Here is a 1,153,433-nt window from a genome sequence, read left to right on the forward strand (position 1 = left end):
CTGAATTTGAGCCTAGCCTCTGGTGCTTCTTGGTTCAAGGCTGTACCACAAGTACTTATATGTATTGGCATCGCCATCAACCTCCTGTGCCCAGGAAATCACAGACCTGGCGTGGGGCCTGGCCAAAACGAGGACAAAGCCAGACAAGCAAATGAAGTAGCAGAAAAATAAGCTGAAGTGGGAGAAGCAGAAAGGTGTCAGGGAGAGGTCAGGCTGCATGTGCCTGGTGCCCACTGAGGAACTGGACAGATCAGCAACAAATGGCTTCATTTTAGGATCCCCTAGCTGCCCAAAGGCTTTTTGCTTTTATCTTCCCAGGACTAAGTCCAGGGCCTACCACACAGTAGAACACTTAATAAGTGCTTATTGATGGAGTAATAGAATGAATGAATAAATAAATGAGGAAGTATTTATTGAAATCTAATTATGTGAAAATTAGTGGGTTAAGTGCTGGGGATACAAATGGAGGATATTTCCAATTAGAGAAGGCAACATATAATAGCAAAGATGTCAGCTGCAATTCAAAAGGAAAGGCCTCATAGGCCTTTGGGTGCCATGTAATCACCTGTAATAAGTTCATTTTCATCTACAGATAAAATTATATCTTTTTCTGATGTTGAATCACTTGACAGTGCCAGAGACAATGATGGTGAGAATATGGCTGCTGAGGAGGAATGGGCTATGTGCCTATAGAGGAAGACATGCCCATAGGGAGTGCTGCTTTGAATGATGGCAGTGAGGGCCAGGCTGGAAGTAAGGTCTGAGTGGTGTTGCTATTCCCTGGGTTCTTTACCTTACCTGCCTATTGTTGGCATTTGGTAGGTCCCAGTAATAATGAAGATGGTGATACCCCCTTCTCTCTATAAGGGTTGCTTCCCTCTATGATGCACTGCTGTTCTCAGAGCTCTTGGGTTTAGCTATGCATTAGTAGCAATTGGTTAGCAGTTGGTATTACTGGGAGAGGGAAGTGACAAGCTCCTTATCCATGATGGCTGTGGGGCCCAGGCTGGAAGCAGGCGAGATGCTGCTGTTCCAGAGACTTTTGAGCTCGGGTTACTCAAATATGACATACTAGGATCTGAGAGAAGTGGCATTAGTTGTTTAACTCACCTGGTATGTCTTCTTGCCCAGTCATTTTGGAGATGTGCCATTAATCACAAGGGAAACCATGGATCTGACAGATTTATTCACATTGCTTGCAAAAGTATAGGGGTAGATTTTCTTTTGAAAAGTGTTTCTTAGGGGGCAGCCAGGTGGTGTAGTGGAGAGAGCACCAGCCCTGGAGTCAGGAGGACCTGAGTTCAAATCTGGCCTCAGACACTTAATAATTGCCTAGCTGTGTGTCCTTGGGCAAGTCACTTAACCCCATTGCCTTAAATAAATGAAAAAAAAATTTTAAAAGTACAAAAAAAAGTGTTTCTTAGTATGCTTTGTCTATCAGAGAATTCTTTTTTTGATATTAAGATATATATACACACATATATATGTATGTGCATATATACATCCATGTATATATATTATACATACACATCTGCCTATACATCTATATATCTATATCCATATCCATATCCATATCCATATCTATATCTATATCTATCTATCCATATCTATCTTGGATTTATTAGAAATTTTTTTCCAGGCCAACCTCTTCCCTTCTTTTACTATTTGTTGAATTTTGTGCCAGAGCATCTAGGTGGTGCAATAGACAGAGCACCAGCCCAGGAGTCAGGAGGACCTGAGTTCAAATTCAGCCTCAGACACTTAATACTTACTTAGCTTTGTGACCTTGAACAAGCCACTTATCTCCAGTACCTTGCCAAAAATTTTTAAAAAGTTTTCATCTTACCAGTGCTTTTTAATTTTGTGTAATGGAAATAACCTATTTTCTTTCTTCCTCCTTAGTTCTTATTTTGGATGGTTCCTTTTCTGGTTTTCTTCTCATGTTATTACGATAACTGTTTATATTTTGGATTTATTATTATCTAAAGCTCATCCTATTCACTAATTTGCTAATCCACACAAAACAAAATAAATTTGCATCTCATCCCCTTAGAATCTGGCTTCCAACTCCACCTCTCCTCCAAGATGACCAACTGTAATGACCTTAGTTCTCATCTTTTGGGATTTCACTCTAAGTTTTGACCATGGTCACCTTTTCCTCTCCAAAGTTGTTTATTCTCCCAGCCTTTCCATTTCCTCCTCATGTTTTCTCCCTCCTTGAATTTCTTGGTATTCCCTTCTCTGAGAGCACTTGAGAACATATGCTTCCAGCAGAATGTAAGCTTTTTGAGGGTATGCTCCCCTTCCTTCCCAGAGTGTTTGACTCATAGAAACTTAAAAGGCCTTTGAATTAAAGCTCCATCGGATGGTACCTTAAATTGTTATTCTAAGGAATGTGTGTGTGTGTGTGGCTACATTTTTGTGTGCTTATTTGCTCACATCCATCTACATAGCATATAAAAGAGAGTTCCAAGAATAAGATCCTGCCCCTGAGGCCATGCTTAGCATCTTGCCTCTGTGACTCTGCCTCTGGCGTCTGCTTATAGTTCTAGGGTAGGAAGGCCAAGTTGGTGATACTGGCACAGACTCAGCAACCAGGCTCTTGTGCTTGGAGGTGCTGTGTGTGAGTTCTATAGGCAGAAGGCTTGGGGGAAAGGCAGGAGGGATGGAGGCTTGGGTTTGGGTGGCAGACGCCTTCAATAGGCCAGAGTGAGCAATAAAGGGAGTGAGACATAGGGCAGAGCAGGAATGTTGTTATCACAAAGGATTGAGAAGTTTAAGAGAGAATTGTGGTTCAGTCATTAGGTGGAGAATGAGGATGGAGTTTAGTTGAGTGAGTGACTGATGCCCAGCAAGCTCCCCACCTCTAGCCAAACCTTCTTGTTGATTTGTTCTCATTTTTAATATTTCCCTCCCCCACTGATTGACTCTCCTTCCTGTTGCCATCCCTGCCCAAATACTCTTCCTTTGGACACTCTTTGTCTCACCTTTTTCCTTAGGGTCAAGTGAAGCTCAGACACAGACATATATAAAGAGAGACAGCTCAGTGTGGCAGATAGCAGACTGGACATGGGGTCAGGAAGACTTGGACTCAAGGTATTTAGGTGGCATAGTGGGATAAGAATTGTCTTAGGTCCTTACTGACTGTGTGACTCTAGGCAGGTCACTTAACTTCTCTTGGCCTCAATTTTCTCAACTATAAAATGGGGGTGAAAATACAAGCTCTCACCTTGTAAGGATCAAATGAGATGTTTGTAAAGCACTTTGGACAGTGCCTTCTTGCTGTTGATTATTTCCTAGTTACTATACATTAAAGCTTGTTTGTATAATGGTTTTTTTGTATGTTATCTCCTCATTAGACTGGGAACCCCTTGAGGATAGGGCCTGCTTTTTGCTTAGCCCAGGGCCTAGCCCCAGCAAGTGCATAATAAAGTTTTATTGACTGACTGACAGATAAAGAAAGTTTTATCTGATCCACTGTCATTTACTTGAGCTAGGATCTCCCAGGCTTGCTCTCTCCACTCACCTTTACTGAGTGCCCCACATTGTGGTCATCTGGTGTGACTGGAGGTCTGGAAGACTGAAAGAAAAGACAGAGAACAGTATGTTATGGTGTTGGGGTTTGCCTGAGGGTTCTGGGCTTTCATCAGAGTTGAAATGATCACAGTCCGTAGAGCTGCAAGGTACCCAGAGGTCATAGAGAAGGACCAAAGTCTGGCAGTGGAACCAGGGCAGATGACCTTAGGCTTCAGCCAGTCCCTTGAAGCACAGCATCTGGAGGAAAGGAAGGAGGTTCTAGTCCTGTGCTCCAAGTCACAACTAGCTGCATTCAGAGTGCCACATTTTAGGAAGGATAAACTGTTCTGGGTCCAGAAGTTGGTGACCAGGAAGGTGTTGTGTTTTGAGATTTGCCATATGATGTTTTATTGAAATAAATGGAAATGTTTAGCCTTGAGATGAGAAGACCTGGCATGGTCAGCATGTAATCATATGATAAATGGAAGATTTAAAGAATATAGAGGTAGAAAGGACCTCAGAGTCCCTGTAGTACGATCTCCTCTTTTTAGAGAGGAGGAAACTGAGGCACAGGGGAGAGAGTGTCCTGCCCTAGGGTAACATATGTAGTCAGTTGCAGAGCAAGGTTTTGAACCTACCTCCTTGGACCCCAATATCTATGACTTTTCCCATTGTACTATGCTTCCTCCCCCATGGTCACTGTCTTTGAGGATTTGAGGGGGCTGTAATGGAGAAGATGCTAAAGCAGCCCCCAAAGACCATTTTTTGAATGTTCATTCACTTTTTCAATGAACCAATAGTTTATGTATAAAAGCATACAATGACAAAACAGACAGAACTCAGAGATAAGTGCCTAGAAAGGTCAAGGACAAAAGAACCCATAGGTCTGGGGTCACTCTCCCCCATTTCTCTAATCTTGGGGTCCTGAACTGGTAGAATGGTCAGTGAGGGCCAAGGGTCTAGGAGATGGCAGAAGACTACCTCTGGCTCTTGGTGATTTCCTTTTTTTCCCCTCTGTACCATCTGGTTCCTGGCTTTCCCCCATTACCTGCCCTGAGGCTCTCTCTCATTTGGGGACTGAGAGGGACAGGAAGAATGTTGAATATTATACAGATAAGGTTTGTGTCTGGGAAAACATTGAAAAGGAGGTTGGGAATCAAGAAACTTGAATTCCAGTCTTAGCTCAGCCATTTACTTGTTGTATTACTTGGAGCAAACCATTTTGCTTCCCTGAGATGCAGTTTCCTGATTTATAGAATGGGAGTGATATGTTTTCTTCTTGCCTAAGACTTGTGAGAATTACAGGTGAATTATTTAAACTGGATATCGGTGCAAGGGATCTGCAGTCAGAGAAGGTAGGTTCACCCCCTGACTTGGCCATTGCTCCCCAACTGTGATTGAGGGTCCCATCCCCTCTTGGAGCTGTGGTTTTGGACTTTGTAAAAGAAGTGAGGGAGATGGCACTCGATATTCATAAAGGTCCTTTCTCAATCCAAATCCTCTCATTTTATGACACTTAAAAGGTTGTTGTATCACTTGTCTTTTACTGAAAGGTTTCAGCAAATTATCAAGGATTGAGTACTTTTGGTTAAAACATGCAGGTTCTGGGAGCATTGGCTCTTAGTCGCTGAGCTCTTATATATCTTTTGCTCAATCATCTATCTTCCCCTAGTCTCCTACTGGATGACCTGCAAACAGGGAGGTGTTTACAGAATGTTTGAGTTGGATTAAGGCGGAGACAGTGATGTCTCAGTAAAGCCACACTATATAGTTACTATCCCCACCCCCATCCAAGTCCTGACCCTTCCTTCCCACTCTTTGCAGATTACCCTAGGCCTGCCACAGTGGAGGTCCTCACTTATGGGGACCCAATATCAGCTTTTGGAGTCTCCATCCATTGTCCTGGGGAGAGAACTGAGAATCTATAAACAGAGCAACCCCTGTGGCTACCACCCTCCAGCAGGTTTTAAAATATGCAACACGTTTGGGCTTGACAGTTCATGATGTTTACAGACATTCCCCACCTTGACACATGCATACCTTTCAGAGAGAAAAGGTCTGTAGGCCACTGAGTCTTTGTTCCCTCAGACTATAGCTTGAAGTGATGTTCTTTGTAGAATGATGGCACTGAGACGTCCACTAATGTTCACCATCCTTGCAAAGAGACCATTTTATTTTACAAAACATAGCACATCATCTCTCCTCCATTTACTATTTGGAAAGAGACAGACAAGAGACAAACAAGACAGGACAAAATCGAACAGGACAGAAGAGATAGTTCCCCAGGAGTTTGCCTTTGCAAAGGGACATCACAAAGAGAGGGGTACCCGGGAGGTTCTGGGCTTGCACTGCTAAGTCAGTGCACCAACACAAAGAAACACAGCACATAAAGCAAGACACCAGCCAGTAGCCCCAGCAAGGAATTCCCTGACCCAAGGCTTTTCACACTATTGCCTTCTTTGCTTTGCTGGTTCAGAAGTTGCTTGTTCAAAGGGGCTTCATCCACTTCCAGATCATAAGCCAGTTCTGCAAAGATAAAGGAAGGAATCCAGGGTTAGCAGTGGCATCAGATCCAGGGTATGGATTCCAGTCCTGATTTTGAAAAATGCTCATTATTTTCATAAAGGTCTTTCCATTATTTCCTTATATCCCCCATACTTGAGAAATTACATCAACATTCCATAATTTAACTATCCCCCTGATGGTTGGGCATTTATGCCCCCTCCCCAAATAATATATAATGCTGCTATAAAATGTAGAATAAATAACTTCATTTTTTCTTTTTCGTAGGACACTTTCAGAGTATATTCCCAACAATGGAATTGTCATGTCAGTGGGTATGATTATGGTTTGATTTTTTTGCAAGGTTTTGAGTTTTACATTTTTCTTCCTTCCTCCCTTCCTTCCCGCTCCCCCGACAGAAAATAATCTAAGATCTATCTATAACTATGCTAAACATTTTATGTTTTATTTTTTAAAAGATTTTATTTATTTTGAGTTTTACAATTTTTCCCCTAATCTTGCTTCCCTCCTCCCACCCCCCACAGAAGGCAATTTGCCAGTCTTTACTTTGTTTCCATGGTATAGATTGATCCAAATTGAGTGTGATGAGAGAGAATTCATATCCTTAAGGAAGAAACATAAAGTATAAGAGATAGCAAGATCAGACAATAAGATATCAGGGTTTTTTCCTAAATTAAAGATAATAGTCCTTGGTCTTTGTTCAAATTCCCCAGTTCTTTCTCTGGATACAGATGGTATTCTCCATTGCAGATAGCCCCAAATTGTCCTCGATTGTTGCACTGATGGAATGAGTAAGTCCATCAAGGTTGATTATTGCCCCCATGTTGCTGTTAGGGTGTACAATGTTCTTCTAGTTCTACTCATCTCACTCAGCATCAGTTCATGCAAATCCCTCCAGGCTTCCCTGAATTCCCATCCCTCCTGGTTTCTAATAGAACAATAGTGTTCCATGACATACATATACCACAGTTTGTTAAGCCATTCCCCAACTGAAGGACATTTACTTAATTTCCAATTCTTTGCCACCACAAACAGGGCTGCTATGAATATTTGTGTACAAGTGATGCTTTTACCCTTTTTCATCATAACAGAGATCCATATTAATCATGTTGTAAAAGAATATGACTATGTTTTGTAATTTCTTTCTGCATACTGATGGAGAATCTTTTTGAAGAAGAACCTAAGTTTCTAATATCAGGAGCAGTGAATTAGTGTACCCATTTCTCCTAATTTCCCCTAATTTGTTCTTACTTATTTTTGTCAATTTGATGTTTATGATGTTGCCAAAAGTTGTCAGTTCTATTGCCACAACATCTATTTCATCTCTCTCCTTACGCAGTCACTACCCTGATTTAGTCCCTCATTTACCCCTTCCTTACCTTGGTTTCCTTGCTTCCAGTTTCTCTCTTGACCCCTATGACCTCCACAGTTGCCAAAAAGATATTCTTTTTTAAAAAATTAATTCTCTATTAACATTTTATTTTTCCAATTACAGGTTTTGAAAGTTTTCAACATTCATCCACTTGCATATTTATAAGTTACATAATTTTCTTCCATCCTCCCTTCCCTTCCTCCCCCCATCCCCTCAGAGAAATTTTTAAAAAGTTACATAGTATTCATTCAGATTCTGTGGTTTAGTTTTTTTTTGTTTGTTTTTTGGCTGGATATGAATGGCATTGTCCATAACAAGTCTCCTAGGGTTCTCCTAGCTTTCTGAAATGCTGAGAGGAGCTACATCCATCAATGCTGATCAACTCTTAATGTTGTTGTGAATTAATGTGTATAGTGTTCTCTTGCTTCTGCTCCTTTCCCTCAGCATCATTTCCTGTAATTCTTTCTTTAGTCCAACTATTCATGGTTTCTTATAGAACAACAGTACTCCATTACATTCATTATACCATAACTTGTTCAGTCATTTCCTAATTGAGGAGCATCCCTCAATTTCCAATTCTTTGTTACTACAAAACTGCTTCAAATATCTTGGAACATGTGGGACTTTTCACATTTTTTATGATTGCTCTCCAGAATGCTTGGATCAATTCACAACTCTACCAAGAGTTCATTGATATCCCAATCTTCCCATAACCTCTCCAACATTAATCATTTCTCTATTTGTCATCTTAGCCAATCTGATAGGTGAGAGGTGGTACCTCATAGTTTTCATTTGCATTTTTCTAATTAATAATGATTTGGATTATTTTTCATATGATTATATATAGTAGGGCTGTCTAACTTTATTTTTCAAAAGTGTTTATTGAAACAACAGACAATATATTTTGATTTGCCATTTTCATGAGAGCTCTCTGATAGCCTAGCTTCGTTTACCAAAATATTTAGTAAACCCATAGAGGACCTGTATAAAATCACACTATGGGCTGCATTTTAGACAGTTCTGATATAAAGCTTTAATTTCCACATTTGAAAATTGTCTGTTCATATCTTTTTACCATTTATCAATTGGGGAATGATTTGTAACCCTATAAATTTGATTCAATTCTCTATATATTTTAGAAATGAGTCCTTTATCAGAACTCTTATCTATAAAAATTGTTTCCCAGCTTTCTGTTTTTCTTCTAATCTTGGCAGTATTGGTTTTATTGGTACAAAACCTTTTATATTTAATATAGTCAAAATCATTCATTTTGTATTTTATAATGTACTTTATTTCTTGTTTGGCCATAAATTTTTCCCTTTTCCATAGACTCAATAGAGTATTTCTTGATCTGTTAAATGATCTATGGTATTTCCCTTTATGTCTAAATCCTGTACCCATTTTGACTTTATTTTGGTATAGGGTATGAGATGTGAATCTATGCAGTTTTTACTATACTCTTTTTCTGCTTTTCCAACAGTTTTTGTCAAATAAGGAGTTGTTTGTTTTTGTTTTTTTGCAAGGCAGTGGGGTTAAGTGACTTGCCCAAGGTCATACGGCTAGGAAATTATTAAGCGTCTGAGGCTAGATTTGAACTCGGGTCCTCCTAATTCCAGGGCCAGTGCTCTATCTCCTGTACCACCTAGCTGCCCTGAATAGTGAGTTCTTATCCCCAAAGCTAATGTCTTTGGGCAAAAAGATACCCTTAAAAATATCACTTAAAGTATGACTGTGTCTTTCCTCTGCTCCAGCAGTGTCAATGGTTCCCTATTCTCTCTAGAATGAATGCAAACTCTGTTTCAGCCAAACTTATGTACTTGATATTCTTTGAGTACAATATTTTCTCTTCTGAGTCATGGCCTTTGCATAGGCATATCTGAAATACTACATCCCCTCCTATCTTTGCAAAGTATGTTGTATATAATAGGCACTTAGTAAATATAAATATAGTTGTTACATTAAATGGAATTGAATTTATCTTCTGTATTTGCCATAAGTATTGTGTAATTCTTCCAATCGTTTCCTAGTATTTTCTGAGTTGTTGAATTAAAAAAAATTCCTCTCACAATTGAGAAATACTTTTATTCCATGTTGTTTTCTTCTTCTTAGATTTCTCATCTAGTTGGAATTTCTTGGGCTTTTGTGCATAAGATGTGGTTTCTAATTCCTTTCCCACATAACAACAAATCAATTTTTCCATATAGATTTGTTAAATAATGAAACCTTTCCTAGGTTTTTACTTTGTATAGGGTTACTGCTCACAAATTTTTGCTACGTATTTGGTATATCTATTCTGTTTCACTGATCTGTTTATGTTTTGATTTATATCAGATATTTATAATTATTTAATGAGCTATTTAGAAGTCTAGGAATATAAGACCATGTTTATCAACTTTTCTCTTTAGCATATACCTTAATAATCTTGACTGCTTGTTTTTTTTTTCCTAATTCCACAAAGATATTGTTTTTATCAAGCCGGTTGTATTCATTAATTTGGGGAGTATTGTCATTTTTGCTATATTGCATAAAAATTGAATAACCTAGGGCAGTTAGGTGCCTCAGTGGATAGAGTACTGGCCCTGGAGTCAGGAAGGACCTGAGTTCCAATCTAGCCTCAGACGCTTAGTAATTACCTAGCTGTGTGACCTTGGGCAAGTCAGGTTATTTCACAAATATTTAATAGTTTGGGTATTTTCTTTCTTTTAATTACATTTTCTTGTTTTTATTTGAAGTAAATAGGTATGAGGATGGTTAATTTTGAATACTATCACTGTTCTGCACTCATTTTATTTCTCTTCTAATTTCATGCAGTTGAATTTTCTATATTAATTGTTCTCTGCAATAATATCTTGACCTAACTTCCAATATTAATGCCTCCCCTTTTCTTTTTCTTATCTCATTGAGGTGGTAAGAATTTCCAATGTCTTTGTCAAATAAAAGCAGCAAGAGTTTCATGGGTCCTTGCTTTGTGTCTATTTTCAGTAACAATGTTTCTAACATTTCTCCATTTCATATTATACTGGTTCTTGTCTGTTGATTTTTTTTAGTTTTTTATTGTGTTGTTATTTTTAAATTTAATTTCTTTGATGTTGATCAAGCATTTGCATGCTTGATATTGATGCATTGAATTATGAATATAGAAAATTTAATATAGATATTAACATAGATATTTAATTAGAAACAAATGCTGTAATATTTTATGCTGTTAAATTTTGTTAATTGTGGATGGCTGTTTGCTCCTGAGATGTAAACTGACCCCTGTTGATTGTATCCTGTCTCCCCTTGACCCCTGTTGTTTGTATCTTGACTTGCCATGATAGAAAATGCCATGTTAAACTTAGAGATCATGTACCTTGGGACAGGAAGGACCAGTACATTGCTTCCCATTGGAGAATACCTGGTTAGACCACTCCCCAAGAGAAGTGTATTTAAGAGGAAACACTATCCCTTCTTGCTTCTTCTTGACTCTACCACCCTGCAGGATGTTTGCATTTCTCTTTCCTACCAAGGCCACGTGCTCCCATGCTAGGCCCTGGTGGGCGCCCATGCCTTGGGGCCAAGGCGCTCTCTCGCTCTCACTCTCTCTTGCTCTTGCGCGCTCTCTCTCTCTCTCTCTCTCTCTCTCTCTCTCTCTCTCTCTCTCTCATTCTCTCTCTTTCTCACTTTCTCTTGTTCTCTCTCTTGTACTCTCTCTCACACTCTCTCTTTCACACTCTCACTCAAACTTTTCCTAGCCTATCCTCAAAGTGCTCACTGCTTTTCTAGTTTTAACCTGTTTTCTTTGTAATAATTTGTAATAAAATCCTGAGCAGTTTTAAAATGTCAGGGAGCACATGAATTCCTTCATCTTTCAGTATCCCTCAATTTCTATCTTCAATTGGCGATCCCAAATCCTATCGCCAAAAATATAATCCCTGCTCAGTCATGATAATTTATTTAATAAGTTGCTGCATACCACTGGTATGTGTTTTAATTGCTATGTCTGCGTCCATATTTGTTAAGGGAAATTTGGCTCTAATTTTCATTTTCATTGTTGTCTTCAGCCTGCATTAAAGTCAATATATTTTCCACAATGATGTAAACCAGCCCTTTATGTTAATAGTTATTTAATTTTCTATTCTATTTCTGTTTTTTATATTTTAAAACATTAAAGTCTTTTATTTTTCTACTAGTCATTTGCCTTAATGACACTATTATTTGGATCACTTTAATAGCTAATATTCATATAGGGTTTACTATGTATCACAGTGACTGTGCTAAGTGCTTTACAATTAATACCTCATTTGAACCTCACAACAGCCCTAGGAAGAAGGTGTTACTATTATTCCCATTTTACAGAGGAGGAAGCAGATAGAGATTAAGTGACTTGCCCAGGATCACACATGTTAGGGGCTGAATTAGAACTTGGGTCTTTCTTACTCCTGACCTGACACAATCCACTCTACCACCTGGCTGCCTAAGAAAGAAAATAATTTAAGCAAAACCAACTAACACAGCAATCTTATCTCAAGGTATTTACCACATTCTAAAGGCCTTAGACCTCTACAGAAAGGAAGGAGGTTGTTGTTTTTTGTCCTCATTCTTGACTAAGACCATGACATTAGGTGGGTGATGCTATGACAGGCTCATGAATTGGATTTGAGTGAGGTGGGTTGTGCTAAGTCACCAGTCGCACTTTCTCCTCCTGAATCATCTGGATCCAGTGACCAGATAGGAATCAGGACAACTGGATATGGCCCTGGATGCAGTGGGAGAACTTGGCTTTTTAAAGCTGGATCTTTCCCAAGTCAGTTTAACTGAAGCACCACTCAGGGTTTCTGGCCAAAACAGAAACAATTTCCATTTGAATTCAATCTGAACTTTTCTGGGCCCAAACAATGCCCAAGAAGGCTTAGCCTGAGACCCATTGTTGATCAATGAATGAGAGCCAGAATGATTTGGGGCCTGTAAAACCAAGAAATCTTACCAGGTCTTTGGGCAGAGCACCCACAAATAAGAGAAGAAAAGGAGAAAGGAAGGAATAAAGGAAGAAGGTGAAGCCAAGTCAAAATGACAGAACAGCAGGAAGAAGTAAAACAAAACTCTTCCCCACAACTATTCCAAAGAACTATAAAATGAATCAGACGACGTCATAATCAGGAAATCTAAGAAGAAAATCTAATTGTCATATCTCTAGGCCAGTTTGGCAAAGAGAGGTCTGTTGATACTGAGGACTGAGTATAGCCAGGTGCATTCTCTGGGGCTGTGCATCAAAGAAAGAAGAGGTCTCAGGTTTGGCACATAACCTTTTGCAAGGAGCAAGAATAGTTGACAATATAGGCACTTTTGTTAGTACTCAGTGCTGTATCAGAGGAGAGGACCCACACCTAAGAGTGGTGGTACACAGGTTCTAGGCTGTGTATTGATTGTGGAGCAAGCACAGAAGGAAGCAGTAGGTACAGAGTAAGAAAGTAAGGCTGGAAGAATAAGCAAACAAACAAAAGACCCACAATAGTTATTATAGTGACAGACACCCAAGAAACAGAGCAAGAAGAGAATGGCAACAAAACATGTACCAGCAAAGTGTCAAAGGGAAAAAAATAGCTTTGTCACAAATTCAACTAGAATTCCCAGAAGTTCTTCTTTTAGAATAGCTAAAAATGATTTTATAAATGAAAAGAGAAGCCTAATGGAAAGAGCTAGAAAAGAAATGAGGTCTGTGGAGAAAAGAATTGAAAGTAGAATTAAGAGCTTGACATAAGAGGTACAAAAGCTTGACCAAGCAAAACTCTCCCTGAAAATTAGACTGGACTAAATAGAAATAAATAACTTCACAAAATAACAAGATGTAATAAAATAAAGGCAAAATTCTTAAAAGAAGAAAAATAACTCATAGCAAAAACAATTGACCTGGAAAATAGATCAAGAAGAGATAATTTAAAAATCCTTGGATTATCATAAAGCTATGACCAAAACCAAGAGACTTGTCATTTTTCAAGAAATTTTAAAATAAAATTGTCTGGATCTCTTAGAATCAGAGGGCAAAATGAAAATAGAAACAATAGGCTTGATCAACTCCTGAAAGAAATGCCAAATAAAAACTCCCAAGAAAAATACAGCCAAAGTCCAGAGCTTCTAGGTCAAAGGAAAAAATATTACTACAAGACCAAAAAAATCAAGTACTGAGGAGCCACAGTCAGAATCACATAGATCTAGCAGCCACTAATAAAAGGAAAAGAGAAGAAGGAAGTATGTTTCATTGTTGGTTCTTTGAGAAGAATATTGTTCATTAGAATTTCTAATAGCTTTCCCTTTTCTATGATCATTTATGTCATTAGAGTGATGGTATGCATTGCTCTTTCTGGTTCTGCAATTTTGCCTCTATCACTTCAGCTAAGTCTTGAAGGGTTCCTCTAAATTTCTTTTATTTCTTATTTCATTTAACAAAATAACATTCCCAGTGAATGGGCACCCATTTTGTTCTCAGTCTTTTTTTCCTTCCATTGTTAGTGTTTTGTCTGTATTTTTGTCTTTAATGAACCTGTCTTTCTTTGCCCTGGGGATTTATGCCCAGGAGTGGGCCCCCTGGGGGGGGTCAAAGGTTATGAAGAGTAATAGTGACTTTCTCCCTATATAATGGCAAATTGTTTTTTAAAAATGGATGGACCATGCGGGCGGCTAGGTAGCGCAGTGGCTAAAGCACTGGCCCTGAAGTCAGGAGTACCTGAGTTCAAATCTTGTCTTAGACACTTAATAATTACCTAGCTGTGTGGCCTTGGGCAAGCCACTTAACCCCATTTGCCTTGCAAAAAACTAAAAAAAACTAAAAATAAAAAAACGGATGGACCAGTTTCTTTCCACAATCTTTCCAATATTGTCTGCTAAAATTTTGGATCATACTTGTTGATTTGTAAGCTATTTAAATATTTTTATTAAATATGTCTTTTCCCACATAGAGATCCATTCCTTAAAAAATATAAAAGAAGAAAACATATCAATTTAATAAAATTCAACAGAACAAATGAGCCTGACTATGTTCCACACCCATATTCTTCCACCTCTGCAAAGAAGGGAGATATATTCTCATTTTGGGAGGTGAGGAATGTCCAACCTTATTCATTATGATTACCTAGCACTCAGTTTGGCTTTTTGTGTTATTGTCAACAGTTAGTATAGTGGTAGTCATTATGCATATTGTTTTCTTGTTTTTGCTTACTTCTTTTTTGCACAAGTTTATACACCTTCCCATGCTTCTCTGTATTGTTCATATTCATCATTTCATGTGGTGCAATAAAGTTTTATTACATTCATATAACAAAACTTGAGATATTCTTCAGTTTAGGGGCATAGATTTTGTTTCCAATTATTTATTGCAAAATTGCTAGAATTTCATGACTAGTTTGGTGTATCGGACCTTTCTATCTTTGAGTCTCTTGATATATATACCTTGGGATACACTTATTGTGGTGTAGCCTACTTATCAGTGGGATCTCTGGATCAGAAGGTATTGATGTTTTGGTCTCAATGAATTGCTCCATTTCAAATTGCCTTCTAGAATGCTTGGACCAATTTGAAACTCCACTAATAGTATATATTAGCATGTCTTTTTCCACAATTTCCCAAACATATTTGTCTGTTTGCTGAATGTAGAATGAAATCTGAGTTGTTTTGATTTAGAGGTAGCTGGTGACCCAGTGGAGAAGGAGTCTGACCTAGATTCAAAAAGATTTGAGTTCATAGTATTTCTTACAAAGGACTCATTTCTAAAATATATAGAGAACTGAGTCAAATTTATAAAAAACACAAACCATTCCCCAATTGACAAATGGTCAAAGGATATGCAGAGGTAATTTACAGATGAGGTAATCAAAGCAATTCACGTCATATGAAAAATTGTTCTAAATCATTGCTGATTAGAGAAATGCAAATTAAAGCATCTCTGAGGTACCTCACACCTCTCAGACTGACCAATATGACCAGAAAGGACAATGATCAATGTTGGAAGGGATGTGGGAAATCTGGGACACCAATGCATTGTTGGTGGAGCTGTGAACTCATCCAACCTTTCTGAAGAGCAATTTGGAATTACACCCAAAGGGAAATAAAAATGTGCATACCCTTTTCAGCAACACCACTACTGGCTCTATACCCTGAAGAGATGATGAAAAAGGGTAAAAACATCACTTGTACAAAAATATTCATAGCAGCCCTGTTTGTTGTGGCAAAGAATTGGAAATTGAGTGAATGTCCATCAATTGGGGAATAGCTGAGCAAATTGTGGTATTTGTTTGTTATGGAACACTATTGTTCTATTGGAAACCAGGAGGGATGGGAATTCAGAGAAGCTTGGAAGGATTTGTATGAACTGATGCTGAGCAAGATGACCAGAAACAAGAAGATTGTACACCTTAACAGCAACATGAGGGTGATGATCATCCTTGATGGACTTGCTCATTCCATCAGTGCAACAATCAGGGACAATTATAGGGTATCTGTGATCGAGAATACCATCTGTATCCAGAGAAAGAACTGTGGAGTTTAAACAAAGACTCAAGACTTTTAATTAAAAAAAAAGATATCTATTTAATTTTGTTATCTCTTATATTTTATTTTTTTCCTTAAGGCTATGATTTCTCTCTTGACACATCAATTTTGATCAATGTATAGCATGGAAACAATGTAAAGACTATCAGACTGCCTTCTTTGGCGGGGAGAGAGGGGAAATTGGGGGAAAATTTGTAAAATTCAAAGAACAATTAAAAAAGTAAAAAAAAACTATTTGAGTTCAAATTCTTTCTGGGTTACTAATTGTTTGACCTTCTCTGTTTAACTTTCCTTATTTGTAAAATAGGGGTTATAATAACACCTGCCTTCCACAGTGGTTGTGAGGATCCAATGAGATGGCAAAGTCCTTGGCAAGCCCTAAAGATGAATAGAAATGCTGCCTGTCATTGGTGTTAGTTCAGTTTGTGCAATCTTTCACATAGTCTTGGTCTTTAAGACTTCTTTTCCTAACTTTTCAGATGTTTGTGTGAATACCCCATCTACAAAGAAGAAGTAAAAGTCTGCTGGATCATTTACTCCTATTGCAAATATTGGACCCTTAGAGCTATTTTCTGCTAAGGTTTTTTTTTTCAATCAATTCTGATTACTTCTCTCATTTTTTTGGCTAATAATTGTCTTCCCAATGACCATCCCTAGCCAGAGTTATGAAAGGTGCCTCTTCTTATTCTCTTCATTTTTTAAGATGATCTTTAATATTTTTTAAAATTTAAATATTTTATTTGTTTTTTCAACTACATGCAATGGTAGTTTTTACCAATCTTTTTTTGCAAGGTTTTGAGTTTAACAATTTTTCTTCCCTCCCCCTACTGAAAACAATCTGATATAGGCTCTATATTTATAACCATGCAAAACATAGAAATGATCTTTAATATTTAGGAAGCATATACATTTTCAGCTAAATGTTGTATGAGGTGTAAGAGGTTTCCACCATAGAATTAGGATTGTCTACTTCTACCCTATACATTTATGTATGGGAAAACATTGTGTCTCCCTAGTTGTTTACATATTGTTTTTCCATTAGAAAGCACACTCCCTTGGCAGAGGGGCTATCTTTGTGCCTTTTTTTGTTGATTTGAATTTGTTATTATTTTTGCAAGCTCTATATAATATTCATTGTAATACTGAATATGCTCCTTTTCAATCTCCTTTGCTGAATTCCCTTCCAGAGTACACTCTATCTGAAGGTCCCTCAGGGTTCTCTCCTGGGCCCCTCTTCTTTTCTCCCTCCATACTACTTCACTTTATGATTTCATCAGCTCCATGGAATTAATCACCATCTCTATGCTAATGATCGTTAAAACTAAATTTCCTGCTCCAATCTGTCTGCTGACCTCCAGTCTCATATTTTCAAGTGCCTTTTAGACATCTTGAACTGGATGTCCAGTACACATCTAAAACTCAACATATCCAAAACAGAAATTATTAGCTTCCTTTCTAAACTTTCCCCTGCTCTACCTTCTCTATTACTACGGAGAGGTATCCTCTCAGTCCCTCAAGTTCATTTCTTGATTCCTTCCTATCTCATATATCCTATATTCAATCTGTTGACAAAGCAACACATCCTGTTGATGTCACTTGCATCATCTTTCAAACATGCATTTTTCTCCTCTGACATTGTCCCCAGGCTCTCATCACCTCTCACCTGGACTATGACAATATTTTGATGGGTGATTTGCTTCTCTCAGATCTCTCCCCACTCCAATCCACCCTCCATTTAGCCACGGATGTGATTTTCCTATAGTTCAGGTCTGACCATGTCACTTCTCCTATTCAATAAACTCCAGTAACTCTCTATTACCTGTAGGATCAACTATGAAACTGTTCTGCATTCAAAGCCTTTCTTGACATACCCTCCTCCTACTTTTCCAGATTTTTTACACCTTACTCCCTGTCCCCTGCTACTGCTCTCCTGACTTCCACAAAAAAAAACCCAAATCATACTCTTGTCTCTTTGGTTTTGCATATTTTCTCAGGCTGCCCCCCATTTCTGGAATGCTCTCCCTTCTTACCTTCATCAACTGGCTTCTGTAAGTTCCTTTTCTAACTAAAATCCCATCTTTTCAGCAAGCCTTTCCTAACCCCCTCTTAATTATACAACTCTCCTTCTGTTAATTATTTCTTATTTACCATGTATACAGCTTGTTTATTTGTATTCATATTTTTTTTTTAGTTTTTCAAGGCAAATGGGGTTAAGTGGCTTGCCCAAGGCCACTTGGGCCACCTATCTATCCACTGTGCCTCCTAGCTACCCTGTATTCATATTTATTTGCATGCTGTCTCCACTATTAGATTGTGAACTCTTTGATGGCAGAGACTATTTTTAACTCTTTTTGTATCCTCACTACTTAGTACAGTGTCTAGAATATAGCAAGAGCTTAATAAATGTTTTTTTGATTGATTAACAGAGATTACTGATTGATTGGAATCAGAAAGACCTGAGTTTGAATGCTGTCACTAGCTATGTGACCCTAAGGAAGTCACTTCTTTTTGCTTTAATTATCTCAATTGCAAAACTAAAACAGAGATAATAATAAAAAATATTTAATAATTAATTTAATTATTGTGAGCTCCAAATGAGAAAATGCATTCTTTAATGTTCAGTTACTTTTCAGTTGTATTGAATCCATTGTCACCCCATTTGGAGTTTTCTTGGCAGAGACACTGGTGGATTTCTCATTTCCTTCTTCAGCTCATTTTACAGCGCAGAAAACTGAGGCAAGCAGGGTGAAGTGAATTGTCCAGGGTCATACAGCTAAGATGTATTAGGAAGTGTCTGAGGCCAGGTTTGAACTCAGGTCTTACGGACTTAAGATCCAAAGCTCTATCCACTGCAGCACCACCACATAGTCCTCTATAAATGCTAGCTATTTGTAGTCATGTGTGCCTTGATAAATTGACTCCTAGAAGTTTTATGGATTTTGAAGCTATTTCTTTTTTAAAGTTTTGCAAGGCAATGGGGTTAAGTGGCTTGCCCAAGGCCACACAGCTAGGTAATTATTAAGTGTCTGAGGCCGGATTTGAACTCAGGTACTCCTGACTCCAGGGCTGGTGCTCTATCCACTATGCCACCTTCCTGCCCCTTGAAGCTATTTTTAATGTCATTTTCCTTTTTACCATCTCCTTTTGTTATTGCTTGACAGAAAGGTTGATCATTTTTGTGGGTTTGTTTTATATCCTATTACTTTACTGAAGCTAATAACTGACTCCATTAGAAAATCTAAAAAAATCAGCAAATAAACAAGTAAAGCATCATGTCATCAGAAAATAGGGATAGCTTAATCTCTTACATGTTTTTAATATTTTTATTTAACTTCTTTTCCCCCTGTATTAGTGTGGTTATTAGCATTTTTAGAATCATATCAGATATACCACCTGACACGTCTCAGATTGGCCAATATGACCAGAAAGGGCAATGATCAATGTTGGAAAGGATATGGGAAATCTGGGACACTAATACATTGTTGGTGGAGCTGGGAACTCATCCAACCTTTCTGGAGAGCAATTTGGGATTATGCCTAAAGGGCAACAAAAATGTGCATACCCTTTGACCCAGCAACACCACTACTGGCTCTATACCCTGAAGAGATCATGAAAAAGGGTAAAAATATCACTTGTACAAAAATATTCATAGCAGCTCTGTTTGTGGTGGCAAAGAATTGGAAATTGAGTGAATGTCCATCAATTGGGGAATGGCTGAGCAAATTGAGGTATGTGTTTGTTATGGAACACTATTTTTCTATTGGAAACCAGGAGGGATGGGAATTCAGAGAAGTCTGGAAGGATTTGCATGAACTGATGCTGAGCAAGATGACCAGAAACAAGAACATTGTACACCCTAACAGCAACATGAGGGTAATGATCAACCCTTGATGGACTTGCTCATGCCATCAGTGCAACAACCAAGGACAAATCTGGGCTATCTGCAATGGAGCATACCATATGTATGAGAAAGAATTATGGACTTTGTACAAAACCCAAAGTCTATTACCTTCAAATTAGAAAAAAAAGTTATCTTTTTATGCCATTTTACTATCTCATACTTTATTTTTCTTCCTTAAGGATATGATTTCTCTGTCATCACATTCAACTGAGATTAATGTATAACATGGAAACAATGTAAACACTAACAGACTGCCTTCTGTGGGGGGGTGGGAAGCAAGAATGGGGGAAAAATTGTACAACTCAAAATAAGTAAAATCTTTCTAAAAAAAGAAGAATCATATCAGATAACAGAAGGCAAAGGAGGGGGAAGCCCTGCTTTATTTGCGTATTCATTGGAAAACATAATGTTTCTCCTTTTGTATAGAATGCTAGCTTTCAGGTTCAGATTTTTTTAATCATATTAAAAAAATTTCCTTACTATTGCCTATGTTTTATAGGGTTTTTAGTATAAACGAAGGTTGAACTTTTTCAAAAACCTTTTGGCACCTATTGATTTAATCATGTGATTTTGGATGTTTTTTATTTTTTAAGAAGATTAGTGATATTGGTTGTTTTCCTAATGTTCCAACATCCTTGATTCCCTCATATAAATCCCAAGTATAAATTTGATCATAGTGAGTAATTTTTTGGATATATTTCTATAGTGTTTTTGCCAAGATTTTATTTAAAAATTTCAAATCCATATTCATTAGAGATGTTTCATTTGCATTTCTTTTACTATTAGCGATATGGAACATTTTCTTTTTCATTTCTTCATCTAAAAGCTGTTTGTTTATATCTTTTGACCTACTGGAGAATGGTTTTGAGTCTTACATAGAAATCAACACATCTGTGTATATTAATTATACTGATTGTTTACCCAGTGTTCAAACATCCTTGCATCCCTGGTATAAATCCAACTTGATCATGTGAATAATTTTTAGATATATGTGAGTGTGTGTGTGTGTGTGTGTGTGTGTGTGTGTGTGTGTGTGTATAGTGGTTTTGCCAGGATTTTATTTAAACTTTTAAAATCAGTATCCATTACAGTTTTATTTACATTACTCTTACTAATTAGTGATTTAGAACTTTTTTCTATTTCTTCTAAAAGCTATTTTTTAATATCTTTTGAGTTGCTGGGGAATGCCTTTCGGTCTCATATAGAAAACCAAAACAAAACTATCTGTATAAATCCCATGGTTTTCAAACTTCTCTTAAATTTTTGATACCAAAACTTCTCCCAGTTCACAGCTTCTCTTCTTAGTCTAACTGCATTGTCTTTGTGTAAAACCTTTTTGAATGTCACAGGCACAGTGACAAAGAGTATTTTGTAGTTGTGTTTATAAACATCCTCAGTGTGTCTTGCGTTTAGCAATAAGACTTAAGTACTATATATAAGTTTAGATGATTTTTGTGGATTTATTTTATATCTCACTGCTTTCCTCAAAGTATTGTCTTGATTAATAATAATACCTAGCTTGAATATAATGATTAAATTTTGCAAAGTACATTAGAAAGTATCTTATTTTATCCTTACAACCACCTTAGGAGGCATGTACTCTTATTATTCCCATTTTACAGATGTAGAAATTGAGAAAGAAGTTAAGTAAATTTCCTAAAGTCAGACAGCTAGTAAGTGTTTCAGGTTGGATTTGAACTCCAGTCTTCTCAATTATAGGCCCAGCATTGTATCCACACTCTCACCTAATTGCTTGAGAGTTCTTTACTGTAGTAGAAAGATCCCAGGCAGGAACAAGGCCTGGGGTTTGAATCTTTGCTCTTCCACTTGTACCTGGGTTATTTTAGGAAAATTATTTTTACCTCTCTAGGCCTCTGTTTCCTTATCTGTACACTGAAGAGGGTGAACTAAGCAATCCCCAAGGTTCCTTCCAGCTTTAAAGCTATGATCATGTGTCCTATCAAATTTTTATAATTCGATTTTCTAGAACTATATAAAATACTGTGGGGAGAGGAACGGCAGTAATTAGGGCAGCTTCCATTGTTTCACCTTTGCAAATAATACTAGCTTTCATCTTTAAACATATTTTTGTTCATATTAAAAGAAGGGTCGCCTGGGTTATGCTTTTTAGACTTTTTAGCATAGTGAATATTTTATTTTGTCAAAAGTTTTTTTCTTAACTTCTTGAGATTATTAAGTTTTAAAATATTATTAATTATAGACAGTTTTCTTTTTTATTCTATTATTATTTATTATTTTGAATGTTTTTTACAATTTTCTCCCTAATCTTGCTTCCCCGCTGCCCCCCACAGAAGGCAGTCTGTTATGTTAGTCTTTACATTGTTTCAATGATATATATTGATCTAAGTTGAATGCGATGAGAGAGAAATCATATCCTTAAGGAAGAAAAAAAAAAGTATTGTGCCTGATTGTTGCACTAATGGAATGAGCAAGTCCATCAAGTTTGGTAATCACCCCCATGTTGCTGCTAGGGTTCACAATGTTCCTCTGCTTCTGCTCATCTCGCTAAGCATCAATCTATTCAAATCTTTCTGGGCTCCCCTGAATTCCCAACCCTCCTGGCTTCTAATAGAACAATAGTGTTCCATGGCATACATATATCACATTTTGTTAAGCCATTCCCCAATTGAAGGACATTTACTTAATTTCCAATTCTTTGCCACCATGAACAGAGCTGCTATGAATACTTTTGTACAAGTGATGTTTTTATTTTATACATTACTAAAATACTCTTGGTTGAGAGCAAACATAATACCCCCTCCCCCCCAAAAATATAGACCCTCATGAGAAATAAAGGAAAGGAAAGAGAAAAAAAAGTGTGTTTAAGTCTGTGTTCTGATACCATCAGCTTTGTTTTGGGTGGATCACATTCTTTATAATCCATCATAAAAGTTACTTTCATATTTTTCCGCTGTTGCTGATTATAATTATCTCCATCCATTCCTCCCCACTACCATATATTTTATCTCTCCTTTCACTTTGTCCCTCTTTGAAAATGTGCTGTAGGTTGGGAATCAAGTAAATGTCCTTCAATTGGGGAATGGCTTAGCAAACTGTTGTATATGTATGTCATGGAACACTATTGTTCTATTAGAAACCAGGAGGGACGGGGTTTCAGGGAAGCCTGGAGGGATTTGCATGAACTGATGCTGAGTGAGATGAGCAGAACTAGAAAAACACTGTACACCCTAACAGCAACATGGGGGTGATAATCAACCTTGAAGGACTTGCTCATTCCATCAGTGCAACAATCAGGAACAATTTTGGGCTGTCTGCAAAGAAGAGTGCCATCTGTATCCAGATAAGGAGATATGGAATTTGAACAAAGTTCAAGGACTATTCCCTTTAATTTAGAAAAAAAACAGATATCTTATTGTCTGATCTTGTTACCTCTTATACTTCTTGTCTCTTCTTTAAGGATATGATTTCTCTCTCATCATACCCAATTTGGATCAAGGTACAATATGGAAACAAAGTAAAGACTGACAGATTGCTTTCCGTGGGGGGTGGGGGTAGGGGGAGGGAAGTAAAAATGTGGGAAAATTGTAAAACTCAAATAATATCTTTAATAAAAATTAATTTAAAAAAAGGAAAATGTGCTGTAGGGTAGCTGAGTGGCACAGAGGACTGATCACTGGCCATGGGGCCAAGAGGCTCTGAGCCCACATATCATCCCTGAGACATAGCAGCCACCTGGCCCCATGGTCCTGGACAGGCCACCCAATCCCAGCCCCTTGCAAGAAGTAAAAAAGAAAATGTGTTATATCTGACTATTCTCTCCCATGATGTACCCCCCCCCTCTATCACCCACCCCCCCCCTTCCCACTTCTCTCCTTTTTACTCTAGATATCTATACCCTATTGAGTGTGTATGCTGTTTCCTCTTTGAGCCATTTCTGATGAGAGTGAAGGTTCCCTCATTCCCCTTCACCTTCCCCCTTCCATATCATTGAAAAAGCTCATTGTAAAATATATATATATATATATATATATATATATATATATGTATGTATATTTTATACTAAATATCTTAGCCTATTTTACATCTTCTTTCTCTTACTCCCAGTGCATTTTCCTCTTAGTCACTGACTCCATTTTTACAATATATTATATCTTCAAATTCAGCTCTCTCCTCTGCTTCATCTACAAAAGCTCCTTCTACCTGCTCTATTAAATGAGAAGTTTCATATGACTATTATCATTATCATCTTTCCATGCAGGAATACATGCAATTCACCATCATTAAGTCCCCCATATTTTACCCTTCTCCCCCACTCTCTATGCTTCACCTGAGTCCTGTATTTGAAGGTCAAAATTTCTGTTCAGCTCTGGTCATTTCAACAGGAACATTTGAAATTCCCCTGGTTCATTGAATGTCCATCTTTTCCCCTGGAAGATGATGTTCAGTTTTGCTGGGTAGTTGATTCTTGGTTGCATTCCCAGCTCTTTTGCCTTCCAGAACATTATATTCCAAGCCTTATGAGTCCTTAATGTACTTGCTGCTAAGTCCTGTGTGATCCTGACTACAGCTCCCCAATATTTGGATTGTGTCCTTCTGGATGCTTGTAATATTTTCTCTTTGACTTGGGAGTTCTGGAACTTGGCTATAATATTACTGGGGTTGGGTTTTTTTGGGGATCTCATTCCAGGGGAGATCAGTGGATTCTCTCAATTTCGATTTTACCCTCTGCTTCTAGAATATCAGGGCAACTTTCCTGTAGTATTTCTTTAAAAATGAGGTCAAGGTTCTTTTCCTAATCATAAATTTCAAGTATCCCCAAAATTTTTAAATTATCTTTCCTTAGTCTATTTTCCAGATCAGTTGTTTTTTCAGTGAGATGTTTCACATTTTCTTCTAATTTTTCATTCTTTCAGTGTTGAAGTATTGTATCTTGGCTTTTCTAAAGTCATCAGCTTCCTTTAGCTCCATTCTACATCTGAAGGATTTGTTTTCCTCAGAGAGCTTTCTTATCTCCACTTCCATCTGGCCAATTCTGCTTTTTAAAGCATTCTTCTCCCCCCAATAACTTTTTGAACTGTTTTATCCATTTGACTTTTGCTGGATTTTAACATGTTATTTTCTTCAGCATTTTTTTGTATCTCCTTGACTAAGCTGCTGACTTCTTTTTCATGTTTTTCCTGCATCTCTCATTTCTTTTCCCAATTTTTCTTCTATCTCCCTTACTTGATTTTCAAAATCTTTTTTGAGGTCTGTCATAACCTGAGTCCATATTTCTTGGAGTCTTTAGATGCAGGAACATGGACTTCCTCATCTTCAGATTGAGTATTTTGATTCTTCTTGGGATCATAGACAAAACATTTCTCAATCATGTTCCTCTTTTTTCTCTGTTTACTCATTTCTCCAGCCTGTGCCTGGTTTTAGGATGCTTTCTGAGTTTTTGAGTATTATTGGGACACCCACTTTGGGGATTTTTTGGGACACCCTACTGAGACCTCTGGTGACCACAGACACTCCCTTCTGCCCTGAAGCTGTGAGTAGGGGCCCTACCATCTTAGTATGGAAGACAAAATTGCAACTTGGATCTGAGCATGGGCAAAAAGCAGAGTCCTGTCCCAGAGACAGCAGAGAGATTTCCACAGTCTCCCCTGACCCCCTTACCATCTATGGGCTCTGCTCTGGAGGTGCAGGCTGGTTTCCCCAGATTCCCGCTGCAGGTTCTTACCACAGGGCTGCTCTGAGCCTGGTGCTCCTTACTCCACACTCATTCTGGTGCATCAGAGTTCTCTCACCAACCCTTCAAGCTGTTCCTGGTGATCCCTGGTCTGGGCTGGGCTGGTTTTCGCTGAGCTGTTGCTGGGGCTTTATTACAACCCCCAGTCCTGGTGAAACACACCTTTCCTGTGGAACTTCTAAGTCATCTTGGACTGGGAAAATGTATCATTCAGTCTTTCTATGGGTTCTGCCCCTCTAAATTTTGGCTAGAGTCATCATTTGACTGTTTTTGGAGTTTATAGGGGAACGAGTTTCTGGGAAATGCTGCCTTCAAACTGCCATCTTGGCTCTGCCCCCTCAGACATTGTTTTCTTAATAGTGACCATCCTTGCATACATGGTATAATTCTAACTTGGTGAGAGCAAGTAATTTCTTTAATATATTGCTATAGTCTCTTTGATAAGATTTTATTTTAATTTTTTCCTCCATATACAATGGTGAATTTGGTTTATTGTTTCTTTTTACTTGAATTCTTAGTTTGGGTATGAAGACAATATTTGTCTCAAAAAAGCATCTTGTTCCAGTATCTTTGTTCTCGGTTGTTATGAATAATTTTTGCAGTACAAGTATAAATTACTCTTTTTTTAATTTTTGATAGAATTTACTAGTATATTCTATTAGACTTTTCCCTTTGGTACTTCATTTATGACTTATTTTATTTCTTGTTTTGGGTTTGAGTTCTTTAGGATTTCTATTATTTTTTTCACTTGAAGATTTTATAGTTTTGTAGATAAACAGCCATTTATTTTTAGTTCCTCTTTGTGATGAATTTACCTCATTCCTTTTTTTTCTCCTTTTTTGATCTGGTTAGCCAATGGCTTGCTAGTTTTGTTAGAATTAAAAAAAAACTCTTGTCTATTTCTATAATCCTTTTCTTTTGAATTTTTTTCTCTCTCCTCTGATATCCATAAGTTCTTTCTTTTGTGCTTTTTGGAGTGAATTTGTTGGCTTTTCTTTAAAAATTCATGCAAAGTTAATCCTCTTATTTTGTTGATAGGTGTTCAGAGACAGATTTTTTAGGACTATTTCAGTTTTACCTCCAAAGTGTTGGTATGTGGCTTTACATAATTATTTCTATGATTTGTTATTTGACCCAATCTTTATTCAATATATCACTTCATAGTCTCCATTTAGATCTGTATTAATTACCAGTTTTATTGTGTTATGATAAAGAAGATATTTACTTCTTTTTAAATTTATTTATAATTTCTTTGTGTGCCTAGTCTCTTTCACTTCAATTTCTTCTCAGCTGAAGGCTGTTCTCTGCATTTTCTATTCTGGTTTTCCCCCTCATTATTCTTAGTTGGAGGAAGAGGGCCTTGATTAGCATTTCATGACTAATGAAGGGGTCAGGGAAGAGTTAAATGCTTCTGATCTTGTTATCTTACCTGGAATTCTCCTTTTGTTTTTCATTTCCTGTGTAAGTTGGTTCAGAATTATTGTTCCCTTTGCTCAGCCCCATGTAGTTCCTTCTCAATTGTGTCTTCTACTTTACTCAACCAACAAGGACCTTATCACTGACCCATTTTAGCCAGCAAGACAGTATTTCATGAAGGCTAATGGGGATCAAAATTTAGATGAAAAGCTCCTTCGGTAGAGGACAAAGAATACCAGAAGTCCCTGAACCTGAATTATTGTTTTCTGGTATGGGAAGGACAGGTCCTGGTACAATGTGCCTGACCAAGTTTGGGTTAGGTGGCTGGTATGAATAGTAGTCTAAAATAAGAACAAAGTTCAAGACAGTAGGTCAGACATGGACACAGGCCTCTGGTCTACTGAGTCATACAAAACTTCAAGAAGAGGCAGTCTAGGACCCTGGAGAGCTCCAAGAAAAGCCCTCACAGACCTCACTTTGATGAATTTGAGACCCATCCAAGACCTTATAGTTTTAGAGCCCAAGACCTACTTATCCCCATGCCTCCTTGTTCTTGGTAGGACTCTGGTTTTGAAAGGGTACTCAATTATGATAGACTTAGTTACTTGGGATCATGACCATCATGAGAGACAGTGGGATGTAGCAGAGCACTGTACTTCAGGAAAATCATACAATTGCAGTGCTACTTCTGCCACTTCCAAGCTGTGTAAGCATTGGAGTTCTGGGGGGCTTTAGTATCTTCACTAACCCTAACAGCATGTCTAAAGGAAGGATGTTGGTCACCTTCAAGTACTACAGATCGGTGAGATATTGGTATTATCCATGCCAGTTCCAGTTCTGCAAATGCCTTCCATAAGCATACTGCTGTACTAAGTGAAGAGGATGATTTAAAGTTTAGTTAATATTCACGCCATCTCTGACCTCATGGAGCTCACAGAAGAATTACACACCACCTAGATCAATCATTATCCTCTACTTCATGGCATGATAAATGCATCTGAACAGGGCAACTCAAAGTGCTTTGTGAGGTTAGGGGAGGAGGCTGTTTGTTACCCATGGGGCCAGGGTGGGTTAGGGAGGCAAGAGTGGATTCAAATAAGTCTTCCTAAAGGAGGTGACATTTGATTTGGGTTTTAAAGGATGGGGAGGAATTCAGAATGTGATGAGGGGGAAGGAAGGCTTCCCAGACACAGGCTACAGTGGGAGCAAAAATCTCCTGTTGCTAAAATAAAAATAACCACCCTCAGGGTTTTTTTTAGGATTTTGCAAGGCAAATGGGGTTAAGTGGCTTGCCCAAGGCCACACAGCTAGGTAATTATTAAGTGTCTGAGGTGGGATTTGAACTCAGGTACTCCTGACTCCTGGGCAGGTGCTTTATCCATTGCGCCACCTAGCTGCCCCCCCCCTCAGTTTTTAATAGATGGTCTTAGAAGCACACTTGGGATGGGGTAGGAAGGAATGCTTGGTTCTAATTTTAAAAAGATTGCTTGGATTTCTTAATGAGGATTCCCACCTGATACAGAAACTAAAGAAACCTGAATAAAGGTCCTCACTGAAGCACATCAAATGTACAGAGAACTAAAAGAGAGGTCCAGTCACATTTGGTTGATCAGACAAGAACCACTTTACCTCTGATTTTGCTAATTGGGGCTCTGCTTGGGCATCCAGGAGCCCAAGCTCCCATCCAGAAAAGCCCCAGGGAAAACTTCCTGAGAGTAGGATAGAGAGGCAGCATATAGTGACACTGCAGTCACCCTGTAATGTACATAGTAGAGAAATTATGATTCCCATTTTACAGATGAAAAAATTGAGACTCGGAGAGGGGAAGCAACTTTACCTACAATCAGCTAGTGGGAGTTGGAAATTGGACTCTAACCCAGGTACTTCACCAGGAGTTGGAGTTAGAACTCCTGGATTAAAATCCTGGTACCGCTACATGTCACCCCATGACCTTGGACAAGTAGCTTAACCTCTTAGGCCTCAGTTTAAGAGCTCCTCAGTTAAAGATGAGGAAATTTCCTGGTCTAGAGTCCTGCCAATCTTCAATGCAATAATCTTAAGACATCAAGGTCACTGTCCTTTCCCATGGTAGTAGAGCTGCCCTTATATACAAGAGAGTTCCTTATGCATGTACACACAGACATGAGACAATCACTTGGGTTAAGGAGCTGAGTTGCAGTTACCTACCAAGAAGAATATAATAATCCACTTCCCTGTTCCTAATAAATTTATATTCTTCTACAGATCCCTCAGATTCAGAGTCAAAAGCTCTATGAAAACTTACATCCATAACCTTATCCCTGTCCTTCCATTGTACCCTCTGTCACTCCCTTTCTCTTTAGCCCTATTCTCCTCATATGCCTTCTATTCTTATAGTCATGGATATCAGACTGTCTGAATAGACATCCCCCCCAACAAAGGATTGGGTACATGTTCTCTCAGACTACCCAACACACTAAAGTAGGAGGAAGACCAGGTACATTCTTTGTTCTTCCCCATCTCTTCCAGACCCCTTTTAGTGCTCCATCACTTAGCACCCTTTCCTTTTTCAAGATACTGTTATCAGTTATTACAAATCCCCATATCATTCTCTCTCTTTCTTCAAGGAGTTTAGAGAGCACAGACTTTAGAGTCAGGAAGACTTGATTTCTGATCCTGCCTCAGTTTCCTCATTTGGAAACTGAGAATAATAGCACCTACCTCCTAGGGTGGTTGTAAAGATAAAATGAGATAACATTTATAAAGCATTTTGCAAATCTTAAAGTCCTACATAAATGCTATTATTTTTATTTATTTGCTATAGTTTTATATCAATCCTTTGCAATCTGGCATCCAACTCTACCATCTGACTGAGATCAAACTATCTCTGCCCTCCTTTCCCCTACTCTCTCCCCAGTGATTAGTAAAAGTTGCTAAACCCTTTTCTTTGTTCTCATCCTTCTTGACTTCTCTATGGCAATTTCTGCCCTTGACAACACTCTTGCTGTGGCTTCTTTTTTCCCCTGGGTTTTCATGGCTCTGCCCTTTCCTGGTTTTCTACCTTCCTGCTATCTGTCCATCATCTCCCTTGTTAGATTGTTAGATTACCATCCATGCCTTGTCCTCTGACTAATATCAGTCTCTGTCCACTAGTCTCTTTATAAATTCTGTGTACTCTTTCTTTTGGTGATCTCATCAGCTTCCATAGGTTCAAGTATGTTCTCTGTGGAGATGACTCCCAGATCTCTTTTCTAGTCGTCATCTAGTACAGTTGCTTGTTGGATATCACAGAGGCATATTAAATATGGAGCTCACCCCTCTATCCTAATTTTCTGACTTCTGCTGTTGGCCCTACCTCCTTTCATTCACCCAAATTCTTTATTCTTGATTCTCTCACAGCACAGTATCCAATTAGATGCTAATTACAATAACTCTTCTATTCATCAGCTAGGTGGTACAGTGATTAGAGTATGAGGCCTGGAATCAGAAAGACCTACGTTCAAATCCCACCTCATACATTTACTAGCTGTGTGACCCTGGGCAAATCACTTTTAACCTCTGTCTACCTCAGTTTCCTCATCTGTAATATGGGGTTAACAATAACATCTTCCTCCCAGGGTTGTTATGAGGACCAAATGAGATAACTGAAAATAATTTAAATGAGATAATAATTGAAAAGCACTTAGTATAGTAGCTGGTAAACAGTGGTAGAGAAATATTAGCTCTTCTCATTAGGTATTGTTTATCCCTTCTCTTTATGCATAGGACCACTATCCTAGTTCAGGCTCTGTCACTCCCTTAGAGAAGTAGCCTCTTTACTGGTCTTCCTGACCAACTTCCCATTGGTCTTCGATCATTATGTTCTTCAGTCCTTCCACAAACCTGCCAAATTGATATTTCTCAAGCCCAGATATGACCACATCCTGCCCTTTAGAATAATCAAAAAGCATTGATTATATGCTCCTCATATACAAAGGAAATTCAGTTCTTGCCTTCAAGGAGTTCATAGTCTAATGGGGGAGAAAACATGTCAATAACTAGGTATGTACAAGGTACACATAAATGAAATGAGAAGTGGTATCAGAAAAAAGGCACTTATGGGGGGCAAAGGATGAGCTAAGGGGAGGAGGGAACACATTCTAGATATGGTGGGGTAACAGGAATAAAAGGCATGCAGGAGATGGAGAGTCCTGTCTGAGGAAGAATCATCCCTTCTCTGAGCCTCTAGTCTTCAAACCATTCCTGAGACTTATTAATCCTGTTTTCCCATCACAGCAGAAGATAAGGCCAGTACCATAAAGGGTCTAACAAGTGGCTGCCATTCTAGCTCCAAAAGACAGAGAAACCCCATGGTCACTTTTCTTAGAATCTGTGGTTGGAAATTTCCTAAGCATCCAGCTTCTTCCTTACTACACATAGAAATGACTCCAGTGTCTCTTGATTTAAGGTATAATAATAATGAGTTGAATTTCTGTGGTTAAGGTTTGCTAAGTGCTTTCATTATCTCATTGGATCCTCACAATAACCCTGTGAAAGAGGTGCTATTATTATCATGCCCATTTTATGGATGAAGAAACTGAGGATGAATATAATGGAATACTATTATACCCACAATGACAGAAGGGACCAATTCATAGAAAATTGAGATGATTTGTATGAAGTGAGCAGAATCAGAAGAGCTTCTACAATAATTGGAGTCAGGCCCTGGAGTCAGGAGGACCCGAGTTCAAATCCAGCCTCAGACACTTAATAATTATCTAGCTGTGTGACCTTAGGCAAGTCACTTAACCCCATTGCTTTACAAAAACAAGAGGTGCAGAATGAGACATTTACTTTGGGACAAAGGCAGCATTTTGCCTGATTATGCATATTCATTACGAGGGTTTTGTTTTCCCCTTGTTTAAATTTGGACATAGGAGGGAGAGAAAATAGATCTCTGTCAATTGAAAAATAATAAAATTAAATATAAAAAAATAAATTGGACTTGAAGCGATCACTTATCTCTTAAGGATATGAAGCAGGATATGAATTCAGGTCTTTCTGCCTTTAATAAGCTATCCATACAATATAGCCACATAATGTACACATAACACATAGAATATAAATAGAATAAATACAAAGAGTTTTTAAAAGGAGGGAATATCTCCAACAATAACCCTGTGAAGTAGAGGATAAAAGGAAGCAGGATGAACTCCATTTTACAGAGGAGGAAACTGAGGCTCATAGGGTGAAAAGTACTTGTCCCATGTTGCAGAACCAGTTATGGTTGAAACCAGAATTTGAAGCCAGGTTTCCCCATTCTAGTGCCATTCCCACTATGCCACAGTGCTCCTGTGGGTGGAGATGGAAGGGAAGTCAAAGGACAACCATTACTTTGGAGGCAGTGAAGTAATATGGGAGAAAACACATAATGGCCTATTACAGTAGAACCTTGCTAGGGAATTGATTGGTTGGGTGGTAGTATTGGGGCCGAGTACCAAGAATGCCAAACCTAAACATGGGATAATGCAAGATGTAAGCTAAATAGACACACAGAATCATAATCTGGTGTAGCTGAAAGGGACCTTGGAGACCATCTTGTCCAACTCCCCCATTTTGTTGAGGAACTTTAATGAGGCCCAGAGAGTAGTGCTGTCTTGTTCTGGGTCACACAGCAAGCAAGAAGGCTAAACCCTGAAATAGGAATAAAAAAATAATAAAAACCAAACCCTACAACGAAATTAAACACCTCCAACCCTAGACCAAATCACCCTTAACTTATTTTGAGCTCTCAAGATTAGGAGAATCTTTTTAAGCCACCTGCCCTATTTGGGGTTCTTGGTGATTGATTTTCCAGAACATAGCTTTGTTCTATTAAGTGTATATTGTAAAACACAGAAAAAATGTTTCTAACTGTGGGCCCGATTGTCCTGATGAACCCCCAAATCCTTTTCTGTTTATAATCAGTTCCATTCCTCTCAGAGGAGGGATACCCCACCAACCCACACTGATTGCAGAGTCAATATTTAGATGGGCCCTGCTCTTGGCCTCTAGGTTGAATCTTGGTTAATCAGCTACTCATTAAGCCTTGCTGGTGGTTTGGTGGGGGGGAAGTTGCTGATACACATGAAGAGCAGGTGGTTGTGTCCCATTGTCTGAGTGGGGTCTTAGGGGAAGGGCCTCAGCACTAGGAATCAGAAACCCTTGCTTCTGTTCTTGGAATGACCCACCAATAAAGTAGAGTAGACTAGATGTTCTCCAAGGTCCCTTTCTCTGTAGACATTCTAGGATTCTACTTTATTTTTGTTTGTTTCTCTGGTATACACTGATCTAAGTTGAATGTGATGAGAGAAATCATATCCTTAAAGAAGAAAAATAAAGTATAAGATATAGCAAAATTACATAATGAGATAAATTTTTTTTCTGAAATTAAACGTAATAGTCTCTGGTTTTTGTTCAAACTCCACAGTTCTTTCTCTGGATACAGATGGTATTCTCCATTGCAGAAAACCTCAAATTGTTCCTGACTGTTGCACTGATGGAATGAGCAAGTCCATCAAAGTTGATCATCACCATCATATTGCTGTTAGGGTGTACAGTGTTTTTCTGGTTCTGCTGATCTCACTATCAGTTCATGCAAATCCTTCCATGTTTCCCTGAATTGCCATTACTTCTAGTTTCTAATATAACAATAGTGTTCCGTGGATTCTAGCTTTTGGTTTCATTAGCTGAGAGTCAAATTAGCTCATTATTTCTGGCAGAGGATAGTGAGTATGAATCCTGAATTTTTCAGATCAAGAGACTGAGGTCCAGAGAGGTTTGGGGACTTTCCCTAGGCTTTATAAGTAGTGACAGGTGTGAGCTGCACCCACATTCTCTGATTCCACTGTACCAGTGTGCTTTTCTCACTAGACCATAAAAGCAGAGATATTACAGACTTGGGCTCAAGGGACTCAAGTTTTAGCACTGATGCCTCCTCAAATGAAATAAATATGACACTGGCCAAGTCATTTTGTTTTTAGGAATTCTCTTGTTTACACAATGAAGGAGGTTGAAATGCATCCCCTGGAAGGGATAAGAAACTCGAAATCCAGAAAGAACTTAGCTCAACTCCCTCATGTTTACAGATGAAGCAACCAAGGCTCAGAGAAGGCAAAGCACCTGCTCAAGGTCACACAATTAGAAAGTAGCAGAGAGGGAATTTGAACCCAGGTCTCCAGTTTTCTTTTTAACAAATCATAGTTTATGAAGCCCCTAATAGTACTTATAGCATTAGAAAAGGATAGGATTTAAAGCTAGAAGGTACCATATTCTTAACATAATTTTAAGGACAAAGTAAGTGAGTACCAAAGAAGCCTTTTGACTTGCCTAATATCACACAGTTATAAAATGTCAGAATCAGATTTAAAGTCAGGTCTTCTGGTTCCAAATGCAGTGTCCTTCCCCCAACCCTACACTGTCCTCAAGTCTGCCTCTCTCACTATGTGAAAAAAGGACTTTGTCACCCTTCAAGTGATCTCCAAATGGGAACCAATATTTTTTGGTAATGTGTTACCTCCCTGCAAGCCATTGACAGCACCCTCTACACAGAAACCAACATGGTTGCCAGAGTAGAGCTGCCAGTACAATTATCCCTTGGTCATATCCTCCATTAGAGTGGGGGTCTTTCCTCTTCACCATCCCCTTATACCTGAAGCTAGTGCAATCTAGAAGATATAAAACTTGGTAAGAAAGAGATTTGGATTACCCTTTGGATAACCATGCTTGGTATTATAGGAAGGGACTTTAGAGGTCATCTAATTTAACCCCCTCATTTTAGACTGCTCAGGACTTATCATTAAGTGACTTACCTAAGGTCACACAAGTATTATGTGGCAGAGCTTTGAGAGGGCTCTGAAAGAATCCTGGGCTTTTTCTACTTCCCCCACATTCTCATTCTGCATATGAAAAAGTTGATAGTGGAGAAGCTATCTCTCTCCTCCCTTCTTTCCCTCCCCTGCACCCCCAGATTCCAGCAGGCTCAGAGAGTCACCAGGAGGAAAGATCTTAGCCTGGCAGACCACAGGCTTTGGGGCCCTTAAAAGGACACCTGGCTTGCAGGCACATAATAGGAAGCCAAGGCTTCTTGATCAAAGAGGCTAGTGTGGCCTCCCCACACGCCTGCACTGATGGGCCCCCTTCACAGGGCAGCCCAGGAAGCTAAGCTGCAATTGAGATGCCAGTGGGGGAGAGGTGGAGGTGGTGGTGGTAGGGGGGAGCAAGCATCGTGGTTTATTCCTTGCCAAGCCCACACCAGCAGATGGCTTCAATCCGGGCCTTAATATAGTAACAGGATAATACCACCATACGGGGGTTTTCCACGTTGAGATTCCAGTTGGTTCCAAATATGTTAACATGTGAGACCTACAGGGCAATTTTTCATTCTTTCCAAGCTGAAGAGACTGAGTGGCATGCTAGGATGATAGGGTCATAGATTTAGAGGTAAAAGGGTCCTCAGGGGTCACCTAGTCTATTGCCCACATTTTACACTGAGGCTTGGGCTGGGGGTGAGGGAGTCACATGAGTAATAAGAGATGCTGGGCTCTATTTCTGAGGTACCTTTGAGGTTCTACCAAAAGATCTGAAGGACATAAAGGTGATTGGTCAGGGTTAAGGGTGCCTCAAGAGAGCACATTATCAGGGGTGGCTAGGTGATGCAGTGGATAGAGCACCAGCCCTGGAGTCAGGAGTACCTGAGTTCAAATACAGCCTCAGACTCTTAATAATTACCTATCTGCGTGGCCTTGGGCAAGCCACTTAACCCCATTGCCTTGCAAAAACCTTAAGAAAAAGAGTAGATTATCATAACAGCTTCCATTCAGAGAGAGTTTTAAGATTGAACTTGGGGGTAGCTTTCTCTCAATCTACCTAAGCCCCATTATTTTATACCTTTCTACTACCTTCCTCCAGGAGCTAGTTCATCTGTTAGTGCGATTTTATAGCAATCCAAGGCTCAGAAAGAGGAAAGTGATTTGCTCAGGGTCAAGGCAAGACTGGAACCCAGGCCTCTTGACTTCTTTCCCTTGGAGCTCTAACCTATGATCTGAAGAGACCCATGGCTTAAGCAATGCTGCCAATTCCACTTCCTGCCAGATTAGACAGAACAGCACTTGAGACCTAGTTGGCACCTATTCTACCTTCCAAACCTCCCAATTCCTATCTGTGGCTCAAAAGTGCTACTAGTCTTCACCTCAGGAAACCCTCCCTCCCTCCCTCCCTTCCTTCCTTCCCCTCTTCAGCCTGTAGGTAGGAAATACTGGTGTGGGACCCAAAGCAACTTGAAAAATAATCCTTTGGTCATAGACCAGTTTCAATATGACCCCACTGACCCAAATAAGATCCCTCTTTGGTTGGCACATTTGGGAGCAGGCCTAAATGTCAATCAAGCAACAAGAGCACCCACTGAAACAAGTCACCTAGTCCTCCCTTTCAAGGGGACAAGGGCAGGGAGAAGCTTCAGACTTGCTCAGCTCTGGCCCTGTTAAAGTCCAGTCTACAAAAATAGGCACCTGAGCATTCTTCTTGGCAGTATGGTATAAGAGAGGGCCTGCTAGACTTTGAGGCAAAAGCCCTGAGTTTGAGTTCTTGCCTCTCGCTGACCTTGGGCATGGATAACCCTGTTGCTATGTGGAGCCCAGTTTTGGCCTCTGTTAAGTGAGGGGGCTGGACTATAGGACCGCCAAAGTTCCTGCCAGCTGTCAAGGTCTTAGATTCTTCAATTCTGTGACAAACAAGATAGGGCTTCGTCACCAGCCTGTGGGCGTGTTTACATCTCTTAATGTGGGCGACCAAGTTCAACTGTGCTTTTGTGCCTGCCAAAAGAAAACCATGACTAACCAAGGCTTGAACAAACAACTCTGGGAAGCCATTGGCATTGCTCTGCCCTTTGTGCTGCCTCCTTTTCCAATTCTGAGTGCTTTCAGAAGTCTCCTTCCTCTCCCCTCATTCTGGCTTTTGCCATCAATGGAGGCAACTACTCTTTCACGCCATCTTTCATATGCTGGGGAAAGATGTATGACTTTTGTAGAATTTGGTGATGGTCCAGATTGGTATCAGTTGAAATTGGATATGCCATCAGATCAAATCTCAAGGGATTTAGATTTAGGGCTGCAAGGGAACTCTGAGACCATCAGTTTCCACACTTTCTTTTTTCCCAAGGAGGCCGAATGACATGGTCTAGCCCACACAGATAGTCAATTGTAGAGCATAGATTCAAAATGAAATTCAGGTCATTCTTCAGAGTTCAAGCTCTTTCTTCTGCATATCTGTTAAAATTGAGGTACTAGAGTTTAAATGAATGAGCACAAGACTTCTAGTAAGGATCTGAATCCTGACTATACTTTGAATAGTTATTTGGTCTCAGGCAAAGTCTTTAACTTCCCTGGGCCAAAGCCAGTGCCCTTTCCACTGTATCAGCTGCCTTCTGTGAACTTCTTGTATCTAAGGATCTTGACCAACTCTATCAGTGTTCTTCATTTGAGTCCTCACTACCCTCAGTGAGGTGACCTCACTCCTATGGAAAGTAGCTAGCCTAAAAAACACAGGACCAGTGTGCCTGTTCCATAGCCAGTTAGGGAACATTACCATGACCCCTGTGTTATAGGCAGGTTTGTAAAATCAAAGACTTTCGCACTTGACAATTACCTTAGAGATGATCTAGCTCAGACAATATTTGAGCAGGAATCCCAGGCCAGTGATCAATCAGCCTCTCTGCTTGAAAACTGTCAGAGATAGAGAGATCACCTTGGTCCATTTTTACTTTCATTGAGAGCTGCCCAATGACCCTCCAAGGGTACCCAAATAGTCCTTAGAGTCCTGCTGGTTAAGAGCTTCCTTTTTAAGATGGTATGCTACTGTACCTGCTGTTGAATCCTCATTCTACTCCTTTTTAGCTGGATGACCATAAGCAAGTCACTTAGGTACCTGAAGCCTAGCTCCTCCTTAATTTCTCTAAAGGAGGGAGTTGACTAGATAGGCTCATCTATGATCCTCTGATTTTTTGATCAGTGAAATGGATAGTATTGAAGTAGGTGGGCTGCTTAATAGTAATCATGGAGTCATAGGGAGGGGGAAGGGAGGGTGGTAGAAAAATGTGGAACTCATAAACTTGTAAATGGATGAATGCTGAAAACTACCTTTGCATGTAGTTGGAAAATTAAAATTTAAAAAATTCACATTCATGGAAAGCAAAAAGCTATCTATTAAATGACAAACCAGAAATCCTTTGATTACAAATACACATGGCTCAAGGGGCAGAGCCAAGATGGCAACAAGAAAGGATCGTCTTTTAGGCGCTCTCTCATAAAACTTATAAACTAAGGACTCTAAGTAAATTTTCGAGAGACAGAACCCACAGAGGGACCCAGTGAGGCAGTTCTCCTACTCAAAGTAACCTGGAAAAGAGCAGAAAGGCTCTGCTCCCTGGGGTCGGAGGGGCAGCCTGCCAGAGGGGTTGCCCGCCAGAGCAAAAGAACTTCAGCCTCCCGGAAGCAGCCCCAGGGTACTGGGAGCCAGAGTTCACAGCAGCTGGGAAGTTTCCTGACTTATGCCCCAGGGAGCACTGGGCAAAACTTGGGGGAATGGCAGGAGACCTCTGCCAGAGAGAGCACTTGAAGCCCAGCCCTCAGGGCACACAGCGGGCAGCATGGCCAAGGCAGTCCAGATCCTGGAAACAGAAGCAGGTGGAGCCAGTAAGTAGGAGCCCCCAGGGCATGAGCTGAGCCCAGGGAGGGTAGTAAAGAGAAACTGCAGAGCTCTGTCCTCTGTCCCTGGAACAGGACTCTGGGGCTCTGACCACATTCAGATCCTCATAGCAGTCTAGCCCCTCCCCACCTCAGCCCTGTGGCAGAGGGGGGTGCATATAGTCATTCACAGACCAGGAAGGAGGACAGAGACTCACACACTGAGATCCTTATGTGAGTGTCCCAAAAGCTCAGGAAGTACCCCCAAAATAGGCTTAGGCTGGGAAAATGAGCAAGCAGAGAAAAAAGAGGAACACCATTGAGAAATATTTTGCCTGTGATCCCAAGAAGGATCAAAATACTCAGTCTGAAGATGAGGAAGCACATGCTCCTGCATCTAAAGACTCCATGAAAAACAGAAATTGGGCTCAGGCCATGACAGAGCTCAAAAAAGACTTTGAAAATCAAATGAGGGAGATAGAAGAAAAACTGGGAAAAGAAATGAGAGAGATGCAGGCAAAACATGAAAATGAAGTCAGCAGCTTAGTCAAGGAAATCCAAAAAAATGCTGAAGAAAATAACATGCTAAATCCAGCTTAGGTCAAATGGATAAAACAGTTCAAAAAGTTATTGAGGAGAAGAATGCTTTAAAAAGAAGAATTGGCCAAATAGAAAAAGAGATAAGAAAGCTCTCTGAGGAAAACAAATCCTTCAGACAAAGAATAGAACTCAGGGAGATTGATGAATTTACGAGAAATCAGGACTCAATACCTCAAAACCAAAAGAATGAAAAAATAGAAGAAAATGTGAAACATTTCACTGAAAAAAACAACTGATATGGAAACAGATTTAGGAAAGATAATTTAAAAATTGTTGGGATACCTGAAAGTCATGATCAGGAAAACAGCCTTGACATCATTTTCAAAGAATTATTACAAGAAAATTGCCCTGATATCCTAGAAGCAGAGGGCAAAATTGAAATGGAGAGAATCCACCGATCCTCCTGAGAAAGAGATCCAAAAAAACCAACCCCTAGGAATATTATAGCCAAGTTCCAGAACTCCCAAGTCAAAGAGAAAATATTACAAGCAGCCAGAAGGACACAATTCAAATATCATGGAGCTGCAGTGAGGATCACACAGGACGTAGCAGCAAGTACATTAAAAGCTTGTAGGGCTTGGAATATAATATACCAGAAGGCAAAAGAGCTTAGAATGCAACCAAGAAGCAACTACCCAGAAAAACTGAATGTCCTTTTCCAGGGAAAAAGATGGACTTTCAATGAACCAGGGGAATTTCAAACGTTCCTGTTGGAATGGACAGAGCTGAACAGAAGGTTTGATCTTCAAATACAGGACTCAGGTTAAGCATAGAGATTGGAGGAGAAGGGGAAAATATGAGGGACTTAATGATGATGAACTGCATGTATTCCTGTACAGAAAAATGACACTGATAATACTCATATGAACCTTCTCAATTAACAGAGCGGGTAGAAGGAGCTTTTATAGATGAAGCACAGGAGAAAGCTAAATTTGAAGATAAAATGTGGTGTAAAATGGAGTCAATAGAAAAAAGGGAAATATAATGGGAGAAAGAAAAAGGAGAGGGGGAATAGGACAAGATATTTCATATAACAAGATTTTTCTTTATTACAATGAGTTATTGAAATGATATGGAAGGGGGAGGCAAGGGGGAATGAAGGAATCTTCGCTCTCATCAGAGGTGGCTAGGAGAGGAAACAGTATATATACTCAATGGGGTATAGGCATCTAGAGTAAGGGGGGGGGGCGGGGGAAGGGGTGGGGATGTGAATGAAGGAGGAGAGGATGTACCATGGGGGGGAGAGTGGTCAGATATAACACATTTCCTTTTTCACCTCTTGCAAGGGGCTGGGATTGGATGGCCTGTCCAGGACCATAGGGCCAGGTGGATACTGGGCCTAAGGGGTGGTAGGGGGGCTCAGGGCCTCTTGGCTCCAAGGCCAGGGATCTGTCTCCTGTGCCACTCAGCTACCCTACAGCAGAGTCAGAGAGAAAGGAGAGAGAAAACACAGTACATGGTAGTGGAGAAATACGAAAGGAGGGAGTTGCGATCAGCAATGGAAACGATGGAAAAATATGGAAGTAACTTTTGTTATCATAAAGAATGTGATCCACCTGTGACAGAGTTGGTGGTATTGGAACACAGACTGAAACACATTTTTTTATTATTGTTTTTTTGGGGGATTGCAGGGCAAATGGGGCTGGGTGGCATGCCTAGGGTTGCATCATTGGGTGTCTGAGGCCCGATTTGCCCCGGGTGCTCCTGGCTCAAGGGCAAGTGCTCTGTCCTCCACCCAGCTGCCCCTAGTATTATTAATATTTTATTTTATTTTGGGTCTTTTTTTTTCTTTTTTTGGTTTTTGCAGGGCAGTGGGGTTGGGGTGGCTTGCATGTCACACAACTGGGTGATTGTTGGGTGTCTGGGGCCAGATTTGGGCTTGGGTGCTCCTGGCTCCAGGGCTGGTGCACCGTCCACTGTGCCACCTGGCCACACCTACAATTATTACTATTATTTTTTTATTTTAATTTTAATTTTTTTTCTCTCCCCTTTACTTTATTGCTCAAGCAAGTCTATATTTTTTGGGGGGGTATTTTGTTTACTCTTAAACAAGAATATTTTATTAATGTATAAAAACATTATTTGTACAAAATGAGAATAAATATTAAATTAAAAAAAAACAAATACACATAGCTCTGCCCATAGAAGGCAGCTGCACCATATTATAATTTGCTAAGAAGTGGTGTAAGAAACACCATCAAGGGCATGTGTGACTAGACAAGGTTGGTCACAAACCAGTGAAGAACAGTAGATGGGCAGCAGGGAAGCTGCATTGCTGCCCTTGAAATATTAAAAGATGCAGATGAAAGTCTCCTGCACTTTGGGGGCAAATTCTATGAAGGATTTAGAGAAAGTCACAGGATGGAGATGTTGATGGGCTGTTACCTGTATCAGTGGAGAAGAGTCTACACTGAAAAGTTGAGAATAATATGGTGCTGAACTGACATGGAAATATTTAAGGCAGTGACTAATTATAACCTCCATTTGTGCTTCATGCTCCTCTTCTTTTTGCATTTTTAGAAAGATTTTATTTTCTTTAAACATTACTAAAATATTCTTGTTTAAGAGTAAACATAATACTCCTCCCCCACAAAAATATAAAACTTCATGAGAAATAAAGTAAAAGAAAGAGAAAAAATGTGTTTCAGTCTGTGTTCTGATACCATCAGCTCTGTCTTGGGTGGATCACATTCTTTATCATAAGACTATCATAGAAGTTACTTCAGTATTTTTCCACAGTTGCTGTTGTTGATTGTAATTCCCTCCATCCATTCCTCCCCACTAGTATCTATTATATTTTCTTTTTCCTTTCACTCTGTCCCTCTTCAAAAATGTGCTGTGGAGCAACTGAGTAGTGTAGCAGATAGAGCACCGTCCCTGGGGTCAAGACCCCAAGTCCACATCCCACCCCAGAGACCCAGCAACCACCCGACCCTGTGGTCCTGGACAGGCCACCCAATCCCAGCACCTTGCAAAAAGTAAAAAAGAAAATGTTTTACATCTGAATACCCTCTCCTATGATCTACCCTCTCCTCTATCACCCACACTTACCCCTTCCCTGTCCCCCTTCTCTCCTTTTTCCTCTAGATTTCTATACCCTATTGAGGGTGTATGCTGTTTCCTCTCTGAGCCATTTACGATGAGAATGAAGGCTCCCTCATTCCCCCTCGCCTTTTCGCCTTCCATACCATTGCAAAAGCTACATGAAATATCTATTATATGAAATATCTTAGCCTATTCCACCTCTCCTTTCTCTTACTCCCAGGACATTTCCATTTCACCCACTGACTCCATTTTTTACAATATATTATATCTTCAAATTCAGCTCTCTCCTGTGCTTTATCTATAAAAGTTCCTTCTACCTGTTCTATTAAATGAGAAGGTTCATATGAGTATTATCATTATCATCTTTCCATGCAGGAATACATGCAGTTCACCATAATTTACCCTTCTCCTCCACTTTCTGTGCTTCACCTGAGTCCTGTACTTGAAGGTCAAACTTAGTGTTCAGCTCTGGTTGTTTCAAGAGGAACATTTGAAATTCCCTTGTTTCACTGAAAGTTCATCTTTTCCACTGGAAGAGGATGTTCAGTTTTGCTGGGTAGTTGATTCTCGGTTGCATTCCAAGCTCTTTGGCCTTCTGGAATATTATATTCCAAACCCTACGAGCCCTTAATGTAGTTGCTGCTAAGTCCTGTGTGATCCTGACTGCAGCTCCATGATATTTGAATTGTGTCCTTTTTCCTGCTTGTAATAATTTCTCTTTGACTTGGGAGTTCTGGAACTTTGCTATAATATTCCTGGGGGGTTGCATTTTTTTGGATCTCTTTCCGGGGATCTCAGTGGATTCTCTCAATTCCTATTTTACGCTCTGCTTCTAGGACATCAGGGCATTTTTCCTGAGGGAACTCTTTAAAAATGAGGTCAAGGCTCTTTTCCTGATAATGACTTTCAAGTATCCCAATAATTTTTAAATTATCTTTCCTGAATCTCTTTTCTAGATCAGTTGTTTTTTTCAATGAGATATTTCACGTTTTCTTCTAATTTTTCATTCTTTTGGTGTTGAACTATTGTGTCTTGATTTCTTGCAGTCATTAGCTTCCTTTAGTTTCATTCTACATCTGAAGGATTTGTTTTCCTCAGAGAGCTTTTTTTATCTCCTGTTCCATCTGGACAATTCTGTTTTTTAAAGCATTCTTTTCTTTAATAACTTTTGAACTGTTTTATCCATTTGACCTTTGCTGGGTTTTAACATGTTATTTTCTTCAGCATTTTTTTTTGTATCTCCTTGACTAAGCTACTGACTTCTTTTTCATGTTTTTCCTACATCTCTCTCATTTCTTTTCCCAATTTTTCTTCTATCTCCCTTACTTGATTTTCAAAATCTTTTTTGAGGGGCGGCTAGGTGGCACAGTGGATAGAGCACCGGCCCTGGAGTCAGGAGTACCTGAGTTCAAATCCGGCCTCAGACACTTAATAATTACCTAGCTGTGTGGCCTTGGGCAAGCCACTTAACCCCATTTGCCTTGCAAAAACCTAAAAAAAAAAAATCTTTTTTGAGCTCTGTCATCTCCTGAGCCCAACTTCCATATTTCTTGGAGTCTTTAGATGCAGAAACTTGGACTTTCTCATCTTCAGATTGAGTGTTTTGGTCCTCCACGGGACCAAAGTAATTGGCTATGGTCAGGTTCCTTTTTATTGTTTACTAATTTCCTCAGCCTGTGCCTGGTTTGGGGGTGCTTCCTGAGCTTTTGAGTATTATTGGCACACCCCCACAAGGACCTCAGTGTGTGTGAGGCTCTGACTACTCTCCTGGTCTGTGAATGACCACAAGCTCACCCCTTTGCCACGTGGCTGTGCGGTGCAGGGCTGGGGGGGGGGGGTGTATCTGCTCTGTGGGGGGCCTAGACTGTGACCAGGGTCTGAATGTGGTCAGAGCTCCAGAGTCCTGATCCAGGGACAGAGGACAAACTTAGGCAGTCTCCCTCCACTTACTTACCTTCCATGGGCTGAGAACTCAGGGCACAGCTGTCTGGAGGCTTCTGCTGGGAAATAACACGGGCCTGCTTCTGTTTCCTGGATCTGGGCTGCTATGAGTGCCGAGGCCACATTGAAGGCCTGGACTTTGTGCTTGCTCTGGCAGACGTCTCCCTGCTGATATTCCAAGTCATGTTTGGTGCTTCCTGGGGTGCAGGTCAGAAAACTGCTTCTGCTACTGGGAGCTGCAGCTCTCAGGTGCCCTAGGGCTGTTCCCAGGAGGCCCAAGTTCCTTCACTCTAGCACGGCCATCCCTCCAACCCTGTGGAACACAGTTTTTCCACTATTTTTCAGGTTACCTTGGGCTGGAGAATTGCCTTGCTGGATCTTTCTGTGAGTTCTGTCTCTCAAAAATTTAGTTAGAATCATAATTTTAAGGTTTTTGAAATATTTTGGAGAGAGCACCTAAGAAAGGCCCTTCTCCCGCTGCCATCTTGGCTCCGTCCCCTCTTCATGCATCCTCAGTTAATCAAACATTCTTTATATTTCCTGGCCATACTTCCCTCCTGTCTCAGTTCAGTTGTACATTGTCCTCAACTACTAAACCACCATCTTATCTTTCCTAATTTACACAGTCGAACTCCTAAAAATAAAATTTTTATATTCCTTGCCTCTAGTTCCTCTTTCCCACTCACCCCTCAACTCTTTTCATCTGATTTCTGATCTTGCCACTCAAGTGAAACTGCCCTCTCTGGGGCTACCAGCAATTTTGTAATGACCAGCTCCAATGGCCTTTTCTCAACTTTCATGCTTTCAACCTCTTTTGTAGGACTTGTCAATGTTGACCCCATCCTCCACTTTTTCATTAATACTCCCTCCTTCCTGGGTTTTTATGACACTTCACTCCTGATTCTTTTACCTGACTACTCCTTATCTTTTGACTGTATCATCATCCATGCCCTTCCCCATGGGTAGCTGACTGTAGGCCACTGTCTTCAGCTCTCATCTCTTTCTCTCAGTGATCTCATTGGCTCCCCCTACCTCTATAGAACTAGCTGTCAGTGTTTTTTGAGTTAAGAGTCCTGCATCTTTATGTCCTTACTGGATATTTTCACCTTGATGGGCACAGGCATCTGAAGCTCAACATTTCAAAATATAATTCCTTATCTTTTCCCTTAAACCTATCCGCTCCTCTAAACTTCTCTATTTCCACTGAAACACTCAGGTTTGCAAACTTAAAGGCTCCTACTATGCTTCTCTCTCTCCTTCATCCTCCCCATTCAATCAATGATTGTGTTATTAATTCTATCTCAAAAATATCTAACACAGCCATCATCCTGTCTTTGCTTACATAGTCCATATGCTCATCACCTCTGACCCAGACTATTGCCAAAGACTCCTAATTGGATTCTCAGATATTGCTAGTATTTATAGCACTTTGGGGTTTGCAAAGTTTGCATGATGTCTTATTAACTCTCCTAACTACCCTATGAGGTAGATGATATTTTTATCCTCCTTTTAGAGATGTGGTAGAAGTTAAATGACTTGCTCAGGATCATACAACTCATAAATGTCTGATGCAAGTCTTCCTGACTCCACATGCAAAACTCTAGACACTACTCCTCCAAGCTCCCCTGGGAGATTAGCTTCTAGTTCAACAGTTTCCAAAATACTCTTCTTAAAGTGTAAGTCTGAAAATTATACTCCCCTGCTCAAGAAATTTCTGTGTCTCCTTCTTTACTTTAGGTTAAAATACATATGTCTCTCCTTGGTATTTGTAACCTAGCTACTCAAGTTCGCTATGGCTTTTTCCTCTTCATACATTCTATATTCTAGACAGATTTAGGGTTCAAGTTGCAGCTTGTCCACTGAGCCATGGGATCTTAAACCAGTTTTTTTCTTTCTCTGAGCTTCTTTCGTCATCTAGACAGGGTCAGAGGGAGGAAAGTTTAGATCATATGACCTTTAAAGTCCTAGTCCAATTGTGAAAGCCAAACCTTGAGCAAATCAAATTTTCTACCTATGTATGAAAGAGAAATTATGAGAAAATTTGAAATACATAAATTATGGAAAAAGGAATAGATGCCCAGCAATCACCGGGAGACTGGGGGCCAGGGACCATTGCAGGATAAAAGGAAAGTACTCATTTTTCGGAGCAGATGGGCACAGCCTTTCTACATCATTAGAAATTTCTCCTCTCCATTCTTTACATAAGTACAATCTACCCATTCTCTGAAGTTCAACAAAATCTCTCCTTCCCAGTCACGTTTCCCTTTCTCTGCCCCACTATGACAGAATGTCAGTGAATTGAAGTAGAAAGAGCCAGGATATCTTTCTCCAAAAGTACTATCTATGAGATATTGGAAAAGTCACAACCTCTTACTGAGTGTTCATTGCCTCTTTTTTTTTCATTAAGTATAGTGTTTAATTAGACAGATTTTTAATTAGAACTTCTTTGCTAATACATATGACACATAATATTTTATTTCTTCTATTCATCAACTGATATTTGGAATTTTTTCCTAAAAAATCTGATCGAGATAGGGATTAGATCCATTATTAAATATAGGGAAGTCCCTGTCTCTGCATCTTCTCTGTGACATAGAGTTTTAGAGAGTTAAAAAGAACATTGAGAAGTGGTTTGCCCAACATCTTACAATTTAGGGTCTCAGAAGGGAGACATCAATGTTTTGCTGGCTCCAAGGTCAGGTCTCCATATAATCAATTTGAATCTTTTCCCTTCTCAATGAACACAAGGTATTTGGGGGACATAGAAAAATCATTAGTTAAAAATAATCCTATTTTAAAAATTCTTAAATGAATGTTTGTGATTACGATGTTCTCTCTAGGATTCAGCTTTTAGTATATAGTCCTCTGGCAGCAATAAAGAACATTTGGTTTACTTCACTAATAGGTATGTCCTTTAAGGCTGGGACAGCTTTTTCTTGAGATTTCTTCTGTGGCTGATTTTTGGCATAGTTATCTGTGACTGTGTGAATAGAATCCAGTGGAGAAGTATTCACCATATTAATTCCAAATATCAATATGTAAGTAATTACTAAGGTAATCAAGAGATAGACTGGCAAAGCCACTGCCCAGTACTTTTGAGGCCAGTATGTTAGTCCTATGGAGTTTAACCAGGTCTCGGGAATAAATGCCCACACAAGATAGAGTATGAAGCTGCACTGGGAGCTCAGGAAGAGCACGAAGCTGTAGATGGCTCTTTCTGGCAGCGGCGATGGCGAGTTCTCCACCATGGCGGCTCGGGGCACCCACGTGCGGGAGGGCGCCAGGCGCCCACTCACTCCCCCGCCCTCGGGACCGGGCTTGGATGTGGTCTGTTCACTGCCTCTTAAAAAAAAAAAACTAATGATAACACTTATATAGCTTCCTGCACTGAGTTACAGAAAGGAAAGCCTGTGGCATCTTTAAAATGTGATTGGGCATCTAGGTGGCACTGCAGAGGATAGAGTGCCTGGTCTGGATTCAGGAAGACTCATCTTTCTGAGTTCAAATCTGGCCTCAGACACTTACTAGCTGTGTGACCCTGGGCAAGTCACTTCACTCTGCTTGCATGAGTGAAGTGAAGGAAATGGCCAACCACTCCAGGATCTTTGCCAACAAAACCCCAAATGAGGTCACAAAGAGTGGTATACAACTGAAAAAACTGAACAAGAAATTTATTATCATGTTCACACTGTTTCATGGGTTATTCTGATTAATCTACTCGATATATGTATCCCCATTCTCCTCCCAAAGGAGATACAATCTGTTGCTGAAGACTTTACTTGAAGCCTTTTCAGCATGGTAGATCCTAATTTCATTTCTGAAAATAGTCACTTCCACATTGCAATGAAGCATGGGAGAAAGATTTTAATGGAGAGCTGTGTAAGAGAAGCTGCATAAAGGATACTATCAAAGAAATGGATGCCCCCAGAATAAAAGGAACTAGTCATGTAGTAAGATTACTAGCTCCTCTGTGGCCCTGGCAGGGGCTTAAAGGCAAAGTTCTAGAGGAAGACCTCCACAGGAACTTTGCAGGGCTCACCTGGAGCCGATATATGAAAGTATACAAACAAGGAGGTACAAGAAGGTTGAGAAGGCATGGATGGATGGTGCTATTAAAGGGCAGGCTTGTATGGAAAGCACAGATCTGTGTGAGCCTCTTGACCAATGCTTGGCTCAAATGGGATCACAGGTTCATTGAAATATCAAAGGACTACCATCAATCACACTGCATAAAGATCACTTAACTGTAGCCCCAAATCTTTCATCCTTTGCAAAATCAATCCAACTGCCCTTTATTAAGCACCTATTCTGGGCAAGGCTCTGAGCACTGTGGCCATATCAGTCTTGGTCATTAGCTAGATAATAAGGTAGGGATGATACCTGCAGAGACAGCTGTGATGCTAAAAAGAACAGTAGCTTTGGAGGCCGAGGACCTAAGTTGAAGTCCTGGCTCCAGCCCTTACTAAATTTGTTAGTTTGGGCAAGTCATTTAACCTTTCTGGGTCTCAGTTGCCTCCTCCATAAATTATATTTGCACTGCTTATCTCACAAAGCGGTCGAGGGGAGAAAATTTAGCAGACTTGAAAACACTATAGAAATGGCAACTGGTATGATTGGCATCAAGTCCTGGCTGGGGAGAGAAACTTACTAGCCTTGGGCAAATTATTGACCTTTTCGCAACCTCTCCTTTCAAAAGGAGGTGAGAACCCTTTCATTACCCACCTCCCAGGGTTGTTGTGAGGATCAAATGAGAAGATGGACAAAAGCACTTTGTAAACCTTGAAAAACCATGGAGTGGAAGTTTTATTCTGTTCCCCCCCCCCCCCCCCCCCAGCAATGCTTAGCATAGACCTGATCACACAGCACTGGAGGATAAATACTTTTTTTTAGGTTTTTGCAAGGCAATGGGGGTTAAGTGGCTTGCTCAAGGCCACATAGCTAGGTAATTATTAAAGGTCTGAAGTCACATTTGAACTCAGGTCTTCCTGACTCCAGGGCTGGTACTTATCCATTGTGCCACCTAGCCACCCTGATACATATCTTTATTTTAAGATTTTATTTTGAGTTTTACAATTTCCCCCCTAATCTTACTTCCCTCCCCCACCCCCCACAGAAGACAATTTTCCAGTCTTTACATTGTTTCCATGGTATACATTGATCTAAATTGAGTGTGATGAGAGAGAAATCATATCCTTAAAGAAGAAACATAAAGTATAAGAGATAGAAAGATTAGACAATAAGATATCAGGTTTTTTTCCTAAATTAAAGGGAATAGTCCTTGGTCTTTGTTCAAACTCCACAGCTCTTTATCTGGACACAGATGGTATTCTCCATTGCAGACAACCTCAAATTGTCCCTGATTGTTGCACTGATGGAACGAGCAAGTCCATCAAGGTTGATCATCACCTCCATGTTGCTGTTAGGTGTACAGTGTTTTTCTGGTTCTGCTCATCTCACTCAGCATCAGTTCATGCAAATCCCTCCAGGCTTCCCTGAATTCTCATCCCTCCTGGTTTCTAATAGAACAATAGTGTTCCATGACATACATATACCACAGGATAAATACTTTTTGATAGACTGAATATAGTGGATATGGAGGTGAACTGAGTTAGAAATGGGAAACTTTTTTTACAACTTAGAGGTATAGAAGGAACACAGAAGCCACCCCTCTTTTTAAACTGTATTAATGGTTTTTTTTTCCTTAAACATCCTAATTGGAATTTAACAACAGCAATTTTGATTTCCTTTTAAGGCTATTCAAATGGGATTAGAATAATCCTTCCTCTTGTCAGAATTACTCCTCTTTGAGAAGAGCACACACACGGCCCTTGGGGCTGTGCCAAGACCATCCATCCTCTGGGATGGGGGGCGGTATCTGGGAAGCCAGCTCCAGGTAAGGAGGCAATATTAAAATGAGGGCTTTCTGCTAGCTTCCACTAAAAGCTAAGATGATCTCACCTTATATAGAATTCTACTTTGTGGAGGTAAGGCACAAGAAGGTTTCATGACCTATGATCCAGAAATTAGACTCAGTGAAAAGCAAACTGGGATAAGTCTGGGGACAGTGGCATTAAGATGGGCTGCATTCTTCCTTTCCCCTCCCTGTGGGTGCTGACCAGCCTTGATGCTTAAGGATAGATGGCAAATAGTCCTACCCCCTGCTTGTTGCTAATGTCCACAAAAGTTTGCCATATATCATCATAGGCAAATGGGGCTTTGGCATAGTGCCAACATATGAGGCAGGAATTCCCTACTTCTCTCCAGTGACAGCCATCCCTTGACCTCCACCCCAGTTCCCATTGCTGTTGCATCTCTCTTCCAGGACTCTCAGAACAGCCATCCCCTTACCATAACAAAAATAGTTTGTCTTATATACAATTTCAGCTAGTTATAGTTAGGTCTACTGGGAAGGTTTAGGTAAGACACATTTCCTTGCCAGGGATAAGAGGAATTATTATTAACATAGTGTTACAAAGATAAGCACATCAGCTAGGTGCAAAACCAGACCCTATGGTATGAAGGGGAAAGCCATGATCTCCAGGGAGGATCAGGGAGGGCTCTCTTATGGAAGGATAATTTGAGTCAGGCTTTACTGAGAGGTAGGAATTCAGCAGATGTGGGGGGGGGGGGAGAAGAGGGAATAGTGTGAGCAAGAGCTAGCAACATTCATTCATTCATTCAATATTTATCAAGTGCCAGGTGATGGAGATATAAAGACAAACCCAACAATAGTTCTGCTCTCAAGGAGCCATACATATTCCTGAGACAAAACAACACATAACTCTGATAAATAAATCTAGACTGTAAGGGAGAGGGAGAGGATCAGACCTACTCCCCTGACTCATGCAACAGAGAGAGGAAGTCATTTGACTAGTGTCACATTGGGGGGACCCAATGCCCAGCCTGTTCTCTGCTCACCTTCACAGGTTATAGACCAAATCAATACAAAGTCAGTTTATGGATCTGGAAAGGCTTTTGCCATAGGGCTTGGTGCTGGAGCAGAGATCCAAAGGCAGCCAAAGATTCTCAGACACAGTTAGTCAAGCAGTGGGGATGAGCAAGTGTTCTGGTTTGGCTGGAGGATGTGAAGGGGAGCAATGTGAAATCAGTTTAGAAAGACATGTTGGAACCAAAGTATAAAGATTTTTTAAATGCCCAAAGAGGAATTTATATTTGATTCTAAGAGTCAGAGGGAGTTGCTAAAGCTTCTAGAACTGGAGAAGAGAGACCTGTTGGACCTGTGCTTTAGGAAGATCAATTTGGCAGTCATGTGGAGGATGGCATAGAGGAGGGAGAGGGTGGAAGCCTGTGAAACAGTTAGGAGGCTATTGTAGTGGTCCAGGGGAAAGAAGGGCCATGAGGGCCTGATCAAGGATGGCAGCTTTGGGAGTGGAGAGAAGGGGATAAATCCAAAAGATGTTACAGAAGAAGAGTTAACAGAGGCTAAATGTAAAGTTGTGAATGTGGGTGATTGGAAGGATCATAGATTTACCAATGAAGGAGCTTTGAGGTCATCTAATTCATCTTCTTCATATTTTAGAGAAAGAACTGAAGTCCACAGAGGTCAAGTGATTTGTCCAAGGCCCCTCTAAACCACTACCACTACCTAGAAAGTAGTATGACCAGGTTTTGAATCTAATTCCTCTGACTACAAATGCAACACTTTTCATTTCACTATGATGCTTGAAGTTTCCTTTGACAGGAAGAAGGAAAGATTAAGGGGACATATGGAGATGCTTCTGAGACATCCTGGTAAAGCTATCCTTCATGCTCAGGTGATACAGACCTGGAACTCAGCAGAGAGGCTAGGGCTGGATAGATGACTCTGGAAGTCATCAGGACAGAGTTGATATAACTGAATCCATGGGAGCTACGAAAACCATGGGAGAAGGCAGAGGGAGGGAAAAGGGTCTAGGACTAAATTTAGAGGACCATCAAAGTCAGAGGCTAGTATCTGGCAGGAATCCTCTTGCTCCTCAGGTATCTAAGCAGCCTGCTTACTTTTCTAGTCCTTTCTGATGTCTTTTATGTCACTTCTTGCACGAAGTCCTTTTTGGTCATGGAAAAGTTCTTGTGCCAAGGGATCACATATCCTCTGCAGTATAAGCACCCTGGTTGATCTGGGTCCATCTGCACTTCCATCTGATCAAGGCAGGCCTCTTTGAGGGGGCATCTGGAGGAGCTGGGCCATGGGGGCATTTGGATGTGGTGACCTCGCTGGGAGAGGGATGTTAAAATGACTCTGGTGACAAAGTTCCAAAGCAGGTCCACACACACATACCAAGAAAGATTAGCCTTCGGGGATGCCCACTGAATTTATTTCTAGTCCACTAGCTAGCAAACAGTCAGGGAATTTGCAATAAATGCTTGTTGATTGATTGATTGATCGCCCAGGGAGCCGCCATTCCTAAGAGAAGCTGATTGTATTTCTGGCTCCAGCCCCAGGCTGCGGGGCAGAGCACACCATGCTGTGTTTGTTGCCCAAAAGAATGAACATGAATTGGTATTCAAGCCGGACACTGGAATTCCAGATGTGGCCCCTCCACGGGGGGGAGGAGTGGGGAAGGGAGGGCTCCACATTTCCCAAGAGCTGCTGAGAAAGAAGCCGAGGATATCTCTGGAGGATATCGCTGGTGGGATCTTTGGATGATCCCAGGACACTTTTACATTTGCCTTTGTGACCCACCCAGAGAGTCCAAAGCTGAAACCATGTTTAAAACAATCAATGAAAGAATGTTCTCTGTCCTCATAACTTTTTTTATGGAATGGGTTTGGTTCATGGAGCTCTGTTTATAATCTAAAATTCAGGCCTGACGCAGCTGCAGAAGTATGCGGTGTCAGGCTCACAGTGTGCAGGAGAAACACTCTTCCCAGACTAACTAGAAGACTTGAGAGGGATCAGAGGATTGTAGGTCTAGAGTTGAGAGGGACCTGAAGCCAGATAGACCATGCCTTTCCCTGTTGTACAGAGGAGGAAACCGAGGCCCATGACTTCTCCAGGATCGCAAAGGAAGCTGAATCAGAATTTGAACCCAGGCCTATCCCAACAATCATTGCTTCCTAAGGGCACGAGCTCAGGATGGGGATTGATGGGCACTGATCCTTGGTCATTTCTGGACAAGGGGTTGATTTGAAAGTCTCTGGTGTTTAGATGACAAAGGACCAAGTACTGTTACCTTCTTTCAACCCAGTGACCACTGGACCCTTATGACGGATCTTCTCTGTACTAGGCACTGTGAGAGATGCTGGGGACATGTCGGCAGAGAACACAACAATCCTTAACCTTGCTGAACATCTTGCTGCCATCCTGGTAGGAGCCAGCAGGGGGGACTGAGGCTGTGGATCTAGTTAGGGTGAATTGGGTGATGAGCTTTCCCTAAAGAGAAACACCCAAAACTAGCCCCCCAAATGCAGTGATCCTGTATTAGAGAATTCTGAGCCAGAAGGAGCCTGAGAGGTTGTACACTCCAACCCCCTCGTCCTTCAGAGGCAGCAACTGAAGCCCAGAGAAGAGGGACTTTCCGGAGATCACACAGCTCGGATTCCAAGCCAACTTCTCTGGCTCTGAATTCCACCCGCTTTCCACTACACCAGGCGGCTCTCATAAATGTGAACTGAAAAGTCACACTAACCAGTTCCAGCTGAATCAGAAAAAAAGTTAGACATTTCCAGTTCCTTGGACAGAATTGACTGAATTGATGAAAATCAAGCCTTTAAAAAAAATTAGAAATCTCCCTCAGTTTACTTAAAAACATCGACCATCTTTGGACTCTCTCTTATTCATTCTCATCATTTTGGATATTGTTGATTCCCAGCCATCCTGGAACACAGAGGGCTAGAAGTTTCTTTAGTGCATATGTGTTGGTCAGAATGCCTCTGCATACCAATTGGGGTTGGCCGCAGACTTGTAGAGATTAATTACTGTTTGGGTCTTGACAGTAAGGAATGGGAGGAGATGCCCCAGAGTCTAGCTCCTAGCAGCAGCAATGAGAGTTGGGATGTATGCCCCTGTCCATGAACTGAATAAACTAGCCAGTCCCCAGGGTTTAGGTGCCTTTATATGAAGATTTATTCAACCCGAAGATTTCCTTACAGGGTTCTAGATGGAGGCATGGAGGGACCTGAGAGGCCACTGAGTCCAGTCTCTTCATTTTTAACATATGAGGAACCATGATCACACAGACATCTGAGTTTCTCTCCCCCCTCTCCCTCTACCCACGTAAACTTCTTTTGGGAAAAAAGTTCTGTTTTCACTGATTAAGTTTCTTTCTGTCATGGCATGAAGTATATTGCAGGTTCTCAAAGACTTTCCCTGGAAAGACTTGAAACCCAGGCCTGCCTGGAGATTGGTTCTGTTTGTCATCTGGGGACCAGCCTAGCCAAGTGTGGAATAGCTCATCACCAAAGGGGTGGCCACAAGTAGGGTCGGGGAGGGATGAGCAAGTCTTTTGGCTTCAGCCATGAACAACAATGTATTATAGTTAAGGCAGAGCAAGAGCGGGAGGGAGGAGTCAGACCCAGAATTGGATAGTTGGAAGGGATTTAGGAGATTTCTTAGTTTGATCCACACCCAGAAGGTATTCCTACTAGGAGAATACTCCAAAGATGTTTTCCAAAGACCTTTAATGACATAGAACCCATAATGACCCAGAGCCAGGTCATTCCATTGTGGGTCACTTTCATTGCTCAGAAACCTATTTGCAACATAGATCCACTGCTTCTAGTCCTCCCCTGGGGGCAGAAGTGGGGGTCACAAGCAAGCTGTTTCTGGTCAACCCCTCCCATAATCTGAAGACAGAGACCATGTCATTCTTCACTGAGTCTTTTCTTCTTCACTTTCCAAAATGCATGCTCAGATGACATGATTCTGAGACCCTCTCCCAACCTGGCTGTCCTATTCTAAATATTCTCCACATTACCAATGTTGTTGCAAAAAATATGGCTACCAGAACAGCATTAGCTTCTGCAGATATGACTCGAGCTGCCTTGTGGTTGTCATTCAGGCATTTGGTCCTATGATTGTATGCTAGGCTGCAGTTTACTAAAGGCCCAAAACTTTTTCAAAGGAAGCTTCCCTTCATCTTGTATTCATGAATCAGCTTATGAAATTAGAGAAGGAAAAATTTACTCAGAGATTGTCTTTCTACAGCAGACTCTAGCCCACATAACCAAATCTTCAACCTGTTCATCGACTGCAGGAGAAGTGGAAAGCAAAGGGGAGAGATCTGCTTTGGTTCCTTTAAGTGGAGAAGATGCTCAGTGATTAGGAACTGGACCATGTTCTCCAAAGCTTTGGGAAGTCAAGCTCCAGGAACCACATGGAAGGAAGACCAAGATAAAACCAATACCAAAATACCTTCTTTAAAAAAAATGAAACAGGATTTTCAAATGTTTTCTATGTGCTAAGTACATAGCCAAGGATAAAAACCAAACAACCAACCAAACAGAGCACCTGCTTTTAAGGAGCTCATACTCTTATGGTGGGAGAGAACACATAGAAAAGCCATGAGCTGCAGGGTGGATGGCAAGGCCCCAAATCCCAAGGGTGTACCAACAGGGCAGATGGTAAGACCGAGTGGTTCTTCATCTCACTGAGAATCTCAGAGTTGGCAATTCCATAATTATTCTAGTTGTTTATATAACCCCATTCCTCTTTTAGAACCATGGGGTCTAGGCCCAGACAGGAGAGGAAAGAAGGGGAGTCTAAGGGGAATGAGTGGAAGTGGGTACTTCTTTCTGCCCTGTCTGTTGGATGAGGTCTGGTCAGCTCAGCAACTTAGGTTTATTGAGGGATACATGGGGGAGGGGAAGGAAAGGGATTGTGGCAAATAACTTCTAACCCAAATCATTGTTTATTTCTGGCATCTTTGGTTGACTATAGATAGAATAAAAGATTGGGTTTCAATTCTACAGCTTATTCTCTATGTGACCTTGGGCAAGTCAAAGTCCCTTTCTGGGCCTCAATTCCCCCCTCTATCACTTGAGGGGATTGGATTAATTTTTCTCTAAGGGTCTATCAAGTTATAGAATCCTGTTTCTATATAGCTAAAAAGACTTGCAGAAATAAAAAGCATGTTTTCCTCCTTCCCTTTTGTATCTGGAAGCTGATGCTGACCCTAATGTCACTATAAAGTGGTGTTGACTTTTGGACTTGGCTTGAAGTCCTGGCTCTGCTTTCTTCCTACCTGTAGAACCTTGGGCTCCCTTTTCTGAGCCTCAGTTTTCTGCTTTGCACAATGTGTGTGGGGGGGTTATTTCTAAAGTCCCTCTCAGTTCTAAAGCCAGTGATCCTGAATAGGTCTTCTGGGCAGGGAGACTTTTTTCCCACATCCTCGTGGAAATGCTCTTTGTTATAGTCTCACTGCCTGACCCTTGTCCCCTGTCTGCCCCCACCCATCTCAACTAAGAGGTCTCTGGTGATTAAAAAATTAAAAAGTGCCTGCCCAACATCAAAATATCATCTCATTAATGAAGTTATTTGCTCAGCTGTATGAGCACAAGGCAATAATACTTTCATTCCTTCAGCAGCATACACGTGTTGGCATCCCTTCCCCCTCCCAGAGCTCCATGGGATGACTGCCAGGAAAATACAATTATATGCTGGCACAGGAATAAATAAAATTCCTTAAACTAAAAGCTGTGTGTTTTCATTCCCCCTTTTTCCATTTCTTTATTCACTTCTTTCTGTCTTTCCATTCCTCTTTTAACTCATTTCCTGTGTCCAATTATTCTGTTTTCATCTGTCTGGCCTTTTCTCTGTTAAACATTCTCTCCTGTCTCTGCAACTCCCTTTTTTTTTCACATACTTCGAAAAATGGAAAGTTTTCAAGCCCCACTCAGATTAGGAGTCTTCAAGTCCTCTTCCGTCTTTGTGACTTTTCCTTGTCTTTTCCCCCTTAGGTAAATGGTCGACTCAGGGTCTATTTTCTTTAGGTTTCAGTTCCCTAAGAGCTCCCTCCATCTTTCAGCTGTTCTCCTTTACATCCTGCTGTTTCCTCTTATCTGTCATTTTGGAGGAACCTTCAAGGATCCAGAATTGGAAGGGCCCTTAGCAATCATCTATGCATACATTAATCCCTTCATTTCATGAAGGAGGAAACTGATGTTGAGAGAGGGGAAGGGACTTGCCCAGAGTCACAGAGTTAATGAGTGGCAGATTGAGGATTGACCACAGATCCATTTGTTTTTGCCACCTTTCTTTTTCCCCCTTGTCCTCACATGTGTTTTCTGAGACTGATTTATTGATTTCTCTTTCTCTAGGACTCCCTATCTTTCCCATTAATTTTGCTTATTTTTTTTTAATGTCTTATAAGTATCTGAGACCAGATTTTTTTTCCCATCAATTTTGAACAATTGTTTTCTTTTTTCAATCCAGGGAAGGCTGTGGCCTCTTTTCCTTCTAACTTTTAAGGTCAATGATTTTTTTCCCATATATGTTCCCTAACTTAGAGTTGTAGACTCAAAAATGATGAAGTTGAAAGAGCCCTTTGAAACAATCTAGCTCATTCTCTTCCCCTCCCTCCTTGCAGAGGAAGAAACTGAGACCCAAAGAGGGGAGATGAGTTGGCTAAGATTACACATCTATACATAGCAGAGCTAGGACTTGAATCTAGGTTTCCTAATTCTAAATCCAGTCCTCTCTCTGTTATATTTCACTGAGTCAGCATCAGTGAGGATACAAGTTTGAATAGCATCCCAAAGGAACAAAGCTTGAGAAGAAAGCTAAAGACCTCTTTTGATCAACAAAATACAAAAGAGAAGCAGTTTCTCCAAAAATTAGCATTAATGCCATGACTAAGTTCTGAAGCCCCACTTTCTACTGCCCTCTATTAATAACAATTCTTATAATATACATATATAAGATGATATGACATGATTGAAAACTTTCAGGGGTAGTCCATTCAACTGAATATCTAAGTTTGAATAGCAGGCATTTTCATCCACTTGTTTTTTCCTTTGTGGATTGTTATGCCAAATTCTTTTGAATATTTGTGGATCCATTCAGGAGGTTCTGCATCATTCCAGTGCTTGAAATAATCAACACAATACTACCCACCAAGAAGAGCATCTGGAGGGTGGAAAGAATCACTCCTAACATTTGGACTCTTTGCTGGACCTCCTTTGTGATGATGGCAAACACATTTTCCTCCATTTAATGGCTTCCAACAAAAGATATGTTATTGGAGGAACAGTATTTTGTTCTGCAGAATCAAATTTAAAAGAGGAATTTATTAAGGCAATGGGGTTAAGTGGCTTGCCCAAGGTCACATAGCTAGGCAATTATTAAGTGTCTGAGGCTGGATTTGAACTTAGGTCCTCCTGACTCCAGGAATGGTGCTCTATCCATTGTGCCACCTAGCTACCCCAAATGTTTTTTTTTTAAACCCAATCCATTTGATAAGCATAGTAGGATATTGGTTTCTCTGCACCTTTCAGAAGGAAGATGAGATGAGCAGATCAGATTACATTTCAGAAATTGTGCAGTGCTTTTAATGACCATAAGCTTCGCCCTGAAACAGACACCCATCTTTTAAATATCAATATTTTTCTGGTGGTGTATGGCTACAAAACATGGAATGCTAGCATCTCCAGTGAATTAAATTTTGAGTCACCCAAAGGGCAATGGAGATGCACAGGGTGGGCATGAGTAGGCTGCAGCACATTACAAATGAAGAATTGTGCACCAAAAGCAGCATAAAGGTTATCATTGAAAAGATGTATGACTGGAAGGGGTCAGAAGGCCATCATGTAACAAGAGTGAAGGATAAGATAGGGATAGTTCATATGCTCACTTGATATTCACACACTGTCAAATGATCTAGAGGAAAGCCCCCAACATGTTTCCCAAACCTGCTGTGTAGGCTTGAGAGGAAGACATGGGCAAGAATTGAACCCAATGAGATGACTTGGGTTACAGCCTACCCTGTTGGAGGATTGCTCACATTGAAGAGAGTTTGGATGATTGAAGAATCATGATTTAAGACAGTCTAAGTTTTCCAACATATTTTCCATGAGTTAGCTCATTTGATCCCCATCAGTCTTTTAGTGAAGTCAATGCTTCATTTTTATTTGCATAATAAGGAGGTTGGACTAGGTGGTCTCTAAGGTCCTTTCCAATTCTTAATTTGATTCTAAAGTAGTATTATATTAGCATCCCTATCTCAAAAAAACAGAAAACTGAGAGGAAAGGTGGCTTGCCCATAGTCAAGCATCCTTTCTCCCACATTTCTTGAATGTATGTATACTTTTTCATCTTCTTCACCTCATCATACTCAGTCTTACACTTCCCTTGTTCTTCTCCTTCTATCCCCACATGGTTACCACTTTAGATCAGCTCTCACCTAGATTATTCCACGTACTTTCCCCACAAGTAATATTCAAAAGACATAGGTCTGATCAGTCTACTCTCTAGCTCAAAAAAGGTTCCTTGGTTCCTCATTACTACCTCTAGAATAAAATAAGAATAGTCCAGATTGCACTAAGTCCCTCACCTGATTTTTGAAATATTCTACATTACTCATCACAAACTCCAGCAACTATATTTCCTGGAATGTCTGGTATCCTCATTTCTGCCTCTCAGCATCCTTCACAACCTATAACCTTCCTTTCTTTTTCTTGCCTCTGTTTTTCTTGTATTTCTTTCCAGGTTGTACCCCTCCACTGCCTCCCTATAGGACATCAGTTTCTTGAGCTCAATACTTAGTCAGTACTTGTTCATTTAAACTGAATTGAATTTTTGAGTGTTGTTTTATACTCATAACTGACATCACAAAATATTCTGCTCTGCCTTCTTTGTCAGGCACTGAGATTACTTCCCTAGTGTTCTGGCTTCCCTCTTCTTTCTCCAATCCTGGAGCCACTGAAAATCTCCAGGCATTTCTGGAGACTGCTTTGGGACAGCACAGGAGTTGAGTTGGGTATTTGTCACATAGAATCCTTCCCCATTTTCCCATGGCTATTTCAGTTCTAGTAGGTTGCTTAAAAAGAGCCACCTAGAGAAGAGATTAAAATTCCTATTTCATGAAGACAGGATGTGCCACCAAGACACAGGCAAAACTAAGAACTCAATGGTCCAGAGTATTGGATTCACCTTAGCCTGGAAACAGAAGGGCATGACTAAAGTTATTTGCTATTAGGCAGTTATCTGGAGAAATATGATGGGGGGTAGGTTTTTAGTTTAGCCAAAATGGATGGTTCCCATTTTCTGAACACAACCCAAATTCAGCACCATTCATTCTGCCCAAACTGCCCTATCTCCTTCAGAAGTCCTAAATGGCCTCCAAAGTACAGCTTGAACTGGCACCTCTTCAGTGAAAACCTTACTTGCTAGGATCTCCAATTTCGATAAGCTCTAGATAGTTTTAGCACTATAAGGTTTCCAAAGCACACTTCTCTGCCCACATCAACAGCCCTGGAAAGTAAGTAACACAATTATTCATCACCTCCATTTTACAGATGAGAAAACTGAGGCTCAGAATAGTGTATTAGTGCCCAATGTGGTGATTTGGAGCTGGGATTCAAAATCATCTCTCTTCTGCCTTCAGAGCGAGAACGAGCATGTCATCATTTATCAAATGCTCATTTAACAAATCTTTATTCAAAGTGTCCCCTGGGTCACAATGGGTTTGGACACCACTGGGCTAGGTAGTGGGAGAAGCAGGGTACAAAGGTGAGTTAAGACGAGGCCTGAGCCCTGGCCTTGAAACCCACTTGTGTTTCCATTGTCTTCTGTCCCGGGTTTGATCATAAGAAAGGACTTCCCAATGACTGAGCTCATAGGATTGTTCATCTTTATATTCTTGTTAGCATCGAGTAGAGAATAAGGAAATGAAGCTCCTGTTATGGTATGAGGCGTATACATGGTGTTCAAAGGCATACAAAGTTTGAACAAGCTGGGTCTCTGCCCTCAAAAAGCTTAGAACCTAAGGATCCCTCTCCTTTTCTTTTTCCCCCTCCCCTTTTCTATGGAGAAGGTAGTTTCCCCCCAAAACAGTGATCCTCAGAAGAAGGGAGAGATTTCCACAGGGGAGAATGAAGGGTGGGATATGACCATTCCAGGTATGGAGGATGGTGTGGGCAAAGGCTTGATGGTGGGAGAAGGCAGAATGAGTGGTTTAGTTTACCTGGAATGGAGGCAGAGGAGATATATGATAAACATTTGTTGCATTGGTGAACGAGGGAACCTTTCACTCTCACATTCATCTATGCATCCCATCCTTCCCCTTCCCTCAACCTCCTTGCTCCATCTTACTTATTTCCTTTATTTCCCAGGGTTATTTTCAATGCTACCTTTGACTGTTGGCACACTCTGTGTAGAGTTGGGGAGATTGGAGAGGGGGTACACCTGCCATTCCTGGGAAACCTTAAACCCTTCCTAACAATTGTCATCCTTTTTGTATTTGCTCAGTTTGGGAACTGAGTGCTAGCCAGTATTCTGAACATGCCTCCTGGTCCCTGATCTTTCTTGGTATGAGTTGCCAGTCACTCAAAGAGGGGTTTAGTAGTACACTGATAGCAACATCAGGAAGTCCCACTAGAGAACTTGATGCAGCTAGTGATTCTTTCACTTGGGGCAAAAACAAAAAAAAAAACACTTTCCCCCAATCAAAAATATTCTTTCCTGTCCAGGGAATGGGGAAAGGTAAATTATAGAGGAGAGGAGTATGGAAGGTAGGCTCTGAGAGAAGGACACTATCATGATAATGGAACTTTTTTGGGGCCAGACTGAGGTTGGATGAGGAATTGTAGAGAAGACTTGGTGGAACGGAGATGGTAGTCTCTGGATTCCACTCCATCAGTGTCCCCCCTAAATGTTGGTGTCCCGGGAAAAACATTAGTTGTTTCCACCCTAGTTATAGCTCTGGCTTTATGATTTACAAAACATCTCTTTCATAGTCACTCAGTGAGATATCTGGAGGTACAGTTATCCTCTTTTTGTAGAGGAAACAAGTGAGAAATGATTTGACAGAGGAAATGATTTACCTATGCTCACATGACTCAAGGGAATGGCCTTTAAACATGTTCTTGTTTTGTAGTTTTTCAGTCATGTCCAAATCTCCATGATCCCATTTGAAGTTTTCTTGGCAAAGACACTGGAGTGGTTTGCCATTTCCTTATGTAGTTCATTTTACAGATGAAGAAACTGAGGCAAGCAGGATGAAGTGACTTGCCCAAGCTCAAACAGCTAGTAAGTGTCTGAGGCTGGATTTGACCTCTTGAAGAGAAGTCTGCCTGACTCCAGGGAACCTTATCCTTCAAAGAGATGCTTGATTCCTCACGAGGGTTTTCACTACTATGTGAGAAGTTAGCATGATATCTATCATAAACACCTTTCTATAGTCTGAAGGGTTACAAAGTGATTTTAAGAAGAATGAGTTTATAAATCCTCATCTTTTCTATATATGTCTAGCAAGATACAGCAGGAAGAGCTAGAAAGTGAAATCCCATTCAAAGTAACCTCAGACAACGTAAAATTCCTGGGAATCTATTTGCCAAGGCAGACTCAGAAACTTTTTGAAAACAATTATAAAACACTTCTCACACAAATTAAAGCAGATTTAAATAACAGGATAAACATCAACTGCTCATGGATAGGTCAAGCTAATATAATAAAAATGACAGTTCTACCAAAACTAAACTACCTGTTTAGTTCCCTACCAATCAAAATTCCAAAAAATTACTTCAATGAGTTAGAAAAAGTTGCAAGTAAATTTATATGGAGAAATAAAAAGTCAAGAATTTCCAGGAATTTAATGAAAAAAGTACAAAAGAAGGGGGCTTAGCCCTACCTGATCTCAAATTATATCATAAAGCATCAGTCATCAAAACTGTCTGGTATTGGCTAAGAAATACAGTGGTGACCAGTGGAATAGACTAGGTGCAGTAGCAGGAAATGATTATAGTAATCTGCTGTTTGATAAACCCAAATTGTCCAGCTATTGGGATAAAAACTCTCTCTTTGATAAAAACTGCTGGGAAAATTGTAAGTTAGTAGGGAAGAAACTCAGATTATACCAATTTTTCATATGACTATGGATTGCTTTGATCTCTTCATCTGTAAATTGCCTTTGTATATCCTTTGACCATTTGTCAATTGGGGAATGGCTTGGTTTTTTTTTTAATTTGACTCAGTTCTCTGTATATTTTAGAAATGAGTCCTTTGGCAGAATCATTAGTTGTAAAGATTGTTTCCCGGTTTACTACATTTCTTTTGATCTTGGTTACAGTGGTTTTGCCTGTGCAAAAGTTTTTTAATGTAATGTAATGAAAATCATCTAGCTTGTTTTTAGTCATGCTTTCCATCTCTTCCTGGTCATAAACTACTTCCCTTTCCATAGATATGACAGGTAAACTACTCCTTGATCTTCTAATTTGCTTATAGCATTGTTTTTTATGTCTAAATTCTGTATCCATTTGGATCTTATCTTGGTAAAGGGTATGAGGTGTTGGTCTAATCTAAGTTTCTTCCATACTAACTTGAGCAGAACTTCTTACCAACTAGAAAAGAAATTTATTCCCACTGCAAGGAAAATAAAATATGAGCAGTCTCTATTGCTAGTCAAGATGATCACTGAAATGAATACATGGTAATTGATCAATTAAATTAAATCAATTAAAACAAAAAGAGTCAAAGAGAAAGAGACATGGATTTTGAACCAGGAGACTTAGTCATGCAGGCTGGTATAGGAAAAAAGAATGAATTCCAGAGATAGAGGATGAGTTTATTATATTAACCTTTGGGGCTTCATTTTCCTCATCCATAAAATGAAGGAGATTGGATTAGATGACTTCTGAGGTTCTTTCCATTTGTGAATATATGATGTTCTTCCACTTACTTTTTCTACTCTGGCTCTTAATTTATTCCTCTTTAATATGAAAGTATTGGACTATATGATCTCTTAGAAGACTTAGATTATTTTCAGTCCTCACATTATTTGGTCTAAGGTTCTTTCAAGCTCTGGAAGAGAAAGAGTCAGATCTTTGGATGTGGTGGGTACTTTGGTTCGCATAAGCTGCTTTGTTGGCTTTCTACTAGACAGTATCCTAATTGATCAATTATCATGTACTCAATTCAAATGATCCCATTTTGTGTTCCAGCAGCTCTTCTCCCTCTGATATTCTAGGATTCAGATTGTGCAGTTGAATAAAAAAAAGTAAGGAGTGAAAAGTTTGAAGTGGGTGGCTCTAGTTTTGGTTCCTACTTGAAGAGGAAGGGAAAATGAACTTAACTCACTGGTATAGGAAACATCTCACTGATGAAGCAAAGCTCTCTCACTAATTCTTTCAGATTTTCCTCTCTGAAAGGTCTCACAAAGTCAATATCCAAGTCATTATCCCTTTAATACAGACACATAGACACACAGAGACACCCCCCCCACACACACACACACAGCCCTCTCTCTCACTTTAATTGAGAAACATACTGGGATGCTAGTTATGGGAAGGTTTCATTAGGGGTGATTGTCAAATGGAGGCAATCAGCTTAAACAGCTGAAATTCGAAAGCCTAATTTCATGTCACTCTTCAATATCATGCCCATTTGGAATTTCTTAATGGCCTGAGGAAAGAGGGGCTTTATCCAGCCTCCAATCTCAGCCTCATTCTTACCTAAATTCCTTCTCATAGATGTTGTGAATGCCCTGTTTTGTAGCCAACACAAACTTTGTCCAGTAAAATAATGTGAGGAACTCCGAATGAAAGGAGATTAGCTGTTCCCGGCTCCTGTTATTTTAAAGCAGAAATAACTTTGGCTTGGAGTGATTCAGAAACAAAGCTTGAAATGCAAAGCATGCGCAACTCGAGATTCAGCATGAAAAGGACCTTAAAATATGCCCAAGTGCAAGTAATGGACTTATTAAAGGGATGAAAAGAGGCCCTTTTCAAAGAAGCCCCAGCTCTTTAGTCCTGTCATATCAGGAATCTGGCTTCAGAATTCCATCCTATTTACATTTCTTCTCCCTTTAACTATGCACCCGACTTGTGGGGGGAATCAAATATCCCAGCTTGTAAGACATTAATTTCTTTATGTTAATTACGTGGTAGGCATGTCGGGTGCTGGGGAGTGGATCTGTGATAGAGCATGGAGCACTTGAAAACTGTTCAATGGCAATTAACAATCAGGGCGACCATTGAATTGACCACATGGTAATTGATCAACAGGGCTCAGGGTGGGCGGGCGCTGGAGCCGAAGGGCTCACAAAGCAGCTCATGTGAAGCAGGCTCACGGGCGAGTCCAAACAACTGGCTCTGCCACCAGCAACTTGAGTCTTTTTCACTTTGTGTCAAAATCACAAAAGGCAGCATTTGAGGGATTCTGAAAACGGTGTTTTTCAATGGACATAATGGGAAGAGACTGCAAACCACAATACAGAAAGCCGATCTCCCCAGCCACACAAACACATACCCACACACACATACATGTGCTCTTAAGTTCTTTAAGAGAGTCTAGAGAGAAGAAAAGAGTGCCCCAAATGCTGCATCTCGACCTTCTGATATTTCTTTGTAAGCAGTAGATTTTGGGAGCCTTTCACACCAACATCAGAGATGGCTTAGGCCCATCCTGGACAACTGGACTTCATTTTCATCCCAATTCCCCCATTGATTTCAATTCAATTCAACAAATATTTATGAGCCTATTGTGGTCTGGGTCTCGTGCTTGGTCAGCCCACGATAGGCCCCTGCTCTGGAGGAGCTTACTATATCTATTAATGGGAAGGCCAAGTACTCAGTGAGGTCTGATCAAAAGTACAAAATGAGAGGCCCATGAAAAAGGTTGGGAGAAGCTCAAGGAGGGAGAGGTCAATTTCAGCTGGGGGAGTTACAGAAAAGGAAGAGGAAGTGTGCATTAAAACAATACTAATAGCTAACATTGACATAGCATTGGAAAGTTGGTATAATCTGGATTTTCTCCTTTGACCCTCACAACTTTAGAAGGTGTTAGTATCTTTACAGATGAGGAAATTGAAGCAACTAGAGTGAAGTCCCTAGCCCAAGGACACCTGAAGCAAGAGTCAAACTCTGATTTTCCTGACTCCAAGTCCAGTAACTCTATCATTATACATCACCTCATTTTCATTCATCTATGTATGTGCTAAATGTGATGGCAGAGTGGGGTCAGCTGTGGAATGAAATTTGATTTCTTCCAAGATAGAAAGTTACTTATTATCTGCACTTCCATCTTCTTTATCTAAACTAGGGTTAATCTAGTGATGTAGTATGAGGTCTTCAGATCAAAATGACTGCTTCTAAGCTTGGAGAACTCTGATTTATAGAGTTGTGGTTTTCAGAGTTGGACAGGACCTTACTAGTCCCTCATTTTTAGAGACCCAGAAAAGGTAAGGTAGTTGGCCAAGGTCACACCACTGGTAAATCAAAGACTCAGGACCTGAATCTAAGCTTCCATATTCACACTTCAGTGCTCTTTCTACTCCATTATCCTTCAGGGTGTCTACTGTGTTCCCTGGGAAATAACTGTGTGCTAAGGCAAAATGACAGATTGCTTTTGCAAATAGAAAAAGAGATGCTAGCATGGTGTGAGCAACCTTGCACACTGGCTAGCCATTCTCAAACAACTTGGATGAAAGAGTGGTTCTTTCTTTAAAAGGCTGTTTACTTTTCTGTTCTTGGCCTCCTCTGAGTTGGATCTTTAGAATTTTTTCAATCCAGTGTCTTGTAGTCCTAACATAGGTCATGGATTAGAAATCTAGAACTAGAAGAGAACTTGGAGGCCATGTGGGTTACTCCCTCCCCATTTTACTGATGAGGAAACTGAGACTGGAGGAGATGGAGGGACTTGGCCATGGTCATGACAAGGTAGGAAGTGTTAATAGTGAAATTTAAAACTCTGACCTTCTCCCATTGTACTGTGCTGTACTCATGTTAATGTGTTTGTCTCAACAAAATACCCTCCTGGTGTGCCAGCTTAGGACAGGAAGGGGTCTAGCTAAAGATGACCATGACTCTCCATTTCTCTTCCTACTGCCTAACCATATCTTCCCCATCCTGTACCCATGAAATTGAGATTTTGGAACCCAAAGTGAATTTCATCTTATTAGACTGAGTATAGTGTTCCAGCCTATTAGGCTTCTATTGTAATCATTCTTTCTCCCAACTTCGTGTCATCTGCAAATTTGACAAGCATGTCATTATCTAAGTCATTGATAAAAATTTCAACAGTCCAAGGCTAAGCACAGATCCTTTGGATATTCTGCCAAAGACCTCTTGTCAAGTTGACATCATACCAATGATGACAATTTGGAGTCCAGCCAATCAACCAGTCCCAAATCCATCTATATGGTTTATCATCCAATCTACATCTCTCCATGCTCTCCAAAATAATAATATGAAATACTTCAAGGAAGTGTTTTGCTAGACTCTAGGTAAGCTGATATACTGCTTTAATAACCCTGTTTACAACAGAAATAAGGTTAGTCAAGCAAGGAGCCATCTCAACTCCTGTAAATCGTTGCTTCCTTTTCTAAATGCTCATTAACCATCACTAGAATTTTTTCCCCAGGAATTGAAGTGAATTTCATTGGCCCACTCTTTGTAGACTTAATCCTCTTTCCTTTTCCCCCCCTTCCTTCTGAAAATAAAACCACCATTTGTCATTTTCCACTCCTATCAGAGCTCTCCTGTCCTCCATCCTTTTTCCAATTGTGGCCATTCAGGCACATTGGCTGGTGCTAGAGTTCAATCAGACCAGGCAGCTTCAATTCAACAAGGACAGCTAGGTGGTCTTTTACCATCTCCTCACTTCTGCTGGGGAATTACCTTCTTTTAAGGCAGCTTTGTTCTGTCATTTCTACAGAAAAAACCAGAAACACTCATTGTCACTACTCTAATAGGTTACCTTTCCTATAGGAAAAAGCCTTAACCTAGATCAAATGTATGTCTGAATCTACAGGTGATGATTTTCCATACACAGAAGAGATTTGAGAAGGCAGGGATGAATGAGATTAGCTCTGGATAGTGCTACAAAGTAAGCACAAGATCATTTCCCCAACAACCTCTCCCCATGGTCAATATCTCACTTTTTAAAGATTTTTAAAACACAACTATCCTTTGAGGTAGATAACAGAAATATTATTGTCCCCATTTTATAGATGAGGAGAAAGAATGTCTCAGAACTAGGATTCCTGCTGATAAATCCAGTGTGTGTGTGTGTGTGTGTGTGTGTGTGTGTGTGTGTGTATTGGGGAGTGTCAAGCTGGGGTTCACAGGGTAATTAAATCCAAAAGGTACATGCCAGATGGCCAAAGAAGTTTGTAGTAATAGTTCTAGTCAAAATGACTACCCAAAAGATACAGATTGCCTAGGTTCCCACATTCTAACAAGGATGTGAAATTCACACTATAGAAAATAGTGATCAAGTAAGCTAAAGAGAAACTACATTAAATCACTTATTCCACCCAAGAACTGCACAAAAAAATCATCTAGCAGTCCTTGGGCTATAGGAATGGGAACTGTTAGCAAAGCTAGCATCTGGCACAGGCTGCTAGCTTCCCAACCTAACCACAGAAGGGTCAAAGATGCTTGTAGTCTACAGGATGTTTGTAGCTCTCTGTCAGGAAAGAGCAAGGGTGATGGACTCCTGCTAGAAAAATCCAGGTGGCTAGAAATCCATAGTGTGTCTGTGAAGTGGCTCAGACCAGGAGACCCAAGTACTCCTAGGTTTTGAGCATCCTGTCCTGAGACCCCAAGAAGAATCCTGAATATCTAGCACTCACATCAAAGATCTAGAAGGCACCTAATCTAAGGAGAAGAAGTAGGCCAACAGAGGACCTTCAGTGACCCAGAACAGGACCTCTCCCAGAAGTGCAACAGAGATGATTCTTGGCCCTGGCTCAGAGACCCAATTCAGGAACCAAAGGTGGAGAGAAGAGTAAATCAAAAAAGACAATGACCAGCATAAAAAATTATTGCAAATCTAGACATTCCCCAAAAGAACACACCAGTAACTAAAAAATAGCTGCAAGTAGGGACTTGAAGGGGGGGAAATGTCTTTTCTATAGGTGCTATTTGAATACCTAAAAGAAATGAAGCAAGAAGTAAAAATGAGATAAAAAATTCTAGAGGAAAGAATTAGGAGAATAAATGGTTTATAAGGAAAAAACCAAACATTACTTATTGACTCCATGGGACAGGAGAACATATGAAAACAAAAATTTTAAAACTAGGAAAAATAGAAGAAATATAAATATCAGATATTAAAAGCAAATTGACCTGTAAAAAAGGTCCCAGAAAAACACTTTTTTTTAGGTTTTTGCAAGGCAATGGGGTTAAATGGCTTGCCCAAGGCCACATAGCTAGGTAATTACTGCCCAAGGCAGTACATTGAATCTAAAAGCATTTTTTCTCAGGGGCAGCTAGGTGGTGCAGCAGATAGAACACCGGCCCTGGAGTCAGGAGGACCTGAGTTCAAATGAGACCTCACACTTGATATTTACTAGCTGTGTGACCTTGGACAAGTCACTCAACCCCATTGCTTCAGCAAAAAACAAACAAGAGATTCATTATACTTCCTGAAAACCATGAATTGTTTATATAAAAAGCCTGGATGTTAAATTTTAAGAAATCATAAATAAAGACTGCCCAAATCTATCAGAACTAGAGGAAAAAGTAAAGCTAGAAAAATCCATAAGAACCTCCTGAAAAACCAAAAGGAAAAATCTTAGGAATCTCACCATCAAAATCAAGAGCTTCCATATCAAAGAAAAAAATATTGCAAGTACCCCACATAGAAGCAGTTTTTCAAGTACCAAGGAGCTATATAGTAAGGATGACTTAAGACTTAGTAGTATCCTCTGAAAATAGCATATCTTGTAGTGCAGTATTCCAAAAGGCAACAGGTATAGGTTTACAACTAAAAATAATGCTAAAAATGAAATATAATCCTAAAGGGAAATAAATGGACTATTAATACAATAGAGGAATTCTGAGTATTTCTGATGAAAAAATAAGTATAGGAGTCCTGAGAAACTGAAAAATAGCAATTTATTTGAGGGACTGGAAGGAGTTGTATGACAATGAAATGTTAACATTCTAAAAGGAGACCTTAATGTCATCAAAGGATATTGAGGCAGTTAAAGGAAAAAAAAACAGGGAACCTGGAGGAAGAAGAGATTGGTGTTCTGTTCTTAGGACTTTAAGGGGGGGCAAGGAGGAATATAGTGTAAAAAGGAGTAAGAAGGGGGTGGAACTTGCCATTCCTCATCAATGGGGTGTGCCAAAAGATTATACAAACATTGGAGGGAGGAATAGGAGGCAGGAGGATCAGCTGAACCTCATGTATCTGAAATAGACAAAGGATAGTAGAAAACAGTTTTGTTTAGAAATCCAACAAACAGTGAAATAAGTAGGCCTGGGGGTGGGGTAAGTAGAGAGAATAATATGGGGAGGGAATAGTCAAAAGTAAAACAAACTTTGTGACCCAAAGTGGGGATTAAAAGAAAAAAAAAGAAGGAAATAAAAAGCAAAGAGCTGGCATTAGAATCTAAGACAAGTTTTGAAAGTAACCTTTGGAATTTATTATAAACTTAAAAAACCAACAACAAAAACCACATTGTGTGAAATAGATTGATAGTTTCATATATTCTTTTTCAGAACTGCTCGTGTTCATGGAAACACTTTATTTTGGTGTTTAATGTTAAAAAAAACTTTATTAAAAGGCACTTAGAGCACTAGGCCATCAGTATGTGGCATAAGTAGATCAGGGAAACATCAGATCTCATTGAAGTCTTTGTTTAGTCTCCCACAATCTGATGATTTTGTAGTGGTAGAATACATCCTCAGCATCATCTCCTTGCACTGCTGTGAGCACATTACCATTTACCAAAACCCTACAGGGACCTGGACTCAATGATTATCAGTCCTTAACTATGCTGTTGTAGGTTCTGATCAGAACTTGGAGGGAGAATCACTGAGCCCAGGCTCTGCTCTGTTCTCTGGTTTGTGGCTCAGTGTAAAGGGGTCAGAGAGGATCGTGGATAACCCTATAGAAGACCAAAGACTGGGCCACCTAAGGTTTTCGATAATAGATCATAAGATCAAAAATCCATGTGTTCAGGGTACATACATTTAATTCTATAATTAATTACATTTTGCTTCAATTAGAATGACTAATTCAAACAAGCCTGCTAGCCAGACACCTGGCAGAAGTCAGTTATACAACTAGAGTGGTAAGCAGGGGGTGGACCCTACTGGTCTACTAGTTTTAGCTAATTAGGGGAAAAACTGAGTTAAAAATCTCAGACTGGCCAGACTGCATGTTAGAGTCAGGCCCAAGGACCACTGAGCAGATCTGGGGGCCAGCTGTTGGATGTCTAGGACCCATGGCCTCCTACCACCCTTACAAATGTCCCATTTGCCCAAGGCATCTTAAAGACCAAAGAAACCCCCTCCATCATGACTCTGTGGTTCAGGAGACTAAAGTTGTGAAACCCTTTAAGATATAGGATACTGAACCCAGTCACCAGTTTTGTTTCCCTCATACTTAATTTTTCCTAATAAAACAATCAGATCCAAAGTGCCTTGCTTTGAGTAAAGCCAAGCAACAGTCTGCTAGTTTGCCAGCATCTGGCTGAGATCTCCGCCTTAGACCCGCCTCCTGCCACGTGCTTCTCTGGCCTACTGACTGCCTCTGAAGATCACCAGCTGTTTGGGTGACAAGTTGGTTGGCCCATTTGTCTGGGCTGCAGGTGCCAAGCAATGATGGATTGAAAGAGGCTAATACAATATGGCACACCTCTCTCTCTCTCTCAAGTAGGACTAATATAATGATCAAGGTAACTCCTTCCATTTCTATTCTACTTTAAGGTTTACAAAGTGATTCCCTCATAATAATCTTTTGAAAAATATAACTGCAAATACCATACCCATTTTATAGATGAATTAACTGAGGCTCATCATGGTTAAGTGACTTGGTCACACAGCTAATCAATTAAATTCAAGAATAGTGGATAGGACTATGGTTACTCTGATGAACTGGGAATCAGAAAGAGACCTCAGTTAAAATCCCACCTGAGACACTTATAAGTTGTTTTATCCTAGGCAAGTCATTTAATCTTTCTGGGCATTGGATCAGATGGCCTTTGTAATCCCTTCCAGCTTTATGTGGCAGGCCCTGTCCCAGAGACAAATATGAAAACTGCCCCCTGCCTTCAAAGAGCTTACATTCTATTAGGATGGAGCTGGAAGAAACCTCAAAGGTCAGGGAATCCAAACTTCTACTGCCGAGGAAATCGAGGCCTAGAGATCTCATAAGAGACTTGCACAGTGTCACACTCATCATAAGTGGGAAAGCTGGGATTTATCCCAGGACCTTGAAATCTATTACATTAAATACAAACTATATCTTCAGTGATATATGAAATTATTTCCAAAAAGGGAGAGAACAACTGACTGGGAAGATGAGGAAAGCCTCCATTTTCCTCACCTCACATCTGGACTATTGCAGTAGTAGCCTGCTGGTGGGTCTCTCTACCTCAAGTCTCTTCTCACTCCACTTCTTCCTCCTTTTGATTGATCATATCATTCTCCCCGCCCATTCAAAAAACAATATGGTCTCCTTTCTTACCTCTCGGATTAAATTTAAAAAATATTTGGATTTGGTTTTTAAAATCCTTCTGAACTTGGTCACTTCCTATTTCCCTCCATATTGTCGGCTGTCCTACCATGAAACAACTGCAGACATCTTCTCTGCAGTCCCCCAGGCTGAAATGCTTTCCATCCTTGTCCTCACCTTTTAAGATTTTTTTTTAGATTTTTTTCAAGGCAATGGGGTTAAGTGGCTTGCCCAACGCCACACGGCTAGGTAATTATTACGTGTCTGAGGTCGGATTTGAAGCCAGGTACTCCTGACTCCAAGGCTGGTGCTCTATTCAATGTGCCACCTAGCCTCCCCTTGTCCTCACCTTCTGCAGGGGCCTTTCCTTACTGCTAGTGCCTCCCCTCCGAGCTGAATTCAGTTTGACATTTCTCCCCTTAGAATGGGACCTACTGCAGGTCTAGGCTCAGATGTTTGCCAATCTTTGTATTCCCAGCCCTTAGCCCAGGATCTCAAACACCTAAATGCTTAATTAATACTTGTGGCCGGCTACGAGTTTGAGGTTGTTTCTACCCCTGTTGACAGTGAGGCAAATTGCTTCTCTTCCCTGGGCTCCAAATTCTGCAACAGCAGATCTATGAAGCTTTTAATGCCCAGTAATTTGAAGAGCAAGTGAAGAAATCAAGGAAGCCTCCATGGAGGAAGTGGTACTTGAGCTGATTGTAGAGGACGAGGTCTCCAAAGGGGTGGAAGGGCATGTGTTCTAGATAGTAAGTGCCAGAGCCTGATATGAGCCAAGGTAGCATGACCAAGTCTTGGTGCTGTCCATAACTCCAAACTATCAGTGAGTCCCAGAATCAAAATCTCAGAAGTGAAAGGGATGTCCCCTTGATGTTGAGTTTTTCTCAAGATCTTTTAGGAATTAGAAATGGAAGGGACCTCAGTGATCATCTAGTTCCTCCATTTTTACAGACCCAAAGATATTAGATGACTACCCTAATACGGGTAGTAAGGGACAGAGCTGGCTTTCAATCATAGGTCTCCCAATCGACCACCATGGCCTTTCCAATACAAGACCTCAGAGGTCACTCAGTCCAACTGCTGCCAAAAGAATGAATCACCCCCTCTAAAATAGCCTTGACAAGCCTTTGCTTGAAGTCCTCCAATGTTGAGGAACTCCCAACTTCTCAAGGCAGACTACTCCATTGTTGAACGCTCTAATTGTTAGGAAATTATTTAGATTGATCCAAAGTTTGGCTTCCCAGTCATTTCTATGCTTTGGTCAGAGTTGTTTTCCTCTGGGGCCAAACTGAATAAGCCTGCTCTTTCCTTCCTGGAAAGGAGGCACAGGCACCATAGCATCTGTACACAAGAGACTCTGTGAAGAAGCACAGGATCATGAGGCTTGGTTTTGTCTTGTTTAAAAAGGCAAAGCCCTAAACACTATTCACTTACAGGAGAAATGGAAGACGGGCATTTTTTAGTATAGGTTTTTACTCTCCTAAAAGCTAGCTGGGTAGCAGCTGTCGCCTGGGAAACCGATTAGGACCACATGGGTGTCCAATTGTAAGTAACATGAGTGGATGGCCTGCAGGCATCCTATGCTGATGAAATCCCTTGCCACCAGGTTTCAGCTGGGGAGGAGCACCCCCCAAGTGCCAACAGAAATATGGTTCCTCATTCCCAGAGAAAGAATCTTTATTTTCAACATGTATTGATCCATGTTGCTTTTATATCTCTGACATTTCTAGATAGACCCCTCTCCCTACTCATCCCCAGCAAAACTCCACTTGTAACAAGGAAAACCAGGTAAGCAAAACCAACCCACACAGCAGCTGAGCTTGACAGTGTATGCAACATTTCACAACCATAGCCCCCCACCCCATTTGGCCCAAGAAAGGAGAGTTGTTCTTTAGAAACAGCCTTGACTACTGCTATTCCTCTAAAGTAGTTCAAACCCAAGTCCTAAGCAAGGGAAAGAGGTTGGCTCCTACTCAAGAAGGATTTAAAAACAAACAAAAGGCCCAAATGGCTCTACAATTCCTAGCTTCCTGAGGCAAATATGAAGGTAAAAGCAGAGTAATTACAAGTCAGGAATCCTACCTCAAATCCACTTAGCCTAGGTAGGGTTTGTGTCAAGGGTCTCTGTTCTGATGGGATAGATGTGATTAAGAGCTATATGAAGCCTTGGAGATCAGCTAGTTCAACCTCCCTCATATGACAGTGAAGAAATTATGGTATAGCAAGAGGAAGCCACTTGTCAAAGGTCACACTGGTAAGTTCAGAGGAACATAGGACTTAGAATTTTTAGATCTCATTGAAGGAGGGCAACAGAAAGCTAGCTAGCTGGATGACCAAGAATGTCACCTATCCAAAGTGAGGAGAGGGCCTTCCATAGTTTCTCAGGCTATCACTCCTGCTCTGGCATCCTTTCCCCCTTAATCTCCACCCTATAAGTTGACCACTTTGTAAACCTAGACTATCAAATTCTTCCCTGCTCTTGTCCTGTCACTGCTCTACCCGTGCCAGTCTCCCATCCTGGATTTCCTCTGACATTCACCTCCTCTTCTCCTATTCATCTGTTGTTGAATGGAGTTGGAAGAAGTCACATGACCAGGCCAGCTAGGTCCATCATAAATTCATGTTGCCCAACTTCAACTGGACCTTCACCTGTAGCAAAGCACTATTGTTTATTTATCTCTGATTAACTCCCTTTCTCATACATCACAGAAGCTATTTTCTTTTCTCCTCAAGTCTCTCACACCTCTCACTCGCCACTCTTTTCCAGTTGAGGAACTTGCCTAAAAAATCGAGACCATTTGATGTGAGCTTCTTTATTTCTTCCCTTCCCTTATCACAAACTCCCTTAAAATTCCTCATTCCCTGGTCTGTAGACTTTCTCTTTTCTGAATCCAATCCTCTTTTATGGGCCCTTCATCCTCTCAGCTCCTATATTCCCTAGCAGATTGCAACCTCCTCTAGTCTTCAGTTTCTTCTTCCTACTATTTCCTTTTGATTTCTTGTCATTCTATTTCCTTCCCATCCTTAAAAACAAACCTTTTGCCAAAGTCCAAACATTGCTTCAAGCTAACAGAGAGCATAGTTAGGGATTGTAATTGTGATGGGATGACCCAACCCATAGTATGGAAGCAGATAGCAGAATGGATTGGCAACCAGAGACATATTTGGGGCAGAAAGACACACATAAGAGTTGAAGTGAAGGGCTGGAGCAGGGTCTATTATATGTCAGCCAAAGTGAAGAGAGCAGAGGTGGCAATCATGATCTTAAATAAAGAGAGCAAAATTAAACAAAGAACAAAATCAAACAGTATAATCAGGGAAATTATATTTTGTTTAAAAGGTACCATAGGAAATTAAGTAATAGAAAAAATTTTACAATAAGGATTTCTCAAATAAATAGGAAACTGAGTCAAATTTATCAAGATCAAGGATATGAATAAGCAATTTTCAGAAGAAGAAATAAAAGTTATCCATAGTCATATGAAAAAATGCTTTTAAATCACTATTGATTAGAGAAATGCAAATTAAAACCACTCTGAGATACCACCTTATACCTATCAGAAATGACAAATGCTGGGGGGATGAGGGAAAATAAGAGCAGTTATGAATTGTTAGTTGAATAGTGAACAGGTCAACTGTTCTGGAGGACAATCTGGAACTCTTCCCAAAGTGCTATAAAATTGTACATACCCTTTGATTCAGCAATAACACCACCTCCCAGTCTATAACCAAAAGAGATTCAATCAAGTTAATCAAAGATTTCTTATAGAGTAATAGTACTGCATCATATTCATATACCACAATTTGTTCAGCCATTTCCCATTTATTCAGAAGCAACAGCATACTTAAGTAGGTCTCTTTTCTGGTGATGAACCTCCACCTACATTTAAGCTAGACTGGGTTTTGGGAACAGTAAACATATTTTGCTGTTCAGACCAAACATAAACCTTTTATAGCTGGGTAGAACCCATCAAAGTTAAATATAGCTGTTCTGCTTTCTTTACCAGGATCACCACTATGCCATGAGGAGGTATATTAAAGCAATTTTTGGACAGGTAAACTCCAGTGCCTGTGAAAAACTCAGTCAACATGCTGAAGATGGATAATGGTCACATTGACAAGAGTTGCATTTGTTCTCTCATGAATTCCAGTAAATTGGGGCATATGACAAAGCGGCTATTTTGACTTGCCTCTCTTGCAAATGAGAGGACAAGATGGCAAAATGATTCATTCATTCATCTAAAGCATAATGCAGTTTATTTCAGTCCCTCATTTTAACTCTGTAAGTGTCAAATCCTACAGAGAAGTCAAGAAAGGGAAGATCCAAGGATTTAGCAATGGAGAATGGTATTTACTGCTGGTCACACTGTACACAGTAGATTCAATTGAGTGCTGACTATCTCCACTAGATATCCCATAGCTATCTCCAGCTTAACATGTCTCAGACTGAAGCCATCATTCCTATTATAGCTACCTCTCCTATTTGCTTCCCATTTTTTCTTGAGGGAATGACCATTCTTCCAGTCACCTTGGTTTGCAACCTGGGAATCATCCTTAATTCTTCTCTTCTTCCTCACTTGCCCTATGTAACCAGTGGTCAGGACTTGTTTATTCTAACTCTCCTCCTGACTGCTCACATGACCACCACCCAACTCAGGCCATTATCACCTCTTGGTTGGTCCATTGCAGTCATCTCTCTGGTCTCCCTGGATCTAGCGTCTCCCTTCTCCAATCTGTCTGCCAATGTCAATTGTCTGCTGAAGAAGCTTCAGTTGCTCTTGAGTGTCACAAGGATAAAATACAAACTCATCTGTTAGATTTCGAAGTCTTTTACACTGTTTCCCAACTGATGACATATGCCTCTCTCTTGCATGCTTCTTTTTCCATTACAAATCGGCCTATTCTCTGTCAACTTATCAGTTATTCACTCCACCTCTGAGACTTTGGAGAGGCTATTGTCCCCTGGGCCAGCCTTTTTCTTACACCTCCCCTTGAGGCTCAGCTCAAGTGTTACCTCTTTGAAAGCTTTTACTGATTCTTTCCCCTTTAAAGTGACTTTAGATTGGTTTCCCGTAGTTTGATCTAATTAGCAGTGTACAAGTTGTTTTCCCCTTCTCCCCAAATGGAGACTCTTTGAGGGCAGGAACTGTTTCCTTTTTGTCTTTGCTTCCACAACCTTAATAAAGGTTAACTTAAATTGAAACCTTGAGTAAAACAAATTGTCTGGTTTTGTTTTCTAGTAAATTTACTACTTTTATTCATCATGTGGGAGATACTCAGTATTTTCCTTTTCAACTTTGTTTTTCCCTTGATAAAAAGCATATTGCATAAGTAAAACTCAGTTCTAGGCCCTTGTTTGTTTTGCTTGAAAGATTTTGATCCCACTCACAGATGCCATCCCACATACACTGCTGAACCTAAACCCAGATTTCTTTGGATGTTATCCTCTTGCTTACATTGCCCTGGATCATCCTAGGCAAGAGTATGGTTCAGGGGGCAGCTAAGTGGTCTAGTAGATAGAACACCAGCCTTGAAGTCAGGAGGACTTGAGTTCAAATGTGACCTCAGAAACTTAATAATTACCAAGCTGTGTGGCCTTGGGCAAATCACTTAACCAGGGTTAAGGCTGCCTGGCAAAAACCAAAATAAAATAAAAATAAGAGCATGGTTCAGGATACTCTTCCCCAAGCTCACTTTTAGTTAACACTTCTTATGTGGCTAGCCTGTATTTGCTGCTATGTATAGAGAGAGGAAATATACTGGGGGTCCCTGCTCTTACAGATCTTTCACTCTAGTAAAGAGGATGAAAAAAGGACCTATAATATCAAACATTAGCATGTAATTATCATCAGTGACCATACCATTACTCTAGTATCAAACTTTAAAAGTCAACAAGCATTTATTAGGTGCGTATTATGAGCTAGACCAGGGCTGTCCAACCTTAGGTTATCTTAAGGCTGCATTCAAATAAAATAAGTATTCAAAGGCTGCACCCAGAATAAAAAATACAGTATACTAATATTACACTGATATAATAGTTAATTTGTAGTCTTACCTTAGGTTTAGCAAGCGCTATGAAAGTGGGGGAACACGTGTCATCAATATGACAGGCAATGGCGAGAGGTGTAAAAGCAAACACAAAACAACAAAGCAACAACACAACCCTATAAAGGTAGGTGTACACTGACTAGTCTGCATCGTACAAACAGAACGCATCCCACAGATCAATCGAAAATTCCATGCAAATACTGCTTAAAAACACACAAAAAATTTAGCATCAATGAGACTATTTATTAGCGATGGAATTTAAAAATCTAGTACGCATTCCATGCAAATTATTATTTTATTTTTTCACTCATGAAAATTAAAACACACAGGTGGGCCATGTGGCTTGCAGGCCATATTTGGACAGCCCTGTGCTAGACAATGGGAATACAAAGAAACAAACAGATTAAAAAAAGAACTAGGTACTGTGCTCAAGGAACCTACATTCTAATTTAGAGGGAAACCATAAATAACTAGGTACCTACAAGATTCTCTGGAAGAGGATCATGACCAAGGAGGTGACGCCACAAGTATATGAATTGGATTTGAGTGGGGGAATGCTGGGGACCTTGGCGAGGTGAGCCGTCCTTCAAAGTCTAAGTCACCTTCAGACAGTGCTAAGTCAGCCTCCCTCTGCAGTCATCTTCTCCCAGTGGTCAGAAATGGATCAGGACGGCAGAGATAACCCCAAGCTTTGGAGAAGAGGATTGAGCGAATGTGGAAAGTTCTTTTCAAGTTTTAAATTGCTATATGAATGGCATCATCATCAAGAGAATAACAGTTATTAGAGCTAGAGGAGTTAGTGGGAAATAAGGAAGACTTCATGGAGGAGGTACTACCTCAAATGGGCCTTGAAGCATGGGAAGGATTTTTGAATTGTGTCCTCCTCTGAGTTATAGGTTGGTTGTGAGTCTAAATTTGAGCCCTAAATGCCAGCCACCTAGATCAAACTGATTCAGAAAAACAAGGCCTCATTACCCTCCCCAAGGTGAAATGCCAGGGAGAAATGTCTTGCAAATTGCAATGTTTTATCTCCAAAGTTCACCAGAATTATGCTGTCCTTGCACAGTGCTCCTCCAACAGCAAGGACATAGCACAAGCCTGTCCCTTATGATATTAAGGTATTATAATCAGATCCTGCTGTAAAGGCATGAAACCTTGAAATAACAGTGTTCTTTCAATCATCTGGGATAGAAACTGAATGGGGGGGGGGGGCTAGTCCCCTGAACATCAATCTCCTGCTTACTTTTGCTAGATTGTTTACTTCATATGCATAAACACTGTTTCCCTGGAATCAAGGATGAAGGTTAGTAATGTTGCTCATAATATTGTTTCTCAAGTTGAGTTTTTACTGAATTATTGACAATAAATATGGTTTTATAGAAGTGGGGCTGTAAATGGCGCTAAAAATCATCTAACTGAACCCCATCAGTTTACAGAGGTAGATGCTGAGGCCTTGCTTTTGTCACAAATACAACAAGGAATAGTTACAGGATTCAAACCCAGATCCTGCAAAGCCAATGCTTTTCTTACTGGACCCTGATGCTCTTATGAACTGTAATCATTTTCCTAACTCTCAGGGCTGGCTGATTTCTTTTTTCCTTTCATGTGACTTTCACACTTTTGACTAGGTCTCAACACTGGTAGCTTAGAGCTTAGGCATGAAAAGTGATGATGTGGTAGAGTGGAAACCACTTTGGCTTTGGGCTCAAATTCCAGTGCTGCCACCTGACAAGTTGGGTGACTTTACCTGTCTAGGCCTTGTTTTCATCTTCTTTAACATGAGGGGGTCAAACAAAATATTCTCCAAGCTGTCTTCTAGCTATAACATTCTATAATCCTGTATTTTTCTATAATCCTAAGTATTTTTCACTTCTAGATATGGTTTTTACTTTTTTTAGAGGTAAATTTTAAGTGGAAGCAAACTTGAAATTTGTTTTATTCTTCCCACAAATTAGCCGGAGTCCTTCTGGTTCTGAATCTAATGCTCTTTCACACTTTATCACACTTCCTCTTAATGTCCCTAGGTTTTCTAGCTAATACTCATGTCCTAGACCCATCAGCTCAGGCACTGGTATCTCGGAGACAAGGAAGAGGATACATATGAAGATAGTGATATGCCTCCTACAGGTTCAGTGGGATCTCCAATTAAAATGGACTGAGAATGTCCACTACAGCATCCTTCAAACAAGTCATCAGTTCCTTTCAAGGTAAGATTAGTCTGAAGGTTTCCTCGACAAAACAATATTGGGAAAATTAGGGTTTTATTTTAACTGAAGGTACTGCAAGTGCATTTGGGGATCTACATAGTAGATAAATCACAGAAGGGTCCTCAGAGGCAGCCAATCCCCAGCCATACTTGAACAAGAATTTCTACGGCATCCTCAATGATTAATCACCTTGGGTTGATTGCCAATGACCATGGAAGAGGCACTCCACCACCTCTGGGGGCAGCTCTTATTGGGAAGAAATTTTTCCTTGAATCTCTCCAGTTCTTTATCCATTATTCTACATTTACTTCAGAACCAAAGAGAAAAAGTCTAATCCCTCTTGGACATGACAGGTTTCAAATACCTGAAAATAACTCTCATATCCCTTTAAGAATGCTCTCTTCCCTAGGTTAAACCTCCTCACCTTTTTTAGTTGACCTCATATGGCATGTTCTTGATATATTTGCCCTTCCTGACTGCCTTCTTCTTAAGGTTTTCTAGTTTAATCAATGTCCGTCCTAAAGTATGGTGTCTAGAGGTGAACAGAATACTCCAAAAGGGAAAATGAAAAGGTATAAGAAATGATAGAGTACAGTAGGGCTGTCAACCCCCCCCCCCAAGTTCTGTGTACTCCTGTATGCCTCCCTTAATGCAGCTTCTAAGATGATAATAATTTGTTTGGCTGCTGTTTCCCATGATTGATTCATTTTATACTTGTGAAATTGACTTTTTGAACTCAAGTTTAAGATTTGACATTTATTACTGTTAAATTCCATTTTTATTAGCTTTAGCACAAATGACTATCATAGTGGTATTAGCTATCCCTTTCAGCTTTCTGTGCTTAGATCTATACTGTTTATATCCTTTTTATCAATGGCTTAAATAAAAAGTTATGTTGTATACTTTTGACATTCCACCAGAGGTCTCCTTCTGAGATGATTTCAGATTCTTAATGATTACTCTTCAGGTCTGGCCAGTCAACCAGTTTTTGAATCCAGTCAGTCTAGCCCTTGTTGTTGCTGTTGTCGTTCAGTCATTTCAGTCATGTCCAACTCTTTGCGACCCATTTGGGATTTTCTTGGCAAAGAAACTGGAATTTTGCCATTTCCTTCTCCAGTTCAAACACAGTCAAGTGACTTGCCCAAGGCTGCACAATTACTAAGTGTCTGAAGCCAGATTTGAACTCAGGAAGAGGAACCTTCCTGACTCTAGGCTGTGGTACACTGTGCCATGTAGCTGCCCCCCAGTTTGGCACAAGGGTCTGCAAACTATAGCCCATTGTGTTTTTGCATGGCTTGTGATTAAAGAATAGTTTTTATATTCTTAGCTTGTGGGTTATACAAAAAACAGGTGGCAGGCCAGATTTGGCCTGTAGGCTGGAGCTTGCTGACCCTTGACCCAACACACATCTTTCCACTTTTTTACACAAAAATAAAATTAGTATGAGAGACGATATCAAATGCTTCACTGAAACTGAAGTATTCTGCACCATTTTCTTGATCTGCTAGTTAAGTAAATGTCAAATAAAGAAGTGAGGGTAATCTGGCAAGATCTAGAGATCTATCTGTTTATCTCTCTAGACTTATCTATGTATTTAAAGAAGTCAGTCTGGCTTGTGTTAATAACTTCCTTTCTAATCACTCCTTTAGATTCTAGAATTTGGTTCTAAATTTTTACAGACTCTATTTTCTTTCTTTGTTAAAAAAAAAATGGAAAAAACATTTTGCCTTTTTGAGTTCTGTGATACTTTCTCCTGTGATGAAGCTTATCCAGACCTGTGGATGAGCATATCAAAGGGTACCCAAGTTCTGTCTTACTTTCTAATTATTTTGGGTTCTATCCTTTCTAGTCTAAACATTATTGTCCCTGGCAATGAAGAGAAGTGAGCTAAAAGACAACTAGTTCTGCCTTCTCTTCATTGCTAAGTTATTATTAATCCAGCCACCCCATGCATATTCCTCAGTTTTCTTTGGTTCTCCTCTTTTCCCTAATATTGATATTATTTTGTATCCCCCCCCTTTCCTTTGCCAACCTCGGCTTAGGCAGAGCTTTAGCATTCCTGACATTCTTCTTAAAAGAATAATTCCACATTTTAAACTACATCCTCCATTACCATCTGCCACTATTCCATTTTCTGGATATCTTTTTGAAAGTGTAAATTGGACAATGTATGAGACCAAGTACTGTAACCCAATGAATAACTTATCAAAGAATATGAACAGTTTTCAAAAGAAGAATCACAAACTATTCACAATCCCAAATCACTAATAAGAGAAATGCAAATCAAAACCATTTTGAGGTCTCATCTCACGCCTAGAAAATTAGCAAGGATGACCAAAGATGGGAATAGTCAGGATGGAACTATGAAATGATCTAACCATTTTGAAAAGTTATTTGGAATGACTCCAATAAAGTAATTAAAATGTTCATACTTTAACTCAGAGCTTCCACTACTTGACATATAAACCAAGAAAGACATAGGTAGAAAGAAAGTTCCCATATACCATAAACCCATAGGATCTTTTAGGATATTTAGATCTGAAAGGGACCTTAGAGGGCATAGAGTCCAACTCCTTCATTTGATAAGGAAATGGAGGCTGAGAAAGGTCAGGTGACTTGACCATGGTCAAACAGCTAGTGTCTGAGGCAGTATTTACCCCAGATCCATTTTTATCTGTTGAATTATTAAAATATTTCATAGCACCACTTTATGTAGGAACAAAGAACTGGGAACCAAGTCTATGCCCATGGAGTGGGGAATGGCTAAACAAGTTGTGATGCATGTTGTATAATGGAATACTGGACCATGAAAAAAATGAATGTTAAAAATTTGGAGAAGCATAGGAAGATTCTATCAAGTGATGAAAAATGAATTGAGAAGAACTTGGAAAACAATATAAACAGTGACTTAGGACAATGTAAATGGAAACAACAATAGATCTGAAACTAAACACTATGTAATTGTTCTAAGTTGAGTTCTTTACTTTGTTGTCCATATTTTGCCACAGATGGCAGAGGCCATAAATTTAACTGCTGGCTCCTCACTTTATTTGTTTTATGTTTTATTTTGTTTTTTCCCATTTGCTGTAAAATACTATCTCTATTTGTATTCTTCCTACATTGCAGCTACTCTACAACTTGGCCAGTATATACAAATTAACCTTCTGCTTTTTCTTTCTGCTTTTTTTTCCTTTTTTAGGTCCTTTTAATTATATTTGCAAGACTTTAAGTGAATATGTTTTTACCAGTTCATGTTAGATACATTTCATCTCTGGACAAAAACCCCCATCATTCCTCTTTTTATGTTATGCCCTGAAAGCCAACTCACCTGCTCACACATTCTTCTCTACCTTTCTTTAATGAGGTTCTTGCCTTCAATCAGCAGTAGTGAGAAAATACAACTCATTGCCTTCAAGGTTCTGTGTTCGTAATTTTTAATCATTTTAATCAATCGTTTTTAATCCTTCTGGAAATATGCTTTCACAGAATTTCAGAAACAGAAGGATTCCGAAATCATCTAACCTAACATATCTAGAACTAGGCACTACTCTGCAACATACTGACTGTACAGATTTTGTTTGAAAACCTCTGGTGGGTAGGAACCCTCTTCCTCCCAAGGCAGCCCTTCCACTTTGGGTATGTTTGTTAGCAGGTTTTCTTTTTCTAAATTCTAATTATGGCTCTTTTCAACTTTCACCCCTCACTCCAAGTTCATGGATCATAGATTCAGATAATCATAGATAGAGCTAGAAAGGGCTTTAGAGGTCATTTAATTCAGCCCTTTTGTTTTGCAGATTAGTCCCAAAGAGGGTTAGTGACATATCCAATGTTATATAGGAAGTAAATAGCTGGGATCTGAACCAAGACCTTGTGATTCCAAATTCTGCATTCTTTGTACTTTTGCCACAAATTCTGCCCTCTTCTTCTGCTCCTGTGAATCATCAAACATTGTCTGATGGTTTGACAAATCTTGAGAGCTTCTCCTCATCACATTCTGGATTTATGCATGAGGGAGATGGCCAAACTCTCTATGCTTTATGTCAGATTGATAAACAGCTGCCTTGGTATCCCTCAGCACTAAGTCCCTAACCAATACTCATTTCTTCTTCCTCTGACCCTTCCTGGATGACTTCTCTCCCATTGACACCTGTGCATCCATATCATCACTTCTTTGAGTACAAGCAGCTGTTCAGTCCCCAGGGGGGCTAGTTCCCTCCTTTTCAGGAAGAGCCCCATATCTATTACTTAGCTCCAAGTATTCAGGGGTCCTGCTTCTTTTTTTCTTCCTGTGTCATATTCTTCTACTCTCCAACTTCCTGACACAGGTCATGATTCTGCTCTGACTTCTGAGATCATTTTTCTTTTCTTTTTTTTCTCATTGAAATCCTTGTTCCATTTTTATAAAGAATCATTTCATTCTCTGTGATAACCTAATGCATTGAGATGTATTCCTTGCAGCTCTTCCCTTTCTTTTTTAGGAGGGTGACTTGGCTGTACTTTGAGCACAGACTGTGGGCTCTTGGCCATGGCAGAAAGACAAATGTAACCCATTCTCTGCAGGTCACTGCAAAAGCCACCCTGCTCCCCATACTCGAGGCGCCATCCCCATTCTATATAAGGTTATTTTTCCCAGATGTAAGCTGTTTGTAGATTACACAAAGTTTGCTTCCATGGGGAACATCTGCTTTGACACAACTGGACGGAAAGAAAATGTTCTGAAACCAAGGTATCCAACTTGTGTGTGAAATGGACCCAGCAGCTTGGGCCTAGTCCTAAGCCAAAAGAAAAGAAGTCCCTTCAAGTGACCAGGCTCATTGCTCTCTAAGCTTCCTCTAGGTGTGGACTTTGTCTTTTTCTCAGAATGAAGGTCAGTGATTTTCCCAAACTTGATTGCCCCAAAAGAGAAGAAGAGGTACAAGATGAAGGCCAGAGGGGCCTCCAGGGGCCAATGGCTGAAGTGATTCATGAGGCTAGGGCTGCAGCTCAGCCAGTCCCCAGGTCTCCCTGCTACAGGCTTGGGTGCCTGCCTTTTATTATTCACCCCTTTCCTTGGGGAAGGCTCTACTTGGGCTAAGAGCTCCATTAACAGAGTCCAGAACAAGAATCTCATAGGAGAAACTCATTTTTACTGAGTTTGGATCCGAAAACTGAGCTACCGTGAAAGTATGTGACTTTCTTTTTTACTGCACAACATTATAAGCTTAAACATATGTGTGGGGCAGAAGTATCCTAAGAATTTTAGAAGCATGAAAGATGAGATTTTACTTCTTATAGTTTTTTTTAAGTCTGGATTCATCCTGCAACTGTCTTTCTTTGGGGTTGATTTGATTTTCTAAGTCAGGGCTGCCGCTGCCGCTGCCGTTCTTTCACTCAAGTCTGGCTTTGGGTAGCTCTGCACTCCCGATTTAAGCTTCCTCCTGGCACTCACAGAAGTTAAATGGTGTGTCCAGGATCACACCCTCATGTTGAGTCTGAGACCCAGGTTTTTCTGACTCCTAGGATGGCCCTGGAGGAGCTCACAGTCTAATGGGAAAGACAACAGGCAAACAAATATGACCAACCAAGTTATATACAGGGTAAAATGGAAATAATCAACAGAGGGAAGGCCCTAGAATTATGGGGGATTGGGAAAGGCTTCCTGTGGAAGATGGGATTTTAGCCAGCAGAATATGAAGATGAGGAGAGAGAGCATTCCAAGCATGGGGACAGCCTGTGAAAATGCCCAGGATTTAGCAATAGAGGGTTTTGTTTGAGGAACAGGAAGGAGGCCAGTGTCTCTAAATCCTAGAATACCTGGTAGGGAGTAAGGTGAAAGGCTGTAATACCTGGGGGGAGGGAAGGTAGAAAAGGCTTTAAATGTCAAAGAGATGACTTTTCATTTGAGCATGGAGATGATCAGGAGTCACAGTTATTGAGACAGAGAGAGAGAGAGAGAGAGAGAGAGAGAGAGAGATTGATCAATTTCCTCCTACCCAGATGGGGGAGGTTAAAAAACAATGTTAAAGGTGCCCAGGGCCCCAGAAAGCCAGCTCATCTTCAAGACCCTCTGTGGGTTCTTTCTTATCTACCACAAATCATATTTCGTGACCTTGCCCACCAATGTGTTTACTTTTTACTCATCCACCAAAGGACACAGTTTGAAAGCATGTTCTGTTGTCACTCGAGGATCAACCTCCAGGAATGTAAGAGGCTCCTCTCCTCAATATTGGCCCAGCATGTTTTGGGCACTGCAGCTCAGAAAACTGAGGCCTGAAGGGGTTGTGAAATCGGAGATTCTCAGAAAAATGGCAGTGACACAACTAACTACTTTAAAATTTAGCACAGACTTTTTGTATAGCACTGCCCAGGAGGTGAGTAATTTTTCTATCCAATATTCCCTCCCATCAATAGAATTTAGAGCTGAAAGGAACAGAAAATAGCTGACTCAGACCTCTTTTTACAGATTAGGAAACTGAGGACTTAGACCTGAATGACTCTTATCTCCCCCCAGGCATCTGTGATACTTAGTGGAAGAGCCCAAATTACACCTAGGTCCTCTGACTCCACAGCCAATGTTTTTAAATGCTTTTAATAGTTCATTATACCATATATTAGTGGCCTGAGAGAGAGGATGTATCTTGCTCAATCACACTGACTGAAGGCTATGGGAGCAGGGACTCTAATCCAGTCTAGGGTTCTTCTCACTGCCAAGTGGTACCCTTGGATAAATAAGGGAAAGTGCCCCTGAGGGCATAAAAACCCCAGTTTTAATATCCTCTAAGTCTAAGGAGAAGGCAAAAATAGACTTCCCAGAATAACAGAGCAGCAATGCTACAACTATTTTCTTTCCTAAAGGATAGTCTGCTTTCCAAAATGGCATGGATAGTATTAGATAATGTCTAATCCTCAAATTTACAATGAACACATTTTACTTGATGCTTAAGAAATCATAAATACTATGTAAGGGTGTGCCCCATTTAGACTTCAGCAAAGTTGAAGGTCAGGAGGGGCAAAGTCAGAGACAAAGAAATGTGAGGATGAGGCCCTTTCAGGTGTAAATGAAGCATTCCACCCTTGGTAGGGAACTTGAGGCTTTGAATAGCTCAATTGCATATGAAAAGGCCAGCAGAGACAATGAACTTGCCCTCAGGTCACAGACTGCCTCACTACCTTTTTCCCTAGACATTCATTTGCATAGACCCAAAGGGATTTGAGAAATATACTGGGTAGTTACCATAATTTAAGGTGAGATTCTTGGCTGAGACTGTGCAGTTCAGAGTCTGGAAGAATCTTTCAGTGGGAGACGCTATTCTTTTCCCATCCCTTGCCTGAGAAGGAATAAACCTCTAAGGCCTGAAGGAGAACCGAGTGGAAAGGCTTAGGGTCTCTGCTTCCTTTCCAAAAAACCCAGTAGCATACTCTCTGAAAGTACAAATAGTATACCTACCTGAGTCTGGAGTTGGAGGCAGTCAAGACTAGAAAGCCCAGCTAGTGAATCCAAGAGCTAGACCTCTACAGCACAGCTGTAATCAGTGTATCTGACCCATCCCTGCCACCCTTGCTTTACCTTCCCCCCCAACCCAGACCTTCTTGAGAACCCTCAGAGAAAGCATAATGAAGTACTAGTTCCAGAGATGTGTCGCCTTTGCCATATATTCTCTATGGATATACCTCACTACCACTGTAGTCTAAGCTTGTTCTCACTCTCCCATTAGAACTCTGTGTGTCTTTGTGGGAGAATGTGCTTCTTTTTTTTTGGAGGTGAGGGAATGGTTTCTAATTACTGTTCTTTCCTGGATACATACGTGCCTTTTCTTGGAAGTCACTGGTGCTGAATTTCATATTGGCAGTTTATGAATAGTTAACTATTGGGGAGCTAGGTGGTGCTTCAGGGTAGAGTGCTAGGCTTGGAGTCAGGAAGATTCATCTCCCTGAGTTCAAATCTGATCTCAGATACTAGCTGAATGAACCAGGGCAAGTTACTTAACTTCTAATTGCCTTAATCCAATGTTTTCTCACCTATAAAATGATTTGGAAAGGGAAATGGCCAACCACTCCAGTATCTTTGCCAAGAAAATCTCAAATGGGGTCACAAAGAGTTAAATCCTACTGAAATGACTGAATTAACTACTAGCAGGCATCCATCTGGGCACCAACCAGAGAATATAAATTAGGCTTGTGAGGCCAGAGGCAATGCTATATATGTATTATGATGATTACTGATATTTACATAACTTTTTATGGTTTAAAGCGCTTTGCATAAATCCTGCCTTAAATATTCACTAGCCCTTTTATCCTGAGCAAGTCACTTAACCTCTGTTTGCCTTAATCCACTGGAAAAAGAAATGGCAAACCACTCTAGTGATCTCTGCCAAGAAAATCTTAGGGATGATATTGGTGTGCTATGGTCTACAGGGTCATAAAGAATTTGACATGACTGAACTACAACAAATAGGTCTTTTCAGTATCATTTTACAGATAATGCAACTGAGGCCCCAAGAGGTAAAGTCACTTGTTCAGTGTTACATAGTTAGTGTCAAAGGTGGGATTTGAATTCATGTCTTTCTGATTCCCTAGGCCAACACATTCACTATACCACACTGCCTATCCAATTGAGGACCTCATGGTTCTTTTGCAAGGAATATTTATCTTTGGAACTGATTTCTCATAGGATCATCATAGTAGAGATGGAAGATAACTCAGAAATCATTTAATCTAACCTCATTTTTATAGAGGAAGGAACTTGTTGCAATAAAAATCTGTGAAAAAGAGAAACTGAGACACACAGTTCTGAGCATGATCACTTTATTAGCAAAGCTAGCACTCACCAATAAAGTGAACCCCCAAGCCCCTCAGTGGCCTGAGATGTATTAGAAGAGAGCGATCTTTTATAGTTGGTGATGGTGTAGGGTAGGCTTACATTTGGTAAAATCATGCTTGTAAAAGGGTGTTTCTAAAATCCATGGTAACGGAAAATATGTGAGTTAATCAATATCTTCTGGAAAGCCCTTTCTTAAACAACCCCCCCCCCCAATCCCCAGCGCTAGGCTTATGCTGTCCAAGGTCACAGAGCTAGCCAAGATATGAACTAAGTAGAGAGAGAGAAGGAGGGAGGAAGAATTTAAATGGCATCCATTTAAAGGTCAAATATTCCTTTGAGCCTTCACCCTGACTCATAAAGCAAAACTCAGGATAAAGAGAATGAAACGGAGATTATTAAAAGTAAGATGCTTCAAAGTAGCAATCTATTGATGGGTTCCTAGCTGGAGATGAGCTATGGCTTCACTGTGGCTTGTTCTACCTCGACAAAAGGAGCTGAGCTCTTGTAATTCTCTTCCTCCCCAAGGGAGCAAATGCTTAAAGAGCAGGTAAGAGCTGGGAAAAATGGGTCACTGAGTCAACATAACTTTCAATACACTATCCTAATTATTAGCTCATTTGATTCTGGGAGGAAGTTGTACTACTATTATCCTCAATTTACAGATGAGGAAATGGAGGCAGACAGAAGTAAAATGTCTTCACCAGGGTTACAGAGCTAGTAAGTGTCTGAATCTGGTTTTGAACCCAGGATCTTCTTCACTGCACCACCAGTTGCCCAGGTCCTCAGACTTCTGCTATGTTGCCTCTGGCTTTAGAGATGGAAGCACATACTCCAAGTTGATCCTCTTTTTTTTTTTTTTGTAGGATCACTGGATTTAAAGCTGAAAGTGATCTTAGACATCACTGAGTTTGATTCTGTCATTTTATAGAAAAGGAAACTGAGGCCCTAATAGTTAAGGGGTAAATAAACTACTAAGTAATGGAACAGGATATCGAAGGCAACCTTTGACTCTAGATCTCCATTCTCTGACTTGGCCAAGTGTTCATGGTTGCTAAATAGCAGAGTCTGAAGATGAATAGAGGAGAGTAGGCAGTGGAGTGGCTAGAGAGCCCAGAGGGCCCCTCTTCAATCCCCTTCTGCCCTCAACCCTCAGCTTCCTCATTTCTAAGGATGTAAGGATTCTGGCTGCTGCATATTGACTTAGAAAACCACATATTAACATTTCCTCTGTTCAAATGTATATTTGCTTATTTTTTTAACTCTTTCCCACTTACATTTTCATCTAGTTCTGGTGTGTCTAGCCTCTTGCTCCCAAGGTTTGCCACTTCTTGATTAGATTACATCTGGGGGCCTTTCCAGATGGCTGGAGATCTATGACCCCTCTGATCCAGTGATTTTCTGTCCCTTGACACCACACCCCTGCTTATTTTGAAGGCAGATCTACTGTCTCCCCAATGCATGGTACTGTACAAAGGGTCACTGACTCAGTTAACAGAAGATCTGGGTTCAAATCCTACATGATTCTGTTTTTATGAGCAGGGTTACTGAGTCTCAGTTTCCTCATTTGTAAAATGAAGATGTTGGACTAGCTGACTTCTGAGGTTCCTTCTGGCTCTAAATCTAGGAGCCTATGGATTTCTGATTTCTTTGGTTGATCCTAATCAGAAAATGCAGTTTTTATCTTATTATGCAGAAAGGCATAGTCAGAAGTCTACTGTCTCCTTCCCAGACTCAAACTTTCCTAGCCCTACCTTAATATCCTTACAACTTAGTACTCTGTCAGGGGCTAGGAACTAGCTGGGTGGCAAAAAAGGTCAAAGGTCCCAAGTTATAGTAGATAACCTACAAAATGGAAAAGTTCCCTGGTGGATAATTAAGAGCTGACTGTACCTTTTGAAAGGGCAGGAGAATTAAAATAGCTAGGAGACAACTTCCTGTCAGCCTGTTTTCAATTCTGAAATTGAGAGGACTTGTGTAACGCACATCCTCTTCTGAAGGATACTGGGGAGAGAGTATTCTTGGAAAACTCAAAAGTGAAACAGACAGTTGAAGTGGCCCCACAGGACCTCTTAGGCTGCTTCTTTTGGGCCTCAGTTTCTTCTCTGTAAACTAAGAGGGTTGGGTGATCCATTAGGTTCTTTCTAGCTCTCAGTTCTATTATACTAGGACTTTGTCTAAAGTTTAGAATCTCTCTTGAAAATAAAACCTATTTGCCAGCTGCATTCCTTCAAGAGCACTCACAGAGAACTAAAATAAAGGCAGTGTTATGTTATATTGTAAACTCCTTGAGGGCAGGAATCATGCCATTGTCTACCTCTGTATCAATCAAGCAATACAAAGTGAGAAATGAGACATTCTCCTAGGAGACAGAACATATTCACAGATAACAAAGGAGAGAATAAAGTATTTGGTAGAGACTCTGAGATTTCCTCATACTAACTTATATTCTTATGGATGATTCCGTTTCTAAGACTTAGGCTGGCTATGTTACCCCTTAAGGTTCTGGGGCTGACTCTGAGGGGCACCAGAGGGGCTTTCTCTAATGCCATCCACACAACCCCACCCCAGAATCTCTCCCTTCAATATTATCCATTAAGAATCATTTTAGAATTGACAAATGGTCAAAGGATATGCAAAGGTAATTTACAGATGAGGAAATCAAAGTAATTGCTATTCATATGAAAAACTGCTCTAAATCCTTCCAGATTAGAGAAATGCAAATTAAAGCATCTCTGAGGTACCCCCTCACACCTCTCAGACTGGCCAATATGACCAGAAAGGACAATGATCATTGTTGGAAGGGTTGTGGGCAATCTGGAACATTAATACATTGTTGGTAGAGCTGTGAACTCATCCAGCCTTTCTGGAGAGCAGTCTAGAACTCCACCCAAAGGGCAACAAAAATGTGCTTACCCTTTGATCCAGCAATACCACTGAAGAGATGATGAAAAAGGGTAAAAACATTACTTGTACAAAAACATTTGTAGCCCTGTTTGGGGTGGCAAAGAATTGGAAACCAAGTAAATGTCCTTCAATTGGGGAATGGCTTAGCAAACTGTGGTATATGCATGTCATGGAACACTGTAGTTCTATTAGAAACCAGGAGGGATGGGAATTCAGGGAAACCTGGAGGGATTGGCATGAGCTGATGCTGAGTGAGATGAGCAGAACCAGAAAAACATTGTACACCCTAACAGCAACATGGGGGTGATGATCAACTTTGGTGGACTTGCTCGTTCCATCAGTGCAACAATCAGGGACAATTTGGGGCTGTCTGCAATGGAGAATACCATCTGCATCCAGATAAAGACCTGGGGAGTGTGAACAAGGATCAAAGACTATTACCTTCCATTTAGGAACAAAAAACTGTTATCTTATTATGTGATCTTGCTCTCTCTTATATTTTATTTTTCTTCCTTAAGGATATGATTTCTCTCTCATCACACTCAATTTGGATCAATTCATAACCATGGAAACAATGTAAAGACTGACATATTACCTTCTGGGGTGGGGGAGGGAAGTAACATTAGGGGAAAAATTGTAAAAGTCAAAATAAATAAAGTCTTTAAAAAAAAGAATCATTTAGTCAGTCAGTCTTAACTAGCTTTTAGAAAGAGGTATTTATTTACTAAGGTGGTTCAAAACACCTCTGTCCAAAGGCTCATGATGGACCCTCCCATATACAGAGTCCAGGAGGAAGCGGACTTACTCTCAGAGAATACATGTGGCAAGATTACTCCACAACCCCCCACCCTCCCAACCCCAGCCACAAGGTTCCATGAAGTCCTAATCATGTTTCCTAATGATCTAAGGAGACAAATGGGAAGATGGGAAGTTCAATGTACTCTGAACCTTTAGAAGCTAGCAGGGAGAGACTTGAGACTCAGTGATTAATAAGAGATTGATGCAACAGTCCAAGTGAGATGTGATGAAACCTAAAGTGAGAACTAGAACCTTCACTAGATCACTATGTGATCGGAGAGAATGGGACATAGACAAAAGACATTCATGGGACTCTTCACTTTTCATAGTAAGCACTTAATAAAGGTTTGCTACCTATGTGATAGAACATTAAGATTTCACAACAGATTTGCTTTGTGGGGTGAATGAAAACAAGGAGCCAAAGATAACTTAATAATTCAAACTTTGGGACCTGGAAGGATGGTTGTACCCTCCATAGGAAGAGAAGTAGATTTAAGGGGAAAGGATAATGAGTTTTGTTTTAGACTTGTTGAGGTTGAGTCACCTATAGGGCATCCAGTTTAAAATATTCAACAGGCAATTGAGGATGTGGGGATGGGAGCTCAGGACAGACTTGGACCTTCAAAATCAGTTCTAAGAGTCATTTGCATAGAGGTGATAATTAAATACATGACAGATGATGAAGTTACTGGGTAATAGAGGTGGAGAGAAAAGAGAAGAGGGTTGAGGACAGAGCCCTGGGAGACTCTCCTTTAGGAGGCTTGTGATAGGCACAGTGATCTCGCAAAGGAGTGTTCAGACGGTGTCTTTTTTTAATAGTTAAAGAGAAGTTGAGCCGTAGAAGAAGTATATTCAGCAAAGGCAGGAATTGAGGGCACCTTCAGTTGCTTCAACTGAGTGACTCTCCCTTGCCTGAGTTGCCCAACATGATCCTCCTACCCTATATCAGAGAGTAGCTCCTCATGGCTGTTTCATAGTTGTCACTGGTTGACACGGCTGAGCCAAGGCCTAGCTCTAAGGCTAGTGAGTAGCTACTTCAACCCTAAGACCATATTTGTAAAATGATTAGCAACAGTGGCTGACATGTAGTGGGGGCTTCATAAATACTTCTTCCTTTCCCCTGTCACTATTTTTCTAATACACCTGAGACTCAGTAAGGGAAAATGGTCCATGGTTTCATCAACTCATAATAACAGTTATTTCCATTGTTTTTATACTTTAATGTTAATTAAAAAACAAACAAATACCTACATGAGTAATGCGGGGAAAGTTATTATCTCAGGTTTCCTAATGAGGACACCAAGGGCCTACTAACCCTAGCCCAAAACTAACCAAATCAATGGTAGAGCTCGGGCCTGGCGCCTCTGGAACCATATAGGATGTTACATCTTCTTGACTAACAGCCACACAAATCTGTGATTTTAAAATTGACCTTTTCTTTCTGGGCCTGAGGGGAATGGCAGTTCCTTGGAATCTGAATAGCCTCATAATAACTCCATGTATTGGATCCCAGCCATTCCCCCCAGTACCTTGGTGCCTCTCCTTTCCATTATTATTGTTCCTAGAGCTATAACTAGATTTTTTTCCCATGGGTGTGGGAAGTGGAGGTGGGGAACAGTTGGTGGTTGGGGGGGTATTAGTAGAAGAAATTGGAATATGGCAGGATTTAGGAATAGGGCCTAGTCATGGTGTAATATGGGTCCATGCCAAGTGGCAGTCTGCATTTCAGCCTAAGTCAATAAGTCAGTAAACATTTAATCAACACCTACTTATGTGTCAGGTCATATGTTAAGTTTGTGGGATACAAAAAGATAGCTCCTGCCCTCAGGGAGGTAACAATCTAAAAGAAAAGACAAAAGACAAACAAGTACAGACAGGCTATATACACCAATAAATGAGAAACAATTAAACAAGGGAGGTTCCTAGATTTAAGAAGGCTTAGGAAAGCTTTTCTGCAGAAGAGGGGAGGACTTGAAGGGGTCCAGGATGCAGAGAAGAAGAGGGAGAGCATTCTAGGCATAGAAGACAGTCAGAGGAAATATCCAGGACCCAGAGATAGACCATCTTGTTCATCAAACGGCTAGGAGGCCAGTGTCACTGGATTGAAGAGGATGTGGTGGGGTATAAGGTAGAAGACTGGAAAGGTAGGAGGGACCTACTGATGAAGGGTTTTTAATAGAAAAAAGAGGATTTTGTATATGATTCTGGAGGCTATAGGTAATTACTGGAGTTAAGTAGGAGGGACATATGGAGGCTGAATGGAAGAATTGGAGTGCAGAGAAACTCGTTGTAGGCAAACCCACTGGTAGTCTATTGTAATAGTCCAGGTTTTGAGCCAGAGTGAGGGCAGTATCGGAGGAGAGCAAAAAGGCATAGTTGAGAGAAGTTGCAAAGGTAAAATGAGCAGGCCTTGGCAACAGATCGATTGTGTGTGTGTGTGTGTGTGGAAGGAGAACAGTGAGAGAGAATGAGAAGCTGAGGATGCTACTTAAGGTTGTGAGCCCAGGCACGTGGAAAATGTTGGTGCCCTTGACAGTAAAAGGGTAGTTGAGAGGGGGGAAGGTTTGGGGAAAAGACAATGAGTTTAGTTTCAGAGAAGTTGAGTTTATAATGTTTAGCTGTTTAGTAATTTCAATTGTGTACAACTCTTCATGACCTCATTTGGGGTTTTCTTGGCAGAGATACTGGAATGATTTGTCAATTCCTTCTCCAGTTCATTTTTATAGATGAGGAAACTGAGGCAACCAGGGTGAAGTGACTTGCCCAGCATCACACAGCTAGTAAGTGTCTGAGGCCAGATTTGAACTCAGGAAAATGAGTCTTTCTGAGACCAGACTAGGCACTCTACCCACTGCAGCACCACCTAGTTGCCCCTTTAAGATATCAGCTGAACATCTAGTTTGAGCTGTCTGAAAAGCAGTTGCAAGAGATGCAAAATTGGAGGTCAGCTGAGATAGATTTGAGAATCATCAGCAGAAGGATGAGAAGTAAATCCATGGAAGCTGATGTGATCACCAAGTGAAGTAGTACAGAGGTCGAAGAGATGCCATGAGCTGAGAGCCACCTGTAGTTAGGGGACACAATAGGGAGGAGGATTCAGTGAAGGGGACAGAGAAAGCGAGGTCAGATCAAGAGGAAGAGAACCACCAGAGAGAAGTGTTCCAAAAGCTCAGAAAGTATCAAGGAGAAAAGGGTGACCAACAACATCAAAGCCTGCTGAGAGCTCAAGAAAGATGAGCATTGAGAAAAGGCCTTTGAGAGATCATAAGTAATCTAGTAGAGGACAGTTTCAGTGGGATGATGAGACCAGGGAAATTCCCTAAAGACCAAGTGGATTCTAGGGATCCACTGAAGTCCTAGGATTAGAGCCAGTCGGGGTATTTTAGATTAGAGCTGGAAAGGCTCTCTGAAGTTATCTACTCTTATGCCCTCAATATAGAGAAAAGAAAGCAGGTTCATGGAGGTGAGGTAACCTGACTAAAGATGCACAACTGGGACCCCATGTAGGAACAGTACAACCCCACTCTGGTCCCTGTACTTTCCCCAAGTGTAGCTTGTCTTGCCTTATGACAATGCAAGTTCCTCAAGGGCCAGAACTACCTCACTCTTGCCTTTCTTTCCCCAGCATCCAGTCCAGAGCCCAGCACAGAGAGGGTAGTTAGTTGATGCCTTTTCAGTCATTCATTGGTGGACAACAGAAAAATATCAGCCCCTTTCCCTGTAGCCCTTTTACAACTCTAAAACACAGATTTGGTCATGCCATTCCTCAATTTCACCAATCCTCTGTGGCTCCCTATTATCTAGGACAAAAAACAAACTCCTAAGCCTTCAAACCAGGCCACTGTGAACCGAGTCTATGGGTCCCACTTCTAACCTCATTCATAGTTGTCTCCTTCACTTCCTTTACCTCCCAGTCAAGCTGGCTGGCTTCCTGTTCCCTGTCCAGAGCACTCCAACTCCTTCAAAAGCACAGGTTCTGCAAGGTCTTTCCTGCCCCCCCCCCCCCCCCCCCCGTGCACCTTGTGGGTCTTCGCTCTCTTCTTTGGATAGGCATATATATAGGCCTTCAGGACCCTACCTCTCCTGCTTTTCACACCTGTTTGACCACCCTCTTCTCAGTTCCCTTTGCTGGTTCATCATCTCCATCTTCCCTCTTAACAGTGCATCACACAGTTGGAGCACCACTGTCTTCATGAAACCTTTCCTGGTTCCCTCTCCTCTAGCTGCTGGTGTCCTCCCTCCCAAATGACCTCAGTCTAGGCTTTCTGTTTACTTATCTGTACTCTCTATATATGGCATGTACCTAAGAGAATGGGCACTCCTTGAGGGCAGGAGCCATCTTGCTTTTTTTTGTTCTGACTACAGAGCTGTGCATACAGCAGGCACTAAAATGTTTGCTGAATTGGATTGAAAAGCTACGTCCCCTCACTGAGATAGTCACATAGCCCACTAATGTCCTTGTTCAATGCTCCATAACCTCAGTGAGGGATTAATGAGGACAGTAGAAAGCCTAAATGAGGCCACCCATGTGGCTTAAAGTTCTTTGTAAACCTCAGAGCACCAGACAAATGTTAGTTGTTATCAACGAGGAGGTGCAGGAGAGGCCAACTGGGGATTTGAAAGTCCTGTGGTCCTGGCTGATGTGATCCTGACCTGACACAGAGGAGGAGAAAAGCCAGCTGGAGAGTGGAGGTGAGAAAAGTGAGTGACAAGTTTGTCTGCCATTGTGGCAGGCTGCATTTGCAAAGGAGAGGGAAAAAGGATTTGACGGAGCAGCTGTTAGATACAGAATAGCCCCTCATCAATCTTCTCCAGGACCAGAAGGGAATATTGTCCTTCAAGGTCAAGTTATTTTCAGTGACTCATTCCAGTCCAGCTATATCGGTTTCAATCCAGTGAAGACCCTGGTGCTTATCATCTGCAGATTCTTCAGGAGAGCTGCACGTCCATCCAGATCTCATCTTCCTTTGGAGCCAGACCTTGAAGGACTGTGGAGATCATCTAGTCCAAATCCAGATTTTCCCTTTTAGAGAGGAGTCCCAGACACCTAGGGAAGGGGAGGCTGCACAGAGAGTGAGCAGCAGAGTCCCAAAGTAGGCCCAGGCCCTCAGACTCCAAATCTTGTATGCTGCCTGTTTGAGGCTGTCATCATCTGCTTTAGTTGCCATTCATTGGGCCTTGGCACATTGGAGGTTCTATAATGTAGTGCCTTTTGAATTTTACAATTTCAGAAAGGAAGGATGCCAACTAGTCCAACCTCTACCTGAGCAAGGGTCTTTCCTCCCCACTGTGACTCAGGACAAGTTATCATCAAGCATCTGCTGGAAGACTTTCAGTGATGGGGAACTCATTACTGCTCTAGACAGCCCCATTTCATTTTGACAAGTGATTCTAAGGCTGACGTGGAATCATAGATGGGGGCTGATCTAAACTTTATAGTTCATGGAGTAGGAATTGGCTAAAATGATCTGATATGGGTCAGCTGATCTCTGAGGCCTTTTCAGAACTTTAAATCCCAACCTAGTCCTTTCCCTGCACTCACTTCTTGTGCCCTTGCCCCAGCCTTGTCACATAGAGCAATCTGCACTCACCCATTGACAATAACAAGGCTTATGTTCAAATGGACACTTGAGTCGTCCATCTTAGTCTTGCTGCCAGGACTTTCTCTGCTTCTGCTCATATCATACTCTAGAAATGGGAAAGCAAGGCAGGACTAACAAAACACATCCATCCATCTAACAAATATTAAGTACAGCTGCATGCAAAATACTGTGGTAGACAGTGGGAGAGATATAATGTTAAATTAGATCCAATCCCTGCCTTCAAGGAGTTTATAATCTAGTACAAACTAAGACATGAACAATTATTATATACAACATGAGATGGTAAATGCATTAGGTAAGTACAACAAAGAGCCATGTCATAGGGCAAAGGTGATACTGTTGACAGGGGGCATTAGCAAAGATATCCTGGGTGAGTGGAACATCAAATAATGGTTGGGAATTCAAAAGGGGAAGAAGGCAGGCATTCCAGGCAGTAGAATAGCAGGGATAAAGGCAAGGAGGTAGGAGGGCCCAGAGAACAGACTGGTTTAGCTAGACCATATAGTGTGCAGATAGGAATAACACGAACTAAGACGATGAAGATAACATGATGCCAGATTTGAAGATTGGCTAAATTGGACAGGCAATATGCAATCATTGAGGAGTTTTGAGCAAACAATATTATTCTGGAAGCATTATAAAGAATGCATTAGGGGCAGCTAAGTGGCGTAGTGGATAGAGCACCAGCCCTGGAGTCAGGAGTACCTGGGTTCAAATCCGGTCTCAGACACTTAATAATTACCTAGCTGTGTGGCCTTGGGCAAGCCACTTAACCCCATTTACCTTGCAAAAAAAAAAAAAACTAAAAAAAAAAGAATGCATTAAAGGAGGTAAAGGATTTTAATGATCCTAGGATTTAGAGCTGGAAGTGACCTGATTGGTCAGCTAGTTCACATCTCTGCCTGCGCATTTAACAGAAAAGCATACTGAGGCCAAGATACATAAAGCATCAAGTTAACATTGGTGGGAATTCACAGCAACAGGATTCAAAACCAGGTCTTCTGACTCCAAATTCTGTTAGGCTTCCTTCACTAGAAACAAAGGGGTACTTTTATCTGGGTATATCATAGAAAGGTGTTTGGGTTCAGATGGAGATGATCAAAAAGGAAGTAAAGTTTATCCTCAAACTTAGGGCTTATTTTAGACTGTATAAGGACTCACGGTAAAAACAAAGGACACAAGGAGTCAGAGTAGAGGTGAAGTCTGAATAAGCTCACAATGTTGCTCTCTGTCTCATTGTTGGAGTCACAAGTGCCCCAACTTCTCTAGAGAGTTAGCTCAGCTAGTAAAGTTCCATGCTTACTCCAATGATGCAAATCCCATCCATCCATGCATGCCCATGTTTCCATCCACAACTTCCTATTAATTCAACATAGAGAGCCATTCAATGTGCTTGATCCTTCTCTGACATCACCACCACCACCACAACAACAAAAAAGAGCACTACTACTCTCCTGGCTCTCTCTCACTCTCACCAGGTATCTGACCCACTTTTTCAGTCTTATGTTGCTTTTCTGGCATCCTTCACTCTGATTCAGCTTCCACTTGCCAACTTATTCTACACTGCCCTATAAGTGATACTCATTTTCAATTTTTCAGACATGGTAGTGTTCTGTGACTCATAAGAAAGATCCAGGACCTAGTGGCACAGATGCCAACATACCTCCCAGCCTCAGCTGATTTCATATCTGCACCTGCTCTACCTGAACACTACACTTCGCATCACAGACAAGCCAGTTTGATCCTGAGATACTTGTACCCTTTCCATTCGTTCACTCCCCTGAAGATTGCAGCCTAAGCTCTTTACTTATTGCTCCAGCTGTTCCCCACAGCCTCAGAGCACTTGGATCATCCCACTGATCCTCCTGCAGGCTTTAAGAGATGTTGCCTTTGCCCTCTTCGGCCTTCGTGCCCCACAGTGCCCTGCTCTCCCTATGAGACTAACAGGATAAACCCCCTTTGATGTACACACATGCAGTTTGGCAGCAGGGAGTGTCTCCCCAGCTTGTTTTTGTAACACAGAATGAGGAAGGCCCCAAGCCTGGAAACAATCAAGGAGAAATGAAAATGGGGTACTTAGAGTGGCCAAACAAATCCAGAGCCCATGAGTGACAAAGAAAGTTTCAAAGAATGTTCCCTGGAACAAACACTCTTTGACGTTCTTAAGTATCCGTTTCTGAGGGAAAGTTACAAAAATTCATAATTGGGGACATGTGCACCAAAACAAACAACAGGAGAGATCCTTCATTTCTCCCTCCCATGCTATCACTGCCTCCTCTCCAGTGTCTTGGTTTTCTCTTGCTTAGCCTATATGTTACTACTCTTCCATGAGTCTCAGTCACTGGATGAGGGGTCTCATATTTACCTTCAATGGAGTCTAAGCGCTAGCAGCAGAGTCGAGTGGTAACACATGGGACCTCGTATTCCTGTGATGCTTTCCACTTTGCAAAGTCCTTGGCATCTGGAATCTCATGTGATGCCCACCATAAGGCCATGAGTTAGGTGAGATTGTTATCCCTATTGTACAAACTAGGAAACTGGTGGTGCTTAGGGAGCACCAGTGGTGTTACAGAGCTAAGAAATGTTGGAGGAAGAAAGGATCAAGCCCTGACCTAGGGGATGATGAGCTCCTGCCACTCTGTGCCAAAGAATGCCTTGGAGTCACTTAGAGGCAAAAGATTCCTGATTGAGCCCAACCTCTGGCATCTTAATCTTGGGCAGCTCATTGAATGTGAACAGACTTCATTTTCACAGTCTGTAAAATGGTAATTCCTACTTACCTCTGAGCCCTTTCTCATAGGGCTGGTGCAAAGAAAGATTTTTGTAAACTTTAAAATATGACACAAATTGGATTTCTTATTATTACTGTTATCCTACCCAGTATGGAACAGGATTCCAACTGATGCAAGAGGGAAGCACACACCAAAGTTGTGTTTACATGATGCCAAACATCTGGATGGACATGGAACCCTTCCAAATGCCATAGCTGGGTAATAGACAGAATTCCTCAGTTTTAATCCAGATGTTTGGCAACATGTGGCCAGACTCTAAATGTGGCAATTGGGCTGCTTTGCTGCTCTCCCATTGACTGTTTGGGCTAGTCAGAACTCTTGGAATGGCTTCAGTTCCATTTTTCTTTGGTTACTACTGAAGTCCACCAATCATCAGTCTATTAATTGACTGTGTGGATAATTCTCTTTTCAAGCTAATGGCATATTAAACTGATGGCTGCTGTCCACATAAGGGTGGTGTTTCTTAAAAACAGCCAGTTGAAAAGAAAAACATGTAACCTTGGGAACACGCATATTGTGTTTACAACTAACTACTTTGCCTGGCTCAGCAAACTCCTTTTCTCCACATGTGCATGTAGGCTAAAGTGGATTTCCTTGGGAAGAAAACAAAAAACAAACAAACAAAAAGCCAAATTTCTCCCTTCTTCCCCAAATCTGAAATCTATGAGGTACTCTAAGAAAATGCAATTATTATAAATGTTCCTGGATCCTAATGGCCAGGAAAAGGCACTGAACTTGGAGTCAGAAGATCTGAGTTCAAGTCCTGCCTTACTAATTATTAGAACTTTCCTTCTCTGAGACTCAGTTTTCCCCTTTGTAAAATGAGGACAACTACAGGGTGGTTATAAGAGTTGTGAGTATTATACGAGATGATGGATGTAAAAATGCTTTGAATTCTAAGTATATAGGAATGTTAACTATTATTTTTTGTCTTCTCAAAGTAAGAGATAATGCAAAATGAATTAGGAGATATTTTTCAAGAAGCTGGGGTAAAAGAAAATGGATTCTGAGAAGTTTATAGATCCACAGAGATGTGCCAGAAGGAATGATCAAGTGGTTGTCTTAGAACTATGGAACAGTGTTACAAGAGTGAGGGGGCAGATCCCAGGAAGATTCCTCCCAGATTGACAAGGTAGATCCTTCTCTGCATTCTCACCAGGGCAGAAAAGTAGCCCTGGTTTCTTAAGGACTGTGCTGGCAGGTCTCTAAACCTAGGAAGACTTGAGAATAGATGGGTCTGGTGACAGATTTTGTGCCTCTCATCTGAAGAATAGCCAAGTGTCAATAAAAATGTACATACCCTTTGACCCAGCAATACCACTACTGGGTCTATACCCTGAAGAGATCAGGAAAAAGGTAAAAACATCACTTGTACAAAAATATTCATAGCAGCCCTGTTTGTGGTGGCAAAGAATTGGAAAGTGAGTGAATATCCATCAGTTGGGGAATGACTGAACAAATTGTGATATATATATATATATATATATATATATATATATATATATGTATATGTATATATATGTTGTGGCACACTATTGTTTCATTAGAAACCAGGAGGGATGGGAATTCAGGGAAGCCCAGAGGGATTTGCATGAACTGATGCTGAACAAGATGAGTAGAACTAGAAAAACATTGTATACCCTAACAGCAACATGCGGGTGATGATCAACCTTGATGGACTTGCTCATTCCATCAGTGCAACAATCAAGGACAGTTTTGGGCTGTCTGCGATGGAGAATACCATCTGTATCTAGAGAAAGAACTGTGGAGTTTGAACAAAGAACAAAGACCTTTAATTTAGGGGGAAAAGACTGTTATCTTAATATATAATTTTTCTATCTCTTATATTTTGTTTTTTCCTTAAGGATATGATTTCTCTCTCAACACATTCAATTTTGATCAATGTATAGCATGGAAACAATATAAAGACTATCAGACTGCCTTCTGGGGGGTGGGAGGAGGGAAGTGAGATTGGGGGGGAAAGTGTAAATAAAAATAAAGAATTGTAAATAAAATTGTAAAAAAAATTGTAAATACAAAAAGAATAGCCAAGTGTGAAGAAGCTCACTGACCGGGTTGATCACAAGGTTGCAAATCTTTTGGCCTTGGCAGGTCACTATGACTGATGTGAAGAGGAGTTGGTCTCTCGGGTGATGGAGGAACTCATGAGGATATTGCTCTGCTTTGCTTCTGCTCAAGTCATACATCATAAATTTATGATTTGGCCACTTGGGAATTCCCTCTACTGACTCTGAAACAGCAGATGGTTTTGAAGAACTGGTGTAGTCAGTGTGCAAATGAGACTTTGAATTTGGTTGAACTGGACCTTGGGCAGGAGTCATTAAGAGTATGCACTCATCAGCTTTTCTAGGGGAACAGGTCCTGTCAGAGATTGCGATCCTTTGGAAGACTCTCAGGACCCAGGGCCACCTATATAAAATTGGGAAGATGGAGGATTTGCTAGGTTTTGCTTTTCCAGTTTGGCCATCTCTCCAGTAAGGCAATCTTTACAGGAGTCAGTCATTTGGACTGTGAGCATGAAAAAAAACTCATCCAAATAGCATCCATTTAGGTCATTCCTCTATTTCTATGGTGACTAGATGATCCACTGTCATTCATGGGGGAAAAGCTACATTGTTGTGGGAAGGTACCATCCCCATCCTGGAGTCTACAAAAAAATCAAACAGGTTCTATTGTTAGGCATGTAGATTGTAGAAAAGCCATTTCTTTGTGTATTCTGTGAACACCTTAGTGGTGGTGCTCTCCAAGGTCAGGTTCTCCTAGATATACATTGCCAGCACCACCTGCTTGATGTCTAGTTCAAATGTACTGTGACTAGCTGTAGGCTTTGCTTCCTTCGTGCTCCCTTGGAATGTGACTGAGGGTGAAATGAGATGGGCTGTACCTAAAGGACAGAGTTGGAAGAGTCAGTGGTCCTTTTGCTCCTCCAAGAAAACAAAGCTAGTGGCGATGCAGGTGCTCCCACATGTTGTGACTCAGTAGATTTTAATACATCAGGAGGAGCATATTTGCCATTGTTCAAATACTTTCCTGCTTACAAAACATGCTGGGCTAATAACAGGGTAAGGAGTCATTTCAAAAAGCCATCACTCTCAATACCACTTTTGTCCAGCTGTGCTGAAAAATGTTTGTCAGAACACCTGGCCATAAATTTGCATTTTTCTCTCACTAAAATATAGTCGTGTAAAGAAAGGACAAGGGAGTCTGGGGGTTTGGATTCAAGGTCTGGATGCACTATGTTTTACTACTTGACCTTGGTCAGGTCCCTTAATCTCTTTGGACCTTTGTTTGACTCCTCGGTAAAGTTAAGGAAAAGAGGACCAGGCTGGATATCAAACTGGAAGGAAGAAATGGTTCAACAGTAGGAAAACTGTAAACAAAGTCATATTGATCACCAAAAAGGCAAGAAAAGCACACAATAGAACATTCATTGATGTTATTTTAAAAGAATAGTAAAAAAACCCTCAAAAATACTCACTTCCATTCAACACACATATACTAACAGCCTACTGTGTACTGTGGTGACATCTCTGTCATCACAAAATGAAATCTGACCCTGCTTCCCCAGAGTCACTATGTTCCTTAATCAGCAGGATCTGTTCAACTCATCTAGCTTAAACCAAGAGCTAGCCTTATTTGTCCTGGAGAAATGTTAGAGGCCATCAGCCACGATGTGTTTTCCTTAATAGCTCCAGGTGTGCAAGTGTTAGCTATGGCACTGAGACAAGGGTAAGAAACTGATGGCAAAGAGGAGCTCCTACTAGCCCTGTTTTCCGATGACAAGGTGGTTTGTTTAGAGATTCTTTAAGAGCCAATGAAAAGATTAGTTGATACAATAACATGAACCCCTCCAAACTATAGGCCCTTCTGCAGATCAGGTCAATTCTTTAGCACTCACTATTGTTGCAGGCTAAGTACTAAGGATACAAAGAAAGGCAAAAAAAAACCCCCAGTCTCACTCAGACTTATGAGGCAGAAGACATGCAAACCACCATGTACAATTGATATATATATATAATATATATATATATATATATATATATATATATACACACACACACACACACACACACACACACACAAGATAAGTTGGAAGACTTGGAGGAAAGGCATATTGCTAACAAAAAACCAGTGAGAAGTAAGAGGAAAAATCCAAAATAACTATAAAACGCATAAGTATCTGGGAATTAACTGACCAAAACAATACTCATGACATATGAATACAACCACAAAACACTCTTTACAGGAATAAGGACTTCCTTTATAGGAATATATAATCAAAGAGATATTAATTGTTTTTGGTGAGGCTTTTTAAATTGTTGTTTGTCTGTTCTGGTAGAGGACCAATGACATCAGAAAGATGATGTCTTCCCTTGCAAGTGAATTAGATTTAAGTGAGACAGGGATGTGCAAAGTTAGCAGCTTCACTTTCTTCTCCAGAGCCATCTAGGTTCAGGAACAAAACATAGGTCAGGACAACTGGAGATGACCCCAGATGCAGTGTGAGATCATGATCTTTTTTTTCACCAATATCATACAATGACTGCACTATTTAAATTAATTTACAGATTTAGTGTCATATCATGCTACCAAGGGACCACTTGATAGAATTACATAAAATAATAGAAGAATTCTTGTGTAGAGGTCAAGAATCTCAAGGGAAATAATGAAAAAAATAGGAATGATGTGGATCCAGTATTATCAAATTTTGTTATAAGTAATCTTCAAAAGTATTTAATACTGTTTCAAAATAAATTGATTAATAAAATTGATTAAGTGAACAAGATGCTAAAGAAATCATACACAGTACCCAAGTGTTTGAAAATCCTAAAAATACAAACTATTAGGGTAAGGACTACAACAAGAATTAGTTCTGCCAAAAGTAGAAATCAGTTTGGCAGAAATTAGGTTTAACGAAATTCATAGCACATATCATAAGCTCCAAATGGATAGAATTAAATATAAAACCTCATGTCAAAAAAATAGGAAAATGGAAGCAAATGGGGCTATGGAATAGAGGCAGTCTTAATCCAGTCTTTTTTTTCCATTTCTTGTGACTGAGGAATAGTATTGTACGATTCAAGCTATTTTCCCTCAAAATGGGTTGTGAAGCAGCCTTCTGGATGCCCATGAGTCTATGTTGAATACCGAATGAAGTTCTGTAACTTATTCACTATGTATCTGGATGAATTAAATTTAGGGTCCTTTTTAATGGTATACTATCTATTTCTAACATTACTAGGATATTTTCTTAAATGATATCCTGAAGTATGGTATTCATTTTTTTGTTGGTGCTTTTAAAAGTTGCAGACCAATTTTCTTAGATTCTCTCAAAACTTCCTTTGAGATTAATTGCTCTTGCATTTAGAAATCTCCATTTTTGTATCTTTTAACTTTGCCCTAATATTTTATTTTGAATCATTGCATTTTTTGCATTCCCATTTCCACTCTATTTCTCAGTATCTAGTACTTAATTAAAATTCAATACTTTTTTGTTCTAAAACATTGATTTTCTTTTTGAGCTTTTTTTCTCTTTAAGAGCTCTAATTTCATTCTGGGGGCACTGTAAAATTGTTCTAATCTTGTTTCAGGATATCTAGTTGTAGTTATTTCAGCTTTATTTCCTTTTTTCTGAAGGTTACTTTCTCACTTTTTTATAATGCTATAATTTTAGGTTCATCGTAATTTGAGATTATTTTAAAAAATAATACTTAACCTGCTCAATTTCTGGGAGGATTTTTATTGTGAGGATAGCTTCCCCCTCCCCTCTCTTTTTGTTATTCTTCATTTACTTTATTTGACTTATGTTTTGAGGTGATGACATGGCCTCTGGGTTATCTTTCAGGAAGTCCCCCAATTTCCTCATTTGTAATGAGGGGATAGGAATCTTTGCACTTGTACTAGCTTCCTCCCAAATTTGTTTCTTTTTTTTTAAAATAAGGACATTTCTCTGAATGAATGAAATTACAAAGCATTTCTTAAGTACTTACTATATACCAGATTCTTGCTAATATCTGAACAAATACCAAAAAGAGAACGAGTCCTTGCCCTCAAGAAGCTTATATTCTTATAAGGAAAGAAAGCTCATGTAGTTGAGTGGTGGTCAAGGAGGGATATTTTTGTCAGGGGATTTAGTCATAGTGATAACGAAAGGGGTCACAGAGCGAGTAAAAACTTTGGAGGAATGGTGGTGTTGGGTTGATTGCCAAACTGAGAGCTGTTGTATATAGGGGTTGGGTGGGGTGGATGGGAATAGTAGCATGGCATAAAAATGGACAAGGAACAGATGAGTTGAGTCAGGGGAGGGGATGACATGTGGAATGGCCACCCATCAGTAGTCCAAAGTCCTAGGGTGGTTATTGGAATGCTGCTTTGTAAGCCTTCAAAGTACCATTCTTCATGCTGTTATCTGCTATTCTCACTAAGGCAAAACAATCCATTTGTTACCCTGTGGTGTCTACCAGCTTACAATTATTGCAATAATTGTAATAAGCTATTAACCTTTACCTCACTTTTCCTGTGTGCACACAGTTATAGAAAGGAATCAAAAATTACACTCAAATCACAGAAAGAACTTTAGAGACCTCATATTTTATAGATAAGGAAACTGAGGCCCAGAGAGAGGAAGTAACCTATTCAGTATAACACAGTAGTATTTCTAAGGTTTAAATCTATATTGCCCGACTTTATATAATTAAAAGTGAAAATCAAAGTGAGGGATTTTAAAAAATGTTTTCTAATTGTTATTTTTCTTAATTTTGTTTTGTCTCCAGCTTTTAAAACAACTACAGAGAGTGACATCTGGTAGGGAAGATTGCTGAGCCAACAGCTGTTCTCTATTAATGGCTAAAGCCCCTAGTGCTCCATACACGGTAAAGCTGGTGAGCAGCAGAAGCTGAGGTGGTGAAGGTTGGAGGAAGTGCACACTGGTCTCTCAGCAATTGTTTTTTCAAAGGTGGGGGAAGGGGAAAGAGATAGAGGAATGGGTAAGGTCTCTTTTCTTTGCTCTCATACCCACTTCCCCAGGTCAAGACCTCATTACCTCTTGCTTGAACTCTGTAATAGATTCCTAACTAGCTTTCCTGCTCCCAACCTTTTCTATCACCTTTTACACAGCTGTCAAAATAAGCTTCCCTCTGAAGGGACCTCTGAGGTTTTTTTCAACTGGGATTCTTTAATTCTTAGGTTTGACCAGGCCATTTTTCTGTCCAAGAACTGTCAATGGCTCCCCATTGCCTATAGGCTAGAACGCAAAATCTTTAGCATCACATATATGAATATCTACAAGCTGAAGCCAAGATATTTCACTTTACAACACTTTATATAATCTATATCCCAAGCAAATCAGACTATTTCACAATTTCATCCAGTCATGGTACGTTTTCATAGGCTGTTTCCCCCTCCCTCCAGTCATGCCTGGGACATAGTTTCTCCTCTTCTTCACTATCTGAAATCTTTTTTCCTTCCCTTCATCTTTCCCAGATGTTCTCAGGTGAAGGTGATATTTTTCTCTCTTCAAAAATTTTAGACAATGATTTGTCTGAACTGAACCATTTCATGTTCTACTCCACATCATATTTATCTGTTATTGTTAGTCATTTTTCAGTCAGGTTTTCTTGGCAAAGATACTGTTTGTCATTTTCTTCTCTAGCTCATTTTACAGATGTGGTCCCTGAGGCAAACAGGGTGAAGGGACTTGCCCATGGTCACACAGCTAGGAAGTGTGTCTGAGATGAAATTTGAACTCTTAAGGATGAGTCTAACTGACTCTTGCTAGGCCTGGCACTCTCTATAATGTCACACCTATTTGTACATATATCCCCACTATTTGATTCTGCCCCAGCCTTGTGCCAATTAGGTTGCAGTAGAAAGAGTTCTGTCTTTTTTTTAAGGTTTTTTCAAGGCAAACGGGGTTAAGTGGCTTGCCCAAGGCCACACAACTAGGTAATTATTAAGTGTCTGAGACTGGATTTGAACCCAGGTACTCCCGACTCCAGGTCTGGTGCTTTATCCACTACACCACCTAGCCACCCCGAGTTCTGTCTTTTAAGTCAGAAGATGTGGGTTCTAATCCTGCATTTCCTCTAACTCACTATGCTGTCTAGAATGATTGAGAGTCCTTTCACTGCTTCAGACTTCAGTTTCTCTACCCCCAAAAGCAAGAAGATTAAAAACATTCTTAACCCCAACATCTTGATGTCTTTGGTCCTCTTTGAGTATGAAGGATGAACAACAAGGTAGAGAGTAGAGATATTATTTCTCACTGCAGAAAACAGATTCAGTGAGAATAAGTGACTTGGTTAAGTCACATCGGCTCAGAGAAGGAATTCAAATACAGTGAAATTCAACATTCAATCCCCTATGCCACAGCACCATTTCAGCAGGATAGCCCCAGCAACAAACAGAATAACAAGGCTAGACCTATGCGTATATGAAAAAATGGTTTCACCTTTCCCGATAGGATTCTGGGCAATGAGAAAACACTGGGTTCTATTGATAAGGCATTAGTTCTAGTTCTAGAGCTGTGTTCAGAAAGCAGTGAAGATAAAAAACAGAAAGAACCAAGCTCAGAAAGGTCAAGGAGGAATAGGTTAGTGAAGAAGTTTTACTACTTGTCTATGAGACCTATTAGTACAGAGAATGGAGAAGATATAATTCCTTTCTGGGAGTGTGGGCTATGTTTAAATTGTGTCTCCAGCAACATGACGAGGAGGAGGAGGAAGAAAGGACTGTTGCCTAATCATTACCTCTTACCAGGGAGAACTAAGAGCCAGATCAGATCTAACAGTCCAGAAAACAGTTCCAATGGGACAATGGGAACACATGGTTTCCACAGCCAATTAGATAAAACCCAAGGCCTCTGAAATCTCTTAAAAACCCTGACTCTGGAGCTTCTTGCAACTTTCCCTAATTTCAGGGTAGATATTTTGAGTAAGCAGTTATACAACCCACAACTCAAGCCCCCATCTGGTATAATAATATTCTATATTGTCAGGTCATATGAGAGTAACTATTTCATTAAGATACAAATGCAATCTATATAATAAGAGGAAATCAAATAGTAGAACAATCCTCCACTTTCATATGCAAATAGGAGAAATCTCATATACCTTACCAAGTAGCAGGTTAGGTAGAAACTTTGTGGGGAAAATCTAGGTTGAATGGGGAATCTGTCTATCATTCCCACTCTTTCCTCATCATCTTCCAGTGGTCAACCTAGAGCTCCACAAACTGCTAGGGGGCAAGCTCAAATATATGGAAACTCTCAGTCTGGCACATCTTGTGACTCCTTTGTTTGAGGATACCATGACAGTACTGTTCCATGGGTTTTCCTTTTTCTATTCTTCTGTTCCTACCATCTGATGTTATACTTATCTATGTACCTGCCAAATATCTCCAAAGAATTATAAGCTCCTGAAGATGACAACTGTGGTTGCCTTTTTGCATTCCAATACTAAACATAGGATGTGGCACATCCCTAAGTATATGCTCAAAAATGTTGCAGTGAAATGGTGAAAGCCCAGAAGAAATATTCAATCGAGAAGTAAAAGGGAAGGGATGGGATGGAATTATTCCCTAGCAGAACAAAATATAAAGATCTGGGTGGGGGAGGGGGGATGAGGATGTCGACGATGGCCCGATAAGGGAGGATACTGCCAAAATCTATGACAAACAGTTAAAAAAAAAAGAAAAATTGGCTAAAACAATAGCACAGGGTACGAAACCCACCAAATTACCTCTGAAAACTGTGAAAGCCAACGAGTATTTATACAATCTGAAAATGCTGAAGAACTTCTGATCCTGCTAAATCTGCAGAACAGTGAAGGTGGCACAAGAAACTGTGCAAGCCCTCCTGAGGGTTGTCTCCAGGCAGGTAAATGATACATGAAAAGAAATTAAGCAGTGCTAAGAAATCCATAAGACCCAAGAAAAGAAAAATGTGGAAGAAAATATCATGAAGTCCTTAAAAGAGTGTTAAGAGATGTAAAAAAAGAGTAAGAAGAATCAATGTAGAAAATGTAATCTATGATAGAAGGTTTCTAAAATTCCAGAGAAGCAACAAAGAGCAGACTTAACTGCAGTGGAAAATGAAATTGGGTCCAATAAAGAACAACTGGAAATGCTGGCTCTAAAAAAAGTCACTGAATTATCGAAACCATTAGAAAGCCTATAAACCCTATTTGCAGACCTAGAGAAGAGATGAGAGTGGAGTGACCCCGAAGAACTGAAAGAAAACTGGGGCACATGATTTTAGGAAATCACCCAAGAAAATTTTACAGAATTGCTGAAAACACCTGGTAGATTACAAGTAGAAAAAAAAATCTAAAAGATGCCCACAAGCAAGAACCCAAGATCTAACATGCCTAGATGTAATGTAGTTAAACTCAAGGACTACAAAGATAAGGGAAAAAAAGATACTATTAACTGCCAGTTAGGAAGTAAATCATTTACCAAAGAACAATAATTAGTTTGACAGCAAACCTTTCAAGGATGACAAATGAAGATAGCAGAAATTGTAATACAGCATTTACAAAATTATCAAGCGTGAGCTGTGAATGCACAATTATTTCCCCAGTAAAATCCAACTTTCTTTTTTTTATGAAGACAGGAAATGAACATTTGAAAAGCAAACAGATTTTGAAAAGTTTATGGAGAGACATACTTCAAGGAAGTCTTCGGACAGCAAACAGGCCTCCCAGCCTGAATGATAAGCATTTAAAACAGCTAAGATAAGAGTTCCTAACATAATATGAAAACTCTTGTTAGCTTTGTATTAGCTTAATCATTACAGCTTTCAGAAGGGCTTTTCCAAGAAAGCAGCTTGGGAGCTGAGGTAGTGGGCACAAGCAAGGAAGGTGAATAAAAAATAAAGTCATCCAAAAGTGAAACTCATGTCTTTGAAAAAGAAGCAGTCTAAGTTAAAGTAACCTTTACACATAGACTAGAGAGGAAGAATCAGAAATCATTAAATTTGATAAGTCAGTATTCAATAAACCCATAAGCAAATTGGAGGGAGAGATTTCTGTTTGACAAGAATTGTTGGGAAAACTGAAAATTGGTTTGGCAGAAATTAAATTTAGATCCATGGCATATATCAGATACTACAATAAGCATAAAGGAGATCTGGATAATGAAGGACATATCATTTTGAAAAATGGAGAGAACAAGGCACCTTTCATATCCATAACTAGGAGGAAAACTCTTAACCAAACACAGGACAGGAATGATCAAAAAAACAAATGAAATCAGTTCCTTGAAATGGAAAAGATTTTTGCACAAATTGAACACAACCGAAGGGAGGAAATATTTGTACAAAAACAACTTTGATCAAGTTCTGATGTCCAAAATACACAGGGAATCAGCACAAATATCTAAGACCAAAAGCCATTTAGGACATAAACACAGAATTCTATAAAGAACTGAAACTATTAACAAGCATATTAAAGACAACTCCAAATCATGCATAGTAAGAAAAGTATAATCAAAACAACTCTGGGGTTTTACTTCATGCCTAGAAAATTAGCAAAGATAATAACAAGGTGGATACAGTCAATATTAGAGGAACTGTGGAAAGAAAAGCACACTGATGGGGCAGCTAAGTGATGCTATAGTGGATAGAGTGCCAGACCTTTAGTCAGGAAGACTCTTCTTCGTGAATTCTAACCTGGCCTCGGACACTTACTAGCTTTGTGATCCTGGACAAGTCACTTCATCCTGTGTGCCGCAGTTTCCTCATCTGTAAAATGAGCTGGAGGAGGAAATGGTAAACCATTACAGTATCCCTGCCAAGAAAACTCCAAATAGGGTCATGAAGCATCACCCATGATAGAAAAACAATGGAAAGTATACTAATACAGTCTTAGTAGAGCTCTGAATTGGCCCCAATATTATGGAAATATTCTAAGAACATGACTATAAATGCCTATTCTTTTGACCTAGATACCCTACTGTTATGTATATACCTCAAAGAAATCCATGTTAAAAAGAATGCTTACTTTAGAGGCAGTTGCTGGCATGAGAGTTAAAATGCTGGATCTGGAGACAGGAAGACTAGAATTTACTAGGGACCTTTACTAGTAGTGTGATTATAGGCAAGTCATTTAACTTTTCTGTTTGCTTCAATTTTCTCAATTGTAAAATGGGAATAAGAACAGTACCTATCCCCCAAAATTATTGTAGGAATCAAATGAGATAATATTTGTAAAAAATGCTTAGCATAATAGTCACTATATAAATGCTTACTCCCCCACCCCAAATATTTATTAGCAGTATTCGTTAAAACAGCAAAGTTTAGGGGCAGCTAGGTGGCTCAGTGGATAGAGCACTCAGGAGTACCTGAGTTCAAATCCGGCCTCAGACACTTAATAATTACCTAGCTGTGTGACCTTGGGCAAGTCACTTAACCCCATTGCCTTGCAAAAAACCCCCAAAATTAAATTAAATTAAAACGGCAAATTTTGGGGAGTTGAAGAGGGAGCAGATGCCCATTGATTGGGGGGAAAGCTAAATAGATTCTGTAATACATTAATATAATGAAAAATTACTGTGTCATAAAATACAATGAATATGATAACTACAGAGAAGAAGGGGAAGCTTAAATGAGTTCATACAAAATCAAGTAATCATAACTAGTCAGATAATGGACACAGTGACTACAAAATGTAAACGGAAAGACAATACCCAAAACAACTGACATTGAATGATGTAAAAACTGGGAACAATTTCATCCTTGGAGAAGAGAAAGGAGAAGACAATATCCCCCCCCCTTTTTTTTTGGCAGAAGGTAGCATTATGGATATGAGAAGCATATATAATTTTGGATTCAGTTTATGTGTTGATTAGTTTTGCTGGATTTCTCTTCCTTACTCTTTTTCATGAGGGATGATTTTTCTGCAAAAGGGTAGAATATATAGGGAAATGTAGGTGATATAAAAAGCAGGTATCAATAAAATTAAAAATGGAACTAAACTACCTAAGAATATAGTGGGTTTACATTTAAAATGATTCCATTAAATTTGCTTAATAACAGAAATAATAATTTAAAAGTGCATATTCCCTTATGAGAGGAAAAAACTGAATAGTACAACACTAAATATTGTTCATAAAGTATATAAAAATTGTAGGTTGGATTAAAAAGCAGAATCTCATAATACTATGCTTAAAGAAAAAACCACTTAATTCAGATTTATCCAAGAAAATTTAAAATAAAAGGCTTATGCAAATTTCCCATGATACTAATAAATCAGGAAAAGAAGGTATAAGATATTGGACAGAAAGTATTAAAAGAAATAGAGAAGGATACCTTATTATTCCAGGAGGGTTCTATGTAGAATGAAAGTATATGTCTTAAATATACACAAAAATATTCACATATATCTTCTAATAATTCTGTGGTAAAATATAACAAATGGTTTTAAGAAATAGTCAGTGGGAGATTTTAACACCACATTATCATTATATGATAAATTCAACCAAATATAAATAAGAAAGAAATCACAAAGTTACTAAAGATATTTAACCAATTCGAATATGTAAAGAACTTGATGGAATAAGTAAAGAATATGCCTTCTTTTTGAATATTCACTAAACATAAATGTTGAACATGTGTAGGCCACAAAGAAGACAGAGGCACATATAAAAAAGTGAAGATCATGCACAGTACACTTACAAATATATTGGGTTAAAAGTGGTAATAACTAATAATGTAATGAATATTGCCTTAGGATCCTTTAGATATTAAGTATTAAAAACAATAATCAACAAAGTGCATAATAATCCTTTAAGTTTTACAAGTACTTTATGGATATGATTTCATTTGGTCATCAAGAAGACAATCCTCTAAAACTTCATAGACGAGGAATTGAGGCCAAAATGAGTTAAGTGACTTGCCAAGGGTCACACAGCTAATAAGTGGGGCAGGATTTGAACTCGGGTACTCTATGTACTATGCCACCTTTTACCAAGTGCACTAAATAAAACAAGAAACTGTTTCTAAAAATAAATAAATTATATAAAATATATAATGACATTTCAGATATTTCCTATTGAAATCTATGAGATACAAAACAAAACTATGCTGAGGTAAATATCAGGAAAATAATATAATAAATTTATCAACAAGAGAAAAAATAAAGTCTAGATGATATCATCAGATACAAAGCCTTTTCAAATTAAATTAGGGGAAAAAATTTATCACTGCCTGAAAGAGACCTCCAAAAGAAAACTCAAAGGAATGTTATATTAAGTTTCAGAGCTCCCAGGTCAAGAAGAAAACATTATAAGTAACTAGAAGGCAGAGGGCTGGTAGTGCTAAAATCTTATTTTCATCAGAGCTGAGTTAAAGAGGCAATAGCATATACATCTAGAAGGGTATAAAAGTCTTCTTAATTTACAGAGAAATAGGAGGGTGAGGGGATATATATATATATATATATATATATATATATATATATATATATATATACATGCTTACATTGTTCTAAGAAATGATGAACAGGTTGATTTTATTTTTGTTTTGATTTTTGGTTTTTTACAAGGTAATGGGGTTAAAGTGACTTGCCCAAGGTCACACAGCTAGGGCATTATTAAGTGTCTGAGGCTGCATTTGAACTCAGGTCCTCCTGAACCCAGGGCCGGTGCTCTATCCACTATGCCACCTAGCTGTCCCAGCAGGTTGGTTTTAGAAAAACATGGAAAAATTTCATGAAATAAGGAAGAGTGAAATGAACAGAACCAAGAGAACATTGGATATAGTCACAATATTGTTCAAAGAATAACTGAACAACTAATCAATTATAAGTATTACAAATATTCAGACTATAAAGGACAGCTAACAAAGATGTTATCCACCTCTAAAGGGGGAAAAAGCCTGATAAATAGAAATATGCTTAGTTTAATTTTATACACATATATATATATATGCATTAAACACACATATATGTATTAAATAGCAGCCTCTATTTGGGGTGGGCAGGGAGGAAGGGGAGATGGCTTGAAATGTAAAATGTAGCAAAATTTAAAATTTTTTTTATTGTTTTTTGAGTTTTACAATTTACCCCCCAATCTCTCTTCCCTCTCCTCACCCCCCCCCCCCACAGAAGGCAGTCTGATAGTCTTTACATTGTTTCCATGGCATAGACTGATCTAAGCTGAATGTGATGAGAGAGAAATCATATCCTTAAGGAAAAAATACAATATAAGAGACAACAAAATTACATAATAAAAAAGTTAAAGGTAATAGGGGTAGCTAGATGGTGCAATGGATAGAGTACTGGGCCCTGGAGTCAGGAGGACCTGAGTTCAAATCCAGCCTCAGACACTTAATAATTACACAGCCGTGTGACCTTGGGCAAGTCACTTACCCCCATTGCTTGCAAAAACAAAAACAACAAAAAAATTTAAAGGTAATAGTCTTTGGTCCAAAATTTTTTCAAAATAAAATTATATTAAGAAAAAAATTCAATGTTCTTTAATTGGGGAATGGCTTAGCAAACTGTGGTATATGTATGTCATGGAACACTATTGTTCTATTAGAAACCAGGAGGGATGGGAATTCAGGGAAGCCTGGAGGGATTTGCATGAACTGATGCTGAGCAAAATGAACAGAACCAGAAAAACACTGTACACCCTAACAGCAACATGGGGGTGATGATCAAATTTGATGGACTTGCTCATTCCATCCAGTGCAACAATCAGGGACAATTTGGGGCTGTCTGCGATGGAGAATACCATCTGTATCCAGAGAAAGAATTGTGGAGTTTGAACAAAGACCAAAGACTATTACCTTCAATTTCAGAAAAAAAACTTATCTCATTATATAATTTTGCTATTTCTTATACTTTATTTTTCTTCCTTAAGGATATGATTTCTCTCTCATCACACTCAGCTTGGATCAATGTATACCATGGAAACAATGTAAAGACTGCCTTCTGTGGGGGGTTGGGGGGAGGGAAGCAAGAATAGGGGAAAAATTGTAAAACTCAAAATAAAATCTTTCTTAAAAAAAGGGGTAGCTAGGTGGTGCAGTGGGTAGGGCACTGGCCTTGGAGTCAGGAGTACCTGAGTTCAAATCCGGCCTCAGACACTTAATAATTACCTAGCTGTGTGGCCTTGGGCAAGCCACTTAACCCCATTGTCTTGCCAAGAAAACCCATAAAAAAATGAACCTTAAAAAAAAGAAAAAAATTTGCATATAAGACTAGAAGGAACTTTTCATAATATGATTTCTTTCAGAAGTATATCTCTGAAACCATGAACTAATAGTGTATACAGTAGGAAAACACAAAGCAATCCCATTAAAAACAGGTTTTGAAACCGCGATGTCTGTATTCTATACAGTACCTCCCTCACTCACATCCAATCTATGTGCATACCATGGCATCACCAGTTTGATGTCAAGGTCTTCTTTGAGTACAAAGGACAACCAATATCATCATCATCATCATCATCATCATCCTATTTAATATGTTTTTTTTTAAATCTCAGTAATAAAGCCTAAGAAGTAAATAGCTCTATGGACAGACAACATCATTTTATATGTAGAAAACACAAAACAGTCAACAAAAAATTAATAAACTACTTCAGTAAAGTAACAAGACATGACACAAAGTCACAAAAAGTCCTCTGAATTTCCATGTGCCACTAACAAGAACCAAGAGAAACTGATCTGAGACAGTTGATGATACAGCGGATAGAGCACTGGGTCTGGAGTCAGCAAGATCTGGGTTCAACTATGACCACAGTCAGTTACTAGTTGGGTGACCTTGAGCAATCTTTTGCTTTGCTTCCCTCATCTGTAAAATGGGAAAAATAATAATTGATACCTCACAGGGTTGTTGTAAGGCTCAAATGAGATAATATTTGAAAAAGCACTTAGCCTAGTCCCTAGCACATAGTAGGCACTGTTTGAATGCCTATTCCCTCTCCCTCACCACAAAAGAGAAATATTAAACATTTGGATGTTAACTTGTGAAGACATGAAAGAGACACAGACAAAGACGACTTGTGAATCATTTTGACAGAAATAAAGCACTGAACAAATGGAACAATGTGCCCTACTCCTGGTTAGGTTGGGCTGTGCTTTCTAAACTAACTTTCAGTATTAATGCAGCAGTAGTATCCATCAAAATATGAATAGATTATTTCACAGAATTAGATAAGGTCACAAGAAAATTAACATGGGAAAATACTGGACAGGAATATTAAGAACTAAGACAAAGAAGAGCATCAAAACAATCTAGCACTAGCAGGTAATTAGAAAACTGTCTGTGCCTGGAAAAAAGTCCAAGAAATTGATCAACAGCATAGACTAGGGAATTCAGAGATGGAACCCAGGTAATAGAAAAGATTAGTGCTTGATAAGCCCACATTCAAAAACCAGTGGAGAATGGAATCTAATTAGAACTACAAGGAAAAATAAAAACATGAACCTCCCCCCCACCCCCCATCCAAAAAAAAACCCCCAAACCAAAACTCTGATTTTAGATCTAGGTTACTTGCCATACATCACAATGCCATACATCACTGAAGCAGTGATCTCTGCACTTATACATATAGATTTATATTAATATACATTTATAATCATGAAAACCTGGAAGAAAAAGGCACCGATGTATTTATTTTAACCGTGGAGAAGAGGGATGCTTTTTAGTTTGTGTTTTCTTAGGTCTTTGGTGTTTATTCCGATGTATCATGTTGTTTCCTCTCAACAGAGCACAAGTTCCTTACAGCCAAGGATCATTTGCAAATGGTTGACACATAGGCATATTCTGAATAACTATTAAATCGCATGGAATGGATCAAACCAATAAAAGAGATCTTTGGCTGGAGAATGACAGAACCAGCTGTGATTTCTGAACATAAAGGGATGATGTTGTGTCATGTCAAAGAAATCTTAGCAGACTTGTATGAAACGAAGCAGAGCGAGCTGAGTAGAAGGAGGAATGATGTCAGAAAGCTGAGGAGGAAGCCTGGCCCTCACTTCCAGGTACTCAATGGTTTTGATTGACTAGATTGATTTTTTTAAGAGAGGACTTGGTTTTGGAGGGACACAGGGATGGCAATGTGCTAATGGGTAATAAAGTACTGATTACAAGTAAAGAACATTCATAAAAATATTTTAAAGTACAAAGAAAAATAAAGCTCAGAAGGGAACACAAAACATGGCAGTTGGGTTAAATCTAGTATGTACTCTAAAAATGTAGCAGAAGTTTACAAATTTATATACAGTTCCCAAGTTTTTTTCCCATATACTCAAATGTTCATGTATTATTCATAATTATTGTTAAATTCATAATAAAAAGGAAACATTTTTTAAAAGGAAGCATTTTTACAAAGAAATCATTTAATATAAAATCATGATTTTGATTATGTAAAGATTAAAAGGATTTCACACAATAAAAAGCAATCTCCTTAGATTTAGAAGCAAAGAAAAAAATTGCGAAAAATATTTGAAATGAATCTGATGGATACAGATCTGGCATCCAGAATCCATATGGAACTGATACATAATCTGTATGTTTCATAATCCAGAGTCTCTAATGAAGCACAATGCTTAAAAGATGTGAACAGACAGAAATAGATACAAAAGAAATACAAACTGCTAACAACTATATGAAAAGTATAATATTGGAGAAATAACTATTAAGACAACCTAAAGGCAATACTTACACCCACTAGAATGGGGAAAATGCAGGGGAAGATCCAATGATGCCATGGCCGTAAGGAAACAATCTCTCTAATATGTTTTTGGTGGGATTATGAACGAGTGTAAATATTTTGGATAGCAATAAGGTTTACTGAATTTATCATACCTTTTAAGCCAATGACTTAATTGCTAGGGCCTTATTCAGAAAGCATTATAAAGAGAAAAAAAGAACTTTTTTACAAAATTATTCACTGTTGTTATATCAGAGCAAAACATTGGGAGTATTTTCTATTTCCAATAATCAGAGAATTGCTGAATAAATTATGATCTATTTATGTAAGGAAACATCGTGACATAAAAACATAAGGTGTTACAACTATCAATTTGGAAATTGAGACAAACAGCTTTAAAAATTTATTCAAATCAAATAAACTAAATTGATGATAGATAAGAGGCAGACCTTAAGGTACAGAGACTGGGAGAAGAGCAGAAACCCCCAAAACATTAGAGTTTCATCACTGGAAAATTGGTCACCAGATAATGAATTATTTTTCCATTTCTTAATAAATCATAAAACTCTTAACAATTTGATCTGCGTCAAGGAAGGGAAGACCCGCGTCAAGGAAGGGAAGACCCACGCCAAGGAAACAATTGTTCCTTGAAGTATTAATGAAGTTCATTTATTTGATTGTTATTATTTGTCAAGGTCATAGTAAAAGATTTTTAAAAATAAAAATACTTCTAATCAACAAAGGCAGACATCATCAGCTTCTTGGCTTACTGGCTGTAACCAACCACTCAACCTATTCTAAAATTGGCCTGTCCTCCAGTGCCTGTGGCTTTCTCTCTAACACAGAAGTACCCAAGGACTCTGTTGAGGAGAGACAGTCAATTCACCAAAGCTATTTTTCTTGGAGATAGGAAAAGAGAATAAGAAAAGCATAGTTGGGAGGTGAGGGGGTAGAATAGATTTAACCTGGAAGTTTCCTTTTTCTAACCACTGGCTTCAGGATTCTTTCATAAATACACCAATGACTTGTGTATTTGGGGTTGAGGGTGGTGTGAGGTAGTGATAGAAACAGCTCAATTCAATATTTCTGGGTACAGAATTTTTGGTGCTTACCTGCTAAGAAGCGAAGCTGATTTTTCACTCTTAACCCTTCATCACCAGAACCTCGGCCACAGTCATCTTCATCATCACAGTCTCCACTTTCAACCTCTTCCTCACGATTCTTATCTGAGGCCCGTCTCAATGTTGTCATGCTTTTTAGGATCTAAAAGAAAATTACATAGAAGCATTGAATTTCAGAGCTGCAAGACACCTTGGAGACTATATAATCGAATCCATACCTGAAAAAGAAATCTCTTTATATCCAGAGATCCTATTGCCAGGCAGATACCCCAAGAAAGTACAGCAGAAAAAGAAAGATTCCCCACCTCCAACATAAAAATATCCACATTATCTCCTTTAATAGTACTAAAGAGCTGGAAACATGTAGATGCCCAAGGATGAGGAATAGCTCAACAAATTAAAATGAATGTAATGGAGCATCACCCCACTACAGAAACACAAATCTCAAGAATCTAGAGAAGCACAGGAAGATTTAAATGACCAATACACCATAAAGTAGGCAGAACCTGGAAAACAATGAGAAAAATGACTACAACAATGTCAGTGCAAAGAACAGCAACAAAAGGCATCAAAAAATTCAAACTAAATGCTTTGAAATGATAATGGCCAAGCTGGTAGAGGCTGGAAGCATAGGATACTGTAAATGATGTTGAGCTTGATTGGTGTCCTATTTAAGTTTGCAAAACACATTTTTTTCTCCTTTTTTATTTTAAGTAATAGCTCTCTAGGAAAAGCAATGGATGAATTTATTGGGGAATGAAGATGATGGAAAAACCTCATTTTAACAAGGCATTCCCCAGTTGACAAATGATCAAAGGATATGTGGAGGCAATTTACAGATGAGGAAATCTAAGCAATCCATAGTCATATGAAAAATTGCTCTAAATCATTACTCATTAGAGAAATGCAAATTAAAGCATCTCTGAGGTACCACCTCACACCTCTCAGACAGGCCAATATGGCCAGAAAGGACAATGATCATTGTTGGAAGGGATGTGGGAAACCTGGGACACTATTACACTGTTGGTGGAGCTGTGAACTCATCCAACCTTTCTGGAGAGCAATTTGGAATTATGCCCAAAGGGCAATAAAATGTGCATACCCTTTAATCCAGTAATACCACTACTGGGTCTATACCATGATGAGATCATGAAAAAGGGTAAAAACATCATTTTTACAAAAATATTCATAGCAGCCCTGTTTGTGGTGGCAAAGAATTGGAAATTGAGTGAATGTCCATCAATTGGGGAATGGCTGAACGAATTGTGGTATGTGTATGTTATGGAACACTATTGTTCTATTAGAAACCAGGAAGGATGGGAATTCAGAGAATCCTGGAAGGATTTGCATGAACTGATGCTGAGCAAGATGAGCAGAACCAGAAGAACATTGTATACCCTAACAGCAACATGGGGATGATGATCAATCTTTTATTTTTAGGTTTTTGCAAGGCAAATGGGATTAAGTGGCTTGCCCAAGGCCACACAGCTAGGTAATTATTAAGTGTCTGAGGCTGGATTTGAATTCAAGTACTCCTGAGTTCAGGGCCAGTGCTTTATCCACTTCACCACATAGCCGCCCGGGTAATAATCATTCTTAATGGACTTGCTCAGTGCATCAGTGCAACAATCAGGGACAATTTTGGGCTTGGGCTGTCTGTAATGGAGAATACCATCTGTATCCAGAGAAAGAATTGTGGAGTTTGAACAAAGACCAAAGACTATGACCTTTAATTTAAAAAAAAACACATTATCTTATTATTTAATCTTGCTATCTCTTACACATTTTTTCTCTTCCTTAAGGAAATGATTTCTCTCTCATCACATTCAACTTAGATCAATGTATACCATGGCAACAATGTAAAGATTAACAGACTGCCTTCTGGGGGGGGGGGGAGTGGGGGGGGAGAGGGAAGTGAAATTAGGGGGGAAATTGTAAAATCCAAAAATAAATTAAATAAATTATAAAAAAATAATGTTCATTTTAACAAGCTTGTATATAATATAAGTAAATAGTAGTCATGTAGTCACTCAGCCTTTGTTAAGGATAGTTCTGATTTCTAGGAAGTTTTTATTTCAAGCACAGATTTACTTCTCTGTAACTTCCATCCATTGCCTCTACTTCTTGGTCTCTAGGGTCAAGTATACAAAGTCTAATCCATCTTACATGTGACAGTTTTTCAGTTAAATAAAGGCACTTATCATAGGGATCATAAAGCCAGAGCTGGAATAAATCTCAGAGACCATTTAATCCAACCTCATTTTGCAAGTGATGAAACTGAGGTCTAGAGAGGTCAAGTGACTTGTCCCAGGTCACAAAGATAATCATAAGCAGAGATCAGATCGACACACCCCAAGTTGTCTTTTCTTTAGGCTAACCAGTTCCTTCAACACATCCTTGCATGACACAGTATCCTATCCCCTCATCATTCATTTTGCCACCTTCTTCTGGTCAAAATCATCCATTTTGCAATTTATAATGTTCTCTATCTCTTGTTGGTCATAAATTTCTCCCCTCTCCATTGATCCAACAGATAAAGTATTTCTTGCTCTCTTAATTGGGCTATGGTATCAGCCTTTATGTCTAAATCCTGTACTCATTTTGACTATATTTTGATATAGGAAATGAGATGTGAGTCAATGCTTAGTTTTTGCTATACTATTTTCCAGTTTTCTCAGCAGTTTTTTTTATTAAGCAGTGAGTTCTTATCCCAGAAACTGGAGTCTTTGGGTTTATCAAACAGCAGTTTTACTGTAGTCATTTAATTTGTATTTCTCTAAACAACAGTGATTCGGAGCATTTTTTTCATATGGTTATAAATAACTTTCATTTCTTCATCTGAAAAAGGCCTGTTCAAATTCTTTGATCATTTATCAGTTGGGGAATGACTTATAAATTTCACTCAGTTCTCTATATATTTTAGGAATGAGTCCTTTATTAGAAATACTACTTATGAAAATTGTTTCAGCTTTCTGTTTTCCCTCTAATCTTGGCTGCATTGGTTTTTATCTAAGTAAAACCTTTTAAATTTAATATGTTCAAAACTATTAAAATACATCTAGTTAATAGGTCACTTTCCTATGCATTTTTCATAAATTTACTTGATATTTTAAAGTTTTGATGCTCCAGATGAATTTTATTACATTTTTTCTACTTCTATAAAATAATTTTTGGTAGTTTGATTGGTATGGCACTGATTCAATTCACTTTTAATTCAACTGGGATAAGCATTGATTACGCCAGGCCCTATGCTAGATGCTCAATTCAAAAAGACAAAAAACAAAGCAGTCTTTGCCCTCAAAAAGCTTACATTTGACTTGAAGAAAATAATTTTTACACAGGTAATGTAAAATGTAAACCAAGTAATGGGGGGTGGGTTAGGCAAGGGAGGAGTATTAACAATGGGGAAAATCAGGAAGGATCTCCTGTAGGAGGTGATCAAACAGAGTTAGAGATTCCAGGAGACCGAGTAGAAGGAAGGAGGATATTCTAGAAGTGGGAGACAGTCTAGACAAAGGCACAGAAGTGGGAGATGGATTTCCATGTATGAGGAGCAGTTTGATTAGAGCACAGAATGTATGGAATTGTGAAATAATTCTGAAAAGAGAGCTGAAGATCTTGGTGGGATAAGGTTAGAGCTAATTTTTGACTGTTGCAGTCTTGACAATAATGCCCTGGATCTTCCAGAGTCGTTTTAAGAAAGGTTTGCCAAATGACCGAGTTCTCTATATTTCTTCGTTCCTTCCCTTCCCCACCCTGCAGCATGAAATGGACAAGGCTCAAGTCATTGGGAGAAGATGCATAGAGCCTTGGGCCTAGGGACATTCCTTTTTTTTTTAAATAATGGAAACAGGTAGGGCCATGTGATCCACAAACTCTGTGGTCCCCTAGCAAAGTCCTACAAGCAAGAAGTTTAAAGACCAACATCCTATTTCCCTCCCCTTAAAAGATGTCATTAAGGATATCCCTGGGAATAATGTTAAGAGATCATCAGCCAATCAGTACCTCCTAACAATGTGCCTTACCTTGGGAGGTAGGATACCAGTCCTTAAGGAGTAGCAGGTTGGTGTCAATTAAAGAGTGCTTGGCTTAGGGGCTTAAGGAAGTGCCAAGGCAAGTCACTTTCCTTCTTTGACTCAATTTCCTTACTTGGAAAATTAAACTAAGAAAATACCTCCAACCTCATAGAATTTTTATGATAAAAGGGCTTTCTAAGCCTTGAAAGAATATAGAAATGTGAGTTATTGCAGGCTCACGGTCTGGCAGCAGACTAGCCTTGGCATCAGGGAAGATCTAGGTTCCAATCCCACCTCCTGACATATCCTAGCAATGAGATCCTAGGCAAATCAGTTGACAAATTCTCCTCCACAGTGGATGAGGGAGTTACCATACCAGGACCAACCATCACAGATGGAATCACGAGCTCCGGTCTGTCCCACAATGTAATAATAATCATACCATTACAACCCTAAAATGCTTTCAGGTTTGCCAAACCTTCTGCATAGTTTTACCTCCTTTTAGCCTCATAAGCACCCTGTGACAGGGGTGTTATCATTATCCTCATTTTACAGCTGAGAGAAATGAAATGAACTGTCCAGGGTCACATGGCTAATTTCACTTTTTTCACCATCTTCTTCTTGCCTCCCAAGTTGAGTGGATAGGACACATGATAAATCAATTAAGTAGACATGTATTAATCATCTACTATATACAGAATACTATTTATTAGCTACTGGGGAAATAGAAAGATTAGAAACAACCCAGCCCCAGCTCCTAGGGAAATCTCAGTCTAGTTGGGACATAAGATAGTAACAGATAATACACATGGTACAGCATTAAGCGTGAGGTTCTAGGAAAGGTCCTAATCAACAACTCCTTTTACCATTTCTGGGTAAGAGACTGCCAGCTCATCTCCCTTAGTCCAATTTCTATTCCCTCAAATCTATCCTGCATGGTGCCCCTCATATTCTTCTGTTTGAGACACCACTTTCATATTATTCCCGTGCTCCTTAACTGCCAATGGCTCCTTACTCCTCCAAAGTTCTATGTTTGGCTTTGGCTTAACCTTCTTCTCATCTCCCAAAGTATGCCTGCCACTCCAGCCAGATGGGTCATATTTTTTCCATCATCAGTCCTCCCCCCATCTGGAATGATCAGCTCCCCTTTCTCTTGGCTACTCAGCCATCAAAACTAAGCCTTTTCTGAGCCATCAGAGATGACATAATGGGGAGAAAGCTGGAGTGGGAGTCAGAGGACCTGGATTGGAGGATTTTCTGCTGATTTCTATTTGGCACCCGGGCAAATAACTTCCCCCTCTTTTCTTGACCTCAGTTTCCTCATCTGTAACATTAGGGGGAGTTGGAATTGACAATCTCTCAGGACCCTCCTAACACTAAAGCCAAGGTCCATTAGAGGTAGGGTTTTGGGGGGGGAGGGGCTGGGGGTTGTTTTGATTTAGCTGTTCAGCTGCCTTCTTGAATTAAAATCCCTTGCTTAAAAAAATAATGAAGATAAAACAAGATAAACAATCAAATAGGTTTGCAAGCATATTTTAAGGACTTAGTTTGAGCCCATCTAGCTAAGCAATGGCTTGGTTTTTTTAAATGATGTGGAATTTAGGTTCCATTTCAAAGCCATTAAGTTGGGCTTACAACACTGTTTTGGAAATGTTTAGATGCTCAGGTTTATGCAACCTCCAAGGAGTGTTAGCAGGGCCTAGCTTTCCATGTCCATGACAATGTAAACACATACTTCACTGTTTGTATCGAAGTCGTGCAGTCTAATGGAAAACAAATGTTTTGACTTGACTCCATTCAACCTAGCTTTTCACGCCACAATCATTTACAGGGTATATGAATCAGCGAGGGCTTCCACACAAGGGACCTGCCTTTTGGGGATGCTCCCCTGATCCAAAGCACCAAGCTGGAAGCAGGATGAGCCCTTCTAGCTCATCATACTTTTCATGGTGGTAGTATAGAAAGCAGTAGGGTAGAAAGGTGTCACCCATACTTCAAAGAGGAGCAATCACAGGGAAATGTTCTCAGCTGACTAGAAGAAGTTGAGGATTTTCTGGCAGAGCTAGAAGACACCTTAGACATGGATGGTCAAGATGGAGACCCTCAGAATACAGAGGAGGAGTCACTTTCTTAGAGGGGAAGTGTCTTCCTTAAGGTTTCACTGAGAGTTAGAGAAAAGGCAAGTTCCCCTCAGAAAGGGAAGGAATCTTCAGTGTCCCACCCCTATTTGAGAAGGAATACCCTCTATCATCCCAACAAGTGGCCATCTAAGTTTTTGTTGACCATTCATTGGTTTCAGGGAGATAATTACCCCCTCAAGTTTCAGGGAGATAATTACCCCCTCAATTCTACTTTTGGACTCCTCTCATTTCCGTTGTTTTGGCCAGTACCAGAATTTCAGAGGTACAGAAAAATGAACTCCCAATGTCGAAACTCCCTCCACTTATATGGATCAGCAGTTTGCATGGCACCTAAAGTCTTAGAGAATTACTTGGGGCACAGTGTAGTAAAACAAGGTGCCCAAAGTCCCACATCCAGGATGATATGAAGACAAGAATCAAACTGGGGTCCTCCTTTCTTCAAGGTTGCCCTTCTTACTCACTGTGCTGGTCATGAGAATGTTTTTCCCTACATGCAGCTAAGTTTTATCTCTTTCCAATGTCTCCTCTTTTGCTCTAGGTTTTTCCCTTTGGCACTAACTTGAACAAATCTAATCCCTCTTCTATGTGCCAGCCCTTCAAATCCTTGAAGATAACTATAGTATCTTCCCCTGTCCACACACAATCATGTTCTCTGATCCTATAGATGACTTTCCTTTTCCAGGCTAAACATGCTCAATTCTTTTCATTGAGCCTTGGAGGATATGGTCTTCAGGCCCTTTCTCATCCTAGCCACTCTTCTCTGGATACTTTCCAGTATTTCAATGTTTTTTTTTTTCCCTCTGGAATGGGATTGAGGGGGAACAGCCTGAGAACCAGGGTCAAGTACAGACTAGTGATAATTTGCCTTGTACTGGACACCAGTTCAATTCCCAAGACTTTTAGTAAATAATTTCTGTGTTTCAAAGCATTATGCTAGGTACTGGGAATATTAAGACAAAACTTGAGAACAAGTAACTTACATTGTACTGGGGAATATAACAAGAAAGCAGACTGGTTAAGAAAAGAACATGTGACAAGGAAAACAAGGGGATCAAGAAAGACTCCTGAAGATGGCCCTTGAATCCGTCACTGACGGAAGCTAGGAATTCCAAGAGACAGAGGTGAAAAAGAAGGGTGTACCAGTCACAAGGGAAGGCCTGGGCAGTGGTATGATGAAAAGTTTTGGAACTAGCAAGTAGGCCAATTTGGCTAGACTGTGAACAAATATACATTATATCTGGAAAGGGAAGCTGGGGACAGATTCTGAGGGGCTTCAAATGCCACGTTAAGGCATTTATATTTTAGTTTAAGGGTAGTAGGGAGTCACTGAAGCTTCTTTAGGAAGATAATCTTGGCAGCCATGGATGGATTAGATGATGGATTGGAGAATCTGGAAGCAGGAAGACCAGTTAAGGAGGCCATTACAAGAGTGTGGGGAGACACAGGTATCTCTTAATGCAGCCTGAAGTCAGTTTAGCTTCCAGGCTACACACTTGGACAAGGAAACTGTAGGAAGCACATGTATGCGCATGTGTCTGAGGAAATCCTCCTTGCTAGTGAAACCAGGAAGATGGCCTGCCCCCACAAAGACATCTGCTGAGGTATTTACTTATTGTGAGGAAGGGGCCTGGAGAGAGGCTGCATCTCCATATGGTGACAGCAAGAAGGCTGCCTACACCCAACCTTGTTCCCATCTGGCATCACCTTCAGTTACTCCCTTTGATTTACAACACACCCAATTTCTGTTCCCTTTCCTACTTCCCTGACTTATGCTTGATGCCTCTTAATATAGAGTTGAAACATATGAAAAGAAGTGTCTACAAATAAATATCTCTCCCATAAAATACAGTGATGTGAGGGAAGGAAACTTAGAGTGAGAGAGATGAAAGCCATTTTTCCTGAGCGTTCCACTTGATCTGTTACCTTGGATAACTTTTGCCTAATTCACCAAATTCAATCAGTATTAAGGGTCTATTTATGTTCAAAACTCATATCAAGATAGGGAGATATGATCAAGATAGAGAGATATGCCTCCAAGAAGCTTACTACCTAAGGAAATGCATGCACACATGATGAGTAATTGTGAGAAGAAGAGATCACTTTCATGGGGGGGGGGGCAGAAGTGGTATTTGTCAGAAAAGGCCCATCTGAGTTGGACCCTGAAAGAGACTGTTCTGTCAGTAGATGAATCTTGTGCGGTGGGGAGCAGGTCATTCTCGGTACAAGAAACGGTGGGAGGAAAGTGAGAAAAGGGAGTAGAGAGTGGCCCCATTTGGTTTCTAATATATGAAGGGGTTTAAGTACAAGATAAGACTGGCTCCAGATTTTAGAGGGCCTTGAATGCTAGTCAGGAATTTACACTTTAAGCAAGAGAGACACTGAAGGTTTGGACCAGAGGAGCACAATGATCAGAGTGGGGCACTGGGGAGATTATTCAGGGAGAGTTTAGAGGATGGCTCAAGGGGAAGACCAGTTAGGATGCTCCTGCAATAGTCTAGGTGAAAAGTGATGAAATAGGGTGATACCTTCAGAGGTACAAATGATGACACCCCCTCCACACACCCATGCCTTTTCATCTTGTATATTATTCCTGTTCATGACCCTGTGTCCATTTCCTACTTCTCAACATTATCTCTGGCTCCTCACTCTCCCTTATCTCACATAGCTAATCTTTTGTATCTCTGTATCATCTCTTGAATCTGTCCCTTGTCCTCCACCCATACAGCTACTACTCTAGTTCCTGTCCTCATCACTTCCTTACTATTTCCAAAGCTTCTAACTGGTTTCAATGTCTGAAAGTCTCTTCATTCTCCAATCCACCCTTCACATGGCTGTCAGTGACTTTCCTATAGTGTGGCTAGGATGATGTCACTCCTGTGAGCAATAAACTGCAGTGGCTCCTTACCACCTCTAAGCTTGCCCCAAATTATGTTTTCAGCCTCAATGGACATCACTCCTCCTTTCTCATTCTGTGATCCTTGTCTTCTCTCTGTTCCTTACATACAACTCCATCTCCCACCATCATGCCTTTGCACCAGCTGCACTTCATGACTGCAATGCATTCCTTCCTCATGTCTACCTCTACCTTGCCAAATTCAGTTTCCTTCTAAACCACCTCAGCTGCTAACACCATTCCCCTGAACCAACTACTTTGTATTCCTAACTCTGTAGATCTTGGCTCTCCCTAGCCAGATTGTAAGTTCCTTGATGGTAGAAACTATTTCATTTTTATCTTTGTATTGCCAGCACCTGGGACACTGCATTGTGCCCATAGGAAGTACTTGCTTACTGACTGATCCTTTACAGGACCATGTGATGTCTTCACTTTCATCACATAGGTAATCCATGGAGCATGCAGGTTGCTCTTCTGTTATCCCTTGCTTTCCTTCTATGACTAGTGTGTCTTCCTTTGCCAGGCAGCCCTCACTTGGATGATACATATTATGCAATTCTTACAAGCAATTGGTTGGTGCTGATTTTCTGCAGCCTAGTTAGTTATGCCCACCATACATTTTTCCATTGCCCTTTGGGTGACTCACAATTTTGAGTTTTCAGACAATCTGGCACCCTATGATTTACAGGTATCACAGGAAGAATATCGATGTTACAGAGATGAGTATTTGTTTCAGGGAAAAGGCCAAGGTCAGTGAAAGCATTACATTTCCCAAATGGAATCCCACCGACTTTCTTCTAGTCAATTCTGGGATCAGTAGTGTCTGTCATATAAATACATAAGACTGATTTTTTTTGAGGATGTCCATCCAACTGTATATCATTATAATGTGGACAATAGACATTCTTCCTGTGTGGATAGTTAGTCCAAATTTTTTTGAGTGATTATGGATCTCATTTGGGAGGCTCTGCAGCATTCCAGGAATTGATGCAATCAGCATAGTATCATCCGCCAACAGGAGCATCTGGAGGCCTTCACCATCTATAAGGAATGTCTCTTCCATTTGGACCTTGGACTGGAAAATCCTCCATAACAGTGTCAAAAGTTTTTGGTGACTATACCTCTCCCTGTCTTATACTTCCCTTAAAAAGCAGAGTCTTCAAACAAGCTTAAGACTGTTATCCCTTTTGAGGAATTGTGTATGATTTTAAAATATGCATGGGAAACATCTCAGATGAAAGAGTCTTTGAGGCAATATTTTACTCTACCAAATTAATGTTTTTTTTAAAAAAATATAATAAATTAACATGGTAGAATCTAGTTTTCTCTGCACCATTTAGTAGATTTGTGACTCCAAAATGCCATTTATAAAAGCATACCCATTCTATACCCTAAAGAGATCATGAAAAAGGGTAAAAACATTGCTTGTACAAAAATATTCATAGCAGCTCTGTTTATGGTGGCAAAGAATTGGAAACTGAATGAATGTCCATCAGTTGGGGAATGGCTGAACAAATTGTGGTACATGTATGTTTTGGAACACTATTGTTCAATTAGAGACCAGGAGGGATGAGAATTCAGAGAAGCCTGGAAGAATTTGCATGAACTGATGCTGAGCAAGATAAGCAGAACCAGGGGCGGCTAGGTGGTGCAGTGGATAGAGCACTGGCCCTGGAGTCAGGAGTACCTGAGTTCAAATCCAGCCTCAGACACTTGATAATTACCTAGCTGTGTGGTCTTGGGCAAGCCACTTCACCCCATTTTCCTTGCAAAAAAATTTAAAAAAAAGTTTTAAAAAAATGAGAAGAACCAGAAAAACACTGTACACTCTAAAAGCAACATGGGGGTGATGATCAACCTTAATGGACATGCTCATACCAACAGAGCAATAATAGGGCCAATTATAGGGGAACTGTGACAGAGAATATCATCTGTATCTAGAGAAAGAATTTGTGGAGTTTGAACAAAGACCAAAGACTATTACCTTTATTTTTTTAAAAAAAGTTATCAGGCGGCTAGGTGGCACGGTGGATAAAGCACTGGACCTGGAGTCAGGCGTACCTGGGTTCAAATCTGGTCTCAGACACTTAATAATTACCTAGCTGTGTGGCCTTGGGCAAGCCACTTAACCCCATGTGCCTTGTAAAAAAAACAAAAAAACCCCAAACAAAATAAAAAAGTTATCTTATTTATGCAATTTTGCAATCTCTTGTATTTTATTTTTTCTTTAAGGACATGATTTCTCTCTCAATACATTCAATTTTGATCAATGTATAGCATGGAAACAATGGAAAAACTATCAGACTTTTCTTCTGTGGGGGGTAGGGTGAGAGAAGTGAGATTAGGGGGAAAAGTTTCAAAGTGAAAAATAAATAAATACATACACACATACATACATAAATTAAAAGCATACCCATACACATCTCATATTTTCATTAAGGGTGTTTTAAATAAGTATACATTATTCTCAAAGATCTTATGAAGATAAAACAAGCACATGAATGTGTAGTTTTTTAGAAAGGGGTCCCTGAAGAGTCCCATCCTATATTTATTCCCCCACCCCAAGGTGATCAGTTGAGAATCATTTCAATCAGTCAGGCTTGTGTAGTTTTTAGAAAGGGGTATCCACTGGGGTATAAAACATCTCCTTCCCCAGAAGTCACACTCTTCAGCAAGTACACACAGTGTCTCAAGTAAAGGAAATTCTAGCTTAAGGGGCACAAATGGCAAAGGAGATAAGTGAAAATTTCTGGTTGCTGGTGGCTACTGGGTTCCTTGTCAAGCCATGACTATAGAGCATCAGTTCTTAACTGCTAATATAGACACAGACATACGAGAATCTAGGGATCCCTCTAAAATATCAGTGGGAAGATGGCAAGCTCCACATCTTTTAGACTGTTAGAAACTGGTAGGAATATATCCAGGAAAGAGGTAGGGAAGGAAGGAGACTTGGTCAAGGCTAAAGCCAGGCCTAACCAGTTGGACAATTTAGAGAGGACCCTTGGGGCATGGCCAAATTTCCTCAGTTTATCCAAACATGATTCTAGTACAATATTATTCCAGGTCAAATTTTTGTCTATTGTCATCCTTCTAGTTTTATTCTTTATTGTAGGGCAATAGGGTTAAGTGATTTGCCCAAGGTCACACAGCTAGTAAGTAGCAAGTGTCTGAAGCTGATTTGATCTCAGGTTCTCCTGACTCCAGGGCCAGTGCTCTATCTACTACCCACCTAGCTGCCTTGTAGTTTTGTTCTTAAATGGATTTTGAATTATTGGGCCCAAGTAGATCTCACATCAAGCTTTCTATAAACATATTTTTTTATCTCTGCTCATTCATTCTATTTTGTAATGTGATATTTGTTTAAAATTTTTTATCATCCTCTCCTGAAAAGGAGAATTTCATTTACATTCTAGTATAGTATTTCCCTCAGCTGCTTTATCTTTCCACTTGGCAAAGAAACTGAGTATATGCTGGCTGAGGTAGTTTTTAAGCTCTTTGAGTTTCCTTGTGTGAATACTTCACATCAGCTCAATTTTACATAGGTAATGGTAATAGAAGAGGTCAATGTGTGTTCCTTTATCTATTTTTTCACATTGTAATTCATTTATTTAAATAGCTTAGGTTAGCGATGTATTAGTTTTGTGTCATTTCATTTTCACTTTTATTCTAAATTGGTGTTGATTCAGTTCTTTTTTTCTCACAAGTCAGGTATAGCTACCTACAGACAGGATTCAGAAATCAGTCCCACATCTGTAGCTACTCTTTTTTTTGGTCTATTAACATATGGCCAATTTAATTTTTGTGATGTTATTTCATCTTCATCATTCCTAGCATTTTCAAACTCTTTGTGATCAAAATAGTGTGCACATGTATGTGTGTATATGTACATATATCTGTATCTGTGTATGTGTATAAAAATATTAGGTTTCTGTATAAGGTATTAAACATTGGTCCTTTTATCATTGCCTTCTTTGAACCATATTTTTTTGCCATTCTTTCCTCTGTCTACTATTGCATTGAAGTCACAGAGTTAATATGTATATGTTAATTTCATCTGGAATATTTTATTGGGTACTTCATACATTTTCTCTCTTTATCCTCTACAATAGATGGTCATCATGAGTACTACCTTGGGAGGTGATCAAATGTCCCCAAAATAATGTTTCTTGAGGTCTTTGGTTATATGATAAAAAAAATCATTCCATCAACTCTCTATTGGCCTCTTTGGTGAGAATCTTGGAACTATCCTTGCATTTAGCTTTGATGACCTTATACCTTCTTGCCTCATTTTTAGTGAGACCAACAATAGTGAGATGATTCAGTTCTTCCAGAAGTTTGCTAACTCAATCATTGGACAAGGCTCTTGCATTTAGAGCCTTCACTACTAAGTTAATGTTTGTAGATGGCATAAATTCATATGACGTTTAGCACCCTATGCCATTCTTCAACTTACTACCAAATTAGAAGGAGGCCCTTGAGGGGCATTGTTTTTGTCCTATGAATTGCCATGACCAAAGAATTTGTTTACACATTGCTAGCTTTGGGTATGAATAAACAGGTAGGCTAACCCATGAAAAGCAGACCAACCTATTTCTGAGATCATATTCAAAGCCCTTCAAGCATGGAAAAAACTTTCTGAGCTTTTGCTCCTCTGGCATGGCCTTGGTGAATTAGTTACTCCCATGTCAAACTATGGGACATCAGACTAATAGGACTTTGGAAAAGATATTATCAAAGGAAAATTGGTAGACTATGGAAACTGATTTGCTCTGTGTGATAAGGGAGAAGGAAGAATCAAGAGATGGCTGAGGATCTGACCCTGGAACAGTCAAAGAATATTGCTATGATTATCAGAAAGAGAAAAGTTAAGGGAGGAAGCAGGTTTAATGAAAATGATGGAGAGTTTGGTTTTAAACCAAAATTATTTAGTGAGGATCAGTGAACTTTAGAAAAACCTTTAAAAATCATTAGGAAAGGGGTGGCTAGGTGGTGCAGTAGATAGAGCACCGGCCCTGGAGTCAGGAGTACCTGAGTTCAAATCTGGCCTCAGACACTTAATAATTACCTAGCTATGTGACCTTGGGCAAGCCACTTAACCCCACTGCCTTGCAAAAAAATATAAAATCTAAAAAAAATCATTAGGAAAAATCTTTAGAAAGATAAGTAAACTTGAAGTTCAGAAACCCTGCCTGGGTTCCTTCTTACACATCTTTTTCTTTGTTAGACCACTATTTCCTCCTCTATAAAATGAGATATTTAATTAGATGGTCTCTAAGATCAAATGCTAACATCAATGATATCCTGTGATCCTTCCAGCTATCATCATTCCCTATGTAGCTTGGGGTCTTTCTCTTTCTCTGGAACAGAAGTGTTAAGTAAAAGATACAGACAAGAAACTGGCCTTTTTTAAAACACAGAAACTTGTCCCATAAATTGGTGAATGGCTGAACAAATTGGTGAATGGAATACTATTGTGCTGTAACAAAGGACTAGAAGGGTGATTGCAGAAAAGCCTGGGAGACTTTCTTGAACTGATATATAGTGAAGTAAGTAGAACTAGGAGAGTTGTTTATACAATGGCAACAACACTGTAAAGACAAACAACTTGGAAAGACTCCAGAACACTGATTAACAAATGACCAACTACAATTCTAAAGTGCCAGTAATGACTCCTATTCCCCATCTCCTGATAAAGATATAATGAACTCAGGTTCAAGAATGAGATGGATTTTTTTGTCCATGGTCAATGTGGAAATTTGTTTCAGTAGACTAGACATATTTCTTACAAGGGGTTTGCTTTTCTTCCCTTTTTAGGGGAGGGAGGAACAATAGACTTTTCTTAAATGAAAAAAACTTAATTTTACAAAGAAAGATAAAAGCTTGTTGGTGACAAGAACAAAACTAATAAATCTAAGCAGGAGGCAATAAAGCAAAGGTGACTGAATGACTTGCTTAAAAGTCAATGGTTCAATGAGACCATGGAAAAGATGAGGCTTCAGTTTTGCTCAGACTTCAGACTTTGAGTCTGGTATGCCTTTTGCCAATGGGATCTTCAGAAGATTTGCAGACCTGTCTCTTCAACATCTCTTTTCCCCTACTTCTGTGCTCCCCGCCCCCCCCCCCCCCCAATCCTTGTAAACAGAGAACAAACTTTTCATTTTCAGGTTCCAGCCAGCTTGAGCCTATGTCAAGACAGGCCAAGAAGTCAGAGTTTCTACGAAAAACTGGGAAGGGCAAACAGGTCAGACCCTCCCCCTTTAGGTTTTCAGGCAAACGTCCAATGGTTCTCTAAGCTAAGATGTTCCTAGAGGAGCTAGAGCAGAAAGAACCTTGATTTCTTCTTCTGTGAAATACAGATGATAACACTTGTAACAACCAACTCCTGGCCTTGTTGTGAGGAAAGTCCTGGAAATAAAAGTTGTTGCTCTTAAAATGGTGTCATACATAGTGGATGTTGAAGTTTCAAACAAACAATAACACTTTGAGGAAGGCAGTACAAATATTACTATCACTATTTTACAGAAGGGGAAAGTGGAGGTTCAAACAAGTTAAATGACTTGCCCAAGAAAATCATCTATCTGAAATTCTAAGAACAGGTCTTCTGATCCCTAGTCACCTTAGTCTTAGACTGGAGGTTAACCAAGTTGCTACGTTAAGGACAACAAAGTTTATTGTAGAGAGAAATAGCTTCGAATGATCAACAAGCTATTTCCCTTGGCCAAAACCCTTTCTCTTTCTAGGTCTCAAGTTTCTTCCTTTTTAAAAGTCGACAATCAACAAACATTTATTAAGTGCCTATTATATACTCTAAACTGTGCTGAGACAGTGATTGAGTTTGATGATCTCTAAAAACCATTCCTGCTCTGACATTCTAGGATTTTCAGTTTCATGGTCTGTAAAATGGACATAATATTACTTGCACTCTTGTGCAGTCTAGGGGATGATTATTCTTCTAAAGGATTTTTTTCCCAATTAGGCAAGGAGTCTGTACTCTGGAGATGGCATCCTAAGGTAGAATGTGCCTGAACACTACTATTTTTCTTAAACTAAAGTTTGCACCAACTTGATGGGAGCATCTCCTGTTGTCTGAATGTACCAATCTAATTCATTCCAAACAGACAGCTTGTGGTTATGCTTTTGGGAAACAAAGATTCCTGTCTCTAAAAATAATCTCTAAATCTATGAATCACAGAAACCATGTCATCAAGGGAGGCAATTGTGGTCTAGTGGGAAGAGTGCGAGGCTTGGCATCAGAAGGCCTGCTCTTCGAGTCTCAGATTGTCTCCTTATTAAACAGCTGGGAGCACTTCTTTGGGCCCCACATTCTCCAGATGTCAAGTAGGGAAAGAAAAATTGTCCCTACCGCCCTCAAAAGGGGTGTTGTGAGTCTCAATGGACATCACATATAGAAAGTATTTTGAAAACCTTACAACTATATCAACTATCATTATCATCACCACACTCCATCTTCACTCTGGGCATCATCTCTGGCTATCCCCCATGTTCTTCCTTCTGTCCTCCAACTACTGACCTCTCTGACTTCCTTTAAGCCCCAACTAAAATACCATCTTCTACAGGAAGCCTTCCTCAAGCCCTCTTCAATTACAGTATTTTACCTCTTTTAATTAGTTTCTACTTAACCTGCACATAGCTGGCACTGCATGTATTTGTTTGCATATTGCTTCCCTCATTAGACTGTAAGATCCTTGAGAGCAGGGACTGTCTTCTGCCTCTTTTTCTATACCCAGCACTTAGCACAGTGCTGGGGACATAGAATATGCTGAATAAATGTGGATTAAATTCAATTAAATCACCACCATGATTAGACAGAGTCAGTCAGGAGTTACCTTCTTCCAGAGAAACTTTTTGAGAGATTGAAAAGACCTTGGGGGGAGCCAAGATGGCAACAAGAGACGATCCTATCTTAGGTGCTCTCTCATAAAACTTCTAAACTAAGGACTCTAACTAAATTTTCAATAGACAGAACCCACAGAGGGACCCAGTGAGGCAGCTCTCCTACTCAAGGTAACCTGGAAAAGAGCAGAAAGGCTCTGCTCCCCGGGGTTGGAGGGGCGGCCCAGCAGAGGGGTGGCCTTCCAGAGTGAAATAACTTCAGCCTCCCGGAGGCAGTCCCAGGGCACTGGGAGCCACAGCTCCTAGCAGCAGGGGGTGGGGTTCCTGACCTATGCCCGGGGGAGAACCAGGTACAAATTGGGAGAACAGCGAGGGACCTCTGCCAAAGCGAGCACGTGAAGCCCAGGCCTCAGGGCACACAGCGGGCAGCTTGGTCTTCACTGCAGCCCGGATCCAGGAAACAGAAGCAGGCAGAGCTGGTAAGCAGGAGCCCCCAGGGCATGAGCCCATTGAACCTAGGGAGGGGAATGAAGGGAGAGACTGCCGAGCTCTGTCCTCTGCCCCTGGAACAGGGCTCTGAACACATTCAGATCCTGATCGCAGTCTAGGCCCCCCCACAGAGCAGCAGGGTCCCCTGCCTCAGCCCTGTGGCAGAGTGGCACGCATATGGTCATTCACAGACCAGGAGGGAGGACAGAGCCTCACACACTGAGACCCTTGTGGGAGTGTCCTAAAACCTCAGGAAGCACCCCCAAAACAGGCTAAGGCTGGGAAAATGAGCAAGCAGAGAAACAAGAGGAATACCATTGAGAAATATTTTGCCTATGAACCCAAGAAGGATCAAAACACTCAGTCTGAAGATGAGGAAGCAAAAGCTCCTGAATCTAAAGACTCCAAGAAAAACACCAATTAGGCTCAGGCTATGACAGAGCTCAAAAAAGACTTTGAAAATCAAATGAGGGAGTTAGAAGAAAAACTGGGAAAAGAAATGAGAGAGATGCAGGAAAAACATGAAAATGAAGTCAGCAGCTTAGTCAAGGAAATCCAAAAAAATGCTGAAGAAAATAGCATGCTAAAAACCAGCTTAGGTCAAATGGATAAAACAATTAAAAATGTTATTGAGGAGAAGAATGCTCTAAAAAGCAAAATTGGCCAGATGGAAAAAGAGATAAGAAAACTCTCTGAGGAGAATAAATGCTTCAGACAAAGAATAGAACTCAGGGAGATTGCTGAATTAGGAGAAATCAGGACACAATACTTCAAAACCAAAAGAATGAAAAAATTAGAAGAAAATGTGAAACATCTCATTGAAAAAAACAACTGATATGGAAAACAGATTTAGGAAAGATAATTTGAAAATTATTGGGATACCTGAAAGTCATGATCAGGAAGAGAGCCTTGACATCATTTTCAAAGAATTACTACAGGAAAATTGCCCTGATATCCTAGAATCAGAGGGCAAAATAGAAATGGAGAGAATCCACCAATCCCCCTGAGAAAGAGATCCCAAAAAACCAACCCCCAGGAATATTATAGCCAAGTTCTAGAACTCCAAAGTCAAAGAGAAAATATCACAAGCAGCCACAATTCAAATACCATGGAGCTGCAATCAGGATCTCACAGGACTTAGCAGCAACTACATTAAAAGCTTGTAGGGCTTGGAATATAATATACCGGAAGGCAAAAGAGCTCAGAATGCAACCGAGAATCAACTACCCAGCAAAAATAAATGTCCTCTTCCAGGGAAAAAGATGGACTTCCAATGAACCAGGGGAATTTCAAATGTTCCTTTTGAAATGGCCAGAGTTGAACAGAAGGTTTGATCTTCAAATACAGGACTCAGGTGAAGCATAGAGATTGGAGGAGAAGGGGAAAATATGAGGGACTTGATGATGAACTTCATATATTCTTGTATAGAAAAATGACAGATAATACTCATATGAACCTTCTCAATTAACAGAGCAGGTTGAAGGAGCTTTTATAGATAAAGCACAGGAGAAAGCTGAATTTGAAGATAAAATAAGGTGTAAAAATGGAGTCAATAGAAAAAAGGGAAATGTAATTGTAGAAAGAAAAAGGAGAGGGGGGAATAGGTCAAGATATTTCATATAATAAGATTTTTCTTTATTACAATGAGCTGTTGCAATGATATGGAAGGGGGGAAGGCAAGGGGGAATGAGGGAATCTTTGCTTTCATCAGAGGTGGGTAGGAGAGGAAACAACATATATACTCAATGGGGTATAGACATCTGGAGTAAGAAGGGGGGGCCAGGGAGAAGGGGTGGGGATGTGAATGATGGAGGAGAGGATGAACCATGGGGGGACAGTGGTCAGATATAACACATTTTCTTTATTACTTCTTGCAAGGAGCTGGGATTGGATAGCCTGTCCAGGACCATAGGGCCAGGTGGATGCTGGGCCTAAGGGGTGGTATGGGGGCTCAGGGCCTCTTGGCTCCAGGGCCAGGGATCTGTCTGCTGCACCACTCAGCTACCCTACAGTAGAGTCAGTGAAAGGAGAGAGAAAACATAGTACATGGTAGTGGAGAAATACGAAAGGAGGGAGTTGCGATCAGCAATGGCAATGGTGGAAAAATATGGAAGTAACTTTTGTCATGGATTTATCATAAAGAATGTGATCCACCCACGACAGAGTTGGTGGTGTTGGAACACAGAATGAAGTACATTTTTTGTCATTATTATTTTTTTGGGGGGAAATGCTGGGCAAATGGGGCTGGGTGGCCTGCCTGGGCCCGCATAGCAGGGTGATTGTTGGGTGTCTGAGGCTGGATTTGAACCCGGGTGCTCCTGGCTCAAGGGCCAGTGCTCTGTCCACCACCCAGCTTCCCCTACTATTATTAATATTTTATTTTATTTTAGGTCTTTTTTTCTTTTTATGGTTTTTGCAGGGCAGTGTGGTTGAGGTGGCTTGCATGTCACACAGCTAGGTGATTGCTGGGTGTACGGGGCCGGATATGGGTTCGGGTGCTCCTGACTCAAGGACTGGTGCTCCGTCCACTGTGCCTCCTGGCCATACCTACAATTATTACTATAATTATTTAATTTTAATTTTAATTTTTTTCTCTCCCCTTTACTTTATCACTCAAGTGAGTCTATAGATTTTGGGGTTTGGGGGTATTTTGTTTACTCTTAAATAAGAATATTTTATTAATGTATAAAAAAACCATTGTTTGTACAAAAAGAGAATGAATGAATTTTAAAAACAAATAAATAAATAAAAGACCTTGGGACTGGAGCCAGGGAAGTGAAGTTCAAGTCTGAGTTCACTAACTGGATGAATATAGCCAAGTGACTTGCCTCCTTTGGCCTTCTTTTTCCCCATCTATGTAGCATGATAGGATTGAAGTAGAAAAACTTTAAAGGCCATTTTCAATTTGAAATGCCAAGCCTCCCCACCCCCCCGGAATTTTCCCTGTCAGAAGAAGGGCCTATGTTGTATATAAGGTCCCTTCCAAGTGGAACTCATGTGATCACATGACTGAGATTCAAGTGCCAGATGAGGCACTAAGTGGCTATGTAATTCTGGATGACTGTATTCCTTTCTCTAGGTCTTGGGCTCCTTTGCCATCTATAAAATATGGAAGTTGGACAAGATTACCTCTAATATTCTTTTCCACCTCTCAATCCCCTGAAGCTACTTCTGAACTACTAAGGGTCAGTGGAAATCTTATACCTTTCTAAGAAAGGCCCCCTACTGGCACAGACTGAGATTCAGGGCTTTTATAGATGATGATGAGGATGAGGATGAGGATGATGATGATGATGATGTTTGCTCTTCAATATTGAAGAAGACCATGACATCAGGGAGGTGATGTCATGACAAGCACATGAATTGGATTTGAGTGAGGGGAGCTGTGATAAGTCACAAGCCTCACCTTCTTCAGAGCCATCTGGGTCCAGTGGTCAGATATGAGTCAAGATGACTGGAGATGGCCCTGGATGCGAGGCAGGCAACTTGCCCAAGGTCACGTAGCTAGTAAGTGTCAAGTGAAGTGTCCGAGGCTGCATTTGAACTCCCGTCCTTCTGACTCCAAGGTCAGTGCTCTATCCACTCTGTCACTTAGCTGCCCATGAGTTTTAATTAGGATTTAAGAGAGAAGAGTTGCTCTTGGTTATATACAATTTAATACATGACATTGAGAATAGGGGTAGGGATCAAGACTGACCCTGATGAATTACCTAGCTGTGTGGCCTTGGGCAAGCCACTTAACCCCATTTGCTTTGCAAAAAAAAGACTGGCCCTGAGATTTTCCTAATAGAGAGAGCTCTCAGATGAGAAAACTCTCAGTATATTCGGCAGCATCTCCTCAGCATCTTTTGGCTTTTGAGAGCTGCCTAAGGCCCTGAGAGATGAAAGGACAGCCAGGATGTGTTGGACAGAGAACTCAAATTCAGATCCCCTGGCTGCTGTCCCAGCTGCTTCTCTTTTTAAATATGATCCAGATAATAAAGGTTGAAATATATTAATGCATAATAAAGGGTAAAGTATATTAATGCAATAAAGTATAAATAAATAAAATACAGAAACAATACAAGAACTGGCAAGTAATAAAAAAAAATGAAGCCAGTGAACAGATTCTAGTCATGGAAACCTTGGACCTACAGCTTTATGGAATCATAAGAAGTCAAATTTCTTTTTTTATATTTAATATTTATTTATTCTCATTTTGCACAAATAATGATTTTATACATTAATAAAATATCCTTGTTTAAGAGTAAACAAAATACCCCTCCCCTCCAAAATATAGACTTGCTTAAGTGATAAAGTAAAGGGGAGAGAAAAAAATTAAAATTAAAAAAATAGCAATAATTGTAGTTATGGCCAGGTGGCGCAATGGATGGAGCACTAGCCCTGGAGCAGGGAGCACCCGTATACCCAACAATCACCCAGATGTGTGACATGAAAGCCACCCCAACCTCACTGCCCTGCAAAAACCAAAAAACGGAAAAGAAAAGACTGAAAATAAAATACAATAGTAATAATAGTAGGGGCAGCTGGGTGGCGGACAGAGCACTGGCCCTTGAGCAAGGAGCACTCAGGTCCGAATCCGGCCTCAGACACCCAACAATCACCCTGCTATGCGGCCCCAGGCACCCCCCCCCAAAATAATAATAATAAAAAGTGTGCTTCAGTCTCTGTTCCAATACCACCAACTCTGTCGCAGGTGGATCACATTCTTTATGATAAGTCCATCACAAAAGTTACTTCCATAGTTTTCCACCATTGCCATTGCTGATCATAACACCCTCCTTTCGTATTACTCCATTACCATGTACTATATTTTCTTTCTCCTTTCACTCTGACTCGGCTATAGGGTAGCTGAGTGGTGCAGCAGACTGATCCCTGGCCCTGGGGCCAAGTGGCCTCGAGCCCCAATACCACCCCTTAGGCCCAGCATCCACCTGGCCCTATGGTCCCGGACAGGCCATCCAATCCCAGTGCCTTGCAAGAAGTAAAAAAGAAAATGCATTATATCTGACCACCATCTCCCCATGGTCCATTCTCTCCTCCATCATTCACATCCCCACCCCTTCGCCCTGTCCCCTCTTCTTACTCCATATGTCTATACCCCATTGAGTATATATATACTGTTTCCTCTCCTAGCCACCTCTGATGAGAGCGAAGATCCCCTCATTCCTCCTTGCCTTCCCCCTTCCATATTATTGCAATAGTTCATTGGAATAAAGAAAAATCTTATTATATGAAATATCTTGGCCTATTCCCCCTCTCCTTTTTCTTTCTCCCATTACATTTCCCTTTTTTCTATTGACTCCATTTTTATACCATATTTTATCTTCAAATTCAGCTTTCTCCTGTGCTTCATCTATAAAAGCTCCTTCTACCTGCTCTGTTAATTGAGAAGGTTCATATGAGTATTATCAGTGTCACTTTTCTATACAGGAATACATGGCAGTTCATCATCATTAAGTCCTTCATATTTTCCCATTCTCCTCCAATCTCTATGCTTTGCCTGAGTCCTGTATTTGAAGATCAAACCTTCTGTTCAGCTCTGGCCATTGCAACAGGAACATTTCAAATTTCCCTGGTTCATTGAAAGTCCATCTTTTTCCCTGGAAGAGGACATTCAGTTTTGCTGAGTAATTGATTCTCGGTTGCATTCTAAGCTCTTTTGCCTTCCGGTAAATTATATTCCAAGCCTTACGAGCTTTTAATGTAGTTGCTGCTAAGTCCTGTGAGATTCTGATTGCAGCTCCATGGTATTTGAATTGTGTCCTTCTGGCTGCTTGTAATATTTTCTCTTTGACTTGGGAGTTCTGGAACTTGGCTATAATATTCCTAGGGCTTTGTTTTTGGGGATCTCTTTCTCAGGGGGATCGGTGGATTCTCTTCATTTCTATTTTGCCCTCTGCTTCTAGGATATCAGGGCAATTTTCCTATAATAATTCTTTGAAAGTGAAGTCAAGGCTCTTTTCCTGATCATGACTTTCAGGTATTGCAATAATTTTTCAATTATCTTTCCTAAATGTGTTTCCAATATCAGTTGTTTTTTTCAATGAGATGTTTCACATTTTCTTCTAATTTTTCATTTTTTCGGTTTTGAAGTACTGAGTCCTGATTTCTCGTAAATTCATCAATCTCCCTGAGTTCTATTCTTTGTTTGAAGGATTTATTTTCCTCAGAGAGTTTTATCATCTCTTTTTCCATCTGGCCAATTTTGCTTTTTAAAGCTTTCTTCTCCTCAATAACTTTTTAAATTGTTTTATCCATTTGACCTAAGCTGGTTTTTAGCATGCTATTTTCTTCAGCATTTTTTTGGATTTCCTTGACTAGGCTGCTGACTTCATTTTCATGTTTTGCCTGCATCTCTCTCATTTCTTTTCCCAGTTTTTCTTCTATCTCCCTCATTTGATTTTCAAATCTTTTTTGAACTCTGTCATAGCCTGAGCCCAATTTCTGTTTTTCTTGGAGTCTTTAGATGCAGGAGCTTGTGCTTCCTCATCTTCAGACTGAGTATTTTGATCCTTCTTGGGCTCATATGCAAAATATTTCTCAATGGTTTTCCTCTTTTTTCTATGCTTGCTCAATTTTCCAGCCTAAGCCTGTTTTGGGGGTATTTCCTGAGCTTTTTACAAAGACCTCAGTGTGTGAGGCTCTGTCCTCCCTCCTGGTCTTTAATGACCATATGTCTCCCCCCCCTGCCACGGGGCTCAGGTGGGGGGGGGGGCTGCTGTTCTATGAGGAGGGGGCCTAGACTGTGATCAGGATCTGAATGGGGTCAGAGCCCCAGAGTTCTGTTCCAGGGGGCAGAGCTTGGCAGTGTCTCTCTTCACTCCCTTCTTTAGGTTCAATGGGCTCATGCCCTGGGGGCTCCTGCTTACCAGCTCTGCCTGCTTCTCTGTTTCCTGGATCTGGGCTGCAGTGGCCATGCTGCTCCCTGTGTGCCCTAAGGGCTGGGCTTCACATGCTCTCTCTGGCAGAGGTCCCCCTGCTGTTCCCCCAATTTGTGCCTAGTTCTCCCTGGGGAATAGGTCGGGAAACTTTCCCACTGCTGGGAGGCCCAGCTCCCAGCACCCTGGAGCTGCCTCCGGGAGGCTGAAGTTCATTCACTCTGTAAGGCCACCCCTCTGCTGGGCCGCCCCTCCAGCCCCAGGGAGCAGAGCCTTTCTGTTCTTTTCCAGGTTACCTTGATTAGGAGAACTTCCTCACTAGGTCCCTCTGTGGGTTCTGTCTCTCGAAAATTTGGTTAGATTCCTTAGTTTCGAAGATTTATGAAAGAGCACCTAAGACACTGTCCGTTCTTGTCACCATCTTGGCTCCGCTCTCATAAGTCAAATTTCAATAGCAGTTTAAGGTATGTAAGAGGCTCACAAATAGCCCTGATATAGAGGCTTGCAAAGGACTTTCCTCTCAGCTATCTTTTGCCACAAACAGCACAAGAATTAGTGGCAGCATTTTACAGATGAGGAAATTGAGGCTCAAAGAAATCAAGGAACTTATTTGAGCATATAAATCAAGTGACAGAATTAGGACAAAAATTCAGGCCTTTTGAACTTCAGAACTTGAGGTCAGGGATTGATTCATTTTTATTTTTCCTACCTACTATAGTCACCAGCATATAGGATCATAGAATTAGAGATGGAAGGAATCTCAGAAGCATTATAGTCCAATCCCTTCATTTTGTAGAAGAGGAAAGTGGAAGGACTTGCCTAAAGTCACATAGAAAATATGTAACTGTAGCCAGAATTTTAACTCAGGGCTTCTGACTCCATATCCAGGTACTTTTCATTATCTTCACAGTTCTTGGCTATGCATAGAAATGCTAGCTGTTATTATGATTATTGGAATTAGAATAATGATTATTATCATTATTGGAACTTTCATGAATGCTTATTGAATGGAATTGGTGCTGGATTTCAGAGGGTTTTAGGGATCATATATAGTGATCAAAGCTATAACTTGAGTGAAGTGAGCAGGGCTTTGCCTCAGGGGACCCAAATTTAGATATCATTGGCAGCACATATATTCCTTTAGCCTTCCTGCTGCCAGAAAAATTCCACTACATAGGAATTTCCCAGATAGCTTACTTTTTAAAATAATGGTATTTTGTTATTTCCAATTCCATATAGATAATTTTCAGCATTAATTTTTGTAAATTTTCCCTCTCTTTTCTTGTCTCTTCTCTAAGGATATGATTTCTCTCTCATCACACCCAATTTGGATCAAGGTACAACATGGAAACAATGTAAAGACTGTCAGATTGCTTTCTGTGGGACGGTGGGGGTAGGGAAGTAAGATTGCGGGGAAAATTGTAAAACTGAAATAATATCTTTAATAAAAATTAATAAGAATTCAAAAAAAATTTTCCCTCTCTTTCCTTTCCCTCCTCACTCCCCAAGACAGCAAGTAATCTGATATAGGTTACACATGCACAATCATTTCATACATATTTCCACATTAGTCATGTTGTGAAAGAAGAATCAGAACAAAAAGTAAAACCACAAGAAAGAAAAAATAAAAAGCAAATTTTAAAAAGTGAAAATGGTATGCTCTGGTTTGCATTCAGACTTTACAATTCATCCTCTGGATATGGATGGTATTTTCCATCACAAATCTTTTAGAATTATCTTATTTTCCCAAGGTCTCTAACCCAGGTGAAGTCCTGGCCCTCCTGATCGCCATCATTCTCCCTGCACACTGCCAGCTTCCTAGTGTCCAGAGCCCCTCCCACAAATTTTCCCAACAGAATTCAAGGAAAAATATTGATTTGAGGTTGAATTGTGTAAAGATTAACTCAGGTGCCAAATAACTAATTATTACTCTGGAAATGCTAAAACATTCATTTCACAGAGGAGGAAAAGATACTTTCAAGGTGGAAGTAACTTCCCTAAAAACTCACAGCAAATAAATGGAAAGAGTTCAGACAGCATCTCCGGTCTTTGATTCTTTCCAGTGAACTCAATCTATCAGTGTCTACTAATGGTTGGTTCTCCCAAGGCTCTGTCCTGGGCTCTCTTCTTTTTTCTTTCTATACCATCTTACTTGATCTCCTAAGCTCCAAGCTCAACAATAATCTCTTTATAGAGGATTCCTAAATTTGTATAGCCAGCCCTAACCTTACTCCTGAGCTGCATATCATCTGTTGGATATTTTGAATTAGATGTCCTATAGGTAGTATCTTCCCCCTCCCCCCCCGCCACCTTGGGGAAAAAACCCTCTTCTGAACTTGAAATGATAGGAGTTGACATTAGATTAGATATTAGGATCACAGAATAGGAAGCTTTAGAGATGAAAAGATAAGTTCAGGGAGAAGGAAAAATCAGAGATGATTTAAGTGACAACTGATTTAGATGACCAAAAGAATAATGGTATTATTAATAGAAAAAGAAAAGTTAGAAAGTATTCCAATTTAGGGAGAGAAGATAATGTAATTTCAGACAAGATGAGTTTGAGGTGAATTGTAAATATAAAACTGGAAAGCTTGAGAGAGGTTGTGAGGTGGGTATAAAGATTTGGGAATTATTAGAGGATCATAGATTGACACCTGGAAATGACCTCAAAATCATTAAGTCTAATCCCTTCATTTTATCCATGAGAAACTGAGGCATAGAGTGTGAAATAATTTGTCCAGGGTTTCTCTCAGGCAGAATTCAAAGCCACATCTTCCTGACTTCCAAGGCTAGCAATCTCTCTAATCCACAGAGTTGCTTCAGTTTTGGCAAGGCAGCAATTGAAGTCACTGAGGAAAGAGTAGAAAGAGATGAATTCCCTGGATAAAAACTTGGGGTACACCAAAGTTTGGAAGGAGAATAAAGAGATAAAGGAGTATGACTTGGCCAAATTCATGCATTAAGTAAATTGGCAAATCTGACACCTAGGTTTTCCAAGGGCTCCAAGTTTGTTCCCCTGTACCAGAATTCCGAACCAGCAGTCTCCTTAGGGAACATTTGTTGAACCACACAATTTACTGAGAAAGAAATTGATGCCTTAGATGAAAGAGGAGAGCTATGATAGCATAGTGGTAAATAAACTACAGGAAGAGACCATATCAGTCTAGGCTGATCATATGATCATAACAGGGAGAAAGAGGATGTGATTGAAAGAATAATGTCAAGGAAAAGACAGATGAATATCAATGGAGGCTCTAACACTGGCTAGGGTCAGCACTTCCTCAGTGACTCTAAAGAAGGTAAGAAAGGGTGAGGACACAGAAATGATGAGAGTGGAGGGAGTTTATAATGGCATCAGTCTTCTTAGGAAAGTTGCCAATAGCTAAAGTGGCACAGTGGATAGAGCACCAGCCCTGGAGTCAAGAGGACCTGAATTCAAATCTGAACTCAGACATTTAATAATTACCTAGCTGTGTGACCTTGGCCAAGTCACTTAACCCTACTGCCTTGCAAAAAAACCCAAACCCAAATAATAGTACTTACCTCAGAGGGTTGTTTGGAAGCTCAAAAGAAATCATATTGGGAAAGCACTTAGTACAATGTCTGACATACAGTAGGCAGTACAGAAATGCTAGCTATTATTAGGTGAGTTCATTTGCTAGAAGGGAAAGACTAGAGGATTGAGAAGAGAAACTTTGAAAGAGTCCCTGGGAAGAGACCAATGAAAAGGAGAACAGGCAGAAGTAAGGGTTTCATTGACGTTGGACAGTGTATATTTGAGGTGGATAAAGTGAGCAGTTTCAGAATTTCTTCTGAGCAGCGAGGAAGCAGATGGTTAGAATTCCCTAGTACTGCCGAACAGCAATAGAGGAAGGGCAGAGAATCCAGAAGGCAAGAGATTCAAACGTAGAGGAGAATGAAATTCGAAAAGGATTAATAAGGACAAGAGCAGATAACTAAAAAAGGGAAAGACTCAGAACAGAGATGAATGGAGGGATTGAAAGTCCTGACAAGGTTAAAGGAAATGGCAGAAGAGGAAGGATAGGAGATTTAATTTTTTCCATATCAAGGCTTGTGTGACAGAGTTTGTATCCTGGGATACACACACACACACACACACACACACACACACACAGGCTCTTCTTCTGTTGGGGCGACTGGATTTGTGAGAACTTTGCCAGGGGAGTTCAAGCTTGGCACGGTCAGCAATGGTCTTTTGTCCAAGGACTAGTTTTGTTAGATAGGTAGGTAGGCTAATGATGTGTTTCTGGCCAAGACTATTCATAAAGCCTGACTCCTAGAGAGCAGAAGAGTTTCAATCTAATTCAACCTAGATGAAATCAGATCATTGCTAGTACAAAGCAGGAAGAAGTAAAGGTGTGAGCATTCCTAGCAGTGTCTAAAAGTAGGAACCACTTAAAATCAAAGTGGAGAAGCTAAGATACCTGTGAAGAGAAGGGAACTCATATTAGGAGGTCATAGAAAGCTATCTCTAAGGAACTTCAAAGGTTCATCTGGTCCAGTGGTGTTGAACTCAAATAGAAATGGGGCCAATAAACCATCTATAAGGATGCCTGTAACCATCTTTTATAAGGATTCCTGTGGGCTCTATATTGACTTCGAAAACTATATATTAACAATTGTATATGTTCTCTTGTATTTGCATTTCTTGTTTTAAATATTTCCCAATTATATTTTAATTTGATGGAGTGAGAGCATGGTAGGCCCCTGGGGGCATGCTTGCCACTTCCCATCTAGTCCATTCCTCTCATTTTTTAGTCAATGGAACTGGAGCCCAGAGAGAGGAAGTAACTAAGCCAAGGTTACACAGCTAACAAGTCCCAAAGCTACAACCTATACTCGAGTCTCCAGATCCAAAGTTCTTCGGTACTATCTTCCTCACACTGGAGAAGTGAGGAGCACTGATCCTTCTTCTAAAATCTGTGAGATCTTGGAGTTGAACCCATTAATTCCCATCTTCTTCATATTGAACCTCTCCCAGCCATAGGCAGTTAACCCTTACTGAACCCACTCTGGGTGTTACCGACCCCCCCACCCCCAAATGCACCTGTGCATAGTTAACATGTCAATTCTAGAAGAAAAAGGGGGGCTTTTACTCAAGTCCCAATGCCAACTCCCTTGCTCCAACTTTCATTTGGTGGCATGAGGATAATTGATACATCTTGAAATAGCAACTATATTTAAGTGCAACCCTGGCATTTCAGCCATTAACATCGTGTGTTGGCATGTTTTTTGCACGAGGCAGGAAAACGTACAGTGTAACGATGGGGAAAGAAGTGTGCGGGCATTCAGGCTCAGCACAGCCATCTGGAAGCTTCCAGCCTGCCCTTCACCCTCTGAGGCCCACAAAGACAAGTCACTGAAATGGTAGTCATATAGCTCCACACCAAGTCACTCATATAGACTCACATGCTTAGGTCAGAAAAACTGACAGCATGCCTCATGGAGAGCAGCAGGCCAGGCCAAAGGGTAGAAATGTGGATGGAGCAGTTGCAGTTGGCCATCTCTCCCCACCAGACCTGGGGCATGGCTGTGACCCATGGGCCATAGTAGTCCCTGAAGAATTAAAATGAACATAACTCTAAGGGACAGGCAGTGTGTCATTGTGGATAGAGGACGAAGTTTGGCATCACAGAGACCTTGGCTATGTCCTCTTGGGTGACTGCAGACAAGTTCCATGGGGTGGACAGATATGAATGAATTGCATTCCACATTGTCAGAGGTAGTACTCATGCTTATGAGATTCTAGTGTATTTGAGTACAACCTTGGACACAACATATCACCTTCCTGAGCCTCAGTGTCTCATCTCTAAAATAGGTATAATACTCAGCCTACCTGCCTAATGGGGTTGGGTGAGGAAGATATTTTGTAATTCAGTAAGCATTACACCTGAATATTTCCTGGTATCATAATTTGAGGGGTGGGTGGGTGGTAAGGTGAAGCAAGAAGTCAGTCTTTAGGTTTGTTGGAAAGATAGTTCATTTGTTTCTTAGGAAGGCATATTCAGTAACATCCCACTTAACCCTTGGATTCAAGTGAAGAGACACAGCCATGACATGGAATATTAGATAGAGATTTGGCCTTGGACCCAGAAAGATCTGGTTTCAAGTACCTTCTCTGACACATACTTGCTGAATATATGTTGCTGAGCAAGTCAACCATTTAAGTGACTTATAAGCACCTTTTGATGCTCTAGACAATTCTTTAAGACTATAGATTGTCAATATGCATCCGTAGAGGGATTTTTCCATACTGGGGATTCACTCATTCAAAAAAATGAAATAAAATCCCAAACAATCATTATTTTTTTTTTGCAATAGAGAGCACTGTCATGAACTTAGTTCTGTTTGCTTTAAGTCTCAATCATTAAAAGTCACAGGGTGTCCAAGTTGGAAGGAACTTTCGAGGTCATCTAGTCTCAAAAATTCAGAGAGAGAAAAGGAGAATTATAGATTGAGAGTTGGAGGGAACCTTGGTGACCATCTAGCCCAACCCTCTAATCCTCCAGATGAACAAAGTGATCTCTGCTCACTGAACCCTCTTGTCCCAAGTTTCTCTCCATTCTCTACCCAGCTGTCAAACTGATCTTTCTAAAATGCAGGTCTGACCATATAACTTCCCTACTTAGTAAACTCCAGTGGTTGCCCTATTACCTCCAGGATCAAATAAAAAATCCTATCTGTCTTTTAAAGCCCTTTATATCTAGCCCCTTCCTATTTTTCCAATCTTCTTACACCTCACTTATCTCTATGTATTCTGCAATCCTGTGATCATTTCCAACCTGGCTGCTTTCCTGAACTTTATGATTACCAGATACCTGTCATTCTGCAAGATGAAATCAATTCTAAAATTCATGTGTTCTCATTTTATTTCCTGTCCTACTTACAGGTTTTTGGGTACCATTCCTGCCTTTTTAACTGAGGTGGCACAGTGGATAGAGCAATGGACTTGGAATTGGGAAGATTCCTCTTCCTGAGTTCAAGTCTGGCCTCAGACACTTCCTAGCTGCGTGACTCCGGGCAAGTCACTTTACGCTGATTGCCTCAGCTCTTCATCTGGAAAAAATGAGGCAGAAAAATAAATGGCAAAGGACTCCACTATCTTTGCCAAGAAAACTCCAAATGGGATCACAAAGACTGGGACACAATTGCAAAGACTGAAAAGCAAGTTACCTAACTTAAAGAATATCACAAAACTACTACCTTTTCCTTCTCTCCTTAGTATTTCCTGCTTGTCTTCCAATCTCCTCTAGTTAATCCTTACTTTCACCTTCACCTCATTGTCTCTCAATCCCCTCCTCCAGTAAGAAACCAGGTAACTTAACCTTTTCATTCTGTTTTTCATTCTCTCCAAATTGTATATGAACTGGGTATAAGGATCAAAGTTATGGGTTCTTTGAGGTACCACCTCACACCTCTCAGATTGGCCAATATGACCAGAAAGGATAATGATCATTGTTGGAAGGGCTGTGGGAAATCTGGGACACTATTACACTGTTGGTGGAGCTGTGAACTCATCCAACCCTTCTGGAGAGCTATTTGGAACTATGCCCAAAGGGCAACAAAAAATGTGCATACCCTTTGACCCAGCAATACCACTACTGGGTCTATATCCTGAAGAGATGATGAAAAAGGGTAAAAACATCACTTGTACAAAAGTATTCATAGCAGCCCTGTTTGTGGTGGCAAAGAATTGGAAATCAAGTAAATGTCCTTCAATTGGGGAATGGCTTGGCAAACTGTGGTATATGTATGTCATGGGATACTATTGTTCTATTAGAAACCATGAGGGATGGGAATTCAGGGAAGCCTGGAGGGATTTGCATGGACTGATGCTGAGTGAGATGAGCAGAACCAGAAAAACACTGTACACCCTAACAGCAACATGGGAGTGATGATCAACCTTGAAGGACTTGCTCATTCCATCAGTGCAAAAATGAGGGACAATTTGGGGCTGTCTGCAAAGGAGAGTGCCATCTGTATCCAGATAAGGAGCTGTGGAGTTTGAACAAAGTTCAAGGACTATTCCCTTTAATTCAGAATAAAAGCTGGTGTCTTATTGTCTGATCTTGTTACCTCTTAGACTTCTTGTCTCTTCTTTGAGGATATGATTTCTCTCTCATCACACCCAATTTGGATCAAGGTACAACATGGACACAAAGTAAAGACTGACAGAGTGCTTTCCATGGGAGTCGGGGGGAGGGAAGCTAGATTGGGGGGAAAATTGTAAAACTCAAATAATATCTTTAATAAAAATAAATTTAAAAAATTTATGGGTTCTTGACTATCTAGACTCTTAAAGCTGGTTTGTTTTACAATTGCACCCATAACAAAATACATTTTTTTGTTTGGATGATACTTTCATCATTTCAGGTGTAACAGCCCCTCTGCTCTATAAGATTGCAACCTCTGTGAGGGCAGAGACTGTCTTATGCCTTCCTTTGTATCCCCAGTACTTAACTTAGTGCTTGCCACACAGTAGGTGCTTTATAAATGTTTATTAACTTTGCCTCTGATTCAGTAACCTGGCATTGCTGTTTCTTGCTCAAGACACTTCACTTCCCACTCTGGACATTTTCACTGGCTGTCTCCCATGTCTGGAGTTCTCTCCCTCATCTCTACCTGATTGAAACAGTCTGAAGTGTTGTGCTAAGCACTGTGTGGAGTTTAACACGCACAGTCCCAATTTCAGCTCTGCCATTTCCTGGTGTGACCTTGAACTCATTGTTTCAATCAGTCCACTGAATAGCATTTATTAAGCACCTCAGTGCCCCTGGGGTGAAAACAGTCATACTGTCAAGTAGATCTCAGTCTAATGGGGGAGAATGTACAGACAAGTTATATACAAGGTAAATTGTGGGAAGCCACAAAGATTAAGCAGGTCTGGGAAAGGCCTCCTGTAGAAGCCAGGAGGTAAAGATAGGAGGGACTTGATGATGATGAACTGCATGTATTCCTGTATAGAAGAATGACACTGATAATACTCATATGAACCTTCTCAGTTAATAGAGCAGGTAGAAGGAACTTTTATAGATGAAACACAGGGGAAGGCTGAATTTGAAGATAAAATATGGTGTAAAAATGGAGTCAATAGAAAAAATGGAAATGTGATGGGAGAAAGAAAAAGGGGAGGGGGAATAGGCCAAGATATTTCATATAATATGATTTTTCTTTATTCCAATGAGCTATTGCAATGATATGGAAGGGGGGAAGGCAAGGGGGAATGAGGGAATCTTTGCTCTCATCAGAGGTGGTTAGGAGAGGAAACAACATATATACTCAATGGGGTATAGGCATCTGGAGTAAGAAGGAGGGGGGGACAGGGGGAAGGGAGGAGTGATGTGAGTGATGGAGGAGAGGATGGACCACTGGGGGGGGGAGAGTGGTCAGATATAACACATTTTCTTTTTTACTTTGTGCAAGAGGCTGGGATTGGATGGCCTGTCCAGGACCATAGGGGCAGGTGGAAGCTGGGCCTAAGGGGTGGTATGGGGACTCAGGGCCTCTTGGCCCCAAGGCCAGGGATCTGTCTGCTGGGCCACTCAGCTACCCTACAGCAGAGTCAGTGAAAGGAGAGAGAAAATATAGTACATAGTAGTGGAGGGAGTTGCAATCAGCAATGGCAGCAGTAGAAAACTATGGAAGTAACTTTTATGATGGACTTATCATAAAAAATGTGATCTACCTGTGACAGAGTTTGTGGTATTGGAACACAGACCGAAGCACATTTTTCATTATTATTATTTTGGGGGGGGGTGCAGGGAAAATGGGGCTGGGTGGCCTGCCTGGGGCCGCATAGCAGGGTGATCGTTGGGTGTCTGAGGCCAGATTTGGACCTGGGTGCTCCTGGCTCAAGGGCCAGTGCTCTGTCCACCACCCAGCCTCCCCTACTATTATTACTATACTATTTTATTTTATTTTAGGTCTTTTTTTCTTTTTATGGTTTTTGCAGGGCAGTAGGGTTGGGGTGGCTTGCATGTCACACAGCTGGGTGATTGTTGGGTTTATGGGGCCGGATATGGGCTTCTGGCTCCAGGGCTGGTGCTCCGTCCACTGCACCACCTGGCCATACCTACAATTATTACTATTATTTTTTTAATTTTAATTTTTTTTCTCTCCCCTTTACTTCATCGCTCAAGTGAGTCTATATTTTTGGTGGGAAGGGGGTATTTTGTTTACTCTTAAAGAAGAATATTTTATTAATGTATAAAAAACATTGTTTGTACAAAATGAGAATAAATAAATATTAAATTTAGAAATCAGGAGGGATGGGAATTCAGGGAAGCCTGGAATGATTTGCATGAACTGATGCTGAGCGAGATAAGTAGAACCAGAAGAACACTGTATACCCTAACAGCAACATGGGGTTGATGATCAACCTTAATGGACTTGCTCATTCCATCAGTGAAACAATCAGGCACAATTTTAGGATATCTGCAATGGAGAATACCATCTGTATTCAGAGAAAGAACTGTGGAGTCTGAACAAAGACCAAAGACTGTCACTTTTAATTTTTTGAACAAACCTTAAAAAAAACCTTTGCTATCTCTTATACTTTAATTTTTTTTCCTTAAGCATAGGATTTTTCTTATCATTCAATGTAGATCAATGTATACCATGGAAACAATGTAAAGACTAACAGACTGCTTCTGTGGGGAGTGGGGGGAGGGAAACGAGATTGGGGTAAATTGTAAAATTCAAAATAAATAAATAAATTTTTAAAAGAAGAGTTCACTGGAACTCCCAGATCATTTTCTCAAGGAGCATTTTCCTCCTCTTGACCATGGGAAGGTAAGATTTTTTTTTAACCTAAGTGAAGGACTTTACACTTATCCCTTTGTAATTTATTGGGTGATGGTTCTGGGAACACCGGCATGCTAGCAAGGGACCTGAAATGGCACCCAAACCAAGGGGATACCTTTGCTGGTAAGGTCTCTGATTATAGGGAATCTCATTTTGTCACCAATTTCAGCACAGTAACTGGAATATGGTAGATACTTAATGTTTGTTGACTAATTGATGGCAGAATCTCGGTTTTATGGATGGTTCGTATAGGGGAGAGAGAGTATAAGGCACAGACCACTAGACTGGGAGTCAGGGAGCCTGTGTTCTCCTCTAGAGTCTACTACTGGATTAGCTCTTCAAGCTGGGTAAATCCCTTTCCCACTCCTGCGAAATGAGAACATTGGGTTAGCTGATATCTGAAGTTCAGACATTCTCTGATCTGAGGTTCCTTCCTGTTCTTACATTCTACATTCTCTCTTGGGGCATGGGGCCTTTCCTAGTGCCCTTCATATCGCACTGCATGGGGTAGACCTTGTCTTCAAGTTTCACATTCCATACCTCAGATGAGCCGGGCCTTTCTTCCCCTTGAAGGTCAAGCTTTCAAGAGGATGGAAATACGGATCAAAGTAAAAATAAACTTAACTGTGAAACAAATTGTAGGCCAAGGAGGGATATAACCAACATCTCCTGGCCCAAGTCTTCTCCTGGGAGCAGCAGGAAGTTGAAATGTTTCTGGCTTTTTGGTGAGTAGGACTCTCTTTTCCTTTGGTTTTCGTGACCAAAAGCATTTAATAAAAATGTTCCCTGTTCTCTTCAAAAGCAAAACAAAACAAACCCAAAGGATAGCAACCTATGTGAGCAATGTTCTAGGATAAGGCCCAAATGGACCTACCCCGAAACCCAGCAGGGGGAAGGGAAGGAGCCAGATTCCACAGTACAGGCAACACCTAAAGGACCCATGTTGATAAAGAGGAATGACAGAGTGCCAACCTGGCCTTGATTAACCACTTGAATGCTTTGTGAGCACATGAGATCATTAAAATACATCAGTGCAAAGGGATTCCAAGTGCCAAACCCACCAGCAGACTCCCTGGGGTTAAAAGACATTCTGGGCATTTCACAAAGTCCAGTCTTTCACTAGATCTATCCCATTAGAGCGCCACTGAAGTATTCAAGACTTATGATTATTTTGAAAGTAAGTAGCTTATATTTATGTTAAATGCATGGACAACAAAACCAGAATGATTCCTGCCTCTCCACCTGAACTTCTGTGATTAAAGGTAGTAAAATATAATCTCTGTTCCCCTTGATAAAAACCATGGAAATAAGGCAAGATTCTTTTGGTGTCAATGATGAACAAGAAGTAGTTCTCCTCTTGTCTTGAGGGTAAGCTACAAAGTATTCTGTTTGGTTTTTAAATCCCTTCACACCCCAGCTCTAGCCAAGCTTCCCAGGCCTAGACAAACTGGTCTGCTTGCTGCTCCCTGCAGACAATAGCATATCTTCCATCTCTGTGCCTTTGCCTAGGTTGTCCCTGTTCCTGGAATGTATTCCTCCCTCCAACTTGTCTCAAAGAATCCCAAGCTTCCTTCAGACTTAGTTCAAGTGTTTTTTCCTATAGAAAATCTATTTTGATCTACCTAGCTCTCATTGCCTCCCTCTCACAATTTGCTTTGAATATATTTTGGATTTGATCTTCCATGTATATGTTGTTTGCCCCACCACACTTGAATGAAAGCACTTTGAAGTTGGGGACTATTTTCAGTTTTGTCTCTATATCCCCCAGTACCTTTCACAATGCTTAAGCACAGAGTAGGTCACTTAATAAATACTCTTGAATTAAACAGAACTGAAGGTTATGTGAATACATCCTTATATATTAAGATGAATAAAAGAAACAAGTCTGTGACTGGATTTCTTAAAGTCTGCTCAGATTAAGAGGTTCAGATTTTTAAAAGACTTAAAGCCCACCCCATTTTGAGAAAATCTCTCCACTCAACTCCAAGTTGAGTTTTTGCAGGACTTTGGACTTTTTGACAATTTCCAGAAGCCTTGACTTAGAGCTGAAATGGACCTTAGAGGACATCCAGTTCAGTTGTGGTACATCAAAGACTTTTTCCATGTTTAAAGGAAAGTGATGAGGGAGAGAGGGAGGAGCAGAACCAAGATGGCAGAGTAAAGGCAAGAACTTGCCTGAGGTCTCCCCAAACACCTCCAAATACATTTAAATAATGACTCTAAACACATTCTAGAGTGGCAGAACCCACAAAAAAGAGTGAAACAATATTTCAGCACAAGACAACTTGGAAGATCATCTGGGAAAGTTCTGTTGTACCAATGTAAGAGAGGATTGCAGTGTTATCATGGCCCACCAAAAAGACAGCAGTATGACTGGGTCAGTGGTAGCAGAGGCAAGACCTCAAAGCCCAGAGACTGTCAAGGACAAATCAGAAGATCAACAGGAAAAGTTTGTCACACTATAGTGAGAGTGGAACACAGTCCAGCACAGACCTCAGCAGTGTAGACCTAGGGGCAGTGGACCAGGAGCAGGCCTCAGGAGCCACTGAATCAGTAGCAGAAGAGGAGAAGTAGCACAACAGAGCTTGCTATGGTAGGAGACAGGGGACCCCCCCCCCCTCACAGTTCTAGGGCAGAAAGGAGTGCTTGTGGTCACCCACAGACCAGAGCACAGGCCAGGAGAGTAGTAAAAACTTTTCCTTAGATCATACTACCTTGAAAAAACTGAAAACTTGCAGATTCCTAGAAGTATTTGAAAATAGCTGCCAAAAACCTCCAGAAGTTTGGGACAGCGTGCCCTCAACCCTGGAAGTAGAGCCCTTCCTTAACAAAGAAATAAAATCAATCACAGGCTGAGGAAATGAGCAAACAACAGAAGAAAAAAAATCTGACCATAGATAGTTACTATGGTGATAAGGAAAATCAAAATACACACCCAGAAGATGATAACAAAGTCAAAGCTCCTACATTCAAAGTCTCCAAGAAAAATATAAATTGGTCTCAGGCCATGGAAGAGCTCAAAAAAGATTTTGAAAATCAAGTAAATGAGGTAGAGCAAAAATTGAGAAGAAAAATAAGAAAGATGTGGGAAAATCATGAAAAGCAAGTCAGAAGCTGGTGAAGGAGACATAAAAAATACTGAAGAAAATAACATCGTAAAAACTAGACTGGCCCAAATGGAAAAAAGGGGAACAAAAAGCTCATTAGGAGAAAAATACTTTAAAAAAGCAGAACTGGACAAATGAAAAAGGATGTACAAAAGCTCACTGAAGAAATAATTTCTTAAAATATAGAATGGAGCAAAGGAAATATGATTACTTTGTGATAAATCAAGAAAGTGTAAACCAAAAGCAAAAGAATGAAAAACTACAAAACAAGTGAAATATTTTACTAGAAAATCAACTGACCTGGAAAACAGATGCATGTGAGATAATTTTTTTTTGCAAGGCAATGGGGTTAAGTGGCTTGCCCAAGGCCACACAGCTAGGTAATTATTAAGTGTCTGAGACCGGATTTGAACCCAGGTACTCCTGACTCCAAGGTTAGTGCTTTATCCACTACCCTACCTAGTTGCCCCCCTGTTCTTTGTTTTGGGGTTTTTTAATTTTTTTAATTTTTTATTTTTGATAATTTAAAAATTAGAAGAGGATGTTCAGTTTTTCTGGGTAGTTGATTCTCAGTTGCATTCCAAGCTCTTCTGCCTTCTGGAATATCATATCCCAAGTCTTACAATCCCTTAATGTGGATGCTAAATCCTGTGTAATCCTTACTGCAGTACCACAATATTTGAATTGTTTTGTTCTGTTTGCTTGTAATGTTTTCTCTTTCACTTAGGAGTTCTGGAATTTGGTTATAAAATGTCTGGGAGTTATTTTTTGGATCTCTTTCAGGAGGAGATCTGTTAATTCTCTCATTTTCTATTTTGCCCTCTGCTTCTAGAATATCAGGGCAATTGTCCTGTAGAAATTCTTTAAAAATAAAGCCAAGGGTCTTTTCCTGATCATGACTTTCAGGTAGCCCAACAATTTTTAAATTATCTCTTCTGGATCTGTTCTCTAGGGTAGTTGTTTTTACAATGAGATATTTAATGTTTTCTTCTAGTTTTTCATTCTTTTGATATTGTTTTATTGTTTCTTAATTCCTTGAAAAGTCATCAGCTCCCCTTAGCTCCAGAGAGCTTTCTTATCTCCTTTTCCATCTGTCCAATTCTGCTTTTTTTAAAGGTATTCTTCTCCTCATTAACCTTGTGGACTGCTTTTTCCATTTGACCTGAACTGGTTTTTAACACGTTGTTTTCTTCAGCATTTTTTGGATCTCCTTGACCAAGCTGCTGTCTTGGTTTTCATGTTTTCTGTATTGCTCTCACTTCTCTTCCCATTTTTCCTCTACCCCCCCTTAATTATCAAAATCTTTTTTGAGCTCTGCCAAAGCTCAGTTTTTTTCTTGGAGACTTTGGATACAGAAACTTGGACTTTGTCACCTTCTGAGTGTGTATTTTGATCCTCCAAGTGACCAAAGTAATAGTCTATGGTCAGGTTCCTTTTTTTCTGTTTACTCATTTCCCCAGTTTGTTCCCTGGTTTGGGGGTGCTTCCCAATCTTTTGAGTTGTTATTGGGACACCCCTGCAAGGACCACATTTCCTTTAAAGTCTTATTGGAGACTGACTGCTCTCCTGGCCTGTGCTTTGGTCTGTGGATGACCACAAGCACACCCCTCTACCCTGCAACTGTGAGGAAGATCCCTGCTCCATTATGGTAATATGTGAGCCCAGACTATGACCTGTGTCTGAATATGGGCAAAGCACCAGAGTCCTGTTCCAGGGACAGAGGAGAGACCTCGACAGTCTGCCCTTACCTCCTTACCTTCCATGGACTAAGCGCTCTGGAAGCAGCTGCTGGTGGCACCCTGCCAGGCAGCTCTGTGACAGGCAGCTCCACAGGCCTGCTTCTATTTCCTGGGATCTGGGCTGCAGAGGGCCATGCTGGCCTGGGTTCCATGCTTATTATGACAGAGGTTTCCCTTATGATCTTTCAAGTTGTGCTTGGTGTTCCCTGGGTTGGCAGGTCAAGAAACTGGTTCTGCTGCCACAAGCTGGCATTCCCAGGGACCTAGATGCCCTGCAGGCTGTTCCCGGAAATCTGGAGCTTCTTTGCTCCTGCCTGGTGATCCTGGCTGTGCTGCTGCCCCCTCCAACCCCATGGAACAGAACCTTTCCATGACCTTCCAGGTTATCTTGCGCTGGAGAACTGCCTCAATGGATCTTTCTGTGGGTTCTGTCTTTTGAAAATTTAGTTAAAGTCATAATTTTATGGTTTTTGGACTATTTTGGAAGAGAGCTTCTGGGAAATACAGTCCTCATTCTGCCGTCTTGGCTCTGCCTTCACATCAGGTGCTTTGTTGACAATTTTTCCATGCTATTAAAAACTGTACTTTCTATCCTTCCTTATTTCTACCATATTTTTTTTTACTTAATAAATATCAGATTTCTTTTATTGTTGCATATTTTAATGCCTGCTCATGTGATGTATGTGAAATACATTAGTATAATAAAAGAATACTGGACCATTATTCAAAATGGTGCATTAAAATATTTCAGTTCATCATTCTTGGTTTTGTTGATTTGATAATCAGATAGAACCAATGGCTTGTTTTCATGAGGGAGACTTCTGAATACTCACGAATTACCAATTCCTCTTCATTAACAAGAATCTTAATAAAGTAATTTGTTCCAGCAACCACTTGACTTTTAAATTCCATTGTCTTAAAAACTGTAAACTTCCTATTTTCTTTCTCTTCAAAGTTGTGACTTTACCTCATCCATGATCTACAGGTCTTCTGTAGCCAGGCGGGCCTCTGAAACACCTCCACACATCATCCTGGCAGGTTCAGCAATTGAGACTGGGAGAGTTGGAGGGATGTATGTGTTGAAAACGGCCCTCCCCCCCATATTTTTAAGATACCGGTGAGTTATTCTGTAGACATGTGAAAGTATATTTTTAATCTTCCTTTTCAGTTTCTCTAGAAATATTAAGAAATAATATTTCTCTGGTTTAAGCTCTTTCTAGGTACTCCCCCCATCCTGTCCTACTAAGTTGGATTGGGTGAAAAACAAAAAATCTTTCTTAAGGAATGGACTGATGGTAGAACCTAACTTTAAACAAAGAATCTTTGGTTTAATTGAGATCATTTTCTTTCATTTTCCATGAAGTGAATGGGTTATTGACCTATCTCTCTCCCAGTCTTGGAAAGCGATGATGCTACAATTTACCCTTCTCCATTCAAAAAATATGATACTGATATTGATCTCGTGAATGAGACTCTTTTTCAATCCTTGAAGGAAAATGGTCCAGAAAGGAACTGAGGAGTGAGATTTCTAGAATATTAACTCTAAACTGTAATATAATATATTATGATCTTTAATTGTTCAAAGTTACTACAAATATTATATTAAATCAGATTGGACATTTCTCTCTCAAGGCACTTGGATTCAGAATAGTTAAATTAAATAAATCTTGTTTTGGCAAACTTGGGCCTAAAACACAGAATAGAGTATTGAATTTTTTTCCTTAGATGTACTGAATCAAATCAGTATTGCTTTTCTGGTATTTGAGGGTAGTTGAAAGATGACTGGAGCTCCTCCTCCTCTTTCCTCTTTGGGCTGCCTTTCTCTTCCAATGCTGCTGCTGTCTCTGTCAGAGAACTTCCCCAAAGACCTTCATCATGGAGAATTACCACAAGCTGATCCACCAAAGCTGTGGGCATTGAAAGATATCAAATCTATCTAGGTCAATATTGCAGCCTGTTCGGGCCACTCCACATCATGCTGCAGTAGAGGAGAAATCATGGGAATCCTCTTCTTCCACGTCATGAAGTACAAACCACAGGACCCCAGAGACTCCAGCAATGACCATTTTATACTCTCAAAGGGTCATGCAACTCCCATTCTCTCTGCAGGCTGGGGTAAGATGGGCTTCCTACCAGAGACTTGGCTGTTGAATTCAAGGAAGATCAGCTCCTTTCTAGATAGCCACCCAGTTCCTAAACAAGCCTTTATAGTTATGACTGCTGGATTCCTGGATCAAGGGCTTGGAACAGCTCATGGAATGACCTACACAAGTAAATACTCTGACAAAGAAAGCTACGTGGTCTACTGTAGGCTGAAGGTTCCTTATGGACTTTGTGGGATACTACAAGTTAGATGACAACCTGGTTGTCATCTTCAACATTAATTGGCTAGGCCAGAGCATCCCTGCCACACTGGAGTACCAAGTGGAAGTGTACCAGAAAAGATGGGATTCCTTTGAGTGGAATGCAGTCATGGTAGATGAACACATTGTGGAGGAAATTTGCAGGTTCTTCAACCAGAGCCACCAGCTGTCATTGCAAAGATGTATAAAAGCAGAGGATTCTCAAGCATGGGAGATAAAGAATCTTGCCATGGGAAGCCCCTTCCCACAAACATGGTAGAATAACAGGTCACCATGAAAATATATAGCCAAATCCAAAGCAAGAAGATTGTAGTATCCCTTTCCAAAGAGGATGCCCTCACACTTAACATCAACATTCAGATGCCATCTCCCCAAAATTACTTCAATACAAGGTGATCATATATAAAGCTTAAACTGGGACATGCTACTGACCATGTGTTTACTTGAGATGATGATGTTTGTCCTTCATTCTTGAAGAAGACCACGACATCAGGGAGGTGATGCTATCACAAGCATATGAATTGAATTTGAGTGAAGTGGGCTGTGCTAAGTCACTGGTCTCACTTTCTCCTCCATAATCATCTGGGTCCAGTGGCCAGCAATGAACCAGGACAACTGGAGAAGACCCAATCAAGGTTCAGTGACTTGCCTAAGGTCACGCAGCTGTAAGTGTCTGAATTAGAACTCCCATCCTCCTGACTCCAAGACCATGCTCTATCTACTGCACCATCTAGTTGCCTCCACTTGAGATGCAGACATCAAGAACTCCACATTTTCAGAACTCTTCAAGAAGGAGCATTCAAATTACTTCATTGCCTGTTTGATTATAGAACAGATCATGGTGAGCTTCACCACGGGGTGTGCCACATGTGACAGAACTATGCTTTTCTACAGAACTGCCTTCTTTACCATAATCTTTGACCAGATCTGTATGGCAGTAATTTCTGAGAAAAACATCAACCTGTATGGTTTGTACTGTGCGGTATCCATCAATGAAGATGTTCCTTTTCAGATCCCTCAAAGATCTTTCCATATTCTATAGCATTCACAATGGAATGGTCTGTTATACAAATGAGAAAGCAGTGGATTAGCTGCCAACATGAAAGGCATCTGTTTCATAAATACCAGTCACCTAGATAATGCAATCATTTACAATAACACTAAAGACAGTTGTCCAGGTTAAGGTGGTCTTAAGGATGACCAGGGTGGTCCTTCATTAAGCCTTGCAAATAAAGAAAATACTACATTCAAGTGCTTAATTGATTCCTTTACATCAAGTCCCTAGATAAGAAATCCATCCTTGATAGTTATCATGCAACCAATGGCCAGATTGTGATTGTAGAAGATCATTACTATGATAGTGGCATAGGAGAGACCATAGTTGCTGTCAGAGTGTATGAACCTGACATCACTATGACTCATTTGGTGGTTGGTAGCATCCTGAAAAGTGGGAAGCCAACAGAGCTGCTGAAGATGTTTGGAATCAATAGGGATGCCATTGTGCATGCCATCCTGTCTCAAACCTAAGATACCAGTTAGCAATGCCAGATCAAAATAATAGGTAGGGAAGAAAGAGAAAAGCATTCTTGTAACTTTAAATATATAAAGTATCTTTTGTTATTACTGAGGATCAATTAAAACAATAAAAATAATTATTAAAAATGTTTTGAGGGGTAAAAAGGATCACTTGATTGGAATCTAGAGTCAAATCCATGCTCTCTAGTTTATTTTTACCTGTGTGACTGAACAAGACAGTTTCTCCTAGAGCTCATTTTGCCGCTCTGGAAAATAAGAAGGTTGGACAAGATGCCCTCCAAAGGTCTTCCCCTCCAAAAACAATCTAAAATCCTGTGAATTCATAGAACCAACTAGACAATAGATTCATAAAGATTTTTTTACAATAAACCACTTGATAATTTTCAGAAGAAATCAAAGCTATCAATAATCATATGACAAATGCTCTAAATTACTAATAATTAAAGAAATGCAAATTAAAACAATTCTGGGGTACTATCTTATACCCATTACATTGGTTAACATGACAGAAAAGGAAAACAAATGATGGAGGGGAGGAAAAATAGAAACACTAAATGCATTGTTGATGGAGCTGTGAATGGGTCCAACCATTCTGAAAAATAATTTGGAAATAAGGTCAAATGATTATAAAACTGGACATACCCTTTGATTCAGCAATATCACTACTAGATTTATATCCCAAGGAGACCAATGAAAAAGGAAATGGACCCATATATACAAAAATATTTATAGCAGTTCATTTTGTGGTTGCAAAGAAGTGGAAACTGAAGGAATGCCTGAACAGGTTGTGATATGTAAATGTGATAGAATACTACTATGTTATGAAAAAAGATGAAGAGGATGGTTTTAGAAAAACCCGGAAAAACTTACATAAACTGATGAAAAGCAGAGTGAGCAGAACCAGAACAATATACACAGTAACACCAATACTGTAATGATATTTGAATGTGAAAGCCTTAACAACTCTAATCAATATTATTATCCTCATTAATTTCAAAGGACTCATAATGTTGTCCACCTCCAGATATGTTATTGCTAGATCCAGAGTATAGAATGAAGTATATTTTTTCTCTTTCTTTTTTTTTGGACAACAGGTGCCAATATAGAAATATGTTTTACATGACTTCATATGTGTAATGGGTATCATATTTGTTGCCTTCTCATACATGAGAAAGGAAGAGTGGGGAGTGAGAAAATTTGGAACTGAAAATAATGATTAAAAATAAAATATTTTAAAGTATCTGACAATTAATAAAAATGATAACAATAACAAAAAAAACCAATAAGCTTCCTGGCAGGGGTCCCACTGGTACAGCTGTAACTGCTTGAGTAACAATTGGTGACTAGCAAATAAGAGAACCCAAAAGGAGAGGGGTGATCTCATGTGACTACCTTATATCAGAAGAAGCTTTGGTTCTTGTGGGTACACAGGCTATTCTAACAGCCATGACACAAATCATCTCGAAGTAAACCACCACCTGGACAGTCTCAGGAGCTGGCATGCCGCCCTGAGAGATAAGGTGAGCTGGAGTCCTTGGGAGCCAGAGTCCTTGGAAGCTGGACATTTGACCCCACTGACCAAGGGCACTAGACACAGCTGTGCCTTATCATCTCCTCCCTAACGTACCCCCCTATCCTGTAATGTAAGACGTTGCACGTACACACCGCTTGTACCCCCCATTACGTCATTATTCTTTGTTCTACCCCGGAAGACCTAACAGTATATATGTAATAGCTAAGCAATAATAAAATTGAGCTGGAGGCATAAGGCAGTAGTGACTTGACTCCTTATTCTCAGCTCCCCTCCTGGAGGGAGGTCACCACTGTGGGCCCCAAGGAAGCAAGCCACAACAGGTTTTTTGTATAGATTTTCAGAGGTTTTAACCACCACTAGATTGGGCAACTGTCCAAAAAAACCCAAAATAAAACAGGAAATAAAAGACAAGGACCAAAAAAGTACTTCTGGACAATGAAGTGGAGTACTGCTAGAAGTGGTCTGGGGAAATCTCCAAACCTGCTGCTAATAAGGCTCAGCTTGCCTAAGAAGTGATCTAGGAGAGGTAGACTATGGTCTGATCTTCAAGCAGGCAAAGGCATGGTTGCTATTTCTTGTCCTGGGCAGCTACTCCACCTTGGATCACTATACTGGGTACTCCTGGGAGTGCATGGGAGGATATCTGTCCTCATAAGTAGCTTCCTGGTCACATCATTTTTTTCAGGACTCAGCTTGGCTGTTCTAGACTTTACCCAGCTGCCAGTGCCTCCCCCTAAAAAAGATGGACCTTGCATTTATTCTGTATATACCTACATCCTGTCTCCCTTTATATAATGTCAGTTCTGGGGAGACATGCAGTCTTGTTATGTTTTTCTATACCCTGGCACACAATAAGCATTTAAGAATCAAGTGTGAGAGACTTGGCAACTCTAATCAATACAATGATTCCCCCCAAATTCCAAAAGACTCATGATGCTATCCACCTCCAGATAAAGAATGCTTGCAGATGGGTTGAGCTTAGGTTAACATGGGGAGGTTTGAGGGAAAACATTAATGGATTAGGAATTTAAGTTGTACATGTCAAATGCCTCTGAGCTATTATTTTTGATTCAGACAAGGGACCAGGGAGCCATAAGAGATTGTTCAATGTCTTCTGATTCAAATAGCTAATAGTACATTGGGCATCATCAAAAAGGATCACAAATTCAAAGACATTATCCTATTATCACATATGTGACATAATAGCTCTAAACCTTGAAGAAGATGAAAAGTGAAGTTAGAGGACCTGGATTCAGATTCCCAGTACAGCCACTAAGTTGTATGACCCTGAAGATGTCTCCTTTCCTCCTTTGGGATTCAGTTTTTTTTTACAAGAAAAGGAGGGTGTTGAACTATAGAGGAGAAAGAAACATCAATAGTACAGGGTGCTAAACTTGGAATCAAAAAGATCTGAGTTCAAATTCTGCTACAGAAAGGACCTTAGGCATCCTCTAGACCAGGGCTGTCTAAAATGCAGCTTGCAGTGCGATGGTATGTGGCCAGTCTGTGGGTTTACAAAATACTTCAGTAAATGAAGCTGAGCTGCTGCAGAGCCCTCACTAAAATACCAAGTCAAAATATATTGTCTATTGTTTTAATAAAAACTTTCAGAAGGTTGGACTGACTTCATTTTACAAATGAAGAAGCTGAGACCCAGAAAAGTTGACTGACTCAGAGTAACAAGGGGAGTCAATAGGAGAGTTAGCATTCAAACCCAGTTCCTTTGGCTCTAAAGCTAGAGCTCATTCCATGGAACCATACCACCAATTTGATTCAACAAATACATTTATCACTTTCTATGAAGGTATCCTGCTAGGTCCTAGGCATAAAACACAAAAGTAAAAAAATGGGCTCTGTTTTCAAGGTGACTACAAACTGGGGGGATATAACGTGCTGCTGCTATTGGATATGTGAATGTGATTGACATAAATAACCAATCAAAAATTCTCTAATCCCCCTTCAGTCTTCATGTCATACTGGAGGCAGAGTGGGAAGAGGTTAGGTAAAGGAATTAGCATTTATCTAGAGCCTACTCTGTGAAGATGAAATGGGACAGACTTGGGGAGACAGTGGAGGATAGAAGGATCTAGCACACCATGGCAAGCTGGACATGACTGATCAACAACAATATCCAAAGCGTTCTACAAATATCATCCCATTTTAATCTCACAAAAGTTCTGCAAACACTGTTATTCTTCCCATTTTACAGTCGAGGAAATGAAGACTAACAGGTTAGGTGACTTGCCCAAGGTAACAAAGAAAATAAGTATCAGGGGCAGCTAGGTGGCGTAGTGGATAAAGCACCGGCCCTGGAGTCAGGAGTACCTGGGTTCGAATCCGGTCTCTGACACTTAATAATTACTTAGCTGTGTGGCCTTGGGCAAGTCACTTCACCCCATTTGCCTTGCAAAAACCTAAAACAAAAAGAGAGAAAATAAGTATCAGAGACTGGATTTGAACTCAGGTCTTCCTGGCTTCAAGTCCGGCACTCTTTGCACTCTGGTATCCACTGAGCGGCCTATTATTTGAGAATACACAGCATTACCTTGTTGGCAATAATGTTATCCCACTGCAATAATCTGTAACCTGACTTTTAATATCATTAGGGCAGTTGCCTGAGCTGAGTCCAATTTAGTCCTCCTTTGGGGAAAAATGGTATGTCCTCTTTGGCTCTGCATATTCTTCTCATTCACCTGCTGGGGTGGTTCAGGAACTACCTTTTCTCTATTCCTAAGAGCAACCTCCAATATCATTATCTCATCTAATGATATATTTTTATGAAATAAATTAATGAAGTTCGGCAAAGTATGCTGGTAATGAGTATAGAGAAACAAACCGAACTATCAAGAGATCTAGATTATTATTGTAGCCCTGCTACTACCAAACTGTGTAACTTCAGGCAAATCACATTCTCTTTCTAGGCCTCAGTTTCCCCTTCTAAGGAATGAAACATCTTTCTAAACCAAGAAGCTACTAACTCACTAAGACTGTACTAGATGACCTCTAAGGTCCATCCAGATGGACAAGATCCCTAAAGTCCCTTTCAACATTCTTTGACTCTATGAGACACACAAACCTATTTTTTAAGCTTGAAATTTAAAAAGAAAGCTATTCCCAATCTATGGATAAATTTGACACTATAACCCACCCCCCAAAGAAAAATGATGGTTGCTGCAGAGGAGGAGAATGGAAAGCTTTCAGGAAAGGCTGTTATTGAGAGAGAGCAGGTTTGTTTGGGGCTGTTATTTTCCCATGGTAATGTAAAGAACAATAAGGAAACTTGTCCCAATTGTACTGCCCTTTCAAGCTTCCGCCAGACATGGTACGAAAGCAATGGGAATCAAGTGTGAAGAAAATGCTCACAGGAAAAGTCGGAAGCTGGAAAAGTCATTTCCAACACGTAGGAAACAATCAGGAACATTGGCTTAAAATTTTTTTTTTTTTATCTGTGCTAAGGGGTAATTCCTGTATTTTAATCATGATTCTGTTCGAAGCCTCAGTTTCCATAACAGTAAAATGGGAATAAAAAGAATGCACCATCTATTTCCACAGGTTTAATGTGAGGAGAATTGTATATAAATCTTAAAACACTAAGGAAATAGGAGCTTTTATTATTATTATCATTAAGGTATATGTAGCCCTCTTTTTGTGAATTATATTTAAAAATACATGTTATTGTCATTGATATAAATGAAGAAAATGATCTCCATAAATAGAATGTCATCCATGCATAACTTCCATCCCAAGTCAAAGAATCTTTGACCCAGAAGGATGTAGGAATCCCCTCTGTAACGTTTTGTAACCCAGCCCCTGTTTGAAGATATCTAGTGAGATATCAGCTAAATCAAAGTTCAAGGGAACTCATTTAACTTTTTTGATACCTCCCATTATTAGAGGTTTGTTTTCCATATGTTTGTCTGGAATCTTGCCTCTTTTCTAATTCCTTCTAGGAACTTCCTAATTCCCACTGGGCAATTCCAGGAGGTAATGTAGTATAATTGAAATAATAAGGGATTTGAAATCATGAGAGCTGGGCACCAGGCCCACTTCTGACAGTCACTTATCAGTTGTGTCAACCTGGACAAGTCAGTTAACTTCTCTGATCCTCAGTTTTTCTCCTCTGTTAAAATGGGAGTTACATATGAGCTACCTACTTCTACAGGGTTTTAAATTTTTATTTATTCTTTTTTTTTTTATTATGCACTTAACACCAAAAGAAAAAAAATGATCATTTCCATTTATACAGTAAAATAGGAAAAGATGACTATGTGAATCCACAAATCTGTTTTACAAGCTTATTTTGAAAATGTACACACACACACACACACACACACACACACACACACAAACATTACTTTTAAAACTGTTTTTGTTTCCTTCTGAACTTCTTTCATTCCTTTTCTGTATGTTTTCTTTAAAGGTTTCAATAGCCCTTCTTTTCTTTTCTTTTCTTTTCTTTTCTTTTCTTTTCTTTTCTTTTTTCTTTTCTTGAGGAGCAGTATTTTCGTTAGTACCACTCTGAGATTACCTTCCATCTATTCTCCAATTATTTAGATCTGTCTTTATTTCTGAATAAAATTCTTTTTTTTTAGGTTTTTGCAAGGCAAATGGGGTTAAGCGGCTTGCCCAAGGCCACACAGCTAGGTAATTATTAAGTGTCTGAGACCGGATTTGAACCCAGGTACTCCTGATTCCAGGGCCCGTGCTTTATCCACTGCACCACCTAGCCGCCCCTGTATAAAATTCTTTATAGCTATTTTTATAGTTTCTATAGCCTTGGTGGTTGAACTCCCAAACATTTTATACAGTTTTATTATTTTGAATGGAATTTTTCTTTCTTAATGCTGGGTTTTGATGGTAATATACAGGAAGGCTGACAATTTGTGTGGGTTTATTTAAATTCTTCTAATTTGATGAATTTATTATTTCTATTTAGTTTTTTCATTAATGCTCTAGGGTTCTCTAAAGAGAATATCCTATCATCTCCATTAAGAAATCATTTTGTTTCCTCTTTCCCTGTTCTTTTCCCATCAATTTCTTGATTTTGGCTTATTTTTAGGGCTAGCATTTCTAGAACTATATCAAATAGTAAAGATAATAATTGGTATCCTTGCTTTACCTCTGATCTTATTGGAAAGGCTCAAGCCATTCTCCATTACACATAATGCTAGCTCTTAGTTTAGATACTATTTATTATGTTAAGAACAGGTCTGTTTATTCCTATCATTTAAAAAAAATTAAGAATAATGACTTGAATTTTATCCAAAGCTAATGATACATATATTGATAAAATTTTGGTTTTTTATTATTATTAGGGTCTGTTGTATTTATAATTTTCCTAATAGTGAATCAATGCTATATTCTTAATAAAAATTCAACCTGGTTATTATAACATATGATCTTTTTGATATGTAGTTATAGGCTCTTTTTTTTGTAAGGCAAACGGGGTTAAGTGGCTTGCCTAAGGCCACACAGCTAGGTAATTATTAAGTGTCTGAGACCGGATTTGAACCCAGGTACTACTGACTCCAGGGCCGGTGCTTTATCCACTGCACTACCTAGCCACCCCTAGGCTCTTTGTTAATATTTTGTTTTAAGATGTTGCTTCAAAATGTATTAGGTATATTGTCTGGTAAGCATTCACTCCTTGTAAATCAGTGATTACAAAAATCAGAACTTGATTTATTGTTTTTAATTGACTAGCCTTGAGAAAGTCAGTGAGGAATGAAGGGCCTTGTTGGTCTTCACAGGGTGTGGAGGGAATTCATTACAAAGGGGGAATGGCCCAGCCAATCACAAAACTGGGAGAGTTCTCCTAATCCCATTCCAAAATCAAGAGTAACCTAGAGTCTTGACCTTCTCCTTTGCACATGCTCAAGGGGGTCTATCTGTTCTTGCTCATTAGTATAATGAGCAGAGTGGGGAAATGTATAGGAACAAATGTATCATTTAGATTTGTGAGCCCAGCCTATGGTTGGTATGAAGGGGTAGCAACAAAGTCTTTCCAAGTGCATAAAAGACCTTGTATGTTGGGATTTCTGGGCCCCTCCCTCCCACCATGAGAGAGGTGTGCCATTTTGTTAAGATATCTTAATAAAAACTATTTTAATCACTCTGGACTAAGTATCCTCGAGTCATTTATAACAAGTACTAGAGAAAATATTCTTAATGCAGATAAAACTTTAAAGTATGTTACAAATTATATTTTTTCCAGAGTCAGTTGTTAAACATTTATCAATATACCTTTGGTCTATAGTTTTCTTTTAGGTTCAGTTATCAAGATTATATTTGTATTATTGAAAACATTTGGTAAGATCCCTCATTTTCTTCTTTTCGTGTTTAATGTAACGTTGGAATTAATTGTTCCTTGAATATTTGGCAGAATTCATTTGTAAATCCTTATTCTGAATTTTCCCTTTTTTTGGAAGTTTATTCACAGCATGTTAAATTTTTCTCTCTGTCTGTCTGTCTGTCTGTCTCTCTCTCTCACTCTTTCCTTATTTAAATTCCCTGCACATTTAAATTTCCTACATTTTATGAATGTCTAAGTTATCAGTCTCTTGGCATGCTATTGGGCAAAAATCATTTGTAATGATTTCCATGATTTCTTTCTCATTTGTGGTAAATTCTTGTTTTTCAGTTTTGGTATTGGTAATTTAGTTTTTCCTTTTCTTTTTAAAAAGAATCAGACCAACTAATGGTTTATTTTTTTCTTATTTTTGCCATCTTTTAGTTTTATTGATGAAGTCACTTTTTTCTTTCATTTCTAATCTTTTTAATTTCTAATTTTTATTTTGGTGTTTAATTGGGAGGGGATTGATATATTACTTTTCTGTTTTTTCATTGTACACCCAATTAATTCATCTTTTCTTTCTTTCTTTTAAGATGAAAGTGTTCAGAGATAAATATTTTCCCCAAAGGACAGCTTTAGCTGCATTCTAACAGTTTTGGCATGTTATCTTGTAATTTTCTTTTAATGAAATTGTCTTTCTTCTATGATTAGCTCTTTGACTTATAAATTCTTTCTTATTTAGTTATTTATTCTCCAATTAATTTTTAATCCTTCCTTCAAAGGCTCTTTATTGAATATATTTTTTATTGACTGTCATCAGTAAAAAATGTTTAATATTTCTGCTTTTTTATCACATTTGTTTATGAAGTTTTATGCCCTAATACACGGGGAGTTTTTACAAATGTGACTTGCACAGTTCAGAAATATTTTTACTCCTTTCATTTTCCATTCAGCAAGCACCAAAATTCTATTATTTATTACTTTTATAAAATTCTATTCAGGTCTTTAATTGGTACCTTCTTTCACTTTTGTTAGATTTGTCTAGGTCTGAAAGGGGCAAATTGAAGTCCATAGCTATTATAAATTTTTCTGCGTATTTTTTCCTGTAAATTATTTTTTCCTTTAAGTATTAAAATGCTGTTTAATTTGGTATATGCATGTTAAATATTAGTATTAATTTATGGTCTATGGTGTCTTTAAGCATTAGGTAGTTTTCTTACTTATTTCTTTTAGTAAAGTCATTTTTACTTTCTTTTTTTGGAGATTATGATTGACTGTCCTGCTTTTTGAGTTTACCTGAAGCATAACAGATTAACAGATTCAGTTTCTCATTTTAATTTTGGGTCAGTTTTTGTTTGAAGTGTGTAAATATACTGTTTCTTGTAAACAATATTTTATTGGGTTATGTTTTCTACTCCAAACTTCTACATGCCTCCTCTTTACAGCAGAACTCAACATATTTATGTCCATGGCTATGATTGTTAATTGTTTATTTCATTTCTCCCTTCCTCGCCAACTACTCTCTCTATCATTTACAAAGAAAATAGGTGATTATAGAAGTGTGCTCAACCAATGCTAGTTATCTATGATTAATACTCTCTGCTTCTAGCCCACTGCCCCTGTTCTCTTCCTCATCACCCAGTCCCTGATGACAGGGTTTTACCATCTCTTTCCTTTTAATTCCCTGCCTCACACTCTACCTTCCAAAGTTAGAATTAGTTTTGCTTATGACTAATCCTTCCTTAACTCTAGCCACCCTTTTTAATCCCCCCTCCCCCTGTTTCTATTTGTTTCTCTGTTGAGTTTCATATATTTCTCTACCAAGCTCTTGATGCATTCATCTGTATGTTCAAACCACATTTTCTCAGTTCATAAGAAAGGGAAGCTCATGGGATGTCTGTGTACTCCCACTGCTTCCTCTAAGTTTCTTTTTTAAAAAAACACAACTTATTTATTTTTTTATATTCTTTTCTTTTTAAATTTTGAGTTCCAAATTCTCTCCATCCTTCCTACCTCCTCCCCTACTCACTGAGAAGACAAGCAATATGATATCAATTATACATGTGAGGGGCGGCTAGGTGGCACAGTGGATAAAGCACCAGCCCTGGAGTCAGGAGTACCAGGGTTCAAATCCAGTCTCAGACACTTAATAATTACCTAGCTGTGTGACCTTGGGCAAGCCACTTAACCCCGTTTGCCTTGCAAAAAAAAAACTAAAAAAAACTAAAATAAAAAATTATACATGTGAAGTCATGTTATTTGTATTTCCACATTAGCCATATTTTTAAAAGCAAGAAAAATAATGAAAGTGAGAAAATTATACTTTAATTTGCACTCAGAATTCATCACTTCTCTCTCTAGAGGTGGGGAGCATTTTTCATCACGAGTCCTTTGAAACTGTCTTGATCTTCCTCTAGATTTCTAAAGCTTTCTTCTTATATATTCCAAATAAGTGGGAAAGTAAATTCTACCCCTTTGTCCTCTAGGATATTTCTTTTCACTTCCCTTTTTTCCCCTATATATTGAGTTCATCAAATCCCAGGGCATCTGTCTTAATTAACTCCCTCTAGGACCCTTGAAGACTTCAGGTTTTAGAGGGGACACTTGTTTCTTACCTCCCTATTGGAATGTAAACATTCATCATTGTATAGTCCCTTCCAATTATTCAAATGTATTTAGCTTTCTTTGCTTCTCCTGAATCTTCTGTTTGCATTTCAAAGTATCTACTTAGTTCTGGTATTTTCATCAGGAATAAGCTTCAAAGTCCTCTATTTCATTAAAGGTTCATCCTCCCCCCTCCCAACTCTTGCCCAGTAAACTCAGTTTTGCCAGATAGGTTATTTTTAGATGTAAGCCTTTATCTTCTGCCTTTTGGAATATCATATTCCAAAGTCTCCTCTTCTTTATCTTTGGTAGTTTCCAAGTGTTATGTGATCCTAACTGGGACTTCTTAATGCTTGAACTCTTTCTGGCTGCCTGAAGTATTTACTTCTTTGATCTAGAAGCCCTGGATTTTGACTGTTAAGTTCCTGAGACTTTTCAATTGGGAGGTGTCTTTCAGGAGGTGACTGATGGTTTCTCCCTAGTTTCAATTAATCCTCTGGCACTAATAGGTCTGGGAAATTTTTATTTCTTATTTCTTGAAATATGGTAGCCAGGCTTTTAAAAGCAATATTTCTCGAGTAGAACAACGAGTTTTAGATCATTTTCCCTCAATTTTTGAGTCTTTTGATTGTGTATTATTAACTTTTTGTCTCATAGAATCACTTATTTCTATTTGGTCTCTTCTAATTTTCAGGATGCTAACATTTGACTGGGGTTTTATACATCCTTACTAAGCTATATATTCCCCTTCCAATTCTTTCCCCTAGAGCTCCTTTCTTACCTAAATCATTATTTATATCATTCTTAGTTCATTTTTTTCTATGAATTTTAGTAGATGTTGGGGTTAATACCTAGTTGTGTGGCCTTGGGCAAGCCACTTAACACCATTGCCTTGCAAAAACCTAAAAAAAAAAAAGATGTTGGGGCTAAGAGTTGTCAAAGAGTAATAATTACTATAAGTTTTTAAAAGTATTCTTAGTCAAAGGTTTCTTAGCTATGCTGAGGAAAAGAATGTGTACTCCTTAGACTTTGAAAGGAAGACTTTGTCCTGCCCTCCTTAGTTCAGAAAGGAACTGTTCTATTTATAATTTGAAAAGAATACTAGCCCTGCCCTCCTGATACTAAAACTCAAAAAAAAGTTACCTCCATCAGGCAAAATAGCTTTGTGAAGGATGGTTCTCTTTGATATCAAATAATAGAATGGTCTCCAGGCATGTTTAAGGTTTTGTCTACTTTAGTAATGTATATTCCCTTCCCTTCCCCTGTTTGCTGTATAAATTTTTTGATCTCACTCAGCTTTGAACATTTACTAGAATGGCTTCCACCTAACAGTAATGGTAAATCTCAGAGAATAAAAAATAAAACTTCATGTCTAATACATATTTTCATTGTTGTTATCTTATTTTAACCCTATATTTTAACGTTAACAGTATTTTTATTTGAGGAATTTCTTGTAGTTGGTGTGACATTTTTCTCTTCTGGATTTGTGTCTTGGAGCAACAGTGAATTTACAGTAATTCAATTATTTCTTTCTTCTTTTGTTTACTCATTTCCAATCTTATTTTAGCCAAGTTCTGCTGCAGGGGAAAGATGAAGAGAACTGTGAATGTAGAAATTGGGTGGAGATGTAATTGACTACCACCTACTCTTGAGATGTAAATTGACTAGTATGGAAAAGATATAGAGAATTATGATTGTAACAGAAGCAAAATTTGTAATTTTTTTTTAGTTTTTTTTTTTTGGCAGGGCAAATGGGGTTAAGTAGCTCACCCAAGGCCACACAGCTAGGTAATTATCAAGTGGCTGAGGCCAGATTTCAATTCAGGTACTCCTGATTCCAGGGCCAGGGCTCTACCCACTGTGCCACCTAGCCACCCCAAAATTTGTAATCTTAAAATCTTGTCAAATTGGGTGGAGGTCCCCATTCTTGATATAAATCGGCTACCATTGATTCATTATTTGATGTAAAATTTTATCCTGATCTCCTTAGACTTCACCTTCTACCTAATTCAGGGTCCAGTAAGGGAAAGGGAGTTCACTTTTGGCTCTCTGGATGAGAGGCAAGTCATCCCTTCCCATGTGTTGTAACTTCTTTTAATAAATTTTTGTTTTATTTCCACCCTTGCTTTCCTGAGTCTGAATAATGATTCTTCATAGAAAGAGCTGAACTCAAGTAGTCAGCAGCAACATTCCTTTCTGAATTGGGATTTTTTTTTTGCTTGAACTAGGTCCTACACACTTCCAGAAGGGATGGTTGGGTCCTCTTTAGTCTTCTTTTGAGAGTTAAGTATTGTGTCCTCAGAGACAGCTCAGTCCAGTGAGATGCCAGCATTCAGAGTCTTTAATGCAAAGTCTGAAGGGCAGAGCTTTGCTGTCTCCTGACTCTTGTCTCTAAGATCTCAGCAACACCTAAGGAAAAACCCAAGGGCCTTTGGCTTAACCCTGAACCGCTCTCTCACCCAGGGTTTCTATGGCTTGCCCCTGCTCTACCCAGATGGAGGTTTCCATGGGCTGTGTTCTTAGTCCAGGATTTTGTGTCTGGATCCCTTTTCTTGATGCCATGGTATACAACTGAATTTTTCAGGTTTTCCTAGTTTGTGCACTAGAAACTTTTCCTGTACTGATTTTCCAGACTGGGCTTTTTAGCTAGACCCCTTGCCTAGTAGTGCCTACAGGCATTTGGGTGACTCTTTAGGCTTATCTGGGCAAGAAAAAATGTGGTTATTGGATTTCTTGATAACTTCTCCTTCTGTTGAGAGTTTGGCTGTTCTGTTTCTACTCACTTCATCAATGAGAAACCTTGCCTAGAAACTTGCATAACTAAGTTGGGTTACCAGCAGGCACTATTGCTCATACTTTACCAGTTTTTGGTAACTACTGCAGCTCACTGAAATTCCCAGCTTTCTAAAGATGAAACTCTTTGTTCTGAGCTCAATATAACAGTATAGCAGAGGAGGATAGTCAGTGTTTCTGTGTCATGGCAGGATACAGATAGCTCTCACTTCATATAAATTTGCATCACATAAACTTGACTTTACTTAAAGAATACTGGAGGATATGTGCATTCCAAGAAATGCCAAAGTTACCTTTATTGTACAGTGCTGTGATCTTTCTCTTAATGGTTCTGACCAGGCCCCCATGTGGTTGACCTGGTCCCATTATGGTCCTCCTCCTGCTTGTACTTTCCTGTCCTCAGTCCCACAAGTCCTTGAACCATGTGCCAACCCCCTCCCTCCATGGTTGCCCCCTTCCTGTCTTCCTCCTTCCCTTCCCCATGTCTGTTGATAAATGTGCATGATGTAAAATTGCTTTACCTAGAGAGTTGAGAACTGTCTCTATATAGGAATCTCTGTGTAATAAGTCAAATGTAGGATCAGACTATGGAGCCTCCATTTTTGAGCTTTTATCATACATTATGGGTCCCACCAGCCTCTAATTTCACCCAAAAATTCACTCCAGAATAAAACTTTCCCTTCTCACTGAACTGGTCTCCTCCATCAATACTAGATTGGGACAGGATGACTAAACTGTCTGAAGTCCCTTTTGCCCTAGGTGCATTTCCTCCACACATTAGTGTTCCAAATGTTCTACCTGTTAATTATTCTTCAGAACTCTGTGGAGCCAATTGAATGGGATCATGAAAGTTTTTGGGGGCTTCTTCTTGTAATATCTAAGGTGATGGACAGCAAAGAATGCTAAATGTTCACTCCATGGTACTACAAGCAGTGATGAATGGAGGGAATATGTATGGTTTCTGCTACAATGCCATTTAAGATGCTCCACAATTTGATTCCAAGATACTTTTCTAGCTGAATTTCACCTTATTCCCCTTCACTCACTCTTCACTCTAACCAAAGTAGAGGGCTCTCAGATACTGGAGCATACCCTGTCTTCTCTTGCCCCTCCTTATTCTCATCTTTCAGTATCCTTTTCTTTCTCTGGGCTCAGTTCCAGAACCAGCTCTTTCAAAGTTCCTTTATCCTTCCAGCTGAAGTCATCTTCCCTCCTATTTCCTTTAGTACTTTGCCTTATTACCTCTTGTTTTTCTCCTATTTTAGCTACCCCATTGTATCATGTTTATCTGTACATATATTGCACCCCTCCCCCTTCAAAAGGATGCGAATGTAAGAGTAGAAAATCATTTCTCCTATATTTCTATGCTTTTACCTCAGCATTTTTCTGTCTAGTCTGTCTTCCCATTCTTCCCAGAAGTTTTAGGATGAGATCTTGTCTTATTTTCAAGGACAAACAAATATTTCCTATCTTAAAAAGTCATTTGGCCTTGGTACTCCTTCTAGCTGTTATTCCATCTCTTGCATTCTTTTTGGTAATTTTAGAAATATAACTTAGTCTTTCACTTGTTTATAAATATTTTGGTATTTACTTTTTAACTGAAATTTTATTTTTCCAATTACATGCAAAGGTAGTTTTCAACATTCATCCATTTACAACTTTATGATTTCCACATTTTTCTACCACTCTCCCTTCCCTCCCCCGACTCATGGCAGTGAACACCCCAGGTAAAAGTTACACACATACAATTGTGTTTAGGGGCGGCTAGGTGGTGCAGTGGCTACAGCACCGGCCTTGGAGTCAGGAATACCTGAGTTCAAATTCGACCTCAGACACTTAATAATTACCTAGCCATGTGGCCTTGGGCAAGCTACTTAACCCAATTGCCTTCAAAAATCTTAAAAAAAAATTGTGTTTAATATATTTCCATATTAGTCATGTCATAAAAGAGGAATTAGAACTAGGGGGAATGAGAAAGGAAGGAAAAGTGTAAAAGAAGTTTTTAAAAAGGGAATATACAGGGGCGGCTAGGTGGCACAGTGGATAAAGCACTGGCCTTGGAGTCAAGAGTACCTGGGTTCAAATCCGGTCTCAGGCACTTAGTAATTACCTAGCTGTGTGGCCTTGGGCAAGCCACTTAACCCCATTTGCCTTGCAAAAATCTAAAAAACAAAACAAATAAAAGTGAATATACTTTGCTCTGCATTCAGACTATAGCTTTTCCTCTGGATGGGGGGGGGGCATTGCATAGCAGATCTTTCAGGATTATCCTTGATTTCTGAACTGCTGAGAAGATTTGTATTCACCACAGTTGATCATCTCACAATGTTGTTGTTGATGTGTACAATATTTTATTGGTTCTGATTACTTCATTCAGCATCACTTCATTCAAGTCTTTCCATGCTTCTCTAAAGTTCAACTGTTCATGATTTCTTACAGAAAAAAACAGTATTCCATAACATTCATATACCATAACTCATTCAGTTATTTCCCAATTGATGGGTATCCTCTCAGTTTCCAATTTTTTGTCACTACCAAAAGAGCTGCTACGAATATTTTTCAACATGTGAGACTTTCCCCCCTTTTTATGATCTTTTTTGGATATAATCTAGTAATGCTATTGCTGGATCAAAGGTTTTATTGCCCTTTGGACAAAGTTCCAGATTGCTCTTCAGAATGCATTATTCGCCCAATTTTCCAACATCTTCTCCAACATTGATCATTTTTTCTTTTTTGTCATATTGGCAAATCTGATCTGATAGGTATGAGGTGGTATGTCACAGTTGTTTTAATTTGTATTTCTCTAATCAATAAGGATTGGAGCATTTTTTCATATGACTAACCCTTCATCTGAAAACTGTCTATTCATATCCTTTGTCCATTTATCAATTGAGAAATGACTTGTAATCTTACAGATTTGATTCAGTTCTCTATATATTTTAGAAATGAATCCTTTATCAGAAACACTCGGTGTGAAAATTGTTTTCCAACTTTCTGTATTACTTCTAATCTTGGCTGCATTGGTTTTATTAGTGCAAAATATTTTTAATTTAATAGTCAAAATCAAACATTTTGCAATTTATGATTATCTTTATTTCTTGTATGGTTATAAACTTCTCTCCTTTCCATATATCTGACAGTATATTTCTTGTTCTTTTAAATTGTCTGTGACATCATCCTTTATGTCTAAATCCTGTACCCATTTCAACCTTATTTTGGAAATAGTTTGTTTTGTTTTCAGGTTTTTGCAAAGCAAATGGGGTTAAGTGGCTTGCCCAAGGCCACACAGCTAGGGAATTATTAAGTGTATGAGACCGGATTTGAACCCAGGTACTCTTGACTCCAGGGCCGATGCTTTATCCACTATGCCACCTAGCCGTCCCTCAATGTTATTTTGGAATAGGGTGTGAAATGTGGGTCTATGCCTTGATATTTATTTTTTAAATATTGCTATGATTCACCAATAGGCTTGACCTATTCACTAATTGAAGCTCCCAAGCAATAGAAGTATATTTAAGCAAATCAAACTAATCTGACAGAATAAGACTTATTTGGCACCTCTCTACTTGGAAGAAGAGAGTATCTCTGAAGTCAAGGTCAGAATTCTGTGACATTATAAGATTGTCTTTCCTTCATTATTGTGGCCTTGTTTATATTCTTCTTTTGGTTCTGCTTAATTCACTCTGTAGCACTTCATACAAGTCTTCCCATATTTCTCTGAATTCTTTATATCTGACATTTCTTGAAGTAGAGTATATAAAATGACATTCATATGTGCTACTGCTTGTTCAGCAGTTCCCCAAAGAATAAGTACCCATTTTGCATCCAAAATGAAGTTTTGTTTGCAAGAACAAGAAAATGCTGCTATAAATATTTTTCTCCTTTTCCCCCCTGGCAATCCCATCAAACATATGGTCTACATTTGATTCTTTGATTTTCTATCTGTCCATTTCCTTTTTAATCCATGGAGGATGAATTTTCTTCTTGCTCCCACCATTGGGAAATGTTTCAATGGATTACTCTCAATCAACACCCTCTTTATCTCTCAGCCTGACTGGTGATTCCACCACCCATTTTCTTTCTTGGTATTCTCTCCTGCTTAGCTTTTATGCTACATACATATTCCCACTGTCTCCAGATAGATCCTGTTCCTTGTCTGTGTACCTTTGTCTATAATGCTCTGACTCCCTTCAATGCTTTTGCCAGTTGACATCTGGCCAATTTTTAAGCCAAACTCAAAATCATGTCTGACTCTCTATGAACCGATTTAGGGTTTACTTGGCAAAGATATTAGAGTGGTTTGCCATTTCCTTCTCCAGTCTGTTTTACAGATGAGTAAACTGAGGCAAACAAGGTTGAATGACTTGCCTGAGGTCACACAGCTAATAAGAATTTGAAGTCAAAATTAAACTCAAGTCTTTCTGGCTCCAGGACTGGCACTTTATCCTTGGTGCCACCTAGCTTCTCACTACATAGATTAGTAAATTGAGATCCAAGGAGGATAGGTGACTTACTTGTGGGTCCATATAGATAGTAAGTATCATAGGTAGGATCTGAACCTAAGCCCTCTGATTTCAGAGTCAGTGCTTTCATCTGTATTATGCTACCTTTTCTCAGCAGATACATCTTACTGGATTCTGCCCAATTGTCATGTCTTTTAAGACTGAATTGCGTACTATTTTCTATTGTCCTCCATGTTTGCCATATAACTCTTGAAAGGTACAGGCTAAATATGACTAGAAAGGATAATGATCAATGTTGGAGGAGATGTGGAATATCAGGGACACTAATGCATTGTTGGTGGAGTTGGGAATGGATTCTACATTTCTGGAAAGCAATTTGGAATTATGCCCCAAGGGCAATAAAATTGCCCATAGCCTTTGACTGGCAATATCACTACTGGGTCTATGGCCTGAAGGGATCGTGAAAAAGGGTAAAAATCTCACACGTATAAAAACATTCGTACCAACTCTGTTTGAAATGGCAAAGAACTAGAAATTGAGGGGATATCCATCAGTTGGGGAATGATTGAACAAGTTAGGGTACATGAATGTGACAGAACACTATTGGTCTATATGAGATCAGGAGGTATGAGATTTCACAAAAGCCTGGAAAGACTTGCACGAATAGATGCTGAGTGAGATGAGCAAAAACATTACACACACTAACAACAACATGGAGTGATGATCAACCATGATGGACTTGTTCATTTCAGCAGCACAATAATCAAAGACAATTTTAAGGGACTTTTGAAGGAAAATACCATCCCTATTCAGAGAAGAAACTGGAATTTAAATGAAGACCAAAGCTTATTATCTTCAATTTTTAAAAGTTGTCTTATCTTTTATGTAATTTTTTATCTTTAATGTTTTCTTTCTTCCTTTTGGATCTGATTCCTCTCAACACATTCAATTTCTATCTGTGTTTGGCGTGGTTACAAATGTAGAGCCTAAATTGAATTGCTTTCTATCTGGGGGAGGGGGATAGGGAAGGAAGGGAGGGAGGGAGAGAAATTATAGAACTCAAACCTTGTAAAAAATGATTAACAAAAACTACAATTGTATGTAGTTGGGAAAACAAATAAAATATTTATATATACATGGATATGTATATATCTAATCTGTCTATTATAAAGAAAGGTACGAGCTATTTTTGTTATTAACAATAGCAATAAATGCCTTCACATGCATTATCTCACCTGATTCTCATAGATTCCTCTAAGGTCTCTATTTCGACTTTACTTGATCATTCTAACTTGTATGCCTATGATACCCTGCTTGTCCCAGCAGACCTCTCTTTGGCCCGTGCTTCTTGTCTCTCTCAGAATGCTTAGCACAAAGCACTGCATAGAATGAGAACTTAAAAAATGTTTATTGAATTGAGTATTCCCATTTGACAGATGAGAAAATGGAGAGACTCTCAAGATGTGTAGTGACTTACCCAAGGTCATACACTTTCAGGTAGTAGAACTGAGAATTGAGGCCAAGTGTTCTGCCTCCTAGCCCAGTGCTTTTTAATGTCTTCTGTTCTTCATGACAGCCTTGCTAAAGCTGGACACATAGTAGGTATGCCAATTACTCACAAAATGCATTGGTAATTGATCTACCACTGAATCTTAAAATGTAGATGTTTGTGGTTTTCTGTTCTGTTTTTATAAGCAAACACGATTTAGTGAGCACTGGGATTAATGAATTAATAGTCAAGACTATTGAGTATTTTACCACTCATTTGTCTATTTTCTCTTCCTAGCATTCTATTTGAAAATTTATCATTTTATCAACTACAGCCTGTTTGGGGACTTTTGTGTAAAGGGATTTGTTCCAAAAATAATCACCAATCATAAGAAGCCAGCTTCCCTCATCTGGGAGACTTCCTTCGCCCTGCAGATGTTTGAGTTTCTCATTGTTTCCAGATTATAATCAGGTTTTCCTGCATCTAGACTTTTGGCCAGCTGGGGGGTTAAGAGGAGTGGGGTGGCTGGGAGAATGTGGGCCACTAATCAATCAGGGGAGCTCAGAAACTCTTCTGGAAAGTCTACAGAGCAGTCATTCCAACCTGTAATACCTTGGAAGAGTTCCTGTGGGCTCAGCTGTTTGGGCCAAGGCACACAAATCAACAACGTGAAGCCACAGTTATTCAGAGCTAACTTTCAGGAAAACCTGATGCCCCTTTGATGGCCTTGTCAGGATGGTTGAGAATAGGGCTGTGTCTGAGATCAGGCAATCAGGCAGGCAGGGTAATGGATGGGGGAGGGAACAGTAGCAGCTATTGCCAAGAGTCTAACAAGAGCACCAGACTCTCTCTTACTCTGACATTGTTAGCAGGCAACTTCTAAAAGCAGAGAAAGTCCAGGCTTGTGGGATAGTGTTAGAATTGAGGGGATAGCATTGGAACCGGGGCACAGAATTAGAACTGAGACAGTATTAGAATTGGGGCACAGCATTAGAATTGAGAGATAGTAATGAGGTGAAAATTCTGTGACGGAGCAGTCAGACTCTAGACAATTTGATTACTTGGGTGACTTCTCCTGGAGGTCTTTGTCTCTTGTGTCTGTGCCCTTGGGGAAAGTCTTACAAATTGAGCTGTGCTACAAACTACTGGAGGTCTTGTCCTCATCACACCAAAGGATTAAGGAGTGATGCCTGTGCCACAAGGAGTTGCTTTTGGAGTTTTTGGAAAGGATGTGTCTGTGCCACAGGTTGTAGGACTCTTAAAGTCACTGGACCTTCACAAAGATTTGTTTAAATATCTTTAATTTGTGTTACTGTTGCAGCATTCCTTGGCTCCATATTAACTGGATGTTATTTTTTTCTTAAATTTTTATTTATTTAAGGCAATGGGGTTAAGTGGCTTGTCCAAGGTCACACAGTCAGGCAATTATTAAGTGCCTGAGGTCAAATTTGAACTCAGGTCCTCCTGACTCCAGGGCTGGTATTCTATCTACTGCGCTACCTAGCTGCCCTGGATGTTATTTTTTATTTATTTATTTATTTATTTATTTAGAATTTTACAATTTCCCCCCAATCTCACTTCCCTCCCTCCCACATATACACAGAAGGCAGTCTGTTAGTCTTTACATTGTTTCCATGGTATACATTGATCTAAGTTGAATGTGATGAGAGAGAAATCATATCCTTAAGGAAGAGAAATAAACATGTAAGAAATAGCAAGATTAAGTAATAAGATAATGTGTTTTTTTTTTAAAATTAAAGGTCATAGTCTTTGGTCTTTGTTCAAACTCCACAATTCCTTCTCTGGATACAGATGGTATTCTCCATCACAGATACCCCAAAATTGTGCCTGATTGTTGCACTGATGGAATGAGCAAGTACATTAAGGTTGATCATCACCCCCATGTTGCTGTTAGGGTGTACAGTGTTCTTCTGGTTCTGCTCATCTCTCTCAGCATCAGTTCATGCAATTCCTTCCAGGTTTCCCTGAATTCCATGGATGTTATTTTAAATAAAAATTCAATCTTAACTTTGGCCTGGTCACATTTTATTCTCTTTCTTTTGCATATCACCAATTTAATAAGAAGTTAGACTTGTAAAGAAACCTGATAAACAAAGGGTGATTGATGAAACATTTGGATGGAAAAAAGAGAAGGGATATTGTCATTGGAATAAATTATGGACTATCTGGACAGAAAGATTTAGAAGAGAATTTGAAAAAATAATCAAAAGCCTGGCATAGAAGTATGACAAGAGTGGTAGGAGATTTCAATAATCCACAGGCCTTCTAGAGTTTTCTCTTGTTCTCTCTCCCTCCTTCTTCTCTTCTTCTTCCTCTCTTCCTCTGCCCCTCCACTCCATGTCTCTCTCTCTCTCTCTCTCTCTGTCTCTCCTCTCTGACTATCTCTTTTTAGCCAAAGACAAAGCAGCTATTTTCTTGACATGTCCTAATAATATCATCCTTTAAAATATAGAAGATCCAACAAAAGAACATTTTATTCTGGATCTGTTTCTCAACAAAAAGAAAACTAGTTGTTAGGGAAGAAATGATGAGAACACTGGGAAAAGGTGACCACTTTCTCTAGAATTTGTAACAGAAGGAATGGAAATATGTGTATAATCAGAACATACATTCTAGATTTGGGGAGAACATATGTCCAAGTGCTCAGAAAACAGATGAGTATAACCCAAGGATTAAAATACTACAGAAGTTAAACTATGAGGCGGATGTAAATTGCACACAGACGACAATCTGAAAAGAAATGATTTTGATGAAGAAAAATGGGGACTTGACCTTAAAGAGGTCAATACAGATGAAGAGAACAATCACTTTAGGTTTTTAAAAGTCCTGTACAGGAGAGCAGAGAATGAATGCAAAAGGATGTCCTGTAAGAACATAATGGCAGAAATGCTAAACCACAGAATTATCTAGTGAGGAACACTAAAGGCAGAAAAAGGCATTTTTCTCACTCTATAGAGGAAGAGGAAAATCAGAACGGGGATGGGACTACTACTTGGGGTGGATGAAATGATTATAATTGACAACAAAGAGAAGGCAGAGTTTCTTAATTTTTACTTTGCTTCTGCCAAGGAGAAGGATCTTTGAACTGAAAAAGATAGAACAAATATGGCTTATGGGGAAGAAATACTCAAGATGAGTAAGGGGAATAGTAAGAGGTATTGCAAAAATGGCAAGGGTAACTGTTATTATGATTTCCAAAAGAGTGAAGAGAAAGAAGTGTGTAAACTATAAACCAGCAAGCTTACCCGAATCCTGGGAATAACCCAGGTAACATCAAAGAAATGTCAGTGAACATCTAAAGATGAATTGTTGATCATTAATAATAGACTAACCTTGTTTAATTTTTTTGACAGGACTATCAAACTAGCACATAAGCAGAAAACTGTAGCTATGGTTTATTTAGATTTTAAACACTTTTTGATCTATCATATTATTCTTGTAGAAAAGATGGAGGGGCATTGGCTTCAGGATAGGACAATCAGAGGAATTTGGAACTGGTGAAATGTCTCGGCTCAGAAAGCAGTTAATGTTTTGAGATCAGCTTGAAAGGAAGTCTCCACTGAAGTGCCCTTGGAGCCAGGCTGGTCCAAATTTCTACTAGTGACTTAGAAAAATGTGTAGCCATATTCTTCGTGAATTTGAAGATGACACCAATTTGGGAAGAATAGCTAATACACTGGACGATGGAGTTTGGAGCCCAAAAGATCTTAGCATTCTAGATTATTTGGCTTAACCACATTAAGGTGACAGTTTAACTGTAACTGCAATTCCCAGAAAGGTTGAAGCTGGTGAATGTCTCAAGATTGGGAGTTCTGAGGAGGGTAGGCTAAGCTGATCATCACTAATATGGTGAGCTTTCAGCTTCTTTAAGGAAAGGCAAATCAGTTCACAATGAAGACTAAATAGGCCTTGCAGCTCAAAGACTGAGACCAGGCCTGTCAGGAGCTTCTGTACTTCTAACCTGGCCAAGCTACGGCAACCTAATTTCTTTTAAGAAGAAAAATTTTCACTTGAATAAATGTCAAGTCTTAACTTGGATTCAAGGAATCAACTTCATGAGGATCAGCTAGATATAGTGAAAAGTTTGTCTAAAAATATCTGGGGTGAATTATAAGTTTAATATAATAGGCAACCCTCCTCCCACCTCCTGGAAAAATAGCCACCACCACCAAATATTGGGCTGTGTGAAGAGAGGAAGAGTTTCTAGTATTGCCACAGTCAAACTACATCTGGGGTGCTGTGTTCAGGTGGACCCCATTTTTTAGAATAGACAATAATTCAAAGTATGTCTGAAAGCAAGTACTGCCTGAATGGTGAAGGACCTCAGAGCCTTGTCATTTGAGGTTCAGTTGTTTAGCCTGGAGAAGGGAATACTCAGTAAGTGAAGAACTTTCATATGGAAGGAGGATTAACTTTGTTGTTTGGCTTCAGAGGGCAAAACCAGGAGCCATGATTAGAAGTTACAAAGAAGAGTATTTAGGCTTATTGTCAGGAAAAAACTTGCTAACAATTAGGGCCATTCCAAAGTAGAATGGGCTGACTCAGGAGGTAGTGGGTTCTTCCTCACTGGAGGTCTTCAGGCAAAGGCTGAATGACATCACTGGTTGGGTGTGTTGGAGTCAGGAGTCTTTTTTTGGCATGGGTTGGACTAGATTGCCACTGAGGTTCCTTCCAAGTTTGAGATTCTGTGAATATTAATAATAGCTTCCATTTATATCACTCTTTAAAGTTGGGAAAGTAAGTATACAAATTCCAGAGGTTCTCAAGTCAGAAAATGGTAGAGTAGGAAGAGTACTGGCCTGGGAGTCACAGACTTTCCGAATTAGAGAGGCCTCCTCAGTGGTCATCCAAGTCATAGCCACTCTAGCACACCCACCAGCTGGTCATTGAGGCTTTGCTTGGAAAACCGCAAGTGAATTAGGAGGCCTGGCTTATAGTTAGCACTTTGCCACCCACTAGCTCTGTGACATTGGGCAATAAAATTCCCTTCCTTCCCTGGGACTCAAAGATTTCTGCTCTGTAGGATGAGGCAGTCAGACTAAATTGTCTCAGAGGTGTTCTTTAGCTCTAATGGTCAATGGTTTTAAAGTACCATACCCAGTGGGAAATCATGTCCCAAAGTTACCATGTGATTAGAGCAGGGGAAGCTCCAAAAGAAAAATCAGATGGATTGAGAGAAGTGACATGTAGCCATTTCAAGACCTCTCAAACCCCACGAATGTCTTAGGAAGAAAAACAGAGTGTAACATACAATCTAGTCACATCATCCTATTCATTGTCACTTATGACATTCTCTTATCTCCAAACTCTTATACTACCTGTCCCTCATTTTTGGAATGCTACCCCTCCTCACCTCAAGACTGTTCAAGTACCTCATTCTTCATGGGACCTTTCCTGGTTCTCCAGCTGGGAGTACCCTCCCTTCCAAGGTTACTTTGTTTTTGTTTTATACTGTACAGCTTGTCTTCCTCATTAGAATATAAGGTTATTTATTTCTGTAGTAGGAATCCCAATGCCTAGCAGTGTCAGGCAAATAATAGGCATTCAATAAATGCTTCCTATTTTGTGTGAGCTTTATAAACACATGGTGGTTCACAGAAGGCATTCGGATATGTTTTTTCACAGGATTCTTCTTGGCCAGTCCTTTTCCATTTATTCCTAAGGAGAGTTGCTTCTGTCCTTGGGAATGAGGTATGAGTCACACATATCCACCTTCCCAAACAGAGTGAATGGGCTTATCCGGCCTGTTACTCTATTCAGCATTGTGAGGTGTTACTTCCAAAATTGGAACAAGTGGTTATTCATTGCATAACAGGAGAAAAACAGATTACCTGGGATTTATGATCAGTTAATTCTCTCTCTAAGGCATAAAAATGAATTGCTTGTTCCCCTACCCTTCACCTTCAACTCCCTCCAATCCAGGCTCCTCCCTTCCTAACCCCTGATGTTTATGAATGGAGTCTATTTGTGCTTTATTTTTAGGTAAGCATGGCCAAGGCCTGGAAGAAAATGCCTGCATGGTCCACTGAAACTTTGCTAGGAGACCAAGCTATGCCCAGCACTTTGCATCTCCATCCTTTGCCTTACCTTATCCCCTGCCTCCCCACCCCCTCTTCTCATCGATGGCTTGCCCATCTTTCAAGGTTCAACTTGTCGGAAAATGCTGTCCCTGATCACCCAGCTGATCTTCCCTCTGAACTCCTGCAGTGCTCTGCTCTCCTCCGGGGGGCTCTTAGCACAAACTACTTCCTATCATATGGATGGATAGTCCTATTTGCATTCATGCAACAGCTCTACTGGGATTCTAGGGGAAATTTAAAAGAAGAAGTGATCATTTCTGGCTATCCTATCAGATAGGGTGGCTGTTTACGCAGGCAGTGAGGCAGCTTAGTATTATGGTAAAATGCTCTGCCATTTAATGCCTTTGTGACTTTGAGTGAGTCATTTGACAGCTTTGTGCCTCAGTTTCCTCACATGTAAAATAAGATCAGACTAGATGACTTCGAAGGTCCCCACTCTATATCGAAATCCTATCTCACTTTGTAGACTAAGCTCTATGACAATAAAGACCAGAGATGAGCTGGAGTCAACTCCTATTAATTCCTAAGAGCTGACTGAAATTTTCAGTGTGAGCATTTATACTTTGTTATTTAGCAAAGGTTCCAAATTGGGGTTTGATGTTTGATTGATTATCTAAACATAAAAAAATGGAAAAATATGAATAAAGCAGATTAATTTTTTTTTTAGGTTTTTGCAAGGCAATGGGGTTAAGTTGCTTGCCCAAGGCCACACAGCTAGGTAATTATTAAGTGTCTGAGACCGGATTTGAACCCAGGTACTCCTGACTCCAGGGCTGGTGCTTTTATTCACTGTGCCACCTAGCCACCCTCCACTGTGCCACCTAGCCACCCACAGATTAATCTTAAAACTATTTCAAGTCAGTTGTTAAACATTTACCAGCAGTAAAAACCAATTCTTAATTTTTTTTTGATACCCTACCCTCCAGCACAGGGCCCTCAATCAATGCTTAGTGAATGAATAAATCCTACCATTGGAACTTTCAAATGTTTTAGAGACATGTTCTCTACTCGCTTAACAAACCATGACCATGTACCCTAAGCCTCCCAATCATTTTTCATTCCCCACAGGGTCTGTGTTGCCACTTGAAGCAATTCAATACAGACAAAGACTCTTTAATGGAAAAGGCTAGCACAATCAGGGAGGCAAGGCAGTTGGGCTGTTTAGAGGAAGGCATCAGGAACTGCCCATAGACACGATGAGAGACAGAAGCAGCAGCAGCCTCTCTTCCAGAGAAGAGCCAGGGGTCACCTGTCTGAAGTTCCTCAACAAACCTGTAGTAAACCTTAAAACTCAGTGTGGTGACAGGAGACAGGCAGTCCATCCTTGGGGAAGACTGGGGTCTCCCACCAAAAGAAAATCTTAAAGAAGTTTTATGGGAGAGGCTTTGCAAGGATTTTCCTGAGAGGATGGGCAAATCCATGTAAAGATTGGCCACGAGGCTAAGATTTGGAGGGGGGGTAAGGGTGATGGAGGACCTCACCATTTCAGGAAATCTGGCTATTTAAAGCATAAACTGAATGGGAAAAAGCGATTGGGCTAGATTACATTTTAGAAAATTGTATAGGAATTTCCATGATCTCAGGTTGCTTCCTGAAACAAAAGCTCATGTGTCTTTAATACCAATATTTTCTCAGTGATGCTATGTGGCTTCTAATAATGGAGTACTATGTCAGAAGAATCAAAATTGCACATGACCCAAGGGCAGGGTCCTTCTCCATTTCCCTTGGCTTTTGTGAGAATACTGATGGAGCAGGTATAGACTATGGTTATTAATGGGCCAAACACAATCTGACCTTTGGGACAGAAAAGAAAAAAAAATGACATTTGAAAAAAATCTCTGCAATTGGAGATTTAATACAGAGTTTAAAAAATTCTGGGGAAAAACAGGAATGTCCTTTACTGAATTTTCTTTTTTTCAGTTTTTATAAAGATTTTATTTAGAGTTTTACAATTTTTCCCCTAATCTTACTTCCCTCCCCCCACCCCCCACAGAAGACAATTTGCCAGGCTTTACATTGTTTCCATGTATACAATGATCCAAATTGAATGTGATGAGAGAGAAATCACATCCTTAAGGAAGAAAAATAAAGTATAAGAGATAGCAAGATCAGACAAGAAGATATCAGGTTTTTTTTTTTCTAAATTAAAGGTAATAGTCCTTGGTCTTTGTTCAAACTCCACAATACTTTCTCTGGATACAGATGGCACTCTCCATTGCAGACAGCCCCGAATTGTCCCTGATTGTTACACTGATGGAATGAGCAAGTCCATCAAGGTTGATCATCGCCCCCATGTTGCTGTTAGGGTGTACAGTGTCTTTCTGGGTCTGCTCATCTCACTCAGCATCAGTCCATGCAAATCCTTCCAGACTTCTCTGAATTTTCATCCCTCCCAGTTTCTAATAGAACAATAGTGTTCCATGACATACATATACCTCAGGTTTCCTAAGCCATTCCCCAATTGAAGTACATTTACTTGATTTCCAATTGTTTGCCACCACAAACAGAGCTGCTATGAATATTTTTGTACAAGTGATGTTCAGGGTTTAGGCCCAGTACTGGTATTGCACATTTTTGTTGCCCTTTGGGTGTAGTTCCAGACTGCTCTCCAGAAAGGTTGGATGAGTTCACAGCTCTACCAACAATGTATTAGTGTGCTAGATTTCCCACAACCCTTCCAACAATTGTCCTTTCTGGTCATATTAGCCAGTCTGAGAGGTGTGAGTTGGTACCTCAGAGATGTTTTAATTTGCATTTCTCTACTAAGTAATGATTTAGAGCAATTTTTCATATGACTATGGATTGCTTTGATCTCATCTGTAAATTGCCTTTGCATATCCTTTGACCATTTGTCAATTGGGGAATGGCTTTTTTAAAAAAAAATTTTGACTCAGTTCTCTGTATATTTTAAAATTTGACTCAGTTCTCTCTATATTTTAGAAATGAGTCCTTTGTCAGAAATATTAGTTGTAAAGATTGTTTCCCAATTTACTAAATTTCTTTTGATCTTGGTTACAGTGATTTTTGTCTGTGCAAAAGCTTTTTAATTTAATGTAATCAAAATCATCTAGTTTGTTTTTAGTGATGTTCTCCATCTCTTCCTTAGTCATGAACTGCTTCCCTTTCCATAGATCTGACAGGTAAACTACTCCTTGATCTTCTAGTTTGCTTATAATATTGTTTTTTATGTCTAAATCCTGTATCCATTTGGATTTTATCTTGGTAAAGGGTGTGAGGTGTTGGTCTAATCTAAGTTTCTTCTATACTAACTTCCAATTTTCCCAGCAGTTTTTATCAAAGAGGGAGTTTTTATTCCAATAGCTGGACTCTGGGTTTATTACTATGATCGCTTCCTGCTGTTGCACCTAGTCTATTACACTGATCCACCACTCTATTTCTTAGCCAATACCAGACAGTTTTGATTATTGGTGCTTTATAATATAATTTTAGATCTGGCATGGCTAAGCCACCTCCTTTTGTACTTTTTTTTTTCATTGAATCCCTGGAAATTCTTGACTTTTTATATTTCTTCATATGAATTTACTTACATCTTTTTCTACCTCATTAAAGTAATTTTTTGAAATTTTGATTGGTAGGGCACTAAACAAGGTAGTTTAGTTTTGGTAGAATTGTCATTTTTATTATATTAGCTCTACCTATCCATGAGCAGTTGATGTTTGCCCAGTTATTTAAATCTGATTTAATTTGTGTGAGAAATGTTTTGTAATTGTTTTCAAAAAGTTTCTGAGTCTGCCTTGGCAAATAGACTCCCAGGTATTTTATATTGTCTGAGGTTGCTTTGAATAGGATTTCTCTTTCTAGCTCTTCCTGCTGTATCTTGCTAGTCATATATAGAAAAGTTGAGGATTTATGAGGGTTTATTTTATATCCTGCAACTTTGCGAAAGTTGCTAATTGTTTCCAGTAGTTTTTTGGATGATTTCTTGGGATTCTCTAGGTAGACCATCATGCCATCTGCAAAGAGTGAGAGTTTTGTCTCTTCCTTCCCAATTCTAATTCCTTCAATTTCTTTTTCTTCTTTTATTGCTGAAGCTAACATTTCTAATACGATATTGAATAGTAGTGGTGATAATGCTTTACTGAATTTTCTACTAAGTTATTTGGTCTCCTCTAGTTTGAGGGAATAGAAATATTTCCATCTCTTTTATCTTCTCTTTACATTTTTGCCTCAAAAAATTGTCAGTAGCCAAATTTCATCTTCAACCTACAGTAGCTCTACCATTATATGTAAACCTTAAAGCATTATCTAAGAGTGGTCATGATTACCATTACTCTTCCATTTTAGATGGGAATTAAATGGCGATTTGGCCACAAATAGTCTTTTTCTCTCTCATAAACCACTGAATGGGGTGGTATTTTCAGGGGACAGGGAATTTACAAACAAATAAAAAGCAATCTAATTAACTTTCTGAGAGCAACAGAAAATGTTCAGTTATAATTTTGTTCAATTGGAAAGAACTAATAATTATATCGGTTCTAAATAAGATAACCAGTTTCTTGATGGGACAATTAGAATGATGGAGGGAGGAAGAGACGGTGACAGGAAGGAGAAAGGAAGATGAGAAAAATAGCACTTGGCCAAGGCAAAGAATGAAGGAAGGAAGGGGGAAAATCTGGGAGAGGAGAAGTGAGAGAAAAGGATAGAAAGAGGCTCAGCAAGTCTGGAGGTGGATTGGTTACTTGAGCTCAGCTACTACTTCCCTTTCTCCCCACCATCAAAACTTCTCAGTATCTTCATCCATTTTTTTGAGGTTTTTTTTGCAAGGCAAATGGGGTTAAGTGGCTTGCCCAAGGTCACTCAGCTAGGTAATTATTAAGTGTCTGAGGTAGGATTTGAACTCAGGTCCTCCTGACTCCAAGGCCGGTGCTCTATCCACTGCGCTACCTAGCCACCCCATCTTCATCCATTCTTTATTTCTTCTCTCCTGTCTCAGATAATAAGACTCTTCTAGCTTGTCAAAGATGATGTCTCTTCCTGTTTCTTTGGTTCTGTTCCCATCTTTCTCCTCCAGTAACTTGCTCTACCAATCATTTCTTTTCCTCTCTTCTCTCCTCTCTCTCCCCCCATCTACTTAATTACATTCATGCTCAAATTGCCCTAATCCCAAAACAAACTCCATTTCTTTTTGTCAACTCACTCCTCTGTCCACAATAATTCAGATTTTACCTAGACCACTCCAGAGAAATGGCCTTATCCATGATCACTAGCATTTTCTACTTTTCCAAATTTTTCTCAGTTATCATCCTCCTTGAACTTTTTGTTGAACGTGACAGTATTTATGACATTCCCCTCTTTTTAATAATCTTTGCTTGGGTCATGAAACAAACAGAGGAGTTCACATTTGATCTGTCTCTTGCATTCTATTCTTACAATGATGGTTCGAATTCAGACCTTCTTTCTTTCTCACCTGGTAGATCAAAGCAGCCTCCTAACTGGTCTTTCTGCCTCCAGTCTCTTTCTTGCTTTAATCATTTTTTCACTTCACCTGCCAAATTAATTTTTTTTCCTGATTAACTGATCTGATTATGTAACTATCCCACTTTAAAAAAAATACCACAATACAAAACAAAGCAAAAATACAACTCTTCAGTGACATCCCTTTGCCCACAGCAAGGATGACCAAACGATCCATAGGAAAATTGAACCATTTTGTGGCCCATGAGCTAAGAATGATTTTGAGATTTTCATGGAAAGGATTGACAGCTTGATAGTTCTTTATTCTGTGGGTGGTGATACATGGCCATTCCTAGCTGGTGGAGCGATTCATCTGGTTAATTCAGATAATGAAGGAGGCTCTGGCATGCTAACTAGTTACTCAACAGTCAGCATCCCAACTTCTTAGAAGTACAAGTGGCACTCACAGTCATCCGAAATTGAGCAATAACAGGAAGAGAAATCAAGGAAAGGCCAAAATTACAATTAGCCCATCTAGAGATAGATTAGGATGTACCAGGTAGTCACTTTCTGTTGGGCATTGATGAAGTGCTGTGGTGCTTCACTGATACAGGAGGAAATGAAAGCAATTTAAGGTCAAGAGACCATCTCCAATAATCCTGTTAACTATAAATCAAGGTGGAATGATTCTGGCAAAGACCAATGAAAAAGATGCCATGCATAGCATATCCTTACTAGAATATACATAATTGTGCAATTCATGTCACCAATCACTTGGTTGGTTAATGTGGTTCTCTATCATAATGAAGAACTAATAGCAATAAATGCATCTTTATTTTAATATATAAAAACCATCTTTAGCTCAAGAGCCATATGAAAACAAGTAAATGGCCAAACCAGAGTCTATAGTTTATGGACCCCTGGCCTTTAGGATAAAATACAACGTCCTTAGCCTGGCACTTAAGGCCCTCCCCAATCTGGCTCTTCTCTCCCTTTGCAGCTTTATTCACATTACTTTCCTACGTGTGCGACTGAGTGATGCAAATCTGCATGGCTAGATGTTCCACATGTTTGTTCTGCTCCCTTCCTTATGTGCCTTCTCTTACTCTGAGACTCAATTCAGATACAACCTCTACTATGAACCGTTCCCAGATCGACTCAGTTGGACTGGACACTCTTTCTTCATATGCCTTACACTATCTTCCATGGTTCTCTTTTTTTTCTCTTAACCTACTCTTCATAGATTTATTTGGTTCCATGTACAATCTCTTCTTCTCCATTTGGATGTAAACTCTGTGAGAGTAGGACCTGTCATTTCGTCTTTGCTTCCCAAACACTGATAGCAGTAAGTTCTGAATAAAGCATAAGGCTTCCTATTTGCTTCACTGATTGAAACCAAACAGAGGCATAGATACATTTATTATTGTTATTGATAATCATGACTCCCAGTTCTATATCGCTTTGTAAACTTTCCAAAGCATTTTTGTCACACAAGTATTATGAGGCTGAAAATCTAAGTTTTATTATCTCAGTTTCATAGATAAGTCTATTTCATTCAGATTCACATTGATACAGCAAAGCCTCAGACCCTGGTCTTTTAACTTTGAGGCAGACCTTTGCCATAATACTTCACTCCACTCTATTACAAGTCCCTGTGATCCTTGCCTCCCTAGACTACCTCCAGGGAATGGAAAGGAGAAGGGAGTAAGAGATATGGCGGGAGCAACTGATGAAGTGGGTTCATTATTTCTCTTCCTTTTCTTGCCCATTGTAATCCTCTCAGATCTAAACTGGGCCAGTCTGTGAAACAGGTTGAGCCAGAAGTTCCATTTCATTGATGCCCATTACAACTCCCACCTCCAGCTACCGTGCACTACCTACTGTGCTAAGTACTTTTATAAATATTTTCCAATTTGATGACTTCACTATACACCAAAATTAACAATCAGTGCTTCATTTCTTTAGCTTCTGCTGATATAGTTTTCTCTTAGAGAAGGAAACCTAAAACTTCTAAAATCATTCATAGCTATGTGAGCACATAGTAATTGAATCTTTTCCCAAAAGGAGGTTTGGAGGATCGAAAAAAAGCAGGAGTGAGTGGGACAGCAAGGGGTGCCAGAAGCACAGAAAGAACTGGGATAGCAAGGGAAGAGAAAGATGGAAATAAGTGGAGAACTGGAGAGTTGGAAGCTAAGTTATAATACAAAGAATGCTGGGTTTGGAGTCCAAAGGCCTGCTGTATTGCAATTGTATAACGAGGATGCTCCAGTCCATCTAAAGTAGTTCATCTGGAAAATAATCTGGAAGTTTTAGGGATCTGAATGCCCAACATGAGGCAACCACATAATTGGGCCACTGAGAAAGTTAATGGTCCAAAATGCTAGAAGGGATATGAATGAAATTCTGAAAGCAAAGAAGACAATGAGCTCGACTTTGATTTCTGGAAGAATTTTAGAATGTATTATTGGAGGGGAATGGTTAGGGAGAACTTGGAAGGAGAAAAGTTCACAAAGAACTAACTAGATTGGTTTAAATGACAGATTATGCTAGGTTAACTTTAATTTTCTTTCTTTCTTTTTTTTTGCAAGGCAACAGGGTTAAGTGATTTGCCCAAGAGCACACAGCTAGGTAATTATTAAGTGTCCGAGGCCGGATTTGAACTCAGGTCTTCCTGATGCCAGGGCCATTGCTCTGTCTACTAAGCCACATAGCTGCCCTACATTAATTTTCTTTTATGTTAGTTAATAAACTAAGAGACCAGAAGAATGCTATAGATTGATTTTACTTGTATTTTAAGAAAATGACAGACTATCTCATGCTATTCCTGTGGGAAAGCCAGAGAGATGCTAACTAGAAAATTAGGTATATTTGTAACTAAGGAAATGGCTGGACTCAAAAAGTAATCATTATTCGTATGATGTCAACTTGGAAGGAGGTCTCCAGTGTAGTACCCCAGGGATCTATGTTCAGGCCTGTGTTGTTTAACATTTTTATCAATGATTAGATAAATGTAATGACTGGCTTATCAAATTTGAAGATGACATAACCTAGTAGGGATAGTTAATATGTTGGATGACAAAGTCAGGATTCAAAAAGATCTTGATAAACCCCAAAACTGGGTCAAACAGAATAAGATGAATTTCAACAGGAATGAATATCAAGTCTTATACTTGTGCTAAAGAAGTCGACTTCATAAGTATAAGATAGGGAGGACATAATTAGATAGAAATTTGTCTGAAAAAGATGTGGGGGTTTTAGAGGACTTGAAACTCAATATAAACCAAGACTGTGATATGCTAACTAAAAAAAGCTAATGAAATATTTGTTTGCATTAAGCTTTCAAGAATGAGGAAGTGATAAAAACAACATATGTATTCTGTCCTGGTCAGAATACACCTGTTGTATAATGTTCTCAGTTCTGAGCACCATATTTCAAGACCATGGACAAGATGGAAAGATAAGATGGCAAAGAGTTTTGAGTCTACAATATATAAGGATTGGCCATGGTGCCTGTCTATAAGTACCTGAAGGGCTCTCATATGGAAAAGAAATTAGATGTGTTCTGTGATCGTACCTATATAACAGAAGCAGATAGCAGAATCTAGCAATATGTTGTTTACAGGAAACACATTTAAAAGAGACATATACAGAGTTAAAATATGGGACTGGAGCATAATCTATCATGACTAGTTGAAGTGAAAAAGACAGGGGTAGCAATCAAGATCTTGGATAAAACAAAAATAAAAATAGACCTAACTGAAAGGGATAAGTAGGGAAAATATATCTTGTTAAATGGAACCAAAGACAATGAAGTACTATCAATACTAAACATATGCACCAAATGGTATAATATTCAAATTCTTGTTTTGTCTTGTTTTAGTTTTCTTTTTTTTTCCCCAAGCCAATGGGGTTGAGTGACTTGCCCAAGGACACACAGCTAGGTAATTATTAAGTGTCTGAGGTTGGATTTGAACTTAGGTCCTCCTGACTCCAGGATTGGTGTTCTATCCACCATGCCACCTAGCTGCCCCAGTATTCAAATTCTTAAAGGAAAAGTTAAATTAATTTCAGGAGGAAATAGACAGTAAAACTATACTAACAGGGAATCTCAACGTTCCCTTCTCAGAGTTAGATAAATCTAATAGTCAAATAAATAAGAAAGAGGTCAAGAAGATTGAACTGAATCTTAGAAACATTAGATATGAGAGACATCTGGAAAAAACTGAATGGATGCTCTCAGCTTTATAGGATACATTCACAAAAACTGACTGTGCATTTGTGTATAAAAACCTCATAGCCAAATGCAAAAGAGCAGAAATATTAATTACATCCTTCTCAGACCATAATGCAATACAAATTACATTTAATAATGTGCCATGGAAGCATAAATTGAAAGCTAATTAAAACTAAATAATGAAATCCTAAAGAATGAGTGAGTCAAAGAACAGATCATAGGAAAACAATAAGAAAACATTCCAAAATGTGTGGGATAAAGCCAAAGCAGTTCTTAGGAGAAATTCTGTATCTCCAAATGCACATGTCAATAAAGGGGAGAAAGAACAAATCAAAGAAATGAGTATGCAACTAAAAAAACTTGAAAAAGAATAAATTAAAAATTTCCGATTAAATACCACAATGGAAATCCTGAAAAATCAAAGGAGAGGTTAATAAAATGAAAGCTTAAAAAATCCACTGAACTGTTACATAAAAGTAGGAAGTTTTTTAGCTTTGTGGGGAAAAATACAATCAACAAATTGTTGATTAATTTGATTTTTAAAAGGAAAATTACAAGTATAAAAAATGAAAAGAGTTTATATACTACCAAGGAAGATGAAATTAAAGCAATTAATTGGTTATTTTGCCCAATTATATCAACTGACAATCTAAGTGAAATGAATGTTTACAAAAAAATAAACTGTCCAGATTAACAATAGAGGAAATATAATACTTAAATAAGTCTTTCTAAGAAAAAAAATTGAACAATTCATCACTGAGTTCCTTAAGAAAAAATCCCCAGGACCAAATGGATTCACAAGTGAATTCTACCAAAGATTTAACAATTAATCCCAATGCTATATAAACTACATGTTAAGAAAGGGGTCCCACCACATTCCTTTTATGAAAGAGATAAAGTTTTGATACTTAAACTAGAGAGAGCAAAAACAAAGAAAGAAAACTATAGATGAATTTCCTTAAAGCTAGGGGTCATATGAAGACACAGAACTCTTTTCACAAAAATAAGTCAGATCTAAACAACTGGCAAAATATTACTTTCTCAAGGGCAGGCTGAGCCAATATAATGAAAATAACAATTCTACTCAAGTTAATTTACTTATTCAGTTTCATGCCAATCAAACTATCAAAGTCTTATAGAACTAGAAAAAATAGTAACAAAATTTATCTGGAAGAACAAAAGGTCAATATATCAAGGAAAATAGTGGGGAAAATGTTAAGGAAAGTGCCTAGCATTTCCAGTTTAAACTATATAACAAAGCAGTAATCCTCAAAACAATCTGGTATTGGTTAAGAAATAGAGTGGTAGATCAGTGGAATGGATTAGATACATGGTAGTGTTTGATAAACCAAAAGATCCAAGCTGTTGAAGCAAGGATTCAACAGTAAGGATTGCAAAAAAAATGCTGGGAAAACTGGGAAGCAGTTGGCAAAAACTAGTCATAGATCAACATCTCACACCATTTACCAAGATCATAGATAAATGATCAAAACGGATAAATTGTTTAGCCAAGAAGGGTGATATCACAAGTAAATTAGGGGAGCATGGAAAAATGTACAACCATGAATAAGCAGGGAGTTTATGAACAAACAAGAGATAGAGAACACTATGAGAAGTAAAATAAATAATTTTGATTACATGAAATTAAAAAAACATTTGCTCAAACAAAACTAATGCAGTCAAAATTAGAAATAAAATAGGAAACTGAGAAAAAAAAATTGTAGCAGGTTTCTCTTGTAAAGGTCTCATTTCTCAAATATATAGGGAACTGAGCCAAATTTATAAAAATAAAAGTCACTCTCCAGTAGATAAATAATCAAAGGATATGAACAGGCAGTTTTTAGAAAAAGAAATCAAAGCTATCAATAGTCATGCAACAAAATGCTCTGAATCATTACTGATTAAGAGATATGCAAATTAAAACAACTCTGAGGTACTACCTCACTCTTATCAGATTGGCTAATATGGCAGAAAAGAAAAATGACAAAGGCTGGAGGAGATGTGGAAAAATTAGGACACTAATTAATACATTGCTGGTAAAGTTGTAACCTGGTCCAACCATTCTGGAGAACAATTTAGCACTACTACCTAAGGGCTATAAAATTGTGCATACCTTTTGGACCCAGCAGTACCAGTACTATATCCCAAAGAGATCAAAGACAAGGGAATAGGACCTATTTATACAAAAACACTTATAGCAACTCTTTTATCTATTTTTATTTATTTTATTTTTTTAGGATTTTTTTTTTTTGCATGGCAAATGGGGTTAAGTAGCTTGCCCAAGGCCACACAGCTAGGTAATTATTAAGTGTCTGAGACCAGATTTGAACCCAGGTACTCCTGACTCCAGGGCCAATGCTCTATCCACTGTGCCACCTAGCCGCCCCTGTAGCAACTCTTTATGGGCAGAGATTGTAAATTGAAGGAATACCCATCAATTTGGGGATGGTATATGATTATGGTGGAATATCATTATACTATAGGAAATGATATACAAGAAGATTTCAGGAAATAACTGGGGAGATTTATACAAGCTCATGCCAAGAGAAGTGAGCAAAACCAGAACATTTTGCCCAAAAATAGCAACACTGTATGATGATCAACTTAATGACTTAGTTTTTCTCAGCAATACAACAATGCAAAACAATTCTAAAAGACTCCTGATGAAAAATGCTATCTACCTCCGGAGAGAGAAGAGATGAATTTTGAATGGAGATTGAAACATACTTCAAAAACTTTATTCTTCTTATTTTATTAGTATTGTTTTTTTCAACATGGTTAATATGAAAATATATTTTACATAACATCACATGTATAATCAAAATCAAAGTGTTTGCCTTTTAAAGAAGGGGAGCAGGGGTGGAAGGCAAAAAATGAAAGAATTTGGAATTCAAAAGTTTAAAAAATGATTGCTAAAAGAATTTTGCATGTAATTGGAAAATATTTAATGAAATAAAATAATTTTTAAAAAATAAAGTAGTATTGGTCTGGCATCCAACAGAATAAATAATTTTATTCTAGTGGCAAGAATAATGTATTTGGGCTTGGAGTCCAAACCTGACTTGTCCACTTAAGTTACCAATGTAAGTCATAGCCTTTCTGTGGGAGCTTACTTTCTTCTCATGCAAAAGGAGGACATTGGTTTAGCTATTTTCTGAGGTCAATTCCACTTTCAAATCTATGATTTCATGAAGTAAGTACTATCATGTGTATCTGCAAAGAACTTGGGTTGATTTAGGGGAAGAAGATACATGACTGAGAAGACTCTGGGGCACCATGACTCTGACCAGACTAGTTATAGAGGCTCTGATAAATTCTCTTTAATCCTGGATTGTCTTCAATTTAGTGAATATAATCTACTATAGAGAACGGATGGAGGAGGAGAGCCTAGTAGGTGGGGAGAAGCATGACAATATGTGGAACATAAACAGAGAAGAAATACTAGTAGAGAAAACAGGGTTATTTAGAGAGGGGAGGGGATATCCCCTCCTCACTTGTCTCTCTTCTCTCCATTTGCCTATCCATTCCCCTTTGCTCCAATCCCTCCCTCTCCATCTGTCCTATCCTTACACAAAGCCTACTCTTCCCCACCCCTCAAGCTGGCTGTAGAAGAGAGACCTACAATTCACACTGAGAGTTAAAAGCATGATCACTGGGTGACCCTGAGCCAATGTTTCTGGGCCTCATTTTCATCCTCCATAAAATAAGGAGGTTGGTTTAGGTCAGAAGTACCTAACTGAGGGTCTAAGGAACTTAGAAAAATGTTTTGATAACTTTATTTCAACAGAATTTATTTCCTTGGTAATCCTATGCAACTTATTTTATGCATTTAAAAAATCGTCCTGAGAAGGAATAATTGTCAGGACAGCTTTACAGACTGCCAAAAGGGTCAAGGACCAAAAATGGTTAGGATTAGATGATCTCTAAGGTCACGTAAAGGAATTGTCCTAATTATAGGCCAGGGACATGCTTTTGACTTTTATAGATGGCTTGGCTCATAAGCCTATCCTGTTATGCCCAAGACGGGCATCGGCCTGCCATTATTAAGAAGTACCTTTCTAGTACCTTTACCTTCATGGAGGGAACAGAGGGTAAGGGAGAGCAGCTTAGCAACAGCCAGACAAGCAGAGGCGCCTAGAAGAGATAATGCAGTGGCCTGTGGAGAGTGAAGAATGATACCCCACAGAGAGAAGCATGACGACATCACCAGAGGACAGAGGCAGCTCTTCAGTGTCAGAGGCATAAATTAAACAGCCACATGTGTTCCCCATGTTTAGACTCTTCCTGCATAGTCTCTGGCCAGCCATATTCCTTGCATATATGTTTCCTTGTTATTATGCATGTTCTTCAGCTGGGTGTTCTCTTCCACTGGTATCCCCTGGTAGCATATTCACCAATGGGAGAGTATGCACAAGAGGATGTTTTTTGTTCCTTGACTTGTTATGCTGTTTGAATAAATATCTCTATTTTGAACTGCCCTTTGGTAGGATGGTAAAATTAAATACACCAGTCAGGGTTCAGAAGATCCGATTCTGAGTGGGGCCCTGACTCTGGCATGGTTTATTCCCTGGTTATTCACATGAGTTTGGGGATGAGGAGGAAATTACATTGAAATAATTATGAAATTATATTCATTGAAATAATATAACATTTTCCTGGTATGTTCAGGTGGAAGCTTGAATTTCCTCACTCCTTTTCTCTCTATCTAGATGTAGGGTGCCCCAAAGTCTCAGGACAGTTTTAGGCTATTAAAGCTAAAACTGCACCGAGACTTTGGGGACACCTTGTCTAGACCTACACGTATACCATAATCTATTGTCTCTCTAATACTGTCATAGGATCATAGGTAGAAGATATCTTAGAAATCAATTCTAGTCCAACACTGCTCATTTCGGGGCGGGGGGAGCAGGATGTGCCAGAGCTGGCAAAAGGAAGAGGTTGGATTCAAATCTAGCTCCTCCAACCTCAAGTCAAGTGATCTTTCCATTACACAGCACTGCCTTAGCTTTGCCACAAGTAGGGAAGAAAACTCAGAAGTGAATAGGTCAGATTTCACACCAGGATGAACACAAACACCTAATAACCTTTTTAAACCTCCGCTTTGGTCCACATCAGCATTGGACAGCTGTGAGGTCAGTATCCTAACTGGGCAAGTTGTAAAGTCCTTAATCAAGGCCTTTCTCAAGGAACAAGCAAGTTACTCTAAGTGAAATCTCCAAATGCGGTAAAATATCAAGGAGCCACTCTGCACCTGTTGCCCCCACTCCTGTCTATTGGTGACATTGTCCCCAAACATGACAGGCTTTCTAGCATAATGACAACACTGCCTTGTGCTGTTTGGATGAATTTGAGAATGCCATATAGTGGTGGCACTCAACATTCAACAGCCGAGGAGCCACTTGTGATTGGAATCACGATGGCAGGAAAGAGTGTGGCAAGTTGACATTCATCAGGAAACCCAACTCAAGCCCCCATTTGGAAAAGGAGGATTTAGGTTTCATGTTGAATGTCTATGGCTTAGAGCTCAGCTGGGCTGGAACATACAAAGTTTGTGAGAAGGAGCTTGCAAATAGAAGGCTGCAAAGGAAGCTGGGAGCCAGGCTGTGGAGGGCAACAAATGACAGTGTAAGGAATTCATATTTTAAGGTTTTTGAGAAATGGAATGATGTTGTCACATCTGTGCCTCAGGAAAATTATTTGGACAGCTGTGTGTGTGTTTTTGGGGGGGGGGGATTAGAGAAGGGAGAGACTGGAAACTGGGAGACCAAATGGGAGATTCCAAGACTCCAGGCATGAGATGGGGGTGGGGCGGTAACACAGAGTGGGAGTTGTATAAGTTGAAAGAAAGAAATGGAAGGAGAAATGTTGTAGAGGAAGAATCCAGAAAATTGAACAACCAATTAGACACAGGAATTAAGGAAAAAGGAAGAGTCAAGAATGATTCCAGGGTCTCAAACTGGGCAACTGGAAATGGTAGCAAGGAAACAAGGACTCATCTCCCTGGGTTGTGGGTACCATATTCTGCAAAAGCCAAGGCCAAGCTGGAGGATAGCACCAGAAAGCTAAGAGGCCTGGGGAGGAGGGAAAACCAGCCTACTGAAGAGCTGGGGAAGGAAGGAATGGGAGAAGTTTTCAACTAGGAAAGCCTTGGGGGGAGGGGGAATAGTAGCTGTCTTCAAATATTTAAAGGGCTTTCATGCGGAAGAGGGATTTAGCTTTGTTCGGCATGGCCTCCAAGGGCAGTAGTAGGAACAGTGGGAGGAAGTTACAAAGACACAAATTTAAATTTGATATGAGAAAGAATTTTCTAACAATGAGGGACATTTAGGTGTCTCAAAGCAAAATAGACTGCCTCTGAAGTAGTGAGGGCCCCCCCCACCCCCACCCAAGGCCTACTCCATCCCAGTTCTGGCTCTGGCTCTGGCTCTGAGTCTCTAGGATTTTATAACTTTTTCAACCTGTAGCTTTAGGAATCATTTTTTTTTCCACCAGTAATCAAGTTATAATTATTGCTCAACTGATTTGTTCTATAACAGCTACAAAGAATGACAGTATCTTCAGGAGAAATACACAGTTGGGTAATTGTCCCAAGATGATCAGAACAAAAGCTTCTATTAATATAAGTCTTTCTGGTTATTTTCCGAAGACCCACCATATAAAGTAGGTAGTGCAAGTATCCCTACGTTTATTTTACATATGGTGAAATTGAGGCTTAAAGAATTGAAGTGGCCTGCTTAGAGATATACAATTGGCAAGCAACAAAGCATGAATTCAAACCTTAGTCTCTACTCCCAAGACTCACAGTCTTTATATCCCTAGCGGGCCATCTCTCTACACCATATTGCATCTACAAGCCAAGGGAAATCCTTATTGTATACTTCAGTGGGCCACTCCATTGCACTGTAGAGATCTTTGAACTCTCAGCTACCTTTGAGAACTGATATGAAGCAAAAACAAACGGCTTCTAGGCTTGGGCTAATCTTTTGTATTAGCTCATTAATGAGTCTGGATTCCTTCCCAATTTTTCATGGTGTCCTGAGCAAGGACAAAGGCTTAGGCAATGGGGGGCAGTGATCCCTCTGCCTGACAACAAGCAGTGGCTGGTCCTACTCACTGGTGAACAAATTCTTTCAGCCTTTGATGGTGCGACCAATGGAATGCCACAGCCCATGGAATGGCGGTTGCCTGCTCCAGGTCCTTCAGATGGGGCTCTGGGAATTCTGGCTGACACTGTATCCCTGGTGTCTGTAACATCACCCCAACAGCTGAAAGTGATAATGTCAAACAGGAGCTTAGGACTTAGGACCCCCCTAACTGGTGGAATTCTTCCCGATTGGTCAGTGTATTAAAGATACACACACATACACTCATATAACATGTGGTTCAAGCTCATTCTAAATCCCTCATGGAAGACACCTGCCAATAAGGACACCATGTCCTGGCCTTTAAATATAGGAAATCCTCACCATCCTCAATTGGAAAGTCAAAAAAAGAGGAAGATAAATGAACTTGCCCACAACTGTATAGCTTTGAAGTGTCTCTTGGAGTCCATATCTCCATGAAAGGTTGGGTGTGGGAGGATTGGAGGGGTAACTGACCTCCTGGATTATGTGGTGAGGCCTCCTGGGCTGCACAGCCAGGGCGGCCAGTATATTTATAGAGCCTGCATCTAAGTGCAGGGTGCCAGACTGAGAGAGGCTGAGGAAGCCCATTTTAAATAAATTCCTTTGTATTTTCTCCTTGACCACCTTTATTTTCTATCCAACCACAAAAGTAGGCAAAAGTATTAACCAAAGCCACAGCTAGGAATTCTAACACCTGTGACCAGGGCTGAAGCAGATATGTCAATTCTTGTGTGGAGCTGGAGAACTAGAATTAGAGATCATGGAGGATAGAAAAAGTGAGGGGCAGGAGTTGGGGTAGAGTAGGGCGGAGGGAGCCTGGGCCAGAGGCAATGGCTTCTGCATAAGATGAAGTGAATTTCAAAGAAGAGGTGGTATACAAGAGAGGGGCAGGGGAAAGTGAGGAAAATGGCAATGTGATATGAGAATATGCCAAGGTTTAGCCTTGCTTGGAGAATCAGGGGATATAAGTGATGTCAGGTTTGGGAAGGATGTCTAGAGGTGTTAGTTTCTTAGGGTAAAGCTAGATTTCAGTGAGCATTGGAAGAGCAAAAAAGAAGGTGAGTGGAAGACAACTGAAAGAATGGAAGATGGATGGATGCTAATGATGATGATGATGATGATGATGATGGTAATATCAGCATCTGACATCAAAGAATCATAAAGATGGAGTTGAGAGACCTCAGAAGCCAGTTAATCCAACCCACTCATTTTACAGATGAGGAAACTGAGGTCCAGAAAGTCATAGGTAGCAAACATCAAAGATGGGATGACTTTAAGGTTTCCAAAGCACTCTACATAAATTTCCTCATTTGAGTCTCCAAACAGCCCTTTGAGGTAGGTACTACAAATGTTATCCTTTACATTTCATTTGAATTACTAAATATCCCTATGTGCAAGGTGCACCTTAATTTGGGGGCCTGAAATTTGAAAAAAAGTATTCCATAAAGTTATTGAACTCAAGTTTGCTGTATCATGAAATTCTGCTCCTAGCTTTCAGGCATCTTTTGGGCAAGTCTGGGGTGGGATGCACTCTCTGTCCATTTTGTTTCATGAACCTGAAGCATCCATTGTGTCCTCCTTTGAAATCAGTCCCTTTTTTATCACCAGCAATTCTTTTTGTCTCCTGCTGAACCATCCTTGTGGACACAGGAATTTCGATGGCCCTTTGCTCTTCAATCCATCTCTCCAATTCCCTCTCAAACTCAGGCTGCCTTGTCTCTCATGGCCTTCTTCTGTTGGACATTTTCAGTCGGATTTTGTCTCCCTGGAGCCAGGTTCAGATTTTTTCTCAGTTGGAGGAGGTCCAAACTGACATTCAGCAGCACAGTTTCCATTTATTTTTGCAAACTGGATCACGTGTAACTTAAATCCAGCATGAGACAAAAATCTTTTCTCAACCATTTCTGGGCAGAACGTGGTGAAACTTCATCTAATATACCAGTCACACATGTGAAAGGATGAGTGCAAAGACAGCAAGCACGAAAAAGTGGGAAATGCAAGTCAAAAAATCTACAACCACTGTAGAAGATGCTCCCAATTTTTAGACCCCAATTTTTTTTTTAAAAGGTGCTTCTTATACAAGGAAAAATAGGCAATCTGTATGATCCTGGACAAATTACTTCTTTTATCCAACCCCTAATTTCCTCATCTATAAAATGAGCAGGTTGTGCTGAATGATCTCTGAGGTCCTTCTGCTGTAGAGAATTATGAATGTAGCTTTAATGATGTTAAAATCTTGTTAATTGTGGAAGGCCATTTGCTCCTGAGACGTAAACTGACTTTGATTGTTTTGGGGTTTTTTTAGGTTTTTTTGCAAGGCAATGGGGTTAAGTGGCTTGCCCAAAGCCACACAGCTAGGTAATTACTAAGTGTCTGAGGCCAAATTTGAACTCAGGTCCTCCTGACTCCAGGGCAGGTGCTTTATCCACTGTGCCACCTAGCTGCTCCTGACCTTGACTGTTGATTGTATCCTGTTGCCTCTTGACGTTGTTGTTTTCAATTTTGTCCCTCATTTCCCCCTTTACCTAAACTTGGTCTTAGACATTGATGGGACAGGAAATGACATGTTGAACTTGAGGGTCAAGCACTTTGGGACAGGAAGGACCAGTACAGAGCTTGCCATTGGAAGATACCTGACCCAGGTATAAGACCACTCCCCAAGTGACGGCCCTTGCCCAACCTAGCACAGGAGGGTATTTAATGGGATGTACTACTACTTCTTTCCTTTCTTTCCTTCTTCTAGCAGGATGGGTTTTTCTCACACTCTTTCTTAGGCCACATGGAACAACATGATCCTCCCCTGTTGCCATGTGGCCAGACTAAGCCAAGCCTCATGGCTATATACAGCTAGGTAATTATTAAGTGTCTGAGGTCAAATTTGAACTCAGGTCCTCCTGACTCCAGGGCTGGTGATCTATCCACTGCACCACCTAGCCATCCCTATGTTTATTTTCAGATTTAGATCAATCAGTATTTAACTGACTGGTTTTGCTGATTTTTTTCATTTTCCTCTTTTTCTTTTGTTTCCTTTCAAAAAATTCTTTGTTATGTGGGGTGGTTATTTGGGGAGGGGAATAGAGAGAGAAATGGGGAAATTTAGGTAATATAAAAAAGGCAATCAATACAGTTTATTTTTTTTTAAATAACAATAGAAATCTAGAAAACAGTAGAAAGGGAGGACAGGAGGAAAAGGACTGAAAAGGATTAAGAATGAATTTACTCAGGCTGGGTGACTAGCCTTCACTGTTGATTTCTACCCCATCTCCTGGCTAAATCTGTACTGATCCTAGATAACTTGTGTGGATGGGAAGGTGATTTTTGGAAGAGGGATGGAATGGTCATGGGACTGTGGGGGACCAAATGACACAGTAAGCTGGTTAGATGACTGTCTGGGGCACTCCTGGAGGAGACCAGATGTATTTTTCTCATGCCTAAGACAAAACCCCAATTGCCCCATACTCGTTCCATTCCTCCTTTCAGCCATTCAGCAGTCTGAATGAGGGCTAGCCAAGTCAAAATTCCTCCACGCTCCCAAAGGTCCAAATTCTAAAACTGAGGAAGAATCTTTTCCATTGCTTATTCAGTAATCTGAATTGGAACTTGTTTTCTATCCAATTTAAACATTGCTAAACTGAGGCAATGAGAACCAAGTCACTGAAAGGTCACTAGGAAGCTCAACAGCAGCAAAGAGATACTGTTGAAAGAGAAGAGCTTTCCCCATTGAGCCTCACATGGTATTTTGTCATGTCATCTCTCTTTCTAATTAGGCAGCATAGTACAGCGAGAGATAACACTGGATTTGGGGTCAAAAAGATCGGGTTTGAATTAGTCCTATTACCTGTGTGACCATGGGCAAGTTGCTTCTTTTGCGTAAACCCTAATGTCCTCAGCTATAAAGGGAGAGCATTGGGTTGGATGTTCTTTGAGGTCCCTCCTAGTTCTAAATATCTGAGGAGTGAAGTGGATGAGGAGTTATAAATACAAAGTCCTTAGCATGGCATAGAAAGCACTTCACAATCTGGCTCCAGTCTCTACTTTCTGGGTTAGTACGTATGACTCTCCTTCAAGCACTAGGCCTATTAAGATTGTCATTCATCTCTCTTCTCTCCATATGTATACAGACAGTTCCCCAAGTTTGGAAAGCACACCCCCTTTACCGCCATACCTCAGAATTCCCAATTTCTTTCTAGAAGAAGCCCTTTCTGATCTCTCCTCCTATGATTTTGTGTTTAGTCCAGGTCTGTAAGACCCAGGGAGATTTGGGCAGACCCGAAGTATAAAGATCATGAGGGTTCTTTGGATATAAGTAGTGAGGCAGAGAAGTAGGATGAAAGAGAGCCACAAGACCCTTCTGAAAGCTTGGCCCAAAGGCAGGGAGCAAGAGCAGGGGCACAAATGTCCTACTGCCTGAGAGAAAGGAAGACCAAGGGCCAAGAGCTGATACAAGGTACTTCAATGGACCAAAAAAAAGCCCCCACAACAACCTGAAATTAAGCAGGGGAAGAAAGAGGGGCTGATCTCAACAAAGAGGAGCCAGGATACTTGGGTTGAACTGGCAGCTTTGGTATGGCCAGAAAACAGATTCCTTCTCCCCCCCCCCCCCTTTAGCACCAGAGCATTGTGCTGGGGGAAGTTCCTTGTTACTAAAGCTGTTCCATCACTCCCCCCCCCACTCCCACCAGAAAGGCAACAGAGCTGGGGGAGGGAAGGGAAAGAAATCAACCTGAGTGAAATGTTATTGGTGCCTATTATTCATTGTTTTAATATCTATTGAATTCTCTATATTATTTGACACTGCTAATAAATCATATGGCCTTTCAAAGGGAACTGTCAAGTCCTATGAGTTCAGGTGGCTGAGAATGAGGGGAGTCAATGGAAAAAATAAGCACTCTTTAATTAGTGAGAGTTATAATCTTTGGTAATTTCCAAGTAGATTCCAGAACATGCTGGTTAAACTGCCTTTGAACCTGGAGAAAAAGAGTGATCAAAGGGATGAACCCAGCAATGGTGTGTGTGGTTGTACATGTATGTAGCTTTTAACAGAACTTGTAGCCTAACCTACTCTCATCCCATCTTGTATTAATACTCACACCTACCCTCCACTACATATAATTATTTGGTTATAACACCAGTAGAATATAAACTTTTTGCTTTTGCTTTTTCTTTGCATCTCTAGCAGCAAGGTCAATGCCCAACACTTATTTACAAGCTCACTGTGCTTGCTGTATTGGATTGAACCTGAGGATTGTTCTTCACTGAAGTCAATGAAAGATTCATCCATGGACCCTTATCTAACTTTCTCATTCTGTAGGGAACAAATGGAGGCTTTTGGCAAGCGAGAGAATATCAAAATTTCCATATATGGAGAGTCTTCATTTGATTTTATTTCATAAAAATATTCATGAACAACAGAAAAGTAAAACATGATTTAGGCCTAAGATTTCATTACTTTTTCCCAGTTGACTTCCCCCCACTTTCTCTCTTTGGACTTTAAATACCTTTCCCAGACTTTGGCATATTGTACAAGAAGATTGAAAAGCCACTAAACTTTAGAGGTTCCTGAAAGGAACCTCTGGCATGATACAAAATACTCCCCATGTCTTGTTTACATGTGTCCTCACAATAAAACCAGTAAGAGTCTGAAAATCAGGATGCCTATCATCAGGGCAACAAATTATCTAGGATAGGGTTTCTAGTAAAGAAAATGCTCATTTTTACTGAAAATTTCTTTTTTTCTTTTTGCAAGGCAATGGGGCTAAGTGATCTGCCCAAGGTCACACAGCTAAATATTTTTGGGGGGGTTGTTTGTTTGCAAGTCAATGGGATTAAAGTGACTTGACACAAGGTCACACAATTATTAATTGTCTGAGGCCAGACTTAAACTCAGGTCCTCCTGACTCCAGGACCAGTGCTCTTTCCATTGCACCATCTAGATGCCCCTGGAAATTTCTTTTTTAAAAAATGATTCCCCTTCATTTGTTCATCATATTAAAAGTTCCTTTGTCTATAGGGTTTTAAGGCTTATAAAGCACTTTCTCACAAAGATCTTGAGATACCAGTTGTAGAGGGACTACTATCCCCATTTTATAGATGAGAAAACTGAGATCCAGAGAGGAGTATAGATTTGCCCAAGGTCCCAAGGACAGAAAATTATAGAAATAAGACTCAAGCCCTAGTTTTCTAATATCAAATGCAGTGGGTTTCCCCTCTCTATTATTCCAGATAGGTTCTCTTTCCATTCTTCCTCATATCTCATAATGGCAAACAAATGCTGACTTTTGGATGCAAGGACCTGGGTTTGAATCCTGATTCTGTTACTTCCTAAGTGTGTGATCTTGGGCAAGGCACATAACTTTTTATTTTGTAATCTGTAAAAAGAAGAAGGGATTAGACTAGACAGTCTTTCAAGTCATTTCTAACTCTAAATCTAGGCTTCTATACTCGTAAATAAATCAGGATTCAGCATATTCTATTTCTATTTGGAGCAAAAAATCCATGTGTATATACGCACATATGTGCCACAGTTAGAGTACTGAGAACATCATGCTAACAAAAGCCTTACAGGACAGCATGAGTTCATTTTTCAATGTGAGCCTTAGACTTTGGGGAGCTAAAGATCATTTTCTTGTAGTAAAAAGAATTAGCTGACAAATTCCAAAACATGTTTATCATTTTTAAAAAAAAAGTCTTCTGTCATTTTCCTTAATAGCCTTAAAATATCATTACCACGTCTGGTGAATTTAGGGAACATGTGTTTTTAATATCATAATTGCTACATGCCACTTAATAACACTGCACCAAAAAGAATTCCCAAGAACTCTTTTATTCAATTTCTTGCAGTCTGAATGGTAGGTTCTGCTGAGAACACATAAGCCTGCAGGTAGTTAAATTGGCTATTGACTTGAGTTTTTATACAGTGTTGTTGTTTAGCTATTTTTCCAGGCAAGCCTGATTCTTTTTGACCCCATATGGGATTGTTTTGGTGGAGATACTAGAGTGGTTTGCCATTTCCTTCTCCAGTTCATTTTACAGAAGAGGAAACTAAGGCAACCAGAGTGAAATGATTTGCCTGGGGTCACACAGCTAGTGAGTGTCTGAGGATGGATTTGAATTCAGGGCTTCTTGACTCCAGGTCCGGCACTTTATCTGCTACAGTGCCACCTAGCTGCCCTTTTATACAATACATTGCAACAATTTTTTGTGTGACCTTAGACAAGTCTTTCCCCCTCTCTAGGCATGTTTCCTTTTCTTTAAAAAGAGGGAGCTTGACCATATGCTATTTGAAGTCCTTGTCAGTTCTATCTATGAGTTATGGCACATTTTTAAACATGGAAACTGAATCCAAAGGGGACCAGCTTACTGAGAGCAATGTACATCTTCATAGCATGGTCAGATTTACCTAGCAATTTCTTCACAATGATTTATATATAAGGATTATGAACCCCACTTGACAAAGGAGGAAATGATGAGTGTAAGGAGGGCACAAGACTTGACCAAGGTCAGCTTCTGAGACTCCAAGCTCAGGGCTTTTCCCAACTAATGCCACTTGACCTCTGGATAGAGATAGCTTTGAATGGGGATCATTTGTTTCCCATTAACAGTATTTCCAGTGTCTCTGGAAGGGTTAACCCTGATGAAGACAGAGACAAGCTGTCCCAGGGGAATAACCATCACACTGAGGGTTACCAGATTGACAAAGTCAGTTTCTGAAGTGTTTATGAAATCCAGTGGTTCTTGGCTGTTTTCAAAGAGCTTCAATTCCATTCACCTCCCAGGCAAAGTCAAGATGAGATCTTAAAAATTCAAACAGCTTTACTCACAATCCTTACTCGGTGATGTGTGTGTGTGTCTACTATGCCACTAGCATGATGGGAAATCTGGTCACTGTTAACACTGTTTGGGAAATGTTGTAAGCAGCATTTTAATTCAGCACAACAAATATCTTTTTTATTAAGTACTTATTATGAACCAGGTCCTGTGTCTGGGGAATCACAAAGACAAAGACAAAAATGACTCTGTCCCTCTATTTAAGGAGCTTGAAATCTTTGATATCAGGAGATTTTAGATTTAGAGAGAGAGGGGACCTCAAAGAACCTCAAATCCACAGGTCTCATTTTACAGATGAGGAATTGAAGCTAGAGAAATGGAAGTGTCTTGCCCCAGGTCACAGAGCTAAGTAGGATTCAAATTCGAGTCTTCTGACTCCAGCTCCAGTTCTTTCACCAGAGCACTGTGTTGCTATCTATCCTGGGACAAAGGAGAGTAATGCCAAGGGGATCAAGAAAATGAAAGGGAGGGGAGAGAGAGAAGAGAAGAGAAGAGAAGAGAAGAGAAGAGAAGAGAAGAGAAGAGAAGAGAAGAGAAGAGAAGAGAAGAGAAGAGAACAAGAACACGAAAGCCTGGGAGGGGGTAGGGTGAGGGAATGTGTGATGGTGATCAGGAACATGTCATGGAGGAGGCAGCACCTGAACTGGACTTTGAAGGAGGAGAAAGTTTTTGCCAGGTGGAGATCAGAAGGCAGCTTGGCAGCTTCTGAGTTGGAGGGATGAGGTTGGGCGGATGCATTCTCTTTTGGGATATTGGATTGAAAGGGACCAACTTCAAGATCTTCTAGCTCAAAAGCCTGCTTTTCCAGAGGGGGAAACTGAGGATCAGAGAAGTGATATGACAGGCTTGATGCTTATGAGATATTAAAGACTAGAGGCTGAGATTAAAAAAAAATATTATTAAGACTTCTTTAAAAAAAGAATTCTTAAGAATTCCTCCTCAGGGGACAACTAGGTGGCGCAGTGGATAAAGCACCAGCCCTGGAGTCAGGAGTACCTGGGTTCAAATCTGGTCTCAGACACTTAATAATGACCTAGCTGTGTGGCCTTGGGCAAGCCACTTAACCTCATTTGCCTTGCAAAATCCTAAAAAAAAAAACCAATTCCTCCTCAATTAAAGCACCAGCCCTGGAATCAGGAGTACCTGGGTTCAAATCTGGTCTCAGACACTTAATAATGACCTAGCTGTGTGGCCTTGGGCAAGCCACTTAACCTCATTTGCCTTGCAAAATCCTAAAAAAAAAAATCCAATTCCTCCTCAATTAAAGCACCAGCCCTGGAATCAGGAGTACCTGGGTTCAAATCCAGCCTCAGACACTTCATAATGACCTAGCTGTGTGGCCTTGGACAAGTCACTTAACCCCATTGCCTTGCAAAAAAACCCAAACCTAAGAATTCTTCCTCAAGACCCGTATTGCCTGACTTCCCCTATACAACAGAGTAGCTTGTCCACACTACACAGGATTACAAGCCAATTGCTCAGAATTCAGGACCCTTTTAACAACACTCACATACCTCCCAAGCCAGTTTCTCTGTAGGAAGGTGGGGGGGGGTCTGAAAGTTTGCAAAGAGTATTAGAAATGAAATGGACCCTCGAGGTCATCTAATCCAGCCTCCTCTTTTTACAAAGGACACTGAGCTCTGGAAAAATTCAAAATATCATAGGAAGGACCAGGTGCAAGTGGGAGAGCTAGAGTATGTCAAGTCTCCTTAAACCAAGGCCACAGCTCTTTCCACAGTGTCACACATTTTATGGAAGAGGAAACTGAGGTCAAATAGGTCAGGGTCAAACAGGAAGCCAATAGCAGAGCCAGAATTTGAATCCAAGCCTTCTGAGAACACTGTTTTCTCATATAACCTGGTCACATCTTCAGGCTGTTTCCATCCTCATTTTCAACGTCCCAAAAAAATGACTTCCATCTTCCTTTTGACTAAAATGAGGTAGGTTGTATAAGTGTTACAGATGAAGGCAGTGGCTCAGAGAACAAGTGACTTACTTGACACACCAAACAGGTCTTGGGGAGAAATGTGAATCCAAGGTCTCCTGACTGCAAGGGCCAACGCTCTTTCTACTCTGCTATGGAATACTAGAGATGGTCCAGAAAGTCTAATTTAGTATAGCCTAGTCCCATAATGGGAGCAAAAGACTCAAAGCTAGATGGACCTCAGAGGTCATTTAATCCACTTCTCTCAATTTACAGATGAGGAAATTGAGGCCAATGGAGAGCAAATGACTGGTTCATTGTCATAAAACAAGTTAGTGGCAGAACTGAGACTAAAACTATGCTACCTCTCTTTTGGAGAGGATGCATTGTTCAATCTCTTTCCCAGTGGAAAAAGTAATGAGACACAGACTCCTATGTATTGGGTATAGTGATGGTAATGTTAGGGCTGCCCTAGAGCTGCTCTGCAGTCTCCCTGTTGCAAAGGAGATGTCAGTTTGGCCCAGAGAAGGGCAAGCCAAGACTTTACATGGAAAGAGCCATCAATTTGGAGTCAGAGGACACAGGTTCAAGACCTGGATCTGTCATTTACTCATTGTATGACTTGGAGCAAGTCAGTTTCCAGCTCTGGGTCTCACTGTCCTCTTCTATAAAATGGGGATAACAAGAATTATGTTGCTTTCTTTCCAGGGTTGTTATGGGAAAAGAAAGCTTGTTGGAAGCTGGGAAGCATCATCAAGATAGCAGTTATAATGATTTGGCAAAGCTATAAAAATGGGAGGAAAGAAAAAAAACGACTTGAAAACAATACACTTAAAGGCATTGGGCCATGTATCTCCCAGAAAAGGGGGTCAAAAATTTGACTCCCAGTGGGGTCCTTTGGCTTCTCATCAGCCAGGAAAGAAAAATCCGGCAGCAGATAGGTTGTTGTCGTTGTCATTTTCATTTTAAAGAGGCAATGTGGTATGGTGACCTTTTTTTTTTTGTTGTTGTTTAACCATACCACAGAAAGCTATTCATCCTGTACTGTATAACACTCCTTCCCTAGACTTCTCACACTGGAAGTACTCTCTGGCCTTCATTCCCCTTCTTCTGATTGGTTGGTTCCTACTGGAACTTTCAATTTAGAAATGCCCAGGCCAGTCATGTCCTCTTCAAACTCAGGCTCCATTGGAGACTCTTGGGACTTTCTCCTTCCTTCACCCCCTTGCACTTGCCTTTTCTGTGTTACCTGCCCTCACTAGGAAGTAAGCTTCTTTCACCTTTTTTTTGTCTTTCCAGTGCTTAGCAGGGTGCCAGGCACACAACTGGGAAATGTTTCCCGCCTGCTTTAGGACTCTCCTCGTCCAATATTACACAGATAGACAAGAGATCCCAAGAATCCCAATCCAGTTCTGGCTTTTGCGGGCCCCCTGAAGTCTCAAAGTGCTTAGTTTCCTGCCCCTCGGCCCAGGCTTCTTCCTCTATCCACTAGGCCTGTCTTTCTTCACCTTTGCATCAAAACCTCTTGGGGTACACTGAGCAGTCATAGGCTGCTTTGGTTTCAACTGTTCTACCTGGAATGAAAACAATTTCGGGAATTTCTTTCATTTGAACCTGACCTGAAACTAAAGAAAAGCAATAAATTGTTGGATTTCTTTGGAAGCAATACTGTCTGAGGTAGGTTCCAGTCTGCCTACATTACCATGGCCCTGTTCCTTGGAACAGGAAATCAAATGTAACCGATCAAATCCACTAAGAGGATAAATGGCCCACAATCCCACCACACTGCTCATGTCTGCTGGCCATTACCAGGAGGTTCTGGGCCTTTGTAGCTCGATACTGGTCAGAAAGTTGTTCAAGGAGTGACATGGATGACTTAGACAAGTGAAAGGCTTCTCCCCAAACACTGTGATAAATCCTGCCACAAATCCACAACTGAATAAGGAAATGAAAAGCTCCCCCCTCCCTTGTTCTCTTTTCAGGCATGGGAATGTGACATGTGAACTTGGGCCTACAAGAAGGGGGGGGCAGGCTGCACCTGCAGCCTTCCCAGGCAAAGGACTGGGGCCAGAGCCTGGGCTCAGACTCTCAAGGTTAAGGCTGTGGAGGGGTCTGTTAGTACAGAAACAATGTTACTTTTACTGCTTGGGTCTAGGGTATTTCTAGGGTTCTCACCTCCAGGGATCATCTACAAGAAGGCAGCTGCAAATTTCTCAGAGAGAGTGAAGTTATTTTGGGGGGAGATGGCAAGGCCAGAGTAGGACCACCAATAAGATGGCAAAGGGTCTCTAGAAGGTGTCACATGAGGATTCCTTTAGAAGGCAGGGGAGTGTAGTCCAGTGGCAAGGGTGGTTTGGGAATCAGAACATGAGTCAGAATGATGACTCTGCTTCTAGCAAACCACCTAACCTTTCTGACAAAGTCTCACGGGCAACAGGAAAAGGAGGAGGTTGAAACGTATCATCTCCAAGAGTCCTACCATCTCTAAAGCTAGGAACCTATATTAGAGCACATGTAAATTCTGGAAGTCATTATCCCCACTTCTGCTCAAGCTGACAAGTGAGGTCCCTCAGAGCCAGGCTAATATACACTCTCCCTCAGGATACTAGAGGCATCTCTGAGGGGATGGGATTTGTCTTTCTAATGCCATTGGCTTACAAGCCCTTACTGGTATGTTTCCAGCCTTGATTATCAGTTAAGATCAATTAATCAGTCAGACTAAATGAGTTTTTTTTGAAAGGACTATTTATTAAAGCAGTATAGCATAGTGAGAACATTTGATATAAAACATCCTTCAAAAAGCCTATGACATACTTTCCCCTAAGTCCCTACAGAGTCTAGGGGAAAGTGGCCTCAAGCTCAGAGAGCACATATGACAAAAGTATAACTCATAGCTTTTGGTTGCTGAATGTCCAGGTATAATAATTGCTTTTCTGCTGAGTTCCCTGTGGAGCTATGAATTAGCCTTCCTTTATTATATCCAGCCTATTCTTATCTCATGATATATACCCTGCCACCCCTTGCTGCTAAACTGAGAGATAAGGCTAGGACAATCAATAGGAACTTCAAAATCCTCTGGCCCTTTGGAAGTCCACAAAGTGCTCACTCCTTCAGTCAAGCTATGAAGGAGAGGGAAGGAGACCTAGGCTGAGGCTGCCACCCAAAGCATCTCTTTCCCACTCTTAAGCCTCTCTCCCATCACTGGGGCCCAAACTGGCTTGATAGTTTAAAGATGAAGACCTCAAGGGTGTGACCAAGTTTCCTCAGCTTTTTGCACTTAGTCAGAAGTCTCTGATTGATTTATGAAGATATGTTTTCACCTTGTGAAGGTAACACTTATTTTAAATGGGGTGAGGAGATGTTATTTATTCAGTTGAGCCCCACCCCTGCATAATGAACTGGAGGGATTTATCTTAGAGTAAATAAAGACTGGGGTGGGGAGGCTGGGAGTTAGGAAGAGTCTCCAGGTAGAAGAGGCAAATTTAGGAGGCAAGTATTGCATTGTGGTTCTTCAAGAGAAGCCTGGCTGACCATTTTGCAGAGGCTGGAGAGTGTATGCCCGTCTAGGTAATGGTTGGGCAACCATCTCCTGGCCCATTCTGAGTTGTGATATGAGCAGGCATAAGGGGGGACCCCAAACAGAGTCAAGATGGCAGCTGCTTTTTGGCCTTTCACCATTGATTGGTCGATTTGACCCTGTGTGTCCGTGACCACCAAGAATCACATCAATTTAGTTCAACTTCAGTCTGACCCAAGCCCCTTTCCTCTGGGGACAGGAATCAGGAGTAAGTACAACTTGATGTCATTCCAAGTAGTAGCTAGGCTGGATCAATCCCACTACAGCATTAGCAATACTTCTTTCTCTAGCCCTGTGTGCACTGGAGAGCAATCCAACCCACTAACTTAGGTGTAAATGGGTACACTCCCAATTTCTCTCCCTCAACACACACACACACACACACATTTATTTATTTATTTATACTACTGTGCTGATACTTGGGGAGAAATAGCTACACGTGGTCAAATTACCAAAATAATTAAATAGTTTGACCCAAGTGAGGGGCACACAGGTTCAAATTGACAAATCAGTGGTGGGGCCCAAAAGCAACTGCCATTGTCACTCTGTTTTGGGTCCCTCATGCAGCACAAACCCATATGCCTGCTCATATCATAACCTCAGGTTGGGTCGGGAGTTCAGCCCTTCCTAATTTTGCAGCTTGCCCCAAATATTCTGGTGGAAGTTCCTATCCAATCTGGTACTTCTTACATTTGACATGACCTCTACAACCTTAGCACAGCAGGAGTTTCCCAAGGAGGCCTCTCATGTGCAATACAAGGAGCCTCAGACATCCTCTTTGACCTCAGTGGCCCATAGTGAGTCCATCCCTTTGTGTTAATGCCACCTTCCATACATATATTTGTATGGGGGGGGGGAGTCTGACATTCATTAGGTTTGTGACTGAATTTACTGGATGTTTTAGTATCACAGAAACAAGGTCTTTAACAACTTTTTAACCTCAATTTCCCCACTGGTCAAAATGGTGACAATGTTACTTCTCCCGGGGAGGGGGGCAGTAAGAATGAGTTTCTGTCTGGAGTAATGAGATCTCAACAAGGGTTAAGGGGAAGGGTTGCCATCTAGGCCTAAAACAATGAAAATCTGGATTTCTTTTTTTCTTCTAGTCTATAGGTCTTTGAGATGTGCAAAAACTTGGGAAACTATTCAGTGTTTCACAGATGTAAGGCACCTTCAGAGAATCACAGCACCATAGATGGTTGGGGAGAAAAAAGAACAGAGAGAGAGAGAGAGAGAGAGAGAGAGAGAGAGAAACGTGTCCAACTCCCTCACCGTACAGAGGAGGAAGCTGAGCCCCACAGAGGGGAAGGGATTTGCCCAAGGTTCTCCTCACATTTGTTATTCTCTTATTCACAGCTTCCCCAATGCTTCCTTTGAGGGCTGACACTCTCCCTATTTTGAGTCCTGGCCAAAATGTGGCCTTTTTTAAGGTCTGAAAACACTTGGTCCAGCTGTTCCAAGTACCACAGATTAGGGAAAATCCCTTAGCACAGATGCTTGGAGCTCAGAGCATTCAGGCAACTGAACAACCACCATTACAATTGGCCCCAAGCTCATCCTTCATGAGAAGCAGGTGCTTACTCGTTTACTAATTTATGTTTGCTTGTTCTGAGAGGAAGTAGAATTGTTCATGATCTAGATGGAGGATGTGAAAGGAGAGAAGCGATGCAGTCCCTAACAAACTTGACCATGCTCTGTCAAGGTCTATTTGGAGCTTTGCAGGATGAGGGGAAGGTCAAAGGCAACGGGAAGAGGGAAAGAATTGGCAGAGTTCATGGGATCATAGATTGGGACTGGAAGGGATTGCAGAGGTCACTGAATTCAGCTCCCTTATTTTGCAGATAAGGAAACTGAGGCCCAAGGATAGTAAATACTTTAACCAAGGTCACATAGCGATCAGAGTTGTAGCACAGCTAGAACTTATACCCATATCTCATGACTCTAAATTGAGTATATATTTTACTGTATCATTCGGAATTAATATAAGGATATTAAGAGGGACATACAGGAGTATTTAGCCCAGTAAGAAAGGCAGAGCAGCTTGGTTGCATAGCTGCGAAGGCAACAGTCATGGGCAATGGCTCTGAAGTGGGCAACAAGGGGTCATCCCCACTGATGCTTGCTCAAGCGCCACACAAAGGGAAGGATAAGCAAGGCTTTCACTACCAGTATTTGAAAATTTCACTCTCATGTATTACTGTTTATGTAGGACTTTCTAATGTTTGAGGGAAAAGGGAGGAGACAGATGAGGTATCATTACAACAAGCAGCGTGGTTCCCTTCCAGCATTAAGTACTACACTCATAGTGAAACAACATTTTCCCCTATGGTTATACCGCACACATAATCCCATAGTATGGTGGTCTCAGACATGTGTTTGTAGGCACAACAAATTTATATACATCTTATTCCATATGGAAAAATCAGTTCTATGTCACATAAGAAAACAAGATTGATCATATAGTTTTGAGGAGAAACATGCAGTGAGTTATTCATCTCCCCATAAGGGTGAGTAGCACAGAGCCATCCCCAAATTCATTCTCATCTCCTCCTTGCACCTGTATCTGAGCATTTGCTGATCACATCCCTTCCTCTTCCTCTCCAACTATCTAAACCACCCTCATACTTAAAGACCCTATTCAATTCCAACCCCCCCAATCCTTCCTTGACCAGTCCAGCACACATTGACCTCCTCTCCTTTCAGCTAACCTGGTCCTTCTTATTTTCTCCCTTCCCTGTATCATGCAATCATATATTACAGTATCTATGAATATAAACATACTTACATCTTCATTTATATATAAAGCCGTTCAACCCTGTACATTTTTCTGTTACAACATCCTCATTAACATCATTATCAAATATTTATCTTACACTCACCAAATACATAGTATTTTATTAGCCACTAGGGGAATCACATTCAAACACTCCTCCCCTGGAGTGAATTATGAACCACAGTCCTATGACTGAGCCTTTGCAAACACAGGTTAAGCCTTATAAATGTTTCTCTGTTCTAAAAAAAATTAGACTAATATCATCATACAGAAGCCCCAACACTGTTCTAGTGAATGATTTGATTGGTCCTGAGCACAACTGACAGGTTTCATTTCCAAGAGGCAGGAAACGAGCACCCCTGAGTCACTGGGGCAAGGATGCCTCTGTTTTCTTGGACCACGATGAGCCACTTTTGCCCAATCATTCACTACCAAAAACTAATCTAAACCAATTGGGCCACCCCCCAATCATTAACAATCACCAACCACTTGGGGTAGGGATAAATGATACTTGTAGACAAGCAGCAATGGGGATCATGAAGTCCTTGGGAAGGAACTGAAGACCTTAGTGAGGGGGAGAGTGAATTTCATAAAATATTTCACAAAAGGGGCGGCTAGGTGGCGTAGTGGATAAAGCACCAGCCTTGGAGTCAGGAGTACCTGGGTTCAAATCTGGTCTCAGACACTTAATAATTACCTAGCTGTGTGGCCTTGGGCAAGCCACTTAACCCCATTTGCCTTGCAAAAACCTAAAAAAAATATTTCACAAAAAAAGTATTGTGGGGATTTTAGATGCAGCAAATTCACTGAGGACAGAGCACCTGAAATACTCCCCCAATTTAGACCTTCTTTAAGTGGGCAGTGATTGTTACCACAGCAGTGCTCCTGGAAAAAAAAAGGCTGAGTTGACATCAGGGTTATTGAACAGCCTAGATTAAAGCCCCAGGATAGTGGACTTTGGGTAGGGCTCAGTCTGAAAGTGGAGTGCCTATGCCCACCTAGAAGACACTGGCAAAATGACTACTATGGGGCATAGAATTACAGTTGCTCATTTTATAACTTGTCTCAGACATCCTTTTCCAGGCTAACTGGGCTCTTTAGCTCTGTTCTCTACTTCCATGACTTGCCAAGCCTGACAGTTCGCTCAGACCTAGAATAGATTTCTTACTTACTTCTCTCAGAAACCCTAGACTTTTTGTTTTTGTTTTGTTTTTTTCAAGGCAATGGGATTAAGTGACTTACCCAAGGTCACACAGCTAGGCATCTGAGGACTGCTTTGAACTCCTGACTTCAGGGCCAGTGCTCTATCCATTGCACTACCTAGCTGTCCCCTGAAGCCCTAGCTTTGATTGCAACCTGCTATCTTTCTTGATATCCTCATTTGTTAACACTTCTCCACCAAATTACTTTGCATTACTTTATCTGTGTATATTTTGTGCCCACCCTCAACTCCCATGAGAATGTAAGCTCCTCTAGGGCAGGGTCTATTTTTGCTCTTGTCTCTGTAAGCCCAAAATTTAGGCATAGAGTAGACATTTAATAAATGCTTATTGAATAAATGGGATCAGCCTCGGATTCCCAGGAAACAGCCATCTTGGGCTGGCCTAAACCCCTGTTTTCTTTGGGAGGCTCTAAGGTATGGAATAGATTCTTTGGCACCTCAACAGAAGATGGAGGCAATGGCCTTTTCCCAAACTTCAAAAGCAAATACATACACATGTTATATGGTGCTGGTATCTGGCACGAGAGGGGCAATAGTCCCACTGTACCCTGCCCTGGTCAGACTACATCTGGAATACTATGTTCATTCTGTGAGCTCCATTTTAGGGAAACCATTGAAAAGCCACAGTGTGTTCAGAGGTAAGAAGCCAGATAGGACAGCGACTGAATGAAAAACTATGTCCTATGAGGTTTGTTTGAAAGAATGGAACACATCTGTCATGGAGGAAAGAGGACTTGGTTGGCATGGCTTGGGTATGTGTAAGGACAGGGGATAATGGACCATTCTAGTTGCCTTTCAGCCTTTTAAGAATTGGCAGGTTTTAGGGGCAGCTAGGTGGTGTAGTGGATAAAGCACCAGCCTTGCAGTCAGGAGTACTTGGGTTCAAATCTGGTATCAGACACTTAATAATGACCTAGCTGTGTGGCCTTGGGCAAGCCACTTAACCCCAAGTGCCTTGCAAAAATCTAAAAAAAAGAATTGGCAGGTGTTTGACAAGGGTTGGAATCAGGAGCAAAGGCTGGAGTTTGCATACAGGTTAGTGAACCTCCTGCACACTGTTTACCTTCCTGTTCAATGCGCCACCTACCTGGTTTATGTGCTTCAGTTTGTCAATAATTTGACTTATTATTGGCTCGAGACCTTTTGTTTTCATGTCATGGGTGCTGGCCAGGCTTTTGGATCCATTCTTGGCCTCCTTCTGACTATACCTAAGCAAGAGAAGGGAAAAGGATGGAGGAGAAAAGGAAAGAAGAGTAGGTCACAATAGAGTCCTAAGCAAGGTGAAGCCCCTGGTAATTTTCAGGATCACACCGACAGGAATAATATGAAACAATAGCAGACTCACTTGAATGAATGGAAACTACCCTGGACTGGGAAAGAGGGTGGGGAGACAGGGAAGGAGATAAACCACAATAAAGTAGTTCAAATCCTAACCATTCCACTAATTAGTTGTATCATGCTGGACAACCTATTTCCCTTCTTGGGGGTCTCAGTTTCCTCAACAGCAAAATGGCAATAACAGCATTCACATGCCCTTTGTCATGGAACCGTTGTACTGAAAGTATTTTAGAAACAATAATGCATGATAGGCATGGGAATTTCTAACATTTTTATTATTGCTTTAAGTAGGATTGATTTAAAAGGGAGATGTGTGTGTGTGTGTGTGTGTGTGTGTGTGTGTCCTTTCCTCCAGTTTAAGGGAGAGAGGCTTCTGGCATGCTCTTGGCCTCCTCCTTTTCCTCCCTCCCTCACGCCTCCCCCCTACTTCCTGCAAGCCTTGTGGCTGGATTTCTTTTCAGGAGGCCTTCCCAGGCCCTTTGCCACATAAATTAAGCCCATCGGCTTCCCCCCCCTGGGCTCGATATGGGAAGAAAGTATATGGGCTTGAGCGAATGTTTGTAATATATTCCCCCAGGACCTGCCATAGGTCGTGGCTCAAAAGTGAAGTGACAAGATTCCCATTGAAAGCACCACAATGATCAGGAGAGCAAGTGAGTGTTGGGGGTGGAGGAGAGCAGCTAGGCATGGCCACCATGGGGTTTGGGAGGCTATCCCATCCCCAACTGGCCAAGATGCTAAGTGACTAGCAAGACTCCACCTCCGGCCAGATGCTGCTACCCCAGAGTTGGTTCCCATCTCTTGGGATCAAACACACATTTGTCTTTTTCCTTTCTCCTCCATACGGTAGGAACATCAAAAGACAGTGGACTGTGGAGAAAAAAAAATCTATTTTGGGGGGGAAGGGTTGGAGGGGGGTATTGGATTTCCCTCTGGATTCTAATGACAAAAATACCTTCACAAAGAAACGAAATGACTGAGAATGCCCTATAGTCCCTCATTCACTATGGATTTATTAATAATAATTATAACTCATTTCTATAGTACCCCAAGGGCTACAACAGACTTCTCTTAAAACAACCCTTTAGGTAGGTAAAAATAACAACTCCCATTTTGATAGCACTTTACAAAACATTTTCCTCAAAAGAATCACGTGGGAATATTAAGTAATTATTACTACCCTGAGAAGAGGTTCAGGGAAAGGAATAATAATAGTATTTATGCAACACTTTAGAGGTGGCCAAGTATCCTCAATGTAACAACAAGCATTTATTAAGCACCAATAATGTGACAAAAACTGCAGATACAAAGACAAAAGTGACGATATTCCCTGCTTTCATACAATTCATGATCTAGCCAGAGAAGACTGAGATGAACATACAAAGGGATCTACAATGCAGGATTGTCCAGAACTCTCAGTGTAGTTTTAAGTTTTTAAAGCTTAAGCCAGTAAAGCTAAATGAATAGCTCCTTAAGCTATTAAGGCTTAAAACCTCACTAAGATTTTTAGGACATCCTGTATATCAGGTCATTTGAAGGGAAAGGCATTTTCTGTATACTATCCTGTTTGAAGAGGGTAGTTAGGTAGTGTTGTTGTGGATAAAGCATTGTGTCTAGGATCAGGAAGACCTCAGTTCAGATCTGACTTCCAGGGGTGGCTAGGTGGCACAATGGATAGAGCACCGGCCTTGAAGTCAGGAGTACCTGAGTTCAAATCTGGCCTCAGACACTTAATAATTACCTAGCTGTGTGACCTTGGGCAAGCTACATAATCCCAATGCCTTGTAAAATTCTAAAAAATAAAAAATAAAAGATCTGACCTCCAAGACTTCCTAGTTGTGTGACCTTGGACAAGTCACTTCACCCTGTTTGCCTCAATTTCCTCATCTGTAAAAGAGACTGGAAATGGAAATGGCAAACCACTCCAGTATCTTTGTCAAGAAAACCCCAGGGTAAAGAACAAAACAAGCTAAAAAAAAAATCCAAGATGGGTCACGGAGAGTCAGATACGAATGAAATGACTAAACAACAACAAACATCCTATTGGAATCTTACAATAAATTTGTGAAGGAAATGCTCTTATTCTCCCTATTTTAAGGATGCTAAACCTGAGGCTAAGAATGGGTGAGCGACTTCTGTCTGGTCAGATGGCTAATACGGATTAGACCTCAGAGTTGAACTAACATTTTGATTCTCAGTTCAGAAGTTTATTCACCAGATCAGAATGGTCTCTCCCATTCTTTTTTCAGCTGCAGTAGTGTAATTGTGTTCTTGTCCATTAGCATTTCTAATCCCTAATTAGGAAATTCAAGATCATTATGATTTGGGAATGCGTTCAGATGATTTTCTTTGATTTCCTCCCCCTGGGAACAGAAGCCTATGCCAATATTAGGAATATACTCTGACAAACTTGGTTTGCATGTCAGATGTGGGAGGGGTCCATATAACTAATGTCTGACTTTTTGTTACAAAAAGCTAAATGGGTGTGTGTGGGGGGGTCATAGTGAGAAGTATGGTTTATTGAAAACCAGATGAAGAACATATTACATTCTAAAATAGAAAAGTTGGAAATATGTGACATATGTAATTTTGAAAATTAGTTTCTAAATGTGCTGTGTGACTCTGGGCTTCATTTTTCTGATCTATAAAAATTAGGAGATTGGACTAAATGAACTCGAAGATCCCTTTCATCTCTGACAGATTATGGTTTTTTAATTCAGCCAGTCAACAAACATTTATTAAGGGCCTGCTATGTGCGCTGGCCTCTGTGATAAGCAGCAGAGAGGAAAGAGAGGAAGTAAAAAAGAGTCTCTGTCCTCAAGGAGCTCACCGTCTAATGAATGAGTCAACAAACTATATACAAGCAAGTCATAGAATAAATTGGGGATACTAAGAAGGGGGTAGGCTATGGCATTAAAGGGGATTGGCAAAGGCTTCTTGGAAAAGGTGGGGTGGCAGTTGGATTTTAAAGGGAGCCAAGGAGGCCAAGAATTGGAGAGGAGGAGGGAGAGAATTCTGGGCATGTAATTTACTGTACAGTCCAGTAAAAATGCACAGAGTCAAGGGATGGAGTGTCTTATTCTAGGAAAAGTAAGGAGGTCAGAGAAATGGAATTTAAGAGTATAAAGAACAGGGTAGGAAGGAGTAAAAACTGGAAAGACAGGGGAAGAGAGAAAGATAACTCTAGCAGTAAACTCTTTCTTGAATTCTAGTCTCATATCATCAACTTCCTATTGAATATTTCACATTGTGGAGCCCACAAGCTATCTCAAAATCAACACGTCCAAAACAAAACTCATCATTCTTGTCTCTTCAATACCCCTCTCTTTTGAACTTGCCTATCTCTGTTAAGGGTACCATTATCTTGTCGGTCACCACCTCAGAGTCATCCTTAACTCTTCATTCTCATTCACTCCACATATCTACTCAATGGCTACATTTGGTAGAATCCACTCCCACAATACCTCTCATATTTGTTCCCTTCTCCTTTTTCACCCAACAATCATGGTATGTCAGGCTCTCATAACCTCCCACTTAGACTATTGTCATAACCTTCTATTTAGGCTCCTAATTGGTCTCTCTGCCTCAAGTCTCCACCCTGGATAACTGGAGAGTACATTTGGGGCAGCTAGGTGGTTCAGTGGATAGAGAACTGACCTTGGAGTCAGGAAGATAGGAAATCGAATCCAGTGTCAGCCACAACACTTACTAGCTGTATAACCTTAGGCAAGTCACTTCACCCTGATTGCCCCACATCCTAGGCCATTTCCAGTTGACTTGATTCACATCTGACCATTGGACCCAGATGACTCTGGAGGAGAAAGTAAGACTGATGACCTAGCACAGCCTCCCTCACTCAAATACAAATCATGTGCTGGTCATGGCATCACCTCCCTGATGTCATGGTCTTCTTTGAGAATGAAGGACAATCATCATCATCATCATCATCATCATTCACTTCCTCAGGGAAGTGAACATCTTCCAGGTGGAGGATCAGCCTCCTGAGAAAGACTCTGGCAAGAATCTTGCCATCAAAGATGAAAAGAGAAACACCCTTGTGATTGTCACAGGACTATCTATTCCCTTTACCTTTATAGAGATGGACAATGGAGGTATCTTTGAATTCTTGGGGGAAAATCTCTTCATGCCATATAACCTGGAAAATTTCAGTCAGTTTTTGGGTGAGCAATCTTCCCCCCCCCCAGCTTGTAGATCTCAGCTGGAATAGAATCAGCACCAGGCGCTTTGCCACTTGAAAAGAGCCTAATGGCATTCAAAACCTCTTCTCCAGGTGGAACTTCAGCTGGGGTTGCATTGACTTCGATTTGAGGTAAGTGGTCAATGGCTTCTGCATTAATTGATATTGGTATGTTAAGAATACTATGGAAGTGTTCAGGACATCTCTCTAGGATCATGACCCTATCATTAATTAATGTGGCTCCAGTAGCACTGAGTAGTTGAGATGCACCATAGGTCTTTGACCCATAAATAGCATTCAGGGCATCATAAAAGTTTAGATTGTTACTATCTGAATAAAACTGAATTTCATCTGCCTTCTTACTGAGCATCTCTCTAAGTTTCTCTTGTACTTTACTTTTGATGGAAATAAATGCTGCCTTTGTAGAAATGAATGAACTACACTGTTAGTAAACCCTGTGGAGTTCTCATTTTTCATTTAGCAGCTTCTGCATTTTCCCATCATTTTCATCAAACCAGTCTTGTTTTGGTATTTAAAATCCTCTACAACCTGGCACCCTCTGTTCCAGCTACATTTGCTTTCTCACAATTCCTGATATATGATACTCAATTCCCTGAACCCAAGTCTTTGAAGACAATCTTCCCCCATGCCTGGATTACACTCATTCACTGCTTCTACTCATTAGAATCCCAAAGTTCCTTCCAAGTTCAGATCTAGTATCAAGTTCTACACAAAGCTTTTTTGAACCACCTTCCTCACCCCCAAAAGTACCTATCGCTTATTTTGCATATACTTGTAAAAAGCATAAGCATATATCATCTCCATTCCTAATTGAATCTATAGAAGCTAATTAAGAGAAGTAACTGTTTCTTGCTTTTATAATCAGTAACACTGAGCATAGTGCTTGATATGTAGTAGGAAAGATAAAGAGCTTTCCAATCTTGGCAAAGATGACAAAACATGGAAATAGTCACTTTTGGAGGTATTGTCCCAAACCAGACATACTAGGGCATTGTTGATTTAGTGATTTTGTGCAACCATACCAGAAAGTAATTTGGAATTATGCAAATATTGTGGTTAAATTGTCTATATCCCCTGAAACAGATATTCCACTGTCAGGCATATATGATCCAAGGAGATCATGGATAAAAAGAAAGTTTAACCATATACCCCAAATATTGACAGCAATACTTTTTTTTGGAGAACAAAGACCTGGGAATTATATGACCAATGATTTAGGAATAGCTGTGGTTTCTGGTACTTGAATAACATAGAAGCATGGAAAAAAATTACATGAACTGATGAAAAGTGAAATAAGCAGAGTCAGAAAAAAATGTATACAATGACTGCAAAAATCAATTGGAAAGAATAGTGAAGAAACAGTTGAAAATAAATGCTGCAAAATGATAAAGTACAATCTTGGTCTCAAAGAGGAGATATGAAAAAACACCAACCCACAATGGAGATCCATGGGTGTGGCATATTGTATAAGTTAATTTTTTATGTATTAATCAACTGATTTTTTTTTCTCTTCCACCTTTTCTTTTTTATTTTTTATAAGAGATGGTGGCTCACTGGAAGAAAAAAAGAGAGTCAGAAATTTAGGTGATGTAAAAACAGTTGTTGATCAAAATTTATTAAAAATTTTTTTTGAAAGATACAGGATGGAGGAGTCTTTGCCAGACACAGGAAATGTGGGGGGGGAGACAACTAGATTTTAGTAGATGGTAATTTTAATATATGTCAACAGTGTTAAATGGCAACCAAGGAAGCATTTTAAATTCAATTTTGAGCACTTCTCTTTAGGAAGGACATTGACTTGTGGAAGGTGATTAAGAAAGTGAGGAAATCAAGCCATATGGGGATTGATTCGAAAGATTGAAATATTTAGACTAGGGCAACAGTTTTCAAACATTTTGGTCTCAAGACTCTTTACATTCTTTTTTGTTTGTTTGTACAAGGCAGTGGGGTTAAGTGACTTGCCCCAAGTCACACAGCTAGACAATTAAATGTCTGAGGCTGGCTTTGAACTCAGGTCCTCCTGACTCCAGGGCCAGTGCTCTATCCACTGCACCACCTAGCCGCCCACATTCTTTACATTCTTAAAGTTTGTTGAGAGCCCCTGCCTCCAAAGACCTTTTTTTAATATTTTATTTTATTTTATTTTTTTAATTCCCATTTTGTACAAATGGTTTTTTTTACATTAATAAAATATTCTTGTTTAAGAGTAAACAAAATACCCCTCCCCCCCATGAATATAGACTTGCTTGGGTGATAAAGTAAAGGGGAGAGAAAAAAATTAAAATAAAAAAAATAATAGTAATAATTGTAGATATGGCCAGGTGGAGCAATGGACGAAGCACCAGCCCTGGAGCCACGAGCATCTGAGCCCACATCCAGCCCCATAGACCCAACAATCACCCAGCCGTGTGATATGCAAGCCATCTGATCCCCACTGCCCTGCAAAAAAAAAAAAAAGAAGGGGGAAAAAAGACCCAAAATAAAATAAAATAGTAATCATAGTAAGGGTGGCTGGGTGGCCAGACAGAGCATTGGCCCCTGAGCCAGGAGCACCCGGGTCCAAATCCAGCCTCAGATACCCAAAGATCACCCTGCTATGTGGCCCCAGGTAGGCCACCGAGCCCCATTTGCCCTGCACCCTCCCCCATATAATAATAGTAAAAAATGTGCTTCAGTCTTTGTTCCAACACCAACAACTCTGTCATGGGTGGATCACATTCTTTATGGTAAATCCATCGCAAAAGTTGCTTCCATATTTTTCCAACGTTGCCATTGCTGATCTCAACTCCCTCCTTTCTTATTTCTCCACTATCATGTACTATATTTTCTCTCTCCTTTCACTCTGACTCTGCTGTAGGGTTGCTGAGTGGTGCAGCAGACAGATCCCTGGTTCTGGGGACAAGAAGCCCTGAGCCCCCATACCACCCCTTAGGCCCAGAATCCACCTGGCCCCATGGTCCTGGGCAGGCCTTCCAATCCCAGCCCCTTGCAAGAAGTAAAAAAGAAAATGTGTTATATCTGACCACTGTCCCCCCATGTTCCATCCTCTCCTCCTTTATTCACATCCCCACCCCTTCCCCCTGCTCCCCCCTCCTTCTTACTTCAGATGCCTATACCCCATTGAGTATATAGGAGAGCAAAGGTTCCCTCATTCCCCCTTGCCTCCCCCCTTCCATATCATTGCAATAGCTCATTGTAATAAAAAAAATCTTATTATATGAAATATCTTGGCCTATTCCCCCTCTCCTTTTTCTTTCTCCCATTACATTTCCCTTTTTTTCTATTGACTCCATTTTTATACCATATTTTATCTTTGAATTCAGCTTTCTCCTGTGCTTCAACTATAAAAGCTCTCTCTACCTGCTCTATTAACTTAGAAGGTTCATATTAGTTTTATCAGTGTCATTTTTCTATGCAGGAATACATGCAGTTCATCATCATTAAGTCCCTCATATTTTCTCCCTCTCCTCCAATCACCATGCTTCACCTGAGTCCTGTATCTGAAGATCAAACCTTCTGTTCAGCTCTGGCCATTCCAAAAGGAACCTTTGAAATTCCCCTGGTTCATTGAAAGTCCATCTTTTTCCCTGGAAGAGGACATTCAGCCTTGCTGGGTAGTTCATTCTTGGCATTCTAAGGTCTTTTGCCTTCCGGTATATTATATTCCAAGCCCTATGAGCTTCCAATGTAGTTGCTGCTAAGTTCTGTGTGATCCTGACTGCAGCTCCATGATGTTTGAACTGTGTCCTTCTGGCTGCTTGTAATATTTTCTCTTTGACTTGGGAGTTCTGGAACTTGGCTGTAATATTCCTAGGGGTTGGTTTTTTGGGATCTCTTTCTCGGGGGGATCAGTGGATTCTCTCCATTTCTATTTTGCCCTCTGCTTCTAGAATATCAGGGCAATTTTCCTGTAGTAATTCTTTGAAAATGATGTCAAGGCTCTTTTCCTGATCATGACTTTCAGGTATTCCAATAATTTTCAAATTATCTTTCCTAAGTCTGTTTTCCATATCAGTTGTTTTTTCAATGAGATATTTCACATTTTCTTCTAATTTTTCATTTTTTTGGTTTTGAAGTAATGAGTCCTGATTTCTGGTAAATTCATCAATCTCCCTGAATTCTATTCTTTGTCTGAAGGATTTGTTCTCCTCAGAGAGTTTTCTTATCTCTTTTTCCATCTGGCTAATTTTGCTTTTTAAGGCATTCTTCTCCTCAATAACTTTTTGAACTGTTTTATCCATTTGACCTAAGCTGGTTTTTAGCATGCTATTTTCTTCAGCATTTTTTTGGATTTCTTTGACTAAGCTGCTGACTTCATTTTCATGTTTTTCCTGCATCTCTCTCCTTTCTTTTCCCAGTTTTTCTTCCAACTCCCTCATTTGATTTTCAAAGTCTTTTTTGAGCTCTGTCATAGCCTGAGCCCAATTTCTGTGTTTCTTGGAGTCTTTAGATGCAGGAGCTTGTGCTTCCTCATCTTCAGACTGAGTATTTTGATCCTTCTTGGGCTCATTTGCAAAATATTTCTCAATGGTCTTCCTCTTATTTCTTTGCTTGCTCATTTTCCCAGCCTGGGCCTGATTTTGGGGTGCTTCCTGAGCTTTTGGAATGCTCCCACAAGGGTCTCAGAGTGCGAGGCTCTGTCCTCCCTCCTGGTCTGTGAATGACCATAAGCGCCCCCATCTACCACGGAGCCAAGGTGGGGGGGGGCCCTGCTGTTCTATGGGGGGGCCTAGACGGCAATAAGGATCTGAATGTGGTCAGAGCCCCAGAGTCCTGTTCCAGAGGCAGAGGACAGAGCTCAGCAGTCTCTCTTCACTCCCCTCCCTCAGCTCAGGGCTCATACCCTGAGGGCTCCTGCTCTGGGCTGCTGAAAGACCAAGCTGCTTGTTGTGTGCCCTGAGGGCTGGGCTCCACGTGCTTGCTCTGGCAGAGGTCCCCCCAACTGTTCCCCCAATTTGTGCCCGGTGCTCCCCGGGGTGCAGCTCAGGAGACTCCCCCGCTGCTGTGAGCCTCAGCTCCCAGCGCCCTGGGGCTGCCTCTGGGAGGCTGAAGTTCTTTCGCTCTGGTGGGCCACCCCTCCGACCCCGGGGAGCAGAGCATTTCTGCTCTTTTCCAGGTTACCTTGAGTGGGAGAACTGCCTCAATGGGTCCCTTTGTGGGTTCTGTCTCTCGAAAGTTTAGTTAGAGTCCTTAGTTTCAAGTTTTATCACAGAGCGCCTAAGACTGGATCACTTCTTGTCGCCATCTTCCAAAGACCTTTTGCTTTAGTGAGTAATGTGAAACTCCTACTCATGGGCACTCACAGGAACTGAGGGCTGAATTTTCAGTACAGTATTTACACCTTGGAAATCAATAAACCTTACAAATCAAGATTTGGTTGATTGCTTTGTTGCTTTCTAGACTTAAATGTCATTAATAAAGATGTTAATAATACAAATTAAGTTGAAAAATAGGCCATACTTTTTGCACTCAGTTGTTGAACATTCACTAACATACCCCTAGTTATGTCCATTGACACCATGCTAGAAATGAAAATATCTTAAGATTATTATTAGAATAGTTTTGATCTCAAGGACCCCCCAGGGTTCCTCAGAACACAATTCGAAAACCACTAACTAAAGGCAAGAGGGAGAAGAGGCTTCAAGTTTTGGGTTTTTTTTACATTTTAAAAAATTTATTTAAGGCAATTAAGGGATTAAGAGTGACTTGCTCAAAGTCATACAGCTAGGCAATTATTAGGTGTCTGAGGCCAGATTTGAATTAAGGTCCTCCTGACCTCCAGGGCTTATACTCTATCTACTGTGACCTTCAAGTATTTGAAGAAAAAATCCAGTAAAAGAGGTTTTACACTCATTTTGCTGGTCTACTGAGGACAAAACTGAAATGGGGATGAAATTGTAGAATGGAAGATTTCAGGTGGAAAAATAATTTCTTAAGACTAAGCTTGCCTGAATGGATGTATGGATGGATGGATGGATGGATGGATGGATGGATAGACAGATGGACAGATAAACAGGCAAACAAGCAAGTAAAGCAAATAACCAAGCACATAAATGGAAAGGGCTACCTGGAGAAGCAGTATGCACATGGCACCTGAATTTGGAACAAGGTTGCCAAAGGAAGTCCTGTGCTGGTATAAGTTATCCTAAATGCTTTCTGAGGTCTCTCCTTATTGTATCACAAAGGGGAGAAGCTCCTCAAAGTCTTCAGAAACTGGCTATTCATTTCTCCATGCAGAAGTCTCTGAGTTTCAACTTTAGGAATCTCTTCTCTCAGGGCATTAATTGGAGTTACTCTAAATGGACAGAAGTCCCCTCATCCAATTAAGGAGAAGTTCCAGACTAAGTTGGAGATTTCACCAGAAACTTGGCCCTTGATGTGAGATCACTTGGAAAGTTTTTTTTTGTAATGAAAATACATTACAACTACGCTTCTTGTCTTCGCAAACAAAGAACCAGAACAAATTAAGTTAGAAGAGAGGTACATAAGATTTAAGCAGAAACTTAGATCAATCAGGTTCCGTACTGAATTTGTCAGGAAGCAAATATCAATAGACAATACCTCTTTTTGACTATAGTTGCAAAGACATAATCTAGCTATTAAATGTTTAAGTAACAATATCCCAAAAGGGCATATGATGGGGTTATGTTACATATTCACAAAAACCTCAATTTTGTTGTATTTTTTTGTTGCTGATGATGTCTCTATTTCTGTCTCTCTCACACACCCTTCTCCATTTCTTCTCCTAATATCCATCCTAACCCTGTGCTATCAATCATATTGTTGGAACTAAATTTAGTTGTCTCAAACTGGATTGGTATTCCTTGAGAAACAAAGTTCTCCATGATTTGAGTTCATTAAGCAGGGTCTGGATCAATGATTAATAATCATAAGCATTTATAAGTAGTGCAAATTTTACAAAACCCTTTAAATAGCTGTGTCATTTAATAATGCTAACCTCATGAGGCAGATACAAAAGGTCTTTTGCAGATGAAGAAACCAAGATTCATAAAAGTCTAGGATCACATAGCTAGTATGTAGTAGAAATGGGATTTGGAACCAAGATTTCCTAAGACCAGTATTCTAGTATCTATAATATTAATTTTTCAATCTATCATATAACATATCCCTTTCTGGCATTTTTTCTTTTCTTTTTTTTTGTTTGGATTTTTGCAAGGCAATGGGGTTAAGTGACTATACCAAAGTCACATGGCTAAGTATTTTGTTTTGTTTTTTGCTTTTTTAGGTTTTTTTTTTTTTTTTGCAAGGCAATGGGGTTAAGTAGTTTGCCCAAGGCCACACAGCTAGGTAATTATTAAGTGTCTGAAGCCAGATTTGAACTCAGGTACTCCTGATTCCAGGGCCAGTGCTCTATCCACTGTGCCACCTAGCCACCTGCTAAGTATTAAGTGTCTGAGACCAAATTTGAACTCAGATCCTTCTGACTCCAGGACTGGTGCTCTATTCACTGCGCCACCTAGCTGCCCCAAAGGATTTCTATTCAAGTGAAGTTTGACCTAGACAGCTCCCACATACTTATTCCAGCAAAACTTTGATATATTTTCACAACACTAAATAATGATAAATTCAATGAGAAACTAGTAAGCAATTACTGAACTGCACAAAAATTATTCAGAAGCCCATGATTAATAGGAAAGGAACTTGCATAGCAAAGTAAGTGTCCACTTAATAGAGAATAAGAAGCCTGTAAAAGTAGCAAATGACTTCATGACAACTACAAGCAAAAAGACTGAATGAATATAAGGCATGAAGCAAGAGATTTTTAAAAAATGAAATAAAAACCCTCAAGGAAAGATTTGGAAGGAGAATAAAGCTTAAAGAGAAAGTGATAAACTTTACCAAAATAACTGAGTTTCTGAAAACTAGAATAAGCCAAAAAGAAATCAATAATTTTAAGATACAGCAAAAAATATTAAAACAAAATCAAAAGATTGACAAATAGGAGAACATAAGATACTTTATCTACAATACAACTGACCTGGAAAACAGAATAAAGAGAGAGATTTTTAAAATCTCTGGACTCTCTGAAATTAATTTTTTTTAAAAAGCCTAAAATCATATTTCAGGAAATGAAAACTACCTAGATCTATTAGAACCAGAGGGCTAAATAATGATAGAAAGAATCCAATAATCATTCCATGAAAGAAACTCCAAAAGGAAAAGTCCCAAGAAGGTCCTAGCCAAAATCTTAAGCTCCTACTTGAAAGAAAAAAATGCTATGCGTTTCCAGAAAGAATCAGTTCAGATACCAAAGAAACTATAACCCGCATTACGTAAGACCTGGCAGCTACTATAAATACTATAAATGACAGGAGATCTATGAATAAAATGATACAACAGACAAGATATAGTCGGAACATCAAAAATAACGTGACACGCAAGGTTAAGTATAATCCTATCAAAGAAAAAAATTGATCTTCAATGGCACAGAGGCGGTAGAAGCATTCTTGATGAAAAGACCAGAGTTGAGTAAGACCTTTGGAATACAAACATAGGAGTCCAGCGAAACTAGAAGGTTAAATTTATTTGAGCATGTTGAAGGGGCTATATCATTTCTGATGATTGGGAAGCATGAAAAGACTATAGAAACACAGAAGAAGGGATGAGGGAAGTGGTCATCAGGTAAACTTCACTGTTATCTGAATCAGACAAAGGAGAATTGAATACATAAACACACAAACACATATATCAACAGTTTGGTGTAGAAACATAGCAGTCTCAACAGGGAAACAAATGGGGATGGGGAGGCAGTTAAGGGAAGATAATACTGTGGAGGGAATTGTCACAAGCAAAACAGATTTTCTAATCCTTAAGGGGTGATTAGAAGAAGGGGAGGGTAAGAAAAGCAAGGACCTAGACACGAAGGAGGTGTCTTAGATAACTGTGGAATGACTGAATAAAACCTGTAGTATACAATTGTAATATTTTTGTGTAAAAAGTGATGGAGACAATTGCAGAAAATTCTGAGTAAATGAACCAAACGAATGAAACAAGAAGTCAGATAGCAGTTTATTCAAAAACAACATTGTAAAGACAAACAAATTAGACAGCCTTAAGAATTCTGACCCATGAAATGACCAACCAGGATTCCAGAGGACCCTACCTTCTTTCTTTGAGGTGACAGACACTCAGACAGGAAATATACATTTTGGAGGCCTGACCACTGTGAGGATTTGCTTTGCTCAACTCTCTTATTTTTTTCAAAGGCTTTCTCTCTTTTCTTTATCTCAGTTTATAATTGGAGAAGGTCTGTCAGGGAAAGAGGGGCAGGTAACAATAGGATGCAAAAAATGAGGACCATTTCTTAAATGCCCGTTAGGAAAGAACAATTCAGAAGGAAGCACAGACAAATAGGGCAGCTTTGAAAGCAGGCTGTGTACAATGGAGATTCATGGTTTCATGTAGAATCTTCTTTTTGTCTCCTAAGATCAGAATAAAAAATAAAATTGAAAAATCTCATGCTTGTAATTATGTGACTACCGGCCTCACTTTCCTCCATCGTATAATGAAGAACTTGGACACGATGAAGTGCAGGGGCACTTCCGGCTCTGACATTCTGTCCCTGATTTCAATATCTCTGCAATAATAATATAACATATGTGACATGTAATATTTTTTGGAAGGGGGGGAATTTTACACGCCATATGTGTTCGTTTACTTGGGCACAAAGGAAATCATTTAAAGCTGGCCCTGTAGCTTCACATTTCAATTCAGCTCAATTCAACTTAAAAATTGTTATGGTCTTCCTGAGTATCAAACACTGTGCCGGGTGTTAGGATGGATACAGAGTAAGATAGGTCCCATCTTGCCCTCAGATGGCTTCCGAAAAGAGGAAATAAGCAACGTGACACTTAGAGAGAGATTGTTCTCGACAGGGAAGACAGGCTGAGAAAATCTTCCTGGAGGAGGTAGCAGTTCAATAGGTGTTTAAAGAATGGATAGGAGTTAAAGAGAGATCATAGAATAAATAGCTCATGTTTATACAGTACTTTCAAGTTTGCAAAAGGCTTTATATATTTCATAATCCTCACAACAGTCCAGAAAGATATTATTATTATCTCCATTTTATAGCTGAGGAAACAACCTCAGAGATGGAAAATAACTTTTTTTCTGGAAGCTATAGCTATAAGTATGAGGCAGAATTTGAACCCAGTTCCTTTAGATTTCAATGCCTATGTTCTTTTTCCCTAGAAATATAAATCTAGAAATACCATCACTTAATACATTTAGGCCTGGAAAGGACCTTAAAAGCCACTTAGTTCAATCTCCTCTGTTTACAAATATAGAAACTGAGTCTGAGATTACATAAGTGACTTGTCCAAGTTTGATTTCCAAACCCCACGCTCTTTTCACTGCACTGCAAAAGGAAAGGAGAAGGTTGCTGTAATTGGCAATTTTATTTCTCTCCTCCCCACCCCCATGCTGAGTTTGGTTTTCATGGCACTTTACAGGCCAATGAAGGCAGGTTCAGCCCCTCTTTGCTAGGGATCTCATGTACTTACAGGACACAGTGAGTAGAGGACAGGGAAGTTTTGGGTAAAGGCACATTTCCCAGGATGGGTAATCTCTTTAGTTACACTTGTGATTAAACTAATTGCAATTTTCCTCTCCAATCCCAATTCCTACTTCTCTGAAGGGCCCTGGCATTATTCCAATTCCAGGGTTGGCTACTGGGGAGATGGCAGGAAGGCCAGTAGGTGCCTCCAATGGCAGATCGTCTTAACTAGGCATTTTGTATGCAAGGGGGAATCATTATTGTTGTCACTCTGTGTATTTTTGTGTAACTTGATGTGGTGTGAAAGAGTATGACACAGGGTGGCTGGGGGCTTCAGGGCCTGGGATCCAGGCCCAGTTCTGCCACCAAGTAACTGAGACTTCAGGCCAATCTCATCCCTTTCACTGTCTGAGCCTCAGGCCTTCTGACAAGTGAAGTCAGCAGACTTGACTGATCCTTTGTACCAAGTCCTCCTATTGATTAGATATGGAAACTGAGGCAAATTCTTTTGAACCTCCTCTGAGCCTCAGTTTCCTTCTTTGTCAAATGAGGGAATTGGACTTAGGATTCTAACATTTCTTTCCAGTTCTGACTGAGGACAAGAAGGTCATTCAATCCAATTCTGTCATTCTACAGATGAATGAATAAATGAATTTTTAACATTACTTGTTAGGTGCCAAGTCTTGCCTAAAGGCTGGCTAATCACTGACAGAGCTTGAGAAAGAGAATTCTGAAAGAGTCAATGGGGATATATTTTGGCTTCTTCATTTGACAAAGACACTGAGGCTTAGAGGGAGAACACAATGAGTTTGTGGCAGAACCAGGATTAGAACCCAAGGGATGATGATGATGACCTGAAATCACTGATCCAAAGAAGAGCCCCTCAAGAAGCCCAGGATGTTTACCGCAGGTTCCAAAGGTTGGGGGAAATCTGAACCCAAGGTGCCAGTCCACTATGACATGCTGTCTCCCACATTCTAGGAGAACTGCCAAAGGTTTGGAAAACCATCAGCAACTCTGAAGGTCATTTTGTATTCACTAAGCACTTATTACTGGTATCAGCACTTACTGTGTACCAGTAGTTCTGCCAGAGCCTGGCCTCTGGTACCATGAAGGAAGGCAGGTCACCCTTTACAGCTTCAGCTCCTACAGAGGGTTGGGGGCTTTCCATCTTTCATACCTGCCCACAAAAGAAGATCTCAAATATTCCTGCAAATTTTAATGACTAATTTAAGAAGCGAGAGAAACTTCTAGAATATCCTTTTGATTTCCTGCAGGGCACATTTTGCAGTGACAGTGCTTTCACAAAGCTTGGAGAGGAAAGGCTCCAGTTTCATGGAGGCTTAATGGAATGGTCCCCTATAACACCCCATTGCCACTTCTCACCATAAGGATGAGGCTGTGGACCAGGTTGCATGTGTTCACAGCGCCATCTACTGGAGGTTTCTGGAATTACACGCGTCTGCCTCCACTTACACCAGGGGCTTTGTTCTGGATTACTGATTTCCTTTGTAAATCCTCAGGCAGCAGTGGCCATGGGGGAAGAATGGAGCCAGTTAGGGAGCATAACTAGCTAGAAAAACAAGGCAGACCAACCCAGGAGGGGAAAACCTCCGATTACGATCCCTAAGAAAACAGTTCTTCTGCAATCTACTATGGTCAGAAGCAGGGGAAATCAGGCTGATGTTTTGTAAAAAGCCTGTTGGAGAAAGAACTGTGGGCAATGTTGGTTCTGCTTCAGTGAGCTCTTATGTCAAGCAAAATATGCTTGATAACCTTAAAGCCCTAAATAGATGTCAAATATTGTTATTCTCTTTTCCTCTTGGTTCCTGTAACAGGACTTGGAGTGATGAAGACTTCCATTCAGATCCCACCTTGGAAGAGAAGGGAAAGGAACAATCACAGTGCCTATGATGGGCTCTACAAACAGTATCTCATTTGATTATTTCCATGATATAGATGAAGAAATTCAGGCAGACGGAGGTAGAGTGACTTGTCCAGGGTCACAAAACTAAAGCAGTATCTATGGCTAGATTTGAACCCAGGTCTTCCTGATTCCAGGCCTAGGAGCACCTTATCTACTGTACCACCAACTTTAGCTCTGTGACCATAATTAAATCACTTAGGTTTTCTGAATCTGTTTTCTCATCTTTAAAATGGACAGAAAATGCCTGCTATGCTTATCCCATTTTAAGGCATGTTGTTATAAGGACCAAATTTAAATGGGATATGTGTGTGTGTATGTGTGTGTGTGTGTATCTGTTTACATATGGATATGCATATATATAGTGCTTTGTAAATCTTCAAAATATTAAAGAACCATTAATAATAATCATTATTGTTCCCAGCTAGTCAAGGATCTGTGTTTTTTAACCATAATGGCTAACTCCTTCCACTAGATCTGTAAGGCTCACTTTGGAATGGGGGGTGGGGGGTGGGAGGCTGGCCAACAGGAGTCCAGTCCCCTGAACATGTCCATGTATCCAAGTGCCATTCCTGTTTCAGTACATGTCTGGCACCCTGCAGGCTGCTAGAGGTAGATTTAGTGGATAAGGTTATTAGCTGGGAGAGCCATTCCGTATTTTCATATAACTTAGTAGAGAAATGTTTGTGAGAGGTTCAATCATTTGAATCTGAGCCTTACTGCTCTGGCTGCTTCTCTCATCCTCTTCATCATCATAAATGCTAGCCAGATAAACACCAGCTGCTTCTCCTCCTTAAAGAAATGGCCATATTTTCAGAAGGAGAATCATAAGAAAACTGGAGATTCCAGAAATTTGTTTGAAATGCATAGGCAGGATGACTGAAGGAGATAGGTGTGTTCCAGGGTCCTATAAGTAGGTGGACATTTCAAAGTCCTTTCCTAGTTCCTGAAACTTCATTTCTTCACCTATAAAATGAGAGAAACGGCCTCAACAATCTCTTTGTGACATTCTCTTATTTGAGACAGCCTCCTTAGGATCCAATTGTTAAACTGGATACAAACATTTCTGTGAGGAGGGGGCAAGAGATTAGTCTTGGAATGCAGGCCAAAAGGCCTTTCAACACAGAAAGGCAATGGGAAGACAAGGGGGGGAAGCTGCAGCCCCCCCTCCCCCCCATGGTGATTGGGCCTAGAGGGGGCAGGCTGGGCTAGGAAGATTCCTGAGATTCCAGGGACCAGAGCATGAGGATGAGAGATGAAAGGGAGCAAATTCTGAAGAGGAGCCAGCAGAGCAGGAGAGAGAAAAGAAAAAGCACTTCTGAGGCTGGGGGACAATGGACAGTGGTGTGGGAAGCTGCTGAGCAGCTGCACAGGGGCTTTGAGCAGACAAAAAGGGGAGGTAGGACAGAAGGCAAGGGACAAAAATGGGCAAGGAAGGCTTTGGGGAGCCAGGGCTGGGGAGAGATGCTTAATGAGAGCTGGAGGACACAACGCACACATTCGATTCAATTAAAATGATCGAACCGGGGAAATAAAACCCCAGAGTTCAAAGAGAAATCCAGGGAGAGTCATTTTTCTTTCTCATTCAGCCTGGAGCCATGAACCAAGGGGCTCTTCCCCAGCCCACAAAACAGTGACCATTGAAGAGGAACCAAAAAGAAATCAACTCAACCGGAAACAAGACTTTTCAATTTAAGGAACATTCATTAAGGGCCTGTTAGGGGCAAGGCCTTTTTTGTTCCCCCCCAGTTGTTAGGGCCCTCCTCCCCCCACCCTATCATTACTTTGTATTTTACTGCACAGACATTTGTTGATTTCTCTAGCCAGCCACTGTTTCCCCAGGGAGAATGCAAACTACCGGAGGGCAGGGTAGGATTTGGGTTTGGGCCGAGTTTAGCACCGACTCTGGAGAGGAAGGCAGCCCAATAAAAGATCTAAAAAATGAATGATAAAAGTAAAAGCTCCAGGACTGGAGCTTGGAAAAAGTACTTTGGTTACCACAGCCTGTGGAGTCTAACCCCATCTGGTCTCTCCTAAGGAAACTGAAGCTTAGTGAGATCAATCCACCCAACTGTATGATGCAGCTAGTAGGTCCACAACCATTTCATCTAGGCTTGCTAATTGTCAGATATTTGGCTATGTGTTTGGAAGAAAAGTAAAAAAAATTCGTGAATTTTTTTAAAAAAGGTCCCTGATTTTCAGAGTATGTATATATATATATATATATATATATATATATATATATATATATATATATATATATACACACACACATATATATGTATATATATACACACACATACATATACATATATATGCATGTATGTATGCATGTAAATACATACACATATACATGTAGGTATATATGAATATGCATATGTTTTCTTGATTATAGCAAAGAACTGGATATTTAAGGGAGTGCTTATCAATCGCAGAATGTTTAAACAAAGTTTTAAAAATTAAATGGTCTTTGTATGTAATGGAATACCACTGGAGCACAAGAAATTATGAAAGGGGTGGTGTCAGGGAAACCTGGGAACCTTGAATAAAATGAAGCAAAGCCAAGGGAGTAGAACAAGGAGAATAATTTTTACAATAGCAACAAGGTCATAAAGAAAAAGTATTGAAAGCTTTAAGAACTCCAATCAGTGCTGTGACTGGGTACCCCATTCCAGAGGCCCTACAATGAAACATATTAACCACCTCCCCATTCCAGAGGCAAAATGAAACATATTTTTGGATGAGGTCAGTGGGGGAATCGGTTTGCCTGACTATGCATACTTGCTACCTCTGTGAGGAGGGGAGGAGAGAGAAAATAAATGCTTGTTAACTAAAAAAACAAGAGCTTTTAATGCCAGAGGACTTTCTATTTGATCCTAAAGATAATAAGGCACCACTGGAGCTCAGTGAGTGGAGGCGGGAGTGTTACACCGAGCAATTTACACTTTAGAAAAATCCCCATTGACAGCTGAATGGAGAATGGATTGGAGTGGGGGGGGGATTAATTCAGGGAGACCAGTTAGCAGGCTAACAGGAGCACAAGTGAGATTTGACTAGGACACATATCAGGGTTGTGGCTATTGGGATGGAGAGAAAAGGACATAGAAGAAAGATGGCAAAAAAGTAGAAACAACAAGATTTCACAACAGTTTGAATATGTTCAGTGAGTGAGAGTGGGGAGCCAAGGATGACACTAAGATGGAGGATGTGAGCCCGGGAGGATGGTGGTAACCTAAAGAGGAAAGAGAACTCTGGGAAGCAGAGGGGGTAAGTGTAGAGAGATAATGAGTTCTGAGATGCTTGCAAGGCTTCTATTTCAAGTTCTCCAAGAAGCCGTTGGAGATGTATAACTGATACTCAAAGAAGAGATTAGGGATAGATAGATAAAGCTAAAAATCATCTGCATAGAGATTATTGAACCCATGGCAGGTGAAAAGATGTGATACAGTATAGAGTGAAAAGAGAAAGAAGGCCAGGACAGAGCCCTGAACGACATTCATACTTGGAGGGGATGCCACAAATGAAGAACCGGAAAAGCAGGTTGAGAAATGGCTGGACAAATAGGAGGAAAAGCAGGAGACGATTCTGTCATGACAACTTAGAGAGGAAAGACTATCCAGAGGAAGATGGTGGTTGACAGTGCTGAACACTGCAGAGAGGGCAAGAAGGATGAAAATGAAGAAAAGGTCACTGGATTTGGCCATCAAGAGATCATCGGTCACTTTGCAGATGGCAGTTTCAGTTAAATGATGAGTTTGGAAGTCAGACTATGGAGGGTTTACAAGACACCGAAAGGAAAGGAAGTAGAGGCATTGATTGTAGAAGGCTTTATCAAAGAGTGTAGGCACAAAAGTGATAAGTGATAGAGGATGACAGTAGAAAGAGTAGCATCCAGCTTTTAAAGGATGGGAGAAACATGGGTATGTTTGTATTCAGCAGGGAATGAGCCAGGAGATAGAGAAAGATTGAAGATAAAAGAGAGTAGGGATAATAGTGGGACAAATTTGTTAGAGACATCAGGAAGAGAACAGATCAAAGGCACATGGAAAAGGGTTTGCGTTGGCAAGGAAAAGGCACACCTCTTCATCAGACTGGAGTGAAGGAGGAGATCATAGAAGTAGTCCCAATGATATAAGATGAGGAAGGCATATGGAAGTTTTCAGCAAATGGTCTCAATTTTTTCCAGTGAATTATGATTTGAGACCCTCAGCTGTTGAAGTAGGGAAAGTAGGAACCATGTGAGTCTTGAGAAGAGATTGGGAGGCTTGGAATATCCATTTCTTCTCTACATATCCAGCTGTGGAAAATGGAGCAGAAAAAAATCAATGAGAGAAATAGAATTTTTGCCTAACTGTACTGAAGACCCAATTGAGATTAGCTAACATAACTTCATAGTGGTCCCAGTCAGTAAGGTTTTGAATTTTCCTCTGGCTCTATTCAAAAGCATGTGAATGGCAGCCAAGGGGTCAGATGGTCAGAGTAATTTAAGGTTGGGGCTTGGCAAGGTGGATAGATAACAGGCCAAGTGGGCAAGGAAATCCAGACTGGAGGATACTGTAGAGTTTAGAGTCAAGATAGCAAAAGAAGGAAATAAAAGGCAGTATGGGAATGAGGGACTGGGAAAGAACTTTGGGGTAAAGGAAAATGGAGGTCCTGATGAAGATGAAGAACAGGGTTAGAGACTAGGGAAAATTGGGATGAGGAAAGCCTCCCAGGGCTTTACTCACTCTCATTCCCAACCTGGCTACACTCCCCTTTGGATGTATTTGGTTACCTGAACAGGTTACCCCGCACCTTCTTTTCAGTTTTCTTTGGCCTGTTGTCTTAGATTCTCAATTCCTTGAGGAAAGTTTGAATCCCCACTTCTTAGCTCAAAGGCTTGGTACTTTAAAAAGTTGAATGACTATTAAATGCTTATTGAGAAAAAGGAATTCCAAAGTCCTGGAGCAGAAAAATAGAATATTTGTAGGTCAAGTCAAGGGCAGCAGCTATGTTGAAATGGAGAACTATATCATGGTGATTGAACAGTTTGAGCAACTGCGAAGTCAGAATTTAAGGGGTTCCCTAGTATGAGGGTTGAAGATGGGGGAGAAAAAAAGAGAGTCAAGTACTAAACTCATGGGAGAAGGAAGGAAAATGATCTGGCAGTAAATAGATAAGAGACAGGTACCTGATTCTGGATTGGAAGATAAATTTGGATAGTGTGAACCTCAAAGGAAGGAAGGAGAGGTAATTAGTGAAGGGGGGGGTCAAGGAAGGGTCTTGGCAATGGGGATTATGGAGTACTGAACATGTCCACCATGCCCAATGACTATGAGAGAAAGTGTGATGAAAAGAGTGTTGAGGGAACTGATATAATTGGGAGGGAGCCAGATCTCCATGTGGATTGGAAGATGGAAAGAATGATTAACAAAAAGGTCTAAAATGAAAGGAAGCTTGTTCGTTAAGGAGCAAGATTTTCGGAGAACCTGGAAGAAGGTGAGGTTGGGGGAAGACTTGATGTGGATGGGCCTACAGAAGAGCAAGTTTAATCTCCTGGTATATAGAGATGGTATGTCCTCTGAGGCCCAAAGGGGCTCAGATCAGGGCAGGTAGGGTGCCTTTCTTGTCCCAGAAGACTCTAGAGCTGGTGGGCCAGAAGATGGAAGAGGTCTTCTTCAATCAGATATTCCAGTCCTCCTTACTGTATAGTTAAATAATATATGGAAAGCAGAAGCTCTGGGGGGTGGGGCAGGCCTTCCCTCCTGTCCCTCCAGTCCACAATGCCATGAGTGTAGTCTGGCTCTGTTCAAAGTGGGCTTGCCTATTATTAAAGGCAGCCTTTAGTTTTGCAGTTTAACCCTAGGTCTCCACAGTTTCCTAGGGCTTTACTCACTCTCATACAGAACAGATGATCAGAACTGTTTAGCAATGTGTGGAGAAGTCTTACTGAGTCACTCAATGAACACTTTGCAAGCAACTGCTATGTGTCAGATACTGCTAAGGGCCAGGTAACCAAGGAAAGGCAAATGCCAGATCCTGCCCTTATGGAGCACACTAAGGAGCAGAAATTCTCTACTGACTGGAGAGGCCAAGGGATCATTCAATGAGGAGCATTCTCAGAGTATATACTACTGGGAACGAGGAGGCTATTATTGTGGTTATTCAGTTGGGTCTGGCTCTTCTTGTCATCCTTTGGAGTTTTCTTAAGAGACATACTGGATAGCTTGCCATTTCCTTCTCCAACTCATTTTACAGATGAGGAAACTGAGAAAAACAGGATGAAGTGACTTGTCCAGGGTCACCCAGCTAGTGAATGGGGGTCTGAGGCCCCATTTCAATTCAGCTGAACCTCCCTGACTCAGGCTAAGGACTCTATGCACTGCAGCACCACCTAGTGGTCACTAGGAGGCTACTTGGATTATGGAAAATGGAAACAAGCAAGGCTCTCAGGAGACCCAGAGCTAAGAAGGGGTCTTAGAAGTTATTGAGTCCTGCTCCCTCATTTTAGAAAGGAAGACCTGGCTAAGTGTTTACTGGAACATGACTAATAAACAGATTCAAATTTGGGTCATCAGTTATAGCAACATTCCCTAGGTGAATAACTGGCGATTTCCATTCATCCCCATTTTTTCAATACTCCTTTCTTCCACCTCTTACCCTCTAAGGTAGATCATATAACTCAAAATGGCATCTTATAACTGGGGAAGAATGAGCCAAACTGCAAACACACAAACACATACATACAAACAAACATGCATACACACACATAAGGTTTCTAAAGATCTCTAAAACCTTGTCTTCTTTTTCTTCTCTTTTTTTTTAAAAAGAAAGGCTTAGATTTTAATTCATCAGTTCCTGCAAAGTTCACAGATGATTACAGAAAGCTCACAGGTGGCCACAAAGAGTTCACAGGTTAAAGTCTCTGGAGAAGTTGAGGTGACAAAAAGTTACAGAGCTTAAAGGGGGAAAGGAAGGAAAGAAGCTTAGATCAACAGAGATCCAGTCACCTGGAGCTGGTAGTTTGATAGTATTTGTAGTTATAAGCTGGGAAATGAGTAGTTAAGTTAAAAGAGAGAGATAAAAAAGAGAAGACAAACTTAGACAGCAAAAGTGAGAAAGAGAAGAGAAAAGCATAGATGACAAGAGAGAGCAAAGAGAAGAAAAGCTAAGATCAACACTGATCTAGCTAGATGGAGGGGTCACATGATCCGTCCACATGATAAGACCATGAAGATCTTGGGGGGGAGGGAAGGAGTAAGAGAGGGAGGGAGATAGGGAAGGAGGGAGAGAGGGGGAGGGGAGGGAGGGGGGAGGGGAGCAAGAGAAAGGGAGAGAGACAGAGATGGAGAGAGGGAGAGAGAGAAGAAGGGAGAAGGGGAGGGAGAGAATGAGGGGGAGAGAGAAGAAGAGAAAAAGGGAGAGATGAAGAAAGGGAAAGAGGGAAGAAGGGAGAAAGGGAGGGAGAGAGTGAGGGGGAGAGAGAGAAGAAGAGGAAGAGAAAGAGGGGGAGAGAGAGAAACAGACAGGGAGGGAGAGAGAGACAGACAGAGAGAGACAGACAGAGAGATAGGGAGGGTTGGAGGAAGGGGGAGGAAAGGAGGGGGAGAGGGAGAGAGGGAAGGAGAGGAAGAGAAAAGGAGGGAGAGAGAAAGAGGGTGAGAAAGAGGAGGGAAGGCAGGAAGGAGAGAGCAAGGGAGTGAAGGAGAGAGGGAGGGAGTGAAGGAGAGACACAGAGGGAGAGATAAGAAGAAGGAGAGGGTGGGAGAGGGAAAGAGAGAGGGAGGGCAACAGGGAGCCAGGGAGAGAGAGGGAGAGACAGAGGGAGGCAGGGAGAGAGAGAGAGGGAGAGAGGAAGAGGAAGAGGAAGAGAGGGAGACAGTGGGAAAGAGAGAGACAGAGGGAGAGGAAGAGGAAGAGAGGGAGACAGTGGGAAAGAGGGAGAGTGAGGGAGAGAGGAAGAGGAAGAGAAAGGGAGAGACAGAGGGAGACAGACACAGAGGCAGGGAGGGAGAGACAGAGAGGGGAGGGAGAGATAGAGGAAGAGAGGTAAAGATGCAGGGAGAGAGAAAGAGGGAGAGAAAGAAGGAGAGAGGGAGAGAGACAGAGAAACAGGGGGAGAGAGGGAGACAGGGAGGGAGAGGGAGAGGGGGAGAGGGAGCCAGGGAGAGAGATATGGAGGAATGGAGGGAGGGAGAGAAAGGGAGCGAAAGAGAGGAGACAGAGAGAGAGGGAGAGAGAGGAAAAGAGAGAGAAAGAAGGAGAGAGGAGAAAAGATAGGGAGAGAGAGGGAGAGAGGAAGAGAGGAGAGATAGAGGGAAAGAGAGTTGGAGAGATGGAGAGAGAGAGAGGAAGAAAGAGAGAGGGAGGAGGGAAGGAAGGAGGAGGGAGGGAGGAGAGAGGGAGAGAGTGTACATTTAGAAGGGGGAAAAGCAAGAAGGAAAAGAGTCAGAGTTAGGCAGAAGTTTGCTGGTGGGTGGGTGGGGACCCTTGTCTTTTTGTACTATTTAGAGTGGTCAAGAAACCCCTGAAAGAGCCACTGTAGGAAACTCAGGGTCCCAAGGTAGTTGGCTTTCTTATCTGATCCACTTGAAGAGAGGACAAGCCAAATTAGGAAAAAACAGGTGAATTAAAAATTATATATATTTAATGCAATTTAATTTCTTTAAAATAGTACCAGTGACCTGTCAAATGTTAGTAGAGATTCAAAGAATCTGTCTTAATTCCCAGATAAGGATCCTTTGTAATAATCACATTGTTTTGATGCAAATAGATACAGCAAGTAGGCTGAATATTCCTCCCCCCAATCTGGTGTACATTATCAATCTGCCCAACAAACCCTCTTCTCCAGACAGTGTAAAGATGAGCCTTCACCCAACTCCAAATTCACAGGGTCTGAATTAATGAGGGTTACTGTAGTGAAACACTCTCATTACATTTCCTAAGAACCCAAGCGGGGAAATGGCAACCCACAGAAACTTGGTTGATTCTGTTTTTAATCATCCTGTAATGTAACCCCACTGAACCATCTCTTCACGTCAGATGTGCCATCTATTGAATAGTCTACATGGTTTTTTTTTTTTTCAGAGAACTAGTATATCTGACAATAAAACATTTGCAAATCTGGAATGCCCTTGACTTTAAACTTAATACAGACATCTATGAGACAGTCACTCGTACATTCTGGTAAATATTCTTGAATTGCTGAATAAATAACAGTCATGGCTATGTCATGAGCTGGATCAATGTGAATGGGAAGTATACCATTGTTGCTAACATTGTGAAAAAGGAGAATTTGAGGAGAAGTAATTGCTCTTCTAGGCATGGGTATCATGATGCCATGCCACAGTGAATGGCCACTTGATCCCCCTAATCAAAGATCAAACAGCTACCTAGTATAATAACTGTTTCAGTGGAAGTAGCTATAGTGATACCTCAAATTTATATAGTATGTGAGCTTGCAAAATGCTTTGTATATGTTAATCCATTAATCCATTTGATCCTCAAAACACCTGCATTTTATAGATGAGAAAAATGAGGAGAACAGAAAAAGGAACTTCTCTAACATCATACAAAGTGTTTGAGGCAAGTTTCGAACTCAGATATTCCTGCTGCCAAGATCTGTACTCTATCCATCACTTATTTTTGTCCATTGGAGTCCTGGTATTCATCAGACCACTCATTTCTGAAAGATAGCTATGGGATGATTCCAGTTAGAAGTCGCTCTACTTCCTGGCAAAATCATTACTCTGGCTTCCTTTCTCTATCCTAGGGTAAGAGGTTTCCCCCTACCCCAGCTGATGGTTTAGTCAGGATATGACCCTGCTGGACCAGTTGAGTCTATTGCCATAGCAGCCGCCATCAAAGCTCTCACAGAACATATTTTTCTTCCCTATGCATCCACTCGTACCACTGGTTCTGTTCTTGGGCAGCTACTTCACCATGAGGGAGGATGGAGATTTGTCCAGTCACCATCACATCTGTGGGATTTTCTACCTCCTATATCATCCCTGGGAAGATAGCATTGTTTAATGCTGAAACAGGCTTTTGAAAGGACAGCTTCATCATCATGTGCCTGCCTACAAGGGCTGGATGTCCCACCTCCTCGAAGCTGTGGCAGTGACAAATTGATGCCACCCTAAGAAATAGAAGGACTCTCCATTCTAGCAGTTTCTCAAAATCAGCCTTCAGGGAGACTTATTCAAGAAGAACAGATTGTTTTTAAATAGAGTCCTAGTTGAATCCCTCTGGCTGTTCCTTATTCCTTTCTCAGCATGGAGGCACCTGGGCTTCCAAGTCTCTGCCACTTCAGGGGCTCCATACATCTCAGGGGTAAAGACTGAAGTTTCTCCAAATTGACAGATAATTCCCCCTGGTCAGATAACTTCCATCTAGAAAAGGCTTAAGGGGCCATGGGCTAGAATTTTGAGGAAATCTCTTATTTTCCAATGACAAGGGGAGGTGAAACTATTTTTGTGTAACTGATAACGGTGAATTTACCTGGATGAAAGGGGACTCCTTATTGATCTTAGTAGTAATCTAGATAGATGTGCAGAAGAGCCCTTATCTAGACTCCTGGAGCAATAAGAGGGGAGTCCTTCAGCAGAGGTCTCTAAAGATAAAAAGAGTTGATATCAGTCCCCTTGGAGGGCCTCCCTGGGAGGGAAAAATGATGGCTTAAGGGTCAGGAAACACTGAGCAGGTGACAGGGAGTAAATCTTAGTATTACTTCTGCTACTGCCCGGAATAGGAAGCATCCAGAAGACAATGACCTCTCAGCTACCTTATTACTGAAGAGTCTGACCTGGGATGAAAATCTGTGGCTATGCTTGGGAGAGCCATTATCTTCCATGTGTTCTGGTATTGACTCCTTCCCTTGGGGGATCTACTGTGAATTACCCGAAACATCACCTATCACATGGAGAGCCAGTTCTTCTAAAGGGGGAAGGCAAGTTTGGAATTCTAGTCTCCATTTTCTTTCCTACTCACTATTTGGTCACCCTGCTACTGTGCTTCTTCAGCAGAACATCACATTGCTTCCTTTTTTTTTGTCTTCATGCCTCCGTTTTTCTTTTAACTGTACTAATCTCTCTCTTTGCAATATTTCTTACATCTCTGAAGTCAGGATTCTCCAGGAAGGACTCTAAGGTCACTTTCCTCTAGAACAGGGATAGGCAAACAGTGGCCCACTAGCCAAATATGGCTCACTACCTATTTTTCTACAACTCAAGAAAAAAAGAATTTTTTTTTTAGTTTTTGCAAGGCAATGGGGTTAAGTGGTTTGCCTGAGGCCACACAGCTAGGTAATTATTAAGTGTCTGAGGCTGGATTTGAACTCAAGTAACTCCTGACTCTAGGGCCAGGGCTCTATCCACTGTGCCATTTAACCACCCCAGAATTTTTTATATATTTAAATAAATGAAACTTCATTTACAAATTTAAGAAACATTCTTAGTTCATGAGCTGTACAAAATGGGTCATATTTGGTTTATAAGCCAGCATTTTCTCCCTCCCTCTCACTTTATAAGATCTTGTTGTCACTGAGGGTGGGAAATTGGACAGTCAATTGGTGTTTCTTCTGATGATTCAGGATGGGCTAGCTTTTCCCCTAAGACTCAAAGAAACTGTCCCTGGCACTTGATTGGCTCAAGACACTATATCTGGAGCCACCGAAACAGTTTCCCACTCAGCTATGGCAAAAAGATCAGCCTATAAGGAATCAGTACTTACTCCTCGGACTTGACCAATGTCCCATTTCCATGTGAGTCAACTTACTCTAATAACCCATAATGCCCTTATGTATGGAGATGAGGGTAGCTATGGCTAGTTGAACTAACCTTGTACCTTCACAGGCTATCGTTAAACAAACATTTTGTAAAGTGTTGAATGGTCTGTGAATATCACATCAAACTCAATCAGGCTTGGTCCAGAATATCTTTTGTCACCCAGCCAGTATGTGTTAGGGACTAGGCATGAAACTGGTAACTACATCATAGTTAATAATGCAGAGTAAAGTATGTTAAGAGGTACACAGTGCTATGGGAGGCCTGGGGACGAAAAGGTTATTTATAACGATATACAGATTATATGCTCAGTGGACAGAGTATACAACTTGGAGTCAAAAAGACATGAGTTCGAATCCAACCTCAGACATGAGCTACATGACTCTGCACAAGTCACTTAACCTAGTCTTCTTAGTTTCCTCTTCTGTAAGATGGGAATAATAAGAGCACATCCCTCCCTCCCTCCCAGGGCTGTTGTGAGGATCAAACTGAAGAATAACTAAAGTGTTTAGCCTAGTGCTTAGCACAGAGTAATAAAGTAAATACAATTTTTAGTAATTATAATTAAAATTATATATAAATATATATATTACTTGTGTGTGTGTGTATATATATATACATATATATACATATATATATATATATATATATATAAAATTATTTGCATCCTGGGTAGTATTTTACATCTGGGTTTTCATGCTCCAACAGGGTCTGTTGAGACTTTGCCCCTGATTTCTGGGGTTACCTCCTTAGCTGGAGCAGGTCAAGACAGATAAAGTCCTTGTCTTATTATGCCCAACTCAGGACACTTGGTCTACCTCCTAGAAGGGCTTCCTGACTGATTCTGAGGATGTGGAGAGAATCTGCATTTGACTTTGGAGACTTTGAGGGGCTAGTGGGACACCCAAGTGAACATATTCAGGGTTCTGATGCCTAAGGCTAAGCATGAAGCTATGGACACAGGAAATTGAGTGTATGGAAGACTTTTGCATCCTGAACTTTTGGGACCCATTTCCAAAGGAAAATCTTTACCAAGAACTTTGAGAGTTTAGGGACAAAGAGTTAATACAGCAGAGGGGGAAATGAAAGGAATTCATATGGAGAGAAAGGATAATTCACATGTGTAAATCAAGGGCCATCATGCTTTCCTAAGAAATTTGAAAGGTATTCTGCGCAGAAACTGGAGCCAATCTACTCTCCTCCCTCCTTCCTAGAAATCTTTGCTGTGGCAGTGAGTATGAATACCAACAACCAGTTGAGTAAATCTTTGTCCAGTGAAGAGAATTGCAATTGTGGGCAACTGAATGTTGGACCAGAAATGTCGCATAAGGGTCAGGTTTGTAATCTCTAGGCCAAAGCCTGTGCCAATATCCCAGGGCCCCTGCCTTTTATAGTCTTGGCCCTGATGACAGCCTTTCCTATCCATTTTTAGGGACTAGTGGCCTCTGCTACAGCTGTAGTCTTTGGGGTCAGGGCAAGCCTCAGGCAGACTATGTCAAAAAAGTAGCAAGAAACTGAGTATGAAGATTCTTGTCATCCATGGACACTCTGTGATGTGAATCTCCTGGCTCTGGCATGACTGCTTCTGTGCCACCCCTAAAGGTCACTCCACTCACCCAGGAGGAATACCTCCCCCTGCCACCTGCTCCAGAGTCTACCCATATTGCTTGAATATTTTGGAAGACAAAAAAAAACCACACATGGAAACAAGAGGGAAGGAAGCCATGAGAAACCATGTCCACTTCCAAATCTCATCCAAAGTCTCGCTTACATGATTCAGTGGGAGCCATGCTAGACCACTGCATAATAAGGGAGGAGATGGGTTATTAGGCTTAAAACATCAGGAGGCCTCTTTTACTTGGCTAACTCATCAGTTCCCATGGATTCAATGATCATATCTATGCAGATGATTTCCAGTCCTATCCTTTCTCCTAACTTCCATGTCCTCTTGGACATCTCCAACTGCAATTCTCAAAAATATAAACTAACCACGTCCAAAATTGAACTCATCATTTTCCCCCTTCTTAACTTTCCTGTCACTATGGAGGGCACCACGATTCTCCCCATCTCTGGCTCCAAATCCAGATATTATACTCAACTTCTTTCACTATCTTCACTCCATCACATCAGAAAAGTGGTCATCCAGTCATTGCCTAATAACCTTTAGTGAGAAGGAAACCAGAACATTCCAAAGGACCTTATTCTACTTTTGGACAGCTCTCATTGTGAAGAAGTCTTCCTTTTCCAGAACAGCAAGGCTAAATTTTCCTCCTTATAGTTTCCAACCATAGCTCCTCATTCTGACACACATAACATGGCTAATTCCCCTTCTAACTGATGGTGCTTCAAATACTGGAAGACAGAAAATGTCACCCTTGAGTCCTCGCCAGGCTAAACATTCCTTGGACTGTCTCATTTCATTTCATAGTATCTAGTTTGTGGTTTCTCTCACCTTTCCTGTGATGCATAAAAAGATGACTTTTGTGCAACTACTCTGCCTCACTTAAATCCAATTCACCGGCAAGCAATGTCATCGGTCCTCTTCGAAATTGAAGGATGAACAACAACAAAGACATCTGTAAGGAGACACATTGTGGTGAAAAGGATAGAGCTGGTCTTGGAGCCAGAGAGACCTGATTTCTGATAAATACTGCCATGAGCCTAGTAGTCGTGATTATACAATGCTTCTAGTAACTTTCTTAAGGTGGTAAACTATGGAAAGAATCTCCATATATATTGGTAAAGGGAATTTCCTCAACAGAAGTACAGTATGCAAATGAATCCTAGGTTTTACATTCACATGTGTTTATGTGTGTGTATACATGTATACACACGTATAGATGTCCATGTATATGTAATTCTATCTGCTTTAAAGTGACTTATATACATCAATATCTATATATGATATTTATTATATTGACATACAATAGTCTGGAGAAGGAAATGACAATCCAAGAAAATTCCAATTGGGTCACAAAGAGTCAATCATAACTGAAACAACTGAACAATAACATACAATAACTATGGATGAATCAAAAGCCAGCAGAAGTATCAACAGTCTTAAATATTCAGATGATACTACTTTGATGGCAGAAAAAGAAGAGGAATTACGAAGCCTCTTGATGAGGGTGATGAGTGGCTTCAAGCCACCTGAAGAGTGTAAAAACTGGCTTGAAGCCTAACATTACAAAAACTTAGGGGCGGCTAGGTGGCAAAGTGGATAAAGCACCGGCCCTGGAGTCAGGAGTACCTGGGTTCAAATCCGGTCTCAGACACTTAATAATGACCTAGCTGTGTGGCCTTGGGCAAGCCACTTAACCCCATTTGCCTTGAAAAAAAAAACCTAAAAAGAAAAACTTAGATCTCGGCAACTGTCCCATCACTTCCTGGAAAATAGAGGGAAAAGAAATGGAAACAGCTTCAGATTTTATATTTGAGTGCTCAAAGAACACTGCAGATAGGGACAGTAGTCACAAAAGATGCTTGATCCTTAGAAGGAAAGCTATGGCAAATCTAGACAGCAGACTAAAAAGTAAAGATGTTCCCTAGCTGATGAAGGTCTGTATAGTCAAAGCTATGATTTTTGCAGTAGCAGCTTATGGCCATGAGAGATAAGAAAAACTGAGAGCGGTAGAATTGATACTTTTGACTATGGTGTTGGAGAAGACTTTTGAGAGGCCCTTGGACAGCATGGAGATCAAATCAGTCAATACTTAAATGAATTCAGGTTATTCACTGGCAGATCAAATGCTGACACTGAAACTTAAATATCTGGCCACCTGATGAGAAGATGGGACTCATTGGAAAAGACCCCCATGTTGGGAAAGATTGAAAGTAAAAGGAAAAGGGGATGATAGAGGGTGAGCTGGAAAGATAGTGTCATGGAAACAATGATTATGAGCATGGACAGAGATAGTGGAAGATAGAAAGGCCTGGCAAACTGTGGTCCGTGGGGTCATGAATGAATGACTAAAGAATAATAAATTATCATTAAGCAATTACAATGTCCAAATCCCTGTACTAAGATGGTGATACAGACAAGTCAGACAGCCTTGCCTTCACAGAGCTCACACTCTAATAGGGAAGGTTTCAGCTTCTTAGGGTGCGAATGATAAGACGTCTTCCTTTATGGCATTTTCACTGTTAACAACCCCATCAATTTCTACTACTGAGTCATTTGATATAGCCAAGGACTTTGGTGGCAAGAGCTTTCTTTTCTGTGCCTTTAGTAGCTGTAGCTGTCTGTAGTACCTGTAGGGTTCATGGGCAGGCTGCATTTCCCTTCCATGACAGTGACAAGGCACTGGGTTGGAAGCATTGCTATTCCCAAAGTTTTTGCATTCAGGGTCCCAGGATGACTCTACTGGGGCATGAGGGGGATACTGTGGCCAGGGTGGTGGTACTATCACCTGGGTGGTACCTATTGCCTCCTGTCTTTCCCTCAGGGTGCTCGGCTGCTTCAGTGCTTTCGCTTCAAGTTAAATGGTGTGGTGGACAGTATTGGACTTGGACTCAGAAAGACCCAATTCAAATTCTGCCTCAGATACATGCTACTTGTGCACCCCTGGGCAAATCACTTAGCCTCTCCTAACCTCAATTTCCTCATGTGTCAAATGGAGATAATAATTCACATCTAGCTCATAGGACTGTGAGGTTCAAATCAGATAATCTATACTCTGATAGGCTAAGACTGTTAGCCTGTTTCTGAACATACTTTGCTCATTATATAGTCCCTTTGAATGTCCAGATTTCTAGTTTTAATGTATTTAAGGTACAGAGCAAATAAAAAATGAGTGATCCTCATAGACATAAAGTGGATAGGGAGCTGGGAAAACTCAACAAACCTAAAGGTAAGTGGCTATCAAAGAAAGTGAACTATACAACAGAAACGTATATATATATGAAACAAAATTGCCCCAGACAAGCCCAGGAGGATGAGGGCAGAAAACCACCACCACCACCACCACCACCACCCAACAATACTAAATGTTCTCTTGTCCTGAAAAATGTACTCATTAATTAACGTACTCATTAATTAAATGTACTCATTAAACTCCTTCCCCTTGGACAACCTACCTCTGCTTGAATACTTCTTGTTTACTTTTCCATTGTTAGCCTATCTCTTGATAATGTCCCCTATGGTTGCAGGGCATCACTTTTTTTCTTAATAGTATTTTTTTTCCAATTATGTGAAAAGATAGCTTTCAACATTCATTTTTGTAGGATTTTGAATTTCAAATTTTTCTCCCTTCCACCAATTGCCCCTCCCCAAGACAACAAGCAGTCTTATATAAGTTATACATGTGTAATCATTTTTAACATATTCCCACATTAGTCATATTATCAAAGAAGAATCAGAACAAAAGGGGAAAGTCATGAGAAAAAGAAAACAAAACAAGTGAAAATAATATGCATAGATCTGCTTTCAGACTCCATAGTTCTTTCTCTATATATGAATGGGATGTTTCATCATGAGTCTTTTGGACTTGTCTTTGTATTGATCATTTGATGCATATTTGTATATGTGATCATTGTATTGCTGAGAAGAGCTAAGTCTACTGGAGTGGATCAATGCACAATGCTGCAGCTTCTGTGAACAACACTCTCCTAGTTCTGCTCACTTCATTCAGCATCAGTTTTTCTGAAATCCACCTGCTCTTCACTTCTTCTCACACATTAGTATTCCGTTACATTCACACAGCACAACTTGTTCAGGTATTCCCCAATAGATAAACAGCATTTTAATTGGTGATGGATACAGTGGTCAAAAAGGATTAGAAGGGCACCTAGGTGGTGCAGTGGACAGAGAACCAGTCCTAGAGTCAGGAGGACCTGAGTTCAAATCCGACCTCAGACAATAATTTCCTAGCTGTGTAACCTTGAACAAGTCACTTAACCCCATTGCCTTAAATAAATAAGAAAAAAATCTTTTACATGATTAGAAGCAGTGCTTTTGAGTGTACGTAGTTTTGTTTGGCAATCTCTTTTTTTTGTAAGGCATTAGGTCATTATTAAGTGTCTGAGGGCAGATATGAGTTCAGGTCCTCCTGACTCCAGGGTCCCTATCTACTGCGCCACCTAGCTGCCCCTTGGCAATCTCACTGGAGGTTAGGTGTGTTACTAAATGGCCTTGGGCAAGGGGGGGGGGGGAGAGAGAGAGAGAGAGAGAGAGAGAGAGAGAGAGAGAGAGAGAGAGAGAGAGAGAGAGAAAGTCTTTTTTAAGGCTCAATTATGTTTCTCTCACTGAAAGTTTATCAGCTGAAGTCTCTTTAATACAGCACCATGGCCCATGTACTACAACCCCAAAGTAATCCAGACGCGGCTAATAAGAAGCATGCCGTACTTCTAATGAAAACAGACCCAGGGATTCCATTCTATTCACTTTCAGTTTAAGTTCCTAGGGATATAACAGTGGGAGAAGTGTCATTTCTATTTCCCCAAGGCAGACTTGACAGCTCCAAAATTCCAGAAATATCGCCATTCTAGTGTAGCACCCCCTTTGGGCCACTGTCTCACTTTGCAGGCTGGGCATCCACAGGGCTGATGCCTTGGGTTCTAGGGGTAATGGTGCGTAGCCCATGAGTCCCTATTGATATGTGTCCTTTAATAATCAGCTAGAATATACAATTAACTCTTAGCAAAGCTATTTACTCAAATTGTATAGCAAAAACACTGCTGATAAAATATTCCCTCCATAAATCTGGGTTTCACTCCCCCATAAATACATACATGCACCCATAGGAAGGCTGAGCTCCAAATTTAAGTACACTCAGTTCTCTTCATAGAGTTCTCCAGCAGCTCTTCCTGGGTATAATTTCTCTCAAGGGTCTCAGGGTCTGTTCCTTTATATAGTTCAATCCTTAATTGCCAAATGCAATAGGAGCAATATCTCCTCTAATAGCCTTTTTCCCCATGCAGACTAGGATAAGCTTTCCCCTTAAAAGGCAATTAAAAACATCCTCAAAAACTGACTGGTTCAGGGGCCTGAAGTCTCAAGCTACATACACAATCACTGGGATTGTCCCTGAGACTTCTACCAGATTGACCATGTTAGGCCAGAAGAACACAGAAAAGTGTCATTTAGCTAAATCAATACTATGATTTTAGTGAATATCTTTCCCTTCCTAGAGCTAACAAAATATACTCTTATTAACTGGCAAACATTTTCCATATATGTCATTTCATTTCAATCTCAAACATGGGGTACCAGACTGGTCTTGATTGGATCTAGCATATTATACTACAGTCAGCTCCTTGAACCTGCTTCCTCCCTCAGATAACTGTCTCTCTGTACCAACATCTGAGAAGTATTTGTCTTGGCACCCCACTTGATGAAGTATCTCCTACTGGTTTAGGAGTTCTTGAGAAAATACATATCTAGTACCTAGGTAGTAAGAGGAAAAAATCCCTCCCCCCGTCACAGAGGCCACTTCCACAAACAGCACCCTGCCCTGGCCTATAATGTTGAATCTGGCTCATAATCTCCCTGTAATCTTAACTGAAACCACTGCATTTGGGATCTCCTGCTCTGGTGCTAGGTGCTACACCATGCCCAATGGTATAGGGAGAGAGAATCCTCTTTTTGCCTCCATGCAGTTTTGACTAACTCAGGACTTAGCTATTTCAAACTGCCTAAGGCACACTACTTCCTCTTCTAAGTCAATTCCATCATTCCTTTCTTGACTCAATGTTTGATAGAGAAATCAGGGTTAGAAGCACCTTTACAGGCAATTTAACATTTCAATACCATCTGGTGATTACATCCAGCTTTCAGTGACCTCATAACTGAAGTGGTTAGAACTGAAAAGGAGCCTAAGAGACCATCATTTTTCAGAGAAGAGAAAGGACTTACCTAAGGTAATACAGGTATTATGCCATGACGTTGTGCTGCCTGTTACAAACTCTATAACTACAAATGATGCTGGCGCTGCTTCTGGGAAGTGACCACACTTCCATTTACAATGGAAATCTACATGCAGATTTAGACATAAGTATGGATGAAACAAATGGGACCATTAGAGTCAGCTTCCTATATCTATATCATGGCAGCCTGTTAATCTTGAGAAAGGTGACAGGGAGGAAGGAAAGGCCAAGAGCTGGCAGGCAGAGGCACACTTGGCAAGTACACATGAAAGAAAGTGGAGGATTCTTAGAAGAGCAATGTGATGGGAGCAATATTTCAAGACCCTTTCTGATGGGAGTTAGGTGAGTTTTTCCTTGAAAGGTATTGAGGGGCGGCTAGGTGGCGCAGTGGATGGAGCGCCAGCCCTGGAGTCAGGAGTACCTGAGTTCAAATCTGGACCTCAGATACTTAATAATTACCTAGTTGTGTGGCCTTGGGCAAGCCACTTAACCCCATTTGCCTTCCAAAACCCTTAAAAAGGAAGGTATTGAGAATATCCTCAAGATTTGATTGGTTCAGAGAACTAAAGACTCGGGCTACTGACATCACTTCCAGGCACTCTCTAATGCTTGCTGGATTAAGACAAAGGAGCTTGGTCCAGCTGAGTCAGCTCAGGATATTTTTGTTTTTGCAAGGCAATAGGGTTAAGTGACTTACCCAGGGCCACACAACTAGGTAATTATTGTCTAAAGTCGAATTTGAATTCAGGTTCTGCTGACTTCAGGGCCAGTCCCTCCACTGAGCCACCTAGCTGCCCCAGCTCGGGGTATTTTCAATGGATATTCTTTTTCGAACATCTAAGTAAATCTTTTAATAAATGTTTAAAATGATGAGTATTTCACTCTGTTTCAGAATTCAACTGAAGCTCCCAGGGTATTGGTTTGAGTCAGTTTCAGCCTAGAACAAGTAGGCATGAAGGATGCTGGACTGACTGGCTTCTGTGACTTTTGATACAGATATCTCAGAAAAGGTCTTTTTGGTCAATCAAATCTATCTATAGTCATAAGAAAAAAATACCCTAAAGCACTATGAATTAGAGAAAAGCAAATAAAAGCAACTCTGAGGTATGCACCTCACACCTATCAGGTTGACTAGTAGGACAGAAAAGGAAAATGACAAATGGTGGAGGGGGATGTGGAAAAATTGAGACACTAATGCATTGTTGGTGGAGTTGTGAATTGACCCAAGCATTCTTGAGAGCAATTTGGAACTACATCCAAAGGGGGATAAAACTGCATATCTTTTGATCCAGCAATACCACTACGAAGTCTGTATTCCAAAATAGAACAAAGAAAAAGAAAAGGGGTAGCTAGGTAACACAGTAGCTAGAGCACCAACCCTGGAGTCAGGAGGACCCAACTTCAAATCCAGCCTCAGATATCCATCTGAGATATCAGATAGATATTCATCATTTGGGGAATGGATGAACAAGATATGGTATATGACTGTGATGTGGTATTATTGTGCTATAAGAATTGATGAGGGGTGGCTAGGTGGCACAGTGGATAGAGCACCGGCCTTGGAGTCAGGAGCACCTGGGTTCAAATCCGCCCTCAGACACTTAATAATTACCTAGCTGTGTGGCCTTGGGCAAGCCACTTAACCCCATTGCCTTGCAAAATCTTAAAAAAAAAAAAAAGAAATGATGAGGTGGAGGCTGCTAGGTGGCACAGTAGATAGAGCAATGGCCCTGGAGTCAGGAGTACCGAATTCAAATGTGACCTCAGACACTTAATAATAATTACCTAGCTGTGTGGCCTTGGGCAAGTCACTTAACCCCATTGTCTTGAAAAAACAAAGAAATGAGGAGGAGGATTTCAGAAAAACATGGAAAGACTTACATGAATTGATGCAAACTGAAGTGAGCATAATCAGGAGAACATCACATTGAGTAACAGCAATACTGTATGATGCTCAACCTCAAATGACTTAGCTCTTCTCAACAATACAATGAATGATCTGGGACAATCACAATGGACTCATGAAGAAAACTGCTATCCACTTCCAGAGAAAGACCTGATTTTCTTTTACAACATATATATATATATAAAATATAGAAATTTTTTTCCAAATTGCATATATATATATATATATATATATATATACACACACACACACACACACACACACACACACACACACACATATATATATATATATATATATACACTTACTTCAAACTATTTGCCTTTTCCATGAGGGAGGGGGGAAGAATTTGGAACTCAAAATTCAAAAAGACATGTTAAAACTGTTTTATAAACAATTGGGAAAATAAAATATTAAAAATGGTTTTAAATTTTTTTTTAAAGATAAAAAATAATAGTTTGGTCAATGATGACACTGGTGCTAGCCTTGTGACTCAGATCTAACAATGTCCAGGTCTGCCCAAGACACCTGGCAGATAATGGCATTGGTAAACACACAGTTTTGCCAGGCTAATACAAAGGACCAAAGAACATAAAAATATATACCCAGGAAGATCAGAAACCCAGACCTTCTTTGCTCAGTCACAAAGAAGTCTAACCTGGTTCTCTAGTTTGCCCCTCTTTCCAACAATATCATTGTGACATAATGGACCAACCTAAATACCAGTAAAGAGCTTCTAGTTTTATCTGCTTTATCTACTTTATCTGTTAATTAAAGGAAGACTTGGAGGAAGAAAGGTTGGAGACTTTACTAGGGCTGTCTGCTATAACTACTGCCTCTGGGCCCTAACACCCCCAACCATCAGCTGTCTTCCCTCCCTGGGATTATGGTAAGATTGACAACTTCCAGAGCTGGCAAAGTAGCAATGCCAAGACCAGGTTATCTATATCGTAGGTACATAAATGCTCAAAACTTAGTAAGGAAAGATAGTGCCCATCCCATTTCTTCCTTTCTCTTGGCTCTATGCCCTTTGAAATTTTGATTGCCTGATATGGATTTCTGTTCCAGGGGTGGGGGTAGGGGCTGTGACTAGGATATTTCATTCTTTCTGGAAAGGGTGAGAAATGTGAAAGAGTCACTTCTATGTAATAAAAAAATCTCACTTCTAAATTACAGCAGAAAAAGAAGTCTGAATAGGTCAGAGGCAGTTCTGTCCTTCTCTCCCTACTCCCTGCTTCCTTGCTGCGACCAAATCAACAATGCGCCATTACCATGGGCCATCTGCCGGGCCATGGAAATAACTTGGGATCACAGGACTTGGAGCTGAATGGATCATTTATGTAGGACCATGCCTTTAGAGCTGGAAGGGACCTTAGAGGTCATTTAGTACAACACCCTCATTTCATAGAGGAGGAAACTGAGGCCTAGAGGGGGGAATCAGAGCCAAGGCAAACTCCAGGGCTTCTGATGCCCAATATGACTCCAAGACTCTCCATTTTCCCCTCTCTGCTTTTTCTCCCACACAGAGTTCTTATAAAGGGGGTTTTCATGGGATTTTACCTGAATACTTGAAAGGGAACTCTGTACTGACTGCCCCTAAAAGGAATGTGAATTTTCCTTTGAACAAAGACATTTAACAAGCTCTAACAAGAAACTGTACTTATTATCATTGATTTGAATAGAAATATGAAAATACTTGCAAACCTCCAGGGGTGAATGGGGAGGTGGTCACCTCTTTCTCTCCTTGCTTTCCTGCATGCTGCTTTGATGCTCATTTGCAATTAGTAAACAGCAAGTCTTTTAAAATCTTCCACTTTTATAAATTCTGAATGACTAGAATGTTTGCCTCCATCTCCTTTTCCTCCAATTTGGGTAGAGTATAAAGGATTTCCTGCATCTTAGAAACTTGATTCACCCAGCTTTCAATGAAGGATTGCAGACATTGATTAAGCTCTTAGTTTGGGCCAACAGTTGCCCGAAGTATTGGGGCTGCTGATGTAACAGGAAATGGGCACATGTGCAGAATGTGACTACCTGGTCCTTGATGCAAATTCCTCACATGGGAGAGATTGGCAAGCCTGATTCTTCTGGGAGAGTTATGATGACTTATAACAGAAGCTCCTTGGAGAGACTTGAGCATGGATAGACATTCTCTAACTGGTTTAGGTCTGCTTACCACATGGTTCTATTTCTACCTTTTCTGACCAAATGCATAGCCTAGTCTTTTGGGAAGATAGTTCTTCTGGCTACCCTGCTAATGAATTTACCAAAGGCAGGTGATGGCACAGGAAATGGAATGCTGGTTTGAAACCAGGAAGACCCAAGTTCAAATCCAACCTCAGATACTTACTTGTCACAGCTGTGACCTGTGACAAGTCACTTCACCTGCTTGCCTCAGTTACCTCATCTATTAAATGACTATAACAACAGCACCTATATCCTAGGAATGTTGTGAGGGTAAGATGAGGTAAACATTTGTAAATGAACTTAGCAGAGTGTCTGACATATAGGGGGTACTATGTAAAGTCTTAGTCCCTTCCTTTTCCCTAATGACTGGATTCCTTCAATCACAGCATCAGGCAAGAGACAACACTGTGAGGGGTGAGACCTTAGGACTTTTCCCCATTCAGGTCACATGAACTGAAAAACAGTTTTGGACCTTGGCCTCTGACTTTGGTTTTTTTTTTTTATATTCTAGAGAAGGGACTGGAGCCTTCCATCTAATGAATTTCAAAGGAAATCAAATGGGATGAGTTTATAGGTTTCCCAACATTTGGGTTGGAAGCCAGTTTGGCACTGATGCCCAGAGGAACAAGAACTGACCTTTAAGATCCAGGCCAGTTGAGTCAAGGGCTAGTAGCAAGCCACATTTGTACATGAACTTTGTAGAACTAGTGTTCTGAAGCAACTAAGATAAGTTTTGAGCCCCTTCTCCCCAAAGATTATTGTGGAATGAGAGATACTGTATACTCCCTATGTGTTAGGGATGAGGGGGTGCAAAGTTGGTCCTTTCTTAAAAAGTAAATATCCCTTTGTAAAAGTTAATTGCTATTAAGTATGTAAATAGAGCCAGGATACTAATTATGGGCACCTAGCAGTGGAAGGAACAGTTGTTGGGGAACAATTGCTGAGTATCAGATAAAAGAAATCTCCCAACCGTCCAGAACCCCTGGGATTCTGGGAGTAGAGAGAGAGGGAGAGATAGAGACAGACAGAGAGAGAAAGATAGATAGAGAAATATAGAGAGAGATGGAGGGAGTGGGGTGAAGAAAAGGTGGGAGGGAGAGAGAGAGCCTTGATCTGGGATAGCGAATTCTGCCTAGACTGGCCTCAAAAATAGAAAAGCACAGACAGCCCAGGATGACCTCTATCCCATGAGGTGGGACTAAAGGGCTTTCATGGAGATTTTATTTCATATATATTTATATGTATTTATTTATACTGTAGTAAACATACCAGGAGGCAGTGTTGTCCTGTGGATAGAACACAGGCCTTAGAAATAGGAAGACCCTTGCTCTCTCAGTCCCCTCAGGCGATTTTCTCTAAAGTGCAGAGTAGGGAGTGTTCTGCATGGACAAAGGAAGGTTCTGCAATGGGAGTTTTCTCTACAAGGAAATCATAGATTGGGTACAAAAATAATAATAATACTGAAATACATTTATGTGATGCTTTAGAATTTCCAGAATTTGCATAAGCGTCTTCTTAGGTGTTATTCCCATTTGATTCTAAAGAATATACTCAAATTCACAGAAGGGATTAGTCTGCAATATAGTCCAGCACTCCTTCCATAATACAAAGCCTCAGTCCTATCTTCCCTTTCATCTCTCAAGAAGGTATCAATAGACATTTCACCAGGCAGAACAAAGTCTCTCCCTGCTCAACCCCTCCATGCCTAGAATCCTCATCATCGATTCCCTCAATTCTTTCAAGCCTCAACTCCAGAGTCCCTTCCTTGAGGAGGCATTTTCCATTTCCCCAGCTGGTAGGGCCTTCCACCACAGAAATGACCTTGGGTATAGACGTGTGTATGTGTCTATATAGACAAATCCACATATACTTTGCATATATATTGACATATATATTTTGGTCTAGTGGATGGAGAGCTGACTGGAGTGATTTTGGAAGACCTTAGTTTAGTTCCTGTCTCTGCCACATCCGAGTGATGAGACCCTGGGCTGAATTACTTAACTTTCCCACAGCCCCTAGCAATGCTCCAAAGCCCTAAGGTACACAGCAGGTACTTCTCTGTGTTGAAAGAAGTTATTTCCTCATGCTTATGAAATAACAAGTCCAATCTCCAACCCACTTCCCAAGTCTTTGGACTTCTTGTGTTGATTTCTTTTTTTCTTTTTAAGGGTGTGTTGAATTCTTGAGACATACAAGATGGGTATACAGAGAGGCTTATTTGAATTGATGAAACCACAGATCCATTTGAGTATGTACATATAACAGATATAGTGTATAGAGTCATAGTATATGTATCTTGACACTTAATAGCTGTGTGATCTTGGGCAAGTCACTTAACCCTGACTGCCTTGCATTCAGCATCATTTCCAGTCATCCTGATTCCTATCTGGCCACTGGACCCAGAAGGCTCTGGCAGAGAAAATGGGTCTGGGGACTTAGCCCAGCCTCCTTCACTCAAATTAAACTCACTTGCTTGTCATGGCATCACCTCCCTGATATTGTGGTCTTCTTCAAAAATGAAAGACAAATAATATTATACATAGTATACATAGGATATATATACTTTATATGAGTGTGAATATAGAGGTACATATATATCTATAGAAATACACCCACACACCCATGTGTGTATACATATTATATATATATATATATATATATATATATATATATATATATATATATATGCACACATGTTTGTCTATTGCCTCCTCTGGTAAAATGTTAGCTCAGTGATGACAGGGATTGTTTCATTGCAGCTTTTGTACCACCAGTAGCCAGCATCATGTCTGGTACATAGTAGGCATTTCAGAAGATATGAATTCAGAGCTAGGGTTAACTGTACCCCTAAGTCTGGCTATCTTCTTCCTCTCTTGGAGAAACTTCTGTCCTGGGTCCCTTCTCCTGGTGATAAGATGAGATTGATGACTGCCATCCTCAGGCCTCTATTTCAGAAAAGTCCCAGCTACCATGCTTCTCATCATTGTCTACTCCTGCCATCTTCTCCCTGCCAACTGCCTTGTTGCTGTTGTATCCTTTCTTTCCCAACCACCCTTCATCATCCTTAATCCCGATTGAACCATGAACCTTGAACAGATCTACACAGTCATTTTCCTGGATTGGGGAGAGAAACTGTCTATCTACTCCCCTAGGGTCTAGTTCACCATTCCTGTAACTTCCCAGAACAAAAAGTCTTCCACCCCTCTGCGATGCTGGTTTATCTAAATTTTGCATCTTCCCCCAAGAACTGAATAGGAAAGTCACTAAGAGTGCAACAATATTATTTTTTACAACATCACAATAAAATTATTATTGGTATTTTCTAATCAAAAGATTAGAAATTTTATGTATTACATGATCTTTTCCCTTTACCTTTAAAGACCAGGAAAACCTCACCAAGTTGTAACAAAGCCTTTAGCCTGAAGACAGAGGAAATATATAGTTTTGGCAGAATTTAAAAAGTGACAATTACTTCCTCCTATGTGATATTCCGATTAAAAGTGTCCAGTGGCAAGTTAAGTTCAAACACCTTTGCACAGCAACCTTCTACAATCAGTGGCTGCCAAAATTTCTAGTTCTGCTTCATATGTCTTATTCCCAAAAGCATGCATTTATCCAAATTGGCCCTTGTAACATGAATGCCTTCCTTCCTCCTCTTCAATTCCTACCCATCCTTTGAAGCTCAATTAAATGCTATATCCTCCAGGCAGCCTGACCTCATGGGTAATACTTTTCTTCTCTTCCGTGCACTTCTCATGTAATATTATACATTAGAGTTCCCTGTGTTGGTGTTGTATATCCCTACAAGGCTGTGAGGCCCATGAAGTCAGGAGTTCTGACTTATCTGAACTTTGTATGTATCTTTCCCAGTTCAGAGTTCTATACACAAAAGAAGCTTCTAAGGTCCTTGTATAGGGTATTTACTATGGTGCTATAACTTGCAGCTACTCTGGGAGCCTCTAGATGGAAGTATTTCTCCACAACTAAATCTACATGGCAGGTGGTGGCTGAAATTAGAAAACAGGTGACCAAGGAAATCAGAACTGAAATGCAAGGAACCATAAAATGGATCCGACAAGATGGGAAACAGGAGAAAGGAGAGAAGGCTGACAATTACCATCCAGGTTGGCTTTCCCCCACCCTCGACTGGCTTCCTCCCCCCATCACTAGGTCCCATATTATGTTTGCTATTCATGGGCGCCTCTTTAATGGAGAGACAGGCTTCCAATGCCAAACAAAGACTCTACATGCACCGTAACAGACAGGCCTAGGATTGATCGGGTTCTCAAGGGCGAGTTGGTCAGGAACAAAGAGTTGCTGGGAAAGGTCAACTATTTTTTTTGTAAGAGAGGGGAAACCGTCTTGGGGTGCAGTGAAAAGATTGTTAAATTTGGAATCTGAGGACCTAAGGCTCCAAAGCTGACTCGGAGGCCTGTCCTTTTGGATCACAAGCCCTTCTTGTCTTAGTAAGGGATATTCTAGCAGTGCTACAGTGGTTAAATTAAGCAAACAAACAAACAAAACCTCACCTAGTAGCCAGTGAAGTTATGCCCCTCTTAGACAGACAATAGACACCCATAGCCTTTGTGTCATGGGTGGAGCGCCTTTAGAAGGCTCTGCAGTTACCCTTGTCAGCCACCAGATGGGAGCCATATCTCAAGGTTTACATGGCAGTCAGTCAGTTAACATTCACTAAGGGCTCACTATGTTCCTGCTCCTTTCCTCAGGGTCCTGGGACCTAAATAAAGCTGAAAACAGGGTCCCTGGTTTTCAACAGGGGAGACAGCATGTCAGCAACTACAGACATATACAATTTAGTAAATGGAAGGTAATTTCAGAGAGGAGCATGAGCACCAGAAAAGGCCTCGCCCAGAAGGTGCATTTTGAATTGGGTTTTGAAGGAGACCAGGAGGCAGAGGGCAGGAGAGAATGAATTCCAGTCATGGGGCAGCTGGTAAAAAGGTATGGGTCTGGGAGATAGAATGCAATGGATAAGAGACAGCAAGTAGACCAGTGTCACTGAAAAAAGAATATGAAGATGGAAGGGCCCAGGTCGTGGATGGTTTTGAAAGTCAGAGGAGTTAATACTTGATACTGGAGATAATAGACAGTCACTGGAGTTTGCTGAGTAAGTGAGTGACATGGTCAGACAAGTACTTTAGGGAGCCCACTTTGGCAGCTGAGTAGAATGGGGCAAGATTTAAGTCAAGGAGAGTAACCAGGTCATTGCAGTGGTCCAGACATGAGGCGATGAGGGCCTATGAGTAGAAAGAAGATTGGAGTAAGGGGGAAAACATTGAGCATGACACAGAGGGTGAGCACTTATGTGACTGGGAAAGGGATGGGGGTACCTTTGATAGAAATATAGGGAAGTTGGAGGGGTAGAAAAGTTTGATGGGAAAAAAATAATGAAAACTGCTCTGGGACATGAGTTTAAGATGACCAAAAGGTGATACAAGATTGGTGCTCCAAAGAGAAGTGAGAGCTAGATATAGAAACTTGGGAATCCAAAAAACTAATTTGAGCCATGGGAACAGATGAAATCACCAAATGAGATAATCCAAACTGAAAAGAGAAGAGCCATCAAGGCAGAATCTTGTGGGATAAGCACAGAGATAGGGCATGTCAGGAATGAGCAACTAGCAAAGGAGTTTGAGGAAGGAGAGAGAAGTCAAGAAAACCAGAAGAGAACAATGTTGTGGTAACCTATGGAGGAGAGAAGATCCAGAAGGCAATGATAAATGACAGTGTCAAGGGCTAAAGAAAGGTCAAGATGGTTGAGCACTGAGGACAGGGCATTAAAGTTGCCAAGTAAGGGATCAATGATTGGGTGCAGAGCCAGGATGTAGGGAGACAAGAGAAGAAAATAAGGGAAGTAGAGGCTCCAAGAATAGATGGATTTCTCATAAAACTGAGATAAGAAGAGGAGAGGAGATACAGGGTGAGAGCTAGTAGAGATGATTGAATTGAGAGTTTTTTAAAAGGCTAAGAGAGACTTGGGCATATTTATAAGAAGCAAGGAGCATCAAGTAGATAGGTTGACACTCAAGGCTAATAAGAAAGTAGGCATGATCAAGGAGGAATCTTCTAGAAAAGATGGGATGGCATGGGATCAAGAATGCATGTAGAGGGATTTCCTTTGGCAAGGAGAAGGATCATTTCTTCATGTGAACTAGGAGTGAATGAGCTAATAGTGAGAGCAGATGTCTGAGTCATGTGACATGAGAAAGAGAGGAGAAAAGAGGAGCACTCAGTAGATACCTTCTCTGGAGTGGGCTAGAGGAGTGAAGGGGATGGTAAGATTATATGGTTTGGGGATCAGAATGTGAACAGTGGGGTACAAGAAGTGGGGTTTGCATAATAATAGATCTCAGAATCCCCAATCAGAATCACTGAGATGGGAAGAATATGAAGGGGTAGGTATGTGCTAAAAACTGAGAAATGGGTACAAGCAGAATGAGTACAAGTAGAAGCAGGAGATTAGACTTTTCAAGGCTCTCCCTCTAGGTCTAACCTCATGGCAGGTGGTGATGTTGGATCCTGAGAATGGCCTGGGGAAGTCTGGCCAGAAAGCAGAAAGGACTGTGAGCAAAGCAAAAGCATGATCGGCATCCACAACCATGTCATCAAATAGCAGAGTTTCTGAATCAGCAAAAGCCCTTCATCACTAAATACAAACCAGCTTCCCAAGCCCCCTCAGCCATTTCTGGGGTTACAGAGTGACTCACATGCTCCATTAGATTCTGAAATGGTGACTGTTCTGATGTTAGTCCTTTGTTCTCCAAGAAGACCATGACATCAGGGAGGTGATATCATGACAAGCACATGAATTGGATCGGGGGGAGGGGGACTGTGTTAAGTCACCAGGTTCACTTTTCTCCTCCAGAGCCATCTGGGTCCAGTGGCCAGATAGGAATCAGGACAACTAGAGATGGCCCAGGGCGCAAGGCAGTCAGGTTGAAGTGACTTGCCCAAGGTCACACAGCTAATAAGTGGCAAGTGTCTGAGGATGGATTCAAACTCCAAGACCAGTACTCTATCCATTTGGTCTGGAAATGCTGGAGGGTTCAGGAGACCTTTTCAGGGGGTCCCTAAGGTCAAGTTTATTTTCATAACAATACTAAAATGTATTAAATTTGAAAATAGTAAATATCAATGGTAATTGATCATCAAATAGTAAAAATCAGTAGATACAACCCACACAAACAAAAGCTCTATGGGGATGTTTTCAATAATTCTGAAGAATGTAAAGGGGCACTGAGCCTGTATCGGCCTGGAATCCAGACGGCCCACTCTTTCTTTGCTGGTAGGGCTTTTTCCATACCTCTCTCAGTAGGACAGGAACTTTGTCACACCCTCTGGGGCCTTTATAAAACTATGAGCCAGATGCAATTAAAGAACTGAGTAAATCTCCAGTCAGGAGAGAGCAGTTCTGGACAAGTCCCTGGGAAATAGCTGTTTGGAGAGGAAGAAAGCCCCTCAGTCTCAGTCTTGATCTCCTCTCCTTCTCCTTAGCTCAAGAAGGAACTTGTGAGTTCACAGGATGCAGAGGACTTGGAATTCCCCATCTTTTAATTAATGTCTTAGCAGGGTAACTAGAACAGCTGATGGCAGTATTCCTCTGAAATCTTCTCTTTCCCAAGCTAAACGTTCCCACTTCCTTCAACTGTTCTCATACAGAATGATCTCAAGGCATTTCATCATCTTAGTTACATGCTATAGCCACACTGCAGAGTATTAATGGCTTTCTTAAAATGTGGCGTCCAGAGTTAAATACATTGTTCAGAATGCTGTCTGAATAGGGTAGGGTCAGCAGTACTGGCATCTCTCTGACCCCTGACTTGAACTGGCACTACCTTTCCTGGTTGCCATGTCACAGTACTTATAGTTAACTTGCAATCCACAAGGAGCCTTATGTCTTCTTCAGATAATCTACAGTCTAGCTATACCTCACCCATTACTTACTTATGAAGTAAATTTTTGGTCCCTTACATTTAGCTCTATTAAATTTAATTCTGTTGTATCACTTCAGTAAAATGGAAACTCCTAAGGCAGCTAGGTGGCACAGTGGATAGAACACTAGCCCTGGAATCAGGAAGACCTGAGTTCAAATCCGACCTCAGACACTTAATAATTACCTACCTGCGTAACTGTGGGCAAGCCATTTTAATTGCATTGCCTTGCAAAAACAAAACAAAAAAATGGAAGCTCCTTTATGGCAAGAATTATGTGATTTAGGGCAAGATACCTAATCTCTCAGTGTCCAATGTAACTCTAAGCCTTTTGAGATTAAGCACTGATGAAGGTGAGTAGAGTTTTTCCTTATTGTGAGTTCCCTTATCAGAGATAGCAAAATTCTTTCATGCTGCCCAAATTAGATTAAAATAATTGGAAAATGTTTAAGAAAATAAATAAAAATATAATACAACATAGTGTTGATTTGTGATTATCTGAGTTGATATGTTGTACATAGGAATTCATTTCCATTTGAGTTTAATACCATGACCCTACACCAAAAAAAAAAAAATTACAGGTCTAGACCAAAAAAAAATCCCCAACACCTACCACAGGGTAGGGATTTGATTCATATTTGTTGAATTGAATTTTTAAAAATAGATATATGACATTATTACCTAGATATTCTACTTCTGGTTATAGGTGGGTCCTACTCAGGGGCTACTTACCTTAAGGGTCAAAAGCTCATACCAAAAAGCATAGAAGAGCGAAGTTTAGACCAAGAAGTTGCAAGGACTGATATTATCAAATGATGTCCTCTATTATGCAAGCATCTCGATTTGGCCATGTGACCCCTGTGGCCCAACTGACTGGATACCTAAAGGTTATTTCTTCTATTTGAAAGTACCTAAGTTGGGGCAGCTAGGTGGTACAGTGGATAGAGCACCGACCCTGGAGTCAGGAGGACCTGAATTCAAAGCTGAATTCATACACTTAATAATTACCTAGCTGTGTGGCCTTGGGCAAGCCACTTAACCTCATTGCCTTGCAAAAACCTAAAAAAAAAGTACCTAAGTCTTTGGCAGTTGTGATATTCTGTAAAGCTCCAATATATTCATTAACGTTTGCTGAATTGGGCCCTAGATCTGAAGTCAGAAAAACCTGGGTTCAAACCCCTTTGCGGACACTTAACAGTGACATTTGGCAAGATGCCATTTGGCATAGGTACCATGATACTTTATTATGTGCCTATAAGGAAGTAGCATGTCAGAGTAAATAGGATACTGACTCCACAGTATCCTATGGAGTCAGGGAGGGTGTCAGACAATGACTATTTGTGTTTTCCTGGGTAAGTCACTTCATCTCCCTGGGTCTCAGTGTCTTCTTCTGTAAAATGAGGAAACAGTACAATGAAAAACTGAGTAATCAAAATTGTCAGTTTTATTCTCTGTGATCCTCTAACTCTTAATCATAAATTCTAATACCTATCTATAAATTTGAAAGGTTATTTCTTCCTTCTTCCGAATTTGTTGATGATGTGACCTTCTACATCAAGGTCAGTTATTCATCTGGGGATTATCTTAGTAAAGGATCTGAGGCATCAGTCTAAACCTAATTTCTCACAGTTTTGGTCAGACAGGGCATCCTTAGCCCAGTACCTGGGTCTCTGTGCTTGCTGAACACTCTAATACTAGGCTTGTCTTATTCTGTAGTTTGTATATCGAATCTGCTCCACTGATGGACCTTTCGGTTCTTTTAACCAACACCAGATGTTTCTGCACAGACAAAACCAATACAGCTAAGATTAGAAGGGAAACAGTTAACTGAAAAAAAAAAACTTCTGTAGGAAGTTTCTGTGATAAAGGTCTGATTTATAACTGATCACTGATTCAAATTTATAGAATGAGTCATTCTATAATCGATAAATGGTCAAAGAATATGAACAGGCAGTTCTCAATGGAAGGAATTCAAACTGTCAATAGCTATATTAAAAAACAAGTTCCAAATCACTAATAATTGAAGAAATGCAAATTAAAACAACTCTGAGGTTTCATCTCATACACATCCAAGATGAAAAAAAAGAAAATGACAAATGTTGAGGAGCGGGGGGGGGGGGGGAGAAGGAGCTTTAGGAAAACAGGCACATTGATGTTTTGTTAGTACAGCTCTCTTCTGGGCACATATTGGGAATCAAACACAAAGAGTTCCAGCAATGCCTCTACTAGGCCTAGATCCCAACAAGATCAAAGAATAAAAGAACCCATAAGTACACAAATTATTTTGTGCTATGAAAAGAACTGAAAAGGGGGGAGAGGGGAACCTATCAATTGTGGAATAAATGAATAAGTTATGGTATATGAAGGTAATGAAGTATTATTGTGCTATAAGAAATGATGATGCACAGTGGAATGAACAGAACCAGGAAAATGGCACACACTTTGGCAACACTGTAAAAACTTTGAAAACATGAAGAAATCTCATGAATTCAATGACTGACCAAGATTCTAGAGGACTAATGATGGAGCATGTTACCCACATCCTGACCAAGAGATAATGGGCTCAAAATATACAAGAAGGTATACATTTTTGGACTTAGCCAATGTGGGAATTTGTTTTGCTTAACAATACATATTCAATACAACATTTTTCCCCTGTGGGAAAATTAGGTTTAGGCTGATGCCTCAGATCCTTTACTAAGATAATCCCCAGATGAATAACTGACCTAGATGTAGGTTACATCATCAACAAATTAGGAAAAAGGAATAAATAGGGGGGCAGAGCCAAGATGGTGACATGAAGGGATCCAGTCTTAGGAGCTCTTTGATAAAAACTCATAAACTAAGGACTCTAACTAAACTTTCGAGAGACAGAACCCACAAAGGGACCCAGTGAGGCAATTCTCCTACGCAAGGTAACCTGGAAAAGAGCAGAAAGGCTCTGCTCATCAGGGCCGGAGGGGCGGCCCACCAGAGCCAAAGAACTTCAGCCTCCCGGAGGCAGCCCCAGAGCACTGGGAGCCTCAGCTCAGAGCAGTGGGGGAGTCTCCGGAGCTGCACCCCGGGGAGCAACGGCACAAAGTGGGGGAACAGCAGGGGACCTCTGCCAGAGCAAGCACGTGGAGCCCAGCCCTCAGGGCACACAGGGAGCAGCTTGGTCTTTCTGCAGCCCAGACCTGGAAACAGAAGCAGGCGGAGCCGGTAAGCAGGAGTGCCCAGGGCATGAGCCCATTGAGCTGAGGGTGGGGAGTGAAGAGAGACTGCTGAGCTCTGTCCTCTGCCCCTGGAACAGGACTCTGGAGCTCTGACCACATTCAGATCCTGATCGCAGTCTAGGCCCCCCCATAGAACTGCAGGCCCCCCCCCCTCAGCCCCGTGGCAGAGGGGGGCACTTATGGTCATTCACAGACCAGGAGGGAGGACAGAACCTCACACACTGAGACCCTTGTGGGAGTGTCCCAAAAGCTCAGGAAGCACCCCCAAAAAACAGGCCCAGGCTGGGAAAATGAGCAAGCAGAGAAACAAGAGGAAGACCATTGAGAAATATTTTGCATATGAGTCCAAGAAGGATCAAAATACTCAGTCTGAAGATGAGGAAGCACAAGCTCCTGCATCTAAAGACTCCAAGAAAAACAGAAATTGGGTTCAGGCTATGACAGAACTCAAAAAAGACTTTGAAAATCAAATGAGGGAGTTGGAAGAAAAACTGAGAAAAGAAAGGAGAGAGATGCAGGCAAAACATGAAAATGAAGTCAGCAGCTTAGTCAAGGAAATCCAAAAAAATGCTGAAGAAAATAGCATGCTAAAAACCAGCTTAGGTCAAATGGATAAAACAGTTCAAAAAGTTATTGAGGAGAAGAATGCTTTAAAAAGCAAAATTGGCCAGATGGAAAAAGAGATAAGAAAACTCTCTGAGGAGAATAAATCCTTCAGACAAAGAACAGAATTCAGGGAGATTGATGAATTTACCAGAAATCAGGAATCAATACTTCAAAACCAAAAAAATGAAAAATTAGAAAAAAATGTGAAATATCTCATTGAAAAAACAACTGATATGGAAAACAGACTTAGGAAAGATAATTTGAAAATTATTGGAATACCTGAAAGTCATGATCAGGAAAAGAGCCTTGACATCATTTTCAAAGAATTACTACAGGAAAATTGCCCTGATATTCTAGAAGCAGAGGGCAAAATAGAAATGGAGAGAATCCACCGATCCCCCCGAGAAAGAGATCCCCAAAAACCAACCCCTAGGAATATTATAGCCAAGTTCCAGAACTCCCAAGTCAAAGAGAAAATATTACAAGCAGCCAGAAGGACACAGTTCAAATATCGTGGAGCTGTAGTCAGGATCACACAGGACTTAACAGCAGCTACATTGGAAGCTCGTAGGGCTTGGAATACAATATACTGGAAGGCAAAAGAGCTTAGAATGCAGCCAAGAATGAACTTACCCAGCAAGGCTGAATGTCCTCTTCCAGGGAAAAAGATGGACTTTCAATGAACCAGGGGAATTTCAAAGGTTCCTTTTGGAATGGCCAGAGCTGAACAGAAGGTTTGATCTTCAGATACAGGACTCAGGTGAAGCATGGAGATTGGAGGAGAAGGGGGAAATAGGAGGGACTTAATGAGGATGAACTGCATGAATAGAAAAATGATACTGATAATATTCATATGAACCATCTCAATTAATAGAGCAGGTAGAGGGAGCTTTTATAGTGGAAGCATGGGAGAAAGCTGAATTTGAAGATAAAATATGGTGTAAAAATGGAGTCAATAAGAAAAAAAGGGAAATGGAATGGGAGAAAGAAAAAGGAGAGGGGGAATAGTCCAAGATATTTCACATAATAAGACTTTTTTTTATTACAATGAGCTATTGCAATGATATGGAAGGGGGGAGGCAAGGGGGAATGAAGGAACCTTTGCTCTCATGAGAGATGGCTAGGAGAGGAAACAGCAAATATACTCAATGGGGTATAGACAACTGGAGTAAGAAGGAGGGGGGAGCAGAGGGAAGGGGTGGGGATGTGAATAAAGGAGGAGAGGATGGACCATGGGGAGGACAGTGTTCAGATATAACACATTTTCTTTTTTTACTTCTTGCAAGGGGCTGGGATTGGATGGCCTGCCCAGGACCATAGGGCCAGGTGGATTCTGGGCCTAAGGGGTGGTATGGGGGCTCAGGGCTTCTTGGCCCCTGGACCAGGGATCTGTCTGCTGCACCACTCAGCAACCCTACAGCAGAGTCAGAGTGAAAGGAGAGAGAAAATATAGTACATGGTAGTGGAGAAATAAGAAAGGAGGGAGTTGCGATCAGCAATGGCAACGTTGGAAAAATATGGAAGTAACTTTTGTGATGGACTTATCATAAAGAATGTGATCCACTCACGAAATAGTTGATGGTGTTGGAACAAAGACTGAAACACATTTTTTGTTATTATTTGGGGGAGGGTGCAGGGCAAGTGGGGCTGGGTGGCCTGCCTGGGGCCACATAGCAGGGTGATCATTGGGTGTCTGGGGCCGGATTTGGACCCAGGTGCTCCTGGCTCAAAGGCCAATGCTCTGTCTGCCACCCAGCCACCCCTACTATTATTACTATTCTATTTTATTTTGGGTCTTTTTTTTTCTTCTTTTTGGTTTTTGCAGGGCAGTGGGGATCGGGTGGCTTGCATGTCACATGGCTGGGTGATTATTGAGTTTACGAGGCTGGATATGGACTCGGGTGCTCGTGGCTCCAGGGCTGGTGCTTCGTCCATTGCACCACCTGGCCATACCTACAATTATTACTATTATTTTTTTTAATTTTAATTTTTTTTCTCCCCCCTTTACTTTTTTGCCCAAGCAAGTCTATCTATATTCATGGGGGGGAGGGGTATTTTGTTTACTTGTAAACAAGTATATTTTATTAATGTAAAGAAAAACATTTGTAGAAAATGAGAATAAAAAATAAATTAAAAAAAAAGAAAAAGGAAGAAATAACCTTTCAAATGTATAGATAAGTATTAGAGTTTGTGAGAAATGTGAGAAAAATGCTTCTCAAAATGAGGGAGCTGACTGACGAAAAGGCCCCTGGAAAGCCCTTCTAGTTCTTGACATGTGACGCTATATATGATCTTGGGCAACTGCTTCACTTCTTTGGTCCTCAGTTTCCCTATAGTGAAGTGAATTGGATTAGATTATATCTGGAGTTCCTTTAGGGTCTAAGTTAATGATCCAAAAACTTGGACAAATGTCACACAGGATAGACAGCCATATATTAGATATAACCTGTTTCAATGATTTGAGAAGTTCATTCATTAGTCTAAGAAAGATAGCCACCAGTCAGTAAGATAACGAGTTCCTTCCTCATCACCCTGCCATAACCTTCAGCAGCCTCACAATGGTGCTTTAGCTCTGCTTCCCTTCAATGGGGAGGTAGTCTTTTTTGGCAAGGCAGTGGGGTTAAGTGATTTGCCCAAGGTCATACAGCTAGGAATTATTAAGTGTTTGAGGCTGCATTTGAACTCAGGTCCCCCTGATGCCATGGACAGTACTCTCTCTCCACTGAACCACCTAGCTGCCCCAGAGCTATTGTTTCCAATCCCAATGGAGGCCTTATTTTGCCCTACTCACCCTGGATGCAAATTGTTCTGCTTAACACCAGACACAAAATTCCTAGTTTCCTTGGTTTTTCCTCTGAGATTCTCCATAGGAAATCATCCATAGGACCACAAGAAATTCCAGCTTCTGGCATCACATTAGCAAGTTTGGGTTATATCAAAGGAGATATGAAAAATCATAGTCTACATTGACCAAACTTGCTAATGTGGTGATTTCTCAGAGGGACTCTGGACTCTGGAAGCCAATGTTTGTCTCAACAGAAGACAGATATTCAAAGAGAAAATGTATGTGATTTGAAGGGGTCTATGAATGGCAGCCTTTGGGGCGTCCCTAAATACAGAACCGTAAAAGAATTATATTCATCTAGACTTCAATGTATTGGATTCACCAGAGACAAAAGCTGAAAGGAAATGAAATAGAAACTTATTCCAAGAGACAATGAATTGTTTAACCTCAAAACCAAGAAATGAGAAATATGGACGTGCTCAGTAGGAGGGGAAAAGCAAATGACAATCCAGTAGACCCAAGCATTGTTTGATTTTCATAGAATCTCTGAGTTGGAATGAACCTCAGCAGTCATTTAACCCAAGAAGAACCCCCATTAATAACAATAGCCGCCTTGAGCTAGCGATGTAAGGTTTGCAGTGATCATAAAGGCATTGCATTCTCAAGTCTCAGTGACTGGTGAGGTAGGTGATATTATTACTTTAATTTTACAGATGACAAAATTGACATGGACAGACTAAGTAACACAACTAGTGAATATTTGAGGCAAAACTTGAGCCTGGCGCATTCAGACTGCAAGGTCAGATCTCTGTGTGTTACAGCATTCCCAACATGCATAGAGTATCTTCTTGGAGTTCTCTAATAATAGAACTATCCTCTAAGAAAATCCAATATCTTCCTACTGGCTTGCACTGCTTTCACTCAGGGTTATTATTATATTTTTTTAGGTTTTTGCAAGGCAAACGGGGTTAAGTGGCTCGCCCAAGGCCACACAGCTGGGTCATTATTAAGTGTCTGAGACGGGATTTGAACCCAGGTACTCCTGACTCCAGGGCCAGTGCTTTATCCACTGAGCCACCTAGCCGCCCCTCAGGGTTATTATTTTTAATCATTTGTCTTGGCTAAAAGTCTACCTTCATAGCAACTCGAACTATGAAGATCACAGACCATTCTCAAGAATGAAGAGTGTGCATCTTCTTGTAAATTGTACATCTGAGAGAGGGATGGAGAGGGAAAGAGAGAGAGAGAGAGAAAGGAAGAAAGGAAGAGAAGGCGAGGGGAAGAGGAGGGGAGAAAGAGAAGAGAGAGAGAGGGGGAAAAAGGAGAATTCATGAAAGAAGTCAACTACAGAGAAGAAAGGGGAAAATGAATACTTCCAAATGGTACAAAGAGAGGGCATAACTATTCTCAGGCGAAGTCACTTCATATGATTAAATTCCATTTTCTTGGGCAATTAAAAAGTCACTCAAACTCAACTGATATTGTTTTCCAGTCCCATCAGTGTTTCAGGTCGACTACAAGTGCAGGATCATGGAAATAAATGTAAAAAATATCAGACTGCCTTCTGTTGGGGGCAGGAGGAAAAACTTGTAAAATTTAAAACCTTGCAAAAAAAACGATTGGTAGAAACTACTACTGTATATAATTGGAAAATAAAATATTTATACTTAAAAAAAGACTAAAAGTGCAGGTTAATGATTACCTAGGGTTACTAAGATTCCTGTTCCTCTTACCATTTCAAGAGATCTTATTCTTTTTTGGACAAAATAGCCTATTTGTCAACATTTTCCAAAGCATGTCCTATGGAATTCTGGCATTTCACAGAATCAAAAGAGGGCTGACACGAGCAATTTCTCACGCTAACTCCCGTGGCCAATTACAAAGCCAATAACTTGTCTCAGGACTGTGCAATGATCCCCTTGGCAGAGAGGGGAGAAGAAAACATGGGTTGTCAAGTCCTGAACACTTTAAGGTCCCCAGAGTGCTTTTCTCACAGCAATCCTGTAAAATGGGCAATGCAAAGGTTATCAACCCTATGTGAAGCTCAGGAAGAGGAAGTTCTTGGTTTAGAATCATGCAACTGGCAAATTGCAGAGCCAAGATTCAAACTTAGGTTTCTTGGCCCCAAGTTCAAGACTCTTTGCATGCTATCAAGTCCATATTGATGATAAAAGAAAACTACCTTACTCAAGAACTCTAATCAATGCAATAACCAACCATCATTCCAGGGCGTCAGTGATGAAATATAATACCCTTCGCCTTTCAAAGAGGTAAGGGATTCAGGGTACAGAAGGAGACATATACAGGTATTCCAAACTTGAAGATAGACAATGTAGGAATTTCTTTTTGTTTGAATATACATATTTGCTTTTTCAAATCATTTTATTTTTTCAGTTCGTAATCATTTATGTTCTTTCCTGTCCTCTTCTCCCAACCCATTGAGAAAGGAAAAACAAAACCTCTAGGACAAATATCAACTATGAATATTTGTTAAGAATGCTTTATTTCAGGGCAGCTAGGTGGCACAGTGGATAGAGCACCGGCCCTGGAGTCAGGAAGACCTCAGTTCAAATCCGACCTCAGACACTTAATAATTACCTAGCTGTGTGGCCTTGGATAAGTCACTTAACCCCATTTGCCTTGCAAAAACCTTAAAAAAAAGAATGTTTTGTTTTTCTCTTTCAATAATGGGGAGGTTGGTGGGAGAGAAACTAAATGCTTGTTAATTGAAAAAATAAAATAATTTTTTTTTTAGTTTTTGCAAGGCAAATGGGGTTAAGTGGCTTGCCCAAGGCCACACAGCTAGGTAATTATTAAGTGTCTGAGGCTGGATTTGAACTCAGGTCCTCCTGACTCCAGGGCCGGTGCTCTATCCACTGTGCCACCTAGCCGCCCCTAAAAAAATAAAATAATTTTAAAACAGTAAAAGCAATTTGAAAAGGTAGGCTTTCAAGGACAATAGCAATTACATTTAATGATAACAGTAGTAATGTATACACATAAATATACATATATGTATCTATATATCTATATCTATGTATATGTATTTTAATAGGATCTAAGAAAATCCCAGGTACCTAAGTGAAACCGTAGATAGAACACTGGGCTCATAATCAGGAAGACTCTTCCACATGAGTTTAAATTCAGTCTCAGACACCTACTAGCTGTATGACTCTGGTCAAGACACTTTACCCCTTTTACCACCAGTTTTCTCACCTGTAAAATAAGCAGGAGAAGAAAATGGCAAGCTGTGCCAGTATTTTTGCCAAGAAAACTCCAAATGGGTATAAGAAGAATTGGGTACAGCTGAAACAATTCAACAACAACAAAGAAAAAACCCGAGTGAAAAAAGCTTCCTTTCCCTCTGAAGATCTGACCTTCTCTAAAACTTCAAGTCTTAAAGGGTTCTTGGAACCCCCTTCCCATTGAGAAGTGAAGTGGATTGCCCAGGGTCACCAAGCTGGGATGTAATTATCATTCTTGAGAAGTCAGACTTGAGCTTCCTTCTTCTCAGGCTAGCTCTCTACCATATCAAGCAACAATCACAATAATTTGCAAAGACTACTTTTTAACACATTTGACCTTCCCAATGAAATGACCCCAGGAGGTCATTAGCATTTTTAATTCTCATTTTGAGGAAACTAAGCTTGAGAAGTTTTCATGATCACCCAGCTATTAAACTTCAGAGGTTAGAACTCTCATTGAAAACCATTGTGGCAGGGGGCAGCTAGGTGGCACAGTGGAAAGAGCACCGGCCCTGGAGTCAGGAGGACCTGAGTTCAAATCTGACTTCAAACACTTAATAAGTGCCTAGCTGTATGACCTTGGGCAAGTCACTCTTAACCCCATTGCCTTAAATAAAATAAAAATTTTAAAAACTGCTATAGAGGACTAAAAAGTATCCACTCAGTCTTCTAAAAATACTATTCCCGCCCCCCCCCCATCTCAGGAACCATAGATTTAAGGAGAATGATCTTTACCTCAAAGCATTTTGCTAGCTGGAAGAATTGTCCAAACCTTGTGAAAGAGAATACATGGTTTCAGACAATTTGATAAAGCATGACTTTCTTAGTCTGAGAAAAAAATCATTCTTTGCAACAGCTGAAATACTAATTAAACATGAAACAATTCCTTCAAGCAGAACTGAGGGAAACCTCATTAATTCAAACCACAAGGGACTAGAAGGAATCAGAATCTGCATTAAATCCCCATTTATGACAGCAGACCCAGAATGCTGGAGCTGGAAGAAGACCTTATCCAACATCCAGTTCAAATGCTTTATTTTACATGGGAGGGAAACTGAGGCCTGGAGAGGGGAGGACAGGTACCCATTGCCCATCCCCACTCCCTTTTCAGCTCTCTTTTGTATACAGTCTTCCCCATTTGATTGTATACTCCTTGGGGGCAGGGACTGTTTCTGATTTGTAGACCCAGATGCTTGGCACTAGTAGGCAAATAATAAAAGAGTATTATATTGCATTATATTTTAAGTTAAATGGCTAAGTAGCAGAATCAGAATTTGAATGCAGGTCTTCTGAAAGTGATAAATCGAATATTCTTTTCATTATTCTAGAATAGGAAGAATCAGAACTCAGCAGGAGAACAGCATTAGTCTCTAATGGTCACTACAATGAATGGTGTTGCCATTTAGTCATGTAACTCCTTCTTTAAGGGGTTTTTCTTTTCTTTTGTTTTTAAAAGATTTTATTTATTTTGAGTTTTACAATTTTTCCCCAATCTCACTTCCCTCCCCCCACCCCACCCCCCAGAAGGCAGTCTGTTAGTTTTACATTGTTTCCATGATACACATTGATCTAAGTTGAATGTGATGAGAGAGAGATCATATCCTTAAGGAAGAAAAATAAAGTATAAGAGATAGCAAGATCAGACAAGAAGATATCAGTTTTTTCTAAATTAAAGGTAATAGTCCTTGGTCTTTGTTCAAACTCCACAGTTCGTTCTCTGGATACAGATGGTATTCTCCATTGCAGACAGCCCCAAATTGTCCCTGATTGTTGCACTGATGGGATGAGCGAGTCCATCAAGGTTGATCATCGCCCCCATGTTGCTGTTAGGGTGGACAGTGTTTTTCTGGTTCTGCTCATCTCACTCAGCATCAGTTCATGCAAATCCCTCCAGGCTTCCCTGAATTCCCATCCCTCCTGGTTTCTAATAGAATAGTGTTCCATGACATACATATACCACAGTTTGCTAAGCCATTCCCCAATTGAAGGACCTTTACTTGAATTCCAATTCTTTGCCACCACAAACAGGGCTGCTATGAATATTTTTGTACAAGTGATGTTTTTACCCTTTTTCATCATCTCTTCAGGGTATAGACCCAGTAGTGGTATTGCTAGGTCAAAGGGTATGCACATTTTTGTTGCCCTTCGGGCATAGTTCCAAATTTATCTCCAGAAAGATTGGATGAGTTCACAGCTCCACCACAGCTCCAGTGTCCCAGATTTCTTGAGGGGTTTTTCTTGGCAAGGATTCTGAAGTGCTTTGCCATTTCCTTCTCCAGCCCATTTTACAGTTGAGAACCTAAAGTAAACAGGGTGAAGTGACTTGCCCAGTGCCTGAGGCTGGATTTGAACTCAGGAAGAAGAGTCCAGTTCAAGTCCAGTGCTCTACCCACTACAGCACCTCTACTGGAGAACAATAGTAGCAATAGCTTCTAACCCGCACTACAATAAATAAAGTAATATAAAAGAGGTGGCACTGCATGGCCACAATATCTAAGTGTCAAAATCTATACTCTGTGTGGTATTGAACCTTTTTAAATTGAACCTTTTTAAAATTAATTTATTATTACTTTAATCTAATCCAAGTATTACTCTAATCTAAGTGACTTTCAATTTGGATAGGGAAGTATCCACAATGCTAGAATTCCCTCGTACCTTTAGATATCCGCCCCGCCCCATGTCACTATGAAGTCTCCCTTTATAGGATTCTTCCATAAGGGATATTTTACTGGTAAGATGGAGCTAAGAGTGCACTGAGCTAACAGAAGTATAAGTGCTTCATGAAAGAGAACAATGATCACTTAACTGTCAGCCCATTCTTGTAGAATCATTTTCTGGAGACCATCTAATCTCGCTGTGACCACTCCCTTTAAGCATTCTACTTTCCAGTGGGTCAGTAACACCCCAACTTCCACTGACTCAAGCAATCAGATTTGTTCCTTCACTTACATAAATCATCACCCTATTTTTTTGAGGCACAAGCAAGGAGACATTTAGTTTTCAGTGGTTAAATCAAGGGACCCCATATTCACTTAAAGGGAGACATCTTTCCTGGGTTGGCAGAAATGGGGGAGAGGAAGTTGTTTCAGGAGTGATAGAGAGAATGACAAGTGTTTTTTCATCTTAGCCCAAAGGCTTTAGACTAGCATCATTTTAAAATGGCTTCTTGATATTGCTAAAAGGTGAAGGAGTGCAGTTGTCAGCTTCCGTGCAAGGGAAGACTGATATTCTTGGCTATTATTGTTTTATCAGGATGCTGATATGAGTTCTATTTCCTTGATCTGTTGGTAAATTATCCATTCTTTGTTTTTAGGTTTTTGCAAGGCAAACAGGGTTAAGTGGCTTGCCCAGGGCCACACAGCTAGGTCATTATTAAGTGTCTGAGACTGGATTTGAACCCAGGTACTCCTGACTCCAAGGCCGGTGCTTTATCCACTACGCCACCTAGCCGCCCCTCATCCATTCTTTTAAAGGAAACTCTTTAAAAAGTATGTTTATATTTGAAAAATAAGATTTGCTGATAGTTTTTATTTTTACATCATAAAATCCCCCCCTTGTGCCTGACCCCCTCCCGACGGAACCTTCCCTTGGAACAAAGGGGAAACCCCCAAACAATGCCTGTGCGTGACAACATATGCAACATTCGGCCTCAGGAATCTGTTTTCTCTGCTGAGAGGAGGGAGGCGAGTTTCATTATCTATTCTCTGAGACCATTGCTGTTGTTGTTATGAATTTTTGTTATTCTGAACTTGCCAAGCACCAACAAAAATAAACATTTCCATATGCAAAGAAGAACAGAAAAAGCACTGTAAATGGAACCCTGATTCTCATTACATACAGCTTGTTTTTGTTTTTAAGTATGTACTAAATTCAACACATTACTTCTAAAAGCTGTCTCACTTGTCTGTGTTCCCTCTAAACCTCCTTCTGCTCTCTTCTGTTCATTTTCAAAATCCTTCCATTCCTCCTTCCTTCCCTCCCTCTCCTATTAAATTTTTAAAAATCTTTCTTTGTCCCAAGTTATCAGACACACAAACAAATCCATAAATTGGACATTTGCAAAAACATATGCTTCATTGTGCACTTCTAGCTCAACTCTCTGAGAAGAGTTGGGGAGTTATGCATGCTCGATCCTCCGTCTTCTAGAGTTGTGATTGGCCAATGCAGCAATCGGTTATTTTTCTTTACAATGTTGGAGTCAATGCAAAATTTTTTACCCTGGTTTTACTCACTTCTTTTTATATCACTTTATACAAGTCTGTGCAGGCTTCTCTAAATCTGTTCTTTGGGCATTTCTTATAGTACAATAACCCTCCATTATAGTCATGTCATAATTTTGTCCAGTCATTCCATAATGGAAAGGCACACCCTTAGTTTCCAGTTCTTTGTTGCAATAAAATGTGTTACCACGAATATTCTAGTACTTAGTACACAGTGATCGTCACATAGTAGGGCCCTCAATAAATGTTCACTGATTAATTGATATTTTTGTTCCTTCAGGATATATGCCTAATCAAGTTATTGCTAGGTTAAAGGGTATGCACAAGTTTAATAACTATTAGATTATAATTCTAAACTGTTTTCCAGAATAGCTACACTAATTCACAATTCTTCCAACTGTGTATTAGTGAGCTTTTACTCCTACATCTTAACAATAATCACTCTCTGGTTTTTTGTCATCTTTTCAAATCAAGTGGGTGTTAGATGGAGCCTCACAGTTGTTTTAATTTGCCTCTTATTATTAGTGATTTCAAGGACTTTTCCATGTGATTCCTGGTAGCTTGGATTTCCTTTTCTACAAATCTCCTCTTCTTGTATTTTGATCAATACTCTTCTCTATTGGAGAATAAATGAAGATTTTATATATCTGAATCATAAATATATATGATATATATAATATATGATTTTTATATATTATAAATAGTATATAAAATATTTCTAAATAAATAATATTATATATATATAAATATATATATATATGATTTATATACATATATATATATATATAAATTACTAAATAATTTAGATAGCAGACCTTTAACAGAGAAACTTGACCCAAATATGTCTTTCCCAATTAACTGTTTTCCCTTCTGATTTTGTTTTTGTAAAAGTTTTCCAATTATCTCCTATAATTCTCTCAATTCTTTATATTTGGCTAAGAAGTCTTTATTGTTGAGAAAGGATCTCCTTCCATTCTCCATTTTATTTGGGATGTGACCTTTTATATCTATGTTTTGAAACCATTTAGAACTTATTATTGTAAACAGCATAAGATATTGGTCTAAAGCTAATTTCTGCTCAAATATTTTTACCAGAAACACTCCCCCCCAAAAAAATAGTGAGTAAAGACCCTAGGAGTTGGGATCTTTGGTTTTATTTATAGAAAACTAGGCTAATAGGTTCATTTGCTTCTGGAGCATGCATTCCTCATCTGTCTCTCCTCTTGATATTTTATTCTACCAGATGAATTTTGTTCTTTTTTTCCAGCTCTATAAAGTAAACCATGAGCCAGGGTGATTGGTAATGGAACTGAGTAAAAAAAAATAAATTAGGCAGTATAATTTTTTTTACTATATTGGGGCAGCCCAACTATGAGTAATCAATATTTCTTCCATTATTGAGCTTTGTCTTCTGTAATGTGTTTTGTATTTGTGTTCACATAATTCTAGCATGTGTCTGTAGGTGGGTCCCAAGATATTTTATACATTCTGTCATTGTTTTAAATGGAATTACTTTCTATTTCATTGATCTGGGATTTGTTAGTAATATATAGAAACATTCATAATTTCTGTGTCGATTTTATAACCTGCTATTTTGCTGAAGTTATTTTTTCAATTAATTTTAGTTTAATGTCTAAGAGTTTTCTAAATAGACCATATCATATGCAAGAAGTGATCTTTTTGTTTCTTCATTTCTTATGTTTATTCCCTTAATTTCTTTTTCCTTTCTTAATGCTCTATGTAGTATGCATAGTATTGTAACAAATAATAGTGAGGACATGGGGAAAAAAGATCTCATCATTAAAGTCCTTGGTACTAATTTTGCTTAAATACACACTTTTCTATTTCATATAAACAAAATATTCTGCTGTGCCTTTTGTAATTTCCTCTATTCCCTTTTTCTTGGTTAAGAATTCATTCCCTCTCCATAGCTATGAAATGTTTATGATTTTCTTCCCATCTAATTCTTTATGGTCTGAGCAGGTCATATATCTATTTTTATATATTTGGGAACATGGTGTAAGATGTAGAGAGTTAAGTAGAACAGTAGAAAGAGCACTGGAATTGTAGTCAGAAAAACTTGAGTTCAAATCTTGCCTCAGATACTCACTACTTGTATGACACTAGGCAAGTCACCTAACTTCTCTTTGCTTCAGTTTCCTCATTTGTAAAATGAGAATAAGACAGGTAAGGAATGCATGCTCCAGAAGCAAATGAACCAAGTAAACTAATTTTCTATAATTAAAGCCAAAGATCCCAACGCCCGGGCTAAAGACTATTTGGAGGAAAAATATTTCTGGTTAAGACTTGAAATCATTTGGGCAGAAATTAGTTTTAGACCTATACCTATGTATACACAGAGTATTTATTTCACAGGTTTGCTGAAAAGATCAAATGAGATAATATTTGTAAATCACTTTGTAAACCTTCAAGTGCCAAGCAAATGTTTGATATATATTTATTATTATTATATTGATAGTATTTTTAATTTCTCCAAGACTAAACTGAACCAGCACCAGACAAAACGGTTATTATATTGGCACAGTACAACAATGGGCATCGACTATTTCTATAACTATTTAAGTTGTTTGTTCATTTAAGGATCGTTTTGTAAATTAATCCATATAAATAACTGAGTGTGCTAATGCAGATTGGCTCCAAAATATTTTAAACCTTTTGTAGTTATTTTGAATGGGACCCTCCTTATGCTGTTGCCTCTTGGTTATCATATAGAAATGCTGTTAATTTTTATTATTTATGATATTCATTATATTAATATTATTAATATTTATATTATTGTAGTCTGCAACTTTGCTAAAGCCATTGAATCATTTCATTAACAGATTAAAAAGGGTTATAATTGGGCTCTTATTAGCGGAGCAAGATGGAGACCAGATCCATGTTTGCTTTTATCTCCTCCTACTGTCACTATTAGACTCCAATGTATATCACTGCCACTGCCTCCCATACCTCCTGCTTCTAGAGAACATCAACCTGTCAGTTTATAAGAAATAAATATACTATATTTAATGGAGCCTAAAAGATCCTAGCTTTGACCTTACCTTCAAGACTATTGATGACTCCAGTCTATCCTTTATTTAGTGTGAGGAATTTCTGTATGCTGATCTTATTTTTTTATAAATTTTTTTTTGCAAGGCAAATGGGGTTAAGTGTCTTGCCCAAGGCCACACGGCTAGGTAATTATTAAGTGTCTGAGACTGGATTTGAACCCAGGTACTCCTGACTCCAGGGTCGGTGCTTTATCCACTGCGCCACCTAGCCGCCCCCATCAATAAAGATGTTAATGGTCTCCACATTGATATTAACTCCATAATCTTCCACAAAAGGAGAGAAAAATAAGATCAGGGGCAGCTAGGTGGCGCAGTGGATAAAGCACCGACCCTGGAGTCAGGAGTACCTGGGTTCAAATCCAATCTCAGACACTTAATAATTACCTAGCCGTGTCGCCTTGGGCAAGCCACTTAACCCCATTGCCTTGCAAAAAAAAAAAACCCAAAACTAAAAAACAACCATCTTTATTGATGCAGGTGTCAGCATCCTGGTAGCCACCAGTTCTGACATTGGTGACTTGCTGCAGGAGTTGAGTAATGGGTGTGGGATTGAGTTTGATAAAAAAAAAAGAAAGCAGTTGCCAATGCCCATCACAACTACTACATCTTGGACCTTGGAGAGAATGCTATTTTGTCCTTCATTCTCCAGGAAGACTATGCCATCAGGGAAGTGATGCCATGACAAGCACATGAATTGGATTTGAGGAAGGGGGTGCTGGACTAAGTTGCCAGGCTCACTTTCTCCTCCAGAGTCATCTGAGGCAAGTGGCCAGATGTGAATCAGGACTACCTGAGATGGCCCTGGATATGAGGCAATCAGTGACTTTTCTAAGGTCACACGACTAGTAAGTGTCTGACTTTGCAGTAAATACTGAAAACTTGCTTAAGGTCCCAATCAACATAGGAAGAACATCCCTAAATGTCATCCTGTTCTGAAGTGCTGGGATGGTTGGCATTGATGTTGGATTTTCTGACAAGGTCCTTTATTTCATATTTCTTTTTCCAGGATAAACTCATTAGATCATAACTCCATACAGTGAAAAAGCACCCTGCTCATCACAGCACTACGGGTACAGAATAATAATGCCTGGATCATTTTCCTCCTTGAATTTCTTCAGTGGTGCTTTCTGTAACTCAGTGATGCAGAAAGTCACAGCTGGATTCCAGAGGTGCTCTCAAAATGGCAGCTACATGTTAACTGTTGCATTATCCCACTGACAGTTCAAGGAAGAGGGTATGCTTTGTGTTGGGGCTGTATCTCAGCAACAGGCCAGGCAAAGTCTCCACATGATGCTGATGCTCCCTTTGATGGAGACAACATTCAGCTGGAGTTGGTTTGTACTGAACATTTTATCAGAATATTTCTGAAGATAAAGGGTGGCAAATACAGTGTTCAGTTCAAATTATCAGATGTTCCCAATGCATTTAACTTCAAAGTGGATTCCAATTGGATGGGTTACACTTGCATTTCTCTACACCAGTGTCTGTGCACATCTCCTCCAGTTCCATACTCAGCCTTCCCCTACTCTGCAAAAATGTTTCCTCTATGATATCAGATCTCTTCAATTTCAATAGTCTTTTTTTAAAAAAAGGAAAAAGTTGAATTTAAATGAAAAGGCAGAATTCTAGGACTCTTTGTGGTTTGAAAATGTTTAAGGGGAAATTTTTTAAAGCCTCTGGACACAAATAATTAGGGGTTTTATTCTTATTATTTCCTAGAATTCTCCAAATCAACCATCATGTTATTCTCTTTATCTTATGTCTCTCTGTCTCTGTCTCTCTTTCATCATATATTTACTTGAATTTTTCCTGGCCACAAGATTCAGCATCTTCATAAGATAAATTAAGCTGCAAAGTTCTTAACAACTATAAAATTTATTTAAAAAAGATTGTTTTCTATTTCATAGCAAAACATGAATATATTTTTTAAAGTGCCATTTACAGACAGTTACTACTTAGTGCTGCAGTGGATAGACCTGAAGTCAGGAAGACTCATCTTCCTGAGTACATATCTGACCTCAGACACTTACTAGCTGTCTGACCCTGGGTTAGCCACTTTATCCTGTTCGCCTCAGTTTCCTCATCAGTAAAATGGACTGGAGAAGGAAATGTTAAGCACCCCAGTATCTCTGTCAAGAAATTCCCAAAATGGGATCACAAAGAGTTGGACATGACTGGAAAAGACTGAATAACAACAAAGTCAAATACAAAATATGTATATGTATACATGATATATATGTGCATGCATATGCATATGTATTTAGTGCATTAATATATATTATATGTGTATATACATACTATTACCAGTTTAGTGACCTTTTCAAAAAGAAAAAAAATTAACCTGTTGTTAATGAAGCCATTTTGGCTCTATGTGATCATTTCTTTTTTTAGATGTTTACTTACCATCTTGTTAATAACATGGTCTTTAATTCTGCCAGGAATTCATGCCAAAGTCACTAGCCTACAGTTTGTAGGCTTCATTCCCTTCCCTTTTATGAAAATAAGGACATCTGTCCTTCTTTAGTCCTTTGGTATCTCTTCCAATTTTATACAATTTTTCAAAGATCACTAATGATGTTTCAGCAACCAAATCTGCTCAATGTTTCTGTACCCTGGGATTAGCTCATCAAAGACTGGTGGCTTGAACTTTTCAAGGGTTAGTTAGATGCTATCTTATCCCCTTGTCCCCAGGCCAAATGACTATGTTATTATAGAGACTGGACCAAAATGAGACAACACATCTTAACCAGGGCAGAAAGAGATACTGAAGACCAACACAAACAGGTGCAGTACCACCCAAAGGAGGAAGCACCTTCAAGATCATGACTCCTTGGGCCAAAGAGGAATTTGGGGTTCAAAACAGAACTTCAAGTAGTCAGGAGCTGTGAGTTTATCCTTTGAACATATGTACTATCTACAGTTAGAAGTCATACTTCTAAGGACCCATGCATACTACTAGACTTTTTTTTTTTGGGGGGGCGAATGTTTTATACCAATTGTTCTAACAATATCACCTTACTCAATACCCTTTTCTAAAGACTAATTGAAGTCTGATGGACTGATATTGTGGAGCACACTGGCAGTGGATAATAAGAGAAAACCAGCAACTCAGTGCTTCAATGCTACCTTCTAGAACTCTGAGGAGTTTAGTAATTTAAACCACCCCTTTGGGGACCACAGGCAGCAATTTCGAGGACAGGTGGTCTTGGACAGGGAGTTATACTATAAAACTTAAAAACAAATTTAAAAACCTAAACAAACTCCTCTGCATCACCTGAACATTCCCTTACTAGTAACACCTTAATCTGAGGTTTAGCCCTTAAGTATTCTTAATAATCGCAAAATGTTAAAGGCCTCCAGCACATTGGACAGCTCCTCCAATAGAGTACAGAAAAATGGAGTTGGAAACAGTTCCTCCTCCAAGCAATCAACAGTTCCTCCTCCAAGCAATCAAAGCAAGACAATCCCTACACTCAAGAAACTCCTTATATTCTAATGGGGGAAGACAATAAAGGAAGGTGAGCTGGAATGGGAGGCCAAGTAGATATAAGAAGGCATGGTGAGAAGATGGCTAAAAAGGATCAGAGAAGCTGAGTGGCAGGAAGAAGAATCTTGCTTATTTCTGGGAAAGCAGAAAGTTTCACATATCTGACCCAGGGATGCAGTCCATTTGAAAGTGGGGTAAAGGAGGATAAACAATGATGATGACCAGAATGTAGACCACATGGTAAGATGATCAGAATGTGACACAAAAGCCTGGTTACAGTCAAGATAACATGTAATCTCAGGGATATGAACCAGGCTACCCAGGAAATGGAATCTAAAGCTGGATTTAGGAGACGGGAAAAATGAGAATGACTTGGACAAGATTTGAACAGGATAAAAAGGAGTTGCAATTTGCCTCACATTTCACTAAAAAAAGCCATTGATAGAGAGCTCTCTCTTCTCATATCATTCATATGGCCTTCTGCAAATATCTTCTTCTCCCCTAGTTCACATAATGAGATGGCCCTTTTTCTTGCCAAGTCAATCCCTTCTTACATGCACAAGTGATCCCAGCCCATCTTCTCTAATAAATTGTTACCTCTTACTAGCCCTATTGTCTCATTAATCTTTAGTTGCTCCCTGTCTAAGAGCTACCTCCCCACTGCCTGCAAACATACCCATGTCTCCCCTATTTTCAGAAAACCCTCCCTAGGTCCATTCATTCTATTTTTAGGGGGTTTTTTGCCAGGCAAATGGGTTTAAGTGGCTTTCCCAAGGCCATACAGCTAGGTAATTATTAAGTGTCTGATACCGGATTTAAACTCAGGTCCTCCTGACTCCAAGGCCGGTGCTCTATCCACTGAGCAACCTAGCTGCCCCGGTCCATTCATTCTTGATGGCTATTGTGTTATCTCCCTTCCCTTCTGTGGCCTTCTTGAGGAGGAACCCCTGCTTCCTTTCCTCTCATTCTCCTCTTTGCAATCTGCTTTCAGTCATAATTCAACCAAAATTACTACCTCCAAAGTTATTAATGATCATTTAATTGCCAAATGTAATGATCCTTTCACAATTCTTGGCCTTCTTGACTTGTCTTCAGTCTTTAATACTGTCAATCACTCTCTTTTCCTTGATACTTCTTTCTAGGTTTTTATGACTACTCTTTTTTCTATCTCTGTCCCTATTTGTCTATGTTATTGCCTCCATTTTCTTTGCTGGATCTTCATCTGGTTTATCTACCAACTGTGGGTGTCCCCCAAAGCAATGTCCTGGACTATTTTCTCTTTTTTCTCTATACTATTTATTGAAAAATTTTTTTATTTATTTGAGGCAATGGGGTTAAGTGCCTTGCCCTTGTCCAAGGTCACACAGCTAAACAATCTCTATACTATTTCACTCAGAGAGTTCAGTAACTCCCATGGATTCAATTATTATTTCTAAGCTAATGATTCCCAGATATACTTATTCAACCCTTAACTTCTCTCTTTACCTCTAGGTTCACATCTCTATCTGCCTACTAGAAATCTCAAAGTGGCTATCCTGTAAAACTTCACATTCAAAAACTGAACTCATTATCTTTCTCCCCAAACCCTCTCCTTTTCCTTACTTTCTTATCACCATCCATCCTCTCAGTCACCCAAACTTACAACCTAGGCATCATTCCCTTTCCCTATGTCCCAATACCTAATCAGTAGCCACATTCTGTTGATTCCAGCTTTGTTAATATCTTTTGTATCTCTTCTTTCATTGAATGAAGGATTTTTTCCATTAATGTATCTTCTATATGTAGCATTATCTTGGTGTAGGCTGTCATTGACTACTACCATAGTTTGTTGGTTGCTCTCCCTTCCTCTTGTCTCTTCTAACTACAATTTATTCTCCACATAGTCATCAACAAACAAGACAAACACAGGATAAATTGGAAATAATCTCAGAGGAAAGGCACTAAGATTAAGGAAGAATGAGAAAGATTTCTTGTAGATGATGAGATTTTAACTGAATTTTAAGGACATCAAGAAAACCAGGAGGCAGAGGAGCAAAAACTTTTGGGAACAGTCAAATCCTGGTATGAACTCCCTTCCCTGATTCTTCAGCCAAACATCCTTTGAAATTCAATTTGTTGAGGCAGATAGTTAGCACTCACCCTGGAGTTAGGAGGGATTAAGTTCAAATCCAACCTCAGATATTTGTTAGCTTTGTGACCCTGGGCTAGTCATTTCATCCCAACTGCCTCCAATAAATAAATAAATTCATAAGATTATAAAAGAAAACAATTATTAGAAATTCAACTTTTCATCTCCTACTTGAAACTGTCATTGATTTCACTTGCTGGCAGCAACTTTTCCACTGAGAACCTCATATTTATGCATGTGGTGTATTATAAGGATCTGCATGTATGTTCCCTAACTAGAGTGTGAAGTCCATGAGGGCAAGGACTGTGTGTCTAGCTATGCACACAATAGATAATGTTTGTCAAGGAGCAGTTAGATGGTATGGTAGATAGAGCACTGCCTCTGGAGTGAGGTGAATCAAAATTCAAATTTGGCCTCAGACTAGTTGTATGACCCTAGGCAAGTCACTTAACCCCAATTGCTTCCAAAAATATGTTTGCCAAAGTGCTGAATTATATATTTCTTGCCCTTTTCATTGTGTCAATAATACAGTTACAGATTTCTTTTTTGTACAGAGAGGTTCTCTTTTTTTGTTTTAGCATAACTTTTTTGGAGTATATTCCCAATAGACAAATTACAGAATAAAGTAGTTTGAATAGTTTTATAACTCTTGTTGTGTGCTGTTCAAATGCTCTCTGGAAAGACTGCATCAGTTTGTAATGACATCAGCATTCTATAAATATACCTGTTTCCCCAAAGCACCACTGCAACTAAATTTTTAAAAATTTTCTTTAGTTATTAATGAGATCAATGTTTTTCTAACAATTTCGATTTCCTTTTTATCAAGTGTTCATATTCTTTGACCACATAGCCAATAAAATAATACATATAAAGACCTTTGCAAAATTTAAAGTGCTATAGAAATGCTAGCTACAATTATGATTATTACTGGACAATGATTCATTAAACATATTATTATTGGTTCCTATAAATTGTGAATCTTCTGTCTAATATATTTACCATGAAAAAAATTTCTTGAACTGTTAGTTTTTTTAAACTGGAAAAAATGGCTTTCATTCCATTATAATTAAATCCATCCATCCAAGGTACTTTTGGAAGATATTGTTTTGTAGTCATACATGTAGAAGAGAGATTAGAAATCATCTGGTTCAACTTGCTCAAATGACAGATGAAGAAACTGAGGTTTTGAAAGGAAAGTTAATGTAACTTGCTCAGGGCTTAATCTCGGATCACACCCATATAGGGGAAAGGAGGGTAAAAGGGATAATTGAGAATATGATATATTTTTAAGTCATTTGGATATAGACTATAGTGTGATTTTTAACCTCCTGTAAGAAATCTTTCTATTAAGATGCTGTGAAGTGTAGGTGCTCAGTTACTTTCAGCTGTGTCTGACTCTGTGACCCCATTTGGTGTTTTCATTTCCTTCTCCAGCTTATTTACAGATGAGGAAACTGAGGCAAACAAGGTGAAGTGACTAGCCCAGGTTCACACATCAACTAAGTTTCTGAGGCCTGATTAGAACTCAGGAAGAAGGGTCTTCCAGATTCCAGGTCCAGAGCTCCACATGTTGCAGTGACACCTAACTGCCCTGCTGTGAAGTGTATCTGTGTCATAAAGTGATAATTATACATACTTCCATAGCAATTTACCATTCACATGGCTCTAAGATTCACACAATCATATATTTAGAAAAAGAAGGGAACTTAGAGGATGTGTCGTCAAACCCTATCATTTTACAAATGAGAAATGCAAGGCACAGACAAGGTGATGCTACTTGCCTAGAATTTTAAGGCAGTAATGGCAGAAGCATCTGAAAATAAGTCCTCTGATTTCAAAGTCACCAGGACTTCTACTGAACCACACTCCTATGCCTGACCTTATTTGATTCTCATAATTCTGTGAAGTAAACAGGGCAGTTATTATTACTTCTATCTTAACAGAAGCAAAAGGCCAGAGAAGGTAATTGCTTCAATGTTCTTTGGTCAAAAGTGGTAGAAAAGGATTAAGAAATCAGGCCTTCTGACTACTGATCTAGTGCCTTTTCGTTTGACTTAAATATTATTTAATTGCAGCCATCCAGCACATATCTCTTGTCAAAAGCCCTAGTAGTACAGAACCAGATTAAAATGGAATTGAGAAATATGTAACAAAGGAAATAAAAACACGAAACATAGCTAATGTTAATAAGTGGTTTTCTAAGTCAAACTTCTTCCCACAGGAATCAGTTTCTATTTGAGTCTGACACCACTGTTTTACACCATAGTAATTTCTCAATGAACCATCCCCTTGGAACAAAGAAAAATGGTTCAGAAAAGCCAATTAGAAAGAGAAGTTTATCTATGTACATCAGTTCTCCTACCTCCCCCCCCCCCAAGTTCTCCATCTTTCTCCTGCTGAGGGAAAAAGTGTTTTCATCATCTGTTGAACTCAGATCTTCAGATTTCTTGCCAAGGGATTTTTCCATCACACTCCAGAGCCTGCAGTCTGGTGTTCTCAGGTTTTAAGGAAGCAAGGGCTTGTTACGTTATAAGGCCATCTATTTCCTAAGGCTCCCTAAATCTGAATGGAATTTATCACCTCGGGCAGCTTTAGATCAGGGGTGTCAGACTCAAATAAAACTGGAAGCCACTGAACCTTAACATCCTGATCTCTGTGGGTGTATACTGATTTGAAAAAACTACACATTAATATTATCTATGTTGTATGATATTCTTATTTATTTTGTTAAATATTCTCTAATTACATTTTAATCAGGTTAGGGATGCATTCTGTTTGACACCTCTGCTTTAGACAATTTACTGACAGTTAAAAATGTCAAATGGAGATAAACTGTTTCCTTTTCACCCCATCTCTCCCCTCCAAAAAAAAAAACCCTTCCTTCCCATTTTGTTTCCCATACTTTGTTAGATCTGTCATTTTTTCTCTCTGAGTGATTCCTCCATCAATACAGATCACATGCCTCTCCTTTCAATTCCGTGTGATAATTTGATTCTAATGAATGTAAAATAACCAGTGGCATCAAATTCACCCCAGAAGAGATCCTTGGATTTCATGGTCTAGTTTACCTGGTTTAATGAAGGATTATATTTAATTAAAAATGTGGAAGTGGGGCTTTAAAATTTGGTGGTAAATCCGTGACCCCTGTGAGTCTGCCTCCTATTCAGATCACACAATTGTGGCTTTACTGCAAGGAGAGAAGAAAGGACAGAGAAGATTCAGAGCTTGGATCTCTAGGCAACGGGCGAGAATGCATAGGTCAGGAGAACTAAAAGCCAATTGCTCAGCGTGCTTAATAGGGGAGGCATTAAGAATGAAATTAACAAGCATCTATAAGTAAAATTCGAGTAAAAGGGTTGAAGGCTGAACGCAAAAAAGATAAGCTGAGCGCAGAGATCGGGAAGCACCTGGTACTTAGGTACAGGGACCCCAGGGGGAGAAGGGACTGTTTATGATTAATAACTATATATTCCAAGAATCGGGTTTTTTTTTTCCTTTTGTGAACCTTATTTCTACAAAACCATTCCCTGGGGTGAGAGAAATGCATTTGGGGGTAAGGCAATAAATGATGCTTCGGCTCTGCAAAAACAAACAAACAAGCTTAGAAATAAAATGAATAGCCATTGATTAGCTAAGAGGCTGAACGCATGATGGGATGTGGATGGAATGAACTGTCCTTATCAAAAGAAATGACCAATATGAGGCTTTCTGATGAATAGGGAAAGACTTCCATGAAATGATGCGGAGTAGGGGAAAAAAAGGCTGCAGAGTCAAGAGATAAACATGTACGATGACTGCCATAATGTAAAGGCCAGTAACACGAAAAAGAATTGTAATGAGCAATCTTAGTCCTGGGGAACTGATTAGGAAACAGATTTCTTTCTCTGCACAGCAGAGAGGGCGAAATGATGGATGGAGAATGAGGTAAACACTTTAAGATGCGGCTACTCTGTCAGTTCGCTTTGCTTAAAAGTGGGTGTGTGGGGGGGGTTCCCTTTCAGGGGAGAGACGTTAAAGGGAAATGTAAAAACAAAAGGTTAACAAGAAAACCATATATCTGAATGAGAATTAGTAGAAAAAAGCTCGGGATTTGGGCGAGGGCGGGGAGGGTGGGGAAGCAAGAAGGAGGCTACAGCTCACTCCAAAATGGTGTAGATTTTTACCCCGAGGAGGAGTCTTGAAAGGGCGGCTTTGGTTTTTGTTTCCTCAGTCATCTTCTTTAGGCATAAATCTGGGTATATGAGCCACCTTACAATTTTCTTACAAAAATCCAGATTTTGAACCAAAGCAATTATATCAATTTCTATAGTTCCCACCAGCAGCGACTTAGTATAGCTATTGCCTGCTACCACATCCAACACTGAATTTTTTCATCTATTATCCTTTGTGGATTTGATGGGTGTGAGGTAGTAACTGAGAGTGATTTTAATTTGCATTTATCTAATCATTATTCATTTTTAGCCTTCCTTAAGAAAATTGTGACAAGTTTGGATTGCTTTTTTTTTTTTAAATCACAGAATTTTAGAGTTGGACCTTAGCAGACATGGAATATTACCCATAATGGAAAGAGATTTCCCACTATACTAGTAGTCATCTGGCCTTTGATTGAGGCATTCCAATGAGGGGGAACCTAGCACCCCTAAGGCAGCTCATCAACTTTGGGGCGACTCTAATTGTTAGGAAGCTTGTTCCCAGACACTAAGCCTACATCTGCCTCTGCAATTTCCACCCAAGGCAACTGGTTCTGCCTAGAGGCCAAACAAAAAAAGTCTAGTCCCCTTTCCACAGGACAACTGCTCCAACAGCTGAAGATCACAACAATCTTCTATTTCTTTCTTTTTTTTTCTCCCAGGCTGATCATATACACATTTACATGGATACGGACAAATAGAGCATAGCTGTATATTACTTTAGATATCCAGAATCTAGCATGGCATCTGGAAATTTTAAGAGTTGAATAAATATTAATTGATTAATATTATAAACTTATTTAAGAGTTGAATAAATATCTGATTAATAAATTAACAAAAAAAGAAAGAAGACTGCTTTGTGTGGTATTGATAGGTCCTGTGTTTGTCTTGATAGATTAACTTCCAGATATTTAATGCATTTTATTATCTTAAATAACATTTCTCTATCCAGTCCTTTCTCCAGGTTTTTGTTATTTAAATACAAAAATTCCAATAATTTTGTGTATCTGCTGTTATATACCCAAACTACTGACTATCCCAGTCAATTTTTGTAGTCTCTACAGGGTTCCACAAGTAAGCAAAGAGAAATAATTATTTGTAAATAAAGAGAAAAGTGATTCATTTTATTTCTAACACTTATTCCTTTCATTTATTTTCTAATAGAATATTAGTAGTATTGCTAGTAGGCACTACTTCATATTTGTTCTTGTTTCCCCAGCATCTGGCACACAGTAATCACTTAATAAATGATAGCTGAATATTGAATTCATTTATTTTCTAGTCATTATTATAACTATTAATTTTTCTTATAATGTCAAATAATAATGGTGACAGTGGATACCCTTGTTTCATTCCTTATAATACTGAGAAATCTTCTAGTGTTTTTCTGTTATAAATATTTCTACCCCTCATTTCAAGCAAATATTTTTAATCACATTAAGGAAAAGTTCTTTTATTTCTATATTTCGGGGTGTTTTTTTTTTTAACAAAAACAAGTACCATACTTTATTAAAGACCCTTCAATACCTATTGCTATAATCATGTTTTTTTTTTATTGGGTTTGTCACTATTTTGCTAATTGTTTTACTAATGCTGTTTTATCTTCGCATAGTCATAAGGAATTCACTTTTGGATACATATTAGTGCAATCTATCGATCATATTTTAATATTTTTAAATAGATACTCATTAGTGATATTGGTCTATTATTCTTGTCCTTTCCTTTATTTCCCATTCGTTGGGAATCAGAATAATGTTTGTCTCATTCAAAGAACTTGGCAAAATACCTGCTTTCTCTATTTTTGAAAACAGGATGTAGCATAAGGATTATTTATTCTTTAAATGTTTAACAGCATGAGCTGTCTTTAGAGTCAAACCACTTATTTATCAGAACCAATTTTAAAATCAATATCAAATTAGAAAAAAAAGAAAAAAGATGAGAAGATATTGCACACAATTGAAGCTACGCCAATCTCACCCACTTAAACAACTGCTGAAGGCCAAAACTTGAAAAATGGATAAAATAACAGAATATTAGCATTTCCTAAGGAAGTTTGGCTGAGGTAAATTAAACTCTACAGCAAAGAGACAAAAGAGCTTACAAAGGTCCTCAGTCAGAAAACACTTAATGTCCTTGCCAAGTAGAAAGCTGGGATAGGCCAAGGCAACACCAATTTCTAGGACAGACTTTTGTGGAAGATCTCACAGAAGAAGGTGGTAGATAGACTTGCATACTATACAAGCAGAAGAACATCAAGAATTGGTGGTGGGAAAACACATTTGCAGAAAACCTTGGTGAGAAACTGAAATGAACCAAGTCATTTCCAGAAGCCTTTGATGATTGAACTGGAAAAACGCATAGAACTCATGTCAAAAGTATAAAAACTCTATTAAGAATTTATAACAAACATTTTTCTTCATCATTTTCACTTGAGTTATCATATTGAGGTGGTACAGTGGATAGAGTGCTGGATATAGATTCAGGGAGATAGGAGTTCAAATCTAGCCTCAGATGCTCTGGAACCTGAAAAAAGCCACTTCACCTCTATTTAGCTTAGTTCTGTCATTTGTTAAATGTGAACAATGATAGCACCTATATCTCAAGGTTATTAAAAGGACCAAATGAGATAATAATGATCGAGTGCATGGGTTGGCACATAGTAAATGTTATATCAGTTTGTTATTTAAAATCATAGCCCCCAGTGAGGCTACAGGAAGAAATAGAAATGGCACTTTTAAGGCCTGTGTTGGAAACAGTTCACTTTTGATGACACTGAATGATTGATTTTCAAGGAATTTGAAAGTGGAAAAGGAACCAAAGGGCTACCTGAAATAATATGAATAACTACTGAGTGATATGCCTATTCTATCATCTCTACAATTTGTTTTATGAGAATAAAGAGAAAAAATCTTTATAGCTATCCAGGACATTTTTGAAAAAGATATAAGAGAACAAGAATACCTGTATAAAAGCCATTCTACTACAGAACACATTTATATGTCATTCAAAAAAAGGAAAGGTACAGAAAATACGGGAAGCCACTGAGCTTACTGTTTGTTTGTTTTACTAGAAAAATAAAGCATTTGACTCAATAAAGCAAAACACTGCCACATATGTGTCAAAATTAGCCAAGATTCCTTTACTTAACAACAGACAATTTTGTTAGAAATCTCTGATTAGTAAGATAAAGAAGCAAGGATTAAACAGGGAGAGGTATGCTGGCCAAATGCACTGACCACTACTATCATGGAAAATTCCAGCGTCAAGTCCAAATGGAAAAGAGATCCCCATTGACAGTGGGGTCTTTCAGGCGGTCCTGCTTGTAGAGGGGTGGCTAGGTGGCACAGTGGATAAAACACTGGCCCTGGAGTCAGGAGCACCTGGGTTCAAATCCAGTCTCAGACACTTAATAATGACCTAGCTGTGTGGCCTTGGGCAAGCCACTTAACCCCATTTGCCTTGCAAAAAAAAACAAACAAACCTAAAAACCTAAAAAACCTACAAGACTGTAGAGCTTCCTAAATGAGATCTATGATAACTCCAAAGAGTGTTGCCACTCTATATGGAGTTCCCAAATATAGCCTTCAGTTATAATGTATCTTCTCCATTTACTTTGCACAATTGAATAGATATTTGCTATGGTCCTATATCTAATGAAATCATGATTTCAACTCGGATTTTTTAAAATTCAGCTGAAGCATAGATTTGAAAAGATTTTATTCTACTGTTTCTTTGAATCTATATGTCTATGAATCCTGACATTTCAAACATGTTTGTCAAGAGGAGCAAACAATTTTAGTTTGTTTTCTAATCTATCCTGCAACTAGATATTATTCAGTCCATATTCCAATTACGGAATTCATTCGATCTACAGTTCTAATAGCCACAAAAAAGTACAGCAAACATTTACAAAGTGCTAAATGTGCCCAACTCTGACCACACAAAGTCAAAACAATTTCTGTTCTCAAGGAGATAACTCTCTACTAGGGGAGGAACACCATCAGTGCACATGAGAAATATTAAAGTATATTCAAAGTACTAAAAAAGTAAGTTCAAGTGCATAGACGTTGAAAATGGAGGTGACTCAAGTAGGAAGAAACACATGAGCCATGTCTTGGAGGAAGCTCCAGAATCTATGAGGCAGAGGTGAAGAAGGGATGTGTTATAGGTCAAGGCATAGCAAGGCAGAAAAAATGAAGAATGTGTAGAGAGAACAGTTAGTGGGGCAATTGGACCACACTGGAGAGTGTGTGAAAGGGAGAAATACAAACTAAGTCTGGATACACACACACACACACACACACACACAGATATATATGTGTGTGTATATATATATATGTATATGTTATAAATATATGTGTATATAAATATACACATATGTGTATATATGTATATGTTATAAATATATGTATATATAAATATGCCTATATATATATACATACATACGTGTGTGTATGTGTGTGTTATTAAAAAGAGCCTTAAGGACAAGGATGAGGATTTCACATTTCTGCCTAGAAGCAATAGAGTAACTAAAGATTTTGGGTATTGCAGGAAGAAGGCAAGAGCAGAAACCAATTTCTTCACTGTTCATTCTTCCCCACTCTTTACAACTCAACCTCCATACTCAACATTCTACCAACAAAATTTCTCCTAGGGTAACCAATAACCAACTAAATACCATAATTTCTATGACATCCCCCCGCTTCCGAAGAGCATGCACTAAGTTTTAAGTGGGGGAGGTGGTGATGTTTTGTACCATCTGTTATTATTTCATATTAGTAAATAAATACTTTTGTTAAAATGCTCACTGAAACAACAGCCGTAGGAAAAAATGTTCCAGATAACTATAAATGAAATAAATGCAAACTAAAACAACTCAGAAGTTTCACCTTACATGATCAGACTGGCAAAGACGACAAAAAACAGCGAATGAAAGTGACTGGAGACTGCAGGAAGAGAGACACCCTGATGGAGCTGTGAATTGATCTGACCATTCTGGGCATCAATTTGGAACGATGCCTCAAAAGTAATTTAACTGTGTGCACACCCGTTGACCTAGCAATATAACTCCTCAGTAGGCTCTCAGATCGAGCTGTGAAAGCAGAAAGACATAAAAGAGAGAAGCTCAGACCAGTCATTCCCTCCTCCCCACAGAGGTGAGTAGAGTATAACGCTAACAAAGTTCAAAGTCAAGAAGCAGGTCGAGAAAACAAGCAAACAACAAAACTGACCCTAAAAGGCTACTATGGACAGAAAAACTCAAGATACAAATTCAGAAGAAGACAAACACTTGAAAACATACAAACAAAAACCTCAAAGCAAAAATGTAGATAGGAATAAGTTCAACAAGAATTCCTAGAAAAGAAGAAAAAGATCAAAGAAAAGATTTCAAAAATTAAATAAGAGTGGTAGAGGAAAAGTTAGGGAAAAAGTGAGAGCAGCACAAGAAATTTGGGGAAAAAAATGATTGGGGAAAAAAGAGGTCCCCCAAAATGCAGAAGAAAATTAACTCTTTAAAAATCCAACTTGGTCAAAGGTAAAAGAGGTATAAAACCACACTAAAGAAGATAATTTCTTTTTAAATTTAAATTTAAATAATTTCTTTAAATTTTTTTTTCTTAAGGCAATGGGGTTAAGTGACTTGCCCAAGGTCATACAGCTAGGTAATTGTTAAGTGTCTGAGGCATGATTTGAACTCAGGTCCAGCTGACTCCAGGGCTGGCACTTTATCCACTCCACCACCTAGCTGCGCCCCCCAAATAATTTCTTTTTTTTTTTTAGGTTTTTCTTTGCAAGGCAAATGGGGTTAAGTGGCTTGCCCAAGGCCACACAGCTAGGTATCCAAATAACTTCTTAAAAATTAGAACTGGTCAAATGGAAGCTAATGAGACATCAAGAAATAATTAAAAAGTGTAAAGACTGAAAAAATAGAAGAAAATGTGAAAAATTTCATCGGAGAAACAATTGATCTTCAAAATAGATACTAGGAGAGAGAATTAGAGAATATAAAAATTATTGGACTGTCCAAAAACCAGAGAACCAAGTAGAAACTGAAAGGATCCATTGGTTGCCTCCTGAAATAAATTGTAAAACTAAAACTTCCAATAATATTATAGCCAAAGTTCTGAGTTTTTCAAGTAGAAAATACTGTAAGCAGCCAGAAAAAAAAAGAATTTGAGTACTATAGAGCTATAGGGTCACATAAAATTTAGTAGCTACTTCTATAATGGAGCAGAAGGCTTAAAACATGATGTCACAAAAAGCAAAGAAACTAGAATAATAACCAAGAATAACCTAACCAGAAAAAAATGAGAAAAAATTAACATTTAATGAAATAGAGGACATTCTCTAACAAAAAGTTCAGAGCTAAATAGAAAATTTAATACCCAAATTTCAGACTCAAAAAAAAGCATAATAAAGTAAACATAAGTGATGAATCATAATGATTTAATAGGTTTTTTTTAGTTTTTTTTTTTGCAAGGCAATGGAGTTAAGTGGCTTGCTCACGGCCACACAGCTAGGTAATTATTAAGTTTCTGAGGCCAGATTTGAACTCAGGTACTCCTGACTCCAGGACCAGTGCTCTATCCACTGTGCCACCTAGCCATCCCAAATCATAATGACTTAACAAGACAAAATTATCTGCATTCTAATATAGGAAGATGAGACTTGTAACTTCTAAGGACATTATTATTATTAGGGCAGTTAGGAATAGTGTACTAAGACAGAAGGTATGAATGTGAGTCTATTGTGTTGTGAAGATGCCAAATGAAGAATGGAAGGGTGAGGAAAGAGAGATGAACTAGGAGAGAAGGGGGAATGTAGAAGGGAGAACAAGAATGGGGAAAATTATCTCACATAAAAGAAGAATGAAAGAAATAATTTTTACTATATAGGGAAAACGCTGCATTGGGGCAGTGTACATTTTAACTTCATTCTCATCTGAAATGGTTCAAGTAAAAAAATAATATATATGTGCGTGTATGCACATACACACACATCTTTGTTTTTCAATTTTACTATTCTCCCATTGCTGTTTGGGATTTCTATTAAGTGTTTAATGGAGGATTTTTAATTTGTTATCTTCTAGATTTTTAGTGACATGCCCAATTTATTGATCTGTTTTATTGATGTAAGCATTTAGATTGTGTTTTATTAAACATTTATAAATTATAAATATACATATAAGGTTGGATATAGAAATTAATCTCACATAACAGGAAAGCAGGGGAGAACTAGGAGAAATGGGGGATTATCTTGAGATAAAGGGTAGATTAAAAGGGAAAACAGACTTTTGAGAAGGAAACAGGTAAAAAACAGGAAGATGGAAGGGAATAGGATAGAGAGAAATATGCAGTTAGCAATCATAACTGAAAATGTGAATGGGCTGAAGTCGCCATAAAATGAAAGTAGCAAAATAAATTAGAAATCAGAATTAAACAATATGTTGTTTATAAGGACACACTTAAAACAGAAGAAGGGGCTAGATAAGGATCTGTTGAGTCCCAGTACTGGACTCTTATGCTGAGTCCCCTTCTGGATTCCCTCAATCTTCCCCAGGTGAGCACTGGACGGGTGGGAGACAGGGGAGACAGACAGACAGGGGAGACAGACAGACAGAGGAGAGAAGTACTCCATCAAGATCTCCAAAACACCAGTGCTTCAATATCCCCCCAGTCTCTAATCCACTCCCACTCCTGTGGCATTTAGCAAGATAAGACTCTGGTGCTCAAGGACACCAGGTGATGATAATTTAAAATGCTCCCATACACAACAGTCCCTAACAAAGATCTATTATGTTTCAGTTGAAGTAAAAAAAGGTGAGGGCAACAAGCATGATTTCAGGTAAGTAAAAGCAAAAATAAGCCCAATTAGAAGAGATAATCAAGAAAATTACATTTAGCTAAAAGTTAGCAGAGACAATTAGTTAAAATCAATATTGAATATACATACATACATATATATATATATGTGTATATATGTATACCCCAAAGCATCCAAATTCCTGAAGGAGAAGTCAAAGGACAGGAAGAAATGGACAGTAAAATTTTAGTAGTGGAAGACCCCAGTTTGTTCCCTCTTAGACCTAGATAAGTCTAATCATAAAAAAGGAAAAAATTGAGGAAATGAATTGAATTTTAGAAAAGCTTGATATGAGAAACCTCTGGAGAATATTGAAAAGCAATAGACAGAAATATACTTGTGCATTGAATCTTCACAAAAACAATGATCATGCATTGCAGAATTTTAAAAAACTCACCAACAGATATAGAAAAGAAATGATAAATGTATCTTTTTTCAGACCATAATGCAATAAAAATTACATTCAATTAAGAGTCTTTAAACACAGATTAAAATTAATTGGAAACTAAATAATATAATTCTAAAAAATGAATGGGTCAAAGAATAAATCATAGAAACACTAATTTAATTCAAGATAGGGGCAACTATCAGACAATATACCAAAACTTGTGGGCTATAGTCAATGAAGTACTTAGGAAAATTTATAACTCTAAACGTTTAAATCAATAAAAAAAATAAAGAGCAGATCAACAAATTGGGCTAACAACCAAAAAAAACCTAGAAAAACAACAAATTAAAAATCCTCAATTAAACACCAAAATGGAAATCTTAGCCAGCAAAGGAAAGATTAATAAAATTTAAAGTAAAAAAAAAAAAAAACATTAAACCAATAAATTAAATGAGGAGCTGGTTTTATGGAGAAAAGCTAACAAAATAGATAAACCAATAGCTAATTTGAATTTTAAAGAGAAGAAAACCAAATTACTAGTGTAAATAAATGAAAAGGGTTAATGTGCAACCAATAAAAATGAAATTGATTATTAGAGGATATTTTGTCTAATTTCATGCTAATAAAGCAATCTAAATAAAATGCATGAGTATTGACAGAACTATCAGTTGGCCAGATTAACAAAAGAGGAAATGGAATACTCAAAAAAAAACCCTATTTGAGGAAAAAAAACTCAAGACCAGATGTATTGACAAGCAAATTCTACTAAATATTTGAAGAACAATTAATTCCAATACCATATAAATTCTTTGAAAAAATAACTAAAGGGGTCCTTACATTACTCTGATCAATACAAAGATGTACAACAATTGAAAAAAAAATTGAAGACAATTGTGTGGTTAAGTGACTTGCCTAGGCTCACACAACTAGTAAGTGGGTGAGGTCAAATTTGAACTCTAGGCCTGGTGCTCTATCTACTGATGCCCTATCTACTGATGCCACCCAGCTTTCCCAAAAACAATTCTAAAGGTTTCATAAAGAAAAATGTCGTCCATCTTCATAAAGAGAACTGATGGAATCTGAATACAATTGAAGAACACTTTTTTTCATCTTTCTTTAATTTTTCTGTTTTGCAACATGATAAACATGGGAATGTTTTATACAAAATCACATGTATACTGGGTATCATATTGCTTACCTTCTCAGTAGATTGAAGAGGGGCAGAAAGGAGGGGGGCATTTGGAATTTTAACTAAAAAAATGAATGTAAAGAAAAAAAATAAAGGATTTCTATCAAATTCCTTCTTCTACACAAGTATGGTTTTAATACCCAAACCAAAGAGAGTAAATACAGAGAAAGAAAACTCGAGCAGGGACAACTAGATGCCACAGTAGATAGAGGACCAGCTCTGGAGTCAGGAGGACCTGAGTTCAAATCCAGCCTCAGATGCTTAACACTTACCTAGGTGTATGACCTTGGGCAAGTCACTTAACCCTATTGCCTTGTAAAAATAAAAACAAAGAAAACTAGAGGAAATTCCTTAATGAATATTGATGCAAAAATTTTAAATAAAATCCTGGCAAGGAGATTGTAGCAATATATAAAAAATATCATACACAATAACTGGGCTGGATTTATATCAGGAATATAGAGCTGATTCATTAGGAAAACAACAAAAAATCATAAGAGTATTTCAACAGAAGCAGAAAAAACAATCAAAATACATCCATACCTATTAAAACCACTAGAAAGCACAGAAATAAATGGAGCTTTTCCCAAAAGGATAAATAATACCTCTCTAGAACCAGGAGCAAACATTATTATAATGAGGTTAAATTAGAACTGCCTTTCTGAGATCAGGGGTAAAGGAAAAATATGCCTTATCACCAGTATTATTCAATACTGAATGAATTATAGCAATAAGACAAGAAAAAGAATTTGAAGAAATAAGAATCGGCAATGAGAAAACAAAACTTACTATTGGACTATTTGAAAAAACTGCTGGGAAACCTGGAAAGCAATCTGACAGAAACTAGGCAGAGATCAACACCTCACACTGAATAGCAAGATAGGCTCAAAATGGTTATGTGGTTTAGATAAAGAATGTGATAAAGGGAGATTGGAGGGGTATAGAAAAATTATCTGTCAGATAAGGTAGATCAAATAGGATATAAAGAAGATCATGGGAGGCAAATGGATAATTTTAAATTAAAAAGATTTTACATAAACAAAATCAATAAAGCCAAAATTAGAAGTAAAGCAGGCAACTGGGAAAACTTTTTTAGAGCAAGTTTACAAGGAACTCAGTCAAATTTATTAAAATAAGAGTCTCTCCTTACTGATAAATGATCAAAGGACATGAACAGGCAGCTTTCAAAAGAAGAAATCAAAGCTATCAATAATCACAAAAATACTCAAAATCACTATTAAAAATAATCACTTACCTATAAGCTGTGAATGACAGTTTTGGCAATATTTCATATTTAATGTCTTAGGGCTCTACAGTCAACCCAAGCAGGGCATTTTAACAAATGATGGCCCTGCTTTATTCTAATAGAATGTCAAAAATACTTATATTATCTTTTGGCATCACTTTCATTTACAAACATATCCTTATCCACTCCATAATCAGAGAGCTAGCCACTCCATTATAGCAAATAAAATGAGAAATGTAGAAAAGACATTTTAGCAAAACTCACCCATATATAAGTTGTGTCTGACTATTTATACAATATTATTTTTAGGTTTTTGCAAGGCAAATGGGGTTAAGTGGCTTGCCCAAGGCCACACAGCTAGGTAATTATTAAGTGCCTGAGGTCACATTTGAACTCAGGTACTCCTGACTCCAGGGCAGGGGCAATATGCACTGTGCCACCTAGATGCCCCTATTTATACAATATTACACATCCATATTACTTCTCCTCTGTCTGGAAGCAAATGAAGTACATATTTTCATCTTTTCTGGAATTAAGATCCTTAGTAATCAGAATTGTAATGCATTCACATTCTGGTACTTTTCATTGACATTTTTCATCATAATGCATACTATTTTTCTCTTTTACTGAACTCTCACTGCATCAGTTCACATCAATCTTCCCATGGCTGACTCCAGTCCTTCCTATTTCTACTTTCTTACATTTCAGGAAACATGGGCTTCCTTCTAGTATGACTGTTTATGGAATCACTTCCTTACCTTCCACTGGAACTTTTTCACAGTCCACACATTCCTCCCTTATGGTTGATGCTTGAAGTGGAGTAAATCAAGCAACCCTCTTCCCTCCTAATTCAATCAAGCTGCAGACTCTGAGCTGCAATCTCCAGAGCCTACTTCTGACCCCAGGCTAGAACCTAGAACTTTGCCTGATTCTTGGCACCAGGCTACTGGACCAAAAGTAGAGACTGTCCAGAGTCCATGGCTCCCTCCCAAATGTAGAGAATTCATTTATTCCTATTAGGAGCAAGCCCTGGGTTACAATCATTGGGGACAACATTTTACTTCAAAAAGATTTCATGTAGAACAAAAAAAAAATGACTCTAAATTCCCATCATTTCAATTCTGTGGTAAAAGGTTTGGGGGCTTAAGAGTTAGAGATGAATGCTGTCTGCCCTTTAAATATTTGAATAAACTCTTTTAAAGTTTAATTTTATTCATCCCAGTCACAAAACATCTGTCTTCTTCAAATCAGGGTCTTCATCTATAGCAGCTGATTCATCCTTGGAGATTAACCAAAATGTCCCAATAGCCTTGTTTGAAAGCTCAAGCTGGTAAAAAGACTAACCAATTAAAAATCTGCAGAAAACCCAAAGTCCAGTTATAGCCTAAAATGAAGAATTTAAAATAAAAATCTCTTAAGAACATTGGCACTAAGTATCTCTAAGAGCCTAGACATTTCCCCTCTCAGGGATTCAACTTCTCAACCTCATAAATGAGGGAGCAAGACTAGAGGTCAGAAGAACCTAGTTTCCAATTATATGGTTTTGCCGTTTTCTACCTTGGGCAAATCACTTAATATCTTTGGTCCTAAGTTTCTTCATCTGGAAAATTACAGGAGTGGATCAGATGGTCTTTAAAGGTCCTTCTAATTCTAAATCTATGATCTATTAACTTAGTTTGAGTCTCATTATTAAGGAGGATGTTTATGTCCATGCATAGGCTTTGACAATACAAGCAAATAATAAATATCCAGAAGAAAAGTGAGATGAAGTTACTTTGGACACATTGAAATAGGTATAGGACCCAGTAGACCGAACATATGTATGAATGAATAGCTTGTCGTCGCCTTTTTTTCCACTTTGCATTCCAAAGTGAAAAAGCAGAATTTCTTATTCTTTAAAAATTAGTCAAGCACTTCATTCAAGGATGTAGAAAATGTCTATGTGATATCAAGTAGGCAGATGATAGAAAATCCTGGGTGACTTGCCCTTTGGAGTTTTGTCTTTACTGCATAAAATAGAGAGCAGAATTTAGAAGGTATTCAGCCCTCCCTATTTCTGAACAATCCTTCTATAATAACCCCAGAAAAGTGAACACCAATCTTTCCATGAAGATCTCCAGGGACAGGAACTCACTCCCTGCTGGGGTTGTGCACTTCAATTTGGGGGCAGCTCTAATTATTAGCAAGTTTTTCACTTTGAAATTAAATGTCAATTTGCCTTTTTTCAAACTTCTACTTCTTGCTTGTAGTTATTCCCTTTGGGACCAAAGAGACCAAATGAATTCTTCTTCCACTGTCCGCACGACAGAGTCTCAAATACTCAAAGATAGCTGTACTGTCCGTGTCCATGTCTTCCCTTCTTCATGCTAAATATCCCCAGTTTCTTCAATCAATTATATGACAAAGACTTGAAACCATTCTGACTCCTGGGTGCCTTCTTGAATGTCCTTTCTAAAATGTGATACTCAGAAATGAAAGCAATATTCTGGATATGTGCAAAGAAAAATGTGATTACCATTGCATTTCCCTCTTAGTACCCTAGTCTTTTTTAGTCGTCCTGTCACAGTTCTGATGCGTATGAAATTTGCATCCCCAGATGCAAACCCCAGATCTTTTCACAAAATCTCTTGTCCACCCTATGGTTCCCCTATCTTGTTCTAGTATGGTTCAGTTTTAAAGCCTAAACACATTTGTACCATTCCAACTTTGTCTCATTATTCTCTTTAGATCTTTTTGGATACTGACTTATTAGTATGCTTTATTGTTGTTTCCTCTGCAAATCTCATGGATTAGGTATTTCTATCTTCATCTCCAGGAAGTTTTTTTTTTTGAGAGGGGGGAGGAGGTTGGAGCCGTAAACATCTCCTGAGTGTGCATCAGTGGTTTCCCACTGACACATATAAGGCTTTTTTAAAAGAGAATTACACATAAGTAGTCTAGGACCATTGTCCAGGATGTAGAATGGTAAACTTACTTAAGGGCCAGGGTTATAAAAGCCCCACAGCCATTTACAGAGTCCTGTGGTGCAAAAGGAGATTTCTAGAAACAAGACTATAACAAAAGGAAAGATCACCAGATGGGAGCTTACAATAAGGAACTTCGAACTGACTTTCTACATAATGGATCACTGGTTACCCACTTTAGCCAAGTCTCTCCCCCTTATCAGTTCAATCATTCATCGTGCTTTGCTTTTTAGCTTGGCCATGAGCTTTGTCTGTAGTAGTTTAAAATGGATTTCACATAACAAGACCAAATCATCCCCACTTGAGAGCCATTTGTGAACACAAGCTAGCATGGTATAGATAATTACCTCTAATGCTTCTTCCTAATCATTTACTAGGACAGTTAATAGAGAGGCTTTTTTCTTAAACATAACAATTCTTGGAGCATCATTTCCTATAATTATCATGTTTTCATTTAAGCTAAGAGTAAGTCTGCCTTCTGCCTGAATTGCCTCTAAGAGGAGGCCCACCTTCTGCCTTAATCGCCTGGTCTTGCCTCTTGGCCTATATGGTGCTCTGACCCCATCTCCTCCTGTGGCACCAGCTGCTTCACCTTCTGCCTATTGCCTTCCACCTACCCTACACCTTGTTTCTGACTCAGGGCTTCCACAGGCTTTGGGCAATCCTTTTTGTGAAGGGTTTGGAGGAATTTATACCTGACTTTCTTTGTTCTTCTTTATCCTTATTTCTTCTGGTCCATTTTTAGGGTTACATTAAGGGTCCTATTCCTCTAGGCCCCATCATGGTGATGCCTTTTCCTAATTTCCCTATCATAGTGCATGCCATCCATACTGGGATTACATGGAATAAACATGAGCACACATAAAAATATAATACAGAGGAAGAAAGCAGTAGCGCAAGTAACAAACTATATGATCCAAATCAAACAATTCTCATGGACTATGTAACAGATATGATTGTAAAGCAGAGTTTTAGAGAGTAACCAAACATAATAAAACCACAAATACAAGTTGCTACAAGGCAGAGACTGTTTCCTTTTTTGTTTGTTTGTTTGTTTTTTTTTGGCAAGGCAAATGGGGTTAAGTGGCTTGCCCAAGGCCACAGAGCTAGGCAATTATTAAGTGTCTGAGGCCACATTGGAACTCAGGTACTCCTGACTCCAGGGCTAGTACTCTATCCACTGCTCCACCTAGCTGCCCAACTCTTTCCTTTTTAATCTTTGCATTTGCAATATTGAGCACAGGTCTAGCAAAAAGAAGGTGCTTAATGAATATTTTTGATTGATTGTTCTGGTGGTATATAGGAATGTGACATATGAATCCCATTTATAAACATAATAGGTGTTCAGTTTTAAAATAATATTAATAAAGCACATAGCAATATACATATTGCCCAACTTATGAAGATCTTTTTAGGGTAGGTAGGTGCCACAGAGGATAGAGTGTTGGACTGAGTGTCAGGAAGACCTGAGTTAAAATCCAATCTCAGACACTCACTAGTAGTATGACCCTGAGCAAGTCTCTTACATCTCTGTGCCTCAGTTTCCTCATGTGTAAATGAACTGGAGAAGAAAATGGCAAACTAGTCAAGGATCTCTGCCAAGAAAACCCCAAAGAATTAGACCCAACTGAAATGGCAATAGTGATGGTGGGAAAAAAAACCCTGTAGTTTACATATAAAGTACATATTTCATCTATTTCATCAGTGGTTATCATCTGTTTTTGTGGGCAAACTACCTCCCATTACTCCTACAGTGTTGTATAAGCTTAGTCACTAGTCAGATAGTTTTGGCACTTCTACAGTGGCAGTCTCTAAACTTTACACCCTTGTTATCTTCTTAAACATTGCTGAATAGTTCTGATCTTGAGCTTATGGAGAACCCTAACTAACTCAACACATCTTTAGGTCCACTGTCCTTTAGTACCAATCCTAAATTTCTGAGTAGTCTATTGATACCTTCAGTTCACTGTAAGTTACCTTTCTCCAGTAAGGAACTCTGAATAGATAACATCAGGAAGGAAAGTGGCATCTGGAGCAAGTCCATTCATATCTACCTTGTGCTCAATTTGTTTCTTCTTTCTGAATTTATTATTATTTTTAGTATGTGATGATCTGTAAAGGATAGGTTTAGTATTTTTGCCTTTCTATATTTATTTCTAATTTCTCTGTGTCTTAATACAGATGGAACTTTTACATTTTTCCATATGGTGCTCGAAAAGATGTATATTTTTTAGTGGTCCTATTCAGATGGTGCCATAAGTCTTTTGGCTCAAATTTTTCCAACAATTCATTTAATTTTATATTTTTGCTTTTACTTATCTTTCTGTTAGATTTGGCCAACACTGAGAAAAGAACATGAAAACTCTCTAATATTATTATTATTGTGTTACTATTGGATTTTGCCATTCAATCAATCTCCTTCATGAATTTTGATGCTATGACACTTGTAGTATATAAGTTTAAAACTGGTATTGATTCTTTGACTATAGTTCCTTTAAGCATAATGTAATTACCTTAATTTTGTCTGTTTATATTATGAATTTTTATTTTTGTTTTTCCTGAAAGCATGATTTCAACTCTTACTTTTTTGGATTCTCCTGATGTGAAATAAAATTCTTATTGCTTCTCATTTTCATTCCATTTATTTATTTAAAAGATGTTTTTAAACATTTTCAAATTGTTTTTCCATATCTATATCCCTAGATATATTTCTTGTAAGCAACAGTGTGCTTTTGTTTTCTCCTCTAACTGATCACTTTCATTTTATTGTATTATTTAATCCATTCTTATGAATGGATTTTATGAAATTAAGATTCATAATTTCCTCTATTTGTGTTTCTAGATTTTTAAAAATTCACCTTCCCATTTTCAGTCAATATCTTACAATATTATCTAATTTTTCATCTCTTACCCCTGCCTTTTCCCTTCTCTGACCTTATCTTTTTGGGTTTATTTCATTTTAGGCTCTGAGCAATGGCAGTCTAGGTCCCTGGTTAGAGCTCTGCTTGGCTTTCCGACTGTTGCCATGGTAATTCAGCCTATTTACCTGAGCTTATGCTGCCTCTCTTAGTGGGACTGCTCTTCTGGTGCTGAGGTGTCTGGCTGGTCTATGCAGCCTTGAGTTGGATGAAGGAACTCACCAAAGTATTTCTGTGGATCTCTTCAACACTTTTGGCATTGGTTCCCTTTTAGATCTTTACAAGCTTATCTGGTTGTAGCCAGATTCCTGTACCCTTTCACCCTGCCATCTTTTTTAAAAAAAAAAAAGTTTATTTATATTTAAGGCAATGGGGTTAAGTGACTTGCCCAAGATCACACAGACAGACAATTATTAAGTGCCTGAGGCTGGATTTGAACTCAGGTCCTCCTGACTCCAGGGCCAGTACTCTATCCACTGTATCACCTAGCTGTCCCTTACCCTGCCATCTTAATAAGAATGCTACCATTTTTCAATTTAAAAAAAATTCTATATTTTATTGTTCCGTAGTTACATGCAAAAACAATTTGGGTTTCAAATTCTCTCCCTCACCATCCTGTCCACTGAGAAGGCAAACACTTTGATATAGGTTATACATTTGTGTCATGTGAAACATTTCCATATTGGTCATATTGTAAAAGAAAACATAGATCACTTCCCCCCACAAGAAAAAACAAATCAAGAAAAATAAAATTAAAAATGTGCTTCAAACTGTATGGACAGGAGATATGGACAGGAGGATAGAGTACTGGCCCTGGACTCAGGAGGACCTGAGTTCAAATCCAGCCTCAGACACTTAATAATTACCTAGTTATGTGACCTTGGGCAAGCCACTTAACCCCATTGCCTTGAAAAATCTAAAAAAAAAAATCAAACTGTATGGAGACACCATCAGTTCTTTCTCTGGAGATAAATAGCATTTTTCATCACAAGTCCTTCAGAATTGTCTTAGTATCACTGTATGCAGTATAAGTCAGTCACAGCTGATCATTCTACAATATTATGGTTTGCATCAGTTCATGTAAGTCTTTCCAGGTTTTTCTCAGAAAAAGTTGTTCATCATTTCTTATAGCACAATAGTATTTCATTATAATCACATGCCACAATTTGTTCAGCCATTTGCCAATTTATGGGCCTCCCTTCAATCCAATTCTTTGCCACTACAAAAGAGCTGTTATAAATATTTTTGTTCATATCAGTTCATTTTCCTTTTTGTTTTTTATCTCTTTTATGAGTCTGTATGTTATTTCCTCTGAGCTTATTCTGATGAGAGTAAGGTTCTCACTCCCTCTTACCTACCCCCTCTTCCTCTCTACTCTAAAAGTTTCTTTCTTGCCTCTTTTATATTAGATAATTTACCCCATTCTACTTCTACCTCTTCCTTTATCTCAATACATTCCTCTCTTTCCCCTTAATTAGATGTTTTTTAGAAATCATCCATTTATATTCAATTCACACTTGTGTCCCCTCTCTCTCTCATTATATATATATATATATATATATATATATATATATATATATATATATATATATATATATATATTCCTTCTGGCTGCCCTATATATACAGAAGTCTTGAATCAGTTAACAACTCCACCAACTGTGTACTGTCTCATTTTTCTCACATTCCTTCCAACATTTGTCATTTCCCTTTTCCATCCTATTAAACAATCATAGGTATGAGGTAGTACTAAAGAATTATCCTAATTTGCATTTCTCTAATCAATAGTAAGATCATTTTTTTCTTATGGCTACAGGTAGCTTTGATTACTTCATTTGAAAACTTACTATTTTTTGGTCATTTATCAGTGGAATTGGTATTTTTATAAATTTGACTCAGTTCTCTATATGAGAAATGAGACCTTTGTCAGAGAAACTTGCTTTAATTTTTTCAGTTACTATTGCTAACTGTCTTTCCCCCATCCTATTTATTCTATTCTCTATCTCCTTCCAGATTCTCCCCCTTACTCCCTTCCTGCCATACCATTGAGAAGGCAAGCAATTCCTTCAGTTATTTAATGAAGATACTACTAAATCTTGTGCTTTACTGATTGTGGCTCTAAACTATTTAAATTGTTTATTTCTGTCAATGTGTTCAATATACGAATGTAGTCAATCACTGGCCTAAAAGAAGGTTGGAGTAGATGGCAAAATTTTGCAGAAGGCCACTCATTACTATATAGCTCTGTGACAATAGGCAAATCCTTTCTTCTAAACCTAGGTTTGCTATTCTGTAAAGTAAACATAATAAAATTAGTCTCTCTCTCTGTATATATATATATTAAGCATTTACCATGTGCTAAATTTTGCTAAATGTTGGGGATACAAAAAGAGTTAAAAGACAGCCCCTGGCCTCAGGGACTCTAAAAGAAGAAACAAGTCAAAAATATATACAAGTATGTTACATACAGGATAAATAAGTAATAATTTTAAAAGGGAAAGTATTAGAATTTAGAGGGGTTGGGAAACACTTACTGGAAAAGATGAGATTTTAGCTGGGGTCTAAAGGAGGCCAGGGAATTATGTAGCTGAAGGTGAAGAGAGAGAATATTCTGGACATGAGGGTCAGCCAGGAGCAGAAAGATGGACTGTCTTGTTTATGAAAAACATCAGATTATTTTCACTGGATCAAAGAGTATTCCTTGGGGGAGTAAGGTGAAAGAACACTACAAAGGGAGGAGAAGGTTATGTTACGAAGAGCTTTGAATGCCAAACAGAATGTTTTGTAATTGATCCTGAAAGTGATAGGGAGTCACTGAAGTTTAGTGAATAAAGAAGTGACATGATGGAACTTGTACTTTAGAAGAATCGTGGATTGGAGTGGGGAGAGAAATGAGGCAGGCAGACCAACCAGCACTGCAATAAGTCCAACTATTACAATAGTCTGACTTATATACTGTCTGCCTCTGAGGGTTGTTAAGGAAGAGGTTCAGAGAAAACATTTTATAATCATAATGTAAATAGTCTGAATGTAAGTTATCATTTTCAAGTGATGGGTCTCTCCTATATTTTAACCTAGTATCTTTATCAGTGGCATCCCTGGCATAGTGGAAAGGGACAAAATCAGAAGACACAGGTCATTGCGTCACAAGACCTGGTTTCCATTTCTATTCCTGACACATTGTAAATGGGTGACCTTGGGTAAGTCACTGTGCCTTCTCAGACTATAGCTACCTTCTCTACCAAATGAAGATAAGAATTCCTGTTCTGCCTTCCATAGGCTTGTTGGAGGACTAAAGAATTTAAAATACATCCAAAGTGCTTTGCCAGTTATAAGGCACTGTACAACTTGTGCTTTCATTATTTTAGAGAGGAAATCATTGCTCAGAATGGGGGTGTGACTTGCCCAAGGTCACACAGAAAGATAAAGGCAGAGCTGACTAGAGCCCAGGTCTCCTGACTCCCAATCTAATGTACTTTCCACTCCATTTCAATGCTGATCTTTACAGGTTTTATTTTAAAAAATGTTTACCAAATGTTTCCAGTTCCTTAACCATTCTCAATTTCTGAATGAATCTTTTAATTCAGCTGCTCATCATGCATGGAAAGTGATGGGTGCAGCAATGCCTTGTAATTACTCCTCTTTACTGATTGTTTAGTCACTTTCCAGCTTTAAGCAAATTCTTCATGCAATAGTTATGGACCATGAATATGAGCATAACACATATCGCCAAGCAATCAAAGCTTCAAAATTGTCAGTGAAATTACTTCTTAACTGACTAAGCCTCCTCTTCCTCATGCCTTCTCCTCATACCAAAAAGGATAGGAAACAGGATAATAAAGTAGCAGAAGGCGCCAAAGATAAAAACAGAATTCTGAGTTTTCACAAATTCCTGTAGGCTGTCATTGTGACTTTTTCTATTTGTCAATATATGTTAAAGGTACTGACAGAACTTTTATCACCTTCACCTTCAACTATAAAAATGGAGAGAAAAGACAAACTCACAGGGTGCTGGGAAGGAAAACACAGGTAAAGTCACAGACTAAGAGAATGTCAGATCTAGGAAGGACTTGAATACACAGAAAAGAGATTGTCCAATTTTTCTACTACTAATTTATGATATATAATCTTAACTGGACCCTCACTACAGCAAGGGAACCCTTTTGTCTCCACAATCCATTCACACTCCACCACAGTGGCAATTAAACATCTTTTAATTTTTCTTTAAGGCTCCCACTGAACCCTTCTCCTGAACCTTCTCTGTTGAAGACCTTGCCCCATTATGTCACAGAAAAAAAATTCAGCTTCTTTTCCAAGAGCAACCCCTTCTCCCTTTCAATTCGTCTTCCATCTCTTCACTTATCTTCTCCCACTATCTTCTTCAGCCTGTCCCATATGAATAAGTGGACTCATTCTTGGCAAGGTAAACCCTCCTAATATCTTGTCTTCTCCAGAAGATTGCTCCCTCTGTCGTTACTCGCTCACTAATATTTAATCTTTCTTGTTTATTGGCTGCTTCCTTGATATCTACAAACATATCCATATATCCCCCATCCCTACAAAACAAAAGCTCACTGGGTCTAACCAAGTTATTGCTGTACATCCATTCTACCCTTCTTGGTTAACTTCCTCAAATAAACCATCTACAAGCCAAGTCTCTCCTTCTTTTCCTCTCAATCACTTCTAAATCCTTTAAAATCTGGCTTCTGAAATTATCATTTAATAAAAACTGATCTCTTCAAATTGACCCATGATCTCTTAAATGGCAAATTTAATTTCTCAATCCTTATCCTTCCTTTTCTCTCTCCATAAACTTGGACATGGTCCATCACCTTCTTTTCTTGGGTATTCTGTTTAGATTCCCAAAACACTCCTTAATTATGAATCTTCTCTTATTTATCTGACCATATCTCAGTCTCCTTTACTGGATCTTCATCCAAGGCATAATCACCAACAGTGTGGTCACCAAGCTCTGACCTGTACCCTCTTCTCTTCTCCCTCCTTACTATTTTACTTGGTTTTCTCATCAGTTTCCATGGGTTCAATTTTCATCTTTTTTCATGCCAATGCTTTTTTTCCATCTTTATGTGAACTCTAACCTTTCTCCTGAGCTCCACTCATATCATCAACAGCTTTGAGGACAACTTGAACTAGATATCCAACAGACATATCAATCTCAATATGCTCAAAGTCAGGACTCTTTCCTCTCCAACACTCAAACCTCCTCCTCCACTATATTGCTATTAAAGTAATCACCAAGGGGTGGCTAGGTGGCGTAGTGGATAAAGCACCGGCCTTGGAGTCAGGAGTACCTGGGTTCAAATCCGGTCTCAGACACTTAATAATGACCTAGCTGCATGGCCTTGGGCAAGCCACTTAACCCCATTTGCCTTGCAAAAACCTAAAAAAAAGTAATCACTAAATTTCCATTCATCTAAGCTCGTAACCTTAGTGTCACTCTCAGCTCACTCCCACTCATTCCACATATCTAATCTGTTGACATCTTGTTTTTCCTTTTACAACATTATATATATATATATATATATATATATATGTATAAATATATGTATATATACAGATAGATATGCATTCATTTCTTTCCTTTCACATGGCTATCATTCTGGTGCAAGCCATCATCATTTCACATTCTTCACTGATCAGAGGGTATCATCTCTGAGATTGGTTTCCATTTACACTATACTCACACATATATGACATATTAAAGATATATATTATGGACACAGATTATATATATATGACAATTTTTTAATTTCCCCCCCCTTATCTCCTCCATCAGGAAATGAATCCCTTGAGGACAAGGGCCACATTTTAGTCTTTTTTTGCATCCCCAACATTACCATTTATTTCTCTCTACATGTGCTTACAACATAAGCACACGATAAATACTTGTTGCCTGAATGATTAGTCCAAATTGGAGGGGATTTTAAGAGATTATCTAGTTCTGTTTGCTTGGTTTACACATCAAGCTAATTCAGGCCTATCAAGGAAAAGGATGAGTCTTTAACACATTTTATAAATTAGCAAATACTGGCCAAGAAAGCCATGATCATGGATCCTTGGTCCAAGTCGTGAATTTCTCACTTCATGTCCAATAAAACAGGAAAAAAGGAGAGATCTGGCATTTTAAAAACCTTCTACAATCTGAATCCAACTGATCTTTAGAGTTGAAGTTCACATTCCTCCCCAGTATGTACTCTGTTTCATCCAAGCTGGCATATTTGATGTTTTATACACACACACACACACACACACACACACACCCCATTCAGTCTTTATCTTTTTGTGCAGGCTATCCTACTTATTTGGAATGCCCTATGTCTTTATCTATGCCTCTTGGAATCCTTAACTGCCTTTGTAGTCTCAGCTGAGACACCACTCAATAGAATCACGTTCCTTAAGGGCCCATGCTATCTTGTTATTGTTGGGGGGAGGTTTTCCCTTTTTATCTCAAGAAGCATGTATACAGCAGGTGCTTATTACATGCATATTTAATTGGATTTAATGGCATCTAGGGAGCAAATCTCATGCAATATTCAACTGATTCTCCATCTAGTATTAAAAAAAAAACTCACCTTTCCACAATTTCTTGGCCATTCCAGCAAAAGGTATCATTTTCAACCACTGGACTGTGCCTGCAGACATAGTCAGGTAAAGTACTATAAAAGTCACTTTGTGATCTCAACTTTGCAATTAGTTCCCTGAAAAGAAAAAAGAGACACCCAACATTAGAGAAATGTTGATTCTAGGGGAAAATGTCATTTCTTATTGGCATCCCAAAAATCCAGGGTAAGCTGCTTAGATAGAGGGTCTTAAGTAACGATTTCTTGTTTGGATCCACAGAATGTTAAAGCTGAAGTCAGAACATATGATCCAATCCCCTCCTTTTCCAGATGGGAGAAACTGAACTCCATCTATGGGAAAGGGTTTTCGCATGGTTACCCAGCTAACAAAGTAGGAGAGTTAGGAACTGAATCCAAGTCTTTGGACTATAAGTCCAAGTCTCAGGATTATCCTGCAATTATTTTATAGTACTTTTATCATATTTATATGCTAATATGACAATAAGCTAATAATCAATTATCAGTGATGAACAATAATATTTCAGATAATAAACTGTCATTAAACCCTAATAAACTATAAATAATTCAATAATAGCTTCTGTAGCTGCTCCATCTTTGTATCCCTAGCTCAGAATTCTGAGCAGAGAGATTTCTGTTAAATGTTTGTCAAGCTAAATGTGTGGAAGTGACTATGAATCAATACATCAAGGAATCAGGATTTTCTGGGTATAGGAATAAGAAGACTAATTTATGGAAACTTGGAGAAGTTAGGTCACTATTTGTGGTTGAACAAGTAGGATCAGTTGGGCTTTAGATCAAGGTCTTCTTCACTATCTCACAGAAATAAGTACCAATATGGGAGCAGGTCCCCAAATCAGGAGAGAATAAAAGAGATACTCACAACTAGGGAATAGTTATGAACATAGATTGAGGAGTGAATGAACAAAAATAGATCATTTACAAATTATAACAAATGACTTCTTTCAGCATTCAACGATCTATAGCATAAATGAGAATTTTTAGACTACTTTTACTTTATTTCATGCAACACCAACCATGCATTCAAAGATATGAACAAGAACCAGAGACAGTAGCAGCAGATCATAAGGGGAAAAAAAATCAAATCAACCTGATGAGAAATAAAACAAACCCAAATAAGCAAAATAATAACAAAAGGAATTATTAATGACTATAATACAACCATGTTCTCCTATTGTACATTAATTTTTAAAAGAATTCACACATTAAATTAAATTAAGCGATTCACACTCACTTCCATAAATTTAATAAGACACACATTTAATAAGAAGGCACATCATCGGTATTATATATATTATATATATATATACAATGTATATAATACCGATGATGTATACATTGTATTTTCTGTAAGTATTCCTACTATTTGATACTATCATTTAAGAAGCTGTAGTTAATACATATACTAGTCCTCTACATGAATTCCCATATCTTCTCACACTTCTTTGCGTTCTGCCTAGTTATCGTTGCTAGCATCACACTAATACTCCACTGCATTTATATATGATAATATGGTTCAGGATAAAAAGAAGGCCAAATGCTCATAAACTACACAGAATACATTTTGTTGACAAATCATGCCTACTTTCTTCAAAAAGAGTCAAAGGCACTGAATAATACCACTCACACACACATATAATAAATGAATATCTGAGAATCATTTTCAAATCAGCCATCCATGTACAATTAGATTGACATGTCAGAGCAAAGATCACAATTAACCCCAAATTGGAGGAAAGGTTAAATAATGGAATACGTAGCAGTTATATGACATCTAAGCATGGCAAGGAAACAACAACAAAAAAAAGAAGACCCAGTTCACTGACATGGACTATGTTCATTTCCTAATGAAGTTTAACTGAAGTAAAGCAACAGCCACAATGAGGAAACCAAAAGATTCTAAAAACTAACGACTCTGCAAATACATGCTCTTCTTGCCAAGCAGGATGATGTAGTAGCCAAGAGGAACAGCTGTTAGGAATAGAACCTCATTTGCAAAATCTTATAGGGGAAGGAGGAGGAAGATGATGGCCAACTACGACCTCTGAGAACAGTGAGAAGGTATGGAGTTTGGAGAGCTGGTAGAAAGCATGAAGGGAGATAAAATTAAGCCAGATCTATCCAAGAACAGTTAAGGATGAAACTGAAAAGAGGACATCAAACAAAAAAGTAAAAAAGATATATCTAGATTTCTATAGATAATTGTCTTCTCTCATTACAGTTTCCAATTGTAACATAAGGAAGCAAAAAATGGCATTAACGAAAATGAATATATGGAGATACTACTCAAAATATATCATATTTTGATATGCATATCAAAAATAGAGAGATTGGAAGCAATAGAACTTCAAGGGAATTGAAGGATGGATTTCTAAGATTCTGTGAAAGATTAAGATACTAAACACATGGGGATGATTATGGACTTATTATAACCAAAAAAGTGACCAAGAAAAAAATCATTAGCTACTAGTCCATGTGCCTCACCTCTATAAAAATCTTTATAAGCGGGGCAGCTAGGTGGCGCAGTGGATAGAGCACTGGCCCTGGAGTCAGGAGTACCTGAGTTCAAATCCAGCCTCAAACACTTAATAATGACCTAGCTGTGTGGCCTTGGGCAAGCCACTTAACCCCATTGCCTTGCAAAAACTAAAAAAAAAAAAACTTTCTAAGAGTAATATATATATGTATGTATATTAGCACATATGAATGAGTATTTACATACATATATCTGATGGTGTCCTTGATTAAAATATGTGGTCTTCATAAATAACATTCCACATAAGACTATAGATTTATAATACCAAATTTTACTAAAAGGTACGGAGAATACTACTTGATTCAAAAGAGCAACATGAAGTCTTATAAAGTATCTTACAATAATGTCTCTTGATATATAGGTTAAGATCCTTGGACTGAGATAATTACAAGATCACAAGTTATATTAAATAAAGCATTGAGTCAAGAGCCTGGCATGCTATGGTCCATGGGTTCACAAAGAGTTGGAAATAACTGAGCAATAATGAAAGCATCAAACTGGAAGATATGCTCACCATAGATATTTTCCACTCCCATGGTGGATTCCAAATAGGAGAGGGATTTCCTAAAGATAGTGAGGTCCTCAGATATGTCTGTTTCTGGTTATTATGCTGACCAATAAAGTCTCAGAAGATCCACAATCGTATCAAGGAGTTTAGGACAAAGCATTAGGACTCTTCCACACAGGAAAAATCGAGGGATGAAGGAATTTCCTTGACCATAATATGTAATTGGATGGATGGCCCATTACATGAACTTATCAATATATAATAGGTACCATTCTAAAACTAGACAATACAGCACATTCCAATCTGTATTCTTAGAGGGAGTTTTCTCACTGAAAGTTCCCTCTGCCAATGAAAACATAGTTCCGAGTCCAAAAAAAATCATTATATCTATCTTGCATGGACACTGCAGAGCAACTATGATAAAGTGCACTATGTTTTCACCATCACCAAGTTTATCCTTTGTTTAAAAAACAGTCTTCTACTGAAGATACTTCAGAGCTACAAAATGTATAAATATGATTTCTAGAGATTCAAAATGGTTGCTTATCCACTGAGCAAAGGAAAGACACATAATTAACATGATCAGAGAACACATAGTATCTTACCAATGATGAACTTAATAAAAGTAATGTTGCAAAAGATATCTTTAAGGAGATAAATGAATAGAAAAGAATACAGGAGGAGATAGGCATACAATGATTATAAGTAATCAATTGGATATGGAGTACATGTTGAGACTCTAGATGAAAATCCTCTGGGCTGATAACTTGAGAACATTGTATATAATTACACATTTTTTATAATAGTTTTGAATAATTTTTCATCATTGTGATTTTCCTTTTTCTTGATAATTTGAGTTTCCTCGCTTTTAAGAATCAAATTGGCTACTATTTTAACAATATTATTGGTCTTTTAAAAAATGTATTCTTTCATTTATCAATTCAATTAATTTTGTTTTCAATTGTTTATTTGACCTTTAATTTTTAAAATGTCCTCTGTTGTGCACGTTCAGGGTTTATTAATTTGTTGACTTTGTAATTTCTTTTTAACTTCTCAGCTCATGGGTCTTATATTTTGTTAATATACATTTTTTAAGAATTGAAATTTATCTCTGAGGAATGCTTTAGTTACATTCCATGTATTTTGTACTATAACCTTGACTTTAATATAATCTTAATTTTACTCTTGTAATTTGCTCTTTGACCCACTCATTATTTAGCAAATCATTTTTTAGTTTCCACTTAGGTCTGCATCTGTTGCACATTCCCTTATTGACTGCTGTTTTTATTGCTGTTTTTCTGCCTTTCTGCAATTATTCATGAGCTCTTTAAGCCATAGAAAAAAATGATCAATTTTTGAAAAAAATCTCATGTGTATTTGAGAAAAAGTAAACTTTTTTATTATTTCCATTCAGTTCTTTCCACAAGTATATTAAAATCAGTCATCTGAGCATTCTGTTTGAGACTTTCACCTTTAATACTCTCTCCTTTGGTTTCTGAGATTCTGCTCTTATTTGACTACTCCTCAGTTTCCTATGCTGGGTCATCTCTGTCCTAACTACCAAATGTGAGTGTTTCTTCCTTCTTTCCTTCTCTCTCAAAACACTCTCTCCCTTGTTGATCTCCACTATTGCAATGACTTTTAATTACCCTCCCTGCTTCAAGTCTCTTCTGCCTCCCATATAGCCTCCATAAGAAGCCAAAGTGTTTTCCCCCAAGCACACAATTGACTATTTGACTCTCCTATTTAACCAACTTCACTGAACCCTTTTCCTCTACAATGAAATATAAACTTCTCTTTTAAGCTCTTAAAACTTTTCACAACTGGACCCCAATTTATCTTTCAGATCCATTTACATTATTGCCCTTCACAACCTAAATACCACCACCCTCTAAATAAGGCTTTTTTCCCATCTCCCCCAACTACTAGCACCCACTCTCCCAATTACCTTACATTTACTTTGCATTTGTATATAGATAAATGTTTACTTACATAGACAAATGCTATCTGTTAGATTGTAAACTTCCTGAGAGGGTGGATTGTTTTTTGTTTTTTTCTTTATATTTTAATGGCTAAGAATTAAAGCAGTGCTTGGCATTTTCTGGTTCTTAATTCATGGCTGATAATTGATTTCTCTTTCTAAACTTCACCTTGCAACTTTCTGCTGAATAGCTCCATCTGGAGGTCCTATTAGAATTTTAAGCTTAACATATTCAAAATGGAAGTCTTTACAAACTTCCCTACTCCTCCAACCTGTCCTGTTTTCATCATACTTTCAATCACCCAAGCTCAGAGCCATCCTTGATTCTTGCAACTCTCTCACTCTCCATATCCAAAACAGTTCTCTTACACCTGTCCCTTCCTTTCTCCTCACAATAGTTCATTGTGCCACTATCAGGCATTCTTCAAATTCTACTGATTCCTGCCACTGATATTTGTTCTGCTACCTCTCCCATTCTATTCTTCAAGGAGTCGATCATTTATTTTGTTGGGAATCATCAAAGATTTAGTCTTGTTTAACTGTCTTCCCCAAATCTTTCCTTTTTATTCTCTGTTAGAAGGACTGATTTGCCAAGTCAGGGAGAGAGGTTGGAGCTATTCAGAAATAAAGGTGACAAAAGGAAAATATGTCAGTTCAAACGTTTTTTAAATTTAGGTGAATCTCCAAATTTTCTAGATTGAAGGGTATCCAATCCATAAGTATTTGCTCTTCTCTGCCTGGCTTTAATTCTATCTTTGTGGATGTTGGTTCTTCTTTAACTTCTCTTAATGAGCATCTTAACCAGCGTCTGAAGAGTTTTGTGGAGATTGACTTTCCTTAAATGAAATCTGATTTTCAGTTTCTTTTTTCTTATAGTATTTATTCATTGTGTTGTAGTCTTTTCATTTCTCTTACTCATATCTTCAGTTAGTGATTTTTCCCCTATGAGAGCTTTCCTTATGAAGATTTTTTTTTGTGATTGAGTACGTACGTGTTTCTTTTTTATTCTTTGTGTGAAGCATTTGATGCTAATTTGGAAGTGATATAAAGAAGCTTATTTCATTCATTTTCTATTTGTTTTGCCATCTTCCAGAAAATCTATAAAACACTTTTCTAACAATAATGTTGTAAAGTAACTAATTTACAGATGAGGAAACTGAGGCTCAGAGATGTGAAGTGAGGCAGGGAAAAAGCATTTATTAAGTACCAACTATATGCTAGGCCCTGTGCTAAGTTCTTTATAGTCAATCTTGCTAGAACACATTTCAAAATGACAAATGTGTTCCAACCCAATTGATGTATTAGGGAAAATTGAGTATAATAGTATTTTGATTTTGCTTCTGGAGGAGAGAATGTAGTAAATTGCCCCACTTCACAACATCTCACAGATTGTAAATCTTCCAAGGTCCACTTCCAGAAGTGAATTTCAAATTTTTGTCGTGGTAAAGTATCATATTTATTGCTTATGTTCTGGTGCATTGGAAGTCATAGACAAAGAAGGGCTGGCATGTACCACTCCCAACTCCATTTCTACCATAGCCTCTAGTTCCAAGGTCCAGAATTGTGGCTTACCCAACTTGCAGGAGACTTTGTTCAGCCCTAATAGCAGTGGGAAGACCAGAATGTAGTCAATATCTATTGTATGCATTTCTTAAGTGTTTAACATGTATCTTTAACTATATATCTTAAACATTTAACATGTAACATTGATTTATGCATTTCTTAAGGGCTTAACAGCTCTTTTTTGTGTTCCTGATGAACTTGTTGAACATGTTCCTCTAATTCCATTTTCTCCATAATCTCTGTTTTGATTGCATGATTTTGATTAGCAAGTGATTTTAGGGAGTATATATATTGTGTTATAGCAGAACTGACTGTATAGTCTCATCAGATCCTCACAACAACCCTGGGACAAAAATACTATTATGAATTGCATTTTTCAGTTGAGAAAACTGAGGCAAGCAGTGACTATGTCCAAGGTCATACAGCTAGTAAGTATATGGGGTTGGATTTGAACTCAGGTCTTTCTGATTCCAGACCCAGGCTTCTATCCACTGCAGCACTACCTATCAATCTCTAGTAAGTTTCTTAGGGCCACATATCTAGTAAGTAATAGGCTTTTCATTTCAGGCCAGTATTCTTTCCACTTCACTGTCTTTCAATGCCTCCCATCAGAGAAGAAAAGCTCAAGCTTTGCCTCTATCTATGCCTTTGCTCAGCTATGGGAGGTGGAAGCTGGAGAATTCTCAGGCATTGGAATAATTATTCACTACTCAGGCTAAGAAAGGTCTGGACTAATGTACAGGCCTCTAGAGAGGCCCAGGGGTTGCATCTCATTTCAGAGCCTGCAGGAGTCCTGAGCCCCAAAATGCCTCCCAGGGCTTTCTGTTCAGAGCTAGGGCCAAAAGAGACAAGCAGGAATGATCTCCCTGCATTAATACAATTTTCCATTTCATTACCATAGAGCTATTCATTTCTACTAATAAGATTGAAAAAGAGCTCCCAACCCTGTGCTCCTTTTAGCCAAAGGGAGTCTTCTTACAGCAAGGCTATGGTAGGAGAATGCAGAATCCTGATTCACAGGATTCTATTAGTATAGAAGAGGCTGAGAAGCCCTGAGCCCCAAATTTGGTTTTCTGTTATCCCAGGCCACCTTTGAGGGCTGGCAGTTTCCAAAGGGAACTGTATAGGGCACAGAAAATAAAAGTCAATATCATAGCTTCATACAGAAGAAAAAGGTTCAATTACAAGCTAATAGGAGCAAGGAACTATTTTGCAAGGCAGTGATGCAGTCCCCAAGAGTTGGAACTATCAGGCTAAAAGCAGATGGATGAGCAAGTTTCCCCCCACAAAGGAAATAGAATATAGCCATTAGTCACTGGGCAATATTGTTCCTGTTCTTAATGAAGACATTACCCCTTAGGCCTTCTCTCACCCCTGGCCACCATTTTCACTAATACAGTATGTGGCCCACGCAGGGCTTTCAAAGCAACACTTTTGCATTCAGTGGGCATTTGTTAAATAAATCTACTATGTGCAAGTCCCTAGACATCAAAAGGGAAAAAGTGAGAAACCCCTCCTCTCAGGAAGCTTATAATCTAATGGAAGGAGGTCTCACATCCACCCTCCTAAGTATGACATAAACTAGAATGATATAAGAAGCAAGGAGGATCACGGATAAAATACTCCAAGAAGATTTCAGAGAGAAGAGAATATTACCTATCTGAGGGATTCAGAAATAATTTCGGATGACGGGGCCTGAGCTGAACCACGAGGGAAAAGAAGCATGTCAACAGGCACAGATATTAAAAGCTCACCAATTCATTGGTTCTTAGAACTTGCAGCAGCCTTAAAGGTCATCTAGTGTGTTTCAAGCACAGGTGACAGCCTGTACCAATGAATAAAGGCAAGGAAAGGTAGGTGGGGAATGAGGGAGACTAAGCTGGCTTGATTAGAGTCCAGAGTTAGTAAGCAGGTGGAGAAGTTAATGGTAAATAATACTGGAAAGATAGGTTAGAACCAGACTGGGGAGGGTCTCAATGATGGGGTAAAGAGTTTGCCTTTTATTCTAGAAGCAATAGGGAACTGTTAGACTGGGGATTTATTTTTCAGTCATGTTCACTGATTCTTCATGACCCCATTTGGTATTTTCCTGGCAAAGAAACTGGAATGGTTCACCGTGTCCTTCTTCAGATCATTTAACAGATGAGAAAACTGAGGCAAACAGGATTAAGTAATTTGCTCAGGCTCACACAGCTAGTTATTACTTAAGGTCAGATTTGAATTCAGGGAGATGAGTCTTCCTAACTCCAGTCCCAGAATTTTATCCATTGTCATTTATCTGTCCCAATATGGAACTACTGATGGTTTTTGAGCAAAGGAACGAAATTGTCAGAAATATTTTAGAAATTAAATAAAGGATGGATGGGAGTGAGCAGCCACTAGAGGCAAAGAGACAAATCAGGATGATAAGTCAGGGTTTTCCTGGAAGCATCAAAAAGGGCATAACTAACCTATCTTTTTAACCCTTTTAGTTTCTCCTACTCTTGATGGATTTTGGCAGAGTCAAAGAAAGTTCAGAAATCAACCCTCTTAAGTATTTGGCTGCAGTGGAACAAAAAGAAATTATCAAGAAACAGAGAAGATTTTCTATCATGGTCAGCTTCTCATCTGTGGAAGCACAAAGACATGGGATGAAAGGGTCTCAATCAGTTGAACTGTGCACCATTAGAATGTCCATATCAATGAGACCATGGAGCCTGGGTCAGTGGTCCATGAGAAACAAAATCTTCTCCCTCTACTCCTGAAAGAAAGTAGAGGATCTTGGCAAGTGAATTTACCTTCTATCAAAAAAAAAAGAGAGCAAGATGCTCTCATATGTAAGGGTAGAAGAAATCTTTAAGGGTCAGAAGTATCTATTTTTTAAAATTTCAATTCAATAGTACCTGAAATTGAATGACTTGAAGATCTTAATATGAGAATGAACTATAGGATCATGGATTTATGGTTGATAATTCAATCCATTCATTTATAAATAAAGGATCTGAGGCTTAGAGTCAAGTGACTTGTCCAAGCTCACCCAGGCAGTAACAGGGCAACTAGATTGTAGCAGCAGATAGAGTGCTGGGTCTGGAATCAGGGAGACTGAATTCAAATCTAGCCTCAGATATATGTTAATTGTATGACTCAGAACAAGTCATTTAAACTCTATTTGCCTCATTTTCCTCAACTGTAAATTGGGGATAATATAGTATCTACCTCACAGGGTGCTTGTGATGATTAAATGAGATAATAATTGTAAAGTGCTTAGTATAGGGTCTGGGACATAGTAAACACTATATAAATGTTTGCTTTTTTCTTTTTTTTTTTTTGAACTAAGGTGTTTTGCCTCCAAATCCAATGGCCATTATAATATTGAATTGGACATTAAAGGTCAAGTCGGAATTCAATAATCAAGATAAATAAGGAGCACAATCTAGGTCATGTCGGTCATAGTATTTAAATCCAGAAAGGACCTTAGAGATTATTGTAGTCCAGCTGCTTCATTTTACAGAAGAGGAAACTGAGACCCAGAGTGGTTAAAATGGGCTGCATGTTTAAAGTCCAAGGACCAACCTGGCAGTGTCCAGAGCCTTAACACTAAACTTGCTGTAGAGTTAGTACTTCTCTGGCCATGGCATCTTTCAAATGCCATCTGACAAAGGCAAGGTAGGCTGGTGATATATACCAGTGGAGCAGGGAAGATGCCACACTGAACATAACGCAGATGCTTGAAGAAAAGCCTCACCTGTAATATGAAACAGTCTTACGAAGACGCCATCTTATAAGACAGAGTTTTAAATGATAGAGCTATTGAGAGGTCTGAGGTCTGATTTACACAAAAAGAATATTGAAAATCATCAATATCCCTAGAAACACAATGAAGCTACTCCCCAGATGTGATGTGGGTCTCCAACCACCCAGATGGGGGCAGGCAACTCAAACAGATGACTTTTAAAGACCGCCAAAGGCCATACTCCTTCCTGTGCAAGTGGGCTTTTTAATAAGACAGATGAGCAGCTTTGCAGCTCATAATCAGATCCAGACAGGCTGCCTCCGCCACACGCAGCCCCTGCGCCACAGGGATGGTGACGACAATGGCCCCTTCCTTTCTTCTCTTTTCAATTGAAATGGCGATGGGGGATGGGGGTGGGGTAGGGTGATGTGGAACAAGCAGAACACTGTGTAGAGACTTCAGTGTGACTGACAGACACATCTACTGGCTGCCAAGAGAAATCCTCCAAATATCTACGAGAAGGAAAACATCAGCCAGCTTAACTCCTCCCCACCGCCATTGAACTGAATTGTTCCAAATGCTGTAGTGAGAAAGGATGGTCTATTTAGAGTCAAAGGATCTGAGGCTGAATCTTGTCTTTGTTATTGACTACCTGTGTGATCTGGGGCCATACATCCTCTCTCTGGGCTATGAGTTTATTCATAGTGAAAATGAGGAACATATCTAAAGCCCTTCCCTGATCTAAATCCTACAATCCCAGCTGCTGCTTACTACCTGGGTGACCTCACTTCAGCTGCCTGGGCCTCAGTTTGCATATTTATAAAATGAGGGGGAGGCAGCAGGTTATGGACTCCTTGGTCTCTGAGGTCCATTTAAGCTCCAAACCTTCACATCTATAATAACAGCAGAATAAATTTCACAAAGGTAAAACCAGAGATGATCTCTAAAGGAAAGAAAAGCATCTGAGCTGAGGAGTAAGCTCCCCTCCCCCCCTTTTTTGCCAAATCTTTTTTGCATTTAACTACAAAATGGGGCCAACTTTCCTTAGAGGTGGGGGAGGTAAGGACTGATCTGCCTGTTGAGTGAGATTTCAAAGTACTGATGTCAATTTTTCTGCCACTACAAGGGAGGGGGTGTAAGGCAACCTTTTGTGTCCAGACTGAAGAAGGGCTGTTTTAGTCACTTGTCTGAAGGGATTCAAGAAGCCTTTTTTTGGGGAGGGGATATCCTTTAGTATTATGAATTTTCCTTACTTTTTTTCTTTTTTGTAATTTTTCATTGATACTCTTTTTTTTCCCCAAGGCAATGGGGTTACATGGCTTGCCCAAGGCCACACAGCTAGGTAATTATTAAGTGTCTGAGGCTGGATTTGAACCCAGGTACTCCTGACTCCAGGGCCAGTGCTGTATCCACTGCGCCACCTAGCCACCCTTCATTGATACTCTAAAAAAAAAGTCACTTCCCAGTGCAGCCCCCACCCACCCAAGGACCCTCTTTTTTTTTTAGGTTTTTTTCTTTTGCAAGGCAAACAGGGTTAAGCGGTTTGCCCAAGGCCACAAGGCTAGGTAATTATTAAGTGTCTGAGACAGGATTTGAACCCTGGTACTCCTGACTCCAGGGCCAGTGCTTTATCACTGCGCCACCTAGCCACCCCACGGACCCTCTTTCTTAATAAAAAAAGTATGGTTAAGCAAAAGAAAGGGACCCATTGGTCATATCTGCCAGTGCTGGCCTCGTTTTACACCCATTGTCCACTGCCTCTCTGCCAAAGGTATGACTGTGTTCATGCTTTTCTAACTTCCCAGCATCTGGGCAAAAGAAGGAACTTCTCCCAGGTTCCCAAGACAGTGGCCAGTTGCCTTGATTGCCAGTGGGCAACTTTGAAAGGCTCTGCTTCAACATTTTTTCAGTCCTCAGCAGTGCTTTGCACACAACAGGCATGAGAAACATACTAACAGTTGTTGAATTTTAAAAAATCCTATTGGCCTGTGATCCAAGGCCACAGAGGCTGCCAGTAGCAGAGCCGAGCCTCCAAGCTGGGCCTTCTGAGTCCTAATTTAGGGCTTCCCTACTGGATCCTGTGGTTTTCTTCGAGCTGCCACAACCTTTGTTCCCTTCCTTGTTATTCAGTCTTTCAGCTGCAGTGCTAAGAGGGAAGAAGCCAGAAGCTCTTTCCAAGCCAGTCCATCGATTGTGGCCTCCAGCTAGAGCAGTGTGTTGGTCCATGTACCATTGTCCAGTTCCCCAGCCCCCTGGCCTCTTTGTATCCAAGCCAGGCTGGAGCTAATACCTCCACAAAGCATTGTTGTTCTGGATGGGAGAAGCCAAAACTGTCATTTACAAAAAAAATCCCAGTTGAAAATGTTTTATGGGGACTAGGCTGGGAATCAGGAAACTGGGCTCAAGGCCAGTTTAGCTTTGTGACCTTGTGCAACTCACTTGCTCCCTCTCTGGGGCTCAGTTTCCTCCTATATAAATCAAGGAGGTTCATAGACTTTATTTTTTTATTAGGTTTTTGCAAGGCAAATGGGGTTAAGTGGCTTGTCCAAAGCCACACAGCTAGGTAATTATTAAGTTTCTGAGACCAGATTTGAACCCAGGTGCTCCTGACTCCAGGGCCGGGGCTTTATCCACTGTGCCACCTAGCCACCCCGGTTCATAGACTTTAAAGCTGAACAGTCGGAAAGGTCACCAAGTCTAAACCCCTCATCTGACAGATGAATAAACTAAGGCCCAGAGAAAGGAAGGACTAGGTCAGGGCCAGACACAGGTAGTAGAAGGAACAGAACCAGGATTCCAGCCAGCTGTCCAAATCTAGTTTTATTTCAGACTAGCTCCTAACAACCAGACGAGATGGTTGCTAAGGTCCCCTGTAGCTCTGACATTTTATGATTTAATCTACAAATATATCTGAAGGAAGCTACTCTAAATACCATACTCTGTGTTCCTCTGATAGTTGTATATAATGGTACCTTAGAAGCTGCATAACTTTGGACAAGTCCTCAACTTCTCTCTGCCTCCATTTCTTTATATGCAAAATGATATGGTTGGGCTAAAACAGTGGTCTCAAACTGAAATGGAAGTCATATCCAAGGATCCCTGAAGGTTGCATACAGACCTACTTTTAAAATGTAATGTTAGCTTTATCTTATTGTCTTCTTAGTTATTCTGTTGAACAGATCTTGATTCCAATTGAATCCAGTTCAGGCTACCTGCAGAAGCTTTGTGGGCCACATCTAGTGGGAGGGCCACATTTAGTGGGAGAGCCACGTGGGGGGGGGGAGAGGGGAGGGGGAGCCATTAAACAGTGCTTTTTTATTTTTTTTAGAATGTAATTTTTAATGCACAAAATAAAATATATACAACTACAAAGATAATCAATTATTTGGAAATACAGTTAGCAGAATATTTCAAAAAACAAATTCACAAACTCCTTGATTTAAGGATAACTAGTACAATTTTGCAGAGCAGGAAATTGAGACCAAGAGAGATCACAGATTTGGAGCTTAAAGAAACCCCTATAGAAACTTCTTATAGATGAGGAAACAGGTCCAGAGAGATCACTGGAGACTGAAATTTCAGAGATATCTAGTCCAAACACCCTTATGTTAAATGATGAGAGTACTGAGGCCCAGAAAAGTAGAGTGACCTACCCAGGGTCACACAAGAGGATAGAAAGGATGCTGAAATCCTTACCTCAAGAGTCACTGGGCTCTTGATCCCAGCAGACAAATTAAGAAATAACTTCCTTGGTGAAAGAGAAGAGCAAATTCTATGAGGGCAGATTCACCTCTAAAAGAGTCTCTTGGACATTATCAAAAAATTTGAAGGGATATTGAAAAATGAAGATTTGAGGAGAAAAATATGGGCCACTGCCCAAAGCATTTTGTGATGGAGTTTTTCCTCTCTCTTCTCAGGTGTCTCTGGAATATAGATTGCCCCTGAATGGGGGAGAAGATATGTCTTTCTTTTTTATATCACTGTAGAAATGTTGATTTTTAAAAAAAAAATTTTTAATGACTCCAAACATTTTTCCTAATTGCATGCCAAAATAGTTGTCAACATTTATCCTTCTGCAAGCTTTTGAGTTGCACATTTTTTCACCACCCTCCCTTCCAACCCCTCTCCCCATGGCAGCAAACAATCTGATAAAGGTTATACATGTACAATCATGTTTGAACATATTTCCATATTAGTCATGTTGGGCCATGCAGTTTTGCTATCCATAAGGTAGATGACTGCTAAGGTCCTTTCCAGCTCTCACATTCCACAAGTTCATGAGAATAGGTTGGCTATGATCTAATGCTACCTGAACCTTCTTTGCAAATACTCAGATGACACAATTTCATTAATCACACTCTACTCAGAAGGACCATCCCATGTGCATTTTGCAAAGCTCCTCTCCGAGATCGTTTTTGAACCTTAAGACACAATTGCCCATTGTGTATTGTAACAAAACAAAACACATTCTCACCTTCTCCTGCTGGATAAGGTTTCTTCATGTTCTACATGAGCAACTTTTAATACTCTCTTGTCAATAAACACATCTTCAGGATAATAGGCTGCTCTATATTGCCGCTGCTGAGAATGGGCGCAGAGTTTGCCAATCTGAAAAAGAAATACAATGTCACTAGAATGCTTCCACCCACAGAATAGTAGGAACCAAATTTGCAATATTTCCTAACTGCTCCCCCAATTCCTTTTCTTTGGGCCCAACTCTCAGAAGAATCCTAGAGAAGGACAAAGCTCTTAATTCAATAGGAAAAGACAGCTCTATAGCCCTAAATACTTAGTAAGGCACAAAGAAATAGAGTGGAAAGAGCCTTGGAGTTGGACTCAGGGGGCATGGGTTCAAATCCCTGTGTTAAGAATTATTAGCTAGTGTGAAAGACGTTTTTCTCAGCAATGCTGTGACCCAAGAGAACTCTGAAGGACTTATGATGAAGAATGCTATCTCCATGAAAGAGCTGATGGTGACTAAAAACAGATTAAAGTATACTTTTTATCACTTTATTTTTCTTGAAATTTCTCTTTTTTGGAGGGAGGGATTATGTTTATTTTTTTTAACATGACTATTGTGGCAATGTTTTTCATGACTACATATTTTAAACTTATATCAAGTATCTTGCTTTCTCAATGGGGGGAGTGGGGTAGGAGGAAGGGAGAGATTTTGAGATTTAAGGTTTTGGAAGTGAATGTTGTTTTTGCATGTAATTGGGGGAAAATAAAATAAAGATAAAAAGATAATAAAAAAGAATTAGTTGGTGATCATGTGTCGCTTGAGTTTGAAACTGATGATCCCATGATACTACCAACAATGGATAAAGGTTTTCAAGAACATCACTCCCAGGACTGGCCTACTCAAGGAGTCTTAAGTATTTTCTCCAGGTTAGAATGCATTTCAAGGACTTTGTCCCTGGGGCAGATGAAGTGGATACTTTTCAATGGTACTTTCTGTTTAGAAGTATGAAGAATTCACAAAACAATATTTCTACATTTTAGAAGAAATGGAGGTATTGGGGGGGCAGAAGCAATTTTTCATGGTTGACAAATAGCTTACACACCTTGCCTCATTCAAACATTATGACAGCCCTGATGATGAGACTAAATAAGAAAGGCCATAATCCTACGTTTACAGATTTAAAAAAAAAAAGTCACTACAGAGAGGTAAAGTACCCAAGGTCACAAAGCTAATCCAAATCCTCAAATTGACAGCTTCTGGCTCAAAGTCCAGTGCTCTCCCTCCCACATAGCATGATGGAAACAACCCACCCACCTGCAGAGCACTCTTAATTCTTACAAGTCTATTTTTGGTGTAAGATTTATGCTACAGCATTAACAACAATGTTAATGCAATAGCTCACTGGGGCTCTTCTAAAAATGCCTTAGGGAGAAGGGAAATCAGCCTATCAACTGCCCAAACCCTCAGCTCTGAATCATCCATTACTGGATAAATCTCAACACTGACAGGTGAAAATGTTACCTGGGTGAAAATCTCTTGTGTGTGTGAGAGAGAGATTATAGCTCACTCGCTTCTAAAACTTAGATCCACCCCCACAGAGTTACCAAAAGAAGGGAAAAATGACTTTGTGATATTAAAATACTTTGGGGGGGTAGTTTAAATGAAGTATGGAGAGATAAAGAATGAACAATAAGGAAGAAATAGAGGAGAAAGAATGAATATATGAAAAGCATTTACAAAATACAATATGGATATTGTGGAGATAACAATAAAACATTGAGTCCCTCCTTACCCTCAAGGAACTTTCATTCTACTAGGAAGAGACAAAACTTAAGAAAATGGTGACCAAGGAAGGGAGTTTTTGGTCTGTGAAGTTAAGGAGATGATGAATAGCTCACCAGTCCCTAGGAGAAAGTGAAACTGCTGACTTAGCACAGTGCCCCCTGCCCCCACTCAAATTCCATTCATGTGCTTGTCATGGCATCACCTCCCTGATGTCATGGTCTTCTTCAAGAATGAAGGACAAAAAACCTGACCAGGACCATAGGAGAATCTACTGACACTGCCCTTTCCAGAAGCAATGGTAAGGGAGGTGTTGGGTACTCAATACATATGGCAGAAAAGTAGATGGCACAAAGGCAACCAAGGAAAATAATGATAGGATGTGGTGTGTGGTGTGGGAGGATCTTGAACTCAGGTCTTCTAGGGAGGATCATATGAGTTTGCCTATCTCCCTCACCAATCAGGACAGCTCAGGCTTGGGGAAGATTTACAAAACTGAATATATTAACTCCTTCAGGGCATGGTTCATGGATATCAAGTGCTCTGGAACATATAGTGAAAACATGCAGGAAAGAGGCCAAGAAAACACCCATGGTGGGATATGAAGGGAACAAGAGGTAGGGAAAGTGAAGAGAGAAGATGAAAGAGGAGGCAAAGGGTAAAGGGAAGGAGGTGTTAAATCTTAGATCAGAGCCTCCTGTCTTCAAGTCCAGTGACCTTTCATTTGGTAGTTACTATCTGAGTTTACAGAAAACTAATACAACTTGTTGTCAGGTAGGTTCAGGTTCTTATGTTTTGCCTGAACTGCTAGAACAACCTCTTAATTTGTCTCCTGCACTCTGGTTTATGCCCTTTACAAACTATCCTTCGGACATATGCCAAAATAAGCTTGTTAAGGCTGGCTACATAGCTACTGAGACAGCAAATTGGCTGGTGGAATGAGTGAACAGAGCAACTGGAGGTGGAGTCAGGAAAATGTTGAGTTCAAATCCAGGATCAGATACTTCTTAGCTCTGTGACTGCAGGTCACTTCATCTCTGTTTACCTTGGTTTCCTCAACTGTAAAAAGTGGACAATAAAAGCATGATAATTTGTGAGCATCAAATGAGATAATATTTGGCAAAAGTACTTGGCACACAGGAGGTACTAGAGAAATTTCTATTCCCTTCTTTCCCCCCCATTCCAGACCCCAAACCATTTGGGGACTCTATTACTTCTAGGAAAAAATGACTTGGCCTAACACTGAAGGTCTTCACAATCTCTCCACTCTACCTCTTCAGCTGAATTTCAGACACTTCTACCTTAGCCTAACTGTACCACATCCACTACCCATAACCTGAACAGGGAAATTTGCCTCCATGAATTCACACAGCATGTCTACCTCCTTACTTGTGCTTCAGCGAATCCCTAGAACCCTTCAAAACTTAGCTCACGTTCCACTTTCTCTGTGAAGCCTTCCTTGACACTCAGTTGCAGATCATTTCATCAAATTTTCCTAGTGCATTTGTATTGGTCTTTCTGCCCTACTATAGCACCCACTATAGAGAATCTAAGTTCACCAAAAACAAAGATAATGTGATCTTTTGCTTTGTCTCTCCATTTAAGGTACAGTAGGTTGCACACAGTATATGATAAATGATGTTGAATTGAGCAGGAGGTCTCCCTAATCTGAGTTCACTTGCTTACTCACTCATCTATTCAATAAATTTCATATATACTGATGACTGAGCTATTTATTATAAAAGATACCCAGTTCCAATAAGACCTGACCTTTACTCATGAAGTTTACAATCTAGTAAGGTCATTAGACAGAATATCAAAAATAGCTAACATTTATATAGTAATTTGCGAAGTGATTTAAATTACAGTAAGAGGTTAGAGCATGGACCCTGGAGTCAGGAAGACCTGAGTTCAAATATGGCTTCAAACATTTGCTTACTAGCTGGGTGATCCTGGGCAAGTCACTTAACCCCATTACCTTGTAAATACCAAAAAGAAAATAGCTAGGAAGGATATGAGGCCAGATTTGAACTCTTCCTGACTCTGGGTCCATTGCTCAATCTACACACCACAGTCCCCAGCTGCTTCCACAGAAAGCTTATCATGAAGGGGCGGCTAGGTGGCATAGTGGATAAAGCACCAGCCTTGGAGTCAGGAGTATCTGGGTTCAAATCTGGTCTCAGACACTTAGTAATGACCTAGCTGTGTGGCCTTGGGGGAGCCACTTAACCCCATTTGCCTTGCCAAAAACCTAAAAAAAAAAAGAGAAAGAAAGCTTATCATGCTTTTCATCCTGCAGTAGCCCTCCTCCCTGTTGTTCCCTTGTTCCACATACCATTTTACTCCCCCCCACCCCAAACATCTCAACCTAAAATATCCTGAGTCACTGGAAATCACAGAATGAATCTCAAATGGGTGATGCAGACTTTGAATCAGCCCCAGGTAAAATTTGTTAAGCCTCATTCTGGTGCTCTCAATGGAAAGACGGGGGGCACTGCAGAGTCAAAAGAGGCCTCAGAAACATAGGATCTTGGTTCTCACCTCAATGTTGCTACTGTGTGAAATTGGGCAGAGTTTTGCCCTCTCGGGTCTCAATTTTCTCATCTGGCAAATGAGGATCACGTGATTCAATTGAATTCAAGAAAACCTTTACTAAGTTCCCATTATGGGGAAAGCACTGTGCTAGACACTAGAAGAGGTGGAAAATTTGTTTCAGAGACAACCCCTTCCTTCCTGAAGAGATTATGCAAGCATAGATAATAAATAATGCATAATATTACTATAAGTCGAAAAGAGAATTGCAAAACTATGTGCTGTCTGAGGTCAGATGGGGTTAAGGATAGTTTCAATGAGGAGAAGAGAGATAATCAAGTCTTCTGGAGGAGGTACCATTGAATTATGCTTTCAAAAAATGGGTTGAGGGCGGCTAGGTGGCGCAGTGGATAAAATACTGGCCCTGGAGTCAGGAGTACCTGGGTTCAAATCCAGTCTCAGACACTTAATAATTACCTAGCTGTGTGACCTTGGGCAGGTCACTTAACCCCATCTGCCTTGCAAAAACCTAAAAAAAATGGGTTGAAATTGAGGGAAGAGGAAAGACAATCTATAGGAAGAGGTAACTGCTTATGAAAAATCATGGAGGCAGAAAAGGACAGCACACATTCACAAATTTAGTGGTGTAGATAGTACATGTACAATAGTCTGGGAGAAGCTGGTAATGTAAGGCAGTAACCATGTTGTAGAGGCCTGGAATGTCAGGTCAGTTTGGAATTCTATTGACAATAGGGAGGCACAGAAGGCATGAGTTGGGAGTGACATAACCAGATCTATGCATAAAAAAAGTTTGGCAGCAATATGGGAAATGAATTGGAAAGGGAAAAACATGGAAGCCAGAAGATCTGCTGCAAGCCAACTGGGATAGGTCAGCATTAAAATAAAAAATCATAGTAATAAGGCAGCATTTCTATGACACTGTACCTATGGCATCTCATCTAATGCTCTTCACCTCAAACCTGAGAGGTTAGGTGCTGTTCCTCTCCCCATTTTGCAGATGAGGAATGTGACTAACACAGACTTGCCCAGGGTCACAAAGCTAATACAAATCAGACGAAGGATTTCAAGTCATGTCTTCTGGACTCCAATTCTACGATTATTACCCACTGCATCACCTAGCAACCTCAGAATGTGAGCTACAGAGAATGCCTGTTATTATTATCATTGCCACTTTATAGATGGGATTACTGAGTGGTAAGGTACTGTACTAGACTGGTAGCCATGGGAACAGAGAAAAGGGGAGAGACAGGAAAGATAATGGGGAGGGATAACTTGCAGTTTGGCAAAGGATAGGACATGAGGAGTCAAATGAGAGGGAAGGCTCATGGGTAAACTAGCCTGAGGTGGCTAAATGCAGGAAGCCCTGATGCAAGCTGTGAAGTCAGGGTAGGCAGGCTTAGCTGGAGAAATCTCTGCCATGATTTCCCGGCTCTACCAAAAGAATGTGAAGTTTGCTTCCTTCTCTCTCTCCCCGATTCATTCCTTTCCCGTTTCCATTGTGTACTGGTGGTATTTGGAGGTTTGTAAGTAAGATACGGGCGTTATGAGGAAGAAGCTTCTACCACTGCTCAATTTGTGCTGCGAGGGTACAAGGGAAAAGTTTGCTTCACTACTTACTCCCCTTTTTTCTGGTCAGCTAACAAGAAGAATTGCTAAAACAGGGAAGGTCAGAGTCAGGAGCTACTTGGACTCATTCCATACATCTATTAAACAAAAATTCTTAGCAGCTCAGGGGTAAATATGGTAACAAAAACATGGTTCTGACTTGGGATGACTGCCCTTTCTGCCTAAAGGTTCTGAAAATATACTTAACCAGAAACCAAAGAAATTCGAAGGAAAGAGCAATGGGATGGTCTGAGAAGAATGAAGTCTAAATCCTGGCTTTACAACTTCAGAGTTTCACAGTACTTCCTATTCCACCAAAGCTCATTTTCCTCTAAGACAATGAGACTGAAGGATGGCCGGATCACAGACTTCAAAGGCCTCTCAGGAGCCACTTCACTCAAAGTTCTCCTCAGTTGAAAAGACCTTCTACAATAAACCTAGAAGGCGGCCGTCCAGTCTTGGCTGAAATGCTTCTAGCCTTCCTCTGATTTTCTATTAGCTCCAATTCTTAGGAAGTTTTCCTTCAAAATCAAGTTTAAATTTGTATCTCAGAAACTTCCACTCACAGTGCTTAGTCCTGAATGCTGAGGCCAAGCCTTTCTCCATGTGACAGCCCTTCTGATAGATACTATAAGACAGTTATCACACCCCATCCCCTTCACTTTTGGATTTTTGGTTCCTTCCACAGAGCCTTGGATGGCATTTAGTGCAAGGCCTCTATCTCTAGCCTAGTCATCTCCTCACCTTATCAATGTCATTCCTTAAATGTGTTTTCAGAGCTGAGTACAATATTCTAGCTGTATCTGATCACTTCAGTTGCCTAGTTCTGGACACTATGACTCTAAAAACAGCCTGACAAAAATGAACTCTGATCAGTTATAGCAAATTACTGACTTATATTGAGTTAGAAGTTCACTAAAACCCTGGGATGATTTGTAAATGACTTCATATTTAGCCACAGCTAATTTTGTACTTTTTAATCTGATTTGTTGAACCCAGGTGCACATTTTGCCCCATTATCTGACATGATATTCATCTCAGTTCAATGCTCTAAACTTTTTTTTTTTAGGTTTTTGCAAGGCAAACGGGGTTAAGTGGCTTGCCCAAGGCCACACAGCTAGTGTCTGAGACAGGCCTGTGCTTTATCCACTACGCCACCTAGCCGCCCCAATGGTCTAAACTTTTAAAATCTTTTTGAATCCTGAAACTCACTTGCTAACTGTGCACCAGATAACAAAAGTCACTGGTATATACATGATGATGATGATGATGATGAGGAGGAGGATAGCAGCAACTAAGTGAATCACTGTACAATTTCTTTCACAACAACCCTGGGAAATAAGTGCTATTATCATCCCTATTTTAAGAGGAGGAAACTGAGGGCAGACACAGGTTAAATGACTTGTCCACATTCACATAGCTAGCACATAGCTGAGGCTAGATTTAAACTGATAGACTTGTGAGGTTCTGACCTCGGGTGACTAGGAGAATGGTGGTACCCTCGACAGTAATAGGAAAGTAGAAAAAGTTTGGGGAGAGAGAATGTTAATAGAAATGAGAGTAATACCATCTATATAGCACTTGAGGTTTTGCAAAGCATTTTACAAATCTGACCTGATCTTGTCCTTACAATCCTGGTAGGTAAGTACTATTCCATTTTTACAGAAGAGGAAACTATGGCAAATAGAAGCTGAGTGACATGCCCAGAGTCAGAAAGCTAGCATATGTCTGAGGCTTCAGAATCACTACATTACTCTATTTGGACATGTAAAGTTTGAGATGTCTATAGGACATTCAGTTCAAAAAGACCAACAGATAGTAGCTGATACAGGATTGTACTTCAGGAAAGAGACTACAGTAAATATGTAGGTGGGGAAATCATCTGCAGAAGATGATAATTAAACCCAGGAGAGTTGATGAGATCACCAAGTGAGAAAGTATAGAAGGTATAGAAAGAAGGTGGCCCAAGGCAGAGTGCTAGAAGATAACCATGATTAATGGGCATGACCTAATGGAAGATCCAGTCAAGGAGTTTGAGAGATAGTCAGACAGACAGAAGAAAAACCAACAGTGTTAGGAAAACCTAGAGAATAAAAGATGTAAGGAATTTCATAGCAAAATTAACTGACTGAAAAACAAATCAAGGCGAAACAAAATGAAGAATCATGTAACTATCTGAACAACAATGTCCAAAAAAGAACCTAGATATTTTATTTCAAGAACTCTTAAAAGAAAACTTTGCAGATCCCTTAGAAGCAGAAAGGAAAATAGAAATAGAATTCACCAATCAAAAGAATCCTCCTAAAAGAAACCCCCAAAAGAAAACTCCCAGAAACATTATGGCCAAAACCCAGAGCTTCCAGATAAGGCAGCCAGAAAGACATAAGTCAGGTACTAAAAAGCCCCAGTGACCATCCCACACAATTTAGCAGCTATACTCTAAAGCAGCAAAGAACTTTGAATACAATATTCCAGAAGGCAAAGGATATGGGCTTACATCCAAGAATAACTTAGCCAGGAAAACTGAGTACAAATCTTCAAGGTGAAAAATGGATCTTTCATGGAATAGGAAACTTCCAAGCATTCCTAGTAAAAAGGTAAGAACTGTAGAGAAACTTTAAAATTCAAAAGCAGGAATGAGGAGATGCAGGAAAAGGTAAATGTGAATAGTGATAAAAAACAAAAACAAGGGTAAACTCTCATGTTCAAATATGGAGAGAACATCCATGTGTTACCCTTGAGGCTTATCATCAGCGTTCAGAGAAGGAGTCCAATTAGACAAGGCCTTGGGAGTGGTTCTGTTAGGTTCTGATCTTAAGAAAGGAAAGGCAAGAGAGGGAAGAGAAATACATTGGGGGCAGGAGGGAGAAAAGAAAGGAAGGGTAGGGAAAATTATTTCAAATACCTAGGGTGCACAAGTAGATATGTATACAAATAAAAAGAAGATGGGAGAAGAATGGGTGGCACTTAAACCTCATTTTCATCAGAGCTGGTCCAAAGAAGGAAGAATTCATTCTCATTCTCTCTCTCTCTCTCTCTCTCTCTCTCTCTCTCTCTCCACACACACACACACACACACACACACACAAACAGCTGTGTACAAAAATCCATTTCACTTAACAGTTAAATAGGAGGGAGAGGGGGAATTAGAAGGAGGGATTAGTCCTAAGCAAAACACATTCAAAGCATGTTTAAAAATATTAATAACTCTTTTTGAGGTGGCAAAGAATGAGAATCTGAAGTAGTGCCCATGAACTGGGGAATGGTTGAATGAGCTATGGTTATATAACTGTGATGAAATAGTATTGTGCTGAACTCTTATCAGAGTAATAACACTCTGATAGAGCACTAATGATCTAACATTCTACCTATCTCCTGATAAAGAGCTGAAGGACTCAGAAGGCAGAATGAGACCATTGGGTGTGGGGAGAAACATGACACATGCTGAAATTTATTTTGATTTATCATGTAATGGGGTTTGTTTTTCTTGTGCTCCCATTTAGGGGTTAGGGATGGAGTAGGAGGGTGAGAAAGCAGATCTTGGTTAATTAAAACAAAATATTTTTTAAAAAAGAAAAATGAATAGTCATTCCTGATCAAGAGAAAAGCAATGTACAAAAAGAGAAAATCCAGGAGAGAGTAGTCAGTCAGATCAAAAGTTGTAAAGGGGACAAAAAGATTGAGAAAAGGCTAATCAGATGTGGCAACAAAGAGATGGAGGAAAGTTGGCCATATTTGCAGGCAGCAGGGAAGGAAGGAGTAGAGAGGAAAAGATTGCATATTAGAAAAGGCAGATGGGGCGGCTAGGTGGCGTAGTGGATAAAGCACTAGCCTTGGAGTCAGGAGTACCTGGGTTCAAATCCAGCCTCAGACACTTAATAATTACCTGGCTGTGTGGCCTTGGGCGAGCCACCTAACCCCATTTGCCTTGCAAAAACCTTAAAAAAAAGAAAAGGCAGAGATTATTGGGTGGGAGAGGTGTTGTCCCAAAGAAGACAAGAGGGGATAGGATCAAGGTTCCACATAGAGAAGTGGGTCATGGCAAGGAAAATGACTAGCTCTTCATGAAAGAGGAGCAAAATACAGTTCTGCATGAGGTTTAAGGGAGAAGGCTGTTAACCGTTAGGAAAGCTAACTGAGGTAGCCTAGGGAAGGTAGAATTTCACTTGGATTTTGAAGGAAGAAAGGGAATTCACCATGTTGGGGAAGAGAGGGAGAGCTTTGTTGCCAAAGAAAATGCAGAAGCAAGAGCACAGGGTATTATATTCAGGGGGACCTTGAGGAATTCAGATTGTATGCTGAAGGAAAGAATATGAGATAATGTCTAGAAAGCAATGATGGCAGTGGATGCTAAAGGTCCTTGAATGACAGGGTAGAGGAGTTTGAACTTGTCAGTTAGCAATAGGGAACCTGCAGAGATTTTTGAGAAGAGGCATGATAGGAAGAGATCCATGCCTAAGAACCACTCTTCTGGCAGTGGGATGAAAGAAGCATTAAGAGTACATCTAGAGTACATTCCAGGAATTCAGGCAAATAATAAAGAGGGCATATGCTAACTTGAGTAGTGGCCAGAAAAAGAGAGTGGGGGGAGGGGGGCAGAATGGAAGTGAGAGATGCTTAAGGGAGAATGCAAAGGCCTAGTGCTGACTAGAGAGATAGCATCGACAGAATAGTGAGGTCAAAATCAAATAGCAGCAGATCTGTGCAAGCTGCAGAGGAACTGAGAAAACTACAAGTCAACATTACCTGGGTTGTATTGTATTTTATCAAAAACGTGTCCCAATTTTGCTAAAACCCTGATTTGGAAGCTACTGGTGAGTCCCCTCAGTGTGACACCTCCGGAATGGGTAAGGTGCTGTAGTTGGACTAAAATCTTATCTCAGACACTAGTCATGTGACCCAAAGGCAAGTCGCTTAATCTGTCTTGAGTCTCAGTTTCCTCATTTGTAAAATGTGGGTAATAAACTGCACCTACCCCTTAGCGTTGTTATGAGGATGAAAGTCATCAGCAAACCAAATCCTAAAATTGCAGCTAAAATAATATATGGCAAAAAGCTTTCAAGCCTGGATGAAGGCCTGCCCTCTTAATCATCATTACCATTCTTATTCACCACAGCCTGGATATGAGAGTAAAGGGAAAGAGGAGGGTGGCTGGTGCATATATACCTCTCTGATTGTCTGGCTCGATGAACATGACATAGAAATGGCGACCTTGCCTTCCCTGAGCAGATCTGGGAGGCTGTTGGGCGGGAGAGAGGGGCCTTGCAGCAAGAAAGAATGTGCCCCAGCCCACTCTCCAAGTGGCTAATCCTCCTACCCCCCCCCAGTAGCTGAGGGCTGAGGCTCCCCTGGTTGAACCCCAGCCAATGGCATGGCATGGCGGAGCCTTTTCTGCGACTTGGGCCTCTGCAATCTTCCTTGGTGGGACTGACTGTAATGAAGAGCTCACCTCCCCAGGACCAAGGGGTTCCCAGGGAGTATATTGATGAGCGCAGAGGCCACTCCTGACCTATACTTGCTGTTTCAAATCCAGGACATAAAGAGCAGGAATTTTTTCCCACAGCATTCATAGTACCTTGAGCACTTTCATTCACAGTTGGAAAATTCCCCTTGCCATTGAAAGGCTGACCTTGGGACCCCTGCATTCTAATGGGGCCACGGCAAGACTTGAATACTTTTCGTAGAGGGCCTTGTAGCATACAGAATAGAGGTGAAACCAAGGGAAAGACAGGAAGATTAAGAACAAAAATCTGCCGCTGACTTGCTAGATGACCTTGGGCCAGGCCCTTAACCTTTCTGAGCCCATTTTCTCCTCAGGAAAATAAGGAGACTGGGCTACATCCTCTCCAAGTCCCCTCTCCAGCTTTGACAGTCTTCGATTCTATGAAACTGAGGCACAATCAGCGGTTTACAGTCTGTTGGTCCCTCTTTCATTCTACACTATAATATGGCAGCAATCTGAAGACTCCCTAAAGCCCTGGGTGTGGAAAGAGACAAAGCTTGCTAGCTTGCTTGCTAGCTCTCTTACCACATGGAAAACATGCCCTACTTGGGTTGGCTGGCAGGATTCCCCAATCAAATTTGCATTCGATTTCAGGGGAAAAGTCACCATCCCTAAGGGAAATGAACTGTTTTGGGAGATGAGGGTAGTGTTCCCCCTCACTGGAACTCTTCAAACAGAGCCTGGATGGCTGCTCACTGGGAGATACCATAACAGGGATTTTTGTGGAGGGGATGGCTGCTGAGGTCCTTTCCTCCTTGAAAATGTTGTGATGCCATGAAATCCTAGGAGCAATGGAAAGAGTATTGGTACTAGTCAGAAGTGCTGGATTGAAGTCCTTATGTAATAGTTTTGTGACCGTGGGTGAGTCATTAATATGCTCTAGGCCTCTGTTTCCTCCTCTGTAAAATGGGGATACTAATACTTGTGGGACTTCCCCTCAGGGAGGTTGTAAGGAAAAATTTTTGAGGGAGAGGGTAAGCTGTACAACATTACAGAAATGAAAGGAAGGACAAAGGCAACAATTTCACATACAGAGCATTAACATGAGTTTTTCTCCCCTCAGTGTCCCTCCTTCCCGACATCATACACCCTGCCCTGTGAGAGCTGAAGGTGAATGTTATGAGCTTTGTTCGAAAGCTAGGGGCTGAAAAGAGAGAATTTGAAAAAGCAAAAGGGATGCAGGGTTCACATCACAAAGGTCCTTTTCAGCAACTCTCCTAGTGATCGTCACACAGTGCTGTGAGGTCCAGATCTTATAGAGATGCTTTATCCGAGTGGATTAGCTCAAACTAGTCTCAATAATAATAATCATAATGACTTGCATTGATCAAATACTCTAAGAAACAAAGGGCTTTCCTCTCATAGCCCTGAGAAGAAAATAGCATCATAACTTCCATTCAATGGAAGATAATATTCAAACTCATTTAAGGGACTTATCCATTGTCACAAAGCCTGAAAGTATCAAACCAGAGCTGGAATTTGAACCCAGGTCTTCAAAGCCTCCAGATCTGAGGGATTTCCACTATAAAATTCCAGTCCTTTAGCCAGGAGCCAGGATATGGGGAACAGTATTCAGGAGTGGTCCGAGTTGTCCAAAGGTCCCAGGGTCCAAGGGGAAGTCCAAGTCCTGTACTTACCGAGCAGAATACATATGTTAAAGGGGCTAGTTCCCTATAGGAATTCTGATCCTATTCTTGTCTTCCTTAAGACAATAGGCAGGTACATATTATGATAGAGCTCTGATCTCATCAATGGAGACATTTCATGCAAAGCAGATCCCATCATTCTTTTCTTATCTTATGTGATTCTTGTCCGAAGTCTACCTAAAATCCTCTTAGAGGAGCTACTCAACACTCTAAAGGCCTTCCTCATGGACAAAAGTTGCAACACTCTTATCATTCTTTGTTCTTGCTACACGATTAACCCATCTCCTCCTGTGGCCCTATGAATCCTTGATGATGTCTTTTCCATACTTCACTGATGGGAATATGGTGAGGCCAGTGGAAGTGTACACAGAGTATGAGCCAGGTGTGTCTGGTCCCACCAGCACCAACATGGAGAACACTCCCACAGAGAGCATAGTCCGTTCCCCTTGTCCATCCTTACCCTTTCTCCTTACCTCCAGACTCAGATCCCTGTCTATTGAACATCTCAAACTTAAAGTCCTATGCACATTTTGAACACATGTGTAAAAATGAACACATTATCCTTCCTTCTTCTCCTGCTTCCCAGCTCTTCACCCCTTCCCACCTTCCCTATGACTGTCCAGTATACAACTATCCTCCCAGGCTCACAACCCAGTTGTTCTCCTTGCCTTTTCACTCTCTCCAACCCTTCCATACAATTGGGTGCTAAATGCTATTGAATTCTATTTTTATATCAGCTCTTAAAATATGAACCCTTATCTCTTCTGACACTGCTACCACCATAGTAGAGGTCTCATACCTAGACTATTGCAATAGCCTGCTAATTGGTTCCTTCCCATTCTGGTCTATCTTTCATTCAGCTGTCAAACTGATCTTTTTTTTTTTTATTTAGGTTTTTTTTTTTCAAGGCAAATGGGGTTAAGTGGCTTGCCCAAGGCCACACAGCTAGGTAATTATTAAGTGTCTGAGGTCAGATTTGAACTCAGGTACTCCAGGGTCGGTGCTCTATCCATGTGCCACCCAGCCACCCCCAAACTGATCTTTCTAAAGCTCAGATGTGAATATGATATCACCCAATTCATTAACATACAGTTGCTATTCAATCATTTCACATGTGTCTGACTCTTCATGATCTGATTTGGGTGGGGGTTTTTTTAAAGACATTGGAGTAGTTTGCTATTTCTTTCCCCAGATCATTTTACAGATGAGGAAACAGGCAGAATTAAGGAATTTGCCCAGAGTCACCCAATTAGTAAGTATCTGAGACCACATTTGAACTCAGGTCTTTGTGACTCCAGGCTTGGCACTCTATCTACTACACCACCTAGCTGACTCTCAATAATTTCCACAGAGTCCTTATTTTCTCTGGCATCACATATAAAATTTTCTGTTTGGCATTTAAAGCTCTTTCTTATCTTCCCAGTCTTTTGACACAGCACTCCCCCATGCCCCCAACTCCAACCACATGATTGTAATCCAGTGATACTGACATCTTTGCTGATTCTGGAAAAGGACATTCCATTTCTGGTCTTCAGGCACTGTTTCTGGCTATCTCTCATGCTTGGAGTTTTTTCCTTCCTCATCTGTCTCTTGGCTTTGTGACCACTAAAATTTCACCTTTTAGAGGTGCCTTTCCCTACCTCCTTTTAGTGAGAGTGCTTATCTTTTGTTGATTATCTTCACTTCATCTTGTATATTTTATCTGTACAAATTTGCATGCTGTCACCCTCATTAGATTGTAAACTCCTTGTGGGAAGGGATTGATTTTTTGGTCTTTATTTGTATTTCCAATATACACCAAAAAGTCTGGCACCCAGTAGGTACCTATTAACTTGACCCAGCCTATATTCTAAGCATGTTTATGTCAGCTTGCTTACCCACCATTATTCTTCTATTGCCTTCTAGATCACTTGCACTTTTGATTCTTCTGATGACTTGCAGCTATAAACTATAAAGCAGATTAAAGAGCACATTATAGAAGATCTGTAATTTGCTTGCACAGGGAAAGGTATAGGAATTTCTTCCACCAAGACAAATGACAACCCATCCATGATTTAGTAGGTAGGGCCTTGGGTGATAGAACTGGAAGGGACATAAGAGACCATCTAGTTTAATCCACTCATATTACAGTTGAAGAAAATGAACTCTAAAGAGGTTGGGTGACTTGGCCAAGGTCACTTGGATAAAAAACATAGTAGAATCAGGATTTGACAACAATCCAGCACTCTTTTTAATGCATACCACCCTTGCCCAGGATCATTTAATTACTAAATGTAAGAGGAGACTGTAAGTGGATGGTGGGGGGGTATTGTTTTCGGTTGGGGGTGATCTGGACCAAGTAGGTAATTTCTCTGTAACTATAGTACAGTAAGAAGAAATGGGGTCTGATCCCAGCCCTACCATTAAGGGAACTAACTACTTGTGTAATCTTGGGGATATAACTTAACTCTTCTTGGTCTGAGTTTCTTCCCATAAGGAAATGAGTGGGTTGGACTAGATCAGACATTAACTTTTTTGTCCAAGACAAAAGCCTGAGGGAAGTAAGATTGGGGGAAAAATTGTAAAACTCAAAGAAAATCTTTAATAAAAGAAAAATAAGATCTGAAAAAAAAGACAAAAGCCTGGTGGGGCCTATAAGCCCCCTTCTCAGAATAATATTATGAATGTGTAAAATTGATAGAGTAATAAGGGAAATTAATTACAATAAAATACAGCTATTGAGTTTGTTTTTTTTTTTAATTCCCAAACCTCAGGTCAAGACACCTGGAGTTGGTCCTCCTGTTCATCAAATCCTTCTCTAGAATTGGAAACAACCTGAGAGATCATCAAGTTCAAACCTGTCAGGTAGAGATGAGGAAAATGAGCCTCCCAAAGGGTTAAGTGACTCATCCAGGCTCACACAACTAGTAAATTTATGAGATGAAATTTGACCGCAAGTCTTATAAACTCCAAGTCAGGATTTGAAGCCAGGCCCAAAGCCTTCCCTCAGATCACTATGGCAGAGAAAAAAAAAACCAAACCTCTTTTTTAATATGAAATGTGCTTGGGAGGCAGGGAGTAGCCTGGAATCACTGAATATGCCACACAATTTCCCAGTCCAGGCCACTGTCCACCTGCATCACCTGCGTACCATACTGAAGTACGAATTCGATATGCTGCCCTTTCGACTGCGTGTAATATAGTCTGGGCAATTGATGTTCTTTCTTCACAGAATCAGAGAGTGGGATAGGATTCCAGAGGTCATCGGGTTCCACCTCAGTCTGAGCCAGAATCCTTTCTGTGACCTTCCCAATAAATGGGCACCCAGCACAGATTTAGGCCTGGATTAAATTTACTGTGCCTGGAGACCACCAGTGATGAGGCACTCACTCCCCAGGAAAGCAACCCACTTCACTGGGAGACAGTTTTCATTTGTTCGAATTTTCTTCTGTTTATTGAACTGAAGTCTGTCTCTTTGCCACACACCTCCCCCACCCCCAATCCTTTCATATGTTGCACTCTCCAGATTCAAAAGCTTTCCCCCCCTTTTTTCCTGGTTGAAGAAGCTGCCTCCACAGCTCCTTCCTTGCCCTACCTGTTGTTCATTTCAACCTTTGCTTGCAAATTCACCTATACTAGTCTACTTTAGTTTATTATAAAGGGAAATGGGGTCCAGACACCATTATGCAATTCAATGTAATTAAACCTTAAAAGTCTGAAAACAAAATACACATTGAAATTATGTGCCACACAAAATCAACTTTTTAATAGTAGTAAGCGTGTCCATTGAACAATTCTACAGGTATAATAAAAATGCTAATATATGTTAATATTTAGTCTGTGGTTAATGTTTTGTCTTGCTAATTTCCCCAGGGCTTTTATTACTGATTTAAATCTGCCACACTACTCAACTGATTGCTGGGCTCTCTACAAACTGCATGGAAGGATGGTGAATGAATACTGATGAACAGAAGGGAACAAACACTTGGCAGGCCAAGCCAGTCTTGTTATATGCCTATGATCATTCTGGACATTTTCTTCCTAAGAGGAGCAAGGAAAGACAGTCTCAACTCTTTTTTCCCTAGCAGAAAACATGCCCCTGGGCATAAACCTCGTTTAGAACCTGGTTCTTTAAGAAGCCTGTCACTATTAATTAGCCAATGATTGATCTGGAGAGCGAGAAGTAGTGATGAAATGAACATCACCCCCCCCCCCAAGGTTTCCAATGGAGCCTATCACTAATTAGCCAACCAATAAAACAAAAGCTCACTGATCAACTGGGATTTATTGACAAACAAGCTATTTCTAGGAATCAGGTGCATTCAGAGGCAGTGTGGTATACTGCAGCCAAGGAAGCAGGTTTGAAGCCAGAGCAGTGTGTCATTGGATAGATCATTGACTGGCTTGGGCCCTCAGTTTTTATCAGCCATAAAAATGAGAGGGTCGAACAAACGAACTTTTTAGGTTCCTTTTGGCTGTTCAAACCTCTGACCTTTCCCACATTTCCTGGGGATGATAGCAGAGGGGAAGAAGGCCTGGATTTGGGTTCAAGAGACATGCTTTTGAAGCCTACTTCTGATGTGTTCAGGCTGCACAACCTTAGGCAAGTCATTTCCGCTCTCACATCTTTAATAGTCCCTTCTACAAAATGAGGACAACAGAGGCACTACACACATCTGTATGGAGGAAAATGATTTGTAAACCTTGAAACACTTATAAAAACGAGAGCTCTGGTTTGTGTGATTGCCACTGTTACTTGTTACATTAGTTATCCTATGGGGCAATTTATTCCAGAAATTGTGCCTGCAATCCAACAAAATCTATTCTTTGTACATAGGATTTTAGCACAGGAATCCTACATTCACTCAACAATCAATTATCAAGAACTAAGGAAGATGGAGTTGCTAAGTGGCGCAGTGGATAGAGCATCAGCCCTGGAGTCAGGAGGATCTGAGTCCAAATCCGATCTCAGACACTTTTAATAATTACCTAGCTGGGTGGCCTTGGGCAAGCCTCTTAACCTCATTGCCTTGCAAAAAAAAAAAAAAACCTAAAAAAAAAGAACTAAGGAAGAACTAAGAAGACAAAGATAACCAACATCATTGGGCCATTATAACCAGAAATGAAAGCCCATTCTTTTTTTTTTAAGGTTTTTGCAAGGCAAATGGGGTTAAGTGGCTTGCCCATAATTAAGTGTCTGAGGCTGGATTTGAACTCAGGCACTCCTGACTTCAGGGCTGGTGCTCTATCCACTGTGCCACCTAGCTGCTCGAAAGCCCATTCTTAATGAGTCAGGACTGAATGATTGTTTCTGACTTTGCAAAGAAATCTTAGAATCTTTATAACATACTAGTCAAGGTTGCAAAACTTTTGTGCTGCTGGTTGGATATCTAGAAATACATGATTCAATATCCAAAATTATATTCAGAAGCTCATAAAACTAACAGAAGCCACACCTCCAATACTTAAAATACAGGCTTTCAAAAATTCAGCAAATAAACCATACTGCAAATTTTCTATTTTCATAGATATGACAATTAGCCAGATAGATAACAGTGACCCCTCCCCAAAATAAAATGGGCACTGTTCATAGATATTGAACACTCCTAACCTCCAAACCACATGGAATGAAAAGTTCTCAAAATATAAAGACATAGCAGAATAAATGCAAATACTGTGGGAACTGGCAGAAGTCTGATTTGTCTGTTGTTTGAATGGATCTGAAGATGCTTTCAGTAAATGAAAAGAGTAGAAATTTTCATGCTTATCCTTTTATTCAGTTATAAAAATTAATCACTTTGTGCACCTTTGCAAGAGTTTGCAGAATATTACGCATCCAAGAACCATTTTTACCTGATGAGGAGTCAAAGTTGGGTGGCAGTAGAGAGACCTCCCATGTGCAAGGGTGCAGTGGTTAAACAGCTGGCTTCTAAGGCAAGATGGCTTCAAGGCTTGCCTCTGGAACATACTAGAACCTAGGATGCCCAGAGCAGCTCCCTTCACTTCTCAGAACCTCCAAACAACTCTCTAAGAGTGCCAACTGTAGAGCAGTTACAGAGCTCTACTGAAAGAGTGAGTTTCCTTAGCCTGGGTCCTCTACAGGGATGAAATCAGAGATTCACCTTTTACTCCCACCCACCCCAATCCATTTCTCTAATACCTCATGATTTACAAAGTGCTTTCTTTAAAACAATTATGTGAGGAATCATGCAAGTATTACTTCCATTTTACAAATAAGAAAACAGGCTCAGAGAAATACTGTTCCCAATTTCACAACTATGAAGTGGCAATATCAGGATTCAAACCCAATGGAGGCAGTGTTATGTCACGGAGAAAGCACTGAATTCAAAGTCAGGAGACTCGGGTTCCAACCCAGGTTCCTTCACTTCTAGGTTGTATGAATTTGGACAAGACACTTAAACTCCTTCAGGCTTTATTAAAATGGCATGCAGTGTATATGAGATATGCAATGTAGATTGTTTTTATTAATAAATATATTCTCTCCTTCAAGGGTGTATGGAAAGCAAAGTATTTTGTAAACTTTAAAACACTAGAGAAATGAAAGTAATGGGGGTGGCTAGGTGGCACAGTGGATAAAGCACCGGCCCTGGAGTCAGGAGTACCTGAGTTCGAATCCGATCTCAGACACTTAATAATTACCCAGCTGTGTGGCCTTGGACAAGCCACTTAACCCCATTTGCCTGGCAAAAACCCTGAAAAAAAATAAGAAATGAGAGTAATGAAGCTACATGGATCATTACAAGATAGAGATGTTGTAGCATGAACATTGATTCATGTTTAAGGTAGGGGCTGAAGTAGATAATCTATATGTCTCCTCCAACAGCTATTGGGCAGCTTAGAGACACTGATAGATTAAACACGAATGAGATCGGGCTAGACCCTAGAGGCTATATCATCTCAGCTCTGTCTGGATGGAGACCAGAATGATGCGTGATGAATCAGAAAGACATTTGTAATTGTTCATTTCAGTCATGTTCAATTTGTTGATCACAACTGAAGTCTTCTTGGTAAAGATAGTAGAGTGGTTTGCCATTTCTTAGTCCAGCTCATTTTAGAGATGAGGAAATTAAGGCAAACCAGGTTAAGTGACTCGTCCAGGATCACATAGCTAGTAAGTATTTGAGGCCATGCTGAACTCATGAAGAGGAGTTGGCCTGACTCTCAAACCAGCATTCTAGCCCCTGTAGCGCCATCTAGCTTCTTAATATTGGTAATTAAAGGTAAAGATTAGCATTTCTAGAAAGTTGTGGTCTTTCAGTTGCTGTTACCTATTAGCAACCTTTCCACCTGCCAGTATCTGTGTTGGTCCTCTGTATCTCTGCCAAGGGAGGGCTGGGAGACCTTCCAGCTCTAAGATCCTATTATTCTAATAATAGCTGACATTTATACAGTGCTTCACAGTTAATAAAGCACTTTACACTTATGCTCTCATTTGTTCTTCACAGCAACCCTAGGAGATAGGCAATAATAAAAATAAATCACAATTCTATTATTCCTTAGGGTTAACAAAATACTTTCCTTATGAATCTTCAGTATAGTAGGCTGTACAAGTGCCAATATCTCCATTTTATGTACTGTGGCATAAAGATGGCAAATGATTATGGCCTCACGGCTAATCGGTATTAGAGCCAGGACTAGAACCCTGGTCTTCTGATTCAATGTCCAATGCCTATTCTATTCCATTCTGTTTCTTGATGGGAATTACCCAAGGTCCCACTAGTTAGTAAGCATCAGAGGCATAGTGAACTCAGGATTGGCTTAGAGTTTACTCAACTTCCAACTTCACTAACATCCTTCCTCTACATCACACTGATAGGCTCTTACTTGCTTAGCTATCCTTGGTGACATAGTAATTAACAGTGAGCTCTCAGTTATCTTCTCCCTGGTTAGAATATTAGGGACAGGTGCCATGAGGAGTCCAATGGAGTCACAAAGAATCAGACATGACTGAACAACAAAAAATAATATATCTATGACATCTAAATCTCTTCACCCTTTCCCCTGGCTTCACCCTGAGCAAAAAGTCTCAGGAAATTGCAGCCCCCAGAATGGCATGACCAAAAGGGGAAGAGAAGGACCAACAGTGGCTATTTATGAACAAGGCATGGTTGTTTCAAAACTATGGCTTCCAACAAATTATAATGGCCACCTTGAGGAAGAAGCTATCGCAAATGGGAGAGTCTACATTTGCTGAGCAGTTGGAGACCAAAATGTGAGTTGATGACTAGAAGCATAAGTTGGGACTTTAAAGATAGGAGTCTTCTGGAGTCAATCTTCCTGGTGGTAAAGCAATGGAAGAAAACCTCTGGTTCTGGAGTCAGAGAATCTGGGTTCATGTCCCATCTCTGAGACTTATTTCCTGTGACCTTGGAGAAACAACCTTTTAGGCTTTAATTTCCTCCTCTGGACTAGCAGGCCTATAAAGCCCTCTCTAGCTCTAAATCAAGGTCCTGTCTATTTCCATTCTTTGCAGAAGTGATTAGACTCTTAAGTGTGGAACACTATATAGAGATTTAGACCTCCTATTCTTTTTTGTTATTCATTTTTTCCGATTCTTTCTCTCCCCACTGGGGATTTTCTTGGAAAAGATACTGGAGTGATTTTGCCATTTCCTTCTCCAGTTCATTTTACAGATGAGGAAACTGAAGCAAATAGAGTGAAATGACTTGTCCAGGGTCATCCAGCTACTAAATGTCTAAGGCAAAATTTAAACTGGGGAAGATACATTTTCATGACACCAGGTTCCATCCACTATCCATTGTACCCCCAGTAGCCCTGTTATATTATAGTTTTGCTTAGCTAGTTTTGCTTGGGAAATGAAGGTAAACATTTTTTTATATATAGCTTTTCATAAAAATTACCTTAAAGAGTCATGTTCTCTGCTTCTACTGGGTCTATATGTACATTACTGAATTAAGAATTTATAAGAAAATCACCATCCATCTACTTGATATTTCTCATTAAACTGTCTGTCTTCTCTCCCTCCCCCTCACTTCTCATTCTCTCTCTCTCTCTCTCTCTCTCTCTCTCTCTCTCTCTCTCTCTCTCTCTCTAACACACACACACACACAATTATTTGCTTATTTAAAAGAGTCTGACTACCTGCTCCATTGGAACCCTGACAAAGATTTCTAGGTGAAAAAGAGATGAAGAGAATGGGGGAGGAGGGGGAAGAGATATTGCAGCCTCATTAATAGATGATTGGTGGAAGGATGCAGGTAGTCAGATAATTGGTGTTAAAATCAGGCCACTTCATTTCCCAAGCACTGCCTCCTACTACAGACTTGCCTTCCAAATCACTGAGCCTGTGTGTCACAGAGGCTAATTTGTAAAGCAGGCTGAACCCTGGAAAGAAATGTGGGCTGAGTAGAAAACACCAAGGAAACATTCCACTCCCCTGGAGTCAATGGCCCTGAGTGCCATTGGACTCCTGGGCTCTCTGCCATTGGGGCTCTGGGCTTCAGCCGTGCTTGGCAATGAATCACAGACATTTATGAAGGGCCTACTATGTTCCAAGCCCTGGACTGTGTGCTGGGGATACAAAGAAAGGTCAAAAAGAAATTTAGCCTTTCAAGGAGCTCACAGAGTAAAGGGAGAGTTGACAGGCCAAAACCAAGGTGCAAATTAGCCATAGGTGAGGTAAATTGGAGATAAGCTCAGAGGGAAGGGACTTAGATTAAGGAGGCCTGGGAAAGACTTCTTGCAGAAGGTAGGACTTTAGCTGAGATTCTAAGGAAGCCAAGAAACCAGGAGGCAACTTGGCTGAGTGCTGGGCATGGAGGCAGGAGTTAAAAACCTAGCCTCAGATACTTCCTAACTGTGTGACCTTAGGCAAATCACTTCATCTGTTTGCCTCAGTTTCCTCATCAGTACCTACCTTCAAAGGTTATGGTAAAGTTTAAATGAGATCTGTAAAGTGCTGAGCATGTAATAGGTTCAATGGAAATGCTTATTTCCTACCCCAGAAAGTAGAGATGAGAAGGGAGACAGTGCTAGGCCTAGGAGAATGTCACTACAAGTCAGAATATGGAGAGGGCAATGCCACTCAGGAGTCATCCTGGACCTCTCACTTGCCATCTCATATCCAAGCTACCACCAAGGTCTGTCAATTTCATCTTGGCAGTATCTCTCCAGTATACCCCCTTCTCTCCTCTGACACCATGAACACTCTAGTTGCAGGCCATTGCCTCACATCTTGATTACTGAAATAACCTGCTGGTGGGTCTGCCTGCCTTAATTCTCTCCCTACTCTAACCCATCCTCCATTCAGATGCAAAAAAATGATTATTCCTACTGAATAAACTCCAATGACTACCTATCACCCTACAGGAGCAAATACACCCTAAGTCCTTATAAGCTAATCTCCCACCTCCAGTCTTCTCACACCTTACTCCCCAAAATGTATCTTCTGTTCTGTGACACTGGTCTTCTGACTGTTCCATGAACAAGATGCTCTTCCATCTCTTGACTCAAGATATATTCCTTGTCTGTCCTTCATACCTACAATGCTTTCCCTTCCTCAGTTTCAACTACTGACCTCCCTGGCTTCCTTTAAGTCCCAACTAAAATGTTCACCTTCTACAGGAAACCTTCCCTTTTGTGGTTGGTATTCAGTCATTTCAGTCCTATCCAACTCTTCATGACCCCATTTGGGGTTTTCTTGGCAGAGATACTGGGAATCGTTTGCCAATTGCTTCTCCAGCTCATTTTATGAAGAGGAAACAGGTAAACAGGGTAAAGTGACTTGCCCAGGATCATATAGCTTTTAAGTGTTTGAATTCAGATTTGAACTCAGGAAGACAAGTCTTCCTGACTATAGACCTAGTGCTTTCTCCACTGCAGCGCCAACTAGGGGCCCATACTGGCTTCCCTGGCTTCCTTTAAGTCAGAACAAAAACTCTGTCCTCTGCAGAAAGCTTTCCTAACCTCCTTAATTCCTCTGTTAACCATTTCCTATTTATCTTGTAAATAGTTTTCTTCATATATCATATTGCCTTCTCCATTGGATTGTGAACTCCTGGAGAGCAGGAACTGTCTTTTGTCTCTGGGTCTTCTAACCCTGAGCATAGCTCATAGTAATTACTTAGTAAAAAATAAATATACTGAATCAATGAATGAATGAATGTAGAGAAGTATAAGGAGTAAGAATGAAAAGGTAGCCTAGGCTTATTATTAAGGAACAAAAAGTCACATAGACAATTTTCTATTTGATTCTGAAAGTAATAAGGAGTCATTGGAGTTGACTGAATAGGGAGGTGTTGTGGTCAGACCTGTGGTTTGGAAGATCCTTTTAACAACTGATAGAGAATGGACTGGAGTGGAAAGAAACTTTAGGTCGGCCCAATGTGCCAGGAATGAATGAGTTCACTGCAAAGTCAAATCAAAAGTCCTCTTTTCAAGGCAGGAGAGTGGTGTCTCAGAGACGTTCAAAGGATAGATGATGTGAGACAAAAAGGAGTTCTCAGGAATAAGAACTATGGCACCAATGAGTGCCCTTGTATTTCTTGGGATATAAAGATTAGCATCCAGTTTTATAACTAGAACCATCCCAAAGTCCAATGTGAGTTTCACCCATTAAGACAAGAACGGAGACAGCCTCATAGTAAAGACAGATGGATTAATCTGAATTTCTTTTCCTTGACAACTTTTTGATTAACTGACAAATCAACCAGCCCATCGAAACCATCACTATATTATATAAAACGGACAACAAGAGCAAAAGAGGGTATGGATCACCTCAAAAGCAATGTCTGTGTCTTCTGCTTTACCCAAAACTTGCTGCTGAACTATTCAACATTGATTTGTTCTATTTACTTAAGTTCTTCCTTTCCTTTAAAGTACCAGTTCAGGGGTCACTAACTCCCAAAAGCCTTCCCTAACATCCCTAGCTCAATGTGACCTCTCCTTTCAAACTTACAGTCCCTACTCTGAGTCACTGCTTTGTACTCCCTTCCTCTTTCTAGTCTCACAACTCATCAAACATTTAAGCACCCACTCTGGACCAGTCACTGTGTTAGGTGCCGGGGACTCAAAACCAAGCCTTTTACACAATCCTTTCACTCAATTCCAATAGACATTAAATTTTCTGAGACCAAATTTCGTGTTGCATCTAAATCTATGTCCCCAGGGTAGGTGGGGTGTGCAGGGAAGATTAGCCACTCTGGTATGAGGACTACTCATCTACCTGTGATGTCCATCTGATTGACCCAACTCTCCCCTGTAGCTCCAAGAAGTTGTAGCATGTGCAGTGACCACACCCTAGTAAAGTGAGACAGGCTAAACCAGACTGAGAATGACTGACAAACCTATCAGTGAGTGAGGGGATGCATCGCCCTTGGCAGAACAGGTAGATGAGAACAATTTGTCCCAATGGCCATGAAGGAGGCTAAAGCAGGTACTATGGAACTCTTTTTTAAAAAATTTAAGGCAATGGGGTTAAGCGACTTGCCCAAAGTCACACAGCTAGGTAATTTATTAAGTGTCTGAGACCGGATTGAAACTCAGCTACTCCAGACTCCAGGGCAGGTGCTCTATCCACTGCACCACCTAGCTGCCCCCTGTGGAACTCTTAAAGCGTGGTCAGACATGGAAAATATGCCAAGGTCATCTACTGCATCCCAGGCCATCACCAGTCAAACTGACATTTGTCTTGCCACTGGATTCTGATGACTCTGAAAGAGAGTGAGGCTAACTATTTTATACAACTTTGCCTCACTTAAATACAATTCACGGCGAATCAAGACATCACCCCATGATGTCATTGGTCCTCTTCAAAAACAAAGGACAAGCTACATTAACAATGCTAACACTATCCCTAGCACAGTAAAATAATATACATGATTTCATTATATCTCCTCAGTCCTTCCAAATATCACCTCATGAATTACCATCAGTTTTGGAGGCAGAAGAACTGGGTTCAAATTCTGACATTGCTACTCACTCAATACAAGTTACTTATGTTCTCTGAGCTTCAGTTTCTTCAGTTATAAAATGAGGCAGTTGAACTAGATTGCCCTCCAAGAGTCTTCTAGTCCCATTATTCTAAAACCTCGGTTTTATAATTGCCTTTGGCAGAAGCATAGACCCTTACTCAACCCTAAGCTTCACAGGGCTTCCAGAGATCTGGCCCTATCTAGTTCAACTTTGTATCTGGCCCTGCACCTGGCCCAGACATCTATGCTGACCCGGTGCTTTGAAAATGTATGTGGATAAATGAACAAAAGTACTTTGCATTCCAGTTATCAATGCATGTGTCTGAGGTTCATTCCCTGGGAGAGTAAGGCTGGTCTTTTTGTTTCTCTCAGTTCACTCTATATGGAAGTGCATCATGAATAGCTGTTGAATTTGCTAAGTGAAATTGGGTTATGTCATTGCTATTATCCTCTATAGTTTGTTTGTCTCCATTTTTCTAATATACAGAGTAGGATCTTTGTCTCCCCTTCCAGGTATGGGAAAGTTCTCCTTTCTAGCCAACTGTTAATACCTCAGGGACAAAGGCATAGCTTAGCAAAGGATATTCTGACCACCATTTCCCAGGTACTGGAACCACCAAGGAAAACAAACTCCAAACCAGTTTTGGGATGAAGTATTGAATTGGGAATCAGAGGACCTGGCTAGCTCTGCTAATGACTAGCTACAAAGCCTCAGGCAAATATTTTCCAATTTGGGAGCCTCATTTCCTCACCTGGTAAATGAGGGGGTTAGGTTAAGTGATCATTATAGGCACCCTCAGCTCTAAATCCTATAATTCCCCTTTCTGCTATATTATCTAATGACAATCCCAACCTCACCCCACCCTACCCCCAGCCCCTGTCTTAACTTTCTTTTTCCTTTTTATACAATTTCCTATTTCTCATTAAAAAAAAATCTATTCTTTAAAAAAATCCAATAGGTTGAATGCAGTAGGAAAAACATAGGCTCTGGACTTTTAGGACCTGGATTCAAAGCCTGTCTGTAATGCTCACAACTTGTGTGTCCTTGGAGAAGTCACTTTCCTTCTCTGATCTTCCATATTCTCCTTTGTGAAATGAAGGGATTGGATTAGATGACCTTTGAGATTTCTTCTATCTCTAGATCTGGGATTCTAAAATCCTGACACAGTGATGAAGTGAAAACTCTGCCTCTCTCTTAATCTAGATTCAGGTAAGTTAATTAAGCCCAAACTTGGAAGCATAAACATGGAGCTGTTCTGAGCAACTTCAGAGTACAATGGAATTTTTTAAAACAGAACTAGATGTGATATGTAGACATCATCAAGATTTCCCCAAGGGCATGTGAGACTGGAAAAAAGAAGGGTACTCGTCATATAGAATGAAGAATCAAACAACAAGGTGCTTATGGGGAAGGAGAAAATGTAGACAAACAGATAGACACACAGGTAGATGGGCACACAAACAGATAAGACAGAAAGATGAAAACTATTTTTAAAAAAAAAATCAATATGAGGCCGATTCATTGGGGAGATGTCCTAACTAAGGGAGGGAGGAAATCTGGAAAGGCTTTGACAGAAGGCAGTTTGAGCTGATCTGTGAAAAAAAAAACCAGAGGCTGGAAAAAGACAAAGGTAGGAAGGGGACACCCTCCAGACATAAAGAAGACCACAGAGGAATAGTCCAAGCACTTCTATGGAGGATTTGCAGAGATACATAAACAAGAATTCCACAAGATCAGAGGGTATTGAAAAAGTGCTAGGTTTGGAGCTACTTCTTGCTTTTGGGACATTCTTCCTTTCGTTCTTTAATGTAATTGATTAATATGTGATTTGTGCTTCTCATTTTACCTCCCTAGCTCAGTCTCAGTTTCTTGACCTGTTTAGTGTTCACTCAGATGGACTCCTGGAGTTTCTTTCCTTGGTCTTTATCATGCCTCTCTCTGTACCCAGTTAGGTTCTTTCTAAAAGAGGGGCTTGAGCTACACAATCTCCAAGGACCCTGGCTTCCAGTTCCAAATATCTGATCTCTATGTCTGCCCTGGGCCAGCTAGATGACCCTCATGCTGATAATATCACCAAACCATTTCAGCAGAAAGGGCTACGAAAACCACCAACAGGTAAACAGCTCTCAAAACAGGCACACGCCATTCAGAAGAATGGTTTTAGTCTCTATTGGCTTTCACTCTCTTCTGGAAAAGTGCATGAGACAGGAGGGGGAAAAAGGTATTTGTCACTCCGATGAAAATCTCCCTGCAAAGCAAATATGTGTTACTCCAATCGAGATGAAGCCTTGGCCTTTTGATTAAAAACATGAAACTGACATATAATGCCTCCCTCGTCTCCAGGGAAACGAGCCTTCTGGGTTCTATTTATTTCCTTTGGAAACTTTTATTGAGTTTCCACTTTGAGTCATGCACCTGTCCTAGAGGTAGGGAGCAGGGGGCAAGGTTGCCTCCTTCCCCCCCACCCCCCCACATTCCCCTCCCCCAAGCTGGCTGCCCCAGGTGGTAGCACCAATCTGTTCAGAAAGCTTCACCCAAGACAGTCCCCTTCAGCTTCCCATCACAGTCCTATTAAGGATCTTACAATTTGACATAAAACCCCCCATAGCTGCTGATGTTTTTACCAAAAAAGGAAAAGACGATCTACTTTCACTGGTCCTTTTTTTTTCTCAAAAGGAAAAAACAAACCAACAATCTAATTTTGATAGGAAAAGCAATGACCTTCCAGAATGTATTATTCTTGAAGATGAGCCAGAAATCACTTTATGAAAAGGAGACAGCAGGGGAACCCACAGAACTGGAAGTCAAAAGACTTCAGCTAAGCACTAGCTCTGCCTTCTAACAGGGTCAGAGAATTTTAGCTGTAAAGGACTATAGAAAGCATGTGGATCAATTCTATCATTTGCAAGATGAGGAAATTGAAGCCAAACGAAATGACTTGCCCAAGGTCATATAAGCAATAAGTGGCAAAGGTGGGTTTTGAACAGAGCTCTTTTTCCATCTCTGGATAACTCACATCCTCTCTCAGATTAAGTTTTCCCTTGTATATCATGAGAAAGGGCTGGTGAGAGGCTTGCTCATTTCTAAGGTACCACCTGACTCAGAGCATGGGGACATACAATGGTTAAGTTCCTCCCAATTCTGCCATGCTAAGATTCTGATCTGTTACTACAAACGTAGCTGGTTAACCTAAACCTGTTCTAGACTCGACCACTATGAAGTCAGCCTGGGCAACCAAACATACACCTAGGCCACTTCACTTACTAACTCCCTTAGCAGTATACCACCTCTCCCAACCCTCCCAAAATAAAACAAACCAAAGACTGACTTAATTGCTGGCAGGTTTTTGGAAGCTAATATGAATCCCATTTGAGAAGATAAGTACACTTTACTGTGGTCACCAGAAATCAGTTACTGTACACAATTTTTGATTGACTATAATCTATGGATAGATGGGCAATTCATTGAGAAGCGGAGCATTAACTTTCCCACCAATGGCTTCAAGAAGGTTTGTGTGTTTTTTAAAATTATTATTCATAAAACTCAAGTGGAAAAATTACTGATTATGCTCAGGCTTTGTAATTAGCTTTCTCTTCCTCTATTAGCAACCTAATATCAAGTGAACAATTTGATATAAGGCAGCTACTTTCAGGTTTAATTACCCGACACCTCCCCCAGGCCTACAACCCCAAATCTATTTGACCTACAAATAAAACTGGCTCTGCTAGACTTGTGAGTACTCAATTTCCAGGAATCCTGTTGAAGGAGCAATCACTCTATACTATGAAGGGACTCTGATTACATAAAGGATCATAGGATTTCCATCTGGGCAGGACCTTACAGATCACCTAATCTCCTCATTAGAGAAAGAAACTTAAGGCCAGAGAGATTATCTTGTTCAAGTTCAGAAAGGTAATTAATGACAGAGCTTGAATCAAAATTGCCCTCAGATCTGGGTTAATCTGGAGCTGGTATATCTGAAGATAGAAGGGCTCTTAAGAGGTCCCATCTCATCGAGTCTCCTCATTTTACAGATGAGGACACTGAGTCCTAGAGAGGTTACATGGCTTGTCTAAGGTCACCTAGGCAGTTTGGGGTAAAGCCAAAATTTGAACTCAGGGCTTCTGACTCCAGCCCCAGTGTTTCTTTTAGGATATTTTGCTGTCTCAATGGTGAAGTGTCTCCCAAACCACCATGTTTTCTTGTGCTCTGTAGACCATGTGCTCATTGCTATTCTAGCAGTGATACTAGGGGCAAGGGATCCACCTATCACAGTGGCCAAAGTCATAGTACTATGGTCAAATGATCTGGCTTCCAAACTATTCTGTTTGACTTGGGGCAAGTTGAATCTTCCCTGAGCCTTATAATGGGGGAGGGGGTTGGACTAGATGATTTCTAAGGCCCCTTTCAGTTCTATAATTATGATCTTAAATTTTAGGGATCCCAGGGTCTGTTTGCAAAGGGTGGGGGTTCAACACATGGGTCAGGGGGGGAATAAGGATCCAGGCATCCAAGGAGACTGGCCTGGCATCTTAGGAAAAGGAACCTGACCACTAATAGTCTCCCAGTTCCCTCAGTACCCTGGCTTTATCTCCTTCAGCCTTCTCAACAGTTCTAAGTGGGAGGCAATGGGTGCTGGATTAATACATTCTAGGCACTTCTATGAGCCTGAGCTTATCTCTATATATATATTATGAAATGTATTTTTCTATAAAAAATAATATTCTAAATAGCCACAACATGCCATCCAATTTAGAATGTGGTCGAAATTATACATATTTGCAATAGTATTATCAGTATTTTTTATTAGTTTTTTTTGCAAGGCAATGGGGTTAAGTGACTTGTCCAAGGCCACACAGCTAGGCAATTATTAAGTCTGAGACCAGATTTGAAGTAGGTCCTCCTCTCTCCAGCTCCAGTGCTTTATCCACAGCACCACTTAGCTGCCCCCAACAGTATTATTTTTAAAAAATAAAATTAACTAGAGAGGCAGAATTTCATAATAGACAAAAGATTTCATAGCCAGTAAGTCTGTGTCTGCCATATATCCTATATGTGACTATAGGCAAGACACTTAAGCATTCAGTGTCCCCAGAAGTTCCTGGTTCCAATGAAATCACTAGTCCAGTTCCTATCTTTAATAGTAGCTCACATTTCTCTAGATTTAAAATCTACAAAGCATTTTACATAAATAATCTTAGGGGGTCTTCACAACCCTTTATTATTCCATAAAGTGATACAAAAATATTTTATCTACTTTTTTTCTCAATTACTTCAGGGTTCTAGGATTCCATATGCGGGTGGGTTATCATCTCTAATAAGCCAGATGACAATATTTGTAGGACTGATAAACCTTACAAGTCACCATAACAAAAAAATTCAAATTTCAGCCAACCTAGTTATGAAGTTTTCCTGACTTGGAAAAATGAGTAAATCAAAGAAAATATCAACCAGTATCAAAACTTACTGCAAGAATAGATATTTCCCCCAATAAAAAAGGCTCTGTAACCACTTCAAGCAGACACTCAATGAAAAAAATGCATTTTCCAAAAGGACTAAGTGAAAATTAGGGGGAAAATGAAATAAAAGTTTAAAAAAGAAATATAAGTTGAAATTTTAGAAGAAAATAGCTTAGAAGGGAAAGTGATCAACTGAACCCAAGAAATAGACTCACTGAAAACTAGCTTAGGAGAAAACAGAAATCAATGACCTCAAGAGACAATAAGAAATATTAGAACAAAATCAAAAGACCAAAAAAGCACAAAAAAATTTATATGATGTTTAAAAAAAACAACTAACTTGGAATTAAAATCAAGGATAGATAATTTAGGAATTACTGGATTTTCTGAAAGTCAAGATTAAAAAAAAGATTAACTCTGTATTTCACAAAATCATAAATAAAAACTACCTAGATCAATTAGAAACCGGGGTGGGGGGGGTGAAAAACAGAAAGAATCCATCAGTCACTCCAGAAACAAACATCAAAAGGAAAAAATCCAGGAATGGTATAGGCAAAATCAGGGGGGAAATACTGCAAACATCCAGAAAGAAAAAAAAGTTCAATTAGCAAAGGATCACCTCAAAAATCTGGCAGTTTTTACAATAAACAAGAGGAAATCTTAGAACACAATTATTCCAAAAGACAAAAGATATAGGTTTATATCCTTAGCCTGAATGTATGACAGTCTATCGCAGAGATTGAAATAAAATAATTGCATATAAAATATACACTAAATAAATGTTATAGGGAAGGAAAAGACAAAATTATCTCTATGACACAATGGGCAGTTGAGGAAGACCTCTTGTCATCAAGATGAAGTAACAGAGGTTCAGGGCAGTCTCATGATTTATCAATGGCTACACATTTAATTAATGGCATGCCTGGCTATGACTCCAATTTAGATGTCTAAGTTGAAGTCTGAGGCTCGATCCATTAGAATACTGCACGTTTACCTTGCTTTGTTCTGTGGTTATATACCTCCACTGTAAGGCCCAGGTCCTCATATTGATAATGACCTCCTCAAGACCATCATTTTAGAAAGGCCTCTGGTGATGCTTAATCCCATTCATATCTGGACTCACTGTTCAGACTCTTCCTCTCCATTGTTGTGCCTCTGAGAAGACACCCTTCTTCCCCTCCCTCTATCTCAGTCCCTCAACTTTCTAGCTCTCAGATGTGCTACCATGACCTGTTAGAAGGCATTACAATGATGAGAATTGCTCCTTGACAGTAGGAACTATTTTGTTTTCTTGTATTTCTATTCTCAGAGCTTATGTCAGTGTCTGAAACATAATAAGTATTTATATCAATCTAATCTGAATAAATTGAGCAGAGAATGAGTAGGCAGCAGGGTATAGTGCTGTACTCACAGTCAGGAGAACTCTGAGTTCAAAACTCAGCTTCAGATGCTTGCTATCTTTATAGTCCTGGCAAAATCACATCACCTTTCTGAACCTTGATTTCCTCATATGTAAAATGGAAATAATACTTAAATTGCTTATCTCATAGAGTCATTGTGGAAAAAAAGTCCTTGGGGGCAGCTAGGTGGTGATAGAGCACCAGCCTTGGAGTCAGGAGGACCTGAGTTCAAATCCAGCCTCAGACACTTAATAATGACCTAGCTGTGTGGCCTTGGGCAAGCCACTTAACCCCATTGCTTTGCAAAAACCTAAAAAAAGTCCTTGGTAAATATTAAACATTTATTCAAATACAAACTCATTCATTCAAATATGTATTAAATTCCTATTCTATATGATGCTGAGGATAGAAAGATAACTATCGCACAGGCCCCATTCTCAAGAAGCCTGACATCAAACTGGGGGGAAGAATAACAACACACATAGTGATTTAAGGGAGAATAACATGATTTCAAAAAAAGACGTCCAGGAAAAGTATTATGAGAAATTCTACTAGGAAGAAATCCATTTCATTAAGAGACAATCATTTATGATGATTGAACGCTGAAGTTTCAGGAGGATGAAGATCTTCAGAGAGCATTTGGGCCATCTGGTCGAACTGATCACTGACACTTAATGCCCTGTTTGGCAAGTGGCAATCTAATGTCTGTTCGAAAAACTCCAAGAACAGAAAATCTATGAAGGCATGCAACTTGTCCAAGATTGCTAAGACTTGATCTACATAATTACAAGATGGAAAAGAATTCCAAGTTCATCTCGCCTAAGATATATCTGAACAGGATATGTTCTTGACAAGTGAATACCCAGCATGCTTTCAAAGACAAAAGACTAGAGATATTGACAAGTTTTATCTCCCCAAATGATACTGTTTTTATTTTTCTCTCTTCTCTTTCGTTATCTAAGAACTATATTTTCAAGTTTCAAGTTGAAGTTCCATGAAATGATGCCTTCTCTGAATAATTGTAGCAGTTCCTGCCTCTTTCCCTAGTAAGGAAGAACTGCATGGACTGTTTTGTTCTAAACTTACTGTATCATACTGGACATTGTAACTATCTGTTTCAGTCTTATTCCTTCATTAGATTGTAGACTCCCTAATGGAAGAATCTATGTCTTATTAAAACTTTTACATCTTTCCCAGGCTTGAGGACAGAACGTACCACAGTAGGTGTCTAATTCAATGTGTTTCTATATCATTGTACTATCATGCTCAGTTAGCACATGCTGTCTTCCCTTGGATGTTAATTCTTTTTTTTTTTTTGGTAGTTTTTGCAAGGCAATGGCTTAAGTGACTTGCCCGAGGCCAAGAGCTAGGTCATTATTAAGTGTCTGAGTCTGGATTTGATACTCCTAACTCTAAGACCAGTGATCTATCCACTGCTTCACCTAGCCACCCCTGGATGTTAATTCTTGCCAGTCCCACAAAGCACACTAATTGTGGCCTCTAGGATACATAGCAATTTGACCCAAAGATTATGAAACTAATTTGACAATTCACTGTTAATACCACCAAGGCAGAAGGTCAGAGCTTTGTACTGCAAATTCAAGTCAATTCTTTATATCCCACACATGTATGCACTGTCTTTCCTCCTCCATGATCTACTAAAGGCCAAGTCCCCAGTTCCATCACATTTTATCTTTTATGCCTGCTCAGTTAATCATTAGCATATGTACCCCTCATTGAGCACTAAAATCCCTAGATCTGGAAGGTTCCAAAAGTCTTCCTTACCATTACTCCACTGATGTCCGCCTGTCTGGTGGTCTCATTTCCTCTCTCCATGGTCTCCTTTAACCATGGATATTCATAGGATCACCTTGAAAATTCCACACTCACAGGATACAGTGAGGCTTAATATCTACATGTTATGTCAATGCAAAAAGCCCTTGTGTGCCACAGGAAGTTTTTATCCTATCATCACAGTGCTAGTAGTCTTAGGATTATGGAGTCTTAGATTTAGGACATTGGAGGTCATCTAGTCCAATATTGACATTTAATAGGTCATAGAGCCAAGATTGAAACTCAGGTCCTCTGATTCCAAATCTGACACACCCTTCTCCAACATTTAGTTATTATCGCATTTTGAGTTCTTAGTTGTCTCTTTCTCTTTCCCTCCCTCCCTCCCAACCCCACATTAGAGAAGGCTAATACTTGATATAGGTGAGGGAGCAATGTGTTTATAAATAGGTATTTATAAGATAAAGGTAGCTAGGTGGCCCAATGGTCCTGGTGTCAGAAAGACCCAACTTCAAATCTAGCCTCAGACACTTATGAACTATGTTACTCTGGACAAGTCACTTAACCTCTATTTGTCTAAAGCAACTGCAAAAAGAAATATGAAATCACTTCAGTATCCTCTGCCAAGAAAAATCCATGGATAGTATTGGTGCACTATGGCTTGGGTCACAAAGAGTTAGACATGGCTAAATAACAAGTCTTCCATCACAATCATATAGCACAACTTCTTCGACCATTCTCCAATTTATGAGCATCCCCTCAATTTTGACTCTTGTCACCACAAAAAAAGCTGCTATATGTTTTAGAATACATAGGTTCTTTCCCTCTTTTCTTGATCATCTTGGGAAACAGAACTAACAGTGGTATTGCTGGGTCAAAGATTTATAACTCTTGGAGTATTCCAGATTGGTCTTCAAAATATATGGATCAGTTCATAATTCTAGCTACAATGTATTATTCAGTGTTCTACTTTTTCATATCCCTTTCAGTGTTTGTCATTTTCCAAACTGAAAAGTATGAGATGGTGTTCCAGCGTTGTTTGAATTTTCATTTCTCTAATCAATAATGATTTAGAGCACTGTTCGTATGACTATATACATATACCTTTGATTTCTTCTGTCAAAAACTGCCTTTTCATATCTTTTAACCATTTATCAATGGGGGAATCTCATATTTTTTTATTAATATGACTCAGTTCTCTATATATTTGAGACAAATTCATCCCGTTCTGCTCTGCTACACTTCCCCACATTTATTATATACATGTTCTGCCTCCCTAACTAGAGTAAGTGCTAAGCAAGGAGCACACATATACCTCTATATTCCAAATAGTCACATAACATCTCACACATAATAGGAATTCAATACATTGATGAGGATGATGTTCATGATCACGATCATGATCTTACCATATGATTTTTAGACCCCACCATCCTTCATACACAAACTGTTGCTAATCTAGCTATCCTCTCGTTCCAGGTCCTCTACTAATTAGGAAGAACAATTGCCAGAGGGAAATATTTTTCTGATATCAGAAACTGATTTCAACAAGGATTTGTAGATATGTTGCTGGTCTTAGAATTGGAGAGATCTGGGTTCAAAACTTCCTTCTGACATCTGCATACTTGGCCACCATGGAAAAATTACTTCACCTTTTGGCAGCCTTGGCCATGCTCTAAGACTCTAAATTACAAATCTGCATTGGGGACAGGAGTTGCTATATCAGAAGCAGTCAATCAAATGATAGGTCTAGCCTCCCTTCCCTCCTCAAAAGTCATATTACATTAGAAACTTCAAATGTCACAACAGTTTTGAAAAGGCCATGTCCAAAGTTTAGCTTTTCTTTATCATAATCTCACTGTATGGATTTAGGCAATCCACTCCCCTTCTCTGGGCCTCAATTTCCTGATGGCCTATACACACACACACACACACAAACACACAAACACACAAACGTATATGTGTATATATGCATTAACCAGCTCACAGGAGAATCACAAAGGAGGGAAAGGCTCTTCAGTCATTAAGCATATAAAAATATGAACTATTACAATCATTATTGACAGCAATATTATAATGATAAAAATACTGACAGCCTGATATTTGCTAGCAACAATTAGAAAAATTAATGTCAATATAGCAAAAGTATCTAAGTTTTAATGACTGTTGCAACCATCCTGCTTCCTAATCTTGCCTGCAAGTAAATAGTTTGTTGTGAAATTTATGAGTCACTTTGTAGAATAATCAATGGTACATACAGTGCTACTATAACAATGATAAAAGTATTCTCTGATTTCCATTAGAAGACAATTTCAGGGGCAGCTAGGTGGTGTAGTGGATAAAGCACTGGCCCTGGAGTCAGGAGTACCTGGGTTCAAATCCGGTCTCAGACACTTAATAATTACCTAGCTGTGTGGCCTTGGGCAAGCCACTCAACCCCGTTTGCCTTGCAAAAAATCTAAAAAAAAAGATAATTTCAAACAGTCTAGTCTAACATGTAGTTCATTCTATAATTCAACCAATGCTAATGATACAGGCAAATAACTGAGTAAAATAGACTGGGGATAACACTACAATGTAGGTCTTATGAAGTGATATTTTGCATGCTGAATTTCCAATGACCTTTACAGTATTCATCTATGAACAAATGAAGAATCATTCCTCATGCCTCAACATGCACTCATGCCCCTTTGTGCCTAGCTCATTCATTCTGGAAGCCAATTTTCAAAGAATATTTTTTACATAGATACTATATTCCTGTATCTAAGTGGAATAAAAGAAGGGTATGTATGAATGGAAAAAGTGTTGGGCAGATCATGGAATGACAGTGAAGGATAATAGATAGCCTGAGTATTGTAATCATACCCATAAAATATTACAAAGAGCCAGAGGAAGGCATATGGTGCATAGAATAGATTTACTGGAAATACAAAGACAAGAATTGCACAAGATATAAGGCATGGATTGGCTGTGATTTACACAAGTGGGGGAGTGCCTAAGTCAATGAGAAACTAGATTTATGAAAATACTAAAGGACGGTATTTTAGAGTTCTGAAGAAGTTAAAGTTTATTCAAACGAATACAGAATCCCTGATTCCCATCAATGGACTATTTCTATGGCAAGCAATACTAAAGGGCTTCACCTGGGTCTCAGGGATACTACTTTTTTTTTCAGGTTTTTGCAAGGCAAACGGGGTTGAGTGGCTTGCCCAAGGCCACACAGCTAGGTAATTATTAAGTGTCTGAGACCGGATTTGAACCCAGGTACTCCTGACTCCAGGGCCGGTGCTTCCACTATGCCACCTAGCTGCCCCAAGGACACTACTTTTACTCAGGTCTTATTCATAAAGATTTGCTCATAATGAGAGGACACAGACCTAAAACATCTAGTTGAGAAATTTTTTTCTCCATTTTCTCCTCTCCTGCAATTGTAATAGGTATGGCTGAATAAGATTATATTACCCAGAATTCTTGGGTCCAGAGGAAAGAGCACTAACTTGGGAAGGCAATGAGCACACATAGAAAGACTAGAGGTAACCATGTCCATCAGAGGTGTGAACTCTTCTGAGTCATAAACCCCAGGAGATAGATGTCAACAGAAATGATCAACATATCCTCCTGATCCAATCACCTAGCTCCCACAGGGACAAGCCCATGGCAAACTACTTCTAATTAGTGTTCCTCCTCTGTGCCTAGAGATTCTTAGGAACAAGGTCCTTAATCAGACATGTCCATTATATCCATATTCAAATGTTCATAAGAGTCTAGGCTCGGTTTTAAAAATAATTTTGATGTATTTTGTTTTAGAATAATGTGTTACATTTGACAGTTTATAATGTATTATTTGTTGTTGTACGTTGTTCAGTTGTTTCAGATGATCCCATGTGGGGTTTTTCTTGGCAGATGAGGAAACTGAGTCTTCCTGACTACAAACCTGACACTCTATCCACTGCAGCATCACCCAGCAGCCCTCTGTTTGGTATATGTTAACTTATTTAACCTCTTCAGCAAGACTGGTGAAGTAAACAGGACATGTATTGTCATCCTCATTTTTCAGATCAGTAAACAGAATCAGAGAGGTAAAAGAGCTTGTCCAAAGTCACACAGCTGGTGACACATAAGATATAGTAGTGGAAGGGATCTTATGGATTATCTAGTCAGACTTCGTCATTTTCCAGATGAAAACTGTACCACAAAGACATAAAGCCTATGATCAGATCCATAAATACATGCCTACATACATACATACATGCCTACATATACATATATATATATATATATATATATATATATATATACACATCTATCTATATATACACACATATATGATATATAAGGGTAAGGGGCAGAGTCAAGATTTCAAGAGAATCTCTGACTTTTGTGATTCTAAGACCATGGCTCTTTCCAATGTGTCACGCATGCTCTGCTACAGGGAAGTCAACCTGTGAATTCAAGGAATTTCTATAAAAAAACCAAAAAGTACATTTTGAAGATTTTATTTTCTAAATGTTTTGATGGAACTAAGAGTTGAGGTCTATCTGATAGAGGATCATAGCATCAGCATGAGGAAGAACTTAAAGATAGCAAATTAGTTTTTAATATTTAATTAACAAGCACTTATTTTTTGCTTTCCCTCCCCCCCATTGGAAAAAAATAAATCCCTTGTAACAAAGGAACACAGTCAAGAAAAACAAATTAGCACATTGTTCACATCCAAAAATATATGGCTCATTCTGCACCGTTAGTCCTTCATCTCTGTGAGGAGGTGGGTAGAATGCTTTATCATCAGTCCTCTGGAATCATAATTATTTCATTAATTAGAGATAAGTCTTTCAAAGTTGATCATCTTTATATTGTTGTTAATACGGCATAAATTGCTCTCCTAGTTCTTCTCACTTTATTCTGCATCAATTCATACAAACTTTCATTTTCTCTGAAACTGTCCCTGTCATTAATTCTTATGAAATTGTATTATGAGATATTACATTACATTAATATACCATGATTAATTCAACCATTCCTAATTGATGCCAACTCTTAGTTTCTAGTTAGTTGCAATCACAAAAAGATATGAATATTTTTGTCCATATGGGTCCTTGTTCCTCATTGATCTTTTTTTGGAATACAGGTGCCAGTATGTGAGGAGTACAATTCTAAATTACTTTTTGGAATTAACAGATTCATAGCTCTACCAACCTAGCCAATGAATGAATATGCTTGATTCCTCATAGCTCCTCCAACATTTGGCATTTTCCTTTTTCATCAATTTTGCAAATCTTAGGGATGATGAAGTAGTAAACTGAGGTTGCTTTATTTTACGTGTCTATAACTATGAATTTGAATAATGTTTTCATATGTTAATAACTTGGATTTATTTGTTTCAAAACTGCTTACCTAAATTGATCAGTTATCAATTGGGGATAACAGGTTTATTTTTAAGAGCTACGTATTATAACAGAAATAATGAACAACTAAGAATCAAGAGACTCAACTTCTAATCCCAACTATGAAAACGTTTTAAAATTAATTTATTTATTTTGCTCAATATTTCCCAATTATATGCAAAACAATTTAACAATCATTTAAAAAATTTTTAGTTCCAAATTAATATCTACCTTAAATTTTATTTCCAAATTAATTTCTACCTTCCTCCTAGCTCCTCCTTGAAAAGGAAAGCAATTTGATTTTGATTATACATTTAAGATCATACAAAACATATTTCCATATTACGTATGCTGTGCAGAAAAATGAAGTCGTAAAAGTATCTTTGAATCGGCAGACAGAGCTTATCAGTTTTGTCTCTGAAGGTAGACTGAATTTTTCATCATGGGTCCTTTGAAATTGTCTTGGGTTATTGTCTTGATCAGAGTAGCCATCTTTCACAGTTGATAATCCTTAGAATACTGTTGTTGCTGTGTACATTATGCTCCTGATTTGGCTCACTTCATTTTACATGAGTTTATAGAAGTCTTCTTAGGTTTTTCTGAAACCATCCTACTGGATGATTTTTATAGCACAATAGTTTTCCAGCACAATCACATATATACTCCAAATTTTTCAGCTGTTCCTCAATTGATGGATTTCCCTTCAATTTCCAATTCTCTGCTACCAAGAAAAAATAGCTACTACAAATATTTTTATACATCTATGTCCTTTTCTTTTTTCTTTGACCTCTACAGGATACAATATTTATGGGATAGCTGGGTTCAAAGGGTACACAGTTTTATGGCTCTTTGAGAGTAGTTCCAAATTGTTCTGCAGAATTGGTGGACTAATTCACAACTCCACCAGCAGTGAATTAGTGTCTCAGTTTTACCACATTCCCTTGTCATTTTCATTTTCTGTCATATTAGTTAGTCTGATAGGTTTGAGATGGTGGTATCATAGAGTCGTTTTTTTCTTTAATCAGTAGTGATTTAGAGCATGTTTTTCAAGTGATTAATAGCTTTCATTTCTTCTGAAAACAGTTCATATCCTTCAATCATTGTCCAAGGCCACAGAGCTAGGTAATTATTAAGTGTCTGAGACCGGATTTGAACCCAGGTACTCCTGATTCCAGGGCCGGTGCTTCATCCACTGCGCCACCCAGCCACCCTTCCAATTCTATTTTAAGAGTTTTAATTTCTTCAGTATTTTTTTGTCTATTTCACCAATCTGTTGTCTTTCTCTAATTTCCTTCCTTTGTTTTCTTTTCTTTCCCTCCTCTACCTCCATTATTTGATTTTGAAAAACTTTTTTTAACTCTCCCAGGAATTCTTGTTGGGCTTTGCTTGTATCGCCCCCTGTTTTTTCTTTGAGACATTTTAGTAGTTTTTTGACTTCATTCTCTTCTGAGTTTGTGTATTTATCATTCCTGACACTATGGTTGCTTTTTAGATTCTTTTTTGTCATTTGCTCATTTTCTGACCCTATACTTAATTTGGAACTTTATATTAATGTTAAGTTCTGCTCCTGACATTCAGAAAGAAGGACTCAAGTCTCAGATTTTCTTGTCCAGTTATTTTCAGAGATAATTCTGGGATTTGGGAATCTTGGGTGCTTCAAGGCCCTCAGTGTGATCTGGGGAGAGGCATGGTCACTTCAGCCCTTACCCAGGAAAGGTCCCTGATCCCTTGGGATTGCAATCAATGCTGCTACTGTGGTCCCTCTTCCCTTGAGCCCAGAAGTCATACTGTCCCCCTCAGAGTTTCTACTCACTCTTGACTGAAAATACTCCTCTCTGCCCCTGAACTCTAACCTAGAAGTGAGTACAGGAAATGGAGTTGCCAAACCATGTCTGGTCCTGCATCCAGGACTAGAAACAGGAGTACACTGCAATCTCTTTATGATGGATTGTCAGATCCTCTCACCATTTCTGCTTTTTGGTGCTCCTAAAATTGCTGCTGCTTCTATCTCTACTACCTAATCTACTACCACCCTCCCTGTCATAGTTCTACATTTTCAGTCTCTTGTGTTGTCTTGAGTTGGAAGAACATCTCACTGACTTTTTATTGACTTTGCCACTCCAGAATTTGTTTGAGGCATTATTTAAAAGTTGTTTGGAGGGGAATGTTGAGAGAGTTCAACTGAGTGCTTTTCTATTCTGCCATTTTGTTAGCTTGACAAATTCCCCTCTCTAGACTTTAGTTCATTCATCTATAAAACAGAGGGGCTGGGACAGGGTCTTTTCTAACTTTGTCAGTTTATGATTTTATATGTAAACTGCATAATTGTGCGTGTGTGTGTGTGTGTGTGTGTGTGTGTATGTGTGTGTTTAAACACAAAGACAAATTCTCATAATATCCCTATAAGGTCTAAGATCGCCCAAGCCAGGTCACCATGAAGGCCCCAACTCCCTCTCCTAGTTTCTCTCCACAAGCTTTGCTTAAAAATGTCTGTGATATGACAAAACCACTGTAATCAAGATCAAAAGAAAGGTAGTAAATCTGGGAAACAATCTTTACAATTAGTATTTCTGACAAAGTAGTCATTTCTAAAATATACAGAGAACTGAATCAAATTTTTTTTAAAAAAAACAAGCCATTCCTCAATTGACAAATGGTCAAAGGATATGCAAAGGCAATTTACAGATGAGGAAATCAAAGCAATCCATAGTCATATGAAAATTGCTCTAAATCATTACTTATTAGAGAATTGGAAATTAAAGCAACTGTGAGGTACCACCTCATACCTCTCAGACTGGCCAATATGACCAGAAAGGACAATGATTAATGTTGGAAGGGATATGGGAAATCTGGGTCACTAATCCATTGTTGGTGGAGCTGTGAACTCATCTAACCTTTCTGAAGAGAAATTTGGAATTACACTCAAAGGGCAATAAAAATGTGCATACCCTTTGATCCAGCAATGCCACTACTGGGTCTATACCCTGAAGAGATGATGAAAAAGGGTCAAAACATCACTTGTACAAAAATATTCATAGCAGCCCTGTTTGTGGTGGCAAAGAATTGGAAATCAAGTAAATGTCTATCAATTGGGGAAATGGCTTAACAAACAATGGTATATGTATGTCATGGAACACTATTGTTCTATTAGAAACCAGGAGGGACGGGAATTCAGGGAAGCCTGGAGGGATTGGCATGAGCTGATGCTGAGTGAGATGAGCAGAACCAGAAAAACATTGTACACCCTAACAGCAACATGGGGGTGATGATCAACCTTGATGGACTTGCTCATTCCATCAGTGCAACAACCAGGGACAGTTTTGGGCTATCTGCAATGGAGAATACCATCGATATCCAGAGAAAGAATTGTGGAGTTTGAACAAAGACCAAAGACTATTACCTTCAATTTCGGGAAAAAACCCGTTATCTTATTATATGATTTCGCTATCTCTCATACTTCATTTTTCTCCCTTAAGGATATGATTTCTCTCTCATCACATTCAATCTGGATCATCTATACCATGGAAACAATATATAGACTGGCAATGTGCCTTCTGTGGGGGGTGGGGGGGAAGAGAAGCAAGATTAGGGGAAAAATCATAAAACTAAAAATAAATGAAATCCTTGAAAAAAAAGTCTGAGGTACAGTTATGTATGATTCCACAAATCACAACAATTAATGATGAAATGCATTCTAGCTTTTGAAAGCGCTACTCTAGCCTGAGAGGTTAATATCAAAAAGGTCTAACATACCTTTCCCTGCACCATTTCTTAGGCACCATCAAGGGTAGAAACTGGAATTAGAGTAGCCAGAGAGCCAGTCCAGGGAGACAAGCTTCCATTCTGATGGACTAACTCTGCCCACCCCTCCCTAGAACATCCATCAAAACTTGCACAGTTAATTCCTTGCTTTCTCTGCAATATGAATTTTCATTTGGCCAATTAGCCAAGCAGCTGCCTGCTTACAAGGCAAACACCTTCACTAGCACAGGGATTTTTCTCCTGATCTTGGAATACATGAATTTTATTAAAATCCCTCCTGACATGGGCTTTTTCTGTCCTTGCAGCAGGCCTACACATTATCCTAACTTACTGCTGCCTTCTCAGAACCTCTCCTTTTCTACTAGGCTAGCTCTCCCCCTCAGCATTTCCCCCCAAAGAATTCTCTCTTCTGGTTTGAAAAGTTAAAATGAAGGCACAGACCAACTATCCCCTAGGTTATTGTGTTTTGTTTCTTTGTTTATCCAGTGCTCCCTTTGGTCTGACAGGTGAAGCTGCCCATACAAGACATATTCACTTGCTGCTCCTGGACAGTGATATTGAGCAAATTGGGCTTAACAACATATTTTTCTCTGTCTCTGTTTTTTCTGTCTGTCTGTCCTTAATCTCTTTCTCTCTCTAGCAAAACACTGTCACCAAGAGACCAGAGTTCTGGTCCTCTCTCTGCAACTGATTAGGTATGTGACCTAGGGCAAATCAGTCTCTTGGCCTCAGTTTCCTTAATGGGGATAATTCTCGTGTTGCCTAAAAGTCCCGAGAAATGAGAGTAGTTATAATTGTTAGATAGGGATTTGGGTGGCAGTAGGACTAGGCAAAATTTAGAGCTTGGAATTTAGCTTTATAGGAAGTGGATTGGCAGGTAACATTACATCAAGTGGCCTGGAAGTCATTTGTACTGAAATTGGAAGCAAGGGAATGAGGAACAGGCAGTTAATGCACATGCTGACAGGTAAGAAATGTGGAGTCTAGGATGTTCAGCCAAGACAGGGAGAGAGAATTCAGGTTAAGAGCCTAGGGAACACAAGGCCCAGGAGCCAGGCAGAGGATCTGAAAGATAGGAATTCAGCATCTGGGAAAGGGGGGTCTTTAAAAATGGACAAAAGGCACCAGCAAGGCTTATGCAGTTTGCTAATGAGCCAAGGGCTGCATGGACTTGGGTGGAGTAAGCAATTCAAAACAGCTGCTTAAAAACCAGTGCAGAGGGAGAGGATTAAAAAATGAAAAAGAAACAGCAGGTCTTCACCTTCTCTCTCACAGTGTGACACAATGTTCTTCCTTTTTCTCTCTCTGACCCTCCCCTCATCACACACACACACACACACACACACACACACACACACACACACACAGAAACACACAAACAACCGATTACCCATCCCAGGACCTTAAGGAAGCCATCAACCTCAGGCCCAAGATCCTCAACCCTTTTTTTGACTCTCCTGTTGCTTACTCTGATCCCAGTAAAGAAAAAGTTCATTACCTCTAGGACTTCTGAATTCCTGAACCATTCCAGACAATGCAAAGGAACAGAGGATTTAACCAGACCAACTTCAGAAGTTCAGGGGGTCATTTGCCCTCTCTCCTTTCCCCCACTTTCCCCAAATCATAGAATCTCAAAATGGGAAGGCACCTCAGTGGTCAGCTAGCTTAAAATATGCCTGAAGTTCCCTAAGCAATTAAGGCATAGTGGAAAGATTGGCAGATCAGAAAGGCAGAGGAACATAGTTCAAATCTTAGCTGTGCCACTCTCTAGTCACTTTCCTGGGTCTTGGTTTCCTCCTCTACAAAGTGAAAGGGGTAAAACTGATGACTGTCTTTTCCCACTCTCTTATCTAGAATGATAACTTCCAAATACTCCTCAAGGGGAAGGACAGGGGGGATTCAGTCTCCCAGGGAGAGGAATTCACCCCTTCCAGAGGCAAACCAGTCCATCTGGTAGCAGTTTTAACTGTTAGGAAGTTGTTTTATCTTTTCCTTCCATGAACCTCAAGTTTGCCCCTTTGGTAGACTTAGCTCCATTGTTCTTAGTTCTATCCACAATTTCTATTGTCACATCCCCTAGTAAAAGTCATCACCACCACCCTCTTAGATCATTATTATAGTCACCTACTAAGGGATCTTCCTATTTCCACTCTGACTTTCACTTCCAAACATGTCCCATATATTTTCCTCCTCATTCTCTCTCTTAAAATTATGTTGAATATAAGTCCTTAGCTCAGGAATTTTCAATGACTCCCTACTGTCCATCAGGCAAAGTTCAAACTCCTTTGCCTGGCATTCAAGGCCTTCCACAATTGAGTCTATATATTCCATTACTTTCCCACATCTGAATTGGAGTGATCAGTGTCTCAGTCAGTAAACAAATATTTATTAAACACTTTCTATGTACCAAGTACTCCCCCATTCTCCCTCCAGAACTCCCTGCTGAATTTTTTTTAGTTTTTTTTTTTTTTGCAAGGCAAATGGGGTTAAGTGGTTTTCCCAAGGCCACACAGCTAGGTAATTATTAAGTGTCTGAGATTGGATTTGAACCCAGGTACTCCTGACTCCAAGGCTGGTGCTTTATCCACTATGCCACCTAGGTGCCCCTCCCTGCTGAATTCAAATGTTATCTCCCCCTTGAGGCCTTTCCTAATTAATTACTCTTCCCCACTTTCCCCTTCCAGATTGTTGTGGATTCCAGTTTCAGAGTCTTTGGCCTTGGGCCGATCTCTGGTTATTCCATATTATCACCTCTCACTTCAGTCATCAAATCTGTATCTGTATTCACACAATCTGTATTGCACAATATTCCATAAACCATAAGTATTTCCTACATCTGTGTTCAGTGAATTTGTGAATAATCTAAAACAATAATAGCCAAATCACTTTTCTCTAATATTAAACATTTTGGGGAATAATGAATTACCTTCCTAGTTATTTAAGGGCTTAGGATGAACAGATGTTCCCTGGGACCACTGGCCCCAAGGAAGAGAGGGGCAGCCTAGAGGCATGCTGAGAGAACGGATGGAAAAGCACCAGAAATGCCCCAGCACTATTGTGATATTAAAGGCTATGGAGGGAGGACAAGTTAGGCTAGTATTATTCTGTGATGGGTTTCAGTTCTGTCGTCTGTTAAATGATGGAGATGTACCAGAAGACATTTAGGGTCCATTATGGCTCTAGGTCTATGAATTCAATACAGAACTGATTCTACTTTTTTAGTTTCCTAATGAACATCAGTCAATTCTAGAAACAGAAAGATAAAGCAAAGATCATATGAGGAGAACCCCAGAGGCTCTGCCCATCCCACGTATCTCTTGCACTGATCAGAAGTCCTCATCATTCTTCAGGTATTTCTGGATGTGTAGGTAGCCTGTACTGGTAGTACAGGCTACCTATGAAACTGTTTCGTGGCCTGACAAAACGGAACGTCCTAGCATCCCAAGATCTAGAATTGGAAGGGCATTTAGAGACCTTGTCAAGCCCATCTCATTTTACAGAGGAAGAAAAGGAGATCCAAAGAAGAGGCAGCACCTCAACTATAGAAGGGCATAGCAGTGACAGGTAACACTCATATTTCAAACCCCTATCTCATTGACCCCAAAGGAATGGGGATCAAAGGAGCTAGGATTATTTAGGCTTAGCAAGAGAAGGTTTAGAGGGGGATAGTCTCCATCAATATAGTTCAAAGGTTATCTGCAAGTTGCTGTCCAATCCTTCTTCATCCCCATGGGGAACAGAGAAAGATGCTCAGCCATCCCTTAACAAACCAAGAGCAATGTAAGTTAGGTCCAGAGAAATGTCTGTCTTTTAGACTTTGAAACAGAAGCAGAAGGGGACTATGGTTAAACTTGGCCTCTTAAAACACCATCAACAGCCTGAATGAGATGACCAGGAGAGGAAAAAGGCCCATTTGTTTTATGGAAGGCATGACTCCTTGGCCCTTGACCCTTGCTATTAAAACCTTCCCCCCTACCTTCAGCTGATTCCTTTAATTCGATTCAACTCAGTCCAGTAAATGAATACAAGGGCCTACTAAATTTAAGGCACTATGGGGAACATTGGGACATAAAAAAGAAATAAAACATTCAGTCCAATCCTGGTAGGAGCTTATACTTGAAAAAGTCAATCCAATGGACAATCGTACTTGGAAAGTGAGTCATTCACTCCAAGCTTCCATTCAATAAACTCTAGGTGGCTCCTAATCAATGTAAGGCTTTTAAAGGCCATCACAACTGAGTCATTCCTACCTTTCCATTTTTCTTCCAAGTTCCTTCCATGGCCTTTATGATCCAACAGTACTGTCTTCCTGAATGTTTCACCATTTCTGGTCGATGGGCATTTTCTGGGACTGTTTCCCATGTTTGACACTAGAGCACCTCATTTCAGCCTCTAGCTTCCCTGGCTTCAAATCTCACCTGAAGTCCTACCTTCGGAAAGCTCTTCCCTAAATTCAGTGACTTCCTTCTGCAATGGCCTCCAATATTACTGGCACGTTGTCTCCTGCATTACTGGGAGCTCCTTGGAAGCAGAGGGGTTTGGGGGCCTTTCTTTGTATTCTCAATGCTTACAACAGTAGCTAATGCATTGTAGGCTCTTAATAAATGCTACCTGCCAGGGCAGCTAGGTGGCGAAGTAGATCAGCCCTGGAGTCAGGAGGACCTGAGTTCAAATCCAAACTCAGATACTCAATAATTGCCTAGCTGTGTGGCCTTGGGCAAGCCACTTAACTCCATTTGCCTTGCAAAAACTAAAATACACAAACAAATAAATAAATAAATGCTACCTGCCCAACTTACTAAATAAGAACTACTTCCCCTCAGAAGAAATGAGTTCCTCAGTAGTGAGTTCCTTTTTTGAACTAGCAATGGTTATAAATGAAGTAGCCAGAAGTCCAAAAACCTAGGGGAAGACTAGAAGGCTGCACACCCCAACTACTTCATGGAGCTGAACAAGAGCAGCAGATGGTAGATTTCACTCTGGAGTTATCTGCCAGTCTCTAAGGTGAGATAAGGCTCCAGGCAGCCCCAAATTGCCTTTCAATAATAGCTTTTCTCAAGTCAAAGGGGATTCAACATTCTCTTGAGCTTTAATAACAATTAGAATTCAGTGTGAGCTATGGGCAGTCTTCAGTACCAAAAGGAGACCCATCACTCGTTATGCTGGTGAACAAAGGTGTTGGGACAAAACCAACCACAGATGGCTTCCTGGCAATCCAGATGGGAGTCTGTGGCTGCTGCTATTGCTCTGACTGGGCACTCTCACCATTGCCAAATGTTCCCAACTTCCTACCCCTCCACTTACAGAGGATGGGGAAATTGGGGGGCAGGGAAGAGGGTCTGGACAGCTCCCCAGAATGGGTCACACTGGAAACTCATCGGTGCATATAGATGAACCTGTTTATAAAATATACACGTGTGTGTGTGTGTGTGTGTGTGTGTGTGTGTGTTTTATAAAGTGGCAAACAAAAGTCAGAAGAGGGAAAGTGATTTGTCCAAGGTCATTGAAGGAGTACCCAGAAGAAGGAGGATTTGTACCCAGACTCTCTTTCCCAAGCCACATGAAATCCTCAGGGGTCACATTTCCTTGCTACACAGAGATGCCCCCACTTACTGAGGCCAATTGTACTTTTTCCTTCCATTGTGATTCAATTCCATTAAAATACATTGATCCCGAAGTTCCTAGGCCTCAGGCCCAGCTCTACAAGCTAGGAAAACAAAGACTGAAAACCATAACAAAGAGAAACTCCCTGGCCTCCATGAGATTAGATTCTATTTATTTGACTTCCCCTGGATTTCTCCACCTTACAGAAAAAAAAAACCCAGAATATCTTAATCAGAAAGGAACCCAGGGGACATCTTCTTCAACCAGCTATTGATGTTATTGTCATCACTGTGTTGTTTCAGTTGTATCTAACTCTCTGTGACCCCATTAGGGGTTTTCTTGGCAAAGGCTAGCCAGGCCATACAACATTCCTGACAAGTAAAGATCCAGCAGCTCTTTGAAACCCTCTATTGACAGGGAACTCATTACCTCCAAAGGTAGACTTTTACAGGTTTGGATTTTTTCTGGATGTGGAGCAGCAATTTACTTCTATAACTTACATATATTCCTCCTAATTGTGACTCTGAGGTCAAGCAGAGGAAGTCTAGAGCCTCTAAATCAACAGACAAGTATTTGTTCAGATGCACTGTGGGAAATGCTGGGGAGTCAAAAAAAGCCCAAAATCCTTTGTGTCCTCAAGGAGCTCACATACACACATGTAGGGATGTACAAGATACACACAGAGCAGCTAAATGAGAAATTTAGAGGGGAAGAACTCTTGGGATGGGGGGGGGGTGTCTGTGTCTGTGTAGGGGCAGAACCCTAAAGTGAGACAGGTATTTGAGGGACAAAAAGAAGAGAAGGAAAAGGAGATGAGATTTTTAAGTGGAAGGGAAGGGACAGCCAGAGCAAAGGCATGAAGATGGGAAATGGGAATGATGGATGTGGGCTAGAAGCAGCAGCATTCCTGGCTTCTGATTGGTGTTATAATAGGTAGTTTCTGAACTGGAGTGGAGAAGACTCATCCTCCTGAGTTCAAATACACTCTCAGACACCTACTAGTTCAGTGACGTTGAGCAAATCACTTCACTCGATTTGCCTGAGTTTCCTCATCTGTAAAGTGAACTAGTGAAGTAAATGGCAAACCACTCCAGCATTTTTGGCAAGAAAATCTCAAATGGGGTCACGAAAAGTTGAACATGACTAAAAAAAAGTGGAAAAATTCGAAGCTTGGCATCCAAAATGCAAGGCAGTGTAGGATACTGGCCGGAGAGTCAGTATTAGAATCACAGAGGGACCTGCGTTCCAATTCTGCCTTCATCTCTCCCTGCCTCCTGGTAATTCCTTAAGTCTCCAGACTACAGAGAAGGGAAGGTCTGCATGGGTTGAGGGCATTTCATTGCTGGGGTTCTAAAGAAGAGTTCAGAGTAAGAATATCGGCTAATTTTCTATGGCTCACCCCAATTTCCCAAAAACAAACCCAAGCTAGGCAAAAGGACTGGAGAACTTTTCTTATAGAGATCAGTGAAAAGAACAGGGGGGAGGGGCTAACTGGAAGAAGAAAAGACTTAGGTGACTGAGAATTATTTGCAAGTGTTTGGAGGGCTAACTAGGGGAAAGGAAGATTCCTCTCCCAGGCCCCAGAAGGTAGAACTAAAATCAACCAATGCAAGTGGAATGCAAATTTCTTGAGCCTAGGAGTCTTTTTGTTCTAGAGGCCCCAGCCCTCCAGATCTAAGCAAGTACTTCACAGGTATTTAAATGAAATTGAACTGTTTGAATTAAATTCATTTCATTGGAAGTTGTGGAGGGGCAGACTTCAGTTTAACAAAAGAAGTTTCCTAACATTCTGAGGTAATGAGTGGAACACAGCTGCTTAGGGATGTAGCTAGTTCCCTCTCACTGGCCCACTGGCAATCTATAAAAAGGGGGGAGGTGGCTAGGTGGTGCAGTGGATCCAGCACTAGCCCTGGAGTCAGGAGGACCTGAATTCAAATATGACCTCAGATACTTAATAATTACCTAGCTGTGTGGCCTTGGGCAAGTCACTTAACCCCACTGCCTAGCAAAAACCCCCAAAATAAAAATAAAAATAAAAGGAGGTGGGAAGAGCACTTGCTGGGGGTGTTGTAAAAGAGGTGTGGGATTGACCACAAGTCCTTTGAGGTCCTTTCCAGCTTGGAGATACTGTAATCCCAAAGTTTACAGACTGGTGGGAAAAGAGACAGAATCTGGGGAGTCAATGAAAACTTTGATTTGGGATATGGAGAGTTTGAAGAAACAGTGGTATATCAAAATAAAAGCTTAAGTAGACAGGAAAATATTGGCAAAATATCACAATTACCTAGTCTAGCTCACATTGGCATGGAAGTTATGATACAATTTGCTCAAAATAGTCTCTTTACCTTGGTATCCCCAGAACCTATAGCAAAACTGGCATATACTAAGTGCTGAATAAATGTGTTCTGCATCTGGGTGACTTAAATATTATTGTTTTCATTTTGCAGATGGAAAATTGAATTTTCAAAAATAAAATTTTGCCTATGGACATACACAAAATAAGTAACAGGGGCTGGACTGGAACCTAGGACTCCTGTCAATGCCTTTTTATGCTGTTTCGCAAATTTAGAAAATAAGCTGTCATAGTCATAGTATGAATAACTGAGACTTTGAGAACAAATCAGACAAATTCTCTCATAGAAGGTGTAAAGAGAGAAAAAGAGAGTACAGACACCATTTAAAACAGATATGAAACAACTGTTGCAGTAAGGAGGCCAACAAAACCCAAAAGACTCGTTAGCCCACACATTTTTAGTCTAAATGTCAAAGGATATATCAGAACAATCAAGGGAGAATAGCAATTTAGAAAATAAACTTGTTTTTAAAATATTATATACTAGAGAACAGGAAGAGATTGGGGGCAGGGGAGGAGATTAAGACACATAAAAAATGCCAATAAAATGTATTCTTAAAATGTTACAGAGGAATATGGTTGAAAGATTACAATACATCAACTCACAAAACCAAGAGGAGGAGAAAATAGGACTATTAAAAATCACCCAGGATGAAGTTCAACTAAATCAGACCTTCATAATAGCATTTAAAGATGAAAATGGAAGGTAGATGACTAATAGGCAAGAAGTAGAACAGATCTATCAGCATTTTCCACAACAACCATTTTCATCATAGATTATTAGCACAGACTTGGACTTTTTTTTTTTTTGCAAGGCAATGGGGTTAAGTGGCTCGCCCAAAGCCACACAGCTATGTAATTCTTAAGTGTCTGAGGCCGGATTTGAACTCAGGTACTCCTGACACCAGGGCCGGTGCTCTATCCACTGCACCACCTAGCCGCCCCCACAGACTTGGACTTTTAACAGCTCAGTATCCAATGAGCAGCTATATTAAGAAGCAGAAAATGGCACTAAAAAGAAGCAACTGCATCCTTAGTGGAAAGACTATGCTGGCTTTGGAGTCAGGAAACCCGTATTTCAATCTTAGTTCTGTAACCCAGGAAAAGCCATTTAGTCACAATGAGGCCTCAGTTTCTTCAACTCTATGTAAAATGCGTAAATGCTGAGCCACACAGTGTTTTTTGTGAGGATCGCTTTAGCTCATCTAAGGAAAAGGCTCTGTAAACCTTAAGGCATCATATGAATATCAACTATTTTTCCGAAAATCCATACTAGAGAGGAGACTTTTCGAAACATTGAGGAATAGGTTCTCAAAGTATCTAAAAAGGAAGAGTAGAAAAAAAAATCCCAAATAAAATAATCACCTGGACTGGGTGATCCGGAGGACAACCATAACTACTGACCCGCTGGCCTACTTCGGCTCCGCTACACATTCTTTATAAGAACGAACAACAAATTTTTTGAGGACGCGTCTGAAATGGAAGTAGTCGGGCTTATTGCTTTTACAGCAGACCACATCTTCAGTCATGAAATCATCATTGTGTTTTCACAAAACAGTTCTTTAAAAAAAAAAAAAAGCATTTGTCTCAGAATAACACAACAGCCCCTTAAAGATTTTCTTCCCCAAGGTATCTGTCTCCCATGTGGATATTCAGTTTCTTTGAGTGGAGCATGAGGTAAGTGTATACTACTTCCAAATGCTGTACTTTAAACCTTGGGGGATACAAAGGCAAAAACTGAAAATAAGTCTTTGCCCTCAATGATATCGTTTTCCACTAAGGAGATGCAATATGCACATGGATAAATAAAAAGAATTCTAACTATGCTTCTAAGTAGGAAATGGTACCCAAGTTTATATTGAAAGGAAAGGAATCTAAGAGCTCATGGTTGGAAAACCAGTTCAGACATGTGGCATAGCATGTGTAAAAACACAGAAGAGGTAATGGAATGCCAAATAGGCCAGTTTGGTTAGAAGATATACTCTGTGCCAAGCTAAGGAGTAAGTATATTATCCTAAGGCCAATAGGGAATCGCTGATGGTTCCTGAGCTGCTAAGTGACATGGTGAGACCAGTGCTTCAGGAAGATTATTTTGGTAGCTCTGTGGAAGTTGTATTACAAAGCAAAGGAAAATGGAAGAGGGAGCTTAATAAAGAAGCTATTGTGAAAGTTCAAATGAGGAATAATAATGTCTGAAACTAGGAGAGTAGATATTTGTAAGGACATAAAGGGACAAAAGTAAAAGAAACTATGGAGTAATTCATAATACTTGACAACTGAGTGAACAGATGAGTTTAGGTAGCTTGGAAGAGTGGTGATATACTCAATAGAGATATACAGGAGATTATTTTTTAATTATTTTAATATATTATTTTTTTCAAATGCATGTGAAAACAATTTCAACCCTTCTTTTTTTGTTGTTTTTTTGCAAGAGTTTAAGGGTTAAGTAACTTGCCCAAGGTCACACAGTTAGGTAATCATTAAGTGTCTGAAGCAGAATTTGAACTCTAGTCCTCCTGACTCTAGGGCTGGTGCTTTATACAATGCACCATCTGGCTGCCCCTCAACACTTACTTCTTAAAATTTTGAGTTGCAAATATTCTCTCTCCCTCCCCTTCTCCTTCACTGAGAAGGCAAGCAATTTGATACAGGTTATACAAGTGCAGTCATGCAAAACATATTTACGTATTAGTCATGTTGTAAAAGAAAATACAGACCCAGAATAACACAAGAAAAGTAAAAAAATATATTTTTGATGTGCATGCAGACTATAGCAGTTCTTTCTCTGAAAGTGGATAGCATTTCTCGTCATAAGTCCTGTGAAATCATCTTGGATTCATCTATTGCTGAGAATAGTTAAGTCATTAACGATGGATCATACAAAATTGCTGTTACTATGTACACTGTTCTCATGGTTCTGCTCATTTCACTTTGCAACACTTCATGCAAGTCTTTCTAGATTTTTCAAAAACGATCTTGCTCCTCATTTCTTGTAGCATTTCTTATAATATTCCATCAAAAACCAAAAATCACAATTGGTTCAACCATGTGCCAGTTGATAGGTATCCTTTCAATGTACAAGTCTTGGCTACCACAGCAAGAGATGCCTCAAATATTTTTGAATATAAAAAGGTCCTTTCCACCTTTTTTTTAAATTGTGGCTTCCTTCTCCTCCTCCCCTCTTCCTCCTCTTCCCTCTCCAGCCCACACAGAACAGCCCAGCCAGTCCAACTCCTGACCTTGCCAGACACCCCACAGCTACTTCTCCCAAAGGCCAGACACAAACTGAAGGAAAGGCCATGAGAGCTGCAGAGCCAGGGGGTGGGGGGCAGGTAGGGAGCCCCAGGTGAGAGGTGGGGCAGAGGACCTGCATCTCATATCTACTCTGGAGCCTCCCAGAGCTTGACCTGCCCCCCCCCATACCCCAACCCCCAGGCCAGTTTTCTCACTCCCACATTGGAAGAATGGAGCTCCAGAAGAGCATTGGTCCAGTACAGCAGATAGAACAACAGCCAGGATGAGGTCAGCATGAATGGGTCAGCCTTGGAGAGTTCGGACTGTGAGCACATCTATACCAAACTATGCACTGAAAAGCTGGGCAACACCATGAAGGTGGTAAGCAGAATCATTCTGTTCTGGGTCATCTTCATCTTCAGCTATATTACCGAATACTACATCCACAAGGGCAAGTAGCACAAGTCTGCTGGATACCTTCTTCAGGAGCCCTCCACTACCCAGAAACCTCTTACTTCTCAGCTTAGATCACCATGGCTGGCCTCTGGGGGCACATGTACCAACAGATATAGATATGCACACACAGGGACAGATGGACACATTCAGAGTCTCAGAGAGGCATAACTAGAGTGACAGACACACACTGAAACAGACACTGGACAGAAGAAAAGGCAATTATACCTGGAAACACAGGCCCACAGAGAAAGACAGATATACACTAACAGCAACCTATATACAAATCTCTATTCTCCTCTGTCCCAGGATAGAACTCCAGACCAAACCATCCACATTCATCCCAGGGAGAGTCATTACACTCAATTGCTAAAGCCCCATCGCTGCATGTCCCATTAATTCCCTCTTTGGTTAGCTCTGTGTTATTATTCACATAGCAGATGATCTCTCCTTTGGATCACCCCCCCCACCCCACCCCCATTGGGAGAGTTAATGCAACTGTGTGGTTCAAATCCCAACTCTTCCATTTGTGTATGGGCATCAAAAAATTGGAAAAGTCACCATCTCTGGGCCTCAGTTTCTTCAAATGTAAGATGAGACCAAACGACTTTGAAGGTCCTATCCATCTAGAAATTTTTGTTTCTGTGGCAATGATTCAATATGGAATCCTAGCAAAGCCAAAATTTTTCCCTTGGGGCCAGCAGGGAAATTTATAACCTTATCCCCCTAAAATCTATTGTTGAATCTTTAGGTTCCCTCTCTGAGCTCACAGGCTTACAGCTGTGCCACTAAGCCATCCTCCTTATATTTGTGTATCTGTAGGGAGTGGGGGGTTGTCTTAGCTTTTCAGCTTTGGAGCCATTGTAAGAGGTTTTCCTTTTAAAGTTATTGCTTTGCTCCCTCCCCTGGATTTGCCCTCCCTTACTGCACTCTGTCCCAGGGAATTAGATCCACAGACATGCCCTGATGGGAAAAAACCCCAGTGAATCTGAATTGGGGATCTGATATTTCTGATGGCCACTAGTCACAGATGTCACAAATCCTCTCGGGGCCAGGAAAAAACAGTCCCCATCCTGATCCATGACCTTACCCAATAAGCAGAGGCTGAGCCATGTAAGACTGAGATTTTCTGAGGGTTGAGCCCCCAGACTTCGTCCCTCAACTCCACACCTTCTTGTACTTTTCCAGAGATGCAGAATAAAATGGAAAAGAAGAACCTAGACTGGAAGGACTCTAATAAATAGCCACTTTCTTGTTGTGTGACCTAAAAAAAATGGGGGGGGGGTTATAGGCCTGGTAGTGATATTGTTTGGTCAAAGGATATGCAGAGTTTTTCAGTCCTCTGGGCAGAGTTCCAAATTGCTCTCCAGAATAGATGGATCAATTCACAACTCCCCCAACAAGGCACTTGTGTCCAAACCTGCCCTCCAATATTTGCCACTTTATTTTCTTTCATCCTGGACAATCTAATAGGTGTGAGGTGGTATTTCAGAGTCCTTTTAATTTGTATTTCTCCAATCAGTAGTAATTTAGAGCCTATTTTTATGACTACACATGACTTTGAATTCTTCTTCTGAAAACTGCCTTTTCACATCCTTTGACCATTTATCATTTGGGGAATGATTTGTATTCATAGAAATTTCAGTCATTTTCCCATATATTTGAGAAAGAAGACCTTTATCTGATAAATATGCTGAAATATTTTTCACAGTTATTATTACTGTGTATTTTCCTCCATCCTATTTCCTACTGTTTACCCTTCTCTATTTCCTTTTACAACATCTCTCCTCAAAATTGTTTTGCTTTTGATCAAGGCCTCCTCTCATATCAACCCTCTGGTTCTATCACCCCCCTTTTCTTATTTTCCTTTCCTTCTACATCTCTATAGGGTAATATAGATTTTTATACCCAGCAGAATATGTCTGTTAGTCCCTCTTTGAGCCAATTCCTTTTTTGGTTTTTGATTTTTTAGGTTTTTGCAAGGCAAAATGGGGTTAAGTGGCTTGCCCAAGGCCACACAGCTACCTGCCCTAATAATGATAAAGTTCTTAGAAATTACAAGTATCTTCACAGATAGGAATATAGCCAGTTGAACATTACTGAATCACTTTTGATTTCTCTTTCCCAGTTACCTTTGCATGGTTCTCTTGAATCTTTTATTTGAGAGTCAAATTTTCTATTCTGGTCTTTTCATCAGGAATACTAGAAAGTCTTTTCTTTCATTACATATCCATTTTTCCTTGTAGATAATACTCAGTTTTGCAGGGTAGGTGATTCTTGATTGTAATTCTAGTTCTTTTGTTCTCTGAAATTGCATATTCCAAATCTTCCTATATTTTGAACTAGAAGCAGCTAAATATTGTTATCCTGACTGTGATTCTATGATATTTACATTGTTTCTTTCCAGCTGCTTGCAATAGTTTCTTCTTGACATGAGGTGATGGAATTTGGCTATAATATTCCTGGAAGTTTGCATTTTGGGATCTCTTTCAGGAGATGGTTAGTAGATTCTTTCAATTTCTATTTTGCTTCTAGTTCTGAAATATCTGGGAAGATTTCTTTGATGATTTCTTGAAGTATTATGTGTAGGTATTTTCTTTGATGATGGATTTCAGGTAGTCCAATAATTCTTTTTCTTTCTTATCTTACTTTATTTAGTATTTTATTTTTCTCCAGTTACATGTAAAACACAATTTTTGACATTCATTTTTAAAACTTTTCCAAATTCTCTCCCTTCCTCCCTCCCCACACCCAACCTCCCATTGAGAAGGCTAGCAATTCAATATAAACTATATATGTGTAGTCAAGCAAAGTATTTCCATAATAGATATGTAGTGAAAGAAAATATACTTAAAAAAAACCTCAAGAAAAATAAAGTTTAAAAAGGTATCTTCAATCTGTATTCAGAAACCATCAATTCTTTCTCTGGGCATGGATAGCATTTTTTTAAATTAAAGATTTTATTTTGAGTTTTACAATTTTTCCCCTAATCTTACTTCCCTTCCCCCACGCCCCCACAGAAAGTAATTTGTCAGTCTTTAAATTGTTTCCATGTTGTACATTGATCCAAATTGAGTGTGCTGAGAGAAAACACATATCCTTAAGGAAGAAACATAAAGTATAAGAGATAACAAGATCAAACAATAAGATATCAGGTTTTTTTTCTAAATTAAAGGGAATAGTCCTTGAACTTTGTTCAAACTCCACAGTTCTTTATCTGGATACAGATGATATTGTCCATATCAGACAGCCCCATGTTGTCCCTCATTGTTGCACTGATTGGATGAGCAAGTCCATCAAGGTTGATCATCACCCCCATGTTGCTGTTAGGGTGTACAGTGTTTTTCTGGTTCTGCTCATCTCCCTCAGCATCAGTTCATGCAAATCCCTCCAGGCTTCCCTGAATTCCCATCCCTCCTGGTTTCTAATAGAACAATAGTGTCCCATGACATACATATACCACAGTTTGCTAAGCCATTCCCCAACTGAAGGACATTTACTTGATTTCCAATTCTTTGCCACCACAAACAGGGCTGCTATGAATATTTTCGGACAAGTGATGTTTTTACCCTTTTTCATCATCTCTTCAGGTTATAGGCCCAGTAGTGGTATTGCTGCATCAAAGGGTATGCACATTTTTGTGGCCCTTTGGGCATAGTTCCAAATTTCTCTCCAGAAAGGTTGGATGAATTCACAGCTCCACCAACAGTGTAATTAGTGTCACAGATTTCCCACAACCCTTCCAACAATGATCATTATCCTTTCTGGTCATATTGGTCTGTCTGAGAGGTGTGAGGTGGTACCTTGGAGAAGTTTTCATTTGCATTTCTCTAATAATTAATGATTTAGAGCATTTTTTCATATGACTATGGACTTTGATCTCCTCATCTGTAAATTGCCTATGTCCATTTGTCAACTAGGGAATGGCTTTTTTTTAAAAATATGACTCAGTTCTCTGTATATTTTAGAAATGCCGTTCTCTGTATATTTTAGAAATGAGTCCTTTGTCAGAAACATTAGTTATAAAGATTATTTCCCAATTCAGTTTCCTACATTTCTTTTGATCTTGGTTGCAGTGGTTTTATCTGTGCAAAATCTTTTTAATTTAATGGAATCGAAATCATCTAGTTTGTTTTGGTGATGTTCTCCATCTCTTCCTCAGTCATAAACTGATCCCTTTTCCATAGATCTGACAGGTAAACTAGTCCTTGATTTTCTAATTTGCTAATAGTATTATCTTTCATGTCTAAATCCTGTATCCATTTGGATCTTATCTTGGTAAAAGGTGTGAGGTGTCAGTCTAATCTAAGTTTCTTCCATACTAACTTCCAATTTTCCCAGCAGTTTTTATCCCAATAGCTGGACACTTTGGGTTTATCAAACAGCAGGTTACTATAATCATTTCCTGCTATTGCACCTAGTCTATTAAGTCTTGATGACTGATGCTTTATAATATAATTTTAGATCTGGTAGGACTAAGCCACCTTCTTTTGAACTTTTTTTTCATTGAATCCCTGGAAATTTGTGACTTTTTATTTCTCCATATGAATTTACTTACCACTTTTTCTAACTGATTAAAGTAATTTTTTGGAATTTTGATTGGTAGGGAACTAAACAGGTAGTTTAGTTTTGGTAGAATTGTCATTTTGATTATGTTAGCTCTACCTATCCATGAGCAGTTGATATTACCCTAGTTATTTAAATATGATTTAATTTGTGTGAGAAGTGTTTTATAACTGTTTTCAAAAAGTTTCTGAGTCTGCCTTGGCAAATAGACTCCCAAGTATTTTATGTTGTCTGAGGTTGCTTTGAATGGGATTTCTCTTTCTAGCTCTTCCTGCTGTATCTTGCTAGACATATATAGAAAAGTTGAGGATTTATGAGGGTTTATTTTATAACCTGCAACTTTACTAAAATTGCTAATTGTTTCCAGTAGTTTTTTGCATGATTTCTTGGGATTCTCTAGGAAGACCATCATGTCATCTGCAAAGAGTGAGAGTTTTGTCTCTTCCTTCCCAATTCTAATTCCTTCAATTTCTTTTCCTTCTCTAATTGCTGAAGCTAACATTTCTAATATGATATTGAACAGTAGTGGTGATAATGGGCCTTCTTGTTTCACCCTGATCTTATTGGGAATGCCTCTAGCCTCTCCCCACTGAATATAATGCTTGTTTATGGTTTCAGAAAGATACTGCTAATTATTCTAAGGAACAGTCCATTTATTCCTACACTCTCTAGTCTTTTTAGTAGGAATCAGTACCATATTTTGACAAAAGCTTTTTCATCATCTATTGATAGGATCATATAATTTCTGATAGGTTTGTTGTTGTTGATATAATTGAGTATACTAACAGTTTTCCTAATATTGAACCAACCCTGCATTCCTGGAATAAATCCTACTTGATCATAATGTATTATCTCAGTGATAACCTGTAATTGTTTTGCTAAGATTTTATTAAGGATTTTTACATCTATATTCATCAGGGAAATAGGTCTATAATTTTCTTTCTCTGTTTTAACTCTTCCTAGTTTAGGTATCAGCACCAAATTGGTTTCATGGGAAGAGTTAGGCAGAGTTCCATCTTCCCTTATTTTTCCAGAGTTTATATAGAATTGGAACCAATTGTTCCTCAATTGTTTGGTAGAATTCACTTGTGAATCCATCAGGCCCAGGAGATTTTTTCTTAGGGAGTTCAGTGATGGCTTGTTGAATTTCTTTTTCTGAGATAGGGTTGTTTAGGTTTTTAATCTCCTCTTCCATTTTACCTGGGTAACTTATATTTTTATAAATATTCATACATTTCACTTAGATTGTCATATTTATTAGCATAGAGTTGGGCAAAATAATTTCAAATTATTACTTTAATTTCCTCCTCAATGGTGATGAGGTCAGCTTTTTAATTTATGATACTAGCAATTTGGTTTTCTTCTTTCTTTTTTTTTTTAATCAAATTGACCAGAGGTTTATCAATTTTATTGGTTTTCATAAAACCAACTTTTGGTTGTATTTATTAATTCAATAGATTTTTTGCTTTTGTTTTTATTAATTTCTCCTTTAATTTTTAGAATTTCTAATCTGGTATTTAATTGGAGATTTTTAATTTTCTCTAATTTTTAGTTGCATATTTAGTTTATTGATTTCCCTCTTTCTCTAATTTATTAATGTAAACATTTAAAGATATAATATATCCCCTGACAGCCTCTTTGAGTGAATCCCATAGGTTTTGGTATGTTGTTTCATGATTGTCATTATCTAGGAGAAAATAATTAATTCTTTCTATAATTTGTTTTTTGGTCCACTCATTCTTTAAAATGAGGATATTCAATTTCCCATTGGTTCTGGGTCTATATCCTATTGGCCCAATATTGCATATGACTTTTATTGCATTGTGATCTGAGAAAGATGTATTCACTATTTCTGCCTTTCTGCAGTTGATCATTAGGTTTTTACGTCCTAGTACATGGTCAATTTTTGTATAAGTGCCATGTACTGCAGAGAAAAAGGTATATTCCTTTCTATCCCCATTCAATTTCCTCCATAAGTCTACCATATCTAGTTTTTCTAACAATCTATTTACCTCTTTAACTTCTTTCTTGTTTATTTTATGATTCAATTTAATCTAGATCTGAGAGCAGGCGGTTGAGGTCTCCCACTAGTGGAGTTTTGTTGTCTTATGTCTTCCTGTAGTTCGTTCAGCTTCTCCTCTAAGAATTTGGATGCTATCCCATTGAGTACATATATATTCAGTATTGAAACAACTTTATTGTCTATAATGCCTTTTAGGAGGATATAGTTTCCTTCATTATCTCTTTTAATGCTATCTTTTTTGCAGTTGCTTTGTCTGAGATAAGTATTGCTACCCCTGCTTTTTTCACTTCAGCTGAAGCAAAATATATTTTGCTTCAACCTTTTACCTTTAATCTATATGTATCTCTCTGCTTCAAATGAGTTTCTCATAAGCAGCATATTATAGGATTCTGGTTTTTAATCCATTCTGCTGTTTGCTTACATTTTAAGGGAGAGCTCATCACATTCACATTCTAAGTTATGATTACTAATTCGTTATTGCCCTCCATGGATAGCATTTTTCATCACAACTTCTTCAGATTTGTCTTGGATCACTGTATTGGTCAGAATAGCTCAGTTATTCACAACTGAATTCAATACTTTTTAAATTATTCCTTTTTTGATCTATTTTCCAAGTCAGTTGTTTTTAACAATGAGATATTTCACATTTTCCCCCAATTTGCTCATTCTTTTGATCTTGTTTTATTGTTTCTTGGTGACTCCTTCCAGTCACCCAATTCTATTTATTAAGAAATAATTTTCTTCAGGAAGCCATTGTACCTTGTTTTCCATTTGACCAATTCTGCTTTTTAAGGAGTTCTCTTGGGGGATTTCTGCACCCTTTTTTTGCCAGTTGGCCTGTTCTGTTTTTAAGGTGTTATGCTCATCAAAATTTTTTGTGCTTCCTTTACTGAGCTATTGACTCTTTTTCATTATTTTCTTGCTATCATTCTCATTTCTGTTCCCAATTTTTGTGCTGACTCTCTTATGGAGAGTTTCTGCCTTTGCTCTGCCATTATGACTCTACCCCTGATATAGGGATTTTAGAGGAAGAGTAAATTTAGAGAAAATATGAGTTCTGTTTTAGACGTGTTAAGTTTGAGGTATCTATGGGGACATCTGAATAGGAATATCCATTACGCATTTGCAGTTAAAGAACCAAAGCATAGGATAGAGATTAGGAGTGAATATGTGTTTGGGAATCATTGCACATCTGAACCCTTAAAAAAATGATGAGATCACCAAAAGAAAGTTGTAAATAAAAAAAAAGAAGTCCTAGGGGAAAAACCTTGGAGAACAGATAGAATTAGGGATTCAGTGTTAACCAAGCAAAGAAGAATAGGAATGATCAGGAAGCTAATAGAATACAGAAGAGAGCAGTGTCATAAAAATTAAGGAACCAGAAACTATTTAGGAGGGGAATGGTCAACTGCTGTTACAGAGAAAGCATAAAGGAAGACTGAGAAAAGGCGATTAGACTGAGCAATTAAAAGATCAGTTTCAGTTAAAGCCAGATTGCAAGGAATGGAGAAATGAGTGGGAGATGAATAAGTAGAGGCAAAAAAATGTAGACAGGTTTTGTTTTTTCTCTTTCTTGGGGGTGGGGAGTGGGGAGTTTAATTGATTTTGAAAGGAGGAAGAATAAAGAAATGCGATCACTTGAGGGGGTGAAAGGGCCAAGGGAGAGTTTTGAAGAATAGGAGAGGCCTAAGCATATTTATAAGCAGTAAGAAAGAATTAAATAAATGAGGGGGGGGATTGAATATGGCAGAGGAGTCATGGTGATCAAAGGGGCAAGATCTCAGAAGAGATGAAATGAGATCAAGAGCAAAACTGCAACCAGAAAGATAACTTTATTCAGTGATTTTTCTGGCTTGCAATAGCAAGTAAGCCATTCTCATATCAGAGCAAACATGATAACTAAAGATGATGGCCACAGTCATGAAAAATATTATGGGTGAATTCCAAGTCATGAGAGATTCTTTACAGATGGTAAAGTCCTCCAGGTGGTCCTGTTTACGGGAAGGTTCTGAGGTTGTTGGGAGCTACAAATAAAGATTACCTGCCCTCCCCCATCTTAATTATTCCAACTTAGGTTGAATCTACACAGAAAGTGAAGAAGAAAAAGGAACATCACGCAGAGGAAAGAGCACTCAGTTTGAAGGCAAAGGATCTGGGTTCAAGTTTTCAAACTGCTATTTACTGCCTTGAATAACTGGGGAAAAGTAACACACAACATCTCTAGATGTTTCAATTATCTAACATCACTTTGGGGTCTTATTTATGGTCCTAATTCTAAACACACACACACACACACACACACACAGAGAGAGAGAGAGAGAGAGAGAGAGAGAAAGAAACAAGTACTACCTGCCAGGTACTATCGTGTTAAGGAATCAAAGAATTGCCAAAAAAATATCCCTGTTATCAAGGAGCTCACAGTTATTAGGGGAGACAACTTGCAATTATGATGTTGTTTGTTTTATGTTTTCCAAGAGGACTAATGACATCACAAGTAATGCCTTGACTTATGGGTGAACTGGATTTAAATAAGGTAGAGCTACCCAAGGCAGCAGCTTCAATTTCTCCTTCAGAATCTTCAAGTCCAACTATTGCATTGTTGGTGGAGCTATGAACTCATCCAACGTTTCTGGAGAGAAATATGGAACTATGCCCAAAGGGCAACAAAAATATGCATACCCTTTGATCCAGCAATTACTACTACTGGGTCTATAACCTGGAGAGATGATGAAAAAGGGTAAAAATATCACTTGTACAACAATATTCACAGCAGCCCTGTTTGTGGTGGCAAAGAATTGGAAATCAAGGAAATGTCCTTCAATTGGGGAATGGCTTGGAAAACTGTAGTATATGTATGTCATGGAACACTATTGTTCTATTAGAAACCAGGAGGGAAGGGAATTCAGGGAAGCCTGGAGGGATTTGCATGAACTGATGCTGAGCGAAATGAGCAGAACCAGAAAAACACTGTACACCCTAACAGCAACATGGGGGTGATGATCAAACTTGATGGACTTACTCATTCCTTCAGTGCAATAACCAGGGACAATTTGGGGCTGTCTTCAATGAAGAATACCATCTGTATCCAGAGAAAGAACTGTGGAGTTTGAACAAAGACCAAGGACCATTACCTTAAATTTAGGGAAAAAAGCTGTTATTGTCTGATCCTGCTATCTCTTATACTTTATGTTTCTTCCTTAAGGATATGAATTGTCTCTCATCACACTCAATTTAGATCAATGTATACCATGGAAACAATGTAAATATTGACAAGTTACCTCCTGGGGTTGGGGGTGGGGGGAAGGAAGTAAGATTAGGGGAAAAATTGTAAAACTCAAAATAAATAAAATCTTAAACAAAAGAATCTTCAAGTCCAATGGTAAGACAAAAGTCAAAATGACTGGCAATAGCTTGGAATACAGTGAATGACCTTGGTATTTTCCATGTTTAACCAAGCTCTAGACACTACAGCACCTGCTTCAGTTGCCTTCATAGTCACTGGCACAAATAATTCACATCCTCTTATTCTACCAGGTTAAATCTTCACTTGATTAGGGGAACTACTTCCTGTAACTAATCAATAGTTTTGAGGCCTATCAGTTCCCCTCAACCTTGGTCACTCTATCTGCTAAGACGGTTTTACTACATATGCTAGAGCTTCTTGGAACCACAGATGGGATAGGTGGGACACCAAGGTGGATAAGCAGCCCAGAAAAGATCTCAAAAACCCCTAACACCAGAGGTGCTACTCTTCCCTGAATATCCCATCCACCCCAAGCAATTATGTACAAATAAGATAGGTGGCACAGTGGCTAAAACCCTGGGTCTGGCATGAGCAAGACCTGAATTCAAATACTCTCCAATAGCAAGTATACCTGGAGTCAGAAAAACAACTTCATGAGTTCAAATTCACCATCAAATACTTATTAGCTATATGACCCTGGGTAATTCACTTCACCCTGTTTATCTCAGTTTCTTCATCTATAAAATAAGCTAGAGAAGAAAATGGCAAACTACTCCAGGATCTCTGCCAAGAAAACAACATTTGGGGTCATGAAGAGTCAGACATGACTGAAAAACAAAAAACTATGCCCTGAAGAAATCATGGAAAAGGGTAAAAACATCACTTGTATAAAAATATTCATAGCAGTCCTGTTTGTGGTAGCAAAGAATTGGAAATCAAGTGAATGTCCATCAATTGGGGAATGAGTGAACAAATTATGGTATATGTATGTTATGGAACACTAATGTTCCTATTAGAAAGCAGGAATGATAGAGAAGCCTGGAAAGACTTTCATGAACTGATGCTGAGCGAAGTGAGCAGAACCAGAAGAACACTGTATACCCTAACAGCAACATGGGCATGATGATCAACCTTAATGGACTTGCTCATTCTATCAGTGCAACAATCAGAGACAATTTTACAGTACCTGTGATGGAGAATACTATCTCTACTCAGAGAAAAAACTGTGGAGTTTAAACAAATACCAAAGAATATTACCCTCAATTTTTAAAAAAGTGTCTTACATACTACATAATTTTGCTATCTCTTATATAATTTTTCTCCTCAAGTATATGATTTCTCTCTCAACACAGTTAATTTTTTTAGGTTTTTGCAAGGCAAATGGGGTTAAGTGGCTTGCCCAAGGCCACACAGCTAGGCCATTATTAAGTGTTTGAGATTGGATTTGAACCCAGGTACTCCTGACTCCAGGGCCGGTGCTTTATCCACTGCGCCACCTAGTCACTATGCAACACATTCAGTTTTGATCAATGTTTAGCATGGAAACAATGTAAAGATTATCAGACTGCCTTCTGTGGGGGAGGGGGGATGGAGGGAGGTAAGGGAGGGTGGAGGAAATATGTAAAATCCAAAACCTTACAAGAAATGATAGATAGAAATTATTATTGTATATAATTGGAAAACAAAACACTAAAAAAAGAATGAAAAACGACCAATGAATAAGGCAAACTAGATATATACAGATGGGTAATCTCAGATGGAAACAAGACTGGAAAAAGCTTCTGGCAGGAAGCAGTACTTTAGGTGAAGCTTGAAGGAAGCCAGGATGATGAAGGAGAGAATTTCAGGTATGGTAACAACCACTGAAAATACTCAAAGTCAGAAGAGGTAGTGTTATATGCAAGGAACAGCATCATCAATGTTGCTGAATGGCAGAGCATTTGGAAGGGAGAAATGCGTACTAAAACTGAAAAGGGAGGAAAGGATGGGGTTGTGAAGGACTTTAAAAGTCAGAGGATTGTATATTTGATTCTGGAGGTAACAGGAAGTACTTTAGGAAAATCAATCTGGCAGTAGATTTTCCAGATAGCCTAGAATGGGGAAAAACTTGAAACAGGGAGACCAAGTAAGAGGTTATTTCAACCATCAAAACATGAGGTGATGAGGGCCTGAAGTAGGTTGGGAACAGAGTCAGAGGAGAGCAAGGAGAAATGTCAAAAAGTTAAAAAACAACCCAACCATGATAGAGATTGGCAACTGATTGGCTATGGTGAGGGGAGTTAAAAGAGAGCAATGACCTAAAGATGGTACCAAGGTTTTGAGAACAAATGACTGAGGATGGTGGTACACTAGATAAACATAGGGTAGCTGAGAAGAGGGTAGGGCTTTGGGAGTTCCATTTGAGATGTTAAATAGGGACTTGAGGGTATGGAGAGAAGTCAGTACTGGACCAACAGCTCTGACAATCATCTGCACAGAAAAGACAAGTTAATCCATGGGAACAGATAAAATCACCAAGGGAAATAGTAGAGAGAGAGAGAGGGAGAAAAAAGAGAGGAGAGGGAGAGGAGAGAGAGGAGAGGAGAGAGGAGAGGGGGAGGGGGAGGGGGAGGAGATGGCCCAGGAGAGAGCCTTTGGGGAGGGATCTCAATAGGGCTTGGAGGAAGGTAGAACAAGTATTATGATCTACATTTTACAGAGGAGGAAACAATGGGTCAAAGATATTGTCATTCCCAGAGTCACACAGCTAACAAGTGAAGGAGCCAGAACTAAAAAGCAGAATGATTAATTTACAGATTAGTCCCAGGATTAATAGCATAGGGGATGAGTTGTTCAATCTACTCTTCATTCTCCCTTTGTTTTTCACAGGTCAGGTATAGCCCTAGAGATTTGGGACCAGTACTGGCACTGCTAAACTGAACAAGCATTGGGTTTTCAAGTTGGGATCTTTGTTTTAGCAGCAAATCTGTCATTAGTAGAAGAAATATTTCAACATTCCCCCAAATGAATTTTCTATGACCCAAAAAAAAGATTCTCTTACTTTACAGGCTGATTTCTCTGAATTTTCAACATCATTCATAATGTCTGGGTTAGCTGAGTTTGAGGTGAGGGGGGCTCTAGAAGGCTACTGTTCAAAGGAGTCAACTCATCTTCTAATGGGGAAATGGGAGGGATATTGGGAATCCACCAAGTAACTTCTTAAGGTGATGAGTTTTCAAGTTATAGAGCAAAGTAATAGACCAAATAGAAGAATGACTTTAAAATTAGGAAGGGGGAAATAAACAGAGTTCCACCAGAGAGGAAGAAAATTAATTCAGAGTCCAAGAATCCTACACAAGAGCAGCATGGCATGCTCCCCCTAGTATGATCACAGGATTTTGGGGTGGATGCAACATCAGTGACCTCATCCAAATTAATAATTTAGCAGAAGAGAAAATGGAGGAGACACAGGAAGAAGAGACTTTTCTAACCACCTGCATGGAAGATTATGTCAATTTTCTAAAACAACTTTCAGTGCTGCAAGCCCTTTACATGCATTATTTAAACTTTACAGTAGGAATCAGGGAAACATTAGGCTATAAGTAGAGTTCAGGGAGAACTACCACCTCTGTTGTTAGGACTGTTCATCCACTGTTGGTGTCTGCCTTACACCTAACTCTCATCTGTCCCTCCCAGAAGCTGTAGCATGGGCGGCAGCTACGTGGCAAGCCACTTTGGCAGATGGCTAAACCAGGTTGAGTGTAACTGATAGGGAGATGTCTAACCCAAGTGTGTTGTGAAGACTTTTGCTGGCAGAATGGGTAGATGAGAACAATTTGTTCCAACAAAGGGAGGCAACTGCTGGTGCTGTGGAGCACCTAGAGCTTGGGCAGGCATGGAAGATGCCAAGGTCATCCACTACATTCCGGGCCATCTCTAGTCATCCTGACTTTTGTCCTACCACTAGACTTCAATGACTCAGGAAGAGAGAATAAGGCTGATGACTTTGTGCAGCTTAGCCTCACATACATTAAATGCATGCATAAATCAAATATCACCCCTGACGTCACACTGGTCTTCCTACAAAACAAAGAACAAGACAACAACAACAAGGGAACCATAATTATCATCTCCATTTGACAGATAAAGAAACTAAAGTTTCAAGAAGTTAACATATGAGCCTTAACATAGGAGCATAAGAAAGGACCTGTTCGTTAGTCAGTTTCTCCAAGCAGGTCAGGTCAGCAATGCTACCAGAAACATCTTTTTGAATTGACAAGTGAGCCTACTGGATTCAGGTCTGGGGCAATTTGGGAGCTGAGAAGGAGACAACAGATCATTGAGCTGGAGCTAGAAGGGACTGCAGGGGCCAAACCCAAACATCTTGGTCTATACATAATGGACCTGAAAACCACAGAAGTTAAGTGGCTTCCTCAACATCAAATAGGTAGGGGGCAGCTAGGTGGCATAGTGAATAAAGCACCAGCCTTGGAGTCAGGAGTTACCTGGGTTCAAATCCGGTCTCAGACACTTAATAATTACCTATCTGTGTGGCCTTGGGCAAGCCACTTAACCCCATTTGCCTTGCAAAAACCTAAAAAAAACCCCCAAAACATCAAATAGGTAGTAGGTGTGTGAGGTAGTATTTGACCCTGGGTTCTCTGACTGAAGAGATGATTCTCTTTCTACTACAGTACATACCATCAGGTCCTCTGGAAGATCTAGTTTAAGATGGTTTTTTTAAACTTTTTATTATTTATTTCAGGCAATAGAGTTAAGAGATTTGCCCAAGGTCAAGCAATTAAGTAATTGTTAAGTGTCTGACACTGAATTTGAACTCAGGTCCTTGACTCCAGCACTCGTGCTCTATCCACTGCGCCACCAAGTTGTCCCCATAGCTCAGAATATTATATATTAAAGGTTTTCTATAGATATTTGTCAATGATAATAATGAAGAGGCTGCAGAGGTTTAAAAGTGGAAAAACCACAGGATTTGAAACCAGAGGAACTTGTATCAAGTCCCAGCTCTACCACTTCACAGCTATGCGACCCTGGACAAGTCCTTTTAACATTCTAAGATTCAGTTTTATCATCAGAAATGGGGATGGGGGAGGAGCCAAGATGGCAACAAGAAAGGATCCTGTCTTAGACACTCTCTCATAAAACTTATAAGCTAAGGACTCTAACTAAATTTTCAAGAGACAGAACCCACAGGGACCCAATGAGGCAGTACTCCTACTCAAGGTAACCTGGAAAAGAGCAAACAGGCACTGTTCCCGAGGGTTGGAGGGGCAGCCCACCAGAGGGGTGGCCAGCCAAAGCGAAAGAACTTCAGCCTCCCAGAGGCAGCCCCAGGGCGCTAGGAGCCGGGGCTCACAGCAGCGGGGGAGTTTACTGAGCTACGCCCTGGAGAGCAGCAGGCACAAATTGGGGGAACAGCGGGGGACCTCTGCCAGAGCGAGCACATGGAGCCCAGCCCTCAGGGCACACAGCTAGCAGCATGGCCACCACAGTCCAGATCCAGGAACAGAAGCAGATGGAGCCCATAAGCAGGAGGCCCCAGGGCATGAGCCCATTGAGCAGAGGGAGGGGTGTGAAGAGAGAGACTGCAGAGTTCTGTCCTCTGCCCCTGGAACAGGACTCTGGGGTTCTGAACACATTCAGATCCTGATCGCAGTTTAGGCCCCCCCATAGAACAGCAGGCCCCCCCCCCACCTCAGCCCTGTGTCAGAGGGGGTCGCATATGGTCATTCACAGACCAGGAAGGAGGACAGAGACTCACACACTGAGATCCTTGTGAGAGCATCCCAAAAGCTCAGGAAGCACCCCCAAAACAGGTTTAGGCTGGGAAAATGAGCAAGCAGAGAAACAAGATGAACACCATAAATATCTCATTGAAAAAACAATTGATATGGAAAACAGACTTAGGAAAGATAATTTAAAAATTATTGGAATACCTGAAAGTCATGATCAGGAAAAGAGACTTGACATCATTTTCAAAGAATTACTGCAGGAAAATTGCCCTGATATTCTAGAAGCAGAGGGCAAAATAGAAATGGAGAGAATCCACCGATCCCCCTGAGAAAAGGATCCAAAACAACCAGCCCCTAGGAATATTATAGCCAAGTTCCAGAACTCCCAAACTTTTTCATATGTCCCCTCAGGAAGGATCAACAGTGTGATTTCTTTCAGTGGGCACAAAATGGACCAGGAATAAAGATTATTCCAGGATGCTAATTGTTTTTGACTTGTACAGCCTATCTGGTATTAGTTACTTTTTTATTTAATTTTGGAGTTAAATAATGGCTACAGTTTACTGGGAGTGTCAGCATGGTGCTTTGAAAATTATTGTTCATAATCCAGGGCTTTTAATAGAATTCAATCCAGCCTTCTCTGTATATATGTAATTTTTCCCATACTCCTCTGTATTATTTTTTTCTCATGGGGACACTGTTTTGTGTCAAATACATTAATATCTCCTGTATAATGAATGTATTTAATGACAAAAATAAAACTTTTAGAATAATAAAAAAAAATTACAAGCAGCCAGAAGGACACAGTTCAAATATCATGGAGCTGCAGTAAGGATCACACAGGACTTAGCAGCAACTACATTGGAAGCTCATAGGGCTTGGAATATAATATACTGGAAGGCTAAAGAGCTTAGAATGCAGCCAAGAAGCAACTACCCAGCAAGGCTGAATGTCTTCTTCCAGGGAAAAAGATGGACTTTCAATGAACCAGGGGAATTTCAAAGGTTCCTGTTGGAATGGCCAGAGCTGAACAGAAGGTTTGATCTTCAGATACAGGACTCAGGTGAAGCATAGAGATTGGAGGAGAAGGGGAAAATATGAGGGACTTAATGATGATGAACTACATGTATTCCTGCATAGAAAAATGACACTGATAACACTCATATGAACCTTCTCAGTTAATAGAGCAGGTAGAGGGAGTTTTTATAGTTGAAGCACAGGAGAAAGCTGAATTTGAAGATAAAATATGGAGTAAAAATGGAGTCAATAGAAAAAAGGGAAATGTAATGGGAGAAAGAAAAAGGAGAGGGGGAATAGGCCAATATATTTCATATAATAAGATTTTTCTTTGTTACAATGAGCTACTGCAATGATATGGAACGGGGGAGGCAAGGGGGAATGAGGGAATCTTCACTCTCATCAGAGGTGGCTAGGAGAAGAAACAGCTTATATACTCACAGACATCTGGAGTAAGAAGGGAGGGACAGGGGGAAGGAGGGATGTGAGTGATGGAGGAGAGGATGGACCATGGGGGGAGAGTGGTCAGATATAACACATTTTCTTTTTTACTTCTTGCAAGGGGCTGGGATTGGATGGCCTGTCTGGGACCATAGAGCCAGGTGGATGCTGGGCCTAAGGGGTGGTAGGGGGGCTCGGGGCCTCTTGGCCCCAGAGCAGGGGATTTGTCTGCTGCACCACTCAGCTACCCTACAGCAGAGTCAGAGGGAAAGGAGAGAGAAAATATAGTACATGGTAGTAGAGGAATACGAAAGGAGGGAGTTGCGATCAGCAATGGCAACGGTGGAAAAATATGGAAGTACCTTTTGTGATGGACTTATCATAAAGAATGTGATCCACCTGTGGCAGAGTTGTTGGTGTTGGAACAAAGACTCAAGCACATTATTATTATTATTATTTGGGGGGGTGCAGGGCAAATGGGGCTGGGTGGCCTGCCTGGGGCCACATAGCAGGGTGATCGTTGGGTGTCTGGGGCCGGATTTGGACCCAGGTGCTCCTGGCTCAAGGGCCAATGCTCTGTCCACCACCAAGCCACCCCTACTATTCTTACTATTTTATTTTACTTTGGGTCTTTTTTTCTTTTTTTTTTTTTGGTTTTTGCAGGGCAGTGGGGTTCGGGTGGCTTGCATGTCACACGGCTGGGTGATAGTTGGGTATACGGGGCCAGATACAGGGCTCGGGTGTTCATGGCTCCAGGGCTGGTGCTCCGTCCATTGCGCAACCTGGCCATACCAACAATTATTACTATTATTTTTTTTATTTTTTTTTAATTTTAATTTTTTTCTCTCCCCTTTGCTTTATCGCTCAAGCAAGTCTATATTTATGGGGGAAGGGGCTTTTTTTTAGGTGTTTTTTTTTTGCAAGGCAAATGGGGTTAAGTGGCTTGGCCAAGGCCACACAGCTAGGTAATTATTAAGTATCTGAGACCGGATTTGAACCCAGGTACTCCTGACTCCAGGGTCGGTGCTTTATCCACTGTGCCACGGTACTTTATACACTGTGCCAGCTAGCCACCCCTTATTTCATTTACTCTTAAACAAGAATATTTTATTAATGTAAAAAAACATTATTTGTACAAAATGAGAGTAAATATTAAATTTAAAAAATTAAAAAAGAAATGGGGATAATTATCCTTCTGGCCTCAAAGAATTATATTGAAGATAGTAAATCATTAAAAGACTACCACAATGAAAGTAGTCAGTGTGGTACAATAAGGAGAGTACTAAACTTGGTGTTGCAGAATGTCAACGTTGGGGATCACAGAATAGATGAGGATTCTGAGGGGACAAGAAGCAGCAAGGCAACTTATTCAAGGTTATGCTGTTTCCAAGTGGCAGGATCAGCAAAACGGTTACTTTTGCTCCAAGTCCAGGGGTCTTAGCAGTATATATCAAGTTTTTCAGACTAAAATCAATATATTCTGCCGGATGAATTTTTTTTATTTTGGAAGACCTCCCAACTCAGCAAAGACATAAACTGGGTTTCCAGTACTGCTCCTATAAAGTCATTGTTCTTATGATACTATTTGCAATACTGAGTCAAGTCATACCTGATCAGGGTGCCCCCTCAGCCTCCAGTCTGAACAATTTTGCTAGGAAAGCATCTCTAAGGGGCCATCACCTGAGAGATGATTTACGATTATTTGTTATCCCTCACCTAGCTAGTGGTCAATGATGACGGCAGCTGAGACAATTCAGAGCATCTATTAATGGAGCTGGTTGTGCCACAACAAGGAGAATGCCTTCTGAATTTTCTTTATGAACACACTGGGATTTCAGAGGAAATTGTGGGGGAGGAAGTCGAATTGGAAGCCTGAAAACTTGATAAATAGAGATGTGTGGATGAAATGTTGTTGCAATTGGGTACACTTTCTTCTTCAATGTTCCCGATCTTGTTCAACTCTTTTTCAAAGTAGCCAGTAACTGAACAAGGCTATCTCCACATTTGCTACTGTACTTGGGATCAAGGCTTTTCACTTGTTTCTTTTTAATGTCAAAAAATCTTCTATGAAAAAAAAATCTTAGAAATAGAATGGTCCATGGGAAATTAAAGGCTCTTAGATTTAGAGAGCTGTAATAGACTTTAAAAGTCAACAAGTTCAACTGCCTCAAAAGAGAAAACTGAGGCCAAAAAGGTAAAATTACTTTTCCAGGGTCACAGAGGAATATTCCCCTGCCCTCCAGAAGACTAGATATTTTGATAATATTATAACAGAAAAGACGTAATATATCAAGGTCAGCTGTTTGGGGGGTTCAGAATCCCAAATCATTTCCCATATAATAATTCTTAGAGGAAGATAATATAAATAATATCTGTAATTTATAAATGAGGAAACTGAGATTGTGACTTACCCAAGCTTTCCAGATCTAAGATCTGAAAGTACATTTCCCTCAAAGATCTGTTTTGTCCAAGTGGCATGAGAATGGTCTACTGGAAAAACCTTTGGATTTGGGTTTGGGAGAAGGGTCAAATCCCAAATCAGGTATTCACTATTACTGTCTATGAGCTTACTTTTTCTTAACTTTTCTGTCTTGATTTTTTTTCATCCCATTTGCTTTGTGTACCTAAACAAGTAAGTACAGTGATAAGAATATTGGGTTTAGAGTTATAAAAGCTGGATTCAAATCCTATCTCTGCTAATTACTTCTTATGAAATGTCATAAAAGTCATTTGACTTTTCTGAGTCTCTGCTTCCTCATATGTATGTATCTGAGACTACACAAATCTACATCAATGTACAGGAAGAGGACAAACTAGCCAGAGTAGATGGTAGCCTCACCCTTCATTTTTGGCAAAAACAGGTCTATGAAATGAGGTTGTATGATGTAGGGATGATTCCCAAGGGATAAATCTTGTAGCCTCTGCCAGGATGATTATGCTCTCTTATTGTGTTCAAAATTTTCCAAAAGAAATTGGGGAAGGGGTGGGGCTAGGCAGGTAGTCTCACAGGCTATCTGTCCTTTCCTTCCTCATCCTATACATTTCAGTGCCAGTGCCCCTCCTCTCTAAAGCACCCCTGTCTCATAGAGCCAAGTGGACCAAACTAGGTGCTGGAAAATGTCGATAGGTTGGACTAGCTCATGGCACAACACAGAGCATCAAGATGACCATGAAACTTAAATTCAAAGAAGTTGGCCATTTTTGCTCTTGGTTGGGAATTTTATCTCATTCTCCCAAAAGTTGAACCAGAAAAGCAAAATCCACCTAGGCATTACCCTAGCACTTCTGTATTTAGACATTTTAGTAAAATGGAATACTCTATATCTATGGAGGAATGAAATGAATACTTCCATTTTTCATCCTGCCCCTAGCAATTGTAACAGTTCTTTCTCTCCTCGAATTATTTTTACCCAGGTACACATTTTGAATTCCCTAATAGAATATAAGTTCCTTGGGGGAAAGGACTGTTTCATTTTCATAGTCATATTCTATGGACCTTGCAAAATGTCCTACACTTGGCGTCTAGGTGGCGTAGTGGATAAAGCACCAGCCTTGGAGTCAGGAGTACCTGGGTTCAAATCCCATCTCAGACACTTAATAATTAACTAGCTGTGTGGCCTTGGGCAAGCCACTTAACCCCTTTGCCTTGCAAAAACCTAAAAAAATAAAAAATAAACAAAATGTCTTACACAAAGTAGCTTCTTAGTAAGCACAGGATGAATGGAAGAGGCAAGGTAGCAGGGTGAAAACTGGTCTGGACTGTAAGAAGTGACTTACTTAACAACATGACCTCCGGAATTCACAAGTTCTTGAGATCTCTGTTTTCTCAAATGCAGAGTGGGAAAAAATAATACTTTCACTACCTACCTCACAAGATTTTGTGAAGAAATAACGTTGTGGACTTGAAGGCATTAAAGAAATGTGATCTACTGTTTACTGCTCCAGCTGTGCCCTTTCTCTATTTCAAAATGGTTCTCACTAGGCAATGAGAAAACAAAATTATCAGTCTATGCAGATGATATGATGGTATGCAGAGAAAACACTAGAGAATCAACTGAAAAACTAGTTGAAACAATTAACAACTTTAGGAAATTTTCAAGAAATCAAATGAACCCATATAAATATAAATATATATATATATATTCTATATACACAACAAAGCTCAGCAGAAAGAGATAGAAAGAGAAATTCCATTTAAAATAACTGTTAAGGGCAGCTAGGTGGCATAATGGATAGAGCATCAGCCCTGGAGTCAGGAGGACCTGAGTTCAAATCCAGCCCCAGACACTTTATAATTACCGAGCTGTGTGACTTTGGGCAAGTCACTGAACTCCATTGCCTTGCCAAAAATTTAAAATAATTGTTAAACAATATGCAATATTTAGCAGTCTATGTAATTGACACAAATTGGAAATTTATGAATATCATTACAAAATATTCTTCATACATATACAGATCTGAACAACTAAAGAAAGATTAATTGCTCATGGGTAGTCTGAGCCTATATAATAAAAATGACAATTCTATCTAGATTAATTTATTCAGTGCTATACCAAACTACCAAAGAATCATTGTGTAGAAAAATATAGAAAATAATATAGACAAATAATAACAATTCATATGAAGACACAAAAGACCAAGAATATCAAGAAAATATAAAGGAAGGTAGTTTAGTGGTACAAGATATCAAACTTTGCCACAAAGTGATAATCATCAAAACAATCAGGTACTGGCTAAGAAATAGAGCAGTAGGTCACTGGAATAGATGAAGTACACAGTGCACCATAACCAATGACCCTAGTAATCTAGTGTTTGATTAAATCATATCACCAAGTTTTTAAGAAAAGAACTCACCATTTGACAAGAAATGTTGGGAAAACTGGAAAGCAATTTGGCAGACACTAGGCAAAGACTGACATGTCACACAATACAGCAAGATAAGCTCAAAATAAATATATGATTTCGATATATCATAAGTAAATTAAGGAAGTATAGAAAAATTTTACCTGTCAGATCCATGCATAAGCGAACAATATATGACCAAACAACACAGAATTGCAGAAAGTATAATGGATAATTTTGATTGCATGAAATTAAAAAGGTTTTACACAAAGGTAATGCAGCAAAAATTAGAAGAAAACTGGGAAATAATCTTTACAGCAAGTTTCTTTCACAATGACCTCTTTTAGGGGCGGCTAGGTGGTGCAGCGGATAAAGCACTGGCCCTGGAGTCAGGAGTACCTGGGTTCAGATCCGGTCTCAAACACTTAATAATTACCTAGACATGTGGCCTTGGGCAAGCCACTTAACCCCATTTGCCTTGCAAAAACCTAAAAAAAAAACAAAACAAAACACAATGACCTCATTTCACAAGTATTTAGGAAACTGAGTCAAAATTATATAGTAAAAAGACTATATCCTAACTGATAATGGTCAAAGGATATAAACAGGCAGCTTTCACAAGAAAAAAAAATCAAAGCTATTTATAGTCATCTGAAAATATGTTGTAAATCATTATTGATTAAAGAAATGAAAGGGAAAACAATTCTGAGGTACCACATTATACTTATCAGATTGGCTAATATGGCAGAAAAGGAAAATGCTAAGTGATGGAGGGGACGTGGGAAAACTAGGATATTATTGCACTGTTGGTGGAGTTGTGAGCTTATCAACCCATTCTGGAGAACAATTTAGAACTATTCCAAAGGGCGATAAGGTTGTATATACTCTTTGATCCAGCAATACTGTTGCTAGGTCTGTATCTCAAAGAGATCAAAGAAAAGGGGATAGGACCCATCTGTACAAAAATATTTCTAGAAGCTCTTTTTGTTAGTGTCAAGAACTGGAAATTGAGTGACTGTCCATCAATTAGGGAATGACTAAGTACCAGTATATGCCTGTGATGGAACATAATTGTGCTTATAATAAATGATAAAAAGTGATAAAAGATGATTTAGAAAAATCTGGGAAAACCCGTATGAAATGATGCAGAGTAAAGCTAACAGAATCAGGAGATCATTGTACGTAATAATAGCAATACAGTAATAATGGCCAATTGTGGAAAACCTAGCTACTCTGATCAATACAATGATTCAAAACAATGCCAGGCATCATAATAAAAAAATGTATCCACCTCCAAAGTTAGAACTGATGAATTCTGAGTACAAATTGAAATATAATTTCTTAAACTTTATTATTCTTGCTTTTATTGCAGCATGGTTAACATGAAAAAAAATTTTCACATGTAAAACTGACATCATAGTGCTTGACTTCTGAATGGGTCGCTGAGGAGCTGCAGAGAGGGAGAGAATTTGGAACATAAAATTTTCAAAGAATATTCAAAGTAAGTGATACTTTCTTAAAAAGGGTTCTCACCATCTCATGTCTCCAAAGAACTGGGATAGATCCTAAGACATGATTTACTACAGTCTTTTTATCTTACAGAAGAAAAAGGTGAGGCCCAGTGAAGTTAAATTCTTGACCCATAGTTATATAACTAACAAGAGACACAGGCAGGTTTAGAGCTCATTGCTCCTGGCATGATATCATATCTCCACTAGTACATCACATCGCTTTTACTTTTAGCCTAAAAAATGCCCAAAATAACTGAAAAACTCCAGTATTTAGCATTCCATAAGTAAGAAGTATCAGAAACAAAGGCCCTATCAGAGACTTGAATATTTTAACCAAAAATACTTTTTTTTGCAGATTTTTCAAGGCAATGGAGTTAAGTGACTTGTCCAAGGCCACATGGCTAGGTAATTATTAAGTGGCTGAGGTTGGATTTGAACCCAGGTACTCTTGACTTCAAGGTCGGTGCTCTATCCACTGCACCACCTAGCCGCCCCCCAAGAATATTTTTAAAACATGGTTTAAACTAAATGGAAATAGTTTTTCCTGAAACCCGATGACTGTCAAACAAGGTGCTACAAGAGATGGTGCTAAGCATTTTCAAATGTCCAGAGGATAAAAAAGGGCCTGGCTCCTTTCCAAAATATCTGACATTTTACAGCATATCTACACTGTGAGGGATTCAACTTCAGAAGGTTGGTTACCAAGGGACAGATTGCTTTAGTTGCCAGTATCTGATGAAACTGTTATATGAAGGCATAGTCAGTAAAAGGAGAATAAACTAGGGGAGGAAATCCTTGAAATGGTAGACTTCGTTATTAAAGGACATCTTGCTTACAACGGTATCATAATTTCATATACACAGTAATTCAAGAAGAAATGTTTGTTTTTAAAAATCAAAATCATGTTGTCCTAGGAAAATCATAAAGTAATAAGGATTTAACTTACTTTGTTTCTCTCTTTTTTATACTCAGAGAAAGCCAAGCCTCGTATTTGAAACTTACTAGCTCTGTGACCTTGGAAAAGTCTCTTAATATTGATTGCCCCACATCCAAATCCATCTCCAGTCATCCTAATTCCTACCTAGTCATCCTAATTCCTGCCTGGTCACTTGACTCAGATGGCTCCAGAAGAGAGAGTGAGGCTGGGGACTTAGTATAGGCCCCCTAACTCATATCCAATTCATGTGTTTCCAATGGTCTTCTTCAAGAACGAAGGATAAACATCACCACATAGATGACCCCTATACAAAGCACCAAGAAGGGAAGAAAGAAGCATTTGTTCCCAGGGAGATGAATTTCTGCTGAGCATTCCTAACACTAAAAGAGGGTCTTAAAGTTTGCAAATCACTTTATACACATAGCTTCTCACAAGAATCCTGGGAGCTAAGTGTCATTATTATCCAGAAACGAAAGTTCATCATTATTTAGTGACTTGAACAGGATCACACATCCAGTGTGCAGAAGTGGCAGCATTACAAATTAAAGCAACTCTAAGGTACCACCTCACACCTCTCAGACTGGCCAATATACCCAGAAAGGATAATGATCAATGTTGGAAGGGATGTGGGAAATCTGGGACACTAATACATTGTTGGTGGAACTGTGAACTCATCCAACCTTTCTAGAGAGCAATCTGGAATTATGTCCAAAGGGCAACAAAAATGTGCATACCCTTTGATCCAGCAATACCACTACTGGATCTATATCCTGAAGAGATCATGAAAAAAAGTAAAAACATCACTTGTACAAAAATATTTATAGCAGCCCTGTTTGTGGTGGCAAAGAATTGGAAATCAAGTAAATGCCCTTCAGTTGGGGAATGGCTTAGCAAACTATGGTATATGTATGTCATGGAACACTATTGTTCTATTAGAAACCAGAAGAGATGGGATTTCAGGGAAGCCTGGAGGGATTTGCATGAACTGATGCTGAGTGAGATGAGTAGAACCAGAAAAACACTGTATACCCTAACAGCAACATGGGGGTGATGATTAAACTTGATGGACTTGCTCATTCAGTGCAACAATCAGGGACAATTTGGGGCTGTCTGCGATGGAGAATACCATCTTTATCCAGAGAGAGAACTGTGGAGTTTGAACAAAGACCAAAGACTATTAGTTTCAATTTAGAAAAAAAATATTATTTTATTATGTAATTTTGCTATTTCCTCTCTCTCATCACATTTATACCATGGAAACAATGTAAAGACTAACAGAATGCCTTCTGTGGGGGGTGGGGAGAGGGAAGCAAAAATGAGGGAAAATTGTAAAACTCAAAATTAATAAAATGTTTCTAAAGAAAAAAAAATGAAGTGGCAGAATTAAAATCAAGCTCCTACTAATTCCAGATCTAAATTGTAAGGATGGCCCACAGAATAGCATTAGCCCACTGGAGTCTGCTCACTCCTATTTTACTAAAGAACAAGCATTGGATTTGTAGGCTGAAGACTTAGATTTGAGTCATGGTTCTACCACTTGCCAGCTGTGAGTCTTTAAGCAAATTACATTTCTATTTCCCCTTCCCACCCTTACCCCACCCCAAGAGCTCTTTTGTGAAAAAATGGGAGAGCTAATGTGAGCAAAACACTTTGTGCCCCACAAAGCACTTGACCCTAAATCCCCATCAGAGATGATTACCCAGCATCATTTGTAGTTCTACAAAATTGAAAGGGACCAAAAATCTCCACTCACACCTTCACCCATACCCACAACTCCAAAATATATTTATGTTGACAAGTTGATTCGTGCTTAAAATCAAAGTCTTCTTCAACTAGCCTTCATGGGCACTTATAATAAAAATAATTTACAGTGTAGGTTTGAGGAAAACACACACATACACATACAAACAGAGGGGCTCTACTAATAGCTGTACAAGAATATCCAAACCTGCTTTTAATTTTTTTTTCATTGCTTTGAAAATCAGAGAGCACATTAACTTCGAGCAGTGTTGGGGCTGCATATTTTATGAGGTTTACTTGTGCCATGTATCTTTGATGGGCTCTATTTGTAGCAGAAAGTACAAACACACTGATTACAATCACCCTTTCCTACATTTAGGAGCAAAATTAATTATCTGCAAAAAGCAGCAGGGCTAGATAGACTCTCTGTCAGGAAATGATAATAGACAGCACCCAGATAGAACTGCTGCATTTTCAATGGGAATGGAGAAATAAAAATGTATTAATTTTTTTTTCTTCAGAATTGCTTGCATGTGGGAAGCAGGCAAATGCACTTCCTCCTTCCAGATGAATGTGCTCCTCTTGGATCATTCACTTTCCTTTTCTTTTTCATTTTCTACTGTTTTTTAATGCCTGGTACTTTCCAATCACAGTCTTTCCCAGATATATTCTATCCGCCTACCCAGTCAATGCATCTCACCCCTCCCCCAGAAAAATGATCAAGCAAAACCAACCCATAGACAATCACTTACAATGTTCCAAGCAACATCCTTCACCCAAAGTCTTTCATTTCACCTATGCTTGCCTCAGTTAACTAATCTGCAAAATGGAGGTAACAATGACACCTACATCCCAATGGCTGTTGTGAGAAACAAAGGCGATAATAATTACAAAGTGCTTATCATAATATCTGGTATAGTGTCACATATATGAGCCATCATTATGATTATGAATTACTCTTTTTCTCCAGGTTCAATAGTGATTATTACAATTACACCTTAATTGGCTTGCTTTTGTTTTCTTCATTTCCATTATTTCAGTCATTGTCTATATTGTTTTGCTGGCTATTGTAAAGGGCCTCTTCTAAGGGCATAATGGAATTGTGCTTGACTGAAATAAAAGACCATTTTTGCCCCTTACCCCCAAAGCTAGTTTCAATCAGGGAAAGGAATATACAGTAAAGTGCAATTCAGTACCCTGAAACTCAAGAGTGATCAGAAAATAGTAGCTGATGGTAATGATGAAAATTATGCTTATTCTTCCAAGGCTGATGGAAGTCCGGTAGAAAGGTTCCTCTTGACCCATTTACAAATCAATGTGAAGCTCCTTAAAAGATAAAGTACAAAGCCTGCTATGAAGAAATCACAGTGGGGGTTTCTTGTTTTCAAGTCTGTTTCAAAATGTGTTTTCAAATGTTCCTGCTGTAGATTGAAGCAGTAGAAACCACATTGGGTTTGAAACAATAAATCCTGGGTTCAAATGTTGGCTCTGCCACTGACTGCCTCATTGACCTTCAGCAAATCAGTGCCTGAAAGGGTAGAGGGCTGGGCTTGCTGACTTCCAAGATTCCTTCCAGGTCTAAAGCAATAATCCAATGATCCACACATACAATTCAGTGTTTCAAAAGTTCTGCACCTACATCCATGTATATGACCAAACAATGGAGATCACAAGCATTCCACCTAGGACACAATCTGTGAGCTTCTGGGCCCAAAAGACAACTAATGACGTGTCTGTGTGTGTGTGTGTGTGTGTGTGTGTGTGTGTGTATGTTTATAGCCAATCTTCCACTTATGGGACTCTTCACACTTAATTTAGGATAAGTGCAAAGGCATTCCATTAGAATTATTGAAATTAGAAGTAGAAAGACCCTCAGAAATCTCCTAGTCCAACCTTTACAAAGGAAGGAGCTGAAGCTCAAAGAGAAGCTTTAGGTAAATCACTTATATAAAAGCTGATCTGAATTCAAGTCCTTTAACAAGTAGTTTCCGTATTATACCACAACTTAAAGTTTCTTTGGAATGACCTTGAAAGCCCAGTGTCACATTTCTGTCACAATAAAGGACTATAATTTGCTATTCAGTAGGAAAAAAAGGATTATAAGAAATAATCCACATCAAAAGTTGCTTGGGTTTTTTTTGGCCAGAAGCCACTTTAGGTTATTGATTGCTCAAGCACTCCTGTTAAGGTTGCAGAAATGGATGGTATAGCAGCATCCCAAATTTCAAAATTTCTTCTGGCTGTCTGTCCATTGGGTACGAGAAATTTTTGATTTTCCCAAATGAAAATCATGATTAATTTCATAGAGATGACAGGGCCCTTTGACTATGACATGCCCAGTGTTCTCCAGCACCTTTGATCGACTAGACTGATAGAACAGCATGATCCAGTCATTCCAAGTTTTCTTAATTTCTATCCATGGGATAAAAAGTACAATCCTCCTCCATGTGATGCATTAAAATTTTGAAAGATGTTTTCTCAAATGCCATCATCTTAACCAGAAAAATCACTTCCAGACTGCCATTCAACTTTTATTTTACCAGAATCCTCAAGGGACAAAATTATCTTGGAGCTCACCCTGATTTTTTCAACCAATAGGTGTATTAGTTTCATATCAACCAAGACGAATTCTTCCCCTTTTGCTTCCTCTCTTAGGAAATTAACCCCCAAATCTAAAAGGTTTCATCTATGTTTTTTTACCCTAAGAAGATAAAATCCAATATAAAATACTAAAATGCCCTTAGGGTGTTATGAGGCAGGGGGTATATAAATATGAGCTCAAGTTACAAATCTATGGGAATGCTAAGTATGTACCCTAAGGAGGACCGAAGGAGAAAGAATGGGCTCATATAGAAAGAATTGTTGACAGCAGCACTTTTATGGTGGCAAAAAGCTGGGAACAAAGCAGGTGCCCAGTGATAGAGGAATGGCTAAACAAATTGGGATTTATGAATATGGAATAGAATGGAGCTGGAAGAAATTATAAAATATGAGAAATTCAAGAAAAATCGGGGAGACTTTATGAACTGATGCTGAACAGAGAAAGCATAACCAGAACAATCGATACAGTGACTTCAATGACATAAATGAAAATAACACTGAAAGACAACAGAATTTCAATCAATTCCAAAGATGTTTCCAAATGATTGATGTTGGAATCTGTCTTCTTTCTCTGTAGTAAGAAATGGTAAATTGTAAATACAAAGTGTGACATATTCTTTCAGTTGAGCCTAGTAGAAGGGACAGTTCTGTGCCACTAGATTTCCCCCTCAAGGGAAGATACTGTGAGGGGAAGGTATTGTTAGGAAGTAACTGTGTGAAATCAAATGAATTAATAAAAGAAGATTTTTCAAAATCCATATTTACATAGCACTTTATGTTAGACATCAGCTAGTCCACACACTTTATTGGGTAAAGCAGGAAACTGAAGCCCTGGGAAATGGATTGTATTGTCCAAGGTCACATGGGCAGTTAGTGATAGTGCCAGGCATCAAAATTCAGGTACTGAGTTTAGTGGTAAATATCTGTTGAATGAATGGATAAATGAAAGCACTTTAGGGTTTAGAAAATACTTCCATTATAAATGTCTAAAACCCCAGGTCTTCTTATAGCAAGTTCAGACTCTTTCTACTTTATCATCCCGTGTCTCTAAATAAGAAAAAAAGATGTGAATAACTTCACTCCAACAAGTGTGTTTTTAAAACCTAGACAATAATAGGTAAGTGATCTGTAGAATCATCCATCTCCTGGTTCTGACATCAGATGCACCTCTTTAATGATAACCTAATTATACAACATAGATGTTACTGATTGACTAACAGGAGGTGGATTCTGAATCAGTTGTTTTGGGTTTTTTTTGGTTGTATTTTCCAGCAGATGGGTTTGAATCATACCATCTATATACTTTCATGTAAACCCCATTGTGATTAAGAGCACACATGTCAAACAGCTGGACAGGCGTAAGAGTTTCCATTTTGGGAAGTGGGATAGAAGTTTCAGTTTGTTTTCCCCCTCTATGGGGCTAATTGACCTAGAGATTACAAGTTCATCCATGGTATCATTAACATGAGTGTAATAGCGCACTGAAGGGGAAGGAGGAAAGTGAATAATGAGCCTACTGTATGGCAGACCCTAGACTAAGGGTTCTATAATTATTATCTCACATGATCCTCACATCTAAGTAGTAGGTGCTATTCTTATACCAAGGCAAAAAGAAATCAAGTGACTTGCCAAAGGTCACACGGATAGTATCTGTGGAACTGGATTTAAACTCAGGTCTTCCTGGCTCCTGACTCAGCACTCTATCCTCTATCTACTACACCACCAAGGTGCCTTAGATAAGCATAGGATTTAGAATCAGAGAGTCCCTTTACCTCTTTGAATCTCAATTTCCTCTTTCACAAAATTACAGGGCTGTATTGTTGATCATAGATGTAAAATCAAGTATTTATTACACATGAACCATTTTCCAAGTACTATGTTAAGCACCGACAATAAAAATACAAGCCAAAAGAAGGACAGGCCTTACCCTTCAGAAGCTTACTCTCTATTGTTAGAAAGGCAATACAGAAGAGAGCTGAATGTGGGGAAGGGGCCGGTGACCAAATCCAGTGGAGCAAGGAGAAGGATGCAAGTTAGTCTAGCCTGGGCTGTTCCTCAAAATAGACATTCTTGGAGGAACTGCTCAATGGGAGAAGGGTGCTGAGGAGGGGGAGTTCTGTTTCTGGGGAGAAGGCAACAGCTAAAGCATGTTAACCAGAAGCAGAGCCTGGAAACCAATGATCCAAGGAGGTCACAGAGAGAACAGAGTTCCCATCCACATGAAAATAGTCAAAGGAGCACTTTTCTTTTGGCAGCAAAAACAAAAACAAAACCTGGAAATCAAGTGGGTGCCCATCAAGTGGGGAATGGATGAACAGATTGTGGCATGCTAATATAATGGAAAACCACCAAGAACAAATGAGAATGAGCTTGTGTGTTTAAAAAAAAACCTCACCAAAGGCCTCAGTCCAGTGGTGGGTAAACAGTAGGCATTACAGAAATGCTTATTTCATTCTATTTCCCCTCCTACTATACCACAAGAAGCAACAAAGAGTCAGAATTCCGAGACTCTAGTAGAAGTATGCTAATTGCTGATGTGCAGTGAAGGAAACATCAACAAAATCCAATCCGTGCAATGACTACAATACTATAAATGAAAATGACAACAATGCTAAATGTAATGACCAGTGTTGGTCCTGAAGAAGGGTTAGGAAACACAGCTCCCTACCACCATTTGTCAGAAAGGTGGTAGAGGAATAGGTTGCCTGTGCTTTCAGATTTGGGCATCAAGTCATTTATTTTAACTCAGACATTTTTCTATGATAAGGGAAGGACCATATCTGGAGATTTATGAGAGAGCGCCTAAGACACAATCTGCTCTTGTCGCCATCTTGGCTCCACCCCCTCAGTCCATATTCTTTCAAGCTACTATTCGTGACATATTACCCAAGAAATGATATCACTTCTTAGAGACAAGCACAGGACAGGACCATATCTGGAAATGACTAACATAAAAACAAATTTGTTGTTGTTCAGTTATTTCAGTTATGTCTAATTCTTTGTGACCCCATTTGGGATTTTCGTGGCAGAAATACAGGTATGGTTTTCCCTTTCCTTCCCCAGATCATTTCACAAATTAGGAAACTGAGGCAAACGGGGAGAAGTGACATGCCCATGGTAACACAGCTAGAGAGTGGTGTCTGAGGTCACATTGGAACTCAGGAAGAGCAGTCCTCTTGTCTCTCAGGCCAAGTTATCTATACAATGAAGAACCAACTAGCTACCCCTAAAAATAAAGCCAAATAAAATAAACAAAACCTGAAAATATTCACTAAAAACAAAATAAAATAATGGGGCTGAAAAGGATCTGTTAAGATTCCTTTCTAGTTCTGAAATTTTGTGCTCTTGTGTGCTAATTGGCTCAGGCAATTTGAAAGGCAATCTGTCACTTTAAGATTGGAAATCTCAAAGACTTTATATCTTGCTTTTACCATTCACTAGCTGTGTCACCACAGGCAAAATCCCTCACCTGCCTGAGCCTCAGTATCCTCACTTGTAAAATGAGGATAGCTATCTCACATACCTCACAAACGAGATATTACAGGTGGAGGGCTTTACAAACTGTAACATGCTATAGAGATGCTATGCAATACAAACAATAAGCATGTTATAATGCTGATGCTGTTATGGCTCTTACTGATTTCTATAAGGTTTACAAAGTCCTTTCCCCACAAAAATACTCCTCTATCCCCTCATTATTCTCATCTCACAGATAAGGCTCCACAATGAACTTGGGAGGCAGGCTAGACAATGATTATTTAATGTCATTTCATAAATTGGGAAAAGGAGTTCAGTTTAAATCAATGATGTCAAAAAATCAAACTACGTAAGAATGTCTGCAGCTACATATTGACTTAATTCTAAAATGTAATTTAATATGTTTGATTGTATTTTTATTTTTTAACAGTTTCCCAATTACATTTTAATCTGGGCTCTGGCTGCACTCAAGAGTGGCTCTCAGCTGTACACTGGACAGTTCTGGTTTAAGCCATCTCCCCAAGGTTACACAACTGGTGATGGTCAGGGCAATGTTTGAACCCATCTTATCCTGCTGTCAATCCACTGTTTCCCATCACCCACAGAGCTTCACTCCCAGAATCCTGTCACCAAGGTGATGATTGCACATCCAGAGTTAACACACATCAATTTTTACTACCTATGTGGCTTCTCCTGCCTTTGTAACAAATAGAAATGGCTAAAATGGAAAGGCTTCTTTATCTGTCTATGTTCTGTGATGCTCCTCTGCCTGAATGCACCAAGAAAGGATATGAGGAGGAGGAGAGAAAGGGAGGGCTGGGAAGCAATGGCAGAGGTTGCAATTCTAAGCAACATTCAATGACGCAAATAACAAGGCAAAGTAATGAGACTGTGGGGGAGGAAGCCCCGATGCAGAGATGAATCAGTAGAGTACACAAATGAAAGTGGAAAAATACAAGTGCAAACAACCAGATGAGGAGCTATGAGTAATTACCTTGAGGGGGGAGAGGAAAATAGGGGGTAAATCAGAGAGGAAAATCATAGAAAGCTTCAGGAAACTTCCTAGGGAGAAACACACACACACACACACACACACACACACACACACACACACACAGACAAACACACGCATCCCTGCAGTTACAGACACAGATACACACATAGGAGAACGAACACACACACACACACACACACACACACACACACACACACACACACATCAGTTTAATCCAGCAAATGAACTCCACATGAAGCAATCCACTATCCATACAGCAGGTGTATGTGTGTGTGTGTGAACACATGCATGTTAATGACCCTTATCATCATTTTCAGAACCAAAAACTGCTTCCATTTTAAAAATCAGCCAGTGCCTCTCAACAATTTGGGTGGGACAATGGTGTCAGAAATATATTTCTTGAGTAAGGTCTATTTTTGTGTTAGTTTTCCATGTATACCATATGGAATTTGATATGTGGGGATCCAGTTGATAGGGAAGGTTTTCTCAAAAGACCCTTCCTTCAACTATCTCTTGAAGGCACAGCAATTGATTTGAGTTCTAGAATGCAGATGGCAGGTCAAAGCAGATCCATTTACAACATTAACATTAGGATGGTGTCATGATTCCCATTATAAATTTCCTTCGGAAACACACTATCCTAGTTGAATTTGTTTGCTCTGCACTAAAGTCTGACATTAAAGGGTTTCAGTGGCTTAAAAAATAGATTTTAAGTAAGACTCATTGTCTAGTAGGTTTACGTTGGTTTTAGAACAATGAAAGACTTGGGGAAAAGGGTGTTTGGTGGACTGGAAGTCATGAGACCTGGCTTTTAATTTTAACTCCACTACCAATTGCTGTGTGAACTCAAGCAAAACAGTTTAACTTTCTTTGAGCTTTAGCATCTCATTCTGTAAAATGTTGATACTACAACTTGCATTCAATGACCACAGGACTGTTGTGGGGAAGGAATCTTGAAATAAAATGGTCTAACAAGTACTATTGATATGGGAGCTGCTATTTCTGCTTTTGGTATTATCTCTGATTATAGCAGCTAAGTGATACACTGGATAGAGCAACAGGCTTGGAGTCAGGAAGACTTGGAGCACTGAGTTCAAATCTTAGACATTTGCTAGCTATGTAATCCTGAGCTAGTCACTTCAACCTGTTAGCCTCAGTTTCCTCATCTGTAAAATATGCTGAAGAAGGACATAACAAGCCATTTCAATATCTCTACCAAAAAAAACCCCAAATGGGGTCACAGAGGGTTGGGTATGACCAAAAAACAACTCAACAACAAATGATTATAGCAATATTACTGATAAAAGTGATTTTTGGATTAAATATGATCTCTGAGACTTTTTATAGTCTGGATATACTGTGGTTTCCTTACCAACTTTTGTTTTGTGTCTAAGTAATACAAGAGAAGTAGCATAAGAGAAAAAGCATTGATTTCAGAGCAAGGGAGACCAAGGTTGAAGTTCTGTCTCTCTAACACATAAAGGCTCCGTGACCCTAGGCAAGTCCCTAAATTCTCAGGGTACCGGGAAATTTTCTCAGTTTTAAATAAATTGCCAACTTGCCCAGGTAAAAGGAGTTTTTTCATCTAGAAATGAAATCATTAATAACCAGTCCTTCTGTCCCTAGGGGGAATCATACCCTTCCATGGGTCCTCTACCCAAAGGAACATAAATTTTGATCACTTAAATTTTGCAAGATATCTCAAGGTTTGGGGGCTAGATTTTTTTTCTCTTCCTTCCTTATTAATTCGATATCCCCTCCTCCCACGCCCCCAAAAAGATAAGGAATAACGACAGTTATTTATGTTGGCCCATTTTGTTTCCATGAATTTGAAAAAAATTGCATAAATAAAACTGTCTTTAGGAAAAGAGAAGAAAACAGCTGAGGGAAGATTTTTGTATCAATTGTCAAGTGTTTGATATTCAAGACATCACCAACTAAAAAACATAAAAAACAAAAATCATTCCTCAATAGTTGTCAAAGGATTGAAACAGGTCTTTACAAAAGTTATTAGCAGCCATAGGAAAGAATGCTCCAAATCACCAATAATAAAGGAAAAACAAATGAACGAAACTGGGATCATTAACTTTTTTGTACCATATACTTTCATTTATGATTTCTTGAACTAGAGCTCTGGAAAACCAGGTTTTGATAAAGCCCATTGAGATTCAAATGGAGCTACGTGACTACGCCTGTAAATCAAAAACACTCTGGCTCTCACTGATTGGTCAATAACAGGTCCCTGTCCAAGCCTCACTTGGATATTATTTGAGTTTTGATGCCTCTGATAGTAATTGTTTCTTTTCTATTCAGAAAACCTGAGGGTCTTCCCCTCCCAGACAGATTTTGTTGTTGTTGCGTAAGGAAACTAGGTCATCTTTTGCCTCCCCTCCCTCTCTCCCTCCTCCCTCCCTCCCTCCTTTTCTTCCTCCTGTCCATCCGTCTGTCATTGGAGATTGAGGTTAAGTGACTTGCCCAAGGATACACAGTTAGTAAATATTAAATGTGTGAGGCTGGGTGCTCTATCCACTGCACCACCTAACTTCCCAATTTTGCCTCATTTCTAAAACTTTCTGTAAACCACTGAATCAAAAACTGGACATAGCCTCAGATAAACTGAGACCCTAGGAAAGCACTTAGTAGCTTCAAAAGGTCAAGTTCTCCCCACTGCATCTGAGGCCATCTACAGTCATCCTGACATGTTATGTCACTGGACTATGACTTTGGAGGAGAGAGTAAGGTTGGTGACTTTGGACTGCCCTGCCTCACTTAAATCCAATTAAGTTACAAGTCAAGACATTACCTTTCTCGTGTGTCATTGGTTCTCTTAAGAAGAAATGGGGAACCATCAATTAGAATAACAGTAGCACCTAATATAGTAGTTTGTGAACTGCAAAAGTCATCTGATTCAAAACTATCTGGCAATCTCAGGGAAGTCACTTCTTTCTAGGTTTTAGGAAAATGAGGTGGCATGATAAAAATGATAGTTAAGGTCCCCTCCAGCTATCAAAACCTATAATTTTATATAATATGATTATAATTACCATTCCTCTTTCTAGGGCAATTCATAATGTTTGAAGCACTTTCCTTAAGACCACCCTGTGTGCTCGGTCAAATAAGCATTATTTCTCCCATTTTGAAGAAGAATCCAAGGTTCAAAAGGGATACATGACTTGGCCAAGGTCACACAGCATTGCTAGAACTTAAGCAAACATCAAGACTCCAAGGTCAGAGTTCTGTACAGTTGCTTTTACAAAAACATAGATGCTGAATTCACTTAGAAGAGCAAAAGTCTCTCATAAAAGGATTGGATAAAATGACTGGATCATAGCACGATGTTTCATGGGTGAAGAAAATGAGGGAGAGAGATGACATGACTTGCCAAGGGACAATCAGCTAATAAATGGGGTTTTTTGCAAGGCAAATGGGGTTAAGTGGCTTGCCCAAGGCCACACAGCTAGGTAATTATTAAGTGTCTGAGGCCAGATTTGAACACAGATACTCCTGACTCCAGGGCCTGTGCTCTATCCACTGAACCACTTAGCCGCCCCTAATAAATGTTTAAGAATGACATTTGAACCCAGGTCTTCTGGATGCCATGTCCAGTACAATGTCAAGGATAACATATTGCACTTTGAGGATACCCCCACCATGTTGTTTCAGACAACCAGGTATTGTTTCTAGGACAGAGTTGGCCAGACACCCACAAAGTCCCTGGAACTGCCATTTTTCAAACTGCGCTCTGTACAGGTGACCTTTACCCAACACTGACAAAGAAAATTGTACTTTCTCTGAGCAATGGAAAATGAAGGAGTTAAAGTAAGGGCAGCCTGAATTGAAGCCTTGAGCATCCTGTGGGTCTGATAATCTGCACAGTTAAGTGGTCTATGCCCACTCTCACTCTGTCTATTTTTCCAGAAATGTCAGTCTGCCCTCTCCACCCAGGCGTCTCTGAGACACATGCTGAGAAATGAACTGGCCATGCATTGGGAATGACTTTCTGCCATTTGATAAAAAAAACACTGAGTCACTAGTCCTAAAAGCAAGAAAGATGCATTTAATTTACATATAATATAAGATGAAAGCCCAAAATAACACTTTAACCAAGTTCTCTTTGGCATTCAAAAATCCTAGTCTTAGGGAGACTGAGGAAGAGCTGCCACGCATACTAGTATCCAGCAAGAGACACACTCAGTGGCCTTGGAAAACAAAAATTCCTCTCTTGACTGGCCCCAACTTGTCTCCCTTCTAAAAGGAGAGAACTAGACGTGATGAGGTCTCTTCTTGCTCAAATTCCATTGCTTTAAATTCTTTAAATTTCTAATAATTGAAATATGAATATTACAGAAACTTGGAAGAAGTATGAATTACAAAACAAAAAGAACCAGCAAGCATAATGACCTCAACAACCTAAATGGAAAGAACATGAGCAACAAAATTTGAAAAGTAAACTCCCTCCTTTTCCTGCAGAGGTGGGAGGAAATGCTGATAGTATATTGACTATATTGACTAACTTGGTAAATGCATTGGTTGTTTTTGCTGTGTTTTTTTCCTTTTCCCCCTTGTCTTTTGATTCTTTATTGCAAAGGATGGCTCCCTTTGTGTTTGGTGGAGGGAGAAGGTTACATTTGGAAATTACAACAAAATAAAAATAAAATATTTCAATAATTATTCATCTACAAATTGAGGCAAAATTTTCCCTTAATTCCTTTACTGTCTCTTTCAATCCCAGCTTTGGGATCTTGGCTAGCACCACCATTATCCATCCCCATCCCCCCCCCCCCGCAACAACAACCACAACTTCTCAGTCTTAGTCTTTCTCTGAAGATGAAGCCAACACACTTGGACTACCTACCTCCTGGGCTGCTCAGGAACTGTCTTGCAAATCCCAAAGGGCTTAAGAAATGTGAGCTCTTTCACAAGTCCATAATTTTCATTTTGCTCCCCTCTACTGAAAGGTTTCCTACACATTAGTCCCCTGATTCAGGTACCAAATTACAGAACACTTAAGGATAAATACAGAGAATTTTACCAGTCACTGTACAATAAAAGACTTTTTAGTGTGTGTTTTAAAGGACTTCTGCAGTGCTGGGTTAATTTGAGTATCTCCTTAACCCTACTGGACTGCTACCCATATGTATCCCTGAAATCCCTCCACACCTAGAGTTGTTGTGACCTTGATGGATCAGAGAATCATAGAGCCTAAAAGGGTTGCAGGGAGACTCAGAGTCACCTAAGGCATTTGATGCCTAAATGAAAATCCCCTTGAAGTTGCAAACTTTCTTGAGGGAGAGAGCCCTTTTATCAAGGAAATCAGGAATCATGGGAAAATATTTACTTAGTGCTCTATTATCCTGGGCTTCCCAGTGTTAACTTTAACATTAGGGGCAGTAGCTTTGAATATCAACCAACTTTGACAAAGCATTTCTAGACTCAGATAAGAAGATAAGACCAGGTCCCTAGAGTCCTGGATCTAGTAGTCTGTAGGGAACACAAACTCAAATGACAATATTCCACAGAAGAAAATGCTAAGTGTACCAGAGAACTCCAAAACAAAAAATTCTCTAAGGGCTAAGTTGCTGACAGAAGAAACATTGAAAAGATTTCATGGCATATGAATTGGACTTTAGAAAATGGGTATAAATTTGGAGGATGGGGAGGAGAAAAAGGAGAGGGGGGGCAGAGAGACAGGGAGGGGAGAAGGAGATGGTAGAAAGAGGGGAGAGGAAAGGAGAGGAAGGAAGAGGGGGAAAATTTCAGATATAGGTCACAGTTAACAAGGAGAAAAGGAGTTGGGAGAGCACTTAGGGCATTCCAGGGACAGTGGCCCTGCTTGGTTGGATCACAGAGTACATGGAGGGAATAAAACACAAAAAATTGTAAAACTCAAATATCTTTAATAAAAAAAAATATACTTCACATCATGCGCAGAGCAGAAATCATTCCTTGCTTAATCACCTTAGAACATGATGTGATTTTCAAACCCAGGAAAATATTTTACAAAATAAAACCAGAACCAAAGTTTGATATAAAAAAACCCCATAAATGTGATGAGAGTAGGGTGGATAGGTCTTCAAGGTTTCAGAGGACCTCGAAGGCCAGACTAAAGAATCTGTGTTTTACTCAGTGGGCAAGAGGGAACCACTAAATATTTTTGAGCAGAGGAGAGCAAATCTATGTCAGGAAGATCACTAAGAAAGATGTATGGGAAGGACAGAGAATTTCCTGTAAAATTGTAAGTAATTATGGATAATATACTAAAAAATATCAGAATGATATAAGAATTAATAATACCGAAGCTAAAGGAATGCCAGGCTAACCTCATACAGCTGGCTTAGAAATGGTTTTCACCATCTGCTCCGTGCAAATGTTCTCTAAGGGAGTCTAAGCCCTTCCCATATACACAATTCTGGCTTCAAAGTCAGAGAAGACTGGGCAGCACAGTGGCTAAGGACATTTTATCTCTTTCACCCGACCACCTTCTCATTAGTGGGTTGGCCAGATTTCCCTACTTAAGCTTCATTAAGTACTCACTGCAGTGGTGAGTTTTCCTCCATTCTTCTGGACATACAGAACGGAGTCTCGGATCAGGGTGAAGAGACTGAGCAGGACGTGTTCCATGTCATAGATCCTATACATCCCTTTAACAAGTTCTTCCAGAGAGCTGATGTATTCTCTCCAATATCTGTCTATCTCAACAACACTAGCCAGACATCCTTGCATGACAGCACTGCAGTGGCCAGCACAAGGTTTGGCCAATGCCAGACCCTGACAATAGGAACAGTACCACATTTTTAGGAGCATCTTGCCACAGTCCTTGCTGAACTTTAAGTGGTCAGTTGTGTTGATCACTTCAATTCCAAGATTCAGGGCCTGGAGAAAGACTCGAGTTGTCTGCAGTGACTTGGACAACTGGCTCATGATGATCGTTGGATATTGCCCAAAGGCTTGGAGGTCCCGCCGCGCCCCACGAAGACACTCAGCCATTTCCAGGGAGAGCTCTGAGAAACGAGGGTTAATCAAGTGCGCGTAGATCACTGGAAACAAACCATCGAGGAACTCATTGACCATATCATTGACATGGATGTCAGCACCAAGGATGTAGAGGGAGACATCTGTGAAAAATTCACCCACAAATTTGAAAGCTTGAGGTGCCATGCTGGAGTACTGGTTTCTGAACATGGTGTTGGTATAGTTCTTGGCATGTCGAACAACAATCTCAAAGGCTTCTGCAAAACAAATAAGACACAAAAATCCAGATGAGAAAACCTGAGGTGCAAATTAATTAGAAATGTCTGTATTTGAATGGTGATTAGGGCATAATTTGCTTTAAAATCATTGACTCATACCCAACTCTGGCAGCATTGTCTGGACTCCTGTATTTGTTTGGTCCTAAGAAACAGCATCACTCACAGGAAGGTCAAAAATCAGAGTTACCCATAAATTCTTAAACGTACAAATTACATTTCACATGAGAACAACTGGGGTTCTAGTTACCATTTGAGTTTTTGTGACAATATTGATTAAAATGCACTAAATGAGGAGTTCTGTCTCTCCTATTGATTTATTTAGTTAAATAGGAATCCCATTTCCATACTTTTCATTTTTAGACAGAGATAAATACTTGACCACAAACTAAAGCCATATAACCTCATGAAGTAGTTGAAGCTTGTGAAGCCCTGGAGGAAAAGCAAGCCCTGCCTGATCCAGGCATAAGAGCTATCAAGAATTTAATCATTCCTTGTAGATTTTTTCCAGATAGCCTGAGTGAACTGACAGATTAGATTATCAGTACTAGAAATGGAATTTATCTACAGAGGGGTAGCTGATGGAAAGCAAATCCATGCACCTATCTGTCCATCTTGGTGTTTGGGATCAAGAATATAGAGGAGATTTCAAAGGTATTTTCATCCTGAACAGCTGGAAGGATAACTCAGTTTTGGGGAGCACTCAGTTTTCACAATGCTGGGGAATGTGGCTTCTCTATGGAGAACACTGTTCATGATTACATCTGCTGCTGCTACCACTTGCCATAAGGGCCAATTAGTGCCATTGGCTGGAGATAGAGTGGTTTCACCATCTTATTTCCTCCAAACTGTCTGAAAGACACTAAGACATGAATTATTTTCCTTAAAAGAATCAAATTAACATTTTCTTTAAAAAAGGCAGAAATATTTGAAAAAGAAACATGTATGTATGTATGTGTGTGTCTGTTTGTTTGTTTGTAAGTGTATTAGGGAGGGTAAAGCAGCAAACCAACCAAATTGTCTGATTGCCGAAGTCATTTACATTTGACTCAGTTCTTTCTTTCATTAGCTTACTTCCACAGTGCAAAGGTCCATGACAGATGTGCTCCAGACAATCCCAATTCATGAGCCTCGAAAAATCAGATGACTTCCCCTTGTGTCTTGCCTAGAAAGGAGTGTTCCAACAGCTTCTTGGGCTCATTTAGCCCAATAGCCCTGTTACTGAAAACACAAGGGCCACTCCAGTTTACTTTCACCATCTGGCCCAGATTCTCTCTTCCCCCTCCCCCAAAGTAGTAAAACACTGCTCCTGTATTCCTGGCCTTACTATATTCTCAGCAAGTTATGAAGAAGGCAAGGGAAGGCAGTTGGGTTACCAACATTAATTCCAATCTGTCAGATTCTTCTGAGAAATAGTAGGGCTCAGCACCAAAAATCAGGAGATGTGGGATTGAATCCATCGTCAATACAGTAATAGCTCACAGTTCACCCCTTCTGAGCTTCACTTTTATCTACTGTAAAATGGGAATGTTCTGACTCGTCTTGAAGGACTGTTTAGAAGAAAAGTGCTTTGTAAACCTTGTAAAACTGTTAAACTATTATTTACAAAGTATGAGCAAGGTATTATGGAGAACATTACTTCTAGATTTGTATTTTTCCATTCCATACCACTGTTGACTCCACAAAACCTGGAACCATCAGATTTCTGAGTCAAAAGGAAATCAGGTTCCTAAGCTCTCTGACCTTACAGGTATGACCAAGAGATTGGGAAAGGGCTTAAGGAGGTGGCATCAAAAATGAAGTTTAATGCATGCATAAACTATCAAATTCCTACTATTTTCAGAAGGGGGAGGCTAGGGAGGAAGATTTTGGAAGTCAAAATCTTGTAAAAGTGCATGCAAAGTTTTCATAATATGTGTCATAGGGAAACTAAAACAATATTAAAATATATTTTTAAAAAGAAAAAAAAATGAAGTGTAATATCCTGGCATACACCTGAATCTCTTAAATTCATCCCAGAGGTCTGAAGAACTGAGTTCAAATCCAGGACTGAGACACTCACTCACTAGCTATGTGACCCTGGAAGAGTCCATTCACCTGATAGCCTTGGGACAACCGGATAGTAAACTGGATAGATCACTGATCCTAGAGTCAGTAATACAGCTCACAGGAGTAAAGAGAAAAGGCACCTAGAGCAGGAAACATTCTGCCTTGAAGAGATCTCTTCTGTCTTTTTCCCTGATTTAGAAGCAGCCAGCTCTGCAAGCAATAGAAGTGGGCTAACCTATGACATCAAGCTAGACAGTCTGGCTCTTCCCGCTTTTTTTTCTGGGTCTTTCAGAGGGAGGGTGAAGTTGGTACAGTCCTCAAGGCTAACAGGATACAGCTGTTGCCTTGTGACCTAGGGCAGAGTTCAGCAAGTCAGGTGCCCTGCCTTGGCTTTCTTACAGTGGTAACAAGAGTGCCTCCAGAACAGAGCATTTCCAGAAGAGAAAGTCTCAATAAACACAGGTTAGTAAAAATAGACTACTGGAAGGGTGATTTGGAAACCTGAGTTAGAATTCCACCTCAGCTTCTGGGCTTCCTTATCTTTAAATTGAAGGAAATATCTCCCAGGGTCATTTGTAGAGAATAATTTAGAAAATGATGTAAAGGGCTTTGCTAAGTGTCAAATCCAAGATACATATCTAACTATATATTTGTATATGTATCTGAATACACAAATATACATGTATGTGACATGTATATATATATATAAATTATGTTTTATAATTAGGTATATATGTAACTTTAAGGTATTATATAATTTTTATGTATATATATAACTTTATCATATAATTGTACACTTCATGTTACATATAGTATATGATTATAGTTAGAATTTGTATGCATGTATGTCTAACTTTAGACTTAGAATTTTCTAAGGAATTGGATACAAGTTTATTTTAACAAAATAATATACTGAAAATTTTGAGTTTTCCTTTAATTATTAAAGGGAAATGGTCTCTCTATATGTATATAACAAAAATACAATGTACTTGCAAAAATTTCTACCTGTAGTTGCAATGGTTTTTCAAGTGGAAAAACAAGCTCTCATTTCAAAATTATAAAAATGTAGTATTCTCTTGATAAAACAAAAACGAGTTGCCTTTTTAGTGATCCTACGTAAATGTTGAATTATGAGGATTGTTCTGTACAAGACTGCATTTTGTGGAAATCAACCAGAGATAGGCATTAGAATAATGGGGTCCATGTGATTTTGATGATTTTATCATTCATTTTTAAAAATAAATTTTAAGCTGCCTTTTTGAAAAGGACAAGGGAAATTGCTGGCACATCTTGTATGTTTTAAGTATTATTACTGACTATTTTGAAAAGATGTGACTTCAAAAGCAGTATGGTGTTTAATGTACACAACAGCAAAGCCTTTGAAAAGCTAAAATCCCTTCCTGCACTCCCTTTTTGCCCCTGTTCAAATCAGTTCTGTAAGTATGTATTCATATTCAATAAGGCACAAGATTGTTTTATTGAGAGAGATCTAGAAAATGGCATAATCTGGAGATTCAGTTTCATAAGGCATCCTCTTTTTATTGTCTGCTTTGTGGACAAAAAAGCCCTTTTCTGGTGTTTCAGTGGCAGATGAACAGGTGAAATGAAGTGAAATTTATGAGGGTAGCAAGGGATTACGGACAGAGAAGTGGTGGTCGCAAAAAACCAGACTTGCTGTGTGTCTATGGGCGGGTTGCTCGCCGTCTCGGTGTTGTCAAGCCACAGGCTGAGATCCCCAATTTCCCATCTCCATGGATGGCACTGGCCTGTGCCGCGGGGCCCGGGCAGGTTTCAGCTCCATTTCCATTCAATCCCCCCTTCCCCTAAGGAGGTGCTCTGGGCAAGCCCCTATTTGGGGCGTCGGACCCCAATTTTCGGGGGCGATACAACAGGTATGAGGTTAAGTGCCTACGCTATCCGTGCCTGAGGAACAGTGCATTCCGGAGCAGGGAAGGGGGTGGGGTGGGGTGGGGGGTGGGGGTGGGGGAGGAGTCAGAGCAGCTCCGGATTTTGACAGGCAGAGCTGTGGCTTTTCCAGTGCATTCCAGGAACAGGGGGAAGCGGGTGCACCCTGAGACCGGCCGCGAGTGGCATGGACCTCCGGGGGGCCAGCTAGCGAGCCGCCGGGTCTCGGCTGTGCCATCGGCCTCCACTTCGGGGGGCCAAGCAGCTGCATTGCACGTAATTGCTCACGGAAGCCCCCCTCCCCTCCCCTGGCCTCCCCTCCCCCGGCGCCTCATAGCAACCAGCAGCAGGTGCAGAGGGATGCTCAGCTTTTCTCCCCTCCTGCAGCCTGCTTTTTCGGAAGCCCGGTGATTCCGTTCGCCTCGGACCGGCCGGGAAGCGCATCGGGAGGTGAGTGACGGGGGGCAGGGCCGGGGGGCTTTATTTCCCCCTCCCAAGAGTGGGGCCGAGGGGCGGGGGAGGGCAGGGCTCCGAGGCCCCGCAGCCTGGCTCGCTGGGTAGGAGGGAGCGCGCGGCGTTCCAACGCTATTGCACAAAAAGGAGAAGGGCGGCGGGAGCGGGGCGCGGGGAGCCGCGGGGACCGCGCAGCCCGGAGAAGCCGTGGGACCGGGGCCGGGGAGGGGGAGGGAAGGAGAGGCGCAGGGACCGAAGGCGACATGGCAGAGGGGGTGAGGGGAGGCGGAGAGGTAGCGGAGCCCCGGGAGGAGGGGCGCGTGCCAGTCCGCGGCCGGCTCACGGGGGAGCGGGAGGGGGCGGCGCACGGGGAGCGGGGCGGGGGGAGGGAGTCCGCAAAGCCAAGGCCGGCGGCCACGCCAACAACGGCGGCGGCGGCGGCGGCGGCGCGCTTGTGCGCAGGCGCGGCGGCGGCTCGCGCTGCTCCCCAGCCCAGCCGTCAGCCCCGCAGTCTAGGAGGCTGCTGGCTGGGCGGCGGGCGGAGCGGCGGGCTCCGTCGCCCCCTCTCATTCTCTCTGTCTCTCCCTCCAGTCGCTGGCTCCCGGCGCTCCCTAGCTGCCGCTGTCTGCTCGGCTCCCGACTTCTGGGCCCCGAGCCTCCCGCAGCCGCCGCCGCCGCCGCCGCCGCTGCCGCGCCGTTCCCGGCTCAGCGCAGCCTTGCCGCAGCAGCCGCAGCCCCGATCCGGCGCCCGCGCCTCGGCCGTCAGCATGTCTTACAATTTCAAGCCCGGGGACCTGATCTTCGCCAAGATGAAGGGCTATCCGCACTGGCCGGCCAGGGTCGACGAGGTCCCCGACGACGTGGTGAAGCCCCCGCATAACAAGCTGCTCATTTTCTTCTTCGGCACTCACGAGACGGCGTTCCTGGCCCCCAAAGACATCTACCCCTACTCCGAGAACAAGGCCAAGTACGGCAAACCCAACAAGAGGCGAGGCTTCAACGAAGGTCTCTGGGAGATTGACCACAACCCCCGCGTGAAGCCCTTCAAGAAGCGCCCCATTGCCTACGCCGAGATGGAAGGTGGGAAAAGGGAGGGCGCCTCTTCCAAGGGAGACGGGGAGGGGAAGGCCAGGTATGGCACTCTGGCCCCCAAATCTGCTGGCGCAGCCTCGGGGTCCTCCTCAGCCACCGGGATCACTGTGGGCGCTCCCAGGGGGAGGAAGAGAAAAGCCGAGAAGGCCATGGAAGCCGAGGAGATCGAGGGAGCCAAGGCTACCACCTCCACCACTACAGTGATGACTCCGCAGGTGAGTCCCAAAAAGGGGAAACCCTGGCCTCCTCCCTCCCCTACCCCTGCTGCAGTGAGGATGAACAACCCCAAGGGGAAAGCTAAGATGTACAAGCTGACCAATCCTGGAGAAGGGGAGGGGGCTTCTGAGGAGGATAAAGGCAAGAAGAAGGGGCAGGAAGAAAAGCCCCCCAAAAAGCAGCTGAGAAAGGAGGAGGAGAGCGAGAAGGAAGAAGAGAAGCCCAAAAAAGATCTTGGCAAAAAAGAAATGAAGAAAGAAATTGACCCAAAAAGAAAACTGGGGAAACCAGGTATCGGGGCAGGTGTCATTGCTTCCGACTCCGAGGAGGAGGGGGAAGAACAAGAAGGTGAAAGGAAAAGAAGATTATCTCGGAACTTTGAAGTTGTACACAGAAAGGGGGCGTTAAAGGGCCAGTTTGAGAAAGAGGAGGAAGTTGAGGCTGAACCCCAAACCGCCTGTAACCTTCAGTAAAAAAAAATTTTGAAAAATGAAGAAAAAACCATCTGTGGCGCTCATAACAACACAAATACAAGTGAAACATCATCCTGTGACACCCAGATGCCTGTTTTACCCACCCCAGTGAAAAAGTCTTGTTCCTGTGTTGAAAAGTTTTTGAGGACTTTAGTGTTCATCAATTTTTGTTTTGACTGTTAAATAAGTTCTTCTGAGGCACATTCTACCTTTCTTGCAGATCTGTCTTTACTTAGCTTCAAAAAGGGACTGTTTGTATGAAAGCAGCAAGCTTTGAGTTCATAAGATAGTTCTACAACAAGAATTGGACTTTAGAAAAGTGACTTTTTAAGCTAGGTATTGAACTGGAATCATCATCTACTGCACCCCTGAAAAGGGGCAAGTTGTGCCCTCTCTTTGGTGTTTCTTTGCGCTTTAATTGTTTACTGTTTTCGTGGCTGTACTTTTTGTTTACAGAAATCCTTGACTTTTCTAAATGATATTTGGTACTATTTTAAAAACAGGTCAAAATTGGAATTAACTTAGTACTACTAGTACACCTAAATTAAAGTGGTAGAGATTATTCAGCAAATCTATCTCTGTTTGATTATTTCTAGAAGGTTTTTGGATTTGGGGGAGGTTTCTGAAGGGAGGGAGGTTTGGGAGGGGGGGAAGGGCCCCCACATAGCCAGGGGGTGGTCACAAAATAGTCAGCTGGGAATCCCTTAGTTAGCAACAACTTTGGGTTGTGAGGGTCCCAATGACCAATCTTTACCCTTAGAGTATTGCATCTTTCAACATGGGCCCCAGGATGGGATCTAAATGGGAACTTCATGGGCAGAGGGTATGCTGGGATGGATGGGGAATCATCCCAATTTCAAGGGGCAAAGTAGGGCCCTGGGTGGGAAGGTCCCACATGAAGAGATGACTGGAGCATCCTGTAATAAGCCAAAATTGGTTTGGGAAGGATTGGATTTCACCCTTTGGGGACAAACAGAAAAAGCAGTATCCACATCAGAATCAAGAAGAGCTGGAGGCATCGAGGATCAGAAACATGATCCAAGGTGAGCATATAAAACAAGATGGTCTTCACTGCAATATAAATGGGTTCAAAAGCAAAATAAAGGGAGGGGCAAAAATTTTCAAGGTAGTCCTTGATTCCTAAAACCATACTTTGAGAAAGGGTAAAGAACTAAGGGGAAGGGATGGGAATAATCATTTTTTTCACCACCTACTAAGTGCATGGCACTTTAAAAAACATTCCACTGGATCCTGACAACAGCCCTGGGAGATAGGTACTATTATTGTCCTCCTTTTTTCAGTTAAGGAGCAAAAAGAAAGAAAGAGGTTAAATTACTACCCCAGGGTCACACAGTTAGGAAAAATGAGGTCAGACTTGGATTTTTTCACAGGTTTATATAAGCCCCCCCCCCCCCCCAAAAGCATCTAACCCATACATTTCCTAAGGAGGTTTAAATAATTCATCAACACTAATGCAAAACTCCAAATTTCATCCTTTGCTCAAAATTTCTATTGGCAAGGGATGACCTATCTCTTTTAGTAGGAATTGAACCACATTTTGGCAGGCAACAGATTGTTGGCAATCTGGCTCAACCTCATTACACCTTCCACATATTTTCTATTGTCCATTGGGTCCCCTTCTACTGAGAGGCTAATATTCCTACTTGTTAGAAGCAACTAAGAAGTTATGATTAAAAGATTATGATTTAAGACTTGTAAAATGTTTTTCATTTGATCACACCAAACACTGTGAGATACTGAATTTTGTACATAAGGAAACAGGCTTAGAAAGGCTGAATTTGACTAAGTTTACAATCTCCTCTCTGGACTTCAAGTCCAAAATTTTCCATTGGTATAATGGAAATGCCTCTGATTTTTAATAAGTGCTTATTTAAACTAAAGACATATAGAACTGTTGTGGGGAATGGTGATGTTAAAACTCATGCCAAGAGTTACAGCTCATTCCCAATTAGAACTCATTCCCACTGAAATAAATTGAGCTAAAAAAGAATCGGGGTCTAGAATTAACAGAAAGAGAAGATGGATAATTACAAAAGTAAAAGAATACCTTTCTGGAAAGGGAGCAAAAATGAAATTTTACAAACTAATAAACAGAAATAACTGCAGAAGAGAGAGGAAACCTACTTAACCAAGGAAAAAAAAAAAGAGGAGGAGAAAGATAAAAACAAATTTGAAGAAGAAAAGAGAATAAAGGACTAATTGAATCATAAAGAGAAAGAGGTAACAAATGAAAAGAAGGTAGCAGGGATGAGGGGGGAAACCCAGTGAGAACAGGGCCACCTTAAAAAAAATAAGTACCTGAACAGGGAGGAAATCATAACTAAACAGATGAAAGAAAATGTAAGCCTAACTTTTATAACTTTGAATGTGAATGGATTAAACAAAATCCTTCAATCTGTTGCTTACAACCAACACATTTAAAAAGCAAAGACATAAAATAAAACTGAAGGTATGGGGGAAATTTCATCAAGTGAATTTTAAAAAGCCAAAGTTGCTATCCTATCACACAAAGCAAAAATAAACATTTTAAAAACAAAAAGGGATACATAAGGAAACTTATGCAGAAATAAACCATGAACCACAAACCAGTATCAGAAATAATTTTACATGAATTAAATCCAATGAATCTAAATGAATTAAAATCCAAATTGATAAAAGAAATATTATCCCAGCTTCAAGAACACACATATAGTAACATAATGATTACAGGAGATTTCAATATCCCTTGCTCTATTTTTAAAAAAAGAGAAAATGAAGAACTGAAAAATATCTGGAGAAACAAGAGTTAAAAGACTTATGATATCTTCCAAATGAATTAGCAAAAGAATATACATATTTCTCGCCACTGTATTGAAATTTTACCAAAAAACTGAAAATGTATTAGGATCAAGAGATGTTGTAAATAAATAGGGAAAGGCAGAAATAGTTAAAGTATCCTTTATTGACCATAAGGCAAAAAATAGAAATTGGCTCAGGGACCATAAAGAGAAGATTCAGAGACTAATGGAGACTTAACAATAAAATCAAATAATGAACAGGTCAAAAAAGTAAAAATCAAAGAAACAATAATCATGAATTGTATGTTTCATCATTAAAATTTCTGAGATGCAGAAAAAGTAGTCCCTCAAGGAAATGACATCCTTTACAACCATGCATTAAGAAAATAGAAAAAGAGATAATGAATTGAATGTACATTTTTAAAAATTGAAAAAAATCAAATAAGTTAACCTAAAATAAGCACAGAGGATGTGTTAAAATTAGAGATAAAATAAATTTAATACAAACAATAAGAAACTTGTTTTATGTAAAAGCTGGTTCTTTGAAAAAGTGTAATAAAACTGATATACTTAGCTAATCTGATAAAGAGAACAGAGAAGCAAATCAATAAAATAGCAAATAGTAAAATCACAGTAAACCCAGAAGAAATGATAAATATTAAAATAACAATTCAAACATCATTCCCAATTATATGCCAAGACAATATAAAAATACAAAAGGCCTGGCGGAATACCTCCAATAATATAAAATAACTGAACTATTAGAAGAATAGGTAGAGATCATAGTAACCCAATCTCAAAAAAGGAAATAGATCTAACTATAAAGAAAAAAAAACCTTCAGAAGAATTAAATCAAACTTTTTTTAGGTTTTTGCAAGGCAAATGGGGTTGAGTGGCTTATCCAAGGCCACACAGCTAGGTAATTATGAAGTGTCTGAGGCCGGATTTGAACTCAGGTACTCCTGCCTCCAGGGCCAGTGCTCTATCACCTGTACCACCTAGCTGCCCCTCAATCAAACTTTTAAAGAAAAATTAATACCCATACTTAAATTTTATTTTCAAAAATAAAGAGAAAAGGTTCCTACCAGAATACTTTTATGAGACAAAAATAGTCCAAATATCTAAAACAAAAAAAGATAAACATGGAAAGAAAACTATATTTCAATATTATTAATGAACATTAATTCAAAAATTTTCAATAAACTCCTATCACACAGACTCTAGCAATTTATTCAAGAAATTATTCATAATGAATAAGAGAGTTACACAAGGAATATTCAATGTTAGGAAATCAATCAATATTATTATAAACAAATATGTCAAAAGTCACATGATCATCTCAATAGATGCAGAAAATATCATTGACAAAGTATAACACTTCTTTATGCTAAATACCAAACATGGTATAGGCATAAAGGAAGCTTTACTAATTATCACAAAAAATCTATCTAAAATCAAAAGCAAGCATCATAAGAAATGAGGATATACCAGGACCATTTCCAGTATACAGGAGTGAAGCAAAGATGCCCCACTCTCCCTGTTATGCTTTGATACCATTCTAGAAATGCTAACAATAGCAATCAAATAAGAGAAAGGAATGAGTGGAATAAGGACAGATAAAGAAGACATGAAACTATCCCTATTTGTTGAGAACAGTATGGTTTATAGAATATCCTAGGGAATCAGCAAAGATACTAATTAAAAAAACAATTTCAGCAAAATAGGGGGCGGCTAGGTGGCACAGGTGATAGAGCACTGGCCCTGGAGGCAGGAGTACCTGAGTTCAAATCCGGCCTCAGACACTTCATAATTACCAAGCTGTGTGGCCTTGGGCAAGTCACTCAACCCCATTGCCTTGCAAAAAAAAATCAACAGCATGTATATAAAATAATAACAAAACAGAAGCAACAATGGGAAGAGAAATCGCTTTCCAAATACTACACAATGCATAGAGTAATTCAAGATCAACCTTTTATTGTATATAAAAGATTTATATAAATTTAATCACAAAGTAGTCTTAAAGACAGAAAAACCAACTTAAATAGCTTGAGAAATAATCATTACCTATACCCAGGTTATGATAATATATTAAAACTGATAATATTACCTAAATTAATTATATAACAAACTTGCAAAGGGTTTACTCTATGGATCTTGATAAAATAACAACAAAATTCACTTAGGCAAACAAAAATTCTAGAATATCAAGAAAAAAGAATAAAAAGGAGGGGTAAAGGGGGAATAGCACTCTGAAACCTCAAACTACATTAAACAGCAGCAGTCATCAAAACCATTTGGATTGGTTAAAGTACAGACTAGACAATGGAGATTCAGAAGCAATAGAACTTAATGATTTGATGCTTGATATAGCAAAACACATAAATTACCTAAGGAAAAATTCCCTATTTAATAAAAATTGCTAGGAAAACCGGAAAGGAGTCTGACTAAGATTTGGCTTAATCTAAACACCTTAAACTATACTTCATAATATATTCTAAAGAGATATATGATCTTAATAGTAGAGATTATACTATGAAAATATCAGAAGAGAAATAAATCATGTACCTCTCACAGCTATGGGTAGATGTATTCTAAGCGAATAAGAGATAGCGGCAGTTACAAAAGATAAAACATAATTGTTAAAAAGTGACAAGGTTCAGCACAGACAACAGTGATATGTCTAGGACAAGAATGGAAGTGTTTAAATGGGAAAAAAAAGGCTTTCTATCAAATTTTTCTAATAAGGATTTGGTATTAAGAGATATGTGTGTGTGTGTACGGCTAATAGCCATTCCCCAATAGATAACTGATCAAATGATATGAATAGTTCTGAAAAGAATTACAAAGTATTCACAACCACATGAAAGAATTTTTCATCAATAATAGTAAGAGAAATACCTATCAAAATAATCAGGAGGTTTCACCTCACACCCTGCAAATTGGGCAAATTGGCAATAGTTCATACAGGAAAGAATATGGAAAGATAGGCTGACTTATCCATTGTGGGAGGAGCTATGAAATGGTATAGCCATTTGATAAAGATATTTGGCATTATATAGATAAAGTAACTAAAATCATATCCTTTGAATCAGAGAATCCATTATTGGGCTCATACTTCAAGGAAGATATCAATCAATAAGGAAAAAAGTCTCCATGTACTCCAAAATATTTACAAGAGAACTGTTTATGTTAGCTAAGAATTAGAAACAAAGTAGGTGCCCATGGTTTGAGGAATGATTAAACAAACATGAACTTAATGGAATATTATGTGCTGTAAGAAGAGATGTGTGACAAATAGAGAAGCAGGAAATGATCTATAGGAATTAATTAAGAATGAAATAAGCAAAACTAAGAAAGTAATATATACAGTGATTAAAACAATTTAAATTGAAAGAAAAATACATCAAAAAAGTAAATATAACAATATTACAAAAATCAAACAGGATTCCAATGAAGAGATATGAGCAAACAGCTTCAATCTACCTATTTGTGTAAAACAAAAGTCCAGTACAGGTATGGCACATTGTAATTATTTTATGACTGTTTCAATATATTGTTCAGTTTTACTGACTTTTTTTCCCTGCCTAAAAATAGGTTCACCATTCATGACATGGAGTAGCTTTCTGGGAAGGGTAGGAAACAGATACATGGTGATGCATGGTGATACAAGAGACAGAAAATATCAAGAAAAACTGATTTTTAAAAATGAGATAGGAACTATATTTTAATCTTGCTTTGATCACATTTGGGATTTTCATGGGTCACATGAAGATCAGATGTTTGACATTTCTGAGGTAGAGGGTCTTGTGGATATTCATGAGAGCATGGAGTCACAGAATAATATTCCTGAATGATTTAAAAGATAAATAAGAATCATGAAAAGAGAATATATGACATGCATAACAAAAATAACCAACAGACTAAAACAACTTGAGTCCCTGTCAGTATAATTCACCAGAGAAACAAAAGAAAGAACTGGATTGGGATTGAAAATATACATGAATAAAAGGCTGATTTGGAAAAAGAGAAGCAAAAAGCAACAATGTTAAATGAAAACACAATTTTTTTTAAATTTGACTCAATTCTCTGTATATTTTAGAAATGAGTCCTCTGTCAGAAATACTAGTTGTAAAAATTGTTTCACAATTTACTTCATTTCTTTTGATCTTGGTTACAGTGGTTTTTTCTGTGCAAAAGCTTTTTAATTTAATATAGTCAAAATTGTCTAGTTTGTTTTTAATGATGTTCTCCATCTCTTCCTTGGTCATAATTTCCTTCCCTTTCCATAGATCTGACAGGTAAACTATTCCTTGATCTCCTAGTTTGCTTCTAATATTGTTTTATTATGTCTAAATTCTGTATCCATTTTTATCTTATCTTGGTATAGGGAGTGAGATGTTGAGCTAATCCATGTTTCTGCCATACTAATTTCCAATTTTCCCAAAAGTTTTTTATTAAAGAGAGTTTTTATTCCATCATTTGTTCAGCTATTCCTTAACTAATAAACACCACCTCAATTTTCAGTTATTTGTATTATAAAAAGAAGTACAGTAAGTATTTGGGTACATATGGACCTTTTCTACCTTATTCCACCTCTTTGATATAGACCCAATCACAGCAGTCCTGGGTCAAAGGGTATACATAGTTTAGTGACTTGGAGCTTTATTCCAAATTGCTTTTCAGAATAGTTGGGGGATTTGTTGTTTAAAAAAATAACTCTTACAAGATGAACAAAGCCAGAAGAACATTGTACACCCTAACAGCAACATGGGGGTGATGATCAACCTGGATGGATTTGCTCATTCCATCAGTGCAATAATCAGGGACAATTTTGGGTTATCTACAATGGAGAATACCATCTGTATCTGCAGAAAGAATCATGGAATTTGAACAAAGACCAAAGACTATTATTTTTAATTTTAAAAAAATGTTATTATATAATTTTGCTATCTCTTATACTTTACTTTTTTCCTGAAGGATATGATTTCTCTCTTATCACATTCAATGTAGATAAATGGATACCATACAAACAATGTAAAGACTAACAGACTGCCTTCCATGGGGATTGGGGGAAGGAAGCAAGATTAGGAGAAAAATTGTAAGAATCAAAATAAATAAAATCTTTCTAAAAATATCTTTATTTATTTATTAATTTTTTAAAGATTTTTTTTCAAGGCAATGGGGTTAAGTGGCTTGCCCAAGGCCACACCGCTAGGTAATTATTAAGTGTCTGAGGTCGGATTTGAACCCAGGTACACCTGACTCCAAGGCCGGTGCTCTATCCACTGTGCAACCTAGCCGCTCCTAAAAATATTTTTAAAAAAGAAAACATAATTGCTATATTAGCAAAACATTGATCATAAAGACAGAATAGACAATGAAAGGATTACAGGTCTCCATGAAGAACAGAACAAAAAACAAACAAAAAACCTGCACAGCATGTTGTAAGAAATATATCCAGAATTCTGAAAAACAAAGTACCAGTAAAAAGAATGTATAGATTGGTATCAGTACAAAACACAATTATATTGCAAATACATACTAATTAAACTTAACAATTTCTTTTTTTTTTTAGGTTTTTGCAAGGCAAACAGGGTTAAGTAGCTTGCCCAAGGCCACACGGCTAGGTAATTATTAAGTGTCCGAGACCAAATTTGAACCCAGGTAGTCCTGACTCCAAGGCCGGTGCTCTATCCACTACGCCACCTAGCCTCCCCAAACCTGACAATTTCAATGAAAATCAATAAATTCTTTAAACGTCCAGGAGAAAGATCTTCAAAAATATATATAGGAAAGGAAATTCAAATAACACAAGACTGTACTACAGTCCTCCCTCCTCTAAGAACAATGAGAAATGGAATGGGGCAGCTAGGTAGTGTGGTGGATAGAGCACTGGCCTTGGAGTCAGGAGTACCTGAGTTCAAATCTGGCCTGACACTTAATTACCTAGCCGTGTGGCCTTGGGCAAGCCACTTAACCGCCTTGCCTTGCAAAAAAACAAAACAAAACAAAACAAAACAAAAAAAAGGTCTTTTAGGGGCGGCTAGGTGGCGTAGTGGATAAAGCACCGGCCTTGGAGTCAGGACTACCTGGGTTCAAATCCGGTCTCGGACACTTAATAATTACCTAGCCGTGTGGCCTTGGGCAAGCCACTTAACACCATTTGCCTTGCAAAAACCTAAAAAAATGGAATAATGTGTTCTGGAGAGCAAAGGAGCTCAATATGCAACATCAAGTGGCATACCTTGCAAATTTGAGCCTAACTATTAATAAAGGATAGACATTCAAAGAAAAAAAAATCATTTAAAGAATTCCTACAAAGAAAAATAGACCCAGGCAAATTGATTTCTCTGAAGCACCTCAAACAATAGAAATACAAGAAATTTAAATGAATGTCACAACCAAGGAAGGCAAAGATAATTACCCAAGAAAAAGAAGGAAAAAACTAAAAAAGACATCTGTGGAATAAACAACAAATACAACAACAGAACAAAGATGTACCATTAAGGGATTTCTATCTAACAGTACACAAGGTGAACTACGTGAAAGTGGAATTTAAATAGAAATGATTGTGGAATAACAGGTCTGAAACATCATTGATTTACAATTAACAATGAAAGGGAAATAACTTCTTTAGTCTTTATGAAATAAGAGAGCCTACAGTAGAAAGAGTGGGGAGACAAAGGGAGGGATTAAAATAGGAAGAAAGAGAAAATCTTGGTTCAGTGGTGGGAGGGAATCGCAATGAAGAACACTCCCATGGAGGAGAGAAAGAGATTTGATAGTGAGAAATGGGGACATTTTAATGAACATAATCTGTAGGGATTTGGTGCTTAGAGACCCCTCATCTGGCTTTAGGAGAAGGAAAATCAAATCTCTTGGTGGGGGGGGGGGCAACTAACGGCCAAAAGAGTGGGAGGACATGGACCTAGACATAAGATTTTGTTTTAAGTGGTGAGAAAATGATCACAAGGAGAGCAAATAGGTAGTAATGAATGTACAAAAATTCCTACAAAGGGGCAATACTTCAATCCTCTTTATGACCTGCAGGCATTAGTATTTGAGCCAGAACAGAAAAAGGGAGACTAGAGCAAAATCAACAAGTCAATAGCATAGAAACTGTTTAGCCAGGGGAATTAAAATAGGTACCTCAGAATTTTTAAATTCATGAGGAGTATACAGAGCAAAGAAGGAATGAAAAGAGCATGAGTCAAAGAATAAATATGTAGACTAGGGAGAAAGAGAAGATGAATAATGAGGGAAATAAATCTTTTTTTAGAAAAACATGCAGAAAATGATATTTAAAAATTAATAAACAAAACAGGTAGAAGAGAGTATGAGTTTTGCTCAACTACTTAGCTGAGAGAGGGGAAAAAGGAGAAAAATTAAATCACTAGATAAAAGAAAAAAAGGAAATATGCAAAACTAAGAAAGTAACACAAAGGAGCCAGAGAACAACTTGAGGGAAAGAGGAAGAGAGACAGAAAGGATAGGATTGTCTTAAAATGGAAGAAACCCTAATTAAGAAAAAAGGAATATTAGATGCAAAAAAAATACAAGTCTAAATCCCATAAATTTAAACGTGAATGAATTAAACAATCTAATAAAGAGAAAAGAATGACAGATTGGGTAAGAAAACAAAACATCAGCATCTGTGCTTACAGTACACACACCTTAAAAAACAGACATGGAATAAAAATTAGAAGCTAGGAAAAAAATTATTATGGATCAATGCATTCAAAAAAGCAGTAGCTGCGTTCATGCTATCAGATAAAGCAAAAATAAACATTCACAACAGAAAAAGACAAATAAAGTACATTATACCAAAAAAATTAGACATCAAACCCATGTCAGTATTAGACATACATATGCTTGAAATGCCATAACATTTAAATTCATTAAGGAAAGGTGAACTGACAAGAAGATGTAGAAAGTAATACAATAATGGCAAGAGATAGGGGCGGCTAGGTGGTACAGTGGATAGAGCACTGGCCCTGGAGTCAGGAGTACCTGGGTTCAAATCCAGTCTCAGACACTTAATAATTACCTAGCTGTGTGGCCTTGGACAAGCCACTTAACCCCATTTGCCTTGCAAAAAACTAAAAAAACAAAAAAAAGCAAGAGATAACAATGTCCTCCAATCTAACTTTTATTTAAGAAAAAACAGAGAGAAAACAGAATTTAAAAATTGCTAGAGAAACTACAGCTAAAAATATATGGCATGCTCTAAACAGAAATGCTGAACAACACATATATTTCTCAGAACCACATTTAGTTTAAATAACTATTATGTATTAGAGCAAAAGAATATTAAAAACAAAAGTAAAAAGACAGAAATAGTAAACACATCATTTATAGAGTCTAGCTTAATTTAAAAAAAGTCATGACATTAGGGAGCACAAACAAAAGACAAGGACCAAAATGGAAACTTAACAATGAAATCCCAAATAATAAATGGATCGAAAAAAATCATGAAATTTATACTTAAGTAAAAGAAAATGATAATAATAAAAAATACAAAATTTCTGGGATGCGGATGAATCAAGTTGTAGAAAAATTGTTTCCCCCAATACATAAACAAACTAAAAAAGGAAAGGATTAATGACTTGAATATGATTTTAAAAAATTAGAAAGTCAGCAAAAATAAACCTAAAATAAGTAGAAAAGAGAATATATTAAAAATTAGTGGAGGAAGTGATGAACTGGAAACTAAAAATAATCTTATAGGGATAATAAATAAAACTAAAGGCTTATTCTTTGAAAAAAGCAATAAAATTGATAAACCTTTGATTAATCCAATTAAAAAGGAAAAGAACTAAAATTGAAAGAGCAAATGCACAGGGTTAAGATCACAACAAATCCAGATGAAATAAAAAGGATGATCAGTTAAAATGCCAACAAACCTGTGAGTGCCAAAGAAACACAAAACTCCTTTTTAAAAATATAAAATGCCATGATGGAATACTATAGTTCTATTAAAAACCAGGAGGGATGGGAATTTAGGGAAGCCTGGAAGGATTCGCATAAACTGATGCTCATTGAGAGGAGAAGAACCAGAATACTGTACACCCTAAAAGCAACATGGGGGTGATGGTCAACCATAATGGACATGTTCATTCCATCAGTGCAACAATCAGGCACAATTTGGGGGTATCTGCGATGTATAACACCATCTGTATCCAGAGCAAGAATTGTGAAGATATTTAATTTAATTTCAAAAAAATCTGTTATCCTAATATGTAATTGTGCTATCTTATACTTTCTGTTTCTTAAGTATATGATATCTCTCTCATCACATTCAAGTTAGATCAATGCATACCATGGAAACAATGTAAAGACTAACAGACTACTTTCTGGGGGGGGGGGGAGCAAAATTAGGAGAAAAACTGTAAAATTCAAAATAAATAAAATCTTTCTTAAAATATATACATATATATAATATATATATTACCCAAATTAACACCAAAACAAATAGTTTCTAAATAATCCATCCTCAAAGGGAAAATGTTGTTGAAAATATTCAATTGCAAGAAACCCTATTTGTATTGATTAATTCAGAGAAAAAAATTAGTACCAATAATGAAAAAAATATTCTCGAAAAATGAAAAGTCATCTTTCATAAGAAAAATAAAATGCTGAAACCTCAGCCATGGAAGACAGAGCAAAGTGAAATTACAGAAGAATATTTCAAATGTGTATTGATTCAAAAACTTCAAAAACAAAGTCTGTCAAACAAACTATAATGATTCATTCAAGAAGTCATTCATCATGACAAAGTTGTATTTGTATCAGAGATTAATAAAAATAGTTAAATATCAGGAAAATAATCAACATAAATAATCATATTAAAAACAAAATCATCCTAAACTACATGATTATCTCAGATGCAGAAATAATTTTCTTTCTTTTTTAAAGATTTTATTTGTTATGAGTCTTACAATTTTCCCCCTAATCTTACTTCCCTCACACCCCCCCCCCCACAGAAGGCAGTCTGTTAGTCTTTACATTGTTTCCATGGTATACATTGATCCAAATTGAATGTGATGAGAGAGAAATCATATCCTTAAGGGAGAAACATAAAGTATAAGAGATAGCAAGATCAGATAATAAGATTTCAGGTTTTTTTCTAAATCAAAGGTAATAGTCCTTGGTCTTTGTCCAAACTCTACAGTTATTTCTCTGGACACAGATGGTATTATTCTCCATTGCAGATAGCCAAAAACTGTCCCTGATTGTTGCACTGATGGAATGATCAAGTCCATCAAGGTTGGTCATCACCCCCATGTTGCTGTTAGGGTGTACAGTGTTTTTCTGGTTCTGCTCATCTCACTCAGCATCAGTTCATGCAAATCCCTCCAGGCTTCCCTGAATTCCCATCCCTCCTGGTTTCTAATAGAGCAATAGTGTTCCATGACATACATATACCACAGTTTGCTAAGGCATTCCCCAATTAAAGCACATTTACTTGATTTCCAATTCTTTGCCACCACAAAAAAGGGCTGCTATAAATATTTTTGTACGTGATGTTTTTACCCTTTTTCATCATCTCTTCAGGGTATAGACCCAGTAGTGGTATTGCTGGATGAAAGGGTATGCACGTTTTTGTTGCCCTTTGGCCGTAGTTACCAAAGAAATAACTTCTTTTTTTTGACAGTATATACAATTGTATGCCATAGTAGTCAATTGTGAGTTCTTGATGACAGACTGTTATGTCCTTCTCAGGTCTTAGCACAGTGACATACATTAGCATGCTCATTAACTTGATTTGACTTTTTATCTTAATGATCATCACTATTTCTGGCTTGCTTAAGAACTTCTTCCTTTTCATAGTGGTGAAAAATATCTACTCCTCTTATTCTTTTATTTGATTGTAATAAAAATTTTGATGATTTTTTTTGTAATATACTTTGTGATCTGGGTACTACTTGACCACCTTCCTTCCCATTATATTCCTTCCTGTTTTTTTTATTTTTATTTTTTATTTTTTTGCAAGGCAGATGGGGTTAACTGGCATGCCCAAGGCCACATAGATATGTAATTATTAAGTGTCTGAGACCGGATTTGAACCCAGGCACTCCTGACTCCAAGGCTGGTGCTTTATCCACTAGGCCACCTAGCCACCCCTCTTTATATTTTTTAAATTTTTTTATTAAAGATATTATTTGAGTTTTACAATTTTCCCCCCAATCTTACTCCCCCCCCCCACGGAAAGCAATCTGTCACTCTTTACATTGTTTCCATGTTGTACCTTGATCCAAACTGAGTGTGATGAGAGAGAAATCATATCCTTAAGGAAGAAACATAAAGTATAAGAGATAGCAAGATCAGACAAGATATCTGTTTTTTTTTTCAAAATTAAAGGGAATAGTCCTTGAACTTTGTTCAAACTTCATGGCTCTTCATCTGGATACAGATGGCACTCTCCTTTGCAGACAGCCCAAAATTGTTCCCGATTGTTGCACTGATGGAATGACTGAGTCCTTCAGGGTAGAACACCACCCCCATGTTGCTGTTAGGTGTACAATGTTTATCTGGTTCTGCTCATCTCACTCAGCATCAGTTCATGCAAATGCCTCCAGGTTTCCCTGAAATCCCATCCCTCCTGGTTTCTAATAGAACAATAGTGTTCCATGACATACATATACCACAGTTAGATAAGCCATTCCCCAATTGAAGCACATTTACTTGATTTCCATTTCTTTGCCACCACAAACAGGGCTGCTATAAATATTTTTGTACAAGTGATGTTTTTACCCTTTTTCATCATCTCTTCAGGGTATAGACCCAGTAGTGGTATTGCTGGGTCAAAGGGTATGCACATTTTTGTTGCCCTTGGGGCATAGTTCCAAATAGCTCTCCAGAAGGGTTGGATGAGTTCACAGCTCCACCAACAGTGTAATAGTGTCCCAGATTTCCCACAACCCTTCCAACAATGATCATTATCCTTCCTGGTCATATTGGCCAATCTGAGAGGCGTGAGGTGGTACCTCAGAGAAGCTTCAATTTGTATTTCTCTAATAATTAATGATTTAGAGCAATTTTTCATATGGCTATGGATTGCTTTGATCTCATCTGTGAATTGCCTTTGCATATCCTTTGACCATTTGTCAATTGGGGAATGGCTTTTTGTTTTAAAAATATGACTCAGTTCTCTGGATATTTTAGAAATGAGTCCTTTGTCAGAATCATTAGTTGTAAAAATTGTTTCCCAATTTACTACATTTCTTTTGATCTTCGTTACAGTGGTTTTATCTATGCAAAAGCTTTCTAATTTAATGTAATTGAAATCATCTAATTGGTTTTTTGGTGATGTTCTCCAACTCTTCCTTAGTCATAAACTGCTCCCCTTTCCATAGATCTGACAGGTAAACTAGTCCTTGCTTATAGTATTGTTTTTTTATGTCTAAGTCCTGTAACCATTTGCATCTTATCTTGGTAAAGGGTGTGAGGTGTTGGTCTAATATAAGTTTCTTCCATACTAACTTCCAATTATCCCAGCAGTTTTTATAAAAGAATGAGTTTTTATTCCAATGGCTGGACTCTTTGGGTTTATCAAACAGAAGATTAGTGTAATCATCTCCTGGTTTTACACCTAGTCTATTCCACTGGTCCACCACTCTATTTCTTAGCCAATACCAAACAGTTTTGATGACTGATGCTTTATAATATAATTTTAGATCAGGTAGGGCTAAGCCCCCTTCTTTTGCACTTTTTTTCATTAAGCTCCTGGCAATTCTTGACTTTCTATTTCTCCATATGAATTTACTTACAATTTTTTGTAACTCATTAAAGTAATTTTTTGGAATTTTGATTGGTAGGGCACTAAACAGATAGTTTAGTTTTGGTAAAATTGTCATTTTTTTTATATTAGCTGTACCTGTCCATGAGCAGTTGATATTTGCCCAGTTATTTAAATCTAATTTAATTTGTGTGAGAAGTGTTTTATAATTGTTTTCAAAAAGATTCTGAGTCTGTCTTGGCAACTAGACTCCCAAGTATTTTATACTGTCTGAGGTTACTTTGAATGGGATTTCTCTTTCTAGCTCTTCCTGCTGTATCTTGCTAGACATATATAGAAAAGTTGAGGATTTATGAGGGTTTGTTTTATAACCTGCAACTTTGCTAAAATTTCTAATTGTTTCCAGTAGTTTTTTGGATGATTTCTTGGGATTCTCTAGGTAGACCATCATGTCATCTGCAGAGTGAGAGTTTTGTCTCTTCCTTCCCAATTCTAATTCCTTCAATTTCTTTTTCTTCTCTAATTGCTGATGCTAACATTTCTAATACAATATTGAATAGTAGTGGTCATAATGGGCAACCTTGTTTCACCACTGATCTTATTGGGAATGCCTCTAACCTTTCCCCTTTGAATATCAGATAGATACAGCTAATTATTCTAAGGAACAGTCCATTTATTCCTACACTCTCTAGTGTTGTTAGTAGGAATGGATGCTGTATTTTGTCAAATGCTTCTTCAGCATCTATTGATATGATCATATAATTTCTGATAGGTTTGTAACCTAACAGTTTTCCTGATATTGAACCATCCCTGCATTTCTGGGATAAATCCTACTTGATCATAATGTGTTATTCTAGTGATGACTTGTTGTAATCGTTTTGCTAAGATTTTATTTAGGATTTTTGCATGTATATTCATCAGGGAGATAGGGCTATAATTTTTTTTCTCTGTTTTAACTCTTCCTGGTTTAGGTAACAGCACTATATTGGTTTCATAAAAAGAGATAGGCAGAATTCCATCTTTCCCTATTATTCCAAAGAGTTTATATAGAATTGGATGCAACTGTTCCTTGTATGTTTGGTAGAATTCACTTGTGAATCCATCAGGCCCTGGAGATTTTTTCTTGGGAAGTTCAGTGATGGCTTGTTGAATTTCTTTTTCTGAGATAGGGTATTTTAGGTATTTAATCTCCTCTTCATTTAACCTGGGCAACTTAGATTTTTGTAAATATTGATCCATTCCACTTAGATTATCAAATTTACTGGCATAGAGTTGGGCAAAATAATTTCAGATTATTAATTTAATTTCCTTCTCAATGGTGGTGAGGTCACCTTTTTCATTTATGATACTAGCAATTTGGTTTTCTTCTTTTTTTAATCAAATTGACGAGGGGTTTAACAATTTTATTGTTTTTTTCACAATACCAACTTTTGGCTTTATTTATTAATTCAATAGTATTTTTTGCTTTTGATTTCATTAATTTCTCCTTTAATTTCGTATTTAATTGGAGATTTTTAATTTTTTCTTTCTCTAATTTTTTTAGTTGTATGTTTAGTTCATTGATTTCCTCTTTATCCAATTTATTCATGTAAGCATTTAAAGCTATAATATATCCCCTGAGAGCCGCTTTGAGTGAATCCCATAGGTTTTGGTATGTTGTTTCATTATTATCATTATCTAGGATAAAATGGTTAATTCTTTCTATAATTTGTTTTTTGGTCCACTCATTCTTTAAAATGAGGTTATTCAGTTTCCAATTGGTTCTGGGTCTATATCTCCTTGGTCCAATATTGCATATGACTTTTATTGCATTGTGATCTGAGAAAGATGTATTCACTATTTCTGCCTTTCTGTAGTTGATCATTAGGTTTTTATGTCCTAGTACATGCTCAATTTTTGTATAAGTTCCATGTACTGCAGAGAAAAATGTATATTCCTTTCTATCCCCATTCAATTTACTCCATAAATCTCCCATATCTAGTTTTTCTAACAATTTATTTACCTCCTTAACTTCTTTCTTGTTTATGTTATGATTCCATTTATTTAGATCTGAAAGCAAGAGGTTGAGGTCTTCCACTAGTAGAGTTTTGAAATAACGTTCAATAAAGTACAACATTTATCTACAAAGTACAGAGGAATTTTTTAATATTATAAAAAGTATCTATTTAAAGTGAAAAGCACACATCTGGGGGCGGCTAGGTGGCATAGTGGATAAAGCACCGGCCTTGGAGTCAGGAGTACCTGGGTTCAAATCCGGTCTTAGACACTTAATAATTACCTAGCTGTGTGGCCTTGGGCAAGCCACTTAACCCCATTTGCCTTGAAAAAACCTTAAAAAGAAAAAAAAGCACACATCTTATAAAACAGGAATATAATAGACATGTTCACAATAAAAGCAGCAGTAAAGCAAAGATCAAATCTGTCTGCATTCATTTCCTAGCCATGTGAACTTGAGCAAGTCACTTATACCTATTTGCCTCTGTTTACTCATCTACAAGATGAGCTGAGGTAGGAGGTGGCAAAATGCTCCATTATTTTTGCTAAGAAAACTCCAAATTTGGTTAGCGAGAATGGGACATAACTGAAGGAACTAAACAGCAACAAAAAATAAAAATACTCTCTTCTTACTCATTATTATTTCATATAATATTAGAAATGTTAACTATAAGCTATAATAAAGCAAAAAAAAAAGAAACTGAAGGCAGTAAAATTTCAGACTACAAAATAAATCTTCAAAAATTTATAGTATTTCTAAATAATAACAAAATTAAAGAGGCAACAAGAGAAAGGCAAATTCTGTTCCAAACAACTATAAAATGCATAAAATATTTGTGTATCAATCTACCAAAGGCTATACAATATTTGTATCAATTAATAAAGAATAGCTTGAATATCTATAGAAATATTTAGTGTTCATGACTGAGAAGTACCAGTATAACAAACAAAAATGCAAATATTACCAAAGTTCATTTACATTTTAATGGAACATCCATCAAATTATCAAAGTAATACGTTAGTGAACTAGGTAAAATACTAATAAAATTCATTTGTAAAAACAAACATTAAGGAAATATCAACGGAAATTTATGACAAGAAATAGGAACAAAGGGGAATAGTATTTCCAGGCTTTAAACCATATTATAAAGCAGGAAAACCTCAAAACCATCTGGTTTCAGTAAATTTACCAAAAAATTGGTTTGTGTGTTTGTGTGTGTGTGTGTGTGTTTGTGTGTGTGGAGAGAGAGAGAGAAGAGAGAGAGATAAATCAAAAACAATGAAATGCAATAACCCAGTAAATTGATAAAGCAGAAAATATAAATTACTTAGGAAATCCCTATATAAAGGAAATCCCTATGTGTATAAAAACTGCTGGAAAAACTGGAATGCAATCTGCCAAAAATTACAGCTTAAGTAAACATTTCATGTCATATTAAATATTAATATTAAACTTTATACTATAAAAAGGTTAGAAGAAATTCAAATAATCTAGTTTTCACAAGAATAGATAGAAGATGCATTTTTAACCAAATAAGAATTAGAAGCAGTTATACAAACTAAATACTTCTAAGATAAGAAAGGAAGTAGATGAATGGGCAGAAAAGCAACCTTTGCATCAAATTTATCTGATAAGCATTTGGTCTCCATGATATGTACATTGTATACATACATGATATACATGGACTGGTATGTATGTCTGTATGTATGCATGTATACACACATATGTATCTAGGTATGTACACAAGTATACACAAAAAGTCATTCCTCAATAAATATTTAAAAGATATGAACAAATAGTCCTCAAAAGAAGATTATAAACTAGCAACATCCAAGTGTAAGAATGCTTCAGATAACTAAGAATATGAAAATTAAATACAAATTAAAACAATCCTAAAGCTTTACCTCACTCCCTACAAACTGGAAAAGATTACAAAATATGGAAATAGTACTGGAAAAGTTATGGAATGACAGTCACAATAGTGCATTGTTGGGAGAGATTAGTTCAACAATTTTGGAAAGCAATTGGGAATAATGCAAATTATGACTTAAATGTTTATATCCTCTGATTTGGAGATGCCATTCATTACTAAGCATATACACTAAGGAGGTCATTGATAAGAAAACAGACTCCCACATCAAAATACTAACATTACTACTTTTGGTGAAAGCCACTAGAACCAGAGGATTGGAGAAGAAAGTGAAGTTGGTGACTTTTACACATTTCTCCCTTCACTTAAATCCAATTTACTTGCAAGTCATGGCATCACCCTCCTGGTGTCATGATCCTCTTTGAGAAAGAAGGAAAAACAATGACAGTAACAACAGCAAAGAACTAGCAATGAAATAGGTGTTCATAAGTTGGGGAATGACTAAACAAACAGGCACATTCATGTAATAGAGTATCACAAGTGCTACAAGAAACTATAAATATGACAATTACAGAGATGGAAAGATCTACAAGAACCAATAAATAGATCTAGGAAAATAATGTATAACACAGGTGTCGCCTGTGCAATACTCGTGAATAAGGCTAGAATCAGATTAAACTTTAGTTGCAAAAGGTTTAACATAATAAAGAAAAATATGAACTCATATAGATAATGTTAACTTGTGGTTCTCTAATGATATAGGGACCTGTTTCTATTTGAGTTTGACATCCCTGATATACACAATGACTAGGACAATGCAAATGGAAATATAGTAAAAAAGGAAAAATGAATATTTCACGATTACAAAAAAAGGCTTAAATTAAGAGATATGAAAAGACAGCTTCTAACCCATCCCATTGCAGAGGTAAGAATTTTTTTGCATGAGTATGATATATTGCACAGATTTTCAAGTTTTTAAAAATATATTGACCAGCATTATTCATTTTTCTTCCAATTTTAATCTTTAAAAATATTATTTTATGCAAATTAAAGCTTCTCTGAGGTTCCACCTCACACCTCTCAGACTGGCCAATATGATCAGAAAGGATAATGATCATTGTTGGAAGGGTTGTGGGAAATCTGGGACATTATTACATTGTTGGTGGAGCTGTGAACTCATCCAAACTTTCTGGAGAGAAATATGGAACTATGCCCAAAGGGCAACAAAAATGTTCATACCCTTTGATCCAGCAATATCACTACTGGAACTATATTCTAAGAGATGATGAAAAATGTAAAAACATCACTTGTACAATAATATTCATAGCAGCTCTGTTTGTGGTGGGAAAGAATTAGAAATTAAGTAAATGTCCTTCAATTGGGGAATGGCTTGCCAAACTGAGGTATATGTATGTCATGGAACACTATTGTTCTATTAGAAACCAGGAGGGGTGGGAATTCAGGGAAGCCTGGAGGGATTTGCATGAACTGATGCCGAGTGAGATGAGTAGAACCAGAAAAAAACTGTACACCCTAACAGCAACATTGGGGTGATGATCAACCTTGATGGACTTGCTCATTCCAACAGTGTAACAATTAGGGACAATTTGGGGCTGTCTGCAATGGAGAATACCATCTGTATCCAGAGAAAGAGCTGTGGAGTTTGGACAAAGACCAAGGACTATTACCATAAATTTAGAAAAAAAAACCTGATATCTTATTGCCTGATCTTGCTATCTCTTATAATTTATGTTTCTTCCTTAAGCATATGATTTCTCTCTCACCACACTCAATTTGGATCAATGAATACCATGGAAACAATGTAAAGGCTGACAAATTGCATTCTGTGGGGGGTGGGGGGAGGGAATTAAGATTAGGGGAAAATTTGTAAAACTCAAAATAAATAAAATTTTTAAAAGTAAAATAAAATGCTGAAAAAATATTATTTTATAGGATAGCACTTTATAAGAAGAAGGGTAGGGATACTGGGGAAAACCATGGTGATACAAAAACACACCATTAAAAACTCATTTTTAAAAAGTACTAGATAAGAATTCAAATTTATAGAATATCATAATTTTCTACTTCTTTTACATTCAGGATCTCACATGATCACAATCCAGTAAGTAGATGTTTTTTATCATTTTTATTTTTTAAAATGAGCAAAGCAAGGTTCAGAGTGAGACAGGAATTTCCCCTGGTAGTACAATTGTCATCATAGATGGGATTTGAACCCAAGTTTTGGGGGACTCCAAATCCAGCACTTTTCCACAAAAATACACTTTAAAATACGTATTTGTGAAATTTAATACCCATCAACAAATTGAAAACAGTGATGGTACTATAAAAAGAGGGAAATTGTTTCATAATATATAGAGAGCTGATGCCACAAGCTAGTAAAATTTAGGCTGAAGTCCTGCTTCTGACACATAATGGCATGCTTCCTTTTCCTTTAAGTCAGGCAACTTGCTAAAGCTATATAAGTTGAACAGAAAGTACTGACCTACATTGCCAGAGCAAGTTCCCATGCCCAGAAGGTCCTTACACTAATAAAATGACAGGCCTAGTTTCCATGCCTAATCCTACAGTAGGAAGATGCCAATATTTTAAAAATAACACATTTCCAGATGTACATTCCTTTCAAGAAGCCTATAATAATTGATATCTTACAAGTATATAGAACATCAATGTTTATAAAGTGATTTACATAATAATTCCATTAAATCCCTATAGTATATTAGGCAAATGTTATTATTACCGCATTTTACAGGAGGGAAAGAGAGCAGGGTAGAGAGAGAAGGAAGAAGGGAGACATTATTCCCTAATTTATTAGTAAGTAACCTGAAGTTCAGAAAGGCTAAGCAATTTAATCCTACTCACAACACTAGTTGTCGTCTGATGAGTCAGCCTAATGTGCAGGACCCCTTGACTTTCAGGCTAGACCTCTAAAACAATACCTTGTGACCGTGCAGAAATAAGAATTGAATTCAGCACATGTTTGTGCGGGCACTAGGAAGTCAACATCTTGTCATTTCTTTCTTTGGAGTTTTAACATCCAGCAACTGAAAAGACCACATATAATTTTAATTTAGAAGAGAAAGGGAAAAAACATAGATATTAACACACCCAAATAGGCAACACTTTTCAGTTTTCCTTTGGAACAATCTCAAAAAGACAGATCAACCTGAAAATAGCATGTTCATATTATAACAAAAGCCAGAGATGGAGGAAAGAGTCACTCAAGCATTTCTTGGGGTTCTTAGGAATTTTGTATTTCAACTTATTGAGGCAGCTAAGTGGCACAGCGGATAGAACACTGGCCACGGAGTCAGGAGGACCTGAGTTCAAATTCAGCCTCAGACATTTAATAATTGCCTTGCTGTGTGACTTCAGGCAAGTCACTTAACCCCATTGCCTTAAATAAAAAAAAATTTAAATTAAATCAAATTAGCTAAGTGGGATGGACAGTGTTTATGAGTTGCTATGAAATATTTACAGTGCATTTCTTGAGGGCAAGAGCCTGACCTGGTCTGCAATTTTTCTTCCATACATTTCTAAATATGAAGAAAATTTTATCAATGATAAAATATTGAAATTAGAAAGGGCAATCAAATCGTAGAAAGTCATGTCATATAGTAAAAGGCAGCAGGTGTCATTGAAAGTAAAAATCAGAACTTATATGTATCTTCCCAAGTACAAAATGAATTCATTTTGTGACAAGAAAATGAATTACTTCATTTTCTTATCACAACAGCCCTGTGAGATAGGGTTTGTTTTTTTCCTAGGGTGGGAATGGGGCACAAAACTGTAATTTCATTGCTCCAGTGAAATCCTAGTGAAAATGTTCCTCTACCAGTGCAGAATAGTATCTTCTTTGCAATTTTAGAGTCTTTGAGAGTTGACTGGGGTACAAAAAAGGTAATGATTTTCCTAGGGTCACACAGCCAGTATGAATCAGAGGCAAGATTTGAAACCAAATCTTTCCTACTCCAACAAAAACTCTCTACTAAAGCATTCAGTCTCTTTACTGTAGTCCTTATCTCTATTTTAGATGGGGAAATTGAGATTATGGCAGATTAAGTCAGTGGGCAGACTCGATTAGAAACAGGAATCATTAAACCAAAAGGATTCCTTGGGCTACATATTTACTTAGAAAATCACACATATTTACATATTTTTATTATTATTATATCAATACATTCATTAGATAGAAACTACATTTATCTGGTTCAGATCACACTTGGGAGTGATGTGGGTTGCAAATAGCTCTTGGGTCACATGTGTGACACATGTGGATTAAATGATTTCCTGTAATCCCATAGTATCAGAGATGATATGAAATCCCAAACTCAGATCAAATCAAGTGGACTCAAGAGTTAGGCAACCTGTTTTTGATTCCAGATCTCTACTTCCTAACTGTGGTACTGTGTTCAAAACACTTAAGATCTTTGAATCTCAGTTTTCCTTTTTACTCCTCATTTTTGTTATATAACTAGCCCACTCCTAATAATGCCATATATTTCATGGAAATATTTTCTGCCACTTCCTCTGCAAAATGAATTATTGGTAACAAACTATAGTCAACTTAAAGTGCTCTTTGAGTCTGCCACAATTTTGTTTCGTTAGAGAATGTAGTACTCCACATAGGTTCATTAAATGCCTACTATGTGTAAAGTGCTCTGCAATTTGTGGCTCCAATATTCCCTCAAAAAACAATTATGATTTTTCATTCTGAAAACTGGGATGTTAGTAGAAGCGATTGTTTTCACTGGACAGCTTAAAACCTCCCACATCTTGCTAGTAATCTCAGAAGTTGTGGTGTTGGAGCACCAAACAACTGGTCTAAAATGAGTTGAGGCCACTGAGCATCACTAAAAGAATTTTGATGTTAAGAGACAAAGAATAGGGAACTGTATGTGAGAGAGGAACTTGGGATATTTTCAAAGTGTTAATTTCAAAGTGTAAGCCACTCTGTTCTGCTCTTCTTTTTCATTCCTGGTTGCAGCCCATTGCCCCACAGCAGGGGCTATCCCAGATATATCTACTGAAGAATGTTTGATAAGTTCAGTAGACTATCTGCCCACCTGCATGTAAAATGCTGAGGGTAGTGATTTGGGGCTTTCATTTAGTTCCTTTCTCTATTTAAATCTATCTTGATATGTTGTTTCATTATTATCATTATCTAGGATAAAATGGTTAATTCTTTCTATAATTTGTTTTTTGGTTCACTCATTCTTTAAAATGAGGTTGTTCAGTTTCCAGTAGGTTCTCGGTCTGTATCTCCTTGGCCCAATATTGCATATAACTTTTAATGCATTCTGATCTGAGAAAGATGTATTCACTATTTCTGCCTTTCTGCAATTGATCATTAGGTTTTTATGTCCTAGTACATGGTCAATTGTTTTATAAGTTCCATGTACTGTAGAGAAAAAAAGTATATTCCTTTCTATCACTGTTCAGTTTCCTCCTAAGTCCTAGATAATGACAATAATGAAACAGCATACCAAAACTTATGGGATTCATTCAAAGCGACTCTCAGGGGATATATTATAGCTCTAAATGCTTACATGAATAAATTGTAGAAAGAAGAAATCAATGAACTAAATATGCAACTGAAAAATTAGAGAAAAAACAAATCAAAAATCCCCAATTAAATACCGAATTAGAAATCCTAAAAATTAAAGGAGAAATCAATAAAATCAAAAGCAAAAAAACTATTGAATTAATAAATAAAACCAAAAGTTGGTATTATGAAAAAAACCAATAAAATTGATAAACCTCTGGTCAATTTGATTAAAAAGAAGAAAGAAGATAACCAAATTGCTAGTATCATAAATGAAAAAGGTGAACTCACCACAAATGAGGAGGAAATTAAAGTAATAATTCGAAATTATTTTGGCCAACTCTATGCCAATAAATTTGATAATCTAAGTGAAATGGATGAATATTTACAGAAATATAAGTTCCACAGGTTAAATGAAGAAGAGATTAAATACCTAAACAACCCTATCTCAGAAAAAGAAATTTAACAAGTAATCATTGAATTGCCTAAAAAAAATCTCCAGGGCCTGATGGATTCACAAGTGAATTCTACCAAACATTCAAGGAACAATTGCTTCCAATTCTATATAAACCCTTTGGAAAAATAGGGAATGACGGAGCTCTGCCTAACTCTTTCTATGAAACCAATATGGTGCTTTTACCTAAACCAGGAAGAGTTAAGAGAAAGAAAATTATAGACCTATTTCCCTGATGAATATAGATGCAAAAATCTTAAATAAAATCTTACCAAAATGATTACAACAAGTTATCACTAGGATAATACATTATGATCAAGTAGGATTTATTCCAGGAATGCAGGGTTGGTTCAATATTAGGAAAACTGTTAATATACTCAATTATATCAACAACAAACCTATCAGAAACCATATGATCCTATCAATAGATGCTGAAAAGGCTTTTGACAAAATACAGGCTCCATTCCTATTAAAAACACTAGAGAGTGTAGGAATAAATGGACTGTTCCGAAATATAATTAGCAGTATCTATCTGAAACTATCAACAAGCATTATATTCAATGGGGAGAGGCTAGAGGCATTCCCAATAAGATCAAGGGTGAAACAAGGGTGCCCATTATCACCACTACTATTCAATATCTTATTAGAAATGTTAGCTTCAGCAATTAGAGAAGAAAAAGAAATTCAAGGAATTAGAATTGGGAAGGAAGAGACAAAACTCTCACTCTGCAGATGACATGGTGGTCTACCTAGAGAATCCCAAGAAATCATCCAAAAAACTACTGGAAACAATTAGCAATTTTAGCAAAGTTTCAGGTTATAAAATAAACCCTCATAAATCCTCAACTTTTCTATATATGTCTAGCAAGATACAGCAGGAAGAGCTAGAAAGAGAAATCCCATTCAAAGTAACCTCAGACAGTATAAAATACTTGGGAGTCTAGTTGCCAAGACAGACTCAGAATCTTTTTGAAAACAATTATAAAACACTTCTTACACAAATTAAATCAGATTTAAATAACTGGGCAAATATCAACTGCTCATGGATAGGTAGAGCTAATATAGTAAAAATGACAATTTTACCAAAACTAAACTATCTGTTTAGTGCCCTACCAATCAATATTCCAAAAAAATTACTTTAATGAGTTAGAAAAAATTATAATTCACATGCAGAAATAAAAAGTCAAGAATTTCCAGGAGCTTAATGAACAAAAGTGCAAAAGAAGGTGGTATAGCCCTACCTGATTTAAATTATATTATAAAGCATCAGTCATCAAATCTATTTCGTATTGGCTAAGAAATAGAGTGGTGGACCAGTGGAATAGACTAGGTGTAAAACCAGGAGATGATTACACTAATCTTCTGTTTGATAAACCCAAAGAGTCCAGCCATTGGGATAAAAACTCCCTCTTTGATAAAAACTGCTGGGATAATTGGAGGTTAGTATGGAAGAAACTTAGATTAGACCAACACCTAATACCCTTTACCAAGATAAGATCCAAATGGTTACAGGACTTAGACATAAAAAACAATACTATAAGCAAATTAGAAGATCAAGGATTAGTTTACCTGTCAGATCTGTGGAAAGGGGAGCAGTTTATGACTAAGGAAGAGTTGGAGAACATCACCAAAAACCAATTAGATGATTTCGATTACATTAAATTAAAAGCTTTTCTGTAACCAAGATCAAAAGAAATGTAGTAAATTGGGAAACAATCTTTACAACTAATGATTCTGACAAAGGACTCATTTCTAAAATATCCAGAGAACTTAGTCATATTTTTAAAACAAAAAGCCATTCCGCAATTGACAAATGGTCAAAGGATATGCAAAGGCAATTTACAGAGGAGGAAATCAAAGCAATTTATAGCTATATGAAAAAATACTCTAAATCATTAATTATTAGGGAAATGCAAATTGAAGCTTCTCTGAGGTACCACCTCACACCTCTCAGATTGGCCAATATGACCAGGAAGGATAATGATCATTGTTGGAAGGGTTGTGGGAAATCTGGGACACTATTACACTGTTGGTGGAGCTGTGAACTCATCCAACCCTTCTGGAGAGCTATTTGGAACTATGCCCAAAGGGCAACAAAAATGTGCATACCCTTTGACCCAGCAATACCACTACTGGGTCTATATCCTGAAGAGATGATGAAAAAAGGTAAAAACATTACTTGTACAAAAATATTTACAGCAGCCCTGTTTGTGGTGGCAAAGAATGGGAAATCAAGTAAATGTGCTTCAATTGGGGAATGACTTATCTAACTGTGGTATATGTATGTCATGGAACACTATTGTTCTATTAGAAACCAGGAGGGACGGGATTTCAGGGAAGCCTGGAGGGATGTGCATGAACTGATGCTGAGTGAGATGAGCAGAACCAGAAAAACACTGTATACCCTAACAGCAACATGGGAGTGATGATCAACCTTGAAGGACTCACTCATCCCGTCAGTGCAACAATTGGGAACAATTTGGGGCTGTCTGCAAAGGAGAGTGCCATCTGTATCCAAATAAGGAACTGTGGAGTTTGAACAAAGTTCAAGAACTATTCCCTTCAATTTAGAAAAACACAGATATCTTATAGTCTGATCTTGTTACCTCTTAGACTTCTTGTCTCTTCTCTAAGGATATGATTTCTCTCTCATCACACCCAGTTTGGATCAAGGTACAACATGGAAACAAAGTAAAGACTGACAGATTGCCTTCTGTGGAGGGGTGGAGGGAGGGAAGTAAGATTGGAGCGAAATTGTAAAACTCAAATAATATCTTTAATAAAAAGAAAAAAATCTATCTTGAAATCAGTCCCTATATATGTTCTTGTCATTCAGTGTTCACGAAGAGAACCTATGAATAGAGAAACTGATTATTTCCCAGATTCATATAGATGGATAGATAGATAGATAGATGTACATATTTATATATATATATATGTATGTATGTCTGTATGTATGCAAGTAAACATATACATAGCACATACACTTAATGTAATATTAAAACACCAAGAGATTTCTTATAGACTTGGATGAAATTATAATTAAATTTCTAAGAAAAAAATTATTAGAACATGGAGCAACAATTTTGAAGGTGGCAGGTGTGAAAAGATAGGTTGTCTAGATATCTGAAAAATGCAAAGAAGCTAAATAATTTTGGGGGGATGGATGCCAAAAAGGGAATAAATAATTATAGATCCATTTAATACTTATTAATTTGTCCAAAACTATTATGAGGGTGACAAAGTTAAGCAGGCGATGGAGCGAGGGTCAGTATTTTTGCCTACCTCTTATAACACATCCCCTCCACAAGAAGTAAAAATGTGCTAAACCAAATTGTGATTTGGAAAGAGAAGAAAAAAATCACACTGAGTCATTTTTCCAGCCCAGGACTGCTTAAGAAGATAGAAGAGAAAGCTCTGTAGACATTGGGGTGCAATGGACAAAAGTGTAATTCATCAGCAACAACAGCATCAAAACAGGAAGAACCAGCAGCAATCTGTGAAAGCAAAAGCAATAGTAAGGAGTAGTCCAGAGCTTAAAAATGGTAAAGGGACTAAATACCTAGCTAGAAAGAAATCCCAGGGGACTACTATACTAGAACTGGAAGTAGGATCAGGCGCCATATGGTAGCTATGATATCCAAAATCCAGTTTAGAGTCATAGTGGAAAAGTGGGGTCACAGTTATGAAGGAGTAGGGGAGTAGCTAGTAAGGGTCAGAAAGCAGACCCAAAAAGGCAGTGAAGAAACTCTTCCCAGATAACATCAAATTGGAAAACCTGAAAATTTATAGACCCCCAGACTGAGCTATGAAAGCAGCATAAAAACATAAAAGGCAGAAACTCAGGCCAGACCTATTCCCACTCCCTCCTGAGAAAAGAGCAGACCTCAACACTAACAAAAAGTCCAAAGTCAAGAAATAGATTAGTTAAATGTGCAAATAAAAATAACAAAAAGAACCTGACCATAAGAGGCTACTATGATAAACCCAAAACATCAATAAGCAAAGTCACAAAAAGAATGCAGTTTGAACACAAGACCAACAAGAATTCCTTGAAGCATTGAAGAAAGTCATTTTAAAAAAGAACAAAAAAGATTTAAAAGATAAAATAAGAATGATAGAAGATAGACTGAGAAAAGAAATGAGTGCTATGAAAAAAATTGTGAAGTCTTTTAACAGCTTGGTTAAAGAGAAAAATTAAGGTTAAAAAATAAAGAAGAAAAAAATTCCTTAAAAAATGAGAATTGGCTAAATGTGAAACAAGTGCCTCATGAGAAATTAAAAAACACTATAACAAAGTAAAAAACTGAAAAAATAAAAATATCTCCTAGAAAACAACCAACCTAGAAAATAAACCAAGAAGAGAGAATAGAAGCATCACTGAAAAAGTAGTTAAGGAAAACACTGAAAAAAAATTGAAGAAAAGGAAGTAATAAAATGGGAGTCACAGAAAAGTTCCCAAAGGAAAAAAACATAGGCCAGATGAACAAAAATATGGTCTTGATACTTAAACCAGGAAGAACCAAAACAGAGAAGGAAAACTTTAGATCAGTTTCCATAATGAATACTGATACAAAATTTTAAAATAAAATACTAGCAAGGAGATTACAACACTATATTTCAAATATTATATATTATGGATTAATATCTGGAATTCAGGACTGGTTCATTAGGAAAATCATAAATGTATGTGTGTGTGTGTGTGTGTGTGTGTGTGTGTGGTGTGTGTGTACACACCCTCAGATAGACAGAAAGATAGACTGGGGGAGCAGGTAGATGACTCAGTTCTTACCTAAGTTCAATTCTATCATTGTATGACCCTGAGCAATTTAACCTAACCTGTTTGCCTTAATCCACTAGAGGAGGAAATGGCAAACCACTCCAGTATCCTTGCCACAAAAACTCCTTAGATAGTATTAGAGTGCTAGGGGTCATAGAGAATCAGATACTACGGGACAATTGAAGAAATAGAGATAAGTGTGTATGTATATTTAATATGTACACACACATATATATGCATAATTGACTATATCAATAATGAAAACAACAAAAATAATAGTACTTAAATAGATGCATAAAAACTATTGACAAAAATATATTATTCAGTCCTATTTTTACAAAAAAACACTAGAAAGCAAAGGAATAAATGAAGCTTTTCTTAAAATGATAAGTTGTATTTCTCTAAAACAAAGAGCAAGCATTATCTGTAATGAGGATAAACTAGAATCCTTTCCAATAATATCAAGAGAGAAAAAAGATATGTTATTTACCAGGTTTATTATTCAATCTTTTATTAGAAATGTTACCTATAGCAGTAATACAAGAAAAAGGAATCAAAGCATAGGCATAGGTAATGAAAAGACAAAACTATCACCTTTTGAAAATGATATGATGGTTTACTTAGAGAACCCCAGAGTGTCAACCAAAAAGCTAATTAAAACAATGAACAACTTAAGCAAATTCACAACATGTAAAATGAACCTACATAAAACATCAACATTTTCATTTAAAATAATTACTGGTAATATAAAACACCCGAGAAATCATCTATAAGACACACAAATGAATTATAGGGACACAATTATTATTAACATAAAGACTGAACTAAATTTAAAAATACTGATTGTTGGCTATTTTCAAGTGATGCCTGATTGCATCAGTTCAGCGGGAGAGCCTGGCCACCCTGTTCTGGTTGGTGAACCCTATTGAGAGCCTGCCAAAAAATCACCAAAAAATCTCAAAAATTTTTCTACAGATGGAGGTGGTTCAGAGACCTTTTCTGGAGCCACAGCCATTGGTTATAACAAGTTTTTAAGATAGTCTTATACTGGTACTGTTTGGTGACAACTTGGTGGCTTCAACTGAACAAGCATTCTTGACTTTATTTTCTTAAGTTGGTGCTGTATTATTGCATTGTTGACTATCTCTCCAATATAATAGTTGAAGTATGGAACTAAACCAAAATAATTCAGGTGGATGTTACCATCCTGGGGGGAAAAAGTCTTGTCTCAAGTGTTTCAGTATCTCATTGATTAAAAAAAATAAAAAAACTATCATCCAACTGTTTTAAGAGAACATAGGCACTTTTAAACATTTAGATGGATTAATCCACTAAATTAATCCACTCAAAATGAAGTATAAGTTATATTCAGTTTCTTATCTAGAATTTTTATAGAGGCTTCTTAAATTATTTATAATTGTTATGGAGTTGTGATGAAATGAGCATATAATCATTTACCTCATATCCACCCTTAAGAAAGCATCATAATAACCCCCCCCAAAATATTGATGGTTAGGGTTAGAATTAAGAGAGATTGGGAAAGAGTCCCTGTAGAAGGTGGAAATTTAGTTGGAACTTGCAAGAAAGCCAGGAGAGACAGAGAAAGAAGGCAGAGCACTCCAGATGTAGTGAACAATCAGTGAAAGTGGACTTGGAAGATGGGGCATCATGTATGAGGAACAAGGAGATTGGAGATTGGAGTCACTGGATTAGTGTTGACTTTTCTCTAGAGAGCTGGTTTAGAAGAATATTTCATTGGCCTTCGATACCAGAGAGCACAAAAAAGGTGGCAGTAGACTGATGGCTCAGGATTCATGGTCAGCATTACAAATGATCCACAAAATTTTGAGTGTGGGATCATAGGGTTCAGTCACACTGTGGACAAGGCATCTTGTGAGGTTCCTCATTGACGGATATGTGAGAAGTGAGAGTAATATTTTGGCAGTGGGAGAGAGACTTGTCTGCCCCACACACATTAAAGCCAAGGGGAGCTCTTTCCTGGGGAAGTGCCTTTCAAAGCTTTTCTTCACTCAGAGGAATATCTATGAAATTTCTAAGCCATCAAGTAGGTAATACATCATCTGCTCTAAATTCAGAAGAGATGGCACTGATGAGGCAGAAATGCACAGGGCTTAGAAAAAGAGATTTGATGACAGAGATTCATGAGAAAAAAATTCAGAAGTGCACTCTCTGCAAATTTGATCATCCTAAACTTATGTACATTATTATGTTTTATTATATTCTTTTCATAATTGCCTTAATAAAACTCTTCCACATCAAAAAAAAATATTGATTGTTCATGAGTAAGCCAAGGTAGTATAATAAAAATGATAACAGGACCAAATTAATTATTCAGTGCCATAATGATCAAACTACCAAAGATTAGAGCTGGAAAAAATAATGATAAAATTCATCTGGAGGAATAAAAAAGAAAATATCAAGGAGAACCAATGAAAAAACTTGGAAAAGAAGGGAGTTGAACAGTACCAGATCTCAAACTATTTGCCAATAGTTTTTTTTCTGCATCTATAGAAACAAATTGTAATCATCAAAACTATTTGAGACAAGAAAAAAAACAGAGTAGTTGTAAATGGAATACAGTAGGTATACAACATACAGAAGCAAATGCGTACAATAATTTGGTGTTTGATAAACCCCAGGATCCCAGTTATTAAGGGAAAAAATTCACTAATCGATAAAAATTGAAGGAAAAATGGGAAAGCAGCCTAGCAGAAACTGGGTGCAGACAATATCTCACTCTGTATACCAAGATAAATTCAAAATGGGTAAAGGATTTAGTTATAACTTGTGGTATGATACGCAAATAAGAAGAGTATGGAAAAAATTAGCTATGGGACCCATAGATAGGGGAGGACAAGCAAGAGATAAGAGGGGGTCACGGGAAATAAAACAGATGATTTTAATAACATAAAATTGTATGAGTTTTGTATAAACAAAATCAATATAGCTAAAATTAAAAGAAAAGCAGGAAACTAACTAAGTAAAAATCCATGTACACTTTGTACTCTCAGTAATGCTGTGGAAAATAATTTTGGAATTATACCCCAAAAGCTGTGCATGCCCTTTGGCTCTGCAAGTCTCCTAATAGTTTTAACCTATTACCCCAAGACTTATTGTATTACCCAAAAGAGATCAATGAAAAAGGAAGAGAACCTATACAGATATATATATATATATATGCATATATCTACATATATATCTACATCTATACATATATATATATTATATATATAATATTTATAGCCACTATATTTTAAAATGGCAAAGAAGTGGAAATTGAGGGCATATCATCAAGTGGTGAACTGCTCAACAAAATGTGAATGTAGTTTCACACTGCCGTGTCGTATGAAATAATTCAGGGACAATCGGGCACAATTTTGGGATAACTGCAATGGAGAATACCATCTGTATCCAGAGGAATTTGAACAAAAACCAAAGACGGTTACCCTTAATTTTTAAAAAACCTATTATCTGGGTGGCTAGGTGGGGTAGTGGATAAAGCACCAGCCCTGGAGTCAGGAGTACCTGGGTTCAAATCCGGACTCAGACACTTAATAATTACCTAGCTGTGTGGCCTTGGGCAAGTCACTTAACCCTGTTTGCCTTGCAAAAGCCTAAAAAAAAAAGAAACAAAAACCTATTATCTTATTATGTCATTTTTCTAACTCTTATACTTTATTTTTTTTTCCTTAAGGATATGATCTATCTCTTATCACATTGAACTTAGATCAATGCATACCATGGAAACAATGTAAAGACTAGCAGACTGCCTTCTGTGGGGGGTAGGGAGAGGGAAGCGATATTAGGGGAAAAATTGTAAAATTCAAAATAAATAAATAAATTTTAAAAAATCATCCAGAAAATCAAAGCATCTCTGAGGTACAACCTCACACCTCTCAGATTGGCAAATATGACCAGAAAGGAAAATGATCAATGTTGGAGGGGATGTGGGAAATCTGGGACACTAATGCATTGGTAGAGCAGTTGTGAACTGATCCAACCTTTCTGAATAGTAATTTAGAATTGTGTCCAAAGGGCAATGAAAATGTCCATACCCTTTGATTCAGCAATACTACTACTGGGTCTGTATCCTAAAGAGATCATGAGAAAGGGTAAAAATCCAACAGGCAAAAAAAATATTCATAGCAGCTCTGTTTGCAGTGACAAAGAACTGAAAATTGAGGGATACCAATTCATTGAGGAATGGCTGAACAAATTGTAATATGATGAACATTATTGTTCTTTAAGAAATTATGAGAGGGGGGCCGACTAGGTGGCGCAATGGATAAAGCACCGGCCCTGAAATCAGGAGTATCTAGGTTCAAATCTGGTCTCAGACACTTAATAATTACCTAGCTGTGTGGCCTTGGGCAAGCCACTTAATCCCATTGCCTTGCAAAAATAAAACAAACCTAAAAAAAAACTTAACTTGATTGGAACATGCTGGCCCAGACTTTGAGAACCCCAGTGACTTCTACGTCAATAATCAGGGACAATTTTAGGGGATCTATGATGAAGAATACCATCTGTAACCAGAGAAGAAACTGTGAAATTTACACCAAGGCTTATTATCTTCAATTTTTAAAGTTATCTGGTGCATTTCCACAATTTTGCCATCTCTAATGCTTTCATTCTTTGGGAGTCGTTTCTTCTCTGACAACACATTCAACTTTGATCTATAGGTATCATGGATGCAAATGTAAGAGTATATAAGGAGTCTCTAGAGCACTAGCCCTGGAGTCAGGAGGTACCTGAGTTCAAATCTGGCCTCAGACACTTAATAATTACCTAGCTGTTTGACCTTGGGCAAGCCACTTAACCTTGCAAACATTTTTAAAAAAAGACTGTATCACCTTACCTACTGTTGGGGGGAGGTCGGAGGGGAGGGAGGGAGAAAAAAATTATAAAACTCACAAACAACGTTGCAAAAAAAAAGACTGGTAGAAACTACATTGTATGTAATCGGAAAACAAAGAAAATATTTTTATTAAAAAAACAGATAAAAAATTCTCACAAAAAGAAAGAAATAATTCAGGGGATGGCTTTAGAAACACCTGGGAAGATTTCTATGAACTGACATAAAGTGAAGTAAACAGAACCAGGAAAATAATTTACACAGTAATAGTAATATAATAAAAGTAATCAACTATGAAAGAATGTAACTCTGGCCAACATAATAACCTACCACAATTCCAAAAGATCCATGAAAAAAATTTTTCTAGATAAAAAACTGGCGAAGTATGAAGCATATTTTTCCTTTCTTTTTCTTGTCCCCCCTCCCAGAAAACATGGATAATACAAAAATCTGTTTTGAGTCACTTGATATGTGTATTTGTATTTTTTGCCTTCCCAGTGGATGGGGAAGGAAAGAGGGAGAAGGGAGAGAATATGAAAGTACAAACAAAATTGAATTTAAACAAAATCATTATGAGAATTATTGCCTTATATATTACAGACAACCTTGAAGAAAATATAAATAGTATTCAAGAAAACCATTCTCCCTTGAAGACTCTACCTCCAAATCTTCTCTACATGAGGCCCATTTTGACTCAATCTCCTCCACTTAACTGCTAGTTCACGTAGGACACTGCCTTCCCTGGGACCCAGTTAGCTCATCTGGAAAAATGAAATGACTTCTCAAGTTCATTCAGCTCTAGATCATTAAATATTATACTCATTTCTTGGAAGTGAGACAGCTTTAAAAGATAGGAATTCAAGAAATTAGAGGTGGCTACTCACCTCAGTAGCAATGACAATAACAAGTATTACCCCTCCAAGAGGGCAGGAAAGTCCATTTTTGTTGTATTAGTATCCCTAGCAGTAAGCACAGTGTGGAACCCAGAGTGGGTATTTAAAAAAATGCTTGTAACTTGTTGGCCCATCAACAAGGACACTCTCTCTTTAACCTGAGTGACAGCAATTGTCATATCCAAGACTCAGTTCCTCTTGGATGATCTCTGTAGGGGTTAGTGTTGAAAGTGAAGGTTCTGTCAATCAAGCAGCACTAACCATATTTTGGCAAATGAAAACATAGTGTTAAAGACATATCCAAACCAGGGCTGCTAAACAGAAATAGATTCAAAAAATGAGAAAGCTCTAAAATGCAAATTTCCTATTAGTGGATATCTTTTGGGAAAAAGAGCTTCATATCACACCCCAGATACAGAGGGGACCTTATAGACCGTCTATTCCAACCCCATATTTTGCAGACATAGAAACTGAAGGTGAGGCCACACAAGTTTTAGACAAGACCTTTGCACAAGGTCATACAGGTTATAAATAGCAGATTTAAACTCTAGCTAAAAGAAAACTAGCCACAGCATGGAATTATAATTTTTACTCTTTGGAGATTGTGCTGTCCATGGTGTCATATGGTCTCACTGGAAGAGTATTAATGTTACAAAGAAGGATGTTTGTAAGGGAACAGCATAGCAGCACTCAAAGGATTATGGTTTCCCAAAAGCAATTCCTCTTATTCAATTCTGGATCCAGTCCATTATCTATATTATCTGCTTACTTAAACATATTGATGTATGATGTACTGCATGTCATGATGATGATAATGATGATGCTGTTTGTCCTTCATTCTCAAACAAGACCATGACATCAGAGAAGTGATGCCATGACAACCATGTGAACTGGATTTGAGAGAAGGGATACTGTGCTAAGTCTCCAGTCTCACTTTCTCCTCCAGAATTATCTGGGTCCAGAGGCCAGATAGGGATCAGGACCACTGGAGATTGCCCTGGATGCGAGTCAATTAGGGATAAGTGACTTGTCCAAGATCACAAAACAAGTAAGGGCAAGTGTCTGAGGCTGAATTTGAATTCCCTTCCTCCTGACTACAAAGACCTTAGGCAGATAGGTGGCTCAGTGGATTGAACACCAGCCCTGGAGTCAGGAGGATCTGAGTTCAAATCCGGCCTCAGACACTTAAATACTACATATCATACTCTAGATGAATCAGTATCATTATCCACTTATTCTGATTTTTTATTTCCTGTAGATAGCCAAAACTCTTAAGTTGTTGTGAATCTCAGGAGATTTTGCACAGCTCCAGAGCTTAGTACGATTAGCACAACATCACTCATCAACATCACTCATCACCTGGAGAAGCTCACCATCAATGGGAAACCCTCTTTAATTTGGTTTCTGTATCTCTATGCTATTGCTATCACTGTTATTAACTCACATATGACTTCTCAACAATTTCTTGTCTTTAGCCTGTTTTGACTCCTTGAACTGCTTCTTGGCTATCATTTCTGAGTTTACCCAGCTCTCTGCTTAGTTCCTCATACTAGCTTGAGATTCTCAGCTCCACTAGATGTCCTTTGCTATTTTCCAAACCAGGGAAGTTTCAATCAGCACTATGCACTCAACTCAGTGTCAGTACTCACCAAATATCAGCCAGTGTCTCATAAAAACTTGAAGCTAGCTTTTCCTCTTTCCAATCAGTCTAACATCATTGTGAGAATAATATTGAGGACATAACTATTCATGCTTCTCCTTGACCAAAGCAAAATTTAAAAAAAATCATTCATACCTCCCCACTGTATTTCTATCCCCCAAAGTTAAGATTTTTTTCTTTTTTTATGGACTTTGCAAGGTAATGTGGTTAAGTGGCTTACCCAAGGCCACACAGCTAGGTCATTATTAAGTGTCTGAGGCCAGATTTGAACTCAGGTACTCCTGACTCTAGGGCCAGGGCTCTATCCACTGTGACACTTAGCCACCTCTCCCCACTGCATTTCAAAATCTTTTTTTTTTAATTTTGATTGCTGAAACTTGGTAAGATATCTTGGGATTTGTTTGTTTATTTATTTGTTTGTTTGGCAAGGCAATGGGGTCAAGTGGCTTGCCCAAGGCCACACAGCTAGGTCATTATTAAGTGTTTGAGGCCGGAACTGAACTCAGGTACTCCTGACTCCAAGGCAGGTGCTCTATCCACTGCACCACCTAGCTGTCCCATTTCAAAATCTTTTGTCCAGTATTTAAAACTCTCCACTATCTTCTACCACCTAACCTTTTTCAGACTTTGCCCATATTGTTTTCTCTAGCCAACTTTGACTGCTCTATGTTCCTCTATTGTGCCATACAACGTCCAGTCTCAATGCCTTTGCTCATATCAACCTGGAAATCATACCCTCCTCCTTCTTTGCCTGTAGAATATCTCCCTATCCTCTTGTTTGTGTTGTTTGTCTTTGTTTTGGAAGAGGATCAATGACCTCACAAGTGATATCTTGGCTTGTGCATGAATTGGATTTAAGTGAGTAGAATTGCACAAAGTTGTCTATCTCTCTCTCTCTTTTCTAGTCATCCAAGTTCAGTGGCAAGACAAAAGTCAAAATGATAAATTATAACCCAGGATGCAGTGGAAGACCTTGGCATCTTTGATAACTGAGCAAGCTTTAAGTACTCCACAACTCCTTTTTCAGCCATCTTCATGGCCTTTGGAACAAATCATTCTCATCAGCATATTCAACCTCAGATGTCTTCATGAGGTTGGAGCAGACATCCCCCTAACTCACCAATGAAGTTGAGGTCTGTGGGTTATCCTCTACTTGGATGAGTTCATCTGCTGAGATAGTTTTACCAGGATGTGGCTGCTGAATATGCCATAGATTCTTAAGAGTCACAGATGGGACTTTTTAAAGTGTTTAGCACACACTGGCACATAGTAGGCACTATATACTTATTCCTCCCTCTTCTCCTCCTCCACATAAGCATAAAGGACATAAACTGGAACTACATTTCAGATTAACCCAGAAGAGGCAAGAAATAAAGAAGAGAAGAAAGACAAAATAATTAAGAATAACAAAATAAATTTAAAGAACTTTAATTAGGATAAGGTAAAGAAAGGAGAATCTATGGAAGGAATTGGTAATCAAAGTAGTGTAAGAAAAACTAATCATAAAGACCAAGTACTGATCAAGGAAGGGGAGAAAAACCAATACAAACAAGTTAATGGACAAAAAATACCAGTTTACCATTATGAAAGTAAATATGAAGGTAGATTTAGTGAGATCCTATCCTCTAAACTCAGTTCATGTCACTTCTTTCAAGATGTATTCCCTGATCCCCCCATCCTCAAATGTGGATGAAGACCTTCCGCTTGGATTCCACACATTGTACCACTCTAATGCACTCACTTATCAAATAAGGTCAAGTATTATAGCCACTTGAGTTTCTATTTTTTTTCTCCTACTAAACTAAAAGGTTCCTGAAGGCAGGATTGGGCTTTATCTAAACTGCGTATTTCCCCCAGGAAATATGGCTTACAAAAGTTTCTCTTTTACACACACATATTAATCTGTTACTAATATATATCATATATATATTCTGAACTTAAGCACTAACATGAGTCTTTACCAAGTAATGAAAAAAAGTATTATTAAGTAAACCTGTACTTTGTATTATTGCATGTCTTGCTCCTTTTTAAGTATAGAATAAATTTCATATTTTATTTTTAACGCTATGCTGACTGTCTATGTTTCCTTCTGACTTTTGTTTTCTGAACATCTAAAAAAATGCTTCCATGACCTTCTTTTCTTACTTTTTTCCTTCTTAGTAATCCTACTGACAAACCTACCATTCTATTCCCCAAAAATGTTTTTCAAAAAAAAAACCACAACAAAATCTTTATTACAAACTCATAGTCAAATAAAACAAAACACCTCATTGCCTACATCTGCAAACCTATATTTCATTGCATACCCTAAGTCCATCACTTCCTTTTAGGGAGGTGGGTAACAAGTTCTATCACTGGTCCTCTGAAACAGGAGAAATGGGATTGGGCACTAACCATTTCACAAGAATCCTTGAGGGAGACATATTTAATTAGAAAGCCATATATGAATCATTTAAATAGTGTATTTTATTTATTTGTTAAATATTTCCCAATTACATTTGACTTTGGTTTGGTTGCACTGGGACAACTGTGATCATAATGCTGAGCACAAGGTGACATATTGGATTCTGCTCTGGATTCACCTGTGCTTACTATATTGAGCAGTCCTGAAATCATTCAAAGTTTGATTTTTTTTTACAAATTGTTCTTCTGGTTCTGCTCAATTCACTCAGTTCATAGAAGTCTTTTCCAATTTCTCTGAAACTGTCCCTTTAATAATTTCCTTTGGTACAATAACATTCTATTACATTCATGGCCCCTAATTTATTCAACTGCTTCCCAATAGATAGGAACATCTTTTGTTTCCATTTCTCTGTCACTACAAAAAGAATTACTATAAATGGCTTTGTATACATGGAACCTTTTCTTCTCTTTGTAAAAAAAAATCTGCTTGAGGTGTAGATTTGGTAGTGATATCACTGAACCAAAAGGTATATGAAATTCAGTACCTTTGGTGGTATTGGTCCAAATTGCTTTCAAGAATAGTTCTATCAATTCATAATTCGACCAAAAACTTATTAGGATGTTTTCCTACAGCCCTTCAAAAACTGTCATTTTCCTTTTTTTGTTTTTTGTTTTTATCATTTTTACCCACCTTATGGGTATAAGGTGAAACTTTAGGATTATTTTAATTTGAATTTGTATAATTATTGGTGATTTGGAGCATTTTTTATGTTTATAGATAGCTTAAGGTTCTTTCATTGAGAACAGCTTAATCATATTCCTTGATGATTTATCCCCTATTGTACTTCAGTATTTGAATTAATAACTCATATAGCTTAAACATCAGAACTTTACCGGATATACTTTCTACAATTTTTACAGTAAATTCTTCCCTTATAACTTAAACTGCATTCATTTTGTTTGTCCAAAATCTTATCAAGTTTGTGCAATCAAAATTATCCCTTTTATCTTCTGTGATCTTTTCTATCCCTCATTTCATCAAGAACTGCTTCATCTGTAATTGCAATAGCTATTTCATTCCTTGCTCCTATAATTCATTTAAGATGTGGCTTTTTTATATGTCACCAATTCATTTGGAACTTATTTTGGTATAACGACATAGTAGTATATATTTGGTAGAATGGTATATTATTTATAATTGACCAAAAACTTTCCAGTTTTCCCAGTAGGCTTTGTGAAAAAGAGAGTACTTCCAATTATCCCAGCAATTTTTATCAAAGAGGGAATTTTTATCCCAATGGCCGGACTCTTTGGGTTTATCAAACAGCAGATTACTATAATCATCTCCTGCTTTTGCACCTAGTCTATTCCACTGGTCTACCACTCTATTTCTTAGCCAATACCAAACAGTTTTGATGACTGATGCTTTATAATATAATTTTAGATCAGGTAGGGCTAAGTCACCTTCTTTTGTACTTTTTTCATTAAGCTCCTGGCAATTCTTGACTTTTTATTTCTCCATATGAATTACAATTTTTTCTAACTCATTAAAATAATTTTTTGGAATTTTGATTGGTAGGGCACTAAACAGGTAGTTTAGTTTTGGTAGAATTGTCATTTTTATTATATTAGCTCTACCTATCCATGAGCAGTTGATATTTGCCCAGTTATTTAATCTGATTTAATTTGTATGACAAGTGTTTTATAATTGTTTCCAAAAAGATTCTGAGTCTGTGTTGGCAAATAGACTCCCAAGTATTTTATATTGTCTGAGGTTGCTTTGAATGGGATTTCTCTTTCTATCTCTTCCTGCTGTATCTTGCTAGACATATATAGAAAAGTTGAGGATTTATGAGCGTTTATTTTATAACCTGCAACTTTACTAAAATTGCTAATTGTTTACAGTAGTTTTTGGATGATTTCATTAAATTAAAAAGCTTTTGCACAGATAAAACCAATATAACCAAGATCAAAAGAAATGTAGTAAATTGGGAAACAATCTTTGCAAATAATGATTCTGACAAAGGACTCATTTCTAAAATATACAGAGAACTGAGTCATATTTTTAAGACAAAAAGGCATTCCCCAATTGACAAATGGTCAAAAGATATGCAAAGGCAATTTACAGAGGAGGAGATCAAAGCAATCTATAGCCATATGAAAAAAATGCTCTAAATCATTAATTATTAGAGAAATGCAAATTAAAGCTTCTCTGAGGTTCCACCTCACACCTCTCAGATTGGCCAATATGACCAGGAAGGATAATGATCATTGTTGGAAGGGTTGTGGGAAATCTGGGACACTACTACACTGTTGGTGGAGCTGTGAACTCATCTAACCCTTCTGGAGAGCTATTTGGAACTATGCCCAAAGGGCAACAAAAATGTGCATACCCTTTGACCCAGCAATAACACTATTGGGTCTATACCCTGAAGAGATGATGAAAAAGAGTAAAAACATTAATTGTACAAAAATATTTATAGCAGCCCTGTTTGTGGTGGCAAAGAATTGGAAATCAAGTAAATGTCCTTCAATTGGGGAATGGCTTGCCAAACTGTGGTACATGTATGTCATGGAACACTATTGTTCTATTAGAAACCAGGAGGGATGGGATTTCAGGGAAGCCTGGAGGTATTTGCATGAACTGATGCTGAGTGAGATGAGCAGAACCAGATAAACACTGTATACCCTAACAGCAACATGGGAGGGATGTTCAACCTTGAAGGACTTGCTCATTCCATCAGTGCAACAATCGGGAACAATATTGGGCTGTCTGCAAAGGAGAGCGCCATCTGTATCCAGATAAGGAGCTGTGGAATTTGAACAAAGTGCAAGGACTATTCCCTTTAATTTAGAAAAAAAAACCAGATATCTCATTGTCTGATCTGGTTACCTCTGAGACTTCTCTTCTCTTCTTTAAGGATATGATTTCTCTCTCATCACACCCAATTTGGATCAAGGTACAACATGGAAACAAAATAAAGACTGAGGGAGTGCTTTCCATGGGGGGGGTGGGAGGAGGGAAGCAAGATTGGGGGGGAAATTGTAAAACTCAAACAATATCTTTAATAAAAATAAATTAAAAAAAGAAAAAGAGAGTACTTACTGCAAAAGTTTGGGGATTTGGAATTTATCAAACAATCTATTATATTTGCTTCTGAATGTTGTGTATCTTTATCTGATATACCTTTCTATTGTATAAATAGTACCAAATAGTTTGATGATTATCAATGAAACTATTAATACAGTTCCTGTTCTTATGAGAAATGCAGTTTGAGTTCTGGTACAACTAAGCCTTTTAACACGGACTCATAATAAATGTTTGTAAACTGAATAAATGGAACATTCCTTTAAGTTAGTTCTAAGGAATTTGGTTCAATCTGGGGCTTAATTACAATATATCTAGCTGAATTGTTGCAGAGTAGATAGAAGGATAGTCTTAGAGTCATGAAGAACTGGGTTAGAATCTTGCTGTATGAACATTAACTTCTCTAAGTCCCATCTATAAAATGGGAATGACAAAACCAACAGTACCTACCTATGAGGATTTTTATAAGTTCAAATTAGCTACTGGATATGAAGCATTTTTGCAAACTTTAATGTGCTAAATAAGTGCCAGTTGTTACAATTAAGGGAAATTATTCAACGGGGTCAGGAATGTCAGGAGGTCCAGGATGAGAGTCTTCATTTGACAAAATCATGATTCCCCAGAACCACAGGGGAAACAGCAGTGGAGGTGGGAGAAGAATTTCCCATTTTGATGAATTAAAAATCATAAGACTATAAGGTATGCAAAAGCACTCGCATACATTTACTAGGGATAATTGATTTAAAAAAGAAATCATAGGATGTTCAGCTCTAATCATAAAACTGTGACCTTTCATTGAAAAGCTAGTCTTTGCAAAAAAGGTTACATTCTCCCTGGAGTCTAAAGGGTTTCAAAGTATGACTGGGCATCTTGGGATTAAAGTGTCAAGATCTTGTTGGTCTCTTTAGGTGCCAGCCTCCTACAGGGACTCTTGGCACATGAAAACTGCTAGTAGAAGGACCATGGCATGTGGAAGATACAAGGAGCTCTATTTATTAACTCAAGAAGTCAAGGAAGCTGTTTCCAGCAGCAGGTACCCCCTAGCAGGTAGGGAGAGCAATCTGCAGAGCAATCTGAATACCATGACAATGGATGAAGGAGGCAAACAGGGAAAAGGGGTGAGGGGTGGGGAAGGTCCTTTGGAATAGAGCACGTTCCTCAAGCTAGACAAAGTATCCCCTCTCAGCAAGGTGATCCTGATGCATCCACCTTTCAAGGCCCAGCTCAGGTATCACTTCCTCCATCAAGTTTTACCAGATTCCCTTCCCCCTTCCCCCTTCCCAGTGATCCATCTCTCCCTCCTCAGTGTTTGAAGAAAGTCACAACCAGAAGGGACCTTAGACAGAAGCATGTAGGACAACACACCCTGGGTGTGTGTGTGTGTGTGTGTGTGTGTGTGTGTGTGTGTGTGTTCACAAAGGCCATACCCGTCCTATCCCTTATGATCTTAGACAACAAGAAATCTGACTCTTATCATTGGCAGAAGAACAAAATGAGCCCTAGCCAAGGGAAGAGACTTGATTACAGCCGAGATTCAAATTCAGGCCTCCTACTCCCAATCCAGTTCTCTTTCCACTTTAACCTGACTTCTCATTCTATTAACACACGGTCCCCCATATACTTAGCCCATACTACTTTCCGTTATCATTCTATATTTCTCTCTCTAACTTAACTGAGTCAAAAGAAGGCAGAATTTAAAAATACTAATAGAGGCAATACATTGTAGTGGATAGAATGAGGAGAAAATGTCAGGAAAAACAGGGAGAAACTAGTTATGTGAATCTTCTCAAGACAGTCAACTCTGGACCTCAGTGTCCTCATCTATAAAAAAGCACCAACGTGACAGGTTTAATGTTAGGATCAAATAAGACAATGTTTATAGAGAAAAGAATTTCTAAATTAAATGTCAGCTATCATACTAGATATACAAATGTGTTTTTTCATATTTCATTGAAACTCAATATACCTGCTGGCTCTTTCTTCTCTACCTACAAAAATTCTTTTGTTTATCTATTCTTTTTCCATTTTTACGTATCCCCAATTACCTGGAAAACAATTTTTAACATTCATTTTTAAAACTGTGAGTTCCGAATTCTTCCTTCCTTTCTCATCCTCCTAATTGAGAAGGCAAGCAATTTCATAAACGTTATCCAAGCGGAATTATGTAAAACATTTCCATGTTAGTCCTGTTGTGAAAGAAAACATAGACCTCAAAAAAACTTCAAGAAAAATAGTTAAAAGTTTCCTTTAGACTGTATTCAGACATCATCAGTTCTTTCTTTTCTTCATCATTAATCCCTCAGAACTGTCTTGAGTCACTGTATTGAGAATGTTCTTTTTTTTAAAAAATCCCCTCAATTGATCCTACCCTCCTCCCTTTAAGCAACTGTTCAATATTCCTTTCTCTTTCACTATGTAACTGAGAGAATCTCCTGTACTAGCAATTTATCAGGTCAGTTGGAGAAGGGATTCTTGCTTAGGTGTGGGGTACAGAAAATGGACTCAAGGGGTCTTCCCAATCCCTTTCCCTTCTGACAAACAGGAGGCAGGAGGCACTTTGAATCTCAGCTCTGCCCTTTGCCTTCTCTGAGCCTTAAGCACCTCTCTATGAGATAAGCCTTTGGAACCTGATGACTTGAACTTCAGACTCCTGGAAAGTTCCAATCTAATATAGCTTCCTCAATGAACCCTTCTTCCAATGGCCTACTGCCTGGCACTAGTTGCTTAAGAGTCATCATTTGAAATGACAGTGTCATTCAACTTGTTGGCTAAGACATTCCGATTGTTCCACGCCCAGCCCTTGGTAGATCACAACTTTTTATTGGATTGGAAAGAAATACTGTTTTTGAATCTCTCCACTTAGAAGAATTGGACACTATCATGAAACCATGCTAAGAGTGAAATGAAGGGACTTTTGGTCAAAAGTAAATTTGTCAAAGCATAGCACATCATGGCAGGTCATGACATGTCATTGTCCCGAAAAAGCACATTAGAAACTTAACAAGTTTCAATTCACACAAATCCAGCAAGCATTTCTTAAGCTTTCCTATGTCCCAGGTTCCAGGATCACAAAAAAACCCAATCCCTTCCCTCAAGGAACTTGTATTAAACTCATTATTAGGATACTTTGACCATATGACTAGAGGACACTTCAAACAATATTTTAATAGCAGCCAGGAAACCATGATTGAGAGCCTTGAAGCAGCATGCACCAGCCCAGTCAAATCACTACCTCATCATGCTCTAAGGACACAAACGAGCAACCTAAAGCCAAGAGCCCCAGGAACAGCAGTATACTCCTCAGATCACCAGTCCTATGTCCAGGCCAGTCTCCAAAGGCATCCAGGGAAGGAATCCCTCTGGAGAAGGGACTGACTATCTTCATCAACTGCTTGCCAACATCTATACAGGCCAGGCTAACCAGCTTGCCTGGCATCCTGAGGGAGAGAGAAAAGGTGGCTTATGCCACACAAGTTAAACTACTACCACAACTTTCCCCCAGACTGCCATGGAGATAGCCCAGAACCCTAAATCCTAGCATTGGAAAACAGCCAGAGATGCTTCCTACAGCCATCACTTAGGGAAGAAATGGGGCTTCACTAGACTGCCCAAAGGATAACACACACACACACACACACACACACGCGCGCGCGCGCGTGCGCACACTCAGAGGTTATGAACCCCTGACCTCAAGTGTGAAGCAGGGAGCAATCCCAGTGAGCTGAATGCTAGGGCTCAACTTGTTTCAGGGAAACAAGGAGTTAGAAGGTTCCAAACATCCTCAGTAGCACTAGCAATATGGAAGATTGGTCAAAATGAAGATATTGTTGTTTATTTCCTGGATAGTGAATTACCTGGCACTGGAAATATTTAAACAGAAATGGAATAACCATCATTTGGAACTTCTGTATATGCTTTAGGAAAAGAATTTATGAACTAACCAGTAGATTTCACTACTAGAATGGACCTCTTAGGTCATGTAATCAAATCCCTCTTTTGATTAAACTGGGGTTCAAGAAGAAAAATCATTTTTCTTCCAGGGAAGTTTGTCCTGCATTTTCAAAAAAGACCATGACATCAGGGAGGTGATCCCATGACATGCACATGAAATAGATTTGAGTGAGGGGGAGATGACCCTGGATGCAAAGCAATCAGGGTTAAGGGACTTCTCCAAGGTCAAATAGCTAGTAAGAGTCAAGAGTCAAGTCTGGATTCAAGCTCCTTTCCTTCTGACTCCGAGACCACTGCTCTATCCATTGCCGCTACCTAGGTGGCCCTATTTTACTTCCAAACCAATAATATGTACCATTTCTTCCTACCGTTCAGAAACACTTAATCTGCTTCATTAGATCTAATTTTATCAGTGAAATGACTGTTCAGTTGACCCACCCTCTTCCTTACTTCCCTAAAAGGTTTTTTAAAAGTACTATTATTACTGTAAAATTCTGTTTAACAAATATTCCTTCAATGAGACTCAGCAGAACTTCTGCAAGGAACTCCACCTCTTAAATGTCTTAAGCAAGTCTCTAAAGCTGTAGGTTGAAATCTGTTGGTGAAGGGAATGTCCCTCTCCAGGATTTCCCTAAACCTTAAGCCTAGTTTGTATCCTTATCTACAGTATAACATTCCAAATATGTCAATCACACTCAAGTATTCTCCACTGTCAGGTCTGATGGAGTATTCTGCCAAAACAATATAGGGAAAAAGTAGTAGAACCAATATTTGGATCCAGTTCTGGTTCCAAATCCCAGTTCTGTCATTTGCAATCTGATTGACTGTAGGGAAAGTCAGTTAACTCCTTTGGTTCTTGATTTTGTTCCTATAAAATGAGAATGTTAAATTTGATGGTTCATTTAAGCTATCAATATCTGTGTTTCTTTCTACTGTCCCTATTCTTTCCATTCGGTCACAATCCCCCACTCATCATCCTTTCTGACTGTTTGCTCCTGGAGAAGGGGGCGCTTGTCAGTTTTTCACCTGTGTGACTCCACCTCTAAATACTATGACAGGTCCTTATTAAGTATTTGTTGAATTGCACTGGACCACTATTTTCTCAGCACTAGTAAATGGCCTTTGGAAATCTGAACCGAATGTTTTAATTTCCCAAGGCCTCAAGGTCTCAGCAGATTTTATTACAGATGTGGCAAGCATGATTACATATGCCCACAAAGCACCCAGGAAGACAATATCACCCTTTGAAGCAGAGTTATATTTGATTTTTTTGCCTCAAAGAAAGAGGAAACCATGAATGACAACGACAAAAGTCTGCCATATGTACAAACTTCTGAGCAGAAGGCCCAAATAGCTTCGATATTAGTATCAAAGGAATTTGCAGGGCCTCAGGGGACATTTTCTTCCTTTACTTATTCAACAAGTATTAAACACCTACTCTGGAGTCAGGCACTGATCTAGGCACCCAGGGTCCTAGGAGATAAACAACCAAACAAATTTATATCCTAATTGATAAAATGGAATGATTTCCTTTGGCCTTACTTCCTTCAGTTGAACAATTATGGATAGCCTGCAGTGCTTAGGACAAAAGGTTTGGAGCTGGAGGTTATTCCTACCAGACACTACATCCCTGCCCTCCAGAAATCCCAGACTATCCAGCTCACAGTTTGATTCAGAGATGGACCAAAAAACTTAGGGAACTGACACATCTTAAACTACTAAGCTCCTCTGAAATGGGGCAGAAAGAAAAGGACTAGGAGGAGGGAGGAAAGGAGATTTAAGAGAGGAATTAGAATTTGACTTGAGATTTCCAGGATGGGCACGAATTCAGCAGGTGAATAAGGCAAGCAAGATCATTTCAGGCAAATGAATCTGCACAGTGAAAATTCCAAAGGCAGAATAGGAAGGGGAGAAGAGAAGACTTAATCAGTTTGACTGGAGTAAAGAATGCATGGACAAAAGGAACTAAACTAAGAACAGATAAAGGTGAGAATGGCCAGATTGGGCCTGCTTAACTGTGGAGGGCCTCAAATGTTAGGCAAAAAGAAATCTGACTTCAATTCAACACTGAAGACTTTTGAGTAGATGGGGGAAGGTTCAATTCTGTCTGGTCTCCTTCCCCCTTAGAATAGTTAAAAATCAACTGAATATATGCTTTTCTATCATCATTTCCCTAAACCCACTTAATGAGGGCCCCTTCCCCACCCACCTCCAGAAACCTTTATACTCTCCTTGCAACCAAAAGCTAAAATTAAATGAGTCACCTGAACTGGTTATCTACCCCTGATTAGAGCCCTGAGTGGCCATTGAGGCATACATCAAGTGATGGATGTAATCCCTCTACCAGGATGCATCTCTTGTGCATGAAATTACACTGAAGTCCCACATTGAGTCACTCAACAGCATTCATGGTAGATTTTCAAGAAGACTTCCCTGTACAGCAATGGTGAGAATGTTAAAGTCCCAGCAGCCTCCAGGAGAAGCTGTCAAGCGCACAGTGAAGTATATGCAATCTAAACTCTATGGAAACCAGGACAAAAATGTACATGGCTATTAGTGAAGCCAGTGGGATGATGGCTAGACTTCATTGAAGTAGGAGGGCCTGGGGCTCATAGTCTGATTCTCTGCACTCACTAGTCACTGTTTTTTGTTGAATTTTGCTTTTCCACGTAAGTCTGCAACCTTGGTCTGTGTATACTATGATACTTCATTACCTCGCCCCAATCGGGGTGAAGTATAATTCCTGAAGCATGCTTAGGATGAGAAGGTATGATAGCTAGCCCCAGCATGGATGGAAGATTAGGAAAAGAGTGAACTTTGATTCTTCAACTGATATGAAGCTTCATTGTTTAGTCCTGAAGGACTTGGAATTATCAAAGCATCTCATATATGCCATAAAAAATATGTGCACACAAGACCCCAAAGCAAGAAATATGTGTGTGTGTGTGTGTATGTATACATACTTATATACACATATATCCAGGTTACCGATGCTATATTCTAATGGGGGGAGAGGCAAGACAGTTGAGTTCAGAGTCAGAAGATCTGGGTTACAATCTCAATCATGCCTATGCATTTCTCTGGAAATAAAATCACCAAACCTCAGTTTTCTTTTTAGAAATATGGGAATAGGGTGGCTAGGTGGTGCAGTAGATAGAGCACGAGCCCTGGAGTCAGGAGTTCCTGAGTTCAAATCCAGCCTCAGACATTTAATAATTGCCTAGCTGTATGGCCTTGGTCAAGCCACTTAACCCCACTGCCTTGCAAAAAAAATATGGGAATAAAAGAAATCACAAAAAAGGGTTAAAAAACCCACATGTGCAAAAATATTTATATAGACTCTCTTTGAAGTGGCAAAAAATTGGAAATTGAGGGGATGTCTATCAACTCGGGAATGGCTGGACAAATTGTGAATGTGATGAAACACTATTGTTCTAAGAGAAATCACGAAGGATTGGACTTCAGAATAGCAAGAAAGACTTGCATGAACTGATGCTGAGTTAAGTGAACAAAACCAGAAGAGCATTGTAGACAATAATAACAAAACTGGGTGATGATCAGCTGTGATGGACTTGATCATCTGAGCATTACAGTAATCAAAGACAATTCTAAAAGACTTGGAATGGAAAAGACCATCCAAAACCAGAGAAGGAAGTGTGGAGTTTATATGTAGACTAAAGTCTACGATCTTCAAGTTTTAAAAGTTGTCTTATATATTATGCTTTTTATCTCTCTAATTTTTCCCCCATTTTTATTTGATTCTTCTTTTACAACATGATTAACATAGGTCTATGTTTAGCATAGTTATACTGCTTTCTGTCAGAAGGAAGGGGAGGGAATGGAGAAAAACCTTGCAAAAGAATGACTATTAAAAACTATCTTTGCATGTAATTGAAAAAATAAATAAAATATTATCAAAAGTTGAAAAAAAGGAAAATTAGAATATTAAGACTTGCATTACCAACTTCACAGGGTTGTTAAAGAGAAAGAACTCTGCAAATCTTAGTGCAGGATAAAAATGATAGTTCTTAACATAGCATCTTCTCATATGGAGATTGCCTGATATAGAAGATAGCAAAATGGACCTGGAGTCAGGATGACCTATCTAGCTTCTAATCTTAGTAACTATAGAAATTCAGTTAGTCACTTAGTCAATTAGCAGGAAGTAGACTGGTTAGTTTATTTTTCTGAAAAAGAAGCAGGGGGGGACTCAATGTCCTCTAATGTCTCTTTTACCTCTGATTTCATGATTCAAAAATGCTTTTTAAATGTTGGCTAGCAGCAATACAAATAATGGTAGTGATCTACAGGATGACCTGATACATATCTCCGTTCATCCTGATGCATACCTGGCTTCTGGACCCAGATGGCTTGAGAGGAGAAATGAGGCTGGTGACTTAGCACAGCTATCCCACACTCAAATCCAATTCATGTGCATACCATGGCATCACCTCCCTGATATCATGATCCCCTTTGAGATGAAGGACAAACATCATCGGTACTGGTGGTGGTATCTACATAATGCAGAGGAGGCTTGGTGGAGTATATAAAGTGCTATATTTGGAGCAAAAAAGCTCTGAGTTCAAGGTCACTCTATGAGCCTCATGCTAAGACTGAGATATAGACTATATACAATCTGCATCAGAGGATGGTCTTCCCATACCTATGGAATCATGAGTCCATGACATATAAAATAAGGCCTCTGAGGTAGCAGCAGTAATTCAGAACTGGTAGGGGTCTCAGAGGGCATCTCATCCAACAACCTCATTGGATAGATAAGAAATCTGAGACCCAAAAAGGTTAAGTAATTTGCCCAAAGGCACATAGTAGCAAGAAATACGTGATTCAAACTCAGAACTTCTGCATTCAAATGCAGCTGGCATATCAGCATACCACACTCCCTCCCCAGTCAACCTTCTACCCTCACAGTTGGGGCAGGGGGAATGCTGATGAAGAAAATGCTTTGAAAATCATATGAATCTCTATACAAAGAAAAGCTGTTAACGAGAAATGACTATGAGCAATTTCATTTGGATTCTTAGAAAATTAAACTGTTCACTTTTTCCTAAAACGTGTAACATCTCATTCCCCCCCACCCACCCTATCCCCATTTTTAGGTGAAAAAAAGACTTCAGTTCTGATGTACATGTATATAAAAGTAATTTCCCAGCCGAGGTTGAATCGAGGCTTTGCAAACATTAATTGGGACTGTGGTGAAATGATGGGAACTGTTAAAAACCAGGCCCACCAGTAGCACATTGGATTCATTAATGAAAGTAAACACCCTGTCTAAACATGGGGGCAACTTTGTGGCAGTGGGAAACCATACTTCCTCTGTGGAGTTGGGCTGGAAAATTAATGTTGTGTTTGTGCTCCTTAAGAAACATTGAATGGGCAGGATGAACTTTCATCATCTCACTGGCAAGTGAGTCTTTCTGTTCTCATTCCACATTTCCAGCAAGTACATTTAACACTCTCAAGCTGCTGCTGAGTCTTTTCAAGGCTTTGCTATCCATCTGGGGGGAGGGGGGCCACATTCAACACTTCATACATGGGATTGATTAGTACTTTCTGAAAAGCATATACATGGGTAGATAAATCACATTATTAGGAGAGTTAAATATAGACTTTAATGGACAACGTTCTGGGTTGTCTGGGTTCAAATCCCACCTGCTATTTGGACTGCAGAACCTGAGTTGAAAAGGATCTTAGACATCCTTTTTACTGAAGATTAAACTGTGATCCAGAGCAAGGACAAGACACTATAAGTTACATAGTGATTAAGTGGCAGAGCTGAGACCAAAACCTAGGCTTCTAACTCCAGGTTCAGGCCTCTTCCCACTGATACCTTCCCCTCCCTAAACTTCAGACTTCTCTGTCAAATGGAGATATATGTATATGACAGAAGCAGTATGGTCTAACAGCAGATAAGAAGCTAGCCTTGAGTCTCACTTCTGACATATCCTGGCTGAGTGACCCTAAGGGTCACTCCTTCTCTAGGTGAATCCAGGACCATATGTTACAAAGAAGGTAGGGGAAGTTCCCCACCCTTAAAGACAAAGGTCAGATCAAAAATAAAATGATTGCCATGCATATATGTCACGAAAGGATTTAGATACTCCCCAAAGAGAATGAATGGAAAAAGGGAGCTGGAGATTTTAACTGTGAAGCCTTATTCTGAGTCATAGTTTTTCACTGGGGTGGGGGGAATCTGGAGGCTGAGCATCCTGCAGAGTGGCAGGGACTCACCCTCCTCCTGCTTCCTACTAGTACATTGGTATCTAAGGGAACTGAAGTCTATCAGTGGCTAAGAAGCCAGCAGGTAATTTTCAGTCTCCTGGACCAAGCTGTTTCCATAGCAACAGTTCACCTTTCCACTGCACTCAAAGCTTATGAAGGGCTTTCTTCCCAAGACCCCAGCAAGGGAGGAAGGGAGGGAGTGAAAGGGAGATTGTCCCCATTTTAGAGGAGAGAAACAGAGACCATCTTGTCAATCCTCTCATTCTTTTAGAGACAGGGAAACTGAGGCTCTACAAGGTTCAGTGACTTGCCAAAAGTCACAAAGATAATAAAGTATCAATTTTAGTTTCAGATCAGAAAGGGCAAAAAAAAGATATTTGAGGGCTCTGGCAAAGCCCTGAAGAAAAGGTTTCCAGATGCTCTTACTGGGGTGTCTAAAACTTAAGGAGCTTTTCCCCTGGTTGTCAAAACACAGAGTTCAATGTAGCCTGAATTCAAAGTAGCTGACACTGCTTGAACAGGGGAAAAGATACCTTTTGCATAACACTTTGAAATACCCCTGGGGAAAAGTTAAGTTAGTGAAAAACTTTAGGACATCCCTATTTAAAATACACGGCTTTGCTAAACCAACATGGGAACTTCCTTTTTGCCAAAAGACTTCTTAGGGTGCTTGACCTATAGATGAAAACAGCTGTTGACAGACAGGTCTGTTGGGTCTTCAAAAATGTACATATTTCATCAGCCTCTCTTTTTATCCTGTGGTTTTGGGGTCTGACTTTGTTACTTACCTGGGGTCTGGACCTGACCCATATATATTTAGGGCACAGAAAGACTCCTCACCTATCTTCAAACACTCCATTCCTTCCAGAGAATTCTACTAGCAAACCCACTACTTTAGGATAAAGCAGTGTCTAAGGAGTAATCTGAGAGAGAGGAACAAATTACCATTGGTCACAGAATTTGGATCTTCTTCTAGAAGGGATCTTGACCTAGAGAACTTATTTCTAAAGAGGTTCTAGAGATCATTCCTCTGTTTGAAAGAGAATGACTTGCCCAAGATAGGGTCAGTGACAGAGAAAGAATTACTAAAAAGGTCTTATGACCCAGAAGCCAGTGTTCTTTCCTCTAAGCTATCTTAAATACCAATAGCAGTAGCATGGAAGACTTTATTAGAAAAAGATTGCTTAGCTGCTCCCCTGGGAGAATGAAAATTCCTGGGGGGAATTCATTTCTTAGTTCATCCATCCATCTATACAATCACACATTAGAAAGTCGATAGTGAAAATCTACTTATTTTTAAGGCACAGTGTTAGGTGATGTGGGGAGTGAGAAATGTTGCATTGGAAGATAAAGTCACTTTCCAGAAGGAAGAAAAGAAGCATCAAAAAGAAGTCTAGAACAACTGGTGAAGGATGAAAGAAGTTCAGAGGAGTGATCGGAGCCAAGATGGCAGCAAGAAGGTAGCATCTGGGAACTCCTTCCCCCCAAAACTCTGAAAGCTAACAAATTTTGACTCTAGCCAAGATTTAGAGGGGCAGAACCCACAGAAAGACTGAGTGATATATTTTCCCAGTTCAAGATAACTTAGAAGTTCTTCGGGAAAGACGTGTTTCACAGGGCAGGGGGTTGGAAAAATGCCACGGCCACAGCACAGCCCAGCACAGCCCAGCACAGCCCAGAGATCACTCTCAACAGCTTTAAGGGGAGGTGAGAGAACTCTGTTACACCAGAATGAGTGTGGAGGAGCACAGACCGCAGAATCTGCAGCGAGAATCTGGAGAAAGGAGCTTGCACCCCCACAGCACAGCCCACAGATGGTAAGGGGGTCAGGGGAGTCTGCAGAAATTTCTCTGCTCTCCCTTGGGATAGGACTCTGCTGTATGCCCACACTCAAATCTAGCTGCAGTTTGAGCTTCCATACTAAGATAGCCAAGCAGGACACCTCCTTACAGCTCCAGGGCAGAGGGAAGTGGGGTGGTCATCTACATATCAAAGAACAGACAAGAGAGAATAAGACCTTGGAGGAATAAAGGGCCCAGTGGGGTGTCCCCAAAAAAAAAACTCTAAAGCCTTAGAAGTACTGTAAATTAGTCTTGGGCTGAGAAAATGAGTAAACAACAGAAAAAGAAGAATCTGACCATAGAGAATTACTTTATTCCCATGGAAGATCAAAACACATACTCAGATTATGACAAAAATCGAAGCTTCCATATCCAAAACCTCCAAGAGAAATAAAAAATGGACTCAGACTATGGATGAGCTCAAAAAAGACTTTGAAAAGCAATTAAGGGAGATGGAGGAAAAATTGGGAGGAGAAATGAAAGCAATGCAGAAAAATCATGAAAACCAAATCAACAGCATGGTGAAAGAAATACAATAAAATACTGAAGAAAATAATATGTTAAAAAACCAGTTTAGGCCTAATGGAAAAAGCAAAACAAAAGGCAAATGAGGAGAAGAATGCCTTAAAAAGCACAATTGGTCAGCTGGAAAACTAGATAAAAAAGCTCTCTAAAGAAAATAACTCCTTCAAATGCAGAATAGAACTAAAGGAAGCTGATGACTTTGCAAGAAATCAGGAAGAAATAAAACTCTTCCCAAAAAGCCAGAAATTAGAAGAAAATGTGAAATATCTCACTGGAAAAACAACCGACCTTGAAAACAGATCCAGAAGAAATAATTGTAAAAATATTGGGCTATCTGAAAGCCACGATCAGGAAAAAAGCCTAGACTTCATTTTTCAAGAAATAATTCAACAGGGTGCAACTAGGTGGTGCAGTGGATAGAGCACCAACCCTGGAGTCAGGAGTACCTGAGTTCAAATCTGGCCTCAGACACTTAATAATTACCTAGCTATGTGGCCTTGGACAAGCCACTTAACCCCACTGCCTTGCCAAAAAAAAAAACCAGAAAAAAAAGAAAAAATAAAGAAATAATACAGCAAATTGCCCTGAGATCCTGAAAGTAGAAGGTAAATTGAGGGAATTCATCAGTCACCTCCTGAAAAAGATCCCCCCAAAAAACTTCCAATATTATAGCCAAATGCCCAAACTCCCAAATCAAAGAGAAAATTCTAAAAGATGGAAGAAACAAGCAATTCAGCTACTGAGGCTCCATAGTCAGGATTACACAGGATCTGGCAGCATCCACATTAAGGGCTCATGAGGAATGGAATATGATATTCCGGAAGGCAAAAGAACTTGGTTTACAAATGAGAATCAATTATCCAGCAAAACTGAACAGCCTCTTTCAGGGGAAAATATGGACATTCAATGAAACAGGGGACTTTCAAATTTTCCTATTGAAACAACCAGAGCTGAACAGAAAGTTTGATCTCCAAGTACAGGACTCTGGTGAACCACAGAAGGGGTGGATGAGAAGGACTAACTTCTTCAATAGAGTGGAAAGGGGGAAGGCAAGGGGGAAGGCAAGGGGGAATGAGTGAGCCTTCATTCTCATCAGAAATGACTCAGAGAGAAAATAACATACACACTTAATAGGGTGAAGAAATCTATCTTACCCTAGAGAAATTCAGAAGAAAGGGATGGGATGAGGGGGAATGGGGGGAGGGAAGTAGGGAATAGGTGATAGAAGAGAGGGAAGATTGGGGGAGAGGATACTCAGATTGAACATCCTTTTGGATAGGGCCAAGATGAAAGCAGAGAAAGCACAGAATAAATGAGAGTGGGAAGAAATAGAGTGCAGGTACAGCTAGTAATAGCAACTGTGGGAAAACTAAGCAACTTCTCTGGTGCACTTATGATAAAGAAAGCAACTCACCCCAGAGACAGAGCCACTGGTATCTGAACATAGACTGAAGTACATTTTTTTTTCTCTCTCTTACTATTCTTGAGGTTTCTTATCTTCTTGGGGGGGGTATATTTACTCTTATAACAAAATTATTGTAATAATAGTAATAATAAATTAAAGTTCATTTGCCTAAAATATTAAAAATAAACATATAAAAAAAAAAGTTCAGGGGAGCTCAAGGACAATCTAAGACCTGTGACATAGCAGAAGGCTGAACCAAACCTCAACCTATCTGATTAGGTCTTCTAGACAAGTACTTTCTCAAGAAATGGGCATTGAGGAAAAAGGATCAAATGAAATGGCACTAAATTCAGTTATGATATTCTCTATCATTATGGTCACTCAACAAAAGCATGCATTTTGAAATTCAATTCAATAAATATTTATTAAGATACCTACTATGGATCAGGCAATTTGCTAAGTACAGGGAATACAAAGATGAAAAAGAGATAATATTCTTAAAGAGCTTATAATCTAACATGACAAGATAAGGTACAAAAAGAAGCTGAAACCTATGGGAGGATGTGTAAAAATGAAAGCCTAGAAGAGCCTCTGATGGAAAAATGGAGCTTAAGAAGGTTGGGAGACTTGAATGTTTTGCCCTCCAGTCTCCCAATAAGAAAGGAAAGACAACATTAGAATTTAGATTTCTGTTGAATTTTCTAGGAAAAATATGTTCAACAAAGAAAATGTCAAACCCTTGATCCTTTTCTCTGCATGTTTACAAATTATTTTAAGTGCTTACAGATCCATTTTCATATTTTCTCCTTATAACTCCCCTATAAGAAAGTTAGAATAAGAACATTTAGTTCTATTTTGTAAATAAAGATACTGAAGTCACAAAAGTCAAGATGTTTACTCACAGCAAGTAACAGAGTCAGGACTAAGACTTAGATTCCCTCTCTCTTGGATTGGCTCATTTTTCCCACAATTACCAAGGACCAGATAAAGCAGCATGGGAAAGTTTAATGAACAGACTTGAGTCTTTTCCTCAGCTGACAAGGCTGTAATCATGGTCAGGCCCTTTCTGAACCTCTGTTTCCTCATCAGTAAAAACAGGATATTGCCACCTAAATTGCACTGCTGTTTTAAGAAAATGTTCAAGTGCAACCAAGATGGGATTCTGGTTATTATTATGGTCATATTTCATAAATAGGAGATGACTACAGTAGTAAGATTTTTTTAATGTGAATTTTTTTGCAAAGAAATGGGGTTAAATAACTTGCCCAAGGTCACACAGCTACATAGTTATTAACTGTCTGAAGCTGAATTTGACCTCAGAACCTTCTGACTCCACGGCAGGTGCTCTATCCACTGCCCCACCTAGAAACCCCCTGGAACCCATTTTCTTGACAGAGATGTTACAATTTCTTTCTCCAGCTCATTTTACAGATGGGAAAACTGAGGCAAACAAAATTTAATGACTTTCCCAGGATCACACAGCTAGTAAATATCCAAGACCAGATTTGAACTCAGGAAGATCAATCTTCCTGACTTCAGACCTGGCACTCTATCCACTGTACCAACTAGCTAGAAAGAAAAAAGAGGAAGGAAAAAATGTTCAGCCTATTTAACCAACAGTGGCAAAGGCTGAGGCTATATAAAATGTTCCCCACTCATGGGCCCCCACATCTGCAACCAAAGTGAAGAAGGGGTGGCAAGGAAAAGAAGTGAGGAGGAAGTGTCTTCTCAGGGTTGGTCATTAGCACTTCACAGCATTCCATCAGCTACTTTGATTTCATTGCTCTGAAGAAACCCTGATGCCTACCTAGCCTAACTTTTAAATTTATTCTTTAGTTTCAAATTTAACCTTGACCACCCTATCCTGCCCTGACATTAGCATAAAATTGCAGTGTTATCTCTTCACCTAGAACAATCTGGAAGTTTACCTCCCATTTGTTAGTCTACTTACACTGGGAATTGGTAATGGAGTCTTACTTCCAAATACCATTTTCCTCAAAAGATTGAGAAGTTATCCCATCACTATAGCTCATATTTTGAATTTTAAGATCATATCCATTCACTAAATGGATATTAAGGACCTGTTATGTATATGTATATATATATATATATATATATATATATATATATATATATATATAAGCATTAGGCTAGGCTCCAAAGGGGAATAAAAGGTTGAGTCTTAGACCTGAAGAAATTTATACTCTATCAAATACATGTACACAAAAACATAACTCAAATGCAAATTAGAAAGTGATAAATATGAAAGAGGCTCAAATTCTTTTTTTAAAGTACTGAGGAGAAAAAATATAAATTCAGACAAATTGGGGCTCCATACTTAGTAGCTCCCATTCAATTTAATAAACACTGGTTGAATTCAATTTCACTGGGGATAGAGATGTAAATGACCCAGGCTAAGTCTTCACTGAGTTTACAATTTAACAGAAAGTATGTTATCAAAAGTCAACAAACAAACAATATAGGATCCACTGGGATTAGAATGAGGCAAGACCAAAGCAAAGTGCTCTATGAAAATTGAAGGAGAAAAAAACTCACTTTCAGCTAGAGGATCAAAGAAGGCTGGACAGAAAGGGGGCACCTGAGCTGGTCCATGAAAAAAAAGAATTTCAACAGGCTAAATGAGAAGAGAGTGTGTGGAAGAATATGTGAATGCCCAGAGGTCTTCTATGGATTTTTCTTAAAGCTGTTAAAATAATCTGACTAAACTGTTCTGCTCAAGAATAATTAGTGGTGGGGCAGCTAGGTGGCGCAGTGGATAGAGCACAGACCCTGGAGTCAGGAGTACCTGAGTTCAAATCCAAACTCAGACACTTAAACAATTACCTGTATGGCCTTGGGCAAGCCACTTAACTCCATTGCCCTGCAAAAAAAATAAAAAAATAAAAATAAAAAAAAAATAAAAAACTAAAAAAAACCGTTAAAAAAAAAGAATAGTTAATGGTTCCCTGCTGTCTAAAGGAGAAAATACTGGAACTAGATGCTGTGCTCTGAAAATTGTGTTTAGTGTGTATTTGTTTACCACCACAAGGTTGGAAGTGAAAATAGTTAAAAAGTAAGCCAACACTGATGAAATAAAAATTATTAGTGTATTATGATTGAGGAAATCACAAATTTAACAATCACATTCATTCATTTGACAAGAATTCATTAAACATTTATACTGTCAAGCAATGTGCTGGACCACGGAAATACAGAAACAAAATCTAAAGTACTCCAAACAGCTTTGGGAGAAGCATTTCCAAAGTATCTAACTTATATCACCAGCATACCAATTTGGTGAGTTTATTAAATACATATTCTTCCCCCAAACCCCAAAAGTATTTGAACTCTACTAAAAGGGCAACCTTTTCCTCTACCTTGCCCTACGCTACTGGGAGTTATTGTGTTTTATGCTAATATGTCTCATCTAGTCCAAACTCCTCATCTTAGACACAATAAAAACAGCTCTGAGAAGGAACAAAGATAGCCCTACACAAAATATTCTTTTTTTAAGGTTTTTTTTGAAAGGCAAATGGGGTTAAGTGGCTTGCTCAAGGCCACACAGCTAGGTAATTATTAAGTGCCTGAGACCGGATGTGATGAGTTCACTACTCTGGGAGGGAGATGCTATTATTCTCAGTTTATTTTTGAACCCGGGTACTCCTGACTCCAGGGCCGGTGCTTTATCCACCTAGCTGCCCCATACACAAAATATTCTGAAATTAATTGTGAATTTTGAATTGCCACTACTAAAAGCCTATTACACACTACAGACTGAGAACAAGAACCTGACAGTGGTGTGCTAGTTCCCCTGGCCCTTCAATGATTCTTAAACTTTGACAATTCTGTTTTCAAAAACAATGATCTTAGTTCAACAAATTAACTTGCAGCAGTATCTTTTGATTCATTACCCAACAAAGTGCTCTGCAGATCTTTACTTTTTGACAAGGCAATGGGGTTAAGTGGCTTGCCCAAGGCCACACAGCTAGGTAATTATTAAGTGTCTGAGGCTAGATTTGAACTCAGGCCATCCTGACTCCAAGGCCAGTGCTCTATTCACTGTGCCAACTAGCTGCCCCCAAAGTGCTCTGAACACCTATACCTCCATGAGTAAAAGGCAAAATTTGAAAGAAGGAATGGCCTCTCCTAAGAGAAGAGGATGGGGAGTGGCAGGAAATGTTGATCACCTGATCAAGGGTGGGAGACCAATGAGTTTGCAGCAATTTTGTGAAAACTGACTGAGAACTAGTGACCTCAAATTCATTTTCCAACATGCTAGATGCTGAGTTATTCACATAAAATTAAAATTTACCTTGCTTTATCAGAAAACGACAATATGGGCTAAGGAAATGCATGTGATGGCTACATGATGGCCCAACTTTTCTCCAGTAATCTACTACGGTTCACACTGTATTATATAATTGATCACACAATGGGTCCTTTGATGAGCGACAGCAGACTACCCTTCACAAAAGTCTTGGGCAAGTCACCTAACCTCTGTATGCCTCATTTTCCTCAAAAATAAACTGAGGGGCGGCTAGGTGGTGCAGTGGATAAAGCACCGCCCCTGGAGTCAGGAGTACCCGGGTTCAAAAATAAACTGAGAATAATAGCATCTCCCTCCCAGGGTAGTTATAGGATCAAATGGAACTGGAGGAGAAATGAAGGCACACAGCACCCTCTCACTTGCATGTCGCGACATCACCTCCCTGATGTTAGGGTCTTCTTTAAAAGGAAGGACAAACAACAACAACGACCTCTATGAGGATCGATTGAAATCTTACAACGCTAGTGATTATTACCGTGATACAGGAATGACAAATGTCTCATCAAAAGTCAATGTTAGGGACAGCCAAGTGGCTCAGTGGAGAGAGCACCATCCCTGGAGTCAGGAGGACCTGAGTTCAAATTCGATCTCAAACACTTAACAATTACCTGGCTGTATGACTTTGGACAAGTCACTTAACCCCATTGCCTTGCAAAAACAAAATGGTCTATGTGAAATACAATCCTGTCCAAATAAAAAAAATCTTATTTTATAAAGTATGAAGATAAATTTTTAAAAGTTTATTAAACACTGTCCAACATTTAGCATCACTATTAAAAAAGTTCAAAGTCAAGATTTTTTAATCACTCACAGTTTAGCCACCCAGGCAAGGATGAAATAAATATAACTCTTGGAATCTCTATCTGGAATATCTATTTATGTTTAGTTTTTTCTTTCTTTTGGCAAGTACAAGGTCTGATGATGTTATCGTCCACAAATTTTACTTACCTTTTTGTGTGGTTTTCTAGAGAAAAGGAGACCTAAGAAGTAAAAAGTAAACCAATGACAGAATGACAGAGAGAATGTCCTTCTCTAGGGTCCTGGTAGAAAGAATATGATGGATGAAAGCAAAATAGTAATCTTGTGTTTAATTTAATTATTTATGTACAGGTTATTTCACTCAAATGGAACGTAAGTAATTTAATTGAAAGGTGGAAATGTTTTGTTTTTGTCTTTGTATCCCCAGCATCTGCCCAAGTTCCTAGTATTATAGATGCCTAATAAATGCATGGTGAGTTCTAAGTTTTTATTGATATTTTCTGTTTCTTATATCACAAGAATTATGAGAATTACATCCCTTCTTCTGCCTCCTTGATAGGTATCACATACGACAAATAGTATTTTTGATTTGTTTTATTTATTTAAGGCAATGGGGTTAAGTGACTTGCCCAAGGTTACAGCTAGGTAATTATTAAGTGTTTGAGGATGGATTTGAACTCAGGTCGTCCTGACTCCAGGGTTGGTGCCCTATCCACTGCACCACCTAAGTGGCCCCAACAAGTAGTATTTTTAGAGAAGAAAGAAGTCTCACAAGTGATGTATACACTGAAAAAGTCTAAAAGCATGTGCAAAGTCTAACCACTGTGGCCTTTCTACCTTCACCTTAAGGTAGGCTAGGAAAGTTATTTTATCTCTTTTCATTCAAGTTCTGTCTGATCCTGATCATTTTGCTACATTTATTTTTGATTTTTTATGTGTAGGTTTTCTTCCCACTCACATTGTTATAGTCACAGTATATATATATATATATATATATATATATATATATATATATATATATATATATATATATATATATATATATATATATACTGTATATATATATATATACTGTATATATATATATATATATATATACTCTTCTTGCGCCTGTTTCCTCCACTCTGTATCTATATTCATCACTATATGTCATTACTTATATTACAGTAAAATTTCATTGCATTCATGTATAACAATATGTTTGGCCATTCCCCAATTGATGGACATCTACTTTATTTACAATTCTTGGAGATCACAAAAAATTGTGCAATAAATAATTTGGCATATATACAGACTTTTTTTTCTTATCATGTGACTTCCTTAGGGAGATTAGCTCTGTAATGGAATCTTTTCTTAGAAGGGTCACTTTGTTTGCAAAATTCCCAATTGTTTTCCAAAATAATTATACTATTTCACAGCTCCACCAACAATGTATTAGCACGTTAAACATTCAACATGAGCATTTTAGGGGGCACTTTGGATAGTATGCCAGGTCTAGAATCAGAGAGACTCATGTTTCTAAATTTAAATATGATCTCAGACACTTGCTAGCTAGTCACCCAGGACAAATCACATCACTCTGTTTACTTTACTCATCTGTAAAATAAGGAAATGTAAAATCACTCTAGTATCTTTGCCAAGAAAACCCCAAATGGGTTCACAAAAAATTGTACAAAACTGCAATGATTCATGATGTTTCACAACCCCTTGATCATTAACTATTGCCATTTTTTTGTCATTTTTGTCAATTCTCAGGTGTGAATGTTGCTTTAACATTTCTTTTTCAAATGACTTCAAACATTTTAATGTGGTCATGAATATTGTTCCTTTGAGAATGGTTTCTTCATATCCTTTAAGGATTTATCTTTTGGAGAATAGCTATTAGTCTTATACTGATATATTCATTATTTTTATATTTTGAATATCAAATGTTTATCAGAGAAAAGTGATATAAAGATTTTGACCCTTTCAAACACTTTCCTCTTTATCCCGGATGCACTAATGTTGTCTGTACAAAAAGCTTTTCAGTTTCAAGTAATCAAAGGTATCTATTTTATTTACTATAATTGCCTTTCTCTCTTGTTTGGTTAAGGATATATCTCCTACCCATAGCAGTAAGAGGTATATGTTTTTCTTATTTTTATATAGTAGGATCGTTAATACTTTTTAGGGGGTTTTTTGCAAGGCAAATCAGCTTAAGTGACTTGCCCAAGGCCACATAGCTAGGTAATTATCAAGTGTCTGAGACCCCATTTGAACCCAGGTACTCCTGACTCCAGGGCCGGTGCTTTATCCACTGCACCACCTAGCAGCCCCATTAATACTTTTTAAAAAAGGTTTTATTTATTTTGAGTTTTACAATTTTTCCCCCCAATCTTACTTCCCTCTCCCCACCCCCCACAGAAGGCAATTTGTCAATCTTTACATTGTTTCCATGGTATACATTGATCCAAACTGAGTGTGATGAGAGAGAAATCATATCCTTAAGGAAGAAACATAAAGTATAAGAGATAGCAAGATCAGACAATAAGATATCTGTTGGTTTTTTTTCTAAATTAAAGGTAATAATCCTTGGTCTTTGTTCAAACTCCACAGCTCCTTATCAGGATACAGATGTTATTCTCCATTGCAGACAGCCCCAAATTGCCCCTGATAGTTGCACTGATAGAATGAGCAAGTCCACTAAGGTTGATCATCACCCCTATGTTGCTGTTATGTTAATTAATGTTCTTTTGGTTCTGCTCATCTTGCTCAGCATCAGTTCATGCAAATCTTTCCAGGCTTCCCTGAAATCCCATCCCTCCTGGTTTCTAATAGAACAATAGTGTTCCATGACATACATATACCACAGTTTTCTAAGCCATTCCCCAGCTGAAGGACATTGACTTGATTTCCAATTCTTTGCCACCACAAACAGGGCTGCTATGAATATTTTTGTACAAGTGATGTTTTGATCAAAAAGGGAGCTTTCTCCTAGGTAACTTAGTTTTTCTATTTGATCAAACATTGGGTTCTGTTCGTTATGAATTTCCCTTACCTAGGGAAAATCCCAGTCTGTTTCACTAACTCATCTATTTTTTGAAAAAAAAATTTTTACAAAAAATACCAGTAAGTTCTGATGATTGCTATTTATAATATAGTTTACAATCTGGACATAGTTTCTTTGATATTCTATACCTTTTATTTCTAAATGAATATCATAATTATTTTACCAAGGTCTGGAAAATATCCCCATGATATTATATTCATAGGGCATTAAATATGTCAATTAATTTTGGTAATGCCATCATTTTGATCTTATTGTCATAGCCCAGGCACAGGCACTGAATATTGCTTTAGCTATTTAAGCTGTTCTTTATGTCTTTAAGGAACATTTTGTGATTGAATCTACATAAGTATTTTGTGAGCTTTGAGAGATTAATCCCCAGATATTTTATGCATTTTGTGGTTATTTGGAATAGAATTTCACTTTGTAGTATAACTTCTTGTGTTTTACTAACATTATATACACAAGCTGTTGATTTTTGAAGATGCATTTTGTAGTTTGCTATTATGCTGAAGTTAGTGTCTCAATTATTATCTTTGCTTGATTCCCTAGGATTTTCCAAGCAAACCAAATTATTGTCTGCAAACAGGAATGGTTTTATTTCTTCTTTACCTAGCTTTATTCCATCTCTTCTTTTCTCTTATTGTCACTACTAACATATCCAGAACTATATGGGATAATAGTGGGGAGAGTGGGCATCTTTGCTTCACTTACAAGTTTGTTGGAAAAAAATCAAGTGTAGACCTGAGATAAATGCTTTCTATGGTAATTAAAAAAGATCCCTCATGCTTATACTTTGTAGGGTATTTAGCATAAAAGACCACTGTACTTTGTCAAAGGTTTGTTTCTCTCCACCACCACCGCAACTATTGAGATGATCATGTAGCTATGGATGTTTTGACTTAATATGATTAATTATGTTGACTGTTTTCTTAATGTTGAACCATCCTTGCATTTATGGTATAAATCTCACTTGATCATAATGAATGACTTCTTGGATAAATTGATATTGTTTGATAGTTTAAAATGTTTGAGTCAGTATTCAGGGGTCTCCACAGCACTGGAAAGGGGGAGGCAGAGTGTGGGAGTGGGTTTTATTGTTAGCCGGTCATGTTCTTGGGTCTGTTAGTGTAGCCTCAGTGCTGCTAGCATGGGAGGTAGGGGACAGGTGCTGAGTGAGCTCAGGGTCAGTAAGCACCAGTTCATGTGTTTTGTAATATTTTTTTAACCTTCTTAATGTCTTCTTGGTGTCCCAGGCCATGGAGACAGCTTTATCTTTGGCACACAATTTCTATTTAGAGAGATTTGCAAGATCATGAGGATCAGAGAAAATGTTTAGTCCTCTATCTTGTTGCTCAGATGACCCCAAGTTCTGTTGACTTACACTTAAACTTGATTTCTGCCCAGCATCTCATAGTGCAGGCAGGCTCACCACCTCTGTAACAAAGATCAAGCTCGTTGAAGATGCTCTTGTGTCTCTCACCTTCTACAAGTGGCAGTAGCTATTCATGATTAATCTGCTAAGAAAAGGCCTGCTCCCTTCCAGTTGCATAAGAATAAAGTCCTCATTAGATCTGCCACCATAATGTGGGAATGAGGGAGCTAAAAGCATTGCCTACAGACACACAACAACAGCATGGACTGTTGAGGCCCAGCCTAGCTAAACATAAAGAACTTCATTATCAGGGGGTCATAGTAATGCCCAAATCTCAATGTAATAATTGAAGAAAATAAAGATATTTGGAAGTTTAGCCTCACTCAGTACACACTCAGTCATTTTTTAAGTCTAATAACATCCATTTTAAAGGGAAACAACTTTCAGACACAAACACTCATAATGAGGACTAATCATAAAGCCATTTTGACACTTGGTGGTAGTCCTGGCGCTACCAGTATTTATGTGACCTTAGAGCAGACATTTCTCTCTCCTGAGTCTCAATTTCTCAAAAGAACAACAAAACCAGAATAAATATCTATCTTCCTCTTCCCCAGACCAAGCGAAAGCAGAATAAAAATGAGATCATACAAGTTAAAGTGTTGTACAAATATAAAGCAATACATTTTAAAAATCAACAGACATGAACGATTTAATTTTTTTTAAAAAAATATTCCCAGCAAAAGTAGAGATAGGAGAGCAAAGACAAGTTAAAGGAGACTTCCATTAAATGAGAAAATGTTCCAAATCAGCTAAGAAAATTGGGAAATTCCACTTTAATTCCTAGGTTGTTAGCTTCCCAAATACATCACTTATTTCCAAGGCAATGCTTCTATAAGATAGCCAATGAAGTGACACCGTGAGTTTGAGGACCACTAGAGCCAGACTTGTGAGTTAGCCTCTGTTGTCAGTGCACTAGTCATTGTTAATTGAAAAAGAAAAAACTGTCAGGGTACCAATATAGTTCACTTGAATACAAAGAATATTACTGGTCAGAGGACAAAAGAGAGAAAAAAGACACCCGCAGCAAAGAGGACAGGAAGAAATATTTATCAAGGACTAGGGTCTTCTGCCTTGTGTTCTCTATTTGGTCCTCATTCCTAGGATTGGGAAATGGGAATTAACCTCAGCTTTTACCTCATCAATGACTATTCAGTCCATCAAGCATTTATTAGACAAAGTGCCAGATGTTGGAGAGACCAAGACAAAATGAAATACAGTACCTGCCTTCAAGGAACTCACAGTTCACTACTCAAAATCAGATGCCTTGAGGGTATGTACTTAAGAATAATTGGATTCTATGCACTGAACCAGCACTTATTCATGAATACCATCCTCCAATGTACAAACACACATAAACACATCATCATATTTCACAATGATGGCTGTAAATGGGCCATCCCAAGGCCCCACCCTATACTTCCCAACCTCAGGCTTTACCCTACTTCACAATCACCAACAGTTCCACTTCTTGTGGAATACTTATTGTATTTTTACAATAACAGCCTCCTACTCATTCTCAGGTTCCTTAAAATTATAGTAATAATAATAGCATGTATGTAGCTATTATATATATGTATATATACATATATATGTATATGTGTGTATATATATACATATACATATGTATATATATACACACACACACATACACACACACATATACATCTATACTGCCCAATAGTTTATCTTCCATTGTAGGGCAAAGTATTTTCTAGTGGTATACAGTCTAGTCAGTATCCAGGCATGGGTGAAGGGAAGATGACAAGGACTTAGAAAGCTAAGTGACACAGGGGACATGGAATCAGGAAGAGGAGTTCAAATTCTTCCTCAGGTGCTTTTTGGTTCATGTGAACCTGAGCAAGCGATTTGAACTCTGGAAGCCTCCGTTTCCTCATCTTCCCTCCCCTTCCCTTGAAGATGATACATGACAATATATGTAAAATACTTTAGAGTGATAATTTAATGACAGTTACTGATTTTGTTAATATTAAGCATTTTATTTAAGGTTTGCAAAGCACTTTACATATTATTTTATTTAATCCTCACAACAATCCGGAAAGGAAGGTGTTATTATTATTCCCATTTTATAGATAAGCAAACTGAGAATAAGAGCTAGTGATTTGTCCATGGTCACTTAGCTACTAAGTATCTATGACAGAATTTGAACTCAGATCTTTCAGACTCTAAGTCCAACACAGCGCTTGCTGGTTACTGCAAATAACCTGACACCAGGGCCAATCACTCACTTCAGCTGTCCACAATAGTCCCAGCATAATTGGAGCTTTGTAAGGGAATGCCAGAAGCCTGGTGGATTTCTGGCAACCTGGTGGCCACTCAGGCCTCAGGAGTACATAATATTTTTACAAGACTAAGTTCAGATACCCAATCAGCTTAGGCCACTTCAGTTCAGAACTCCCAAACTTAAGAGATAAATTAGTGTTATTCATTGCCCTCAGGTAGTCATTTTCTATTAATGCTGTATATACTCTGCTTTGTTTGGATTTGTTTACATGTTGCCTCCCCCAATAGATTGTAAGCTCCTTGAGGACAGGGACTGTTTTTTGCCTCTGTGCATCCTCATATTTGGTACCAAGTAGGTGGTTAATAAATGTTAATGGAGTGAATCTCTTGACAATTTCAGCCTCTGGGATAGCCAGGATTAGTGACATGAACCACTCTGCCCCCTCATTCTGAATACGAGCAAGTGACTGAAGTGTCTGCAAACTTTGCTATATGAGTACTAGTCCAATGAGCTGAAGATACTGAAGTCAGAAAACAGATAACATGGGGAGACACAACTGCTGTCCTCAAAGAACTGACAGAATAGAAATCTCAGAAGTCATCTGAATCCAGAAGGCAGAACTAGGGCTGAGGCAGGGGAAGGGAAAAATGAAGGTAGATTTGTACTTAATTTATGGAAGCCATTTATAATCACTCAATGATTGTAGATCATGCCCTTCTTGGAGGCCCAAAAGCAGGGACTGGATGAACCTTTATAAGGTATGAAATGTGGCATTCCTTTTCAGGTATTCCTTCCAACTCTCCAAATTTATGATTCATTAGAGAGCTGTCTGGTTGTGGACTAACTAGTCTTGTAGAGTAGTGAGATCCCTGATATTGGAGGTCTTTAGATGGAGGATGGATGACGGCTTGTCAGTGGTGAGCCCAGCAATGTGCTAGGTTTGATCCCCTTCAAGGTCCCTTTCAGGTCTGTGAATGGATGAATTTCAAGGAGCCAACAGAACAGCCAGAGGGAGAAGGGCCTTTCATCCCCCACCCCCACCCCCACCCTCACCCTCACTACACTGGGTCTTTTTTTCTTTGTAGAATGGCAAACAAACATTTCCATGCTAAATGGTCCCTGAAGTTTACATGCATCACATTTAATTTCAAACTATTCTCTGAACCTTTCCTTTCTTGACTGTCATGTGGAGTTCTCTTGGGAGGAGGGGAGAATAGGAGTGAGGAGATAAGGGGGTGGGGAGATGATGCTATTTGCAGCACATGAAATAGGCTTGCCTTTTAAATGAACAAATGATCTTGAAAGGATTTTCCTTGATCCCGAAATGTTTTTTTTTCTCCTTTACTTAGTTACAGAAGAAATGTCCTAGTGCAGCAAAGGCTAAAGCAATGACAACACCATGGCACTTCATCTTGGTGCATGCCAAACTGGGGGGGGAGGGGTAGGTGGGTTAAGCACATGAATAATCAGGTTGCCAGAGATGTTGTAGGAACATATGCCAAGAGTTGGAATCATGCAAAAAGAACAAGAAAGGGAATAGGAGGCTGCTAGTTTGGAAGATCCCTGTGCAGACCCTTGACAGCTGACGTCCAATCCTAGATTTCTTTTCCAGTCGATGTTTTGAAAAGTGCTTTATAGACATTAGCTCATTGGAGTCTCCCAGCTACCTGGTGAGGTAGGTGCTATTTTTATCCCCATTTGACAGATGAGAAAATGAAACACAGGAAGATCAAGTTATTCGGCCAGGGTGATATAGATACGATATAGCTAAGGGGAGATTTGAATCCAGGTATTTATGACTCCAGGTTCAGCACTCAAACCAGAGTCAGAGAATGATAGGGGAAAAATAAGCAGGAACAACTGCCAGAGACAGAGATGAACAGAAAAGTATTCAGGGGAGAGGGATGGCTCACTAACAAAGATGAGTATAAACTACATTTTCCATTTATTAACCCCTTGTCTACAACCTCCAGCTCTGTCATTCCACTCTTCCCTCTCTAGGGCCCAGCAGCATTGTGGCCAGCCTTGCTACCCCCTTCAAGGAGCCAGGAGAAGAAGCAGAAAAAAGAAGAGGGTCATCCACTCAACCTCTCTACTCAAAGCCCCAGCATACTCCTCATGGTCTCCAAGGATTCCTCTATTTATCACACTCTAGGCCTATCTGACTTTGGATACTGTGCCAAAGGCTACGATCACCCCACCCCTCGCCAGCTATTCTCTCACTGCTTTCTGTAGCACCCATCAGTTTAATTTCCAATATTCTACATGAAGTACTGCCCTACCTTCAAGACACACACACACACACACACACACACACAAAGAGTCTATCTTATTGTCTGTGTTTCTAGCTCTTCCTCTGTCACCCCCATACACCCCACACTCACACATGTGTGTGCATAAACATACTCTTTCTCACTCTGTCTCACTTTGTGTGCTTCTATCTCTCTTTCTCTTTGCACCTCCTATCTGTTTCAATCTCTGTTCTTTTCTCTCTCTCTCTCTCTCTCTCTCTCTCTCTCTCTCTCTCTCTCTCACACACACACACACACACACACACACATACACTGCCCCCCCCAACTACATACTCACACAAACACAGACACTCACCACCACCACCCCAGAAGGAGGACCATTTCCATCCAATAGAGAAATGGTGGGCTGGGGGCAGATTGAGATTCTACACAAGAGGACAGATGGAAAGTAGTGGAGTGTCAAACAGGTTTGGCAGGAATACTCCCCTAACTGCTCCCTGGGATGATGAGCTGCATGGCCCAAGGTTACATAAATTTGCAACCGGAAGTCCAAGGCAGGAACAGCAAGGGGCCTCTAGAGCATCTGCTCCTGCCAGAGCCAGGCGGGTCTGGTGGCCTGCAGCCAGAATTTTCCTGGGCCATTCAATTCCCAATAGGGGATGGAACCCCATTTCCTTGTAGCAAAAGGCCATCATTCAAAGGATGCCAAATGTAATATTCCTCTCGGCATTGTGTCTAACTCCAGGAACTAGGAAAAGAATTTTTAAATAATCATCTTTGGGTTTTTGGTTCTCTGGAGTGAGCAGTTCCAAAGGCCCCTTGACTGCCACCAAGGTGACTGATGCTAGAAGCTGATGATGTGCATGTTAATTAGAACATTGTGCAAAGCAGAAGGGGGGGGGGGGATCTGCAAAATTAATACCACGCATGCTACAGCTTTTCCCAAAACAATTAGTCATGGAGCACCACAGGCCTGAGATAGATGGCTGAAAGCTCTTAGTGCTAGGCAAAGCCAGGAGGAGGTCTGAGTTGGGGAGAACCCCAGAATCAAAAGGAATTGGGGGAAATTCCAAGGAAAATCAAGGAAATGAAGCATGGGTACACACCAAAGAACTCCCCCCAAGAATCATTTGGGGATATGATCAGAGCTCTGGAGATGAAAGAGCCCTTCCTTGAAGACCATCTGTTACTGGCCCAGAGAACTCCCTTTGTGCTTTCTTTTGTTGTTCCTGGCGCATTCTGGGTAGAATATTGCATGTTCTCACCATCTGGATTGCACTTGGAGAAGTCATTTCCCTTTCCTGGGTCTCAACTTCATTTTTTCTAATGGAAAGAGTTTCGGAAAGTAGAAGTCCTCTGACTGGGGAGCAGCTGCACATATGGTAACACAGAACTGTTAAGTGGCAAATATGAAGAATTCAGAGGAAAGTGAGAAAACTCCTATTAGGCAGTGAGACTTGCAATGGGTAAAGAGCCAGACCTGGAGCCAAGAAGATCTGAGTTCAGACAGGCCTCAGAAATCTACTTATCCTGGGCGAGTCATTTAACCTCTGTCTGCCTTGGTTTCCTCATTAATAAAACGGGGATAACAGTACCTATCTCACAAGCACTGTGAAGTTTAAAATGAGATCAAATCTGTAAATATCATATAATAAACACTGACTATTACTATAGGAGGCAGCTAAGTAGTAAAGTGGATAGAATGCTGGGCCAGAACTCAAGAAGGCCTGGATTTGAAACCAGCCTCAGAACTTCCTGGGATCCTGAACAAGTCACTTAATTGCTGTCTGCTGTTTCCTCATCTGTAAATTGGTGATAATAATAGCACCTATCGCCCAGGGTTGCTGTGAGGATCAAGGAGACATTAATTGTAAAAAAAAACACTTAGCATTGAACCTACACATAGTGGATACTATATAAAATCCTCATTCCCTTCCCTCCACCTTGTACAGAATATTAGTAGGTAGAACTAGACACAACATATATCATATCTACCAGAATGTAAATGAACACTGAGTGAACTCTATATAATTATAATAACTAATATCTTGGCCAAAAAGATGGAAGTGATAAAATTAACTATAATAAAAATCCCAGTTCATAAACTAACATTTTTAGAGCAAGCCACCCTCTTTTCATTAGAGGAGTCAAGAATTATGGGTTGGAAATATTTCACGCAACATTAAATACAGGCCCTGAATTAGTTGGTTTTACTTTACAGTTTTTCTATGAGACAAAAGAAAAACTGAAAGGGAAGGAAAAGAGGAAGTAAAGTTACCTATCTGAAAATAATGGTATAGAAATCAAAGGCCCAAAGCTCTAGAAAGTTCAGGAAAAGTGATGTTAGAGTATCTCTACATCTCTTCCCACAGGTTGGGAAGGGCTTTAAATGTCAATGGTTGGAGCTTTCATTAGATGCTATAGGTCATGGGAAATCATTAGCACTTACAGATGGCATTACCATCCTTCCAGTCACCCAGTTTCTGAAACTTCCATGTCACCTTTCAATGCTCACTCTCCTTCACTCCATAGACATAAACATTTGCCAGATCTTGTCCTTTGGAGCATCCCTTTTTTCTACAACCACAGTTATAATCCTAGCTTATTGCCTTTCACCTTCAGCTTCCTTTCTACCACAAATTTCACCCCATTCCAACCCCTTTTCCATAAAACTGGCCATAATCGTTCCTCTGCTCAATAAACTTCACCAGCTCCTAATTACTGCTAGGATCAAGCATCAACTTTTCTATTTGGCTTAATTTAAAACCCTTCTTGCCTTAACCCCACCTTAGGTTTCTTGCCTTACTACATCCTATGATTTAGATAAACTACCTCTTCTGTTATTCCCCACACAAGGCATTTTATTTCCTCACTCTGTGCCTAAGAATGGACTATTCTTGTATGCCTGCCCGTAATATACTCCTACCTCTTAAAATTCCAATTCTCCTTTCAGACTCTGCCTAAGATTGATCTAACACAAATTCTTCCTGATTTTCTAAGCTGCTAGTGCTCCTGTATCAAGGTAGTTGATGTTTTGTCCTTTGTCCTCAAAGAAGACTATGACACAGCAGAGAGGTGATGCCATCACAAGTACTTGAATTGGATTACAGTGGGGGGGGGGGGTCTATGCTAAGTCACCAGTTTCATTTTTTTCTCCAGAGCCATCTGGGTCCAGTGCCCAGATGGAAATCAGGACAACTAACTGGAGATGGCCCTGGATTGAAGCAATCAGGGTTAAATGACTGGACCAAAAGTCACACAACCAGAAAATGTCAAGTGTCTATGGCAAGATTTGAACTTGGATCCTCCTCATTTTAAGGCCCAAACTCTACTCACTATGCCACCTAGTCAGTCCTAGTTAGTATCATGTTAGTATCTCTTTTATACATACATACATACATACATATATATGTACTTTGTCTCATTCAATAGAATATAAGCTTCTTGAGCCAGTAGCCATTTCATGTTTATGCTTGTATTTCGAAGTTCTTATAATATAATAGGCATTTTAAAAATGTTTGTTGATTGATCTAGGAGCCTCCTCTCTTTGCCATTTAAAACCCTTAACAAACTGGGCCCAAATTACCTTTCCAACTTTATTCCACATTATCCACTTCATGTGCTCTGCAATTCAGTTTACAATTTCTTCTATATGATATGCTGTTTCCCATCTCTGTACCTTTGCGATGGTCATCCCCCTGCCTGAAATGCCCTCCCTTTTCATCTCTACTTCAAATAATTCCTAGTTTCCTTCAAAATTCAGCTAAAGGAGGGGTAGCTAGATGGTGCAGAGAATAGATCACAGGTCCTGGAGTCAGAAGGTCCTGAGTATAAATCGAACCTCAGACACTTAATAATGGCCTAGCTGTGTGACCTTGGGCAAGTCACTTAACCCTAATGCCTTAAATAAAAAATAAAATTCAGCTCAAGGGTACAAACTTTTCCTGATTCTCTCTTAACTACTAGTATTTTCCTTCTTAAGGCACTTTGTTGCCATTTTGTTGGCATGTATGTTTAGATGCATGTATCTATAAATATTGTCTGTTCCAACAAGATGTACATTCTTTTATAGCAAAAAATCACTTCATTTTTATGTTTATATCTCCAGCACTTATCAGAGTACCTGGTACCCAGTAGATGTTTAATCAATGTTTACTTCAGGTATCACAGTGGATATAGCACTGGTCTTGGAGTCAGGAGGATAGACTTTTGAATCCAAACTTAGATACCTGACTGATACTACCTGTATGACCTTGGGTAAGTCACATAACCCTGATTACCTCTCATCTAGGGCCATCTCCAGTTGTCCTGATTCATATACGGCGATTGGACCCAGATGACTCTGAAGGAGAAAGTGAGGACTTAGGACAGAATACCCCTCACTCAAATCCAATTCATGTGCTTGTCATGGTATCACCGCCATGGTGTCATGGTCTTCTTCAAGAATGAAGGACAAAATATTATAAATGCTTAGAGTTTTTTAATTCATAAATTCGTTTCCTATGTTTCACTTTTACATTGAGAGAGTAATAACCTATTTTAATTAATTTTTTAATTAATTAATTTCTTATTTTTTTCAATGAACAAAAATCAACTTTGCTCTTCCTTCCACTATACCCTTCACCACTCAAAAAGAGAATAAAACACTAGTAATACATACACACACATAGGGGAGGCTAGGTGGTGCAGTGGATACAGCACCAGTCCTGGAGTCCAGAGTATCTGAGTTAAAATCTAGATTCAGATACTTAATAATTACCTAGCTGTGTGGCCTTGGGAAAGCCACTTAACCCCATTATGGCCTTGCAAAAACTAATATCTATATCTATATATCTATACAATCACATATGTATATGTAGTCAAGCAAACTGAATTGTTCTATTAGTCATATCCCCCAAGTAGGTCTTATTCTGCCCCTTAGGTCTATCACCTCTCTCAGGAAATAGGTAGCCACTTTTATCATGGGTCCTCCAGAATCATGGTAAGTTATTGTGCTAATCAAAGTTATTCTATATTTCACTTGTTTTTATCATGGTATTAGTATTATACAAATTGTTCTCCTGGTTCTGCTCACTATACCCTGAATCACTTTATGTAAGACTTCTAAGATTTCTGTGAAATTATTCTTTTCATCATTTCATATAGATTAGATTATCATATGCCTTAGTTATTCAGCCATTACCAAAATGACAACCCTTCCTTAGTCTCTTTGCTTCCTTTGCTTACATGCTGTTCTTTACTACTATAAAGAGATATTTTTAGCTTTTATTTTTTTCATACATATGGGTCCTGTTCCTTTTGGATCATATTGAAGCATGGGTCCCATATTGGCATTGCTCAGTCAAAAGGGATGTAACAGTTTAGTAACTTTAGGGAGATAGTTCTAAATTGCTTTTGAGAAAGGCTCTACCATTTCAATGCTTCACCAAATAATGCATTAATGTGCCTCTTTTTCACATTCTACCATTTGTCATTTTCCTTTTTTAAATTTTTTTTTAAGTCAATTGCGCCAATCACACAAAAGTTGTGAAGTGGAATCTCAGAGTTGCTTTAATGCTTTAATTTGCATTTCTCTAATTACTATAGATTTGAAGCATCTTTTTTTATATGGCTATTGATATCTTGTATTTCTCCTTTAGAAAACTACCTATTCTAATGTGGAAATATCTTTTGCATGACTTCATCTATATAATGGGTATCGTATTTCTTGCCTTCTCAAAGACTGGGGGAAGGGGAGAGAGCATTTGGAATTCAAAAATAAAAATAAATGAATGAAATGATTGACTGAATGAAAAAAAACCCTTTTCTGTCAAAATCCTTTAATCACCCTGACCTCTTGTAAGCTATGCCAGTAGAGGGCAGGCTTTGATAGAGCCAAAGAAGCATGGAAAGTCATCAAATGTACAGCCCAATGGAAAAACCATTGGCAGGCAAAGAACCCAGGTTCAAATCCCAGCTCTGTTATTTACTACCTATTTTCAAATTTGGTCAAGTCACTTCCTTTCCATAGGCCTGGGTTCTCTCTGCTCTGAAACAGGAGTATGGGAAACAAGGGGAGAGATGACCCCCCCCCCCCCCATGCTCCTTTCTAACTCTGGTTTAAGGAGACTATGAGGAGACTGACTTTTTTAGTCTAAATTATGAAGACCAGTACTGGTGAAATGTGGAGAGTTCAGGGCTATAAGGTGCTAGTTTTAAAGGCAACAGCACCTCACTGAGACATGGAGGAAAGGGGAGCTGCATCAAAGGAAAAAGGAATTCCCATCCTCCTGAATTCTAGCTCCTTCATTACGTTAAAAAAAATGTATTGCTTCAAATGTACAATTGTATTGACCTCAATAGATCTGTGATGTTTTTAGTGACAGGACTCCCTCCACAGACAGCTTTCAAACCTCCTCACCATGGGTGACATTCCTACCAATATTTCTGTCAATCTTCCATTAGGGATCTGCCCCAAGTGCTGGGGGCCTGGGGGGGGGGAAGGTTTCAAACATTCCTTGCATACCAGAGTAGATTTACAAAGATCAATGGGGTAGCAAAGAAACTCTCCAAGTTGCCTATCCATAGGTAGCCCAGATGAAGTGTTCATTCCTACAACTAAAGGAACAAATTTAACTGCACCCTCCCCCCCCCACACACACACACCCCACCACCACCACCAGCAACTCTGAGGTTCTTATTACAATGAATGGACCAGCACTTCTTAGGAGTTTACAAAAGGAGCTGGAGTTTCTTTTTTAATGGCAATCTTTCCTTCTGAATTTCCAAGTGCTGTTCTTTAAATGAGAGGTCTTTTACAATATCATCATGCAATACTCAAATAAGGCTTTTCCCACCTCTTGCAGGGTAAAACCATTACAGTCTCAAGACCTAAACAGTTATTGCTCATATTTCTTTTGAAAAACTGCACCTCTTTTAACCTCCCCCTCCCATCCTGGGGGGGAAAAAAAGGAAAGGAAATCATTATCTAGCAATCATTTTTCAGGAAGGCAAAACAGGCATTTATTGTTCCAACAAGTGACAGGAGATGAAATTCCAGGACCACCCCTCACCCCCATCCCCCCTGGGAAAATTTGACAAGGCTGTCGCCCCACCCCCAATTCTAGCCCATTGTCCCCAGAAAGCTTCTGGCCCAGCATGCGGGGCCTCCTCTTTTCCTGACCCCTGCCCCAACAGGGTAGGGCTGCAAGGGCCCCATCTGTGCCTAAGTTGGGTCCCACCATTGGCTGACAGGGTCCAGGGTTAATGACCTCGACTCCAAAGTGGATTGCTGCTTTGGACCTTTGAGAGAGAGAAAGGAGGGCAAGTAGGATATTTCTCTTCTCAAACTACAGGCATGTTTAGGGGATAAGCTTTAGATTAGGAAGGAAAAATACTCATCTGGAATTTTTAAAGACTCACAAGGGTAGAAAAAAATCTTAAAATTATGAGATCCCAGGATTTAGAGGTAGAATTCTGAACAATGCAATCCAACATGCATTAACTGGGGAAGGAATAAGTATTTATGATGTGCTTATTATGAGCGAAGCACGTGACAAATATTATTTTATTGGATCCTTATTAGCACCTATAATAAGTCCACAGAGCATTTACACAAAGCTTGTTTGATCGAACAATAATTCTGTGAGGTAGGTTCCATTATTAGCACCATTTTACATCTAAGGAAACTGAGGCTAAGAGAGTTAAGTGAAGTGAAGTACTCAGGGTTGACCAACTAGTGAGGACCTGAGGTGAATAGTGAATTCCACTCTTTCTAACTCCAAGAACAGTGTTCTTTTCTGCAAGTGATGATACTGTGCTAAGGATCTAAGGAGTTTTTGTTTAAGATAAAATTGAAAATAAGGTCTTCAACTCAGGGAGCTAACATTTTCTTGGAGATGCCACCTGAGTTACAAGAGGGCTGTAGACGGAGCACTGGTCTCAAGTTGAGGAAAGCCTTGCTTCTTGACTCGGTGGCCCTGGCCACTTAATTCACTTCATCTCTCTGGCCCCTCCAGTCGAGCAGTTAAATCGACACATTCCAAGGGCCAATTCAAAGTATCAGGTACCTGGATTGCATTCCATAATTTTCCTGATGAATAAAATAATGCCTAGAATGGGTAAGTGAAATAGTCCAACATTATAAAGTGAACTTGTTCCAAGGCTGGGCCTAGGATCCCAGTCCAAACTTTTGTGGTCTCTAGGTCTGTACTCCTGCCACTGTACCACATGTTGAAGTCATGTGGCCATCCTGTGGCAGAATCGAGGTTGAGTCAATGTGGAGAACTTGTCTTCAGCCAGTTCCACAAGAGAACAATATGAAAAAGAAAGCTGAGAGAGAAGCTCCAAGGCCATTAAAACACCCTTTCAGAGGGCCTGGAAATACATTCTTTAATTCAAACTAAATTTCTTTCTTTTGGGGGCAGGGGGAGGCAATAGGGTTAAGTGACTTGCCCAAGTTCATACCACTAGGTGATGATGAGGGTTGTCCTTTGCTCTAAAAGAAGACCATGACATGGAGCTCTGAACTCATCCAACCTTTCTGGCTATCTGTGATGGGGAATACCATCTGTATCCAGAGAAAGAACTGTGGAGTTTGAACAAAGACGAAGGACTATTACCTTTAATTTAGAAAAAACCGATATCTTATTGTCTGATCTTGCTATCTCTTATACTTTATGTTTCCTCCTTAAGAATATGATTTCTCTCTCATTACATTCAATTTGGATCAATGTATACCATGGAAACAATGTACAGACTGGCAAATTGCCTTCTGTGAGGTATGGGGGGCGGGAAGTAAGATATGGGGAAAAAATTGTAAAACTCAAAATAAATAAAATCTTTTAAAAAAGGAAGAAGACCACGACAACCACATGAATTGAATTTGAGTGAGGGGCTGCTGTGCTAAGTCACCAGTCTCATTTTCCCCTCCAGAGCCATCTGGGTCCAGTGGCCAGATGTGAATCAGGATGACTGAAGCTGAACTTAAATGTGAGGCAATCAGTGTGAAATGACTCCCCCAAGGTCACACAGCTAGTAAAGTTCAAGTGTCTGAGACTGGATTCAAACTCCAGTCCATCTGACTCTAAGAGAAGTGTGCTATACTGTCCCTCTCCATGCATCTCAATGAAACATCTGGCAATCATCACAAGAGTTCTTGATGAATATCAGTCTCTCCTGCTATGGTCAAGTACAACTCCTTTTTATAGTTGTTGAACAATCTCCAAGTTTCTTCTTCTGTTGCAGATTGAATATAAATTACCAGGGAACTTATAAAGTGTCTGAGACCAAATTGGAACTTGGGTCCTCCTGACTCCAGGGTCAGTCATCTATCTACTGTGGCACCTGGCTACTCCCAAACTAATTTCTTTTTACAACAATTCTTTTTGCTCCACTTTTCTTTGGAATCCTATTTCTCCTGCTAACTCCTCTGGAACCCACGCAAAGTGGCAAGCTTTGTCACCAACTCTTTAGTACCACTAGGGGTCTATGTTCTTAATAAAGGTTGGAAGGAGTGACAAACACTCATGTGCACAAACATAGGCACATACATAGGAAAGCCTTGGTGCTCCTGTGGAAATAATTTCAGTACAATTGAGTGCTTTTCCTAAAGCACAAAGAACCATCATTTTGAAGAGTTGTGAGTATGCAGATGCTCTCCCTTTGCTGAAAAACTTTATCTCCACACCTACTTCTAAATATCTCTAGAAATTCTCCTTCTTGTCTGTCCCAGTCAAGAGTCCCTATTTAACGTTGAAGTTCCCCATATGTTTGGAAGGAGGATGGACAAGATGGTCTGTGAAATCTCTTACAGCTCAAAATCTAAGATATTATGATGTCCCACAAGACATTCCATGATCTGCAATCAGTGCATTTTCCTAGAATACTTTGTCCCAATCTCTAGGATCATGTGATTTGGAGCCAGAAGGGAGACTTAGACCACTTCATCCAACTCCAAACTCATAGGAGGTCCTTCACAGACAATTTCATTTTACAGAAAAGGGAACAGAGACCCATGATGGATAAATGATTCCCTTAAGGACCCAAAAGATTGGATCTGACTTCAGACCCTCTGGCTCTAAAGGATCTATTCCCCTTCCCTTTGTATACAAAGCTCTCTTAGTGAATCATAAGCACTTTGAGGTCAAAGCCAGTTTGTTCTTTCATCTTTTTCTTCTCCAATTCAAAACTTCGTCTACAAGAAGTGAGAAATAATGGGCATGTGATGAAGGTTTATGGAATTGAAGTTTACAAATAAAGGGGTAAAATAAGAAATCCAGTAATGATATCCATATAGAGTTGTACAGTTTAGATGTCCATGAACTCATTTTATGATCACAACAAACCTGAGAGGTTTATTGCTCCAAATTTACAGATGAGGAATCTGAGTTTTAAAGGAATCTAACCAGATCTCCCTGACTCCAAATACAATAGTGCTCTGTTCATTATACCACTCTAAAAATGTAAGGCAAATGTTATTATCTCCATTTTGCTGATGTTAAAACTGAGTCATGGAAATGCTAAGAAATGTGGCCAGGTCACATGGCTCATAATTAGTAGGACTGGAAGAAAGATTCACACTTTGGTGTAATGAATAGGACACACATGCACTAACAATTCTGCAGGCCTCATTTGACAGAGAGTGAAAGGACATTAGTAGAGCCCACATTTTTGGTATTATGGCTGGAACCAATTCATATAGCCTGTGAGAAGGTTGCTTGGTACAGTTTCAGAGTAAGGACTTGTACCTCAGATGAAGGCATGACTTCATGTTTTGATGAGTGTCTAAACTTAAGAAAGGGAAGGAGAAAATATGAATAATGCAGATTATTCTGAGAAGATTATTGGGCATAGGAACATTTTTATATTCACTTCCATATACCTGAGAGCTGGCTGTGACCACTGAACACATGGAATTTTTTCCTTTCCAAATGGGTGGTGAAGTAGTGAAGTGGCAGAACTCTTGCCTTCCTCTTTCACTAAATGTGTCCGATACTTACATTGGGGCAAGTCACCACACAGGCAGTAACAGGGAAGTTGGGGTTAGCAGCATATAGAGCACTGGACCAAGAATTACAAAGACCTACCAACCTCAGACATTATGTGACTTAGTTTCCTCATCAGTAAAATGAGGCTAATAATAGTACCTACAGAATTGTTTTGAGGATCAAATGAGCTAGTAATTAGAAAGCACTCAGTGCAATGCATTGGGTATACTAAAAAAATATAAATATTATCTATTATTATTATTAATAAAATATGAAAGCAGTACAATTTATGAGAAAATGTACAAAGATGAATTTATTCAAGAGATAGTGGAATTAAATAATCTGCAGTCTTTTTGAACATTCTGCAAAATGGGATCTTTAGCCAATGCCAGGGCCAAGTGCAAAGCATCTGACATGATGATAATAGAATGTTTTCAAAATCTTAGCTGACAAGAGGCATTTTGCTCTCACCAATCAGAAGCCATTGAAAAACTCTTCAGAAGTAGTGAATGTTTCCAAAGGATGCATAATCCTCAGAGATTGTGGCATTTCTAAAGCCCACTTTACACACCTGTCTGGTAGTGGTTCTGAATGGGTCGCTTCCATTGCAATCTACGTAAAGTGACCATGTATATGGAAAACTACCAAAGGCTCTTCAGTTTGCTTAGGTTTGGCTCAAACTAAACATTAAATAAAGACATCATGGACACAGATGGATGAAATTCTAAGTTCTTGGGGTACTGCCTGGTCAAGGGAGGAATGAGTCCGATGAAACTTTCCAGCTTTCATTCTCAACAGCATCTCTCAGGTTAAGTAAAAAAGACTGAGGCTCAAACCATTTTTCCATTCCAATTTTCTAAGCAAAGAACCCATAAAACAAATACTATGCACTGAAATAAAAACCCTGTTTTCTAAAATTGCTATTAGACACAGCCATGTAAATTACTTTGAGGTGGGGAGGAGACGAAGATGGCGACAATAAAGGATCATGTCTAAGGCGCAATCTCATAAAACTTATAAGCTAAGGACTCTAACTAAATTTTCGAGAATCAGAACCCACAGAGGGACAGAGTGAGGCAGTTCTCCTACTAAAGGTAACCTGAAAAAGAGCAGAAAGGCTCTGCTCTCTGGGGTTGGAGGGGCAGCCTGCCAGAGGGGTAGCCCACCACAGTGAAAGAACTTCAGCCTCCCAGAGGCAGCCCCAGGGCTCTGGGAGCCATGTCTCCCAGCAGCAGGGAAAGCTCCTGACCTATGCCCCGGGAGCACCAGGCACAAATTGGGGGAACAGCGGGGGGACCTCTCCCAGAGTGGGCATGTGAAGCCCAGCCCACAGGGCACACAACAAGCAGCTTGACCAAGGCAGTCCAGATACAGGAAACAGAAGTAGGCAGAGCCCATAAGCAGGAGCTCCCAGGGCATGAGCCCATTGAGCCAAGGGAGAGGAGTGCAGAGAGACTGCAGAGCTCTGTCCTTTGTCCCTGGAACAGGACGCTGGAGTTCTGACTACATTCAGATCATGATCCCAGTCTAGGCCTCCCCATAGAAGAGCAGCCCCCCCCCACCTCAGCCTCATGGCAGAGGGGGGCACTTATAGTCATTCACAGACCAGGAGGGAAGACAGAGCCTCACACATTGAGATCTTTATGGGAGTGTCCCAAAAGCTCAGGAAGCACCCCCAAAACAGGCTTAGACTGGGAAAATGAGCAAGCAGAGAAAAAAAGAGGAACACCATTGAGAAATATTTTGCCTGTGAACCCAAGAAGGATCAAAACACTCAGTCTGAAGATGAGGAAACACAAGCTCCTGCATCTAAAGACTCCAAGAAAAACAGAAATTGGGTTCAGGCTATGACAGAGCTCTAAAAGACTTTGAAAATCAAATGAGGGTTTTAGAAGAAAAACTAGGGGGGGGTGGCTAGGTGGTGCTGTGGATAAAACACCGGCCCTGGAGTCAGGAGTACCTGGGTTCAAATCCGGTCTCAGACACTTCATAATTACCTAGCTGTGTGGCCTTGGGCAAGCCACTTAACCCCATTTGCCTTGCAAAAAAAAAAATGATGTGACATTGGTTTTAGGGGCGGCTAGGTGGCACAGTGGATAAAACACCGGCCTTGGAATCAGGAGTACCTGAGTTCAAATCCGGTCTCAGACACTTAATAATTACCTAGCTGTATGGCCTTGGGCAAGCCACTTAACCCCGTTTGCCTTGCAAAAACCTAAAAAACAAAAAGAAAAAAAAGAAAAACTGGGAAAAGAAATGAGAGAGATAAAGAAAAACATGAAAATGAAGTCAGCAGCTTAGTCAAGGAAATCCAAAAAAATGCTGAAGAAAATAGCATGCTAAAAATCAGCTTAGGTCAAATGGATAAAACAATTAAAAATGTTATTGAGGAGAAGAATGCTTTAAAAAGCAAAATTGGCCAGATGGAAAAAGAGATAAGAAAGCTCTCTGAGGAAAACAAATCCTTCAGACAAAGAATAGAACTCAGGGAGATTGCTGAATTAGGAGAAATCAGGACACAATACTTCAAAACCAAAAGAATGAAAAATTAGAAGAAAATGTGAAACATCTCATTGAAAAAACAACTGATATGGAAAACAGATTTAGGAAAGATAATTTAAAAATTATTGGGATACCTGAAAGTCATGATCAGGAAGAGAGCCTTGACATCATTTTCAAAGAATTACTCCAGGAAAACTGCCCTGATATCCTAGAATCAGAGGGCAAAATAGAAATGGAGAGAATCCACCAATCCCCCTGAGAAAGAGATCCCAAAAAACCCCCAGGAATATTATAGCCAAGTTCTAGAACTCCAAAGTCAAAGAGAAAATATTACAAGCAGCCAGAAGGACACAATTCAAATACCGTGGAGCTGCAATCAGGATCTCACAGGACTTAGCAGCAACTACATTAAAAGCTCGTAGGGCTTGGAATATAATATACCAGAAGGCAAAGGAGCTTGGAATGCAAACGAGAATCAACTACCCAGCAAGGCTGAATGTCCTCTTCCAGGGAAAAAGATAGACTTTCAATGAACCAGGGGAATTTCATATGTTCCTGTTGAAATGGCCAGAGCTGAACAGAAGGTTTGATCTTCAGATACAGGACTCGGGTGAAGCATAGAGATTGGAGGAAAAGGGGAAAATATGAGGGACTTAATGATGGTGAACTACATGTATTCCTGTATAGAAAAATTACACTGATAATACTCATATGAACCTTCTCAATTAACAGAGCAGGTAGAAGGAGCTTTTATAGATGAAGCACAGGAGAAAGCTGAATTTGAAGATAAAATATGGTATAAAAATGGAGTCAATAGAAGAAAGGGAATTGTAATGGGAGAAAGAAAAAGGAGAGGGGGAATAGGAGAGGGGGAATAGGCCAAGATATTTCATATAATAAGATTTTTCTTTATTACAATGAGCTATTGCAATGATATGGAAGGGGGGAAGGCAAGGGGGAATGAGGGAATCTTCGCTCTCATCAGAGGTGGCTCGGAGAAGAAACAGCATATATACTCAATGGGGTATAGACATCTGGAGTAAGAAGGAGGGGGGAAGAGGGGGAAGGGGTAGGGATATGAATGAAGGAGGAGTGGATGGACCATGGGGGGAGAGTGGTCAGATATATAACATTTTCTTTTTTACTTCTTGCAAGGGGCTGGGAGTGGATGGCCTGTCTGGAAAGATAGGGCCAGATAGATGCTGGGCCTAAGGAATGGTATGGGGGCTTGGGGCCTCTTGGCCCCAGGGCCAGGGATCTGTCCGCTGTGCCACTCAGCTACCCTACAGCAGAGTCAGAGAGAAAATATAGTACATGGTAGTGGAGAAATACAAAAGGGAGCTGTGATCACCAATGGCAAAGGTGGAAAAATATGGAACTAACTTTTGTGATGGACTTATCATAAAGAATGTGATACACCTGCAACAGAGTTGTTGGTGTTGGAACAAAGACTCAAGCACATTTTTTATTATTATTATTTGGGGGGGTGCAGGGCAAATGGGGCTGGGTGGCCACATAGCAGGGTGATCGTTGGGTGTCTGAGGCCAGATTTGGACCCGGGTGATCCTGGCTCAAGAGCCAATGCTCTTTCTGCCACCCACCCACCCCTACTATTTTTACTATTTTATTTTATTTTGGGTCTTTTTTTTCTTTTTTCTTTGGTTTTTACAGGGCAGTGGGGTTCGGGTGGCTTGCATGTCACACAACTGGGTGACTGTTGGGTGTAGGGGACCGGATGTGGGCTTCGGTGCTCATGGCTGGAGGGCTGATGCTCTGTCCATTGCGCCACCTGGCCATACCTACAATTATTACTATTATTTTTTTTAATTTTAATTTTTTATCTCCCCTTTACTTTATCACTCAAATGAGTCTTTATTTATGGGGGGAGGGGTATTTTGTTTACTCTTAAACAAGAATATTTTATTAATGTATAAAAACATTATTTGTACAGAATGAGAATAAATATTAAACAAAAAAATTTTAAAAATTTAAAAAATGAGTAATGTGCTTTCCTCATCCCTGAGATCTGGATCATTCATGTTTATTTTATACCCCTCCCCCAGCTCACAATCTGTAATACAGTTATTTCATGTGAGGAAAAGTATATTACATTCTGAAGCTGAAGTCAGAAAGACCTGGATTTGAATCCTATTTCAGACTATAGCTCTGTGGCCCTAGGTAAGTCACTCCCATCCTCCCCCCCCTTACTGTATTCATTATGAAAAGCAGATAATATCTTATTGTGTTTAAGTTTGTAAAGTTAGTGTGAATCTCGAAAGAGATAATGCACATCAAATAAACAACCAATTAACATTAAGAACGCTTATATATGCCAGGCATTCAGAAATATAAACACGAAAATGAAACAGCCACTGTATCATGGAGTTTATATATAAGGTATCTGAAGAGCCAATATGTATCTAGGTAGGCACATACAAAAAGATACAAGGGCATTAACAGTTGGGGCTAGGAAAAGCTGAATGGACAAGGAAGAACTTGAGCTGAATCTTGAAAAACAGATTCTAAGAGGAGGCCAGAGTCTATTCCAGGCAAGAGGGGACAGTCTATGCAAAGACATAGAGGGAAGACTTGAAATGTACCATGATGGGAATAAAGAATAAGATCACTAGTTTGCCTGAATAGCAGACTGTAGAAAGGGGAATAAGGTGTATTTTCACTAAAGGGAAGAAAGGAAGAAGTACCAAGGAGGAGATTATTACAAACAATGTCACATGCTTGAAAATTATAAAAGAACATCACATTTGTAAACTAAGACATCACAGATAAATAAAGGAGTGAAATAATAACATTCCCTTTTCTTGCTATTAAATGACATAGTTGTATAAATGCTAACAATAGAAATAAGAAAAGAAAAAGCAATTAAAGTTTAAAAAGATAGGTAAAAAGGAGACAAAACATTCTCTAATTTCCAATCACATGATTTAGAAAATCCCAAGGATTAAGAAAAAAAACTCAACTGAAAAAATGAAGAATTTCAATAAAATTTCAGGCTGCAAAATAAATCTGCAAAAATCATCTACAGCTCTCTATATAATTATTACAAAATTAAAGAGTCAATAATAGAAAGGGAAGTAACATTCACAATAATGACAAAACATATAAAATGAATTTTCATTACCAAATCATACTAAATATCCATGTAGGTTCAATTATATATGTAGTACTGCTTAAAGACAAAGTACAGCTCAAATACTAGAAAAATTCTTAATGTTCATGGCTGGACAATGTCAACATAAGAAAATGACAATACTATAATATGACAATAAAATGACAATACTACCAAAATTGATTTGCAGATTTAATTAATCAATCTATTAAATGGATATTTTATAGAGTTGGATAAAATAGCATAACTCATTTGAAGGAATAAAAGAATATTGAGAGAAATAAAAGAAGAAGGTAGGAATGAAGGTGTAGAAGCACATTCTTAAATTACAAAGTATTACTTGTTTAGTACACATTAAAATAAGGTAAGCAGATCTATGGAAAAGGCTAAAAGAATAAGAAACAAATAACTGAATTCAAATCAGTGTCTGATAAACACAAAAACAAATCACTTTGGAGAAACAAAATTTCTGTTATATAAGACAGCAGTTTGAAAGAAATTAGGCCTGCAACAAATCTTACAACAAATTCCATGAAAAAATAAAAATGAATATATGATCTGAATATTTGAGACTATGAGAATAGATTTTCAAAATCTGAATACTATAGGAAACTCCCAGATGAGAAAACTCCCTTTGCAAATGCAGATTGACACATTTTCCATAAGAGAAAGTTTTAAGGAGTTCCTAGGGCAAGGTGACATTAAATATGCCAGTAGATGTCAGGTAAGAATTGACCTCAGCTCCTGCTCACCCCATGGCCAGCTCTCTATTCACTATACCATAGTGATTCCATGTATTAAAAATATTACCACACAATTGAATTAAAATAGAAGTAAACAATATGCTTTTCACAAGTATGGGTGGGGTTGAATTCTTAAGCAAATAAAGAACAACAGCAGTTATAAAAGATAAAGTGGATTATTTTGATTACATGAAATTGAAAGGCTTTTGCATGACTATCCATGTAAAGACAAAAAAAAGGGAAGTGTTCCAAGTATATGAATAAACAGAATTACAAGCTGTTAACAACTATAAGAAAAACACTCCAAAATTCTACTAATAAGAGAAGTGCACATCAAAACAATCTTAAGATTTCACCTTATATCCAACAAATTTACAAAGATAACAAAAATGGTATATAGTTAGTGCTGGAGGAGTTGTGAAAAGGCAGACATAAATGTGTGTCTGGAACTATAGTTTGGTACCACCATTTTGGAAAGAAACTTAGAATTATGCAAATAAAGTGACTAAAATGTCAATTACCCTTTCAGCAAGAGCTTATGTTGCTAGGCTTATATCTCCAAAATAGCAGAAAAGAAAAAATAGCCCCATATACACAAATATTCACAGCAGTACTTTTTCTGGTAGCAAAGAACAGATAAAGGATATAGCCATTGGTCAGACAATGGCTAAACAAATTGCAACAAAACAAAGAAATATAATAGTATTTTATAATTAATCACAAAGCTATGAAAATCAAATGATACAAAATTATAAAGACAGAGCGCAGCACTGAAGAAGAGATGTGAGAAGACATGTAGCCCATGCTACTTTATGATAGTGGAGATTCACAAGGGCAGAATATTGCATATAACATCAGATTATTTCAATGTGTTGGTTGATTTTGCGGAACATTATATTTTTTCCACTTTTAAAAAATTTTGTGTAAAAGGGACAGCTTCCCAGAACATTAAATGGGGATAGACACAGTGGGAAATGTAGGTATAGTAGTAAGAATGCTGCTATACTATCCAACTCTACTTCGCCTGTGTGTCCCTGTGTATATCACAACGTTACTGGGTCACAGTTTTTTCATCTATAAAAAGAGAGGATTGGGCTTGACAGTCTCTAAAGTTATTCTCAATTTTGCATATATAATCCTATAGTACAAATGTGAAAGACAGATACAAATGGAATGTTTTTAAAAATAATTTTTAAAAGATAACTGGTAACTACACAAAGTCATTTCAGTTGACAGTGGCTACGTGGCGCAGTAGATAGAGCACTGGCTCTGGAGTCAGAAGTACCTGAGTTCAAGTCCAGCCTCACATACTTAATAATTACCTAGCTATGTGGTCTCGGGCAAACCATTTAACCCCAATGCCTTGCAAAAAAAATGTAAAAAAAAAGTTTATAGTCATAAATGAGACTGCCAAGTTTTATTAGAGGAAACAAAATTGAGGCAGATCCTCCACCTCCCTTCTTCTGTCTGTCTGTCTATCTGTCTCTCTCTCTCACACACACACATACATGCACACAGACACACAAACAACACACACACACACACACACATAAAAATTTTCCTTTAATGACTTATAAGTGAATTGGATTTAAGTGAGGGAGGACTGTGCAAAAGTCCCTAGCCTTACTTTCCTCTCTAGTGTGATATGAGTGCAGTGGCAAGATACAGATCAGAATGACTGGAGATGGCTTAGATGGTGCAGTGGATAGTATACCTGTTTTGTAAATATGGTAGAGAAGAATGGGAAGGAAGAAATTACAAGACAGTTTGAGGGACTGATGGAGGCCAGTGAGAGAGAGAGAGAGAGAGAGAGAGAGAGAGAGAGAGAGAGAGAAAGAAGAAGAAGAAGAAGAAGAAGAAGAAGAAGAAGAAGAAGAAGAAGAAGAAGAAGAAGAAGAAGAAGAAGAAGAAGAAGAAGGCGGCATGTTTGTTTTAAAGGAAAGAGGAAACTTAGGATAAGCTAAAAGAGAAGTTATCAGTAGATAGGGGGAGATTGAAGATAAGAGAGAGAATGATTTTGATAATACCTAAAGGATACATAGCAAGGTGTTATTCATTGGCCAGCATTTTGTGACTAGGAGCAGAGGAGGTAGAATTTCAGAAAAATCCAGTTTGGGGGTTTGACAAAGTCTGAATATTAATAGTACAAGGGAACTAGAGGATAGCATAAAGTTGAAGGAGACTGGGAAAGGAGAAAAATGAATCCAGAGAAGGGGTAAAATCATGGGAAAGTACTTAGGGGTTAGGGCTGGAGATCACATAGATTTCAAAGAATAGGTTTAGAAGGAGTAAAATCCAATAAGAAATGGAATTTTAGAGAGTTAGGGTCAAATAAAGAAATTTCAGTGTTCTCAATGGTAGAAGTGGTACATAAATTGTTAATGACAAGATTAAGGTACAAACTTCCCAAAAGCAACTGAGGTGGTATGTAAGAATAGACTGAGGACCTGGGAGGCAAGGTGAAATTTCATCTAATTTGAAATTTTCAAATATAAGGGAAGGAATTGGAGTGGAAATTGAGGGCCAATAGTATACTTTGTAAATGTTAAAATTCTATAATGGTATTAGCCACAAATACTATTCTTACTGGTTTAGGGAATGCCTGAGGGAGAAATTCCCTCTTCTAACACAGATCAGCAATTGGTCTCTATTTAGTATTAATAATCATAATGATGATAAAAATAATAACAGAATTTATATAGCGCTTTAAGTTTTACAAAGTATTTTGCATACATCAAGCTATTTGATCTTTATTATAATCCTATGCTGTTATTATTTTAAAATTTAAACAACTAATTCAGGGTTTTAGAGCTAGGAGGTATCTGAGTTAGAATTACCAACAGAAGCAAAAAAACAACAGAGCTAGAAATTATCTGAAGTAGAGGCAGAATTTAAATGCAGATCTGAATCCAAATTTACATTGTCAACCTATCTATACTGGAAAGTTGTTCAAGTCCCTGAGAGGTCAAGTGATTTACTCAGAAACATACAAGAAATATAAGTCAAAAAGGTAGGACTTGAATCCAATTCTTCTTGACCCTAAGTGGCTCACTAATTACCCAATATGTCAACTGACTTGGGAAGATACAAGTGGAGAATAAATCAACTTTTCAAATGTTTATGTTTTTCTTCCTTGTAATTTTGAGCATCACATGCATCAAGGCTCTTGAGATCTTTTGATCCAACATTCTACTAGTGCGCAGCAGCAGGGGGAGAAGCTCAATCCATATTTTGTCTCAGGTATTTCCTAGTTCTGTAACTTTGGACAAATCACTTAAATTGCACACTCAAAATAATCAGGAATAGAGTTGTAAGGGTCAAATGGTAATTTATCTCACAGAGGTAAAGGGCAGACAGAAAGCCTTCTATATCTCAAGAAATGAACCTTTTTTTTCCTGTGATAGGAAAAAAAAGTGGAAAGTGTAGGTGGCCCACTGACCAGGATGTGGCTGAACCAAGTATTATATATTACTAGAAAGGAGCAGATAGAGAGAAAAGACAAACATGAGGAATTTCAGAGAAGCCTAGATAGACTTGGATGGAATGGGGTAGGGTGAAAGAGAACTCATAAGATACCTTTGAGGACTGGAATGGTTTGCTTATATCTCTGATGTCATCATTGTAGGGAGCTGGGAAACTCTCTACCAAGACAGACTCCACACTAATATTCTTACTGCTCTTAAGGTGTTAAGCATTAAGTGAGTTGCCTAGGGCAAGTTTGTGGCAGAGATAGGACCGAAACACAGGTCCTCCAGGTCTTCCTGGCTTTTCCCCTCTCTTTGCATATAGTGATATAAATAAAAGAATATTAAAATAAAACCAAATGATGAGTCATTGCAATGATGAATTTTAACACCCCCTAGAGAAGCGATAAAGAAGTGCATCCCCTTTTTTCAGTAGAGAAGTGGGAGACCATGGGTATGACATATAACTTACTCTGTCACAAGTAGTCAATGAGTCACTTGATTTTGCCTGTCTTTATGACAAATGAATGTTCACTTGGGGGATGGGGAATATATTCTGAAGTGGCTATGATAGAAAAACAAAAGGTATCATAAAACTCATTTTTAAAAGAAAATCAAAGAGCTGGAGGCTACATTGGCTGCCAGAGAATTGTCACTTAAGCAGGGCTAGGACCTGCCTACAAATAGCTCACCTCCCGAGGAGCTATTATCTACCTTACAGGGGCGTTTGGAGAAAAGCACTTGATATATTTTAAAGCAGTAAAGAAATATGAACTATTATGGGAACTGGTTGCTGAAATTCTACCATTAGAAATTCATTCCTCTGGGTTAAAAAGTGTGCTGGTCCTTTCAATCACTTCCCTAGAGACTCTAGAATGGAGTAACCTTGCTAAGTCACTAACACTCTTATGATTGGGTTAATCAGATATCTTTTTTCTCCCTAGATATGAGGGATCTAGGACCGCCTAAGGGACCTGTTACCTTGAAGAGATAGAAGGTAGGTGAAAAAGGGAAGATGAAACAGATTTTTCATCCCTTAAAATTTTATTTCAGGCCAGCTGGAGCAGCTGACCATAAATGCCAACATGCCGAGAATGTGGATGGTTTGGTGCAACCAAATCCCTACTATTGGGAAAGCAACATGTCCAATTGATGATAATTCACAGTGACAACCTCTTCGTATGTGAAGGACAGAGCACTGGAGCAGAAAAACAAAGTACCGAATGGATAAACTGGGTCTCTTATAAGAATGAAAATGAATTATCATAGGAAGACAGCATTATAAGGGACCTCAGAATTTCAAAGTGCAGAAAAAGCAGGAATTCATTCTATATCATTCTTATGGGTTGTATTCAGTATCTTCTCAGGAAGGGAGGAGGGAGAAGAGGAGGAAGAAAAAAGGAGGAAAGAAAGAAGGATGAGAGGAAGGAAAGGAAGAAAGGAAGAATGGAAAAGGGGGAAAGGAAGAAAACACAAAGGAGAGAAGGAGAACAAAAGGTAAAAAGGCCAGAAGGGAAGGCACAGGGAAGAAGGAAGTGAAGGAGTCAAAAAGAGAAGGAGAATGAGAAAGAAGGTAGGAAGGAGAGACAGAGAAAGAAAGAGAAAATAGGAGTGAGGGAAGGGGTGAAAGGCAGGTTGGAAGGTAATGAAGGAAGGGAGAGGAGAAAAGCAAAGGCAGGAATAGAAAGAGGGGAAAAGAAATTTGAGGATGAGGGCAAGGAGGTAGAGAAAAAAGGTAAACTGTAGATCACAGTGGCCTGCAGCCTCAAAATGCATTTTTCTCTAAGATTAATTATAGAAAAGTAGTTTAGAAAGGGTGATGGATGCTCCACAGAGGAGGACAGTCCAATTCTATAACAAATTAGAAAGGTGGGACTTGAAATGCAACTGAATTAAAAGTCCCCAACTTGGAGGCCTGCCATTGTCCAAGGTAGATATGGGAGATGCCCAAATCAGATTCAATCTTCTGCTTAGCAATGAAGGGGGAATTCTTTAATAAGTCCCAGCAGGAACCCAGTTCTAACATTCCCTCCCCAACTCTTAGTAGAAGCCTGCTGTCCTTCAAGTCCTCTTTCTTTTCTTTATTTTTTTGGTAAGGCAATGGGGCTAAGTGACTTGCCCATGGTCACACAGCTAGGTAATTTTTTTTTCTTTTTTTAAGTTTTTTTTGCCAGGCAAATGGGGTTAAGTGGCTTGCCCAAGGCCACACAACTAAGTAATTATTAAGTGTCTGAGACTGGATTTGACCCCAGGTACTCCTGACTCCAGGGCCAGTGCTTTATCCACTGCACCACCTAGCTGCCCCATAGCTAGGTAATTATTAAGTGTCTGAGGCTGGATTTGAACTCAGGTTCTCCTGACTTCAGGGTCAGTACTCTATCCACTGTACCACCTAGATGCCCCTTCAGGTCCTCTTTCCTCACAAATTGTTAATAGGATAAACTACCCTCACCCCCCACAACTAAAATACCAGAATAATTTTTTAGGGTTGTCAATTGCCTTTTTCAAGGCATTTATTGGAATTTTTAGCAAAATAGGTGGGAAAAGGAGACCCATATCTGAAATAATTTGCTTTTATGAGGGGAAAGGGTGGTGGACTCAGGATCAAGAGAGGTTCAGATCCTGTCTCTGCTCCTGACTTACAGCTGTGACATTTCACCTCTCAGAGACTCACTTGCAAAATGAGGATAATATAACTTAAGACTAGCAATCTACTGGTTAATAGAAAAAGCTACAAGAATGAGGTATTACTGTTCTTTTCCCCCTTTTTTCTTCTTTTCCTCCTCTTCCTCCCCTCTCCCCAATACAACAATGGAATTTCACTTTATTTGGAGACAAGAAGATCTGAGTTCAAGTGTGGTCTCCGACACTTACTAGTTGTAGGACCTTGGCAAGTCCTTTTTGTGTGTCTCAGTGTACTCATCTATAAAATGGGGATGAGAGTAGCTCCCTCACAGAGCTTCTGTAGGGAACAAATGAGATAATTGTAAAGCGTTTAGCATAGGATCTGGCGGAAAGTCAGGGCTTAATAAATGTTGGTTTATTGTTATTGTTGGTAGGTGTGAGGGAGTGGAATAATGGGGCAAAATTCTGGTCCCCAATGAATTCAAAATGGTGACATGGCATGAAAAGGAAATTTCCAGTAAGCATCAGGACTACGCAGTTGGCTTTCACGGGAGAGAGAGAAGATCTACAGATTTGGGAGGATTGATAACCCAATTGGACCATCTTTGGGAAAGAATGAGGTTACCTCCAGGGTGGGGTGCCTTTGGTTTGGGGAGAGGACACAGATGATCATTCAGCAAAGGGGACTGAGAAGGAACAATGAGATAGGTAGGTGTAAAGAGAAGAGAAAAAGCAGTTAGCCAAACTGGGAGAGTGTATCCAGAAGGGAATGATCAATAGTGTCAAAAGCTGCAGAAATGATGAGCACTGAGAAAAGGCCATTGAATTTTGCAGCTCAGAGATCACTGGTAACCTTGGAGACTGCAATTTCAAGAGAGTTGTAGCTCTGGCAGACAGACTGGAAGGGCTAGAGAAGTGAGTGGGCGGGGAGCAGGCCCAGGCAACAAGTGCAAATGAATTTGCCTTCAAAATTCTAGTCTAGGGTTCCTGAGTCCTCAAACCGGATTCTTAGGACCCCAAGCTCAACAAACCCTGGTTTTGCCAGCTTCATTAATGGGGCTTCCTCCCCCCCTTCCCTTAGAAAACTCCAACATCATCCCAAAGCCTTTCCTGGTATAATGAGAAACAGAATGAACCATCACCCAGGTCAAGTTCAGCAGGACATTCCAATTCACACACATTTGTACAAGCAATTTTGACCTCTATTCTATAAGTATTGGTTCTATATGAGGAGGCAGCTATAGGTGAGTGAGAAAAGCCCTGGTCTACAAATTAGAGGGAAATTTTCCCTCTACCTAACAATAAATTCTCAGAACTGAAAGGGCTCTGAGAGGCAAATTTTTTTCCCCAAAAGTAAATTAGATTTTATTCCATTAACAGAGATAATGGGGAAGGGGAGGACAAGTTTGTATACACATAAGATCCATAAGATATAATGAAGTTTGCCATAAACATACATATACCCATCCATAACTGAACCCACAACAAATAGTCATTCAGCCTCTGCTACAAAATTACAAGGGAGAGAGATCCTACTGCACCCTCTTCCCCTTTCCCCTCCCCACCTATTCTATCCCCAGGCAGTCCAGGCCCCTGTGGGATCCATCTCATAATCAAGAAGTTTTGCTGCCATCAAGTCCCCATATGTTTTCCTACTCACTTTCACCCATTTCTACTTCTACCCAATGGGGCCAAGCAGAATAAGTCTAATTTCCTTATGACAGACCTTAAAGTACTTGAAGGCTACTAACATGTCCCCCTGGGGCTTCTCTACTCTAGGTTATATATCCCCAGCTCCTTTACCCTATCCTCACTCATATGGCATGGTTCCAAATCCTCACTTTCTTGGTCAGCTCCCTCTGGATGAGCTCCAGGTTATTAATATCCTTCTCAAAATGATGTGCCCAGAACTGAACACCATATTCTGGATGTGGCCTGCCTGGAACAGAATGCAGCAGGCCCATCAATCTCCTTCCTTCTGTTCTTTCAATCACTATTATTACAGTCTCTGGTTGTATTCTGCAATTAAAATCCTCCTCTAATGTCTGGCGAGTCAGAGAGAGGACCATGGGATATCCAGAGTAGAGCCAAATTTAATTCTTTTTTTGGCTGGCTCAAATAGGGTGGGGTTGGATTAGGTGCTCTCCAAAGTCTGTTAGGGGCTTGGAAATTCAGAGATCCAAGGCAATTTTAGCAGACCATACAGAGTAGGCAATGTTTAGATCCCCCCCCGCAAAAGAAGCTAGCAGCACAAAAGTGTGTTAAAAAAGCTTTTCCCAAAACTATCATTAAAGTTGGTACATCGAAGCCTTCCATCATTCCTCTGAAGCTCTGACTCACCTCTGGAAGGACTCATTGCAAGAGATTTTAATGAAAAGGTCAAGAATGATCACATTCAGGAGACAATGTGTGTTAGCAGAATCTTTGTACACTGTACTTTGTCAAGACCACAAAGGTTCTTCTGTAACGCTGGCTCTGAGCTGTACTTCACTAATGGGTCTCTAAAGCTTTGCAGTTATATGTGGCATCTCCAGAAAGTATAATAGCACAGCTCAGGCTGAAGTATGTTGGTTTGCCTATTGGTTCATTTCTGTTGGTAGTGTTGGTATTTTATAGCTTAAAGAGAGACACTGCAATGGAAAAAAATCTTTTCTCAAAATGCCCTTCTTAATGTCCAGTTTCCACGGCATAAAGGGCTGGACTGGGACATTCCCAACACTATATTATAAACTATTTATCCAGACCTTATACCAATTCCAATAATGGGGTAGCTAGGTGTTACAGTGGATAGAGCACCAGCCTTGGAGTCAGGAGGACCTGAGTTCAAATCTAGCATCACACACTTAATAATTACCTAGATGTGTGACCTTGGGCAAGTTATTCTAACCCCATTGCCTTAAATAAATTTAAAAAAAGCTCCAATCATGTCAGAAAGCCCACTCAGGTGAGTAAACAAACCAGCTAGGAGATTTAATTTTGGTAGAATCTTTTCAGGATGTGCCTAGCTCTGATTTCAAATCCTTATACCTACAGAATGAAAGTTCTGTGTGTTCTTAAGAAAATCACCTCTCTAAGCCTCAGTTTCTTGCCGTGTAAAATGAGTAGGTTGCACAGGGAATCACAAGTGGAAAGGGAGAATCTTAATAGGAAGAGGAGAGGTTGACAGAGTAACAGCTGAATTTAGCTACTAGATGGCAAGGTGGAGAGACTCATCTTTCTGAGTTCAATCTGAACTTAGACTCTTACTGTGCGGCCCTGGGTAAGCCATTTCAACCTGTTTTTCTCACTTTCCACATCTATAAAATGAAGCGAGGAAGGCAATCTCAAACCCCTCCAGTATCTTTACCATAAAAATCTCAAACGGAGGTAGACACTGCTGAAACAACTGAACAAGAACAAAAATAACTGCAAGAATAATTGGGAAAAATAGGAAATTACTACTGAGATGCTAAGATCAGTGTTCACAGGTCAGACGAGTTATTCTCTCTTCATCTTTACCTCCAACCCCCAAAACATTCCCAATAGCCCCCAAAATTCAAGGTACCGCTGCATTATACAGAACTACATCTATAGGCTCTTAAGCCGTTACATCTGATGACTTCAATGATTATTTTTATTTGTTTGAAAAAAAATGATGAGAACCAAGGTATTTTTCTAGTTCCTATTGTTACCTGGAATTATTGTAAATCAAGGTGACTTTTTTGTACCCCAAAATAAAGCAAATAAGTTTCTGAAAAATGAGGATAAGCATCTTTGTATGACCTCCCCTCTGGGCTCATTGTGAAGAAAATACTTTCTAAGCTTTAAAACACTAGAGACATAAGAGCAAGTATAAGCATCATAATCATGGACAATTAATATGGTAATTAAAAAGACCCCTTTCAGTTAGTACAAAAGCAGAAGATCAGATCATGCAGTCATTTAAATACACATGCACAAAATTCGTATATATTTGTGGCAAAGTAACCAAATGTAGGCATCATAATCCCTATTTTATAAGTGGGAAAATTAGGGCTCTAACTGTGGAATAATCCAAAGTCACACAGAGAGCAAACAAGTATCAGATTTGGGACTTGAACCCAGGCTTTTGACCCCAAGTTTATCATTCTATTATATCATTCTCCCTTTTAATATTAATTATTATTATAAAGTTCAAATGTCATAATAATGCTTGTTTATAACATGCCATTACATTTTTTATTTGAATACTCATTAAAATTGCAAGTTAGAAAAAGACTTTAGGACACTCAGTTTCTCAAACACCCACCTTTGGTATCAGGTCTCCAAAAGGAAACTGGAATTTGCAGGCAATAGGAGTTTTATGAAGACTAGCAGAAGCTACTGGTAACAGATAAGTTAAAGGATATGAATACAGTTTCCCAAAGAAGAATTCCAGGTTATCAAGAACATTATTAAAGACTGCTACAAATCATTAATAATAAGAGAAAACCAAAATAACTCTAAAGTTTCCCTTCAAGCATGGTAAATTAGCCAGAAAGACAAAAAGTGGGAATCATCAATGTTGGAGTAGATATACAAAAACAGGCACCCTGGCCCACTACTGGAGCTGGGAGCTAGCCCAACACTTTAGGAAAATAGTCAGAAATTATGCAGGAGGGGCGGCTAGGTGGCACAGTAGATAAAGCACCAGCCCTGGAGTCAGGAGTACCTGGGTTCAAATCCGGTCTCAGACACTTAATAATTATCTAGCTGTGTGGCCTTGTGCAAGCCACATAACCCCATTTGCCTTGCAAAAAAAAACTTAAAAAAAAAAGAAATTATGCAGGAAACATGACTCAACAGTTTATAATATTTGACCCAGGCTGGAGCTTTTATGGAGGTCAAAAGGTTCTCTTATATACTAAAAATATTTATGGTACAAATATGTGGCTCAAAAACTCCTGGAAAAATGAACATTCACTGATTGAGGAATATTGAGACAAACTGAAACATACGGCTATAATGGTATGTCATTGTACCATAAGAAACAATGAATGAGAAATTCAAAGACATATTGCTACATCAAAATCAATTGATGCAGAGTAGATTAAAAAGTCAGGAAAATAAGAGCACAATACTACAATTATCCAAAAGAAAAGTACACTAAAATCAATCTGAATGCTTAATAGAGGTGACTGGGTAGTACAGTAGACAGAATGCTGGAGTTGGAATTAGGACGACCTGAGTACAAATTCAGTCTCAAATATTTCCTAGCTACGTGTAATCCTGGGCAAGTTACTTGATGCTTCAACAGTTCCCTTTTCTGTAAATTAGGGCTAAAAAAGTACCTATTTCTCAGAATTATTTTGAGAATAAAATGAGAAGATATTTAAAAAGTTTGATATGATGACCAATCTTTGCCCCAAATAAGGAATTCGTTCCTTTCTTTCAGCGTAGAAGTGGGAGGGAGGGGGAACTTTGGGTATAAAATGATTCATACATTGATATAAGTGGTCACTGCATTATTTGGTTTTGTTTAACTGTTTTTCATTGTTCTAAGGAAGATCTATTTGGAAGGGGGTTGGGTTGGAGGAATATCTATCCAGAAATGATCAGAAAGGAAAAACAAAATATATACCTGAACAAATTTTTGTAACTGGAACAACCCAGACGATCATTTCCCTTAAGCTTTGATGTCTTTCAAGTGGGATGGATTCTGTCCTTTTTACCAAACAAATTATTGTAATAAATAATATGTATTTGTATGAAACATTTATATTTATATGCATATTTATATTTACAAAGCAATACATATATACATATATATGAAGCAATAATAGATATTATATGTATATAAATAGATGCAAATAGGGATATACTGTATATAAATATGCTTAGCTTTGTAAACCTTTATAAAGTTACATATATACATTTTTTTTCATATATGAGCATGTGTTATTTCATTTAATCCTAGCAACAGTACTGTAAGGGAGAATATAGGAATTGCTAACTCCATGTTATAAAAGAAGAAACTTAAAGAGGTAAAACTTTTAAGATCAATCATTTAGAGATGAAAGCAGCTAGCTTTAAAGGCTAGAGCACTGACCATGGAATAAGGAAGACCTGAGTTGAAATATAGCCTCAGATATTTCCTAGTTGTGTGACCGTGGGTAAGTCATTTCACCCTATTTATTTATTTTTCTCATCTGTAAAAATGAGCTGGGAAAGGAAATGGCAAATCACGCTAACACCTTTGTTAAAAAGAAACAAACAAAAAACAAATCTGAAACTGGGTCATGAAGAGTCAGACACAACTGAAACAATCAAATAACTGCCTTTGAGCACTACACAGGATATTGTGAAATCAGATGGCATATTGTTGAAGTCTTTTTATCTTAGCAGGTCCTATAAAAGTTTGTTCAATGCTAGTATTGCCTTAAATAACTCAGTGCCACCTCTAGACCATGCTGAGAGGTGTCATCCAAGAGCAACATGATAACCAGTTCAAAAGCCATGTTAACCATATCTTAGGTTAGCATCATTTTCAAACAGAACCAAAATTGCCTACCCAGCATGGCCTAATGGTACATTCTTTCCCCCAGTCACAGATTTCTTTCATTTCCTTTACAGTACCAGTTCTTCTATGATGGACTTTGTTCCCGGGGTCTGATTGCAGACCAAAGCGTATTGTTTTAACTTTAAAAAACTTGATTTCTGTTAAGCCAAGTGAGCAAAATTCCCCAATTGACCAATGGTCAAAGGATATGCAGAGGCAATTTACAGATGAGGAAATCAAAGCTATCCCATAGTCATATGAAAAATGCAAATTAAAGCATCTCTGGGGTAGCACCTTACACCTCTCAAACTGGCCAGAAAGGACAATGATCAATGTTGGAAGGGATGTGGGAAATCTGGGACACTAATACATTGTTGATGGAGCTGTGAACTTATTGAACCTTTCTGGAGAGCAATTTGGAATTATGCCCAAAGGGCAATAAAAATTCGCATACCCTTTAATCCAGCAATACCACTACTGCATTTATACCCTGAAGAGATCATGAAAAAGGGTAAAAACATCACTTGTACACAAATATTCATAGCAGCCCTGTTTGTGGTGGCAAAGAATTGGAAATCAAGTAAATGCCCTTCAATTGGGGAATGGCTTAGCAAACTGTGGTATATGTATGCCATGAAACACTACTGTGCTATTAGAAACCAGGAGGGATGGGAATTCAGGAAAGCACGGAAGGATTTGCATGAACTGAGGCTGAGCAAGATGGGCAGAACCAAAAGAACATTGCACACCATAACATCAACATGGGGGGGTGATGATCAACCTTGATGGACTCGCTCATTCCATCAGTGCAACAATCAGGCACAACTTTGGAGTATCTGTGATGGAGAATACCATCTGTATTCACAGAAAGAATTGTGGAATTAGAACAAAAACTATTACCTTTAACTTTAAAAGAAGCGTTATTTTATTATGTAATTTTGCTATCACTTATATTTTTTTTCCTTAGGATATTATATCTCTCCCAACATGTATGAACTTAGATCAATGTATGCCATGAAACAATGTAAAGACTAGCAAATTGCCTTCTCTGGGAGGTGGGGGAGGGAAGTGAGCTTAGGGGAAAAACTGTAAAATTCAAAAATAAATTAATAATCTTTTAAAAAAATGAAAAACTTGTTTTATGCTCTTTTTCCCTTTTTCTCATGTTTATTCCCTTATTTCTGACTCTTCTTTCACAACCTGACTAATATGGAAATATATTAAACATGATCATACAAGAATAACCTACATCAGATTACTTACTGCCATGGGGAGGGATGAGAAGAGGGAAGGAGGTAGAAAAATATGGAACTCAAAAGCTTACAAAAAAGATGAAGGCTGAAAAACTATCTTTGCATGTAATGGAAAAAATAAAATAACATTAAAAACATTACTAGTTCTAGAAATAAGTGACAATAATTTAATAACACAGAATGTAGCCCATTGAAAGTTCTTAAACATGACACATTTAATTACTATAACAAAAACAATCTTTTGTTTGTTGAGATATAGTTTTAGACTAATAAATCACATTATATCTATGTAATAGTTGAAAAAGCAATGAGGGTTAACAGAAAGGATCCTAGGGGTATACTCAAGTAAAAACTGATTTCTGTTGGCTCATATCAGCTTAGAAAGCCACAAATTAACATTATATATGTTATGTTGAATTTTTATTTATTTTATTAAAAATTTTCCAATTACATTTTAATCTGGTTCTGGTTGTTCAAGCTGGGGACCTCAAGCCATGAGTTTGATTGATGCTTCTGAGACTAGTATGGGCCAGAAGGTCTGGATTTGAAGCTCTAATCTAATATTTCCTAGAAGAGCAAATACAGAAAAATCCTAATTTTGATAAACATCAGTTTTCTCATCTGTAAAAAAAGGATTAGAGACTGGATGATCATGTATCTGGTATATTGGACATGTGTTGGGGCAGATAGCCTCTGAGGTGCCATGAAACTCTAACATTCAAGCATTCGGGGTGAGAAAGAAGAGCTAAGGGAATTCTAATCGGAGGCTAGTGCATGAAAGGGGAACAATTATGGCATTATCTTAGTGGAAAGCATATTAGGTAACACAGTAGGAAAGATAAGGGAAAGGAGATCATGAATACCCTTGAAAACTAGGCAGATGAACTTGACCTTGAAGGTAAAGCCAATGAAGATCACATTGTCTCTGTGCATAGATGTGATATTTTCATTTTAGAATACCCAGGCTGCCCGTCAATTACATTATGCTCTTAACCTTTTTACTCAATCATTTTGTTGCTGATGTTTTTCTATGCCTCTATGCTATCTGGTATCCATTTCAAATAGGCCCATTAAATTGTAGTAGACACAGCTTCCTCTGGCAAGTACAGGCATTGGACAAAATGGCTTATAAAGACCGTTCCAGCTCTAATAGTCTATTAGTCTAAGGTTCAGTGGTTTCCATTTTAACTATTCCTAACAAGCTCAAAAAATGTTCATGTTCCCATTGCTAGGTGTGAGTGGTACAAGCAGACTAGAAGAGGCCATTAGGCCTTTTTCAACCAAGGGCATGGCAACTGCCTATACATCGGCTTTCACAAAAATAGGGATCAAAATTAGCCATCCAGTTGAGCTGAGTAAAGGAGAACAGAGTTTGTTCCACAGTCTTTCTTATCTGTTCTATTATTTATTTCTAAAATTCAAAAAAAGGAAAAATATTCAAAACAGGACTGAGAGTTGCCTGAGTATCATGAAGTGATAGAATCTACAACATTTCATATTGTCACTTTCTACTCACATACACATACACATACAGACAGACACACATCTCTGTTCTTGAATAAAAGATTAAAGGTCATGCATGGTGAGTGGGTATCAAAGTCAGGATATGAATCCAATTGTTGTTGGTCTTGGTCCAGTATTCTACATTTGCTCTCATTTTTAAAACACCGCTATTGGGTAGCTAGGTGGCGCAGTGGATAGAGGACTGACCTTGGAATCAGGAGTACCTGGGTTCAAATCCAGGCTCAGACACTAAATAATAATTACCTAGCTGTGTGGCCCTGGGCAAGCTACTTAACTCCATTTGCCTCTCAAAAACCTAAAAATAAATAAATAAATGAATGAATAAATAAATAAATAAATAGATAGATAGATAGATGATTAGATAGATAAATACATAAATAGATGAAATAAAAAATAAAACACCACTCTGGTCATACATTGCAGCCTGGTCACACACAACACACTCCTCTCCATTTCCCTCTTTGCTACACTCATCTTTACCTCTTCAGAGACAGTGTATTCATGTATCATTGCTACCCAGCAATACTCATTAAGTGTTTGTCTTGGAAAAAATGGATCTTTACTTTCATGGAAAATTTTAGGTTGTAAAATATTCTTGCAGTTTCCTGAAAGCAATTTGGTCTGGTCTCCTTCTGTTCAACTTCAGGCCCAATTAATTGTTTAGTTGCACTTATTGTCTGTCCAAGACAAACATCCTCTTACCAGAACTCTATAGAGTGTCAATTCAAATGCAAAGAAAGATCTGGGCAATAGACATTTTTATCCATTTTGTCTTTCTTGTTTGGATGAGTGATTATAGATCACTTTCAGGAGGCTTTGTAATGTCCTGTTACTTGATGCAATCAGCAAAAAGTCATTTACAACAAGAGCATCTTGGAAGATCTCACTATTCTTTTTTTTTTAGGTTTTTGCAAGGCAAATGGGGTTAAGTGGCTTGCCCAAAACCACACAGCTAGGTAATTATTAAGTGTCTGAGACCGGATTTGAACCCAGGTACTCCTGACTCCAGAGATGGTACTTTATCCACTGCGCCACCTAGCTGCCCCTAGATCTCACCATTCTTGGGAATTTCTCCAAAACATACAACTTGCAAGATTTTAGTTTATAACTTTAGAAAACATTTCCCTTATTTGTACCTCCATTAGTTCTGATTATCAGGAAGTCATTGAGAAGAATCATTTCTGCTGTTAAACCTTTGAATCAATCCTAAATAATCTTGATGTGGAAATTTATTTATTTAGGAATGTGGAGGGTATGCCACTGTTTCTCTTTGTTAACCTGCACACAGAAGGAAAGATAATAATCAGGGGGAGGGAGGAGACACTCCAATGGATCTGTGGTTTGATCCACACTGCTGCTGCTCCCAGTAACCTCCCCAGCCTGAACTGTCAGTATCTTTCTATCAGTCCTCTAGCAAAGACCTGGCTCTTAGATCAAATAAAAAAATTCTCAGAGAAACTAGTTAGTACAGTGGATAGAGCACCAGCCCTGGAGTCAGGAAGACCTAAGTTTCGAATTCAACCTCAGCCACTCAATAATAACCTTGAGTACCTTAAGCAAGTCATTTAACCCCATTGCATTGCAAAAAAAACAAAAAAAGAAAGCCTCTTTGGTTCAGAGTATTGGGGGTATATCAATTCCAGTGTTAGAGAAGTGGGTTGCAGGTAGGTTCATCTGAGTAGTCACAGCTACCTTTTTTCACTACCTTGTAATTACTTAAATTAGCCTAGATACCCTGCCCTATAGCTGATCAGCTATCCAGCTAAGGAATTAAATGATCCCCAAGCACAATAGGACCATGTATTCTCAAAATCTTTCATTGATTTGTGAGTTGGTAAAGAAGTTTCCCATTACTGAATATTATTTTGGCAAAAACTTAATTTGTTTCCTACTAACGTCCTTAAGAAGAATTCACATATAGATTGTTAAAGATTCTGTACAGATGAGAGACTAGGCATAAAGTGTTGATGTTCCCTCTCATTATTTTTGTACTAACAAGGTCTGAGATTTCTCTCCAAGTCTTTACCAAGGTCTTCTCCTTCAGATACCTTGTATCCTGCTCCCTTAATGTTTCACAATTCTATCACCTCCATATATACTTGGTGTTGCTTTTCCTATCTTTGTGTTCCCAATCCCACCCTAAATGCCTTGGGGACTGTGATGTTAGGGTCTAGAGAGGTGGGTGGTTCCCTTATCCTTGATGGAAGATAACATTGTTAAAATGACTTTTATAGATCTTTTCCATTTGTCTTCTTGTTGTACTCCTCCTTATATTTTCATCCCTGAGTGCCCTTGGGATGACTTTTCTTATTTGTACATCTTACTAAGCTTTCATTAAAATGGTTTTACCAGTCCCTAAATGTAGAAGATAAAGGTTACTGGTCTGGGGGGGCGGTATCAGAGCTAGTGTCCCTATGAGGTAATTCCTTTATTTAAAATCATTTGAGGTCATTTGATTGTGTCAGAAAAGCAGGCTTGGTGTCCCAGCTCCAAGCTTATTAGCTGTATGAGTCACTTTGCCTCTCTGAGTCTTAGTTTTTCTCATCTATAGAATGAAGAGGATAACATTTACCTTTCCTACCTCACAGGGTTGCTAGGAGGAATTCATTTGGTAAAGTTAAAAGTGCTATAGAAACATGGTTGCTTACAATTCCCATGAGTTATATGACTGTGCTGATTCATTCTCCTTCCTCTCCCCCCCCCCCCAACCCCAGCCAACCTTGATGCTCCAACTTCCATTTCATATCTCTTGCTGACCCTTTGGGATTTGGCTTGACCCCAGGATAGCATTCTGGCTCCTCACATGGAGGAGTGTTTGGACAATGCCTTTTGTTTTGTGCACAGGTACTTCCTTCCAGTAAATGGAGAGCTAAAAGAGACCTGGATCCAACTTTGATCTCTGACATCCTGGCTGTGTGATGCTTGACAAGTCACCTTACTTCTTAGTTCTCTTGTTAACTCTCCAAGTTTAGAAGTTGCAAAGGGACCAACCTGCATTGACAAGGGGGATTTCCTCCTCCAGGAGTAACCTCAATCAGTCCAAATTCAGGGCCAATTTCCATCCCTTAATCACCAGTATCTTTCCACCCCTATGAGAAGAGTTCCCAAGACAGAGACCTTGTACTTGTCTTTGGAACACTCAGATACATATATAACCACATATAACTAAGTATGTTGACTTTAACATTATGGGTAGGATCAAATAATGATACCATCTTAGAATGTCTGCCACACGGGCTGGAAGAAACAAACTTGAGAATTAAAAGCACCTCCTGTGGGACTAAGTTTACCCTTGGGTGATGCATTTGATATTTGGTGTCATTTATAAATGTTTACCTAATAAACTGGGGTCCCACTTGCATTTCCAACCATTTCTTAAATGGAATCAGAGCTGTAAGGGGAACCTGTGGCCCAAGGAGGTTAACTAGTTTGTGACTGCTTGATTGCCACTGCTGTGATAGAAATTGGTGAGACAATAAATGCCATGGCAACACTTCTTAGCTCAAATGAATCCCCAGATCTTACCCAGGAGGCTGATCACCATTCAGATAACACAAACAGTAGTCCCAGGGATCAATACATCTAATTATCCTGTCCTGTGTCCTCTGAAGGCTAGCCTCCTAGGACAGCATTATTGGGGAAGAAGCTGAGACACTGTGGGGAATATCGATGGCATTTCCAGGTTTTCTGAAAGGATGGCTTAGGTCCGGAAATGAATCAAAAGCTGATGTTCCAGCCAGGCTTGTCCATGAATGTCAATTGCACATCAATAATTCTGATGCAGAGGGGGAGAGTGGTGATACACAGCTGCACATTAGCTGGAAAAGCACCAGGTGACATTCCTGATGAGTTTGCATAATTAGCTGGGTTCTATGCTGGCCCAGCAGCAGAGAGATTTATTTATTTAGGAATTTGGAGGGTGTGCTAGTGTTTCTCTTTGTTAACCTGCTCACTGAAGGAAAGATAATAATGGGTGGGGGGAGGAAGGGGACACTCCAATGGATCTGTGCTTTGATCCACACTGCTACTGTTCCCAGTAACCTCCCTAGTCTGAGCCCTCAGTATCTTTCTATCAATCCTCCATCAAGGATCAGACCAGTATACTAGAGACCTTCCCCTGGTTTTCTGAATATCTCCAGGGTATTGCTTTAACACTTGGCCTGCCCATCTGTCCTCTCTTCTTCTTGCTACAAGAACAGCCAATGGCCTTGTCCAGTCATATGGTTCTTTGATGATGACTTTTTATATTTCTTCTTGCCTGCAGGTGTTCTTGGGAAATACCCACCATGCATCTCTCCAGAGACCTTAATAAATGCCATCACAACAATTCTGATTCTTCCAAGATCATGCTATTCCATGATTTAAATAATTCAGCTAAAACACACACACACACAGATGCAGCTAAATAACATCATGAAGAAGACAGTGATGTTCAAGAGGAAGGCTCTGGAAGAAGGAAATGATTCAAGATCATTGGAAGCAGGGCATCATACAGGGGGTCTAGCCTGATCTCCTTGGCCTTCTCCTCTCTAGTTCCAGTTCGTTGTGTATCACCAGTCCTCCCCACCCCATCCTAAAATATTAACAGGAAGGATTGTAAGGATGGATGAGTTTGGAGTTTTTTGGAGGGCAGGAGAGATGAGGAGAAGTGGGAGACAACCCCCTAAAATAAATAATAAAAGCAGATCCTTGAGAAATATGTACTCCTTAAAGTACCATTCTTGCCCTTACATCCCCAGGAAATTGCCCAATACCTATGACAATGAATATTTCATTCATTGGTTGCACATATTTCATGGTTTCTAATATGAAAAATCCTCCAACCCCGTTATTTCACAAAAATGCCTGCCCTTTGAGGCTTACAATGGCCCTGTAAGCTAAGTACTTCCAATGATTTTCTCCATGTTGGGCAGCTCAAGAAACTGAGGTCTAGAAGGAAAAGGGGTTGAGATCCAGGTCACATGGCAGTATCAGGATTCTTTGGATAGCAAGTACTATCTGAAGGAAAGGTCCTAATACCCAATTTAAGTGCTATGTAGGAGAATTTTTTTAACAATACCTTAAAATCTTAAGTAACAGGTTGGTCCCCAAACACAGACCTGGGATGTGATTCTTGTTCATCTCTGCCTCTTCAAATTCTTATCTTCCTTCAAGAACTAAATGAGATGTCTGTACCTACAGGAAACCTTTCCTTAGATCTCTCTGTCTCTTCATCTCCACCTTTGTCTGTCTATCTCTCTCTCATTTGTGTTTTAAGTAGGGAACAAAGACCAAGGATCATGGATGAAGGGTGCTCCCTTCATTCAAGTGCCAACCAGTATTGATGGTTTCGACCTATTGAGGCCACAAAATTAATTTTTCTATACTTTGTTGAGACTCTAATGGCCCATATAGCCTGGAGGAATCCACCATCAGAGCTGATGTCCTATACATACCTTCCTAAGACTTGGCATCAAAGGTCGTTCCCATTTGAATCCTCCCTACCTTTGCTGTCTCATTTCCTACTCTTGTCTGTCCAGTACTCTATGTTCCAGCCTAGCAACAACGTCTGCTATTCCCTGATCTCATTCTGCCCTCTCCTGCCTCCATGGTTTCATGCAGGCCAGCTCAACTGCCTGGTCACACTCCCTCCCTCTTCATCTCTGCCTAGGGAAATAAGAACCTCTCCAAATCTCATGTTCCTCATCTGTAAAATGGGAATTCTAATTTATTTACTGGCTATCTCAAAGGATTGTTATGAGGAAACTGAACTGTAAATTCTGAAGTACTGAAGAATCCTGAGCCATGTGTTATTCAAAAAGACTATAAAGAGAAATAGTGTTGATACAGAAAAGAGAGGTTTGGCCTTAGAGGTAGGAAAACCTGGGTCAAAATCTTACTTTTGAAAGATAAAACTCTTATGACCATTGGAAAGTCAGTTACTGGCATCTCTCTAAGAAAAAGTGCCTGCTTGTGGGCAGCTAGGTGGTGCAGTGGATAGAGCACGGGCCCTGGAGTCAGGAGGACCTGAGTTCAAATCCTGCCTCAGACACTATATAATTACCTAGCTGTGTGGCCTTGGGCAAGCCACTTAACCCCATTTGCCTTGAAAAATAAACCTACAATAAAAAGTGCCTGTTTCTATCAGTAGACATACATTCTCATCACCCCTTTCCCCCACCACTGATGTGGTCCCAGCTCTGTATGCCTCCTCTCCCATTCAGCCGAGCATGACAACCCATCTCAAAGGCTGTGCTTCCTCCTCAGACACTCCCAAAATCTCTGATCGTTCCTTTGCTCTGAAAATGTTTTATCATAGCTATTTGTGTAAATATTAGTCCCCTCATAATGGAGTGTAAACTCTTTAAGAGCGGGGATGTGTCCTTTTTGTCTAATACAACCTGGTTAGCAAAAAGCATTTGCTACCTTTTATTTAATTTGAATTTTATTTTTTCCTAATTACTTGCAAAGGTAGCTTTCAGCATTCATCTGCTTACAAGTTTATGAGCTCCAGATTTTATTAGAACCTTCCCTTCACTCCCCCCTTCCCACGCCCCATGGCAGCAAATAATCTGGAAAAAGTTGTACATGTGTACAATCAATCATGTTTAACATATTTCCATATTAGTCATGTTGCTGAAGAGAAATTAGAAACAAGGGAAAAAAAGATGTCACCTTTCATCTGAGTATCTTTGGAACCAAACAAAATGCTTGTCAATCAATCCATAGGCATTTATAAAGGACCTACTATGAAACGAAACTCGGTGCTAAGTACTAGAAATAGAAAGAAACAGAAAAAAGTCAATATCTACACTCCACATCCTTTCATCAAGTACGGAATAAATTCTAGATCATTTGAGAGGCAAGGACATCACTAGAAGTTGTAGGAAGCAGGAAAGCTTTTGTGCAGAAAAATATTCATAAACTTCTTCCTCAAGGTAGAAAGGGGATTTGGGGAGAGAGAAGGCAGGAGAGAAAGCATCGGAGCTATGGGAGAACCATGGCAAAGGCATGGACACAGGAGAGAGAGTGCCTTGGCTGAAGTAGAAATTGGAGGTGTTTGGTGAACGGAATTCAAGATGATTCATAGAAAGTTTCACCATATAAAGTTATCACTGAGTTAAAAGAGAAGGTGCTCGCATAATGAGAAAATAATATCAATAATGACAACTCAAATTTCTATTGTATTTCAGAATTCACAAACCCTTTTCTACAAAAGATCCCAGTGACTGAGAAAGTATGATTTTATTTCCATTTTAGAGGTGAAGAAACTGAGACTTGGGGAGAAGTGAGGATATGGATTGAAAAGTTAGAGTTCAAATCCTAACCCTGTTAAATGACTGAGTGACCTTGGTAAAGGAACCTCCCTGTTCCCCAGTTGAACTTATTTCCTTTTCACTCAAATATAGCTCTAAATTTTGTAATTACGGGACATACCAAAGGTCATTCACCTAGCCAATGCCTCTCTTAGATCAATTGTTTTACTTTTAGTTCTTTTTTTAGGTTTTTTTTTAACCCTTACTTCTTAAAGAGGACCAATGACATTAAAAGATGATATTTTGACTTTCACGTGAATTTGATTTAAGAGAGGCAGAGGATGCATACTGAAGTACAGGACAGAGTCCCTATCCTCAAGAAAATTACAATCTACTTGGAGAAAAAAAGGATATGCATCTTTTGTTGATCACAAAGCAAAGAACAAACATGAATTAATATTCTGTTGTGTTGATAGGGCTATGATAGCTGTTGGAGGAAATACAAAATTATGCTAAGATCATTGGTCCAAGAGGACATGTCATAATACATTGAAATAGGTAATGTCACAATACACAGTAGGTGGGTCTTCAGTAGTAAAGACTAAAGGCCTAAATTGAAGTTCTGCCTCTGACACAAAGTGGCAGTACGGCCATAGGCCACGCATGTACCCTCTGGCACACTCAGCAAAAACTCTAAGAATATCAGTCACAGAACCTGAGCTACATATAGCACTAAAATGAGTCTTCATTCAATTAAGTTCAAAAAGCAATTCCATACTGGGATTTCTCCAAACCAAAGAAATCATAAAACTGAGTGCCTGAAAATGTATTTGATTTGACAATTATAAGTTTGAAAACTTGAAGGAAAACAAGGAATAGTGTACCTATCAGATCTATGGAAAGGGAAGCAATTTATGACCAAGGAAGAGATACAGGACAGCATTAAAAACAAACTAGATATTTTGATTACATTAAATTAAAAACTTTTGCACAGACAAAAACACTGTAACCAAGATCAAAAGAAATGAAGTAAATTGGGAAACAATTTTTAAAACTAATATTTCTGACAAAGGACTCATTTCTAAAATATACATAGAACTGAGTCATATTTTTAAAACAAAAAAGCCATTCCCCAATTGAAAAATGGTCAAAGGATATGCAAATTTACAGACAAGGAAATCAAAGCAATTCATGGTCATATGAAAAATTGCGCTAAATCATTATTTATTAGAGAAATGCAAACTAAAGCTTCTCTGAGGTACCACCTCACACCTCTGAGACTGGTCAATATGACCAGAAAGGATAACGATCATTGTTGGAAGGATGTGGGAAATCTGGGACACTATTACATTGTTGGTGGAACTGTGAACTCATCCAAGCTTTCTGGAGAGAAATTTGGAACTATGCCCAAAGGGCAACAAAAACATGCATACCCTTTGATCCAGCAATACCACTACTGGGTCTATAACCTGAAGACATGATGAAAAAGGGTAAAAACATCACTTGTTCAAAAATATTCATAGCAGCCCTGTTTGTGGTGGCAAAGAATTGGAAATCAAGTAAATGTCCTTCACTTAGGGAATGGTTCAGCAAACTGTGGTATATGTATGTCATGGAACACTATTTTTCTATTAGAAACCAGGAGGGACGGGAATTCCGGGAAGCCTGGAGGGATTTACATGAACTGATGCTGAGCAAAATGAGCAGAACCAGAAGAACACTGTACACCCTAACAGGAACATGGGGGTGATGATCAACCTTCATGGACTCACTCATTGTATCAGTGCAACAATCAGGGACAATTTGGGGCTCTCTGTAATGGAGAATACCATGTGTATACAGAGAAAGAATGGAGGAGTTTGAACAAAGTCCGAGTTCTATTTCCTTTAATTTAGAAAAAAAACTAATATCTTATTGTCTGATCTTGTTATCTCTTATACTTTGTGTTTCTGCCTTAAGGATATGATTTCTCTCTCATTGCACTCAATTTGGATCAATGTACAACATGGAGACAAAGTAAAGACTGACAAATTGCTTTCTGTGGGGGGTGGAGGGAGGGAAGTAAGATTAGGGGAAAAAATGTAAAACGCTAAATAAAATCTTTAATAAAAAAAACAGATGAGGAAATCAAAGTGATCCTTAGTCTTATAAAAAATTGCTCCAAATCATTACTGATTAGAGAAATGCAAATTAAAGCTTCTCTGAGGTACTACCTCACACCTCTCAGACTGGACAATATGACCAGAAAGGACAATGATCAATGTTGGAAGGGATGTAGGAAACCTGGGAGACTAATACATTGTTAGTGTATCTGTGAACTCATCCAACCTTTCTGAAGAGCAATTTGGAATTATGCCCAAAAGGCAGCAAAAATAAGCATACTCTTTGATCCAGCAATGCCACTACTGAAGAGATGATGAAAAAGGGTAAAAACATCACTTGTACAAAAATATTCAGAGCAGTGTTGTATGTGGTGGCAAAGAATTGGAAATTAAGTGAATGACCTTCAATTGAGGAATGGCTGAACAAACTGTGGTATATGTATGCGACGGAACACTATTGTTCTATTAGAAATGTTATTTTATTATGTATTTCTACTATATCTCATACTTTATGTTTCTTCCTTAAGGGTATGATTTCCCTCTCTTCACATTCAATTTAGATCCATGTATACCATGGAGACAATGTAAAGACTAACAGACCACCTTCTGTGGGGGGAGGGAAGCAAGGCTAGGGGAAAAATTGTAAAATTCAATATAAATAAAATCTTTCTTATAAAAATTTACAAAAAACTTGAAGGGAACTTAAAGATCCTATTTTACAGAAAAGGAAATGGAGACCTGGAGAAGTTAAATGAGTTGGCCAAGATGACATAGAGGGCTGGTGGCAGAGACCAGACTGACCCTTTGTCTTATATTTACAAGTGCAGTATTCTTCCTTTCTCTCAAAAGTGCCTTGATTTCAAAGGAGCTAAGATATATAAATGTATTTTGAAAACTCTGAGGTGCTACAGAAAATGCAAAGTAGTTATTGTATAAGAGGAACTGATAATAAGTTACCAAATTACCAAATAAATTACCAGGAACTGATAATAAAGTACCAAATGATGGGGAGTACCCAACTAAAGAAGAAGACAGTTGATCACCAGAGGAGAGTTAGGATACAGTTGAGACTCTTAAGTGCAATAAGAAGATACAGAGAGAACAGAGAGCTATAGGACCTGGAATATGGGAGTTACTGAAGTTTATTTAGCTTGTTAGTTGCCTATCTGGTGTCTTTTTGTTTCATTTCTCATTCTTGAAGAGGACCAGAGACATTATGAGGGTAATGTCAAGAAAGGATTTGTGAAGAAAGTGAAGTCTGAACCAGGATTTGGAGGGCATGGAGGTGAAGAACAGGCAAAAAAAGGGAAAAAAGAGACCAGACTGGAAAGACAGTTAATTGCTTAAGTGAAGGCACAGAAAGATGCCAGATTGTGGAATCAAGAATAAGTCTGACAAGGGTAAGACTGATGCAAAAAAATGTGAAAATAAAGAGTATGTGGGGTTTGTTTATGTATCTAATGTAATTGCCAGCACCCTTTTTATTGTCATTTGTCTGGTTTTCTTTTTTGACCTGTTGATTCCACTGGGTAAGGGAATTCTCAGGAAGGAAATTCCTTCTATCAATACAAATTGGCCACTATGTTGCAACCTAGGGTATTAGAGAATTGCCTACGTCAGTGAGGGGGCAAGAGGTCTTCCCAGTTCACCCAATCAACACGCATCTGAGATAGAATATCAGCCTGCACCTTTCTCATTCCAAGGCTTGCTCCCTATTCATTATGATACAGCCTCTAAGCAGGGCACATTGTAAGGGTTTAATAAATGCTTCTTGAATTGAATCCAGAGAGAAGTAGAAAGGTTAGACTAGACAAATCAAGGAATATGTATCCAATTTAGGTTCCTTAGGAAGAGCATGATATGATTAAAAAAGTATATTGAGAATATTAAACCGGCATCCATGTAAATGATGAACATAAGTGATGAGATACCAAAGGTGAGGAGATATTAGGAAACAATTACAGTAATTTGAATAGAACAGGCCCTAGACTAGAATGGTTATAGTAGGAATAAGGAAAAAAAAGATTGAATACTAGAAATGTGATAAAGACTGAATCAGTAGGATGAACTCAATCTTGTAATTGCTATTCTGGTCATTTTTCAATCATAGTTACCTTTTTGTGACCCCATTTTGGGTTTTGTTGGCAGAGATACTATAGTAGTTTGCCATTTCCTTTTCCATTTCATTTTACAGATGAGGAAACCCGAGATAAGCAGGGTGAAGTGACTTGCCCAGGGTCACAAAACAAGTAAATGTCTGAGGCCAGATTCACAGTCACAAAGATGAGTCTTCCTGACTCCAAGCCTGACACTCTATCCATTGCACTGCTTAGCTGCTCTGATTGACTAACTAGAACTAATTAAATGTAAGGAACAAAAGAGTTTAGCATCAAGCAACATTTCAATGCTAAGAAATCTGTAGTACTGATAATAGAAATGGGGACGTAGATCAAGGAACTCAGTTTGGAAAAATGAGGGGAAATGACTAAATTAATTTCAGACATGTAAGACCTGAAATGTCAACAGGAAAATTAAATGAACGTATTCTATAGGAAGACAGAAATACAAGACTGGAGCTAAGGTAAGAAGCTGGGACTGGAAATACAATCCTGGGCATCATCCACAAGAAGCTCAATCAAGAGAGGATAACTTCTCTCTAAAGTTAGTCAGAGAAAGAAAGAGAGGGGCTAAAGAGAAAACCTTAGGGGAAACTTGAAGATAGAAGGTTCAAAGAATTATCACAAAAAGGAAGACAGAGAGATAAGAGAATCAGGAAAAAATAGAGTGGAATGGAAACAAGGAAAGAGGAAACTTGCAGAATGCACTGAAAGTCAATATGGTCCAAAGCTACTGAGTGGTTAAAGAGAATGATAGTTGAGAAAAGGTCTTTGGGTCTGCAAGAACAATAGGATGCCTCTGATCAAAATCAGAAGACGATGCTCTTAGAACATAACACAATGAGGACTGCCAAGCATGGACAAGTTCTGATCACTCTCCTCCAAAGAAAAATGGAATTGTTCTAAGAAAATAGCTAGTGTTCACCTGCTTCTGAACAGGTCAATTTTGATCCCATTACCATATGATGGTTTAGAAAATAACACTCTTCCCAATAAATATTCCACAAAGCACAGAATATAGATTCCTCCTCTTTTCTCTGAAGTCAACACTCCCCTAATCAGTTACCCTTTGCTTAGAATACCGCCTGAGACAAGAATTCCATGCAAACTCCATTCTGAGGCTGATTTTCTATGAAACTACATCATTTTAGAGTTTCCAGCTCTGCCCTCCTCCCATGGGATCTCATACGTTTCTCTGAATACAAATTGCAAGGGAGTCCTTGTATTTGCACATAGATGAAGCTGGCCTTTGGAAAAAGTTGGCAGGATTGTCCCAAGCTACCTGAATAGCATTTTTGTTTTTCTGATCTATGTATGGCTTCCAATACTCCAAGACTTAGAACACAATGCATATTTTGCAGCTGGAAGAGACCTTGGAAAAGAGAAGGGAGCCTTAGAGATTAATCTAGTGCAACTTCATTTTGTAAGTAAGGAAAAAAAACATTATTGACAATTATGCTTGTCTGGAAATTCTAATTTTCCATTTTTACTTTTTGTCTTCTTTGAGAATGTAACAATACAAAATAAATAATCCCTGGACATCAAAAGAAACAATCAGGAGGTCAAAGAGCTAGAACTTGGTGGAATCCTTTCATCTAACAAAAGAAGAAACTAAGGACCAAAGACATCAAAACAGAAATAGTATGTCAACTTGGGTCCTCACACTCTAATCAAGCTTTCTTTCCACCATGTAGCCTGTTGAGTGTGGGTTGATCTGTCTTTCAATCTTAGTTTGGCTATTATTTGTTTTATGACCTTAGACAAGTCATTTTGACTCAGTTTTATCATTTGTAAAATGAAAGTTTCAGGATAGTTAATCTTTAAGATCCAGTGCAGTTGTAATTCATGATCCTATTAAACTCTCCAAATAGTATCAAACGCATTTTTGATTTCTCTAATAAGCTAAGTTGGCCAACTACACCAATAGGGCCTTCTCTATCCTCATGCCATTTTGGGATATTTTCCCCTTAGAAATTAAAAATGGTACACTAGCTTACTATTTCATTTTTTTCTCCAGGTTCACAGGGGGTTTTCAAGCATATACACTGTCAGCTTTCCCTTTCCTTTGTAGAAAACATTTTTTATTGACAATTCAATCATGTCAAGTTTGGAACAGCAGAGGCTCTGATTTGATCAGCTATCATTGGATTCACAATATATAAATGACAGCACCATATCTGGCCAGTGTCGAAAGCAGGTGCCTTTTATTGATTTATATTCTACTAGCTAGAAAGAAAAATTGCAGCACAATGCAGGGACATCGTCCAAAATCAATACCAATTTTTTTTTAATGACACAAAAGGCCAAGATAAGGATGGCCTAAGTCAGAGCTCAACAGATCAAATGTTCCTGATATCCCTTCCAATTACTGAAGAACATACACCGAGATAAGTAACAGTAAAGCCAAAGAGAAAATTATCCAAGTAGTTCAAATTGACAACATACATCAGGCCTATTTGATGTCCAATTTGAATGCCTGGATCTCCAATGGAACACCAGAGAATGAAGAGTGGAATAGAGTGGTTGATTCAGATCAGAAAGCATACTAAAAGAAACTCAAAAGTAATGTAGCCTAAAGAAATGATTGAATGTATAAATTCTTGGAAGGGGAGTGAACTAATAAAATGCAACTAAATATTAAGAGACAATCTGATCCCATGAGTCCTGAATCCCCAAGTTTGGGATAAATCCAAGTAAAGAGGTTGGGAAAGAAGGTAGGACCTAGAAGAAGAATGCCACTGCAACAGGAACTTGTATAATTATCTTAGAGGGGAAATATGAACTACACCCCACCATTGCCACTCTAAAGAAAATCATCAATAGCATCATGTACTGTTCAAAATTTCTCTTAGATAGGTAATAACACAAGGTAATCAATTATAGAGCTGAAGGTTAGAAGGAACCTTTCAAGGTACCTCATTTTATCTGCCTCAGACAAGCCTCCCTCCACTCCACTGATGCCTACAGTAGCCCTGAAAAATATTATTTTCACCACCTTTCAACTGAACCGGAGGAATACTATCTTCAAAGACAAGTCATTCCACTTTTAATAGGCCATGATTTTTTGCTAGTAATTTCATTATATAAATTGGAAAATCTCCAATTTTACAACTTTTTTTTTTTTTTTTTACAACTTTTACTTCTCTCATCTGGTAAAACTACAACTTTTCTTCACAAATATTTGAAGATAACTATATGTGAATTTTCATCTCTCAAGTCTTCATCATTTCCTTCACCTAAACCTCATAGATTATGATCTCCCATTCATTCATCACAGGTCTGGTTACCTGACTCTGGACACACTCTAGAGGCCAATGTCCTTCAAAAACATGGCACAGAGACTTCTGGCCAAGATGGCAGAGAGAAGACAGGCACAGTTCTGAAGTCTCCTGATCTCCTCCCCATCTATCACATGAAACAAACCTCTTAAAAGAAATCCAACCCACAAAACCCAGAAAGAAAAGCCAGGAGAAAGAACATCTACCTAAGGATTTGTCTCCTGCAGCAGCTTTGGCGGAATTCAGGCAAGTGAGTCTGGGCCTAGAGGGAGGATCAGCCCCGGATAAGCCAGATTAACAGCTGAATTGGAACCGGGAGTCTGAGGGCCCGAGAGGACAGGCTGGATCAGTGGTGGGGCCAGACTGTGGGGGTGTGAGTCGGCAGGGGAGCGGAGGCACTGGTGTTGGAGTTGTCCCCGGGGAGATCCCGGAGAGGGCTGGGGGGAGAGTTCTGGAGCAGGAAGGCTTGGACACTATCCTTGGCCTCTGGTCTGAGTCCCATCACAACTCAGACTGCTTCCCTAACAAACAAATGCAAACTACTTCTGCCTCATGCCCAGGTGTGTGAGCAGAAGAACCAGCCCAGCTGAGGAATGACCTCAGGCCAGGGTAAAGCCCACCACAGACTGAAGGCAAGAGAATTCAATAGCTCCAACCCCTCCCTTCAAGCAAAGGGAGAAGGCTTGAAGAAAGGTCATAGACACTCCAGAGAAAGCAACCAACACCTCCTACTGGCCAGCCAGAGGAACTGCACCCAGGGAGTAAAGCCTTTAGCGATCCCAAGCCCCTGTGAAGCAGCCCCTCCCCAACTCAGGTCTTAGCAAAATGAAGAATGGTCAGTGGAAAGGTGGATCCATAGAAGAATTCTTGGAAGGGAAAGACCCAAACTCAGAGAGACCTGGAACCTCTGAGGAGAATACAATCTAGTCTCCAGCACAGAAAGACTTCCTTGAAGAAATAAGAAAGGAGCTTAAAAATTTGGGAGTGACAATTAATACCTTGCAACAAGAAAACAAAACCTTAGAAAATACAATTGGACAAATACAAAATGAGAATAAATCTCTCAGATCTTCAAAGGGGCAAATGCAAAAAGAAATTAATTCTCTCAAAACCTCAATTGGTCAAATGGAAAATTCTTTCAAAAGTAGAATTGACCAATTGGAAAAGGAGTTGCAAAAGGTTAATGAAGAAAACTCCTCCGCCCAAAAAAGATGGAGTCTACAAAAACTAATGACTCCATGTGACAGCAAGAGTCAGTTAAAAAAATCAAAAAATAGAAAAAAAAGAAGCAAATGTAAAATAACTCATCAACAAAACAACTGAACTTGAGAATAAATCGAGGAGGGGCAACCTGAACATTATAGGACTTCCTGAAAACACTGAAGAGAAAAAAAGCCTGGACTTAATATTACAGGATCGAGTGATGGAAAACTACCCTGATATCATGGAATCGGAGGGCAAAGTAGTTATTGAAAGACTGCATTGATCCCCACCAGAAAAAGATCCTAAAATCAAAACTCCAAGGAATGTTGTGGCCAAACTCCAGAACTATCAGATAAAAGAGAGAATCCTGCAAGTAGCCAGAAAGAAACAATTTAAATATCAAGGAGCCACAGTAAGGATCACGCAGGATCTGGCTGCATCAACATTAAGGGATCGAAGGGCCTGGAATGAAATATTTCGAAGAGCAAGGGAGCCTGGAATGCAGCCAAGAATCTACTTTCCCGCAAAGCTGAGCCTTCTCTTCCAGGGAAAAAGATGGAAATTTAACGAAATGGAGGAATTCCAAAAATTTCTGATGAAAAGATCAGAGCTAAACAGAAAATTTGGACATCAAACAAGAGGTTCAAGAGACACATGAAAAGGTTAAAAACAAAAAGGTAGCGGTAAAAGGAAAAAATATGCAATCCAGTAAGTTGAAACTGGCTATATCCCAGCATGGGGGGGAAAAAAGATTCTCATAAATCTTAAGAATTGTAACTCTAACAGAGAGAATATACCTAGCCAGAAATGATGGACATTCATGACCTATCCATGAGACTGCTATCTAAAGAGATGTAACTGGCTTTAACCCCACTTGGGAGAAAGACGCTAATAACTCTCAGGAATTCTGACTCTATTCGATAGAATATACTGAATCAAAAGGGATAGACACTCAGAATTTGCTATGACTTAGATAGAATGATCTAAAAAACACTACCTCCTTAAAAAGGGGGAGAGAAAAGAGACTGGAGGAGGGAGGGGAGTGCATGGGGTAAATCTCATTACACTAAGAGCTGCAAAAAAACCTATGGTAATAGAGGGGAGGAAGGGAGCAGATGAGAAACACCTGAATCATCTTCTCATCAGACTTGGCTTAAGGTCAATCTACACGTACTCAGGTAACTTATAAAACATCTAACCTTTCAAGTATTAAAAGGGGAAAAGGGGAGGGGGGACAGAGAAGGGAAGGGGAGTGGGGGGAAAAGGGGAAATAACAAAAGGAAGGGAAAGGAAATGGGAAAAAGTGAAAGGGGAAAGAAAGGGGAGGGTGTGATATAGGAGGGCAAACACACTGAAGGGGGTGGTATTCAGAAACAAAATACTGGGGAATATGGAGAAAGGGGGGAGAAAGGGGGAAAATACAAACAAAGGGAAGATAGCACAGAGGGCAATAAAGAATTAGTAATCATAACCTTGAATGTGAATGGGATGAACTCTCCATTAAAATGTAAGCAAATAGCAGAGTGGATTAAAAACCAGATTCCTATAATATGCTGCTTACAAGAAACTCATTTGAAGCAGAGAGATACATATAGAGTAAAGGTAAAAGGTTGGAGCAAAATATATTTTGCTTCAGATGAAGTAAAAAAAAAAAAACAGGGGTAGCAATCCTTATCTCAGACAAAGCAGCAGCAAAAATAGATAGCATTAAAAGAGATAAGGAAGGAAACTTTATCCTCCTAAAAGGTACCATAGACAATAAAGTCATTTCAATATTGAATATATATACACCCAGTGGGACAGCACTCAAAGTCTTAGAGGAGACGCTGAAAGAACTACAGAAAGACATAGACAGCAAAACTCTACTACTGGGAGACCTCAACCTCCCACTATCAAATCTAGATGAATTGAATCATAAAATAAACAAGAAAGAAGTTAAGGAGGTAAATAGATTGTTAGAAAAAATAAGATATGGTAGACTTATGGAGGAAAATGAATGGGGATAGAAAGGAATATACCTTTTTCTCTGCAGTACATGGAACATATACAAAAATTGACCATATACTAGGACATAACAACTTAATGATCAACTGCAGAAAGGCAGAAATAGTGAATACATCTTTCTCAGATCACAATGCAATAAAAGTCATATGCAATATTGGACCAAGGAGATATAGGCCTAGAACAAATTGGAAACTGAATAATCCCATTTTAAAAATTGAGTGGACCAAAAAAAAAAAACAAATTATAGAAAGAATTAACCATTTTATCCTAGATAATGATAATAATGGAATAGCATACCAAAACCTATGGGATTCATTCAAAGAGACTCTCAGGAGATATATTATAGCTCTAAATGCTTACATGAATAAATTGGAGAAAGAGGAAATCAATGAACTAAACATGCAACTAAAAAAATTAGAGAAAGAACAAATCAAAAATCCCCAATTAAATACTAAATTAGAAATTCTAAAAATTAAAGGACAAATAAAATCAAAAGCAAAAAAACTACTGAAATAATAAATAAAACCAAAAGTTGGTATTATGAAAAAACCAATAAAATTGATAAACCTCTGTTCAATTTGATTAAAAAAAGAAGAAAACCAAATTGCTAGTATCATAAATGAAAAAGGTGAAGTCACCACCAATGAGGAGGAAATTAAAGTAATAATTCAAAATTATTTTGCCCAACTCTATGCCAATAAATTTGATAATCTAAGTGAAATGGATGAATATTTACAAAAATATAAGTTCCCCAGGTTAAATGAAGAAGAGATTAAATACCTAAACAACCCTATCTCAGAAAAAGAAAGGCAACAAGCCATTACTGAACTCCCTAAAAAAAAATCTCCAGGGCCTGATGGATTCACAAGTGAATTCTACCAAACATTTAAGGAACAATTGGTTCCAATTCTATATAAACTCTATGGAAAAATAGGGAAAGATGGAACTCTGCCTAACTCTTTCTATGAAACGAATATGGTGCTGTTACCTAAACCAGGAAGAGTAAAAACAGAGAAAGAAAATTATAGACCTATTTCCCTGATGAATACAGATGCAAAAATCTTAAATAAAATCTTAGCAAAACGATTACAACAAGTTATCACTAGGACAATACATTATGATCAAGTAGAATTTATTTCAGGAATGCAGGGTTGGTTCAATATTAGGAAAACTGTTAGTATACTCAATTATATCAACAACAAATCTATCAGAAATCATATGATCCTATCAATAGATGCCGAAAAGGCTTTTGACAAAATACAGGCTCCATTCCTATTAAAAACACTAGAGAGTGTAGGAATAAATGGACTGTTCCTTAAAATAATTAGCAGTATCTATCTGAAACCATCAACAAGCATTATATTCAATGGGGAGAGGCCAGAGGCATTCCCTATAAGATCAGGGGTGAAACAAGGATTCCCATTATCACCACTACTATTCAATATCATACTAGAAATGTTAGCATCAGCAATTAGAGAAGAAAAAGAAATTGAAGGAATAGACAAAATTCTCACTCTTTGCAGATGACATCATGGTCTACCTAGAGAATCCCAAGAAATCATCCAAAAAACTACTGGAAAAAATGAGCAATTTTAGCAAAGTTGCAGGTTATACAATAAACCCTCACAAATCCTCAACTTTTCTATATATGTCTAGCAAGATACTGCAGGAAGGGCTAGAAAGAGAAATCCCATTCAAAGTAACCTCAGACAATATAAAATACTCGGGAGTCTATTTGCCAACACAGACTCAGAATCTTTTTGAAAACAATTATAAAACACTTCTTACACAAATTAAATCAGATTTAAATAACTGAGCAAATATCAACTGCTCATGGATAGGTACAGCTAATATAAAAAAAAATGACAATTCTACCAAAACTAAACTATCTGTTTAGTGCCCTACCAATGAAAATTCCAAAAAATTATTTTAATGAGTTAGAAAAAATTGTAAGTAAATTCATATGGAGAAATAAAAAGTCAAGAATTGCCAGGAGCTTCATGAAAAAAAGTACAAAAGAAGGTGGCTTAGCCCTACCTGATCTAAAATTATATTATAAAGCATCAGTCATCAAAACTTTTTGGTATTGGCTAAGAAATAGAGTGGTGGAGCAGTGGAATAGACTAGGTGTAAAAGCAGGAGATGATTATAGTAATCTGCTGTTTGATAAACCCAAAGAGTCCAGCCATTGGGAAAAAAAACTCCCTCTTTGATGATAAAAACTGCTGGGATAATTGGAAATTAGTATGGAAGAAACTTAGATTAGACCAACACTTCACACCCTTTACTAAAATAAGATCCAAATGGTTACAGGACTTAGACATAAAAAGCAATACTATAAGCCAATTACAAGATCAAGGACTAGTTTACCTGTCAGATCTATGGAAAGCGGAGCAGTTTATGACTAAGAAAGAGTTGGGGAACATCACCAAAAACCAATTAGATGATTTCGATTACATTAAATTAAAAAGCTTTTGCACAGAAAACAGCAATGTAACCAAGATCAAAAGAAATGTAGTAAATTGGGAAACAATCTTTACAACTAATGATTCTGACAAAGGACTCATTTCTAAAATATACAGAGAACTGAGTCATGTTTTTAAAACAAAAAAGCATTCCCCTATTGACAAATGGTTAAAGGATATGCAAACGCAATTTACAGATGAGGAAATCAAAGCAATTCATGCGAAAAAACGCTCTAAATCATTAATTATTAGGGAAATGCAAATTAAAGCTTCTCGGAGGTACCGCCTCACACCTCTCAGATTGGCCAATATGACCAGAAAGGATAATGATCATTGTTGGAAGGGTTGTGGGAAATCTGGGATACTATTACACTGCTGGTTGAGCTGTGAACTCATCCAACCTTTCTAGAGAGCTATTTGGAACTATGCCCAAAGGGCAATAAAAATGTGCATACCCTTTGACCCAGCAATACCATTACTGGGTCTATACCCTGAAGAGATGAAGAAAAAGGGTAAAAACATTACTTGTACAAAAATATTTATAGCAGCCCTGTTTGTGGTGGCAAAGAATTGGAAAACAAGTAAATGTCCTTCAATTGGGGAATGGCTTAGCAAACTGTGGTATATGTATGTCATGGAACACTATTGTTCTATTAGAAACCAGGAGGGACGGGATTTCAGGGAAGCCTGGAGGGATTTGCATGAACTGATGCTGAATGAGATGAGCACAACCAGAAAAACACTGTACACCCTAACAGCAACATGGGAGTGATGTTTAACCTTGAAGGACTTGCTCATTCCATCAGTGCAACAATCAGGAACAATTTTGAGCTGTCTGCAAAGGAGAGTTCCATCTGTATCCAGTCTTACAAGGTATCTTGGGGATTACATGCTAAATTTCTTTTTAAAGACCATGCCTTACCACCACACCTTTTTCTACGGAGTTGTGGAGTTTGAACAAAGTTCAAGGACTATTCCCTTTAATTTAGAAAAAAAAACATATCTTATTGTCTGATCTTGTCACTTCTTAGACTGCTCTCTTTTCTTTAATGTATGATTTCTCTTTCATCACACCCAATTCGGATCAAGGTACAATGTGGAAACAAAGTAAAGACTGAAAGAGTGCTTTCTGTGGGGGGTGGGGGGAAGCGAGATAGGGTGGAAAATTTTAAAACTCAAATAATATATTTAATAAAAATTAATTTATAAAAAAAACATGGCACACCAAACTGCAGATGTGGTCTGATTAGGGTAATTTGCTCATCTCAGACACTAAGTACCTCTTAATAAGATCTTTGGTCAAATTCACTTTCTTGGCTTTCATAATACACTATTAGCTGATATTGAACTTAGAATTCAATAAAAACCCCAGATTTTCTTCACATGAAATGCTTTCTTACCATTCAATTCCAAACTTGGACTTCCGGGGCTGATTGTTTAAAAAATTCAACTGTAAGATTTTACATTTTCTTCTATTATTTCATTCCATCTTCCAATTGGTACATCATTCTTGCCTGTCAAAATCTTTTTGGATTCTAATTCTGCTGTCCAATGTGTTATCAATTCACATCTTAACTTCAAATAGCATACACATCTGATAACTTCATCGGAGTCACTGATAAAATGGTTAAACAGAACAGGATCCCCCAAATGCAGTCATGCATTTTAAAATGCAAAAAAAGATTATGATGGGATGATAAAACTCAACACATAGTATCTTGTTATTTAAACTAGTTAAGTGGTTAGTCATGATGGTATATGACTGTAAAATCCCTGCTATTAAAAGAGGCTGAGACTGGTGGATCTCTTTTGCTGAGCAATTATGATCTACTGTAGGCTAAGCTGATTAGATGTCAGACTAATAGTGAAAGTTTTGGGAGCCAGGAGGGTATCAGCTCCTAAATCGCAAAGAAACAGGTACAGGTCAGAACAACAGAGTGAATTAAAGATCTTTATCATTTCTCATTGGGATTGGCCATGAGTGGCTTGCCACTTCACATCTAGCCAGGGAAGGATAGTGACTGTGTATCAAAAACTGAATTTATTAATCTCAGATAATTATGGAACATTAGGGTCAATTGAGATAGCAGAACTCGGCCATAGCACCTCTTCTTCTTGAGAATGAATCTCTTCCATGGTCTCAACAAATGGTCTTCTAGACTCTGCTATGCTGTAAGATTTATGACAACAGGGATGATCTTCTATCTACTTTTTGTCTTTCTTCCAAATATCTAATATATTAAGTTATGAATAAATATTTGGTTAATTTGTCAATTTGTTAACTGAACGAAATTCAATTGCAGGATTGGTCTAATTATATAGAACTTCTTCCTTTTACTGAGCAACACTATGCCTCTCAGAAATTTTCACCCCATGGATCCCATTTTGGCCATTTGGGGTCCTGCAGAATAGGTCTAACCAGGCTTCTAATAGCATCCTTTGTTAGAAAAGCTCATTCCTTCAGCCTTAATCTTATGCAATTTTCCTCATTTCTAGGAAGAGGACGTTAGACTAGATGGCCTCCAAAGCTCTACTTCTATGATCCCAATGAGGTAGACTTATGAACTGAAGTAAACTTGAAGGAAGTTTTCTTGCAGAATGTCTTAAGCATCTGTCTTTAGTCCTGTGCTAGTCAATATTCTTATTAATCATTTGAATGGAAACATAGAGAGCAGACTTATTGAATTTTCACATGAAGCCAGGCGGTACAGCTAACAATAACAAAAGCAAGAAGAATAACAGTCAAGATTCAAAAAGTTCCTATCAGGCAAGAATGATGAACTGAGTCTAATAAAATAATCAATAGTTCTCAACATCGGGCTAGAATGAGCTGAATCTAATGAAATAAAATTTGATAGGGATAAATAGAAAGCACTAAATATAAGTTTAAAATAATCGACTGTACAAGTGCGGAATAGGAGATTTACAGATGCTCCAAAAGTCCTGGGTGAAAAAATCTGGAGGTATTAGTGAATACCACACTCAAAATGGGGCAAAAGTTGTGACAGTCTGAGGAGGTTAGGCTGCAATAGGAGTGCTGTCACCAGGACAAGTGTTATGAAAGTCTTGCTTAGATGAGGATATAAGGAATATGGTAGTCAAGAGACAAAGAAAGGCTAAAGTGTGTCCAGAGGAGTACAGCCCAGATGTTGAGTGGATAGGAGTTACGCCACATGAGGTTGAAATGACTGACTGTAGATATTTAGCCTAGAAGAGTAAAGGCTAAGGGAAGACATGATAGTTATTTTGAAACATATGAAAATTTTTCATGAGGATCAAGGATAACATGGAATGCTAGATCATAGTGGAAGTTATAGAGAAGGAGATTCCTGTATGATAAAAGAAAAAATTTTCTAACAATGAAAGCTGTACAAAAGTGAAATGAGAGGTAGCTAGGTGGCGCAGTGGGTAGAGCACCAGCCCTGGAGGCAGGAGGAACTGAGTTCAAATTTGACCTCAGACACTTAACAATTACCTAGCTGTGAGACCGTGAGCAAATCACTTAACCCTGTTGCCCTAAAAAAAAAAACCCATCAATATAACATAATAAAAATGAAATAAGCAACCTCTATAATTCTTCATGAGAGATCGTCAGGCAAAATTGGATGACTACTTCCTTCCTTCCCACCTTCCTTCCTTTCCCTCTCTGTCTATATAAGGAATCATATCCTCGCCTGCAGGAACTCTACCCAAAGGATTATAAATTTTGGTTGTGGAAGTCTTACAAGGTATCTTGGGGATTACAAGCTAAATTTCTTTTTAAAGACCATGCCTTACCACCACACCTTTTTCTAAGGAGCTGTGGATTTTGAACAAAGTGCAAGGACTATTCCCTTTAATTTAGAAAAAAAACAGATATCTTATTGTCTGATCTTGTTACCTCTAAGACTTCTCTTCTCTTTAAGGATAATATTTCTCTCTTATCACACCCAATTTGGATCAAGGTACAACATGGAAACAAAGTAAAGACTGACAGAGTGCTTTCTGTGGGGGGGTGGGGGGAGCGAAGCAAGATTGGGGGAAAATTGTAAAACTCAAATAATATCTTTAATAAAAATAAATTTAAAAACCTTAAAAAAAAGACCATGCCTTAAACCCAAATCACTCTGGCTCTCACAGAATAGCCAACTATAAGTCCCAATCAAAGTCACTGTTTAGGCTCCAATAGCTCAGAGTGAGTGTAAATAGGATTTGTATCTGTTTTGGCCAGAAAGCCTGAGGATCCTCCCATCCTAGATTGACTATTTTTTTAGGTTTTTGCAAGGCAATGGGGATAAGTCGCTTGCCCAAGGCCACATAGCTAGGTAATTATTAAGTGTCTGAGGCTGAATTTGAACTCAGGTCCTCCTGACTTCAGGGCCAGTACTCTAAACACTGTGCCACCTAGCCACTCCAATTGATTTTTTTTTTTACTAAAAAGATCATTCTTGGGGGGTGGAGTCAAGATGGCAACACGAGTGGATCTTGTCCGAGGCGCTCTCTCATAAATCTTTGAAACTAAGGACTCTTAACTAAATTTTCGAGACAGAACCCACAGAGGCATCCAGTGAGGCAGTTCTTCTCAAGGTAAGCTGGAAAAGAGCAGAAAGGCTCTGCTCCCTGGGGTTGGAGGGGCGGCCCACCAGAGGGGTGGGCCGCCAGAGCGAAAGAACTTCAAGTTCCTGGAGGCAGCCCCAGGGCGCTGGGAACTGCAGCTCACAGCAGCAGGGGCAGTTTCCTGATCTACACCCCAGGGAACACCAGGCACAAATTGGAGGAACAGCAGTGGGACCTCTGCCAGAGCTAGCACATGAAGCCCAGCCCTCAGGGCACACAGCAAGCTGCTTGGCCACTACATTCCAGATCCAGGAAAGAGAAGCAGGCCAAGCTGGTAAGCAGGAGACCCCAGGCCATGAGCCCATTGAACCCAGGGAGGAGACTGAAGAGAGAGAGACTGCAGAGCTCTGTCCTCTGCCCCTGGAACAGGATTCTGGAGCTCTGAACACATTCAGATCCTGATAGCAGTCTAGGCCCAAAATAGAACAGCAGTGCCACCCCCCCACCTGAGCCCCGTGGCAGGGGCAGGGAGCTCGTGGTCATTCACAGACCAGGAGGGAAGACAGAGCCTCACACACTGAGACCCTTGTGGGAGTGTCCCAAAAGCTCAGGAAGCACCCCCAAAACAGGTTTAGACTGGGAAAATGAGCAAGCAGAGAAAAAAGAGGAACACCATTGAAAAATATTTTGCCTGAATATGAGGAAACACAAGCTCCTGCATCTAAAGACTCCAAGAAAAACAGAAATTGGGCTCAGGCTATGACAGAGCTCAAAAAAGACTTTGAAAATCAAATGAGGGTTTTAGAAGAAAAACTGGGAAAAGAAATGAGAGAGATGAAAGAAAAACATGAAAATGAAGTCAGCAGCCTAGTCAAGGAAATACAAAAAAATGCTGAAGAAAATAGCATGCTAAAAACCGCTTAGGTCAAATGGATAAAACAGTTCAAAAAGTTATTGAGGAGAAGAATGTTTTAAAAAGCAAAATTGGCCAGATGGAAAAAGAGATAAGAAAACTCTCTGAGGAGAACAAATCCTTCAGACAAAGAATAGAATTCAGGGAGATTGATGAATTTACCAGAAATCAGGAATCAATACTTCAAAACAAAAAATGAAAAACTAGAAGAAAATGTGAAATATCTCATTGAAAAAACAACTGATATGGAAAACAGACTTAGGAAAGAAAATTTAAAAATTATTGGAATACCTGAAAGTCATGATCAGGAAAAGAGCCTTGACATCATTTTCAAAGAATTACTACAGGAAAATTGCCCTGATATTTAAGAAGTAGAGGGCAAAATAGAAATAGAGAGAATCCACCGATCCCCCTGAGAAAGAGATCCCAAAAAACCAACCCCTAGGAATATTATAGCCAAGTCCCAGAACTCCCAAGTCAAAGAGAAAATATTACAAGCAGCCAGAAGGACACAGTTCAAATATCATGGAGCTGCAGTCAGGATCACACAGGACTTAGCAGCAACTACATTGGAAGCTCATAGGGCTTGAAATATAATATACCGGAAGGCAAAAGAGCTTAGAATGCAACCAAGAATCAACTACCCAGCAAAAAGGAATGTCCTCTTCCAGGGAAAAAGATGGACTTTCAATAAACCAGGGGAATTTCAAATGTTCCTGTTAGAATGGCCAGAGCTGAACAGAAGGTTTGATTTTCAGATACAGGACTCAGGTGCAGCATAAGGGGAAAATATGAGGGACTTAATGATGATGAACTGCATGTATTCCTGCATAGAAAAATGACACTGATAACACTCATATGAACCTTCTCAGTTAATAGAGCAGGTAAAGGGAGCTTTTATAGTTGGAGCACAGGAGAAAGATGAATTCGAAGATAAAATATGGAGTAAAAATGGAGTCAATAGAAAAAAGGGAAATGTAATGGGAGAAAGAAAAAGGAGAGGGGGGATAGGCCAATATATTTCATATAATAAGATTTCTCTTTATTACAATGAGTTACTGCAATGATATGGAAGGGGGGAGGCAAGGGGAAAGGCAAGGGGGAATGAGGGAATCTTCCCTCTCATCAAAGGTGGCTAGGAGAGGAAACAGCATATATACCCAATGGGGTATAGGCATCTGGAGTAAGAAGGAGGAGGGACAGGAGGAAGGGGGGGTGATGTGAGCGATGGAGGAGAGGGTGGACCATGGGGAGAGAGTGGTCAGATATAACACATTTTCCTTTTTACTTCTTGCAAGGGGCTGAGATTGCATGGCCTGCCCGGGACCATAGGGCCAGGTGGATGCTGGGCCCAAGGGGTTGTATGGGGGCTTGGGGCCTCTTGGCCCCAGGACCAGGGATCTGTCTGCTGCGCCACTCAGCTATGCTACAGCAGAGTCAGAATGAAAGGAGAGAGAAAAATATAGTACATGGTAGTGGAGAACTACGAAAGGAGGGCGTTGCAATCAGCAATGGCAACAGTGGAAAAATAATGGAAGTAACTTTTGCCATGGACTTATTATAAAGAATGTGACCCACTCGCGACAGAATTTTTGGTGTTGGAACAAAGACTCAAGCACATTTATTATTATTATTATTATTATTATTATTATTATTATTATTATTATTATTATTATTGGGGGGTACAGGGCAAATGGGTCTGGGTGGCCCACCTGGGGCCACATAGCAGGCTGATCGTTGGGTGTCTGAGGCTGGATTTGGACCCAGGTGCTCCTGGCTCAAGGGCCAATGCTCTGTCCGCCACCTAGCCACCCCTACTATTAGTACTATTTTATTTTATTTTGGGTTTTTTTTTTGGTTTTTGCAGGGCAGTGGGGTTCAAGTGGCTTGCTTGTCACACGGCTGGGTGATTGTTGGGTGTATGGGGCCAGATGTGGGCTTGGGTGCTCATGACTCCAGAGCTAGTGCTCCGTCCACTGCGCCACCTGGCCATATCTACAATTATTACTATTATTTTTTTATATTAATTTTTTTCTTTCTCCTTTACTTTATCGCTCAAGTGAGTCTATATTTTTTGGGGGAGGGGGTATTTTGTTTACTCTTAAACAAGAATATTTTATTAATGTATAAAAACATTTGTATAAAATGAGAATAAATATTTAATATTAAAAAAATAAAAAGATCATTCTTGTCTTATTTCTTACCTACCTTTAATCACTAAATGGATATTGCCTCAGACAAACTGAGACTTGGGAACGACCTTAGCTTTAAAAAATCATAACTCCAACTGCATCCTGGGCCATCTCCAGTCATCATGATTCCTATCTCGTCACTGAACCCAAATGACTCTGAAGGAGAGAGTGAAGTTGGTGGCTCTGCACAGCCCCTTCACTTAAATCTAATTCACTTGCAAAGTCAAGGTCTGCTTTGAGAATCAAAGACAACAGCAATCTGGATGACTACCAGTAGGATATATTGAAGATTGGATTCAATTTCAGAAATGGGTATTAGAGTAGAATTTGAGCTTTATGAGAGTAAGGTTTGTTCATTCCTTGTATCCTTAACACCGAGCAAAGTACCTGATATATAGTAGATACATATATAAAAATACTTTTTGATTGTGGGCTTCTGAAGTCCCTTCTGACTTTAATTCTGGGATCTTAAGTTCATTTAGGCTTTAATATATTGTTATCCGAATCCTTTCCCAGCTTTGAGTAACTTGGGTATTATTAAATTCAAAAAGTCACTGAACTGTCCCTGTGTATTTACCTAATCATGTTTTTGTAGTAAGGTTGTAGTGAAGTAGTCCCATTACTCAAATTCCCATTGCATTACAGATTGGGGTAGGACTAATTACCATATATTATACAAGTATAACCTGAAATAGTCCCCATTAAAATATACAGAAACACTTCAGCAGATTCACTAATCTCACGAATGAGGATACAGCTATATAAGATGAGATTCATTGGAAAGGAAAGCAAGGTGTACGTGTGTGTATGGTGTATGTGTCTGTATAGAATGTGAAAATTCCATAAAGGTAGAGTGTTTAGCAATTTTTTTCTATACTAAATAGATAGTAAATATTGTTTAGTTGAAAGGAAATATGCATGTACATATATATATATATATACATATATATAGGAGTGACTATATGTACATATAAATATATAATAATTATGGTGTGTATATATTAAAAGGCTTTGATTATATATATATATATATTATACATATACTTTATATTCAATCTTTTCTCTCTCTATGTGCATATATACTTCATTTAATTTTAATTAAACATTTGCTGAATATTTATTAATTATAGAACAAAAATGCTAAAAAATGGAGGACAACAAAGTTTAAAAAGAAATGGTGCCAATCTTCATGCTGCTCATAGTCCAAGAGGAGAATATAGTATGTTATAAAGCATACAATTATGCATTCCAAGTTTATAATGAAGGGTTAACCAAATGTCACATGAGGTCTGAGTGGAGATAAAGTTCAATCAATACCAATGGGAGTAAGAAGGTTCAAGGAAAGCTTTTTCTGAATCAGGTGGTATTTGATTTGGACTATAAAGAATAGATGTGAATTCAAACAGGAAAACAAGGGGAATTTAAAGCAAAGGCAACAGTTTGAGCAAAGGCACAGAGGTAATAAATGATGAGGTTTGTATAGGAGAGAAGTAGACAAGTTTGTCTGGTCCATAAAGAGAAGCTGTAGGAGATGGGACTAGAAAAGCTGGGTGAAACTAAATTGTACAGGGATTTGAATGCCAGACCAAAGAGTTTCAATAACTCATGGCAAAAGAGGACCTCATAAAATAGTTTTAATAGTTTCATGGAATTACCAGATATGTACATAAGGAAGAGCAGGTCAACAGGAGTGCGAAAGATATACTTAAAGAGAGAAGAGAGTAGAGACAAAAGACCTGTTGGGAAAATACAGCATCCTTCAGTCTACACAATTATCAGAGAGAGACAATGCCAGAGTGGCAGCCATGGAAATAAAGAAAAAGGGATACCTAAAAAGGAAACTGGGATGGAATCAAAAGACTTTAGTAGGCAAGAGTCAAAAAATAAGACCAGAATTTTTAACATGGGAAAGTGTATAAGTGGTGGTTTCACTGAACATCTACTATGTATTAAGATTTGGGGATAAACTGTAAAACTCAAAATAAATAAAATATTTAATCAAAAAATTTAATCAAATATTTAATAAAATATTTAATCAAAGAAAACAAAGAATTGGAAGAAAGGAAAAAATAAAGCACATTATAAGCAATAATAATGATTCCATTAATTCAACACGTACTTACTAAACATCTGCTATGGGCAGAGATCTGTATCAAAGACTAGAGAAGGAACTTTTACAGAGTTTACATCAGTCACAATATCATGGTGCTTCTTTTCATGGATTCTTGTAGAGGGACAAATAACACATGTGACCCAGTAGGACATCACTGCAATAATTTACAACACAGGTATCAAATTCAAATAGAAATGGAGCCCTGTGGTACACATTGACTTCAAAAATCACAAATTGGTATTATCCATATTGTACCATAAATGGGGAAATTCAAGACAAAGTCAAGGTGAGTCATTATTCTGTCTCAGTCAGCACAGAAAGACAGACAGAAAGGTCTATGATATTGGAAACAAAGTCTAGTTAGGAGAGCAATAGCATTCCAGTAAAGGGGGGAAGCTGTTCACTCAAACAAATAGAGGTTCACACTCTTACTAGGACATGATTAGACCTTTTGTGGGAACAGGTGCCTACTGGCAGCTTTATGATATACTTTGTGGTATACTATCGATTCCAGTTCAGGGATCCAGGAAGGACTAACAAGAGAATCTGCCTTGGGAAGTGATGCTTCTTAGTAAAGAGTCCCTAAATAGCTTACTGAGAAAGGAACAGTTTGAGAAGCAAACAGCAACAGTATGACTCTGAAGCCTGCAGAGGACTAACAAGGACAGGAATCCTAGATCAAGGGAGAGCCTACAGTTCTGTCTGTGCCCAAGAATCAGAAGAGTTTCCCAGTTTGCTGACAGCAACTGAGTTGAACATACTCAAATCTGGGTAAAGAACTTACAGAATCCACATCAGGGGGACAAAAATTGGACTTTGTACGGAATCAGACCACTTTTGGAACACTGAAATCCCTCAGCCTGAGTTGTCTCTGAGATCCTGGAATAATACAACACTTAATTACCCAAGAATACATAAACAGGACCAACCCAAGTGTAACTTCCAGGAGTGTATAGAATGTGGGCCTAAAATCAAGTCCAGTCAGAAAGAAGACTTGAAGAGTGAATGGACAAAAAAGAATTTCACCAAGAAAGGCTATTATGATGACAAGGACACTCAAGAAACAATTCAGAAAAAAGAGAATAGGGCGGTTAAGTGGCACAGGGGATAGAGCACCGGCCCTGGAGTCAGGAGTACCTGAGTTCAAATCCAGACTCAGACACTTAATAATTACATAGCTGTGTGGCCTTGGGCAAGCCACTTAACCCCATTGCCTTGCAAAAACTTTTAAAAAAAGAGAGAGAATAACTCCAAAATATCTGTAAAGTCTCAAAGAAAAACACATTGCAGACACAATTTCAACTAGAATTCTTGGAAGGGAGGAAGCAAAGATTAAAAAAGAGTTAATAATTTTTTGTCAATGTAAAAAGAGGGTTAGAAAGGAAAAAAACCTAGTGAAGAAATTAAAACTATGGAAGAAGGAATTAGAAATAATAGTTTGGTATAAGAGGTGCAAAACCTTGCCAAAGCAACAACCTCCATGAAGATTAGAATGGAGAAAACATAAGTCAATGACACCAATAAACAATAAGAAATATTAAAACAAAGTCAAAAGACTGAAAAATAGAAGAAAATTTAAAGTAGCTCATAACAAAACAACTGACTTGGAAAACAGATAAAGGAGAAAAACTTAAGCATGACTAAATGACCCGAACACCATGAACAAAACAGAATCTAAACATCATATTTTAAAGTATTTTTTTAAAAAAAACTGCCTAGATCTCTTAGAGCCAGAAAACAAAGCAAAAAGAAATAAAATCCACTAAGCATCTTCAAAAAGAAACCCTGAAATGAAAACTTTCACATGTTTTTCCAAAGAATTTATATAGAATTGTTCCTTAAATATTTGGTACAATTCACTTGGGAATCCATCAGTCCCTGGAGATTTTTTCCTAGGAAGTTCAATGATGGCTTGTTGAATTTCTTTTTCTGAGATAGGGTTGTTTACATATTTAATCTCCTCTTCATTTAACTTGGGCAACTTTTATTTTTTGTAAATATTCGTCCATTTCAATTACATACTCAAAATTTATTGGCATAGAGTTGGGCAAAATAATTCCAAATTGTTACTTTAATCATTTTCTGGAGGAATTTTATCATTAAGTTTGAACCCATCAGGGCAGCTAGATGGCTCAGTAGATAGAGCACCAGTCCTGGAGACTGGAGGATCTGAGTTCAAATCTGAACTCAGACACTTAATAATTACCTAGCTGTGTTTACCTGTCAGATCTATGGAAAGGAAAGCAGTTTATGACCAAGGAAGAGATGGAGGACAGCATTAAAAACAAACTAGATCATTTTCATTACATTAAATTAAAATGTTTTTGCACAGACAAAACCACTGTAACCAAGATCAAAAGAAATGTAGTGCATAGGGAAACAATTTTACAACTAGTATTTCTGACAAAGGACTCATTTTTCGAGTCAAATATTCCAAAAAAAGAAGCCAAATGGTCAAAGGATATGCAAAGGCAATTTACAGATGAGGAGATCAAAGCAATTCATAGTAATATGAAAAATTGCTCCAAATCATTACTTACTAGCGAAATGCAAATCAAAGCATCTCTGAGATATGACCTCATACCTCTCAGATGGGCCAATATGACCAGAAAGGACAGTGATCAATGTTAGAACAGATGTGTGAAATCTGGGACACTAATACATGGTTGGTAGAGCTGTGAACTCATCCAACCTTTCTGGAGAGCAATTTGGAATTATGCCCAAATGACAACAAAAATGTGTAGAAGCTTTGATCCAGCAATACCACTACTGAGTCAATACCCTGAAGAGATCATGGAAAAAAAGTAAAAACATCACTTGTACAAAAATATTCATAGCAGCCTTGTTTGTGGTAGCAAAGAATTGGAAATCAAGTAAATGTCCTTCAATTGGGGAATGGTTTACCAAACTATGGTAAATGTCTGTCATGGAACACTATTGTTCTACTAGAAACCAGGAACTCAGGGAAGCCTGGAAGGATTTGCATGAACTGATGCTGAACAAGATGAGCAGAGCCAGAAAATACAAAGACTATTACCTTCAATTTAGAAAAAGAAACATTATCTTAGTATGTAATTTTGCAATCTCTTATACTTTATGTTTCTTACTTAAGGGTATGATTTCTCTCTCATCACATTTAATTTGGATCAGTTATACCATGGGAACAATGTAGAGACTGGCAAATTGCCTTCTGTGGGTGGGGAGGAAAGCATGATTAGGGGAAAAATTGTAAAACTCAAAATAAATAAAATCTTTGAAAGAAAAAAAACTTTCACAGACATTGGATACAAAATCCAGTGCTTCAAGGTCAAAGAAAAATTCTGCAAGCAACCAGAAAGAATTCAAGTACCAAGAAACCACGGCCAGATCACAAATAATTTATTTTATTTCTTTAATTAATTTTTATTAAAGATATTATTTGAATTTCACAATCCCCCCCATCTTACTCCCCCCCCCCACCAAAAGCAATCTGTCAGTCTTTACCTTGTTTCCATATTGTGCCTTGATCCAAATTGGGTGTGGTGAGAGAGAAATCATATCCTTAGAGAAGAGGCAAGAAGTCTAAAAGGTAACAACATCAGACAATAAGATATCTGTGTTTTTCTAAATTGAAGGGAATGGTCCTTGAACTTTGATCAAACTCCACAGTTCCTTATCTGGATACAGATGGCACTCTCCTTTGCAGACAGCCCAAAATTGTTCCCAATTGTTGCACTGACGGGATGAGTGAGTCCTTCAAGGTTGATCATCACTCCCATGTTGCTGTTAGGGTATACAGTGTTTTTCTGGTTCTGCTCATCTCACTCAGCATCAGTTCATGCAAATCCCTCCAGGCTTCCCTGAAATCCCATTCCTCCTGGTTTCTAATAGAACAATTCTATGACATACATATACCACAGTTTGCTAAGTCATTCCCAATTGAAGGCCATTTACTTGATTTCCAATTCTTTGCTACCACAAACAAGGCTGCTATGAATATTTTTGTACAAGTGATGTTTTTACTTTTTTTCATGATCTCTTCAGGATATAGACCCAGTAGTGGTATTGCTGGGTCAAAGGGTATACATATTTTTGTTGTCATGACTCAGTTCTCTGTATATTTTAGAAATGAGTCCTTTGTCAGAATCATTAGTTCTAAACATTGTTTCCCAATTTACTACATTTCTTTAGATCTTGGTTACATTAGTTTTATCTGTGCAGAAGCTTTTTAATTTAATGTAATCAAAATCATCTAATTGGTTTTTGGTGATGTTCTCCAACTCTTCCTTAGTCATAAACTGCTCCCCTTTCCATAGATATGACAGGTAAACTAATCCTTGATCTTCTAATTTGCTTATAGTATTGTTTTTTATGTCTAAGTCCTGTAACCATTTGGATCTTATCTTGGTAAAGGGTGTGAGGTTTTGGTCTAATCTAAGTTCCTTCCATACTAATTTCCAATTATCCCAGCAGTTTTTATCAAAGAGGAAGTTTTTATCCCAATGACTGGACTCTTTGGGTTTATCAAACAGCAGATCATCTCCTGCTTTTACACCTAGTCTATTCCACTGGTCCACCACTCTATTTCTTAGCCAATAGCAAACAGTTTTGATGACTGATGCTTTATAATATAATATTAGATCAGGTAGGGCTAAGCCACCTTCTTTTGCACTTTTGTTCATTAAGCTCCTGGAAATTCTTGACTTTTTATGTCTCCATATGAATTTACTTACAATTGGTAGGGCACTAAACAGATAGTTTAGTTTTGGTAGAATTCTCATTTTTATTATATTAGCTCTACCTATCCATGAGCAGTTGATATTTGCCCAGTTATTTAAATCTGATTTAATTTGAGTGAGAAGTGTTTTATAATTGTTTTCAAAAAGACTCTGAGTCTGTGTTGGCAAATAGACTCCCGAATATTTTATATTGTCTGAGGTTGCTTTGAATGGGATTTCTCGTTCTAGCTCTTCCTGCTGTATCTTCCTAGACATATATAGAAAAGTTCAGGATTTGTGAGGGTTTATTGTATAACCTGCAACTTTGCTAAAATTGCTAATTGTTTCCAGTAGTTTTTTGGATGATTTCTTGGTATTCTCTAGGTAAAGATCACAAATAATTTAACAGTCATCACTAACAAAGAATGTGGAGCTTGGAATACCATATTTCAACAAGCAAAAAATATAGACTTATATCAAAGAATAATGTGCCCAACAAAAATGAAAAGTTCAGAAACGTGTAAAAACTTTGACTTTCATACAAAGGAGTTAAGAAAAACATAAAAAGCAAAAGATGACTGAACAATAAAAAGGACTATACTGGAATGAACTGTTTACGCTCTAATATGTGAACATAAATGTGTCCTTAACTTAACCCTATCACCATCATTCATCAATTCATCATGTAGAAATTCTAATTAGACAGAAAGCCTAGAAGTGGTTCTATTAAAAGAAGAATAGAAAGAGAGAAAATGGACAATGGGGGGGGGGGTGGAGCAAGGAAAGGGAAAGTTAGTCCACACAATCAGGATGTGCACTAAGATAGCTAAGCAAACAAAGAGGGGGGATACTGAGGAGAGTGCATGATAGTAAAATATTACTCCCATTGGAACTTGTCAAGGAAGGAAAGAATATACATACACATAGTACGTGTACGTACAGATAGTTGGGTACAAAAATGTATTTCACTCAACAGAAAAATGGAAGAAAGGAGAATTAGTGGGAGAGTAGTTTAAGGGAAAAATTAGTTTTAAGCAAAATAAACCCTTAGGATATGCAAAAATATTTATAGCTGTGTTTTTTTAAGGTTGCAAAGAATGGGAGTTAGAAGGAGTGGTCAAGAATTGGGAAATGGTTGAACAAGTCGTGATATATGAATGTGACGGGATACTGATGTGCAGGAGGAAATGATGAAGAGATTCTTTCTGAGAAATCTGGGAAGATTTGTATGAAATGATGTGAAATGATGAGTGAAGCAGCAAAACCAGTGGAATCATTTATACAATAATAATGTGGTAAAGACAAATAACTTTAAAGCAATTAGGAACTCTGATCAATGAAATCATCAAGGATGACTACAGAGGACTAATGATGAAACATTCTCTCCAGATAGAGAAGTAAAGAAATCAGTGGGCAGAATGAGACATCTGTTAGAGGTGGGGGTTCAGGGACTGGGTGGGAGAGGAATAACCAAGTGAAAATTTGGTTTGCTTAACTATAAACATTTGTGCCTTTTCAGGCGGAGCCAAGAAGGCGACAAGAAGGGATCCAGTCTTAGGAGCTCTCTGATAAAATTCATCAGCTAAGGACTCTAACTAAACTTTCGAGAGACAGAAGCCACAAAGGGTCCCAGTGAGGCAGTTCTCCCACTCAAGGTAACCTGGAAAAGAACAGAAAGGCTCTGCTCCCTGGGATTGGAGAGGCGGCCCTCCAGAGGGGTGGCCCACCAGAGCCAAAGAACCTCAGCCTCCCGGAGGCAGCCCCAGGTCCCTGGGAGTCTCAGCTCACAGCAGCGGGGGAGTCTCCTGAGCTGCACCCCGAGGAGCACTGGGCACAAAGTGGGGGAACAGCGGGGGACCTCTGCCAGAGCCAGCACTTGGAGCCCAGCCCTCAGGGCACACAGCTAGCAGCATGGTCTTTCCCCAGCCCTGATCCAAGAAACAGAAGCAGGTGGAGCTGGTAAGCAGGAGCCCCCAGGGCATGAGCCCATTGAGCTGAGGGAGGGGGGTGAAGAGAGACTCCAGAGCTCTGTCCTCTGCCTCTGGAACAGGACTCTGGGGCTCTGACCACATTCAGATCCTGATCTCAGTCTAGGTCCCCCCATAGAACAGCAGGGCCTCCCCCACCTCAGCCCCGTGGCAGAGGGAGGTGCTTATGGTCATTCACAGACCAGGAGGGAGGACAGAGCCTCACACACTGAGACCCTTGTGGGAGTGTCCCAAAAGCTCAGGAAACACCCCAAACCAGGCCCAGGCTGGGAAAATGAGCAAGCAGAGAAACAAAAAGAAGACTATTGAGAAATATTTTGCAAATGAGCCCAAGAAGGACCAAAATACTCAGTCTGAAGATGAGAAAGCACAAGCTCCTGCATCTAAAGACTCCAAGAAAAACAGAAATTGGGCTCAGGCTATGACAGAGCTCAAAAAAGACTTTGAAAATCAAATGAGGGAGTTAGAAGAAAAACTGGGAAAAGAAAGGAGAGAGATGCAGGAAAAACGTGAAAATGAAGTCAGCAGCTTAGTCAAGGAAATCCAAAAAAATGCTGAAGAAAATAGCATGCTAAAAACCAGCGTAGGTCAAATGGATAAAACAGTTCAAAAAGTTATGGAGGAGAATTCTTTAAAAAGCAAAATTGGCCAGATGGAAAAAGAGATAAGAAAATTCTCTAAGGAGAACAAATCCTTCAGACAAAGAATAGAATTCAGGGACATTGATGAATTTACCAGAAATCAGGAATCTATACTTCAAAACCAAAAAAATGAAAAATTAGAAGAAAATGTGAAATATCTCATTGAAAAAACAACTGATATGGAAAACAGACTTAGGAAAGATAATTTAAAAATTATTGGAATACCTGAAAGTCATGATCAGGAAAAGAGCCTTGACATCATTTTCAAAGAATTACTACAGGAAAATTGCCCTGATATTCTAGAAGCAGAGGGCAAAATAGAAATGGAGAGAATCCACTGATCCCCCAGAGAAAGAGATCCCAAAAAACCAACCCCTAGGAATATTATAGCCAAGTTCCAGAACTCCCAAGTTAAAGAGAAAATATTACAAGCAGCCAGAAGGACACAGTTCAAATATCACAGAGCTGCAGTCAGGATCACACAGGACTTAGCCGCAGCTACATTGGAAGCTCGTAGGGTTTTGGAATACAATATACCGGAAGGCAAGAGAGCTTAGAATGTAGCCAAGAATGAACTACCCAGAAAGACTGAATGTCCTCTTCCAGGGAAAAAGATGGACTTTCAATGAACCAGGGGAATTTCAAATGTTCCTTTTGGAATGGCCAGAGCTCAACAGAAGGTTTGATCTTCAGATACAGGACTCAGGTGAAGCAGGGAGATTGGAGGAGAGGGGGGAAATATGAGGGACTTAATGAGGATGAACTGCATGTATTCCTGCATAGAAAAATGACACTGATAATACTCATATGAACCTTCTCAGTTAATAGAGCAGGTAGAGAGAGCTTTTATAGTTGAAGCACAGGAGAAAGCTGAATTCAAAGATAAAATATGGTGTAAAAATGGAGTCAATAGAAAAAAAGGGAAATGGAATGGGAGAAAGAAAAAGGAGAGGGGGAATAGTCCAAGATATTTCACATAATAAGATTTTTTTTATTACAATGAGCTATTGCAATGATATGGAAGTGGGGAGGCAAGGGGGAATGAGGGAAACTTTGCTCTCATCAGAGGTGGCTAGGAGAGGAAACAGCAAATATACCCAATGGGGTATAGACATCTAGAGTAAGATGGAGGGGGGGAGCAGGAGGAAGGGGTGGGGATGTGAATAAAGGAGGAGAGGATGGACCATGGGGGGAGAGTGGCCAGATATAACACATTTTCTTTTTTACTTCTTGAGAGAGGCTGGGATTGGAAGGCCTGCCCAGGACCACAGGGCCGGGTGGATTCTGGGCCTAAGGGGTGGTATGGGGGCTCAGGGCTTCTTGGCCCCAGGACCAGGGATCTGTCTGCTGTGCCACTCAGCAACCCTACAGCAGAGTCATAGTGAAAGGAGAGAGAAAATTGAGTACATGGTAGTGGAGAAATAAGAAAGGAGGGAGTTGCGATCAGCAATGGCAACGGTGGAAAAATATGGAAATAACTTTTGTGATGGACTTATCATAAAGAATGAGATCCACCCATGACAGAATTGTTGGTGTTGGAACAAAGACTCAAGCACATTTTTTGTTATTATTATTTGGGGGAGGGTGCAGGGCAAGTGGGGCTGGATGGACCCAGGTGCTCCCGGCTCAAGGGCCAATGCTCTGTCTGTCACCCAGCCACCCCTACTATTATTACTATTTTATTTTATTTTGGGTCTTTTCTTTCTTTCTTTTTTTTTGGTTTTTGCAGGGCAGTGGGGATCGGGTGGCTTGCATGTCACACGGCTGGGTGATTGTTGGGTTACGAGGCTGGATGTGGACTCGGGTGCTCGTGGCTCCAGGGCTGGTGCTTTGTCCATTGCACCACCTGGCCATACCTACAATTATTACTATTATTATTTTTTATTTTAATTTTTTTTCTCTCCCCTTTACTTTTTTTCGCCCAAACAAGTCTATCTATATTCATGGGGGAGGAGGGGTATTTTGTTTACTTGTAAACAAGAATATTTTATTAATGTAAAAAAAAACTTTTGTACAAAAACTATAAACATTTGTAAAAACAATTTTGCTATTCTTTCGTTCTCAATTTGGAGTTGAAGAAAAGGCAAAATTTTTGCTGATTTTTAAAAAATAAAATACAAATGAAATCTGAAAAAATACTATGTTGGAAAATTAGGGTGACATCAGATTATGAAAGCCTTTGAATGCTAGGAAAAGTCGACAGAACCTGATTCAGTCAAAATATGGAACCAATGAAGCTTTTTTAAGTTGAAGAATGATCTGAGAAAATCTACATAAAAGAAAATGAATTCTAACACTGATATTCATGATTTGAAAGTTGGAAAGAAATTGGAGTCACAAAGATCTATTATTAGACAACTGTAGTTTCCAAGGAAGTGGTAATAAGGGCCTGTACTAGTTTGGAGACAATGGTAAAGGTTAGAAGGTGGATGCAAAACATACTGTCGAAATTTAATTCATAACATTTGTTATAAATGGTAAGAGAGAAGGAAAAACCAAGACAATTCTCAGGTTTTCAAACTAGGAAGGAAGCAACAGGCAGAACGATGAGTAGGTTCAATAAGAAAAGTTAATAGGCTCTACGTGGGACAGGTTAAGTTTAATATCTTTTTTTCTGGGGAGGGGGTTGCAAGGGTTAAGTGACTTGCCTGAGGTCACATAGCTGGGCAACTTTTAAGTGTCTGAGGCTGCATTTGAACTCAGGTCCTCCTGAATCCAAGGCCAGGGCTCTATCCATTGTACCTAGCTGCACTTAAGTTTTATATCTTTATGGTATATCCCAAGCAAAGATACCCTAAAGACAGCTAGAGATACAGTGGCAGAGCTAGAAAGAGAGATCAAGAATGGAAATCTAGGGGACACTTAATAATGAAATATTTAATGATAATGAAAAATAAAAATTCACTCAATTAAATTCACTATCTCGTGGCAATATTATATCACAGCTAATGTCCCTCAACAATCAGCAAATTAGTGGGAAGCACCTCTGTTGACATTTCTGTTCTCAACCTAATAGTTTCTTTAATGGACCATTGCTATCCTCATTAGGAGCTTTTAGCACATCCATAGTTGCCTGTGTTTCTAAGTCTTTTATGTCCAAATCCAATCTCAGCAACTAGACTGATGCTTGAGGGCCTTTCTATCCTTGGTGCCTAGAACCAGAGGCCAATGCATAGGTGTCCTCAATAAGTTTGCTAAGGAGTATGAAATGGTAGGGGAAGAAGCCCAATGCAAATTTGGTTCATAGGAGAAAAAACCTGGAGAAAAGGAGATACAGGATCATCAGTCAACCACTATCAGAAAACATTTCCTCCTTTAAGAAAAATTTCATGACTCCATTTCAACTTCATCTTTTAGCAGGTATTTGCTTGACCCAGCAACTCAAGGAATAAATATTTACCTGGCCCTAAAAATCTCTGCCTCTTCCCCTTTCTAAAGGATAAATTTAAACATCACATAGAAAAAAAATTCATGGACTTATTTCTGATATGAAAATTTTTAAAAATCCATGACTACGGCAGTAATACCTATGTTTCCTTCAACCCTGGGGCCTAATAATAAGATTACAGAAAAATCTCTCATTAACAAGGTACCTGAAATATTCATTAACTGATTTTTTGAAGACAGTCTTTTATTTTAGTTATGTGAGTTCATGACATGCTCAATTATGGAGCAGGATAGAGGGGGGAAAGGAAGGAACACATAAGCATCACTTACACAATTGTTTTATATAAACTAGGTTGATAATAAGTAGTGGAGTCCTACATGAAAATTATTTTGTTCTTGAATAAATTTGAATTATATTTGTTGCTTTAAATATAAGCAGCATAATTGGAAGTTAGAATGGGAGAACCTTAGATTAGACCAACACCTCACACCCTATACCAAGATAAGATCCAAATGGCTACAGGATTTAGGCATCAAAAACATTATTATAAGCAAAGTTGAAGATCAAGGAGTAGTTTACCTGTCAGATCTATAGAAAGGGAAGCAGTTTATGACCAAGGAATAGATGGAGAACATCAATAAAAACAAACTAGATAATTTTCATTACATTAAATTAAAAAGCTTTTGCACAGATAAAATCACTGTAACCAAGATCAAAAGAAATGCAGTAAATTGGGAAACAATTTTTACAACTAGTATTTCTGACAAAGGACTCATTTCTAAAATATACAGAGAACTGAGTCAAGTATTTTTTTAGATGTTTGCAAGTTAAGTCACTTGCCCAAGGCCACACAGCTAGGTAATTATTAAGTGTCTGAGGAGTCAGGTACTCCTGACTCCAGGGTTGGTGCTCTATACACTGCACCACCTAGCCGCCCCTCAAATTTTCAACGGAAAAAAGCCATTCCCCAATTGACAAATGGTCAAAGGATATGCAAAGGCAATTTACAGATGAGGAAATCAAAGCAATCCATAGTCATACGAAAAATTGCTCTAAATCATTACTAAAAATGCAAATTAAAGCATCTCTGAGATACAACCTCACACTTTTCAGACTGGTCAATATGACCAGAAAGGACAATGATCAATGTTGAAAGGGATGTGGGAAATCTGGGACACTAATACATTGTTGGTGGAGCTGTATATTCATCCAATCTTTCTGGAGAGCAGTCTGGAACTATACCCAAAGGGCAACAAATATGAACATACCCTTTAATCCAGAAATACCACTACTAGGTCTATACCCTGAAGAGATGATGAAAAAGGGTATAAACATCACTAGTATAAACATATTCATGGCAACTCTGTGGTGGAAAAGAATTGGAAATTGGGTGAATGTCCATAAACTGGAGAATAGCTTAACAAACTGTGGTATATGTATGTCATGGAACACTATTTTTCTATTAAAAACTAGGAGGGATGGGCTTTCAAGGAAGCCTGGAAAGATCTGCATGAACTGATGCTGAGTGAGATGAGCAGAACCAGAAGGACACTGTACACCCTAACAGCCACACGGGGGTGATTATCAACCTTAATGACCTCACTCATTCCTTCAGTGCAACAACCACAAACAATTTTGGGCTCTCTGCAATGGAGAACATCATCTGTATCCAGAGAAAGAATTGCGGAATTTGAACAAAGACCAAAGACTATTACCTTCAATTTATAAAAATAAACCATTATCTTATTATGTAATTTTGCAATCTCTTATACTCTATTTTTCTTCCTTAAGGATATGATTTCTCTCTCATCACATTCAACTGAGATCAATGCACACCATGGAAACAATGTAAAGACTAGCAGAATGCCTTCTGTGCAGGGTGGGGGGAGGGAAGCAAGAATGTGGGGAAAATTGTAAAACAAAATTAATAAATATAAGAAGCATAAACTTCAAGCAGATACGAAAATGTCAGAGTGACTTTTTTTTCTGTTTTTATGGTGCTGGGAGATCAAAAAGTTGAAGAACTCAGTGATAGATATTAAAAATCATCTCCAAGGACCACAGAAGAGGCTAGTCAGAAAGAAAAAAATATGACTCATTTCTGTGCCTTTCGTTTTCCTATGTCCTTTTCTACAACAGAAGCTTCAGCTTGCATTCAGAATAACTCATGAAAATCCATATATGCCAAAGTGCTGAGACAAAACAAACAAAAAAGAAAAGAATATAAAATCTATTAAGTACTTACAATGTATGGACCACATGCTGTGTTGAGAAGAGGGGAAACAAAGAAAAATCCAAACAGTCCCTGTCCTCAAGGAGCTTACAATCTAATGAGAGAGACAACATATAAATAACTAGATATATACAAAATATATAAGAGATTTGTTGTATATGTGTGTGTGAGATTGTTCCCTTAAGATCCAAATAAAACATCATCTTTTACTAAAAAGCCTCTCTATTAATCATTTCATATTTTTTTTAGGTTTTTGCAAGGCAAATGGGGTTAAGTGGCTTGCCTAAGACCACACAGCTAGTTAATTATTAAGTGTCTGAGACCAGATTTGAACTCAGGTCCTCCTGACTCCAGGGCCGGTGCTCTATCCACTGCACCACCTAGCTGCCCCTGATTTCACATTTTTTTGCTGTATAGTGCTTACTTTGTAAATATTTGTTTGCATGCTGTCTTCCCAGTAGATTAGGAACTCCTCAAGGGCAAGAGCTATCTTCTGCCTCTTTTTTATATATACTCAGCTCTTAGGTGCTTAAGAATAATAAATGGTTCGTAATCAATTTTGAGGGAGGCAGACAAAGAGAGCAGATGGAAGGCAATCTCTGAAGTGAGCTCTACTAATAGGGAGATCAGAAAATAACTGTAGTGGGTAGAATTGGGGCTGAGCCTGGAAGGAATCCAGGGAAGCTAAGAACTGAAAGGTAGGAGGAAGAGCAGGCTAGGCCAGTACAAAGGTATGAAGGGACAATATTAGAGCATGAAACAGTGAGGGGTAAAGTGATATTAGATAGTAACGGTAAGAAAGGGTCATGTTGTATGGAGCTTTGAGTTGGGAGGTCTGCAGGAGCCCCTGTAATGCTCAACATGGTCAAATTTATGCTTTCGAAAAAATATTTTGGCAGCTGAGTGGTGAATAAATTGGCAAAGGTAAAGACGTATGGCAAGGAGACCAATTAGAGGGCTACTTGAAGAGTCTAGTTGATAGGTAATCAGAGCCAAAACTAGAGTAATAATTCTGTGAGTAAAGTAAATAGGACACATACAAGAGAATTTGTGACTGACTGAGTCAGAGCATGGAATTGAGGATGATACCAAGATTGTAACCCTGGGTAAAAAAAACCTGGTGGGGCCTTAGAATAAAAGGGAAAAAGAGTTTCTTAAGAGCTTTCCATGTCCCAGGCACTGTGCTAAGTACTTTTTACAAGTATCTAAATTTGATCCTTGCCACAACCTTGTGAAGTAAGTGGTGTTTTCATTTTACATTTCAGGAAACTGGGGTGAATAGAAGTTAAATGATAGTCTCAGGGTCACACAGCTAGTATCTTCAGTTAGATTTGAACTCAGGCTTTCCTGATTCACTGCATCAACAGATATTTCTAATGTAACCATTCTTTTGAACACTAACGTTGAGTGTATATAAATTTCTATATGATATTTAGATCAAGACTCTAGACACTAGAGCTTACTATAATTCCATATTAATTCCAGAATGTTCAGGTTAAGCCAGGGCTCTGTCAATAGTACACTAGTTCACTCATGCTTCCACAACTCTTCCAACATTGATTATATCCTTCTTTTATCATCTTTGACTAGGTATTAGGTAAAACTTCAAAGTCCTTTTGATAATAATTTTCTTATTATTCATGATAGGCAGCAATCTTTAATATATTTGCTTATAGTTTATAATTCTTTACATAACTGTTCATAATCTTTGACCACTTAAACATCAAGTAATGGCTTCTGACCTTAAATATTTGTACTGATTCCCTATAAACTTTGGATATCAGTTATCTGCTACAAATATTTTCTCCCAATCAACCATTTTCTCTCTTATTCAATTTGAATTAATTTTGCTTATGCAAATACATTTCAATTTCAAATCATTGAAATTATTTATTTTTGTGATCATGCCCGTGCCTTGTTTAGGTAAGAATTCTTCCCATATTCATAGCTGTAAAAGGTATCTATCCTTACTCTATCATTTTTATGGCATGTTATTTGCCTCCCCATTCTCCTTTCACAATAATAGGGAAGTGTGGGAGTGGGAGATATTGGAGGGATGGGGCGGGGTGGAGAAACAATGAAATACTTCCTTCGTAGTGTTTCCTCCCATTTCTTGTCAGAATTTTTCAATATGTTACTTAGTTTTGCTGAATATTCCCCTGAATTTTATTCTTTGTTATGAGATAGTCTTCTTGAAGGGAAAAATAAGTTTACATTAGTAAACAAAAATGATATAAAATTAAAAAAAAATCAATAAAAATTATTTTGAAAAAAATTACTGGGATGTCCATCAATTGAAGAATGGTTGAATAAGTTATATTTTATGAATGTAAAAGAATATTATTGTTCTCCAAGAAATGATAATAAGGTGCATTTCAGAAAAACCTGGAAAAAAATTTACATGAACTGATGCTGAATAAAGTGAGTAGAAGCCAAACATTGTACACCTTAATATTGTGTGATGATCCACTGTGAGTAACTTTGCTCTACTCAGCAATACAGTGATTCAAAACAATTCCAAGACTTGTGATGGAAAATACCATCCATATCCAGAACTATGGAGTCTGAATGCAGACCAAAGCAGACTATTTTCACTTTTTCAAATTTTTTTTGTTTTTAAATTTCTTATGATTTATTTCCTTTTCTATTTATTCTTCTTTTATACCATGACTAATATGAAAACAGGGCAGTTAGATGGCACAGTGAATACAGCACCAGCACTGAAGTCAGGAGAACCTGAGTTCAAACCCAACCTCAAACATGACATTTACTGTGTGACCATGGGCAAGTCACTTAACCCTGATTGCCTTTCATCCATTTGTCCTGATTTATATCTGCTCACTAGACTCAGATAGTTCCAGAAGAGAAAATGAGGCTGGTGACTTAGCTCAGCACCCCCTCACTCAAAATCAATTCACTTACTTGTCATGGCATCACCTCCTTGATGTCATCATGGTCTTCTTATAGAATGAAGGACAAACATCCATCATTAAGGAAATATGTTAAAGCTAATTGCAAATATATGATCTCTATCAAATTTCTTACTGTCCTGGGGAAGCAGGAGGGAAGGAAGGAAGAATGTTTTACAAAAATGAATGTTGTAAACTATTTTTCCATGTAATTGAAAAACACAGTTAAGTTTAAATAAAACATTGCTGCTTTTTCTTGGGTGGTCAGAATTCATTGTGATTCTTCAAGATGGAGAGTTAATTAGTGTGATTGGGGCCTTAGCTGATTATGGTAGAGGGCTCCCAGGGCAAGGACAATGGGAGGTTCATGATTGTGTTATCTCCGTATGTTTTTTGAGAGAATGGCCTAAGTGTTCAAAAATACCTCAGTGACCGCCACTAGAAAATGAGACAAAAGAGACAGTGTAACATAGTAAGGAAAGCACTGAATATAGAGAAAGGTAGGTTCTGAGTTTAAATCCTGCTTGAGTGGACCTTAGTGTCCTCATTGGTAAATGAAGATAAGGAGATAGAAACTGGAGTTATGATCTCAAGAGAGTAAGGGAACAGGGAAGGCCTGGATTAGAAACTTCCTTCCCAAGGTGGGTTTACACCTTCCCTGCAACTTCTGGTTTTTGAGGGCTGCCCTTGGGGGTCAGGTGACTGACAGGTGGGTTACAAAGAATTATGCAGCAATATGTTTCAGAGATAGGGTAGAGGCATCTTGTGATCATGTGCTTGTGAAATAGGTGGCAGAAATCAGAAATAGGATACAAATGGAAGATTTAAGATACACAGGTCATAGGATGCAGGGAAGATACAGAATGGAAGGGAGTGTTGGAACAGGCTCAAAGGCTGGGATGCTACAGTTTTTAGAAGCTAAATTGTGTTCACCATAGTTTATTTGAAGAGTATCCTGATACTTCCAGTATTTTAATAGATTTTTATTTTGATTGTTGATTTTTACTTTTCCTAAATTTCTCACTGTATTTCACCCTCCCTGAAATATATTAAAACTTAAGATTTGCTTTTTTTAAACAAAACTTTTAAAACTTTAAAATAAAATAATAAAAGAAACAAAAGAAGAAGAAAAGAATTTCATGAAATTGAACAACACATTAAAGAAATCTGGCAGCTGGATAGAAGATTCCCCACATGAGTACCCTAACCTCTTTGGTATACATTTTTATCTTGGGCATTAGGAATTGCATCACATAACATCCTTCCAGATTGATTCATTGCCAACAAGTATACAAGACTCTGCAGACCCAGAGCCAGCAACCAGAATACCTGTGCTTACACAGAACAAAGAACAAACAAATATGAGGGAAGAGGGCCCTCATAATGGGAGTGGGGTAGGGCATTGGGAAAGGTGGCTTTATGGAAAAGGTCCTGCTTGAGCTCCCCATAGTAGTATATGTTAAATTAAGCTGACTTGAGAGAAATGAAGATTTTCCAGTAGCTTTGCACTGCAGACAGGCTCTCCACAGCTGCTATAGCTAGAACTATGTGGGCCCATAAAGCATTTAGAGAAATCCAAGTTTCCTCTATATTATTTCTGACCCGAATCACAACAAAGGGAGGGCCTGAAGCAACAATTACCATTATTATTAAACTGTATGTGTTATAAACACACCATCCTTTGTGTTTTATCAGGGGAAAGGGGGGAGTAAAAAAAGAAACAAGTCAGTGACAAAGAGGTTTTGGGCAGAGGTGGCAGGGAGCTGAATGGAGGGCACTTCTAGGCTCTGGCAGGAGTGGTTCAATTCTCTCTATAGAAATTGGTGGCAGTGTGCTCAAACCCTCGAAATCCTAGCTGAGATGGAGACATTCTTTGTCAAAACACTTTACTGCCAGTGCCCATTGAGGCAATCTCGGTCCTTGAGATCTGCTTGAGATTTACAGTTATTGGGTCCTGATTTGTATTCTGAACCTGACCCCTGGTTCTTCTGATTCCTTCATCATGAGTCATACAGGAAATAGGTCCCCCCACTGAAGAGCTCATCATGGCCTAGAGAAAGATGCTGATAGTAGTGGTTCTACTGCCATTTATGATTTCTACCCCCATATAATTCCAAATGGATTTGAGATGACTTCCAAGTGGTATAAAAAAATCATATATGACATAGATGATGGGAAAGTGGGAGGGGGGGAAGAAAGGAACAGTCATACAGTGAGAATGAGGGATAATGACAGATTGAGTGTTGTCTGGTTTTCACAAAATATTAAAAGATGCCGAAAAAGGCTTTCAGTGTGTTGGGTAGGCCCTCTATTGAAGATTTATGGAAAGACATGTTGCCCAGCAGTCAGTGAAGGATTAAAATTGAGAATCAGCATAGGGGCAATGAGAGCTTCCCGGTAGGGTTGAATATATTACAAACAGTCTATAACGTATTGTAAATGAAAAGTGGTACAAAGGATGTCACCCAAGGGATATATTATTGGAAAAACATGGACTAGTTATATGGTAAAAGATAAGAGACAGCCTGCATGTTTCACTGGTAACCTCAAGATAAAATGAGGAAGACCCCTCCCTCACCACATACACATTTTGGGTTAAACTGCCTAAGGAAAACTTATGGGAAGACAAGGACAGCAGATGTGAATGGTGAGCAATCTGTTGAGGTCAAGGGAATGCTCATGCCTGGGAGATCACTGGGTCTCTGAGTTTGGACAAGAATCACGCAAGATAACACATTAGGGATGAACTGGGATATACACCAATGGAGGGAAGCCTGGTCCTGATGTTATCACAGAGCCCCCAGTGAATCAATAAAATTAAACAGGTAAAATTAGAGATAATACAGAATGAGAGCCCAACCAGAGGGAAGAGAGGGGATACTGATGTTAACAGCCACCAGAGATAAACAAATTATTATAGTTCTAAGATTCCTGATGGCTAAGAAACAAAGAGAGAGGGGTCAAATTCCACTTTGTGGGATCTTTGCAGGTGAATTTATTAGATGAATCTTTTTCTGTAACCGAATTTAAGGAGGAATTTACCACAATAGATCATTTAATGAAGAACAATGTCTAATGTAGTGAAGGTGCCTTAGACTTAATTCCACAACAAGAAAAACAAAGCCCAGTAACTTTTGGAATGGAGTATTCTTATAATGAACCTCATATTAAGGGGGAAGAGAGCATAATACCATACCAGCCCATTGAAGGCTCTTCTGTGAGGGGCTGAGAGGATTAAGGACCAGGACAGCAATAAAATCTGAAAACCTAAAGGAACTGACAGTTCCTATATCTATTAGATCTCTTTGAAAAATCCCTTTTCTTAAGCAAGTCTTTGACAGGAGCTGGTTAGCAGATAATTCACAGTTTAATTTTCTATCCAGTACTTTCAGTGGAGGTATCCTATGATGGTAGGTAATGTAAGTGTCATACATTTCATTTTTAAAATATTTTTGGTTTCCAGTTGATCTCATATTTTTAAAATATATTTTCACTGATCTCTTTATCGATCTAACTTCCAAATACATTGCTCCCCCTAGTGTTTCTCAGAGAGCCATCTCTTACAAGAAAAAATAAAAAAGGTGTGTGTGTGTGGGGGGGGGAATCAGAAAATTTATCACTATATTTTTTTAAAAGTCTGACATTATAAGCAACATTCTATTCCCATAGTCCTCCACCTCTGTGAAGAAGTTGGAGGAAGGATCTTCTCATATCTCTTCTTTGGGGTAGAGTTTGATCATTATTTCACTAGATTCAGTCTCAACTGCCCTGCTACTATTGTAATCTCATTATCTATCATTGGAATTGTTATGCATATTGCTTTCCTATTTCTGCTCACTTCACTTTGCAAGTTCATCTATGTTTTACCAGCTTTTCTGTATTCAAAATATGCATCATAGCTTACAGTACAATCATATTCCATTATAGTCATGTGCTACAACTGGTTTCACCATCCTCAAATAGATGGGAAACTTCTTAGAATCAGTTCCTTGCAACTACAAAAAGCCCTACGAGACATATTTTGCTTCATACAGAACTTCCTTAGAGTACGTGCCTAGTAGTGGGAATACCTAGGAGTATTAATATTTTGGTCCTTTTTGGTATAATTCCAGGTTGACCTCCAGAATGTTTGAATCAAGTCATAGTTCTGCTCTCAATGCTCATCTATATGTAACCTGTCCAACACTATTCCCATCTCTTACTGTTTTTTGCCAGTTTGGGGTATGTGAAACAAGACAATAGAGTTGTTCTGATTTGTATTTCTCTTATATAAACCATACATTTTAGACTAAACCAAACTACAGATTAGGAAGACCTGACTTTACTAATAAAGGAAACAGCTGAGCAGCTAAATAACATGGTGGTCTGAGTGTGGAACCTGGGGTCAGGCAGACCTCATTTTGTGTGGCCCTAGAAAAGGCACTTAACTTCTATAAACCTTGCCTTCTCCTCCCTAAAAGGAGAATAACAATAGCAAATACCTCACCAGTGTTATGAGCATCTAAAGAGTTAACAAGTCACAAGTGCTTTACAAACCTTAAAACTATGTAAATGCTATCTTCTAGTTACTGCACCTTAACTCACTTCTCTCCTTCCATTCCTAGTCAACCTCACTCTCTTAAACATTAAACAACAGTGGAGCAAGGATTCCAATGGGTTTTCCTCTCTTTGAATAGGAATGTAACATGGATTGCCCTCCATTAGTGGTTCCTCATTTTTTTGTTTGTTTGTTTGTTGTTTTTTTTAGTTTGGCAAAGGGGTTAAGTGGCTTGCCCAAGGCCACACAGCTAGGTAATTATTAAGTGCCTGAGGCCAAATTTGAACTCAGGTATTCCTGACTCCAGGGCCTCTGCTCTATCCACTGAGCCACCTAGCCACCCCTGGTTTTTGCTATACAACTGGCCCTTCCTTTTCCCTGGCCATATATGTCTCTGATGACAACCTTGATAATATTTTGGAGGGGTTTTGCAACCAAATGAAATAGACCTTTGAACAATTCAATCAAACTAGATATGCCCAAATGAGAATCAGTTTCATTGCTTTTATCTAAGCCCTACCCTTTTTTTGAACAAATAATTCAATTAAACAGAATGGATTGGAACTGATTTAATATTGCCCAAAGAATTTTATCATTAGCCTTTCCTCTTTGGTGCTGATTTTAAACTTTCCTCTAACTGTAAACTTTTCTCTGACTGAACACTTCCCCTCTAGATAGACATGAGGCTTCTGAGTCATTTGGAAGTCTTTAACCTTTTCCATTCCTTGATCCTGAGCCCTATTTTCCAATTTTTAAAAAATCATCTTCCCCTCTGCCACCATCCAAATGTAGTCACCAAGTATGAAAGAGTATGCTGACTTGCTTTAGCAGATTCTGCTACATTGCTCATACAATTTCTCAAATTCTTCATGCTCAGAAAGGTGCTGACATGTGAGTTGCAATTCACTTTAGAGTAGACTGTTGGTTTATTCTTACTGAAAGAACTGCCAGGATGAAATGACCAAGTGTCCTGTGAGGCACATACTAAAACAAATTCTTCCAACTGCTTTATCTGCCTCTCCAAAGGGAGCCCAGGAGTGATCCTTCCATAGAGTTACAACTGTCTTAGGTTTTCAGAATTCATTTATCACGAGAATGTCGAGTTGAATGTGATTCAGTTTTTCCAGTAGCGTAGCCAGTGAATGGTCAATGGACTGAATTGCATATTTATAATAACACCAGTGAAGTTCAAGTTTGGGGCAGTTGGAAAGTTTTGTGATTCTGAGCACCCCCAGAAAATCTGCAACCTGCCTACTTCTAGGAAAAGCCTCTCCCTGCTAATCACCCTTTTCAATCTAATAAGAATATAGTAGATAATATGCACACAGTGTACTATTTCATTTGATCCTTTAACCTCAGCATGAGATAGGAAGCACAATGATTCTTAATCTAGGCAATTTTACAGCACGGGAAACAGACTCTGCACAAATGTACACAGGATTTTGTCAACATCAAGAGAATTCAAATTCTACCACATGGCTTGTGATTCCAATTCCTATGCTCCTCTCTTTATCAAAGCTGTTTTACAAGGTCCAACCACCATTGAGGAACAAAAAGAGGTGTCATCTGGCACAGTGGATAGACTGTTGAACTTGGAAATCAGGAAAATATCCATTCAAATTCTGCTTCTGAAAATTACTGGGTATGTGAATACATGGGTCAAGTTTCCATTTCATCCTCTGTATAATGAAAGGGTTAGAAACCACTTAACTCTACATCTAGCATCCTTTAAGTTTTCTACCACCTTAAGTTGAGTCTTGTGATACAATCCTTATCATTTCCTTCTCTCCCAAATGGTTATACCCCAGTATATAAGTAGACTGAACTTTACAAGATGAGGAGAATTCAGAATCTAGCCATTAACAATGGTGAATACAAACACTTAAATTCAGTATATTATCAGAATTAACAGAATAGTTAATATCCCATGCTCTTCTCAACAAAACCTTCTCAACAAAACTCTGCTCAACAAAATCCCCAATCCTGGAGATTCCCTTTGAACCCCAGGTGACCAAAGCCCAGCACTTGGATATCATAAGGCTTTGCCCACCTTGGTGCCACTCTCAGGGGTGCCACATTCCACTTCTTTCTCATTCTAAAGTCTGTTCCCTCTACTTTCCATTTGAACTCAACATTATTAAGTGTCTCCCATCTATACATGAAGCATGCTGTTTCCCTCTGTTCAGTCTAACCTGACTCTTCTAGGTTTGCTCTTCCATCTTAATATCCTCCTTAAAATGTGGCGGTCAGAAATGAACTCAGTGCTTCAACTTGGGTCCTTCCAGGGCAGAGCATGGCAGCAGGTTGTCACGCAATATTATTGACCTATATTGAGCCAGCACTTCATTAAAACCCTCAGAGGTTTTTCAGACAAACCATTGTTTGCCAGAATCTAGAGTTGGCCAGAGGTATCCTGGTTTCCTTATTTTTCTACCAAGAGTTTGAAGGTGGAGTGGTCACTTTCCTTCAGGCTTCCAATTATTTCTACTTGAGTAATCAACTGTTTCCTATATGTCAGGACTGGTATCTAAGTAGTCCTTTCTGGCCCTTCCACCCTGTTCTGAAGAACATTATATATGTATCAGTTACTCTATTTCTAGCAGTTTGGCAAAGTGGATTAAGAGTTAGCCTCAGAGTCAGGAAGGCCTGGGATCAAGTCGTCCCTATGTTAGAGTCAGGAAAAACACTAGGATACTCAGTAACTAAGACTAAAAGGTGCGCATTATTAGACATTATTAGAGGGAATTTCCTATACCAATGAAAACACAGGGTCTCATTTCAAGACCCATTTACTGTTGACAGAAAGAAACTGACAGATTCCTAAAGACTTAAAAGTTCACCATAATAACTCATTGACAATTTCTGATCTGTTTTCTGAAGTCCTCATTTATTTCCTCCTTCCTGTCTTAAGTGGTCTATAGTATACTCACTTTTGTTTCTCCCTCCTTGATCTTCATGCGCCACCTTGCTGCCCTACCCAGTAATTTTCACAAGTAAATCTTCACATATAATTCATCTATTTTATCTCTTTTCTGCTTTATGAATAAAATATTTTTCAAGAGTCTTATACCACCAACTCTCACTGATACCTATGACACTGAATTTTCTTTCCTGTATTTATTTGCTTCATTTCTTAATTATACTTCTGTACTGTGGGGTCACAGGTGTTAGCTCTGTTCCTCCTCTTAGATAGTCCTCCCTAGTTAATTACAGATCACCTGTAATTTTCTATTGCTGATATTTTCCACTGCATAATGTACCCATTACACTCTGTGATATATGGCTTGGCAGATATGTATAAGCAGTTTTTTTTTTCCATTACCCTTCCATTGCAATTTAAAGTCCTCTTGACCAGATTCACAAGTTGTCAAAGCAAGATTTAATTAAATAAATATTTTATTATTCCTTGTTAACTACACTTTCTTTCTGGACAAGAGTCCATAATTTCCATATTTTAAGCCAAAATGAGAACTCTAGATCTCATTCTCAGTCACCATTTTCTTTATAAAAGCTATTCACTTCACGCAACTATTCCTTTATCTGTTAGTTCCTACTTTCAACTGATAATAGTAAAAACAACGCCTCACCTATTCGCTTAAGTTCATTGTTGTCTTATGTAGTGCTTTATAATTTCTGGTAACTTTTTGTTAATTCCTTTTGGCAGTATCATTTATCCGTGTGTGAATCACTAAAAGTGAAAATTATTCAGGCATCTCAGATTCATATTGGCTTGACAAATGAATGCCTCTATACATCTCAGTAGGGAGTCATCAATCAACCCTAGTCCTTACATAGTTATTACATATCTCAATATTCAGTAGTTCTTTTTCTTCCCTTCCTTCACTCTTTGTTGAATTTTTCATCCTCCAATTTCCTAACAAAGATGAGAATTCCTTTTCAGATTTCTCATCATCTCCTCTACTTTCTTTTTTTTCTAGAGGGAACCTGGATTAAGTGACTTTCCCAGAGTCACACAGTTAGTAAGTGTCAAGTGTCTGAAGTCACATTTGAACTCAGTTTCTCCTAACTCCAGGGCAGGAACTCAATCCAGTCTACCATCAAGTTGCTAACATTATTACCCTCATTTATTTTTTTTAGGTTTGGTTTTTTTTGCAAGACAATGGGGTTAAGTGGCTTGCCCAAGGCCACACAGCTAGGTAATTATTAAGTGTCTGAAGCCAGATTTGAACTCAGGTACTCCTGACTCCAGAGCCTGTGCTCTATGCACTGTGCCACCTAGCCGCCCCCATTATTTCTCTAAAGCATATTTTCCATTTATTCAAGGAACACTTTAATCTCTCTGATAACTTGTGAAGCAGAGAAATGTTTTTGGAGGTCTTACATCTTCCCCTCTTGTAGAGACACAGACCCTTAGTATTATGCTCTTTCCACTACAAAATACAGTTGAATATATAAATGTAGGATAAGGTAGAATTACTTCCACCTACTGTGCCCTGATGATGGTGTTTGTCCTTCATTCTCAAAGAAGACCATGATATCAGGGAGGTGATGCCCTAACAGGTATATGAATGGGATTTGAGTGAGGGAGTGCTGTGCTAAGTCACCAACCTCATTTCTCCTCCAGAGTCATCTAGGTCCAGGGGCCAGATAGGAATCAGAATGACTGGAGATGACCCTGGATGTGAGGCAATCAGAGTTAAGTAACTTGCCCAAGGTCACAGAGCTAGTAAGCATCAAGTGTCTGAGGCTGGGAACCTATGGCAGAACATGATCTGAAGAAAGGAAAACATCTTTATAATATAATTCATCTTTGCAGAGATTTAGCTATATCATGTAGTAGGTTTCCAAGGCATTATCTTGGGTTCCTGTTGCCAATTTATGAAAAGTTTGTTTTGGCATGGATCATGTCTTCCTAACCTTCTTGAGGGAATTTTATTCATTATTAATGCCTTTTTATGATGATAATTTCCAATTTAGTATTGGACATTGGGTGCCCCAGCAATACGACAGTGATAATAATTTATTATTGACAGTTAGTTAATACAAGGAACTATAACAGAGCTGGGAAAAGACAAAAACATACAAAAGAAGTGCTGCGTAGAAACCCCAACTCAGTTCCCTGGAGAAAGGTATATAGAGTGCATTTGTGTAGAGTTTTTAAGGTGTCAAGAGGACGAAACCAGTGGCAGAGTAGTGAGAAGACCCAAGACCATACCAATGAGAGGAATTAGCAGAAAGTAATAAGGGTCAATAATGAACAGAGACCCAAAAGACAGAAAAGCAAGCCTAGACATTTCTTTTAAATAGTACCGTGAGTTATGTGATTGCATGTTTGGGAGAAGAGAAGGATGAATCTCTTTAACCCAAGAGTTTGTGTTTCTGTGTGTGTGTGTGTTTAGAACAGGGGAAGGGGGAGCAGAAGGGGTGGGGTACGACAAAATTAGTATTATAAATAAAAGGGACAGTACAGGTTCGTTTGGACAGTGAGATAAGAGCAGAGGGCTACCTGATTTTTTTTACCAACCCCATGTACTTTCCTCTTCCAAGAGAGCTCACAAGTCTGTAAGAATACACCAGATCCTGTAAGGTCAATTCTCTCTGGAAATGGAAGAAAAGTTGTCTTGACATGTGTGCATCTTATGTGTTTTCTATTGTTAAAAAAAAAACCTGTTCTAAATTCTATCTGCTATTAATCTAAACGCTTATCGAGGATCTGAGGACACTTTTTTCCTTTTCTGTAGAGATCTAGATATAAACCAAATTTTCCATGTTCCTACAAGAAATTCTGGGTAGGATCCAATATTGAACCTGATGCAGGCAAACTGAAAACTTTGGGTCTGAACCATGGGTTATACATGAATCAAATAATACTCCACCAAACTGCTTTCTTACTACTTGGTTGTAACCCTGCACACGAAATATCAATCTTATGAAGTTGTACCAAAGTCTCAGTTTGAAGAAATTACACTAATGGTAATAAAAACCACTTCAGTGTTATATGCCTCAATTCAACAATGTGTGAGGTATTATGCTGAGTGCTAAAAATACAACAAGAAATACCAGGGGCACCTAGGTGGCCAAGTGGATAGAGCACTAGTCCTGGAGTAAGAAGTGCAAATCTGATCTCAGACACCTAATAATTACCTAGCTGGGTGACCTTGGGCAAGTGACTTAACCTCACTGCCTTGCAAAAACCAAAAATAAAGAAAGAAAAGAAATACTGCTACAGTTCTTGATATCAACTTCCTTACATTACATCTTTCACACCAGTATGTACATATTCTACTTAATGTACTAGTTATGTCACCTCCAGCCACTACAAAAAAACTTTGTAAGAAATTAAGTAAAAAGCCCTGATCCTGGCTTTCTTAGCTCCATTAGTAGGCCCCAACTTTATTTTACACAACTTCTCTTGATAGTACTCCAAACACAATATAATGACTGACATATATTCTGAGTAACTAATTCGTTAGTGTGGATTTTTTTTCTTTCTTTCTGGATCATCCATGCAATACATCAGTATTTTTATCCTTCCAATGTCATAATACAAAGAAAATCAATGTATCATTGAAATCAATCATTTAGCAGAGGTTATGTTCTAAAAACTGAGAAATAATTTCAACTTTCCAAAAACAAACAATAATTCTTAAATGCCTATAGAAAGCTGAATGGATTTTGAGAATTACAAAATTATTGTTTTGCAATTTTAAAAAGAGTAATTATATCTTAGCCAGTGGCATGCCTTATTCAAAATACATATAATCATGAAATCCCGAGTCTCTAAATTCAAATTATCATACTGACCATTCATAGCAGCTCAGCATTCAAATATCCCAGAAAGATCCACCTGGGTAGATCTGGTGGATCTGGTCTGGTGGATCTTTTCAAATTCAAGAAGACAAAAAGACCCATACTCTTGCCTATGCCAGTCAAGGCTCCCCCACTGTGTTTGCCTTGAAGGATTCCAAAACTAGTTTGCAAAGCAGATGTATCATGAAGCTCACACTGAGTCTTTGAGACTCATTGTTCCCTGAACATATTAAATTGATGCTTGGAAGGAAAGATTGTTTTTTGAAAGCTATTATAATGCCTAAAAAGTGCCTGACTCTTTCTAATAAAAAAAAATTAAAGTCTGCAGGATGTCAATGGAAACAATAAGGTTTAATTAATTTTTGCCCCCACCCACCCCAATCTCCTCCCGCCATACACATTTGTGGTTGTTGGCAAAACACATTCTTCAAATGTGGATACAGAGATCTATTGTATCTGCCAGAGATACACCATGTCTTCATCCATCACTCTGATCTAGCTTGATTATTGGCTTTGCTGAGTGAGAAAGAAAGCTCTTTTCAAAGATCCTTTCTGGTGCTAATGAATTCCAATTGGTAATGCAGACTGTAAAGTCTCCAAACCCTTTCCAATTCAACAAAAACTTCACAATTTTTTAAGATCAGTTTTCCCCCTTCAGAGGTCCATTACTATACAAATTCATTCATTCAGCAACCTATAGGTACCCTATAGGTACCATACTAGGTGCTATAAAGATAAAGAAATAGCTTCTACACTCAAAGAGTTTAGACTGAACTGGACAGAAGCAATATGCACACATGCAAGTAAAATAGAAATATAAAGAAAATAAATAAAAAATCATCTCAGGGAGGCATGGACTAACAATCAGGGCAACAAAGGAAAGCCCTCTCGTAGGAGGTACAACATGAACTTATCTGTTTGATTACACAATTTTTTCCGCCTCAAATCAATTCCTCCTTCAAATTCATCAGTCTCTCTCCCTGGTACCACTCTTTACCTAGTTACCTGGGTTTGAAATCCCAGAATCTCCTTTAACTCTATAGTTCAGTTACCAAATCCCAAATCCCTCTTAAAACAGGCCCTCCCCAACAGGACTATTGATGCTTCCTCTGAATCCATTTCTTAGTCCTCCCCCTTTCTTCCAACTATGGAGTCCTTCCCCTTTCTTCTCCTAATGAACCTTAGGTACAACTCTGAACATGTATATGTTTCTTCTGTTCAAAATCCTTCAATGGTTCCAAACTGTTACTAAATAAAGTCCAGACTCTTTAACCTGGTCTTCAAGACCCTGGATGATCCAGGCTTCTTCTTCTCTACTTTATACACAAAAGAAAAGCTGGCCTACCCCACCATTCCAAAGACACAGTCAGTACTATATTCAGTCACTTTTATATATTTTCTTTGGGTCTTTTCCTATAACATCCCCAATGTGTAAAATGTCTTTGAGCCTCCTGAAATCCCACCTATTCTTCAGAGTCCAGCTGAATTTCTCCAAGAGGTCTTCCATCATCTCAGAATCACAAAACTCCCAAATTGAAAGAGAGCTTAGAACTTATTTGGTACAATCCATGCTTGAAAAAGAATCCCCCCCATACACAACATATCTGAGAAAGGTTCATCCAGCCTCTTCTCAAAAATTCTTATGGGTGGAAAAAATCTTTACCTCCTAAGATAGCCCATTCTACTACTGAATAGCACTAATTTTCTGTAAGTTTTTTTTCCTTACAGCAAATCTAAATTTGACTCTTTGCAATGTACACCCACTGCTTCTAATTATGCACGCTGGGTACAAGCGGAACACGTCTATTTCCTCTTCTACAAGACAACCCTTCAGATACTTGAAGACAGCCAGCCTTTCCCCTGAGTCTTCTCTTCTCCAGGATAAAGGACCCAGGAGATTCAACAGTTCCTGCTATGGCATGAAAGCAGAGCCCTTTGCTATGCTGCTACCCATCTCCTGGGCATTGTAAGGAAGGGCTTCTTAATTATTTTGTATGTCCTGGACCCCTCGGGCAGGCAGTCTACTGAAAACTATGGAGTCCTTAGAATACTGTTTTTAGAAGCATAAAATCAAACACATAAGTTTACAAAGAAGACCAATTATACTGAAATACAGTGATGGAATTTTTTTAAACAATCACCTTACAGATCTCAAATTAAGGATGCCTATTCTAAAGGTAACCAGTGACCTTTCTGAAATATGGCACTTTTACCTGAACCCCATGAGGCAATGAGGTGGAGTACAGAGGGGTCCATTGCTTGCTTATTGCTCTTAATGAAGGCTAAGATTGGAGCATTATTGGTTGCCATATTAGAAATACAAAGGAAAGCCCAGTTTAAGACAGTTAAATTTATCCCTATTAATTCCCATCTGAATATATTTGATCTGATGTTCTGGCCTGTTAATATCTTATTGACTCCACACTCATGTAAAGAATATGACAGCTCTCTGCATAGCAGCTTGATGTCACCTGCAAATTTGATAAGCATGCCATCTAGGTCTTTATCAAAAGCCTTGATAAAAAAATGTTAAACAGCATGGGACAAGCATAGATTCCCGGAACTTTCTAATAAGGGCAGGTAAATGGAACAGTGGACAGAGTGCTGGGCTTGGAGTCAAAAAGACCTGAGGTCAAATCTGAACTCGGATGCATACCAGCTATGTGAGTCTGGCAAGTCTCTAACCCTGTTTGTCTTAATTTCATAATCAATAAAAAGCAGATAATAATAGCTCGTACCTCCCAGGGATGTTGTGAAGATCAAATAAGATAATAATCATAAGGCATTCAACACTATGTCTGGTACACAGTAATCACTATATAAATGTGAGGTAGTAGTAGTAGTAGTAGTAGTAGTAGTACTAGTAGTAGTAGTAGTAGTAGTAGTAGTAGTAGTAGTACTAGTAGTAGTAGTAGTAGTAGTAGTAGTAGTAGTAGTACTAGTAGTAGTAGTAGTAGTACTAGTAGTAGTAGTAGTAGTAGTAGTAGTAGTAGTAGTAGCAGCAGTAGTAGTAGTATAGAGGCCTCTTTCCAAAATGGCATCAAACATTTAAAAACTTCGCATAGGGTCTAATCAATCAACCAATGCCATATCTCTCCGATCATGCTATTCTATCTACCATCTCATCAACAATAATAACAGGAAAGCCTTTGAGCACTTGGGGAAAACAGAAATAAACCAGAGCCATCAATCCATCAATCAACAAGCACTTATTAAGTGCCTACTGTATTCTAGGCCATATTCTAGATACAGGAGATACAAACACAAGTTATCATTACCTTTCCTAAAGGAGGGAAACAACGTGCACAAGTTAGTCAATACACAATACAGTCAATATAAATACAAGGTTATTTCAGCAGGGGCAACAAGCATTTAGTAAGTGGTTACCATTGCCAGCCCTGTGCTAAGCACTTTTCAAATATTATTTCATTCAACCTTCATAATAATCCTAGGAGGAAGATGTTATCATTAAGCTCATTTTACAGCTGAGAAACCTGAGACAGATATGCATCAGGGACTTATGGAAAACACAGCAAGTAAATGATTGAAGCTACATTGGAATTCAGATCTTTCTGATTCCAAGAAAATCAGTAAATACCTCACACAAGAGGTAATGCTTGCAGAAAGTTATAGGTACTAAAAAGTATAGGTGAGAAAAAGGAAATGACAAGCATAGAAAACAGTGTGAATACAGACATGGAGAAATTGAGGCAGAATATCGTGTATAATGAATGTACCAAGGATGCCAGTGTAGCTAGCAATAAGAAATACATGGTGGCATTCAATTTGGATCAATGCATACCATGTAAACAATGTAAAGACTGGCAAATTGCCTTCTGTGGGGAGGGGGGAGAGGGAAGTAAGATTGGGGGGAAATTGTAAAACTCAAAATAAATAAAATCTTCAAAAAGAAAAGAAAAGAAATACATGATGGGGAGTAACATGTAAAAGGCCTGGAAAAGCATCCTCAGAATTCCTGGAATCTACCAAATCAATAATTGTTAATAAAGGAAATGCAGTTACTCTGGCAGAATCTATACTTCTGGAAACCAGGGGAATGAATTCATTGTGATAGATGCTTCTGTATGTTCACTACACATAGAACAATAGATTGGAGTCAAGTTTACTGGTCTAGAGTTTACAAACTTTATATAAACTATATACCCCCACTGGTCTAGGAGCTCCTTGGAGGCCCGGTCTGGCATTTACATTTCCTTCTCTCCTTAGAGCTTAGTACTATGTTTAGCACTGACGGTTAGTGTAAAGAAACATCTCCAGTTCTCTTTGATCTTTCAAAGATCACTGAGAGTGAATTAGCAATACTATCTATCAATTCTTTCAGCATTTTTCTCTTACTATACCTTAATACTGGTATTTATATTGATCCTAAACCTTTATATTTATATATAAACTAAACAGCCATCTTTGCTCTATCCTTTCAAGCCCAAAAATCATTCTTCACAGAGAAAAATTAAGCAAAGTAAAAAGTGAGCAACAATGTTTTTTTTTTCTTTATTGCCAATTTATCATTGTCCCTACCACCCCAAGAAGAAATCATCTCCTTCACAGCCTTAACCAGCTATATGGAACAGAACATTGACGAATCAACTTGAAGTCAGTAAGATAAGAGTTCAAATCCAGCCTCTAACAGTAGTTAGTAGTATGACCCTGGGTTCAGTTTCCTAAAAACGGAAAAATTATAGCACTTACCCAATGGGGCTACAGTAAAGATCAAAATATCTATGAAAATCCTAAACCACAATATGAGTTATTGTTATTATGAAAAACAGTAAGACAAATAATACTTGTACTCGCTACCAAACCAGGGTGTTTGGAGAAAAACTCTGACCCTCATGTGTAAATTTCAACTAAGACTGCAGCCTTTTTTGTTTATTATTCCATTTGGTACTCAGGACTTGGTAAATAGTGATTATAGAACCAGTTGTGAGAACCCCTGTGGATATGGAGAAGAACATTGAATTTAAATAAAAGAGGCCTAGATTCTAATCCCAGCTCTGTCTGTAACTCACAGTGTGAGACACTCGGGGTCTCAATTTTTCCATCTGAAAAGTAATGAAAATACAAGCCACATAATTAATTTCCAAGTATTATCTGAACATATTCTGTATGGGAATGAGACTATTATGAAAGTCTTACTCAGATGTCTCATCACGGTACGAAGGTGACCATGGGGTCTTGAAGGCTCTGCTGGTAGAATGCGATCTTTGGGAGGTTCCATAATTCTGAAAAGGCTTTGAATGTAGCCCTGGCAACAGACTATGTCTGCTGACTGAGGATCAGCCTATCTAAATAAGAAGCAGCTCATCTTCTATAGGCTGGCCCTTAGGTAAGGAATTCTGTAGCCATGGAAACCCGTGAAACAAAGAAAAATCCAAAATGGCTCTCAGCTCGCTGTAGAGGCCTTTCCCTTCTGCAGTGACATAGGCAGATTGGTGGGAAAGGAGGCATAGGATGGTAGGAATCATTCAATTTTTGCTGAATTTCAAATGTGTTATCTCTGTACAGAAACCAGAGAGTACAAGAGGGTGCCTTGAGAAGTGGTACTTTTTCCTTGCTGGAAAGCCTTTGAGCAGAGCCTGGATCATCAATTGTTGCATTTTGAGTAAGGGGTAGCATTTCCTTCCACTCAGATTCTGTAATTTTGAATAAACATATAAATAGAAGAACTAAATCATATTAATCTTGACACTCTTGCTTTTAGTGAAATCAGATGACAAAAAGACATTGTAGTTTAAAATAAAGGTGACTCGTAGGTCCTATAAAAGAAGCAAACAATGGAGCTTATGGGTATTTTTAAATTATGTACTGAAAGCAAACAAGAATACTTATTTCATAGGATACCTGTTCATGCTGTCTTGTAAAGCTCATGAGAAGCATTTGTAAGAAGGTAGAGTGAAGATAATTGAATCACAGTATTTTCAGAAGATGAAATTAAGAAACTCTACAAAGATCTTGATAACACCACCCTTGATAAAATCTCCCATTAAAGCAACATATATTATAAAAAGCAAAGTACCAATGTGGACACAAAAAGAACCGTAAAAATGTGCTGGGAAAAGGGGTGGCTAGATGGCGTAGTAGATAAAGCACCGGCCTTGGAGTCAGGAGTACTTGGGTTCAAATCTGGTCTCAGACACTTAATAATGACCTAGCTGTGTGGCCTTGGGCAAGCCACTTAACCCTGTTTGCCTTGCAAAAAAACCCTAAAAAAATGTGCTGGAAAATGTGTTTCAGGATTAAGAAACAAAATAGATCTTGAGTGTATAGACCACTCAGAAACCTCACATGGGTTTATTACTATTTTCTAAAAGAGAGTGTCAAAGCATTAGACATCAGAAGTCTCATATAACATTTTTTTAAAATGAAATTGATCAGACCTTAAAAGGCAAGAAATTCTTGGCTATGAAAAGGCAGTCATTTTTTTTTATTTTTAAAGTTTTATTTTATTTTTTATCAATTACATGCAAAAGTACCTTTCAACATTCATCCATTTTTCTACTGCCCTGTCTTCCCTGTTCCCACCCCATGGCAGCCAAAAATCTGGTAAAAATGTACATGAACAAACATGTTTAACATATTTCCATATTAGTTATATCATGAAAAATGAATTAGAACTAAGGGGGAAAACATGAGAAAGAAAGAAAAAGCATAAAAGAAATTTTTATTAAAAAAAGATTTTCTCCACATTCAGACTAGATAATTTATTATGGTTTGTTTTGTTTTTCCTGATATGGATGCTATTTTCCATAACAGATCCCTCAGGGTTGTCTTTCATCACTGAACTATTGAAAGGAGTTGCATTATGGCAGTTTATTTCTGCATTAACTATCTATTCAGTCATAGCCCTGGCTTTTAAAAAAATCAATTATAAGTCAATTATAAGACAAAGATGAGAAGAAATAGCATACAATTAAAAAAAATCTCCAAACTGACAAAGTAAACAAGCTACTGATGCAGAAAAAGAGGACACAGAGGAATAGACAAAGAAACAGTTAAAGATCAAACCTACTGTCATTAACAAGCTAAGTAAACATAGTAAAACATACACTTCAATAGAGAATTCAAAAAAAATCCAGCCTACACTAACAAGCAAGTTATGTGCTGGGCACTGTACTGTTTTACAAATACAATTTCTTTTGATTCTCACAACCCTAGGAGTTAGGTGCCATTATTATCCCCATCTTACAGATAACGAAAATGAATCACACAGAGGTTAAGTGACTTGTCCAAGAAGTTCATACAGCTAATAAGTGTCAGGTCAAATTTGAACTCAAATCCAGGTCTGGCATGTGGGCTAACAGAACCTGACCTATTGCAGTGCTTTCCAAAACATCAAGTCTTTTTCATCATCTGTCCCTGTTAATGGGGCAGGTAGGTAATTTAGTAAGTTCTGGATCTGGAGACAAGAGGGCCTGGGTACATATCCAGCCTCAAACACTTCCTAGCTATGCGACCACAGGTAAGTCACTTCACCCTGTTTCCTTAGTTTCCTCACCTTTAAAATGAGTTGGAGAAGGAAAGGCAAACTACTCTAGTATCCCTGCCAAGAAATCCCCCAAATGGAGTTCAGAGTTGGACATGACTGAAAAACAACTGAACAAGAAAAGAATACAGCAAAGATCAGACAAAAGAAAGTATTGTGGGGGGCAGCTAGGTGGCAGAGTGGATAAAGCACCAGGCCTGGAGTCAGGAGTACCTGGGTTCAAATCCGGTCTCAGACACTTAATAATAACCTAGCTGTGTGGACCTGGGCAAGCCACTTAACCCCGTTTGCATTGCAAAAACATAAAAAAAAGTATTGTGACAGCTCCAGTCCTGTGAATGAAAATAAATGACATAAATTGCTAATAACAAAACAAAACTGTACAAATATGGGTAGCTAAAGTAGTAAATTGAGACCTTTTCTCCTTAACCTTAGAATCCTTCAAACTCTCCCTGATCTAGAATCATATTCATAGAATCAGAATTTGAGAGCTAGAGGGTATCTTGTCAATCATCTAGTCCACAAAATGTAGGCCACAAAATAAACAAGAGGATCAGAGGAATCTTCTTTTTCCTTTTTAGGTTTTTGCAAGGCAAATGGGGTTAAGTGGCCACAAAGCTAGGTAATTATTAAGTGTCTGAGACCGGATTTGAACCCAGGTACTCCTGACTCCAGGGCCGGTGCTCTATCCACTACGCCACCTAGCCGCCCCAGAGGAATCTTTTTTGATTATTTTCTAAGAATCACAAAAGTAAACCAAATTCACTTGGGAAAAAAATGAATTCCTTTTTATACTAAAACAATCCCAAAGACAAAGAGGCAGTGGGTGCTCCTCACTATAGGTGGTCAAATGAAGGCAAGATGTTCATTTGATGGGCATAATGTAGAACAAGAATCCCTTGTTCAGTAAAATGTACCACTTTATGGCCAGTAACATTCCTTTCAACTCTATGGTCCTGTGATTCTATGAAATGGAAATGATATTAAAAGAAATTCAAGTAATGCAGGTAGAGCAGATTAAAAGTAAATGGAGAAACCACATGCTGAAAGCAACAAAATTTTAAAGGGAACCAAGAGACTATCTCAAGATGTTTGAAAGAAGGGAAATTACAGAATCATGAGAAAGAAAAATGCCATGGATAATATCATTAAAAAATGGTGACCAAGAAAATGCCCAAACCTACACACACACACACACACACACACACACACACACAAACACAGACAGTCTTTCTGCTGGTTGTATTTCAACGAGTTATCAAAATGATGAACAACAAAAGGAAAAAGGAGAGGGATTCAATACATGTTTTCTAGGCCCTTTCAGAAACATGGTGTTGTCCCTTTGCCTCTGTATATGCGCATATACAAGAAAGGTGATATTGCAGATGTAAAGAATATGGACGCAGTTCAGCAAGGAATGTTTGAAAAATGTTACCATGGGGGCAGCTAGGTGGCACAGTGGATAGAGCACGGGCCCTGGAGTCAAGAGTACCTGAGTTCAAATCCGGCCTCAGACACTTAATAATCAACTAGTTTTGTGGCCACTTAACGCCATTTGCCTTGCAAAAACCTAAAAAGAAAATATTACCATGGAAAGACTGGATGGGTCTGTAATGTTACTGAATATGCTATAGACATTGTTGCAAACAAACAGTTTAAGGGAAAGACTCTAGCCAAGAGAATTAATGTGCATATTGAGCATATTAAGCACTCTAAGAGCAGAGATAGCTTCCTGAAATGGATAAAGGAAAACCATCAAAACAAGAAGGAAGCAAAGGAAAAGGCACTTGGATTCAATTGAAATGTGAGCCTGCTCCACCCAGAAAAGCACTTTGTGAAATCTGACCTGTTAGAATCAATCCCTTCCAAATCATAGCATAAATGATTAAAAAAAGTGAAAAGACAGGTTTTCACAAATCTTATTCTATAATGCCTACATCTTTACAATGGCATGAACAACTGAAAAAAAAGCTTATTTTAAAAACTAACATTTTTCAAAAAAAAAAAACCCAACATGTGACTTGGTAGAGAAAAATGTAGTCTTCAAGATTTGTCTTTCAACAATATATCTCCCACAAGTCATGTAAGAGTTCTTGATTAGATGTGACACTGGAGGTAACTTTGTCTGAAGACGTTCTAATAAGTAATAACAAGTGATAGTGAGAGGTATGCTTATCATTTGTTTGTTCTGGTCCAAGAGGAAGTTCAGGACAGAGTCCAAATGGAAGAATAACATCCTACAGATGGTATGGACCTTTGAATGCTTCTGCTTGTGGATGATATTGTTTTAATTGCATCAAGCTGTGGAATACCACAGAGCCTCCTAAAATATATTTATAATCATTCAAGAGAGTTTGCCCCTTAATACACACAGGAAAGGATGATCACCCCACTAATTTGATATATTGATACATTTACCAGAAACAAAGTGTACAATGATTTGAGTCCAGAACCAAATAGAAGAAAGAGAACAGATGGGACTGTGTCTGAAAAACTGAATATTTCTTTCTATCAACAACAAACTATTTTTTAGGGCAGCTAGGTGTTGCAGTAAATAGAGCACTGGCCCTGGAGTCATGAGGACCTGAGTAAAAAGCTGACCTCAGACACTTAATAATTACCCAGCTGTGTGACCTTGGGCAAGTCACTTAACCCCATTGCCTTAATAAATAAAATGTTTTTAATTACTTTTTTCTTTCTCACCTCCCCCACCCAAATTTTCAATCACGCAAAACGATCCCCACATTGTTCATGTCTAAGACTGTTCATCTTACTGTCCATATTAAGACCATCTCCTCTCTTTTCAGCATGCATTGTCATCTGTCCTCCTGAAGGCATAAAACATTTACAGCAACCCTCAAACTACTCCATAAAATGAGAGTCCATCTTTCTAACCCCAATATTCTTTTTCTCATGTTTTTCACACAATTCTTATCTTCAAAAAATCAAATAAAGGTATTACCCAAAGGGAAAGATACAGATTTGAGATTAGCATAAAATAAACTGTCATGGAAAACCAATGTAACTGTGTGCAAGAAGAAATATAAAAAATATTATCACTGAGACAAATGACCAGAAAAGGAAGTGGACCAGTAATTTAGAAAGAATTAGTTATAACCAATAGACTGAATTATACAATGGTTCCTATGCAATATTAAGAGACCTAAAGAAGATTCTTTCCATCATGTTGGAAAGGCCACCCCTGTAGAGAATTTATAGGAAAATACGAACAAGATTTTCAGAGGCAGAAAAGGGTTTGTGATTGGCACCATAGAGAACATATCTACACTGACAAGTTCATAGATGCACTGAAGAAATAAAGGATGGTACATAAAGACATTTCTTGCTATATTGTAGAATACTTAATATAAATTTTAGAAAGCCTAGGGGCTTGCAGATAGAATATGAAAACTTGGAAGGAAACAAAATATTCGGTCTTCCAGTAAAAAACCAAGAGATATCAGTAGTAATAACCCTATTGGTGCAGGGAGCTGGAAATTAACAGTCCTGCTGCCCCCTCATTAGTGAAGGGATGGCGGGGTAGGAGAAGAGAGAAGATTCAAGTTCCCCTTATAACACTTCTGCTACTATTTGTTGGTACATATAAATTGGTCCGTCTCTTCACCATGTGCAAACTTAGGATTGGGAGATGTGATTAATTTCTGACTTTGCTTCATTCTGTTTACTGCTTTCAAATAAACACATTGGAACATTGAATAAAGCACTGGCCCTGGAGTCAGGAGTACCTGAGTTCAAATCCGGGCTCAGACACCTAATAATTACCTAGCTGTGTGGCCTTGGGCAAGCCACTTAACTCCATTTGCCTTGCAAATAAACAAACAAACAAATAAATATATAAATGAATGAATGAATGAATGAATGAATAAATAGATAAAATAAACACACTCACACAAATACAGACACAGGTAAAGGAAGCCAACAAATTAAGCATTGACTTGTGAAGCCTCTTATAAATGAACAGATAAGAACAATTTGGAATTAGAATGGGGATTTGTTAGGATATAAATTAGTACTTCAAAAGTTATCTTAAGCAGTTTAAAAATTCCTTCAGAAAAAACTTGTTTACAATATTCATTGGTTCAACAACCCTTTGACTCTATGATTAGTACAGCTGTGTCCCTGGACCAATCATAACAACCTTCAAATGAATGGAGTTGGAATTCAAGGAAGTTTGGCTGCTTCTTTTTTAAGTCACTTCCAGGGTAATGAGGACCCAGAGCACAGAAGAAAATAACTAGCAGAGGATATATCTGACTTGAGGTAAGGAGATGCAAGAGGGGGACTTGCCTTTGAGCATTACCTAGACTTCTAAAGACTGGAGTATTTACCAGTTTCATCCTCAATATGGTTAACAAAAGTACATATTTGCTTTCTCTATTGCTTTCTCTATGTTGCTCTCCAAAGGCCTGGAGAAATGGTTTTGCTTTGCTGAGCCATCATAAATTTATCATGCTGAACTTGTGACCCTGGATGGATGAGAACCAGGATGATGTCCAACACAGAGTCAGAAAATTCACTGGTTTCTTCTAAATCACCTCATTCCCACGAATATGGAAAATGTGCTTCCTTTATTTACTTTACATTATTCTCCCCTCTCTCCTGGGCTGCCAGTATGTTTTATTTGAGCAGTTTACCCAGACCTCATAAATACTGGCTGCATTGTATTTGGGCCCAGGACTTACTAATGGAAGGGCCTTTTCCTACAAGGTTTCCACACTTATGCCTCAATATCATTCCATCAAAAAAACTTCACTGCCTCCCCTTTCTCCAAACCAGCTTCACTTCCAGAGCTTTCTTGCTATCATCCTACATCAGGCATATATCCCTCATAAAGAGTTGAGAAAGGTAGGCAGATTTATTGAAAGACCTATAACACTTTAAATGTTCCTTGTTTTTAAATCCTGAGTATCTGGCCAGTATGAAGGACAAAGTGACAAAAAAGTAGAACTGAAAACAACCAAGCCTCAGAGCCATGAGGACCAGAGTTGAGTCCTGATTCTATTACCTTTCAGACCTTGGGAAAACTTCAAACTCATGGAACCTTCATTTTTCTCCTCTAGAAAATGGTGACCATAATACTGATATTCCTAGAAGACGCCATGAAGAAGCAATGTTACAAAATAACACAAACACATATGATGAAAATCCTGAATTCAAATGAAAATGTTCTGAGTGGGCTGGACAGATTAGAGGGTAGATTTTTAAATATAATCATAATCAATAAATCTAATAGATCCTAAAAACTAGAGATTTGATTGTTCAAATTAATTTGGGGAACTGAGATTTTTTATACATCTAGTTGAAGGTAAAGGAGCTGAAGATAGGAAGATAAGACATACATTTGAAGCATTTGTTTTGTTTTTTTAATTGATATTTTATTTTATATTTCCAATTACATGTTATTAAAGTTTTTCAACAGTTATCAACTGGCATATTTATAAATTACACAATTTTTTTCCACCTTCCCTTCCCACCCCCTCCTTTCACTGTCGACACTGTGCACATACATTTCCATTTAACATGTTTGCATATTAGTAATATTGTGTATGAGGAATTAAAACTAAGGGATAGCACAGAGGGCAATAAAGAATTAGGAATCATAACCTTGAATGTGAATGGGATGAACTCTCCCTTAAAATGTAAGCAAATAGCAGAGTGGATTAAAAACCAGAATCCTATAATATGCTGCTTACAAGAAACTCATTTGAAGCAGAGAGATACATATAGAGTAAAGGTAAAAGGTTGGAGCAAAATATATTTTGCTTCAGATGAAGTAAAAAAAAAAACAGGGGTAGCAATCCTTATCTCAGACAAAGCAGCAGCAAAAATAGATAGCATTAAAAGAGATAAGGAAGGAAACTTTATCCTCCTAAAAGGTACCATAGACAATAAAGTCATTTCAATATTGAATATATATGCACCCAGTGGGACAGCACCCACAATCTTAGAGGAGAAGCTGAAAGAACTACAGAAAGACATAGACAGCAAAACTCTACTACTGGGAGACCTCAACCTCCCACTATCAGATCTAGATAAATCGAATCATAAAATAAACAAGAAAGAAGTTAAGGAGGTAAATAGATTGTTAGAAAAATTAAATATGGTAGATTTATGGAGGAAAATGAATGGGAATAGAAAGGAATATACCTTTTTCTCTGCAGTACATGAAACTTATACAAAAATCGAACATATATTAGGAGATAAAAACCTAATGATCAACTGCAGAAAGGCAGAAATAGTGAACACATCTTTCTCAGATCACAATGCAATAAAAGTCATATACAATACTGGGCCAAGTAGATATAGACCCAGAACCAATTGGAAACTGAATAACCGCATTTTACAAAATGAGTGGACTAAAAAACAAATTATAGAAAGAATTAACCATTTTATCCTACATAATGATAATAATGAAACAACATACCAAAACCTATGGGATTCAAAGCGACTCTCGGGGGATATATTACAGTTCTAAATGATTACATGAGTAAATTGGAGAAAGAGGAAATCAATGAACTAAACATGCAACTGAAAAAATTAGAGAAAGGACAAATCAAAAAATCCTCAATTAAATACTAAATTAGAAATTCTAAAAATTAAAGGAGAAATTAATAAAATGAAAAGCAAAAAAACTATTGAATTAATAAATAAAACCAAAATTTGGTATTATGAAAAAACCAATAAAATTGACAAACCTCTGGTCAATTTGATCAAAAAAAAAAGAAGAAAACCAAATTGCTAGTATCATAAATGAAAAAGATGAATTTACCACCAATGAGGAGGAAAAAGTAATAATCTGGAATTATTTTGCCATACTCTATGCCAATAAATTTGACAATCTAAGTGAAATGGATGAATATTTGCAAAAATATAAGTTGCCCAGGCTTAATGAAGAAGAGATTAAAAACCTAAACAACCCTATCTCAGAAAAAGTAATTCAACAAGCCATTATTGAACTCCCTAAAAAAAATCTCCAGGGCCTGATGGATTCACAAGTGAATTCTACCAAACATTTAAGGAACAATTGGTTCCAATTCTATATAAACTCTTTGGGAAAATAGGGAAAGATGGAACTCTGCCTACCCCATTCTATGAAACCAATATGGTACTGTTACATAAACCAGGAAGAGTTAAAACAGAGAAAGAAAATTATAGACCTGTTCCCCTGATGAATATAGATGCCAAAATCCTAAATAAAATCTTAGCAAAATGATTACAACAAGTTATCACTAGGATAATACATTATGATCAAGTAGGATTTATTCCAGGAATGCAGGGTTGGTTCAATATTAGGAAAACTGTTAGTATACTCAATTATATCAACCACAAACCTATCAGAAATCATATGATCATATCAATAGATGCTGAAAAAGCTTTTGACAAAATATAGCATGCATTCATATTAAAAACACTAGAGAGTGCAGGAATAAATGGACTGTTCCTTAAAATAATTAGCAGTATCTATCTGAAACCATCAACAAGCATTATATTCAATGGGGAGAGGCCAGAGTCATTCCCAATAAGATCAGGGGTGAAACAAGGGTGCCCATTATCACCACTACTATTCAATATTGTATTAGAAATGTTAGCATCAGCAATTAGAGAAGAAAAAGAAATTGAAGGAATTAGAATTGGGAAGGAAGAGACAAAATTCTCACTCTTTGCAGAAAGCCATTCCCCAATTGACAAATGGTCAAAGGATATGCAAAGGCAATTTACAGAGGAGGAGATCAAAGCAATCCATAGCCATATGAAAAAATGCTCTAAATCATTACTTATTAGAGAAATGCAAATTAAAGCTTCTCTGAGGTACCACCTCACACCTCTCAGATTGGCCAATATGACCAGGAAGGATAATGATCATTGTTGGAAGGGTTGTGGGAAATCTGGGACACTATTACACTGTTGGTGCAACTGTGAACTCATCCAACCCTTCTGGAGAGCTATTTGGAACTATGCCCAAAGGGCAACAAAAATGTGCATACCCTTTGACTCAGCAATACCACTACTGGGTCTATACCATGAAGAGATGATGAAAAGGTGTGAAAACATTACTTGTACAAAAATATTTATAGCAGCCCTGTTTTTGGTGGCAAAGAATTGGAAATCAAGTAAATGTCCTTCAACTGGGGAATGGCGTAGCAAACTGTGGTATATGTATGTCATGGAACACTACTGTTCTGGCAGGACAGGATTTCAAGGAAGCCTGGAGGGATTTGCATGAACTGATGCTGAGTGAGATGAGCAGAACCAGAAAAACACCGTACACCCTAACAGCAACATGGGAGTGATGTTCAACCTTGAAGGACTCGCTCATTCCATCAGTGCAACAATCAGGAACAATTTTGGGCTGTCTGCAAAGGAGAGTGCCATCTGTATCCAGATAAGGAGCTGTGGAGTTAGAACAAAATTCAAGAACTATTCCCTTTAATTTAGAAAAAAATAGACATCTTATTGTCTGATCTTGTTACCTCGTAGACTTCTCTTCTCTTCTTTAAGGATATGATTACTCTCTCATCACACTCAATTTGGATCAAGGTACAACAGGGAAACAAAGTAAAGACTGACAGAATGTTTTCCATGGGGGAGTGGGGGGAGGGAAGTAAGATTGGGGGGGAAATTGTAAAACTCTAATAATATCTTTAATAAAAATTAACTTAAAAAAATTTTAAAAAAGAAACTCAAGAACCAAAATTATGTATCTTTTCATTCTATGACACAGGAAGTATCAAAATGTGCTTCTTCTAAAAGAAAAAAAAACTAAAGGAAAAGAAAAACCCATAGGGATAGGAAGGAAAAACATAAGAGAAATTTTTAAAAAGTGAAAAGTGTTCATTTGTGATATATTTTGCATAGTTGAATAAATACTTTTAGGAAGATGCGTGCCTGCATTGAAGGTAAACCACCCAGTTTCTATGTCCCTATCCTACCAAAAAAAAAAACCTGAAAAGAAATCACTAATAAAAAAATGATCAAGAAATTCAGTGGGAAACTAGTTAGTGACTACATACATGGGCAGTAGAAAATGGGTTAGCAAAGACAGCCAGCACAGGCAAAGAAACTCAGTCTCTCAGCACAATCGGAGAAATGTCAAAGACAGCTGTAGTCACAGAGTTCTCTGGAGACAGCAGGGGCAAAGCATCCACTGAGAAGGTCCCAGAGTAGGACTCTTAGAAGTTCTAGGGAGCAGCACTCAATAAAACAAACATTACAATGACCAATATGAGCACTTCAGTGACCAACATTGCAGAGATAACCACCAGGTATCTCCAGACTCAAAAATTTAAAAAAAAATATGAACTAGGCTGGGGGGCAAGTCTGAGAAGAGGACACCAGTGCAGCAACTCAGAATAATACAAGCCAGGGTCAATAATCCTACCCAAAAGCAGAGTAGGGAAGCAGATTCTGTCAAGAGAAGGATAGGATAAGAATGCAACAATCCCAAGCAGAGTCTCAAAGGAAAAAAAAATTCCACAAGGACTATATGAACCTTTAGAAGAAATGAAACAAAAGATAAAAAATTAAATAAAAGCTCTGGAAGAAACATTTGGAAAGAAAAGCGTTGACAAGAAAAAGTAGTAAACCTTGTCCAGGCTAATAGATACTCTAAAACCTAGACTAGTAGCATAGAAATTGCTGATTTCATTAGACAAAAATATTACAACAAAGTCAAAGGACAGAAAAAAAAATAAAAGAAAATAGAGCTCTTGGGGCAGTCAGGTAGTGCAGTGAATAGAGCACTGGCCTAGAGTCAGGAGGGCCTGACTTCAAATGCAGCCTCAGACACTTAATAATTACCTAGTTGTGTGACCTTGGGCAAGTCACTTAACCCCACTGCCTTGCAAAAAACCAAAAACAAAAAAAATAGATATCTGACAGAAAAAAGAACTGACTTAGTAAATCTGTAGGGAAACATCATTAAGAAATTATTGGAGTTCCAAGAAACTTTAATTTTATTTTTTTAGGTTTTTTTGCAAGGCAAATGGGGTTAAGTGGCTTGCCCAAGGCCACACAGCTAGGTAATTATTAAGTGTCTGAGACCAGATTTGAACCCAGGTACTCCTGACTCCAAGGCCGGTGCTTTATCCACTACGCCACCTAGCAGCCCTTTTATTTATTTATTTATTTTTGCAGTTTCCATTCCAAATGGTTTTACTAAAAACAAAAAAATAGCCTTCTTCTATTAGTAGCAAATTTGCTTTGGAAAAAAATTCAGGTAAATAGATCACATCTGACTTTAACCCTAACCCTAACCCTAATCACTATATTTTAAAAAATGATAAATGACCAGATATATTACAACCAAAAGATATTATTGGTGGAAGGGATTAAAGAATTAAAATCTAAGGGTTGCACTAGATTAACTCTTAGACAATTGGGAAATATCTGAATAAATGGTGATGTATAAATGGAACAGAATAGGCCATAAGAAATGATATAAACAGTTTCAAAGAATCCTGGGTAGTACGAACTGATCCACAGTGAACTGTGCAGATTCAGGACAATTTATAACAGCACCTTCATAAAAGAAAAGAAAATTTGAAAGAATTAAGAAGTTTGATCTCTGCAATGACCAACCATATCTCAACAGAGTTCATGGTGAAATATGTCAGACTGACAGATGATAGACACAGGGTGCATAATAAAACAGATCTGGTGTTACAGTCATTATGTGGATTCATTTTGCTTGACTATGTTTACTTTTAGAAGTTTTTTTTTCTTCCTTTTCTCTCTCTGCTTTGAATTGGAAATGGGGCAGAGGGGAAAAGGATTAGTAATAGTGATGCCAAAAAGAAGACTTTGAAACTATAAGGTAAAAAACAACAAAAAGGAAGTTCAGAAAGAAGCACAGATAAGTGAGACAGCTTTGAAAGTAACATGTATTGTGTACTTTTTTACAAGGAAATGGGGTTAAGGACACACAGCTAGGTAATTTTTAAGTGTCTGTGGCCAGATTTGAACTCAGGTCCTCCTGAATCCAGGGCTGGTGCTCTATGTACTAAGCCACCTAGCCACCCCTATCAGTTTCTTTTCTAAAGTGGATAAAGTGAAGAAAGAGAAATAGAAAGCTTTTATTGAAGATGGTTAAGTGCAGGGAAATATTTTGTAAGTAGTTTGTGATTATATGATTTTTCTTCTTTTTTTCTGCTTTCTGAACTTCACCAGCAAAAGAACATATGCCAAAAATTTATTCTCTATGAAAATAAGAATGTCCATTTTACATTATGTGCTCTTTTTAAAGAGTACACAATAGGGGACCACGAAGTGGCCCATTGTGAAGGACAGAGTGGAGAGGGAACAGAGTAGAGACAGGAATGATAACTCCAGCAAAGTCCTTTCAAGTTACTAGGAATAATGATCTCTTCCAAATGGATCCTTTACTATTTTACAAGACTTAAGGAGTTCATCCTCAAAGGCTTTATCCATTTCAAAAGAAGGGAGCAACATGGAGTCGGCCTTGTTGTAGTAGAATTCAAATTGCTATGAATTTTTAGTATGGCCTTCTCTGATGTGACTTTTATTAAAGCAAGACTACTCTGACAACAAGAGAAGTCACTGATGCTGAAACTAACCATCAAAAGAGACAAAGAAAACAGCTTCTTGTGGGGACACTCCAGAGCTGATTGTCCTTGCCAATTAACAGAAAATCAATGCTGTTGCTTCAGTGAGGGAAAAAAAGGATATAACTAAGTGTGAGAAATGATGGCGATAAGAAATGAATTATTTTCTCCATTTCATCAGTTCAGTTTAATTAAATCAACATGTATTAAGGACATGCACAACCCTGTGCTGGAGAAAATTCAAGGATAACTAAGGCAGGGTCCCTACCTTCAAGAATCTCAAAATCTAGAGTAACTGAGATGAAGCATAGGCATACAAAATTATGTTAAAATTAGAAGGTCCAAGTATAACAGAAAAGCATAAATCAAGGGCTAAAGAAATTTAAGGAGACAGAGTTTGCTTCATATGGGAGTGGGACTAGAAAGATAGTTATATAGGGGATAATGTTTCAATTCTTTAGGTAAGGTCAGACAGTATAACCTTTTCCTTCTTCTTGTTTCGTCATCTAACTCTCCATGACCCTACTGCAGGTTTTCTCGGCAAAGATACTGGAGTAGTTTGACATTTCCTTCTCTAGCCCATTTTACAGATGAGGAAACCAAGACAAACAGGATTAAGTATCTTGTCCAGGGTCACAAAGCTAATAAGTGTCAGAGGCCAGGTTTGAACTCAGGCCTTCCTGACTCCAGACCTGGTACTCTATCCACTGAGCCACCTAGATACCCATAGTAAAAAAATAAGTAAATAAAAAGCAGCAAATTGACAAACATGTATTCTGTGAAAAGATCAAAATTTTACTTATATATAATATTGTATATAAAAAATATATAAATATACAAAATTATATGCATGTGTGTTTGTATTCAGTACTACAAAGCCATTCCTCTCCCATCCCACTAGAGACTTTCTTCCAAATTAACATAGACATGCCACTGGATTCCCAACAACTCTGGAGGATAGAGTGAGGCTGATGACTTAGCCCCATTTAGCCTCACTTAAATCCAATTCACATGTGAGTCAAGGTATTACCCTCTCAATTTCATTCCCCCTCTTTGAAAAGAAAGGACCAGCAACAACAATTTTGGACAAGTCACTTATACACCCTGAACCTCTTTAAAATGAGAGAAACAAAACTTGGTATCCCTCAAGGATCCTTCCTCCTCTTAAATCCCCATGTATGCTATTAATGATTTGATGATTCCTTCAAATAAATATGAATTCACATAACTATGTCACAATTTTAGTCTTTCATTCATTCATTCATTTATTCCACAAACATATATTGAATGCCTAACAATCTAGCAGAAAACATTTATTAAACACCTATTAAAAGCAGGAATACAAAGACAAAAAAGACAAAAAGTAAAAGTCATTGTCTTCTGTAGGAAAGCCAAATATAAATATATAATGTATGTAAAGAAAATACAAGGCAGTTATTTTGGGACAGGCACTAGGAGCTGGGGGGAGGGGCACCAAATCAAAAAGCAGGTGGGGCCAGTGGAGCTGAGGCTCTGAGAAAACTAGAAATTGGAAGAGGGGCAGTTGAGCAGAACACATTCCAGGCCTGGGGATGAAGGAGCAACAGCGACAGCAGGTGGGCCAGTTTATTTAGAAGATAGAGTACAAGAAAGGAAGCAATGTGTAATAAATCTGGGATCCCGACTATGAAGGATGTCAAATGACAAAATGGCTAAAATTGTAATTTATCAATGAGACAATATGGATACAGTTGAACTTCAAGGAAGTGCATAACAGTGAAACCTATGTTTTCCAAATACCATTTTGGAATGTAGAAAAGAGAGCCTTGAGACAAAGGGATCAATTAGGAAGAGAGTGGAATTTCTTTCCACAAGGACAACATGACAGAATTTACCAAATACTTATAAAGATGTAGACTATATTTGCAACCTTCCTATGATCTCCAGGATTTCTCCATTGGTATATCATGGAAAGTTTGTAGACATTTCTATTTTAATCAAGTTTTGTTAAGATCTGTTTTGATGAAGCTACGAAAATGTCTCTTTTTGATCACTATTATCTTTTCTAACTTTCTTGAGAAAATATTCTAGATTCATCACACCAAGAATTGAAATTCATTCAGCTCATTGGCATGGAGATTGCCAATTAAAGACATTTCCCCTTTTTTTTGAAAATCAGGACATTTGTTTCTCTCTGGGCCTATGGTACCTATCCCATTCCCAAAGATCTTGCAAAGATAGCAATGCACACTGAAGAATCAGCTCTGCCAATGCTTTCATTACCCTGGGATATAGTTGGGGACCTTTAACTGGAACTCATCAAGGGCGACCAGTGTTCTTTTTTTTGTTTTGTTTTGTTTTGAAAGGCAATGGGGTTAAGTGACTTGCCCAAGGTCACACAGTTATGTAATTATTAAGTGTCTGAGGACAGATTTGGACTCAGATCCTCCTGACTCTAGGCCTGGTGCTCTATCCACTACATCACCTAGCTGCCCTGCTACCAGTGTTCTTACCAGCTTCCTATTTATCTTGAGTTGCACCTTCCAATTAGGGACAAGGGAAGGGAAGAAGGATTTATTAAGTGCCTTCTATGTGCCCAACACTTTGCTAAGTACTTTACAAATATTATTTCATTTGTTCAATTAACTCTTCTTGTTTCATCCTTTATACTTGGGCAGTCCAAACAGAACTGACACAGTTTTCAAGAGGAAGTTGTGCTACTGGATGACTAAGAGAATGAAATTAAGGATTGACAGACTTGCTGAAGATGCTGAGGAACTGTTGAGTTCACGATGTTAAGAAGTTTCGCCAGGCTAGGTGGCGCAGTGAATAGAGCACCAGCCCTGGAGTCAGGAGTACCTGAGTTCACATCCGAGCTCAGACACTTAATAATGACCTAGCTGTGTGGCCTTGGGCAAGCCACTTAACCCCATTGCTTTGCAAAAAACAAAAACAAACAAAAAAAAGTTTCACCAAAATAGAGGTTGAAATCCCCAAGGAAGGGGTAGGGATAGGAAGAGAAAGAAGGACCAAGAGCTGGATGCTCAAGTTGGTGAGGAATGTGTGAGACTAAGACAGAAAGTGTCAAATGACAGCAAGAAGGCTAAAAGAGAGGGTATCAAAATCATTATGTGTGAACTTCAAAAGAGAAACTGGAGAAAGATGGTAGTGCGACATGAGTTCTGGGAGAGGAAGTAGTCATCAAAGAAAAGTCAGCTCATAGTTCAAGCAAGTATGGGGAAGAATTACTAGTGGAAATGGTTGTAGACATAGAGAAAACTTTTCATAAGAGGCAGAGCTAAATTGGGGGAAGAAGGTGAGGGGGTGGCAAGTGAAGGGGAACGGCAAAAGCATGCCTGGAAGGCTAAAACTCAGAATAAGTCAAGACTGATAAAAAAAAAGTCAAGGGCAACAAAAAAAGTTTGGGGTTTTGTTTTTAAGTTTCACTGTGGTTATGCTGGCAAAATAAAATATTAAAGAGGGAAAGGACCAATGATCTCTGTGGTAGGAATCATGAGAAGATGCAGTTACTAAGGATTTGATGGGAAGATCCCTTCTTTTGTCTAAGGAGAATGATCTTTTGGATTCAAAGAATAGAATAAAAATGGATAATTAATACTCTCATTTTATATGATCTCATCAGGAATAGTATTGAATTCAGGGAGGCACATTGAAACCCATTCATGCCAAATTATCTATAAGATTCATGTCTATGTTTTCCCCTATGTTCACCCAATGTGCTAAGGACTTTACTCACTCTCTCCTGTTTTCACACAGATATCAATAGGGTACACAGGCTGATTATTGGTTATCCCTCTCTATCATACGGAATCACACATTTCTTTAATGAAATATCGTTTCTCCTTTGTTTTCCTGGTTGAAATGTGTCAAATCCTTCTCATGCCAACTATATACTGTTCTCTACTGCCTTTTGGATGCTCTTCAACCTTAATTCATCTGAAAAAAAAAGAAAGTTTGGTAACCCAGAACCATACAGTATCACCAGAAATATGGATAGCCAGATGGTCAATATTCAAGACAAAGAAGGAGCTAGTAAGAGAACATCTAGCTGCCAATAATGAGTTCAATGACCAGGTTCTTACTAAAGGACTGAAAGAAATGTCACAAGTGACTTCTGAGCCACAATCAGAGATCTTGGCAGGATCAGAGAGAACAGAATATCCCAGCTTTCAAAGAAGAGACTAAACTATAAATTACTGAACTTGACTGCAAAATTCTAGCACTTAATAGTAGAGTGGGGGTTAGTACATACGTAGAAAACTAATTTAATCACTGTGACTTCATCAAAATAAGGCCATCCCATATTAACCTCTTATGTCCTTTTTGTCAAATCTTCTTGTACATATAATTAACCTAGATTTCAGTCAACCCTTTGATCAAATTTCTCATACTACTTTTTAGAACAAAAGGAAAAGGATGATCTAGACCAAAGGTGTCAGATTCATAGTCTGCAGCCCAAAACACTCATGTTGCCCAAGTCAGTTTTAAGGATAATTGAGAAATAGTTAACAGAATAAAAATAACGTGTAGTACAAAGTAGCTAAATCAACATAAATCCTGTAGGGATCTAATTCTGTTTGTTCAACACCATAGATTTAGATAATAGTAGTTAGGCAGATAGGCAATTGGTTGAATAGCCAGACCCAAAGAGTATGACTCAAAAAATCATTTATGGGTTACTATAAATTTAGAGGTCTGTTGATGAAGTCCACAGGGATGTGGGCATGGTCATTTGCCACTGATGCAGCGGAAGATGAAGAGAATTTGAATGTAACACAAAGAGTTTGGATGGAGATGTGAATTGACTAGAAGTATAGAATTATAATTGTTACAGAAACAATTGTAATCTTAAAAGCTGCTTGGGGTGGAGACCCCCCCCCGCATTCTTAATGTACCATTGATTCATTGTTTAATGTAAAATTTATATCCTGTTCTCCTTGTGCTTTACCCTCTACCTAATTCCAGGTCCAGTATAGGAGACGGGAGTTCACTTTTTGCCCTCTGAATATGAGGCAAGACAAAAAAACTTGGGTTGGACCCTGGCAGGACCACCTCAGTCTTCTCTGGCAATGGCCCAGCCAATACTGCTTGGCTATTCTCTCTCTCTCTCTCTCTCTATCTCTCTATCTATCTCTCAGTGACTACACCATTTTATCAATAACCTGAGTAAAGGCATATTTATCAAATTTGCACACAAAGCTAAGAGAGATCGCTAACAGTGTAGATGAAAGAGGATGTCAACAATCTAGAAGACAGAGTCAAATCTAAGGAGACTGATTTCATTCCTATTTGATTTCGAGTATTATACTTAGTCTCAAAAAATACATAATTAAGAAACGAAGATGCGAGAGATGTGGCTAGTTCAATTTGTCTTTATTGTCTTTGTGGACAATAGGAGGCAAAGGTGTGATATGGCAGTTAAAAAAAAGACTGAGGCCTTCCTAGGATGAATTGAGAAAGATCTATTGCCAAGGACACACTTTGCCCTGGTGATATCACTTCAATAGTATTATGCTCACTTTGGGATACCACATTTTTTGAAGGATACTGGTAACATGGAGAGCCTATAGAAGTCTATAATAAGGCTGGTGGAAAAGTCTTGAGGTCATACCATGTATCTATTCAAGAAGCTGGGAATGCCGAGTTTAAAAAAAAAGATGACTAAGAAAGACATGCTAGCTGTATTCATGAATTTGGAGAGCTACCATGTGAAAGGGAGATTAGATTTATTTTGTTTAGGTCCAAAGAGCTGGAATAAGTTGCAGTGAGGCAAATTTAGGCTTAATAGAAGGAACAAAACCCTTCCTAACTGGTGATAGTTATCCAAAAGTGGAAAGAGTGCCTCAGGAAGTAATGAGTTAACTCATCACTTAACATCTTCTGAGAAAGACTAGATGATCTCTCTGGGCAGGAACATTGGGCAGAGGTAGGGTTAATGGGCCTGCTTCTGCATTCCCTTTCAATTTTGACATCCTCTTATTCTGTCACTCCACAATACTAGTCATTACACTATAGGAAGCAAGCAATGTTATCAGCCTTTCTGTCCCTTTATCTTTAACTCATTTCTAATTTAAAAAATGTTTAGCATTCACTGAGCAAAAATTTCATTGCTCTTGATTCATTTCATCTCCAATCAGAATTACCACATGATTGATGAAATGCAGAATCTTTAAGTCACTTTAAAATTTATACAACACCTTCCCAGGACTCTTCCAGAACAGGTACTAAGATTCTGGTCTTTGGATCCATTAAACCAGTATGATCTGACTGAAGTAGTTCTGAATGAAGTAAAATAAGAGTTTCTAGCACACAAGGCAAAAAAGGGTTCAGACTTGCACCAACCCAAGGACAGTCTTCTTCTCAGTGATGTTATACAGTGTTCAAAAAGGCAAGGGGAGATGATGCCATATAAATACCCAGACCTGAGAAGACTAGGAAGTGTGCTGAATGAAGAAAGGGTGTAAGATCATTGACGTCAAATTCCTGGAGACACACACACACACACACACACACACACAAAAGGAACAGAGTTAACTATGTGATCCTTACTGTATGATGCCTCTGTTACCAACTTCTCAGGTCTGAGGACAAAGAAATGCTGATTGAAGCAATAAAATCTGGGACAGAAGCTACATTTAACAACACTAGTAATGATGACATACTCTCAAGTACATGTAAGAGGTCTTTCCATTGGTTAGGTTCATCCTTTCCCATTGATTTCAAATCAATGCCAAGTCATCATCTCAGATACAAGAGTGATGTCCTGTTAGCAAATCAGAAAAGGTAGAACAGCTGGGCCACGAAGGGTGGAAAGAGAGCAGCTATAGCTCACATCCCTGGGGAAGGCACTAGCCTCCTGCCCACAGTGAATCTGCTTTCTGCCAGCATAATATAAGCAGGGAGAGACAAGGGCTGTACTTGGAAACTGGCCATAATATTATAATCACAATGCCAGAGGCCTAAGGGGAAAGGAATAGCAACAGGAAAAACAGAGGGACAGCATGGAATAATGAAAAGAGTGTTGGATATGGAGACAAAGGGGCTGGGTCCAAACCTTAACTTGGCTGTGTGACCTGGGCAAGTTATATTCCTTATATCCCTATAAATGTTGGCCTTTGTTTCCTCAACTATAATATCAGCAAGTTAGAAAAGATGGCCTCAAAGGTCCCTGCTTGCTCTAAGTCCTGTGACCCAAAATATCACTGATCATTGTGGGGCATTCTGACGCTAACATTAGATGCAGCTACATTCCCTTTGAACTGATAGATGTGTCACTTATGAACATTTCAGGATGTGGCCTAAGGGCAGAGGTTTTTACTATCTTTCCATGCTGCCCAGGGCCTGGGCAGACTCTACCCCCGAAGGGTCATCTGTGATGAGTTCATGTCGTAGGATCAGCATATAGTGTTCCCTTTTGTGTGGGGGGGTAAAGTCCTTCTGTCACAAAATCTGTAATCCTGCTGAAGGCTATGCCCCAAATTCATCCATTCTCATCTACCCTCACACACACACACACACACACACACACACACACACACACACACACGCATATTCTCTACATAAGGCAAATATATGAAGACTATGAAGCCTTCTCAGCATTCCCTCTCCTTAACCAAAGTGTCAAAACAAATGCAAAAAAGGCAATAAATGACAGACTGGTGGGAAGATGATAATTTGCCCAAATGACTTACTTTAAATATGCCCCCCAATATTTATATGTAGCTTATATTCTGCCATTATTTGACAGAAGGACTTTCAGTCTAGCCAGCCAGACTGCCTGTTTGAAATAGAATCTGTTCAGATGTAAGTTATAATTGGGCCAAGGTCATACAAAGGTCCTTGATAATACTCTTATGATGCAAATGGCTTTAAGGATAGTATTCATTTGGATGGACTCTTCTCTCACTCATACCTCCAAAGTAGTGACTCATCCAGGTTCTCCTGGCCTCCTCCAAGTTGAATAACCTATCTTGTTGGACCTCCAGGTCCATTATTTGGACTGGAGATTCACAAGGGTTTTGTAAAAATTAATGTCTTTCTCTTGATTTAAAAATCCCCTCAAACTCATTACCCTCTTTGCAATCATCTGCAGTGGATGACAGCATGTCTCCCAATTATTTCACACTATTACCTTGAAATCTCTCTCCTCTACTGATTCCTTCCCAATGACATGTTTTAAGTGATATTTTCCCTTCCTGTTTGCTCTCCTTACTCTTATTAGCATTCAATTCCATCATGGAATCAGCTCTCCTTTTTCCCACTCTGCTTACATCTTTGCAGACTAGCAATATTCATTCAACTGACTGGCATCTTAGCATACAATTATTAATACCATTTCAGCATAGTGGCCTGCATCTTCATGAGATTTTTACACAAGAGATTTTTGTCATAGAAGGAAGAAGTTCTTGACCTTGGAGCAAGTTCAACACTAGAAGAGGCCACCTAGTTTTATCCTCCAGGAAATGAAGGACTTGGACTAGCTAAATGCAGATGTTTCTTTCCATTCTAAATCCCAGGAGCCAAAGAAAGGCAAGAGGTTCCAGCCCTAAAATTCTTTCAGGCTCAGTTATTGTATTGGCCAACCTCATCAAGAGGAACGGCCCAGTCAGTTAACAATCAACAATGATTTCTCAAGCTCAGACCATTTGCCAGGCACGTTAAAAAGTTCTGAGGAGACAGAGTAAGGCCAAAACATTGCCCCTGAACTCCAAGAGTTCACATTCCAAAGGGAGAGATAACATGGGAATAACTCCACACAAGATTCATTCAGCACAAATGGAAGGGAATCTTGGGGCAAAAGGGTGGGGTCTGGGAGAGGTTTTCTGAAGAAGGTGAAATCCGAGCTGTTTCTTGAAGGAAGCCAGGAAAGCCAGGAGGCAGAGGGGAGGAAGGTGAGCATTCCAGGTATGAGAAGCAGCCTACCACTGGAGTTTACTGAGGTGACATAGTCAGGAAGGAAGCAGCTGATGGGGAGACATGAAGCAGGTTAATCAATTGACAGATAAGTGCATTAATCTGGCTGAGAAGTGATGAAGCCCTGAAATAGTGTGGTAGCCCCGGGAGAGGAGAGAATGAGACAAATACTAGAGGTGATAGATCATTCTCCAAGCATTTAAGAAGCCCTTATGATAGACTAGTCTAAGTATCAATGATGTGTGGCTATGTGATTGAAGAGATGGATGCAGTGGAGTTACAGAAGGGCACCAGGCTGGCAGAAAGGATTTGAGGCCACACCACATGACAACTAGCTGAAGGAACTAATAATGAATGTTTAGCCTAAAGAAAGGAAGACTACGGTGGGCTTGGGGGGTAGGGGTTCAAGTATTTAAAGCATCATCCCATGGTAGAAGGAGCAGAATGAATAGTAAATGGAAGACATTACCAAAAGACAAATACAGGCTTAATGTCAGAAAGAAGTACCTAAAAATGAGAGTGGTCCAAAAGTGAAGGGAGTCATCCAGAGAGTTCTCCTCACCTTGATGGTCTTCAAGAAAAGATTAGATAGCCCTAGTCTGATATGTTATACTGTTGATTTCTTTTGGCAATTTCTCAGTGTATATAACTACTGCCTTCCCTTCCAACTTTCAAAATTCTGGAAGGCTCGGGGCCTGGAGTCAGGAAGACCTGAAGTCAAATATGACCTTAAGCACTTACTAGCTGTGTGACCCTAGGCAAGTCATTTAACCTTTGACTGCCTCAGTTTTCTCATCTGTAAAATGAGGATAATGGGTTTGTTGTGGAGATCAAATGAGCACTTAGTACAGGGTCTAGAACATAGTAAGAGCCATATAAATGTTAGCTACTACTAAACTGTGATCTTGTGTGACCTTAGACAAGTCTCTTAACCTCTCTAGGGCTCAATTTTCTCATCCAAAAAAATGAAAAAATTGGACTTGAACATCTCTAAAGTCTCTTCCAGCTTTATATTTATGATGCTATGCATTTCCTAATGGCATAGATTCTTGAACACAAAGAAATATTTTTAAATTAAACACATTTAGGAAGACCCCAAATACTGCCAGCTTCAATTTCAGAATGACAAATCCAGGATGAAGTAGTCTTCCAACTAAATCAGCATGGGTTTTAGTCCCTACTAAAAGCTGACAGCAGACATAATTTATTGAAGCCTTTGAGGGAATAAGAGGCTGGCTCTCCTTTCTTCCTTTCTTTGAAGGATTTTTCCAGGTTTCCTCCAGGAAGGACCAAAGAATACATACCAAGTCTTCACTGATCGCCTTATATTGTTCCACTGGCTTGCTGGCTGGAACTAGTTACTAAGTACATTTGTTTTACTTTTATGAGTCAATAGTTAAAATGGTTTGGTGTGAAGATCTGGGCAAGATTTCTCCATTGTCAGGGAACTAAATGCCTCTTAGAATTTTAAAAGCCTGGCAAGCAACTAATTACTTCTAATCAGCTGCCAAATGGCTGTGAGTGTCTGGCAGATCCTCCCAAAAGGGCATCTTGCCAGGGAAAAGCAGAAAGGGCAGGATGGAACCAGGGAGGAAAAGGAGGGAGAAGGCAGAAAGAACACGGCACAGTGACATGCCACCTACCTTAAGGGAAAGGTTACAAACCCCACAACCTGGGGGGGAGGAGGCGGCACCCAAGTTAAGGCTAAGCAATTACAGTTCTTGAGTTTCCAAATGAGCAAAAGGATACTCAAAGAGACGCTATGACTTAGCCAAATCACATAGCTGTTTTCAGAGATAGGACTCATATTCCAGAGTCAATACTTTTTCCATAGCACTTAGAGCTAGAAGCAATGGAGGACTGCAGTTTGGGAAATTCCAATGCCAGAGCCAGAGCCAGGGGAATCCCTGTGGGAGAGGGACAAGAGACGAGTGTTTTTCTGCCTCTCTCCTTTCCCCAGCCCCCCCATTGACCATGTCAGCAGAAGGGACCACGTATCCAACTGGGATCAGAGACATTCGATCAGCAGGAGACAATGCCTCCAGAAGGAATAGAGAGAAACATCAAGGACAGCTGCAGAGAAACAGACATCAGGAGAGTCATGTGAAGATTCAATAAAGCAAGAAAGGCCTTCTGGAACCAGGAATTGGGAGAAAAGGCAGTTTCAGGGAGTACAAGGCCTCATGCCTAAAAGAAGTACTAGCTAGGGACTCTCCAGAGACCCAGTCCATGAAAAAGCAGAAGAATTCGACCCAAAGGGAACTTCACAAGTACCCTACCAAGAGAAAAAGGACTGCTACCTAGTATCAGAAATTTGGACTTACCCCTTTGTCCCAAAATTGTACCCTAAAGTGCAGCCCATTCTTCCCATGCTGGCTAGATTTGTGGAAGAATGAAGACCAGGTTTGGGAGAGACTGTTTTGTGCTGTTCTTGCTCTAGCTTCTTTTCTAAAAGCTAATTAAGGCTATTGGCTCTCTACTAGCAGAAAGCACAGTATGGGGTTTTGAGTGATAGTAGTAGAACTCCAATCCCATGGTGTTCTGCCTAGAACTTGAGAGTAAATGGCCCCTGCCGATCTGCTGCAAGACCTAGCCAGCAAAGTGCAAGTTGGAAGCCTAATCCATAGGAAGTGCTACATGTCAACAGAAGACTCATGAAAGCCTCTGACCAGACATTATCAAAGGGAAAGCAAGAGTTAGCTTGCCGGGACCTACAGTAGACATAGAAACATTACCTATAACATACAATATGCATGATCGATTCATTTATGAGTTGTAAACAAAATCATGCATGAGCTGTCAGAATCAGGAAGGGTGGTGTTTGAGACGGCTTTTGAAAGATAGGCAAGATTTCAACCAGATGAAGAGCTGGCAAAGGATGCAGGATAGGGTACAAAGGGCGGCATAAAGAAAGAAACTGGGGCGGCTAGGTGGCGCAGTGGATAAAGCACCGGCCCTGGAGTCAGGAGTTCCTGAGTTCAAATTCGGCCTCAGACACTTAATAATGACCTAGCTGTGTGGCCTTGGGCAAGCCACTTAACCCCATTTGCCTTGCAAAAACCTAAACAAAAAGGAAGGGGGACAGGAAACCATGGGGATTTTACAGGGGTTACTAACCTATTCAGGTGGCCTTTGTTGGTTTCTTTTTTTAAATCAAAACTATGATCTAATCAATATAGAAAGCTTTTATGAGAAACTCCCTCACCCAAAGAGGCATGAGCACCTTAAATGGCTGCCTGAAGACTTGCCCTTGATCACATACCAAGCATATGTAGAGGTGCGTCTTGAACACTTGATACCACTCTACCCACTATGCAACACGACCTCTCTTAGCTAATAATGTTTGTTTTCATTTGAAAGAAGACCATGACATCAGGGAAGTAAGTATCATGAAAAGCCCATGAATTAGATTTGAGTGAGGTGGTGCTGTGCTAAGTCACCAGTTTCACTTTCTCCTGCAGAGAGGCTAGATATGAATCAGGATGACTGGAGATGGCCCAGAATGCAGAGTAATTAGGGTTAAGGGATTTGCCCAAGGATACCCAGCTAGTTAGTGGCAAGTGTCTGGGGTTAGATTCAAACTCCCTTGACTCTGTGTCCTCCTAATGACAAAGGCCAGTGCGGTGTCCACTGAGTCACCTAGTCTAGATTGCCTCTATCAGTTAGAATATAGTACAGGAATTAGGAGGTAGAATAAGATATGCCAGTCGGGGAAAGTTTGAGTGAGATATAGAGAGCCTTGGAAAATAGCCTGAGGAATTTTAAATTGATATGTTGAACAATTAAATCACTGCAAGGCTTTGAAAAGAGAATGACTTAGCAACAGTATGAAGGATGGAAGTTGGAAGGTCTCACAGGCAACAAGTGCTAATAGTAGCAACAAATCTGGTGAGGAGTTAGGAGAGCCATCGGGAGAGTCAAGTGGTTAGCCCAGCAGTCAACTGACTAGTAAACTGAGAAGCCACCTCCCCAATAAGGAGTCACAGCAGCTGGCAAAGGGAGTAACTCATTTGCTGCTCACACAATGCTGGAAACAAACTTGATAGGACTCAAAAGGCGAAAAGGAGTCCCAGGACCAAGAATTCCAAGGGGGCCCTTACTCCTGTGTTCCTAATATGCTGCCTACTATTTCTATGTTCTAAGTCAAAGTCGACACTCCATAGGTAGAAACAAGAGTGTGCCCTGGGTTTAAGGGAAATTTTTATCATTTCTGTCCTTGCTATACTACCTCAATATTTTCTTATACAAATTAAGTGATGTCAACTGGTTGATCAATATTGGAAGGTACACTAAATAGGGGTTCAGAAATAATCATCCTAGACTCTCAGGATTAAGCCCAGAATACAAAGGGGAAGAGAAGGAATCTTCTGGGATATCAAATCTTCTAATTAAGAGGAGAGAATAGACAATGTTAAAGGAAAAGAAGACATGAAAGAGCGCACTAATACTCTATTAGTGGAGCTGTAACTGTCTCTGGACAACCAGCTTAGAAAACAATTTGGAATAAGAAATAATGCCTAAAGAGATTGCACTGTTAGGCATATATACTTCAAGTAAGTCAACTGCAAAAAAAAAAGGTCTCCTAGAAATTAAAATATTTATAGTAGTGCTTTTTTGTGGTAGCAAAAGACTGGAAACAAAGTTGATGTTCATGTGTTGGGGAATGACCAAAGAAGCTGCAGGATATATGTATAATGGATGAATATGGTGCCAGAAGAAATTATGAATGTAATACAGAAAACCACAGGAAGATATTAAATGATGCAAAGTGAAGAAATCAGAACCAGGAAAACAATGGCACAATGAATACAATATAAATGAAAGCATTCAATGTGAATGCTATGAATTTACAATGACCAAGATGATTTGATATTAAAAGGCAACCTATCCCCCACACCCAACCCTATTGTCCATTTACACAAACTTCTTTTTAGTCAAAGAATTTAGAATTAGTGTGGAACATTGCATGTGATGTCAGACTTTTTCTGATATGTTGGTCTTGATGAATTCTTTCCTCTATTAAAAATAAGCTTTTCCTCTCCTCTGTTGGGAAGGACAGGGGATTTATTAATGTAATGATAAAAAAAGATAAAGTTTTATTTTTTAAAACAAATTATCTTAATAAAAAAGAAAAACAACTGGCTACAAGGAAGAAAAATCTAGAAAAGGAATGTGGAGCTCTAAGTTCTGTTTTCCTTCCCCATTAACCCACTCCAAAAATAAGTTTCAAATCACTTTTGATTGATGATGCATGATCATTTCACAAAAGTAAACTTACTAATTTCAATGCATTTTAACTTGTCAATTGAGTCAAAATTTTAAAACATTGGTCAATGTTTAATTTGACACTAGTCTTTTGTCTCAATTTTTAAGGACATAAGTATGTGTGTGTGTGTGTGTGTGTGTGTGTGTGTGTAGGTGTGTCTATAAGAGAGAGAGGAGAAGACAAGAGGGGTAGAAAAGACAAGAAACAAAAGTGAAGAAAGGAAAAATACAGAGACAAAGTGACAGAGAACTCATTTCATTTTTTGTTGTAGTTATTTAAGCATTTTTTCAATCATATCAGACTCTTTGTGATTTGATTTGGGGTTTTTTCCCCAAAGATGCTAAAGTGGTTTGCCAACTCCTTCTCCAGATCATTTTACAGATTAAAAAAATAAGGCAAACAGGATAAAGTGATTTCTCCAGGTTCACACAGCTAGTAAGGTGTCTGAGGGCAAATTTGAATTCAGGTCTTCAAAAGAATAGGTTAAATGCTTTGTGCACTATGCTGCCATCTAGCTGCCACTAATGGAGATGTGGAGGTCCATAAATCCTATCAGAATCTCAGAGCAGAAGATCCCATGCTGATGCCACCAGTGTATTCACCCATTTTCCCAGGTTACCTTCAACTTTGTCTGTCTATTCAGACACTACAACATAATCTAATAATTCATTACTCAAAACATTTCCAATTACCTGACTTTGCTTCAATTATAAGGAGGCTAGGAGTTATTGGAGATATAAATGCAAGATTAGAAAAAGAGCTCAGTGTCTGTATCCAAATATTAAGAATTTTACTAACTGGACACTCAGACAGATTAAGATCATAATCTTTTACCTAAAATAAACTTTCAAATGCCAAAGAAGAAAGAACCAGGCACACCTTAGGGGATAATTATATTGCCCTAGGCCTAAAATGAACAAAATATTCCAACAGGTTGGTATACTTACAATGACTACTTTGTCTTCTATTCCACAAGTGAAATAGCCCTAGTCCGCTCAATTTACCTTTGATTAGCTTGGTCCCCTTTTAGAGAGTTAGCCTCTAGAGGGGGGATACTGACCTTGACTTTTCCCCCAACAACTAGAAAGCTGCCACAAGATATATAACTATCATTCAGTAAAAGCTGGCATTCTAATTCGAGTGACACATTATAGGAGAGTGACCACTAATCCAAGGCTACAAATAAGGTTTTCTTACAAAGTATGGTCCAATGAGTCTTTTAATAATAATTCCTGTACAATAAAATTGTCATCTCTTGTTTCTAAAAGCACAATGCAATAGACGGATTCAAAACAGGTCAGCATTTCTTATGTGGCAGAATTAGCAGAGCTAAGGAAACTTTGACTCTGTAGTGTAACTTCCCAAGATGGCATTTCTGTTCACTGGGAGACTAGATTAGCACCTGAAGCAGAGATAGAGAAGCTGAAGGAAATCTAGGTGCCAGAAATGAGAAAGCTACATAAATCTATTAGCAGAGCTATATGAAATGGCCAACAGGTCACAAAATGAGGTCTAAAGTACATTTAGGAGCAATTTTGGACCTGTCATTTCCTTCCTGCTGTGTAGCCTCTCTAGTACAAAATCTTGAAGCAAATGGGTGTAGTGAATGACGAAAACTCTATAGACAGAGAGGCAGATCTGAGTTCAACTTCTCTGACAAATTCTGTGTGACCTTAAACAAATTATTACTTTTCTGAATATCATTTTCGTCATCTAAAAAAAATGAGAGTATTGGTAAAACTTACTTGGCAAAAATATTGTGAATATAGTGCTTTATTCCTTAAAACACTATGGAAGGGGGCAGCTAGGTGGTGTAGTGGATAGAACACCGGCCCTGGAGTCAGGAGTACCTGAGTTCAAATCCAGATTCAGACACTTCATAATTACCTAGCTGTGTGGCCTTAGGCAAACCACTTAACCCCATTTGCCTTGCAAAAACCTAAAAAAAAAAAAAACACTATGGAAGGGGGCGGCTAGGTGGTTCAGTGCATTGGCCCTGGAGTCAGAAGGACCAGAGGTCAAATCCAGCCTCAGACACTATAATTATCCAGCTGTGATCTTGGGTAACTCACTTAACTCCATTTCCTTACCAAAAAAACCAAAACTGACAACCAAAAAGAACCCACTATGGAAGTATTAGTTGATATTTGGTCTCTCCTGACTATATATGGTTTGAAAGATCAATTGAGATAAATAAGATGACTTTTAAAATTGCTACCTGGTTGCAAAAAATAATCAACTACATTGGGACAGAATGGGGGTATGGGTGGGATTTAAATTCCTATCCAGATGAGAATGACTATTTTTCTTTCAGTTACCATATACATGTATGGGGTGTGTGGATGTGTACCCCTCCCACATATATAGCCCCAACTACAGTCAAATTTATTTTTAAAAATTGTTTTTTATATCCAACTATCCTCTCCCACTTTTTGCAAGGTGGTGGGATTGGGTGGCCTGTCTGGGGCCACAGGGCCAGGTAGTTGCTAGGTCTTTGGGGTGGGATGTAGGCTTGGAGCCTCTTGGGCCAGGGCTGGTACTCTGTCCTGCTGCACCACTCAGCTGCCCCACAGCACATTTGAAGAGGGACAGAGTGAAAGGAGAGAGAAAATATAATATATAGTAGTGGGAGGAATGGATGGAGGGAATTACAATCAGCAACAGCAACTGTGGGAAAATATAGAAGTAAAGAATGTGATCCATCCCAGAGACAGAACTGATGGCATCAGAACACAGACTGAAGTACATTTTTTTTCTTTTTTTACTTTACTTCTCATGTGGTTTTATATTTTTTTTCTGGGGGAGGGGATATTATGTTTACTCTTAAGAATATTTTAGTAATGTATAAATAAAAAATAAATTAAAAATGAGAAAAAATTCTTTTTTAATGAACAAAATTGATTTTTTCTTTTCCTTTCACCTCAGCTGGAGAAAGGGAGGGAGGGAGGGAGGGAGGGAAGGAGGGAGGAATCATTGTAACAAGTATTTCTAGTCAAGCAAACAAAATCTTGCACTGACAATGCCCAAAAAATCTGCACCCTGAGCCCATCCCCTCTATATCAGGAGTTCGGTGGCATGCTTCCTTATAAGTTCTCTGGAACCATGGTTGGACATTATGCTGATTATCCTTAAGGCTAAAGTGTTTGTTTTTCCAGTATTGTAACTATTATCTGATATGTTCTCCTTGTCCAGTTTACTTATCTCTGATCACTCCCGCTCAAACAAATCCTTGAGTTGCATCATTTCTTATGGCACCATACTGTGGAATTCCATTATACAACAATTTGTTCAGCCAGTGACCAACTACTGGTCATCATCTTAGTTTACTGATCATTCCTTATCCAGACTACCTTCCAATTCCTCTCTCAACCTACTCCAGGGCATATTATATTGACTAGCATACTATTTTCTTTATTATCTTTTTTTTTACTATTACTATTACCTATAGGTAACAAACCATGTTCTGTGAGATCCTATCTCTATGTGTAACAAGGATAGGAGTTGATATGAGAATTTTCAATACTATGAATATTTAACCTTTAAAAATTAAATTGAGAATTATATGATTCAAAAATTGATATTATCCTATTTTCAGTATAAAAATAGCTTTATCTTTTATTCTCGTTGGGATTCTAAATTTCCTTGGGCATCCTCCCTCCTCAATCTGCCCATATCCATCAGCCCAGCACCCATTCCACTCCATCTCCCAGAACTTAGTGGGTCTGATCTCATATGTAGATATCCAAAGTATTTTGTAGCAAAATAAGCTTGGGGAATACTAAACTAATAGGCACAAAGATATTTCAGTCTAACAACAAGATAATTTAGGGAATCTCAATACGAATATTTCTTTGGACTTAAAACAAAATAGGCACTCAAATTTATATTAGTTGATTGAGACATTCAATTTCTTCCTATAAGGAAGACTGTTTATAATACTGATCTCAAAGACTACAGTCAACTTTGTCTACAAGAGTTCAGAATTATGTCTCATCTTTAATAATCCTACTATGGTAAAATACCTGAAAGTAGCTTACCCTACAGGAAAGTGTGATTCACAATTCTGTGGAATATATAAAGGATTAACAGATATAAGAGTTTCAATCTTTAAGATTTTTGATTCATATTCAAAGAATCAACATACATTTTAAAAGTCCTTCACAGATACACTTACTTTATTCGTTTTAGGGAGTATACAGATCTAGCCTTTGTGCAAAGAATTGACAATCTCTATAAAATATGACTCCTCTCAGGGCGGCTAGGTAGCACAGTGGATAGAGCACTGGCCTTGGAGTCAGAAGGACCTGAGTTCAAATCTGAACTCAGACACTTAATAATTACCTAGCCATGTGGCCTTGGGCAAGCTACTTAACCCCATTGCCTTGAAAAATCTAAAAAAAAAGAATAAAAGAACATGTTTAGGGGGCAGCTAGGTGGCACAGTGGATAAAGCACCAGCCCTGGAGTCAGGATTACCTGGGTTCAAATCTGGGCTCAGACACTTAATAATTATCTAGCTGTGTGGCCTTGGGCAAGCCACTTAACCCCATTTGCCTTGCAAAATCCTAAAAATAAAAATATGACTCCTCTCAAGACTGCTTATCTAGCAACTTATATTTAAAATACTAAGCTCTCAATGTTTCATAGATATTTACATGTGAGAGCTAGTCAGTGCACATTTCCAAATCACAGAATCACCCATTCTCAGAGATGACCCAAGAGGTCATCTATTCCAATCTTCAACTGAGCAGAAATCATATCTACAACACATCCAACACATATGGTCATCAAAACTTTGCTTGAAGATACCCCATGATGCGAGATGCACTAGTCCCCAAAGCAATCCATTCTACTTTGGGACAATTCTAATTATTAAGAAGTCTTCCCATTTAATGAGAAGTAGTTTGCTTCTTCATAAATTCTACCTCTTGGTTCTTCTCTTACCTGTCTGGTTGCTTTTTTCCATCACCCTTATTCATCCCTTTAAGTTAGAGCATACTTCAGAGGTTCTGTCCCAAGTTTGCTTTTCTTATTGCTCAGTACTCTCTCCCTTAGTGATCTTGTCAGCTCCCATGAGTTCTCCTCTCTGTAGACAACTTCCAGTCCTATAATCCAACCTCAATCTCTCTCCTATTTTCTGTACCATCATCACCAATTACCTGCTGGACATCTCTTACTATTGGTTCCATATCACAAATTCAACACGCACAAAATAGAATCCATACCCTCCTACCACTACTCAAAACCTTTTCATCTTCCTGACTTCCATTTTCTATTGAGGGTACCACTAACCTTTTAGTTAGGGATATGACTTAAACTATAACAAGTTCTTGCCCAAGGATGAAATATGCCTTAAAAGGGTTGGTTAAAAAACTGTTTATTTGTTCTAGATTCTTAGAAATATATACAAATGAACTTCAAAGTGGAAACAGAGGAAGAAAACTGCTAATGCATATCACCTGAATTAGAGAACCATAAAAAACTGCTATAAGAGTAGAGATGCTCAATAATTCCACAGGAGACAAAATCTTCAGAATGAACTGAAACTAGAAGGGTATGGCAGAAACAATATCCTCCATATAACAATATCCTCTCCTCCAAGTGAGTTAGACTAATTTTTTCTTTAAAGGTATTACTATCATCTTCAAGTGTTGGTTGACTCCAGGAACTAAAGGCTCCGACTGTAGACAGAATTTCTTAGTTGCCTAGGGATAAAGCAACTCTAAGAAGTCCAGGCACTTTCTCTTATGCTTAGCTGATGTATCACAATGATAAGGATGGTTGTCTTTCATTCTCAAAGAAGACCATAACATCAGGGATGTGATGCCATGACAAGCACTTGAATTGTATTTGAGTTGAGGGGGTGATGTGCTAAGTCACTGGCCTCTTTCTCCTCCAGAGTCATCTGGGTCCAGTAGCCAGAAAGGAATCAAAACAACTAGAGATGACCCTAGATCCGTGAGGCAATCAGGGTTAAGTGACTCACCCAAGGTCAAACAGATAGTGTCAAGTGTCTGAGGTTATATTCAAACTCTGGTGCTCCTGACTCTAAAATCAGTGCTCTATCCACTGCACCACCTAGATGTTCCCATATCACAATAAAAAATCTGGCAAAAGTAGTTGACCCATCTAATCAAGTCTAGAGGTCTTCAATGCCTATCCTTGTAGAATATCCATCTCTCCTGCTCTGGCTAAATACATCTCCTTTTAACAATTGTTTAATAATCTCCAAGTGTCTTCCTTTGTTCCAGTTTTGAACCTAAATTACCACAGAACTGGTTTGAGTCAGGCCAAACCTGGAACACAAGGAAATCAGGAAAGAAACATGTTTTGCTTTGGTTTTATGGTGATTAAAATAGTAATCATGTGAAAAATGTGATCACTTTCAAGGGAAGATAGGATGAAGATAAGAGATGACGGAGAAAAAGCAGATTAATTTGAGGTTGCTTTCTCTACCAAAGAACATAAACTGTGAACAGGAAAAAACAGAAAAATACAGATAATAGAGTTGAAATCCAAATTAAGTAGGGATATAATAAGGGATCACCAGCTGCTCTTGATGAGTTTAAATCACAAGGCCTAGATGAACTATGTCCCAGGGAAATGAAATAACTGGACATGAAAGCTAGGGTATGGTCAAGAACCTTTGAAAGTTTATGGAAAACAGGAGAGAGGCCTGAGAAAGGCAAGTATAATTCCAATCTTCCAAAAAAAATTAAGAGAGTATATAATTAAAGCTGTCCCAAAGTAGAAGGGACTACCTTGAGCAAAGACTGGGAAAGTCAATTGTCAGGGATATTATTTGGGGGTGAGTGGGTGTTTCTTACATAGGAATGGGCTACCTTTAAAGAAACAAAAGATTAAAAATTCAAATTCACAAGGAAGATTCCATTGAAGCAAATTGGCTTCTGATATAAGGAATAAAGGAGTTTTTTCAATGATTTAGGATATTTTCATTCCATTTCACCCCCAAGAATGACATGGCCATCACCCTCTTGTTCCTCTTCTCCTTTCTAATCAGCTATTTAACAAAAGTCATTGATCAGACTCCTTCCACCATCCACAACTCCTGTGGCATAAATCCAACTTTTTAGCACCTCAGACAGGACATCAACATGTGTTCGAGGGCCAACAACCACAGAATTAACAAAGGTAACAGAAGAAGAGTCAGGTAAATAAAGAATACCTAACTAGTACACAGGATAGAGGATTGACCATGGAGTCAGGAGGACAGGAGTTCAAATCCATGTTCAGACACTTGACTCTTAGTAGCTGTGTGAACTTGGACAAGTCACTTAATCCTGATTGCCTCTCAATCAGGGCCATCTCCAGTTGTCCTGACTCATATCTGGCCACTGGATCCATATGGTTCAGGAAGAGACAGAGAGGCTGGTGACTTAGCACAGCACCCCCTCACTTAAAATGAATTCATGTGCTTGTTATGGCATCACCTCTCCTGATGCCATGGTCTTCTTCGAGAATGAAGGACAAACGTTATTGTGATATGCAGTTGGATAGGCAACTTGTAGAGCTCATCTTAGACAGATACTGAAAAGGAACTTGAAGACGGGCAAAAAAATTGAACGTGGCTGGGGTGGGGGGACAGTGCACAGCTAGGTGGTCCTTCCTGGTTTCTAATAGAACAATAGTGTTCCATGACATACATATATCACAGTTTGCTAAGCCATTCCCCAATTGAAGGACATTTACTTGATTTTAGACTTGATTTTCCAGTACTGTTTTACGATTGCAAAGTCTCCAAAGAAGTGAAAAAGATCATCACTAAGAGGGAAATTGAAAAGGGTCCGTAGTGGATGTGAATATGCTACATACAACACTGTACACATCATAAATTAAGCAGGAGGATTAAGACATCAACAAAGAAATGTATGTGTCAAAGTGCTGCTCACATCCAGTAAGTAATGAATAACTCATTGACTGCCTGCTCAGTCCACTGGTATGCTCTGATGTCTCCAGCAAGCCTTCCAGTCAGCAAGTCCAGTGAACTTCTATGTCAAATTAATGGGAAAACATAGATGGGAGTCCTTCAGGACTACAAGAAAAAAATGCTCCAACTTGCTTCCTGATTTGGGGTACATTTAGAGCCAATGAAGAAGTTTTTGTGCACTTGGTCTCTGAACATTTCAGGACTGGCTTTGCTTAGCAGCACCAAAAGAATGTAAGAGGCATCCCAATACCTCACTCCCCTAAAGCACTCTCCTTGAGAATAAGAAGCAATCTCAATTGTGAATTGACTCAGATAATTTCTATCACAGAATCTAATCTTGTTTACTCAGCTTTTAAAAACTCTATAGAGATTCTAGAAAATCAACCCACAAATACCAAACAAGACAAACACCTTCAAACACCGCACCATATATATACACACACACACATTCATTTTCTCTCTCTCTCTCTCTCTCTCTCTCTCTCTCTCTCTCTCTCTCTCTCTCTCTCTCTCTCTGCCACTCTCTGTCTCTTACTAATACAGAGGAGAGAGATTCAAAGCACACATCATGGCAAAACCATCATTCTCTGGGTGCTCAGCCTTTTCTTTCATCCTGGGCAATCACTTAATCCTCTCATGCAATCCTTACCACAGCCACTGACTCTAACCATCTCCTCCAAGGTTGGTCTCCACAACCACCATTTTTCATCATAGACTGCCTACTTCCTAGTTCTTTTAACTGCAATGAATAAATCTATCCCTTCCTGACCACTCTGGAAGAAATGAAAGCAGAGGAAGGAGCTGTTTTGAATTGTCTTAATGATCAAATGAGATAAAATATTTAAATCAATTTGTAAAATATAAAACATTACATAAATGCCAGCAAGTATTAACATCTTCCTATACCAGTTGAAGCACTTCTCCCCCTCTCCTCTCATAACCCAGTAGCATCCCAATTTCTGAACACACCTTCACACTCTTCTATCACAGCTATTCTATCAATTTTAACATCTGACAACATTTGAAGTTAGCTATTAGACATGAATGAAAACAAAAAGTAAAGATAAAGTACCAGGAGCTTGAAGATAAGAGTACTGGGAGCAAGAAATTGACCAATCATCAATTATAATTTTATATGTCCCTGGAAATAACCAAAAAATAACTGTATAAGAATATCTTCTCGGGGTGGCTAGGTGGCGCAGTGGATAAAGCACTGGCCCTGGAGTCAGGAGTACCTGAGTTCAAATCCGGTCTCAGACACTTAATAATTACCTAGCTGTGTGGCCTTGAGCAAGCCACTTAACCCCATCTGCCTTGCAAAAACCTAAAAAAAAAGTTTTAAAAAAAAGAATATCTTCTCAATGTTCTTTAAAAAATGCCTTTGTCAATAGAACATTTGCAACTGAGTTTCAACAAACTTAATCCCAAGGGAATGTATTTTATTTAAACAGAGTTGAAAAGAACAATTAGAAATTGGTTAAATTGTGACATATTAATGTAATGGAATATTACTGACCCATAAGAAAAGACCAATATGAGGAATTCAGAAACACGGGAATAGAATGATGAATTTAAAGCTAGCAGAGATCTTAGCAAGGTCAATCCCCTCATTTTATTTTTTAATTTTTTATTATGAATATAAGCATATAAATATATGAATAAATTATGAATATAAACATATGAAATCATATATAAATAAAAGGAAAAATGTTATATGAAACTGTGAAGTATTACATATAAATTTATAAGCATTTACAACAAAATTAAAAAAAACTGAAAGCTAAAGAATGGTCCAACGTCACAGCAGACAGTAAGTACCAGAGCGGGGATCTGCCTCCCGTGTCAGCGGTCTTTCCCGTATTCCAGGCTCATATAAGCCGATCCAGAGTAAATTAAGAAAATCCAGGAAAACAAGACATACAGTAACTAGAATCATGGAACAAGAAAGAATAATAACATGAAGCCAAGCGATGTGTAACCATAATGACCAATATTAGCCCTGTTTGACTGTTTTTACATTTTTTTGTTTGGGGTTTTTTTTGGAGGCGGCAATCTTTTTGGCGGGAGCATATTCACAAAGGACTTTGATAATACCAAAAAGGTATCAAGAGAATAATTTAAAGAGGAGAAAACTATTTGAACACCAAATAGCAACAAGTCAACAAATCAAAGATATCTTTTTTAGCTTAAAGGTTTACTCTTGGGTCCACTGAACCATGGCCATCATCCCAAAATTCTAAATCAAGTGATAGAGTGATAGCCTTCATTTATATAGTGCGTCCATGTTTAGATCACATTTTCACCATAACAATATTGAGTGAGAAGTAGTAAAATTCTTAAGATCTTCACTTCACACATGAGGAAACAGACTCTGAAAAGGTAAACAACTTGCCTAAGGTCATACAGTATTTGTCACTTGCGGATTACAAATGCAAATATACTGATATCAAAGCCACAGCTTTTTGCCATAGTAGTCTTCTTTTCAAGCTAGAATGGGAAAAGTAAAGAGAATGCCAATTTTGTGCAAGGCTGCCCTGACCTTAGGCAAACAGGCAGCTACCCAAGTAATAGACTTGGAAGGACTTTGAGAAGCTGGTTCTGCCTCCATGTACTCTATACCCATTGACCTAGGATAAGCAACAGTTATGATATAGTGGGAAAAGCTAAGTCTTCAAAGAAGTCAGGGATTCTAATAGAGGAAGGCTTGATGAAAAAATTCCAGAAGAGAGCCAACAGCTCTTAGAAGCTCTCTCATAAAACTTCAATACTAAGGACTCTAACTAAACTTTTGAGAGACAGAACCCACAGAGGGAACCAATGAAGCAGTTCTCCTACTCAAGGAAACCTGGAAAGGAGCAGAAAGGCTCTGCTCCCTGGGGTTGGAGGGGCGGGCTGCCAGAGGGGTGGCCCTCCAGAAGAAAGAACTTCAGGCTCCCAGAGGCAGCCCCAGGGCGCTGGGAGCCCCGGCTCACAGCAGCAGGGGAGTCTCCTGACCTATGCCCCAGGGAGGACTGGGCACAAATTGGGGGAGCAGCGGGGGACCTCTGCCAGAGCTAGCACGAGAAGCCCAGCCCACAGGGCACACAGCCAGTAGCCCAGATTCAGGAACAGAAGCAGGCAGAGCCAGTAAGCAGGAGCCCCCAGGGCATGAGCCCATTGAACCTAGGGAGGGGAGTGAAGAGAGATTGCCCAGCTCTGTCCTCTGCCCCTGGAACAGGGCTCTGGGGCTCTGAACACATTCAGATCCTGCTCGAAGTCTAGACCCCCCCATAGAATATCAGGGCCCCCCCCACCTCGGCCCCATGGCAGAAGGGGGCTCATATGGTCATTCACAGACCAGGAAGGAGGACAAAGCCTCACACACTGAGACCTTTGTGGGAGTGTCCCAAAAGCTCAGGAAGCACCCCAAAAACAGGCTTAGACTGGGAAAATTAGCAAGCAGAGAAACAAGAGGAAGACCATTGAGAAATATTTTGCATATGAGCCCAAGAAGGATCAAAATACTCAGTCTAAAGATGAGGAAGCACAAGCTCCTGCATCTAAAGACTCCAAGAAAAACAGAAATTGGACTCAGGCTATGACAGAGCTCAAAAAAAGACTTTGAAAATCAAATGAGGGAGTTGGAAGAAAAACTGGGAAAAGAAAGGAGAGAGATGCAAGAAAAACTTGAAAATGAAGTCAGCAGCTTAGTCAGGGAAATCCAAAAAAATGCTGAAGAAAATAGCATGCTAAAAACCAGCTTAGGTCAAATGGATAAAACAGTTCAAAAAGTTATTGAGGAGAAGAATGCTTTAAAAAGCAAAATTGGCCAGATGGAAAAAGAGATAAGAAAACTCTCTGTGGAAAACGAATCTTTCAGACAAAGAATGGAACTCAGGGAGATTGATGAATTTACGAGAAACCAGGATTCATTACTTCAAAACCAAAAAAATGAAAAATTAGAAGAAAATGTGAAACATTTCATTGAAAAAACAACTGATATGAAAAACAGATTTAGGAAAGATAATTTTAAAATTATTGGAATACCTAAAAGTCATGATCGGGAAAAGAGCCTTGACATTATTTTCAAAGAATTACTACAGGAAAATTGCCCTGATATTCTAGAAGCAGAGGGCAAAAAAGAAATGGAGAGAATCCACTGATCCCCCTGAGAAAGAGATCCCAAAAAAACCAACCCCTAGGAGTATTATAGCCAAGTCCCAGAACTCCCAAGTCAAAGAGAAAATATTACAAGCAGCCAGAAGGACACAATTCAAATATCATGGAGCTGCAGTCAGGATCACATAGGACTTAGCAGCAACTACATTGGGAGCTCGTAGGGCTTGGAATATAATATACCAAAAGGCAAAAGAGCTTAGAATGCAACCAAGAATCAACTACCCAGAAAGGCTAAATGTCCTCTTCCAGGGAAAAAGATGGACTTTCAATGAACCAGGGGAATGTCAAATGTTCCTGCTGGAATGGCCAGAGCTGAACAGAAGGTTTGATCTTCAGATACAGGACTCAGGTGAAGCATGGAGATTGAAGGAGAGGGGGAAAATATGAGGGACTTGATGATGAACTGCATGTATTCCTGCACAGAAAAATGACACTGATAATACTCATATGAACCTTCTCAGTTAATAGAGCACGTAGAGGGAGCTTTTATAGTTGAAGCACAGGAAAAAGCTGACTTCGAAGATAAAATATGGTGTAAAAATGGAGTCAAGAGGGGAAAAAAAAGGGAAATGTAATGAGAGAAAGAAAAAGGAGAAGGGGAATAGGCCAAGATATCTCATATAATAAGTTTTTTCTTTATTACAATGAGGTATTGCAATGATATGGAAGGGGGGAAGGCAAGGGGGAATGAGGGAATCTTTGCTCTCATCAGAGGTGGCTAGGAGAGGAAACAGCATATATACTCAATGGGGTATAGGCATCTGGAGTAAGAAGAAAAGGGGGATGTGAGTGATGGAGGAGAGGATGGACCATGGTGGGAGAGTGGTCAGATATAACGCATTTTCCTTTTTACTTCTTGCAAGGGGCTGGGATTGGATGACCTGTCCAAGACCCTAGGGCCAGGTGGATGCTGGGCCTAAGGGGTGGTAGGGGGGCTCGGGGCCTCTTGACCCCAGGACCAGGGATCTGTCTGCTGCGCCACTCAGCTACCCTATAGCAGAGTCAGAGTGAAAGGAGAGAGAAAATATGGTACATGGTAGTGGAGAAATATGAAAGGAGGGAGTTGCGATCAGCAATGGCAACGGTGGAAAAACATGGAAGTAACTTTTGCGATGGACTTATCATAAAGAATGTGATCCATCCGTGACAGAGTTGTTGGTGTTGGAACAAAGACTGAAGCACATTTTTTATTATTATTATTATTTGGGGGGGGTGCTCCTGGCTCAAGGGCCAATGCTCTGTCTGCTAACCTGCCACCCCTACTATTATTACTATTTTATTTTATTTTGGGTCTTTTTTTTTCTTTTTTGGGGGGGTTTTTGCAGGGCAGTGGGATTGGGGTGGATTACACGTCACACGGCTGGTTGATTGCTGGGTCTATGGGGCCAGATATGGGCTTGGGTGCTCCTGGCTCCAGGGCTGGGGTTCCATCCATTGCGCCACCTGGACATACCTACAATTATTACTATTTTTTTAAATTTTAATTCTTTTCTCTCTCCCCTTTACTTTATCGCTCAAGAGAGTCTTTATTTTTGGGGGGAGGGGTATTCTGTTTACTCTTAAACAAGATTATCTTATTAATGCATAAAAAAATTATTTGTACAAAAAGAGAATAAATAAATATTAAAAAAACAATTCCAGACATGAGAGTCAGCATGTGCAAAAGCATGGAGAGGAGAAGATAAAATGGTGGCTACTAGGAACAACGAGTAATCAAATTTAGTCACAATGGAATCAAAGCCAGGTAAGTTTTGATAGAGGGAAGGGAGAGTTCCAGCCTATGACATTTCCTGAGAACTTAGCAGAGAAAAAGAAGGGCACAGTGAGGAAATGGGATCAAAGGCAAGGAAGGAATGAAAAAAACCTTTGGATGGCCTGTGAAAGACTAACACCATCCTAGTAAACTTGCCTTATGGTGTCACAGCCAAAGCAGGACAATTGGGTCTTGGCCTAAAAGTGAAGAATTTAGAAGGTACTCGGTCTCATCTCAGTGGGTCTTCCTCTCCCTTCAGCAACACCTCAGACGAATCCAGGGGTGTCAAACTCAAATAGAAACACTGTACAGAAGGATCCCTGAAGTCATATTGACTTCATTTGAAAATATAATCTCTGTATTTTACTATACTTGAATTTGTTTTGTTAAATATTTCTCAAATACTTTTTAATCTGGCTCAGTTGGCACTTGGGAGGGAGGGTTGCGGGCCATTTGTGCCACTGATGGTGTGTTTGACACCTCTGTTCCACACTATTCTCCTTTCCCGGGTGCAAATACAGGCAGTTGTCTTACTTGACCTTTACTGGTCGGGCTCCCAAAGTCATCAGAAAGAAGCCCTTTTGGTCTCTCTCAGCTGCCATCACCATCAGCCTTTGTCTATTCGGGCCTGCATTTCTCCCTTCTCTGCAGTAGGGGGACAGACAGTTTCCTCATAAGTGGCTACCAATAATCAAGAAAAGGTTATTTGTCTATCAACTTAAGAGAATAAATACATGGCAGGGAAATTAATAGGTAAATGAAGATCGACTTTATCATTCTATTTAGAGCTAACATCACTGTGCAGTTATTCAGTCAAAAGGAGTACCTAGAACAAAATTAGAAACGTTTGCATCCAAAATTTGAGGTCCCTGGTTCCCAAAGATTGACAGAAGTCTTTTGATGCTGAAAGACAAGTGTTTCCGGGGAATTTATACCAAATTTGTTCTCCAGCTGTTTGCGTCTCACCACCATTGTATCATGCAAACAGCTGCTGCTCACACCTCCTGTTTTTTCAACCTGGCACTGATTAGTGACTTGTGAGTGTCTCTAGTCTCCATGAACAGCTAATGTTCATACTACTAGAGGTTTGTCTGTCAACACCTCTGCAGGCAAGGAAGCCAGGAACCAAAGCCTGGGTGAGACTAGGGTCAAAATATTTTCACAGGAAGAGGAGGGAGGGGTTATAGTAGAAGTTAGTTGAAAAGCATGTTTCAATTTACAAAGAAGTTTTATGCTCAAATTAATCTATGTATCTGTCTGTTTTGCCTAACTACTGTCTGCATACTACATTTTGATCACTGGGAAATAAATGACAGTGAGGTTACACTGTTTAAAAACAGAATTAAAAAATTTTTAAAACTTCACCAAAAAAATGAGCCAAAACGGAAGGCCCAAGAACCACAAAAATGAGTAAAAATAAATAATCTTGGCCCCAAAGAAAAGATTTAGAAAGTTATCTCTCCTCATGCCTTTGCACCCCTTGTAGAACACCCCATATAATGGCAGGGTGAGTAAGTTGGTTTGTTTGTTGGATTTTTTTCTGTGCTGATTGGTTGTGCCATACTCTTTTTTTCTACTTCCACTTTTTATTTACTAAACTAAAAAAAATTGTTATAAGGGATGACTCCTGAAAGGCAGAGAGATATAAAGGGGAATTTAAACAATGTAAAAACAAAAGATATCAACAAGAATTCATTTAAAAAATAAAAAAACATGAAGCCAAAAAAGGAAGACCTAAAAGTAGAATATAATTTGAAGATCACTGGGAAGATGGAAGGTAAATGAGCTAGTGTCCATTTCGAGTCTTGAATTCCAAACATTCCTTGCATTTAAAGAGAGAGGCCAACCTGGTGTTTCCCACAGATTAAAGCTCACCAATGAGAAACAGGGGTCTGATAAATGGGCAATGGCCCCTTTCTGCCTAAATACCAAAAGTGCCGCCTCCTCTTTGAACAAACGGCCTCTTCATGATAAGAAGACTCTAAATGTGCTTATTTGAAAGGAATCACATCCCAGCATTTCCATCTTTGCAAGTTCTTATCCTTCCATGAAACATTTCCTGACTTTCTCAGTCATTCATAATTGTTTTTATATTCCACACAAGATCAAAGGAAGAATTGGGGGAGGGGTGGCATTAAAGTTCCCAGAGGAGCGAGTTCCTTCTCCCCAACCCTTTAGCCCCCATCTTTAAGAAAAGGAAAAAAAAAGAAACCCAGCATGAAGAGTGATTGAAAGAAAACAATACAATGATAGACTGTGACTTTACTATTAAGAGACAGTAAGATTACTACATTTTTCTACTTTTTTAGTTTATAATCAAATGCAACCATTTAAAATTGCTAGTCTTCTCTCCTCCCCATACACCTCCCCTTTACCGGAACATCTGAATCTGACTTGCCACTATTTTCCCTTCTCCCAATCTATCCTTCCCGTCACTGCCAAATGAATTGGGCAGAAACATATTAGGACACATTCAACCTTCTCAGAAGCCTTTTATAGTTTCCCTGTTACCTCAAATACTCTGCCTGGCCCTCTACAATATGATATCACCCTATCTTCCTCAATGTTTCATGATACCCCCACCCTAGGTACTCTATGCTCAGGTCCTGACTCCCCTCTCCAATGCAAAGAGGTCTTACTTTTTCCTATCTCACTTGCCTTTTTGCTCACACTGTCTCCTGTCCCCTAATTCTTGAAAAACCAGTCCCAAACCCAGCACTCCCTCATTCCCAGGAAACTTTACTAAGGCTCGCTGTTGGTCATGACCTTCCCCCAACACCATCTGCAGACATGCTAGAGCACTCAGTTTATACAACTCAGTGGACAGAATGCTAGATTGGGAGCCCTGGGAGCTGAGTTTGAATCTAAGCTCTACCACTTCCTACCACTGCGGCCTTTTTGTTAAGCACCTGCTCTAAGAACTGGAAATTCAAAGAAAGGCAAAAGACAGTCCCTGTCATCAAGAAGTTCCCAGTTTGGGACAGAGGGAGGGGGAAGAGATAACAGGCAAACAACTATGTGCAAACAAGATATAGACAGAAGAAACTGGTGCTAATCACCAGAGGGCAGGCCTTCGAATTATGGGGGACCAGGAAAGGCTTCCTGCGGAAGATGGGATTTACTTGGAACTTGAAGGAAGCCAGAAGTGGGGGGTGAGGAGAGAGAGCATTCCAAGCATGGGGAGATAGCAGTGAACATGCCCAGAGTCTTGTTCCAGGAACAGGCAGGAGGCCCAGTCACTGGATTCCAGAGTATGTGGGTGGGGGAGGGAGTAAAGTGTAAGGAGACTGAAAAGGGGGGAAGGAGCACAGTCTGAAAGCTTGAATGCCAAATAGATTTTATATTGCATCCTAGTGGTGATAAGATGACAGTGGAGTTTATTGAGTAGGTGGAGGGGGCCGGGGTGAGCCATGACATGGTGAACCCTGTGATTGAGGAAAATCACTTTGACAGCTGAATGAAGGATTGACTGGAGTGAAGGCTATTGCAAAACAGTCCAGGAGAGAGGTGATGAGGTCCTGCCCCAGAGTGGTGGCAGTGTCAGAGGAGACAAGGGGATGTTAGTGAGAGATGTTACAAAGGTAAAAGAAACAGGTCTTGGCAAGAAATTGGATCTGAAGGGAAGAAAGTTAGGATTCAAGGATTCATTCACACATTTAACACAAGTTATCTTGAATGACTGAGAAGATGGTGGTAACCTCAACAGTAATAAGGAAGTAAAGAAGAAGGGGAGGGGTTTGGAGAGAAAGATAATGAATTCAGACACACAGAGCTTAAGATAGAAGCCAACAGGACATCCAGTTCAAGATTTTCACAGGCAGATGGAAATGTGAGATTTGAGAATCATTAGTGAAGAGATGATAACTGAATCCATTGGACCTAATGGGATCACCAGGTGAAAGTGTAGAGGGAAAAGAGAAAAGGGCCCAGGACAGAGTCCTGGGCAACACTCTTATTAGGTGGGCATAATCTAGAAGACTATCCAGCAAAGGACACAGAGAAGAAGGGAATAAGATAGGTAGGTAGGAGAACTAAAAGAGAGTAGTATCCTGAAATCCTAAAGAGAAGAGAGGATCTAATCCCTTTCCCTCTCTGGGTCTCAGTTACCTCCTCTGTAAAAAGGGGTTCGACTAGATGCTCTCTGAGATCCTTTCCAGCTCTGGATCTAGGAGCTTGTGATGTTATTATCATGTAATGTATGTTACAGTTATCTGTCCATTTATCTCATCCCTCTACTAAACTATATACTTTTCAGAGAAAAGGGACCATGTCTCATCTAATCTCTGGGCCTCGCTCAGTATCTAGCACTATACTCTGAACTAGTGGGCATCTAATAAGTGTTTGTCCAGGTGGATCCACTGAGGGCCAGCTTAAATGTTTCCATCTCCGGCTGGGAAGCCTTTACTGATTTCCCTAGACCCTAGAAATAGCATCTCTCTTTCCCATGCCTCCATAGAAGCCTATGCATTTTGCTGGTACCTCACTGGATTTAGTTCATTCATTCATGTTATATTTATGATTATGCCTTGCTCACTCTCTTCCTTACTTAAGAACTATGTCTCATTCATTTTTGTCTACCCTCCTCAGTGAATGGTCTATAGGCATTTAATCGAGGTTCATTGAATAGAAAGTTGTAAGACCACATGCAAAATTTTGCAAAATAAATTCATTTGCCAGAAAAATAGTTACATCAAAATACTTATTTTTATGTTGGAGTCTCACCATAGAGCATTCTACTCTAAACAAGAACATATGAAGCTTCTTATAATCAAACAGCAAAAGGACAAGAAGAAAAAATATATTGGAGGAAGGAAGGGGGAACAACCCATTTTCTTTTCAGTTTCTGCAACAAAATGAATTCTTAGGGGAAGTGAACTTTTAGTTCACTTATTTAAAAATGTATTGAGGGATGTAAATTATTCAATTCTCTAGGCTCAGCAAAATGGATCACCTTTTTCATCTTTTTCTTACATTGTAGAAATCGGTAAGTAACCTAACCAGCAAAGTTAAACACACACATAGAGCCAACATCTGATAAAAACCTGGTACAATTTTAGAGCAAACTCCCAAGTACAATTTAGGAGAGCTAAGCATTTCACTGTTTTCTACCCACAGTCCCAGCCATCCAACTCATTCTTCACTGTTGGGAATGGGTAAGCCTGCTGTGCCTCCAAGAGGGGAGGTTGTTACATGCACATCTGGAGGTATTTCAAAGCTATTTTGTCATGTAAGCTTCAAGTCAAGCTACTGAGTTTGCTAAAGCATGGAGACCATTGAAATCTGGAAAGTGACAATAAAAACTGGGCTACATGTGGAGCATTTTGCCCAGAGAATGATCCAAGACTCTTCATTTATCCTCCTCTGCGATTGAAAACGGAGCTTTGGATTGGAGACCTTTAGAGTTGAATGGAACTTTAGAAGTGCCCACGTCTACCCCCCACCTGGGGCCCATAGAAACATGAGTAGCCCAAAGTCACACAGCTAGTGAGCGGGGGAAGCTACACTCAAAACCAAAGTCTCTCATTCCAAGTTCAGTGGCCTCACCATCAGATTTTAGAAAATGAAAATAGAAATCCTTAGGAGATGCAAGCTTAGATTGCTTTATTTTTGTAATTTGCATGTGGATTTCAATATCCTGTTTAGCTTATGATCTGGCAGGAGCTCCTGGGATGGGGGTGGAAGGAAAGGTATTCAGGAACTTGTACATTTGAGTCTTAATATTTTGGCAACTGTAAATGTTCTCAAGCCAAGCAGTGAGCACCCCATCCCCCTGGCCCCTGACCAACCAATGCCTTGTTCTAAAGCAAGTATTTAATTTTGAAGATGAAAAAAATGAGGCCTCATCCTCTCCTAACAGATATGTTTATGACTATCTTGACTTTTCATGTTATTATGAGGGGTCGCTAGGTGGCACTACAGCGGATAGAGTCCTAGATATAGTCAGGAAGACCTGACTTAAATCTGGCCTCAGATACTTACAAGCTATGAGACCCTAGACAAGTCCTTTAGTTGCTATTTGCCTCAGTTTCCTCATCTGGATGATGATGATGATGATGATGATGATGATGATGATGATGACGACGACGACGACGACGATACCGATCTCCCAGGGTGTTGTAAAGACCAAATCATTATAAAGCCCTTAGCACAGTGTCTGGCACAGTGTCGCCACAAGATAAATGGAAGTTATAGTCATTATTTTCTCTAAAAGGACCAGATGAGCACAGAAATCGGTCTAAGAGCCACAAACTTCATCGGGTATTTGGGGGGATTTTACCAGTATAGGGAAATTTGAGCTAAGGAAATTCCCACTATTAATAGAGATTGAAACTTTCTCTACAACTTCTAGTCTTAGCTGTCCAAATTACCAAGAGGCAATGAGACATATCTAAGGTCATATAGCCAGTATGACAGAGGAGAAACCATAATCCAAGACTCCCTGATAGAGTCTGGGCCTCTTTGCTTTCTACTACATTTGGTATTCAAAATCATCGGAAGCAAATATAAAAAGCCAAACTTTAACTATTTAAAAAAGCAGCTGTAATCTATCAGCATTCATTTTTTAATATATCATTATACTGGAGAAGAATGCAAAGATAAAGTTGTTTCAGTGATCCAGCTGTGACACAAATAGGTCTTCAGGCAATTGCTGGGGCTATGAAAAGGAAGTTAGTAGATAAGGGATAAGGTTTCCTCTTCTCCTCCCCACCCCCGGGGAGGGGGGGGAAGACCTACTTAGGGGAAAAAACCATTCCCTCTTATCAGGCCTCTAGGGAATCATTTAGTATTCTCTGTGCCTCTGAATCTCTAGTATATCTCACAGAAATGAGTTCTTCCCCCACCCCTCCATAGTGTGTCACTGGCCTAGAGTAGGGAGGAATGTAGGTGGCACAGCAATGAATACAGCATCAGGCCTGGAGTCAAGAAGGCTCCTCTTTCCAGTTTAAATGTGACCTTGGACACTTAATAGCTATGTGACACTGGGAAAGGCACGTAATCCCTATTTGCCTCACTTTTCACATCTGTAAAATAGCAAACAACAATCACAAAAACCCCAAATGAGGCCACGAAGAGATGGTGGTGAGTGAACAAGAACAGAAAAGGTCGGGGGAACTCAATGGCAGTTTTTGGTAAGGATGGAACACGGGGAAACTGCAGTAATGAAAAAGAGAAGAATGACAACAACCCTCAGAGTTGAGCCAAGGAGATCTTTAAATTTTAAAAATTATAATAATTAGTATACTGAAACTCTTTTGCCATTTAAGCTTCTGGATTCAGACTGTATATTCTTTTTGGGCAGGGTCTTGACTTCTGGAATTTATTTACAGTTTATTCAATTCAACAAGTATTTAAGTACTTACCATGTGGCCAGGCACTGTCCTAAAGGAAGCAAAATCTGGACCTCAAGAAGCTAACGCTATACTGGTAGAAGACATTATTACCGATGGTTGTTCAGTCATTTTTCAGTCATGTCTGACTTTTCATGACCCCATTTGGGGTTTTCATGGCAAAGATAATGGAGTAGGTTGCCATTTTCTTCTCGAATTCATTTTCCAGATGAAGAAACTGAGGCACACAGGGTGAAGTGACTTACCCAGTATCACACAGTTAGTTTCTGAGGCTGGATTTGAACTCAGAAAGATGAGATTTCCTAATTCGAAACAACCAAGTGCTCTATCCACCGCAGCACCACGACAGATTCGTAAATACAAAATAAATAGGATAAAATTTAGTAGAGGAGTAACGAAGAAATAATAATATATTGGGGGGGGGGGGAGTAAGGTAGGAATCAGGGTTTCAAAGAGAAATTCCAGCTTACATGAGAAAACTACATGGCAAAAATGTATTAGCTTACTGTAAGCCCCCTCAGTCATGACCCATGACTCTAAGGGGCTTCTGGCCTTTTCAAAACCTCCAACCTAATCTTTCAAAGATGAAGATTTTTATGACCTGGCAAGACAAGGCAGAAGGCATCATTTTGAGTTCAGAGAACAAAGGAAAACTCCTTTTTTATATTGTGTCACCTTCCTCTCACCCTAGCCAATAAATTCTAACAGCATAGTTTGTTTGGGATCATGTTATAAACTGTTCTCCCTTTGACTTTGAGCTCTTGTCCTTTGTTTCAGCCTGCTGAGATGTGCTGATGGTTTTATCTTAAGGGTTCAATGTATAAAATAACTCTCCTAGTCACTCTGTCATTAGTAGCAATGGTTAGGAAAGGAAGGTCTCATAGAAATTAAAAGAGATCTGATTTGGAGTAAGTTCAAATCTCAGCTCTGCTATTTACTATTCATATCACCTTGGATAAGTCACCTCACCTCGCCGTGTGGCTCAGTTTATTTTTTACTCTGTAAAATGAGAGTGCTGGATTGGATGCCCTCGGAAGTCCTTTGTTGTTCTTGATCCATGGCCCTGTGATCCTCCCTATTGTTCAGTATCATTGTGAAAACCAAGTACCTTAGGTTACCACGGGGTACCAAGGCAGAAGAGAACACAGGTATTTCATTGAACAGGAACTTTTCTGGATTACATCTCTAATGCTTTGAGGTGGGGTGGGGGAGGGGGTTGAGCAAGTTGGACTAAGTGGAGGCTGATTCTAAAGGCAAAATTTCCACCAGAGACTTCAGAGGAGCCAGATCCTAGCCTGAGGCTTTGGAACAGCTCAGCAGATCCACACAATGGTAAGCACAGTACAAAGGGACAATGAGGGCTTTTGAACATACACGAGAGAGAGGTATATATTGCACATGACATACACAGGAGAGTTGGACACACTGAAAAAATGACTAAAGAGAGAAGTATCCAGGAAGATTCAGGCAGCTGTGGTTTTCCTATCATTGAGGGTCAAGGTCTGTCTTTCTGGAGTCTTTGTTGTCATGAGTAAGTGACATTTACAAAGCACTTAGGTGATTTGAGGCAAAAGAAGATAGTCTTTCCATAGCCCATGCATAGTAAGCAAGCACCCAGACAGAAAGAATAAATAACAGACCTGCATTACTAAGCAAGCCTAGAGATGCTTACTTCATCTATACCAGTAGAGTTTGGACTCTAGATAGAAGGCACAAGGTACATGGCAAAGGCCAAAAATGCGTGGAGCCTTGATAGTTAGTGTTACAGCCTTTTGAGGTAATGGCTTTGAAGAGGGCAATGATTCCATAGGTAAAGTCCTGTCTGTTAACGTTCACTGGTTAGAGCACTTGATTTAAAGTCAGGAGGTGGTCAGTCAGCGTCAAAGACAATGGAACAGTTTACCATTTCCTTCCCCAGTGGTTTAAGGGAAACAGTGGAAGGGACATGTTGAAGATAACATGCCTAGTGAGTGTCTGAGGCTGGATTTTAATTCAGGTCTTCCTGACTCTAGGCCCAGCACTCCATACACTGAGCCATTTAGCTGCCTAGAGCCAGGAAGACCTGGATTCAAATTCAGCCTTAGATATTTAGTTAGCTGTATGAACCTGGGAAAGTTGATTAGCACCTCAGAGTCTCAGTTTCCTCACCTGTAAACTGGAGACAAAAATATCTTCTATTACTCAGAACTGTCATTGAGGATCAAATGTGGTAATAAATGGAAGTCACTTCAGAAACCTTAGATTTTGAGGTAAATGTCAATTATTTTTAACTCCTTAGGTATACATCCCCACTTTCCTCATTGTGCTGATGCCATAGTCAGGTCAGGAGAGAATGAAGGCCCAAATGTCTGGTCTGACTGAATTCAGGGAAGGTAGATCAGCATCAATTTCCAATAGAGTAATTAAAAAAGGACCTAGGAGAGAATAATTACAATCTATTAAATGCATTTATTAAAACCATTCCCAGGATCTAGGCTTCAGGCTGTATCCACAGAGCAGGCAACTTCCAAAATACTCATTAGCTAAATTATTTCATGCCAGTTAATTCATTTGATAAGATTATAGGCCCAGGCCTATTGTCTAAGAGCTTGGCTCATTTCTTTGTTCTGGATCATTCCTTTCCTACAAATAATGCCAAACAAAATGCTAGCTGCTACTTTCATCAGAACAAAATGGATTTGATTTTTTATAATTTACAAATGTTAAAAATCTCTAACAAAATGCCACTTTAGGACATATATACTAGAAGCCTATAACTAGAGATTTAGAAACAGAGCACGAAAATTCTCTCAACGAGTTCAAGAACCCAGGCCCAAATGAACTCTGTTCCCAGGTACTGAAAGAATTTGTGACTGTGGAGGTACTCTACTTAGAGTAGTACTCCGATTCCAGGCCACCTAGTTAAAGTATGGAGGTCAAAATGTGAGGGAACGTCTTCACCCCTAGCCTAATATGGAAAAAAAAATCATTGGAATCATTTTGGAGAATTTCCTTTTTACTTCATTACCCATCAGCAATTCTTCTTAGTTTTGACCCCAAGGAACAACAAGTTTCCCAGGAGAAGTCCATCCCCTGAAATCTTATTAGCAAGGAGATTGATCCAGTTTTGACGCTCAGCATCTCAGGCCCCTCTGGTGCCTCTGCCTTCTGATGGAGGGTTGGAAAGCAAAGTAATAAACTCCTACTAAAGCCTTTCCTTTATTTTCTCTCTTTTTCCCCCAGTATCATCTTCTCTCATTAGATTGTAAACTCCTTCAGGGCAGAAACTATATCTTTTTTCCCTTATTTATATCCCCAGCTTAGTACAGTGCTTAATCAATGTTTACTGACTATTAAGTTTATCAACTAAGAGAAGATGTTTATCAATTACTTATGTACTTCTCTTAAGAAGGGGGGGGGACAAATATTATAGCTGTCTTCAAGTATGTATAGGAGAGACACAAGGTAGAAAGTTTAGACCATACCATCAAAGTTACAGAATTAGAAGGGAAATTAGAGGCTATTAAGTCAGCCTCTTCTATTTTACAAATGGTGAAATTTACTGAGGCCCAGGTAGGTTTAGAAACTTACTATCACATAGATATTAAGTGTCTGAGGCAGGATTTGAATCCAGGTCTTCCTAACAACAAATCTGGTGATCAATATTCCATACTGCCTATGGAAAAACTGCATAATTTTTAAAAGCTTATCTCAACAAAAATGGGTGGCCTCAGGAGATATGTGGAGGTGTGGAAGGGTTCCTTTTTTGTTTTTGTTTTTGAGGAGTTCCTTTAATCAAAGGATTACCACTCCTTGGGTGTATATGTTCATGTCAAGGTATACTTTAGACTGGATGGATTCTGAGGTCCTTTTCAACGTAGAAATTTTGTAATTCATTTAAAAGCATCATGGAATAATGGAAAAAGAAGTCAAAAGTCATGAGTTCTAGGACGTGCTCTTCTATTTTTAGCTATATGAATTTCAACAAGTCTAAGCCTCAATTTCCTCATTTATAAAATGTAAAAAATAATATTTGTGCTAACTCCCTCTGAGAGACAAGGATCTAATATGAATGAATGTATGTGAAAATACTTTAGAAGGCTTCTGGCAAAATGACAGCCAAGTCACAAAAGAGCCCTGTTCCCTCACTGTACCCTGGATGAACACAGATAGAAGTGGCTCCAAATAAAAAATAAACAAATCAAAAGGAGAAGGAGAGAGAAGGTAGGAGGCAAGAAAGTCGCAATAGGGAATAGCTTCTCAGATAAGGAAAAGGAAAGGCCAAGGAAATGATCTAACAAGAATATAACTAACATGAAAAACAAATGTTATGGTTTAGAAATTTCTAAAGTTATCATAAGAAAAAATATATAGAATTTCAACAATAGAGCCCAAAATGAAGCTGGACCCAACACAAGAGACTTCTGATTCAATAACAAACATTTTAAATGAAAATAAACAAGAAAGTGACATTGATTTAGAAACATGTGATGTCTGTAAAGAGAGTTTTCTCATCAGTTAAATAAAGAAACAAGAAAAAATAACAAGTACCAACAAAATGAAAAAAGTGGTAGAAGTTGCAATGAGAACAAAGTTCCAGGAGAAAGAAAATGGTTGCTAGAAAATAAATTAGTAAGAGTATAATAGCAGTAACAATAGTAATAATAAAACCCAATAATTATGGAGCACTTTCAAGTTTGCAGAGCCTCGTACGTGTTATCCTGTTTGATTATTAGCAACAAAACTAGAAGGAAAAAGACTTAAAAACTTTACAAAGAAACGAGAAAATTAGAGGACAGAGGCTCATTAGAGATGTTTAAAATTCAATGGACTTACTCCCCCCCCCCCACCACAATGGAGAAAAATAATCTAGTCATCATTTTTCAAGAAATGACACAAAAAGGTGGCACAGTGGATGGAACACCGGCCCTGGAGTCAGGAGGACCTGAGTTCAAATCCGGCCTCAGACACTTAATAATGACTTAGCTGCCTGGCCTTGGGCAAGCCACTTGACCCCATTGCCTTGGGGAAAAAAAACTAAGAAATGACACAGACACAAAATTTCTAGCAATACTGAAATCAAGAAGGTCAACTATAAATCAGCAGAATCCCCTGGAAGTCAACAAAGAGTAGTCAGTTTGAACTCACCCATATACATTCAGTCAATCAATCAGCATTTATTATTTATTATATGCTAGGCAATGCACTAAACACTGAAGATGAGAAGAAAAAGCAAAAACAATCATTCCTGCCCTGAAAGAGCTTATATTCTAAATGGAGGAGACATTATACATGTATGTATACATTATGTATATGTACACATATATGTGTGTATATGTATATGGCTGACACATAGTAGGCATTTAATAAATGTTTATTGATTAGGTGACGGAAATCTGTATATAAAAAAATAAAGGCAGTAGTTAGAAGGTACCTGCCAATGGGAAGATACTAACTAGCAACTGCAAGCACCAGGAAAAACTTGCGGTAGGATATGCCCCTCTAAGTCTGAAAGGAAACCAGGGATTCAACTCTAGGATTATGGTCAAATTCTAGAGCTTTTTGGATCAAAACAGGATTTTTAGAAGTGGCTAAGAATAGCCAAGAGTATCACTGAGTCATAACAAACACTGGAACATGCAAAGACTCCTAAAGAAAATTCAAAATGCCACTTAAGAGTTTGTCCTAACTATCCATACAAGGAAAATTCAATGAATAAAGAATGATTTTGGTCAAGACTTTATGCCATGCAGCTGAGTAGGCAGCTCATAGACCCGGGTGTGTGTGTGTGTGTGTGTGTGTGTGTGTGTGTGTGTGTTTGTGTGTGTGCGCGCACACACACACAAACACACACATATATATAAAATTGTCTATATACAATGAACTGAGGCCAAAGGGAGTGTAAGAAAAGGCTCGAGGTCGAATTTGTGCAACCACATAGTGTTTTTAGTGACCACAACACTCTGATATCCAAGATATACAGGGAACAGTTACAAATACACACAACCAAGAGCCATTCCCCAAGATAACAGGTTTAAGAATATTTACAAATGATTTCAAAAGATGAAGTAAAATGACCAATAATCATATGAGAAAATGCCATGTGAAGTAACTGATGATAAGAAATGTGGCAAACTAAAACAAATCTAAGGCTTCACCTCATGGTGTGACTAGATCCAACCCTTCAGGAAAATCATGCAAAACTATGTAAGAAAAATCACTAAATTGTTCATACACTTTGCTCCAATACTACTGCTATGCATTAATACCCAAAAAGAACAAAGAAAAAAAAAGGGGAAATTCAATATATGTCACAAATCATGAATGGCAAGAAATCAAAACTAAGCTAGTAGCCACTGATTAAGGAATGGCTTGATAAATTGTGCTAAATGACTTTAATGGAATATTATTGGGTTCTTAAAAAGAAAAACAAATATTAAGTCAATTATACAAGACTTAAACAAGTCAATTCAGGGTCAAGTAAAAAGAATCAAGAAAAGAATCTATGTATAATGATCACAATGGCACAAAGAGAAATGACGCTAAACACCATTTGAATCCAATGAATACTCTTACCTCTAGAGGGTTGATGACAACACACCACCTCCTTCCTCTTGGGAATTTATAGTCAAGAGATACACAATGAAGTCCATGGTCTCAGCTATGATCACTATGTGAATTCATTTTGCTTTATATTGGGGAACAAGGTGGCATTGGAAAAATGAGAGTGACACAAAAAAAGCATTCACACTATCATAAAGAAAAATATCTTTTACAGTAACAAAAAGTGTTAAATATCTAGCACCCGACTTTCCAAGACTCAGTCTGGATCTACAAAAGGTCAATTAGACATAACAGAACTATGTACTTGTAGAGATATTTGTGGTTAGGCCAAGCTAATGGAGTAATGATGTCAATATTATCTCCACAAATCAAAAAAGTTAATGCTATAGCAAATCCAAATTCTAACAGTATACTTTACAGAATCAGGTAACAACATTCATGCAGAAGAACAAAAGGTTCAGAACCCAAAGGACATTATGAAAAAGATAAAGGAATAAAGGGATTTTTACTTTCAGATCTCAAATTATATTCTTCATGTTTAATTACCAAAACTATGTGGTAAGTGAAATAGATTAAATAATAAGACCTTTCTGTACAAAACATATTTCATAGGAGAAAAAAATTGGAAGCAAAATACACTTCTAAACAATGGAGATGAACTTCACAAATATTACTAGATGAGTGCCATGAAATATCATTATATCACAAAAAGTAGAAAATATGAAAAATTAAAGAAAAATGAGGACACTGTATAACCATAGACAGACTCTTACCACAATTTTCCAGGTGAATCCCTAAAACTGTAAGTTGTAAATCTCTATGGTAGAGGGAGCTTTCACACTAGTAACTCCCCACACTTATGAAATTACATGAACAAAACTCTCAACTTTAGACCCCAAAGAAAACAAGGTATATGAAGTAATACACAGTGAAGGAAGTAGAGTCAAAAGAACAATATACACATTGACCAACTGTGCAGTTAAAGGAAATAACAGCAAAAACCCAAGTTATATACACGGAAGAAGATCAAAAAGGATCACGAAAACAAGGATGAAATGGATACCACTGGATTCAAGTCAAAATATACATTGTTGGGGTTGGGGATAGAAATCACCAAATAATATTTATGGACACATGTACAATCATTTATAGGCTTTTTTGCTGTTATTTTACATACTGTCTTTTCTTTTGTTCCTGTTTATAGATTTTAATTACTTTTACATGTCAAGGAAAGGTTCCATAAAATTTATATTGAAGAAGGAAAACATTGTAAACAACTGAACTCAACAGAAATATAAGCTATCATTATTATGCATATAAAGCAGTAGAAATAGAATGATTGGCTGACATCTGGTTTTAATTTGCTTTGAAGAATGACGACTTCATTTTCATTAAATGTTGGGATTTAAAGGTATTCAATATGTGTAATTTGAGAACTCTAACACCAATGGGAGTAGCATTCAGGTTGCCAATATCTTCCAAATCAAGCAAAAGAGATGCTAAACAAAAATTTGGTACTTAAAATCATTAGACCAGGGAACTGAAGAATCTACAACTAGAAGAAATCTTAGTGATCAGCTAATGAAGTCCCTCAACTGTATAGCTGGGGAAGCTGAGGCTCCAAGGGGGGGGCAGAGACTTGGTCAAAATATTCACTACCTGGTAAACTAGAATATTAAAACAGGTTCTTTTTTAAAGAAAATCATAAAATACAATGAAAAAGTGTCTATTCATATCATAAAATGTTCCCTTCAAACATTTGTAAGGATCCCAATTCAAGAGTTTCCTAGAGCACCAAGATATCAGTTGTCAACCACCACCAATGCAATAGTTATATAATAGCCACAAAACAGGAAAATATCCATTCAGTTCCTTATCAAACACTTTTCTGAGCCCAATTTCTTGTTTTCATTCTCATTATTTGATGGCAGAGATTGATCTTTTGTTTGTTTTGACTTATTTTACTTTTTTTGCAATTAATATTAGAAAGAGTCATGCACTCTTGATTGTGCTTTATAGCCTAGACATTTTAAACTCTGCTCATATTGAACTTTTTAGGTAATATGATCCTCATCTTTTACTTATTTTATGTTTGTTTTTCCTTTGGACAAGGGGAAGAAAAGTCAATTCATGATTAAGATAGGAACATAGAGAGGTCTCCCCAAATTTGCCATGATTTTGGTAGGCTCCCTGTTTAACTGGAAATGAGCTGGAGATTATTGAATGCATCAATCAATCCCAAATAATGGAGAAGAGACTTCTCAGGAAAGATAACAGCCACTCACTTCTGAGGTCACAAGGGAAAATAAATACTATGGCATGGATTTCCTGGCCTGGGGTGGAGGTAGGGGTGAGGAATGGGATAAGATAGACCTAGGAACTTCTAGATAGAATTGTTTAAAAGTTAAATATTACCCAGTTTGGGGAATAATATGTACTTCAAAGACCATTCAAGAAAGGCATCTTAAAATATCTTTCTCATTCATTTATACCATATATACATACAGGAACATACATACATACATATACCATACATCTAGAAGGGATTGTTGAGATCATATGAGTCAACTTCCTCATTTTGCAGATGGGGGAACTAAGACCTAGAGAAGAAAAGTGACTTAAGCAAGATTCCACAAGAATAGGTGGCAGAACAGTGATTATAATCAGGCCCTCTGACTGAATCCAGTGTTTGTTCCATTGAACCAAATGTTTGTTCCATTGAACCATACTGCCTCCTAGTCCAACCACTAATTATTTTACAAAGGAGAGATCTGAGTACCTGAAGGACTGTGAAAGAGAGCCCCAGTGTTTCATAGCTAAACATACCTGTTTTCTTTTTTTCCTGTAAAAACTTTCATTTTTGATTCATTTCAATAATTTAACAGAAAGATTTTAGCATCTGGGGGGGGGTATTCCCTCCAATATTATAAATTGCAACCCAAGTCTTCCCATGCTCTTGAGTTTCTGGTTTATTTCCTACCATAGACCTTCTCAATAGGATCTACTAAATGTTCCAAAAGCACCAATGAAGTCCTGAAATCCTCCATCTCTGTCGATAAGACATGACAGTTCCAATTCTTTTTCAAAACATACTTTTCCCCCAAGGTATATCTTTAACATGACTTCATACACTCACGTCACTGCAGACAATCATACAAACACCTTCCACCTACTACATGTTTCTCTATTGCCCTCTGAATCACAATCAATTTTGATTCTTTAGAGAGTATAATGGTCCATGACTCATCACTAAGTAGCATTCATTACAGAAGAATATTGGTATTTTAAAATGGGTTTTGCACTAGTGGAAAGCCATTAGATTATTGAAAATTACCTAAATAGAATCCAGCCCTATTATCTTTTTTTATTCAATTCCAAATGCAAACTGATAGAATCCATGAGCTCAGCATCCAAAGTCCTATAATGATCTAAGCAATAAATATTCATTAATTTGGATTTTATTGAGATTTCATTGAAAAGATGCTTACCTATTCTGGGGTTTGATGAAATTAGCACAATGTCAAGTGCAATCAGAATAAGTAGAGGACCTTCCTATCTATAAAAAAATTTTCTTCTATTTGGACTTTAGACAGACTATAGTCCATGAGGGAGGCAAACACTTTTAGCTAGCAAAAAGTTCTTTTCTCTGTTTTACTGAGGTCTTTACCTTTCTTCTAAAGCTAATACAACTTGCCACCTTCCCCATAAATTCTTCTATGTCTCTGTCTGTCTATCCTATCTGAAGATTTCAACATCTGCTAACTCCTCAGAACAGAAACACAGCATTTCAAAATTGAAAGGGCCTCAAAGACCAGCTAGTCTAATTAATACAAAAAAGTCCCCCACTATGACATATGTAACCTAATCAAGTCTTTACTCAAACTGAAGAGTAATTCATCACTGCCAAAGACATCTCATTCTTGACCTCTGGCCTAGATCTGCCTCTTTGCAATTTCTACTCATTTCTCCTGGGACAAATAAAAACATCTCTTCCAGATGAAAGTCATTTAAAGGTAGTGACTATGTCCCACCCCTGTCTATTTATTTATTCTGTACTCTAGGCCTAGCCTTTTGACTTCTTGTACTGTCCTTTGTATCATAATTTATCCCAATGTAACCCTTCTATTGGAAAGCAAGCTCCTCAAGGGCAAGTCTAGTATCTTTCTCATCTATGCAATCCCCAGTGCATAGTACAGGCTCTTCCAACTTGGTAGACACTCAAGAAATGTATATTGAATTAATTTGAATGGTCACAGTGTATCAGAAAGGTGGTGACTCAGTTCTGGGAGCACAAAATTGGTTAAGGAGGCAGTGTGATATAGTGGAAAGGGAATTAGGCAGTAAGGCAAGGAGATCTAAACTAAAGTACGAAGGTATCTTGCTAATTTACTATTTGACCTTGATTGAGTCCCTTCCTCTCTCTGAGAATTCGCCTCCTCTTCTGTATAGAGGCAGGATGGGACAAAAATGATCTCTTCCAGGTCTGAAAATAACTCATTTGATCAGTCAATATTTTTAAGTATATACTGTGTACCAGACACTATTCTAATGGCTGGGGGGGGGGGGGGGAGGGATGGATACAAAGGAGGAAAAAGATAGCCTTTACCCTCAAGGAGCTTACAATCTAATTGGGAGACAACATATAAACAAATATATACATAGCAAACTAAACAGGATAAATAAAAAATAATTAAGAGAAGGAAAATCTATAAGTCTATAAGAATGTGCCTATTTTGTATTATATATATATATATACCTATTTCAATGTGCCTATTTAATATATATATATACATATATATATACCTATTTCAAATTTGAACTGCTTTCATTTCTTCAAAGTTGTAATCTGCTAGGTTTCATTCCTATTTTATTTCATAAACATATCCCTTGGGTTTTCTGTCTGAGATAAAAACCCATGAAATGCTAAGAGAAGCAGAACAGACCAATCCCCACATCCTGCCAAGCTATTGCTTAGCCTTCCTTTCCTTTTCAAAAAAAAAAAATATTTTTTTTATTTATTTTTGGGTTTTGTAAAACAATGGAGTCAAGTGACTTGCCCAAGATCACGCAGCTAGGTAATTATTAAATGTCTAAAACTGAATTTGAACTCATTCATCCTGACTCCAGGGCCAGTGCTTTATCCACTGCGCCAACTAGCTGCCTGTACTTTATTTATTTTTAACAATAATTTTTTTAAAATTTTGACTTCTCACATCTCTCCCTCCAGTCCTCCCACCCACTGAGAAGGCAAATAATATATCAATTCCATGGCTGAAATCATACAAAGCATATTTTTGTGTGAGCCAAAATAATGTCAAGAAAAATAAAGTAAGTGAAAAATGTCTGCTTCCATCTTTACTCAGAGGTCATCTCTCAGGATGGAGACAGCATTTTTCTTCATGAGTCCTTTGGCATTGTCTTTAGCTGACTGTATTGATTATCGGATTAACCTTACTTTCTAAATTCTCCAAATCACAGGTCTTCAAACTGTCCTTTATGAATGACACCTACTACCCCTCCCTTAGGACCAAATGCCAAAGCAGCTAGTGTGTTTCAAAGACAATCACCAAGATACTGACCTGAGAAGACTTAAAAGTTTTCTCTTTGCCTTGGTTTTCTAGGCACACAGTCCAGTCTTTGTGATATAGGGACTTTCCAGTGCCTGCTTCTGAGCTGTATGCATTCAGTTGTTTGGATACTCTTCTCATCAAACAACACTAATATAAACCATCTAACTGGCAAGGGCCATAGAGCTACCAGACAGATGGAACGGAGACCACGGTTTCTTCCCAACTTGGCTTAATGGGCCCTGGCAGCTGCCTTCCCAGAATCTGAATGCAAGACGAATCAATTAAGACCGGATGCCAGGCAAAAACATTACCCCCTTGGCATCATCTCTTTAATCAACAAGTGACTCATCAGATCATTCCACAGGTGTAAGGGGTATGGAAGGTCAGGGTGTGGCTACACCAATTTTTACTCTCTTTAAAAAGAAATTCCCACTGCTGTAATACTACTAGAATCAAGACCTTCTAGCAGAAAAATCAGGACAAGAAGTGGTGAAGGAGAACTGTCAACAAAGGCAATGTTGTCTGAGCTCAAAGGCACCTCAGAGGTCATCTATCCAACCCAGACCATGACTATCAATTCCCTCTCCAACCAACTGCTTCAACATGACAGTGTTGAATGAATGTACCCATGAACATCAGAGTACAAAGACTTGAGTCTCTATATAGTTTCTGGTTCTGTCACTTATTAGTGATATGACCATGAGGAAACTACTTTTTCCTCTCTGGGTCTCAGTTTTCTATTCCTGTACACTGATTCATTTATACTGTATTATCTTTAAGGGTCCTTCGAGTTCTACCAGCCTATGAGTTCAGCTCCAGTGATAGGGAATTTACCTCTGGTGAGCCATTTTGTTGAAAGATAACCCTAATTATTAGGAAAGATTTTGAAAATTATATTTTTGAAAGAGGGCAAGAGAGAGAGAGAAGAGAGACAGTAGAGAGTAAAGAGACACAGAAGAGAGAAAGGAGACACAGAAGAGAGAAAAGAGACACAGAAGAGAGAAAAGAGACACAGAAGAGAGAAAAGAGACAGAGAGAAAGAAAATCCCAAAAATTTGTTTCCCTATGCTTTTTTACTCACTGGTCCAAGTTTTTCCCTCTGGCAGCAAGTAGAATATGTCAATTTTTTATTCTACAATATAGCTCAACCCCTTAATTTTATGAATAAAGAAACTGAGGTAAAGAGAGACTAATTAACATGCTAAGGATCACCCAGTTTTATTAACTGTCTAAAGTACGATTTGAATCAAGAGGTCAGACTCCAAGTTCAATGGCCTTTCCATTATATGAAAGGAATCAAATCTGACTGTGCAGTTAGAATAGGAAGAATTCAGAGAAACACAGAAAGATGTGTGTGAAATAATCTAGAGTAAAGACATCAGAACCCAAATACACACACACACACACACACACACAAACACAGTGACTGAAATAATATAAATGAAGTCAACACTAAAATGCAACAAGATTTAGGTCAAATACAATGGGGCAGCTAGGTGGCACAGTGGATAGAGCACATCATAATTACTTAGCTCTGTCACCTTAGTCAAATTACTTAACCCCATTGCCTTGCAAAAAGCAAAAACAAAAAATGTGTATGTACACACACACACACACACACACACATATATATATATCCTTCCTTTCTATTAACAAGTGATAAACTAAAACATAGAAAGTGGTATATACAGTCAGTTGCCCACACTTATTACTTCACTGTTGCTTATGGCTGTTGTTCTTTAATGACAGGGAATATTGGTTGGGGGGGATATTAAGACGTGATTGCCATAACAAAACAAAATATCAATAAATTAGTAATAAAGAAGAAGGAGAGTTCATTTTCACCTAAGGGGGTGAGGGTGACAGGTCAGGTAATGCTTCATAGAGGGGAGGGCACCTGAACTGACCTTGAAGAAAGAGAGGCACTTGGAGATTTAGGGGGAGGAGGCAGAGAGGAAGGAAATTGCCTAGTTCAGGAATGGGAGATGGTATAAGCAAAGACAAAGAGATGGGAAAGGGAAGGGGAAAGGTGAGAAGGGGAAGCATGTCTAAGGGAAACGATGTTTCCTTCATATGACCTCCGAGCACTGAGGACTTCCTCTTGTGCACTCATTCTAATTTGTATTCTATTTAGCTGCGTATATTTGCCCACCCCAATGACCCCCACCATCTGATTCTCAATTTCATGAGATTTCTTATTTATTTTTTATCTCCCTGAGTATCTTGAATTCAGCGACTAAAGAAAAAGCAGAGGTTCATAATGTTCCTGTTGTATGAAAATTGTTAAACAACCAAGACTCAGCTGATTGCCTGTATCCAATAGCCATCATCATTCAGGGTGATCACCTGGATGAAAAATTGCCAATTCCTGAAACGGTCCAGAATTGCTCCATTCGGAAACATTATTAGGCGATTTAGACCTTTATTACTAAAACCATTGAGATTTGCCATCTACCTCAAAGATTGTTCAATCAACAGAAAACAAGTGAACTGAAAAATATTAACATCACTTCTTAGGCAATTACTATAACATGATCACGAATTCTAAGCATGTTTCTTCTATTTTTTTTTTTGCCAAACACATCAAAATTCCTATTAGATCCATTCCTTTTTCTTTAAGATAATATGATTTGTAATAACAATGACCAGGGACTAGAATGGAAACCTCAGGGTTTCTTTCCCCAAAAGGCAGATCAGGATGTACACACACACACACAAACACACACACACACACACAAACACATACACATATGCTTCCCAGGATGCCCTCATAACCTCAAAAGCAATGATGCCTATTAAACCCAATCCTTCTGAGAGCTCCCAGGGAAAGGTGACACTAGAGAAAACACAGTCCTCAGGAAGATAAGGCCTTATCCTGGCTTTCAGGATTTGAATGTTTTGGTTCCAATTCCTGTCTTATCTCCTTGGAAATCCAGACACAAACGTGATGTTATCGCATTGATCTTTGGCAGGAAGAAGCAAGAAGTCTCCAGCCCAGCGTGCAAACACCAGTCAAGTGGTCTGGAATCTGTGAAAGCCTCAACACTCCTAATACAGCAGTTACATGCCTAGATTCAAATGATGGGGCTAAGAAAGCAAGATTGACCCTGAGAAATGATGAAAGAGTTACAGCTGTACTGGTGTTGCTTTCTTCTTTCCTTTTTCCCCTAGTTAATCCCGATTTGAATTTTTTCCCATTCAACTGTTTACATTTGCCCAGCACTGCTATCATGAATGGTAGCTCATCTGACCCTCACTTGCCAACAGCCCTGTGAGGGCAGACAAAAAAAAGCTCATGTCAGAAAAACTGGTCTTTATTCTTGACTCTATAGCTGATTTATTGTGTGAGCACGACCAAGTCAATTCACAAACCTGGACCTCAGTTTCCTCACCTATAAGATAGCTGGAGTTGGACTAGATGACCTCTTACATTGGTTGATTTTTTTGCATTATTGTTCCCATTTGGCATAAGAGAAACCTAAGCACCAAAGAGAGAGATAAAGTGGACCTCATTTTCCCCTTCTGATAAATTAAGTTTTAAATTAATTGACATTTAAGATTTTTTTTCCAGTCTTAAATCTTTGATCTTTTCCTAACCAAGAGTTACACTGACAAAAAATGAAGTGAGGCTAGGATTCAAACCTTGTACTGTTTCCATGATAGTATATGCCTTTGCACAAAAATAATGAGACTTGCCCCTCTCCCAACAAAAGTAAAAGCTAGAAATGAAAGCCAAAACCCATTTTGTAGATATCAAGGGGGTGTTTATTGTGGCTTGGTGGCAGATTTGTTATCTGACAGCAGCAATCGCTGCAATGTCCTGGCTCTGAATTAGAAAGGATATTGCTTAATAAAGAATAGATTTTCAGTTAAATATCTTTTGGTAGCCAAGCATGTGAGCATGCGCGTACACACATACACATACACACACACACACACCCCAACACAAATATAGATACACAGACACACACCAGAACTTAAATATCTAAAGGTTTTCCTGTTCAACATAAGCTTAGTAGTTCTGTATGAATTGGAAAACATAGTCAACAACTAAAGGAATGAATTCCCTCAGGATATGGGGCTCAACGCTCATTTTTAACTCTTAATACTCAAATACATGTCAAATTGTAAACATATCAGACCTCTACTAATGCATATACCTATACATATTAGGAGAGAGGTAGCAATGCTTTAAAGCCTCAGCTGCTTTTTCAAAACTACTCTAGTCTCTTTCAAAGTAAGATCTGAAATTCTGAGTTTAACTGAAACAACAGGAAGCAGAGAGAAGCTAAGGAGAACTGGATAAAATCAGGACTGCCTTCCAGAACTCCTAAGAAACCAAGGTCCATGGAGATCAACTTAATACAGTTCCTTTAATTTACATACATGGGAGGGAATAAACATTTTTATAACACTATCCTAAGAGTTTTAAAAATAAATATTAGCTCATTTGATGCTGAATGTAGATTTTATTATCTTCATTTTACAATTGAGGAAACAGAAGCAGATAAAAGTGAAGTGACTTACCTAGGGTCACACAACAGTAAATGTCAGAGACCAAATTTGAACTCAGACATTTCCAACTCCAGGCCCAGTGCTCTGATCACTGAATCACCAGCTGACTAGAAATAATATAGCAGAAAGAGCACTGGACTTGGAGGCAGGAGGGGACTGAGATCAAATCTCTGTTTTGGTACTTGCTAGCTATACAATGCTGTATATTGGGGTTGATAAGATCTACAGTAACAACCTTATGGTCATGTTCTGTGGTTTAAATGAGATAATAAATTAAAAGGACCTTATAATGTAAAGAATTATGTTAGGGTTTTATTTTTCTATCCAAACTCCTGATTTCATTGATAGAGGAAATTGTCAGTAAGGAAATTCCCTTTACCAATACAGATAAATAAATTATCTCCTAAGCATCTTGATTTGCCCAGGATCACAAATCCAGAATTTAAATCTATTCTAAGCTATCCTGATTTCAAAGCTTGCTATATTGCTATTTTTATTATTATTTCATATGAAAAACTGAGGCTCAATGAAGGGAAGAGACTTGATCAAATTTATAATGCTCATAAATAAAGCAGTATTTCAAAGCAAGGACCCTCTGACTGCACATAAACTGCTCTTGCCATTATTTGCCAGATCAACAGGACTCAATGGGACATGGCATGGTGGAGGGGAAAAGAGAACTGGATGAGAGCCAAAAGTCTTGAACTCTTAACTCAGTTTTGATGGTTCAGAGCTGTGTGTCTCTTTGTAAATCACTTCCCTCTTCCAGACTTAGTACTACTTCAATCAAATTGCTAAGGCGTTATTTTCTCTAACTATGGTGGATAAAAAACCAAAACCATCATTTAGAGTATAGAAGGTCTAATATTAAAGGAAATAATGAAAATGCAGAAATGAGGAGACAGATCTCATGCTTGAATATCAAGTAATAATATTCAAATCCATTTGGTAGAAAACCACAATAGTGGAATAGATGAGTTAAGAAAGATGCAGAGATAATGGTCTGTAACAGTTCTATTAGGGGAAGAACTTTCTATTCAACAAGAACTGCTAATAAAACCAGAAAAAAGTGTGGAAGAAATTAGGTTTAGAGCAGCATTTTATACCACATATCACGTTAAGCTTCAAATGGACACCAACCAAGATACAAAGGGTCACATCATAAAACCATTAGAGAAGAATGGAAGGCTAAACCTGTCAGAATTATGACCAGGAAGCCAAATGGATAACCAAATTATCTACTGAAGATCTGTTATTCATCACATTGGATTAAGGCCTTGTGGGAGATATAAGGAGACATATGATGGGAGTAGGGGAAAGGTCTTGAAGACTAGAACCAAGTTAAAAAACTATGACTCTAGGGGCAGCTAAGTGGTGGAGTGGATAAAGCACCGGCCCTGGAGTCAGGAGTACCTGGGTTCAAATCCAGTCTCAGACACTTAATAATTACTTAGTTGTGTGGCCTTAGGCAAGCTACTTAACCCCGTTTGCCTTGCAAAAACCTAAAAAAAAAACTACGACTCTAAATAAATAAAATTTGAAAAAAACCCTAGGGGCAGCTAGGTGGCACAGTAGATAGAACACTGACCCTGGAGTCAGGAGTACCTGACCTCAAATCCAGCCTCAGACACTTCATAATTGCCTAGTTGTGTGACCTTGGGCAAGTCACTTAACCCCATTGCCTTAAATAAAATTTAAAAAAAAACAAAAAGAAAACTATGACTCTCTTTTTTGTTCTGCTTTCACAGATAGCTAAATGTCTTCTGTGAAATACCAGGTATAAGTCAGCAAGCTCCTTAGAGAATTCTGCAACACATAACTTCTTGGTTTTGTAAGGGAAGAGAGACATGCCCTGAGGTCTGCCATACTAGTAACATGGCTAAGACGTTGATGACTACAAGGTCCAGAGGACAGATAAGAGCAAAGTCACTGCTTTAGGGGAAAAGGATAAATTGGGAACCAGGATCTTTCTCTTTCGGCCCACACTGCTGTGGCTCAAAAACCATAAATCAGAGCTGGAATTTGGAAGTGGCTAGAGAAGAGGGTTATGTTTGAAAATTAGCAAAGTCAAACAGCTCTCCAGGCAAACTACTTCAAAACCCAGGTCTACTTCACAAAAAACAAAGCAAGGAACAATAGGATTTGTGATTCAAAAAAATATTCTCATCAATTTCATTGAGAAAGAACAGAGGGATATCTGGCAAAGAAAGGGGAAATTATCGACTGGGAGAAGACTGACTGCATCATTATTATTATTATTATTATTATTATTATTATTATTATTGTTATTAAATTCTTTTGAGGATATTCTCAAGTGCTTTACATGCCCTTGCAGCTATGAGGCTCTGAAGGCCCCCACAGAGCCATTTGTAACCATTTTCAACTTTTACTGGGGGCACAGAAAGTCAGGGGAAAAAACAAGTGAGGATATAATTTATAGTCTTAGCTTCTTCCTCTTAGAAATGGGAATGCATATTCCTTGCATTCCCTACTTCACAGAAAGACTGTGAACAAAATGCTTCGTAAACTATTTGAGGATAGGGATAAGAATTGGACCTGTGATTTCATTGGTATAGGAAATTCTATAATGAGGTATTTCTCTTCCTAATTCAGGCTGGAAGTTTCTTTGCAACTGATAACACTGACAGAGTAAGTAACTGAGTCATTGTCACACAGTGATGAGTGTCAGAAAAAGGATTTGAACACAAAGCTTCCTGGCTCTACTTGTTCCACCAGGCTGCTTCTGTAGAGTAAAAGTGAGAGCTCTGAATATTATGACTAATACCCTAAGCCTGTAGCAAGGATCAAATGAAGCAAAAGATGTGGAGGCATTTCAACCATAAAGTATTATGGAAAAACATGAATTAGAGCAGCATACATATTTAACCAAGCACAAAAGAAAACCGAGAACTGCAGACATACCACAGAAAGGAGAATTTGAACACCTTTTTGATATCATCCAGAGTCCGGGCATTGTGTAATAATGAAGGCAGCAGCCTAGGGTGGTGGAGAGACATCAAGAGGGAGCAGAACTAGGTTCTGAGGGCTAAGTCACTTTTCCTTCTCAGGTCCCAGGAATAATTGGATTTGCTTAGGATAAAGCTGAAATGACAGTTTTCTTACCATTTAAATATGATAAAAGGAAAATGGCTCTAAAAATCAGGACCTCCTAAAGAATCTAGCATTCTTTTTTTTGGGGGGGGGGGACAGAGTTAAAGACAAAAAATATATAGCAGTAGAAAAGTGTTAGGAAGAGCATGGCTTGGCCTGAGATTTGGGAAAACTGTGTTCCAATCCCAGTTTTGTGACCTTGGATGAGTCTCTTCTCCCCTACGGGTCTTAGTATTTTGAAAAGGAGGAGGGATGGATTAGCTGATTCCAAAGGTGTTTCCACCTCTGAATCCTTGGATAAGAGTGCAGAGTAGGGCTAGAGCAGTGGTTCTCTGAACACTCTGACATGCTAAAAATTACTGAGATCTCTCAAAGAGCTTCTGTTTATGTGGATTATCTTGACTGATATTTACTACATTAGGAATGAAAACCTCTTTGATTTCAATCTTCAAGAGGCTCTGCTTTTAGATCTCTACAGATGACTCCTCACCCTGGGAGTTCCCTCAATCCCTGAACTTCCGACATGGAAGTCCCCTGTCCCCTGCAGCCCCTTCCTAGAATTGTCTCATTCCTCCCAGAACCTCCACTTCAAGGAAAGCATCTGGGTCAGTCACACCCTCATTCTTCTCCAAGGCCTGCTTCTGGCTCTCTGGCTAAACCACCCATTTCTCTTTTCATCCAGGTTTCTTTTCTCATTAGAAAGTAAGCTCCTTGAAGGTAGGGACCATGTTCTGATTGTATTAGTATTCTCACACAATACAATAAATTCTAGTTGGCTTGAAATTATGAAAATAGTTTTGATTTCATGGACCCCCCCCAAAGGATCTTAGAAACCTTTAGGGAGCCCTGAACGACACTGTAAGATGCCCCAATTTAGAGTAAAAATAAACCAATATCATAGTTCCATTAACATCTTAATGTGTTAGAGTAAGTCATTTCAAAGTCTTAAATGTCCTTTCAGGGAGGACAGCAGTTATGGGAAAGTTATAATGAAGTTTGTATTCTCACAGAAAATACAGAAAACATGAACTATTTCTATTTGGAGCTGTAGGAAAATAAGAGGACTCAACTACATGATCTTGGAGATCTCTTCAAGCTAAATATCAGCCGATTAAAAAGTAAACAATATTGAGAAGATACAGCTAACAATCATTCACCTGATATCATCCTCTCATCCCCAGATAAGGATCTCCAACAATCTACAAAACATTCAGTACATCTGGATGCTTGATTTGCCCCTCAAGCTGAACATGTCCTAAAGTGAGCTGGTTGTCCCCCAAAAGTTGCCTTTCCTTCTGCCTTCATGAGTCTGTGACACAATGTCTAATTCATTAGTAAGATGTAGCACCCCTATTTAAGTATTTCTCTTATTTCTGTTTCCTATAATTTTTCCCACAGCTCCCATTCCCAATAGAAGTTCTAGAAGGACTGTGACTGTAAGATCTCCTAACAGATCTTTCACCCTCTACTCATTTCCATAGAGATCATAGGGTCATAAATCAAGAACTGGAGGAAATTAAGGGCCAGAGATGTGAAATGAAGTAACTTGCTCAAGGTCAAAAGGGTACTAAATAATCCAAAGTAAGATTTGATCCCAGATCCTTACACGTCAATTCCACAGTACAACACTGCCTCCAGAATATGGAAGATTCCAATAACAGACATATGTCAGAGTGATGTGCTAAATTCAATTAATCGGATTCAATTCTTTTTTTAATTATAAAGATTTTATTTATTTTAAGTTTTACAATTTTTCCCCTAATCTTACCCCCTCCCCCACCCAAACCCCACAGAAGGCAATTTGCTAATCTTTACATTGTTTCCATGGTATATATTGATCCAAATTGAATGTGACGAGAGAGAAATCATATCCTTATGGAAGAAACATAAAGTATGAGAGATAGCAAGATCAGACAATAAGATGACAATTTTTTTCCCTAAACTAAAGGAAATAGTCTTTGGCCTTTGTTCAAACTTCACTGTGCTTTCTCTGCATACAGATGGTAATCTCCATTGCAGACAGTCCTAAATTGTCCCTGAATGTTGTACTGATTGAATGAGCAAGTCTATCAAGGTTGAACATCACCCCCATGTTGCTGTTAGAGTGTACAATGTATTTCTGGTTCTGCTCATCTAACTCAGTATCAGTTCATGCAAATCCCTCCAGGCTTCCCTGAATGCCCATCCCTCCTGGTTTCTAAAAAATAGAACAATAGTGTTCTATGACATACATGTACCACAGTTTGCTAAGCCAATCTCCAACTGAAGAACATTTACTTGATTTCCAATTCTTTGCCACCACAAACAGGGCTGCTATGAATATTTTTGTACAAGTGAAGTTTTTACCCTTTGTCATCATCAATCAGATTCAATTCTAACAAGTATTAAGTATCTAAATGAGAATAGGGAAATGTGCTAGGGAGATAAGCATCATGGACCCCACTCTGGATTACATCTCTGATATCCATACTTACTAACTTCAAGGAAAGGAAGGGAATATGAAGAGGCATATGGAAAACATAGCACTTGCATTCAACTTTGAGAAGATGGATAAGAATCTATAGAGAGAAGCAGCTAGGTGGCATAGTGGATAGAGCACTGGTCCCAGAGTAAGGAGGACTTACTTCAAATCCTGCCTCAGACACTTAATAAATGCCTAGCTGTGTGACCTTGATCAAGTCACTTAACCCCATTGCTTTAAATAAATAAAATTTAGGGAGCTGAGCCAAGATGGCAATAGGAAAGGATCAACTCTTAGGTGCTGTCTCTCTGATATTTCCAAACTTATAATGTAAGGACTCAAACTGAATTTTCGAGAAACAGAACCCACAGAGGGATCCAGTAGGGCAGTTATCCAGCCCAACGTAACCTGGAAAAGAGTGGAAAGTCGCCACTCCACAGGGTTGGAGGAGCAGCTGGCCAGAGTGAAGGAACTTGAGCCTCCGGGAGCAGCTCCAGGGCACTGAGAGCTGTGGCTCAAGGCAGCAGGGGCAGTTTCCTGATCTACACCCTGGAGAGCACCAGGCACAACTTGGAAGATGGGGGGGGCTCTGCTACAACAAGCCCATGAAGCCCAGCCCTCAGGGCACTCAGTGAGCAGCTTGGACATAGCAGCCCAGATCCAGGAACTGGAAGTAGGTGGAGCCAGTAAGCAGAAGCCCCCAGGCAAGAGTGCTGAGCCTAGGGAGGGAAGTGGAGAGAGACTGCAGAGGTCTATCCTCTGTCCCTGGAAAAGAACTCTGGGGCTCTGACCACATTCAGATCCTGATCGCAGTCTAGGACCCCCATAGAACAGAAGGGCCCCCCCCACCTCAGCCCTGTGGCAGAGGGGTATGCTTGTGGTCATTCACAGACCAGGAGGGAAGACAGATCCTCACACATGGAGATCCTTGTGGTGGGGGGAATGTTCCAATAATACCCAAAAGTTCAGGAAGCACCCCAAAACCATGCACAGGCTGGAGAGATGAGTAAGCAGAGAAAAAAGAAGAACACCATTGAGAAATACTTTGTCTATGATGCCAAGAAGAATCAAAATACTCAATCTGAAGATAAGGAAGTACAAGCTCTTGCATCTAAAGACCCCAAGAAAAACAGAAATTGGGCTCAGGCTATGACAGAGCTCAAAAAAGACTTTGAAAATCAAGTAAGGGAGACAGAAGAAAAATTGGGAAAAGAAATGAGAGAGATGCAGGAAAAACATGAAAAAGAAGTCAGCAGTTTAGTCAGGGAGAGCCAAAAAAAATGCTGAAGAAAATAACATGTTAAAAACGAGCATAGGTGAAAATGGATAAAACAAAATAGAAATTGAGAGAATCCACCTATGTTCCCGAGAAAGAGATGCAAAAAAAAAAAACCAACCCCCAGGAATATTATAGCCAAGTTCCAGAACTCCCAAGTCAAAGAGAAAATATTACAAGCAGCCAAAAGGACACAATTCAAATATCATGGAGCTGCAGTCAGGATCACACAGGACTTAGCAGCAACTACATTAAAAGCTTGTAGGGCTTGGAATATAAAATACTGGAAGGCAAAAGAGCTCAGAATGCAACCTAGAATCAACTACCCAGCAAAACTGAACATCCTCTTCCAAGGAAAAAGATGGACTTGCAATGAACCAGGGGAATTTCAAATGTTCCTATTGGAATGGTCAGAGCTGAACAGCAAGTCTGATCTTCAAATACAGGACTCAGGTGAAGCATAGAGAGTGAAGGAGAAGGGGAAAATATGAGGGACTTAATGATGACGAACTACATGTATTTCTGCATAGAAAAATGATACCGATAATACTCATATGAACCTTCTCATTTAATAGAGCAGGTAGAAGGAGCTTTTATAAATGAAGCACAGGAGAGAGCTGAATTTGAAGATATAATATAGGATAAAAATAGAGTCAACGGTTAAAAGGGAAATGTAATAGGAGAAAGAAAAAGGAGAGGTGGAATAGGCTAAGGTATTTCATATAATACGTTTTTTATTACAATGAGCTATTGCAATGATATGGAAGGGGGGAAGGCAAGGGGGAATGATGGAACCTTCGCTCTTATCAGAGGTGGCTAGGAGAGGAAACAGCATATATACTCAATGGGGTATAGACATCTAGAGTAAGAGGGAGAGAAGGGGGACGGGGGAAGGGGGGGATGTGAGTGATGGAACAGAAGATGGACCATGGGGGGAGAGTAGTCAGATATAACACATTTTCTTTTTTACTTCTTGCAAGGGGCTGGGATTGGATGGTCTGTCTGGGACCATAGGGCCAGGTGGATGCTCATCCTAAGGGATTGTATGTGGGCTCGGGGTCTCTTGGCCCCAGGGCTGGGGATCTGTCTGTGCCACTCAGCTACCCTACAGCACATTTAAGAAGAGGGACAGAGTGAAAGAATAGAGAAAATATAGCATATGGTAGTGGCAAGGTATGAATGGAGGGAGTTGCGATCAGCAATGGCAATGTTGGAAAAGTATGGAAGTAGCATTTGTGATGGATTTATCATAAAGAATGCGATCCACCCATGACAGAGCTGGAGGTGTTGGAACACAGACTGAAGCACATTTATTGTTATGATTATTGTTGTTGTTGCTGTTGTTATTTGGGGGGTTGCAGGGCAAATTGGGCTCAGTGGCTTGCCTGGGGCCGCACAGCTGGGTGACTGTTGGACGTCTGAGGCCGAATTTGGACCTGGGTGCTCCTGGCTCCAGGGCCAGTGCTCTCTCCTCTGTGCCACCTAGTCGCCCCTATTATTATTATTTTATTTTATTTGGGGTCTTTTTGGGGGGGTTGAAGGGCAGTGGGGTTGGGGTGACTTGCCCAGGGTCGCACATTGGGGTGATTGTTGGGTGTCTGGGGCCAGATTTGGGCTTTGGTGCTCCTGCCTCCAAGGCTGGTGTTCCATCCACTGTACCACCTGGCTGTACTTATGATAATGATTATTATTTTATTTTCATTTTAATTTCTTTCTCTTTCCTTTACTTTATTTCTCTTGAGGGTCTATATTTTTGGGGGGGGTATTATGTTTACTCTTAAGAATATTTTAGTAATGTATAAAAAATCATTTGTACAAAAATAAGAATAAAGAAAAAGAAAAAATAAAACTAAAGGTAAAAATAAATAAATAAATGGAATTTTAAGAAAAGAATCTGATGAGACACAGGGAACTGTGTGAGCCAATGCATGCATGGATGCACAAGGGCACAGGATACATATAAGGAGTATAATGTAAAACATGTGGCTGGAATGAAGGGCTGTGTAAGATTGGGGAGGGCTTTGAATGTCAAGAAAAGAAATTTGAACTGTGCTTGGCTAGCAAGTATTAGTGGACGGCGATAGAGACAGGTTTCTGAGTAGTGACTTCTTAGTATAGTATACTCTAAGTAGGAAACTCTCACTACCAATATAAGACACCTGCCTTACAACTTATGGCTTTAGGGAGTAGCCAAAAACACCAAGAATTGAAATGACTTGACCAGGGCTGACCAGTCAGTAAACATCTAAGATGAAATCTCAACCTAAATCTTCTGGTCTCAAGACTTTCTCTGTATGCACTACATAACAATGTCTTCCTTGGCAACCAATAAAGCTTTTTGAGCAAGGGCAAGACACAACTACATCTATAAATAAGGGAAAGAAGCTGGTAGGGATCTAAAGGATGGATTTAATCCAATAAGTGAATGGAGGTAGTAAGGGAGACAACCATAATGGGCCACAATAATGTCTGTAGGAAGAGAAAACAGGATAAAGAGGAGACACAGAGAGATGTTGCACATTTAGAAAGAACTAAGGGACATTTTCTCTGACTGTCCCTCATGCATGTAACACTCTCCCTCGTCAACTCCACCTACTGACTTCACTGGATTCCTTTAAGTCCTAATTGATATCACATCTTTTACAGGAACCTTGCCCAATACCTCTTAATTCTAATGCCTTCCCTCTGTTTATTTGCTATTTCTCCTGAATGCAGCTTGCTTTATATGTATTTGTAAGTTGTCTCTCCCATTGGATGGTAAGCTCCTTGAAGGCAGAATCTGTATTTTCTTTCTGTATCTCTCCTCCTTCCCCACCCCCACACCACAGACAGACAGAACAGTATCTTAGTAGGCACTTAATAAATGTTTATTGAATGAGTGATAACTTGTTAGATCAGAGGAGTGAGTGATAAGGGAGAATCAAATGCTACGTCCAAGGTTTTGAAAAATGGTATTGAGGTTCAACGATAGTGACACAGACAGAGTGAACTCAAAGGAGAAACAGGGCTGATTTGTTTTGTTTTGTTTTGCTGTAGGGGTACAGTTTCAGTTTAAGGTATGTTCCAAGTGGGATATTCAGGTAGCTATGTGTTCTATGTAGATGGAAGCACATGTCAGGAGAAACTAGGACCAGAGTATTAGACCAACATCTCCCACCGTATACCAAGATAAGATCAAAATGGCTACAGGATTTAGACATTAAAAAACAATATTAAAAGCAAACTAGGAGATCAAGGAATAGTTTACCGGTCAGATCTATGGAAAGGGAAACAGTTTACGACCAAGGAAGAGATGGAGAACATCATCAAAAAACAAACTAGATCATTTTGATTACATTAAATTAAAAAGCTTTTGCACAGACAAAACCATTGTAACCAAGATCAAAAGAAATGTAGTAAACTGGGAACAATTTTTACAACTAATGTTTCTGACAAAGGACTCATTTCTAAAATATTGAGAGAACTGAGTCACATTTTCAAAAAAAATAAGCCCATTCCCCAATTGACAAATTGTCAAAGGATATGCAAAGGCAATTTTACAGATGAGGAAATCAAGGCAATTCATAGTCATATAAAAAACTGCTCTAAATCACTAATTAAAGAAATAAAAATTAAAGTATCTCTGAGGTATCACCTCACACCTCTCAGACTGGCCAATATGACCAGAAAGGACAATGTTGGAAGGGATGTGGGAAATCTGAAACACTAATACATTGTTGGTGGAGCTATGAACTCATCCAACCTTTGTGGAGAGCAATTTGGAATTATGCCTAAAGGGAAAAAAAATGTGCATACCCTTTAATCCACCAATACCAATACTGGGTCTATACCTTGAAGAGATTATGAAAAAGGGTAAAAAAACATCACTTGTACAAAAATATTCATAGCAGTCCTGTTTGTGATGGCAAAGAACTGGAAATTGAGTGAATGTTCATCAATTGGGGAATGGCTTAATAAACTGTGGTATATGTATGTAATGGAACACTATTGTTCTCTTAGAAACCAGGAGGGATGGGAATTCAGGGAAGCATGGAAGGATTTGCATGAACTGATGCTGAGTGAGATGAGCAGAACCAGAAAAACACTGTACACCCTAACAGCAACATGGGGGTGATGATCAACCTTAATGGACTTGCTCATTCTCATCAGTGCAATAATCAGGGACAATTTTGGGATATCTACGATGGAGAATACCATCTGTATCCAGAGAAAGAATTGTGGAGTTTGAACAAAGACCAAAGACTATTACCTTTTTTTTTAGGTTTTTACAAGGCAAGTGGGGTTAAGTGGCTTGCCCAAAACCATACAGCTAGGTAATTATTAAGTGTCTGAGACCGGATTTGAACCCAGGTACTCCTGACTCCAGGGCCGGTGCTTCACACACTGTGCCACCTAGCCGCCCCAGACTATTACCTTTAATTAAAAAAAATCATTATCTTATTATGTAATTTTTGCTATCTCTTTTACTTTATTTTTTCCCTTAAGGATATGATTTCTCTCTCATCACATTCAACTTACATCAATATATACCATGGAAACAATGTAAAGACTAACAGAATGCCTTCTGTGGGGGTGGGGGGAGGGAAGCAAGATTAGGGGAAAAATTGTAAAATTCAAAGTAAATTAATTAATTAAAAAAAACTAGGACCAGAGCTATTAAGTTAGGAGCCAGTCATCTGCCTAGAGGCAGACACAGAAGCTACAGGAGTAGATGAGAATTCCAAGAAGTGTACAGAAGAAAAATAAGAGGGCCAAGGCTGACCTTCTTCAAGGAAGAAATGCTATGAAAAGAAAATGAGAAGGAATAAAGAAGCAGAAGAATCAGGAGTCTGTGGTGCTTCTGAATTCAAGAGGATAGGATAGTGAGACCAGAGAATATTCAAGTGAAGAGAGGTCAAGGAGGAGAACAAATGACCACTGAAGTGGCAAGTGATAAGGTCAAAGGAACCTGTTCACATGTGTCACTGACTCTGAAACGAGAACACAATTCCTTTTTACGCAAAATTATTTTGAAAAGTCACTATTACACCACACATATACAGTTACGGCCTTTGTTCTTCCCTTTGTATTTTTAAGTAGCATAGTCATTACCATTTAAGAACATGTGACCCAGTAAAACAAAATGTCAAAGTACAAAGAAATGACACGTATAGGAAAAGAAAGGATTAAACTGAGGATGATATTCACTCTCTTCAATATCAACGTTTATATGCAGATACCTAAGGGGAAAAAAATGCATTGGTGAGACGCTATCTGTAACTGAAAGGAGCAGTAATGTGATCCACTTTGATGGAAAATTCAGTTAAGGTCAAAAAAATAAATTTCCTATCAACATGGACACAAAGTGACTAACGGGTTTCTCTTTTGCTCTCTGAAGCTATGAAATACTGTATCATTCATACAGCTTTGAAAGTGTTCAATTAAACTTTCCACAATGGATTAGTGCTGTTTAACAACTGATGTAAGAGGAAAGACCCAACCAGTTTCTAAAGAATTGTGCACTGTCCCGGAAAGTGACCACAGTAGAGAACTGGAACTCTGAACCATGACCTCCATGGGAAAGAAAGACCTACAAGTTGCATATTATTCTCAGCAACACACAGGAGAGTGTAACAATCTCCCCCTTCCTCTCAGAGTGAACTTTTTAAAATTAAACTGTGGTCTACAGTTTTGAGGGTGGTTCTAGTACAAAGAACATGAAGGTTGGAGCAAATTATCGCTAAGACTCCTTTCAGCTCTGAGATTTTGTGACTTAACCGTCTGGCCCACTCGTCAACTTTTGGCAAAGAAAAATGTGATATGATGATAGGAAATTTGATGTCCTGAATTCTCTAACTTAGAGCCACTAGGTGGCATAGTAGATAAAATATTGGACAGAGTCAGAAAAATCTGAATTCAAGTTCTGCCTCATGTAGCCCTGGGCAAATCACTTAACCTTTCCATCTCAATTTCCTCAACTGAGAAATAATAATAGCTCCTACCACAAAGAACTGTTGTGGGGCCCAAATGAGATAACATATATCAAATGCTTTGCAAACCTCAAAGTTCCCTAGGAATATTTGCTACTGTTGTTGCTATAGTTTTTATCATTATATCTGGGTCTATTTCTTTTTTGTCTAAAATGAAAGGATTAAACTACTGAATTGGAAGGGACTTCAGAAGCCATCTAGTTCAACCCTCTCATTATTAAGACAAGGAAACAGAGGTTAAGAGATTTGCCCCAGATCACATAAGCACTTGAGAGAACCAGGATCAAAAGTCAGATCTCCTGATACCACATCCTTTGGGCTTCAAGAGATCTCCCTGAGATCAGTCTTGCTCCTGCTTGAACCCAGAGGGTAGATAGATGTAAGAGCAATGGGTCACCATTGTAAGGAGGTAACTTTAGATGGGGAAGGAAATTGTTTCCATGAGAGCTGACCCCCATGAAATGAGCGGTCTCAGCAGGCAAGGATTCCTGAAGTCACTAAAGGTCGCCCAGGGCAGCTAGATGGCCCAGTAAATAGAGCACTGCCCTTGGAGGAAGAGAGTTCATATCCAGCCTCAGAACTTGATACTTACTAGCTGTGTGACCTTGGGCAAGTCACTTCACCCTGGTTGCCTCACATCCAGGGTCATCTCCAGTCATCCTGATTCCTATCTGACCACTGGATCCAAAGGGCTCTAGAGAAGAAAGTGAGGCTGGTGATTTAACACAGCACCCCCTCTACCCCACACTCAAATCCAATTCATGTGCTTGTCATGGCATCATCTCCCTGATGTTGCAGTTTTCTTCAAGAATGAAGGACAAGGGTGGCTAAGTGGCGCAATGAATAGAGCACCGCCTTGGAGTCAGGAGTACCTGGGTTCAAATCCGACCTCAGACACTTAATAATGACCTAGCTGTGTGACCTTGGGCAAACCACTTAAACCCATTGCCTAGAAAAAAAAAGAATGAAGGACAACCTTTATTAAAGATTGCCCAGCATAGGGTGGGCACTCCTTTGTCAAGGAAACTGTAGAGGAGATGGTTGTTCATATGGGGGCTGGACTAGTGAACCTAGAAGAGTCCTGCCAGGTGGAAGCCTGCAATTCTGTCCTGACTTCCATATCCAATGTCCCTTCTATTGTATCAGCACTGCTAGAGTGAATAATAGACTCTGGAAGCCTGAAGTTTGAATCCTGCACCCTGCCTTTTCAAATTACTCAAGAAGAAGCCTTCTTTTGCATCCCCTCATTCCTCCATTTGAGGATTACACTTCATCTTCCACCAGGATGATGGCATAGTGGATGAAGCATCCTGTCCCACTCAGAGCAGAATCTCTGAGTCAGTTACATTATGGTGAAAGGTTTCTTCTTCTTCTTCCAACCCATACCAACAGCTACCATCAGCTTTATGATTTTATGCACCATTTGGTGCTGCAGATCTCTCCAGGCACAGATAGACAAGCTCCAGTGCAGGATGGTTTAAAGAGAGGAGGAAGATACTTGAAATGACTGGGCTGGTAGGGGGGAGAGGAGTGGGCTGAAACTACTTCCGATAATTATCTGCTCACTGTTTGAATTTTTACCATAGATAGAGGAAAGGGAGGGAATGGATTTGCATCTATAAATTTTAAATTACTAACTGCTAGTGTTTCATTTTCAGATTTAAATCTGTTCATTTAAATTAAATTTACCTAATTGTTAATGAATTAACAAATACATTTAGCAAGCAAATCACCTACTAATAGTATACTAATGAAAACTTAGTTGCTTTGTTTTCCTGTTTATCCTTGAAAATCCTCTGCTGTGGTGGGGGAGAACACTTCTTAGAGTCCTCAGGGGAGGAAAACCAAGATTTAACGTCTTGATTTTGATGCCTGGGCTGCAGGGGAAGTTAAGGTGGAAGATTAAGTACTCTTCATTACTTCCCATCCAGTCTTGCTTTTTCTCTACTACAGGGAATTTGTAGCTCCTCTGATTACTCCTCTTTTAGGTGGATGGAGGAGATTCTGGGCTGTCTAGAAGTTCTAGTAGATCCTCCCAAAATGGCCGGAAGAGAGTCCTGGTACCTTGGCAGCCCCCTTGTCTTTCCCTGAAGGACCAACCTAGTTAAATCTGGAAGGGGTCACTGACCACAACTTTGGACTCTAGGAGATGACTTTTTTCTCTTCCTCAACACATGTCCTAGTCATTGCTCCCCTTAATAGGAGACATCCTCTGCCCTGGAGTGTGATGATGGGACCCTAATCCAGAAAAGTCACTAACCCCCAACAAACACTGTTCTTCAAGAATTAGGTGATCTTGAGTATATGGTTATTTACAGAGCATATACTCCATCCTCCCTCAGTTTAAAATTGAAATTTCCAAAGACCAGGAAAAGCAAAACTATAGAAAACTTGGTATTTTATTTTTTTGAAATTTGAGAATGCCTTAGGAATATTTTCTACGGGAAATTCATGATCCTCTTCTAGTTTCTGCATTCTCCAGAAGGTTGTAGCTAAGGTCACACCCCAAATGAGAGAGAGAGGGGTGGGGGAGAGAAGGAAGAGGGAGGGATTGCTTGTGTGTTTGTGTGTGTGTGTGTGTGTGTGTGTGTGTGTGTGTGTGTGTGTGTGTGTGTGTGTGTGTTGGGGGGAACTGATTAGAATGTTCTTTTGGTCCTTTCCCCAAATACACACAGTCCAATGGCCTCTTTCCAATGATAACTGCTGCTTAGCAGAGCATAACCAAGCCACTGGGAAGCACTAGGCAAGGTTTGCAAGATACATCCCCTGCATATTTTTGCCCATGTGAGGTTTTGAGTCTTTTCTGTTAGTAAATAACTTCAAAATCAGTCCCTGGGGTGGCTAGGTGGCCAGTGGATAAAGCACCATAAAGCACAGGCCCTGGAGTCAGGAGTACCTGGCTTCAAATCCGGTCTCAGGCACTTAATAATCACCTAGCTGTGTGGCCTTGGGCAAGCCACTTAACCCCATTTGCCTTGCAAAGACCTAAAAAAATCAGTCCTATGGGCATGGAGAATGAAACATTCTGGCTTGACAATGATGTGCATTTGTCAAATGTCATATTAGCATCTGTCTTTGAAGTCCCCAATGTGCTGCACCTTAGGAAGTAACCTATCTTGCTTACCACTAGTCACACTCCACTTGGTAATACCAGGGTTCCACTGACTCCTGATGGGCATCTCCTTGAGCTCAATGAAAGGGCCTGTATTGAAGTGGCAATGGAAAACCAATGTCTAGACTGTTTCTTTAGTGCAAGATGGGCCCTGAGCAAACCTTTTTGCAACAAAAATTTAGATGTGTACCACTCCTTTCTTAGATTTCATTTCTGTTCATTTGATCCTCACTTTATCTTTAAGTCCCAGTCCATTCAGCAAATCCAACAGTCATATGAATTACAACTATGTGTGAGGCACTGTGCTCAAATATGAAGATAGATGTCACGTGGAATTTTCAAGGTCACTCAGGTTCTGTCATTCTAAATCTAGTGTTCCTTACATGGACTATGTGGGCTCCACTCATCCAGTCCATGTTCTCTGTCTTTCTCTGTCACTCTGTCTGTTTCCCTTCCCCTCTTTCTTGTCCCCTTCCCAGCTCTGTCTCTGCCTTTCTCTCCTCTTCCCCCTAGTAAAAAGAATTGCCAGAGACTTGTTTATGATTCTTCAATAAGTGACTGACTAGCCTGTCAGAGAAAATTCATTCATCTAGTCATATCTAGCACCTGTGTCATACCTGTGATTGGTACAATAAACCTATTTTAACAAAGATGTCAAAGGTCATCAACTACTCCAAGTCCCTGATTCTGTATCAGCACTAAGGGCTCCTCATGGCACAGCTGAGGCACTTCCAAAGGCTAGGTTGGCAGAGGTCAAACTTCCTATTGGAGGGATAGAAGGCTTCAAGAACAAGACTTTCAGTGAGTAAAGTGGATGCAACACTAAAGTGCAGGCCCAGAGGAACAGTGATAGAAGAGAAGGACGGTATTTTAGTGGATGGAGGTAGAATTCCAGTAGAAGAGAAGCTCCTTGAGAGTAGGAACTATTTTTATGTTTCTCATATGGCACAATACCCAGCACAAAATAATACTATTGATAAGTGTTTACTAAATTTGAATTGAATTGCTAAGGACTATGGTATGCATGGAGGGGAGTTAAATGAGATGAGACTGGAAAAACAGAAGTATACTCTATCTTGGAGGACCTTGAAGGTCAGAGGAGGATGGGGAACTTTGCTCCACAGGCAATAGGGGACTGTTAATATTTCTGAGCAGATGACTTAGTTAAGTCTACAAGTGGAATCAAAGATATTATTGAAGGGGAAGGAGATGCTGAAGGTAGGAAAAAATCTATTAGAGGAGGTATGCGAGGGAGATAAAAGCCAAACCTCCAAATTGAAAATAAATTCAACACATCACATTTGCTATTGTTGTGCTCCTAACATTCAAATATTCAATTTGCCCAGAGGCAACCCAGGTTAACAAGTGCATTTCATTCTTCCTACCTTTGATTGGCTGAAGTTCCGTTGATGGGAGCTCACTCAATTGGTTGGTCAGTCTTGCCAAAAGTAATATGGCTATGCTCTAAACATAACTCAAACAGCTTCAACAAAAACGAGTTGTCATGGTCTCGAGAATGATGATAAAGTACTCAATCTATCCATACAAGTCCAATGAGGTCTTTTAGCCAGCAAGCACTGGATTGTATGGCACATATTTTGAAGACTCAACAGAGTCAAAACTGAATGTGCCAGAGACAAGCAAACTGAAATATAGGAAGGCTACACAGGAAGTTACCATGTCAGCACACAAGATTCCTAAATGTGAGTGTGGGGGGGGGGGGGTCTGTAATGCATTTCTTCATGTGCCTTATAAATGCTTTGGGTAATTGAAGGTCAATGGACTTACCACTTTCAAACAAACAGAAAAAATGAATGCACCAAGATGAGAAATTCCTACAATTGGGAAAGGAAGAAGAGGGAATAAATGCAAGAGCTGTTGCAGATGTTGATATAGTAGCATGGGGGAGTGGCGAAAGGCAGAGTGAATATGGAAAATGCTTCACGGAATGACAGAATTACAAATTGGAACTGAAAGGAAGTTCTGTGACTGACTCATGCCAGCACACACCAACCTCAATAGGTTCTTATCCAGTCTCTGTCTAAAAACCTTAAATTAAGAGGAACCACCAAATCTGCCTCCTGAGGCAGTCCATTTAGAGCAACTCTGATTATAAGGAAGTTTTTCCTGATGTCAAAGATAACATTTCCTCTTTATGATTTCCACCAACTGTTTCTAGTTCTGCCCAATAGGAGCAAGCAGAACAAGGTCATCTCTCTTCTGAACAACAGTTCTTAAAATAATTCAAGACCTGTTCTCTTACTTTTCGATGTCTTTTTCTTTCCAGGTATCTCAAGTTCTTTCAACTGATTCCCAAAGGACATGAGCAGAAGGCTCTTCTTTTACCCAGCTAGCAGCCCTCTGCTCACTTGCTAATTTCTCAAAGTCCTTCCCTAAACTTTGTGCAGAGAATTGTGCAGAGAACTGAACCCATTACTCTAAATATAATATAAGCAGAGTGAAGCAGGATTATTGGGCAATTATTGTAGATAAGGATTGAAAGGCAGGCCAGGCTTATATTAGCATTAGATTGGAGATAAGGAGGGGGAGAGAGCTTCCATGACTCTAGAGGCAAAGGACCTACTTTCAAATTCCAGGATCTAAACTACCTGTGTGGTCTATGGCCAAGTTACTGGTATTGGACCTCTGGTCTTTGTTTCATCTACAAAGTGAAAGACTTTAGATTCAACAGACTCTGAGATCCCCTTCAGCTCTGGTTCTACATTCATAATAATTCAGTTCCGATTCCAGTAGCTCAAAGGATGTCAAGTCCTCTGAAGGACATTTCTGCAAAAAAAGTAAGAAATCTATCTTCCTTCCTGGTCCCTGTTAGGTCTTAATGAAATAGCACATTTACAGTAATCAGGTCACTCCTCAGAAAAGGTTTGAATTTAGATAAGATGAAAATAACCCAATTTGTGACAAGTTGTAATGGATTCATCTTCTTTTCTACAGGATAGTTTGACAGTCTCAAATGCAAAAGGTGGTAAAGAACTTTTGGAAGGCAATTAAGATGGGGTTGAAGTACAGGATTAAAAAAAGAAGCCTGTTGCTCAATCTCATCTCTGGATTCTAGCTGCACCCACTCTTCCTCAGCTATCTTCTCCCTCCTATCCACCCTTCCTAGACTTCCCTTATCTAGATATTTTAGGCCTAGACTCTTCCTTGCTGAAAACTTCTATTCCCTCATGCAGGCTTGCTAATTGATGTTACCTTACTTAGGACATCAAAGGTGAAAAACCAATGCAAAATCCTAAAGACCACAACCTCTTACCCATAAAGCACCTGATCCCCTTTTGCATAACAAGATGACTCTGCTCCATGAGATAGCACAAGGGTCCCACCCTGAACATCTAGAGGATTAACAGAGTATCTGACATGACAAAGGTTCCAGGTCAAGGAGGATTCCTCTCCCCTGGATCACAGATGCTTTATTCCCCTTAGAGGTGCTAGGAAGTGCAATGGATTGAGTGCTGGATCTGCCATAAAGAAGACCTGAGAGGGGGCGGAGCCAAGATGGCGACAAGAAGGGATCAAGCCTTAGGCACTCTCTGATAAAACTTGAAACTAAGGACTCTAAACTTTTGAGAGACAGAACCTACAAAGGGACCCAGTGAGGCAGTTCTCCTACTCAAGGTAACCTGGAAAAGAGCAAAAAGGCTCTGCTCCCAGGGTCGGAGGGGCGGCCCACCAGAGGGGTGGCCCGCCAGACGGAAAGAACTTCAGCCTCCCGGAGGCAGCCCCAAGGCACTTGGAGCCGGGGCTCACAGCAGCAGGGGAGTCTCCTGAGCTGCACCCCGGGGAGCACGGGGCACAAAGTGGGGAAACAGTGGGGGACCTCTGCCAGAGTGAGCACTTGGAGCCCAGCCCTCAGGGAACACAGCAAGCAGCTTGGTCTTTCAGCAGCCCAGATCTTGAAACAGAAGCAGACAGGAGCCAGTAAGCAGGAGCCCCCAGGGCATGAGCCCATTGAGCTGAGGGAGGGGAGTGAAGAGAGAGTGAAGAGCTCTGTCCTCTGCCTCTGGAACAGGACTCTGGGGCTCTGACCACATTCAGATCCTGATCGCAATCCAGGACCCCCCATAGAACAGCAGGGCCCCCCCACCTCAGCCCTGTGGCAGAGGGGGGCGCTTATGGTCATTCACAGACCAGGAAGGAGGAGAGAGCCTCACACACTGAGACCCTTGTGAGAGTGTCCCAAAAGCTCAGGAAGCACCCCAAAACCAGGCCCAGGCTGGGAAAATGAGCAAGCAGAGAAACAAGAGGAAGACCATTGAGAAATATTTTGCATATGAGTCCAAGAAGGATCAAAATACTCAGTCTGAACATGAGGAAGCACAAGCTCCTGCATCTAAAGAGTCAAAGAAAAACAGAAATTGGGTTCAGGCTGTGACAGAGCTCAAAGAAGACTTTGAAAATCAAATGAGTGAGTTAGAAGAAAAACTGGGAAAAGAAAAGAGAGAGATGCAGGAAAAACATGAAAATGAAGTCAGCAGCTTAGTCAAGGAAATCCAAAAAAATGCTGAAGAAAATAGCATGCTAAAAACCAGCTTAGGTCAAATGGATAAAACAGTTCAAAAAGTTATTGAGGGGGCGGTTAGGTGGCGTAGTGGATAAAGCACCGGCCTTGGAGTCAGGAGTACCTGGGTTCAAATCCGGTCTCAGACACTTAATAATTACCTAGCTGTGTGTGGCCTTGGGCAATCCACTTAACCCCATTTGCCTTGCAAAAACTGAAAGGAAAAAAAAGCACTAATTGGCCAGATGGAAAAAGAGATAAGAAAACTCTCTGAGGAGAACAAATCCTTAAGACAAAGAAGAGAATTCAGGGAGATTGATGAATTTACCAGAAGTCAGGAATCAATACTTCAAAACCAAAAAAAAAAAAAAAATGAAAAATTAGAAGAAAATGTGAAATCTCATTGAAAAAACAACTGATATGGAAAACAGACTTAGAAAAGATAATTTAAAAATTATTCGAATACCTGAAAGTCATGATCAGGAAAAGAGCCTTGACATCATTTTCAAAGAATTATTACAGGCAAAATAGAAATGGAGAGAATCCACCGATCCCCCGGAGAAAGAGATCCCAAAAAACCAACCCCTAGGAATATTAAAGCCAAGTTCCAAAACTCCCTAGTCAAAGAGTAAATATTACAAGCAGCCAGAAGGACACAGTTCAAATATCGCAGAGCTGCAGTCAGGATCACACAGGACTTCGCAGCAACTACATTGGGAGCTCGTAGGGCTTGGAATATAATTTACCGGAAGGCAAAAGAGCTTAGAATGCAGCCAACAATGAACTACCCAGCAAGGCTGAATGTCCTCTTCCAGGGAAAAAGATGGACTTTCAATGAAACAGGGGAATTTCAAATGTTCCTTTTGGAATGGCCAGAGCTGAACAGAAGGTTTGATCTTCAGATACAGGACTCAGGTGAAGCAGGGAGATTGGAGGAGAGGGGGGAAATATGAGGGACTTAATGAGGATGAACTGCATGTATTCCTGCATAGAAAAATGACACTGATAATACTCATATGAACCTTCTCAGTGAATAGAGCAGGTAGAGGGAGCTTTTATAGTTGAAGCACAGGAGAAAGCTGAATTCAAAGATAAAATATGGTGTAAACATGGAGTCAATAGAAAAAAGGGAAATGTAATGGGAGAAAGAAAAAGGAGAGGGAGAATAGGCCAAGATATTTCATATAATAAGATGTTTTTTTATTACAATGAGCTATTGCAATGATATGGAAGGGGGGGAGGCAAGGGGGAATGAGGGAACCTTTGCTCACATCAGAGGTGGCTAGGAGAGGAAACAGCATATATACTCAATGGGGTATAGGCATCTGGAGTAAGAAGGAGGGGGGGGATCAGGGGGAAGGGGTGTGGATGTGAATAAAGGAGGAGAGGATGGACCATGGGGGGAGAGTGGTCAGATATAACACATTTTTTTTTTACTTCGAGCAAAGGGCTGGGATTGGAAGGCCTGCCCAGGACCACAGGGCCAAGTAGATTTTGGGCCTAAGGGGTGGTACAGGGGCTCAGGGCTTCTTGGCCCCAGGACCAGGGATCTGTCTGCTGCGCCACTCAGCTACCCTACAGCAGTCAGAGTGAAAGGAGAGAGAAAATAGAGTACATGGTAGTGGAGAAATAAGAAAGGAGGAAGGTGCGATCAGCAATGGCAACGTTGGAAAAATATGGAAGTAACTTTTGCAATGGACTTACAATAAAGAAGGCGATCTACCCATGACAAGAGTTGTTGGTGTTAGAACAAAGACTGAAGCACATTTTTTATTATTATTATTTGGGGGAAGGTGCAGGGCAAATAGGGCTGGGTGGCCTGCCTGGGGCCACATAGCAGGGTGATATTTGGGTGTCTGAAGCCGGATTTGGACCCGGGTGCTCCTGGCTAAAGGGCCAATGCTCTGTCTGCCATCCAGCCACCCCTATTATTACTATTTTATTTTATGTCTTTTTTTTTCTTCTTTTTTGGTTTTTGCAGGGCAGTGGGGATCGGGTGGCTTACATGTCACAAGGCTGGGTGATTGTTGGGTCTACGGGGCTGCATGTGGGCTCGGGTGCTCGTGGCTCCAGGGCTGGTGCTTCGTCCATTGAGCCACCTGGCCATACTTACAATTACTACTATTATTTTTTTTAATTTTAATTTTTTTTCTCTCCCCTTTACTTTATCGCCCAAGCAAGTCTATATTCATGGGGGGGGAGGGGTATTATGTTTACTCTTAAACAAGAATAGTTTATTAATGTAAAAAAAAACATTTGTACAAAATGAGAATTAAAAAATAAAATAAAATAAAAAAATAAAAAGTTTTAAAAAAAAAGGCTTGAGTTCAAAATAGACCTCAGACACTTGTCAGCTATGTAACCATGAGCAAGTCATATATACACCTTCCACCTGAGTTTCCTCTATGCTAAAATGTGAATAATAATAGCTCCAACCTCCCAGAGTTGCTATGAATTTCAAATTCAGCACAGTGCTTGATACATAGTAGGAGCTTAATAAAAGCTTCCTTCCTTCCTTCCTTCCTTCCTTCCTTCCTTCCTTCCTTCTTTGTCCACCTGAAGAATCTGGAAACCACAAGTTTCCAAGGGGTTACTTATAACCCTCTGGGGAACTGGTTGCATTTTTGTCTCTCGGGACAATGATACCAATGTATTTTTGGCCCTTGCCCATTCCTTATCCCACCACCTCATCTCAAGGGCTTCCCTTTGTTTCAGACAAGGTCAGAGCCAGGGACCAGATTTGATTTCAGTGATACAGGGAATTCCCAAATAGGAAAGCTCCCTTCACCAATGCAGGTCTCCATCCTCTCCTTAGCTCACTGCCTTATGAGTTGCCTAAAAAAATGAGAAATCATAGAGCTAGTTTGATGTAGGACTTGACCCCAGGGTTTCCACACTCAGAGGCTAGCTTTTATCCACTATAGTATATTGTCAGTGAAGTAAAATGAATTTACATGAAAAAGCATACTGCTTTAACATTATTAGTTGGTTTACTACTTCTTTGGAAATCTCTAAGTACCCCTTTAACCCCATTATACACATCATCCAGGGAATCCAAGGTCATTTCATGCTCCTAATTTCTTTCTGAGGTATTTCTCTCTTCTGGCTCTCCTCCTACCTTTCTGACAGTGTGTTCTCAGGCTCCTTGGGGAGATCTTTTAGCCAAGTTATGTACAGAAACCATGTAAGTCCCCTAGTCTCTGCCCTAGATCACTTCTCTTTTTATACTATACCATCTCCCTTAGTGATGTTATCAGCTTCCAGGAGTTCAATTATCATCTCAAGGTAAAATTCCCAGAGTTTATTACTAGCCCTAATCTTTCGGAGCTCCAGTCCACATCATCACATCCTTGTGGATATCTTGACTAGGAAGTTCCTATTAGGTATTTCTAAAATCACCATAACCAAATTAGAGCTCATGATCTTTTCCCCAAACTTTCTCCGCTTTCCTCCCTGAGAGTACCTGCAGTCTTCTAGTCACTCAGGCTCATAAACTCAGCAGTGTTCTCAATTTATCACACTCACTGAGCCTACATAACCAATTCATGACCAAGTCTTGCTTCTTCCTTCTCATTTCTTGTATATGACCCCTTATGTCCACTAAGGCAGCCACCAACCCAGTTCAGATCCTTGTTATTTAGGTCTCCCTACTTCAAGTCTCTCCCTGCTCCAATACATCTTCCACCCAGCTGCCAAAGTGAGTTTCCTGAAACACAGATCTGCCCATATCACCCCATACTCAGTAAATTCCAGTGGCTCCCTATTACCTCCAGGATTTAAAATCTTTTGCAATTTGAAGTCCTCCTCAAGCAGACCCCTTCCTACCTTATTCCTACATCTTATTCCCTTTCACTCACTTTACAGTCCAGCTATACTGGTCTTCTTGAATTCCTCATACACTGCACTTCACCTTCCTACTCCATGACATTGCATTGGATGTCCTGGGGCCTGCATTGCTCTGGCTCCCCTGCCCCCAGCCTTCAGGCTTCTCTGGTCTCCTTCATGACACAGCTGTATCCGACCTCCTACAGAATATGTTTCACAGTGGCCCCCTCAAATCCCTTCCTTTCATTTCCATTGGACAGCTCTTCTACATACACAATTATTTGCATGTTATCTCCATGGACTTTTCCTAGTGTCCCCAGGGCTTAGCACAAAGTTGACTAGTAATAGACACCTGTTGAATGACTGATAAATATCTGTTAAAGGAAGAAATACAGGAGGGAAGATTCTTTAGTTGGAAAAGATTGCAAAAATAAATGAAGGTAGAAAATGACTAAAAGTATCTGAAAACTGCTCTAGAGACTGCAAATTTGCCTGAGCCCCACTGTCCTGGAATCAGAAGAACTGCCATGATGCTCTAGTCCATTGATAACAGAAATAGAAGTGTCCTTGACACTCACTGTCTTTCAAGGCAGCTCATTCCTTTAAAAATTCTTGTATTGTTTGTCACCTTTTTCTCTTTCCATCCCAACTTTTACTCTAGCCAGTATTTCAGTCTCATTTGTTCATGTAAATTAGTTTTTCTCTAACAATCAAATTACAATTTTCTCAGTTTGCTAGGTCCTATAATATTATTTGATTTTTAAAAATCAATGTGAAATTATTAAAGGGAGATAGCCTCTTCTTTCTGGCACTGTGTCAAAGATAGACTAAATAGCCTTCTACCTTTTTTTAATTATTTAGTTACTGAAATCATATTGCCCAACCCTTAAAATATAATCATTAACCTGTGGTTTTAATAGTGATTAGTGAGCCTTTCTGATGGTACCACTGTTCCATTCATAGCTGAAGGGTCCATGGCTCATTGAGGTGTCCCCATGAAAGGCTGTCCTTTCCTGCACTCAAATGACAGGTTCAATCCTTTGTGAGTCACTAGAGATATTGAATTTCAAACTTTTTCTACCAACTAAAATAAAAAACCTCCAACTTCATTCCCTTGCTATCCATTCAGAAAAAAAAGTCCCTTTGATTAAGTATCTATTTCCTTTTTTTTGTAGTTTTTGTTTTTGCAAGGCAATGGGGTTAAGTGACTTCCCCAAGGTCACACAGCTAGGTAGTTATTAAGTGTTTAAGGCTGGATATGAACTCAGGTACTCCTGACTCCAGGGCTGGTGCTCTGTCCACTGCACCACATAGCTGCCACTGTCTATTTTTGATAAACAGATTATACAAGGTAGGAAGTGTGAATTGAACACTGAACTAGAAGTGATAAGATCAAGTCTTGGGCTCTGATACTTTCCGGCTGTGTGACCACAGACAAGTCATTTTACCCTCAGCTATAGAAAGGGAGGGAGAACACTTCTGAAACAAAACCATCAAGCCAGATACCCCAGAGAATAGCAGATATGAAAAAGGGAGACAAATAGCAGGAAAAAAGGACCAGCAACCAGAAGAAATTGTAAGAAATGGGAAAGTCCTGCATGTTCCAAAATATTCACAGTAGCTCTTTTTGTAGTGGCAAAGAATTGGAAATTAAGGAGATACCTATCAATTGAGGAAGGGCTAAACAAGTTTTGGTACATGAATACTATGGAATATTATTGTTGTATAAGAAACCATAAATGGTCAGACTCTAGAGAAGCATCAAATGACTTATGGGATCTGATGCTGAGCAAAAGGAGTAGAGCCAAGAGAAAAATGTACACTTCAACAACATTATGGGATGAAAAACCTTGATGGAAGCAACTCCTCTCAGACAATCCAGAGGGTAAGGACAACTGTATTTGACTGGGTTATGGACTATATTATCCCCAACCAGAAGAAGAAAAAACAATAAAACAAAACATACAGGGAAAAAAATCCTATTTGGATCAATGTATAACATGGAAACAAAGTAAAGACAGATTGCTTTCCGTGGGGGTATGGGGGGAGGGAAGTAAGATTGGGGGAAAAATTGTAAAACTCAAAAGCTCAAATAAAATTTTTAATGAAAAAAATCCTTCCAAATTTGATGAGCCCTCTTATGTATCTCTTTCCCTTAATCCTAATTCCTAATGCCAAAGATTGCTAATTTGTAAATATGATTAACAAAATATTTATGTAAAGTGCTAACCTGACTATTCCCTACTGAGGGGAGAGAGGTAGAAAGGGAGGGAAATTTTATAACTTGGAAATATGCATGTACAAATGGATAAAAATAAATAAAATTTTGAAAAGTCACAGGAAACAAATAAAGTTTTCAGCCAGAACTGATTATACACAAAGACAAAAAGGAACAAGTAATTAACAGACTGAAATCGAGATAATGCAAAGGAGGATAATTCATCCTCATGTAGATATCACTGAGACTTGATAGAATGAAATATATGACTAGAATATGGCTCTGGATGAGTACATTTATTTAAAAGGAACTTAATGGGAAAATGAAGAAAGAGAATATGGATGAAAATGAACCAAGAGTAAAGCAAAAATTATATTGTGGGCATATACAACAGATCACTTAGACATTATAAGGAAAGAGATGAAATTCTGAAAAAGTTACGAGATTTAAATGGAGGTATGATAAGTTAACAATCATACCATCCATAATCTGTCTCTCTCGCTTCTCCTTTCCCTTCTCTACTCTATCCTTCTCTCTCTCTGACCAAAGTAAAACATCTGATTAAATTTTTGATTTTTCTTAATAATAACTTAATTCTTCAAAAAAAATGTAGAAAACGGCAAGTAGAATTTATGGTCTGCATAAGATTCTGAGAAACAAGAAGGAACTGACTGCTGAACTAGAAATGTCAGGAAATGAGGAAAAGCTGACACTCTCACAAAGGAGAATTTGTTCCTTACATCCAAAGATAATGAAAAAAATTGTCAAATATAGCTGAAGCAGGATTAGCTCTTTTTGAAAGATCTAGAAGAACAGGAGACTCTCTGCATAAGTGGAGGAGATAGCAAATTCAATCCTTTTCAAAAAGGAAAAGAACCCCCCCCAAAAAAAACGAGGAAATTGTGTCCATAAATCATAGGCCAGTGAGCTTGACTTTTATATCTAGCAAAAATTCTGGAATACCTTAGGGAAGTAGCAATCACTAAGAGGCAGCCTGGTTTCATCAGACAAAGTTTTGATAAAATAATCTCATATACTTTTTTGACGGGGATATGAGACTGATAGAAGAGGAAAGTGCCATTAATCAATCAACAGGCATTTATTAAGCACTTCCTACCTGCCAAGAGGAAGGGATGCTTTCTTATCTTTATAACAGTTTATGCAATTATTTGTGGCTACCATCTATTGACCTTCTTCTAACTCTTCCTCCTTCCTCAAAGAGATTAGGACCTGGCTCACCATGCCTCTTTCCATCTGACCCATTCCAGAAGTGTTCATGACTTTAATATACAGGTTAATGATACCTTCAACTTCCTGTTCTTCCAGTTCACCAACCTCTTCAACTGTCATGATCTCCATTCCTCTTCTAACTCCCCTCCCCTCATGGCTGTTAGACCTTTCTGGGAACTGAAAATCAACCAGAATCATCCCACATACTGTATCTTATGCTTAATGCAATAAGGATGCACAAAATGTAATGTCCAAACTGCTGCTTCCCTAGAATAAGGATCACTCATCCTCAAGAAGAGGACCTAGATGAAGAGAAGCCAGGAAAGTGAACAATGCTACATGAATCTGGAGGCAGTGGCAGACATAGGTGGAAGGTGGAATAAGGAAAACAGATGCCAAGCTGCAAAAGGATCCACTGGAGCCCATATTTCCCTGGAGGGAAAAAAAGACTTTGCCAAATGCAGATACTGAACCAACAGCAAAGTGCTTGAGGACTGAAAGGGGAAGAGAGCTTGCCAAGGAAGGAAGCTAGGTGCCAATGCCCAGAGAACAAACTCTTCTGTGAATTACATAGACTATGCTGGCCAAGATTCAGGAAGACAAAAGTGAATCTCTTCTGGTTGCCAGCCACACAGGGAAGTATTATAAGGAAGAATGACAACAGAATATATGTGAAAAATCAGAGTTTTCTTGCACATCAATGACACTGGGAAAGAACTTTTGTTCTATCATCATTGCAGTGAGAGAGTTTTCTTGACTTATTCTGGGCTCAGATACAAGTGCTTTATTATCATTCTGGGTTTTTTTGATACTCTTTACTAAGTTTTTTTAATTAATTTTTATCAAAGATATTATTTCTCCCCAATCTTGCTTCCCCCCACACACCACACGGAAAGCACTCTGTCAGTCTTTACTTTGTTTCCATGTTGTACCTTGATCCAAACTGGGTGTGATGAGAGAGTAATCATATCCTTAAAGAAGAGAAGAGAAGTCTCAGAGGTAACATGATCAGACAATAAGATATCTGGGTTTTTTTTCTAAATTAAAGGGAATAGTCCTTGAACTTTGTTCAAACTCCACAGCTCCTTATCTAGATACAGATGGCACTCTCCTTTGCAGACAGCCCCAAATTTTTCCTGATTGTTGCACTGATGGAATGAGCAAGTCCTTCAAGGTTGAACATCACTCCCATGTTGCTGTTAGGGTGTACAGTGTTTTTCTGGTTCTGCTCATCTTACTCAGCATCAGTTCCTGCAAATCCCTCCAGGCTTCCCTGAAATCCCGGCCCTCCTGGTTTCTAATAGAACAATAGTGTTCCATGACATACATATACCACAGTTTGCTAAGCCATTCCCCAACTGAAGGACATTTGCTGGATTTCCAATTCCTTGCCACCACAAACAGGGCTGCTATAAATATTTTTGTACAAGTAATGTTTTTACCCTTTTTCTTCACCTCTTCAGGGTATAGACCCAGTAGTGGTATTGCTGGATCAAAGGGTATGCACATTCTTGTTGCCCTTTGGGCATAATTCCAATTAGCTCTCCAGAAGGGTTGGATGAGTTCACAGCTCCACCAACAGTGTAATAGTGTCCCAGATTTCCCACAACCCTTCCAACAATGATCATTATCCTTCCTGGTCATATGGGCCAATCTGAGAGGTGTGAGGTGGTACCTCAGAGAAGCTTTCATTTGCATTTCTCTAATAATTAATGATTTAGAGCATTTTTAATATGACTGTGGATTGCTTTGATCTCCTCCTCTGTAAATTGCCTTTGCATATCCTTTGACCATTTGTCAATTGGGGAATAGCTTTTGTTTTAAAAATATGACTCTGTATATTTTAGAAATGAGTCCTTTGTCAGAATCATTAGGTAAAGATTGTTTACCAATTTACTACGTTTCTTTTGATCTTGGTTACAGTGGTTTTATCTGTGCAAAAGCTTTTTAATTTAATGTAATCGAAATCATCTAATTGGTTTTTAGTGATGTTCTCCAACTCTTCCTTAGTCATAAATTGCTTCCCTTTCCATAGATCTGACAGGTAAACTAGTCCTTGATCTTGTAATTGGCTTATAGTATTGCTTTTTATATCTAAGTCCTGTAACCATTTGCATCTTATCTTGGTAAAGGGTGTGAGGTGTTGGTCTAATCTAAGTTTCTTCCATACTAACTCCCAATTATCCCAGTAGTTTTTATCAAAAAGGGAGTTTTTATTCCAATGGCTGGACTCTTTGGGTTTATCAAACAGCAGATTACTATAATCCTCTCCTGCTTTTACACCTAGTCTATTCCACTGGTTCACCACTCTATTTCTTAGCCAATACCAAACAGCTTTGATGACTGATGCTTTATAATATAATTTTAGATCAGGTAGGGCTAAGCCACCTTCTTTTGCACTTTTGTTCATTAAGCTCCTGGAAATTCTTGACTTTTTATTTTTCCATATGAATTTACTTACAATTTTTTCTAACTCATTAAAGTAATTTTTTTGGAATTTTGATTGGTAGGGCACGAAACAGATAGTTTAGTTTTGGTAGAATTGTCATTTTGATTATATTAGCTCTACCTATCCATGAGCAGTTGATATTTGCCCAGTTATTTAAATCTGATTTAATTTGTGTGAGAAGTGTTTTATAATTGTTTTCAAAAAGATTCTGAGTCTGTCTTGGCAAATAGACTCCCAAGTATGTTATATTGTCTGAGGTTATTTTGAATGGGATTTCTCTTTCTAGATCTTCCTGCTGTATCTTGCTAGACATATATAGAAAAGTTGAGGATTTATGAGGGTTTATTTTATAACCTGCAACTTTGCTAAAATTGCTCATTGTTTCCAGTAGTTTTTTTGGATGATTTCTTGGGATTCTCTAGGTCGATCATCATGTCATCTGCAAAGAGTGAGAGTTTTGCCTCTTCCTTCCCAATTCTAATTCCTTCAATATCTTTTTCTTCTCTAATTGCTGAAGCTAACATTTCTAATACAATATTGAATAGTAGTGGTGATAATGGCCACTCTTGTTTCACCCCCGATCTTACTGGGAATGCCTCTAGCCTCTCCCCATTGAATATAACGCTTGTTGATGGTTTCAGATAGATACTGCTCATTATTTTAAGGAACAGTCCATTTATTCCTACACTCTCTAGTGTTTTTAATAAGGAATGGATGCTGTGTTTTGTCAAAAGCTTTTTCAACATCTATTGATACCATCATATGGTTTCTGATAGGTTTGTTGTTGATATAATTGAGTATACTAACAGTTTTCCTAATATTGAACCAACCCTGCATTCCTGGAATAAATCCTACTTGATCATAATGTATTATCCTAGTGATGACTTGTTGTAATCATTTTGCTAAGATTTTATTTAGGATTTTTGCATCTATATTCATCAGGGAAATAGGTCTATAATTTTCTTTCTCTGTTTTAACTCTTCCTGGTTTAGGTATCAGCACCATATTGATTTCATAGAAAGAGTTAGGCAGAGTTCCATCTTTCCCTATTTTTCCAAAGAGTTTATATAGAATTGGAACCAATTGTTCCTTAAATATTTGGGTAGAATTCACTTGTGAATCCATCAGGCCCTGGAGATTTTTTTTAGGGAGTTCAAAAATGGCTTGTTGAATTTCTTTTTCTGAGATAGGGTTGTTTAGGCATTTAATCTCTTCTTCATTTAACCTGGGCAACTTATATTTTTGTAAATATTCATCCATTTCACTTAGATTATCAAATTTATTGGAATAGAATTGGGCAAAATAATTTCGAATTATTACTTTAATGTCCTCCTCACTGGTGGTGAGTTCACCTTTTTCATTTATGATACTAGCAATTTGGTTTTCTTCTTTCTTTTTTTAATCAAATTGAACAGAGGTTTATCAATTTTATTGGTTTTTTCATAATACCAACTTATGGTTTTATTTATTAATTCAATAGCTTTTTGCTTTAGATTTTATTAATTTCTCCTTTAATTTTTAGAATTTCTAATTTAGTATTTAATTGGGGATTTTTTGATTTGTTCTTTCTCTAATTTTTTTAGTTGCCTATTTAGTTCATTGATTTCCTCTTTCTCCAATTTATTCATTTAAGCATTTAGAGCTATAATATATCCCCTGAGAGTCGCTTTGAATGAATCCCATAGGTTTTTGGTACGTTGTTTCATTATTATCATTATCTAGGATAAAATGGCTAATTATTTCTATAATTTGTCTCTTTACTAAGTTTGATGCTCTTGTTATCCTGAGTACTTGCAGGGAAGTTGAGGAGCCTTTTAAAGAAACAAGATGAAGGGGCAGCTAGGTGGTGCAGTGGATAAAGCACCGGTCCTGGAGTCAGGATTACCTGGGTTCAAATATGGTCTCAGACACTTAATAATTACCTAGCTGTGTGGCCTGGGACAAGCCACTTAACCCCATTTGCCTTGCAAAAAAAAAAAACTCAAAAAAAAGAAACAAGATGAGCCCGATGCTCAAGTTTCCAGTGATTTTCCAAGAAAAAGAAGGGAATGAGTATTTAAATATACAGGACCTACTATGAATCAGATATAGTACCCAAGCTCTTTCATAAGTATTATTTCACTCAATCCTTACATCAACCCCAGGTAAATACTATTATTACTGCCATTTTCAAATGAGGAAACCGAGGCAACAGAAGCTAAGGTACTGGGCCAGAGTCACACAGCTAGTAAGTGTCTGATGTCAAATTTGAACTCAAGGACTTCAGGTTCAGTGCCCTATCCAGTAGCTGTCATATATCCCCTTCAGAAAAAAATATAAATTCCTTGCAATCCAGGCCTCTGTCACTTTGAAAATTACTATATCCAAAATTTGGAACTAGGTCTACCCTTTGAGCCAACAATTCCACTGCTAGGTCTGTATGCCAAAGAAATCATAAAAAAAGGAAAAAGACTCATATGTACAAGAATATTTACAAGCAGCTCTTTTTGTGGTAAAAGAAATTGAGGGGTTGCCCAACAGTCAAGGAATGGTTGAACATGTGGTATATGAATATCATGGAATAGTACTGTGTTATTTTAACTGGTGAGAAGATAGAATTCAGAAAAACCTGGAAAGACTTGTACAAACTGATGCTGAGTGAAGTGAGCAGAACCAGAACATAGTGACACAATAATAGCAACACTGTGGATTGATCAACTTCGCTAATCTCAATAATACAATGATCCAAGAGTCAACTAAAAAACTCATATGATTGAAAAAATCATGGAGTCTGAATGCAGACCAAAGCATATTATATCCACTTTTGTTTTTGATTTTTCCTTTCTCGTAGTTTTCACCTTTTCTTCTGACTCTTCTTTCACAATATGATAACACAGAAAAATGTTTGACATGATTGTACAGGTAATAACCTATATCAGATTGTTTGCTGTCTTAGGAAGTTATGAAAGAAGGGAGGGAAAGGTAAAAAAATATAGAAATCAAAATCCTATAAAAATGACTGTTGCAAATGATCTACGTGTAACTGGAAAAAAATAAAATATTATCATAAAAAAAGAAAGCAAGTGTATCCTAAGTACCTATAAAATAATCATTTAATAAATGGCAGGTGAATTGAATATATAGAGTTTAGCAAAATGTTTAAAAAAGTCTCTTCTGTTACCTTCATAAGCAAACTGTCAAGATATTGGCTAGAAAAGAATAGGTTAGGTGGATTCAAAACTGCTTGAGTGACTAGATCTAAAATGTAATCATTAATAGGTCAATGTCAACCTGATTAAACTCTAGAGTAGAGTATTCCCCAGGAATCTATCTACCTTTGACCTCATGCTGCTTAATGCTTCTGTCCATAACTTAATTAAGGGAACAGATGGCATGCTAATCAAATTTGCAGGTGACAAGTAACTGCAAAGACTAGCTAACAAACTGGACAGCAGAGTCAGGATCGAAGAGGATCTTAAGCAAAATGTAATGCAAGAGCAAAGCAACAAGATCACAAGGAAAATTCACATAAAAGGAAGCACAGGAAAAACCTTGAAGACTGCTGAGGGAAAATAAGGAAGGATAACAGCTACTATATAATAGAAATGAAGGAAAATATAAGTGATCCAAAATGGGAGCAAGAAGAAAAAAATCAAGAGATTGTCAATCACGATGAAGAAGCTAAACCTATCACTAGAGGCAGCAAAAACAGAAAACAAGCTAGAGAACAGAAAATCAGCAATGAAGACAAACCAGAGCACAAGACCAGAATTTAGCAGGATTAAGCAGATAAACAGCAATGCAAATCAAACTAAGTGACCTGGAAAGTCAATCAAGGCTCTCTAAGCTATGAAAAGTAGATACTTGGAAAGAAAAGGGAAGGAAAACAACCTTAGGGTGATGTTCAGAGGAACAATTGAGGAAATTTTTCCACAGGAAAGAAGAAATAAAAGTCTTAAAACATAAAGGATCTTCAGAATGCACTATATGAAAATCATACAACATAAAAAATCAAGGTATATAACATTCAAATTCCCAACCAAGATAAAGAAAGGATTCACCCGTCAATGAGAAAGGAGAACTGACGTAACAAAAGGCTCTGATTAAACCATCGTTTAATTTCAGGTCAAGAAATCATCTTGAAATGGAGAGAATGGACTAAAATGTGCATAACACAGAAGAAATCAACTTGGATCCAATAATCTGCTTCCTTTTCAAACTAGCACTGAAACTGACTTTAGAAAACCAAAAGTCAAAAACACATGGAATGGGTCTGCACTTAGGGGACAGAGAAGACCATGGTAGACAGTTTCAGACAAGCTTAGCGTACAGGCATTCATCTGGTTCTCTCTGATATTTATTCTGCCCAAATGCCCTAGCTTTTGCCTTAGCAGTGCCAAAAAAAGAAGAGGAATGATATTTAAAAACATAAAAATATAATGGAATTTAATGCTGGCAAGCTTATGGGCAAAAAGGTACGTTTTAGACAGTGTTGGTAAAAGTACAAATTAGAAAGTCTTGTGATGGAAAATGCCATCCATATCCAGAAAGTACTATAAAGTCTGAATGGAGCAAAACATATTATGCTCACTGTAAAAAAAATTTTTCTTGTTTTTACTTTCTTGTGGTTTTTTTCTTCTGTTCTGATTCTTCTTTTACATCATAACTAATATAGAGATATGCTTCACCTAACTGTATAAATACAATCTATATCAGCCTACTTGCTGTCTTGGGGAGAGGGGGGAAGAAGAAAAGGAGAGAGAAAAAAACTTGAAACTTAAAAATCTTACAAAAAAGAATGTTGAGGGGGGCTGAGCCAAGATGGCAACATGAAGGGATCCAGTCTTAGGAGCTCTCTGATAAAAACTCATAAACTAAGGACTCTAACTAAACTTTCCAGAGACAGAACCCACAAAGGGAACAAGTGAGGCAGTTCTCCTACTCAAGGTAACCAGGTAAAAAGCAGAAAGGCTCTGCTCCTGGGGCCGGAGGGGTGGCCCACCTAGCAAAAGAACTTCAGCCTCCCTGAGGCAGCCCCAGGGCGCTGGGAGCCACGGCTCACAGCAGCAGGGGAGTCCCCTGAGCTGCACCCTGGGGAAAACAGACTTAGAAAAGATAATTTAAAAATTATTCGAATACCTGAAAGTCATGATCAGGAAGAGAGCCTTGACATCATTTTCAAAGAATTACTACAGGAAAATTGCCCTGATATTCTAGAAGCAGAGGGCAAAAAAGAAATGGAGAGAATCCACTGATCCCCCTGAGAAAGAGATCCCAAAAAACCAACCCCTAGGAATAATATAGCCAAGTTCCAGAACTCCCAAGTCAAAGAGTAAATATTACAAGCAGCCAGAAGGACACAGTTCAAATATCGCAGAGCTGCAGTCAGGATCACACAGGACTTAGCAGCAGCTACATTGGGAGCTCGTAGGGTTTGGAATACAATATACGGGAAGGCAAGAGAGCTTAGAATGCAGCCAAGAATGAAATACCCAGCAAGGCTGAATGTCCTCTTCCAAGGAAAAAGATGGACTTTCAATGAAACAGGGGAATTTCAAATGTTCCTTTTGGAATGGCCAGAGCTGAACAGAAGGTTTGATCTTCAGATACAGGACTCAGGTGAAGCATGGAGATTGGAGGAGAGGGGGGAAATATGAGGGACTTAATGAGGATGAACTGCATGTATAGAAAAATGATACTGATAATATTCATATGAACCTTCTCAGTTAATAGAGCAGGTAGAGGGAGCTTTTATAGTTGAAGCACAGGAGAAAGCTGAATTTGAAGATAAAATATGGTGTAAAAATGGAGTCAATAGAAAAAAGGGAAATGTAATGGGAGAAAGAAAAAGGAGAGGGGGAATAGTCCAAGATATTTCACATATAATAAGATTTTTTTTTATTACAATGAGCTATTGCAATGATATGGAAGGGGGGGAGGCAAGGGGCAATGAGGGAACCTTTGCTCTCATCAGAGATGGCTAAGAGAGGAAACAGCAAATATACTCAATGGGGTATAGACATCTGGAATAAGAAGAAGGGGGGAGCAGGGGGAAGGGGTGGGGATGTGAATAAAGGAGGAGAGGATGGACCATGGGGTCAGATATAACACATTTTCTTTTTTACTTCTTGCAAGGGGCTGGGATTGGATGGCCTGCCCAGGACCATAGGTCCAGGTGGATTCTGGGCCTAAGGGGTGGTATGGGGGCTCAGGGCCTCTTGGCCCCAGGACCAGGGATCTGTCTGCTGCGCCACCCAGCGACCCTAAAGCAGAGTCAGAGTGAAAGGAGAGAGAAAATATAGTACATGGTAGTGGAGAAATAAGAAAGGAGGGAGTTGCTATGAGCAATGGCAACGTTGGAAAAATATGGAAGTAACTTTTGTGATGGACTTATCATAAAGAATGTGATCCACCTGTGACAGAGCTGTTGGTGTTGGAACAAAGACTGAAGCACATTTTTTGTTACTATTATTTGGGGGAGGGTGCAGGGCAAATGGGGCTGGGTGGCCTGCCTGGGGTCACATAGCAGGGTGATCTTTGGGTGTTTGGGGCCAGATTTGGACCCAGGTGCTCCTGGCTCAAGGGCCAATGCTCTGTCTGCCACCCAGCCACCCCTACTATTATTACTATTTTATTTTATTTTGGGTATTTTTTTTCTTCTTTTTAGTTTTTGCAGGGCAGTGGGGATTGGGTGGCTTGCATGTCACATGGCTGGGTGAGTGTTGGGTTTACGAGGCTGGATATGGGCTCGGGTGCTCGTGGCTCCAGGGCTGGTGCTTTGTCCATTGCGCCACCTGGCCATACCTACAATTATTACTATTATTTTTTTAATTTTAATTTTTTTCTCTCCCCTTTACTTTTTTCGCCCAAGCAAGTCTATCTATATTCGGGGGGGAGGGCTATTTTGTTTACTTGTAAACAAGAATATTTTATTAATGTAAAAAAATTTGTACAAAATGAGTATAAAAAATAAATTAAAAAAATAAAAAATGAATGTTGAAAACTATCTTTATGTAATTGAAAAAATATTATTAAGATAAAAAGGGGGCATATTAGATCAGATTTTTCAAGGAAGCAATCTGGCAATAGGAAAGGGTCATCAAATAGATCATACCCTTTGATCCATCAATAATGGTATTATGAAAATATAGTCTAAGGATAATTTGAGTGAACAGAAGAATTAGTTATAAAAAGATATTTTAACAGCAACATTTTTAGAGCCAAAAAACCTATAAACAATCGAAATATTGAACAATTAAGAAATGGTTAAATAGACCAGTTCAACGATGCAATGGAGAAACTCTTGACATTAAAAGCAAATATAAAACATACAAAGAAATATGAGAGCACCTACAGAAAACAGTACAAAGGGGTGGCTAGGTGGCGAGGTGGATAATGCACTGGCCCTGGAGTCAGGAGTGCCAGGTTCAAATCCAGTTTCAGACACTTAATAATTACCTAGCCGTGTGGCCTTGGGCAAGCCACCTAACCCCATTGCCTTGAAAAATTTAAAAAAAAACAGTTTAGAAAGTAGTACAAAGTGAAAACAGCAGAACTAGAAGAACTGTCAACACACTAACCTTAGCTCTGTAAAAGAGAACTACATGAAAATCTCAGATTTCAGCATCAAAAGTTATTGATAATACGAACACAATTACAAAACACTTTTCATACAATTAAAATCAGACCTAAATAACTGGAAAAATAGCAATTGCTCATGGGGAGACTGAGCTAATATAAGAAAAGTGACAATTCTACTTAAATTAATTTACTTATTCAGTACCATAGCAATCAAACTACCAAAAGTTATTTTATAATCAAAATAATCCACAGCATATGAAAAAATGTTCTAAATCCTTAATTATTAGAGAAATGCAAATTAAAGCTTCTCAGAGGTACCACCTCACACCTCTCAGATTGGCCCATATGACCAGGAAGGATAATTATCATTGTTGGAAGGGATGTGGGAAATCTGGGACACTATTACACTGTGGGTGGGAGCTGTGAACTCATCCAACCCTTCTGGAGAACTATTTGGAACTATGCCCAAAGGGCAACAAAAATGTGCATACCCTTTGACCCAGCAATACCACTATTGTGTCTATACCCTGAAGAGATGAGGAAAAAGGGTAAAAACATTACTTATACAAAAATATTCATAGCAGCCCTGTTTGTGGTGGCAAAGAATTGGAAATCCAGTAAATGTCCTTCAATTGGGGAATGGCTTAGCAAACTGTGGTATATGTATGTCATGAAACACTATTGTTCTATTAGAAACCAGGAGGGACGGGATTTCAGGAAAACCTGGAGGGATTTGCATGAATTGATGCTGAGTGAGATGAGCAGAACCAGAAAAACACTGTACACCCTAACAGCAACATGGGAGTGATGTTCAACCTTGAAGGACTCGCTCATACAATCAGTGCAACAATTGGGAACAATTTTGTGCTGTCTGCAAAGGAGAGTACCATCTGTATCCAGATAAGGAGCTGTGGAGTATGAACAAAGTGCAAGGACTATTCCCTTTAATTTAGAAAAAAAACAAATAGCTTATTGTCTGATCTTGTTACCTCTTAGACTTCTCTTCTCTTTAAGGATATGATTTCTCTCTCATCACACCCAATGTGGAACAAGGTACAAGAAGGAAACAAAGTAAAGACTGACAGAGTGCTTTCTGTGGTGGGGGCGGGGGGAGGGAAGCAAAATTGGGGGGAAAATGTAAAACTCAAATAATATCTTTAATAAAAATAAATTTAAAAAATAATTATTTTATATAGCTAAAAAAAATAACAAAAAAGGTCAAGAATATCAAGAGAATTAATGAAAAAATACAAAGGAAGGTAGTCTACCAGTCCTGATTTAAAACTTTATTATAAAGCAGCAATCATGAAAACGATTTGGTACTGTCTAAGACATAAGAGTGCTGAATCAATGGAATGGATTAGGAACACAAGACAGAGTAATAAATTACTGTAGTGTGGACAGATAGGTAACACAGTAGATAGAGCACCAACCCTGGAGTGAGGAGGACCAGAGTTCAAATCCTACCTGAAACACTTAATAATTACCTAGCTGTGTGACCTTGAGCAAGTCATTAACCCCATTGCCCTTCAAAGACAAAAAAAATGACTATAGTAATCTACTCTTCGATAAACTCAAAGAAAACTCACGATTTGACAAAAACTGCAGGGAAAAATTAGAAATAGTATAGCAGAAATTAGACATAGATCAACCTCTCATACTCTATACCAAGATAGTGTCAAAATGGGTATGTGATTTAGACATAAAAGGTGATACCATAAGCAAAGTAGAAGAGCAAGGAATAGTTGTAACATCTATGGAGAAGTTAGGGCCAAACAAGAGATAGAGAACATTATGAAATACAAAAGTCTAAGTTTGATTACATTAAATTAAAAAGATTTTGCACAAAAAAGCCGACGTAACCAGGATTAAAAGGAAAGCAGAAAACTGGAAAACAATTTTTACAAACAGTGTTTCTGATAAAGATCTTAAACATATAGAGAACAGAATCAAATTTATACAAATTTATACAAGTCATTCTCCAACTGATAAATGTTCAATGGGCAGTTTTCAGATGAAGAAATCAAAGCTGTCTATAGGCATATGGAGATGTCTTCTAAATCACTTTTGATTAGAGAAATGTAAATTAAAACAACTCTGAGGTATCCCCTTGCATGTATCAGACTGGTTAATCTGATAGAAAAGGAAAATGATAAATACTGAAGGGGATGTGAGAAAATTGGGACACAAATGCAATGCTGGTGGAATTGGGAACTGATCCAACCATTCTGAAGAGCAAATATGCCCAAAGGACTACAAAACTGCATATTCTTTGATCCAGGAATACCACTAGTAGGACTGTATCCCAAATAGATGATAAAAAGAAAAAAGAGCCCACATGTACAAAAATATTGATAGCAAATCATTTTGTTGTGGCAAAGAATTAGAAATTGAGGGGATAGCCTGCAATTGAGGAATAGCTAAACAAGCTGTGGTATATGAATATGATGGAGTGCTATTGCTCTATAAGAAATCATGATCAAAAAAAAAAAAAGAAATCATGATCAGGTAGATTTCAGCAAACCTGGAAAGATATATATAACCAGCAGAACATTGTACACAGTACCAGTGACATTTTCTTCTCATCAATACAATGATGTAAGACAATTCCAAAAGATTCATGATGGAAAATGCTAGCCAAATCCAAAGAAAGAAATGAGGAGTTTGAATGCAGATTGAAGCATGTTATTTTCACCTTTTCTGTTTTTCTCCCTTTCTCCTGGTTTTCCCTTTTATTCTGATCCTTCTTTCACAACATGACTTATATAGAAATATGCTTACCATGATTATACATATACATAACATATATCACATGGCTTACTACTTTAGGAAGGGGAAAGGGAAAAGAAAAGTATGCAACTCAAAATCTTATAAAAGGGTAAGTTGAGGGGCAGCTAGGTGGTCCAGTGAACAGAGCAACAACCCTGGAGTCAGGAGGACCTCAATTCAAATCTGGCCTCAGACTCTTAAAACTCATTTAGCTGTGTGACCTTGGGGGCAAGTCACTTAATCCAATTGCCTTGCAAAAAAAAATTCAAAAAAGTGAATATTGAAAACTATCTTTATATGTAAATGGAAAAAATAAAATACTATTAAAGTAAGGAAAATATAAAAATAAAGTTATTGATAAATATCTAATCCTGCCTGCTTTTTCTCCGTTTGTATTGTGAAATTGATTAATCATAAAATAAAAGGGGGAGATGAGAAGAGATTGCAAAGAAACCCAGACACTTTAATTTTCTCATCTAGCATCAAATTCTTTACTTGCTGGGCAAGTCTAGTTCTTGCTTTCTACCATGACAAATGAAGCTCCTTTTGGTGTTCCGTTTGTTATCACACCATTTATTGCTACTGTAACCTTTGTTCTCCCCAAATATTTCAAAGGTGGATTTGATAAGTCCTGAGTCATGATGAAAAGAAAAGGATCTAGTAGGGAGAGTACTGTCAATATTGTCAAACAGTTACTGTACTAAAGGTTTTGGCTTGATTATTTTATTTTGCAACAAGAGTGGGTTCAGTTTGAAAAAAGTCAGGGAGAGAGGGAGATATTTCTACAAGGAACAGCAGCATAATAATAAAAGACATCAATAAACCCCTTTTAATGTATTTGATAGGAATAAGGGCAGTATAAAGATGTCAAAAAGTTCACAGGGGACAAAATCTCGGAAACAGCAATAAAGCCTAAACTGCTTTGTGTGTCCATCTACAAATGCACAGTCTGGTTAACAAGGAAGATGACCTATAGTACCCAGGGAAATTTGGCCTTATAGATAGATACCCATGAGAGTTGGTAGGATAGGAACAATGACTGGAATACAATTCTGTAAGGAGATTCCTCATACAAAAGGAATAGAATAAATAAAAGGGAGAGGCAATGTAGATTTTTGAGAAAAAAAACAATGAGTAAATATGAAAAAATACAGAAACACAGGTGAGAAGTATGGTGGACAGCATTTGAGTGAAAATCAATGGAAGCCTAAAAATGAGCAATATTGCCATGGAAATATATTATTAATTATCTGGAGAGAAGGATGTAAAAGATGAGAAGAACAGGAAACATGAGAGAAATGACATAGAAGCATAATAGAGGAGTGATGGGGGACTTCAATTATCTGGACATCTGCTGGTATACTTTGTCATTCAAAAGTAAAATAGTTAAAATAAAAAAATATATACTCAAAAGTAAAACAGTTAAATATTTCTTTATGTGTCCTAAGGATAATTTCCTTCTTCAAAAAGTGAAAAAACCAAAGATGACAATGGTTGCATGAGACTTGATCCATCCCAACAAGGACAAATTGTTTGCTGGTGGAGTGTGTGTCCCAGGAGGGGTGATTTACCCTGAGGAAGCAGACTCACAGAGGTTCTGATAGCTTCTATGAAGAAGTAGCATTTGAAGTAAGGATTAGCTCTGTTCTGAGGATAGCAAGGTGGTAGGGGCAAAGTTCTGCTCTTGAATTCTCTCCTACATGATAACACCCTCTATCTTCTGACATAGCTGTCATCATGGTGCTTCACATCTGGACTGTTGCAACAGCCAGCTGGTCAGGCTCCCTTATTCAAGTCTCTCCCCACTCCAGTCTATCCTCCATTCAGCATTTGGTAGAAATCTCATGGTAGAAAAGTGATTTAAGTGATCTTCCGAAAGCACAGGTCTAACAATATCACACACTACCTGCTCCCATTCAAACAACTACAATGGCCCTCGAGCCCTTCCAGGATCCAATCCAAAATATTGCACTTGATTCTCCATAGGCCTTCATAAAGTCCCCCAGTCCCTCTCCCTTTCCAATCTTCTTTACATGTCAGATATATTCTACCCCTTGGTTCCCCCCAAATCTCTCCTAAAATTTCACGTTCTACAAGTTGAGCTCCAATTTGCCCTCTAATAGCTTCAAGTACTCAGTCATCTGCACGTCTCTTCTCATTAGACTGTGAACATCTTAAAGGCAAGGGCAGTTTTTGCCTTCCCTATTTTCCCCAGTATTTAACATGGTACCTGGTCCATACGAGGTGCTTAAAACTGCTTGTTGACTCAACTTGACCCAAGTTTCAACCCTGCCTTAAAATCTTACTAGCTGAGTAGCCCTGGGAAAGTGATTTAATTTCTCTTAGTATCAGTTTTCTTATATAGCAAAAGGGGTTAACAAAAGCACCTTCCTCACGAGGTTATTGCGAAGATCAAACCAAATAATATATCCAAGGTTTTGCATTCATCCGCCAGATAAATAAGGGGTAGTTGCTTGGGTCCAGATAGAAAAGGGAGGCAGAAGGGGGAAATTGAGGTTGAATTTAAGCAAAAACTTCCTTACATTTAGAGCTACAGACAAGTAGGAGATACCATGGTCTTTCCAAAAATGCTGAGTGACAATCTGAAGGGGATAATATAGAAAAGATTCCAGTTGAAGTACAGGTTAGACTAGACTCTGAGGGTCCTTCCCACTCAGAGATTACATCATTCTGCCTAATTCTTTTTTCAAAGCCATTCTTTAACTTCAAGAGGAAGATCTTAGTTTTAAATTTGCTGCTGAAGGGACTTCAGGGATCACCCAATCCAAATTCCTTATTTTACCAATGAGGAAAATGAGGCCCTCTAAGGCAGAATGCTTCCAAAAATAGGAAAGTGGCAGAACAGGGATCTGATGCAAAGTCTTCAAACTTAAACTTCAAAACCTGACCTTTTGTGTACCTTTTAGAGCCCACCACTGCCTTCCCCACCCATACCCTTGTATATAATATCAATTCTCTGAGATCAAGAATTATCCTTTTCTGAATTTATATTCCCAGTACAATGCCTTTGCTAAATTGAACTCACTTTTCTGGGTCTTGCTTTCCTTACCTGTATAAGGAAGGTCCCTCTCTGCCCTAAACTTCTCCAGGTCTAGGATTCTGGCTTATCAGAAAAGAAAATTAACGACAAACCTTATTTTTGATATAAATGGAATATAAAGCTATACATTCTTTCAACAGAACAATGGTAGTGAACGTGATGCTTTCCAAAAGAGTTTACAGCCTGCTGATAATCAACTCTTAACAAGGTCTTTTAACATATATTCAAGATGTGGCACTGTCATTCTGTTAACCATCTTCTCTGACCCCCCCTGAATGGCTGGGTCCTCTCAGAGAGCCCATCACTATGTGAAAGTGGCAGTATAATGAATTTTTCAGCAAAAGGCAAGCTGCTTTTTCTCAAACATCCTGTAGTTCAGGAAATGTCAAAATGTCATAACATATAAGTGGAAACAAACTCATCACTCTACTTCCATTGCCTCATTTAGAAAGGGAATAATAGCTGGATCTCCCATTAAGAAAAAGTGATACACCCCCTCCCCCCACTGTTGAAAAGTGACTCCATTGTCTTTCTCACTCAAAATGTTTGTCCAACTTGTCTTACATTTTTAAAATACAAAGAAAAAAATAATAATCATTCTATGACTTGAGACTTAAAAGCACAGAAAAAGAATGATTAATAGGAATCAAAACTCAAGATGAACGGGGAAGTACTAAGAGGATCTAGATGACTTTGATGAGTTCAAGTGTCCAGGTCCAAATGAACTACATCCCAAGGTATCAGAAAAAGTGGGAGATGAGGTTGTTGAGTGACTACCAGAGGTTTTTGAAAGATCATTTAGGAGTCATGAGAAGAGTACTACAGAACACCACCCTTAGTGAAACCTCTTTATCCCCAACTTCAAAGCTAGGAGGGGGAAGAGATCAGGTGTTAAAAATAGAGTAAGTTATGGCTGATTTCACAGGATAACAAAATAAAACTACACCAACCTCAACCACTTCCCTCTCTTCTTTAGGAGCCTAAGGCCATGAAACTCACCATATTCTATCAGACTTGGTTGATGTGCTGTTAGCTTTACTGAGCTACTTTTTTCCCCTCCATCTTCCTTCCTTTTTTCATTCCTTCCATATTATTTGCCACAAGGGAGGGCTTTCTGGACCATCAGAAGAAAGGATATATTTGGACATGAAGGTAATGTAAAAACAAAAGATGTCAATTAATATTTAATAAAGATAAAAGAAAATCTGTGAGAAAAACTGAATTCAATATTCCTAAAAATCACTTAGGCGAACATATTCACCCCATACATTAAGACATAGCAGAACCATAAACAAACCAGAGCCATGTCTCCATCAGATGTAGTCCTTGTAACTGGTGTGCTTTTGCTCCACCAATGCTGGAGTCAGGAGTACCTGAGTTCAAATCCGGCCTCAGACACTTAATAATTGCCTAGCTGTGTGACCTTGGGCAAGTCACTTAAACCCATTGCCGTAAATAAAAGTAAAAGTAAAAATAAATAAATTATAAAGGAGGGTCCAATTCTAAAAGGGAGTTGCTAGGTATAGAGATATATCCAGAAAAGGCTGTGCTTATTTTTTAACAATCATGGAAAATAATCAAGAGAGCTGTGATCCTTCTAAACCTGCCTATGACATCTGATACCACTGAATACCATCTCCTCCTAGAGCCTTTCTCCTCTATGGAATTTTCTGACACTTTTCTCTCAGGATTCTCCTATCTATGATCACTTCTTTTCAGTTTCTTTTACTAGTTCATTATTCACATCATGCCTCCTCATTATCAAAGTTTCTCATGGTTCTGTCTTGGGCCCTCCTCTCGTCTTCTATATTCTTTTTTTTTTAGTTTTTGCAAGGCAAATGGGGTTAAGTGGCTTGCCCAAGGCCACACAGCTAGGTAATTATTAAGGGTCTGAGACCGGATTTGAACCCAGGTACTCCTGACTCCAAGGCTGGTGCTCTGTCCACTGTGCCACCTAGCCGCCCTTCTATATTCTTTTTCATGGGAAACTCATCACTTCCAGTGGGCACAGATGACTTGATACACTTATCCAACCCGAGTCTCTCACTAGAGCTTCAGTTCCCTCTTACCAAATGCCTTTTCAATATTGCAAATTGGATGTACAAGAGATATCTTAAACTCAACATGCTTAAAAATCAATCAACTGTTGCTTGGTTTTGGTTTTTGGTTGTTGCAGGGTAATGAATTAAGTGACAGAGCCAAGGTCAAACAGCTACGTAATTTTTAAATATCTTAGGCAGGATTTGAAATCAGGTCCTCTTGAGTCCAGGTATCCACTGCACCATCTATTTGCCCTTAAATCAATTATTGTTTCTCAATCATTTTTCAGTCATGCGTGACTCTTCATGAACCCATTTAGGATTTGTTTGGCAAAGATCCTGGAGGGGTTTGCCATTTCCTTTGCCAGCTCATTTTACAGATTAAGAAACTGAGGGAAGCAGAGTGAATTGACTTTCCCAGGGTTACATAGCTAGTGAACACCTGAAGACAGATTTGAACTGAGATCTTCCTGACTCCAGAGGCCCAGAACTCTATCTGGGCTCTATCTATCCCCACCAAGTAACTTAGCTGCCTGAGAATTTTATATTTATGTTGACCATATAGTTTTAGATATACCTATTGTTTCTTCCATTAGAATGGAAGCTCATTGTGAACAGCAATCATTTCATTCTTTACTGCCTAGCATAGTTATGCCTACCACTTGATAAAAATTCATTGATTGATAAAGGTCTGATAAAAGGGCAAATGTCTTAAATTAAAATAAATAGAAGGGGTGGCTAGGTGGCACAGTGGACAGAGCACCGGCCTTGGAGTCAGGAGGACCTGAGTTCAAATCTGGTCTCAGACACTTAATAATGACCTAGCTGTGTGGCCTTGGGCAAGCCACTTAAGCCCATTTGCCTTGCAAAAAAATAAAGAAATAAATAGGTGGATGGCTAAAAAAATAAATAAATAAATGATTGAATAAATAGAAGAGAAGAGAATGGGGTGTGAAACTACCAGCCAATCAGTTTGGCTTAGATTTCTGGAAAAATTAGAAGACAGAATTAAAAGTATTATCACTGGACATCTAGAAAAGGCTGCTGCAGTGGGTCTTTTCGCAGTTACTAGGGATAGAACAGGGAAACACCACACATATGGTTTACCTATATCTTAGCAAAGCACTTGACACAATCTCTTTTGTTGTTGTTGTCGTCGTTGTTGTTGTTTTAGGTTTTTTTGGCAAGGCAATGGGGTCAAATGACTTGCCCAAGGTCACACAACTGGATAATTATTAAATGTCTGAGGCTGACTTTGAACTCAGGTCCTCCTGACTCCAGGACCAGTGCTCTGTCCATTGCGCCACCTAGCTGCCCCCGACACAATCTCTTTTACCCTTCTTTTGTAAAAGATGGCAAGCTATGGGCAAGACAACAGTTGTCTAGTTATGTAAATTTGGAACTGGTGCAATGGCTACTCCTAAAGGGTAGTTAATGATGGCTCAATGTCAACCCATAAATCCAGTGGAGTGATTCAGTGATCTTTGCTCAGACCCATGCTCTACAACATTTTAATCAGTATCTTAGATGAAGGCATAGTTGGTATGCTTATCAGATTTACAGATGGCATAAAAGCAGGATGGATAGTCAACCTATTGGATGATGGTCAGGAGCCAAATAGATATTGACAGGCTAAAATATTGAGTTGAAACTAGAAAGACATTCCAGACTAAATTATACACTCTAAGCTGGTGAAAGACCTTGCAGATGTGATCACTGAATCATTCATTTACCTGTGATTTGTCACAAACACCCAAGAATGTGAAACATGCCAGGAGTCTGACAAAAACTTCATCTGGTTTTCCAAAAGGTCAAGAAGGTAGATACCAGAAATGAAAGAACAATGTTGACATTGATCTATAGTAAATTTCTAAAGACACTTCATAGTTTCCCATTTTGTTCATAAAGTCATGTGAGGAAGTTGGGCAAATACATTTGAAATACTATACGCAGGGTTTCCCCTTAATTTTCTGACTAGCAATCACACATACATGTTCATAATGAAACTATGCTATTTTCTAATGGTTACTGATTCACTTCTAAAAATCTAAAAACTGCATATTTAACCATTTGTTTTTAGAAATTTACTATGGATCAAGACTTTGATCTACCCTCTACAGTATGTGACACAATCAGAAAGTTCTTCAAGACAGTAGAGGGGCGGCTAGGTGGCACAGTGGATAGAGCATTGGCCCTGGAGTCAGGAGGACCCGAATTCAAATCCAGTCTCGGACAATTAACAATCACCTAGCTGTGTGGCCTTGGGCAAGCCACTTGACCCCATTGCCTTGAAAAAAAACCTAAAAAAAAAAAAACAAGACAGTAGAAAGATTTCCCATGGTACTTGGAAGGAGATGATGACCTACTCTTTCCAACTCCATTTTCGATCCTCCAGAATTCCTTTAAGAAGACAAATAAACATTCAAAGAGTTCATACTTAACACAGGGTTTTAAAGTTTGACTCGTTCCAATACTAGCTGTGTGACCTGGAGCAAATCACTTTGTTTTTCTGATTCTTAGATGATAAACTTTGTCCTGGCTACTTTTTACAGGATTGTGAAACTCAAACAGGCTAGTAGGTGTAAATTCCAGCTATTATTGTGATTAAGTATCAGAACTTAAAGAAAGGGGTGGCTAGGTGGCGTAGTGGTTAAACCACCAGCCCTGGAGTCAGGAGTACCTGGGTTCAAATCCGGTCTCAGACACTTAATAATGACCTAGCCGTGTGGTCTTGGGCAAGCCACTTAACCCCATTTGCCTTGCAAAAACCTAAAAAAAAAATTTAAAGAAAACTAGAAAGGACCTTAGAAATAATGTAAATAATAATAATAATAATAATAATATTTGTTTCCCATTTTCTAAGAAGACCGTGCTATCAGGGAGGTGATGCCATGACAAGCATGTGAGTTGGATTTGAGCGAGAGTTGGGCTCTGCTAAGTCACCAGCCTCACTTTCTCCTCCAGTCATCTGGGTCCAGTGGGTAGCTAGGAATCAAAATGACTGGAGACGACTCTGGATGCAAGGCAATTAGAGTTAAGTAAGTTGCCCAAGGTTACACAGCTACTAAGAGTCAAGTGTCTGAGGCTAGATTAGAATTCTCATCCTACTGACTCCAAAACCAGTGCTCTAGGGGCAGCTAGGTGACAGTGGCTAGAGCACTGGCGCTGGAGTCACGAGGACCTGAGTTCAATTCAGACCTGAGACATTTAATAATAACCTAGCTGTGTGGCCTTGGGCAAGCCACTTAACCCCATTGGCCTTGCAAAAACCTAAAAAAAAAAAAAAAAAGACCAGTGCTCTAGCCACTGCACCACCTAGCTGCCCTTCAGATCCTTGTAGAATAGATCCTTCTCATTTATTATACAGATGATGCTCAAGTACAGTGAGCTTTTTCTACTACATTTCCTTGCTGGAAGTCATGCCAACCTTTAGCTTCCCAAAAGTCTGAAAATTATGAAAAAGAGAGCAAGGGAAGAAATAAACTACTGATTGTGACAGCTCAGCAGACAATCCCAAAGGGCCTGAGTTGCAAAAGTTGTGGTGATCAAGTATTAGATGGGCATTTCTCCTCTTTTCCCACAACCCTAGTTCTTTTTTCCCCAAAAACCATTTGCAGGAAACCACGAAGGATGCTGTACAGAAAATAAAGCTGCTTGATTTCTTTGACTAAAATGTTGAGGGTTGCACCATTCTCAAGATTTCTCCTGTATCTCATCAACAGTCAAAAAGTGTCAAATTGATCCATCCATTATTAACCACATACCAGTCACTGTGTTAGGCACCAGACAAAAACCTTGCCTTCAAGTAATTTCTAATTTCGATTCCAACACAAAGCATTTTAGTAAAGGGCCAAAAGGAAGGCTCTAGCGTTTCATCTCTATTTCAGGTTGCTACAACAGCATGACTATGATGATGTTTAGGAGGTAAACCATATTTAGCACTCGACTTCAAGTTGGGAGGACCTGGGTTCAAATTCTACCTCAATACCTCCTAGCTGTGTGACCACAGGCAAATCATTTCATTTCTATCTGCCTAGGTTTCTTCCTCAATAAATGAAGGCATTGGATGTGATATCTTCTGAGGTCCCTTTCAGCTCTAATATCTTTGTTGCTATTACAATACCCTTTAATTTTCTCTACATATCAAAAAAAGGGTACGCAAGTGTGCCAGAGTGATTCAGGAGTTGCCCCTATCTAGCCTAAATCCCTCAAACTCCATTTAATCCTTTTTTCTCCTCAAGTCAAAGACAGCTTATTCATTCACTCCTTCAAACACACATTTATTAAAGTACCTATTATGGAGAAGGTACTTAAGGACATGGAGAAGCCAATCCTTTCCTGCAAGTCTTGTAATTTAAGAAGGGAGAAAATACATAATACCGCCACAGTACAAATCCCACAGTAAGTATGGAAGGGAGGCAGAATATGCCATGAGAAACGTGAAGAGTAGGAATTCCCTCCACCTTCATGAATCAGGGAATTCTTAGTAAATGGGGAGGGCCCTCAGGTAGACCTTGAGGAGGAAAATGCAACAAGTGGAGAGTAGAGGTGAATGGCTAAGATAAAGGAGGTTGTACAGGGGTTTCAGGAAATAAAGGTGAAAAAGAGGATGAGTTCATTCCATACCTTTAGAAATGGCCTAAGCAAAGGCAGATGTTAGGAGAAGAGGAAAAGGAAGATGAGATCAGAGGAAAAAAGGCAGTCATTTAGACTGACAAAAAAAATAGAATATTTAAGAAGGTATTATATTCCTAAATTGGTGTTAGAATAAAGTAGACCTCATATGCAAGAAAGAGGTGTTTGCATGAAAACAGGAGGCAATGGAAAGTCATTGCAACATTTTCAGTGAAGTGATGTGATTGGAGCATGTGGTAGGAAAATCACTTTGGCAGCATTTGATAGATAGAAGACTTTTGGAAGAACTTTCAGCTACAGAAAAAAAAATGTCCCCTATATTAATTTCTGTGCAAGTATTTGGATGATTTTAGTAGAAAACCTATTGTGCAATAAAACTACCACAGCATTAAATTGACATAATGGAAGTAGAAACTCTAATTCAGTAGAGTCTTGGTCATGCAGTTGTTCTAATGTGGGAGATGAATTTAGTTCAGCACTAGAAAATCCAAGGGTAATGACTGAAACGCAATGTGATTGAACTAATTATCAACCAGGTACACTTTAAGGAGATGACAGTTCAATCTATTACTGCTAAGTGCACAGTCTTGTTGGGAAGGGCAAAGTTTCTGAGATGAGAGCAGATGCTTTAACTTCTGAGAGTGAAGATAAGAAAACATGACTTTGTCAACTGTCCCCCAAGAATTCAAGGCCCTACACATTATGGCTCCTACTTACCAATCTAACCTTGGTTCCCACTAGCTACCTATATGAACCCTTCATTTTATCAAGGCTGATCTATTCATCATCCCACCCATCAAACAAAAAAAGAAACCAAAACAACAAAACTACATTGTGTATTCCTATCCCTTTGGTCAAGGCATCTCGCTTTTCACTCTTCCATCACTTCAGCCTATCCAAATCCTCCCCATGAGAGAGCAGGACAGCTATCATACCATTGCCTTCAGATTTATACTGTATTGTCTTTCACTGATAGTTATTTTTTGGTATTTCTAGAATTCTCTCTCCAACTAGACTGCCATGTCCTAAAAGGAACAACAGTGGAATACTTTAGAGGTGTGGGGGAAGGGAATGAGTCTTCTAGAATGCCTGTGTTCAATGACTTCAAAAGTTAATGCTTCAAAAGTCTGATTATTCATTTCAATTTTTTTCTGATGGAAATTGTGCAAAAATGCTAAATACTTCCACTGACTTGGTAAATAGGATATACCGAGTACAATTTATTTTCTGGATGATTGATTCGGCATCATCATAAACCATTATTGTTCAGTGGAATAGATAATACAAGGGTTTTAGACTGAATGTATACTGTGCCCCTCCAAGAATTAGATTGTCTCATAAATAGTTCAAGCTCTTTCTAGGTCTGGTGTGCAGGTTAACAAAGAAGGTCTTAGCTAAGCATTAACAGCTACCCTACATCTCTTTCTCCTCTGGAGGCATTCTTATTCTCATTTCATTCATTTTTGCTCTGTTCCTCACCCTAATTGCTCCTTAATACTTTTGCCCTGCACCCTATCCCTCTCCAATCAATACATCAACCTCGAAGATACACCTGTTAGCTTTAAAAGGCCAAGAACTCCCACTAGATCCAGGGTCATCTCTAGTCATTTACTGATCCAGATGTCTTAGAAGGAGAGAGTGAGATGACTGGTGACTTTTCATAGTCTCCTTCACTTAAATCCAATTCATTTGCATATGAAGGCATCACATCCCTGATGTCATGGTCATCTTCCAGAACAAAGGACAAGCAACAACATCCACTTCCCTCGTTTACCAGATGAAGACACTGAGGGATCACAGAGGTCAAGTGACTTGGCCAAAGTCACACAGCTCGTGAATATCAAATTCCCACTATGTCTGGAGCCAGAGATTCTTCTAAACCACATTGTTTATTCTAGAAAAAAGTTTAGTTGCAGGGTTTCATTTGAAGTGATGAGACTCTGCTTTAAGGAGTCACCAAATACTTACTCAAAACCTATTATATGGGGGCGGCTAGGTGGCGAAGTGGATAAAGCACCAGCCCTGGAGTCAGGAGTACCAGGTTCAAATCCAGTTTCAGACACTTAATAATTACCTAGCCGTGTGGCCTTGGGCAAGTCACTTAACCCCATTGCCTTGCAAAAACCTGAAAAAAAACAAACTATTATATGAATGGCAATACAATCAGAGACTAGAAGGCAATGAAGAAATTTCTAATAAAAAGATAGTAAAATCAGTCTCAGATCAGCAGAGAATACAAGAATAACAGATTTGAGGACAGAAGTGATCTCTGAGATTCAAATCTCAAGATTTATAGTTGAAGAAATAGTAGACTAGAGAAGTGAATGACCTACCTGAAGTCACATAGTTAGTGTCAGGAATAGAATTCAGGCCTCTTCATGGAAAATCTTATTATCTTGTGCCCATACCAAAGCATTGGGAGGAAGTTCAGCAAAATGGAAAGAATATTAGGGCCAAAGGACATGGGTTCAAATCCCACCTCTGACATTTGCAATGGGTGACTTTGGGCAATTCAATCTGTTCCAATTTTACATCTATGATTTTATGAAGACAGAATAGATATGGAACTTCCGAAATGCCCAATTTGAGATTTTTTTCAACATGCCAAATCCTCACCCTACTGACCAACATAAAGACTCTTGCCCTCTTCCCACTCTCACTCTTAAAATGGGGATAAGCACAGCTTTGAGATCTTACATGGCAGCTAAGTGACCCCAGGCTTAGAGTCAGGAAGACCTGAGTTCTATTCCAACTTCAGATACTATATTTGCCCATGTATAAGATGCACCTTTTTTCAAAAACTCTGGGGTCTAAAAACTGGAAACATCTTCTACAGTGGTTGCAGATTTTTTGACTTGCATTTCCTGCTTTTTCATGCTTGTTTTTGTGGTCATTGTTGTAGATTTTTCTCTTGCATTTCCCACTTTATCTCACTTGTTGTCCTTACACTCATTGTTTCACATTTGTTACCAGGATATTAGGTGATGTTTCACCACGTTCTGCCCAGAAATGGTTGAGAAAAGATTTTTGTCTGGTTCTGAATTCAAGTTCCAAGTGATCTCGTTTGCAAAAGTGAATGGAAACTGTGCTTCTGAACATCAGTTTGGGCCTCCTCCAACTGAGAAAACAATCTGAGCGTGGTTCTGGGAAGAAGAAACCCGAATGAATATGCCCTGACAGAAGAAGGCTATGATAGCTAAATGGCCTGAGTTTGAGATGGAATGGAAGAGATAGACTGAAGAACAAAGGGCCATTGGAATTCTGTGTCCACCAAGATGGTTCAGCACGAGGCCAGAAGAATTGCTGGTGAAAAAGAAGTGACTGATTTCCAAGGAGGACATAATTGGTGCTTTAGGTTCCTGAAATGGAATGCTCTGTATGTCTCAATTTTCTTACCTCTAAAATAAGCTGGAGAGGAAAATGGCAAACCACTCCAGTATCTCTGCTAAGAAAATTCCAAATGGGATCATGGAGAGTCAGAAGCAACTAAAATGACTTAACAGCAAAGTGAAATCTTGAACAATCCTGCTTGATATCAACCCTGTGGGTCTCTACTTTTCTTTTTCCTTAATGGGTCTGAAGGAAATAACACATATTAGATTTCAGTTATACCAACTGTTCTCTATCTGAAGGTGGCAGGTCATGAAGTGCACGTGTCTTCAAGCAAATAATTATTAATCTGTCACTACCAAAAGAAGGTAAGTTCCTTGAAGCCAGAGGCTGTTTCCTTTTGAATTTTATATCCTCAGTACCTAGCACAGTGCCTGGTATACAATGAGTACTTACTGATGCTTGATATCAATTCATTACTGAGGGACAACAGAGAGGCGAAAGGTATTGCCATTAGGGAGGGAACAGACTGAAAGAATGGAAAATCACTTCAATAACTGAAGTCTGAGGGGGGGTGGCGTTAGTGGCATAGTGGATAAAGCACCAGCCCTGGAGTCAGGAGTACCTGGGTTCAAATCCGGTCTCAGTCACTTAATAATTACCTAGCTGTGTGGCCTTGGACAAGCCACTTAACCTCCATTTGCCCTGCAAAAACCTAAAAAGAAAAACAGAAAAACAAAAACAATAACTGAAGTCTCTGTCTTGTCTATCTCTAGATTCTTGGAGAGAAAATACCGGTATATAGAACACATTAAGATAACCTGGGTTTTCAAAAATGGCTGTTTGAAGCAAACCAATTTCAAAAACTCAGAGGCAGAACAAATTAAAAAACACTGCATCCTAGTGAAGACTAGTCCAGAACTATAAAATTCAACAAAAAATAGATTTTTGTGTGAAATGATTTGATGGTATCTGAGCAATGATTTGATCATATCTGATATGTAGATAAATTGTCAATAATCCTATACTGATCGTAAGTAAAATTTTGACTTTTTTATACAAAAAAAATATAAAGTCTTGGAAGAAACTAAGCAAACTTTTCATGCTACTATTTTTAAATTAGAAAAAAATCTAATTTTCCTTTAATCACATCAATTTTTCTTCTTAGAGTTGAGTTTATTTTCACTTGAATATGGGCATTAAATTCAACTTATATGCAAAAAGAAATATACTTTTAAAAAAATCCCAGACTAGAAGCTTTCCCAATGAGATCAGTAGTAAAACAGGGATCCCCACTGTCCCCACCGTTGTGGTGTTTAAAAAATACTATCAATATCAATGAGAAAAAAACTGTTAGAATAAGCACAAGCAAATAGAAGCCAAAATTATCTCTTTTTGTTTTTCTCTGCCTGAAGAAAGAAGCAGACTTAAATGGCTCCATTAGGGAACCCCAGAGAGTACATGGAAAAATTAAAACAATAACTTCAATAAACTAGCAGAATACAAAGTAAATCTATGAAATTCATCTGCCTTTCAGTCAATCACTAACAAAACACAGCAAGATGTAGAAGGAGAAATTTCATTCAAAATCACTATGAAATATTTTAAATATATGGCATGTTTAGGTATTATATAAATACATAAGAAAAAAATCATATAAATATGGTTGTAAAGAGAAAGACAAGGGGAAAGTTCATTCAAAATAACTACAAGAGCTATTGACTACCAAGGCATATGAAATTGTTTTCTGGGGGGGGGGGGGGGGAGTCAAAACCTTGCAAAAAATGATTGGTAAAAACTACTGTAGAATGTAGTTTGAAAAACAAATAAAATATTTTTTAAAAAATACTAGGCATGTTCATAATGACAAATCACTCTTCACAAAAATAAAGGAAGACATTTGGAGAAATAATCATTAGCTAGATCATAACAATATAATAAAGATGATGACACTTTCTAGTCTAATTAACCACTTTGATACCATACCAGTCAAAGTACTACAGGGGCAAATTTTCTAGAACTAGACAAAATAAAATTCATTTGGAAAAATAAAGAACAGAGAGTTTCAGAGGATCTATGGGGAAAAAATAAGAATGAAGGGCAATCAGAAATACCATAAATTATATTGTGAAGCAATAAGCATCAGTATAATTTTGTGCTGGTTTAAAAAAAAAAAAGAAACGGTTCACTAAAACTGACTTCGTTAGCAAAACCTAGCAGCAAATAAACACAGAATCCCAGTGTTTAATAAACTCTAAATCAAACTACTTGAAGAAAGCTCTTCTGTTTGACAAGAACTATAGGAAAACAGTTTGGTAAATAATGACATTCATCTAGAAACCTATACTATGGATTACAATAACTTCCAAATGACTGCACAACTGGAATATAAAAGGTTGCAATGTTAAAAAAAAATAGAGGAGAATGGAAGGAGGCACCTATCTTTCAGCTTTTCACTTCTATCACTAGGTGAATAATTCTTAATTTAATAAAAAAAAGTTACAGCACATCATAAAAGAGAAAATATTAAAATTTTAAATCATTTAAATTTGATAAAAATATATTCCTTTAAATAAACAAAATCAAGATAAAGAAACAAGAAAAGCTATAGGGGGAAACCTTTGCATTAAACGTAAGTGGCAAAAGTTGCATTTTTCAATATAGATACGAATCACAAATATATAACATGAAGTGCTATGCCACAATAGATAAGCAGTTAAATATGAAGAGGTTTTAAAAGAAGACATGCAAACTATTTGCAACCATATGGAAAAATGATTGAAGTCACTAATAATAAGGCAATTGCAAACTAAAGGAACTGAGAAGTTTTACCTCACATTGAAAACATTAGCAAAGTAGATACAAGATTAAAATAATCAATGTTAGAGGGGTTATGGGAAGTCAAATACATTGATATATTGCTAGTAGAGCCATGAATTTATCCAGCATTTCTGGAAAATAATTTGAAACTTGGCAACAACATGCAAACTCTTTGATCCAACAATCCCACTACTGAGCATATGCCCCAAAGAAGACAAAAAGGAAGATCCCATACATACCCAAATATTCACAGCAGCACTTTGTGGCAGAAAAATACTGGGGAAAGAGTGAATGCCCATCAATTGGGGAATAGTTGAACAAATTGTGGTGTATGGACATAATGGAATATTATTGCACTGTAAAAAACAACGAATATGAGGAAATCAGAGAAACATGGAAAAACTTGTATGAACTGATGAAGAGTGAGGCAAAACTTAAGAACAATTATATTACCTTCAGAGAAAACATAAAGAAATATTCTTCTTCCTTCTTAGGTATAGAAAACTATTACAGATGTCAAATGTGGCATATGTGGACAGAGACTGTTGTCATATTGGACAGTTTTGCTTGATTGTTTTTCATTGATGCAAGTGTAACAATGGGTAGGGAGGGATCTACCCGGGAATGAGTCTTGTTTCTTTTTAAATTTCAAGGGCCTGCTCCAAGGGCTAGGTTATGCCAGGAGATGAGAAATAGGCTGACAGATTTGCTAAGCCTATGTATTTGTTTTGCTTAACTAAAATTCTGGGGTTATAATGGAGTTCTTCGGGAGGGGGAGGGCAATTACTGGAAAGTATGAGCTTTTTTAAACATCAAGGAAACATTTCAAACCCCTTTAGTTCTCCAGAAGCCCTGTTCACAGATGACAAGGCACTGATTACATTGAGCTCTGGAACAGTACAGGGCCTCCTTAAGGAGATGCACTCAGCCACTAAAGACATTGTTTTTCTAGGGTGGATAGTTAGGGAAAAAAGTGAATGGAAAATGCATATTGCTGAGATTATGACATATGGTTGGATGGGTAGTCCAAGGAGTTAGTTGAATATGTGGGTGTGTGTGTGCACATGTGTGTATGTAGATATCTATATCAACCGATAGATAGATAGATAGAGATAGATGGTATATCTATATATAGAGACATATAGCATATCTATATATCTTTATATTCTGGACAGTTATCACAGAGGAATATTGGGTTGGGATCATAATTGAATGGGAAAAAAAGAAGAAAAATAGGTCTAGATGGCATTTGGGAAATGGATTGCTGTTTCAGTGATCCCCAGCTGCTCTGTCATAAAAGTGATGTCTTCTCCAATACTACTATTTTTTCTATGGTGCTATTTGGCTAAGAATCATGGGATATCACGATTCTTAGAAGAGTCAAAACTGTAGATGACTCAAAAGTCAATATGGTAAGCATGAGTAAGATGTAGCAAATTATCAAAGCTGGGGCAGTTAGAAGGCACAATGGAAAGAGCATCAGCCCTGAAGTCAGGAGAACTTGAGCTTTCAAATCCAACTACCTCAGATATTTGATACTTGCTAGCTATGTGACCTTGGACAAGTCACTAAATCCCCTTGTGTCCCATCAAAAAAAAAATAGAAGAGAAAAATTATCAAACCTGGTCTTGCCGGGAGCTGAGAGTAGGAAGAGATAGTCAGGAGGTCAATTATATTTAAATATTGCATGAAAAGAAGTTGGAATTTTATTATAACTATCTTTTCCAAATAATATAGGTCATATATTATTCAGCTAGCACTCTGTCCCAAATATACCCACCCCTAAGCTTTGGGGTTACAATGCTGCCAATCAAAACATCTCGGGCTTGAATCTATTTACATCATGATTCTAGGACAAAAAGTAGCCTGAATCGCAGACTTGCTTGTATTCATAAGAAGTAAAGAACAAGATCAACCAATAAAATCATACATGGACATAGTGAAAAAGAAGTTTGAGATGTGATCATTAGAAAATGTAAGCTACTTTGTCAGTTACTTCATAGGACATAATTTTGTTTCAAACTGGATTTTTCCTTCTATTTATCACTTAGTCGCCCTGTGGTATAATAGGAAGGATTTGGGAATCAGAGCCTTAACTGATTCCTTATACCTGTATGACCAGAGCCTCATCTGTGAGCTTCAAATTCTCCATCTGTAAACTAGGGATAAGACAGTAGAGTGTCTCAGAAGTGTGAAGTAATAAAAGCTTTATAAACCTTAAAACATACCTAAATGTGGACTGCTATTGTTACTATTATATCCTCCATTAAAATACTACTATGTCTCAGTGGTATAAAGAGAAAAAATGACCTAATAGATAAAGCAATGGCACTTGCACACAAAATAATGGGTTTAAATCCCACTAGAGGTTCTTACTGATCCAAGTGACCCTGGGCAAATCATTTCATCTCTCTGAGCCTATTTTCCACCAGTAAAATGGAAATAAACAAATAGTACCTGCCTCTAAGGGATGTTATAAGGATGAAATGAAAAATGCATATAGAATACTTCAACAATCTTAAAGTATTATGTAAATATCAACCACTTGTATTATAATAGAAAGGTGCCACAATTCTCAAAGAATAAGCCAGGGAAGCCCCAGTTCTGATGGGTCCTATCTGAAAAGGTCTCCAGTCTTAGTTCCACTTCCATGATTACTACCGGCATGTCAGTTGCTAGAGGAGCAGTCAATCTAAGTTTGGAGAGGTTCCTAACCTTAAAGTTTACTACTAGGAGATAAATTGTTCTCCACCACAGCAACTTCTGCAGACTACCTACTAAGGCCTGGAGGTTCTACATTTGGGGGGAGGAGGTGACTACTTCCAGGACGAAAAGTTCAGGGGGCGCAGCTATGTGGCAGAGTGGATAGAGCATGGGCCCTGGAGTCAGGAAGACCTGAGTTCAAATCCAGGCTCAGACACTTATTTACCTAGCATGTGACCTTGGACAAGTTACTTAATCCCATTACCTTGCAAAAAAGTCCAAAAAAAAAGAAAAGTCCAGCACCTACAAGTACTAAAGTGGGGTTATTCACAGAAGTGTCAAAATGAAACCTCAAAATTCTTTTGTTCAAAACACAAATATTTATTAAGTGCTTACTGTGTGTAAGGCACTATGCTGGTCCCAGAGAAGATACAAACATAATTCCTTCCCTTAAGGAGCACTCAGCCATGAAGGAATGAAGTCAGAACAGTATCCTATGAAGTAAAATGTGACAAAGGTAAAGGAATGGTCTAGATAGAATGCTCTAGGAAAGTTCAATGAAGAAGAGATTATTTTAACTGGTGACAAGTATAACTGAAAAGGTGGTAGGTACCTAAGCTGAGTCTAGGAGGAAGAGAATGATTTCAAATGTATTTTGAGAGAAGACTGGGTGAAAATAAGGGAAAAGCTAGGATGCTGGTCTGATAACTCCTGAAAAGAATATACAGGTCAAACCTACTTTAAAAATATTTGTGGAGACAATTTCTGAGCTCTTTTGTCCTCACAAAAGAAAATAACTTGGGGCGGAGCCAAGATGGTGACAAGAGAGGAACATCTCTTAGAAGCTCTCTCATAAAACTTCAAAACTAAGGACTCTAACTAAACTTTCGAGAGACAGAACCCACAGAGGGTCTCAATGAGGCAGTTCTCCTACTCAAGGTAACCTGGAAAAGAGCAGAAAGGCTCTGCTCCCCGGGATGGGAGGGGTGGCCCGCCAGAGGGGTGGCTTGCCAGAGCGAAAGAACTGAAGCCTCCTGGAGGCAGCCCCAGGGCACTGGGAGCCCCGGCTCACAGCAGCAGGGGAGTTTCCAGAGCTATGCCCTGGGGAGCACCTGGCACAAATTGGGGGAGCAAGCACTTGAAGCCCAGCCCTCAGGGCACACAGCAAGCAACCCAGATCCAGGAACTGAAGCAGGCAGAGCCAGTAAGCAGGAGCCCCCAGGGCATGAGCCCATTGAACCTAGGGAAGGGAGTGAAGAGAGAGACTGCCCAGCTCTGTCCTCTGTCCCTGGAACAGGACGCTGGGGTTCTGACCACATTCAGATCCTGATCCCAGTCTAGCCCCCCCAATAGAACAGCAGCCCCCCCCACCTCAGCCCCGTGGCAGAGGGGGGCACTTATGGTCATTCACAGACCAGGAGGGAGGACAGAGCCTCACACTCTGAGACCCTTGTGGGAGTATCCCAAAAGCTCAGGAAGCACCCCAAAACCAGGCTCAGGCTGAGAAAATGAGCAAGCAGAGAAATAAGAGGAAGACCATTGAGAAATATTTTACATATGAGCCCAAGAAGGATCAAAACACTCATTCTGAAGATGAGGAAGCACAAGCTCCTACATCTAAAGACTCCAAGAAAAACAGAAATCGGGCTCACGCTATGACAGAGCTCAAAAAAGACTTTGAAAATCAAATGAGGCAGTTAGAAGAAAAACTAGGAAAAGAAAGGAGAGAGATGCAGGAAAAACATGACAATGAAGTCAGCAGCCTAGTCAAGGAAATAAAAAAAAATGCTGAAGAAAATAGCATGCTAAAAACCAGCTTAGGTCAAATGGATGATAAAACAGTTCAAAAAGTTATTGAGGAGAAGAATGCTTTAAAAAGCAAAATTGGCCAGATAGAAAAAGAGATAAGAAAACTCTCTGAGGAGAACAAATCCTTCAAACAAAGAATAGAACTCAGGGAGATTGATGAATTTACCAGAAACCAGGATTCATTACTTCAAAACCAAAAAAATGGAAAATTAGAAGAAAATGTGAAACATCTCATTGAAAAAAACAACTGATATGGAAAACAGACTTAGGAAAGATAATTTAAAAAATTATTGGAATACCTGAAAGTCATGATCAGGAAAAGAGTCTTGACATCATTTTCAAAGAATTACTACAGGAAAATTGCCCTGATATCCTAGAAGCAGAGGGCAAAATAGAAATGGAGAGAATCCACAGATCTCCCCCAAAAAACCAACCCCCAGAAATATTATAGCCAAATTCCAGAACTCCCAAGTCAAAGAGAAAATATTACAAGCAGTCAGAAGGACACAATTCAAATACCATGGAGCTGCAGTCAAGATCACACAGGACTTAGCAGCAACTACACTGCAAGCTTGTAAGACTTGGAATATAATATACCAAAAGGCAAAAGAGCTTAGAATGCAACCGAGCATCAACTACCCAGCAAGGCTGAATGTCCTCTTCCAGGGAAAAAGATGGACTTTCAATGAACCAGGGGAATTTCAAAGGTTCCTGTTGGAATGGCCAGAGCTGAACAGAAATTTTGATCTTCACATACAGGACTCAGGTGAAGCATGGAGATTGGAGGAGAGGGGGAAAATATGGGGGACTTAATGATGATGAACTGCATGTATTCCTGCATAGAAAACGACACTGATAATACTCATATGAACCTTGTCAGTCAACAGAGCAGGTAGAGTGAGCTTTTATAGTTGAAGCACAGGAGAAAGCTATATTTGAAGATAAAATATGGTGTAAAAATGGAGTCAATAGAAAAAAGGGAAATGTAATGGGAGAAAGAAAAAAGGAGAGGGGGAATAGGCCAAGATATCTCATATAATAAGATTTTTCTTTATTATAATGAGCTATTGCAATGATATGGAAGGGGGGAAGGCAAAGGGGAATGAGGAAATCTTTGCTCTCATCAGAGGTGGCTAGGAGAGGAAACAGCATATATACTCAATGGGGTATAGGCATCTGGAGTAAGAAGGGGGAGACAGGGGGAAGGGGGGGAATGTGAGTGATGGAAGAGAGGATGGACCATGGGGGGGTGGAGAATGGTCAGATATAACGCATTTTCCTTTTTACTTCTTGCAAGGGGCTGGGATTAGATGGCCTGTCCCGGACCATAGGGCCAGGTGGATGCTGGGCCTAAGGGGTGGTAGGGGGGCTTGGGGTCTCTTGGCCCCAGGACCAGGGATCTGTCTGCTGTGCCACTCAGATACCCTACAGCAGAGTCAGAGTGAAAGGAGAGAGAAAATAGAGTACATGGTAGTGGAGAAATACAAAAGGAGGGCGTTGCAATCAGCAATAGCAACGGTGGAAAAATATGGAAGTAACTTTTGCAATGGACTTACCATAAAGAATGTGATCTACCCGCGACAGAGTTGGTGGTGTTGGAACAAAGACTGAAGCACATTTTATTATTATTATTATTATTATTATTATTATTATTGTTATTATTTGGAGGGGGGTGCAGGGCAAGTGGGGCTGGGTGGCCTGCCTGGAGCCACACAGCAGGGTGATCTTTGGGTGTCTGAGGCCGGATTTGGACCCAGGTGCTCCTGACTCAAGGGCCAATGCCAGGCACCCCTACTATTCTTACTTATTTTATTTTATTTTGGGTCTTTTTTTCCTTTTTTTGGTTTTTGCAGGGCAGTGGGGTTGGGGTGGCTTGCAGGTCACATGGCTGGGTGATTGTTGGTTGTATGGGGCTGGATATGGGGTCAGGTGCTCCTGGCTCCAGGGCTGGGGCTCCGTCCATTGCGCCACCTGGCCATACCTACAATTATTACTATTATTTTTTTAATTTTAATTTCTTTTCTCTCCCCTTTATCGCTCAAGCGAGTCTATATTTTGTGGGAGGAGGGTGTTCTGTTTGCTCTTAAACAAGAATATTTTATTAATGTATAAAAAACATTATTTGTACAGAGAATAAATAAATATTAAAAAAAAGAAAATGACTTTTCCTTTATTCATTTCCTATTTTTTAGGGTCAGTATCTCATTTGAATAGGTCAGATTGAAGATGCAAACATTATATACAGACTTCTTTTTGTCTTTGTCCTAATTTATTTTTATCTTCACCATTCTCCTATTGAAGGCGTGGTCAATTTTGATTAATTGTTAATAATAATAAAAATAATCACTAACCAATAAAAAAATCTGGCAGTTCTTGGACAGGACTGCAGTTATGGGGAGGTTAAAGTACTAAAAATAAGTATACCATCTTGCTGCTCAATAGAAAGCCTTTTCTTCTCTTAGTTTGGGAATGGAGATGGAAGAGAGAAGAGACAGGGAAGAGGGGAGAGAAGGGAAAATAGAAGAAAGACCAGGGAGAAAAAAAGTGTTTGAAACAGATCAAGGAAGAGAGGAATAGTAAAGAAGTCAGCAGATCTGGTTTCTAAGCCCAGCTCAGTCACTCTTTGTGGGACTTGATCACTTTGGGTCTGCAATCTGTTCATCTATAAAATGAGGGTAGAACCACATGATCTGTGAGTTCTTTTCCAATCCTAATCCTTTGGTTCCTTTCTCTGAGTCTAAGGAATAGTAGACATGGATGGAATTGGTCTCATTAAATACAAGGACCTATTAAGAGTATTAGTCCCATTTATGTTCATTGGAGATACAGACCACACAGGAACTAAGAGAACAAAGAAGAGTTTTTACAAAGATATTCTCTCTATAAACAGAGCTAGACTTAACAGCAGGACTATCAGACATGTGCAAATGATTGGATCTTTCAACATTCCAACTTTTTACAGTGAAACTAGAACTAATAAGGGCTTTGCTGTTCCGTTGTTTTTCAACAGTGTCCAGCTCTTCGTGAGCCCTTTGGGGTTTGTTTTTGTTTTTTCTTTTGGGGAGGGTGCTGGTGGAGTACTCGAGGGGTTTGCCATTTCATTCTCCAGTTCATTTGACAGACGAGAATGTTGAGGCAAATAGGGTAAAGTGACCTGCCCATGGTCACACAGCTATTAAGTGTCTGAGGAGTGTTTTGAACTCAGCATTGACTAGTTGGCCTCATAAGGGCTTTACCTTCAACGGTATGCTGGCATCCCCAGTCTGTGTGAGACCACACCTTGCTTTCAGGTCAATAATATTATCCCACAAATGGAAATAAGGAGAAAATAGTGGTATAAGTTGCAAGATTTCTTTGGTATGATCATATTAATGTAGTCAGCACACTAACATAAAGGAAACGGTTCTTGCCTCAAGGACACAGGGTGATACATGTCTATGGATAAGTATAATAAAAGGTATTTTGAGGAAGGAGAGATTGCTAGCAACTGGGGAAAGGGGAAATGGGACATGGTGAGAATCAGAGAAATCTTTATGGAGGTGGTAAGCCTTGAAAAAAGACAAGAGATTCTGTAAAGCAAGAGATGAAGAAAAAATTCATGATGGGGGGATGGCTTATACAAATGAAGGTGGATTTTTAAGCTCATTGGGTACCTAAAGGGGAGTGATATGAAAGAAACGTAGAAAGGTAGGTAGAAGTCAGATTGTGGAGGGTCTTGAATGTCAGATCAAGGAAACTATATCTCATCCTAGATTCAGTGGGGAAGCAAGGAAGGCTTTTGAGCAAGGGAGTGACATGGTCAGACTTGTACCTTGGAAAAGATAATTTTTCAGATAAGTAAGGACAGAAATCAGAATGCAAAGAGTTAAAGAGTACTATGTTCTTGACTCACCCTGGACTTCTTTATAATATTCTCTACCCTCTGATTGACTAGTTCCTCCAATTCAAGGAAGAGGCCCAGGCCAGCAACATCTTCATTCCTCTCTACAACATACTCCTGATTCTCTTAGACTCTTTCCCCTCTCCTTACCTTACCAAGCTTTCAAAGTTCCCTTTGATGTGCTTGCTGTCTTCCCCCACTGGAAGGTAAGCCTCTGTAAGGCAGGGGCCATTCTTCTGCTTGTCTTTGTGTTTTCAATGCTTATCACAAGGCCTGGCACTTGGTAAATGCTTAACAAATAAATGAATGACTTCTCCATTAATAAAATGGAGGCAGTAGGTCTAGGAAACAATAGTTTGGCTGCTGGGTAAGCCACAGCAACTCAGGAAGCTCAGTTGATAAAGATCTAGAACCTTGATGAAAATAGTAGCTGGCATTTATATAGTGTTTTTCTATCTTCATAATTCATTACCTACATGTTCTCATTTTATCATATAACATATTCTCGATATAATAATACAAATATTTTTATTACCATCATTCTCCTTTTTTTCAGGTAAGAAGTACTGGGGGAAGAGGGCAGCTAGGTAATATTACAGGAAAGAATGCTGGGCCTGAAATCAGAAAGACTCATCTTCGTGAGTTCAAATCTGGTCTCAGACACTGCCTAGCTATGTGATCATGGGTAAGTCTCTTGCCTCAGTTTTCTCACTGTAAAAATGAGATTCAGTAGGAAATGGCCAAAAAAACCCCAAAAGTGGGTGTCGAGGAGCTGGACACAACTGAAAAACAACTGAACAAGAGCCAGAGGAGAAAGAATTGAAGAAAGCTTGAACTAGAAGACTGTACTTAAACTCAGGTCTCCCGACTCCAATGCTCAATGTTCTGTCTAGCACACCACACTGCATATATTGCTTAGTGAACCATTTTGTGAAGGAAAAAAATTCTATACTAACTCAGATGATAAATGTTGTGGTAAGCAACTAATAATTATGGTAGAAGAGCGAAATTGAATTACATTGAACTTTCAGGGTCAGGGGTGAGACCTGATTAATTGTATGAATTTTTTTATAGCCCATAGAAACCTGTCAGCCAGAGTTCAATACATCTAAGCAATATCAAAATTGGCACTGAAAACGATTCAGTTCTAATCTTCCATGTAAATTCTCCCTCCTTCCTTCTTAGACTCACACTCTTAAGAATTTACATCATTGGTCCCTTGAGCTCTGTGAATCCAGAAAAGAAAGGAGCCATTGCAAATGACATAACAACAAAAGTACAACTAGTTTCAGGATGGACAAGTTCCACCCAGCAGCTAAGTCTTTCAGGAAGTCCTTTCTCTAAGGTTAGGGCAAGCTGAGAGCTAATGGGAGAGTGTCCAAGGAAGGCTTCAAAGAAGTCTTTGCAAGAGTGCCATTTAAGTAGAAGATAGAAATAGAAGCCATATTGGAAACAGTTAAGGAAGTTAAGGACAGAGATAAAAGGGCCAATGCTCTGTCCACCACCCAGCCACCCCTACAATTATTACTATTTTATTTTTAAAAAAAGGAATGGTTGGCAGATACAGATAAACCATTTGCTCAAACCAGAGAATAGAGGAGAGTATCATGAGAAAAGTCTGAGACTTGGAATCAGATCTGGATTGGAATGCTAGTTCTGATGAAATTTGATAATTATGTGACCTTGGGTAAGTTCCTATTCCTCTATGAACCTCATTTTTCTTTCCTCAGAAAATGAGAGCATTGGATTACATCAAGGGCTAATTTGGGGGTTGATGAACCTGGTGTTTTATATATATATATATATATTATTATATATATACACCAATGTATGCATGCATGTATACAAGTGTATGTGTATATGTATACCTTGATAATTGTATTTCAATATAATTGGATTCCTTTGTCATCTTGTATATTTTATTTTATTCATTAAAAAACAGTGTCATAAAAATAGTTAAGAGCCCTGACCTAGATGGGCTATAGATAGTCCCTTTCAACTCTAGTGATCTTTGAGTCCATGTGTTGATCCCATTAGGACCTGGTCCATACCAGCAAGAATACATTTTAGCAAACAAGAACATCAAGCTGGTCCTTTTTATGTGGGATTTCTGGGTGCAGCAGGAAGTGAGGGAAAGGAGGAGGAGGAGGGGTGTCTCCTTTTAGGATTGAATATGGGTTTGAATAGGCTTGGCCCACAGAGCCAACCTGGAGTCTTTGAAAATCTCCATGGTTTCAGGATAATGCCCCTCAGTCCCAGGGATTTAAAGGGGGAGGGGGAATTGCCCACAAGGAAAAAAAAAACAAAGATAGTTAGGGTGAGATTCTGAGCTCTTTAACTGCCTCCCTGTAGTGCTTCTGTTCTTGAAATTCCCAGACTCTAAAGGAAGCTCAGCCCCATCAAGTCTCTTCAGGTAAAAAGAAAAAGAAAAAAATGCACGTCTGCCAACTCCAAATAGATCACCTCTTGCTTGCCTAGGATCACACAGAGCTCCCTCCCCCTGCTCTCCCCCCCTTCTTCAGTGAGTGCCCCATAGGGGCTTTCAAGAACTGAAGTGAGTTTTTTTTGGAGCAGGCCTGTCTAGCCACATTAAATGAGTTTTGGGGATTTTTTTTTTTGGAGTAGGGGGAAGGGTGGGCTTTTTTTAAGCCCAAAAGGTCCAGTTCATAAGCTGTCTCTCCCTGAGGCTTTTAGGGTATTCTACTGGCCAGGGATATTTGAGTACTACTAAGCCATGATGGACATGGACTGAGTTAATCAAAGCACATGTTTGAGGAGGGCATATTACTGGATCCTTCAAATCAAGACTTCTCAAACTTGGAGATCTGAGGACTGCTTTCAACAATGACCATCTCCTCCTACTCTGCCTCTTCAAAAAGAAAAAGAAACCCAAACTCTTAGAACCTTATGGAACTTTTGCCTAGAAATATATTCATTTTCAAAGCACTGGTTTTAAACTATTTATTTAGAGGGGGAGGAAAATCCATTTTTAAATGCATAGTCTTATTAAATTTCTATTCCAGATTTATTGCACAGACTAGCAGAAGAAGCATCAGTTGAAGAATCAATATTTTCAATAGTTTGAGGTAGACAAATATAAAGGAATATTATTCCACATAAAAAACAAAGTACATGAAACTGAGAAAGATTTGTATGAACTGATGCAAAGTGAAATTAAGTAAGCAGAACTAGGAAAAACGAATTTATATACTAACCACAGTGATAGAATAGACAAAATGAACGATTTCAGAACTTTAATGCAATAACTAATTATGGCTTCAGATAAGTGTGGGGAAAGGCATACATTAGCAGAAGCAGCCAGCATTCATTATTTTGCTTAAATGTACATTTTTTTTTTGCTGCGAGAGGGTTCCATTGGAGTGTGGGGAAAGTCGTTAGGAGGTGATAATGGTATTTAAAAAAAAATATCTCAATGAAACACTTGATTAAATAAACAGGATCAGAACTATACAGATATGTCTAAATGACCTTGAATAGCAATGTCCAACTCAAATAAAATAGATCCCCACAGTCACATAATGACTTAGAAAATCACAAGTTAACATCATTTATGTTTTATTAAATCTTTAGTTTGTTAAACATTTCCCAATTACATTTTAATCTTGTTCCTCTCTGTCACACTGCAGCAACCTGAGGAGTTGTGAACATATGCAAGTACTCAGAGATTAAATATTTGATTAGATCAGTCCTAAATTATGAAATGAATGCAGCCTTTTGTCTTCTTCTAAGCAAACCCATTCAACAGGATAGCTCATCAGGACTTTCCTATTCCCTAGGGTCCTTCAACTTCTGTTTTCTATTGTACAAAGAAGTCACCTGTCCTGCGTCATCACCAGCCTGATCCTCAACACCTACACACACACACACACACACACACACACACACACACACATAGATTACCTAACGTGTACAACAATTTACTCCACATTTACACCATTACTGATGAGGATCTCATAGAATTTTATCTTCTCAACTGTAAAATTTGAATCCATTTCTCTCAGTACATTCTCAAAAGAGAATCTACTCAATGATTCTATTCCTATTATGTGGCTAGTATTCAGGCAACCCTTTCCTTTTCTGATTATGCATGTCTTTGAAGATGTTTTATGCCATTTCTCCCATTAGTAATATGATGCTGCCTATTGATGCTCACTGTGTAGGTCCTCCTATTGTCCTTGGGTTCACCTGAAAGTGTGTTGTATGATTTGAAGTCCTATAGTAATCATCCAGAGAATCTGGTGTTTGGATGGTAGACTTGTGAAGCATGTAGTTTGCAATCATTTAAAGTATTTTGCATTTTCCAACTAAAGTGATCCAGCCTACCCAATCTCTTCTTACTGGTCAATTTGAAAGCCAGCTTGTCATCTATCTGCAGTTCTAATCAAAAGTCTATGAACTAAAAGTTTAACTTAATGGGCTGTTATCATGTAGGTAACTCTGGGTTTTTCCTTGCTTTTTTCTTCAAATTTGTGACTAGTTAATCTGAATTAAAAGCTTCTTAGTATCTATGAATTTCACTAAGAGTACTTTTCAGTGTTCTGAAGGACTTGATTCAATTAATGTGACATTCTTTGATAATATTATCAAACAATATGGAGCTTATTTGGAGTAGCTCAACTATCAATATGGAATATGCCTTCTCTTTGGATCACATTCAGGACCTCCTCCATAACACTAGCAAACACAATAGGGAACAGTGTTTAGTGTTTCATTTGATGTTTTAACCAACAAATCTGTTTATCAAAATAATCTCCATAGTGCCATTTATACACTTTAATGTAAGTGTGAAAGATACTTCATTTGAGCTAAGTCATTAAGGATACTATTTTCCTATCACATCGAATATTGTTTTAAAAAAATAAACATTACAGCAGGATCTCCTATTCTCTTTATCTCAAACTTACTCAACATTACTGTAAATATCTAGTCTGCTTTAGAAAATTGCAAAAGCCTGTCTGTTCCTTCCTTATGTGATCATCAAGGCTGTCCTTGATAGATGCATAGACCATTCTCAGACCATTAACAGCCCCTAATCAACTACTGAGAATGGTCTATGCATACTAAAGATAAGTGCAAAAACATCAGTTACTACTGATCACTAATGTCTTTCTTCTCAGTCATTTTTATGTGAATGATGTGTTCCATGACTTGTGTGACCTTGGGTAAGTCTTTTCATTTCTTTGGATTTGTTTTCTTGTCTATAAAATGAGAAGGTTGCACTCAATAATCTCTAAGATCTTATCCAGATCTGTAAAATGGGAATAATTATAACAATTAGCTCACAGGATTGTTGTAACATTCAATTAAGATAATGTATACAAAGTGCTTTACAAACTAAGATACTATATAAATGTCTGCTATTATTCTCTGAGAAGAGTTGACTCATTCTGCTATCTGGATAAATAACAGAAGGGACTTTTAAAATTCTGTTATTTTCCTTTTTTTTTTTTTTTTTTTTAGATTTTTTGGCAAGGTAAATGGGGTTAAGTGGCTTGCCTAAGGCCACATGGCTAGGTAATTATTATTAAGTGTCTGAGACCATATTTGAACCCAGGTACTCCTGACTCCAGGGCCAGTGCTATCTACTGCGCCACCTAGCAACCCCTACTTTCTCAATAAGAAGTTTTCTCTACGCATTTAGTCAGGTCCAGCTACTCTTCCTGGCCTAAGAAAATGGAGCTTCTTTGCCACATCCTCACAGGATACACTAAATATGGCAGTGGTAGAATTAAAATATTTCACTATCATGTCTGATGAGAATACATAACTACAGAAACAACATGTTGTTCCATTTTGAGTCTACTTAGTGTATTAGCTTCATCCACAAATGTACTTACGGTGATTAGATTATTTGGCTGGAATACCACTACTGGGTCTATACCCTGAAGAGATGATGAAAAAGGGTAAAAAGATCGCTTGTACAAAAATATTGATAGCAGCCCTGTTTGTGGTGGCAAAGAATTGGAAATCAAGGAAATGTCCTTCAAATGAGGAATGGCTTAGCAAACTGTGATATATGTATGTCATGGAACACTGTTGTTCTATTAGAAACCAAGAGGGACGGGATTTCAGGGAAGCCTGGAGGGATTTGCAAGAATTGATGCTGAGTGAGATGAGCAGAACCAGAAAAACATTGTACACTCTAACAGCAACAAAGGGGTGATGTTCAACACTGAAGGACTTGCTCATTCCATCAGTGCAACAATCGGGAACAATTTTAGGCTGTCTGCAAAGGAGAGGGCCATCTCTATCCAGATAAAGAGCCGTAGAATTTGAACAAAGTTCAAGGACTATTCCCTTTAATTTTGAAAAAAAAAGCAGATATCTTATTGTCTGATCTTGTTATCTCTTAGACTTTATGTTTCTTCTTTAAGGATATGATTTATCTCTCATCACACTCAATTTGGATCAATGTACAACATGGAAACAAAGTAAAGAATGACAGGTAGCTTTCTGGGGGGGTGGGAAGCAAAGTAAGATTGGGAGGAAAATTGTAAAACTCAAATAATATCTTTAATAAAAAAAAATTTTTTTTGAAGATTATTTGGCTGGGCCAAGTTTCCTATAGGCCTATTATCTCCCCTCAACTTGTTCATGGGTAAGACCATAGGAATCATGATATTTCATCTTCCTAGTCTATAAGACTATACTATAAATGGACAGTAAGGTGCTATGTCTAACAAATAGATTGAGCATTGGCTGACATAGTTTCTAGATCTTTTCAGTCTCCTACTTTTGCTGTCTATTTTGCATGGCTTAAAATTCTAAGAGAAATAGTCATTAGGTTCATGCTTTTTTGGTCTCTTATTTCCCAGTTTTCAAAGTTGATAATTTGTTTAAATAAGTCAGACTGGAGCTGCTAATCACATGCATCATGTCTCATTGTCATCACTTCTTTATAATTCAGTATTGATTCCGAGCTTTGTTCTAATCAGTCATTAATCTGACTAGTCATAGGAAGCTGATTCCAAAATGACTATGTTGACAAAGAATCATTTCTAAATAATTAAGATATAGTAAATTTCCTGTTTTGTGCTCTTTCGTTCTTATCATAGCCACACCTGCTAGCTCTCTTCTTAAAGAAAATATTCATTATATTCGTGTATGAGCTTTCTGAGTTGGTACTTTTTCATTTCATTTTCCAGCATAATTTTCCCATCTTTCCCTGTGATCATCTGCACAGTGAAGTCTTTGGCTATCAAGTTATATATTGTCTTAGTTTGAAGTACCTAACAGAATTTGTCTAAGCTTTGATTCCCTTCCTTGGCACATAAACTGGAATTATATTCCCAGGGGTCAATTTGCTGCCTACGTGGGCATGGTAAGGTGAGATGATCAAGAGTCTGATAAAATGATGTTTCACGTTGGCTTTGAGCACATGTTGAAACCAATTTTACCACATTTTCTACTTTCTTTCCTTCTCAAGAGGAAATGGGTCAATATGGGCACGCTTCAGTTCCTCCAGTTGAGTATCCGACAAATGGTCATTGCACAGAGTTGTCACTGGACAACAAGTGTCAAAAATTAAATTAATGCATATAGATATTCTAAAAGCTATTTGATTCTTAGCACCCTCTGAATCACATTTGGGAAATTCTGACTTACTTTCAATGATCCTAAGCTGCTCAACTCAGTCAATGGACAAAGATTATTTCGTTTATATACACACACACAAATATATACACTTACATACATATAAAGATGTGTTTTAGAACAAATAGAATAATGTTTGAATATTGATAACTGTGTGACTCAACCCTTACCCTCTTTTTTCTGCTGCTCTCCTACCATTATTATGGAAAAAGTGAAGGAACTCACAAGACTGAGGAATATTTGTATCTCTCTGTGTTTTACTGGTCTACTCTATTTCATGAAGGCTGTGGCACCAGAGTACACACTGACACAGGTTCTACCAGTCCAGAAAATCTTTGGGTTTAGTTTCAACAAAAGACTGTCTCCGTTGTCTAAGAACCAGCCCACAAAGAGAGAGGCCCATCACCAGTGGGTTGGTAACTTGATGGCACATTTTTAACCATGGCAGGCAAAAAAATAAAGATCAAAATGTTCCTAACTCCTATACAGCTCCCTTCTTCTACTTCTGCAGTACTGGTGGGAGAAAGGCAAAAAAATGGAGTGGATGCTGCTAAGAATCACACTTTCTTAGACTAACTACAAACATGATTTTAGCTGGTGACACTCTGACTGAAAGATGCTCATTGATTCTATAACCAGTGAATCAGCATATTACCAGATTAATTGAACCAACTTTGATGTTCTTGCATCCAGAGCATATAGGGGAGCTGCAGCTAAATGGAAAGATAGCTCATGGTTCTCCTTGAAGAGACAAATAAAGCAGTTGGAAGAGTAGCTTTGTAGTGTGCTCAATGTCTCAAAAAATATCATTTAGTGAGATACTTGGTCATCTTCTGTTTTGCACCTAGAGTATCAATATCTGTGCTGAGGATAAAGAGGTAAAGTTAAGTCTATGAAGCAACTAACTAGCCCTTTTATACTAAGTTAATAAATACTTTGAAACTTGGAGGGGGCGGCTAGGTGTCTCAGTGGATAAAGCACCGGCCCTGGAGTCAGGAGTACCTGGGTTCAAATCCGGTCTCAGACACTTAATAATGACCTAGCTGTGTGGCCTTGGGCAAGCCACTTAACCCCATTTGCCCTGCAAAAAACCAAAAAAAAAAAAGAAAGAAACTTGGAGACTTCAGTTCAAAGGCAGGTAGAGGAGGAGATGGAAAAAATTTGTTGTAAGATATGGTTCAAGACTAACAAATTAAAAAGGACAATGGATTACAGACTATTCAGATGCCTATTACCTGTAGGTCATGAAAAATTATTTATAGAAGAGTCAGAAGCCATTTTTGAGGTCAAACTTGGCAAGAGTTAAATACTATTTAAAAAATAGGCAATTTACTATATCTTAATAGTTGAAAAATGACTAGTCACTGTAATTTCTACATCTGCTATCTGTATATAGTCATACCATCACCAAGTTAGAACAAGTCCAAATCAATATCAAACTATAAGGACAAAGTTAATGATAACATAGACAATTACAGCACCCACAGTCTGACTTAGTTCTACCAGATATTAACAATAACAAACAGGGAATGGATAAAGGAAGAGACATTAATGCAAATCATCACGAGTTCTATTTAACTGATATGAAATAATTGCAACAGTGAGAAGTCCAAGGGAGTTTAAAAAACAACCCAGGTCTGCCAGTCAACAGTTGTTCACCTTGCAAAATGGAGAGGCAAGGCAGCCAAGGGCAACAATAGTTTACAATATAAGCTCATTTGCAAAATATTGCAGAAAAGGCTGGTAACGGAATACTAGCAGTACTGCCTCATAAAACAGCTAAGAGCAGTGGAGGGAAAAACGAGTCTGCAGAAAGCTTGGCATGCAACCCAACTAAGCCAGATGATCCCAACAGCTTTCACAGAGGAAAGAGATGAAAAAATGGAACAAATTTGACAGCATTTTTTATAGCAACCAATTTTCATCATTGATGACAGTAGAACATTTATAACACCTCAGTCCTCAATGCGCTATATGAGGGAGTAGATATGGCAGTGGAGACAACAAAATCGCAAAGAGCAGCTGAAATAGACCAAGTACATACAGAAGAGATCCATGCTGGAGGGAAAACAATTCTGAAAGCACTGAAGGATCTACTTTCAAGATATTTGAAGGAGAGGCATATACTGAAAGATCTAAAAAAAAATCACAAATAGTATGATTACCCAGAAAAAAGATGATTTAGAAGATATCCATAACTATTGACACCCATACTTTCTCATTTCTATAAAATCATGTTGAAAGGTATCCATAGAAGATTCATGGTCAGGTAATAGGCAGGCTTTCAGAAACAATTTTCCAAAGCAAACCTCATGCCACCAGTTAACTGAAAGTATTATGAATACAATATCTCAATGTGTTTACTGGTTGTTGATTGTAAAAAAATTAACCACAGAACAAAAATTCAGTCACAAATCCAGGTCTGTTCCCCAATTCTACAGATGAGGAAACCAAGACTCAGAAAATATGTCTTGCGAGACCTGGTCAAGGTCACACAGCCAATAAGGAGCAGAAGTGGGGTTTAAATGTAGGTCTTGTTCTCACTGATAACCAGCCTGCTTCTTCTCCATTAAAATGGGCTCTGCAAACAGACAATAAACTGGGCCCAAAGGAATAGGAGGAAGGGAGGACTCAAAAAGATTCAAACTAAGTCAGTACTTTTTAAAACCATATCTGTATTTTGGGAAAGGAATAAAGTCAACAAATTTAACTAATACTTAATAAGATGTTTCACTACAGTTGGCTATCACTTCTACTGTATAATTTTTTTTATTTACTGCTGATGGATCCCCTCTCCCAAATTCCACAAAGATAGTATCCCAAGCATTCTCTGTTCTCCTAAACCACCCGCTGGCCCCACTAGCCTTCCACTTCTTGACTGAAATAGGCCTGAGCAATTTCAGATTTCCTCCTCCAAAAATCTCTGTGCCCTTCACCCCTTCTTCCCTGTTCCCTGTTTGTCTCCGAGAAAGAGGAATACATCTAACCTGTGACATACAGCCCATCTCCATTTACATGACATTTCATCTACTTACCCCTTTTTTCCCCCCTCGTAAGAAAAATCATCCCCCCCAAATAAAGTCCTCTCTTTTATAATCTTAAAAAAAAAAGCCTTCCCTCAGTTCTGCTATTTTCTTCAAGCTAGGGTTCTATCACTCTCCCCTCCAGGGTTAAACAGAGTTATTGATGTCCTTTGCTTTTTTTAACTTTAGGAAAGGGTTTATTTTGGCACCAGAAAATTAGCTGCAGCTCAGGAGGGGTATTAGTGGCATCCCACCATTTAGAAATACAGCTGTGTTTGTCTCTGCCATATGGTAATGAAAAAATGCTAATGAGGATAACTGTATACTTTTCGGTTCCCCTGCATTGTTGCAAAGTAAAAATCCCAACAGCTATACAAATAACAACTTCTTGATAGACTTAGCCGATTAGAGAAATTGATATTCTATCCCAAAAGGAAGAAGAAGATGAAGTAATTCAACTTCAAGATTGAGATTAATCTTAATTTTCGGATTAAGAATTAAAGACAAATTTTATGCTCAGCAAGAGGAAACAATCAGTCTTCATGTCCATTCTAGATTCCTGATACTCATGAGGGAGGCAAGAGTTGACAGAAATTTAGGTGACCCAAAAAGTCTTTTGCAAGGTGAACAGTTAACATGACTGGTCATTAATGGACATACCTTGATGATTTCTTTATTTTTTTTATAGTTTTTGCAAGGCAATGGGGTTAAGTGGCTTGCCCAAGGCCACACAGCTAGGTAACTATTAAGTGTCTGAGGCCGGATTTGAACTCAGGTCCTCCTGACTCCAGGGCCAGTGCTCTATCCACTGCGCCATCTAGCTGCCCCGATGATTTCTTTAGATGAAGTCTCACAAACCCTTAGAAGGGCAGTGTGGTATAGTGAAAAGACTATTAGAAACAATAAACAAGATTAAAAGAAACACATTGGACTAGAAGGCAGACTTAAGATCTTGGCCAAGATCTAGAAAGGGGTGTAGAACTCAGCCAGCAAAAGCCCCCTCCAACTTTAACAGACAGGAAAATCTCATGCAATCAAAATAAGCGATTTGTCCAAAGTCCTACAGGAGATAAAAAGCAGAAGCATGATTCAAATTCAGAATTCTCCAACTCCAAATCCAGGATTCTTTACCCTGAGCCATGCTGCCCCTCCTATACATAAAACATCTATCCCCTTGCAGCCAAGGTTGTAGATGAGCCCCATCCAAACTGAGCTAAACTGGTCTTTGGTCAGCAAATATATGGTCTATTCCCCAGACCAAGCTCTAAAGACTTTCTCCCTTGTTAGGGACTAACAGAGCTCTAGTGAACCACAGAAATTCTAGTGACCTCCTTCCCATGATAAAGCAAAACTTATGGAGAAATAATAAACAGCTCAGAGTTAGATGTTTCTTAATAACTCAACCCAAAAGAAGAAACCACAGGTCAGTGAGGTTAAATGACTTGACCAGTGTCATACTTCCAGTTAAATGACAGAACAAGCACTGAACCTAAGGTCTCTTGAGATTCCTGGGTGTTCATATTTTGTTTTCACTTCTTGCAAACACTAAAATTAAAGAAGGTTTAAAACAAAAGCTAGAAGAGAAATATGACCATTCAAGAAAAATAAAATCAATATGTGGAATCATTCAAACTGTACTATGACAAACCAAAAAAGAAAAAGGAAAAAACCCCAACCCCTGTAAGTACTGCCTTCTCCCAGGGTCAGAGTCCTGATCATACTGTCTTGCTTGGACATCTATGTCAGAATCTGAAGGAACCTTAAAGAGATTTAGTCTAATCCCTTCATTTTACAGTAGAGGAAACTGAGCTCCAGAGAGAAGAGACTTGCCATAGCTAGTATCAAAGGTAGGACACAAATTGTTTACAAGTAACTGTTTTCCCACTTCCTCGTGGAATATAAGAGTGAGTTACTAAGAAAACTAGCTTTGTTGGTAGGATGAAGCCAGGAAGACTCCCTTCCATCAGAAAATGGGCTGTCATTGATACATAGTTTAGGGCATTCCTGTGGCCTTTTACAATTGCAGCACCTCTATTTAAATGCCCGCTTTAAGTGTCTTATCCTGTAATTACATCTGGAACACTGGGTATAGAAGACAGCATCTTTCAATAGCTCAGATTGGAACCCATTTAAATTGCCACCCTCTCTCCAGTGCCATAAAGGTCAAATTATGTATTCTGGTTTGCACAAGAAAGCAATAAATGGCAAGGTTCCATATAGAATAGTATTTAGCTCCCTGAGGTATTTGGGTATTCCCCAGGTAGATCAGACACAGCTTCTTCCATTGCCTGGCACTAAAGAATCATGGTGGAAGATAAATTCTATGATTCAAAATGTATTAAGATGAAGAGGTAGTTGGTAAACATTGCTCTGAACAGCAAGGTATGCCTATAAAGTCAAGGAGGGGAAGCTGATCCAGTCAAAGGAAACATTTCATGAGACTGTCATCTACTTTAGTTTTAAAGCTTCCATAAGATGTAATGATAAAAGGGCCAATGATGCATTGCAGGCAGGTGATATGAACCCTTGCTAAACCAATTAAACTGTCAGTGCACTACAGTTTCACATTCTACACCCCAAATTGGGTCACCTTAGGTCTGTTAATCACTTAGGATTTTTATCATTGATGCAAAATCAATTGGCAATTTATAATCTTACATTTCATTATGAAGGTATATTCTACTGCAGCAAAGTTAATGGAATAATATGGGGAATTAGAAGTCCATTCACTTGCCTGTGCTCAAGTGGAGTCATAAAGGAACAAAATCAATCGTTTTATCTCATGTATTTGATGGATAGGATCATGTACCTGAAAGCATTTATGGGCGTGGGCATAATTCTGAATAATAACAATGAAAAGAATATAAGAACAAATGGGAAAACTGACACTGAAGGACTATCCTCGCCACCTTTCATTTCAGAGAAGAACTTTTTCAGGACACTTAAGGTTTAGTATTAAATTCCTAGTAACAACAGGATAAGGGTTGTTGTTTAGCTGTTTTTCAGTTGTGTCCAACTCATCACCATCCCATTTGGAATTTTCTTGGCAAGGTTACTGGAGTGATCTGCCATTTCCTTCTCCAGTTCATTTTACAGATGAGAAAACTAAGGCAAATAGGGTTAAATGACTTGTCCAGGGTCACACCATTATTACGTATCTGCGGACAGATTTGAACTCAGGGAAATAAGACTTTCTGACTCTAGGCCTGGTACTCTATCCATTGCAGTGCCACCTACATGCTGGATGGGAATTCATCTGTTCTTAAAATCAATAGTACAGAGCCAAAACAAGGGCAGGGTTACAGACTTTGACTCAAAGCACTGAAATTTAGAAAGTGCTAATAGAATTTTCCAGTTTTCCAACACTGTAGAAAATACTGAGCCTAAGATCTAGATAGCAAGAATAATTACTTAAAATAGGTAGCCACCAGTTTGTGCTTTCTCCTCCAGTCAATGTCCAGGTAAATTCCTTGCAAGCCTCACTCTCCTGACAAAGATCCTTTCTTCCTCTTCTCCTTCATCCAACAGCATTGGTCTTATCATGCCTCAAGGCAATGATTACCACTACCTTACCCCAGTGTTCAGTTCCATTTCTCCCAGACACACAAATTGCTAGTTACAGTTCAGCTTTTGCAAACTTTGAGTTTACATGGCATTATGTATAGTCTTCCAAAATGTCAGAGTTGGGATAGATCTTAGAGCTCCACTAGTTCAATCTCTTCATCTATGAGAGGAGAAAACTAAAGTCCAGAGAAGGGCAGTGACCTTCTTCAAGATCACACTGCTAGTGGTATAGTCAATACTAAAATTCAGCCGTCTACATTTATGATCCAGTGATCTTTCTACTACTCTGAGCAGACTGGGAAATGGCATGGTATAATGCAAAGGGCATAAAATGGAAATAGACCCGTGTCAATGAACCTGGATTAAACTTGGACACTTATTAGATGACCTTGAACAAATCCCTTCATGTTTCTGAGTCTTGTTTCTTAGTCAAAAAATTGGGGGAAACACTTGTACTTCCCAATTTAAGAGTTTGTGAGAGAAAACCCCATTGTAAACTGAAAAGGGATGAAATCTAGGATTATGTTGTGGGAAGTGGAGTTATAAGCTTAATTTCTTTAATATTAACTTTCATTTGGAAATACCTTTCCTTTTATCTCCAGGACAAATATGATACTACCTTTGGAAAAACCAATAGCAATAATAAAATACACATGACAAATCCTTGCTTTTGGTGCTCATTAGCACAGTGGAAAACAGAGCTGTTCTCCTAAGATCATATAGCTAAACAAGAGCACAATTAACATTTCAAATACATAGCTCCTGTTTTCTGCTGTATACTCAGCAGGGCTTCAAGTATAACCTTCCCTGCTGACTATTAACCAGACTTGTAAATACTTAAATATTAACTCAAAGCAGATGTGTGCATCTGCTAAGAAGGATATGTACCACTGAATTTTTTGAAGTCTAGAAGCTCAGTGTTGATTTAGTTCAGATACTCATTAGAAGGTAGGTGGGTCATCGCACTTTATTTGTCTTCATGGTTTATGTTCCAGCATTCCTAAGGTGCATGGACTACAAAGGCTCTTACTGGCCATCTAGCCCATTTCCTAACTGCCTAAGATAGCTGTCTACAAATACCCAAGTGGTCATCCAGTTTTTGCCTGAAGACCTCCAGGGAGGGGGGGGACCTACTTCAACTTTGGCCAGCTCTAATTACAAGGCACCCATTCATAGCACCAAACCTCAATTTCCATCCATTTCTCTAGGTTCTGTCCTATGGGTCTAAGAAGAATCAGTCTAATCCCACGCCCACATAAGAGGCCTTCAAATACTTTAAAAACAGCTATCATATCCCCTGAATCTTCTATGGGGCTCAAATTCCCAAATCTTTCAAGGGAATCCTCATAGAACTTCCTCTTGGAGACTTTTAATATATCCTGTTTCCCCTCTTCTGAATGCCTTCTAGCTCATCAAAACCCTTCCGGACACATAGGCCTCCAAAGTGAGCACAATACTCTAGCTCCAGTCTGGCCACGACAAAGCAGACCAAGACCATCCCCTCCCTCATGCTGGACATTATTCCTCTCTTAATCACATTAGCCTTGCTGGTTGTCATATTGCACTGTTAACTCCTAGGGAGCTTGTGGTCCTCTATTGCCCCCTGGGGGCAGCTAGGTGGCACAGTGGATAGAGTGCCAGGCCTGGAATCAGGAAGACTCACCCATCTCCCTGAGTTCAAATCCAACCTCAGACACTTAATAGCTGAGTGAACCTGGACAAGTCATTTCGCCCTGTTTGCTTCAGGTTCCTCTTCTATAAAATGAGCTGGACAAGGAAATGGCAAAACACTCCAGTATGCTGACCAAGAAAATCTCGAATGGCGTCATGAAGAATCATACACAACTGAACAATATCATCTCCTGAACTTTTTCAGATGAACTTCATTTTAGTCATGCCTCCTCCATCTTCTAGTAAAGAAGCCAGGGGATTTTTTGGAACCAAAGTATAAGACTTCACACTACTCTCTACTGAATTTAACCTTGTTCGTGCCACTCATCATTCTAGTATGTCAAAATATTTCTAGAACCAAATTCTTTAATCCAATGTTAGTAATTTCCCCCTTTGTGTCGGACAGAAGTCTGATAAGCATTTTCCCTACGCCTTATTGAAAATAATTTAAGAATATCAATCAACAGCAGGATAAAGAAAGATCCCAGAGGATCTTTTTCAAGTTGACATAAAGCCTTTAGGTTTTTAACTAGGGTCATTGAACTCCTCCTCAACAATAGTACAAGGGGCAGCTAGGTGGCGCAGTAGATAGAGTACAGGACCTGAAGTCAGGCGGACCTGAGTTCAAATCCCACCTCAGGTACTTAATAGTTGCCTAGCTGTGTGGCCTTGGGCAAGCCACTTAACCCCATTTGCCTTGCAAAAACCTTAAAAAAAAGAGTAGCATGAGAAACTCTTTTTCAGGTACATTGTTAAAATTGAAGTAAACTTCTAGAAAAATATATAGACACATAAAAACAATCCTCCTAGTGTACCTATCCAGGAACCCAGCTCAAAAAGAAAATTAGCATACTCTGGCATGATCTCATTCTATGGGCTGTCACCATTTCTTTCTCTACATGGACTATTAATATTCTTTTAATAATATATTCTGCAATTGTTTCACAAATGAAAAACAAAGTCACTGGCCTACAGTTGTCTTATTCAATTTGATTTTCACTGGAACTTGTTCCCTAAAGTTTTCAATCTCCACCAGTCCCCAAACCAAAGCTATCCTAAAGAACACCTGATTTGAGGGCACATTTTGTGCTTTTGAGCCAAAGCCTCAGAAGTATTAATCAGATATGGGGACCATAATCTTTTTTTTTTATTTTTTTCTTTTTAATTTGATGGTATTTTTTCCAATTACATATATAGTTTTAAACATTCATTTTTGTAAGATTTTGAGTTTCACATTTTTCTCCCTCCTTCCCCTCCCCCAAAGACAGCAAGCAATCTCATATGAGTTATACATGTCCAATCATGTTACATATGTTTCCACATTAGTCATGCTATGAAAGAAGAATCAGAACAAAAGGAAAAACCATGAGAAAGAAACAACAACAAAAAGTAAAAATAGTATGTTTCAATCTGCATTCAGAATCCACAGTTCTTTCTCTGAATGTGGTTGCTATTTTCTGGAGACTATAATATGGAAGAATTTTACTAACTCATTGTTGTGAACCTACGTTCTCACTGTCCAGGACTGTAGATACAATATGGGGAAGGTCATAAATAAATACTATAGACCCGAGGCCATCACTTGGAAGTTGCTTTTTTTCTCTTGTACTAAGAGTTCTTCCAGGGGTGGCTAGGTGGCACAGTGGGCCCTGGAGTCAGGAGTACCTGGGTTCAAGTCCGGTCCCAGACACTTAATAATTACCTAGCTGTGTGGCCTTGGGCAAGCTACTTAACCCCATATGCCTTGCGAAAACCTAAAAAAAAAAAAAAAAAAAGTTCTTCCAATCAACCTGATGAGCTTTTGGAACTTTTGGAAGCATCTACCATAGATGAAATGTAGATATGTATGTGATCACTGGCACCTTGAGAGGATTAAAGACAACTCTTTATTAAATCTAAATTACTGAGGCTAGCTCAACATAAGTAGTTTGATCTATTGCAGTAAGCCCTTGGCATCTGCTACAGGATTTTTTTTCCAGCAACTGGGATTCTCCCTAAATTACCTGGGAATTGAATTCTCATCAGAAAAGCCACCCACTTGGTTCTGGTATCTAAAAGCAGTCTTCACCGAGGACTCTCAGCTTTTTTTTTAAGCTATTCTCTTCTTCCTTTATTCTAAATCAAGGGCTCTTAACCTTTTGGGTCATGGGCCCCTTTTTATGAAAGTTATAGACTACTTTTCAGAATAATGTTTTAAGAGTCAGAAAATAAAAGATATGGAGATTTGAAAAGAAATCAATTATATTGAAATAAATATGCAATATTTTCCATCCAAGGTCACAGACCCCCTGAAACCAATCCATGGATCCTAGGTTAAAAACCCTTGTTATAAAGGAAGCACACAAGAGGGGTGTCCCTTTCCCCCTAAGAAGAGCTATCTTGAAGCAGAGGCAGAGAAATGCTTACCCACATGGCCAGAGAGGAAAGAGTTCCTAGATGCTTCTGCCTCTGTCTTTCTTTTCTGAAGACAGGTCAGAGAATGAAGACATGAGAGTGTACTTACCCAGTCCAAGAGACACTGGTGAGTGGAAGGATAAAGGAGATTTCTTGGGCAGCACTAATCTCAGGGATTGCTTCAGGAGTAAACCCAAGTTTTAAAGTTTGGGCATATGTCCTGGACAGAGAAAGGAAGTATCCTGAACAGTATACCTTTTGGAGATAGAATATTGTACATATGGGAATGAAGGAGGAGCAGCAGCAAGGAACTAAAGATATGACATGAGGGAACCTCATGCAAATTGGAACCTCATTACCACCATTTCACTATTATTCCGACAGTTCAGGACCAATGAGAAGTGGGATTGCATATCTAGTAGCTCTAAAGTGTGTTTCTCCTCTTCAGGTAGCCTAAGGACTCAGAGAATCTCTTTGGGTATAAAGAGAACACGATGAATTACTGAGGTATTGCCCTTCTGAGTAGAATCCAAACCACAAGGTGGCACTACAAGGCTGAGAGGGGGTAAGGCATTGTGAAGGGTGCTGTGGGGAAAGGGGATCCACTGGAGAGAAAAAAAAAAGTGATGGTTTATGGGTTGATCCCTTTATATGTTTTCTACATTCGTTTGTGAACTCAGAGTGTGCTTGCCCTAGATTGTCCCATTGGCATCAATGATTGATTGAGGATTGATTGATTCATGGGCACTTTGTTCAGCTGAGAGGAGTCATTGGAATCGGCCTTTAAAAGGGGTAGCAACTAGAGAAGGAAACAGAAAACCAGGGCTAGGTAGCTGCTCACAGGAAAACAATGAAGTCAAGCAGACAAATACAGACTGTTGCCTGGAGGAAACGCTTCTAGTGCTCCATGCCATTCCAAGGGTGGCAATAGATGGGGGCAGTGTGTACTTCCTGGACCAAGTTGGGAAATGCAGATAGTCGAGCCAGTGGTAGAAAGAAGTGAAAGAGTAAAATAGAGGTCCTTGGATCAAACAAGAACTCGACCTAAGGAACAAAGATCAAAGATAGAACCATTACATGAGGGGCAAAACCTTTCAGGCATGAATTATATGGATTGTACAGGTCTTGGCAGGAGGAGGAGGGGGAGGGATAGGAAGGAAACTCTACTGACACTGAGTACTTTGCTCTTGTGGAGGACCTTAATCTCATTGAGGATATTCCAATAAAACAAGGGATTCTCTAAGTCCCTGGGGAAGGAGAGTTGACTTGACTGGTCATGGGTTTATAGGAGTCCTTTCCTCCTTCTTGCTAATCCTGAAGGCCTGTGTGAGAGCAGAATCCTTTTCTTTTTGTTGTGAAGACCTTCATTCCCAAATGAAATATTAGGGAGGGGCTAAGTAGTCAAAAAATGATTTGAATAAGGTCTCCAAATGTGAATCGTTAACTTTGGCTCTGGGTCATAGGTTTCATTTATGAAGCACTCTAACACCCATTCTCCCTGTTTTAGCCTCACAACAAAACTCCATAAGGTAATAGTATCCCCAATTTACAGGTGAAGTTGGGAATGACTCTACAAAGGTCACAAAGCTGGTCAGTAAAGCTGGGGCTTGGTTTATGCAGGGCAGTGGGGTAGCGGTGGCTTGCATGTCACACAGCTGGGTGATTGTTGGGTGTACGGGGCCAGATATGGGCTTGGGTGCTCCTGGCTCCAGGGCTGGTGCTCCGTCCACTGCGCCACCCGGCCATACCTACAATTGTTACTATTATTTTTTTAATTTTAATTTTAATTTTTCTCTCCCCTTTACTTTATCGCTCAAGTGAATCTATATATTTTGGAGGGAGGGGGTATTTTGTTTACTCTTAAACAAGAATATTTTATTAATGTATAAAAAATTGTACAAAATGACAATAAATAAATAAAAGAATATATATGAACTGCAATTGACACTCCTAGAACCATGTATTGATTCAACAGAATTTTTTGGTAATTGTGTGCTTTGGGATTATGGTAATCATTTTATAACCCAATGAAGTTGCATCTCCCAGCAGTTTTCTGATAAAGATCAATCTCCTTTAGCCATGTTCAATACATGCAAACTCACTTTAACACAGTAAAAATTAATTATATCTGTATCGAATTACACATGAAATGATTCAAAATGCACACATGACCAAGTCTCTGATGGATGCCATGTTGCTTTGAGAAAATATCTTCCCTAGATCTGAATTCCTTTGGATTTTGCTTTGGTTCTAATCTTCCTTTCTAGTCGGTGGCTTGGATTTTATCTTCTTGCATCTCTTCCTTTGAGCACACTAAGCAAACAGACAAGACTTATTCAAACCTCAACTCTCCTACTGGCTGGCAGTGTGATTTTTAGACAAATCGATCAGTCTCTTTAGGTCTCAGTTTCTTCCTCTGGGAAATAAATAAATGACCTCTAAGTTCTCTTTTTGGCTCTAAATATGAGGCTGTAGAAAACATCTTGGCCAAAAAAGAAAAAACAAAATCAGAACAACTGATACTTGGCACTCTACAGTCACTTATATAAAGGTGAAATTTACATTACAATAAAATTTATAAATTCATAGACTAACAAAGTTGAAAGGGCTTAAAGAAGGAACCAAGTTCAGAGAGGGATAGAAACCCATTCCATGAGATGGGTAGAGCAGGCATTCCTATTTCCCAAATAAGCAACATGAGACAAAAAGATATGGAGTATTTCAGAGGTTACAACTGCTAAGTAGCAGAATGGGAATGTCAGTCTGTGCCTTCTGACTCTGAGGCCATTTCTATTTCTATTACAACACATTAGAGAAGATATTCCACCCTGTAGGTGTAAGAGAATATGATTTCCACTGCAGCTTTACCACGTGTATAAAAAATGCAAGGGGAAAAAAGTGAAACTTTCTCAGCAGACCACTCTCTCAAAAAAAGGATAGCACTGAGGATTCCTGCTGCAGGATAAAGTCAGTCCAGTTTCTGATGTAACACTGGACTAAATGACAAGCTTTCAAAGAAAAATCCTCATTTTCTATTACTTTTTTAAACTTTGCTGCAATTTTTTTTAGGTTTTTGCAAAGCAAATGGCGTTAAGTGGCTTACCCAAGGCCACAAAGCTAGGTATTTGCTGCATTATTAAGATTAATTTTTCATGATACCTGGAAGGTTAAATTGTCTTAAAAGACTGCATTTATAAAAGTCATAATAATAAAATAAGAAAACGGGAGGTTATTTGACTCACTACAAGTGTGACTTTCAGTCGATATTTTCATGAGTATTTGTTACATATGGCACATGGCACAATTAACAATGATCATCATCACAGGCTCTAGATCTAGAAGCAACTTTCTAAGTGATTGGGTACAAACTCCATAATTTTACAAAGGAGGAAACTGAGTCTGAGAAAAAAGGTTCTCTCTCTAAACAAGGGAGCATGGAAAACTGCAAGAGTCCAGATTTGAAACTAATTCCTCCAATGCGCAGAGTCATAACTAATAGTAATAGGGGAAGGGAAGGGAATGAGCCCTTTACAAAGATCTCATTTGATCCTCATAATGGTCCTGGGAGGTAGATGCTATTCTTATCCCTGTTTTACAGTTGAGGAAACTGAGGCATAAGTTGGATGATGATCATTGTTAATTGTGCCATGTGCCATACAGCCAATGTCAGAGGTCAGATTTGAAAGCATGCCTTTCTGACTCCACTGACAGTGTTCTATACATTGCAGCACCACTTAATATTAACAGCACTTTAAAGTTTTCAGTTTCTTCATCTGGAAAATGAGTTGGAAAAGGAAATAGCAAATCACCAGCATCTCTGCTGAGAAAATCCCAAAGAGGATTACAATGAATAGGACACAACCAAAAATGTCTGAATATTGGGTGTTCAAAGAGTTTCACATATATTATTTCATTTGAATCTATTAACAGCCCTTTGTAAGTTAGATTCTGTTATTATCTCCATTGTACAGATGAGGAAACTGAGGCTGAGAATTTAAGTGATTTGCCTATGGTCACACAGCAACCCAACACCAAAGAGTGGTGGTATAGGGAAGGGGATAGAGATTCTAAACCAAATATTGATGACTTCCAGTCCAGCTTTCTATCTACTATCCTACCTCTGGGCACAAAAACACAAATTCCTTCAGAGGGCAGAAACAATTGAGCCTAGCACCCAGTAAGCAAGAATAATTAGTCAAAATGGGAAGCTGCCAGATGGCCTGCTTTCTCTGCCCTGCAGAACTAGTTACGTCACAGGTGAGTTCTTCCCAAGCAACCAAGTCTACACTGCTCCTCAATTAGTAGAAAGAAATGTTCCGCACATGCTGATAGCTTTGTCATAAAATATGTTACAGACTCTCACCTTGACTTTCAAGTACTAATAACAGCTTGTGAAAAATGAAAAGCCTTGAAGAATCACAATCTGAGAGACAATCACTGATCCTTTTTCTCTCAGACTTCAGGTCAAATCAAGTTCCTCAAAGGAAACCCAATAAAGGAAAGACATTTTCATCATAACAAAATAAATAATTCAGTTAGGTTCTGCATTATGATTGGCTACCTGATATATCAGAGACTTAGTAGCTGCTAAACTGATTCAAGATAACTTGATTGACACGAGCATCCTTTGACACTGACAGTTCCCAATGGACAGTAGAAATGACTATAAATAACCTCAAGCAACCATATTTATTCCTAATGGAAAATTTAGCACTTCCACAAGTCTGAGAGGGCTCAAAATTATGGCCTTTGGTTTATCTGGCACTAATGAAACAGTTCAGATTCACTGCCTTCCCCCTTAAGACTGATGCTGTAGGGCCTCAAATATTCTTGAGACAAACAAGAAATACTGCATTCACATTAAGTATAAAATTTTCAGAGTTAAGAAGAGGTTCCACAGATCATAGTGTTTGACAACCCTCATCTCACAGAGGAGCAAACTGAAGCGGGGAAAATGGCTTCAAATACTGGATCTATTGTTACCTGGGTGACCTTGAACAAGTCATTCAACCATCCTAGCTCTTAGCTTCTCCTCACCCCTTGTAAAATAAGAGAGTTACACTAAACAATCTCTACAATCCCTTCTTCCAGCACAAAACCCCTTAACCTTGTAATTTGTTCAAGGTCAGTGACCAAAGCCATAACCAGAAATCCCAGGCATTTGAGGTCAAATTCAGTTGATTTGGGGAGAAGCATGGGGGGGGGGGGGCAAGTACTATAAGGTATGACCACTCTTTCTATATATGAGTGAGGTAAACTGGAGAAAGAGAGCACAAGAACTAGGGAGCTTGGGAAAATGGGAGATGAGAGTATTCATAGAAAGCCAAGTCTACAGTAGAAATTACCATCAGTCAGGTATTGAGCATTCTGTGAAATGGAAGTGATTGGGCTACCAGAGATCCAGAGGCTAGAGTACACTCTAAAACAAGGGAAGGGATGGGGACAGAGGGGAACGTCTTTAAGATTGACTGTTAGTTTTATCATGCCCCTTGACATAAAGGACTGGAAGAGTTGGTATACGCTTTTGGGCCCCATCCCCTCCCCTCCAAACCCTCCATCAATTTTAAAGAGAATGTAACAAGAATGTAAGATCTCAGGAATAAGTTTCAGGAAACAGCACCAGAGATAATGAAAAGAACATGGAGGGAAAGGTCTAGTAGCACAGATTTAGAGCTGGAAAGGACTGCAAATATCATCTAATCCAATCTCATTTTACAAATAATAAAACTGAGGCTCAGAGAGAGAAAGCAATTTGTCCAAGGTCCACCAAATAGTAAGTGGTAGAGCCCTTAATTTGAACCCAGATCCTCTGATTATAGAGTTACTTACCTTTCAATTAAACCATGATAGAAGAAAGTTCCAGGGGGTATATTGGAAAGAGAGAGAAAAAGAAGATAATAACATAAGGAAGTCTAGGGTCAATTTTACTACAGAGAGGAGGGAAAGAGAAACTGCCCTCAACTGTCTGCACTACAGATCCTCCTAGATGATCCCACATTTATGGGAGAGAGGAAGTAGCTAGAGAGCTAGGCTGGGTCACTAATAAGATAAAATCCAATGCACTCTAATGGAAAGATAAAGAGGGTAAGAAATATCAGTCATGAAATGTCCAGGGATGTGAGAGGGTGGGCTAATGGGAGCAGGGGCAAGAATGTTATATCTGAGGCACAGGTCTCAGTGAGCCACCTCATTCTAGTTACATCTCTGTTAGTGACACAATGGGGACTAGAAAACAGATCTCCTATTTCTTAGTTCAATCCACTCACCATTAGACTTGAACACGTCCTCTGCACTAATACCCACACACATGCCTTCGGAATTACTAACATCCTTAAGACTACATAATTAAGACCACATTCAAGGCATAAAATTTTTGTTAGCCTCAATAGAAGACAAGGTCCAGAGAGGGTCTTTAGGGTCATCTCCTCTGACAGTGAAAGTTATAACAGCATTCAAATTGAGTGCAGTCTTGTACCTTATAAATTAACCCACCATTCTGATGTCCATCTGAAAATAATTGGGGGAGAGAAAGAAAAAACAACTCTACCTCTTTGGAAAGTCAAAGCCTCAGTGTCAAAAGGGACCTCACAAATGGATAAGATTACAAGTACAAACAGTTCTGTTATAACGAGACATATGTTCTAAAAAAGGACAATGTTACATGACCTCATGCAAAAAAACCTAAAACTAAACAAAAAAAACAAAAACACAAAACAGATTTTATGAGTACAATGGAATTATTTCATCATTTCTGTGAAGATCGGTTTGAATAATTATGGGCATGAATGAATTCATGCAAATGTACCAAGGTATCATGATTATATCAAATACTTGAAAATAAAGCACAACAATTTTTAAGATTAAAAAAAACCTTCATCAGTGACACATACAAAAGAGAAAAACTTAATAAAAATGGTAGCATAGTTTGACACATGTTAAATGGTTAAGAAATACATACACACTACAATAAATAGTGTCGGAAGCCCCAGGTCACAAGAGCAACTTGGCCAGGCCACAACTTCAGGCCTAGGGCCTCACGGCCAGAGGCCATAGCAGAATGGGGTGGGGATGGGAATAGGGGTTGTGAGGATCAGACCTTCTCAGCTTACAGCTCCTATGGTACCAGAAGATATATATATTAAATATGGCATTTTACCTTGACAAAAACCTGAAGTTTGCTTGGGAAACTGGGTGTCAGAAGGGTTGCAGCTTGTGAGTTATTGTGAAGCAGTACAGTTTTCTGCATTCTCATTCTTTTTCCAGAAAGAAATTAAGCAGAAGCAAAATTCCAAATTCACTTTATGCTTCCTAATATGCCAATAACTGCAACAAATGTGAGTTTCTGAAACATGTGTTATAGCAAAACTGACGGCTAAAATAATCTTCAGTACTATCAGTTGTTCTGACTTATTGTGCAGAGGCAGTAAGGATAATTCCGTTTCTATTCAATGTCACAAATAAGTTTCTATGCTTTCTGGCCAATGAATTATTTCCCACTCAGAAAATCTCTAACTAAAAAGCTTTGAAAGGGAGGGACTCAGAAGTCAACAAATGACTGCATTTGTTCCTGAGCACTCAAAAGAGGAAACATGTAGAATATTCCTGACCTTACCTTGCAAGCTGCCCCAACCAGCCACCTTTCTTTCCTGTCAATTCATGTCTCTCTAAATTTGAGCTAATTTTAGCAAAAAGTAATCTTTTAGAAACTAGGAGGGATGGGAATTCAGGGAAGCCTGGAGGGATTTGCATGAACTGATGCTGAGTGAGATGAGCAGAACCAGGAGAATACTGTACACCCTAACAGCAACATGGGAGTGATGTTCAACCTTGATGGACTTGCTCATTCCATCAGTGCAACAATCAGGCACAATTTGGGGCTGTCTGCAATGGAGAATACCATCTGTGTCCAGATAAAGAGCCGTGGAGTTTGAACAAAGTTCAAGGAATATTCCCTTTAATTTAGAAAAAAACTGATTATCTTATTGTCTGAACTTGCTATCTCTTGTACTTTATTTTTCTTCCTTAAGGATATGATTTCTCTCTCATCACATTCAATTTGGATCAATGTATACCATGAAAACAATGGAAAGACTGACAAATTGCTTTCTTTAGGGGGTGGGGGGAGGAAAGCAAGATTAGGGGGAAAATTGTAAAACTCAAAATAAATAAAATCTTTAAAATGAAAATAAATATATATATACATAAAAGAAAAAGGCAATCTCAATTAATGAAATGTGAATTATAGATTATTTTAAAGAAATATAGCTTTATCACTATAAACAACTAGAGGGATTTAAACCCATTGGTTAAAATGTTTCCAAGTGGAGGCCTTGCTAGGTTTGTCTTAATAAGCAAATAATCCACTGGGAATTAGAAGCATTATTTGCATATGCTTAATTAACGAGTTTTCTAAAGCATTTGAAGACAACTTGTTTTCTCAAGTAAATTAAACATGTCTCCTGCAATCTTAAATCTGCTAGTAATTTGGTCAGTCGACCCCCTCTTCATAATAATTCAATAGGAAACTTCAGCCTAAGTCAAAATAACACAAAATTCAGTGTAGTAACTAATACTGGAATCAGAGAACTCACTGGTGGACATTAAACAAAATATTTACTTCTTGGGTTTGTCTTTGCTATTTCATCATTTTTTCTGTGCTATAGATTTAGTCTTACAGGCATAGTGTGAATCACAACGTAAGAGTTGGAAATGAAAGAATCAGTATTAGGTCATTTGAAATTCCTTAAAGAAGTTGTTGTATGCAAAAATGAGGAAAATCATTCATGGCATCACAAAAATGCTCTCTATTATTTCTTGTATTCTGCACATACTTGGATATGCATGATAAAGGCTATTTAAGAATTTGAGAATACATCACCGTCAGGTCTAAAGAACTTCTACAAGCATGAAATTAACTGTGAGAGGAGGACACTATATTCTCTTTCCTCATTCGTCCTCTGGTCCCAGCCACCAGTCCTGTTTCTAACTACTCTTGGACTACAACCGGGAGGGGAGCAATGAGAGGCAGTGTGGTGTGGTAAAGACAATTACCTATGTGAATCATTTCCTAATTAACCGGAGCAAACTTATTTCAGTCACAAATGTTTTTAAAACCTTTCTACCCTAAGTAGACAGAAAGAACCAGAGTTCCATTCCATTCGTAACTGCTTTAGATCGCATCACTGTCCAACTCAGCAAGTTTCTCAAGAGCCAAATGCTATTTAAATCATTTTCATAATTCTGAAATGCCTGTAAGACAAGTCCAGGGTCTAATTATGCCACTTAAATTTGTTGAAGATGTTTGGGGGGGGGGGGGTGTTTTTTTTAACTTCAATAATGAAGAAGCCCAAGGGTTTTAAAACCCTAATAATCTAATAAACTTTGCTAAGTGAGCATTGTAACAGATACGCCTGGATGGGATTTGTAAATGCCAGACAATTTCCCCTGATCTTTATCAGTGAAAAGAAGTCTAAAGCTTTGGCAGGAAGAAATTAAACTCGGCGCAAAATAATACCATCTGGCCAAATGGCATTGGTCAGACCAGCAATCCCAGTAGATGTCAAACTGCAGAGGATTGAAATGAACTCTTCAAGCAGCATGTGTGTATGTGTTATCTTTTATGAGGTGTTAGGAAATGCTGCTGTACTAGTATATCATGATAAGACTTCCTCTACTAAGCCTCCTACTAGGGAATCACTGATATAATAAAACAGATGCTAGATTCGAAACCAGAAGACCTGGGTTCAAATCTCAACTCAACCCACTAGTTGTGTTACCAAAAAATCATTTGACCTCTCAGGAGCTTAAGATCTAAAAAAGGAGAGAATGAGATGAGATGATCACTTAGGTCCATTCCAACTCTCAAGTTAAATGATCCACTTGTATATACAGAGCCATGTTAGCCACTGGGACTAAACAGATACCTAAAAATGGGTATAAGGAACAATATGACATCGAATTTAGGCCGGATTCAACCGAGTACTGTTTGAGACTTCATCTACAGAGGCTGGATGAGCAGGAGATACATTCTGTGAGGAAGAAAATGGTGGCAAGCAACATTCTCAAGCTATCCTGCAGGTTACCAATGTTGAAGTTCCATCATACTATTAGGTTCACTTAGGAAGAAGTCTCATCATCCAGTTAGAAAGGTCTTAGAAACAGGAAACACTTTTCCCCAGTTGGAGGGAAACACACTGTAGAAATAGGATAAAATCTCACCAATTGGGAGGTAAGACCTATTAAAATGGGTAAAAATTCCAACTTGCAATTTTGTTCAAAATGTATTTATTACTTTCAGCCTCATGTGGTACCAAGGAAAACTTTTCCTTAGAGTAAGGAAAAGAAGGACTTGAAATTAGCATAATGTATAATCCAAATGCATTGTTTTCAAGTTTAGAGAACAGCTTTTTTCCTTAAGGAGGTTCATCACCCCCTGCAAAGATTTCATTCTTAAGCTATCTTATTGCCCACATCCTACTCAACAATTGTGTGGTAGAACACTATTGTTCACCTGTTCTACTGGAACATTCTTCTTTCTTCAGTCATGTGACTTTGGACAAGTTGTGCTGGATGGCTGACCTGTAGTTCTCTCCTTTGTAAAATAATGGAATTGGTTCACAGAGGGTTCCAAGATCCCTTTCCATCTTTTCTACCACTCCTCTGTGTCCTTTTTCAGGCTTCTCTTCCTTTTCATTGGCATTCAGTCATGACTTTTTCCACTGGTACCCTGATCCTTTTGCTCTCTCCTTCACAGTTTAACCATTCTTTTGATTTCAACTGTCTACCTCCTCTAAGCTTATTATTTTTAAATCTACATCTCTAGACTTGTATACTTTTTCCATATTTCCAACTAAATATCAGCTATCAGCAGGTCACTTTTTTTATTCTTAACTGTTTTCCAAAAGTTCTGATCCTTCAGATTATCCCTAATGAACAGATACCGAAATTAAGGCTTGAAGAACCTTTAAAGTGACATTGGTTAGGTGGAAAGCGGAAAGGTTGTATAGCAAATGATGGGGCCTATATGAAAACAAATCATGATCATAAAATAACTATGACCAGTAATTATTTCAGGCTGGAAAGACGATATGGACCAAGAGTGGGAAGACACAAGCTATGCTGGGAGGACAATCAATACATCAGTTTGGCTGCAGTTCAGATAAGAGAATAAAGTAAAGCTAGAAGAGTACGTTGTGATTACACTGTAGAAGGTCTTGAAAGCTAGGCTAAGGGCAACAGGAACTAAAGTTTGTGAGAAGGTGAACAATACTATGAAAACTGTTATTGGAAGATTAATCTAACAGAATGAACAAAATCTGTTGGAAGAAGAAATGGGAAGAGTCTAGAGGTAGGGAGAGCATCTAGGAGGTTACTTCAATAATCCCAATTCCAGACCGACAATGGACATTGGATCTGAGCTAAGGGAGTTTTAATGAATCAGTGATCTCATCAGTATGAGCATGTCCAATTCCATTCCCTGACCCCTACTCTGCTAAAGAATATAGAAAATGGGCTCCTGTATGATTCTTTTCCATATTTTCTTTTGAACTTTCCTTAAAAGATTCAACCAAAATTCCAAAGGCTATCCTTTGAGTCTTTTTGTACAAACCTACCACTTGGATAGTTTATCCAGCGTCGTTCATTCTTGTCACATGACTAGTCTATCTCCTTTTCAAGTTCCAGGCATGATAAGAGAAAAATCAACAAGACTTCAGGACTAACCAGATGTGGGGAATAAGGGAGAAATAGTTTCGGCTCAGAGAATATCAGCCTTAAGAAACAATCCGGTTTTATTTTCTTATCTGGGTTTTTTCCCCTCAGTAAGTAAAGGGGGGGGGGGTACTGGTACATGATTTTTGGATGAAAATTTCAAAATAAAGAGCATTTAATTATTTTTTAAACCCTTAGAGTAGGGACTGAAGTTCTGATTTCATTGGTATCGGGAAGTTAAGAGAAAAGTAAACTCCCTCTAACAGTACAGATCAGCACTCTCTGCAATTTTAAGTCAGCCCAGTGAGGTTAAGAGATTTACCTAGGGTCAGACAGACAGGATGTGTCAGCGCCAGGAACTGAACCCAGGTCTTCCTGACTCTCCATCCACCAAGTCATGCGACCTCTCATTAGCCCCAGAAAAAAAAAAAAATCAATGAAACAAAAAGGTCTTATTTCTGTATTACCATTCCTATTTTGGATAGAGAAAAGATTCCTTTTACTATACTGGTAGGAGAATTCAGGTCTCTAAGACATATGGATCATTACCCTAATACCAAGCAGAACAACTCCATGAGATAAACAGAGGAGGAAAAACATATGGTTTTTTTAAGTACACAAATTCCAAGCAGGGAAGAGTAATGCAAAATCACTCAAAACGAAATTGGTATTTTCCTTTTTTGAGTGCAGGGACAATGACTATTTCCTTTACTTAGAGCCAGTGGATGCTTATGCCGATGATGATGTCAGGATTGAAAAGTTACAGTTGGTATGAGTAAAGGTTATTAGACCATCTGCTGTACCATTAGAAGGGATCTTTGAGATCTTGTTCAATTCCCTCTTTTAAGAATGAGCAAACAGAGGCCCTGAATGTTTCTCTGAACCATTTTTCCATCTTCTAGCTAACTCTAAAGGTAATTTTCTTCAGGCTATTTTTAATCAACACAGGGTCTGCCTTCTTGCCCAACTGGCACAGAGAAAAATTTTTTCTGGAATTCTACATTGCATTAAAGCTATATGGCTTTGACATAAGCCAAAGTTATAAGTTTGCAAGTTAAATGACTCTGACCATCCCACATGCTTTTTTTTAAGAAAAGAAACTCTAAATAAAGAATCCCATTTTTTTAAATTGGTAACTAAAGATATTTTCCTGAGTCAGGAAGCCATCAAAGTGAACTAATTAAACTCACCATCTTCTGGACTCTGATGAGAAATTCACTCTTATAATGGGATTACTAGAGCTTTACTGTACAGTTGAGTGGTTTGATTAATAATTTACATTTTTGAGGATATGTAACTTTACCTCATGTTCATGGTATGTGTTCCCAAATTTCTTCTATTTAGCTTAATGTTGTTACATTTAGCTGTAATAAATGAGTTAAGTTCTGATTAAAAGTCAATGTAATTATTCCCTCCTGTGGATTATTTCCCAAGAATGGCTATGTCAGAGTAACACCAGTTTGTGTCTTGCACCTTAACAAGGCTCAGGTCTAGTGAGACCCATGCAGAGAAACACAAAATACAAGACGGTTAACAGGTCATGGGGGGGGGGGGGGACGGGAATAGACCAGGAGAGGTGGAGAGGAAGATAGAGAATATAACTTGGAGCCTTACTTTAAAAACTTGCATATGATAAAAATCTAAATTAATAAATGATTTAATCTCAAAAACATGCTCCTCAACATTGAAGTCATTATTTAGTTATATATTAACTGTGAAAGGGGGTGGGGAGACAAAAGGATTTTGCTTGATTAAAGTGCCTGAAGTTATTTCAACCATAATTGCCTGGAAGAGTTATTCATTGCTTATGTACTAACCTTGGCCAGATTTATTAAGAGGTTATAGTGGTGGAAGGGCTAACTCAGAGGGTAAAAAATTGTTTAAAAACTGAGAAAGTTAGACAGGAAAACAAAGGGAGAAGAGAAAGAAAGGCAAATTTCTTCACTTCAATCTTGCCCTCCACAGATAGAGTTGAATACAACCTTTCAACACAAACCCTATCAGTTAGCTGGAGGCTCAGGGGGTGGCTTTCTGCCAAGACTCTAGGGGTTAGCCACCTGGGCTTCTAAGCATTACTTTTCCCCCTAAGAGCCCACAACAAGCTAGTTGGGGACCTAGGAAATTTTAGGAAGTTCATTTGACAGGATGGAACTTCTCTTTTTTTGCAACTGTCACAGTCTATAAACTCGCCTACCAGTCAATGCACAGGTATCTAGATGTGACAAAAGTAGACAATGTCCCTGTTTTTCAATCTTGTTGGGGTCACTAGACCCAACATTGGAAAAGCTGTAAGCCATAGCAGAATCTATTAGAAAACTGACTCCACATTCCAACCAAAATGGCTGCCAAAATTATGAAAACTCAGAAGACAACACTGATAGGGCATAAAGTAGTTTTATGTCTAGATATTGTGGAGAACAGAAATATTTAACCTGATAAAACTCTGCCCTCTATAAGGGGTGCCTGAGGAGATTTGAGAGGGTCAGCCTTGGGTGTCTGCTCTGCTTGAAGCTCACTCAGTGAGCTTTAAGGCCATTTGTAAGAAATGAATCTGAAAGTCTCTGGGAAGGGTAATATTCTCTAACCCTTCATCCTCAGGCTTTATTTTTTTTGGGGGGGGGGAGTTGCAAGACAGTGGGGTTAGGTGACTTTCCCAAGGTCACACAGCTAGATAATTATTAAGTATCTGAGCTGGATTTGAACTTAGGTCCTCCTAACTCTAGGGCCAGTGCTCTATCCACTGCACTACCCCCATCCTTAGTCTTGAGATCTAGAATAGAGCAATATTCAAGATCTTCTATCTTCCCCTCCAAACAAAATTTACAAGAGATTTTTCAGAGAAACACCAAGAAGATCCTTCCAGATGTGCTATATATCATGTTCTTCTATCTTCTTGGCTCAAACATAACTTCATGCAAATCATTAAAGATGGATCAAGATTTTCTCAGATGGGCCATCAATCAAGATCTTTTATCCCCTAGTCCAAATATAGCTCCATAGAGACCAACAGCAAAGGACCCTAGAGCCTCTACAAAAGCCTGTTTCTCTAGCTCTTCCATGACCAGACCAAACTATGGCTCCATGGAGACCAATCAAGGAAAACTTGAGATTCCTTAGAGCAATCAGTTACTATAGCTCTTTTATCTCCTGCCCTAAGTATGGCTCCATAGAAACCTTCAGAGAAGGCCTGAGACATCCTGAAAAGGCCAATTACTCTAACTTACATCTCTTAATCCAATGTAGCTCCATGGAGAACATGAGGGGAAACCCAAGACCTCCTGGGTCTTTCATCTATAGGTCTTCCATCTCCTCTCCCAACCATGTTTACATAAATACTATCAGGGAAGACCTGAGGCCCTCTGGGATAGGGAGTTTTCCTTTATTCTCCATCTACTTGCCCAACCATAGTTCCATCAGAGAAACATAAGACCACCTGGAATGGTTCTTCCATATGATGGCCTATCCACAACTCCATGGAAACCAACAGGGTAATTTCAAAAGTTCCTAGGATGGTCAGCTATTATTGCTCTTCTATCTCCTGCTCCAACCACAGCTCCATGGAGACCATCATAGAAGGCCCAATACCTCCTAGAATAGGCATTTGTCTATCTCTTCCTTCTCCTGCCCCAACCATGGCTCTATGAAGAACATCAAGGTAGGCCCCCATAGGATGTGCATTTGGTCTAATTCAAGCATCACTTCGCTCAATTACAACTTCATGGGGACTACTAAGGAAGACCCAAGACCTCCTGGGATCAGTATTTACTCTTAACTCTTATTTCCTACCCTAGCCATAGACTCAAGAAAACCATAATGGAAGGTCTGAGACCTTCTGAAATGGACAATTTCTCTAACTCTTCCATTTCCTGGCTCAGCCACAGACTCATAGAAGAAACCTTCAGGAAAGGTATGAGGCCATCAAGGATAGGCCATTGATATTGCTCTGACCCATTTTCTCTTACAAGAGCCCCAGATAAATCAGAGATATTTGGGAAAGGTTGAGGTCCTCTAAAAGTTCATTGGGTGTAATCTATCTAATCTAACTCTATCACCTCTGTCCCTTCCACTCCCCAAATGGACAGCATAACATTGAAGCTGAGACATACTACATTAGACAACATGTTGCAGTCCAGCACCCCTTTCCCTTCTTTTTAGATGCTCTACAGGTTCGCCCCCCCCCCCCAGAAGGCCTCATATTTTGTAACTGGTTTCTTCTTTCCAGCTCCTTTGTTGACTGGGCACATTCCACTACAACATCATGCACTCACACAAACATTTCAATTGAATTTAAATAAAATAACTTTGCCCAAATTCTTCCATTAACTGAATGTCAATTTACCCTCCTTGTCACCATGCCATCCCTGGGTGTCTCCCAATCCACTGATTCACCAATCTTTATTATCCAGTTTTGTACTGGACCCACCAATATTCTCTAGTTCTCTTCCCTCTACCCAGCTTAGCTCTATTACTCTTCTAGCCCGTTCTAGCTCAGTGGTCTAGGACCTCAGCATTCCCAGTCCCCTCACACTCTAAACAAAACACTCTCCAGAGGATTCCTTTTACAATCTCACGTTTTAACTAAAACCTGATTTCCCTTTGAGAAACCTCACAAGTGCTCTTCAAGGAGTAGTATACTATATCATATATGAGACTTACAGTTGAAAATTAACTCTGAGATCATTCTAGTCCTCATTTCACAGATGAGGAAATTGAGACCCCGAGAGGGTCTCCCCAGATCACTCAGGTAGTAAGAGACAGAGGCTAAGAATAGAAGCCAGATTGAGAGTTCTCTCCACCAAACTACTTTGGCTTTCTTCTAAGATGGAAGGCCTGCCTGGAAATCCTCCCTTCTAACCATAACATTCCATTTTGCCCTTTGTACAAAAAAATGGCATTATATATGAAGACAGGAAGTCTGTTCAAATTCCGATTTTACCATTTACTATATTACCTAGGATAAATCTCTTTTCTGTTCTAGGACCCAGTATCCTCTTCTGCAAAATGAGAGGGCTAGACTAAACAATCTCCAAATCTCTAACTCTGTATTGATTCTATAATTAAATAATTAAACCTAAATTTTGCCCTCATCATTACCTCTACCTCCTGAATTTCTCCCTATTCTCCCGGCCTACAATGTCTGTGTATTCAGTCTTGATCCATCAGTTGCCACTGTATAATTTGGCTGTTAACCACCCTAAAATACCTCAATCTTCTGTCATTCCCGATATACTAATCCTCAACCTTAGGAAACCCCCACCACTCACTCCTGCTCCTGGGCATAGCTAGAGAAAGTCAAGGATTTAATCCCTTATCAAGTTTAAACTATAAAACTATCAGCTGAGCCCTGAGGCAATCGTATTTAACACCTATTGATCCCCTATCTAATTATCCACAATCATAGAAGATGACCTTGCATCTATTTTAACTGATATCAAGGCCAGCCAGTGTGAGCTCTCTCAGTTCTCATCTTCTACACCTCAAAACTTCAGGGGTTTCACAGATTCTCTCTTTCTTCTTATCTCTGTAGAAAACATTCCTACTTTTTGCCAGCACTAAGTATTCCCTTTAATCCATTTTCCTCTTTCTACAATCATTTCTATCTGGCTCATTTTCAACTTTCCTCACTGATTTCATCATCTGCTTACAAACATGCTTAAGTATTCTCCATTATATACATTTTTTAAATTTGCCTTGATATATATCAAACTCGGGTGGGGGGTGGCTGCAGAAGTGGAAGGGGAGAGGTTGGCAAGGTTAGCCAACCTAAACCTGATGCTTCTATTTCCTTCCCACTTACTTCATCCATTGCAAATCTAACTTTGGTCCCTATGATACTACCAAAACTGCTCTCCAAGGGTCACAAATCACCCATTGTCCAAGCAACAATCTTTTCCTTAGTCTTTAAGTCCCTTTCAACTTGTCCATAGAATTCATCACTTCAGATTCTCCTCCTCTTCTCTTGATACTCTCTCCTCCAGTTTCAGAGGTAGTATACTTTCCTAGTATTCTACCTACATCTTAAATCAGTCCTTTCCCACCTCCTTCATTGGATGGTACAAAGTACATTTGACTCAGAATTCAGAAACCTGAGAGCTGGACTGGATAGCCTCAGAGTTCTTTTTTTAACCCTAAATCTATCATCCTTTTAGTCCTGATTTCTTTCTGTGAGGATTCCTGGAAACTCTTTCTCTGTATATTTTTCCCCTTGGCAACCTATAACTTTCTCTTTTTTTAAGTTTTTTTTTGCAAGGCAAATGGGGCTAAGTAGCTTGCCCAAGGCCACACAGCTAGGTAATTATTAAGTGTCTGAGACCGGAACCTATAACTTTCAATATTAACTCTATACAAATGAATCTCCAATCTTCTCTGGGGATTTCTGGTCACCAGGCTTGTATTTCTCAAGCTTTATTTTGATGGTCCATTCAGATCTCAAATATTCTCTTTACTTCCCTATTTCTGTAACTCATCCTGAGGAATTGGTAGTCATATAGGGATGTGAAAGGTGAAGAAGAGGGAAAAGGCAAACCTGTCCACTTCTACCTCTGTATCTCTCAAAAGTCTCCCCAAGGGAGCAGCTAGATGGTGCAGTGAATAGAGCACCAGCCCTGAAGTCAGGAGGGCATGAGTTCAAATCCGGTCTCCAAAACTTAATAATTACCTAGCTATGTGACCTTGGGCAAGTCATTTAACAACATTGCCTGAAATAAAAAAAAAAAATTTAAAAAGTCTCCCCAAGCCTCTATTCCCACAGCCAGCCCTCTAATACAAGACCTCATTACCTGGATTCTCACAATAACCTCACATTGAATCCCACCACCTCCAACCCATTCTTCCCACCTCTCCCCAGATTAATGTTCCTTCTGTGTGTCCATGCTGGCTGACAAGTAAGATATAAACTCCTCATCTCCACATTCAAATGACCTCAACAATCTTAAGCCAAGCTAATTTTTCTCATTCTATTCCCTTCTCCATCACTGGTTCATTTCCAGCTCAGAGGAGGAATATAAAATTTAGGAAGCAGTTAGGTGGTTCAGTGGCTAGAATGCTGGACCTGGAGTCAGGAAGATCTGAGTTCAAATTCAGCTTCAGATACATACTAGCTGTATGACCCTGGGCAAGTTACCAACTTTCTACTGAAGGAAATGGAAAATCACTCCAGTAGCTTTGCCAAGAAATCCCATGGACAATAGAATCCATAGGGTCACAAAGAATTGGACATGAGTGAACAACAAGCACAAAACTCCCTTCTGTGTACTCTGTGTTCCAACCAAACTAAACATCTCACTTTCAGCTGCCTTCAACTCCCTTCTCCCACCATATTCTCCTTCTGATTTGTAATTACCATCATTCCTTAGGCCTGAAATTCCGTCTCCCATATCTCTATCCTTTAAGATGGATAGAATTTCAAAGACTTGTTAAAATTTCTCTACAAAACTGATTCTCAGTACACCTAAGTCAGAAATGATTTTTTTTCTCTCAGAACTTGTAAGGCATGCTGACTGTATTCTTCTACATACTGAGCATGTTCTGTTTCTGTATAGTCATTTGGGGTTGTGTTGTAGTTCATCAGCCCCCCACCCACCCATGGCCCCTCCCCATTCTGGTGAAAGGATGGAGGACACAATGTCTTCCTTTATCTACCATACCTTAGAGAATTCACAGTTATACTCCAAAAAGGTTTAGAGACCCAAGAACCCTCTCCAATTTGTAAACTATTTGTCAATGTAGTTTTTTGTGTCTTTGTTTGGTTGGGTTTTGGTTTTTGCAAGGCAATGGGGTTAAGTGAATTGTCCAAGGTCCACCCAGGGTCAATATGTTTTCTCTTCTCCATTTTATTCAACTGTCTCAACTAGGAGAGAGGCAAAACTGGGATTATCACCATTTTACAGAAAAAACAAAACCTGAAGTTCAGAAATCAGAAGTCAAATGCCCCAAATCACACAGCTAGTAGGTAGAACTCCAAGTCAAAGAGCTCTGCCAGCAAATCCAGTATTCATTACACTATCTCATGCTGAGAAATATTTCAAGTACAGAAAGAAGTCAGTGCAACTGTGGAAGAGAGACCTAAAACTATGGAAAGGCACAGCCATCCCAAGGAGATACATATATCCCTGCTGGAGCATCTGCAATGAAACATATACCAAGAGTTGCTTATTCCTTACAAGCACTAACAAGTGACTATTAGCCGTGATTAACAGTGGCCAATGGAGTCTAGGAAGAGATTCTTCAGGGACTGCACTATGCAACACTACTAGTCATGGAAGCCAATTCAGAAGACAGTTCACTTGGCAGTAGGGCTTCCAGACCCTTTATCTTCATATGTGAGTTTTGGTACTTATTGCCTTTGATAGCAAAAGTTCTGGTCAATGCTCTTGTGACCCCTGGAAGAATGGGACTCTGGGGAACTCCACTATTCTTGTCTGGCCTGAGGCAGAAAGGTCATGAGCTAGAGAACCAGGGGAGGACCAGATCTCAAGAAACACCAGTGATTCTAAGACTAGCCCCAGGCTCTACTGAGCAGGATCTCTGAGAATTCTTATTGAGGAGCACCCCTCCACTTTAACAAGAAACAGAGCTCAACAACAAGGATCTGGCAACTAGAAAAATCACACTGCAAAGTAGCCTTGAAAAGAGACTCTGGTCTCAATGAGACCTGAAGCTTCAGATCAAATGTCAGACTCAAGAAACCCAACTCCAAGGTTCTACTCTGGATGGCAATCTGTTCCAGGACAAATTACACCAGTGACACAAGTTTCCAATAACAAAGGTTACAACTTACCCCACAGTCTTAAGAACCCACCTCAACCAAGGTCAACTGCCCTGAGCCAAATGACCTACGCAGAAATGATGACCCTAGGCAGTCACACAGAATGAAGGGCAGTCAATCAAGCAGAACCAACATTGCCAGGACACATTTAATCAAAACATGAAATGACAGCATTGATGGCTGCCAAATCCCAGATGCAAGCAGAGGCCAATGCTAGGGCTTAAGCATCAGGGTGCCTTGGAAGCCATGATAGAGCAGCTATTCAGAAGAAACCTGCCTGGCTCACCCTCAACCAAAGAGGAAAATGGTTTCTTTTATAAATTACAGAATCCTCACAGGCTTTACAAGGGGAAAAAGGAGAAATAAAATGAAGAAAGAACGGCACTAGGGTATGAGGAAAAAGGGAAAAAGCAAAGTAAATCTTTCTACTTTCATAGAGGTTTTCTCAAGAAGAATTAATTAAGCAGAAAGAGAGAAGCATTGGGTTGCCCCTATATTGCTAAGCACATCTAAGTAAATGAAATTGAGCCAATGAGGCAAACAATGAAAATAAACAACTTTATTTTACTGCACCAATCATTAAGAAAACACTATTAGGAAGAGAAGACTCCTGCAACTGTAGCCAAGCACCCTAGGTTCAATTTATAAGGGCAAAAGACCTCTTAAAAACTGAAATACAAGAGCTGAAAAGTTTCCTCTATGAGTAATTCCCAGCAGTTTTATGTGAGTGTGGACCTAGGCTCTAATACCACCACTGATGCTATACCTACTACCTATGTTACTTTGAATAAGTCACTAAATCTTCTAGAGTTTCTGTTTCCTCAACTTTAAAATAAGGAGACCAGACTGTAGCTATTATCAGCCTCTAAAGTCCCTTCCAGCTGCAGATGCAGGAGCCTCTACTGGCCATCTGTCCAGAAAACAGGAAATAATCATTTACTGCTAGCCATTACTTAAAAACATATCATGACTCCAAGATAAGGCAAATATGCTCCACCTTGATATGGTAGCAGAGAGAAATACCAAAGAGCAGCATTATATCATTCAGAGGAATGGGTGGAAGTGGCAAATTGGGGAAATTATTGCAATGATCAGGTGGCATTGTAGATAGAGCCTCAGGACGCTTCCCATCTGGGGAGTGGGGGAGTGGGAGGGGGCTGAGTTTACATCAGACTTCAGACACAATGTCTATGTGATTCTGGGCAAGTCACTTCACCGCATTTGCCTTGGTTTCCTCATCTGTAAAATGATCTGGAGAAGGAAATGACAAACCATTCTGCTATCTTTGCCAATAAAAAACCCAAATTGGGTCACGTAGAGGCAGATGCAACTCAATTACGATTATGACAACATTTCAATGATCTAGGCTCAAAGCCCTGTTTGAGGAAGAAATTAGGAATTTGGGGCAAGGATTATCTTCAATGTGATGGTTGGAAGTCAGCAACTTCTTTATGCTCTTAGAGGTCTGAAGAATGAGTGTTCAGCATAAAGTATAAGTAAAGGGAAAATGAAGGAAGCAAGTGATTGCTGTCTTATACTCTTACACTCAGTATTTGAAAATTAATTAATAATAGCAACTAACATTTATATAGATATAGATATAGATATAGATAGCAAGAGAGCCTGTGCTATATGTCAGACACTGTGCAAAGTACTTTTACAAATATTGTCTCATCTGATCCTCACATCAACCCTGGGAGAGTGCTGTTATCCCTATTTTATATTTGAGGAAACTGAGGCAGGTAGGAATAAAGTGCCTTGCCCAGTATCTGAGGCTGAATTTGAACTCATGTTCATTTGACTCCAGGACTATCCTTCTGTGCACTCTGGTGCCACCCAGCTGCTATAATTGCACACTATCCTAGAATATTCATTAGTTGTTCAATCACTTAGTGTACATCCAACAAGCAGAGTCACCAAACACAAAAATATTGAGAAAAAGAAATTCATGCCCTGAATGCGTAAACTGACATGGCCAAAGTCACATAATTAAGTAAATGACAAAGTTGTGATTCCCACAAACTTTGATTTTATCTATTTGAAAACTATATGAAACACCGTGACGACTCTCCAAAGAAAAGCAGCGATCTAAGAGAAGATTTGAAGGACCATGCGTTTTGCAATGAACCAACTATGAATAAAATAATTCATCTAAGAGCTACTTCTGAAGCAAAAGAGAATTTGCCTCAACTCATCCTTCCCCTTCAAATCTATCCTATATTCCCATCATTTCCAATCACTCTGCTTCTTTGGTCAGATCAGTCAACGAACTAATCCAGGACCTGCCTGAATACTTACACTTCAATGGATACACAATCTCATTAACCTAGGTGGACTCCAATGGGATAGAATGCAGCCCAGCTATGATTTTGCATCTTGTGTGATTTTCCATTTCTCCTCTATATCTTCCACAGATTTACCCAATTCAATTCAACAAGCACCAGTTTTACTAAGGACCTTCTTCTAAGTCTTTTATGAACTGGTTACCAGTAAAGAATGGGGGATTATCTAGATTTCTGCATTCATGGTAATCTTGGACCTTTCAACATGTATATTAAGTGAGGCAAATAAGGAAATAAATTCATGTGTGGCAGTAGGTTCTGAGGTAAAAAAGGTTCCGTACTCAGTCCCTCTGTGGGGCACCCACTTTCATCAGCCATGCTCAGGCAATGATCCATTCATTCAAAACACACTTATTACTTACTATTTGCCAGGCATCGTGCTAGGTACTGGGGACCCAAACAAAAACAAATAGCCCCTGCTTTCAAGAAGCTTACATTCTCCTACAACTTATACAGATATTTGTACATATAGCACCCAAACAAAATAAATATCAGGTAGTTTAGTGAGGGAGGGCACCATCTGTTTGGGGGGCTTAGAAAAGAAAGGCTTCACAGGGATGGCAGCGTTTGAGTTAGGTTTTGAAGGAAACAAGGGAGTATAAGAGACAGAGATGAAGACAGAATACATTCTAGGCAAGGCCAGTGCAAGGATATAGAGATGGGAAATGGAGTGAGGACAAACTGGGTAGACTCTAGTTAGATGAGAAGAAAAGTAAGGGATAATGAAGCTGGTAAAATAGACTGGAGCCATTCTTAGTTCTATCTTAGTTCTAGAAGAACCAAGTTAAGATTGTAATGTAGCAAGTAAGGGAGTAACATGGTCACGTATGCACTGTAAGTAACTGAGGAGAGGATGGACAGAATAGGGGAGAGACCAGTAACAATGCAGGTGTCAGGAGGGTGAAGCCTGACCCTGAGTAGGGATCATGGGCACAGTGACAAAGGACTATACAGAAGAAATGGGATGGAGATAGAAATGATAACATCTGGCAACTCTATTAAGAACAGAGACTTGCAAGAGGACAAGTTCCAAAAAAGAGAGAGTGGGGTCCAACAAGTCATTTTTTCCTCACTTTCTAAATGAGAATATTCTAGCTATATTTTTTTTTAAAAAACTATCCAAAAACCATCTCAAAAAGCAATCCAGCATTATTCTCAAAGGGCAATAAAACTGTGCATACCATTGATCCAGCAATACAACTACTGGGTCTGTACCCTGAAGAGATCATGAAAAGGGGTCAAAATTCCACAAGGACAAAAACAGTAGCTCTTTTTGTAGTGTCAAGGAATTGGAAATTAAGGGGGTGCCCATCAGTTGGGGAATGGTACACTATTGTACTATAAGAAATCATGAGGGATGGGATTTCAGAAAAGCCTATAAAGACTTACACGATTCTGAGTGAAGTGAGCAGAACCACATGGGGTGATGATCAACTATGACAAACTTGTTCATTTCAGCAGCACAATAATCAAAGACAATTGTAAAAGACTTGTGCTAGAAAATACCATTCATAGACAGAGAACAAACTGAGGAGTTTAAATACAGACCAAAGCTTATTATTTTCAATTTTTTTAAGTTATCTCATGTATTAGGTCATTTTTTTCTAATGTTTTCTTTCCTCCATTTGGATTTGTTTCCTCTCTCACAATATGATCAATATGGATCCATGTTTAGCATGCTTATAAATGTAGAGTCTATATCAGATTGCTTTCTGTCAGGAGGGAGGGAAGAGAAAAAAAAAACCTCAAAACTTTGCAAAAAAAAATTGGTAAAACGTACCATTTCATGTAGTTGGAAAAACAAAATATTTTTTTTAAAAATCTCCAGGAAACAATACAATCTTCATTACAGACTGAAATTTGAGTTTCAAGTTACTTTTCTGACTTAATTGCACATTGAAGTGAGCAATTTCTAGTTTGCAAATTCCCTCTCCCAGTTTAGATAAGCAATTTGATTGTTTAAAGTCTTGAAGAATTGTCTGGAACACAGAGAGATTAAGTGATTTGCCCAGAGTCACACAGCTAGGGTCTCAGGAAGAACTAGAGCTCAAGTCTATCATGGCTCCAAGGTTGACTCAGTAGCCACTCTATCATGCTGACAGGCACTGTGTATGACAAGATGGGAGAAAGTACAATTCACACAACAAATAAAAAACCCTCCTCACTCTCTTTGCCATTCAGTTAACCCTCCTGAGATCAGCAAATAGTTCCAAAACAGAGTCCCCCCCAAAATATATACATATATATATATATATATATATATATATATATATATTGCAACTTCAAAAAAGAGTCCATCAAGAGCAGTAGTTTTGCCAACATCCAACTTTTCTGCAATTCAGACGAATCTTGACTGATAAATATGTTTAAGCTATGATATGAACTTTCATAAAAGATCTTAACACCAGAGGCTAATGCAGATAAAGGTGCTGTTGCCTGTTCTGTCCTTATACTTTGCCAATGGGCTCACAGACACACACACACACACACACACACACACACACTTAAATGGCCATAAAATGAAGTCATCTAGCTGCCCAGCCCAACAACTCACCTTGGAAAACTGCAGCATTCTGAATAATCACAAACTTGAGCTCCACACTTGCAGACTGAAGAAGTTGCTCCATGTTCAAGAGAGCCAGCATTTGATATTTCTCTTCCATCTTTCGTGAACAACATGTCGGACCCTTGGAAACACATACTTGCAAATCTGAACCTGAAAGAAATAAGTTTTCAGTGGGGTTCAGTAACCAGCAGGCCACACAAGAAAAGCCAAATGGCACTACCCACTGATGCCAGCTGCTCCAGGATAGTTTCTGGATCACATCAGTGGTGATAACTTACCCACTAGACTTGACAGATACTTTGTTATATACTTCTCTTATATACTTATCATGAAATATTGTCTACTGTTTTATGATTCTGTATTATTTTCTCCATTAGTGGAGGGTCCTCTTATTATTGTAGAAAGTTTTGTAGTGTAGTGGATGGCGCACTGGGCCTGAAGTCAGGAAGAAGTGAGTTCAAATCCAGATTCAGATACTTACTGACATGTAACTGTAAACAAGTCACTTAAGCTTCAGTCTGTCTCAGGTTTCTTCATTTTCTAATAGAGTTAATACTAGTACCTATTCTTCAGTTGTGTTGAGAGGATAAAATGAGATAACATAAAAAATATAAAGAAATGAGATACTATTTGTAAAGTTCTAAGCATACATAGTGCCTAGACCATCAAAAGATCTTACTATATTGGTTCGTTCCTCCCATCCTTATCTAAACTTCATACCTCCCCCAAAGCCCAACATATTGTTTGCAGACAGAAGCTGCCTAATAAATATTTCTTCAAATGTCAAATTCATTAGCATCTATTTCCTAGTCCTTGATGTTTCTTATTTATCTTTATTAATCATTCATTTTAAGTAGTTAACATTAAACTAATTACCTTTTACAAGCAGTATTTAAACTCATATTACTAATATTAAAGTACATTAAGAAATAGTAGTATCTTAATTTGCCTGAGTTAAAAGATGAAGTTTCATCCTTAGATCTCATAATTTTACTGGCTAAATGTTGAACTCAAAAAACCTCCAATTTGTGGTTTTGTTGCTCCTTTTCTATGGTTCACATTGCCTGACACAGGACTAGGAACAAGGGGATGCTCTAGAAATCCTTGTTGATTTCTGCCCCTTAAAGAACCAACAAACTGGATGATTTCCCTCTCTATCTGACAGGCACAAGTGTATCTACAGCTCTACTCTTAAGTTTACCAATTAGAAAGAAGGTTGAGGCTGTCAAGGATGAAATACTGGAAAACCTCAATAATTATATATTTTATATATATATATATATATATATATATATATATATATATATATAATTATATACCCAGATAGCTTCCTTTGCTGCTATATAACACCCTCAGACCAGTGGCAAAAAACACAACGAAACAAACCAATATCAGTGATTTTGTCCCTTTTGCCTAGAGACTCCCAAAAGGTCTTGGGATGAAAGGACTGAAGAGGTGAAAGGGGCCTTAGACACTATCTAAGCCAAGTAGAAAAAGGCAAGGGGGATATTGTGTCTCTATACTCCCTGGAGTCAGGGAGGACCCAAGTACAAATTGTCCTCACTCACCATGTGTCCTTAGAAAGCCACGTCATCTTTGAGTCTCAATTTCCTCAACTGTAAAATGAAAGGACTGAATCAAATGGGGCCTTAAAGGCCCCTTGCAGGTCTGAATTATGATTTGTATCATTCTATTGCTGAGTTATCAAGTTTATTTTATAGATGGAGACACTGAAGCTTAGGAATGTTTAGTAATACTCTCTCAGTTTCAATTTCTTCATTTGTAAAATGAGGTTAATAACATCTCAGATATACATCACACAATAAAATATGAGCTATTATTATTATTACAACTTTTATTTGAGCTGTCATGAGGCTCAAAGTATATAGTGTATAAAGTATATATATATATATATATATATATATATATATATATATATATATATAAAGCAAAATAGCAACTTTAAACCACTATTTAACCATTATTATAGTTATTATCATTATTTTTCCCCAAGGACATCAAGGTGGTAAATAGTAGAGCTCAGTCCTTCTGAATCCAACTCTGGCATCTTTTCCATTTCACTTCAATAACTTTAGAAGATGCCCTGAAATCACTGAACACTCCGATACTACTTTCTATACCTTTCTTCATTTTCAGGTCACTGAAAATATGTGTGCAAAATTATGACTTCAAGGCTCTGAAAAATCTTTAGTCAGCAAATTCAAATTCAATTATGGTCATTGCATCCTATTTAAGACAAGAAAGACACAAACACTTTAGAAAGAGCTATTCTTAGACCCTCACTCCCCAAAAACATCCTTTTACCAAAGCCTCCCATCTCTATGCACAGAGGCAATATATTAGAATGAAAAGAGTCCTTGATTTGGTTCCAGAAAACTTGGACCACACAGATAAGTGAATTATGAGTGACAAGTAAACTAGACATTGTAATATAAAGAAGTAAATTTGATCTATAAAGAAGTGAATTTGATTTCAAATCTCTATCACTGATAGGGTAGCTAGCGACAGTGCAGCGGATAGAGTGCTGAGCTGGGACTAAGGGAGACATGAGTTCAAATGTGACCTCAGACAGTGACTAGCTATGTGACCTGTAGACAAGTCACTTAATCTTGTTTATCTTAGTTTCCTCATCTTTAAAATGAGCTGGAAAAGGGAATGGAAAAACCATTAAATATCTTTGCTAAGAAACCTCAGATAGGGTCAAGAAGAGTTGGACATGATTGAAACAACTGAACAACATCATTGAGGACAAATTCAATAGGATTCACACTAGACCATGACTATAGAAGGGTTTCTCTTATTTAAGAAGGAATAGAATAGATAACAGTGGTAGGATGCATTAGCATGCATATTAAAAAGATGGACTCATGAGAAAATTCAGGAACCACTGGTAGAAAACTTGATGGAAAAAGCTAAATAAGCCTCAATGGAGACTAAAATAAAAGCAATGTTGTCATAGAAATATACTATGGTCTATCTAAGTAGACAGAATCTATACATAAGAAGTTGAAGAAACAGATCGTAAGTCTGGAATAGAAACATTATGTAAAAGTAATGGAAAATACCAATTGTCAAAATAATTGGTGCAATTCTTTAGGAGAGCAGCTAATAATTTTTTGGCTTGCCTTATAAATTCCACCTTCTAAGAGACTGAAAGAATAACAATGGTTTTCTAGACATGATTAACATCAACAAGGAAAAACCAATTACTGAAGTAGAAATTATGGGAATCATGAGGGGTAGGGGAAGGGAACAGGACTGACCACTTTATTTTATAATTTATAAGAAAATGTAAGCCCCTTAAGAGCAAGAACTATTTCATTTGTGTCTTTACATCCCCAGCAGTGTCTTTTATAGAATAGGTGTTTTAAAATAATCTGAAGTTTGAAAGATGGAAGGAAGAACAAACAACAGTACCCTCAACAGATATACGGGAGCCATATTCTAGACAGGAATAAAATCCTACTCCCTGGAACAGTATGTAAAGGTGCATGAAAGGAACACCAAGTACTGGATAGGGTAGCCATGTCTTCAACTGAGTTTCTGTAAGTACAAAAAAGAGAGAAAGAGTTAAAATGAAAAGAACAAGTAAATAGAGTGAGAAATCTGGAGAGCATAATGAAATAGGAAGACAGACAAGAATGCAGACCAGGGTCATTTCAGCCAAGATGGCAGAGAAAAGTTAGGCACTGTGCTAAGGTCTCCTGGCTTTCCTGCAGAACTAATATGAATCAAGCCTCTTTACAGAATTTCGATCAACAAAACCCAGAAAAGAAGCTAGGAGAAGAATATCTGCCAACAAGGTCTGCCTCAGGAGAACACAGGTGAGCTGGGGAGAGAGAGCAGAGAGCATGCACAGGAGTGACAGGGTGAGGCCCAAGGACATAAGAACAGCCACATAGGCTTTGGCTATGTGAGTAGCAGAAGAGGGAACTCCCAACAGGTTGGGACAGAGAGTTCCAGTACAGCAGGTGGGAGAGTTGCAGAGTGTGGCTGGAAATCAATCCATTCAGCCTGGCTGGTCTGAAGGATGTTCAGTTTTGCTGGGTAGTTAATTCTCAGTTGCATTCCAAGCTCTTTTGCCTTCCAGAATATTATATTCCAAGCCCTACGAGCCCTTAATGTAGTTGCTTCTAAGTCCTGTGTGAACCTGACTGCAGCTCCTGCTTGTAATATTTTCTCTTTGACTTGGGAGTTCTGGAACATGGCAATAATATTCCTGGGGGTTGCGGTTTTTTTGGATCTCCTTCTGGGGGAGATTAGTGGATTCTCTCAATTTCTATTGTGTCCTCTGCTTCTAGGATATCTGGGCAATTTTGCTGTAGGTATTCTTTAAAAATTAGGTCCAGGCTCTTTTCCTGATCATGACTTTCAGGTATCTCAACACTTCTTACATTATCTTTCCTGAATCTGTTTTCCAGATCAATTGTTTTTTGAATGAGATGTTTCACATTTTATTCTAATTTTTCATTCTGTGGTGTTGAAGTATTGTGTCTTGACTTCGTAAAGTCAGCAGCTTCCTTTAGCTCCATTCTAGATCTGAAAGATTTGTTTTCCTCAGAGAGCTTTCTTATCTCTTTTTCCATCTGGCCAATACTACTTTTTAAAGCATTCTTCTCCTCAATAACTTTTTGAACTGTTTTATCCATTTGACGTATGCTGGTTTTTAACATGTTATTTTCTTCAGCATTTTTTGGATCTCCTTGACTAAGATGCTGACTTCTTTTTCATGTTTTTCCTGCATCTCTCTCATTTCTTTTCCCAATTTTTCTTCTAGCTTCCTTACTTGATTTTCAAAATCTTTTTTGAGCTGTCATAGCCTGAGCCCAATTTCCGTTTTTCTTGCAGTCTTTAGATGTAGGAGCTTGTACTTCTCATCTTCAGATTGAGTATATTGATCCTTCTTGGGATCATAGACAATGTATTTCTCAATGTTGCTCCTCTATTTTCAGTTTACTCATTTCTACAGCCTGTGTCTGGTTTTTGGGGTGCTTTCTGAGCTTTTGAGTATAATTGGAACACTGCCCCATAAGGATCTCAGTATGTGAAGCTCTGACTGCCCTCCTGGTCTGTGAATGACCATAAGCGCACCCCTCTGCCATGGGGTTGCGGGGGGGGGGGGGGGCCTGGACTGTAATCTGGATCTGAATGTGGTCAGAGCCTCAGAGTCCAGGTACGGAGGACAAACCTCAAAAGTCTCCCCTACTTTCAGTGGGCTGAGTACTCAGGGCTCAGTTGCCTGGAGGCTCCTACTTGCCAGCTCCATGCCTACTTCCATTTCCTAGATCTGGGCTGCTGCTATGCTGACCCTGCTGACTGCTGCAACCACCCTGAGGGCCTGGATTTCACACACTTGTTCTGACAGAGGGCCCCTGGCTGATCCTCCAAGTTGTGCCCGGTCCTCCTCAGGGTGTAAGTCAGAAAACTGCCCCACTGCCGTGAGTCATGGCTCCCAGGCGTCCTAGGGCTGCCTCCAAGAGGCTGAACTTTCTTCACTCTGGCAGGCCACCAATCTAACCCCATGGAGCGGAGTCTTTCCACAATTTGCCAGGTTACCTTGGTCTAGAGAATTGCCTTACTGGATCTTTCTTTGGGTTCTGTCTCTTAAAAATTTAGTTAGAATCATAATCTTAAGATTTTTGAAATATTATGGAGAAAACACCTAGGAGAAGCTCTTCTCCTGTTGCCATTTTGGCTCCGCCCACAAAGGCCTCTTTCCAAACTGAGATGCCATAGTCCAATTCCAGTCTCCTGCTACTTCTTACTATGTTATCACTGCCAAATCAATCACTCTGGACTTCACTTTCTCCTTCCACAAAAAGGGGACAACTTATCTAATATTATGGAAAATACATTAAAGGGAGGACATGACTTCTTCAGGATTAATGAAATAAAGGGATACTCCTTCCTGAAAACTGGTGTTTGGGGATACTTTTTAATGACTTTGTGAAATTATGTTTGCTAGGCAATATTGCGCAGCTCATGTGATACTTGCTCTGCCAAGGGCATTAAAACAGCCCCTATGTAAGTATAAACAATTGTTTCAGTTATCTTTGCTCTAAATGAATTTTGACAGGTTTTACTTTTTAAAGTCAGAAAGCAAATTCCTCCTGCTTTGGCTCAGATTACAACAGTCCTCAATCAGGAATACTGACTCAAAGGACTATCCTATTTATTCAGCTACACTGGAGGAAGCTGCTGCCAAGAAAAGGAGAGGGGCTATCTTCTATACCAGCTTCTAGCTTATTTTAAATGTGCTCTAAACACAAAAGCTTTATGATTCTCTACAGGGAAAGAAAACCATAGCCAGTTCTAGTTCACTAGGCTCTTACTACATAAACTTACAAAGTTTAATGATATTCCAAGAAGAGATCCTGAAGAAAGGAAATGGAGTTTACTGAGCAAAAAAGTAAAAAAGGCCAAAGTTGGCATCAGAAGACTAGAATATGAAAGTTGCCTCTGTCACAAAATAGTGTGGTAGGCATATGAATAAGTCACTTCTGTTGGCTGAGATGATCTCAGAAATCCTTTCAGGTCATAAGTCTATGATTCTAACTAGATTTAAAATATGGTTGATTGGGTGCATGTGTGCATTGTGCATACACATACATATACATACACACATACATATATATTATATAAATATATATACATAGATACAGACATGAATATACACACAATTTTATATCAGTTCCTAACAAATACTTATATATCTTGCAATCCATTTGGCAAATACACTAAGCTGTGTAGCATGATGTACACCAGGTAAGATTCCCACAAGGGTGAAAGTGACACACAAAAAAGTAAGGAACTTTCTCAAGGTCATATAGAGAGCAAACAGCATACCTGAAAAATAAAGGGCAGCTTCTTGAATCCTAGTCTATTCTTACCACTTTGCCTTGCAACTGTGTTACTTAGTGAGCAGCCAAATAAGTGATCGTTTAACTGTCCCTGCCAGTTTAAGAAAAAATGTTGAAACAATTTTTAAAAGGAATAAAATCCCAAAACATAACGTTATAAATACAATGTTTAGTGAAAGTACAACTTAATTAAGGTTAGCTTCTATTATATCCTAATAGGGGACAAAAACTATCTACCCTCCTCAGCGTCTTTGGTTTAAAAATTACTCAAAAAAACCCACAAAAAAACAGGAAGATTTTATCGGGATTGCTAAAAGTGGCTTATAATCTAAGAAAATGCCCAGAAACTGATAAGAGTTGAAGATTCTTCAAACAGGAAGGGAAGAAATCTTCTAAAGAAAGGAAAATAAATTTAAGGATGCATATTTGAAGAGGATCAAGGAACAAGACGAAAACTTGGAAAAAAGATAAAAAGGAAATACACAGCCTGATGAATCAATCGTAAAAATACAAGATTGTTACCATACACTTGCTTCTTTTTCCTAGAAGTAAAGATAGATAGAAAAGCCTATGAAATAAGCAAAAGCATCATAAAAGGAACTATATTACAATTAGGGATACCATAAAAAGTAAGAAGTAGAGCAAGATTACAGAAATGTACAGATAAAAAGCAAGTGCTCCAAATAAAAAGTAGATAAGCTAAAGCAAGAAGGAAACTATAACCCACAATTCAGCTAAGTAAACAATTAATAAATTTCAAAGATATGAAAGGAACTGGACTTGACACTGATGATCCAAAGATGAAAAGGGACCCATTCATTGGCCCTGTCCTTAAGGAGTTTACATCCTACTAAGAAGCAATAGGATAAATTTATAAATGAGGATGCTAATTCAATGGGGAGAGACTAGAGGCATTACCAGTATGATCAGGGGTGAAACAAGGATGCCCATTATCATCACTACTATTCAATATTATATTAGAAACATTAACTTCACCAATAAGAGAAGAAAAAGAAATTGAAGGAGTTAGAATTGGGATGGAAGAGACAAAACTCTCACTCAAGAATTTCCAGGGACTCAATGAAAACAAAGTGCAAAAGGAGGTGGCTTAGCCCTACCAGATCTAAAATTATGCTATAAAGCATCAGTCATCAAAACTGTCTGGTACTGGCTAAGAAATAGAGTAGTAGGGGCGGCTAGGTGGCGCAGTGGATAAAGCACCGGCCCTGGAGTCAGTAGTACCTGGGTTCAAATCCAGTCTCAGACACTTAATAATTACCTAGCTGTGTGGCCTTGGGCAAGCCACTTAACCCCATTGCCTTGCAAAAAAAAAAACCTAAAAAGAAATAGAGTAGTGGACCAGAGGAATAGACTAGGTGCAATAACAGGAAATGATTATAGTAATCTGCTGTTTGATAAACCCAAAGAGTCCAGCTATTGGGATAAAAACTTTCCCTTTGATAAAAACTGCTGGGAAAATTGGAAGTTAGTATTGAGCAAACTTAGATTAGACCAATACCTCACACCCTATTCCAAGATAAGATCCAAATGGACACAGGATTCAGACATAAAAAACAATATTATAAGCAAACTAGAAGATCAAGGAGTAGTTTACCTGTCAGATCTATGGAAAGGGAAGCAGTTTATGACTTAAGAAGAGATGGAGAACAACACCAAAAGCAAACTAGACGATTTCGATTACATTAAATTAAAAAGCTTTTGCACAGACAAAACCACTGTAACCAAGATCAAAAGAAATGTAGTAAATTGGGAAACAATCTTTACAACTAGTGATTCTGACAAAGGACTCATTTCTACAGAGAACTGAGTCTTATTTTTAAAATAAAAAGCCATTCCCCAATTGACAAATGGTCAAAGGATATGCAAAGGCAATTTACAGAGGAGGAGATCAAGGCAATCCATAGCCATATGAAAAATTGCTCTAAATCACTAATTATTAGAGAAATGCAAATTAAAGCTTCTCTGAGGTACCACCTCACACCTCTCAGACAGCCAATATGACCAGAAAGGACAATGATCACTGTTGGGAAGGTTGTGGGAAATCTAGGACACTAATACAAAGTTAGTGGAGCTGTGAACTCATCCAGCCTTTCAGAAGAGCACTCTGGAACTATGCCCAAAGGGCAACAAAAATGTGCATATCCTTTGATCCAGCAATACCACTCACTACTGGGTCTATACCTTAAAGAGATGATGAAAAAGGGCAAAACCATCACTTGTACAAAAATATTCATAGCAGCCCTGTTTATGGTGGCAAAGAAACCAGGAGGGATAGGAATTCAGGGAAGCCTGGAGGGATTTGCATGAACTGATGCTGAGCAAGATGAGCAGAACCAGAAAAACATTGTACACCCTAACAGCAGCATGGGGGATGATGATCAACCTTGATGGACTCCCTCATTTCATCAGTGCAAAAATTAGGGACAATTTGAGGCTGTCTGTGATGAAGAACACCATCTGTATCCAGAGAACGAACTATGGAGTTTGAACAAAGACCAAGGGCTATTACCTTTAATTTAGAAAAAAAAAAAACCTGATATCTTATTGTCTGATCTTGTTATCTCTTATACTATATGTTTCTTCCTTAAGGATGTGATTTCTCCCTCATCACATTCAATTCGGATCAATGTATACCATGGAAACAATGTAAAGACTGGCAAATTGCCTTCTGTGGGGGGGTGGGGGGAGGGAGTAAGATTAGGGGAAAAATTGTAAGACTCAAAATAAATCAAATCTTTCAAAAATAAATAAATGAGGATGATACAAGGTAAAGAGTGATGGGGTAAAAGGGGTTTCATGAAAAATGGTAGCCCTTGAAATGATTCAAGTTGAGATGAAGAAGTATGCTTCAGGCATGGGAGATGGAGTTTAGAAGAAAGTTGTTTCACAGGTAGAATTTAGTGTGTAAAGGAGGATAGGGCGAAATTTGGCTTAAAAGAAAAAAGAAAGAAGATCGGATAAGGTTGGAACCAGATTGTAGAAGGCATTAAATACTACACTAAGGAATACATTTCTTGTCCTACAGACTTTTGAGTAGCAGAGCAGCAGAGTCAGAACCATGTATCAGGAATATTGGTTTTTGTGAATGTAGAATGGATTAGAGATAGAGCAGATGAGGGGCAGAATGGCTAGTTAGGGAGCCATCACAATAGTCCAGGTAAAAGAGAATGAAGGTCTGAACTTATAAGTGGAGAAGAGGCAACAAATGCCAAGACATAACACTGAGTTAGAAATGATAGGGTTCATAACTAGAAATACAGAATTGGAAAGAAGGAAGAACATCAAAGATGTCAATAAGAGCAAAAACCAGGGAGACAGGAAGCATGGTGATAGCTTCAACATAAACAAATATATGGAGGAGAGAAGAATATGAAGTGGTTGAGGGAAGGTGCTTTGAATAATATTGAATTTAAGATGCTCACAAGACATCTAATTATGAGACATTAGTCTTCAATAGGAAGATAATTGAACTTCTGGGAATACAAAAGATTATTAAGGGAGAGAACTTAGGAAAAGAAGAGAAGGCCCAGCATAGAATTTTAGGGGACAAACATACTTAATAGTGCCTTCTGGAGCAAAGCAAATCAAATCCTTCTATGCAACAATTTTTCAAATCCTAGTGTGATCATTTCCTCTTTTTTGCAAGCCTGCAAGCTAAAGATCTTGAGATGCATTCAGCTAAAAAGCTCATATAGCATAGTCACCATTGGTTTAGCTTTTCATCATCCTGGCAGTTCCTACTCTGGATATTCTCCCAAACTCCCAAAACTGTGACTTCAATAGCTAAAAAACAGATCTTCCGATGTAGTCTTACTGGGAAGTACAGCATTTATTTAGAGCAGGACTATCATCTTCCATGTTCTAAAATACCAGTACTCTCAAAGCAGTCTAAGATAGGGGTGGCTAGGTGGCGCAGTGGATAGAGCACTGGCCCTGGAGTCAGGAGTACTTGGGTTCAATTCTGGCCTCAGACACTTAATAATTACCTAGCTGTGTGGCCTTGGGCAAGCCACTTAACCCTATTGCCTTGCAAAAAAAACAAACTAAAAAAAAAGCAGTCTAATATTTTAATGACTATTATGTGAATTTGGTCACTCAACCAACTCTGAATCCTCCAAACTGTCCATCCTCATCTCTACATCCTATCCACAAATTTGGTATGAAAGACTTTACTGAATGCTTTGCAGAAACCTAGGCAAACTTTCTCTACAACAGTCCACTAATCTAGGAACCTTGTAGACTATTAACTCTATCTAAAAAGAAATACTCAGCCAGGACTTGTTTGTGGTTTCAGAACAGGTCATGTCATATTAATCCAGACCATTTAATAAATTATCTCTCTGTAGAGGGGATGAGTTAGTTGAGGCACAGTAGAAAATAAAGTTAGATAGCTAAAGTGGAGTCAAATTTTAGAGAACTTGAGACATGTCTATCATGAGCAGTTAGGTGGTACTGCAGTGTATAGAGTGCTGAGCCTAGAATCAAGAAGACCTGAGTTCAAATTTGGCCTCAGATCCTTACTAGTTGTGTGACCCTCAGCAAGTCACTTAATCTTGTTTGCCTCACTTTCTTCATGTGTAAAACAGAAGCATACTGAAGGAGGAAATGGCCAACCACTCCAGTATCTTTGCCAAGTTGTCTGTGAGGTCACAAAAGAGTAGGACACAACTGAATAAAACCAACTTGAACTGACTGATGAGAAAGAGGGAGCTGCTGTAACTTCTTGAATGAAAGAGGTAAATGCTAAAAACCCAGGCATTAGAAAGATTAGACTGTAGTCTGAAATTAGAACAGTATTAGGTAGCCTCTCAAGGTCACTTCCAACCCTATTTCTATAATTACCTTTATTATAATCTACATGCTAGCTATTTTATTAGACTGCAATTTGATCTAATGACTACAAATTGTCAAAAATGACACTAGAAAGCACATTTAAGAATAGAAGAAATGTTCATGCGGACCTTGATTCTTATAGTTTCCTAGGAGGAGATCAAATATATTCAAATAGCAACAGGAAAGAATGAATTGTCAGGGCTTGGTAACAGTGAAAATTAAACCCTTTCCCTCTAATATTAAAAAAAAAAAAAGGTGATCTGACACATTTCATTGTCGAGGTCTGCTTTCTGAACAGTGGATAATATTTTTTGCTAACAAAAGTACATTATGCTAAAAAATAATAATGTAGTATTATCATTAAAGCAATATTAAGGAAAGAATTAATGATATCCAGAATAGGTTACTTTATGACATGCTCAGAAAATAATCAATGCCTATTAAAACTACCCAAAGGATTAAGTGCAGGTCGGTGCACTAATGAAGTAAATGATAAATCAAGATATTTTAAAAGGTATTTTGAAACTAAGGACAAGTCAATTTGCCATTCAAAATATTAACTAATTTCTTTAACATCTAGCAGTGACTTCCTATTAGAATAGAACACTTTTCTCCTAATTAATCATTATCTAAATCAAATCCTACATGCTCATTAATTTCTCACTAACCAAGACAGGAGGCAGATGAAAGAAACTGCTGTCTTTGAAATCAGTAGGGGAAGTGATGCTTGCTGGTTGGAGAAATTGTCTAAGAGAAGAGAGATGAAGGTGACATTTCCATCATTTATCCTCAAAGAGTATGACCTTGCAGGGGGAAGGTTCTTTAGATTAGGACTCAGACGTGGCTTGGTACTCCCCATGCATCATTATTCTCCACTTTCAGAAAAAAAAGAAGAGAATTGCAAAACCAGAACTACTTTGCTGAAGAACTAAGGGTTTAAGTAAACTTTGGAAATGAGCGATTATCTCAACCTAAAAAGAGTCATACAGAGATGAAAGAAAAAAAACTGATTCATAGTCAGTCATCAATTATCCATCTGGCATTTTATCCTCAGCTAAATTTAGAATCCCAGGTTTGTTCTTCCTGCACCAAAACTGTCCTTCCCACGTTATCTGACTTCAGAGACCCTTCCCTCTGCCAGGAACATAAACTCATTTTAAACCAAAATTTACAGAAGTAAACCTTTGGTTTAAAAAAAAAATTACACACACACACACACACACACACAGAGAGAGAGAGAGAGAGAGAGAGACAATGCATGGAAATGATTTGGGGCCCTAGTTTAGGAGTAATCTTTTTTTTTCAGTTTTTGCAAGGCAAATGGGGTTAAGTGGCTTGCCCAAGGCCACACACAGCTAGGTAATTATTAAGTGTCTGAGACCGGATTTGAACCCAGGTACTCCTGACTCCAAGGCCGGTGCTTTATCCACTGCACCACCTAGCTGCCCCTAGGAGTAATCTTAACACTATATGGACCACATTGCTTTTTGATTATTTATGGCAGGATTATTTAAGTTTTCAGAGTAGTAAGGAGAGGGGAAAGGGGATGAACTGAAGGAATCTAAACAATAGCTTTAGCCTAGTGATGTGAAGGTACTAGAAAACACAGGCTGAAACTGGGAAAACATTGTCAGGAAGGTAAAATTTTTTAATGAACAATACTTTGGAGATTCCTAATTTTGTTAAGAGGAAAAAATGGACCCTGTGCTACTTAAAGACATACTTTTGTCCTCTTCACAACATATACATATCTACCTACATATACATACCTACATATACACATATGTTCATATGTATACACATGTGAATGTGTGCCTATGTGTGTGCATGCATGTATACATATGCCCTTAAAGGTAAACCATAAGCAAGTTTTTTTTTTTTAAGGGTTCAAGGCAAATGGGGTTAAAGTGCCTTGCCCAAGGCCACACAGCTAGGTAATTATTAAGTGTCTCAGGATGGATTTGAACTCAGGCACTCCTGACTCCAGGACCGGTGCTCTATCCACTGTGCCACCTAGCCACCCCCATAGGCAAGTTCTTGCCAAATGGTGAGCACCCTGAGGGCAGGGACTTTGTTCCTTATTTATCTTCCTATCTCCCATAGCAACTAACATTTGACCTTACACATGTTAAGTGTCCGATATTTGTTGCAAAAATGAATCCAATGAATGTTGGAGAGGACATGGGGAAACTAAGATAGTAATGCACTGTTGGTGGAGTTGGGAAATGATCCAACCATTCTAGAGAACAATTTGAAACTAATACACCCTTTTGACTCAACAATAACATTACTGGGTCTGTATTGCCAAAAAGATCATAAAAAGGGGGTAAAGACTAACATGTACAAAAGTATTCATAATAGCTCTCTTTGTGTTGGCAAAGAACTGGGAATTTAGGGGATGCCCATCAATTAGGGAATGACTACACAAGTTGTGGTATATGAATGCCATGGAATATTATTGTTCTATAAAAAAGGGTGAGCAGACGAATTTCAGAAACACCTGAAAAGACTTACATGAAATGAGCAGAGTCAAGAAAACAATGTACATAATAACAACAGTGTGATGAACAACTATGACTTACTCAGCTTTTCTCAGCAGTACAGTAATCAAGGACAATTTTAAAAGAGTTGGTGCAGGGGGCGGCTAGGTGGCGCAGTGGATAGAGCACCGGCCCTGGAGTCAGGAGTGCCTGAGTTCAAATCTGACCTTAGGCACTTAATAATTACCTAGCTGTGTGGCCTTGGGCAAGCCACTCAACCCCATTTGCCTTGCAAAAAAAAGAGTTGGGGCAGAAAATGCCATCCACACCCAGAGAAATAACTATGATGGGGGCAGCTAGGTGGCACAGTGGATAGAGCACCGGCCTTGGAGTCAGGAGTACCTGGGTTCGAATCCGGTCTCAGACACTTAATAATGACCTAGCTGTGTGGCCTTGGGCAAGCCACTTAACCCCATTTGCCTTGCAAAAAAAAAAAAAAAAAAGAACTATGATGCCTAAATGCAGACCATTGCATGCTATTTTAATTTTTTTTAATTTTTTATTTCTCATGAGTTTTCCCTTTTGTCTGATTCTTCTTCCCAGTATGACAAATATGGAAATATGTGCAACATGATTGCGCATATATAGCCTATATCAGATTGCTTACTGTCTTAGGAAGCGGGGAGGGATGAATAAAGGAGAAAAAAATTGTACAAAAAAGAATGTTGAAAACTACCTTTATGGGGCAGCTAGGTGGTGCAATGTATAGAACACCAGCCCTAGAGTCAGGAGGACTTGAGTTCAAATCTGCCCTCAAACACTTGAAAATAGAAAAAGAAAACTATACGTGTGTGTATGTGTGTGTGTGTGTGTGTGTATGTGTGTATATATATAAATATTTATATAAATTAGAAAAATATATAAAATTCAAATGCAAGAAAAAGAAAGTGAATCCAACAGGTTATTTGCCTGAAGCATGTCAGAGACTAGCTAAAGCTCAAATTCTAGAATGGATCTCACTCAAACATTTCCTAGTTGCCTGCCACTGTGCTCAGTTCTGGGAATACCAAAAGGAAACACAATTGTAACTGCCCCTGACAGAGATAACAATCTAACAGGGAGGCTAGAAACACAGCCACAAATAAGCCAGAGCCAAGATAAGGTAGAAGAGCACAGGAGGAATTCAAAGTATCATCACATCTGAGGGCAAGATCACTGCAAAATCACTATGAAAAGATTGGCTCCTGAGCATAGCTCACTGCCCAGATGCCAAAGGCATTTCTAAACCCAAATGAAGCTGCTTCCAGACCTCCTGTTTCACACAATCTGAACAAAGTGATAAATATGGAATTAAATTATCTGGTCTTGGTGAATAGACACAAAGTTATAAGATAAAGGTGTACTATAAACTTTAAATGAGCAATACACTTAAGGGACTTGCCCAAGGTCACACATGTAGTAAGATGCAGCTTTGGGACTCGACTTCACAACCAAGGCTCTTTCCCTCAAGCCCTGCTGCCTTTTAATCAAGGTCTCTTTCCCCATCACAGCTCTTCACCAGGAGCACTAGAAGTCACTTTATATGCCACTCAGTCCAAGCCCCTTTATTTAACAAAGGACTGAATAAAAGCCAAAGTTTTCGAAAAGGGAATTCTCAGATGACTTTCTATTTCCCCCCCAGAAATCTGTTAGCTGTTGTGGCTAGGGTTCAGTGTCCTCTGTCTCAGGTCTTTTTCCTTTTTTTAGAATTAACCTGTGATTTCATTGGAATGGGAAACTCCCTCTACCAACACAGTTTGGAACATTCTCTATAACTTTATCAGATGAAGTGCCTTGCCCAGGTGTTCTCAGTCAAACAGTCAGAAGGTGTTAAGGGCAGTATTTGAACTCAGGTCCGCTTGACTGGAAGTTTTTATCTACTGTGGCAAACTGCTCATCTCTTCTACTTTGGTTCTAAAGTCATAGCAAGGAAACCTGTCCTCTAGTTTAATTAAGATTAATAATTTGGGGGCGGCTAGGTGGCACAGTGGATAAAGCACCGGCCCTGGAGTCAGGAGTACCTGGGTTCAAATTCGGTCTCAGGCACTTAATAATTACCTAGCTGTGTGGCCTTGGGCAAGTCACTTAACCCCGTTTGCCTTGCAAAAATCTAAAAATAAAAAATAAAAATTTGCCATCATAGAAGAGAAGCCATCTTATAAGGAGGCACAAAAAAGAACTCATGGTACAAAAGAAAAAGGAAGCAAGATCTAAATGATCCTACTCAAAGGGTTTTAGCCTGACAGAATCTGAGTTTTACTTTACATATGGTCAATCTATTTTAGCTCCAAGTCATTTGGGATATAAAATTTATTTTAATTCAGAATTTTTCCAGAATGATTGCATTAAGTCCAAGGTTTTTTTTTCCCCATTCAGTAACTCACTAATTGTTCTTCTATGGATAGCTAGGTGGCTTTGCAGTGAATAGAGTGCAGGGACTAAAGTCAGGAAGACTCATCTTCCTGAATTCAAATTTGCCCTCATACACTTACTAGCTAGTCACATAACCCTGCTTGTCTCAGTTTACTCATCAGTCAAATGAGCTAGAGAAGTAAATGGCAAGCCACTCCAGAAGCTTTGCCAAGAAAACTCCATATGGGGTCACAAAGTGTTGGAGATAACTGAAAGGAATGGAGAGCAACAACTGTTATTCCACCACTGAAATATCTAGGAGTATTTCTTTCAGGAGATGAACCATCCCCCCCAAAAAAATTCATTTTAGTTTATATTTCTAGTCCTCAAATATATAGATTTGAAGCATAACTGCTGCTTTTTCCCCAAAAATAAGACCTGGTCTTATATTAATTTTTGCTCCAAAAGACACATTAGGACTTATTTTCAGAGGAAGTCTGGAGATGACCAGTCATTTCTGTAGGAATCATTATTTAATCTATTTTTCTTTCAGCAAGGAAGTTCGTGTCTTTAGCTTGGTGAGTGTTGGCTGAATCCCAGACTAGAGGACCTCTTTGGCTACCTCGCAAAACAAGTGGTGACATTAAATTGACCCATTTCCTTATAACTGCTTGTATGCACCAGATTTTTTTTGGTTTCAAGAACATAAATGCCTGAAACAAGTTCAATCTTATCTTTCCCGGCTTTAGTGTTGATTAGAGGTGGGGCTTTCTTTTCATTAAGATGTTATCAAGTACAATCATTATGCATTGTATCTGTACTCTGATTGGTCTTTTGGTAAGTTTGGAGTTTTTCTTATTTACATAAGGTGTTTACCTCTCATCCAAAGGCACCAGCTATGATATTTACAAAATACTGAATTACAATTTATATTATCATTTAAGTATTAATGACAGTAATATTTATTTTTTGAATTAAATGTCAGTCATGTGTTGTAATGAATATAACTAAAATGGATTCATCTGACTTACAATCTTAACTGGAGCTTATTTTGGAGGGGGGTAGGGCTTGTATTATGAGCATCCTGAAAAAAAATCATGCTAGGGCTTATTTTCCAGTTAGGTCTCATTTTTCAAGGAAATATGGTAGGCATTTATGCACCCTGGGCCAATTCTCAGAGCTATTCTCTCTCCAAACCAAGTCAAAATGATTCCTTTCCATATAAGTCCCATACCTCAAGACTAATGAAATTCTATTCCTGGCTGAGCTATTAACTATGTGACCTTGAACAAATCATTTTCTTTTTTTCTGGTTCGATTTTCCCCTCTGTAAAATTAAGGGCTTGGTGATTTCTGAGGCCCCTCCCAGCTCTAGGGGTCTAAGTTAGAAAACCACTGTCAATCACCCACTTGAAAAGCATTAAGTAAGCATCTACTGTACTATATACCAGAGCTAAACATACAGAAAGATCTCTAGGAAGACACAATATGTCTACAGATAAGTAAATACAGGATATGGGCATAGATATAGATATATATATATATAATATATATAGATCTATATACAATATAGATCTATATATATTATATATATATATAATACACACATACATACACACATATACACAAATATATAATGATGGGGAGTTCAATTAAAAACTTCAGGAATTAGTAAAGGCCTCTTAAAAGAGATGGTATTTCAGCTGAGCTTTGAAGTGATCTAAAGGTTTGAAAAGGTAGACATGAGGAAGGAGAATATTTCAAACATAGGAGACAGCCTTGCCAAAAGAACAGAGGAAGGAGATGAACTATCATAGAGGGGAACTCCAAGTAAGACAGCCTGGTTAGAAGATAGTATATAGTATATAGTATAGAATATAGATAGTATACATGAGGAGTAATACATAAAACAAACCTGGAAGGGAAGAGTTTTAAATGCCAAAACAGAGGCAAGTAACTGTGTTTTATCCTAAAGGCATTTTAGGGTAGGGAAACCACTGAAGTTTCTTGAACAGAGAGACATAGTCAACTGAGTTTTAGGGATGTTAATCTGGCAAATGTGAATATTGCTATTGCAATGATTCAAGCATGAGGTGGCAAAGGCCTGCACTAGGGTGACTGTGTAAGTAGAGTGAAGTTGACAGATTTGAGAAATGCTGAGGAGGTGAAATTGATAAGCCTTGGAAATTGATTGTATATGGTAGGAGAAAGGAAATCAAAGAGCTAAGGATGACTTCTTGGTTATGATCCTTAGTGAGGAGGAAAAATGACAGGTGAGAAAGGGAAGGTTCTAGTTTAGACATTTTTTGCTGCTGTGCTATTTTCCAATGCTGTCCAACTTTTTGTGATCTCATTTGAGGTTTTCTTGGTAAAGATACTAGAGTGGTTTTTCATTTCCTTCTCTAGTTCATTTTGCAGATAAGGAAACTGAGGCAAATGAGGTTAAGTTACTTAAACCCAGAGTCACATAGCTAGTATCCCAGGCCAGAAATCAGAAAAAAGAATCTTTATGCCTTCATGCTGGATACTCTAACCCCTGAGCCACAGAGCTATGCCCCTCCCCCTACCTATTAAGCCAATCAAAATTGATTGAGCCTATTATGTTAGGAGCAGTTACTAAAAAATATAATTCTTCCTTTCTATTAGTTTGTTTCTACCACCAGAACACAGTCACAGTGCAAGAACAAGGCCAAGTTAAGGAAGGAATACTTTAGGGCCCTTCTAATGTTCAACTCTAGGCAAATCTAGCCTTAGCAACTACTTCCACCTCAATGCAGAATCAGAGCAAAACTCTCTCTGTTCATTTCTCTCCCATTTAGGTGCTATATAGCCAACATACTACTTCACTACTAGTATATACTCCCTTCCTCTACTGCATATAAAGAAATCTCCCCTCAAACTGAAACAAAGAATAAAGGCCAATGCCTATGTACTATGGCTAATCATGACTTCTGAGCAATGACAATGAAGTATACCCCTTAGGAGAGGAAAGATAGATTATAGGTACAGAATGAGCTGACAGACATGGTCAGTGTATTTTCTTTGCTTACCGGCACTTAACTGTTAAAAGGCAGGGCTCTATATTGAGGAGAGGGGAGAAAAAAGAGGAGCACATTAAGTGATAGTAATATAAAAAAGAGAGGCATCAGGGGTGGCTAGGTGGCGCAGTGGATAAAGCACCAGCCCTGGAGTCAGGAGTACCTGGGTTCAAATCTGGTCTCAGACACTTAATAATTACCTAGCTGTGTGGCCTTGGGCAAGCCACTTAACCCTGTTTGCCTTGCAAAAACCTAAAAAAAACAGAGGCATCAATTAAATATTTTTTAAAGACTAATGTTGAGGAAACAGAAGTCCACAAATGAATCTTGTTCCATTATTAGGCACCACACATGGACTCATCTTTTCCTTCAGCAGTAGCAAATCCTTCTCATATACCATATTTCCCCATGTATAATATGCACCCTTTTTCAAAAAATTTGGGGTCTAAAAACTGGGAGCATCTTATACAGTGGTTGTAGATTTTTTGACTTGCATTTTTCGTTCACACTTGTCTTTGAGCTCATTGTTTCCCATTTGTTACCGGTATATTAGGTGACATTTTGCCACATTCTGCCCAGAAATGGCTCAGAAAACAATTTTGTCCAGTGCTGAATTCAACTTCAAAGTGATCAGGTTTGCAAAAGTGAATGGATGTTGTTGGAGCTTGAACTAATCCAACCTTTCCGGAGAGCAATTTGGAATTGCACCCAAAGGGCAACAAAAATGTGCATACCCTTTGATCCAGCAATACCACTACTGAGTCTATACCCTGAAGAGATCATGAAAAAGGATCAAAATATCACTTGTACAAAAATATTCATAGCAGCCCTGTTTGTGGTGGCAAAGAATTGGAAATTAAGTGAATGTCCTTCAGTTGGGAAATGGCTTAGCAAACTGGGGTTATATGTACGTCATGGAACACTATTGTTCTATTAGAAACCAGGAGGGATGGGAATTCAGAGAAGCCTGGAAAGACTTGCATGAACTGATGCTGAGCGAGATGAGCAGAACCAAAAGAACATTATCTAACATAACAGCAACATGGTGTTGATAATCAACCTTAAGGACTTGCTCATTTTATCAGTGCAATAATCAGGGACAATTTTAGGGTATCTGTGATGGAGAATACTACCTATATCCAAAAAAAGAATTGTGGAGTTTAAACAAAGAGCAAAAACTATCACCTTTAATTCAAAAAAAAAGTTATCTTATATATTATGTAATTATGCTGTCTCTTTTATTTTATTTTTTTCCTTAAGGATATGATTGATTTTTCTCTCAACACATTCAATTTTGATCAATGTATAGCATGGAAACAATGTAAAGACTATCAGACTGCCTTCTGTGGGGGGTGGGGAGAGGGAAGTGAGATTGGGGGGAAATTATAAAATTCAAAGAAAAAATGTTTTAAAATAAAGTAGAAAACCTCTGAAGAAAATAAAAGTGAATGGAAATAGTGCTGCTGAATATCAGTTTGGGCCTCCTCCAAACTGAAAAAATTTACAATCAGAACCTGGTATCCAGGAAGAACAAACCTGACTGAAAATACCCAAGGCAGAAGAAGCCTATGAGAGGCCAAGTCAGCCAAATGACCTGAGTTAGAGAAGGAATTGAAGAGATGGATTAAAGAGCTAAGGGCCACTGGAATTCCTGTGTCCACAAAGATGGTTCAGCATGGGGTCAGAAGAATTGCTGAAGAAAAAGAAGTGATTGATTTCAAAGGAGGACACAGTGGGTGCTTCAGGTTCATGAAACAGAAAGGACTGAGCATGGGTCCACACACCAGAATTGCCCAGGGAGTGCTTGTAGTCAATCATAGACCAGAGCTCAGGCAAGAGAGCAGGCAGAGCCTATCCTAAGACACTGATTATTCATCAAACACAGATGAGGACAAGGTCATGGATGGGAGTTTTGACAGTAATGAGGAGATGAATAAAACTTGAGTTCAGTAACATTATGTAAGACATTTTTTTTTCCAAACTTCAGGTCCCAAAATTAAAGTGCATCTTATACATGGGGAAATACAGTAACTCCCTGGTACCACTATAAATTCAGCCACTGACTACATAAGCAAACAACTAATTTTGCCTCTCTTACAAAAATTTCGTAACTGATCTCTTTTAATCTCTACTCCTCACTCTTTTCCTCAGGACATACGTGCAGGAAATACCATGATGCATTTTTTTCTTTAAATACTATTTTTCATCATGTCATTTTCCCATGTTCAAAACCCTAAGTTGTGAGAAAGTGAGTTCTTCATCCCTATAAGTGTTTGAGCAGAAGATGGACTGCCTGGGTTACTGTGCATGAGGTTCCTGTGATAAGTGGAAGTGAGGGGCAGCTAGGTGGCACAGTGGATAGAGCATAGGCCCTGGAATCAGGAGTACCTGAGTTCAAATCTGGCCTCAGACACTTAATAATTACCTAGCTGTGTGGTCTTGAGCAAGCCACTTAATCCCATTTGCCTTGTAAAAACCTAAAAAAACAAAACAAAAAAAAACAGTTAAGTGGAAGTGAGAAGGTCTCTCCCAACTCAGATTCAATGATTGATATACACATGACTATCTCTAAAGAGGCTATTTCCTTTAAAGAGTCATCTTCCTCTCCACTCCCAACCTTCACTCTCCACTTCAAACATCCTGATTCAGACCCTCATCATTTTTTACCTAGAACAGAAGTTCTCAACCTTGTTTGTATCATGGACCCCCTTCAGAAGTTGAATGAAACCTTTGCAACCCTTCTCAGAATAATTTTATGATAAAATGTTAGAATATGGGGCGGCTAGGTGGTGCAGTGGATAGAGCACCGGCCCTGGAGTCAGGAGTACCTGAGTTCAAATCTGGATCTGGTCTCAGACACTTAATTACCTAGCTGTGTGGCCTTGGGCAAGCCACTTAACCCCATTGCCTTGAAAAAAATTTTTTTAAATGTTGGATTACAAAGAATGCTTATAGCTATTAAAATATTTTAAAACAAGTTCATGCACCCGATTAAGAACCCACAACCTAGATTAATAAAATAGCTTTCTGTCTATATATTCAATTCTCATCCCCAGTGAAATAATTTTCCTAATCCAACGCATCATTGTGATCACATAATTCTACCATTAAAAAAGAAAACCTTAAACAATTCTCTTTTGCCTAAAGATTAAAGTTTCAATTCCTAATCCTTACATTCAAAACTCTCCACAATCTAACTCTAATTCTATCATACTACTGCCCTTCACATATTTTATGGATGCTGGAATACTATTTTCACATCCACCCCCATATCCCCACCATTCCTTGCTCTCATCTGTCTCTATGCCTTTGCTTGTACCATTCTCCATAACTAGAATGATCTCACCCTCACCCACCATATTCATTTGAAGGAAGAAAGAAACTTCAGGTCTAATTCAGCTGCCATCTCTTCCATCCTTGAACCAAACCCAGTCTTCCTCCACAGCTGAAAACAAACTCTCTCCCCTCATATTCTTCATAGATCTTTCTCTTACATCATTATTTATGTGCATGTCTTTTCTCTCATTAGATCATAAGCTCCTCAGAGCAGGTCCTGGGACATAGTTATGTTTGTATCACCAGTGTTGATCATGGGGCATAAGCAAACAGCAGGTGCCTAATAATCAAAGTATTAAATAGCAGTTTCTGAATCCTGAAACAAATAGTGTTTGGCATGTAAGAACCTATCTAAGTTTCTACAAGTACTACAGTATTCCTCCTTTATCAGAACCTTCTCATCTGTGACAGCGCTGTCATTTACCACTTTATATATAATTCCCTAAATTGTACCTAATACTACATTATGCCTCAACTAGAAAAAAGACAGCCTTTCACTTCCCAGATACTTCTGGCTTTCAAAATTCCCTGTAGCAGATGTCTCTGCAATCCATAAAGACAAGAGCTGGGCTGGATCAAAATGTAGCATTGCCATCATCCTTGAAAAGCCTATGAAAATGTTAGTTAAGAGTTTAAAGAAACAAGTTTCCCTAAAGCAACAGGACCCATAAAAATATCTGCTTAATTGAGAAGGGAAAAAAAATCTGTGTCATAGCAGTATCTAATGAAGTCCAGGCCAAGCCAAGAGAGATGCCAGGTTCTGTATAAGGTCTGCCCTTCTAATCACTGAACAAATTAAGCAAGTCCCTTCATCTCTCTGGGATCAATATAACAACATGAAAAATAGTAGTGCCAGTCAACAGGTATCACCTTGTCACTCACGGTAATAATCCAAGAACTAGAAGTTCTATGAGGACAAGGTTCAAGCTTCATCTAAACTTGTTATCTTAGCCAGCACCAGGAACAGTGCACTGCACAAAGTGGGTGCTTACTAAGTTTCTGTTGAATTGAGTTTAATAAATTGTATTTAATAAATTAAAATTTTAAATGTCCTAAAAAAATTCAGAGCAAGATTGCAAGGAAATGAAGATATATAACAAGTATTTCAAATAAAAAGGAGAAAAGCTAAAGCAAGGAAGGAAATGCAACCTGTGATTTAGTCAAACATGTAGTAAAGTCAAGGTACTGTTCTTGACAATGGGGATCCAAAACTGAAAAAGGATCTGCTGTCCCTTTAAGGGCTTCCATTCTATTAGAGGGAAGAGGACAAATTTTCAAAGAAGGAAGATTCAAAGTAAAAAGTGATAAGGGTAAAAGAGGTGTCATGAAAAGGCAGCCTCTAGGAAGACGCTTGAAGGCATGCCAGCCTTGAATGCAGAGGGGCAACAGAAAGCTTGTCAAGATGGGGAGAAAGTGAACAGTTCAGTCTGGATTATTCTTAATCAATTCTAAGATATTGCTAGTAGATTTGAGATACTGAGCTGCCCAGAGGGAAAGCACAAGATCATCTACTTCTGTGATCAAACTGTAAAGGTCCTGGGAAACACCCCTCAAAAAGAAAAGATCTTCCACCCCAATCCCTGCAACTGTAACGAGAGTAGCCAATTCCCTGAGTTTATCCATCTTAAGCAAGTTTCTTTCCTGGTTATGAACCTCAATTTCCTTCTCTGTAAAATGACTGGAGTACACTAGCTGAACTCAAAGGTTTTTTCAAGCTTTAATTCCTAAGCTCCAAGATCAATCAGTCTCCCAGTCTTCTTCTTTTAAAATGCAAATATTCCCAGGAAACACAATAGTGCCCTAACAACTCAGGGTAAAGGAATTGCATTTCTTTCTCCATCTGGACAGGGAAAACACAGAGGGTGTTTGGAACACATAAAAAGGAATCAGGGGCCAAAGACAAACGAGCCTAGAAACAGCACTAGTTGGAGTTTCTAGCATCTGACTACATAATATTCCAGGAAAGAAGATCTCAGACAAGCCAAAAATATGACCACACTGCTTGAGATGATAAGATTTGCAGCTATTAAAAACTTTAGAGATTATCTAGGATAACTTCCGAAGCCTACAGAAAAGCAATGACTTGGCTCAAGTCATACAGTGAGGAAATTCTGTTTTGCTTTTTAGTAGGAAGGGTTGACATCAAACTTAGTAGATTCCTCTCACCTTCTACCCTTGACCCTCCCCACCAAAAATGTTTCTAGCTATGAAATGAAATGGAATAATTTGTAAAACGTTGAAAAACAAAACATTTCCCATCATTAGCAACTAAATAAACATAATGAAATCCTGGAAAGGGCCAAAGGAGTAATAGTCACTATATCAGAAAGCAAAAACATCAATAGGTAATGTGGTACAGTCAGAGGACCTCAGTTCAAATCCTGATTATGCCACCTCCCTACTACATTTGAAATCTTGGACAGGTCACTTCACTACTCTATTTCTCAGTTTCCTTACTTGTGAAAGGAGAAAGGACTAGGTGACCTCTAAAGTCTCTTCAGGTTCTAAACCTGTGATCCAAAGATCCTAAGACTAAAGTAGGCAGAGTCAAAAAGACAGTGACTAAAGTCCAGATATGCATTCCAACTGATACTCTGTGTTCACACACAAGTGAATCAGAAAAAAAAAAAAGAAATGCTCCAAATCATTAAGAAGAGAAATAACTATTCCTTGTAAAACAATTTTGAAATTTTACCTCAACTAAATGGTAAAAATGATTAAAGATGGAAAGTCACTGTTGGAGGTACTAGGGCAAGAAATGTACAAGAGAGCTTTATTGGAGTTTCGAGTTTGTCCAGTCAGCTTAAAAAGCAATTGAGAATTTTGCAAGAGAATAACTAAATAATTTCTACACAGACCTCAAAGAGGTTAAAGGCAGAAACAAAGGTCCTACATGCACCAAAATAGTCACAGCAGCAATTATTGTGGCAATCAAAAATGAGTTTGGGGTAGGGAAATAAGCATCTGTTGATTAGGAAGTGACAGAACAATTGCGGTTTATGAATATAAAAGAATATTATTGTGTCATATAAAACAATGGATATGAGAAATTCAGAAAAAACATGAATTGTTGTAGTGTCATGGAAGAACCTGTGATAATAATGCAAACCAAAAAAAAAAAAAATTCACTTGGATAGCTTTAAGTTTCTATTTTCTATCCTGTACAAAAGGGATCAACTGGCACTACTCACTCCCCAGGTTTGGGAGCAAAGAATTCTGTAAATCTTAAAGTGCTCTGGAAATGGGATTGATTGCCACTGTTGAATAAAATCCGACCTTCCACTTCAAATGACTTTCCTTAACATTAGTTCTTTATACTTCAGTCATCATAGACCACAGAATGTCATAACTAGAAGAAGCCTTAAAGATCAGTCCCTTCATTTTGCAGATGAGACCAAAGTTCAGGAAAGAACTTCTAATTTGCAGAAGGTCACATATCTAATTAGTAGTAGAGCCAAAATTAGAACCCAGGTCATCCAGCCTAGGCCAAGATTCCAGGTCCCAGAGCATTCCACTCCTCTAACATTTCTGGAGATGCTGATTTAATCAGCTTCCCAGGCAAATGTTACCAATGCCCAATTGCCCTTACTATTCAGATGCTTTTTCTAATGACTAACCTCAATTTATGTTTCAAGTCATTGCACCTTGTAATTATATTCTCAACCACTATAAATAATCTGTGCCCTCTATTATATCTTTCCCCTTTCCCTATGACAGAAGCCCCAGGGGAAAGATGCTGCCTTGTTAGTACAACATACAAATGGTACATAAGCAAAACTGATCCCTGACTGAGCAGCACAGTTATCGATCTTCTCTTCCTTGCCTACTCATGGGCTGATCAAAGTATCTACACTCCCAAGCTACGGTGCTGTGACATTCATGCCATCTTGGGGAATCACTATGGAAAGGCTTTAGTGATCAGGTCTCACTTCAAGGCAGGGCTATGTTGGAACTTCGGCCACTGAACATGGCACACCAAGGTAGGACAAACTTTTCCCCATCAAGGGCCTTTTTCCTAGCTCATATCAATCATTCCCTTATATGGAAATCCAGTGGATTTGGTTAGTAGCACTTCTATAACACATTACACTTTTCCTTGTAATACAATTACCTTCTCTATAGGACCATAATCTCTATGAAAGCAGGTTTTACATTTTTTTCATTTTTGTCTCCCCCACAGGGCATTGTACATGATAGATGTTCACTAAGTGTTTGTTGAATTGAAAGGAAAGAAAACTGGTTACAAAGGCACTGTAGGACTCTGGTAGAACATGCAGAATGCCTTGTCTGAGGGGGAGTGGCCAATCTCCAGGCAGTAACTACTATAGCATGGGTACAGTGTAAAGAGTACTGGCTTTACAAGTTGAAAGGTGTGGGCTCCTAAGATTTAAAGATGGAAAGGTCCTCAGAAATCATCCAGTCTTTACTTTCTCACTTTATATCTGAAGAAACTAAGGCCCATAAAGGTAAAGTGACTTACTCAAGATCTCATTACATAAAATCAAAACAACCCTGCAGTTTCACCTCACACCAGGCAAATGGGCAAAGATAAACAAAGGGTGGAATAATCAATGTGGGAGCTCATACACACTAGTGCATTGTTGTCTGAATCAGTCAGTACAGCCATTTTGAAAAGGAATTTGGACTTATGCAAATGAAATGACTAAAATGGTCATGCCCTTTGTGTCAGAAATTTTATTACTAGGCTCATACCCTAAGGAGGTCACTAATAAGAGCAAAGTCCACGTATTACACCAAAATATCTAAAATGAAACACTTTTTGATAACAAAGAACCGGAAAAAATTACACACCCATCGATTAGGGAATAGCTAAACAAATTGTGGTACAGTAACGTAAAGGGATATTACTGTGCTGCAAAAAATAATAAATATGATGAAAACTAAAAAAAAAGGTAGAAAGATCTACATGAACTGACACAAAGTCAGGTCAGCAGAGCTAAGAAAATATACAACAGGACTATGGAAAGAATAACCACCCAAAAACATCAAAAGTGGCTTGCAAAATTACAAAGAAGAAGTACGGCTCAAAAAGAGAGAGACGAAAAGACACTTATAACCCATGTCTTTACAGAGGTGGGAGGTCCACATTGCGCTATACTGTATATATTTTTAGACTTTCTCAATGTAGATTTTCTTCTTCTGATTCTTTTTTGTCTTTAAAAAATACTATTTAAGAAATTAAAGATATATATATATATAAAATCATATGAAAAATGCTCCAAATCAATACTGATTAGAGAAATGCAAATTAAAACAACTCTGAAGTATCAACTCACTCCTATCAGATTGTCTAGGATGACAAAAATGGAAAGAGGCTGTGGGACGATGGGGACATTAATGCATTGTTGGTGGAGGTGTGAACTGATCCAACCATTCTGGAGAACAATATGGAACTATGCTCAAAGAATAATAAGACTGACTACATTCTTTGATGCAGCAATTCCAATACTAGACCTTTATCCAGAAAAAAATCATAAAAAATGGGGAAAGTTCCACTTGTTGCAAAATATTCATGGCAGCTTTTTAGAAAAAAAGCTGGCAAAGTGGCAAAGAATTAGAAATTAAAGGAATGACCATTAATTGGGGAATGGTTGAACAAGTTATGGTATATGAATGTTATGGAATACTACTGTTCTATAAGAAACCATAAATGGTTGGACTATAGAGAAGCACAGAATAAATTACAGGAACTGATGCTGAGGGAAGGGAGCAGAACCAAAAGAACATTGTGCACATTAACAACATTTTGACTTGATCAATGTTGATGGATGCAGCTCTTCCCCATCCAGAGGAAGAAAAACAAAACAAAACAAAACCAAAAAACCCCTAGAGAATCTGAATGAACACTACATTCACTTTTTAAATTTTTCTCTAATGTATTTTTTCCTATCTCATGGTTTTCTTCCTTTTCCCTTATTGCTAATTGCTCATACTGAAAATGACTAATCTGTAAACATGTTAAAATACTGATGTGCATGGACAATATTCACCTGATTGTTTGCCACTGAGGGAGGGGGGGGTGGGAAGAGAGGTTGTAACTTAAAAGTATGCATATGCATGTGGATGAATGTAGGAAAAACTTTCATAGCATGTAATTGGAAAAATAAAATAAAATATCAATTGGAAAAAACACTTTTTTATGCAATAGTTCTGTAGGAAGGGTAGTAGGAGGAAAATACTGGGGGAAACTATTCTAAGGAAAAAAATACAAATAAAAACTTAATATTTATTTTTTATTTATTTATTTATTAGGTTTTTATAAGGCACTGTGCCACCTAGCCACCCCTAGAGCTGAATTCTTTTAAAGAAATTCTGGTTTTAGATTTTAGACTTGATCCATTTATGTCTTCTCCAGGAATCTATTTGGTATTGTATTGAGTAAAATAATTTATATATGTTGCATCTTCTTCTAACCCTTCTAGGAAACCAATATATTCAGGGTGATTGATTTTTCCAACAGCAGGAATTGCTTTTTGTATAATTCCTCCAAGTGAGTTTAGTCATATGAAACATCTTGTTGAATGGAACTGATTTGGCCAAATAGTCTGTTGAAGAAAAAATAAGCTTTGGGATTCTCTTGCTGGACTTGAAGTCAGACAGCCTGAGTTCAAATCCTGGTGTCTCCATTAGTCAGTGTATTGTGTAATTTTTTTAAAAATATTAAGTTTTGGGGCGGCTAGGTGGCGTGGTGGATAAAGCGCCGGCCCTGGAGCCAGGAGTACCTGGGTTCAAATCCAGTCTCAGACACTTAATAATTACCTAGCTGTGTGGCCTTGGGCAAGCCACTTAACCCCATTGCCTTGCAAAAACTAAAAAAAAAAAAAAAAAAGAATTCAGCTCTAAAGGTGACGTACATGATACCAATAATGATGAGACAGTCTTTGAGTCTTAGCTCTTATACTTACTAGCTGTATGACTTTGGACAAGTCATTACCCTCTCTGCATTTCATTTTCTTCCTTTATAAAATAGGGATAATACTTTGCCTAACTCACTCTTTGTGAGTCTCAAAGCACTACAGGAATCTAAACTAATTTTGTTTTTATGGTGATCTGTGGTAACTAAGATGACTATTTAGGATGGCCAAGACAATTCTGGGGGTGGGGTGGGGAGGAAAAGAGAGAGGGCTAGAAGTTCCCAAACAGTCTGGCAAATCCTTATCCCATAGTACAGCTCTCATTTGTCCCAACTACCATTGCCCCTAACTGTGAGATACTCACAGACCAAAGCAATGTCCCATCCCTTTATATCCAAATGGCCTGTGTTTTTCCTCTCTCTTTACCTCTTGTCATACATTTGAAAAGTAATGATGAAATGCCCTCCCCCATCTTTTCAGACTATTTCATCCCAACTCCCCCCCCCAACATTCCTACTTTGAAGACTGTCTCAATAAATACCTATTGACTGACATTTGCACACTGTAGAAACTGGCTACTAATGTGAATTCAAATGTATTTTTTTTTCAGTTTATACCAGCTAACTCTACCTGAAGATACCACCCTTAAGAGATTTCTTTTTCTTTGAGTCAAAAGGACAGAATAAAGGATAGTTCTGTCAGAGTTCTGCTGCTGTTCAGTTTTTCATTCAGGGTAGGAAGCCAAAGTCGGCAAAGTCAGGCAGATGATTTTCAGAGAAATATGACAAGAGTATTAAAAGCTCCAAATGAAAAGTTGTGTAATGAGCATGAATCTGAATACATTTAAATTTTCTCAGCACCCAGTAATTCCAGGAGCATCCCTCATACATTTTCAAGCTGTGCTTTCACAGAGGTGAAGACACCGCTGCCCTAAAGACTTCAGAATCCCTTCACAGGGGATGACCCTGGCCATGCACAGCATCTTGATTACTCATGAAGACCTGAGGAGACTTCAATAGTTTGGGGTCTTGCCCAGGAAAGAACACATCTTCTTACCTGAAATAATGAAGAACAGAAGACAATTACCCTGTAAACTGAAATTTCAAAAGATCCTGCCCACCTACATCAGAAAGGCTGATTAGACAATCTCATCATTAGTCTTATTTAAACAGTCCAAAACCCAAGCCCTATAAGCAACTGAAGAATGAAAAGAGCCTCTCCCTTAGAGGCAAACAAAATGCTTGCCCATGTTCACAGGTTTTTTAAATAGAAACAAGGAAAATCAAAGAAAATTCCCTTATCGTTTTCACTGAAAAAATGCCAACAAGCTCAGATGAAAATCAGGGTTATTTGAATATGCCGGACACTGAACACCTCCATCTAACACATCTATACAATGTGGACCCTGGCCCAGATGAAAACTTGGAATTCATCCAGTACTAACAAAGTTGGGGAGGCAAAATTTCACTGCCTGCCCAGACAGCAAAGCGCATGTGTACCTCAAAGACTAATAAAGGAAGATGGAATAGCAGATAAGAGATTCTAGGCAAAAATGTATGCATTCAGTCTCAACAGCAAAAAAAAAAAAAAAAAAAAAATCAATCCCCACACAATCACCATACTTTCCAAGCCAGAACCAAAAGCTCAACAGCCAGTGAGGGCCATTTATATGGTAGAGGGAACAAACACTGAGAACTATTTTCATATCATTTGGGCTGTTTATGCCTCTTTTGACAAGCATTATACTTTATTTATTTAAACTGAAGTCTCCTTAGTTCATTGTAGTCGCTAGAGACTGTCAGCAAAAGAGCCTACTATTCCCACTGGCAAGTTGGCTCTATTTATAGGTCAACTTGAATTTCTTGTTTTAAAATACTTCAGGTTTTGACCTATTCAAATTGTAGACATTTTCCTGCTGTTGTTTAAAGTGACTGATCATAGAGATTCCATCTTCCTCTTCCTATTCCTGCTGCTAATTAGCAACTGGTTAAGCATCAGCCTGGAGGAAGCTCAGCTGCCCAAAGGAGTAGACCCAACATATAAATCAATACCAAATTGAATGAGGAATTTGGATTGTTTGTTTGATCTTACAAAGCTCAAACGTCCCACTTAAATGTGATCCTATCTGTTTTGATTTCCTATTTGGGACCCAAAGTCACTCAAACAAACCTCTATTATAAAACACAAACCTGACCACTATCCTGAAGTCCTCTGTATTAGGCTATCTGGATATCTAGCTGATAAAGTTAAGAACTGGCCAAACCAGAGCTTTCACTCATATCCTCTTGCTTGCTACTTCTAAATGTAAACATTCCTTCCTCAAAGGATGATGCTTCCTTTTGTTCCTCAAAGTGAGTATAACCAAATCCACCTTGGGCAGATACAATCTGGGGTTCCACACCAAAGCAAACCCAATGGAGAATAAGGACGTCTTTCACAGATGATCTTCAAGCCCAGATGATTGTAGATTACCAAATACAGTTTTGTATGCAAGCATGTTCTAATCCTGGCCAAATTAGAAAGCAATAATGGCCACAAAGAAGTTTTTAAAAACCACAAATCTAGAAATATGAAAGTATAGAAAAACAGAAAATAGAGAAAGCAGTCTAAAGCAGATGCTCTGGAGGTCCCATACAACTTTATGATCCTATTAAAACATAAAATTTTCATGTAGGACAACTCAGCATGATGAAAGGAACATAAGATAATGAGTCAAAAGAGTCAGGTTCAAAGAATAGCTCTGCCCAAAGAAGTGATTTGTATGACTTTCAGCAAACCACTTCTTGCTACACCTAAGAGTCCCTTCTCTATAAAATGGGGGGGGGGGAGAAGGTAGAGATGGGGCTAGATGATCTCTAAGGCCCCTTCCAGCTATACATCTTGAATATGAGTCTAGTACCTAATTCTATCTTGTAAAAAGAGGAACATACATACAAAAGCCACATCTAATATACCAGACTTTATTATAATTCAAACGTAGTATACCAACAAAGACACCAAAAAGCAAACTCAAACCTAGTACAGGAGAACATTATTCTAACACAGTGATCACGCTGGCGAATGCAACAACTCCATCCAGTAAAAGTAAACTGTAATTCCATTAGTTTTGACAGTAATAGTTCTAGCTTCTCTGAAAGACCACACACAGTTAAAGGTAGTTAACTGCTGATTTTTAACATTTTAATAATGTGCACATTTGTAAATTGTTGCTTATACAATACCACTACCAGGTTTAAAGTGCAAGGAGATCAAAGAGAGCAAAAAAAGGACCCCTATGTGAAAAAAAATATATATTTTTAACGGCAGTTTTTCTGGTGGGAAAAAAAATGGGAAACTAAGAGGGTGCCCATCAACTAGGGAATGGATGAACAAATTTGGGTATATGAATTTAAAGAAATACTACTATGCTCTAAGAAATTATGAAGACCATTCTGAGAAATCTAGACTTATATGAATGGATGCAGGATGAAGTGAGAACCCCAGAAACAATTTATACATTAACAACATTGTAAAAGCAAACAACTTAGAAAAACAAGAGAATTCTAAATAACACAATGATCAACCAAAATTCTAGAAGACCCATGATTTAACATGCTATTCATTTCCTAACAGAAAAGTGATATCCTAGAGTGTAGATGGAGATGTATTTTTTGGACATAGCTAACATACAAAGCAGTTTAACTTGACTGTGTATAAAGGGTGTACCAAAAGCTATAGAAACACACCGAGACTTTTGAGATACCATTTATTTGATTATTATGAGGGTTTTGTTTTTATTTTTTTTTTCAGTGGGGGTGTCCAGGAGAGAAAATCAATTCTTAATCATTGGAAAAATAAATTGAGCGGCAGCTAGATGGATAGCACACCGGCCCTGGAGTTAGAAGGTGCTGAGTTCAAATTCAGCCTCAGACATGTGATACTTAGTAGCTGTGTCACCTTGAGCAACTCACTTAACTCCATTGCCTTGCAAAAAAAAAAAAAGAGAAGAAAGAAAACTGAAATAAATTGTTGTTTGTATCAATAATACAATTCTACAGATTCCAAGGTACTTACCTGAACCCAAAGTACCTAGGGTAACTTCTGATACCTAAGATCATCTCTTCTTACAAGGCCCTAGATTGTAATACCTAAAAACATATGCAGCTAATCAAAGGGTCTTTGTTTTAAACAGCAAAATGCTGGCAACATATATTTTAAGAAATCTGACAGTCATAACCCTCTGAAAGTTTCTGCAAAAAAGCAGGGGCTGTAACATTAATTAGTAAAGTTCCCCTCCTCCTTACTTGACATCAGAGTAGCTCAGAGAATTTTAATTACTTTAATGAAAGATGTAGGAAGTCCCCCAAACACAGCCATGTCCCCAAAAAGTCACCTACAAAAAACACCTCCCCAGTAGTCCTCTCATTATTCTGGAGCTTCACATGCAAGGTAGACTGTGCCAGAAGTAGCTGATACCAGGAAGTGTAATTATCCTAGATGGACCAAATTCACAGTAAAAACTGACAGTCACTACTTTAATTAGGATCATATTTCTGTAGTTAGGAAAATGATGGAATTTGATAAATGAGCAGGAACTTTATGGTATAGGTGACAATTAACTCTACAACTAATTTGGGGGCCAATCCATCTGAAAGTGTTCACTCAAGCTCTTTGAAAAGCTCTGCTCACTAGCCTGGACCCATGAAAATGAAGCTAGTTCTCTAGGGTATTAAAAGTATGCAAGTACAGAGATATATTATAGACACACACACATACAGCCAATAACTACATTATGATGAAACTGCATCTCATTTCCCCCCACCCCCTTAAAATGGGGGGGGGGCAATTCGACAGAGACATAAGGCCAGAAGCCTGGGAAAAATGAATCCCTTCAAAAAAGCTTCCCCCATCCCCTTTTCAAATTCTCTACAGCAATCCAATTCAGGCCAGCAATTACCCAGGGAGTCAATTGTCTTCCACATAATAATAATAAACAGCTGACATTTGCATAGTGCTTTTATGGTTTACAAAGCACTTTGCTTTCAGGATCTCATTAGCTTCTCAGACAGTCCTGGGAGGCAAATAGCATAAGTATCTTTTGAATTATCCCCATTTTATTGATGGGGGAAACTGAGGTGCAGAGAAGGGATTTATCCAAGAGGAGAGCTTTCAAGTAGCAAAACCGGAATTCAAACCCTTGTCTTCTTACTCCAAATCGCCTGTGCTTCTACCCCACTGCATAGGCCACGTGCAGATCCAGCCAGGAGCTAATGGCGAACACCCAAAGATGTCTCAATTCCAACCATCTTGACCCCTACCCACAGGTCTGCGTAGTGACAGTCTTCATGCACCTAAGAATAGGCAGAAAGAAGAAATAACCCACACACACACACACACACACAGTGAGACTTTTAACTGAACCATAAATTTGGTCCAACTGGGGGATACTGAACAAACATTTGGAAGGCGAGGTGTCCTGTAAGCAGGGAAGACCTATACTTTGTACCCCCAACAGGAGCATCTATGGTAGAAAGGCACTTTATAAAGAGGTGTACTGTCTTGAAGACATATTCAAGTAGAATTGAAAGGATATTGGAACACTGAAGGTACATGCCTTAATCATCTAAGTCCTACTGGGTCTAACTGGGTCAGGCTAAATATGTGGTTGAGAGAAGTCTGGTCTTCTTCACTCCAGCTTCAATGTACAGAAGACAAAGGCCATGTGCTATCATCTATCTCTCCCCTTAGCCATCAACTAGGAAGGTGGCAGCAACTGAGGGGAGTTAGGGCCTAACACTAAGTGAGAAGGACAAAGGTTGGCGAATGTGAGGGGCTCACTGAGAGCACACAGGTAGGATCCTATCCAGTTAGCAATAACATGATCATAATCTCCCAGCATGTGATGAAGGGCCTGGAGGAAACATAACTGTCTTTACATAGTTGAAGGGCACTCAAAAAAAAAGAGAGATTAGATTATTTCTCTTGGGCCTAGAATATAGGATTAAGGGAGATAGGTTTGGAAATCGTAATGTGTTTGTAGGCCCAAAGGGAAAAACCTCCCAACCACTAGTGCCATAAAAAGTGGAATGTCCTGCCTGCTTCAGGAAATAGTGGGCTCCCTCTGGCTTGAGGTCTACTTTGAAAGACTGTATGACCACTTGGCTAGTAATTATGTGGTTGAGGGGATCCTTGTTTATAAAGGGGCCAGACTGGATAGGCTCTGAGGTACCTTTCAGCTTGGAGATTCTATGATCTTTTCCTATCAAATAATTTATTGATATAAGCTTATTAAGTACACTTCAAAGAGCTCAGTGGATTTACAAATCTATGCATATGAATAGGAGGACTTCCACTCCTGAAAACAAGTCATTAATTTTCTGGAACACACTAGCACTGCATTTTGACTTTCTCATGTACAAATTCCCAAATGAAGCAGAGGCAGAAGTGAAAGTGTCCCCCTGGTCAAGGATCTATAGATTTTTTTCTTTTAAAAGTCACAAACCCAACTATTCCTATTCATCAACAAACAGGGTATTGGTCTTTAATTGACCTAATTTTCAGTTGAGCTCTAAACTTACTCACCTTGCATATTCACCAAGGTAGTCAATGAAGTTAGTACTTTCCTACATTTAACAGTTTTCTCAGGGGAACATTTTAAAATCGGCAATAATAGGTTGGTTGAAATGATTTTTCCTACACAGTGCTTTCCACAGACAAGTCTCATGCATATCAGGTGGAGACTCTGGCTATCTCTCCAGAGACAAACCAGAGGATATCTGACCCAACTTCTTTAGCTAAATGAACTAAGGAGTCTACTGCTAATGCACATTATTTAGTGGGATTCAGGGTTTGGGGAGAAGGGCTATGTTGGATGTAGTCAGCTCTCTCATTCTGGAAGACCATGAACCTTAGGTTATATAAGGTATCAAATCCCTGGTGGGGTAATTTACCAAAATGTCAGCATCACCCCCCCCACCTCTACTAACCTGAAGCTCCTTCCCTCTCCAAGAGTGATCTTTTTAAAAGCCCTATGCCATTTCCTGTATGGGACTTCTGATATCAGCTTAGAGTAGTATCCTCAGGTCACAGCCAAGCTGGAGAGCATCCAAAGGAGGATGAGGAAGGACTAAAAGATAAAATCAAATAACAAGTGACCGAAGGAACTGGGCATCTTCACTCTACAGGAGACATGACTGAGGGAAGGAAGAAGACATGATTGTTGTCCCCAACTATTAGAAGGGTTGCCACATGGAAAGTGAAATAGCCCTGTTCTACTTAAGCAGTAGGTGGAAGATATAGAGAGGAAAGATGCCTCCGAAGGAGGTGAGCCAGATTCACCTGGATTCTGCTGGACAGGTCAGCATCATCTATGTAATGTTCACCTTTAGTCAGAAAGCTTCTGATGCAAATAACAGAGGCTTTACTCATTAACTGGATTTCAAGAGGTTAGTTAACCAATTGAAGTACTATCTATTGGTCTTTAAATGATGCCAACTCAATTATAATGATGATATTGCCAATCTCTACTTGTTCTTGTGATATTCAAGATGAGCCAGACAATGTTGACAGGGGGTTAGAACCTGATAACTTCAATCATGAATGTCCTCCATGCCTTAAAAATGGGCTCTACCATAGGAATTCAAAGTTATTTTAAAAAAAAAAATATATCATATCCAGAGTAGAGACAATTACTATCACAATGATCTATGATGTGATGTGGAGCATCATGCCAAAATCAATGTCTTCCCTCCTAAAATTTATATTATAAATCATACAACCCACAATTAATACAGAACCGAGAGACACGGAAGATCCAAGTGAAAAGGAGTCATTTAAAAAAACATTCAAATTCCATAAGTTGGTACTTTCTTTTGAGCAGTATAATCATAATCCTCAAATTCTTTCAAAATGATGCATCATGTACAAGCAGTAATCTCTTATCTCCAATTTTCTTAGAAATGAGTCATAACATAGCTCTTTAGAACCTGTGCTTTCACATGTGTCAAAAACAAATAGATGGCATAGTCATTTATAGCTGCCATTTAAGCAGAAGGAAAACAATCACGTTATCAATGGATGTGTATGTACACCTAGTATGTAATAATGTATATTTTGTTTAACCAGAGTACATTTTGTAAATACAGACTTTCGCAAGGCATTCGAGACAAACTCTCTTCTCCCTAGCTGGTAATAAATCAGCTTTTTCCTAGGCTACAGCCCATACAGCAAACATTGCAACTCTCAAGATGGAAGATGGAAGTAGCAGAATGCTCTAAAATACTGCATCAAAACATTGGATACAACCTACCAGCCCATGAGGAAAAACATTGCAAAATTGACACCATCTGTGTAATCTCACACACACCAAAACTAATCTCCCTTATGCCTGGGTTTCCTAATTCTGAGAAATGAAATTTGCTCAAAGAATTAGGAGAGTTCTTTTTCCAGGCATTAAGTCCAATCAAAGACACGTCTTCACATCTCCCACCTCAACTCCTTTCCTCTCTAACCTTTGGCCTGACTCAATATTTTGGCCATTCCATCTGTTTCCCTACAAGTGCCTTTTAGTGTGTTTTCCTCCCTAAACTTCTGCCGGCTTAGTTTCCCATGGAAAGGTCCCCTCAGAATCCTTAATGGCAGGTGTCCCATGAAGTTAGCAGCTACTTCTCCAAACAGACTGTTTCCCTAGAAGCACATCACAAATCTTAATACATTGTGCAGCACACTCAGAAGAATCCTTTAAGGAACGATGTTAATAAGCTTATCTCGTATTAAAATTCAATGACTTTTACAAGTTAAAAAAATCTATCACCCCATCCCCCCAGTTTTGTTTCTACTGTCACCATGCCCATCAACACACAGAGACAGATATTTCGAGTGGATGCAGACAGACAGACAACATACACACATTTTATTCTCCCTTTAAATTTCCTGTTCCAAACCACAGCTGTCAGCCCATATATAATTCGAGTGCTGGTTCGGCTCCTTTCCAAGGACCTTCAGGGACATGATAACTGCTTTCAATTGTCTAAAGGGCCCTTCCAGTGCAAGGGGGATTTATCTTATTCTAATTTGCCCCAGAGGGCAATGCTAGGAGAGAAAGGCGTGGAAATGGCAGAGGCAAATTCCCCCTCCTTGTAAAAGGAAGTGCTTGTTAGGGAGTAGAACCCTCCCAAATGGAATGGGCTATTTTGGGAGGTAATGATTTCACCATTACCAGCTGTTAATCAATCAAAGGCTCAATGATCACTAGATGGGGCTGCCTAGAGAAGACCCTGAAGTGGGTAGAACCTGGATTAGGTGGCATCTAAGGTACTTTCCAAATCCAAGAACATGAATTTTCTAAGGCAGAGACCATCCCCATGCCAACCTTGTCAGAGTCCACAACATTGGTGCTTTTCAGGAGTTTTGTGATCCCCATTGGTCTGTACCACAGAGCCCCTTCCCAAAGTAAATGAGACTCAATCTTATTTATGGCATATTAAGAATTCTGGAACAACCCTTGGGAATGACATTTAGCAATCCACTTTTCCCTTGTCTAAAATTGTATCCATTCGCCAGTGTATCTGGGTGTAGGCCAAGACAAACTCAATTAAGCTTAGACTTCTAAGCTCAATGGCTTTTTTGCTGAATTTTTCTAAAAGACAAAAAGAAAAACACAGTTGTAGTGAAGAGTTATTGTGTGGATTTTCTGCCAGATACTATTCATACGGCTGGTTTCCATTTGCAGTTCTTTTTCTGAGCTACAACTTCCTAAAAACCAGGATATGAAAAGATCTAGAGGTCTTAAGGACTTGCTCTTTAGAGTCATAACCCTGTGCCTCAGAACACCAAAAGAAATGGGAATATAAGACCAGAGAGATTTAGATCAGCTTTGTGGGAGTTTAGTGGAGTCCTTCAGCCCCTGTGATTTATTTTTGATGCTGGCTGATTTCAAATACCATTTCCTCTCATCAGTATTAACATAAGAGATGCACCTTCTCCATCAACTATATAAGCCAATTCTGCCAATGACCAAAGTTAGAAGCCAAGCTGGGGCATTCCCTATAAACTGAGGCAAGAAACTCTTTCTGGTGTTCCTCTTTATCCCAGCTCAATCTCCTTTCTTCCCCCCTGGGATAGAGAAAGCTTCAGCACAGTTAATACAGTGGAGCAAGCAAACTCAACATGGCTTAAAATATGGAATAAAGTAAGTCAAGCGATCATCATGATGGTTCACAACTATCAAATAATTTGCAGCTCTCTTTCAATTTCCAACAGCTGAATGACAGTAGCAAATTACACATTTATTCACGTTGAAATTACACACTTGCCCCGTATTTAGTCTGCCATTACCATTTCTACTTTGAAATACTGATTAACTCTCTCAATACGTGGCCATACATTAAGCTTTCCTCTGTATTTTGGATATGGAGCCTAAGGTCTGACAGGTCTCACCATGTCATTCCTCTGCTTGAAAATATTCAGTAGGGGGAGGCTAGGTGGACCAGTGGATAAAGCACCGGCCTTGGAGTCAGGAGTACCTGGGTTCAAATCCGATCTCAGACACTTAATAATTACCTAGCTGTGTGGCCTTGGGCAAGCCACTTAACCCCACTTGCCTTGCAAAAAAAAAAGAAGAAAAGGAAAAAGAAAAGAAAATATTCAGTAGTTCCTCACTCTGAAGATAAAATACAAATGCTTGAGCTGGAGATTAAGCCTTTGCAATCTAATGCCAACCTACCTTGCCAGTCTTCTCTTCACTACACCAGGGGTAGGGAACCTCCAGCCCAAGAGCTATTGTCTGTTGCCAAGGCAACCATAGGTGGGACTCAAAATTCAATAGATCCAGGAGCTTCTTTGGGATGAATTAATAAAATGTTTGACCACACATGACCACATATGTATTTAGAAAATACAGAGAAAAGCATAATGGGCAACTCTTCTAGAATTTCTTTCATGCCAAGCTAGGGTCACATAGCCAGTGTGGCAAGTCTTGAACCCAAGTCGACCCAATCTAGATCCGTCCTTTATTCATGCCACTGTGACTCCATTTTAAATTTAGTTTGTTGTTGTTTTTCAGTCATTTTTCAGTTGTGTCTGACGCTTTGTGGGGTTTTCTTGGCAGAGGTTATTAGAGTGATTTGCCATTTCCTTCTTCAATTCATTTTACAGATGTGGAAACTGAGGCAAACAGTAAAGTGACCTGCCCAGGGTTACGCAGCTATTAAATGTCTAAAGCTGGACTTGAACTCAGGAAGAGGAAATCTTCCTGCTTTCAGGTCAGACCAGCCAGCTGGGCCTTTGCACATAGTAAGGACTTAATAAGACACTATTGAAATGGGTTGAATATAACCTGTCTTCAATAATAGTCAGAGCGGATATGTAGGTTATTCCTGGCAATTCTCTCATGCCATCCTTTTATTTTAAAGTATTTTTTATTCTGAACTAAAGCATCAAATGAAATGGGTATTTCCATATACATAGTTTTCTCAATGGGCCTACAGTCTGGCCTCAAAAAGGTGAATTTTGAAGGAGAAAGGAGCTCTAGAAGGAAATCTCCATTACAATACACTACTTACTAGGAGGCAGGGCTATCCTTAAGAGCATAGAATTCAATATATTCCAACTGCCTAAAGTCTCAAGGGTTAAGTGACTTGCCCAAGGCCACACTTAGGGGAGCCAGGCCTCTAGAGTCAAGTACTTTTTCCATTAAATTATGATTCCTGAGGTCCCTCAGAGTACTAATAACTTCTTGATAGGATTACAAAATTGGAAGGGCCCTAAGAACTTGCCCTCTTCCAGCTCCCTCCCCATATCATTTGACAGGAAAAAAAAAAATCACTAAAAGTCCAAAAAGATATGGTTTTATTGAGGAAATCACCTAACCATTAAGTAAGAACTGAGACTTGAACCCAGACCACAGAGCAAATCACACCCTGACATTTTAAAATTTGCTAAAATGAAACTGTCAAAGGGGACAAGCAAGCCTTAATGGGGGGGGGGGTTGCCATTCTTTAGCAATTTTTCAGATTTTTTTAATGCCATCTATAAGTCACCTTCTTTTACCCCTACTCCCCAGGCAATGGAAAACATTGATCGTGCCACTAGTCTCTACTGTACTTAGACCTCACAAGAAACATATTCATCAGATTAACAATGTCAAGAGAAAAAGATTTTTCACAACTGTTCAAGTTATATTCATACAATAAAACATCAATGTCTGAACTGAAAAGAACAGAAAATACATATTCTACTGTTGTCAGCTCTTCATAAGCTGTTATACATACAGCTTGTTCATCTTTAATATGTGAACACTCCAAAATAAGGGGTGAATTTTCCTCTTAAAACTTCATATTCCTTTATGATACATCCATATAGCTTTCATTTCAGCCTCCCCCCCCCTCAAAAAAAGAAAAGGCAATTGGCCTTTGAAACGGCAGTATGCTTAGCCATTGCCTCAAGGAAAGAGGTGGTGAGTGCAGTACCTTACCATTGAAAGTGAAAACCTTCCTAAGAAGCCACAGAGAGGCTCTGGCAATACCTACTGGACAGTGTTCTGCATTCTCTATAATTGAGAAAGATGTTAGAAGGGAGGGGCTAGGGTGCATAGAGGTTAACTGACTTGTCCAAGGTGTCACTGTTAGTAATAGTTACCTGGCTAGTAGGAAGATTTGAATTCAAGTCTTCCAGACTGCAAGCCTTCTTTCCACTGTCACATTCGCATCTTGACTAAAAGCAACCACTTTCAGCTGCATGCAAGACTGATCAGATGTTCCCAATAGAGTTTAATTTAGATCATAACTGAAATTGGCTGCAGAACCTCCATCAAAATTAAGTAAAGTTGTGGGTATCAAGTGTAGAGGATTTGCAGCTGTAGATCAGGGTTTGAACCCCAGATCTGCTATTTACCATGGGTGACCTTGGGCATTTAACCCCCAGGGGCCTGTTTACTTAAATCTAAAATGAGGGTATTGCAGTCCAGGATCCTTTCTAGGATCCCATAATAGATGAAGCAGAAAACTTAAAAGAGCATTCATAATAAATTAACCTGTTTGAAACTCTTACTTACAATGTCAGTCTAACAATTTGTCATAATTGGATTCCAAAGCATGGTTTTTACTAGCGAGTTATGCATCCAGTATCCTTAACATTCATCTGTTGAGAGCAGACTCTCACAACCCAAGGAAAGAAATGTTAGAGGCATGTGAGATTTGGGCAGTGCTGGAAGCTCAAGTGGACCATCTCCCTCCATCAAGCACGGGTGCAAAAAGGAAAACCAGTGGTAAATCTTAGAGGGATGCGTAATGCACAGGGAGCTGAAATGGCCGGCATTAGCCTGGAGTGATGGGTCAGAGGGATTAGAACCCACTTCTGTCTGACTCCCAGCCGAGCCTCTTCTCCATCACCTAGATCACTATGCCTGCCCATATCTACACAGATCGTATACATTACCTCCAAAAAAGAATCTGATTTAAGAGGCTAAAAAGGTAAGTAGTCAGAATACATGGTTCCACCCTTACTCAGTACGGGGGGGGGGGGGGGATGTTGGAAAGAGCAGGTTTCAAAAAGCATCCTGTGGCTGCGAGGCGATATGGCTAGTGGAGAGAGAGGGTCAGTCTTAACATCGGGGTTTAAGTTCTGCCTTTGACAAGGACCAGTTAATGATAACGACACGCTCTTTGCCCCTCTCAATGGGGCACAGCCCCAGTCAACTCTCTGACATGCATCAGAAAGAAGATGACATTCCAGGAAGAGAAAACCGGAGATCTCTACCACACCCCACTGCGCCCCAAAAAGCATCAGTTCTTGCCAAGGGCAAATGTGGTACAGCCAAAGTTGTCAATGTAGCCAGTCAAAGGGTCTTTCTAAAAGGAAACGGGAAAGGGGTACGGGGAGCACAGCAACTGCTCCTTCCCTTCCTAACGTCTCTACTTTTGACTGTGGGAAAATCCGTCCGAGTCTTAGTAAGCGTGTCATCCTGAAAAGGGAAAGTGCGTTGAGAGGTCCCTCCGCATCCCTGCTCGCCCAGCAAACGAAGACGAGGATGGCAGGGCGGCGAGGATGGCAGGGCGGCGAGGAGGCAGGGCGGCGAGGAGGCAGGGCGGCGAGGAGGCAGGGCGCGCCGGCCACCACTCGCCCCATTCATTCATCAGCCCTTCCTCTCACCTAGGCAGAAGGCGGGTACCTGCTCACAGAGTCTGGAGCTCTGTCTCTCCCATCTCCGTGTCACCAACTTTGGCGTGCCTGGCTGGGGGAATATTGGCGACCTTGCGTCCCCCCGGAGCCCTCCCTAGTCCTGCGCCTTTCCTTCCCAACCTCGGGCGCCGGGAGTAGACCATGTAGATGCCCCCCGAGGTGGGGCGGGCGTGGGCTACCCCAGGCATCTCGTCTCCCCCCTTCCTCCCCCTCGAACACCCGCGTAAAACAGCCGCCCCTTGGCTGGGTGCCCTCCTGCGTTCCCTGAGCCCCCCCCATGAGGATTCTAAGGGTGGGGTACTGAAGGGGTGCTCAGTTAGGTCCGGGGGTCCGCGAGCAACTTGTACGGCTCGAGTCCGAGGGGAGAGGGGGGCAATGGAGGTAGGCTCCCGGTCCTCACCTGCCAAGGGGGCGTCGGGCACCCATTGGAGCCCCGGCTGCAGCCTCTGGAAGAAGGGGCGGACTTGGTGACAGGTGGCCTCGGGGGCTGCCGGCTGGGGCTGGATGCCCACGCTCAGCAGCGTGAACACAGCCAGCAGGCACGCGGAGCGTCGGATCCTGGCCATCGCGGTGTCCGGGGTGGGGGGGAGCCCCGGGAGGTGGCTCGACGGGGCGAACTGGGCCGAGCGGTGGGGGGGGGGGGGTCCCAGGACAGCCAGCTGATCCCGGGCAGTCGGGAGCGGGGCCGGAGGCTCGCGACGCCCACCGGCTGCAAAAGTTTCCCCCTCCCCGAGCCGCGGGAGCGCGGGCAGCGAGGCGGGGAGGCGGCGGAGCTCGGCGAGGGCGCTCGGAGGTCCCTGCGGGCCGCGGGGGCTCGGCGCCGGGCAGCGGCCGGGCGGAGCGGCGGCGGCGGCGGCGCTGGAGCCGGCGGCAGCCCGGGCGAGCTCCCGCGTCCTCCCCGGCTCTCCACGGGCGCTCTGACAGAACTACTGCAGAGGGGCTGCGGGCTCGGGCGCGCTGATTGGCTTCCCGGCAGCCGTCCCCTCTGACTGGCTCTCCGCGAAGTTCCCTAGCCTCCCTCCGCCTTCGCGCCGCTCATTGGCCCGCGGCCGCCAGGACTTTTCCCTCAAGGCTGGTTTCTTTGGAAGCGGCCCTCGCTGCCGCCTCTCCGGGCGGGGGGCTTCGGCGGCGGCGCGGCGGCGGCGCCCCTCCCCTCGGCTCTCGGAGCCCGGCCCCCTCCCCCGCAGGCCGGGCCCGGGTCTCGCCTGCCGCCCCGGGGGCCCCGCCCCAGCCCTCTGGGGTCGAGCCCGGCGCCCCCCTCGCGGGGTTCCCCTCGAGCACCCCCTCGGAGTGGTGCCTAAAGGAGAGCCCCAGGGGCCCGCGGCCCTGGAGCACGGGAATGCCCCCCAGGCGGAGGCGCAGGTGCCAGCCCCGACGGCCGCCCGAGCGCCCAGAGGCGGGGAAGGAAAGCAGCCCCTCCTCCCCCGCACAGCCACCTGCTGAGGTAGCAGAGAGGCCCGGGCTTGGGGGGAGGGGAGCAGGCGGCGCGGGGACCTCCCCGACGGGGGCAAGTGAAGTGCCTCCCAGCGCGGCCGCCCTCATGCTGTCTGTGCCAAAGCCAGGGAACCCTGGGGTTGCCGCCCCGGGGCAGAAAGCCCAGAGCATGCCAGCTGGCCCTCGGGAGGCACCGCGCCTTTCCTCCGTCGAGCCTGGCTGGTCCACAGAAAACTCAACGCCGAGCACTTCTAAAGAGAAAGTCGGGAGAACCTGGCCCTTCCAGACGGCAGCAGCGGGAGGCAGCTGAAGCGTGGGCCCCAAAGGGAAAAGGGCAGAGAGGACACGAACATGCACCACATCCCCCGGGAAGAAAGGGCCCGAACCCACAGCAGCACACACCGAAGTGGGAAGGAAAGGAGCCTGGATATTAAAGGGGGGGGGGGGGGGAGAAGAGGATCCCAGCCAGGCACCAAAAGGGGAGAGAAGGGCAGGTCCCTGGGCACAAGTGCCGGGGAGGAAGGTGGAAGGGAGGGGCTGAAGATTGCCCACTTCATGCTGCATCTCCCCCCAATCCGAGTTACAACTGAGACAGGGAAAAGGAGGGTACTGAGTGTCAGAGGGGCTGCAGTCTAATGGACCTCAGCTGCTTGCTACCTTTATGACTGGGCAACCTCAGTTCTTTCTGGGCCTCATCTACCTCCTTTGTAAAATGGAGGGAGTGGGGCGAAATGATCTCTCTAAAGGCCCTTTCCAGCTCTGAAATCCATTTCGTTGTTTGTTAGTTTTTCCATTCAGTTCCAGTTGCCAGTGAGCAGGTGGGAGCTAATTGACTGTCTCCGACAGCACAGCCAAGAGAGTCCTCTATACCTGGGCACCACAGGGAGTAGACAATGGAGTTTTTAAAGCCCCTTGTCTCCGAACTAACTTTCCAGCTTCCTATATATTATTTCTCTTCCTGATAGCTCCATTCCAACAAAATGGAGCTTTTCTGCCCAGTACAACTCCTATCTCCCACCTCCTTTCCTTTACTAACAGTGACCCATGCCTACAATGCTTTCCCATTCACCTACAATTCAATGAATCCACCACTTTCTTCAAGATACAAGTTAAGCAACAATCAATCAATGAACATTTATTAAGGGCCTACTCTAAGGCAGACCCTGGAACTGGAGATGCAAAAAGAGGCAAAATACAGTCTCTGAACAATGGTAGAAAGCACACAAACCAATATATACAGGGTGAAAAGGAAATGATTAACAGGTGGAAGACACTACAATGAAGAGGGGTTGGGAAAGAAGATGGGATTTTAGTTGGTACAAAGGAAGCCAGGCAGGGAGAACAGCCAGAGACTACCCAGAACCAAGAGATGGAGAGTCTGTGTGTGTGTGTGTGTGTGTGTGTGTGTGTGTGTGAAACATCTAGGTCAATGTCACTGTATGGATGAAGACTGTTAGTGAATAAGCTGTAAGAAGACAAAGGTAGGAGGGGGCTGGGTTCTAAACAGCTTTGCATATTAAACAGAGCATTTTGTATTTGCTCTTTGAGGCAGTAGGGAGCCACAGGAGTTTATTGAGGAGGGGTTTGACATCATCAGAACTGCTCTTTAGGAAAATCACTTTAGTGGCTGAATAGATGATGGATTGGAATAGGGAGGGATTTGAGGCAGGCCGACTGATCAACAGGCAGATGGATAAGAGGAAAACGGAAGAGGAGAGAGTGATCAGCAGTGTCAAACGCTGCAGAGAGGTCAAGGAGAATGAGGACTGAGAAAAGATCATTGAATTTAACAAGAAATCATTAGTAACTTTGGAGAGTCCACTGCAATGATAAGATCTGAAGCCAGATTGCAAGAGAGTAAAAACAGAAAAAGTGAACACAATATGATCCCCCCAAATCCCCACTTCCTCTCTCCCTATCTTCTTGTTGAATCATACATGACTCTTTGTGGCCCCATTTACAGCTTTCTTAGCAAAGATTCTAGAGTGGTTTGCCATTTCCTTCTCCAACTCATTTTACAGATGAGGAAACTGAGGCAAACAGGGTAAAGTGACTTTTCTACAGTTACACAGGAAGGATCTGAGGCCAGATTTGAACAGGAAAAGGAAGATGATGAGTCTTCCTGTCTCCACATCCAACACTTCATCCACTGTACCACCTAGCTAGCCACCCTCCCTAACTACTTTATACTTAACTGCTTATCTATTCTTCAGTTCATAGGATGATGAATTAAAGCTAGAGGAGATCTTAGTGACCCATTTTACAATTGAGGAAACTGGGGCCCAGAGAGGATGCTTGTCTAAGGTCACACAGATAGTAAGTGATGAAGCCAGGGTTCAAATACATGTCCTCTGACTCCAAATCCACTGTTCTTTCCCCAGAACCAAAGTTAGACAGAGAGACTTATGCAAAATGTCTTCACAATTAGAGCAGAAATGGGCCACTTCTGGAGTTTTTCCAGGAGAGGTTGTAATATAACAGGAACACAAGAGAGGGGATTACTGTAAAGGTGTTTGTGAGACTATATTGCCTCTGAGATTCCATGGGCAAGGGGTCTTGTTAAATTCATAAGAGTATAAAGTTGGGGGGCGGCTAGGTGGGGCAGTGGATAAAGCCCTGGAGTCAGGAGTACCTGAGTTCAAATCCGGTCTCAGACACTTAATAATTACCTAGCTGTGTGGCCTTGGGCAAGCCACTTAACCCCATTTGCCTTACAAAAAAAAAAAACCTAAAAAAAAGTATAAAGTTGAAGGGAAAGGGAAAAATGAGAGGCACAAGGAAGAGTAGCAGATGGGCAAAGTATTAGGTAAATAGAGGCAAGCACAGGGTTGCACAAGAAATCTACAATTACAGAAGAGACAGAAAATAACTTTCTCTTCCTCCATAAACCTCTGAAGGATACTCATTTTTATCACCCTATACTCCAGCTTAGGTAGAGTTGAGTGTCTAAATATCATGTGATCTTGCAGCTCTCCTACAGATCAAATGTCATTCTGATTAACTGGTACTAACCTCTGAGCCAAAACCCAGAGTAATAAAAACAACAGTGTCATACCAAATACCCATAAGCTCCAAATTACATTGGACAAAAAAAAACTTTCAAAATATTAAGACCTGGCAGAAGAAACTCAAGCCACGTGGGAACAGGATGAGCTGCATCTCTTCCATGCCATCCTGCCTACTACCAGAGCTGTCCCTAAGATGCTCTCAAGGGACTACAAGTGAGTTGACAGCCCAATGCTCTTATTAAATTACGGAAAGTCATCTTATCCACCTGTTAATAGTCCATGGAATATTAAAAATAAAAGAATAATAACAGAATAATGGTTTGTACTCAGTTTCTCTTTGAAATCCAAAAAGATGAGAAGAATGAAATGACAATAATTATAATAGCTGACATAGCAACATAAGTTCTTCCAATTGTTTTATGACCATTATCTCATTTGTTCCTCCTGGAAACCTTTAAGGTGCATGCTATTAGTCTCTTTTTACAGATGAAGGAGCTAAGGTTCAGAAATAGAAGTGATTTTCCCAGTGTCACATAGCTGGTAAGTGTCTAAGGCAAGATCATAGCTTGAGACCATCTAGTACAACCCTCTCATTTTAGACTTGAGGAAACTGAAGCCTAGGAAGGTGAGGTGACTTGTCCAGAATCATACAAGTGGGGATCTTCCTGCCTATTCTTGCAAGATAGTGTTAGCTGAGGCAGCTAGGTAGTAAAACAGATAGAGTACTGGACCAAGTTCAAATCTGGCCTCAGACACTTAATAATTAACCTAGCTGTGTGACCTTGGGCAAGTCACTTAACCCCCTTGCCTTGCAAAACAAAAAACAAAAGATAGTGTTAGCTGCCCAATTGCCTTTTCAAAAAGTAAACAAAACCAAATACTAAGACAAAATATATTAGCCCTCACCAGGGTAGTTGTTTAAACAAAACAAAACAAGCAAAAAAAAAAAAGACAGTAGTCAAACAAAGCCTTAATCTATTGTTGTTTGTCCTTCCTGCTTGAAGAACACCATGACATCAGGGAGGTAATACCATGACATGCATGTGAATTGCATTTGAGTGAAGGGTCAATAGCCTGACTCTCTTCTCTGGATTCATCTGTATGTGAGGCAATCAGGGTAAAATAACTTGCCCAGGGTCACAAGGCTAAGTGTCAAGTGTCTTAAGGCTGCATTTGAACTCAGATCCTCTTGATTACAGAGTTAGTGTTCTACCCAGGGCACCACCTAGCTGCCCCCAAAGTCTTAAGCAATAGGAATGGGACTTTAGCAAGAGAATCTCAAGCATGTGAGACTAGAAGATAAGTTTGTTACCAGAGGGTAACGGGCCCCTGAACTTTAAATTATACTGACAACAGCTCATGTTAGCCTGGACCTGTATGAACACATACATTCCACTCTTAAATATCTCGCCATTTGTGAAACCGAGCCTAGCACACCCAATTTACTTTTTCTGATGGGTATTCAGGTTCCTCATGTCTAAAATAAAGAGGGTAGACTAGATGTGTTCTGAGATCCTTTCAATTCTAGAGCTGAAGTTCAATGATTATAAACCATGACTACAAATTAAATTCTGCCTTTGAGGAAGGAACATGCATTCATGAGAATGACTAATATTGATGTAATAATAGTTCATAAAGCACTTTACCTACATTATCACATTTGCATTCTCCAACAATGCTAGGAGCTAAGTACTACATATTACCTTGTCCCCATTTTATAGATGAAGAAATTGACACACACAGAAGTTAATGGACTTGCTCATAGCCACACAGCTAGTGAGCATTAGCATTATGATTTGAATTCAGGGGGCAGCTAGTGGCACAGTAGATAGAGCACTGGCTTTCGAGTTAGGAGTACCTGAGTTTGAATCCAGCCTCAGACACTTAATAATTACCTATCTGTGTGGCCTTGGGTCACTGCCTTGTGAAAAAAAAAAAGATTTGAATTCAGGTCATCATGACATCAAGACCAGTGCTCTCTCCACTACATCATACTCATACTACTTCTGTATTCATCCATTCAAACCACTAAGCTAACTTGATAACTTCAGTGACTAAACTGGATCCTTGAGGACATCAACCAAAACTCCCTTCCTGTGCCCAGGCAGAAGTTGCCTCAGTGATTAGTGAACAGGATTGAACCACATCTTTAAGCACACTAGGATGCCCATCATCAAATGCACATGACTATACTATAACCACATTTACAATGTGGTAATTATCATCAATTATATATACCCATTTTACAGATGAGGTAACTAAGCTAAAGAGTTAAGTGCCATTCTGGTAGCATAAGGCAAAGAGGAACTTAACTAAGGTCCTCAGATATCAAATCCACTCCACCACAGGAAGATCCCTGAGTATTTCTACTAATGTTCACAGGAAAGAGACTATCCTTTGCCTTTACTGAATTCAGTAATGTTCAAGGTTCCTTTTAGTCATAGTCCAGGACTTGGGGAAACTATTGACATTTTGTCTTTGGCGTCGTGTTAATTACCACAAGTAAAAATGATTCTATTCTGTCTTGGTTTGTATAGGCTATATCGATCTGGCTTCCTAACGGATTTCTTCATACCTCTGCTCCATTGATTTTTCAAGTGGGCAAATACACAGTATTTTGTGTCTCATGCATAGGATATTTGGTTTCCTATAAAAATGTGAGGGGGTTGTAGCCTGGTAATTGAGAATGTGAGAGCTTTAAATTTCTTTCTTTTTTTTTAAGAGCTTTAAATTTCAAACTGGTGATGCTAGACGCATTGCTCTTGCCTGTCACATGGCAATCCATAAAGGCCCTCCTTTTGCTGTGAATTATTGTGAATCAAAAAGGTTAGTGGTTCAGGTTTATACCTAATTAGTTACCCAAGGAGCATGTGATAGAGTGAAAAGAGCATTAAAATGGAATCATAAGACCAAGATTCTATCTTGACTCTGCCATTAAGAAACTATATGACTGTAAGCAAGTCATTTCCCTTCTGAATACATCAGTTTGCCCTTCAGTAAATGAACTAAATAATTTCCAAGATCGCTTCCAATCCCGCAATTTATCATCCTGAACATAAAAACTATATGTAATCATTTATAATTTGTATGCATCTTTTGACCTAAGTTCTCAACAAGTGAGTGAAGAGTTTTACATGAATCTAGAAGCCTAACTTGGTCAATCCAGACTGGTCACCACTAGTATCTTTATCTTCCCTCTCTCCTCTTAGAAGGAGAGAATATGGAAAGAAGTCATAATCCTTGCCCCCCCCACTTGTCTCCTTTGAAGTTTTCTTCTCAAATCCTCCCATTCTCAAACACAAAGAAAATAATGCATGCATCAATGATCATGAAGAAGACTTTGGTGAAACCAGAAGAAGCTTCTTCATCACCAGTTTCCACAGATCCAATTATTAGCTCTGTGTTGATGATTCTCAGCTCTCTCTCTCTCTCTCTCTGTCTCTGTCTGTATCTCCAGAACTTAACATGACACATAATATTTAATGAATTTTTATTCACTGACAGATAGCATAAAGCACATTAGAAATGATACCACAGAGAGAAATATTGTAGTGGGTAGAAGCAGTCAAATTAGAATGCCAGCCAAACCAGAGTAGCATATATGTGAAGGACCAAAGAACAAAGAATATCTAAAGCTTGATGAAAAAAGGAACAGATTGGGCGGCCAGGTGGTACAGTGGATAGAGCCCCGGCCCTAGAGTCAGGAGTATCTGAGTTCAAATCCGGCCTCAAACACTTAATAATGACCTAGCTGTGTGGCCTTGGGCAAGTCACTTAACCCCATTGCCTTGAAAAAGCCTAAAAAGAAAAGGGAACAAATAGTTGGTTTTTTTTTACAAAGTGTCTTTACATTTTTTTCTTTACAAAGAAAAAAGAGTTTTAATATATCAACTGATCATAGAAACCTTCTATTAATATAACAACACACAAAAAAGTTTGTTTTTCCAAGCCAAGATGGCAAAATAAGAGGTTCAAAGAGAGCCAGGCTTGTCACAAGCAACAAAACAACAAATAGAAACCAAAGCAAAGGGAAACTTCTTAAGAACCACAGAAGAGGAAGAAAAATACCTAACCAAAATAGGAAATGAGTAATGCTACACTAAAAAAAGACTGACAGAATAATTTAAAGAGCTAAAGTAAAAGAAATAATGCAAATGTAGGGGAAAAAATTGGGAAAATGGCATGTTTGAAGGAATTTGTCAAGAACTGAAAGTAGTCAGGGCAGCTAGGTGGCGCAGTGGATGGAGCACCGGCCCTGGAGTCAGGAGTACCTGAGTTCAAATCTAACCTCAGACACTTAATAATTACCTAGCTGTGTGGCCTTGGGCAAGCCACTTAACCCCATTTGCCTTGCAAAAACTAAACAAAAAATAAAAAAAAAAGAATTGATTGATAGTGGTCAGAAAACACAAGATCAAATAAAATGGAAATATCGTTACATAGAATTAAAAGATATTTTTAAATGGTCAAAAGGAAATAATAAAGAATGCTCAATATAGAGAATACAAGATCACCCCCGTGTACACACCAAAAAAGAAACAGAAGTACAATAATGGTCTTATTACAGTGGAAATTTGAATTGTACACAATGCTGAACAGCTGGAAAGAGGTTCAAAAAATCCTTTAAAAAAAGAAAGGAAGGGGTGGCTAGGTGGTGTAGTGGATAAAGCACCCACCCTGGAGTCAGTAGTACCTGGGTTCAAATCTGGTCTCAGACACTTAATAATTACCTAGCTTTGTGGCCTTGGGCCACTTAACCCTGTTTGCCCTGCAAAATCCTAAAAAAAAGATTTTTTTTTTAAATTTACAAAATGAAAAAAAAAAAAGAAAAAAATTTACAAAATGATCTGTAGAGCATAATAACAATATTATTATTCTCCTTATGGAACACATTTAACTTAGAAGATAAATGGAGAATTTAAAGTAAAAGTGATCTAAAATTTCCCATCTCTTAATTTTTTTTCAGTGGTTCTATTTATTGATATTACTTCTATCACTACAAATTTCTTTTTTTAGAAAGGAAAAGGAAATATATATATTTAAGTTACAGAATTGGAGGATAGATTACTAAGAAGCAATTTCAGGATTGCCAATAATCCAGAAAAACTTTTAAAGAAAGATTTTGAACAGTATAATCCAAAAAATTGTCAGAGAAAATTTCTCAGAACTACATAAAGCAAATGATGACCAGAAATGAGAAAGAATGGAACTCCCAAAAGGAAAGAACCAAAGATTCAACAGGTTAAAACACCAACACCATAGTTATAAGAGGAAAATAATTCATATTTCCCAAAGAAATACAGAATTCTACTCAAGGATATTCATCAGGATCACAACAGACTTTTCAAGGAGGACAAGGGACAAAATTGGAATAAAATGTAAACAAAATTAAGCAGCATAAACCAGAAGCCCAGACTGTCTTACTCAGTATGTTATATGGAGGCACAAGGTAGACATTTGGAAAATACTCATTCTCTTTGCAGAGAGATGATGCTCTTCACTGAAATCTCTGAACAAAAAACTCAAACCTACAGACAAAAAAGATAAGCATTTAAGACAATTTATACTTCTCAAATCAGGATACATTAGTTATTAGAAAAACATAACCTTCCAAAAAGAGAGAATAATACAATTCCATTAAAAAATCAGGCAAGTATGAGGAATACAAAGAAATCTGGCAAGATTTCCTGAAATCCTGAAATAATATAAAGTGAAAAAAGCACAACTGAAGGAAAAGAATACACACTAACCCCATTCATATTAGAAGAAAAATGAATTAAAATGTGAAAAGAAACCTTAGACTTATTTTAATTTGCATTTCCCTTATTATTTTTTATTTAGAGCAATGTTTCATACAACTGTTTACAATGTACAGCTGAACAGAGCAAAAAATCCTAATGAGGAATCAGAAACTATGACAAAGAAATTAACATGATACTTTTTGCCAAACAAGTTTAGTCAGCTGCATTGGTGTTTAATGTGAAGCTTTTACTAAAATATTTACTACCAAAAAAAAGATAAACCAATTATGTATTTATAGGTTTTTGCAAGGCAAATGGGGTTAAGTGGCTTACCCAAGGCCACACAGCTAGGTAATTATTAAGTGTCTGAGGGTGTAATTATTAAGTGCCTGAGGGTGGATTTGAACTCAGGTACTCCTGACTCCAGGGCTGGTGCTCTATCCCTTGTGCCACCTAGCTGCCCTTGATAAACCAATTATTAGCAAAAGGGAAAACATTCAGAATATTGTATTATATAAATTATTTAATGTTTCAGAAGGTTATTTTGGAAACAGGATAGAAAAACTCAAAAAAAAAGGAGGTGGGCACATTAACCCCAAAGCAAAGCTCTTCTGATAGATGTTCACTATAAATTAAAGAAACCTACAAGAGTTTGGAGTGGCTCTGCTCACTGAGTTATCTGAAATGAGTGGCAGCTAGGGACAAGGAGACTAAAGAACAAGTCAATGGGAGAAGGATCAGGATTCGGGTCTTATCTGCCAGAATACTTTTTCACCTGCAATGAAAGTTAGAATTTCCTCACCAGAAATCACAAGGCATGAGCAAAACTAAATGAAATACCAAATTTGTGAATTGATCAATGAAGAGAACAAGTACTGAAAGTCTCCATCGAGGCAATCTCTACCTTGTCATTGTAGATAATAATCCGAATAACTGAAAATTTAAACATCAAGAATTCTTGTCCAGAATCCTAAAAGATTAGCAGTCAAAGGCAAAATCTTAAGACAGACTTTCCTGGTTCCAAGGCAGCCAACTTTCTAGCCGCAATCCTAAGCTTCTTTTCTGATAGCTAATCAGAACCTTCCCTTCTGTTAGAATGATTGAAGAAAAGACAAGTCTGGCTATCAGAATACTAAATGCACAGGATCCAAAGTCTCCAATTTTTTTTTTAATTTACAAAATGATTTATAGAACATAATAATATTATTATTCTCCTTATGGAACACATTTAACTTAGAAGATAAAGAGAGGATTTAAAGTAAAAGTGATCTAAAATTTCCCATTTCTTAATTTTATTCAGTGGTTTTATTTATTGATATTACTTCTATCACTACAAGTTGAAACCTATATATACTTTTTCAACCTGTGGTGCTTTCCCCATGGAAACCAAAAAAGAAAAAAAAAGAGTAAATTATGAAAACAAAAGCAGGTTACATCAAAAATAACAGCAATTCAGAAATGATATCAAAATTATGGGATGATGCCAAAAAAGCACTCAGAGTCAAATTCAGCAAGAGAAAATTAACAAATTCCAACTGTACTCCAAAAATATATAAAATGAAAACAACAGGAAAATTAACTAGTGAAATTGCCAAGATGAGAACAGAGAATGGTACAAGTGAAAATGAGAAAATAATTGACGTAATAAATGGAAGTCGAAGTTGATTTTTTGAAAGGACAGGCAAAATTGATAAATAACTAACAAATCTATTTTTAGAGGGGATAAGATTAAGTCAGCAAAATTAAAACTGAGAAGGGAGAGATCATAATAAAACCAAAATGAATCAAGAAAACTATTGCATGTGGCTCTATGATAAAAATTCTGAAAAGAAACATATCATTATCTACAAAAACATGAAATACCCACATTAACAAAACAGGAAGTGGATAATCAAAATAGACCAATCTCAGAAGGAGAAATCGGGTAGATCATAAATGAATTGTTCTACAAAAAGACATTGGGGAATATGGTATATGAATGTAATACAATATCACTCCAATGTTAGAAATTATCAGAGATTATTTTAGAGAATCCTAGGTAATATGAGTTGATGCCAAGTGAAGTAAAAACAACCAAGAGAGCAATTTATTAAAAAGACAATAGTATTGTAAAAGAAAAATAGCTTTGAAAGACTTAAGAACTCTGATCAAAGTAATGACTAGCCAGAGGCCCTGTGATAAGAGTCCTTGGCTGACTCCTGCCAGAGAAATGATAAACTTAAGGAGCAGAGAGAAACATACATTTTGAACATGGACACTGTGTGGATTTGCTTTGCTTAACTCTGCTTATGTATTACAAATTAATCTCTCTCTCTCTCTCTCTCTCTCTCTCTCTCTCTCTCTCTCTCTTATTGGGGTTGAAAGTTGTAGAAGTTCGGTTAGCAATACTGATGCCAAAGAGGGCTATTGAAGCATTTTTAAATGCACAGAAGGATCCTACAATATGCTGCTTACAAGAAACACATCTGAAGCAGAGAGATATGCACAGAGTAAAGGTAACAAGGCTGGAGCAGAATATATTATGCTTCAGCTGAAGTCAAAAAAGCAGGGGTAGCAATCCTTATCTCAGACAAAGCAGTTGTAAAAATAGATTTCATTAAAAGAGATAAGAAAGGAAACTACATTCTCCTAAAAGGTGCCATAGACAATGAAGTAATTTCAGTACTAAACGTGTATGCACCAAGCTGTATAGCATCCCACATTCTTAGAGGAGAAGCTAAATGAGTTGCAGGAAGACATAGATAGCAAAACTGTACTGGTGGGGGAATCTCAACTTTCCTCTCTCAGAATTAGATAAATCTCATCACAAAATAAACAATAAGGAAGTTAAGAAGGTGAATAGAATGTTTTAAAAAATTTAGATATGATAGACCTCTAGAGAAAATTGAATGAGGATAGAAAAGAATATACCTTTTTTCTGCAGTACATGGCACTTACACAAAATTGCCCATATATTAGGGCATAAAAACCTCATAATCAAATACAAAAAGGCAGAAATATTGAATATATCCTTTTCAGATCATGATGTAATAAAAATCATGTGCAATAAAGGACCATGGAGAGATAGAGCTAAAATCAATTGAAAACTAAATAAACTAATTTTAAAGAACGAATGGATCAAACCATAAATCATAGAAAGAATTAGTGATTTCATCCAAGACAATGACAATAACTGCTTATAGGAATAAAATAAAGAAGTCAATGAACTGAGTATGCCATTAAAAAAGTTAGAGAACGAACAAATTAAATATTTCTAATTAAATACCAAATTAGAAATTCTGAAAATTAAAGGTAAAGTTAATAAAATCAAAAGCAAGAAAAGTATTGAACCAATAAATAAAACCAAGAGTTGGTTTCATGAAAAAAACCAATAAAATAGATAAATCTTTAGTTAATTTGACTTTTAAAAATAAGAAAACCAAATACTAGCATTAAAAATAAAAAAATGACCACCACCAATGAGGAGGAAATTAAAGTAATAATTTGAAACTCTTCTGCCCAACTGTATGTCAATAAATTCGACAATCTAAGTGAAATGGATGAATATTTACAAAAATAGAAAATGCCCAGGTTAAAAGAAGAGGAAATTAAATTCACAGAAGAAAGTTCAAAAGTAAACACAAAAAGGAGAATTTTGAAAGTAATATGAAAAATTATAATTTACTATTTTTAGAAAACAAAGTATATGAAACAGATTTGCATATTCAGTTTTCTTTTTGTCTTCTGTATATATGGAAATGATTTTTGGGAGGGGGGGTTGTTTAAGTTAAGAAAAAAGATATTGCCCTAGATGGATTCCCTAAAATTCTAATTAACTTTAAAATATCAAGTATACTGTATGACAGAGCAGTTAGGTGGCACAATGGATGGATTGCTGAGTCTGGGGTCAGACCTCTTTTCCTGAGTTCAAATTTGTCTTCAGACACTCACTAGCTGTGCTACCCTAAGCATGTCACTTATCTGGTTTTCCCATCTGAAAATGAGCTGGAAAAGGAAATGGCAAACCATTCCATTATCTGCCAAGAAAACCTCAAATGGGATCATGAAGTCAGACACCACAGAAACAACAGAACAGAATACTATATGCTCTGTTTCAAAGTATAAGAAAGGACAGCAGTAAGCTGCCATCCTCCCCACCCCCATCCCATGAAACCTCTATTCCCCAAGTCAAAAACAAAGTTGAGAGAAAAAACTGTAGACCAATAGCATTAATAAATATTGATGCAAAATATACTAAGTAAGAACCTCACAAAAAGAAGACAGCAGTACATCAAACAAAATTATTCATCACAACCAAATAGGATTTAGAACTGGAATGCAAGGATGGTTCAATACCAGGAAAACGATCAATATAATAAATCATATCAACAAGGATAAAAATAAAGACTACATGATCATAACATCAGATGGAAAGGAAGTCTTTGTTAAAATGCAACTCTCATTTATGTTATAGAACCACAGGAATTGAAGAATCTTTTCTTAATTTGAGAGAAGGCACAATATTTGAAATCACAAGCTAAGGTTATGCAAAACTGAGAAAAACTAGAAATATTCTTATAAAAAATGTCAAAAAGGGATGTCTGCTCTAAATACTCCTTTGAAATAGTTTTTTTTTTAGTAATCTTAGCAATAGAAATAAGGCAAAAAAAAGAAATCAGGATAATACAAATCATGAAGTTAAAAAAATAGCTATTTAGGGGAGGCTAGGTGGCACAGTGGATAAAGCACTGGGCCTGGAATCAGGAGTGCCTGGGTTCAAATCCAGTCTCAGACACTTAATAATTACCGAGTTGTGTGGCCTTGGGCAAGCCGCTTAACCCCATTTGCCTTGCAAAAAAAAACATAAAAAAATATCTATTTAAAAACACCATAAATGTATACTTAGAAAACCCAAGACAGTCAACATGAAAAATGAACAAAGGCAATACATGGCTTTCATAAACAAGGAACATACATGATTTTAAAAAAATCTAGACCTTTCACTTTAGAACTGTGGGAAATTCTCAGTGTAGAAACTGCATTCACCAAGGCAGAGCTGCAACTCATCTGAAACTATACCACATAGAATCAAGGAAAACAAAAGGAGAACTATCCCTCATAGTAATGAAAAGAACATCAGCTATTTGGGCAATAACATTTCAAGATATACAAGACACTCATTCAAAGACAATAAATGATTTTGATAGAAATCAAGGAAAAACTGATCCCATGGAAGTATAACCTTTACTCATGGGTTAGTTAGCCTAGGAAAGTATAGGGAAAATGTCAATACTTCCCAAACTAATTTACAATTACTAACCCTAAATTTAATGCAATGACATACAAAATATCAAGGTGCTGGAGTCAGCTGGAACAGTCTAGCAAGAGCCATAATTAAACTTTCAGTGTAAGCCTTTCCACCTTAGAACTCACCATCTCTACAAATCAGGGATTCATTGTTTATTTATTGTCTTGTTGATTTCTAGGTTTAAGATAATGTTAATAATGCAGATTAATTTTAAAAGTAGATGGCATGGGGCAGCTAGGTGTCTCAGTGGATAAAGCACCAGCCTTGGAGTCAGGAGTACCTGGGTTCAAATCTGGTCTCAGACACTTAATAATTACCTAGCTGTGCGGCCTTGGGCAAGCCACTTAACCATATTTGCCTTGCAAAAACCTTTAAAAAAAAAAGGAGATGGTATGCATTTCTGACCCCAGTCAAACCCTGTGTTTGCCCTATACATCCCTAGAGTTAGTAGAAGGTTCAGGGAATTAATTCATCACCAGACTGGAGGTCCAGGTGACTATAGTCTAACAACGACAGCAACAAAAACAGGCAGCTAGGTGGCATAGTGGATAGAGTACTGGGCCTATTCTTCCTGAGTTCAAATCCAGCATCTAACTAGCTGTGTGACCCTGGACAAGTCATGTGACCCTATTTGCCTCAGTTTCCTCATCTGTCAAATGAACTGGAGAAGGGAATGTAAATCATTCTAATATCTCTGCCAAGAAAACCTCAAATAGAGTCACAAAGAGTTATACACAACTGAGCAAAAACAAAAGACAACAATAACTGATATTTATATGGCACCTGAAAGTTTGCAAAGTACTTTACATCTGTTATCTTCTCTGGGCCTCACCATACCCCTGGATACCTGATGAAATCTTATATTAGGGAAACAGACACTCTAATACATTGCTAATGGTATGATAATCTAATGTAGAGGTGGGAGAACCTTTTATTCTGTCAAGGGGAATTTGGATATTTATAACATCATTTGCAGGTCACACAAAATTATCAACCTAAAAATTACCCTGCCATATTTTACTAAACATTTAAATTATTCTCCCCTAAAAATCTATTAGATTTATTGAATTTTGAGTTCCACCTGCAGTTGCCCTGGCAGCACCAGACCAAATGATTTCTTCGGCCTTACATTCTCCGACCCAGGTCTAGAGCAATAATTTTAGGAAACAAAATGGCAACAAAGAATACGAGTCACAAAAGTTATGCTTCCAGGGCCAGATGGATTCACAAGTGATTCTATCAAACATTTAAAGAACAATAAATTCCAATGCTATATTAACTATTTGGAAAAAAAAAGAAGTAAAGAAGGAGTTCTGCCAAACTCCCTTTGACACAAATATGGTGCTGATAACTAAAACAGGAAGAATCAAAATAGAGAAAGAAAATTGTAGACCAATTTCCTTAATGAAGACTGATGCAAAAGTTTTAAACAAGATATTAGCAGGGCAGCTAGGTGGCGCAGTGTATAAGAGCACTGTCCCTGGAGTCAGGAGTACCTGAGTTCAAATCCAGCCTCAGACACTTAATAATTACCTGTGTGGCCTTAGGCAAGTCACTTAACCCCATTGCCTTGCAAAAAAAACTAAAAAAAAAAGATATTAGCAAAGAGTTTACAGCAATTTATTACTAGAATGATACACACTATGATCAGGTAGGATTAATACCAGGAATGTGAGAACGGTTAAATATTAGTAAAACAATCTGCATAATTGATATCAATAACAAAACTAACAGAAATCATATGATTATTTCAATAGATGGTGAAAAAGCTTTTGACAAAATACAGCACACATTCCTATTAAACAACATTAGAGAGCATGGGAATAAATGTACTTTTCCTTAAAATGATAAGCAGTATCTATCTAAAACAATCAGCAAGAATTATATGTAAGGGAGATAATCTAGAAGTTCCCAGTAAGATCAGGGATGAAACAAGGATGTCTACTATCATCACTATTATTCAATATTGTATTAGACATGTTGGCTTTAAATGGGAAATTGAGGAGATGCCCATCAATCAAGAAATGGTTGAACAAGTTATGGTATATGAATGTTATAGAGTATTATTGTCTTGTGTAAGTAATTTTGAGTGACCAGACTTTAGAAAAGCTTGGAGAGACTTCTATGAACTGATGGTAAAGTAAGGAGAACCAGGAAAACATTGTACACATTAACAGCAACATTTTGTGATGATAAACTATGATAGATTTAGTTCCTCGCAACAGTTCAGTGATCAAGGACATTTCTGAGAGACCTGTTATGGGAAATGCCATCCATATCCAGAGAAAAAGCAATGGAGTCTGAATGCAGACCAAACCATACTGTTTTAACTTTTAAAAATTTGTTTTGGGGGGGGCAGCTAGGTGGCATAGTGGATAAAGCACTAGCCTTGGAGTCAGGAGTACCTGGGTTCAAATCCAGTCTCAGACATTTAATAATTACCTAGCTGTGTGGCCTTGGGCAAGCCACTTAACCCCATTTGCCTTGCAAAAAACCTAAGAAACAAAAAAAAATTGTTTTCCACATATATATATATGTACATATATATATATATATTTCTCTTTAGTTCTGATTTTTCTTTCACAACATGATTGATATGGAAATATACTAAACATGATTATACATGCATAATCTATATCAGATTACTTGCTTTCATGGGAAGGGGGAGGGAAGAGAAAGAGAATTAATATAAAATCTTACAAAAAATTGAGCTCATGTGAAAATTATCTTTACATGTAATTGGAAAAAAGTTTAAATTTAAAAAAAAATCAGGAGGGGCAGCTAGGTGGTGCAGTGGATAGAGCACTGGCCCTGGAGTCAGGAGGACCTGAGTTCAAATCCAACCTCAGACACTTAATAATTACCTGGCTGTGTGGCCTTGGGCAAGCCAATTAAATCCATTTGCCTTGCAAAAACCTAAAAAGAAAAAATCAGGGACAGCTAGGTGGTATGGTGGATAGGGCCCTGGAGTCAGGAGGACATGAGTTCAAATTTGACCATGGATACTTAATCATTGATTGTGTGATCTTGGGCAAGTCATTCTTAACCCCATTGCCTTAAATAAATTTTTTTTCAAAATCAGGGGTCATAATAGGGAAAAAAAGATATACATCTTGATTCCAATAATAGGACCTTTTTCCTAAAAGTATAATAATGGGACTTATCTGTGCAAAAAAATAAAAGGAAACAATCTATAAGTACAATAACTGATGAATGGCTAAATAAATTACAGCATATTAATGATGCAGTGAAAATTATAAATATTAAGCATATAAGGATATATAGGAAGGTCAATGTAGATAAATTTGTAACTAAAATGAAAAAAAATCCCTCCAACAAGAATTATTCTATGAGAGGAGAATAATTTGATTGGGTGGCCTATTTATTAGGAGATTTCTAAATAAGATGTAGGGACTTTCACTTTTTATTAAAGCAATTTACAGAGGACATTAAATATGATTTACATGAAAATCAGTATTTCTTACAATCATAGAATAAATCAGAATAGACTTTAACACTGTAGCCTTCACATTTTATCAATTATTTTCCACAAATTTATCACATTTATGTTGTCAGTGAAAGACAGGAAAGAACAAGATACTGATATTTGGAGGGGAGTTTGGCGAGTTTAAAACATTTTCAAGTCAGGTACCCTCTCTGTGTCCAAGACAGAACAATCCCCCTCCCATAAATACTGTTGTTGTAATTCAGTAAAAATCTCAGTAAGCTTTCCTGCCACTCTCCAAATATTAACTGCATTTGTGTTCAGTACCATATGGCCTGGTTTGCATTTTCTAATTGTTTCATGAGTGTGCTTCAGATCTCCCCAACTAGACTGTAAGAGACAAGAGGGGAGGAAATAAGCTCTCAGAATTTTCCTATATCCAGACCCCTCCCTCTAACAGCATTGATCCCAGAGAAAGGCAGAAGGCAGGCACTCAATAAATAATTGTTAGTTCATTAACAAGAGAAATAAAAATAGTCACCACTAAATTCCCTCATTTCCATCCAATTGACATTGCTGGCTATGCTTGGGATAACCAACATTCTGCATCCATATTGAGAGAGAATTCATCAAATCAAAGAACCATCAAATTTTAGAGCTAGAATTGAGACTCTTGGAGCTAAATAAACACCCTCATTTTTTTTCTTATTGATATTTTATTTCATTTCTCCAATTACATGTTATGAAAGTTTTTCAACATTGATCCACATGCATATTTATAAGTAACATAATTTTTTTCCCACTTCCCTTCCCACCCCACCCCCCCCCTCAGCAGCAGTCTAGTGAACATTGTACATATACATTTGTGTTTAACATGTTTACACATTAATCATTTTCTATATGAGGAATTAGGACTAAGGGAAAAGAAAGAAAACCATGGGCTAGGAAGGAAAAATATAAGAGAAATTTTTTAAAAGTGAACATAGTGTTAATTTAGATTCTGTAGTTTGTTTTGTTTTCTTTGCTTAGATGTGGAGAGAATTGACCTGTCCATAACAAGTCTCCCAGGATTGTTCTAACTCTCTGAACTGCTGAGAGGAACTGCATCCATCAAAGTTGATCAACTCACAATGTTTAAACACCCTCATTTTACAGAGAAAACTGAGATGGGGACAAGGGAAAAAGTGACTTACTAGGGTCTCAGGTTTGGTTAAAGGCAAAACTTTGTCTTGGATCTTAGTCTCTTTCCACTGCAGAGCACTTTGTTAGGGGCTTAAAAAAAAGAGTAGTGAGTTCTAGAAATTCAAATCAGACATTTTCTAAATTATGGCATTTGAATGAATGAGTGAATGAATGAATATTGACCTTTATTCATAACTTAGGTTTGCATTTTGACCATGTTAGATTTTAATTTCCCTAAGGGCAGTTCACATGGACCCCCGCCCCCATCCTCTGTCTTCAAATATCAGGAAGCACAAATAGGATTCTTGTTCAGACTAGATGGTCTCTGAGATCCTTTCCAATGCTGAGCTTCTGTGAGTCTGAGATTTTGTGAAATAGATCCCTTTGAATCCAGAAGCATTTTTACTACCCTGTTGTTTCACTTTTGCACATTGAGGGCCCATCCAGGGTCATCCCTATCCATCCTGATCCATATCTGGCCACTAGACTCAGATGACTCTGGAGGAGAAGAAAATGGGGTTGGTGATTTAGCACAGCCCCCATTCATTCACATCCAATTCACTTGCATCACCTCGCTGATGTCATGGTTCTGTTTGAGAATATAAGACAAACAACAGCACATCGAGGGCCATGCAGAAGACATAGTGAGTATAAAACTAGTTCTATGGAAGGCTCTCCCAGGTTGAGTCCGAGTAGCAGCTAGGGAATTAGAGAACCAAAGAATGCTTGTTCTTGCCCTTTGCATTTCCCTGATCTCAACTTCTGTCATACCTGGCTTCCCTAGCTGCATTGCAATTCCCTCTCTCAATTTCCTTTGCTTTGCTTTATACTTCCTCAATGTATAGTACCTAAATAAACTCAAATTCATTCTGGAATAAAGCTAGAGGGGGAAAAAGGGTACCCATCACTTGGAGAAAAGCTGAATAAACTGGCATAAGGAATTCAATAAAGGGGCGGCTAGGTAGCATAGTGGATAAAGCACCAGCCTTGAAGTCAGGAGTACCTGGGTTCAAATCCGATCTCAGACACTTAATAATTACCTAGCTCTGTGGCCTTGGGTAAGCCACTTAACCCCATTTGCCTTGCAAAAACCTAAAAAAAGGAATGCAATAGATTATCATTGTACCATAAGGAACTACAAATTAAAAAACATTCAGAGAAACACGAGATTTGGAGGAACTTTTGCCCTGTGAAATAAGTAAAATCAGAATATATATATATGCATATATAAACATATATATACATATATATATCCCAAAAATGACTACAGTAAGATAAATAAAAGGAACAATGTTATATAATTATAATGCTCAATTTTGATTTCTGAGGAAATTCTCCTCCTTAACTGGCAAAGTGGAGACAGAGCACCGGCCTTGGAGTCAGGAGAACAGGAGGACAGGATTTCGAATTTAGACTCAGACTCTTGACACTTATTAGCTCTGTGACCTTGGGCAAGTCCCTTCATACTGACTGTCTTACATCCAGGGTCATCTCCAGTTGTCCTGATTAATATCTGGCCACAGAACCCAGATGGCTCTGGAGGAGAAACACAGCCCCCCTCACTCAAATCTCATCCATGCACTTGTCATGGCATCACCTCCCTGATGTCATGGTCTTCTTCGAGAAGGAAGGACAAACATCATTACATAAAGAACTACAGGTGTGGAGTGTTGTATGTGCTGCCAGATATGGGAACTGTGACAGTTGATTCTCCTTTCCTGTTTGTCTTTGTTTTGAGGCTCATTGGTGTGGTGGAGATGAGAGGCAATATGAATTGGACATAAAAAGTTGGGGAGAGGGAGGCAGAGAGAAAGAAAAATCAGTAAAATGTTCAGAAAAAAGAAAAATAATCTAGAATCTAGATCCTATAGCTAACCCAAGATCAGATGTCATCCCCGCTAAGCTTTACAAATATTCCTCCACGGCCTCCTTTAACTTCCAATTCAACTGGATTACCAATACAGAATCTCTCTCTATTTCTTGCTTTCTGGTTCACTCCATGGGCAGTGAAAGCCACTTCTCTAGGGGCAGCTAGGTGGCTCAGTGAATAGTGTACTAGCCCTAGAGACAGAAGGCCCTGAGTTCAAAACTGACCTAGCTGTGTGACCTTGGGCAGGTCACTTAACCCCATTTCCTTGCAAAAACAAAAAACAAAAGTGGCTTTTATGAAACTAAAAAGGGTCAAGAGTTTTCTTCCTGACTAGAGGGAGAGCTATTTGTCCCTCATAGAAAAGGCTAAGTCCCACCTCCATCATGCCCAGGATAATCATTCCAATTGAAAAAAAAAGAAGAAAAAGCTATTTAATCTCAAGCAGCCAACTAAACTGATGATAACGGAAAGCAAGGTGTTACATGTTTCTGTGAACTCTGGGAAATGTTCTCAAATGCCCCTGATTGGCTCAGTGATGGGGAAGCCCAAAGCCTGTTGTTAAAGGGAAGAATGAAAGACTGAAGAATAAAGTTTGCCTATAAAAGCAGCAGCCCAACATAGAAAGAATATTAGATTGAACTAGAACTGGGCTCCAGTCCCGACTTCACCTTAAAATTCTCTGGGTGACCTTGGGCTACTCTTTTGCCTATCTGGGCCTCTGCTCCACCCCCACAGGTATACACCTACAGTTGTAAAATAATGGAGTTGGACCAAATCAGTGGTTCCCAACTTTGGGAGCTTATAGTCCCCTCCTCTTTTTCAAATTAAACAAATTGAAGGATGTGTTCCCGACACCCCCATAATAGTTTCAATTATGTTTAGGAGATTTTGTTGGAGCTAAAGATAAAAATGATAGTGTTTGTGAAACAACTGATAGTGAATGTTGCTAAACTGCAAAGAATAAACTTGGCCCCAGATATAAGATGTGAGAAGACATGACCCTTTTGTAGAGGTGGGATTCCATGGGTATAGAATATATTACATAACATCAGATTTTTAAAAAATATATCGATCATTTTTTCTGAATTGTTTTCTTCCTCTTTATTTAAAAAAAATTATTATAATGGATGGCACTCTGGGAGGAGTATCTATAGGCGATGTAAAAAAAAATAAAAGATAGCTATTTTAAATATCTAAATTTTTAAAAGATAGTGCTTCATGTATAGCCTCTATCAGATTTCTTGTCATCTTGGAGAGGAGGAAGGGGAGGAAGGAATGGAAGAAAGGAGAAAAATTTGGAACTCAACGTCTTACCAAAGATGAATATGGAAAACTCTCTTTACATATGACTGGAAAAAACACAAATAAAAAAGATAGTGTTTAAGATTTGCATGGATTTGCATATTATTTACAATAATTTCTCATATTCCCAAGGGTCTATAACTGATAAGTTAGCAACCAGTGTTCTAAGAGGACCTAATTCTCCATGAAATTGAAAGAACTGAATGACATACTTTTGTAGTCAGTAGGGATAGTTTGGAAAAGAGTACAGAACTTGGAGTCAGGAGACCTGCAATCATCATATCATAAATTTAGAGCTGGGACACACTAGAGTGGCACATATTCATAAGTCACATTACCTCTCAGAGCCTCAATTTCTTCATAAAGTCAGACATTTGAAAGGAATAAAGCAAACCCTTGTTTCTTAATTGACTGCTTATTAGCTCTGGAATCAGAAGAGCTGAATTCAAAGGAGAACTTTCATAGATGTAACCTTGAATCAGAACTTGAACTCTCTAGGTTTCAATTACCTCATCTGTAAAAATGTACATTTTTTTTGGTAAATTGTAAATTATAATTGTAAAATTCTTTTATCTCTGACATTTGGTGATTTTATAATTCTTTTCTAATTAATATACCTTTTATTTTTAATCATGGTGTCATTGATGTATAACATTTGTTCAGAGAGTAGAAACCTTATTTCCATAGTTTTAAAACAGTCCATGTTAATTTCTTTTTTTTTTTCAGATACTTATTCTTGTTTTGAGAGCAGGAGTTGAGGTGGGAATATTATGTAACTGTGGTTAAGTTCAATAAATAGAAAAGTTAATATTCATGGGCAGCTAGGTGGTGCAGTGGATAAAGCACCAGCCCTGGAGTCAGGAGGGTTCAAATCCGGTCTCAGACACTTAATAATGACCTAGCTATGTGGCCTTGGGCAAGCCACTTAACCCCATTGCCTTGAAAAAAAAAAGTTAATATTCACCGAAACATAGAACTGAAGATAATTGATCATTCCAAGAAATAAAGAATTCTAGTCTAGAAGTGCTTAATGTATATAGTTCTCTAATAAATTATTATGCTTTTTATTGTTGGAATTTCATAGAAGGTCAGAGCTGGAAAGATCCTTACAAATCAGATCTAACCAGTTTAGTTCCAGAGCTTCAAAATCAGTTGATCTCACTTTCAATTCTATGGAAAGTTTAGAACCTAATTAGCAATTGTTTTTAGCACCTATTTAGAATGAATAACTAAGATCATACCAGAGATGGGTTCAAATAACTGACTTTCCTCCTTCTGACAAGGTACTATCTGAGCAAATATAAGTCCAGTGAAAAGCTTTAGAACTCTCCAGAAATGCAGACCCCTAGAAAACTTCCACATTATTTCTCTCACAACAAATTGTTGGATTCTTTCCCAGCCAGGTCAGGCCCTCTCCCGTTTTGAATATTGGGGCCTTCCCCAGATAAATTAGTAGTGTAAACAGCTTGAAGACAAGAATTCATACTTTTGTCTTTTATTTTCATTTTCTAGCACAGAGTGGGCCAGTAGGTACTTAATAGTGATTAACAAAACAAGGAGGCCTAAGAAAGGAACAAAAACCAAGAGACTGATTTTGTTACTGCCTCATTCACTTTTTTTTAGGCTTTTGAAAGGCCCAAGGCCACACAGCTAGGGAATTATTAAGTGTCTGAGGATTTGAACCCAGGTACTCCTGACTCCAGAGCTGGTGCTCTATCTACTGCACCACCTAGCCACCCCCTCATTCACTTTTAAAAAATAAACCACATGTTAAAAACCAGTTTAGGTCAAATGGAAAAAGCAGTCTAAAAGGTCAATGAGGACAAGAATGTCTTTAAAAAATGACATGTAATTTAAGTTTATAATTTCTGATATGTTAGTCTTTCTTATTCTTTGCAGACTGAAATGTTTGTTTTATATATTGGTTGCTAAATACATGTTAAAAAAGAAAATTTAAACAATCTTTAGGTTTTAGTGTCCAAGCCCCAAAACTGAAATGTGCTCTGGTATCATTTATCTATTTTTTCTTTTTTCCTTTTTGAATTGCCTCAAACATAAAAATTTGTGATTTGGGACACTGGGTTGTCCAACAATTGTATTAAGCTTGCTGGGTAAGCATTTGTATTCTCATTTCACAGATGAGAAAATTGAAGCCCTACAGCATACACTAAGTCCACACTGGACCTGAGACTACAGCTCTGCTGACAGGCCTTTTGTCTGAGTTTTGTGGGAGTGGTTGAAAACTAAATTGTCTGACAGAAACTCCTGAGAATTGCTACCCCAGAAGGCTTATGGGGGGGGCTGGAAGTTTCCCCTCATGAGGGGCCAGGGCCTACAAAAATGGTAATTTGTTGTGAGAAAAATAATGAGGTTTTTTAGTGGCCTGGATTTCTGGAGAGTGCTAAAGCTTTCCACTGCACTGATCTTTGTCCAAATAATACCTTGTCAGAAGGAGGAACTTTAGTTATTTGCAATTTGTGAGGAAAATTGAAGACATCTAGAAGCTACCTCCTGGTTCAATTTAATTTTTTAAACCCATAAGTTGTTTTTCCCCCTGTGAGAAACCCAAGGTGTTTCTGTAAAAGTCTGTGCTCCTTTCATCTTGTTATCAGTAAAGCAAATGTTTTTTTTTTTTAAATTAACTGATAAGGACCAATGAAGCTGCCTTAGAAAGTACAGGAAAAGTATTTCCTGAGGCTATAGGAATTTGGCTGCTAATTACAGAAACAGTAAATGCTACAGAACTTGGAATTTTTTTGAAATATAGATAAATAATATAAAATAATATGATATATGATATGATATGATAAGATATAGATAAACAAAAAAGGTACCTGGATCTCAAGGCCTGGTCACTTTGATGAAGAGAAGTTCCACAGCCTTGCTCCTGTTCAGGAGCTGTCATTTCAAATGGAACCTATCTGACAAATCAGCTTTCTTCTGCATCAGCTCCAGCCAACTAAGGCAGCCTAAGGGGGAACCATGCCAAGAAACAGAAGGAATCTTCCCAATAGTGCCCTCCCTCCTTGTCCCCCCAAACAGGCAAGGGTAGAAGCAAGGAAGAAGGCAACTGACAGCCCTGGGATTTATTCAGTTTTCTTAATTCAGTGTATGGAGTAGTGTGGAATGCGGTAGGGGAGGGTGTGGAGTGAGTTTCTTTTTTTTTATTCAAGATTTCTTAATTCTGTAAAACATATCCATTGATGTAATCCATCAGATCCAGTGCCCAAGTACCACTCTACAAAATCATAGAATTAGAAAAGAACTTAAAAGCCATCTTGTCCAATACTCTCTAGAAAGTGGATTTTATGAACAAATATCCAGTTACTTTAGTCAAAAAAATCAGATGGCCTTTAAAAGGATTCAAACTGATGTGACCTCCCTAAAATTTTTTTTTCAGTAAAACAACTGATTCTTTTGAATTCAATCAGTCAATTATTTTAGGGCAGCTAAGGGGCTCCTTAGTTCAGTAAGACTCCTCTTCTTGAGTTCAAATCTGATCTCAGATACTTACTAGTTATATGACCCTGGGTAAGTCATTTCATCCTGTCAGCTTCAGCTTTCTCATATGTGAAATAAACTGGAGAAACAAATGGCAAACCACTAGTATCTCTTCCAAGAAAACCTCAAATGAAGAGTCATATACAACTGAAAAATGACTGAACACCAACCAAAAAAAAACCAATTTAGTCATTTACAAAATGGCTATTTCAATAAATCTAAATGACATTTTATGTATAAACCCACAGAGCTGAAAGGGACCTCAGAGGCCATCTACTCCAGCTTTCTCATTTAACAGATAAGTAAACTGAGACCCAAGAAGAAGTGATTTTTCCAAGGTCACACATTAGGATCTAGAACTGAAAGGGCCTTTACTCCAACCCCTCTTTTTGTAGGGAAGGAAATTGAAAGCCATGGTTGAGACTAGATAGACAAACATCCACTTAGTTGAGTCAGAACTTTAGTCAGATCTTTAAACTGACTGAAACTAAATTAACAACCCTGGATAAAGAATTTTTAAAATTAAATTAAGGTTAATTTAATGTGTGCTTATTGACTGACTAACTATGAATCATCATACCTGGCAGCAGTCTATTCATGGCATGGGACTAAACATAATCTCCTTTGGGGAAATGAGGGAGAATGTTTTATTGATGATCTCCCCCCACAAATACACATATCACTGTCACCACCCAATAACACTCCCAATCCCTATCCCACCAACAGAATCCTCTACCTCATAACATAAAGGTTATTAGGCAAAATAAAATATTTACCATATACACTCAATGTCTTACTCCACCTCTATCATCCCCCAGGAAGAATGTAGTAATTATTTCTTACATTAATCAAAATTCTTGAAATATTTCACTATTGTTTTCCTTCCTATTACTGTGATTATATAAACTATTCTCTTAATAATGATTACTTACTATTCTCTGGAATGGCTCATTCAAGTAGAAGTACTCTTTGATCCTGTTTTGAGGGAGCCCATCAAGCAGCTACACTACGGGTACAAAACTGTGCTTCTAGATACATGAATTTGGCTAAAGATTCAAAGAAAAACTCAACAGGACAAAGGTTCCCAACCTAACAACTACAACTCTAACCTACTTCTGCGCTAATTCAATCTTATGCTGTTAGAACCCAAAGGATTCTTCAACAGCAAGGTCAAAACAGGGATTGGTACAAAAACTCAAAATTCAACTTTTGGTATAATGCTTTCTCCACTGTAGCATAAAGATCACATTCTCTTTCTGTTTCTAGTAGATTAAGATCCAACATCAAAAGCTTGGAAGGAACCCCATATGCCATCTAATCCAACTCCCTCTTTTCATGAATTAGGAAACTGAGGGCCAATGAGATAAATGATTTATTCAAGGTCACACAGGTAGTAAGCACTAGAAATTTAAAACTAAGGTCATCTCAGGAAATCAGGGAAGCCTGGAGGGATTTGCATGAACTGATGCTGAGTGAGATAAGCAGAACCAGAAAAACACAGTACACGCTAACAGCAACATGGGGGTGATAATCAACCTTGATGGACTTGCTCATTCCATCATTGCAACAATCAGGGACAATTTGGGGCTGTCTGCAATGGAGAATACCATCTGTATCCAGATAAAGAGCTGTGGAGTTTGAACAAAGTTCAAGGGCTATTCCCTTTAATTTTGAAAAAAACTGAAACCTTATTGTCTGATCTTGTTATCTCTTATAATTTATGTTTCTTCCTGAAGGATATGATTTCTCTCTCATCACACTCAATTTGGATCCATGTACAACATGGAAACAAAGTGAAGACTGACAGATTGCTTTTGCTTTCTGTGGGGGGGGGGGAGGGAAGTAAGATGGGGGGGATTGTAAAACTCAAATAAAATCTTTAATAAAAGGAAAACTAAGGTCATCTGACACCAGAGTCAGTGTTCCTTCTATAGTACCATTTTTTCTCTTATGCTTATTTTTTTTTAAGCTGGATCTTGGTATTGAATCTTTCCTTACTTTCCTTTAAAATCTAAATATCATTTTGGACCCTATTGACCTAAAACTATTTACATTTCTTTTTTGATTCCTTCAACCCAGAGGTTCCACTAATACACATATATTCAAGGAGGTCAAAGACAGAAAAGTCTCAATTATATATACATATATATGTGTACACATGTATATGCATACAAATATATAAATATATTTATACATAAATACATACATCAATATATTTGTGAACGTTCACTGAAATGCTTTATGTAACATTAGAGAACTGGAAGTGGAATAGGTGCTCAATAATTGGGGAATCACTGCACAAGTGAAAATAATGGAATCTTATTGCATTGTGAGAAATGATAAATAGGGAGACTTGAGAGATGCAAGGACAGACTTAGGTGACCTGAGGGAGAGTGAGTAAGCAGAACCAGGAAAACAATATGAATAATGGCTACAATGATGTAGATGAAAGGGGGGGTCAGCTTAAGGTATAGAAACTGTAATAGCCAGGTTTGGCCCCAGAGAAGAGATGAACAAATGTATCATCCTCCTTTCTTTGCAAAGGTGGAGAGACCATGGTGGGGAATAATATATTTTGTTAGACATCTTTCTTCTCTTTTTTAAAAAAAAATTCCTTTTTTTTTTTTTTACAAAAGATGGCTGGTTATAGGGAAAGGGATAAGGATGTATTGGGAAATTAATGTAACACAAAGATAAAAGACAACTTTTAAAAATTATCTTCCCAAAGAGAATGTTATTTTTGCTCCCACGCTTTGTCATAAAGGGTGACATTGGACTTAAAACATTATTCCTGAGCTGGAGACTGATGGCTCCAAAAAAAATGCTATGGCTATAGGTAATAACATGGATATCAGCAAGCTTCTGGGCTCAGGGAGTGCTGACTGGTCCCTGACAAGCAAGTCCTAAATGAAACAGCTGTGTTTACACAGCCTCAAAAGCAGAGAATCCCATAATCCCAGATCTGGAAGGGACCTTGGGTGACCATCTGGTCCAGCCTCTGACTTCAGACAGGTCAATGAGTAAATCAACCAAGACAATGTTTTAGTCTTTTCATTCAGTTTCCCAGAGACAACCTCCTCCCTACCATGTCCAATGACTTTGGGTTGGTGGGGGGAGGGGGGAGGAGGAATAGCAAAGGTGTGGACTTTAAAAGAGTTTTACAGAACATCCTTAGCAGGAACATAACAGATGAATGAATGTTACACATTAATGCACTGTAGCAAATGAATGAGTGATAGCAAAGGACGACCCTATGGTGCATTTTTTCTTTTTTTCCTTTTTCTTTTTCAAATCTAGTTGCTTTCCCAGAGGCATTTTAAAAATTTTTTCCAGACACCAAAGTTCTTGGAGAAAAATCCTTGACTGTTCAAGCGTTTCCTAACAAATTCAATGTTTTATTCTTTCCTGCCCCTTTTTATCCTTTTGATGCTGTGTTCTCAGAGTTCAAACACTAGCTAACTTCTTCATACTTTCATGCAGCTCCCTGCTTTCCATTGTTAGAGGGTTTGTCTCCCTCCTGGAGTTCCAGCCAATAGCACCTCTTTGCCTTATTTTCCTTTGGGGCAAGCCCCATCTACTATTCCCTTGTAACTATGTTTTCCTTCTATCTTTATCCCTGTGCTTTGGGCTATGTGTGTACAAAATTACTTGGCAAAACAGTATGAGATCAGGTACCTCTGTGACTGCTTCTCTGTACTGTTCTCTCCAGCAGGCTGCTTCCCCGACCCTTCTCAATTTTGTATTAGCTTGGAGCATCAACTCATTGCTCTCTCCTGACTTATTAGACTCGTTCAGCTCGGCCCCACAGGGCAGAACAATGAGCAGAGGGTGGAAGCTATAGGGAGAAAGATTTCTGCTCAATAGAAAGAAGTTTCCTAACAATCAGAGCTGTCCAAAAGTGGAATGAACTGAAATTGGGGGTGGGATGATGTTGGGGAGGGGAAGGGTGGGAGTGGGCTGCAGAGAACTTCAAGGAGAGATAATCATGAGCTTTCCATTACTGAATATTTTCCAGATTTTCCAGCTCTATTTTCTTTCCCTAGCACGAATAATTCCATCCAACAATCATTTCTTGGGATCCTACTATGCGCAAGAGCTTCTCCTACTTTCGAAACCATCTTATCATTTCTGGATTCCTATTTAGCCTCCTTTACTTCTCTGTAATTCATTTTTCAGTTTTTCCTGAAATTAACTTGGCAGATTCCTCATTCTGCTTTTGCTTTAAGCCTTGGTTCTCCATTTTCTCTTAGCCCCTTCTCTGTCAAAACCCTCTGGCTTCCTCTCCCCTCCTCCTCTGCTCCTTCAGATGAAAAAGCTAAGAATTTAAAAATCTCAACCTCTCTCTCTTTTTCTCTCTCTCTCTCTCTCTCTCTCTCTCTCTCTCTCTCTCTCTCTCTCTCACACACACACACACACACACACACACACACACTCATTACAATGGGAGAAGCCATGCAGAGTTAAGAGAGAGAAAACAAGTGGACAACAGAAACAGCTTCATTCACATTCTAGGAAGACCAGACAAAGCTCCTGGGGTTCAGTTTTTTCCCTCCCCTTCTTTTATTCTGCTTCTAAGTCTCTTTCCCTCTTCCCTGCAAAACATTTCCGGAATCCTCATCAATCTGCACCATGATGATGATGATGATGATGATAATGTTGTCCTTCATTCTGGAAGATGATCATGACATCAGGGAGGTAATGCCGTGACAAGCATATGAATTGGGGTGCTGTGCTAAGTCACCAGCCTCACTTTTTCTTTCAGAGTCATCTGGGTCCAGTGGGCCAGATAAGAAATCAAGACAACTGGAGATGATCCTGGATATGAGGCAATCAGGGTTAAGTGACTTGCCCAAGGTCACACAGCCAGTATGTGCAAAGTGTCTGAGGTTGGATCTGAACTCCAGTCCTCCTGTCTCCAAGGTCAGTGCTCTATCCACTGCGTCATCTAGCTACTCTCAATAGCCCATTCCAGTGCTTTCTGCACCTTGATAGTCAAATTCTTCTGAAAATTTTCATATGTAATAAGGCTTCTAAGAAGAGAGAGGACATTTTAAAGATGAATTCTGGGTAAAAGGGTCATAATTACTGTCACTTCAACTGAATTCAATTCCAAAAAATATTTATTGAGGGCCTACTAGGTGCCAAGAACTATTCAAGACACTGGTAAAAAAATACAAAGGGGGGGGTAGCCAGGTGGCACAGTGGATAGAACACTGGCCCTGCAATCAGGAGGACCTGAGTTCAATTTTGACCTCAGACACTTAATAATTACCTAGCTGTGCGGCCTTGGGCAAATCACTTTAACTCCACTGCCTTGCAAAAAAACAAAACAAAACAAAATACAAAGAACCCTCCCCCCAAAAAAGTCCCTGCCTTCAGGGAACTTGCATTCTACTGACACTCCAGGACTTGTTATTTAACTTGGGCAACTGTCCAGAGAGCTAGACTTGCAGTCTTCTGTACCACAAGGGAAATGAACAATCTGCAGAAAGAGGAGAATTCTCGAGTATGAGGAAACTGAGCCCCAGGAAGGTTAATTACCTTCTTCTTCTAAGATTCTAAGATTAACTTCCATCTACTCTCTCTCTCTCTGTACATTAACTCCCATCTACTCTATATATATCTTGTACATGCCTATATATGTATATATGTATGTATATGTATATATGTACTTGTCTATATATATGTCATCTGCATTAGAATGAAAGTTCTATGATGATACAAACAAATTTACCTTTGTTTAAATGCCCAATAACCCAGGAACAAATTGTTTAATAAGTGTTTATTGACTGCATGATTTTCCAAGGTCATATTGTTAATACTATATAAAAGTTCATATATATATATCAACTAGTTTGTGCAGTGGATAGAGCACTGGCTCCAGAGTCAGGAGGACCCGAGTTCAAATCCGACCTCAGACACTTAATTATCTAGCTGTGTGACCTTGGGCAAGTCACTTAACCTATTGACTTAAATAAATAAAATTAAAATATATATATAAAAGAAATATCAATACAAAACCTACTAAGTGCCAGATGAATCAAACATACAATAAAGCCTCCAAGAAATAGAGGAAGAGATGAAGGAAGGTTGCTTGGAGGAGATGGTATCTGAACTGAGTTGAGAGAAAGTCAGGATTTAAATCAGTTACAAGAAAGCCAATGTACCTATCTGTGTGGCCTTGGGCAAGCCACTTAACCCCATTGCCTTGAAAAATCTAAAAAGAAAAGAAAGCCAGTGGTTCAAGTCAAGGGAAAGAGGGTGTAGCTATGGAAAAAAAAAAGGGAAGACAAAAGGGAATGGATAGACTGATGAAGAAATAGAGAAGTTTTTGAAGTATGGAGAAGGGGTGTTCTGATATTAGATTTAGAACTGGAAAGGACTTCAAGAGTTAGCTATTCAAATACTTCATCTTATAGAGAAGGAAACCGACACCCATAAGGACAAACTTGTACATTCAGTAGGAGAGCCAGATTTCAAACCCAAATTCTTTTTTTTTTAATGTTAATTATTGGGGCAGCTAGGTAGCATAGTGGATAGAGCACCGGCCCTGGAGTCAGGAGTACCCGGGTTCAAATCCAGCCTCAGACACTTAATAATTGCCTAGCTGTGCGGCCTTGGGCAAGCCACTTAACTCCATTTGCCTTGCAAAAATCCTAACAAACAAACAAACAAATGTTAATTATTTAAAGTTTTGGGGTTAAGTGGCTCTAGCTGCATTCTCCTTAGGGGCTATTCCAGCCTTTTGCCTTTCTCAAGAGTCCAACCATACTTTTCCTTCCCTCATTTTCTTTTTTTTTTTTTTTTGCAAGGCAAATGGGGTTAAGTGGCTTGCCCAAGGCGGCACAGCTAGGTAATTATTAAGTGTCTGAGGTCCGATTTGAACTCAGGTCCTCCTGACTCCAGGGCCGATGCTCTATCCACTGCGCCACCTAGCTGCCCCCACCTAGATTCTGGGACTCCAAATTCCTACTAGGCCACATTCAGGACATTCATCTGGGTCAACATCTATCTTCTCAGAAAATAGAGGCCAAACTCATCTATTGAAAATGAGGAGGGGTGGCTAGGTGGCGCAATGGATAGAGCACCGGCCCTGGAGTCAGGAGGACCTGAGTTCAAATCGGACCTCAGACACTTGGCCTTGGGCAAGTCACTTAACTCCATTTGCCTTGCAAAAAAAAAAAAGAAAATGAGGGAAGGAAAAGTATGGTTGGACTCTTGAGAAAGGCAAAAGGCTGGAATAGCCCCTAAGGAGAATGCAGCTAGAGCCACTTAACCCCAAAGCTTTAAATAATTAACATTTGTTTATTTTGTTTTGTTTTAGGATTTTTGCAAGGCAAATGGGGTTAAGTGGCTTGCCCAAGGCCGCACAGCTAAGTAATTAAGTGTCTGAGGTCCGATTTGAACTCAGGTCCTCCTGACTCCAGGGCCGATGCTCTATCCACTGCACCACCTAGCCGCCCCACTGTGCCACCTAGCCACCCCAGCCTTAGAGATCTTGACCTTGAATCTATATGGGATCTTATTTAGGAAGATAAGGTTGGTTGAATAAACATGAGCTAGGTAAACCAAATTACAAGGGGGCACTTTCTTCTACTTATAGAAGAAATTGTCTTTAAGTACAGTTGTTTGGCTAAGCCCTGAATGCTATTGTCATTAAAGAATGAATCTTATCTAGTCATGAAAGCAGAACCTTGGGGACCTCTGCTGGGAAACACTGTTAGTAGTGAATTTTGAGTTATTATTTATATGGCTTTGAACCAGTTACCATGAGAATCATTAACCTTTGTTCAAATAAACACTATGCAGTTTAGACTCTGAACAATCTTGAGAACCTGGCAGGAAGCATATTATTGTCCCCATTTTACAGAGAAGGAAACTGAGGACCAGATAGATAAAGTTCAAAGATTCAGATCTGGAAGGGACCCTAGTGAATTAGTGTATTATATGATCCTGGGTCTAGAGTTGGGAGAACCCTCAGAGCCGTCTTCACCAACTCCCTCATTTTACAGAGGATGAAACTGAAACCCAGGACGAGGTAGAAACTTGCTAAGGGAAACACAGATAGTAAGGAACAGAACTGGGATCCTTCGATTTCAAATCCAGCACCTTCTCCACTTATGTAACTGGCCTAAGGTCATATAACTTGTAAGACTTGAATTCAGGCCTCCTGGCTCTAAGTAACCCAGCATCTCGCTGCCTCCTCTACTAAATTGCATGACTGACTAGTAGTACAGCCAGTTGAACGGTTTACAGTCGAATACAACTGAATATACAGTAATTCTGATTTTTTGTGAACTACAGTTGCAGTATGGGTATGTTTCATGTACCAGGAACTTACCAATTTATTCTCTTTCTCCCTTCAAGAGAAGCATAGCTAGGGGGCACTTGGTGGATAAAGCACCGGCCCTGGAGTCAAGAGAAGCATAGCTAATATCTCTCCATGGAAAGCATCTTGGGTTGCATAAAAACCTACCATGAAGTAGCACTTACTTTTATTGCTTTCCTTTGGTTCTCAAAGGGAAGTTGCAAATGAAGACTCATCAGGGGTCATCCAGTCTAACCTATAGCTGAGTCTAGGTTTTCTTTACAACATACCCAAGTGGCCATCCAAATTCCACTTGAAGTCCTCCAAGAACTGGGAAATTACTCTCTGAAAGGTAGAAAGCCACAGAAGATAGCGTTTTGGACTTAGAATAAGAAAAACCTGGGTTCAGGTCCTATCTTGGACCCTTACTGAGTTACCCTGGGTAAGCTACTTAACTTATCTCTAAAATAAAAACAATGGCATCCACCTCAAAGTCAAAACCTCTTTGGACTTCAGTTTCCTTATTTTTTTTTAGGATTTTGCAAGGCAAATGCAGTTAAGTGGCTTGCTCAGGGTCACACAGCTAGGTAATTATTAAGTGTCTGAGACAGAATTTGAACCCAGGTACTCCAGACTTCAGGGCCGATGCTTTATCCTCTGTTCCACCTAGCCACCACCTAGCCGCCCCCCCATTTCCTTATTTGTAAGATGTGAATAGTTGTAGCACCAACCTCACAGTCATCTAATCTCTCAGGGCCTCAATTTCCTCTTTTCTAAAATAGGCATAATCATAGCACTAGTCTCACAGAGTTGTTCTGAGGAGTAAATGAGAGAGTGGACTACAGATGAGTGAAGCAGACATTGATAGACATGCAATGTATTCATTTGTTGTGCTTAACTAAACTTCTTTGTACAAGAGATGGCTTTATAGGGGAGAAAAATCATTGGAAAGTGAGAGAGAGGAGAGATGATTTAAGAATTATTGGATTACCTGAAAGTCATGATAAAGAAAGAGTCCACACATTATTTTGCAAGAAATTATCAAAGAAAAGTGCTCTGATAACCTAGAACCAGTGGGTGAAATAGAGATTGAAAGAATTCATTAATCACCACATTAAAGATATCCCAAAATGAAAACTTCCAGAAATATTATATCCAAATTCCAGAGTTCCCGAGTCAAAGGAGAAAATCTTCAACAGTCATAAAGCAACCATTCAAATACCAATTCAAACAGAGTCATGGTCAGATTATACAAGATCTTGCAGTTACCACATTAAAAGAATGGAGGGCTTGGAATATTCTGGAAGGCAAATGAACTGGTATTATAATAAGCAAGAATAATTTACCCAGAAAAACCGAGTATAATCCTTCAAGGAAAAAATGGATATTCAATAAAATTGAAGACTTTCATAAAACAAGAAGAAATATTCCTCTTCTTAGATCTTTTCAGACCATAATGTAATAAAAATTGCATTTAATAAAGGTCTATAGACACATAAATTAAAAGCTAATTGGAAATTAGATAATCTAATCCTATAGTGGGTCAAAGAACAATTCATAGAAACAGTCAATTCTTTCATTAAAGAGAATGTCAACAAAAAGGTAAAATTCCCAAATCTGTAGGATACAGTCAAAGTAGTAGTCAAGGGAAATTTCATATCCCCAAATGAGTATATCAATAAAAAAGAAAAAGAACAGTTCAAGGAATTAACCACTCAATGAAAAAAAAAAACTAGAAGAAAAAATAAATTAAAAATTCCCAATTAAATATCAAAATGGAAATCTTGAAAGTCAAAAAAGAAGCTAATAAAATTGAAAGCAATAAAAAAGAACTAATAAACTAGAAGCCAACTTATTGAAAAAACAATAAAATAGATAAACCATTGGTTAATTTCATTTAGAAAAAAGAAAAGCAAATGACTAAGGGTCAAAAATGAAAAGGGTGAATGTTTCACCAATGAAGATGAAAGTAGAACGATTTGTAGGAGTGATTTTGTCCAATTGAATGCCAGTAAAATTAACGATGTGAGTGAAATGTGTGAATAATTACAAAAAATATAAACTGCCTGGATTAACAGAGGAGGAAATAGAAAACTTAAAGAACCCCATCTTTAAAAAAGAAATTGAACAAACAATGAATGAGTTTCCTAAGGAAAAGTCCCCAGAACCAGATGGATTTACAAGTGAATGCTACCAAATATTTAAGAAACGATTAATCACAATATTATATAAGCTATTTGAAAAAACTAGGTAAAGAAGGAGCCCAACCACCTTCCTTTTATGACAAAGATACAGTTTCGATATGTAAACCAAAGAGAGCAAAAAAACATAGAAAGCTATAGACCAATTTCCTTAATGAATATCAATGTAAAAAATTTAAATACAATCTAATGGGGAGATTTCAGCAATATATCACAAGAATCATTCATTATAACCAGGTAGAATTTATACTAGGAATACTGGGTTGGTACAATATTAGGAAAACTATCAGTATAATTGGGTGTATCAATAAAACAATAAAAATAGTTAGCGCATCTCCAGACTTTGAAAGATTTGCAAAATGCCTTACATCAGTTTTTTCATGTGCTCTTCACAGCCACCCCGGCAGGTAGGTACTACTGTTATTCCCATTTTTTAAATGTAGAAACTGAGGGTGAAAGAGAAGTGATTTGCCCAGAGTCAAACAGTTAATTAGTATCTGAAGATGTCAGTCTTCCTGGGGACACAGGTGTTCCTGACTCACTGTCTACAACTCTGTCTACTGAACCACCAGTCTGGAGATAAAATGGAGATAAGGGTACCAACCTCAAAGCCAATTTAACCTGTTTGGGCCTAAGTTTCTTCGCCTGTAAGATGAGCATAATGATAACAGCAACTGCACCGAAAATACCATCTCATATTTCTCTCTCTCCTGAAGGTGTATATCACCCCCACCTCCACCCCTTAGGTTATCAGCCCCCATCTCACAGGTGAGGAAGTGAAGGGGCTTCCCTAGGGTCAAAGAAAATCAGTCTTAGGAGGGTAGCTACCCAGACTTTTAATTAACTTGGTGTAATAAAGGATGTGGAAAGCTCATTCTCCATCTTATCAGTGGTACTATCTTTCCTCAACCCAGAGAGCAGCAAGGGAACCATGCCAAGCTCAGCAGGACCATAATTGAATGACAAATGAAGCTCTTACCTTCTGCCTCCTGTTTCCAAACCCTGCCACACTGAGAAGAGGTTGAAAGGTGGCCTTGAGAACTTTACAGTGGACCTGATGACCCTTCCTAGCTCCCCTCAGGACTATGGTGTCCAACCAATGCTTCTAAATGACTTTCTGAGCACCAAAGGTCCTCCCAGGAAGTGAAAGAATCCAAGAAGCAGCCAAAAGCAATGAGTCCTAGGAGAAAATCAGGGAAAATCAAAGGCAGGTGTCCCCTGAATAAGTGAGTGAGTGAGTGAGTGAGTGAGTGAGTGAGTGAGTGAGTGAGTGAATGAATGGAAAAGCACTTAGCATTTGCTTTGGGCAAGACACTAGGTCAATCAGTGAAGATGCAAATTGAAAAGGAAGTTAGTACCCATTCCCAAGGAGCTCACATTCTAACAGGCTAATATGCAGGGAATTTCACTGTCTAAGAGCAAGAACTTATATGCATGTAGGATTTTTGTATCTGTAAAGGCTTTTGGGACCTTTATTCTCACTCCAAAGGCAGGGAGGATACATTCCATTAGCTCCATTTTACAAATGAGCAACCTCCCTAAAGGTTTTCTCCCAGTGCCTGTACAGTGAAACAAAAGTGACTCTGGGCTTTCAAGGTTTTCTAGTGAGGTGTAAGCTATGGCAGCTGCTCACATGCTGTCCAGGATCTGGGTACAATCCTAGTGATGAACTGAATGTCTGATCTTGTAGCAATCAAGAGTTGGAACAGGGAGAGAAGGAAACTGAGGCCCAGAGAGCTTAGAGGAATTTCCTAAAATTATGTGTAGGATTCTAGTTCTCTCTAGTCTAATTCCCATCAATTATTAAATGAGAAAACTTAGGCCCAAGGAGGGGAAGTGTCTCCTTCAAGGTCACATTGGTAATAATAAAGAGCAGAGACAGGATTCAAACCCATGTCCTATGACTCCAGATACAGTGTGTTTTTACCTATACTACACTTCCTTCACAAGGATCAGACTAGCTAAGTATGGAGAAAGAGACACTCACCACCAGACTGGGCACAGGATGGTTAATTTTTCAGACTCAATGTTGAAGACCAACTCTTAAGTCACAGAGTGGTTTCCCAGGAAACACTAGGAGGTAGCTGCTATTGTTATTCTCATTTTACTTTTTTTTTAGGCTTTTTTTGCAAGGCAGATGGGGTTAAGTGGCTTGCCCAAGGCCACACAGCTAGGTAATTATTAAGTGTCTGAGACCGGATTTGAACCCAGGTACTCCTGACTCCAAGGCCGGTGCTTTATCCACTACGCCACCTAGCCGCCCCCTGTTATTCTCATTTTATAGTGGAAATTGAGGGTGAGAAAGGTAAAGTGACTTGCCAGGGTCAAAGAATTAATAAGCGTCTGAAGACATAGGTCTTCTTGAGGACATGTGTTTCTGACTCAATATCTACCACTCTTTCCACTGAACCACCCACCGGTCTGAAGATAAAATGGAGCTAATAGGGCCAACCTCTGAGTCAGCTTAACCTATGTGGGTCTAAGTGTTTCCATCTGTAAAAGCAGTATTGATGGAGAGGGTACCCTTCCTGATGGAAGCCTCTGATCCTCGAAGTGGATCAAGTATAGTAAGGAAACTGAGGCACCAAGAGATAAATAGTAGATGCAACCTGAGATCACATGGTGAATGAGTGGACAAGGCCATAAGGAGAAGACTGCACCATTCTTCCTTTTGGATATGTGTTCAGCTCCCCTGCATCAGGCTCACCTGGCACCAATACCAGACTGGTGCTTTTTCTGGGCTAGCTCATGAATCACTCTTATTACCTGGCGCTCTTGAGGAAGCTCTGCTTTGTAGAGTCCGCTTTGGAGGGCCTTGGGGCTGTAAAGGGAACCATCTTGGCTCCCAGGATCCACAATTAAACATCTTCCTGTTGGCGAGTCTGGTGCCCCTTGGGTATTTGAGGAGAATTCAGCTGGTCTAGCAGCCACCGAAACAAAAGCCAAATCGGCAGCAGGGGTGCACTCCATAAAAACCACTGACTTCCTAGAGCCTATAATGAGTATGTGTTAACGACCTCTTCCATGCATCTGGTCTCCAGCCATTCAAGGGGGATGAAGGTAGAATGGAAAGGGACCCATAAAATGGGTTGTTATCTGCAAAATCCCAACCTGGGAGCTTTTCCTTGGGTTTGTCCACCTCAAACCGGGCTCTCCCGAGGCCTCCATGAGTCCCTGTTGGCAAGTTAGGCAACAGTGAAAGCTTCTGGATCCATTATCTGACTCTTTCAGGCTACTCTTCACTTTAATGTGGCTTCAATGATTCATGTTGTACCTACAGAAAAATAATAGAGTGCAGAATTGAACATGGGACTGAGTGCTGGGGGCCTGGAGAACCTTGACAGAAATCCTGTCCCCTAACTCACTCTGTGATCTTGGATGAGTTGATTCTCCTCTGAACCTGAGCTTTAAACTAGTGGAGTTGAGAGGGATGAGAGTTAAACTCTTTTGTTTTGCAGATAAGGAAAATGAGGCCCCAGAAAGAGGAAATGAATGGACCAAAGTCACAAAGGCACTTTGTGACAGATCTTAGTGGGGTATTATCACTCACTGGAACTATAGACAGAAGACCTGAATTTGGTTGCAGGCTCTGTTTGTTACTCTAGCTGGTTATCTGGTGGGGAAAAGAGTGGAATTGAAGTCAGAGGATGTGGGCCAAAATGCCAGCTCTGTCACTTGTGTTACCTTGGCAAAACTACTTAACTTTGCTAGACCTCAGTTTCCTCATTTATAAAATGAGGAGACTGAACTAGATGACCTCTAAGGTACTTTCTTAGCTTTAACTCTCTGATACCATAATTTTCTTCACCTCTCTCAACCTCAATTTCACCATTTGTAAAATGTGTAGGCTGTACTACCTGGACTCAAAGGATTCTTCTAACTTTAAACTGATGATCCTCATTTTTGCCATTCTTTATGACAAATTGCACTGTTCCTTTAGTTTACCAGAAAAAAGAATGCTATCACCTATCCTGAAGCACTCCCATCCTCATCCAAACAGACTTGGACACTGGGCTGCCAGTCCCTAGGATCGTGGCTCGAGGGATGGAAGAGACATTAGAGACGTCTAGTTCAATTCCTTCATTTTTCTATAGGAGGAAACTGAAGCTCAGAGAAGTTGAGTGATTTGCCCAAGATTATACAGGTTATAAGTGACTGAGGCAGTATTCTCAGTCAACTATTCTATCCCGGTTGGATAGCTACTGCCTTCCACTGCAAATGACTCTACCAGTGCTTGCAGTTCCGATACAGGTAAACATACTGCTTCAGTCACTGCTCTCAGTCCTTCTGACCCCAAGTTCATTCTTGCCTCCAAACTTTTGGGGCATAATCTCCCATTAGCCCTGAAATGCTCTCCCTTCGCTCTTTCCACTAAGTAAAATTCTAAACCTCCCTTCGAGGCCTCGTTTGAGCCCTATCTTTACCTTACACCTATCAGTTTGGCAAGGATGACAAATGAGAAAAATAACAAATGCTGACAGGGAAAAACAGATGGAAGAACAGGTACACTAATACACTATTGGTGGAACTCTGAAATGCTTCAATCATTCTAGAAAACTATTTAGAACTATGCCCCAAAAGTCACTAAACTGTCTATCCCCCAGAAATTCTACCACTAGGCCTATATCCCCAAAGAGAACAAAGAAAGAAGAAAAGGACCCCATACACAAAAAATATTTATAGCGGTTCTATTCGTGGTAGCCCCAAATTGGAAATTAAGTGTCTACATGCTGGGAAATTGCTAAACAAATTAGAGTGGATTCATGTAATGGAATACTAATACACCAGAAGAACTGATGAAATGTCCCGTTGCAGAGGAAACTTGGAGACTTCTATGAGCAGATCCAAACTAAAATGAGACGACTAAGGATAAAGAAAAACAACTTTGTAAAGAAAAAACAGTTCTGAAATGTTTATAAACTCTGATCAATGCAATAGGGAAGTACAATTCCAGAAGATTAATTTTAAAACCTGTTATCCACTCAGGGTATCAGAATAAGATGGCCATTTTTGGACATGTCAAATGCAGGAATATGTTTTGCTGGACCATGCGTGCATATCTGTATGAGAGTTGTCTTTTTCTCTTGTATTACTCATTTGGAGAGGGAAATGAGAGGGAAAGATAATGTTTATAAAAATTAAAATTAAATTTGAAAAAAATCAAGTCCTACCTTTTTCCCTGCTATATATATTGTCCCTCCCCTCTACCATTGTACTACTCTCCTCTCAATCCTCAGGCACTAATTTTTTTTTTGGTGGGGGGAATAGAGGGTCAGAAGACCTTATTTAAAGGCCTGGCTTTATGGAATCTGAATGCCATCCGAAGCATATTATTTCCCCTTTTTAAAATGTGTTTTGTTTTTTCTTTCTTATTTTTTTCTCTTTTTTCTGATTCTTCTTTCACAACATACTAAAATGGAAATATGTGTAATATGATTGTACCTATAGAATCTATATCAGATTACTTGCTGTTATGGGAAGGGGGGTAGGAAAGGAGGGAGGAAGAAAAATTTAGAACACAAAATCTTACAGAAATGAATGTTGAGATCTAGCTTTACATGTAATTGGAAAAAATAAAATACTATTAATTGAAAAAAGTCCTGTCTGAGCCAAATAACAATTTCTGGTATATCTCCATAGCTACATCTGCAAAACGGGAATAATAACATTTGTATATGCTACCTCATGAGAGGCGATGTGATCTAACATAACGGGGCAAGGGGCAGTCTTAGAGTCAAGAATATCTACGTCCAAGTCAGTTTTTTTTTTCCCAAGGCAATGGGGTTAAGTGGCTTGCCCAAGGCCACACAGCTAGGTCATTATTAAGTGTCTGAGGTAGGATTTGAACTCAGGTCCCCCTGACTCCAGGGCCAGTGCTCTATCCATTGCACCCCATGCAAGCTGTTTTGCACAGCTTAATGAACTAAGACTTTGAAGACATCCTATAAAGTGTCTGTATGACCAGAGATGCCTTTACTTAATGGACTTTGGACGCCTATAAACCACAAGAGAGGAGCTGGTCCTTACATAGACATGCCCTCAAACACCTTAATTCTCCAGTTGACCGATTTATTCATTTTCCATGACTTATTCTTTCAACACACCTCAACTACACATGAGATGTTTATACCCTTGATCTTGCTATCACCTCCAAGTGATAACTCTCGTATTCATGAACTTTGAAATTCCCTTACCTGATCATAATCTCTTAGCATTCTATTTTGTTCCCTCTGCCTTAAATCCCTCTACCCTGTTCTTTATCTTGACTCTGACCTCCAATTTCCCCAACCTTCAACTCTTTCCCAGACCATCACTCCTTCAGTGGCTACAATCTTTTCCCTTTTCCATTTTGACTTCTCCTCCTCTACCCCATGAACCACTTCAACCCTACACTGTCTTCTATTATTGAGTAACTTTCTCATTTTCCTTCCCACAGCATTCCTTTGGCCCACTCAACTGAGAACCTTGCCACATATTTCACTGAAAAATATTTGAGACCATTTACCAAGAGTTTATACTCCTTTCTCCTCATCTCACATCACTCACAAGACTTCCCTGACTATTTCCTACCCACCCCCCATCCCATATGAAGAGTGGCCCTTCCTGTTGTCAAAAGGCAAACCTCCTTCCACATGTCCAAGTGACTCAATCTATTCTGTCCTTACCAATTGCTTGCCCTTCCTACCATCCCCTCTCTCTCATCAATATTCAATTTCTTCCTGTCTCTTGGCAGTTTTTCTTCTGACTAAAAACACATCCATCTTTCCCCCCATCCTTAAAAAGAAAACCATACTTGACCTCTCAATCGCCATTAGCTTTGTCCTACATCTCTCCTCCTTTTTGTGACTCAACTGGAGATGTGATTCTGCCTCCACTGCTTTCTTCTCAATCAACAAAGTCAGTAAGTGCACCAAATAAAGTCAGTAAGCATCTATTTTGTGCAAGTTTATTCTCTTCATAACTTTTTTTGGAAGGCAGGGTTTTGCAAGACAATGGGGTTAAGTGACTTGTCCAGGGTCACAGAGCTAGGTAATTATTGTCTGAGGCTGAATTTGAACTCAGGCCTTCCAACTCCAGGACCATTGCTCTATCCATTGGGTCACCTAGTGTCCCCTCTTCATAACTCTTTATAATCTGATCTTATCATTCAACTGAAACTGTTTCCCCTGAAGTGAGCTCTTATTTGCTAATTCCAGTGACTTTCTCCTCAATTGTTACCCTTCTTTTTTTTTAGGTTTTTGCAAGGCAAACGGGGTTAAGTGGCTTGCCCAAGGCCACACAGCTAGGTATTGTTACCCTTCTAGATTTCCCTGAAGTCTTTCATACTGTCAACTGCCCTCTCCTCCTTGATCCTCTCTTCTCTGGAAGTTTTTGTGTCACCACTCTTCCCTGGTTCTCATTGTTTTCTGTTTAATCACTCTTTTTCAGTCTTCTTTGCTGACTATCTAATCATAGATGTCTCCCAAGGCTTCCTCCAGGGCACTGTTCTCTCCTGCTATACTAGTTTACTTGGGGATTTCATCAGCTTCCATCAAGACAACTGCTGTTTCTATGCAGATGATTCTTCCATCTAACCTCAAACTCTCTTGACTTCTAGTTTCACATCTCAACTGTCTATTAGATATCTTGAACTGGAAGTCCCCTAAGCTCAGCACGTCCAAATCTAAACTCATTGTCTTTTTCCTCCCCTTCAATTCCTCCCTTCTAGGGGCAGCTAGGTGGCGCAGTGGATAAAGCACTGGCCTTGGAGTCAGGAGTACCTGGGTTCAAATCCAGTCTCAGACACTTAATAATGACCTAGCTGTGTGGCCTTGGGCAAGCCACTTAACCCCATTTGCCTTGCAAAAACCTAAAAAAACAAACAAAATAATTCCTCCCCTCTTCCTAACTTCTCTATTATCTCCAGGGTGCCATTACCCTCCCAGACCCTATCATCCTAGACTCTTCACTCTCTGTCTCTTAACCCCTCCCCAAAATCTGATATGTTGTCAAATTCTCTCAAATTATACCTTTACATCTCTCATATGTGACTTAGCTCTTGACACTGCTGCCACCTTTGTTCAGTCTCTCGTCACCTCATAGTTGGCCTACTAAAATTGCTTGCTTGCTATTCTCCTTGCCTCTTGCCACTACAGCCCAGCCTCCACTCAGCTCTCAAGATGGTCTTCCTAAAATACAGGTCTGACCTTATCACCCTATTATTCCAGTGGCTTCCTATTACCTTCATGATCAAATGGAAAATATTCAGTTTGCATTTGAAAACCTTCATAACCTAGTCAAGTCAGACATTTTTAGTCTTCTTATACTTTACTCTCCCCACCACATGACATTGGCCAACTTGTTTCTTCTACAAGATACTCCATCTACAAATTCCTTATGTTTTCACTGACTCTGCCTCATATCTGCAATGTTCTCCCTCTCGTTTTTACTTCCTGACTTGCCTGGATAACAGGCACACAGTTTACACAGTTAGTGGATTTTTACTTGATTGTTATTCTGGAAAGCAATTTAGAACTATGCCCCAAAAGTCACTAAATAGTCTATTAACATTGATCCAGTGATGTCAGTATACTTATTATACCTATATCTCAAAAAGAAGTCAAATTAAGAGAAAAAGGACTCAGCAGAGAACTAGAAACTAAAGATGATACCCACTTATTGGGGAATGGCTAAGCCAATTAAGGTTCGTGAATGTAATAAAATAGTAGTGTGTCATAAAAAATGATGAAATGGACAGTTCCAGAGATACCCAGGAAGACCTGTAGCCTAAAGCAAGCAGAATCAAGAGGACAAATTATACAATCACAGTCTTAATATATATATATATATATATATATATATATATATATATATATATATATATATATATATCCAGAGAAAGAACTATGAAGTCTGAATGCAGATCAAAGCATATTATTTTCACTTTATAATTTGTTTATTTGGTTTTTTTCCTTTCTTGTGGTTTTCCCTTTTGTTCTGATTCTTCTTTTATAATACAACTAATAAAGAAATATGTGTGACATTATTGTGCATCAGATTGTTTATTGTCTTGGAGAGGGGAAAGGAACGAAAGGAGGAAGAAAATTTTACAAAACTGAATGTTGAATCTCTACATGTAATTGGAAAAAATGAAATACTTTTAAGATTTTAAAAGGAACTTCCAGAGATATGGGAAATCTGATCAGAGCAATAACCACCCAGGATTTCAGTGGATCAATGATGAAACAAACATACTACTCATATCTTGAACGAGAGTTAGCTAATGGAACTCAAGATACAGACTAAGACATCCATTTTGGACACAGACAATATAGGAATTGGTTTGGTTTGAGAATGCATATTTGTTACAAAGACTTTCTTTTTCTTTTTTTTCCTAATGAAGTTAGGGTGAAAAGGAGACAGGGATAAGGATAAAGTAGCCCCCAAAATGTGTCACTGGCTTTTTTTAATTAAGAAAACAGAAGAAAGGCTGGAAAGAAGTACAGATGAAAAGGAAAAATTTGAACATTATAGGGTGATCTTATTACATGCTTTAAAAGAAAAATCAAGTTGTACATCAAAGAAATCTGCTGTTTAATGTACAATCCTCTTTTTTTTTGTTCTATGTATATGGGAACGCACGTTTTTATTTGGTGCTTATTGAGTTTAGAGGAAAAATAATTTTTAAAAAATAATTTAGAGGAAAATAACACTGTAAGACACCAGAATTCAAATCAATGCATTGACTAAACTTGACTCCAGAGGACTGATGATGAAACATACCTTTCTCCTCTCCACAGAGGGAAGGTAGACTCCAAGTGTGAAATGAGACATAAGATGTCAGTACAGTCAATATGTCAGTTTGTTTTGCTTAACTGTATTTCTTTTCTTTTCTTTTCTTTTTATAAGGGAACATCCCTATTGTGAAGGAAAGGGTATTGAAAAGTGACAGCAATGTAAAAAAGAATTAAAAATACCAATTAAAAGGAAACAGATGTGCTTCTGGAAAACTATTTGCAAATTCATTTTTGGGGAACAAAATCTTATCTTGACTGGATAGTTTTTCATTTTAAGTAATCTTTTGATTAGTTCTGGGAATCTTTTTTTTCTTTAGTTCTGGGAATCTATAAAGCACATATGTTCTATTTTATACTGATTCTCATGGAATCTAGAGAGCATATATGTCTTATTTTCTCATGTACTGATTCACATGAAATCTACAATGCATGCATGTCCTCTTTTGTCATGTGCTAATTCACATGGAATCCACAGAACATGTATGCCCTCTTTTGTCATGAGCTGGTTCTCCCGGAAACCACAGAGCATATATGTCCCCTTTTGTCAAGTGTTGATTCACATGGAATCTACAGAGCATTTGTCTTGTGTTGATTCACATGGAATCTATTATATGTCCTCTTCTGTCATGAGCTGGTTCATATGATTCACATGGTGCTTTGCAACAATTCTCTCCTGGTTTTATGGTGCTTCTCATCCTGAAAAAACAGGCACAGGTGGTCCATGCTCTGTAACTATTCATTACAGTTCAGGATATAGCTAATGCCATCATGTGACTGTGGTCTATAGACTGTATGTATTCTTATTTCAAGGATGTCATGGGGATCATGGGGGTTCAGTTCTCTAATTTTACAGAAGAGAAAACCAACCCCTAAACAAGAGAAAAGAAGTGACTTGTCCAAAGTCATGCAGCTAATAAGCAGCAACATTGGGATATGAATACAAGTCATAGGATCATAGGCTTGAGTTAAAAGGAAACTTTAAGGACAGGGACTTGTTGGAAGCATCTTGAATAGATTCACAACCAGATTGTTAAATTTTCAGTGTGACTATACCTTGAAAATCAGCAACTGCTACAAATCAGGGCTTGATTTATTGTTTTGTTGAGTGTCTAGACTTAAGGAATTAATGGAGAAAATATTAATAATGCAAATCGAACCTAAAAGTGTACTATGATCACATTTTTTTCCCCAGAGAGCCAAGTGTTAAACATTTACCAGCACCCTGCAACTTGGGCTTCATCTAGTCTTACTCCCTTTTTTACAGAGAAGAAAATAGAATTGGATGGGGAAGTGAGTTGCCCAAGTCTAGGGTTCTTCCCACTAACTCTGGTGTCAATCTATAGATTGATATTTGAGGGGGCAAGAAGATTCAGGCCTATGATTTCATCTGTGTGGGGAAATGATAGTGTAGAAATTCCCTCTGCTGATACAGATCACCAACTGGTCTTTAACATATTCTTGGAATGTTTTCTGAGAGGTTGTGACTTATCCAAGGTCACACAGCCAGTAGGTGTCAGAAGTGGGACTTGAACCAAGGTCGTCCTCTGTGGTCAAACCTTTTATCTAATACACCATTCTGTCTTTCTTACCTTCCTATCTTTGAGTTTCGTCCTGCTCTCCCCAGCATCTAGCATGATACCTTGGTCATAAATTCTAGTTGAATAAATTACCATAACCCAATTATTTATGGTTAATTATCAGTAGGTAAACAAGACAATTATCTCCCTCCCCATGCCTTTGAGTCCCAGTGCCCATGGGTCTAAGTCATGTCTTGTGTTGCTACAAAACCCACATATACAGTGGCATGTACCATTTATAGGGAGTTAGTATACATTATGCTTCTAAACTGATGTTTCCACAATCTTGGCAATTTAGCAACCTGATCAATCCCTCTGGTCAAACTACTGGGTGAACCCTGGGCAAGGTGAAGAGTCCAGAGGAGCTTGACCCAATCATCCTCTTTCTGAGATTCTGAGTATGGCCTCACCTGGAAATCGAGGATTATATGGGAGGAAGAAGACGACCTTTGGGCTTTGGGCCATGATGATGAAAGTAATACCAAAAGATCCATCATCCTCATAGATCTGAGAACTTCAGTTGGGGACTGCCACTCACTACCTGGGTGTGCTTGGATAAATTGTTCCCAGGCTTCAGCTTTCTCATGTGAAAGATGAGGGACAAGATGATCTCTATCTACAATTCCTTCCATCTCGGGTTCAGCAATTCAGTTTGGTTTGTTGGTTATATGAAGTCATATATACAGATTTTTATGAGCCCAAGGAATAATGCTACATTTTACTTTTCATCCAGTTGTTTAGCATGTAATCTTAAAGTTGAAATATTCAGGAATCCCAGTCTGGTTGCAATAAAGGTTATTGATTTGGGAGATTGGGTGGGGTTTTATTTTTGGTTTCATACAAAGATTTCTTTTTATGTATGACTTGAACTTAATGGCCCTAAAGTCCTTCTGACTCTCAAATTCTGTGATATCATGAGGTAGACAAGTGAAGAGTGACCAATACTCTATTTTCACTTGTATCTTTGCTTGCTCTCAGTATCCTTTAGATTACCTTGAATAGGGGATTGACACCCAGAGAGAAAGATGTCTTTTTTTTCTAATTGGAGATAAAAGTATTAGACTTGGACCACTTAACCCCATTTGCCTCACAAAAACCTAAAAAAGTATTAGACTTGGGAGTAGTTTGTCAAAAAACAAGTTCAATAATTCAATCATTCTGGAGAGCAACATGGAACTAGGCCCAAAGAGGAATAAAAACTGATCATACCCTTTGATCCACCAATACCAATCCTAGGTCTATATCTAGAAGAAATCATAAAAAATGGGGAAAATCCCACATGTTCAAGAATATTTATAGCAGCCCTTTTTGTAATGGCAAAGAATTGGAAATTGTGGGGGTGTATATCAATTAGGTAATGGTTGAACAAATTATGGTGCATGAATGTTACAAAATCTACTGTTCTATAAGAAACCATGGTCCGACTCTAGAGAAGCATGAAACGAATTACAGAAACTGATGCTGAGTGAAGGGAGCGGAACCAAGAGAACATTGTCCACATTAACAATAACATTGTGAGTTAATCAGCCTTGATGGAGGCAGTTCCTCTCAGAAGTTCAGAGAGCTACAACCCTGTAAGACATGTTATTGACAATGCCATCCATATCCAGAGAAAGAAAAACAAAACAAAACAAACAAAAAATCCTCCAGAATCTGAATGAACACTTAAATTCACTTTTTCCATCCTATTTTGCAGTTTTCTTTCTTTTCCCTTAATCCTAATTCCTCATACATAAAATGACTAATCTATAAACACGTTAAATACAAATGTATATGTACAATGTTCACTAGACTGCTTGCCTCTGAGGGGAGAGGGGTGAAAAGAGAGGAGGGGAAGGAAATCATGTAACTTATAAATATACATATGCATATGCATTTAGATGAATGTTGAAAAACTTTCATACGTATAAATGGAAAAATAAAATAAAATATCAATTGGGAAAAAACAAGTTCAAGTACCAACTCTACCATGTTTAGCCTTGGGTCAGGTCCTCCATGAGACATATACTGCCAGATATATGGTCAGTGGGTTTTCTATCCACGTTTGTTAAAGAGAGGGTTTTGTGTGAGTGGGAGGAGCAAAGGGGAGTAATTGAGAAATGAATTTAATGTTAAAAAAATCAAAAATGTCTTCATCTAATCTTTAATTTAAAAGATGGCCGATGATTATAGAAAAGCACAGAGATATTACTGTTTTTAATTGTCATTATTATTATTAGTTCCTTAGTTCAAATTAGAAAAAAAAAGTCAATGCCAATGTGCTACTTTGCTAGGGAATAGTCCTGCCAGGTAGCTAACCTCCCATCTGCCACCACACTCTACCTGTGGCTGAGGCCCAGACAGGAGGTGAGGATGTGTGTGATTTTCAACCAGCCATCATCATGATAAACAGCAGTGAGGAAATGATCATTCTGAATTGAGATTCAGTCCTTACCTCCTCATACACGCAGCAAATAGCGTTGACTTCCAAATGAGCCGTAAAACTCACTATCTTCTTGGGGGTGATGGAGAGAAGGGAAGGGCCAAGAGGGACTAAAGATGGGTGTGAGAGGGAATGTTGGGGGGGAGGGTATCAAACTGTATAGTCCATCAAAACTGTCTTACTAAAGTGTCCCTGAAACATGTCCAGAATAAACGTCACTCCATTTGTGCCATTAAGTCATGTGGAGAAAATAAACACCAGTTCAGAGCTTACTGGATGATTATTAATGGGTCAGATGCTTATCCTTGAGAGACCCCGCAATAAAACTACCAAATAAAAAGAAAGACCAATATAGTAGGAGCTGGGAAATCATTTTATCATCCAAATGGATATTCCAAAGGCATAATATTGCCTTAGGAAGGCAAAGTGGGAATTATTTGGACTTTTGAAAATCTAAAGACCTGCTTCTTCCTTCAGAAACAGCTTTCAAAATTTATTAGCTAGTCCCCAAAGAAACGTATGCAAAATATAAGTTTCGTAAGAAGACTCAAATGAATGGGCCTGCTTTAAAAAGTGGGGGGGGAAGACTGTCAGAGAATCATAATTTCTGCACAAATGAAAGAACAGTCTTATAAAATTGAAAATGTAATTTAGCAGTTTAACAAGGACAAGATAATCTTTTGAGAAAACTAATAACTTTTCCTGACCATAGTCTAATTTACCTACCTTGTAGAGGAAAACATTGTGCTAAATAGTCTCCCTTGCCTCCAAGCTTAATAAAAAAATTAAATTATAAATTAGTCTCTCTCTCACCTTATTATTCCCATTACAAATTCTCTATTTTACAAAAGTACATGAAATGAGTGTGTCTGCCTCTAACACCACTGTATTATTCATAATAATGAAAAGTAATATTTAGAATGTTATCATGCTAAAAAGAAATGGATTGTACATTTTCACAAAAGGCTTTGTGAAGTAACAGATCAAAAGGAAGGGCAGCCGTTTTATTAAAATGGAAAAGCTATGTCATTCCTTACAGATTATAGCGGAAATCTATCATGAATTGTATACCAAATTTTAAATGAAACACAAAATTAAATGTGCTAACCTTCCCTGGCTTCCTTTAAAAAAACTCAACTGATTATAGATCAAAATAAGGAGTACAATGAAATTATCTTGCTAAATTTTAGTTAGAGAAACTCTAAAGCTCAAAATTCTGCAAAATTTCCATCCATTCTATAGTTCCCACTTTTTGTATCCCTTTCACCATTGTTTCAAATTGTTTCCATTCTCAATTTCATCTTGGTGAGGTACAAATATAAAAGCTAAACATGGTTCCACACTTTGGTTGGCTCCTGTAAAAGAGGGTAATCAGAAGCAATCTGATAGGTAGTGCAGTGAACAGAGCACTAGACTTGGAATCAGGAATACTCATCTTCCCCTGCTCAAATCAGGCCTCAGAAACTTACTAGCTGTGTGACTATGGACAAGTCACTTAACCCTGTTTGACTGTTTTTTCTTCTATAAAATGAGCTGGAGATGGAAATAGCAAACCACTACATTATGTTTTCCAAGAAAATCCCAAATGGAGTCACAAAGTGTCAAACAAAACTGAAAATGACTGAACAACAACTGATCAGGAGAATTCTTGAGTTTCTATGTAGAAGTCATAGCAAAAGGCTAAGGCAAATGTCCAGCCCCAGAGGAAGTGTTCAAGCAATTCAAATGTTCCCCAATCATCCCTGTAAGCCTCCACTGCCTTTGTATTCTAAGAAACTCCCATTCCACTATTAGTGTTAGATCAGGTTCCCCCTGAAAAGTCTCTAAGATCCCCTTCCAGAAAAACCAAGAAGAAAAGGATGCCGGGATCCCTGTTTGGTCATAGTCAGGGTATGGGACTGGGGATGGCCTGTATTTCTCATTTCCAAAAACCATAGGCTCATTGATTTAGAGCTCATTTTAGAACTGAGGAAACTGAGGCTCATACCAATGTCGCATGAATAGAAAGGAGAGAATCAGGATTTCAACCTAAGCTCTCTGAATCCAAATCTAGTACCCTTTCCATGACAAAATGATTGATTCTAGTACATTGATAAGGTAGAGAACATCGGGATGATGGATGACCAGGATGTTAAAAGGCCTTAAAATCAGTTCATAAGGATTATTTAAAGGAACTGGAAATATTTAACTGTGAGAAGAGAAGACCCAGGGGTGGAGAGGGATGGGGAGGAATAATAAGGAATAGAACAAGAGGTCATTTGACAAAAGCTCAGCTCAAGCATCCCTTTTTAAATGAATTTGTGGCCAAAACTAGATAGAGCAGTGGATAGAACACTGGCCTTGGAGTCAGGAGCACAGGAATTTGAACCCAGCCTCAGACACTTGACTCTTACTAGCTGTGTGATCTTGGGCAAGTCACTTAACTCTCATTGTCTCACATTCAGGGCCATCTCTAGTTGTCACAATTCATATCTGACCACTGGACCTAGATGTCTCTAGAGGAGAAAGTAAGGCTGGTGACTTAGCACAATCCCCCCTCACTCAAATCCAATTCATGTGCTTGACATGGCATCATCAACCTGGTGTCATGGTCTTCTTCAGAAAAGACTAACAAACATGAATTCCTTGCCTCATAATCAGTTTGAATTTAGTTTGTTTATATCTTGTATAAACTCATAAATATGTATATATATATACATATACACACATATATTGCCTCTCTCACATAGACTATAAGTTCGTTAACGGTAAGGACTATTTACTTTTTTTCTTTGTATACTCATGGATCATGTGACGAATAAGATGGAAAATTAGACATTGTTCCCATTCCTTGTAACTCTCCCCCCCCAAAAAAACCAGCTCAGCTACTTCAGAAAAGGAATTATGTGGCAAAGGTATCAAAATTACAACTGTTGGGGAAGCTAGGTGTCACAGTGGATAGAGCACCAGCTCTGGAGTCAGGACTACCCGAGTTCAAATCCAGACCTTAATAATTACCTAGCTGTGTGGCCTTGGTTGGGCAAGCCACTTAACCCCATTGCCTTGCAAAAACCAAAAAAAAAAAATTGCAACTATTTTTCACTTGTACAAAAATATTCAGAAGAGCTCTGTTCGTGGTGGCAAAGAATTGGAAATTGAAGGGATGTCCATCAACTGATGGGGAATGGCTGAACAAATTGTGATATATGGATGTAATGGAACACTATAGTTCTATTAGAAATCAGGAGAGATGAGATTTCAGAGAAGCCTGGAAAGACTTGCATGAACTGATGCTGAGCGAGATTAGCAGAACCAGAAGAACATTGTACACCCTAACAACAATATGGGGGTGATGATCAACCTTGATGGACTTGCTCATTCCATCAATGGTCTTCAAGGACAATTTTAGGGGACCTGCAACAGAAAATACCATCTGTATCCAGAGAAAGAACTGTGGAGTTTAAACAAAGACCAAAGTCTATTACCTTAAATTTAAAAAAAAAAAGTAGTCTTATGTACTACATAATTTGCTGTCTCTAATATTTTATTTTATCCTCAAGGCTATGTTTTTTTTCTCTCAAAACTTTCAATTTTGATCAGTGCATAGCATGGAAACAATGTAAAGATTATCAGATTTCTATCTGTGGGGGAGAGGGGTGAGGGAAGGTAGGATGGGAAAAAAAATTGTAAAAATTCAAAACCTTACAAAAACTGATAGATAGAAACTACTATTGTATATAATTGGAAAACAAATAAAATATTTCTAGTAAAAAAAAATTACTGCTGTTTCCCAAGGATGAAAGTAAAAAAACAACCGAGATAATTAGTGGAATAACTATAGGCTTCCTTTCTGCAGGCACATTCTAGCCTTGCCCTTCCCTCAGGATCCTATCACAAAAAAATTGGACTTCAAGAAAATTAAAAGTGGGGGTTCTGGCAGGTTAGGGAAAACCAAGACTGTAGAGACTTCTGGAAACATTGCCTAATCCACCAACAAGTAGAATACTCGAACTCAGGACATCTAGGGACTGAAAGATTGGAGGGAATTGGAACAGGGGAAGGGCAAGTGAGACTGCACTAAGACTGAAGGAAAGTGGACTCAAATCTAGAATCAGGTTCTAGGCAATCCTTTATTCCCCAGAAATTACTTGGGGCAGGGACTAAGGCTAGGGCAAAGACAGTTGCCCAATGTATAAGGAAGCTAATAAAGCTTTGAGGTTCAGTCCTTGGGGTAAACCTACCATCAAAGGGAAAGAAGTAAGAACCTACCAAAAGAATATAAGGGGGTATTCCAATAATTTTTAAATTATCTTTCCTAAGTCTGTTTTCCATATCAGTTGTTTTTTCAATGAGATATTTCACATTTACTTCTAATTTTTCATTTTTTTGCTTTTGAAGTATTGATTCCTGATTTCTGGTAAATTCATCAATCTCCCTGAATTCTATTCTTTGTCCGAAGGATTTGTTCTCCTCAGAGAGTTTTCTTATCTCTTTTTCCATCTGGCCAATTTTGCTGTTTAAAGCATTCTTCTCCTCAATAACTTTTTGAACTGTTTTCTCCATTTGACCTAAGCTGGTTTTTAGCATGCTATTTTCTTCAGCATTTTTTTGGATTTACTTGACCAAGCTGCTGACTTCATTTTCATGTTTTTCCTGCATCTCTCTCATTTCTTTTCCCAGTTTTTCTTCCAACTCCCTCATTTGATTTTCAAAGTCTTTTTTTGAGCTCTGTCATAGCCTGAGCCCAATTTCTGTTTTTCTTGGAGTCTTTAGATGCAAGAGCTTGTGCGTCTTCATCTTCAGACTGAGTATTTTGATCCTTCTTGGGCTCATTTGCAAAATATTTCTCAATAGTCTTCCTTTTGTTTCTCTGCTTGCTCATTTTCCCAACCTGGACCTGGTTTTGGGGTGCTTCCTGAGCTTTTGGGACCCTCCCACAAGGGTCTCAGTGTGTGAGGCTCTGTCCTCCCTCCTGGTCTGTGAATGACCATAAGTGCCCCCCTCTGCCACGGGGCCAAGGTGGGGGGGCCGCTGCTGTTTTATGGGGGGGCCTAGACTGTGATCAGGATCTGAATGTGGTCAGAGCCCCAGAGTCCTGTTCCAGAGGCAGAAGACAAAGCTCTGCAGTCTCTCTCTCTTCACTCCCCTCCCGCAGCTCAATGGGCTCATGCCCTGGGGGCTCCTGCTTACTGGCTCCGCCTGCTTCTGTTTCCTGGATCAGGGCTGGGGAAAGACCAAGCTGCTCCCTGTGTGCCCCGAGGGCTGGGCTCCATGTGTTCCCTCTGGCAGAGGTCCCCCGCTGTTCCCCCACTTTGTGCCCGGTGCTCCCCAAGGTGCAGCTCAGGAGATGCCTCTGCTGCTGTGAGCCGGGCTCCCAGCGCCCTGGGGCTGCCTCTGGGAGGCTGAAGTTCTTTCCCTCTGGTGGGCCACACCCTCCGGCGGGCCACCCCTCAGCAGAGGGCAAAATAGAAATGGAGAGAATCCACCAATCCCAGAGATCCCAAAAAACCAACCCCTAGGAATATTATAGCCAAGTTCCAGAACTCCCAAGTCAAAGAGAAAATATTACAAGCAGCCAGAAGGACACAGTTCAAATATCGTCGAGCTGCAGTCAGGATCACACAGGACTTAGCAGCAACTACATTGGAAGCTCATAGGGCTTGGAATATAATATACTGGAAGGCAAAAGAGCTTAGAATGCAGCCAAGAATGAACTACCCAGCAAGGCTGAATGTCCTCTTCCAGGGAAAAAGATGGACTTTCAATGAACCAGGGGAATTTCAAAGGTTCCTTTTGGAATGGCCAGAGCTCAACAGGTTTGATCTTCAGATACAGGACTCAGGTGAAGCATGGAGATTGGAGGAGAGGGGGGAAATATGAGGGACTTAATAAGGATGAACTGCATGTATAGAAAAATGATACTGATAATATTCATATGAACCTTCTCAGTTAATAGAGCAGGTAGAGGGAGCTTTTATAGTTGAAGCACAGGAGAAAGCTGAATTCGAAGATAAAATATGGTGTAAAAATGGAGTCAATAGAAAAAAAGGGAAATGGAATGGGAGAAAGAAAAAGGAGAGGGGGAATAGTCCAAGATATTTCACATAATAAGATTTTTTTTTATTACAATGAGCTATTGCAATGATATGGAAGAGGAGAGGCAAGGGGGAATGAGGGAACCTTTGCTCTCATCAGAGGTGACTAGGAGAGGGAACAGCAAATATACTCAATGGGGTATAGACATCTGGAGTAAGAAGGACGGGGAAGCAGGGGGAAGGGGGGGATGTGAGTGATGGAGGAAGGATGGACCATGGGGGGAGAGTGGTCAGATATAACACATTTTCTTTTTTACTTCTTGCAAGGGGCAGGGATTGGAAGGCCTGCCCATGACCATAGGGCCAGGTGGATGCTGGGCTAAGGGGTGGTATGGGGGTTCAGGGCTTCTTGGCCCCAGGACCAGGGATCTGGCTGCTGCGCCACTCAGCAACTCTACAGTAGAGTCAGAGTGAAAGGAGAGAGAAAATATAGTACATGGTAGTGTAGAAATAAGAAAGGAGGGAGTTGCGATCAGCAGTGGCAACGTTGGAAAAATATAGAAGTAACTTTTGTGATGGACTTATATAGAATGTGACCCACCCGTGACAGAGTTGTTGGTGTTGGAACAAAGACTGAAGCACATTTTTTTGTTATTATTATTTGGGGGAAGGTGCAGGGTGGCCTGCCTGGAGCCACATAGCAGGTGGATCTTTGGGTGTATGGGGCCAGATTTGGACCCAGGTGCTCCTGGCTCAAGGGCCAATGCTCTGTCTGCCACCCAGCCACCCCTACTAGTATTACTATTTTATTTTGGGGTTTTTTTTTTTCTTCTTTTTGGTTTTTGCAGGGCAGTGGGGATTGGGTGGCTTGCATGTCACACAGCTGGGTGATTGTTGGGTTTACGAGGCTGGATGTGGGCTCGGGTGCTCGTGGCTCCAGGGCTGGTGCTTCGTCCGTTGTGCCACCTGGCCATACCTACAACTATTACTATTATTTTTTTTAATTCTAATTTTTTTTCTCTCCCCTTTACTTTTTTCGCCCAAGCAAGTTTATCTATATTCATGGGGGGGAGGGGTATTTTGTTTACTTGTAAACAAGAATATTTTATTAATGTAAAAAAACATTTGTACAAAATGAGAATAAAAAATAAACTTAAATATAAAAAAATTTTAAAAAAATAAAAAAGAATATAAGGGGGACAAAAGACTAAAGTCAACAAAAATCTCAAGTGGAAAAAAATTCAGTTTAAAACCTAGAGCGTGAGCAGATAAATCAGCAGAGAAGATACTAAAATTAGAAGGGAAGATGACTACCAAGAGATTACAAACCTCCCTAAATAAATATTGCAAAACAAAGGAAATTGAAGTTACACCTGATGAAACACAGAACACTGTGGATGGATTCCCAAGAGAACAAGGAACCATAGAACAGGATATTCCAAAATATTTCAATAGAAACTCAGTTTCTGTGAGAGAAGAATCAGTGGCATGAGATTGGAAAAGACATTGCCATGGCATTCACAAGAGGTATTGGCTTTATTCATCCCAATAGCATCATAGAATTCCAGGATAAAGAAGTGAACAAAGTGAAGAAATATGAGCAGGGATTCGTTACTGATCCTGAGATCCTGAGCTCTAAAGGAGTCAGGGATATGTTTGAAGCAAAATCAAAGTATGGCATCTGTGCGATTCCCTTAACAGACAATGACAAGATGGGCAGGTGCTCAGTGGGCATCATCTCCTTGCAAGATATCAACTTTGACAAGGATGACTACTTTCTGGGCAATATCATAACAACTTGGGAAGATTTGGTAGGGGCTCCTATTGGGATCACATAAGGAATCAATTAATATCCTACAGCAGATACTGTTGGTGGAGTTGTGAACTGATTCAACCATTCTGGAGAGCAATTTGGAACTATGTCTAAAGAGTTATAAAACTGAGCATACCCTTTGATCCAGCAATGCCACCAATAGGTCTATATTCCAAAAAGATCATAAAAAAGAGAAAGGACCTACATGTGAAAAATATTTGTGGAAGCTCTTTTTGTAGAAGCAAAGAATTAGAAATCAAAGGGATCCCCATCAATTGGGGAACAGTTAAACAAGTTGTGGTATATGGATGTAATGGAAGACTATCGTACTTTAAGAAATGACAAGTGGGAGGGGCAGCTAGGTGGCATAGTGGATAAAGCACCGGCCCTGGAGTCAGGAGTACCTGGGTTCAAATCCGGTCTCAGACACTTAATAATTACCTAGCTGTATGGCCTTGGGCAAGCCACTTAACCCCATTGCCTTGCAAAAAAAAAAAAAAGAAAGAAAGAAAAGAAATGACAAGTAGGCAGATTTCAGAAACACCTGGAAAGACTTCTTGAACTAATGCTGAGTGAAGTGAGCAGAACCAAGAGAATATTGTCCATAATAGCAGCAACATTATAGTATGATCAGCTATGATTGACTTAACCTTCTCAACCCATGAGAATAGTAAGTACTGGCTTGACCTGCTAGTTCAAACTAGTGTCAATGTGATTGTACAGTATATACAAAGTAAATGCCATCTTCAAAATTATCATGATTGAAACTCAGACAAGACAGCAAAGCAGGAAGAAGCAAATACAGCCCAGTTCTACCTACAATTACTCCAACAATGATCTAAAAAGAATGCCGCATAAAATCTTTAAGTACAAAAAAAAAATAAAAATAAAAAGAATGCCTCACTGAATGAGGAACCTAAGGTGAAACTATATTGTGCCATCTTTCCAATCTAATGTCATAAATTTAACTATTGTCAAAGGACCAGAAAGTGATCCAGGATATGGACTTCAGACTAACTAAAAGCTAGCTCAGAGCTCTAGGTTAGAACAGTAGCACAAGAATGCTTTGAACTTATTGCAGACTCAGCCCTCTGCCCTGGCCAATAGCCCAAGACTGAGGACCCTGACTCAGGGCCCAGATCTCCAAGCCATACCCAAAGCTAATCACCCAGCCCCAGACAATGCCAACAGTGAAATGTCTCCAGGTGGGACCAGGAACCCCATTCAGCATCCAGAGCTGTGAGCTAGGCCTGAAACACAATGATCCTCAGAGCTGATATTTGACTCGGCCTTAGCCCAAGATAATTGCTCAGGTCCTCAAGCATAAACTCAATGTAGACCTAGCACTCAGAGTAAATTGTGGCATTAGTCCCACATCAGGAAAGTGACAAGAGAGGGTCTCCTAGAGGAGCCAAGATCACCCTGAAAGGCTCCCAGCTAGGCCAGCAATGACAGGTTACCTAGGGCAGATCTCTGGGAGCATGACTAAACACAAAAATAATAAAAAGCGATTTTTGAGACCAGGCATACTGAAGAAACAAATATAAAAGAAGAAAATAACCACCAAAACATGTACAAATAAAACCTCGAAGAATAACACAGCTTGCCCCTATTAATTAAAATTATCAAAAGAAATGAGTTAAAATGGTATAATAGATTAAATGAGAGCAGTACAGGAAAGAATTGGGGAAAATGAAAGCTATGGAAGAGAGATTTAGAAAAAGAATTAATAGCTTGGAATAATTGGTACAAAATCTTACCCAAGTAAGAGGATTCTTAAAAATTAGAATGGACCAAAGAGAAGTTAATGATTCTGTGAAACAAGAAGGCATAGTAAACCAAAATAAAAGAATCTAAAATAGAAGAAAATTTAAGATTTTTCAAAGCAAAAACAACTGATCAAGAAAATAGCTCAAGGATAGATCATTTAAGAATTACACTCCCTGAAAACCATGACACGTGTCACATAAAAGAGCCTGGATATAACATTTCAAGCCATTCTCCAAGAAAACTATCCAGATTTCTTAGACCCAAAAGGCAAAGTGAAAATAAATTAATCTATTGGTCACTTTCTGAAACACCAAAATAAAACTGCTACAAACAGTGCAAATCTAGAGTTCATATGTAAAAAGAAAAAAAAAATAACTTCAAGATGCCAGAAAATTTTCATTTAAATTCTGAGGAAGCATGGTCAGGATTATAGCTACTATTATGAAGACTGGAGAACATAAGATATGATATTCAAAAAGGCAAAAGATAGAGGCCTCCAACCAAGAATAATCCAAAAGAGCAGTATAATCCTACAGGGGTAATAATGAATCTTTAATGAAATAGAGGATGTGCAAATATTTACTATGAAAAGAACAGAGTATAGTAGAAAGAATAAAGCAAAACTTAGAGAGGTAAATACAGTCAAGCAATTGAAAAGACTTCAGAAGAATGATTTGGGCAGTTAGGTGGCACAATGGATAGAGGGTCAGTCCCAGAGTCGGGAGGATCTAAGTTCAAATCCAGCCTCAGATATTTATTAGCTGTGTGACCCTGGCAAATTACTTAATCCCAATGCCTCAACAACAACAGCAACAAAAAGTAAGTGGATAGATCCCTGAACCTATAATCATAAAGTCCTGAATTCAAATTCAATCTTATTTACTTACTAGCTGAGTGACCCTGGGCAAGTCATTTATTTAGTCTTTGCCTCAGTTTTTTCAACTTGATTTTCTCAAAATGGGAATCATAATAGCCACCTACCTCCCTGGGTTGTTGTGAGGCTCAAAAGAGAAGATAATTGTAAAGTTCCTAGCATGGTGCCCTTATTATTCTAATGGAGGGAGGGGGTATTGCATCCCCTAAGAAATGAGATTTCACTGTAGATCAAAAAGGGAGTGAAATAAGATGAAGGGCCAGGGAGGGATTTTTGGTATATTGTAACTATTTTAAAAGGAGAAAGGAAAGGGAGGAAGGAGGAAAGGATATCCTTAGGAAGAAAATGGGGGTAGGCTTGAAGTCTATACAAATGCTGAAAGCTTGGGAAAGCAGGCCTGTTGAACTTTGCTTTGAACTAATGGAGAAAAACAGAACCAGAGGAAAATTAGTACAATACTTCTGGTGGGGGGAGGGAAGCAAGAGTAGGGGCAAAATTGTAAAATTCAAAATAAATAAAATCCTTCTTAAAAAAAAGAAAATTAATACAATAACAACACTGTAAAAAAAAAGTTTTGAAAGACTTAAAATCCCTAACCCATTATTGATCACCCATGATTCCAGAGGTTCAATGGTTTTAGAATACTGCCTACCTACTGTTAAGAAAACAGTAACTAAATATGTCGAGTGAGAAGCACTTTGGCCGGGGATTCTTACTTGAATATCTATATTTATAGCAATGTGTTTTTTTTTTTTACTTTGGGGTGAAAAGAAATTTTTTTTAAAAGTAGAATTTAATTTAAAATGAACATAATTAAATACACCAAAGAGAAAATACCATGATCTCCAAGTTATCAACGGCAATTTACTAACAGTTGAATAGGCAACAAATCTGACTGATTCTGGGGTGAATAGTTGGCATGGGTATCTGCTCAATGGGCAACCTTCAGAAAGTTCATGTTGGTATATGGGAGGTCCCAGGTAATAATTGTATTTGAGGCGTTAGAATATCCAAGGTTGTTCTGTGTCCCATTCATGGCTGATGGTGATATTCAGAATGAGAGCCACATTGTCAAAGCTCCAGGCTAGTGTTTCTTTTTTTCATGGAATCCAATTTAAAGAAATATCAGGGAATAAACTCACTACAAGCCATGGGCAAGAGGCTCGGCATCCAGAACTGTGAAGAAAACAAACACAGAATGGCTAAAAGTGTGTTTGGGATTGTACAAAGCGATAGGTCCATCCAAAAATTTATTCCCTACCATCTAGTTCTCCTGCCAAGATATTAGGGTCAAATATTAAATGGACTTCAAAGGGAGCTAAAACTTGAGAAGCGGACATCACCGAAACAGATGAAAGGCAATTTTAATGGACTCCAGTCATGTGAGAAAAGATCCTTTCTGAGAAACTGGCCTGTTTAGTTTTACTGCCCCTCCCCTCTTCCCTTTTTATTTTTTAATAAAAAGATATATATATATATATATATATATATATATATATATATAATACTAAGAGAGATTGAGATCAGCACAATGAGAGAAGTTAATTATCAGAAAGAAAAACATGACTTCAACTTGCTCCAAGAAGCAAAATAATAAACAATGGATTGAGAATATAAACGAATATTTGAAGTGAAAGAAAATCTGGAAGGAGAGGAGCAAAATAACCCAATAACATTAAAAAACTCACACAAGCATAACAAATTGATCTTGAAGACAGGATGCTTAGAAAAAAACTTGAGGATCATAGACCTCCCAGAAACATAGGACAAGAAATGATACCTGCACACCACAATTCAAGAAATAAACATCAGAAAACTGCCTAGAATTTCTGAATATGGAAGACAAAGCAGAGACTGAAATAATCCACACGAAGCCCCCAGGGAGGGGAAAAACCCCTTATGTTTCAAACACCAGAATAAATAATGTTTAAATTCAATAATTCCAATAACAACAAATTCAGCAGGCTATCCAAAGAAAGACCTTCAAATAAAAAGAAAGAAAAGTTGAATAACACTAAACTATTCTATATTCATCTATATTCCAGAGAATGGAATAATATATTCCAAAAAGAAAAAAAGCTGAACATGCAACCCAAAATGACATATCCTGCAAACCTGAGTCTAATCATCAATGAAAAAAAGATGGGCATTCACTGAAAAAGAAGCATTAGAAGCAGCCTTATTAAAAAAAAAAGATATGAACAAATTAGGTGACTTTTGACACCTCCAGATAACAGAAGCACAAGAAAGTAAATAGGTGCAATTTTTAAGGAAAGAATAAATAATTTTTAAAAAATCTCATTTCTAGAGACTATTAAGAGAAAGTAATTAAAAATAGAAAAAGATCTCTGGAGTTTTAAAAAAAAAAAAGAACCAAGAACCACTAGGGAATTCTTTTCTAAAAGGATACAGTAGAGAGAATTGATGAATTCTGAGTGCAAATTGAAGTATATTTTTGTTCATTTTCTTTATTTTTCTTGTTTTTTCCCCCTGCAACATAGCTAATGTGGAAATATGTTTTGCATGACTTCATATATATAATGGGTATCGCATTTCTTGCTTTCTCAATGGGTGGGGGAAAGGGGAAAGGGAGAAAGAGAAGTTGGAACAGAAAATAAATTTTTTAAAAGGATACAGGGGATAAAGTTGAAAGGATAACTTAAAGAAATGAGAATAATGGCAATGCAGGCCTGAAATACCATGGATTAAACCCTGCAATCTCCCAGGCCCTACAAATGAATCAATATTTTGGGGGAGACTAAATGGACTAGAAGGGTCCATAAAAGAGAAAGGAAAAGGAAGCTAGAGAACAATGTGTGATGTACCCTAATCAAGTCTATGGTAAACAAGGAAATAACTACTATAGTTTCTCAGACAAAAGAGAGGCTACAGGAAAATGGGTGAGGTGACCAAGGGAGGGATTAAAATGGGAAGAAAGAGAAAGAACTCAGTAGTGAGAGAAGGTTCCACTGGATAACACTTCTCTGGGAGAGGGATATTTTCTGTAAGGAAAATGAGAGTCTTAAAATAGATCTAATCTGCAAGTTGTACAGAAAAACAGTAACATTGAGAGAGTATTGTGCCTGAGAATATGTGATAACATCCTGCCTCAAAACAAGGGAAATCATAGCTCCGGGGGGGGGGGGGGGGGGGGGGGCAACTGACATCCAGAAAAGTGAGAGGTCATGGACTCAGAGAGGAGATTACATGGAAAACCAGAAAGAAAATTATCATGGGAAGGGAAGAGTTGAGAATTAGACCACACAAACTGGGACACAGAGAAATGTCTGACATGGGGCAATGCTTTTATCTATATTCCCTCCCACAGGAAGCGATACTTCTAAGAGTAAGGCACAATGGAAAAAAATGGAAGAGGTCAAGATCTACAAGGCAATAACAGAAATTTTTAGAAGAGGAAATTCAAACTTGATACTTTAGAAACTTGAATTCCATGAAGGATACTTGGAGGCTAAATAAGGAATAACAAGGAATAAATAGGTATGTACATCATGAATCAAAGAATAAAAGTTTAAAATAGAAAGGTAACAGAATTTTTGAAAAGAACAAGGTAAAACAATTCTTTTTTTTCCACAAAAAAAGTGAAGAAAACAAACAAAAAAACCTAACAAAAAGGAAATTGGAAGGGAGAAGAAAAGGGAGAGTTTTGAATTAATCACCTAAGAAGGGGAGAAAATGGGGAAAAACAGGGGAAGAATTAGATAACTAAAAAGAAGAAAATAAAAAGAATCAATAAGTTAAATAAAACTCTAAAACTATGGAAATTTGACAAACATCAAGGTATAAGAAGAAGATTGTGGAAAGAAGAAAACCTATGTCAATTTGGTTGTCTTAAAGCAAACAAAATTAATTGTAGGTACAAATTTTCTTTTCCTTTCATGAAGAAAAAAATGAATTGCATTGCAAGAAGACATAGATTTTAGCACAATAATAGAAGACTTTAGGGTTTTTTTGGTTTGTTTGTTTTTTAGGTTTTTGCAAGGCAAATGGCGTTAAGTGGCTCGCCCAAGGCCACACAGCTAGGTAATTATTAAGTGTCTGAGACCGGATTTGAACCCAGGTACTCCTGACTCCAGGGCCGGTGCTTTATCCACTGCGATACCTAGCCGCCCCAATAGAAGACTTTAATGTCCCTCTCTCAAAATTAGACAAATTTACCAAAAAAAGTAAACAAAAGAGAAAATAAAATCATTTAACAAACTGGCTGAGAATTTAGAGGCAAAAGACTCATAGCACTTCCCCCCACTAGCGGGCATTCTATATCTCTCTTACATTTCATGACTAAATTCCTTGGAAAAGTCATCTACAATCAGTGCCTCCACTCAGTCTTTTCTAAATTATCTGCAATCTGGTTTCTAACTTTATGATTTAACTGAAAAGACTTTCACTAACATTACAAATGATCCCTAACTGCTAAATCTGATTTTCTTTTTTTTAATTTAATTTAATTTTTTTCAGTTAGAAAAAATATGTTTTCTCTCCACCTTCCACCTTCTCCCTACTATGAAAAAGAAAATAAAGCCCTACTAACAAATATACATAGTTGAGCAAAGTTAATTCCTGAATTGGCCAAGTTCATTGGCTCAATCAATCAATAAACATTTATTAAGCACCTACTAATCACTCTGCTAAAAACTGAAATTACAAAAAAGATGCATAACAGTCTCTTCCCTCAAGGACCTTACAATCTAATGAGTTTATCAGATTCTCACTTCCCCATCCTTTGTCTATGTTTGTATATTCCTATCTAACCTATCTTAATTATGAGAAATAGCAAATTACATACATCCTTTTCTTCACCTTCCTACATTAGTGTATTCATCTTTTTACCCTCCATTCTGTTTCTCTTCTTAAAACCCTCAGAACAGAATCCATTTACCATGACTATTTCTGCTTTTTTATCTTATTTAACTTCCTCAGTATCCTTTAAAGACATTAAGGTACAGAAGGGTCACTTATTGCTTCAACCCCTATTAGAATGATGCAAATCCTTGCAATTGCTGAAATAAAATTTACCTTTCTAGGTTTCTCTGGATTCTTGTGACTGCATTTCAATGTTATTAGTTAGCTCCAGTCTTCAGAAATGTTTGAAAGTCCGCTATTCCATTAAATTTCCATTTTCCCCCTGTAAGATAATACTTAACTTTTTAGGTAAAGAGATCATCTGATTCAACTTCCCCATTTTACACTTGAGACAGCTCCATCTAATAAATGGCAGAGTTGGGAACTGAACTCAGTTCCTCTGACTCTGTTGTGCCACACACACTGCTTCTCACTCATTATCAGTCATGTCACTTCATCCAGGATTGAACCAGTCTAGGACCTGGTTACCCATTAAGTAACAACCTATCTCTAAATTACCGAAAAGTCATTCTGCTGATTCATAGTGTCTCCTATGGAAGGTATTTGTTTTTCTAGGTGCTTACCCAAATCTCTAATCTAAAAGTAAAGTATAGAGTACAACTCAAGGACATAAGGCCAGAAAACATGAATCGAAGATTATAAATAAATACAAGGGGGTAGGTGACGCAGTGGATAGAGCACTGCCCTGGAGTCAGAAGGACGTGAGTTCAAATTCGACCTCAGACACTTAATAATTCCCTAGCTCTGTGACCCTGGCCAAGTCACTTAACCCCATTGCCTTGCAAAAACTATATACATACACACACACACATACTACATATACATATATATATATATATATATATATATATATTCACATGCCCAATGACTCTACACATGTAAGGGTCCCCATTTGACCTCATTTTCATGCTATTGACATTTACCAAATCCTTTTTCCCCCAGTTATTATCACAATAAATCTACGTGTTTGAGTTCCCAGGAGGGGAAAAATATCTCCTAGTCCTAAACTAGACTAGGCTTTAGGTTTCTGACTAGTGACAGTGAAGGGTCAAATCTGGCCTTGGCAAATATGTCATCATCATTTACAAAGATGATGGTCACCTACATAAGGCCTGTTTGTGGATGCAATAATACCGGAAAAAGGAATTAATTAACCTCTGAGGTCCTTTGCCACATGTATGGATTTCCTCCAGCCTATGTAGGAAGTTTCTCAGAAGGACTGGGGTTTCTTAGTGCATGAAGAGGTCGTGAGAGACGCAGCTGCAGACAGAATCTTTGAACATGCAAAAGGAAGAGTTTGAAAAAGGAATAACTTGACATTTGATTTGAGAAGAGTAGTAAAATGTCAACATCTGCCATGAAAATACAGAATGATTAAGGTCTTTTGGCTTTTAAAATATACAGTCCTGTTTGGTGTTGTTGGGGTTTTTTCTAAAAAAACTGGTCCAAAAGCATTTTCCTTCTATAAGTCTGCATTAAGTGATCTCATTAAAGTTGCTGAATATTTTATCAGCTCTCTCTCGGAAACTTTGTTCAGAATGGCCACATTCAAGTCAAACCATGGTTCATTCAGAATATGATCTTGCCAGGGTCAAGAAGGAAAATTCTGGGCCAGGCTCACCATGGTAGTAGGGCCAGGTCATTCTTCCTCACTATGACCCCTGAAAGGTTAAGGGCCTATCCTAGCCACACATTCACTTCCCTTCATAAACTCTGAGCTGGTGCAGCCCTCTCCCCACCCCCTTTTTACCACTCTGCCACTGTTACTGCAGAAGCCGGAAAGGGGCCCCTAAAGACCCGAGGGCCATTTTAAAAATGTATTCTGAACTTAACAAATGCCAAATAAAGTGAATACTTCCATATACATGTTAGGACAGAAGAAGATGATTGCTCATGAAAAAATTTCTCTATTATGAAGGGCTGGCTTTTCTTTTTAATCAACATATAATTTTCAAAGCTGTCTTGTTTGTCCATAATTCCTTCTGGCCTTCTTTCTGTTCTTTGAACTTTTTTTAGAAAAAAGGCATTCAATGATTCACTATTTTCTTTTATTTTTATTCAATTCAGAGGAGGCCCTACTTCTTCCCTCCCATCACCACCCCCCAAAAATTTAAAGATAAGAAAAGCAAAGTGTTTATAACAAATATACATAATCCAACAAAACCAGTTTCTGCATTGTTGCTGTTCAATGTGTCCTTCATTTCAAAGAGGACCACCACATCAGGGAGATGATGCCATGACCAGCACATGAATTAGATTTGAATGTGTGTGTGGGGGGGGGGGTGCTAAGTCCCCAGTCTCACTTTCTCCTCCAGAGTCATCTAGGCCCAGTGGTCACATATGAATCAGAATGACTGGAGAAGGACCTGAATGTGAGACAATGAGGTGTCCAAGGTGACACAGCTAGTAAGAATCAAATGTCTGAGATCAGATTTGAACTCTGGTCCTTCTGCCTCTATCCACTGTGCCTCCTGTCCAACTAACTCCTCATGACCCCACTTGGGATTTTCTTGGCAAAGATACTGGAGTAGTTTGCCATTTCCTTCTCTGTAGAGTCCCACTTCTGGACTCCCTTATCTTTGCCAGGAGAGTGATGGAGGGGAAGGAGACAAGGAAGACAAAGGAAACAAGTTTCTCCCTCAAGATCTCCAAGTACATCATTTATTCACCAAAACACCAGTGCCTAAATACCTTTCCAGTCTCTAATCCAGTCCCACTCCCTGTGGCACTTAGTAGAACAAGGCTCTGATAGTCAAAGACACGAGGTGAAGATAATTTACAATGTTCCCATACACAACGGTTCCCAACACTTCTCTAGCTCATTTCATAGATGAAAAAACTGGGGTAAACAGAGTTAAGAGACTTGCTAGTTTAGTGTCTGAGGACAAATTTGAATTTAGGAGCATGAGTCTGTCTCCAGACCTGGAATATCTTTCATACCACATTAGCCATATCCATAAATTTACATCTCATTCTGCACCTTGAGTCCATCAGCTCTCTGCCAGGCCCTTTCATCAAAGGGCCTCTGGAATCACTAAGGGTCTTTTTTCTTCCTCTCATTCACCTTCATATTCTTATTTTAGGACTCATCAAAGGATCAGAGGATCATGCACCAAGATTCTTCACTACTGTGACTGTCTTCTTTAGGAAATCTAGAGTTTAGTCCACCTGGATCACTACCTGTTTTCTGAAGGCAAAATTCCATCGACTTGGGGTTAAGTGACTTGCCCAAGGTCACACAGCTAGGTAATTATTAAGTGTCTGAGTCTGGATTTGAACTCAGGTCCTCCTGACTCCAGGGCTGGTGCTCAATCCACTGCGCCACCTAGTTGCCCCTCTGAGTATCGAATTTCTACATCTATAGGAAACCAAGGGAGTTGCTTTAGATGGATTTTGACATCTCTTCCAGCTCCAGAGCCATGATCCTAAGCATATTAACATATCTGGCTCTTATTTTCCTTTTCCACTAAATGAAAAGGTTGGGTGGGTCTCTGAGGTCCCTTCAATCTCTATAGCTATGTCCTGTATTGGGGGAATGGGATGTGCCAATGAAAACCCAGTCCTTCTGAGCATGAGCAGTATGCAATCTCCATAGGGACTTTGAAGTATCCCCAGATATTGTTTCTGGTTTGCACATCACAAAAGAGGAAACTTTTCTCAGAAATGAAACAGCTTATTCAAATAACTATTAGCAATGATTCACACTTTCTCTTTACTGTCTAAATTTTGAGTTTAGAGACAAGAATTACTCTTCAGCTTTTTACTTCCCTAAACAGACCACCATCACGAGATCCAAGAGTGAAATGGCTCTGTTGTTGCTCTTGCCTCTTTGATATATTCTCTCTTGCTCTTGGGTGAAGGAATATTGGAGATGGAATAAACTAGATCATGACCTTACAAAAGCTGGGGCACCGGAGACCTAGTGAAAGTTCCAGCAAGACCCTGAAAAGTGACCAAAGGGGGCAGCTAGGTGACTCAGTGAACAGAGCACCAGCCCTGGAGTCAGGAGGACCTGAGTTCAAATCCAACCTCAGACACATAATACTTACCTAGCTATGTGACCTTAGACAAGTCACTTAACTGGCTTACCTTGCAAAAAAAAAAAGTGACTTATGGAACCTAACCCAGTCAGCAAGGTTTTAGAGTTTGACCTTCAAGATTCAACCCAGCAGCTAATTTGATCCAATAGCCAAGAAATCATTTTCTGGAGGAATTTTATCATTAAGTTTGAACCCATAGGAGCAGTTAGATGGCACAGTGGATAGAGCACCAGCCCTGGAGACAGGAGGACCTGAGTTCAAATTTGACCTCAGACACTTAATAATTACCTAGCTATGTGACCTTGGGCAAGTCATTTGACCCTATTGCTTTAAAATAAATTTTAAAGAGGCATCTAGGTGGTGCAATGAATAGAGCACTGACCCTGAAGTCAAGAGGTCCTGAGTTCAAATCCGACATCAGACACTTAATAATTGCCTGTGTGACCTTGGCCAATCACTTAACCCCATCGCCTTACCAAAAAAAATTAAATTTTAAAAAAAGTAAAAAAAAAGAATGGGGGCTTGAGCTGATGATATTAGAGAGGAATCACCCTAACTTCTCAAAGATACTCCTAGAATTCAGAAAAAGAGATGTAGCTTTGACTTTGGGGAACCTGACTTACCAGTAGCAGAGGAAGTTGGGTTGTGGACTCCCCAGTTTATATAAAGTCTATTTTCCTAAAGTCCTATGATCTCTTATCTGCAAGTATTTTCAGCAACTGAACTGCAGACCTGGAATATACTTCCTTCTTTTCTCCAGGTCTCAAGATCCTAATCTTCTGAGGCTTAGCTCAGGAGCATTCGCGAATCACCTTATTCTAGCTGCTAGTGCTTTCCTCAATTTTCACTAACTTAGGAGTGAAGGAGGGGTGGCTAGGTGGCACAGTGGGTAAAGCACTGGCTCTGGAGTCAGGAGGACCTGAGTTCAAATCCGGTCTCAGACACTTAATAGTGACCTAGCTGTGTGGCCTTGGGCAAGCCACTTAACCCCGTTTGCCTTGCAAAAACCTAAAAGAAAAAAAAAAACGAGTGAAGGAGCCAGAGTCCCATCCTTTCCCAGTCCTAGGCTACTAACTATGTGACCTTGGGCTAGTCATTTAACCTCCCTAGAATTCTGTGTCCTTGCCTATAAAATGGGTGCTATGCAATACCTTGTCTACACTAAAGCCATCACCAATGGGGTGAATGCCCAGAAGCAGGGTCCTACCAGACTTCTAAAGGAAAAAGCAAATGAGAACAAGCAGGAAAAATGGAGTTGATCAAAGCTTGCATCCAGATCAGTGTTGAGACTGGTTCTGTGGGTGGCTGCTACAATTCCAGTCCGGACAAGATAGGGAGACTCAGTCTCAAAGAAAATGTTCCCTTCAATTTTAATAAACAAACAAACAAACTGGACTTTTGACTTCATTGGATACCTCCATGAGGAAACTTTTTCCACCATTTCAGATCCTGACCTGTTCAGCAGTTTAGAGTATTAAGAGTTTCCTGGGGCACTGAGAAGTTAACCCCTTGTATATCATCTATAATAGTCAGAAGAATTTGAACCCGGGTCTTCCTAACGGCTCTCTCTCCACTGGAGCAAATTGCCTCTTATTGTTTCTTCTTGAATACTTGGAGAATTGAGTTGAATTGAATCTCCAGTCTTAAGATTCCCTCGTGCAGCTATTTAGACTTTCAACCTGCATTTGTTCATTAGAGCTAATGAATTCTTTCAACTCACCAGTATATCTATAGCTTCTTTTATTAGTAGGAAGTTTGCCTTTCTTGAGCTTCCTGGAATCCCATCTCCTCATCCCCCCCCAAAAAAAGTTCCAGTATTCCAAAGCTTGGTAAACATACTCAATCTGAACAGACTCTCCTTAGTTTTACATACTAGCTTAATATCCCCTTCTTAGACTTTTCCTTCCAGATCAAATATTCCTATTGTCATGGGCTATTACAGAGGCCATCTAATACAAACTCTTATTTATTTAACAGAGGAAGAGCCTGAGGTCTAAAGGGATGAAAGTATTTAGACAAGGTAACACAGAGAGTAAATGGAAGAATCAGGATTCAAACTTATAACTTCTGAATCGAAATCTGTCACTCTCTCCACTATTTACTGTCTGCACCTGTTGCCTTGATCTATCTGTTTGGATCTTTTTTTTTTTTTTGCCCTTCTCTGGACCATCTCTGGCTCTGTTTCTCTTTCTTGTGGAGTGACAAAGAACTAGTCCCAGTGCCATCCAGCTGCAGACACTCAGGGTCTTGTGTAAGGGTGCAGTATGTGGGGCTTTGTTTCCAGGATGATGCTTGGCCATCTGTTCACCCCAGCTGCCGGGGGAGGGGCTTGGGCTCTTCCTGCTGAGCCATCTCTTCCAGGTTAATCATTTGGTCAAGGTACAATCCAGGGTCAAGAACACCCACTCCAAAACCACCATTAAGCTTAGGGAACTAAAGAGTCAAGAGACAGGATACATTGGGAGAAAAACATCAGAGTATGAGATTCCCAACAAGCAAATCCTAGTTGGGTTTTTCCACTGTTTACTGGACTAGTCCCATGACCTAAATCCAATTATCCCTTTGATTTGCCATCTTTCTAAATGGGGATACCACACCCGCACCTCCCTCAGAACTCTAATATTATTTTTATGGCATAACAGAAGTAAAAGTATTTTGCAAAGTATCAGGCACTCAACACATGTAGAACATTATTATTCTAAATTTGTAGTCAGTAATTGGACTATAGCAGGGTCTAGCCAGCACCTGCCTTTGGCTTCGCTCTGCAGGAGTCCATTGGGACAAGCCTACAGTTGTATTACCACCTGCTACTTCTAGCTGCTCCTATTTTTCTGAAAAACTATAGGCAAAACAATTTAAAAAAAAAAAAAGAAGAAATGCAAGCCCAAGCCAGACTAACTATAATATTTCATCCTGGTTCCTCCCAACAGTCTCAAAGTTAGGTGATTGTTTGGCAGGAGACAAGAGATGAACCACTTTATTTGATATCACATAGAAATGCTACTTGTGAAGTCATTATTCCTTTCCAATCGAGCGTGGCAGCAAGATCTGAGTTCAAAACCAGTGATGGATACCGAGCAAGTCACTTAACCTTTGTTTGCCTTAATCTATTGGAGGAGGAAATGGCAAACCACTCCAGTAGCTTTGCCAAGAAAACCCCATGGCCTATATTAACATGCTATGGTCCATAGACTCACTAAGAGTTGGACACAACAGTAAGATGATACGGTAAGTCAATCACTGGAATTGGAATCAGGAAGACATGGGTTCAAATCCTGCCTTAGAAACTTTCCTAAGATAAATCACTTAATCACTTTCAGTCTCAGTTTTCTCATCTGTAAAATGAGTAGAACAAAAGCACCTCCCTCAGAGGATCAAGATCAAATGAGAGAGCATATATTACATGGTCTTTATAAATCGTAAATGCTAATATTAGCTGTTATTATTAAAGAAAGGAAAAGCATGAATGTGCAAAATTCAATTCTCCATCATAGTGTTCCTGTTTGCAAAACCATTTGTCCAGAAAAAAATATGAAAAGATAGGCAAAAGGTAGACATATCCCATTGATGATGATTTTCCTTTTGGATATCTTCTCTGTGGAAAATCACTTAAAATGAAAATAGTTTCTCAGTGTGCTTTGAGGGTTGACCTCTCAGAAATACTCCAATTATTCATATCCATGCAAGCCGCTGCTCCAATGTCCACTGGACATTTTTGAGCCAGTTTGAGCCTTGGCTGGAATTTAGAGGGAATCAATAAAGATCTGCCCACTCCTCAATTTGCTTAAGAAGATGGTTTTCTCACACATATAGCTTGATGGCCCATCCTTTGGGCCATCAGACCAATCAGACCAATTTTTGTATTCCTTCCAGCTTGGTGAGATGTGTCAATCAATCAGTAAATAAACATTTATTAAACCAGGCACAGCACTAAGCTCTGAAGACACAAAGAGTCAAAACACAGTTCCTGCCCTCAAGGAGTTTACAGTCTAATGGGGACCTATGATTTGCCCCCAGAAATCCTGGATTTCTTCCATGTCAAGACATTGCAACGGAAAATATTTTTATGGAGGATTTTTTCCACTACATTTTTGCTAAATTCAATTTGGTCTCCTCTATCTATCTCTAAAAGTCAATGGAGAGGGAAGGAGGCAGGTTGTGGAATATAGTATAAAATAGAAAAAAATTGTATTATCTCATGCTAAAACATAGGGGGGAAATGACATCATCTCAAGCCAAAACATAAAACAAAAACTTTTTTAATACCAATTTACAAAATAATATATGATATTTTAGAATATGCTATATTTCTACCAAATAGCATACCATATTTTTATACCAATTTCCTTCTACATTAACATGTTCATCTGTCCTCCAATAGTACAGATTGTGATGCAACCATGTCTTCTCACTCTTGTCCATATTCACTGATAATTTCTTCACAGAGGGTCCTTCTAGTACATCTGCTCTCACTACATCATCATTGGTTCCCCTCCATTTTTAGTCATATATCTTTGTTTTTACTACTTTTTAAGTATGTCACACATCATTCAAAACCCAGATCTGATGCATGACTAAGAGAAAAGCAGCACAATATTGAATTTTGGCAGAACAACCACTGGAAAAAAAAAACTGCAGTTCATTTATCAGTTCCATCAGACCCAAATTCTTCTACCCAATCCAATATATGTACACAAAACATTTGCTGTTCAGTCATGTCTAACTCTTTGTGATCCCATTTGGGTGTATACTGAGTTATTTGCCCCTTCCTTCTACAACTTATCTTATAGATGAGGAAACTGAGGTAAACAGAGTTAAGTGACTTACCCGGGGTCACACAGTAAGTATCTGAAGTTGGGTTTTGAACTCAGGTTTTCCTGACTAGACCTGACACTCTATCCACTACTCTACCTAGCTGCCCTCACACACAAAAAATAGCAGAACCCTACTATAAACACACAGAAAAGATATCTACCTGTGAAGCTGGGATTGTAAGAAGTTAGATGATACAGTAGATAGAATGCCAAAGTTAGAATCAAGAAAACTTGAGTTTGAATTCTGCCTCACACACCATCAGTGCTATCTTGGTCAAGTCACCCTCACTCAACCCTGGGTTCCTCATCTGTAACATAGGAATAATAACAACATAAGACTATTGTGAAGATGGTGGCAGCTAGATGGCACAGTGGATAGAGCCCTGGAGTCAGGAGCACCTGAGTTCAAATCTGGTTTCAGACACTTAATAAGTACCTAGCTGTGTGACCTTGGGCAAGTCACTTAGCACCAATGACTTGCAACCCCCCCCCCCAGAAAAAGATTATTACAAAGATAAAACCTTTTAAAGCAATATGTATAAAAGTGCTTTGTAAACCTTACTGTTATCTAAATGTTGGTTTTTGTTGTTATTATTATTATTATTATTACAAATAAAAATCTTGCATCCCTCCAAAAAATGTTTAACTCACATAAAACCTAAACAGCCTAAAATGTGTCTTCCATTTCAATCTATAGTTCTGTACTTTCCCCCATACGCAATAGACAAAGAACTCCTTTATATCAGCACAGCTGACATTCACAGATAGCCCAAATATATTTGAAATAGAGCAGTATTCTCACCCTTCCTGGGCCAGCCAAAATGCCGCTTCCTCCATTTAGCCCTCCAAAGTGAGCACCCCCACCCAGAAGGCCTCTCTTCCTCCTCTGAATTCCCGCAGCACATTGTATTCCTCTGTTCTTTCTTGGGATAGTTATTTTATAGGATCATAGATTTCAAACGGAAAGGAACTTAGTGTCATCCAATAGTACTCCCTTCTTCTTCACTGGGGACCCAGATACTCTGGGAGATTAACACATAGCACTAAGTAGCAAAACTGAGATTTGAACTCGGGTCCTCTGATCCCAAATACAGGCCTGATTTGGCTATACTACACTGCTTCTTACCTCTTGGACAACACCCTAAACTCTAGTTAGGTACCAAGCAGGTCATATACCTCTTTATTTCCTAGAATATAGGCAGTGCTATATGTTGCTTTAAGCCACTAAACACAGTAAGGGCCTAGACAATGGGGCTCCATCCTCAAAGCTCTGCCCAGGGCTACTCCATAGGGAAGAGGCCAGAGATCCTGCCTCTGGAAAGGCATAATAGCACATGAGATACGGGCCAGATTCCCAGTGTGGAGCCTGAGCTGTCATTCTACAACTAGTTTTGATCTGTTAACCATGTAGGGAAGAAGCAGACCCATGATTGGCTAGTGAGTTGGAACAGGGGACATTCAAAAGGACTAACTGGCCAAAGTGAGTTTCCATAACTTTCTTTTATCCTAGTATGTTGTGTTCAAATTAGGAGGTAAGGGCTGCTGGAAGGCCTCAGTGGGGAAAAAGGCCTCAGGCCTTTATCTCTTCCCTAGGACCCCTGCCAAGTAGACTGTGAGCATGCACAAGGCCCTGCTGTTGCTTCTCCCTTCTATCTATTCTTTTGTACTTTTAGGTAAAGTTATAGTGAAGCTGGCTATGACCTTGTGAGTTTCAAAACTAAAAATAAAAAACAAAAATGGCAAACCACCCAAGGACTAGAAGCTGGTATCTGGGCCAAATTCTGTGGCCAGCTATGAGAAAACAAGTACAGAGTGAGTGGCTTTCTAGACCCAACATGAATACAAGGCAGCCAAAGATTCACCCATTGGCTTTGCTGCATTTGGAAGTGAATTTGGTGGGATGAATTTTCACAGCAGTATGTTGTTTGAGACCATTCTCATCAGGGACCAAGGTAGTATAAAAGAGAGAATCTACGTAAGTGTTGGGAAAGGAAATGATGGTACTTTAGCTTTTACTGTATCTTTTCAGGACATAACCCTTTGTAAAATTTAATGAAAATGAAATTTGTAAAATTTAATGAAAATGAAATTTGTAAAACTTAATGAAAATGAAATTCTGAAAAGTTAATGAAAATGAGACTGGGGTACTAGTCTATGACAGTAAATATTGAGGAAAACATACCAAAGGGGGAACTTTGAGCTGATGGCATTATAAAAGAAAGACCCCAAACTTTGAGGGTACCCCCAGATCCCTGACGAGGAAATAATATAACCTTGTTCTAGGGACTCAACTAATTGGAGTTGGAGCTGGGTTAAAGAAACCCGCCAGAGCATTATGATGCCCATATAAGGAAATAAAAATCGCTTTTGAGACCCACAGTCATCAGTTAAAAGTGAATACAGTATGATATGGTCAATTCAAATCAATTCAATTCAACTTTAAAAAGTATTTATTGAACCTTCTGTGTCCCAGACATTGAGTTACATACTAGAGATGCAAAAAGAAACAGTTTCTGACCTCAAAGATTTTGTATTCTATTCAGTGAAATCATTTATATACTAATAAGGAAATATAAACACATATACAAAGTAATACAGACGCTGTGCAGTGATCCACTATGGTACATTTAGGTCTTCTCAACAATACCAAGACAATTCCAAAAGACTCATGATGGAAAATATCATCCACATTATGAAGTCTGAATGCAGACCCAAAGCATACTACTTTTCACTTTGGTTTTTTTGTGGCTTTTTCCCCTTTTTGGTCTGTTTCTTCTTTTACAACATGACTAATACAAAATTTTGTTTTACATCATTGCACATGTATAACCTTTATCAAATTGCTTAGGGAGGGGGGAGGAAGAAAGGGAGAAAAAGTTGGATCTCAAAAATTTTCTAAATGAATGTTAACAGTTAGACATGTATAACCTATATCAGATTACTCACTGTCAAGGGGAGGGAGGAGAGAAAGGAGGGAGAGGCGAAAAACATGGAACTCAAACTCTTACAAAAAATGAATACTGAAAATTATCTTTGCATATAGTTGGAATAATACATTTTTTAAATATGGATGTTAAAAATTATCTTCGCATGTAATTGGGAAAATATTACTAAAAGATAATTGGGAAATATTTAACAAAATAAACAAAATATTTTTTTAAAGTAATTTCATTGTGAGAAACAGAGGGGATCAATTAAGCCCTCATGTAAGAGATGGCACTTAAGCTAAACTTTTATTGGAAAAAAATGATCTAAACACCAAACACCAAAGGGGGAGGGGAAAAGTCTAAGAAAACTCACTTGTAGAACTTTGCCCATCCTCAAGAGAACCAATTACTATGGAGAATTATCAGCATGACCAATTGTACAAAGGCTTTCTTTCCTAGCACATCAGTATTTGAGATGGCCTAGGAGTGAATAATCCACCTCTTATTTCTGAGTTACTGAAAAGCTCACTTTCGCCTTTGAAGAAAACTTAAAAATCAAATGAGATGTTCATATTTGTAGAGCTAATAGATTCACAGGTCCCTGATCCAATTTGGAATTGCTGTTGATAGCATACATACAAATTTACTTGGCTCTGATATGTTGTAGACTGCCACTCATTTTCTCCCTTAAAGGAATCTGAGAGGTTAGACACTAAAGAGATTTTGACCTCATCTTGGTTCATTTTTGATTATTAAATACCTTAAAAGAGACTTTCCAGGTAATCTTGTTATCGATAATTATCAAGCACCTACCATGCAAAAAGACAATCCTTGCCCTCAAAGAACTCACAATCTAATCCTATTGTTTTAAAAAATATATCACTTGGTAAAAAAAAAAAAAAAAGGTTTTTTTTAAATTTTCAATCACTTGGTGAATTTCAACATTTCCCTTCAGTTATAATTACATAAGTTTGTCCTTCATTCTCACAGAAGACCCTAACATCAGGGAGGTGTTACCATGACAAACTCATGAATTGGATTTGAGTGGGGGGGGGGCGGTGTGCTGAGTCACTAGACTCACTTTCTCCTCCAGAGACATCTGGGTCTAGTAGCCACATATAGATCAGGACAACTGCAGATAGCCCTGGATGCCAGGTAATCAGGGTAAAGTGACTTGCCCAAGGTCACACAGCTAGTAAATGTCTGCGGTCACATTTGAACTCTTGCCCTCCTGACTCCAAGGCCAGTGCTCTCTCCAACTTCACCACTTAGTTGCCCTAATGCCACTATAGGTAGGGTTGTGAATTGGTTCAACCGACCATTCTGGAAATTCAATTTGGAATTATACATGCCTTCCCATCCAATAAAACTCTCGTCCATAGATTCCCAAGGGTACACCACAGACATCCAGCCAGCATGTTGGGTGTCTTCTTCACTCTTTTTTTTTTTTAGTTTTTGCAATGCAACGGGGTTAAGTGGCTTGTCCCAGGCCACACAACTAGGTAATTATTAAGTGTCTGAAACCGGATTTGAACCCAGGTACTCCTGACTCCAGGGCCGGTGCTTTATCCACTGCAGGTGCTTTATCCACTATGCCACCTAGCTGCCCCCTAGACAGGTATATTTCTTGTATTGCTGCCATATGACAAAGCTAAGTATACAACTAAATCCAAAGAAATCAAATATAGAAAGACAGCAGCAGCTGGGGGCCTTTCCATGGCCCTCCTCTAAAGACCCAACTCCAGTGGAATGTTGAACTCCCACTTCTGGATCTCCTGCTTCTAATTGGGTTTTATTTTTTGCTTTATCTTCCCAGGGATAATGTCACTTCCCTATTGTCTCCTTCCTCTCACTTCCCGCCCCTCTTCTAACATCCCCTTTATATGTTGTCTTCCCCCATCAGAATGCAAAGAACTCAAAAGGAGGGACTGGCTGGCTTATATTTGTATTCCCAGTACTTAGCCCATATATTAACTGCTCTGGTTAGCTAGCTAGCAATCTAAAGGGATCAGGAATTAGTGCTTGAAACTTGAAGAGAGCTAGAAATTCTGTGAGATGAAAGAAAGGAGAGAGAGCTTTGAAAGCACAGAGCCAAGAGGGGTGATGTATACCGAGGATGGCAAATAAGCCAGTCTGACTTCTGAGCGTACCTTTAGACAGAGCCCAATGGTGCACTCCATAGGAAAGAAGAAACTGAGGCCCAGAGAAAGGAAATGGTTTGGCCAACTTCACATAGCTCCTAAGTTGCAGAGACGAGCTTTGAGCTCAGAGCCTGACTCTAGATGAAGCATTCTTTCCCATGCTGCATTTTCCTTCATATAGAGAAAAGCAATAGATTAAAGAAGACAGGTTTATAGAAAAATATAGGAATGTAGCATTATGTACCAGGACAGGTTTCTAAGGTTTCTAAGTAGCTGTGATGAAAAAGGAATGCACTTTTCAGAAACCCTCAACTTCTCCCAAGAGAAAGGCAGCTTCTAGCAGGTTAAAAGACATAGAGCTTTGTGTGGTTAAATGTGAACAAAACTATGTCATGGAGGCGAAGCAGATGAGATTCCTGGATAGTACAATCAGGTTACATTCCCACTCGAGTATTTTTTTAAATGCTTCATAAATAAGTTTTAAGAGAATTTTGATGTTAAGCTTTTCCCTAGGGAAAAAATATTCCCAAATTCTCATTTTTCCGACAAAGTAAAAGATGTGGCCAAAGTATTGTTACCATTTTGAGGCTGGTAATTCAGTGCCACTCACTGGCTGAGATGGAAGATTGTGAGATCACCCTGAGCAATCCGAAATGGAGCTTTGGTTTCTAGACTATTAGAGCTGGGGACACAATAGAACCCAAAAGTATGAAACAAGGGTCATATACTATGTTCACTCAGGCTGAAGTAATCCCTACCGTACCCTAGCTCCCAGGGTTGTTGTGAGGGTCAAGTGAGCCGTGAAAGTGCTTTGAAAAGAAAGTAAATCACTATACACATGGCAAAGGACTATTGGGAGAGTCCACCCTAACACGACCTCTCGATAAAGTATGTATGGAAAGGCTGTCTGAAGGGGGGGAATTTCTGAAAATGGAGTCAAACTGGAGGGCCCAATCCAAAGTATTTCTTTTTTTTTAAGTTGTATCGATCTTTGGCTATTGTTTGTACCCCGTGGTTATCTTCCCGTATCACCATTGAATCCTCCCGTGTGAAAAAGAAAAACAGTTAAATGAGATCAATTTAGCACCTAAAAAAGTGTATCTATCGAGTAATATTAAGCATCTGTTCTGTGTCAGGTAAGACATGAAGTGGGGTAGAGGAAGATGAGATATGTACGTATAAAAATACATGCAGCAAAATATAAAGTTAAAAGTACATAAAATACATATATGTGTTTATGTGTATGCCAACACACATACACATAAATAGTAGTTAAATACAAGATAATTTATTAAGAAAGGAACTACTAATTGGGGGGGAGGAAGACAGAATCAGGAATAGCTTCATGTAGAAGATGATGCTTGAGCTTCATTTTTAAAAGAAAATAGCCATAATATGAGATAGCAGTGAGGAGAGAATGCATTTCAGGTCTGGAGGAAAACCATTGCAAAAAAAATGGAGATGGGAAATGGAATGCAATGAGCCTAGTTGGCTGAATCACAGAATCCAGGCAGGAAAGTGATGTCCAATGAGGTAGGCTGGTGCTAAGTTGTACGAGACTTTAAAAGTTAAACAGAGGGGTTTATAGTTTATTCCAGAGGCAATAGGGAGCCACTGAAGTTGGCTGAGCAGGAGAGTCACATGGTTAGAATTGCACTTAATGAAAATTACTTTGATAGCAGTGCATAAAAGGGACAGGGTGGGGGGCAAAGATTTGAGGCAGGGAGACCAATTAGAAGGTAGGCGATGAGGACCTCAACTAAGGTGGGAGTCCTGTGAGAAAAGGAAAAGGGTAAGATGAGAGAGATGTTGTAAACTTAGAAATAGCAAGATTTGGCAACTGATTGGATGCACAGGGTGAGGGTGAGTGCAGAGTTCATTCAGATGTTTATAAGTATGAGATACAGGAAGAAATGGTAATGCCTTTGATGGAAATGCATTTTGGAAGAAGATGGGATTTAAGGGACAAGATTTTAGATTTCCCCATTCCATCCTCATAACTAGTAGTGTCTTTTTTTTTTTGCAAGGCAAATAGGGTTAAGTGATTTGCCCAAGGCCACACAGCTAGGTAATTATTAAGTGTCTGAGGCTGGATTTGAACTCAGGAACTCCTGACTACAGGGCCAGTGCTCTATCCACTACACCACCTAGCCGCCCCAGTAGTGTCTTTCTTACTAAATTACCTTGTTTTTAACTACTATTTGTATGTATCTGTGTGGGTATACACACACATAGATGCATTTCATATATTTTTAACTTTATATTTATGCTGCATTTATTTTTATATGTACATATCTCATCTCCTCCCACCCCCACCCCATGTCCTGATTGATATGGAGCAGATGTTTAATAACTACCTGTTGGTTGGTTGATTGATATACTTTTTAGATGCTTGATTGATCTCACTTAAATGTTTTTCTTTTTCAATAGTGTGAAGACCTATATCGGAAGATAACTGTGGGGGAACATAATTGAAGCCAGATTCAGTTTAAGGACATGGAACATACAGATTAATATTACAATAGGTAATTTTCTTTTTTTTTTTCTTTTTTGGGTTTGTTTTTTTTTTTGCAGGGCAATGCGGTTAAGTGATTTGCCCAAGGCCACACAGCAAGGTAATTATTAAGTGTCTGAGGCTGGATTTGAACTCAGGTCCTCCTGACTCCAGGGCTGGTGCTCTATCCACTGAGCCACCTAGCCACCCCACCAATAGGTAATTTTCAACAGTACAATTGTGAGACTTCTTCTAGTTCTGCTCAGTTTGTGAAAAGGAGCAGAGGGGAATGAAGGCAGGTGTAATCTAGAACTCAGAGCTTTCCTAATAGCTTGGTTATGATATGAGAGATGAGTGCCAACAGGACAAGGGAGAAAGGGATGATAGAGCAGGAGACAGTGGAGAAGAGAAATGCTAAAAAACAAAAAAATAATAAGAATTAGAAAGGAAGGAGAGAGAAGCTCACCTTTCAACTAATTCTTCATTTTCCATCAGCTGCTCTGCTTGGGTTAGAGGCTATAACATCAAACATTCAAACATCTCACCACTGGACATCCTCTGGCCTACCCCACTCCCCTTCTCAGCTTCCTTTTGTATATTGTTAAGTTACTTGAGGATAGGGACTGGTTTTATTTTTCTTATTTGTATCCCCACAGCTTAGCACAGTGCCTGAAATGTATACAGGGAGGGCTCATTTCATTGCTCTTTATCTTGCTGCACTTTGCAAATAGTACGTTTTTTACAAATTGAAAGTTTGTGGCAACCCTCAAGCAAGTTTACCGGTGCCATTTTTCCGACACCAGATGCTCACATTATAACTCTGTGTCACCTTTTAGTAATTATTACACTATTTCCATTTTTCCATTAATATTATATCTGTTATAGTGATCTCAGTGATCTTTGATATTATCATTGTAATTGTTTTGGGGAACCATGAACAGCACCCATAAAAGATGGGAAACTTAAATGATAAATAGATACATTTTGACTGCAACAGGGTAAAGGAGAATTTGTTTGCTTATGGACTAGGAATTCCAGAAGGCACGGTGGAAGGTATGAGTAAAATTGGATCAAAACACAGTATGGGCAATTCCATATCTCTCCCCGTTCCCTGAGATACAATAAAATTACCATTATGTGAATTAATAACCCTACAATGGCCTCTTAAGTGTTCAAGTGAAAGGAAGAGTCAAACTTCATTGTGGTCTTATTTTAAGAAACTGCCACAGCCACCCACCCCAGCCTTCAACAACCACCAGTCTGATCAGGCAGCACCCGTCAACATCGAGGCAAGACTCTCTACTGGCAACAAGGATACAATTGACTGAAGGCTCAGGTGGTGGCTAACATTTTTTAGCTATAAAGTATTTTTAATTATGGCATATATGTTGAGGTTTTTTAGTCATACTACTCTTGTACATTTAATAGGCTATAGTATAGTATAAACCTAACTTTTACATGCACTGGGAAACCAAAAAATTCATGTCTTACCTTATTGCAACACTTGGTGGTCTGCAACCAAACCTGAAATATCTCTGAGATATGCCTATAGTAGGCGCTTAATAAGTGTTTATTGACTTATTATTGACTTGCAGTCAGAATAGAGGCAATGAATGGCCTGAAAAGGTATTGAGGGTTGGAAAGAATAGATATTTCTATGTGGGCAAAGAACAGGTGAGGGAAGAGGGAAAGAAGTGTAGGGAGAAGTGACATAATAGGAGTTTATGGTCCCATAGGGAGGGGAATGCTAGAGTTTCTAAATTCATCAGTGATTACTGTGGTTTTCCCCAGTGCCTAGCCAGGAGTATTACATTTATGCCCTCACAAATCAGAGTGAAACTCCCCCCCACCCATACCACCTCAGACTAAGGAAAGGAAGGGGATGTAGTTCACAGGTTAAGTATTGGATTTGTATCCTCAGACAGTGATTTCTCAAGTCTTCCCAACTGAATTGGTTATGCTATCAGGCCTAGAACCCTGGACTTCTAGGTTCCCATGGCTTGAGGTCCAGGGCTATAATAAAACCTAGCACCTAAAACTGAAAAAGACAAGTAAAACAAAACTCCAAGTCCATTTCTCAGGGCCATTTGGCCCCAAGGAGGAGAGGAGAGCCTGCAGGATCCTCCTTCCTTACTTCATTATATCACCTCAATGAATGGAGTCCTTTACCCCTACTCCACCAAAAAAGGGAGAGTGGGCTATGCCTCAGTCTGATAGCTTTAGACACAGTTAGTCTCATATAAAGTCAATGGGAAAAGGCAATTGGCAACTGTTTGGCAGGTCAAAAGAGAATAGAGAATATCCACATAGGTATCAGTTCTCTTGTTTCTCAGAAACAGATCACTAGCCTCTCTCATGACGGAGGGAGGGGGGGGTCTCCATTTTAATGGGTCTCAGCATGCACCAAACCCTGTTACATGAGTAATGAAGAGGAAATTTGTAGGTAAAGTAAGATCCAGTGTGTAACCATCTCTCTATATGACTGAAATGGAGTAAAGGAGTGAGTGGGTCAAGGGACTTGAGGAAATTGAAGAAATTTGTTCTGGGGTTTAAAGGGGCATCTTACCTGAATATCCACTAGTACAAGCACAGGCACTGGAGGGGAGAAGGAGTCAGGTGTTGAGCTCCTTGAGAAAGGAGGAAGAATGACCTGAGGGTCAATATACTATAGCTACTGTAATTTTGATTGAGTGGAAAATTATAATTGTGCGAATTTCAAAAATAGAAAGATTACTGAGTGAAGGAGACAGAGAAAGAGAGAGAGAGAGACAGAGAGAGAGAGAGAGACAGAGAGACAGAGTCTGGAAGTGACAATAGGGAGCAAGGAGTATTTGAAATCTCCCTTCAGGATCATTGTGTGTAAGGAAGGAAGGATTAACCCTGATTGACTCACATTCAGGACCATCTCCAGTCGTCCTGATTCATATCTGGTCACTAGACCCAGATGGCTGTGGAGGAGAAAGTGAGGCTGATGATTTAGCACAGCCAGTATTGGAGAGGAAAGACTGTATATTCTGTGTCATCAGAAAAGAACCGAGGCTAATATATAGAAAAAATGGAAGAGAAGAAGTTCCAGGATAAAGCAAGAGTTTGTTTGCTTATGGACCAGGAATTCCAGAAGGCACGGTGAAAGGTATGAGTAAAATTGGATCAAAACACAGATCAGATCAAATTGGGGGGGGGGGTGAGAATGAGAAAGCATGAAGGGCAGGCAATGGTTTTCTCTTAAATGACCGCTGCTTATTTCTTAAACAGATAGGAAGGGAAACAGGAAACACCATGGTGGTAATAGTGGGTAGTAGACAAAGCTCACTATCTCCACAAAGTGCTATAGAGAGATCTGGGTCAGGTCTGGATTGGTCCCTTCACCTGGGAAGTTGATAGAAAGAAGAAAGGAGTAAGTATGTATATTTCTGTGTGTGTGTCTGTGTGTGTGTGTGTGTGTGTGTGTGTGTGTGTGTGTGTGTGTGTGTGTGTGTGTTGGTAGTGGTGGTAGTGGTGGTGGTGGTGGTGGTGGAGGTAGAACAGAGAAGAGGCAGGAACTCAAGGAAAATGGTCTCCTAGCTGACAGAGGACCCTAAACACTTACTCCACTATGGCTGACACAACTCATGAGTAAAAGCAGAAGGATCACCATATAGAGAAGGATAGTTTAGGTGTCTACATATATGAAAGAGAAGGAAGAGATCAATGAAAAATTTAACAAAACATTTGACAACTCTGGGATCTCCTAGTTGTGAGTCCCTCTTTCCAGGTGTACAGATCATGCCTTGCCTCTGGTAGGTAATGAATCCAGGCAAAAATTCCTTACATCTCTACTGAGAGAAGAACAACCCATTTCTTTTTCTGCTCTACAGGTCTGGGATTGGTTATTGCAAATAAATCTTTATCAAAAATTAATTCTAGATCTAGCTTAGAAACATCAGGTTCTGTAGCATAGGGTAGATGGGTTTTTTTAAACATACCTCATAGGATGGTAGATTTAAACCTGGAATGGATCTCAGAGATCATTCCGTCAGACTCCCTCATTTTACAAGGGGAGACTAAGACACAGAGAAAGAACCTCAACCAGGAAGTGCCTAAGTCAGGTTTTGAACCCAAACTCCCCTGATTCTGAATCCACCACTCTTTCAGGGGTGGCAACCCATCACTATAGTCATGATTACAGATTTAAAGTTAAGAATAATAACCCTGCTGTTTGCTTATTGTGACACATAAAAGTGAGAACATAAATCCCCTCATACATATTGGGGTACAAGGAACAGAATGAAACAAAGTTTTTAATTTGCAATGGCAAAAAGATAATTATCATGAAAAGTTTCATTTCTGCCTTCTTACCCCCAGTGTCTAAAATCAGCTAGAGGCTCAACTAATATGCTTGTTGAATTGAATTGCACTGAAGAATGCACATTTGTGTTGCCATCAAAATCAGGACTTGGGATAGGAAAGATCATCCCCAGCCAGGGAAAAAGTAGTATTTGAGCTAGGTTTTTGAGAGACATCAAACAACAGCTCCTTGGGGGTAGGGGTGGTCTCACTTTTTATTTTTATGTGTTCAGCACCTACCACATAGCAGACATTTATGAAATGTTTCCTATCAGACTGAATTAGTGAAAAAGAGAACTGTCAGAAAGTCAAGGACATAGGATGAGGAACGGAGATAATCAATGTCCAAGGCTATGAAGGGGTGGCTAGGTGGCGCAGTGGATAGAGCACCGGCCCTGGAGTCAGGAGGACCTGAGTTCAAATTTGACCTCAGACACTTACTAATTACCTAACTGTGTGGCCTTGGGCAAGTCACTTAACCCCATTGCCTTGCAAAAAACCTAAAAAACCCCTAAAATCAAAGGCTATGAAGTAAGAATTTGAAAAAAGTTACAGGACTAGTCATGGAATGACTAGATCCTAAGGATGGATCTAGGACAGGAAGGAACTTTAGAGGCCTTCCAGCCTAATTGCCCTTATTTTACAGTAGAGAAAACTGGGGCATGAGAAGATTAAGGAATGTGCCCAAAATACTCAATTACTAAACATCAGTGGCAAGATTTGAACCAAAGTTCTTTAACTTAAGAGACTCTTTCTACAAAGTGATAGGCACAGGGTCATCTTATAGGACCTGAAGTGAGTCAGCTAGTGAAATAGTAGAGGTAACTCAAGACTAGAGAAGCACAGACACCAAGGGTGGCTGGAGATGAAGAGGGTGGAATGGGGGCAGGCAGGGAGACTCAAGGAAAAATCTGCTGAGACCTGAGCAGGTTTGTAGGCACAAGTAGACATTGATGAAGGTTAAAATGTCTATGGGGGGAAAGAAGCAAGATTCCAGAAGGAGAGAATGGCTAAAGGGGACCAGTGGAAGGCAGGTTCACCCTGGAAAGGAGAGATCCTTAACAATTCATATTCATGTAGCCCTTGAGGTTTAAAATGAGCAGTATGAGAGTGAACCCTGGTCAGAAAAACATATATGTGTGTGTGTGTGTATATATATATATATATATATATATATATATATATATATATATGTATATATAAACTGGGTGACCCAGACAACTCTTGAAACCTAGAAAGTTACAGAAGAATTGCCCCACTGAAAATAGTTCCTTGAGGAGTTCCCCCACACCAAGTAAAACATATATCCAGACCCCCAAAATGTTAAAAGACTTTCCTCACAACCCAGTGAGGTAGGTAGTACCTTATTATCCCCATTTTACAGATGAAAAACCAGGCTAAGAAGCTGGGACTTTCTCACTTTTATATAGCAGTTTTTGAATTCAGATCTCCTTGCTCCAAGGCCAAATAATGACAACACTATCACACTGTCTCTTAAGAAAAGGTGGTACAATGGATAGAGCACTAGACTTTGAGGCAAGAAGACCTGAGTTTTCATCCCATCTGAGGTGAATGACCTTGAAAAAGTCACTTAACCTGACTGCCTCAGTAAGGGAATTGTAAAATGAGATGAATCGCACCTACCTCACCAGGTGATGGTGAAGATCAAATCAGATAATATCTGTAATGTGTTTAGCACAGTATACAAAATAGGTGCTTAATAATTGCTTGTTTCCTTCCCTTAGAAATAGGGCTAGAGTTTGTTCAATTGGATGAAGAGAATTTCCATTCAAGAAATAAACTAGCATTTGGAAAAAGCAGTGGTAACTGAATTCTACATAACAAATGTTAACATAAGCAGTTTAGGCTTAAAATTCATCTATGACCTTTTTGAGGATTTGTTTTGTACTCTGCAGGCTCTGGACTCCTCACCCCATTCATTCTTTTACTTCCTGCTTATCAACCCTGTAAGGGCTACCTTCCTCCCTCTACCTTTCTCAGGCATATCAAGAAGCTGAAATCACTTGTTTTACTTTTTGAAATGAAGTTAATACTAGAATTACTCAATTCAACTGTTTCTCCTTTGGATTAAACCTTGGGGTGTCCATTGCTTCCTAGGGATGTAACCCACAACAGAACAAGGAAAGCTGATGAAAGCCGTCATTTGCAGGTAAGACACCAAGGTTGGCCATTTGCTCATATATTTTTGATGCCCCCCCAAGAAAAAAACAAGAAAAATTTTAAGTTGGTCCTAAATTCTTGTGTGGTGTAGGAAACAAAGAGCTAAGCTCAAAACCAGGAAGCCCTAGGTTCAAATCTTTGCTGTGCTATGTTGTGCAAAGAATAGAGCAGTGATCCTGGAGCCAAGAGGACCTGAGTTCAAATTTGTCCTCAGACACTTGACACTTACAAGCTGTGTGACCCTGGGCAAATTACTTAACCCTGATAGTTTTGTAAAAAACAACAAAAGCAAAATTCAAGTCTTTCCTGTGACCCTGGTCAAGTCACTGAAACCACTCAGAGATCTAAGACTATAATTTGCAGGGTAGTGTTGACCTGCTTTGATGAAGGAAATTTCCTTACCTGCAAGCTCCCTAGAAGCAACAAAATCAGTCCCAGTTTCAGTCCTTATTCCCTTAGGCTGAACCCTAATTTACCTTTATCTTTATATGCCTTATTGTTCCATGGTTTTCATCTGTGTCCTATTCTTTCAGACCCCAATTGGGATTTTCTTGGCAGAGACACTGGAGTGGTTTGCTATTTCCTTTTCCAGCTCATTTTACAGATGAGGAAGCTGAGGCCAACAAGGTTAAGTGACTTGCCTAGGGGGTCACAAAGCTGGAAAGTGTCTGAGGTTGGAGTTGAACTCAGGAAGATGAGTCATAGAGATCAACATTTGTTGAATTGATTTGTAAATAGAAAAGTGTTATTTATAGATATAAAAAGATCTAAATGGATGGATATGCATACATATATATATACATATATATATACATATATATATCTGAATATGTATGTCCTATTCCGGTGGCTTTATTAAGTGTCTGAGGTCGGATTTGAACTCAGAGACTCCTGACTCCAGGCCCAGTGCTCTATCCACTTCACCACCTAGCCACCCCTGGTTAGGACTTTTAAAAGCCTAGAAGGCTTCGGGAAAGAGGGGTTGAATCATCCATGATGGGCCTCTGTCCATCAAAGACAATGAACTAGGGTCATTCAACTAGCAAGCATTTATTAAATCCCTACTGTTTGCTAAACTTTAGGGATTAAAGAAAGAACAAAACAAAACCCAAACAAGCCTGGACTCTAGATTTCATATTCCAAGAAAGAAAACAAGCTGGAAATTACTATGTATATACAGTGAAAATGGAAGGTAATCTCAGAGGGAAGGGACTTGCACTTTCTGTGTTTCTGTGTGTGTGTGTGTTTGAGGGAAGGGATGTCCATGGGGGGTATGTCCAGAGGGGACCTAGAAATGCATCTTACAGCTAAAGGAGCCTTGAGTCCCGCACCCCACCTCTAATTGCTTTGGTTCTAAAACCGGTCAGCGTGATGGAAGAAAGTGACATCTCGAGACTTCTAAATTTCTAATTCTATGTCTACTGCTCTCACTAGAGTCAATTGTCCCCCATATACAGCACCATTATCAATAATTCCTTACACAAAAGCATTCACCTCCCCCACCTTTTTTTTAAAGACAGTCTGCCCTCATGTGGTAGAAAAAGAAATTTGAGCCCAGAGGCCGGAAGTTTATACTAGGGATTGTTTTCTGAATCTATGAATGTGTTCTTAGGGAAGATGCCCCACAAGAGACATCCCTGGGGAGGAAGAGCTGGGAAAGGACAAGAAAGACCATCTGACCCAGCCTTAACTTTACCAACAAAGCTAGAACAGAGTTCCAGACTGCCATCCCCAGGCTCCCCCTCTCCCCACTCCCCCACCCCCATAAATTCGAGCTTTTAGGTCCACTGATTCCTTAAGGCTTCCATGGCCCATCCAACCCAAGTGAATGAATGGGAAAGGCGGCTGCTTTTCACCAAGCCAAATTAAGTAGCCTGAGGAAAGGAACAAGATAAACACTGTCAGTCCTACAAATGGGCCAGTCTGTGAATTGGGGGAAGGAAGCTCCTGGACTACTGGGAGTTCCCTCAACTGGAGCAAGTTGCAGGCTTTCTTTTCATTTATTGGTGTTAAGATCTACACTTTGTAATTCAACAGCTCTATGAGCATTTATTAAACTTTTGCCTTGGGCCCCAGGTTGGGGAGGGGGGGAAGTACAAAACAAAAGTCTCTGGCCTTAAGAAGCTTTTATTCTATAGGAGGGAGGAAGGGAAATAACTCACATAGACAATGCATACAAAATAATTTCTGACAATTCAACTCAACAGCATTTTATTAAACTTTTGCCTTGGGCCCCAGATTGGGGGAAAGTACAAAACAAAAGTCTCTGACCTTAAGCTTTTATTCTATAGGGGAGAGGAAGGGAAATAACTCACATAGACAATGCACAGAAAATAATTTCTGGAAGAAGGAAGAACTAATCACTGGGAGAGGGAGGAAGGCGGGGGGGGGGGGCAGAGATTTGCAGTGAACATTGAAGCTGAGGCTTTCAGGAGATAGCAGCAAGGAAAGAGTTCATTTCAGCCCAGGAAATGGGGGACAGACAGCCTGTGCAATGGCAAAGACAGGAGCTGGAATGTCGTGAATGGCAAGCAGGCCAGTTGAGCTGGAACGTAGAGTTCGGGAGGGGGGAGTAATGTGAGATCAGTCTGGAAAGAATGTGTGATGAGCCTGCAAGCCAGGAGGCTCACACCCCAGCGGCCATCTTTAAGTGGTATACCATTAAAGATACATATGAGGATTTCACTTCCAAAGCAAAGGAAGAATGCAAAAAACTGCTCAACAATGCAAGAAAAACCATATGCATGACTCCTGGGCTAGGATACTTCCTGAAGCCAGAAAGGTATGATTAATGGAAAACAGTTCCTAATTACTCCGATCACAGATCACTTCTCCATCCTCAACCTTAATCATGTCCAAATCTGTAGATCGTGAACAAAGTCATGCACAATAAAAGATTGGCAATTTGGCGTGTTCGTCTTAGTACCGTTGCTGAGGTTATGACCAACTCATCAGAAAATGGGCCTAAGGAAAAATTCCTCCCTGGAGTAAATCGTAACTAGCACGAACACAACAACTTATCGAAATTCAAATAACTAATTTAGAAATTCATTTGAACCATGTCTCCAAACTAGCTAATACTGAAAATCAGGGGTTCCGTCCAATGATTTTAAACCGGTAGACATCACTTTTGCAGGAATCAAAAACTGAGGACGTCTTGATGTTGATCTCATGGCCCTGCTTTGCTCAAAGCCAATAGAAAAGGAAATTCTAAATGAGGTTTAGACCTCTTTGTCAAGTGATGTTGAGATCAAATTTGATCTGCTCCCAAAAAATCCAGATAGCAATCGCAATTGGTTCCCAACAAGGTAGGAGAAACATAGCAAGAATTCCAAACACGCTATGCCCTAATGCTGAAATGTTAAGTCTTTAAATAGGCTTTATCCTTTTTGTTTAAATTTGAACCCCTATGGTGTAACTGATTTTCTCAGTTGAATTTTGACCTAGTTCTTATGGCTTCTGGATTGTGCTGGTTGTAATTTAAGTTGGAATTTTTCCTTAGATCCATTTGCTGGGGGAGCTGGGCATTGCCTTAGCTACGACGCAAATGTGCCCATTTTAAAGCCAGAAAGAAATAAGAGGGCTTTATAGGAGTCTAATTCAGAATGAGCTTTTTTTTTAATAGCATGCAGCCTAGTCTCAAGATGTAGTAAACAGATGACATGCCTCCATACATTTTATATTCCTGTTTAGTCACCTCAAGAATCCTCATGTCAAAAATTGACCAGAAATTAAGTTCCCTCAAATCCGCTCCCTTTCAGCCCCCAGCCCCCCTCCCATTCTTGGGATGGAATTTATCATTGCAAATTTAATTGAAGTAAAGAATCACCCTCAGCCAGAGGCTTAAGAACAACTAGGCAACAGGTTTTAAGCTAAAACTAATTGCTAGTCTTGCAAAAGAATTAAAGGGGATTGATTGAAATAAGGCTCTCAAACATCCATTCAATCCAACAAGCCTTTATTAAGCAAGCCTAAGTGACTCAAGGTCAATTCCTGCCCCTCAAGGAGCTTCCATTTTACGGGGGGGGGGGGGGGGGGGGAGAAGAGATAAATATAGACAAAGAGATAATATATACAAAGTACAAGGGTGGGGGTAGGGCACAAGGAATTCCTTGGAGACTACGGGGCAACAGGAAGTGGAACATAGTCATTTACATTTCTTTAGCAGTTTACATTTCCAAAGCCTTCCCGCCCAAAAAGAGAATTAGGTTTTGTAATTAGTATGCCCCATTTTACAATCTTGGCCCTCAGTTTGAGGCAAATCATTTGCCCAACATCAGACACAGCTCGTGGCCGTGCGGGTGGGACTCAAACCCAGATCTCGCCAAACCCCAAATCAGCGGGGAAGGGCGCCCCTCTTTCTCTGTCCCAGGTTCATTATAGACGCTATTTACCAGGGAGGGTCAATGCTAGTAACAAGTTGCTCTTTCACAGCTTTGGGGAACCTGAATTTAAATTCAACAAGGGATCCTGAAGCCCTACAACCTAACTTGCACAGGAGGCTCAAGGCCAAGACACCTAAGTCGGTGGTCGGGTCAGTTCACTGCTCTTCTCCAGTGGCTCAGATGAGGCAGTTTAAACCACTTGCTCTGGGGACTGCTTTTCAGCCACGGCTGCTTTAGAGAATAAGGACCACAAGTCATTTTTTATCAGGAATCCTGCGGTCTGGATTGGAGGGCTAGGCGGCGGGTCAGTTTCTTCATCTGCAAAATGGGGAAGCACAATACTTGCAACGTGAACTTCACTTCCTTGTGTTTAAATGAACAAATCCATACATTTGCCAGGCTCACAGTTCGAAGCACAATAGCTCAACCTTCAGAGGTAACATTTTTGATAAAAGTCAAAGAACAATGACTCTGTTTCCCTTGGGCCTTTGCTCTAAGAGATAAGATAGCCTTACAATTGTGTACCTACCCATAGTCAAAGAGCTGAAATGGAGCCCTTTTGTATCGCATTCAATCGCTCAGATTGAATGAAAACATTGGTGGATAGAGTTAATACAGTCCATTGTACCTCCAAATCAAGGTGAGCTAATCCATCTATTGACAAGATTAACCCCCTTTTCTCAAAATGCACAGAAGTAGGGTTAAAAGCCTTTCTCTAGCCGACCCCTCAACCAGATGCCACCCCACCATGCCCCCCCCTCCCCAGCTGCCACTGTATAAGGTCTTGCGGTTTACAGATGGATACCGTGCAATTTTTCTCCTACTAAACTTATCAAAATTGCATCGTGATCCACCCGACAACAGCAAACCAGCCAGAATGGCCCCCTTCGGTCCTTACAGGAACAAATGATGATAAGTCCTCTTTTCCTCCACAGGCCGGGACAAGTGCAATACTCTTAGAGACACAAGATCAAGTAATGCAACAAATCCCCACCCGTAGAGAAATCAGCTACAGACAAGATCTTCAGAAGCAGCTCCCTTGAGGCCCGGGCCCGGGGAAGGCAGGTCCAGAAATGCAAGATGAGAACGCCCTCATAATCAGTTTTGCATGGATTTGCACAGCAATTGACACAGGCCGATGCAAGACCTGCAAAACTGACTGTGAGTAGCACTGGGATTAACACTAGTTCTGGGGCTGGTCCATCTTCCCCAACCCCCCCCTCTGCCGCCAACCCCCCCAGTGATACATTACCCAGGAGCGCTGAAGTGCCCATAGTACAGTAGTCATTTGCAAAAAACTACCTGCACTATGAGCACTTTGGCACTACCAGGACCAGGGACCAGCCTCCATGGGACAGCACCTGTAATGAGAGAAAAAGAGAGCACGAGACGGCCAGGCCATCGGGGCCCTTGCTCGGGGCGGGGGCCCTTACCCAGTGGGGGGCCAACCCCCAAGGTTCTTGAACGTGTCTCACCCATCAGGACTCTGCTGCCAGGTTGTCTAGGAGGCGGCTTGTGCCAGAAGGAGCATTTAGGGCAGTAGATACTAAGCTACATCACTAACTGCACTAGATGCACCTTAGCACAAGCAACAGTTGATGGATCAAGGCCGGGCCCACACCAGAAGCAGACGCCCGAGGAGGACTTGGGGTGGGGGAGGGGGAGCAGCTCCAAGGAAGCCCCCAAATCCTCCATTGCCGTGGTCATGTTGGAAGTGCTCACAGGGCAGTAGTTACACCCAACCTACCTGCACTATAAGCACTTTTACACAACCGAGGCACGGTCTCTCCAGCAAAGCGGCAGGGTGTCCTCTAGTCCTGGATCTTCTCCCCTTCAAAGTCTTCTTCAAAATGGGCTAGAAATAAAAATAGAAAAAACACTCACACACAAAAAAAGGACCTAAAAAAATTACAAGAAACTCATCAGTTTACTCAAGCCATAAGAATTTTTTACTTTTACAGATTCCAAGTCCCATCTGCAAATTTATTTAAGTCATGAGATTAGGAAGGGATTGAGTTAATGCATACCTGATCTAAGTCACTCTCGGGAGTTTCGAGCCTACAGCATTTTGACCTGTTCCTCATAAAGTTAGTTCAACTTTTACTGCTTTCTAAGGAAGTTCTAAGGAAATTCCAGCCTCCTTTCAATCATTGTCCCAAAGAGATGTAGCCAACTTCACTTCAGAATTGTTCGATAAATTTTTTTGGTCTAAGAATCACTGCTATCCCCACCCCGAAGACCTTTAAAGATAAGGGGGGGGGGGTCCCAGCATAGTCACTTTTTGAGGCTCTAGATGTACAATGCTCTTCACCCGGCTACACAATGCCACATTGATGTATTTCACAGAGTTGCATTAAGCCCTTCATCTAGCTCTGTTTAAACAATTTATGGATTCATCTTTTTCCATTATGTCCAAAGAAAAGAGACCAGCCCTTCTTGGATATCATCGTATTCCACAAATCAGCCTTCTTCCACTTCCAGAGTTACATCACACTCATTTGGTCATAATCCACCCTATGCTCTCTTAAAGGTCATTCACTTTAAAAAGAGGCCCCCAATTTATTCAACTCCCATTACCTGTCAGGGGCGTCTTTATTTGCTGAGAAGAATCAAAGTTTTGCAAAGATTTTATGCAAGTTTACTCTCTACAAACATTCCAGGTGTGCCGTCCAGCATACCTACCTTCATGGTTTTTCTGTATGCTGGGGAGCAAACTTGCTCGTTGACTTCCCACTTCAGGTCTTTTCTCTAATTGCCCCCAGCACTCCCTTACCTGATGCCTGAAGAAAATGTGCTACCAAAAAGTTTGCTGAAAAGGAATGACCAATTTTACAAGAATTGACCACCACCCCCCAAAAACACAGAGACAGCTATTTTGACAAAGAGGGAGGAAATAAAAGAGATCAAACCTGAAAATCCGTTTGAGAACTGCATAGAGTGGTCCCTTGGGGGAGGGGGGAAGGAAAGAAAAGTTCAAAGATTAAATAAGGAAATTCATGATTTCAAATTTTAAATTTGGTTAGCAGCTCCCACAGGTCGCGCCAAGGTGTGGATAAGGCTGAGCTTCTCGAATGCCTTCTATGCTGGCTCCAAACGCAGAGGGTGCTAGGCAGAGAGACTCCCATTTGTACCCTGGACCCCGGTGGGTGTGCTCCTTTTAAAGGGGTTGGGAGGGACTTTGAGCCACGCCCAAGGGCCGCCCCCTTGAGTTTTCCAGTTCCTATTGGTTCTGGCACTAAACTCCGCCTCCACCCCCGCGGGCAGTTCGAAGTTTAAAAAAAGTCCCACCCCCGCCTCCCACCCCCACCCTATCCCCCACCCCCCCACCCCCCAAGTAAGCAATGGGATCAAGCTCTTTCCTAGGGGCTTCTCTTTTGCCACTTAGCCTGCCTTTCTTTTCCTCGCTTCGCTTGCCAGTCCCTGGAGACCCATCCTGGCCCGGATTCCGGGGGTGGCCCATGCAGTTCTAACCAGTGTTTGCACCGACCGTGAGCAACACGCGTCCGGACCCTCGTGGTGAAGCTGCTCGGAGATTAAAGAGAAAAGAACAAGGCATCATGGGAAATGGAGTTCTCCATTCAAAGTGCTAAAAAACGCGCCAACTGGCAAACCCCCCTTCTCTCCCCCCCCGTGGGTGGGAGCGTGGGGGTGTCCACGAAGCACTCCCCCCCCTCCTCGTGTTCCCCAGCATCGCGCCCGTTCAACAGGGCAGGGAAGGGGGGGCTGGGAAGGGCGGGGAAGCTAAGTTGTCCACTGCCCCCCCATGCACACAGACACACACAGACAGACACACAGACGCACAGAGGGGCCGACAGCCAGGGTTGGGAGGGGGCCCAAGGCTTGTCCTCTCTAGTCCCAACTCTTGCGAGTCCCAGCCGCTAAGCAGGTTCCCGCCATCGAGGCACACTCTGGGCCAGGTCCCGGGGGGGGGGGGGCGGCTGGACAGGTGGCAGGTCTCCTGGGCCCCGGATCGCTGCCATGGGGGCCGTGGGAGCCTCCGTGGTCCGGGGGCACGCGGGTGGAGGGGAGGGGAGGCGAGGCCAGGCGGGGCGAGGCCAGGCGAGGCGAGGCTCGGCTCCAATGGGACCTCAAGGGGAGAGAAGGAGTGGGAAACAAGGGCTTGGGAACTTCCACGTGGGCCAGCCCTCCCGAGCCCGGCCCGGGCGGCCACGCAGGCCCCAGAAGGCCGGGGGACCCGGGCGCCCCCCAGGCCCCGGGCGGCAGGCGCGGGGCTGGGTGGGGCGGCCTGCTCGGCTCCCTCTCGGCTCCAGCCTTGCCTTTAGCCCGGCTCCCGGCCACCCCCTACCCTGCAGGGGACGCAAGTTCGCCCCCGACCCCCGTTTGTGGCTGGGCTGGAGCCGAGAAGTCTCCGGAGCCCACCCGCGCGGAGCGCCCCCGCCTTCTGCAGACGCGCTTCCATGCTCTTCTCGCCCCACGGATTAAGGGGGGCGGCCCCTGGGTCTGGTGCCTGCCCGATGGCCGGGTGCTGCAGGGGCCGCCTCCCGCCGCCGCCGCCGCCGCCGCCGCGCCGCTACTGCTCCGGGAGCTGCTGGCCCTCTGCCAGGCGCTGCCTGCACGCTTCGACCTTCTCTTCCCTCCTCCTCCTCCTCCTCCTCCTCCTCCTCCTCCTCGAGCTGCTGCAAAGCACATGAGACTACGACTCCCGAAGTGCCCCCGGGACGGGCCGACCGGGGCGCATGCGCGCCGCCGCCCCTCCTCACCCCCGAGCCTGGGTCCCCAAGGCCCCGGGGGGGGGGGGGGGGGACGCGCAAAGCCGTTCCCTGGAATCCATAGCTGCCCCTGGCGACACACGCCCGCAGGCCAGGGTCTGGCTGGCCCGGGGTGGCTGCCGCCGCTGCCGCGGCCCTGCCGGCCTGTGCCCCTGGTTCCCACGGCCCCAGCCTGGGCGGCACACGCGCGCCTCGGAGGACGAGCAGGGCCAGCCCTCCGCCCGCGGCAGCGCGCCCGCCGGGCCACCGAGCCGGCGCCAGGGCCGCCGCGGCCCGCTGCCAGTCCCGGGAGACCCATACCCCCGAGACTGACTTTGCCAAAAATAAAAGCCGAAAGCCCCCCCCCCCCCCGCCCGCCCGCCCCACACAGCGGCCCTGCACACGCCCTTGAACTGCTGCGGCTCGCCTGGGCCGGGGAAGATGCTGATGCCCACCTTGCCCCTACGGCGGGCTCGGGGCGGGGGCCAGCCCGAGATCGGGCCCAGCGGCCCAAAAGGGTGGCTGCGAGAGCCTTAGGCAGACCTGGGCTCCGGCGGCTGCGAGGGGGTGCGCTGCGGGGAGCAGAAGGGGAAGGAAGGCGAAAGGATGCGGCAGGAGCAGCCCTCCCCCCATTGTTCCTGCGCTTGCTGGTGGCTGCGCCGAGGTCCAAGCCGCCGCCGCCGCCGGCCCAAGGGCAGCCGTGGCCCCCGAAGGCGCCCCCCCCTCCCAGCTCTCTCCCCTCCCCAGGGCTCCAAAGCCCGCATCCGCTCAGAAGGGAGCACCGCCAAAGTAGCTGCCATCCCGGAGAGGGAGCACTCCTACAGGTGGCCTGGCGTCTACCGCATTATGATTTTAAGGGGGAAAGGCGTTGCTTCTAGCGGCATCCACCGAGGCAGGGCAGCTGGCGGGCGCGCTAGGCAAAGTCCGCAGATCGCAATCTGCCCCCCCATCCTGGGAGCCTGCACAGACTGCAGTGTCACTTCCAGCCTTTAATGGTAAAGACCAGCATTGGCAAGAAGGCGGGAGGGCGAGGGGGGCGAAAAAGAGAAATCATACCCCCCCCTTTGCTAAAGGTAACATAAAGGCATTACCTTTTATCTTGAGCAAAACCCGGTGTAAAAAAAGAGACAAACACAGAAAGAGAGAGAGAGGGGGAGACGCGAGAGAAAGAGAGAGAGAGAGAAGAGAGAAGAGAGAGAGAGAGAGAGAGAGAGAGAGAGAGAAAGAGAGAGAGAAGAGAGGGTTTTGTTTTGTTTTGTTTTACGAAAGTGGCGCGAAGACAATATCATGTGATCCAACCCCAGGGCGTCTCCTTCCCCTTTTAACCACCCGAAGAGACAGAGACGGGGAGATAGAGACAGAGGTAGAGAGCCAGAGCCAGAGATGGAGACATAGAATAAAAAAGAGGGGGGGGGGGAGCAGAAAGAGATGATAGGAAAAAAGAACAGACAGGGAAAGACAGAGAAGGAAAAAAGAGAGAGAATGAGGGCTCCCAGAGAGGAAAAAAGGGAGGAGGGGAAAAAAACAGTAGAGAGGACAGAAAGCTGGGGGGGGTTACATCCGCTCCCCACACAATTAGCATAATTAATTGTGTCCTGCAGCTGCATTCCGAGCTCTCTGGGCAATGGAGGTAAACATCCCCTAGGCTCACAAAGAAGACCCATTACTCTGATTTTGGGAAAAGGTTCACACGCAGAAATTCCTTCTCCAAAGTCCTCATTTCACACTCTCAACTTGGTGCTAGCTTTAGTTTGGGAGAAAGGAAGACCCAGGAAAAGAGGAAAACCAAGTCTGAAAGTGAAGGAAGCAACTCGCTCTCCCAGGGATCTTCCAAAAGTGACATTTCAGTGACTTTCAAGGGTCTGAGAATTTTAAAAGGCTTTCCTTGATACTTCTTAATCCACAAGCTTCCCTTGCCTCCAAGGACACCCTCCTGCTTTCCCCTCTGACTCTAAAACAATGCCCAGAATCGAGGATTTTGACATTTGCTTTATCAGGATGATTTTAATGTTATTTATTGTCTCCAAAGCAGTCATCAGCACATGGGGATGAGATCTAGCTTGTAATTGGCAGGAACTTTTTGCTCTCCTATGGAAGTCTTTAATTTTAATTATCGAGCATAACATTTCCAAATGTAATTTTCAAAAGAAGAATATGGAATCTTTTTTTTAAAAAAAATCGAGGAAATCACGATGTAATGCTCTCTTGTATTTTTAAGAGGTTTTTGGAAAAGTAATGATCAGCCAAAATATTTGGAGAATGAAAAACCTGGAGAACAAAGCATTTCTCTAGCCTCCTTTCCCCCCCCACCCCCTCCCAAAGGCTTCAGAATAACTAACAGCCCAAAGAAAAGCACGTGACTCCTTCATGCTTTAAAACTTGTGGTCATGCTGAGGCTAAAAGCTAAGAGCTTGTGACCCCTCAACCCCTCTCCCCTCCCCCAGACCAGAGCCCAAGGCTTAAGGCGATGGGCTCCCACCAGGCTTCTGCCAGCTCCCTGGTATTGTGAAGGAAACAATACCTTAGGCACTCTGCAGAGTAAAGGAAAAAGCTCTCATGTCATGTTACATACGTTGAAGCAGATTGTACAGAATCGAAATATATTTATGTTTACTAACATGTGTTCACTTAGAACCCCAGATGTTCCATTAGGAAGTGAATTTAACATTTGATCTCTGAAAATAATTACCAAAACTCCTTTACAGCCTGGCTTAAATGGGAGGAGGGGGTGGGGGGTGGGGGGTGGTGGAGAATCTGCTTTTTTCTTCTGGAGGCTTTGATTCTCTTCCCAACTGAATTTCGTTTTATTTTCTGACATAAGGGGGGAAAAGATAAAGTGCTCCAAAAATAAAAATTCTTCCAAAGTTGTTGCCTAGAAGTTTGTCACCTTTGAATTTGACCCACACATTTTAAGTGTATTGACAAACAAAACAAGCAACTTTAAATAGATTTTATTTTTTACCACTTTGAGAGATATCAAGTTAAAATTTCCACCCAATTGAGGAATCATTTCACTTAATTTAGAAATATTAGGTACCTCTATTAACCCTAATGATTGGTATCTTAGAACAAAAAGGTCCCCATGGAGACAAGAAAGCAATCTAAGAGTATTATGTTTCTTGCAGGGCTAGAATGGAGCTTTTGTTCAGAGTATATTTACTACTTTTAAATTTCTTTTCTGAATTCTAGAGTCAAGTTCTTTCACATTTTAGGCTTGCATAGCTTTAGAATTTCTGTGAGCTGGGAGGGGCAAGAGGGGGGTAATGTATGCATGGTGTGTGTGAGAGAGAGGAGAGACAGTTTGTGTGTATGTGTGTACATTCTTGTGTGCGTGTGTATGTGTGTGTGTGTGTGTAAGAGAGAGAGGGAAAGTGGGGGGAGGGAAAGCAAGAGGAAGAGGGAGGGAGGGACGGAAAAAGAAAAAGGAGAGAAAGAGGAAGAGAGAAAGAGAGAGAGAGGCCTGAAACAAAGCAATGGTAATCAAAAGACTAAAACAAGATGGCAAGACTTTTCAGTGAAACATATTTCAAATGCTATTTTGTATTTGATCCAAGAGGAGGAATTGAAATTTCACTAAATCAAGTAGAGATCTATAGGATCTTAGAGTTCTAAGATAAGCTTAGACTTTAGGGTTTTAGGAATAGGAAATGCTTCTCTAAGACATTTCCTGTATGGATTTTTAAATCGTTTACATTTTAAATGGCAATTTTTCTGAAAACTCAAATTGGAGGAAATAAAAGTGAATTAAAGTTTTTTTTCTAAGCAAGCCTTCGCTTGTTTATGAAATCTTAGCCCCCCCCAAAAGTAAAGGAAATTGATAATTGAGGTAATTTCTTTACATAAACTAAGAGAAATTAAAACCAATCCCAAACCAAATAGTGCCAGTGCTAGAGAAAAAAAAATATTTGATCAATAAACTGGCCCTATGGGAAAAGTGGGAAAAGAGGAAATTTCAATAATTGTTTCTGCTTAGCTACTCTAATTTAGAATAAATAATCTAGAAATCGAGATGTGTAAGTTAATATGAAGTTTAGCTTGAGAAGGTCAAGCAGTGGGGGGGAGGGAACCTTCTTTCTGAAATTTAATAGGATTAAGGAACACATTTTAATCACTTTTCATTGGTATGTTTTCCCTTTTCTACCTAGGAAAATTCTTTTGCAGTTTAAATGAGTTTAACTAAATTCTGCTGATGGGGCATCATTAACAAATCATTTCTAACAATTCTTTACCAGCATTGAAAAGATGCTCTAAGACCTGGGTTTCCCATGTGGAGGGAAAGAATTATTTCTGATCCTGACTTTCCTACCTTTGAAACAGTAGAACAAGTGGGCACTGAAGTGATTCACTGTTGAGATTAAGTGGTGTTAAGGGGAGTTTTACACTCTGAAACACTTTGATTCTCCTATTTATGTGACTTAAAAGTGGAACTTCTGGTATTGCTAACCATAAAACTGCAAGGCAAGTGCAGTCTCCTAATCAAAGACAAGGCCAGTTGACAGCTATAAAATACAAGCATTGGACACACATAGTTTTTTTGTTCCATTTAGTTGGACTAAGTTCACTGGGGGAAAAGTACTTTTTGCACCATTAGATTTTCTTTCTTAACGAAATTTCCCATTAAGGAGTGGCCAGCCTGTAAGATGGGAGGGTCTTCTTTCAATCTGCATTTCAAAAAACTTATCTCCATGACAAATTTGTTTTTCTTTATAAAGCAAGCAAACTTCTAGCTTCAAAAAGGTCCTAGACACTTTTTCCCCTCCACCTCCTCAAATGGGTTGATTTTTTCCAACTTTATCACTAAGAAATTTGATGTGGATTTCCTAATCAAAACCTGTGAAGCTTCATTTAAATGGTCTCTGGGTTCTAAAAGTATGCTAATGGTATGCCACAGATCCAGAAAGCTTGTGAGGTTTTGTTTTGTTTTGTTTTGTTTTGTTTTTTTTCCCATGCTTCTCTCTGTGTTTTCTCCTCAAAACTCAAGTCACTTTTCCCTTGCTTTGTACTGTAGCCCTGGTAGGCTCCGAAGACTGTCTTTTAGCTGTCCCCAGCCTTCAGATTCTAGCAGGAAGTAGAGCCATTATTGTCTGGCTTTTTTAAACTTGCTGAGGAGGAACTCGGTGAAATGACTTGAATTATCCAGATGTATGAAAGGCCAGCAAAGAGAGCTAACTGACGGGCTCCATACACATAAGCATCTACCATCAAAATGAGGGCTCTTGTTTTGTCAAAACAAATTCAACTTGCCTTACTTGGGAAACTCTTCAGAGTTCTTGCAAGAAAAGAACAGGACTAATTAATGGATCAGGAGGCAAACACAGAAAACAATAGGTCGATTTCCCCCCAGTTTATGATTCTGTTTGGTTTATTTTGTCTTCACATATTTCTATTCTCTCAGAAAATAACTAATTCATTTCACCATCCTTTGTTTAATTTTCAAACCTTGAACTTTATCTGTTTAAAAAATAAATAAATTTGACATCCCAAAGAAAAATGCTGCTTTTCTACCATCTTCATTCTGCCTTAATTCCTACTTTAAAAGTCTTCCAATTAAAACATTTTTAAAATGTTAATGGATCATCAGCATCATATTTGAATTCAGCTATCTGGTAGATCTCTGAAAAAGTAATCGACTTAAAGGTAATATTGGTCAACTTTTGAACTAAGTTTCAGAAAATAAAAGGATTTTACGAGCTGCTTTAAGGATTCAGGCTATCCTCTAGCTGAAACAAAAGCAAATTCAAAAATGATATTAATGACATTGAAGATTTGTTTTATTTTCTAATTATTCTGTCTGTCTAAAATGGATTTGGCAGTTCCTGGGAAGCTATTAAAGATAATAAACAAAGCATTCAAAATCCAGAGAATGCTTTTTTTTTTCCTGAGGGGATGGATGTTTGCTTTCCTTTTTTCAGAAACAGAAAGATAAGTGTCCTAGTATTAAAGTGACAAGAATATAGCCTTTGATTACTAGATATTTCTTTAAATGTTTTATCCATCATTGTCTTTTCACCTTTACCTTTCTGTCCTCAGATTTGGCTTGCGACTTCATTTTAAAATGAAAGGATGCAAACCATTAGAAATGGAATATATATTCATTTGAATAACATGCCAGTAAGATTGTGATTCTTTCTGTAAGACATAGAAACCCCAAATCTCAATACTTTGTAACTCATTCATCATTTCAGCTCTCCTTCCTTCCTTCCTTTAGTCTGATTCTGTAAATTTTGAGCACTGGACTGGGTCGTTTTTATTCTTGGAAAAACAAACTCACTATTCTGTCAGTACCCTATCAAATATCGGTTTTTGGACATCTATTCCTGACTATGCCTCAAATTCAAGAATCTAATTGACCTTAAATTCATTCTCCCCAAAGAAAGAATTCAGGAATGATGCCGGAATCTGACTTTCTCTGAGAATAATCAGCCACCAAGAAATTGTATAAGACCTCTCCCTATCAATGGGATCTCTCAGCTAACAAAAGCAAGAATTAATTATTCTTCTCTCAATATTGTTCCTTCCAAGTAGTTATCCCTTTCCTCATTAAACTTAAAAGAGCTCTTATTCCCAGTAGTTCTGTGTAGTAAGCACCTTATCATTCCTCTGGAAAGGAAATTACAGATATTTTAAATCATGTTTTTATTTGCCTTTTGCTTCTGCCCTAAGCTTTAAAATGAGGCATTTTATTTGTCATTTGAAAATTCTGAGCATTCATTTTCTTTCTCACTCACATTAACCTTTTTTCCCCCACTTCTACAGTTCACTCTATTGACAGTTGATATCCAGCATTATAAACTCATTTCTCTATTTTTGTTGTGTGCCTCTGTCCAAATCTGAAAGTTTTTTCATAAGAATACAAAGACCTCTAAATGGAATTAAATGTTGCTAATTACTCTGAATTAAATTTTGCTAATTCACTGATACTGTTATATATTTTCAATGTATTGATATTACTAGATAATTTATAATTGGGTATTATGGAGGAAGAGAGAGAGAGAGAGAGAACTGGTATTTGGCGAGTTGTCTCAGTTTGTTAAAAAGTCCTTCTAAATTTCACTTTATCTTCAAATTTACCTGAAAATAGAATTAAAAACTCGGGCAATAAGTCAATGCTTCATCAGCACTAATTGCATGAAGAAATACTTTTCCTTAAGTTATAACATCTAGCATCTATTAGGGGCATACTAAATACTTATTAATTAATGGATCAATTTGGTAGGAAAAGTTGGTTCTTTTTTTTAGGCTAGCCATTTAAAATTGTAGTTCTCCCTTAATGTAGCAATTTATAATGAGTAGAAATCATTTTCTGATATTCTGATGCAGCCTTATTTTAGCTTTATAATGTAACTTTTCATATCCTTTTCCTTGAAAACATTCAAGTATTTAAAAAGAGAGTACAAAGTCTTAGAATATCAGGGGTTTTTTTTAAAGTAAGACCACAAATTGGCATAGAATGTTAGGTTCTGGAAGCAAACCTCAGAACTCTTCTATTCCAACCAACTCATTTTACGCTTGTGCAAATTTAGGTCCATCAAAGAAAAATCGCTTATTTTAAATCACAAAACCAGTTGGGGGCAAAGCCAGACTAGAACCCAAGTTCTTGTGTTCCAGTGTAGTCCCCTTTCCAGGGTACCTCAGCAAGTCTTCTATTTATCTGTCATTCATTCATTCATTCATTCAACAGACATTTCTGAAATGCCTATTGTGTGACTGGTATGCTGGTTGCTGGGGGATGATACAAAAACAAAAACTGAAGCAATCCCCGTCCTCCAGGACCTTCCAGTCTATTGGGAGGAAAGGATATATTTACAAAGTGTATATATTTGAGAGGCACCAAGTCACAGTGAATAGAAAGCTAAGAATATCTTAGTTCAGTGTGGCTATGTGACCTTGGGCAAGTCATTTAACTTCCTGATGTTTTGGGTACTCTCTAAGGTTATAGATTATAAAGTGCCAACATGCACTGGTAGAGAGTTTCTTCATCTGAGAGTTTCTTTTGTCAATGAAATCAATGGTCCAGTTACCCCTCTCTGAAAATACAAAGTAATAAGGGAAATGTCCTCACATACTTAGTAGGAGTGTGACCTTGGGCAAGTCACTTAACTATGTTTACCTTGTTTTCCTCGTCTGTGAAATGAGTTGGAGAAGGAAATGCCAAACTAATCCAATATCTCTGCCAAGAAAACCCCAAATTGGGGTCTTGAGGAGTTAGTTAGACAGGAGGTGCAGTGGATAGAGCACCGGCCTGGAGTCAGGAGAACCTCAAACATTTGACACTTACTAGCTGTGCGACCTTGGGCAAGTAAAACTAAAAACAAAGACATGAAGCAATTTCACTCCAAGAGATGGTACTTGACAACTGGTAGGGGGAATCAAGATGGGCTTCCTGGAGTAGGTGACTGGAATTCAATCTTGAAGGAAGTAAGGATTCTAGAAGGTAGGAGTGAGGAGGAAGCATATTTCAGGCATGGGGACCAGCCTATGCAAAGGTGATGGGGATAGATGACAGGTGTTATGCTGAATATCGGGGGATGATACAAAGACAAAACCTGAAGCAGTCCCCTTCCTCCAGGACCTTCCGGTCCCTTGGAAATGGGGGGAAATTACAGGGAACAACAGATAAGCCAGTTGTGCTCTCTACATTCCAAAGTCTCCACAGATTCACAAATTGAGAACAATAGACATTCTTGGGGGAAATGAAGCTTTGGAGGCCAAATCAGAGCCACAAGATCCCTCCCTAAGAACTCATCATGTTGAGTTGAAGGCATAAACCCCCTGCCTCCTCCATCTGCCTGGACTTTCCCTTTCAGGTTTACCCTCCAGTCCTTTTAAGGCATGAGAAAACCTCAAAACCTTGAAGGAAAAAAGGTAAAAAGAAAAAGGGTCTTTTCTTGATTTCTTCAACAACAGCAAAAACTTTATTGCCTTAAGAGGAATAAATCATTAACTAAATTTCATAACTTCAGTAGTTCAATGGATCTGGGCTCTCAGCCAGGTGAGTTTCCCTCCTTTCAGTGAATATTCCCTCCTTTGGTACAAATAGTCACTCATCCGTGCCTTCAGATCTTTGACAGTTCTTAGCTATGTTTTGAGTAGAGAGTTGGCCCTGCAGCAAGGAAGGAACTGTGTTCAGTTTAGCCTCTAATAAAAACTGACTGAGTGACCCTGATCATGTCCCTTAACCTCTTCCTGATCTAAACAACTCAGTAAGACTAGTAATTTCAGATAAGGTATTGACCTGCATTGGTAGAGGGTATATCGTCCGATGGGAATTCCATACCAGTAAAATCCCAGATGCGCTCCGTTTGTTGTCTTTAATAGAACCTCCATTGAAAATTCACCCAAGGTTCAGAAGACTGACTATATGTTTTTACTTTTCAAGAGCACCAATAGAGCCCCCAGAGCTGTTTCCTCTACCCCACCTCTTTTTTTGTATCATAATTTAGCAATGGAATAAGGATTGACAACTAGCCTAGTGGAAGGGACCCTAGATTGAAGGTTTCATCCCAATATGGCCTCATTTCACTCTGGCTCCTTGAGCAAGTTACCTCCCTTCCCAAGATAATAAATGATTGCTGATTGATTATATCATTGATACTTCTTCCCTAGTTTCTAGCTATATCACGGTCGTAGTAGGTGAGATGGGGAGCTGGACGGTGGGTTGGCGTTGTGGTGGTCATTGTTGTTTGTGTTCGTTGTGTGTTTGTGTGTATGTATGTGTTGTGTATTTGTTGAAGGGGGGACTTTTGGAATTTCAGAATGGGTGCTCATAGCTGTAAAGGCTGGGGAACCATCTCAGAGCCAAGAGAACAGGGTGCTTGGAAAATACTTAGTGTTGGAACGCCTCTGATGATTTTAGCAAGTCCTTGCCAATTGCCTCACTCCATTTTAGCATCTCCTCCGGCTTCCTGCATTTCTAATCAAATCTTTTTTTATATATATTTTTTAATACCTGGCACGTCTCTAAGCTGTAAGAAGCTGTCTAGGTGATGGAAGACCAGACGAGAAGTGTCATCTGTCCCTCTCACTAATGAGAACTCAGAGCTAGGCAGGCAGCTAGCTTTACAAAGACCTTTTCTCTCATGATCAGCTCTGTCTGTGCCTTCTGCTTAGCCAAAGGCCTGAGGACACGTCGGGATTTGGAAGAGGCCTCTCTGAAAGGGCCTAGTGAAGCAGAGGCCAGAAGGGCAGCTATGGGTCTGGTTTTGAGAAAGAAAATTTGCCGTGGGGTGTCTTGGCCTTTGGGGGCCCTGATGGGAAGCACTGACTGGGTCAGATTTCTCCAAGTAGATACTGGAACCTTTGGTGGGGGATGGGGGAGGAGGGAGGGAAAAGAGAGTTTGGCCTGTCAGGTCAGGTTGGCCCTTACCGCTGGCCAGCAAAATCAGCCCTAGAATCCTCCTCACACTTTGGTCAGCAGTGGGATGTTAAGATGCAAGGATGGCAGAGTAAAGAGTGGGAAGGAGGTAGGAGTGGGTTGTCACTTGAGGCCTGGCCTGAGGAAGGTCAAGACTGAGGGAGGTATGGGTTGAGAAAGATGGAACACTTCATGGTGGACACTCCTACCAGTGCCCTCTCTTCCAAACTCTATCCTTCCCTCTGTCCCTACTTTTACCTCATCCCTTCTGTTTAGACCTCAGTTCATCCTGATGGCTACCATACCTTCCACAGGGCCAATCTCTACTCCACCACCCTGCCAACAAGCCTTGGTCCTCATTACCCTTTGTCTTGAAATGTCATTCCCCTCTCTAGGCCTCAGTCACTCTAGTCATCTACCCCACCTGTCTTTACTTGTCCCATATGTCCTGAACTCTACCCTTCCCTCTGACTACTCTTCTACCTCAGGCCTAGATACCAGGCCTGAATGTAGGTCAGGGTGAAGGAATGGAGTTTGAGAAAGAATAAAGTCAGAAGAGATGGATGCTGGGAGAGACAGAGGTCTATGCTGAAGAAGGGAGGGTTGAAAGGTACAGAAGCCTGGGAGGCTGGAGAATTTGGTAGAGGTGAAAGTGTCGAAAGGGATGGGGTGCAGGGGTCAAGATAAAAGTTGAGGCAATGGTTGGAAATGACTGGAGGTCATCCTGTCCCTGACTACTCTTGATATGGAAGGTTAAGATGAAAAAAAAGACACAAAGTGGATGTTGCAATGGTTTGAGAGTCCTGAGGAGATCAAAGATGGGCCATGTTGCAGAGCTGGAGTCAGCTAGACTTCTCTCTCTGGGAAGAGCTTACCGAGGCAGCTAGAGGCTGGGGGTGGTAGGATGGGAAGGGGGATCAGAATTAAGCATTACCAGGTGCTGGGAGAAATGCAAAAGAGAAGGAGACTCCCCCCTCAACTATTTACTGTTTCTGATATAGGAAAGTTCCATAACCTTGGGGATGAGTAGGAGGAACATCAGTGCTGGGAAGAGGCATTGTGACCCACAGCCACAATGGGGGGGGGGGGAGAGAGAGAGAGAGAGAGAGAGAGAGAGAGAGAGAGAGATGGAAGTGAGGCAATGACTTGAATTATGTTTCCCCAGCAACTCAGTCAATACCTTATTGATATAATAATAAACAAAATTACTGACATTTTATAAGACTACAAATACAAAAAATAATCATTTTGTGTGTCCTGGATCCCTTCGGCAATTTGGTGAAGATTTATGGATCTTTTCAGAATAACATTTTAAATACATAAAATAAAGGCCATAGGACAAGGGAAAAATTACATTGAAATATTCTTATCAAGTATTTTTTAAAACCCAAGTTTGCAGATCCCCCAGGCTAAGAAGTCCTATTTTAATATTTATAAAATCCTTTAGCTATATTATCTTACTTGATCCTTACAAGTCTGTAAGGTAGATAATTCATCTTTTACAAACACCCTATTTTAAGAACTTAAGGAGAAACTGAGCTCAGACTAGCAGAATGGCTATGACATTACCTACATTAAGGCAAACCTTTTAGGCAAGGCAGGATAATGGTCACAATTAGTTCTTCTGTAAAATGAAGGGGCTGGATTGCACAGGGGCATCCCAGTGTGGGAGAAAGACTAGTGGGGAAAGCTAGATGGTGCAGTGGATAGAGCACTAACCTTGGAGTCAGGAGGATGGGAGTTCAAATTAAGCCTCAGACATTTACTGGCTGTGTTACCTTGGGCAAGTCACTTCACCCTGACTGTCTAACATCCAGAGCCACCTCCAGTTGTCCTGATTCCTATCTGGTTTCTAGACCTAGATGACTCTGGAGAAGAAAGTGAGTCTGGTGATTTAACAGTCTCCCCTCACTCAAATCCAATTCATGTACTCATCATGGCAGCACCTCCCTGATGTCATGATCTTTGAGAATGAAGGACAACTACTATTATTATTATTAGAAAGACCAGTGAATCTGATCAGATGACTTGGCTTCATATTCTGGTTCTGGTACTTATTACCTTCTTTTTTTCTTTTTGTAAGTCAATGAGGTTAAGTGACTTGCCCAAGGTCACATAGCTAAATAAATAATTAAGTGTCTGAGGTTGGATTTGAACTCCGGTTCTTCTGACTCCAGGGTCAGTGCTCTGTCCACTTTACTACCCAGCTGCCCCTATTTATTATCTTCTTGACCTTGGATGAGTCATTTAGCCTGTAATATATAGGGAATGCATGGTAGATTGAGGGGGTTGGGGCAAGAGTACCAACCTGCCTTTAACTACCTGAGTAACCCTGGCCAAGTCCTTTCCCTTTTCCTTTTTCTTATGCAAAATTAGGGATTTCCACTAGGTGATCTCCAAGTTCCCCTGCTTTTCTAAATATATGAAGACCCTGCCCACTCAAGTCCCTCCCAACTCTATGCATTTCTTCCCTTGCTTGTTCTGTTCTCCCCTGAGAAACTTAGTGAGATGAGCTTAGGAAGGACTCAAATATTTGAATTCTACTCAAAATGTATAAGCAGCCTTTAAGAACCATTTAAACATCCTTGTGCAAAGTGATCACACTAGCTTGGCAGGAAGAAGGAGCACTCTATTCATTCGCTTTTAGTCGACCACTTGAGAAGCAAACAGTTCATGCAGATTGTTTCCATAATAAGCTTAAAGTCACTTGGAACCTTCTTCAGGTACTTCCTTTTTTTTTTTTTTTTTTTTTTTTTTTAGGATTTTTGCAAGGCAAATGGAGTTAAGTGGCTTGCCCAAGGCTTCTTGGTTTGTTTTGGTTTTTTTGCAAGGCAAATGGAGTTAAGTGGCTTGCCCAAGGCCACACAGCTAGATAATTATTAAGTGTCTGAGATCGCATTTGAACCCAGGTGCTCCTGACTCCAAGGCCGGTGCTCTAGCCACTGTGCCATCTAGCCGCCCCAGGTACTTCCTGAAAGAGAGACTAGGACCCTGTGAAATGTGGAGATAGATTTCACTTAGATAGCCGAAACCAAAAGGCATTCCAAATGGCTTTCTGATGGAGATGGGTTTTGATGCTCAATAATTCTGACTTTGAAAAATTGATCAGGAGACTGTTCATAAGATCAAATGGTCAGCCTGTCTTTATTGTGCATATGTGATACACCATGCAATAATTAGATCATTTCCTTGTTTTGAATAAGTTTCTGTTGATGTCCTTTTAAAGATTGTCAATGATTTCTCTTTGGATATAGTACATGGTACCTCAAAAGTCTTAGGGTAGGTTTATGCCTGAATAAAACTTTGGTGACTTCCATGTATTTTTAAGGACAATAAAAGAAAAAGAAAGAAGGTGATGCTACAGTGAATAGAGTACTGGGCTTGTAATCAGGAAGGCTCATCTTCATGAATTCAAAGCTGACCTCAGACACTTACTTATTAGTTTGTCACTTCACCCAGTTTGCCTCAGTTTCCTTATCTGTAAAATGAGCTGGAAAAGGAAATAGCAAACCACTCCACTATCCTTGCCAAGAAAACCTCAAGTGGGGTCACAGAGAGTTAGACAAGATTGAAAAGACTGAACAACAACAACAAAATGTCTATTAATTCATAGCCTTTCTTGGAGCTGGAAGCAGTTTTTTAGAAGAATGTTTTTAAATGCATAAAATAAAATACCCAAGATTTCAAAGGAAACTGATTATATTGAAATATAATTAGTAAAATATATTTTGTAAAAACAAATTCACAGGGGCAGCTAGGTGGCACAGTGGATAGAGCACCGGCCCCTGGAGTCAGGAGTACCTGAGTTCAAATCCGACCTCAGACACTTAACAATTACCTAGCTGTGTGGACTTAGGCAAGCCACTTAACCACATTGCCTTGCAAAAAAAAAAACTAAAAAAAAAAAAATTCACAGACTCGAAGGGAAAAAAAACTCGTGTTAAAGTTTGTAAAGTGATTTATATCTGTATCTATAGTATATATAAATATATCTATATCCATATCTTTATATTTATATCCATCGTTACAATTGCCACATTTTAACCAGAAGTTAACTGAGGCTCAAAGAGATGGAGCAAAGATCACCAGATTCAACCCAGTCATTTTCCTCAGTAAAACTCTTGCACATAGTAGGTGCTTGAAATATGTTTGCTGAATTCAAGTGATAGAACTTGCCACAGTTTATGAAACAAGTAACTGGCAGGGCCAGCTCTCTTGACTCCATTGCTTAGACAGAATGGCATGGAGACATGAGTGCTGAACTTGGAGTAAAGAAGGTCTGAACTCACATCCTGCTTTTGACACTTATAGCTTTGTGACACTGAGCAAATTGCTAAACCTCTCTGAACTGTAGTTTTCCTCTCTGTAAACTGAGAGAAACAATACCTATAGTATCTTTCTCATATAGCTATTGTGAAGTTCAAATAAGATTACATATATAAAGCCCTTTGCAAACTTGCAGGCACTATGGAGAACTCATTATTACTATACCTAGAAAATAATGAATTTTTCTATAGTCTCTAAGTTTGTTCATTACTTTATATGAGTGATCTCATTAAAGCCTCAAGGTCATCCAATAAGAAAATGGGTGAACGAATAAAAAAGTGAATAGGTTATATTGCTCCCATTTTCCAGATGAAGGAGTTGAGTTCAGAGATAAGACTTACTCAATATCCTGGACCTCAGTTTCCTTATCTGTAAAATGAGATTGACTAGGTAGTCTCTGAGGTCCCTTTCAGTTTTAAATCTAATCTTCCATGACCTGCACAGCCAGTAAAGGTTAGAGTCAGGATTTGAACCCATGTCTTCATCTTCCTCACTCCAAAGTCAACCCTCTAGCTAACCATGTCCAACAGTGGCTTCTTTGGTCCTGATCTTTGGCAGATGTCTCAGTGACGATCTGTACATTGGATGCTATCCATCTCCACAATTCCAGAAATGAAATCCATTGCTTCTCCAAATAACTTATTATAACTTCTTTTCACCATTTTGCGTTGCAAATTTGCACTGCACCAATATTTTTTGATTGACTACTGACACGCACAGACACAAACAAGATGGCAAAGAAATTGCTCCAGGTAGAGGGGAAAGCCGTGTTAGCTGTTCAGTGAGGTTTCTGGGGGTAAAGAGTCTGTTTAGGTTTCTTAGAATGTAGCAGCCACATTGGAGAGGACCTATTGGCACACCTTCAGCAAATGAATAACATCAGGAAAGAACTAATAGAGTCTTGTATATAAAAGGCTCTGTTCACAAAACCACAAGTTAGTTCCTGGAAGCGGTGACTGTCAAAAAAAGGATGTGGTATAAATAACATCGAGTTTATGTACCTTGGCCAACAAAGAGGGGTTTTGTTGACTTTTGCCTCCTAGAGGGTAAAAAAATGGACAGGAGACTACATTCATGTTGTAAAAGTGTCTCTGGACATCCTGAAGGCATGGGAGATGGACAAGGGCTCATCAGCTCTGGCAGGCTTGACATTATTCAGGAAAAATAAATATGTTTTACCAGTCATTTGGGGGAAATCAGGTACCAAAAATACTAGTAAGTAAAGATTAAAATAAACATTATTTTAGGCATTGACTTTAGATGAAACGAATTATAGTTTATTTTTATTGTTTGCAGGTAGAGAAATCCAAAGAAAGAGCTTCAGCTTGGGAAGTAGAATGTATAGATTCCATTCCACCACTAGTGGGGTGACCTTGGGATAGCAAGGCCCCAAACCTTCTCCAAAGGACCCTTTAGGTAAATTGAGAAATTACAATATTCACTCAATAATACTTCCCCCCCAAAAAAAATAAATAAAAAAAATATAATAATGCTTCCCAGTTAGGAGAAGCAAGGACCCAAGCAAGGACCAATAGCCCATGAAAGTACTAGATAACCTTCAGGAATTAGAAATGAGTCACCTTTCTTCATGGGAAGGACTTTGGAGGATTTTTTCAGTTTGCCTAGAAATTGTCCTAAGATTGAACAGAATAAGACAGCTTTCCCAAACTCGACTGTCACTTAAAATATCTAAGTTCCTCGTAATCTCAAAACAGTTGTTTTTGTTTTTGACCTAGGCCTATTTGAAAGTTTGGACTCAGCCTTTTTTTGGATCAGAACTTCTATGTGGAGAAATTTGAGTTCTGAGATGATAGTTGCCCAGAGTTCTTTGTCCACCAGAGACTGAGCCATTTTGAATTATTAAGAACCTGAGGCAGTTAAAAGACATTCTGTTTATCTTAGCAGTCTTTTTGATGGAAATGCAGGAATTTTCTTGGAAACAGGGTTTTGATTGTGTGGCTCTAGGAGGCTGGTTTGGGGGATAATCGTTTTCCATAGAGTTTCCCAGTGGTCAGATGCCCCCAAGGTCCAGAGAAATACATTCTTTTGTTCTAAAATTCCATCTAAAAAAAAAGAGGAAAAAAAAAAAGGACCTTGGAAGGAAATCTCTGTTGGTGACTTAAAGCTCAGTTCCTAGGCAGGAGGCAACTAAAGACATTTAGTTTCAAGATCCATCTGAAAAGCATTCCATTCAGATAAATAGGAAGCCCATTAAACTGGCAGGTTGTTGCCTTTATTATTGCTATCTGTGTCCCTTTTTTCCCCTCCAAAGTATGTTTTTCCCATCCATATAAGGTAAGCTTACCTTTGTTACCAGGCTGGGGCACTTTAACTTTTTACTTGAGTAGTGAATTGCCACCTCCTGCCTTTTGTAAGTGGAATTTTCCTGACAAGAGATGTTGTTTTTCTTCAGACACCAGATCTTGCACTCACTGAAACATAAACATTTAAAACGCTTTTGTGTTTAAGCATGATGACTTGCTGTGTGTGTGTGTGTGTCTGTGTGTGTATACACACACACATATATAATATATATTTGTCTTTTCTAAATCAATAGCCAAACCTTTCAGAGAAAAGTTAATAACCAGTTTTGGTTCAAAGGCTTCCTATTCTTTTAAATGCCTCTTATTACTGGCTATCTGGAGCAGAAAATGTTCATTATTGTGTCTTGCTGCTTGAAAAAACCTTGCTTTCCTGGAAGATGAATGGTTTCTCAGCTCCCCAATCAGAATGTGCAGAATTCCATGAAGACCGAGAGTTTGACGATACTATTACGAAGAACTCCAGTTTGAAAGTTTCCGCAATGTATTTGTCTCAGCAAAATTGGTTTGATTCTTTTTTTTTAATCTTTCATCAAGCAAGGAAGGTTGGTTTGATTTTTTTGAATCTTTCATCAAGCAAGGAAGATTGGGCCCATCATTCAGTTTGCCTTCCTTCCCCTGAACTTTCTCTTTCTTCCAACCAACAGATAGAAAAGGCTATATAAACTCGACTTTGCTCAGATCGAAACTCATTAAACTTAAAGAATACTAATTGAACACACGATCCCCAAGTGCTACAAGATGGCCAGGATTCAAAGAGGTTTCATGTGGTGATGATTTTAGTAAATCATAGTCCACAATCCCATGGTCCTTTGTTGTTCAGAAAGCACTTCCCTAGAAAAGTAGTCAAGGTATTACTGGGCTCACTTAACGAATGAGGGAATGGGGTTAAATTGCTTGCCCACCAAGGAGCAAAGAAGGCATTTGGTGCCTGGAATACTTCCCATAGAACAGAGAAATATATAGAACGTAGAACATCTCTACCTCTTTCCCCCACATCAAGAGATGGATTGAATTTTGCCCCCCACATAAGGCGACTGTCTTATAGTTGGTCTATATCCTTTTCATTTGTACTGTAATCATCTTTGCAGAAAAAGAGCTTTTTGAGGGTTCATGACTGTCATTAGCAGAGCAACATGCCCTCTTGACCTTGCATTTTAGATTCATAAAGTCTATCCTTTTTCTCATTTAATCCTCACAATAACTGTATAAAGAATATAGAATATAGAGGTGGCGCGGTGGTTAAAGCACCGGCCCTGGAGTCAGGAGTACCTGGGTTCAAATCTGGTCTCAGATACTTAATAATTACCTAGCTGTGTGGTCTTGGGCAACTCAGCCCCATTGCCTTGCAAAAAAAAAAACAACCTTAAAAAAAAAGAATATAGAATGTTGATATTATTACTCCTTTTTTTTTGTTTTTTTGCAAGGCAATGGAGTTAAATGACTTGCCCAAGGTCATACAGCTATGTAAAAAAATGTAAGGTGGGATTTGAACTCAGGTCCTCCTGTCTCCAGAGTCAGTACTCTATCCACTGTGCCACCTAGCTGCCCCCTATTATTCCTATTTTAAATATGAAACTAAGGTCATCTTGTTTGCATCATAAAAATCACAGATTAAGAGATCTAAAGAATCTAGAATCAATAAATTAAACAGTTACTTTTTTTGTGGGGCAGTGATGATATTTGTCCTTTTTTCTTGAAGAACATGACATCATGCAGGTGATACCATTTGAGTCACCAGGCTCACTTTCTCCTCCAGAGCCATCTGGATCCAGTGGCCAGATATGAATCAGGAGGACTGGAGATGGCCCTAGATGGGAGGCAATCAATCAGGAGTGAGTGACTTGTCCAAGGTCACACAGCTAGTAAGAGTCAAGTGTCTGAGGCTGGATTTGAAATCAGGTTCTTCTGACTCCAGAGCCAGTGCTCTAAACTAACTATCCCTCCAAAATTATTACTTATTAAGCATCTACTGTGTGTGTGTGTGTGTGTGTGTGTGTGTGTGTGTGTGTATGTACACACTCCTGCATTGGGTACAGAAGGAAAGGTTTTATTTACTGTGAGGCAATTGGGGTTAAGTGACTTATCCAGGATCACACAGCTAGCTGCCCTGATAAAGGGAAAGGTTTTTTTTTAAGTTTCTGCTTTCAGGGACAGCTAGGTGGCGCAGTGGATAGAGTACCCATCCTAGAGTCAGGAGGATCTGAGTTCAAATGTGACTTCAGACAATTATTAAGATAATGACTTAGCTGTGCGACCTTGGGCAATTCACTTAACCCCACTGCCTTGCAAAAATGGGGAAAAAAATCCCTGCTTTTAAGGAACTCACAATATGATGGAAGAGAAAATATACAAACAATTATATACATAGCAGATACATACAAAATAAATTGGAAATAATCTCAGAGAGAAGGCATTAGCATCAAGGGAAATTGTAAAAGGTTTCCTGCAGAAGGTGAGAAGGTTAAAGGAAGTTAAAAGGAAGACAGAGAAGAGGAGGGAGAAAATTCCAGATGTGGAAGACAGAGAGAAAGTGTACTTAGAGGTCATTTGGTCCAATCCCTTCATTGAATCAATCAATCATTTATTAGTTATCTATTATTAGCCACTCACTGTGGTAAGGCATACAGAGATAAAAGTGAAATAATTCCAGCTGTATTCTAAAAGAGAAGACAGAGGGGACATACTTATATATAAACCAAGGTAATCAGAACTATCATAGAGTCCTTGAAAGTTTTAAGAGGGAGTGGGTTTAGTCATGTAGCTCTGCTCTATAGCACATCATAGATGTTTTCCCACATTTCTTGGAACTTTCAGATTTGTTATTTCTTACAGAACACAATATCTCATTATATTCACACGCTCCAATTTGTTCAGACATTACTCAGTAAATGGAAACTTACTTTGTTTTGCTATTACAAAAAGCAATACTATAAATCTTGTGCATATATGAGACTTTGAGACTTTTCCCTTTTTTGGAGATTTTTGGAATAAATAGATAGATAGATAGATAGATAGATAGATAGATAGATAGATGAGAGAGAGAGAGAGAGAGAGAGAGAGAGAGAGAGAGAGAATTTAATGACTTTTTTCAACTTTCTCATTTAATGAACGAGGAAATAAGACCTAGGGCAGATAAGTGACTTGACCAAGGTCATACTTGGTAGTATGTAGCAGAGTTTGAATTCTAATCTAATGACTTTTCTCAAATCTATAGTTTATAGTATATTGTAGAGCTGAAATCACAGAAATCTGGCTTTCCACTAGAAACAGTATATTCCTGGCGGTATACCCTCTACTGCTGGCCCCTCTTCTCCCTTACCTCAACACATTGGGCCATGATGAGGAGTCAAGATGCTCTTTGCCAAGAATTTTACTTCATGCTCCAAAGCTATGTGACTGGGTGCAGAGTGAAATGAGCAGCTGCTTTCAAGTCTTCCTTCTGAAGCTATCATCACCCATGAGACTCTATTCCTTTGAATTTCACCCGGTCTATAAGATTCTATCTAGTTCTTTATTGTCATTTACTGCCTCCTATCTCAAGGAGTTTGGTGCTTGGCTCACCTTTCTTCCTCTCCATGTCAATCCTTTCCTTCATACAGGATTTAAGTCTTCCTCTTGGAGAACCTCAGAAACCACCTGCCCTCCAGTCATTTCATCAATTTCCTCAACTACCATGATAACTCTATCTCAGTTATTCATAGGGATGGTCAAACCTTTGACTTCATTCCCCACCCTCCTCCAAATTGTTCCACCCTCAAGATAGCAAATTTTTTGATTTCTGTAGTCACAATCTCCTCTCCTTCCATTTCACCCAGTTCCTCACTCCCAAACCTCCTCTTTGTCCTAATTCTGACCTTCGTTCCCTCAGTACTATTCTATTGTGCCAGTCCAATACCCCTGTTAGGGTTCATTTCCCTCCCTTCTTTAGATCATGGTACCTTCCATCCCAATTTCAGCTGAGGACCCTCATACTTTACCTAGAAAGAAGAAACCATTTACTATGAGTTCTCTCTCCTCCCTTTTCTTATATCTTACATCATTCCCCATTGTCTCTTGTCAAGGTCAGCCTTTGATCTTATTTCCTTCCAGTTCCTTTGGCAAGTTGCCCCATTCTCATCACCCCTCTTTCTCTAATTTTCATATACTGGTTCTTTCTCAAATGCTCAAATTCTTTCTCAAAAGTGTTCCCCAACCCTAATGACCCTTCATTTGATCCTGAAATCCCCTCAGGACATCATCCGATATTACATCCCTGTCTTATTCAAAATTTTTAAGAAGTTGTTCACACTCATTAAGGCCTCCATTTTTCTTTCACTTCAAAACTTATTGCAATCTGGTTTCTGATCTCATCACTCAACTGAAACTGTTTTTTCCAAAAGTTACCAATGATCTCTTCATTACCAAATCCAATAGTCTCATCTCAAACCTTATACTTCTTTTTGTAAAATGTTTTTCTTGATTTCTTTTTACTGTTTACATTATTATAGCTTTCCCTAGTATATTTACCTTTCTCCCAGAGAGAAATCTCATATAACAAATAGCATTTCTAAAGATTTTTTTTGAAGAAGAAAAAGAGGGAAATATTAACACAACTGATCATTAAACTGAAAAAGTCTGAAAACATGGTAAAAGTCCAATACCTGTGGACCTCCCACCTTCAAGAAGTAGGTTGGGGGGGTGGCTAAATTGCACAGCGGACAGAGCACTGGAATCAGGAGTACCTGAGTTCAAATCCAGCCTCAGACACTTAACAATTACCTAGCTGTGTGGCCTTGGGCAAGCCACTTAACCCCATTGCCTTGTTAAAAAAAAAAAACCTAAGAAGTAGTTTGGGGGTATAACTTCATACCTCTTCTTTGTACTCATGCTTGATCTTTGTGATTTTGTTTCATTCGAATTGGGTATATTGTTTTCTTGACTCTACTTCAATTTATGTTAATTCATAGTAATCTTCACTTGCTTCTCTGAATTAATCACATTCATCATTTCTTATAGCACGATAAAATTCCATCACATTCATATACCACAATTTGTTTAGCCATTCCCCAACTGATGTGCATCTATTTTGTTTCCAGTTTTTTGCTATCACAAAAAGTGTTGCTATAAATACCTTGATGTATGTGGAGACTTTCTTCTTATCATTGGCTTCCTTGGGTTATAAGTCTATTAGTGAAGTCTCTGAATTCCAAGGACAGAGACATTTTAGTCACTTTATTTGCATAATTACAAGGTGCTTTCCAAAATGGCTGTACTAAATCATAGCTCCACCAATAATGTGTGTCTATCATTTCACAACCTATCCAACATTGACTATTGCCATTTTTATTGTCTTTGCCAATTTACAGGGTACAAGGTTAAACTTCAGGGTTCTTTTGATTTTCATTTCTGTTCTTTGAATGATCAAAACTCATTTTCTTGATCTTTCTTCAGTATCTGACACTGCTGATTACCCTTCCTGCCTAGATATTTTCTTCCTTATAGGTTTTCATGACACTGTTCTCTACTGATTCTTTTTCTACCCTCTGACAACTCCTCAATCTCCTTCGATAGTCATCATCCATATCACATGCCCAAATTGTGGGTGGACTCCAAAGATCTGTCCTGGGCCATTTTTTTTGTTACTCAGTCATTAAATATTTATGAAATATACCTGTTATGTATCAGGAGTCATGCTAAGTGATGGGGATACAAAGAATGATTAAAAAAAGTCCCTGCTCTCAAGGAGTTCCTAATATAATGGAAGTTGGTTGGTTCTTGTCTTTCATTATTTTTGTTTTGTTTTTGCAAGGCAATGGGGTTAAGTGGCTTGCCCAAGGCCACACAGCTAGGTAATTATTAAGTGTCTGAGGCCGGATTTGAACTCAGGTACTCCTGACTCCAGGGCTGGTGCTCTATTCACTGTGCCACCTAGCTGCCCCCTTGCCTTTCATTATTGAAGAAGACTAAAATAACATCACTATGTTTGGGACAATTACAGTGTGTCTGAGCCAAACAAGCTCTGAATGGTCCACCACCGGTCAGGCACAAATAGTCCGTGAGAGCACCTGGGGTATTTAAAGTTAAGAATGTCACATTTCCTTTGAACTGCCATCCTTATAGAGTGCATTCCCCTGACTGATGAGGGCATGCCATGCTGGATCATCCTATTCCAGTGTCTTCCATGCTGCAAAATCAATTCTAAAGTTCTTAAGAGAGACCTTCAGGGTGTGCTGGTATCACTTCTTCTGATCCCCTTGTGAGTACTTGTCCTGTGAGTTCTCCATAAAGTTGTTTTTGGGCAACTCTACATTTGGTGTTCTAATAACATGATCAGTCTATTGTAGTTGGGCTCTCTGTAGTAACATTTGAATGTTTGGCAGTTTAGCTCAAGAAAGAACCTCAGTGTCTGATATCTTCTCCTGCTAGCTGATCTTCAGAATCTTCCTAAGACTGTTTAAAATGGAAGTGACTGTTTCCTGGAATGACCCTGGTAGACTGTTCAGGTTTCACAGGCATAACAGCAATGAGGCTCTGTAGACCTTCAGTTTGGTAGTTAGTCTAATACTTCTCTCCCATGTGTGTGTTAAGCTCCTTGTCAATGTGTACCTCCCTGGAAAGGACACTGCCAAGAGAAGTGAACTTACAGTATTCAAAACTTCTCCATTTGCTGTAATCAATGGTTCCACATATAGATGGTGGGGTGCTGGCTGATGTAGCACCTGGGTTTTCTTGGTGTTCATTGTTAGGACAAAATTAACCAAAGCAACAGAGAATTGATCCATACTTTGTTGCATCTCAGTTTTAGAGGCTCCAGAGATCAGGTACCAACACTCCCTCTTCTTTGGTCTTGGCTTGTAGCCTTTTCAGGTCGAAGAATTTACATTCAGGTTGAAGAAGTGCATCAGCTGATCTTGAGGCCATGTTCATCCTCAGTGAAGGTGTTTGATAAGATGGCTGAAAACATCATGCTAAAAAGCATGAGAGTAAGGACATAGCCTTGTTTTACTCCACTGGTGACCAGGATATCATGAGAGCATCATCCATTAACCAGGATCCAGGCAAACATGACGTTATGAAAGTGATGTACAATCCTGATGAATTTCTCGGGCAGCCAAATTTGGACATAATTTCCCATAAGCCCTCATGACTGATGGTATCAAGGGCCTTAGTCAGATTTACATTGTATACAGACCTCTGTTCCGCTCCTGGTATTTCTCCTGGAGATGTTGGTCAGCAAACACCATATTGACTGTTTCTCAGCCCTTTCTGAAGCCACACTGGCTCTCAGGGAGATGACCATCTTCCAGGTGAAGGATCAGTCTATTGAGGACTCTGGCAAGAATCTTACCAACAAAGACTAGGAGAGAAATACCCTTGTGATTGTCACCGGACATTCTTCCCATTTATGAAAATGAACCATGAAAGAGACAACATGTAGACAACCAAGTAAAATATATCATAAACATAATATTAATAATTAATGCTGATATATTAATAACGATAAGGGAAATAACAGAGGAAGGAAAGGTGAAGATAATAAGTATTTATTAAATACCTACTACCTTCCCAGAACTATGTGCTAAGTGCCTTATGAATATCTCATTTGATCTTTACAGCAGTCCTACAAGGTAGTGGCTGTTATTAACTATATTTTATAGTTGAAGAAACTAAGGCAAATAGATGTTAATTGATTTACCCAGGGTCACACTACTACTAAGTGTCTGAGGTCAGATTGGAACTCATGTCCTCATGACTCCAGGGCCAGTGTGCCATCTACTTCCCATACCTAGCTGCCCCATTATATTACTTTCCTATCATCTCTAGCATGGGTTCCCTTTTCTCTACTCAAATAACCATCATCTTAATTCGTTATTTTATCATATCTTACTCATTTCAAGGGTTTGTTAATCAATTCTTCTAAGTCAACTTTCTACTCAATCCATTCTCTGAAGTTAAGGTTTGACCACATGGCCCTCCTATTCACTAAACTCCAGTTACTCTTATCTACCAGTTGGTGAATAAACATTTATTAAACACCTATTATGTAATAAGCACTGTACTAAGTGTTGGAGATACATGAAGAAGCAAAAGACAGTCCCTGCTTCAAAGAGCTTACAATCTAATGAGGGAGATCACATGCAAACAAATATATATATAAAGCAATCCACATACAGGATAAATAGGAAAAAAATTATCAGAAGGAAATCATCAAAATAAAATAGTAAATTTTAAGGCCAGGGAGGTCAGTAGTCAGGGTAGAAGAGGAAGAGCATTCCAGGCATGATAAGAAGCCAGAGAAAATGCCTAGAACCAAGAGATGGAGAGTCTTGTTTGTAGAATAGCCAGGAGGCTGGTGTTCTTAGATCAAAGGGAATGAGATAGAAGAAGACTAGAAAAGTAGGAGGGGGCTAGGTTATAACATGTTTTCCTTGTTTAAACAGAACGTTTTGTATTTGGACTTCACTGAGTGGTGGTGGTGGTGGTGGGGTGACATGATCAGACCTGTGCTATAGGAAAATCACGTTCAATGAACTGAAGTAGGATGAGACTTGAGGTAGGCAGCCCCACAAGTAGCTATTGAAATCATCGAGGCAGGAGGTGAGGAAGGCCTAGTGTTGGCACTATTGAAGAAGTACACATATTGAAATATGTTGAAAAGGTAAAATCAGGGGCGGCTAGGTGGTGTAGTGGATAAAGCACTGGCCTTGGAGTCAGGAGTACCTGGGTTCAAATCTGGCCTCAGACACTTCATAATGACCTAGCTGTGTGGCCTTGGGCAAGTCACTTAACCCCGTTTGCCTTGCAAAAACCTAAAAAAAAAAGAAAAGGTAAAATCGGGGTGGCTAGGTGGTGCAGTGGATAGAGCACTGGCCCTAGAGTCAGGAGTACCTGGGTTCAAGTCCGGCCTCAGACACTTAATAATTACGGAGCTGTGTAACCTTGGGCAAGTCACTTAACCTCATTGCCTTGTAAAAAAAACCTTAAAAAAAAGAAAGAAAAGGTAAAATCAATAGGCCTTGGCAACAGATTGACTTTGGGAGTGTAAGAGATAGTGAGGAACTGAGGATGACTTCTAGGTTGTAAGTCTGAAGAACTGAGAGGATGGTGTTGCTCTCTATGGTAAGAGAGAAGGTTAGAGTAGGGAGAGGGAGTGGGGGAAAGATAATGAGCTCTGTTTTGGACTTGTCATCCAGTTTGAGATGTCTGAAAGTTAATTGGAGCTGGGAGATCAGAAGTCAGCAGAGACTGGGGCAGGGTAGGTAGATAGAAATCATGAGCACAAAGATAGTAATTAAATCCATAAGAGTTGATGAGATTACCAAGTAAAGTAGTATAGAGGGGGAAGAGAAGAGGAGCCAGGACAGAAATTTGGGACAATAACAGTCAGGAGATGTGATTTGGATGTAGATCCAGCAAGGAGGTCAGATCTGCTGGAGGAGAATCCAGAGAGAATGGTATCCTGAAAACCTAGAGAAAAGAGAGGAAAGGTTGGAAAGGGTGATGAACAGTATCAAGGTCTGTAGAAAAGTTAAGAAGGTTGATTGAGAAAAGGTCATTAGATTTGACAATTAAGAGATCATTGACTACAGCCAAGAGAGCAATTGTGATGGAATGATGAGGAGATTGAGTAGAGAAAAGGGGAGGTACCTGTAATAGATGGTCTTTTTAAGTTTAGCCAGAAAAGAACTGAAGAGATAGAAAATAATATTGAACAGGGGAGGAAGGACCAAGTGAAGTTTTTTTTTTTAAATATAGGGAGACTACAGCATCTTCATAGATAAGAGGTAAGGAGCCAGTAGACAGAGATACTGAAAGTAAGTGAAAAGAGTAGTGATGACAGAGTGGGGCATTTGCTAGAGGAGACAGGATGTAATGGGACATTTAAGTAAGTAGATGGAGTCTAGGTAAGGAGTGAAGCCACTTCGTTATGTGAGGAGGAGAGTGTCAGAAGGCATTGGAGTGATGGAAACCAAAAAGAAGAGGAAGCAGCAGCTCACCCTAAACAGCCTCAGGTGTTTTCTGTAAAATATGAGACACGATTCTCAACTGAAAGAGTAAGGGAAGGGGAAGCAAACAAAAAGATTTGGAAGAACTACTATAGAAAGTGGGGTAATGAGTTGATAGAGATATGGTAGGATTGCTTGACATCAGTGAGGGCCCAGCTACAGTTGTATAACCTATATTTGTAGTAGATCTAGTTGGAATGGTTGTATGATTTTCTCCATTAGCATAGAAATAGGACTGAACAACTAGGTGGTGCAGAGGATAGAGTGTTGAGCCTAGAGTCAGGAAGATGTGAGTTCAGATCTAGCCTCAGACACTTAACTAGCTATGTGACCCTGGGCAAGTCACTTGACTGGGTTTCCTCATCTGTAAAATGAGTTAGAGAAGAGAATGGCAATTCTCACCAATATCTTTGCCAAGAAAATGTGTAAAAGGGCAGCTAGGTGGCACAGTGGATAGAGCACCAGTCCTGGAGTCAGGAATACCTGAGTTCAAATTGGGCCTCAGACACTTAATAATTACCTAACTGTGTGGCCTTGGGCAAGCCACTTAACCCCATTGCCTTGCAAAAAAAAAAAAAACTAAACAAAAGAAAAGAAAAAAATGTGTAGAAGTAAATGCAGTGATCCAAGGCTAAGGCTTGGTTGGGAGCAATCAGCAATATGATAAGAGGGTTAGAGATTCAAGAGAAGGGTAGAGTTGAATTAGTTCATCAAGGCCCAAGATGGGAGGAAAGAGTGGCTATTACAGAGATGACTTGAGAGAGAATGGAAGGGTCAAGGGACTGGAGGTCATAGTATGATCCTTTGACTTACTTTTTAATAGGGTTTTGTAAAGTGCAGGAGAGATGAAAATTCAATAGAATATGTTCCATAGGGGATGAAATTCTTGAACATGGAGTTATGGTTATGAAAAGATCATCATATGAAACTGAGGCTGGGTAGAAGAATAAGTCATGGGAAACTAGTAAGTTGGGGAACTGGATGGTTCTGGTATTTGAGGGAGAGTCAGTATGCATGTTGAAATTCTGTAGTATGAATGCAGGAATTAGGGAAGAAATAAAAATTGTAAGACAAGTACTGAACATTGAGGAAGGAAGGAGAATGATCTGGGGGTCCTATATATAATAACTACCAGGATTTTGATTGAGTGATACATATGAATAGCACAAACTTCAAAGGAAAAGAAGTTACCCAGTGAGGGAGGTGGGGGGAGGAATCTGGAAGTAGCAATGGGGGGCAACTTCCCTGCCTCAATCAGTGAACTGAGGAGACTAAGTGAAAATATAGTCAATACTGGAAAGGGTAGGCAATGGGGCTGTATCCTCAGGGGAATGCTGATTTCAATGGTAGATGAGAGGAATAGGAAAGGAAAAGATTTAAGATGTAAGGAAGTTTGTTGCCTATGCAACAGGCATTCCATAGGTCAAAATAGAAGGGCTCAGCAGAGTTAGGTTGAAACAGTAGGACAGAGAAGATTGAAGGGAATAGTGAAATACAAATCTCACTGTCATTTTAAAGACATTCACAACAAAGTTCCACCTGCTTCTGCAGACTTCTGCCTGCAAAACTCCTTTGTTTTTACTTTTCCTTTTTCTTTCTTTCTTTATTCATTTTCACATTACTACTATAGTCTTGTTATACAATTAAACATAATCCCTCCTTCCCCCTCAAAGATAGGGAAACTTCAAGCAAAATAAAGTGAGAGAAAAAAAAAGCGTGCTTCAGTCTGTATTCAGATATCTTCAGCTCTGTCTTTGGGATGGATCGCATTCTTTATATCATATAAAATCCATCAAAGAAATTACTTTAATATTTTTCACACAGTTCCTATGGCTAGCTGTATTTCCCTCCATCCTATTGCTCCTCACCCCCATTTATGCTATTCTCGATCTCCTTTCACCCTGTCCCTCCTCAAAAGTGTGTTGTATCTGATTACTCTCTCCCATGATCTCTCTCCTATCACTACACCCCCACATCCATCCCCTCCCCTGTCTCTTTTCTCCTCTTTCCTCTCCTTTTTTCCTCTAGTAAAAGATAGATTTATTTATTATTATTATTATTATTTTTAGGTTTTTGCAAGGCAATGGAGTTAAGTGGCTTGCCCAAGGCCACGCAGCTAGGTAATTATTAAGTGTCTGAGGCTGGATTTGAACTCAGGGACTCCTGACTCCAGAGCTGGTGCTCTATCACCACTTAACTGCCCCAAAAGATAGATTTCTATACCCAATTGAAACTCCTTTTTTTTTTTTAAAAAAAAATCCTCTATACATACTTCAGGATCTAGACAAACCTGCCTTCGTGTTGAACATCACATATGACACTCCAACCTCCATGCTTTTGCACTGGCTGTCTTCTATGTCAGCATACCCCTTCATCAACTCCACTTCTGAACATAGTTTTTTGCAAGGCAATGGGGTTAAAGTGACTTGCCCAAGGCCACACAGCTAGGTAATTATTAAATGTCTGAGACTGGATTTGAACTTAGATCCTCCTGACTCCAGGGCCACTGCGCCACCTAGCTGCCCCTCAACGCCACTTCTTAGACTCTAATTTCCTTCAAAGGTCAGTTCAATTACTACCTGATCCCTCTAACTGCTAGTGCCTCCTGCCCATATGACCTTAAAATTGTTTTGTGTCTCTCCCGCATTGAATATAAACTCCTCGAAGGCAAGGATTGTTTCATATTTGTCAATGTATCCCCATTGCCTAGCATAATTCTGGCCACAGAAAAATTACAGTTAAGTAGTTCAACCAAACAGTCCACTTTAAAACCTTGCTTTCTCGTCTTTCCTTTGTTTACACCCTGTTAATCCTTAACCTTGGGTGATTCCCACAGTCTATCTACTTCCTGCATCCCAGCTCAAAAGGAGAGTTACTGGTGAAAGTTATGGAACCATCAGGACTAAATCAATGACTATAAATTCATGTTATCCAACCTCAACTGGGCCCTTACTGCTGCAGAACAATCCTTCTTATCTCTGTTTGATTTTCTATCCTGCTTTCTGCAGTAGTTTTTCTGAAACTTTTCTTCTCTCTGTTCAAGCCCTGACCTCCACTCTTGTTCTTCCCTCCAAACAGATGACTATGCTTCCAACTGTCCAAAATTTCCTTTTCTTCTCTTACTCCCCACTAGGATTCAGACTCTGATTCTTTGATTATAATTCCATGGCTCTCTCCACTACACCATGCTTGCCTCTTGTTTTCAACTTAGAAACTGATAGAAAGATTTTTATAAAACACGGAACACATTTATAGAGTTTGTTGCTCTGGTAAAATTGTCCTTAGCCCCTGCCTGGCTTACTATTGTTCATAGTGCATTGTACCATGTATCAAATATGATTGTCTATAACTCTGATGAGACTGTAATCTCAATGCACAGTTTAGTTACATGATTTGTTAGAGACATATAAGTGGCACAATGGATAAGAGTGTTAGGTCAGGTGTCAGGAAGATCTGAGTTCTAATTTGACCTGTGTGACCTTGAGCAGGTCACATAAAAGATCAAGGTCACATAAAAGATGTCTGTTTCATCTTCCTCATCTGTAAAATGGTGTTGTGAGGATCAAATGAAATAATGGATATAAAGTGATTTGCAAATTTTAAAGGGCTAAATCAACACCAAACATTATTTATTGAACTGATTTTGCTGACTTCTTTCTAAGTTCCTAAAGGTAGGGATAGAGTATTTTTCCTTCAATTTAGACTCTCCAGTATTTAGCATACAGTGTTGCAAATGGTATGATTTTTTTTGCAAGGCAAATGCGGTTAAGTGGCTTGCCCAAGGCAACACAGCTAGGTAATTATTAAGTGTCTGAGATCAAATTTGAACTCAGGTACTCCTGACTCCAGGGTCAGTGCTCTATCCATTGTGACACCTAGCCACCCCTGCATATGGTAAGATTTTAGAAAAACATGGAAAGACCTGCACAATATAATGAAGAGAAAAATGAGCCGAATATACTGTGTGATGTGCTATTTGTCCTTCATTCTTTTTTGAAATTTTTTTTGCAAGGCAATGGGGTTAAGTGACTTGCCCAAGGTCACACAGCTAGGCAATTATTAAGTGTCTGATGTCAGATGTGAACTCAGGTCCTCCTGACTCCAGGGTCAGTACTCTATCCACTGCGTCACCAAGTCACCCCTGTCCTTCATTCTTTTAAAAAATTTTTTAAACTTATTTTTATTTTACATTATTACAATAATTTTGTTATAAGAGTAAACATAAACCCCTCTCCCCCCAGAAGATAAGAAATATCAAGGAGAGAGAGAGAGAGAGAGAGAGAGAGAGAGAGAGAGAGAGAGAGAGAGAGAGAGATGTACTTCAGTCTGTGTTCAGATTCCAATGGCTCTGTCTCTGGGGTGAGTTGCTTTCTTTATCTTAAGTCTACCAGAGAAGTTGCTTCAATATTTTTCTCACAGTTGCTATTACAAGCTGTATTTCCCTTGACTCTATTCCTCCCCACTCTCATTTCTTCTATTCTCTCTTTCCTTTCATCCTGTCCCTGTCCAAAAGTGTGTTGAATTTGAGTACCCTCTCTCACAATCTTCCCTCTCTTCTATCACCTATTCCCCACTTTCCTCCCCCCATTCCCCCTTATCCCATCCCTTTCTTCTCATTTTTCTCTAGGGCAAGATAGATTTCCTCACCCTATTAAGTGTGTATGTTATTTTCTCTCTGAGCCATTTCTGGTGAGAATGAAGGCTCACTCATCCCCCCTTGCCTTCCCCTGTTCCACTCCATTAAAAAGCTTTTTCTTGCCTCTTATGTGAAATTTCTTAGCTTCTTCATCTCCTTTTCCTTCCTCCCAGTACTTTCCTTTATTTTTTTACTATATTATCCCATCATATTTTGCTCCTTCCTGTGCCCTGTCTATATATGCTCCTTCTAACAGCTCTTATAAATGAGAAAGTTCATAGGAAGTTATCAGTATCTTCTTCCCATGCAGGAATACAAACAGTTCAATATCATCAAGTTCCTCACAGTTAGTCCTCATCCACCCCCTCTATGGTTCACCAGAATCCTATATTGGGAGATCAAACTTTCTGTTCAGCTCTGGTTGTTTCAACAGGAAAGTTAAAAAGTCCCCTGTTTCATTGAAAGTCCATCTTTTCCCCTGAAAGAGGATGTTCAGTTTTGCTGGGTAGTTGATTCTTGGTTGTAAACCAAGATCTTTTGCCTTCCAGAATATCATATTCCAATCCCTAAAAGCCCTTAATGTAGATGCTGCCAGATCCTGTGTAATCCTGACTATGGAGCCTTTGTAATTGAATTGTTTGTTTCTGGCAGTTTTTAGAATTTTCTCTTTGATTTGGGAGTTTGGGGATTTGGCTATAATATTCCTGGAAGTTTTTCTTTTGGGATCTCTTTTGGGAGGTGACTGGTGAATTTCCTCAATTTCTATTTTACCCTCTGCTTCTAGGATCTCAGGGCAATTGTGCTGTATTATTTCTTTGCAAGTCAAATGGGGTTAATTGGCTTGCCCATGGTCACATGGCTAGGTAATTATTAGGTGTCTGAGGCCAAATTTGAACTCAGGTCCTCCTGACTCCTGGATTGATGCTCTATCCACTATACCACCTAGCTGTCCCAACAGCAATATTTTTTAAAGAACAACTTTGAGTGATAAAGTTTGTATCTGCATATTTGAATCTAATGGTAGGCATTACTAGAGTTTGGAAGAGAGAGAAGAAAAAAAGAAAAGTACATGAGACCTTTGTTGTATATTTAAAAGGAATAGCAAGAGGTATATAAGAGATCTGCGGTTTTATATGTAATCCTCTTTTTTTTTCTTTTCCTCCTTATTATGGAAATGCTTCCTTTAGTTCTTAAGTTCAGAATAAAAAAGAAAGAAAAAATAAAATAGATTCTAATAAACTTTTGAGAATTGAATGCATTGCACTGGATGACAGTTTTATTCAAAGAAGCAGTCAGTAATGAGTGACTCCTGAATTCTATGAAATAATTTCAATAGTTCAAAATTTCTTTAGGTTATTTTTGGTAAGACAATGGGGTTAAGTGATTTGCCCAAGGTCACACAGTTAGGTAACTAGTAATTGTCGGAGGTTAGATTTGCACTCAGGACGAACTCAGGACCTCCTGACTCCAGGTTTGGTGCTCTATTCACTGTGCCACATAGCTACCCCTAATAGTTCAAAATTTCGATCCATTTAAGTAGATCATAGGCCTATAGAACTTGAGGATGATGGGAACATGGCTAGACAATTCTTTAAAATTTACTTTTAAATTTTTAATTTTTTGGTGTTTTTTGGCAAGGCAGTGGGGTTAAGTGACTTGCCCAAGGTCACACAGCTAAGTGTCTGAGGTTGAATTTGAACTCAGGCCCTCTTGACTCCACTGTGCCACCTAGCTGCCCTGACAATGGTTATTCTGAAAAATATTGAGGACCTTAATGGACTCTAAACTCAATGTGAATCAACTTTTCAAACATGAATACTCCCAAATTATGATCTCAGTTATATTTAGAGACAAATAGTCTCTGGGACCAGAAACAGGATAAAGGATTTAAGGATTACTTAAAGCAGCAAGGTATGTTTCCCATGGAGATGAGGTGAGGACAGGGACACTATAGAAATCTTGGAGGATCTGATGGTTTGCCATATGGAGCAGGGATCAGACTTGTTCTGTATGGTTTCAATAGACAGAACAAGGAGCAGAAGAAGGAAAATTCAAAGAGACTTGAAGTCAGAAAACACTTCCTAACAAAGAGAGCTATCCAAGAGTTGACTGGGTTGCCAGGGGAGTGGATAGGATCTCTTTCCTTAGAAGTGTTCAAGCAGAAATTGAATAATCATGTATTGAGCATGTTATAAGGAGGGTTTCTTTAGGGTCACACTTGTTTTCTCTTATCAGGGAGTCTAAGGACAAAGAGTGTGAAGAGAAATTTCAGGAGGTCTATAAACTTGGATGGGAAAAGATTCCATCTTTATTTTCACTAACCCCTAACCTCATTGTCATCAAAGGAACAACTATCTTCCCACTCTCCTGCCTCAAAATCTTGACTTCTCACTCTTACATCCCATGTCTAATCTGCTGACAAATCCTGTTGAATTTACCTTCATAATATTTCTTAAATATGCCCCCCTTCTCTCCTCTGATAATGCTACTGGTTTGTTGCAGGCCCTCATCGCCACACAATCTTTTATTGCAATCGTCTACTCATCTGGGTCCCTTCCTCTATCTACTCATCTTCTTTTCAGCTGTCAAAATGATCTTCAAAAACTCTCTCCTACCTTTTTTCCCCCAAAAGATGCTTTATTTCTAGTCTTTTGTGCAGAGTAGGGTCTGTGGGCATCTGCGCAACATTTTACAGTCTTCCCTGTTCCCATCTCTTCTTCCAGGTCTTCTTTTCTGCTTGACAAACTGGGGGTGAGCAGCTGTGAATACTTCAGAGGTAGGAAAATAGCACATCTCTTCCACCTTTATAATCTTATACCTTACTCCCCCCACCTACAAACTTCAGATACTGGCCTGTTCAAGGCAAATGGAGTTAAGTGGCTTGCCCAAGACCACACAGCACACAAGATACTCTTATCTCAATTCCATGGCTTAAGTGACTTGCCTAGTGTCACACAGCTAGTAAGAGACTGAGGTCTGATTTGAACTCAGATCTTCCTGACTCTGGGGCTGGTGTTTTATCCAGTATGACACCTAGCTGGACCTTCACTCTATTCTCTTTATCTTATCCTGTATGTGTCATATTTGTACTTAGTTGTTTTATATCTTCTCCATGAGACACAGTGAGCTCCTTGAGAGTAGGGATTCTCTTTTGCCTTTCTTTGTATCCCCTATACTTAGCACAGTGCCTGCCAATAGTTGCTAAATAAATGCTTACTGACTGAAATTGAACATTTCCTTTAATTATGATTTTTTTATGAGAAAGGGTCTATAAATGGCTTAAAGGATCCACAACCCCTCAAAAGTTAAGAATTCCTTCTTCTGGGAATGAAGTGGTGTAGTTAGCTGCTGAAGTCCCTCCCATTTAATTTCAGGATTCTGTGCTTCTGTAATAGTTCTGGTAGATTCTGTCCTGGTCAGACCATAGAATTAGTTCTGGGAACAAGATATTTAGGAAGGATATTGAAAAAAATATAAAAATAGATGAGTAGCCTGAAAGAGATCCTAAAAGAAAAACTTCCAGGAATATTACAGCAAACTCCCAAACTCTCAAGTCAAAGAGAAAATTCTAAAAGCTGCCAGAAACAAACAATTCAACTACCAAGACTCCATAGTCGGGATTACACAGGATCTGGCAGCATCTACATTAAGGGTTCATAGGGATTAGAATACGATATTCTGGAAGACAAAGGGTCTTGGTTTACAACCGAGAATCAGCTACCCAGCAAAACTGAACATCCTCGGGATGGCTAGGTGGTGCAGTGGATAGAGCATAGGCCCTGGAGTCAGAAGGACCTGAATTCAAATGTGGCCTCAGACACTTAATAAATACTTAGCTGTGTGGCCTTGGACAAGTCGCTTAACCCCACTGCCTTGTGCAAAAAAAAAAAACCTAAAAATTTTTTTTTAAAAAAACTGAACAACCTCTTTCAGGGGAAAAGATGGATTTTCAATGAAACAGGGGACTTTCAAACTTTGCTATTGAAACAACCAGAGCTAAACAGAAAGTTTGGTCTCCAAGTACAGGACTCTGGTGAATCGTAGAGGGGGTGGATGAGAAGGACTAACTATGAGGAACTTAATGATATTGAACTGTTTGTATTCCTGCATGGGAAGAAGATACTGATAACTCATGAACTTTCTCATTTATAAGAGCTGTTAGAAGGAGCATATATAGACAGGGTACAGGAAGGAGTAGAATATAATGGTCTAATATAGTAAAAAGAATAAAGGAAAGTCCTGGGAGGAAGGAAAAGGAGATGAAGAAGAAGCTAAGAAATTTCACATAAGAGGCAAGAAAAAGCTTTTTAATGGAGTGGAACAGGGGAAGGCAAGGGGGAATGAGTGAGCCTTCATTCTCATCAGAAATGGCTCAGAGAGAAAATAACATACACACTTTAATAGGGTGAGGAAATCTATCTTACCCTAGAGAAAAATGAGAAGAAAGGGATGGGATAAGGGGGAATAGGTGGAGGGAAGGGGGGAATAGGTTATAGAAGAGAGCATACTCAAATTCAACACATTTTTGGACAGGGACAGGATAAAAGGAGAGAGAGAAAACAGAACAAATGAGAGTGGGGAGGAATAGAGTGGAGGTACAACTAGTAATAGCAACTGTGGGAAAAATAATGAAGCAACTTCTCTGGTGGACTTATGATAAAGAAGGCAACTCACCCCAGAGGCAGAGCCATTGGAATCTGAACACAGACGGAAGTACATTTTTTTCTCTCTCTATTCTTGAGGTTCTTCTGGGGGGGGGGGGTTATGTTTACTCTTATGTTTACTCTTATAAACACATTCAATTTACAACAATGTATAGCATGAAAACAATGTAGAGACTGCCTTCTGTGGGGGTGAAGGGAAGGGAGGGTGGGGGAAAAATTGTAAAATTCAAAACCTTACAAAAATAATAGGTAGATACTATTATTGTATATAATTGGAAACAAATAAAATGTTAATAAAAATAGAGGAGTAGGACCTCCAATTTCATAAGGTTCAAGGAAAGTTTGGTACTTGGTGGTTTAAGTAGGTTAGTTATAACATAGAATAAATAAGTAACTCTGAAGGAAAACTAAAGTCAAGAATGTTATCAGCCAACTCTATGAATGCAAAAGTAGATGGGCTGGTCATTTGATAAGAGTGAGAGATAACAGCTGGACAGCCCAAATGCTGTTTGGGAATTCTCTTGAAGTGTGGAGAAAGTGAGGAATATCCCCTGTGGTGAATTAATGAGAGGGCATGACTGAGAACCATCTAGGAGGAGCAGGCATTTGATGGGTTGCCATTTCCCTTGGTAAAAACATGCAAACATAGATTCATTTGAGTATTTTGAGTACTGATAAGCTAGAGTATCCAGAAGAGGGCAATCAGGATGAAGACAGGTGGCTTGAAGGTACAGGGATGGTTAGCCAGGAGAAGAGGAAACTTAAGAAGGACTTTGTAGCTATTTTCAGTGTTTGCAAAGGATGCTATATGGGACAATTAATTAACACACATTTATCAAATGTCTACTATGTGCCAGACACTAAATGAGTGTGCTAAGCAAAGAAAAGCAAACTATGCTTCTTGCCCTTGCATCCTTGAATTCGGAAACACAATGAGCAAACAAATATGTATAAACAAGATATACATAGGGAAAATTGAAGGTAATCTCAGAGGGAAAGAAATAAAGTTAAAGAGGACAGGAGAGGCTTCTGGCAGAAGGTGGGACTTTAGTTGAGTCCTTTTTTATTATAGAAATATTTTATTTGTTTTCCAATTACATACATGGTAGTTTCTATCAATCATTTTTTTGGCAAGGTTTTGAGTTTTACAATTTTTTTCTCCTCCCCTCCCCCCAACAGAAGGCAATCTGATATAGTCTTTATATTTTCATCCATGATATGCATAGATTAAAATTAAATGTGTTGGGAGAGAAGAATGAGATCCAAAAGGAAGAAAGAAAACATTAGAGATAGAAAAATTATGTAATGCATAAAACAACTTTTAAAAACTGAAGATAGAAAGCTTTGGTTTTTGTTTAAACTCTACAATTCCTTCTCTGGATACAGATGGTATTCTCCATCACAAACCCCATAAAATTGTTCCTGATCATTGCACTGATGGAATGAGCAAGTTCATCAAGCTTGATCATCACCCCCATGTTGCCATTATGGTGTACAATGTTCTTCTGGTTCTGCTCATCTCACTCAGCATCAGTTTATGGAAATCCTTCCAGACTTCTCTGAATTCCCATCCCTCCTGGTTTCTAATAGAACAATAGTGTTCCCTCACATACATATACCACAATTTGTTCAGCCATTCCCGAGGTGATGGACATCCCCTTGATTTCCAGTTCTTTGCCACCATAAACAGGGCTGCTGTGAAATGTTTTTTGTTTTTGCAAGGCAATAGGCTGAAGTGACTTGCCCAAGGCCACACAGTTAGGTAATTATTAAGTGTCTGAGGCTGGATTTGATCTCAGGTACTCCTGACTCCAGGGCTGGTGCTCTATCCAATGTGCCACCTAACTGCCCCAAATATTTTTGTATAAGTGATGTTTTTATCCTTTTTCATGATCTCTTCAGGGTATAGACCCAGTAAAGGTATTGCTGGATGGAAGGGGATGTGCATTTTTATTGCCTTTTGGGTGTAATTCCAAATTGTTCTCCAGAAAGGTTGGATAAGTTCACAACCCCACCAACAATTTTAGCTGAGTCTTAAAGGAAACCAGGAGGTACAGATGGGAAAGGATTCAAATTATTCTCTTTAACACATGAGTGAAGAACTAGGAATAATGAATATGTTACAAAGAGGCAGAGTTTAGTTTGATAGAAAGACGAATTTCTTTAAAATTAGAGCTGTCCAAAATGTAATGGGCTATCTCAACAGAGACAAAGTTCTCCCTCTTTAAAGTGTTTCCAGCAATGGCTAGATGAGTGATTGATCAAAATGTGGAGGAGATTCTTGATAGAATTAGAGGTGGGTCTAGATGGACTTCAGAAAGTCCCTGACAACTTAGAATCAGTGAATGTATGACTTGAATTGTCTGAATTAATTAAGGGAAGTCAGATTCATGGTGGCCTATTAATTAAGAGAATTTAAGAAATGATTCTTTGAGACTTGAACTCAGTCTCTGAGGTTGACATGGAGAAGAGACATCCTTTCCCATCATGTCAGTTTAAGAAAAAAGGTGAGGGAAAGGGTTAAAATAAATGATATTCAAGCTCATGTCTACACTAGCCTCTGGATTGTTGTTTGCCAATACCTGAACACATTTCCATTTTCACAAGATAAACACTTGATTTCTGTTTTAGAATGGAAGAACACTTCATTTGATATGAAGACCTAGGTCTGAATCAGGGAACTGGCATGGTACAACGGAACGACAATGGAAAGGGCTCTTACGTGAGAGGACCTGGGTTTAGACAGTGTTATGTTAGAATCAGCTTGAATTAGCTTGTTAAATTTTCAATATAAGCATTTGACAATTTGGAAATAAGCTACAAATCAGGGCTTGCTTTATTGTTTTGTTGATTTCTAGATTTAATAAAGTTATGGAGGAAATGGTAATAATTCAGATTAAAGAGATTAAGGTGTATTGTGCCTAGTTGTCCCCCCTGGAGAAATAGTTGTTAAACATTTACTGGCAGCACACTCATTAGGTTCAAATTCCTGCTCTGATAATTACAAGTCTTTTGATCTCTCTGGGCCTTGGTTTCCTCCTCTGTAAAACAAGGAGGCTAGATTAGATGACCTTTGAGGCCCTCCACAACTTTAGATCCTTCCCAATCCCTCTTAATTCTATTGCCTTCCCTCTGTTAGTTTTTTCCTATTTATCCTCTCTGTAGCTTATGTGTACATATTTGTTTGCTTCTTGTCTCCCTGATAAGATTGTGAGTGCCATGAAGGCAGGGATTGTTTTTTTGCCTTTTATTTTATCCTGTGTTTGACTGCTTATTGGTCCTATGATCCTACTTCTACAATTAATTTTTCTGTATGACTTTGGGCACATTCCTTCCCCCTTTCTGCTCTGGGCCTATCCCCCCTTTGTAAAATGAAGAGGTTTGCACAAGCATCCTTGAAGTTTAGCCAGCCTACCTTGCTCATTTCATGGATGCAAGAACTAAGTTCCAGATTTAGAGAAATGACTTGCCCAAGGTCAAACACAGGATTTTAAATCTAGAGCTGGAAAGGGTTTTCAGGGGCCATCTAATCTAACCAGAAGTAGATAGAACACTGGCCTTGGAGTCAACAGGATGGGAGTTTGAATCCTGCCTCAAGTACCTGACACTAGGTAAGTCACTTAACCCTGATTGCCTGGCATCCAGGACTATATCTAATTGCCCTGATTCACATCTGGCCACTGGACCCAGATGGCTCTGGAGGAAAAAGTGAGGCTGCTGACCGCATAGCAACCCTCACTTAAATTCAGTTCACATGCTTGTCAAGGCTTCACATCCCCTTAGTGTCCTGGTCTTCTTTGAGTATGAAGGCCAGACATCATCAGTCTAACAAGAAAGGGAAGTTAGTGCAGTGGACAGAGGCCTGACCTTGAAGTAAGGAGGAGGACCTAAGTTCCATTCGTGTCTCGGACACTTGATGCTACCTAGCTGTGTGACCCTGGGCAAGTCACTTCATGCTGACTGCTTCACGTTCAGTGCTATTACTGGCCATCCTGATTCATCCTGATTCCTATCTGGCCACTAGACTGAGAGGGCTCTGAAGGAAAAAGTGAGGCTGGTGATTTAACACGGCACCCCCTCACTCAAATCCTCTCTGATGGCATTCTCCTTGAAAACGAAGGACAAATGTCATCATCTCCAACATCAATCTGACCCTTTCACTTTACTGAGGAAGAAACTGAGGCCCAGAGAGGTCACCTAGATGGCCTCTAGGGTCCCATTCAATTGTTTAACGCCCCCTTCCATGATGTTCAGTGCTTCTGAACCTTGGCTAAGACATGTCTGAAGGGAGTAGGCCAACCTTCAGCAGAGATAGTTAGGGTGGGCCTGGCGCATTCTCGGAAAGCCCAAACCAGTGTTTTTCCCTGCCTTGGGCTTTCAGGACAAGCGGGCATCCTCTTGGGGGTAGGGGCGGGGGCCACCCCCTCCCTTTGCCTTGCTCTTGGTCTTGGCCTAGCCCCCTGCATGACTCAGGCCTCTCCTGGTCAGCTCCATGTTGGGCTCTGCAGGCCCTCACTGAGCATGCTCCAAGCTGGGGGCTTCCTCTGCAGGAGGAGGCTCCCGCTCTCCCCAGAGGCAGGAGCTGGGATTCTGTCTCTTTAAATTCTACAGGGCTGGTTGCTAAGTAACGGAGCTCTGCTGTTTCCTGGCTGCATTGCAGCGGGGCCACACTGCCCTGGTGCCAGGGACACGGGTGGTGGCCATTTCCCAAGCAGTGACCCGAGAGTGGAGGGGCCCCGCCGGTCCGGGCTGCGGCTCGGGCCTTGCAGCTCGGGCCCGGCTTCAGCGGGGACTCCAGCGCCCAAGGCCAGTCTCCCAGGCTGCCAGCGCTCCTGGCAGCACCCACCTCCAAAGCCAGCCTCGACTGAGCCTCCAGGTACGTCCCTGGCTGGGCAAGCCGGTGCCCCCGGGCAGTCCATGGGGAGGGGGAGGGAAGGGCTGGCCCAGTCGATCTCCCTCACTGTCCCCTGAGCTTGGGTCACTGCCTCTGTCTTGGGGGGGAGAGGGTGGGGGAGGGGGGCTTCTCCTCATCAGCCCCCCAGCCAGGGTGTGAGGACCCTTCCCAGGGGGTGGGGATAAGGGCAACCTGCTCTTTGGGAAGGGGGGCGGTCAAGACAGTTGGGGATGGGAGTCCAGGCTTCTGCCATTAACTAGCTGGGTGACATGGAGCAAAAGAGATCTTCCCCCCCCATCCTGGGCCTCAATTTCCCCCTCTGTCAAATGACAGGCTTGGACTAGATGGCCTCTGGGAGCCCTTCCCATCCTGGCATTCTCTGATCTCAAGGTCCTTCTTTTATCATCTGGGCAGGGGGCTACAAGTGGGGAGAAATGGCAGTGTCGCAATGAGGGGGGGTGCTGGGTGGGGCTGGGGTGAATGTGCCCAGGCTCCGAATAGCAATGGCAGCAGCTCTTAGCTGCAGTGCGGACGCCAGTGGCGCAGGCCTGTTTCCACGGCTGCAGCGAGGTCCGCATTGCACCAAAGATCTGCCTCCCATACCAATTGACTTGCGCAATGCTTTTGGAACAGATTAGGGCCATGTAGACTCCCCCACCCCACCCCACCCCCCATTCTTCTTTCAAATCCAGAGATTTCTCTCTAATAACAAAGCATTTGGGGTATAGCTCGGTATTTCAGGTAAGGCTGACTTTTTAATCGTTCCTTTTTCTTTTCTTTTCTATTTATTACCCATGAAGAACAGTTGAAAATAGGAAATGGCCGTTCATCCCCCTGAGATTTTAAAGCAAAATTCAAACCATTTCCCTTTTAAAGATTAAGACCGTGGTAATGTGGATGATGATACTCGCATAGCATGAAGAAGGGGAAATAAGGTTTAACCTAAAGTCCTTTGAAAATCTGGGTCTTGAGAATGATCATGAATGTTATTCAAACTGCTGTAGCTGTTGCTTAATGAATTGTCTGGCGGTGTCAGAAGCATACTAGCCTAAGCCATGCTGTCTCTGGAACTTATATTTTGTAACTCTTTGGGGGGGGGGGGGGGAAGGCAAATATATCTTCAGGAAAGCCCTGATCAGGGCGTGTCTCTTGGGCTCTGGGTTCTGCCATGGTGGTGGTGCACCTCAAACCCTGGATAGGTTCCCCGAAACTGAGAAAGGCTTTGAGGTGCCTGGGACCCAGGCTAAACAAGCAGAAAGGCTCATCATTGGCAATTGGGCCACCAGATAATGAATTTTGTTGGCCATTACAGCATATAAAGACTGTTATCTGGAGGGGGGCGGGGTCTCAGGCTGCAATAATAAAGGGGTTCTCAGAGCACTGAAATCGTAGATCCTTTTAAATAATGTAACATGGCCATGAAAATGCTTTGAAAAGATAAACATGCAATACAGGAGGAAAGCGTTACCCTAATTGGAGTGTTTCTCATTTGATTTTGGATCACCCTTATTCCATGGGCTGAGAGTCTCTCTGAAATGTCATCATACAGTATATATAGTAACTTCTCAGTTAACCAATATGGTTGGGGTTCTTATTTACTGAGGATTAAACCATTTGTCTGCTGGAGCTCTCAGGGTTAAGGATATACTTGATAAAGGTACCTGAATCTCAATTCAGTTCTGAAAGGGTTTCTTGAGACCTGTGGGGGTCCAGGGTTTCAGGGTTCCAGGGCGAGATTTATGAAGAATCTGTGATGTTGTTGGTATGAATTATGACGTAGTAAGAATTCTCTTAATGAAGCTTATTAAGTAAACTTCTGGGGGGTCTTGTGGGATGTGGGATCTGAACCCAGCTCTTCTTAATCCCAAGCCCAACACTAACCACTGAACCACTCTGCCTTGGGAGGAGAGATAAAAAGATAAAAGCAGCACGTCTCATTACTTTCCCTTTTAAATATATTATCCCCCAATTCCCTGATTTTTATAGACTGCTCCACTGCCTTTCAAATCACTAGGGGGTTTTAACCTTGGACTTGACCTTGGTTTTTCTCATCATAGCGGGTCAGTTTGCCAAGTCTAGTTGATCCTGTATCAGAAATATGTTTTCCCATCTACCTCTTTCTCTCCACTCACATGGCCCTCAGCCTAGATAAGGCCCTTATTACCTAAATGTTTACAGTCACCTTCTAACTGGTCACTAAGCTTCCAGTCTCTCCCCTCTCCAATCTACCTTTCACATAGCTGCCAGAATAATCTCCCCATGGTTCAAATCTGACTATCACTCTCTTGTTGAAAACGTTGCAGTGGCTCCTCAGTGCCTCTGGGATGAATTAGACTTCCATCTGGCATTAAAACCCTTCATATAAAAAAAACCCCTTCATAACTGGGCCTGAACCTGCCTTTCCAAATACACTTATTCCTCACTTTTAGGAGCCAAACAAGCCCTCAAATTTCACATTCCACCTTGGGCAGCTGGTGGTGCAGTGGTTAGAGTCACATGGGCTAAATCAAGCTGGATCTGGAGTCAGGAAGGTCAGAATTCAAATTAAACCCTAGACACTTATTACCTATGTGATCATGGACAAGTCACCTCTGTTTGCCTCAGTTTCCTCATCTGTAAAAATGAGGATAACAATAGCACCTGCTTCCTAGGGTTGTTGTTATGAGAATCAAATGGGGTAATATTTGTAAAATATGCTCAGCACAGAACTTGGCCCATAGTAGGTGGTAGATAAATGCTTACTCCTTCCTCTTTGCATACACTCTATACTTGGAATTTACTCCCTCCTCACCTCTGCCTTTTGATTACTTATCTGTGTCCAAGTCCAGTTCTTACTGCTCCTTTTCTACCCTCAAATTACTCTTTATTTTTCTATTTTACCCCGAATCCCAGGAGAACTTAAGCTCCTTGAGGACATAGACCATTTTCTTTTTTTTTCCTCTCTGCCCCAGCACACAGTAGGTTCTCTCTAAATGACTTTGGAATGGAAATAGATCATCAAGTTCAATGCCAACATATCATAGTAGTCCAAGCTCTAAGGGAGCTTAGAGGTCATAAAGTATATTCTCTTCATTAAACATAAGACAAAATTGAGGTCCCAGATGGAGAAGCGACTTGCCCAAGGTCAAGTGGCAGAGAAAGTAACAGATCTGGAATATATACTGGGGTCATCTGACTCTAATATCTTTCCACAGTGTCACATTGTCCTTATAAAGACAGGTAATGTCATTTAAAAAAAAATTGAAATGCAGTAAATGGGAAGGAGGGCAACTGAATCCACCCCAGTACACAAGGTTCACACAGATAGAGGGCAGAACGTTTCAGAAATATTCATTAAATAAGCATTTGTTAAACAAAAATTGCCAGGCAGAAATTGTGTGGGGCAATAGGATTTCAAAGACAAAAGATAAATAATGTCTGCCCTCAAAGAGCAAACATTCTATGAGTGGGGTCACATATACATGTAGAGGATTACACAAAATCCATAAAAAGAAATTTTTCAGGAAGATAGACACTTAAATAGCTTAGGGTGCTGGAGCTAAGTCTTGAAGGAGGCTAGGTAGTCCAAGACAAAGGAGAGGAGTGTATTCTGGGCACTGAAAGGATATCCATGCAAAGGCCTGGAGAGGACACATGGAGCATTTTGTATGTAGAATGGGTAAGAAGGCCAGTTGCCTGGACTGGAAAGTTTTGGAAGGGTAGAAGAGTCCAACCTAAAGTGCTAACCTTTGAGATTACTGAGTCAACTCTAGTAACCCCCTAGGCTAGAGGTAACAGCAGAGTGATTGGAAAGTAGCAGATAAAATGACAGTCCTGTAAGAATCCATGTTTTCATTGGTTTAGAGAACCTCCTTCCACCAGATGCATATTTCAGTTCTTTGGGGACTTAGTAGAGGGTCTTAAGGCCTTGGACTGCCATTTGGTAGCATCTCAGGGTGATAAGCTTTCCTGCCTTGGCCTTCTAGAACTCGAGGTCACCTCTGCTTCAGGAAGAACAGAATCTGAGATAGAGGATAATTAGTCCTAGCTAATTTAACTAGCTTAATTGCAGGTTGCTTCTTGGTCCCTTGGGTAAAGGAATAAATGAACACCAGTATTGCTGAATCATTTTGCCCCTGGTAAGAGTGAGTAGATACATTTTAGGTTGTCTCTGGATCTTTTATTGATTATAGTAGTCTGAGCATGCTTGGGCTGAACTGATACTGAATCATTCATTCCTCCCCCCTCCAGATCTTAACCACAAGGGCAGAGAGCTGTCTACTTCTGAAATTCATGGGAATTTACAGGTAAATGGCTTAAGTGGAATTTTTTATTAACTGGAGGTGGTGGGTAGTGTGGGTGGGGAGGGAGCATGCCGGTTAAGTTAACCTGAGATTTTGCTACAGTCCCAAGAGCATAGAAACGAAGCTTTCTTCAGCCCTGTTCCCCTGCTTTATGGCATTTGATTAACATATGTGAAGTATTTGAAATGACTTCTGAAGCTGTTCTCATTTTTCTGAAGGCAGTTTTTGAATGAAGATCTTTGGGTGGAAATACAAAGGGTGTGGGGGAGGAAAGATCTGGGGGAACTCCATTCCCATGTGAATAAACTCCCTTGTTTGTTAAATTGAAAAGTAAGACAGAATTTGTTTACTTCACAGAATTAACTGTACCTTTTTGACTTTTCAAATGAGTATATTTGGGGACAGCTAGGTGGCACAGTAGATAGAGCACTGGTCCTGGAGTCAGCAGGACCTGAGTTCAAATGCAGCCTCAGACACTTAATAATTGCCTTGCTGTGTGATCTTGGGCAAGTCACTTAACCCCATTGCCTTAAATAAATTTTAACAATTTTAAAAATGAGTATTTTTAAAATGTGACTCAATTACCAAAAATGGATTTACATACTTTTCAGGACTCCCTAGAGTTTGGAACAAGGTCTACCTCTGCTAAGCAGACAAGTTGTCGGAAAGCAGAAGCCTGGGGACTCCAGGGAAACATGATGGATGTTTGTCCTTTCCTCAAAGTAAGAGCTGACCACATAAATCGACTTCTTTCTCAAATACTTTTCAGACTCACCACTCTATTTCTGTTTTTAAGATATCTTCATAGCTTTGCTTCTCAGAAGGACAACATAGTCAAATGTGCCTTTTCTTTCTTCTCTTTCCCAAGGTTAGGTCCCAGTGATAGCCCATGTTGAGTGACACATTACATTACGCCCCCTTGTTTCCTGTATTACATGACTCTCATTTAGTAGGATCACCCAGACCACCACAAAGTGAAAGAGGCATTTAATGCCAATGGCAATGTGATGTAATGGAAAGAACTCTGATCTTAAGCATCCAATTGCCTTTCAGTTATTTGTGGCCTAAAATCCCAAGTCTCCAAGGCAAGGCATACTGGTCAACTTCTAGTTAGTAATGCCCATATACAGAGTTTGGGACCAGCTACTGAATCACCTCTTCCTAGCTCTTCTCAAAGTAGAGGAATGCTTCTTTGGCCTTCCTTCTCAGTCTGTTTCCCTTCAGTTTCCTTCTCTTCTTCATGTCAATAGGAGCCAGACTAGAAGAATAAGTTAATTTCTTGGGTTCAACCAGCCTACATCTAGAGAAGAGTTGATTTTCCATAATACAACATACTGCCATGTTTTCTATTAAAAGTTCTAGGATATGCCCTGAAAAATGACATATTTTGCAATGGAATTGTGAAAAGTTTCAGAAAATCATCCAGTGGGAAGGGATACCTCCAAACTAATTCAAGATTCCCTTCTGATCAATGTCAGTCACCGAGACACTGCCTGGGCATCTCTAATGACAAGATAATCTCCTAGTGTTCTCTATTCACTAGGAACAGTGGAGCATTATTTCCTTTAGGTATCTGAGAATAGATTCTCAGTTATCTAGAGTGGTGCTCATTCCAGTCTATATGTGGATGTAAAGGTATTTCCATCTATATTAGCAATGAAGAAGCCCCATTGGCCTTGGCCCCTAGCTACCTTAACATTTTGACCACTTTGCATTTGACTGTGTTAATTTGCAGTTGCCTATGATTTTCAAAGTCTTTTGCTGTATGAGCAACTTCACAGAACAAAAGCCCCCTCCAGATGAGATGTTTTTCTACTCCCACTTACAAGTGCAAAAAAAAATAAGAGAAATCACTTAGAAGAGCAATGGGTACTAATGGTGAACCTTGTCCTTTCTCCTTGAGACTGTTCACCATCCCCACCCCATCCTCTCAGACAATGACTGGATAGCTTGAGTTTCCTCACCTCCTCGATTTCATACCTCAGAACTACTCTATATAATCTCCTACACCTTAGTCTCTCCATTTCCTGGCCACCTACTCTTCAACTGCTGGCTATCTGGTTTACTATCCCACCATTCAACTACTCTCCTATGCTAGCCACAATGACACACTTAGAGAACTACTGATTTCCATGTTGCTTTGGAAGTAGCTCAAGGTTGTTTTGCATGTGCATCTCTCTCTCTCTCTCTCTCTCTCTCTCTCTCTCTCTCTCTCTCTCTCCTTGACTTGATAGTAAACATTCCTTTGGAAGATAGGGAAGAGTATTTTCAATTAAAAAAAATAATCCCTCCCTCTAAAATGAATACACATTTCATAATAAATTGCCATAATCTTCACACCTTTCCCTGTGAGAAGTTTTGAGGAGGGACAGTAAGCTCTCCAATCAACATCTGTTGGATGGATGAAGCAGAGCGAAATCGTGTCCCCACCCAAATCCCTGACTTCACCATTTATAAACAGGTCAATTATAGTGATAGGAGGTGATAAAGAGAAATATAAAGATCAGAAAAGAAGGAAATAGAGTTTTCATTTTTTGACAAGGGCTTGGCCACATATCAATAAATGTTAGTATGGGACTTGTGAGTCAAATTCTGTACCAGACCATGAAACAAAATTTTCAAAATGTTTGTACCTGAAGGGTGACTGCAAGGATGCCAGGTCAGTGATGTTGGTTTGTTGTGGTTTTTGTTGTTGTTTTGGCATGCCCATTGCCTTCAATGACCACGTTTCCTCTTATGGGATTTCAGTATGACAAGTAAAATCATGTCATTGAAAACTGAAACTAGGGGCAGCTAGGTGGCGCAGTGGATAAAGCACCGGCCCTGGAGTCAGGAGTACCTGAGTTCAAATCCGATCTCAGACATTTAATAATTACCTAGCTGTGTGGTCTTGGGCAAGTTGCTTAACCCCATTGCCTTGCAAAAAAAAAAAAAAGAAAACTGAAACTAGGAGTAATAGTGAACTCACTGTAGTTCTTATAACTATGATGCAATAGTAGACACTTTTCTAGGGAAAAAATAAAGCTGTATCTTGCTTTGCCTTAAAGCTGGGTTCTGGGGAAAAAAGGGGTGTGTTTGGAAATCACATTTTACCATTGATTTATGAGATCATTTCAAAAATGCTTGTTTCTGATTGATCTTTGAGTTGCCTGTGGTTCCTAACACTCTAGTGTAAAGCTTTTCTGTCCTGACTCCAGCCCTCCCTTCAAAGGCAGTTAATGATCTGTGAACAAACCTACACAGGAGAGTTGGACCTTCAGGAATCCTTTTGTATAGGGAAGAATCCTTTTGAAAGGAATAATCACCCTCTCATTTTGGACACTTGGATTTAGATTTTCTTAAAAGCTCTGACAGGGCTGTACTTTTACTCCTCCCCTTTCTAAGAAGTAGAATTGTTGGTTGCCTGGTGAATTCATTTGCTAGCTTTTCACCTCCAAGAAACTAAGCCCAAATCCTATACGAGTCTCAGGAAAAAGAGATTTGATGGCAAGGACATTTTCAGTGTGGACACTGGTTCTCATCCTGAAATGGCGGCACAAGCTGATAGGATTCTGTATACTTGGCAGCTTTGCCTCTGAGCAGAGCCTGGGACTGGAATAGCAGGAATTTACAGGTCAAGACAGAGGGGCAGTTGGCAGTTTGTCATGAGGAAGTCTGCTTGGTATATTTTACCAAAAGCTATCTTGACTTGCATTAAGCTTTTGCACTTACTTCACTCAGTGTTAAAAATGAAGAAAGAGTACTAAAAATGAAGTCCACGGTGCTAGAAACAATTTTGACTTAGGCTAAGTATGTTGACTAGAACTAACCTAGTTTTTTCATTGTTTTCATTATTACAAAACAATTTAAATTTCCCTTGTGACTTTTATCTAAAAAGATGTAACCATTTTATGGGAAATACCCCCAATAGTCTTTTTACTTTTTACTTGGTTCTATTTTATGGGATTATAGAAGGCCAGAGCTGGGAGGGATCTTAGAGTTCATTGTAGTCGAACCTCATCATTTCATTTTACAAACCATTTTAGAATTTATTGTTACATTTTATTTTTGACCACACACTTCCCAACAAACTCCTTTACAAAGTAATACCACCCCCCCCAAGTCACCCACAGATTATCAATTGTTAAGAGAAAGGAGGGTTGTATCTTTGGACTCTTGACAGTATGATACTAACATTGACTGTTGTATTTGACTTGTGTTTTGCTGCTTCTCTGTGTAGACTTTATGCACATTGTTGTAGTCATTGTGTATATTGTTCTTTTTGCCTTTGCTTTCCTCTCTCTACTTCTGTTCATACAAGCTTTCCATGTTTCTCTGGATTCTTCATATCCTCTGAATCACAGACTCGAAGCGTTGCAAGGGACCTTTGGAAGCAACCATCTAATCTAGCCCTAAATAAATCTCCCATCTGACATGTACCTGACAATTGGTCAGGCCTGGGGGGGGGGAGGGACCCCCTACCTCCTACTACCTCCTGAGATAGCCTGCTTAGCCATCTTTCCTCTTCCATCCATGTCCCACAATTTGTTCAGCCAGGCCTCAGTGTCCGGGCATGGATTTTGTTATCACAAATAATGCTGCTCTGAGCATTTTTGTACATATGGCCCTTTTCTTTTTCTTGCTGTCACAAGTAACCTCCTTGGAATATAGCTCCAGCACTGGAATCTGTAGGTCAAAAGGCTCTGAATTCTTTAGTGATTTTTCTTGCATAATTCCACATTGTTTTCCAGAATGATTCCATCATTTCACAGCTCCACCCTTCAGGAATTAGGATACCTCTCTTCCCCCCAGCCTCTCCAACAATGATTTCCCCCCTCTTTTAGCATCTTTCCTAGCTGGTCCAGAGAGGAAAAGTGACTTCTTCAGGGTCTCCTCACTCACTGAACCTGATACTAGAACCCCAAGTCTTCCCACTCCCTGGTAGGGTTACCAACATTATAGCCCTTTAAAAAAAGCTATATTAGGACACTTGGGTAAAAGTGTCACCCCTTTTTTTCACCCCTCTCCCCCCACTCCCCCTACCCCCGATTTAGTTTGTCCCAGTTCAGATAATGGCCTAACCAAAATTCTAAAACCAGCAAAAAATCAAAACTCCTCGCTCACCCTAGGGCTAATCCAGTAGAATCCAAGAAGCCTTTATTCATTTAGAGCCAAGGAGAAAATCCTGGGCAAGCTGGTCAGTTACCAGTGGGTTGGCAACCCTCCTCCCAGGCCAGCCCTCTTTGCTCCAGGCTGTCATTGTAAGGATGTTCCTTGATCTTATTTTGTTTTTCAGGAACAGGCAGAAGGTAGCGTAGAAATGGAGACTAATGGAAAGCACTGGGTGGAGAAGTTGTTTATGCCTTATTTTACTCCCCAGGATTTTTTTAAGCAAGCTAATCAGCCTGAACCTTTTTCTCAACAACTGGCTTTCGACCAAGCAAAGGGAGTGGAAGAAATGTATAATTTGGCAATTAAAAAGTTCCAAGAAGAAAAGAAATTTAAGAGGAAAGAATTCATTTCCCCGCTAATTGAACCAGAATCTGAACCCAAGTTAACTGAGAGAAAGATAAACATTTCAAAGAAGCAACCCGAGAGGAATTCTGCCTGCTGGGATGCAGCCGATTTGAATGTTGGAACCGAAGAAAGCCCCAAGAGAACAGAAGGTCATTGTATTTGGAATGCAAAGGAATTAGCAGCTTTGCGACTAGAGGCACAGAAAAAGCACGCGGAAGGCCTGACTCAAAAACTTCAGCTGGCCTTTCTGAACAACGAGCTGGAAGAGCTCAACGCCAAATGCAGAAAGATCCAGGCCGACTTGGAGAAGGCCCAGCGAGAACTCCTGCAGTCCAAACGCGAAATCGGCTGCAAGACCCTCGGGCTGCAAGCCGCTCAGAGGGACAGCTTAAGAAAAGATCGAGAACTTCGAGCCCTAAAGAACGCCATCTCGCAGAAATCCAGCAACATGAAGAATTTAAGCCAGGCCCTCCTCCAAGCCAAGCAACTGATCCAGAAGCTCGACCTGGAAAACAAAGAGCTGAAAGAGGTGGTGCAAACGTTGAAGCAGCAAATTGAGGCTGGCAATGCCGCCCTGAGGGAAAAGGTGAAATTGCATTATAAAGTAGCAATCCACCAAATTCAGAGAGAGTTAGAGGTTGTCAAGAATGAGCTGAGAAACGAGAAGTTCCTCCATGCCAGAAATAACAAGGCCCTAGAGCTCCTTAGGAAACACTTTTCTTCTTTACCAGTGTCAAGCGGGCTTGACAGTTTCAAAATAGATTATCTTTAAAGCTTCACAAAACCAGGATTGCCTTTCCCTGACAAAATGACCGAAACCCATTACCTTGGTGTTTGTTGTGTATCTCTTTAAAATCTGGAAATAAGTGGGTGTAAAAGTTTGTAATTTTCAGTTTTAGTTTAGCCCAATTTCCATGCAGCATAAAGATGTTAACTCAGCAAAGCTTTGGTTTCATCTCTTTTTTTCTAGAGATTATCTTCTAGAATACAGTCTCTTGCAGCAGCAGACTGAATTATGTTTCTCAAAATTTTCTAAGGGACGCTTTGCAAACACAAACAAGAAAATCCCAAATAATCAGGCAAAATAACCCATAAGGATGATAGTAGAGGCCACCATCCTCTTTTGTAATCTGCCTTTTGTTAAAAGGAAAAAAGCCTGTGTGCTCTGACTTTTAATGAGGTACCGCCAACATGGTCCATTGTATTTAAACCTGAGTTCTGTAGCCCTTTGGGATGTTGTCTTCATTCACCTTGTGTCATTTTACATATTCTTTTGGTTATCCTTTTTTCACTGCATCATTTCAGGCAAATCTAACCACATTTCTTGCTATTCTTCATATTGGTCATCCTTACAGCACAATAATATTCCATTCCATTCATAAACCACAATTGACTCAGCCATGCCCAAGTTGTTTGGCATATAGTTTATTTCGAACCTTTTGCTAATCCAAATAGTGCTGCTGTAAATATTTTAATAGTTGGGCATTTTCTTCTTGTTACTAACCTCCTTAGAGTATAAATCTCTAGTGGGTCTTCTGAGTCAAAGATGGCATAAGTAGTTTTTGTAACTTCTATAATTTCATATTACTTCCCCAAACAGTGGGATCAGTCCATAGTTCCAACAGCAGTGAATGATGTGTGTCTGTTTCCCTGGAGCCTCACCAACCGTAAGGCAGATTTTCCTTACTTTTTTGTTTAACCATCTTTGTCAATTAGGGATCTTGAACACTTTCAGATGGTTATTTATATTTGTTTCTTATTTCAAAATCTTCCTGTTCCTGTTCTTTCACCACTTATCTATTGGAAAATGACTCTTATTCTTACAAATTTCTGCCAATTCCCTATAGATTTGGGATGTCAGACTTAGGAGACGTTTAAGGTAAGATTTTTTTAGTCCATCTTTTCTTCTTTTTATTCCAGGTCTACTTTCTAATTCACCCATAGGCTTCAGTCATTCAACAAATGCATTACTCATAGATTGTAAGTCATTTAAGAGCTATTGAGCTATCCAAGAGTAGAATGGTCTGCCTTCTGGGGGGAGGTGACAAGTTTGTAGCACGTTAAAGTTGAAAAAAAAATCACTTCCCACATCCATCTGAGCCCCACAATAGTTCTGTTACTGGTATTGTTATCCTCATTTTAGGGTTGAGGAAACTGAGGCTCAGGTTACCCACAAGGTCACACAGCTAGTGGATTTCCTGGTAAGATCTGAACTTCCGTCAGCATTTTTTATTCTACCCCAAAGTAGTAGATTCTCCCCCATTAGAACATAAAATCAAAAGTGAATGGGGGGGTGGCTAGGTGGGGCAGTGGATAAAGCACCAGCCCTGGAGTCAGGAGTACCTGGGTTCAAATCCAGTCTTAGACACTTAATAATTACCTAGCTGTGTGGCCTTGGGTAAGCCACTTAACTCCATTTGCCTTGCAAAAACCTAAAAAAAAGTGAATGGTTAGTTATGGGGGTGTCCAGGTAGGGGTTGGACTAGATGACCTCTTGTAGCTCCTTTTCAGCTCTGAGATCCTGTGGGTTAATATTTACTGAAGAACAGTATGGGATCTCTCTAGTAATGTGGAGATCCCACTCATGCAAATACATGGCCTCCTCTATGCTTCACAGAAAAGAATTGCATGCTACAGACTTTGGAGGGAGCAGTTTCAATAAAGGGGTGGGAGGTCAACAGCCAGAATGCAAGGAGCTGAGAAGTGAGTAAGTGGTGAGACAGGGGAAGCAATGAATGTTGGTGTTTCCTCCCCTGTTTACCAGTGAAAAGACATAAGTTTATATCCTCAGGGTTTGATGGAATCTAGTGAAGGATTTAAGGATAAGGGAGCTCCAGAGAAGATATCCTTCAGAAAGGAGAAAGACAGACAGAGAACAAGGGGAGAGGGAAACAGAGAGAGGGAAAGGAGGGGGGTGGAAGGAGAGGCAGAGGGAGAGAGAGGGGAAGGAGACAGAGGGGAAGGAAAGGAGAGGAAAAGGAAGAGAGGCAGGGGGAGGGAGACAGAGACAAAGAGGAAGATGACTGAGAAAGAGACAGACAGAGAGAGAGAGACAGACTGAATGATCAAGGTTCAAAGGCTCAGAGGAGCTGGGAGGGGAGGTAACTTCAAGGGGGACAGGCAGGGGCATTGCCTTGGCAAGAACGGTCCCTTGAAATTGTTGCTTTTAAACAGCTCAGAGAAAGCATCTCTCTACCTCCCCACCTTTGGTATCTCTTTCATTAACCTTTAGTTTTTTCTGTCCAAAATTTACATATACGTTAGTGACCATTGCTGGGGTTATTCTGCTTTTGTTCACAAGGGTTTTCTGTACTTCCTCAGTTGGCCAGCAGGGGCTGTAATTCCATCACTCCAGGATACTTGAAATTACTTATACCTTAATCATGACGGCTGTTTGGAAGAGGGGTGGTCGAGGGTTGGACTAGATGGGCCCAAACGACCCTTTACATGTCCCAGGTTTTTCTGTTGAGATATGTTAGGTATCACAGCAGAGTCCCAGGATGGTAGAAAGGACCTGAGGTAAAATCTAGCCCAAGGCTAGCATAGTGTTCTTAAGAAATGTAGGTTAAAATGATTTAAATTTTCTTAAGGCAGAAAGTGAGATCTAGGTGGGTAATACAATAGCAAATTGGCACCTTAATTTTGTCAGTGGATTCCATTTGAATACTTGGTAGAGCCTTGGTGAACAACTAAATTCAGTAAGCACTTAAAACTTGGTGCCACCATTGCCTTTAAAGAAAAACCTACTGAATGCAAGGTTGTGCAATGAATGGCACAAACAGGCACGGAGGGCAACAAGAATCGTGACGGTGAGTTATGAACAACACACAATGCATTTACGGCACTTCTGCCAAGCTCCATGCTGGCTGGGGGTGGGTTCCCTAGTCCTTTGCCACAAGAGCAGATAATACCAAGTTGGCAACAGACTGTCTGTCATATGAAGCCAGCCTATCTAAGTTTGTAAAGAAACACAGCGCCAGAAAATTGGCCAAGAGGTGATCATTTCTAATTTTAATTTTTTAGCCATAGCAGCTCAGGAAAGCCTGGAGCATAGAGGGGTTGGAATGTGCATAGGTGGAGAGGTGCTATACACATTGGGACATCCTGTATACTTGAGGTATTGAAATAATTCATTTTTTACCTCTATTCCCTGGAGGATGGGAAGAAATTTGGTACTTATGTTGAGCTCCCAACCCCTCCATGTCTCCTTATTCTGCATAAACTTTGTCCATGCCTTCCTCTCTTTCTAAAGGATCATTCAATCAGTCAGCAATTTACTCATTAGCTGGAAGTCTTCAGATTTCTTCCTTTCCAACACCAATACCAACTGACAACACATTTGAAATTATAGCATGAAAATTACTACTAAAGTAATTGGAAAAAGTGCTGTTCATAAGGTTTCCTTCTGCCTTCCAATAACCTTCATCTCAGAAAGGTTTTGGATTAGCTAGAAAGTCTTGATTTCCCATCTACTTCTTAATGGGAGGAGGGAGATTTGCAAAGTTATCTGAAGCAATAGATCTTTCTATAAAAAATGCTATCACTTCAGCAGCTAATTCCATGCTGGAAGGGTGGACACAATGAAGAGGAACTACCAACACAATCTTCTGCCAATACTGCCCCAGCTAACAGGTAGGAATGAATGGTTCTAAGAGCATATAGAACTCCATGTCCTCGTGAATGTCATTCCACTGTTCTTTATTGCCATAGTTCTGGGCATGTCCCTCAAGGATGGACCTTTCTCTTGGAATCAATGTTAAGAGAGATATTTACTTGCCTTAGTTTCACTTGCTCTTTCATGAGGTTATGATGTAAAGTGTTAGTGTGACAAGGAAGATATACCAGTATTCAAATTTCCTTTTCTTTATGAGCATTATTATGATGTAGTCAACTCTCACATTTACTAATCACTCTAGCCTATGTATAACACATTTCTAATTCTCAGCTTAGCTTCCTCTGCTACCCAGAATTCAGTTGTTCAACAGTATTTTCAAAGTACCTACCATGTGGGGGCAGCTAGGTGGCACAGTGGATAAAGCACCGGCCCTGGAGTCAGGAGTACCTGGGTTCAAATCCGGTCTCAGACACTTAATAATTACCTAGCTGTATGGCCTTGGGCAAGCCACTTAACCCCATTTGCCTTGCAAAAGCCTAAAAAAAGTACCTACCATGTACCAGGGACTGCTAGGTAGAGGTTGCAAAGACAAAAATGAAACATTCCCTGCCCTCAAAAAGCTTAGGTTAGACAAAGTATATATTATGTTAGACAACAGATAAATATTTATAGAGTAATTTTGGTAGTAGAGGTATTAACAACCCTGGGGAAGGAAATCAAGAAACCCATTTTGTAAAAGGTGAGAGTTAAAACTGAATTTTGAAGGGAACTTGGGATTCCAAGAGGCAGAGGTGAGTAGAAGGATCATTCCAGGTATGGACAACCCTTGCATCCAGTATGCAAAGTACTTTAGTCCCAGCAACCTTAAAAGCAAGCATTATCTATCTCCATTTTTCAGATGAGCAAATGGCTCCGAGAGAGAAAGTGATTGATTTGCTCAAGGAGCAGCAAGTAGAACCCAGGTGTCCTTAGTTTAAGACCAGTGCTCGGGCCATTATTGTATTAAAATAGACACATTTAAATATTAAGCAAATTTCTTCAAAGATCTGTGATTTCAGAGGATCATAGACTTACAGCAGGAAAGGACTTTGGAAGCTATGAGTCCCAGTCTCATTTTATAGATGAAGAAAATGAGGCTAAGAAAGGTGAAGTCCAGAATCACAGAGCTAAGTATCTGAGGTAGACTTTGAACTGAGGTCTTTCTGACTCCGTGTTTAGAGTAGATCCACTAGATTACCCATTGGTGTGTGTATTCCCTTTATCAGAGCAGATTATCATGCTTTTATACCCTATATGGTCCTGGAGACTTGATATGGCCAGTTTGCCATAGATCAGTTTGCTGATGAGCTTCTCTGAATTTAGCTTAGGTTGGTCCTTGAATGACAACGATATAATATGTCACCAGGTTCATACTCAAACCTTGATAGTTTAGGCTGCTAGGTGGCACAGTAAATAAGAGTTGTGGGCCTGGGACAGCTAGGTGGTGCAGTGTACAGAACCAGCCCTGGAGTCAGGAGGACTTGAGTTCAAATCTAGCCTCAGACACTTAATACTTTGCTGTGTGACTTTAGATAAGTCACACAACCCCATTGCCTTGCAACAACAACAAAAAAGTTATGGACCTGGATTCAGGAAGACCTGAATTAAAATCCAGCTTCAGCTACTTACTAGCTGTGTGACCTTGGGTCAGTCACGTGACCTCTTCCTGCCTGTTTCCTCAACTGTAAAATGTGGTTATTGTGAGGATAAAATGAGATGATATTTGCAAAAGCACTATATGAATTGTAGTTAATACTATTCATTACTATATATAGCCTTTGCAAACCAGAGTCACCTCAGTACTATGATGGGGAATTGAGTAGAGAACAGAGCAGAATCGTGGCACACCTAACATATAATGTAATGTCCATTTCTCTCATTCTCTGTTAAAGGAAAATATAGTGGGGGCTAAGATTGATTTGGATTTAGAGAACTTAGGTTCAAATTTCTAGTTCTGCTAATTACCAATTATACAGCAGGATAACCTTGGATAAGTTAATGTCTCTTGGCCTCAGTTTTCTTCTCTGGTAAATGAGAAGATTGTATTAAATAATCTCTAATGTCCCTCCCAACTCTAAATCTATGATTCTTCACTTTAAAAGGGAGAAATTTAAGCCCACTCTCCCCTCTGCCCCCAATGAGAGATGAAAATAATTTCTGGACAGTTAGGAGTTAACTGCTCGGCATATCAATTCTGGACTGTCTACTTTTAAGAATTGTTAATAAATGTTTGTTGTTTTTCTCTAGGCCATTGGGAAAATTATTCAAATTTGGAGTCAGTGACTATAACCAATGTCATGTAAGCTAATATTTCGGTCTGACAGTCAAAGAAATTACTTTGTCTTCAACTGAATTCTGTTTATAACAAAAGTGTAATGAAGCAGTGCAGTGGACCTTGGGAAAAATACTGCCAGGTTCTTATCTTCTTCCTTCATTCTACTGCCATCTAGGGGAAGGGGGTGGTAAAGGAGGAAGTCTACTTCTGGTCTCAGAGTGGGCTTAACCCTCATCTGTTGGCCTCCTAGGAGCAGCTACAACAAAGGGATTGGAATGTTCCAGTTAAGAATGGGCCTCTTGCTTGTTCTTTCTCAACCTTCCCACCCTCCTACCCCCAATAGACCTCCATAATAGAGGGGAAAGGAGGAGAAAGGAGGGAAAAGACAATTTCTGGATGTGTTGAAATGAATACACCTAATTTTGACATCTCTTTGTTCAAACCCCATTCAATTTAATTCACCAAGCTTTAAGTGCCTACTATCTGCAAGACACTAGGGATCCAAAGATATTTTTAAAAAACTCAATTCCTACTCTCAATAAATTTGATTCTGCTGGGAGTGGGAAGAGCAACATTACATAGATGGAGACAAAATATACAGAAAATTACTTTGTTCAGGGGAGGGTACCAGCCACTGGTGGTGGTGGGGAAAGCATTCAGGAAAGATCCTTTGTAGGAACAACCCCTCCCACCTCTTACTAGCTGTGTGACTTTGGGCAAGTCACTTAACTCTCAAACCTCAGTTTCTTGATCTGTACCACTTACATTCTAATAGATTAGTAAGCTTCTTGAGGGGAGAAAATGTTTCACTTTTTGTATCTCCAGCACTTAGCACAGTGCTTTTCACATAGTAGGTGTGTATTCAGCATTAACATGATTTGATTTGAAATAATTTCCTTGCCACACAAGGTTATATTCATGGGAATCAATTATTAGTGATCTTGTTTGTCCCCCCCAAAACTCTATCATGCTATAGAGGCCACCTTGGGTTCTGGAAGGCTATGCCTAGGGAAGCTAGAAATGTTTGGAGTTAGAAAAACTGTTGTCCAAGGACCAGCCTAGCCAAAGTCAGCTTCTTCACAAGAGGATGAATCTTTCAGCCATGGCAATTCACTGAGTTAGGCTAGGTCTGTGGTTAGCATCAGGGCAGGAAGCCCTCATCTGTCCAGAAGGGCAGATCCTCCAAGAGGCCAAGGCTTTCCTCATTCAATCCTTGTAAAAGATGAAAGAAGCAAGCACTATCCCTATTTTATAGATGAATAGAGGCTCAGAGAAGGTACCTACCCTAGGTAACATACATGCACATGTATTGAGGTAGCTAGTCCATCTAACAGGCTATCAGTAGACTGAAGAGTCAGAGGAAGACCTGAGTTCAAATTCAGATTTAGACACTAGCTGTGTGAGCTTGGGCAAGTCAGATAACTCCTGCCTGCTTCAGTTTCCCCATTTGTAGAATGGGGACAACAATAGTACTTATCTCTCAAGGTTCTTGTGAAGATAAATGAGATTATATTTATAATGTGCTTTGCAAACCTTAAAGTGCTCTATAGATGCTACCTATTAGCTATCTCTGTTGTCATATGCATAAACATATATGGCACATTCTCAGTCATGAATGTCTAGGTGTCTGGTCCATTAGTGATAGGAAGTAGACAAGAGAGTGAGTTGGGTTGAGAATCAGAACACTCACCTTTTCATTTAGAGCTATTACCTAACTACTTTGGGCAAATCACTTAATCTTCCCAGGTCTCAGTTTCTTTCTCTGTAAAATGGGAATAATATTGTAGTGGAATGAACACTGACTGGTTTTGGAGTCCAGCAAACCTAGACTCATATCCTGCCTCAAAAACTTACTGGTAATGTAACTACAGACAAATCACTTAGTCTCTCTGAGTTTTCCCATCCAGAAAATGGGGTGCAGGGTGCAGGGTAATAATGCCTACTTTATAGGTTCGTTCTGAGGATCCAGTGATAGAATATTTAGCTATAGGCAGCTAGGTGGCACATCAGACCTGGAGTCAAGAAAACCTGAATTCAAATCTAGGACAGTGGATAAAGCATCAACCTTGGGGTCAGGAGAGCCTGAGTGTAAATCTGGCCTCAGACATTTAAGAATTGCCTAGCTGTGTGACCTTGGGCAAGTTACTTAACCCCATTGCCTTAAATAAATAAAAAAAATTAAAAAAGGTTTAGTGTGCCTACTTAGTAAAAAAAAAAGCAGGCTATTGAGTCTATACTGACCATTTGAATTTAATTTTGTATCTCTAATACTCTTTCCCTACTCACTCCCATTGTGGGCAAAGTAATGGGTTTCTTTCCACTCCTGCCCCAACTCCCTTTTACTTCTCATAGAACTGGAAGATGAATGGTTTTGACCATAGAAACTCATGAAGGTGATTGTTCTGTCAAGGTATGTGAAGGGTTGCAATTTGCATTAATGGAGGAAGGTTCAATTTACCAAAGAAATTTCAAATTCTGCAAATATTTTAGTTTTGGGGGCCTATGAAATATCCCCCTGCTTTATAAGCTCCAGAAAAGTATGGGCTTTGTCTTAATTGTCTTCTCTCCCCTCAGGTCTCTGAACCTACTAGGCACTTAATAAATATCTACTAAATTGAATCAATGTGTTTCTCATCCTACTCATGCACTGAGAGCTTATTATACCAGAAACATTTGAAAATGAAGAGGAATTTGAAATTAAGTAGAAAGCTTTGGAAAGTTGCATGCATAAACCCTGTTCTTGCTGTGACAACTTGTCTGATTTGGTTCACTAGAGGATAAAGATATTTAATCCATTCCTTGTGGCAATGCCTTTTGTCCTCTCTCCTGCCTCATATGTCAATTTCATTTTTATGCCAACAAACCAGCCGGTTTTTGTATAAATTTGTTCTCTAGGATGTCTCTTTTCTTGGCTTATACAGTCCCCCCCCCCTTTTTATTCTTCATCTTTCCTAGGATACCGAGAAAATATTTTTCAGTGTTTAGAATTAGTTGAAATCAAAACTTTTCCTATATCTTACATTCCTGTAGATGTTGTCTTTCTTGTCCAGTAAACAATTTTGAGACAGGGATCTTTTAGTTCATTTAATTTACTGAATATGTGTGCATGGCAAGTAGGGGAGGATGACTTTGTCAAACCTACACTTTGGAAAAATCACTTTGGCAGTTGAGTGAAGGATGAGCTAGAATCAGGGAGACAAAATGAGATATGAAAAACAAACAGGAAGCTATTTTAAGAGTCGGGGGAGGCGGGCAGCGTGCCCTACAGATGTACAAAGGGAGAATCACCAGGACTTGGGAAAAGATTGACTATGAGTGAATAAAGAATGGAGGAGGACGGGGCGGGCTGGGTGGTATAGTGGATAAAACACCAGCCCTGGAGTCAGGAATACCTGAGTTCAAATCCGGTCTCAGACACTTAATAAATAATTACCTAGCTGTGTGGCCTTGGGCAAGCCACTTAATCCCGGTTTGCCTTGCAAAAAACCTAAAAAAAAAAAAAGAATGGAGGAGCACACCAAGATGGCGAGACTGTCTGGGTAACTGGTGGTACCCTGGATAGTAATGGAGAAACTGGAAAATGAGGAGATTTTGGGAGGAAATAATGAATTCAATTTTGGACATGTTCATCATGGAGGAAACATATCTATATATCTGTATCTATATATAGATATGTATATATATAGGTGTGTGTAAATATGTATACATATACATGTAACTATAATATATATATATATATACACACATATATTCTATAGACATTAGTGAGCTGTTGAAAGTTTTTGAGCAAGGGATATCCTATGTGAACTTCAACCCTCAAGGATCTATAATTTCACTGGTATGCTGATACAGATCATGAACCTCAACCAGCTTAGGAGATATTCTTTGAAGGTTGTTCTGGCTGGAAAATCCATCACCTCACATCCCACCTGATGAATTTCTCTGAATCTAGCCAACACATACTCATTCTGTCACCCAGCTTGAAACTGAAACCTTTCCAGTAGGGAAAACAGACACAGTAATAATGCACTGTTGCTGGAATTCTAAATTGGTCCAGTCATTCTAGAAATCAATCTGGGACTAGGCCAGAAAGTTAGCAAAATGTGTATGTCTTTTGACCCAGTGAATGATACTACTGAGCCTATCCCCCAAAGTTAAGATTTTTTCTTTTTTTTTTAAGGATTTTGCAAGGCAATGGGGTTAAGTGGCTTGCCCAAGGTCACACAGCTTGTGTCTGAGGTCGCATTTGAACCCAGGTACTCCTGACTCCAGGGCCAGTGCTTTATCCACTGCACCACCTAGCCTCCCCCCTATCCCCCAAAGTAAGAAGAAAAGGATCTATTTATCTATAAATATTTATAGCAGTTCCATTATAGTTGCCAAAAATTGGACACTAAGGGTGTGCCCTCCTACTGGGGAATTACTAAGCAAAATCTGGCATTTGAGCATAATGGAATATTATTGTACCAAAAGAAATGATGAAATGGGATGGTTTCAGAGAAAACTAAGACCTCTATATGCTGATACCAAGCAAAGTGAGCAGAGCCAGAACAATCTAGAAAATGATATGACAGAGAAAAATGATTTTGAAAATCTTTAGAACTTAATGCAATGAAAAACCATGAAAGAAGGGGAAATATGCCACTTATCTCCTTGAACTGATGAACTTAAAATACATAAAGAGACATTTTTGGCCATGGCTAATAGGAGAATTCGTTTTGCCAGACTACAACTGTATATTGTGGGCTTTGTTTTTCATTTTAAAAAATTTATCAGTTTGGAAGGGCAGAGAAGGTGGAGGATGAGACAGACTAATTTCTGAAAATGCTTCTTGTTTGAAAAAATTAAAAATTACGTAAGAAATCCCTTTCTAGATCAGTAGGACTTCCACAAAGCATGTGCTTCTCTGTCACAGCATTCAGAACCCCAGGCTCACTTCCATGCTCTGAGAACCAGTGCCTGAGGAGACTATTTTGGTAGATCTTGCAAAGATGGATTAGAGAAGGATGAGATTGGAGGCAGGGAATACATTTAGATTTATGACAGCAGTTCCAAACTAAGATAACAAAAGACTGTAGTATAGAGGTCATTGTGTTTTTTCTAGTCTTCCCCGGCCCTTTTCTGCATTGTTCCTCTGTCTGAGCAGCCTTGCTTGCTTCCAGCAGCTCTCACCTCCAAATCACACTCCTAAGTGGGTGTCCTGGATCCCTACACCCTGGAGGACTCTCATTCACTATCCTCCCAGCTTGGTTGTGACTCCCAGCTCCTTTCTAGGATTTGACAGTTCTCCAAATGTCCAGCAGATGGCACTCGTCTTTTTTCCTGAGGCCCAGATCTTTAATTCTGGCTCATTCAGGGTATTCCCCCCGAAACTTTAACAAACAACAAACAAAATTCATGTAAACTTTGATTATTCTTAAGTTTTCCTTAGTACTGCTTAGTTGAATTAACAGAATTGGGTTATTTCTAGGAACTAGTCAGGGGATTAATTTAACTGCCTAAAGTCAACACTGTCGTCACAGCCTCAAAGATTGCCTGAAAAATCTGGGACCCTTCTTGCACTCTGCAAGTCAGTTTCCATCTTCTCTCCAAAAAGCATGTATTCAGTACCTACTACGCACAAAGCACTATTAGACACTTACCAGTTACTGAATAAAAATAATAATATAGGATTATTGATTTAGAACCTTAAGGAAACTTGGAGCCTTCAAGGCAAACCCCGGTATTTTATAGGTATGGAATAGAGGCATTAAATGACATATTCAAGGCCACACAAATGTCTGAGGTGGGATTTGAACCCTTCCTAACTCCAGACTCCAAGGGTCTATCCACCACTACTAACTTCTTGGGTTATAAGCAGTTGAGTGTATGTATAACTGGAGAAAAGGGAGAGAGATTAACCATTTGGGCAATCTGTATGTGCTGAGTCTTAAAAGAAGGTAAGGAATCAAAGAGGATGAATTAGGGGCAGCTAGGTGGCGCAGTGGATGGAGCACCTGCCCTGGAGTCAGGAGTACCTGGGTTCAAATCCGGTCTCAGACACTTAATAATGACCCAGCTGTGTGGCCTTGGGCAAGCCACTTAACCCCATTGCCTAGCAAAAACCTAAAAAAAGAGGATGAAGTAAATATTCTAGACCTGAAGGACAGCCCGAGCAAAGGCACAGAGGTAGGAGATGACAGCCCACGTTTGAGGTTCAACCAATAGGCCAATTTGGCTACACCTAGAATATGTTATGAGAAATGTGAACTAAGTATAGAAAGGGAACCTGGAACCCAATTATGGGGAAATCTTTAAGTGCCAACCTGAAAAGGATGTATCTTATCTCTGAGGGAACAGGGATACCCTGAAGATTCCTGAACTGGAAGGTGAAGTTGTCAGAATTGGCAGTTGTGTGGATAACAGATTAGAGAAATGTAAAGAATTACAAAAGCCTGTTGTATTGATTGTTGATGATGAAGAAAGCCTTTGATTCAGTCCAACAAAGTGTGTCACTTCCTTTCTCAAGTTCCCAACCTAGAAAAACCTTCCCCTGAGAGGCCATGTCTCATCTTATCTCTGGACAGTCCTCCTTCCTAGCCCTCCCAGAGAATTCTTCACTCTGAGGACAGGCTCTCCTGATTGGTTACCACTCAGATCACTCTCTTAGGATGGGCCTCCCCTATGCTTCACTTTATTCTCCTGAGTTCTACTCTCAAGCTACCTTGTCCTTGAAGAAACCTTCAACCTGAGGCATCTCTCTCCTGATTGGTGGCTGCCTACCTATACCACTCTTAGGATGGGCTTTCACCAAGCTTCCCTTGATTCTAAGATTCTCCTTCTCTACAGGTTCCTTCCTTGACTTTCTAGCTTCTCCCTTTCTTTAAGTGAGATTTAGGTTCTGTCTCAAGTAAGGACTATATAGATTGCTCATATCTTCTATCCTGGGGTGATCAGCAGAGTGCCTAACATATAGTAATAACTTGATAGAAGTTTTGTCTGATTATCTATCATCCATATACCAGAATCATTTAAGATTCTTTGGAATACATAATAGAAATTGTTAAATGAGAATTTTTTTTAATCTGGTAAATTATAAAATATTATAGCTTTGCCACTGTGGGGAGGGAAGTCCAGTGTGGAATCCAAGCTGAAGAGGTATTCCTTGTGTATGAGATCCTCCAGAGGAGGGCTACCCAACCTTTTAGCTCCTCTAGTACGCACCACCCAAAAAAAACTTAGGACAGAAAACATAGAATGTGGGCCTTGACACGTTTGCTTGGGTGATTCAGCCCAGAAGAGCTAAAAGGTTGGACACCTCTGCTCTAGATATTCCTATTTGACAACCAACATAGGGGAAATCAAGTAGATGAAAATTGTCTACTGCCCTATCTTGACATGAATTTGGGTGAATAGCCTATTCAGCGTGTCTATTATGCGTATCTGCAATACACAATAAAAATAAACTCTGTGTTGCTCCTAGAATTAAACAGAAGGAAGAGAAAGGGTTGGATTGACAGAAAATTTCAGACATCCTTAAATAACTTCAAGTTTTTCCCCAAATCAGAGGTTCATCTTTTTTCTTGTTAATATTCTGTTGCTATATGGTTGCATGATATAGAATACAAGTGACTCTGAGAAATTGAAAATAAATGGTCCCACAGAGGACAATGTCCATGAAGGGGCTGTCAAATAATACAAAACACCAATGAGGAGCTTCAGAGAAGAAAAAGCTCAAAAGCTATCAGCAGGGTAATGTATCATAGGAAGAAATTTCAATTTAACTCAGTAAAAATTTATCAGGTGGGGGCAGCTAGGTAGTGCAGTGGATAGAGCATCGACCCTGGAGTCAGGGGGACATGAGTTCAAATCCAGCCTCAGATGATTTATAATTACCTACCTGTGTGACCTCAGGCAAGTCACTTAGCCCATTTCTTTAAATAAATAAAATTTTAAAAAATTTATCAAGTGCCCACTATGGGCCAGACACTGAGCTAAGGGCTGGGGAATACAAATAAGAAAAAAGAAATACCCTGCCCTCAACAAGTTTGCAATTTCCTGGGACAACACAAAAAAGAAATTGGAAGGGAGGGAGGGATACCAGGGGTACCTCGAGCATCTCAATCTGTGGAATTGAAACCAAGCAAAACTGTAGATGGATAACTGGTTGAGATGGACTACTTTGTATTTATTTATAAGGCTTCTCTTTATAATACTCATATATGTTGTTTCCCTCATGAGAATACATGCTCCTTCAGCATAGAGATTGTTTTAGATTTTGTATTTGTATCTCCAGCAGCTATTTTGCATGAGGTAGGTGCTTTTCAATGCTTGTTTGATTGATCTCATAATTGCAATTTACATCACTGGAAGGAATATCCACACTGATGAGATCATAGATCAGTTGAATATTTGAGTCCTACCAATGACAAACTATAAGTTGAGAAATTATATAAAAGGTATCATCAAAAAATTCAAAACCTTACCAAAAAAGATAGGTAGAAACTACTATTGTATATAATTGGAAAACAAATAAAATATTTATATAATTTAAACAAAGATATCATCAAGGACAACTATGATTAGCAAAGGAGGTAGGTTAGATAGTCTTATGGGCAAGGGATAATCCATGGACAGCCCAGGAATTTCCAAAACACAGGAAAAAAACAGAAGAAAGTCTCAAGCACGTTGAATAGACTACAGAATCAGAATATCAGAACTCTAGCTAGAAAGATCCTAGTAGTCTATAGAACTTGAATATTAAACCTGGACACATTGGGTGGGTTCAGAAATGTATATCTCATTCTGTACCCTGAGTTCACTATTTCCCTTTCAGGAAGTGGCCAGTTTGTTTCACAGGGTTCCCCTGGGATCAGGTTTGGTCAATTCACCAGATCAAACTTCTTAAGTCTTTTCAAGTTGTTTTGCTCAGCAAACTTGTATAAAATGTCATTCTGGTTCTTCTTATTTTACTCTACTTCACTTGATAGGTATCTTCCCAGGTTTCTCTGAAACTATTCATTTTGTCATTTCTTTTGACCTAGTTTCCATTTCACTTATATGCCAATATTTGTTCAGTTATTTCTTAACTTATAGGTACCCTGTTTCTAGTTCTTTGCTATAACAAAAAGAACTACCATAAATATTTTTGTAAATGTTTCTCTATTTTATCACTATTAGTGGTATCACCAAATCAAAGGATTTCATCAGTTTCGTGATTTTGGAAGCATATTTTAAATGATTTTGGATGCATATTTTAAATTGCTTTCCACAATGGTTAAACCAATTCACAAATCCATCAGCAGTGCATTAGTTTGCCTGTTCTAAGGGTAGAATTTGAAAGTTGTTTTAATTTGAAGTTCTTGAATTATTAGTGATTTGGAGCATGTCTTCACAAATAATCCCTATATCTGATGAGACAGCTAAATTGAGGCTCTAAAGGAAAGGGACTGCTCAGAGTCACAAAGTAGTAAATGGAAGACCCAGGATTCAAACCTAGATCTCCTGAGTCTAGAGTCAGTAGACATTTTTCACTGTACCACACTTACTTCTCTGAACAAACCAAACATTTTGTAGCAAATTATATCACTAGTACTTTCACTGAAAGTAAGGTTGGAGGGGTGGCTGGAGTCAGGAGTACCTGAGTTCAAATCCAACCTCAGACACTTAATAATTACTTAGCTGTGTGGCCTTGGGCAAGCCACTTAACCCCATTGCCTTGCAAAAACTTTTAAAAAAAGAAAGAAAAGAAGGGAGGTAATTGGTTTCCCATGCTTCATTTGATATTAATAATCAGTGTATTATCATACAGTTATCTTGAGTATTGGAATTATCAAAAATGTTTATAGATCTTTAAAATTAAATTTTATTTTTTAATGAGCAAAAATAGATTTTTCTCCTCCTCCTTCCCATCTTTACCACTGAAAAAAGAAAAGTCCAGGGGGTGGCTAGGTGGCACAGTGGATAGAGCACCTGCCCTGGAGTCAGGAGAACCTGAGTTCAACTCTGACCTCAGGCACTTCATAATTACCTAGCTGTGTGGCCTTGGGCAAGCCACTTAACCCCATTTGCCTTGCAGAAACCTAAAAGAAAAGTCTGCAAGAAAGATACAAAACAAATTCCTGCATTGGTCATATGAAAAAATATTTGTATCATTTTGAACTAAGTTCATTATCTCTGTCAGGAAGTAGAAAAATGTTTCATCATTGATCCTCTGGAATAGTGGTCATTTTATTGATCAGATTTCTTTCTTTTTTTTTTTAGTTTTTGCAAGGCAATGGGGTTAAGCCCAAGGCCACACAGCTAGGTAATTATGAAGTGTCTGAGACCGGATTTGAACCCAGGTACTCCTGACTCCAGGGCTGGTGCTTTATCCACTGCGCCACCTAGCCACCCGTTTTCTAAGGTTTTAATGAAACTTATATATTCCAGAATAATAGTATTTCATTGTATTCAAATGACAATTGTATACATATAACATAATTTATGCAATATTTATCAGCTGATAGGTACTCCATTAATTTCTAGTTCTTTGCCACCACAAGAAAAAAAGCCGGCTATATTTTTGTTGATGTAGGATTTTTTCCTTTTAATTTGATCTCTTTGCTGTTTATATTGCATAGTGGTATTGCTGGTTCAAAAGGCATGCAGTTTAGTGATTTATGGGGCATACTTCCAAATTGCTTCCCAGAATGCACTACCAATTCACAGCTCTATCAAGAGTATGTTTGTGAACTTGTTTTTCCAGTTTTTTCAGAAATTTGTCATTTTTATTTTTGTCTATTTGCCAGTCTAATAGGTGAGTTGGAACTTAAGAATAACTTGAATTTGCATTTTTCTAGTCATTAGTGATTTATTTCATTTAAAATATCGAAGTTGGCTTGGATTTCTTTTGGGAACTTACTGTATATTCTTAGACCCATTATCTATTTGGGAATAGCTTTTATTCTTTTTTTTAGGATTTTTTTTTTGCAAGGCAATGGGGTTAAGTGGTTTGCCCAAGGCCACACAGCTAGGTAATTATTAAGTGTCTGAGACCAGATTTGAACTCAGGTACTCCTGACTCCAGGGCCGGTGCTCTATTGACTGCACCAGCTAGCCTCACTGAATAGCTTTTATTCTTATAAGTTTTAAGAAGTTCCTTATATATTTTGGAAATGAGAGCTGTGTCAGAGAAACTTGCTGCAAAGATTTTTCTTCCCTATCCCCCTCGTTTCCCTTTTAATTTCAGCTGTGTTGGATCTGCTTGTGTAAAGATTTTTTTTATTTTATTTACTCAAAGTCATTCATTTTATCTTCTGTCATTTTCTCTTTACATTTGTTTGGACATGAATTCTTCCCTATCTGTAAATCTGAGACAAATTTCTTCCTTGTTCTTCTACTTTGTTTATGATGTGACCTTTCTATCTGGGTAATATACACACTTGGAATTATCTTAGTATATAGTGTGAAGCACTGGTCTAACTCTAGTTTCTGCCAAACCTCTGTCCAGTTTTTCTGATAGTTTTTGTCCAAAAAAGTGAGTTTTGACATCAAAAGCTGGGACCTTTGGGTGTAGTGAATACTATTGCTTTTGTTTGCTTCCCTGTATTATGTACCTAATCTGTTCTGATCAATCAATCCCAATATTCAACCTGTACTAAATTGTTTTGATTATTGCTTCTTTGTCAAATGCTTTTTTTTTATCGTCAAGAAATAATTGCAACCCCATTGGCTAAAAAACATGTATGGTAAGTCAATTAGTTGTTTGATGTGACAAATTTGTTTTGCTGAATTATTGAAATTGTTCGCTTGTTCTGGCACTAATATAGTTCACTCAACAATTTTCTTCCAGGCATAGATTGTATGTTTTCACAAAAAGACATATCATACACTTCATAATTACCTAGCTGTGTGGCCTTGGGTAAGCCACTTAACCCCACTGCCTTGCAAAAACTAAAAAAAAGACATATCATAGGGGGTATTTAAGAGGCAAAGAGGATAGAATACTGGCCCTGGAGTCAGTAGGACCTGAATTCAAATTCAGCCTCAGATATTTGATACTTACTAACTGTGTGACTTTAGGCAAGTAACTTAACCCCACTGCCTTGCAAAAACAAACAAAAAATAAAATATCATAACTCCCTTCATCTGTGAGATTTATATGATACCTTTACTGCATATTTCATCCATAATTTAAGAAAAAAGCCTAATCTGCTACTATGCCTTTATATATACCCTACACTTCTGCCATTCTTGAGTATGACCCAACCATGTCTGTCCTTTAACATATGCTTATATTGTTCTCTCAGCATGAGATCCCCATCTCATTCCTCTTTCTATTTCTACTTGTCGAAATTTTAGCTACCCCTTAAAGTCTGACTCAAATAATACCTCCACCATGAAACCTCTCCTGACCATCTAGGTAGCATTTGAATTAAGTGAATCAATTAAAGCCAACAAATAATTATTGCGAACTCACATATGCTAAGGATCGAGAGGGAATACAAAGATGGATAAGGTAAAGTTATTATTTCCCTTTCTAAACTCCCATAGCACTTTGTTCCTCTCTTTTGGCCCCTTATTGAATTCTGCCATGATAGCTGGCTCTGTCCATGTTTCTTCTCCATCACATGATTTAATATCCATGAAGGAAAAAAAAATTTTAAAAAGAAGAAAAAAACCATCCAAGCAAACAAAAAGTATCCACAAGAGTAGAAATCCATATCTGATTCTTTTCTGTCCTTCAGATCATTACATAGATACCTAGAATGTTGAGACTAACATGAATAAGAGATTAAAGTGAAGAAAAAAGGAGTGTGGATTTGGGTAATCTAGGTTCAAATGACATATATGCCATTTACTATCTGTTTGACCTTGGCCAAGTCATTTCTTTTCTCTGGACCTCATTTGGAGTAGATGATTTCTAAGGTTACCTTGTTTTGATTTGTAATCTTTTATGCCCTTTTAAAAAATACAACAGATATTTCCCAATATCCTCCTTTCTACCCAAAATTCTTCCTTATAATAAAGAAAATGTTAAGACAGATCAATACAGGAAATATATATCTGCCATTTTTCAGTATTCCGTCCTAGTAGACACCCCACCCCTACTTCTGCTGAGTGAAGAGAGGTATGTTTTCATCATCTGTCCTCTGGAACCAGTATTGGAAATGGCCTTTAATTTGAGTTCAGTTGCTTTTTATTTTTACTGTCATTTATATTATTGTAGTAATATGTATAGTTTCCTGGTTCTGCTTTCTTCACTCTGATCAGTTTCATATAAATTTTTTCCATAGGGTTAGGGTGGATCAATGACTTCACTGACATAAGAAACTCCCAGGTGAGGAAAAGCTCCCTACCAGTGCAAGTTAGTACCTTCTCTGAAATCTTTGAGCAGTACTCAGAGCACTAAGAGATTATGTAACTTGTCTAGAATCACATTAGGCAGTTAAATGGCTCAGTGGATAGAGTGCTCTGGAGTCAGGAAGACCTAAGTTCAAATTTGGCCTCAGACATTCACTAGCTGTGTGACCTTAGGCAAGTCACTTAACCTCTGTTTGCTTTAATTAACTGGAAAAGGAAAGGCAGTATCTTTACCCAGAAAATCCAAGATGGGGTCATGAAGAATTGGATAAATGGAAATGACTGAATGACTAAAGAACAACCAGAGTCACATAGCCAACAGATGTCAGAAGTGGGACTTGAACTGTACTGAAGCTATCTAGCTACTATATCATACTGCCTCTTTTCTCGTGTTTGCAAAATTCTTTCTATTTGAAACATAGTGGGATAAAATTCCATTACATTCCCCTTTTTGCTACTGAGATTCCTTTTGGCTTTAAATTCTGTAATTATCTATTGTGTCTAAGACTTTCATTTAATACATGAGAAAACTGACAATCAGAAAATTGAAGTGACTAAAATAATGCCTTGAATAGAGCAGGAACAAAGTCAATATTTGTTGAATGAAATGGAATAGGAAAAATGACTTACTATGCCTTTGAACTAATGTTTCAGTTTATGTTTTTCTGTTCTGATTTTAAGTCCCTGATCTGAGCTTTCTTTTTTTTGCAAGGCAATGGGGTTAAGTGGCTTGCCCAAGGCCACACAGCTAGGTCATTATCAAGTGTCTGAGGCTGAATTTCAACTCAAGTATTCCTGACTCCAGGGCCAGTGCTCTTTCCACTGCACCACCTAGCTGCCCCTGAGCTTTCTTTTTTCAATGATTTTTTTTTCAATTAGTAAGCTTTTAATTTTTTCTTTCACTTTTCCCACTCCTAAGGAGAAAAAAACCCCAAGACTCTTATACCAAATATGCCTAGTCAAGCAAAATTAATTCCCATAGTGGCCATGTCCAAAAACATGTTTCAGTCTGCCTATTTAGTCTCTTGCCTCTCTGGAAGAAGGTAGTTTACTTCATCATTGTTCCTCTGAAATTGTGAGTGGTCATTGCACTGATCAGAGTTAAGGCTTTCAAAGTTGTATGTATGGTATTATTTTTATATAAATTGTTCTCCTAGTTCTGTTCAACTCAATCTGTGTTGGTTCATACAAGTTTCCCTAGGTTTCTCTGAAACTATCCCTTCTATCATTCTTTAAAGTATAATAATATTCCATTACATTTATGTGTCATAATTTGTTTAGCAATTCTCCAACCAATGAATGCCCCTTTAGTTTCCTTTACCATCTCAAAAGGAGCTTTATAAAAATTTTTGTGCATGTGAGTCTTCCTTTTTTATCTCTTTGGGGTAGGTTTAGGCTTAGTAGTACTATGGGTCCAATGGTATGCACAGATTTATAATTTTTTTGTTTTTTCTTTGCAAGGCAAATGAGGTTAAGTGACTTGCCCAAGGTCACACAGCTAGGTAATTATTAAGTGTCTGGATTTGAACTCAGGTCCTCCTGACTCCAGGGCTAGTGCTCTACATACTGCATCACCCAGCTACCCAATAAATTTGGGGGTATAATTCCAAATTGTTTTCCAGAATTGGTCTCAGCTTTCCTATAATTTTAACTAGAGTCAATGAATAGATTCTTCTTTTTTTCTAAGCTCCAAAGCACTGTTCTGTATAAATGGAGGTCTCATCATTGATTTTGAATAGATGTTTGGGATTGTGTAGTGAGGCTTGGGTCTGTTATGCATGGGGGAAAACAGGAAACAGAGAGTGGGAGTGAAGCCTGGAGGAGGGCTGTGGCTAAGTAATGAAAAGATGACTGGGTACAATAGAAAGGACACTCTCTCCCTCCTCACCCCCCAAGTGTTTCAGTCTAAGAACATAAATTTTCGAAACAGCATGGTGGTGGTTAGGAATTCTGGCTTTTGGACATTTGGCTTATGTCTTTCCCATGCCCCCCCCAAAAACTCACCCCCTTAACTTCTTCATCTCTTGTCCTTTTCCTTAGGCAGTTTGTATTACTAAAGGCTGCATTACTACTGGATACACTACATGGTCAATGTAAAATCTGTCCATCAGGAACTCGTTAAGACCAGATGAGTCAAAATATGTGAATAGAAGGGTGAGGAATACATGTCAAAGAAGATAGGTCAGAAAATGTGTCCAGAGAGAAGACAGAGGCCTGGGAGTCTCTCACAAAGTATACAGGTCAGGGAATGGGTTGAGAAAGTAGAGAGAGACCCTGGGAGTCCAGACTATAGGCAGAAGAGCAACAATCTTTCTCCAAGTAGAGACATCACAGAATGTGTTGATAGATTCAAGGATCTTTTCCAAAGTAGATAGGTCAGGGAATGTTTCCAGAAAATATATAAAAAGCCAGAGGTCTGTGCCAAAGAAGATAGTTGAGAGAATGTGTCCAGAGAGTTGACAAAGAGCCCAATGATTGGTCAAAAAGTGAATGGGCCAAGGAATTGGTCTACAGAATAGACCAGTAGTATCAAACACTCAGTAATACTACTCAGCCAGGCTGAATCAGCTTAAAATGGAATTTGGAAATACTGAACAAAATAACTAAAGATACACTAAAACATTTTCTAAACAAAATCAGTATGTGACCCACAAGGATCTTTGTATACAGTTCAGTGACCTTTGTTTCTCTTTATTTGAGGCTACTGGAGTAGCCAGGGGCCCATCCCAAAATGGACAAAGGAGTGTGTCTGGAGAGTACAGAAGAAGGCCAGGCATATATTCCCAAGGGGCAAGATCAAGGAACATGTCAAGCTATCAGTGAATCGACCAGTCAAGAAGCCGCTATTAAGGGCCCACTGGGTTTATAAAGACAAAAGTGCAACATTTTCTGCTTTTAAAGAGCTTCCTCAGGGAGACAACATATACCTATGCAGGTATATACAAACTAGACAGAAGGTGATTGGGGGTGGGTGGGTGAGGACATCTGTAGCTTAGGGGATCAAGGAAGGTTTCAGGGAAAGGTCAGGGAATGTATTAAAACAATAGAGGGAAGGCTAACTGTTGCCAGGTGTAAAGGTCAGGGTAGTAGAAATGGAGTCAGGGATTTGACTAAAGGAAGACTGGTCAGGGAATATAACCAATGAGTAGATGGAAGATGAGGAATCTATCCCTCAGCTAATAGATCAAAAAATGTATTTAGAGTAGACAGAGAGCCAGGATCTGATTGTGATGTGGGCAGTTAAAGGAAGAGAACAGCTAGCGACAGCTATTCCCTAATAAAAGCCCTAATAACCAGAATCAAATATAAGGCAAATTGAGTTTTAAAAGTTTTTAAAAACCTGGTCCCTTTTTACCTTTCCTGTCCTCTTACACCTGTACTTTCATCCATATTTATTTCCTATGTTCCATACACTGCTCTCCTTCCCAACCTCTCTTATAATCTTTGACCTTTCTTAAGCCTCAGCTGCAAAATCCCTTCTTCCAAGAGGTTTTTTCAGTGTACTCTAGCTACTAGTGTCATCTCCTCCAAGATTAGCTCTATTCGAGCTTCGTATTAATCTTATACATTGTGGTTTTATATATATATATATATATATATATATATATATATAATATAGATATGTACATACTTGTATATTTATACATATATATGTGTATTCACACATGTGTATACATATATTTATATTATCTTTACCAGCTAATGACAACCTAAGTGTTTTGGGGATTTAGCCTACCAGATTTTGGTTAAGCTGATAAGAATTAATTACTATTCCTTTACTCATGTGCCTCAGAACAGAAATTTTAGGTAGGGTATGCTGCCATTTTTCTATCAGGTACAAAGTAGGTTGGGGATAATATCCATGAAATTAGTTAACAGTCTTTTTAGCCATGATCTATCCTCTTAAAAAAATAAATGGATCAAGAGTGAATAATTTGCACCTCATCTTAAAGACAATTCTTTTTAATATCATTTATTTATGTTTTTGCAAGGCAGTAGGGTTAAGTGACTTGCCTAAGGTCACACAGCTAGGTAATTATTAAGTGTCTGAGAACAGATTTGAACTCAGGTTCTCCTGATTCCAGGGTCAGTGCTCTATCTACTGTGACATTTAGATGCCCCAATATTATTTAGTTTGGGTTTTTTTTGTTTGTTTTTTGTAAGGCAATGGGGTTAAATGGCTTGCCCAAGGCCACACGGCTAGGTAATTATTAAGTGTCTGAGGCCGGATTTGAACTCAGGGACTCCTGACTCCAGGGCCGGTGCTCCATCCACTGCACCACCTAGCTGCCCCATGCCCCAATATTATTTAACAAAAATAATAAAACCTCAATTTTTAGCCACCAAAAATTTTGCACATGATCTTAGAGGGAAAAGTCAGAAAGCCTTATTGGGTAAACATCAAGAGGATAGAATGTAGAAGTGATTTGCCAGGGGCAGCTAGGTTGCATAGTGGATAGAGCACCCGCTCTGGAATCAGGAGTCCCTGAGTTCAAATCCGGCCTCAGACACTTAATAATTACCTAGCCGTGTGGCCTTGGGCAAGCCACTTAACCCCATTGCCTTGCAAAATCTAAAAAAAAAAAAAATGATTTGCCATTTTAGGGAAAACAATTTTAGCCACTCCTTAAAAATCAATATTACAGTTGGTCAGATAAAACAGAGGAACACCTCTTGGATGAGGAAATGAGAGGGTAGTGCTGGAGGATACAGGTAATAACTTATTGGGTCTGAAGAAGGGAGATGGACAGGAACAGAAATTTGCTACCTTGCCTTTGGGGTGGTGAGGGTAAGGACAGAACATTGGGAAGCAGATCAGAAAAGGATGGGTAAGAATTAGGCATAGGCAGCAGAAAAATAACCATCTGGTAACACCAAGAAGCAACCTCACAGATGCAGAATAGGGTCAAACATAGATTTGCAATAACCTGTACTCAGGAAAAGGGAGACTGGATCCTTCAGGAAAGCTACTTCTTCAAGAAGAAATTGTCCATCTGGGAAGCATCTTCCCCTTAGGGGGAAGGAAATGGTTGAGACTCTTGAAATAGTTCAGTTGAATAAAAGGGTCAAAGGTTCAAAGGAATAACATGACAACAACATGGATGTGATGAGTGCAAAGACAAATGACAGAATTGTGCTCTCGTCCCCCAGAGTAGGGTTACAGAATCCTGCAACCCATTACTTCCACTGAGAATTAACATTTCTCAGAATGTATTCTAGAGAATCCTAGATGGTGTAATAAGAAAGCCAAGTTGGAAAAAAGGAATTACAAATGAATGTCCCTGAAGCAGAAGAATGAATGGGATGGCAGGAAGGATTAGTTATATAAATTTTAGTTGAGCTAGGAAAAGAAAAATATAACAAAAAAGAAAATAACAATAAAAATTAAACTCAAGGAAATTGTAATTAGATAATGGAAAAGTGCAGTCCGTTTGGGTACAGGCAACTGGATTCAGTTTATTGTAGGCAAAACAAGCTGCAGAGATAATCTGATGATGTAGAAGAGAGGGTAGATTTATATTAGATTTTCCTGGTGCATGTTTGTGCATACATATGGGGATATATGTATTTAACAGAAGATAACCCAAACTTAGTATGACTGTCAATTGTGAATGGATCAAATTCCTTATTAAAAAGTTAAACATTAGATGAATTGATAATAAAATAAAACCAAAAATTGGGTGACTAAACATAAAACATATTCATAATATAGACATATATAAAGTGAAAATGAAAGGACAAAACAAATACTATTGCTTCAAGTCTTTTTAGGTTTTTTTTTAATGCGATGGGGTTAAGTGACTCACCCATGGCCACACAGCTAGGTAATTATTAAGTGTCTGAATTCATATTTGAACTCAGGTCCTCCTGACTCCAGGGCCCATGCTCTATTCACTGTGCTACCTAGCTGCCCCTGTTTCAAGTCTTAAAAGTAGATCTAGGGGGCGGCTAGGTGGCGCAGTGGATAGAGCACTGGCCCTGGAGTCAGGAGGACCTGGGTTCAAATCCAATCTCAGACACTTAATAATTACCTAGCTGTGTGGCCTTGGGCGAGCCACTTAGCCCCATTGCCTTGCAAAAACCTAAAAAAAAAATGTAGATCTAAGATAAAGCAATAATGAAAACTGATACTATCAAGTACGACAAACTAGAAAATTACATTATGCTTGAAGGCACCAATAGATAATGGAAAATTTATGGTATTGAGCATATATATACACATACACACATACAACAAATAGTATTTGGAGCTAAATTCTTTTTTTTTTAGGTTTTTTTTTTTTTGCAAGGCAAATGGGGTTAAGTGACTTGCCCAAGGCCACACAGCTAGGTAATTATTAAGTGTCTGAGATCGGATTTGAACCCAGGTCCTCCTGACTCCAAGGCCGGTGCTCTATCCACTGCCCCGCCTAGCCTTCCCTGGAGCTAAATTCTTTTTTTTAGGTGTTTTTTTTGCAAGGCAAATGGTGTTAAGTGGCTTGCCCAAGGCCACACAGCTAGGTAATTATTAAGTGTCTGAGGTCAAATTTTAACTCAGGTACTCCTGGGGCAGCTAGGTGGTGCAGTGGATAGAGAACCACCCCTGGAATCAGGAGGACCTGAGTTCAAATCCAGACCTCAGACACTTAATAATTACCCAGCTGTGTGGCCTTGGGCAAACCACTTAACCCCATTTGCCTTGCAAAAAAAGAAAAGTCCTGAACTCAGCTCCTCCTGACTCCAGGGCAGGTGCTCTATCCACTGTGTCACCTAGCCACCCCTGGAGCTAAATTCTTAAAGGAAGAATAGATGCATTGCAGAAAGACATTGATAGTAACACACTGTTGTAGTTCAGTTCTTTTCAGTTGTATCTGACTCTTTGTGACCCCATTTAGGGTTTTCTCAGTAAAGGTACTGGAGTGGTTTGCCACTCTTTTTGCAGATGAGGAAATGAGACAAACAGGGTTAAGTGACTTGCCTAGGGTCACACAGTCAAAATCTTGGAACACTACCAATATTTATTTCCTGTTTCCAATTACAGTTGACAAATTTGGCAGCAGCAATTTGATATTGTCATTTAATTGACTGGACAATGAAAACAATATACAGTTGATTAGCGATTATTTGACACTCTTAAGGAAGTTGCTAGATTCAGCAAAATTTTTGAAAAACTGCCCCCCATCTTGTACTAATGCATATTAATAACCTCAAATGCAAACTATATTTGACCTGACACATTGCCATTAGTCCAGTATACAAAATGAAAGGAAAACACAAATTCTGGATGGGGAAATTTGTCTAAAGTAAGCATTTTTTTTAGGTTTTTGCAAGGCAAATGGGGTTAAGTGGCTTGCCCAAGGCCACACAGCTGGGTAATTATTAAGTGTCTGAGGTCTGGATTTGAACTCAGGTACTCCTGACTCCAGGGCCAGTGCTCTATCCACTGCGGCACCTAGCCACCCCTAAAATATTTAAAACATAAGGCTATAATATCTATTTTAATGTCGTATTGAGGAAATCAAAAGAACAATCAGAAGATACCATATAAAATAATGTTAGTAAAACTTGATAATTCAAATGAAAAGTTGATATCTAAGTGAACAAAACTACAGAGTCCTTAAAGGAATAATGGGAAACAATCAAGCAATTAAATAAACTAAAAAAAAAAAAAACGCCCTTGGTCTGATGGATTTACAAACAAATTTATCAAACATTTAGAGAACAATTAATACCCATTCTACAATAAGTATATCTATTTATATCTAAAGGAAATTGATCCCTAAGTGAATGAAAACAGAATCCTCAAACAAAGGAATAATGGGAAACAATCAAGCAATTAAAAAAAATCTTTGAAAAACATACCTTTGATGAACTGAAGTCTCATCTTATCTGCTCCTCCTTGGAGTCTGGATCTATGCCACCTTTACCAGATTTTGGTTAAGCTGATAAGAATTAGTATTCCTTTACTCCTGTGCCTCAGAACAGTAATTTTTAGGTAGGGTATGCTGCCATTTTTCTATCAGGTACAAAGTGGGTTAGGGATAATATCCATGAAATTAAAGTCTTGTGGGGGGGCGTGAAATTAGTTAATAGTCTTTTTAGCCATGATCTATCCTCTCAAAAAAATAAATGGATCAAAAGTGAATAATTTGCACCTCATCTTAAAAATAAGATACCTATATCTCCCCATCTTAAAAAAAATCTCGTATAGATCTTACTATCCTTGCTAGCTGTTATTCTAGATTTCTGCTTCCCTTTGCAGCACTATTCCTTGGTAAAAACTGTCTAACTAGGTGTGGTGACCCATGTAATCCATCATAAGGGTAGATCACTTGAGTTTGGGAGTTCTAAGCTGCAATATGCCTAAAGCTGATCAGGTTTCTGCACTAAATCCTACACCAATAAGATGAGATGCTGGGTGTGCAGGTTAAAAACACAGTAGGTCAAAACTTCTGTGCCAATAGGGGTGGGATTGGATCTGAGAGTAGTCCCTGTACTTCTAGCCTGGACAAGATAGGAAGGCCTATTTAAAAAAAAAAGAAAAGAAAGTAAAGGAAAAGAAAAAAAGAAAAACTATCTGTGCTAGACACCTCCACTTCTTTTGTTGTCATTCTGTTCTATACCCTCTGCAAACTGGCTTCAATCTCATCAATAGTTATCAAGGATCAAAGTGACCAATGTTATCTCAATTGTCAAATATAATGACCTTTTCCCAATCCTCCTCTTTCTCCAAGTCTCTGGAGCACTCAACTCTGTTTGTGCACCTCTTCCTGTATGCCTCTCCTCTCTGGATGACTGTGACACTATTTTTTGAATTTCTTCTGATCTGTGTGAAGGTTCCTCAATCTCCTTTGCAAAGTTTTTTTTTTTTTGTTTTAATGGTTGCTGTTGCTTTGAATATACTTAATGAACACAAATGGAGTCAGAATGGAAAAGTTTATGGAATGGAATGAAATAAAAACATCAAAATTTTCTTGCAACACATCCACTATTTATTTCCTGTTTCCAATTACAGTTGACAAATTTGGCAGTAGCAATTTTGTATTGTCATTTATTTGACTGGACAATGAAAACAAAATACAGTTGATTGGCTATTATTTGACATTCTTAAGGAAGTTGCTAGATTCAGCAAAACTTTTGAAAAACTGCCCCCCCATCTTGTACTAATGCATATTAATAACCTCAAATGCAAACTATGTTTGACCTGGAGCATTGCTATTAGTCCAGTATACAAAATGAAAGGAAAACACAAATTCTGGATGGGGAAGTGTGTCAACCAAAATAAGCATTTTTAAAACACAAGGCTATAATATCTATTTTAATGCTATATTGTATTGAGAAAATCAAAAGAACAGTCAGAAACTGCCATAAGAAACTACCATATAAAATAATGTTAGCAATACTTGATAATTCAAATGAAAAATTGATATCTAAGTGAACAAAACCACAGAATCCTTAATCAAAGGCATAATGGGAAATAATCAAGCAATTACAAAAATCTTTGAAAAACATGCCTTTGATCTAATGGATATACAAAATAATTCTATAAAACATTAAGAGAAGAATTGATATCTATTTTATCTTAACTATATCTATCTATTAAAGAGAAATAATTCTATAATTCTCCCCCAAGTCTTCCCCACTCCCCCACCCCATTCAATTCAGTTCAGAAGAGTTAAAAACCCAGAGTTGAAGTCTCATCTTATCTGCTCCTCCTTGGAATCTGGATCCATACCACATTCACAATAGATCCTCCAAGGCTCTATCCTGGGCCTTCTTCTTCCCTGTTCCCCGCCTTTCCTTTTTTTTAAATTTTTTTTTTTAAATTTGAGGCACTACACCACTTAGCTGCCCCCCTTTTAACAGCTTATTTAAACATTTTTCCAAAACAGCTGAATTAGGTCTTCTTTGATAAAGAAAAGGATCTTAAAAGATTTTTTTTAATTAACAGGAACAGTTTCTGGTTCACTTCATCAAACTGTTGAAGAATTCTCCCCCCCTTTCTATCATGAGGTTTCCTGTTTTATAGTTGTAATTTGATCAGAAAATTGAGATTACATTTGTAGTGGACTGACATAGACAACTGAAAGATCAATACCACCACTTTTATATCAGACATGTAGTAGAAAAAAAAATCTCTGAATACACTGAGAAACTCTATTCTCCTCTCCCACTTGTTAATATAGATTATTATATTAAGGCTTTGACAAATTTAGTATTCAGAGTAGAGTTAAAATATAATTTCATAAAAATATCTTTAGGTTTAAAATAATAATACAGTATAATTGTAACAGTTCTAGATAAGTATGTATGACAGTCTATTAAAGGACAGGAACAAAATGTAATTTAACTTATTTCTAATAGCTTAACCTGAAAAATGCAATTTTTCTAAGCATTGACACGGTAAAGAAAAAAACAAATCAAACTATGTAGGTGTCTTACATCACTGTAGAATTTTCACTTTACCTGGGATTCAGTAGGAAAACTTTGTAAACAAAGTTTCTGTCCAGAAAAAAAAAAACTTGTAAGCAGTCAAAATTTAGTCTCTTCTCTAAAAACATTTACTTTGAATAAAGAAATAAAGTTCACAAATGAATGAAAGTTTTTCAGCTTGAGCAAAAGTAGTATTCCCTCAGTAATCTTGGTTCAAGAGCAGATAACAAGAAGCAAAACCAATCTGTAATTTTATTATTTTTCTTTTAGCTTTTTTTCAAACTAATTTTAGAGCAAATTTTTTAGAAAATCTCTATCTTCGTGCTTTTAAGCAATGAAGAGAGTAGGGTTGAGATCTGGAACGTGATTGGTATTTCATTTGACTGTAATATGAAGATGGGGATTTCCTTCTGTAAGTATTATCCTTATTGTGGGGACTTCTGCATCTTCCTCCACTTCCAGTTGCTGCTCCTCCACTTGTTCCTTTATAGGATCTAGAATCCCGGTTATCATAACTGTGAATGTGTCCACGATCATATCTACGACCGTATCCATGGTTGTATCCACGATAATCTCTACGATTATAGTGTTTTCGATTTCTGTTATGATGTGTTCCCATGTAGATTCCACGTGTGGAATTGTGGGGTCTTTTTGTTATAGAAAAGTCCACTTTGATCTTGTGTCCATCAATTTCCATTCCATTAACATCCTCTTTAGCTGTCTTGGCATCATCAACATTTTCAAAATATACAAAAGCAAACCCCCTGGAGCACTTAGAATGTTGGTCATAAACAATGTAAGCTCTAGAAATTCGGCCATATTTGGAAAATACCAGTCTTAGATCCCTTGCTGAAGTATACCTATTCAAACCAAATACGCCCAGACAAGAGCTGGGTCTAGGATTGGTCTGATTCTTCATCTGATGTTGCCTGTGGTAAGCCAGAGGAAAACGACTGTGGCTATGGTGTCTTTGGTAATTCCTATCATCTTGATGATCTTGATTGTAGGACTGCCGCTGGGGTTGTCCTCTATTCCAGGAATGAAAGTGAAACTGGGACTGGAAGCGTGGCAATGGGTGTGAATGTGAATGTGAGCACCGAGTAGGGTTGGAGTCCAAGTGGAAGCCAGAGTCAGAGCTGGTTCCAGAGCCAGAGTTGGTGCCAGAGCTAGAGCTGGTGCTGGTGCCAGAGCTGGTGTCAGAGCTAGAGCTGGTGCCAGAGCTAGAGTTGGTGCCAGAGCCAGTGTCAGAGCCTGTGCCAGAGCCGGTGCCAGAGCCGGTGCCAGAGCCAATGCCAGTTGCAGAACCAGTGCCAGAGCCTGTGCCAGTGCCAGAGCCAGTGCCAGGACCAGTGTGAGAGCTGGCACCAGGGCCAGAGTCGGTGCCAGAGGCAGTGCCAGTGCCAGAGCCGGTGCCAGTGCCAGAGCCGGTACCAGAGCCAGAGCCAGTGCCAGAGCAGGTGCCAGGGCCAGTGCCAGAGCTCGTGTCTCCATGAGAATGAAGGCAAAAACGAAAGCGAGAACGAATACGAGGATGAAAGTGAGAACCAGAGCGAAAACCAGAGCGAGACCTCAGCAAGGGTGAGGGCACTCCAGTGTGAGGCCTAGTTGATTTGATTGGCGATCTGGATCTCGAGGCTGATCTGGAACTTGACTTGGACCCATAGTGTCTCGAATGTTCCTTGAAAGGAGACCTGACATGGCTCGAAGCTGCAGATTTGTCTGATCTTTTAGCACTTCTGCTCCCGGATGCCGAGTGGAACTCCCGGCGGCTCCAATTCTGCTCCCCACTATTGCTCATAGCTTTACAAGCTGGCACTACTGCAAACTACCACCAGATCTGAGTTGGCTGCTGCAGGCCTCACCACTCTCCTCCTCTCACCAGAATCCTAGTCACTGCTGTGACTATGGAGCCCAACCACCATCTCTGACCTTTGTTGTTGTAGATGTCGAAGGCCGAAGGCCTAATCCGCCATTGTTCTGCCAGAAAAATGCAAAGGTTAGGAGAATCACTGGAACGGCTACTGCTGGGGAGGGGGTCCACGGGAAAGGTTGCGGGTGGGAGGAGCTGGCCAGCAGAACTGGCTGCTGGACTTACCGGAATGGCTTCGAGGTTGACTTGGAATGGTACAGATGCAGTAGTGGCGACAGCTCCCACTGCTTCTCTCAGAAGAGGTGACGGAAGTGATGAAATAGGTGACGGAAGTGACGAAATAGGTTACGGAAGTGACGAAGATAGGTGGCGGAAGTGACGAAGGAGGTGACGGAAGTGATGAAAGAGGTGGGGGAAGTCACGAAACATTCCCTAAGCCCTCATAGGCTAGTCCACGGGGGCTCCAACAGGAACTTCCCCTCGTCACTTATCCCTTGGCACCAATGGTTCTCCCACTTTTTGGTCTCAGGACTTCATCAGACCCTTCAATATTATTGAAGACCCTCCCAAATAGGTTTATTTGGAAATATTTCTTGTTATTACCATATTAGAAATCAAAAGGTCTTAGACTGAGAATATGGAAGATTAGGTAGAGTTTTCAGCTACTGGAAGCCTGATGGGTAGTCGAATCACATTTTGAGAATCACTATACCTTCAGTAGTTGATCTCAGTTCCGAGAAATTCAATTATCTTTATGCTGATAATTCTCAAAACTATTTATCCAGTCCTATCCTAATTTCCACACCCACATCTCCAATTACTTTTTTTTCTTTTAGCAAGGCAATGAGGTTAAGTGGCTTGCCCATGGTCACACAGTATGTAATTATTACATATCAGAAGTCGGATTTGAACTCAGGTACTCCTGAATTCACCTCTGGTGCTCTATCCACTGCGCCACATAGCTGCCACCATCTAGTTGCCTTTTAAACATCTTGAACTCAATGTTTCCCAAATTATTTTCATTATCTTCTCCCAATCCCCACCTTCTAACTGCCGATACTTTGGACGGCATCAATATTCTCCCAGTATGGCAGGCTCACAACTTAGGCATCATCCTATAATCACTCTGTACGTCCAATCTATTACCAAGTACTATGAAACTCATCTTTGTGCCATCTCTACTCTGATACTGCCCCCACTCTGGTACAAGTCCTCATCATTTTTTTAAGGTTTTTGCAAGGCAATGGAGTTAAGTGACTTGCCCAAGGCCACACAGCTAGGTACTCATTAAGTGTCTGAGGCCGGATTTGAACTCAGGTACTCCTGACTCCAGGGCCGGTGTTCTATCCATTGTACCACCCAGCCACCCCCTCATCATCTTTCAAAATGAACTTTTTTTAATTAAATATTTTATTTGAGTTTTTGGGTTTTACAATGTTTCCCCCGATTTTGCTTCCCTCCCCCCCCCCCCAGAATGCAATTTGCCAGTCTTTGCTTTGTTTCCATGTTGTACATTGATCCAAATTGACTGTGATGAGAGAGAAATCATATCCTTAAGGAAGAAACATAAAGTATAAGAGGTAGCAGGATCAGACAATAAGATATCTTTTTTTCCTAAATTAAAGGGAATATTCCTTGAACTTTGTTCAAACTCCACGGCTCTTTATCTGGATACACCTGAGTCCTGTATCTGAAGATCAAACCTACTGTTCAGCTCTGGCCATTCCAAAAGGAACATTTGAAATTCCCCTGTTTCTTTGAAAGTCCATCTTTTTCCCTGGAAGAGGACATTCAGCCTTGCTGGGTAGTTGATTCTCGGTTGCATTCTTAGCTCTTTTGCCTTCCGGTATATTATATTCCAAGCCCTACGAGCTTCCAATGTAGCTGCTGCTAAATCCTGTGTGATCCTGACTGCAGCTCCACGATATTTGAACTGTGTCCTTCTGGCTGCTTGTAATATTTTCTGTTTGACTTGGGAGTTCTGGAACTTGGCTATAATATTCCTGGGGGTTGGTTTTTTGGGATCTCTTTCTCAGGGGGGATCGGTGGATTCTCTCCATTTCTATTTTGCCCTCTGCTTCTAGAATATCAGGGCAATTTTCCTGTAGTAATTCTTTGAAAATGATGTCAAGGCTCTTTTCCTGATCATGACTTTCAGGTATTCCAATAATTTCAATAATTTTCAATAATTTCCTAAATCTGTTTTCCATATCAGTTGTTTTTTCAATGAGATATTTCACATTTTCTTCTAATTTTTCATTTTTTTGGTTTTGAAGTATTGATTCCTGATTTCTGGTAAATTCATCAATCTCCCTGAATTCTATTCTTTGTCTGAAGGATTTGTTCTCCTCAGAGAGTTTTCTTATCTCTTTTTCCATCTGGCCAATTTTGCTTTTTAAAGCATTCTTCTCCTCAATAACTTTTTGAACTATTTTCTTCAGCATTTTTTTGGATTTCCTTGACTAAGCTGCTGACTTCATTTTCATGTTTTTCCTGCATCTCTCTCCTTTCTTTTCCCAGTTTTTCTTCCAACTCCCTCATTTGCTTTTCAAAGTCTTTTTTGAGCTCTGTCATAGCCTGAGCCCAATTTCTGTTTTGCTTGGAGTCTTTAGATGCAGGAGCTTGTGCTTCCTCATCTTCAGACTGAGTATTTTGATCCTTCTTGGGCTCATTTGCAAAATATTTCTCAATAGTCTTCCTTTTGTTTCTCTGCTTGCTCATTTTCCCAGCCTGGACCTGGTTTTGGGGTGCTTCCTGAGCTTTTGGGACACTCCCACAAGGGTCTCAGTGTGTGAGGCTCTGTCCTCCCTCCTGGTCTGTGAATGACCATAAGTGCCCCCCTCTGCCATGGGGCTGAGGTGGGGGGGGGGCCCTGCTGTTCTATGGCAGGGCCTAGACTGCGATCAGGATCTGAATGTGGTCAGAGCCCCAGAGTCCTGTTCCAGAGGCAGAGGACAGAGCTCTGCAGTCTCTCTTCATTCCCCTCCCTCAGCTCAATGGGCTCATGCCCTGGAGGCTCCTGCTTACCAGCTCTGCTTGCTTCTGTTTCCCTCTCTGGCTGGGCTGGGGAAAGACCAAGCTGCTGGCTGTGTGCCCTGAGGGCTGGGCTCCAAGTGCTCTCTGGCAGAGGTCCCCCACTGTTCCCCCACTTTGTGCCCGGTGCTCCCCAAGGTGCAGCTCAGGAGACTCCCCTGCTGCTGTGAGCTGTGACTCCCAGTGCCCTGGGGCTGCCTCTGGGAGGCTGAAGTTCTTTGGGTCTGGCGGGCCACCCCTCTGGCAGGCCACCCCTCCAACCCCAGGGAGCAGAGCCTTTCTGCTCTTTTTCAGCTTACCTTGAGTAGGAGAACTCCTGACGATGCTTCTAAATGCATTTTTTTTTGCTTTTTGCAAGGCAATGGGGTTAAGTGACTTGCCCAAGGTCACACAGCTAGGTAATTATTAAGTGTCTGTGGCCAGATTTGAACTGGTACTCCTGACTCCAAGGTCAGTGCTCTATCCACTGCACCACCTAGCTACCCCAACTGACAATACTTCTTAAATTAATGTACAGATTTAATGAGATAGAAATCACATTACTTTCTAGAAAAAGAAAAAATAATGATACAATTCATTTGGATTAACAAAACATAGAATTGCAAATAGAATAATGAGGAAAAAGTACAAAAGTGCCATATCTCCCAACTCTATTACAAAGCAGTAATCATTAAAAATATCCAATCCTGTTTAAAAAACAGAAGAGCAGATCAATGAAATGAACTACTTAAGCTAAAAACAATAACAGTAGACTACTGTTTTATAAAACTAAGAACATAGATTACTGGGGGAAGGACTTTTTAAAAAAAAAAACTACAAAGCAGTTTACTAGAAATTAGGTTTAGACCAATCTCTTAACATTAAAATATTATGGATTAATATATCAATTAATAAATTTTCAAAGTTTCAAGATAGAAAATAAATCCTTATAGATCAGAATTCTTATATACTATTAAGTAAACTGCAGGAAAAGCTAAAAAGAAAAATTCCATTCAAAATAACTACAGATATAGAAAATATTTGGGAATCTATCAAGACACACCTAGAAACAATATGAATTCACCTACAAAACACTCTTTGAATAAAGACAAATAATTGGAGAAATATTAACTGATCATAAGTGGGCTGAGCTGATATAATAAAAATGACTGTTACCTAAATTATCTTATTTATTCAGTACTTTACAAAACTACCAAAGGATTATTTTATAGAGCTAAAAAAATAAGGAAATTCATATGGACAAATAGAAGTCAAGACTCTCAAAATAAGAAAGGAAAAAAGTTGAAAAGAAGGAGGCCTGGTAGTACCAGATCTTAAAGTATACTATAAAGGCCATAATCATTAAAGTGATTTGGTAATAGTTAAGAAAGAGAGAAGTCAGTCAGTGGAACTCTACAGACATAGTAACATAGAATACACAACCGTGTGTGTGTGTGTGTGTGTGTGTCTGTGTGTGTGTGTGTCTGTGTGTATACATACATAAATATATATATATATAAGTATATGTGTATATATATATGTACATATATCAATAATACAATAGTAGCATAGTGGTCTGTAAATGTAAAGATCCCATTTACTTAGATTAGGGACTCACATTTGACAAAAACTGGGAAAACTGGGGAACAGGCTGGCAGAAAACAGGTATAGCTCAATACCTCATATCATACACTAAGATTTATGCTAAATGGCTGGCGGGAAACAGGTATAGCTCAATACCTCATATCATACACTAAGATTTATGCTAAATAGCTGGCGGGAAACAGGTATAGCTCAATACCTCATATCATACACTAAGATTTATGCTAAATGGCTTCATGACATACATAAAAGATAATATCATAAGCAAATTAGAGAAATACAGATGAAATTGTCTTTCAGATCTATGGATGAAGAAAGAGTTCAGGATAAAAGAATAGATTGAGAGGATTCCAGAAGATCAAATGGACAATTTTGGTTATAAATTTAATAGTTTTTGCATAAAAGAAAACTAAGGTAGTTATAAAGCAAGGGGAAAAAAACAACTGGTAAGTTTTCCCGATAAAGATTTCATGTCCAAGATGTATAAGGAACTGATTCCTTTTTATAAGGCTTAATGGTTATTCCCAGTAGAAAATGATCAAAATATATTACTATGCTATTTTCAAAGAGAAGAAATCCATGATATCAATAACCACTTGAAAAAGTGTTCAAATTACTCATAAAAAATACAAATTAAAGCAAGAATAAGGTTCTACTTTATACCTATCAGATTGGGTAAGATGACAAAAGAGGAAAATGGCAAATTTAGGAGATGCTGTGGGAAAACAGGTACCCTAATGCCTCTCTAACGAATGTCCTTCATTCTCGAAGAAGACCATGACATCAGGGAGATGATGCTATGACAAGCAAATTAATTGGATTTGAGTGAGGGGATGCTGTGCTAAGTCACCAGCCTCACTGTTTCCTCCAGAGCCATCTGGATGCAGTGGCCAGATCTGTATCAGGATGGCTAGAGATGCCCTGGATGGGAGGCAGTCAAGGCTAAGTGACTTGCCCAAGGTCATGTAGCTAGTAAGGAGTAAGTATCTGAGGTCAGATTTGAATTTCTATCCTTCTGACTTCAAGGCCAGTGTTCTATCCACTTCACCACCCAGCTGCTCTAATGTTATTATAGGTGGGGTTGTGTATTTTTCAGTCAGCCATTCTGGAAAACCAATTTGGAGCTGTGGCCAAAAAGTCATTCAACTTTTCTTACTTTTTGACTAGCAATAGTACTACTAGGCTTACAACTATTAAAGAGATAAAAGAGGGGAAAGGACCTCATATATACAAAAATATTTATGACAGTTCTTTTTATGGAAGAAAAGAACTGTAAACTGAGGCAGTACATACCTATTAGGGAATAGCTAAACAAATTATGACATTAATATAATGGAATATTATTATATCATAAGAAATGATGAAGTGGATTGTTTCAGAAGAAACTGGGAACTTTATGAAGCGACACAGTGACAGGTCAAGAACTTAGAGAGCAATTTATATAATGGCAACAACATTTTAAGAAAACTACTATTTTACTTCCAAAGTTTTAATATTTCCATTTTATTGATGAGGAACTTGATTTAATTTGCATTTCTCTAATCAATAGTATAGAAGTTTGCAGAATGGTTAGCAATCTAGAGTGTTTTAGCATGGCCAGAGAAAAGAATGGAAATCAAATGAATGATGTAAGTTGCAGCTGCAAACATAAAACAGGTGGCACAACTGAGCTGATAGACTTTGAGAAACAAAAGCTCCCTGATGGCTCTGAAATACTTCTTTCTCCTATTTTACTTGCAAACTGGGTTCAGATCCCCAAAAGAAAACTGTGTCTCCAGACATCTGGACATTCAACCAGTAGTCTTGGAGGATGACTGGGATAATGAGTCCTTTACATTGGTTAAAAGAGATGGAAAGCTGTAGGGAAGAGGTACAACTGATGACAAAGGACCAGGACTTAAGCTTGCTAAATGCCTTTGAAGCTTTTCAACAAATATAATGTATATAAGACAAATATAATGTTGGATCAGCAGATGATGGTGCTCATTTACTGAATGAAAAACTAAACAGGCATAATTACATAGAAGGATCTAAAATGCTGGGTGTATACCTATATAAAATGTCTCAACTGAACTGAGTCATAGGTTTTTTTCCCCCCTCTCAGAGAATAGCATCTAACTGGAAAGTTGGTCAATCTAGTCATTGGACCATTTTTCATTCTACTTATAGATGGATAAAAGTAGGCAGCGTTTTATTTTTTCTCTTTTCCTTCCATAAAAACAAGCACCTGTAAAAGCTTTGAACATCTGCCTTCACTGTACACATTCCTGTATTTTGTAAAAATGGAACTACTTAGAGACACAGGCTGTCCTAAATATTTGATTCCTAAGCTCTGACTAGGGGCTCTGAATTTACATATCCTTGTCTCAGTCTTCCCAAGTTTCCACCCGAGAGCTTTCCACCTCTCCCCCACCCCTATGACTATTCCATTAAAACAGGAATTCTTAACCTTTTCTGTGTCACAAACCTTTTGAGCAGTCTGGTGAAGCAGAGTAATGTTTTGTTTCCTACAGTCATAATTTTCAAAAAGCTAAATTTCACTTAGAGGTTAGTGATAAATAAGATCCTTTAAAATCTGTTCATGAACACTAGATTGAGACCCCTCAATTTAAAAAAATAAAATTCTCTAAAACAAAATTTTAATTCTTGGGTTATCTTCAGTAATATCACCTGTTGTTTTGAGCTGCAAAGTTTTTAGGTTCGTGTATATCTATTCCCTGAGGGCAACTTTAAGTGGTACAGTGAATAGAGTGCTGGGCTTGGAGTCTCCAATATTTACTAGTTGTCTGATCCTGAGCAAGTCATTTAACCTTATTTGCCATAATTCCTCATCTGTAAAAGGAGTTGGAGAAGGAAATGGAAAATCACTCTGTATCTTTGCTAAGAAAACGTCCAGGAGTGGCTAGGTGACTCAATAGATAGAGTACCTGCCCTGAAGTCAGGAGGACCTAAGTTCAAATCCGTCCCCAGACACTTAATAATTACCCAGCTGTGTGACCTTGGGCGCTTAGCCCTATTGCCACAAAAAACAAAAACAAAAAAAACAAACAAAAAAAGAAAAGCCCAAAATGGGGTCACAGAGTTGGATGCAAATGACATGACAACAATATTCCCTCTCTGGGGGTGGCTAGGTGGTGTGGTGGATAGAGTACCGGCTCTGGCATCAGGAGGACCTTAGTTCAAATCTGGCCTCAGACACTTAATAATTACCTAGCTGTGTGGCCTTGGGCAAGCCACTTAACCCCACTGCCTTGCAAAAACCTAAAAAATAAATTCAGTCAGCAATAGTCCCTCTCTGTCTTCGTTTTATTTAACTTGACGCACCTAATATATGTATTTTATAAAAAAGAAATATTGAAGATTAAGGTAGTTACCTTGCCTTTTGTTAACATCTTATTCTCTTGCTACAATACAGCTGTGTCATTAATTTTCTTCAAGATTTTGGCAATTGGACCCTCCTATCTTTAGACAATAGACAAACTCCATTGAACTTAGCCAAGAATAATTACTTTGTTTTTTTCATGTCTGTGCTGCTAAATAAAAAATTTCAATTAAAAAAATGGCACATTTGAGAAATTCAGAGAAACCGGAAGATTTGTATAAATTGATAACTATGTGAAAAAAAGCAAAACCTAGAGAATAATGTACATCTTCAAGATGAATTTGCATTCTAAATTGACTTGCCCTTGGCTGCCATATATCTGCTTTGCAAAGAGAACAAATGTATCCTAACTGAGACATTATTTAGGCTTTTTTGGTCTTCTTGTAGCAAATAATAGGCATCTTATAAGCTTCCTTAGGAAATAATAATCATCTGTGTTGATATCTGTTATTTTTCCATTTACCAACTTTATGCGACAACAAATTGCTGTTAGGTTTGTTTCAGTAGGTGAGGTCAGGGTTATTTCAATAACAAGCCATTCTTATTTTTATTTTTTTCTAATTTGATATTTATTTTGCATAGTGCTTTAACTAGCTGATCCAGGAATGACTTCCATATCAATAACTATTCGTTTCCTATTTGTTAAAATGTCAGTTTCCTTTTTATGTTATTTGGTATTCATCACATGGAGTATCTCTTGACTATCTTCACAAAGAAAATATTTGCGACATATGTGAAGGATTCTTCATAATTTACAAGTCATCAGCTTTTCTTATTTCTAATTCAAATTGTTTTTTCTAACATATCTTTGCTATTTCATGTATAAATATGTAAATATAAAATACATAGCAAGTAAAAACTATAATTTCATGTGAAGGGGGCTCTGGCAATTCACTAATTACTGGAAAGTGATCTAACACTTCATATTTGTAGATGTTCTAAAAACTAGAATTGACAAAGGTCTAAGAATCCATTTTAAAATGGTTAGGTAAGGCAATAGACCTGAAGAATCTCCTGTGTGTAGAATTGATCAGAAAGTAAATGGATCAGAGAATATATCCAGATCATAGATAGCAGACCACAGATCTGTCTCCAAATACATGAATCACAGAATATATCCAGAGAGTAGACTGGTCAAAAGGACTCTCAATAGCCGAGTCAGGGCACGTTTCCACTGAAGATCAGGGCTCTGTTCCTAGGTAGATGGGTTAGAAAATTAGTCTGATAGTACAAGGGCAAGGCACCTGAACCACCCATTTGAACATTTCAGAAAATGTGTCTAGAGGGTAGACAGACTTTTAGAGCTCAATCTCAAATAGCCAAGGTCATGGAATGTGTACAAAGAATACAAGAAAGTTAAAATAGACAGACCAAGGGAAGTATCCAGAGAATGATTAATAGGCCAGGGATTTAACCTAATTTATATGTAAGAGAAAAAAAATAATTTCAAGATAGTTGAGAAAATCCTAAGGATATATCTTGTAACGTACCCATTAAGAAATGGTCACAGAATAGTGAGAGGGTCTGTCTCTAGGGAGGCAGGTAAGAGAAGTTGCAGGGGCAAGGTGGGGCAGGGAACCTTTGACCCTTAGGCTGTAATGGTATAGCATTGCCAAGGCAACTGCAGATGGGGACTCTAAATTCAACAAATCTAGTAGATTTGGGGGGTAAATGAATTAATTGTTTGACCAAATATAGCCCTCGAATGATGATATAAATATCCAAATGACCCTTGGCAGAAAATAGCTCCCCCATCCTGGACCAGGGATCTGTCCAACTAGGGACAGATAATTGAATTTGTTCTGTGAGTAAAAAGGCCAGAGATCTGTATTCAGATGGACACATCAGGTAAGAGATTAAATGAACTAGGATCTAGCCAAAGTGGACCAGTCACTGAAAGCATCCTATTCATAGAGATAGATCAGTTAATGTCCAAAAAGATGACAGGCCAGAAAATGATGCGTTCCGACAGCTACCAGAAACCTAGAGCTCTGCTCAGGAGAAAAAGGTCAGAAAATGTGTCTAGAGACTCATCAGAGGACTAGGGATTTATTATTGTAAAGAGAATAGCAAATAAATCTGGAGTAGATGGAAGGCTAGGAATCTAGATTTATTGGGGACAGAGTCTGGATCCAAGTCAAGAAATGTATCTAGAGAGTTGACACAGAACCAGAGACTGATTCCAAGGAACACAGGTCAACAAATGTGTTTGGGAAGGAAGGAAGGAAGGAAGTATTTATTAAGCACCTACTATACTCTAGGTACTGTACAATTAAGCACTTTACAATTATTATCTAGTTTGATCCAAGGACTATTATTTTTTTACATTTTACAGTTGATCAAACTGAGACAACCAGAGGTAAAGTGACCTGCCCAAGGTCACATAGCTAGTTACTATCTGAGGCTAGATTTGAAGTCAGGTCTTCCTGTACTTTATATATATTCTGTCACCTAGCTGCCTCTGTAATAGTAGGCAGAGAGACAGGGCTACACCTTTTTTTCACACTTTCACACTTTCAACTATACAGTCAACCTGGCTTTCTTGTTGAGAAAAGGAAAAAAAGAGCAACCACACAAAATAGTTTTAAGGCTCTTCCTGAAGAGAAGAGATTGAACGCTCTGAGGAAGAGGAAGCTACCTGTTCTCCCAAGAATGGTGTAGTAGAACCACAGGAACTAGCTCATGCTCCAGCAGGGAAAGGCAGAGCAAGAAGAAAAGAATAGGGATAGTTGGTGACTCCCTGATTAGGGCTAATGAGGCAGCTGTTTGTCAGGTGACTCAATAATAGCAATAGAGGGGTCTATTGTCTTCCTAGGACATGTATTGAAGACACCGAGAACTTCTCAAGATTTATAAAAATGAACAATTACCTATTTCTGATGTTTCATTGTTTATAAATAACTCCTCAACAAAAAACTTTAAAAGTATTTTCAAGTCATGGGTAGGAAACTGAATGTACGTGTTCTATTCCTCCTTTTGTTGTCTGTTGAAGTAAGGACTACATAAGAGAAAAAATGATTGGAAAATGAAGAGTTGGCTAACTAAGAAAGATGTATCCTAGAATAGGATTTGGAGTTCTGGATCACCACTTATAATATATGACTGATAGATTCCTGCCCCAAGATGGACAACACCTAACCAAGGCTGATAAGAATGCATTTGCCAAGTAGATATTGCAAATCTAATCAAAAGGGATTTTTAACTAATAATAATGGGAAGGAGGGAAGATTAGATCCAAAGAAGAAAGAATAGTATCTGGGAAATACAGAAATTCACAGGAGACAAAATTCAATAAAGTAAAACCTACAGTCTCAAGTGCATATAAAAAAACCCTCTTAAGTTTAGGCAATAAACAAGAAGTTGAGACCCCAATGAAAGGGAACAAGTTTGACCTCAGATATCACTGACTTGAGGTGGGATAAAATCCATGGTTGGACCATGGCCCTAGATGGGTATATTTTATTCCAAAGAAACTAGAAGGCACTAGTGGATAGAGCACCAACCCTGGAGTCAGCAGGACCTGAGTTCAAATTCAGCCTCAGACACTTAATAATTGCCTAGCTGTGTGACCTTGGGCAAGTCACTTAACTCCGTTGTCTTGCAAAAAAATCAAAAAAATCTGGATAGGCAAAAAGGGAGGTGGGGTAGGTATTTTAGTAATGAATATCAAGGAAGTATACTCCTGGGAGGAAATTCAGAAATCAGAATGGGGGAACATGACGGAGAGTGTTTGGGCAAAGATCAATGGAGGGAGAAATGGAAGAGATTTTTTCCATTGGAGTATCTTATAGACTATCAGAGAGTTTGAAGAGTTTGAAAAACAAATTAGAAGTCTGGCACAAAGGTATGATATAGTAGTGATGGGAGACTATAATTAGTTGCTCTAGTTCTCTCTTCCAACAGCAGAGTAGCTTCTTGATTTTCCTTAATGATAACTGGGAAATTAGCATTGGGAGAATACAAGAAAAAGTCTTCCTAGGTATGTGTGGCATAATCCTGGGCTCTTTTATTAGGTTTGATTTTCAATTGAATTTTATTTTATTTTTCTAGTTACATATTACCCAAGTTTTTCAACATTCATCCATGTGCATGTGCATATTTTTAAGTTACATAATTTCCTTCCACCCTCCCTGTACATATATATTTGTGTTAAACATATTTACAGATTAGTCATTTTTGGTATGAGGAATTGGGATTCAAGGAAAAGAAAAAACCAAGAGACAGGAAAGAAAAAGAGAAGAGAAACTTTTGAAAAAGTGAATGTCGTGTTCATTCAGATACTGAAGGGTTCGTTTCGTTTCGTTTCGTTTCGTTTTGTCTTGTCTTGTCTTTCTTCCTCTGGATGTGAATGGCATTGTCTCGAGCAGATCTCCCAGGGTTGTCCCGGCTCTCTGAGCTGCTGAGAGGAGCTGCCTCCACCAAGGCTGATCAACTCACGATCTTGCTGTTCGTGTGGACAATGTTTTTTAATAAGTATTTATTAAGAGTTTGTTATGTCTCCAGCTTTATGCTGATTGCTGAGGCTACAGAGAAAGACCCCTGGGTCAAACAACAGCGACAAAACAATCAAGGAGCTTACATTTTAACTGGGGAGATGACACGTAAATAACTGCACATGGGAAGCTATAGACCGAGCAGGTTAAGCTTCTTCTTTAAAGGCTGTTAATAGCTAGGGGATTCAAAACAGCTGTACAGAATTTGAAAGAGCAGTGAAATTAAATGATCATAATCATGTCCCAAACAGAAAGAAGGCAAGATGACAGCCAAACCAAATCAGATGTGTAGAGAAATAAAAATAAATGATCATAATCATGTCCCAGACAGAAAGAAGGCAAGATGACAGCCAAACCAAATCAGATGTGTAGAGAAATAAAAAGGGACCAGTGTCTTTGGGTGGTAGGCGGTGCGAAATCTAAGAGCGCAGTGTTCCTAATTTGCAATACAATAGCAGGAAGGACAATTAGGGAATAGCAGTTTAAATGGAGACCAGTGAAAAGACTTTACTTAAATGTCAGTGATAAAGTTGATCAGCAAAAGAAGCACAATAGGTGTCTAGAGACTTCAATTAAAAGTGATTAAAAAACAAAGAAAAGCAGCCCAGATATCAGAAATGGTAACACAGCTTCAAGAAAGCTTTTAGAGCAGAGGATCCTAGCCTTTTGCTTTGTCTTGGACCACCTCATCAGTCTGGTGAAGTTTAAGGACACCTTCTCAAAGTCATGTTTGTTAATGTATAAATGAACATGCATCAGATTGCAAATAGAAACAATTATATTGAAATACTATTATTAAAATTCCATGAAAAATTGATATTATTAAAATATATTCAAAAGTAGCTCATTCTAGGTTAAGAATTCCTATCAGAAGTGGAAAGCTATGCATTTTACCCAAGAAATAGTCATTAGAAACGTGGGGTACCTTGGTCACAAGAGGAGAGGCAAACACAGTCAATGTTAAGAACCCATACTGAGCTCAGAATGACCTCACCTAGAATAATGAGTCAAAAGGACATTGGAAAGAATATAAGGGAAACTGGAAGAAAGAAGTCATTAAACCAGTGAAATATGGTATAGGACATTTTGTACTTGCTTGAAAATTTCTGGGTCTGGTCATGTTCAGATGGAAAAATGGATTTGTGCTAGCAACAGGAAATTGTCTACAAAATGTACTAAACAGGGAAGGAAAACATCTCTGAAGAGAGACAGCTTTTCTAGAGAACTGAGGAGACTCCTAATGATTTTCATTGTGAATTTTACAGATGCTGGAATACCGATTTCAACTTGGAAAAAACAGCTGGAATCAACTTATCGGAACACCAGGTACAGAGAATGTTTGTTGAAGGGACTTATTTTTCTCCCTCTGGAAAATTCTTATCATGGAAGCTTTTATGGTATGGTGTTAAATCTGTATTTATATATGTAAGTCTAAATTCATAGGCATATGAATCTCCCATATTTCAAATATGTTTATATTGATCTAATAAGGGTTCTTTGCTTTGAGGAAATGTCTATTTCTCTAGTAATTGCAAAGTACAACAGAATTTGAGAAGTTAGAAATCATATCAAACTTCCAACAATATGTGAGGGAGACAATTTCAGTGAAAAAAAAGTCTTCATCAAGCCTTAATGGTTTAGAGTGAAGGGAAAAAAGTAAGAAAAAGAAGAGTAACAAATCCAAAGCAAGGTAAAATATTCCACTGTCCTCTGACATAATCAAATCACAGTTAGAGATCTATATTCATTTCTTAGGAAGAGCATTGACAAGCCAAAGAGTGATCAAATGAAGACAAGAAGGATGGTGAAGGACCTCAAATTCATATCCTATGAACATGGGTTAAAGGGAATTGGGAAACTTAGTCTAGGGAAGAGAGGAACTGGAAGAATATTATAGCTGTATTTGAAGGGCCCTTACATGGGCGACATTTAGACTTGTACTATTTGGCCCCATAAGGCAGAACCAGGAGCAAAATGGGTGAAAACTACAAAAAAGCAAATTTAGTCTTGACCAATGGTAACATTTCTTAACTATCTGAGTGGTTAATAAATGGGATGGGCTGACTTGGAAGTTAGGAAGTCACCTTCACTGAAAGTCTTCAAAATCTGAATGAATTGTTGTTCGATATGCTGTAAAGGACATTTCTAGTTGGGTATGAGCTGGCATAGATGATCTTTGAGGTCTCTTCCTTCTCTGAGATACTGGATTCTGATTCTATAAATACCTATATATTGGAATGGAAATTCATTGGTGGCCCTTTGAGTTAGAGAACTGAGTTTTGAATTGGATGAAGATTTTCTCTATACACAGGGAACAATGGATATCTGAACTCTGCTTTCAGATGAGAGGATAATACTTTTATTGCAGTTTATTAAGAACTCATTTGAAAAAAGCTCATTTCACTCTAATTTCATTCAAATGTTCTAACAATTTGTTGGGAAGAGTGGTCACGTATGCTGCCATCCTTGAAGGCAGCAATATTAAGAGAATACACAGAGTACCTCTTAAAAACAATGCCGATCACAAGGACTGATGGTATTTGAAACTGAATGAAAATATAAAATTGAAGTAGTTAAGCAGTAGATAGAAGAAAGTGATGGTGCTAACAAAAAAAATGGCACTAAAAGAAAAACAGCATTGACCATCTCTTCAAGTGAACAGGTCAGAAAGAATGACTATTGAGTGGAGAGAGCCCCAGAGAAAAATCCTGAGTTGAAAAGGTTAGAGATTTCATCCACAGAATGGATAGAGGGTCAGTGATATTTGCCCTAAAGGAGAGATTACAAATGGAAGCCCTTAAAAAGGATAGGTCAAGCAAAGTGTCCAAAAAATGGATCCAGAGCTAATACAAATGCCTAGGAATCTATCTCAAAGGGTAAGAGTTAGGGAGTCTTTCCAATGAGTGCAAAGAGGGTCAGGAAGATAGCCAAGAAAATGTGTCTGAGGAGTAGACAAATATCTAGGGAACAATCTAAAAATGAAAAGGTCAAGAATTTGGTTCAGAGTAGTAAGAAAAGACTTCAGAGTAGAGTAGAGAGGCAGAAACTAAACAGGTCAGAGAATGGGGCCAAAGTGGTCAAGTCAGGCATACTGTCCTGTCCCAAAAGTTTGCCACGGGGGTCCACTTAACATGCTGGAACCCTAAGACCATCAACTGTCTGAACTAATTAAGAATGAATCTTGAGGGGTGGCTAGGTGGTGCAGTGGATAGAGCAGCAGCCCTGGAGTCAGGAGGACCTGAGTTCAAATTCAGTCTTGGACACTTAATAATGACCTAGCTGTGAGGCCTTGGGCAAGCCACTTAACCCCGTTGCCTTGCAAAAACCTTAAAAAAAAAAGAATGCATCTTGAGAGTAGACATAGGACTAAATATTTAATCCAAAATGGATAGGTTAGTGAATGTGTCCAGAGAGTAGACAAAAGGCCAGCAACCTATGCCAAAGGGTCAGATCATTAAATGTCTCCAAAGAGTAAGGGCAGATAGGTGGTGCAGTGGATAAAGTACTGGCCTTGGAGTCAGGAGGACCTGAGTTCAAATCTAACCTCAGACACTTAATAATTACCTAGCTATGTGACCTTGGGCAAGTCATTTAATCCCACTGCCTTAAATAAAAATTTAAAAAAATATATATAAAGAATAGATGGAAGATTTGTCCCTAGTTGAACCGGTCAATAGCTGCATCCAGAAAATATACAGAAGACTATGAATTGATCCTAAAAAGATGGCAGAGGAAAGAAGGAATGGAAGGGGAAGGAGGGAGGAAGAGAGAGAGAAATGTGTCCAGGAAACAGACAGAAAGCCAGTAATCTGGTCAATATAATGAAGGGATTATAGATCTAGAAAAGGAAGAAACCTCATAGTAGTATAGTTTAGTCCCTTCATTTTCTAGAGGAAGAAACTGAGGTCCAGGGAGCCAAAATGATTTGCTCACAGTCCTAGAGGTACCAAGTCTACGTGTCAGAATTTGAATTTAGGTCTTCTGAATATAGACTCATCTGTTTTCCCTCTGCACTGCACTGCTTCTCAATGATGTTTAGAGGGTAAGTAAATCAACCACATCTCACCACTTTCTAACCAGTATGGGGACTCTGAACCAGTCATCCTCCAGCCCCTGCCTCAGTGATGAGCCAGGACCAGGGACTTGCCATGTCCCCTGCCACCATCCCAACCCTATGACAACAGGCCATTGGACCAGGATGGATGACTCTCCAGAATTCTTGCCTGGCTACTCAGGTAGAGATAATGAAATCAACATGGGAGCTGGTCTTGAAAGTAGAACTGCTCTGACTGATGTTTGGAAGGTGAGTAAATCAACTGTGCTACCCCATTTCTGTAAGCATATCCATCCAGCTTACAAACCCTGACTATGACTTCCATACCACCCAGTTGCCAGGATACGTCCATGGGCTTTCCATCTGCACTGTTCTCCTCTCTTGGTGACCAACCCTCTGCATCAGTTCATATCAGACTTTCCTTGCTTCCCTTCATCCTTCCAAGCATTCTTCCTGATATTGCAGGAATCAAGTACTCCATATATAACACTATGATGAGCCACTCTCCATTTGATATGTCTCTCCCCTTCTTCTGGATACCAGGTCCCTAGGCCAAAATGAGACACCTTCCAGAATTCATGTCCCCCTAAATCACATCATGGAGATCATGAAATCCCCATTGTCAATGGTCATGAGGCAAGGTTGCCTTGCACTGAACTGAGAAGGAATTTCTAAGGAAGCCTTAACTCTTTACAACTAGCCAAACTCAGAGTCAACACAGGTCTCCAAAAGCACAGGACTGGGGACTTATATTTTCTACTGCTAACCTTGTTTCTGTATATTATAGAATGGAACAATTACAGAAATGACCCTTTAAAAAACTCACCTACACATAAGGTTTGTCTAACAATTTAGGCAGTATTCCCTATCTAAAGTCCTGGTTCTCGATATGATATCCAAGAGAAGAGGGTGCATTTTCTGAATTCTCCTCCAGGACCAAGATGCTTGGGGTCATCATAACTGCAATGCATGCACTTTCACTTTTTGGTGTGTTTCCTTGATATTTTTGGAGTCATGGTGTACAATGCTTTCTTCTCTTGCTGACTATCCCTCTGCATCTGTTTATATCAGACTTTCATGCCTCCCTCCATCCTTCCAAGCATCCTTTCTTATATTGCAGGAATCATGGGCTTCATTCACCTACCACAGTATGTTGAGTTACTCCCTAATCGACGGTGCCTCTCCCTTGCTTCTGGACACCAGACCCTTGGAATAAAACTGGACTCACTCCAGAGTCCATGTCCCATGAACACCCAATGGAAATCATTTATTCCCCATGGAAATGGCCATATGACAGTGCTATCCTGACTGAAGCTGGGAAGGGGATTTCATCAAGAAAGCTTCACCTCTCTAGAACTATCCAAACTCTGATCCAGGTGGTTTCCAGTATACTTATTTTGTGAATAGTATATGACTGAGAACTTGTCATTTTCCCTTATGCTAACTCTGCTTCTTTATACCAGAATGTCAAAGATATTTATATTATCTTTCATTTGACATAACCTTCATTTCTGAAGATTCCATCCCTACCCCATAACAAGAGAGTCAGCCCTTATATTAAAGAAATATAAAATGCAATCACACATAAACAGTTGGGGATTATCCCCCAAGTTCTGCTGCTCTATGACCAAAAGAATAGGCTCATTTTTCTCATATCTCTTCCAGGATCAACATTCTTAGTCATCACAGCTGCAAGTGCATGTACTTTCAGTTTTCAGTTTTTGATATTTTCCTCTCCAGGCTGCACTCCTAACCTTCCAGATTTTCTCTATCATGCCATAGTAAACTTATCACCCTAGAAGTTCACTCCATTGGAAGCAGATCCCATTGCTGGGTTCTTCCTTTGATTGGTTGGTTCCTGTCAGAGCCTCCATTCTAAGGAAAGGGTCCAGGTCAGCCATGTCTTCATTCTTCCCTGATTCTCTAGACATTTTCCATCATGCTAGGAGAGTTTCTTCATTCTGAAGTTTAGTCTTCACTGGCCTCCCATTAGAGATATCCTCTGCCCTATGGACCCTTCCTCTGATGGTCAGTTCCTACAAGAAACTTCATTTTAAGGAAAGGCAGGCCAAGGTCAGCCAGGTCTTCATTCTTCCCTGGGCCCCATTCCTGACTCTACAGACATTCTCCATTATGCCATAGCAGTCCTGCAGCTTCATCATGCTGGAAGTTCCCTCCTCACTTGATTTCACTGGAAGTACCCTTTCTCTGACTGGTTTCTTCCTCTCAGAACCCCTCCTCTCTAGATTTCACTCCTGATTGCAGAATTTCTTCACCATACCACAGATGGAAATCCTTGAAGGTTCACTTTGTCACTAACTTCCCACCATACAAATATATTCCACGCTTGGGAGCCTTTTCTCTGATTGGTCAAGTCCTGTCTGAACCTCCATTTTAAGTCAATGCTAGCCATGACTCCATTCCTCTTTGAGTTGTAATCCTACATCTTCCAGACTTTCTCTCCCATGCTCTAGCAGCCTTCTTGCCTTGGAAGTACAGTCTATCCCTATAAATTCCTCACCCTGGAAATTCACTCTGTTCCTAGATCTAGCCTAACTCTCATCCATCAGATTTTTAGCATCCTCATTTGGCCAGCTACATAGGACCAGAGACTTGCCATTTTCCATACCACCACTGACCCTGCTTTATTACAGAATGTCAAAAGTATTTCCAGTCCTTTCCTTTTAACATTAACTTCATTTTCAAATATATCCCTGCATATCTTCCACACAAATAGGACTTACATCACTGAATAAAACAACCAGAAAAGGCACTTCAGAAAAAGGGATCCATCCACAAACGTTTTTGGATTGTTTAGGTGATATTTCACACCAAAAGTCTTGATACTATATACTCAAAAAAATCAGCTATTTTCTTTTACCTCTTCTCCAGGACCAAGATGATTGGTCATCATAATTAAAATGTGTGCATTTTCTCTTTTTGTGCTTTTTGGGGATAGTTTTCAAGTCATAGTATACATTGTTATCCTATCTTGAGGATCATCCTTCTGCACCGATTCATATGTTTTTCCATGCCCCGCTCTGTCTTTCCTACTTCTACTTCTATATATTGCAGGAATGATGAGCTTCATTTCCCCCAAAACACAGTATGTTGAAATCTCCCCCAATCAATATGCTTCTTTGCTGCTTCTTGACATTATCCCCCCTGGATTCAAACAAGACACCCTCCAGAAACCATGTGACCCCATCTTCAATGAAGAAATAATGAATTTCCCCATTGGAAAGAGACCAAGAGTAGGGCTTTCATGACTGGATCTAGGAAGGAAAATTGACAAGGAAATTTCAGATCTTGACTTAGACAACTTCTGACCAGCTTGGTTTCAAGCACCCACAATTAGACCAAGAAGGGATGACAGATGATATTTCATTTTCCCCCTTGAAGCCCTGCTGACAACATAATGTAAAAACCTTTCCAGTACCTTTTGTTTTGATATTATTTTCATTTCCAAATATGTCCCTTTTATCCTATCCAAAAGAAGTCACGACATATATCAAAGACAAACAAGAAAAGCAGGAGGAGCACTTAATTTAAACTCATCTATACATATAAAATGAGTCTGCAAATTTTGACTATATTCCATTCCCTAAGTCTTAGCCCTCTAGAATTAAACAAAGCAAGGGTAATCAAACTCTGACCCAGCCAGGCTCTAGCACTCAAAATTGTCCAACAGCATAAAGCCAGGGACTTGTCATTTTTCCATAATGATGACTATGCTTTTTTATGAGATAATGTCAATATGCTTCTAATTTCTGTTATTTTGATATCATTTTCATTGCTGAATGCATCTCTCCTGATCCCTTCACTATCTAGACAGATAGACCTTGTATCAGAGAAGGGAAAAAGTACATAGAAAGCACTTGAAAAATCATTTACACAAAGGCTATGATTGATAGTGTAGGCCAGAGGTGTTAGACACATGGCCTCTGTGCTGTTTGTGGCCCACAATGCTCCCAAGTATAGCCCAAACCAGTTTAAAACATAATTGAGAATTATTTAACAAAATAAATAAAAATAGAATAAAACACAGATAATATTACATTTTAAAACAAGCTCAATATGTAGCCTTCAGGGATCCTTATATATGGTTTAGTGTATCCATTTCTATTTGGGTTCCACACCAAATGTCCTAGAGCTCTATAGACAACCAAAGCAGAGACATTTTAACACACTGATTATACCACTTTGTTTTGCCAAAATATCTAAAACCTTTGTTTGGATGTCATTCTCAATTCCATACATAGCCTTACCAGACTCATATGCATAAAACCAACCATTATGAATGAATGTCAATTTCAGAGAAATCTCACACTCAGTGTGCCAGGGCTCAATAAATAAGTAAAGCACAGATATTTTACCCTCTGGTGACAGTGTTTAATTATGGATAAATATCAACAGTAGTCTCAGTACCCTTTAGTTTAATATCATCTCAGCTTTCAAAGGTTTACTTAACTGTTATATTGTCAAGGCAATGATTTTATGTCAAGAAATCACTAAAAATCAAGTGCCCATTATGTGCAAGGTGCTGTGGTTGATGCTGAAAGAAACAATGCAAGGAAATCATGTCGAACAAAAATGACTTCACCTAAGCATCTAGTGAGCACTTAAGCACAACCCAAGCCCTATCCTTTCATAAACTTCCAAAATAAATACTTTCTTTCTGTAATGCTCCTGTAGTGTCAGATCCTCGTACATTCATATTTCATACTCAACAGGGCAGATCTGAATAGTCAATTAACAAGTACAGACTTATGTCTACTAATGGTGTCTTCATTTACAGTTAGAATGTGAACCAGACTTTAAGTATACATTAAATTGAAATCCAATTCAATCCCAAACTTAGCCTTTGCTATGTTTTAATCAGAGAGTGAAATGTACAATAAAAATGAAACTTCATAGGCATGAAGGAAGGAAGGAAAGAAAGAAATAAAGAGAGAGAGAGAGAGTTGAGAAAAGGAAAGAATGAAGGGAAGTAAGAAAGGAAGGATGGTAGAAAGAAAAAGAAGCAAATACAAGCCATCAGTCTTTCTGGCCTTCAGCACAGTTTAAGTTGGTGGTTTTGTCATGATCCAACAGCAAAGGAAATAAAACGTTAGAATGTACAAAAGCATATACATTCCTTCCCAAAACTCTCCCCAAGAATAACAAACTTACTTAGCATGATTTCATGACAGTAAATTTCCCTTGTTTTTTCAAATTCAATTTTTATTTCAGTTTATATAAGATTTTCTTCAATTTCTTATTATTCTTTTGTATCATTTCATTTCAGTGTTCTGATTTCTCTCTTTCCACTCATCCTCAGTAGGTTTTCTGATACCTCATTGCTTAATGGTTGCCTTGACATACCAATGTATCCAGAGCTACTCTTAGATCCAAATCCATCACCTCTTTTTCCAACATGGGTTCAAGAAATCTCTAAGTTCATTCCAGTCTTTCAAGACCTCCCTCCCCATCCTCCCAAACCTACTTTCTTTTCTAGAATGAATGTGTTTGATGCTGTACCATAGGATATTAAGCCACTCTCAAATGCAAGAGCTCCTACCCTTCACTGCTACCCTACCTTCATGCAAAATCATTGGCATACCACCACCTTTCAGTGACTACAACCCATATAGAGAGAAAACTGATTCCCCATGGCAGAAGGTTGGGAGGCCAGGCAACCCTGGCTGAAAAGGAGAAGAGAAAATCAGGGAAGGCTCTATAGCTCCCATATCAACCTCCATCCAAAACAATGTCTAGCAAAAACAATTGGCCTGCAGCTCCACCCTGGCAACATATCATTTAATCTACAGGTGATCCATTTTTGATTTCCTATTTACTCCATATTTCTGTTAGTGAATTTTAATTTGACCCACAATGACAATTACCTTCATTTATCTTTACTTATACAAATGCCAGATATGGAATCCAAGAATGAAAAATAATTTTCAGAAAAAGCATTCCAGAAAAATCAGGTAAATATCAGCCAGGAGAGACATTTTCATTTTCCCCATGGAAGCACTGTCCCACAAAGTTGAATAGACAAGGAAACCTGGAACATTCTTTCTCCTAAAGAACCCCTTTGCTTTACAAATAATATCAGCCAAATTATCAACATACAGTAATTTGAAAAGACATTCAATTCCATATATATTATTGGATATCTTGTGATCTGAATCAAAAATTTCAATAAAAATGAAATGCAAACGCATATTTCACTGTGCCCCCCAAAACAGTGAGACAATCCCACTCTGCTCATCCTTTTGGTTGAAATTTGTGCAATTTATAAAGAATTGGTGCCCTCGAATTCCATTTAGCCTCACATGTCTTGGATAGCCTCCTGGCTCAGTCTTAGTTTATAGCATTAAATCGCACCTGTTCAATTTGCGTTTTTATCAATGCTATATTAATTTCAAATTTATTTTCCTCATTAAAAAATGACTTCATATGGATTGATTTTGTCCCTCCAGTGCTCTCCATATATCTCACTAGCTCATCTGATACTTCATTCGTTCAAGAGTCACCCCCAGATCCTAGGGCTTCACAAACTCCTTTCCCAAAATGTGTTTAGGCAATCTGTAAGTTAATGTCAGGTCTCTCTCCTTCCTTGAAAATATCCTCTCTTATACCAGAGAAGTCATGTGCTTAATAACATAACTTAGAATCATAAGGGAATATTAAATCTAAGAGCTGCCTGTCTCCTTTCTTACTTTGAGCTCAGGCAAAATCTTAAACACACTATCACTTATCACTGACCACAAACCCTATATGGAGGTAAAAGATCATCTTTTGCTTAGAGTTCAATGCCTGGAAGCTCTAGTGAGACCTGGAAAGAGGAAATGTTGGAAGGATTCCCAGTTCTCCCTTACTCACCATGGAGCAAATCCAACCCACCAAGCCCATTTCATTTTGCCTACAGATGACCTCTTATTGATTACCATTTTTTCTCCACATTTCTCACTTATTTTATTTTGATTTGGCCTTCATCTTCAAATCTTTCTTTCATTTTTTGCCTATCCAGAGAGTCATACATGATATCTATAGGTAAGGAAGCATTTCATTAAATGCTTTTCAGGAAGACCAGTTACATGTGAGGGGACATTGCAGGTTCCTTCATATTCGACACCATTTTTAAGACCCGAATAGCAAACAAAAGGTGTCTCATTTTGCCCACCCATTACTTCATGCCCGAATGTAAACCAGATTGTCACTATCTATACATGTGAAAGCAAATTCAATTTCAAGCAGAGCCTTTGCCATCTTGTAATATGAGACTAAAACATGGAATCACAACAAAATTTCCCTAGGCAAAAAATAAAAAAAAAACAATAAAAATAGCAAAAGAAAATACTTAGAAAAATCCATCAGACTATCTAGCTGTCCTCAGAGTTTGAATTTATGGTTTGCTCATGATCCCACAAACAAAGAAATCCCTCTTTATAAGCATGAAAGCACATATATTCCATCATAACATTCTCCTCAAGGATAACTAACTTATTCAGTCTAATTTTATAACTTTAAAACTCTCTTTATTTTAAAATATAATTTTCTCTTAATTTGATACAAGTTTTTTTTTCTGTATTTCTTTTGTATTATTTTATGTCAATTTATTTCAGTATTCTGATTTGTCTCTTCCTTCTACTCAGTATCCTTTCTAATACCTCATTTCTTGACTGTCATACCACATTTTGGGGACTCACCCTCAAATTTATCATCTGCCAGCACCCATTTTTCCTACATAGCTTCAAACAGTTCTTTAATTGATTGCTGTCTTCCCAGGTATCTCTCTATCTTTTCAAGTATCTCCTTTCATTCCAGAGAGGTGATGGGTTTCATAACCTGTTATTGGATGTTTGGCCACTCTCAAATGGAAGAGCTTCCTGGGTAGCTTCATGACTACCCTGGGCTCAGGAAAAATCTTAGGCACACTACCAAATACCAGAGACCACAGGCCATATATGGAGCAAACAGATGCTTCATTTAGTAAAGTTGGGAGTCCAGGCAAGAACTAAGAAGAGGAATGCCTATAAGGAATTTCAGATTTCTATTACTTCCAAACACAGGTGTCCACAGGGGACATGTCATTTTTCTGACATGTGAGCCCTTCTTGCTTTCCTTTTTCCTGCAACTTTCTCATTTATTTTCTCTCAATTTGGCCTACATTTTCAAATTTCTTTTTCATTGTTTTCTAGTCAGAGAGCCAGACATGATATTTCAAAGAAGGAGAATTTTATTAAAGGCTTTTAAGGAAAGTCAGTTACATGGAAGGTGGCATTGCCAGTTTCATTAATATACCATACACATTGGTCCATACCCGAATAGCCAACAAGATTTGCAGCCTTGTGTCTACTCATGACACCCTTACTTAAAACTAGATTGTGAACCAGACTTTAAATATGCATTAATTTGAAATCCAATTCAGTTCCAAACTCATCCTTTTTCTACCTTCTAATCTGAGAGTGGAATGTGCAATCAAAATGAAACTTCATAGGCATGAAGGAATGGAGGAAAAGAAGAAAGAGAAGGAAAGAGAGAAAGACAGAAAAACAGACAGGAAGGAAGCAAGCAAGCAAAAAAGAAAGAAAAAACAGAAAGGAAGGAATGAAGGAAGGAAGAGAAAGAGAGGAAGAAATGAAGGAACGCAAAAAGAAAAACAAAGAAATAGTAGCCATCAGCTTTTCTTTCCTTTAACACAGTTTTTACACTGGTGGTTTCATCATGCAACCAAAGTAACACTTTAGAATATAAGAAACTAGGTACAGGGGTGGCTAGGTGGTGCAGTGGATAGAGCACTGGTCAGTAGTACCTGAGTTCAAATCTGACCTCAGACACTTAATAATTACCTAGCTGTGTGGCCTTGGGCAACCCACTTAACCCCATTTGCCTTGCAAAAAAAAAAAAAACCAAAAAAAATAAAATAAAAAAGGAACTAGGTACATTCCTTCCCAAAACTCTTCCCAAGGATAAAAAACTTAGCATAATTTTATGATATTAAATTTCTCTTGTTTTTTTGTTCCAAATTCAATTTTCATTTGTTTATGCAATCTTTTCCTTAATTTCTGATTATATTTTTATATCATTTTGTTTCAGTGTTCTGATTTCTCTCTTCCTCTTTGTCTTCAGTAGGCTTTCTGATACCTCATTGTTTAATGTTTACCTTGACATAACCAGTGTATCCAGAGTCATCCTCAGGTCCACATCCTTCCATCACTCCCTTTTCCAACACGAGTTCAAGAGATCTCTAAGCTGATCCCAGTCTTTCAAGACCTCTTTCCATCCGCCAAAGCGTAGTCTCTTGTCTAGAATGAATACTTGTTTGATGCTGTACCATAGGATACAAAGCCACTCTCAAATGCAAGAGATTCCATACTTCACTACTACCCTGCCTTCACCCAAAATCATAGGCATATCACCTCCTCCCAGTGACCACAATCCATATAGGGAGGTAACTGGCATGGCAGAGTTGGGAGGCCAGGTAGGCTTGTCTGGAAAGAGGAAGCAGAAATCAAGGAAGGATTTGAAGTTTCCACATCAACCTCCACCCAGAGCGAGGTCAAGCAAAAACAATTAGCTAGCAGTTCCTCCCTGGTGACATATCATTTGACCTACAGATGACTCATTTTTGATTTTCTATTTCTCCCATATTCCGTAGGTATTAAATTTTAATTTGCCTCTCATTGACAAATATCTTCATTTATCTTTGCCTATGGAAAAAGCCAGCTATGTAATACAAGAATGAAAAAGAATTTCCAGATAGAGTGTTTCAGAATAATCAGGTACCTATCCCCTAGGAAGAATATTTCCATTTTCCCAAGGGAAGCTCTGTCCCATAGTGCTAAACAGACAAGGAACCCGGGGCATTCTGGCTACTAAAGAAGCTTCTTGTTTTATAGAGAATGTCAGTCAAAGTAGCAAAATCCAGTAATTTGAAGACATTTGATTCCAAACATACCTTGGATATCTGGTAATCTAAACCCCAAATTTGGATCATAAGGTTATGCAAAAAAAAGGCAATGCAGATGCCCTCTTTCCCATGTCCTCAAAAGCATTGAGAGAATCCTACTCTGCTCATGCTTTTTCCAGAAATTTGTGCGATTTTAAAATAACTGGTGTCCCAGAACTGGTAAACAGGTAAATAGGTAAATTCCATCTACCTTAACACTTCATGGATAACATCCTGGCTCAGCTTCAGTTTGCAACAATAAATTGCACCTATTCATTTTGTGTTTGTATCAATACTGTATTAATTTCAAAATATATTGTCCTAGTTAAAAAACAAACAAAGATAGCTCTCGTTGTGCCTCTCCATTGCTTTCCATCATTCCCACGAGTTCATCTGATACTTCATTCCTTATGGGTTGAAATTCCTGATTCCACATTTAGGAGTCACCGCAAATCCTAGTGCTTAATAAACTTCTTTTGCAAAATGGGTTTAGGCAATCTCTAAGTTAATGTCAGTCTTCCAAGGCCTATCTCCTTCCTTGAAAGCATCCTCTCTTATACTAGAGAAGTGATATACTTGATTAATAGCAGAACTTAGGATCATGAGCTACTCATATCTAAGAGCTGCCTGCCTCCTTTCTTACCCTGAGCTCTGGCAAAATCTTGAGCACACTGACACTTATCAACATCCACAAACCCTATATGGAGGTAAAAGATTCTCCATTGCCTAGAGTTCAAGGCCAGGCAGCCCTGGTGAGACCTGCAAAGAGGAATTGTTGGAACAAATCTCAGTTCTCCCACACCTCCCACATTGGTAACCAATTCTTTGGAGCAAACCTAATTGGGTAAGAGCTGCCCATTTCATTTTGCCCATAGATGACCCCTTCTTGATTTCTTTTATTACTTCCACATGTCTCAGTTATTTTATTTTAATTTCCTTATTTAATTTCCTTCCTTTTCAAAACTTTCTCTCATTTTTACCTATTCAGAGAGTCAGACATGATATCTACAGGTAAAGAAGCATTTCTCACAATACTTTTCAGGAAGATTAGTGACACGGGACACTGCCAAGTTCCTTCATGTTCCATATAGTACTTCCATGACCCAAATAGCAAACAATAGGTATCACATTGTGTCCTTTCATGAAGCCATTTCTTGCCAGAATGCAAACCAGACTATCACTATCTATCTATGTGAAAGCAAATCCAATTTCAAACAAAGCCTTTGCCATCTTGCAATCTGAGACCAAAATGTGGATCACAAAATCATAACAATATTTCCTAGGCAAAAAATAAACAATTAAAAAAACCAAAGAAAATACTTAGAAAAACCCATCAGACTATCTTGCTGTCTTCAGAGTTTGAAATTATAGTTTGCTCATGATCCCACAATCAAAGTTTACCCAATCTAAATTTAAGAGTTTAAAACTCTCTTCCTCAATTTCAAATATAAATTTCTCTCAATTTGATGCAACTTTTTGCTATATAACTTTGTATTTTTTATATCAATTTATTTTAGTCTTCTGATTTGTCTCTTCCTTCTCATTCTCAACAGGCTTTCTCATACTTCATTCCTTAATGGTTTCCTTGACACACCACACTTTGGGGAGTCATCCTCAAATCCAGAATCTTCTAGCTCCCATTTTTCCCTCCGTCTCATGCTCAGTAGGCTTTCTCATTCTTCATTCCTTAATGGTTTCCTTGACATACCACACTTTGGAGAGTCATCCTCAAATTCAACATCTTCTAGCTCTCATTTTTCCTACATAGGATCAAGCAGACCCTTAGTTGATAGCTGTCTTTCCAGCCTCTCTCTATCCTTTAAAGCATCCTCTCTCATCACAGAGAAGTGATGGGTTTCATACTTTATTCACAGGATGATCAGGTAATCTCAAATATAAGAGCTTTCTGGGTAGCTTCGTGGCCACCATGGGCCCAGGCAAAAATTTAGGAAGATTACCACTTTCCAGGGTTCACAGGTCATATATGTTAAAAATAGATTCTCCATGTGGTAGAGTTAAGGAGACCAAGCAATCCAGGCGAAAACTCAGAAGGGAATGCCTGTAAGGAATCTCAAATCACCATTTCTCTCAACTTTAGGAACAATTTTTTTCAAAACATAGATGGCCACAAGCGCCCCACAGGGGATGTTTCATTTTCCCTGCATGTGGCCCTTTCTTGCTTTCTTTTGTCCTGAACCTTTGTCACTTATTTTTTCTCAGTTTGGACTACATTTTCAAATTTCTGCTTCATTTTTACCTATCCAGAGAGCCAGACATGATATCTAAAAGAAGGAGAATTTCATTAAATTCTTTTAAGAAAACTGACATTGCCAATTTCATTCATACACATTGGTTCAGACCTGATTAACAAAGAAGTGAAGCCTTGGCTCCATTCATGATGCCTATAATTAAAACTAGAATGTGGACTTCAAATATACTTTAATTTGAAATCTCATTCCATTCCAAACTTATCCTTTGCCACCTTCCAATCTGAGAGTGAAATGTACAATGAAAATGAAACTTCATAGGCATTAAGGAAAGAGAGAGAGAGAGAGAGAAAAACAGAGAGAGAGAAAAAGAGAGAAACAAAGAGACAAAGAAGGAAAGAAAGAGAAAAAGAAAAAAGAGACAAAGAAAAAAGCAAAGGAAGGAAGGAAATCATAAAGAAAAAAAACAAACAGAAGCCCTCAGCTTTTCTGGCTTTCAGCAAAGTTTATACTGGTGGTTTTGTCATGATTCAGCAACCAGAGAAATAACCCCTTTGAATATAGACAAATATGTATATTACTTCCCACACCTCTCCCCAAGGATAACAAACATGCTCAGCATAATTTTGTGATGTTTTACAATTTTTTCAAATTTGATTTTCATTTGTTTATACAATCTTTTTCTCAATTTCTGATTGTTCTTTCATATCATTTTACTTCAGTGTTCTAATTTCTCTCTTTCTTCCCATCCGCTGTATGCTTTCTAATATCTCATTGCTTAATGGTTGCCATAACATACTAGTGTATCCAGAACCACCTTCAGTTCCAAGTCCTTCAATCACCCCCTTTTATAAATGGATTCAAGAAATAGCTAAGCTAGGGGCAGCTAGGTGGTATAGTGGATAAAGCACTGGCCTTGGAGTCAGGAGTACCTGGGTTCAAATCCCGTCTCACACACTTAATAACTGCCTAGCTGTGTGGCCTTGGGCAAGCCACTTAACCCCATTGCCTTGCAAAAACCTAAACAAAAAAAATAGCTAAGCTGATCCCAGTCTTTCAAAGCCTCTCTCCATCCTTCAAAGCACAAGTTCTTGTGTAGAATGAATGTGTTTGATGCTGTACCATAGGATACTAAGCCACTCTCAAATGCAAGCACTTCTACCCTCACTGCTACCCTGACTTCATCCAAAATCATAGGCATACCACCACCTCCCAGGGACCACAGCCTATTTAGGAAGGTAACTCATTTCCCTGGCAGAAAGTTGGGAGGTAAGGCAGCCCTGGCTAGAAAGGGGAAGGGGAAATCTGAGAAGGATTTGCAGCTTTCCAAATCAAACTCCATTCAGAGCAATGTCTAGCAAAAACGACTGGCCACCAGCTCCACCCTGGTGACCTTTCATTTGACTTATAGATAATGACTCATTTTTTATTTCCTATTTCCCCATATTTCCTGGTTATTGAATTTTGATTTGGTCTTCTTTAAAAATTATCTTCATCATTCATCTTTTCCTTTGCAAATTCCAGATATGGAATAAAAAAGAATTTTCAGAAAGATTGTTCAAGAAAGAGTACATATATCTATTTTTCTTTCTCTCTTTCTTTCTACTAAAGATATCCCTTTACAAAGAATGTCAGCCAAATTAGCAACATCCAATAATTAAAAAGACATTCTATTCCAAACATAGTCTTGGATATCCTGTAATCTGAACCCCAAATTTGGATCAAAATGAAATCCAAGCACCCACTCTCCTGCCCCCAAAAGCATTAAGACAATCTAGCTTTGCTCATAATATTAGCTGAAATTTGGGCAGTTTTTAAACAACTCACACCTAAAACGCTAAAGTCTAGCAAAACAGGTAAATTTTATTTTTACCTTCACACTTCTTGGATAACTTCCTGGCTTAGTCTCAGTTTATAGCATTAAATTGCACCTGTTCATTTTATATTTTACTATTAGCTGTATTAACTTAAAAATATATTGTCCTCGTAAAAAATGGCTAAAAAAATACCATAGTGTACGTGATTTGAATTGTGTCCCTCCATTGCTCTTCATCATTCTCACTACTTCATCTGATGCTTCATTCCTTATGGATTGAAATATAGATCCCACAATTAGGAGTCACCCTCAATCCTAGTATCTAACAAATTTCTTTTCCAAAATGGGTTTTGGCAATCTATAAGTTAATGTCAGTTTTCCAAGACCTCTCTCCCTGCTTGAAAGCATCCTCTCTCATACTAGAAAGGTCATGTGTTTAATAGTAAATCTTAGAATCGTGAGCTGTCTGCCTCCTTACTTACCCTGGACTCAGGCAAAATCTCAAACACGTTACCACGTACCACCATTCATAAGTCCTATATGGAGGCAAAAGGTTCTTCTCTTCCTGGAGTTCAAAGCCAGGCAGCCCTGGCAGGACCTGTGCAGAGGAACTGTTGGAATAATTCTCATTTCTCCCTTACTCACTGTGTTTGGGACAAAAACTTTCAAACAAACCCAATTGGCCAAGAGCTACCCATTGGAGTCATTTCATTTGCCCACAGATAACCTATTCTTGATTTCTTTTTTTCTTTACATATCTCACATTTTATTTTAATTTGACCTTCATCTTCAAATCCTTCTCTCATTTTTGCCTGTCTGGAGAGCCAGGGTTGATATCTACAAGTAAAGAAGCATTTCATTAAATGTTTTTCAGGAAGGTCATTGACATGTGAGGGGACACTGCCAGGTAACTAAATGTTCCATAGACCATTTCCAAGAGCTGAATGGCAAACAAAAAGTGCCACATTTTGTCCAATCATGACACCATGACTTCATGTCAGAATGCAAACTAGACTATCACTATTTATACATGTAAAAGCAAATTCAATTTCAAACAGAGTCTTTGCAATTTTGGAATCTAAATCAAAATGTGGAAACACAATGAAATTTCCTAGGCAAAAAATAAACTAACCATATAAAGAACTAAAGAACATATTTAGAAAAAAACCATCAGACTATCTTGCTGTCCTCAGAGTTTGAGCTGATAATTCCACAACCAAAGAAATCCCATATTAGCATGAAAGCACATATGTTCCTTTGCAACACTCTTCTCAAGAATAACCATCTTAGGGGCGGCTAGGTGGCGCAGTGGATAAAGCACTGGCCCTGAAGTCAGGAGTACCTGGGTTCAAATGCAGTCTCGGACGCTTAATAATTACCTAGCTGTGTGGCCTTGGGAAAGCCACTTAACCCCATCTGCCTAGCAAAAACCTAAAAAAAAAAAAAAAAGAATAGCCATCTTACATAGCCTAATTTTTTGACTTTAAAACTCTTTTTCATTTTAATTTGATAAAAGTTTTTTCTGTATTTCTTTGTATTGTTTTATATCATTTTATTTCAGTGTTTTGATTTCTCTACTTCTCCTCAGTAGACCTTCCGATGTCTCATTGCTTATTGGTTGTTTTGACATACCAGCATGTCCAGAGTCATCCTCAGATCCAAGTCCTTCTATAACTCCCATTTCCAACATGGGATCAGGAAATCTCTAAGTTCATCCCAGTCTTTCAAAACCTCCCTCTCCATCCTCCCAATCCCACTCTTGTCTAGAATGAATGTGTTTGATGCTGTACCATAGGATAAAAGCCACTCTCAAATGCAAGAGATTCCATCCTTAACTGCTACCCTACCTTCATATGAAATCATAGGCATACCACCACCTCCCAGTGATCACAGCCCATATAGGGAAAGTAACTGATTCCCCATGGCAGAGATTTGGGAAGCTAGGCATCCCTGGCTGAAAAGGGGAAGGGGAATCAGGGAAGGATCTATAGCTCCCACATCAACCTCCATCTAAAGCAATGTCTAGCAAAAACAACCAGTCAGCAGTTTCACCTAGATGACATTTCATTTGACTGACAGATGACCGCTTTTGATTATCTATATCCTCCATATTTCTCAGTTACTTACTTTTAATTTGCCCCTCATGGACAAATATCTTCATTCATCTTTGCCTATGCAAATGCCAGATTTGGAATCCAAGAATCAAAAAGTATTTCCAGAAAAATCAGGTACATATCCCCTGGGACAAACATTTTCATTCTCCCAATGGAAGCACTGTCCCATAAAGCTAAGTAGACAAGAAAACCTGGGACATTCTATCTATTGAAGAATCCCCTTGCTTTGCAAAGAATGTCAGCCAAATTAGCAACAAAGAAATTTAAAAGATCATTCACTTCCAAACATATCCTTGGATATTCTGTAATCTGAACCCCAAATTTGGATTAAAGTGAAATGCAAACACACTCTTCACCAAATCCCCGAAAGCACTGAGACAATCCCACTCTGCTCATACTTAGAGCTGAAATTTGGGCAATTTTTAACTGACTGGCACCTTAGAACTCTAAAGTGTAGCAAAATGTGAATTCCATTTAACCTCACACTTCTTGGATAACCTCCTGGCTCTCAGCCTCAGTTTATAGCATTAAATTGCATCCTGCTCATTTTGTGCTTTTATCAGTTCTGTATTAATTTCAAATATATTGTCCAATTTGAAAAAAAAAATCATGGCTTTATGTGAATTGAGTTTATACCTCCATTGTTCTCCATAATTTACCTGATACTTGATTCATTATTGTTTGAAATTCCAGACCCTACATTCAAGACTCACCCACAAATTCTCCAAGCTCCTTTTTAAAAAAGGGGTTTAGGCAATCTATATGTTAATGTCAGTCTTTCAAGGCCTGTCTCCTTCTTGAAAGCATTCTCTCATACTAGAGAAATGGTGTGCTTTAATAACACACCTTTAGGATCAAGAGGAACTCATATCTAAAAGCTGCCTGCTTCCTTTCTTACCCTGAACTCAGGCAAATCTTAAGTGCATTACCATTTATCACTGCCTCCAAGTACTACATGAAGCTAAAAGATTCTCTTGGTAAGACCTGGGAGGAGGAATTGATGGAATGAATATCAGTTCTCCCTTCCTCCCCACATTGGAAACCAATTCTTCGAGCAAACTTAATTGGTCAAGAGCTGCCCACTGGGGATATTTCATTTTGTCTACAGATGGGCCCTTCTTGATTTCTTTTTTTCCTCATTTATTTTATTTTGATTTGGCCTTCATCTTCAAATCCTCCTCTCATTTTTGCCTATCTGGAGAGCCAAACATGCTGTCTATAAGTAAGGAAGCATTTCATTAAATACTTTTCAGGAAAATTAGTTACATGTGAAGGGGACACTACCAGGTTCCTTCATGTTCCATATACCATTTCCAAGACATGGATAGAAAAAAAAAGGTGCCACATTTTATCCATTTGTGACTCCATTTCTTCATGCCAGAATGCAAACCGGACTATTATTATCAATACATGTGAAAGCAAATTCAATTCCCCACCCCCCAAAAAAACTTTTGCCATTTTGTAATCTGAGAACAGAATGTGGAATCACAATGAAATTTCCTAGACAAAAATAAACAAACAAATAATATAAGGAACTAAAGAAAATATTTAGAAAAAAACCATCAAACTATCTTGCTGTCCTCAGAGGTTGAGCTGATGATTTGCTCATGGTCCTACAATCAAAGAAATCCACTTTATCAGACTGAAAACATATATATTCCTTCACAAAACTCTCCTTAAGGATAACCAACTTAATCTAATTTTGACTTTAAAACTCTCTTCTTCATTTTAAAATATAATTTTTTTCTCAATTTGATACAATTTTTTTAAGAAAGTTTTTATTTATTTTGAGTTTTACAATTTTCCCCCTAATCTTGCTTCCCTCACCCCCCCCCACAGAAGGCAGTCTGGTAGTGTTTACATTGTTTCCATGGTATACACTGATCTAAGTTGATTGTGATGAGAGAGAAATCATATCCTTAAGGAAGAAAAATAAAGTATAAGATAAGATAACTTTTTTCCCCGAAATTGAAGATAATATTCCTTGGTCGTTGTTCAAACTCCACAGTTCTTTCTCCAGATACAGATGGTATTCTCCATTGCAGACAGCCCCAAATTGTCCCTGATTGTTGCACTGATGGAATGAGCGAGTCCATCAAAGTTGTTGATATAAATTTTTGCTGTATTTCTTTGTGTGTTTAATAGTCATTTATATCACTCTTCTGATTTGGTCACTTCCTTCACCTGCTCAGTATCCTTTCTGATATTTCATTCCTTAATGATTGCCTTGATAAACAACCCTTTGTGGAGTCACCCTCAAATTCTATAACTGTTAGAACCCATTTTTGCTATTATAGCTTCTAGCAGTCCCTTAGTTGAGTCCTGTCTTCCCAGGCCTCTCTCCATCCTTTAAAGGATCCTCTCTCATCCCCCAAAAGTGATGAGTTTCATAACCTACTAGAAGATGATCAGGCACTCAAAAGCAAGAACTTTCTGGGTAACTTCATGGCTACCCTGAGCCCAAGCAAAATCTTAGGCACACTACTAAGTACCAGGGACCACAGGCCAAACATTCTTCATTTAGCAGAGCTGGATAGTCAGTCAGTCCATGAAAGAACTAAAAAGCAAATTTTTTCTTTTTTCTTTTTTTTTAATGTATGACTCTTTTTTTATATTTATTTTTATTTCTGTACAAATGATGTTTTTATACATTACTAAAATATTCTTGTTTAAGAGTAAACTTAATACCCCCTCCCCCCCAAAAAATATAGACCCTCATGAGCAATAAAGGAAAGAGAAAAAAATTAAAATTAAAAAAATAATAATAGGGGCAGCTATGTAGCGCAGTGGACAGAGTACTGGCCCTGGAGCCAGGAGCACCCAAGCTCAAATCCAGCCTCAGACACCCAACAATCACCCAGCTGTGTGACCCCAGGCAAGCCACCCCAACCCCATTGCCCTGCAAAAACCAAAAAAAATAATAATAAATGTGCTTCAGTCTGTGTTCTAACACTACCAGCTCTGTTGTGGGTGGATCACATCCTTTAGGATAAGTCCATCACAAGAGCTACTTCTGGGGCAGCTAGGTGGCACAGTGGATAGAACAACGGCCCTGGAATCAGGAGGACCTGAGTTCAAATCCAATCTCAAACACTTAATAATGACCTAACTGTGTGGCCTTGGGCAAGCCACTTAACCCCCTTTCCTTGAAAAAAACCTAAAAAAGAAAAAAAACCTAAAAAAAAAAACCAAAAGCTACTTCCATATTTTTCCACCGTTGCCATTGCTGATCACCACTCCCTCCATTCGTACTTCCCCACTACCATATCCTATATTTTCTCTCTCCTTTCACTCTGTCCCTCTTCTTAAACGAAGCAGATGTTTTTCTAAGAAATTTCAAATCACCTTTACTCCCAACTTTAGGAACAAATTCTTTCAATCAAACACAGATGATCAAGAGCTGCCCACAGAGGCCAATACATTTTCCCAACATATGAGTCCTAAGAAGTCCTAGTTTTTCCTGTACCTTTCTTACTTATTTTATCTTAATTTGGCCTGCATTTTAAAAATTTCCCTTCATTTTTCCCTGTCCAAAGAACCAGCTATGATATCTAAAAGAAACATTTCATTAAAGTTGTTTAAGGAAAATCAGTTATATGGAAGGTGGCACTGCCAGTTTAATTAATATTCCTTCATAATGACCCAGAGCTGAATAGCCAACAAGATTTGCAGCCTTGTGTCTACTCGTGATGCCCTTATTTAAAATGAGAATATGAACCAGACTTTAAATATGCATTAGTTTGAAATCCAATTCAGTTCCAAACTTATAATTAGCTACCTTCTAATTTAAGAGTGAATTGTACAATTAAAATGAAACTTCATAGGTCTGAAGGAATAGAACAAAGAAAGAAAGAGAAGAGAGGCAGAGAGAAAAAAAGAAAACTAGATAGAAAGAAAGGAAAAAGAAAGAGGAAGAAAGAAAGCAATCTAGGAAGGACAGATGGAAGGAATTAAGGAAGAAAAAAGAAAGTGAGAAAGAGAAAGAAAGAAAGAAGGAAAGAAAAGAAGAAAAGAGAAAGAGCAAGGAAGAAACAAACCAAGAAAGAAAAAAAGTAGGAAAAGAAAGAGGATAGAAATTAAAAAAAATAAATAGCAGCCACCAGTCTTTCTGTCCTTCAGCACAGTTTAAGCTGGTGGTTTTTATCATGATTCAACAACCAAAGAAATAAAACTTCAGAAATGAGAAAGCATGTACCTTCCTTTTCAAAGTTCTCTTCAAGGATATCACTCAGCATAATTTTATGACATTAATTTTCCTTTTTTTCCAAATTCAATTTGTATTTGAGTTTATACAATTTTTTTCTCAATTTCTGATTATTCTTTTATATCATTTTATTTCATTTTCTGATTTGTTGCCTTTTCCTCATTCTCAGTAAGCTTTATGATACCCCTTTGCTTAATGATTGACTTGATATACCAGTTTATTCAGAGTCATCTTAGCTCCACATCTTCCATCATTCCCTTTTCCAACATGGGTTCAAGAAATCTCTAAGTTGATTCCAGTCTTTCAAGACCTCTCTCCATCCACCAGAACATAGTCTCTTGTCTAGAATGAATGTGTTTAATGCTGTACCATAGGATACTAAGCCACTCTCAAATGCAAGAGATTCCACCTTCCACTGTACCCTGTCTTCATACAAAATCATAAGCATATCACCACCACATTGACCACAATCCATACAGGGAGGTAACTGATTCCCTATGGAAAAGAGTTGGGAGGCCAGGCAGCCCTGGTTAGAAGGGAAAAAGGGAATCAGGGAAGGACATGCTAGCTCTCCACATCAACCTCCATTCAAACATGTCTAGCAAAAGCAATAGGCCAGCAGCTCCTGGTGACATTTCATTTGACCTACAGATGATCCATTTTTGATACTCCATTTCCCTCATATTTCTCAGATGTTGCTTTTTAATTTGGCCTTCTTTCACAGATATCTTCATTCATGTTTACCTATGCAAATGCCAGATATGAAATCCAAGAATCAAAAAGAATTTCCAGAAAGATTATTCCAGAAACATCAAGTACATATTCCCTGGGAGAGACATTTTCATTTTCCCTATGGAAGCTCTGTCCCACAGAGTTGAATAGACAAGGAAACATGGGACATTCTATCTACTTAATAACTCCCTTACCATTCAGAGAATGTCAGCCAAATTAGCAACAATGAGTAATTTGAAAAGATATACCACTTCAAACATATCCTTAGATATCCTGTAATATGAACCCCATATTTGGGTCAAAATGAAACGCAATAGGCCCACTCACTTCACCCTGCCCCCAAAAGCACTGACACAATTCCCCCTCTAGTTCTACTTTTGGCTAAAATTTGTGCAATTTTTAAATGACAGGTAACTTAGAACCTAAAACCTGACAAAACAGGTGAATTCCATCTATCTTTACATTTCTTGGATAACATCCTGGCTCAGTCTCAATTATAGCATTAAATTGTACCTATTCATTTTGTGTTTTTATCAATGCTTTCTTAATTTCAAATATATTGTCTTCTTTAAAAAAAAATCCATGGCTTCATATGAATTGAGTTGTGCCCCTCCATTGCTTTCCATCAGTCTCACTAGTTCATCTGATACTTCATGCCTGGGATGAAATTCCAGACCCCACATTCAGGAGTCATCCCCAGATCCTAGTGATCCCAAATTCTTTTTCCAAAAGGGGTTTAGGCAATCTTTAAGTTGATATCAATCTCCTAAGACCTCTCTCCCTCCTTGAAAGCATCCTCTCTTATATTAGAGAAGTCATAATACATTTTAGGCTCATGAGGGACTCAAATCTAAGAACTGCCTGCCTTCTTTCTTACCCTGAACTCAGGCAAAATCTTGAGCACACTGACACATCAATATCCACAAACCTGATATGGAGGTAAAAGATTCTCCATTGCCTAGAGTTCAAGGTCAGATAGCCTTGGCAGGACCTGGGAAGAGAAATTGATGGAATGAAGTGCATTTTTCCCTTACTCCCAACATTAAGAACCACTTCTTTCAAGAAAATCCAATTGACCAAGAGCTGCTCATTTTGGTCATCTCATTTTACCCACAGATGACATGTTCTTGATTCCTTTGTTTTCCTCCACAAGTCTCACTTATTTTATTTTAGTTTGGCCTTCATCTTCAAAACCTCTCATTTTAGCCTATTCAGAGAGCCAGACATGATCTCTACAAGAAGCATTTCATTAAATGCTTTTCAAGATGATCATTTACATGTGAGGGAACACTGCCAGGTAACTAAATGTTCAATAAATCATTTCCAAGATCCAAAGAGCAAAAAAAAAAAAGGTGCTGCATTTTTGTCCATTCATGACATCATGACTTCATACCAGAACGCTAACTAGACTATCATTCTCTATATAGGTGTAAGCAAATTCATTTCCAAACAGATCCTTTGTCATCCTGTAATCTAACACCAACATGTGGAATCACAGCAAAACTTCCTAGACAGAAAAACGAACAAATGAACAAATAGTATAGAGAACTGAAGAAGATATTTAGAGAAAGTCATCAGATTATCTTGCTGTCCTCAGAGTTTGAGCTCTTGGTTGAGCTTTTGGTTTGAGCTGTTGGTTTGCTTATGATCCCACAACCAAAGAAACCCCATATTATAAGCATGAAAACACATATATTCCTTCACAACGTTCTCCTTAACGATAACCAGCTTACTCAGCCTAATTTTATGACTTTAAAACTCTCTTTTTCATTTTGAAATACAATTTTCTCTTTATTTGATATGGCCTTTTGTTGTATACCTTTGTATTTTTATATCAATTTATTTTAGTCTTCTGATTTACTTCTTCCTTTCCTGCTCAGTAGGCTTTCTGATTTCCTCATTACTTAATCATTGCCTTGACATACCAACATGTACAGAGTCATCCTCAGATCCAAGTCCTTCTATCATTCCATTTTCCAACATGGGTTCAAGAAATCTCTAAGTCCATTCCAGTCTTTTAGGACCTCCCTCTCCATCCTTCCAAGTCTACTCTTGTCTAGAATGAATGTGTTTGATGCTGTACCATAGGATATTAAGCCACTCTCAAATGCAAGAGATTCCATCCTTAACTGCTACTCTGCCTTCATGCAAAAATCATAGGCATACCACCACCTCCCAGTGATCACAGTCCATATAGGGAGGTAACTGATTCCTTATGGAAAAGAGTTGGGAGGCCAGGTAACCCTGGTTAGAAGGGAAAAAGGGAATCAGGGAAGGACATGCTAGCTCTCCACATCAACCTCCATTCAAACATGTCTAGCAAAAGCAATAGACCAGCAGCTCCTGGTGACATTTCATTTGACCTACAGATGATCCATTTTTGATATCCCATTTCCCTCATATTTCTCAGATGTTGCTTTTTAATTTGGCCTTCTTTCACAAATATCTTCATTCATGTTTACCTATGCAAATGCCAGATATGAAATCCAAGAATCAAAAAGAATTTCCAGAAAGATTATTCCAGAAACATCAAGTACATATTCCCTGGGAGAGACATTTTCATTTTCCCTATGGAAGCTCTGTCCCACAGAGTTGAATAGACAAGGAAACATGGGACATTCTATCTACTTAATAACTCCCTTACCATTCAGAGAATGTCAGCCAAATTAGCAACAATGAGTAATTTGAAAAGATATACCACTTCAAACATATCCTTAGATATCCTGTAATATGAACCCCAAATTTGGGTCAAAATGAAACGCAATAGGCCCACTCACTTCACCCTGCCCCCCAAAAGCACTGACACAATTCCCCCTCTAGTTCTACTTTTGGCTAAAATTTGTGCAATTTTTAAATGACAGGTAACTTAGAACCTAAAACCTGACAAAACAGGTGAATTCCATCTATCTTTACATTTCTTGGATAACATCCTGGCTCAGTCTCAATTATAGCATTAAATTGTACCTATTCATTTTGTGTTTTTATCAATGCTTTCTTAATTTCAAATATATTGTCTTCTTTAAAAAAAATCCATGGCTTCATATGAATTGAGTTGTGCCCCTCCATTGCTTTCCATCAGTCTCACTAGTTCATCTGATGCTTCATTCCTTATGGGTTGAAATTCCAGACCCCACATTCAGGAGTCACCCCCAGATCCTAGTGATCCCAAACTTTTTTTCCAAAAGGGGTTTAGGCAATCTTTAAGTTAATATCAATCTCCTAAGACCTCTCTCCCTCCTTGAAAGCATCCTCTCTTATATTAGAGAAGTCATAATACATTTTAGGCTCATGAGGGACTCAAATCTAAGAACTGCCTGCCTTCTTTCTTACCCTGAACTCAGGCAAAATCTTGAGCACACTGACACATCAATATCCACAAACCTGATATGGAGGTAAAAGATTCTCCATTGCCTAGAGTTCAAGGTCAGATAGCCTTGGCAGGACCTGGGAAGAGAAATTGATGGAATGAAGTGCATTTTTCCCTTACTCCCAACATTAAGAACCACTTCTTTCAAGAAAATCCAATTGACCAAGAGCTGCTCATTTTGGTCATCTCATTTTACCCACAGATGACATGTTCTTGATTCCTTTGTTTTCCTCCACAAGTCTCACTTATTTTATTTTAGTTTGGCCTTCATCTTCAAAACCTCTCATTTTAGCCTATTCAGAGAGCCAGACATGATCTCTACAAGAAGCATTTCATTAAATGCTTTTCAAGATGATCATTTACATGTGAGGGAACACTGCCAGGTAACTAAATGTTCAATAAATCATTTCCAAGATCCAAAGAGCAAAAAAAAAGGTGCTGCATTTTTGTCCATTCATGACATCATGACTTCATACCAGAACGCTAACTAGACTATCATTCTCTATATAGGTGTAAGCAAATTCATTTCCAAACAGATCCTTTGTCATCCTGTAATCTAACACCAACATGTGGAATCACAGCAAAACTTCCTAGACAGAAAAAACGAACAAATGAACAAACAGTATAAAGAACTGAAGAAGATATTTAGAGAAAGTCATCAGATTATCTTGCTGTCCTCAGAGTTTGAGCTCTTGGTTGAGCTCTTGGTTTCAGCTGTTGGTTTGCTTATGATCCCACAACCAAAGAAACCCCATATTATAAGCATGAAAACACATCTATTCCTTCATAACATTCTCCTTAACGATAACCAGCTTATTCAGCCTAATTTTATGACTTTAAAACTCTTTTTTTTCATTTTAAAATATAATTTCCTCCTAATTTGGTATGGCCTTTTGTTGTATACCTTTGTATTTATATATCAATTTATTTTAGTCTTCTGATTTGCCTTTACCTTCTTCCACTCAGTAGGCTTTTTGATACCTTCATTGCTTAATCATTGCCTTGACATACCAGCATGTACAGTCATTCTCAGATCCAAGTCCTTCTATCATCCCATTTTCCAACATTCTAGTCTTTCAAGGCCTATCTCCATTCTCCCAAGTCTACTCTTGTCTAGAATGAATGTGTTTGATGCTGTACCATAGGATACTAAGCCACTCTCAAATGCAAGAGATTTCACCTTCCACTGTACTTGTATCTTCATGCAAAATCACAGGCATACCACCACATCATTGACCACAACACCACCACCACATCATTGACCACACCACCACCACCACATCATTGGCCACACTACCACCACGTCATTGACCACACCACCACCACCACATCATTGGCCACACCACTGCCACCACTTCATTGACCACACCACCACCATCACATCATTGACCACACCACCACATCATTGACCACACCACTACCACCACATCATTGACCATACCACCACCACATTGACCACAGTCCATACAGGGAGGTAACTGATTCCACATGGCAAAGAGTTGGGAGACCAGGCAGCCCTGGTTAGAAAGGAAAGAGGAAATCAGGGAAGGAATTGCAAACCTCCACATCATCCTTCATTCAAAGGAATGTCTAGCAAAAACAATCAACCAGCAGCTCCTGGTGACATTTCATTTGACCTACAGATGATCCATTTTTGATATCCTATTTCCTCAATATTTCTCATTTATTGATTTTTAATTTGACCTTCATTCACAAATATCTTCATTCATGTTTACCTACGCAAATGCCAGATATGAAATCGAATAAGGAAAAAGAATTTACACAAGGATTGATCCAGAAAAATCAGGTACATATTCCCTGGGACAGATATTTTCATTCTCCATAGGGAAGCTCTGTCCAACAAAGCTAAAAAGAAAATAAATCCAAGTACATTCTATCCACTAAAGAACCCCCTTGCTTTACAGAGAATATCAGACAGATTAGCAACACTCAGTAATTTGAAAAGACATTTGATTCCAGACATATCCTTCAATATCTGGGAATCTGAAACCCAAATTTGGTTCAAAATTTAATGCTGACACCCTCTCCCCATGTCCCAAAAGCATTCAGACAATCCCCACTCTACTCATACTTTTAGCTGAAATTTGTGCAATTTTTATAGGACTGGCATCCTAGAACTCTAAAGCCAGGCAAAACAGGTGAACTCCATCCACTTTCACACTTCCTGGATAACATCCTGCCTCAGCCTCAGTTTATAGCATGAAATCGCACCTGTTCATTTTGTGTTTTTATCAATACTTTCTTAATTTTAAAATATGTTGTCTTCTTTAAAAATATATGACTTCATTGAGATTGAGTTGGGCCCCTCCATTCCTCTCCATCATTCTCAGCTGGTCATTCATTCGTTATGGGTTGAAATTCAGACCCCATGGTCAAGAGTCACCCCCAAATTGTAGTGCTTAACAAACTTCCTTTCCAAAAGGGGTTTAGCAAAAGTTAATGTCAGTCTTCTAAGACCTCTCTCCCTCCTTGAAAGCATCCTCTCTTATACTAGAGAAGTGATGTGCTTAATCACATACCTTAGGATCATGACAGACTCAAATCTAAGAACTGCCTGCCTTCTTTCTTAACTTGGGCTCAGGCAAAATTTTACGTGCACTACCACTTAACAATGTTCACAAGCTCTATGGGGAAGTAAAAGATTCTCCACTGCCTCGAGGTCCAAGATCAAGAAACCCCAGTGCAACATGGGAAGAGCATTTGTTTGAACTATTCTCATTTCTCCCTTACTCCTCACGTTAAGAACTAATCCTTTAGACAAACTCAGTTGTCCACAAGCTGCCCACTGGGCCATTTCATTTTGCCCACAGATGATCCCTTCTTCATTTCTTTTTTTCCTCCACCATGTCTCATTTTATTTTAATTTAGGCTTCATCTTTAAATGCTTCTCTCATTTTTGCCTAAACAGAGAGCCAGAAATGATATCTACAAGTAAATGCTTTTTAGGATGATCAGTTACATATGAGGGGACATTGCCAGGTAAAAAATATTCCACACATCATTTTTATGATCAGAATAGTTATCAAAAGGTACTGCATTTTGTCCACTCGTGACATCATTTCATGCAAGGTTGCAAATAGAATATCACCATCTATCAGTGTGAAAGCCAACTCAATTCCAAATAGTCTTTGCCATCTTCTAATTTGAGACCAAAATGTGGAATCACAACAAAAATTTCTAGGCAACAAAATAAACAATATAAAAAACTGAAGAAAATGTTTAGAAAAAGCCTTCAGACTTTGCTGGTTTGCTCATGATCCCACAACCAAAGAAATCCTACATTTAAGTATAAAAGCATGTATATTCATTTCTTCACAATACTCTCCTCAAAGATAACTAACTTAGCCTAATTTTTCTGACTTTAAAACTCTCTTCCTCCTTGTAAAATATAATTTTCTCTTAATTTGATGCAAACTTTTTCTGTATTTCTTTATTTTTATGTCAATTTATTTCAGTATTCTTATTTGTCTCTTCCTTCTGCTGAGTATCCTTTCTGACACCTCCTTCCTTAATGGTTGCCTTGACTGACATACCACACTTTGGGGAGTCATCCCAGATTCAACATTTTTAGCACCCATTTTCCTCACATAGGTTCAAGCAGTCCCTTAGTTGATTGCTATCTTCCCAGACCTCTCGCTATCCTTTAAAGTATCCTCTTTTATCCCAGAAAATGATGGGTTTCACAACCTACCACAGGATGATCAGTAATCTCAAATGCAAGATCTTCCTGGGTAATTTTGTGGCTACCTTGGGTTCAAGCAAAATCTTAGGCAGATTACCACTCATTATAGCCCACAGGTCATATGGAACAAACAGATTCTCCAGTTGGCAGAGTTGGTAGGATAGGCCAACTAGTTGAAAACAAAGAGAGGAACTCCTGTAAGGGATCCCAAATCACCATTACTCTCAACTTTAGGAACAAATTCTTTCAACCAAACATAGGTGGTCACCAGCTGCCCACAAGGGACATTTAATTTTCCCTATACATGAGCCCCTTTTGCTTTCCTTTTTCCTGCAACTTTCTCACTCATTTTTTCCCTCAATTTGGCCTACATTTTCAAATTTCATATTCATTTTCCCTTGTCTAGAGAGCCAGGAAGAATATCTAAAAGAAGTATTTTATTAAAACTTTTAAGGAAAATCTATTTCATGGAAGGTGGGCACTGCTAGTTTCATTCATATTCCATAGGCAATGGCTCAGATCTGTTTAGCAAACAAGAAATGTAGCCATGTGGCCACTCATAATACCCTCACTTAAAAATAGAATATAAACCAGATTTGAAATATACATTAATTTGAAATTCAATTCAATTTCAAACATCCGTTGCTACCTTCTAGTCTGAGATTAAAACATACAATGAAAATGAAATTTAAGAGGTATTAAGGAGCTAAGGAAAGGAAGGAATGCAGGAAGGAAGGAAGGAAGGAAGGAAGGAAGGAAGGAAAGGAGGGAAGGATGAATGGAGAGAGGGAGAAAGAAAGCAAGAAAGCAAGGAAGGAAGAAATGAAAGATTGAAAGATAGAAAGAAAGAAAGAAAGAAAGAAATTAAGAGAAAGAAAGAAAAATTAAGAGAAAGAAAGTAAGAAAGTAGTTGACCCTGGTATTTTTGTCATTATCCAACAACTAAAGAAATAACATTTTAGAATGCAGAAAAGCAAATTTATTCTTTTCCAAAACTCTCCCCAAGGATAACAAATTTCCCTTGATTTTTTATCCAAATGTAATTTTCATTTGAGTTTATGGAGTCATCCTCAATTTCTGATTATTCTTTTATATCATTTTATTTCAGTGTTCTTATTTCTCTCCTCCTCAGTAGGCTTTCTGATACCTCATTGCTTAATGATTGCCTTGACATATCAAGGCATCCAGAGCTATCCTTAGATCCAAGTCCTTCTATCACCTCATTTTCCAACATGGATCCAAGAAATCTCTAGACTGATCCCAGTCTTTCAAGGTCTCTCTCCATCCTCCAAAGCATATTCTCTTGTCTACAATAGATGTGTTTGATGCTGTACCATAAGATACTAAGGCACTCTCAGATGCAAGAGCTTCTATCCACTTCATGCAAAATCATTTTCTTCCTTTTCACCATCTTCCAGTGACCACAGTACTTATAGGAGGTAATTGATTCCCCTTGGAATCAGTTGGGAGTTGGGGGACCAGGCAACTCTGACTGGGAAGCAGAAGAGGAAATCAGAGAAGGATTTGCAGCTCTCCACATCAACCTCCAACCAAAGCAATGTCTAGCTAAACAATTGGCCAAACAGGTGAATTCCAACTATCTTCACACTTCTTGAATAACCTCCTGGTTCAGCCTCAGTTTATAGCATTAAATTGCACCTGTTTTGTGTTTTTATCAATGCTGTATTAATTTCAAAATATATTGTCCTCTTTTTAAAAAAAAAAACCCAAAACCATGGCTTCATATGAATTGAGTTGTACCCTTCAATGCTCTCCATCATTCTCACTAGCTTATCTGATGCTTCATTCTTTTTGGATTGAAATTCCAGACCCCAGGTTCAGGAGTCACGCCCAAATCGTAGTGCTTCCCAAACTCCTTTTCCAAAAGAGGTTTAGGCAATCTATATGTTAGTGTCATTCTTTCAAAATTTGATTCAATTCTTTATATATTTTAGAAATGAGACCTTTATCAGAACTCCTCGCTATGAAAATTGTTTCCCTAGAACATGATCCTGTTCTCCTTCTAATCTTGGCAGCATTGGTTTTATTGGTACAAACCCTTTTTATTTTAATCTAGTCAAAATAATTCATTTTGCAATTTATAAAGTACTCTATTTCTTGTTTGGTCATAAATTTCTCCCCTTTCCATAGATCTGTTCAATGGTCTATGGTATCACCCTTTTTGTTTAAATCCTGTACCCATTTTGACCTTATTTTAGTATAGAGTATGAAATGTGGGTCTATGCCTAGTTCTTGCCATATTATTTTCCAATTGGGAACAAATTCTTTAGAACATAGCAATTGATCACTGGCCCTAGAGTCAGTAGTACCTGAGTTCAAATCTGGCCTCAGACACTTAATAATTACCTAGCTGTGTGGCCTTGGGCAAGCCACTTAACCCCATTTGCCTTGCAAAAACCTAAAAAAAAACCCCAAACAAACAAACAAACAAACAAAATAACTAGAATGTGAACCAGACTTTAAATATGCATTAATTTGAAATCCAATTTAGTTTCAAACTTATCCTTTGGCACCTTCTTATCTGAGAGAGAAATGGTCAAAGTGAAACTTCCTAGGAATAAGGAAAAGAAAGAAAGGAGAAAAAGAAGGAAAGAGATTTTTTTCCATTAATGATCATACTGGAATATCATCCAGACATCAATATCGATTATTTTAAAAGACATTCCATTTTATTGAGATTAAAATTTGAGATCAATACAACTATACATGTAAAAAACCCCTTCGATCAATCTCTTGTTTTCTGTAGTTCTGTTTGTGTTTCTGGAAGTTATTTTATTTACAAAGTTCTACCTTTGTCAAATCTACAAAAGCAAGTTTATTCCTTCTTAGTACTCTCTTTTAGGATAACATTTGTGCTCAGCATAACTAATGGCATTTGATTTCTTCTCTTCATACTTTTTTGGAGGCAATCAGGGTTAAATGAGTTGCTCCAGGTTTCATAGTAAGTTCCTGAGATCGGATTTAAACTTTTTTTTAACTTTTTCAAAATAATCTTACATATCATTTACTTCTTTCTTATCACTGCTTTTCCTGAAACTGTTGAAATTATCAGTCATGTTGCCATAGTGGCCCTAAAATCAGAAATATCTAAGTTTAAATCCAGGCTCTGAAACTTTACTCTGGTTATGTCACTTATCCTCTCTATTAACCTCATTTTCATCAACAGTAAAAATGGGAATAATAATATCTCCTGCATTCTAGAGTTGTTTTGAGAGTTCAGTGATGGAATATTTGGATAGTACTTACAAAGTGCCTGGTACATAATAAATGTTATTTAAATGTCAGTATTTTTTTCTGAGCATAGCTTGCATAAGTTCATCACATTCTTCCCATGAATCTCTCCATCCTTTGAAGTATATTACCTGTGTGAAAGGAATTCATCAAAATACCAAAGACTTCCCCCCTTCTTTCCCAACATTGTCTTGTGCCCCAAATTTTGGCAAATTTCAAAGTCCGTGTAACAGTAACCAGTATGTAGAGATAAAGAATTCACTCTTGCAAATGGTCCTAATCAGGAATGTATTGACTGGGGGTAGGGAGAGGTAGTCATAAAAGAAGGTTCCATTCTCTAGAACAATTTAAAGTATGACCAATCAATTTTCTAGCAGACAATGTTGACAACAGTTGTGCAATAAGGAAATCTAATTTTTTCTACAGATGACCCCCATTTCATAACATGATAAAACATTAGTAACCTTTTTAATTTTAATTTCATTTTCATTTTCAAATTATCTCAACTTCCTGTTTCACTAATCAGAAACATCACAACTTGTATCAAAAATAAAAAAAACACTTTAAAGGCAATTCCAAAAAATCCCATACAGAAGTCTTTTTGAAAAATAGTTTTAAAAATTCAATTCTCAGAGCTGTATAGATAACAAAAGCATTGGTGCTTTATCCCCTAATTAGATTTGCTTTGTTGGACTGTAATGTCAAAAATACTTGTAGTAGTGTTAGAACTGATATCATTTTTGTTTTGAAACCTTTTCTTGCCAAGAATCTTGTGGTGAGTCTTACTGGCTACAACTAAGAAGAGAAGTTCATGAAAGTAATCTCACTTCTTGAGAACCAACTAAACTCTGACCAAGTTATAGTCATTCATACATTGCAAAGACCTGAGGACTATGAACATATCCTATTCCATAAAAATGAACCTCATTCTTGATAGATTAGCAATATAATTCTATGGTGTTTAGTTTAAGTAGTAACATCATTTTCAAAAATAACTATCTTTCTTTAACTGACCAGAGAGCAGACCATATATCACATATTAGAAAAAAATGCATTGAATAAACTTCATCAACATCAACTAACCTGAGTTGTGACCGACAATTTCAGGAAGATTCCACACCCAGTGTCCCGGAGCTCTATAGACAATCAGTTAGGGCATCTTGCCCACTGATGACCTTGTTTTATAATAACAGTAAGTCAACATTATTTCTCACAGCCATCCTTTTGATATCATATTCATTTATACAATATCCTTCACCATCTTGTCTCAAGGAATCTACATTCCTATCAAAGAAGGGATCAAATAATGAAAGAAAGATACTTGAATAAAATACAACCACATCAAAGTTTTGGTTTAAGCTTTAAGCAATATTTCACAACCAATATTCCGCAGTAATACAGTCAACACAAGTCAATGCATGGCTTCTCTTAGTTTTCTTCCAGGAAAGCATCTTGCTCCTAATTGAATTTTCTTCCAACTTTTACTATTTTCCATGCATAGATTTGAAGTCACTTTATACAATGTTTTTTTCTCTTGTCAAGCATTCCTTCTGAATCAACTTGTTTCAGTCTTCCCATTCCTCTCTCTATCCTACTAAACATTCTTTCTTATATTACAGAAGTCAGGGGATCCCTCCCCATACCATCAGATGATGAGATGTCTTCAAATCCATGTATTTCCAATACTCTTTTTTTCTAGTACAGGCCCAAGGATGAACCATAGGCATGACCTCAAGCCCTTGTGACTACAGTCCATATATGGAAATCATGAATCCCCCTCTGAAAATGGCCCTGAGTCAAGGCCACTCTGGTGGGAGCTGGAAAGAGAGTAATTCATGAAAGGAGCCTCACAAAGGATCCACAACAAACCATAATTTGACCAAGTCAGTTCATAGGATACACAGTTGCCCAACAGTTGAGGACATGGGAAATGTCATTTCCCCTACAGATTCCTTGTTCATTATATCATTCTGTCCAAATATATCTAACATATTTTGCTTGGATAATACCTTCATTTCTAGATACATCCAATCTCATCTTTTCACTACTTACTGACTTAACTTCACTACATAACTGACATCAAGCAAAAAAAAAAATAATGCATTTAACAATTGAAAAAATCATCTTAAGTGAAAGTTCTGTCTAAAATTCAACTTTCAAATTGCATTGGCAATTTCAAGTTTTATTTCCTTACACAAGTCTCCTCCTTGGCATTTGTTGCTATCATCTTGTGCATTTACAAGCATGTCCTTCATAACACTATTACCAGGGAACCAACTTTTTTTAACCAAATGATGAAAGTAAAAATGCATTTCCACCAAAATCACCCTCTCTGTGAATTTAGGCATTACTTCACAACCAATGTTCCACAGAGGTATATCCAATCAAAGTAATGGCTTTGCTTCTCTTAATTCTCCTCTAGAAAAGAATTCTCACTCATAAGTTTTTAGCATTTCATTTCAGCTATTACTACTCCTCCTTGAATTGTTTAAAAATCTCTTTCTACACAATGTTTCCCCATGCCTCTCTGTCCTGCCAACCAGGATTCCTTCTCATACTGTCAGATGTCTTCAAATACAAGTGTCTCCAACATTCTTTCTGTAGAGCAGACCCAACAAGGTCAAAACTTAGACATACTCCCAAGTCCCTTTGAACGGATCTCATCAAGAGAGGTCATGACTTTAACTTGCAAATGGCCCTGAGGTAGAGCTGCCCCTCCTGGAGCTGAGGAGTTTACCTCCTATCTCAAAAAGTTCTCACCTGGGGTGGCTAGGTTGCGCAGTGGATAGAGCACTGGCCCTGGAGTCAGGAGGACCTGAGTTCAAATCTGCCCTCAGACACTTAATAATTACCTAGCTGTGTGGCCTTGGACAAGCCCTTTAGCCCCATTGCCTTGCAAAAAAAAAGTTTTCTCTAAATTGTTTTCTAGCACTCTCACATGGCAAAGAGCTGAGGAATAATGACATGTTATTTTTCACACCATTAGATCTTTCTTTTTTTATTTTTTTGAATTATAAAGATTTTTATTTATTTTGAGTTTTACAGTTTCCTCCCTAATCTTACTTCCCTCCCCCACCCCCTCACAGAAGGCAATTTGCCAGTCTTTACATTGATCCAAATTGAATGTGTAGATCTCTTTCTTGATATTGTAATATCAACATAATTCTAGCTTCTATTGTTTGAATATCATCTATATCTTCAAAAGTAACACTCCTCTTCCTTTCACTAACCAGACTGCAGACCTTATGTCACAGAATGGAAAAAAGTGCATTAAATACATTTTAACAAATTCAACTACATGAGCTGTGATTGATACTTTCAGAAAGGTTCCACACCCAGGGTCCCAGAGCTCTATAAATCACAGCCATTTTCCCAAGCTGTGCCCTAATTTCTTTATTCTAGAATGCCAAGAATTTTATGAATATCCTTGGTTTTAGCATCATCTTCTGATACAAGCATATCCAGCTCTATCCTACAGTAACCACAGAAACAAAACTTATATCAAAGAAACAAAAAAGAAATGCAGTAAACTTCCAAAAAAATCACCTGCATATCTCAGATTCCACAGTGCTCCATAGACAAATCACAGTCATTTTTTCAAACATGACCTAAATTCTTTATTCTAGAATGCCAAATTTTTTACTAAATATCCTTTGTTTCCACATCATCTTCTGATGCAAACATAATCAACTTCATCCTTCACTAACCATGGACTCAGAACTTATATAAAGGAAACAAAACACACATCCAAAAAATCACCCATACATCAATGGGATGGACAATTTCAGAAAGATTCCACACCCAGTGTCCCAGAGCTCTATAGACAACCAGTTAGGGTACCTTGCCCACTGATGGCCTTGTTTCATTATAATAATAGGTCAGCATTATTTCTCACATCCATCCTTTTGATATCATATTCATTTACACCCATATCCTTCATCATCTTGTCCCTAGGAGCCTACATTCCTGTCAAAGAATGAATCAGTAAATGAATGCAACCACATTGAAGTTTTGGCTAAAACATTAAGCAATATTTCATGACCGAAGTTCCACAGTGGTACAGTCAACACAAGTCATTGCATTGTTTCTATCAATTTTCTTCCAGAAAAACATCTTGGTCATGATAATTGGACTGCATTTTGTTTCACCTTTTACTGTTTTCCATTCATAGGTTTGAAGTCGCTTTATACAATGTTTTTTCCTCTTGCTGAGCATTCCTCTGGAGTCAACTTGTTTCAGTCTTCCCAGTCTTCTCTCTATCCTGCCAAACATTCTGTTTTATATTGCAGAAGTCATGGAATCCCTCCCCATACCATCAGATGATGAGATGCCTTCAAATCCAAGTGTTTCTAATCCTCTTTTTCCAGCACAGGCCCAAGGATGAACCTTAGATATAACCTCAAGCCCTTGTCATCACAGTCCATATATCAAGATCATGAATTCCCATTGCAAATGACCTTCATGTAGAGCAGCTCCTGCTGGAGCCAGGAAGAGGATTCAATTAATGTAACCTCACATTATAGCTAGTTAAACTCTAACCAATTTGTTTCCTAGCACTTATACTTAGTCAAGAGCTGATGATTATGGACATTTCATTTTCCATCCTGATGAGCTTCATCCTTGATAGTACAATGTCAACACATTTCTAACATACATTGTTAGATAAACTCTACATTTTCAAAATCTCACTTCTCTTCTTTCATTAGCCTGGAAACAGACATCATATCCCAGAATGAAAAAAATGTATTGAATAACTTTGAAAAATAGCAATTAATATGATCTGTGATTAAGAATTTCAGAAAAATTCAACACCCAGTGTCCTAGAGGTTTATAGACAAACAAATCCCATTTTACCTACTGGTGACCTTTATGGTTTTATCTGAATATCAAAAATACTTGTAATATTCTTTTGGCTTCATCCTTCACTAATCAGAGTCAGAACTTGACTCAAAGAAATAAGAATGAAAAGTGATTAACAAACATTTCACCTACAAGTAAGGTGTAACTGAAATATTACACTTCTGAAATATTACACTTCTAGTGTTCCTGACCTCCACATGCAACTAACATGACATTATTTTACCCACTGACACTGTGTTTCATTATAACAAAATGTCAACAATATTCATCAAATAAATTATTTTGACATTATCTTCATTCACAAACACATCTTTCTCCTTTCCTTTCCTTGGAAGGCAAGTTTCCTATCAAAGGATGAAATTTAAAATTCAAGAAATACACTTCAACCTTATATACCCTCACCCAAACTTTGTTGGAACAATTAGTCAATATTTTACAACCAATATTCCGCAACTCTATAACCAACCAAAGCAGTTGCATTCCTTCTCTCATTTCTACTGTAGGAAAAATTTCTTTGATTGTAATCGAATAGCATTTTGTTATACCTTAGTATTTTCTAAGTTCCTTTATACAATGTTTTTCGCTCTTTCTGACCATCGTTTTGCATCTTTATGTTTTAGTCTTCCCATGCCCAACTCCATCCCTCCAAGTATTCTTCCTTAAGCTGTAGAAGATGTGGAATTCATTTACAAACCCATTAAATGATGAGATGCTTTCAAATACCAGTGCTCCCTTTCTCTAATACAGATCTAAGGACAAAATGTAGGGATAATCTAAAATTTGCATATCAACAGTTCTTTTTTGGAGATACTAAGTTCTCCATTAGAAATGTCCCTGAGGATGGGCCTCCCCATCTGAAGCTGGGAAGAGTAGTTCAAGAAAGAAATCTATTTATCCTTTGCTTTGGCATTTTGACAATGTTGACAGATTTCCGAGACAAATTTTGTATGGCTATCTCCTTCATTTCCAAATGTATACATTTTTCATTAGCTAGAGATCAAAAGATGAAAAAGGAAATGTATCAAATGAACTTCAAAAAAATCAATTGAACATAAGATACGACTGACTATTTTCAAAATATTCCACAGCTACTAGCCCAAAGCTATAGAGGCAACCAAATCACTAGCAATTTACCCGTTCTTTACACCATTTATTTAGAAGAGAATGTAAAAAAATGCATCTGATATTATTTCTTTTGGTATCCCCTGTATTTACACACATACACATAGATAGATATAACTGTATACCTGCTCTTCCTTCACTAGCTCAAGCAGTAGAAACAAAGAAACAAAAAAGAAAATCATTAAATTCTCACTGGAAAAAATTACCTATACATAACTGTGATTGACACAGTCTCACAAATACTCTATATTCAGAGTACCAGAACTTTATTGACAACCAAAGCAGACACATTTTACCCACTGATGGCCCTATTTCATTATAACAGAATGTCAGCAAACTTTATTATATCCATATTTTTTGTTTTTTGATTTTTATTTTTTAAAGATTTTATTTATTTTGAATTTTACAATTTTTCCCCTAATCTCACTTCCTCCCCCCCCCCCCACAGAAGCAGTCTGTCAGTCTTTGCATTGTTTCCATGGTATACATTGATCTAAGTTGAATGTGTATATCCAATTTTTTGACATTACCCTAATTTATAAACATATCCTTTACCATGGCATTCCCAGAGAGCTAACTCTTCTATCAAAGAATGAAACTACAAATGCAAGGACACTTCAGTCCTCTCCACTTCTACCAAAGCTTTGTCTTAGTTTTTTAGAGAATATTTTACCACCAATGTTCCATCAGTCCATACCCAACCAAAGCAATTACATTTCTTTCTCTCAATTTTCCTTTTGAAAAAGATCATTGCTCATGACAGTGGTTATCGTATTTCATGTTACCTTTCAGTGCCTTTCTCTTCTTATGTTGGAAGTCATTTTATATGATGTTTTTCTTTCTTAGTTAGTATCCCTCTCTATCAGTTGATTTCTGTTTTTTTGTGATTTGTTCCAAAGCATTTTTTCTTATTTTGCAGAAGTCTTGTGTTTCATTCAGGTACCACAGAAGATATGGAATTCATTCACATCATCAGATTATGAGATACCTTCAAATCCAAGTGCTTCCAACCCTTTTTTTTCTTAATCACTTATTTATTAGAATTTTACTCTCATGGCTATATTATTATTCCTGAAATGAATGATGAGTGAATTTCCCAGGTTTTTAACATTTTTTCACAGAAGCATTTCTTCATCACTTCATTACCTCTTTCTCCAGTGCAGAACTGACAACAAAACCCTTTGACTGAGCTCATGTATGGAGATAATGAATTCCTCATTTCAAAAGGTCCTGAGGCAAGACTGCCCTGGCTATACCTGGGAAGAGTAAAAGTAGCTTCATTTCTCCAAAACAAGCTAAACTCTGACCAGATTTCTTCTAGAACTTACACTTGGTCAATAGTTGAGGATTAGGGACATATCGTTTTTTTCCCCCACAGACAAGCCTGTTACTTTATATCATAATGTCCAAATATTTCCTAACACATTTTGTTTGGATGTCATTTTCATTTACACACACACACACACACACACACACACACACACACACACACACACAATCTCTCTCTCTCTCTCTCTCTCTCTCTCTCTCTCTCTCTCTCTCTCTCTCTCATTCACATAAAATAAATGGTTTCCCATTTTTCCAATAGTTAAAGACTTAGACTTTGTGTCAAAAAATGAGACAAGAAATTTATGTAGTTCAAATAATTAATTGAAATATAGTTTGTGTTTGACAATTTCAGAATTATTTTATACTAAATAATCCCAGAACTCTATAGTCCACCAAAGAAGCTGCACTTTATCCACCGATTATCTTATTTGTTTATATCACAATTTCAGAAATATATTTAATATCTTTTGTTTTGACATCACCTTCATTTACCACTGAGACCTTTGCCATACCATAATTAAGAGGCCAATTTTTATATCATAGAATGAAACCAGAAATGCAAAAAACCTCCTTTAACCAAATGCACCCTCCCATAAGCTTTGGTTGAGCATTTTGGCAATATTTTACAGCCAATATTTTTCCATTTTATAACCAACCAAAGGAGGTGAATGCCTTCTCTCAACTTCCTTTCAGGATAAGATCCTTGTTCATTATAGTTATGTTGCATCCTTGAACCTGTTACTTTTTTTCTCTTAATATTTTTGAAGTCGCTTCATACAATCTTTTCCTCTCTTGTAGAGCATTCCTCGGAATCAGTTTGTTTCAGTTTTCCTATGCTATATTCCATTTTCCCAATTATCCTTTCTGATATTGCTGGAATCTTTGTTTTTATTCTTTACAGTATTGAGTTAATTGAGCATTGAGTTAATTCTTCAATTGATGTGCTGTGGCCTTGCTTCTCCAGAGAAGTCCATGAATAAAAATTAAATATTATCCAAAGTCCCTGTAACCACAGTACCCATATGGATATAATGAATTCATGATTGAAAATAGTCCATGAGAAAGTCTGTCCTGGTTTGAGCTGAATAGCTCATTAAGATAGCCTCACTTCTTGAAAACTACCCAATTTCTAAACCATCTTAGATTCAAGAATTTACAGTTGACCAATAGCATAAGACCAGAGATTTACTGTTTGCCCTATCTTACTTCCTTATTTCATAATTTATAGATATTTCTAATACTTTTTGTTTTGCTAATAAATTCATTTCCAAATAGATCCCTAGTCTTCCCTTTTCTAGCAAGAGAGCCAGAACTTGTATCAAAGGCTAAAAAAAGGCATTTGTGTTCAAGTCATCTTTATAGAAGCTGTGTCTGAGTGTTTTGACATTAGTTCACAACTAAAGTCCTGCCACTCCTACTTAGGTAAGGTAATTTCCTCACCTCACCTCTCCTCCATAACAAAGACCCTTGCTCTTTATTTTTTTACATGGAGTTTCAGTCATTAATTTTTCCCTTAATATTTTTTGATTCATTGAATACACTCTTTTCCTCTCCTTATGAATATCCCTCTGGATCACTTCATTTCAAATGTCACATGTGTCCCTACATTCTTCCAAATTCCTTTCTCATATTACAGGAACATGGGTATTATTCATTTGCCTGAGTACATAAAGACATTTCCCCAGTCCATATCCCTTTCCCTATTCCTTGACATTTTGTTACAGGACTAAAAATAAAGACCCTTCAAAGTTGATGTCTTATCCCCACAGGTAGAGTTTTTAATCATTTGGAGCTGGCCCGGAGGCAGAGCTGGCATGGTTGGTGTTGGGAGGGTGAGTAAATCAAGGAAGCCTCACTCCTCCTGATACAGCCAGGCCCCAGACTCTGACCCAGCCGGTCTCCAGGACCTAGTTCTGAATCCCACAATAGAACCTGGAATTTTCCCTTTACCCTAATGCCTGACCCTCTGTTTCTTGATATCAAGCCAGTAACTTAAAGTAAGAACTCTTTGGAGTCCATGACTTCTGCCTACGTGTAGTAGAATCAAAATCATTTGGAGCTGGCTCTGGGGCAGAGCTGCCTTAGCTGATGTTTGGAGGGTGAGTAAATCTAGCAAGCCTCACCCCTCTATAACTCAGCAGGCAACAGACTCGAACCCATCCAGTCTTTCAACTCTCCCTCTGTTCTATAGTAAGGCCTAGGCCATTGTTATCCACCTAGCTAACATACCTGCTTCTCAAATCTAAGACACAGAATCAGGACCCGAAACCTTCTACTTTTCCTGCCCCTCCCCTCCAAAAATTCCAATCAAGATGGGCTATTCTACACTGGAACTGGCTCTGGGGAAGATCTGCCCTTGCTGATGTTTGGAGGGTGAGTCAATTAAGCAAACCTCACCCTTCCAGAACCAGTCAGGACCCAGACTCTGACCCATCCAAGCTTGCATCACTCTCACTCACCACTTAACCCAAGTTGGAATATGCCCTTTTGCCCCACTGTTCAACCCTGCTTTTTCCCATTGCTTTATCTTTACAAGTTTCATCATGGTTTTTATTTTATAACACCTTCATTTCCAAATATACTCATCCCGTTGTCATCTCCATAGTAAGCCATCCCTTAGTATAAGTTTCAGAAAAGAAGTGATTGAAAAGCGATTCTGTAAACCCCACCAAGAACAACACATTCTCCCTACATTCTATGGAAGGAACAGATATGATTTTTCTCAACTCCTCTCCTGAATAATCCTTGATCTCTGCCATAATGATGTGCTCACTTTTTTTTTTTACTTTGGGAAGATTTTCCTTGACATTGTGGTAGTGATGAGTATTCTCCTTCCTTTCCTCTGCATTAACTCCTAATGGTCTTCCCATTCTTCCTCTGCAACAAAATCCATTGCCACCATCATTCAATTAATTTTGGAGGATAATTTATTTAAGTCTTCCAATTGATGCCCCTCCCTCAACTATTTCTTGACTACTACTACCCAAAGTATATCTCCTCCAAGGTCTTTGTCCCAGGTAATAAACACTGGAGCAGAGGGTGAATTTTGAGAGGGTGAAGTTTAGAGGGTGAGTAAATCTATAACAAATCTCATGTTTTCCATCCCACCAGCTCGCAGACTCTGAACCATTCAGACCCTGGATTCGATTTCTGATCTTTAAGATAGGACCAGGTTCTTTCCACCTAGGCTGAGGCCTTCCCAGCTTATTGATAGAGAGTCTGCCCAGAGCCCATGCTTCCTTTGTGGAGATTATTTAGCCCTAAATTGACTTGGCTCTGGGAAAAAGCTGTACTGCCTGAGGATTTATTCAATGGTACCTCATTTCTCTATAACTAGACAGGCCCCAAATTCTGAGCCTTTCTGTATCTGGTCCCTATTTTTGACCACCAGACAAGAACCTGAGATTGCCTCTATTTGCTATCTGCTTCTTCTCATAAGCTCACTGGACCAGAAATAGAGGCCCTTCAGAGTCTGTAACAATCATGCTCCCCCTCCACACCTCCCTTCAGCTTCCCTCATCCCCCTGATCTGTGGAATGTTATCTCATTATTGGAGCAAGCCTGAGGGAAGAGCTAACCTGGTTGGCATTGAAATGTTAGATAATCAAAAAAGCCTCCCATCTATAGAAGTAACCCAGACCAGGGGGCAGCTAGTGGATAAAGCACCAGCCTTGGAGTCAGGAGGATCTGAGTTCAAACCTGGACTCAGACACCTAATAATTACCTAGTTGTGTGACCTTGAGCAAGTCACTTAACTCCATTGCCTTGCAAAAAGAAAAAGGAAAAAAAAAAGAAATCCCCTAGCCTAGACAGACCCAACCAGTTTTTACCTCCCCCCGCCTTTTGTCCAAGACCTTAGGACCAGGATACGTGTCATTTTCCTGATGCTCATCCTGTGTCTTTACATTACAATCTTTTTTTTTCATAGATGTGGAAATCTTACATTCCAATATCATAATCACTGCCACATATATCCTTCCTGATCATTCCCTGCTCATAGAAACGTCCCTTAGAAGAGAGAATGTAGAGTGCTTTGCAACTATTACAGCACTATGTAAATGCTAGCTCTCATTAGGAAAAGAAATGCAGAAATGGCACTATAACAAAACCAAATTTCGCACTAATCATATTTGACTCTACATGCTATATCCCGTCCTCATAGGTATTGTCACAACTATTCCTCAGAACCTAGATCCATAGTCCTTGTCATTGCAACCTTTTCACCTTCCTTTTATTTATTGTTTTCCATTGACATTTCTGGAATTACCATTATGCATCCTTGTCCTTTTCTTCTAAGCATTCCTTTGCATCAGTTTGTTTCAGTCCTTTCAAGTTACCCCTCATCAGTCTAAGCATTCTTTCTCATACTGTAAAAGTCATACATTTCATCCACATGCCATAATATGTTGAGACATTCAACAAAGTATTGTTCCCAGGTATTGCTTGACACCTGGCCATTGGATTAAAAGTAGAATCCCTCCAGAGTCCATGGCCTCATCCCTTTTGAAGATCAGTGATTCCCCATTGGAACTGGCCCTGAGGCAGAGCTGCCCTGGCTGATGTTTGGAGGGTGAGTAAATCAAAAAGTCTCACTCCTCCCAATACAGCCATGACCCAGACTCTGACCCAGCCAAGTCCTTGGGGCCTATTTCTGATCATCAGGCTAGAACCTAGGATTCTTCTGCTATCCTGATACCTCAGCTCCTGCTTCTTGATACCAGGCCATTGGACCAAAAGTAGAGACCCTCCAGAGGCCATGACCTCTTCCCATGTGTAAAACATTCTTATTCATTTGGAGCTGGCCCTGAGGCAGAGCTGCCATGGCTGGTGTTTGGAGGGTGAGTAAATCAAGGAAGCCTCACCCCTCCCGATACAGCCAGGAGCCAGACTCTGACCCAACCAGTCTCCAGGACCTACTTCTGAACATGAAGATAAAACCTGGGATTCTCCCTTTACCTCTCTTCCTCACCCCCACCTTCCCCATTTCCTGACATCAGGTCACTGGACCAAAAATAAGGACCCTCCAGAGTCTGTGGTTCCCTCCCATGTGTAGTAGATTCATAATCATTTGGAGCTGGTCCTGGGGCAGAGCTGCCCTGGCTGATGTTTAGAGGGTGAGTATAATAAGCAAGCCTCACCCCTCTATAACTCAGCAGGCAACAGACTCAAACCCATCCAGTCTCTCAACTCTCCCTCTGACCCACAGGCTAGGGCCTGCCCACTGTCATCCACCCTGCCAACAGATCTGCTACTTGAATCCAGGACACCAGACCAGGACCAGAGAGACCCTTTCTCCCATCTCAGAATAAAAGAGCTTATTTCTCACTGGAACTGGCTCTGGGAAAGAGCTGCCATGGCTGATGTTTGGAGGGTGAGTCAATCAAGTAAACCTCACCCTTCCAGAACCAGCCAGGACCCAGACTCTGACCTATCCAGGCTCTCATCATCACCTGACTTGGTCCTAGAACTTACCTTATTTTACATTGTCCATCCCTGCTTCTTTCATTGCTTTATCTTTTACAATTTTCATCATAGATTTTGGTTTTATATCACCTTCATTTCCAAATATGCCCATCTCCATCATTTCCAAAGTAAACCATCCATTGACACAATGAATTAGAAAAGAAATGGAATTGAAAAATAGTTTAGCTAATTAACCATGTAATCCATTAAGTTTATCTGCATATGCAATATTATATACTCACAGTACCTCAATATTTACACAGAAAAATTGGAGGTTACTTTTCTCAACTTATCTTGAGGAACATGATCATTTATTATTACAATGACAATGCACTCACTTTCACTTTGAGAGGATTTCCATTGGCATTGTGGTAGTCACTGGAGAGAGACATTGCTTTCCTGGCTCTTCTCCCTTCCCTCTACAAAAGTTCCTAAGAAGCTTCTCATTCCTCCTTCCTAAATCATTTGAATTCCTCTTGGAATATATTACCACCATCACATAATTGAACCCTCCAATCAACACCCCACCTTTAGCAGTTTCTTGGCATCCTGCCACTGGACCCAAAGGAGAGCTCTCTTCCAGAGTCCTTGGCTCCTTTAGGTGTAGGTAATTGGTTGATCATTGAAACTAACCTGGGTTAGAGGTGCCTACATTGTGGTTTAGAGAGTGAGTAAATTAATGACAGATTTTAGCCCTCCAAATCCAGCCAGGTCCCAGACTCTGACCCCTTCAGTCCCTGGACCCTACTTCTGATAATTAGCTTATGACCAAGGTCTTTCCATTTACCCGGAGGCCTCCTCAGCTTCTTGACATTAGGGCACTGGACTTAAGAGAAAGACGAGAGAGAGTCTCTCCAGAGTCCATGCCCCATTTCCCTTGTGGAGATAACTATGTCCTAAATTAACTTGGCCCTGGGTCAAAGCTGCCTTGCCTGAGACTGCAGAGTAATTCATTTAATAACATATCATCCCTCTACATTTAAACAGAGTCCAGACTCTGACCCATGCTGTAATTCTGACCATCAAGCTAGAACCTGGGACTTTCCATTTACTTCTTGTCATAAGTCCTTTAGAACATAAGTAGACATTTTCTGAAGTCCATAGTAACCTTCCTTCCCCTTCTCTCACCCCTCTGAATTCTATGTTAACTCATCTTTGGAGATGGTCTAGGGAAAGAGCTGACTTGGCTGATGTTTGGAGGGTAGAAGCATCTCATTTCTAGACCTATCCCAGCTCAGACATACTCAACCAATCTTTACCTATGTCTAACAGGTCTAGGGACTTGCCATTTTCTCAGAAGGTCATCCTTGATCCTTCACTATACAAGCTTTTTAAAATCAAATATGGAGATTTTTGTTTCTATGTCACCATCAATGAAACATATATATATTTCTAATCCTCCCCTGCCCAGAGAACCATTTCCTAAAACAAAAAAATAAGAAAATAAATTCAGAAAAGGCACTCCTTCTAAACAATGCCACATTATTTGAATTTGAATTTGAATTAGTATGCAATATTCCACTCACAATCTGCAAAGCAAAGAAACAAACATATTTTCTCAACTATTCTCTAGGACCTAGATAATTAGTTATTATCATTATAATCCCTTCACTCTCTCTTTTTGCTAATTTTCATTTACCTTTTTGGATGAATTGAGTACCATTTTTCTTTGTTGCTGGCCATTTCTCTCCATAACTTGCTATCAACTTTCCCCTACTTCCCCCCCATATTTCCTGGGCAAATGACTTTATATGACAGTAACCATGGGCTTCATTTATGTACCACAGTATGTCTAACCACTCCCCAATTTATGTCCCTATTCACTGTTCCTTAATATCTGGTCATTGGACCAAAACTGGACAACCTCCAAAGTCTATGAGACCATTGATGCCCCATTGGAACTGGCCCTGAGGCAGAGCTGCTATGGCTGGTGTTTGGAGGGTGAGTAAATCAAGGAAACCTCACTCCTCCCAATACAGCCAGGATCCAGACTCTGACCCAGCCAGTCTCCAGAACATACTTCTGAACCTGAAGATAAAACCTGGGATTCTTCCTTTACCTCTCTTCCTCACCCTCCCTTCCCCCATTTCCTGATATCAGGCCATTGGACCAAAAGTGGGAGCCCTCCAGAGTCTGTGGTTCCCTCCCATGTGTAGTAGATTCATAATCATTTGGAGCTGGTCCTGGGGCAGAGCTGCCCTGGCTGATGTTTAGAGGGTGAGTATAATAAGCAAGCCTCACCCCTCTATAACTCAACAGGCAGCAGACTCAAACCCATCCAGTCTCTCAACCCTCCCTCTGACCCACAGGCTAGGGCCTGCCCACTGTCATTCACCCTGTCAACAGATCTGCTACTTGAATCCCGGACAACGGACCAGGACCAGAGACCCTCCACTCATCTAGTCCTCTCTCCCAACCCAGAATGAGATAGGCTGCTCCTCGCTGGAACTGGCTCTGGGGAAGAGCTGCCATGACTGATATTTGGAGGGTGAGTCAATCAAACAAACCTCACCCTTCCAGAACCAGTCAGGACCCAGACTCTGACCCATCCAGGCTCTCATCATTCTCACCTGGCTAGAATTTGCCCTTTTCTACAATGCCCACCCATGCTTCTTTCCATGGCTTTATCTTTACAATTTCCTCATAACTTTTGTTTTTATATTATTCTCATTTCCAAATGTCCCCTCATCATCTCCAAGGCATGCCATTCCTTTACTAAGGAAGTAGAAAAGAAATGGAAGTTCAGTAAAACCAACCCACACATCCACCAAATCAGCCTGTGTGTTCAATATTTCACACTCAGACCATCCACATCTACATTCAGGTTTTAGCCCCTTAGTTCAATATATTAGGATCAGAGACTTGTCATTTTCTGAAGGTCCCATCTGTGAATATTACAAACTTTTTCCACAAATGTGGATATATATTCTATACCCATAGTCCCTCACTTTTGCAGAGCATTCAGTGAAGGTATATTTTTCAACATTTTTAGGACCAAGATTCTTAGTCATTATCAATAAACTGCCTTCACTTTCCCTTTTTTGGTACTTTCCATTCACCTTTTTGGAGTCAATATTTTTTCCTGTTTTTTTTTTTTTACTTTCCTTGCCATCTGTTCATATTAGTCTTCCCCTGCATCACTCTGTCCTTTGGTATTCTTTCTTACCTTACATGAATCAACCTTCATTCATCTATCACAGTATACTGAGCCACTGCTATCAATGGACCATTCACCTGCTTTTTTGACAGTAAACCACTAGACCAAAAGTAGACAGGCCCACTCAGGTTCCCCAGGCCCACAAGAAATGCCCCATTATACACAACCCTGAATGAAAGGGGCACCTCTCAAGAAGTAGCCAAACTCTGACTCAGCCAATCTCTAACATCTACGTTTGGACAACAGCATAGGTTCCAATACTGATCATTTTGTCTATTTTTGCTACATTTGTCCTACTGTTGACCTTGTTTCTTTATATCATAACATTAAAAAAATTGTAATATCTTTTGTTTAGAAATTACCTTCATTTCCAAATATGACTCTTCATATCTTTCCTGGAGGGCCATACTTTATATGATCGAATGAAACAAGGAATACATAAAAGGTACTTACTTGAGTATAACTAACCCACACATAAGCTGTTTTTGACCAATATTCCACACCCAAAGTCCAGGTACTCCATTCTCAAAAGACACAGGTACATTTTCTCAATTCTGCTCCAGGACAAAAATCACTGGTCATCGTAATTCCAATACATGCACTTTTTGTTTGTTGCTTTCTGTTGACATTCTTGAAATCGTTTTATAATTTTCCTCTCTCCATGACCATCCCTCTCTATGAGTTGATGACAGTCTTCCCATACTTCTCTCCATCCTTCCTGGAATTCTTTTCTTACATCACAGGGTTCATTTTGGTGTACCACAGTTATGTCAAGGCACCCTCCATTAGATGTCCCCCTCACATACTCCTTGACACCTGGCCACTGGATCAAAAACAGAGCTGCTACAGAGTTCACGTCCAACTCACTTTTGGAGACCATTGATTCCCTGTTAGAGCTGGCCCTGAGGCAGAGCTGCCCTGGCTGATGTTTGGAGGGTGAGTAAATCAAACAAGCCTCACCCCTCCCAATACAGCCAGGACCTAGACTCTGACCCATCCAGTCTCTGGGGCATATTTTTGAATATCAGACTAAAACCGTGTACTCTCCCTTCACTCTGATTCCTTACTTCATGTTTCTTGACACCAAGTCACTGGACCGAAAGTGGAGATCCTTCAGAGTCCATAGCCTCTCCCATGTGTAAAGAATTCATAACCATTTGGAGCTGGCTCTGGGGAAGAGCTGCCTTGGCTGATGTTTGGAGGGTGAGTAAAATAAGTAAGCCTCACCCCTCTATAACTCAGCAGGCCACAGACTCAAACCCATCCAGTCTCTCAACCCTCCCTCTGACACACAGGCAAGGACCAGGCCACTGTTATCCACCCTGCTACCAGACCTGAAACTTGAATCCAGGACAACGGACCAGGATCAGAGAACCTCCACATTCTCTGCTCCTCTCTCCCAACCCAGAATGAGATAGGCTACTCCTCGCTGGAACTGGCTCTGGGGAAGAGCTGCCCTTGCTGATGTTTGGAGGGTGAGTCAATCAAGCAAACCTCACCCTTCCAGAATCAGCCAGGACCCAGATTCTGACCCATCCAAGCTCATCGCTCTCACTCACCAACTTGCCTTTTTCTACCCTGCCACACTTGTTTCTTTCTATTGCTTTATTCTGTACAATTTTCATCATAGCTTTTGTTTTGACATCACCCTGCTTTCCAATATATCCTTTCCCATCCTCTCCATAGCAAGTCATCCTTCAGTTCACAGAATTAAAAAAGAAAAGGAAGAAAGGCAGTTCAATAAAAACAACCAGCACATCTACCAAGTTAGCATGCATGTGTAATATTTCAGACATCTACATAGAAGGGACAGAGTTGACTTCTCAACTGGTTTCCAAGAATAAGGTACTTTGGTTTTACACTGACAATGCACTCACTTTCACTTTGAGAGAATTTCCACTGACATTGTGGTAGTCACCGAGTCTACTAATTTTCTGCTTCTCTTTCCTTCCCTCTGCATCAACTCCTAAGAATCTTGCAATGCTTTCTCCTTGAATCATTCCTTTTCTTCTTCATTGGTTGCCACCACCCAGCAACTGATTATGGCAGCACAAATGTCCTGTTCATCCCTTTTTGAAAATAAATTTTGTTTCACAAAGATCTATCTTCTCTTTCCCACTGAGGAAGGAAAAAACCCCCAAATCTCAGTTACAAACATGAATCAAAGCAAACAAATTCCTGCACTGCCCACATACAAAAAATATTTCTTATTCTACACTCTGAGTTTATCTTCTCTCTATCAGGAAGTGGGTAATATATTTCATCATGAGTCCTCTGGATTTGTGATTGATCAGAGTTTCCAAGTCTTTCAAATTTGATCGTCTAAACAATATTGTTATTATTGTATAAATTGTACTCCTGGTTCAGCTCACTTTACTTTGTATCAGTTCATACATGTCTTTCCAGGTTTCTCTGAAACCCTTCATCATTTCTTAAAGAATAATAGTATTCCATTATACTCATAGCCCATAACTTGTTCAGTCATTGCCCATTGGTTATGTCCCCAGTTAGGTTCCAATTCTTTGTCATCATAAGAAAAGCTGCTATAAATATTTTTGTACATAAGGATTTCTTTGATCTCTTTGAGGTATAGACCTTGTAGTGGTATCATTGATGCCTTTTTTTCCCTTGATGCTTGACCACTGGATCCAAAATAGATCCCCTTCAGTGTTCTTGGTCCTCTTCTCCCAGATGGAAGTAACTGATTAACTAATAGGGTAGAGATGGCCAAACTGAAGTTCAGAGGGTGAGTAAATCTATGACAAACCTCATCCCTCCCAAATCAGTCATGCCCCAGACTCTGACCTAGGCAGTTCCTTGACCACTAATATAGGACCTAGTTCTCTCCATTTCCCCTGATACCTCCCCTGTTTCTTGACACCAGACCACTGAACTTAAGAGAAAGTCCCTCCAGAGTCCATGTTCCCTTCCTTTGTGGAGGTAACTAAATCTCAAAATGACATAGCTCTCATTTGAGCTGTGCTTCTGAAGGATTGCAGGGTGATTTATGCAATGATACCTCTGTCCCCTACAACTAGACAGACTCCAAACACTGATTCATGGTTATCTGACCCCTATTTCTGATCACCGTGCTATAATCTCCGACTGATTACTTTCATTAAGGACTACCTACTTCTTGTTACCAACCCTTTGTACCAGAAATAGAGGCCCATCAGAGTCCGTGGCAACCCCACTATCCCCCCCTTCCCTCACCTCTCTGAGTTATGGATTAATAACACTCTCTTAGAGCTGGCCCAGTGGAGAAGAGTTGACCTGGTTGATGTAGAGAAGGTGAGATAATCATGAAGTCTCTTGTCTCTTGATTTACATTCACGTCCAATGTATATTTAGTCATTCCCCAAATAAAGTATCAATGACCTCTTTGGATTATAAGCCTAGTATTGGAATCTATGGGTCAAATGGTGTAGGCATTTTAACATTTTATTTTCATAATTACAAATTGCATTTCAAAGTAGTTGTACTGATTCACAACTCCCCCCCCCCATATACTAGTGTATATAGATCCTTTCTGCAGCACTTCCAACATTGATTATTCCTATCTTTTGTTGTCTTTGCTAATTTTCAGCGTGTGAGTTGAAATCTCAAGCTTATTTTGAATTGCATTTCTATTATTAGTGATTTGGATCATTCTTTGATGTGGTTGTGAATAGTTTGTAATTCTTTTGAAAATGTTTTTGCATTCTTTGGTGTATTTATTAAGGAATGATGTTTGATTTTACATATATATATGTTGTGATATGTATATATACATATTAGTGTTTACGTATCTTGATTAGCAAACACTTATCTGAGAATCAAAGGTCTTTATCCATTTAACACAGGATTGAGGAAACTTTTTTCTGCCATATGGAGATTTATAACATCATTCACCTAATGTATTTGGTCATTTAATTAATTCTCCTCTAAAATCTCTTAGATTTATTCAAGTCCCACTTGCAGTTGTCAAGACACTGCCAGACCAAACAGCTGGCAGGCCGGATGTTCCCTGCCTCTGAATTTTAACCATTTTCTTTATTATGCTAATTTCAATAACTTTGCACAGAAAAATTTCTGTTTCATATGATCAGTTATGCATTTTATTTTTGTACTTGCTTCTATCTATCCCTTGTTTGGTTAAAAAAAAAAAACTCCTACTCACACATATGAAAGATATATCTGCTTTTCTTCTAATTTTTTTAAGGTGTGATCTTTAATATTAAGGCCACATATCTACTTAGAATTTATTCTGTAATTTATTAAAAGGTGTTTATTTAAACATAATTTCTGCCACATTGATTTCCAGTTTTCCCAGTACTTTTTAATCAAATAAGGGAGTTATTTCCTAAGTAATTCATGTTTTCTAAGATGTCAAGTATTAGGTAATTGAGTTCCATTGTTTCTAATCCTCCCTTGTTTATTCTGTCCCATTGATCTACCTCTCTTTTTTTTTAACCAATTATCAAATAGTTTCGATTACTGCTGTTTTATATTTTGAGATTGGGAAGTATTATTTCCCCCATCATTCCTATTTTTAAAATTATTTCTGTTGATATTCTAGATTCTTTTTTAATCTCCAAATGAGTTTATTGTTTTATCTAGTTCTGTAAAGTATCCCTGTGAGAGTTGGACTGGTATAGATGAACATTGTAAATTAACTTTGGCAATATTGTTATTTATTAGTGGTACACCTAGTCATGAGCTTTGAATATTGCTTCAACTAATTAAGCTAGGCTTTATTTCTTTCAGTAACACTTTGTAACTGAATCTATTAAATTAGTTTATGTGGTTTGGTATATTGATCCCAACTCTGTATTTTGTAATTATTTGGAGTGGTATTTCCCTTTTTATGTTATTTTTTGGATTTTGTTGTCGTGATATATAAATGCTGTTGATTTTGTAGCCTGAAATTTTGATAAAGCTTTAAATTGTCTCAATTAGTGTTTTGCTGATTTCTTAGGATTTTTTTAAGTAAATCATCATGTCATCATCAAATATGCATAGTCCTATCTCCTCTTTACTGATCTTTATACCTGTGATTGCTTTCTCTTGTATAAATTCTTCTGCTAGCATTGACAGAAATATATCAAATAATAGTGGAAAAAGCAGCCATCCCTGCTGCATTACTGTATGTATTAGAAAAAGTTCTAGTGTATCTCCATTGCATATGAAATTTCCTTTTGATTTTAGATACTTTTCATGTTATTAAAAAAAAGTCCTTCTATGCTTATATTTTCCAGGTTTTTAGCATAAATAAGTTTTCTACTTTATTGGTTTTTTCTATGTCTAATAAGATAGTCATGTGTTTTGATATGTTTTATTTAGAATATGATTAATTATATTTATTATTTTCATAATGTGGAATCATTCTTATATCTATTGTATATTGAACTTGGTCATAATGAGTGATTTCTTGGATGTATTCTGTTCATTAATAATCTATAGGTCTGTACTTTGCCCTTCCCTGGTTTACATGTTCCTTGAACTGATTATTATCTGTGGTTTATGCTCTTTATGATCTATAAAGAATACATTTGATGTTTCTGCATTTTTTACATTTATTTGCATTATCTGGTGGTGTCACTATGGCCAATTTTTGTAAAAGATCCATGTGCTTCTGAGAAATATACATATTCTTTAGCACCCCCATTTAACAGATGGCATGAGACTTTTCATTCTACTTTCTGCTGTAATTGGTTCCATTCTATATTTCCTCTTCTGTTATATTTGTCTGAAACTGAGAGGAACATTAAAGTCATCTGCAATTATTGTATTATTGTATTTGTTTTCTTGCAATTAAGTATTTTTCTTTATGAATTTAGATGCTAAGGTATTTGGACCATATAAATTTACTATTAACATTGATTTGTTCTTTATTTTTTTCAGCACAATTTAGTTTTCTTGTTTACTTCTTTTTATGTTGTGAATTTTTAGTTTTGCTTTGTTTAGTAACATAACTGCAAATCCTGGAAAGCAGGTACATTTTTTCATTTCTTCTTCAGGACCAAGATCTTTGGTCGCTATCATTAACTGCATTCACTTTCCCTTTTCAGTGCTTTCCATTCACATTTTTAGAGAAATCATGTAGAATGTTTTTCTAATATAATGTTCTTCCCTCTACATCAGCTCATTTCAGTTTCCCCATGATTCCAGCTATTTTTCCTGGGCATTCTTTCTTACATCATAGAACTCATAAGCTTCACTGATATACTACAGAACCACTCCCCAATGTGCCACTCCCCTGCTTCCCATCACCAGGTACCTGGATCAATCCTAGACAGCCTCCAAAGTACATGTTCCCCCACCCTCTATATGGAAATGATTAGTTCCTCATTGGAAATAACCCTGCAACAGGTCTGCTCCAACAAAAACTAAAAAAATTTCATTGAGGAAGCCTCGCCTATCTAGAACTAGCCAAATGCATATGTCTACTTTCTAACATCCGCATTTGGTAAACTGCATGCGGCCAAGCCCTTGTCATTTTCCCTATTGGTAACTTGGCTTTTTTTATATGATAATTTCAAAATATTTCAAATATTTCTTGTTTTTATATCACCTTCATTGCCAAATATATCACTCCCAATTCTCTATATAGAGAATGAGTTTATATTTTAAATTGAAATGAGATGCAAAAAAAGGCACTTCAGCAAAAACCACTTACACATGAATCATATCTGACTATTCAGACAAGATTCCACACACACAGAGTCCAATCCGTCTCCACCCCAAAAAAAAAGGTTCATTTTCTCAGCTCTTTTCCAAGATCAAAAATCTTGGTCATCATAATTAGAATACATACACCTTTACTTTTGGGACTTTTCCATGAACATTTTTGAAATCATTGTGTGTACTGTTTTTCTTTCTTGCTGACCATCTTTCTGTCATCAAGTTTCTGTTTTCTCATGCTTCTCTCTACCCTTCCTAGACATACTACCCTATTTTGAAGAAATCATGGTACCACAGTTAATTATCTCCCTTTTTGATGTTCCTACCCCCTACTTCTTAATTCCTGGCTGTAGATCCAAAATTAAACACCCTCTAGAGTGCATCCCTTTTGGATATCATTGATTCCCCATTGGAGTTGGCCCTGAGGCAGAGCTGCCATGGCTTGGTGTTTGGAGGGTGAGTAAATCAAGGAAGCCTCACCCCTCCTGATACAGCCAGGACCCAGACTCTGACCCAGCCAGTCTCCAGGACCTACTTCTGAACATGAAGATGAAACCTGGGATTCTCCCTTTACCTCTCTTCCTCACTCCCCTCCCCATTTCCTGACATCAGACCATTGGATCAAAAATAGGGACCCTCCAGAGTCTGTGGTTCCCTCCCATGTGTTGGAGATTCATAACCATTTGGAGCTGGCTCTGGGGCAGAGCTGCCCTGGCTGATGTTTAGAGGGTGAGTATAATAAGCAAGCCTCACCCCTCTATAACTCAGCAGGCAACAGACTCAAACCCATCCAGTCTCTCAACTCTCCCTCTGAAATACAGACTAGGGCCTGCCCAATGTCATCCACCCTGACAACAGACCTGCCAGTTGAATCCTGGACAACGGACCAGAACCAGAGACCCTCCATCTAGCCCTGTCTCCCAACCCAGAATGAGATAGGCCATTCCTCGTTGGAACTGGCTCTGGGGAAGAGCTGCCCTTGCTGATGTTTGGAGGGTGAGTCAATCAAACAAACCTCACCCTTCCAGAACCAGCCAGGACCCAGACTCTGACCCATCCAGCCTTTCATCATTCTCTCACTACCTGGATAGAATTTGCCCTTTTCTACAATGCCCACCCATGCTCCTTTTCATGGCTTTATCTTTACAGTTTCCTCATAGCTTTTGTTTTTATATCATCCTCATTTCCAAATATTCCATTCTCATCATTTCTAAAGTAAGTCGTACCTTAGTAGACAGAATTAGAAAAGAAATAAGAGGTTCAATAAAAACCCACCAACACACCTACCAAGTGAGCCTAGGTGACTTTTCCCAACTCTTCTCTACTGCTAACATCTTGGTCATTATAAAGACAATGCAATCACCTTCACTTTGGGGTCTTTCCATTGACATTGTGATTGTCACTGGTTCTTCCTTCCTTGGCCTCAGCTCCTAAGCCTTTTCCCAGGCCTCTTCCCTGAACCCTGCTTATTCTTCCTGAATTCCATTGTTGCCATCATACAGTCAATTCTGGTAGCACAATCTGCTTAAACTCAATAGATGTTCTGCCCTCCTGCTTCTTGGTACCTGGCCACCAGACCGAAAGTAGAGCACCTGAAGACTTTTTGGACCCCATCCTGCTCCTCCTGTCTGAAGTTAATTAAGTGTTTATTGTTGTTCTGGGCTCAACTGGTGGCTGGAATTTATACGGTGAGTAACCCTGGAAGCCTCATCTCTGTAGAATTACCTTGCCCAATCTAGTTTCTCACCCCTACAATATTCCCGTAACTGTGACCTGGGACTTACCATTATTTCTCTTGCCTCCCTTTCATTTTTTTAACTTTCCCTATTTCCAGATATAACCTTCTCACTCTCTCAAGAATTGGATAAAAGGAACTCAGCAAAACTAAGATTTCTTATTCCCCTATATCTGCCTGTGTTGATAGAGACACTCATTATAAAGAACAAATTGTAAGAGAAATTTTCATCCTTTTCTTTTTCACTTGCATTCTGACTTCTAGTAGCACCCTGAGTTTCAGAGGCATTGTAATATAATCCTTATAAATAACATAAATATAATCCCTTTAAATAACATAGGATTTATACTGAGATTGAACACAAGTTACCTGATGACCCCACCATTCCTTTGAGGACCTTTTGAATTATCATTCAGACAACAAGCATTTATTGAGCAGAAAAAATATCCTAATACCTTGCAACTCCTATAAGATATCCCCTACAAAACAGATCTTTAACAGATGAGACCACTGATGATGTTCAAGTATTAATGAAATATATTAAGTCTGTTCACCATTAGGTATCAGAATTTCTTCCCCCGATCACCTGGCACCTTTTCTGTATCACCACTTCCAACTGGAAGACTGGGTCCATCGGTGAGAAAAGCACCTTCAATCATACTGGAAGAGTTCCTCCCAGATCCGGTTGTCCATCAATAATGCCATTCGTCATCAGAACATCAGACACGAAGCTACACGTTATACTACAAAAGAAACTCATCATTCCTTGGGATCAAACACTTCTCTTCTTGTCCTGTGCTGCTGCACCCATTTGTTTCCAAGGAGAAAGAACCCCAGGTGGGATGCACCAGCCTGCCTCCGCATCACTCAGAAATTCCACACTCAGATTATCTTGGCAGCCCAAGACTCGGACTGGAATGTAATTCTCAGATCCCTGGACTGAACTATCTAACCCTGATTCCCCACTCCTGCCCTTGTACATCCTCATTGTTGACTACCCATGACCACTATGTCTTAGTTATTCTCCATCCTCTATCTGACATCCTGATGCTCATGAGATCAGCCAACCACTCCCCTTAATTCCCATTACAAGAATCCCGAGGACTATTTGTGAACTCAGTGTGCCTATATCAATTTTGAGATACAAAATATACCTGTAGAAAGTGGCTCCCAGAGCCCTGCTGTTCCATAGAAATTTCTCTGCTCTATGGACCACCCCATGCCATTCCATGTGATGGCTTAGAGCTTTGGACAAAATAAAGCATTTTATTGATATACCCTAACTTACAAGCAGTGAGTTTTCTTTCCATGCCTCTAATAGGAGATTAGATAATACAGGTTAGGTTTGATAATAATTCATTTTGAGGACCAAAAAGTCTTGGGTTTCAAATAAAACAAATGAACAAGTAGGAATGAAGAGTACTTGGTATTACTAGATTTCAATTATAAAACTATGATCATCAAAACTACTTGGTAATAATTTAAAAATAGGAAAGTAGATTCATGGAATAGATCAAATAAGCAAGAAAAAAGCTACAAATAGATGCAGTGTCTGATAAATATAGGAAAGCATGGTAATTGTGGAAGGAGTCGGGAAAGTTGGAAAGCATACCGATAGAAACAAAGTGTAGCATAAGAATATAATGGAATATTACTGTATCATAAGAAACAATGATCCTGTGAAAAACAGAAAAATACAATAGCACTTGAATGAGTTTTTTTAATTTCTTTTTTTAATTAAAGATTTTACTTATTTTGAGTTTTACAGTTTTTCCCCCATCTTACTTTCCTCCCCCACCCCCCTCCGCAGAAGGCAATTTGCCAGTCTTTACATTGTTTCCATGGTATACATTGATCCAAATTGAGTGTGATGAGAGAGAAATCACATCCTTAAGGAAGAAACATAAAGTACAAGAGATAGCAAGATCAGACAATAAGATATCAGGTTTTGTTCTAAATTAAAGGGAATAGTTCAAATCCAGTATCAGACACTTAATACTTACTTAGCTGTGGTGACCTAGGGCAAGTCACTTAACTCCATTGCTTTGCAGAAAAAAAAAGAGTAGTCAAAAGGATCAAAGAACTATTCCAGATTAGACAGCTCAAGGAATATGTCCAGACAGTCTTACACAGACTAGCAATTTGTCCCTGAGAAGTAAGTAATGAAATGTATTTGGAGAAGCAATGTAGGAACCAATGAATTGGACAGATTTTGTCAAGTCTTGGAGTAAAAAGACCTATTCTTATGGACCTATTCCAAAGTGGAAAAGTAAGGGACGACATCCAAAGTATCCATAGTAAAAAATGAGGAATATGTTTAGTAGGTAGGCACACAGAAAACTCGTAAACTAGAAAAAGGTGCTAGACAATATGTTTTTTGAGGAGTGGTGATCTACCTCAAGTTAGAGGGGTCAGCAAATGCGTTAGTAGGCAGAAATCCAAGAATGCTTCTGGAACTGGACAGGTGAGGAAAAGGATACAAGGATACAAGACTTGATAAACAGATTTGGAAATGAGAGGTGAGTGAGAATGAGAAGTCAAGAATAGCACTCAAGTTATAAGCCTAGAATAGCTAAAAGGAATGGATTCAAGAGAACAGTGATGAAGGTGAAATCAACCCGCTGGAGAAGACGGGATGGAAAAGGATGATGGTTACCAGTACAAGTGCTGACTTTGGCAAAGAAAAGGGCCACCTCTTCAAGGGAAACAGGGGTAAAGGTCAGAGAGGTGGCTGGTATCAGAGGGATGAGCAGAAGGAGAGAAGAGGGAATTCTCCGTTTTTTCAGTGAAGTTGGAAGTAAGGCTCTGAGCTGAGATGGTCAGGGGGGTGCTTAAGGAAAGACAAAAAGGAATCTGAATAACTACTGTGATAGGTAGAATAGAGAATTAATTAGGAAGAAATAGAAGGATTTCCTTTCTGCAGGGTGCAGTCGAAATTATGAAATATAAATTTGTCATTACAAATTACCTAGTTCTTGTGATTTCATGATTTTTTGCATCTCCATTCAACCACACATGAATATGAAGGAAAGAGGAAGATAACAGGCATATTCCAGGGTTGCAGACTGGTAAGATGAGGGATGGCACTGAAGCATGGATAGATAACTTGGAAGTCCTGATGAGAAAGAAAACCAGGGTTAGGAATAGAGCTGAACAGAGTCCTTAAGAAAACATCAATAAGTCTGTTGACATTCCCTGTGAGAGAGAGAGAGAGAGAGAGTTGGGATGGAAGAAAGACAGTAATCTAGACATTAACTGTATTGAGAAAGGACGGGCAATGATCTGGGGATGGGTAGGTAACATTCACCAGAATCCAGATTGGGGGATAAATATGGATAATTGAACTTCAGTGGAGGAGAAGTGGCTGAATTTAGTGCTGATGGGAGAGTCTGGAAGAGTTCATGGGGAGCATGTTTTATTCCAACTCCTCCCCCACAGCAAATGGGGGTGGGGGGGTATATGAAAGAAAATACCATATAATTAGTGCTAGAAAGGGTAACAGGAAAGCATTATTAATCGGGAGGAAACCAGATCTCAGAAAGTGCCAGAAGATGGCAGTAGTGAGTAAGGAAAAGATTTTTAAGGAGAAAAATCTTAAGAAATAAGAAGACAACATCCTGGGCCACTACCTCAACTCACGTGACCTAATTCTCCTCAACTAGAAGTTGAATATATTCTCATTTCTGAAGAAGAAACCAACAGCAGAAAAGATTTATTTAATGCATTTAAGACAGAAATGATTTCAGATACTTCTGACCAAACAGAAAAGGGATTCTTTAGTTAGAATGGTTTAAAGTACAACTTTTAGGAAGCTACTCGGGGAGTTCAAGAGAATGCTTTTGTTCTATTTAAGTAAATCCCAAACTTTAAACTTAAAAACAAACAAACAAACATCATAGCAGGAATCAGGGAAGCGAGGTTGAGGTGGCTAGAAATAAAGGAGGGGACAACTGAATTAAAGTAATTATCGTTCTGTAACAGTACCAGTCACTTAACCTATCTTTCTGAAACACTGTGTGGGAGTCGCTGTGACTAGGAGAAGGGATACAATGAAAATCAGAAACTACAGTCTTCCCTCAAGGAAATCATATCCCAATGAGAGAGACAACTGGCAAACAACTATGTACATACAGGATTTGTACTATGTAAATGGGAAGTAATCTAAAGGAATGGCATTAATAGGGAGAGAGAGGAGAGGGGGTAGATGGAAAAGGCCTCCTAAAGAAGGTAGGCTTTGAGTTAAGTCTTCAGGAAAGCCAGGAGGCTGAAGTGCGAATGGAGAATTTCTATATAGCAACAACAAAATCAATGAGGAACTAATAGAAAGGAAAATCCCATCAAAATAACTATAAAATATATCAACTATATGAGTCAATTTAGTAGGATACACACAAAATTCCACCGCACAGCACTTAAACAAATAAAGTTAATTGTTTTATTGGAAGTATTCTCATTGTTTGTGGCTGGACTGTGCCAATATAAGAAAAATTATAATACCACCTAAATTAATTTATAGTCAGTGCTATATCCAGCAAACTCCCCAGGGATGATTTTCTAGAGCTATAAAGGAATAATAAAATTTGTTAGGAAGAAAAATAGTCTGGAAATCCTAAAGGAAGTTTTAAAAGTAGACATGAAGAAGGAATAGCAATTCTGAATCTCATGTTACACATTTTTATAAATTAAATTATAAATTATATTATACATTTCTGATAGCTGTCCAATGTCCAAGATATTAATAGAAATGTATAGGAATAAGAGTCAAACTCCACTAAATAAGTAGTCAAATCATATAAATAAGAAATTCTCAAGGGAAGAAATCAAAACTATAAGAAATAATATAAAAATTATTCCTAATTACTTCTAATAAGAGAAAGGTCAGTGAAAACAACTCTGGGGTTCTATCTCACTTCCATAAAATTGCCAAAGCTGATCAAAAAAGAAAATTAGAATTGTTGGAGGTCCTTGAGGAGAAGACTCACATTAATTCATTGTTGGTAATCCAATCATTCTCAAGCACTGTGGGATTCTGCTATAAAAGAAACTTGAAAAGGTTCCCCTCTTTTGTAAATACCCCCAAGATAGCTGAAGCCAGAAAAGAAGGTTCCAAATATACCAAAATATTCTTTGCAACATTTTTAAATTAAAAGGAAACAAAAACTGAATATTGTGTAATTATAAAAAAGCTTAGTCCCAGAGAAGAGTTGAGAAATGCACTATTCCCTCTTCACTGAAGAGATGAGGAACTAGGGGAGTGAAATGTTGCATTTACTGTCAGATATAGTCTATGTGTCACGTGGTTTTGCTACTTAGCTTTTTTTCTTTTCTTTTAAAAGTTTTGTTACCAATGGAAGGTTCAATGGTAGAAAAGAGATATATATTCAGAAATGAACAGGATGAAAAGAAAAGCAAAAATAAAAGACAATTTTTAAATTAAAAAGAATCCATGGCTTTCAAGGGAGCTTCATGCTACCATCATCTCTTGAGATAAATAGGCCTTCATGCATAACATTTAGCCCTAATTAAATAGTGTTCCTTCTCAATCTCCCCCCACAACTGCCCATGATTGGTGTTTGATCCCCATTAGGCCATTTCTTGTTTCTGTGATTAAGCTCTGTACTCACATATATACCTTGTCTCATTCTTCCCAATTCTAATTCCTTCAATTTCTTTTTCTTCTCTGATTGCTGAAGCTAACATTTCTAATACAATATTGAATAGTAGTGGTGATAATGGGCACCCTTGTTTCACCCCTGATCTTACTGGGAATACCTCTAGCCTCTCCCCGTTGCATATAATGCTTGCTGATGGTTTCACATAGATACTGCTGGTTATTCTAAGGAACAGTCCATTTATTCCTCCACTCTCTAGTGTTTTTAGTAGGAATGGGTTCACATATATATTAAAACCTCTAGTAAATCCCCTGTCTCCCTGCAGTGCAGACTGTTGGTCCCAAATTTTACAGTGGAAAGAGATCCTAGAGCAGATTAACCTCAGTAGCAAGTTGGTCTGACTGAGCAAGTATTAAGTGCTTATTTAGGGTTGGCCCTAGGCTAATGGCTGGAGATACTTAAACAAAAACAAAAACAGTCCCTGCCCACAATGAGCTGACATTTTGATAGCAAGAGACAACACATATGGGGAAATAATAGCCATGGAATTATGTTTTGGTTTGGAAAGTTACAGAAATGATTAGTAGAGTCACAGAGAAATGGTTTAACACGATCATTCCAGACTCAATAACTTATTCCAGAAACTGGACAAGGGGAACAAACACCAAGTGCTCACATGGAAACACGAGGACTAGAGAAAAGTTCAGGGGATGAAGTGAAGTGTGATTGGGAGTGCAGCCTACATGGAGTGGTTGACTTGAGGAACTGAGAGTACTAAGCATGAAAAGGCGAAGTTCTCCAAGGCTGAGTTCTTAGAGTGAATAGAAAATTGTGGCTTCCTGGTGAAAATGAAAGAAAAAGAATCCATTGGTTACCCCCCCCCCCATGGAATTCCAAAAGGAAAAGTTCTAAGAATGTCAAGAGCTCCAACATCTAAAAAAATCTTACAAGATTCTTGAAGCAGGGCAACTATCAAACTATGGCTAGGATCACTTAAGACCTGACCTTTTCTAGAGAAGAGATATGGGAAAACAATATATTTAGATCCTCTTTAATCAAAAACCCCAAACCTTTTTACAGGGGGGAAATGGAGCTTTAATGGGATAGAGACTTTCAGATATTTCTTTAATTATTTTTTTTTCAGTTTTTTAGGTTTTTGCAAGGCAAATGGGGTTAAGTGGCTTGCCCAAGGCCACACAGCTAGGTCATTATTAACTGTCTGAGACCAGATTTGAACCCATGTACTCCTGACTCCAGGGCCGGGGCTTTATCCACTGTGCCACCCAGCCACCCCTCAGATTTTCTTTTTTAAGATTTTTGCAAGGCAATGGGGTTAAGTGGCTTGGCCAAGGCCACATGGCTAGGTCATTATTAAGTGTCTGAGGCAGGACCCTCAGATATTTCTAATAAAAAAACACAGCTGAAGAGAAACTAAAATACAAATTCAAGAATTCAGAGAATCCTGGAAAGATAAATTTAATTAATGAATCAGAAAGAGATGTCCTATGATGTAGTGCTCATACCCCAAGGTGAGAAGAAACAAGTGTTTTTTCACTGTCCTCAAAGGGTGCTGAGGGAGTTAAATAAGAAAAACAGTTATCTTAGTGGTAGATTAATTATCTCCCAAGGATTTGAAGAAGGAAAAGAAAGGAAAGGGTAAAAATAACACACTAGGAAGAAGAGAGTGAAACTTGGTATTTCTCATAACTGGGGCTAATAAAAAGAATGTAGAAACATAGAGAAAGAGAGAGTAAACTTCAGATGAATCTCATTTGTATTTTTCAATGGACAAAAAGGGTTAAATATACACTCACTGTTTGTTATAGAAATATACCAGATAAACAGGGAAATAAGTAGAGAGAGGGATGAGGGTGTTAAGTGGGAAAGTAATGAAAGGGAGGAATAATCCCAAGGAAAACAAAAGTCCTAATCTTTAATGGAATATTAAAAAGGGAAAGAAGGAAAGAAAGAGTTCAAATCTAAGAGTGTACCTTAGATTTCCCCCTCAAACAGTGGAGGATGGCTGAACAAGCTGTTGTACAGGAAAGCAATCAAATACTACTGTGTCTTAATAAATGACAAGAGACTATTTCAGAGAATACTGCATAGCATGAACTGACTCAGAGCAAAGTTAGTAGAATAAGAACAATTTATACAGACATGGCAATATTGGAGAGAGAAAAAACATTTTTTTGTTAGACATGAGAGCCTTGCTCAAAGCAATGACCAATTAGGACTCCAAAGGATCTACAAAGAAACATGGTTACCATTTCTTGACAGAGAAGTGATAGACACAAGTGGATCTGATGATGATTATTTATTATACTAATTCTTACAATAACAATTGAGGAAAGGATGGTGAGGGGATAACAAGTTAGTAATAGTGAATTACTAATAAAACAGGGCCATTGTAATATTTTAAAACTCACAGAAGGAGGTGGCTAGGTGGCACAGTGGGTAGAGTACCAGCCCTAGAGTCAGGAGTAGCTGAGTTCAAATTAGGCCTCAGACACTTGATAATGACCTAGCTGTGTGACCTAGGGCAAGCCATTTAACCCCCATGGCCTTGCAAAAACTAAAAAAAAAAAACCTCACAGAAGGGAACATGAGGAGGTTTAGAAGAAAATATCAAACAAGACAATTTTGAAAGGAACCTTATAGTATGGAATTTATCATATATCTTTTTTGGTTTACAAAATAAGTGGTATGAAAAGGAAATTCACATTTTCATATGGGACCTTTTGTATTCTGTTATGTATTTGGAAATGTTCTATTTTGGTGTTATACTTCAAAATATAAAAAAGGCCACTGAATTGATTAATAAAACTAAGATCTGTTTTGAATATTATATATATATATATATATATATATATATATATATATAAAAACATCTAGTCTGATTTCAAAGAAAGAAAGGAAAAACCAATTTATCCATATTAAAAGTATAAAAAGGACAATTCACAACCACTGAAGAAGCAATAAAGGAAAATGACAGAAATTGTTTTGCCCAGTTATAAGTTTCAAAGAGATAACTTAGATGAAATGGTTGAATACTTACCAAAACATAAAATGTCCAGGATTAAAGAAGAAATAAATTATTTTTAAAACAGATCATCATAGAAAGAAATTAAGCAAACTATAAATGAACTCTCAAAGAAAAAAAATAGGACCAAAATGTTCCAAACTGTTTCTATGATATTAAACTGATGATTTAAAACAGAGAGTGTCCAAAGATAGCAAAAACTGATTGTATTGAGGCTATGCCCTTGGACTACATGAAATCCACAACATGTTCAGCCTGAACCAAATTAAAAAGTAGTTCCTATCTAATTTTCTTTATTTTTAGGCATTTTTTACAAGGCAAATGGGGTTAAGTAGCTTGCCCAAGGCCACACAGCTAGGTAATTATCAAGTGTCTGAGATCAGATTTGAACCCAGGTACTCCTGACTCCAGGGCCGGTGCTTTATCCACTGCACCACCTAGCTGCCCCCCTATCTAATTTTAATGTGTAGATGTCTTAATAACAAAAGAAATAAAAATTGTGATTTTTTAATTCAATTATAGGGCCCGTAGTGGCTCACATTTCTATCTGATTTTAACACCATTGCTATTGACTGTTCTAATGAACAGTGATGAAAAATGTTAAATGCTATAAAAGAGAATGTAATAATATATTAGAAAAATTATACAATATAACCAGGTTGAGTTTATATCGAGAACACCAGGGGAAAAATGAACAGACCACATTAAAAACAAAAATAACAATGAGAGCATGTTTATAACAAAAAATGTTGAAAAGACTTTTTTTAGGTTTTTGCAAGGCAATGGGGTTACGCGGCTTGCCGAAGGCTTTACAGCTAGGTAATCAAGTGTCTGAGGCCGGATTTGAACTCAGGTACTCCTGACTCCAGGGCTGGTGCTCGATGCACTGCGCCACCTAGCTGCACCCTTTCAGATTTTTTTTTTAGGTTTTTGCAAGGCAAATGTGGTCAAGTGGCTTGCCCAAAGCCACACAGCTAGGTCATTATTAACTGTCTGAGACCGGATTTGAACCCATGTACTCCTGACTCCAGGGCCGGGGCTTTATCCACTTCACCACCCAGCTACCCCTCAGATTTTCTTTTTTAAGATTTTTGCAAGGCAATGGGGTTAAGTGGCTTGGCCAAGGCCACATGGCTAGGTAATTATTAAGTGTCTGAGGCAGGACCCTCAGATATTTCTAATGAAAAAACACAGCTGAAGAGAAACTAAAATACAAACTCAAGAATTCAGAGAATCCTGGAAAGATAAATTTAATTAATGAATCAGAAAGAGATGTCCTATGATGTAGTGCTCATACCCCAAAGTGAGAAGAAACAAGTGTTTTTTCACTGTCCTCAAAGGATACTGGGGGAGTTAAATAAGAAAAACAGTTATCTTAGTGGTAGATTAATTATCTCCCAAGGATTCGAAGAAGGAAAAGAAAGGAAAGGGTAAAAAATAACACACTAGGAAGAAGAGAGTGAAACTTGGTATTTCTCATAACTGGGGCTAATAAAAAGAATGTAGAAACATAGAGAAAGAGAGAGTAAACTTCAGATGAATCTCATTTGTATTTTTCAATGGACAAAAAGGGTTAAATATACACTCACTGTTTGTTATAGAAATATACCAGATAAACAGGGAAATAAGTAGAGAGAGGGATGAGGGTGTTAAGTGGGAAAGTAATGAAAGGGAGGAATAATCCCAAGGAAAACAAAAGTCCTAATCTTTAATGGAATATTAAAAAGGGAAAGAAGGAAAGAAAGAGTTCAAATCTAAGAGTGTACCTTAGATTTCCCCCTCAAACAGTGGAGGATGGCTGAACAAGCTGTTGTACAGGAAAGCAATCAAATACTACTGTGTCTTAATAAATGACAAGAGACTATTTCAGAGAATACTGCATAGCATGAACTGACTCAGAGCAAAGTTAGTAGAATAAGAACAATTTATACAGACATGGCAATATTGGAGAGAGAAAACATTTTTTTGTTAGACATGAGAGCCTTGCTCAAAGCAATGACCAATTAGGACTCCAAAGGATCTACAAAGAAACATGGTTACCATTTCTTGACAGAGAAGTGATAGACACAAGTGGATCTGATGATGATTATTTATTATACTAATTCTTACAATAACAATTGAGGAAAGGATGGTGAGGGGATAACAAGTTAGTAATAGTGAATTACTAATAAAACAGGGCCATTGTAATATTTTAAAACTTGCAGAAGGGGGTGGCTAGGTGGCACAGTGGGTAGAGCACCAGCCCTAGAGTCAGGAGTAGCTGAGTTCAAATCGGGCCTCAGACACTTAATAATGACCTAGCTGTGTGACCTAGGGCAAGCCATTTAACCCCCATGGCCTTGCAAAAACTAAAAAAAAAAAAAAACCTCACAGAAGGGAACATGAGGAGATTTAGAAGAAAATATCAAACAAGACAATTTTGAAAGGAACATTATAGTATGGAATTTATCATATATCTTTTTTGGTTTACAAAATAAGTGGTATGAAAAGGAGATTCACATTTTCGTATGGGACCTTCTGTATTCTGTTATGTATATGGAAATGCTCTACTTTGGTGTTATACTTCAAAATATTAAAAAAATGCCACTGAATTGATCAATAAAACTAAGATCTGTTTTGAATATTATATATATATATATATATAAACATCTAGTCTGATTTCAAAGAAAGAAAGGAAAAACCAAATTATCCATATTAAAAATGTAAAAAGGACAATTCACAACCACTGAAGAAGCAATAAAGGAAAATGACAGAAATTGTTTTGCCCAGTTATAAGTTTCAAAGAGATAACTTAGATGAAATGGTTGAATACTTACCAAAACATAAAATGTCCAGGATTAAAGAAGAAATAAATTATTTTTAAAACAGATCATCATAGAAAGAAATTAAGCAAACTATAAATGAACTCTCAAAGGAAAAAGATAGGACCAAAATGTTCCAAACTGTTTCTATGATATAAATTGATGCTTAAAACAGAGAGTGTCCAAAGATAGCAAAAACTGATTGTATTGAACCTATGCCCTTGGACTACATGAAATCCACAACATGTTCAGCCTGAACCAAATTAAAAAGTAGCTCCTATCTAATTTTAATGTGTATATGTATTAATAACATAAGAAATAAACATTGTGACTTTCTAAGTCAATTTGGGGTCCGTAGTGGCTCACATTTCCATCTGACTTTAACACCATTCAATTCTTCTAATGAACAGTGATGGAAAATGTTAAATGCCATAAAAGGGAATATAATAATATATTAGAAAAATTATACAATATAACCAGGTTGAGTTTATATCGAGAACACCAGGGGAAAAATGAACAGACCACATTAAAAACAAAAATAACAATGAGAGCATGTTTATAACAAAAAATGTTGAAAAGACTTTTTTTTTTAGGTTTACAAGGCAATGGGGTTAAGTGACTTGCCCAAGGCCACACAGCTAGGTCATTATTAAGTGTCTGAGGCCCGATTTGAACTCAGGTACTCCTGACTCGAGGGCTGGGGCCACCTAGTCGCCCCTTTAAAAAGACTTTTGACACATCCTAGCACCATTTTATGTTTAAAAAACACTAGAAAGCATAGGAATAAATTTTACTTAAGATGGTGCATAATGCATGTTTAAAACCAAGACCAAATATTACATATAATGGAGAAAAGTTGGGAGAACCTTGTATTAAAATCAGGGCAAAACAAAGATATCTATTATTACCACTACTATTTAACATAGTGCTGGGAATGAAGCTATAACAATAAGAAAATGTAAAAATAGTAATAGTTGCCCTTCATGCTCAATGCCAACTAAGTTAATAGTGCCATGACTTGCATATTATATTTATTATAATGAGGGGTAAAGACAACCTTCTCCCTTGTCTTTTCTAAAGTCGTTTTACCCCATGACCTGATTTGATAGGAAATAAGATTCTGGTGAGGGTCTGGTCTCTTGGCATTTGGTCCTTGGCATTTGAATATGGTTTTCCCTCCCATATTAGTGAGGCACCCCAATTTGTGATATCTGACAACAAAATAGCAATGCACATCATGAGACAACACAGTCTTTCCTCTCAGACCTTCTACCCTACTCCCCTCCTGTCAAAAGACTTTGATTTCCTGGAAGATGCCCAGGAGGTCATGGGAATAATACCACCGGATCTTTAGTCAGCTTCGTTTATGGTTGGAACTCTGAAAATAACTGATCTTCAAACCTCTGATGGTTACCACATCTAGGAATAGTAAGAAAACAAAGAAATTGAGGGAGGGCAAAGAAAAAACAAAACTATCACTTTTTTGTAGATGATAGGAGGGTTTTAGTGAATCTTAGGTTTTTGCAAGGCAAATGGGGTTAAGTGGCTTGCCCAAGGCCACTCAGCTAGGTAATTATTAAGTGTCTGAGGCCGGATTTGAAGGCAGGTACTGCTGACTCCAGGGCCGGTGCTTTATCCACTGCACCACCTAGCAGCCCCTCAAAAATGAATTCTTTAAGATTCACTAAAACCAGGGGCGGCTAGGTGGCATAGTGGATAAAGCACCAGTCCCAAAAGCTCAGGAAGCACCCCAAAAACAGGCTCAGGCTGGGAAAATGAGCAAGCAGAGAAACAAGAGGAACATCATTGAGAAATATTTTGCATATGAACCCAAGAAGGATCAAAATACTCAGTCTGAAGATGAGGAAGCACAAGCTCCTGTATCTAAAGACTCCAAGAAAAACAGAAATTGGGCTCAGGCTATGACAGAGCTCAAAAAAGAAATGATGAACAAATTCAAGTTTCAAGATATGAAATAATACACATTATCGTTTTTAAAAGTAGGAGAAAGAGAAAAGTACAATGCCATTCAAAATGCCTACAGAATTATAAATTACTTGGGAATCTCTCTAGCAAGACACACATGAGGAGTTATATAAATTTAACTACAAAATACTCTGTGGAAATGAAGGTATACTGAAAAAGAAAAATGTCAAATACTCATCAGTAGGTTTTGCTGGTATAAGAAAAATGAGAATAGTCCCTATATTAGCTTGCTTATTCAATGCCGATACTAATCAAGATACCAGAGGATTATGTTATAGAGTGAGGAAAAATAATACTAATATTCATCTAAAGAAATAAAGAATCTAGCTGCTTTTGGATCTCCAGATTTTCCTTACTTCTCCCCAGGAGTCTTCTCAACCTGAAGATGCATTCATACTTGTAGGTCCTAAGTCTACTTTGGGGTTCCACCCCAGAAATTCCATTTGAGGACATGTTCAGGCCAACTTCCTTCCTGGTTCCATTGCTGACTCTTCAAACAGTTTCATACCAGCCCCAGTCAGCTCCCTTTTCGACCTAGAAAGGTCACAGCCCCTTCAGTCATATGCTCCCATTGCTTAGTTCTTGCCCAAAAGCAGCATTTGAGGAAGTGTCCAAGGCAATGATGTTCACTTCCCTTTCAGAAATTCCTCTCCTGCTTCTGCTCCTGACTTCCAGACTTTTCAACTTCCATTTTCATGCTGGAGATGCCTTCCCCCTTGTTTCCTCTCCTTATATTGTTTTTTTTTGGGGGGGGGTTGGTTTTTTTGTTTTTGTTTTTTAGGTTTTTGCAAAATGGGGTTAAGTGGCTTGCCCAAGGCCACACAGCTAGGTAATTATTAAGTGTGTGAGACCGGATTTCAACCCAGGTACTCCTGACTCCAAGGCTGGTGTTTTATCCACTATGCCACCTAGCCACCCCTCCTTATATTGTTTAACTCCTGCTTGGAAAACCCAATCAGAGTAGCACAAAGGCCCAAAACTCACACTATTCTCCATTTGATTTGACTGTCAGATTTTATCCTGACCCTTCAGACATTTTCACCTCTACCCTAGCAGTCTGTCAGACTCGAGGTGTCTTCACTCCGGCAGCTCCCTCTTTCCACTAGTGAGTTCTTCCCTGGAAAGTCTAACTGAGGAAAGGCCCCAGGCTACACTTTCTCTTCTTTCCAGTTGACATCATTCCCCACTCTGAAAACTCCAGAAGAGTTCCCTGTCTCCCCCAGCTACCTTCTCAGTCTACAGATATCTCTTCCCCTAGGACCCCCTCTTTCTATTGTTGAATTCAATTTCTGTCCTTCTATTTGAGGAAGATTAACCATGATCACATCTCTCCTGGATCCACTCCTAACTCTTAGACTTCTCCCAGTTGCTTTACTCATCAAGGAGAGGACTCTATCTCTGTGGCCCCATTACACAGCTTCTAGTTCATGCCCAGAACTTTCAAGAAACACTCAGGACACCTAAGCTTACTTCCCTCTTGGCTCTCCTCACTAACAAGATTTTTATGGTTTTGCCACAGTTGCCTTCTCACCTGGAGACCCCTCCAGACTTGCATCCTTCTAATCAAACCCTATAATTTGACATTGTGTCTAGGCCAACCATAAACACTTCTCTCAAACCCACTGGTAACTCTTCAGACTTTCTACATCTCCCCACAGCAGCATTCTCACTTTAGACATACTTTGACTCTTGAAGCCTCATCTTCTCATTTGTCAGGTCCTTTTCAGAACCTCCAATGGAAGATATGTCTAGACCAATCATGAGCACTTCTCTCTCAGATTTACTCTAAACTTATCAGATCTTTATACACACTCCCAGCTATTTTCTCATCCTGGAGGTGCTATATGCCATCAGGTATTCCCCTCCCATTTGTGAGTTCCTACCCACAAACTCCATTTAGGGAAGCATGCAAGTCAACCATACTCAGTTCTCAAGACAGCTGAGCCTGATCCTCCAGAATTTTCTAACCCAGTCTGATCTGCCTTTTCACCATGATGATGCTTCTTCCCAGGCAGGTAGATCCCTTCAACTTTTGGTAAGTTCACTGGACCCGGATGGCTCTGGAGGAGAAAATGAGGCTGGTGACTTAGCACAGCACCTCCTCCCTCAAATCCAGTTTACCTGCTTGTCATGGCATCACCTCCCTGATGTCATGGTCTTCTTTTTTTTCTTTTCCTTTTTTTTTAGGTTTTTGCAAGGCAAATGGGGTTAAATGGCTTGCCCAAGGCCACACAGCTAGGTAATTAAGTGTCTGAGACCAGATTTGAACCCAGGTACTCCTAACTCCAAGGCTGGTGCTTTATCCACTGTGCCACCTAGCCACCCCTGTCATGGTCTTCTTTGATAATGAAGGACAAACCCTGGAGTCAGGAGGACCTGAGTTCCAATCCAGACTCAGACATTTAATAATTACCTAGCTGTGTGACCTTGGGCAAATCACTTAACCCCATTGCCTTGTTAAAAAAAGGATACAAAAAGACCAAAAAAAATAACCAAATGGCCCTTGGCAGAAAAAAATTTCTTGACCTCTGTTTTAGATGTCATACATCTTTTAACTATAAACTTTCCAGAAATTTTCTCAATTCTATATTTTCCCTTTGGTTTACCCATCCATTAGATTTAACCAACTGTGAAAGATATTAAAGTCTTCCAGCCAATAAAGAAAAGCAAAGAGGAGATTACTTACTGATGGAGTGATGGTGTACTTAGAAAATTCTAGGGAATAATTATAGAAACTAATTGAGGCAATAGCTTCAACAAAGTTGCAGACTATAACATAAGTCCACAAAACAGCAGCATTTCTATGTAACAATAAAAATGAAGCAATAAAAAAGGGGAAATGCCATTCAAAATGACTACAAAAATAAACAAAATACATGGGCTTAATCTGCCAAAACATACTTCTCAAAAGTGTATAGATTCAGGGAAGTTGGGTGGCACAGTGGATAGAGTACCAGCCCTAGAGTCAGGAGGACCTGAGTTCAAATCTACCCTCAGACACTTAATAATTGCCTAGCTGTATGGCCTTAGACAAGCCACTTAACCCCATTGCCTTGCAAAAACCTAAAAAAAGTGTATGGATTCAAGTATGAAGCACTCCTCAAAAAAAAAAATCTTAAATATCTGGAAGAATATTCAATACTCAGGGCTAGATCTGATAGGCAATAGTTTCTTGATATAATTCTTACTCTGACACAATCCAATGTCATATGTGAAATTTAACAAGAAAGGGAAATCAAGGCAAACTTCTTTGAGCAATGTTATGGTTTATTACTAGGGGTGCTACCCACCAACAAAGCAGGTCTCTTGATCCCTCAAATAGCCAAAAGATCCCAAATGGACGTTACAATCTATTTTTATAAGTGTAGAACAAAGAATAGAACAAAAATCTTGTGACCAGCATTACAGAAATGAGAAATTATGATTGGTTACCTTAAAGAAAGCTGACTTATTCTCCTTGTGGAATGAAAACTACCTCTTTCTAACTCTAAGGAATGCTTTTGAGAATTTAAGGGTTGTAGCTGTATCTTGAGATTACTGATAAGGTCTCAGGCATATAGCCTCATTGGAGCCTAGGAAATTAGATAAGATCACCTTAATGGTTAAAGATGGGACAAGGTCAAGGAACAAGGAGTTCCAGCTTCTCAAGCAAGCCACACAAACTTTGCTGGAGATGGTGGGAAAATGTTTTAAGAGATTATTGAGAATAGAGTTTTTCTTTAACTAACAGTCTGAGGTTGGATTTGAACTTAGGTCCTCCTGACTCCAAGGCCAGTTCTCTGTCCATTGCATCATCTAGCTGCGCCCCCCCCCCAATTTGGCTATTTATATCATCATTTGCAGACTCCATTTGGTCAGATGGGGGAGACTGAACTTGGACACACAAACACTTCTTCATTCAGAGACAGAGAAGAGAAATGGTTGCAGAACAAAATCACTTATAGAATAAAATCAAATATAAAGTACATGATCAAGAATGAATTCTCTCACTAGACACAATTTCCTCTGGCCCCAGTTTCCCTAGCAGCTTCTCTGGTGAAGCTTTGTCCTTCCCTCCCAAAAATTGATTGAGCCCTACTTCGTTTCTCTGATGTAGATTCTTGGCCTAGGGACAATAAAGATTCCAAGCCATGTACGCTTTCTCAAACTTTATGGGCACTTGAGACCATGGGAGTCTCAATACCCTGACTGACCAAAAATATTTCCAAATGGAGACGAGGGGGGCTTTGACAAAACTATCAAAGTTAAATTATAATTTTAAAACTGTATCCAACTATTAAAGGATATTTTGCACAACTTGATGAAACAATAACAAAATTCATATAAAAGAATAAAAGAAGGAAATAATACAAAAGGTGAATGAAGGTAGAATAGTGCTTCCAGATCTATAGAAAGCCAGAATCATCAAAATCATTTGAAATTGATGAGAAAATACAGAGGTTTAAACAATAGAACATTCTTGAAAAGGAAGAATCAGAAGTCATGAAAATCAATAGTCCAATTTTCAATAAAACCACAAAACATAAATCACTTAGGAAAGACCTCCCCAATTGCTAAAAACTGATGGGGAAAACCAGTAAGAAGTCTGGCTCTGGAGGGAGAATGACGTAAGGGTTGGTAGGTAAAAGCCATCATGATCTGGATTGGATGATAAATTTGAATAGCTTAAATCCCAAATGAGGAGAGAAATATTTGAATGACTGTGGCATAAGGAGAGTCTAGAAGAGATACTAAGGATTAAAAGAAGAGGTAATAAGGACCAAATGAGTCAGAGTATGAGGGAAAGTGTAACCAATGATGGAAAGGGGAGCCAGGAAAGCATTATAATCAGAAATGAGTCAAATCTCAGTGAGTGCCAGAAGATGGCAGGAGTGAGAAAGGAAAAAGTTTTGAGAAAAATATATTTAGAAATAATAGCATGACAAAACCCTGCTCTTAAGTCCCTGATCTCAGTTGAATTAAAGGCCTCATTTGTGTCTAATAAGAGACTTAAAAAAACCTCTAAGAAGGGATCCTCTCTTCCTGAGGCCAGGATTAAGAGAGATCTTCTCGAGTATGGTGGCTAAACTAACAGGGCTAAGGTCTTCTTGTTCAATAAGAATAAAAACATTCCTTTATATAATTTTGATTAGATTGAAAGGGGAACACATAGGAGTAGTTAAAGAAAAAGTAACTAGTTTAGGGAAGATACTTTCTCTGTAGGTTCACTTTAATATTAAAAAAAACTAAACCACTTTGAGGGACGGAGGTCACTGTTCCAACAAATAGCTTAAGAGGTCAAACAGACACCTTCTCCATGATTCTGCCTCCTCTGTAACCAGGATGTCTAGGATTGGTGTTAAAGGAATATTAAAAGTGCGAGAGGAATTGATGGATGAATGACTAAAACACTTATAAAAGTATTTACATGCAAAGCTCTATGTTAAACACAGAGAATACAGACAAATGAGACAATTCCTGTTCTCAAGGGACCACTTTCTTTCTATTTAAGGTAATGGGGTTAAGTGACTTGCCCACAGTCATGTAATTATTAAGTGTCTGAGGCCAGATTTGAACTCATGTACTCCTAATTCCAGGTTCAGTGCTCTATCCACTGCACGACCTAGCTTCCCTGAAAGGGACCACATTCTAAAGGGGAAGGTTTCAGCAGTAAGTCTGATAGAAAAGTCCCATGGTCCTTTTGGCACAGAGACAAGGCAGATGCTGGTGCCTCTTCTTTAATGGCATTTCTACTAATGAAGTCAAATCAGTTTCTGATTTCAAATCATTTGATAGTACCAAGAATTTTAGTGGCAAACTTCTTTTCTGAGTCTTCAGGAGCTGTGGCTCTTGCCAGGCTTTATCTCCATAGGGGATGCTTCCAAGGAATGATTGATAACTGATGGTATTAGGATAAAACTTTTGCTATTCCTAAGACTCTTGGGTTTAGGGTCCTGGGGTATCTCTAATATGGTTTACAAAGAATCAACATCTCATCAAGTCACTCAGAGAATCAAATCCAAGATCACTGAAGGAGATATCCTTCATGGCAGCTTGGTACAGTGATCATCACTGGAGTTATCATCATCATAGGGACTGGACAAGTTCTCTCTTTGGACCTATTCCCTCTCACCCTTCCTGACCAGAGTCTTATATACCAGCTATCTTTTTTTGAACACAATATGTAGTATTTATTATATAGGCTTTCTTAAAATGAAAATTTATTGCTTTATATTATGAATCCTGGGGCGGCTAGGTGGCGCAGTGGATACAGCACTGGCCCTGGAGTCAGGAGTACCTGGGTTCAAATCTGGTCTCAGATAATAATTACCTAGCTGTGAGGCCTTGGGCAAGCCACTTAACCCCATTTGCCTTGCAAAAAAAACCCCTATATATATATATATATATATATATATATATATATATATATTATGAATCCCCTCTTTTGTTTTGCTGTGCATATGACACTTTTTTCTTATTTTTTATTTACATTTAAAATTTTTAAAAAAGAGGTGATCATCAAAGCTAGTTAAAAAGTTAAGTGAAGCTGAGTAGGTAGCAAGAATCAAAAGGAATTAAAAAGAGTGGTCCAGTGTTTGATAGATACAAGACCATAATTGATCCAAGGCAGGACACAAGAAATGAAATATTCAAGAAAATAGACTAAACTATTTATATGCTTTATCCCAATGATTTCACTACTGAGCATAATATTGCAAGAAGTTCAAAGTTAGAAGCAAAATTCCAATGCACCAAAATATTCATAGCAGAACTTGTATAGCCACAAAGAAATGGAAACTAAACAGGTATCCATTGATAGAGTGATGGCTAAGAAAAAAATGTGCCATTCAAATGCAATGGAATATTACTGTGCACTAATAAATTGTGAAAAATTCAGAGGAAAAAAACAAACAAGCTAAAACATTCACTGATCCTACCATTCCTTTTGTTGTTCTTCAGTCATGCCTCCACTGTTTTTTTTCTTTTAAAATCTTTTTTTTAAGAAAGATCTTATTTATTTTGAGTTATACAATTTCCCCATAATCTTGCTTCTCTCCCCCCACCCCCCATAGAAGGCAGTCTGTTAGTCTTTACATTGTTATCATGGTGTACATTGATCTAAGTTGGATGTGATGAGAGAGAAATCATATCCTTAAGGAAGAAAAATAAAGTATAAGAGATAGCCAAATCTGCATTTCTCTAATCAGCAATGATTTAGAGCAGTTTTGCATATGACTATGGATCACTTTGATTTCCTCAACTGTAGATTGCCTTTGACTATTTGTCAAATGGGGAATGGCTTTTTTTTTAAAATTTGACTCAGTTCTCTGTATATTTTAGATGTGAGTCCTTTGTGAGAAACACTAGTTGTAAAAATTGTTTCCCAATTTACTACATTTCTTTTGACCTTGGTTACAGTATACCAGGTATCTTGCCATAATAACCTCAAATATAAGCAGAGTCACTGACAATAGATTCAAGTGCCCTTATTTCCTAGAACTTGAAAGAAAATTGATTCTATTCTCTGTGGTTAAAGGTTTTTGAGGATGGAAGCCCCAGTCCAAAAGTATAGCATCCCTATGCTGTATCTATCAAACTCAACTCCTGCTTCCTGAATCCAAATGGCATAGAATCACAGATTGCCTAAAAGAAAACTACTCCTTCCCCTTCTACTGCTCATAAATTCCCTTATTTCCATCCACCTCAACCCTACTCCTTCCAAGTGTCAATCCAGCTAGCTAGCCTTCCACTATACTATTGGGAACAACCATTCTAGCATGTGCAAACTTAGCTTCATGTTGGACCTTTTCTTCTTAAGGTCTTTCTGTCTTTCTAGCACTCCCAAACACTTTCTTACCCTTGCAAAAAAAATACTGTATTCATGATTATCTTCTACTGGACTAGATGCAACTTCTCTCTTGCCCTCCCCATCTCTTTGATACCAGGAAAAGGGTTCATGATACCCTCCGTATGTCACTTCCACTTCCGAACTTGCCCTTTGAAATTTAGAAATTACTTCTCCTTTGAGATTCATTGCATTTAAACAAATCATTCTTTCTAGATCTTGGTAGTAGTTCTCTATCATTCCCCAGATCCTTGTCTCTCATTTCTCAAGGAGGTCAGTACCTAGCATATAGTCTTTCTCTTCAACCAATCTCTGCTCTTGTTTGGGAACTTCAATATGCATGGTGATGTTTCTTGAAAGGAATCTAGCCTTTCAGTCCATCAACCTCAACTCATACTTTTCAACTTCACTGGACTCCAAACACATTCAAGGATGATCAGATCCTCGATCTCATCATTACCCATGAACATTCCACAGCCAGGATCAAGAACTCATAAATTTCTCTTTCTGTATCTATAACATTCATCACAGCAGCTATTCCAAACATTCTTGTTTCTACTCAAACATTCTACATGACACCCATTTCTTCACCCTCTTAGCTGAAGACTTGGCTTTATACTTCATGGACGCAATGGAGACCATTCACAGAGAGTTCTTCCCCCCACCCAGTCTGGATTTTACATTACTCTTGATCTTTGCACTCTATCTTCCATGAAGAGGTGATCCTTTTTGCCAAGGTAAACTTCTCCAAAAGTACTCTTGATTCTGTGACCTCTCAACCCTGTCTACCACAGATTGAGCATCATCTCTCCCCCACTCTTGCTCTAATCTACAATCTGCTTTTCTGTGGTGGCTTCTCAGTTTATAGAAAGACCTCCATGTCTTCCCTATGCTAATAAAACCCCCTTCATTTGATCCCATCCTCCCTTCTAGCTATCTTCTATATGTCTCCTCTCTTAAAGTCTTTGAGAAAGCCAGTCACACTAGATGCCTACACTTCCTCTTCTCTCACTTCTAAATTGTCTGCAAATTGGCTTTTAAACCTCATCACTCAACTCTGCTCTCTCCAAAGTTAACAATGATTTCTTTAATGCCAAATCAAATTGTCTTTTCTCATTTCCCATTATTCTTGACTTCTATGCAGCATTTGACACTTTTTGTTACCTCCTTCTAGGTTTTTGTGACACTGCTTTCTCTTGGTTCTCCTCCTACCTGTCTGACTGTTCCTTCTAGATCTCCTTTATTGAATCTTCATACAGACCCTGTTCACTAAATGTAAGGTTCAAATTTCTATTCTGGCTTTCTCTTCTAACTCTATTATACTATTGCACTTGTTATTCTCATTATCTCCCATGGATCCAATTATCTCTTTGTTGATGATTCCCAGTTCCATATAACCAAGCTTAATTTTTCTTCTGAATTTCAGGCCTGGATTACCAATCACGTGTCCAAATCCTAAGAGACCTGTTATAGAAAATGTCATCAATATCCAAGGAAAAAAACTAAGGAGTCTCAATGTAGAGCAAAGCATGCTATGTTAACTTTTCAAAATTTCTTTTATGTTCTTCCTTTCTTTCTCATGGTTTTTCCCCTTAATTCTAATTCCTCTTTCACAACATGACTAATATGGAAATATGTTAAATACAATGGTACCTGTACAACCTATATCACATTGTTTGCCATAGGGCAGAGGGAAGAAAGGGTGGTAGAAAAGTGTGGAACTCAAAAACTTGCAAAAGGATGAGTGTTGAAAATTACCTTTGCAGGTAATTGGGGGAAAACAAAATACATAAACAAATAAATAAATAAATACAATTTTAAAAATCACATTTCTAAAACAGACATTGTTTTTATTAGAAAATACCAAGACAAAGAAGTTATTTCTTACCAAAATGACCACATGCTCACTGGTGAAGTCAGGAAGAAGGTTTTATTGGTATGGTCTTGCAAAAGGGGGTATCTATCCTTGGATAGATACACCTTGGGGCCCACAGGCCCATCCTTTTATCCCTATCCTGAGAGCAAATCCCTCCCTTGTTTTCCCATTGGTTAGGTAATCCAGATATTACAACTCTATCCAGAATGCCTAGTATATTTTTCCCCATTAATTCTACACGAATCTGGGCGGCTAGGTGGCACAATGAATAAAGCACCGGCTCTGGAGTCAGGAGTACCTGGGTTCAAATCCGGTCTCAGACACTTAATAATGACCTAGCTGTGTGGCCTTGGGCAGGCCACTTAACCCCATTACCTAGCAAAAACCTAAAAAAAAATTTCTACACGAATCACATTCTTCCTAAATGAGTTAATTTCATTTCCCCCGGTGTAATTCTTAGAGTTATTGTAAAGAACTTTGATTTTTAGGGGGTTTTTTTGCAAGGCAATGGGGTTAAGTAGCTTGCCCAAGGCCACACAGCTAGGTCATTATTATGTGTCTGAGACCAGATTTGAACTCAGGTACTCCTGACTCCAGGGCTGGTACTCTATCCACCTAGCCACCCCCAAGAACTTTAATTTAATATTTATATTTAACATTTTGAATTCCCTTTAATTTATTGGCTTACATCACGTTTTATCTATTAGAATAAGATAAGGTTTCCTTTTGTTCACAGTAAATCAGTGTGACAGCCAATCAATCTGGGTTTCTCACAGTCAGATGCAAATTGCTGGCTTCCCTTCTTGTAGACCCAAATTCTTTTCAGTCAGTTGTATATTGCTGGCTTTCCATCTGGTAGACCCAAATTCCTTTCCATCTACTGTAGATGTCTGACTTCCTTTACTCACACTCTAATTCACATCTTTCTCTCATCTTCCCATAGCTATTTATCAATAAAACATAAACTTCTTTCTTTCAATATATTTCTCAATAACCCATGGAGAAATGAAACCTTAATCATTTATTAGTTTTCTGAAACCACTCTCCCTCTGCATACCTCAAATGTCCTATGATGGTCTAGAGCATCATAATATTCTCAGTCACACAGGCTCACAATCTCAAGGTCATCAGGGACTCATTATTCTCACTCACTCCACATATCCAGTCTGTTACCAAATCTTATTTCTACCTTGAAAACATCTGTGTCCAGACTTCTGGTCAAAATGTTAGGGAGAAACCAGGACTTCTGTAAGCATTCCTGAGTTTCCCTCAGAGCTGACAGAAATCAAATCTCTTAACAGATTTGGGAGTGGCAGAACACACTGGAGATCAGAGGGAAAGATCTTATAGGTCTGTTGTGGGGGGTGTCTGGGGGAGTCTAGGGCAGAGAGTAGAGAGCCAGCTCAAGGCTAAGGAGTGGATGGTTCCAACTCCAAGAAATCTACACATGCAAACCTCCCCAAAATGGAGTAGACTATGATTTCCATGCTGATATAGCCCAGTGACCTAGCCCAATGGCTGGGCAGCCTATGGACAAGTCTGAGATAGCCCCAGGTATTTCCACTGTGGGGAATGGGTAGCAGACACCCCCAGCACAGAGGGCCCAAAGAGAGAAAGCCTCAGGCTTCCCTTACAAATCAGTCTACTGAGCAACTCCTAGAAGTTCCTAACTTCAACAGCTCAGGACAGTTAGCAAGTTGAACCTTGAGATAGGTAACAAGACTCAAATGAAGAAAGGTCAGAAAAAAACAGGATTCTTTGAAAGCTACCTTGGAGATAAGGATGGGCAAAACACAAGCCCAGAAAAGGAGAGATGAAGGGGTGCCACACAGGAAGTTATGAAGGAGACTATGAATTGGTCTCCAGTCCAGAAAGACTTCTTAGAAGAGTTCAGAAAGGATTTTAAAAATCAAATGGAAAAATTAGGAAAAGAAATGCAAGAGGAAAATTAACATCTTGCAACAAAAAGTGACAGAAGAGAATAAATTCTTTAAAAATACAATTGAGCAACTGGAAAAAGATAACAGCTCTTTTAAATTGGCTAAATAGAAATGGAGATGCAAAAGCTAAAAGAAGAAAATACCCATTGAGAAATAGGAGTAATAAAAGCTATTGATTTCATGAAAAACCAAGAATCTGTTAAACAAATCAAAAAAGGGGGCAGTTTGGTGGCTGGGGTCAGACACTTAATAATTGCCAAGCTATGTGATCTTGGGTAAGTTACTTAATCCCCCATTGCCTTGCAAAAACAAAACAAAAAAATAAACAACAGCAACATCAGCAACAAAATTTAGAAAGAAGAAAAAGTATGAGAAAATGTAAAATACCTCATTGGTAAAACAAGAGACCTGGAAAAATAGATACAAGAGAGATAATTTAAGAATAATTGGACTACCTGAAAGCCATGATTAAAAAAAGAGCCTGGAAATTGTCCAAAAGAACTACCCTGACATCCTGGAACGAGAGGGCAAAATAGTCATCGAAAGACTCCACCAATCACCTCCTGAAAGGACTCAAAATGAAAATGCCAAGAAATATTATAGTCAAACTTCAGAATTATCAGATCAAAATGAAAATCCTGTAGGTGGCCAGAAAGAAGCAATTAAAATACCAAGGAGCCATAGTCAGGATTACACAGGACCTGGCAGTATCAATATTAAATGATCAAAGGGCCTGAAATATGATATTCTGGAGGTCAAGGAAGATTGAATTAAAATCAAGAATCCTATAAGAGAAATGCAAATTAAAGCATCTCTGTGGTATCACCTCATACCTCTCAGACTGGTCAATATGACCAGAAAGGACAATGATCAATGTTGGAAGGGATGTGGGAAATCTGGGAAAATAATACATTGTTGATGGAGCTGTGAACTCATCCAACCTTTCTGGAGAGCAGGCTGGAACTATGCCCAAAAGGCAACAAAAATGTGTATACCCTTTGATCCAGCAATACCACTACTGGGTCTGTACCCTGAAGAGATGATGAAAAAGGATAAAAACATCACTTGTACAAAAATATTTATAGCAGCCCTGTTTGTGGTGGCAAAGAATTGGAAATTAAATAAATGTCCTTCAGTTGGGGAATGGCTTAATAAACTGTGGTATATGTATGTCATGGAACACTATTGTTCTACTAGAAACCAGAAAGGATGGGAATTCAGGGAAGCCTGGAGGGATTTGCATGAACTGATGCTGAGTGAGATGAGCAGAACCAGAAAAACACTGTACACCCTAACAACAACATGGGGGGGGGGGGGCGTGATGGTCAACCTTAATGGACTTGCTTATTTCTTCAGAGCAACAATCAGGCACAATTTGGGGGTATCTGCAATGGAGAATACCATCTGTATTCAGAAAAAGAATTGTGGAGTTTGAACAAAGACCAAGGACTATTACCTTTACTTTTACAAAAACTGATATCTTATTGTCTGATCTTGTATCTCTTATACTTTATGTTTCTTCCTTAAGGATATATTTTCTCTCTCATCACATTCAACTTAGATCAATGTGTACCATGGAAATAATGTAAAGACTAACAGAATGCCTTCTGTGGGGAGTAGGGGGGAGAGAAGCAAGATTAGGGGAAAAATTGTAAAATTCAAAATAAATAAAATCTTTCTTTAAAAAAAAGAGTCAATTACCTAGCAAAATTGAACATATTCTTTCACAAAAAAAAGGACATTTAATAAAATAGGTGACTTTTGGCTTTTCCTGATGAAAAGACCAGAGCTGATCAGAAAATTTGATTTTCAGGGGTGGCTAGGTGGCGCAGTGGATAAAGCACGGCCTGGAGTCAGGAGTACCTGGGTTCAAATCCAGTTTCAGACACTTAATAATTACCTAAACTGTGTGACCTTGGGCAAACCACTTAACCCCATTTGCCTTGCAAAAACCTGAAAAAAAAATTTGATTTTCAAAGGAGACTCAAGAAATACATGAAAAGATAAACAAGGAAAAAGACTGCTATTCAATAAGATTAACATGGAAGGAGTATACTTAAGGCTGAAAGTAGGGACATAAGTTGATTTGATGGAATGATTTAAAAAAATTAAGACATCAACAAGGGGGGGTTGTAATAAGATTGAAGGAAGAGGGAGGCAGAATGAGGTAAATTAGATCACATGAAGAGGTGCAAAGAACCTATTGCAGCAGAAGAAGGAAGAGGGTAAGAACTGCTTGTCTCTTGGATTTGACTTAAAGAGGGAACGACACATACACTCAATTGGGTTTAGAAATTTATCTTACACTTCAAGTATTAGTAGTGGAAAGGGGGGAAGGAAATGAAAGACTAATATAAGGGATGGAAGGAAGAAAGGGAAAAGGGAAAGAGGGAAGAAGAGGGAGGAGGCTGATAGAAGTGGGGACAGATTGAAGGAGTGGTTACTGGTGAGGAGGAATGGGATAAAGGGAGTGGAAAAGTGCAAATGGAGGGGAGATAACATGCAGGGTAATAAAGATTCAGTAATTATAACTATGATTGGGAAGCAGATAAGCAGAGTAGCTTAAAACCCAGAATCCTATAATATACTGCTCTCAAGAAACTCATTTGAAGTAGAGAGATACAACACAGAGTAAAGGTAAAAGACTGGAGCAGAATATATTATGCTTCACTAAAGTGAAAAAAGCAGGGGTAGCAATCCTTAACTCAGACAAAGTAATAGCAAAAATTGATCCCATTCAAAGGGATAAGGAAGGAAACTGCATCCTCCTAAAAGGTACCATAGACAATGAAGTCATTTCAAGACTAAATGTGTATGCACCAAGCAGTATAGTATCTAAATTCTGAGAAGAGAAGCTAAATGAGTTATAGGAAAACATAGACAGCAAAACTATTCTGATGAGTGATCTCAACTTCCCTCTCTCAGAATTAGATAAATTTAACCATAAAATCAACCAGAAGGAAGTTAAGGAGGTAAATAGAATATTAGAAAAGTTAGGCATGATAGACCTCTGGAGAAAATCAGATGGGGATAGAAAGAAATATAACTTTTTTTTCTGAAGTACATGGCACCTACTCAAAAACTGACCATGTATTAAAGCATAAAAACCTCATAATCAAATGCAGAAAGACAGAAATATTGAACACACTCTTTTCAGATCATGATGCAAGAAAAATCAACTGCAATAAAGGGCAAAGGAAAGGTAGACCTAAAATTAATTGGAACCTAAACAACTTAATTTTAAAGAATGAATAAGGGGCAGCTAGGTGGCACAGTAAATAGAACTCTGGCATCAGGAGGATGTGAGTTCAAATCTGTCCTTAGACTCTTAACCCCATTGCCTTTCAAAAATAAAAAAAAATGAATGGTTCAAACAATAAATCATAGAAATAACTACCATACAAAAACTTGTGGGGATAGGCGGGGCCAAGATGGCGCAGAGAAGACAGGCACAGTTCTAAAGTCTCCTGATCTCTTCCCCATCTATCACATGAAACAAACCTCTTAAAAGAAATCCGAACCAGGAAACCCAGAAAGAAAAGCCAGGGGAGGAAAATCTACCTCAGGATTCATCTCCTGCAGCAGCCTTGGCTGAATACCAGCAGGGGCAGGTGAGTCCGAGCTCCCACAGAAGATCAGCCAGACCAACAGCTGAATCGGAACTGGGAGTCTGAGGGGCCAAGAGCCGGACCTGCTGGATCAGCGGTGGGGCTGGACAAAGGGGGCTTGGGTCCGCAGGGAAGCAGAGGCGCTGGTGTTGGGGCTGTCCCCCTGGAGCTTGGGGAAGGGGCTGCGGGGAGAGTTCTGGTGCAGGAGACCTGTGGACGCCATCCCTGGGCTCCTCAGGTCTGAGAAACTCTGAGCACACACCTCCTTTGCACCGAGGCCTCTTCTCAAACAAATGCAAATTATTTCTGCCTCAGGCCCAGGTGTGTGAGCAAAAGAACCAGCCCATGAATCACCTCAGGCCAGGGTAAAGCCCACCATTGATTGAAGGCAAAAGAATTCAATAGCTCCAATTCCCTCCCTCAAGCAAAGGGAGAAGGCCTAGCAACCAAGGTCACAGACACCCCAGAGAGGGCAACCAGCTCCTCCTACTGGCCAGCCAGGGAAACTGCACTCAGCAAAGCCTTTAGAGATCCCAAGCCCAGGTGAACCAGCCCCACCCAACTCAAGGTCTTAGCATAATGAAGAAGGGTCATCAGAAAGGTGGATCCATAGAAAAATTCCTGGAAGGGAAAGACCCCAACCCAGAGAGACCTGGAACCTCTGAGCAGAATACAATCTGGTCTCCAGCACAGAAAGACTTCCTTGAAGAAATAAGGAAGGAGTTTAAAAATCAACTGGAAAATTTGGGGGAGACAATTAATACCTTGCAAAATGAGAATAATTCTCTCAGATCCTCAAATGAGCAAATGCAAAAAGAAATTAATTCTCTCAAAACCTCAATTGGTCAAATGGAAAGCTCTTTCAAAAGTAGAATCGACCAATTAGAAAAGGTTAATGAAGAAAACCCCTCCCCCCAAAAAATAATGGAGTCTACAGAAACTAATGACTCCACGAGACAGCAAGAGTCAGTTAAACAAAATCAAAAAATAGAAAAAATAGAAGCAAATGTGTAATGCCTCATCAACAAAACCACTGACCTCAAGAATAGATCGGGGAGGGGAAACCTGAAAATTATAGGACTTCCTGAAAACATTGAAGAGAAAAAAAAGCCTGGAATTAATATTACAGGATCTAGTGATGGAAAACTGCCCTGACATCATGGAATTGGAGGGCAAAGTAGTTATTGAAAGAGTACATCGATCCCCACCAGAAAAAGATCCTAAAAGGAAAACACCAAGGAATGTTGTGGCCAAACTCCAGAACTATCAGATAAAAGAGAAAATCCTGCAAGCATCCAGAAAGAAACAATTTAAATATCAAGGAGCCACAGTAAGGATCATGCAGGACCTGGCTGCATCAACTTTAAGGGATCGAAGGGCCTGGAACGAGATATTTCGAAGAGCACAGTAGCTTGGAATGCAGCCAAGAATCTACTTCCCTGCAAAGCTGAGCCTTCTCTTCCAGGGAAAAAGATGGACATTTAACGAAATGGAAGAATTCCAAAAATTTCTGATGAAAAGACCAGAGCTAAACAGAAAATTTGGATATCAAACAGGAGGTTCAAGAGACACATGAAAAGGTAAAAAAAAGGGGGGGTGGTAAAAGGAAAAAAATGCAATCCAGCAAGTTGAAACTGGCTATATCCCAGCATGGGGGGGTGGGGTAGAGACTCTCATAAATCCTGAGAATCCTGAGAAATGTAACTCTTAACAGAGAGAATATACCTAGCCAGAAATGCTGGACATCCATGACCTATCCAGGAGACTGATATATAATGGGATGTAACTGGCTTTAACTCCACTGGGGAGAAAGACTCTAATAACTCTCAGGAATTTGGACTCTATTCAACAGAATATACTGAGCTAGAAGGGTCAGACACTCAGAATTTTCTATGACTTAGATAGAATGATCTAAAAAAAATACACTACCTCCCTAAAAAGGGGGACAGGAAAGAGACGGGAGGAGGGAGGGGATTGAATGAGACAAATCTCATTACACTAAGAGGTACAGAAAACCTATGGTAATAGAGGGGAAGAAGGGAATAGAGGAGAAACACCTGAATCTTCTTCTCATCAGACTTGGCTTAAGTCGACCTACACATCCTCAGTTAACTTATAAAACATCTAACCTTTCAAGAATTAAAAGGGGAAAAGGGGAGGGGGGACAGAGAAAGGGAAGGGGAGTGTAGGAAATAAGGAGAAATAACAAAAGGAAGGGAAGGGAACAGGGAAAGGGGAAAGAAAGGGGAGGGAGTGATATAGGAGGGCAAACACACTGAAGGGGGTGGTATTCAAAAACAAAATACTGGGGAATATGGATAAAAGGGGGGTAAAGGGGGAAAAATACAAACAGAGGGAAGATAGCACAGAGGGCAATAAAGAATTAGTAATCATAACCTTAAATGTGAATGGGATGAACTCTCCCTTAAAACCTAAGCAAATAGCAGTGGATTAAAAACCAGAATCCTACAATATGCTGCTTACAAGAAACTCATTTGAAGCAGAGAGATACATATAGAGTAAAGGTAAAAGGTTGGAGCAAAATATATTTTGCTTCAGCTGAAGTAAAAACAGCAGGGGTAGCAATCCTTATCTCAGACAAAGCAGCAGCAAAAATAGATAACGTTAAAAGAGATAAGGAAGGAAACTTTATCCTCCTAAAAGGTACCACAGACAATAAAGTCATTTCAATATTGAATATATATGCACCCAGTGGGACAGCACCCAAATTCTTAGAGGAGAAGCTGAAAGAATTACAGGAAGACATAGACAGCAAAACTCTACTAGTAGGAGACCTCAACCTCCCGCTATCAGATCTAGATAAATCAAATCATAAAACAAACAAGAAAGAAATTAGGGAGGTAAATAGATTGTTAGAAAAATTAGATATGGTAGACTTATGGAGGAAACTGAATGGGGATAGGAAGGAATATACCTTTTTCTCTGCAGTACGTGGAACTTATACAAAAATTGACCATGTACTAGGACATAAAAACCTAATGATCAACTGCACAAAGGCAGAAATAGTGAATACATCTTTCTCAGATCACAATGCAATAAAAGTCATATGCAATACTGGGCCAAGGAGATATAGACCCAGAGCAAATTGGAAACTGAATAACCTCATCTTAAAAAATGAGTGGACCAAAAAACAAATTATAGAAAGAATTAACCATTTTATCCTAGATAATGATAATAATGAAACAACATACCAAAACCTATGTGATTCATTCAAAGCAACTCCCAGGGGATATATTATAGCTCTAAATGCTTATATGAATAAATTGGAGAAAGAAGAAATCAATGAACTAAACATGCAACTAAAAAAATTAGAGAAAGAACAAATCAAAAATCCCCAATCAAATACCAAATTAGAAATTTTAAAAATCAAAGGAAAAATTAATAAAATTGAAAGCAAAAAAATTATTGAATTAATAAATAAAACCAAAAGTTGGTATTATGAAAAAACCAATAAAATTGATAAACCTCTGGTCAATTTGATTTAAAAAAAGAAAGAAGAAAACCAAATTGCTAGTATTATAAATGAAAAAGGTGAACTCACCACCAATGAGGAGGAAATTAAAGTAATAATTCGAAATTATTTTGCCCAACTTTATGCCAATAAATTTGATAATCTAAGTGAAATGGATGAATATTTGCAAAAATATAAGTTGCCCAGGTTAAATGAAGAAGAGATTAAATACCTGAACAACCCTATCTCAGAAAAAGAAATTCAACAAGCCATTAGTGAACTCCCTAAAAAAAAATCTCCAGGGCCTGATGGATTCACAAGTGAATTCTACCAAACATTTAAGGAACAATTGGTTCCAATCCTATATAAACTCTTGGAAAAATAGGGAAAGATGGAACTCTGCCTAACTCTTTCTATGAAACCAATATGGTACTGCTACCTAAACCAGGAAGAGTTAAAACAGAGAAAGAAAATTATAGACCTATTTCCCTCATGAATATAGATACAAAAATTCTAAATAAAATCTTAGCAAAACGACTACAACAAGTCATCACTAGGATAATACATTATGATCAAGTAGGATTTATTCCAGGAATGCAGAGTTGGTTCAATATTAGGAAAACTGTTAGTATACTCAATTATATCAATAACAAACTTATCAGAAACCATATGATCATATCAATAGATGCTGAAAAAGCTTTTGACAAAATACAGCATCCATTCCTATTAAAAACACTAGAGAGTGTAGCAATAAATGGACTGTTCCTTAAAATAATGAGCAGTATCTATCTGAAACCATCAACAAGCATTATACTCAATGGGGAGAGGCTAGAGGCATTCCCAGTAAGATCAGGGGTTAAACAAGGGTGCCCATTATCACCACTACTATTCAATATTGTATTAGAAATGTTAGCATCAGCAATTAGAGAAGAAAAAGAAATTAAAGGAATTAGAATTGGGAAGGAAGAGACAAAACTCTCACTATTCGCAGATGACATGATGGTCTACCTAGAGAATCCCAAGAAATCATCTAAAAAACTACTGGAAACAATTAGCAATTTTAGCAAAGTTGCAGGTTATAAAATAAACCCCCATAAATCCTCAACTTTCCTATATATGACTATCAAGAAACAGCAGGAAGAGCTAGAAAGAGAAATTCCATTCAAAGTAACCTCAGACAGTGTAAAATACTTGGGAGTCTATTTGCCAAGACAGACTCAGAATCTTTTTGAAAACAATTATAAAACACTTCTCACACAAATTAAATCAGATTTAAATAACTGGGCAAATATCAGCTGCTCATGGATAGGTAGAGCTAATATAATAAAAATGACAATTCTACCAAAACTAAACTATCTGTTTAATGCCCTACCAATCAAAATTCCAAAAAATTACTTTAATGAGCTAGAAAAAATTGTAAGTAAATTCATATGGAGAAATAAAAAGGCAAGAATTGCCAGGAGCTTAATGAAAAAAAAATGCAAATGAAGGTGACTTAGCACTACCAGATCTAAAATTATATTATAAAGCATCAGTCATCAAAACTGTTTGGTATTGGCTAAGAAATAGAGTGGTGGACCAGTGGAATAGACTAGGTGTAAAAGCAGGAGAGGATCATAGTAAGCTGCTGTTTGATAAACCCAAAGAGTCAGGCCACCGGGATAAAAACTCCCTCTTTGATAAAAATTGCTGGGATAATTGGAAGTTAGTATGGAAGAAACTTAGATTAGACCAACACCTCACACCCTTTACCAAGATAAGATCCAAATGGTTACAGGACACAGACATAAAAAACAATGCTATAAGCAAATTAGAAGATCAAGGACTAGTCTACCTGTCATATCTATGGAAAGGGGAACAGTTTATGACTAAGGAAGAGTTGGAGAACATCACTAAAAACCAATTGGATGATTTCAATTACATTAAATTAAAAAGTTTTTGCACAGATAAAACCAATGTAATCAAAATCAAAAGAAAAGTAGTAAATTGGGAAACAATCTTTACAACTAATGATTCTGACAAAGGACTCATTTCTAAAATATACAGAGAACTGAGTCATATTTTTAAAACAAAAAGCCATTCCCCAATTGACAAATGGTCAAAGGATATGCAAAGGCAATTTACAGATGAGGAGATCAAAGCAATCCATAGCCATATGAAAAATGCTCTAAATCATTAATTACTAGAGAAATGCAAATTAAAGCTTCGTTGAGGTACCACCTCACACCTCTCAGATTGGCCAGTATGACCAGGAAGGATAATGATCATTGTTGGAAGGGATATAGGAAATCTGGGACACTATTACACTGTTGGTGGAGCTGTGAACTCATCCAACCGTTCTGGAGAGCTATTTGGAACTATGCTCAAAGGGCAACAAAAATGTGCATACCATTTGACCCAGCAATACCACTACTGGGTCTATACCCTGAAGAGATGAGGAAAAAGGGTAAAAACATTACTTGTACAAAAATATTTATAGCAGCCCTGTTTGTGGTGGCAAAGAATTGGAAATCCAGTAAATGTCCTTCAATTGGGGAATGGTTTAGCAAACTGTGGTATATGTATGTCATGGAATACTATTGTTCTATTAGAAATCAGGAGGGACGGGATTTCAGGGAAACCTGGAGGGATTTGCATGAACTGATGCTGAGTGAGATGAGCAGAACCAGAAAAACACTGTACACCCTAATAGCAACATGGGAGTGATGTTCAAACTTGAAGGTCTTGCTCATTCCATCAGTGCAACAATTGGGAACAATTTTGGCTGTCTGCAAAGGAGAGTACTATCTGTATGCAGATAAGGAGCTGTGGAGTTTGAACAAAGTACAAGGACTATTCCGTTTAATTCGGTGGAAAAAAACCCAGATGTCTTATGGTTTGATCTGGTTACCTCTGAGAATTCTGTTCTCTTTAAGGATATGATTTCTCTCTCATCACACCCAATTTGGATCGAGGTACAACATGGAAACAAAGTAAAGACTGACGGAGTGCTATCTGTGGGATGGGGGTGGGGGGAGGGAAGCAAGATTGGGGTAAAACTGTAAAACTCAAATAATATCTTTAATAAACATTCTATTGCTTTAAAAAAAATAAACTAAAAGGATAGAATCTCCTATAAGAAAGCAAAAAAAAAAACTTGTGGGAAGGGGGCAGCTAGGTGGCACAGTGAATAGAGCACTGGCCCTGGAGTCAGGAGTACCTGAGTTCAAATCTGGCCTCAGACACTTAATAATTACCTAGCTGTGTGGCCTTGGGCAAACCACTTAACCCCATTGCCTTGCAAAAACCTAAAAAAAACCCAACAAAGCAAACAAAAACTTGTGGGATACAGCCAAAGCAGTTATTAGGGGAAATATTAAATCTCTAAATGCATACATGAATAAAATAGAGAAAGAGGAGCTCAATGAATTGGGTATGCAACTAAAAAAGCTAGAGAAAGACTAAATCAAAAATCCCAATTAAATATCAAATTAGGAATTCTGAAAATCAAAGGAGAAATTAACAAAATCAGAAGTAAGAAAATTATTGAATTAAATAAAATTTAAAGTTGGTTTTATGAAAAAAATAAAACAGAAAAACCTTTGGTTAATTTGATTTGAAAAAGAAAGAAGAATTAACAAAATTACTGGTATCAAAAATTAAAAAGGTGAATTCACCACCAATGAGGAGGAAATTAAAGTAATAATTAGGAGCTATTTTGCCCAGCTGCATGACAATAAATTTGACAATCTAAGTGAAATGGATGAATATTTAGAAAAATATACATTGCCCAGGTTAAAAGAAAAGAAAATTAAATACTTACATAATTGAATACTTAAAATAGCCACATCTCAGAGAAAGAAATTGAATAAGTCATTAATTAACTCCCTAAGAAAAAATCTCCAGGACCAGATGGATTTACAAGTGAATTCTATAAAACATTCAAAGAACAATTAGTTCCAATTCTATATAAAATATTTGAAAAACTAGGTGAAGAAGGAGTTCTGCCAAATTTCTTTTATGACACCAATATGCTGCTGATACCTAAACTAGTAAGAGTCAAAACAGAGAAAGGAAATTATAGACCAATTTCCCTAATGAATATGGATGCAAAAATTTTAAATAAAATTTTAGCAAAGTAATTACAGCAAGTTATCACTAGGATAATATACTATGATCAAGATTTCTATGAGGAATGCAGAGTTGGTTCAATAATAGGGAAACTATCAGCATAAATGACCGTATCAAAAAAGAAACCTAGCAGAAATCATATAATTATTTCAATAAATGCTGAAAAAGTTTTTGATAAAATATAGCACTACACCTGGAGTCAGGAGAACCTATTAAAAACTCTAGAGAACATAGAAATAAAAGAAGTATTCCTTAAATCAATATCTATCTAAAACCATCAACAAGCAGAAGCTAGAAGCATTCCCAATTAGATCAGGGTAAAACAAGGTATTCTAAAAGTCATAGTATTGCCTTCAGCTATTAAGCCCTGTGCCACCAGCTGAAATCATTAGGGTTTATTGAGTAAGTGGAAGGTGCCATGATGAGACCTATGTTTTAGGAAAATCACTTAAATACCTGGGTAGAAAATAGATTTGATTTGGGAAAGACATGGTGGAGCTGTGAACTCATCCAACCCTTCTGGAGAGCTATTTGGAACTACGCCCAAAGGGCAACAAAAATGTGCATACCCTTTGACCCAGCAATACCACTACTGGGTCTGTACCCTGAAGAGATGAGGAAAAAGGGAAAAAACATCACTTGTACAAAAATATTCATAGCAGCCCTGTTTGTGGTGGCAAAGAACTGGAAATCCAGTAAATGTCCTTCAATTGGGGAATGGCTTAGCAAACTGTGGTCTATGTATGTCATGGAACACTACTGTTCTATTAGAAACCAGGAGGGATGGGAATTCAGGGAACAATAGAGTGTCTCAAAAACCTTAGTATAGCTTTAAGATATTAAAACTTTATTATTAAATCAAATTTAAATTTTAATAGTTTAAAGCAATACTATGACTTTTAGAATATTCTGTATCTTATAGGCATCTAGTTATTTACATATCACCTCCCTCATTAAATTGTAAGCTTCTTGAGGGCAAGGGCTATTTTTACCTTTCTTTATATTCCCAGTGTTTAGCTTAGTGTCTGGCATATGATAGGAACTAAATATTTGTTGAATTCATATTCACATATACACGCATACTATACGACACACCACTCCCCCAAAAGAATGCAAGTTCCCTGAAGGCAGAAACTAATTCATCTCAGCCTTTATATCCACAATCCCTAGCACAGTGTCCGGCACACAGTAGGTGCTTGATGAATAAATGATTGCAACATGTCATTGATAATAACAATTATAGACAGCAATTCACACTTTTTAAACCTCAGATCCATGAAAATTGGGTCCGTGGATCTGGTTTCCAGGACACTCAAGTGAAATGTAGTACTCCATAAAGTACCAGGACACTTCTGGCAGCTGAGCCCACATTCTGGCCAGATGCTGTGAGTTATTATCTTAGCAAGTGATAAAATTGATTCTGATTATCTAAAGTGAGACTGATAATATGAAACAGTGGCAATTAGATATTCAGCTGTGGCTGATCCACCTGTACCTGGCAATACATCAGTGGCCAGAAGCCTCACTCTCATCTATACATCTCATTTATACTAGCAGTATAAAGAAATGCCATGAACAGGCATAAAAGTATAGATCTCCCTTTATGGAAGAGGAGGAGAAAATATTCTGATTAAGTAATAGACCCCCCAAAAGGAACAATAGAGACATACATTGAAAGGGAGATTACAATTTATACCTCTAGGGCTAGTTAAACTGTCCCTAACCCCTACATATTGCCATAGTTTGCTTATTTCTTTCTTTGCTCATTTTTGTGTCTCTTTTTTTTTAATCCTGCTACTACTAGAAATAGCATCATTGGAGTAAATGCAAAGTTTAACATTTTTGAAGATTTTGTTGTTGCTGCATATATGCTAGATGGCACAATGGATAAAGCATTGGCCTTGGAGTCAGAAAGACAGGAGTTTGAATCCAACCACTGATACTAGCTGTGTGACCTTGGGCAAGTTATTTAACCTGCTTGCCTCACATCCAGGGCCATCTCCAATTGTCCTGAATCATATCTGGCCACTGGAACCAGATGGCTCTAGAGGAGAAAGTGAGGCTGGTGACTTAGCACAGCCCCCTGCCTCACTCAAATCCAATTTATGTGCTTGTCATGGCATCACCTCCCTGATGTCGTGAAGGACAAACATTATTATTATTATGCTAATACTGGCAGAGATGGAGAATAGATGCCTCCCGACAAACCCAAGCCCTATTATTTAGCAGATACTGACATGGTTTCTGAAGTCTGAGGACCAGCTTAGAAGGCCCAGAGCAGTAACTAGGAAATTTTGCTCCAGGGGTAAATATTATATATTACATCCAAGATAAGTGGCACAGAATTTCCTTCAGTTGTTTGGAGGAAGAAGGTAGGATGTCAGAGATGCTCAAACACTGGCCCAAACCTGTTATTCTTAAGGTTGCCATGGGGTGAGGAAGGGAAGGAAGCAGTAGGAAAGAAGAGGAACTGCTCATTTTAAATAATTGTTCTTCTAGCTAGATGGTAGATAGACAGATAATGTTTTTGTCCTTCATTTTCGAAGATGATCATGACATCATGGAGGTGATGCCATGATAAGCACATGAAAAGGATTTGGGGGGGGGCTGTGCTAAGTCACCAGCCTTACTTTCTCCTCCAGAGTCATCTGGGTCTAGTGGCCAGAAATGAATCAGGAGGACTGGAGATGGTCCTGGATGTGAGGCAATCTGGGTTAAGTGACTTGACCAAGGTCACACAGTTACTTAGAGTCAAGTGTCTGAGGCCAGATTTGTACTCCTGTCTTCCTGAATCCAAGGTTAGTGCTCTATCCACTGCAGCACCTAACTGCCCCATAGATAGACAGATTAGATAGATAGATAGACAAATAGATAGATAGAGAACCTTGTCTCATATTTTACAGAAAACATTTGAAGACAGTGATGTCTCCTTTCTTCCCTCTTTCTCATTTCCTATCACCCATATCTCTTTTGCTTCTACCTCCTACTTCACCCCTTTCTCATGTGAAGAGGTTGTCTTGCTCCTTTTCAAAGCCAAACCCTCTTCTTCAACTGAACCCATTTCATGCTGTCTCCTCCAAAAGACTACCCCCTCTGTCACCCTCACTCTGTCACTTATTTTTCAATCTCTCATCTATTGCTTTTGTTTCTACTGCCTACAAACATGCCCATGTGTCTCCCAATCTCATAAAACCCTCATTTGATCCTTCTACTCTTAGTATCACCCTATATCACACTATCATTTGTGGCTAAACTTGAAAAGACCATCTCCTATACATATCTCCATTTTCTCTCCTCTCACTCTCCCTAACTCCTTATAATTCAGGTTCATTATTCCACTGAAGCTGTTCCCTCCAATGTTACCACTGATCTCTTAATTTCCAAATCCAAAGGCTTCTTCCCAACCCACATTCTCCTTATCTTTCTGCAGCCTTTGACATAGTTGATTACTCTCTCCTTGATCTTCTCTTCTCTCTAGTTTTTTGGGGGTTTTTTTATTTGTCAAATGTTTATTAGTTAAATGGGGAAGGCAGGCAGGGACCAGGTTTAATCCTTCTTGGCAGCAGCCTTCCTCATGGCAGCTAGGACATTGCTGAGCTCCTCTCTCTTCCTCTTGGCACGGATGTGAGTTCCCATCCTTTTTTTGATAAACTTAAGGGCTCACTTATCCTTGGAGACCTTAAACAATTCCATGGCCCGCCTCTCATAAGGGGCAAACCCACACACCTCCCGAATCATGTCTCTCATGAATTTGGTGTGTTTGGTCAAATGCCCACGGCGGCAGCAGTGTCGCAGCTTCGCCACGTTTTTGGTAACTTTGTGGCCTTTGTTGAGGCCCACGGCCATGGGGTATCGGATGGCCATGGCTGTGGCGCGAGCGTAGCCCCAGCAGCAGCCACAGGAGAACTTCTCTCTAGTTTTAAGGACACTATTATCTCCTGGTTCTCTTCCCATCTATCAGACCATTTCTTTCTCCTTTATTGAATGCTCATCCAGAGTTAACTTTAACTGTAATTGTCCTATAGTGTTCTATCTGGGCCTTTTCTCACTGGGTGATATCAGTTCCTATTGATTTATTTACCGTCCCTAGGCTGATGATTCTCAAATCTACCAATCCTGCCCTAATTTCTCCACTGACCTCCAATCTCACATCTCCAACTGCTTTTCAGACATCTTGAACTGGATAGTCAGTAGACATCTTAAACTTAAGATGTCTACAATAGAATTCATTAACTTTCCCCTTAAGTTCTCCCTCCCTCCTACCTTTCCTTTTACTGTAGAGGAGAATACCATCCTCCTACTATCTCAGGGTCCACAACCTAGGAAAACTGGATTCTTCACAATCTCTTACATACTCCCAATATCTAAGCTATTTCCAAGACTTGTCAATTTTACATTTGTAGCATCTCTCAAATATGCCCCCTTTTCTTCTCTAACCCTGCTACCACCCTAGTACAGACCCTCATCATTTCACAGTGATAGCTGCTTGTGAATCTCCCTGCCTCAAGTCTCATCCTACTTCAGTCCATCTTCCATTCAACCACTACAGTGATTTTTTCCAAAAGTATAGGTCTGATCATGTCACCCCCATACTCAGGAAACTCTAGTAGCACCCTCTTAATTCTAGTATCAAGTGCAAAACTGTTTTGCCTTTCATCACCCAGTCTCCTCCTACCTTTCCAGTCTTCTTACATCTTACTCCCAACATATATTCTACAATTTAGTGACACCGGCTTCCTGGCAGTTCCCCAAACAAGACATTCCATCTCTCAGCTCCAGGCATTTTCTCTGGCTGTCTCCCATTCCTGGAATGCTTTCCCTCCTCAGCTTCAACAACTAACCTTCCTGGGTTCCTTTAAGTTCTAATTAAAATTCTATCTTTCACTCCCCTCTTCCCCAGCTCCTCTTAATTCTAGTGCCTTCCTCTGTTAATTATTTCCTATTTATCCTATTCATATTTTATATATTTTTTGTATATTGCCTCCCTCCATAAGATTATAAGTTCCTTGAGAGTTGGAAGTATCTTCTGACTCTTTGTATCCCTAGCATTTACCAAAGAGCCTAGCAAATTATAGGTAATTAAAACATGTTTACTGACTAAATAGAAGATTAGGAAGATAGTTTAGGAAGGACGGCTATATACTGGAGAGTATCTGGAGGAGGTCCACCAAGATGGGGAAGGGTCTTGAATCAATGCCATAGAAAAGACAGTTGAAGTAACTGGAACGTTCAGTCAGGAGAAGAGAAGAAGCAGGAATGACAGTATTGTTGTCTTCAACTCCTTGAAAAATGTCTTGTAGAAGACAGATTATTTGTTTTGTTTGGCTTCAGAGAGTAGAGCCAGGAGCTATGGGTGGAAGCTGCAAAGAGGCAAATGTAGACTTAATGTCAAGAAAAGCTTTCTAACAATTAGAATTGCCCCAAAGGGAGAAGAACTGTCTTGAAATTAGTAGGCTCCCCCTCAATGGAAGTCTTTATTCAGAGACAAAATGGTTGCTTATCAAATGTGTTGTAGTTGGTATTCTCAGGTCTAAGTGGTAATTGATAGGTGTTAAGGTCACTACCAACTCTACGATTCTGTGATTTGGTGGGGCGGAACTTCATAAATTACCAACTTAGTGTTCAAAATCAATGATGATTAGATAAGTACAAGTTAAAACTACTCTGAGGTTCATCCTGCATCCACCAATTTGACAAAGATGGTAATAGAAAGATGGGGAAAAAATCAGTGTTGGATATTATAAAAGGAAATAATTACACCAGTAAGTCACGGTGGTAAGATCCATGAATTGGTCTGTTTTGGTGCACAATATGGAATTATGCAAGAAAGATTATAGAATTTGTATATCACTTGAATCATATTGGATTTCTGTCTGAATGAGATAGATAACAAAACTCAAAGATTCTTCTGAGTCTTCCCCACTCTGGCATCAGATTTAAGCAAGATCAACCAACACAGCAGCCAGCCACATCTTTCAATATATACCTCATTCCCCATTCATCATTTCCACCTCTCTACTTATCAAAGGAAGAAAATCTGTTTCCTAATCTGTCCCTCAGGACTAATATTGCTGGTTATGATTCTTTTTCGTGTTGCTGTCCTTTACATCGTGGCAATCATTTAGTATGGTACTCTGCTGGTTTTGTTTTTCTCTCTCTGAATCATTTCATGTAAGTTTCCTCATTCTCCTCTGAATTTCTCATGTTCCTCATTTCTTTTGATAATGCAGCAGTTCATTACATGAACACATCACAGTTTATACAGTCTTTCCATAATCAATGACTTATCCAGTTGGTTTCCAGTTGTTTTTTGCTACCACAAAGAGTGCTGCTGCCATAGCATCCAATCCTCCTTGTCTGCAATATCCTCCCACTGCCCTCACTCTAGTGGAGTGGGTTTATAGAATTTAGGTTCACAAAAGAAAAAAGAAAGATTCTTTGAATACATAGGGATTAATGATAGACAATTCCTTCCCTCCCTAGGGCCCTTCCACATAAGGGCAGGTGCCTCAGTGCTTGAAGTATTTTTATTTATCTTCTTTCCAATTCAAGTCTGGAGCTCTTTATTAGATTTTTTACTTATACAGCTTGTTGATTTCATTCTTAAAACCTCCATGTTAAGCACCGGGAGCAATTGGCTTTTAGTTCTCCTGACCTACGCATTCTCGCCCGTTGCCTAGAGATCCAAGCTCTGAATCTTCTCTATTCTTTCTTCTCTCCTTGTCACAGAGAGTCACAATTGTGTGGAATGAATGGAAGGCAGACTCAAGGGGTCACAAATTTACCACCAAACCTTAAAGCCCCACTTCCACATTTTTAATTAAATGTTGTTCTTTATTAAACCAGGTAAACTAGACTTCAAAACCAAAGCATTTATTTTGGGATGAATTCAATATCTTTAGGTTATTTTACATTCATTAGATGTAAATTATAACTCAGAATGGTACAGTGAAGAGGGATTATGATCTGCTTCAAGGGAGGGATTACCTATACCAAAGAAATTGAAAATCTAAATAGAGTATGGGATACAAACTGGAAAGAAAGATTTTTGTGAGACCAAATGGTGTTTTCCTCCATTTTTTACCTACAATAGTAGTTGTATAACTATGGGCAAATTGTTCAACACTACCTTGGGTGATGATTGATTTGGTTTCTGGATCCTGCCCGAATTTAGGGAGCACCATGTTGAAACAATAGCTTGTTTCCCTAGAGCCTGAGAAGAACAAACAGTAGGAACTATAGACTAGGGGAAAGAGACTGAACAAGGAGGCAGAGGGTCTGGGTTCAACAGTTGATGATACACTTTCCTCCTCTCTCTTCAGAGCTGCATACACTGTCAGACACAGTTACTTTATTGCAAGTCTTTGCTTGACCATTTTTCTTTTTTCCTATGGAGAGTTCAGTGTTTAGTAGTTTACTAGGAAATGACTATATCGTAAAAAAGAATAATCATCCAGAAAACAATCAAAAACCAGAAAAGACACTGGGCTATTTTTTAATCTGAACTTTACTACTTACTGACCATAGGACTTTGGACAAGTCACTCAACCTCCCTGAGCCTCAGTTTCCTCATCACTAAAATAAGGATAATAATTCTTGCCCTATTTACTTTATAAAAGTATGAAAATCAAAGGAGATAATGCACAAATGACATAACAAACCACCAAAATGTGGGGTAGAGGGTAGATAAACAAGTCAACAAACAATTATTAAGTATGTATTATGTGCCAGGCACAGTGCAAAGGACTAAGAAAGTTTTTGCTCTCAGGAAGTCCACAACCTAGTAAGAGAGACAATATGTAAACAATTATGTACAAAGAAATTTATACAAAAGATCATCTCATTCACAGCAGCCCTGTTTGTGGTGGCAAAGAATTGGAAATCAAGTAAATGTCCTTCAATTGGGGAATGGCTTAGCAAACTGTGGCACATGTATGTCATGGAACACTACTGTTCTATTAGAAACCAGGAGGGATGGGATTTCAGGGGAGCCTGGAGGGATTTGCATGAACTGATGCTGAGCAAGATGAGCAGAACCAGAAAGACACTGTACACCCTAACAGCAACATGGGGGCAATGATCAACCTTGATGGACTTGTTCATCCCATCAGTGCAACAATCAGGGACAATTTGGGACTGTTTGCATGGAGAATACCATCTGGATCCAGATAAAGAACTGTGGAGTCTGAACAAAGACCAAAACCAATTACCTTTAATTTAGAAAAAACTGATATCTTATTGTCTGATCCTGTTATCTCTTATACTTTATGTTTCTTCCTTAAGGATATGATTTCTCTCTCATCACATTCAATTTGGATCAATGTACACCATGAAGACAATGTAAAGATTGGCAAATTGCCTTCTTGGGGGGGGGTGGAGGGAGTGAAGTAAGTTTAGGGGAAAAACTGGGGCAGCTAGGTGTCGCAGTGCATAGAGCACTGGCCCTGCAGTCAGGAGTACTTGAGTTCAAATCCAGCTTCAGACATTTAATAATTACCTAGCTATGTGACTTTGGGCAAGTCACTTAACATCATTGCTTTTCAAAAAAACTAAAAAAACTTAAAAAAAAGGTTGGGGAAAAATGATAAAATTCAAAATAAATAAAATTTTTAATTAAAAAAGATCATCTCAAAAGTAGAATATTTAGTTTAAGGAGGCCAGGAAAAGGTTTCTTGTACAAGTTGGAATTTTAACTGAGACCAAAGGAAGTCAAAGAAGCCAGAAGGCAGAGATGAGGAAAGAGGGAGTTTCAAGCATGAGTGCTACCCAGTTAAAATGCTTGAAGTCAAGAGATAGTTATATGGAAGTTATGAAGTGGGGAGGGTTTGACTTAGTGTGGAAAGAATACTCAATGACTTTATAATCAGAGAATCTGAGTTCAAATCCTTCCCTATAATTTAATACCTGTATGATCATAGACAAATCCTTTAAATACTTTGTGCCTTTATTTACTTATATGTAAAATGAGGAGATTGGAGTAAACTGTTTCCTTTCATCTTTAAACATTTTTTATTCATGTTAAAGCACTCTACAACATCATTTTAAATTTATTTTAAAATTTTATTTCTATTTTTTTTAATTCCATTTTATTTCAGGACTAAATTCCTTCCTACTGCCATGTCCTCCTCGCTTCCCATCCACTGAAAAAGCAAGAACAACAAACCCATTGTAAATATGTATAGCCAAGAAAAAAAAACAAATGTCCATGTGTCCATGTCCAACAAAACAAAACAAAATATAAGCCTCAATCTGTATTCTCAGTCTATTGCCTCTCTTTATGGAGTTGGGTACTGTGTTTCATCATGAGTCCTCTAGAATTGTGGTTGGTCATTGGATTGCTCAGTTTCCTAAGCCTTTCAAAGTTGTCTTTACAATATTGTTATCATTGTAAATTTTTCTTCTGGTTCTGCGCACTTCATTTTGCATCAGTTCATACAAGTCTTCCCAGGTTTCTCTAAAAAAATCACTTCTTATAGTAGTATAGTATTCATCTCATTTACATGCCATAACTCGTTCAGCCATTGTCTAACTGATGGGCAGCCTCTCAGTTTCCAATTGTTTCCCAGAACAAAAAAAAAGCTGCTATAAATATTTTTATACATTTAGGTAATTTCCCTTTTTCTTTGGAATATAGATCTCATAGTGTTATGACTAAAAGTTATATGCTGTTTGATGGCTTTCTAGAATGCCAGGACCAGTTCATAGTTCCATCAACAGTGAATTAATATATCTTTGTCCCCTCAGCCCTTTCAGTATTTATCATTTTCTTTTTTGTCATCTTTGTCAATCTGATAGGTAATATTAGGTAGCACTTCAGAATTGTTTTAATCTGCATTTCTCTAATTACAAGCAATCTAGACAATTTTTTCATATCTCTATTGAAAGTTTTTATTTTTTCTCTGAAAACTATTTCTTCATATTTCATAACCATTTATCAATTGAAAAGGACTTATTCTTATAAATATGAATCTGCTCTCTATATATCTTAGAAATGAGATCTTGGGGGAGGTGCAGGGGATAGAGCACTAGCCCTGGAGTCAGGAGTACCTGAGTTCTAATCTGGCCTCAGACACTTAATAATTACCTAGCTGTGTGGCCTTGGGCAAGCCACTTAATCCTATTTGCCTTGCAAAAAAAAAAAGAAATGAGATCTTTATCAGAAAAACTTGATACAAAAAAATTCCAGTTTATTGTTTCTCTTTTAAATTTAGCTGAATTAGTTTTCCTTGTACAAAAAAACTTACTTTTTTTAATTACAAGAGTCCATTTTGCTTTTTGTAATCTTCTCTAATTTTTGTTTATTTATGAATTTTTCTCTGATCCATATTATCTTTCAAATAATTTCTTCCATGCTCTTCTCTTTTTTTGTTTTTTTGTAAGGCAGTAGGGTTAAAGTGGCTTGCCCAAGGTCACACAGCTAGATAATTATTAAGTGTCTGAGGTCATATTTGAACTCAGGTCCTCCTGACTCCAGGGCCAGCCACCTAGCTGCTCTCTTTTGTACTCTTCTAATTTGTTTATGATGCTACCCTTTATGTCTAAATCATGAACCCATTTGGAACTTGTCTTAGTACAGAGTATAAAATGTTGGTCTATTCCTAATTCCTCTCATACTGATTTACAGTTTTTCCAACATTTTTGCCAAGTAGTAAATGGGTTTATCAAACACCTAGGTTCCTGTGTTCATTTTTTAAATGAACATTATATATCTAATCTTTCCACTGAACTATCTCTTTCTTCATAAGTAGTACAAAATTGTTTACAATTTTATAACTTTGTAATATAGTCTGAGATTTGCTACTGCTAGATTCCCTTCCTTCTGTTTTTAAAAAATTTTAACATTTTTACTTAAAGTTTTGCATTTCAAATTCCCTCTTCCCTGCTCCTGCCTTAAATAGTAAACAATCATATACAGGTTATACATATGCAGTTATCTAAAGTATTTCCATGTTAGTCATTTTGTACATGAAGATTTGAATAATTCCCCAATTGATAAATGGTCAAAGGATATGAAAAAATTAAAGCTATCTATAGTAATATAAAAATGCTGTAAAGCATTATTTTTGTTGGTTTTTGCAAGGCAGTGGGGTTAACTGACTTGTTCTAGGTCACACAGCTAGGTAATTATTAAGTGTATGATGTCAGATTTGAACTCAGGTCTTCCTGACTCCAGGGTCAATGCTCTTTCCACTGCACCACCTAGCTGCCCTGTAAATCATTATTGATTAGAGAAATACAAGTTAAAACAACTTTGAGGTACCAGTTCACAACTATCATATTGGCCAATATAACTTAAAAGGAAAATGATCACTGTTGGAGGGGATGTGGGAAAATTGAGACACTAATGCATTGTTGATGGAGTTATGAACTGATCTAACCTTTCTGAAGACCAATTTGGAATCATGCCCAAAGGGCAATAAAACTGTGCAAACTCTTTGATCTAGTAAAACCACTACTAGGTCTGGGTCCTAAAGAGATCACAAAAATGGGGTAAAAACCCCACATGTACAAAAATATTCATAGCAGCTCTTTTTGAAGTGATAAATAATTGGAAATTGAGGGGATGCCCATCAGTTGGGGAATGGGTGAACAAATTTTGTCATATGAATATGGTGGAACACTATTGCTCTATTAAAAAACCATGAGGGACGAGACTTCAGAATAGCTTGGAAAGACTTGCATGAATTCATGCAGAGTGAGGTGAGCAGAACCAGCAGAGCAACATTGGGTGATGATCACCTATGAAGGACTTGCACATTTCAGTAGTATAATAATCAAAGACAAGTCTGAAAGACTTGTAGAAAATACCAACCATATCCAGTTTAAATGTAGACCAAAGCTTACTATCTTCAATTTTTTAAAGTTATAATATATTATGTTTTTTCTCTCTAATATTTTTTTCTTTTGGATTTGATTCTTCTTTCACAGCGTGATTAATATGGATCTATGTTTAGCATGGTTATCCATGTATAGCTTATATTAGATTGCTTTCTCTTGGGAGGGAGGGAAAGGAGGGAAGGAGGGAGAAAATGCAAAACTCAAAATCTTGCAAAAAAAATGATTGTTGAAAACCACCATTGCATGTAGTTGGAAAAATAAATAAATAAAATAGTTAATTAAAAAAAATAAAAAAGACTTGAATAAAAGGAAAAATGAAAGTGAAAATTAGTATACTTCAGTCTATATTCAGTCAATCAGTTCTTTCTCTCCTTCTTACTTTTTGCATCAATACCCACTGGGCTATAAAGCAGCCTACCATACACTTGGGGAGGTCTGGGAGGCATATATTTTGTCAGTGGTGTTAGTAGGAATTATTGTTCTGGACTTTAATTCAAGAGTTAACCAGTGTACTGTTTCTATTTCACTTTGTCCTCTGGTTCTCAGAGAATTAGGTAGTTCTTGTTTGTTATTTCTTTAAATATAGCATCCAAACATTTACTTTGGATTATGATTTTCACGGTCAGATGAATCTCAGATTGTTTTTCCTTTACTTGTTTTCCAAGACACTTTTTATAGCATAAAATTTACAGCTTTCTATTTTTTTTTTTAGGTTTTTGCAAGGAAAATGGGGTTAAGTGGCTCGCCCAAGGCCACACAGCTAGGTAATTATTTTTTAGGGGTTTTTTTTGCAAGGCAAATGGGGTTAAATGGCTTGCCCATGGCCACACAGCTAGGCAATTATTAAGTGTCTGAGACCGGATTTGAACTCAGGTACTCCTGCCTCCAGGGCTGGTACTCTATCCACTTCGCCACCTAACCACTCCAGTTTTCTATTTTTCAATCTCTTTATTTTGTTTTAATATTTCTTATTTTCATTTAAGTCATTATTTGGTTCATTCTAATTTCCAAGGAATTCAATTCTTGGGCAATTTTTGATTCTAAGCTATTCTTTCCTCTACAACTATTCTATTTTTTAATCTTTTGTTTTATTTCTTCCAGATCCACTTGTAGAACTTGTGATCAACTCATTCTTTTCTCTGAAATTCTACTGGAACTTGTTTTGTGTCTACTTTCTTTTGGGTTGTTATAAATGAATGAAAGAAAAACCTGCTTGAGAGAAAATTGTAGATTGTATTCACAAACCTTGCAAGATATGGGTACATCAGGTAGTTTTCAGAAACTCTTTCCCCTCTCTCTTGGATTTTCATAGGCTCTCAGAATTTGAGTTACAATCTAAGAGGTCCACTCATTCCATGACAAGCCCCTGATATGATCCTCCCCACATCATATGATGCATGATATGCTGATGAGCCCCAATCATCACAAGGGGTGTGTGGGTTAATATTCAATGACCTAATTGCACAAACTCAGTTGCATTAGGTCAAGCTCTCTAGGTCACTCTTGACTGGTTTTGAGTTTGCCATCTCTGGAATGGGATCAGGAAAACTCTCCCAGTTTTGTGATTGGCTGGATCATTTCCCCCTTTGTAATGGATTCCCTAAGGGCTCCCCTCCACCCTATGAAGACCAACACCCTACATTCCTCACATGGGTTTACCCCCTCAAACATTTCTCAGTACAAATTATCTCTGGCCTCAGTTTACAGCTTGAAGGTTTGTGCTTCTGTCAAACTCCTCTTTCATACTCCTGGATGGTTTGGGTATGCTCTGATATAGCCTAAGGTCAATGACTACAAGCAAGCCCCACCTTTTACAAGACTTATCTGACCTTGCCTCCTACTGTGATACAAGCTCTGGATGGTTCTTTGTTTTCTTTTGTTGGGTATTGCTCTAGCCTTGTCTCTTGCTATGGATAAGGTCCTTATACATTCCCATACTGGGCCTTCTCTAACTCTGTCTCCTGTTGTGGTTACTAACATATTTTGAACTTTTTCTTTTCTCTGAAGTGCCACAGGATTCTGGCAATCCTTTATTTTTTTTTTGCAAGGCAGTGGGGTTAAGTGGCTTGCTCAAGGCCACACAGCTAGGTAATTATTAAGTGTCTGAGGCCAGATTTGAACTCAGGTACTCCTGACTCCAGGGCCGGTACTCTATCCACTGCACCACCTAGCTGCCCCAATCCTTTATTTTTTACAATCCTATATTGGTCTGAGGCGTTAGTAGCTGATTTTCCTGGTGTTCTTTACTATTATTCATTCAGTTGAATTTTTAGAGAATTATTAGGTATGTTGAGTAATAGGAGAAGGAATCTGGGATCCTCTAGGTTCTAATATACTGCTATATTCTCACAATTCTTTGAATACTCTATTTTAAACTATCACGATTAAAGGCTTCCTCTGATCCTCACTGTGCCATAGAAATGACCTTGGGATCTCAAAGACTTTGACAGTTGAAAGTAAGTTCTGTCTAGTCCTACCATGCTCACAAGATTTAGAACATGGGCCAGTGGTTCAATATCCATCATCTAAGGATCAGACTATTTGCATTTGGAAAGGTTAATTATCAGATTGGTTGAACAATAATGAATTTGGGGAGGGGTACAACAACCCACCTCATGGATATCATCTACTCAAATAATTATCAGATCACAGAGGGCATGTGACTAATTGAGAATAAAACTACATTAGATTTGTAACTACCATATCAAACATTAGTCTTCTATTGACAATACTTGAAGAAGCTGTGATTGCAGATCTTTTCTCCATTAATGCTAGCTTGACATATGAGCAGACAATATTTGAAAATTTTTCTAGTTGTCACATGACATTGCTGATTCTTTTTGAGTTTGCAATGCACCAAAACTTCCAGATATTTTTGAGACAACTGCTCTCACCATGCCTCATATTTGTGAAGTTCGTGTTTTAAACTTAAGTTTGGGAGCAGCTAGGTGGCGCAGTGGATAGAGTTGGAAGGCCCTGGAGTTGGAAGGACCTAAATTCAAATCTAGCCTCAGACACTTAATAATTACTTAGCTGTGTGACCTTGGGCAAGTCACTTAATCCCATTGTCTTGCAAAAAACTCCATAAGTTTGATTTTACATTCATCCCTATTAAATTTCATCTTGTTGGATACATCCCAACATTCTAGTTCAAGAACCATTTGTTCCTATCTTGTGACAACTAATCTATTGTAGAATGAATTTGAATTTCATAGATTTTTGTCAATTCCCTAGAGATACTTAATGTAATACTTTTTTCTATCCCTTCTGGGTGAAAGTAGTCAGAAGCAGTTTACTTTCACATGGGAAGTAGTCTAATATACCTGCATTGACCTTCCCCAGGGCTACCCAAGCTCTTTCTCTTACTGGTACACTTTGGTGGGCAGAGAGACATGAAAGAGATATCTCTACCTGAGGACATTGATACATGCAACTACATTGATGACATAATGTTGACTAAGTCATGGTGGTCTATATAAGGAACAAAGGGTGAAAATCTACCTTAAGAAGAATTCAGGGTCTACCCTGCAAAGTCAAGTTTTGGAGAATACAGTGGGTGGGGAAAATCTAGAGAATTCTGGGCATAGTCTAGAATAAGTTAATGACACTTGTTTCCCCACAATCTAAGAAAGATACCCAAAGATTTATTGGATTCTTCACATTTTAGAGAATATACATTTTCCACACGGATATCCTGATGGCCCCCATTATCCTGTAGTTATTCATCAGTCTGCCTCTTTCAAGTGATTCCCAGAACAGATTTTATCCCTGGAAGCTATAAAGCAAGCTGTCTAGTAGTCTCTTCCCTTGGACCTTATGGGCTTTCCAGGTCCATGTTTCTACTCCATAAAGACTAGACTGAGTAGAGTCTTTGAGAGCCACTAAGAGGTGGCCAGAATAAGCAACTATTGGGCTTCTAAAGCTCCACTTTCTCCAGAATAGCCACTTACTATTCCACCTTAAACATCAGTTCCATGTTAGTTGTTGGGCTCTATTCCAAGGTCATATAGTCACTTCAGAGTTGCCCATTATGGGTTGGTTGATGCAATAAGGATCCTCTAATAAGATGGAAAAGAGGAAGGAGAAGATAGTGGGGAATGTGTGATATACCTTAAGTCAATAGTTAACAATGAAGGGAACTTCTGAAGGAAGAAATTGAAATATGGGAAATGGGAAAGGAACATCTCATTTTAGGGGTGGAAGGAGATCTTCCAAAGAATGCTTTAGAATAATATTCAATAATTAGAGATGGGGATCTGACTCCAAATTAAGCATATGGATCAATTTGGATAGTATCATCATTGTAACAAAATTGTTATGAACTAACCATGAACATTAAATCTCTCCATTTGTCTACTTCTTTTATTTCTGTGATAATTGTCTTGTCTCCTTGAGGGCAGACTATTTTGTTTTTATTTTTATATCCTCAAAGTCTAGAATGATATCTTATACATTGTAAGAGCTTTAAAAATGTCTGTTTAATTATTTAAAAAGAGAAAAAAATTTTTTCAGTGATATAAATATAAGTTGTGTCTTGATAGGTTTTTATGATTTTTAAGCATGCTGTTGAAATTTTAAATGGTATTTCTCTTTATAGATCTTCCAGGTTTTTGTTAGTCATATACAAAAATGTTAATGCTTTTTGTGGATTTATTTTGTGTCTAATTCTATTTCTCCCAAGTTATTAACTTATTCAGTTAATTTTGTGGACACTTTAGGGTCCTGTAAGTGAGCAAATAGAGATGAGTATCTTCATATAGAGATAATTTTTCATCCTTCTTTCCTACTTATTCCTTTAATTTCTCTTCCAATAGAAAAACAAAAGCTCCTTCTAGGCAGGGACTATTTAATGTTTGTTTTAGTATCCACAATACTAAATACAGGGGATAGCTAGGTGGCAGCTAGGTGGCACAGTGGATAGAGCACCAGCCCTGGAGTCAGGAGGATCTGAGTTCAAATGTGACCTCAAACACTTAATATAATTACTTAGCTGTGTGGCCTTGGGCAAGCCACTTAACCCCATTGCTTTATAAAAACCTAAAACAAAAAAAAATACTAAATACAGTTCCTGAAATACAGCAATCACTCAGTAAAAACTTGTTGAATTAAAATTAATTTATATTCTTAACTTTTCATTATAACTCAAAATTATAAGACCATGTCAAATTATAAAGGTGACATTAGGCATCTTTGGGTCACTCCTAATTTTACTAAGCTATCCTCTAGTATTTCTCCATTATAAGTAACTTGATCTCTCAATTTTAGATAAATGATGACAAGCTATCGATGCCAAAAATGAAAAATGGAGGAAAGACTAGAGATCAAAATAGATTAGTATTTCCTCCAAAAATATAACTGAAGAAAATCAGTGTCAAAAGCAAGTAGACCAAAAGAACCTAGAAACTGCCTCAGTTAGGAAACGTTTTATTTTCTTGTCCAGTAAAAAGATATGACAACATTCGCTTATAGCATGCAAACTAATTTATAAGATCTTTCACAAGAGGCTGGAGGAAGATCCCAAATTACATAACAGTATAAAAATCAAGACTTAATAGAGGGAAAATAAGTTTTCAAAAACCTTGGTGAGAGATTTAACTGAACTAAGTCTTCCTGGAGTTATTTAAGAATAAAACTAGAAGGCACATATTAAACAGATTAAATATAAAAGATATGCACTGATATTTATAACAAATGTTTTTCCATCAATTAGAGAAGAACCACCACACTTGTATTCTAACATCTCAACTCACTGTGTGCTACATGGAAAAAATTAAATGACACTAAAGAAAAGAATAAATGGGAATGGAGACCTACCAAGATCACAGAATAGGAGAAAGCAGTACAATTCATTTCTTCTCTTCAACTACTCAGATAAAGACATAGAAATATCATGAAAGTCCTGATGGAGAAATATGTTTTGATAATCTTTTTTGAAAAAAAGAAAAGAATGTGAAAAGGAATATATTATGAAAAATGGGGAGGAAGGATGAGGGAAATTATCTAATGTAATTGTGGTATGCAAGAAAATTAAGCAAACGAGGAAGGAGTGAGAGAAATAGAGAATACATAAACATTACTTTCATCTTAAGTGAACTAAAGAAGAAAGAATACACATGTGCCCACTTATACACTCACATACATGCACACACACACACACACACACACACACACACACACACACACACTGAGTTGGGTATAGATATACATTGCATTCACCAGGAAAACGAAAAGGATGAGGTAAAGTGAGAATAATAGGAAGGGTATTTTCAGGGAGGGATTAGTCATAAATAAAACAAATTCCAATTACATAGCATGACCTGTAAAGAGAATTTTAAAGAGAAAGAAAGAGTGAAAATGCACTCTTGGGCTATAAGTGAGGGAAATAGAAAAGAGGAACAGGCGCAGAACCAGACTGATGCAAGAGCACTGGCACCAAGCACTCTTCTCACCACCGTCTTCTTTGTCAAGAAGGGGTCAGGAAGCAAAGAGAAGAAAAAAAGTATAAGGGAATAGGATGGAGGGGAACACAAAACTAATAATAACTATGAATGTGAATAGGATTAATACAACCACAAAACTGAAGAACAGAATCAAATGGATTAATAACTGAATACGAAATAAACATTTTTGAGGGAATTGTGGAAAGATGGCTAAATAGGGTAGGAAATTAGCTAGCAAATAACTTAAAATAATGCCTCAAAGTAAATTTTAGAGCAGCAAAAATTATTAAAAGTTGAGGTAAAGTAGTCATCTAGCCTAATACAATTCCTTTTTAGATTTTTGCAAGGCAATGGGGTTAAGTGGCTTGCCCAAGGCCACACAGCTAGGTCTGAGGCCAAATTTGAACTCGGGTACTCCTAACTCCAGGGCTAGTGCTCTATCTACTGCACCACCTAGCCACTCTGATTTGTTCTTTTTTTAAGATTTTATTTATTTTGAGTTTTACAGTTCCTCCCCATTCTTGCTTCCCTCCCCCATCCCCCACAGAAGGCATTCTGTTAGTCTTCACATTGTTTCCATGGTATACATTGATCTAAGTTGAATGTGATAAGAGAGAGATCATATCCTTAAGGAAGAAAAATAAAGTATAAGAGATAGCAAAATTACATAATAAGATAATAGATTTTTTTTTAATTGAAAGTAATAGTCTTTGGTTTTTGCTCAAACTCCATAGTTTTTTCTCTGGATACAGATGGCATTCTCCATCGCAGATATCCCAAAATTGTCCCTGATTGTTGCACTGATGGAATGAGCGAGTCCATCAAGGTTGATCATCACCCCCATGTTGCTGTTAGGGTATACAGTGTTTTTCTGGTTCTGCTCATCTCACTCAGCATCAGTTCATTCAAATCCCTCCAGGCTTCCCTGAATTCCCATCCCTCCTGGTTTCTAAAAGAACAATAGTGTTCTATGACATACACATACCAAAGTTTATTAAACCATTCCCCAATTGAAGGACATTCACTTAATTTCCAATTCTTTGCCACCACAAATAGGGCTGCTATGAATATTTTTGCACAAGTGATGTTTTTACCCTTTTTCATCATCTCTTCAGGGTATAGACCCAAGAGTGAAGTTGTTGGATCAAAAAGTATGGGCATTTTTGTTACCCTTTTGGTGTAATTCCAAATTGCTCTCCAGAAAGGTCGGATGAGTTCACAGCTCCACCCACAATGTATTAGTGTCCCAGATTTCCCATATCTCTTCCAACACTAATTATTGTTCTTTATGGTCATATTGGCCAGTCTGAGAGGTGTAGGTGGTACCTCAGAGAAGCTTTAATTTGCATTTCTCTAATAAGTAATGATTTAGAACAATTTTTCATATGACTATGGATTGCTTTGATTTCCTCATCTGTAAATTGTCTTTGCATGTCCTTTGAGCATTTGTCAATTGGGGAATTAGCCTAAATCAATTTGGAAGGACTTTAGGAACAATCAGACCTCCCCAATGGACCTGAATGAAGTGCAAATACCTCCAGGCATATTCCACTGTTTCTGGTTGGGAGCAGTTATGTGGGTGGTAGCCTCAATTTTGGGACTATCTGCCTCCAGAATAGTGTGGAAAGATTATAGGGTGGATATTAGGTGCTGGACTTTGGGCTCTAGTTTGCTAACCAGATAGGGTCTGAAGCTTTGGATGCAGGTAAGGAGGAGCAGCAAGTATGTGACATGCAGTAGTAAAAAAACAGGGCCCTGCTGGCTGTGGGCACTTGCAGGAGAGACTGGAGTCCCTGATTTCAGTTCCAGGGCAGAGGAGCAACCTTATGCTTTCATTTGTCAGAGGGACCATAGAGAACAAGAGTGTCTGAGGTGGCAGCGATGCTGGGGGCTCTGGTCAAGATTTATGAGTGGAAAGGAGTACCTGAGGTCACTTTAAAAAAAAAAATTTTTCAGATTTTATTTTGAGTTTTACAATTTTTCCCCTAATCTTACTTACAATTTTTTTTCTCTCACTTTATTTTTTGTGAGGTCTATTTTTGTTGGGGGGAGGGGATTATGTTTACTCTTACAAGACTAATTTAGTAAAATGTAAATAAATAAATAAATAAAATTTAAAAGATTGATAAAAACTGCATGTAGTTGGAAAAACAAATAAAATATTTAAATTTAAAGAAATAAAATAAAATTGACATAAAAAAAGAATATTCAGTGTTCATGGCTATGCCATACCAATATTGTACAAATTATAATTTAATGTTGTTCTACATACTATAAAAGAAATATTTAATAAAACTTGATGAAATAAAACAGAATTCACTTAAAGGAACAAAAGATCTAGAGTATCAAGGGAAATTATGAAAGAAGGCAAGGGTGAATAAAGAATGATACTTCTAGGACTCAGCTATATTATAAACCAGTCATCATTAAAACTATTCGATACTGATAAAAAATTAGATAAGTAGATCAATGGAACAGAGCAGACAAGGAAGAATCAGAAATAATAGGATTCAATATTGTTCAATGCTCAACATACTTGAAAATATAAATTATTTAAGAAAGAACTATCTATATGATAGTAGCTTTGGGGGAAACTGAAAATTTCAGCAATTTGGCAGAAATTAGAATTGGAAAAACATCTTAAAGCATATTCCCAATAAATTCAAAATTGATATATGATCTGAATTTTAAAGATTATGACACAAAAATAAAGAAGTAAATCATATCCCTTTTATAGTTATGAGTAGGCAGTATATTCATAACTAACAAGAGATAGAGTCAAGTACACAAATAGATAGTTTTATTAGATGACACAGAAAAGTTTCTGTACAAACAAAATGTATTCATCTAGGATAATAAAAGGGGAAGCAATTTTATGATAAAAAATCAAACCAAACCTCTTGTGTCAAATTTCTGATAAGAATATGGCATGCAAGATCTCTCCATAACAGTTATATTTAAAAACAGAAGTCATTCCCCAAATAGTTAAGTGGTCAAAGGATATGAACAAACAGATCTCAAAAGAAGAATTATAAACTATTAATAGCCATATGAAATACTGCTTCAAATCCCTAATAATAAAAAGAAAATAAAATCAAGACAACTCCTGAGGTTTCACCACATAATTTGAAATTTGGCAAAGATGACAAAAGATGGAAATGTTTAAGGGATTGTGGGAATGTAGGCACCATAACTGTGCATTGCTGGTGAAGCTGTGAATTAGTGCAATGTTTCGAAAACAATTTGGAATGATCCAAATAAATTTAATAAATCGTTCATATCCTTTGACCCAGAGATTCTAATACTAGGCCCTCCAAGGAAGTCACTGATAAAAAGCAAGTCCTCACATATAGCAAAATATTTATAGCAGCACTTTACAAGCTGGTACAGAAATAGTTTTCTATTGAATGAGAAATAGCTAAACAAACTGTTTTACATGAATGTAATGGAATGTTATTGTATTATAAGAAATAACAAATATGATGAATACAGAAAAATATATTACATAAAAAGACTTACATGAACTGATATGGAGCGAAGTAAACAGAGACAAGAAAATGGTATATACAAAACGACAAAATATCCAATGTAATTGGAAAAAACAACTACAAAGTAATCAGAAATAAATGTTATGTTCATATATGCAAAAAAAGATGGGAGATTGGACATCTGATTCTTATGTCTTCTAAAACTTCTCCAAAGCAGAAATTACACACCAGAGATAAAGCAACTTCAGTTGTCTCCATAGTATAGGACATTCAGAATCCAAAAGGTTAAAAAATCTAAATCCATTTAACTCATTACCCTGAGTTCACTAAACACCCTTCCTCTACTTCCCTTGCAACCAATAGCAAGGCTACATTAACAGACCAAAGGACTTCCTATAGACTGGAAAAAAAAAATACTTCCACACCTCAGTCCCCTCTCTCTCCTTCCAGTGCCAGGGCTATGACAGCCAGCCAGTATAGCCACAGCTTTTTAAGAGAAAAAGCCTTCTACTACCCCATAGTCCCAACACTGCAGAGCTCTAAAATGCTAGTGCTGGGGTGGACAACTAGTAACACCAGCACAGAAGTCCTCTGAACTGTCAGTGCTGACTCAGAGAACTCAGTAACAAAGGAATTAGGACAGGATAACAGGACATGACAATATGCGTTCATGTTGAGGGAAGAGGAAGGTCTACACAGTATTTCATTAAGCCTGAGGAAAAGAATACAGAATTCAGCAGGGTCTAGTTATGACCACCCAAAAAGTCATTTGAGGCAGAGAGACCTAGATTTGTGAAGCATGAATTGCACAGCATGAAAGGAGGCTGGGATGCGTTGATATCTAGCCCCCAAGGAAATCACCATCAGAGGCAACAGTCAGAAAGTGAATAAGGGGTTGGGAGGACTAAAATTGCAAAGATTTTAGGAAGAAGAAACTAAAAGATCTTAAGTATAAGCAGATAACTCAATAGAGAAAACATTAACAACAGATGGAAATGTGGTCTCCAGATCCAGTAAATTAGTTCGGGAATCTATGAATAAATACTATAAAACAAAGGAAAATGATCTAACATTTGATGAAATAGAGGACCCTCAGGAATATGTAAAGAACATGGAACCACAACATGATATTCCTGAGTGCTTCAAAAGATAAAAGAGAATTATGAGAGCAGAATTCATGGCCTATACAACAGAAATAATGAGCAGAATAGAAAAACTGTAATCTGCAATAGCAAGTCTTACTAAAGAAAAGATAAAAAACGAGATTGGGAATGCAAATGTCTAGGAGAAGAGAAGTAAAAACAATAACATGAAATGAAAATATGCTCTATATACACGCAAAACATACTGATCTCAAAGATAGGATGTGTAGAGACAATCTAAGGTTCCCAGAAGACCCCCAACAGAACATCGGGAGAATTAAGATATTGATTATGTTTTCAGACTTTGTCAATGTATTTGTCAGTTCTCCTGATCAGTTTTTCTCTTCATCTTTTTTTTCTTTGAAAACAAAATTCTAATTTAAAAAAATTAAAAGGAAGGAGGTTTAGCAATATCAGATCTTAAACTGTATTATAAGATGGCAATTATCAAGATTATATGATATAGGGGCTTCTGGGTGACACAGTGGATAGAGCACCGACCTTGCAGTCAGAAGGACATGAGTTCAAATTTGACCTCAGACACTTAATAATTCCCTGGCCATGTGATCTTGGACAAGTTATTTAACCCCATTGACAGAAAAATTATGTGATATGGACTAAAAAATAGAAAGGTGGATCAGTAGAGATACAGCAGCATATAGTAAATGATTATAGTAACCTTGTGTTTGTTAAATATAAAGATTTAAGCTTTTTAAATAAGAATTTACTATCTGGAAAAATATTGGAGAAACTGGAAAGCAGACTGACAAAAATGAGGTATGGACTAATATTTTACACTATTTCATAAGGTCAAAATGGATATATGATCTACATTTTTTTTAGGTTTTGCAAGGCAAATGGGGTTAAATGACTTGCCCAAGGCCACACAGGTAGGTAATTATTAAGTATCTGAGGCCGCATTTGAACCCAGATACTCCTGACTCCAAGGTCGGTGCTCTATCCACTGCACCACCTAGCAGCCCCTATGGTCTAAATATAAAGGAAGATATCATAAGTAAATTGGAAGAACATAGAACATAAATTAGAACATATTCCTTATCAGATTTATAGAGAAGAGAAGAATTCATGAAACAGAATAAACAAGAAACAGAAATAACTGTGAGATATAAATGAGTAATTCTGATAATATTAAGTTTAAAAGGTTTTGTGCAAATAAAAGCAATGTAGCCAAGATTAGAAGGAAAGTAGAAAATTGGGGGGGGGGGAATTTTAGAGATAGTTGATCAGATAAAGGTCTTGTATCTCAAATATATAAAGAACTTTGACAGATTTATAAGAATATGAGTCATTCCCCAATTGCTAAATAGTCAAAGGATATGAATAGTCAGTCTTTGGAGTAAGAAATCAAAGCTTTATATAGTCATGAAAAATACATAAATCATTATTGATTAGAGAAATGAAAATTAAAACAATTTTGATGTAACATAGCATACTTATCAGACTGACTAAAATGATAAAAAGGGAAAATGACAAATGTTGGAGGAATGTGGAAAAATGGGGACATTGCTACACTACTGGTACAACTGTGATGGTCATGTTACAATGTTACAATGTGTTTTTGCCTTGTTAGTTAGTTGAAACAAAAGTAGTGATACTGGTTTCTCTTTTGGAATATCTGAATGATGTAATGATAGATCCATGTGAAATTATTTTTATGCATTATAAACTAGTTTGAATCTTCTCAGAGCAATGTTTTAAAATATTTATACACATAAATATAATACAGTCAAAGCAAGTGAATTGGGTTGATGCTAGAATCTTAGTTTAAATTTGTTTATTTTTATGCAAAACTTGTGGCCTTTTTAAAAGGCACCAGGATTATAGTTTCATTCTCTGAGTTGTCTCCTGGAGTTAATTGTTTGGTTAGCACTTCAGCAAATCTTTGTAAAGTACATATAGCTGTAGACAGTGAAACAGAGAGACCTTTGTTGGGGGATGGGATGGGGAAATACTTTTTAAAAAATTTAAGTTCTCTCCAGAATGGAAAACAAATAATCAAATTTCTTTCATTCACCAAATGTTGAGTTCCTTTTCAAAAAAAATCATGGTAGCTAAGCTTAAAAGGGAAACAGATAACTAAGAAAAAATGTTTATAGTAAATTTCTGTGATAAGAATATCATTCCAAAGACATATGAGGTGTTCATTCAAATTTCTAAGAACATGAGCCATTCTGCAATTGATAAGTGGTCTAAGAATACAAAAATGAAGTTTTCAAAGGAAGAAATTCAATTTTTCAAAAACTACATGAAAAAATTTTACAAATGATTAATAGAGAAATGCACATTAAAGGAACTTTTTGACCACAGATTGGCAAATTTTATAAAGAAGAACTATGATAACTATTGTAGGAGAAACAGAAAAGACACATTAATGCATCATTAGTAGAAATAAGAATTAGTACAGCTATTATGAAAAAGGATTTGGCCCCCCAAACTCACAAAACTGTTTATACCTTTTGATCCAGCTATATCACTACTAGATCTATACCCCAAAAGAAATAAGAAAATACGTACAAAAATGTTTATAGCAAAAAAGTGGGAAATAATATAAATTAAGGAATAATCGTAAGCAATTTTGGAATATGAATGTATTGTAATATTATTGTTCTGTAAGAAATGGTACAGGGAACTTTCAGAGCACCCTTGGAAGACTTGTGAGAACTGAAGGAGAGTTAAGTAAACAAAACCAGGAATGCAATTTAAATTTAATAGTAATATTTGAAAAAGAAACTCTGATCAGTACCATGATTTCATTGTATTGGAATCCCATGATTCCAGAGGACCTATGTTAAAACATGCTGGTTCTTGTCCTTTGTTATCGAAGAAGACCTAAATGACATCACTATGTTAGAGTCAAATTACAGGGTGTCCAACTGTGGCTGATCAGCCCAATATGGTCTCAGAATGCTCTACCACATGTTGGGCACAAATTGTCCGGGTGAATACCTGGGGTGCTTACTCTAAACTTATGTATGTTATTTCCTTTGAACTGCTTCAGTTCTGCCTTGCTCATAGAGCACAGCCCCCTCACTGATGAGGGCATGCCATGCTGGGCAGTCCTGTGCCAGTGTCTCCCATGCTGTACAATCAATTCTAAAATTCTTCAAAGAGACCTTCAGGGTGTCCCAGTTTCACTTCTTCTGACCCCCTTGTGAATGTTTGCTCTGTGTGAGGTTTCCATAGAACAGTGTTTTTGGCAAGCATCCTGGCATTCTAACAAAATGGCCAGTCCATTGTAGCTGTGCTTTCTGTAGTAATATTTGAATGCTTGGCAGTTTAACTAGAGAAAGGACCTTAGTGTCTGGTATCTTCTCCTGCCAGGTGACCTTCAGAATCTTTCCAAGACAATTTAAATAAAAGCAATTCAGTTTCCTGACCTGGTGCTGATAGACTGCCCAGATTTCACAGGTGTATAGCAATGAGGTCAGCACAAGGGCTCTGTAGACCTTCAGTTTGGGAGTCAATCTAATACCTCTTCTCTCCCATACTTTATTTCAGAATCTCCCAAATACTGAACTAGCTCTGACAATGTGTATGTCAAACTCATTGTCAATGTGTACCTCCCTGAAAATGACACTGCCAAAGGAAGTGAATTTGTCCACAAGATTCGAAACTTCTCCATGATTCCACATATGGATGGTGTAATGTTGGCTAATGGAGCACCTGGGTTTTTCTTGGTGTTCGTTGTTAGGTCAAAATGAGCTCAAGCAGCAGAGAATCTATCCATACTTTGTTGCATCTTATCTTCAGAGACTGCATTGAGTGCACAATTATCTGCAAACAAAAGATCGTACACCAGAACACCCTCTACTTTAGTCTTGGCTTGTAGCCTTTTCAAGTTGAGGAATATAACATCAGAGCGGTAGCTGATCTTGAGACCATGTTCATCCTCAGTGAAGGTGTTTAATAACATGGCTGAAAACATCATGCTAAAAAACATGGGAGCAAGGACACAGTTTTGTTTAACTCCACTAGTGACTGGGAAATCAGGAGAGTATCATCCACTATACAGAACCTGGACAAGCATGATGTCATGAAAGTGACAAGTAAAACAAGTTCCCTCATGGCCATGTCCCCAAAATATATGTTTTATTTTCCACCCTTTCACCTGTCGGAAGGTAAATAGCATATTCCAACTGAAGAACTTCTCCAAGTAACCAAATTTTGATATAATTTTTCCATGAACCCTCACTACTAACAGTATTAAAGACCTTGGTAAAACCTACAAATATTGAATACAGACCTCTCTTCTGCTCCTGGCATTTTCCTGGAGTAGTCAGGAAGCAAATATCATATCGACAGTTTCTCAATCCTTTCTGAAACTACACTGGCTTATAGGGAGGTAACCATCTTCCAGGTGAAGGATCTGTCAATTGAAAAGGATGCTGGAAAGAATATTACCAAGTGACTAATAGAAAAGCACACTTGTGATTGTCACAGGACAGTCTATTCCCCATTACTTTTATAGAGATGGACAATGTAGCATCCTTGAATTCTTGGAGGATAACCTCTTCATGCCATATAACCTGGAAAATCTCAGTCACCTTTTGGATGAGCAATGAACCCCTCACCTTGTAAATCTCAGCTGGAATAGAATCAGCACAAGGTGCTTTGCCATATGAAAGGAGCCTAATGGTATTCAAAACCTCTTCTTCAATTGGAACATGCTATTTACCTCCTGACAGGTGATAGATGAAGGGGTGGAGAATAAAACATATATTTTTTTGGACATGGCCATGAGGGAACTTGTTTTACTTGAATATGTAAATTTGTTATACATTTTTTTTTCTACATGGAGCAAGAGAGATGGGAGAAAGAGAAAATAAATTTTTGGTAATTAAAAAATAAAATTGAACTAAAAGGAAAATAAATCTTGTTAATTAAAGAAAATGAAATTTTTAATTTTTTAAAGAAAGGATTAACAAATAATTAGAGAGTTTTTCTTCAGTACAATTCCACCCTGCTCTAAGCCTCACGGAGTCCAGGATCAAGCAATATACCCTGCCAGGCTCTGCTCTGCTTGCCTCAATATCATTGCCCAATGGAAGACTTAATGGAAATAAACAAAAGCCCCTCACAAGACACAAAGCTTCCTTTTCAGTTTTGAGTTAAAGGCAAACAAAGATGATCATTTTAGGATAGATAATAATCCAAATGAGCACCAGTTGACATGGAGGACCAGATGTAAAGAATGCATTGAATGATGCAAAGAATGAATTACATGTTGCTGAAGAAGCACTGAATTGTGGCAACTCAATTAAGTAATACTGGCATCTTTGAAAATACTTGAGTAATATAGCAACTCTGCTTGGAGTGGCAAAGAATTGGAAATTGAGGGGATGCCCATCAATTGGGGAATGACTCAACAAACTGCGGTCTATGTATGTGATGGAACACTATTGTTCTGTAAGAAATCCTGAGGGACGGGATCTCAAAAAAGCCTGGAAAGACTTGTATGAATTGATGTTGATTGAAATGAGCAGAACTGGGGTGGCTAGGTGACACAGCAGATAGAGCACCAGCCCTAGAGTCAGGAGTACCTGAGTTCAAATGAAGCCTCAGACACTTAATAATTACCTAGCTGTGTGGCCTTGGGCAAGTCACTTAACCCCATTGCCCTGCCAAAAAAAAAAGAAAGAAATGAGCAGAACCATAAGAACATTATGCACACTAACAACAACATGGGGTGATAGTCAACCATAATGTACTTGTTCATTTCAGCAATACAACAATCAAAAACAATTTTAAGGGATTTGTGATGGAAAATGCCATCCATATCCAGAGAAGGAACTGTGGAGTTTAAATGAGGACCAAAGCTTATCATCTTCAATTTTTAAAAGTTGTTTTATGTATTATATAATTTTTTTTATCTCTAATGATTTCTTTCTTCCATTTGGATGTGATTCTTCTCTCACAACACATTAAATTTCAATCTATTTTTAGCTTGGCTACAAATGTAAAACTTTTATCAGAGTACTTTCTGTCAGGAGCAGGATGGAAGGAAGGGAGGGAGAAAAATTATAAAACTCAAAGCCTTGCCAAAAGTGATAGGCAAAAAACTACTATTGTATGCAAAAAAGAAAATATTTGCCTTATAATTTATAACTTTTGCTTTATGCTGATATTATTATAGGTGTAAGCATATTATAAAAATCACCTGGAAAAAAAAGAAAACATTTGTGTAAGTTGTAATTTCTCTAGGTGTCTTTAATATTATATCACCAATAGTTTTAGAGCTGAAATGTAGTTCATTGATGAAGAATGCTGCCCCCTCCTTACATAGAGGTTATAGACTAATTGCATGCTGAGAGATAATTTTTTCGATATTGGCAATATGATTATGTGTTTTGCTCGACTATGCCTATTTATTGCAAGAGTTTTGTTTTTTTAAAGGGAGAAGGAAATGGAATGGAGGAAAAAAAATAAATATCTACCAAGTGAAAAGAATAAATTTAATTTAAAAAATGAAATAGGCTTCAGTGTCTGTCTATATTAATGGCCAACACAAACCAGCATTAGAGAAAGACTTGAAGGTAAAAAAAGGCAGAAGTGGGGAGGAGGAGGAAGAGCAGAAAAAAGATAAGTAGAAGGAAAAGATGAAGCAGAAAGAAGCAGAAAGAGGAGGAAGAGAAAGAGAAGAAGAAGAAGAAGAAGAAGAAGAAAGAATGGAAGAAGGAAAGAAGGAAGGAAAAAACAGCAAAACTCTTAAATATATCTGGCAAGTAATCTCCTGGAGTTGATCACAAGTTTCCACAGAAATTGGGAAAACTGTTTGAAAATCATAATGATTTTGGCGATGACATTCCTGAGTTTTCATTTTGATATTTCTTTCAGGAAATGATTCTATTTTCACTTTGTCATCTTGTTCTAATATGTCTACATGGTTTTAGCATATTTCTCAAAATATGATATCTGAGCTCTTTTTAGTCATAGCTTTCAGATAGTTCAATGATTCTTAAATTATCTCTTCTTAAATTATCTTTTTTTGTTCTCTTCAGGCTGTTCATTTTTTATATGAGAAGTCTTACTTTTTTGATCTTTTGGCTTTGTTATAACATTTTTTGGAGTTTCATGGAACCATCAAATTCTGTTCAGTCCACCCAAATTTTCAGCGAGTCTGTTATTTGGGTATGGTTTTGTACTTTTTGTACTAAGCTGTTAATTCACCTTCTAAATTTTATTCTTCATGACTCTCATTTCGATGTCAATTCTTGCCAGTAGCACTCTCATTTCATTTATGATATTCTTTTTACACTTCACTTCTTATAGGAATTCTAATTATAGCAAACATTTTTTATTTCAAAGTTTTGTTTTTTGATGCTTAAGATTTATTCTTCTGGATTTGGATTTTGGGCATCCCTGGCCTCATAGAAACCTATTCATCTTTTTCTTCATCTCATTCTTTGTCTTACTTCCCAGATTAGAGCAGTGTGTTAGGGCCAGATTCTGCCAATTTCAAGGGGCGGCTAGGTGGCGCAGTGGATAGAGCACCGGCCCTGGAGTCAGGAGGACCTGAGTTCAAATCCGACCTCAGACACTTAATAATTACCTAGCTGTGTGGCCTTGGGCAAGAAACTGTTGGGCCAGGAGTTGAGTATTCAATCTCCTCTCTCTTCTTTGGCTCAGAAAAATAGCACTTGGACTTTATGACCCTGTTCAGAGGTGGGAAAGGGGAGAGGGTCAGTCTCTCTATACCAGAACCACAAAATTGGGACCCTATTTTGAAGTAGGGATTGAGTCTGAAATCCCCTCTCCAGGGTCAGAGTAGCAGCACTAGATCCTAGCTCACTCCTATTCCATAGCTCTTGCCCTGGTTACTTGCTAGTGGGTGAAATTTGTGATCTTATATTAGAAAGATGATTTAATGTATTTTCTCCTTAATTTTTCTTATCATTAGTCAGTTTTTTCCTTAAATCATTGTTAGAGCAGCTGTAGGGAAAGTTGGACTGTGTAGCTTCCTTATACCTAATCATCTTGGCTGATCTCCACAAGAAGAAAATGATGTTAAAAATGATGATAATGATAATTTTGACAAAAATTAAGAAAAGACACTTTTAATGAAGAAATCCTTTTGTGATTCTGCAGCAAAAAAGTACAAAAATCAAACCAGAATGAAAAAGATTCAAAGCCACCCACCTACACCCACCCCAACCCCACAGTACCCCCACTTCCACACACCCACACCCACACACACACACACAATGTCAAGTCCTTCAAAAAACAGGACACTACTTACTCCCAAAGGATCTAGTTCTGTAGAGGATATTAAAGCAAAACTTCAGGCAAGCAGAGTAAAAAGACTGTTTCCTCCCAACAGTGGAAGGCAAATTCATCATTTATGTAAAGAATTGCTTCCAGATGCCTGATCAGGAGGCTTTTCAAATTCTCTGGCTGTGTAGGAAATCTCTAAGAAATAGTTTGAACAGTAAGTTAAAATTTTCCATTTTATCTTGATAACAGTTGATATCTGGCCTTTCTTTTTGAAATGTAGAATGAGAACTTTCTCAACCATGCCTAATAAATGCCATCCATATTATTTTGCCAAGAATGTGTTACCCAAAATTCCTGTTTAGTTTTTAAAGATCAGACCTCACTCTTTGCTTCATTTAAGTATGTATGGAATGTTATGATAGGGAATAGTAGTCAGACAAATGGAAATAATAAGGAGATAAAAATATGTGAAATAAATTCGGTATTTTAATTATTTTTTTAAATTAACCAAAGACCAAATAATAGTCCTAAAGAACTGATAGGTCAAAGAACAAATCACAGAAACAATAGAAAATTTCATCAAAGGAAAAGAAAATAATGAAGCAACATATCAAAAGCAGACATTAGCAGAAAATTTCCATTTCTAAATGCTTTCTTAACAAAAGAATTAATCAATGACTAGAGCATGCAGCTAAAAATAATTTTAAGCCAATAAATTAAAAACTTCCAACTAAACACAAAGTAGAAATTCTGAAAATCAAAAACATTAACAAAAGCAAAAAACCCACTAAAACTGATATTTAAAAATTAGAGCATATTTTAAAAAACTAATAAAATAGATAAAATTAATGGTTTCTTAAAAGAAAAAAGAAATCCAAATAATTAATAGAACAAATGAAAATAGAGAATTCACAAAAATGAGATGTAAAATAAAAGGAACTATTTAGACAATTATGCACTCAAAATGATAACAGAAGAAATGGACTTAGAAAAATATGAATAACTGATTAACAGAAGCAATCAATTATTTAAATAACTCAATGTTAGAAAAAAGAAATTGAACAAGCCAAAAATGAACTCCCCCCCCAAAAAAACCCTCCAAGATTAGATGTATTTACAAGTGAATTCTATTAACCATTTAAAGTACAAGTAATTCTAATACTGGCTAAATCTCTAGTAAAAGCAGAAAAAGAGACTCTTCTGTAGTCTTTCTATAAAACAAATAATATTTTGATATCTAAAAAAGAAGTAAGTACAGCAACAAAATAAATCTATAAATCAACATCCCAAATTAACATTGACATAAAAATATTAAGTAAAATAGTACCAACTAGGCAACAGCAATATACTAAAAAGATTATAATCACTAGGACCAGGTTAAATTTATGCCAGGAACAATAAGTTTGGTTAAACATTAAGCAAACTATAAATATAATAGGCCATATAAAGAACAAAATTCAAAAAACCACATGATTATATAAATAGATACTGAAAAGACTTTTTAAAAATCCACACCCATTTCTGTCAAAAACTCAAAAAGAATGAATATGAATGGAAATTTCCTAACCAGAGTCAGTAGTATCTATTTAAAACCAAGAGTAAGCATTTTATCTAAGGGAGAAAGGTTGGAGGCCTTTCAAAAAAAAGATTAAAGACAAAAGAAGAATGCCCCTTATCATTTAACATAGTACTAGAAATGCTATTACAGCAATAATATGAAAAAAGGAAATGGACAGAATTAATCTAAGTAGAAAAAAAATAAAACTATCACTTTTTGAATATGATATAATGATCTGTTTGGACAGCCCTAAAGTAGTCGTTAGGGTTTCAGTTAAAAATAACTGAAATAATAATTGTTGTAAGATATAAAATGAATTTCACTTAAATCATTGGCATTTCTGTATATTAGCAACAAAATAAATCAGGAAGATATAGAAAGAGAAATTCTAATCAAAATCAATACAGAATGTATAAAATCCTTAGGAAACTGTCGACCAAGACACACATGGCATCTTTATGACAGCAACAAACAATTTTTACATAAGTAAGGGCATTAATAACTGAAGAAATATTAACTTCATCAGTGGATCTTAATAACAATACAAATAACAATTTGTTGTTTAATCATTTTTCAGTTGTGTCCTACTCTTCTTCATGATCCCCTTTTGGCATTTTCTTGGCAAAGATACTAGAGAGGTTTGCTGTTTCTTACAGCTCATTTTACAGATGAGGAAATTGAGGAAAACAAAGTTAAGTGTCTTGCCTAGGGTTAAGTGCCCAGGGTCCCACAACTAATATTTTAGGCTGAATTTGAACTCAGATCTTCCTTACACTGGGCCTGGCATTCTATCCACATTAGTACCACCTAGGGACCCAATATAAATAATGTTACTACCTAAATTAATTCTCTTACTCAAGTGCATATCAATCAAACTAGCAAAGGATTGCCTAATGGAGTTAGAAAAAATAACCAAATTCATTTGGAGGAACAAAAGTTTAATCATCATAATGAAAAAAATTGGAATGAAGGGAGTCTTGCGGAAAGAGTATGCAAGCTGTACTGCAAAATAGTAAACATCAACTTGATAGTGGTTATAAAACAGAGAGGCTGATCGGGGAATAGATTAAAGTCATAATAATAATAATAATAATAATAATGATAGTCATCCTTTGATCTTAAGTAAAATTGTGATTTGGATTACAACAGACAGACACAAACAAATTCCGTAGTCTTGTGTTCAAATAAAGGCCCAAATTCTAGGGGGAGTCACTTTTCAGCAAAAACTGCTAGGAAATTTTGAAAATAGTCTAGCAAAAATTAGATATAGAACAATATTTCTCACCATATATGAAGAGAAGTTACAAATGAATATTGGATTTAGATATAAAAGATTACATCATAAACAAAGGAGGAGCACAGAAGGAATTATCTTTCAGAACTATGGCTAGGAAAGAGTTCATAACCAAGCAAGGAATAGAGATTACCATAGAAGAGAAAATGAATAACTTTGGTTAAAGTTTAAAAGTTTTTGTATAAACTAAGCCAAAGCCTCTAAGATTAGAAGGGAAAAAATTAGCTGGGGAAAAAACTATTGCAGCAATTTTCTCTGATAAAGGTCTCATTTCCAAGATTTATAAGTAATGTATCCAAATTTATAAACTAAAAACCATTGCCACCCCCCCAAGAAAACCAAGGAAATAAACAGGCATTTCTTTTTTATTTAAATTATATATTTTATTTTATTTTTTTAACATTCATTTTTGTAAGATTTTGAGTTTCATATTTTTCCTTCCCTCCTTTCCCTCCCCCTCCCTCCTCCCCATAATCAATGAGTAATCTGATAAAAATTAGACATGTACAATCATGTTAAAACATTATTCCATTAGTCATGTTGTGAAAGAAGAATCAGAACAAAAAGGAAACAAGTGTGAGAAAAAGCACAACAAATTTTTTTTATTTTTTTAGATTTTTCAAGGCAACGGGGTTAAATGGCTTGCCCAAGGCCACACAGCTGGGTAATCATTAAGTGTCTGAGGTCGGATTTGAACCCAGGTACTCCTGACTCCAGGGCCGGTGCTTTATCCACTGCGCCACCTAGCCGCCCAACAAATTTTTAAAAATGACAACAGCAAGCTTTGGTTGCATTGAGACTCCATAGTTCTTTCTCTGGATGTGAATGGCATTTTCTATTACAAGTCTTAGTATTTGATCACTGTATTGCTAAGAAGAGTTAAGTCTGTTCCAGTTGATCATAACAAAATGTTGATGTTAAGGTGTATAATTATCTCCTAGTTATGCTCAGCATCAATTCATGGAAATCTTTCCAGGTTTTTCCTGAAATCTGCCTGCTTGATTTCTTACAGAACAATAATATTCCATCACATTCATTTACCACAATTTGTTGAGTCATTCCCCAGTTGATGGGCATTCTCTCAATTTCTAATTCTTTGCCACCACAAAGAGAACTACTATAAATATTTTTCTACAAATTGGTCCCTTTCCCTTTTCTGTGATTTTTTTTGAGATATAGACCTAGTAGTGGCATTGCTGGATCAAAGGGTAGTTTTACAGGCTTTTGGTCACAGTTCCAAACTATTTTCTAGAATGAATGGATCAATTCACTACTTCACCAATAGTGCATTAGTGTCCCTGTTTCCCAACATTCCCTCCCAAAGGTATCATTTTCCTTTTCTGTCATATTAGCCAAACTGAAAGGTATGAGGTTATGATAACTCAGAGTTATTTTAATTTGCATTTCTCTAAACAAAAATGATTTAGAGCACTTTTGTTTATTTTTTTTACAAGGCAAATGGGGTTAAGTGGCTTGCCCAAGGCCACACAGCTAGGTAATTATTAAGTGTCTGAGACTGGATTTGAACCCAGGTACTCCTGACTCCAGGGCCGGTGCTTTATCCACTACACCACCTAGCTGCCCTAGAGCACTTTTATATATGACTATAGATAACTTTAATTTCTTCATCTGAAATATACTTTAAACAGACATTTCTTAAATGAAGAATATAAGCAATCAAAAATCATATGAAAAATCTCCAAATGATTAATAATTAAAGAAATGCATGTGGATCATCTTTGAGTTTCCACCTGATGCCCATCAGATTGGCAAATATGACAAAAGAGGAAAAGGCCAAAGGTTGGAAAGGCTTATGGGAAATAGATGCTTTCATGTATTATTGGGGAAGCTGTCAATTGGTTCAGCCATTCTGGAAAATAATTTGGCATTATGCCCCCCAAAAGTCAAAAAAGTATATTATTTGACTCAGCTATATACACACACATATGATATATATGCATACATATGTATATATATACATATATATATATATCCCAAAGAGATCAAAGAAAAGAGAAAATTACCTATGTATACCAAAAAATATTTATAGCAAGTCCTTTTTGAAACCTAAGGAATACTTACTACTTGAAGAATTGCTGGACAGATTATGACATATAAATGTAATGGAATATTATTTTACCATAAAAATTATTAAATTAATGGACCTGGGAAGACCTATATATACTGAGGAAGAGTGAAGTGAGCTGGAGAACAATTGAAACAATAGTAATTACATTATAAAGGAAAGCAACTGTAAAAGATGAGAACTCTAATCAATGCAATGACTATGATTCTAGAAGACTGATAATGAAAAATTGTTGCCTACCTCTTGACAGAGAGGCATAGACTCAAGATAAAGAATAACATATATTTTCAGATGCAACCAATGTTGCAATTTGTTTTGCTTGACTATGCAGTTTTGTTACAAGGTCTTCATTTATTTTTTTTCCAATGAAGGGAAAAAGTGGGAGTGGTAATGAGAGATAAGATAAGGCAGCAAAAAAGAAAAAAGGAGAAAAAAAGGAGAGTAATTAAGGCATCTTTTGGTGGTTAAACGCAGAGTAGAAATCAGAAGTAGAGCAGAAAAAAGCACAAACAGAATAGCTTTGAAAGTTTCAGGTTGAAGTTATAGACTTAAAAAATAAAGCAAGCTGTACATAATAGAGATGTGCAGTTTCATATACAATGCCTTTTTTTCTATTTCATTATGTATATAGAAATGCCAATTTTGTTTTCTGTTCAAGCTCAGCATAAGAATACATTAAAAA

The 1,153,433-nt window shown here is 39.0% G+C and overlaps 4 protein-coding genes, 1 long non-coding RNA gene and 6 pseudogenes across 8 annotated transcripts; 5 read left to right on the top strand and 6 right to left on the bottom strand.

Annotated features, from left to right (window-relative positions):
• Nucleotides 1-5,658: 5,658 nt before the first annotated feature.
• GPC3 (glypican 3) lies at nucleotides 5,659-826,838 on the bottom strand. The gene is made up of 8 exons (XM_074201733.1): nucleotides 826,673-826,838; nucleotides 782,250-782,411; nucleotides 434,666-435,360; nucleotides 339,536-339,669; nucleotides 324,735-324,860; nucleotides 226,049-226,169; nucleotides 121,738-121,888; nucleotides 5,659-6,042 (listed from the first exon to the last, which is right to left on the bottom strand). The coding sequence occupies exons 1-8, from the start codon at nucleotides 826,836-826,838 to the stop codon at nucleotides 5,873-5,875; spliced, it is 1,725 nt and encodes a 574-aa protein (XP_074057834.1). The 3' UTR covers nucleotides 5,659-5,872.
• Nucleotides 46,925-47,495, bottom strand: LOC141500265 (phosphatidylinositol N-acetylglucosaminyltransferase subunit P-like). Its single transcript, XM_074203333.1, has one exon. It carries the CDS (start codon nucleotides 47,474-47,476, stop codon nucleotides 47,072-47,074), a length of 405 nt encoding a protein of 134 aa, XP_074059434.1. The 5' UTR covers nucleotides 47,477-47,495; the 3' UTR covers nucleotides 46,925-47,071.
• Nucleotides 162,415-162,720, bottom strand: LOC141503155 (cystatin-B-like; annotated as a pseudogene).
• Nucleotides 163,566-164,449, top strand: LOC141503158 (transketolase pseudogene; annotated as a pseudogene).
• On the top strand, nucleotides 164,655-165,580 carry LOC141503161 (transketolase pseudogene; annotated as a pseudogene).
• Nucleotides 292,308-293,320, top strand: LOC141503164 (dolichyl-diphosphooligosaccharide--protein glycosyltransferase 48 kDa subunit pseudogene; annotated as a pseudogene).
• Nucleotides 437,874-442,129, top strand: LOC141498276 (PC4 and SFRS1-interacting protein pseudogene; annotated as a pseudogene).
• A 92,805-nt stretch (nucleotides 826,839-919,643) lies between the features above and the next one.
• On the bottom strand, nucleotides 919,644-923,246 carry LOC141498097 (uncharacterized). The gene is made up of 3 exons (XR_012471557.1): nucleotides 922,669-923,246; nucleotides 921,734-921,841; nucleotides 919,644-920,304 (listed from the first exon to the last, which is right to left on the bottom strand). It is a non-coding gene; the product is annotated as an uncharacterized LOC141498097 (long non-coding RNA).
• Nucleotides 923,247-965,524: 42,278 nt separating this feature from the next.
• Nucleotides 965,525-1,082,110, top strand: CCDC160 (coiled-coil domain containing 160). 4 transcript variants are annotated; one of them, XR_012471606.1, is made up of 6 exons: nucleotides 965,537-965,861; nucleotides 970,110-970,165; nucleotides 970,774-970,884; nucleotides 1,021,948-1,022,008; nucleotides 1,024,763-1,024,985; nucleotides 1,080,204-1,082,110. XR_012471606.1 is itself a non-coding variant. In XM_074201406.1 (4 exons), exons 3-4 carry the CDS (start codon nucleotides 970,858-970,860, stop codon nucleotides 976,428-976,430), a joined length of 936 nt encoding a protein of 311 aa, XP_074057507.1. In that variant the 5' UTR covers nucleotides 965,525-965,861; nucleotides 970,110-970,165; nucleotides 970,774-970,857; the 3' UTR covers nucleotides 976,431-978,555. The 4 variants fall into 4 exon arrangements, 2 of the variants coding, with proteins under 2 accessions (XP_074057507.1, XP_074057506.1); XR_012471605.1 differs by lacking the exon at nucleotides 1,080,204-1,082,110 and adding an exon at nucleotides 1,025,857-1,078,878 and having other exon boundaries at nucleotides 965,540-965,861; XM_074201406.1 differs by lacking the exons at nucleotides 1,021,948-1,022,008; nucleotides 1,024,763-1,024,985; nucleotides 1,080,204-1,082,110 and adding an exon at nucleotides 975,522-978,555 and having other exon boundaries at nucleotides 965,525-965,861.
• On the bottom strand, nucleotides 1,006,301-1,008,121 carry LOC141498625 (uncharacterized). The gene has a single exon (XM_074201816.1). It carries the CDS (start codon nucleotides 1,008,119-1,008,121, stop codon nucleotides 1,006,637-1,006,639), a length of 1,485 nt encoding a protein of 494 aa, XP_074057917.1. The 3' UTR covers nucleotides 1,006,301-1,006,636.
• Nucleotides 1,082,111-1,120,196: 38,086 nt separating the features above from the next.
• On the bottom strand, nucleotides 1,120,197-1,120,553 carry LOC141500432 (large ribosomal subunit protein eL36-like; annotated as a pseudogene).
• Between the last annotated feature and the right edge of the window lie 32,880 nt (nucleotides 1,120,554-1,153,433).

The sequence above is a fragment of the Macrotis lagotis genome, chromosome X, assembly GCF_037893015.1.
Source record: "Macrotis lagotis isolate mMagLag1 chromosome X, bilby.v1.9.chrom.fasta, whole genome shotgun sequence".
NCBI lineage: Eukaryota > Metazoa > Chordata > Mammalia > Peramelemorphia > Peramelidae > Macrotis > Macrotis lagotis.

Bases quoted from the DNA above. Each gene is read 5' to 3' on its own strand.
- CCDC160 (XM_074201405.1), top strand. From the start codon at position 970,858: ATGATGGATGTTTGTCCTTTCCTCAAA. The intron at 970,885-975,437 runs GTAAGAGCTGAC...TTTGTTTTTCAG, and splicing joins ATGTTTGTCCTTTCCTCAAA to GAACAGGCAGAAGGTAGCGT.
- LOC141498625 (XM_074201816.1), bottom strand. From the start codon at position 1,008,121: ATGAGCAATAGTGGGGAGCAGAATTGGAGCCGCCGGGAGTTCCACTCG.
- LOC141500265 (XM_074203333.1), bottom strand. From the start codon at position 47,476: ATGGTGGAGAACTCGCCATCGCCGCTGCCAGAAAGAGCCATCTACAGC.
- GPC3 (XM_074201733.1), bottom strand. From the start codon at position 826,838: ATGGCCAGGATCCGACGCTCCGCGTGCCTGCTGGCTGTGTTCACGCTG. The intron at 782,412-826,672 runs GTGAGGACCGGG...TATTTCTTTCAG, and splicing joins GCCCGACGCCCCCTTGGCAG to GTTCAGATTTGCAAGTATGT. The intron at 339,670-434,665 runs GTGAGTACTTAA...TTTCTTTTTCAG, and splicing joins GAGGAAAACTCACCACTGCA to ATTGGCAAACTCTGCGCCCA.